Raw genomic sequence first — 1,034,676 nt, 5'->3', positions numbered from 1 at the left:
CTGTATTTGGAGCTTTACCTTCTACATTAAAAGTAAAGGTCAAATTTCTTCATTGAAAGAAGAGCTTCAAAGCTTACCTTGGTCTGTTTTCTCTACTTCCATCTCTGTCCTCTTGCATGTGGCCCTGTCTTCCTCACGCTTTGTACACTAATTATTTGTGTTCCCTCTCCTGATGGAATTTTTGGAGACTTTATGATAAGATTACTTTCACCAAACTTTAGCTGTCTAAATAGACTTCTAATCCAAACCTGTAGACTTTACAAATTTTCTTCTCCCATGGTGAAACATGCAGACTTTCAAGCTCATGAAAGTTAGATGAAAAAATATACATGGGGGAAGTGTCAAAACCAGGCTTAGAAAAGAGATTGTTTTCCAGTCTGTTGTGGAGGTGCTCATTGACTTTCCAGCACACTGGCAAATGTACCAAGAAGGTGAAGACAGACTGAATTATCACCATCCTTAAAGGGACAGTTGCCCACCTCATTTTCCTTCTGTTGAGAGGGCAAAACCCATCAAAGAAAATGTGTGTAAGAGTGGAGCACTGATAGGACAATTGATTGCTTCGTTGAACATCTATACGTGAGGAATATCTGTATGTGGCTTAATGTACAGTGCTGGTACTTCCACAGAACGTTTGGGAATTTTTTCTCCTTGGGAAGCATGAACAATACGAGGGCACCCTTGGCTGTTAATTTGTGTTCAAAGAGCATTCAGTATTCACAAGCCAAGTTTGCCAGATCAGTTTTCCTGTTTGAAATGTTCTGACTCTTGGGTGCCTGATCCTGCAGCTTTGACTTCACTGAAGCCATTAAATGTCGTATTAATAATAATAACAACAACAACAACAACAACAACAACAACAACAACAACAACAACAGCAATGAAGCCTGGTTTTACTTATGCATGTATTCAGATCGTGCAAGGAATACATATCCTGGTTTTAGAGAAAGTTGCATTTCAGGATTTGATCATTCTGACTCTGTCTCTTTAAATATTCGGATACAAATAAATGGTGAGAAAATTGTCTTTGCTAGTTTCAAACCATTCTAGGTCTACTCTGTTGCCTCCAGCCAGATGATGTCTAATGTTGCCTAGACAAACCAGGGCAAACTATTATCATGGGATTAAACACTAAATACCTGCAAGGAGCATTCTCTTTATCAGATAGCGCTCTGTTAGCAGAGTTCATTCACTTTATTGCATATATAACTGTGGTGTCAAATAGACTGATTTACAACACCTGGTCTTTTACATAATCTTTGCTATTTGCTGCGCTTGTTATCTGCCAAATCATTTAGCCTTCCTGATAGCAGAAATGCTGTAAAACTTAGATAAACTTGCAGAAGAAATTAACTCGGAGGTACTGCTGAAATCTAGGGCCTGCACGTTTGCTATAAATGCACTGGCTGGTTTGGTTTCCCCCTACCTAATCTGTGATTGAATGTGGCTGCTGGAGAAATTGAAATTTTATGATAGCACTACAGTGAGAAGAGATAAGCATTTGTATGCTAGACTAGATTAATCTAAAAAGAAGTTTTAGGTGTGGCTAATGAAACCAGTGTATGTGTTAGCTGGGTTTCTTTAGGGTTCAAAGCATCTGTGTATATCTATATAGAGTCTAGTCCAAAACTTTCTCTATGTGAAAAGTCTAATATAGCTATGTGCTAGTTCTCACTATCACTGTGGCTTATTCCGTCTTACGTTAGAGGGCCCAATATGCCGACCAGAAGTCTGCTGCCTCCCTGAGGCCCGGGTCAGAGACATCACTAGGAAACTCCCTGGTCTGGTACGGCCTTCTGACTACTACCCGCTGTTGGTTATACAGGCTGGCAGTGATGAGGTTGCAGAGAGAAGTCCAGAAGCGATCAAAAGGGACTTCAGGGCACTGGGGCGACTGGTTGAAGGGTCGGGAGCACAGGTAGTGTTTTCCTCAATCCCTACAGTGGCAGGGAAGAATACTGAAAGGAGCAGGAAAACACACCTGATCAACACGTGGCTCAGGGGCTGGTGCCATCGGAGGAATTTTGGCTTTTTTGATCATGGGGAGGTTTACATGGCGCCGGGCCTGCTGGCGACAGATGGAGTTCAGCTGTCTCACAGGGGGAAAAGGATTCTCGCTCATGAATTGGCGGAGCTCATTGGGAGGGCTTTAAACTAGGTTCAAAGTGGGAAGGGGATAAAACCAGGCTCACTAGAGATGAGCCTAGGGGTGGCATGCCAATGCCAGGGGCGAAATGGATAGCCCAGCTCAAGGGCATCTACACCAATGCACGCAGCATGGGTGGCAAACAGGAGGAGCTGGAAGCCATTGTGCAGCGGGAGAGATATGACTTCGTCGCCATCACAGAAACATGGTGGGGTGACTCTCACGATTGGAGTGCTGCAATGGATGGCTATAAACTCTTCAGAAGGGACAGGCGAGGAAGGAGAGGCGGTGGGGTGGCCCTGTATGTTAGGGAGTGTTTCGATTGTCTAGAGCTCAGCGATTGTGACGATGATACGGTTGAGTGTTTATGGGTAAGGATGAGGGGGAAGGCCAACGAGGCAGACATCCTGCTGGGAGGCTGTTATAGACCACCCAACCAGGATGAAGGGACGGATGAAGCGTTCTACAAGCGTCTGGCAGAAGTCTCTCAATCGCTAGCCCTTGTTCTCGTGGGGGACTTCAACTTCCCGGACATCTGCTGGAAATACAACACGGCAGAGAGGAAGCAGTCTAGGAGGTTCCTGGAGTGTGTGGAAGACAACTTCCTGACACAGCTGGTAAGTGAGCCTACCAGGGGAGGTGCCTCACTCGACCTGCTGTTTACAAACAGAGAAGGACTGGTGGGAGATGTGGTGGTCGGAGACTGTCTTGGGCTTAGCGACCATGAACTAGCAGAATTCTCGATTATTGGTGAAGCAAGGAGGAGGGCCAGCAAAACTGCAACCATGGACTTCTGGAGGGCGGACTTTGGCCTGTTCAGGACACTGGTTGAGAGAGTCCCTTGGGAGACAGTCCTGAAAGGCAGAGGGGTCCAGGAAGGCTGGACGTTCTTCAAGAAGGAAGTCTTAAAGGTGTAGGAGCAGGCTGTCCCCATACGCCGTAAGAAGAACAGGTGGGGAAGACGACTGGCCTGGCTGAATGGGGAGCTTTTGCTGGGACTCAGGGAAAAAAGGAGAGTTTACCGCTTGTGGAAGAAGGGGCAGGCGACTCAAGAAGAGCACAGGGATCTTGTTAGGTCGTGCAGAGAAGAAATGAGAAAGGCAAAAGCCCAGCTAGAACGCAATCTGGCTGCTGTCGTTAGAGACAACAAAAAATGTTTTTACAAATATATTAATGACAAAAAGAGAGCCAAGGAGAATCTCCGTCCTTTATTGGATGCGGGGGGGGGGGGGAACATTGTCACTGAGGCTGAGGAAAAGGCTGAGGTACTTAATGCCTTCTTTGCCTCAGTCTTTAATAGTCAGACCAGTTATCCTCAGGGTATTCAGCCCCCTGAGCTGGAAGACAGGGACAGTGAGCAGGATAAACCTCCCATAACCCAAGAGGAAGCAGTCAATGACCTGCTACGCCACCTGGACGCTCACAAGTCTATGGGGCCGGATGGGATCCACCCGAGGGTGCTGAGAGAGCTGGCGGAGGTGCTCGCCAAGCCACTCTCCATCATCTATCAGCAGTCCTGGTTAACAGGGGAGGTCCCGGACGACTGGAGGCTTGCCAATGTGACACCCATCTACAAGAAGGGCCGGAAGGAGGATCCGGGGAACTACAGGCCTGTCAGCCTGACCTCGGTGCCGGGGAAGATTATGGAGCGGTTCGTCTTGAGGGCGCTCACAAGGCATGTGCGGGACAACCAGGGGATCAGGCCCAGCCAGCATGGGTTCATGAGAGGCAGGTCCTGCTTGACCAACCTGATCTCCTTCTATGACCAGGTGACCCACCTGGTGGATGAGGGAAAGGCTGTGGATGTGGTCTACCTGGACTTCAGTAACGCCTTTGACACCGTCTCCCACAGCATTCTCCTCGAGAAGCTGGCAGCTCACGGCTTAGACAGGTGTACTCTGCGCTGGGTCAAAAACTGGCTGGACGGCCGGGCCCAGAGAGTTGTGGTGAATGGAGTTACATCCAGTTGGCGGCCGGTCATGAGCGGTGTTCCCCGGGGCTCAGTTTTGGGGCCGGTCTTGTTTAATCTCTTTATCGATGATCTGGATGAGGGGATTGAGTGCACCCTCAGTAAGTCTGCAGATGACACCAAGTTGGGCGGGAGTGTTGATCTGCTCGAGGATAGGAAGGCTCTGCAGAGGGACCTGGACAGGCTGGATCGATGGGCCCAGGCCAACTGTATGAGGGTCAACAAGGCCAAGCATCGGGTCCTGCACTTGGGTCACAACAACCCCATGCAGCGGTACAGGCTTGGGGAAGAGTGGCTGGAAAGCTGCCTGGCAGAGAAGGACCTGGGGGTGTTGGTCGGCAGCCGGCTGAACATGAGCCGGCAGTGTGCCCAGGTGGCCAAGAAGGCCAATGGCATCCTGGCCTGTATCAGCAATAGTGTGGCCAGCAGGAGTAGGGAAGTGATGGTGCCCCTGTACTCGGCACTGGTGAGGCCGCACCTCGACTACTGTGTTCAGTTTTGGGCCCCTCACTACAAGAAGGACGTCGAGGTGGTGAAGCGTGTCCAGAGAAGGGCAACGAAGCTGGTGAAGGGTCTGGAGAACAAGTCTGATGAGGAGCGGCTGAGGGAACTGGGGTTGTTTAGCTTGGAGGAGAGGTGGCTCAAGGGAGACCTTATCGCTCTCTACAACTACCTGAAAGGAGGTTGTAGCGAGGTGGGTGTTGGTCTCTTCTCCCAAGTAACAAGCGATAAGACGAGAGGAAATGGCCTCAAGTTGTGCCGGGGAAGGTTTAGATTGAACATGAGGAAAAAAATTCTTTACTGAAAGAGTGGTTAAACATTGGAACAGGCTGCCCAGGGCAGTGGTGGAGTCACCATCCCTGGAAGTATTTAAAAGACGTGTAGATGAGGCGCTTAGGGACATGGTTTAGCGGGCATGGTGGTGTTGGGTTGACGGTTGGATTCGATGATCTTAGAGGTCTTTTCCAACCTTTATGATTCTATGATTCTACGTTGGAGATATCTTTAAGGAGCCTTAGTTTTTAAAGGGTACTTTCTGAATGCTAATACAAACAACAGACCCCTCTAAAATGTTCTTGCTTGGCTACCCAGAACCCCCATGCCCTTCTGAAATTTTTGGTTAGGGTAACTGTAAGGCATCACATTTGAGTAGGGTTATCCACTTACATGGTGGCCAAATACATTTTTGGCAATTAGGGGTGATTTAAACAGACAGATAATAGAAGGACACATAGACAAACTTAAAATGTGAAAAAGAAATTTGCAAAACGGTGTTCTGGTTGGATGAAATGCAAGATAGTACATCTGAAGGAAAATAAAATAATCTATAGGTAGTCAAATAGAGAAGAGAGCCCTGTGAGGCAGTAATGTCGAGTCGGACTGTGTTAGAAACAATGGCGACCATCAAATTGGAAGAAACAATAAAAATTGAAGGAAATAAGAGATGACTTTTCCAAGCAATCATAGCGTAACTCCAGTGGTTGCCATTAACATCAGTATTAACCCATCAGTACCACAGTTAGCTGTTTTGAGCTGAGGAAGTATTTCTGTGTCTCGGACATAACTACGAGTTACCTTGTCATGGTCAGTTTTCCGATGATGATTGGGACATAACACTCACCACTGGAGCTAATGAAGGATATTTTGCATGGCATTGCTGGTTTAGGGAAGGAAGTCTTTTTACCTGATGATGCTGCTGCATGATGCTATTGGAGAGCACAAGTGGTAGTCTGTGTTGGGAAAATACATTGGCCACTGCTAATCTCACATCAATAAATTGTTGTGAATATTTGTATTTAATGTTTTTTCAACCTATCTAAGTTGAGGAACCTACTCCAGCTGTCTGACTTAGTTGCATAGTCTTCCTAGGCTCCCACTGTCCTGAAAGGAAAAACAGAGGCTTTTCCACCAGGACTCAAAGCAGGAAACAGATTGAGATGTTTCCGCACCCTATGGATGAATTCCTTCTGCTTACAAGAGAGGGACCCTCTGGAAACCAACCAACTACACTGATACCTTAGGTTGGATGCTGTGAATAATGTTCTGTGCATGTAAGTCATTGAATGTGTGAATTATTTCATCATTGGGAACATCAGGCAGGTTGGTGCTAACAGCAGGATGGAACAAAGGGGACTTTCGGGTAAAACTTGAGTGATGTCTCTTAGACTGGAGAACAGCCTCCTTGGGGAAGCAGTGGAAATGGTATTGTTTAAGAGATTTACAACTGGGCAGGAGAAAATATATTGTAATGATCAGTCCTGTGCTGCTATTTAGATCAGGTCTTGTCTTGTGTGAATATTAATAGGAAATCTCTGTCTGAAGTAACTGCCATTATTCGTTACCAGCTAACACTGGCTTGCAACCTTCCTCCACACATGTACTCACACTTAAAGGACAGCCTGAGTAATGTTGAGCACCTTTGCCTTCTCTCTTGGTGCCTGAAGTGTTGATTTTGTATTGCCTTGCTTAGATTATATTCCTTCAGTTCTTCCACCAGACAGACTCCATGTAGTGCATAGAGATTTACAGGAAGCACGTGTAGTTTGTGGCAATAATAATAAAGTCTCCTGCTGTTTTCAAATCCCTGGGAAACTAAATCAAGCGTAGAGGTCTATTCAAAAAAGTGCAGCATGTGTATGAGTCACTTTACTGTTACCTGCGTGGGTCTGCCTTGTACCCATTCAGTGTATTTGGCTGTCACATCTCTGAGGTCTGTCCTCAGTCTCCGGAGAGCGACTAAGACATTACACACCTCAAATGGAAAAGCTGATGAAACAGCTTAAAATAACTGGAGCACCCGTGATTTGCTCGCCTCTTTTTCACTACCTCTGTGTTGGTATTCCTCATAGGAACCCATACAGCAAAATTCGTTCTGTGCTGGTGGCCCCCATCAGACAAATCTAGGTCTAGTCTGAATTATGAAGGCAGGAAGACTGGATTCAATTTCCTGAGTGATGCTGTGATGTTTAATGGAGCTCCATTTTCTTGGTGTGTTTCTGTAGGTACGAAGCTTGTCTTCTTGACCTGGTTGAAGCTATGAGTCCGATATCTGCCCCAGGACACCTCTGCAGAGAATCTTACGACAGGAACAAAATGCACATGCCTCGTCATGTGAGCTGCAGGCCGTTGTCTTGGTACCAGACCCCTCGCAGCTCCAGAAGCAGAGCAGATGAGCTAGAGGAGAGCCGGCTCCTCGAGGAGATTTTCTTCATTTGACCCGTCTCGTTGGTCTAGAGCCCTTCCATAGAATTTTTCAGACCTTCTTATTGCCGATTTGTTTGTGTTAAAGTACAATTTTTTAAATTATTTGAATAACAACTGCTTGTCTTCCCTCTTCTAAAACATAGCTAATTAGCATCCAGTTTCATTTTGGATTTAGTAATCATGGTGCAAGAACGTTGTTGGGGTGGACCAATCAGAAAGCTTTAACTTTTTTTCTTAAACCTTTCATGTGCCAAGTAATCATTCTAAAATAGAGAGTTTTTTAATCTACAACATTTTCTAATAGATTGAAGTCACAGTTTTGCCAGCCTCATATCGGAAGTATATTTCATTATCGATTTTTAGCTCTAAAGCAGTTTGCAAGAACTGCCTAACATTCAAGAACCACCACGTTCAAAGTAGATTATTTTCTAATTAAACAAGTCTGTTTAAAACCTGGCATATTATATAGGTACAAGCACTTTAGTACTTTTTTCAGTGATTTTATGACCTACTTTTTCCTTCAACATTCCGATATTTAACATGCTGGGTTTTTAGGGGGTATATCATAAGCTCAACTATGTAGTGTCTAATAATATTAATAGACGATGTTGCAGGTTGATGTACTAGGCATCCATTCGAAATATATTCCTCTTTAAATCAGTGCTATTTGACAGAGTTTATGTGCTGGGTAACCTAACCCTGAAATAGCAGAACACACTCAGACAGTGTAGTGGTCCAAAACCTATTTGATGTACTTTTCAAGATGAAATATATAGTAGTGGTAGTATAAGAACAGTCTTAAGACTTTTTCACTAACTTGCACTATTTTGATCCTGTATCCAGGCTCCATTGTAAATAAGACAAATCAGTAATTATTTCCACTAGCGGCTCGCAATGCACATTTCCCTGCCGGCTTTAATTATTCATGCTGTATCTATTTCAGTTTATTTAAATGCACTTCCATCTACTGCACGTACTTGGTTATTTAAAGAAATGTGCCGAATTGGTAAAAATGACTGCAGATTACAGGATTAATGGTCATTTTCTCCACAATGCAGTGTTCATATTTTATTCTAACAGTAGCCACCGGCATGTGTTCCTAGCAATATGAAGCTAAAATACTCATTTTGCGCAGTAAAATTGCAGCAAGGGAAAGGTAGAATTGAGCCAGTACGGGCAAGTTCTAGGCCATTTGCTCCCAAACACCACTTCGTGGGCCAGTACAGCTTTTCTGACAGTCTCTTTAGGCAAGCCTGCTTATCTTAATGGCAGCGAGTTGATGTACCGATCCTTGGGGTATTGCTGCTGCCTGCCTCCCACATGCTCGCTCTTGCGCAATGTTTGGTGCTCAGCGAGGAGCTAGCAAGTCTTGGCAATGAGGCCCGCGGTGCATCTCTGGTGAGAGCATCAGGGCATCATGTCTAGCACGCTCCCCTGGCAGCACCATGCTCTTACAGCAATGAAACAAAAGGAGAATAAGGGGGAGGGTGAACCTCAAGTTACTCTGAGATGTTTCGTTCAGGCCCAGTTTTAATCACAAATTAGGTGATATCCGTTTCTTGCATCCCAGCTGAATTTTAAAAGCTGCTTGGAGGAGTTTAAAGGAGGGCAGCAACATGACTGGACCAGAAAATGACTACTGTGGAAAGGCCCTGCTTGGTCTGTCCAGCTGTCAGTGAAGTATTATAGTTCTTTCCAATATGTCTGTCTGCTGTTGAATGAATCTATATTTTGGTAGTAGCTCTTTTTAAAGGGACGTTGTCAGAGCTGTAGGCTCTACGCTCAAGGTGCTGTCCATCAGTCAGAGCTACACAGGAGGCATACCTTTACGAAGCCAAGAATTCTAGAATTAAGGTGGTTGAAATGTCTGATGGGTCAAGACCTGCCTGTTTTAACTGTCAGAGAGAATGTTCTACTTCCTGAGCCTGTGAAGGCACAGGTTTCTGCTTAAAGCCCCAAAGATGTATTCGGTGCCCTGACCCAAGTATAGCAGGTGGGGAAATAGGTTTTCTCAATCTGCTGGCTGAGTAGTCTGCTTCTTTAAGAGGGCAGGGAAAGGGAGGGGAAGGAAGAGAAAAATATACAAGGAGCAGCATGAAAACTGTGGAAGATGATGAAGAAATGACCAACACATAGATCTTAGGGTTTTGGGTTGGGTTTTGGTGTGTTTTAGTCTTGTTGGTTTTTGGTTTTTTTTAAGGTTTGGCACTTACAAAGAAACTGTTCTCTGATTTCAGTCCAATTGTTTCTCTTCTCTTTTCCAGTTTGACTGAAACTTTAATTGCCTTTTCTAATAAGTGCTGACTGACCTTTTTTGCTTTTGAAACAACAAAAAATACATGTATATCTCTTGAAAGGTGCCTTTGTGTACGCAGTCGAGAACACTGCGTGGGAGCATTCTATTCTTTGGCTCTTTATAGGTGCCAATATTTAACTGCTTTAGGATTCCTTATGATCCATTTTGTTCATTAACAATTCTAATTCTGATGGTGACTTTTGACTTGAATCTCTATTTTGGTAGTAGCTCTTTTTAAAGGGACGTTGTCAGAGCTGTAGGCTCTACGCTCAAGGTGCTGTCCATCAGTCAGAGCTACACAGGAGGCATACCTTTACGAAGCCAAGAATTCTAGAATTAAGGTGGTTGAAATGTCTGATGGGTCAAGACCTGCCTGTTTCAACTGTCTGTGAGATGTGGACAAAGAAACAAAAGCTATTAATTTGGTAGACCCTGTGAAAAACCATTTTTTATGATGCTGGCTCTTGCTCTAGTTATCAGCAGTACATTAGGAATAGTGTTTAGCAGTCAGTGCAAGCAAAGATATTTTGCCATGAGGCACTACAAAGTTGAAGTTATTAAAACATTTATAGCCTTAGAAAAAAAATCAATGATTGTCAAATAGGAAAGGACAAAATCAGTAGTTGGGACTGGGAGGGGAATTGTTTTCCATCTGCTAAAACAGTAGAGGAAATGCAAAAATTAAACTAGCAATAGCAAACACTTGACAGTGTCCTTTTAAGTTTAAGCTCCTGTATGAGGAAGCTGCCGCTCGGGAGTTAGTCCAACCATAGATTCTTTGTCCGGAGTGTTCCCAGTTAATATGCTTCAGCTACACATCGGGCTGTGTTTTACATGAGGCTTTGTGGAGTAATATGACTTCTGCTAAGGCTTCTATCCATGCCTTCACTTTGTGTTCTTCCCGAGTGGCTCATACACACACACTTGCTGTGTTTGGTAGTCATTGCTTTTGTGCACCTTGCACGCCATGGACCTGTAGCAATCAGACCCTTTCCACTTCTAGCCTCTCCAGTCTCACTGATGAATCCCATCTTGAGCATATATTTATGTATGTATGTGAGGTCTTAATCTAATAAATTATCTGGGGGTTCGTTTAATCTTCCAGACTTTTGTTTATTTGGCTTATCTCCTGGTTTGTTTTGTCCAGCTCAGATGTCAATTCTGCCATTGACAATATGTTCCACTTTCTGCATCATCATGTCACATATATGCTGAATCTCTGGTTTGCTAAGACAGACGAGGAACTAATTTTAAGCCTTCTTTTCCTCTCCAGGACATGGGTTTTGCTGTGAGAAGGAGCAAGACCTCTTTTGGAGCATGAAGTGGGGGAGAGGTCTCAGAATACAAAAGAAAAGAGAAGGGGAGAGCCAGCACTATGCTTTGGCACAAAAAGGTGTAATTAAAGAGTGAGGAAGAAAGGATGGAGGTAAAGGCAGGAAAGGACAAGGATGCAAGGCAGAGAACTGTACCAAAGGGTGACAGAAGGTACAGGTTCAGTGGAGCTGAGCCAGAAGGTAGAGATCAGTTGTTAAAATATAGGAAGTTGATGAAGGCGGATTTTGTGCTTATATCCTGGAGTGAGAAATGTCTTCAAGTACCAGTTCCCAGAAGAGGTTTTTGACTCTCCACTCCTTTTCCAAATCAGGTTCCTGCATTTGGGGAGCTACTGTCCAAAGGATACCTGGTAAATCAGGGAAAGAAAGAAATTACCTGACTTCAGCTGCTCCCCTTTAGACTGGCTAGACAGGGAGGCCGGAGCACAAGGAGGGTAATAGGGTAGAACTCAGGTATAACCAAGGCGTGGACTGAATTTAGTTGCTATCCAGGAATGGTGTTGTGGACTTAGATGACAGAAGAATGTGAGACGGGATATAGCAAGAATCTGAATAAGGGAGAAACAAGCAAAACAAAATTTGCAGTCATCCAGTGAGCTGTGGAGGTTTGGTGTTAAGGAAGGAGAGGAAAGGGCTTAGCTATGCTTGAGAAAGATTGAGCCTGAGATATCTAAAAGATATCCCTTGAAAGCACACATGAGCCCAGGGTTAAACTCTCAAAGTTGCAGCAAAGATTTTCTGAAATATGACCTCCAGGCGGTGTTTGAATTTGTACCATCTGAGGGGGAGAAAGAGCACAGCCTGGTTAGTTAGAAACCTCCTTTTTCACTGTTACTAAATTTATGAAATCGTGTGCTAATTAGTGTATGATTTATAAATTTACATAACTGCATGCTACATAAGACAACATAGAATATTGAATGAGGTGATTTAAACTGGCAGAAGCAGAGAATTCTGCTCTGACTAGGTGGCTCTCCTCTGGAAAATGCCTCTCCCAATCCATAGCTGCTCCCTGCATCTCTTGAAGGCTTATCTGCTCACAATGACAATAAATGTTTTACAATATTGCGGCTTCATGTAGCTGTGAGAGAACAGGCTACCTTGAGCATCTTGGGCATGGTTGTGTAGCAGAGCTTTTGCTGTGATCCTTGGGGAGGGTGTTTGGAAGCAGAAGTTGGCTAAAAAAGAGCAAGAAACCCAACTTGGTCTGGTCAGTGTTGGTGTTTGACAGCTCCCACAGTTGTTCACAGGGGATGCTACTGCGTCCCAACTGCAGCAGGAGGATGGGGATGTGGGGGAACTGGATTTGATTCCCAGCTCTGGGGAAGCCACTTTGCCTCCCTCCGCAGCATGCTTTGGGTTCTGTTGGTGAAGTGTGTTTACCACATCTCAGAGGGGCTGTGACTTATATTATCTTATGTGCAGCAGAAGGCGCTGGACATATCCACCAACAATTTGTCTGTGAACTGTAAGCTGTTAGAGCAGAAGCATATTGGCCAGTATTTCCCATCTAACAGAAGCAGAAGCTCTCAGACTTCATATATTTTGAGGCTTGAAGGGGTCATTTCAGGCATTGGGGAACTAAACTGGACAAACTCACTGACAGGTGAGGCCCTCACATACATGAGGTTAGACATGCCCAGACGGTCCCAGCAGACAAACCAATTCACAAGCTGCAGTGAAAGCCATAAATTCCTGGTTTCCTTAATTCAGGAGTCATTCTGAGTATGTGAAAAAAACATTTTATTCACTCATAGCATTCAATAACCAGTCTTAGAGTGTAAGTTCATTCTTTCTGGTCTCCTGACTGCAGACAGGATGTAAATGAAAAATTGGAAAAAGTTATCTTTCCTGGTTGCTTACTGGCAACTACCTTAAAACCTTGAAGTGTGGATTTGATTAAAGCCGTTGTCCAAACACAAAGTGTTGAGTGTCATGAGCATTAAGAACAATGCGGGAACTTCTCTCCTCTGCTAGATCTGGTAAGGAAGGAAAGGGCAAGATGAATTCACAGACACAAAAGCTGGTTCTTTCTCAAGCTAGATTTGACTGCGAGGAAGTTGCATTGAAATTTTAAAAGCACCTTGTCAAAATCTTCCAGTGTTTAATTATCCTTGCTGCTACGAAACTGCCTTATTTTGAGGTTGAGTTGGTCTAACTTTAATTTCCAGCTGCTGGACTTAGTTGTGCCTTCAGAAGCAAGACTGCAAAGTTCCCCTGTTGTCAGACGGTAAGTACCCCACCCACAGTGATAAACTCCCGATTCAGCCTTCTCTTCAATGAAATGGCGTCCTTTACGCCTTGTGTCCTAACGTCTGTTTTCCAGCCCCTGGATGATTTGGGGGGCCTGTTTTTGAACTTTCTCCAGCATTTATGCATCTTGAAGGTTTTACACTAGAGCAGGTGCTGTTGCTGTGAACGATGACAGCGTGGCCTCATCTGCACAGTATTTCCCTTTTGACGCTTTCAGGAGCCTTGTTTGGAGGTGTTGGGCTGGGTACCCGGTCTCATTGCACTTCAGATCATGGCTCTGTTTCTTGGAAGCAGAAAGTCTGTGAGTGAAACCAGGAGACTCTGCTAAATTTAGAAGAGTTGAGGAGGAAGAAATAACGTCAAGTAGAAATACCAAGCAGAAAAAAAAAAGATTGCAGGATTCAATTTGGGATGGAGCGTGAACTTGGGGGTGCAGCATCTGTGAACTCAGCCACCTTGAAAACAATCTGAAAGACACGTGCTTGATGGCATGGGGGAGACCCAGACAGCAGAAACCCTCAGAAGGGGAAGAGTGAACAAAACGTGAGGCGATGATACCTGATAGCCACAAAAACAGATGAGAAGGCTTTTGAGCCGCAGGTGAGGAGGTGATGACACCTCCAAATTGTGGAGGAAATGGCTCCTTGTCAGTGGGTCTGGTGTCCCTCTATTTGCACTAGTGCCTTCAGCACAGGGATCTCATTACCAGAGAGTTTACTGGCAGATTGGAGCGATTTCAGTGAGGAGTAATAAAAATGATCAGGGACTGCTGGAATTGATATAATGAGGAAACAAGATGAGAAGAGTCAGATATTTATAGCGTGGGTGAGAGAGACAATTAAAAGGTGGGGTGGGAGATGGACTGAGTGACCTGAAAGCCTTGTCTGTATCTAATAACGCCTTGTCATCTGCTGTACAGAGGACTTGAATTTACCAAGGCTGTCAGTCTGACTCTTAACAGCCCTAACTTCCCATGTTGAAAAGCTCAGGTGGGTGTACCCTGGCTGTATTGACACTGTCAGAATGTCACTGGTACTGTACTTCGTTTAAAAAAATAGTCATCAGCCATGTTGTGGAAAAAAATTGACACGCTGACAGTAAAGGGAAAAAAATTAGACCTTCATAAAATAAAGAGCCATTGAAGACCTTGCTGAGAGCAGGGCTGATTGGGAAGGGCTCCCGGGTTGTTCAGCTGGTGATGCTGAGCCCTTCTCGCTGCCCACACGGTGGTGACCTGTCAAGTGGGAAGGTCCACGCAGAGGGAGCAAGTGTGAGCTTTTTTCTGTGTGAGGTAGGTGCTGGTGGCACCCAGCTGAGCACACAGCTGAGCAAGTATCTGGTTCCTAGTATGCACAGATGTGCACAGGCTGTTGTGCCCGAGAGCTGCTGAGCTCCACAGACGGCTCTTGGGGCAAGCTCTGTGCCAGCCAAACCCCTGCTGGTCCCAGCGATGGCTATGGCCACACGTGGGGTTTCACTTCCCTTCCTACTGCCCCTACGCAGCAGGATCCAGCCCTGGGTGACAGGCGGGCTCTCCCCTTGACATGCCCTGACACGCTGCCTCACTCGTGGGGATCCCTGCACCTGGGTTTGGGTGGGTGTTCATGCATATGGTTTTTTTGTGCATATAGTTCCCCAATAGTGTTGTACAAACCCACTAAATATGTGTTTTTACACGTACCCTACCAAACACGAGCAGCCACTGCATTCTGTTTTTTCTGAGTTGGAGACCCTTGAGAAGAGAGAAGGTGGCATGCTGGCCCATCTCAGTGGCACACAGCAGCCTCACGGTGAGGGTTATTGTAAAACCTTGACTGAGACCACGGCTGTCTCGCACGCTCCCCAGTGCTGCAGAGGAGAGAGCCCTGGGTTTGCTCTGGACTTGAGAGACCGTGGCAGAGTTGGAGGCAGCCAAGCTGGAGACATCTCGGTTCCTGGGTTTGCAGTCAAATTAAAACTCCACTACCGACAGCAGCGGAGCCGTGCGTGTTAGAGGCACTTCGGGGAAATACCAGAGCAGCTTTTGTTGAGTCTGATGGTGGAGTAGCCGCTCTGTTTTAATGATAGCTGTGTACAAAGGCCACAGCTGCTTTCATACGTTTCACATTAGTCTGACTTTCACAGAACAGACATAACCTAGGGTGGTGGAAGGGAGAGAAAGGTGACCAAAAAAAAGCCATCCATTTTGCACTACTTTTTCCATCCTTCTGAGCTGCGATACCAGGCTCTGGCTGAGCAACAGTAATCTTATCCAGCATACTGTTGATTTAAGCCTCTTGGATTTATATAACTTTGGAAATGGTAAACTATATTAATTTGGTGTATTTTCAAGGGAAAGTTATTTATTGAGAGACATTTTTAACTCGAGTGCCAGGAGCCTTAAATCATTATAATAAATTCATGCTATTCAGGGTTTCTTACATTGTAATAAATTTGTTTTAAACATGAATGAGGAGATCCATGATTTCTTTAATATACTGTTATGTATTTCCTTTCAAAATGACACAGTTCACTATATCAAGTAGGAGAATAATAGTGAGAGATTTACAGTACTTAAGAAAAACACAGCCTGGGAATGTGCCATGTGAACCAGCACTGGGCAGGGGGCTGGCAAGTGCGGGGAGCCCATCGCCGCTCCCAGTGGCACGGCCGAGAGTTAAATGAGCGACAACGGGTCAAGATCAGCGAGCAAAACCGATAGCTGGGCAGAAAGCTCCCTGCAGGGTGGGAATCACAACGCAGCCTTATATTCGCCTCCGTTTTACTGTGCAACGCGCAATCGAAACACCCGAAAGGTGATGTGGACTGTCTGCCGTGACCTGGGAGGGTGGCTGCTGAACTGCTGCCTTGTCAGAGCGGGACCCGAGCCAGAGGTTTGCTTCCCAGCCTGGGGTCACCCTCCCTTTCCTGACCTCAAGCACCCGCCGCAGCCCTTTCCCAGGGACCTCATCCACCCTGGCTACGATGGTGCGTGGGGAGCAGATTCCTCAGCGGTCGCCAGCGCCCCTGAAGTGTGGTGAGGAGGCACCAGGTAAGCACTTAGGTAAATTTCAGTCTCCATTTTTAATCCTTGACCCCTCATTAAACCTCTGCTGGCCCTGCTACTTGCTGTTATGCACGTGGATGGCTGTGAATGCAAGATGATAAAACCTGTGGCTGGCTTTGCATCAAGTCCTCCTAGCTTCAAGGGGGTCCTTATGGGTGGGCGGAGGAGGAGCTGGGCACAGAGACAGCCTTGGTGACGCCAGCATCCGAGGTCTGAGACAAATCTGCTTTGGCAGCATGGTTGTGGCTTTCTTGGAAAGCAGAGCCCCTCTGTACCATGTAGATGTCTGCCGAGTGCTTGTGTCCCAGCCTGCTTCATCTCTTCATGGAGTACTGCAGGAACGGGGTCTCTTGTTTGTGGTGATCTTGGGATCGGGGCTGAGTGGGGCAAAGCATCACAGTGCCCAAAATAGCAAAGGCCAATTGGTTCCCTGGTATCTAATGACAGCGGTTACCCCCCTGAGATACCTAAAAGCCTTCCAGCTCCCCAATGCACAGCCTTGCTGTTGAGAAATGAGGAGTTGTGCACAGCCATCCTGCCATGATGTGAAAATCTGCCCCCCCAGGATGCCCGTGCAGGGAGACGAGCATTTCCCTGACTCTAAAGAGTTAATGGGTCTTTAGTAAATGTGTCTGCAGCAGGGGCTAATTGCATGCTGCTGGTTCTCCAGTGCAGGGGGATGGCCCTGCCTGGCTGTGGGTGAGGTGTAGGACACCCGAGGACTTCAGCTGCCCAGGGATGGGGCTGGCAGAGCACGGAGGATGGCTGTGGGCTGCCTGCACCACGAGGCTGGACGGCTCGGGAGAGGGGAGCAGGGGATGGCAGAGGGCCCCACGTGCTCACAGAAGTGATGGCAGGACCTCATCTGTCAGCGCAGAAAAATGTCTGGCCAATAAACTTGCCAAACATCCCTAATAAAGGGCTGGATGTGTTATCATGTAGAATGGTTTTATAGGGGACGGCCATAAAGCGTGCACATTGCCCTTTAAAATGCCAGGACGAGGATTGATTCCAGCAGGGTGGAGGGAGAGGAGGAGGGGGAATGAGGCTAATTGGAAAAGGGGGATAAATCCAGGGGCCTGTTTCTCTGCTGCGGGTCCCCAGGGTGTCAGGGAGCAGTAACAAAGCGAGAGTTGCAGCCTTACGAGCTGTGCCTGGATCTGGGCTTCTCTGCTCTGTCCTCTCCACCCTGTGCAATGCTGGGTGTCCTTTCTGGCATCTGTTTCTGCTGCTGGCTCAGTCCAGCCCTGCTCTTGCTCCTGATACCCAGCCCAGGGAAAGCTGTGGAGATACCTGCATCAACCTCTCCGCTGGTTCCTCCTCATTTGTGCTCCTCCTTTTAATCCCAGGGGTCTAATACCCATTGCCTCCTCCTTGCCAGTTCCAGTAGATGTGTCCTGCCTGCCCAACAATCCCATCGCCAGCTCATCTCTCCCTCTCTTGCCTTGTGACGCCATCTCCCCGGTCCCTGTCTGTGGAAGTCCACCACTGCTGAGAGATGAACACAGAGGTCTGGCAGCAGTTTTGGGTCCCCTGCTCCACGGACAGGGAACATCCCATCCTGGGGATGCAGGTGTCTATGTGCGCTCTGGGCTCTGCTTGAATAAACAGGAGAGGGGGAGCTGGAGAAAAGTCCAGAGTGTGTTTGGTAGTGATCAATAAATGTATTGTACTCCAGCTCACTTTTAATGCTGCAGAAAACAGGCAGTGATTTCGTTTAATAAATGTAGACAGTCTTGCAGAACTACAAGACCATCTATTTTGCGAGACAATTTCTGCACGACAGGACTGCACGTGACCCAGCACCCGGTGTTATCTACAGCTGAGGCTCACAGGCTGCCATGGGCGGAGGGGCCTGCCTCTGACTTTTCATTTTCTTGTTTTAATTTCCCTGTACAGAGATACTGGGCAGACAACCCCCTATGAGATCTGGTAGAGGGAGAAATAAAAAAAAAAAAAAAAGAAAAAGAGTCTTCTCCTTAAAGCCACTGAAGACGTTGTAGATTTGGCCACTGGGTGGGAGGTGGGCAGGTACTGGAGAGATGGAAAAAGAAAGAGCCAGGAAAAGTCAGATTTTTGTTTGCAAGGACTGGTTCAAAAATGTTTGTCAGTGTGGATTTGTTGGTACGTGCCAGATCTCACTTGTCTGCCTACTCTGTGCGTGTGGTGCTGCTGAATTTCAAATTTGCAGTGGCCCTGGCAATCCCCATTGGAGCTGGTGGTGGCACCTGTGGGAGGGAGGCAGGGTGCAGGCGGTGCACCTGGGCTTGCAGTGGGTCCCTCAGTTCTGAAAATGCTCTTTGGCCACCCTTGGTAATCAAACACAGGCAAAACTGGAACGCCTGTTTGCTTCCATCAGGCATACAAAAAAATAACACTTGTCCCATCAAAGTTAGAGGTGAGTCAATATATTGTGGTACGGACCCATGTCAACCAACATGACTAATGGATGTGGTGTGTCATGAATTTGGGTGAGAGAATAGTTTTTGCTATTTAACTGATTCTTCTGGAAAGCAGAGAGATGATGTGAAATGCAGCCAAAGCTGATGAGTCTCACCTGACTTTCTCATAGTGTGGCCCCACTTCATGCAAAAGCAAGTTAGGTTTATTCAGCCAAGGACCTTCAGGTCTGACACAGATTTTGAGTTCTCCAAACTAAGAGGTGCTCAGTCTTGTTGCACAGTTGTGAAGTTCAGAGCAACCTCCAGGCTTCCAGCCTGAGACACATCTCTGAGGTCTGGATTTGCTTCTTTGCTGCCTTTTGGCTCAGGCTCATCTTTACTATACCCACCACAGTGAAATTTTCATTGAACACAGTTTTAGTTCTGGATTTGTAATTAAATTTAAGGGCTGGTAAATTTTGCTATGAACATTTTTCTGGCTCCCTTCCTAAGCATTTGGTCTATTCAACTAATACTTAGTGTTTTGCAGATGCTATTGTATGTTATATTGCCAACCAGAAGTATGAAAAAAATGTGTGAATTAGAAAAATACTAATCCATTTGAGGCCTTGTTTTTGCTTTTATGATCGCAATTCAAAGCTTTTTGTCAATGTTTGTTAGAGCTGTAAACTTATGGGGCAGGTGGGAATATCATCCTACCACTTGACTCCAAGAGCTGTGACCTTTCCACTTCATCATCAAGCTTATGATCAAACCATGAGCATGACAGCACTGCCTGTAATTGCTCTCTGAATTAAAACATTTCCTCCAACATCCAGCAATAAGGAAAATGAAATCTTCAGGTAGGGTTTAGTAGCTCACCTTGAAAGCATTTCACCTCATGCTAAACATTAAGCCATGTAGTGATGTCTGGGCACTTGTCTACTTTGAGACCCATGGGAGAATTAATTCAAATTCACTTTTAAAGGGGATTAATTAAACTGCATCAGGACCTTGTTTCAGCACTCAGAATTAAGATAAGTTGAAGTAAGACCCCTTTAATTTACATTTTGGGGAATGAACTGAAAGAGATGAGAGACCTCTTTGACATCAAACGAGGGTGTCCAAGGAGCTGCTGGTGTGTTTTGACTAATCTGTTTTACAATATATCTTATTTAATTCACACTGAATAACCTAATGTGGACAAGCCATGAGATGTTGAGACTGGGTGTGATTGTACTGGGAATAGCTGCGTTCCCAGCTGGTTTGTGAGGGGATAGAAGGTGTCTAAGATGCAGGATGCACTATAAAATGAGACAGTCAATCTTGGTCTGTACAGAGCTGTAGTGATGCCGTGGAGGTTTCACAGGTTGAGCAAATGCCCAGACATACTCTTAAAAAATCAAAATTGCAGGTCTTTCATCTGAGATGGGAAATCTCAATAGAGAAGGTAAAGTAGAGATAATAGCCCCAAATTTTTTGCTGTTGTGACCAAGTTTTGTACCATATCACCTTGATTGGGATCTCTTGGGTTTTTTTTTTTTTGTTTTTTTTTTTAAAGTTTAATCAGCTTTTTTGGACATTGGGAAAAGTTTACTTTTGAGTGAAGACTCAGACTTATTTAGCTAATTAGATACCAAGGTGATGTGTGCCCTCTCTACACTTCTGACAGATTCTTATTCTTATCCCTGCCATCAGTTACTTGGCTGTGAAGTCTGTCTCAATCCTTGCCAAGTTTTCTGAATGGAGTTGGTGGTGTGGGATTTCTCCACCTTTTGGTTCCCATTTCAAGATACAAGAATTTTTCTGCTTCCTTTTATCTTTTTATTTCCCCCTTTCTGTTTCCTTCTGGAAATCAGATCCCTTCAAACTGGGGATCTGACATGAGTGACTCAATGTCTTGGAGACAATCTAAAGTATCCATGGACACTTCTTTTTAGGAGGAAAACTGGCCAACTTGCCTTTCTGGGACAGAGGGGTTCAGAGTAGGGGAAGTTCATGAGATTGTCCCTTCAAGCCTTGTGCCAATGCATATTCACAGAGGATTTTCCTAATTTCCAAACAAAGCTCTTAAGTTCATGAATTTGAGTGCATGTGGAGCATCTGGGGAACATCCTGCGGCTTGGAGCTCAGGCTTCACCTATGTGCAGGCCTTTGAGATCTCAATGTAAAGTCCAGCTGGGGAAGGACAGATCCCACAAACGACCACACCACCTAAAACCCACTCGCACGTCTCCTGATCAATAGTCAAGAAGCCAGTGTAAGACACCAGATGGGGCACCTTGTGGAAAAGCTGCCCAAGCCTCTTTGAAGTCCCCCTGGAAAATGCCAAGAGCAGCTCTGGGCCAGCCTTTGTGGTCCTTTGGGGAGCTTGGGCACATGAGGTGGGCTGCACCAAAACCACCAGGGAGCCATGTGGATTGTGGGGGTTTGCAAGGTCTCTGAAAGCCCCGAGTAGGTTGTGCTGCTGATACCAAATACCTACAGTAACACTGCACTGACAAGTCCTGTGAGGGGCTGGGGGTGCTAAGGACAGAGGTCATCCAACGTGATGTGCTAAAGGTCATTTAGCAGGTCATGGAGGAGCTAAGACAAATCCTGCAGGTCATTGCCTGTTTTCCCTGTTACCAGATCACGCTGCCTCACACTTAGTTATTCCTGTGGCTGCTGGTACAATGTTCTCCTAGCACAAGACTGAGCCGGGGACTTTGTATTGAAGGACACTTGGAGATGCAGAAGGGCAGATGAGCTGCAGGAGGAAACCACCGAGGAACAGCCTGGGAATTGGTGGTTTTGCTGGTCTTGGGCAGGGAGACTGGGGACCTTTCCCATCCCTCAGAGTTTTCTGAGCTGGAAAATTACACTTTTTACATCAGGCGAATCCAAAGCCAGGAATTCATTTTGGAAGAAGGGTTCCCCATTTTACAAACTCCAACTGTATCCAAACAGTTTAAGTGTGGCTTTGCTAAATGCTTTTCTGAGCCCTGACAATCTTTGGAAGGGAACCCAGTCTTCCCCGCCAGCTCCCCAAGAAGGTGAGCATCAGCGTGGGATGCAATTTCTACAACTTCTGCACAAAGCAGCTTAGCAGTGGGCTCAGTGACTGGTGCAAAAACCTCCTGGTGCTCCACTTCATTGCTCTTTCCTGAACGCTGGCCACGGCTTTGCAGAGAATTGTTGTTTGCAAAAAGGAAAATGGGTCCAAAGAGAACATAGTAAATGTAGCCTTGCATTATACTGGGGATTTTTAGGGTGAGTGTACTCCCCTCCCCATAATATTAGCACTGCCTTGTGCAGAGTGTGCTCTGGCCCATACACTTTAGGAGCAGCCTCATAATTTTCTCTCTTCCCATCACCAGGCACATCTACCCCTGGATGGGATACAGCCGCTTGGTACATGGGACTGTACCAAGATAAAGCATAAAATCCCATACCTCAGTGCCAGATAAATGTTCTCACAAATTAAACTGGAGCCAAAGTCTGTTGCTTTTGCTTTTGAAAACTAACGTTATTTTCTTTTCCTTGTAGAAGTAGTTGATTGACCAAAGGCTGCTCACCTGGAGTGTGCTTTGAGAGAAGAATGAAAAAAGAGAAGGCCTGGACAGGTCAAGGGGTTAAGAAGCAAGAGGAAATTCTTTGAGCTTTCGTAGAGTGGTACATGAATTTCTAAAGATGTAAGCGGACTATGCAGATGAGGGGCTAATCTGAGGACGTTTAATTTTGACACAGAGCAGGAGGAGCATTCAAATTAATTATGGCCTCCTTCTCAATTTTGGTTGTCACAGAAGAATTCCTCAGTAGGAAAGGGCCATCCCCAGGAGCATCAGGATGTTGGAGTGGACAGAGATGCCCTTGCTGAGCAAGAGTGGTGAAGCTGGCTGTGTGACCCAGGGGGCTACCTGAGAGGAGAGGCATCAGCATCTGATCCAGATCACAGGATAATTCAGGTTGGGAGGGACCTCAGGAGGTGTCTAGTCCAACCTTCTGCTAAAAGCAGGGTCAGCTATGAGTTTGGACCAGGTTGCTCAGGGCTTTATCCAGTTAGGTCTTGTAAACCTCCAGGGATGGAGATGACATAGGCTCTGGGATGGATAGGCTGTCTGAGCAGCCTTCTCTAATGCTTGACTGTCCTCACAGGGAAGAAGTTTTTCCTTATATCCAGCCTGAACCAGACTGGTCCCCCTAGTCAGACATCATCTGCAAAGTCTGTTGCCTCCTCCAAGTCATTGCTGAAGAACTGACAAAGGACAGGTCCCAGAATAGACCACTGCAGTACTCCATTTATCACTGGCTTCCACATAAAGCATGACCCTTCCACTGTGACATCCTAAGCCCAGCCATTCAACCATCTTTTTACCTATCTGGTTGTGCACCTGTCCAGGTTGTCTGTCCTAGCTTGGATCCAAGAATACTAACCTAAATGGCATCTACTGCTCTTTGGCTGGTGGAGCTCAGTGTTGATAAGGGGAGATAACACTGAGTTTTGAGCTCATCTGCTCTCCGGATGGGCAGATCTGGGCTTGTGCAGGATCACCTACAAGGCCTCCAAAGCAATCCTAGAGTTCTGCTGGAGAAACTAGTTTTTCCCCTCCCTCTGTGTCACATGCCATGGGGTGTGGGGACAACCCAGCTGTTTATCGTGTGGGCTGGGATCATCCAGCTGAGAACCAGAAGGTCTCTTTTTACTCAGCATACTTAAGAGCCAGCTAAAGCTGATGACTATTTTCACCAAACATTTCCATCTCCTCCCTCACCCTCATTCCCTCTGCTTTCCTACCAGCAAATAAAGGGAGAAGAAATGCTGATAGGAGTGGTGGCTGGGGAAAGCTGGACTGAGACATAACTGGGTGAGGCAGTATTTATTGGGATCAGAGGGTTATGGAAAGCAGAGTGAAGAAATGCTAAGTGGGAATTACAATTGTTCCCTTCCTTTTTTATTTTTTTTCTTCCTCTCCTGTCACTGGTTTTTCCTCCTAGGTGTTGGGGTCTTTTCAGAGGCAATCGTTACTGTTAATGATTTTAGCTTGTTGGCTATTATCACATTTGCGCCTGGGGACTGCAGCTGGCTATCTGGGCTCTGGCAGGCCTTGACAGCAATCAGCTCCTTCCTGCTTCGCACTAATTTTCTTGGGAGAGCTCAGAAGAAAATACTTTTTCGTTCATTTTCCCCTTCTTTCTGTGTGTCTCTCCTTTCCCTCTTCTCTGCATCTGGCCTCCCGCCTCTGGGAGCTCTGCCCCAGGAAGGGTCCACTTTGGGGAGGCTGGTGGAGAAACCCACAGCAAGGTGTGGGGCACTTGGATGTAACCAGGAGAGGAAACATCTCCTGGGATGAAGCACCCTGGTTTTTGTTATTCATGCCATGTTTGGACCCAGCTCTGCATTGCCGCTGATCCCCCAGCTGTTACGGAGAAAAGAAGGGATCGTTGTGGTTATTTTATGAAAAGTGTACGTGGATCTTTTTCAGTGGATGAGGCTGAGTGCGGAGCTTTTACAGCCTTGAGTTTAATATTCTCTTTTTTCCCTCCATCATCATTTTATATTATTCAAAGCAAATCAGACAGCCTTTGAAGAACAGCTCAAAGCCTTTTTTCTTTCTTTCTTACTTTCTTTTTTTAAAGGTGGGAAAGAGTGGGAGCCACCTGGTATATTTCCTTTCTCAATTCAGTGATTTTATTCATTGGGGAAGAGATCGCTTTACATCTCGTTTTTTAAAGGAGTGTAAAAGGCAGGTAAGATCTGTATTTCTAAAAATCCCCCAAAAGAGTGCTTTTCTGGAAGGGTGATCAGCATCTTCCTTGCACTGAAGCAGCCTGGCCGGTGGAAATGTGACTCCTCATGTGTGGAGGGGCTCTGGCTTGGAACCACTGTTGTACTCAAGAACTGCTGATCAAAATCATTGCTCTGAGACACTCTGGTAACGATCCAGACTAATCTTGCAGGCTGAGAGGCTCCAAAGACTACTGAATCAAGTGAGGTGACCATCAGAAAATGGGTTTCCCAGCTGTAAGTTGCCTTCTGGAGGGTTTTCTGTGCTGGGCAATGCTTTGGGAAGGTGAGCTCTTCCAGAGGAAAGTGTCTTTCCCTCTGGAGGAGAAGTGGCCAGGAAGCAGAGATCCCAGGTTGCAGCTTGGAAGGGGTCAAGGTGTGAAGTCCCACATTTGTCCTAGGACCCATCAGGGTGCTTGGTAAAACCATCCCCTCCACAATACATAAGTGACAGCTCTTGGTCCTGCTGAAATTTGGACTCGTGAAGGCTGAGAGTCTCTCTGAAGGGATTTTACCCAAGTCCCCGGTTCTCGGGTAGACATTGGTGCCCTGTTGGTATTTTGTCAAAAGAACCAATTTCATTTCAGTCAGGGTTAAAACATGCGCCTTGCTCACAGCCTGCGGGAACCTGCCACCCTTATGTGCAGCCAGGAGGAAATGTAGAGTTTTACTGGTTTTACAAGCATCGTGCTGTTGCATCGCTCCCCACCTGTTACAGGTGCTAAGACCACTGTATGCCAGCACCAGAGGATGTGCTGTATGCTTTTGTTTAGCTGCCACCCCTCTTTCCCCCTATTTTGGGGAGCAGAGAAATCCCTGAGAAACAGTTGTGCTATCTCCCATCTCTCTTCTTCATGTCTGCTTGCCTCCAGTTGAGAGGCCACTACCTGGGGCTTTCCCAGGGCACACGATGGCTTTGCATGGTGGTGGGGTGAGAGCACCAACCCACTGGTTCAATGAAAATGTGAACATGTAGAGATGTGGATCTTCCCCCCACTAACTTAGGAGCTTCCAGACCTGTCAATCTCTGCTGTTCTCACCACTCTGAGAGAAGAAGAATAAAACAAGTCATCAACCCTAAAGGTAATGGCCTTCCTGGGCAGGTTGCCAGTCATTTAATATCTTCGCTAATCATCTAAAAGTGGAAATAAACAGTATATTAATGAAATGTGTGGGTGAAGCTAAACTGGGAGGAGCTAGAGGGTCTGGTTTGGACAGAGGAAATAAAACAAAAGGATTTGGGAAGGTTGGAAAGACAAGCAGGCAATTACAGCTTGACGTTTGCCTTGGGAATAATTTGAAGGAATACAAGTGGACAGAGAAAGAGAGATAAAAGGCCACGTTAGGACATTTAGGTGCCTGGGGGTGGACTTGGAGAGCAAATTCCACTTCTGTCTGTCATACAGCTCAGCCATAAACTGCTGAAAGTTGCGATGCAGCAGTCTCTGTCCATGGGGTGGAGGAGACAGGAGCACACATCTGGAATACTGCATGATGCCTTTGGCTGGGAAGGTGTTGGGAAGGCTGGCAGCAAGGTGGAAGAGAAGAAAAATCATAAGTAATGCCAAAAACATTGCAAAAAAGGTCTGTGCCCCACATGAGTGGCCTTTGATGGAAGGCCTTTGAGTGAAAAACACTGCCAAGGATGTTAGAAATTGCAACACATCAGGGGGAGAGTTACCTGAGCAGAACAGGGACATTTAGAAGCAGCTGCACAAAATTGGGAAAGGAGGCATTTCATGTGAATGCATCATGTCAGTTCCTCATGGCAGGATCTGCTGAACCCTGGGCCATCAGGAGAGTCATGGTATTTCAGGCAGAGAGTGTCTAAAGAGTTTGACTTGCTTAACCTAGCTAACTGGGGGCCAAGAGAGGATCCAGTGGTTCCCCATAAGTACCCTTGTGGGCAGAGGGGAGGAGAAAAGCTTTCTGGCAATGCTAGAGCAGAAACAAGCTCATGTAAACTGGTCTTGAGTTGAGCGAGAAACCTAGATGTAGTTTTCCAACCCTTTTGTGGTGATGGCTGGCAACAGCCTCATCTTGAAAAGAGAAGGAGAGAAGAAGGAGCATGTTCTGAAAATGGCTCAGAATTAGCATTGGAAATTATTATGGTGGTGATAACAGGGGCTGAACGGTTTCAACAGTAGGTCCCTGCAAGTCCTATGTGGATAGTACTTTTAGTCTAGGTGTGCAAAGAGAAGATGGCCAACAGCCCAAGGGGTCAGTGTGGCAGCACTGGAAATATCATGGTCAGAGATGGTCAAAATCATCTGAATTAGAATTTTCCAGTGACTTTTCTGTTGACATTTTTGCCAGATATTAGAAGATTTTGAATGTGTCAATTTCCCTTCACCCCTTCTTCCCTCCAGTTTTCCTGGCTAAAAGAAAAAAAATAATATATTATTAAGAAAAGGGATGAACATTTAATTAAAATTTGCAGCCAGTTCTCTGCTCTGTTCACAACAGAAGAGCCGTTGCAGGGCATCAAGCCCCCTCGCCCTTGTCTGAGCTTCATCCTCACTCCACAGATTGCCTTGGGTTCATTTCATGCTTGGTCTGGGTTACTAAAAAGGTTTTCTGAGTTCCTGGGTTGAACCTAAATTTTTCCTGCATCTCTGCAAAGTTCCTTGGAGGAATTTGCTTGAGGGAAGGATATGAAAATCTCAAGAGTCTGAGTCATGGAGGTGGGTTTTTCCACAAGGCGTTAAATCCTTGAGCCAGAGCAGGTTGGAAGATGGGCTGAATTTAGTCAGTAAGTTTGTTGGCTCAGCTTTCAGCTGGAAAGCAGGAGGGATTTCTGATACAAGGAGCCTGGAAAGAGATTGCCCTAAAATTCAGTCCTAGATATGGACTCATTGACTCCAAACCAAGGCATTTTAAGGGGCTGAAGGGGTGGCAGGGGCTTATTGCAAGCGAAAGGTCCACATAAAGGTATCAGAAGCATGTCCGTGACAGGAGGACCTGAGTGAGGAATTTAAAGACAAAGCAGAACGGAAGATTTACTAGTAAAGGCAAGCAAGCTGCCTCTCATCTCTGCTCGTGGCTCAGGCATTTCCACGTCCACCCATCTCTGCTGCTTTTGCTGCTCTCTCAGGGAGGGAAAGTAAAACAAGTCATCAACCCCAGAGATAGCAGCCTCCTGGGCAAATTGCCAGTTGTTTAATATTGTTGCTAATGATCTACAAGCAGAAGTAAACAGAATGTTAATGAAATGAGTGGAGGAGGCTAAACTGGGGAAAGCTGCAAGAGCTGGTTTAGAGAGAAAATAAAATACAAAGGTTTGGGGAGGGCAAAAACACACCAGGGAGAAACAGGACAGAATTGGTTTGGGGATGGTTCAAGGGGATATAGCGGTTGAGGGGATGAGGAGAAGGAGGATAAAACAGTGCCAGGCATTTGGACTGCAGCGAGTGGCTGGCGAAGGCCCGTCAATAGGAATGAAGAGACAGCTCTTAGTAGAGAGAGATCAGGTGTGGAGGTTGCTCGTGATAAGCATAGCCAAGCCTGTTGTCTCCTCTCCTCTCCATTGTGGTGACTGCGCATAAATTTACCTCCGGCTCATGGGAAAGAGCATGAATCTGAGCAGTACATAGCATTGCTCTAGCCTGGTGAGGACAGCCTTTTGTTACAGCTTCTGCAGCAGCATAAATCACTGCCCAAAGCTCTTTTTGACAATAACTAACCAAAAGGAAATGTACTTGCCCAACATCGTCGCCTGGGATTGAATCAGGAACTCTTGAGTCTAGCCCAGTGAAGCTAGCTGTGAAGACAGCAAGCTTTCTATTGGCATGGCAGATCTGGGACTAGCTGGGTTTATGGGTCTTGCTTGTCTTGAGTGTAAGTAGTGGAAGATGGAAGCTTTCAGTGGTGCCACTACCCTGAGCCCGCAGTGGGACGAGTTTGTTAGCATCCAGTCCTTGTATGGCCTGCAGGGAGGGGGAAGTCACTTTGGACAAATTTTTCCCCAAAACATTTAATTTCTCTTGTTTTTTCCACCTCCCTCCCCCTCATTTGAAATTCATTGGCTCTAATTGCAGAGGTAGTCAAACTTTGGCTGCATCTGAACTGCAGGTCTTCGAGGGGACTCGCATGCTAGACAGTGAGATGAATGATTTATTATTATATTATTATTTATTCATTTAAATTCATGAATGCTTATCCAAATCCAAAATTGCCCAATTTCATCCAGATCTGAATTTATAGATTTTTCAGGCCAGATGGGACCGTTCTGATCAGCAGCCTGACCTCCGGCATCGCGCAGGCCAGAGAATGCCACCCGGCAATTCCCACGGCGGAGGGAAGCTTTACCACTATGTAAATCAGCATTATCAAGCCCAGTGACTCGTCTGAAACGGTCTCTGGTAGAATCTGTGAAATTGCCTGGTGGTTTTCAGCTCTGCTTCTCAGTACGTGGACGTGCATCACAGAAAATGCAGCTTCAGCTCTCCTCCTCTGTCTGGAAGACAACTGTGGACAGGGCTACCACCAGCAGGTAAGGGCCAGGGGATCAGCCACCCTTCCCTACAGCTGTTCTCATATAAATGCTTGGGCAGGAAAATACACGAGTCTAATATCAACTCCTATAGTGCTAACGTGAGAAATGTTGCTTTGTCTGTAGAAACTGTTCTGGGAGCCCATGGGAAATGAACCCCTCAAGCCAAGGTGGGTTCTGCCAAGCCAAGCTTGGTAGCTGGTTGCTCAGGGGAAGTCTGCGTGGACATCTGATTTGAGGACAGATAGCTGTGGGCTTTACTGTTCCCACTTCCTCCACCTCTTCTGGAAAATCCTTTTCATTTTCCTGACTTGTTTTACTGCTTGCAGTGAAGTCCCTGAACAGTGACACACCACTGAAACCTCAAATGGCAGTTAGCAATTTGTGTGGGTTGCCAGGGTTTTGAAGGAGTTTAGGGTTTGGGGTGTGTTTGGGGAAGAAGTTGGGAAGTCACACAGGAAACCAGTGAGTAATTAAAGGCAGATGAACTTAATAGCAGGCAAGCGCAGAATGGGATCCAGCCTGCCCTAAAGAGTGGGATGAGCACCCTATCTCCCAAAAGCTCATTAAAATGTGCCTATGCATATCTCAAGGAGTGGTTAGAAATCAGGAAATTACCTCTGGCAGCAAAGACAAGATTAAGGAAGCCGCAGAGAGATTATCTTATTCTTTTTCCAAAGACACTGTGCTTTTGCTGTAAACCAGCTACTTGGAAGAATTTCCCCCCTCTCCAATCACTGAAACATTGATTCCCTTCTCCTCTTTGCAAAAGGGTCTGGGATGAGTTGGTGTCTGCTCACCTTTAGTGCCACAGGTCCTGCAGTCCTGGACAGCAAGTGCAGGCTGTGGACTGGAGAGACAGGAGGGTTGAGCAGAGAGAGGTGTTCTGCATTCAGGCAATGGTCCCATGCTACCAGCACCCTGGTTTACTGGCCTTTTGGTGAGAGGAAGCCCAAAGCTGGAGAGATGAGTTTGCACACCGAAGACAGCACTTGTAAGAAGACATATTTACCCTCACAAGTCCATTAGTTTTTTTCCCATCCATCCAACTTGTGTTCTTATAAATCATAAACTGGAAAGAGATCTGTGCTACCATGACACAGGTTTGTAGATTGTTCTTATATCTCCAGCTTGGATAAGATTTGTTATCTGCCAAATGACAATAATGATTCTGATTGTTGGTTCTCCGCAGTCTTCTGGTGACCAGAGCTGGCTTGGTGGGCTCAGCAAGACAGACATGCATGTCTTGCAAAATGAAGTATCGTTTTGAATATTTTAGCACACATGAAACAAAAACAAGATGGAAAGAAAAGAGACCCAAGTGGTTTGTGCTGCAATCATATCTCCTGTGGCCCTTCAAAGGAACCCCAAAGACTTCATATACTCCTTAACTTGCAGAAATTCAATCACCTTATCCAGGATCAAAGACAGAAACATTTCAATGGTACACAGCAGCAATTAAAGATTAGAAGCATTGTGGCTTTGTTTTGCATTTCAGGTAGGTGGAATTGAAAGGAGGAGGATACAATCATTGGCTGGATGTTGTCCAGGACTCTGAGGCTGCGTCTATACCTGTAAATTAACTGTAGCTGGGTCTGCTCTCTTGTGCAGAGGCCAGCTGGCACAGGATGTCCTGCATCTGTACTATTAAATTCTCTCACCCTCCAAAAAAGGTGGGTTGCATCCAAATTGCCTACTGAGAATGGGCACTAGTCTGTGCTAATTCCCAGGCTGTGTCTAGGCATCATTTGGGAAAATGCTAGTTAGATTGTGCCAAAAACATGCCAGGCAGTGTTTTCACAACTTACAATACAGAAGATCAAGTTCTAATGTCCAGGGACACTTTTGCAACTGTTCATTCTGGTGGTAAAGATGTAGTCTGGGAGTTTATGTTATAGCTCTAGCAAGAATGTCTCCTGACTGCTGATCAGTCTCTTGTCCTCAGGTCCCCTCTGAAGGTCAGTGCACTGCTGGGATTCTTCCCATTACCCATTGCCAACAGGCTTCCTCTAATCTCCTGATGGCAGTAACACATATGGTTTTGCCATGGCATGGGCAAAAAGGGACTCAGGAGAGAATCTGGCATTGCAAAGCAAGTACTTCGCAATAGTGTTGAGGCTATGGAAGTTGTCAGAAGCTGGTCATTCAGATACGCGGTGTCTTTCCAGGGTGATTTATGAAGATACCTGGGGAGTGCTCAGAGTAATCCTGGGGCACAGGGGCTGCACTGTGGCTTGCTACACCAAGCATATGAAAAAGAAACTTGCACAGGCTATGGACAAAGTTCATACCATAAAGCTACCCCTTGTACAGGTTTGGTTTTTGCACTTTTATGTGCAGTCTCAGAAGTCTCCCATCCAAGAGTGTTTCCCGTATCATGGGAAAAGATGGCATTATGGTGCAGGATCTGTACTGCAGTGTGCTGTAAGCTGATGACATCTCCCCAGTCCAAAGCTGCAGTGAAACGAAGGAAGGGTCACAAGCTTGACTGTGAAAGCTGTGACAGTAGCTGTTAAAGGCTTTTTGGGAAGGAGCAGGGGGTGAGCCGACCCTTTAGAATCCTCCCTGACATTCCCGCACCCTACTAATGGCAGCCGAGACGACTTTCTGCTAATGCAAATGTTCACAGCTGTATGCTGGATGTTGCTGAGTGGGTAATGGCTGATGAGGTTGCCTGTAGACAGTCACTCCACTACCAGTGTGTAATTAATTGCTATGTAAAGTGCTCTGAGATGCGGTGCTGCTGAAACGACGGGTGTATAAATGCCATCCCCACACAAAAAGGAACAACATGCAAATTCTCTCAATATATTTTTAAATATGAGCATTTTTCAGCTGTTTGCTCTTTTGTAAAATTTATTAGGCTCCCTCCTGGGAACTGGAAGGCAGCAAGGGCAGTGTGCATGGATGAGCTGGCACCTACTGTTCGTGCCGCTCGGTCCCAGACTCTGGGGGGTCATCTGTTTTTCTTCTCCTGTTCCTTTAACCTCTGTTTAACTTTTGTTTCCCCTTTTGCTTGCTTGCTCATATGGTGAGCTGCTGCCTGCCTGCCTGGAGAGGGCAGCAAGGAAGGAGAGTGCTTTTTTGCAAAGGGCTCCAGCCCCTGTTTCCTTGTGAACCAGAGAGGTTCCTTGTCCCGCTTCCAAAGGAAATGTGTTGTTCCAACTGGATGCAACCCAGGGAGAGGTGGTTTCAGGCCAGCTGGAGCTGGAAAGGCAGTGGGGTGGGGTGGCAGCCCTGGCTACAAAGGGCAAAGCCCTGCTTGTCTACCTGCAGAAGTCTAATGCCAGCTCTGAGGAAGCAGTGGGAGGGACAGACTGTCTTCCCTGGGAACAAGTCTATCACAAGGTGATTGACAAGTCTCAAGGATGGCCTGAATGGAAGGCTATGAAATCTTGAGTGCTAGAGATTACATGAAGAAGGCAAGATGACTCACTGCTTCCCATACCACAGAGAGGAGAGGACATCCAGCGAAAATATCATGCAAGTTTAAAAAAAAAAGATGGGAAATAGTTTTCCTCAGGGCATACAATCCTGTTAGAAAATTCATCATGACAGTGAACAGTTAAAGTGCAAACAGCTTAAAAAGAAGTAGGCTAATTCAGGTCCACTGCTGGCTGTAGGACACAATAGTTTGGTTGCTACCACTGCTACAAGAACTCCTAAACATCCAGCTGTCAGAAGCTGGAAGAATATGTGTGGGATGGGTGGACCTGTTGCAGTTCTTGCAGTCATTTCATAGGTATCTGTTGCTGTTAATGGATAGAAAAAGGATGTAGAGACTATATGGACTGGAAATCGATGGGTTTTTTATGTGCTAATAGTCAATAGATTAAGCAACAGATAGTTGACAGATCTTGGACAGAAATTTTGAGCAGGAAATCTGTTTAATGAACACTTTTCTGTGGTGTTCCTGAGAAGGCAGTCATAGCTTAGATGCAATTTAATGTTTCCATCAATGGTCTGGAAATAAATAAAAACAGCGCTGCTGGCTAAAATGTACAGATAACCTAAAGTTTGGAGGAGTGCTTAATATGGCTTGAGAATGGGTGGAAAGGACTCTGGGTCCATCAGTAGTCCAGACACCTAGAGCATACATTTTCACAGCATCAAATTGGGAGACAGAATAGGAACCAGGAGGACGGGTTGAAGCTATGGAGTGGTGAACAGCAGAATCACAGAACAGCTAAAGTTGGAAGGCATCTCTGGAGATCATCTGCTCCAGCCTCTTCTGCTCAGAATAGGGTCAACCAGAGCAGGTTGCTCAGGACCATGTCCAGTTGTGTTTTGAATATTTCCAAGGATGGAGACTCCACAACCTCTCTGGGCAACTTGTTACAGTGTTTTAGCACCCTCACAGTAAAAAAGCTTTCTCTTACATTTAAATGGAATTTCCTGTATTTCAGTTTGTGCCTCTTGTCCTTTCACTGGCACCAATGAAAAGAGTCTGGATCTGTCTTCTGTACTCGCCCCCACCAGATATTTATTCATATTGATAAGATCCCCTTGAGCCTTCCCTTCAACATGCTGGCCAGTCGCAGCTCTCAGTCTTTCCTCACACGTCAGATGCTCCAGTTCATTCATTGTCTTTGTGGCCCTTTGCTGGACTTGCTCCAATATGTCTTGTACTCTCTTGTACTGGGGAGCCCAGAACTGGACACAGCACTCCAGATGTGTCTCACCAGTGCTGAGCAGAGGGGAAGGATCACCTCCCTCCACCTGCTGGCAATGATCTGCCTAATGCAGCCCAGGAGGCTGTTAGCCTTGTTTGTGACAAGTGCACGTTTCTGGCTCATGGTAAACTTGGTGTCCACCAGGAACCTCAGGTCCTTCTCTGCAAAGCTGCTTTCCAGCTGGCCAGCCCCCAGTGTGCAGTGGTGTGTGGGAGTCCCTCTGGAAGGCTATGACTCCAAAGAAGATCGAGAGGTCCTAAAGGAAGGTCTTTCATCTGGACCTGTATTCTCAGTATGGTGGTGGGACCAACTAATGCCACCTTGAAGGAGACTGGTGAAAGGACAGGACTAATTTTAGCTCAGTGTAAGTCACAAGGGAACAGATGATAACAAGAACCCATCTCCAGTTCGGAGACATGTGCTTTGTCAGGGACAATGAGAAATCGGAGAGGATGCAGAAGCCCACACAAATCTGGGCTGGAGAAAATGCTTCCAAGAGAGCAATTTGTTCAGCTCATCAACAAGCTCAAGTGGCAGCTTGCTGTGTGTATGCACCTGCTATAAAAGGACTCTTTAATCTAAAAGAGAAAGAAAGCCACAAGACAGACCAGTGCCTGCAAGCTGAACACAAATAGATGTGAGCAGGAATCCAGGCACCCATTTTCATAGAATCATAGAATTGTTTAGGTTGGAAAAAACCTTTAAGATCATCAAGTCCAACCATTAACGTAGCACTGCCAAGTCAACCACTAAACCATGTGCCTAAGCACCACATCTGCACGTCTTTTAAATACCTCCAGGGATGGTGACTCAACCACTGCCCTGGGCAGCCTGTTCCAGTGCTTGACAACCCTTTCAGTGAAGAAATTGTTCATAATATCCAATCTAAACCTTCCCTGGCTCAACTTGAGGCCATTTTATCTTGTCCTATTGCTTGTTACTTGGGAGAAGAGACCGACACCCACCTCGCTACAACCTCCTTTCAGGTAGTTGTAGAGAGTGATGAGGTCTCCCCTCAGCCTCCTTTTCTCCAGGCTAAACAACCCCAGTTCCCTCAGCTGCTCCTCATAAGACTTGTGCTCTAGACCCTTCACCAGCTTCATCATTATCTCTGGGAACAAATTGCCAAAGATCTTGGTAGAGATTTCATCTCCTGATGTCTTTAAATCAAGACTGCACAACTGTAGTTGAACCCAAATTGTCAGGTGACTCACTGTGGTATTGTGACATGAGATGTCCAAGATTGCAGGCTGGGCTCTTCTTGCTGTAGTCTAGCTCTGACTAGAGTGGTCCCTGAAGTGGTCATGAGCACAACACATGATGTACGGCATTTGCCTGCTCTCCACATAGTTGACAGGCTGTGGGTAGGCTCTCTTGCTGCATTTTAGCCCACAAGGGCTAGGATTTCAGGTAGGTCAGAAGGTGGAGTAACAGGGGAGATTGGTGCGGAGGGTGGATCGTTACATTGTTGCAGATGTAACTTGGGGATTGAAGAGGTGCCTTCATTCACAGGAAGGCAAGAACCCTACAGAAGGCTTCTAGAGCACCCAAGGGGACAGCTGTCTGACTGTGGTCCTTCTGTCCCAGGGGACAGGAGAGATCAGTAGCAAGAGTCTGTCATTATCTTCAGGCAGGGCTTATCAGGGCTGCTGAACTTAAAAGGAAGAATCTTTGGAGTCTTCGCATTGCGTAAGGGTCCGCTATATGGCAATCCTGATGGATTTATCAACTCTACCATGCCTCTTTTGCTTGGGTTTTCCTTGGGATCTCAGCTATTGCTCAAAATACCAGTATCCATGGCTAGTAGCATGTGTCTTCTGTAAGGAAGACCATTCACCCAATGATGACCAGACCCCAGATTTTCAGCCAAGTGCCTCTTTAAACCAGCAAGGGCCACTACCCAAGCATGGCGCCACAAGCTGTGGTTTCCTGCAAATGAAGAAGAAATAGAGCTGCAGGTCTATGATGGGAAGAAATCTATAGGCACAAATGTCTTTTCCTTTTTTTGTGCTTTTACTCATCACCCACAACAGCTTCTATTTCTAACCCTGTGTTTAAAAAAACCCTACAAAACAAACCCCTGAAAGTCAATATTTATTTTTCAGGCTCCCTCTCCCCTGCTGTTCGTCTCTGAATTTAATGCTTTTGAAAGGTGAATGATTGACGATTTACTGAAAATGAAGTTAAAATATAAATAATTCCACGATTTGGCTGCTGTATTAAGCAGGCATATGAGAAAAGCCCAGAAGACCAAGGTTGGCTTTTATTATTAACAAGGAAAAAAAATTAAATTTAAATAAATGTAATATTTATTAAAATTTCCTTTCACGCTGTTACCTGAGGTTCATAAAACTTTTGAGCTGTGTCAGCTTTGCACTCCCCAGTACATTGAACTCCAGGGAAAACTATAAGCAAATTCTTAAGATCAATGCAAACTACTTCTCCATTACTCAAAAAAGGGAATTTTAACTATTTTTGAAGGCCCCAGGACTCCACTAATCCAGATATAAAGACTTTGTTCACCTTCAAACTTCACAGTTCCAACGCTCATCTCACCTTCTCTTCTCCCATCGCCACCCCAACACTCACAGCACTTTACACGCTGAGGAAAGTGAATATACATCCTTTAGCTCATTTTCCGTCTTTCCCATGGCCAATTGCCAACTGGAATTTGCCAAAAGGTGGAGAGAGCTGCATCGATACTGCTCGTGTGCCCAGCCTGTCCCCCACTGGCAGTGCCAGTGCCAAGGAGAGGAGATGTAAGACTCTGCTAGGTGAGGATGGCAGAAAAAGAAACCTGTTTTCCCGAGATGAAGACACTAGAGTGACAAAGCCAAGTCATGTGCTGTGATCAGGACAGAGGAGAAGGGTTTGGGGATGAAGGCTCTCTTAACATCCAGTTGGGATCCAGGTTTGGATTTTGAAGACAGTGAAAAGATCCTGTAGGTCTTGCCTTAGTGTTTTTATTGATAATAACGCACTAGGAAAGCAGACCTGTATAGAGCAGTTTTGTCTGGAATACAGTTGCAGATCAGCGCTGGGCTTCAAAAGTCTTCCTACCTATGCCATGCAAACACACTCGTGCTCCTAGAGCTTGATGGAGCATGGCTGAGCTCTTCCTTAAAATGGAAGAAATTAGGGAGAGGAAGAGTAGTTTTAACAGCAGATACTCAGCTTTGAGGGCATGGGACTAGAGGCTTTGACCTGTCCTTGCGTCCAAGTTTGCCTTCACACCAGCTGTGTAGACACATATTCCTAGAGAAACTGTCACCTGAGGAAACCTGAGCACCACATGGGAAGGAAACACATGGTTGCAACACCTTCAGCACGCACTCAACCATGCCCTGGTGTGTGGGTAGGCTGGGTGTGCTGTGCTTGGTCATGAAACTGGTCTGGAAGGCCTTGACCATTGCTTGCCATTATGGCAGAGGGGACTTGCAGGTTACTTGAGGTCAGGCTTGCCTACAGGGCAGTGGGGTGGCCATAGGACCAAGCCTTAGGCATCTCGGTGGTGATAACAGCACAGAACTAGAGCACTTGTTTGTCTGAGCTGAGCATCCTGCGTGCAGCCTAGAAATATCTGGTGTGCACCTCTGGTTTGGCTGGGGAGGGAGGAAAAATGCATGGAGGGGACAGTCATCAAAATTTAGCCCAGGCGCAGCGGAGTCTGCAGGACTATAAAAAACAAATGCTCTGTCTCAGAGGAATTCACCCAGGAACAAATAAAGGATCTTGGTCCCTACATTAGGACGTCAATACTGCCCAGACTTTGAAGGAGATTTCATGCACAGAGACAAGTATTGCTCCTGGTGAAGCTGCTGGGTGTGGAGAGTACTAGTAGGTTTGGACTTTGCAAGAGTGGATTCAGAGGGAAAAACAGAGCTGTATGAGAATGTGCTTTGATGTTGAGAAACGTGCCTTGTGGAGGCGTTAGAAAAAAGAAAAAGCGAGAGAAAGAAAGATGTTGAAAAGGATGATAAAGCAAGAAAGATGCATGGGATTTGGAAGCATTTGAAGAAACCTTTTTATAAAGCTGTGCTAGGCACGTCCCATCAAATCTCTCCCGCTGTGAGGAATTTTCATGTTACTTTGCAGATAAACTTGTTGAGAGTGCGCTGCCTGCCTCCATGGTGACAGAACAGCGTCTCGAAGGAAACGGCCCTGCATCATCATTTCTCCTTCAGTTCCAGGCAGCATCTGTCACTGCAGAGCTGGGCTGTGAGCTGCAAATTACACCCATGTCCTCCCTGGCCTGAGGAAGCTAAGCGGAGCTGCATTTTGTTCAGTGCAGGTTGACTCTGTCAGGGTTTCCTTTGGTCTTGGTTGGGCAGAATATCACTTGTTCATGAGGGACTTGTTGCTCAGGTCTCTGTTCGAGAAACTGTCTCCTGATAATCTTTTTAACTGCTGTTTTCTGTCTCAGGTGGCTTTTGGAGGGGTAAAGGGGAAGGGAGGAAAAGGTGAGGCTGATGGAGGATATAAGAGAACTGGGGTCTGGAGGCAGCCAGGCAGGATGCATGAACTGACTGTCAGGCAGACGGAGGAGGGGATGTGTGTCACCAAGGTCTGGCTTCTTAAGGATGGAAGGGTTAATGCAATTGTACTGCATGTGCCAGTTTGCTGCTTGGTGCCTCTCTCATTTTAATGTTTAACCCCTTTGAAGAAGTTTTAGCTAGAGGAGAAAGAAATCTGAAAGTTACTAAGGTCCTGCATGTTTTGTGAAGGTGGGCATCTGCATGCAGGAAAGGTCTCTAAGCTGCTACTGATGCTCACAAGTATTATTCCCTCTGTCTCCTCCTGCTGATGGATAGGTCACGGTAAGCACAGAATCCCTGTAAGACAATGAAGGGCGGGCACACACATAAACACATAAACACACACACACACACACACACACACACACTTTGCCTTGAGTCATGAAAACATGGGAAATCAGTCTTGCTTCTTCAGTTCACACAAAATCTTATTTTGGATAGTTCAGATGAAAATGAGGATAAGACACAGGAATAGGGAAAAATGAAAGAAAGAAGGGAGGAATGTTTAACTGCACCAGAAGCTGATCCAAGTGAGGTCAATATTTTGGATATCAAAGGAGTAGGAAAATTGTTTTTCCTTGGAAGAGACTGACAGCTCTGTGCTTTTCCTGCTTGTTCTCAGCTCGCCCATAGATACATTCACCTTTTCCTAATGAGACCATCAGTCATGGCAGTTCTCCATGGCCTTGCGTTACAGGGTATAAGGATGCTACGCTTTACCAAGCAGCAGTGCAAGGCAACTGGATGTGTGTCTGGGAGGAGGAGGCAGCTCACATCTCCTCTGCCCACTGTGCAAATCCAATGACTGCTACCAGGGCTCCAGGGTCTTTCAGTTCCTGCTCCATCCTCATTGCATGTCCTTCTGTACATCGCTGGCACTGCACTGCCTGGAAAGGTCACAGTCACTTTCCCAGTTCAATCTTTTCTTAAGACCCCACTGAAGACTGTGCCAGACATCTTTGAGGTTACCTGCATGGTATAGCTGGCTGGGAGGCAGCTATTTGTTTTTAAACTGTTCTACCCTTGGGTTGTTCTTACATGTTGACTGCTGTATCCCTGCGATCTCATTATTGCACCTCCACCCCATTTCTTGTTACACTCAGCTCTTCCCAAAATGAGATCCCAGCTCTGTAAGCCAAAGGTTCCTTATTGCGTCTTTGCACAGCATCTAACACAGGGGATGTGAGCTAGGGCATCAGTCAGTGATTGAAAGGCGAGTAACAGCTGACAGTCCTGACTGAAATGTATCCCCTGAAAATATTTCTCAGCAGAAAATGGACTTTTTCATTAAATGGAATCTTTCTATAAAACATTATCAGTTCTGTAGAATTTTTCCATTTTTTATTTAATAAAAAGTTGTTTACCTTTTTTGTTTTGTTTCCTCTGTCGGTATTTTGAAAACTGTTTATGTTGTTCAGTTTAAAACAGGAAAAATCCTACAAAAATGTCTAGCTTACAGAAGTTTTTCACTTTGTTCTTACTTTGGGTTGGAAAATAGTGAATAGGTCTCAGTTGCCCCCAGTATAACACTGGCCAAAGATGAACTTATCTTCATCTAGTGAATGACATGTGCTCAAAGTAAATGGATGACACCATTAGTTCAATAGAGCTCTGTGTGATTTTGAGGAGATTGTGTTTGAATTTGTGGGCTCAAATCCTCCTTTTGACTGCAAGACATTTGAGCTTTGCATTTCTTTAAATCAGTACCCTGAAAAGTGGGAAGGGAAGGGAAGGGAAGGGAAGGGAAGGGAAGGGAAGGGAAGGGAAGGGAAGGGAAGGGAAGGGAAGGGAAGGGAAGGGAAGGGAAGGGAAGAGAAGAGCAAGGAGAAGGGGAAGGGCAAGGGGAAAGGAAAGGAAGAGGAGGGAAGGGAAGGGAAGGGGAGGGCAAGGCAAGGGGAAGGGAGAGGAAGGGAGGGGAGAAGAAGAAGAAGAAAGTTAGGAAAAAAATATCCATTGCTGGTCTTATGATTCCTCTAGCTTCTTGACTTTTGAGACATCAAGTCTTCCAATTCTTGCAGAATAGTCCCTGAGACCATGTTAAGTCACCCTTGTAATTACTGTCTTTAAAAAGAAAATCTGGAGTGCTTTAAAAGCAGATTCCCTTGTATTAAGAGGCAGTACAGGTATGAAGCAGTGTGCTCCAGTGAACTGGAGTTAACTCCCCATTTTTCCACCTCTCTGCCTCTGGTACCAATCTCTGGTAATTTTGCTTTAGCAGCTTGGTTGCAGAGCGTTAAGTTCTGCTCTGTGTGGTGAGAATATGGGCTATATCACTGAGGACCATTGTGCTGTGCTCTCTCATGGATATACTTGGCTGGGAGGGACTGCAACTCTCCCCACGTGTCACACGGAAGTATTTCAGGCGAAGCCTTTATGATAAATTAGGGAATGTGGTCAGCCAGAAACAGCTGGAGAGCTGTTTTATTAATCTGCAGGTGGATAACAATAAAAATGATGAAAGATCTAATCAGCTACATTATTAGCTAGAGATTGGTGGGGCTAGGAGAGAAAAGGGGTGTGTGGGTGATGTGGGTGCTGGAGAGGGTTCAAAGACAGGGAGAGACAAGAGCATTGTGTGCAAGCACTGTCAGCCAGTAAAATTGAGAGGTGAAAACATTGCTGGAGATGATACCTTCAAAATTTCACTCTTCAGCACGCCTTTCTCATTTGCCATTTCCTTTGACAGCTTGTTTAATCTGGGAGCACCCACATTTTCAGCAGCCAAGTTCCCCATCAGTGCCTGATGCTCCCTGTCTCAGCTGCACCTTCCTCCAGTCCTCAGTGCCTGCTGGGGCAAGGCCATGCCAAGACACCAACTAGAGGTTCCCTTCCTGTCTTGCAGAAGGTGGTGAGATGCCTCCTTTGTGGGCTTGCATTGAGGGGTGAGATGCTATGCTTTCTATTGGTGTGTCTTTAACTTTTCCAGCAATACCTAGGAGACTTTGCTGATAGAAATGATGTAGGTGGGCAACTCAGGCCCCTTTGGCATTCAGTATTAGCTGGTGGGGGGTTGTACATGGTGAGTGGGATGCTTAGGGTGGTAGATAAAAGCTTCTGTGTATTTTCTGAGCCCTCTTTCAATTTGGGTCCTATGCTCTTTCTTTTGGGGTAGTAAGGTAAGCAAATATGATACAGGAGAGCCCTGCCTAAGTACCTGCATATGGAAGAACTGGAAAGCTCCAAGTCTCCATTAAAGCTTTGATTTGGCAACATCACAAAGTCCTGCAGTCAACACACCTGTATGCAAATGCATTATGGATAGCTAAAGAGCCTCTGTTCTTCGCTTCCTCTGTCATATTTTGCAATGCATATTATTTGCTTACAATTCAGGTCTGTCTCAGAGTTTCTGTGGTAAGAGCATATTGAGGAAAGTCATCTCCTTTCCCAGCAATTTTCTCAGCTTCTCTTGATCATTAACATGCTGGAAATCACTTGAAAGAAACACTGCAATTTTTTAAGGGATTTTATTCATTTATTCATCAAGGTTAAGGACCCTGAAAAACTGCTGTCTACATCTTTTAGCACTTACTTCTTTCAAATCTCATATATAGTCCTCAATCTGGAGTTGTCTTTCGCTATGAGGTTTTTCTCTGACTGTATCTTTTGTTGCAGTCTTAATGTACAATAAACCCCTTTAAAATTAGTTATATTGCTACAGTTGTCAGGAGAACTCAAGTGATCTGATGAATTTAGTAAGAATTCCAGGCTGTGAAACAGACACAATGAAATTCTTTCCTTCAGCCTACTTACCTCATTATTAAACCTCCAGTTTATAGTGTGCAGACAGTCGCGCACTATAATTAAGGTTGAATTGCCATTCTCATTACAAATCCCCTTTTCTAGCTTGCTCATAACTTCAACCAACATGTGGGCTGAAGCTGTGTGCACTCACTTTTAGCCCACAGTAGGATATTTAACTCCATGATCTATGGGCTTTAGGTCTGCTGCCGTGCTCTGCTGCCCCATATATTTCACCGTAACAGGAGCTTCTGGTGAGGTTAAAATACAAAAGCCGAGTATTAACAGGTCTGCCTAGCTTAGGCACCAGGCTTGCATCTGTACTTTAGGTAGCTAGTGAAGCCATTGCACTCATGGAGGCATTGATATTTGATAGCCAGCCATCTGAGAGCGTGTTTTTTCAAGATTCCGTCTGCCAGCTTAAGTAACAGAAATCTCTCTGAAGCTTTGAAAAACACCTGTCCCTCCCCATTGACTAGACATGAAATTTAGGCATTTCCTTCAGTCACTGCCCAGAATTTAGGTACAAGTGTATCCCAGCAAAACCCTTCCTCTGCTTCCTTCCTCTGTGCCAGTGAGGTCTGTAAGTTCAGTCTGAATTTCTGTAGGGGATTCAAAATTGTTGACTGGATCCACTTGGACCCAGAGCAATTCCATTAACCCCTCGATGCCAGGGGTGAGGACCTCCTTTTCTCTCTCTGTATGCTGTACCTGTTCTGCCTCCCCTCTGCTTTACTGCCAACTCTAGCATGTAGAGGGAAGCACTTGGACGCAGACTTACACTGCATGAGCCAACTTGGTGCCGAATCCTCCGAGCAAGTGTCAGTTCAGATGGACAGTTCAATGTTGCATCTCAACCTGCAGCAAAGAAGAGCATAAGGGAGCAGCCTCATGGCTGCAGCACTTAAGAAGCATGCAAAGGTTTGGGGCTCAGTTCTGCTCTTTGCCACAGGTTTCGTGCATGCCGTCAGATGAGGCAGCTATGTCCGCTGACTAGAGAGATCTGCTGACCCAAATGCTGGTGTAGACCTCAGGCTCAGATGTAGGCACTGGAAGCTGGGTGGGACCATTTTCACTACAGCTGTGCTTGGCGGGATGTATGCAATGGAGGAAACCAAAATATCTACAGAGACAGAGTATGCTGCAGATGCCCACTCCCTGTCCTGTGCACTCTCCACAGGCAGAGGAAACGTTCTCCTGCCCCAGCTTCAGCACAGTGACTTCTCCTGAGGTGCTTCATGAAGAGGACTTGAGAGCTGAGGGTTTGCAGAAGCTCTTGCTGAGAGTTTGTGGAGAGGAGAGAGGTATGAGAGATAAAGAAAAACTAGCACATATTTGTCAAGAAACCCCAGCCAAAAGGATTTAGGTCAAGAGATTTTTTTTTTTTGGCAGTTAAGAGAGATCACGTAAAAAATAAGAAACACGCATACTCATATATTTTTAATGGGGGGAAGGAGGTGGAGGAAAGAGAGTCATGCTAAAAGGAAATTGTCGAGTTGGGAAGTATGAGGTAGAGAAATAAATGACATCCTACAGCCAGACAAACCACGGACCAAGAGCAGTCCTGTCCTGGCTGGTGTAGGGAAGTGTTTTTGATGCATGCTGTCAGGGAGGCCACAGCTCTTCACTAAATCCCTCTCTCTGCCCTCACTGTCATGGTCCAACAGCTGCTCATGGAGTAGACAGTAGATGGAAGGTACTGCCATTTATCCCCAGCGGTTTATTACCAACCCTTCATCCCTGCAGCAGAGAGGGAAACCTCTGCCTGTTTCTGGCAGTCTGACATCTTATTGATTCGTCTTGGTCAGCACTCCAGGGACCTCCTCCACCACCCTTGATGTGTGAGGTAGCCCGTGGCAGGGGCTGAGGACACAGGAGCACGTGGCAGGACCTGAGGACACCATGGCAATGTTTGCAGAGCTCTTTTGCCAGTGCCCCAAATCCCTGTTCTCCTCCAGGCATACGGCTCAGCTTTCTCACACCTCTCCCCCACTTTCTTTGCTCTCCAGGTGCTACCTGTAGGAGTCAAAAGTGAAGTGACAGAGCCTGACGGGAAGGAGAAAATACAGTCTGTGTTTCTGAAAATGTAAAAAGGACCCTCCTGCATACTTTGTTTCTCTCCTGATACTTGTCTCTGTCCCCAGCTGCACTGCTGTGACCAATTGCACTGAAAATTTTGCTCCACGAGTGTAGTGGAGATAAGGAAAAAGCTAAAGGGAGGGAAGGAAAGTGACTCCTACACTGCTAGCATGGGGGATTTTGTTTGGTATAACCTTTATTTTGGGTGACAAGGCTTAACATCTTCCTTAATGCCATTTGCTGCATTTCAGGTCCACCCATCAGAGCCTGGACTCTTTGGAAGATGGTGTTGTTTTCCTGCGTAGTACGTGCACGTTTTGTGAACATGTCAGGGATCCTGGCACTAAGGCAAAGCACTTTCTAGTGCTATTTTCCTCCATTGTAATGGCAGCAGGGGCTGGGCATGAGCTCTCCACGCTGCCCTGTATCAGTAACCTTAATAACTCCTTTCAAATCCTTTTCCTAAGAAGTACTTCTGGCAATCAGTCTGCATGTGCCTGGACTGGACAGAGTTTTAAGAAGTAGGTTGCTGGAATAAGGTAGCTCTGAGCTTTGCTGACAGTTATCCCTAGGAACCCTGTGAAGAGTTTCTGCAGCCATCAGAGCTGTCCTGAATTTGTAATGAATTTGAATATCATACCTCAAACTTAGTCTGCTCTAGAGACAGTGTTTAACGAAGAGTCAGCTCCAGCTAACACCAGGCCCAGCAAATGAATACAGGGCATTTTGGACAAGTTCAAGATCTCTGTTTAAACATTGTCACTAAGAAAATTCTGCTGCTCTCCAGTTTTGACCATCTGCAAGAAGGCTACACCCAAGACAACTAAGGACACACATTTTAAGCTGAGTGGTTGCCGACCAGACCCATCCCCCAGGGAAGTCTGCTGCCTCCCTGAGGCCCGGGTCAGAGACATCACTAGGAAACTCCCTGGTCTGGTACGGCCTTCTGACTACTACCCGCTGTTGGTTATACAGGCTGGCAGTGATGAGGTTGCAGAGAGAAGTCCAGAAGCGATCAAAAGGGACTTCAGGGCACTGGGGCGACTGGTTGAAGGGTCGGGAGCACAGGTAGTGTTTTCCTCAATCCCTACAGTGGCAGGGAAGGATACTGAAAGGAGCAGGAAAACACACCTGATCAACACGTGGCTCAGGGGCTGGTGCCATCGGAGGAATTTTGGCTTTTTTGATCATGGGGAGGTTTACACGACGCCAGGCCTGCTGGTGACAGATGGAGTTCAGCTGTCTCACAGGGGGAAAAGGATTCTCGCTCATGAATTGGCGGAGCTCATTGGGAGGGCTTTAAACTAGGTTCAAAGTGGGAAGGGGATAAAACCAGGCTCGCTAGAGATGAGCCTAGGGGTGGCGTGCCGATGCTGGGGGCGAAATGGATAGCCCAGCTCAAGGGCATCTACACCAATGCACGCAACATGGGCGGCAAACAGGAGGAGCTGGAAGCCATTGTGCAGCGGGAGCGATATGACTTAGTCGCCATCACAGAAACATGGTGGGGTGACTCTCACGATTGGAGTGCTGCAATGGATGGCTATAGATTCTTCAGAAGGGACAGGCGAGGAAGGAGAGGCGGTGGGGTGGCCCTGTATGTTAGGGAGTGTTTCGATTGTCTAGAGCTCAGCGATTGTGATGATGATATGGTTGAGTGTTTATGGGTAAGGATGAGGGGGAAGGCCAACGAGGCAGATATCCTGCTGGGAGTCTGTTATAGACCACCCAACCAGGATGAAGAGGCAGATGAAGCATTCTACAAGCGTCTGGCAGAAGTCTCTCAATCGCTAGCCCTTGTTCTCGTGGGGGACTTCAACTTCCCGGACGTCTGCTGGAAATACAACACGGCAGAGAGGAAGCAGCCTAGGAGGTTCCTGGAGTGTGTGGAAGACAACTTCCTGACACAGCTGGTAAGTGAGCCTACCAGGGGAGGTGCCTCGCTCGACCTGCTGTTTACAAACAGAGAAGGACTGGTGGGAGATGTGGTGGTCGGAGACTGTCTTGGGCTTAGCGACCATGAACTGGTAGAATTCTCGATTATTGGTGAAGTAAGGAGGGGGGCCAGCAAAACTGCAACCATGGACTTCTGGAGGGCGGACTTTGGCCTGTTCAGGACACTGGTTGAGAGAGTCCCTTGGGAGACAGTCCTGAAAGGCAGAGGGGTCCAGGAAGGCTGGACGTTCTTCAAGAAGGAAGTCTTAAAGGCTCAGGAGCAGGCCGTCCCCATACGCCGTAAGAAGAACAGGTGGGGAAGACGACCGGCCTGGCTGAACGGGGAGCTTTTGCTGGGACTCAGGGAAAAAAGGAGAGTTTACCGCTTGTGGAAGAAGGGGCAGGCAACTCAAGAAGAGTACAGGGATCTCGTTAGGTCATGCAGAGAGGAAATGAGAAAGGCAAAAGCCCAGCTAGAACGCAATCTGGCTGCTGTCGTTAGAGACAACAAAAAATGTTTTTACAAATATATTAATGACAAGAAGAGAGCCAAGGAGAATCTCCATCCTTTATTGGATGCAGGGGGGGGGGAACATTGTCACTGAGGATGAGGAAAAGGCTGAGGTACTCAATGCCTTCTTTGCCTCAGTCTTTAATAGTCAGACCAGTTATTCTCAGGGTATTCAGCCCCCTGAGCTGGAAGACAGGGACAGTGAGCAGGATAAACCTCCCATAATCCAAGAGGAAGCAGTCAACAACCTGCTACGCCACCTGGATGCTCACAAGTCTATGGGGCTGGATGGGATCCACCTGAGGGTGCTGAGAGAGCTGGTGAAGGAGCTCACCAAGCCGCTCTCCATCATTTATCAGCAGTCCTGGTTAACAGGGGAGGTCCCGGATGACTGGAGGCTTGCCAATGTGACGCCCATCTACAAGAAGGGCCGGAAGGAGGATCCGGGGAACTACAGGCCTGTCAGCCTGACCTCGGTGCCGGGTAAGATTATGGAGCGGTTCGTCTTGAGGGCGCTCACAAGGCATGTGCGGGACAACCAGGGGATCAGGCCCAGCCAGCACGGGTTCATGAGAGGCAGGTCCTGCTTGACCAACCTGATCTCCTTCTATGACCAGGTGACCCACCTGGTGGATGAGGGAAAGGCTGTGGATGTGGTCTACCTGGACTTCAGCAAGGCCTTTGACACTGTTTCCCACAGCATTCTCCTCGAGAAGCTGGCGGCTCACGGCTTAGACAGGTGTACTCTGCGCTGGGTCAAAAACTGGCTGGACGGCCAGGCCCAGAGAGTTGTGGTGAATGGAGTTACATCCAGTTGGCGGCTGGTCACGAGCGGTGTTCCCCAGGGCTCAGTACTGGGGCTGGTCTTGTTTAATCTCTTTATCGATGATCTGGATGAGGGGATCGAGTGCACCCTCAGGAAGTTTGCAGACGACACCAAGCTGGGCGGGAGTGTTGATCTGCTCGAGGGTAGGAAGGCTCTGCAGAGGGACCTGGACAGGCTGGATTGATGGGCCGAGGCCAACTGTATGAGGGTCAACAAGGCCAAGCATCGGGTCCTGCACTTGGGTCACAACAACCCCATGCAGCGGTACAGGCTTGGGGAAGAGTGGCTGGAAAGCTGCCTGGTGGAAAAGGACCTGGGGGTGTTGGTCGGCAGCCGGCTGAACATGAGCCGGCAGTGTGCCCAGGTGGCCAAGAAGGCCAATGGCATCCTGGCCTGTATCAGAAATAGTGTGGCCAGCAGGAGTAGGGAAGTGATGGTGCCCCTGTACTCGGCCCTGGTGAGGCCGCACCTCGAATACTGTGTTCAGTTTTGGGCCCCTCACTACAAGAAGGACGTCGAGGTGGTGAAGCGTGTCCAGAGAAGGGCAACGAAGCTGGTGAAGGGTCTGGAGAACAAGTCTGATGAGGAGCGGCTGAGGGAACTGGGGTTGTTTAGCCTGGAGGAGAGGTGGCTCAGGGGAGACCTTATCGTGCTCTACAACTCCCTGAAAGGAGGTTGTAGCGAGGTGGGTGTTGGTCTCTTCTCCCAAGTAACAAACGATAGGACAATGGGAAATGGCCTCAAGTTGCACCAGGGGAGGTTTAGATTGAACATGAGGAAAAAATGTCTTTACTGAAAGAGTGGTTAAACATTGGAACAGGCTGCCCAGGGAAGTGGTGGAGTCACCATCCCTGGAAGTATTTAAAAGACGTGTAGATGAGGCGCTTAGGGACATGGTTTAGTGGGCATGGTGGTGTTGGGTTGACGGTTGGACTGGATGATCTTAGAGGTCTTTTCCAACCTTAATGATTCTATGATTCTATGATTTCCAGAGATTGACTGAATGCTAGATTTGTGTATAAATTTATAGGTGCAGGAATATAAGAAATACATGAAGATAACGTATGGACCTAGGAAGACAAATCCCATGGAATTTTGCTTACCCATCTCCACCTCATAATTCTGTATCTCTGATTCATCCTTCCTCTAATAAATTAACTATCCTCTGTAGAAATGTGGTAGCAAACAGGCAGGCAGTGTTGTTTGTCAGGTACTGTCATAGGGTTTTTCTCTGTTGACCTGAATAGTTGGCATCTGGTTTTTTTTTTGTTGTTGTTCCTCAGTTAGATTTTAAGCTTTGTGGGTCAGGCACCATCATTTGGTCTGTGTTCCTGCAATGAAGGGTTTTAGGCACCCATACAGTGTGACAAGTCAGATTATGGCCACTGAAGGAGGACAAACCTTTCCTGCTGAAATATTTTCCACAAAGAAAAGTCAATCCTGACTCCTCCTCCATCCTTCAACTCCTTGGTGATTACTAATACGAAAAAAATTTCATTTTGAGCCTGCTGGACTTAAAGGACTTCGTTGTTGGTTGCATGTGTCAGGGTCCACATAAATTGCTGCAGTACTTGACAGGAGCCTCAGTTTGTGTAAGTCATGCTTCCATCCTCTGCCACTGGTCCTTCTCCTTCACTGAATGTTATTTCCCATGAAATAATGAAATATCTTGCTAGTTGGCAACTTTTCTGGAAGGTCTTACTGCTTGTGAATCAACACTTTCCTCCATTAAAAGTTCCTATATTTTGAATGTTTTGGCCCCATCTGGGCTGAAAAATGTACGTTTTGCAGGATGGAATTCAATTTTTTTTCCAGTGAAGTCTGCTAGGGAGAAGTGTGGGAGATTTGGCTCCCTCCTTCTTTCCCCACAAAGTCCAAGTAGGTCAAATGCTACTGTTGATGATCTAACTTTAGCTTTACTCCTTCAAATCCCCACCAGTCTCCTGGACTTAACTTTACAAGTCCTTTCATGTCACTTCACACTGTAGTGGGAGGAAGTTAAAATTACGGGCCACAGGCAATGTTCCAAAAAGTGCTCTCTCTTTCTCAGAAAAGGGCTGGCATCTTTCCACGGGCCTTCATTGTATTTTATAGCCATACTACCGTATTTAACAGCATAATTTAGTAAGTGTCGGTACTCCGTCGCAGAGTGTGGAGAAACCGTCTTATTTAACCTCTGGTGACGCGTGCCGATTCAAATAACGCACCGTGAGGTAACGTTAATGTTTTCTGAAAATGAAATTGGAGTCAGAAATGCCCTTACTGGCCATTAGCATAAATACTGGTGTCATCCTGATCAGCAAGCAGAATTCAAGAACTTTTGCCCTTAAAAGGTGACTCTCTCTCATGTTTTAATTCATTTCCCACCAAATTAGCTACCCCAAAGTGCAGACACACATTCCACTGGTTTACACCTAAGACAAAGATGGTTGGTTTTGTGCTGCTTTTCATGTCACACCTTTCTCAGCTTTTGAGCACTAGTAGATTATTTATTCACTATCATTGCATATGGTTGTACCTGAATTAGTTCTTTCCCTTTACAAAAGATATGAAATTATTAAAGAATATCAAAGTCCTTGACATGAATTAAAACTATATCCTAAAGGCGTCTGCAGAAGACCTGCTGCAACACAAAATCTGAGCGAAACTTTCCCCCCCTTCCAACTACAGTGTGTCTCTTTGTTCCCTGCACGCTTTGAATGCCTGGGGGAGATACGTCTGGCTGGGATCCTAGACTGCCATCTGATTTAAGGTGTTCTAAGCATAGTGGGATGGGAAAACAGTGACTTTTGTGGGCTGCCAGAGACCATTTCATATTTACCTCAGCTGTGCAGCTACCGTCTGTGTCTTACCAGAGTATCAGGGAGGTCAGCTGTCAAATGGAAGGGGCAACAGTTGCATCAGAAGCTGGTCAGATATCATCTCCTGAAGAGATTTTAATGTGTTCTCCAGCCCAGAAGGCTGCAATAGTCCATCATAATTTCTATCAGCTGTACCAGACTTTGTACTCAGCATTAAAAAAACATTGAATCCATGTAATATCATTCTTCATGCTTGCAGTCACAATGTCAAGCCCTTCCTGCAGGACTGGTGCAGTTTGGTCTACACTGTACTGATTTTTGACCTGTAGCCAGGTCTAAGTTGAAGATTTCTCTGCGTATCAGTCAAGGGTAACGACCGTTCCTCAAGTCACCCTTCTTTCAGCTTAGAGATGAGTTCTAGTATCAGGGCTGTGTGCATGCATCATGTCCTGGCTTCAATTCACAGGTAGTAAGGCTGGATTTGGCCTGATGAGGGCAGCCAGTGATAAACTATCCACTGTGCATGTGGGAAACCACCTCTTCTGGGTGGAACTGGAACTACCGTGTGGGGCAAAGTAGTTCCTCACCGTGTGCACTGAAGTCCTTGCTCCTCTGTGCACCCCAGCACTTCTTTGGGTAAATGCTTTTGTGCTCAGCACCCTCCCTACCCACACTGGTTTTCCTGAAAAGAAACCCAGTCCAGAAAGGGAATGCAGTAAACCCTCGTAGATCTACCAGATTGGACAATGACGAGGAGAGGGCTGCATTGGTTGCCTGTCCCACAACATAGGTATAATTGAGGTTGTGCAAATCTACCTACAGAGCCTTTGATAGTTTTATTTCATGAGAATAACAAGGGGCATAGGCAGAAGACAGAGCTGCTTTGAGTAGGAGGTTGGATGAGAAAACCACAGAGGTCCCTTCCCATCAGCATTGCTATGATTTGGGTTCTATACCTGCTCTGTTGGGGAAGTTCAGGGGCGTGGTGTCCATAGTAGTGACATATACACATCTATAGCAATCATAGAATCATAGAATCATGGAGCATCCCAGGTTGGAAGTGACCTTGAAAGATCACCTGGTCCAACCTTTCATGGGAAAGGGAACCTAGATGAGATTATCTAGCACCTTGTCCAATTGCATCTTGAAAATCTCCAGTGATGGAGACTCTACCACATCCCTGGAGAGGTTGTTCCAGAGATTGATTATTCGCACTGTAAAAAATTTCTTTCTTATATCGAGATTAAACCTCTCCTGGTGCAACTTGTAGCTGTTGTCCCTTGTCTTCTCCATGTGGCTCCGTGTGAAGAGAGAGCCTCCGTCTTCTTTGTATTCACACTTTAAATAGATAACATATTTCCTATATCACCTTCACCTGAAGTTACCAAAGCAGACAAGGTAGTATTTTAACAAGAATGAAGTAGTTGGACAATGGACTCTCTTTTGTATTTTTAAAAACCTCCTTTGTAAACCTCAAAACCAATATGAGGCAAAGGCATATGTCATTTCACAAATGGGTAAAGTGAAGTGATACAACCCAGAAACGATGAGTAACACTGCCATAGGCTAAGCACTGGTCCATACACTCCTCTCAGGATGGCATATGACTTGGTAACTGTCCAGCTCCACCATCTGCAGAGACTGAAACTCAATTGCTGTTAACAAGAATGAAATTATGGTGATATTAGCATAATTAAAATAAGAAGAATCCTGGTTCAAGGATGATTGATGCCCATGGAAAGCTTTGGATGGAGGTGGAAAAGGCAGGTCCAAGAATGTTGGCTCAGACTTTATTTACCTGCACAATTTCCCCAGGTACAGGAGGAAATGTCCTCAAAAAAAAAAAAAAAAAAGTTTAATGTGGCTACTGACTGATATTAAATAAATGATGCATGTTGGCAGAGCAATAGATGAGAATAGTGGAAAACACATTGTGAAAGGAACCAGAAGAATTGCTGTCATAAATCTCCCCAAACTATTCTAGTCAGAGAGATGCTAAAAACTAAGCAGGTTACTGGGAGCGTAAGGAAGGGGGCTTTAGAAGAAACCCATGACTCTGTCCGTTCATTGACACAAGTTTTGCTCATGTGTCCACCCTCTTAGAAGAGGAACAACGGATGGCCAAGGAAAGGAAAGGGTTGTGAAGGTGTGACATTGCAACTTGTGTTGTTTGGCTTTTGAGTTTTATTTTTTATTTGAGGCAGGTAAAAAGAGCTCCAGGTGTTCTCTCTAGAAAAAAAAGATATTAGAATGCAGAATTAATCAACTTTACAATATATTCAAACAAGTAGATAAAGAGGAGAGAAAAAAATACCCTGAAATGTTTTTCTAATGAATGCATATTTTAGCTGAAGAATTCACAGGGGTCAACATGGAAAAAGACATGTATATATGCAAAACTAGGGTTAGAAGACAAAGTGGGATTCTTTTCAAAGCTCATAAATAATTTAACTGTTGGAAGAAAAATGCAGAGGTTTCTGTTGATGTTATTGCCAAAGGAATGACTTTAGGCCTGATAAAGTAAAGGGCTAAAGGGGTTTTTCACACAGAAGAATGGCAGAGCGTAGCTGTTTGTCTATTACAACTTGTCACACCAATCATGGTTTTTCTTGGGTAAAAGATGGGCATGTTGGGACAGGATATTCTGGCTCCTTTGGCACACTAAAATGCCTGTATCCAATGCTAAATGACCTTTACATTGGAAAGAAATTGCAGTTTCTTGTTGACTTTTGTAAGGTGTTCACTGAAAGCAGTTGTAAATTTTCCTGTTAACTTTTTTGCTGCAGAAAGAGGTCATTGCTGAAGGCTTTTGACAACACCACTTGCAAAATCCCAGGAGGAGCTTCACAAACGACCAGCCACTGGAAAAATTTGAGGAGCAGAGTGCCTTCTTCATTTGCATTTCTAGCTACCATGAAAATTGTGCAACTTCACAGTGACCAGCGCAGGTCATATAAGAGCTTCATTATCTATTTTGCACGCGCAATTATCCGTGCCACCGTCACACCTACTCAGTCTCCACATCAGTCACTTTGTACAGTTTAGTCATGCAGTCAAATGGCTGAAGTTCTCAAAGTCCCTGTTCCATATCGTTTCTGTTCCTGCCAGGTGAGAATAAGCAATAACTGCCCCTCTGGCTCGTATTCCAGTTTTGTTTTATTGAACTGGTCTGTACTTGTCTTTGTCTTTGAAATAGCTTTTCTGGACAGGGAAAAAAGCCAGACTGACAGCCCTGAAACCTGTTTTCTGTGAACCTACAGTCTTTTTGTCTTAAAGCACCTCAAGCTGCTTGGCTGGAAGTTGCTACTGCTCAGTGCAGGGAAGAGGTGCACAGAAACTCCAGCACTTCTCTTCAGTACCCAGAACCTGACCATGTGTGCACTCACTGAGGCTATTTCAAATGATAAGTACAAACCATGGCTAATCTGTTTTACTTCCTGCTGTACTTGGCTTCTCTCAGTTGCTACCTCCCAGCTGAGATTTAGTGGTTTCCATCCTCACCGAAGTGAAGTGTTTCCTAATTCAGGCAGGTGTAATGCTTAGTCATGACCATCCGTCTGTCACCTGTAGGACAGACAAGGCAAATCTGTGTGTGCAAGCCCTGGAGGACTAATCCCTGAGAAGTGAGATCTCACTCTTTTCTTGGCTTCTCTGCTAAAAATGCAACAAAAGCACCAGCTGGGCTAATGAGCAGTGATATAGACCCGTCTGATTTAGGACTGTCAAAAGATTTCTCATAGGAAGGCTTACTGACCAGCTGGATGGCAAGTAGCTATCACTAATGATCTGGTATAGAGGCAAAGCAAGGTCCAGTCAGGCCAAGTCTGTCCTCTCATCCCAGCTGTCCCCAGCTGCACAGGCATCCACCCACTTTTCTTCACTGTTTGCAGTTAGTGGGGAGGGAGTGCTCCTTTAAATCTGATGGATGAAAACCATTCCTAAAATTCAGCAATTGGTGGTATCAGCCCCTTCACGGAAGAAAAAATTCCCCAGTCTTTGATTAAACTGGATCTGGACTGTACGTCTTTCAGGCAAGTGTGTTGCTTTACGTGGATTCCTTACCTCTAGGAAAATAAAATACCTTAAATGTCCAGTATTTCACCCAAACTCAGCTCTCTCCTAGCACTGCAAAAGCTTGGTAGTCAAGGGGAGAAAATGCGTGCTTAGTAAAGCTTTAAGATCAGACTTTTGGGCTGGAAACTGAAAATAAATAAGCCAGATATAGGACGACAACTGCTTAAACTGCAGAGATTAATCCACAGAGCCAGGTAGCTCTCTGGTTCTTTATCTTGTTTTGGCTTGGACTGCTCTGTGCAACCCAGTCATCAGAACAGGAGTTTTGACATTCACCCACCAAACCATCTCCTGAGTGAGGTGCTCATACTGGGCAGAGGAGGCTAATAACTGGTACCACACATAGGGCCAGCCTGCTCTTCTCAGGTTGCTATGTGTCTCAGTCCAATCTCATGTTTCTTTTCATATCCTAAACTTGTCTGCTTGCTGCTTATCTGCTAGCAGAGGTGTGCACAGGGACTCAGACCCCCTTTGTCTTTGGCATTTGGGCTGTGGAATGCTAATGCAAATGTTCTGGATAGCTGTCCCTTGAGGTTGGAAGAGTTGGGTCCAGAGGGGCAAGTATCTCTTTGTCATCAGTCTTCTGGTTGCCTGCCCTCAAACCAAACCAGGCTGCTCCCCAGAGCCAACTCTAGTGCACTTCCGTGAAATGTGATGCAAGGATTATGGTGCAAAATTCGCACGCTCTGGCATGCTCTGGGGTTGCTCCAGAAAGCAGCAATAACAGAACAGACCAAGCGGAAGGAGTTAAAACAGGGAAAAATTAGGCTGACACTTTTCATCTGTGCTTGTGTGCCATTGTAACAGTGGCTGGGGACTTCTATTGGCTTGGCTTAAAAAAGATACTGCTAATGTCTAACACTCGATGACAGACAGTTCACCAATACTGCTAGGCCCATTGTCTCGCCTTACAGCTCTTTGTTCTAGATGAAAAAAGGTACTCTTTTCTTGTAGGAGTTGGTAGGAGGATCTGTGTACAATGTGGTTTCTGACAACCATTCCAGTTTTGGAGTCTGTTCTGTAGCTCACTGAAGTGGAATTGTCTCCCTTACCCTCTGGAGGAGGGACTCACAAAGGAGGAATCACAGTTGTGATGCCTAATTTGTGGTGCTTTGCTATCTGGTAGGACTCAAAACCCTGAATTAGGCAATTGCATTCTCTGTGCTGTATATGGAAAAAGTAAAACACATGATCCGATTGCCTTCAAAGGGTGAGGAGAAGTTTAGGGCCTTTGTCTCTCTGAGGAGGAGAAGTGCCCATTTTTGGGATGTCATGCTGTGATTCTCCACTGGGGAGAGTTAATCCACCCACTCACCAGCTGCCTGCAAATTTGCGTGTTCGTATCTCTTCTTTTTAAGAGCTGAAAGCAGTAGCTGCAACCCAGCAATGCATACGCCCCAAGAGAGTGCCCTGAGTAGTGGACTAAGGTGTACCAAGGGGAGGAGTCTGTGTCCCTTTCTCCCAGTGAGGTGTCCTGTGTGCTGTACAATGTACATTGCATTCATGGGAGCAGTGTTAGGAGTCTGGGTCTCCTTGGAGAAGTTATGGATTCATTTGCTCCCCGTTTCCATTTCTATTTCCACCTTTTAAACAGAACGAGGCAGATCAATGAGAGCAGTTGTGAATACCTCCCTGGACTGCTCTACAATTGTATAATCAGGGCCATCTTCTGTGTCATGGGAGTCTCAGGGGTCAAATCCCATCTTTGAGCTGGACAGAGGAAGAATCTGAACCTGTGCTTATCGTACCTCATGTTAAAGCACTGCACACTGCGAGGCTGCTGCTTACAGGAAAAGGACATGCTTACCTGTATGTGTGCAAGGAAATTCCTTCCCCAGTCTGTGCACACTTGAGGTAGTCCATGCCAAGTTCAGGATTTAGGAGATCGAGACCCAGAATTCAGGATGATTTATGAATGCCATGGTGAGAGGATGTTTGCTACCGAGGTGTTTCTTGCCACCAGAACCTGTTGTGTGTTTACCAGTAATAGTGCTATACAGGTTCCTCAGCAGCAATGTGGGAATGTTTAAGGTTGGTTGGGCACTAACAAAAGCTTGTACAATACCAGTGCTGAGTGCAAGTGTGCAAAGAGACAGGGCTCTGAGCAACCTGATCCAGCTGAAGATGTCCCTGCTCACTGCAGGGGCATTGGACTAGATGACCTTTAAAGGTCCCTTCCAACCGAAACCATTTGATGATTCTATGAGACACCAGAGTGACCTCATTCCCTTAATAAATGGAGCACAAAGGCTCTGATTTGATATCTTCCAAATGTTTTTTTTTGGATGTATTTGCTCTATTGTGAGTGCTTACTGTAGTGAGAGGGAAGCTATGGGATTGAAACCTGTTTTAAGGGCTGATTTCCTCAATAAGTAGGACAGCAGTGCCATTCCAAAAGGCATTTTCAGACTCCACAGCTGATTAACTTGAGACTGTGGCCTGTTCCTATTTCATTGGCTCTGGGGTGGTACGACAAGCCCGGTAGTTTCAAAAGAAGTTTGCTAAGGGACTTTCTTAGGCAACAGCATCAGCAGCTTCCTTCTCCAAGTGATGCTGTGCACAAGCTTGGGCAAGCTGCTTGGGCAACGTTTGCACATTGCACTGAAGCACCCAGCGGTATGTGTTTCCCCATCTGCTAAACCCCTGTGATGTGTGGGTTCTTCCTGGGACCACAAACGTGAACACCTCGCATGCTTCTAGACCCATGGGGCGGTTGCTGCCCTAGTGTATTTGGGACCAGGGGGAATGTGCTGTTGGAAACTGGAATATTCAAGGTGGAAAAGTCCTCACCTTGCTTTGCAAAGACATTTCCAAATGGTATCACAATGTTAGTTACATGAAGAGAAAGCAGGCAGAGCTCTGTAGCCTCATTCAAAGCCCAGATCATCTCTTAATAAAAGAAAGTTGTCTAATGGACATCTGCCTGGAGTAGGGAAGGTGTGGAAGTGGGGAGAGGAGTCGTTTCCTCTTGTGTGTGCAAAAGAAGAGTGGCTCTGTGGCTACGTCAGGAAATGCTGATATGGAAAAGTGACTCCAGGAAGGGATTTACTGCTTTCTTAGAGACACAGAAATGTGATTAGTGGTTGAGGTGTCTCCATGGGACTCCAGAAAGAATGACTGCAAACCATGCCTTGTACTTGTACCAGAGGTCACCCCCAGCTATTCATGGGGATGGGATTGCAGTTTACTGTAATCGCACCGGTGCCATGGAGCGATGCCTTGGTGAAGGATGGATGTTTGACCTTTAATAAACCTTTAGTTTCATGTAATGTGATTTACCAGCTGCAGGTAAGAGAGAGGAGTCAGCATCAAAAAAACAGTGGCTTTTGAACCTCTGTAACAGAGTGTTCCCAATCTGCTGTATCCTGGTGCAGGTGGGCAGGCAGCTACTGGCTTTCAGGTTGGCTTGGCTTCTCTCTTCATTTTCATTGTTTCAGGCTGGGGCTTTTCTTTGGCTATTTGCCAGCCCCAAGAATACAGTCCCATGCTGAAACAGGCCCACACTGCAAAGCTTTATTTGTTTTGATTTATAGCACCTACAATGTAAAGGGGTCAACTTCCTTTGGAAAGAAGCATGGAGTCTCTGTATGACAAGCAGTTAAATCTCAAAACAGGGCTGGTATGTTTGGACAGCCCAGAGAAGGGTGTTTAAATCAACCATTAGGCCATATCTACATTTGTGCTTCAGCCCATCCTATTTTGGTCCATGTCTCCACCATAACCAGAGTTTTGAGCGTAGCAAGTAAACACCACTTAGTTCAGGCAGTAGTGTGGTCACAGCAGTGCTTTATTCCCCAGCACACCAGTGTAAGTGAACCTCCAGTGGTCTGACAGCGTTGTGGTGCCTCCCTTCTTTTGGGGGACTGGACTTGGAGATTTGCCCACTCTTTGAGCATGGGGAAGTGCTGGGAGAAAGGTGAGGACCATGCATGGTCCCTTCTGTTTCACTGGTTGTCCCTGCTGGTCCTCATAGCCAGATTCCCCAATTCAGTAACCCCAATGGTGTCTCTGCAAAGTCAAATATTTTTAGGGATACTGACCTGGGCCATAGAGGCAGCTTTAATAGTGTTTTCTGGCCTCCCCTTGCAGCTAGTTGCTCGCCAGCACTGGATAGTTTATCTTCTATGTATTGCAGGGTGCCTGAAACAAGACTCTGAAATCTTGTCTCTCAGTCATCAGCCAACAGCCCCCAACTGTGTCTCAGTGGCCAGTGGTGTCCCCAGCTGGATGCCCCAGGGATTCAGCCCATCCTACTCAGACCATATGGCCATGTCCTTGCAGATACATCAGGACTTACCTCACAGTCCCAAATCCCCTGCAGAGGCATAGTATCTACCTCAAGGTGGGTAAGAAAGGGGTCTGGGGAGCTTGAGGGTCACAAGGGAGAACAGGGGAGGCAGCCTGAGAAATGGAGAGGGAATCAGGCAACACATTTTAGTGCTGCCTTTGCTGTGCCACTGTGGGAAATTGAGCCTCCCCTGTTTGTTGTGGGGTTTTCCTTCTTCAGGAAGGCCCAGGTCAGAGGATGTGTCTCTGTTTGTTCTCTTCATCCCCATAGCTCAGGGCAGGACGCTGAATGGCCTTTGGAGCAGAAACCTCTTCTTACTGGAGACCTAGTCCTTGTTTTCTAGGTCAGTGACATTTGAGGCCAATTCCCACATCTTTAGCCTACTCAGCCCTCTACAGAGCATCTTCTCTGCTGAAAGGCAGAGATGGCGTTGGTGTATGTGCTCTTCTATATTTGCCTTTACCTTCAGATGTAAAGAAAATACTGACCATATTCCCTTCTTGTATTCACCACCTGATTTACATTTCATTTCTTTCTATAGCCCTGAACAGACATTAGTAACTCATAATAGTAATAATAGGAGTTTCTACTAATAGAACTCCTTCCATCTGTGGAGTTCAAATTATGGACAAGCACCATTAGTCCCATTTAGAGATGGATTTAGCTGGTGCAACTTGTCCAAATGCATTTGTGGCTGCAAGAGTCAGGAAGAAAATGCAAAGGCTCCTGATTTCAGCCCCAGCCTCAGCTCAGCTGATCTGGTACAGCCATTTTGGGGGGAAAAATATAATCATTCAAAAGACAAGATAGAAAGGATGCTCAGGAAGAAAATGAACCTCATCTCTGGAGGCTGCTGAACTTCACAAGGTTTTCCCAAAGCAGCAAAAGGAGCAATGTCCCAAGCTTTGGCCTCTATACATATCAGCATGAAAAAACCATGAGCGTGAAATCAAACAACAGGCTTCAAATGGGAGCTACAATGACTCTAATTTGTGTGTACCATTATTTGATCTTCTAACCTACTAGGTTTAAGGTAAACCACAGTGGAATATCAAGCAGACATTAAATGAAACAGTGTCATTAATTCAGTCCAACGAGATATGTTTTATATAACAACGGGATTTGTTCTGATACTCAAACAATGTATATTAATGAAAGAGCTGAAATAGATTCATTTTGTTCTCAAAGCAAACACATTAAGGAAAGCCATCAAGAAGTAAAGAACATGGCATTTTTTTTTTTTAAACTGTGCTTTATTTAGGGCTAAGCTGGAAAGCGTCATTCAATAATTACAGAAGATTACAAGGAGTTTTAGGGAATTGAGAGTGAAAGAGCAGTTGTATGGAACTGCAGCTGCGTTACACATTTGTACTTCCTAGCTGTGGGCTCAGTCTGGCTGTCCTTACTCGGGCAAAATACCCGCTACATCCCAGTGGGAGTTCTGACAGAGTAAGGACTGTAAGATCAGGCCCAATAGGGAATTAAAAACAAAATAAAATAAAAAAAAAAAGAGAAAGGAAGAAAGTTTGAGATCGAGATAAAAAATACTAAGAAAAACAAACAAGAACATTGTAAAACCAAATAAAGAATCAGAAACATTTATCACACTGCTCGATTGATGCAAACAAGTGTGAATGATGTAAATCAAGTTTTAAGACTGTGAAAATAAATTATAATAAATATGATATACTTTAAAATATATGTGTTCTTAAATAATTAATTGTTTTTTCTGAGTCAGATTTTTTAAAGCAATGTCTTATTTTTTAACTGCTCTAAAGTCATTTACCAAAGATAAATATCGTGCTTTCATTAAATAGTTTTCCTTGTTTTTTCTCTATCATTACAATTAAAAGTCCTACAAAATATGCAAATTTATTTACAGAAAAACAGAGCCAGCATCTTTTTTTTTTTTAAACATCCCCCTGTTTTTCAAAATTCCTTGTAAACAGTTTCAGAAATTCTTCAAAGAGATTGTTTTTTTATTTTATTTTTTGTTTTTATTTTTTTATGTTATTTTTTTTTCTTTTTTAAGATTAAGGTTCTAGGCTAACCCCTTGCCCTGAAGGTTTCTAGAGCAAATATGGAAGCTACTGAAGCATAGGATGATGGGAATTTTGCGGACAGCAGATCATGAAGACATGAAGCATTTAGCTGTGTTTTGTTGTTCAAGTTAGAACTAACGTCTGATAAAAAGACAGCTGTTTTGTTTCCCATTTGCATTGTCTACAGAATTGAGTTTTGTTTTGTTTATTTTTTTTAATAGCTGGAATGCTTGCAGTTTAAAAAGCTGCCAAAATAGCCATTTCTCTCCTTTTTCTCCTCGATAAATAACAGCATCCAACAGCAATTGGCAGAGAGTAGGAATTTATGCTCAATCTAAACTCTACAAAAATTACAGTTCTACAACATCTTTGTTTTTAGCATTAACGCTAACTTCTATGTAGTATTATTTTTTTTTGCTTTTTTGTTTTTTTTTATGTTGTCTAATTTTTTCTATTATATAGGTATTTTAAACTTTCTTTTTTTTTTAAATTCTGTACAACTATTAGGATTTTAAATGGGGAGAGTTAGAAGCATTTACAAACCTTTTTTGCTTTCCATTTAATATCAACCATCTTTCCTTTCTCTTCTCTATGCCTTTTTATGTATTTATTTATGTATTTATTTATTTACTTTTTTGCTTTTCATAGATATCCATCTTACCTGCCTTTAACAGCGCGATCCTTACGTATTATACAGAAAACCATATGAAAGCTTCATAGACTCTAATTAATGTATAACCAAAGAACCTCCCAAAGTATCAAAGAACTATTATCTTGCTGTTTTAAAAGCATTTAAGCATTTTTTTTTTTAATTTTTACATATTTCATATAATCGCTCTCAAAAACTGTTTTAGGAACAGCTCAGAGAAAAGGAAAGAACTTCCATATTTTACATACAGCTACAAGTCTGCGGTAAAAAGTTTTGTCCTTTGGTCCCTATATAGCTAAGGAATGACAGATAAAGATGCTCAGTGACTGTTACCATGGGTCAGGCATGGTAACCGCATCCTTGGTGGCAAACAGGCACTCCTTTGTCAGTATCCAGGTTTGCATCTCCTGTTTGAAGAAAAGCCGCTGTGGTGATATCAGTGTCTCTTCAGAAATCCCGGTTGATCTTGTTCCTGTTCTGATTTTACTTATGTGTTTTTTTGTTTGTTTTCAAGCGCATGTCCTTCGAAGTCAGCAGATGTGATACTTTTCTTGAAGAAATGTTACAGTCTAAACAATCAAAGAGAGAATAAGTCTGAAGTCTTCAGCTTGATTGATATTTGCTGATATGTCAAAGGTGTAATCCAACAGTTCCCGTTTTTTTTAATATATATATACTTTTTTTTTTTTCTAAATGTGGCCCATTCAGCTGCTGCCCTAAAAAAATGAAGAAGATCATTGCAAATTAAATCAAAAAGGGGAGGGGGAAGTAGGGAAGGTGGGGGGGTATTTGGGACGGGGGGAAAAAAGACCTAAAAAATGAAAATGAAATTAAAACCAAGCCTGTTCTTTTGGGCCCAATCCTGCTCCTGTTGAAAGTAATGGGTGTTTTCTTCTCCCTTCAATTGGGACAGGATGGGGCTTCTGGTTTGGTGTTTTGCTTTTGGAGACATTGGCTCTGATTCTGCTCCCACTCAACGTCAACAGAAAGAATCCCCTTGACTTCAGTGAGAACTGGATCAAACCCAAAGTGAGCAAGGTAGTCACGATCATGATAAAGAAAAATACAATTGTTTCTAATAGTAATAATAATAATAAATCAAAATAATAGTAGGGCATGTCTACGTAAATCTGTATCACTATGTTTGTGCAGATAGATAGCTGCATTTTAATTATTTTTTAGTGCCTCTTTACAATGCCGGATCACAGTCTTGCTTGATGGGCTTTTGTAGTGTGAAAGGCATTGAGAAAGCATTGTTCTACATTTTAATGGGGTGCCATCTATGACAGTGTATGAGCTTTCTGTGGAGACAGAGCTGCCAATAACATCTAATCCTTTGTGAATATCAGAAAGTAGGACTTCGAACAGGCAATTTATAGGAGGTTAAATAAAAAAAAAAACCTGTTGGAATAAACTTTTTTTGCAAAAAAAATGTAAAGCTAACATTTCTTAAATAAAAAAGTTATTTAAAAAAAAGTAATCATGATCCGACTAGGCTTGACATTTAAGTAGGATGCTTAATCATTAAGGATTAGCTCTTATCTCTTTCTAGCAAGCAGGTTCTTCTTATACACTCGGTGATTTATTACATCAAGAAACTTAGAAACTGCAAAAGGTCCACTCTGGTGGAAAAGTGTCATGCGGAATATCAATCCATGCTGGCAGGTTTTCACACTGTTGGTTCAACAAACAGCAAACCGTACACAGCAGTCTAAACAATTACAACACCAAAAATAATAATAGAATAAAAAAATAAAAAACACTCGTCAAGGACCCTTTTTCAGTTGTAAACAAAAAGATGCATTTTGCTTTTTGATCTAGATGGTTTTTTTTCCCACTCAAAACAATCCCTCCCTCCCCATGAGCAATTAATTTTGGCTGGAGTTGCTGTAATACGGAACCTTAGAATTAAGAATTCTTGAAAAGACATACAATGAGGCTTTTCTTGGGGTTGCTTTTTTGGATTGCTATAGTTTTCAAACTACTGTTACTATCATTAGTCTTTTTGGTTTTGGTTTTGGTTTTTATTTTTAATTTTTAGAGAGTGATTTGAAATATCCTAAGGGGAAAAAAAGGTGTCAATTGAAAAAGGCCCCCAATTCTCCGGAAAAAAAATAAAATCACAAGATTTTCAGTGCAAAAAAATTAACCACGCATTTTTTTCTCTCTCTTTTTTTTTCCAAATTATCTGTAGTTATAACAATCCCATTTTTTCTAAAGAATTAGGAATCCATCTTTTTTTTTTCCTTCTATGTGACATCTAAAGAAGCATAAAACGCTGACGAGAAATCAAACGACAAATAAAGAAACCACTGCAAGCACCAAAAACAAAACGAAAATGAGCACAGCAAAAAATTGTGGCAGCACAAAGTCAAAAAAGGCACATGTGATCATGACTGGCCAATCATCAACTGATACAACATCCAAGAAAAATGCTTCAATCACGGCACCTGCACGAAACTTGACGGCATGTCATGCAACCAATTCTTAGCTTGTTACATGACGCCATCATGTCACACTTTCAACTTCGAGTTGATTTGAACTTACGGCCTGGGGGACTGTATTCTCCACTTTCATGTCATTACGTGAACTTTTTTCCTAGCTCAGCGCGAGACTGTGGTGGATTTGACTGGCTCTTGGTTGGTTTTGTTGGAATTTGATTGAATGACAAAAGAAGAAAAGATTTTTTTTATATATATATATTTATATATAGTGTGGAAAAAGGGAAAGGTGGGGGAAGAAGTTATATATAAAAATAATAGTAAAAAAAAGTTACAAACACAGCATCAGTCAAAAAGATCTAATGGAAATACTTGCCATTAAACTATAGAAAATGAAACAAGAAGGAAAGCAAAACAAATTAAGTGAATGGAAGAAAAAGAAAGAAAGGAGGAAGAAAAGAAAGAAAGGAAGAAAAAAACAGATGGAGGAGGCCTAGCCAGAGACACACACATAAAACACACACTTAAATGTAGACACACGATCAACAGTGAACAGGAACAGAACGTTATGCAGCCGCTGTTGAGGAGAGCATGCACTGAATGAATGAGCGCTCACACAGATCGGTTTGCAAAGTCTGGAAAATAAATACATTCGCTGCCAACCAGAATGCTTTTGTTAGCACCGGCCTTTCCCGCACCACCCCCAGCATCCTGGGCTTCACTGGTGGCTAGCCAAAGTCCTCTGGGAGCCTTTCCATTTCCTCGGATGGACTCCGGAGCAGGTACCGCTCTAATTCAATTACATTCCAAGTTTAAAATCATGGGGAAGTAATAGACCAAGAGCTGCTTTGGCTACTGAGAATTAAAAAAAAAATTAAAAAGAAAAAAAGAAAAGCAACTACTGCTGGTTGCTGCATGTCCATTTAGCGGTTCACAGGACGGCAGGCTCCGAAACACAGCAATGCTGGTATGGCGTGGGAAGCAGACTTGTAGGAGGACTTGGATGATATGATGGTCCCTAAATCAGCATCATTAAAAGAAGGACATTTACTCCTTTGGTGTTTGTCTCTGGCCTGAATTTAAAAAATAATGGAAAAAAGGGAGAGAAAGAGACAGGGAAAGGGAAAGGGAAAGGGAAGGGAAGGGAAGGGAAGGGAAGGGAAGGGAAGGGAAGGGAAGGGAAGGGAAGGGAAGGGAAGGGAAGGGAAGGGAAGGGAAGGGAAAGGAAGGGAAGGGAAGGGAAGGGAGGGAAGGGAAGGGAGGGAAGGGAAAGAAAAAGAAAAAGAAAAAGAAAAAGAAAAAGAAAAAGAAAAAGAAAAAGAAAAAGAAAAAGAAAAAGAAAAAGAAAAAGAAAAAGAAAAAGAAAAAGAAAAAGAAAAAGAAAAAGAAAAAGAAAAAGAAAAAGAAAAAGAGAAAAAGAAACTGCCAGGGGCTGGTTGCTACAATCTGCAGAAACACCCTGTTCCTTTCCTACAAAGGAAAATGTCCCTTTATTGGCCCAGGTAGTTTTGCCTCAGTAAACACCAAAAATCACTGCACACAATGATACACTTGTCTCAGTCAGCAGCTCTGCACCCTGTTCTTCAGGTATTGCCTTTCTATCCCCTTGGCAGGGCTCATATCTCTCCTCCCAGCCTATCTCTGAAAAGTCACTGCACGCAACTGAAATTTCACCTTGTGTTTGGTTGTCACGAGAATATTGTTGGCAGTTCTCATCCTGAAGTCATGCATGCTGGCTAGAGAAAATTCTTTCTCTGGCTTTTTTTTTTTTTTACTGTTTCTATATTTTTTCTGAGCTGAAACATGCTTTCTGGCTACAGCAGTTGTTCTCAGCTGACAAGAGACGATGCTGAACTAAGCCCCTGATCTGAGCACTGGCTTCAACTCTGCACTTTTCCCACAGTTGGCTGCTGTCTTGGTTGGAGCTGCTTCCTTCTTAATGGCCTGGTCCCAATGCCCTGCCCTTTGATGAACTGGAATTGTCAACCTGAGCTTCCTGGAGTTTGAGTGAAGGCAATAGACTGGTACCCCCAAGGCAGATGCAAGATCTGGGTCTACAGTTATTTCACAAGCCAAGAGGGAGAAAACTGTCTTTTCGAAGATGGCCCAAGGTAGAGCTTGTTGTCACTTTTGTCCCTGGGTACCCAAGGACAAGTAGTGTCAGCTGTACAGGTCCAGGCTGTGCATGAGGAAGAGGAAAGGGCCTCTAGCATCCTTCTTACCCCTCAGGGCTTTCTGGCTATGGCATACCACAAGAAAAAGAGCAGGTGGGGGAGGAAGGACAGCACCATCATAGCAAGACCTGGCTCTTTCCTTACCTCAGCTCTGCCAGCAGCAAGGGTTAGGCTTTATGAGGAAAAGGGCTAACAGTCTTTTCTCCTCTGAATAGAGCAAGGAGACAACAGGAATGGGAGAGATCTGGTGGAACAAATAATATCCTGCTCTAACCCTGGGAAGAGGCAGCAACACACATCTCCTGTCTGGGGTTGGAGTACAGGATGGCATGGGCTGCAGGGTCAGGGGTGGCAACACCGTGGGCAATGCATGTACATGTGGATGCTAGCCCCAGGCAACTATCAAGCTGAGGAGAGGTTCTTTGACATAACCTTGACTGGGGAAAAGATTTCCCTTATGGGTGAAGCAGGGAGGACCAGGTTGGTCTGGCAATGACCACTGGCTTTGGAGTGGGTACTACCATCCCTCTGCCTGTCCTCCAAACACACCCTCAGACACTGTGGATGTGACATACACACACAGACACACACAAACATATATATGTCCAGGTGAAGGATTAGGATTTGCTGAGGTTAAAAGAACAAAAAAACAAAACAAAAAACCCAGAAAATGTACTTTCACATGAAAGTCACATGTGGTCATCCAGTCTGCCTAACTTGGGTCTATATTTCAAGCACCAAATGAAGCTGTCCTCCTAAAGTAAGGGTCTACAGCACCTACCTAGTCAGTGGAGAGGAGAAGACCCTTTGATGGTCTCTAGGGACATATCTTGCCCACACAGCTGATGTATCTGAGTTTAGGCAAGGTTTGTAATAAACAGCAATATATGTAGGACAGTTGAGTGAGTTAGATGAAACAGGCTTTCAAGTGCACAATCCCTTTTTCAGGTCTTAAACTTGGGCAGACAGACTTTCCTCTGGAGGGCTACAGAGGCAAATGCCTTTCTCTGTTGACTAGGCAGAGGAGTTAGATACCTATCTTATGAGGACTGCTTCATCAGTGGCCTGAAATTGAGAGGCAAGTTAGGCGTCTGTGTTAGGCTGGACACGAGCCAAACTCATCTGCTTAAGAAAAGCAATTCACTTTGCTGGGAACAGGTATAAACTTTGGGTATTGCTGAAGTAAATTTGTGAGTAAAAGTGTTAAGGTTATGAAGACAAGTATATGCACCCTGGTTCCGAAGTGGTGCCTTGGAGATAAAGAAGCATACTTCCTGAGCAGTTAAGGTCTGTGCACAAAGACAGATTATGCAAAGTATCTTTGCTGCAGGTAAAAATGACCAAGAACTTGCTCCACTGAGCAAACCATAGCCAAATACATCTGGTAAATGCCAATATTCTTCCAACCCAGCTTCTTCTTTGAGGCATCTAAGTGGAGCCCGAGACTGTTCTCCTTAAACATTGGATAGAGATAATGGCTTAAAGTCCTAATGATGGGATTCAGGATGCAGACATCTCCATCTGAGCAAACCACTCTAGGCCACCTTTAGTGGAGACAGACAGGGCTTGTAGGTCCCAATTCACTTGTCCTAAGGGACCGTTCCAGATGACACTGTGAACCACGGCCAAGAGGAGCCTATATCTCTCTTGTGATTATAATGAGGACCCTGAATGACTAACTGTGAAGGAGTTAGTTACAGTGTAGGTCTATAACATCAGGGGAAATGAATCTCAGTAAAGGCCTTGGTTAGAGCAAACACAACTTTAGTCATGTTCTTGTAACCTGTGCTGTCAGCACAGTAGTCCTAATGCTACAAACACCTCTTTCACAGGAAAGCTTTTAACAGCAGCTTCTGGCAAGACTGTAAGGATCAGCTCTGCATTATGGGAGACATTCATTGCCCATGTTTAAGCCGGAGCAAGATTTACTTCCCCCAGAAGTCTTTGGCTTTGACTCATCTCATCTAGATATAAGCACTCAATTTAGGCGTCCATTTACCCTAAAATCTACAAAGTCCATGGAGTTGAAGAGTAACAATAATTCTGCTTAGCTAAGATATGAATGGGACTTGAAGGTGTCTCTTTTACTCTCCAAAGACTAGAAAGGAAATCTAAGGCCACCCAGTAAGTCATTTAGGCCAAGTGAGCCACCCATGGAAAGCTTCTCTGTGGCTGCTTTCTTTCACTGTTTCTGCATGAGTAACTGCATGCGTGGTTACCCCAGAAGAGACATTTATTGGCAATCTGTTCATACCTTCCATCCCTACTTTCTATGCACATGGCCCTGCTAAAGAGCAATGAAGTCCCTTGCAACAGCTTCTAATATTTCAGCTTTTCGTCTGTATTTCTTTTCTCCACATAGGGCTGAGTCATTGCTGAGACCTGATAGCCATAAACGTGGAGCTCTGGAGATAGACTAGGCTGTACCACCAAGACCACTGGATCATTTTCCAAGGGTGGATTTACCAGAGGATCAAGAAGAGGATGCTGAGGCAGCTTTGGTCCCATTTACACCACCAGCCTGGTGGGTAGTTATAGCCTGAATCCAGGTCTGTGCACAGCAGGCGGGATTCTGCCCTGTCTCTTGCTGGCGCTAATGGCAAATTGCCCCGGCTCCAATGGGAGAAGTATCACTACTCTTGCTAGTGTGACAAAGTCAATGTGTTACATGGAGCAAGATTTGTGTCCATCTGTACCACAAACTTTTGAAAGCAAGAGAAGGACAGGCATTTCCCAAAGACTTCATGAACTAAGAAATTGCAGATGATCTTCTTCAAAAGCACACAGCTCCTGTGCTCTGTGATGTTCACCATATAGTCTAGGGACTGCTAGGCTTGTGCAGCATCTTGCACACACCTCTCAGGTCATCTACCTGCTGTCAGGGTATGAATGTATCTGCTAAGCTTGCAAATGCAACCAGCTACAGGTGCAAGATCGCTCTGTGTCTTCGCAGGACCACAGAATTGACCTAACACTGCCTCCACCATGGTGGGCTACCAGGTTGAAGTTCTTCTACTGCATAAATCTACTGCCTCCTACTCCCTCGTTATTTCTACTGTGTCTTTCCCCCTAATCCTTCCTAGCCAAGTCTCCATGGATCATCTTCTCTATCCCTTTTTCTGTGCTGTCTTGAAGGCAAGGAACCTCTCCCCAGAGAAACTCAAAGGTCACCACTTCTTCCAGCACAAAAATGGCAGCCTCCTGTGCTCACGTCTAAGCCTCTGATCAAGCCTCATCACATTGCTCATGTGCCCACCACATATGTAGACTTCTTTACCTTTATGCAATAAACGTTAGTCTCTGTTTACACATACACACACTTCTGTTTGTAAGCCCGTCCAAAACTGCAGTCAGGATCCTGTCCTTCCATCTGCTGGAGCCTGTGCCCCAGCACACCAAGCAGGGCGGTGGAAATATTTTTCCTATGGGTGACAGATCTTTACAGCTGTTACCTCTGAGGCTGATCAATATTATTAAAATTCCAACCCGTGTTTTTCTCCCTCACCTTTCTTCTTGTTTCTATAGCAATTTCTCTCTCTGTTTTATGCCTCTGCACCAACTTTCTTCCAATGCTGGATGGCTCTGCTTTCCCTCTGCCTCAGCCCTCCTCTTCACCATACCAATAGCAACCCGCGCAGGTATCCCCTTCCACAGATCCTGCCCAGACTGTCTGGCAGAGGTGGAGGAAGGAGGCAGGTCTCTCCAAAACGGGCTCCATCCCTGCGAGAACTGCTGCTAAGGTTGTTGTGGGGAGTCCAAAATTAGGAGCCCAAATGTCAGAGTGGAAAGGGCAGTGGAGTGAAGGGGACGTTGCATCCGTGCTGGGATTAAATGAAGCCTGACCATTTACACTAGAAATGAGTGCATTTACCTGGATTCTTGGGGTGTTATTTTTAGGAAGAAAGAAAAAAATAAAAGAAAAAAAAAGGAATGTTTTTGTCAGATGCTTCAGTTCTAACATCTGAAGGTTAAAAAGGAGACAGAATATATATGAATCTTTATATACATGAATATGCACACATATATATCATACATATGTATACATACAGAGGTACTATATATACATACATATCAACAGAGACAATTACACATATACAGACAGAGAAGCTAATGTGATCTAACAGGGAGATGGGAGTCCAGCATTTTGAGTGATAATGTTTTCTGTGGGTTTCTTTTTAAGATGCTTGATGACCCTGCCTCATTTTTCCCATTTATAAATTAAAGGTGACGATAAAAATTAGCTCTTAAATTGTAATGCCCTTCTTTCAAATAATCGTATGACTTACTTGCTGTGCAGTGTTGTTACTAGGATTGTTCTCATTTAACTATGTTACACTAAGAGCTGGTGGAAAAATGAAAATTATTTTCCAGGGGAAAATTGTCATTATTTTGGCTTTCTTTCCTGTGAATATTTTAGTTAAAAACCAAAACAAATCTGGGGTGGGGGAGGTGGCCAGAGGAATAGATTAATTTTTGTCTTTTTTTAATCAATCTGAAAACCAATCCATTTTTAACAGGAATTTAGTGTTTTGAAGGCCAACATTTTTAATCAAGATAGTTTTGTTTTTCGTGCTGTTGGCATTTCTTTTTTAATCTACTAGAATGAAAATTTGTTCTGGAAACATCCAGTTTGGTCAAAATGTCACTTTTTGGTCACCCCTTCTTCCCCCAGCTGGTTTGATGAAAAAATGTCAAGCAGCAATAGCTGTGTCACTTCTGATTTATCTATTTTTCTAGAGCCATTAGTCTCAAGCAGCAGATGAAAAAGCACCACAATGGAATGGCCACTCCTGGAGAAGTCAGCCTGGACGGTCAGAAAATGTCACTGGTTCCCCATGTGGTGTTGCCTTTTCTTGCCCTGTCCCCAAGTGGTGGCAGGAGAGGTGGGCACAACATGACGGGGATCACGGGGTGGTGGAGACACTCCAAAGGAGATATGGAGGTGTGCGGTGGGAGGAAGAGTGGGGCTGGGGTGGGAAAAAGTGGGGATGCGGGGTGGGCTGGTGCAGGAGGGAGTTCTGGTCTGCCCGGCACCGGGGTTGCAGTAGGGAGCAATGGGTAAGGGCTGAGTGGTCACAGCCCTGGTCACCCTCCTCAGCAACATCCAGAATTTACTTGCTCATGTAAACATAGCCATGGCTCCCTATTCCTCTCTTAGCTGTGTTTTACCAACCAAGAACTCTGCAGGCAAAGGTCAGTGCAATAAGCTCAGGGCGGTAGTGATGGTAAAGGACAAATGTACGTTATGTGGTTACTTTTCCAGCAAAGCCTGTAGCCTCTTCCACTCCTGTTGGCCAGCTCAGTGGGTCCTGTGCCCTGATGAGCATTTGTCCTGCCTCATACAGAGTGCTCACTCCTGCTTTTGCTGCCGGTGAACATTAGGTGGGAGAGGAAATTAAGCTGTGTGGTAGCTACCTTTCTGCACATAATGAAAGGTTCTTTATTACAAGAGGGCCTCAAGGAGTTTGCTATCTCCTGAGCATTGTACCAACAATTTAATTAAAAAAATGTACATGGTTGAGAACCAAGTCTAATTGGGAAGCTGTGAGCAAGTCTCTGTGCCCAGTCTCCTCTGGTTCTGCTTTTTTCCCTCTGTAGATTGACTAGAGCTGATCAAAACGCTGATGAACCTGATGCTTCACTCTCCTGTTCTTGTTGCTGAGGGACAGATAGAGATGCTATGCTCATTCCCTGCTTCCTTTTCCCCACCAGACAATGGCATCTCCTAGGATGATTTCAAGACCCCTAATCAAGCCCAGCTCATGGATCTCAGCAGGTTGGGTTATGTTGCCTGTGACCTCTAAGCAGGTTGCCTAATACACCCTACCTGTGGGTCAAGTGCCTGCCACGAAACACGATAGTCCACAGCTGTCTGCCAGGCTGGGGATGAAGAATTTGGTCTGTAATTGCTCACCGGGAGCAGGAAAGAGTTGTTGGGGTGGTGTTTGTGTGGAGTTACACCCAGGAAAGGAGGAGACCCCAGCTCTCCTCCCAGCTGAAATCCCTGGCAGGGGTCCCCAGTGACTCCCCCAAGCCTGGTCCTGTGCCAGTGGCAGGAGGCAGGGCTGGACTCAGGAGCTACCTGGCCTGCCCATAGTTGGGGTGGCGGGGGCACCCTGTGCTGCAAGACTTCCCCAGTGCAGCAAATACTCATCCATGCACATTTTGCCCTGCATGGCAGGACTTGTACCTTGCAGCATCTCCCACATGAAGCCTCACACTTGTGGGTCTGCTTCCCTGTGGTATATAATGGGACCGTTCCCCAGGGGTGAGACTTCACCCTTCTGCCAAGTCTGTTCAACACCTCGCCTAGCCTCTGTACCCCTCTAAATCAGAATGCCGCCAGGAACACATACTCTCAGCTTGCAACACTCAATTACTCCTTCTGATATTTTATTTTTTTTTGCCTGCAGCTTCAAATTACTTTCAAGATGCACAGTGCAATTAGCTAAAAATATTTCCTGCTTCATTTTAATTGCACTAAAACTCTAATGTACCTCCAGCGAGGAGCAGTAAGGTGGAAATTGGTGCCCCAAATATTTCAAATTGATTAAAGCCCAGGATGACTCAATAAACTTACATAGTTCTATTAATTGTTAAATGTTATTAATTTTTTGTTAAACAAAAAAACTCTTCCTGAAGCCACATTCTGTATGATGTTTCTGAAACAAGACACTTTTGCTAAGGAGATGGTAACTCTCTGTGTTTGAGAAAGATAAGACAAGAATTTCTCCGTATAGTTGGAGCAGTTTCCCTCTGAAAAATTCACAGCTCTTGGCAAACTTTAGTATCTCAGAATTTGATTCTGAAAACATTTATGTGTGTGACTTACGTATGGGACCCATTTCACTGCTACAGCTGAGGTATTCATATGGTTCTAATTTAAAGCAGGCTAACATTTCTGTTCAAAACCTTTCTTGGTGGAAAATGCAGGTGATCAGTCAAACATTATGATTGCTTAAAAAATAATCAAATTTTTTTGCCTGAGAATTTAAAAAGAAATCTAAAACAAAACAATTTTTCTGAAAGCACTGAAAACCAATGTGCTCATTTCTTCATTCCCATGATGGCTCATTCATAAGACTACTTCAATGTACTTTGAAAAAAGTATCAAAAACAAGTCCCAGATTCCATTTGCATGCAGTGAAGAGTCTGATCAGTGTCAGTCCTTTGGGTTTCTGGTTCGTTGTCACCTCAGACAGCCTGTGCTTATGAAGCCTGTCCCCTTGTGCCTGCAGCTGTGCGGGCTGGGAGTGCTATCACCCCCTGATCCCACAGAGCTGAACCCCAAGGCTGGACACCTTTAGCTCTGCTGCTGAGATTTGCTTTGTAACCCATTTTATTCTAAATCAACCTGTGCACCTTAAATGGCTGAGACAGCAGGTCACTGCTGGTCTAGCTGACTTTAAATATGTCAGGAAGCTATCACATAGCTGGCAGAAATGAGGTGGTGGGGGAGACACTGAGCAGCTGGAAATGGAAACCCCATCAGCTGATCTTGCTGCAGCTAAAAGTTGAAGTGTGACTATGACCATAGGCTGTTAAGTGGTGTGTGATGTTCCAGCCTCACATCCTAGCCCCATAATTAAATTCTCTAATGCTAATATTAATGGTCTCATTGGTTTGAGATTCAGAAAAATACTGCAGTCATCTGAGGTCCTGAAATTTTGTCAAAGGACGTCAAAAGAACTGCAGAAAGGATTAATACCTATACCTATTATTTCTAAGGCTATAATCTATATATCTAAATTTGATTTGTTTTATTTTGTTCTGTTTTACATTTTTAGAGCCAACATGACAAAGACATTGTGAAAGGTGATTATGAATAGACTTTGGCAGTGAGAATTTTCAGTGGTCAAGGTGCCTAGAGAGGCTATCCCCAGGGCTGCAACAGTTCTCAGCTTTTTTCCCTTTTCTAGTCTTCAGTTCTCAAATGCACTTCCCAACTTGGGTAGCAGTCAGGGCTTGCATGTTATAGAGATGTGTTTAGGAGAAACCAAGGTGAGACCCAAGAGCTTGTTTCACATGGGCCATCAGTGAGGTATCAGATGAGACTTTCAGAGCTGCAATGAATTCAGCAAGTTTCTCACCAGTCTCGTACAAATTACAGGCTCATGTTAGTCTAAGCCTTTATGTTCCTCCCTGTGCCTGAGGGCTAGGGATTTACCTGAGTGAGGAATGGTGGTGGAGTAGAGGTGGGATTGAGTACGTCTCACCCACTTCTGTGGCTGTGAATGAAGCCTGCTAGTGATGGTGGCATCCATGGCAAATATCAGAAAGATGCTGCCTACCTCTGCAACTCTCTGCCTCTTCTGCACTCTCCAGGGCAAGAACAACCTCTGACCATCTCCAGAGCAGCTCATGTCTGCAACTGATCCTTACACAATTTTGAGGGAAATTGAAGGTGCTCAGCTGCTTGCCAAAGGGCACATTGAGAAGATAAGTCTCTGAAAAAAACCCAGCCCCTTGCTGCTGGTGTGCAAGTCCATTCACTTGCTTCCTCTGCAGCAGAACTCCAGGAAGGCAAGTACTGGCTCCTCCTTCCCCGTGGGAATATAGGAGACAGATTAAAGAGAAGGGGAAAAAAAAAAATCATTTCACAGCTAGTCTGCCCCGAACAAGAAAAGGTTCCCGACACCAACAAACTAATCAACACTGAAAGCTTATGAGGTCAAGGTTTCCCTTCTCCCCCATTATTCTTTTGATTTTTTCTGACTGGCTGGGACTTGAGCACTGCCCTGGCAAGTCTATAAATATAAAAACCTTTCTTGCCTTCGTCTGGAGCACACAGAAGACCATTTCAGTACCTGTGGGGAGAAGTTAAAACTAAACCAAACTAAAGCAACTTACAAAAAACAACTTGTCCAGCCAGTCTTCAAGTGCTGACCATGAATTGCTGTAAGTCAGGCCCAAGAAGCTTGTCTCTGCTCAACGTGAAATGGGAAAGGCAGCTCTCCCTCCTAAGAGCAGGCCCTGCGGATTCAGTGTTTCGTGTGAAGACTTATGGCCAGGAATGCTAATGCCAAGCAACTGGCAGAGCTGGCAGCAGGGTGTGAGCTGTGCCTGAAGCAGACAGCTTGGGACCATCAGGGCTGAGCTCTGAATGTGTGGGCTGCCTGGAGCTCCTCAGTGCCTGTGCCTCCTCCCGTGCTCCATGAAACGCTGTTGAGCCATCTTGGGCAGCCATGGGTGTACAGCTGCTAGGAGTTTCCCTGACCTGGCCACCAAGAAGATCCCAGCCTTTGTAGACTCTTTTCCACTGGCATCTATAGGGTGCAAAATGGTCCTGAAGACAAATGAGGAGTGTTTATAAACCCCCTGGGCATGGAGGGAAAATGGCAGAGGATCTGGGAATATCTATGGCTGGTGCTGCACTGGACATGTTGGCAGCCCCTGTCCTAAGGAGCTGCTCATTCTCTCTGCGGTGCAGCACAGGGAACTTTACTCAGCAGTCTTTCAGTGGCAAAGGCAAGGCTGCTCCCTCCATCTTTCCTGTCCTTGGGCTCTCTGTTAGGCTCCGTGCTCTGTCAGTGAGTACTGTTGCTCTGTTTGGTAGAAAAGGGGAACAGAAAAATGCCCCATTCCCTACCAAGGTCTGAGAAACAGGAATCGTAGCTGCAGCATAAGCTTCTCTGATGGATTCTGCCTCAGGAAAATGAAATTAAGATTTCAGCAAACAAGCCCCAGTTCTGTGGTACCAGTAGAATAAATGACATCTGATAATTGCTAACTCCTTTTGCTTATTCTTTGCTCTGTTCACCCCATCAGTCTCTCCAGATTATATTTTCAGCTGAGTTTAATGAACGCCATTTATTAAACTAACACCAGGGTTCTGCTCTGGCCTCAGACAGATGTGCCTGCTAATATGAATCATTTTGTTCAATTGGATTATTCTGATGGAGAGCGGATCCCCGCCACTCTGAGGAGCACAAACAAATGGGGAACAGCTCGCCTCCAGTTGTGACCAGCCACTCGCATTCATTAGGAGGCAGGTCCAGGCTCTGCAGGCAGCTTGGCAGGGTGATGTCCCTACCGCTCCCGTCAGCCGGTGCTTCTGCTCCTTTCCATTTCCCCATCACGTACAGAGAGAGCCCAGATCTCAGTATGGCCCTGAGCCTGGCTTGTCGGTGGGACATGAGCAACACTGCTACCTTTCCTGTGTTTACCAGCTGCACGGGCAACAGGATTCATCTTCTCCTTTGTCACTATGAATGGTCCCTATCTGAATGCAAAACAGACCCCCTAACTGTGTATTCTTCCCTTCCCAGTGTGCCATGTCTGACCTCCTTTACATTGACACCTGAGAAAATGTAGACTACTTATTTGCTATTGATCCTTCTTTACTCTGATCTTCTCCAATTATTTGGGCAAAGGGACAGGGATGATATGCTTTTAAAGGCTTGTATTAATCAGAGAAAAGAAATAAAATCCATCTGAAATCTCCCAGACAGAGATCCCCTCAGTCTATCGTTTGGGATTTTAGTGTTGAAAATTTTGGATCAATCTCTGTAATATGTTGTGTTCAGGCACCAGATATCCATCTATCTGTCTATCTCAATACAAATCCTACCTTCTGTGAACCATAAAACTCCTAGCAGAGTGACATTACCACTTCTCACATCAACAGAACACACTGAGCACACATAACTTGGGGAAAAATTGCAAAGGCAATTTGAAAATTCAGAAGAGAAAAAGCAGAAGATTTCTTCTCCCTGAGTGTAAGTGGCCAAATCCCACAACAAGTCTTTAGTCGGCACAAATCATCATCACTCCATTAAAGCCTATTTTTTCCCCAGGTGAAGGACAGGCCCAGCACTTCTCCAGCTACCTGTGATCCTCAGGACAACTCAGTCTACAGCATTTCTGAAGGAAGAAATGATTTTCATTTTAATCTTAAGCAGCACGTGAAGTTACTTCCAGGAATCACTGGTGAGAACCAGAAGCCAGACTGTCAGAAAGTGGGGCTGTGCTGAAAGAGGAAAGACCCCAAAGCCAACCATGGTGCCAGCCCATGTGCCTTTACTAACAGCCCTTTAGTGTGCTCCTCAACAAAGCCATCTACCGAGAAGTTAATTCCTACATTCAGGTTTAAGTTTAGGGAGGCTTCTCCCGGAGCAAGGTATTCCTTTACTCCTCATCAGGATCTGTGCACCTTTCTCTAAATTGCATTACTCTGGTCCTTATGGGGAACAAGAAAAAGACCTATAGGAATTCCTGATGGGATTTTTTTCTAACAAGGTCTGTACAGTCTGTACCAAATAATGCTCTTGTAAGCTAAAAAACAGAAGACAGAAAACCCTCAAATACACACCCTTCTGAAAACACCAAATCTCTTAAGAATTGACGTGTAAGAGCCCAGTTTTCTAAAGGAATTGTTGGGCTGCCTGCCTGGCTTCCTGTCACAGGGCCCAGCCTGCCACGGTGGAGCAATGTGTGCCATGCAAGGAGAATGCACAGAGGAAAATAAAGAACGTGGCAAGCATTGACTTGTCATATGTCACAGGAGATGGGATGCAATCTCTACTGATAAGTGGAGAAGCTTCAAAAGAGGAGAAAAAAAGAGAATCTTATCCAGCAAAGACAAATTCATAGCTGACTGCACAGCCCGTGGGTTTCGTGGCCCAATCATTTCCAGATCCTTAGAAATCCAGGTAATGAAAACCTATTTTCTTTTGGAACAAACTGCTTTTTAAGACAGATATTATATTACAGCACTCTACCATGACAACCAGGGCTCTGGTCCACAGCATGCCCAAATGAACCAAAAGATGTCTGTTGGCTTCAAGGACTGGGCCTCATATAGCCAGAAATCTCAAAGGTAGACATCTCATTTCTGTGAGGATTTTATAGAGTTACCCTGCTCTGCATAGAAGGAGTGCTTCAGACAGACCAGCTGCTGGTCCTGTCCTACACAGGAAAAAGGGGACATCTGAAGAGGCAGGGAGGGACAATATCTGTCCCAATAATTGGAGAAATCTGCTTTCTAAAGAGGATCACTTGAGTGTGCAGCTTTCCAGGGATGCAAGATAATTTCTTCTGTTTGTAAGTCATTGTTGTATAAAAGGATTTTTAAAATAAGTCATAGGGATGTGTTTGGAGATAGGCATGGTCATTCCCTAGTATCTCTGCTCTAAAAAGACCAGAGTGGCCAGAATTGTGACATTGCGTCTCCCTCTAGAATTGCAAATAACTGAAAAGTCTCTGCTAGGAGAACATTTAGAGTTAAATAAGTAACAGGGGGCCTGAATCCTTGGCTGCCATAAATCAGTGTCACTTCACTGACTTCAGAGGAGCTGGTGATTGATGCTGCCTGAGAACTTCGCCTGATCATGGTTGTGGTTAGTACCTTTCCAGGCAGAGCACTGAGTTTTCATTCACTGCTTCTTGGTTGGGAAATAACTTGACTGCTGTTCTCCTTTCCCCTCCAGCTGGGCCTTCTACCCAATATTTCAAAAAGGTTGGATGAAACTCAGCTATGTGGAAAAATGACTCATTTGAAATAAAAGGTGTCTTTTCTCTAACTGCAGTCACAGGGCAGGACGAAAGACACCTGAGAAACAGGGTTTGCACCGTAAACCTTCAATTCTCTGCTACAGTGGAATCAAACACTTCAGAGACCAGAGTTTTGATATTCACTTGTATCTGGCCAAAGTTACCGTACCCATGAATTATTCAAATATGCAATTATTGCATTTGATATATCACTGGGTATAACTGTGGGAATGAGAAACAGTGTTCTAGTGCAGCTGATTGTATATGCCTTCCAAACCATGAGGACATCAGTTTAAGGTGCTCACATTGATGGAGCACTCTGCAAGCCCTTATTAAGATTCTTGCCAACTCCTGTAGCAGTTTTTCCCTGCAGAGTAAATTTCATGGAGTTTTTTAGTCTCCCTTTTCTTTATACCTACAGTGTAAGTGCCAAACACTACCCCATACCGCTTCAATTCATGGTTCTGCAGTAGCTCTGAAAGGTCAGTGGCAAAAAGATCAGATCATTTTCAGCCTACTGATCAATGCTACACAAGTGACCTGAGTTCTGTGAACCATGTGTTGGAGCTGACTTGTAACTTTGACTTTATTGGGAGCTTGCAGTTTCCTGTATTAACCTTCTCCGTTAATTCACTTTTCCTTAGGGCCAGAGGGCTCTGTCCTGCCTTTGTCCTATACCGTCCATATCGTCTTTATCTGGACAAAAAAGCATGTTCATGATGCTGTTGTTTTCTTTTGGCTAAATACACCAGAGACAGATCTATCAGCCTCCAAGCCTATGAAGCACAGGGCTGTCTAAGAAGAACATCTCTTGCCTGAAGTCCTAGACCTTTATGGTCTCATACACTGAGCTTCAAACAACTTGCTCTTTGCTCTCTCTCCAAGTACTTGCATTTGAAAATTGATAACATGCTTCTTTTCTGTCTGCTCATTAGTGGGTACTGCTCTCCCCAGTGACCCAGTATCACAAGATTTTGCTGACTTGTCACTTATTTGAAGGTCCTGTAGGAAAATGACCACATTTGTTTTTAAACCTCATTCTGGATTTTCACAAGTCTCTTTCATTGTGCATCTTTCCCCTCTCTCATTCTCTTTGTACCTGTTTTATTTAGCAGAGGTTTGCATTCTGTCAGTGTTTGCTGCTGCTGGAACATTTTGGCTATGGGTGTCTCCTGTGTTTTTCCATCTCTCTGGTTCTTGTTTCAAATCACTGATGCTTAAAACATCTACCTTTTCCTTCAAGTTGCAGTCCCTCGTGCACTGGCCCAGCAGATCTCTGTGCTGGATGAACCTAATAAAAAAGTTCCTTCAAAGGCTACTGCCTTCAGGTCAATGCAGCTGCCCATTAACTGACGCAACCAAAGCTCACACTGTTTAGCTCAGAAAGGCTCTAAATCTGACTTACTCTGGTAATTTGCATGACATGGTCCATAAGGACTGGTGGGAGATGTGGTGGTCGGAGGCCGTCTTGGGCTTAGCGACCATGAAATGATAGAATTCTCGCTTCTTGGTGAAGTAAGGAGGGGGGGCAGCAAAACTGCAACCATGGACTTCCGGAGGGCGGACTTTGGCCTGTTCAGGACGCTGGTTGAGAGAGTCCCTTGGGAGACGGTCCTGAAGGGCAAAGGGGTCCAGGAAGGCTGGACGATCTTCAAGAAGGAAGTCTTAAAGGCGCAGGAGCAGGCTGTCCCTGTACGCCGTAAGAAGAATGGGCGGGGAAGACGACCGGCCTGGCTGAACGGGGAGCTCTTGCTGGGACTCAGGAAAAAAAGGAGAGTTTACCGCTTGTGGAAGAAGGGGCAGGCGACTCAAGAAGAGTACAGGGATCTCGTTAGGTCGTGCAGAGAGGGAATGAGAAAGGCAAAAGCCCAGCTAGAACGCAATCTGGCCGCTGTCGTTAAAGACAACAAAAAAAGTTTTTACAAATATATTAATGACAAGAAGAGAGCCAAGGAGAATCTCCATCCTTTATTGGATGCAAGGGGGAACATTGTCACTGAGGATGAGGAAAAGGCTGAGGTACTCAATGCCTTCTTTGCCTCAGTCTTTAACAGGCAGACCAGTTCTCCTCAGGGTACTCGGCCCCCCGAGCTGGAAGATGGGGACGGCGAGCAGGATGAACCCCCCGTAATCCAGGAGGAAGCAGTCAATGACCTGCTATGCCACCTGGACACTCACAAGTCTATGGGGCCGGATGGGATCCACCCGAGAGTGCTGAGGGAGCTGGCGGAGGTGCTCGCCAAGCCGCTCTCCATCATTTATCAGCAGTCCTGGTTAACGGGGGAGGTCTCGGACGACTGGAGGCTTGCCAATGTGACGCCCATCCACAAGAAGGGCCGGAAGGAGGATCCAGGGAACTACAGGCCTGTCAGCCTGACCTCGGTGCCGGGGAAGATTATGGAGCGGCTCATCTTGAGGGCGCTCACAAGGCATGAGCGGGACAACCAGGGGATCCGGCCTAGCCAGCACGGGTTCATGAGAGGCAGGTCCTGCTTGACCAACCTGATCTCCTTCTATGACCAGGTGACCCGCCTAGTGGATGAGGGAAAGGCTGTGGATGTGGTCTACCTGGACTTCAGCAAGGCCTTTGACACTGTCTCCCACAGCATTCTCCTAGAGAAGCTGGCGGCTCACGGCTTAGACAGGTGGACTCTGCGCTGGGTCAAAAACTGGCTGGACGGCCGGGCCAAGAGAGTTGTGGTGAATGGAGTTCAATCCAGTTGGCGGCCGGTCACGAGCGGTGTTCCCCAGGGCTCAGTACTGGGGCCGGTCTTGTTTAATATCTTTATTGATGATCTGGATGAGGGGATTGAGTGCACCCTCAGTAAGTTTGCAGACGACACCAAGTTGCGTGGGAGTGTTGATCTGCTCGAGGGTAGGAAGGCTCTGCAGAGGGACCTGGACAGGCTGGATGGATGGGCCCAGGCCAACTGTATGAGGGTCAACAAGGCCAAGTGCCGGGTCCTGCACTTCAGCCACAACAACCCCATGCAGCGCTACAGGCTTGGGGAAGAGTGGCTGGAAAGCTGCCTGGCGGAAAAGGACCTGGGGGTGTTGGTCGACAGCCGGCTGAACATGAGCCGGCAGTGTGCCCAGGCGGCCAAGAAGGCCAATGGCATCCTGGCCTGTATCAGAAATAGTGTGGCCAGTAGGAGTAGGGAAGTGATTGTGCCCCTGTACTCGGCCCTGGTGAGGCCGCACCTCGACTACTGTGTTCAGTTTTGGGCCCCTCACTACAAGAAGGACGTTGAGGTGCTGGAGCGTGTCCAGAGAAGGGCAACGAGGCTGGTGAGGGGTCTGGAGCACAAGTCTTATGAGGAGCGGCTGAGGGAACTGGGGTTGTTTAGCCTGGAGAAAAGGAGGCTGAGGGGAGACCTCATCGCTCTCTACAACTACCTGAAAGGAGGTTGTAGCGAGGTGGGTGTTGGTCTTTTCTCCGAAGTAACAAGCGATAGGACGAGAGGAAATGGCCTCAAGTTGCGGCAGGGGAGGTTTAGATTGGATGTAAGGAAAAATTTCTTTACTGAAAGAGTGGTGAAACATTGGAACAGGCTGCCCAGGGAAGTGGTGGAGTCCCCATCCCTGGAGGTATTTAAAAGACGTGTAGATGAGGCGCTTAGGGACATGGTTTAGTGGGCCTGGTGGTGTTGGGTTGACGGTTGGACTCGATGATCTTAGAGGTCTTTTCCAACCTCAATGATTCTATGATTCTATGATTCTATGATTCTATATGAGATCCCACAGTAATCTTGTTGGTCAAGTGGCTGAATATAACACTACCACTCTCCAGTCAACCTGGGGCTTTGGGGGTTTTGCTGTTGGAAACCTTCAAAGGTAGCACAACCATTCCAAGCTCCTGGTCTTTTGACAGTAGGGACAACTCAACAGGCTCTTTGCTGGCTGAGTCGTCAGGAAAAGTTCTCACAAGCCTCCAGAATTTTACTTTAGAACATCAGGACCAACTGCTTCACAGTGGGATGAGAAATGTGAGGCTGCTTGCATATTTATTATTTAATTCTAAAATAATTATATTATCTAACATTTAAAAAAAAATGGGGACATGGGTTTTAATGAAGAATCCCTGCTCCAAACTGAAGGAAGTGTTATGGTATTGCATTGCGCTGCTCTATCACTCCCATGACAAATGATGCGGATCCATTAGTGACCTACATGGACTCATTTAGATGCAAACACAGCAATACTCCTGAAAAACTGCCCTGCTTTGAGGAAGAACAAGTTCCAAATATTGCTGAATGGAATTCGGTCTGAGAGCAGTAATTACTGATTGTAATTTTGGAGTAAATGCAGTAATTAATTATTGTCGTTTTCCATCAGTGCATTATATTGTGTGCCAATCTTAGAATAACTACAGTAATTAGCAAATGGGATTTTACATGCTCTGGTATTGAAACTGTGGTTTATAGAAGAGACATGAGAATTTTACAGTAATAAAGTTATTAGTAATTTAAATGGGCAGACAGGTTAAAAGTGGGCAGACAGGTTAAAAATGATCAGCCAGAAAAGAAAAGGGTTTCCTTGTCCATTTTGCAAACACTTTCAGTGGTTTTGTTTCAGCCTTCCCCAGTAACATTCACTTCCATTCTCTCATGTACGAACACAACAGTGCAAAGTTTGGGTTACAAACACAGTGAGGGACCTTTAATTTAATCACAGTTGTCAGTGGAAATTAAAAGCAAAAGTAATCCAAAGGAAAAAAAAATACTGGCTGAGCTGATGTTTTTCCAGTACCTAAACAGACTTTCCCAAATGAAGCTGTGCTGATTTTGTTCTCACTTCATTCACTCATATTAAAGCTTGTGCTGAAGTACTGTTTTGAGGTAATTATACTAGTTCAAATTTCCATAATGCAAGCAAGTCCTAAATGACCTAAGTGATGACTAAAGGAGGGAAATGACAATAATCTGTGCAGGAGGAAGAGGAATTGGTTAGCATGATTGTAGGAGGCATAACTACAAGAAATGGGATTAGATCCTGATAAAGGATATTTAGTCCGAACCTCAAGATGAACAGCTTAATAGACAACAGCGAGATCAATGCAACTGCAGAATAGCCTCCCACTGGAGGTAATGCAAGCCTATCTGACAGGGATAAGCAACCCAAAATTCAGTAAAAAATACACTTGCATTAGGCTTTGCATTGAAGCAATCTGAAATGACAGGAGACAGCCAGAAATTTTCCATTCACATCTTTTTGTTTATGAGCATTTGGAATTTTGCTTATTTGTTTTATTTTTGACTGATAATGTCTGCTTACTTTAAAATGAGGTGTTTTGGTTTTTTTTTTCTTATCAGAGCACAGAAGAAGGAAAACGCAAAGTTTTCCAGTTTGGTAACCTATACGTTCCAATGAAAAAAAAAGACATTTCCTCTGGAAAAAATATCACCTATTCCAGCCAGTTGCAAAAACAAGCATCTCACACGTTCTACAGTAAACCACACATCAACACATGTTCAAGAAGCTGTGAAGGAGGACCAGAACATTTTTTTTTATTCGCGCTTTGGCCTATGTTATTTTCTCTGGCATTTTGGAGAAGCAGGTTGGCTGGACAATGCATTCTTTTAATGTTTTGCCACTACTCTTAGCTTACTGTTGACCATTTTTTTTTTTTACTATTCTGCTTCACTTTCACCTCACTCAGTTTGTCTCACTCACACTCACTTTGTCTCACTCAGTTTCATGTCAGTCAGTGCTCCCGGTTAGTCCCACCCAAATGTCTCTCTGTCCTTAGCTTTAAATAAAACTTTAACAGCAGAGTATCCATCTGAGGTGGTAAATAACACTTTGCTAATGATCAGTCACCGCAATGAAGCCACAGAAGGGGAATGGACAGGATTTTCACTGCTCTTCTGTGCAATGTCTTTTATTGATCTATCATCTGGATGCTTCTGTGCTGCTCTGTTAAGACCTTAATACTGGAAGAGCTGTGAATTATGGGGTTTCCTAGGCAATACTGTCCTATCATGGCTACTACTGACTTAGCATGGATGGGGCACCGGGGAACTAGCTTTGAGACCCAGTGCGGAGGGCTGGAATTGCACCGATCACTTCTGCTCCCATGGGGAGGATCAGAGGAGCTTGTCTTTCTGCCTGTCCTAGCAGTCCTGCATGGTACTGGCCATGCAGAGGGCTCACACGCACCCCCAGGCACTGCAGGTTGTACCTGCAACTTTGCCGAATCACAGGGTACTTAAGGGCTCCTAGGAATGGCCACCCAAGGGAGCTATGGCTTTCAGGGTGGGTTTTTTTCATTATTTTGTGCATTTACTATCTGAAAGACGCATGAAGTGCCTCCAAATCCTTGCTTCCTAGTCCTGAGGGGGGATTTGTAATAGAGTATATTGATTTTGGCAGAGTTTCCTCAAATGATCCTCCTCCCTTACATTTGCTCCCCCCCCGCCCTTTTTTTTTTTTACTACAACCACCTCTTTAATTATAAAGAAAAAAGAAAACAGAGGCAGCCATTTTGGAAACATTTTGCCATCTGAATTCTTCAGGTCTTTGCTTGCCGCAGCTTGTGGGCTTATCTGCCACATCACAGAGACCCTTTCAGTGTTTGACAGCAACTTTAGAGCACTTACAAGGAAAACAAAGGACTTCAAATCACTGTGGCCTAGACTGCTGTGTCCCAAAAGGGAGATTTATAAGTTAAAAAAAAAGTGCATCCAGAATTAAAATTGAGTGAAGATATTTCTTTCTTGGTTAGGAAAAAAACTACTCTGATGGATTACATCAAACTGGGTGCTGCTTGTGTTTTTTGTTGGCAGCTTCTTGTTTTTGGAAAGGAGTTCAATAAAACAAAGCTCTTCCTTAGAAAAATCCCAATTAAAAAGTTTCTTGAGTGTCCTCTTGAAGCACATGAGTAATTGCCCTGATGTCAATATGGTTATGCACATGCTTCAAATTGGAATTAAGGACCCTGAAGAGCTGCGACCAAAGTAAAACTAGATAAAAAACATACAGGAGTTATTGTGTTTCTGCCAGTTAAGGCGGCTGCCTGCTCTCAAGCTTTGCAATAGCTGTCTGTGCCGTACGCATGGGCTTAGCTGGCTTCTGTCCTAGTGTTTTCAGGAAACTTCTTGTTGCAGTAATGACACTCTCTACTGAGTGGGCAAGTCAGAGAATTCCAGTGGTATTTTGGAGGCTTACTGGAAGTTGCACATTAAACCAACCATGGGGGTACAGTAACACCGTGCTGAGCCAAGAACAACTGCCCTATCTCTAAGTAAGGCTTATTATTGAGGGCTTAGCCCTGTGCTGACTGCTATTGCACAGCACTGGCTGGAAGCTGACTTGTGGCCATCATGACTGAAAATCCTCTGCCTGCTTCCAGGGTGCTGGTATGAATATTTCTGGGCACTGGATGAGCTGAAGAAAGAGCTGGATCTAAGCCCTTCTGAGCTTCTGGGTACCCTTGCTGTCACCAAGTGTCCTCTCCAGTCCAACCTGGGATGGTAGTCCCTGTGCTAAATCAGATCCTTCCCTGGGATATGCTCCTTCAGTGTCCTCCTGGGGCCACATGCGCTTGGCCAATCTCTTTTGTTAGGTGCAAAAACCACACACACAAAACTTTTTTCCTGGAGAACTCTTTCCTGCTAAAAAACAGGTACGTTTTCAGCTCCTTCAATGGGGTCACCAAGGTAGGAGTCTACAAGAGAACAAGGACCTCTGAGCTGCATTTACTCCATTTTGATAGGGACTATCTGTACCTCTAATAAAGCCTCCTATAAGCAGAGGATGGAAGTGATCTGGTGGTAACAACTGAACTGATTTTGCTGGACAGCAGAGCATTAAAATCAAAGTAAAACCAGGAAGGACAAAGGGCTTCCTATTTAGAGGCGACAATTCAAGACCGTTCTCCTGCTTTGCAGAAGCAAAAGAAAGAAAAAAAAATGCTCTGAGAGATATGGAATTTTATTGCCATTTTACCAGCTGATTTCTTTTTATATTATTTATTGGGGGAAAAAAACCCAAACAACAAATCTTAGTCCTACTACTGAGTAATTTTTTTAAAGGAAACAAGCTGAGACCTCAACATCAGCCTGATCATGAAAAGGTAGAGGCAGAACACTTCATAATGATCCATGATAATGAAAACACCATAGACTCATACCGGTGAATCTTTAACAACACCGCTGTCTACAGCTCTGCACTTTCTTACATGACCATAAGAAACAAGCATATCCTCAGTCATCACAACTATGCTATGATACAAAGCTATTGCTTGGTGCCAAACTAGGGAGACACTTGTGTTCCTCGATCCCTTTGCAGGTGTTATTGAAAATCTCACTGACAAAGACAGTCCCTGCTTTAACAAAATTGCATGCATGCATCTCCTGCTCTCCCCCAGCAAAACCTGCAGTAAAAGGCCAGTATGATGAAGCAAAAAGCATTTGGATATGGAAACATATTTGGTTTGAAGCTTCCAAGAGGCCTTGTCATAAGCAAGGAAAAGAAAAGAGGTATTTGAAGAGGGAAAATGCATTGACAGTTATCTTCATATAGTGACATATAAAGGAGAGTCTGAGCTATGGAGGTTGTATCTTGCACATGCACCTAATATGTTTATTAAAAGGTTTCTTAGTCTGCTTCATGATGTCTTCAGTGCAGCACCTCTTTCAAAGACATTTTGATCCCATTCCTTAATTCTCAGTGGAAAGGATACTGCTCTGAAGACCGGTACAATACATTTTTCAAAGATATTAGAGATACCAATGAAAAATTAGAATACTTCATAGTTCTTTGGGAAGGTTGAAGATAGGGATTTCCTGCCTGTACCTTAGATGGGTCAAAAAAGGCCTGACCCAAAATCACTCAATCTTAGACATTACAGCTATAATGGCCTAGAAAGGTCACCTAACCCATGTCTCTGTCACTAATTTGGAAGTGCAAACTGCTTGTTGCAGCTTAGGGCCACCCTGAGTGCTGGGTTTATTGGGGAATCTCTGGTGTGGAACAGTTTTAACAGCAGGGAGACTTCTTGTCTCTGTAACAAACACATATGGTTTTATATTTCTGTTTCTCAAAGAATTATCTAATGGAAAAGCCAGCCAGTGGTGGGAAATATTTCCATTTTTGGAAACATCTCCATTTTTGTTATTGGTGATAGGCTGGGATTCCAAGGAAACAAGCTGCTGCTTCTGATATTTTTGACGCTGTTACATGTATTAGAAGTTCCCTTGGAGTGTCAGGCTGGCTCCTTTCCAACAACACAAAGTACATGAGTCTAACAATGAGACCCTCGTTCAGATTTGTCTAGGTCCTCAGTCAATCAAATCTTCCTTTGCTTTGGTTGGGTTTTATCTATACACAGTAGTTAACAGTAACTGAGCAAGAAGTGGGCATGGATCCTGCTATTAATTTCTTGGGCTTGGGAAGAAAGAAATTAGGGGCTATTTAGTTGTCAGGGAGACATATTTACATAAAGTATTATGCTGGGATGAAACTGGATACAGACTGTACTGCATGAAGAATGAAGAATGCTTTGAAACATTTGCAACACAGAGCTATTGAGACAGACACTGTCCCAGTCCAGTCACCTGGGATTAAACCGCAGCCCAGTTCCATCTCTTAATTGCAGATTTTCTTCAGCCACCAGAAATGCTCTCTTAGGCTGAGCAAGGGGAATCAGGACAGCTGCTGGCTCTCCTCTAGTGACCAGGAAGACTTTCTAGAGATGCAGGATGCCCATGAGGTGGGGAACTTGGCTCATCCCTTGTTAAGCATCCTTCCACCTCTTTTTCTAAAGAGACACACACACAAACAGTTCCTGGTTTATGTGTGGGTGTGTATCTGTGCAGTGTGGCTCTCACCAGAGGCCTAAGTGAAAAAGGCAGAAGCTAGAGAGTTGCAGAGCTGAATCTTTTTGAGGGTCTACAACACAAAAAGAGGCTACAACCACAGCTGACACCCCCTTCTGCATGCAGTTACCTGTGCTAGTGCTTTGTATCCAGTGGTTCCCACAACTCTTCAGTAGGGACGATTAGCATCCTTTGGCCTCTTCAGCTGCACCTTCAGCCTCTTCATGCCAATCTGGAAGCCATTCATAGCCTGGATAGCAGCTTGGGCACTGGCAGGATTGTCAAAACTCACAAAACCTGTCAAAACATGAGGCAAGGCAGGGGGCTTAATGAGCTGAAGGGGGCCAAGGCACGTACATGCAACGACCACTGAGAATGAACATGGGGAAGGGGGTGAGGGTGGTGGGAGGGAGTGAGCAGGTAGGAGGGTGGGTGGGTAGGCAGGAGAGTGAGGAGAGGATGGTTGCCAATGGGGGATGAAGGGAAGGAGGGGTTGTTATAGATCAGTGTCCCAGGATGCAGTGCCTGGTCTGAGTGCCAGTTTGGACACAAGACTATGTGAAGCACGGGGATCCAAATGCTGGTGCCACAGTACCAGCACACACAAGATTTGGGTCACCTTTGAGCTGGGTGCCAGCAGATGTGATGCATGATCTCAAGGCACTCTGTCTTGCTCTTTTTCCCTCCATCATGACTGGGGTAAATCTCTAGACCCTCCTTCACTCACCAACATAACCTTTCCTTTGCCTTCCAATATTCATGATGAAGGGGACCTGATGTACCTACTGCTACTTCCTTATTATGGCAATATAAGTAAAACTTGAATTTAATAAGTTCTCCATTATGGTATTCATTGGTATGAATAGTTTGATTGCTGGCCACTTAAGCAATATGAGGAGCTTTATTAACTGGCAATTACTGCAGACTTTATGTTGACTCTGCAGTTGAGAAAGATGAACACTAGTGCTTTCCTAACATGGTTTCCATAAGTAGTTTCATACCTTACCGGCAAATCATCCAACCAGCCGTGGAGTGTATCCAGCAGTAGAAACACCTATAGTGACTGAATATTGTATCTACAGGCCACATAAAATGACATTCTTTGTCTCAATGGAAGACTTGCTCTCTGGGGATTGGAAGAACCAAGATAGGTCAGGATACAATGCATCTAACGCATTCAGCTTTGGGAAGGGTTTTTGGTGTAGGTTTATTTTTTTTTTCTTCTTTTTTTTATATTAGCTCCAGGAAAAGGACTCATTTGCCAAGACTGTATATGACTTTAGCTGGAGTGACCATGGGTCTGAGATATTAGTGAGGCAGGGGGCCATCACATTGTATAAGAATTGCCTCTGCTACCTCTGCCAGAAATGTCCCTGTGTGCCAACAACATTTCTGAGCACAAACCCTGGGTAAGACTAGCCTGGACCAGCCTGCGCTCCAGACAAAGCCATCTGTTTTCCCACCCCTGCAAAGCTCTGGCAGCACAAATCAACCCTAGGAACCCAGTGTCTCTCAATAGACAGACTGAAATGAAGAGGCAGTTTGAAAGCCCCTCAAAAAGCTAATGCTGAGCATTTGCTGCCAGGTGTACACCTGCTCCTGACAGCAGCACCAGGCATGGCTTACAGCCTTGGGCTGTAGTGTGAATGCATTCAGCAGCACCTCCTCCCTGGTCTAGTTCCTCCTTGAAAGCAAGTCTCACAGGTGACAAAGGTTGGCTTGCATTTGAAAAAGACATGCATACACATGCACGTATATGCAAGCACACCTTCTCACTCTTGCATTAAAGCTGTACTCCCTGCCTTTGACTAATAACATAAGTTTATGAGAGGTCATAAAACGTATGGTCTTAGCCTCAAAGTGAGACAACAGGTTTACTGAGTATGGCAGATGTGGTTTTAAGAGGGAGGCCCATAGAATAAACAGGCATCCCTCTTCGTCCTCCCCCTCTTGAAGCCAAGGCTCTAAGTAACTGGTTGTCCATGCAGTTTTCCTGCCAACCACCTAGATGAGGAGGTACTGACACTGCAGTTCTGAAGATGTGAGCAAAAGTGTTGCTCAAGCCTGACAGCAGTCATCAATCTCTAGACAAAAAATTGGAGAGTTATGGTGAGTAATGAGCTGGGGTATTATTCAATGGCAATGGATCTGCTTTTGCAATCACTTATTAGCCAGTAAGCACCTGGTAATGTTCCCAGTTTACATTTGACTAGTTGAATAATCTATCAGTCAACAAGGTCCTATGATTTGATCTCAGCAAAGGAACATATGAAACACCTCCTGATTTCACCTGAGTTGATTCAGTCTTTAAATACTGCTGGAAGGTCCCTTGGAAATGCTTTACTTATGTTTCAACTTGAAATTTGCTGTCTAGCTACCTCACATCTTTGAATACAGGATGTAGTGAAAGCCAGTTCTTTTTAAAATCACCTCTGGATTGCTAATACTTCTGTCCAAGACCCATCAGCTGCATCTATAACAGTAAGCTAAAACTGTGCCAGGGAAGTTCAGAGAAACTGGAACCCAATCACCTGTACTACTGAATTTTTAGAAAGGTCCTTGACATAGTTTTGGCTTGTGCTTAATTCCAAACAATTCCTGGACAAAGTCTGAGTATTAGCATAGAACAGAGGCTGTTTTCAGTAGTTAGCTTGGATATGGCCGTGATATTCTAGAAAGTAAGAGAATTTAATAGTTTGGGTGTGGGCCATTCTGTGCCAGCTGGCCCCAGTGCTAGAGCAAAGTGCCAGGTATGTTTACTTTACTAGTATATAAGCAGCTACTAAATATCAAAGCTGAGTTGGCTGCAGCTGGATAATTGCTTATATCATGTCTTTAGAGAACCTAGCTTGCCTGTGAACTTTGATTTTTACTCTTGTAATTGATCCTGTTGCAATGTACCTCTCACTGACTCAACGTGCACATCTAGAGTGTGTCTACATGTGCATCCATTTGTGAGCAAATCGCCTTAGGATCCTAAAATAACCAGTGGAGGTCTAGCCAATATAATCAGTGGAGTGTAGGACATGATTTCTTTCTTTTTTCAGGACAATCCTAGCTGTGCTCAAATGAAACAAATCCCACTGGCTGTGTAGCAGGGACCAGTGCTAACTGCGATGAAGACAAGCACCTAGCTTAAATCAAGGTACCTCTATTGTGGGATTTACCTGGTTCCACAGCTGGGACTGACATCTCAAGGTAAGATGTTGTTAACTGGCTAATGCCTGGGTGAGCCACTCCCCAAAGTGATGTTAATTGCTGAATCAAACTCCTAAGGCATGCCAATCCCACCAGAAATGCTGTCAAATATGATGGAAGTCTACTATTTGTCTACTTTTGCCAAGACTAGACCTTTAGTTGGGTGATAAGCCCTGGTGCTGGGATGCTGATACAGTTGTACCTCTGCAAGAACCTTGCCTTTAGATAAGCTCACAAAGCTACACTAGTTTTTATCATCACTTTGCTTTTGAGATGGAATTCTAAGGCCATTTCCTCATTCTGTGCAAAGCTGTAAATAATACAGCATTTTAACAAATGGGACTAGTAAGAAAGATCAGAAGTGCATTTGCTCACTATATTTCATTTAGACCAGATAATGAAGCCGGGAGTTGTACTCTGATGCTATTGGTATTAGTTGCCTACAGATTTGGACCAGATTTGGATTGTATATTTTTTCTCCTTATTTGTCCTGCTATCCCACTGCTGTAATATAAAAATCTCCACTGGCTAGCTGCTAAGGGTGGAGGGGCTGGGGTGAGAGGGCTGGGGAGAGAGAAGGAGCAGGGCAAATACCAGTAATTGTGCATTTTCCTTGTGAACACGTCCTAGGGACAGAGCAGCTAATTCCTCTAGCTTCATTTGACCATTTTGGTTTCAGGGGTCTTGATATGCTCAGAAGTTGTTGGTGCATTTGGCTCTCCCCCTTCCTGTTATTTACATGGAGTTGTGTTTCATACTGCTGAAGGTATTTGTATGGACTCCAAAAAGAAGAAAAGCTATGGCTTATCTTGAGGGTTGAGAGGTCACAGTGACAAGGGATAGGCAGACAGACAGACAGACAAGCTGTGCTAACAATATCATATTCCTTTCTCTTTTCAGATCAAGTATCTACTGGTAGATTATATGACTTTGTTGTTTTTGTTGTTACGTGCACTATTGGCAGTTAACCATCTTTGTTTCTCCACATCAATGTCAACAGCGTTAATGGTGCTATGTCAGATTTAAACATGTATGACTAGGAACAGGATGTACGTACTGGGAAAATAGCTTAAATACTTGCTTTCTGAATGGCTTTAATGCTTGAGCCCATGCCTATAGGTCTTAAAGCATGATGATAATACTACAGCTGCTCAAGAAGCTATCTGTGTTTTGAACACCACTCCTGCATTGTCATCTACATTCTTGAAGGACAAAAGAGAAAGGGAGAGGTTAAAAAGCTTGAAGCTGTTTCTGTGCATCAGTTAATTAATAATCAGAGAAATATATATTCTGGTCTGAAGATGGTTGGTAGGAGGACAGGATTTTGTGATAAATCTATTTTATGGGGGGGATGTTGGGTTTTTTCTTTTTTTTTCTTTTCTTTTTTTTTTTTTTTTTCCCCAGGCTGTTCTAATAAATGATTTATCAAAGCAGCAAAGAATGAATAAAACTGCTAGGACTGCAGCTCAGGGCATCTAATCTTCCTGATTCTGCACAGCATCTTCCAGGAAGGCACTGATGTTGGAGTCCATGACTTCTCCTGGCCTGCTCTTTTCCTGCATGTGTAAATGATTAGCGGGTAGAAACTGGAGTAGCATCTTAGAGGGTACTTTGGTTTCTCCCCATTTCTTCCACAGGACGTCTTGGTAGTGGGGCATGTTGAGGGAGCTTCATGCCCTTCTCATGATGCCAGCATGATCACCAATGGCTTTATGTAACTGATATTACTCAAGGGTTGTTTTTCTGTTTTAATCAGCTGAGATGATAAAGAGAGGAATTAGCAATCTATCTCAGAGTGCATTTGAAGACTGTTTTGCAACTGTAAACTTTTCATTCACAGTGAGTAGTGTCTCTGCATGGCCATGAATTGGTTTGTGCACTAAGTGCAGTCCTGAATGAGCACATCATTAGGTTCCCATGGATCCCTAATTGGTCTTTCTGAGTTTTCTGTTTCTCTTTGCATGCTGCAAGGAGAATTAGCGGTTAATGTGCAAAACAGCCTTTTAATGATCTGCTACCAGGTTGGAATAACATGTTGCCTCTCTTCAGCAGAAGCTTTCCTCTGGATGGAGCCCAATGCTTGGTAACTACACTGAGCATCCCCTAAATCAGAAGTCAAGACCACGGTGAATGACAGGTCCATATGCAAGCTTTTGATCCAGACTCCTGAAATGGGGGCAGATGGTCCTACAGCAGGTCCACTCATGTGACTAGGCTGGTCTCAGACAATGGAAAGGAAAAGAGGAAACTCAAAGAAACAAATATTTAACTTGTCTTAAAACTAAGAAGAGTTATTTGATCTATGTTGCAGATGCTTGCTGCACAAAACTACCATCTCAGAGATGCAACAGAAACAAATAGACATTGGTGCTTATTAGCTTCTTTAGGCCAGAGATACATTTTTCTGGTTCTGGCTGTCAGTGTATTTGTCTGACTGCCACGAGGGATCTATCTAGGCACTACTTGTTCCTCCAGTTATGAAAGTCACTAGTTAAGGAGAGGATCTCATCCTTCTGAACTTTTCCCTGTTGTCATTCCACCCATGTTCATCTCACTAGAGGGAAATGAGAATAACAGAAGAGCAAGGATCTGCCTCTCAGCCTGTGGAAGGCAAATTCCCATGCAGTGAAAAAGAAGAAACGCCATGCACGTGGGCTGGGTACTAGCACAGGAGAAGTCCATGACTCTTGCTTCCCTTGCGTCCAAAGTGCTGCTACCCAAGACATAACTGGGGGCCTCGGCCAGACTACTAAGATGGAGAAAGCTGCAGAAAAGCACTGGCAACTGGTTAGACCAGAGGCCCAGCCCCTTTCCTTCCCCCAAGCATTTGAGTTAGTAATTAAGGAATTATTTATTAATATAATTGGTAATTAATATAACTGTCCCCTTAATGCATGGCTTCCTTGCTTTTGTTACTAACCAGTGAAGGGTGAGATCTTGGGATGTCAGGGAGGCATTTTCTGCTGGGAAGGCAACGATAAGGCATTCAAATCACAGGAGTCTTCTCCTCTGGGGGAAGGGTGCTGGGTGCTTCTCCCACAATCGGGACCTGACCACCTACCCCTCAGTACTTTCCTGATACTTCAGTCCATTTAATTTCTAAGATTGCACACTTTCTCTTTCTCCATGTTTATTAATCTTATCAGAGAATGGAGGTTTTCCTTTAATTGCCTTGCAAGGTCTTTACCTTGCTATGTTCTTTACACAATGTACTAGCTGCTGTCTTGCAATTTTTTAGTGCTGTAAAGAATTTCAGGATACAATCTGTATGTAAGTAGCTCTATAATGTATGTGTGCATTGGAAGGTATTGTATTGTAAGGTGATTTATGGGTACTGGAATACTCAATAAAGGAGTACGTCTGCAGATCAAGGGCATAGCACTTCAGCTGTTTTCCAGTGTCTAATAGGGTTGGATGACTTTTTGGCATATTTTAACCTTCCATTGATGTTTAATCATGTCCAAGTAAGATCCGTCTACCCAGTTATCCATCCCATCCATCCCATCCATCCATCCATCCATCCACCCATTTTTTTAACGTATGAACAGTCAGTAGCTGATGAATATGTTAAACAACTGCCATTAAATATTTCATATCTGTGGGATAAGATAACTGGAACCTCAGAATATTCGGAGAATTGGCTCAGAAATTTGCTGAACCATTAATGGTAATTTTAGAAATTTATGGAATATTAGAAAACCTTCAAAGTGTCCCAGAAAAAAAAAAATCTATTATTAATTTTTAAGGATGTAAACTAGATGACGTGGTAAACTTAGTTAATCTTTCATAAGGCTAAGCAAAATTATGAAAATTTTGATATGAGATGATATGGCAAAGAATTAAAAGGTGTGCCATTAATACCAATCATCACAGTTTCATGGAAAATAACATCTATCAAATGAACTTGATCGCATGAAATTGCAAGTTTGCTTAATAAAGTAAGTTTTCATAGAGTATACTTAAACTTTTACAGAGTATTTGAGAGAGCCCTTCTTTATAAAAAATGAAAGCAGCCCATATCAAACTTGTTAAAAATTGGATAATAGGTAGACCACCAAAAAAATTGTAAATTCTGACTTACAATATTGAGGAGTTTCTAGTAGGCTCCTTCAGGAGCGTGCTGAAAGCTCTGTGCTATTCAGTTTCTCTAACAATACCTGGAAGATATCTGAAGTAATTACTGGTAAAATTTGCCAATCATGCAAAAATGGTGAAGTGGTAAATAATGACAGAAGTAAGTCATGTTGACTTGGGTCACTGTGTAGGCTGGACTCAGTTAAAGAGTGTTCATTTTAATCCAACCAAATGCAAAATTAAGTATCCACAGGAAAAAGCAAGTGGGTCACTTATAAAAAGGGGAAATCTTCACTAGAAAACAGTGCTTCTAAGAAGAACATGGATGTCATGATAAGAGCTAAATACACGAGCTCTCAGGATTATGTTGAAATACTCAAAGTCCCAAGACACAGTACAGTCTTGGGATGAAGCCAGTGTCTGGGGAAATCCTCTAGAAGTAGCAAGGTGATGTTACCTCTGGAAACAGGAGGTTTCAGGAGGAAACAGCTCAGGAAAGATCCTTACTGGAATTCTGCATTTAGTTCTGGTGATTTCTCTACAAAAAATAAGTTTTAAGAATTATTCAGAACTACAAGAATAATTCTAGGTCTGAAAAAGTAATGAGAGTTGCCACAATTTATTGAAGAGAAGGTTAAACAGTCTTCTGACTATAGTCTATAAATAATTTCTAATAGAATGTGGGTTTTTTAATATAGAAAAAAAAAAGCTTGATGATTTCTTCTGGATGGAAGCAGACGTTTCACAAATTTAAAATGGAAATAAGACACTGAGTCTGCATTTTTTAAATAGTGAAGGTAATTAACTATTTTGGAACATCTTGTTTAGCAATAGGGGTGGAGCACCTATCACATGAAATCTTGATTAAGAGATTTTCTAAAAGGGATGCTATGACTCAAGCAGAAGGTTTGAACCTGTCACATGAGCTGAAATATCTGGCATACGTTATTTCAGAGTTCAGTCTAAAGGATCAGAAGGTCCCTTCTGATACTGCATATCTGTCTGTCTGTCTTTCTGTCTATCGTTCATTTCACAGTTCAGATATTTAGAAAATAATTTCTTGCCTACTAATCTGGCGTGGACTGCGGTAACAGTCATGACAGAGGTGACAACTGATGTTAATGCTTTATAATAAATGGCCCCAAAGTGTGGGCTGCGGACCACTGAGACAGCTGACTGGTACTCGTTCTTCATCTTGCTTCCAGCTGAGAGAAACTGAACAGATGGGAAGGGGAGATTAAATGAAGAGTGAAAGTAGATGGCATGATTAACTTTCTCTAAAGGTCAGAACACCCAGTGCAGAAGGTAGCTTGAAATACACAAGCATCTTCCTTATGTCACCTTCCTGTCTTCCCGTGCATGAAACTACTTCTATACATTGAGGCAGCGTGAGCTGAAATGTGCAGAGAAGTGGTCCCTGTTGTTGTCCATTGTCTGTTGGATGCTCTCCAGATACTGCCTCAAAGAAGCAGTATCTTCTCTGAAGAAGGTTGAGGGCTGTAGATGCTGACCCTGAATATGGTGGTTCAAACCAAGAAGGACTTTTCTTCCTATAAGTCTTCTCTTACATAATCTGGGGTTTTTTCATACAGAAATTACTGTCATGACTCACATTGAAAACACAAAATTAGACTAGAATTTGGACAGTTTAAATTACTGCGTGGTCAGATCTAGGGTTTTGACTCATACATACATCTGGAACCAGGGCACCTGATCAGGACCAACTTTTTCTAAAAAGAGGGGAAAAAAAAATACATATCCAAACCCACAACAGATTTCTCATCTTAAGAATGGAGCTAACACTAAAAACTTCTCTTTTTCCTGTAAACAGAGCTTGTCTAAAGGATGAGCAACTATTTCTCTGATGCTGCGGACTGTGGTTCTACCTGTTCTGCCAAGTAGGAGTTGAAGTCATCCAATGAATGGATGGAAGAAGTGAAAGATTCAGGCTTCAGCCATTCTTTGGACACCCCATGAATCATATATTGGACCAGCATACACACATGTCTGCTGTGAACAAGAAGCATTGTGATTCTTCTAAAAGAAGCATAATGTTCCAACCCAGGTGATGATGATGATCTCCTCACAAGGAACAAACTAGCCAGTGAGGAATCACCCATAGATAAGTGAATGGTATTTGGTCTTTTTTTGAATGATGATTAGAACTGAATCAATTTCTTAACTGCTCTCAGAAATGGAAGGAACTCTTCTTGATTTGCTTTCTGAGCCTTCCTTGTAAATGTTTGATGTCATGATGTGTCAATATAAGGTTTATGGGGAAAGTACATGGTTGGAAAAAGCAGATGAACTTTTAAGGAGACAAGTTCTTCTGCCAGAGTAAAACCAGAAGCAAAGAATGAGCTTAGTGTAGATTTTATGCAAATTATGAGTGGGATCTAAGTAGGTGCTTAGTTAAGGATGCACTGAGAGTGTTGCTGAATCAAGATGAAGGCTATTTTTACATTTGTTTTCTTGGAGTTGTACAATATAAACATGATGAAAATAACTACTGAAGCTCCCACCAGCCATGTCACAATCAATTTCTTATCTTAATCTTAATTGCTTTGCTCCCAGGTTCTCTCTTGGATCCCACTCAATTTGTGGGTTCTTGGTAAAGAAGCCATGTATGAACACTGCAGCTGCTGAAGTCACCAGTCATCCTTCTTGGTCTATAAGAGACAAGCATCATAAAAGGTGACCTTCTTTTTGATAATATTTCATAGTGGAGAAGTAAATTCCTTCCTGGCCTAATCAAGGGGAAAAAAACCCAAATCCACAGGAAAACCAATCAGGAAGGTGCACTGTGAATTGTACTAGTGACTAGTGACTATTTTTTATCAGTTCTCTCATGTCCGAGGCAGTCTCTGGAATAGATCCATTCTTGGTGTAGCAATGTACAGAATCTCCCCACCTTGCCCCTGCTGATCACTACTTAGATGGACAACTAACCATCTCTCCCCTTTATGTCATTGCACACCTGATACCTCATTATGGGTAGGTTGGGGCAATCCAATAGATATAGAAAGACTTGAAGATTCTCTTGTGGGACAATCTGGAAGTTTCTGTTCAGAAGCCAGAAGCAGTGATGAATAGTTTTTGGCCATGCTTTTCAAACCAATACTTTACTTTCTATGGAGGCCACTGTGTGAAAACCAGCTAACAAAACTAAAAGGGAAATCAGCAGGAAAAAACCTCCTCATACACAGTAAGTCATTGGGAAAGAAAAAGAAAAGAGAAAATCTCTTAATATTTAGACCAGGAGGTTGTGAACTGGCACTGAACTATGCTGGGTACCAAGAGGAGAAAGGAAAGAATTATACAAGAACTTTTTAAGCTGGAAGATAACATACTGTTCCAGATCCAACCAGCTGTTACATCTGCAGTCCTTTCAGTGTCAATGTAAGACCTCTGTGTTTTCAACTACCCACAGTAGAGAGGGAGAAGATCAGCTGGCTTCTTTTGTCATCAACATCAATGGCAATGAAACATCTTCATATTATAGTGTAGCTGCTGATAAATTCCTGTGGGTCTGCCAGCAGAGCATTCACCATTAATGGTCTTCAGAAGAGTAGCCTGAACCCTGCAGATCCCTGTGAAGAGCCTTCTGCAGTCCCTCAGAAGAGTTACATTGAGTCTGTGAGATTTGAATCATATCATAGAGCGCCTAAATCCTGATATAATTCTGGCTTCTGGGGCTCCTGCCTGAAGACCCATCTGAACTCTTGATCCACTCTTGGGTGGGAGATGGGAAAATATGCTTGTGTTTTAATTAATGAAATACGAAGAGTAGAAATATTGCTGGAAAACACATTTATGAAAATGCCTGTGATTAGGAAAACTGAAGACCTGAGAAAAGCAGGATGATTATTGATAATTTGGACAGGGATCTTAGGTTGAAGGGGTAGGGTAAAAATATGAGTCACCCCTAAAAATGTGGCTCTTGCAGACTGCTAAAATCAAGAAGCAAAAAATTCTTCCCTCATAAACATTTTTAAAAGCCTGATAACACAATAATCCTTCTGGAGCCTGTTCAGCCATGTCAGGAGATGCACAATGAGCAGGGTAAATACATTACAATTTCTGGAAACCCTTCTAAAGAAGGATTTTAAAGGGTAATTAGGGACCTATCTTTAGAACAATCATATAATTTCACCTTTAAATGGTCAGAACACAATCAGATTTGTAGGTCATGTTGCCAAAACCTGTTGCCTGTGAAGTAGTCAAAGATAGCAGCTGCTCTTAGACGTTAGATGCACCTCCTCCCTTTTATAACAATAAGAATGCCTGGCTAAATATCAAGGGGACTGAAGCTCAGCTGGTAAAATGGCCATAGTCCCACTGTCCCTAGGTTTTCCATGGTTTACATCACTGAGGATCTCTAATGAGATGTGCCCTGGCCTGCAAGGAAGGCCAACAGCATCCTGAGCTCTATTAACAAGAACACAGCCAGTCAATTAGGGACGTGATTACCCTGCTCTACTCAGCACTCATTATACCACACCTGGACATCTAGTTTTGGGCACCCCCTCCCCCCAACATAGGAAAGACAGTGACAAAGTGGAGTGAGTTCAGCATATGGACATCAAGATGGACAAGGGCTGGAACACTTGCCCTGTGAAAGCAAGAAGACATAGATAGTCTCTTCACAGCGGTTCATGGTGGGAGAATGAGAGACAAGGGGCATAAATTGAAACAAGAGAGTTCCAGACTGGATGTGAGGAAGAGCTTTTTCACCCTGAAGGCCAGCAAACATTGGAGCAGGTTGCCCAAATTCAAACCACTTGTTCAGTGGTTTTCATTGTTTTTAATAATTTGCAGACATATTTGCTGTTGCAGAAATATATATATAAATACATATATAATGTACACACCTATACATATGTGATTTATTGCAGATCATGACTGGTGAGAGTGGAGATGAGGTTGACTTTGGTTGGGGATTTGAAATAGATGAAACTAGGAATGGTTAAGAAAGGTATACCTATTTTTATGGGGATCTGCAAGTTGTAACCCTGATGACAACCTTTGAAGATGTCAATATATGCTATTTGAAGATGTTAATCTCACCTGGGGATATTTTTTTCATTTTAGTTTGCTTACTTGAAAAGGGAAGATATCACATGCACCAATTCATTAAAACAATGATAAGGTTGCAAAATGAAACACTCGAGTTAGAAATGCAAGAAATTATGTTACCTATAAAATTTTAATTCTGTATTGTTTTGTATATGCATTAAGGCATTGCTTCTAACCACACATTTCTGTATGTTTTTTCATGGCATCCTTGTTTTAATTACTGTACAGAATGAATAACATAACAGGGTGAGGAAAATGGCAATGTATCAGACTCATTATTGCAAGTGTTGGAATGTAGACAGTAAATAAGGCAGGGAAAGGATGGTTTTGTAATTCTACAACCAAATGCTGCCTTGGAGAACTGGAAGTTCCCTATTTCTGCCATGACATCCCAGTTATGCTGGGTAAATCATATATCACAAAATTCCTTAATAAGATCTCCTAGGCTACTTTTTTACTTGTAAATAAAATAGAGGAGGCTCTGAGTGCAACTGGCACATCATGTCTTGTATCTACATGACTAAACTCTCTTACCCCTCAAAAAAGGGTGGCCTTGTCTATACTGCTGTCTAGGGACAGTCCCTGGCCCTTGTCACCGCTGAGCCATGCCCAAGCAATGCACAGCCTTGAGTTAATTGTCATGGCCCAGCTAGAGCCAATGGTATACAAACATTAAAAAGATATGGATAGTTATGGCACAGTGTTTGAGCTGATATGCAAGGCCTCTTCAGTTTGCCAGTGAAGATGAAGCTTTACTGTGTGTTCCTCTTTTCTTGGTGCTCGGTGGGTGACCTGAGATTTCACTGGCAGAAAGGCTGCTGCCTGTACCTGCATGTGAAGCGAATATAAACGTAGCATGCCCTGCATTCTGCTAAATACTTTGAGAAAACAAGCAAACAGACTGGTCAGGCTCATGGCATCTCAGATTAGGCATCCAAGACTAATAAATAGTTTTGAATATCTTTCTATGCCTCATCATCCTTTTGGTGAAATGAGGACACCATGAGCACTGTGAAAATGCTCATGAACCTCTCAAATGCTCTGCTGGGAAGGGCCTTGGGAAAACAGATGAGGAAATAATAATAAATTCATATTCATAGCAGGGTTTGAATATTGTGCGGGAAGGAAGGCCTGAGGCCAAGCACAGAGCTGTGAGGATCTATTGAACAGCTGCTCAGTAACTAGTTAGCTGACAGACTTCAAAATGCTGAAGAGCAATCCTGTGCAGTGAATGAGGCAGGATGGACGGATATAAAGAAGTTGAAGATAGATATATGGGGGGGACCGATGGATGGTGGGATGGATTGATAGAGACTCGTCCATTCTACAGCTCGAATTCGCCTTGCATGAGAGAGATCTTGGGAAAACAAACATAAAGACAGATGTAATAGGTAGCCAAAATGCTGTCGTAGGTCTGCAGTCTCACAAGAGGGGGATGTGGTAAGTCTTGGCTCTGCAGATCCATCACCTTGAGTTCAGAAATGGGCCTGCCCGTTGGAGGGGTCATTAATTCTGACTTCTGAATGGAAACTTCTGGACTGAATGAAAGTAACACTAGAGACCCTCCTCTGGCATTTCTACACAGGGGGGTGTTCACATATGAAACTAATATCCTTGGAGCACATGTAGGACCAGTCGTATACGATTCGAGTTCATCTACTCTATCTAATGTCAAAGGGTTTTTAGGGGAGGTGGATAGCACGGTGTGCAGGCACACGACAGCCCAGTCAGGTTCTTTTCCTGGGTCCCAATGCTGATGGATTGATTTGAAGCCCAGAGCATTAAGTTTTTAATCTCCTTAAAAACTCTTTTTGTTTTTTCTCTTTTCTTTCTTCTAGCATTAACTCTTAACATCGGCCATTTCTACTAGTCACATAAATGGCCGTTCCCCCTTTGAAGGTCATTAAATGAGTAGCCACAAAGACCCTGCAGTAATGAGTTCCTCCATCTAATTACACTATGAGTAAAAACATTTAAAATGATTGTGTAAGTGTGTGTGTGTGAGTAGGTATGTACAAACATATCCATAGCTTTCAAACATACTCTGGATGGACTGTGTCTATCACTTGTGTGGAGAGATGGATAGAATAGTGATAGACACATGGACAGACAGATAAATAGAAGATAGATTCTGCTAACATATTCTTGTCTAATAAACTGTTAAGCTACAAAAGAAAGCAGAAGTCCCTGTGTACAATGTATAGATTTTCTTTAATGTGAGTTATTGGGAAAAGACAGAGCTGTCCCTTTAACTGGAGAGCTGCAAACAGCTGTTCCTTATGCATACATGCTTGCTTGGTCTGAAAGTTTTGGTAAGTCAGTGCATAACTGACAGTTAGATTTATCTCCCCAATAAGCAATCAACATTATAATAAAGGAAAAATGCTTTCAGTGCACCTTTGAGAGTGCATCAGAAATTAATCTAAACATCAAATTAATTATAGTTTGTAAATGAATAGTGGCTCACAGCCCTAATACTTCTCCCGCTCCTTCTCCTCCCCCTAAAGCCTCCCCCAGCCAACTGCAATGGCTGGAGGTGCTGTGCAGTGAGTTTCTCTTTCTCCTTCTCTTTCTTACTCACACAACTCTTTCCTAATCAGATGGAGAGGAGTCCCGTCCTTAGTCTGCAGACCTGAAGTCTCAGAGCCTGGCTGCTTTGGAGTATAACAGAGAGTAGCTAGCAAATAATAAACTTTTGTGCCTCCTTCCCCTTTCTTTGGGAGCCCTAAGCACCCCTCTAACAGTGCCCTCCTCCCCTTGGCTTACTTTCCAACTAAGCTGGACATCTCATGAATCTCTCCTTGGCTGTCTGTCTGTGCCAGGTCCTTCAGAGTGGAGAGGACCACAACAAAGTAGTGCTGATCTGAACCGAAACATCCCAGGGGTCAGGCATGCTTAATGCATCTGGAAAATCATCCCCATATTGTCTCAACTCAGGCACTCAAATTAGCAGCTTCTTTCATTACACTCTGAGCTTCGGTCTGTAGCCCATAGCTATGTGGGAATGACAATCTGATACTGTCCAGGGACCTGAAACAAAATTTATTGCCTCTAGGTCATGCAAAGTAAAGGACATAGCGTAATTCCATGGGCTACAGGGAGAAAGGCTTGGGTAGAGATTTTTCTTAGGAAATTTGAAATCAGGTTAAAAGTAAAAAGAAAAAAAACCCAAGTTTAATCATAGTACTGGTAACAGCAGCAAGCAGAGCTCCAGCTCTCTCCCAAGTGCTTTCTAACAATTTCTCTATCCGGTGAGAATCTTTCTATTTACCAAAGGAAGAATCAGAAAAGAAATCCCCCCAAAATTAGAGCTGATAAATAACTCTCCTCATCCATGGATCCTAAAGCCCTGTGCAAAGGAGTCAATGTTCTGCTACAAGAGGGGGAACGCAAGGCACACAGCCAGGTTGACTCATGATCACCCAGATGGGGCAGGAACACAGGACTGGAATTTCTTACACTTACACCACCTTACTCCTGGACCTGCTCATTTCCCTGGATGAATTTAAGGAGAGCTGGGGTTTTTTTATTAAATGAGAAATTGCCAGGTTTGGCAGGGCGTGTTGGAGGCACATTGTGAGCAGGTGCTGAGCAATATTTTTCTGATGTACCTCAGGGTCTGTTGTTCCATTCCTATGTCTTATGGAGTGCTGCCAATGCACTTTAGACCTGATCTGCAATGCCCCTGGTCCCAGGGCCCTGCATAGCTTTGCCGATGTCTTAGTCTCTTGATGTTTCTTCTTTCTGTTTCAGCTTCCAGGTTGAAACGCTGTACACTGTCATGACCTGCCTGCTGCCTTGCATCTCCCATTCCACCTTTCTGCCACACACTGCAGTATTGAACTGCCACAGTATGTTTTTAATAACATGATACAAGCTTTACCCAACCCTCAGCCCTTCTCCTGAGCTTCACCCCCTCCTTTGTCCAGTCTTCATTGCTCACTGCTTTTCTCACCTTTAATATCTCTCCTTTGGCTCCCCTGTTTCTTTTCATAAGCTAGGAGCGAGAAGTTCAGTAGGGAATAGAAGTATTTAACAGTGAAGGTAATTAATGACTATGACCCTCATTAAATAGTGTTATCTTCTCTCTTTCAGTAACTTCAGAGAAGACTGTATGTTTTTCCAAATGGGGTGGCCCACTAGCAAATTTTGAGTGGACTCCCTGCAGGAATCTGGAATGAAACTCAATGTCTGTGTTGTACCAAAAGTCAGAGAAGATGTTTCCTTTAGGCCATATAAATCTATGGTCCTAAGAAGCCCTCACAGTTTGTAGCCAAACCTAGAGTGCTCCTTGCTACGTTTAATGTGGGACATTTCAAAAAGGGGTGGGACATCCCTACTGCCAGCGTGAAAGTCCACCTGGAATGCATAGAAAAGGAGAAAAAAACATCCAGCAGTTTTGGTTGCTCGCACGTGGGGTGTCAGACAATGTCGAGCTGAGTGGAGGGAAACCATGGTGTCTCTGTGGCCATAGGAGAGATTCTTCACAGCATCCTGGAGTCATTGTCCCATGGGGAGAAACTGAAGCTGTCAGACCAGCAGGTATGGGGAACAGGCACGTGCCAGGGAGACCCATGTTGTGGACAAAGGGGAGGCATGGAGCAGAACTGGCCTGACAGTGTCTGCTGCTCAATGAATGGTGTGCAAAGAGCCAGAAGATCCAGGTGCTCACTGCTCTCAGAAGGAGGTGACTGGAGGAATGAATTACCAAGTGCACCAGTAAAGCAGTTCCTCCAGCTTTAATTTATCTACATCTTATTTGACACCTTGGGGTAATCATTTGGCCTCTGCTGCTCCATCCATGTCCTTGTTTTTCTAATTTCTGTCATGTCTTCCTAATTAATATTGCCCAAACCTATCCTTTTCTCTCTTTTCTCCATTAAAACATTTTTCTAGAACATGTCTGTCTCTGTATTTCGTTAGTTTAAAATCTTCAAATGCCTTCTTAAAATGTGTCTTGTGTGACAACAGTGAGTGCTCCTGAAATTAAGGCTGTATTGTAGCATCACCCTATGACAGAGGAGAGTTAACCATGTGTGGGCAGCATGAAGAACAGCTCTTCTCACATTGACTACTTGCCTTAGCAGCCTTAATAGTGTCATTTTACTGGAATTTTCTTTTTGCCTTGTACACAAAACGGTTACATTTAAATTATCTGCATAACTGAGAGGGGAATTATCACCAGAACCATTATAACCAGTACATAGATATTTTGCATGTCCTCTGACATTTAGGATACCTACACACAGAAGACCTTACACACATGCAGTGGGAAGGTGAGACACCCAGTGCAGTCTCTGCCTTGCACAGAGACAAGATATAGCTCCAGGGTCCTGCAGAAGTTGACCTTCAGGCTGTGACACACTGTACTCATGTGCAAGACATCGCAGATCAGCCTGTTGTGAGAATAGGAGTCACTGTCTTCAAGGAGCGTCTGATTAAGTGTAATTTTTCCCTGAGTGAGACAATGATTCCTGCTGTGGCCCTGCCATTTCACTGGGAATGAACAGCATGGCGCAGTGAGGAGAAACATGCTGGCTGTTAATGAAGTGCATGGGAAGAGGCTACAGGTATCAGCTGGGCATTGAGTGAAGGATGAGCGAGAGAGGAGAGAGAAGGACAGAACGGTGAAGACCTGTGAAGGTAAACTCAATAAGTTTGAATGCAAGAGGGTGGACAAGGCAGCACCTGAGGAGAAACCCAAGGAGATGCTGATATAGTCGGTGTCATGGAGGCTCAGGCCATGGGGATAGGCAGGATGTTGGTGAGTAGGAGGGATAAGTGCGGTCTGCACTTGGACATATTACAGCTGTATAAGGATAGGGGGAAAAATAAAAGCCAGAGGTTTGAAAAATTGCAAGAGAAAAGAAAGGATTTGAGTCTAGCCTGGATATGTGCAGCAGAAGGAAAGTCTAGGGCAAAGAAGCCTCCCAATTTAAACGACTTTTTTGAGTGAGAAGTCAGGGTTGTTTCTCAGGCAGTCTTACACACTACAGCAAACAGTCCTGCTATGGAAAACAATAGACATATTTTGAGCACTTTAACATTCTATACATGAGACTCATGTTTGCCGTACCATGCATTCCTTGCTGCTCCTTGTCAGCCAGGAGGCAGTGGCCTCTGAATTGGGAAAGTTGAAGACTTCATGACCGCGTGGTTTCTTCATCACGTGCAGGTGCTAAAGGTTCTCTGCAGGGTTGTGGACTCCAGAAACCAGGAGCAAGCTTGTGGCTCATCTCGCTTTCTTCCTAACACTCCTATGGCTGCCTCTACACTATCTTGCCAGTAGTGGCCAAAGGAGATAGATAACTTTCTGCTGGAAATGCAGGGGAGAATTTAGAGCCAAACAGACTAGAATAAAAGTCCTATTTTGAGATACTGCTCTACTGACTCACTCGCTTTGGGCCAGCTGCTTACAGGTAGTTCAACAGTGAGACAAGAGCAGTGAATGAAGTATTTTTTGTTCCCGTGAAAAAAAACTGTGGTGACATTTTCTCCATAGAATTTTTTAAGTTTGTCTAAAGCAGGACTTCTTGACAATTTCTTGACAACCTGGGGCTAGACTCTGTAACAGCAATTTACTTGGGATCTGCATAGCAGATACATTTAGAAGGTCATATAATGGTGGAATATCTTTCTGGGGCCAGACAGAATTGTCCCCCCAGGCTACCAGTTGGAGAGCTTTAGCTGGGTTAAAAAAAGGCGAAACAGAATGCAAATGCTATGCTATTACTTGTTGAGTTTTGGGAAATGTTTAAGCAGAAAAAGAAAGAGTTTTCTTACTTTCAAAATTAACAAAATCCCTTTTTTTTCCTTTAGGAAAAAGTAATTTATTGGTTTTTTAAAACTGACTTTCTGAAGAAAAAATGATAATCACCACCAGCTTCAGTGGACTTAGCAAAACGAATGAAAGGCCTGATTTTCTGTAATACCCTCCACATTTTTACATTGCTCTAAAGTTGAAGGTCAGAAGGGTGGAAGGTTTTGAAGAGCAGTGTGACATACTTGTGATAATTAGCTACCTGTACTTCTGCGATTTTTATCCTTCTGGAGGTGATGCCCGTGGCAGCATAGTCAACATGTTTGTCTGAGACCAACAGTCATAGCAGGCACTCAGCTCTATCGGAAAGTAAGTTAAAGCCAGAGAAATCTGGGGCTTGACAGCTGGGACCCAAAACCGACTGGACTTGGATATTTGTGTCTCAGAAGTTAATATAAGGTGACTGAGATCCACTAGCAATCTCTAATTACTGCTTTTGCTTGCCTGTACGCTTGAGTCTACACATCTAAAGGGCACCATCCTGCTTTCAGGCTGGAATATCCCACCATTAGTTTTGGAAGTTACTTTGTCAAACAAGCTGATGTTTAGGTTCTCCCAGTAAGACTCAATGTTAAGAAAAATTTCTGCTAAGGTCCCTCAATCCCTGCTCCGCTCTCAGCTGTGACCTTACAGTACCTTGGAAGCAGCAATAAAGCCAGCCTCACAACCCTGCCCTACAAGCTAGGTATGTGTTGCTGTCCTGCTTAAGCCTTGTAGCCAGAGAGCCTTTGAGCTAAGAGGAGATAAGATGAATACCTGTCCAGAAGATACACTCCCTTACCTGACTTGGCTCACACCTCATTTCTCCATTTACCTTTGTTCTTCCTACTTGTCAGTATGTGGAGAATCAGGCTCAGTAGTCCCCTAAATATTTATGATAAGAATTGCTATTTCATTGCCAAAAGTCCATTTCTAACCTGTGGGTATCCCTGGAGCATTAGTCTGCAATGTCACCTAGAGCTGTGCTGGTCTGCTCATCTTGTTACGAGCTTTTATATGGTTAAAGCTCTGAAAAGCAGGTGGGCTCTGGAGAGAATGGGGCTAATTCATAAATTCTCATTTGAATTTCCCAACTGCCTCTTCACACCAAACTCTTTGTCCTTTATTCCTCCAGAGCTTGAGAGTGCAGCAACCCAATGACTACTTGTGAAGGGGAACGCTGCGTCCGCTCACATCAGGGGCAGGGCTCCTTCAATCAAAGGGGAAAATAGCCTGTCCAGACCCTCTGTGAATGGGCAGGAGGAACTGTGCATAGAAAAGGGCCATGAAACTCTTGGAAGTACTGCCTGACATGCACCATAGCTAGCAAGGGATGAGGTAAGAATTTTGGGAGGTGGGCTGTCCAGGAGGGGAAAGGGGAAGGCAGCATGGAAGGGAAGCATAGTGTGGAGACTGAGAGTGGCTTTAAAATCAAATGAAACTCCAATAAGTCTTAACTCTGGAAGTTTGCCTGAGAGACAGAGTCCAGATCAGCTGCAAGTAAGGGAAAAGAAAAGGAATAGTTTGTCCCATTACACTTCTCGGGGAAGGTCTGCAAAGAGCACAGGATGGTGGACAACCAGAAATTGCACATCCCAGTGGTAGGCACATGGGTGGGGGAGATCCCCTGTCCACCAGACGGGATGGGATCAAATGCGTCAGGGTCCCCATGCTGCCACAGTGCCAGAAGGGACCCTTCACAGCAACACCTTTGCAAACAGTGGGATCCCACTGAGACACCATGCACATATCACCGCATGTTGGCTGGCTGAGCCCTCCCATTGTGGGTGCAGTTCAGAGTGTCCCTAGCTGGTGGCTCACAGGCAGCTGAGGCTGTGATCTTTCCACGCTCCAACTGGTGGGGTTGAGACAGCAGCAAGGCCAGAGCTGTGTGAGCACGGTGCAGCTTTCAAACCCAGCGTCTTAGCATGGTCTGTCAGCTGAGGCACAGGGTTAGCTTGCTCTATCTGTATCTGCTGTGGTGCTGGCTTGGGTCCAGCAGGCTCAGAGCACAGCTGCTTGGTCCACCGAGCAGCCATCCCCCTGGAAGACCAGGCTTTCAGCTGATGTTCAGCCCTTGTCCCCTTGCAGTCTAATGCATCACAGCTGCTGGAGAGCTGCCCCCACAGCTCTGTCTTCCCTTCAACCCCATGACCTATTTTTCCCTTTCCTTAGGTACCGAAATTCCCCTTCTGCCACATTCTCCTGCTGCTGACCCTGTCAGCATTTCACCTACCCGTCCCAGCCACCTCTATTTTGGTCCAGGTGCTTTAGTCTTTTCTGTACCCTCACCACCTCCCCTTCCAAGGGGGGGATATTTTCCACCCCACCACTAGCAGCTGCAGCACCCTGCTGCTGGTGAGATGCCAAACCTTCACCTCTAAGCAGCGCACACGACTCTGAGCATGAGACAATTAGGAGAGAAAGAGGGAAGGGGGAAAGTATCGACAGGAGTAAATTGAGAGAAATCATAAAGCTTAAGCAGAAAGAAAGCAGTTTGAAAGGTAAAGTATTCAGAGAAAGCCCTTTCCTGGATGAATCTAATTGTTTTGTTATCTTTACCCACCAAAGCATTTACTTTGGTTTGTCGCCCGATCCACAAACACTTTCGAGGAGATGACATTACCGAAAGGCAGGAACATCTGCATCAGCTCAGCATCCCCAAACTCCTGGGGCAGATGGTAGATAAACAGGTTACAGCCCTCTGGTCCTATCAAGAGAAAAAGAAGACCCATGAATGGAGAGAAATAGGATATGAGAAAGCACATGGTGGAGATTTACTTTGACATCCCCTCTCTCTGACTGGTGAGTGGTCACCTCTAGGAAGCAGACTGTAGACTCTCAGAGGAACGGACAAAGCAGAAGACCAGGAACTCAGAAAGTCACCTAGAAGCTATGCTAACTTCATTAACTTTCCCAGGACAGACACCAGGATAAAATCTAGAGACAGAGGAATGCAGCAGCACATGTGGCCATGGAAAGACAGAATGGAGGAGTAAGAACAAAAAGAATGAAAGAATGCGGTTCATAGTTTTTCTTTGCTCCTCATAATCTCATTTAATCTGTAGAGTTTTGGGTGACCCACACTAACCCTTGCCTCTTCTCAGTGTCTGCATGCAGAAGTTTCATTATCCTTCTTGTGTCTGTGTGAAGACTGTGATAACAAGTAGAAAGATATGCGCAAACCCACAGGCTTATTTTGTTTTGTAGAATTTTACATTCAACCCCCCAGCTTGACTCAGCCTGAACACTCCCTCAAATCTGGACAGTTTGGCCATGTCTCCCATTCTAGAGGGTTCTGCAAGAGACATTACAGATGGATTTAAATTCAAATTACTAGACAAGAGGAATTGCCTTTTTTGCCTCAGTGCTGTAACATATAATCTTACAGACTTCAGAGGGTGCCTGGAAAAATATCCAGAGAGGAGTCTTTAGCTGGAATATGCAGTTTTGATAAAGTAGAGACCTTCAGAAAATGTTCTGTTGAAATTGTATTTTGGGACAGAAGAAGGAGAATCTGCCTCTGGTCAAATAGCCTAGAATGAAACTTTTCAATGTGACTTTTATTTTTAAGCATGCTGTACTTGAGCAAAAGTCAAAAGGAAACAGGTATGTCCAAGTGGTTGTGTTGAAAAAAATAAACCTTTAAACCCCTGCCAGTGTTCACTAGCAGCAACTGTATAGTTTGAGGAAGCAGGGATTGTTTTTCTCACCGTCTTATTTTCACAGGTACTTCCAGCTGCTGCTCAGCTCTGCACTGGCCTCGAAAGGTAACTCCAGCTCTGCTTTGCTCAGGGAGGTTGAGATGAAGGGGATACAGTGCGTGCTCCTTGCCACAAGTGTAAGAGGACAGAGGGAAGGAGGGTTTCCTCCTTCTCCCCAGCCCATGTGCCTACAACCCTGTGACCTGCCTCAGCCAACTTTCCCCTATTTACATCTGGGGCACAGTGTGGGGAAGGAAAGGGTTTTTTACCACTCTCATTTTCTTCATCAGGGCATAATTACAGTGTCATAACACAGCAAATTACAACTTTGCCTTTCCTGTTAGGGAGAGGAGTTTGCCTAGATGCTCCCATCTTTTATTAGCCATTACTCATCCCCCCGGCTGGCAGGAAAAGTACGGCAAAGTCAGGATTCTGACAGATGCCCATTTAAAGCTCATTAAAATTCCTGGGCCTCAGCGTGATTGAAGTCACAGGCTCTCCACATTTCCTTTTGGATTAATGGAAAACGAAGCCCTAATGAATATTTGCTAAGCACAATTTTCCCCACTAATTTGCTAAAAGGACTGTCACGAAGGAACAGCTGATCCTTTGCATCTTGTGAATTTCCTGGAGGTCATGAGGATGGTAACAGGGTTTCTACCAAATGGGAGGAATAGTGGTACAGTGGGATAATTAAATAATTAGGCACCTAGTCATCTGTTTAGCTAAATTACTTTTGAACCTCAGTGGCCCACAATCAGGCACCCCTATTTCATGCCAAGCTTTTCTATCTTCCCCCCACCTCCCGTCTGCCTCTTCCTTAGTCTCCTCACTGAGCAGCTATCCCTTCTCCAGTCCTTGCTGCAGTTCATTTCCACACAATGTGGAGTTATTGGCATGATAAACTAGATATGAAACAGTCTGAAAGTGTTAAACAAACACCGACCTCCTTAGGTGTCTGTTAGAATTGAGAAAATTCTGCCCAGCAGAAGACCACAGTCCAGAATAGCAGGGAAAAAATCATTCCTTCATCTCAACGTGCCCCAAAGCACTTTTGCTGTGGGATTTGAGATCCATGTTATAATAGAATGGGTAAAATCTTGGCTTTGCTGCAATTAGTGGCAAAATTCCCACTGACATCACCAGAGCCAGCAGTTTTCTCTGTAAAACTGGCAAATTCTTTCAAAAATGCCAGCTGCATTTCCTGGGGTCTTGGATGTGTTGTACATGAGTAGGGATTCTGCCTGCATGAGTTGAGAAACACCTACTAAGGCATAAGGCAGACCAGGAGGCACGCAACTTCATCTACACCGTGTTTAGAGGTTGTGCTCAAGGAGATAACAACCCTTAGCTCACCTTGAAGTCAGCTTTGCCTCACACTGCTCAGAGACCAAGGGGAAGACACCAAGGAGGATGTGAAAAAGCAGAGACCATCCTCAAAGCCCAGTTCAGCTCTGAAATGTGGCTGGGAAACCCATGCTGCGGCTTCCCATACCAGCTCAGACATTGAAGGCCAAACTCTGTTCGCAACTACAGAGGGTTTTTGCTTACTTCCAATGCTAAAAACTCCAGCTGCTACTGAGAAACAACCTGGGGTACTTTAATTTGTTTTACCATCCTCACATATCAAAATTCTGCCATTAGAATTTATCAAGCAATTTCTTGTTAAATCCATCTATCCGTAAGTTACCTGTCACAGTTTTCCTTGGTAAAGAATTGACAAAACAAGCTTTCTCTGCCTCAGCCCTTCTACCTTGTTGTGGTGTTTTTTGCCTGACTCAAGTTAATCTGGGCACTCCATGGAAGACTATGTATTTATGTGTATGGCCTCCTCTTCTTATATACGTGTATATTTTTAAGAAACCAATGGTATGAGTTGTTCAGCTCAGAATGCTATGAAGAGCTAAGTTAGATTTCAGTGCACACATGCAATGAGTTTTAAAGGACTTGGTCAGGATCACTGGAGCAAGAGGAAGATCACAGCTGGTATGGCAAAACCTTAGTGAAGACTCCAATTATCTTGTTGGAGAGAAAGGTCTTTTTTTGGACTGAATTAATGGATTATCAGAGATCAGTATACTTGGCAGTTCAAGGATGAATACAATACTAAAATTATTTACCACACACTTTACTTCGGTTTTCAAAAGAGCTGTAAGTCAGCCTGAAATCTAACCCTCATGACACATTATGAGAAGAGAATCAAGGTTCATTTCTACCCTGACATCTACCATGGCTCTTGGTTTTATGGCTTTAAGTTATAGATATTTCTGTTCATTAATACACAAGAAGCACATAGCCTTGATTTGGACAAAACAGAAAGAAAAGTTTTAAGGAACGCACAGTTTATGAATGGTATGTAAATTACAGGCAAACCATACTGGATAATGGAAAAACCTGTGACTGAGGATACAGGAGCATGTGCTAGAGAACTCTGTGTTGGGTCCATGTTGATTTGGCTTGGTTGGACCTGAGCTGCTCAGCCATTGCTCTGCCCATGCTCCTCACCCTCCAGCTCATTGTTAGTTCTTTAGCGTGGGGACAGCAGCAGGCCCAACCTATCCCTGGGTGTCCACTATCAACATGAGTAAACTCCACATACCTGAGCTGACATCAGCTATCATTACATCCCCAATACCGTGAGTCAGTGTCAAAAGGAAAGGCTATGACTAGACTGCTCTTCCAACAGTAATTAAAAATGGGCTGTCCCGTAAGGTTGTGTGAAGTTAGCCTGCGGCCCTTTGGTCAGCTGCACACTTCACCTCCACAGCAAATACTCAGAGGCTGGAATTTCATTGCCTCTTCTGTATCTGCTTGCTATTCAGTCTCCAGCATGTTTGAGCACAGGGCAGATGAGAGTCACAAGCCAGCACCACTTTATTTTGATATCTAAGTGTACTTCTGAGTTTCAGAAACTACATCAAAATGAGTAATACCATACAAATGTAAAATTACCCCCAAGTTTTGCCTGGTTGACATGGCCTGAATCAAGACTTCATCAAGCTTTTGGATCTGTTCCACCCTACGCACCCCGTCAGCTGCCAGCAGCCTCAGCGCTCATGTGGAAGTAATGACTAATCTCTACAGGAACGTTGCAGCGGCCAAGCTGCTCTGGGCTTGTTATCCAACCAGGATCTGGGAGCGGAGAGTTAACATTGTTATTAACAATGTGATCATCGATGTTATTGTTGTGGTAGGGCTGGTTCATTAATGAATCAATGTTTGTGCACATCCTTGCAAACATAAAGTACTCTTCTCAGCACCGAGCATTATTATTAGAGTTCCCTCTTGCTGTGTTTTCCCGTTAAAGGTTAGAGATGCTTAAAGGTCTTGACCCTCTGCTAAAAAGGAGTGTCATGCTTTAGAGTTCTTCCCTCTAGCAAACAGCAGAGAAAGCCACAGCATCTAAACACTGCAGGAAAGTGGAGGACACTGGGAACAGCAACCTGCATCGGATTGGTGGTTCATCGCATATATCTGGCCCCCAACCATCCTCAATACCAGCTGCTTACTGGAAGGAGTGAGAAGTTATGAGATAACTTGTCTGCTGGGTGACACTTACCCTCAACTCACAGAGACACAACGTGCCTTGCAAGAACAGGGGTCTTTGGGCAGTGGGTCTTCAAAGTGTGCACAACAGCTATCCCTTGCTTCTGATGGTTCCTGGCACAATGCTATGCTGAGCAATGATCTGCTCGCCATTTTGTCCTGTGCTTAATCTAGCCCCAGTAAGTAATAAAAAGCAAAGTCCTTCAGCATGGGGGAAACATCTCTGTAATGATACGTTAGGTCTGTGCATCTGTTCTCACAGCAGGGACGTGTACTAGGGCTAATCAGGAGCTGGAAGTTGTGTTCCCCAGGAAATTCTGACATCGGAAAAAAATTAATTCCAAATTAGATCGAAGTGCCGACATTTCTAATTTTCTTGCAAAATGAGATTTCTCTCCCAAAGTAGTTCTAGGCCATCAGAATGTTTTAGTTTGATAGTGTAATCTTGATTCATTTCATTCTGACTGTTACACTATATTAAAATATTAAATGTCATTATATATATATAATAACACGTATAACACAGGATATATCTGAATTAGTGATCTAATAGAAGATAAAAGTTGAAATGTAATTATTTAAAATGAGGGTCCTATGCTAAGCTAAAGCCCCTGACTTAAATGCCTCACTTAGGCAAGCAGTCTCCTCTTCTAGTCAAAAGGTAGCAGTGGATTCCCTGGAGGATGGTTGGGACTACCTGAGTGGGTTACCTGTGAGTATCCCACTGCTCCCCACTGACTGTAAAGAGAACATCACATGGCACAGTTGCCTCCCAAAACATTTAGATGCAATAATGAGAGATTCACATCTCCTTACTTTTCATGTCTCCAGAGCAGCCATCCTGTCCTGCAGACTAGACAACCCAGGCTCCTCTCATAGTCAATGTAAAGAAATAGGTACTTTTACTATATGATTAATCTCATCCTGATATAGAGATTGTGCTCTAAAAGGGCTGATTTCTGTGTCCAGAGTATCAGTGGAGTCTAAAAGGACTAGACCAGCTCCTCTAAATAGCAGGTCCTTGTTCTCTAAATAGCAAGTGTCTGAAATCATGTTACTGGCTTCTAATGAAGGGCCCCCAGTGCTTTGTGACCTATTAAACTCTTTATTCCAATGCAATTGCATTTTTATCTGCATTCTCGTTGCTTGTCTCTAACATGGACCCCCCTGGACGTTACTGCCTGCATTGCTAGCAGGTCTTTCCATGGCCCATGCACATCAGCATGCTCCCTTTCCTGGAGACTGAAGAGCTCTCAGCAGCGACTCCCCATGGGGTTGCTCCCACATATTACTGCTAGTGCCAATGACGCCGTGCCACATACGGAAGTTGAGAAAAGACTCGGTGGACCAGGGATTCAAAGCAATTAGGCATTTAATGGATATTCTTTAGGTGTGTGAGGAAAGGAACCAATGTGGTGGGGATGGCGTGCTGGGGCCAGAAGGGAGGACAGCCCATTTACTCACCTTCTCTCTGTTGCTGTGGGATCATAGGAGGTGGCTGTGGGAACGCTTGGCTAATCTGGCCATAAGCAGCAGGATAAGCAGCTATAGAGGAGAGAAAGGGAGAGAAGAAAGAGGGACAGATTTCAGTGCTGGGAAGCAAGGAGTTTTCACTCCAAACCATCATACACAGCTAGAGGTGGGCTTTGCCCCTGCATTTTGGCCTTGGGAAGGGCCATCTCATGCAGCCTGAGATGTGGCAGAAGCACCACAGTTGTGCTCCAGGCAGTGCCACATGGCCCTGAGCACCCACCCTCCCTTCAGCTTCATCAGCAGTAACACCGGGGACAGCCACGCGGTGTAAATGGAGGTCTCCACTGAGATGTCTCCCAGCAGAGGTGCATGACCATCCCAGATGGCACCACAAACACATTCATTCACGAGCTCAGTGCATTGATGCCTATGCTGACAGATACACGCAGAGCGCATGCACACATTTCCCTGTGTAATCTCTCTTGCACCCTGACTAATTCACATGTTCATAAAAACAGTTCACATGTGTTTTCTCCCTTACTCTAACCTTCATATGACCACATACTGTGTAGGCACAGTTACACATACACTGTTGGATACATATTTTCTTTCATGTCTGTAGAGAACTCCTCTCTCTCACACAAACACAGTGGAAACAGTGTGCAGCAATTAAACAATTTTCCCCACCTCAGCTCCCCCACCAAGCAGACAAGGGGAACCATTCAGTACCACAGATGGTAGATGATGTGCCTTGCTGCTAAAAATACAGAGTACGGGTCGCCTGCAAGCCCAGAGAGAGGGGGATAGGGGCCATGTGTGTGCAGAGGGGTTAATTAACAGCTCAAAGGGTTGAGCTGCTTCCCATCTATCAAACCTCACAAGCAATAAATGACAATAACTAAAACACCAGCAAATGAAGCCCTACTCGGAGAATTAAATTAAGTTTCCAGATACAGTGCTGACATGAGATAATAGCCATTCCTCAGCGGGAACCCATGATTGCTCCAGTTACCACAGGAAATAATGACTTTGGGGTGGTAGCTTCCTCGCAACATCGGCCATGGACACCTCGCGAGGGGAGGCTGAACACGGTGGGGTCGTGGTCTGCACCAGGTCACTTTGGCTGGTGGTAGTCCATCAACTGCAAAGGAGCTGCTCAGCGTACAGGGCAATGTGAGTGGAGGCTGACCCATTGGGAGCCATGGAGAAAGCTGCTGGGAGGCCAGGAGTATGTCTGTGTAGCTCCTAAGCAAGCCTCAAACTAACTAGCTGAGGTACAGCCAGTGTAGACATACCATACCCTGCCAGGCCTTACAGGGTCTGGTTGCTCATCTCCCCTCCTCGCTGCAGCACTCAGGAGACCTGCTATAGAAAGTGGCCCCCAAATCAGTGGCCTGATTTTGCACTTGTGCACTGTGCTAAACAGACCGGGCCTGGTCCTGCCAATGAAGCTATACCAAGGTACAGGTCAGCGGGAGCCTTTCCCTGGGGAAAGGGAAGAGGTTGCCTCCTTAGGGAGAGAAGACCCTGGGCTTTACATTTGTTTTCACAAGAAGTGCAAATTTAATCTGAGAGTCTGTGGCCCCCAGCTCGCCCCTATATCAGCAATCACCTCCCTTCCCCCAGCCCCCTCAGATGTGTCCAGAGATTAAAGGCTTTAGAGAAGAGAAATGTTTATTGGGAGAAAGTGTTAATACTAACGACCTGCGTACTGCTGCACTCCAGCGTAGGCTTGCTGCAAGGGGTCTGCTGCAGTGGGGCTCTGTGCTGTGGAGACACAAGAGAGAGAAGGAATTAAGGGGTTAAAACATGAGAGGCACATTCTTTGTCTTCCCTCATCAGTATGTGGTGTGGGACAGACAGACCCAGGGGCTGAAGGTCCCAGAAGAGGAGCAGCTCGCTCACCTTACGGACAGGAATGCACAGAGCCCCCCATGATGGCCAGGAGGGCTCTGTCCCCCAGCTGTCACACTGTGAGACTTTGGAGCAGAGGGCAAACAAACCTCTCCCTTCCTTTCCCAAGCTTAAATTATGGAGCCCACCTCTGATGATGAGAATTTTTGGCATTGCAGTAATCAACCCCAAAGAGCCCTCATCTTAAGCCAGGACTGACACTGTGCTAGGCACTGTGCAAACTCAGATCTCCGTGACAGCTACAGTCACATGAAACTTTCAATCAGAGCAGAAAACAACAGGGGCATAGTAGGAGGAAGGAGAAGAGAACAAAGCAGTGGCTCCTGCCATCCCGACATCACTTCGAAGGACCGTGTTGCTGCCAGGCAGCCCCCTGTGCAAGAGGAGATGCTGCTTGGAGGGGAGGGGGACACCACTTGTCTGCTCCAGGGAGAATGCTGTGAATTTCTGCGTAAGGCATGCAGTCCCTTGCTGGCTTCAAAGTGCATTTTCTCTCTTTACAAGTGTGCATTCCTCCTCCCTAAACCTGTTTATTTTTGTGAAACTTTGAAGTCTAGCTCAAATACAACCAAAGCTAGTTAAGATTTTTTTTTCCTTTTCCCCTTTGGTTGATAGGGAAAGAAAAAAAGAGAGAGAGAGAAACGTGTTGGATAAGCTCTTTCTTTATGTGCAGCAATAAAATATTTAAAGCAAAGCTTGGCTGAACCTCCAGTCCAAATGTCACCTTGGCCCTAATATTTCACTTCTTGTTAAGAGTTTAATTTGTATTTATTGGTGCTGCACAGTTCTACATTTACGCAGTCCCTCTGGCTTTGTACTTGTAGGATGATGCCTTAGGGAGCTGCCACTTTCCTCCCTCCCTCCCACCTTCTTCCTTCTTACAAGCACAGAGGTGTGGCTGGAGGCAGGAGCTTGGAGGCTGCAAAAGGTGTGGGCCTCTTAGAAGGAAATCTAGTGCCATTGACCTACCCAAGGAGAGACACTGCCTGTATGCTGAAGTGTGGGGGAGATTGGCAAATGTGAGTGTTACGGACCCAAGGAACATGGACAAAGTGTTTTCTTACAGATGCAAATACCAGCTTGAACCTTAACTTCAAAGATCACCATTGATCATGATGGCAGCTTGCAAGGTCTTGAACTTATCTCCCAAAATACAAGGAGGAATGGTGAGAAAACCAAACCTTGAGGGGACAAACCCAATTAGCTGGCTAAGGCTTGGAGGCTCCTGTTCATTATGAGCATTACTAGATCACAAGGACTTTGAGGATGGGATAGTCACAGGAAGAAATAAGTGGGATTGCACTCTTAAGTTGGAAGTTGTTTGGTTGATTTCCTAGCTGTCTTTTGGCAGGTCCCTCAATATGTGTGTATGTGAAATTGGAAAGCACTGCCCTACTCTAAGTATTTGCATCCCTTGAAAAGGGGTGTGAGGAGAACACATTAAAACCTGTGGGAGATCAGTGGAAGGCATAGTAGAGATGCAAATTTTTAGAGTAGATTCTCCAGGAAACTGGAGGAAATGCTTGGAAAATATAAAAACTGTTTCCACTTATTCCTGCCTTCTTGAAGACGGAAGCAACTAAAGTCTATTCTTTTTAACCTTTGCTCAAAACTGTTTTCCTCTAAAAACAGAATGTTCAGCATATTGCTCCAGAAGAAAACTGAACATCTATAAAAGGTTGAGTGATACACTAGTTCCCGCACCCCTTTGGGAGAATGGATCAGAATAACTTGGACCCCTCAAAATGAACGAGTCCTGTCAGGTAGAAAATATCTCTTGAGGAAGGTGAGGGGACATGAGGTAAAGGGAGCAAACCTTTTTAAGGCAACTATGGTTTTGCAGTCTGCAGTAAAGGAGATGATCTACTATGTCTGCCCCAAAGGCAACTGCCCTTCCTTGGTTGCACTCATCTGTTTATAGAGCTAGAAGAAATTGTCTCTGCTGCTCAGGAGATACATTCACAGCATTTCCTTCCTCTCCAGCTGAGGCTGGACTTGGGCATGCTCGTTCTCTCTCTGACATGCTGACAATTAGCAATGACTGCGTCTTCATTGGTATGGCAGAAGTCATTGAGCAGTACCTGTCTGACTGTGGTCCTTTCCTTTATTGCTTGCCTTAGCTGGGCACGTGTGGGAACTACCCGCTCTCCCTGCTATAGCTGAGTATATGTCCTGAACAGGACCACACAGCTTACTGCTGAGCTGCTCTCCTCACTCGATCTGTGGATATCTTGCCTGCCTTTGGAGCCATACTCTGCCCACCATAACCAAGCCATTCAGCTTAGGAAATACACACTGAAAATCATGGTTTGCCTTTAAGATTGAATATTAAAACTGGGCAAATGCTTTATTCAAAGGGTTTGGAACAACAGGTCTTTAAATGCATCTTTTTTCCCTCCTACACAAAGCTTTTAGAGTTCATTATTTTCCTGAGTCTTTACGACTTGTCAGCAAGGGTAGTATCTAACCAGGTGTTTCTTTTTCAGGAGGCTGCCTTGTGCCCCAGATCACGCAGGTATTTTCCTCCTGGCACAAAGCACATGCAAGACAGTGGAAAGACTTTCCCCTGGATTTCAGTCAGCTTTGCTTCAAGCTGGGAATTGCTCCAAGCTGGGAATCACTTACTCATAGGTAAAGAAGATGCAAGGCGGCTGGTCTAACACACTGACCTAACCATCCCTGGATGCTCTTGAAAAGGAGTGAGTTGAAAGCATCCCTGGGCTGTAGGACTAGACAGCATGGGGAGACAGCAAGCCCTGCTTGGGGCTCTATGTTTTATTTGTAGTCTTATACTCTACCTTTGCTGTTTTGGAAAAGCAGTGGTGGTGAGTCACCACCTGCAGGAATTTAACTTGGCAGCTCTTAAAAACAAAAGTGATGACTTTAGCTCACTGGAGAACTCCTCTTCCTTACCTTGAAGAGTGTGGTTTAGTCAGCAAATGAAGATGTGACTCCAGTACAGTGGATGTGTCCATGCTGGCCAACACAGCCTATGAAGATGCAGGGACACAGACTCCAGGGCTGGCTGGGTACCCCGGCACGAAGCCAAGGTAGCTTGGGCAGCCATGAGCATATCTTCATGCTCTTGCTCACTCTGCCAGATGAATTAAACCTAGCAAAGGGCATAACTGCCTGCACTCACAGCTGTAGTGCGGACGAAGCCAACGGCTGGTATAAATCCAGAAATCTCAAGACACAGATTAGACATTTGAGGAAGTTGTGGCCATTCTGTGTTCAGTAAAGTGACAGCCCTCCTACATTCTAATGACCCATGAGGATTTCAGCAAGGGCTCAGATGTATGAGGGGCTCATGATCCAGAGCCAACCTGCCCCAGGGGTTACATGTGACTGTAGGCTGGAGCACACCACGTGCTAAAATTCAAAGTGGTGGGGAGACATGAATCATTTCTGTGTCTCAGCACAAGGAGACTGTGAAAGAAGGTTGCTTTATTCCTCCATAAGATACACATAACTTAATAGGGTGTGCATCCCTGTGGACTTCACACAGATCATGATGCACTAAGGTAGGAGTTACCCTGTCCCAGCCACCCTTTCTGCCCATCCAGCTGGCCAGTCTTCTCTGTTACTGCAAATATTAGTTGAACACAGGCATGTGGGGCTGGGAACAGACCTTAGCTCCTCTGCATGCTGTCTGTGCCAGGGTGTAAGCCCCCTGTGGCCCAGAAGCTAAATAGCTGAGTAAGGACTGGTAAGAGCCATAGGGATATAGGAGACACTAGATGAGGGACAGGGATATCATAAAGCACCTTAAAGGGGCTTTTGAACCAGAACTAGCATGTCTTTAAATGGTAACATCATCAAAAGACCTTGGATGTGCTCATGACTATCTGTGCAAATGTGCGCATAGATAACACTTGAAATAGCTTTCCTTGTGGTCAGACTCATGGAGATCTTACATCCAACATACAGACATTTAAGAGGTTAAACGTGATGTAATGTACAGACTGAGGATCAGCTGTTGAAGTGACAGAAACAGAGAGGCTCCTGAGAGGCCAGAGGACCACTATCAATCACGTCAGCCCCGCTGAAGTCCATGCAGCCTTGCTGCTTTACAGAAGCTGAGGATCTGGCCTTGCCAGGGCAAACTAAAGGTGTACTGTGAAAACAGATGCTAATAGTAACTTCATTTGGCAGCTCAGGGCAAGAGCCTTGTCCCTGGGCATCGCCTCTATATTAATTTGATCATTTCCATATCTCCATGGGAAAAATCCTGCTCAGATACAATTGTCTCTTTGTGAGACAATCCTGGCCAAGATGCCACAAGGTGACCATGGCAGATAACCTTCCATAAACCTGGAGACTTAAAACAAGCCAATGACCTATTATATAGCCATAAATATAAATTTAACGAAGGCAGTACTTATTCATTAGGCAGAAGTCAAGAAATGACTCCCAAGTCCTTCAAAGAAAGTAGATCCGTTAATGTCACTTTCCAAATCCTCTGCCTGATGCCAAAAACCAGGTATGATTTCCCAAGTCAGCATGAAATACCAGTGCTTTAAAATTAACACCAGAAAGCTTTCTTACTACTGATATATCTCTAGATTGAAATCCAACTTTTAAAAGGGGCATTCAGCTAGTGTTAGGCCCAACATTTAGCTTTTGTCAGAGAATGAAAGGATGGAGGTGGCAGAATGAAGCACGTTGTTAAAAATAAATAAAATCCATTTAAGCGGTGTTCTATAAAGAATCCCTCCTGTGAGATGCCAGTAACCCGGCTACAGTGTCTGGCCAAGACGAGCTGTTATATGGGCGCCCCAGGTGAAAATGGTTGTAGAAGACAGAGGGCTGGAGTCTGTTGTGATGGTCAGGGGTGTAAATCAGGAGGAGCTACGCTGAAGCCAGTGGAGGTGGTGAGGAAAAAGGATGATGGTTATTGCCTGAGCCATCAAAAGGGGGCCCTCCATCCTCCTCAGTGGGGTATGGGACAGTGTCCTTGTCCCAGCTCGGGGTAAAAGAAAGTGAAGGAAGTCTGCTCTCTGAAATCAGAGGGGCCCAGTGCTTCTGAGAGACAAAAAACAGGGTCTGGCACATTTTGGGCCCCTAAGACACCCTGGGATTACACTTTGGTGGAAGGAGTCAGCAAACCTTGCACCGATATGATATCCTCTTCACCCCCTGCTTCTGATTGCCTATGCATTTCCTGACAGACATGCTTTATTCCATCTATTTCACTCCATATTGCAGCGCTGTTCCCTGCACGGGTCTACAAGAACGTGTTATCACCCAGATCCACAGCTTTGTGTTCTGCCCCATCTATTCATTCCTCTCACTGTCACGGAGGTATTTTACACCTCTCCCAGGAGCTGCAGCTTGGCCACTATCACCTCTGGAAGGGTGGATGGGAGAGGAGGATGATTAAAGAGAGGCAGAGCTGTTCAGTCAGTGGGGGGGAAATAAAATAATGATAGCAAAAAAAAAAAAAAAATCTATGTGAAGGCCAGGATTAAAATAAATAAATAAATAACTGAGTGGGAGGGCTCTCTTCACCTTCTCCTTAAATCCAATTTAAATCACTCTTTACAGCCCTAATCTATATCCATAATTATATCATTTTGTACAACAAGCTTGTGAGAGGTCTTAAGAAATTTATGTAGATTAAAATTCATGGGTGCCATAGTACAGATTCCATATTATTAAGATTGATTAGGACAGCTGATGCTGTGATTAAAGAAGCCAGCGTTTACTGTTGTAATTAATTAGGTATTCAGACACAACAATAACTGCAATAACAGAAAGAATGTGCTGATCCGGCAGAAAACAGAGACTGATCCTGTGTTTTATAGTCTCCTTTCACCATTTAGGGTCTGGACACCACTCGGTCAAAGACATGTTGTTCCCCTGTCCCTTCCCCTGCACACCAAAGAAGCCAAGAAATCCAGGGCATTTGTGCCTTCTGCTCCATCCTGTTGGATGGAAAAGCTCTTTTGGTAGGATCCCCAGGTGTTGTAGATGCTTGGTTGGGACAACAAACGGGCCTACTATAAAATTCATGTAGCTCATCCCTGGAAATGAGGATTCTCTCTATCATTTTCTTAATAGTCCCACCTCCAAGCCCCATCCCTAATCAGGCCCCTGCTGAGATGGGTGCTGTGCAAACACATGACAGGAGTCGTGTCTGGCAATGAATAGTTTCCAGTGGACAAAGCAAGAAAGACACAGAAGCCTCAGAAACGCAGGAGAGCTGGAGGTGGCTGGCCAAGGTGACATACTAATACAACGGCAGTCAGGACCAGACTTCCCTCCCTTTGCCTAAGGCCATAAACACCTAAGTCAGGGTTTTAAAAGCTTTTAAGGCACTTAACTCTGTATTTTTGGGGAGCTTAGTTTAAGTCACCTTTGAAAATGAAGCTCAAGGTCTTAACTCACTTAGGTGCCGCTGAAAACATCAGCACAGAGCCTGATTTGTATTTACACCTTCTTCCAGATCAGAGGAGAAAACACTTTGGCTCTGGAAAGGCTCCCACAACTGCCTTAAACAACCTCATTTATTATGGCTGCAGCATGATTGTTGGAAGTACATGGCATCATTAAAGTAGCTTAGACTACAATTGAAGATGGCAACTTGTTATTATATTTTTAATGAGTACATTCCTTCACTTATTTATTTTACCAGTAAAGTGTGGTTTATGGCACGTGGCAGATTGTTACAAATGGGTCAAATAAATGCTTCCTAGTCATAATGATGGTTCAGGTGCTCACTCTTGCAGTTTTGGAACTGCTGATACAAAATATGAACAGGAAAGCTCTCACCCAGAGATTTAGGATGGACAAACACAACACAGACAAAGATTTCCCGTAGTAAGTAACTTAGCCTCGGGGCCGCTGAGCCAGGTACATTTCTAGGGTATGATGTATGTCTGGACCAGATGCTGTGGGTCTTGGTTTTCATCCTGGACCTTCTACAGTTGCAGGCAGGTCACTCTTTTTCTGTTCTGCTGATTCACCTCCTCTCTAAACTTTTCTTGTCTGACATCTTTCAGGACTGAAATGTCAGGGTGGGCACTGGGGTGGGAGAAGTCAGTCCCTTTCTCTGCCTGCAAAAGTGAAGCCCTGATCTTGCCCGATGCTACTGGATGGTGTCTGTCACGATCAGGACTGATCCTGGACTGACTGGTCCAGAGCAGCAGCCTGCCCATCAGCAGCGCTGCTAGCTAATTGACAAGCTAATAGTAAGGCTGTCATATTAGCATGCCGGCAACTCCTCTCCTACAAAATTAGCTTGGATAATGATAATAATTACAGATGGAGTTTGAATCCTGTCTCTGCTGGCAATGGGTGAAATTGGTTACTGCCTGATAGCTCTTTGTTGAGCCAAGGAAAATGAATTGATGGTCTCAGTTCAGTTCCTAAGACATGAGTTTCTACAGCACAGGAATTCACCCATGGGGGACACCTTTACTGCCAATCTCAGCGGTGGGTTGGAAATGTGGGCATAAAGGCTTGGCTGCCCATTCGTACTGACAGCTAGTCCTCACCGGGGAGGATGGGACCCCAAGTAGGGTATGAAATGGATCTTGCTGTCTTGCTAGCCCAGATGTACCCACAGTGTAACCAAAGGGGAGTGGGGGGACCTTTGCTGTGTCTGCAGAGAGGAGAGACAGAGCTAGTCCTGGCAGTGGTGGGCAGTCTGAAACAGAACCACTGTGTGCCTGAGAACAGTAAATGAGATGACACGTTTTTAATGTATTATGAGCAACTGAGGGAACTTTGCTTTTGTTTTCCTCAGCAACATAAGCCCAGACCAAATGCACTGAAGAACTCAGCATCCTGGAAAGCATTCCCCATCTAAGGCTCCATAAAGCTGCCACACCACTGGATCTGTCCCTGGCTCTGCTCAAGCTGGACATCCCTTGGCCCAGGAGGAGTAAGTTTGTTTGGGAGCTGTTGGATGCTATGGGGTGTATTTCCACTTCTTCCTGGGCACATCACTGCGCAGAAGACCACAGAGCAGTCCTCACTCTTTTCTGAGGGCTCTGCTCTGTGCCTCCTTCCAGTTCCCTCATTTCACTGATCCTTTGACAGCCAATCCCTTCTTTCTCTTGTTTGCTGCCCTTTGCTCTCCCCATTTTCTCATCTCTCCCTGCCCTTCTTTTCCCAAGGAGGTTTTATTTTTGGAGCGAACATTTTGTCCAGTCCCTCACAATGCAATCCAGTAGGGCAGGACTTGTTACCAGAGAGCAGAGTGCTGATGGTGTGAGACACAGCAGGAACCAGTGCAGATGGTGCCCGCTGTTACTGTACATCACACACTGTTACAAGAGAGGCACTGGGCTCCGGGTGGCTAAGAAGCTTTGGCAGAAGAGCGCAATCCCTGTTAGTATGGCTAATGTGGAAATGGCAAACGCTTTTGCACTGCTACAAAGTGACTCACAAGATCACGGCACAACAGATTATGTTCTTTGTCCCCACTATATGTTGTGACACATTGCCATGTTCAATAGCTTTGCAAGCTGAAAGACTAAAGGGCAGGCATTAATACACAAAAAGGTCAGATCTCCAAAGGGGCTCAGACTAGTGGTAGGGGAAATACTTAATCCCTTGTTATTCTGTCCATGCCAAAAAGCACACTGTAAGGCATTATGTACTGGCTGAGCTTGGAGAAGGTGAAAGCATGGCTTGCAAAGAGTATGCCTGCAAGTAATGGTTTTCTAGTGTTACTGCATGGATGCATAGCCTGGCCAGAACCACAGAAAAAGCTAATACCCGCAGGGACTGGGGCTGTGATCAGAGACCTGGTGAGTAGGGATGTTCGACCTACTCTTGCCTTTGCCCCAAAGCCATGGATGGTTCAGTAGCCTGACTCAAATGATACCGTGTGTGTCCCTGCTCCAGACAAAGGGAATCCTAAAAAAAAAGCACAGGAGAAGACAGAAAAAAAGAGTGAAACTACAGAGTAAATACAATTACATGATATGGACCTGTTTTTATAGTGCAAAGACTGTGGAGTTCTAGAGTCCTTTAGATGAAGCATCAAAAGTATTATAGCTAGACACAAAGGTGGACGTGTAGACGAACTGCACAATTAATGGGATTTATTTGGGTCTGAATGATGTGGATGTCATGCCTCTACAGATTTTGATTGTCCTGTTTTGCTGTTTTCAGGCAACAAAGAACATTCTGCTACAGGATATAATGGTGTGAACCCACATTTGAGTTTTTTGTGGAATATTAAAGTGTATCTGAGAGCAAAATTCAGGCTTTAAACAATATATGGCAAGTCATAATCGTAGCAAGACTATGATTATGTACATAATGCTGCAGCACTCTTAGCCACTTTCAGAATGAGAGATACGCCATAAAAGAAAGTTGTTTGGAAGATGCTGACTTTGGATGGGGACTGGCATGTTCTTTTCTTCTCTATAATGTTAGTGCAATTGCATGCTCAGCTTTAATATTTTATTTCTATCCTCGCATTTAGAAATGCAGACATGCAGAACCACAAGGCAGTGCCAGTAATAAATGTTACAGAGGGAAGTGCGAAAAATCCCATAATGAACAATGATGGAATAAGCTGCCCAGCGATGAAAATTTCTTTCTAACCCCAAGCAATTAGTGGCTGGCTTATATCATAAAGCATGAAGGTTTGTGTCCTTTCTACATTTTTATCCAGTCTAATATGGCTGTGGATATTCTCATTACCCATATAAATGTCTAATCCTTTTTTTTTATGCTGCTAAGCTCCAGGCCTCAATAAAGCCTGTGGCGAGGAGTAAAGTTTTGGAGAGTGCATAAATGCTCATGAGAAGGAAGAGAATAAGACAGAGCAAACACATGATGTGTCCTACACCCAAACTGCTACAAAGGGGCTTGCTTTCAGGGTTTCATTGCTAGTGGGGACAAGCAGAAGTAAAATGAGAGGTGAGGGTTTGGCCTGCCACTGTTCCCTTTATACCTCTGCTATAACTTAAGACGTCACTAAGTTATGGGGAAGCTGGGCACCGAGAAATACCAATATATTGCTGAAGACACACCAAGATAAATCCAAACTTTACACAAAGCAGACTATTTGGATGTCAGCTTTACTGCCAGAAAGGAGCCTCTCTGCCTGCAGCAAAGTGAAGCAAGAATGACTGTCACCTTTCAGTGTGTTAGGTTGTTGGTGTTTGTGCAGGGACTCACTGTGAATTGCTGGCTGAGCAAGTCTCTCCAAAACTCAGAGAGAATCAGATTAAGGCCATTGACTTTTATATAAATAAGAACGGAATATGCAACTGAAAGCTTTCTTTAATTATGGGGGTAGCTGGAGACAGTAACAAAGCTCAAGTCATTAAGATTCACCCAGAAAGAACGTCTTTTCTCCGATATCTGCAGTAATGGATGATGGAAGATTAGCTAAAAGGAGCTAGATAAACCAGAAGAAAAGATGGATATAGAAATGGATGAGTAAACAGAGAGATGATAGACTGGCAAACAGGTAGATGCTTAGATAGATGGATAGTTGAACAGATGGCTATAATTATATAACCTTAAAGGCAGGGTTCTTTCTTGGTGCTGTGGTTGAGCTCACTGAGCGTACTAAGGGCTCCCTGCAATCTTCTGATGCCTCCATAAGCCTCCAAGAGCTCCCCATCCCTCTAAGCTGCTACAAACGTATATACATGCCAAACTTTTAGCACAGTAAGCCCCTTGATTTCAATTGTGCTTAAAGTTGAACTCATGGCTAAATGTTTAGAAAGTGTATGTGTGCAGGATGGTAATTATTTTTCAATACTCTTGGTATTTCTGGGCTTTCCTTTGCTGCATTCACAGGGTGGCTTTTTTTCAGTGACATTGTCTGAACTGTAACTAGGTAAGACTTTTGTGTTTCTATGTTATGTGATATTTTTCCTTGTAGCTCATGAAGTCCCCTGTGATGTTGAATCTTCTGAGTTTTCAGGACTGGCTGAGATAGAAAGAATTTTTTTTCTTAGGGGTTTTGTGGGCTTTTTGGCTGGAGCATCTGACTCAGTGTTTGATTTCCTAACAGGCTAGATCAATCTATGAGTGCCCCAGGGTAAAATACTCCTTTGCCATCTGGTGGCTAGGAACAATTAGTAACATTTACCTAAATTTGTATTGTTATGATTGTATTATTAGTATGTGTACAGCAATGGTAAGGAATGTCTTCTTAGCAGAAGTACAGCTTGGAGGAGAGGGCTATCTCAAATCTTGAGGATTCTGAAAAAATGTAGGTGCCCATTAAGGACTTGCAAACTGAGTTCTTGGTGATTACAGCCTCAAAGTGTCCATATATTTGTAAGTACAGCTATAGAGGCAAGTATGTATCCTTTAACATCCTGCATTCATCCCTGACTGCCAGGGCTTGCAAAATCAATCCTACAGTGCTGGCATCTTTTGAGCTAGTCACAGTCTCCATCCCAGCAGCAGTTCTCTGGTGGTGTGCCACAAAACGGTGAAGCTGCACCTCACTAAAGAAGCTTCAGTCTCCAGACCTGGTAAGGCAACAGGATTTGGATGCAGTGAGCATTTTGGAGACAAATACCTGCTGCCTGCACGCATGGTCTGAGGCATGGAGCAGTTTAGGTCAGCAGCCGTGTGGACCCTCTGGACTTGTCCTCCCAGAGCCATATGGCTGCAAGGGAATCCCATCAGGAGATACCAATGGTGGGTGCTAGGAGATGCAAACAGGCTTAGCACAGCTCCTTCAAGGCTAGCCAGCAGCAAGACCCTTGGGAGTACTGCTAGGAGATGTGCCAGCGTGAACTGGTCAGGCCTCAGTTCAAATTTTAGTTAAAGCAAAACATGCTGGGTGTCCTGATTGTATTCACCAGACAAGTCATCCAGCAGATGAGCACACAGTTCTTCAGCATAAAAATTCTCCACTTCCAACACGACCTTGATGTCTATCACCTAGATTTAACTGTATAACAACTAGCTGGGTAAGACCTAACTACACCAATGCTAGAGTGAGCCCTGATGGTGTGGTGTAGAGTCCTTCTGAGCTAGCTCATGCTAGACAAAGTCTGTGGATGTGGACAATCTCCCTAAGATGGAAGGAGCAGGTTGTGGGCACAGCATTGGTCTGGCTTACCTGGGTAAGGGTGGATGCCATTAGCAAACACGGCTTCTGCAGCGGGCTGCCCATTAGCCTGCGGCGGGAGGCCAGTGAAACCATTCACCCCAATTGGAGATGGGATGCTAGGCACAGCTGGTGCAGTTATGCCAGGAGGCGTGCTTCCACCTGCAAGTGGGGAGGACACAAAATTAGAGCTGGTGAGTACTGGAAGCAATAACTACACGGAGAAAACTGCTGACACAACAGCTGTGACCAGCACACAGAAACCTTCTGATAATCCAAGAAATGAAAAATCTCCCAAGCTGTTGTGCAAAGAAAGGGATTGCTTGCCATTGCTCCTCTGTTTGGAAAGCACTTAAGAAAGTCTTGCAAAACTTTCTTCAACAGAATGAAGCTTTTGCTTGGTGATCATGGTCTCTAGTCCAGATCCACGGCTAACGTCAAACAATAGAAAACTATAGAAATATCATATCATCCTTCCTCCTCAGCTTTCTCCCTGGAGTGTTACCTGTTTAAATTGCTCAATAAGCAGACGTTTCTTTCCTAGATATCATTTAGTACCAGAAGCAGTTCTCAGTCCCACCTTTTTACAGCAGTTCCTCTCAGTTTCTCTTTGGAGATGTCAGCTTTGTGGGCGTATCGATTTCCAGGACTACTCTGTCTGCATTTTCTCATGAATACACATTTCATGTACAAACTCATTCTGAACTTTCTCAGCACCAGAGATCCTTAAAATGTTTGGCAAGTTGATCTGTAGCCCAAAGGCAGACAGTGATATTTTTTTCTTAGTGTCACTGTTTGGTCCAAACTTGACTTCGTAGAGTTTTAGCAGAGATCTCTCACTCAACAGGGGCAAAATTTGGGCTAGGTTTTTTTCTTTCATGGAATCATACTCCTCCCCTTCTTCCCAGATGCATCCTGTGGGGGACTGTAATTCTGTTATTTTGGAAGAACAATTTAGTCTTTATGTTTTGGGTGGGATCCTGTCACCCACTGGTAGAGAATTCTTAAATTTCTGAGGGGAGAATTAAATCCCCCTGCTACTTCATTGTCTGCTCCTATGTATGCTTAAAATGACTGGGCAGTCTGTGCTTCTTACAACTTATTCAGGATGCTTTTGGGGACCAAAAATGAGTTTTCAATAAGTGTGAAATTGTATTTTTCTCTTGCTAGCTGTGAGTAGGAAGTTAAACTACCTTATCTTCAGCAATATCTTTCTGTGTCACGGTATACTACTGATTGAAAGCACCATTTTTGCAGTAATCTCTTTTTTAAACCAATTGCAGAAGTTTTCTTCAACATAGCAGCATTCCATGAAGGGTTAGTCCAATAAAACACTTTAACGACTGCTTAAATCTGTGTTGGTGCTTTAAGAAAGCCAGTACAGATGCATGAGATATTTTAATATGTTCTGATTCGAGTAGCCCAAAAAGCAAGCAATATTTCAGCTCTTTTCTTATACCCTGAGCAGACAAGCTGCTGTTTCCCGTTTGCTTATTTAAATGGTGTTGGCCTTTAAAAATGTCCTCTGTGGAGGTACAGGGAGCCAGCAGTGGCAACTGAAGTCCAAAGGCAATGCTCTTAGCATATGCCATCAGCTTGCAAATCACAAATGCTAGTTAAAATTTCAGTTGCTTTTCTGGATCTCTCCTTTATTTGCATAGACAGTGTAAGTAATTTTTTCTAAAATCGCAGCAAGGGATTTGTGGTTGCTATTTTGTGCATGTCTAAGGAAGTTTAGACATATTCATTGCAATTCTTTAATTTTCTTCTTATAAAGAACCCCCCTGGAGAGGTCAGATTTGTAGCTGGAGTAAAACTGGCATAATGCCACTGCACAGAACAAATGGCCGTGGTGCCTGCCAGTTGTGGATTTCACCCCTGGTTTGAGATCTCTTGCTGCAGCTACACCACGTGCAGACTTTCAACATGGAGGGAGGGAGGGAGGGAGAAGAGAAGGAAGGAAAGAAGCCTAAATGAAATTTCATTTCTACCCCCTCTGTGCAGTTAACAGAGTGGCAGACCCGCTGCAGACCCACTTTTCACCCAGATTATACCAATGATGGGATAAATGCAAAACTTGAACCAAACTTTCAGAGATGTCAATTTAATTGCCTCGCAATTACAGACTGTTGTGTGAGATAAACCTGACTCTTCATGGGGAACCATCAAAATGCCAGCAAATAACGTAAAATTTTTATGGTCTGAATTATCCACTGGGACTGCCTACTGCACTCCATTGACTGCAGGAAAGCCAGGTGACTAGTTTAAACTAGATGTCTAACTTTTGTATGGTTAAAGCCAGGTGAGATGGATCCTGTCTCTAGTCTGTTAGATTTGCCTGGATCCAAAACTCTTTAAGTTCCTAGGTCCCATGGGAACCCCTGAACCTGAATGAACTCATGGCCATGTCCCAAGGAACCCATTCTCCTGGAGGTGGGATGCACAGAAAACCAGCTGGATTAGGAGGTCTGAAGATACCAGTATAGAGGCACTGTGCTCAGCCAATACCTCCAAAGCCTCTAGGACTTCTGGGTTACCAGTGTCCTTTTTCTAGCACATTTTTTCTTTTGCTTAGGAAAGATCAAAACACTTCTTTTTTTAAAAAATGTTCCAAAACCTTTTTCTAATGCCTGTTTTTCAGAGAACTTTGAAATGTTTCATTTTCATTCCAAGCCAGAACAAAGATATGCTTCAATGACTGGAAATCCTGCTATGAAGCAGAGTGATCATTTTCCATTTGGCTTTCTGAATGCTAACAAAAGCCAGCAGGAGAATTCACGTTAGGCTTCAGATATCTCCTGGCTACTCAGAAATTCCTGCCAGTATTGTAGGTTTGCTTGCTCAGACATTATATGAAACATTTTCTATGCATCTTATCACAACCTTTGTGAGTGTTGTAGTAATACAAGGAGTCATTTCAAAGTCTAAACATTTCACCCAAGGAATAATTGTCAATGGACATTTCCACAACCCATTACAGAGTTTTTTCATGAAGGAAGCTACCCATTCAAGGTAAATCTGCAATAATGCCAAAGTGTATAGTCTCCATGATTGAAAATATGTCTTGAGGAGCGTGCAAAATCTGCCACCATGAAAGAGATCAAGGAAACATCTAAACCACCATTTTATTTTCAATAATGACCAGTCATGGGTGCTCTGGAAAGCGTGTAAAAAACCGTGAGCTTTCCCCTCCTGTATTATGACAGTAAGAGTTTAACAGTCCCCAAAAGGCACCAGGCACACCAGAAGAGGAGCAGAGCTTACACCAAAGAAGGACCGGGATATTTTTCATGTGCTGGATATCATGGTAGGCACAGAATTTGGCTGTTGTACTGGTATTTACATGCCTGTGTCACAGAACTCGCTCATTCTTAAGACTTATTTATATGCAAAAGAGCTTGTGCTCTTTTGTGGTGGGGCCATCATGCCTAGATTCAGCTTTCCATGCCCTGAAAACATTTGAATTCCAGGCAGTCTTTGTTTGACGTTCTCTCTGCTCCCACTAACACAAAACAAATCTAGCTAATGCAAATATGATAATCTTTCCAGCAGCGGGTTTAAAGGGTGCACATATAATTAAGCCACTTTTCTATTTGGATTTGCAGTAGCTCCATCAACTTGTTGTTTATACATTTATCATTTCGTAAACATATATTTCAAAATGTGTGGTATAAGATTTTTGAGTCAAGCATTTTTCCTTGGGTCTCCGTAAGTTCACATGGAATGAGATCTGTCTTTCTCTCCCTTCCCGCCCTCCCCATACTCTGATATAAGCAAAGGAAAAGATACGTATCTGATCCAGTAGCTGCTGACTTTGTTCCCAGCTACAGATTGCAAATAGATGCTAAGCTGTGTGTGAATGGGGAGGTTTTCTTTGGCAGACAGGTTAGCCAAACTCAGTTCATTAAGAATGGCCCCCAAGCCTGCACTGCTGCGGTGCCTTATCTCCCTGCCATCCAGTGTTTCTCAGCCATGAGGCATCTTTCCTGGTTGCTTTGTCAGATGGCCCTTTCCTGCTCCAGGGCTCGTGCAGACCTCTTCATGTTTGGCAGTGAAGCTGCCCCTTTCCTCTCTCACTGCTTTGCTCTGGAGTCCCAGATCGTGCTCTGCCCAGCGCTACCTGTACCACAGCTGGCTCAGGTGTAGCTCACTCCTCCCATGTCTCACCCCAAACCTTTGTCAAGCTGGTCCGCTCCAGGCCAGCTTGATGCTTCAACGTTCACACAAGGGCATCGGTATGCCATGTCTTTCTGAACACAGTCCCATCCCCCGTGCCTCTCATAGGAACAACCTGCATCACCCCAGGGACCCTTTTATCCCAACCTGTCCCTTATAAATGGTCCTCTGAAGATGTACCTTTGAGTCCTCTGCTCCCCTACCAGAGTCAGTGATATATTGCAAAGCTCTCCAAATTCTCACTTCTTTCCTCTCATGGTTCAGCCCCACTTTCCCTTCTGCCCTACTTCCCCACTGTTAGGTCACGTGCCACTCCATGACTACCAGCCCTGTTGGTTCCTTGACTTGTTCCTGCCCAAATTATTTCCTTGTGCTTCAAGCCCCAGGAAAACCAGTCCTGTTTCCATCTCAGCTTAATTCTCTGCCCACTGAATCATATACTGCAGCTCCTAGCATGGGCTTCTTGTGACACCTCACAGTGTAGCCAGATCCTGGCAGCCCTTCACTGACTACCTGTCTCTGCTCCAGCAGCCAAAAACCCTCTCACCAAACACTTGCATTCCAGGTAGCACCAGAGGTCTTCCCTGAGTACCTCCTGTCCTATTTCACAGTAGGGGAAAGGCTTATGTGTCCCAAAAGACATAGCTCATCTTGTTAACGATATTACATCTCACCACAAACTTCATTTTGTTTGTCTTTGGACCAGCCTGGCTGTGACAGCATCAGTACTGACTCCTTGGACATCTATATGCACCACCAATAAACCAGTGTAGGTCACTGGGGAATGTTTTGTGCCATTTGGAGGGTGCTCAGAGCTAAAGGAAAGTTGTGTAAGGGATAAGGCTGAGAGGGAAGGGTCATGGCTGAAAGCCCTTTCCAGTGCCTTCCCTGCCAGCACCCTTCCTCCTCCCCAACAAGCCCATTGCGTCCTGGTTCTGGTGGGTCTCAACCCTGTTGCTCTACTCTTCCACCAGTGAGTGCCACTCAGCAAGGGGCACAGCTAGCCCAACAGCCCACTGCTGGCGAGCCGTTTCACTTTGCCCTTACAACTATTTAACGATACAGAAGCTGACCTGCAGCTGGCCGCAGCCCTGGAAGAGGCGGTAACAGCCTTTCTCTGCCCCTTTCCTCCTCATAGAATCATAGAATCATTAAGGTTGGAAAAGACCTCTAAGATCATCAAGTCCAACCGTCAACCCAACACCACCATGTCCACTAAACCATGTCCCTCTCCCAGACCACAAAAGGATCTGGTCGGCTCCACTCCCCACTGTCTGATGGCCTTCACCAACAAGACCAACATTTCAGTAAACACCCACTGGGGGAGAACCTGTCAGCTAACATATCCTGCCAGGTCTCCTCTGGGATTTGGCCAGATTTTCCTGCCCTTTGCCCTTTCCAACCCTCGGCCCCTTACCTGAGGTTGGTGTCATGGGGGCGGCTGCCAGGCCGTTCATGTTCAGAGCCGCCATCTGCTGCATCTGGGCCGCGGCAAAGGCTGCCATGGGGTTCAGGTAGCCACCCTGCGCCACCGAAGCCATGATTGCGGCTTGCTGCTGCATCAGCTGGAACAAAGAGAGCAGGGAAAAAATATCATGCGGTCACCAGAAGGGCAGCCCATGGCACTGGCACCAGGATGGGGACCCGGTGAGGGTGTGAGGTATTCCTCTGTTTTGAGATGTCAGCCCGCCATGCCTGTGGTACCCTCCAGCCCTGGCCTTCCTTGTCGCTACAGGGGCCGGAGGCAAAATGCATCTTTGCATCTTGGGGTCTTTTTGGTCCCCGCTCCCATGATGTGTTCCCCATTGTGGAGGACTCCCATGAGTTGGACTCAGCCCTCTGACTCCCCGGCCCTTCCCTGATGAGAAAGGCAGAGAGAAGACTTTATACATTCCTGAGCGAAGAGGTTTCATGGTTTATGATGGTTGTAGCAAAGCTCTGGGAAAGCACTGCTGGCTGCTGATGGGAGACCAGTGTATGTGGAGTGGTGGGGAGAGGGGATCCCCTCTCCAGAGCAGCAAGCTTAGCTAGTTCTCTGGGGATAACTTGATTTGTTTCATTTGTTAGTGACAAAAATAATTTTTTCTTATGCTGTTGGGAGGCCTCTGGTGGGCACTGAGCAAAACCATGACCAAATCTTCTAACCAGATTACAGCACCTATTTCCAACACAAGCAAGCAGAGACTCCTGGAAGAGCTATACAAGAGAAGGGAGCTCCCCTACTTTAGCAAGATTAATACTGTGTAGTGGGAAAAACCCTTCCCTGTGGTTTTGATCTGGGATGACTTCCTTGATTTTATTTTTTTTCCAGAAAGTGATCAAAATGCTGCTTCCTTTAGGACACCTACAAAAGGCAGAAATGAGGAACCTGGGCTAGTTTTTCAGGCATTTGGGGGTAAAAATTTTGGAGCAGAAGGATAATGAATGGTTATGCATGCTGGAAATGCTTCTTACATTAAAACCAGACTTCGCTATCATTATTTTACACTCTGAACTTAGCACACAGTTGTTGCAGTTCATGTGTACAGTGTGGCTGCAGTGGGCTTGTAAAATGCTCCTGGTGTGAAGGAGAAGGCAGCTTGGATGAAGCTGCCTCTTGTCCCCTTCCGTGGAGCTGTACGAAGAGCCAGATGAGGTATGTCTGAGTCCGTATCCAACCCCCACTAGTGACCAGTGGTGGATGCCTAGAGAAAGTGTGGGGGAAAGAGGTTGAACAGAGAATGAAAACTCACTCTGTTCATTCCCCAGCCTCTGGTAATGCATGACTTGATGATTATAGTGGAGAAGGAAACTGTTTTTCTGTAGTGATTTTAGAAGTGACTCATGTCTTTGCTGTCTCCAGAATTGGAGTACTTCTGTTTTGCTGCTCTCTGTGATTTCACTCTCTCCCATCAGGAAATCACCCTCTGATGCTGTTGTTTAAGCACATGGGACATGCTTCGCAGCATTAAACAGACCTCAAAAGTCATAGCAAGGAACAGACCGTTCCCTACTCTTCGGTTTAATATTGAAATATTGGCTAAATTAGCTGTTCATACATATACACACTGAAACAAATCCTTGAAATCACTGCGCTCATTCAAATGCTGAAACTTTCCTTGTCACCATCTGTGAAGAGACCAAAGTAGAGGATGCTCTGCCACTGACCTGCTGTATAACCGTGCACAAGTTGTGTAAACTTGTCTTGGTTTCTCCAGCAATAAAATGGGACACAGGATACCTGCCTCCCCATGTAGGAGCGCCTTCAGATCTACAGATGAGAAGTGCTGTACTAGAGCTGAGTACTATTACTTTTTGTAGCCTAATGCAGATTGGTGGCAAGGTGGTGGCTTTCCCTTTGATTGTTAATTACCCTTTTTATTATACCCTGCATAAGACACTTTCACATTTTAATTAGTGGTAACCTGTTCTTTGTAATTACTGATGGAGTGATTAGACAATCTTTTCTATTATAGCACAATGCTGATTCCCCTTTAAGGACTACATTTGTTTCTAGGAATTGTTTGAGTTTATTCCCCAGAGAAGGAACTGAGCAGGTGATTTTAGTAAGTATGCCAATGAAGTGAATGAGGAAGTGGGAATCCATCCATCTTTATCATTGGATTGGCTCCAGCGCTGGGTGTGCTGACCCATATCTCATTTTCGGTGCTGGTTATTTTCACCTGGTGACAGCTGAGGGTATAACCCGCCGGTTGCAGAAATGATGGCCAAGATCTGTGTCTGTAGGATCTGTTTAGTGCTGCTGATCAAAGTAGCATCTCTGAGATGGATGCAGTTGCAAAGGCTGGGACAGTCCCAGTCTGGCCTTTGCTGACTTTTCTGTGTGTTTCTCCAAAGCTGACCAGAGCTGCATGAACAAACACACCTCAAAACATGGAGTGACATATGGCTGGTCATGTGTGTGCTGTGGTCAGTCTGGCTGGCAGATAACAGCCTGGTATTTGTACCAGAGACCTTCTAGGGCAGGCAGAGGACTATGTTTTTGGCATTTCCCATTTTCAGATTCAGTAAAGTAAATACAGATAGGGTTTCCTCTGAGCTGGTCACCTATTATGGTGGACTTGAAAATAGACAGAGGAGTCTAGGCCAAGATTCATCTCTTCCTTCTGTACCCGAATGCCTCTGGGCAGATGAATTGCAGCTTTGTTTCTCCCTATTGACTGTATGTGGAGTCCCAGGTGATCAGTTCAGCTGCACGTACCAACACAGCCAGACGAAATCATTCCCACCCCTTACCTGCCCCTTGGTGGATATTTTTGGACCTTGGTTCCCAACTATTTAAAAGAAAAGTGTTAATCCTTTTTTCATTTGTGTTTCACCTGTGCTGCAAGAGAAACAGGGGTCTATCTAAAAGATACCGCGTTGCCAATGGTAGTACAAATGATTGTGCCTCTCCAAAGACAATCTTCCTTTTACACTCAGCAGAGCTAGGCAATCACTTGTGACATTATTTATGACTTATGCAACTTCTTCTCCTGCTTATGGATGTCTCTAAGCTGTTCAGAGTTAACTTCACAATGGCAGGTGTCCTCCTGGTTTGCAAACCAGGTAACCTGAGTTTGCGGCTTCTTGTGTATTCAGAGGAGTTATAAATTTGCACTGGAAGATGCATGTTTGTAGAACATACCTTGGCTACATGCATGCTTCTTTTAGCAGTGTAATATAATTCATGCAATCCTGTCACAGACCTTCAGAAAGAAGGTCTCTCTCCTTATGAGAAGAACTAGATAATCCTAATCTGCTGATTAGTGCTGAAGGTGCAGGGTTTGCAGCCTAAAGCCTGGTGGGTTTCAGTGAAACAGTTGCTTAAAACTGGCCATACTCCCACAGAGACTGAATTAGGAGCTTGAGGAGTAAAGAGGTTAAATTTAGCTTAGGGTTAAAAAGCTAATGCAGTAAAAATAAGGCCCTAACCTGTGATTTGGGAAACTAGGTTCAGTTGCTTCTGCTACAGCAGGCATCCTGCAGGGAGCTGGCTGTATGCTCAGTGCTCTGGGGATACCCGAGATGCCCTGGAGACCTGGAAACCCCCCTGGCATGGTGAAATGAGCTGGAGCCCTGTACCTCATGACCCAGAGGACATACACCTCACTGCAGCCTTCAGAGCCAGCCCGTGGTTTAAACTGTGGTCTCCTCCAGAGCTGGAAGGAGTATAGCATCCCATACCTGAACATAGTCACGTACTCCAGCTAACTGGCTTTGCTTCCTTGGCTGGAGAAGGGACCCCAACCATTCCCAACCATGTCTGGACATCTCAACCCTTGGCAACACTCCTGCCACCCTTCTGCTGTTACATTTCCCTTTCATGCCCTTCCCTTTCTGGTTGGAGCTGCTCAGGGGTAAAGGTTAAGGGGAAAGGGGGGGGGGGGGTGTCCTTCCCACCCCAGAGGCTGACGGTCACAGCCCAGCTGAGTGCAGTGGCATTGTGGGGGTGGGAAGACGGTCACCTTGAAAGAAGCTGACAGCACAGACCTACCTCCTTCCCCCAGGGTGGCTCCAGAGAAATTTACAAAAGGAGGGCAAGTCCTGTAAGGGTCACCAGTCTCCCTTATAAAACCTCTGGGGCATTCCCAAGTGAGCTCAAATAAAAGTCACTCCACTCCTTCCCCAGCTCCCCCTGAAGACAAATGTGCCATCCACTCTCCTTTCACTTTGAAAGAGGCCCACTGTATGGTCCCAGTTAATAAAGCTGCAGAAAGTGAGGCAGTGACCCCACCAGAGGCAAATCAATAGCAGCAGGGCCCCTGGGTATTGTGTACTTTAAAATATGCCATTTGAAATGCAGATTTTCCCTGCCTGGGCTGGGGCCACAGAGCACTAATCAGAATGGCAGCAGCCTTATTATCTCAGACTGATTCAAGGGGACGGAGAGGAGCTTTTCCCTTCCTCAGCTGAAAGGATGTATTTCCTTTTGCTTCTCTTACTTCCTTGGCATGACCTTTGCCTCAGCATTTAGAGGTTTTTCCTGTCTGATTTTATAGATTTGTTCCCTCTTTCCTCCAACCTGGCCTTTACTATTGGTCAAATATTTATCTTCTGAGGAGACCAGGAGACGCTACAAAACTGGTTCATGCCCATGGACAGCACCTCAAGAGCTATGAGCCTGCAATACCCACCCCAAGGCTTGAGAACTGATGAGGTCATCCAAAGCATGGGGACGGGAGGTAGCAATGGCTGGTCAACAGAGAGAGATGAGAGGATTCGTCTCACACATCCTTTTGCTACCTCAAATTGAGGAGGCTAAACTTCAGCCAGCTCTGTCACCAATGGATGGATAGGTACCTCCACAGGCTTATCCATCCTTTCCTAGCATGGGAGATTAAGACAAAAACCAGCAAAGGATGCAGTTTTGCAACACAGCTGAACCAAAGCAAGAGCTCGCCGATGCACATCTCCCCCTCCACGTCCTGCCGCTACCTTTGCACCAGGATAGATGCACACCTGACGCTGCCAAGCACCCGCTCAGGAACAACACCAGCAAAGAGTTAACCACACAACACAGAAACATGGTTCTTACTGCTGGTTTTCCTCCCAGAATTGTCTCCCTGTGTGGTCACTGTCAGTCTAGTGCTGTGGGGTGAGAACATGTGGCCAGAGGTGGGGTTGGGAATGGGATGGCTGCCTCTGGCATCAGGTGGCTGTTAGATAGCAACTGCACTCAATGAAAGGAAATATTATCCTTTTCTTACAGGAGGAACAGATGCATGGAGAGATGAAATGATTTACTCAAAGCCAAAAACTCCTGCTAGAAATAGGACAAGGATGCTACAGCCTGCCTTCCCCAGCCCCCAACGGAAATACATGTGGAACTGAAGAAGGGGAAGAGCAGAGAGAAGGATTATTTCTGATGTGCTCTTTTTGAAATAGCATGATCATTGCCCTTGGAGAAAGCTTACTCTGAACGATCTGATGACCTTCTCATTTTTTTCAGTATTATTTTCTATTCTTGTCTCTGAATCACATGGCATTTTGTTTGACTTCTCATATTTTTCATTCAGTAATAATAATAAAAGTAATAGCAGCATCCCATGCTTCTGACCTCCAACAATCTATACAAACACTTAGCTAATTAATCCTCATGGTATCCCTGTGATAGAAAGAGGTAAGCAAAATGATCAATCAAGCAGTAAGAGGACTCATATTTGGTAAAATCACAGAATTGACAAATTCACGTCTGTTTTACCTAACTGGCCATTGGGAAATAAACCCAAAAATATCTCCCAAGCCTTTAAACAAACAGGAGTTATTCTGAAAAAAAAATCAGAGTGGTCCTTCAGACATTTTTAATGTCTTCTTGGAAACAGAAATTTCTGCTTTGAAAATTAAATTTAATTAAGTTTTAAAAAAATAAACAAATGTGCCACACCTGGATTCACGTGTCTTAGTGCCTTTCTGAAGCCTGATACACAATGGTTTGGATTTCTAACTTCCTGAGAACTGTGAAAAAACCCCAAAACCTAAAAAAGAAAATATATGTATAGAGCCCAAATCTGAGTGTTCATTATTTCTGAATTACCAAGGAGCTGACAATCAGAAATACAGTATTAGCCCTGCTACAAAGTACCATGACTTCAAAATAGCTTCCTCTTCTGGAATGGATCAGAACAAGTGATTTGCATAACAGGTAGTATTTACCAAATATACTGTCCCATTTTGGTCATTTAAATATAATAACTATTATATGCAGAAGATAGATAGTCTACGTTCAGTAAATTTTCCCTGATTTCATAAGGCTAGCTGAATTTTTTTAAGTATCTTTCCAAAATAATTTTGCAGTATGAATTGAATAAATATTGGAAGAAGAAATTCTTCCCTTCAGGCCCTACCTCAGATCGTTTAGCAGAAATATCCTTTCATCTCCACAGGAGCTGGGACAGGGAGCCAGAGGGGGGAACCTAGGCTTTTATGGTCAGCATGGTAGTCACTGCTGCCCTAACTTCCCAAGGTGACCACTTCTGATGATGACTGACGTCTATGCTGTGCTGGATGTTCCAAGATTTGTTGTAGTTATTGTCTACAGTTCAGGAGCTGCAGCCATTTGTACTTTTTCAGAGTGAGGGGAGTTGGGATTTACTGAAGGGAAAGGATTTGCTCCAGGCCAGAGAGCAAATGTTACTGTTGCCTATGTTGCCCCTGTCCCCATCTGTCCATTTTTACTCACTAACTCTATGCCTGTCCCCTGCTGCAGGATGCAATCAGTTCCATGGCTGGAATTTGGCCAGGAGACCGTTGCTAACACTTCCACCCCATTTTTTATGCAAACTTGATTTATGACTTTGATCTTATTTTAAATAATTTAAAAATTAAATAATTTATACAGTGTCGGTCACTTTCCAAGGCTCCTTCCTTTGTTCTTGCTCTGCTCTTCTGCATTTTCCCATCTTCCCAACCCTATCCGGACTGTGCATGTTTCCTTTTCTGCATGGTTTGGCAGCAGTGACATGAGACAGCCGCTAACTACTTGCCACTTTCTTTATAGAAAGAAGACCTGCAGGAACTTTTGCCACGGTTGCTTATTTGCGCCAGGGCTATTCTACCACCATTCATATTCTGGTTTGATTTTTACTGCTCATGACTTCGGGCTTGGCCACCCCACTGCTTACCAGGGTCTAAGAAGGTGTGCTGTGCTGCTCTGGGCTGGAGTGTGTCCCTGCAGGTTCGTTCTCCACTGGCAGCAAATCAAAGGTGGTGCCACCTAGCATCAGCTTCCTTTTCTCCAGGCTGAGTTCAGACCTATACCTCAAGCTGGCTTTAACTAAGACTGTGGAAACAGCTATCAATACCCAGCTGATGTGGATCCACAGTATGATGTGGATCAACCAGCCATGAAACCTGACTTGCCAAGCTTGAGGTGCATACAAAAGAGCTGAGGTGGGTCTGATGTGTCTTTCTGTGTCACTGAAACAGCACACAGGGTTAGTGCCAAGCTTTGTCTGGTCTGCTTGCAGGTGGTACATGAAGAAGGGAGGCAAAAAACACACACAGAGGAGAACCTCCTTTGCTTCCTGACTTTTTTGCCTCTGGAGCTGAGGCCATATGGCTGCTGAACCCAAGGACTTGTTGCTCAGCCTATGTGAGGCCATTGCTGCTATGTGTTACCATCATACCCCTGTGTGAAAACCCATGGAGAGACAGCACAAGAGAGAGCCGTGTCTCTGAGGGAGAAGGGAAAATAAATAAATCGGATCATCAGTTTTATTTGTACATGGGGGAATGAGACCAGGGGGGCAAATGATTCACCCAAGGTTGCACAAGTTGGTGGTGGCAGTGGCATCAGCTGTCACCACTGTCCTGCTTTTGCATTTTCACTGTTTCACCTTCCCTCCTCTTGACTTGCCTTAGCTCTTCAACTTCAGTTTGGGCTGAATAAAACTGCCCCCCCCCCTTTCCCTCTCCCCCTATTGATCCCTCTGTCTCCTACTGGCATTTACGAGGTGCCAATCACCCCGATATCTCAGAGCCAGCAGTCCGAGGTGGATTAATCCAGTCCGAGGGAGAGGGAACGTCACACAGCCTTGCCGCTCCCTTCCTTCCCTTTTGTGTGAGACTGAGATGAAGCAGATAGGGAGAGACACAGATAGGGAGGCTGACTGAGAGACAGCATCAGAGCATGCTCTGGGTGTACAGGCGCCACGCAGAAATGTGATCCCATCATTTAGACAGCTCTGAAGTCCCCAGGGTAATTGGTGTCACCAGCTTGTCATATCCAATGGGTCAAGATCTAAAACTTATTCTTTCCCCCTTATTAGCATATTTACCAGAAGAAAAAAGAGGATGGGTCCAATTCTGCTTTCACAGAAATCAATAGGAAAAATATTCATTGGTTTCAAGTGGAGCAGGAGCAGACCCAGGAATTGTTTTCATTCCTCCTTCAGCCATAAATCCTCACTCAAGCACCTACCCTCATAATGTCCTGTATTACCTGGTGAGAAACAGAGGGGGGGAACTTTTGTGGTGTAAAGGTGCAGACTGCATCCTCTTTTATATCAGTATAAACCTAGGCTGGCAATTAGAAGAATTACTCTAGATTAAAAATGATGGGAGAAGAGTTTTTGGACCAGAGCATCAGGACAGTGGTGTCTTTACCACCTCCCCAGCTGCCTGATCAATGCCTGTAGCGTAACACTGGAGCCACATCTGGAGCCTGACAACCTCTGCAGATGTTTGTCCCCAGCTGCCCATGGGTTGCCTCCTGTTAATTCCTGTGGTACATGGGGTCACAGATGCTGCATCTGCCTACAAGGCTGCTGGCCACTGACCTGGGCTCAGCTGTGATTTACTGTCTCTTTTCCTCTTCCTGCACCCTTCCGTGGTAATGAAGACAGTTAAACACAGCCAGACTGGGGAGGGGACAGCTCTTCTATCATGTGAGGAGGGGAGCAGGGGACAAAGGAAGAGGCAAAGAGTGTCTTTGACTGGGAATAAAAATGAAGAGGGCAAAATGGAAGGAAAAATGGAATTTGTCTAGTGGGGACAGAATAAAAAAAGTCCAGAATAGCACCAGAGGGTGCAGCTGGGAGGAGAGGGGGAACTTCTGTGGAGCAATACAGCACATCCTCATGACTCTACATGGCTCATGAAAGGGGTAGGCTGGGTTTTACCAAATGTTTAATGGCACGCAGTGGAGGACAGAAATTTCTAGGCCCTCAAGTTAAAAAAAGAACATGTGGATGTGATGGGAAATCCATGGTGCCAAGCATGAGAAGGAAATAGACAGGGAAGAAAGCAGAGCCTTGCAGTCAATGTGCTGGAGGAAGTATGGGTGCACTGGAGTGTGATTCCAGAGTTGAATCCGTATTACTTAAGGCAAAGCATTCGGTCTCTCTCATTCAGGAAGATGTTACTCAGGAAAATCACAGAATCGTAGAATCATAGAATAGTTTGGGTTGGAAGGGACCTCTAAAGGTCATCTAGTCCAACCCCCCTGCCATGGGCAGGGACATCTTCCACTAGATCAGGTTGCTCAGAGCCCCGTCCAACCTGACCTGGAATGTGTCCAGGGATGGGGCATCCACCACCTCTCTGCACAACCTGTTCCAGCGCTTCACCACCCTCAGCGTAAAAAATTTCTTCCTTGTATCTACTCTAAATCTACCCCCCTTTAGTTCAAAGCCATTCCCCCTTGTCCTGTCGCAACAGGCCCTGCTAGAAAGTTTGCCACCATCTTTTTTATAAGCCCCCTTTAAGTACTGACAGGTTGCAAGAAGGTCTCCCCAAAGCCTTCTCTTCTCTAGGTCAAACAAACCCAACTCTCTCAGCCTTTCTTCATAGGAGAGGTGTTCCATCCCCCTGATCATTTTTGTGACCCTCCTCTGGACCCGATCCAACAGGTCTGTGTCTTTCTTATGCTGAGGGCTCCAGAGCTGGATGCAGTACTCCAGGTGGGGTCTCAGCAGAGCAGAGTAGAGGGGCAGAATCCCCTCCCTTGACCTGCTGGCCACGCTTCTTTTGATGCAGCCCTGGATACGATTGGCCTTCTGGGCTGTGAGCGCACATTGCTGGCTCATGTCCAGCTTTTCATCCACCAGCACCCCCAAGTCCTTCTCGGCAGGGCTGCTCTCAATCCCTTCATCCCCCAGCCTGGATTGATACTGGGGGTTGCCCTGACCCAGGTGCAGGACCTTGCACTTGGCCTTGTTAAACCTCATGAGGTTCACACAGGCCCACTTCTCAAGCTTGTCCAGGTCCCTCTGGATGGCATCCCGTCCCTCTGGCGTGTCAACCGCACCACTCAGCTTGGTGTCCTCTGCAAACTTGCTGAGAGTGCACTCGATCCCACTGTCTGTGTCATTAATGAAGATATTAAATAGTACCAGTCCCAATACAGACCCCTGCGGGACACCACTTGTCACCGATCTCCATCTGGACATTGAGCCGTTGACCACTACCCTCTGGATGTGGCCATCTAACCAATTCCTCACCCACCGGACAGTCCACCCATCAAATCCATCTCTCTCCAGTTTAGAGAGAAGGATGTTGTGGGGGACCATGTCAAAGGCCTTACAGAGGTCCAGACAGACGACATCTGTAGCCCTTCCCGTGTCCACTGATGTAGTCACTGCCTCACAGAAGGCCACTAGGTTGGTCAGGCAGGACTTGTCCTTGGTGAAGCCATGCTGGCTGTCTTGAACCACCTCCCTGTCCTCCATGTGCCTGAGCATAGCTTCCAGGAGGATCTGTTCCATGATCTTCCCAGGCACAGAGGTGAGACTGACTGGCCTGTAGTTCCCCAGGTCTCCCTTTCAAAAAAAAACCCTTTTTAAAAATGGGGGTTATGTTTCCCCTTTTCCAGTCAGTGGGAACTTCACCGCACTGCCACGGCTTCTCAAATACAATGGAGAGTGGCTTAGCAACTTCATCCACCAGTTCCTTCAGGACTGACAGATGGATCTCATCAGGTCCCATGGACTTGTGCACCTTCAGGTGCCTTAGATGGTCTCGAACCTGATGTTCTCCCACACTGGGCGGCTCTTCATTCTCCCAGTCCCTGCCTTTGCCTTCTGCAGCTTGGGCGGTGAGGCCTGAGCACTTGCCGGTGAAGACCAAGGCAAAAAAGTCATTGAGTACCTCCGCCTTCTCCGTGTCCTGGCTAACCAGGTCTCCCATGTCATTCCAGAGAGGGCCCACATTTTCCCCTATCTTCCTTTTATCCCCGATGCACCTATAGAATCTTCTCTTGTTGCCCTTGATCTCCCTGGCCAGATTTAATTCTCTCAGGGCTTTAGCTTTTCTAACCTGATCCCTGGCTGCTTGGACAATTTCTCTGTATTCCTGTACATGTATATATGTATAAAATGGGATTAATGGTACTTCCATCCTGTACACAAATCTAGCACAGAGTACAAGAGGGCCACGTATTACCACCAAATGGATGAAGCACCTAGATGCACTGTCACTGCCTGCAAATGTTCCTGTTTCATCTGCTCCAGAGAAGGCAGCCAAAGTCACCTGGCAGTATTACGTCTGCCTGCTGCAGGGATCTCCTCTACCTTCCTCTGAAATATCTGGCAGAGACCAAGCTACCTGAACCTGATCTTACCTTGCAGGTCCTTGTTAATTATAGCCTAAGGAAAGGTAGTTTTGCCAGAGGCATCCATTTCAGGGCTTCGTCAGGAGCCCAGCTCCCTGTACAGTCACACTCTCTTGGGGCCCAGGGTCCAGGTTTGGTATGTAAGTAAGATACCTGAAGTTAGACAGTGCAACACTGCTTTAAATAGCTGCTGCATTTTCCCAGTGTGCTTAAATCATACTGTTTTGGGGAGCCAGGGTTGTATGTGTGCATATGCCTGTTTGTCCATTTTAGTATTATCTAGCATGCTTTCACGAATCTAAAAGCACTTCTGTCAACAGCTGTTGTTTCATCCTGTGGTGACTCCAAAGGTACCCACAATGATGCACGGTGCAGCAGGGGCCTGGCCGAATGGAGCAGAGAGCCATCTCCCCCATTCAGCTCAGCCTTCATGACCTGGTAACAGAGGAGGGCCAGAAAGGTATTTGTGCCCTCACAAACCTTTGGCACCAGATGGTGCTGATATGGGACAGAGAACTAAGATAAGCTGAATTCAGGTCTATTTTATCCAAATCCTCAAAGGCTAGTCGTGTTTGGATTTGACAGCAATTGCTTAGGCCCCATAGGAAGTGTCTTGCATGGGTGCACACATGATCACGGTTTGGTTACTTGCTAGAAGCAGGTATTGCACCTCTGAAGCTTGCCTGGGAGATGCCCTCACCTACCCCAGGGTGGCATAGCTCAGGTTGCTCCCATTGTGTAACTGATTTAATGGAGAAATCACTGGTTCCTCCTCTGCTCTTGTCATTTGTTCCTCTGTTCACATGTGCTTTTGTGTCATTCTAGGTGCTATCCCTGTTCCCGTGAACATGCATGAAGTCAGTGGCTATACTTACTGCCTGTGCATAGGCGCCATACGCTCCAAACTGGATGGCCATGGGGTTGAACATGCCCATTTGTCCTGCCATTTGCTGCATGCGTCTCATTGTACGCTCCTTGTCTGTATCTGCAAACTTCACCACCAGGCTTGAAGAGGCTCCCTGCAGGACAGGAAACAAAAGGAAATACATGAGGGCAATAGCCAGGTACACACTGGCTCATGCAATCCATACATCTAACACTGATTTGGTAGCATGGGATCCAGCTGATGCTGATTTATCCCATGCAACCTCTCAAGCCTTTTGAATTGGACATTTGCAAGAGGCTGAGAGCATCAGGAAGGAAGGAAAGCACCCTGGAGGGTGAATGACTGAGGCCAGCAGCCCAGTTCCTAGTTTCCTCCAAAATTCAAACTTCCAGGCTGTCACTAATGTTCTCTTTGCAAAAGTTGTTGCCTTATTCTTTCAACATATAGAAAACCTTTTGGCCCAGCAGGTTGTCCTCATCAGAGGACAAAGATCTGGACTCAGTGCAGCAAAATGTAGGAGCCTTTGCTGGATGAACGTGGTAGGATTTGTGAACTGATTTATTTTGATAGAATCTGTTAACTCTGTGCATGCCAGCCCCCCCTTTCACACTGCCTTGTCTTGTAATCCCCATGTCCAGCGAGAAATCCATGCCCAGCCTTGGAGACAGGATTCAGTATGCTGAGCAGAGTGTATGTCTCATCACGAAGCAGCACCTCTTCAGCACTGTTAAACTAGGGGAGCAAAAATAGTGCCTGATAGACCTGAGTTTCCTCTCCATGAACAGTAGGAAATAGAAGCTACCACAAAAGAGCACACATTTAATGTTACACTCTTCCAGGAAAGCTTTACAATGTTTGGGCTATGTCTGCAGTCAACACTGGTGCAGAACTACAGATGATCATCAGAGCTGGCTGCAGAAGTCTGTGAAAAATATAGAGCTTTTGGGAATGAAAGAAATCCCTCTCCTCCCCAAAATGAGATGAAAGGTCAGTAACTGCGATTCTTAAATTTCTGATAGGAGGCAGAGATGGGAAGAAATAGATCTGCTGAGGAAGGAAGGCACTGATGTATTTTTGGCTGGCTCCAAGGACATCCTAACTTCATGGGTTGGTTGATTCCCCACAGCGTGATCTCCCCAGGGGAAGAGGGGTGCAGTGGAGGGGGGATCCAGCAGCAGCCCCGACAGCAGGCAGACAGTTGCCTCGGGAGCTGGGCTGCCACTGAGCCTGGGGAGATGGGCAGGTGAGCTGTCAGGAGACTGACAAAGAGCAGCTAAAATCATCACGCTCCCATGGTACGCTTCCCTTTTGACACACTGGTATTCGTTGATGGAAATACAGTCAGTGGGGAAATTGCCAGCTCAGCCTCTGGCTGCAGCAGTAGAGGTAGACCAGCTCTGTGCCAGAGGAGCTGGGCTCTTGCGGGGCCCTCATTTTTCTAGCAGAGGTGGGATTGCCTGGGATTTGCATAGGGGCAGTGTTATTAACTGGCTTACACACCCCTGTGTACCTGTAACCAGAAAAAAATAGTCTCGGTGAAGGCAGAGTTGTTCTGCTACAAATTGGGAATAGTGTAGTGAACCACAACTATGGACATACATATGCGTAAGTCCAAGCTATGCATATTCAATAGCCTCTCCAGATCCTCAGTAATGAATAAAGACTTGTGGAATTAACATGCTAAAAAAAAAAACAATCTAAGGCCACACAACGAGCGATGTTCCCCTGGATTAGCAGCCTGTTCTGGGAGGAAGTGATTTTCATTGGCAAAGGATCTTTCTTTTTGACCTGTTAGTCTCTCTTTAATAAATCTATAACCCACTCAAACAATGTGGTGAAGAGCAAGAGGTTGAAAGAAGTGCTTCAGGAAAACAAAGGTATGGAGAGATGAATGCTCTATTCAAGGGTGGAGAGCAGTTTTCAGAAGTTATTATAAGAGCTAAACAGAAAGGGGTGGGTGGGGTGGGGGATGGAAGAAAAAAAAACCTAGCCAAAATTCCCCTGTATTTCTGCCCAAGGCTGGGCAACTTTTCATTTTTTTAAATCACATGATGTAGTTATTGATCTTTCCCCAAATCACACTCTTAATTGCAGCTCATTGACAAATGAATATTTTAATGCATACATTTCCTGCTAATTATCACCTGGACTAGTCCTTAATTAGATTTCAACACTCATTTAATTAACCCTGATCCAAGAGACTGTTTGGTAACCTGTTTCTAATGATTTAAACCTATTTGCAGCTGTATTGGAGGGAGGCACTGGTTCACAGCAGATTGGGCTGTTCAGAGCTGCTGTCGTGATTTGCAGAGCAGAGGCTGCAGCGTGGTGGGCACAATGCAGCATGGAGGATTTTGAAACTGAATATGGTGAATGAGTATTTATCTCTGCAAATGGGTTTTGAAGATGTGACCTGTTCTAGTTAACAGGACAGAGAAGTGTAAATAAGTTGGTGCCTTCTTCCTTCCCCTTTCTCTCTCTATTTGCCCTGGAAGTCTTAGGGCCAGAGAACTGCCTCAGGAAATTGCTGATGCCTCACGCTGTTGAAAACCAAGCTATTATTGTAGATGGCATCATGAAAACATGGGTAACCTCCACATGAAGTTCTTGCCCCTGGAGTGTTCTTCCCTCCTGATGTGAGTCGTAGTGACTGCACAGCAGCCATTTGACCCAATGGGATCTAAGACTGCCTCTTATGAGATGTTTTTCTGGGTTGCCTGTCACAGCAGGACTTCAGACCTCTTTGAACATCACTATTGTATACCCAGGGCAGAAAGGCCATTGACAAATAGAAGCAAGTTAGAGCACACACTACAAAGAAAGAGGAGAAAAAGGAGGGTTTTTTAAGAGCGCTCTGCAATGAGATGCGGATGTAAGCAGTTGAAGATATGTAGCCAGTAGAGATGCTGCATTGCTTTGAATATGAAGATTGACCTTGGGATTGATGCTTTCTGTATGTGGTTCCTCATATGCAGCCCTTTCACATGGCCCAAAGGAAATCAGGCAGTAAACTCCATCAGATCACACAGTGCAGGATTTTTAGCAGAGGAGCCACCCAGTGCTGTTCATCTACAAGCAGCACAAGACTACTTTCTACTCCAGTGACTCCTACTAACCCACTGGGTAACATTAGAAATGCCACAGAATGGGCCAGATTTTCCATGGGGTAAAAACTGCAGAGCCCTTCATCTGGACTATTTATTGCTTCCACAAGCAGTTAAACCATGGTGTAAATCAGCCGTTGTCTGCTGACAAAGGCAATAGGTCCTGTCTGCTAGGTCATTTATTAGTAATACATAATCTCCCCCTTGCTCTCTCCAGGTGTTGGACTGGACCTTATATTTTGCCAACCCCCAAGAGAGTTACAATGGGTAAGTCAATAATGTTTGAAATGTACTTTGAGATCTGTGTGTTAATTCTGCATTTTACCGAGGGAAGGACCCATTTATTTTTCTACCCTGCAGATCCACAGTCAAAAGACACTATCATGAAAGTGAACATTCCTGCTTGCGCCTCTGCAATAGGCTACTTGGAATTGGCATTTATCTCCTTTCCCATCAAATCAACCTCCTTTTTCAAGTGCTTTGATATCTACTGATGAAAAGAATAATATAAGGGCTGTATTATTATGCCTTCCCTCTTCTCTCTTGGGCCAGCAAGTCTACTTAATATGACTATCTTGCTTCCCGTCCTCCTCCCGTGCACGGTAATGAATTGCTCCCCTTAGTCAGCAGAGTCAGGTGCTCTCTAGGCTGGCGGGGCGAGGGAAAAGATGGAGGAAAAATCACTCTGTGCCACACTCACTTTGTAATCCCTAATCAGAGTCCTCTGTGGGAAAAACTAATTTCCCAGCCTGTCTTGACGTGTGAAATAAAGTCATTCTTGAAAACGGGAGCTTGACAGGTTGCTTGTGAAATTTCATATTCAACTAAAAATAAAATATCCATCCATTGATATTTCATTTAAAGGCAAAGGAAAACAAATCTTTTGCCTGGTTGTTGGGACTGTTTCCCATTAGCTATGTCCTTCCAAGTGGAGTGTATACAGAAATTAAGCAGAAGTTTTTCAGGAGACCAAATAATACTCCACGGCATCAGGGAAAGTTGCTTCTCCCTAGAACAATATTCATAGGAAAAGTTTTGTGAAGATATTTCCTTGCAGAATATATGCCTGAATTTTCTTTTCCTGTCAGCCCTATAAGTCTCCTCTGACTCAGTAGGTTACCGATCTCTACAGATGGTTAGACATCTTTTTCTTGCAAAACTGATGAATTTGGGCCTAATTCACCAAAGCCATTAAATCATGTTTCACTTTAAGCTTAGTGAATGTCCTATTGGAGGTAAGCATACACCTAAGTACCTTATTGCAAGGGTGTTTCTCTCATACAGGTGGACTTTTATATCTTGGTTACCTCAAATGGAGCCAGTTAAAAGTTCTGGGCCAAAAATATTTAAAAAAGGTTTGTTACATTAAAGTTCCAGTGACTAAAGCTCTTCAGTATAAGAGATCTGAATGTGCAGATCCTATTAAGTACCTTTCAAAATGTCAGCCGTGCACACCAGCTAAGACGCTTAAATGAAGAGGTGCTGCTGGACACTTCTCATTTGGGCAATCAGACTACCTTCCTAAGTGTCACCACGTGAATGGGGTTGCTTGTGTTGGAAATTTTGCCTTAGCACACCCTTCGCGACTGCAAAGCAGAGCTGGGAGGATGCTGACCTTCAGCAAGCCATTCAGGGTAGTATTTCCACACAAGGATCCTTGATGTTAGGGCCCGAAAGCCAAAGGAGGATTTCTTTGCTTTGGGCTCTGTCACATCAGGCCATTTGGTATGATGCCTCCTAAGTTTGAAAACAAAACCAGATTTTTTGCAGGAAATGCCTGTGTAGCTCTACTGAAAATAGGGCTGCTGAATTAGCCAGTGGGGGCTTGACCCCAACCTGGGATTTTAGACAAGCAAAAAAGAAACTACTGTCCAATTAAAACTGTAGAGCAGAGGGAATTTTAGCTAGGTAGAAATGTAATTACCCATGCTGGAAGATGGCCAGAAGACCAGGACTAACATCCCTCCCCTCCTGTGAAATAAGCTATGTTTTTCTGTACTCAGGGCTTCAATTTCATGTCTCATCTGAAAGATGAGTAGGACGGCAGTCACTAGGAATGATTTCCACTGTACAGTCCTGAGAGCTGGTTTAGACACACTTGAGATGAGAGTGACAGAGACAGAGCAGGGAAAGGAGGCATTCATCCAGGGCTGGAGTGACAGACCCTTTGATAATGCTGCTCCCTCGGTAGAGGGGATTCTTCATGCAATGTCTAAGCAGAGAGAGTTGCTGCAGGTACTTCCCTTCACAGGTCTCCGGAGCTGTAATTTATTTGGAGTGGAAGCTTGATTTAGGTTTTACTTGCCCATACACTACTTAGCAGGTGTCTCTCTGAGCTAAAGTTATTGCTTTCCACAGGGCAACAGAATCATTGGCTCCTGGTGGCACTGTACCCAATTCTAATTAGAAAGAACTCGATATATAACCTGGGTATTAGTATGCCCCTCAAATCAAAGCCAGATATCCAAACAACCTAAACTTCAAAGCAGGGTTCTTCAAGCAGTTCTGCATTTTTCAGCTCAGTCTACGGATGATAAAAGTCCTCACAGAACCGTTTGCCTTCCTTAATGCATTATGAAGTGGAAAGTGTTGTTATACCAGCAGACTGGAAATTCTTACCCGCTATTTAGGAATATGAAAGCAATAAATAATTCTTTTTTGTCCATTTGAAGAAAAACTTAAAGTCCAGAATTCAAAAGAAAATGTTATAGGTTTCCCTTTCCCAATAACAGTAACATGGTTTGGAAGATAAGGTATGTTTAGTTCTGTATTTACTAAAAAAATACTTGCCCTGAAAATATTCTTACAGCAACGAATGATGACTTGATGTAATTTTTTTATAAATTATTATTACTATTAAGAAAATGTTTGGTAGCTACAGCATAGAGCCCCATGAAAGCTAGTATCTGAATGATGCCTCTTTCTAGCTAAATAGGCAAGGATGAAAATAGAAGAAGTGGAATAATTCCAGAGCCATAAAGTGAATTGTCTATTGTCACAGTGAGGCAGCATCACAACCAGGGATGGAGCCCCTGATGCTTTGGGACTCTGCTCACATGAGCTCCACTTTTCCCTGGCAGTTCAGGATGAGGACATGAACAGCCTAAGATGACTTGGAAAGGAACAGATGTTGAGGAAGGGCTGGTAAGCTGGGCAGATACATTTCAACTGTGCATGTGACATAAAAGAACATTTCAGCGGCACTGAGTTGCAAACATGCTGCACATGACTGGGCATCCCAGGTCACAGTCATGCTGTATGACTCTAGGCTACCATGGTGTAAAGCATGTTTTTTGACATGAGCTATGAGATGGTGTAAACTCAGTGAAGCTCTGCTGGTTTTGGTGGAACAAGAAGTTGGTTTATGCTGAAGGATCTGCCCTGGCTGCATTCAACTCCACCAAGACTGAAACGTGTCTTCTTGCTGCTGGGTGAGACTTCACAACCACTATTCCTGTGAGTACCACACAGACCTTTAGGATGGGAAGGCAAGCATATTCCCCCACCTGATTTCACTTGCCAGCGGACATCCGAAGCAAAGACATTGGTGTCTGATAGGATGCTTCACATTTGTGAATTTGTGTGGACTTCAACTGAGGGTCTTATCTGAAAGTTACTTTTTTGATCTAAATACATCTTCGCCCTTTAAAAATTCATTTTGATCTTTGCAAAACCCATTCGGGTAATAGCTACTGAATCACTTAATGCCGACTATGTTTTCGATAGGGATAGCGATCTACCAATTACTAAGGTCTTTCTGTTTTCCTTACAAGGATGTGTGTTATCAATCCAGACCACACACCTGAGCAGGGCTGGGAAGGAGTGGATTAAAGGGAAACAAGCAGAAGCATCCAGAGTGATTTAATGTTGATGCAGAGCCTACTTAAATCAAAGGGAAGATGCCACTGATGTAAATGAGGTTTGGAGCAAAAAAAAGAGGAGGGGAGGAGGGGGGAAGAAAGCAAACAAAGACGCAAAGACCTAACGCTGACATCTTCATTCCTCTCAGCGGTGGGAAGAGCATGTCCTTATTAGAGGAAGGTGGTGATGCCTGGTGGAACTCCCTCCAGTAGGCTGGGAACACCCCTGTTGGGTAGGCAGCCTTTTATGCCTCCCAGGCTGGAGGCTTATCAACGTCTCTGATATCCCAAAAAGGTCAGTGCTTGCGAATCGTTTTAGCCCCCGCAAGTCCTAATCTCATCCAGATGAGAAAAATGTTGAGTGCAGCGAGACTCACAGGGGCTGCTGCCAACATCAGGACTTGGGCAACGCTCGGCAGTTGCACGGTCCCACTCCCGCTTTCCCCCAGCCGCCTCCATGACTGTTGATTTCGTTCCCAACTCCCCCTGGACCCATAAAGAGATGTTATGGAGCCAATTAAATCCTTTTGTCTAGAGCGAGGCTGTGCGGCTCACGAGCAGTTATCCCTCTTATCCCATTTGGAGGCAATGAATGCTGCAGTTCGGAGGGAGCGAGGAAGCCTGAGGAAGACGGCAAGTGAAGCCTGTCACGTCCCACAGCTCTCTTCGCTGTCCTGCCAGATGCCTGCGTGGCTACGGAGATGTGACTAAAGAAGTAAAGGCCGTCTTTGGCGCCAGTATGATTCATACCCCCTGTCAGGCAGCCAGGCTGTCTGGATTTCTATTCTGGGACCCAGAAACATGTGATTTATTAGTTCATTTATGGAACAAGGGTGGAGGCAGGGAACATGGTCCTATGATTTTGTTTTTTATAGAAAGAATTAAGGGAAATTATGGTAACACTGGGAAACTGCTGGCCCAAAGCTTGTACAATCAGCTGTCTTGGTGGCAGCAGTGGGATGGGATAGTCTATGAAACTTAGTCCCCCTCCAGCCAGAACCCACTGCCCAAAGGAAAGTGAGGCTGAGGTATCAAGAGCCATTGGATTTTGATGGAAGAAATGATTGCAAATTAACATCTATCTATTACGCATCCATTACTTCTTTCATCCCAAAGGACAACACATGACTTTATAAATGGTGTTTAGGTAGCATATTCAGAAAAATCATTTGTTACTGGAAGGAGGGCCAGGCCTGCTCTTGGTGAGTTATGAATGGGTTCCTAACGTATTATTATTTTTTAATAGAAGGAATGGGTGTGCTGTGCCTTGCCCTGAGTTAAGTAAGCCAGTCTGTGTGTTACACAAAGGCATTTCATGGAGTGCATGTTCTTTAAAGAGCAGAAGATCAGCAATGAAGAGAAAAAAAATGGGTCTGAGCTGGCATCTCCATTCTCTTCCATCAGCTTCTCCAACATCAACAGCATAAAATAAGGCCTCAGCCTTCTGCATTAATCTGAGCAGATGGACTTGTGTCGATGATACCCCACTCTGCCCTAGACTTTGTGACTTTGGGCAAGTAACTTTAGGGCAAATCCAGCTATGAGGCATGAAAGGCATTTAGATGCTGGACTCTCATCAACTTTCACCTGGAATTACCTTTGAAAATCCCCCCGTTATATTTCTGTGTTCATGTAAAACTAAAGTCTAATGATTTTCCCATTTCCTACTTACCCTGACAGCCTGAGGGGGTCACTAACTCTCTGTCTCTCTACTGACTGTCACAAGGCAGTTTTTATTAACTGAGGACTTGAGCCCATGCTGGAATCTAAATGAGAGTAAATTTTTGTTGGTTAATTGATACTCTGAATCATGGTCTGTTTAATTGTTATCTATTTGTATTATGAGTTTGTCTAAGGTTCTGTTTATGTTACCTGAATATTTTGAAGACACCCTTGGGAAGTGAGGTGGTGGACTGATGGCTTCAAGTTTGACATTCTTAATTCTATTTTGTCCAGATTTAAGTAAATATTAATATTTAGATGCTCAAGCATCCACCAGTTATTACTCCTCTACTGGGACCAGGAACAAGAATTGCTGTGACCTTGGCTGTGAACTGACTAAATATACTGATTAATTGTGTATAAGACCAGTTCATTCCCAGACATTGTTTTGTTGCTTCTTTTGCTTATCTCTTATGTCTTGTCTCTTAGAGGGACATTTGAATGACCTGATTGCAGCCATTTTGGGTTATCTGTTCTAAACCATCAATTACTTAAGACAGACAGATGTCTCTCTGAAGGGCTAGTCTCTCTCTATCAACTGTAAGGGAAGTGTAGATGATAAGATTACAGATGACCCCTAAGTTTTATACTTTGACCAACACTGATGTAATTCAGGCAGGTCAACCCTGGCCTTCAGTTGGTAAACTGCTGAGTGTGGGAACTTTCCTGTAAGAGGTTTGTATGGTGCTTAGCACACAGCAATTCCATGTAAGACCAACAATAACCACATTTCCAACAGTAGTAGTCTGAGAGGAAATCTGCTAGAGTTTCTAAGAGAGTGAAGAGCATGTTCGTGTTGAGGTGAGACCTGCAAACATGAAGCTGTGGCTTCATACACCCAGCTCACAGGTTTGGTTGACTTCCTGAAGATGTGTCTTGCTGGAAGTGGAACATGCTACAAGTTTTGAATTGCCGTCAAACTCCCTCAACTTAGTGGAAATGACAATCCTACTTCTGAGCACTAAAGGCTGCCATGAGCCTGAAGGGAGAAGGGGCATGTGCAGCTGGATGTGTGTGCGTATTTGTGAAGAAGGAAAGAGAGATGAGGAAAGTTTCTCCTATGAAAGAAATGATCCAATTTGAAGCAAGTCCCTCATGGGAAGAGCTGTGACAGAGGCTGCTCTGTTCCTGTTAATTTTCACAGTGCAGCTGTCAGCGGGTCTGTAAATAGTACTCCGCGAAGCCAACACTTCCTATCCACACATCAACCATTCAATTAACAGAAGAACAGAAGAAGGAAATAAAGTGCACCACAGCCTTCTATCACAGCTTTGATGTTTCCCAGCAATTTATGAAAGTGTACACAAATCTAATTACAAGCCCCACTGCTTCCCATTTACATGGAGCTCCTCAAGTTCAGAGCTGTTTATATCAAAATAATTGTTAAAAATACCTCAGCTGATCTATGGCATTGTGGCCCCCCACTCACTGGAGCCGCCACGCTGCTCCTCCCAGGGAGTTTCTGCCGACTCAGCGCTTTGGTGCCAGCGTGCACACATAATAACAGCCGCTTCCCCGCTGTTCTGCAAGAGAAGTGCCCGGGCTACAACTTCATCATGCCCACAAAGGCCTATTTTCCTTCTTTCCTCCAACTGCTCAGAGCTCCTTCTGCAGACTCTCACTGCTTTCTCTTCCACTCCTAACTCACCTAAATATTCCTCTGCTGTGTTGACAGGGGGTGAGAACAGCTGCTTGGCCGGATTCCGTAATGGGACTGTGTCTGAAGGCAACTTCACAGTCTTTTGCAAAGTCGTAACTGCACTGTAGGAATGCACATCAATAATAACAGCAGTCATAAACACGAGCCGGGGGTTGGCTTCTTTGATGGGGTGCCTGACCATCCAAAGTCAGGAAGATGGGAACCGGTGTCCCGTTTGCCATGCATTTGAAAGAGGGCCATTGCACATGATGTATTGACAATGACATTTGTTTCTCGGGGCAATCTTTTATAATCTCATATTTAAGTCACTCTCACTTGGTGAGAAAAGGTGAAAAATTCCTCTGGTTTAATTAATGGCAATCTCTTACAGTATGGGAGGGTAGATAGTACATTGTATAAGGCAAGAAGAGAATCCCTTCATCTGACTATTAATTGTGTTTGGTTGGGAATTTTGGTGTCATGGGTGGACTTTCAAGAAGCATGGTAGGTGGAGGCTGAAAGTCAACCTTGTTCACGGTGTTGTGTCATTCATATTTTCTTGATTAATAAAGAAAATAGTAAATACAACAACTAGAGATCTAATTGGTCTGTCGCCTAACAACACTGAGCAATAACTGCATAATTTTATATAGGTGGTTCCTGAGCAGAGATTTGAAGTTGTTTTTGTCATTTGTGTTGATAAGAGCTGCACAGAAAAATGTTGAAATGAAAGCCCCCCAAGTTAACAAAGTTTTGGGTTGCAGTACTTTTTTTTTTTTTTTGAAGTTCAACTAAGTTGAATCTTTCTCTGAAAGGCAGACATCTGTTCAATACTTGTTTCCAAGTCTCACATTTTCCTTTCTTTTCACAAAACCAGGGAATCCATCTGAAAAAGTAATTTTCAAGGAAGATGTTCAGCCAGGCGTAGATAGACTTGGGATGCTATTGCCTGGACACAGAAGAAATGCTGTGGTTTGACCAAGCTGATGCAGACTTCTATAGCAAAACAAAAGAGGACTTGGCCTGTGTGATGAGGGAAGCCACCTTAGACCTCTGGAGGTCTTAATGGCCTTAAATTTCATTAATTAAAGCAAGATATAGAATGAATGTGGTGCTGACAATCAGTGTTAGACAAGTTCACAGTACATCAAATGGATCATGAGTGGACTCAGATGTGGAATACCTGGTTTCTGAATCCCAAATTTCTTTACTTGGGCAGCAAACACGCAGAATGGGATTCGGCTTCCCTTGCACTGGACATGAAGCTAGGTGTCCACTCTAAGCTGTTTACTCCTTGCTCACTCGGTGAGGAAGCAGATGCCTCCATGGCTCAGTCAGGCAATCCTAAAGTACATGTCTGAGGTATGTGGGAAGATTCACCATCGGAAGAGAAGTCAAATGAATAGCTTTAATATCTGATTTGCAGGTGGCTAATGTCAGCTGGTACAGAGTCACCCTAGATCTTTAGCTCCAGTAAGATTACTGTGGCAGCGACAAGTGCAGCAGAAGGATTTCAGGGTGGCAGGAGTGTATCACTGGTGAGCAAAGGCAATTGTAGACTCTGAGACATCTGCAGGAAGCAAGTGTTTTTAGCTTTTTTTTAAACAATATGGGTCCTTTTTCATTCTAAGTTGCACTTCAGGTGAAGAACCACTATTTTGGAACTGGCAGACCATAGGAATCCAACACCTAAAATTAGCTAAAATGCACACTTCTATTTGGGTTTTGGTTTGACCAGTTTCAAATTCTATTTCTGTAAAATAAAATTCCTCCAGAGGTATCTGTTTCTCTCTATTGATTATAATAGAAACTTAGATGACAAACACTTAGATGACAACCTCAGACATAGTTCTGTAGTTTCTGGATGTCTCAAATTGGGTGAGACAGGTCCCACCTCAGGTATTCAGTCTAATGCTGTTATGGAGATCTCCACTATAATTAATGAAAGGGACAGGCATGCCCAGAAAGTGATTTAGCCCATCCTAGCACAAATAAATAAATTCACAAATCTCTAGAAATGTCTCTCTCTCTCCTTTCTGTAGGAAACCTAGAGGATGTTTAGAATAGATTACAAACTTTTAGACTGTTAAAGCTAAATCAAATGAATCACACTCTTCACTTCTTCTCACCTCTATGCAGAAAATGTAGATAACAGTACTGTTTTACCCCTTCCAGGAATTAATTCATAACAAAAGAAATTCTAAGGTGCCACAGTGAGCAAAAAAGGTGCAACAGTAGTATAGTTTTTAACCCTGTGTACTTTCTGGGTAGGATAAAGGCTACTGTGATGTGTGATGAAGTGTGGAGTAGAGCTGTGTGGGTGGATGGACAAGGCCATATCTTAGATGTGTTAGATGTGTTGTGCAGAACGACTCTTCAACATTTGGCTGTCACCCGGATATGAAGACATGGAGAGAAGGAGAAAACCAAGCTGAAGATGATGCCTAGGTAGGAGCATGAATGACAGGTAGGATGATAATATTGTCCACAGTGATTGAGAATGGAGGCAGAGGAGAGAGGAGACAGGGTTTGGGAGGAAAAGTTCAAGAGCTGTGTTTTATGCATATTGAGCTTGTTCTGACAGCCAGACATCCACTAGGATATGCTGGAAAGACAGGCCAAGGTTTTAGTTTGGACAGGAGTCAGTCCTGCAGTAGAGAGGTTAGATCTGCAAGCTGTCACTATAGAAGTAGTAGCTGAATTTGTGTTGGTGGATAAGGCTGCTAGGGACACAGCTTGGATGAGGAAGGGAAGAGAATCAAGTGAAGTGACTTGTTTATGCCCCCATATGGATGGGGAAGAAAGACAGGAGGGGACAGAGTAACCAAAGCTAAAAGTACAGGGCATAGAATTGTTATAAATACATTATAAATACATGTAAAAGTACATGAAAATTGTGATCTTTCGTAAAGGAGGACATGGAGGTCAAGTAAAACTATGGTAAAGCTGATGAGTTGATAGGCAATATGATTTAAATAGACCCCAAAAAGCTCTCTTGGCAAGTAGATACAGAAAGAACTTTGGGCCTGCTCAAAAGTAAGGGATTTTGGGAAAGTTATTTCTAAAAGCAATTGATTGTGTGAAAATTGGAAAGCTGTAGACCCTTAGGAGAAACAAATGCCTTGCATAGAGAAGTGGGCTTGTGACGGATGGTGGTCAGGCACCTGTCCAAGGAAAGGTTAATAAAAAAAAAAAAAGGAAAAAAACTTTCATAAAAGAAAGTTGCCTTTTGAAACTATTAGGCAACATATGTTGTGTGAACAGGAAGTCACAGTAGAGCAATAATCCTGACAGCTGTGGAGAAACAGGAGTCTGCCGCAGGAACGAATGGCTCGAGACCTGACAAGAACGATGATGGATGCCCCGTTGGTAGTACACGAGGACAAGGCAAGAGACGTTTAAATTGGCTGAACCACAGGAACAACTTTGAGTTGGCATCGCAGCCGGACAAATGAGGCCAGTCCTAATGGTGAGAGAAATGGGAGGGGGGACTGAAGGAAGATGGCAGCAATGCAGCCCTCCTTTCCAAGGACGAGGGCTACATCGCTATCTCACCACGAGGTGGCTGCATTTGTCTGTGAACATCCAAGCCCTGAAAGAAGCTGCACACCCTGAAGCACCATGAAAATGAGAATGGGAACAGAGATCACTTGCAGGATTTGGCCCACCTCATTCAAAGCGCCTTAAGCATTTTGAGTCCCTGTGGGAAACACAGTGTGTGCTCCATGTCTTGATCAAGTGGCGGTCACTCGACGGGTCCTCACTAGTCTGCTTAGCTATGGTAACTGCCCATGTGCCTGCTTGTAGCTCATGGGAGATGCAAGGCAATGCCACATAACTTAGCTTATAATGAAGAGGATGAAATTAATAATTTTCTACTTGTTTTTCCTGTGAACTAAGAGTAGGTATGTGGACTGTTGCTGAGGTTCAGTCAATTCATGGCAACTTGTCAAGCCATGGAAACTCGATTGTGAATCTGGGATGTGCATCTAGTAAGGGTTAAACTATGATGCTTTTTCAGATGCCCAGATTTGGTTATTTGAGAACATTTCTAGAACGGGTATTTGAGTCAAATAAGTCAACAGGAAAAATGGTCCCATAAAAAACTGACCGATGAAACGGCCAAATTCTTGATTGTTTTGCACATCCTAAATTCAGTTGACGTTAGCAGGATGGGACGGAAATTTGCTCCCAAGTGGTCAAGAGATGAGTATTTTTTCTTATCTAAAGTGAGCTGGAAATAGGAAGGATAAGGGCTGGGGAAGGATAAGGGTATTTTGGATATAGTAGACCTAGATAAAATCTTCAACTCTCCTTGGTTTTTTTTCTGTTTTCTCCCATCTTTCTCTCACCTCTGTCACCTGAGTTTGCTAGCTTTTTGGGACAGGAACTGACTTTTTATTACACCTTTTTGTGGTACCACACCCTGTGGAACTGAAATTCCTGATGTCAGTTTACACACGTTATCACTTTGGATCAAAGTTTGAAAGAAAGTCATTAAAAGTACCTCTTTGACCTGTCTCAGGAAAGATGCCCATAATATTTCACTATGGGATGTCAGCATCAAGCCCAGCATCTGGTTTTGTTAGAAGGAATCTTTTAGGAAGAGACTCCTAAAAGTATTGTAATAGTTCAAAAAATTGAGACTCCCATCTGTAAGGAGATGTTTTTCAATAGTGCTGCTGGTAAACATGTACTATTTTTAATCTGATTTGTGTAAGATGGGGTTCCAAAAAATGAGATCTTGATGATTTGTTACTTTTAGAAACCTTTTCCCCTATAACGAATTTTCTGTTTTCATCCCTGATAAGACCTAGAGACAATCTGCCAGGCCCACCTGAAACTTATTTGGATAAATTAATGAATTTACATTAGAGTCTCTTACCGAAAGAGAGATTTTATACTCTTAAGAATACTTTATTGAGCTTCCTGCATCCTTTCCAAGTTGTCGGCATGCTTCTTAGCCTTTCATGATTTACACTGTGAATAATTAGTAATAAAAATAATATACTATTATAATAAACTTTAGATTGTCTTTCCTTGCTGACAGTGGAATGCCTTACATTCTTCTGGGTCTGTGTGATGGTGTATAAATATCACTTTGCATAGAAAATACATTTCCATTTCTACTTTCCTGAACTATCAGGCTTGAAACCCCATATTACTAGACATTTATCCAAGTGGAATGATCGCTCAAATGTTTCCTGGAAGATTCAGTAGTTGGTCTGACTGTCTTTCAAAAGTTGGATGCAGGGGACCACATTTATGCCTAGGTAGGCACTTTTGTAATAGCAGTGAGAGGTGCCCATCACTGTGTGATTTGTCTCTAGCTTCTAGTGCCATCATGTGAACGTGCTGCTCTCTGTTGAATGCTGGCAAAAAGTTCTTTATCCTTCACCTAGAGGCAAGGACTCTTTGGGGGGGGAAAGCAAAGAAGCCCTTAGACACAAGTTTCTGCTTGATTCATCCCTCTGAAACTTGAAAGGTTACACTCATGGTAAGTTTGACCCAATGTTTTTGGCATCTGTGAGCTATATGTCTTTTTTTCATGTCATCAAAACTGCTGGTGACAGAACACAGCACCCCTTGGGGTTCTGCACCTATGTGAAATGATAGTGTCTTCCTGGCCTTTCCAATGATGAGTTAAGCACACCCAAGGCCCTGCATGCCTGAGCTGTTATCCATTCTTCCCAGAAGATGAGTTGCAGAGCATAGATAAATCATCCCTCCTCCTCAATCAGGCCACAGGGCAGGAAAGGCTGGACCAGTCCTCACTTGCCCATGCTACAGAGCTACTCACCGGCATTGTCTGGCTGCCATGCAAGGCATTAATGGCTGCTTGGGCCTCTGCATGTGAAGAGTATTTCACAAATGCACACCCTGGAAGAGTAAAAAGAAGAACGTAAGAAAGGTTGCATTGGTACCATGAAAGTCAATCTAGCTGAGTATCCTGTCCTCAGAACTGGCCAATAAAGAAGGTAGTGGAGAGAGTGTAACAAGCAAATATGCTCTTGGTTATTCCTTCTCAAAGTCAAGTCATCAGCAACCTGAGGACCTTTTGAGGCAAAGCCATATCAAGAATTCCCACGCTGCTTGTAATGGGCACTGATGGACCCAAACTTAACAAGTACTTTTTAAATCCACTTATCTTTTGACCTCCACAGCTTCCAATGGCAGTGTTGCACAATTTTACAATTTATTGGGTGAAAATGAATTTCCTTTCATTTATATTGGACTTAATGCTGAATGCTCCTCCCTCTGGGGTTATGAGAAGCAGTAAGAAAATGTGCAAAAGTTATCAGAAAGTTACATATACTTGTTACAAGCAACCGCAGGCCAGCTGTACAGAAAGCATTCAGGTTACTCTAAACCCACAAGGTACCTTATCATATCACTGTCTGGTAGAGCTCCATGACAGACTGCTCAGAGCTTGTCTTGGCTCTAAGCAGCCTTGGTCTGACAAAGCATAGACAGCTTCTGATGAAGAAGCTGGGATGAAGGAGATCCACATGTGATGATTGCCATCTTGCCACCACCAAAATTTGAATCTTAGTCTTTCACCATAAGCCGCAGAGCCAGTGCCTGTATAGGTATTTTCCTCTGGACATTAGAAAAATGTAGGCAGTGTTTCTCTGGCCTGCATTGCCATGTGAGGAACCTCTCACTGAGCTCTTACATTAAGTTTTAGGGCAGAAAGATGCATTTATGAATATGTGCTAGAGTGCACAAATGATCAACACTTCAAAGGGTCACATGCACCACTAGAGTGGGGGAAAGTATTGCTAACACTCTTAGCTACAAGCAAACTAATTCAGAGAGAGGAATAGTAATTTCCATATGCTAAGGCAGTTTTTGGAACAGATTGGGAGAGATCTGAGAAGTTCTGGCTTCCATCCCCTTCTATTACTACCAAAGACTTTTGAGCTTTTAATCAATTGGCAAAGCCATAGCTGTTTCCCTAAAGGGGTGCAGATCACTGTGCAGGGGATGCCAGTCCTGACAATGGGACAGATCTCCTTTATTCCCTTTGCAGAATCTTTAGAAAGGCGACACTCCCTTATGGATCCATACAGTGCAGGGTGAAAACTGAAGCATTAGAACACCCCATTTACAAACTAGAAGAAGGAGCCCCAGAGGTCCCTAAAATCATCACTGCAGGCTGATAGAAGTGAGATTGAAGAAAGCAGTGATAGCCCCTTCTAAAAATAATACACACATACGAAAGCAGCTTACAGTTAGGAGCCCTTCACTTTGCATTACCCCCTCAGCACTGTGCTTAGACTGTATTTCAAGAAAAACATGATTGCTGCTAATAGTTGGATCTAATTTATAAGGAGCTGAAAGGAGACAATCATGAGAAAATGAGATAGATAAACTTCAGCTGGAAACAATAGGGATCAATTATGACATAATCTCAGCCCAGCATTCCTGGGCTCCTGACATACTACGCCTTCCTCTTCATTAATCAGAGATAATCCAGAATTAGGGTGTTTAATTATTTGCAGAGATTCTTTTGTACTTTCTGTCTCTAAAAAGAAGATGCTGATTAGCAAATATACAAAAGCTTTCCAGCTCCAGTCACCCATTGTATTTAGAGCAGGATTTTTGGCTGCAGTGTTGCTGTCATGTTGAAGGCTTCACTCTCTTCAAGTGAAATCCACCCCTGTGCTGATGGATCAGTGGAGCTCGACAAAGGTGGGAATGAAGGGAGCAGCAGGCATTTATCTTGTTTAATGCCCATGATGTTAATGGGATCCCTCCTACTGCTTCCAGTAGGTTTTGAGGTAGCAGAGTGAGTGAAAACTCAGCTTTCACTGGTGTATGGTGGCAAGGCAATAGCAGAGATCCCAACATTTTGGCCCTTTTGTTTGTGTGTTCAGTGGGATGGCTTCTGTACACAACATCAAATGTGCACATAATCTTCTTCCCTCCTATTTTCACCAGAACTCACTCCAGGACCTCATGAGCTGAGGGTGTGTGTCATGCCAGCCTCCTCAGAACAATGGTGTCCCTTTGACAGGAGCAGATCTGGAGTTTGAAGGGATTTTGACACACAGGAAGATATATAACCTGTGCTGAACAGGGAGATACATGTGCTCAAATGTTTTTTTCTTTCCTTACTTCCAGACTATAGATCTGAAAGGGCTGCTCTGACTGTCTTGTCAACTTGAAGGAGACTGCAGAGTCAGAGCCTAAGGTTATAATTGCAGAGGGTGTTAAGACCCCTCTTGGAACTTCTGGTGTTGTGGGAAATCTTTACTTTCTGAGTTACTGAAATAGACAGCTGCTGAATGGAGGAAAAAAAAGGGAAAGAAAAAAAAAAGAGGCTGTCTAGAGAGCAGCAATGCAGACCTTGTGGGTCCTGCTGGCTTGCTGAACTGGATCCACTTCAGCTTTCTCACCTGAGGACTCCTGCACTCCTGGCTGCACACTGGTGAGCTTTACCTGGAAGTGTGCAGGAAGGCTCCTTCCTCTCCCACCTCTCCCAGGAGAGACAAGTTCTGCATTCCTCTTCAGGCAGACAAATGCCTCGGTCCCAGCTCTTCTGCTACCTGGTTGCATGCTCCAGCCACTGTGCCTACCCCTGGGTGACTCATGCAGGAGATATTTCTGCAGCCTTTGAAGGGCCTGCCTCATGGCTCAGGGCTTCACCCATGGCTTCAGGCAAGGTTCAGGCAGCTTTCTGGCTGTGACTGGACTGTGGTGGCATTAAAACGGTAAGCTGAGACCTACCTTCTGAGAGTGTCGCTTGCATCGAGGTACCTGGAGGACTTAGAGGCTCACCACAGGGATGCCTGGTGGGGCTTCACATAATGGGTTGGGTAGGATTGAAGTCTATGGGATCTGATTGCTATCTGGCACTTAGACAGTCTGCTTAAATCTCAATTTAGGTGGAATTTAAGCCTTATGGGTTTTACCCAAAATAAGTAGCTCACAAGCAATATTGGTTTCTAGCAGATGGAAAACATTACAGACTGAGGATAACTTTGTGGGAGTTGTGGCTCGCCTGACTGTCTCCTAAGATAAGGGCACCAGCCTTAAGTTTTCTGTTGGATTGACTGCTCTGTGTGCGTGTATGTAACTGTGTGTGTGTAAATTAGGAGCTTCACATTCTCAGAAATAGCACCAGCAAATGGAAGCTGGTAATATTAACTCTGTCAAGGCTCAGTATTGATCCTGAACAGCTCAGTGAAATGCAAGCCTGAGACTGCAGCCCGCTAGCACTAATAATTAAACTGGTTAGCAATATGGAGCTGCCACTCAGATTCAGACTTATAATGAAATTGTTCAAGAAAAAAAAAAAAATAGAGCAAGTATGAATACAAGTCTGTGGGTTGGATCTCCTTTGGAACCTCTTGCAGATCTCAGACATTATTGCTTTTATTATCACTCTGTTTAACTCCTTTGTCATTAGATTTGTTCTGTACAATTCCGGGTGGAGGCAGACAGACGTATTTTTTTTACTTTTCTCCAATTTACTGATTTGCTCAGTGAATGGAGTGCTTAACTGCCTACTGTTATGACGGTTGCAGCTCTTCTAGGCCAACCTCGCCTACCCCTTCTCAGTGGGGCAGCCCCTGTCTTTGGGTGTCATGAAACTAAAGTAGCCATACGATTGAAGAAAGGTACCCACAGTTTATTTTCGGCCATTTATGTCAGGAAGGCTGAGCTTTGCTGACTTATATCAAACAGCTGCCCTATAATGCTGGTGTGAAGTCTTTTTTGGCCGCCAGTGATTTTATGGAACAGCAATATCTTTCTCCAGTGTATCACTGTGATTTGGATTTTTTTGCCTCTCTGTTGCAAAAATGTGCTGGTTGATGTTCTCACATGTCAAAATATCCAGTGAGATGAACTGCGTCAGCAGGACTGGTCTCTTCCCTGGTGCTGCACATTCCAGCACAGTTTAGTATATATTATATGCAGATCAATATTTAATGGACACATTATACTGTCAAGAGAAAAGGGCTTCCTATTCAAATTGAAGTTACTTTGTCTAGAGAGTGATGGGAAAAAAAATGACTCGCATATTCAAGAGAGAACTCTCATTCTTACACCTGGGCTGTAGAAAAGGATCCTTTGTGCTATCCAGGTAACAAGTGATGCCAAAAAGTGGCAGAAAGAGGTAAGGCACCTAGTTTTGCAATGAAGCATTTGCATGTTTCAAACAGTAAATGTCTACTGAGTGTAATGTTTAAATCAGCACCTGTACCCTTGCAATTATGATCAATGGCTGGTGTGTATCTATGCAAAGTTCAACTGAAGAAGGGGAAGACCTGGGGCTGGTGGGTGGGAAACAAGCAGACACGGTGGTGGAGCGGGTGAGTCAAGATATAAAGTAGCAACCTTGGCTTCGTTTAAAGAAAGAATTGACCTGTTCAACAGGGTGGGGAGAGCACATCTTGAGCGAATGTAAAGGCCCTGTATTCAGAGGGGAGGCTCTGCCCTGCAAGCAAACAGCAATAGGCATCAATTTTCACAGGGTGAGACATAGCTCATTGCGGGGCATGTGTTTTTAAGTGCAATCGCCTTTTTCCTCTCATGCACAAGCAGACAGTGACCATCAAAGAAGTGGCCTCCCTTGGCAAATGTGACCCCTCCTAATGTAGGAGATGCTGTCCTGGAGGCTACCTAGTGACTTTCTCACACCAGAAAATGATACGTACACTGAGACCGGGTCTAGCTTGACACTAAAGCCAGAGTGTGCCACAAGCCATCACCTTACCTTTGCTGTTGCCATCGGGTCCCCGAAGGATTGTGCACTCCTCAATGTTGCCAAACGCCTCGAATAGCCTGCGCACATCATCTTCTGACTGCTGCTTATTGAGCATGCCCACAAAGAGTTTTCTGTCTTCTGGAACAAAATAAAGAGATGCTTACCATATTTCAGGAGGGATGTGAAAGCCAAGATGGCTCAGTATCACATGAAAACAAATGGTGATTTCATTGAGCTGACATATTTCAGAAGCTGCTAGTCATTTCAGGTGGCTGGCTCAAAAAACCTTAATAACATCTGACTTTCAAGGAGTACTTGAGAATAATTTGGCAATTAAAAAAAAAACCAACAAAACAAAAACAAACCAAAAAGGTTTGGTTATATATAAAATCTTTAACTGCTTCTAAAAATCTAGGCACTGAAGTCTTCCAAATCAGCTTTTTCTGATCAATTTTTGCAGTCAGCTTTCAGTAACTGAGATGACAACATTGTTCAGACTGCGATCCAAAAGGAATGTGGATAAAGATAGTACACAGAAATAAAGTCCAAATGAAAAATCACATAAGGTAGTAGCCCTCACAATACTAAATAAGTTGCAGGAAAAAAATGTTTAACATAAGCTGTTTTAAATCAGGATATAACGGAAGCCACAGTCTGTAAAAGGATATTTGTCATTCATACCCACTCACAGACACATACCTACAAGTTTGGATGAGTTTTTTAATATGCTTTTGAAGTTCATTTGAAATAAGCCCAAAGTTTTTGAAACATCTATTGTTTTTTGAAACATAAAGTTAACTGATATGATTACTAATATCTGAGATAGCTCAAGCAGTTGGTATTTCGTGTCAAAGCAGGATGTGATCTGCTAGTACATAATTGTATTTTGAATGAGGAAGGCTATTTATACTTGGACTTATACCAAGTATGGAGATCTTCAGTCCAGAATGAAACACCTTCAGAAATTGTTGGTGAAAACACACCAAACTAATGATTGCTGAGTTGGTAGAAACATCTCAGAGGGCACCGAGTGGTGCCTCTAGATCAGGTTTACGTTCAGAGACTAGTAACAGTACACCAAGAAAAAAAAAAAGAAATTTACATAGTTTACATTGTGTATGTAAACAGGCCATTTGCACATGATTCATAAACGTCTTATTTATCATTCATTAAACACTATGTAAATGTGTGAACCAAGAGTTTTTCTCAGAGCAGTTTACAGAGCAGATGTAACCAATTTGAATAAATATATGTAAATAAATAAATAAATAGTTTGATTTATTTATTTATTTATTTTTAATGCACGTGTTAACCTAAAGCTGAACAAAACATTGGTTTGCAACAACTCTTTTCTGGCTGACTAACTGGGCTATTTATGTCACTTTTGTTCACGGAGAAATCACTGGTGTAGACAATCTGTTCTGCTTCAACCAGTGTTTGATCAAAATTCCCCTCTCCAATATGCACCTGCAAATTGGCAAATTACTTTATAGCCTTGGATGAGGATAACTTTTCATGCAGTGGATATTGAGTGAGGATATTAGGAGCTTTCAATCCTTCAGTGGAGTTATCCACGTGAGCAAAAAGTGTACTGCCCACAGAAAATGAGGAGTTATGTTGCCTTCAGTTAGGCTGCTGAAATGGTAGGAAAAATAAGTTGAGGAGGGTACCTGTGCATTTCTGATAGTGTAAAAAAAATGGGGATAGCCTTCCAAAAGACATGTTAGAAGCAAGAAATATGCCTACTTTATGTTGGAATTGATTGAACAAAGGGACTTTTCAAAGTCTTCGCTGGCAACATAAAGTTCAGGCTTTAATGATGCACAAAGCCCTAACTAACACCATGTAGGTGTCCCCACCTCAAAAGAAGGTGCTTTGGACATCTGAAAGGTTTGTTTTCTTGATGGCCAAACTGACCTGCAAAAGAGACTCTCAGAGGTGACGTATAAGATTTAGAGAGGCAGCTACTGAAGTTGAGCGGGTGCTCTGTGGGGCATCTTTCAGTCTAGGGCTAGACAAAGCCTTGGAGAAAGAGGTCAGTCCAAACTCCAATGGTTGTCCAGATATTGGAGGAAAACCCACCCAGCGAATGAGACCAGCTGTCCTGGAAGATGGGAGATATTTTAGGAAGGGGGCAGAGCAGTTGGAATGAACTGGGAACACCACCGGCAAGAGGCTTTGCCTAGAAAGTTTGTGTCTAGTAAATACTTCCAGCACAGAAGAAGCGTCTGTTATATTGTACTTTACACAGTTTCCCCTGTTTGAAATAAGCTGCATCAGCAAAAGCACTCCTATAGCTGTGTAACTGTATTTTCACCAGGCTTTTTGCTAATATAAATGTATCATTAAAAAAAAATCACATCCCTCCTCTGTCAGCAAAACTCTCTAGTGTGGAACTGGCCTGAAACTGCCTTGTCTGGCTTCGTTTATGCAAAGCTAAACCCAGGTGTTTTAGGAACCACTTAATTTTATATTTTATTTTATTTTATTTTATTTTAGCCCCCTTTTCTGCATCTCTGCAGGATACTAGAAGTGGTGATGCCCAGACCTGGCTGGCAGAAGATGTGGGGCTTTGGGGAGCTGCCCACAAGGTGGCCATCAGACCACCAGGAACAGGCTCTGCTAAAGGTGAGGACCACCTTCCTCAGGGGTTGCTGGTCCAGCCACTCCAGGGAAGGTGGCATGAAGGGGTCCCCCATGGCCAGCTAGGGCTCAGTGCTGCCTGGACATCACCTCCAGCCCCATCTCCAAATCAGCGCCCTGTATCCCTCCTGAAAAACTGTCTTGGGTTGTCAGGGGAATTGTTTGTCACATCTGCTCTCTCAGAAATCTACACAATCATACACTTGGCTGATAAAAAATGAGTCAGTTTAACAAGCTTTTTTCTCTGAGAGGTTCTTCTAACAAAGTGCTGCATTTACCTTTCACGTCCCAGCCCTGCCAGGGAGCTCAGCAGCGTGTTTTAACAATGGCCCTCGCACATCTCGGGTGGGAAGAGAGAGGGAAGGGTCCAGCAGCTGCGACCATTCAGCACATTCCAGGTCTTGGCTAATGAGTTTATCCTCTAACGGGCTTATACGAGCCTCTTAACACACTGAGTGTCCCCATACACTGGTCTTCCAGGCTCCAAACAAAAAGCTGACATGCCATGCACAGGGGCAACTACTTCTGCTTTGTATATAAGTCCGAACAAGGCCAAGAGACTGCCAGAATAAAATGAAGAGGGGATGTGCTGGTGTCAGTGGGGTGTGTCTGAGCATGTGTGCACACCACAGGTGCTCCCCACCAGACTTTTCCAGTGTCCTCAAATGAGAATGGAGGGCATTACCTTGCTGTACCATTGCTCAGGCCACTCTGCATCCTACAGAAACCAGAGGTTTAGGCTGCACACAAACCTGGAGCAGTCACTAGATCAAGCTGTCCCTGAGCTCTGCCTGTCTGTAGGGTGTAGGGTCCATCCCTACCACTCATGGTTGACCCATACCACCCCGCTGAGTCCCATGCTTCCCCCTCTTTCAGTGAGACAGTATCCCAAATCTATGTGTCTCAGGACCCACATCTGAATTTCAGAGCACTGTGCAGACTCAGTCCCCCGTGACCTCCATTGCCAAGCTTGATGCTATCATCCCCATTTCAGATTGTGGGACTGAGGGGTAAAAAACATTCAGCCCAAGCCCCCTAAGACCTGGGCCCCAGGGCAAATTGAACACACAGTCAAGGAGAACAGAAATACCACTGTCCAGGGGCAGAAGAGAAGGACAAAATAAGGCAGGGCATGAGCCCATGATCTGGGATGCCCCCAGCATGAGCTGTGGGCATGACTGTGTGCTCCAACCTGAGCTGGCCCATGGCCACGGGAGAGGGAGTGGTACCTTACAGTACCATCCTGTCTTACACAACAGAGGTGGGCAGCCATGAGGAGCAGCCTTTACCTCCTCCCTATGAGGGAAATCAAGACAGTGAGCTTACTTGGCATGTCTAAAGACAGGTGAGATGAAAACCTATTGTATGCAGCTTCCTCAAGGCCACACATGGCCATGCATCAAGTATGATGCACATCTGAGCATCTTCCCTTTGCTTTTGCACGAAGGGCCTGTCCAAATTTCTGTCTATTACACACACCAAAGTGACAGTTTCAGTTTCTATCTCACGCCCAAATATTACATGTTAGTGAAGAAATCTCGCTAGCCTCGCTATAGAGGCAGTCCTTAACAGCTGCAGTCTGAGCAGTGACACTGCCCTGCAGCATGGGGACTGAATGTGGTGTCCATGTAAACCTCTTCTCCACACTTTTTTTTTCCCTCATCAGTGTTCACCCCATTATCAGTCTTTCCCCACAACCTGAGTCCATCATGCCTGCTTGGCCCATGGAAATAACCGTGGATGGCTATTTCTCTGTGCTGTGGTGCCCAGAAAAGCCGAGGAGGTTTCTGCTGGTGCATCAAAAGTCCTCACCATAAGTGACCCGGGGCACTCCCATAATATTGAAAATTAAATTCAAGCCAAGTCTACCCCATTTTGCCATCAACAAAAAAGAGGAGCCAGCACTCCCTGTTCCTCCCTCCTCTCCCTTCCAGGTAGGGAGAGAAAGGCCACAGCAATGGCAAACCAGAGTCCTCAGAGATGTCCCCTTGGTGACATTTCCAGTATCCCCATGAAACCAGGCTCCCCTCTTCTTGGCCACTCTGCCAGCTGCAGAGGCTTGCGCCCGTCAGGAAAAGCTGGCTGCAAGGCACAGTGGTGAAGAAATGTAACTTGTCAGATAAATATACAGCGTGTATAAATCTCCCCATCTGTGTTTATTCAAAGCCTCAGCACCTTCCCGAGTGCAAATAGGGGTTAAATTATTCCCTGTTCTATTTGTATTTAAATGTTATGTTTCTATGATAAGCGTAAGGCAGAGGTGTCAGACTGGCCCAGGAGAAGGAGGCGGCACGCGTGAAAGGTGAAATAATAGAGCGTTGCAAACCAAGTGCTGAGAGGAGATGGGAAGGGGGGACACGTGAACGAGGGGAAGAAGGGGGAGGACGGGCACTAATTAAAGAGACAGAAGGGACAATGAGATGCAGGATGTTTGACCCTCTGTGGAGCAAGAGGACAAGAACAAGGATCACAGCAATTGTGGAGGGACTAGGGGAAAATTAGGGTCACTCACAGAGAGACATGACACGGGTTTGTGTTTATCCAGATAGCTCTCACTAATGTATGTGTGTGTGTGTGGGTACATTTAGATAAGAGTATATAAATACAGTTGTGTTCTTTTATTCCTCATGCAAAACAAAGAGGTTGATTCCTTGTATCAGGAAAGCGTAAGCTAGCTTTCCATCTAGAACATATCATCCAAGGCCTTGGAAATAAAGAGGGACAGATCTACCACCCTCGTGGCCCAGGCTAATTAGGAGGGTGAACCAGAAGATCACTATGGTCCCTACTAGCCACAAACCCCCTTATTCCTGTAAGCCTCCCTATTTCATCCCGAGTTCATTGCCAGGGCATCACACACGGATAGTGTGTGTGCTTCTTCGTGCAAGAACAAAACTGGCGTTTGCATATTTCTGTATGGGAACAAGCATCTTCTGTATGCGCATGGTATTCACCAGAGCAGCTTTCTGATGTTACTTGATGCCTTTAGCTTTCTAAGGATCAAGACCCGGTTGCTGTATGGTTTTGTTTCAGAAACCAGATGCTAATTAATTCCATTATTTATATAGCTAATAATTATTTGTCCCTGCTGCTATTCCCCTCCTCCCCAAATATTGCTTGCACACACAGTGAAGGGCCAGCTGCAGTGCCTTGGTCCAGGCACTGGGAAGGCCTTTAAGCTTATCTCATCTCCTTGACACCATGACAGAACAAATGAGCAGCCTAGAGAAGTTTTCTCTGCAGGTGTGGGTAAGAAGAAAATGCCGGTGCATAAGACCAAATGGCACATCTACCAGAAAGGATGCAAGAGACAGAGCAGATCTTCCTTGCCCGCTCTCCTGACTGGTCCTCAGCAGAGAGGGCAGAGGAGGCGGTGCTAAGGTTGTCCATCATAGAACCATACAGAACCACAGAATGGTTTGAGTTGGGAGGGACTTTTAAAGGTCATTCAGTCCAACCCACCTGCAATGAGCAAGGACATCTTCAACTAGATCAGGTTGCTCGGAGCCCCGTCCAACCTGACCTGGAATGTTTCCAGGGATGGGGCATCCACCACCTCTCTGGGCAACCTGTGCCAGTGCTTCACCCCCCTCACGGTAAAAAATGTCTTCCTTAAGTCTAGTCCGAATCTGACCTCTTTTAGTTTAAAACCATTACCCCTTGTCCTATCGCTACAGGCCCTATTAGAACGTCTGCGCCCATCTTTCTCATAAGCCTCCTTTAAGTATTGAAAGGCCGCAATAAGGTATTCCCGGAGCCTTCTCTTCTTCAGGCTGAAGAACCCCAACTATCTCAGCCTTTCTTCATAGGAGAGGTGTTCCATCCCCCTGATCATTTTCGTGACCCTCCTCTGGACCTGATCCAACAGGTCTGTGTCTTTCTTATGCTGAGGGCTCCAGAGCTGGACGCAGTACTCCAGGTGGGGTCTCAGCAGAGCAGAGTGGAGGGGCAGAATCCCCTCCCTCGACCTGCTGGCCACGCTTCTTGGGATGCAGCCCAGGATACGATTGGCCTTCTGGGCTGCGAGCGCACATTGCTGGCTCATGTCCAGCTTTTCATCCACCAGTACCCCCAAGTCCATACAGTGGGATCAAGAATCTGCCAAAGTCACAGTGGTGAAAAAGAGCTATAAACCTGGGGTTTTTTTGGACAATCATAGACAAGGTATCCTCCTCAGGCAAAGAAGAAAGGAGGAGCTACAGAGCGAAGGGGTGAGCCACAGGTGCCCCAAACATTATGAAAGTTTGGGTTGAGCTCTGAATTCAAATCTGCAAGCTCAAACTGGCCCCACTCTGGAGCCAGAGTGCCCTGCCACTCCCCTCAACCCCTGCTAATCAGGCAGATCAATAGGCTAAAAGCAGGGCATTTCCTGGGGCCTGGGCTGCGCAGTCCTATTGCCATTTTCACAGCAGTCCTACAGCTCCATGATGATGATTACAGCCCTTTCCACAGGGGAAGCGATTACGAATTCTGTTGTAGCTAATTGTAAATTAGCTAATTATCTTCTCCATGGTACCTTGCTGGAAAATACATGAACCTTGTAAAATGGAGGTGTTTCAAAAATTAGGACGGGGAAAAAAAACCCAACAACCACCGCCAAAAACCCAACCCACTCTGGAAAAAACAGAAACCTACTGCTACCTAACACCAAACAATAGCAACCAAACCCTCCTTCCACTTGCACAGGCTCCTAATTCCCCCCTTTTCACTCCCCCTCCCCATATCAAACAACACCCACAAGGGGCTAATTCTGCTGCAGGCTTTGAAATGTTTGCTAAGTTCACCTGTTCCTTGCAGCTGGGTGTTGTGGGGCATCCCTAATCACATCTATAGCAGGAGTGATTTCTTTGTGCTGATCTCTTCCCCTCCTCCCTCCCTGGTTTGGTTTTACTTAACAGATTCTTTATATCCCATACTTTAGCAGATATGATTGCACAGCTGCCGGTCTCCAACTGCTGGAGACAGAGGCTTTGAGACACCCGGGCTAGAGAGAATAACAGCTAATCTGAACAGCTGTGTGATGGGGACAAGTGCAAATGAATATAAGCCCAGGTGTGGGAGCATAATTCTCCTGCACAAAGAAGAAAGCTTCATCCCACAGGTGCATTACTCTCCACTGTTGCATCTGAAAAACTTAGTTTGAAGGATTGTTCTTATTTAATTGCTTGGCTGCACTCTAGGCCTTGACTTGGACATGGATCCTGTATACAGAGTGAAAGAACAGCTGTACGAGAGACTGTCTGACTCAGTGTGCTGCCTCTGTCAGTAGCCAATTGCGGATGTCTAGGAAAGAGTATAAGAACAGGGTAAGCAATTTTGTTAACCCCCAAAAATACTCTCCTATTCTCCAGTGTTCTCCAGGGACACCTGGAGTCTGAAGCATTTTTTTCATATGTAATAGTTTTTGAAGTGTCTTTCTTTGATGTAATTGTTCAGTGGGCTTTTGAACCCATGTAAACTGTGAGCATTCACCACATCCTGCAGCAAGACGTCCTGCAGCTTAATCATGCATTGTGTTAAGAACTGCTTCCTTTTGTTTATTTTGCACATGCCACAAACTATTTGCAACTGACAGGTCCTAGCTCTTGTTTTGGAAGAGTGGAAATCACTCCTGACCCAGTTATGGAAGAGTGGACCCATGAGGTTATGCAAGAGCTTGGCCAGAGCTTCTGTCTGTACACCTTATACTGGTATTTGGGACTTCTGGGTCCTGTCTCAAGCCATGCTCTGGATATCATGGAAGGCAAAATCACTTTTCCCTTAGTGTGATTTGTTATTCCTGGTACCAGAGAGGTGGATGACCATGTAGTTACTGTTACTAAATACTTACAATACATCTCTGCCAAGGACAGCTGCCTCAGTGGAAATATGGGCTACATAAATTACCCAGTGCAAAAGGCAGCCTCAGTTTCCCCATCTGCAAAAAGAATAATTGGTGCTTGCACCAAGCAAAACTGGGCATTGCTTGGTGTTTGCTACAACACAGGAATACAGGGAGCTCTGGCAGTAATAATGGAAGGCACCTGGCAGGCTGGTGGTCAGATCTATGGCTGAATCCTCTGACGATTTCTATCAATCAGATTTAAGTGGCTGGAGCTTCCCCAACTCCTTGTTCATGCAAGAGGACTCCATGGTGGGGGTAAGTCAAGGCAGGGTTTAGTTTTGAATGGAAAGCCCTGCTTTTGCGAACGACAATGACTGTGGATCTTGGAGTCGTCTTCCAGGGAGAGATTTTCATGTCCTGCAATGGTGTGATCCCTAAAGACAGTGCCACAGTGGTTTAGGTACATGTGTCCAAGAGAAAACAGATGTTGGCTGCTGTTGGCCCTATGAGCAACTGGAAAGAAATTTAACATGTTGCCAACTGGTGAACCCAAAGTCTAAGTTTATGTTTTTAAATTAAATGTGTCTGGGCCTATTCTCTACTTTCAGGGTCCTCATCCATACTACAGTCTTATCGTCCTGAGCAGAGAGACCTGCTTGACAGGGAACTGGAAGAGTGCAGCAGCTGCTAAACCATGTCAAGAAATTGTTTGGGAGAGCAGGCATATGAACAGAATGGCTAAAGTGAAGAGCTAGGACAGAAATGGACAGAGATGGAGAAGAAAGTTCAGACCAGGAGGATGAATGCTGTCTGGGCTTGGCTGGCCTGTGCTCCTGTGGCAAGACCTGCTGTCTACCTGCACTGAAGTGAAATCCAACCTTAAACCTACAGCCTCATCTGGACAATTCAGATGAAAGCACACTCAGGCTTCCCCTGTGCAGATACAATGTAGGTTATGGACAAAACTTGGAGAGCAGGCCAAGCAAGCCCTGCTATGAAGACATAGCCTAAATGATTCTTTCAACGGCAGAATGTCCTTGTACAGCTGAGGATATTATAACCCCAAGACAAATATCAGTAGTTCTGACTTGCTGAACAGCACCGTCACAACTGTCCATTGCCAAGAGATGCTATTCCCTGTGCAAATCTTAAATGGCAGGTTTTATGGTGTTTGATATTGAGCTGGGAAAACAACTCGCAATGACCCACTTTATTAGTAGGGGTCCTTTAGCCCTTGCTTAGGAAAGCTGGTGGTGAGAGCAGTCTAAAACCTGGTGTCATGCAAAGCACAAAGACTCTGCCTGATTTGTGCCTGGCAGATCATAATTCTTCCAAGTTTATTCATTATCTGAAACACCCAACTGGAATATTTCTGTGAAAGATTCATGAGTTGATGCTTTTTATGAAAAGACTCAAGAGTCAAAATCTGACCTTTTCAAATTCAATGTATAACCCAAACACACACATTCTCTTCACCATCCCTCCACAATAGGAAGACTATCTGAAATCAAATCAGCCTTCCAATCATGAAAAAAAAATCTTGCCTCTTTCCCTAGATATTAGCAGCCTGTGCTTACAGTTCCCATTTCCCAGGAACACCTGTGGAAATGTTCATGGGAGAAAAGCACCTAAGGAAACCCAGCATCAAAGTGTGGAGGCACGCAGCTGTGCTCTAACTAAACTTTGCAGGATTTTCCATTACTGTTTGGTCTTTTTCCTCCTGCAAATCTACGGATGTTTCCCTGGCCCATCTTGATGGATTTCCTGCAGAAGGAGGTGAAAGAGAAGACTGTCTTGTACTATCAAATGACACCTCAAACGAACACTGAATTACATCAGGCTTTTACACTCATCTTTCGGAGACAGCTCAGATTTGAATACAACTCCTACAGCCTTTGGTTCTGGGGAATTTAACACATCGTAATTCCTATGTGTAACATCCCCTTTTCACTCTGTGGCCACATAAGGCTGAGCCTGAAGGGCCGTTTGGTTTTCATGCTCATGCAGAGCAAAGCTTAGAAGCTTCTTGACAAACTCCGCAGGGTCAGTGGTGTCAAGGCTGGTATGTCAGGAAAATAAGTTTCAGTTCCTAAACTTATCTCACTGGTGACCTGTCGGGACTTTGAAACCCTTTCCAGAAGCCTAGAAGGCCAGGACATTAATCCATGGTAGCACTCCAGCCTTGAGCACCGAGGACTGTTGGAACAGCAAAGACATGGGCAGAAAGCGGGGTGGGAAGGACATATTTTCTCTTGCAGGAGCTGTGACGACATTTCAGATCAAATTAAACTTCAGTTTTTAAAGACTTCAGTGGAGGTAATTGAAACACTTCCTCACAATTGCCTGAACCTAAGTGCTATCTCTCTTTTCCTCTGTATATCATCTCTTTTCCCCCAAGCCTGAGACAGCCCTGCACGGCCACAGCCTCCTTAATATTAAAGACGGTGATTAAATGGGATTCACCAAAAGACAAAGGGCTGAAAACCTGCCAATTGTTAATCCCTCTTTCACTGTGCTTAAAAATTCCATTTCCTTCATTTGAAGAAAGGGCGGGGGGGAGAAAAGAGAATTATACGCCTATGTCTAATTTAAATTCTGGCGTCGCGGGTCCTGTTCCCTTCTCCCTCTCTTGACGTCTGAATATATTCCTTTATTACCATTATTACAGCTTTCTGATTGCATTAAAATTCATCCACACGCTTCTCTCCACATTCCACTTTTCTTTTGCCAGTTTTTTTGCTAATTCCCTTTTTCTCTCCTCTCTTCCCTCCCCACTTTCAAATTATACAGAATGTCATTAAAGATCTCCACAAAATGCCTCAACTCCTTTCTCTCTTGCTTTTATAAACTTGCTGGCTTTCTTCCTCTCCATCCCCTCGTCTACAAACAAAGAAAATGAAGGAGAGGCAAAAGAATACAATAATAATAAAGAAATCCAAGCAGCATGTCTCATAGGTCTCAATAACACCTTTCCTACATCATACAGCTCTGGGCCTAATGATCACTTCAGTTATGAAGCCGTATTTCACACAGAAGTTTTGTGTATTATTTGTTTGACACTTGTACCTGGAATTTGCAGCTAAAATCAAAAGTGGAATGTGCCAGGCTGTGTATGTAAGCATGGAAAGAGACAGTTCTGCCTGTAACTATAAGCAGAAAAATAAGGAGGTTAGAAATATAATTTCACCCTGCTTTACAGAGGAAGAGCTGAAATCCCGTAAGGATTTGCTTATGGATGTGAGCAGGGGAGCTGGGCACGCAGTGCATATGCCCATTTACAGGTGATTAGTTCAAGATCTGAACTTAAAAGGGATCCACCCATTTAATCCTTCAGACATCCCACTGACTGCAAGGAGACCTTAAAAGTGATGTTTTTTCCCCACAAGGCAGATCACTTAAAAAGACAGTGTATCTTTGCTTAAACCAGTCCCACTTTATCTAGGTGGAAGTCCCAGTCTGGGGATTTTATAGGTAAAAATGAAGGTGAGAATTGAACTCCTCTCTTATATGGAATACCATCTGCCTTATAGGCATTTAAACTATAAGGTGGGGGCATGATACAGTGCCAGTGTGATGAGGCTGGGGTGACTGATCCCCCTAATCTGTCCTTGTGACTCGCCTAGCCCAGCTGGGAGGAAAAAGATGCTGTTGTGAAACTTTCTTTCATTTTCTCCAGTTCTTCCCAGGGTGCTTAAGTAGATTTTTTTGTTGTTGTTTTTTTTTCTATTATTATTTTTGTTGCTGTCACCTTCAATTACACTGATATAATGAAATGACTGTAACTGGATGAAAAACGGAATTTTCTTTCTATGGGAAATACTAATGTCTCAAAAAATGTGCTTCCACTTTGAATTGGAGAGGCCAAAGTTCTTGTGAAATGGAAATTCTTCAGTTGTGAAATGTTACAGGGTATTGTCTCAGAGGAATAAAAAGACTTTGTCTTAATAACCTCAAAACATAAAATATATAAAGCAGAATGGCTGTGGTTTTCAGCCAGACAAAAGAGAGTACATTTTCACACACTATATGAATAAATGAAAGACGTTTCTGCCATGAGATGTTGCTGGATGCAAAAGTCATAAATTAGCTCCAAGGAGAATGAGACAGATTAGTGGTGGTTGTGTCCACTCACTGCTATTAAACATGAAGATCCAGATGCAAAAATCTATCATAGTCACTAAACCTCTGTCTGCTGGAAGCTGGAGAATATTAAGGGAAGGGTCACTCTTTATAAAAGCTCTGTTCTTACTCTTTCTAACGGGCACTGCTGGAGCAGAGGATGCTGGACTAGACAAACCTTTGGTCTAACCCAAAACGGAAGCTGTTATGTTCTTAGTGGTTTAATACAATACAGACTTGAAACAAAATTAATCAAAAAGATCCTGTTAAAATGACAGGTTTGTACCTCCTGAAATGAGAGCTCGATGCATTAATTTAAAAAAAAATGTCCCCTGGCAAAAATCTCATTGAAATGGACCTTTTCCAGGGGAACGTTTTGCCTTTTACAAAACTACACCTTCGGCTAGATAGCCGTTCCTTTGAAATGCTTTGGCCAACTCAACAAATGACCCAGGAAATGAATGGGTCTGCTTCAGGATGCCGCCTGGCAGGATCTAGGTTGACTTATCCACATACTCATTTAGACCATTATTCCAAGGTGCGTATGCGAAGGAACATTATATTCCAGTGATGCTATACCACTGCTTGAAATAAACATCGGGGATTCAGGGTTAGAGCTGAAGCTTATTGAAGTTAATGAAAAAGAGTGCCATGGAGTCTTGCAGGCTTTGGATCAGACCATCAATTTGCTGAAGTGCTGCTCAGTATGTCTCTACTGCTGCTGGGTATTGCAGATTCTCCCTGATGCAGAACGGCATATTACACCCGTGCCAGGGGAGGTCTGGTGAGGACGGAGCAGAAAGACAGCAGAGCCCGAATGATGCTGATCACACCTTTTGTGTGCTAGGGTTTGGGGGTCTGTATGTATATCCCTGATTTGGCCTCTTTTTTTAGCCTCCTTTCGCCACTCTTGCAATAAGGAAAAGAAAAACCAAAACCCTATGAAATCTCCAGCACAAGCAAAACTCATCCTTCCTCTGAATGAAAGACTTTCCTGCAAGCCTGACCCCAGGTTTTAAAACAGAAGTGCAGAGCAGTGAGGGAATGCAGGAAAACTGCGACCAGACAGTGTGGCCTGAAATGCCAGGCAGCAATGGCAGCGTGTGACGCAGGGATTGCCATAAAATTTATAATCAACACACTCACAGAGGAATCTTCCTTTAGTGAAAACAATATTCAGCACACACTTGGCTGGAAGCAAGGCCTGATGGACCCAGAAAGAAGTTACCCATAGACATGGGACACCCTGTGCCCTGCTCTGGAGCCCCCAAGGCACTTTGTCTCCCTGGATTTGGGCTGGTTTCAAACTCAGGAGAGACCCATCCCACTCACCGCACTGAGCAAAGTTCTCTCCTCTCACTGGGGAAAGTGAGACTCTTTTGATGTCACTTAGCATCCCCCTGCAAATGTTTTATTGAAGATTATTTCTTCCACTCACCCTCCCACCACCCCAACTCTCACCTCCGACTGGCTTTAAATGCCACTGTCATTTCCATCTGCTGACAGAGCTCTTTAACTGCCATGCCAAATGGCATTCGCTAAAACCAACTAATAGAGGGAAATGAGGTTAACCTTTAAGAAAGGTGAAAATGAGCCGGGTGCTATGCCAGCAGTAAAGAATAGTTCATAAACAGCCTCCTGCTGCAGAGGCAGTTTACTCCAGGCGCTGGCATTGCTGGTAGCTCTGTTTGCAGGTAGGTTTCAGGGGTGAGCTCGGCCAGGAGAAGGCACGGGACCTCTCCACTCACACAGTTTAGTCAGCCCTTGTCTGGCAGGCTTGTGGGGACAGTCCCACAATTCTGATCTTGGCTGCTGTTGTCTGAACTCACAGCAAACATGCATTGGCTGTAGTGGACGTGTATGACATATCCGTGGCTTGCACCAGCAGAGCTTTTCTCCACCATTTTCTTCCACAGCATGCAGAGAGATGGGAGTGCTCAGGGCCAAATCTTGCCTTGCCTGTCTCCTTGCTCAGTTCCTTCTTTCCACTGGTCTTTTTAAATTCTTCACAGCTCAGCCCAACACTACCTATTAGCTCTTACTGACTGACTTAAGGCTCTGCTTCTGTAAAAGTGGTATTGCTGAGTGGTACTGCACTCCCTGAAGGACCATTATTGTCCTTTTGTTTTTCTTCAGGCTTAATGAACTTGTCTCCTTGCTCATCCAAGAGTTGGATAAAATCTTGGTTTTAAACCACAACTTGATCCTACATGTGCCATTCCCAAGCTCATACCTGAGACCCTGTGCTATGCAACTCATGAAGGAGAGCGAACAGGCAGAGCTGGGGACCAGTGATCATGCACTTCCATACAACAACTGGAAGAGGAGGGGCATCTCTTAGTCTACACAGAAGATTAACAGCAGGTGTCTCTTACAAGAGGGAACTCAGTATCTTGTGAGTTTGGGTACCAGAAGAAGGAGATGCAGCACAATGCCATGATGGGAACAAGACAAATAGTTGTTAAGAAATTTATTGTCAGCACTCTGCTTCATCTAATTTTAATTAGAATGGAGAACCTGAAGGATGCATATGCTACCAACTATATTAACAACAACTGGCAGTATAGGACTGAGTCCGTACGAAGTGGGGACGCTGGTCTCCTGTTTTCAGTCAATTTTCTCCACTCACTTTGTATAGATGCATCTCTATTTTTACAGAAGTGGACTGAGGTTGGTCCTTTGTCTTACCCCTGCACAGTGGTGACCATACTATTGTCTTTCTCTTACCATGGTACATTATCAATGCCAAAAGTATTTGAAACATAAAATTATACACCTGGACCAAATGATCAGTAAGCATAAATCTGCAAAGCTTCCTGAAACAAGGTCTTTAGAAGGTGTAAATCAATAATACAGGCATACACCATGCAATGATAGAATTATTTCTCCCACCAACACAGCTATGGCCAGATCAGCAAATATAAAAAACAGTTATGCCATTCCTACCCGAGATTAGTACCTGGAGAAATTCATTTCCTGATTCAGGGTAAAATCTGAGTCTCAGGTGAATTTCCAGCTACTGGAGCTTCACTGTCCACATGGGAAAACATAACCCTCAGCAGGCTTTTTCCACCACAAACTTCATCACCACTAATAATGCTTTTTGGCTAACACTGCTTTTTGGGGTGTGTGGAGAAAGCAGGGCTGTGCAAGCCAGATCTGAACCTGGCTGTGGTTGCTATTACTGCAACAGTACTGTAACTGTGCTAAGGGGAGTCATCTTTTCCCTTCATCAGTAGCAAGGACCCAGAGACACAGAGAGAGACAGAGAGCGAAGGTGCTGTTTTATAGCAAGCCTTTTCTGAGCTTGAGAGCTCACTGTGCTATTATTTTCCCCTTTTCCCCTCATTTGAGGCCTTTTTTGTGTTTCATGTTTGGCCCTTGGCAGGCTGAGAGACATGCTGACAAGTTGTAACTCTCACTCGGCTCCGCGAGGGCTTTGTTCTCTGCGTGCGTGGCACAGACTTGCTTCCTCTTTCAAAATGTGACAGCGAGCGATAACATTGACACAGAGAGCCAGTGCGTGGTCTCGGCATGCTCCCTATGCTAAAGACCCTCTCCAGTCATCTGCAGCATCAGTCAGGAAGCAAATATGGACATTGTGCAAGAAAAAAACTAGTAGCAATGTCCCCTTCTTCCTCCCCAAACCCCCTTGACCCCAGGCTAGTCAGAGGGTCACAGGGCTTATCATCAAAAAGGGATTTTCAGTTATCTGGTCTCTCCCCCTGTGTACTGGAGATGCCCACAGAGCTGCCCCCAGGAGCTTCCCATGCCATAGTCAAGCTGCCATGCCTAAGCGATTCTGCTGCTGCCCTGCAGCTATCTCCATAGGTTGTGTTTTGGCTCAAATCTGCGTCCCGGAGAGGGGTCATCTCACTATGAGGACAACGGGCAGAGCAACCATCAGCATCATAGTCTGCTTTGATGCGCATCCTCTTGTGACAAGAGCCTGACTCTGACTTCTCACTTTAATGTGTTTGGCACTGCGTTCAAATTAGAAAAGTTTCAGAGAAAAGTTCAGCCTCTCTCCAGCTGATTAAATCACTCCTTAGTATATAGGCTTTTTTCCCAGAAAAGATACTTCCATAAAGACCCCAGTCTCTTGGAGCTCTCTCAGGCAAGGATGAGCACAACTCTTTAAGCCTGAGACTTTGAGGCATCTGTTTCATTTATACAGGTCTCTTCAAAATCTTTTACAGTTTTCAAAAGGTGAACACCAGGCTGGGATCAGTTTGCCAGAGCACTCCTGCACCAACGCTACCTACTGAAAAATCATCTTTGTCGTCCAGTTTCCTTGTTTATACAGCAAGAGGTCCCATTAGATGGTTTTGCCCACCACCATGCTGGGAGCTAGTGTTGACTTCCTCAGCCGTGCTAACCACTTTTCTAGGTCATTGCCTAGGTACTTTTCTAGGTCGCTGTCTTATGAAACATAACCCCTCATTCTTTAGGCCTGGTTTTTAGCCTTATTCCTCCATGAGTCAGCTTAGATTTGGTTCTGCAGAAACACGCACATAATGCCTCAGACAGCCAAAGCTCGTTCAGAGTGACCTACGTGACTCAGATGACTCTGTATCAGAGTCCCATCCTTACAATTTTCCATTTTGTGTTATCCACAGATTTTATCAGCCAGGATATTAAATATCATTCCACATCATTCATGACAATGCTGACTAGCATCAGAGCTGGTACTGATCTGTGCAAAACCCTGCTGCAAAGACCCTCACTATATCATGCTTTCTCTTTGACAACTGCATTTTGAGATTTGTCCATTACCCACTTCTTAATCCATTTAATGTCCGCCCTCTTGAATGCTGTACTCAGCAGGAACTACAAGGAAGTTCCAATTCTAGAGATCCAACCTTTGCAGCTCATGATAGCTTCTACTGATAAGGAAAACTCAATCAGTCAGTTTTGCCAAGGGGAAGATAGGATCTCAAAGACACATAGCCCCTCTCCTCCCTTCCCTTGCCTCTGGCATTGTTCCTTCTCACTGGCTGGAACAGCAGGCCTTCACCTCTGTTGCAGCACAGTCCTCTAACACTGGCATTTAAGGAATATTGTATTTTCCTAAGTATAGGCCATGTTCTCCACATATTGTCACAAAAGCTGGGCATGGTCCTCAATTATGTCTGTTCTTTGCTCTCGGTTATTACAGCTTATTGCTAAAGGCTGGTTCATTCACAGGTTGTGTTTGCTATGCAGATGTAGACATTATCTTTGCAAATACAGTGGTTCAGCTACCACAAGAAGGACCCTGTTCTTCTCCATCATGTCCTTACCATTATTATGTCTGCAGGAGCCTGGGATGAAATAGCCTCTACAAGCTAGTCCCACAGAGAGTGTGAGAGCTGGAGAGACCAGCAACTAAAGGAGAACAAAGTCACAGTTCTGAAGAGTGCTTCATGCAAGGGGAAACACAGGACAGTTTTTTCCTTTCCCCACCTCAACATCTTTTTCCTGGGAGCAGAAGTAATCGTATTGAATGCACTCAGAGATTTCCCTGCACGGGGAAGCAATGTAAGGCAATAGGATTCTTATCATTCAGCTTCCCTGAACATTTCTCTGAGCTAGAAACAAAGCCCAGGTCCCAGTTGGGATGACATTTATTTAGCATATGTAATGTTAACCAAAAGAAAGTCAGGGAACATGCACTGAACCCTGCTTTGACTGTTCCACTGTTTAACTATTGGCTTACCCTGACTAATTTTTGGCCTCTTCCAGCCACTTTGTCCCTGACTGAGGAAGGTCTAGCCCTGGGTGATATGGTGGTCTTTGGTCTTACAGGCAGCTACTGGCCCTGTCTTTCTTTCAGGTAGCAGCATGCACCTTGTCTGAGTGGAGGCTAGGACCCAGAGAACAGGGGCTTGAAGGATTTGGTGCAGGCTTTCCTGAATTTTAACAAAAACACTGAAATTTTGCCCATCAATAATCCACTCATGGGTAAGATGCAGCAATTTGTCCCCAGCTCCCTAGGTAGTGGTCTTACATTCAAGAGAAGGCCTTTATCTCCCTGTTTCTGCTCTTAAATGTGAGAGTAGTTCTGGGCAAAACTCTTTGTTTTCATTTTTTCATCTCTCCATCTGCAATCCAGGGGAATTTTGGCCTTGGTTGTTTTGAGATCCAATTCTGAAAGAACATGTTATCACAGTAATAACAGCATAGCTATAATGCTGCTCTAACATATTCATTCAATGTTGTCCAAGCAGTAGTAGGTGGAGGTCTTAGCCCCAATTCAGGATTGGGGAAACTGAGGCACAGTGAAGTTAAGAGGAACAGAGGCTGGAATAGACTCTGGGAGTTGTGACCGTTCGCCTTGCAGTGCAACCCAGCAGAAATCATGGTCCTTTCCTCTGGGTCTGGACTTTTCCACAGTGCTTTCAGAGCCCTAGTCCGTAATCCTGACTCCAGAGAGCTGTGCACAGGCTGCTTAAATTATATTAAATCACAAGATTCAGAGTTCAGTTCACTCAGAAAATGTGTGTGTACGTCTGTGTGTTTGCATATGGATGCGTGCAGCGTGTGGGTGTGATTCCCTAAATACAAGGCGAAGTGCCTATCACAAAGAATAGACCTTAAAAGGGTTTCTGAGCTGTAAGTGAGAAACCAAAGCTGGGAAGAAAAAGCATAAAGCAAAAAGGCAACCATCCCACAACCACCAACAACTCAAATTAAAAAGCAATTTTGTGTGTAAGAAAAAGAAAGCTTTGGAAATACAGGCATAAATGACATTTGTTGTGAAATGCCTCCCCCACTCCTGTCCCTGAGTGATAAGGAAATGAGCTGGATGCCAGGGAAACTTCAGGTTGGATTCAGGCAACAGAAACATTTTCAGGTCAAGCTTCATTTGATGTTAGCTTGAGTTCCCCTATTAGCTGGCACCGGGCAACGGTGCCACTGCCATCACTCTCCAAGCCCTTGTGTCCCCAAGCCCTTGTGTCCCCACAACAGCTCCAGGGAGATGCAGGCAGGCGCCCATGGGCAGGCAGCTCCTTCATGACTTCCCCTCTGGCAAATACTACCACCAAAATGCCACCCCCACCCTCTGCTTTACGTGAGGTCCTGGTGTGTGATGGCATCTCCATCCCAAGAGCCTGGTGCTGCCTTCCAGGGAGCAAACCTGCAGGAGGGCTTGGGAAAGAGGAGAAACTGCCCCCCGCCCAGGAGAGCCCATGTGACCCAGGACCCTGCCAGGACTCTCCACTGCTCTGGTTCACTTTATGGAGGAGCAGGGAGCCAAGCAGGCAGCACTGCCAACATCTGGGGAACTGAGGTGGCTGACAGCTGTCAATCAATGTTAACACAAGTGAGAGAGACCCAACCGAAAGGTGCACCAGCAAGAGTGGTGGGTGCCTAGCATGGGCAGAGGGAAACCAACTGAAGTATTTAAAATGCCAGAGAGAGTGTGAAAGAGTATTTTTTCCTTGTCTCTGGTGGAGTTGAGGTCACTGCCTCATCTCCACCCAGTAAGTCCTCAGAAATCTCTGCATGGTGCCGGATCCAGCCCAGCACCGAGCACTGCCTTGGAGGTGCTGAAAGGCTGGCAGGATGGGGGCTGCTGCTGATTTACTTCCTCACTACTGTTTGGGTGAGTGGCAAGGTAGGAAAGGGGGAATGATTGAAATGAGTGGAGAGAGAAGAAGAAAGGGGGAAGAAAAGATAATAAGAAAGCCCCCGCTGCCCTCTGCCATTGTGCTGTGCACTAGAAGGCTCCCTACAGAATTACGCTGTCGTCTTGCAGGAAAGCATGTAATAACTGAAAATACAGTGTCAAAAGGAATTTTTCAGGCTTTGACAGCTCATAAATTACAGTTCGTTGACTTCTTCCTGGGTCTAGATTTAAATTAATAGGCAGGCAGATATATATTTCTATTGCTCCTTTCTCCTGAGCAGTAGCAGTTGTGGAAGTGACGCAGTTTCTCACAGCTCCGTCTCCCCCTTCCCTCCCTCCCTTACAAGCAGACTCCCCCCAGTGCAGATCAGCTCCACTTGCTCTCAAACCCCAGGGTGTGGCAGAGTGGTCCTCCCGACACCGCCTCTCCCCAGCACACAAGCGGGGAAAACAAAGGCAAAGAAATTCACTGTTCCTGTAGCAAATGGTTTCTTCACAAAATCAAGCCCTTTCAGAGGAGATATTTGGCAGAAAATGGTCATAGGCAAGTAAAGGTCACAGATGCTCAGGTATGTCAGGGATGGCTGCAGCATTCAAAGTGAAAGCAAGTGAAAAGAATAGGCTTGCCTTCTAAATACATCAAAATGAGATGAGATGGCCATCTATGAACGAATGTGCATTGCTCTTTCCACGAAACTGTAGGTGCTCACCTATAGTGAGAATAAATGTGACTACGTGAAGGGATGGATGGACAGACAGACAGTTGCATATAATGGCAAACAGACTAGACAGGAGATCATAGCTCCAGAAGGTAGTCATGTTCTTCAAGGGATTACACTCTGCCTGCCTGAAATCTCTTGCAGATACTTCCATTTGGATGCAACGTTAGCCTGCATGAAAAATTTGCTGGTCTCGGCTGAACAGCTACCAACATTTTGCTGGTAGGAGAAATGATCTGAGAAGAGTTGAAGTTTGCACACCACGTGCAATGCTGTGGTGAGCAGGAATGCTCAACACTGTCCTGCCTGCACAGATCTGGAGTTGTTTGGTGGTGCATCAAAGCACAGTAGGTAGCTGGGGTGCTGGAGAAGACCTCTCGTTCTTTTGTGTGATGATGCGTTTATGAGTTTGGGACAGGACAACCTGAGGTCTGTCTGTGCTGTTGCTCTGCAGTTACAAGGAGCTCAGCCTGCATCAGTGATGGCTGTGAAATTCCTAGGAGGCTGTGGACTTGCAATACGTAAATAATAAAATGCATCAAGTGCTTTTAGGTCCTGCAGTTTGAAAAGGTCTCATGTAAAAAAGGGTTATTAATAGTATTTATGCTTCCTGCTACAAGTTGTAGTCTGTAGCCACCTAAGAAGCTAGGGCGAATATTGGGCTGCGTGCTCGGCAGATCCTGTGAAAGAGCAGTCCGGGACACATTTGTTTTTGGGAGGGTGGCAATGACTCAGAGCTGGGAGCTGAACATTTCCCTCATTTGCCATAGTAACACAGCGAAAAGGAGCGAAAAGTGCAGAGCCAGAAGGAACATGAGTCCTGGCTGCCCTTACGGAGGTGTGTGAAGGGACGAGTGCTATAATCACACATTTGAATCATCTGAAAGATCTTTGCGCTCTCACTACCGGCTGTGTTAGTGCTGGCAACGAAGGGCGGTCACGACCCTCTGAGAAAGCAGCTTCTTGTGAAGTGCCGGGGACTGTGGATTTAGTCACCTCTTGGCTCAGCGGTCCCTGTGAGATGCTCTTCTCTGTGGGGCTGGGTGAGCTCAGAAGGTGGAAAAGGGAGCGAGAGGCTCTGGGGGTCTTGGTCAAGCTGAGCACAGGAATGGCAGGAGAGCCAGCAGTCCCAGGTGTTTGCCCTGCAGGGGGGCCTCCTGTGCGGTGACACAAGGATGTTTCTCATTGACTGACTCCACTATGAAATGGCCAGCCGCTGTGGTGTTCGACAGGATCTCCTGGTGCTCCTGGTGTGGGCTCCGGTGCAATGACTGCAACAACACAGCGGGGACGGAAGCCCAATTTCAGCTCATCGAGGAGAGAAATAACCTATTTAGGGCTTAAGGCTTCCCATTCTGCAGTTACCTAAGCTCTGAGTTCGACTGTTTAGAGGGAGGTGCTGTTTGGGTATGCTGGTGTCTTGAATGGGGAAAGTATTGGGATTAGGTGCTTAAATCTATTAGCTGTGACTCGTTTCATGAAAACCTGTTCTGAGGAAGACACGTGTCTGCAATGCATCATTCAAAGAAGTACTGAATACCCCAGCAATGGTGGTCCGATCTTAGAGGGGTGGTGGTGGGTGACGAGTGCTGTCGTTTGCATTTTAGATGACAATTTGTGCAGCGATGGATAACTATCAGCCTCTCTCATAGCCTCACATGTACCTGTATCAGCACTATTTCAGTTGGAGTTACTAGAAAAAAAGTGTAAAAGAGTTCCAAATAAGTAAATGAATTCTTTAGCAGAGTTTCACAAAACCACTGAAGGCCCTTCTCCATGGCTTCCAGACCACAGCAGTGGAAAATTGCTTTCAGCTAATAGGTACCACTGACAAAAAGACTGCACTGATATCCAGCCTACGTCCTTTTGTCTTAATTTCAGCTCACAACTATTTCCCATCAGTTCTTCCCATCATCATCCTGGCCCCTCACCAGGACTATCTAATCTGTTATGCCCCTACAGCCCTCTGTGCCTTACTCTGATGAATACTTACTGCAATCCCCAGCTTTATGATTTGCAAAACAGCATTTTGCAGAGGACGCAAAGGCAGAAGTGACAGAGAAATAAGGCAACCTTTCAATCCATTTATCAAAGTCCTTGAAGTTCCCATTTCAAGGAAACAATCAGAAACAGGGAGCATAAAAATTGAATATGAAATCCAGGGCATTTTAAATAAATGGAAAGGTTAACAATAAAGCTGAGTCCCCTTGATGACAGTAAGAGAAAATCGGTCCTGAGGCCTGTTGATTCTGGATGGATCTTTTTTATTAGGAAGAGCCAATTGAATGAACTGATAGAAGAAAACCACAGAAATATAATGTTTATTCATTTCCTGTTTCTGTTTCCTTAATTGAATGTTTTGCTTTGCAAAGTGCAAAAAAATGGGTCTAATATTATGCTGTAGCCAAGCGAGACCCATTTAATCACACTCAATGGGTCAGAGTCTACATTAAGCCATGCGCTGTTGAGCTGCACCTGTATTCCCCTGGCAAAGGCATCATTAGCTGGCAAAGCTCATCCTGACGTTGCTGAAGACAGAGCGGCATGTATGAAACATCCCACCCTCGCTTGGAAATGGCAATAGTTAAAGCAACAACCAGGCAGGAACCTCACAATTAGACTTGGGAGCTAGAAGTCATGGCCGCTAATTTACTGCTGCCCATTAGACCGTCTCCTGGCTAAGGAGAAGTTGTTTTCATGATAGTTGTCTGGCATAATTATTTTCAGGCATAGAAACATTTAAATAATGAAGCTCAGAAGGTGTGATTTTTGAGCTGAGATCTCATCTATTTAGGTGTTTACAGCACATGTGTCATGATGATGTCTCAGCTTCAGGCTCAATGAACCAATGAGACCTTTAAGAGGTCATATTCTCCCATGTCTGTAAAATCTGTGAGGTTTCTTGCATCTTCTTCTAGAAAGTTTGATGCAGTCTCTTCTAAGGAAAGTGGTGCTGGACAATAGGCCATAGGTCCCATCTTCTGCTTGTTAGACGTTACAGCTCCGTGTTAAAATGAGGCATGGATGGAGCAAGCCCACACCTCTTCTTGAGAGGGAACTGGTTAAATACGAGGCAGACAATTAATTTCCCCACAGGGGTTTTGCAAAGGAGCCTATAGGGAATGTGGACTGTTTCAGGAATAGCTGAGTACCAAACTCTCTTGGACTGTGCAGGAAATCTCAGATGCTTTTTATTATTGTTCTTGTGTAATATTGATCACGGTCTCAGAGCCAAGTGCCACCACTTTTTTTCACTGGCTCCAATGATGATCTTCAGGAGCGCCACAGACACTTAGAATCATGTTTCTCTTTCTTTTCGTTTAGATATCCTTCTCCTAATTTCCCTTGGTAACCTGCAGCATTAGCATATTTTCACTCCTTGCTGCCAATGTTTGAGGTCGTGATGGCTGTGCTCAGTTCCTTGCACACAAGCATGCATGACAATGCCCTGAGTGTCACAACTGACCATGTTCGCCTGTGACGGCCTCAGCCAAGCAGCTGAAAAGTGAAAGAGTGAAGGAGCCCGAGCTCCTTTTTACCCTTTGGTTTCAGGTCCTCTGGGTCAGGCCCACAGGAGACTGGGGGGTAGTTTACACTGCCTGTCCTGTGACTAAGCAGAGGACTGCTATGCCCAGGGCGCTCAGTCTGACATCTCTCACCATCATGAAACGTACTAATTGGTTTTTTGTGAGTGTATTTTTTTTATTTAATGGTCCTCTAGGACACTGAACCTGCATTATGATCAGAGGCTGATGAGTTAAGGATATGGGGAATTAGGCTCAGCTGGGCATCTCAGCCAAGGGCTACAATAGCTTATTATAGTCTGTACAGTATTTCCAGCAAAATGCTTTGAAATCATAGAGCACCTTCTGTGTGAGGGACAGGGAACTCTTTACCATCAAGAAGGTAATGTGGAAAAGAAAGCAGGAAGCTTTTAACCCCTGTCAGTCATCTGTCTGCTTCTCAAGCCAAGGCCCAGAAAATCTCCCCCTCTAGCCTTTGCCATGACATAGTCCTGACAGCTCCGCACTCCCCCCAGCATTGAAGCACCCGATTGCATGTCTTTGTGTGTGTATGTGTGTGCACTTAAACCCAAGCAGTTCAAGCAAAATCTGGCACCACCTACTCAGCATCCGTTTGGTAACCAAATAAAAAAACCAGCAACCCCCCCAACTTGTATTAAGGTCCTACCAACATGCTACTTCCCCACCCTGTGCTGCAGAACAAGTTATTTGCCTTGGCATGCAGTGCAAAGGAGTTTTCTCTGTTAGATTTTGTTCCACAAGGACTAGCTGTTTCTGAGACTTGGGAAGAGACAAAATATCTATCTCACAGGATGAAAGCCAACATCTAATTCAAGAAAACTGGCAAGGAACTGATTTGGTGTAAGGCTATCTTAAAACTGCCTTCTGCTTCTTCTAGAACACCTGGTGCTTCTGAAAGCTTGATTGAAAACAGGCTACCAGATTCGATTTCTACCTATCATCTTCTTTATTCAGTGTTGCTTTAATTATTTCACATAATGTGCCTACCTTCATTTCTCCTCTGAGATGTTTCTGTAACCTAACTAAGCACGTATAACCTGAAAAGGGGTCTGGTTCTGTTGGAGATGATGACTCTGGGGTTCTGGCCCAGCAAAGGACAAGGCAACTATTTCTGCATGCTAGGGAAACATAAAGCCACAAACCTGTGCACATCATCTGGCATCAGATACACAAAACCACAGAGTTTAGTGAGGTGTGATTAAAGCAGGAAAAATAGTACTGGAAAGAAAGAAAAGGAGAGAGAGAGAGAAAAAAAAAGAAAAGAATTAATGTGATGGGGGAAAGCTTGCAGCACTCAGTCCTGCATTTCTCTTTTAGTACAGTGACAAGCGGCGTGAAGATGTTTGTGTCTGATAAAGTGGACATACAGAGCCAGGTCAGGGAACAGCTGGTTCTTTAATCACCTTGCTGGTCTGCTGGTCCACTGATTCAGGGTCAGGCTCTGCAGAGGCTGAGGGCAAGTCCTGGGCAAGAGCAGGAACTCCTGCGTCTCCCTACATTTAATATTCTGTTAGCTGTGCAGAATAGGTGATACCTTCTAGGAAACTAGAAAACCTCCCGTCTTTCCAGAGAGTAAAGAATAGGCAGGTTATTTTGAAACATACTGATTTTCTGTGTTTTTCCTCAATTTCATAGACAGCCCCACTGACTCCTGGAGTCCCTGGGGAGGAGGAGTCTGCAGAGAAGCCAGGCCTTTTGAGGCGGCCTTGAAGACCACAGAGGCAACAGCTGTGTAGCAGGGTCCAAGCACATGTTTTTATAACCCCACAGCCAGTCTGAGAAATGCTCCAGTGCTGTGAGTGGGAAGATGCTCTTGTATTTATTGGGAACAAATTCAAGTGAGTTGCTGATGTAACTCTTGTACCATATCATCTCGCCACACACACACAGACACGAGCTTCTGCCGTCTTGTAAAGGCACTGGAAGGGTTTATGCACGTTGCAGCACCCTGGTTTCTACTGAACAGATCTGGCACATTGTACCAGATGAAGGTAATTTCCCTTCTCTATCTTGGAGGGTCAGAACCAATTAGCATAGTCCTTCCTACCGCTCCTGAGGGCAGGATAGGGTGTAATGTAGCCAAGGACTGATCTTGCCATGCAATATCATTGGGGGTGACACAGCTGAGCCCCTGATGAGATGTTTGTTGACATGTGTCAGGAAGGATCATGGCATGCTTCCCTACATGCCCAGGTGGATTGTGGGTATGCCAAAGGAGGCGGGGGGTTCGTAACATTTTCTAATATGGCATTTAAGACAAAAAAGAGTGAGCTGGGGCAGAACATAACAAATTAATGTAGGATGACAACTGCCTTAAGGAACATCAGATGTCCAGAGAAAATCAAAAGAATTCTTCCCTCAAAGACTCCAATGTAAATTTTTGTATATATCTATATCTAAACATACATACATACATCTGTGTGTGCATGTGCATATAAAGGCAGATTGTCAGCTGGTACTCAATGGTAAAGTTCCACTGAAGTAGGGAAGGTATATGAAGGTGATTAAATATACATTACTTGTTTGCTTCCTGCATGTATGAGTTGAACACATTGACTACAAGTCATTTGTGTATATAGGTGTGTGCATGTGTAAATATTCTTTTCACTCTCTCATAGATCTTGGATACAGAAATTTTTCAAAGGTGACTAGAATGGGCAAAGGTTAGGAATAAAGCTTGTGTGTATGGATGTGGCAGCTATCTGGAGATGTGACTATAAGCACCAAGAGATGGAAGAATTGAATGATGTGATTCACAGGGCTTTGATTGCATGGAAGAGAGAGAAATTAAGGAAGAAATCTTCCACTGAATGGCTTCTTGGCATTGAATTCCTAAACCTGAAAAGTTGCCTTAAAAGAATGGGGGTGGAAATACCACAGTTTGAGAACTTAAGACAAAATACAACTAAAATGCTCAATTATGGAATAGCTAAAATAGGCAGAGATAAGAACTGGTAAATGTACATGAGTTTCATATTACCAAATCCTGCTGTTCTTTGAAGTCAATTTACAAACACTGAGATGCTTACAGATTATTCAGCACTGCAGAAGCCATCATTTAGCTGTAAGAAGCGTGGCACCCTCAGCATATCTGCCTGAATCAAATAACTCAGTATTCATCCTTTTAATGAAGCCATACCTCTGGGGCGAGATTTAAATTGCAGGTTAAAAAATACCCACATTTTGTATCTACAGATAGACTGGCCATTTAGATCGCTGTAACAGGTTGAGAGATATTTGTACAGCTAGGGAAGCTCAGTATGCTATTCCACTTACCCTGTGGAATAGGGTACTATTATTATTATTATAGGGTACTACCCTGTGGTAGACACCTATATTTGGCCAGCTGCATTGATCTCTAGACCCCAGGCTGCACTGTCAAGATCTCCATTGACTGCAATGGGAACATAGGCTCCTCAACCTCATGTAGATGCCCACATCTGCAAACCTACAAGTAGGTGTCTCATTCTGGAGCTGTGTTATTGCTCAAATGAGCTATCCTCTATTTCAGTGTAATGCTGCTTCTTCTGCCAGGGCAAGGAGCATCGCTAGGGTCTGCAGAACAGGATTCAGCCTTTTAATATCACATCAGACATCTAAATCTGCGTACATCACTCCCCCGTCCCTTCACAGTCAACAGAGGTATTTGTGCCTCCAAAGGCTGATTCATCCTATCAACACTTATCTAAGAAAGGTCAGGCAAACTGCTCTGGGCACGTGCCCACCTCTTTCCACTAAGTATGAAGTAAGTTCAAAAAACTACTTTAGACTTAACCGTTAATATTCAGATGGCTAAATTTAGGTGAGATCAATCCTGCCCATAGCACATAAATTAAACACACATAATCTTCGGTCCCTAACTGTGCCTCCAAGTATGTTCTTGCTGGAAGTGGTACAGATACATATCACAGCTTATCTGACCAATCACAACCAACCAACACAGCTGGAACAACCAATATCAAATAAACACAGGGATTTTCTTTGTGGTAAATTCTACAGAGGTAAAAAAAATGCTCAAAATATGTGTCTTAATAACTATCTAAAATTACTGTTTGATGAACCCATAATCTGCTTGCACATAGTGCATGAGGAGAAAAAACAAGTCAGAAGGAATTGGGAAAAACTATTATTTGCAAAGTATTCCACCATTAACACAATCTATAACTACTTCCTGCAAAACAACTCCCTTAGACAAAGGACAAAAGCATTCAAAAATGTGGTGATAGCTGGCAAGACTCTGCAGCTCCTAAGGTTTTAAGATATTTTAGAGAAATAATATTTTGCACATATGCAGCAGGTTTCACCTGAAGATCTCAAAGCACTTTGTAAATATATATGCGTTAATTAATCTTCACAGCAGCTCTATGAAGTAAGCACTGTAAATATAATTATCTTGATTTTACAGATGGTGAACTTGAGACTCAGAGCACTGAAATAACTCCCCCAAGTTCACACCATGAATCAGCAGCACCATAGTGACTGGAATCCAGCGGTTCCACTGCCACTTCTCTTTGCTAACCCAGATGACAAAAATCCTTTTGCTTATGGTAACAATAGGCTCCACACAGAGAAAAGAGCTGCTCTGGGACTTCACACTTTCTTGTTGGTAAAGTATTTTCCACCCTTTGGATAGGGGACATGATAAATGCACACAGTGTTATTTATTATTAATATGCTCATTAGTATCTGCGTCATTACCACTGGAGGAATGTTATCAATAGATGGTGTTGGTTAGCACGTCAGATCCTATCCCCTGTATCGAACATGGCCAATTCTGGTGGCTGTTTGCTGCTTAAAAGGACAATTTCCTTAATAAACAGTTCTTAAGAAGGCTCAGACAGCAGTCACACTTCCTGCATATCTTTCGTCTTCATTTAGTGTGACATTCCTGTTGTATCTTGTAAATAATCTGTGGTTGTCCCCACTGGGGAGAAACACAGTTTGATATAATGTCAGCCTGAGCTGAAACTGAGAAAGCTGAGCTTGTCGTGAAGGGGAGGGTCTCTCAAGTGCCCACATCTGAAATCTTCGACCTACTCTTACCTTAATAAAAAGTCAACCTGCCAGCATGTAAATGGCAGTGAACAAAAAGGGATGACATATGGCAAACACAGGCAGTAGTCAGTGGTAACGCTTGTGAATGGTGGAGGCGCTTGGGCTGTCAGAGCCGAGGGTCTTCTGCAGGGGCACGTGGCAGTCTCCTTAAAGAAATACAGGTACTTCATAGGGTGGGTGATGCATTTTGAAAGCATTTAAAGAGGAACTGCTTTGCTGTTTTCATCAGAACTAAATTCCTTCAGACTACTCCATTCGATTCTGTTCTGTTCTGCTCTGTTCCTTACATGCAGCCCATCTCCATAGGCTACCTTTGTTTATGGCAATCTGTGCTCCGACAGTGTGTCTTGATTTTTGTTTGGTGAGGATTATCTGTATTTATATATTATAATATTTTCTAATGCTCTGGGATTTGGAAAGGTATTTTCACCTGGTAAGATCCCAGCTGTGTCCATGCAGAGCCGTGCTGGACCTGAGTATCTGTCTGGGAATCCTGAAGGTTCATACTCTTTCAGACTATTCCCAGTATATTAATGTCAAATGGTACTAGACTTCACCCATTTCTCTCAGTAGAAATGGTAGCTCAACCTCCATAAGAATGTTTTAATATTCTTTCTGATGTGGCAGAGAACAAGAAAAAAAAAAAACATCCCCCAAGCCACTGAGAAGGTAATTGGATCTGGTAAAGTTCATCACACAGGGGCACTTGGGCTGATGTCAAAGGCCACAGTTATTTCCCACTTCATTCCAGGAAGGCATCTCCCCTGCAGCTGAGAGACAGATGGATGCCAAATGTTCCCCAAAGCCACTTCTGCAGGGGTCTGTGATGACCCCCTCGCCCCCATGCAGACACTTGGCCCTTTACTGTGGAAGTCAGTGGGGCAGAACTTGCCTGCCCGCGTTTCCTCCTGGGCATCTAAGTCTAACAGAGGAGACACTTGGTTTTGCTGTGAAGGTTAAGATATGTCCTCCTTCCTTCCAAATTCTTGGCTGAGGAAATTGGTTGTGTGGGTGGCAAGCCCTGAGGACAGACGGTTGTGAGAGTCATTCAAAGCCAAATCCTGTCTTGGGCTCTGCACCGTGCCGCACTCTTGAACATGTGCAGTCCTGAGATCTGTGTTCTTCCAAAGATGCCACGCTTCCTTTTTTATTTTAATATAGGCTTAGTTTCAAACCCACCTCTCAGCTGTGCCTGCAGGGAGTTCCCAGCTGAAGCCAGTAGCAGATGTGTGGACACACCTGAAAGCAGGACATGTCCCTGAGCTCCCTCCCGTACACCATCCCGCTGGGGATGGACCTTGGCTGCTGGGCATCACACAGGCTCTCAGAAGATAACACATGCCCTTTTTACTCATCTTTCTGGAAGTATACTTAGGGGAGAGGGTAAGAGAAGAGAGAAAAAAAGCAAGAGAAGCCTCCAAAGTCAAGTGAGAGATGTCTGCAAGCTCTGTCTGAAGCATCATGTGATTCCTTCCCTGCCATTTCTTCCCCAGGTTTGAAAGATGCCCTGAGGTAGGTTGCCATATTTGCGTAGATTTACTTGTAAAGGGAAAATTCTGCTACTGCGCATATCCCTGTTGATTGCCACATTGTTATGGGCACCTGGGGAGTCCGTAAATAAAAGCAAAGAATAAATAAAAAAAAAAAGTAAAAAAATTGCAAACAACAAAAGCCATATTGCATTTCCCAGGAAACCCTGAAATAAGGATGCCTCAGAGAGGAGGCACAGGAGAAAAGCTGACACACAAACACAGCTCTTGACGTAACAGGCAACCCCAGACCTGCGTCCTATTCTAATTACCATCTCTGTTTACAAGCCTATCTGCTTGTGTGGATCCTTCCAACTACTTTAGCATTGTTTCATTTTAGTGCAAATACCGATCATCTAAAGCAGCTTGAAAACTGAACAAGGGAAGAGAAATAGGGAAAAAACCCACCTCATCACCCAACAAAACATGACAACTATCCACCCCTTCTTAAGAGCAGAGCAATTTCCTTGCTGTGAGCTGGCATGCTGTTCAGGAGGCATGGCCACCGTCTGCGATACATATAACTGGCTTTGCTCCCCAGCTGCCAGAAAACGCTGCTTCTAGATCACTTGCGCATGGCAAAGATGCCACAGGACCTTCTGAAAACCTCATGCTCTCTGTTTTGTGGTTCTTTCTTCTGACTGGAAGCAACTTTAACTCTGGAGGATGAAACTGGTTCACCTGTACATCCACCCAACCTTGCCTTGGAAGTTCCTCCCTGCTGCAGGGCTATTACGGTTGTTCATACAACAGCTGCTGAACTCCTGCAGTTTACAGCTCTCCTACAAACTTTAAACCACCACTGATTTGGGAGTCCACCTTGGGTAATGACATATGGTAAGCATCACCGCCCTGTGCAGCCAGGACACACAGCTCTTCTCTCTGAAACTGCCATGCTATACATCTACCTTATAGATGGCAGCATTTTGGGAACTGAAAAGAGTCTTCAATACATGATTTTATGATTGTACAAGTTGCCAGTCTCAAGGTTCTTTGACTAACTTCTGCCTTCTCCAGGGACAAATGGTCCTGCTTAAACAGTGAGAAATGTCAGTGATGCAAAACCAGCATCTAAAACATCCCCATGAACTCAAAAACAACAGGATGACTCATGGAAGAAAAATCCATTGAAAACTACTGATGCAAAGAAAGTACCTCTGGTTCAGGAAATCCCTGAGCTGCCAATTGTAGGAAGCTAGGAAAGCATTGCTCTTGTAATATTCCCTCTGCTTTATGATTGACTACTCTTGGAGATGGGATACGTGTGAGAATGACTGTTGGTCTGACCAACTATAATTGTTCTTATGTTCTTATATTATATTCCTATGTTCCCTGGGAAGAGTGAATCGGCACTGTTGGGAATGGGGGATTACTGCAGCACCCCGTGGAGAACTATCCCCAGCAGAGTGTTTCACTGTGGCAAATTTGTAGCCACCTCCTACGACTGTCACTGCTTACTTGCCAGGAACTGGGAATGAGAATGAGCCATCCACTAGTTGGGCTAAGTCAGGTGCAAGACAAGGCCGATCCCCAGGATGGCACCAGTGTGTATCGGGGTGAAAGAAGTGGAAGAAAACAGGGTTTTCTTTCTGACATTCTCCTCCCAAGAGTTGCTCTAAAAGTTTAGATGAAGAATATTTGCAGAGAAAGCACCAGGCATTTAGACTAACACACAATATGTCATAGAAATGTCTGCTTCCCAGAAAAAAATCTGGAGCTTTATTTGGATTTTAAAAATGAAAAGTCAAAATCCAAAGTTCTTTTTAGCTGGAAGTGGAAAATAAATAACTAGTTCTACAGGAATTCTTTGGATGCGCTGGAAAAAATAGCCAGTTTTACAAGCAGATTTATTTACAGCATGTGTCTGTGAACAGAAAAGGTTGCTGCAAGTTTGGAAAAAACATTTTGTTGAAGCATTAGAGTGTCAGCATGCTAATTTGGATTTGTACCAGAATATGCTCAAAGACCATCAGACAGACAGAAATTTCTCTATGTGATCACTAAACTCTACAGTTCATTTAGTAAACAGAAATGTATTAGAGCTAGTTAACACCCCCCTCCAAACCCTAGAAAAAAACCTTCTTGCTTTAAAAGCCCTCAAAATATTCACCAAGTTCTCGAGCACCAGCTCACAGTGAATTTTTTTAGACACACTGCATACAAGGATGCTACCAGAAACAAGGAACTGGCCTCTACACTCCTCTACCCTCAAAACCCAGTCTTGATTGATTACAAAAAGCCGAAACCCAGCATTTGCAAAGAGGAAGGTGGTTTAACTCAGGAAGGTGAGCCAAAAGATGAACAGATAGAGCTGGAGGTGGTTGGACTGATGTTGGATCAGGGAACTGCATAGATGAAACCTGACTTTTGAAGTCAATAACTAGGTACAGACTTAGCACTGTAGACAATTACTAAGATAAGATGCAGTTTTACCAATTGTGCATCTGTATGTCAAGCAGAACAAATGAAATCCTTGACAGTCTTTTATAGGATACCAATCCAATTTAAAGTGCATGGTACAGGGATGAGAGCAGTAGACACAGGTTAAGATAAATCTTGCCATTTTGCTGTACTTTCCCAGATAATTTGTTCAGTCTTTTTATTTATTTTTTCATACTATGGACATTTCTGTGCATGCCCCTTCAATAATAAATTTGGGCAAACAGTCGACATAACAATGGGGATTGACAGATTGATTCTGCCTTTTGTGATGAGGTTTTTTACTCTAAGGAACAACATGCAATTCACTGGTAGTCCAAAGCATTGCTAATTTGATATTAATTTATACTAATTTGATATTAATTTACACTGAGGGTATTCTCCCTTGAAAGATGCGACTGTTAGAGCAAAAGGTTAACCTCGCTGCACAGCTCAAGAGACCGAAGCACAGGCTCACAGCACAGATAAGGTCCATGGCTGAAATGCATAGGGATATTAGAGACAATGGGTTTGTTTCAAACCTTTTTGGCTTCAAACTTTTCTTTTCTACTGACTTCAAGTGCAGAGAGTTGGGAAAGAACTGCTAGGCTTAGTATCAATAAAATCACTCCAGATTTGGTGCAGGAGAAAGTTGTTTCCTGGCTCTGAGTTTACTGTAACACAAGATATGGTCTAAAAGCAATACCCTAACTGCTAGTCATCACTGCAAGGTCTTCATTAAACACAAACTTGGCCGACTCTGTCAAAACCTTAAATTAATCAGCTGAGCTCATGCCTCCACTGGTGTAAAGTGGCATTTTTTTTCAAAATCAGGCACTCTACACCATTTACTACCACTACAGAAATGGCTGCGTGTTACTGGTGTGTAACAGTTGCTGTGCTCTACCCCAAAGGGACAGTATTTAAAGAGCAACTAGGTGTTATTTTGCATTTTTATCTCCTATGACCATTATGTACACCTGAGGACTTGCTGTTTCACAGCGGCATTTTCTGCTCCTGTTTCAGTGGTGTTTTGTAAAAACCTCTGTAACTTTTCTTCTCCCAGTTCTTTTTGGGAAAAAGTTAGAGTCCAAAATATTTCAATAGGAACGCATAACTGCCTTCCACTTCGATGAAGAACAACTCCCATTTAACTTCTTCCAGATGAAAGTACTTTTCCTTTGGGTTTCCACTTCCCCCTCAACAGCCATTAACTCTCATTGTCATGGAAAGCCGAATGGATGGAAGGGGAGGCCGGAATGATCAACTCCAAATCAGCTACCCTACACCAGCTGTGGTCGTGTGACACCAAAGCCTCCTTCTCGCATCCTCCTCAAGAAGTTTTACTAAGGGAAGGTAAGAGGGTGGACCCTGCTGATTGCAGCCATCAGCTGTGGGTTGGAAACTCTGTCCCAAGTGCCAAATGTTGGAACCTCACTTTAATGTTTAATTTCGTGTTTAATTTTTAAAATTTGATTTGATCATTACCATAAACATTAAACAATATTTCCTGTTTAAATATGAATAGGCTGCATTATTTGATTGAAATGAGCGTTCAGATGGCTAATGTGTTTTATTATGGCCATAGAATTTTACTGTTATTTCCCCTCCAGCTGCTGCTGTTCCAGGGAACTCAAAGGGATTCAGTTTTCAACAGGACAGGCTCTATGTGATGGCACGGTGTGGTACGCAAGCTTGCCAAGAGTCTTTCCCAGCCTGGGGATACTGGTCCTGGTAGTTTTATAACTCTGATGAGTGGCTGTTATGGTTCAATGTCCATACAGGGACCTCTGAAAGGCTCTTCACAGCCTATCTCCCCCTTACCTAACATCTCTCATTTGCTATTGAAATGCCAGCTCCCATCTTTGGTTATCCTGTGATAACATCCTCTATCACTCAGTAATTGAATTTTTCAGACAAGTATCTCATTGTTTTCTCCCATGCTGCCCCTTTATGCATGGTAGGAGCTCCTTAAAGAGAGCTGCAATCCCATCTCAGGATGTTCCCTGAAATTTCTCCAAAACCTGTCCCGCTTGCTATGATGCTCACATATGACTTTGACAACACTGAGACCATGACTGTATTGAAACCACTTCTTATCTTGCTATGAAACTTGTCTCATTATTTTCTCTACTCTATTTTCTGGTTTTGTCTCTATCGTCTCTTTTACTACCCTTGCGTTATAGAAAGATTGAAGCTGGGTGTGCTTTTTACTGGTCTCTGTAAAGGCACTAGGAAGGTACAGTCCTTCCCCATGACAAGCATTTCTCAGCACTATCTTAATTAGGGTGAGGTGGAAAACAAGAATTCCATTTAACAGAAAATGTCAAGTTTTCTTACATAATTTTTGTTCTGAACCATGACCTTTAAAAAATGCTTGGGCTGACATCATTAGTCTTCTCCCCAAACACCCATGAGCACAGACATTAGGATAACTTAGCAGCGCAGGTGTCTCCCATGCCATGAGAGTATGGCTTACACGTTGGAGCACTTCCTACTGCAAAAAGTCCTTCCTGGACCTCAGAAACCTGCCAATAAAAGCTTTATCAAATCTACTATTTTTGTCCTCAAAGTCCGAATCATGAAAAATTAACATTTTTGCCTGAAAAATTATCTCCCTCAGCACTAATTTTCATGTGGATAATAAGTATTTAAGAAAGTAGCTTTCTAGCACTATGTTTCAATACATCCAGACCAAATTTTGCTGGCAGAGAACAGTGGGTAATGGAACTGGAAATCAGTAATAGCTCTTTCTGATTAAGAAAAAAAACATTTCCAACCTTGTTAAGATGAAGGTATAGTCAGTTAACTCTTAAGAAGGATTATAATAAGGAAACAAATCCTTACTGTAAGGTCATTATGAAATTCCATCAGAAGAGATGAACCCACTTCTTGTGGCAGGAAGCATAATTCTAAACATTTACAGATGAGAAAAAGCTAGTTATAGATCTTCAAATCCAACATTTATGTTAAAGAGAATTTCTCCATTTCTTCAACACGGAGTGGAAATAGATATTAAGGGAGGTATTCTTCTCCTCTAACTTTTGTCATCTAGGAATTTACTTAAAAGTAGCTGGCCAGACTCTACAGGAAATGTGGAGAGATACAGGTGAACTTCCATAAAGTGATTAATCCTCACCTGTCTTAGGAGTGAATGAATGACCTTGTGGGAGTACCCCTTTGCTTCTTTATTGATTGTTGAAGCATCTCAGATGAACAGCTAAGAATAACCACCTAACCTTCATAAGACAGAAGTTATCGGAGATGAACACACTCCCCCTGAAATGACTTGCCCCAAACAATACAGCAAGAATAAGACCAGAATTCTGCTCTTCTTATTTCCAGACCTGTGTTCTGCTGTCTGACCAGCGGTGACCTCTGCAGTGGCAGTACTTTTCCCTGAGAAAAAACCCATTTTCTATAACATTTCCAATCACGTATTTTGCAGCATCTTCTCTTCAGTACCATCACCATTTCTGACTGCTTTGAGGTCTTATAAAATACATGTGTTTTGGTACATCTGAATTTGTTTTGTCTAGAGACAGAAGCAAGTTTGAACTGAGCAGGGTGAGGACAGTAGTGACAGCACTTTGGAGATGACTTACAGTAATCAGAAATGAAAAAGACTTCTTAGGTTATGTGGCCCTCTGATGGCATGGGACATGTCCCCACTGGATGTTCAAAAACATTTTGCGTATCCTCATTTTAAGTAGTCCAAATAGCAAGTTACATCTCCTCCCCTTGGGGTCCTCATCCATAATCTAAAAAATTCACAACGAGGACTTTCTTCCTTGAACCTTGTATAAATTGTATAAATATGGCTGGACTCGATGATCTTAAAGGTCTTTTCCAACCTAAATCATAGAATCATAGAATCATTGAGGTTGGAAAAGACCTCTAAGATCATCGAGTCCAACCGTCGACCCAACACCACCATGCCCACTAAACCATGTCCCTAAGCGCCTCATCTACTCATCTTTTAAATACCTCCAGGGATGGGGACTCCACCACTTTCCTGGGCAGCCTGTTCCAATGTTTCACCACTCTTTCAGTAAAGAAATTTTTCCTCACATCCAATCTAAACCTCCCCTGGCGCAACTTGAGGCCATTTCCTCTCGTCTTATCGCTTGTTACTTGGGAGAAGAGACCAACACCCACCTCGCTACAACCTCCTTTCAGGTAGTTGTAGAGAGCGATGAGGTCTCCCCTCAGCCTCCTTTTCTCCAGGCTAAACAACCCCAGTTCCCTCAGCCGCTCCTCAGAAGACTTGTTCTCCAGACCCCTCACCAGCCTCGTTGCCCTTCTCTGGACACGCTCCAGCACCTCAACGTCCTTCTTGTAGTGAGGGGCCCAAAACTGAACACAGTATTCGAGGTGCGGCCTCACCAGGGCCGAGTACAGGGGCACCATCACCTCCCTACTCCTGCTGGCCACACTATTGCTGATACAGGCCAGGATGCCATTGGCCTTCTTGGCCGCCTGGGCACACTGCTGGCTCATGTTCAGCCGGCTGTCGACCAACACCCCCAGGTCCTTTTCTGCTGGGCAGCTTTCCAGCCACTCTTCCCCAAGCCTGTAGCGCTGCATGGGGTTGTTGTGGCTGAAGTGCAGGACCCGGCACTTGGCCTTGTTGAACCTCATACAATGAATCATACATGATTCTATGATTCTATGAAATTCCCCTTTATTTGATTTTTGCACACAAAATAGGGTTTCTACTACTTCCTGGCAGAGTTTAATAACAGACCTCTAAATTTTCTTATTGCAGAAGTTTGAGTGCACACACACATCCCATCCAATCTCGTGTTTGCCAGCCATGAAAACCACATATGTCCTTAAGCAATAGAAGATGCTTGTGGCAAAAAGGATATACCCTCCTGAGTCTCTGAAGGTACTATATACTACTAATAAATAGGTATGATCTATCACACAAAGGCAGACACAAGAAAACTCAGAGCTGAGACCCTCTAAGGGTTTAAAGGAGGTATCTACCTGTGAACCTATGTACTCCTTAAACAAGATGTGGTCTCTATAATAGTTGTACAGCACTGAGATGGTTGCCTTACTGTGGGAGGCTGAACCAGAGAAAATCACTCTAAGTTCTCTCCAGCAGCAAGACAGAGTACGTAGCCCACATGATTGTGCTGTTGCTGTCTTCTAGACAGATATTTACAATATGCACTTACACGGTACTCCACATCAACAAAAACAGGCCTTAATTGTATTTGATAATCAAATCTGCTGCTCCAGTCAGGTACTGTACAGCTGTCAATTCAGAACGAATATAACAAATAGGTTAAATTTTTTTTTAGCGCTCTCCCTGATTTTCCCTTAAACCCAATGCAAAATACAGTAGGTATATATGATCCAGGAGGCATTCCCAGAGCCAAGATGTTTATATTAATAAAATAATACTAGAAATGGGATTTTGTTAATGGAAATCAGTCTCACTTTCTTTCTGAAAATATCTTCTCTTCCATCTTATGAGCAATATTTGAAAAAGAACTGATTTCCCTCTCCCTCTTTCTCTCTCCCCTCCTCCCTGCCCTCCTCCCTGCTTTCTCCCTGTGTCTATTACAGGGATTTTAATAGAAAGACATTCAGATTGTAACACTCAGCAGCACATGAGAATTTTTTTTTTTTCAGTTGCTGGTTACCATATTATTTTGTATAATTGTTGATGTCTGTCGTCTAAATTATCTCACCCAAAAAGCGATCACACACACGTCGAAAAATAAGAATAACAATAATAATAAAAAAAAAGTCTAACAACCCTTCACAACCCAGACACAACCTTGAAGGAAAGAAAACACAAAACAAAAGAGAAAATAATAATAAAAAAAAGAGAACAGCCCATCTAGCTAATTCATCTGCCCAGTAAGTGCATGTGTGTGGTGGATCAGATAGGCTTGATGGCAGGTGATGGGGGTCAGGGCTTTGCACACACTCTGAAAGGGTTTTGATGATTGCAATTACTCGCCCACGCTTTGACATAGCACACAATGAAAGACTACAATTAGACAACTATTATTCCTAACTGCTGATACCAATGATGTCCATACAAATGTAGCTCACTTTGTTATTGCATTATTCATATTTGAGGTGCATTTGTGTATATGAGTTTGTGAAGGAAGAGGGGTGGCAGTTGTTTGTATTTGTGGCACTGTATACATTATCTAGATTTATGCACACTGCCTCTGTAAATCTACATTCAAGCACATAGTCATGTACATTGTTTTTGTGCCTGTATCTGCAGACTTGGAGATGTGCACACATGGAGATGTGGCAGGATCCTTGGGATGGCACAGTCCAGTTCTCCTGGTCTGCACTCAGAGCCCACAGAAGGACTTACATCGACATTTCTGGGTTTTGGATGAAGCCCTGGATGGGTATGTGGGAGACAGATGGGGTTTTCTGTCCTTAGCTTGTGTCTTTTAGGCTCTCTAATTCTTTGCACCATATTTCCCCTGCACCACTGTGTGCTGAGCAGTGGCTTCTGGATACGGTCTTGTTACAAAGAGGTTTACTTTAACTACAGAAGATTTTTAAACTGACAGAGAAGATTAAGACAGAAGATTTTAAAACTGAAATTATTACGTCTGCTCAGTAGGAACAACCCAGTACTGTTGGCAACCTCTTTAATCTGGGGGCGCGGGGGCTTTCACTGAAGTCAGAGCACACTGGCCATCGTACGCCACTGGAGATTTTGGGATATGAGTAAATGTGGGGAGTTATTCTGGAATCATTAATTTCTAATAACTAATATTAATAATGTTTAATAATAAGAGAAAGTAACAGCTAGCAAGAGTATCCAAAGTTGATTAATCTAATCTGGGCTACAGCAGTCTGACTGAAAAAAAAGCACCCAGAGAGGGAATTAATTAAGAAAAGCTATTCCATGTTAAATGTACACTATACCTTAATCTGAACGAATGTATCTTTGTGGAGAGCCCTTTCAATTTATTTTATCCTCTGGTAAAGGGAATTCTAGTCAAATGTTGCCAAAAGGAGTTGAATCACCAGTGGGACAAGGGCTCTGTGCTCTGTGTGGGAGCAGAGCTGCAGGATGTGCGGGGGCCGGGTTTAGTCCTTGCTCTTGCCTTAGCTGTGTGCATAGCAGTTCTCACTGTAGATACCAGCAAGACAATCACTGCATGAGTAATATATTGTTAGATTTATACAGCCTAATTTAGGTAATGTGAAATCCAGAAGCAAAAGCAAGTTTTTAATTGATTTACTGCTGCATCATCAGGATGAAAACATCCATACAGCCCTGCAACACACTCATACCTCCTGCCAGTAAACATTTATTCATGAACATTTTTGGACTGCATTGAGAATTCCTCCCAGGAAAGCCAGTCACAATGAAATGAAACGCAAGCGTACCCATTAATGACCAAATCATAAGGCACAAAATAATACAAAACAAGAGTAATAAACCTCTCCAGGGAATTGCATCATTGTTAACGAAGCAAGTAATCAATAGACCATTGTTTGAAAGCGTTGCTTGTTGCATGGCTGCTTAGATGGAGACTTGAGTAACAGCAGCAGCCTAGAAAATGTTGTGTCCTGAAACTAGCTACTCTGTAAGAATTGTTTGGGAATCATGAAATCTAGGAGATTTAGGAGGTCTTTTGCTTATGGCAAAGACTTGCAAATCTACAGATTTTCTTTCCTAGAGAAGGCAACACTCAACCTTCTCTAGCCCCTAAATTCCAGTTTGTGATTTATCAGCAGGAAATAGCAATTTGGGTACTGAGAGCAATGTAGAACCAGCAGACTGGGACCCTGGCGAGGTGCTCAGATGATCCGCTTGTGCTGACGCCTGTGCTTCCATGGATCCCTGTTGTCGTTAGAGGAGATAGGCCAGGGGAAAGCAGGAAAAGCAGCATGCAGGGAGCCATGGCCAGGGATGGTGCAAGGAACTGAAGCAGCTCATGCTGCTCCCAGAGTTGAGGGTCCCTCAGCCAGGGGTTTCTCCTCTCATAGGAAGAGAAGGGAGAAGGAGGAGAGCTGGGATGAGAAACCAGCACCATCTGTCTTTCCCTTTGTCTGTCTGCATGCCTTTCCACTTTCCTTTCATCAGACTGTTTCACCTAGGGAGCCAGCCGCGGAGGTTTCCTAACACGAATGCATTTGACCTGAGTCATGGCAGTTCCCTGTCATAAGTCTCTGGGGTTTTCTTTTGGGAAGCTGGAGTTGTTAATAGCATGTCTGGCTTTCCCAGGTTTTGAGGTGGTCGCATCGGGTGGCAGGTGACGGGGCTTGTCACCGTTTGCAAATGTCAAGCAGGGAGCAGGGAGGCCACGTGTCAGAGTTCAGGGCCAGGTACTTTGCCTCCCGCCATCTCGTAAACTGTCCAGGCTTCCTTCATCTCCCCAGCGGGGTTTTCAGCCACAGACGTCCCCGAGACCTGACAAAGTGGTGACAGCTCTGCTGCCGGGCGGGTAGATACATGGCAGAGCAGAGAGGGGATTTGCAGGGACATTTTTGCAACAGGACAGGATGGAAATAGGGGACTCGTGGTGCTGGTGTGGGCTTGCTTTGGCAAAGCAGGTGGCACCCCGTACAGTAGCATCCCATGCCACTGGTCCTGCTTCCCACACTCGGTGTTTTCCAACAGCACTTTGCTTTTACAGTGCCAGAAGCAGAGCTCTGTAAAATACCTGTCTATCCATCTAAAAAGTAATGCACCGTGTTTTCAGTGCTGATGTCTAACTGCATGGGAAACACCTGCTGTGAGTGCCTGCTCCACAAGAAGGAAACTTTCAAGCTAAAATCCCCAGCACTCAAGAAATGAGCCTTTGCTGGGTGAAACTTCATCAGCAAAAGGCTCATCCCAAGCACCTGGATCCTGGCTTGGATCCACATGGGATGACTGTCTGGGACAGATGTTTTCCTGTCTCAGGGATCCCTTTTGGTTTTCCAAGACCTGAGCACGGGAGCTCTGCACAGAGGAAAGGAACTGCCATAGCAGATTGTACCTTGGACCTGGAGCAGCTTACAGGCGTCACAGTCTGTACCCCAGCATTATACACGTTCTTTTAGAGATTAAGGTCCAGGCACTTAAGCCAGGTGTGTTAGTCTTAAATACAAGAGCAGCTCCATTGGCTTCGGGGAGACGGCACAGGATTTAAACTATGCGTGTGTTTAAGCACCTGGCATACGAGCCTTTCTCTCTAGTGCACTTCTTACTCCCCTGGGCTTAATTTCAACTCCTTCCGCTTTATAGTCTGTGGTCTCTGCTGTAAATTCAGAGAGCCAGGGAACTGATTTTTAAAAAATACTTTCTGCTTGAAATATTGCAAGTAAAAAGCAGATGAGAATATATATCAGTTAAATGCTTTTTTAAAGGCATATATGACATGACACAACACACTAGATGCTAAAATTAAGTACAGTAGCAAGGAACCCCCAGCTGGAATTTCCTAAAATATGGCTTTCCTCCTCTGAAACCACTTTTAATTTTAAGTGCTGACCTTCCTGACCCAGAATAAAGTTACAGGCAATGTTTACTAGCCAGCATAGAAGGGAATTGCTCCCTTATTGCATTCCAAACGTGCAAGCCACTGAAAATCAATATAACAAAGTAGGAAAGAAAGAATAAGAGCATACCCACTCATCTCCCCCCCCTCCACACACACAGACAGACACATCCATAGACCTGTCTCTCTCCTCTCCACCATGACAGGTAATGGCCCTCTCTAACCTTAGAGGCTGGCAGCGAAGAAAGATGAAGTTTGTCACGTTGTTCCCGAGCAGTAAGTTGTACAGCTAGGTCACCTCTGATTTTTAGTCAAGGCTACCTTTCAATGAGCAGCACACAGCTGCCATTCCCAAACAAATAGTGAAATGATGAGTCCATGTCATGGAGGAGGACACCATCTAAACTCCTGGTATCCCCTTCAGTTCGGTAACATGATGGGAGGTGACAGGGACATGAGATGTGGCTGATGCGAGGCAGGAATCTCCATTACAGGTCTCCTTGTGGAGGTGGCGAGGGGCTGAACTCTGGACATTTCAGAGATACAGGGAGCTGTGAAGAGGTGGAAGGTCACGTCTAAAAACTGCTACTCTAGGGCAGGGTGCTGGGGGAAGGAGGCTGATCACTACTTGACACAAGAGCCTGAAGGCAGACAAGATGCTGCAGGAGCAGTAGTGATCCAGGAGACGTCTTCCAGATGTCTTGCTTTCTCAACGCACTTTGGTGCTGAGGCAGGAGGAAGAGGAGAAAAAGGAGGAAAGGACGAACGACTCACTTGTCAATTCTGCATCAGTTTCTAAACCTTCTGCAGAAAGGCCGCACTGCTCTTAAAAGAGGGCGGATCTTGTCTTTGGTAACAGGGATCCTTTTGATTTCTGTGTGGCTTGCAGACTTGTTTGCAGGAGAAACACATGGTCCTGTCTGCTGCTTTGGGGTTTATTTAAGTGCTGCTCTTTCAACGCCAAAGCAGAGGTCCAGTGCAAAAGCAATACTCCCCTCTGTCTCCCCATGGTATGGTCTAACTGGGGGCTGTGCTCTTTAAGAACAGATTTTGTTTGCTGGAAGGGGCCTGAAAATGTTTTTGACCCATGGTGGCATGCAGGGCAGATGTCTTGTGAACATCAGCTGCAGGGTTAGCAGCAATCACCGAGTGCTGAAATTTGTCATGTGTGGGAAGTTAATGTAAGTGGCTCTGCCATCTCAAAAGTCTTTGTGCCACATAGAGCTTTTCTTCCCCAGGTAATGCAGAGAAAGGAGAAGAGGAATGCAGAGTCCTGATTATCTGGCACTGTGAACTGAAGACTGACCCAAGATGAAGTGTCTGCAAGATCAGTAAACCTGTCCTATCCTGAGTGTCTCAGATCTGCCCGTAAAATATGTCCCAGGACATATCTCTAAACAATGCAGTCCCTGCCACTCCTCAGTGGCCGTAGCTTTGCCTACAGCCTGACAACTTTATCACCTCTTTCCCTCCTGCTCTCTCTCACTCGTCCTTTGGTGCATGGGGTATTCAGGGCGATGGCTAGTGCCAATGTTAATGGGAATAGCACTTGGAGGCTGCTGGAGGGAATCAAGGCCTCTGTCTTCCCAGGCCATCACTGCTTTGTAAGCTCTGGCTCTCACCTTTAATATGGAGTCAGCTTTCTTGGCACATGGAGGATTCACCCTGTGGGATACTTTGCTGACTTTTCTCTTCACCTTGACTGAGACATGCACAATAGAAATAGCAGCTGTGGACTCCTATGGTTTCAGACCCTGCCCTGTTTCAATTAGAGAGACACATGGGTTTGCAGAGGAGGCTTTCAAGGAGGATGCGTGGGCTTCCTTTTGAATCTTAACACATAGAAAAAGACTTGCACTGAGCTGCGTGTTTCTCCTGAGCACCTCCAAGCAGTCAGTGGTTCTGCTACCCTCCCTTGTCTGATGGGGGAGCACAGAGTGCGCTCAAAGTGCCTCACTATCCCTTCACGCTGGTCATACTGACACAAAATGGTTGCATACTTACAAAACCCATCCCCACACCTTTGCAGTGAGTCCTCCCAGCAGAAGGACTTGGGGACAGCACCAAGGGGCGAAGGGCATCACTGAGAGGAAGCGATGTTGGAAAGGCAGAGTGTTTCTCACCTCCATGTCACCCCACCCTGGTAACTGTGGATAACTTGGTGCAGGCTGGAGCATGGCTGTTGCAATGATGAGGTCACCTCTGTGAACAGCTCAGCCCTGGGGCTGGAGAGGAGGTGACCCTATCACAGTGAAAAGCATTCTCCAAAGGTCTGCAGAAAAGTAGCATCTCCCAGTTATCCTGTTCCAACCCTTGGCCGATGCTTTCCCAGCCCTGGTTCATCAGGCTCCTGGTGTGGAGCTGGGCAGAAGCTAATTTCCACCCCCCCCCCCCAGAACCTCTTGCTGCTGCAGGGGAGATGGGAAATAGCTGGGAGGGCAGTAGGTGATGCCTAACAGCTGAGCACCCCTTGATGGGCATGCTCACACCAAGGCACACTCAGCCTTAGGATATCCTTGTGTCCTGGAAGGGCTCTCAGAAGCACCCAGCACAACCCGAGAAGCACACCATCACCTAAAAAATGAAACCACTTCCACAGTTATTCAGAGGTGCTCTTGTTACTGAAGCAAGAGTCTTCTCCCTGCCCTACTCCTCCATCTCCCTCACTAGGCCAGAGGGAAATAGTGTAGATCACCTTTCACGATAAGCACCATCCTCACCTGAAAGAGAGAGGAAAAGGAGGAGATGCTACCTACAAAGATGGGGAGCTAGTGTAAACTCAGAAATTGTTTGAAAAGTAGAATTAGTTTTGTATTTAGTCAGTCTTCTTTATTTCTTTTTGTCTTTAAAGAATTTATATGAAATTGTTCTAAAAAAAGTCAAGCTAGCATCTTCCCTGAGACACTCGCCACCTGACTTTGGGGAAAGGCTGCATGCTCTGCAGCCTCCCATGAGGAACATAACCAGCTATGAGTGGTAGTGCCTGCTAGAGGGTTGCGGCAATGATAGGGCTTAGAAACCAATCAGGATTTTCACAGCAATTTCCAGCTGTTTGAGGCCTTGCCCTCTGCTGTCATGTGCACACTCGAGATTTTTTTTCTTTCTTGTTCAATAAATTCCCGGTTTTCTAGACCTCAGGAGTGTACCAAAGTTTGAAAGTGACCCAAGTTCAAGCTAAAGGCTCAGCAGGAGACAAATAAAGGAACCTCAAATCTTTTATTAAATAACTTTAGGTCTCACTTACATTTTCTGAGTCCTTGAAGTTGCTAATAAACACCAAGCAAATGGCTGGAACTTTGATCCTCAGCTCTGATAGTATTTGGGAAAATATTCAGAAATATGCTCGTCAACATTTGGAGACTTTGGAAAACTCTCCACATTTTCAAGTTTGGCAAAGCTTGTGTAAAGGAAGGGCTTTCCAAAGTCAAGCTTAGATGCATGTGTTCTTTTTCATATCTCTAACATGGAGTCAGTCAGAAAGAGAAACAGAGCAGTCTTAGGCAGAAACTTTGCATTGAAGTAACAAAGTAGCTTTTCCCCAAAACACAGCTCTCCTTATTCTTGTTATTTCAGCTGTTGACCAATGATTAAAAAAAAAAAATTCTTCCTCATAGTCTTCAACACTGCTCTACCTTGCAATCCACTTTTGAAATGGCCTAAATAAAATGCATGGTCATGGTCATATATAACCTTGACCTACAGATATTCAAAATATAGCTCCTAGTCAGAATTTACTCCCTGAAGGGTAGGATAAATTTAACCAAGCAGTCCTCCTGACTGAATCTCAACACAGACCAACACCTGTTTTACTACAGATATTGTAAGGATCATGTTGGCCAAATGCAAACTCTGAAAGCCCACAAAATGTCTTTAAGCTTGTTGAAGTATTTTGCACATATTAATTAAACTTTAGATCACCTGCCTTAAATCAGAATAGCAGAACTACTTCAAAACTACCATTGAACTTTGCCTGCTGTGAGCAGGAGGCTGGACTGCACGTCCTCTAGAGGTCCATTCCTACCAAAATTACATGATTTCATGAAAATGGCACAAAACTATTGTAACCTGGAAAGTCGGTTGCTGAGACAGAAAGAGACGTTGGAAGTTTCTAACCACAGGCCATGTTATTCCTCAAGAGCTAGAGGCTGAGCGCCATAGTCCTGCCTCACTGTTGGCCATCCCCATTGTTCCAATGCCAGACAGTGCCCCCAACGTGAGCCTGGGGACACGAGCTGTCTCTCCGCTGAACAATTGCATTTCATTCAGAGGAAGTACAAGCATGAAGTGTTTGAAGGTCTCTCTGAGCAGATTTGCATGACCAGTTCTGTTAGCAATCGCGCATCTCTGGCACGCCTGGGTAGTTAGATGCTCTTCAAAGATTTGCAGTGGGCAGTTTTAGCCATGCATCTTTTCATCTTTTATAGCTACACGCCTTATGTCGGAGCCATTAGCAATATCTCTAAACTCCCTTTCAATCATGTTTTACGGTGCCTGTTCAGTGCATTGAGGTACCTTTTATGGTTGAGATGACACTTTCATTATAAGCTGCTGTTTTCAGTGGTTTATAACTTTCCCCCGAAATTACCTTTGGGGGTTGAAATTTTCTCACGCTTTCTTATTCACAGGCCAGCAGTGAATTTATTTAGAAAGTTGGAAGATAATCTCCACAGCCATTTTGGAGTTATCAAAACTTAGAGAAAAAAAAAAAAGAAAAAATAAAAAATCCTATTTTTGATCATTAAAAAGAAAAAGTAGGCATGTACTTCAGCCTCCTGTAACACAAAAAACTACAATGTATGCAGGCTCCATGAGACACCTGTTTATTGTGATTAAATTTGGGCAAAGAAAAAAATGAAACATAATGAGAAATTGTAAACAACGCAGATACAATGCAATCCTAATTGTAAGAGATGGAAAATGTACTTATGGCTATTCGAGATGGAAGGACCGATTTTTCTGGCTTCAGCATTTTGAGTTTCCTGAGCTTTGGGCGGTGGGCCCTTACTACAGCATCAATAAATGCCTTTTGAATTCATAAGCCAAACAGTCATAGCCACTCAACAAATATATAGGCAAATGCAACTAAGGTATTTATCCACTGTTCTGGAGGTATTCACTCACTTTCCAGTACATGAGTGTTCTAGCTGGTCCTTGATAACACTTGTTGATGCCAGTTATTTTCAGACTTATTTTGGCTGAAGAACAGTAGTCACAGTCTGGGCATATGCTGTTTCCAATTCTGTCTACTTTCCTTTTCAGGGAAAGAAAATGCATATTGTCTTGTTTCCTTCTCAGTGCTTAAACCTGTTCTTTGGATGTGTTTGCTTGTTTGTGTGACAGAGGCTTTTATCTGAAGACCTAAGCACCGTCAGAGTGAGTCTGCTGGGCGAGATGGACACCTGCTTTCATGTAAATTGAAATAATCTTCGCAACAAACAGGTAGATATTGTTATGGCCACTGCAAATCCACCTGAGCTTCTTTTATATATATATCTCAAGAGGAAAATAAATATGGAGACAGATTCAGTTTAGATTATTCTCCATCGATCTGCTCCAATGTTGGCTTCAGCCAGTGGGTCCCTTTTCATTGGCTTTAGTGGCTTTCCAATCAGGCTCTAGGGTCTGATTTTATGTTCAATGTCCTGGTTGTTCATGATGAGGTTTCAACAATTTCAAAGTAACTGGAGTTGCCAAATAGTTTTAGATATAAATGGTTCACTTCCCTCATAAATTTTACAAAAGCAGCTCCACCTACAGGATCCCCAAAATTAGCGGGAGTTAAGCAACTCCTGCAAAAGGGGCTATGAATACTTGCTTGAGCTTTTTAAATTTGCGTTAGCCTTCTGTTAGGATTCGCGTGTGCATTTTAACCTGTGCAGGACTGTCTTAAACAGCATTTCCTCCAGATTTGCAATAGTATCTCTCTAATACAACTAAAACTAGAAATCATCACTTTGAGTCTAATATTTTAATTCAGGGAACTCTTAACTATACTCCTTTTAAGCAAAGTACTTAAGTACTTTATTTTAATTTTCAGTGCAAGGAAACCTAAGCAAACACACTTGCTTAAATATTAGGTAGTGCTGAATGGTCTCAGCAGCCAGATCCAAACTGAATGAAGCAAAAACCTTCCTCCCACATCAGAGGCAACAAATAAGATGAAGGGTTTCTCTTTAAAAGGCGAGTTACTTCATCCTGCAGTATGATATGCTGTATTTAACGCTTCATTTTAAGCTGCTTTGAGCTTAAATGAATATAAATACCCAATGGTCATTCTCTTTATTAAAGTGGAGCTACACAAAGGACTAATAATCTGGTTGTCTTGTTGTTCAGTCTAATTATAGTAAAGACTGTGAGGAATCCCATGTGCCTCCTAACTTTGGATGAAAACAATTAGTCTGCAGGTTTCTTTTTTTGGCTTTTATTATTATCATTATTGCAATTAATAAACTTCATCTTCCACTACCACAGTCTACCAAAATGCACACTGCAAAACCAGGAGAGAAAAGGGAAATGAGGTGTTCTGTCTTCTTCATGTGATTTCTGTCTTGCTTTTTGGATAAGATTTGTTTTGCGTATCAGAGCAGTGAGCTCAAAGGCTGGATCCTGCAGAAGGATATTAGAACAAAATGCTTAAAAATGTTTTTGGTAATGGAGGCTGTTGTCAACATTTCTCAAGAACAGGCCAAGCGCGAACCTTGAAGAGGGGCCCTAGGGAGTGATTTATAGTATGGACTGATACAGTAAATGCAATTTGTTTTAATTAAGGCGATGGCTTATTGCATAATTCACATTGCGCTGGCTGAAATGACCGCACCAGGCAGTTTTGGAGAATTACAAGCCGTTCTCATAAATTCCATTAACTGTAATGCAGCAAATGTTGCAGGAAACAGAGTTTCATCAAGAAACATAAATGCAACGTTCCTACTTCTCACAAGTTTACACCAAAACTAATTCTGCAGTATGTCTTCAGCTTTTAGCTCCTATATGTTATGAAGTACAGTTTTTCACTGCCTTTCCCTGATACACTTAACAAACCTGCAAATATGATCAGCATACAAAACACCCAGCCAAATCCTTAAGTAGCAACAAACAGCCTGGTGCAAAGGAGGCAAACATATGCCCGAGCCCATCCAGCTGATCAAGGTCCCTAGACCCGCAGGGGTTTTTATGCTGATGTACTGCAGCCTGCAAGGCACCAATAATAGCGTAATTTTGAAAACTGATTGCTGTTTTTATTTGGGAGAGGGTGTCCAGTGCAACCTAAGATGCCTGTGCTATTCAGAATGAGCACACCAAGTTGATTCACTCCAGCTTTGGCTTTTGTACTCTCAAGTTTAGTAACCCTCAAAAAACCCTGTGCAATTATGCAACTAAATGTGAGTCATGAAATCATGAAACAGAAATACAATTGAACAGAATTAAATTTGCCTGGGTCAGCCTAATATTGGCATTGTCAAATGTTTTCAGAGTCAATTTTGTAATATTTGTATTTTTAAGTACAAATATAAATAAATATACTGTCCAGCCTATATATGGTATAGTATATACATAGAGAGAGAACAGTATTATATATAGTGTGAATAGAGCTAGAAAGAACCTACGGATCTGGAAGAAAAGGGTGCCATTTAGTTGTTAAATATTTACTATTTCAAATGAATCACTCATTGCGCTTCAGTTACTCCAGTCCCAGAAAACTGCAAAAATCATATACTTGAAAGAAAACAACAACAACAAACATCTTACCATGTTAGTGAGGTAATTAAAGGGAGAAGGGAAGGGAGGAAAGAAGAAAGATCTCGGATCAGCACTGGAATTCATGATTAGACATAACCATTGTATATATTTTCTCAGTGAAACAATGATAAACCAAATAGATGTGAGAATCTGATTCCTAGTACCCTGTCATGGATTTAGCTCACTTAACACCAGCTACCTAAAACTCACATGTCTATTCTGTCTATAGGCAATAGCTGTAGGTTTCCAGAAATCTATTTACAATCTGAGGATAGGGCTTTAAAACAAACAGGGTGAGCCACCCACGCTAGCCAACAGAGAAATGAATTTAGATGTGACCTTTTTGTGCAAAGAAGCAAAGCATAGCTAATGTTGTAAGAAAGCTGCTTTTCTAAGGTAGGTAGCTGCGGCAACCTGCTGTGAACATTTTAAAATGTCATAGCTCTGAATGCATGGCTGCTGATGTCAACAGAAAAGCTTTCAAAGTCTGCAGTGAACTTGGGTGATCCCTAGACCACGGTGGCCAACTGGTTGGTCTTGAGCTACAGAGAGCTGGCAGAGCTCCTGCTCCCGGTCTACTGCATGTGTTTGTGGCAGAAAAGAGCAGCGAGGTACATGTTGGACTATCTGAATAGCTCTTTGTGAAACAAACCAATGGAGCTTGCTGAAGCTGAAATTTCCATCTTGCCTGGGCGTCCAGTGGCATTGCCAGCCCAGCACCATCTGCCAGTGGTGCTCTACGGGCACACTCAGCATTTGCCTTCTGCCAGGGTAACTGGGTCACCCCAGAGCCAGCCCTGGGACTCCCCAGCAGACCGACAGCATTGACAGATGGAGAGCTTGACTTCAACACACCTTTGAGTCTACATCTGTGTAAACAGAAATATTTCAAACAAAAATGATAGGCTTGCAATGCTTATGTTCAGCTTCAGTTTTCCTTTCCAACTGGCTAATGAAACAACCCTCCTTATTGTGTTGCTTCTTCCTTCAGTGCTTGCCTTATCCATTTATTTTGTCCTCTGCTGGAGGACACAGACCTCTTCTCTGTATTTGGGCAATGCTGCGATCTTAATTTGAGGAGGGAGAAGAAGTAGATTTAGGTGCTGCCCGGCTACGGAGGAATGTCAACTTAGAATAAGTTGGTGGCTGTGCTCTTCCCTTCCCCTCCCACTCTGCTGCCTGTGATGTGGTGTTACCAGTTTGCCTCCTGTTCTTTCTTTTGGAGCATCGTAAATATAACAGGAAGCCGGAGCTGCTTTTGAGCAAAGTTTCTCACTGCATTATACATGAGTTTGGAAACAAGAGGAGTTTGTTCTGAATCCCACTTAGCCTCGTGAACTTTTGCAGGTGAATTTCAGGCCTATTTGCCTGGCTAAAGCTGAAGTTTGAATTATTGAAACAACAGGGGGGCGCTTTGGATCTCTTCTGCCAGGAAGGCTGAGGGAGACAGCATTTTATTTTCAGCCTTATTAAAACTTCTCTATAGAGAGGAAGTCGATCTTTTCAATTGCTCTTAATCTCCAGAGAAATCTCCCACTGATCCCTAAAATGCCGAACTTGCAATCCTGGAGCAGCTTTTAACCTGCAGCACTGGAATGTTTCTAATGTTTCCAATACTGCTTAAACGCATCTCCCTTTGCCGATTTTCCTGCTGTGGCTGGATGCTGCCAAAGCCTACTACAGTGTTAATTTGAACAAGGACAATACTTGTCCACAGACTTCTGGGACCACCTGTGGCAACCTACGCTAAGTGCTGGACCCTGAGATCCCAGGTATTTGATAGGGATGCTGAAGTATGAACCTGCAACACAATTTCAGGTCTTTGACTCTCAGAAAAAAGACTCGTCTTGCCTAACTCTGGGAATGGGATTCAGCTCCAGCCTGCGCACATCTACTTTGGACAAACGTCTTTGTTTTTATGTGGCTGTCTCCAGGTTTTGACAGACAGATTAGCCACATGTCCTACAGCAAGGTGTCATGTTCGTCTGCAAAGTGCTGTCTGGACAGGACCCCCTGAGCCCAGGCAGACGATGCGGTGGCAAAGGGAAGGGGCAGGAAGACAAAGCAGCGGCACTCCTGGGAGAGGCTGGGAACTGTGAGAAAACTTTCCGTGATGTGGCTAGGATTTCTCTCCTGCCTGTGAGGCGGGGAGCGGGGCTGAGGCAGAGGCTCCGCTGGGATGAGATGTTCCGCCTGAGGGGATGGAAGTGGGGGAGGAAGGGGCGGGGGGCGAGTTGTCAGCATCTGAATCAAAATGAGTTTTGCGAAGACAAAAGACAACATCCCGTCCAATAGTCTGAAGGCATCGGCTGAATCTTACCTGCACTTTTAACGTGTGCTGTTTAAAGATGATGAGCGTGAGATTAACAGCCTTTGTTTTCAGATCTTAGCTGCCTCCATTCGCTGGCCTGGAGTGATTCTTTATCTCAATTGCCAGCTTTGCATGTCATTCAGTTCAACTTAACCGCAAGAATCCACAAATCAAGCGATTTCAGGCTGGGGGCTCTGCTTTACAAAGCCTTTGCACGTCAGTAAATAGGATTTTCTTGCACTTCCTCATGGACCTAACAAAGACATTTGTTCTCAGTTTACAGAATTTACATAGTGCAATTTGGGCATTTCACAGTGCTGTTTGCATGAGGAACCTTTTGAAGTCAGAGCGCTCGGATGGCCTATATGAATGAATAGGGATTAGTACTGCATATACAAGTTGCATCCAGGTTGGAAAGCTCCTAATTTAATGACCAAGCAGTTAAACCAGATTCAGAGTCAAGCTCCTCAGCTGATTTGAATGGGTGGAAATCTTGCACACTTAAAGGTTACACGAAGAATTACACCAACAGAAAAATACACCTTAATATTAGGTTATTAAACTAAGTTACTGTGAAGCATTCACCATGATTACTGCATATATCCTCAGATCTTCATGCAAAATAGCCAGCACACCTCAGTGCACATGGTTTACCAGAACATTCAAATATGGGAGAAAACCTGGATCTGAGAACATTGTGAAGTTGGACTCGATTGCCTCTCAGTAGTCATCAAACAATAAGAGCATTTTAATAAGGTATGCAAACCCAAGGATACATGGACACAGCTGGCTGAGAGTTTGTGGAGTTTTTTTGTCAGTTACTACCTTCAATGGAAAGGAGAACTTTGTGTGAAAATTTAAATTATGTGTGATTTTGGATCAAGGAACACTGACTAGTCTTAGCTAAAAATATTGCCCTTCTTGGAGCAAATGTTTGATCCTGGGTCAAATTGCAGTAGTTGGTGTATTCTTGTTTCAAAGTAATATTTAAATTTTTATCTAAAGCGTGACCTGATTTTTAAAAGGGCATAAACGAGTTAAATAACCCCCACATTAAACACAAATGTATATCTCATATAAAAAGTACATTTGGGGTTGACCCAAAATTTAAAAAAAAAAAAAGAAAAAGACAGACTCGCTCTAGAGAGCACTCTAATGTTCAGGGGATTCATATCATTTTAGCAGAAATAAGCAGAGAGATGTAAACCACAAAGACTTTCAGGCCTTGTGATCCAGCATTATTATGTATCCAGCAGAGATCAATGCCTCAAAGAAAAGTGTAAAATCCCCTGAAATGCCCCATTAAAGACTATATATTTGATAATGATTAGTATATGGATGTCTGAGGTTCCACCTCTTCTCCTCGTTATGAGCTCCATCTAATGTGATGTTCCCCATACGGGCTGCTGGGATCACATGAATTAGTGCAGAATTGCACTGGGGGAAAGCAGACAAGACGTCTATATCCCAAAAAGCTGTAGGTCGCTTTGATATCTATCCAGTGCGTGCCCTACTCTTCTTTCAGGATTAATCGTTGTTGCCTAAAAACTCAGTTTCTTCTGGGGGAGTTGTGGCAACCCTAAGCACCAGCATAACCAAGTGTTTAGGGCAGGATTCAAAGCGTGATTTTGTAGCCAGTTGCTGTGGTGCCGAATGGGTATGTAGATAGGCACAACAGACCCTTCAAATTGGAATTTGGCTCTGGAAAAGGCGTTAACTATTGCAGCCTTCCCCAAAGTGCCATGTTATCTATAATGGCCACATGCTTATGGTTATAGGCTGTAGGCTGTGCCAAGAAATTAGGCACTGAGCTGTTTCACTGGAGCTATGAAAACCGCTTTCTACAAAGTTGGAAGCTTCATTGTTTCTAATCATCTGAGATCAAAGACAGAGAAGATGATGGGTTTGTTGTTGCTTTTTGGTGTCTTGGAGAGTCCTGGCATTTTATTCAGACAGGCTGATTTGTCCCTCTCTGCTGACGTGTAAATAGCTCATCAGAACCGGTACTACACTGTGTAAATGTGTGAAGGGATGACACAGGGAACTTCTGTCAGGAAGAGAAAGCCCAGTGTGTCTGAATATCACTATTCCATCCCCAGCACCTCTGTCACAGATAGTGGATTGGGGATGGAAGAGGAGATAAAACAGTTGTTTACATGGATCCATGGGAATCAAAACCTCCCTTCTCCATCCAGAGCTTTAAAAAAAACAACTGTTCCCAGATCCTTAAGGAAGAACTTGTCTTTTGGTAGAAGCTGTGAGGCTCCCAGCACTCCTTTCTCCAGGACTTATACAAACATGAGGAAGAGAATCTCACCCCAAGCCGACTAACCCTTCAAAACAGAAGCAGGCATGGAGAAAGGTGGGAACAGAGATGCTTTGCAATGTCCTCATTTCTGAACGCACATCCCATGTTCCCTTGGAGAAGGATGTCAACCCTTTTCTTCTCTTTTTCCCTTGCCGAGTGATAATTTCTCTCCTAGTGCAATAAATGTGGGTGCAGTCACCTTTCATAACCGATCAAGTCTACAGGCTCCATTTCATGGCTGCTGAAGTAAAAACCGTGGCATTGCTATGCCCCACTCTCCCCGCAGAGACAGCTGAAGCCTCAGTGGTCCCATCGCACCATCAGGCTTGTCAGCATAAAACCGCATCCCTCAGTGGCTTCCTCTCACTCTATAACTGAAGCGAGCTGAGAAGAACTCATGTTTCCCAGTTCAGAGTGGTTTTGCCAGACAATCTGAGCATATTTGGGATGACCTGTCCTGAAACCAATGCGTCCTACTCTAAGCACACAGGTGCATTCATGGCCACTATAGGAGAAGCTGCTGGCAGCTATATCAAAGTCGTTACCATAAAAGAGACACCCCACTCTCTGAGCTGCAGAGCAGTCTGTCGTGCGACTTTGCTGCATGTTTGCTTTTCCATATCAGCTTTAAGGAAGAGCAAAATTAAACATTACACAAGCTGCAAACATGGAGGCATGCTCAAACATATACACGCTGCATGCAAAAATAGCTACACGCACACATACACACATGCACACAGTCCACCTTGCCAAAGCTGGTAGCAAAGACCATTTTCCGAGGAGTTTGCATACCTCCTAGCGAGAAGCCTGTTTTGTCTTTGAGAAAAGTTGGTTTTCTTTTACAAATAGGGGCTATTCATTTAAGCTGTTTTTTGAGGTGTCAAACATAAAAATGAGATGAGACGTCAATCAGGGCCCACGGGGACAGGGAAGGGGAGACAGAGAGCCTGAAAAATGCTTCCAATGCAGGCAGCTTGTTTAAGCACAGAGCGTGTTGCAGCCAGCTGGATCTTTGCAGAAAAAGATGAATTTCTACCCATTTAAACATGAATAAGGTGAGATGAAGGGAGGGGGGAAATCCATGAAGGTGAAGAGCCTTTTTTTTCTCTTTCCCCAGTTGTGATAGATGATTTCAGCCTAAAGTACTGAGCCTCCCAGTGAAGGAAATATCTACAGTGATTTTGATAAATAAATGCTTAGACCTTGCAGTTGCCACCTTGACGTTGGAGAGAAAGAAGTGTACGCTTCATAGTGTGGTTTTTTTGCACAGGGCTCAGAAGGAGCAAGGCTGGGACAGTCCTTCTGCCGCTCCTGCATTAAGAAAAGGGACTTACTCTTGGGCATCATTTCCCACTGTTTTCTTCACTACACAGGAAAAACTGGAGCACCCAGAGAGGCTGGTCTCAAGATAACAACAGGCAAACTTAGGATAGCATATGAGGCTGCCAAGTGCTTGGAAAAGGGAAGGAAATGGGCCACTTTGTCCTACTGACCTCCAGTGTTGGCTTCTCTCTTTCACCATGTTCGTTGCATGGTGTTATGGCCTGGGTGGTGTGCAGGCTGCCCACATGGACCTGCGAGCAAACATCTTTGGAGCAGAAATAAACTCCTAAACTTCAAAATGTTTGTTAGCGGAGACAGACACACACACTCCTGGCATGGATCCAGCTTGCAGGGTTTCTGAGGTGCAAGAGTTCCTCGTAGCTGCATTAATGTATTACATGGGTTGAGGCAGTCCCCAAACTTTTTCTTTCCTTCAGATTGTAGCCCCTCACTCAGAGGAGCTGTTTTACCACCTCCTGCAAAATGTGGCTGCTTCTATGGCAGAGCATCAGGGGATCCACTAAACAGTACTGCAGTTCTGTATGGTTTTGCAGGAAAGTAAAGAAAAATATTCAATCCCATTGCACCTATGATTGGCAAAACACAATAGCCCAAGATGGAATACAGCTTGGATCATAAAGAATAGCCAGTACATGTGAAAAGAGAAGCTTTTGAAGAACTACCCAGGACTTCTGTTTTACACCCCAGCAATGTTCCCAGCTCTGCACTGGAGGAGCGTGCCAGGGAAGTGGTGTACAGTCATTCACCAACTCTGATTCTCCCCCTGGAGCTCTCTCAGTCCTGCCTTGGCCAGATTTAACACTGCTTTGCTGATGAGATGGGAACAGATCAGAAGTGTCAAGCTATGTCCTGGAGAAACTAGACTTGGGCGCTGCTGTCGGGCTCTGAATTAGAAACAAGTATTGCTGGATTCCCAACCCAACTTTCATTTCAAAAAAATAAAAATAATAATGAAAAAAATGCATTCCTTAGCTTTCAGAATACTGGGCATCTGCTTGCATCACTTGTCCCCTGACTCCTCTTTCCAAAGCCTGTTGAGATAGTACCACATCAGCACATGGGAAAGGGCAAATGAGGGCAAAGACATATTCAAGTGGAACATATACCCAGTCCTTTCATTCACTTCCCCAGCATGGGGATTCCTGATGAGGACAGCTGAGCTCCGACAAAAGGCAGTTGTAATTCCTCTCCCCCATTCCTGCCCAACAGTGAAGGGTTTGAGCCTGCTCAGTGTGAGTGTGGAGCTACAGAGGAGCAGATAAAAAAGACTGAGCTAAATGGAGAACACAAACACATCTCCAAGCTACACTAATGAGAACATAACTAATATGTTACATATTCCCAGCAGCACAAAGGAAACCTAACGGAAGCACAGGCAGTCAGAGGTATTATTTCACTAGCTGTAAGCTAGTTTTATTCGCACAATGGTCTATCTGTCTGTGTATTTAAGTTCCTCTACCGGTTTCTTTTACCCTCAGAAATGCCCTAAACTTTGATTCTGAGACTAAATTGCTTGGCTGTCTGTGCAAAGCTTCATCAAAACCCAGGATCCAAGGTATAGTGGGAGGGGTGAGCTTTGGTTCAGTAAAGATGTGGAGAAACTCTTGAAATCCTGCACGACCCCTTTTATTCCCTCTGAAGTTTGCTCAGTTCAGTTAGTAACCAGAGAGCTTCTGAGAGGCTCCAGATTCACCCAAGCTGCAAGATGAAAGGAGGGTTAGAAGGAGGGCTACAAACAAGATATATATCTATTTTTTTCCCCTCTGCAGCAAACTGTGGCAGAGGCAGCAGCAGACAAGAATGCAGATGTCCATGTCATTTGCTCCCCAGTATATCAGGGGAATGACAGGTCAGCACTTCGGTTTGCAGTGATTTGCATTTCTGAGCTGAGCAGGGTGACAATTTGAGGTGACATGACAGCAGGAACTGTTTGTAGCCATATTGGCCCTTAAGAAACTGGGGACAGGACAGGCAATGTGACATCTCTTATTGGGCCGATGGACAGACCCATTCAGGGGGATATTTCCAGGAGAGGATGCCCATCCTAACACCTGAAAAAGATGCAGGGAAGCTTTTCTATTGGACCTGTCACCGGGTTTCCTTGTTGTCTGTGAGAGTGAGGATAGCGAGAGGAAGACAAGAAACAGAATTTTATTTCGTTCTTCCATCCACAGTGTCACATCCTCACCAGCTCACTGTGCAGATGTGGATGCAGCACAGCCTGCCCTCCTTTCCAAATTGGTACAGGCCCTTAGTGCAACAAGGATGTGCCAAAAAGCCGCTGTCCCAGGGACTGGCTGGCAGACAGCGTGTAAGATCACTCTTTCAAGGCTTTTATTTTTTTCATTCCCTTTCCATCCCAGTGAGGCTGATTTGCACACTGGGGTCAACTAACTGTCTCCATGAGTGCTTTCTGCAGTAGCAATTAATTCGTGTTAAAAAACAGGTTTTACTGAGAGATAGGTGAAAGCTGGAGGGAGAGGAGTGAGACATTAGAGAGAGACAGAAAGCAGGCTTCTTTCAGCACTCCTCTTCCCTCTTGCAGATCCTATTGATGCCTGACGCTGCTCTGACAACAGCCAAATACTGCTCGTCAGTCTTCTTGGGTTTTGCACTGTCTCCTTGGAGGGCACTTGCCCTTAAACAAAGGGTCTTAAGCTGGCTGAGGGAGAGGGAAAGACTGAGAGATACTGTTTCTCAGGCTGTGAGCAGGGAGATCAAAAAACAAGCCAAGTTTATGCTTGCAAGAACTTCTGTGAGAATGTTTCTACAATTTCTAATTGGAACACAAACTTTTGAGAGGGGAAAAAATTAATCAAAATTGTGAAAGTTTTCCTACCAGCTCTAGCCAAGGTGGAAGATACTGTCCAAATTGAATCACATAAATCCCTTCAGGCCTTTTGGCTGGTCTGCTAGGCAGGTGGCTCGTTGGCCAGGAAATAAAAAAAAAAAGTAACATGAAAATGCCCTTACCATGCAGGCGGCAAAAGCTTCCCTGCTTTGTTCTTCATGTCATGTTTAAGGGATTCCTATTCTGCCCAGTGGAGCATCTCCGTTGACTTACAGCAGCTGGAGAGCAGACCCCTGGGCAGATATGTGGCTTTCCCTTGCTGAAATAGCTGATGTATTTCATCCCAGAGGAAATTGCCTTTGAGTACCTTATAAAGCAAAACCAGAGTGTACATAGGAGCATGGTTTGAAGTCCTAACTCAAGCAAAAGCCCATGGCAGGGAAGAAAGATTTAGCTAGATAGGAATAAAGACTCTGTGCTTTGGAGGTTGACAAGACATTTGGGATGTGCTATGGGGAATGCTGGAGTGGAAAGGACTAGGCAAATGTAGGGTATCGTAACTATTATTTGAAAAAAATCTGTATCTAGAAACCCCAGCTCTGCCATTAACTAAAACATGAACTCATCTGAGTTTCACAGAGCTTAGCACTGTCAGGGTTTGGGAAGACACGGTCTAGCTCTTTCTTAATCAGTCTTAAGCACATTTATTTAGTTATTTTAAATGGCACTAGAAAGGAAGCTAATTTACCAAGTCCCCAAATAATTTAAAACATCTATTACAGAAAATAACATTAAAGATAGAAGCAAAGAAAGCCAAAGCAAAGAGCCCAGCTGAGACAGGGTTTGCCTATTAATCTCCACTTATGGAAAATAGACCTGTACTGGAAGGACTACAGTGCTGGGCAGTGGATTGTAATTAGTTAATAGTAAATCTCCGGCAGAAAGAAGTGCTCCTCTTTTGAGCCCACAGAAACCCAAATGGGCAGGGAGGGGAGGAAAGTTTTCTTTAGGTCATTTTAGGTTCCAGTGACTAAGAAATCTCACATTGTGCTGAAAAGAGAGACTTTAAGTTGAACTGCTGCCTGCATAGCAAAGCACTGGGCAGTTTTGCAGCTTTCACTGTGGTTTCTCATGGGTTTTACACTATGTGATTTTGGGAGAAGGAAAAAAAGAAGTATCTTGCTGGAGCTGACCTCCTGTGGGTTAGAGTGTGACTGCAGCAGAGGTAGTGCCTTGCAAGCTGGGACTTCTTGAACCAGAAGAGTGGTTTGCAGGAGCAAACCATGCAACGGCCTCACCATTCAAAGGTGTATCATACCTCTGCTCCTAGCTTTCACACTGCCCCAAAGTCACCTGTCTCCACCACTTTTACTGATGAATATATAGAACTGTTCACCCCCTGTCAGGGAATTATAGAAAATGTGGTAATGAAATTAATCCCACAGCTTCCCTCTGAAATGCATTTGTTGTCTAGGTATTACAGGCAAGGAGCAGGCACAGACAAACCTGTCAGCCTGACCAAATCCATCCTTTCTAAGGCTTCCTTGTCTACCCGTACACTATTCAAAGCCCATCCTGAATTTAATTTCCCATGACAGGACCAAGTGCTGCTGGGAGCTACGTTGGTATAAATCTGAAACAACACCGCTGATTTCAGGATAGCTGGGCTGGATCTACACTAGCCTAAACAAAGTGTTCAAGGAAGAATGTAACTTTCAGAGGCACTTTTATGCTATCTAAAAGCATATTTTCCATCATGTTGCCTAGTCAATTAGATGAGAGTGATAACTGTTCAGGGTAGAGGGATCTGCCAGGTTCTCAGGCTGCCTTGATGTGGGAAAGACCAAGACCACACAACTCTGTTCTCTGGTAGCGTACCCACTGCTTGGACTAGGTGGCACAAAGTACTGGCCTGATGGAGAACTTGTGTTAACCCGAAGATGATGCTAGGCTCGCATACCTATAAGTCCAAGCATTTAACTTTCAGAGGAATAGTGCTCCCAAAAATTTCCAACCATATTAGCATCCTTTTTGTCAGTCCCAGCAAAGAGGCCACGAACTAAGATTTGGCTTTGTCCATGTCTCTTCTTATTCCTCTGCACCACCAAGAAGTTCAGGTAAATTGGTGGGAAATAGTGTAAAGGAGCCACTCTGTCACCGCTCATTCCGTGTATTGATGGAGGACGCCAGTCTGCTGGGGCTGGGTGTTCACAGCCTGGCTATTCCCCACAACAGGGAAGGACAATTTGAAGCTCGTTTGTTTCTGCTTTGGGAAATTAAATGTCATCTGTGCACACATGCACATGTGTATGCATGTTCTGTATGCAAATCCATGCAGAAACACCCCCCGTGTTTGGTTTGGCAGAGCCCAAAGGTATGTCTCTATTTCTGTATAGTTTTTTCCTCCACACAGGCGGCTTTTTCTGTGCATATCCGACAGTTATATTTTAGTCCTTTCCACCTGGAATGAAACTTACAGTCCAAAAGAAATAAGAAAGAGAAAAGAGAGGTGGGAAGAGTAAGTGAGGGAAATATGACGAGCTGAGTGCCAGAGGCTGCCATCCAGAGATTTCTTTTTGCTCTCCCTTTCCAAAAAAACCCAGAGTGAAGCAGTGAGCCAGTGCTGGGCGTCAAGATTCCCCTGGCACAGAAGGGCTGGCTGCTTGGGAAAGATGTCTAGGAATGCCATGAGCATCTACATAGTCCATCTCGTTTTCAGGGAAAGGGGTTGATTTAGAGTGAGCAAAACATAACTTTCTTCCTCCACCTCCCTCCTGTGCTATCACAGACTGGGACTTTTGGACATGCTCAGTGTTGGTCACAGTCAAACAACATGGACCTTTCCTGTTGCATTATTTGTGCTTTCCAGCAGTTATGGCAATATTTGGGGATTTGGTAGGTCTGGAACTAGTCTCTGGCTCTGCCACAAATTTCTGTGGCCTGGGGCAAGCTACTTTTTGCTTCAGCAATAAAATTTTTGTGACCAGCTTTGCTTCCTTTTCCTTGGAAATCAATGGGATTTACTCTAGCCCTGAAGCAAAGCATGTGCATACATGCTTGGCTAAGCCAGGGGAGATTTGCTCAGCATCCTGTAGCCTTGAAGCTGAGCTAGAAGCAGATGGTTTTGGAGTAGGTCCCATTTGGGTATACCTGTTTCAGGTGGAAGTTGTGCTGAAGTGGGTGCACAAAAGCATCTCCTTCACAAAGTTGCTTTCTACTGTAAAGTCAAGCAGTGTGGTGTGCTTCATCACAGTTCCTGAGCTAGTCATCCAATAAGTGCTTCTGCATTGCAGTTAAAATGTTTCTCTGTCTATACTTGCCTCTATCCCAGATAGAGGAAAGAGGGCAGAGAAGAGAGAGAACGCAGTTCTTGAAGATTGCCCAGTTCTTGAAGAGGGCAAACACAGAGAGGATCTGGACTAGGAAGTCAAGTAACAGAGGGCTATCTCAGAGATGGCAACCAAGCAGGGCTTATAGTATTGATGTGGACAACTCCTGAAGGTCAAGCTGAGGGATTTCTAACATAGTTGCTTGGTAGATATGGACTATGAGTGGCCTTACAGACAACATTAGCCACTGAAGAAGTCATTGTCTGGGGGCTGAGAGGTACAGATGCTGCTTCACCATACTTCAGTCAAACTCCATACACTTTGCTTTTCATCGAGTATAAAAAAGCTCTGGAACAGTCAGAATGACAGACAAATAAAACCTTCTGCTTTACTTGATTTTGTACGTTGCATTTTATAAATATTTAGTGGGCCAATTCATGTCTGTGTTGCCTACATATAGATGCATTTTTGCCTTTGTAAATACACACACACAGAGCCTATCATATATGCACATCTGTATGTAAACACATATACAAAGTACAGAATTATGTTTATGCACGTTACATATACATATGTGCACACACACACACACGTATCTATCTGTCTGTCTATCTATCTATCTATCTAGGTCCCTGAAACACTTGTATTACAAGCATAGTTTTCTTCCTTACCCCTGATGCAAGTCCTTTTTTAACCTCCTCTGAAAACACCTCTGGTGCCTCATTCTGGTGCCTAATTGGCCTTATCATTAAGATTTTTTTTAACTAATGTCTAAGCTAAATGTTTCCTTTTTAGGATTCAAGCCATTGCTTCTTGTTATGCCTCTCTCAATGATGTCTACATAATATGGATTGATATGCTAGTCAGGGATGGTTTCAAAAGAAGCAAATAGCATCCATTAAGGAATAGCAATATAGGAATGAGTCATATAAAAATATCCATCTATCTGTATATATATTTCTCTCTGTGTGCCGATGGACACACAAACCATTTCAAGTACACACACACACACACAAAATCACACTGCTGCATTTCAAGGCTTTACATTTAAAATCCGTAGACCCGTAAAAGCATACTATCTCACTCTTTGGATATCCCAAACTACATGTGCATGTCCTTGCAGAAGCCCAGTAAGTTGTGTCTGACTGAAACACAGCTTGTCTGCTGCTAACTATACCAGTCATGCTCATTTTACAACTCTGTGATCCCTGCTTTCATATAGTGAAAGTTAGGTGAGATAAATCCCACCCAAACCCTGTAAAGCTGTAGGTCTGAAACTAGTCATTGTTTTAATTATATAGGTTTGTGCAATCTAGTGAAAGAGACCTCTGGGCCCTGATTAAGATCTCTGTTTGCTGCTCTAATGCAAAACAGTATTATTAATAGTGTTAGTAATAAGCAGTACAGAATGCAAATCCTGGGAACACATGTTATCAAAGCCTGTGCAGACTTTGATAGTTGAATGTTTGTAAAGTACTTTTTGATCTTAAAAAAAAACATGTGCAAGGGAATTGACTTCTTATTATTATGGCTTCAACTCCACTAACCATGTGTTTTTCCCTCACTTTCCTAATTATTTACACAGTAAGTGATGGGCTGGTGGTGGCACCAGACTTTCCTCAGACAGGGTATGATTGTGTAAATACTGAGAGTGAGCAGTAAGGGCTAATTTTAAGATGGATAATGTAGCTATTGAGATCAGAGTTCACTTTCCATTGTAGGTGGTCAGGCTGTAAAATGCAAAGGACAGAGGTAAGCTAATGCTGCTAACAGGACTTTTTCTTGTTGGTGCTCAGAAATGTTTAAGTATAATTATTAGACAGAAGTTATAACTGTTTTAATGAACAATTTGTTGCACAGTGATGCCCAAACTAAAACTCTTTGATCATCACAGTAGACTCTTCCCTCTTTCTGTTCCCAAAGCCTATTAAAATAATTTAACCCACCTCAAGTTTCAGCACAGCTTGTTGTTACTGGAAATTAGCTACTTTGTCCGATCCAATTTCAAATTAGAAAACATAATCAGAAGAGCCCCTGCCACTTCACTGGAAGGACCATACTTCCACCATCAAAAAATCTCATCATTCTCATACTCTTTCTGAGGTCTTCATTTTCAGCCTTCTCTTAATTGCAATTTTTTTGGACCTCAAAGAACGCCACAGCTTCAATTTGTCCCCTCACTTTCATATAAGTACCTCTCCTTGAATATTTTTGTGATGCCTTTCTCTGAGTTGTCTGTTCAGTTACACTTCTTTTTTTTGGCTCCCAAAAAAGGACAATCTTCTACACCCTGAGTAATATCACAGCTACGCATAGCTGGACCTTTATTCTGTATATGCCACCTATCTACTATGGAGATGTTAAAATCTGGGGGCAGCTTTTTCAAAACTATTTCATCGCTCCATGGTTCACAGCTGATGTGTTTCTGAAATGACAGAAGACAAACTGACCTCAAAGGCTGGACCACATGAAAATGAAATATGAGCAGTATCTTTTCCTTCTAATCTCAGACTCTTACAGAAGTGGAAACAAGGTGCTTCATCTCCTTCTTGCATCTGACATAAGAGGGATACAAAATGAACGTTCAACAAATTTCATTTCTGAAGATTCACACAAATCGGAATATGAAATCTTAACTTTGCTGCTGTAAATTGATAAAAAAGCCCTGTAAGGTCAAGCCATATCTGCTATAATCCTCCAGTAAGCACAGCTGTACTGCGCAAAAAAACCCCAACAAGTGAAAAGTGTGACAAAGGAACAGAACCCCAGGATGAACTTATCTCAGTTTGGGCCAGAGAGATACAAATGTCACCAGGACAATAATCTCTGGAAAAAAAAAAACATGGCAGAAACAAAGAAATTTATGGGTGTCTGGAAAAACATGCAGAGCTGAGATGCTGTAAACCAGCATTGCTTTAATCAAGAATTTCTCATCCCATTGGCTAGGCTACTATTAAACATTGCATTTGAATGCTATTGGGTATATTGTGTGGTTTCTTTTGTTTCTTTGTTTCTGGGTGGAGACTTGTTATCTAATATTGGAAAAAAGGGAAAGAAAAATAACCTGTTTCTACAGTAGGTCATATCGACATATTGGGATTTCATCTTGTGTAGCTGAATCATTTGTATCTGACAGGTACGACTACATGGAAGATGTTAGTCTTCACAGATAAATTAATTCAAAGAAATGTTTAGAAATCTCCAGAGCTGCACCCATTGACTTCTGCTCCAAGCTGAGGCAGAGTAACCACATTTTCAGAAAATGGCTTTCCTGCTGCTGTGACAAAAGAGTTTTTGGTGGAAGTCATTCACTTTTTATTGCTTGAAGAAGACAGTGCCAGGGTGAAAAATTTCACTGTAATGTTCATGATGTTAATGAACATAAATCACAGGGCAATTTGGCCAACTGTAGTGGCTCTGGGAGGGCTTTCGTTAGCTAAAGGGATGTGTTGTGCTTTTGGCATCATTTAGTGCAGAGGACATAGAAACAGGAATCAACCTTCTCCCTTCATGGTGTGCTGAAGATCAGGTGCCTCTGGTCTTAGCTGGAGTGGATGGGTGAGAGAAGAGTGATGGAGGTAACAGTGATGCTGAATGGGGAATGTGCTGAGCTGAGGAGTAAGGGTAGCAGGGACATGGGACAGAACAGGATGAAGGCAAGCTGTAATGAGACAGTTAGGAACTGCCTTTGATTTTGGGAGCTTTGAATGCATGGATTTCAGTCTGGTTTGACCAGAACGAGCTGAACTGCCTCTAGCACGGTCATGGTCATCTACCTGAAACGTGCCTAACGGAACCGTTCGATAATTGGTGGGATAAAGATTTCCCTGGGCTTAATTCTATGGTTTACATTAAGTAACAATGGAAATGTAATCATTGAACTCATGTCTTTGTTTGTCAGTTTGTGGATCTTGAAGAGAAAATGGTTCAAAGGTAAACCACTTCTTAAAAGGAATAATAGGTATGAGAAAAGGGAAGGAAAGGGATTTAGTGCTGTTAAACCATGTTATATATAATTTGTGTGTTTTCTCAATGACATAAAATTATGCTTTTTCCTGGTAGGTTGGAGCTGCAGCAGGATGTTTCTGATGCTTTTATTTCCATCCGAGTTATGTCAACCACATTAGTACACATGTGCATGCACACACATACTTCCTTTTTTGTACAACTCTCCATTCCTTCACTGAGTCCTTAATCACTTCTGTTCTACTTCTACAAAATTTTCATGGCCTGAAAACAGTCAAAACAAAGTTTTTGTCTAATTAAAACCTGTGGCTGAGAGAATCAAGCTAAGTATGAAGAAAGAGAATGAAAGAATTGTAAAGTACCTTTTATGGTCTACTAGCTGAACTACACTGTCCCTCCAGCATTCTGGCAAAATCATTGCACAAATTGGCTCTTTTCTTATTTAACTTACTGGTGCATGTGGGGATGCTACTGTGGTCACTGGCAGCTCTCCCAGGACTAAGTTCTCTGAATAAGTTCTGTAGAGGTAGAGAACCACCTCAGTATGCCATGGTGTCAGGCTTAGTGCGTAAACATAGACTAGAGACAGGGAACAAGGACAGAAGGCAGAGAGAGGTAAATAAATTGATGGTTCTGTTCTTGCTGTGTAAGAATATGAATATGAAGAAATGTCATCTTTCTCCCTGACCATTTAGATGTTACTCTCTTTCCTGAGACAGGAACAAGCATCAGGGCACAACATTCTCTACGTTGTGGACCTCACCCTTCCCTTGCCCGAACCTCGTCAAACTAATTTCACAAGTAGGTCTGTTTTGCATGCTGCAGTGTCCTGATGAGGACACTTCCCGCTGGCTTGTGCTAATGCTGGAGTCCAGGCTGTGGGTTAAGATTTTATGCAAGCGACGCTTCACCTATGTCTAGGGTGGGTCTGTGGGAGGATGCCCATTAATTTTGATGGACTTTGCATCATACGCTGTGGAGCTTGAGAAGAAAAACAGAAGATATTTATCCAATGCAGGAGATACTCTGGCAAGTTGTCTTGAAGGTGGTTGTCCCAAACAAGTTGAGCAGAAAAGCCAAGTCAAATGGCATGACTGAGTTTACCCAGATATCAACACAGTGTGAAGTATGACACTGCATGACAGACCAGCAATGGACTGAAGATCAAAATACCAAGATTAAAGGCAAGCTCCAGTACGGAACTGCCTGTATTTTTGAACATAGTCACAAGTCATTGCAGAGGTAATGTTTACTTCTACCTGGCAGACAAACACTTGAGAAGTTCCCCTTGTTCCTGTGGTAACTCCTTACATAACTGGACAGAGTAGGAGAGGGATTGTTTCCCAGAGAGAGGAGCAGAACTTTTATAATATCTTCCTCTCCTTATTCCCAGGCTCTCCAGTCAGCCCAGAAGATCTCACTGTCAGTGGGTATTCTCCACAAGGAGAAATAGATATCAGAGTGTCACTAGGAGGTTTCCCTGAGGTGAAGAGTAGGGGAAGGAGGGACAAAAGGTGAAGAATAGATAAGAAAAATTATTCTCCTACAAGGTGTAGAGTTATCTTCTCAGAAAAGAGAGTAGTGAGTAACATTCAGGAAATGTGACTGCAAGTGCCTCAGGTGCCTCCTGAGTTGGTGGGTTTTACTGAGTGCCAAGTTCCGTCTCTTGCTAGACAGTCACCTACAGGAAGCTCTTGGCTAAGACAGTGTTTCTGCTGGGCAGACAGAAATCAGCAATGCTGAGAGGATGGTCCCACAGACTGGTAATGAAATGTCTTGCTAATGAGAGATGAGTTGGGCTGGCTGCAAAGATCATTGCAAGGTGCTGCTGTATATGAGGACATCTGTCAAGTGCAGTTCACCTGCCAGAAACAAGCCATTTTAGTTGGATGTGATTCAAACTTCCTCTGTCTCTACATGATATTTGTATGCTTTATGGAATAAATGCTTCTTGTTACCTTCGTTAGCATGTGTCATTGAATATATAATGTCCTGTCACTTTCACTAGTATGTTCTATTGACTATATTGCTGCTTGCAAAGCTCATGTTGAGTTAATGTACCCGATTTACTTATACAATTAATTTTGCTTTATTTCCAGAGACATGCTGTGACCATACTGTGATGCAGATCCTGTGAGAGTGACTGTAATAAATAAACCCAGTGAACAATTATCTCCAAAATACAGCTTCACTGACACAAATCAGTGGAGTATATTTCTGCACTTACATTTAAGAGCTGGTGGTCTCTTACTAAATGTGGAGTTTAACCAACAGGGAGTACAAGCAATGCATTTGTGATCAGAACTGGAGGGGCAGAAGGAAAAAACAACCAAACAGCTTCACTAGTAATAATTTGGAGGGGAAAATCAGTTCTGTGGTGTGGATGTACCAATAAAAGCAATTTTTCTGAATGTCTGTATTTTTTCCCAAGCTTTCTGGCACATTGATAGATAGGTAGATAGATAGATAGATAGATAGATTTTTTTTTTTTTTAATGGGATTTTTATCTTATGATGCTTGCATTTGGAATTAAAAAACACCTTGTCCTTTGGTGAGGAAAGTGCACTGTTTTTTCCTTCTGTCTGCAAATCTTTTCTTTTTGACTGGGTAACATTTCATTCTCTGTACATTTTCTTTGGACTACTCTTGCAGTGAAACTGCTCTATATACCTGCTGAGATGATATCATTCTACTGTGGATGAAAACTGGTAAGTTCTCTGGAAACTGGAAGAAATTTTAAATTTCCAAGACCAGAGTGCTGCAGAACCAAAGGAATCCTACAATCACTGACTTGCTCTCTCTGTAGTTTTAAATAATTCTGAGAGTGCTTAAATCTAGATCATAGAATCATCGACTGGTTTGGGTTGGGAGGGACCTTTAAAGGTCGTCTGGTCCAACCCCCCAGCAATGAGCAGGGCCATCTTCAACTAGATCAGGTTGCTCAGAGCCCCGTCCAACCTGACCTTGAATATTTCCAGGGATGGGGCATCCACCACCTCTCTATGCAACCTGTTGTGCTTCACCCCCCTCAGTGTAAAAAATGTCTTCCCTATATCTAGTCTGAATCTGGCCTCTCTTAGTTTAAAGCCATTACCCCTTGTCCTATTGTTACAAGTCGCCATCTTTCTTACAAGCCCCCTTTAAGTATTGAAAGGCCACAATAAGGTCTCCCCGGAGTCTTCTCCAGGCTGAACAACCCCAACTCTCTCAGCCTTTCTTCATAGGAGAGCTGTTCCACCCCCCTGATCATTTTCATGGCCCTCCTCTGGACCTGCTCCAACAAGTCCATGTCTTTCCTGTGCTGAGGGCTCCAGAGCTGGACGCAGTCCTCCAGGTGGGGTCTCAGCAGAGCAGAGTGGAGGGGCAGAACCACCTCCCTCGACCTGCTGGCCACGCTTCTTGGGATGCAGCCCAGGGTACAATTGGCCTTCTGGGCTGCGAGCACACATTGCTGGCTCATGTCCAGCTTCTCATTCACCAGTACCCCCAAGTCCTTCTCAGCAGGACTGCTCTCAATCCCTTCATCCCCCAGCCTGTATTGATACTGGGGGTTGCCCCGACCCAGGTGCAGGACCTTGCACTTGGCCTTGTTGAACCTCATGAGGTTCAAACGGGCCCACTTCTCGAGCTTGTCCAGGTCCCTCTGGATGGCACCCCGTCCCTCAGGCATGTCAGCCGTATGCTCCAGACATGGGACAGTCATGAAATGGATCCCAACTAACAGTAGATTTTACAGTGTAGTTGTGAATGTTTGAGCTAGGTGTCCAGATGCCTAGATTAAGATACAATTCTTGTGACCAAATGATGGAATCTACTTTGAGCTGAAAGGAATCTTGATCAAACTCCACTGACCATATTGCCTAACTCACTGTTGACTATAGAGGCAGCCTAGAGAGATTTGCTGAGATACAAATGCAGATGTTGTGGGGACACATATTCAGTCAAATGAATCACCAACCTGATCTTCAGGTAAACAAAATTGAGGAAGATGAAGTGGTTGTGGTCCTTATTATTTTTATTCAATAACTAGCGTATTGAGGAGTCTTTCTTAATCCATGACTCAGCAGTTACTTTACAGTATCTGCATTGGTGTTTGTAGTTCCTCTAGGCCTCATGGTGACAACACGGCATCAGTGAGAAGACAGCAGCTTTGATTGCCAGATTGCTCCAAAGCCCTGAAAAGCTAACAAATGTCTTATCCACTGTCATTCTTGTCACTTTGAGCTTTGTGCTCTGAGATATTTAACTCCCACTGTGCTGTTCCGCCTTTGCAGAAGATTTGCTAGAAGAATGGCAATATCTTCACATGGGCAACCGTTGCCACCTGCGAGAGATCTGCACCACTGTTTCAAAATGGATTAATTTCCTCTCCCCAGATGTGACACCATTCATTATGTTATGTCATGGTAGAGGAAAAGAAGAAAAGTAAGAGTAAATCATATGAGAGGAGGGGGACCACCATATTAAGAGGAGTTTTATTCTAGTGGGGCTTATCTGGGTGATAAACTCAGCCACTGAGAGCTGAGGCTTCTCCCCTGACACTCCAACCCCACACACCCAGCGAGTGGGTCATAGCTCAGTCTGTCCATCTGCATCAGAGTATTTAGGGTCATGGTGTTAAAGGTTATGATACACCCTCCAAACATGCGAGGTAGGTCCTGGCCTTAATCAGGCTGGAAAGAGTGGACATTGAATATCAGTCAAAGAAATGCCAAGCTCTGTCCCTCAAGCTCCTGTTAGCAGTCATACCATGGTTTGCTGATACTTGAGCTGCTGGCAGGAACAAAAAGACTGCTTTGCCACGGCAGTCATGCGCAGCATGTCTCCTGAAAAACCAATGCACGGCAGGGCGAAGGGAGGGTAGGATTTCAACCTTGGCTCCAAGTTGCCTCGCTTTCCTGGGTTTATGTCAGGCCCTTAGCGTTATTTGAACATAGTTTTTGTGGTTTAATTTGCATAATTGATGAGATGGAAAATTATCTCGATGATTGATGGATGTTCTGTATGCACCAGAGTTTGTCACAAAATATAACACATCTGTAGGATGAGCCTGCTGCTCCTGCCATGTTATTTCCCAACAGGGCTATAAAATTCTAACTTAACCCTGCAGGTTTTTAGGTTTCTTTTGTTTTTAATCTTTTACAATATAATGTGCAACACGGTAAACAAACACAAAGACACAGCATCAACTAAAGTTACCATCTTTCTTCATTGTACTCCAAGGACACGGAGTAGTAAAAGGAAAAAAATGGTATCACACTTGTGGAATAAATCCAAGACTTTCCTACATGAGGTGTTCTCAGTCTCAGTGGACTTGCACTATAGCTATATCTATACATTTCCACCTGCTTTGGGTACAGTATATCTCTTTCAGAAGTTTGCATTAATAAAATTTTCTTTTCATTTGCAATTGGTTATCAGTGCATAGACCACAATTCATGTGATGAGTGGACTTCATTTTGATAATTGCTTGTTATATTTTTTTTTATAATCAAGACATGATGCCAAGTGCAAAAGTACTCTTTAGTAATTAACAGTGTTTCTTCCCAGGGGAAGCCTGACTTGGTCCATTCCTGTTCAGCAAACCAGTGAGACATATGGGTGACTTGAAGTCTGTATTAAAGTTGAGTGTGAAGTAGCATATACTTTACGTCCAGCATGTGTTAAAGTTCTCTGTGGAACAGGGATGGTCTTAGGGACACATGCAACTTCTTTGCTGAACAGTGAATTTGGAGAGATGAAGTCTCCCCTGTCCTGTCTGCAAATTAGTGGTCAGGCACAGCAGGCAGTTTATGCAGTTTTCGTACGCCAGAATTATATGGTGGATGGATGTGCTTTGTGCGGTGTATCCTCTGTAATTGTCTCAGCTATCAGGACAAGGTAGCTGATGAGCTCCTACCTACACTAAATGGTGGACCAGTCCCTCTGGGCAGTCTGAGTTGGCAATTTGAATCTGGCCCTGACACCCCAGGACACAGTCCTTTAGGGAATGGAGAAGGTGAGGCACCTTTTAGTCCTACATGGGCTATATTCAGGGAGGATTTATGAGGAAAGAAGGGAGAGAAGGAGGTGAGAAGGGAGTTTTCTTGATCCTCAAATTGATCATACCCAGAAACTATGAACAACATTTCTAGGGCACTTTCAAATGATTTCAGCAGACTAAAAGCATAGGCTAAGCCTAGGATTATCACAGCACTTGAAGGTCAGTTTTGCTGTGTCAGGTGAGTTTTCTCTAGTTTTGGTATAAGGAGGACACAACTGCACTGATGTCAGTGAGGCTGGGGAAGATGAACAACACTGGCAGTCCTCCAACCACTTAAGAAAAGCTACCAGAATAAAGGATTTACCCCAGGAACTCTACTGTGCCAACTCGTTGCACTGAATGAAAATTTGCTTCAACGGGAATTTGTTCTCTGAGCTACATATAGATTCCTCCAAACTTTGAATAGACCTAATCTGCTTTTCTCAGTGATTTAATGTAATACACTTTAGTTCACATTTACAAGAGGATAAAAACATGTGTGTGGCATTAAGCCTGTATGTGGTACTATGCACTTTTTCCATCGTCTAGCATATGTCATTAATGTTCCCTGCAGAAAAAGGATATCAGACCAAGAAAAAAAATCAGACTAAGAAAGGAAAAAAAATGAAGAACTGGGGAAAGACACTGACAATATTGTGTCTATGCCCTTAGAAAATGACTCCAAACCTGAAACTATTCAGCTTCTGAGCACGGAGGTAGAAAAATCATACGGCGATGGCCACGGTTCTTTTCCAACAAGGAACTTTTCTACCAAGGAAAATGAAAGACATTCTCTCTGTGCCTGGTCCACACATGACGCTGCTCCAGTTTGAAGTGACAAAGGGTTGATTAGTTATGATCGGCTGCTACAGCTGAGGCTATACAGAACTCCAATCAATTTCCCAGCAATCAATTTGTTACACCAAACTCTCTTTCCCTCCATCTACAACTGCCTGACATCCATCAGGGCCTCCTTCTCCTGCCTGCAAGTCCTGGTGAGCATCTGAAGATAGCTCAGTGGGCTGAAACGGAGATCACTTGCTCAGCATGCTATTGGGCAGATATACTGGCGGCATTAACCCTCTGGAGCTGAGCAGCTCAGCTGCGCACTTCAAGTTTCCACTGTGATATTATATTTGACATTCAATTTGAAATCCTAAACTCCTTTAATGCAATATCTCAGCACAATGATAGTAATAAGGCAGTACCGCTTGCTTTCGATTTAACTACCAAAGGCAAAGTGGAGAGGGGGAGAAAACAGCCCCAATTATGTTAACCCCTTTGCTACTAGCTCAGTAGGTGACTTGCTTTATAGGTACAAAATTCCATGTTAAAATAAACTGAGAAGAAAGGCAGAGGAGTGCTTTTTCAGTTAGCAGCTAAAATGATTTGTTTTGATGTGTTTTGCTCCCTGAAAGTGCCAGAGGTTGCCATTTTGCTCTGAAAATTTCAGTAAAACTGCATGGAGGTGGTACTGGTTCCAGGTAGAGCTATCACCTTGTATATTTGCAGGAGATAAACAGTTAAAATCCTACTTTTCTAAATGCAGGGCCACAGTGTGCCCTGATGGGGCCCTCACCAAGGTCTCCCTGATGCTTCAGAAATCTACCTCCATGGTTTTGTCATCATCCCACATCAATCGAGATGATAGCAGTGGTTTAAAGTACCCTGATGTCTTCTCTATCCAGAGGAACGGGTTGAAATCAGTGCACCAGCTCTCAATATCTCTATTTTACAAATGGGGAAACCTGTCAAAACTGACGTCTGGTTTTGATGGGAGATGGAAAATTTGTTCACTGTCCAAGCTGAAATACTGACTGTTCACCTCTAGGGTTTCTCAAGGCTCAGATCTGGGGCTGTCCGTTCTAGAGAACTTTGAAACACCATTTCTAGCCAAAATTTGCCTCTAATCCTAAGGCACAGTAAGACTGTCACCCAGATTTTTGTCAACTTTCCAGGGTGAGAAAATACAAAGTCTGGCTGTGTTACACCAAGTTTTGCTCAGCTCTTCTACTGGCATTCACCATCCATTAGACTCAGCAGATCTGAGCCAGCGTGAGTCAAAGCAGGGATTAGGGTGGGAGGAAGGGGACATAGACTTAATGAATCAAGTCTAAAGGTAGTTAATATTCCTACTATAGATAGGCTTGTAAAGGTAAGTTTTTTTTCCTTCTGGTAACTTAATTTCTTTCTCTGCTAGTCTTTTCTCATCTTTTTTTTTCCCCATGTATAAAGCAGTGCTTTATACACTATCTCTTTGACCATGTTTCTAGACATATGACCTATACCGTAGCCGATGGTATAAAACTTCCCCGGCTGCCTCTTCCCAGCTTGTCCTTAGACACCAGGTGAATGTCAGAGATCTAGACTCAAACTATTTAAAACCATTTAGCCAACTTTACACGGCAACTCTTCGGTCAAACTTTCTCTGCTTTAGGAAAGGACATGTCGCCCCTCTTGGCAAATCAATTATTCAGATGCTATGATAGTCCGAGGCATCGTATCAGTAATAAAGTAGTGAATTATTAATCACGGCTTGTGCCATTTCGATTAGATTTGGGAAATTCAGGATTAAATTTCTGGCACCCCGTGTCTTGGATTGAGCTCAGCCCAGCTGGCCTGACAGGCATGAGCTGGCTTTGTACTTCAGAGGAGGCTGGTGGATAAAAATTACTTGAAAAGCCTCAGAACTTCAATTATTATTAGTAGTATTTTGGAAGGAACTGGAATGACTGAAAATAGATTTCCAATCTGCAGGGCAGTTTTGGTTTCACACAAAACTTGTGCTGTAATAGCTCAGTCTTTTTTTCCAGTTCCTCTGAGCTCATCTGCTTGCTGCAAGAAAGACTAACTCGGCTTGAAAGACGAGGCAGTCTGGTGAGTCTGTATGTCTGTGTACAGTATTTACACTTTCCACATTTTATCTGGGCTCTGAGGACACTCTGGGAGACTGAAATCATATTAATTAGAAGCACAGGACCAGCACTCCTACTGCTCTGGCACTATCTGTTGAGGGACGGAGAGCCTTAATGCAGGAAGCACGAGCCTTGGCATCCAGGAGACTTTGCTTGCAGCCTGCTAGGGCCAGTGTAAAAGGGTTTTGGCTTTATCTGCCCTGTCCCATACAGTGCCCTGCCACATAAATTCAACCTGGCTTCACTCAGCTGATACTGTTTAGCACTTGCCTGTGCTTGGTGCATGCTGCAGAGAGCCTGCTCTGAAGTGCTGGTGAGCGCTCCCTTCACTGGAGAAGGGCTTTCTGCAAGCGTGTCTGCTACAGCGAGGGGAGCAAAAGCAGGAATGGGAAAGGCAGCTGGGAGAGGGGAGGCTGTGGGGAGCATGTGGGGAGTGACAGCTCTCCCACATGTGGCTGGGGGACATGTAAAGAAATGCTGGGAGGCAATGCCGGGGTGTCAAGGTTGAAGTGGTACATCTGAGCGTGGCATGGGGAAATGCTGTGCGTGGGAGCTTGGTACTGCCGGGTGTCGGGGGGATGTGAGCTAAGAGGGACCCCAGACCTCAAACCACCTGGGAGAACCAGGGGGGAAGTTCTGGGGTGCCCCCAACCAGAGCAGAAAATGTGTCACAGATCTGTGAAGAAAGATCAATTCCTCTCTGGTGACTTTCACCCATGGATGAAATTTAATTTTTCCTTGTTGCCTATAGGCATAGCAGATTTGCAGAAGTTAGTAACTTCTTCAGCAGTTAGGCTGGGAAGTTAAGTAACTTTGTCCAGGCCTTAAGGAAATCAAAGAAAAAGCCCGGGTGACCTGACCCTACACTCACATCCTTGTCAATGAGAACTGATAGCACAGGTCTGAAATGCAGCCTGCCGGGTTTCTCTCTGTGAAGTTGGCCTTTTGCTAGGCATACAACTGCGGGAACAGCTTTTGCCACAAATGTAGTCCAATTCAAACCCTGAACAGGACTCAAAAGTGACTGAGTTGAAAACCCTTGACATGAAGGAAATAACATTTCACTTGGTGCAGTTTTAATTTCATCCCTCTGCCCTGGAGTCAGAGGTTTCTGAGCAGAACAGGGACTGTGGAGAACATGTGCATTGCGGGGAGGAAAGTGTGTGGGGAGATGCTGCATGTAGCTAGTTTCTTACTCTTCGAAGCCTTCATGACTTTGGGGGAAAGGAAAAGTAAAAAAAAAAAAAAAAAAGGTTTTAAAAGAATTTTTTTGAAAGAGGAGCTGAAAAAGACATCAAAACAGATCAAAGAAACTCATGGAAGTGGGGAAAAAAAACAGAGAGAGAAAAAAAAAAGAAGGAAAAGCTCCTGCAGTAACATTGGATGAAAATTAAGCTTCTCAGATCTGTTTAAAAGATATTCTGTTTGATCTTTTATATCTTCTGCTCTGATTATCCAGGTTCCTTTTGATGTTGCTGAGCCCTATAGAACTGATATGTAAAAATACACATACATATGTATTAATATAGTGGGTACACATGCACATGCACGCACCCTCTCATGCTGTCTTTGCTGCCTATGAATGGGAGATGTGGAGCCAATGGAGATGAGGCCACGTAGGAGCAAGTTCTGGTGCTCTGACCTTGTGTTGTGTGTCTCATGCCATGGTGTCCCTGGGGAAAGAAAAGCCTCCCTTCTCCTCGCCCTGGCAGGAACCACTAGGAAAACTTGTGCTCCGAGGTGCACATATTAAGGGTGGTGGTGGTCGGCATTTTGAGTTAGGAAGTTGTAATTGTTTGGTGGCACACCATGTCCTATTCTGTGCGCCTCCCAAGCCCTTGGGAAGCCATGGACTGACAGTCATGATGATGTACATCCATGGAGAAAAACCTCTCAGAGGCTGTCCAAAAAGACACCCACAGCCCAAAGGGGAACAAGACATCTACTCCGGGGCTCTTGGAGCAGTTTGTGCCACTCCACAGTTGCCAGCAGAGATATACCCCTTTGGCCCTTCCTGTCTCCCTGCTGCTCCCTGTGCCTTCCCACTAAGGCCAGCTCCAGACTCCTCAGCACTGTAAGACAAACTGATTTTTTTTTCTGCCCTCCCCTTAAGGTAAGGGAGCGGGGCCAGCCCTAGGATGGGTCACTGATGCTATCATCAGGAGGATGGGGAAGGATTTTGCACAGAGCAGCAGAGACAGCCCCAGCATGCCAAGCCAGCTGCTGTTGCTGGGGTGGGAGGAGGGAGGTGGATGGAGGCCGCATTAAAATCCCCTTCTTGGCCAGGCAACAAGCCTACTTTGCCTCAGTGTCACCACCTGCAAAACACTTCTCACACTGCTGTGAAATGTGGCCACTTTGGAGGCAGCAGAACCCAACCCCACGTGGCTGCATTAAGCTCCGCGTCCCCCCGAGCCCAGGCTGTGCTGTGCCGGCCTCTGGTCCCCACCGCCGTGACACCCACATGCTTCCAAACCGTTAATCTGCTTACCCTCAGGAGGCCCTGGGAGGCAGGCAAAGTGGTGTTAAGCTCATTTTACAGCAGGAAACACAAGTGATTTCCATACGAATACCGAGCAAGTTGGCAGTAGAGGTGGGACCCAAACTGCATCTACCTAGGCTCTTGGTCTGGGCAGTAGGGCAGCTCTCTGCCTCCCACCTCCATCTCTGCGTGCTTGGCTTTACACTGCCAGGTGCCATCTTATGCAAGGAAAACTCTTTCCTCCCTGTCTCCCCTCCTCAGGGACCAGTGATTTCCACACCGCCTCCCTCATCCCCCGGTCGTCCCGCGAGGATGAGCATGATGAAGCACTCCAGCTGAATTTGGGCTCAAATGTGTGCTTTCCTGCAATTTTAATGCACCAACATGCTTCTAATTGTTATAAATGTTTGGAGAGGAGTGTAGGCAGCTGGGAGCAGTAGGCACAGTATTTTGGGTTTTCTTAGCTGGGGCTAGTACACTTGGTTGTTTCAGCCCCTGGGCGCTGGTAGTCTGATCCCACCTCGCTAGCTGCAGTACTGTGTATTTATTCTCATTTCTCCTCTCCCTGGTCTCTCCCCCACCCTCATTCAGATGTTTCCCAGGTAGATCTGTCCATTGCCACTTCCCTCCTAACGTTACCAATTTAAAGAAAAAAAAAAAGGAAAATACACAGCAAAATTATTTTAGTTTTACAGACAGCAATAAAATGATCAAAGGCTTATTTGTAGCTAACAGCAGACATACACCATTCATTGAACTAAGATGGTGGGGGGGAAACATTTTCTTCATCTCCCTACAAATGTGTTCCTTTTAAAAAAAATCAATGGAAGCAGATTTTTTAATTAAAGCAGATGCTGATCTTTCCTGCCCCTGATGCTGCTACATGTTTTGTTGTTGTGGCTGTTGTTATCTAATTTGGGCCTTTATTTATTTATTTATTAGCCCCTAACAATAAGAGATTGTAGCTCTGATTTCCCTGCTAGACTTGGGGGAACAGAAGGGAGGTGGGTCTGTCAGAGGAAAATGGTTTTGTTTTGTCTCCAATCTCTTTGCTACCCTGGTGAGGGTCAAACACCCCTTTCCTCAGGCTTTCCCCTCCTCCAGCTCCGATGAGGGATACAAAGGCTAAGTCTTGCTGTCTCCTTCTCTCTGTCCTTTTTACAGATGCAAATCCCCTCTGCTCAAGCTCGAGTGTCTCTGGGAATAAAATGTTCTCTGTGGAAACCCCTTCATTTGAAAGTGTTATGGAGATCTGGAGCTGAACTGCTGAATGGCTGTTTTTTTCTTTCCTTTTTTTTTAATACCTTTTTCTTTTTCCCAGAAGAAAACGTCAGTTTAGGGCTCCAATAAAATGACCAAGAAAGCCAACTCCTAAAGCATTCACCCTTCTGCCTCACCCAGCAGATCTGAATCTCCAGTTTCCTTCCTCTCTCCTTCAAACCCTCCCTCAATGGCTCTCGTTACACATGAGATCAAAGGGTTCCCAATGAGGCTTTCATAATGAATGTCCAAGATAAACATGTTTGCTCCAAGCATGCCACATTTGGAACTAGCACTGGACTTTGTGGGACTGGGCAGGACAGAGCACATGGTCCATCTCCTCTCCCTCACTGGTGCTCTGCCTGATGTCTGCAAGGGTCCCTGGTCTTTTGCTCTTCAAATTCAAGCAAGTGCATAGAGGTGGGGGTTCATTTGCTGAAAACAACTGGCAATACCCAGCTGCTTCAATCATCCTAAAATCTAAAGCAGAGAGATGAAGCCTCAGAGAATCTAAATCAAGGATAGGTTCATCCTCCATTTCAAGAGCTCTTGCTATGAGCTATGATCAGGCCATGATGGAGGGAGATGTCCTGGGCCTGGGCTGTCCTCTGCTGCAGGCCCTTCCTGAAGGCTATATTTCAGTCCCCACAAATGCCTTTTGCTTATGGGACTCCTTTCCTGCGCTCATGGGTTATGCCTAGACATAACCTAAGGGGCTCTCTTGATTCTCCAGGTGCAAAGATGACCTGCATCAGCCAAAGATTTAGCCAGAGCATTTGTCTTTATGTGTGTCAATAGGACATAAGATCAGTGTTGCAGGGCCTCAGGAGAAATTTGTCCTTTCTGTCCCCCACCATGCCGTTGGCCAGGTGCTGCTGAGAGGGAGGGCTTCACACGCACCAAGCACAGACCACTGCTGGAGGCGCCGTACCTGACTGGATGGATCACTGGCCCCATCTGCTATGGCAAACTATACCTTTGTATGTGGAAGGAAACCGATAGTTAAAACTGCCCAGGGAGTTCTTTTCATCTTGTATGTATCCATGGAGCATCCATATACCTGTTTGAGCCTGACTTCTCAGGCTCTGCACACCCCTGACCTTCACTGATCTTAAAGGCTGCCCTGGGCATGCAGCTCTTCCCCAGGTCTGTGGAGAGTTGCTGGCAGCCATACACATGGATTGAGAGATGTGTCTGAATACCTAACTGTTTACTTCACTGGCCAAAATGCACATCAACAAAATAATTTTAAAAAATTATTTTCCAGTTTGCAGGAGTGACTCTCCTGACCCAAAATGGAACCTTTTTTCATTTTGTTATGTTTTGTTCCCTTTTCATTAAAAGCAAGGAGAGTAATAAAGGAAATTGAGAAAAAAGAATAGAAAAAGCTTTGTTTAAAAAATGCTTCATCAGCAAAATAGAAGTTTCACATTTTTACTCAAGTGAATTGATCATGGTATCTTATTATTTGATAGGAGCATGCATATATTTCCATTCAATGCTTAACTACTTTTCTTTTTCCAATGAATAAAATATTTGACCAAAATTCTTCCTCACTTGTAATCCAGAATAGCATCTTCTGTTATGTCTACAAAGAAAAATAAATATTGACTTCAAGAATCTGCAGATTTAGACATTTACTTTTGAAACGATGGGATCCATTTGGAGAAACTTTTGTGTTTACAACAAGGCATGAGTCCATCTGAGATAATCACCCTCAGCTTTCTTCTGTAGTCTGCAAAGTCGAGGGCACAACTCTCATCCCAAGATAGACATCTACTTTCAGACAAATCACGCTTCCCCTAAAAAAGCACTTTTCTCTCCATGTTCTGTATTGCAATTCTTGACTGACTTGCTCAGATGGAAGGATCTACATTTTAATTAGATGTCTTAGATGTGGGTAAATTTAGGGAACATTAAACCTGCCCAACTAGTTTAAAAGTGAGTTCTTTCTTTAAAGCTGTTCAGGACACTAACAGGATTATACAGAATCTAACAGGGCTATGGTTTCCCTCAAGCTGGCTGTGCAACAGCACATGGAAATAAATGCCTCTAATTTCAGATCGAATGCCTTTGGGCAGAGGCACCAAATGTGCACAACAGTGCACAATTTATTATTTGCAAGTGCAAATATTCACTCTGTAGAGGAAACACTATTAGCTGTATCCCTTCTCTAGTGAACTCTTCTTCTTTTTCTTAATATTATCAAGACCTTAAAATGCACAGAAAAATTAGAAGTGAGATATAAACAGCTCCCCTTCCCCCACCACCCACACTTACATAAGCACGCATATTCAAAGGAGGTAAACTATATATATATATCTGCAAAAGATAAAATCCACTTAAAATCCACTTAAAAATGCAATCCGTAACCCTGTCCCAGCTTTTGCCTTTATCAGGTGGCAAGTAAGGACTTTCACACCAGTGGAGTGTAAATTCTGTTAATTAATTCTGCTACAATATCTTTGAAAGTGTGAGCCAATAAAATGTTATACCTGGAGATTAAATTATATCCAGCCTCAGTAGAACAGCAGTGACATCTTTTTGGTGCACCTGGGTTAGGGTAAGGGGTTTTTAAGCATTTCTCTGTACCTTTCAAAGTGAGCTAAGAAGGACACTTCAGTCACAGTACCTTGGGATAGATGTTTCTTTCACTACAGCCCCTTATAACTATCCGTGTTTGGGTGTTATCATGGGAGTAGCTGCCTCGCTATATGCATCTTTTCTCAATTGCACAGTATCGATTGACGGTGTAACAAAGTTTTTGAGTGATAGCTCAACAATGGAGAAGTTTCAGACTCCCTCTCTCTCTTCCTCTGTCAGTGGAGGGGAAAATGTCTTACCCTCAGCATTAATTAAACTCTGTGAAACTTGATCCTGCTATGGAAGACACTGTGTGTAGATTCAGACTCTCTGACAACAACTTAAATTCACCAACTGGCATTTACTAGGTAAATAAATAAGAGGATCAACCCAGCACCACTCTAGAGAGGTCAAGCAAAATCTTTGGTCTGCCTGTGAAATACATGGGCCAAGCCATCTGCTCTTGAAAACCACCAAAGCTGTATTGAAGCTTACTAATTTACGCCATGAAAGGATGAGCTTTGGTAAAGGATTTGCAGCTGAGAGAAAGTCTGAGCCAGAGAGTGACTACTATTGAGATAACCAGAGGGACCTTCTGCCTGGGGACCAGAAGGCTCTGTTTTATGCCTTGCTTTGGAAAACATGGACTGGTCCCTATGAGTCCTAGGTCCATTTTGTTCTCTGCACCTTTTTCTTTATGTGTTCTGCCTTCCTGTGGCAGTGTTTACCATGCACTGAATGGTGTACAATGCTACATGCCTAAATCTGCTTTCAAGTCAGACTTTCAGAGGCTTTACCCTCAAATTGCCAGTTCTTGGCCTGTGTCCATGCTTCTGCCTAAAGGTCTGCTTTTGCGTGTGTGGATTTCACAGGGATGAGGATGGAGGTCTCAGGGCAACTAAAAGGAGAACTACCTATATGATTATTTAGGTTACCTCTGCGGTAAATTGGGCCAGAAAATGCTCTGAGGCAATGTCCCATGATTGTCAAAAACCTGTTGCTGATAGCACAGTGTTGGCCACCACTCTTCTGAACCTCATCCAGGTTCGCCAGAAACTGTTCCCAATCTGCAGTATGGATATGGGCACCCTTTCTTGTGATGAATGAGAGCTTAGCACTTAAGTGTGAGCATACAACCATTTGTCCTTATGTACAGGGAATGCACCTACAGCGATATGGATGTAGTTCTTGCCTACATTGATATATATTAGCTGGGGACTCAAACTTTCTCTGTTGTATGGATGCACTATCCATATTAAAAACTCCCTAAACAGAGAAGACATACCTCAGAACATTCATTATATTTTCCCTGATTTTTATATATTTTTGCTAAACTTCTACTGCTGGCCACTGCTTGAGAAAGGGTACTGGTTTAGCTTTCTCTTTGATCAGAGGCACTATAACAACATTTATAGCCTAAAATGTCTTTATTGCCTTTAAGGATAAAGCATTCCTGAGTTATTTCTTCTAACTCTCCTACCCACATATATATGTTCCTGCTTAATCAGCCCATTCTAACCACTGCATTTCTCCCCCTTGAAAATCAAGGGTGACTTTCAGCTCCCAGCATTATTGGAAAAAAAGTCTGGCAGAGAATAAAGCAAAGAGTTGCTTTTCCCTTCCAGAATCTGTGTGGGAGGATGAGATTGGCACAAGTTATTGGCCAAAATATCACTTACGAGTGGCAAAGCTCTTCCTAGGACAGACTCTTTTGCATCCCACTTACAATAACAATAGCCTTGATATCATTTTAAAAGAGAGAACAGAGAAGGTGTGGGGGTGGGAAGGGCAGGAATTGCAGCCCTTATATTAATCAGCTCTGTCTCCCACAATTCTTTCATTAGCTGGCGAGACAGGTGCCCTCTGACCTCCAGCATCACTTACTTCCTTGGTAACAACTACTGCTGGCAGATGATCCTTCTTGTAGACTTCATCCATATTCAAAGAGTTGTCACATCCAACTGATGCTAAGAAGCTAATCAAGTAGAATTTTCTTTTCCTTTTCTTTCTCTTTTTGTTCCCCATTTTACTCCTTCTCTCATGCTAGAAAGATAGTTCCCCACCATGCAGTCAAATCCTTTTGAACCCTGGGAAAGGGCCAGATCCATGGGGAAAGGGAGACAAGCCCTTTTCTGTTCACACATGAAGTCTCTGATGATTTTTCCCTTTTTACACGTCAAGCATATGACTGTTTTGCATTCCCATTAACTGCATTTAAGAACGACTAAGCACAACCAGGGGCTTGACCAAGACAGTTGTTGCACCACACTTGCTGTTTCAGGGCAGGCTGAAAATTTCCCGTCAAAACTTTTTTGAGATAGAAAATTAAATTACCAGTGCTGTCTAGGTTTTGGAAGGATGTGGCCTTATTAAAGCAGTTGATTTTACAACAGATAGAAGATGAGGGGAGTTGAGTAAAAAATAAATTTTCCACAGAGAAGGGTAATATTTTCACTGATGTTTTAATTTTGTTTGCTTTTTTCCCCGTGGTAAGCCCATCAGCTACATTGTGCTTCCTTCCTGCATTCAGAACCAGACTTGCCAACGTGGTTCTGAAGTATCTAGCAATAGCTTATATGAGAACATTTTATGTACATTTGATGCATTTTGTACAAAAATACTTTCTAACAGAGATTTCATGGTCATCTCTTCTAACCACATGAAAAGACTAAAGTGAGGTAATTTCAGATACTGAGGATGAGAATGCTGAGTCTGAAACAGCAACTACATAAGAAAAGCTGACACTTATGTCCTTGATGAGAAAAAAAACCCAGAAGAATAATGAAGATGCCATTTCTGCACTTTTCCATTCTGAGATTTATAGATTTCTGATCATTTGAATATTCATCTAGGGGAAAATCTGAGGCCATTGAGTTCAGATAGACAGTGAATCTCCATTCACAACTGTATGTCAATGGCTGTCAGTCAAACACGAGGAAAAGGGAATCAAAGTCAGGAATTTCTGCTCCAGAAAACATAGACCTTTATTTCAGTGAGAAACTCCAGAACACCTGAAATACCTTCTTTCCAACTTTTGAAAATGATGTATCATTAGACAGAGAGAATTCCTAAAACCAGACCCAGATTTTTCTGAAAAATATTAGTAAGCAACTGACCTGAAGAATCTCTAATAAAAAAGCATCATCTATAAACAATAGCCCTTTTACAGTGCCACTGATTTGTACAATTCAGAGGAAATGCTGACATCCTCCATTCAAGCACTAGTTTCAAGCTACTGAAAATGTTGTTTTAAATCCTGACAGCATCTGTTCCTCTTCCATGAGTTAATTCAAGTGGAATAAATGTGCAAAACAAAGGAAAGAAGGAAGGCAAAGGCACACTGGTACCAGACAAACACTGCTCCCACAAATCTCCCTTATTTCCACCATCCGCTGCCAGGTTTCTTGTTAGCATGTGCAATGCATAATTTACTCCTCATGTCTTTCCTTTCATCATCCTGTGAGTACAGATTCTTCCATAGGCATCCTTGGTGTTACTGCCGTTCCTGTCACTGGTGCAAACTGAAGCTGGCTGGTGGGTTTACTTACATGAGTGTGCACTCTGCGGGATTGCTGCTGCAACTTCTTAGCAGCCTCTGTCTTCATGACACTATTTTTGGACCTCCCTCTCACTCTCTCTTGTCTAGCAATGTCTCGTCTCATGGAAACTGGAGAGCTAAGTTCATTAAAATGGAATTTGGTGGGTTATTGCACAAAATTACCTCTATTTACATCTGCTGCCTGTCACTTTCAATGCTCTATGCCTTTTATCACTTAATACTTCTACTACCTGTCCATGCCAACTTTCAGTGGGCAGCAGTTGTAAACTCAAGTTAGCATTGCTTGCTGCGTGCACTCCTTCCTACAGAAGCCGCCTTTAATGGGCTGTGTGAGCTGGTGTCTTGGCCAAGAATATTTGTTCATGGGTAAGACAGAGCTACAGCTGTGCTGATATCCAGAAATGCCAAGAATATCCATAAATTATTTTCCTAGGCTGAATTATAGTCCCTACACTGTTATTAACTCTTTGGCTACTGCAAAATGTTTTTGTTGAGGTCAGCTGGGAAGAAAAGAATAAAACTGGAAGTAAGCTTTTGACTGGAGTGAGCACTGAACCTGAATCTTTCATATCTTAACTGGGCTGGGCTGCAATATTTCAGCTAAAAGAGAAGTTCTGAATTTTTGCTTGTGGAAGACAGCTTAGCAGTGAGTCAGTGGGTGACTGCATAACAAAATTCATGCCTACAAGACATTCAAGAGGTGGAGACCCGCCTGAGACCCCAGCGCCTTGAGTTAAAAGACCATACCTGGTTCCTGGTTAGGCACATGGCAGACTGTGTTGTCTAGTGGCCGAGTCACAGCCTACAGAACAGTGGGTTACTCGAGTCTAGTATACATTCCTGGTTGCACGGCACTGTTCCAGATACTAGAAAATCTTGAGAACCAACCAATTTTCCTGTCTAACATGCCACATCCATCACCTTCACCTCTGTTTACCTGTGCGAGTTCAGCAGAGATATTGAAAGGATGAAGAGCAGCAGAGTGCGTTATTTCCACAGACCTCAGCAGGCACTGGCTAATGTCCCACATCTGCAGAAGCTCAGGCAATTATATTTTTCTCTTGCTTGCTCTTAACATGACACCCAAACTGACTACCACAGCAAAGCCAGGAAGTCTGCCCCCATGAAAATTAAGCACATACCAACATGGGACAGCTCAGATCTGGATTGGAAACAATGGCTTTAAAGGCTTCCTTACTCACATTTTCTTCCTGCCCTTTCGTCAGTGAATTAACATGGCATCAAAGTGTCTGCCACCCTGATCTCTGACCATGAGCCTATTAAAATTGCATTGGAAGTTAACAATGAGGACGGAAAACAAAGATCAAATGAATAATGCATAAACAAAGCACTTCAATTGGATACTGAAGAAAATAATATAAATATATTAGATAGCAAAATATCTTGAATTATAAATTAGATGGGGAAATTCTTTTTTTTTCCCCACTGGGAGGAAAAAAAGAAAGGAAATAGAGAGATACATAGTTTTGATTAGTTAATGAGAATAAACTGTGGGGATATTTATACTTCTTTGCTGTTTAAGCTTAGTAATTTCATGTGGTTTTGCAAGATAACACTTAGGTCATGTGATTTCATCAACCAATCGAGCTGCCAGGCTCTTTGCTGACACTCGGTAATGAAGTGATATGGTAGGGTAGGACACAGTCACCTTATCTTTTTATAAATGCATTGAGTGGCATTTGGGATGCCTTCTTACCTTTCCGGTTCATTTGCATTACACAAGAACCCTCTAAATGTTAAAGCTTTCACTTGCAGTGAAAGTTTGACACTTCCAACGGCATTCAAGGATATCTGTCTTGGAGTGGCATAAAAATAATGATGTGCAGTTGTGTGTGCGGAGACAGGGCTGCGTATGCGTGTGCACAACAGCTGGCTGAGACGCTCCAGAGCTGTCTCCGGCACCAAAGCAACACGTGGCGTCCATCCGAGTTGACAGGCCTACCCAACCTGAAATCATCTGAGTGCAGTTTCTGAAATCGTTTGAAAGTGGAGTGTCAGGAAGATGTTTGCATGGCGGCTGACATTTCCTCCCGGCGTGGTTTAATGACATCCCTCCCTTGTCATAACTCTCCTCATGCTTCACAAATAATAACAGCGGTGGAAGGACTTGGCAAGACGGAGTTGGGGGCAGGAACGGGAACATGGGGAAGGGCTGGGAGGCAGGGAAGTGCAAATCACTGGAGACAAAACCACTTGAAAGGGCTTGAATCAGTCTGAGCATTCGTACCTGGGAGGGCTGTGGGCGTTTCTTGCTTTCCACATCATTCTCCCATCTTGTTAAACAAAGGACACGGATTTACCTGCCTTTGCAAATCAGCCCAATCTAGAGTGGCAGGCAAGGATGAAATCCCTCTTGGTATGGAGGCCTGTCTATAAAGGTGTTAATTGTCTCTATATATTTATTACAATATGTTTGGTGGGTGCAAGGAGGGAGGGGGTGGCAAACACGCTGCTGCCTGTGAGAGTTTCCTCCTACCCCCACTGGGCTTCTGGCTTTGGTAGGACTGGCAGGCAGGTTGCATCTGGAGAGAGACTAAAATAAACACCGCAAAGTGAGAGCTGGGGGGACCAAAGGCCTTGACCGGGTAGAGGGGTTTGAACTCCTGACTTTTAAAACCAGGTCTGCCACCTTCCTGCTGGCTCAGCTTGGGCAAACTGCCCCATGCTTCTGTGCCTCAGTCTCCCCCTTTGTAAGACTGGGAGGAGAAGGCAGTGCTAGGACTGAGGAATGAAGATTAATCCCAGAGCAGACCAAACACATCAGGATGACATGAAACATTTTACAACATTGTCACATAGGGGATGAACATGCTTCTTTTAAAATGCCCCATCAGCACTACATACTCTCAATTAAATGCAATTATAGCCAGGAAAAATGATGAAGAGCTAACTGACAGAGTCTATACTGATTTGATATTTCCCCCACTTCCAAAGAAAGAGGCACATTTTCCAAGCGTTTGCTAATTAGTGTTACCCACTTGTCAGCGTAAGACTGGGAAACCAGACTTCTGGCCCTGTTTTTGGTCAGTTCAGTGCGTGTGGGAAAAATGTTGCCTCTGGATTTCTGGTGGAGGATGCACCCAGCAGAACAAGCCATGTCATCCACAAAGTCTGTGTGCTGCCAGGCAGAGGAAAGACTTGTTTCTGTCAGGCTTGAAGACAGTGAGAGAGCCAAGGAGCTGGGGAACCAGGTATGCTCCTTCCCGCATCTCTGGATGGCTGTCTCAGCTGTCTCTGCAGCCGTAAGAAGCAATTCAGGAACTGCGAGCCTGCACCTGCTGCTGAAAGAAACATGATTTTGTAGGTGTTCGGTGTCTGAGGATTTCAATGTGCAATAAAAAGATAATTTATAGTAATCATAACAATCACGGGTGAAACCTTGAGGCCTTTAACAGTCTTTTGTGGGGCAGAACGACCACATAAGCTGGTGACAAGTTTGATGTCTCAAGGACTGAGTAAATGACTGAACTGTAGTCCAAGGACTATCACAGTAATAATACAGCAAAGTGAATGCAAAGACCTTCCATGCTTTAGCTAATACATCTGAGGAAGGGCTTCTGTACACTCAAATTTTGTCTTCTCCCCTCCCTCCATACATAGCAATCTTTAGCATGCAGTCTAACAAAAATAGATGGGTGGGGTTTTTCGCTTACTAACTTTGTCTAAAACACAACTATGACTGTGCTTTGTAGAAAACATAGGTTTGTTGGGCCAAATATGTCTCTGACGCAACGCATTTGAGCACAGCAGAGATCCATTTTAACCACCGTGTCCAGCTATGCAAGGGGTATCTGAGGCATGCATACAGCTCCCTACTGCCCCTCGGCCACATCCACACACCAGTTATGTGGAGAAATCTCCCAAGCTCTTTTTTAAACGTCTTTCTGGCAAATGTACAGTGGGCAGACTCCTGTGAGGATGGAGGCCATCTCCTGGAGGACAGGAGCCTGTGTTCCTGCCTTTGGTAGCGATGACTGACACCATGGTAGCCTCTCAGGCTTGCATGTGCCCTGCCAGCCCTCTGGGAGTGTATTTACAAATTAAACGAAAGAGACAACAGATGCTTTCACATTACTTCACAAGGAACTGAATGACAAGGTCAAGGAAGAGGAAAGGAAGAAAAGAGCTTTGTCAAAAGGAGTGTGTACCTCAGTGGCCAGGATTATCTTAAATGGGCCTACACCTACGGCACTGGGGGGTCCCTGTGCACAGAAAAAGCCTGTCCTTTGGATGAGCTGTTCAGCTAGCATCCTTTCTTTTGCTTCTCTTGGCTTTCCAGACAGAGGATAAAAGATCCCAGTGCGTATTCCTTCTCCAAAAAGACTTAGTCCAACTGCTATGCCATCATTTCCTAGCTCTGCACACCAGATTCCCCTCTCCAAGGCTGTGTGTGGGCAGATACACAACACATAGAGATTAGCATTTGTCCCAATCTACACACTGCTCTTCTATATTTCAGAGTTTGCAAGGAACACATGGGTATGTTATTGAGCAGAGCTGCAAAACAAGGGATCCTCTCTTCTCTTGGAATGTCTGTGCTTGCTGCTGGTACAAAATGTGTCCCCTGAAAACACTGGGGGTGGATATGGCACCTGGTTGCTTTGCTGTGCCATGAACATGGTTCAGGTTTGAACAGGTGTTTGTGAGAGTGATGGACAACTTGGAGAAGGCAACTAAAGCTTGAATTTGCTGAGGGCTTAGATCAAAATCTGATGTAGTTAATAGAGTCTTTCCCTTGTCCTCACTGGGCTTTAAAGTAATCTCCAAGCTCTTTAGGTGAGAATCTCTGGGACTCATTTCACCTAGCACCAAATATCTGAAAATTTGGAGTAAAGCCAAATTGAACCATGCAAGCTCTCTCTGTTACCAATGGAAAGATCCAGACTCCTCACTCTGGAGAGTGACTCCTGCCCCAGATATGGAGGTATAACATGAATTTCATGCTAGAAATTTTTTCAGGTTGCTGGAGGAAAAATGCACAAACCAGAACATCAGCGTGAGTCTAGCAGAAATGGTACCAGCAGATACCAGAATATTCAGGTAAATCTTGAGGCAAGCTGAATAGACACAATGCAGAAAGTCTGCTAAATTGTACTACTGTTAAGTGCACAATAAAATCTAAAATAAGGCCTCTCAGGTGGAGATCCCTGTGAATTTCTTATATTTTATATGGCTTGGCTTCCTCAGATGTCTCCATGACCCCAGCTAATGTTTCCTCTGCTATTCAGCACACAACAGCAATGGGAAGAGTAGAGTTTAACTATTATTGCCAGGGGGCATTTAAGGTAAATACTGTGCAATTCCCCATATTTAACTAAGCAGCTGAGGAGGGCTAACATGTCTATCTTAACCAATATCTTTAACAGAGAAAGTACCTAATTCTATTAGAGATATTTAGGATGAAGTGCTTAAGTGATTTAAGTAGATAAGTATCGGGTGAGTTTTGGTGGGATGTGCACTCTCTCCCCATTTCTGTTTTTGGTTTCTTTTAATATAAAATCCACATAACCAAAGGGGAATTGCAAACAAAAGAAAGAACCTAAGTTTTACAGATGAACCCAGGGTGTGTATAATTAATTCGGAATTATTTTTGAAAGGTTTGTCCCTGATTTTTAACAATGCCACATCCCCATCTATTTTCAAATAAATCCCTGGAAGCTGATGGGTGCTTAACACAGTCTGAAAATACGGTAATTTCTTTTGGACCAAAACACAAATTGAGAAAAGTAGGTACTTCCTTTTAAATACTTTGTCCATAAGGGCACTTATTCCTGAGCATCATTCTTACATTTGTTTTACAAGTCTCCAATGACCCCATGGCGGTTGGGATGTCTGTACATTTTCGAGCTGAAAGACAGCAAGAGAGAGAGGGGTTGTGGAGGCAGTCAGTAGTGAAAACAAGTTTTCAGTCTTCGAGCTTCTGAGCTTTTCTTCCCTGAGATGAAGGCGGGGAAGGGGCTATTCCCCGGCACGGGAACAAGCCCAGCATAATGGAAGGGAACGGCTGCTCATGAGCTTTTCTGATGCAGGCAGGTCCATCGGGAGAGCTCCTCCCGCACAAAAGATCTGTGCTGGCACTAATGAATTTCTTAGCAATTGATTATGGAATCAAAGCTCATCGTTTGTCCTCAATGGGCCTCAATGTAATTTCTGCATGTGTTAAAGAAGCGACTCGTCTTTGTTGATACAGATTAGGATTAAAACACACAAGGGGAGGTGGGGAAAAGGATGGAGCTCAAAGCTTCCACCTGTATCTTCTCATCTTTGGAGCTTAGTTTAATAAAAACAGAAAACATATGCAGGTGGCAGGTTTAGAAATACTTTGCCAGCACAGCAGCTGCTTAAAAGCTTCCAAATATTCAAGATGTTTATGAACTGGGATCTACCTCTTGTCATCCTCCATCCTCCACACTCCCGCACGCCTCCTCTAATTACAAAAAAAAAATGAAACACTGAATAGCAAGTGTATTCAGATGAAGCTGGGGGGTCTGGATTTGTCCCTCCTTGCCTCCTGCTATGCTATCAAATCTAGTCATATGAGAGAGCAGTTTGGGATGACACAGTTTGGGGTCTCCTCCTGTGTTGTCCATGTGTACCTTGTGGCACTTTTTACGTTTTAGAAGGTCATTTAGAGGGGAAATTGAGCTGGTAGGAGTATATAACTCCAATGCTGGAGTTATAGCCCAAAGTATAAGAACTGCAACACAACAGAAGAGGGTAGAGCAGCTCTGTATCAGAGGCATTACACGGAAACTAGAAGTACAGTTCATGTAGTGATGCTCTCTTCCCCTCATTCCCCCATATCCAGAGGACACTGCAGTCAATGCTCTGCATGGGCACACAGAGACTCATCTTTACCTACACCTTCATTCCTACCAGAGGTATCTCTGCTTGGTTTTTGAAACAACCCTGCTTGTCTGCAGGAGGACTTTGGAAAGAACTGACCAAGGAGTCTTCCTTCTGCAGCCAGATATGCTGCAGTCCAGGCACGTTGAGCCTTGGTGTGGGCTCAGTGAATCTGCTCCACATGCCAGGCGAAGGAGAAATCCTTCCCACTATTGCAACGTAACGTGTGAACTATCGGATATTTCTTTTCTCTTCTTTTCCCCACCCCCTGCCCTGCCACCTGTGAAATTTCTGAAACTTTTTTCATTTATGAGGAAAATTAAATAAACAAATAAATAAACCCCCAGAACTCAAAGACTTCTTATTAAAGTTCTGAACATATGCTACTTAGGAAAAAAAAATCTAAGTGAAATTGGCTGATAAAGTAAGAATCCCACAAAGGGCTGTTCTTCCAATCATCCGGTATTTCTCCTGTAATTTCCTCAGAGATTGTGGAATGATTTTCCAGATGTCTCTGTTCCTTCCAGGTGGTGTGTTCAACATGATTTGGAACAAGGCCAATCTTATGCTTCTTCCTATACAGGGGAGATACTGGGCAAGGTACATACATGTAGATACTTCCACATTTTTGGAAACATAAATAGCATGTTTCCTTAAGCGTGCAAGCGAAGCACAACTCAGAGGAATAGTGGTTTTCTTGTGAGGCTGACAAAATTGCCCTGTCTGAAAAGGCCCCTGCCTTTTCTGATCAGCAAGAAGAAAACCAAGGGCAGCTTTTGCTATGGGACAGAGTTTATAAGGGGTCAGGAGGTGGCACAGTTTTCTGCTGCCCTTTAATTTGACTGATATAAATCCTATTTAGCCTCAAAGCTACTTTGGTTCCCCCGCAAATGTTATACTTCCTTGCTTGCCTGGTTGAACATAGGCTGGCAGCTGAAATTTGCAACCATGGAGCTAGGGCTGCAGGGACTGGGGCTTCTTCTGGGGCAAGAAACCTACAGCAAATGAAAATAGCAGCAGTATGTTTGGGTCAGTCTGTTGGATCAGGCCAAAACCCATGGCATATTTTGCCTATAGTCAGTATCTTGACATTTGGGGCAAAGAGATCTGTGGATATCTCTCCCGGAGGGCCTAATCCTGTGGTTGTTTTCTGCAGGGTGCACTGACGTTTACAGGAGCTGCAGGTGTGCAGCTGCTAACAGGGACCTCCATCCGTCTCAGCACCTCCTTCACCTGCAAAAGAGCAGACGTAGCTGACGACAAACTGGACAATTCCTCACGGAAAAGTCTGCTCTGCTTTTCACCTGATACACTTTTTACCCCGTAAATTTAACTGCTTCTCTGTGAATGAGAACCATCTTTATTTTTGGTACTGGCTCACAGCTCTGCTCTGTGTTATCAGAGAGATTAAGCCAATCAGTACTATCAATGGCCCCTGACTCCCTGCTATGGACGGATACAGCAGTGTAAATGCCACGGGTGCATTTTAATACTTGTGATTTTTAAATGACAAGGAGGATCCTTGCTGGGAGGACAGACAGAGCCAGACTTTGGCTGTGGCAGAGAGAGCTGAGCACTGCCTTTGAGCGGGGTTCTTGTTCTGCCTCCTCCCAGCACTGACATCAGCGGGGCAATAACAGCTTGTTGGGTTTTAAGATGAAAGTAGAAGAGAAGGCATTTTTCCCACCTCTGTATTGCCCCTGTGATATACTTAAAAGCCTCCAGCATGCCGGCATCATGAACTGAGTATAAGTGAAGGACCTTGGACCTACGTTGCTTCAGCTCTACAGTTTACTGTTGCAATTCCCTCAGCTCAGACTCCATGTACATGTTTTTGCCATTTTCACTCATGTTTTTTCAATTGAAGCCCAGCCTTTTAATTAGCAAGTTTTTCCAGCAAAGTGCCTAAATGTTGTTGAAGAGACATTTCCCTTCTTCCAGAAAAAAAATGTGATTTTCAGAAAAACTCCTTAATCTTGTGCTGTCAAAAAAAAAAAAAAAAAAAATTGAAAACTTGTACCATCAATGGAAAGTGTAATATTCATCATTGATCTGTAATGCCCACCTAAGCTATCTCTCCAGAAATGTTCTGTAAGGCAGTGAGTCTGCTACCTTGTGTGAATATAGGAAATTTTCAAGGAAAATCAAGAAAATTAGGAATGCGGTAAATTCTAGAAATTTCAAATTTTTTTCCCTTTTCTGAATTGGGGTCAAAAGTGCAATATTTTTGCTAAACTGTTCCTCTAAGAATTAAACTGAGGAAAAAGAAATAGCCCTTTCTCAGCTTAGGCTCACTGAGACTTTCCATCTCCACAATTATGTGAATACCAGAATGCTGTGCTATGATTTTAACCTTTTATATTTTTTCCCTTTTTATGGTAACCCTTTCTTCCCTGAAGCTTTGCCTGCATTTCACATGTTTCTAGTACATTTTTAGTGCAATAGCCTAGTGCTTTCTTCAACAACCAAAGCCAATGCAAACATAAATATACATATTTAAATACTGAAACAAGAAATTTACACAATTTCCACCAAGGTATCTCTTGACATTGGGAGATGTGCTTAAACCAACATTTTGCCTTGAACCGCTTTGATTTTGACAACTGGCGTTTACAATAAAATGTGAGATCCATTTTCTCCAACTGAGGATGTTTAAAAGTTAGGTGTCTAAGCTGGTCATCCTCGGGTTCCTTTATTGTTATTTTGGATATATGAACTCTTCCTGAGGGCAATTCATCTGGCTTTTCTTACACACTTATCTTTGTCTGCAATGAAATGACCACTGGAGGTGCCTGTTCTTCTGTATTGACTGTAAGAAAAGCCTGGCATGACTAACCCAGATTAGACATCTGGCTTTTAGGACACCCAAATCAGGGAAGATGAACACTGCCCCAGCTGGATTGGCAGAAAATGTCACCAAACCCTGTTATTAGCATACCTATGATCATCCCTGTGTCAGATCCCCTGGTATCTGCTGACTCCTAGACATTGTTCATAAGCAAATGAGACCATGTCTTTAAATCTGAGAGCAGTGGGGAGAAAAACCATAGGATGCCACCCGCAGTGCTTAACTTGCTTAGAAGTACTGCTGAAGGTCCAGAAAGTTTGAAGACTGCTTTCTACCAAGCCATCAAAGAGAGTACTGGAAACAGACTATATTTGTCTCTAAAAACCTCTTTTTCATTTGCACCTCAGGTTTATTTCCCCAGAGTTTGCAACAGCTGGGTTCTAATTTTGGATACGTGACTATCTTTTGCTGAGACAGTCACCAAGAACACGAGATTGACAATAAGTTTTTGGATGTGGGAATCAGCAACAAATTACTTTTTGAAAGTAATTTGAGCAACACTGAGTAGCTGATAGATTCAGGCCACAAACACTTTCACCTGAATCAAGACAACCTCCAAAACAAATACACTAGCCTGGAAGAAAAGAGCCGCCTTGTACTGGAGGGATGACAGGGTCACTGAGCATATCAGTGCTCATTATAGATAGAAAAGCATAAGAGGAAGGATAACAAGGGAGATCTTACATGGTCTAGGGAGAAGAAGAGTGTAGAGGGAAGTGCTGAGGACACTCAAGTTATTCTAGCCTGTTGAGATCTTAAATGAAAACTAAATGCAAGTCCAGAAAGATGAGGGAAGAGAACAGAAAACATAGTCAGTTTGGCATCTCTGATCTCAGCTCAGCCTGCAGTGAGTCTGAAAACGACCTCAGGCTGGAGATCTCCAGCTGTGACTCTGGCACAGACGGTCCCCCTTGCCGTCAGTGGAGGAAGGACAGAAAGAGCAATGGCTGGTATTTCCACCCCTGCACTTACTCCTCAAAAATACCCCCAATCCTTCTGCCCCAAGGCAACAATAAAATCTGCTATTTCCCTCCTCCTCCTGTAGAAAAGCAGGAGTGACCTTGTGAAAACAGACCCCCTGAAGGAGAGGATCTCATGCTTCGAGACCTGCAGGGCCATTTTCTTTCCCAAAAACACCCCGTGCTGACCTGATCCTGCTCCCAGGGAGGGGGCTGATAACAATCCCTCCTGACTGGAGTGAGGACAGACTGGCCAGCACACAAGCTCTTTGGAAAGCGCTGCCGATCTTATGTACAGCTGCCCAGCAGGAGAGGGCTGTCTCTCGGCAGGACCTCGGTGGCTACATCTACAGTACTCTGAAAGGGCACCATCTGGAGCAGCAGGAAACATGGCATACTCCGCCTCCTGCAGACTGCCTGCCTGTGGAGACTTTGTTTGGGCCTGCTTGGTAGCGCACTAACCCTCCAGGTATCCCTGGGCATGTGAGGTATGTGCTCGCAGTGGGAGCAGAGTATACTTGACACACCTTAGGCCATTCTCGCAGGCTCATTATCTACACAGAGGGTGATTTCCTGGTCTTGAGCTCTCAGGGCTACCCTTAACAGCCAGTCTAGACATCTAACTTCAAGCGTTATTCAATTCCACCTGTTCACAAGCAGTTCTTCCCCTCTTTTGGTCAAGAAAGCATTTTACATCTGTGTCCACCTGGGTCATTCCTCCCTCCTTCCCTCCACCCAACTATGCAAAACCACACACAATATCAGAGAAGGAAAAGCGGATTTACCATAACAGATCAGAGTGTGGGTACATTGCATAAAATATGCTGTTTGTGACAGAGGGAGCCATCCAGCCAATTTGATAGCTCTGCTCCCAGGTGATTAAAATACCACCTTCATCTCAGCAGAGAGCCTGCGTATGGAAAGAACCTGAATTAAAATCTGCCTTTTGCTTCGGTGCCTTCAAAACACTGCTGCCTCTCATGGGCAAAGCCAGACATAATCCTGGATTCAGGATTATGGATCCCTCTCAGTACTGTTCAGTTTGTTATCTCACATTGTTTGTTTGTTCCACTTACTTGTTGTGTACCCCTGACATGAGGATAATCAAAATCTCTGGAAGAGGGGAGCATTCTCCCTGCTGTAATGAATGGAGCTCTCCCTGCACCCTGATGCTCCTAGGCAGTCATCAGTCTCATCTGGCTAATGGGTTCGTGGCGGTCCCCTAACCACAGCATCTGAACCCCATCTTTAGCTAGCCAGCTAGCTCACACTGAGCTCTGTCTTTTAAATAGCTAATGTTAGGTAAGGTAAATAAATCTCATCCTAATTGACTGGATCAAGGCAACCCAGGTAGTCTGTGGCAGAATAAAACACAGAATTTACACCAGAGGCCAATGTCCTCTCCAGCCTCCCCAGGTTCATGCCCCTAATGTGAAATAGAAATACATTAAGGGCTACCAAGTAGAAAGATACCACCTTTGGCTCAGGGATCTTTTGAACTACAAATCATGGGAGATGGGATTAATATTTTAGAGAATAATCACTGTCTGCTTGCCCTGATTTTATATTTTTTCTTAGGCATATACTCTTGGCCATAATCAAAGACAGGATACCAGGCAAGGCAGAGGTTTGAGTTGCCCTAGCCTTGCCATTCCTGTGTTTCTCCCTATCTCAGACCTTGGATTAGCCACTCAGGGACAGCTTTTTAGTGGCGACATTGTTCCCAACTTCCTTGACCGAGGTCACACTGGAAGTCTGTAAAAGGTATGAAAATTAATTCCAAATTGCTCAAGTGAAATTTCTACACATTGGACTGTCCACCCCCTGATTCATGGCTGCTACAACGAATTTCAACTACAGACTATCAAACTTTTTCAGGAGCTGTCTCTGATCAGTTGATAGTGTTTTTTTTAAAAAAAAAAAAAAGAAGGGGGGAACACATCAAATAAATTCAAACAATAAATAAGCCAGCTGAAATCGACGTCTGCTCATGGATATTCAGTAAGCTGCAAAAGAATCAAAATCTGTTGGATAAATTATTCATTGCAAATTATTTGTTCATCTTGACAGTCATAAAATTATACAATCCATTAAAAAAAAAAGTCCAGTCACAGTATTTGACTCTAGCCTTGTGCTACAGAGAAAACCCCACTCGGTTGGTATTTGGGATGAATGACACACCTGTGCCCCCTCGATGGGATCTGGGGGTGTCCAGCACCTCCTAATTCAGTCTGGGAGATGGTGTACCATTACAGGTAGCTGCTCATCGTCTCTGGGATGGATGGTTTCGTTTGCTCTTAGAGATCTAAGGATATTCCTCCACATTCCTCCCCCTTACCCCAGCAGAAAAGAGAGGGTGTGGAGACCACTGCTTTCACATATCTCAAATGTTTTAAGCCACGCAAATCCACTTCAGCTTTGTGCCAATGGGCTCTGTTCAAAGTAGGCTGTGTTGCAACACCTACTGCTTGGACGTATCTGTGGCCCTTTATGCCATCTTAATTCGGGCACTAGAGGAAGACTGTTGTGTATTGCTGTCACCTCACAGCGGTCCTGTTTTATAGGTGGATCCTTGGGTTTGTTCCAGCAGACAAAATGGAGAGCAGGAGTGTGCTGTTTGACTTCATCCTGTCTCCGTCCTCCTCTCCCAAATATACACCTGTGACCTTTACCCTGCACAACAGGATAAACCTGCCTCTACACAAGGGAGGGGCATTGAGCTATGCTGATAACTCGCAGCTGGGCACACTCTTTGTGCTCACTTCGCATTGCCAGGTGTAGAGGGGTTGGGTTCAGGCTGATAAACACAGAGGTCATGTCAGCCGTCACTTTGCTGTGATTCATCCTACTTCTTATGGCCCAAACCACTGAAAATACCCTTTATTTTCAAAACAAGGAATACAGCATAGCCCTTATCAACATACAACAAAGTGTACCAGAGGAGCACACACTTCAGTGCAGTGAGTCCCATACCACACTCTTATATTCCACGTATGGGCTGAAGAAAGTGGAGATGCCTTTGATTACTTTTGCACACACAAACACACACACGTTCACACACACATATATATGTCTGTGTGTGCATGTGCATACAAAACCCAGTGTGATCTGATTAGTATTAGAAAAAGTTGCAGACCTCAGAGAGTAAAAATCTCTGTCACAAAAGCAGAGAGAAAATAGGTGCTTCTACTCTGTTCTATCCAGCATCTTACATACTACTTTCATCACCATGACATTTATTTCTCTCTCTGATTTTTTTCTTCTTTTTAAGGTTTGATCTGAGGCCAGGTTTTCTAATGAGTTTAGTGAAAGGATCAAAGGATGACAATCACCATCTGCCTAAAGAAAACAATAGTATTTCCAAATGCATGATGGTATCTGGCAGGGAAGGCAGATTGTTGGGCTCCTTAGCTACATCATAGAAGAAAAATGGGAAGAGCGATAGAGAAGGAAACCTTATCTAGCCAGATGCTAGCAAAATTTCAAGTCTTCCCAAACCCCTGCCAATTATTGTATTTTGGCAGCAACAAAGAAGAAAAATAGATTTGGGAAGGGAAGGGAAGGGAAGGGAAGGGAAGAGGAAGAGAAAGGGAGAGGAGAGAGGAGAGGAGAGGAGAGGAGAGGAGAGGAGAGGAGAGGAGAGGAGAGGAGAGGAGAGGAGAGGAGAGGAGAGGAGAGGAGAGGAGAGGAGAGGAGAGGAGAGGAGAGGAGAGGAAAAGCACTGTCATGTGAGAAGCAAGGAGTAGATGTATTTATCCTCCTTCTGGAATGAGCCCCAGTGGTGCAGGGGGGACAGGCAGGCAGCAGTCAGACAGACAGAGCTTATTGGAATGAACTCATGTATGTTCAAGGCAGCTCCTCTCCTGCCCCATTTGTTCCATCTCTTGACAGATCGCATTAAGCCGAACAGTGAGCTAACCGGCTTGCAGACCCCTGTGGGCTGTTGCAAGGGAGTGGATGCTTACACAGCTCTGCTTTTCTGTAGTCCCTTCTGGGGCGGGGGGAGTTGTTCAAACAATTTAGCGTTTGCAAGGACTTAACAGGTGGAGATTTAAAGGGGGGAGAACAATTTCAGATTTGCAGCTTAAGACCCTGGTGATGGTTTTAGACTTCTGAAAGCCACAAAACATACTCTCCTAATAGCAATGCCACTTTAATATGCCTGAGAATAAAAAGAAGGACTAAAAAGCTACTGACCACTTTTGTAAAAAAAATGCATGTGAATGTGTGTTCTGTAAACCATCAGTCCTAAGTTAGGAAGAGGGATTTCAAAGAAATTTAGACTGCTGGACAACCATGGAGCTTGGGTGTTAACCTCAGCGTTGATCCACATAGGGCCAATCGGTGTAACCATATAACTGCACATGTCCATACTGCCAAGCACCCAGAAATCTCAGACAAATGTCCAGCAGCCTCAAATTCTATTTCCACACAGAAACAAGGGAGATTTCTAGCGGAAAATGTGAATCTATGGCGATCCTGCCTAAAAAGGGATGATGGGGTTTCTGCTTTCTCTTTTTTGGCTGCTTTTGAAAAGACCACCAGACATCTATGCTCCTCTTTAGGAGCCTCACTCCCTTTGGAACCTGGACCTGTGTGGTCTGTGCATGAAGTGACATCTGAGCCTATTCTCCATAAGACACAGTGAGACAGAGGAGGTTGTGTCCCCAACCCTAGACATTGGAGATGTCATCTTTGCAACCATCTCTCTTTAAGAGGAGAACACTCCATGCTAGCAGAGTATTTGTATTTTTTAATGTTGGTGTCAGCCTATTCCTCAGGCAAGTTACAGGAACAGAAGGGTAAATGAGCTAAGCAGTGGTGGAATGAAGGGGGAGACACCAAGCCCACAGCCCTAGAGAACAAGCTAAGCAAAAAGGGACTTGCTCAGGCCTTTAGCGCAGCATCCTCTCCCCGACCAGCTACTTGGCATTCCAGCAGGGTGGGTTAATCCTTTACCTTTGATGAATCTTTAATATTGGCACCTTGTGGCTGAAGCCGGCACTAACTAGCAGGTCCTGGCGATCAAAGTCATGCACTTAAATATTTCATTTATAAATAAAAAATAATAAAATAAAAACTAAAGACTTGGCTTCATAATAGCAATAAGGCAACTCCAGGGGGGTTGTTATTGCCAATTAATCACACTCTTGGGACTGAAGAGGAGCTCCACTGCTCCTTGTAACTTTAATTGCCCTATGGGTGCAATTATCCATACCCCCCTTTTCCTCTCCCTGTCCAGCCAGAACTTATGGCTTAATTCCAGGGTAGGATTTCTAGTTTTTAACCTCTGTTGCTCTAAGCCACCCTCCCCGTGATCCAGGCTGGGGATGGAGAATGATAAGACTAATTCTTCTCCTCTCATGTATGTTCACTCTGGCCAGCTGCAATGCAGGTGTATCCACACCCGCTTCCATGTGCACAGATCCAGGCTGCCAGTGAGGACACTCAGGGGTAGTCCAGTGCTGCAGAAGGCAATCCGTGAGCACTATCTTTTTGGATAGGCTCTGCAGCTCACGTCCACAAAAGCACATAATTCTCACCTCCTACTCAGGACCTCAAACTTCCCACTGAAGCTGTAGCCTCTACTCAGATCTCAGGGGCTGGACCTGAGCCATGAAATTTTGAGCATGGAAAGGAGCCTCCTCATTGCTATTTGTGCTACTTTGAACATTTGGCAAATACTAGAACTAATCCTGTCAAAGACACTTTTTCTTCATTATCTATTATTGAAGCGTTTCCCAATTTGAAGCTTGGACCTGACCCACAAAACATCTAAACCTACAGAAAAATGGAGGCACATGTGACACTGCCATGGGACTGGCAAGAACAGATACTTGGGGAAAGGGAAGAAAACAGGGCACAGAGAACACATCTAATAACTTTTGGGGCCTATTTATATGTTCTTCAGAAAGGAGTTTCACGACCTGACTGGGTCCTATTAAAAATGGACTTCCCTGGATCCATTTTAAGTGTGCTGCCTGACAATTTTGTTCGATGGTCTCCAGTTGTTACACTGGGAGAAGCAGTGAATGACTATTCTCTGTTCATCTTCCCTGAGACAGTCAGCTTTACATACATCTGTCATATAGCAGTTTTATCATGAGAGACTAAAGGCACCAGTTAGCTCCTTAAAGAGAAAATTAAGAAGAGTTGATTTAATCACTTTCTGTGGATCAGAAATGTGAGAATACAGGGCTCTTTATTTTAGCAGATGGGGATGTAGAAAGAACCAAATCCTAGAAGACAAAGCCTGACATGCAAAGAGGAAATAAGGTGCCCCTTTTTAAGAGTAATTAACTATTAGAAGTCTTTACCAAGGACTATAGAAGATAACCTGTCACTAGCTACTTTAAAATGGGATCGGATGTTTTTCTAAAATATATAATTTACTTTGACAATAGCTCTTGGACTTGAAATGGGAAATAATTCAGAGAAGTCTGAAGGCCTGTTTTAAGTAGCAGGCTAGCTTAGATTGTCACACCAGTCTCTTCTGGGCTTAAAATGCATGAATTATTGAGGTCTGATACTGTGTCTCCATGGCAAAGGTTGCTTTCTCTGAAAAGCTCAAATCTTTAAAGGTTCACTTGTAGCTACTTGTAATGTTCATCACCTGCTGTAGTGGAAGCCCAAAGCTTTGAATTCAGGTCTTAAAAAAAAAAAAAAATAATCAAGGACTGGATTCAGACTGTACGTGTTTTGTGGCTGATCTGAAGCTGGTCACCCCACTATGCCTAACCATGTGAATTGAGGGCTGCAAAAAAGCTGTCATACTGCAAGTTCGGAGCTCTCTATTTCCTTAAAGGAACCTGGTCTGTAACAATAAAGTTTCCCTCATTTTTTTATTCTTTAATATATCCTCAGCTCTTATAAAGGAACAGAGCTCCCTTAACTTCATCTGAGCTGTAGCAAATTTACCACATCTGAAAATAGGTCTCATTTCACCTGTCCATTCACTGATGGCGTCACCTCTTGAGAGAAGAAAAAGGCAAATTTAATTCCCATCACCAATTCATTCCTTGTTTTCACTGCTAAGGCAACTAACAATTATTGCTGATCACACACATATAAACACAGAGCTTTGCAGAGAACCGCTGCAGTTCTCCTGCAGAGAAAATGCTCTAGCTTTCATAAAATTAAGAGATTGAACTGTTCCTATGCCTTGTCCTTTCCTCCAGCATTCAAGGCCTGGAAAGCTTACTGCTTGTGTTGTAATCTTACCCAGCTACAGGATATGTGACTGTGTTGCTTATTCCTCCCCTGTGTAATGTAGACCTCCATGCCTCACATGAGCCAGAGCCTTGTATGAGTTATACGGCTATTATGTTTTAAGTAGGACTGATGTATTACAGAATGTTGCCATAGATCCTATTAATGGCACTCAGGCTCCACTTTTTTCTCCCTGTAGTAAATTCTGCACTTTTTTGGAAATGGACAGCTTCACAAAGATGCAAAGATCCAGCACCTGGGAGGGGCTTAGGCAAAGTTCGGGGCTCTCAGGGTTACGCAGTAGCAGAGCACCTCGCTTCTCTGCGGTTGACATGACCAGCCCCTGCTGATAAACTAGTGTCTTGTCCAGCCTTGAGCAGCACCGCTGCCAAGAGGTTCCCCCATTCCCATGCACTTCATTCCATTGCCTGGATTGTTTTTACCATAATATTGTTTTCCCTTGTTCTGAATTTACAGTTACCTCAGCCCCTCACTACCATTCATTCTTTTCTGCCCATTGACAGATTTGCGGCTATCTGCCCTTTTTCTAACACTCTTCTGCCCAGGAGCGAGACGTAGCGTGATAGTCACATACAGTGTTTTTTTTATACAGGGTTATCTTGATGAGAGATGAATCTGGAGCCATTTTTCAGGCTCAAACATTTCTGATCGTCATTAGATATGCATATTTCTGGGATGCAGTCCCATTCTGCTCTCAGTTCTTTACAAAGGAAAAACCATAAAGCCCAGGATACCCATATGTAGGGACTTCAAATCTCTATCTGGATATGACTTATGCTCCGCTCTGCTTTTAATAACCAGGATTCAAGCACAACACGAATCCTTTCCTTCCATGACAATCTCATCCTCTTGGAACTGTCTTCTTATGAAGTTTGGGTTCTTCTTGAATTTACAGCTAGGTACTAGAGTATAAGTTGGAGGGGAGTTCACAGATATGAAAGGTAGTTGGATGGGTTTTTCCTCCTTCCCCAAATTTTGAAATGGGGACAAAGGCTTAACACTGTGGCTTTGTCTATATCTGTCAGCTAAACCAAGTCAAGGCATGGACCCAGGCACTGTGCCATGGCTGTACAGATTGTTATGGGCCAGGCATCCTTTTCAGGAAGGAATTTAGATTCACTCATCCTGTCCTGGGTGGAAGAGATTTTAGGTAGGTGGATAAAAGCTGTACTGTGTCACTTGTTCCTTGGGCCAGAAAATGGGCCTTGGCTGGTTTAATTTACTAGTGTAGATATATGTTTTAAGATTGCATCATGCGGTAATGATAACAGGACAGCAAGACATGAAAGTTTAAAGATAACAGTATCTTCCTCAGTCCCGCTAACAGCTACTGTGACTCTTCTGTATCTTACAGTTCATTTTCTTATTTCTTTCCTCTATCTTCCCTCCTTCCCAAAACCCAGCCAACATACACTATGTAATTTCTTACTGATGCCTGGAAATGGATTTGAAAAGAGGCAGGTTCTTTGCTTAGAAGAACTGTGGGACTTAGATATACTCAGCGCTGCCTCTGCTTCAGCCTGACTAAATGTTCAGCAGCACAGCGAGTGAGTGAACAAGCAGTTGTAAAACCATGATGCAATCCCTGCCTGTCACATCTGATTTAGCAAATAAAGTCAGATGGTCTTACAAAAAAAAAGAAAAATAAGCATAACCGGTGCTTCTGTGTTGGAACTGAAACATTAACAATCAGAGGACAGTTCTGAAGCAGTGCAGCCAGCACATCCATCTTAGGCACATCAGACCAAATGGAAATCCATGGCCAATAGATACAAGAAGCCTAAATACCTCAGTGTTGGTAAGAAAGGCTCAGCCTGATTACAGGGAAGCTGGTGAGGTACAGAACTGGGGTCATAAATCTGGTGTGTAGAGTGTGATTAAGGCAGTTCTGACCAGGGGCTGGGATTCAGGACTGGCTTAGCTGAGTGAGGCACAAGGGATTAGGAAATGCAGGTCTTCTTGAACATACACTGAATTTACCACTAAATGAATCAAGACCTTTTTTCCAGAACTCCAGTGTATCACTTATTGCTAAACTATAATAACATGTGGGGAGGGTTCACTAAAGGGAGGGGAAGGAGAGGGAAATGAGACTGAAAACTATTTGCATTTATATATCTCAAAGTGACTCACCCTGGTGGTTGGGATAAAGAAGCACTTCAAGTCCCTTGTGAGTGTTAAAAATATGTGGTCTGAATCAGAGATGTGCAAAGAAGCAACCGTCTGTTGATTTGTATCCACTTACCCCATATCAGGTAAAAATCTCACAAAAAATGCTAACCTCATCTGATTGCCATCATGATGTTGGGAAGCTTCTGTCACTTTGAGCCCAACTTATAAGATTTTGGCAATGCGGTGTCCTTCTCAGGAGTATATTTGCTAAGTTCAGGATCAGCTTTGACCCTGAGTCCTCCTGAATCTGGATATGGTTTAGTTCCTAGGTGCTGTCTATTTTACGTATGTTTTACCCTAAACACAACCTCTTTTTAATAAAGGGAGGAAAAGACAGATGTAACAGGGGAATTGATACTTCTGTGTTTGTCCTGTTGGGTCCCGAAGGGAAAAGATGAGTGGTGGAGTAGAGAGAAGGTAGAAAAGAAAAAGAGGAAATCACAACCAATTTGTCAAACTAGCCTATTTCTCCACCATTCCCAGATTTATCTTTTTCTCTCTTTTTCTTTATTACTAGGGACATTAAGATGAAGGCAGTGTCCTTTCTGAGTTGCACTCCTACGGCTCCTGCTTGCGGAGCATCTCTTGAATGCCTCACTAGTATGACTGCACGAAGCTTCACAACACCCTTGTGAGAGGAGTCAATATCATTAAGGATGATTGTATGTTACGATACATTTTCTAAAGCTCCATCTATGTTACAATTAATCTCCAATTCTAATCCAATATTTGGCCTTCCAAGGTACACATTTACTTTCCATTGCACGTAGTAACGATTTTCTGTCCCTGGTCCCAACTTTCCACTGGTGTAAATCTATACAGAGCCTGCTCTGGCTCATTTTACACCAGCCTATCATCTCAGACTCTCTCTGATATTTGTTGTCTGGTGGTGTTGCGGGTCATTAAGATAGAAGCTTGTGGCTACCTCGGGATGGGTGGATGTCAGTGTTGGGAAGATGTGTTTCCTTATATATGGTTTGCTGCACTCAGTGGAATCTTTCAAGGTGGGAAAGACTATCCGAATGCAAAGTGGAATCAAGTGCACAGACTGTCACCACTGTTGGGCTAGAAGGCACCGAGAAAGAGCTCATTTTTCTCGTGGGAAGACAGGATCAACTATATCTGTGTTGTTCTGGACAAAAGTTTGTCTATCCTGCTCTTGCAGGTCTGTAGTCCTGGAGAGTCTGTGCCCTGTGTGAACAAAGGATTTCAGCTTTTCATTGACTTTGCCATTGTACAGTGTGTCGTTTGCAGTAGTAAATTTTACCTTGTCGTAAATTTTATCACTTTTATTGAATTTTTTTAAAACTAGCACCTGCAATCCTGTAATGAAGTGAGCATTTTAAGCTTATTTTTACAGTAAGTTTCAAAGCATCATAATCACTGGACCTCCCTCTCCCCCCATTCCTCGGCTCTTGGAGGAATGAAAAAAATGAACAGATAAGGCAAGACACGATGCAAATTCAAGGAATGCCGTATGTGTCTGTTAAAAAACACTTCAAGATTTTAAGCTGGTTTTGTGCTTCTGTAAAGCTTGACCCTTGATTTTAAATGTTTGGGCTCAGGAATACTACAGTGGAAACCAGCAAAGAAAAGCATGGGCCAATTTACCTGCTTGATGCACATGAGAACTGAGTATTACTCTGCCCAGACTGGAAGCTGACAAGCTGCACAAAGCATCAGATGACAAGAGGTGAATGCAGCTGTCACTCGGTTAAGCAGGCACAGACTGGGGAGAGGACACAAGTGCTCTCCCTCCAGCTTTTGGCTAAGTCTGTGATTCACTCATCTAGAGTCACATCTTCACTCTCTGGAGGAACATCCATAGCTCATACCGAGATGCTGGGGAGCCCCTCACCTATGTCTGAGGGGAGAATTGGGCTCTTAATTGCCTAGCATGGCTGCATGAGAAAAGTGTATGGTAATAATAATGCAGTAAATGAGAAAGCTGGCTATTTGAATATGACATCCTTTGTCAGCTTTATTTCACTTAATAATGTGACATGGCTTGGGGAGGGAAAAAATTATTAACCTTGCCATTTTTAAGCCTGAATTGCTGGAAGTTTTTCTGCTGAAATTCATGTCCTTAATTTTCTTTGATATTTAACAAATTCCTAGTTTTATCTCCATGGAAGCCTGTTTCAGGAGGGATAAGAGCTAAATGTCTGTGTGGAGGGGGGGTGGAGGGAGAGTGTAGAGCAAGCCACCATTTGGGAATCGGGTGTAAAGTAGCCTGGCATTGATTAACATTGTTAAAAGAAAGTGGGAGGGAAAGTGTACTGAAAATGAGTGAAAGAACGGTATTGTAATCTGCTTTATTGCATTCCCGAGATGCTTGACTTAGCCTCATTGTCATAGCAAGATGATGTGTATCCTATGAGTGTATAAAAATATATGAACTCCTGGGACAATATAGTTCAATCTGCTCTGCTATTACCCATCATGCTCATCTGAGCACACTACAGCTATTAGATCTGTTTGTGAAACAGCTGAGCCCATGGATGGATCTCCTGCAAACGGAGCCTGAATGTACAGTTGAGACAGGGTCTGACTGTGCAATACATAGTAGGAGAAACAATGGAAATGAATGTACAATGGGGACAACTGCACAATGGGAGGTGCAAGAGGAATGAATCTGCTCCAACTGTGGAGATGTAATGGTAAAATAGACAGATTGCCATCTATAATTCATGGTGTTTGCTTCCTCCTTCCCCTTGTCAGATAGCCCTCAATCAGTTTGACTTGCAGGAGCTATCCTTCACTACTGAAAGTTGCTAAAAAGCTGTCGTGTTTAACCCCAGAGATAGCTGCATTTAAAACACAGGAACTGAGCTATGTATGTACAGAAAACCATGTCCCGTGCTCTTTCCTTTTCCAGAGGGACCAAAGTGGAGCTACCTCTGCCTGAAGAACAGCAGCACCAAAGCAGCTCACTGCAACATGTGTACAAAGGTAAAACAGAACAGCATCCAAGAAAACAAGCTCCCTATTAAAATGATGTTAAAAGTTAAGAATATATACCAGAAACTTAACGTTAATGTTCTTAAAGGGGTTCCGTCATAATCCTAATAGCAATTCATTTTTAAGGCACCTGAAGACAACTATTGTGCCGTACCTACTACTAACACTACTAACATTGATGCTTGGTTATCAGTGACACCATGAAGTAGCTGAGTCATGTTATTCTAATCCCACATTATGACAGCTTTTACAGATATGTGTTTTATTCTAATGATGGCATTGCTGAACAGACTGAAAAAAACTAAGGTGTCACACATCTGCATTTTCGTAATTCCGTCTGTAAGAAAGTTTCTGCATTCTTACTACTTCAGTTTGGAAGAATTATAAAATGCTTTAAATACTTTTTCTTGTCTATTCCTGGGATACTACTCTGCACCAGGAAAAGGAAAAAAAAAAGGGGGAAAAAAAAAAAAAGGCATGTCTTGTTATTTCTGTCTCTGGGTAATTGCATTTTCCATACCTCCCCCTTCAGAGGCATTTACAGTGAGTTCTGCCTTCCAATGCTTCAATTGATTTGTAGCTCTGCAGGGTCAAAGCCAGACCCTGGCAAAGCCAAAGGGAGTTTTGACTTCATTCCTTAAGAACAAATCCACTGGTGTGTTGGATCGATGCAAGGAGTCAGAGCGCTGGCCTGTTAAACTGGATTTATAACTGCTGCTCAGAGCTACAGCCATGCGAGCAGCCAAACCGTACCGCTGAATTTAGCCTTTACTTTTTGACTGACTTTTTAGTGACTGGGTAATGTGGGTTAGTGGCGGGCGAAGGTCTGGGACAGCCCTTTCCACTCATACAGTTGGTTTGTGCATTGAGAGTTGCCCACTTGGTTTAGAGAACAAGTAGAGACCTGGTTCAGAGCCGCGCAAAGGGGCTGTGGGATACCCTGCTGCGGGTAGAGTTGAGAAGCTGTCGCAGTGTTGCCTAGCAGTATGAGGTGCAAGGCCATACAAAGTCTCCCAAGCACGGATGCCCAACCTGGCATGCAGTGGTAGACTTTGTATGGTAGAAGGTAGATTTGGCCCAAAGAAAGTGACATAACTCCCAGTACAGCCAGCAGAACTCCAGCAAGCTAATTCATGACAGAGGAGGGAACGGAGTCCATTGCATCATCTCTGAGTTCACATCAAGCTTAAGAGCTGAATAAGCTGTTGACCTTGGCCTGTTTGTTGGCTATGCCATCAGATCAATTAGATACGATTGTTAATAGCATCGCCTAATTACTACCTAATTTCTTCAAGAATACCCCAAGCATAAGAATTCAATTAACTGCAACTATACAGAAAGTTTGAAGTTTGAGCTATTTTCTTATTGACATCATTTGGATGAGGAGAATGTGTGCACAGATGTTACATTTCTTAAAGAATCCAATTTTTAATTAATTTCAATTTATAAGCTAATGAATAGATTTCTCTTGTAAATTATCTGAAAATTACTTCCATCCTCCGAAAGTAAGAACACTAAGTTTGAGAATGATAAGCTGCTGTTTGCTTGCAAAACAAAGAGACAGGATCCCAGCCTTCATTGCAAAGCAGAAAATTTTAAATTACCAAATCAAGGCTATATTCCTGCTTTTATTAGACTTCCTTATGTCCTATGCCCTCACCCCAAATGAAAAATATAAGGCTGCCAGCTGCTTCTAGAAAATATACGGAATTATGATATTAGGTAATGCTTTTCCAGACTTTCCTTCTTTTCCTCTTATTCTTGCTCCACTTCCTAATGGCTTGTTAATACAGTTCAGCATGCATGATCTCTAAAACACTTTGAGGACTGCTGAAATGCGTGACACTGTCTTAAGAAACCAGGGGAGGGATCTCATCCAGTGTGTGCAGTGGAGTTTACTTTTAAAGATCAAGACTCTTGATCTTGGCAGGAAATTTGTGGAGGTGAAGCAATGGGAGTATAAAGTAGGCAGGAGTTAGAAAGCAAATGCGTTAGTCACAGAAGCCCAGATAGGGGTAATACAAGCCATAGCACAGGTAACATCGTCCCCTGGTATCACTGCATGGGGAAACTGCTCACTGAAGGTCCTGACAAGCAAACAGGAAAATTGGCACCCCTCCCCTCATGTGATCATTAGGATGAAAATCCCACTGAAGTCCAGCTCTCCTGGACACTGCACTGGTTTACGCACATACACAGATATACACAGTGCAGACAGGTTATAAATAGTGGTTACTTTGGTTAAGACTGAGCCAGAGTTACTGCTTAGCTCCCTGTTTGGGTAAATGCACCAATACATAGAGGCTGTACATACTGCAGTAACTGCTGCAATGAGGATTAAAGGTGTATGGTTAGCTCCTTTTAAGCCGTGGGATGCTAAGAAACAGCTGCGTCTTCCCCTTTTTGCAGTTTCATACTTGGGCAGCTCTTTGGGGAGGGTTCTGATTTTGTTAGCACTGCAGTGATAGCAGTGTAACACAGAGGTACTGGCTTAAAGCCTTTCAGATTCTTGCCCCAGCAGGAGGTTGCGCTACTTGAACATGCTGGAAAGTGAAGGCAACACAACTTTAATGCGAAGAGAAGGCTCTGGGGTCATAGGACACATTACCACAGATCATAAATAAAAATTAAACTCCAAAAGATGAGTCTACATAGCATAGCTAGCTCTAAGCTCCCCAGGTTGGGTGTTAGCTGTACAATTGCAGCAGCATGGATGGCAGTGGAAAGTTGCAAAAAATCCCATTAAACTGCTGAAGCTGTCACCAGCCGTTAGTCTGTCCTGAGCTCAGTGTTTCTGTAGAGCTCAGCTGGCAGCGGTACCTGTGCAATGTGGTGGAGGGTAGGCTCAGGTGTACCCACATAGGCTGCACCCCTGCAGCCCAGCTTAAGGCTGACCTGTGTGGTGCTTTAAGCATGGCTTCACTGCATGACCCTAAGGCTCGAGATCCCCTGGGCCCTGCGAACAGACACACTCCCCATCTCCAGCTTGCCAAGGGAGGCAAGAGGAAGAGGTCCCAGGTACCTGAACTTACTGAATTTCTGTGACACTCATGAACTCTGTAAATCCCATCCATGTACTCTTGAGACACAGCTAGACCGAGGCATCTCTAACCTGACCACGTGTGGGTGACAGCCCTGCTTTGAAGGAGAGGCTGGACCAGAGACCTTTGGAGGTCCCTTCCCACCAACACTCCAGTGATTTCCCTACAATATTTTAGCTGATATCTCTTTGTCCTGCAAAGCGGTGGCCAGATCTGCTCTGGTTTGTCTCCATGAGCTGGCCATTCACCGTGATGCACTGACATCCACCAGAGAGGAGCTTGGTCCTGCACTGAGCATTGTGCTGTCTCGCCAAAGCACCTCCCAGTTTCTCAACAGCGTTCAGCACCTGGCACAACTGTTTTTCATACCTGAAGGTTAACATCCATATTTATCTATTTTCTCCTATTTTGCTAAAGTTTGAGAATAATCCCTTCAGCCATTTTTTACTCCAGTGAGGAGTGAGACAAGGACACTTTTTCTATTTGGAAAACTGTGAATCCTCTTTGTTTTTAAGCTTTGCTACAGAAAGAGAAAGCCAGCCGGCCTTTGAACCCTGACATAGAGGCAATTCTCACTGAAGATGGGTTGGTATCTTCACTAGATTGCAGAAAAAGGAGGAGGGGGGGGAGAGACAAGGATTTCAAAATGTGGTAATGAAAATGCTCACAGGAAATGTGTTAGATCAGTAAATACACTCTAATGGCATTTGCACTTATTTAACATCCCTTTTACACATCCAGTATGGCTTAAGGGAGCCTTATTATAAATGTGAATTGGGGTCATAGAGAAACAGGTACAAGGAAATGGGCACAAACTCATGGTGATGCTTTCAACTGGGATGCATTGGTGTAACTCCCAATGTATGTTAGGTAAAGATTTGGCCATACAGTATATTTCCCCCATGCAGATGCAGACACACAGAAGCACACGCTTTTCCTTAAAAATAGTAAGCTTTCACTGGGTCCCACTTCCCATTAAAGAGGACTTACATCCTATGAAAATTCATAAACTCTGCAGGCGTTTCCACGGCGATTTGACGGAGTAATCTCCCGTCATCTCAGCTTCTTGGTGACAATGACAAGAGGAAGATGGATTTATCAAATACACAGTGACATGTTTATGACCCTGTTTTGCATAAGCAGGAACCTGAGCCAAAGGCTGTGCAGCTTGAGATAGCAAGCGGGTTTTTATAAATATTGTGACAAGCAGAAGTGATATTTGGAAGAACATGAAAAAAAAAATCTTTCAGTTTTTTTTGAGACAGACCGCATTGTGGCAAGGCGGGGGAAGAAAGCCTTTTTCCCCACTTCTCCACAGTTCAATTTCCCCAAGAGCATGAAGGCTTAGCTCTCCCTCTCACTTTGAAAAGTTTTTCTGTTAACCCTTCTCCTCCCTCTGCTCAGAACACCCTTTTTATAAACGTGTTGTTAGGAAGGGGGCAGGGGGAAATGCTCTCCATCTTTCAGTGATACAAAAATAACATGGAAAAGCTATAGGAACACAGATGGCACCAATAACTCCATTTATAACATGCACACAAACATGCCAGGCCCAGCTCCAGACACACTGCTGCCGTCACCAGCATGGTTTTTAAATGGGGAGCACCACCAGAGGGCTCACACACTATTTGAAGTGTTTTTACCTTATTGTTGCACACAAAATCTTACTATTATGATTATTACTGTACTTCCTAAACAGTGGTCTAGATAGCTCACAGGGTACTGCACAGGGGACCCTCTCAGGTTACTTGGGGCTGCAGAAAGTTTTTGTCTCTTTAAGGCAGGACTAGACCTACAGTGGTGTGAAAAGGCTTTAGTGCCCAGGTTAAGCAAGGTCTTGCAGAGACACCAGGTCTTTATCACCGAACTGACCTATTCAGTGTCCCAGGCTGGGCACTAAGAGATGGGCATAGCCTCCCCTGCTCAAACTTAGGGGCAGATGAACTGTTTTCCTGCATGTCCCCTTGGCAGCCCTGCCTGCATGACAAATAGAGCTGTCGAGAGATGGAGAGACACCTTCAGCCAGAGGTCCCTCCACCAGAGGCCATGGAGGTGCTCTGGACTTGGGAGTCTGAGGTGTGCTGAGGTTTGCATAGCTATGCCATGCCTGGGGGTGGGGATGCACAGCAAAGGCAGGACCAGGGAGCGGGGATGTGTGATGTTGCAGAGCTGAGGACCGAGCCCCACAGTTTTATATCCACAAGTTCCACAGCAGGGGGTATCCTGAGCACTGCCAGATACTCTTCTGAAGGCTGGCAGAGAGATAATAAAATGTTTGCGCTGTCTTTCAACTTCTTATAAAACCAGGAGGGCTGGTTGAAAATGCAGTAAATGAATCACAAAGAGCTAAAGAAGGAAAACATGAGTAAGAAATGTGCTTGGATGTGTTTTTCCTCTCTGGATTCCATCGTTTTTGTGAGAATTTATACACCAAATTAAAGGATGAAGCTAAGAGAGCACCTGTGTGGAAGGAAGGGTTGTAGGTACCAGAGAGCTAGACAAACTCGACCAAGACCTGCAATGCTCCATGTGAAATACAATCTTTGTTTTAAGTTTGTTTTCCTCCCCCCTTGCTCTTCTTTTTTCTTCCTCCAGATAAATATATTTATTAAATGACCCTTCTTTAGAATTACACAGAAAAGAGAGTTCAGGAACCTTTATTGAACCGACCTGTAAAAGTAGAGCAAAATCAGCTTCTCTGTTGTTCTCTCTAAATGATTTTTCCATTGCATTTCACATCTTATCAGGGACTTGTTTGGGCTTGAAGCTCTGAAGCTTTTTCTGTAGGTCAGTTCAATAAGGCACTCAAAGCTGCTTTTCTCTCCATTGATTGGGATGTTGGGTATGGTTTTGGGTTTTCTAGTTTTTTTGAAAGTAAAATAATAAGCCATTTTTCTGTCTTTTATTTTTTTTATCTTTAAAAGCAAATAGACATATTCTCATTCTTGGTCCATCATAACAATATTCTTTTTCTTACAATGAACTTATCCCATTTCATTACTTGATGTCCAGAAAGGACTCTTAACTTCTCCACTAACATTGCAGTGTTATAAAATTTTGCTCATAGTTTTGTATTCAAACAGTTATTTCACCAGACATGAGATAGGAATGAAACAGCAGCTTCATCAGCCATTCCACCCAAGGGTAAATTGACCCTCTCTGTATCAACAATCTATAGCCTGTTGCACAAAATAGTTCATTTGTCCCAACTTCTATTTTTGGTGTCATCATATCTAAGGAAGAGACGGACACATAAGCTGAGATCAGGTGGAAGGGACAGCCTGTGAAGATTTTTAGACAGCCTGAATTAAATAATAGTCAAGGGACAGATAACACAAATGTATCAGAGCCTACACTGGTAGATGAGGATGACAGCACAGGTCTGCCTCATGGCCCAGGAGTCCCCGGGATCTTCTCACGTGCTGGCTAGTGGTGAGTGTTTAGAGAAGTATGGGGCAGCAATTATGAAATGACCCTTCTCCTGTGCCTCTTCAGCTATCTGACTTCATGAACAACAGTCCACACCACAAGGTCAGAGATGGGCTCCAGACTCCCATCTGTCCCTTGGTGCCATTTTCCCCTGAGAGCCGTTCTTAACTTCCACCTCTAATTAGTCCTGTTCCCAGAGAAGAACCACCAGACCATGGCATGGCTTCAGGCAGCCCCTGGCATAGCCTTAAATAACCCCCCTGGGTCTACAGCAATGAGCAGGGCTACCTGAAACCCTGAAGGAGCTCTGTGACTCCCACAGGGACTTCTCTGGGTGGATAAAATCCAAGAGCCCCTCAAATAACAGCACAACACACATACAACACATCTTCCTCCCCACAGCCCCTGTTCAGGCTTGAGGCAGCATTACGATATCCCAGGTGGCCAAATTCGAAATTGCTATAGCTCTGTACAGAAGTCACCTTTCTTTTTAGGCATTAGTAAAAACTTCCTATCTCCAGTTGACTGATTATACATTTTATCTGTTACATTATATTTCTTCTTCCCCCGCTCCAGCCTCTCCCCCCTCACAGCAAACAGTTTCATGCAAACCTTCTAAGATTTCTGTGGGGAGTGGTAGGCAATAGAACTCTGTTGTCTAATGGGACTTCCACCGGCATTTGGCATCCTTCCTGGCATTTCACCCTTCATATTATAATTTATAGTGTAATGTAATTTTTTTCGTATCACGCTATAACATAAATTATTGCCAGTTTGTCCTTAACACTCAAGGAGACAGTCTAGGGCTTTTCAAACCAGGAAAAAGAATGAGAGAGAGAAAGAAAGAGAGAGAGGGAGAAAGAGAGATGGAAGGAGGGAGGGAGGGGAGGGAGGGAAGGGAGCAAAGGAAGGGATGGGATGGAGGGATGAAGAAAGGAAGGAAGGAAGGAAATTTATTTACAGAAGCAAAACCCCTAAAACCAAACCAGTATTTCTGAAGGCAAACTTACTAAATAAGATAAAATAAAGAGGACAACTTTTTGTCCCAATAACTTATTAAAATGCTCTGCTTCAGCCTAGGATATATCAATGAGTCCTCAGTGGATCGGACAGGAGAGAGTCTGAGGAATAAACCATGAGGCTGAAAAATAATATATTTTAAAGTTTCCTTATCTTTCTCACTAGTATGTCCCTTAAATTATTAAAAGTGAAAGACATTTTAATATCACTTGGAGGCTGTTTGTTCATTTTTGGCATCTTATTTAACCTGGAGAATAACATTATAGAAGACAGTTTTACTGTCTATTTACTTTATTACTATATGTTATTTCTATCATGGTTGCAGTCAGAAGCCCTATTGGGTTAGGCGCTGCACAGATGCATCCCAAGGCGTGAGCAGCCCATTTAGCTAAGGAGACTACAGGGATGTGCTCATGTCCCCTCCTCTCCCAGCTGGCACCGCTCCACGGGCAAAACCATGCCCTGCATGCAGCAATGCTGGCAGAAGACTGCTGCTGAGTTCTTCATTTGCATCACCTGAAGAAATCATCACACTCCACCAGCTAAAAAATGCCCTCCCTCTGCTCACATATCCTGTGTCTCCTTTTGAAAGCTCCACCAAAGCAGCCAGAGAGAGCAGTGGAGGTGCCCTGGTGCAGTCAAGCATCTGGGGACACTCTACGAGCAAGTCCCAAACTCCGAAATGAAAGGACAGATTGCTGCCCTCTTCCATCATTAATTGGTCTCAATGGAAAAAATAGAAAGGAAAATGGAAATAAAATATTTTTAAACATGTAGTTTGGGGTTTTGCTGAGGTTTGAACTATCAGGCCAGAAAGGACCATTTGACCCTTGAATGTGGCCTCCTGTGCCTGACAGACTAGTCAATCTCCCTGGGAAAACTCCCCATGTGAGCCTTAAGGTAGTTCACCAAAGTATTTAGGGCTGCATGACAAGGCACAAGCTGGTCCCACCCTTGCCTGTGGCTGCAGTGCTGCAGGCAAGCATGCTGCTGTGTGCCAGCTGGACCTGCTTGCGAGCTAGGACAGCTGGAGTTAAAAGCTGTAGCCAGCTCCTGCTCACAGCAACCTGGGCCGTTATACCATCTTCGGGTGCTGGATCACAGCACACCTCATTCCCCTAATCACACCTGGTCCAGGGGGACATCACGAGAGGAAAGTGGTTTTGGAGGAAGCCAGTGCCTCCTTCCCCCTCATTTTGGACAGTGGTCATGAGGCACCAAATGCTGGGAAAATCTTTGGGCTTTGGGATCATGATTTTTGCTAGAGGCCAGCACTCCCCCTCCCCTCCCTTCCCTCCCTTCCCTCCCCTCCTAGTTTTCAGCTGCTGAAGCAGAGCAGAGAGGTTGCAGAACCACCCAGAGCCCTCCAGCTGCAATAATCGCTAGGGCTTGTGCAGGATTTATACTTTGCAGTTGTAGGATTACACCTATAAATGGCTCTAAGAAAAGAAAATTAAAAGAAAAAATACTATGCCATCTTTTCATCCCTCTCCTTTCTCCGTGCTCTGCTTTCCAAACCTCCCAGGCCCAGAACCTGTGACCACCCATCTCTGGAGTCCCAGCGATTTTCCTTCCTCTCTCTACTGTGTCCTTCCCCCATAGCCTTGCTCAGTTACTTGAGCACAGTCTTTTAGGACAGCACCACACGTAGGACTGCTCTTGGGATATGGTGTGTATTTGCCTTTTCCCTGCATGGATGCAGCTTGTGCAGGATGCCTGCGGTTTAGTAAAGCTAAACACTTCACCGTGTGACAATCAGCCAGATACGGAGTTTGTCACCTTTATGATGGGCTGCTCCAAGGTCTATATACCTTTTGCAGGGTCCATTTTGTAAATATCTTTGCAAAATTGCAAGATCCTAGGAGCTGTTTTAGAAAAGGACATCCTCATTGCATTTTAGAGGAGGGAATATTGATACCTCCATTGGAAATAAGAAGCAATGAAGGTGCTGAAGAGTCCTGTCACATCAGCTTAAAGTTGCCTGGTAGAAGAAGCCAAAATAGCAATCCCACTGCTGGGAGCTTCTGCGCTTCGCAGCTTGAGAAGTCCTCACCAACTTTTTCCCACTGCTTTTTGAGCAGCAATTTGGAGATTTCACCCTCATTTCTAATTTTAAAAAGAATGGGTAAAATCTGTCTCCTACTTTTTCTAAATGTCATTTTCCTGGCCACATCTGGTCTTCAGGCTTTGCTTGTGGCAGATCCAAGCCCTTCCCCTGTTTCACAAGGAGGGAATACAGGTAGGTTCCTGCTCTCATTCTGCTGCTTAATCTAAGGATTTATCTGGTTTTCATTTTCTGCCTGATTGTAAGTGAAGTTTGTCCATCCTAATCTTCTCTGGGGGCAGCTCGTGAGAAGCACAGATGTTTTCTGAGCCTGTAGAGATTCTCAGAGGCAGGATTGCAAGGTGGAGTTGCACTCTTGAGACAGAGTCTATAGAAATAGATGCGCCTATATTAATTACTCTGCTGAAACAAAACACATGCCTGAACTGATGCTCCCTGCATGGACCCAAACAGCACTGTCTTACCTTCTTCTGTCTCCTTACTCCATACTCTTAATTTTTTTACTCTATAACTCCATGTCCAGGTTTGTTTCCTTTGCTCTGCTCTGTCTTCAGACCCTGAGCAGAATTTAACTTAATGTGTTTGCTTAGACATTTTTTGTCAGCCAGCTGAGCAGAACCACTACATTACGGGGACATATGTTGGCCCCTCTTGGACTTAGCCCGCTCCCTGTGTTTTTGACTTGATGGTTTTGAATTCAATCGATTGGTAAATGGCTAAATAGTGAGAGAAATTGCTTTCCCTCATTACTCTGCATGGCTGTGTCATTACCCTTTAATATTGCATCGTTATTGACTGATGCAGCCTGTCAAGACATGGCCAGCGGGATGTAATGTAGCGGTAGAGATGTGCAAAATATTTCATTCCAAGTTTACTCTTCTAATGGGAGGCATGTGTATGATTGAAAGAGGGAGCAGAAGAGAGGTATGAAACCCCAGCAACCAAATGGACAAGCCTACTCTTTAGCTTGGCCTGGACTTCAATCTGTGATGAACACTTCGGTGGAGAGATGCACCCATTCTTTATCATAGGGACTAGATCTTGTCTAAGCACAGAAAAAACATGCCACTAAGACTGGATATCCCCCAAGCTCATCCTGCCCCTCACATGCCTGTTCCTTGATCTAACAACTCTGTGACTTTTCTCTTTAGATACTATTATGGCTTGATGTAACCAGTTAGATGTAGTCCAAGAGATATAAACTAGAAAAAGAAGTTAGCTTTCTGTTTTGCTGAGCTTCCTAGCTCCCAGAAATAGAAAAAAAAAAAAAAAAGAAAGGATTTCTTTCTTTCTTTTTCTCCTAATCTTTCTACTTAAACAAGTGGCTTGAAGTTGCTTGCTCCCTGCATTGGACTGGCCAGCTCTGGGCTTCCTGCTTCCCTCACACATTCCCTCCCAAAGAACATAACTTTGGGCACTGTATCAAATGTTTGTGATCTGCTTTCTTAATTTCGTTTGGTACTTGGAGACTTCTGCTAAATAGTCCCTTCCCATTCAAGACTCTAGTCTGCTGCTTGCATGTCTGAGCAACACACAAGAAATGGGAGAGGTCAAATACAAATGGGGGAGATGGGGGAAGAACAATAAAACCACCCCAAAACAACTCTCCAAAGAAAAGATGAAAGAAGAGAAAGTGGCAATGTGACATAAAAATAGTTATTAATTCACCTGTCCATGCTCAGAACATATCCATGATCGCTTATTGCCTACTAACTCTAGTCACTTCTAAGTTAGCCCCCAAATGGCTGGCAGCACATGGGCGTAGTAATGAACACCTGGAAAACACTGTTCACCCAAAGTGTAATTAATTGATCCCTGGAACTCCTTGCTGCAGGGAATTGCAAATGGTAAAAGTTTACATGGGTGTAAAAAAATAACTAGAGAAATTCATAGGTGAAAAATCCACCCTGGGAAACTAACTGTAAGGAATTCCTGAGCCTACATCACAGGAGAAGTAACGCTGTATGTCTGTCTCATTCTTATACTCCTAACTGCTGTTGGCTCCTGTGGATAGATGGCACCGGGTTAGATAGCCTGGCTTGATGCAGCTGTTCTTATTTCCCTGTGTTCATGTAGAACACATATTTTGAAACAAAAACATATTAGTAAAAGGACGGAGAAAAGTGTGAGAAAGAGAATTTAGCAATCAGTTAAGAGAGAAAGAAATAAAGAAAAAAAAAAGAAATATTGCCAAAGGGCTGGCTCTCTGCCCTACTATTCTGTTTCCCCTCCCCCTTGCCATCTTAGCCCTCATTTGGGAAAGAACACCCGTCAAATTAAAGGTGGATAAAAACTCATTAAGAAACAACAGGCCTAGATGAAATTGCCACTGGGATTACACTGATGGGATGGTCTCCCCCCACCCTTTCTTTCGTTCAGAGATTACAAACCCTTTTTCTCCTCCAGGGCTCTTGCCTCCATCCTGGTCCTGGCTAACTCCACTCCTGCCTGAACCCCTGGGTTTGAAGGGTCCATGTGGGTAGACAGGAAGAAAGAGTGAGGGTTGTTTGTTGTGCTTCCTTTTGTTTTTAATTAACCTCTGGTGTTTTCTTTGCCTGGAGAGCAAATCCTCTCACCCTGATTTTTTACACATGCCTGCATTCAGACTGCAGAAAAGTTAGATCTAGAGAGAGAAAAACTAAGAAAGTTAGAGGGGAAAAAAATGCTTCTCGATCGAAAGGAAGAGCATTATATGGAGAGGGAATTGCAATCTGTGTGAGCTTTACAGGCCAATTTTTGCTTATTAATCCTGGTGTGAAGCAAGCCCAAGAGGACAAAACCACTCACAGATTGATAGCGACCTACCAGGCTTCTGCAGCTCAGGATTCCTGCAGCAAACTCTCATTTCACAGGCTTGGACAGAAATATCTGGGCTGGGCTTTAAGACAGAGGTGTGGAACATGACCCCCCCCAAAAAAGCTTTTCATGCTCTTTAACCCACGCACTTCTTATACATGGTGATGATTCAACAAATGGCAATACTGAAACAGCTGTGAAATAATTCAGCAGATCTATGGTTATATCTGAAGTACATAGGGGTACTTTTGTGCTCATGCCCTGTGACAAGACAGCATGAGAAGATACCCAGAATGTCATGAGAGGTCCTAAGGTATCAGGAGGGTTGAGATATTTCACAGGGTAGTGGCAGTGAAGAAGTGGCGCATCATTGCAAATTAGAGGCTAGAAAAAGGGGAGCCACTGTCTTCATTGAACTGTCTAGACAGGAGTTCCTGGGATCAGTGGGGACGTGAAGCACAATTACTGTTTAGATTTCATGTGCCTTAATCTCCAAGAGCGAGCTGATCTCTAGATTTCCAGTCATGCACATGCCAGCAGAGTTACTTTCCGAAATATGGGAAAAACCCAAATGCAAGTTTGTGGATGGACCAACTAGAGGTCAAGGAAAGGCACAAAATGTCCAACATGACACTTTAACATGAAGACAATCAACTTGACTAACTCCTAGTGTGAATGTGATTAGAGAAGAAAAAGGAATACTTCTGGTATGTATTGAAGCAGAAATATGGGTGGGGGGCAGGACAGGGAGATTTTTGGTAGGCAGATTAACACAGGCATAGTCATAGCTGGGGTCACAACTTACATTTAAACCTTCATTCCAAACAAAATGAGATTGAAGATATCTGCAGAAACTGAAGAACAGATTTCCCTAAAAACCCATTATTTGTATGGACTTGTTCAACAACAGCACAGCATCATGCTGCGGAGAGGCTGCTCGCTTCAGCACCCTGAACCTTTCCATGTGTATTAGCATCCTCATCTTTTTTGGTCTCTCTACTTTGCTAACAGTGCTGTTACATAAGGGAACATAGCAAATAACAGCTTTCCTGTGAAAAGCATTATCTTTCCAAGGGAGAGACAGCCCAGCAAAAAGCTTTCTGTCACTTTCAGTAGGGACTTTGGGCTAAATTCTCAGCTGATGTAAACCAGTGTAGCTCCACTGAACCTCAAGCTGATGAAGCAGCTTAAACCACCTGATGTTCACCTTGGAGAATCCACAGGAGATGTTGGTGCACAGGCTATGTATTAAAATAATAATGGTAATAATGACAATGACATAAATGGAATTTGCTATGGGGCCACTGGAACACCAACAGCATGTTGAAAATATGGACAGTATAAACATTTGAATATGAGCTTCCTGTTCTGTAAACCAAACTTGGGAATTCAATGTTTTGTGTATTTTCACTGAGTAAATAATCATTCCACTGCTGTTTTGAAAACACTGAAATTTGGAAGTAAGATGAGTTAGATGATACAGTAAAAATAAAACTATTTCAAATCTTGTGTAGCTGAGTCCCAAACTCATTCACCATGTAGTCTGCTATGACAAATTCAAATCGGGGAGTCACATATGTAAAGTATCACTCATATATATCGTACTGAATACCCATAGAAAAGAATGCTGAAAGGGTTGGAGTTTCACTTCTCCAGACCTGGATTTCTTCCCCTTGCCCTAAAAGGGAAATCCTGTCACTGTTAATAGTAGCAGGATCTTTACTGCGAAGGAAGAACAGCCACCACAGAACAAGGTTACTCACACACAAGGTAATGCACTAGCAGTGGGTTGCATGAAGCATGTAGATGGTTACGGTACCCTTAAATCTTGTGAAACCGAGCATACTTCCCAGTCTTATGAAGCACTTGTAAACTGTTCCTTCTATTCTCCACTTCCTTTAAGGACAATTTCATGCCATCCCAACCTCTTTGCTCTTTAGATACCCAACAAACCCGGAGGGCTATGAGGTCAAGAAACTCTTCACAAAGCCTTGGGTCTGTTGCCTATGAAAGGAGGGCCAGAACCATAGCAAAGGGTTGGTAGGACCCTGGAGGAGCTGTCTAGCTCAACTAGCACAATGCAGGACCAGCTTCAACTATGCTATTGCTAATAGTTGTGTTTCTCTAATTTTTAATCTACTTCTAGTGATGGAGAGCCTCAGCCTCCCTAGACGACTAGTTCTACATATTTTCTTTCCTCACCGTTACAAAGGATTTATTTTAGTCAGAATCTTTCTGCATTCAATTTCCTGCCTCTTTCCAGTGGCAATAAGGAAGTGAACAGACCTTCCGACAAATAACGGAAACCCCATTCTCTCATTAAAGATATCCATTGTAACATCTGTCAAATGACTTGTGCCATGAGATGCAGACATTGATACAGGGCAGCGAGTTATCCTGACAGGGACAAGGGGAAGGACATGTCCTTCCACTTTCTTTTCCCAAACTTTATTAGAGCCAATCTTTGAAAATTCAATATTCATTCTGAGCTCCCGCTTAATAAACTTGGCAAACCTGACATTTTTAAAACAAAACCAAACCATGCTGTTCACTTTCCCTTTTCATTCTTAATTGGCCCATCTAAAAGCAATCAAGTGAACATTTAGCTGTGGTAGAAAGAACTGCAGGAGACCTCTCCTCCAAATGCCATTATTCAGGAGTGCACAGGAGTGTGGATATGTTTATAGAGAGTGGGAGGCACTCTGCAAATTCTCTCTCAACAGTGACAAAGGAGCAAGAGGATACCCAGGGCGGGGACCATGGGGCGATGTAGGCATCACAGTGTCCTAGTGTTGGGGACTAGCTGTCTGGGGGGAGTCACAGCCAGCTATGCCTGTGGCTTAAGCTCCCTCGATGATGTCAGGGGAAATTAGGCATTAAAGAATGAACTGTGTAAATAGCACACTTAATAGGGAGCTGCCTAAACTTGGCAAAATTAAACATTATAGAGAAAGGGATCTCTTAAACCCCATCCCTCAACAGGTCTCAGATACCACCCTTTGTTAGGGGATCAACTCGCTGGGATTTAGGTGCATGAGACCCTTCTTGCACAACATGCCCGCCCAGAGAAGGGTCCCCTCTCAACCAGCTGCTCTGTGAAAGGGAAGGTAAATGCCAGGCTGTAAAGCAAGAGGGAAAGAGGTGTGCGTAAAGCATGGCTGTAAGCCTGTCTCTCCCACAGCTGAAATGCAGACCTGCTAAAGCTCTTAATCTGTTTCACGTGGTAATGGTATTGGAGGTATGGAAATCCTGGCTGGGCTGCTTGGTGTGTGTGATGAAATACATCGGGTGTAGATCAAGTTAACTTTTCACAGCAGGTAATACAATTTCTAGAAATACACACACAAGTGTGTCTAGGGCAGGAATCAGATTTCAACAGTGGAGCCATACAGAACGTATAATTATATTTTGCATTTTTAATAGACTTATTAGCATAATAATGCATTAGTCTAATAGAATATTAATGTGATGCGGAAATATTAGCATATTACAGATCCTTATTCATTAATATATTAGACCCTTATTGTATTAGTGGCACAATCTACTAGAGAAAATGTTGCTTTGTGTCTGATATTGCAATCCAAGAAAAAATTGAGATGGCAAATAGAGAGCCTCTCTGTGTCACAGGCATGCCTAAGTCTAGGTGTTAATGCAAGAGCTGAGAAGAAAATGCTTTTGCAGGCAGAAAGCAGCTGATATTTGACCAGTTTTCCCACTTTGTCTGAATTCAACCTAAAAACTTTTCAAGCCGTTTCCATTAAAATATGAAAAATCCTAAACCCTCAAGAATCTCAGAGCAGGAGGAAACGAGTCCCTTTTCTGGCATTCAGATGCCCTCCTAAAATGTAGGGAACTGAGTTCAGATCATTGCTCTCCCACCATTTCACATCCTGGGGAATGCCTGCCCTGGGGACCTGGTGGCCTCCCTGGTGACCAGCACCCCCTTGCAGAGCTCCCCTGTGCCGGACACTGTCAAAAAGATCATCTCAGCAGCTTGTACCACAATACACACAATGTGGATGAGCGACCTGACTACCTGTGTATCTGGTTTTCTGGCAACAGTCCACATTCTATACCTCCCACCAGAATTGAGAAGACTGTCCTGATAAAAGCTTAATTGAAAACAGCAGTGTCCCATGAAAAGACCTGAAAAATCCTATTAAATTAAGGCCCCCAAAATTCCTCTGTATCTTTCTTAAGACTTTGTCAGATTGACATCTGTCCCAGAGTCCCATCATTGACCTGTTCTCCCCATTCACCCCTTATTAAGGAGGGAGACCTCTTTGAGCTTGTGTTGTTATGCATGCCTTTGTACTGGTGAAACAGACTCCGAGGGCATTTTTAAGGCAGGCTCCTAGGACAACCAGAATGTCAAAGCAGGATCCCTCTTTGTGATAGGGACTCAACGCCTCCATGAATGGGACTGTGTAATGCGGTTGTCTGCTCAAGCTGCATATTGGGCTGCATGACCTCAATGTCCTTATGGCAACTGAATAAACGTTCTCTATAAGCTACGGAAAACAAATATCATCTAGCGACTTAATCCCACGTCTCTCATTCACAGACAGACTGACAAACAGGACTAATTCCTCTTATTAATACTTTGAGTATAGGCAGCAACGCTGACCAAGATGACTCATAGGTTGGATTACATGCTTTTAGCAGAATAGGAAAATGTGTGAAACAGAAAAATGAAGAATGTCAGTAGGGATGCAGAGTTTTTAAGTTTGTTGTTTCTTTTTTCCTTTTGAGGAAATGCAGTACAGTCCTTTCCAGAAGCAGATATTCTCCACGCTCCAGGTAACCCTCCCAAGTAAGGAAAACAAAAAGAAGGTGAAAATCATAATGCTTACTCTCTTGAAAGCATTTGCATCTACCTGGCATCTCTGTGGCATCAGGATTGTTTGAAATTCCTTCTAAGGAGCTAGGCAAAGTAGGTATTTTGCTTTTAAAAATAATATACTAGATTCCCAATAAACAAAGCTGTTGAATTGAACTGACCATAGTGCAAATTTTTCTTAGTCTTACATTAGAGGCAATGCGCTGTTTTCCTGTTTTTTTTTTTTTTCTCTTTTCTTTTTTTCCTTGATGCATTTAAACAGCAGCTTTTCTCTTCTCCTTGTGATCATGTTAAATGTTTAATTGCTCTTTGCATTTGCTGATGGCACAACATAAGCCCCTGCAGTAAAAGAGATTTGTGCTAAAACTCAAGTGCTTAAGAAATAAGGAAAGGGGTTATATTTTGGGTCAGTTCAATTATCTCTATTTTTTTCAAATTATATATTAATTTTAATATAAGCTGCAGCACAGAAGTGCAATTAGCATTCAGACAATGCGAGAAAGTCTTGCCTCAAGTTAACTGATGTGTACTATCCATGCAAGGGATTCAGGGAGGTTAGACAGTGCAGATCACTGCCATAACACAGCTAAGCCAGGTCCTCAGACGGTGTAAATCAGCACCGTCAGCGGAACTGGTCTGATTCACACCGGATAATTATGTCCCCCCACTGCTATTTGAGATGGGCTCAGGATGACAGCATTGGGATCACCACTAGAATACAGACTTTTTCAAAGTTCCAAATTACATTAAAGTCATCCAGTTAGACGGAGAGCTAGAAACCCAAGCAAACATTTTATTAGCGGGTATCAAGCTGTTCAAAACCAATGTCAGCCACTCCAAATAAGCCCAATTTAAGTAATAAGGAGAAAGCCTTGCCTCCCACTTTCCCATCAGTCCAAGGCAGATGCTTTTATATCCCATTTTGAGTTAAACCGCTGCACACTCTGCCCAGTATAAAAGGGATGTTGAGCACAGGAGAGCCAAACCACTCTCTGGTGAGACCTACCTCCTTCCAAATTAATGCTTCAGGTAGCAATTGGTAGATATTTACCCTCTTACCATGTCTGGCTCCTCACATCTGAATCTACTGTAACCTGTTAGCAGGGCTGACCTAAGTTTTTTGCCAAGTTAAGACCCTCGTCCAGTGAAAAAACGAGCAAACAAACCCTTTATTTCTAGTCTCAAAACTCCCAACCAGCTTGAGTTGGGAGGTTCACTCAGCGGTTTTGTGAAAGAGTCTTGACTGACAGAACCTGTCTAAACTCAGAGAATTAATGAGCTTGTATTCTGCAATGGGATGGGAAAGGAAAGCAGCCGGAGAGACCCTTGATACAACCGTTAATGCTGCTTTGTTACCATCCTTTGTTCAGCACTTGTATAGTGCCCAGCAGACAGGGGCTCTGCTGCCTGGTGGAGAGGGGGCCCAGGTGATCCTGAAATGCAATTAATGCATAACAGCTTCAACCAATCCATCTAATTTACTGCCTGCATTTCTCCTGGGCTTGCTTACCCCTTTATTTTTCCTCTCACTATGAAGGATAGCCACTCATCTTAAAAAAAAAAAAAGGAAAAAAAAAAAGGAAAGAATACACAAGAAATAACGTGTTTTTTTCTGGATTCACCCTGCTTTTTCCCTTCCTGAACACTGTTTGGGGAATCTTTTATTTAACAAAACAAGGTCAGCTCATCAGCACAAAAGCTGAAAGTTTCATGGGGTCCAAGACTGCTTCTGTCTACGGAATTACTTTTTAACACATTCTGAGTTAAAATTATCCCCTCTGAGCCAAATGTAGATTGACAGCCAAACACCAAACAATCACATTTTATTAATCCATTTACAGAGGTGCAAATGCCTGATCCAACGCTGGTTTGCTCTGACACCACGGCAGTGTTGTGGGGTTTTCTCTTTTTTAAACAAACAAACAAACAAAAACAAGATTTTGGGAAGGAGACTCTTGTTTCTGTTTAAGGAGAAGAGAGGGATTCTAGCAACCCCTGGGGCTGTGGGATTGCTCACCACCATCTCAAACCTGTTTTGCTTGTTTGTAGTTCAGAATGCAGCTTTTGCGTCAAAAACTGAAGCCTTTAACATTTTCAAAGCCTGTCTTCCTCTCAGCTGTGGTGCACATGCTGATGGAGCAAAACAAGGGCACCCAGAGTTCAGTAGCTCTTATAATTGGACCTAAACTGATTTCAGTCTAAGGTCAATTTGAAGAGGAGGCTTCAGGTGACATTCAGAAATGACAGGAGAGCACGATGTAAGCCCTCATACTGCAGGAATAATATAGCACTGATCAGTTAGAAATCATTGCTGGAAAGTTGCTGTCGGGATTGTCTTGCTTGCGCATAAGCTATGGGTCTAGATCATTTAGGCAGACAGACAGACACACAGATATGGGTAAGGAGGTGAAATCCCTTCCTTGTCACTCAGCGATCCAATTTAACCAATTTAATTCTTCTATTTAACTTTGTGCGCCTTACTACAAAGGTGTCTATAACCTCATTATCTAAGCATGGGAAATGTGGAATTAGACTAATCAGTAACAGAGATAAATAGTCATACCGTTCAACAGATGTATACTTATGACTGCATACCTAACTCCCCTTACCTCTTCTTCTACTTTTGCATGCATCTTTCAGTTTTGAGTGCTGCTGGAAAGGGAAACATTCAAGGCTTAATATTTTTCTGCATCTTTTTTAAGTGTTCAATACAAACACAGACACACACAGCTCTGCAGCAAACTCAGCCCTCTTGAAAATGGTTCACTGAGTGCCTCTGAAACATCAGTGTGAAGGCATTAGATCACACATGGGATACTCAAAAGCTGTGCCCAATGTCGAAAATTCACCTACCCCATTTGCTTCTGCCTTGTCCTGCATGTAGAAAAGCCACCACCCCATCCCCTGACCTTTAGAAAATAACTGGTTTCCACTGTAGTTTGAAAACACGTGCTCATGTATGGGCTATTGCTTTGGAGGATAGATAGCAGGGCTGGAAAAAAAGGGGGAGGTTATATGACATGGCCCTTTTGCAAACTAACAGGTGACTCGGTTGACATCAGGCAGGGTTAGGGTGGTGGAGCTGAGTATGGTGCCCCTCATCCCGCCTCCTAAGCAGAACAAATTCCCACCTTCCACCTCATCTATCCTTAAGGAAGAAAAGGCTTAAAAGGATCTGCTGCTCACCCACTGTCCCAAGGACTCAGGGACTAAGTTAATACCATCACACTAACAGAACATAACAATGTGTTGAGAGTACTTACCACATTCCTTGAAATTGAAGAAAGTTGCCGTGGTTATTAGTAGCTCCTAATGATATTTGCATAGATTAACAGACTTTAATGCAATCATGAATGCTACAATCCCGGGGAAAATAATGAAGAAATCCATTATGATGTAATAAAGTAACTAAGTCAATACAGTAATAATTTGATCCCATATTAGTAATAATTTCATCTCCTGCTGCAAGGCAATTTTAATGCACATACCGTTTCTGGACAGTTTTATAAATATCACCTTTGTTTGAGATAATTAATTAGCAAAATCAAAAAATACATTGCTGGTATTTTATACGATAAATTAGTCATTAGGTTTAAACTGGCAGGCTGTAATAAAACTTATTAAGATAAATGTGCTGGGATTCTTAACACTTCAGAGAAGCTGTTCTCCTCTGTCTTAAGGCTCTTCTGGTGCAAAGCTATTATCGCTGCTGGGTGGTTTCTATGTATGTTAAAACTCAATTATGAAAGTCATGTTTATAACCCCGACTTGCTTAGCAATAGGAGCCGAAGGCATTAGCCCATACCTGCCCAGTGGACGAGGCTAAGGTGAGGGTGAGTTGCTGAGGGCCCTATTATTTCTCTTCCCATCGTCAGTCAGAGCCCAGAGCCTCCTGCAAGACTGAACCAAACTATCTTCACTTCAGAGGAACTCAGGTCCAGGTCATCCTGCTGATATAGGGGAGTGTTTTGCATTCAGGGGCAGGGGAGGGGGAGAACATTAATCATTAAGGGGGTGGTTACCAGTTCTAGTTTTCTGCTTCTGCTCTTATTTTGTGATTACTGAATCATTTTTTGCTTTCCGGAAGTGCCTAGAAATCACAACGGACCTCAGCAACATCTGTGACAAAGTGGCCACTGGAGCCAAAAGCTACTACACTTTACAGTGACCACCGTTTCCAGCCCTCTGAAATATTCCCTCCACGTGGCTGGGGATCTGAGAAAGGCTTTGCTGTGTGTTTGGGGAGCTGTCCCAGCCAGATGGCACAGGCTGTCTGAGACTCTCAGAACTGGATGGGGACCAGCTTCTTGCAAGGAGCACAACTCTCGCCACCTAATGATCTGGTCTTGCCTCCCTGGAAGACTGTGCTGTGTGGCCAAAGCAAGGATTGCCGTTCTGGGCTTCATGACACCACTCTCCAGGAACAGGGGTATTAAATAATTAGATTGCATTTTCAAAGGGCATCATTTGGGTCTTGCTTAGACATTCCCTGAGCCAGTTTGCTGTCATCTTCCCAAGGCATTACAATTTCCCACTCTGGCCAAACTCGGCCCTTTCCCCACAGTTCCCCATCTAGCTGAGGTTTCCAAATCCATGTCACTTTACATTTGGAATGGTAGTAAATGACACAAATTGATGATCTATCAAACTCTAGTTTTCTTTATAGGCCAATTCTCAATGCAAAATACGAATGTCCCCAAAACCTCATTCTCATTTATAAAAAACTCAACAGAGTTCAACATTTAGCTGGGAGCAGGCCACGAGTGCTGCTGGAATCTACTATTAAGCCAATATTGTAGCCAAGTAAACAGTCAAAAGACAGAGGAAGTGGCAAAACCCCATGGCTCCCCCCATTCAGAAAACCACCTTTGGTGTAATATCATTAGGGCAGCACAATGCATTATAGAGCTAAGAAACTCTACTGTAGAACTGCTCCCTTTCCTAATACACCATGGGCATCACTCTTGAAATAAAATGATAGAATCAATACTTTGTCATACTTGTTTAGCTTCTTTGGGGAGAACAAATGTTTTTCCCCACCAAGTAGCAATACCTTCACTTTAGGGATACTTTCTTATGGATGTACAAAGTGCTTTATGTACAAATTTGGTTTAGGAATCCCATAAGCTCTGGAGTGCTGGAGGCTGGAAGAGCAACTGGGACAAAAATCATTGGACAGGCACTTTGTTCTGATAGTTTTTCCTAAGCATGGTCTACTGGCCAATGTCAGGGAAGGCTATTGGACTACATGAACCTTCTGTATGACTCAGAATGGCAGTTATTATATAATCATATCACATCCTGGTGCCAACTGGCATGGGCCATTGCATTCAGTCAGTAGGCTGTATGCCTTGCTTTTCAATGAGACCTTATTAGACTTGAATTTCCAGTCCTGATATTGGGTATGTTAATTGGAAAGCTGTTTAAAAGTGTTGTGACATGAAGAGGACTGCAAGTCTAGGCAAGGCTTCACAGATTATTCCATTTGCTGTTATTTGTGGACACATGTCAACACCACTGTGCTCTCTGTTCTATCATCTCTGATTTGGTGCTTTTGAATACACAACATTGCTCTGACTGCTCAAAGGGGAAGGCATGGTTTTTCAGGACCAGCTTTTTGGGTGTAGGTTTCCTCAAAGTGGTCTGAGACTCCTAATTATTCATTGGAGCTATTCCTTTGGCTGATCTCCATTGTGCCTGCTGTGTGATGGATGCACATGACACAAGTTCTTCTCAACATTTGTGACCCACAAGTGATCTGGCACCTCCAAAATTATGTTTCAGTGATGTCTATTGGGTGGATTGTCTGTTGGCTATTATATCTCTCCCCTGCATGAATTGAGATATGGAAACACAGAATAAAAAGGGACTGTTTTTGAATTACCACATGAAACCGCTGAACTATTAAGGGAAAATTGTGGCTTATCAGTAGCCCCATCCCATCCCTCTCACTAAGGCCTCCTGACTGCACAGGATGAGGTAACAAAGCATTTAAGGACCACTGGGGTAGTCGGGGTGGGGTGGGGTGGGGGTGTCTACCCCATTTGGCCAAGTTGGAAAAGCTCCCACATAGTTGGCCATTTTGAGCTTAGCTGGTTTATGACAGTTTTTGGGAGCCTTGCTGCTCAGACCTGTTTTGCACCAGGGATCCTCAGCTCCGTGGTCACGCTCAGCACCATTAAATCAGATGACCTCAGGGGTGAGGGTAGAGAGGAAAAGGCCTAGGCATAATCCCTTCAGCATCTCCTGCGGAAAAATGGCTTTAGTGACAAGCGTCTCACAACTGCCATTCCCACAATCGTTCCCCTTGTCGATACAATGACCTTTCAGAGGTGGAAGCTCCTTTTTATTACTCTGTGCACTGGGGTAAACCAGGCCACACTGTGTTATCTACCCAATTTATCAACACTATTTACAGCAGGTCCATTCCACTGTCTGGCTTAACTCAGTGCCCAGAGACCCGGCATTGAGAGAGGAGGCGGCTGCTGAAGAGAAAGAAATGTCAATTCCAGCCTAGTCCCCTAAAGTGAAATAAAAGAAACAAAGTAAATAAGGAAGGAGAAGTAAATACAGTATCTCCAGGGTGATTACATCTATCTAGTCCAATACAGGCAAGCATGAAACCAATAGAAACACCGTCTTATCCTCTTAGTTATCACCACACACAGAATGTCATCTCTTGGTGGCCTAAAAAGAAAGAAGCATGCCACATCCATCTTTAATGAATATGACATCTCTCACCCACTTGTATTTCAGCAACCCCAAATTGCTGAAAAATGAGATAGGAGAGTCTGTTCTCCCTGTTTGCCCTGAATCATGAGAATGGATTAAAATTATTTTTGTTCTGCTTTGGTTTTTAAGGATTACTTTGAGTAATATTGTTTTCTTTCTGCTCTTCTGTTCTTTAAGGGTTCAGGTTTGCCAGCCATTCTCCACAACTCTGTGATCAAGATGTAATCTTTACTCTTCTTAAATGAAAGAAAATCAGGCTGTTATATGCACAAATGTTCATAAAGGCTGCGGGTAATTGGAAAACACCAAGTATCACGAGACTTATTGTGAAATCACAAGGGTGGCAGTCTGCTCCCTCCATCACACTCAAGTCATTTGAGCCTTGAGCCTGCCTTTCTAGCAGGTTCAAATTCACTGAAGTGGCAAAACAGGCCATACCCCTTCCCCTGTGGTACCGCCATCTGGTCTGTAGGATGGTTTGAGCCATGCGATGAAGGGGATGCTGCTCTGATACTTCACAACATGCCTCAGCAGGTCTCTCTTAACATCATGTCCTCCTGCCATATGATCTGTACTGCCCTCTCCCTTCAACAAGGATCATGCCATGGCCATCCATATATTCTTCAAATGAGTTAATATATTCATTATATATTTCTCTATCTTACTCCCTTGCACCCTGGATTGATATCAGTCCTTGATAGCTACACTAACTCAAGACTAAACAGGTAGCCATCAATATCTTGGATTTTGTCTTGTATTGTTTAGACAAGTATTGAACCATCACACGGATGGTCCATGGGGACTATGATGAACAACAGAATTTGTTTGTTTCCCTATAGCTGAAATATGACCCCTGCAAACCCCAGACCTGTGATGTATCACAATGTCTGGGCATAGCCAGAAATCTAACTCAACCATGTCTTCACAGATTTACAAATCAATCAGAGCAAAATCAGGAGACCTGGTGGAGGCTGCTTTCTTAAATCATATTTGAAATGTGAAATTAAGAGAATAGCAAGAATAAAATATGAAAGAAAAGATCTGTGTATAAAGAATAATTCAGACAGGTTCCACTGAAACTAAGGGCTCTGTTCAGGTTTCCTATTATAATTACACTTCATTGCTGACTCTCTGATGATGCCTAGGAACCAGACTTGGACAGCCCTCCCTCTAAAGCAGGCTCTCTAGTTTATTGTTCTTTTGGAGTTGGGAGCCACACCTGTCTACTCCAGGCACCTGAACCAGATGTCTGGCTGAGGCCCTAAAGAAACAGTCTGCTTGCGCATGCCTTCAAGTCAGAGCTTCATTCTAGCCACTTTGGACTTTGGCTATGAAGCTGATACAGCGGATGACAGGAAAGGGGAAGACAGTAGAGATCAAGACCACAATCCTGTTCATCCTTGTAAGTACTTCACCAGGGGAGAAGGGACCCAGTTCAGGATGATGCCTCATAAGGGGAGAGTTCCTTGACACTGCACTAGGCTTGCTCACAGTGTGGCTGTTGACCACCTCAGGTTCCCCATAGCAGGAGCAACAAGCCCTGGGTGTATCCAAAAGCAAAACAGAAAGCATTTAACAGGATTAGCTTGTACCCATTCCTGAACAACCATCCCTCCTGTAATTCCCTTTTTAACTCCCTCCTTATTTACCCTGGTGAGCGGAATGCAGCTCATCACTGGTAGTGAGCTGTTCCATTGTCACTATCATTCAGCTTTTGGTAGCTGCCTCCTAAGAGTCTCATGGTCATTTGGACACTGCCAATGTTGTGAGACACCTTTAGCATTCCTATCTGATTGGCAGTGAAGTGTAACACCACTAGCACTGAACTTTCTGCAGTGTCTGTTAAAGATAAGGGGGGGAAAAACTTGAATAATTTATGTAGTTAGTTTAATTTAAATAATTTATGTGCTAAGCATTGCAAACAGAGCTGGAGTTGATAATGAGTCCAAGAAGCACATTTTGAACTCAGTTGCAGATTCTACTGCATTGTAATTCTTGCAGGATACAGGATTTCCTAGCAGTATAAAGGCCGGGGAGTGTAAACAAGGTAGTTGCTCGAAGAAGAGTCTGTACAGACTCCTTCTTTACCAATTACCACCAGATCATCTTATGTTCTCTACAGCTTGTTCAGTATGAACCTCCTGAAATTATCAAGAGCTGCATGCGTTTCCCCAAGCCACAGAGAGAAGCCTGGCTCCATTGTTTGACAAATAACAGTTTGTAACTGGTGTAATCTGTAATCAGGAATCAATTAAAGAGATATCAACAGGAAAGGAAAGATAAGGGAAAACCAGGAGAAAATCAATGAACAACATAAGGGAATTGATCATTCAAAGGGTCTTTCTTAAGCCACTAGGTCCTCTCAGAGGACTCTTTGTGGCATGTCCCATAGGCTTTGTCTTTTCTTCTTTAGCTGTTTTTTGGCCATTTTACATGAGGAAGCCCTTCTCTTTAGCAGTGGGGAAAAAAAAAAAAAAAAAAAAAATCCAAGCCCCCACCCTCCAGGTTCATTGAGTGGCCACCGCCTTTTACACTTACAATGCAAGTGAAATACATCTGAGAAGTTGCTTGAAGCTAAAGAAAATTGATGCTAAACTTTGTGAATTCTTGCATGAATTCACAGCGAATACCTCCAGGAACACTTTAGAGGATGTACATATCCTCCTCAGGGATGCAAGCACCAAAGAGACCACTAGCACATACCTCGTGAAAAATAATTTCCCACAAATCCTTACAGAGTTTAAGAACCATCTTTGTCATAGTAGACCAGTTATTTGCTACTGGCTTCCTTTATCAAGATTTTTTTTTCTGTTTAAATTTCTAACTTCCTTAAAAACATACTTACTTGTTTCCAAGAAGCCACTAGAACAGCAGTAATGAATCCATATTACCAACTCCAGCAATTGCTTTGAGTGTCAGGATATTTTGTGTTGATCCATGACTCCTCCCAGAGTTCTGCTGTTATGTGTGCAAATCACAGCTTGCAGTTAAAAAAGAAATACCTTTCCAGACATGAATTGCTGCGAACAAAAAAAGGTTGAAAATGTGAACCAAGTCCTGAGCCCTGAAGACTTGACAACCACAAGAGAAGTGAAAAGAAGCCACAGATTTAACCACTGAAAAAGAAAAAAAAATAACAATTTTTAAGCTGATCAGTGTTATGATTTTTAGGGGGTCTTATTCATCACTTTTAAACATCTGCAAGTTGGCACAGTTGTGAAACCGTGAAAGGCTTTGGAGCTTTTTCTTGTAAAATGCCAAGATTTGTGTCATTTCCTCTTGTCAGTTGCACAATAGTTAGGGAATTCACGTGCCCAGTGAAAAAAATACTGATGACAAAGCACAGAACTTGTTTCAGGGGCTTTCCAGGATCCAAGGGGGTCAAATTCAAAAGCTTAATGCAAGGAAGTCTAGAGGTTACCCTCCTCCCTAGACTGCCAAGGAAGACAAAGGGAGCCCAGGCTTTCTTTGTGCCCCACACATGGACTTGGGAAAGGTCATACAAGTACAGAAGATATGGTTGTGAGAATAGCTACCTCAGGTGAAGGACCTAATTGCATTTCTAAAAGTAGGAAATGTTTTGAGAATCTGGGGTCATAATCTCTGGGACCAGGCTTTGTTAACTCTCAAGATGTGCATCTTCTCGTATGTCAGTCAATACTTGGTTTAAGCAAGCAAAATTAAGCAGAGATGATCTCCTGCAGTCCACACCTCATCTTTCTCACTGAACCCCCTACCTTTTGCTTGAGAAAGCTTGTACTTCAGTATCCGAAGCAGTAATTCTACTGTTGTCTGCCACTGAGTTTTAGGATCTCACATTTAACAGGAATAGGAAGGCAGAAACTTTGTTTTGGACACTCAGCATTTTTCTTTTCTAAACAAAGTGTGGGATATGTGACAAAGAAACCTACTCTTTACTAACCACAAACAAAAGCAGCAAAGTGTAGCTGGCTCCCATCTCCTCAGTTCTAGTAGTTCATCTTGTACATAAAAAATTGCTCCAACTCCTCCTGGTGCTGAACTAGATGATATCCAGAGATCACTTCCAACCCCAACTATTCAGTGATAAACTGAAGCTAGTTGAACTATCTTTAGAAACTAAGAGGGGAGAGGGGGGACAATCAGGGACTGGCCATGTTAGGTACGTTTCATGGCATTTCAGCATGTAAAGGTGGCTAGAAATAAAACTTATTCAATTGAGTTAATTTCTTCTCCAATTTGTCAGCAAACATTTTCAAGACAGAGAGTCTGGATTTACACTACTGATCAGAATTTAGCTTAGCCAAGGATGAGATAAAGCCTGGAAAATATAGTAAACTTATCTACATTAGCGTTAAGTATTTTGGGTTTTGGTTGATGTCTCTGCAGCTGAAATATTGTGGGTATTAAAAGCGACAACAGTATTTGCTGTACTGAACTGTACGATGTTGGTCCTTGTCTTCTGCCCAAATGGTGCTTGTAGCATTGGAAGATGGTGATCTCCCCATTTCACATCCATAATTCACTGGGTCAATTATGCACAGCTAGACAGCAAGAGCAGGAGAATTATTTCCTGACCCCATGCACCATCAGTTGAGAGATTCCTTTATCTTTAGCTGGTGGTGCCTTGATACCATCAGGAAGTTATTGTTACTGCTGGTAAATAAAGGTGTTTAAAAGCCATTACAACAAGATATGTAATGGGTTTTCTTTCCATCAAGATCTGTTTGTCTTCTCCAAAACACAAGCAAGGATGAGTCTTTCTCCCAGTGGTGGGTGGTAACAGTCAGAGCTCCTTTGACCTCCTTGCATCTGACAGCCCTTTCCCTCTGCTCTTTAGGGAGGCAAAGGTTAAATGTCACCTCTGCCTTTCTTGTTTACTTCCCTGTTGCTCTCTGAGAAGGAAAGGCCTGAAATTCATATCAGTGAAATCACATACAGGGTCTGCTGTGCTACTGCACTTTTAAATTAACAAAGCATCCAAGATTCTCTCACCTCCTCTCTCTCCTCCTCTTTCTCTGCCTCTTGGCTTCTTTCTTTCCCATTCAAAGCTAAGCTGACCAAGCATTCCCTCTGCCTGATTTCCATCTAGGACTGAGCATCCCTGCTCTGCCCTCCCAACAGCAGTCTCAGCTTTCCCCATTCCTCACTGATGATGGGACTTCAGCAAAACAGTGGGAAGAGAAGATTGAGGGGAAGCTGCTCATATGCATCTGTCTCTCTCTTGAAAGTCCACACAGCACCACACAATACACCTCTCTCTTTCTTTTGCAAATCCATGTTTCCATACATCCTAAAAATGTTTTCCAACCCACCCAGTCCTTTCCCTTCTTGCCTTTCCCATTTCCCTAAAATCCCTTCACACAGTCTTTTTTTCCCCTCACTTGCTCTGAGGGACTAGAGGAATGAGATTGAGTTCACCAAGTTATACGTTTAATCCTTTTTCTTCCTTCTTACCATATTTACCACCACCGCTAACACCACCATCACCACCAATCTTGGTGTTAAAATCATGGCTGAGCCAGCATGGAGAAAGTAGAAGAGGACAATGCACATCTCAATGTCACCGTGGCAGGTGTGGGGCTACCTTTTTTTACCAATTCTGCCTAATCTTGGAAATAGCAAATGAAAAAGAAATAGAGAAGGAATTAAAAGAAGACATAAACAAAGGTTTCTCTATAAAGAAGACAGGCATTTAGCTAGGCAGCTGGTGTAATCCACTTCCAATTACTGCTCTTTTGCTAGATTCAAGAACCTCACAGACATGAAATATAGCTCCTTCCCCTCTCCTGAACTAATGCATTCAGAACATATCATTGTGTATGATGTCCATCTACAAATGTGAAGCTCCTCACTTTGTAAAGAATACTCATAACTTCCCTTTCCTGGACTACTCCTGCCCACCTTACTGGTGAGATGTAACTCAAAACACTTTGGAAAAAACCATCTGTGAAACATCAGGGTATTTTTTTTTGTTTCGAAGACAAAGACTTACACGGGGAGTCTAAATGAAGCAACCTGAACTGCTCAAGTCACTGACTTTGCTCAAGCCTGAGGACTGCATTTATTATTATCATTGCATTTAATTAGTAATAACACATCATTATAAATTATGCAACAGACAATAAGTTGTGTTCCCTGCCATTAAGGTCTCAAAATCTAGTAGACAAGATGCTTTATGGAAGAGCGCTGGTCAAACTGACTGAAAACACAAACACCACATCAAATATAGCAAACAGGTTTTTTTTTCTTCTTCTTCAAAATTATGCACAAAACACTTAATTCTACCTTTCAAGAATGTGTTTTAGGTCAAATGTCTCCTTTTCTCTGCTAAACCCACAGATCATTTTCTGCTTTAAATGGGGATAATTTTCTGTTGTTTGAAAAAAAGATAATTGAAGGACTTCTGATGCAAGTGGAGTCTTCCCACAATTCAAATAATAGTGCTGAGAGCCATTTCTTGTGAGAGCAATAGTTTAGCTGTCTCATGTCCCCATGCTTCACAGGGCTGGGCTCCCCTGCCAGGCTACAAATCCCATGGTGCCCCCCATCCACAGCATTTGCCTGAGGCACTGCGACAGCTCAGGTCTGGCCACCTGGAAATTGAATTTCAATTTGAGAAAAGTCTAAATGTTCTTCTTCAATCAAAGATGTCAGACTAAAAAGTTTCAATGTTTCTGGAACTCCTTGTACGAAGACGTGTTTTGATATTCTGCCTTTTCATTCCAATTCAGGACAAAACCAAATGTTGACAAAACTGTAATTGCTTAAGTCAGCTTTCTTATTTAGGTTCATTTTGTTAGAGCAAGGCAGAAGACTGTGAGGACATTTCTACCTCTGCTTAGTTCATTTAGGAAGTTTTAAAATAAGGTGGAATCATTTGCCCTCTTAAAGGAATAATAGTGTTTGGTTTAATGAGTTTAAGTAAGACCCTGGTTAAATGGTACAGTGATCCAGGTATACGGCACCAGCTAAAGGATTACAAAAGTGTTGGGCACATGAAACAAATTGCTGATCTTATATAGTGCTTGTTCAAATGTCTTTGAGGTTTTGATGGTTTAACCGTGTTTCAGAAAGTTTCAGATTGAACCTAAGGTTGAGATAGAATCTGGGATTAATGCCCAGTTGTAGAAAATCCATTTTCTGTTCTTCTACAGAAAAACAATGTTAAAACTTGAAATTTGTAGCAATGTTAGCTAGCTCACTGAGGTAAATGTGATTGTGTGCTCACACCTGATATGGATAAATTAACACTGTAGTGCTTAGTACATAGCTCCTGTATTAGAGATTTTGGTGCCATACATGATCAATTGCCCTCTGTCAGCTGACCTGATACAACTCTGCCACCCCTGCATGCAAAAAAACCCACGAGAAGCCCAAAAGGTGGATGGTAACTCATAAGCATTGGTAGCTCGATAACTTTAGAGCATGTGGCCACACTTCAATCCAGTGTGACTATACCAGTACAAGCCTGTTGCAGATTAAAATTGAGGCTCATTCCTGATTTTAGAGCCATGGACAAAGTAACTACAATATCATTTACCTGTGAGACAGCACCAGTAATGCTTAGTCACCTCCAAGTTAAATATAGATTTTCTTAACTGCTAACCCTGCCCCATCCAATTGTGATCTGGACACTAAAGTACCTGGCTCAGCTTTTGACATAACTGTAAAGAAATAAAGATGCCATACTTCATAACCTGTAAATGGCTGCACAGGGACAGACTGAGGATCCATGCTAGCACATCCCATCTCTGACAAAGGCCAGTAGTGGATGTGTGGGAAAACTCTGTAAGAGCAGGTACTGATACTTTCTGAGGATGTCTTCCTTGCCTTGAAATTTGGTGGATAAATTTGTTGACAAGGTGCATGATGCAGAATACCATCGTCATGCACTTTCTTACAGAGAGACAGCCAAAGTGAAACAATCATCTCCCTTCTACCAGCGATGGACTTTGCAACACTCATTCGGCAACTGACAGTCGTTGGGCTTTCACATTGCAGCAAGGGAAGAAAAGGCATTTCAAAACATGTTTGTGAGACAATAGAAATCAGCAAGGGATACTCAAGGGCAAACATAGCACCTGAAACTACTTGTAATTCACATTTTGTTCCTGAGGAGGTAACGTGTGTTGGCAGTGTCCCTTTAACTGCATTGACACCGCAGAGCCAACAACAGCAACAGATTCTCCCTGCCAGTAACCAAGTCTGCGGCGATTCAAAGACACACCGGACTACGGAGAATGCAAGTGTGCCACTTTCAGTGCCTCTACTGAAATAGCTCACTCTTTAATAATATTCCTCTTCAGTCCCCTGTTTCTCAGGGCATTCTGTAATTGGACTTTTTCTGGTCTCACAACAGCCCTCACAATGACTAACCCATTTCCATGCAGAGGAATGAAAGCAGGAAGAGATCAGATGACTGTCCTGAATGCACCTGAGACCCAACAGCAACAGGTGTACACCTCCGGGATAACATGGGCTTGAATGACAGACACATCGGGTTTTTTTAACCACTTAAGAATAACCCCATGTATAATTTAAATAATTCTGTTGTGCATTATCATTGCTTAGTTGATCCTGACATATGACAGCTGCTAACTAAACAAGTAACACGGGCAATAACACAAATAACGTTTTTTAAAACCAATCTAGGAATTGAACAGTTGAAGCAAGGCCTCGTTATATGGATGATTACACTGAGGCAAAGTGAATCAGGTAAGAGTTGCCCGAACTGACCAAAAGCTCAGCTGACCTGTGGTCTCAATCAAAACTCTTCAGTGATTCTTTTAAATACCTAAAGTTGATAAAGTTAGTGTGCACTTAGAGTTATACTTCTGACTCACGTGGAGAAATCAACTCGTGTTCTCAAATTGCAACAAAAAACAAGGCAATTAAAATAAATCTTCCCATTTACTCCAGTGCTTTTGGAAGATGGTCAGCAAGAACATAAATGGCCTTTGCAGAGCTGCACAAAGCGACTGCCTAACAGTTCTCCTTTCACACCTCACTGAAGGTAATTCTTGATTTTGTGTGGCATGTATCCTCTGCTCCTTGCAAACCACCACTGAAATCACCTGAACCCATGCACAGAGAAGAAGACGTCAAGACAGTGCCACCTCCAGTCTTCTGTTCAGTGCAGGGAGTGACAAAGCAAGGCACTTTCCTGCCCTCAACCCAAGGATAGCTATGCACTGAACCATAATAACGAGATCTTTTCTGATCAAGGATGAGCATTAAGATGGAGAGTCTGGCTATGTGTTAACACCAAGGAGATTTTAGGGTAATTTAGAAATGCCATGGACTGCTTAGCTTCACTTCTCAAAATATCTGTTAAAAAGAACAACTGAGACTGTAATGGAGAAGTGAGAAATGGCTATGAGCCATGTACTGGCCATGTACTGGCCATGAGCACCAGTCTAAAGGAAGTCATGCTGTATTTGGGAGACCTTTACCCTCTTTACTACAATAACCAGAACGCAAACGCACCACAAACTGACTAAGCTAACTCTATCTACAGGCAACAGTGACAATTGACCTGAACCTGCTTTCCCGGGGCCCCAGTCATGGGCACTCTGGGTGCTGAGCAACTGAGTTATGCTTGCAGGAAGTCACTCACCCTTCTGAGACCAAAACAGCTGCCCTTGTGAAGGCGGTCATGATGTTTGAGAGCACCTTCACCAGGGCACACCTATTAGGATGGCCAGACAACCACGTGGCATGGTCCTCAGTGGAGAAGGGGACCTTCACAGTCCAGTCTGGATAACTACGGTGACAGAGGAAGATGTTAACCCCAAATTAAATTGTTGCAGTCACAACAAGGGCCAAACTTCCTTTCACTCCCTGTTGAAGTGCAGGATGGCTTGTGAGCAATGTATTGCTTTCAGTAAGAAAATTAGTTTTCTGACTGCATGTAAGAAAAAAAAATCTTAAACAAACAAACAAAAAACCCCCAGGGAGGCAGTGGGGAAAGAAAGGGGTGAAGGGGTCCAAGTGTGATGGTAAAATGTATGTCTCTCTCCCTAGATACATAAACACCCAACCCTATCTTCTGAACCAAAATCCTGATGTTGGAAGGCATGCAGGCTCAGAGGAAAATAACTGTAATTTGTGTGAAGAAGGCATTTGCAGCAATTCATTATAATTCCTTGCTTGCTGTCACCCGTCTCTAAAGTCACTGGCAATGCAGTACTTGTGTGAAGTTATTAAGGCCAAACTCTCTTTAGATTCATGGCAAGTGCCGAATGACAAGGCGAGAGCCCAGGCAGTGATAAAGTGAAGTGACATGCCATACCCCCTTCCTCTCCCCCACCCCATCACCACCGTGCCAAGGATGAAAACACCGTGGATTTTGCAAATGAGAGCCACCTCTCATCTCCCTGCCCTGTGCTTGGCTCTGTCTGCCACACACACAACTCCTTGAAGCATGCACCCAGAGGAGGAGGCAGAAGGGAGTGGAGGAAAGCAAAGGAAAATGTGCTTTTCCTCACTTTCTTTCCACAAAGATCACACAGATTTCTCTCAGAGGTTCCCAGACAGCTGACATGTATGTGAGAGACAGATATAGGCAGGCTAGGCAGAGCAGAGATCCAGGTAGGAACTTTTCAGCTATCTGAGATAAAGACACCTCTTAAAAAAAATTATATATCTATATATATAAATCAATTGCTAACTTATCTATATCTAGGTTTATCCCTCTATCTGTGTTTTGCTGTTCATTTCAGTAACCCCCAAGACTAGACAGAGGAGAGATGAATCTTTTACAGCTGTACAGACTTCCAGCAAATAAAATGTGTAAGTAAAAGGTGATCACTCTAGAGATCAGGGCTCCTTTCAAACTGCATTTCTCCGTCCCCTCCTTTTTTTTCTTGCATCCTTGGCCTCTACGTTTTTTTCCTTCCTCTCCCTGTCCCTTCTTTTCCTAAGCTGGGCAGAAAAATCAGCTTAAAGGATAATACTGCTTAGCTTTCAGTAGGATAACATAGCCAGCCCACAGGGAAGAGAAAACCTCAAACCCAACCAGAACGACGAAAACAAGCGGGTTATTAAAGGTCCTCCTAAAGCGACAACTAAACTCGTGTTTGCAGATACTCACAGGCTGTTGCTCAGCAGTGAGGATCTCTGGTTCAAATCCAAGTGCTTGCCAACAGCAGGGTTGTAGTGGGAAAAAAATCCTCTCCTCTCTCCTAGCCCCTTACTCTGGAAAAGCCATATGCTATTTTAGCAGTGTAGGGATGCTCATAGGCTCTGAGTATAATCTGTCAGAAGCCAAAGAGAAATCACCTTGCCCAAAAGATTTCTACAGGTTAAATTAACCTGCAGTCAGTTTCTGCCCATGTTAGGTTTAAAATTGCAGTAAAACCTATATTGCCAAAACTTCAAATAGGTGAGCAAGGCCATTAAGAGGCATCTGATGGGACTAGATATTTAACCACAGTCCACTGTGCACTCACACACTGGGTCATGGCCATCCCTTAAGTTATCCTTCACACTATGGTACTGATGACCCATCTCACCTCCCTTTAGGCTGGGGAGAACATGTAGACCTTTTGAAGTATGTCTGAAAATTCAACACATTCAAAATCTCAGAAAAGCAGGCTTGCAGTCTTCTGTAATCAGTGCCTGCAGCCAGGGAAAGGTCTATCAGCAGCCACCCCTCACTGTTCTCCCGGGAGGAAACACCAGTGCTGTTGACTTTTCTGATCTTATCATGGGGAAAGAGGTTTTGCCCCTCAAACATCTGAGGCTTTCAGATGAAGTCACCCTCTTGACTGAACCGGATAAGCCCGTGGGGCATGGATGCTCCATGACAAGAAAGGAGAGGGGCCCTGACTCCCCAAGGGAGCAGGGCACTCTTACTCCACTGAAGGCAACAAGAGTTGGGTCCTGAAATGTATTGGGGAACCCAGGAGTGAGTTAACTCTGAGCAAAATTTAAGGCTAGGGCACAACATAAATGCACCCACTTGTTTAAATTAAAATTGCTCATAACCTTTTTATTTCCTTGCATCTGATTCTTCCCTGGCAGATGACAAGAAATTGCTGGTCGTTTGCGGTTTTTTCTTGCAGTGAAAAGCCACAATCAATCACGCTTTCTTCTGACCCTGCAGTTACAGGGAAACAGAATGACTCTGGGCTATATTTCCAGACTCCACAGGTTGCTCTGACTCTGTATTTGGTGCCCCCTCCTCCCTCTCTGCCTCTATGTTATAAAAGATCAGGACTCTCTTTTATAAAATAGTTCTGGCATTTCTATTATCACACATGCCTGAGAACAGGGATGTGATTGCACTGAATAGTGTGACAAAAAGAAAAGAAAGGGGGGAAAAAAAGAAGAAAAATCAAAGCACAGCCGAGTTGATTATTTAAAGAGCTGGGTGAAATTTGCCATCCTTTTAAGGCATCCTGGGCTCTGGAATATCACTGTGTCACTTAATGTTTGCAGTTAAGTATTTACAGATCTGTTTCCATGGCAACCGATTCTTCAAAGTTACTTTTACAATTCTGTTTTCTAAAATGTGTTTCTTTGGTTGATTGCACAGGGATATTTGGAAAGCAGCCAGGTCTAAATCATGATTTTTTTCCCATTAAGGAGAGGTCCTTTCTAATCATGTTTAGTTAGTTCTTTGATGGCTTTATCTTGATTTGAAAATGTATTTTGTTTTTTGTTAGCGGGTGGGAGAGGGAAGGGGGGAGAACACGAACAAGCATCGTGGGGCTTTAGTGAAAAAAAAGGTGTTGAAAATTAGGAATGTGAAATAACCTTGTCTGAGTTGATTTTATTTATCCTTTCATTGTTTAGAAGAGTAGGCCTTTAACCACAACAAAATAAATAAATAAATGCCCCACTGACAGTTTGAATGCATTTCGAGGCCACGGGAGAAGATGACTCACTTATTAATTAGTCAGGGAGATGGCAGTACAGGGAGGGATGATGAAGACTGGAAACAGTGCGGAAACTGAGACAAGTGGATCCAGTATGTGCAAGGGTTGGTTGCCCCCAGCTGTACCGAGATACCTGCACGGGGCTGGTGAAGGTTGGTCCCACCGGTAAGGAGACACCTCATGAAGCAGTAGCAGGGAAACACTCATGAGCTCTGCCACAGCTTCCTTTGCAACTGTGGACAAAGTAATTTGAAATGTGTCTTTGTGAAGACATGAAGAACTTGTGCAAGTGTCCTGAGCCTACTGACCTATGCTCTTCCCATCACTGCAGCACCATCTCCCCATCCCTCCGGCTGGCCCCCAGCCCCATCCCAAGCACACAAAACAGAGCACAAGAGCTTAATCTAGAAAGCAACATGTCAGGAGCCATACAAGTACATGGGATAGATGGGGAAGGGATGTACATGTTCCCTGTCATAAGGTATTGTCCCTACTTGAAGTCAGAGATAAATCTAAACTTGTCAGAATGTCTGAGAAAGGAGCGTGCTCAGCAGTGATTTAGGACGGTATAAACTTTGGGCACATGTTGGAGGGAAAAATCAGCTCAGATGTGCTTGTAAACCTCACCACAAGCAAGGAGTCCTGCAATGCTCAACGAGCCACCTCCCAGGCAAAGATGTCCCTGCTGATTAATAACTTCAAATAGAGGAAAGGAAAAGTATTGAGTTACTTGGCTGGACTCACTGGTTGGGGTAGCTGAAGGTGAGCCTTTAATAATAATTAATAACCCACTCCTGTTTTCCACCACGGTACAGCAGGCAGGGGTGTATATCTCAAGGGAAAGACTAGGACCAGAAGACAGAGTATTACAGAGTAATCAGAGTATCACAGAGCATTAACCAGAAAAGATTGGTGGGGTATCTGGCATCGATAAAGTAGATTAAATATGGATGGATAATTACAATAAGATGAGGAGGGATGGGGAGAGGGATAGGCTGATCCGTATTTTCCTGTGCTTTGTGTGAGACAACATCAGATGGTCAAATCAAGGAATGAGGAGTCAGGACTCTCAGGCTCTCTTTCTAGCTCTGCCACTAATTAAATATGTGACCATTCAGGCACTCTGTGCCTCCACTAACCTAAACTTCCAGGATTGTTGTCAGGTTCAGTTAATTACTGTCTGCAAAGAGCTTAGAAACCTATGCAGGAAAGATGCTAGACAGGTACCCTGGTTTTAATGTTAAAGTTCAAAATATTATAATTGGAAAGCTGAAAAGGGGTGTGGATCTGAAACTGAAGCAACAGAATTACAGGAAAGCTTATAAAGTGAAGAAAAACTAAGGAAAAAAAAAAACTTGAAGAAGAAAGAAAAGAAAATGAAGACTCCTAGGCAGGTGATGGGCAAGGCAAATTTCAGCTGACTGAGATAATAAGCCACTCTTTTGAAACTTTTTCACTTTTTCCTCTTGCTGCAGAAATGCTCCATTAACTCTCCGGAAGATGATTTACCATTTGCCCTTTATAGACAAAGCTGAAATAGTAGGAACATCATAGCAAAACATATGACCCAGCTTTTGGCACACCCTGTGGCTCCAAACCTTTAATGCACAACACTGAGTCTTGGAATCTGAAGGGAGATGATAAAGAGACACTGCCTTGCTATCATGTTTATTACATGCACAACGGCTACTAAGAGGACCAGAAGAAGTTGCAGGGGGCAGATTCCTTACTCATGGGAGATGGAGGGACTTGACTTCTCCTGATTTATTTACCCTTCAGTCTATTGGGTGAAAAGAAATCTTCATGATGCATGACCTTGAGGACAAAGAAGCAACAAGGAGTGGGCACAGTCACCTCAAAGGAAACTCAGAAAGGAGGGTAAAAGAATAGGAAAAGAAATAAAAGTTAAACATAATAACAATGGAGTTTGGCAGTGACGTGCTATATTATTAATTTTGATTGGCTGGTGGGTGTTCATAGCCTCATAAAATGGGATCCAATTCACAAAAACAACAGGTAATAATAACTGCTCTTACCACCTCCTCTTTCTCTCCCCAGTCATTTGTCAGCTGGTCCAGCTGAGTGGCCCGTGAGTAAATGGTTGCTGTATGAAAAGAGAATGATCTAACCAGCTCTGGGTAACCAGTTCTTGAGCCTCCAGGTTCAAGATCACAGTTGCAGAAGGAACAGAGAAACTTCCCCATGCTCAAAGACACAGATTTTCAGCTGCTGGAAACTAGTCCTTCCCTCCTAAAGGCAGCAGAGGCACTCGGTATGTCTGCATGGCTAAATAAAACAGGGTTAGAGATGGTTTTCTAGCCCTGATGCCAACTTACACAGTCTGACCACACTCACAGTAAACAGGTGTGTTATTTTGTGTGGGCTGTGCTCAGAGTAATGGGAGAGAAACCCCATGTAACGGACCAGGGTTTTCAAAGCCTGAAAATGAGGGGACGTGCTAATACTATGAGGTGTGGCATAAGGATGTATCAGCACCCATGAGCATGCAAAGTCTGCTGGAAACGCAGTGGAGGACAGAGTAGGGTGGAAGGAGACAAACCTGGTAGAAATTCATTCCCACTACTTTTGGGAATGATCCTTGGCAAGATGTATGCTCTCATCTAGGGACTAGTGAGCAGTTTGGACACAGGCCAAAACTGCCAAGGGATATGCTAATGGCTCAGTAGTGTGGGAAACTGTAGGGCAGGCCTCATGCCAACATCCTGGACTGTTTTATTTACAGGTAGAGATGTAGGAATTGTTGCCCATAAAGACAGCAACATGTTGGCCTTCTGTCCTGTGGTTGCTCTTTGCTTTACACTCTGCTGAGAAACCCAACCCCAAAAGATACTAAGTTGTAGGTTTTCTGGAGCTCTCTTTAACATTGTATATTATTATTTCATTAGGATACAAGTAAGGATTTTTCTTCTTGTTTATATGGGTAATATGTCAGAGAAGAGTCAAGACAAACTAAGTTTTCTCTCATAAGCTATACTCTATAGCACATTCATTAGTGTTATGCAGATATCTTGGAAAGAAACTTTTTTAAGCCAACGACTGTTTAAGACTTTCATATACAGTGTAATAAGTCTGTCCAGTCCTTCTGGAATGAAACAAGCTGACTTCACTAATAGTCCATTGAGTTCACATCTCTATTATAAATAATTTTAGTTGCAGACATTTAATTAATGTTATAAATATACTATTTATGATGTGCTTTGGGAAATGACTAGTTCTCTCAGTATATATCATGTTTTGGTTTATTGTTTTACTTTGCCTTGCAGCAGTGGCCAGGTGCCTTGCAGGTTCCTGAGCCATCATAGCCTGCGCTATGGGGGCTCTGCCTTCATATTTACTCCTTTGTTGGGGAGACAGGAGCTTACCATCTTCTTGGAGTCTTTAGGCATCTAACTTAAATGCAAATGGGAGCATCTGGCGTGAGGAGCATACAGGTGAGGTTTGTCTAAGGATTAAGTGTCTAAGAGTTAGATGCCTACCTTGAGCTTGTCACTTAGCCTCCCTGTGTAGTCAGGGGAGAGCAACAACAATCTGGATACCTGCCGGCTGGGTGATCCACACTCTTTGCCTGCCCATTTTTCTTTACTGGCCCTCAAAGAAAACCAGCTCAGACTTCTTCCCCTGACTTCTAAATGCTAAAAATAAAGGAGATGAATCCCACCCCTACATAATGAATAAAGACACACAGAGGCCTCGAGATTTAGCAGGATTTGCTTCAGATAGCTACAGCTAGACAGTATTAACACTTCCCTTTGTGCTCAGGCTCTGATTTATCCCTGTGGCTGTTTCCAGCTTAGAAATGTGCTGTCAGGCTTGGATTTCCAAAAAGAAGCCAGAGGACTGAGAAACTTTGATGGGATGAAAGTGCCCATCTGCACCAAGCTCCAATGAAAAGCCTAAACTGAGTTTTCAGAATAATGCCATTCATAGAGTGGTAGGATTGCCTCCAACAGTGTGGTTTTTTTGTAAGAAAAAAGTTTGTTGGCTACTTTGAGTAAGTTCTCATCATGCTTTACGCAGTGCTTTCCATCAGAGGATCTGAAACATCTTACACAACTCACTCCAGAAGAGCTCAAAGCTCATATGATGTTTGACATTGTCATGACTTGGGGTTTTCTTTTTTCGATTGAGTAAACTGAGGCACATTATGTTATCAGGCAACAAGGAATGCACAATGAGCCAATAACTCATCTGACAAAATATAAAGTTACATAGATGATCCTGTGGTTAAAACACCCATCCAAGAATTAAAAAAGAATGAAATACGTTTGTTTTGTACACAGACACCCATTACAAAACAGAATATTTCATTTGATCTAATCACATCTCTAGTTCCCCTCAAAATGCATGAAAAGGCTCACTTTGTCTTGACTAAGTAAATGTGCATGAGTATTTTTACGGGTTTTATTCTCTGACCATACAGCACCTTGCTCACTGGACTCTCAGTTGCAGTGAGGATCAGTTGATGCTACTGTTGTTGCCATTAACTGGAACAGCAAATTTGTAATAAGGAATCCCTTTCCGGGACTAAAAGTACCGGCCTGTGTTCAGTGCAAGTGTCCTTGATATCAGTGGAAGTTTTATAGATGTACAAAGTGTATAAGTGTTCCTTGTGTTTGTGAAAGCTGTTCTGATGTATTGCTGGAGGCTGTAAGCTTCAACACAAGCAACATGCGCACGCACACACGTACTCACTCACTCACATACACTCACAAGATAGAGTCTTCTGCCACTTTCTATCTGGCAACATATTAATCTTGTGTTTCGCATTCTCTAAAAGCTTCACCACTATAACATAATTACTGCTGAAATTGACCTTTAAAATATATTCCAAATTTCAAATGTCTTTAAACCCCTCAGTGAGCACCATTTTTCAATTTCACATATTGTTTTCTTTTTTAGGAGAGGCGGGACAAAAGATGGGAAAGAGGATTAGCAAATGAATGTCAGCATGTAACTTATGCATGTAGTGATAAAACAAAATCTTGCAAAAATTTACCTGGGCATTTTTAATATCCAGTTTTCAAGCAGTTATGATTTCCCTTAAGGTAAATGAAAATGTAATAAGACTAACTAAAATGTTGCATTTGTGTCTCAGCCTTCCTTAAAGTAATTCAATCAATCAGTTTAGCTTCACTAATATTCAAATGTATATCTGATACTGGCAATATAAAAGTTCAAGTACTCCTCAGCTTCTAAATACATTTAAACTACGTTTATTAGAACATGCACTTTCCTAAATTTGTATTAGTACCTAAAATTGGTTGTGTTTCTAACTATCCTTAAAGGAAGACATAACCTTGCCTGCAAATGAGATGCTGAACTGTGTGTGGAGGCAGATTTCTGTAACATAGCATCTAAGACTGAAAATGTGCATATTACAATGCACAGATGAACTTGTGTATGCTCACATTACTGTGCAAATAGGAAAGCATAAAAGCATGTGGTACAACTTCCATCCAGCAGCATTTGCATCCAGCTTCATTCCTTCCACCTCCCTACCCCCAGCAGAGGGAGGACAGAGGACCTGGAGGAGAGGGGAGGAAACTCCCCTCTCCCGCAGGAGCCCTCCACTGCCCTGGTGCGTCCCTGCCCTGGTTTGGGGCATCCAGGGGAAGGACTGCTGAGGAAGTGTGCTGTCCCTTTGGCCAGTGAAAAGCTGTCATGGGTTTATTTACATGGTTTCCAGTTGTGGGCTATCCTAGGGAAATCCCAGCTGGAAAAGATGGTTCTCACTGTCTTCTCCCACACAGACAAGTGTACAGTCTGCACACAGGGACCACTTATGCACGTAGGACTCTGCTCACCCTTGGATGTATACACTCAAAGGACACTTTGCAATCTCACACTAACAAAGCCCACTTAGGCTGGGGTGGGAGGGAGAGGGATAAAAAGTGAGAGGGATCTGTACCCACGGAGGGCCCCAGCCTGTGAAGCACATGCTGCAATTTGGAGGTTGCTTTGAGTACCCACAGGCACTGAGTGTCTGAAGCCAAGCGTAGCTCTGGCTTTACACTCAACTTCTCAGGCCTCTTGCAGGGTCTCAGCCCCTTCCTATTGGCAGAGCTGCCTGCATCCTCAAGCAAAGTCCTGGGCCTGAACGGCACCTGGCAGATGAGGTGAGGTATAGCCTACATGCTCTGCAAACCTTCCCTCATGTTTTGTCCAGACCCTTTGCTAACTGACCAAGAGGATGCTGACACCCCAAAGGGATGCAACTTTGGAGGAGCAGCTCCAACCCTGGGAGGCATGCAGGCAACAACAGGCAGGTGATCACACCGCCAAAGCATGGGTCGGGCAGCTTCCTGATGGAGGTAAAAGGGGACAGTCTCACTGAAAACACTGGTTTTGTGTTCTTTTATCCCAGCTGAGGATCCAGTCCATTATTTCCAATTAGGTTTGATGGAGGATTAATCCAATCTCAAGTGTCAGTTTTCTGCCCCTTGACAGCTGCTTACAGCATGACGCGTGTGCTGTAACCTGCTGGCCCACCTTACCTTTCCCTTTATGAAAAAATGTCACGCAGAGTCAAGCTTGCTAGAAATGAAGACAAATGAAAATCATCGGAAATCTCTTCAGTAACTATCCAACAGCTTTGCTGAAAGGTAGAAGGTTTTTGCTTTCCCTTGCACACACCTGTTTTAGGTTGTGGGGTTTCATTGTGTGTGACACACACACACACACACACACACATCTTCTCCTTCATCCCTTCTATGGGGCGGTGAGATAATGCAAATAAATTGCTCTGCCTACTTTGCACAAAGGTTTACATATTGCTCTGTTGATAACGTTTTTGGTATGCCTAATAGATGTAAGGGGAAAATATCTGTCTGTATCACTTCTAAAGTTTGTGTATTATCTAACTAGCTCACACTGCTTTAGAGGTTTTAAGCCCTCCGTAAGAAGTCCTTTTGCCTGTGAATCTTTTATGTTACACCTAGGTGTCCTCATTATAAGGGCTCTACTATTTGACAAGCAACGCTTGTCTCTACAGTCGGTGATGAACACAGCATGACAGGCAATGTGTGCCTCTGTCCAAGGCACTGAATCACAATAAAATGGTAAATTACTGTCTGTCATAGCTAGAAACTGCAGTGACTAATATCCAATTCCCTATTCTACATAAGATGAGGTGTGTGTGTGGGGGGAGGGTGCGCTCGTTTGGTGGTGGTGGGAAAAGATAGTGTTACATTCCTTTTTATTGAAACCTTGCAATTGAAAATGTACCTAGATACCAAGAAAAAAAGCAAAAGAGGTGTTTTAGCAGGAGGAAAAGGATTAATTACTAGCAAATGGCATTATCGCTAGAATATTTTTGGACAGCTCACAATTTGTTATTGTTTGGCGATCATCAGGATAGAGATATTTGCAAATGGGATTCACTCTTCTCACTCTCTGGCAGAAATACGGAATTCAGTTTTGATTAAAATGCAGTAATAATTGTGAGTTGGACTGTGTGTCACTGCTGCTCAGAAAGGCCCCCATTAGAGAAGCCTCTATTTTAAAACAAGCCATTCATCATTGGAGTATAATTTCCAGTAAATATATTGTTTGTTCAACTGTAATGCTAGAGATAATGTTTAAAATTCTCCCCTCATATCTCATTATGAAATAATTGATAGCAACATGGCCATTTCTTTTCATTTGTGAGGCCTTTTTTGTTGTTGTTTTTCTCCCCCTCTTCCTTTAAGGCAACCTCTTGAAACAATCAATATCAGCAGTTTCATAAGTGTGATACAATAAATAAATCTCTCAGACAATGACAGAGAACATCCTTATTATAATAAATTTACCATAAATAAAACTGTGTGTGATATTCCTAAGAGCCATTTTACATGAATGCCTTCAAATTTTGTGCAAGGAGAGAGAGGAAAAGAGGGGGCAGGGAAGAAAAGAGGACAAAGATGTGTATTCAACAGATCGCTTCATTCTCAAAATATATTAAATTTGGCTTGCTGTATGGAGCATACAGAGTAAACTCCTCCCCCCTTGCAGAAATACACTGTATTGTTTCGAGTTGTTTAGTTAATATTGGCCTGGATTGTCATATATGACTGGATTATCTGCATCCTTTTTTAATAAGATACATTACTACAGCAGAATTTGTAACTTACCTGTTGTCTCACAAAACACTTTTGGAGTCTGTCTGTTGAAATATTGTAATAGACCAAAATTAATAAGGATCAGCTGCTTTTGCCCCTGAGGTCCAGCTTTGAAATGATCCAGCAAGAACATACCAAACTGGTTTAAATATCAACACAGGTCTGAAATGTAGTTTATACCCTGCTTGGTACAGTACAAAAATTCCTATTTTGCAGTCTTTTCCTCTCATTTTATATGCCACAATCCGGCATTTCATGTGAGCTTGAATTTTCAGAGAAAAATTCTCCTCTCCCTCTCCTTCCCATCCCCGCTGGCTTTCAGTAAAACTGGGACTCCATTGAGATTTGGCACCCAGCTGTCTCAAGCCTAAAGCATGTGCTTATTTAAGTACATGCGTAAGTGATTTGCTGAAGAGGAATCAAACATATTGTTAACCTTACAGAGATGTCTTCTTTGACTTTGAACAGAGATGCTTCAGGTGTCTACACAAAAGACCAGAAGAAGGAAAGGCAGATTTTTATGCAAGACTTGCAATCTGTTAGGATTTGATATTGGTACTGGGACACTGTGGTATGGAGGTGGTAAAATACAAGCAGACACAGAGAAAATGGGCTCCTCTGAAATTTTGGATTGCTTAGATTGAAATATTTCTTCTTTGCTGGAAGTCTTATGGTTTCCTACTGACTTGTGCCGGTGTTATCTGAACTTCAGAACTACATTATTTAGGGGAAAAAAAGAAGAAATAATACCTGGTAGGTGGTATATGTTTTGTAATTAATAGTAATACTTGGCACTCAGATGTCACTTTTCATCTCCAAAGCACTTTACATAATTAACTAATTCATCTTCACCATCCCTGCATGAGATTGAGCTTTTCACTGAGGCAGCACAGGAGCTCATGCATTCAGGACTGACATTGTTCATAGAGCAATCAGGCTACGCAGATGGGACCGCTTTTGGGTGAAAAACAGCTGACCTGTCCTAAGGACAGGGCTGCCTTAGGACATTGTGCATGGATATGTGCTAAAGGAGTATTTACTTTGAAAATGTTGGCATGCAGTTCCCCAATACTCACCCCAAAGCTCTGCGTACCCATGCAGAGAGGGGTGCTGTGCAGAGCCTGTTCTAGCGACTCCCCTCTCCAGGGCTGTCCCTGTGTCCTGGTGACTCCCTGGCCCTCTGAGTACTTGGGTGGCACTGGGGATGGGTTGCCAGTCTCATCAGTGTCTCCACACCTATAGGACCTACATATCCATTCAGAGACATCCTCTGCCTTCAGTGGGAGCCGGTGGACACAGGGTGCTGCTTGGTCCAGCTCTGTTGGCAGAACCTGCATGTGAGCAAATCTCCTGTGAAATCTGCCTTTCCTCGTGTTTAGATCAGCACCAGCATTTCTAAGCAAATCACAGCAGTGACAAAGGGCACCCTGCAGACTTGGCTGGAGGCTCCTTGCTCAGCAACTATATTTGCCGACATGATTATATATTTTCTTCTCCATTTTTTTTCCTTATGGGATGACGGAACTTTTCATCAGCACCCAATTCAAAGCACCTTGAAGTCTGCTTTTCTGCCCTTTTTTCAATGGTCTGCTCATATCTATGGGCCAAATACAGATACCTCCACCCTCTCTGCAAACAGCTCGGGAGAACTGTTTTAGTCCTGCCAAAAGTCCAGACATGTAATGATGACTTCAGTGGCACAGGTTCTGACCCTGCACTAGAGATCATAACAGGCATCTCCTAGTGCCAAGCTCTGGGGAATAAACAGAGCAAAACAGTAGAAGCTAGTTTGAGGGGACAACACAGGGCAGAAAGCCCATGCAGGCACCCTGCTGCTTTCTCCTTCTTCCCCATCGATGTAGAAAGCTCAGAGAGAAACAACTTTTGTCACAGGCTCCCTAGCGTGGCACCAAAAATTAGGCTGCATGATCTTCCCGCGGGTTTAGGCATGTGCTCTGCTGAATGTGGGAGGCGATTAGCTTTTTTCTTGGTGTGTGGCCATTTACACGTGCATGGGAGGGGTTCTCTGCCAGAAGGTGATTTGTCAGAACTTGCAATGAAAGTCAAACCCTGCAATTAGAAGGAGCGGCTGTACTTAAAAGAGAGATGCAGAACATCCCAGCGCGCGCTTGGATTTATCATATTGAAAGAACACAGTCCTCTTTCTGCGCAGTTGCAGTTTTTGATAAACGGCCTGCATTAGGACACCTCAAAGGTGCACTGCATCATTACTTACCAGGGTATATGCTGAAAAGGAAGTTAATAAAACTTGTCTCTTGCATGGAAGTGAGAAATCTTACTACCTGATAATTCCTGATGGAAGAAGATGTTTCTGAAGCCACACGTGCAACCTTGTATAGGTAATAATAGCAAAACACTCAGGGGAGTCTTTTATGTTTGAGGATGTCATTTTTCTTTTTGATTTATAGGATACTAATGGCTTTTCTTTTTTTTTTTTTTTTTTGAGCCAAGAGCCATGGTAAAAATCAACTGATGATGCTTAGATTCAGAGAGAAAAACAGAAAAGAAAACAGAACAGAATAAAATGGGACAAATACGAGTCTTTCTGGGAGGAATGCCAGCCGCTAGCTTCGCTATTATTATACTGGAGAATCTTATAAAACTCTAGCCATTAATAACGGGCTGCTGCCAGATATTGATAATTTATTCAAATTGTAGGTCTGGATTTGAGGGAGCAGATGTTCCTCATGCAGACACTTTCAGAAAATGAATTCCAAAGACACAAAATAACATTCGGTGCTATCAGTAGAGAGGAAAGGCAGTATTTTAGTTTGCAGTCAACATCTGGACTGCCTTCTATTTTTATTGCCTCTCTTGCCCCTGGTTCTCTCCTACCCATTCACTCTTACCACTGGATGATTCTGTTGCTCTTCTTCTTTGATGTCAATAAATAAATAAATAAATACTCTGTTTAGTATCCTGCTTGTGTTAGACTATATCACGACTGATTTCACTAGGAGTAATGGGACCTGACCAACTTCCAATCACTTGGAGCAGGAACAAAGCCTCCAAACAAGCCACCGATTGGGAAGAGTAGAAATTCATTCTGATCCAGAAAAATTCCTCTAGTCATTTCAATGTTTTGAGGCTGCTCTACCCAATATGGGGCTTAGTTTTACCCTCCAGCAAATTCACAGATGTTCTCTCTCTCTCTCTCTGCCTTGCTAGGCTGGAGAAAGACTGGGTATTCATAACCCCAAAATCTCACTGGCACAGATGCTCCAAATTGAAGCAAGCTGTTCTATCATCTTCTCCAGTTGTTGGCTGCTCCATTCGAAACCATCCTAGACATGGTGCAACAGAATGTGCTGTGTGTCCAAAAACTGTTAAACATATTTCCTTGGGCACAGTGACAACCGTTGATGAACACTAAACTGCAATGCTTGCTACCAGCGGTCCTGTTCTCTCCAAAAAAGAAGCCAACCTCTGGGACCAAATCCAGAGGTCGCAGTGAGATCATGTTGTCCAGATCTTATCCCTGGGAGGTCACTTTGCTTTCTACAGATCTGTGTAGTTCTGTACTGCTTGGAAAGGTAGGTAGGCCCAAGACTGCCAAGGGAGCTAGGATGGTGGTCTAATTTTCAGCACTTTACAAATAACTGTACAGACTTACATTCCCAACTAGTCCCATTTTATAATTCCCATCCATTTCCAGCTAATCTCATGCAATAACTTGTCTTCCAACCAGTCGCACATTGCCATCTGTCTCTGCTCCTGACTGATCCCAAGTTGCCATCTGCCCCTGGACAGCCTTTTTTAGCTATACCCCATTTGGAGAGGTACATAAACGATGATGCTCAGGGGTGTCAGTCCTTCAGACTGTCTAGTCCAAGCCTCTGACTGACATCTGGCTTTCACAGTATGCAGAGACTGAGACACCCTCTTGACCCCCCCACCCCCACTCACACACACAGCCTTTGCAGTAAGTGTTACAAAGGATTGTTTGCAAACAAGGGGAACCAAAGATGGATTAGTCCAGGGAACTACACAACAGGACATGGGATGTACCAGGGAAGCAAAAGAATAGTCACAAGCAATTTATTTGCAAAGGGTATGCAGATGCCGTTGTGGGTCACTGCACACGCTGAATAATCCTAAGACTAGTTAAGAGTCCCTCTGTTTGCTTCCCACTGCCCTGTGCCCATTGTCCGTAATGACAGACATCCAGGGAAGGCTCTTGCGTGGTAGGAAGCTAAAAGTGATTGTGTCTAATTTCCCCCCAAAGCTTGAAGTATGGCTTTTGAGACCTCTTAGTGAAGAATTCCCACTGCTTCTGAGGCTGTCTTGCTTGGAGGCCTGTTCCCTTTGTGAGAGAAACAGAGCGTAGCTGTCACAACATTCTTCTGGGGCAAATTGTCTCCCTTTTGTCTTCCCCATGTTTAGATGAGAGCAAAAACCTCCAAGTTTCACTGTGACGGGGAATGGAGTTGTTAGCTCACTTCCCATCCTCTGCAATGCTGCTTTGGCCTCTGATGCTGCACTTCCCATGCATGACATGTGGAAAAGAGTGGAAGGATCAGGGCCTAAAAAGTGTCTCTTAATTTTTCCTCTGCCCAGATACCAGCTGCCACTAACTTTGCAAACTTTATTGACTGCTGCTATGTCTGGTGCTAAGTATCTTCAGACTTCATTCCAAGTAATGGGAAAAAAACCTGAGGGGCAATCAGCTAGTTCCATGATGAATGAAGCCCATGTCACTCAGAGAAAATGAATATTTCTTTGCAATAATGACCAGATGGTAGCAAGACTCAGATCCAAATTAAAACATGCATGATAAATGCCAAGAAAACACAGAAAGACAAAAACCCAACCTGGAGTGAAATCTCTCTATAAATCTTTCCCCCCCTACAACACAGGCACTTCTAATGGGAATTAAATTATTAAGAGATGTTGCAAGGAGAATACAAATGTGAGAGTCTTCCTCCTTCTTGGAACTTTTTGAAAGAGTATTTCAGCACAGCCAGCTGGCTTTTCTTTTCCATATGAGACAGCACTGGGCTGAATGGGATCTTTTCATGTAGAAGCACAGGCAAAATACTAATCTAGAAAATAAATTATGCATTGGAGTTGGCATAGAAATAGGATATATTTTGCCTCCTGCGGAGTTGACCTATGGAACTCCTTGCTGCAAGAAATTATTGCAGCTGAAGGTCTTCAAGGACTTAGAAAGGGGGTAGTATTTGCAGATAGTAATACCATTCAAAATTATATTAAACAGAACAAATGTGGATAGTGGTTTAACAATATCTTAGTTCGAGGTGGATGTTAAAAATAAATTAATGGTGTTAGAAAGAAATGCTCTTATGAAAAGTGTGGAGTCCACAATTTTTCTGATGCTTTTTCGTGAGGTATGTGATATTTGAAAGTGCTATGATCACGACAAAGGACAACAAGGACTGCTGGAGCTGATCTAACATGGCATTTGCAGGGATATTTGAAGGAAGTCTGTGTTTTGGCATCCTCCTGGATGGCTGCTGGGTGATCCAAACCTAGCCCTTCACTGTCCAACCAAACAATACCCTCAGAAACCTTATTTTTAACTGTCTATTTCTGATCCTGCATGATCCCTTCTATGTCCCCTTCCTTCTATTTGCAAATCTCATGGTGATGCAAAATGGATGGTCTCTCAGGGGGCTGGCTGGCTCCTCCCTGTCGGCACTGACACCCTTCTCCAGCACTAAGTTAATGAGAGATATTAAATTACAGAGGCACACGCACACTTTGGAAGAAACATGGTGTTTAATCCCCCCAAACTGCCAAGCTCTACTTAAAACCGATAACAAATGTTCTTCCCCAGCAAGATGTGATTAGCTTTTATACCTGTGCAGATTGTACAAACACACAGGAGGGAGCTTTTAAATATCATTGATTTGCCTATTTGAAATTATTAATTTCAAATTCGGCTGGAACAACCTTTGTTAAATTACACTGTGCCAGTGGGAGTTAGAGGACCCACAAGTCTAAACTTAACTTAAGAATGGGAGGGGGAAGGGCTAAAGAAGAAGAAAAAAAACCTGAAACAACTAAAAGTCCATTTAAACTCAGTAGGTTTCCAGTTAATTACATTTTCACACCTATCCCAGTAGTTACAGATATATTTATAATGTATGCCTGCCTCGGTGATTACTGAATACTGCATTCTCCACGGACTCTATGAGCCAGGATTTCTTTCCTACATCTAAAAGACCTTCCGTTTTAATTGCAGTCACATCCAAATACCGTCTGGGTTCAATTGTAATGGCTCAAACTAATTTCCTTCCTTCCCCATTTGTCCCCTTCTTTCCCCCTCTCTTCTCCCTTACATAAAGGGAATGACTGGATGTCATGTGTGGAGACATCACTGGTATCTGGAGAAGCTTGTTTGAAGACGCACCCATCGTTTGGCTGCGCAGTGGAACAGATCCACGCGACTACTCATCACAGCATTCCCACCCCATCCTCACAACATATCCCATCTCTCTTGGATACCGATACACTAATTCTTCTCCTCCACAGCTCCTTCCCAGGATGGGAATGCACCCTTTCTCTCTCTAAAGGATTTCTCCTCCTTAACCCTGCGTGAGGTAGGACTCTGTGATCTGCTCTCCATGTTGTAGGTCCCACAAGAGAGGCCACGGCTGAGATTCAGCCCTTCATCACCAAGTCACAAGTGGTGTCCCACGGCTCTGTGGAGTGAAACAGGCTCCTCCAGAAGTCAATTGCCCTGTCTTGTTTTTAGGAGGAGGTGAACTGCCATCTGGAATTACCTTTTCCTCTCTGCTGGCTCTAAAGAGGGCCTTAGGTGACTAGCTCAGTCACAAATAAAATTTCATGATACCTAAATTAAACCAGATGACCCCCACCCTAAGAGACTTGCTAGGGTCATTTGAGGACACTGTTGCAGAGAGAAGGACTGAATGTCAGTACACCTCAGGGAGTGAAACCAATGTTACTGAACCCACTCTGTATCTGTGGAGGGTTCCTATACCTTTGGGATGGAGGAACAAGGAGTGGAGACAGAGAGTTAGTTCTGCAAATCCCCTCGACTACCTCTTCCTGTGGAACGAACAACTTTTTCTGAGCTTGTGCCCTCGGGCCAGAAGTCCCCAACTCTTCTGAAGAGCACTGGAGAAGAGCCCCATTACTGCACTCCTTAGCCTGTAGGCATTTGGCCTCTAAATATCCTGCATATTCGCCTGAAGCCATACGAACAAGAACTTCCTGCTGGAGTAAGGGGTTCTGAATGACAATGTCAGCTCTGAAACACCAAAAGCTTGCAGCACAGTCAAAGGTTTCTCAAGGGCTCTGTAGAAGCAGTTCCCACAAAAGCTAAGGTCATCACAGACTGCAGCCATCTTTCAGCTGTAGAACTAGGGAAGCTTCCTCGGCTTGCCTTCTCTACTGCACACCTCAAGTGTAGACATTGAGACAGCCTTCAAAAACAAACCCAACAAAACCAAAGTGATCATGTACCTAAATTTGCCCTGCTGAGAAGAAAATGACAGAAGAGGCTGCACTGGAGAGAAACTGGTCACATCGCTTAATGCATGACTGGAAGGCACACTACTACGCCGGTGCTGAGGATGGGATGAAAACCTATCTGGAACAGAACAGCACTCAAGAGATTATTCACAGCCGCAGCATAAACAGTGAAAATTTACTGGAGTATATAGACCACCCAAGTGTGCAGCTAAATGAGCTTCATAGTAATGGAATTGCCATATCCCCCTGAATTGTACCTCAGTAAGGCTACCCTGCTGTTTCAAAAGCAAATTCAGACTAGATGGTAGGAGCCCAGGTGATTAGAATACAATCCATAGGGAGAAGATAAACCATGTAAGTTGATAAGGATAGCGTGGACTGCTCTGACAGAGCAAAAACAGTGTGAGCATTCAAGGAGACAAACAGGTTGTGGAAATATGGCAACGTTACAGCTAAGGTTGCAGAAACACTCACCTGAAGCAATATCATACTATCTGAAAAACCAACCTGTGATTGCTGTAAAAGGCAGCTATTCATCTGGTGTCGATCAGCATAGCTCCATTGATGTCAGCCTCTTTTCTCAGTAGTGTGATGTGCTGTTTCTTTGCTAATATAATGCAATATAATTTCACACTTTTTTAAACTTCAATGGAGTTACACAGACTTCCACCAAGTGAGGGTTTGGTTGACAACCTTATTATGATGCATATTCAGAAGAAGGCAGAGTTAAGATTACAGAAGCAATCTTAACCTCCTTTCCTGATGTCTGAGTGCTCGACTGCAGAGCCACAGCATTACTGTAGTGTGGTTTCCTCCCAAAACACACCAGCCCCTTCTAACCACTTCCATTTACAGTCCTCTCCCTGCATGTCTTGAAGAGCCTTATGAACGTAACTGAATGGAGCCTCCCTACCCAACTATCACAGCTGATCTGCAGGTGGCAAAACTGATGCAGTAAAATGTTGGCTGGTTCACAGAGGTCACACAGGTTGCCTCTTTTTCTTACTGATTTTTCACTTTCTCCCTGATTATACTTTTATCAACAGCAGTCAGCATGAAGCCATAGCCAGCAGTTTATTGTTCCTAGGGGTAGTTCTAGAAGCTGGGGAAGGTCAAAACACCATGGTTGTCTCATTGTCCAAGGAGGGAGGCTTGGGCTCAGGTGTTATGCTCTGGTCGTCCCTATTGTTTTGCTACTAGTGTACAGAACTGGCATGGTGCTAGCCCTGGACAGCTAGCACTCTCACAGGCAATACCTGGGCAGAGTTTGGGGGGGTACAACAAGCCAGGAATCTTTCCCAGTAGGAAGAATGGATGATGCCAGCTGGTTTTAGGGAGAAGAGTATTTCTAGATGTGTGGGCGTGAGTTATGCTAGTTCACTTGCCTGCAGAGCAAGAAGAAGTCTGGGGCTAGAGTAGAGGTAGCTGCTCAGATATCCCTCTCCTGGCACTAACATTCACACAGTGACTTTATCTTTTTCTACCCAGAGCTGTTTTAAGTGAGGCTCCTCTGCTAAGTCACAGGGACAAAGTCCTACACAGAGTGCTTTGCAAGGGGGAGGTGCCTCTCCATGCTGAGAACATCCTGCTTCTGAGATGCTGATCAACCAAGGGTTGATTTTGGTGTCCCGGATGTCAGCTTATAGCTCCTGGGTGTTGAGGCCAAGAGCAGCTGAGCAGGAGGGGGTCTCCCTCTGGGGACAGGGCTCAGCCGCTCTCCTTGGCCCTGAGTGCTTACTCAGCAAAGGAGGGGAATAGGAGGTGGGGAAAGACAGCAAGGAGGGAAAGCAAAAATAAACCCTACAAAACCAAACAAAATGTTTTCCGTTCCTGTCAGGAAAAGAAAGATTGGAAATGACATCAAGTCAACACTCATTGATTCTCTTTTGTTATGACCATTATACAGAGCCTTCCAATCCCTTATGTTTTCCTGACTGGCAAATGCTGTCTGAGCACCTTAACCCAGAGTCTCTGGGCCAACCTCTCCCATCTTCTCTTTTAAAATTATTATTATTATTTTTTTTTCTCCTCATTGTTTTTAAATCACTCTCTATATAACAGTTGTTTTTCACATTAAATAACATCAGATGAGAGCTCGCCATAGTCGGAAGAATGAAACTGTCATCTCTAATTTGCCTGGCAGAAGCCGTGTTGACAGGAAGTTGTCTGTGGTTGTTTAGAAATAAAATAATGCTCTGAGGAGAAGTGCAGAAACTTAATAGGACTTTAAAAACAACAGGAGCCATGGGGACTGCAGATGGTTCCTAGGCCTAAGGACTAAATAAACAATGATTTTATAGACAAGAATGTAGCCTAGGGGAGATGGCCTCTAAAGAGATGTTCACACATATTGTGTCCAACATCATTAGACTGCCCAGTGGGAGCAAACGTTCGGCAGTTAAAGACATTTTGAAAAGGAAAAATCAGCCTCAAAAGATGCTTTAAATGAACAGGAGGTGGAAGAGCAAACTGTCTGAAGAACTTCGCGCAGCTAAATGACTCACCAAACATCTGTCTCAGGGACCAATAATTTGAAACTGATTGACTTACTGGGTGTAAAATATATAGATGAATGTAGGGGGGGGGGGGGGGGAATCCAAAAGGGAAGGTGGGATTTGCTGAGGAAAACAAGAGATGGGGCTTGGTGAGGAAGGGGGGTCGGGAGGGGGAGATTCATAAATAAGTAGCAATAAAGGCAGCGGGGATGAGCTCTTTCAAAGGTCCAGAGCACAGCTCACATTCTATCTCCCTCTCTGAGGTTTCATTTAAGCCTGGCACATCCGAGTGCAGAGATTAAAAAAAAAAAAAGACACAACCTGATATTCACTGATTGAAAAAGCAAACACAAGGACCAGCTTCAAAAGGGCTCCAGCGCTGCGATTTGGAAAATAAGGGCCTTGGAACACCAAGTGCAATCTTCTACCCAGGGCTGCTAAACCCTTCCTGCCAAACTATTTACATTTATAAGGCCTTCAATCATGTGGGTTTTTTTTTCCCTTTCCCCCCTTCCCGCCCCCCACCCCACCTCCTGTCTCCCTCTCCTTTCTGCAGAGCGCTCATTTCAGACTCGCCCTTTTGTTACACCTGTTTGCAAGTGGGTATTTTGCAGTTAAGTTCAGCTGGCCTCTTCATATTTATGGCTTTCAAGACAGGCAGAAGGTGGGGTGAGGGGGAGAGCCGAGCCAGGTTTTTTGTAAAGAGGTGTGGTAAATTTTGCATATAGCATTTTTTGGCCGGAGGGTTTGCTACAAAGGAAGGAATGTTGATGTTGCAGCTGCTGCTGGAGAGACCTTTTTCTGCTACGGATCAAGAAGAATGGTGAAATCCCTATTGTGTTAAAGCCAAATCCTTATTTTTGTATCTTGATAGCTGTATATATAGATCGGTTAGATTCCAAACATTTTCTTACATTAATTACCTGGGAATAAGCTTACATTTCTAAAATAACAAATTGTTTTATAACTGGAAAGATCAGGATTTTTTTCTTAGCAGCAATATCAAAATACAACATTTTGACAATTTTCTGAGATATCTGTCTGGATTTTTTTTTTTCCCCCCCCAGGTGAAAGACACTGTTTTCAATGATCTGACATTTCCTAATAAACTTAGCAACAAAAGAAGCCACCCGAGCCAAGCAAAATACAATTTAGTGGAAAATTCCCAATCCTCTCACTGGACAAGGTCTGCTTTTGTTATCCAATCTTACTTTTTAGCCTTCCCCTGGAGTTGGAAGTTTAATTGATATGAACCAGGTTGACCTGTTTTTTTGCCCATTTGAGGGTACTTGGATCATATTCTGTGTCCCTTGAAGCAGTGGAAAAATAGCACCAGTGTTCTTGAAACTAACAGGATGCTCATCACCTTGGGTTTGTAAGACGAACACCAGATAAAGAGAATCAATAATCTATCTCAGAGCAGCAAAAACATCAGAGCAAGCCCTTCCACACAACCCTCAAAGGCTCACAGTGAGTCACCATCAGCAAATGCGGATCTTGTTTATGCCTCTCACGCTATCAGGATAACACACTAGAAATAACACTGCTATTTAGATCTCGCGTAGCGTTTGTAGGAGGAAAACAAGCCTCTCAAAGCTCTTGGCGCAGGCAGCTGAAGCATCACTATCCCCATTTTGCAGACTGGGCAAAAGCGGGACCCTCAAGAAGGGTCTGGGAGTGAAGCTGGAGACTCCTAAGAAGTAGCTCAGTGCCCCACCACCATCCCATGGGCCCCTCTGCTGCCCATGTCACCAAAGGCATCGGTGGGAAAACCAGCTTTGGCTGCAGGTACTCAGGGTGGACAGCCATTTCAAACACTCACTTTTGAAAGCACCTGACCCGTTTCCACAAATACTCTGTTCCCAGGAGCCAGCTTTAGCCATGCCAGGACAGAAAGGGTGATTCCTAACACTGAAGGACCAAAACATCTCTAGAGAGAGAGAGAGAGTGGGTGCTCCTGGTTCAAATGGGCGTTGAGGAGCAAGATCAGTTCTGCCCCTACTACTCAGTCGCCGTCTCTGCATACGACCTTCATCTACTCTCCTATGCCAGTGTTTTCAAATGTGGGTCCCTGAAATTAAATGCCTGAATCCTTATTCAGACATCAAAATAGTTGGCCTTCATCTCAAAGTTGCTAAGCAACCATTGCTCGTGCAGAAGCCAGCGGGATCTGCAAACACGCAGCGGTACCATCTTTGACAAGCAGGTCACTCCTCTGGTCCCTAAGTGCTGAAGAAGGTTGCTGCATTTAAACACCTGAGGATGAACTTTCTGACCTTAATTTCTTCGTGCCTCAGTGTTCCCTTCTATGAAATGGTTATTGCACCTCACTGAGCATGGGGATCTCTCCTGCAGTGTGTCTGCAAAACACCTCAGACTGATTGGGTGAAAGAAATTGCAAGCAGGAAAGAGGCAAAGCAAGGGGGCAAAGCAGATAAAAGCAAGTGAAAGCCCTGACACACAATGATGTGGCATTGGGGCGGTGCAGGGCATAAACAGCTTTCATTTTTCTGGGGCTATGCTGTATAATTAAATCCTGATATTAATAAATGACACCTCACAGACAAAGCCCTGCTAACTTCATATGCCCATGCAGAGTCTTATAATAGGCATTTGCAAAACCAAGTGTGGGGGCTGGGGTGGAGAGGTGGGGGCTTGCAAGCAGTCATGAAATTCAAAGAGACTCCAAAAAACATCCGATGGACAGCCTGGTCCTGGGGTCTGGTTAACAGTCAGGTTTATTTGCAGCTGGGCAGGCTGACTGGCTGGCAGACCAACCAAAATGCAATGTACTAGGACAGTTTGTGTCTGAGGAGGGGAGCACGACCCCTAGCCTGCTCCTTTGGGATGTATCAGGTCAAGTCGAGGGCTGTGCAAACATGAATGCATTGGTCTGGCACCCTGAATACCTGACTCAGGTTCAAAATGGTCCTGGCCTATTGCAGTATATTAAATAGTGACCAGAAATTGTCCCTGCCACTGAAGCTTAGTAATTCATATTCTTATACTGTTATAATGGCCCATGGGGTGTATTTTTGTCTACACTACCTAGTATTCTGCTAAACAATCTCCTGAATAGTTAGGAAATTAAGATAGGCCAAAGACCATCCTCAATGTGCAGTGTGGATATGAACACCCTGTTTTGGAAGCTAAGAGACTTTGGTAACACAAGGTGCTCCATGTTCGTTGGCCTCAGCAAGTGGGAGAGATCCCAACAACATTTACTTTAACAGTCAGCAGAAAATCAAGAATCTGGACATCTCTCATCTAGTCCAATCTCCTGAATACCCCAAACTGAAATATTTCACCCATCAGCTTCTGCGTGCAACTTGTTTGAACCAGAGCCTCTCTTTAGAAGAACATTCAACAGCAAATTTTGTCCATGGTTTCTTCTGTCCCCAACACTGCTTTCACAGGTATTAGTCAAGCGAGTCTCACAAAAACACCTATGAGGTCATCTCCTGTCTTTATAAGTATTTCATAGGGTTAGGAGAGGGAAAATGCCCCACAGTTCAGATCAAGTGGAACCTCAGCAGAACCAGGAGCAATGATGAGGTGTAGGGATTCATAGTCTGCTCCACAGCACATCTCTGGTGGGTGAAACTCAGTCCTGCGTGGATGAGGAGGGTGGTGTCTGGTATGAAGTGGAAGGGTGGGAAACAGTAGACAGTGTGGTGCACCATGGTCAGTAGCGGGTAAGAAGAGATAGCTTTGTGGCAAGAAATGAAAGGGAATAAGGGACATTATTAGGGATACTATTATGTCTGTGCCCAAAGAAAAATCACAACACTTGGAATTTGGTCCATCCCAGACAGTCCTGGCCATTTCAGTGGAATTCTTTTTTCCTTGCTCATCCAGGACTTTTTCCAAACTCAGAAATTCCTTCCTTGTTATTACCATTTTCTGTCTGCCTTTGCCATGTCTACCTTAGACTGAGTTTAAGAAGTTCAGGAATCTCAAATAAATGAATACACCACTATTTCAAAAGTGCCAGATGTAAAGGAAAAACTGTGTCTGGTGGCAGAATTTGGAGCAAATCCTTACTGTTTGCAGACTCCAAGTCAGGAGTGTTCAGGTGCTTTCTTGTCTGTAGCTCCAGCTCTCTGGCCTGACCCCACTCCTCCCCTCCCCTCTCTTCTAGAAAGTAAGAGAGATTCTGATGAGCAGGGTCAGGAGGAAGCTGTGACATATAAAATGGCAGTCTCTGCCAGGCTGTGCTTGCACAAACAACCCCCTGGTGCTTGTGAGGGGGAAAAACGTGGGAAGAGAGAAAGCAGAAGCTATAAGCAGCCTGGCTATTTTCAGGTCCCGTTCCAGGCAAAACTGGTACTAAATTATTTACCAACCAATTGTGTGAAGGAATCAAATCCAGTGGCATCCACATGCGGCACTCATAACCTACTAACTGCATTAATGCAGCTGAGGATTAAGGGAGATTTGAATCAAAGTAATGGGAAAGAAATCATGTGCTGAAGTATTTAGACGTAGTCGCTTTTCATGCTGCCTTGATGCCTAGGGACTCATCTTCCCCCTTTTCTGGCAAGTGGCTGCAGCCAGCTACTAACCATCGGTGCTGACAGCTTCCAGCTCAGCCAAGCTTCCATTTTGGAGATCGAATTTGCAGAGATGCAGCTGGGTCCGGGAGAAAAAAAAAAAAAACACAACAAGAAAACAGACAAAGAGAAAGGGAACTAAAATAAACCCCCAGTGCTTTGGGGACTATCTGAATTAGTAGCAGGGGGCTGGCAATGGGAAGGGGAAGTCTGTTAAGGGTCTCCCAACTTTTCCCAGATGATTCTGCTAACCAGCCGACATCTTTTGCTGGATTGGTGCCTGATGGGATGGGGAAAGGAATCTGAATAGCAATAAGGCAGAGAGCTGGAGCAGTTAGTCTGTGAATGAACAGCCAACTGCTGTGGTTGTGGAGACAGACAATCTCCCCCTTGAATGGAGGAGGAGGAGGAGGGAGAGGATCTTATGATTTGGGGAAGAATAGAGGGAATTAGTGATTGTCTCTAAGATGCCTTCCTGCCTTTCACTAGTACTAAAGAGCTGCTAAACCAAAGCAGGCTTACAGAGCTGCAAATTTAGTAGCCTACCTCCAATACTGATAGGCTATACCAGTGTTGCATGGTGAAGGAGAGATCCAAGCATGGGATCTCCCATATCTTTGCTTTCTGCTGCAGAACTCACCTGTGCTGAGGAAGAGCTGGAACAGTGAGAACCTGGGCTGGAGCAAGTACAGCACAACAGCAGCCACAGAGGTGAGGATTTAGGCCAATACTGAGTTACCTGGTAAATATCCCAGCATGCCATCTTTCTTTTTTTTTTTTTTTTTCTGGTGGGCAGGGAGAAGTCCAGACTTTGGAGTCAGGCAACGTCTTAATGCAGACTCAATGCAGAGGATCCACAAATGGGTGTCAGAGGAGCCTGGCTTTGAGAGTGGGCTTCATCCCATGGACCACCACCCAGACACTGCCTGGAGTGATGTTTGATGACAGTGGTGGCAGTGAGGAGGTTTATCTCTGCAGAGCCCCTAAACCAAGGACACAATCTGGCCCTGCATAGTTAAACTCTGGAAGTCATCATGCACTCAGCTCACACACGGCCCTTGTGTTACAGAGACAGGGAAACATTGGCAAAGGCATCGAGGTGTCATCTCTTCTGGGAAAGTTACACTGGGATCTTTTTAAGCTCTTTTTGGACAGCAGCCACTAGAGATGGGCAGGACAAGGGAGCTCTGGTGAACTGCTTATCTGAAGGACACCAGTCCTGAGCATGCAGACCTGCACTCCGGGGCAGCCCAGGGTTGAGAGATGGGAACAAACTCTCACTGAGCCATGTTAACTGCAGCCTTTGTAAATCTGAGCCTGCAATCTTTATTCACTCCCAATACCCTATGTAATGTGAGTTTTTTGCATGGCGATCAATGACACAGTTGCCAAGGGTAGCGTTTACTCTTGCCAGTAAAAGGTGGCAGGATCAGACCTTAATGGTGGGAGAGGAAGAAGCCAAGAAATGCATGCTGGAGTTGAAAGCTACAAAAATAGCAACTAGTCCGGACTTCCCCCAAATCCAATAGTAAATGAAATCCAATGGGACTTTTCATTAATTTCATCTTGCAAATGTTTCTTTGCTTCTCTCTCGTGACAACTCTACAAGACAGATCTGTCTCTTGTATTTTGTATAGATCAGGAAACTGAGACATGGACAGGAAGGAGAGGGACATGACTTGCTCTGGATAGCTTGGATTCAGACTGGCATCTTAACCTCAACCTTGTCTCAGGAAGATGCCAGATGAACTGACTGAAGTCTCAAGAGTTGGTCAGTGTCAGCTGAAACCAGGACTGCCTATGGGATGAGATAGACACATTGTAGTAACTGGGTGTAGGGAGAGCTGGGAGAGCTGTATACGTGTACCTTTACCTAACTATATGCAACACCAGCTATAACAACAGATCTTCCAAACCACCCAACACCCCTCAGAAAATCCTGTTTGAAAACTGTAGTCCATTCCTGTCTGTGTGAATGATTAATGCCATGGCCTTGCACATACAGACAAGGGCTCATCAATTTCTTTAAATGGTGATGGCTCTCGAATGCTTCACCTAATTTCAATGAATTTGCAAACCCCATTTCGTTTTACTCGAGCCTGTCCCCCAAGGGCTTACGTTGTGCAGTTTCTCCGAAAATGTGTGCTGTTTTAGATCTGTGCTTTGTAATCGGTTAACTACCTCCTTAGCAGCGCTTGTCATTTGGGATTTTGGTTTTTTTAATAGTCTTAAATCTTATCAAAACATGAGTCCTAAATAAAATTCTTCTTGCTAACTACTAGTCATGGAGTCATTATTGGAAAGGGCAGCTGGTGGATAGCAAAGCTGAGCTCAATGCTGCTATTTGTAACCAACAGCTTTGTACTTAATAATGAAAAAGTCACTGAGTGTTTAAACTGTTTTCCTACATCTCTTAGCATGAAGCCTGATAAGAGTTTGGCTCTTCTCTAGAGTGAAACAGCTGATTCAAAACCAAACTGACCTTCTTTGGTTAATAGTAATAACAATGAAAAAAAAAATAGCATTCATGGGCATCCCCTTAACAAAAGGAAGCACTTAATTTCATGCAGGAGCTATTACATTCCTTTAAGCCAACAACTTCTGAAGCAGGCTATAAATGAAAAAAACCAAAACATTAAAGCAGAACAGACTTGTCATATATTTCAACTTTTAATCATCCTATTAAGCTGATTAAATAAACAAAGAAAGTGGAGATTTATTTGACTGAGGGGAGAAGTTGACAGGGAATCTTTGAATGCATTGGGTGTGGTGCCAAACCAGAAGTCAGGCAGAGAAGGAGATACAGCTCTAAAATAGTTTTTCCTTTGGACTACCTGGTTCCCAGCTCACCTGTAGCTCATTATTGTGAACAGACACCAAATTTGCAAAAGAAACAAGGTTTAAGTCACAGTGTAAATGAACCATCTGCCTCCTATCCTAGCATGATACCACCCTAACAGAGGCTGACCCTGGAAAGAAACCCTGGATACAAACCCAGCAAAAAAGGTTCAGATCTGAGTTCTCATTTCAATCTTTTTGCTATTTCTGGCCCAAGTCTAACCATCCTAAACACTGGCACAACTTGGAACAAGATCCTGGAACAACCTTTACTCTTCATATTATTAAATCTCCATCTGCTGTCAGATATCACTCTTTAATTTTGTTTTTACCCCTTGCACTTGAGAGTTACAGTTTGAGTAACAAAGGCTGTACAAAACACAGATGAATCATACAGGCAGGTTAGGGTGAACAACTCTTGTATTAGTCACAAAAGCCTGAAGAACGAGATGAGTTATGTGCATGCCAGTCGTTGGGAGAAGATTCATTAGACCACTGGGCCTTGAGCTTGGTTAAAATCACACCTTTTTAAATCACCCTAGAGAGGTTTTCTTGTGCAGGGGATAACTCACTAGAGAGAGACTGAGAGAGCTGGGGTCTAGGCAGGCTCTGACACGGACAGCAATATGACCTCGGAAAAGTAATTTTCACCTCTGTGCCTTTGTTTCCCCTCTTATCTTCTCTGTATGGCCTGGCAAAATCTGCAGGTCAAGAACTACCGCATCTTATTAGGTGTAAATACGTCACTCAGGACACTCAAACCACTCGCAGAGGGCACTCAGAGTTGCTACTAGAAGGCGAATGATGATGCTGAGCTTACACATGCACATACAGGCAGAGAAACCACAGTACCAAGGCATGCTTCCCGTGGGAAAGTATTTCAGAATGACAATGCAGTGAGGGAATTGCACCGGTCTTGCTCACGAACACCAGGATTTACTTCATCAAGCAAAAGCCAAAACCAACTGGAGAGAGGGAGAAAGAGGAACTTAGAAGATTTGAGCCCTTACCTGCCATATGAAAATTGAGGTTAGCCCTGTAGCTGCAGAAATTTTATACAACTTTCAAGAAGCAACAAATACACAGGCCAGATGCTGCATGTACCAGCAAGCAAGATGCGAGGAGCTTATTAAGCGTTAAGTCTAAACAAATACAAAAATGAAATTAAAAAGAAAAAAGATCTGAGATCAATACTCTCTCAAATACCTGTCTTATCAAGCCTGGCATGTTGATTGCAGCCCAAACAAAATGACCTGCTGTGAATGATTCCCAATCCTTTTCTCCTTCATTTTTATTTTTTCATTCCTGCACTCAGATAATCTTTTATTGATATGATACGCGCTTGTAAGAACAATGCTGCAGAGATTGTGGGCTTGCATCATTTCACAGGCAATGTCATGTTCAGGACAGCATCCCGTCTACCAAAAGTACAGAGGGACACAGGCAGGATTTTCAAAGGAGTCTAACCCCAAACCAAATAGATTTAAGTAAGAGTTGGAAAGCCCAGGAAGGCAATTAAATTCACTGTGCAAAGGCTGTCCGGAAGCAGGTAAGAAAGGAGTTTTTGTGCTCAGTAGTGTTAATTTACATCAGTGGACGATCTGGCTCTTTGTTTATTACTTCCATTTCAACAAAGGTAAAACTGAGGCCCACAGAAACTAAATTCAGTAGGAAAAAAAACACCATAGCCATCTTGTTGTAACTGAAGGGAATTAGTGAGCATAATTAACCAGTAAGGGTAATTAACCATTGAGACTAGGGATGTGGCAACCTCTCCATTGCTTTGAGACTTTTCAAGGCAATTAGAGATCTCTGGCTGAGCCAGAGGCTGTGGGACAAATGCAAGAGTCACTAACTGAAAGTCTGCACTGTGCGTGAGGCCAGGCAGAAATGTCAAAGGCTGCTCCTGGCCTTCAAACCTCCACTGAAGAAGTGCAAAAGTTGGAAGTGCTGTCATTATTTGTACCAGCCCTTTGCTTTATACTCCCAATATGAGAGTCCAGAGATTATCCATATAATTGCAGCTCCATCTCTTCTCTGACTAAGGAGTTGCAGCTTCTACATAGATCTGGAATTTCTGAGTTTTCCATCCAAAATTTCTCTCTCAAAATAGAAAACAAACCAAATAACTCCTCTCTGTTTGCTTCACATTTGACTCTCCATCTCAAAGGAATTCACAAAGGAATGTCAAAGAAACATATTTAAATGGCATTATTTGGACACGGTAACCAATCTGATTAAAATTAAATGATTGCATGAACACTTTACATGTATCCAACAACTCACGGGCCATTACACCCTCTAATTGTATGAGTTTGGCATGCTGGATGTTATGAGGCAACATCACTGAAAACTCATGGAGCTGAACAAGGCAGAACCTGAGGTCTGAAATACTTCAGATCTACAAGACGTTTTGATTTGATTCAAAATCATGCATACCAGTCAGGTTCAGGGAAAGCCTGCTCATCCCTTGGTCACATGGATGAAGGGATATTCAGGCAGAGATGGCTTTTATGCCCTTGGAGCAGCAGTCTGCAGTCATTAGTACTGTTTGATTCCAGTTAATGTCTTCCATATCTGCTGCTTGTAAGGGGTCAGAACAAATCTCTCCACTGGCTCTCTCCTCTGTCCCATCTTTGGACCCCATGTGCCAAATCCTCATCATCTTGTCAGTCCCTCACGTAGTCTCTTTTCCCCTCCAACTATCATCCCTTCCTCCTTTTGAACTTCACTATCAACCCACTTTCCCTGAGCTTGAAACTTTCCTTTAGCTCCTCATCTCTGTCCATGTTTTTCTGCAGTCCTCAAAATCTCCCTCAATCTTTTCATATGAGGCATTTTTCCTCTTATCTGCAGCTGCTCAAGGTTTACTCCAGAGCCCATACATGTCATTTTTTTTTACAAGAGGTTCTGAACCAGCACATGCATTTGATAGCACCCACTCTATAAGCACCTCAGCTCATTTAGCAGCACATTATTTGCCAAATGGGATGTGTGGGCTCCCACACATTATTTACTGTCCTTAAGGGAAGCACCTTGGGCTTGCAGGCCTAACATCTCATTCATAGTTTGCTCAAAGCACACTGCGAAGGGACAATGGATAAACCAGTTCTCCTTTGTGAGAGGGCTGCTGGTCCAAGGGAACAGATTTCCCTTTCCAGTTCTTTCCCACCTTTTTTAATCTTTCTATCCTTTTCCTCTTCAGATGACAAAAGGATGTGAGAAAGTCCACAAAGGTACCAGAGAAGCTTGGAAAATTCCCAGGGAAAGGACCTCTAAGAAGAGGCTGATAAGGATGGTGGATGTAGTCTAGGAAACCACCGAAAGTAAGGGCTAAATTTGACCAAGACACAGAGGGAGTAGCCCCAGAAAAGATACCAAGTAATTTCTGTAGCATCAGTGCATGTTTTTTGTAAGAAAAGCAAATGCAGAGAGCTTGGGATCACACTTGAACCTATTGTAAGGAGTTATAAATGTCCCTGTCACTGAACAGAGTTAAAATGGATTACCAGTTTACATTACCATCATTGCCCAGTGGACTGGATAAGCTACCCAGGAGCAGGCCAACTTCAAACGAATGTGACAGGGCCCAGAAACACCACCCAGCTCTCAAGTGCATGCAGAAAAGGTAAGACATGAACACCAGACTTTGAATCACTGCAGACCAAGATCATATCATCCTGCAGCTGTCATCCTTCCAAATATAGAAGGGGATTCACTGACAACCTCAACTTCTTATCTTTGCTGCTGACCTTTACTGAGTTACACAATTGGTTTCCTGCACCGAAGAGGACTCAGACTCACAGTTTACTATGCACCGTCTGTCTCCACTTTTATGGTTTGCACTTTTACTTTATTATCTTTAATTTTCTTCTTCCAACTCTTGAGTGGGTATTAGAAAGTCAATACAAAACCTATTCCAGCCTTTTATTCTAAAATAACAGCACTAAGCTTGTTTATTTACACTGAGACAAGATGATATTTGTGACAGCCTTGTCAATAGTTCAATGGCATGATGCTAACTTTTTTTCTTTAAACTCAAATGCACTTTATTTGTGTGTGTTTGTCTGTCTCTCCAGATCAACTCTTGTTTTCCAGAATCAATATCAATATTCTCCAAGAATATTGATATTCAACTCCAAAGAGTTGAAAAACTGCTTAGACAACAGCTAGTGAGCAAGGCCTTTGAATGTCTCACCCTAGGGTAGAGGTGTGCTGATTCCCATGAATGAAGGGTCAGCTACTCATGCATTGAATTGATGGTTCTCAGCTTGCTTAGTTGAACTGGACCATTTGGCAGAATTTACTTTTACCAGCTAACAGGGATTATTTGTGAAATCATAAAATATTCCTGTGAAGGAGCCCCAGCATGCCCTTCCCTCTGCAAATTTAGACTCTTTTTGGCTCCTACCACAACTTTCTGGTCACCGTGTTGGTGTTGACTGATATCTCTGTTCCTGGGAGCAGCTGAGAAAGCAAGGAAGAGCAGGCAATATCACTCAGTGCTTGCTTTGGGAAAAGGTGAATAATTCATCCCTTCCTTGATAGAACAACAACACAGCAACATGAGAAGAAAACCTTGGTCAATTCTGATAGTGTAATTTTTCAGTCCTACTACAGTAGAACATCTTACGCCAGGTCCTATGCCTTTCTGTGCCCCAGTTTCCCACTTGTGAAACAGGATAGATGTAAAACAATGCATTGCTCGGTTATAGATGTTAGTTGATAAAAACATATATATTTTCAAATTCTATGTTTCAGAATGAAAGATATGATTTTCAGAGGAGTTGCACGACCACTTTTCCCATGAAATCAAAGGGAAGCATCTGCTAGCAATGGCAAACCCCCAATGAATTAATAGTGTATGTAATAGCTTCCCTACAAAATTAGTGTTGGGGTTGGAGCCCTCAGCACCAGAGCACTGCTTCAGCCAGGAGAGTTACCCACTGCATTGCAGCAGTAGATGTTTCTCTGATGTGGAACTGCCAGCAGTGGAGGCTTTTGCAGCTCTCTTTTGGGATTGCTTTAATGTGTTTAGCTTGTCTAGGAATCACTGAAGAGAGAGGCAATCCCTCAGGAAAGACTGTTTTTCTCCTGAGAGGTTTAATGTGGCTGAGATGCAAAGCATCTATCTATCTCCAAACACCAGTAAAGCACATCCTCCTGGTTAGGTTAAGGGGGCTATCTCCTCCTCCACTCCTGTCAGGGGAAGCTGGAGGGACCTGCAAGCCCACTCAGCCTGGGGCTGTTTCTAACAACACTCTGGGAAGGAAAAGTGGGCAGGCCAGCCAGTTGAGAGGGGAATTCATTCAGATCAAAAGGTTTGACTCAGATCAAAAGCCAGAAGTGAGGTTGCTCATCTGAACTATGTGAAACCCTCAAGCCTGAGGAATGGGTGTCTGAATTGAGGATGCCCTGTCAGTGCCCCTCTTCTTGGCTGATATAAAGAAAGTCCCCAGCATATTTTGTCTCAGAGCCCCAGGCAACTGTGATGAATAGTGGGACGCTTTCTTATGCTCTCCTTATCCTTTCCTAGATGCAGGTTATCTGCCCCTTGCAAATCCAAAACAGGTAGGTTCTTTGCTTTTGATTCAGATCCAATTACTCTTTGAGTCACCAGCTATGGCTCTGCATTTTGTTGCCACTTTGTGTGGAAGGACCATCATCCAAGCGTACATCTACCTAACTAGATGTCAGACATAGAAGTGCTGACTTCCCCAAATACACAAAACTGAGAGCTCTGCCAGCAATGTTTTACCTGATGTGGTCGCTACCACCTGGTCTTTCAGATCCCTCTCACCAACTTTGAGATAAAATATAAAAGTGAGCTTTTGTCACTTTATGGTAGGGATCTTTGCCACTGGAAATATGTTAGCTGCAATTCTGCAATCACATTCTTCCTGTAAGGCCTGGGGTGGACACGTGCATTGATGATAAGGGAGGTATAAACCAATCTAGCCATTTCTTGTTGTAAGATCTGCAGTGCAAGACTCATCAGAAAGTCCCAGCGAGGCAGGCAGGGTTATAGCCCTCCCAGTGAGTCTGCTGCATCTGAAGTGGTTTGTGCTTGCGCTGCACCAACTTAGTTTGCCTGTCCCCAGTGAACTGTTTGCCTTCGTAAAGTGCTATCTACGTTTGCAGAACCTGAAGCCTTGTGAACAACCTGTGAAGCATGACTGTCAGGAGAGTTTGACCATGTTTCAAAGGAAAATAGGGTATTGCCTGAATGTGGTCCATTTTCATTCAGTGTGGGGCTTGGGGAATGAATGAACCCCATAACTCAAGACAACACTCTAAGTCTTTAAAAACACCTGATGTCCAGCTTGAACCTAAACTATAACTTCCTAATTGCACTTGTTCCTGCACACTTTTTCATGTTCTACCTAGCACACACAGGTTTTTTTTGTCTCATCTGCTAGTCCAAGGCATCATTTTGCCCGGTTTGTCTCAGACCATGGACCTGCTCTCAGAATTTACTGCGTTTCCTGTCCTGCAGCAAATGTTTTGCATCGTTGCTGTGACCTACTCCAGAAGTAGCTGCCTTTTGGTACTGGCTACAAACAGCAATCTGACAACTTCTGTAAGGACACTGGGGAGAGAAGGCATACAACAAGGGCAGAGGTGGGTCATGAATTATTTTTGAACTCTGATTAGCAGTAAAGTGGTGCCTGGGAATAAATGCTAAACTGTGGAATTCAGATGTGGCTGGCTGATTATTTCCTATCTTCTGTTGACCCTAAAAGTCAATAAAGCTCCCATACTGCCCTTCTTTGAGATTCCCCTTTCCTCCCTATAACAGTGTGATTAAAATACCCTATTTCACGTCCAGCCTATTTTGATGGTGTCCTGTGCCTCTTCCCCATGGATTTCTTTGCTCTGGCTGTCGGCCAATCAAGGCTTCAGCAATCTGATCAGCTGCATGATTTAATGAACCCTCCTTTCATGGGGAAGGGCACATTCCTTTATAAAAACTGGTGAGATATCACATTTCACAGGATGACCTCTACTTTCATAAGATGATGGGAGAAAATTGGTTTTGGAAATCGAGGAAGATTGCATCTTGTGAAACAGAATCCAGAGAGTGACACAGAGACCACCTTTCCATTCCAGTCCATTTAATTTTCAGGTTTTGGTTTTTGATGGGGAGCTAAATATAGTTTGGGTCACTAGACCAGAAGCACAAATAATTAACAACAAAAGAAACCCCTCTCCCACTCCACTTCTTTACTACAGGAAGCTCTCACAGCAAATGTACTGTGCTCAAAGCTGAATAAAGAAATAGAGCTTGTCCTCCATGCCACTGTAGCAATCTTTGGTGGGAGAAGTATACTTTTATTAACAGTATCCTGTAATATTGTTCTGCGGCTATTGCTCTGCCCAAAAGGTGGATTTGAAGAGGCAGAATGCAATGGTCCAGACATTAAGACCTGGACCCAGAGGTGTTGTCTGGGGTCCAAAGTCCTACTTAAACCTAGAGAGTTTGGCGCCTACGTAATTTTCAGGGTCCTATCCTGAATTCTTGAGGAAAATAGCAAAAAATAGTTAATGTTTATAACAAGAAGAGATTAACTTTGAGAGTTGTTTAGAGAACTTAAGAATGATTCTCTTTCATGAGGTCATAAACTTGATGCTCTAGGCTAAATAGAGTCTGACAGGCATGTTTGTTCAGGATACATTTATTACTGAGCTATCCAGGGACATCCACAATTACTGTCATGAGCCGTCTGATGATTAAAGAGCAGAATGAGCAAAACGGAAGATTAAAGGCATAGAACAAGGAGCAGAGATTCTGTCTTCACTGAGAGTACCCAACTGACAGGAAATTTTGAGCCATTCAGGAATTTGCGTGTGTATGTGTGTATGCTGAAACTTGCTGTACATTTCTTAGACAGCAACTGCCCTGCTTCCATCACCTTTTACACATATAACAGACCATCAAAGGGCACAGATCTTATGGTCTGCACCCTTAGCTCTTCAAAGAACCCATCATGCAGAATTTGGACACTAACAGGGACGTATCAGTGCTGCTCAAGTGTGTGCTTCTCTGTGGCCCTTCTGTGACGCCTTGTAGTCCCTAGTACCTACAAAATGCCTTTCATGCTCTTTCCACTTTCAGTGTTCCTGACAGAAAACTGGAAGTGGCAGAAGTACCATTAGTTTCTACAACCTGGTTTCTTTCCCTGGTATTGTCTGGCTTCCAGTTTACCCTATACTAAGGTAACCCTTTTACTGCAGTACTGGGTGAAAACCTTTGCAGGTGTATTGTGGGAATACCCTTCTTACAGTGGAAGTGCAGTGACTGATCCCAGGGGTGGATGGAGCAGGGAGAACCTACCAGATTCCACCTGAAATGAAGGACAAAAGGTTTTCCTTGTGTCCCCTTGTGCCATGTATTAATTCACCTCTCCCTGTCGAGTCAGACCTGCCTGGACTTGCTACTCTTGGTGAGCTCCCCGGAGATGACTAACAATGATAAAAACTCCCTCACTGTCTCTGCTCTGCATTTTCATTTAAGATGTGATTTGTTCTAAATGTGTATAAGGGCCAGCAAGTGTGCCAACCCCTATATAATCACCAGGATCCATTCTGAATCGTCAAAAATAGCTGAAAAGGTATATACGAAGAAATAATGTTCAATCAGTAAACTGTGGAGTGTGAGGGGTGTCCCAAAAGTTTTATCTCTAGAAATGCTGTGATGACAATAGAAGAGGGCCATTGTATAGGACAGCCTGTGGTTGGGACAATTCAGCACAGCTTCATCTATTTCTTCAGAATTCCTTCTCTACATCAGTAGAGAGGTCTGTGTAAATACATCCTAGAAAGCTATGGGAACACCCATGAAATGGCCAATTCAGGACATAGTATATGAGGAGCCAGATTATAAAATCGTCTGTTAATACCTACCTTTTCATTTCTTCATTCCTCAAGGAATATTTTCCCTTTGTCCTTACCTAGAATGAGCCTGGAGAGCACCCTGCCTTCATATTGGATTGAAACAAACAGAAGAATAAAGAAAAAAACCAACACCTTGTCCCCGGAGTCTCTTCACCTGCAAACACTTTTCTTTCTGTGTGTGCATGGCTACATGTACTGCAACTTTATGACTGAGCTAGGTTCCCCTGGGGAGCTTCAAGCTCTCTTAATGCTTATGACCACCAGTCAATTTGCATCCAGAAATATCCTCCACAGAAAAGACGTGAAATAGGCAAGGAGAAAACAAATATTCATTACTCCAAGAGTTAAAGTAGCATCCATTTGGACTGCACATCTGTAAAAGGCCAATAAATTGAAGGCAATGCTCATAATTACATTGCAGGCCAGGCTGAAAAAATGATGCATTCCTCTGGAGCAATTTGCTACTGTTGGGGTTTAGGAAACTTCTCCCTCCCTGCTGCTGCCAAAAGAAAAAAAAAAAAAAAGAAGAGAAAAAAGATACTTCTTTTTTTGGATGTTGATGATTAAATAAAAGAACGCTGAATGGCAATAGTCATTAGACCAGCAGGAGGAATAAATAAGGAACATCATTGGTAGTTGTAAATAACGGATGCCGTTTTGAGCACAAAGCAACACATCTGGTAATTATTCTCAATTCCACTCCAATTGCTTTGATTTGGCGGCATAAGGTGCCACAATGAATTCTGCCTTTATTTATTTATTTATTTATTTATTTATTTATTTGCAAATCAGTGTTTAATTGTAAATTGCCTTGGAGGAATCAATGGGATTTATTGTTTCTGCCATGTGAAGTGTGGAATGTTTGCCATTACAGAACAATGGATTATTTTTTAATAATCTCTGCCTAACGTCCTTTTCACTTGTAATAAGGTTGTTTTGGAATGGGCAGAAGTTGCTTTTGATCCTCCCCTACCTCACATACTTACACTTTTTGTCTCCCTGCTTATACTTTTTTATGGCTGCTCATTTGATATCTTATTAACATTGCTTCCTTTATTAAAACAGAGCTTAAACAAAACTACTCTGCCAAAGCCTCTTTTTGTGACCTTTTGCCAGTTACTTTTAGGCAGATGTTTTGGAGGGGCATGTTTGGACCTGACCAACACATATAGCTCATTAACAAAAAAAAAAAGAATCTTTTTTGGTCTTTTCTTAGCCCTGATTATTTTTGCATTGCGATTTGTGTTTGTCTTTAGAAAGAATCCTTCCTACCCATTGTCACTCTCTCCTGAAATTCAGGATGAAATCCCTCCTCTCTGAAACAAAGGATAAATGAGGAAGGTAGAGCTTTTCTTTTCCCTTTTCCTTTTCATTGATTATTAGAAAATTTAAAAAAAAAAAAAGGAATTTTGAAGAAATTTGCATTTATAAAAATTCTCCAGCTTTGATTGATAGCATTTGTAGATGTCCCTTTCCTCTGTCAAGAATTTCAATTAACTCTTGCACATAGTATGTCCAAACAGTAACAGAGGTGATGGTGACTATTGCACCTTTAAAATGTCTCTGGGACTTGGCTCCTCATCTATGACACAGTAATAATGGACCCTTTTCTCTGAATTGTCTGCTGAGATTATAACCATACCCAGACTTCTCTTTTATTACAGTGCGTACAATACTTAGCAGAACAGGGACACAGTCACAGTTGCTTTCTCCAGATGATACTGTAATTACCACATTAATTTGTATAACAACCTTCAATCCTCTGGCTGGGACACCCTTTCCCCCGAGCCACACTTATTCCTGTACTAGACTGAGACATCCTCTCTCCTCAGGACAGGACTCAGTTTGGTTGAATCTGAGATGCATTTTTTGGAAAAGCGGGGGGGGGGGGGGGGGGGAAGATTTTTTTTTTATTTTAATGAGGAAACGCTGATTTTCATGGAATTAGCTTTACTTTAAAACTGAATAAAGAAACAATCCCTACCCTCCAGGCCTGTCACACATCAGTTTGAAGCTGATGACATTATCTCTGGGGAACCAGAGCCCAGGTGGTTGCAGGAGTAAGACTGGACTGCAGCTCCTTCGACTTCAGTGGAGCACAGCAAGCCCCAGGAATAGTCCCAGAAAACCAGAGGGAACGGGAGGACCCTCCTGTTTGCCAGCTGTAAAGTCTCTGCTCCCCTGGGGATGACTAGAAAGCTGCCTCCTTGAAAGCCACTCTTCTGCAGAACAACAAAGTTGCTGGAGCTGGGCACATAGTCCCCTCGCTCTTCCTCCAGTGACAATCACTGTGCATTTAGCTCCGCCGTGGAACGGAGCAGGCGAGCTAATTAACACGCTAAGTCATAAGGAGGCAGTGCCAGTAGGGAAAACGGAGCTGCGTGAGCTGTCTGTGTTCGTACCCTGTACAGTCCTCTTGTCACGAGACCCTAACTGTATGATTAAGAATGACAAGTGTTAACCCCTCTGGTCTGGGGGTCTCCTGGCTCTCCTGCTGCAGTGGTCTCATCCCATTTTCTTTCTCAGAATTTCAGCAATTAGCAACAGAAAAGACGTATTAGTTCATCTATCCCACACGCTCGCTCTTCTCCTTGGACAGAGTGAAATGAATCCCTATATTTGTGCAGTTCATTGTCCAGCCAATCTCTAAATGACTCTTACAATGAAGATTCCTTCAAAAAGCTGTTTCATTGACTAATGTCTCTCTCTTGGACTGATTAGCTCCCATACATGAAAGAATAAAATTTATTTTGGGAAGAGGTGAAACTGAAATATTCCCCTTGTAGAGCATTCACCAGACTGCTCCCTTGGGCATGGGTTAACCCTCTAGCCAGCAATCATATATTGACAAGCAGTCTCTATTTTGCTCGTGGGGTATGTTTTGTGTCCAGTCAACACTTCCAGATCTGGGATGCAAGTTCTGATGAACCACAGAGGCAAAACTGGAATTCACATTGTTGGAAAACTGTTCACTTGTAGCCATTTTGTTTAAAACAAAAAGGAATTGGTCTTCAGGGCGTGGAGGGGGGAAAGTCTGCAGAGAATGGAAATACACAGTCCTGATGATATTCCCTCAGCAAGATTAAGCTGGTTTCAGAGCTGAGTGTGGCTCAAAACCCAGACAGAGTCACATTTTCAATGTTTTTTTATGGATTGCAGTAGTTGAGTGTGTGGGAAGGGAAGGGAAAGGAGCAGAGGAGAATGGAATGAGAAAGGATTCAATATGTTGATTCAGATCATCCAAACTCAGTGGCTCTCAGACCCTTATTTCCTCCTTGCAGGAAATGAGGATTAAGATATTTCCTATGAACAGGTGAGTCAGAGGATCATCTTTGTTATTTTTATTTGGAGCAAATGTCCCTGTTTAAATTCTACAAAATAATAATAATTGAAGACACACAGAAAAGCTAGGTAAATTCCAGGCACCACGACCCACTGGGAATGAATGCCATTTTCAAGTCATATTTGTTTTTACATTTGTTTTTCTTCTTTTTAGCTAACAGTGCTTCATACTTCAATATCCTCTGAAGGGGAAAAAAAAAATATTAAAACCTACAGAACAGCTGACATAAAGACAAGGACTGAAAAGAGCACCTGACTAAAGTGGTTATTATTATTCAACTTGATACACACTCACACACACACATACACATTAATCCTTAGCAACCTCTTTACTAACAACTTCTCTGACAGTTGAGAGGGTTCCACTTCAGTAATAAGAATTTATTGCATTTTATCAATAACAACATCAAAATTTCCCAGGAGTATCCCTTCAACTCCAACAGGCATGTATGTACCCAGACATTTTGTAAAACTTTTCAGGCTTGATACAGAACTCACTGATATCCACAGTGGTGTTAACATGAACTGTACTGGGTGTCAGATGAGATGTTCAGGTTTGTTTTCCATCCTCGCTCATGGAAAAAATAAAAAAGAATATTAAACATTGAAGCCTGATTCTGGCAAGTAGGAAAAATCCTCAGCCCACAGATGGAATCTTTTTTTAGTGAATTATAGAAATTGAACAATTTGGGGGAGGGAACTATACAAAAATAAGAAAATAAAGATCATCACTAGGATAAATCACTGCAGAAATTTCTGTGTCTGTTTAACTCATGACTTACACCTCCAGAAGATAAAAAGCAAATGAGCCATCCAAATCAAGAAATGTTGCCCATCCCAGATTCAAAGTGCTCACTGGTTCCAGACCTTACTAGTTTGTCTGAGCAAACCCAACAAAAGCCAAGTGAGAGTAAGAATTGCTTCCAAGTCCCAGCTGAATTTCACCCTTAACGAAGCAAGAGACCCAGAGATGGGCATAACCTTCAAGTGCAAAGATGCCCATTACAGATCACCATGGAGGAGCAAGGAGGCTCTGGGACTGCAAGCCAGGACTTCCACCGCTCAAGTTAAAAAACAAACTACTTCTGCAGGGCTACTGCCAGGAGTGAAAAATAACTATGGGGAGTTGTTCAAGCAATCTCAATAATATTTCTTGGAGACTAAGACCATGCACAGTTTGAGTTAAAGTCTGACCTGTAAAAATCTAGTCTCAATTACTCTAAGGGTCAATTAGTCTTGGGAAATACGCATTCCCACTAAAAAATGACGAGCTCGATCCGTCATCAGAACAGGTATATCCAAGCATGGCCTGAGGGAATCTGGTCACTACAGTATTGCCCTGGTTTCCTAGCTCAGCAGTGTGTTCAAAGGCTCACTGTAAGATTGGGAACTGGGAAGAGGGACTTGCATGAAATGTGGAAAGAAGCTCTACAAAACTCTCCCAAGCCCCCAGCCATCTTTTTCCCCTGTTATTTCAGAGAGCTCTGCCAGGTACTGGATGGCATAGAGATTTCATCTGCTGTATGGATGCAGGTGCCTTTATGGTTCTGTCACTTTACCACAAAACATCTCACAATCTCACAGGTGTTGGTGGACTTTATACTTGCAGAATATCGACGAACAAGACAAGTAGTATTACTGCTTTAACATCAGCTGAGTGCAAAGGTGATTTTTCCTTTGTGTTGGTTGTGCTGCCAGATGGCAAAGGCTATAATTCAATCCTGCTCAGCTGAGATATTTCTCTGAGGTCGTTCTCCCTCCAGTGAGGCTAAGCTAAAAGGGATAATCTTAAGATTTAGGTAACTAGAAGTAACTCTGCAAACCTCTGTCCTCCTTCTGACTTGTTTCTTTACACAGTCAGGAAGCACTAGAGATACTTGAGACAGACATTCCTCACCTAATTCCTAGCTTGACGTTTCAAGTAAAGAAAATGAGATTATCTGGACCAAATAATCTAATTGCAAGGGTGGAGGTGAATGATAGCCACAGAAAGTGGCCTACCTTCAGCAAATAAACCTCAGCTTCTGCAAAAGGCCACGTTGGCAACACTTCCTGCTGTCAAGCTGCCTGCTCTTGTCTGGTTCATCACTTTGCACAAATCCAGATGTAAAAAGGGTGGTCCATGGCGTGCAAGAGCACTCTGAAGAATCCTTGCCACCAGAAATGCCCTCCTTGACACCTGGTGGAATTGCCTCCCGCCCCCTCCTCCTGTCTCCTCTCTTCTCCCGTTTTCTGTTTCTATCATTGAGAAGGGATAGAAACCAGCTTTTTTTGCAGTTTCACCCTGTTGGTCTTCCATACTTATAAACAACTTCTCTGGCAGGATAACGTATAACAAAGTATGCTTTAGTGTACCCCACAGTAAATCAAACTGATTTTTAAGAACTTTTGTGGAGTTACCGCTTAGTCACCGTCATTTAAAAAGAGGAAAACCTGGTCCTATTCTTTCACCTGCTTGTTATAGCTTCTAGAAATTATGGTGATATTACCTAAGAGAGAGGCTGGCAGGCAGGCAGAAGAAAGGAAAGAAGAAAGAAAAAAAAAGAAAGAAATAAAGAAGGTAAGAAAGGAAGAAAATAAGACATTCCTACTTTCAGTAAAAAGAATATAGGAATGGATTCTAAAAAATAATACTCTGACAAATTGAAAATAAACCCAATAATTTTTCTGTAAAATTGCCACTGACTTTTAAAAAATCTAAAAAGACATAGGACCTGAACAATGCACGTGCACACACAGCCCACATAGTACCTAGTTATGCACAAATCCTCATATTCAAATTAGTGTGATTTTCTTTGAAAGGAGGAATTAAACTGACTTTTCTTTTACCCAGAATGCTATAATGAAAGCAAACATTGTAAGTGTACACTTAAAAAAATCTTGATCTAAAGAAATAAGGGGAGGGAGCATTTTCCGATGCTCATGAAAAGCAGTAACTCTGACATGACGTTGATTTCAAGTAGCCTTTCTTTGAAATACAGGTTGCCATATGACTGGTACCAGCTGGGGGTACATTCCAGTTGTTGTTTGATGCAGTCCTTGCAATAAAAAGTTTTTTTTATATATATATATATATATTATTTTTTTTTTTAATTCCACTGATTCCTTGTACTTTTTAGCCAAGTTATATCAACTCCACATCAAAAATCTTTGCTAGACAGCTTCACCTATAGGTTGCCTGTAGTACATTACACCGTATACTGTGAACACCTCCATGCCCATACCTGTGTCCAGAGATATGCTTGGGTAATGCCCAGAGATTTGACTTCCATCCAGGAAAGCACAGGGATTTCAGAGCTAAAGCTGAAGCACCGTCTCTTCTGCAGCTAGATATACTGCCACACATCTGGGGCTCTGGGGGTCTGCTTCAGAGTGTGCTTTCCTGCACTTCGTGATGAACAGAGACGCTTTGAGTAACAACTCAGATTTGTTTATTCCACATGACAAACAGACTAAATTCAACACTACTAATGCAAAAGGTTTTGGAAGAAGAACTGATACAGCCTGGACCATGCCAAAAGAAAATAAGATTTGTTCACACACCTTTCTTAATCCTGAAGTCCATCTAGACAACCTGAAGATGTGGTTGAATAACAGATACCAGCTTATGTTTGAACAGTACTTTTTATGCTGATATAACAGAACCATTTTGTAAGCCTGTGTTGTTTTTCCTGTTACCTTCAGGTACTCCTCACTGAAAAGTAGCCACCTCTGATGTTTTGCTAGTTGTTAAACAATGCACAAGAGCTCTCCCCAGTGGCTTTGGCTGGGGAGGGAAGGGAAATGCAACAAGCAAGCTGACTTTTCTGCTGTGTGAAACACTGTTGAAATGAGCGGAAAGGAGCTAAGAAATCTGTCTGACATCCTGTTAAAACCAAGAAGCTGTTACTACAGGAGGCCTCTTGACAGGCTATCAGAGTGCACACACTGAAACAAGTTGCTTCATGGGCAGCCGAATGTGTAAACCCTCTTCCAATGTCCCTACCCCCATGAGCTCATTGATGTCTAATAAAAGATGGGCTTATGAGCACTAATGAGAACTCTCTGCTCTGCCTGGCTGCCTATTTTCATGAAATTTATAGGAACACAATAGCTTTGGGACCTCTTCCACCCCATCAACGATAGGTTAAATTACCCAGTGGGTTCAAAGCTCAAAGGAGGAGCCCTTGACAGATTGACTGATAGATGGGCCCAGGCACACACTTATAAACAGCTTGATTGTACGTCTGACTTCCTTTGGAAAGAAGGAGCAGGAGTTTTATTGGTCCTAGCCCATAGACAGGATAACTTCTACCAAATTGCCTCCTATTGTCTTCTTAAGATGTTGCTTTAATGACAACTCAATGGCAAAGCACCTTCTGGATTTTGAAGACATCACTTTAATGCCTCCATGGGCCAAGTGTCTTTACTGAGCTTGAGAAGCTATGATGTCATCACTGGTGAAGGTGGTACAGCTGCAAGTGTGCTGAAAGCCAAGGTCTGGAAGGGAAGGAGAACTTTTCAGAAGCATGCCCTTCATTTTAAAGGGCAAGGCTGTGGCTTTGAGAAGCCAAACAATTTCTCTGAAGCACGATTTTGTTTGTGCTGCAGGGGTATTTACTGTTCTAAGATTTCCTGGCATTTGGGTGGTGTAGGTAGAACAGATTTACGTAAAAAGGGGGGGAAAAAAAACCTTCAAAGGAGCTTTAAAAGGACAATATCCCAACCCACTGTCTCTTTGGGAGATTTTATTTAGACAGAGCTGTTGCTGAGCCTTTTGTGACCAGACATTTGTACGTGTTTTACTGCATGTTTGTACGGCTGCACACAGGAGATAATATAACTGACAGGCTAGTGATGATGGATTCCTACAGCACAGGGGATGCAGGGAGGTCAGGAATGGGGCTACATCCTCTCCAGTATGCCAGCACCATCTTTTCCTTTTTTTTTTTGCAATGCCAGCAGCAAGATGTTCCCCATCCACAGGGAAGATGCACACGGGTGGGTGCTAAGGTCATGACAGACTGGGCCCAGAGGGAACTCCCCTCAGATGCACCCTTATGCCCTTTGATTCACTTTCTAGCACACTTCCAAAAGCCTGGAGAAGACTCGTGCAAAGCTGAGGTGGGGAAAGAGGACAAAATGAATAAAGAATAAGGCCAAATTTAAGTAAGGAACTGAATAGGATTTAGAAGACATGACTTCTGCTCCAAGCTGTGTAATGAGGTGCTACTCTCAAACCACAATACCTCATTGTTCCTCAGTTTCCTTGTCCATACACTGAGCAAGGCAAAGAGGCTGATTTCATCTGAAAGAGTCTTTGGGAGCCACTGATAGAGCTGCAGAAGGGCTAAGTATTATCTACATCACCCAGCAAAGCAGCATCCATTTTAAAGCCATCTTTCTGCCCTTCTTCACTTTGTGGGTAACGGTGAGGAGCTTTACATTGCTGGTACAGCAATGGGGACAGGAAAGAACTGCAGTTTCACTTTGCACCCCACTCTGTTCTTTTCTACAATCAGGAATGGATGTGTTCACAACTGGCTTAGTATTTGAGGCATGGCCGTAGGAAGCAATGTCTCACTGTGGAAAGCTGCAAGAACTGGAGGACAGAAAAAGAGAAAGGAAAAGAAGAAAAAAACCAGCCAGAAGCATACACACACAGGGAGAAACCCTTCTGCAAAATTTCTGTGCCAGTTTCTGCAACCCTCAACCTATTCTTTTTAACACCAACTTGCCAAAATAAACTATAGTTTGCATTTTCAGTGGTTGCTTTTTTGGCTGTAATTTTTCCTATGCTCACATCTCAGCTCTAAATACATTTGCAGGAGGGGAAACGAATGTGTGCCCTTCTTAGTAGCAAATCCACTAACTGTCTCTGCACTTCATCAGGCTGTGAAAGGCAGACTTCACACTGTGAGAAACAGTCCAGGATAAATCAGTCCATTCATTCCCTTCATTCATCTTTTGAATATCTTTTGCATGTGTTCAGATTGTATCATGGTGTAGATAATACTGGTAGACTCTTCAATATTTGCTTTTAATTGTTGGCTGTTACAATGTTCAGCTTTCAGAGAGGGAACGTGATTGCTGAAGAAAATCCAAGTAAGCAAACACCAAACTGATGGTAAGAGGATGTTTAAGGCTCAGGTACTTGGACTGTTCTCAAGGAAACCTTCCATGGAGGCCTTGGTCCAAAGGCCACTGCAGTCTGAGTAGGCTTTGGACTAAATCCTAAATAGTTTTGTGAGTACACACTGGTTTCAGACCTCATCTCTGTACCTCTGGAGACTTATGAATTTTCACAGAGTAGAGAGAAAACCTTACCCCCATTCAGGGCCAGACTGTCTGCCCTGGCTGCAGAAAGTCCTGCTGACAGTCAAAGCAGTTGCTTACATGGAGAAGATATCATTAAGAGACTATTTCATGCACTTTACCTGTCCTTTAATGGGTGGAAAAAGAACCAGACACAACCACAGAAGAGAGTGCACACCTTGTCAAGAAACCCTACCAAATCTAAGCATTTATGACATGTTTCTGCAGGGGTGATTGAGCATTTGGATTGTGGATACCCGAATTGTAAATTTTCAAGGACATCAACTGATGAATGTGAGGATTTCCCTGGATTTCCATCTTTACTCTGAAGGCAAAACCTATGTGGTCTATGAGCTCTGCTGGCTCATGTGATCACAGTGGGTTCAACCAAAGGCCATGTATTTGTTTATGATCTGCCTGGAGCTGGTGAAGAACTACTTCTTGCTATAAAACCAGCAGAATTGTGTCCTGGACCAACATGTCTTTCTCTTTTTCAAGGGTGCAGGAGAGGACAGTCTTATAGCAATCTGCTTGTCCCAAGCTTCATGTCCGGTAGAGCAGCCCATGGGTTTCCCTGAGCCACTGTGAGGTAGGATCAGAGTCCTGCAACCTATTTGATGGTTTTCCCCTATGCAATTGCAGGATCTTGAAAACAGCTACTAGGAATAATGGAAACCTCAGGGTCGGATTGGCTTCAGGACTTTCCTTTGAACACTTTGCAGGCAGGAGGACCAGTTTATCAAAACAAGAGTCATGTGAAGTATAATATTCTGCCTTGGCACTGCTAAATGACAACACTTGTGATAGCTCTTTCCCATTCTGCTAATTGAAATAGCAGCAGCAGGTACATATATGCCCGCTAATGTAATCCTTTCTCCTGTAAGCAGTGTAAAAGGTCTCACATACCATACTGCCTTGCACACTTAATCTTCACTGCACCCTGAGCTATGGGGAGGTACAGATCTCCCTAGCTCCAAAGCAAACAGTGATGTCGCAAGGAAGTGAAGAGATATGGCCAACGTAACCCAGGCTGTCAGTGACAGAGCAGACACTTGAATAAAAAGTTCAGATTGACCCTTTAACTTCTGGGCTGTCCTTTTCTGCTCATAACAGAAGCAAGTGACAGAAGGAGCCCAGCAACATCCACTGGCTTAATAACAATCATTACTATGCTAGGAGACTGGATGGATAATGCAGTCCCAAAGCATGGACATGAACTAATGTCATCAGCATTGGTATAAATAGGGTGTCTGCATTTAATTAATAAATAATAGGCTGCAATGCTAATCTCCTTCTGCTAACTCTTTTCTAAAGGTGCAATCTATTAATCACATGTCACTGCCAGCCTGGTCACTTCTTTTTTTAGATTCAAGACAGAAAAAAAATAGCTAGAAATAAATGGATCCTAAATACAGCATGGCAATTGAATAGCACAGCCAGCATTATGATCCACTGCTGATTTCAATCCTTAGCTACAAGTTTTTCCCCCTAAGGACGGATATAATACTTAAAAGAGAGAGTGAAGGCTTGCGATGTTGTAAAGGTCAGCATGTTACTAATGTCTGCAAAATGGAGTTTTTTTTCCCTGATTATTTGCCCATGGAAATTCTGTTGCTCTACAATGTCTGTCGACATGCAGTAAGACCCATTTCAGTGGGCACTGGCTAAGACAGGTGAGATATTCCTATTGAGATGGGGACAGCATAACTTTCTGAAAAAACACTGGAAATCTCTCACCTGTTTGGCACGTGGTGAGACTAGTAAGCTAGAAACTCAAGGAGAAGAAACATTTGTGTTGGTATGGAAATGTGGTATGGGGGATATGACAGCACTGCTCATCTGGGACCATATAGAAGGAGTCATGCAAATTGCTTCCTTTGCGTGTGAATATCCACTTTCCAGGAAGCTTCCCTCTCAGTGCTCTGAATGAACTCCACTGTGTCCGTAGACACAATGAAGATTTTCACCTGTTCAGCTTCAGGATTATCACCCTGCTGTGCCTTTTCTAGGGTGTCTTTAGAAAAACCTGGAAAACTTTGACCCAGGAAAACATTGTCCCTCATGGTTTTGTGTGCGGGAGGCAGGAGGGGTGGAGGAGGTATGGGTATTTAGGTCAAAAAGCACATTTCCATCCAAATTTTTTTGATTGGAAGATATATCCTACTATCTCTAGTTGTTACACATAATTGATCACAAAAATGTATACTTACTAATTGAACTGATTTTCAAAATTATTAAAAGCTTTGCAAAAAGTTCATGTCCACAGTTCCAACATGTTTGATATCAAAGTTGCGCTGAAGCCTCAAAAGAGTCATTCTCTGGCTACATTTCTTTATTCTTCAGTCAAATGCAAGTCAGAAGTCTCAGCACAGAATGTCTGGGTGAAATTTTACAGTCAGTTTATGCAAGAGGTTAAATGAGATCTAACAATTCCTTCTAGATCTAAAACCTATTCATTTCCTTTTAATCTAGCCAGAAACACCAGAAGAATGGCTAGTGCTCCAGTGTTTTGGCCTTTCCTCCCAAAGTCCAAACTTCAATAAGGGAACATTACAGGCTCTAATAAAAACCACATTGCCTGTAATACCAGGGAAGAGTGCTGGATCACACACTGAGATCAAGGAGAGACAGGGATAAATTCAGCTCATTGTAAATACTGGAGAATATACTTGCATCAGGATTTGAATTTCTGTTGTGAGACATGATGTTTGACCCCTGTTTTGTTCTAGGTGGCTCTGGTCCCTTTGAAGAGTTCCCTGTAAAGAGACAGTTGGTATTCATGGACCGCTATATGCCAGTTTCCTCCTGCACCCTTGTTTCTCCCACAGTACCCATGGACCTGCCTCTCCTAAGGCGAGTGGCACAGTGGCATAACTGGCTCCCTGCCAGCGCAGTGTGTCCCTCAGACATCTGCTGAACCTCAGTTTCTTTTCCACTAGCAAACTTGTACACCAAAGACAGCTGCTTGGCCTTAGCTCTGACCAAATATGCCAACCAGGACCACGTGGTATGAGTGTGCAGGAGGAGGGTCCTTGTCAAGAAGGAGGCCATGCTATTAGCTTAAGGTCTTGTGTATGTTATTCAGGATGTCACTTGCTTTGTCTCAGGGAATGTGTCCCCAAAAGGAGTTTTGCTTGAAGGCCATCCTTAATGTTTCCTTTCCCCAGGTAGACCCTAACTCCACAGCCCCTGTCCTGATGTATTAGTTTCACTCCCAGCTGTGCAACCCAGCACAATGCTTTGCCTCACATCTGGGAAGACACTATCTGACAGGTCTGCATCCAGACACTGTATCTGGTCTTATCTTTAGAGAGTAAACTCTTAAGGAAAAGAGGGCCTCCGTCTGTTCTGTATTGTACAATGAACCTGGTGTCATGGTTCATAACTGGTCTCCCAGGCACTGCCGCAAGATAGATAGTAAATAATTAGATTTCTGATCTAGGGAGTAGAGAGACTGCTTTGGTTCAGTCCAATCCCCAAGGTCATTAAACTCATACTATCTTCATTCCCCCTTGCCTGAGGTTCTGGCCCATTCTCCCACATCTCTTCTTCATTAGCTATTATTATTCATAATAGTAATAGTCATAGTCATTTTGGAAAAGAAAAATCCAAGAAAGCAACTCATCCAATGTACCTTACATTGTGGCAACATAATTTCATGTTAATTGGATGGCTGCTTGGAAGTGCTGGTATTTTGTGGTTTATAATCAATGCATCTAGCCATTCATCAGTGACTCAAGAGATGGATAAAATAAAGATTTAGGGGAATTAATTACCATTCATACGGCAGTTCATGGGCAGGAAGCATTTTACCAGCTATGAATTCCTGCACACTAGGTTTGATGCTACAAGAAAGCATCCCTCCACTAAGGCCAGTCCTAATACATTTGAGTTATCCCCTATTTTTAACACTCTTCTAGTCCTGTTCATTGGGCAATCTCAACTTGTGTTATGAAACAGACCTGCCCTGGCATGGGACATGTCCTGTTACAGTTCCCACAAACATGAGCAGGCAGCATCTCTTACAGGAACAAGTATGACTTGACTCCACTGTAAAAGCGAGAGGAATCAGCCCCACAAAGTTGGCTCCCACTATTTGGAAGAACATCATTATTTGGGGAGATTTTCAAAAGGAATAGTTAAACACCCAAGGCCCATTGACTTTATGTGAGATTTGAACAGTGAAACACATTTGATGCTTTTGAACATCTCTATCTAACCAAGTTACTTCTGTGGAACTAATGATTAGAGAACCTGAGCACCTAATAATCTTCAATGCATGTATTCTTGCAGCACCAATGCTTTCTTATAGAAGGAAACTGGAATCAGAGCAAGATGTTCGGCCAATTTTAGGTATATATTCAGACAGTCAAAGGTAATATTAGTCACCAGACAGAAATGGAGTGAGAATAATAGCCTGGCCTAAGTAACCTCTTCAAGGTCAAGGAGAAAATCTGTGGCAAGGCAAGAAGTTAAGCCTCAGTCTTCCAAGCTGCAGTCTATTGCCCTGTGTAGAGCTTTCTCTTCCTCTGTGCAGGATCAAGCTGCAAGACTGCCCTTAAAATTGAAAAGAAAGGAAACAGTCCCTCACTAATTGAAGCCAACTGTTTATCCTCCCTGGGGGAAAATGTTTCAGTGCAGTGCTGCCTTGAAAATTACCTCTCTACAAATGATATTACAAGAGGCCATATTCATTTTCCATCACAGATTCCAAAACAAGCTGGTTTTAAAGATAAAAATATTTTTCTTAATTATGAAAACACATTTTAAAGACACTGATGTTATGCACTGCTTTTAATTTGAAGCCTTTTTTTTTAGTTTACTTTCTGCCATGAGAATGGGAGTGGTAGCAAACTTGAATACAAAAATGAAAATGGAAATTGACTTTAAAGAGGAATTAAAATTGATCAGATTATCTCTATGGCTCAGGCTGATTGGGATACAACCCCTCCTATTCTTCCCCTGACATTATGAAGCAAACGCATTAATGGAGAAATATGCCTTCCCTTTTTAGGACAAAACCTCAGCATCTCCTACAATCCATCGGTTTTATATAGTAATTTTTATTCATAGATCTTAACTAGGGTTTCAGAAAAGTCAAGTATCATCATTCATACGATACAGATGGAAAACTGTGGCATGCAAAGGTGAGAGTTGCGATTCATCTTCCCTCTCTTCAGGTGTCTAAATGTGAGATATCTAAATCTGAGTTAATTGCCATAGGTTCATTCCAGATTCAGTGGAGAGAGAGAGAAGGGAAACTTCCCAGCACCATTTATCCCATGTGTCTTAGGATGGGGTGAATCACAGTTTGGAAGCACCTCTCTCCCTCCACTGTCCATAGGAGGAGCCTAGATGACTAACTTAAACTATATGCTTAATATTTGGGCTCTAAAGCTAGGCAAAGTGAAACCTGCCTGAAATAACATTTTAAGGACAGTGGCATAGAAGCCCTATTTAAAATTTATTCTGTCTCTAAGTCCAAGGCTCCTAAGAGGCCCAGTTTCTGGGTAAAAGCACTAGATACAGTTTACTCAGAGAGCTAAATTATTTACATAGGGATTTTCTACCTCCCAAACTGATTTCACGTACATACTGCAAAATATATATAGCAATTGGAAAATGCTGTGTATGCCATGGAGAAAAGTTTCCTTGGCCTCCAGTATCTCCTGAGTCTTGAAACTTCTTGCAAGTTGCGATACTATAATCTAGTATCTCAGCAGGCAAGGGGCAAAACCTTTCTCACTGAAATTCCCGCTCAGAGAAGAGAGAGTTCAGTCTGCATTGAAACGGCAGGGTTGAGCCAGTCTTATTTTAAATTGCTCAGTTGTAACCTCTGTGTGCCAACAGCTGAGGGTACTGACTATAGTCCAGACATTTCCTAGCTCCTACATCAAACTAAAACTCACTTTCCAGAAAGACCCTGGATTACTCTAGAGTCAAAGGTCTTTGCAAGCATGCAATAAACAAGACACAGTCATGAAGAAACAGGCACACAGCATTATGTGCTGAACACTGGACTCAGTTTATACCCTGGCAATACTTTAGGCAGCAGTATAACTCTATGAACTGTACCAGATCTGGAAACAACAAACTTATTTACCTAAATTCAGGGTTTTAAAAGTGTTTAGGTACTTGATTGACATTGATTACAGTGGTGATTAGATGAATAAACAAATACACATTAATTACATGTGCAAGTCAGTTGCAAGCAACTGTAAGTTGCCAGAAAGAACTGAAATTCAGACCTAGAGTAATGATGGCAGGCAGGGGAATAACTTTGGATACCTTATAGTATTTTTTGTTGTTAACTATAAAGCATGCCTCTTTTTATCCCAATTCTAAGTGACCTGCAACCAGTGAGTTTTCTGTCAGATGCCTCAGTCTCCTTTGTACTGATTCTTCTCTTTGTCATTCCTCCTTACATCATATTTTGCACCAGACTTCTTCTAAGACCTCTGCCTTCCTGGTACAGCAATCGGCAACAATGGCTTTTTGACATGGGGAGAGGGACTGGATGTTATGCATTACAGACCTTGCCCAGAGATTGCTTGTGCATTTTCCTTAAAGTATCACTTGGTAAAATACATAAAAAGAACCCACACAGCAGGAGTAAGGACAACACCAAGCCCCCCATACCTAACTCGTTGCTGACTGTACAGGGGATGTTGGTGCATCACCGCACAAGGAGCTGGGCTTGGACTCAGTGTGAGAACATTTTGATCCTTTGTGAATGTCAGACCAAACTAACAAGGAAGAAGCTTGGAAAATCTCAACAAGCAAATGAAATCTGTAAGATGTAAGCATCAGTCACCCTTACTTTATTCAACATTAGGCAGAAAAAATGACCTACATGTTCCCTTTCCCCCAAATGTTTCTCCGAAAGAACAGCAAAACATGCCTTCTAATTTTTAAAGAAATGTAAGCATAACTACAAGTTCATCAATAGAAAAATACATAATAAATGGCTTGTTATTTCGACTCTTTTGTGAGGCAGTTCATTAGAAACTTCATTTGTCTACATGGATTGCACTTATTCAGCTATATTCTAATAAAATGCACATTGCTTCCAATAAAGGCAATGCATTTGCTATTGATGTGCTATAAACTACTATACAGAGAGGTGTTATTATATCCCTGTGTAATAACAAGCCAATTATAATGATCAGCAAAACCTTTACAATAAAGTCAATGCATAAGGAGTGATTATCATAATGCATTCTAACTGTTCAGTGCCATAAATGCTTTGCAATTAATTGTGGAGCGTATCTATAAATGTATTATTAATGCTGTATAAAAACCCATTGACAAGCAACCTTTACATTAAAAAAAGATACTGGGATTGTAATGTGTCCCTGAGTTCACCTACGAGGTTAAGCTGTATTTACAAAGACAGAATTTTTTATAGGATGTCATTTTTTATTTTCTCCACTCTCCTCCTACCACTTCTTCCATTTTTGCCATGTTGTTGAAAAAACTCCAAATATCACTGCGCAGTGAGAGGGGCCTTGACCATCCACCATACTTGATTTTTAGTCCTGTACACATCATTCCGAGCACAGCTACAGGCTTTCACTGGTGTCTTAACCCTATGACACTGACAGCCTGACATGCATGAATGCCAAAGGTGTTAGCCGCAAGAAATAAGCAAATAAAAGCATATCACAACCTAAACAGGCAATGCAAGAAGGGTGAAAAGGCGAAGGGAATCGAAGTTACACAATTGATCAAAAGTCGTGTGGCAGCAGAGAAAAGAACCGATATCAAAACCTCAAGGAGATGAGCTCCCAGCCTCTCCCCAGGCTCTTCTGTAGACTCCTCTCCTTGTCAGTTAACTATTAGGTTACAGATGCTTTATGAAAAATGTGCAATATGTTGGGTTTTTTTCCTTTTAGTCCCTTAATACTTGATTTTAAAAGGTTGTCCTTAGGACATGTGCTAGAACAGAGTGTCCCGTGGAACTTTTCCAGTTCCTATTGATGGGCACCCTTCCATTGATTTCAGTCACGATGGAAAGGGCAGACGTGAACAAAAGTTTGATGAACCTTATTTTCTTTCAGCAGGTGAGTGTGGAGTGGAGCACATCAGCCTTCAGCAGTGTCATCGAATATAAAATACTACACATGAGGATCTGCTGGAGCTTTTTTCTCCCCCAGAATTAAGTTTTACCACAGTGGAGAGCATGAATGGGGTCATCCAGGGCCTCTTTGAATTAACTGATCCATTTGCATGCTGGTACATTTTGCCTGCTTGAAAATACAGCCGTGTGAGGACAACAGTCAGCTCTCAGTAGGGTCATGCAATTCTGAATTTCCACAATAAACCAGGAGATTTTCCTTCCCCATTGACATAATCATGTCCCACATGACATTGTCACATCCCATTGACATAATCAGCCCTACAACAACCCACAGCTAGAAAGAGAAGATTTCCATGAGTATTAAAATGCTGTTTCTAGATCAGGTTTATCTTAGGGTTAAAGGAAAAACACTACAGATTTTAACGGACATTCAGATTTGGAATAAAATCCAATGGACAGGTTCCCTTTGAACCCAGTGGCTTTGAGCATTGCTGTAGAAGGCTCCATCACACACAACAGGGTCTAAAGCTCGGCTCTGCCTTTCAAAGACTGTAGCTTCACTTGGACTGAGAGGAAGGAATAATGTCCAAATCTGGGTGAGTTTCTTGGTGAGTTTCTTGATTCTACCCTGGACTCGATGTGTCCCTGTTCATATGGGAAGAAAACCAGGACATATAGGCCAGAAGGGTCCAGAGCGATGCTCAAGACTCTGGGATGTCTAAGGTGGCCTTCGTGGTCCTAGGCCCAGCTCCTTCCCCAGCCCTTGACCAGATGGGCAGAGAGGTGAACACACTTCAAGGCACTGACATCTCTCCCTCCCAATACTACAGCATCTCCGACAGCCATTCCTCAGGAGCCCACCCTGTCAATGACACTAAGGCTTTCTGTTGGTCCTGATGCTTCCCCAGCCTCTGAGGCAAGAAAGCTGTCTCTCAGTTTAATATCAAGATCTTTTGGTTAGGTTCTTGCTTTTTCTTTTTTCCTTCAAATCATGTGTTCATCTCCTCTCCTGGCAGATTTTTTTAACAGAATATTAGATTATTTTTAAACAGTCATTCCTTCTCTTTACCCTTCACACAGAGATATTGCAACTCAGCACCAGTGTGCTCTTTACTACTGGATATGTAATTAATAGAGAGAAGATATTTAGACTTGGGTGTGGTTTTGTTTTATTTTAATTCCTCCTGCAAGAAAAGTAAAAAACAGCTGATTAATCATGTTTGGGGCACATCTCAGGAAGAGGAGATGTATGAGACTTAGGAGGAGGATTTGGCATGGAGTTGGAAATCTCCTTTCAAACTGCAAGGGAAGATAAAGAGGGAGAGAGATGTTGTTTAAACTGTTGTGGGCACTGAGGGAAAGAAAGGGGAATATGAGACCCTGGCTGTGGTAAAATATTTGTCCAGACGTCTTGAATCCAGACCTCATAAAATGTGAAGACAGGAGCTGTTACTGTCCAACGAGTAGCCTTAGCCTTGCAAGTGTGCAATGGTTGCAGCAAAGGCTGGTACACGTGTGTTGCGTGACCTTTGCATGTCCCTGTCTGTGCTTTGCTATGCCCAAGCTATAAAAGATTAGGGTGAGTCATGCTGGGCTCATGGTGATGTTGAAAGAGTTAATGGGGATGTGTTCATGGAGAAGTAAGCTTGGATCTTTTCCCCCCAACTGTGAGAAGGAGAACATTATCTGTCTCCCTGGGGTGTTTGCCAGTGCAATCTGCCTGCTCCTGCTGAATGGGTGTGGGGACCCTAAAAGAAAAAGAAGAGATGAGCAGTTGAAGAAAAAGCTGTGGCAGGCCACATAAAGGTAGGTTGTATGGATTATCACTGGAAACAGGACATTCCCTCAGCCTGCTCTCCACCTTCTGGGGTGGGAAGCCTTTTAAAGAAGCCCACCAAAGGTACAAGATAGGGAACTGCTGGTAAAGTGGCTTCCACGGAGCTTGATGTGCCAGGCAACACATGTGGCTCAGAGATAAGGAAGAGATGAGAATTACAAAGGTACAACTCTGATGTATGCATGGTTCCAGACTTCAGGACTTCTTGCATGCAGGTGTAGCCTAACCTCCAGCAGTGCAGGAGAGGAGATGCTGAGCTCTGCCAAGACTGCCATCTCCTTATTTACCCTTAACTCTCTTCCTCAGACCTTTCTGGTGGGCAACCAAATCTCCTCTTTGCAAAGCACTTCCAAGGAAGAAAGAGATAATTCTTCACGGCATTGTTATACCAGTGTGAAGCCAAATTAAGCTGAAGGCAAACCAGTCTGGCTTGATTTCGGCACCTAAACAGGCCTGGATCTGGCTAGTACCTGGATAGGAAGCTTCCTGAGAGGTTTTGGCCGTCAGCAGAAGCCACAGAATTCTGATCAGTTAAAGAGAAAACAGCTAAATGCCAAATAGTTGGTGGGACCTGGGGTGTGTGTTTGTCACAGATAAACCCTGCAGCAGAGAGCTAGTGAGAGTTAGAAATGGCCTGGATGAAATAAGAAATAGATCCAGACTTTTGTCCCAAAGGAAAATAGGGCTTAGAAACTGTGGAGGAGCCATTCTGACCCCGTCATCGTTGCTGAGGTGATGGAAGGGAATAAGAAGAAACAGATCATAGTGCATGAGCAAGGCATCATTGTTCTGCTGTTTACTGTAAATGAGTTCTTGGACGTTTTGCTCTGAAGCTGGAATAAACCATAACCAAGCAGATAATTTCAGTGCCTGTACATTGAGTAAGGGGTAGGAAATGATGCAAGTCAGTTGAAATATGAAATCCAGACCTTCTAGCTGCTGCTGTCACGTCCCCCAAACAGCAAACAAAAAAAGACACACTGCACATGCCTCCCCTAAACATACAAGACCAAATTTGCTTGAAAGCACAAACACAGACAGAAACTTTAGTAAGTTTGTGAAGTCTTGCATGCAGAAAACACTGCAATGTGATGAACTGCAGACTCTCCTGTAAATCTCTGAACACACTCTCTGCAGAACATTGCACCCTTTCAACTCTAAACCAGTTTGGACTTCACCTTTTTATTTTCTTTACTCCAGGAACCTTCTGTATCTGTTCCATAAAATGCAGGAGGACCCAAAAACCACCGTGAAGTGTTTCTTGGTAGAGACAGCACTGGGCCTGGGTAGCACACTGCGTGCATCTTTGCATGCCTTCCTTTATGGATCTTCCTCTGTCCTTTGAGAGGAATGTGGGAGCAATGGAGCATCTAAGCATCACTAATGGAGTGCAACTAGAGTAGCAGGAGAGTCCTTTCCTTTTAAAAAATGTTACTCCCTGTACAACCTAGTGGGACCTTGGGGCTATGTTTATCATAGGTTAACCCTGCCAGCTGCAGTGAGAGTTGTCTAGTGAGAGCTAGAGATATTGTGGATAAAATAAGAAATGGCTCCAAACTTTTGCCCCAAACCACAAAACAGACTTAAAATCTTTCCCTAAGTTTGCAAAACTTTAAGTCACTGATATCTACAGACTATTTTTAGAGCTGAATAGAAGACAAGAAACCAAGAAAAATCATCAACAACAGGATGAAAGTAATAGAAAATTCTATCAGTTTAATTGGGATTTGGCATGTTCAGAATTTAATGTGGAGTTATAGCTTACATCCCTAAAACCATATTGGACTACCTAATCTATGACGAAGTAGTTTCTGTATAGTCAAGCTAAATGTGCACAACAAAAAGGCCAATGAGAGTTTTTAAGATACTCTTAATAGAGCTAGAGTTGTGCTCTTACTTTTTAAGAACGAAATACAGAGTTGTTGCCTTTTATCACATTCTATCAATTCCATCACTGCTAAAGTCTCTATAAAACGTCAAAGGACTCTGACCTTCCAGTCAGGTATTTGAAGCTTCATGAAACATTCTGTAGAAGGAATATCCCTATATAAAATTTTGTATCTTAACTATATACATGTGCACATACGGGCAGAAATGCAAAATGCAAAATCTTCCCTTTAATTTAGACTGTTTTCCTAGAGAAATGTACTGAGAATACATTCATTTCTAGTTCCTGTGAGATTAGGCAAATGTAAACAATGCCAGTTTTTATTGAAAAGGATTGCACTCTTTGTCTTGTTCCTAGTCCAATATGGGGACTTACAAACAAAATAATAAAACCAGCAAAACTAATAAGGGGCACTCAGCATTTCCATTTTGTTGGGTTGAGTGTAATTTGTGCCAAGCAACATTTTGAATTCTTCCCCAAACCTAGATGGTCTGATAGTCTAAATTCTTGCTCACACACACTAAGTGCTAAAACATCCACTTTCCATTCAACTGAGAATAAAGACACAGGAAGGGTTAAAGACCAACAAAATCCAGACACCAGAACAACAGGAAAAAATGCTGAGCAGAATGTGATTGGTGGGGGAGAGTAAATTTTGGACTCCCATCAGCTTTGGGTTGTGGGAGAACTTACTGGAAAAGTCAAAGATTCGTGTTTTAGCAAAATGCAGGTATTTGTCCCTGTATAAAAGAAAATCTAACTTCCTCAAGAATACTGATCACCATTTCCAGTAGAAGCCTCCTTGCAAACTACAGTTTCAAACAGCACTGCATTCTTTCTTTAATACCTTGTCCTGGCACCAAAACTCCCCGTAAGTCAGAAGACAGAGCTGTATTCAGAGCGTGGGCTTTGGGCAGACGGAAGACTTGTGCTGTGCAGGAGAGCTGCTTCATCTTCCAAGCCCCGCTCTTCCCTCACATCCCATCCTGATACACAGATGGGATATAAGAAGCTACAACTTAAGTTTCTTTGTTGTTGAAGTTGACCTTTATCTTGCAGCCCTAATGAAGTCTTTTGATGCGCTCCTAAGATACATAGCCTCCTTTTTAGCATTCTCTTTGCCATGCCTGCTTTAACCGGTGGGCTTGCGAAGAACGTAAGTTTTCATACAATGCCTCCCTTGAGTGCCAATTGTTCTTTTCTCCCATAGTTGCCCTTGAGTCATGCCATCCTGAAACATCACCAGCCCAAAAGCAGCTTGTCAGTGGGGAATTAGAACAACGTGTCTTTCACGCCAATGATGAGTGCACCCGCTTGGCCCCTGCATTATGATCACCACCGATAGGAGAAATATGGGAGCGGAGAGGGTGAGAAAAGATGAGGTTTGTGTCTGTTGGGGAGACAATTAGCTAAAATACAATGGGGAGGGAACCACTGGTGTGACAGATAATGTGGAATCAAACTGCCACCAGAGCTCTTTGCAGTTCAAACCATCCCTCCTGAAAGCAGCTTCTCTTAGCAAAAGAGTTTGAAAACCCTTCCCAGAAAGCCAGGCATGTGTTCTCTATCCCTCCTGAAAGCAGCTTCTCTTAGCAAAAGAGTTTGAAAACCCTTCCCAGAAAGCCAGGCATGTGTTCTCTATTAGTGATTTGCATTAAAAAAAAAAAAAAGTGATTGGGAGCTACATACCCTGTAGGCACACTAAGCAAATTGGCCAGCCTAATTATTATTTTTTGGTATGTCTAATTAAATAGACAAAAGGCCCTCCCTTCACTCTCGCTGTCGGCATGAACTCCACTGGAATGTGCATAATGTCCCTTCGTTTGCCCAGGCAGCTGAGCCTTTCCCTTTTCCCCTAGGAGATCGGCTTTGACAACTGCCCATGGCTTGCTTACCCACTCCTACTCAGACACGGAGTCAGATCGTCAGACGGGAAGGGAAAGTGGGTAAATTGACTGGGTTCTGTTAAAAAACACCGGACGATGCCATATGATGTGACATGCCTTTGTTGCAGGTTAGAAACGTACCATGGCCCTTGATAGCAGAACTTGCCATCTCAGAGCCCATCAAATACTTTCTGTCCAGTGTTGCCCAAATTCCCCCAAATTTACTTTACAGGGGACTCTGAAAGTGCAATATTTATCCCTGAGCTTTCTGGCATTTTTCCAGCACTCAGCTCTTCTCCTGCTCTACAGTTACACGGCACCACAGCCCTTCCTTACAGAGCCTCTGTCGACCTGCCGGTTTCACCACTCCGTAACACCAGCCCTTCAACTACAAGCTTCGTACAAAGTCTTCCAATGACTTGAGTCACTGGAGAGTTTCAGCTTCACACTGATGCAGTCAAAGCCTCTGGAATCCAAAGCTTTCAACTGAAAAAAGAACACAATTTCAGTGCCTTTTGTCTGTGAGGCATTTTACTCCTTTTAAGTAGTTGTTGCTGGGGATTTCCACTAATGCCAGCACAAAGATAAGTCGTCCCATAAATGAGGAAGAGCTTACGTCCATGGTGGAAATTAAAGAGTTTTCACACATCTGAGCCACATCATTACCAAATGACAGAACCTACTCCCACGTTTATATGATACATAAGCACTAGTGTTTTTACTGCAAAAGCCTCTCCTTTTTTTCCACAAAGAGATAGGGATAGAGAGGAAGGAAGCACCATGTCATTATATATATGCGTGTATATATATAAATGTACAGATGTAAGAAAAAAAAGCAGAATGGTAATTTATCCAGCATAATGGACCATCTCACACTTTCTCAGTGAGCTCTGTTTGATGTGACAAACAGGCCCCTATTAGAAGAGTACGGTGAAGTATCACTACATCAGTTCTGGTAGAAAACCTTTTACAGGAAACACCTTATCACTGGTAATCTATTGAACGGTCACTTAGCAAAGCCTTCCAAATCCACTGTGCAGGATGGAAAAGCAAAAGACCAGCTCCTGATTTCAACTACACCTGTGCAAATCCTGAATAACTCCCTGGGACTGAGAGGAGTCTTCAGTTTCCACAACAGGTTTATCCAGATAAGCTGATACAGGTGCAGAAAACTCTGCTACCTCAGAATTTGCTTTTTCCATAAACAGAGTTGCTTCAGTCCAAGCAGAAACAACATGGTCAGAGAAACCATAAAATATCTGGTTTATCCCAACAAAATTAAACACCTCTGCAGCTCAGCCCAACATAGGTCTGAAAAACCTACGTTGCCGTCACCGCTGTTAAACTTTGTTAAGTCAGCGCCTGATGCTTCATTTCTTAACGAGGCAGTTATTTGTTTCCCAGGCAATCGCTGGCACCTGCCTGCCTTTTAAAATCAAATAATAATTGAATATGAGGAAAGCGAGACGAAGTAAAGGAGATTTAATAAAGAGAATCTTTGCTGCAGAGGGAATTTCTTTGGCAGTGATTACGTTACTAATTGATCAGCACATTGCCTGAGAGAAGCCAGAGACAACAATTATACTTAGCACTGTGGCTGAAAGCAATGCAGTCAACTACCTCCTCGGCTTTCGCTGTCCGCTGGTTTCACCTGGATCGGTCTGTTCATCTGTAAGAAAGAACAAAGAGAGACACATAATTAATGGGGGAATCAAACATTCATATACAGAGGCTTGCTTTGTTTTTTTACCACGCATCATAGTTAGCACCAGAATTTACTCCATCGGGGCGGGGGGGGGGGAGCAATTCGTAAGCAAAGAAGTAACCACAGAGTACAGGCTGCTTCTTGGTCTGAGGTAAATCAGTGTCACCCCATCTACTTGACAGGGCCTCTGTTGAATCACACTGGGAGAGGCATCTGACTCATTTCACACAGGTCATGAAATTTTAAACATAACTTTTTAAATTACTAATAGTTTCCTGTGGAAACACTACTGTGTCAGAGCAGAAATGCTTTGTCAGAACATCAGGATCAGTGAAACTTTAATTGCAAAGATTTCTTGAGATTGGCATGATGAAAAGAAAATGGAAAATTGAATTCCACCTCCACTGTTAGCTCAGTAGAACAGTCACCTGTAACATAGCAGACTCCATTTCATACATGGGGAATGGGATTTGGATCTGGTTTGTCCACATGCTGCAGGAGTGCTGGCTATTGAGGTTTTTTTGTGAGGAGGGGGTAGGATATGAGTCAAAACATCTCCCTCTATTGCTTTTTCAAACACCTTTTTCCTTTCTCATATCAGAACATAAGCAAGAATAAAAACCTTGTCATGGTGCTGTGAATAGGTTTTCTGTTCTCCAACTCATCCCTCTCTCTCAACAAAAGCATTGGGGAACCATCATTATCCCCAGAGCTGCTCATTCCCAGGAGAGAGGGCAACAGATGTCCATGATCATCTTCACTGGTAGTGCCTAACAGGATGTGGATGTCTGATGAACAGAGGTGAGGATATACCCCTCCTGTTAATAGCTGGAGATGCAGATTGGATCAGAACCAGCTGAGATTTTAATCTGAAAGCCCTTCCCTGCCTTTTCCTCCATGTCACTTAAAGCAATCCATACACTATGTAGATGAACTATTCAAAATATCTTTCTGTGTGTGACCACCCCTGAGTGGAATGAAATTATCCTTTAGATTTGGCAACCAAAGAAAGTGCAAGTTCAAACAGGCATCACAAGGAGCAGGAAGTCAGAAGGCAGTGGGAATCTCCCAACACATTGCTTCCCAATAAAGTCAGGCCACAAATTGGCTGATGAGTGTCACAAGGTGCCTTCAGGTGACACTGTCCCTCCCTTATTTGCGGCTAATCACAGTTGGGTAGCAAGGCTGTTAGTTTTCTTTTTTCTTTTTTTCCTAATTTCCCTTTTTTTTTTTGAAAGTAGTTCATAATAATTTAGACTTATTCTAATTGCTCTGCACACATATTTAGTAATAAAAAGTTCTCAAGCTGGCTGACAAGTAGGTTAAGATGATGGAGAGCCTAGCAAATCCTGCTGCATTGTTGTCTCAAGAGGAAAATGTACTTAGCCATAAACTGACTACAGTTAGACTCGTACTCAAGAAGAGAAGGATCAATGGCTCCAGACGCTACTGAGCAATTTCTGCTCTCCTGTATGCCTGTATCATCCAACAAACTCCAGACAGTTGAAATGCTAAAACCAACTAAGAGTTTGGTACCGGATAAACCTTGTATCAGCCTCTGCTTCTGCAACTGTAAAGACCTGTCGCTGATACACTTATCACAAGATATTAGCAGGGCCAGAGGCGATGTATTTAGCAGCAGCAGGGTGGACAACCTGCCATAGGGCTTCTGTAACCACATGTGAGCAGCTAGCTGTTACAGACATTTAAAGATCTCACATCACAGAGGTGAGGAGGGTAATTCATGTCATGTAACTCCGAATGTCTAAAAAGTCACTCTTAGGAGTGACTTAAGCCACTTAAGTCACCAATCTTAAGCCACTCTTAAGATTGGTGTCTGAGATAAAAAGGATGAATGGTCTTCTGCAGTGCCTGTTCCTCTCCACTGATCGTAAAGGTAGTCTATGCAGTTACAGTTAGGTGAGATGAACCCCATCTTGGTTCTCATGTGCAGGATAATGAAGCCAAACTACCCAGTTACTGTGCTTTAGCTTCCCCCAGCTGCTCAACCACTGCAATTGGTTTGCGTTTACAGCAGGTTGGTGTTGACACCATCCATGTACCAAGGTCTCACTTGAGAGCTGTTAACTTTTGACAGCTGCACTCACGCTATATATTATGGGTTCCTAACGTGGACACAATGGTTAATCTAACTCCAATGGTCAGAGGAGGGTGGTCAGAGGTCCCTGGTGCTCACTCCAAGACAGCCAGAACCTGCATCCCAAGCAGTCAGTAAGAGAAATAGTCACAGTAGCCAGGAATTTATAGGTGGTGTGCTGCATACAGCCCTGAGAGGCAATGTCTGGACTCCAAAATGGACACAGCCTTGCAGTGCAGAACATTCCATAAATCTACCAAGGTAGATACTGATCTGAAGCCTGCTAAAGGCCATGAAAATCCCCACTGAACTTGAGCAAGATTTGGATCCAACCTTTAGAAAAACTAGACAGAGATCTTCCTACTTGTTGAGTTGGATGTGATCAGCTGGCAGAAGGCAGAGGAGATCGTCAGACCCTTTAGCAAAAATGAGAGGAGAATAATATTTGTTTGGTTTTGGGTTTGTTTGTTGGGGTTTTTTTTTGAGATTGAGGCACGGGAAAAAGAAGACAATCACCAAGAAAGGGGAGAAAAATAGGGAGGGAATGAGCATCCAACAGAAGAAGGTAAAACTGGGGAAATTAATAAGTAAAAGGCTAGTGTAATTGAATGTACATTATGTTTTATACACTTAACAATTTCTTTATAGACCAAAGAGAAAGTGCTGCCTGTACGGAGCCCATAATACAAATTGAGATCATCTTGACATGAAAGACACCAATTATAGGGAGAAACACTGAGAGGAAAATAATTAAGTTTCCTCTCTCCATCTATGGAATTTTTTTTTTTTTTTTACACAATCTGGGAGCAAGGAGCTGGCATAGGGAGCAGAAAAGGGCTAAGTGGGGAAATAAAATGGCAGAAAGATATACCTTCCCCAGTATGGGGAAATGCTTTCTTTGGGAGAAGGGAATTCAGATGTTCAAGGTCTCTGCTTATTCTCCAGCTGGGAATTGTCATGGGTTTAATGTAAAGAAACCAAAGTTTATACTCCAAACTACAGTATTCTGAATAGTGGTTGGGGGAATATTGATATGGATATCTTTAATATCTGTCCTGTCTTGGTGGACCCTGAGAGTGTGCTCGGAGAAAGAAGATCTGCCAGTCAGCAAAACTGGTTAATACCATGGGTATCCACATGGGATCATAGGAACTACAGATGTGGCTGTGAGGTTTTATTGATCCCTATCACTAGAAGTCTTCAAAAGAGATCCGGCAACATGGAAAGGACCTAGGTAGGCTGATCCAGCATTTCAACTGACAGATGGACTGGATGAACTCTGTTAGGCTCTCCTCTAGGATGTGCTACCCTTCTGTCCATTGCAATGGTCCTTCTTTCCTCTGCCCATGGATTCTCTTTGTGCTCTCCTTTGAAATATAATCATGGTTCCTTATTCTATATTATCCCTGTTGGGCTGCCACAGTGAAAGAAGTATACTGTTTTACCATTAGTTAACCCAGAAGAGTTTATCTCCTCTTTAGCCTCCCCCCTATCCTTTAGGACCTGACTAAAAATTTTTATTCGCTATATAAACTGTGAAGATTCCTGACATTATGGTACCAGAGTGCCTAATAGTCATAAAACCATTATACATCACGACAACATGTTTATCCTCATTCATGATTTGGAGTCCAATTTGGCCACAAATTTACTTGAAGTGCCTCGCTCAACAGCAATGCCATAACACAGGTGTGCTGAGGACCACTGAGGCACAAAGGGATTTAGGCAAGAGCCAAAAAATTTAATTTGGGATTCTGGTTACATATGACAGACCTAGTTTTCAAAGGGGGGGCAAGCGGATGGCAAACCAGAGTTTTATTCACAACTGTGCTGCCAGTGTGGCCTCAGGCAAAGCTGTGTCTCAGATTCCCTGTCTGTATTGGAAAATATGGGCACTGGGTGCCACTGCAGATGTGAATCAGCCCCATTTCAGGAAGAGGGGTTGCACGTCCTTTTTCCACAGATGCCATAAGTGCTTGGGTTGGTGGAGGAGTTAAAACTTCAGGTGCACCACACTTCTCATTTTCGTTTGATCCTTTGCACATTCATTTCTGCTGAAAACCACCTTTACTATCACCATTGCACACCTTGGACAAGATGATCGTACTTGCTACACTTCATACCTTTCATTTTGGCTTTTCCTTCCTTTTGCCTAAAACCAACCCATTCAAATAATGCCAGATGTCATCCTCTCACACCAGCTTGCCGCTTGCCCCACCTACCCACACTCCAATCCTCCCTGCAAGTAGAAACACGACATCATTTTTCATGTCCAATTACAACCACCATGGTGCCACTGTTAAAAGACAGCTCAGGTACTCCTGGCAAAAAGGGTTTGAGTTACAAGAAGCGATGAATTACAGCAAGCCCTTTTTCAATTCTCTGCAGAAATGAAATGTCAGAGCTTGCTGCTGTATTTTTCTCAGCACCATCAGCTACAGGCCACTGCAGGAATTAGACAGGGGACAGACGCTTTTCTGCATCATGATTTTTTTTTTCCTAGGGTTGTCATTTTCTCCCCCACCAACCTTTTTCTGCTCCCTCTGGCTTTGATATTAATTTAGAGCAGGTAGAAGGGTCACCTGGGAAAGAAGAGTAGGAAGCAGAGACAGCTGATTTCTCCCTGTCTCCATCTTTCTTACCCTCACTGTTCCTACTACCCTTTCCTTTCTTGTCTTACTCACTTTTTCATTAGTCATTAATATACCTGGTGTTTCTAGCCAGGACTAAGGCCCTACCAGGCTTCAGAATCGGCAAATGCAGAGATAAGAAGAAGAAGAAAGGGGGAAAAAAAAAAAAAAAAAAAGGATGGAGACACCCTGAATAGCTTCAAATGTGATCTGAGACAGGAAGGAAAAGTGAGAAAAGGAGACTACTGAAGATCACTGAAATGCCACTAATGGTTAGGAAGATCATGTCTAAGGCAGAATAGAGCTGTGTTGGAGATAATCTGTTGGTTGTGCTTAAGGAAGAAGTCACTTCAGGAGACAAAAAGTGATTCTAGACCTTGTATAATCTACAAGACCATGGAGGATGACCACAGTGATCATCTATCTAATAACAGTTTTCCCACCCCTTCTTAGAGGGCTTAAGAAATTTGAGTACTCCCTGGGAACAGATTGGTGAGTTTGATTAAGGCTTTGTATCAAAAACTGTGAGGAAAGGTATTTTATTGGCTATGTTTCCTGAAGTTCCCAAAGAGCCAGTCTGGTACAGTGTAGAAAGTAGAGGTGTTAACCTCTGACAAGGCCTGTTTCCAGCTCTACACTGGCCTTTTGGATGAATTTGGACGTATCATTACATCTGCCGCTTTCTCAGCTTTCTCATCTGCCTCTTTCTCAGCTTTCTCCTCTGTACAATGAAGATAAAGATAACCTAATGTACCATGAAGGTGGTTGATGAAAAAAATGTATCTAAATGCTGGTGTTAAACAAACAAACATACGTCCGGTCATTTCTATGCCTGAATTATGTGGACGGATATAATGGCAAATAACAAACTCTTCTTGCTCAGTCATGTTCTGTTGTGTTTGGTATTGTTCAGGCATCAGCCCTCTAAATCAATGATGAAACACTGTTGTGACCTAATCACGAAGGATAGAATGCTGATGTGAGCTAGCAGGTCTTACCAAATGCTTATTGGGCACTACTGCATCTCTGTAGATGCTGGCTAGCCTCATGGAAGAAAATCCCATCCCGGAATAACTTGCTTCCTAAAGATGCCATGCAGTTCTTGGTGATCTCATAACATAGCTCAGATGTTAATTGGAGGTATGAATAGTTTAATAACTGCCCTGAAATTTCCAGAAAATATGGTTACTCCTTATTTCTTCAGTGGGAAAGGTTTTTCTGTTCAAAATCTCCCCTCAAAACACTAGGAGGAATTTCATTTTACCACATTTGCCAACTTTTTGGGAGTCTGCCATGTACACAATAGTAATTTCTCTGAAGTCAACACAGCTATTTATGTGAGTAAAGGTACTGGCAGGAATGTGTTTGTAGGAGTGGGTCATAACTTTTAAAGCATTGAGCAAAATCAGCTGTGATTGAAGGCCCTAAGGAAATGCAAAGTATATTAGCGTCAAAGTTGGAAAGGCCAAGAACATCACCTACAATTGAATTGTGTGTGTGTAATTGCAAAGTTCAAGTAAATCACTCTGTAACCGATTCTGAGTGACATAATTGAATTACAGTGATCTAAACTAGATAGCCATAAGAGTGAATCCAAAGCAATCTCCTCTCTCTGAAGAAAAAAACAAAGTTAGGGCCCAGGTCCTCAGCTCAGGGAAATTTCTGTGCATGTTACAGAATCAGGAAAGCTGCTTCAACATAGGTTAGCTACATAGCCAGCCTTCTGTATTTGTATATTGCAGCTATAAGGCATAGAGCAAAAACCTCCCCCCGTGGGAATAGAGGTAAGTGCTGTGGTTGCATGAATTGCCGTGTGATTACACATTAAGCATACTTTTGTGCGGGCAGTGCAAACTGATACAATGTTGGATTAATGAAAGAGTAGGGAGAGGAAATGTTTTAGAAAGTTTGGTGAAAAAAATCACATTGGCTTGCCTTGTGGGAAGCACTCAGTAGTAATGCATTGCATCTGAAATGACTCTACCCCAAACCTTATCTGGGTAATGGACTCTTAATTCCTCCCTACCACCCTCTGCCCTGCCTGACGAGATGTGTGTCATAGACATGTACACAAATAGATGAGAAGGCCTGAAATGGGAATGTATGAGATATGAAAAAAAAATCTCGAAGGGTCTGACCTTTACAAATCAGTCAATGCTCTGTTGCCTACCCCTGAGAATGATTGCTACCGGCCATCCCCACACTCTGAGAGTATTTTCTATATATCATATAAACCACATTATAATCCATCCGTCTAACTATCGATTCATCTTTCCACTTGTCTCGTGTATATAGATGAACCTAGATGGGGCTTAAGTTCAGTTCAGGTTCATGTGCAGAAGCCTATGGCTTCGAATCCAAAACTTTCTCCCCACAGAACGGTTTGGGCTTGAATTTGAAGAAACTGCTGATCTTGTTAATAGCAAAATAAAACATTTCCAATACAACAAATCCTTTGGTTTGTACTTGGGGAAGCTGAGCATGTAGCGCTCAACCTCACTGTGCCCGTGGTTTTATACGAAGTGGGGAGGGGTAAAGGGGGAACTCACTCCTCGGCAGGTTTAAGGACAGTAAGAGGAACAAAACACAGGATGCTTGGAACAACAAAGCCTTATTTTCCAAAACAAAAGAGACAGCACTGGGTTTTTTTTAGTATTTATATCTTATAAGTACTGTTTCATATGCAAATCTGCACGTGAGAGAGACAGCAGGAGATCCCCTTAAAGCTTTGGTCAGTCACACAGTAAAAACGATGTTGGATAGGTCTACCTTTAGCTGCTACACTGTACCACCACATACACAGTGTGCCCTAAGGTACTGGTGCCCTGGTCATCCAAATGGGTATTTATTTGCACTCGTGGATCATACCTGGCTTGTGCACTTGACCTTTCTTTCCTGGGAAAGAAGGGGGCCTGGTGGATGCTGACTTCAGCTTGGGAAATGTGTCTGTAGTCCCAGACCCCTTGCATATGTGAGAAGTCCCTGGACATTCAGTGAGTATACTCAAGCATGTAAAGAGTCACAGGATTGGCCCACTGGTGATGCTAAGCTATATAAAAGGGTCTATTTGTCTGTGTATCCTGACGGCAGAGGTATAAGTTTTGAAGGGACACCCTGCTCATTAAATCTAGTTCCCTGCTGCTACTATGAGCAATCACAATGTGAAATTCTGTTCATAAACACAGCAAATTCTAATGTAAAACTAAGTAAGTCTTTTACTGTCCTTTCCTCCTTTCTTCCCTTATATCAGCAGGGATAAGCTTTCCCACAATCTCACCTCTCTTCTAATTTCCCATTTGAGTTTATTTCAAGATAATTTACATCCAATTTTAAAATGTGCCCAAACCACCTTTTATCTAAAATCGTTCTTCTCTATCACTGGCATTTTCTATTAGCCAACTCTGCATGCATTTAGTAGAAAGCAACCACATTCTCTTTTATCCTAGATATTGTGATCACAAACTCTTCCAGGGCAGAGCAACAGCATAATCCACACATATGAAGGTAGTCCCTGTAGATACAACCAAAATAGCCTTAAACTACCCAGAATGGCTAACAAATAACCGTATCTAGGTGGCAACACAGAACTTAAATGAGTGATGCGAATATGTGCCAAGGGTCCTAGATCAATTATGCAATGTGTACTCAGCTCAGGTGTTTGTGGTTTTATGTTTATCTGTGCCTGCACTGTCTAACTGAGAGCTTGCTCTCAGACCTTGTGTTTGAGTTGTCTCATAGATGCTCCCTGTGTTGGTATGCTCTGAGATTGCCCAGCACTGCCTGCAGCTGGCGCTCATCCAGGCAGAGGCACAGTTTGGAGTATGCTCAGGAGCTGCCTTGGTGAGGAAGTGCAAATAAGGGGGAAGGTAGGGTGTTGTCTGCATATGGGCCATGTCATGATTTTGTACATGTTGGGCACACTCCACAGAGGCCAGAGACCTCTTCAGCACGGAGGTGAGCAGGGCAGGCAAGCAGGCCAGAGAGACAGATGTACTACTCAAGGCATTATAGACATAACCCCTGCCCCTCACTTAGAGATGAACATCTGTTGTCATCTTTTCCTTATCCTGAGCCCATGACCTCTGGCTGTTGGCACTTCCCTGCTGTGCTCTTCCCTCTCTAAGCTTTATCTCTTCTTCTGAAGCAAGATCCAAATGCCACCTTAGCCACTAATGGTTGCTTGGCTTGACTCTGCAGACTTTAGGCAAGGCCAAGCTCCCATTGACTTCAGTGCTTTGAGTGCAAAAGGAGCTTGGCCACCATCCATCCAAGATGATTAGACCTTCTGTACTTGTAGCTTTGTATGCCTGGCCACGAAGATAAGAACCACAGCCAGCCCTTTTGCCCATGGAGAAATGTTTTCCACAGCACTGCCATTTAACAAACAGAGAAAGCAGTGTAAATTAACTAGCTGCTTTCACCCACTGCCAGAGTCATGAAATAAAGGCTCTCCACTGATATAAATGTGCAGGTAGCCTCAGGGCCTGAATTAAAGCATAGCCTCCCCAGGAACTGGAAGAGGCTATCACAGGGTTAAGGTTGCAAGCAGGCTTTTCCTTCGTACTGGATTAGCTCCATTCTGAGCCAGAAAGTGATTTTCCCCCAGCACTGGTCCTGCTTTCAACGGTGACATGTGTTCACTCTCTTCCTCCCACCCTAATTTCCCTTTGCCCAAGGGTTAAGGTAATCTCTGGAGTAAGCTTGCTGCAGGATAACAGATAGCAGTCCATTACCTCAGTCCTGCACCCCAGGAGGACCAGACCTAAACCTATTCCAAGTAGGATATTGTGGCATTTCTGAAGCACAGGGGCTTCCTTCTCAAGACATATCCCTATCATGATACAAGTGGTATGGTTGTGCTCTCCTTTCAGTTCTATTAATGGAAAAATATAATCTAATTATTTTAAGATAACCTGAAATAAGCCCCATTTGAGCAGGAAAAAAAAAAAAAAAACAAACCAGCAGCCATGCCACCTTCTCCACTGGTTTGTCTAAACTGATTTGAAATCACATCTGAAATTAGACGTGTGAAAACCTTGCCTAAAAGGTAAACCCCTTATCTGTGCACTGGATCGGGGCTGCAGTTCCTGAAAGAGCTGGCAAAAGGAAAATAACAAAAAATAATTTAAAAAACCCCCAATGAAACAAGGAAAGACTCAGGGAAAGAATAAGATTATCTTAATCTTGACAGTGCAGCTTTAAAGAAAATCTTCTGTGAAAGGACTTAGAGCATTAACTTTTTCTTCAGTCCTCTTTCACAGCTAAGAAATGCATATTAGGGGGGGATTTCAAGCCCATCCAGCCGTCCAGGTTAGTCCTCTGTTCCTAACACCAAATGAATAAGCACAAGCAGGAACATTGCAAATATTAGTACAGCGTTCAAAAAGAGGAGAAAACAAAAACCCTTAGCTTCCCAAACATTTCCTGAATTGGGAAAAGCCGAGAAGGCTTAAAAAACAAAACAAAACTCCACAATCTTTCCAGATTCCAGATCCTCAGAGCCAATGCAATTCCCTGTGCTTGTTTCAGCCCGTACAAAATCAGGCCCTCCAATGCAAAACGAGCTACCCCTCATGCCCATCTATGTATAACTGGTATCATCTGGTCCTATGTTTTGACAATTATCTATAACATAATTACCAGACTGATGAGTATCACTGATTAATTATGCCATCCTTCAAAGTTGATCTGGGTACTTACAATAAACAAACACCCTGGTTGCGTAAGAAAGGTGATTTTCTGTGTCTGTTCCAGCCAGAAAGGCTAGCAATCTCATTCCACCATGTAGGGATATGGTCGGAGACTCCCAGGGATTCATTTTTAAGCTGTCATTCATGTGGAGCTGCTTCTCTTCAGGTCCCTGACTACACTCTGGTTTCCCCCCTCCCGAATGATAAATATTTCCTCTCCGCTGAGAGCTATCCAACAAGAGCAATGTCTGATACTAATGCATCGTTGATGCTTTCCTCCTCTAATTATGCCTAAACATTGCCTTTCTTTCTTTTCCTCCCTGAACAACCACTTTTTTTTTTTTTTTTTGCATCAACATGTACCAAAGCATTAAACAAGACATTCCATTAATTTCTTCATCATCATAACTTAAGCCTGGGACATACCCTTTAAATATTCATTCAGCTATGAAAACTGGGCATTAAAATTTTAATAATGTCAAGCTCATTTGAACTGAGCTCCTGGGGGACTATTACGATACAATTAGAATAAATATGATGATTGATTTGGTGTAAAGGTTCACCTGTCCACATCTGTTAGTGGCCGGAAGCAGCATGCCACCTCTGGCATCACAGCTGATAGCTCCAAGTTATTTACTCCCTTCCTCCTCACCCCCATTTGCTTTTGACTTGCTTGCGAGCTTGCCCCCTCACTTGCTTGCATAGCTTGTGCAGCTTGGATAAAGTTGGAAGAGGCAAACCAGAGAGGCCTCATTGAGAAGAGACAGCTCATCCAACTGCATTTTCCTCCCTCCTTCCCCTTCTGTGCTGTGGCATTTGATTAAAGACAGAGCGTTGATCAGAGCCAGTAGAAGTTCAGCTATAAACTTTCTGGTGGTATTAGCCATTAACCTTTTTACAATATGTTTCTGAACTCCCAGGGTCTGATTCTTCTGTGCGGATCGGTAGCAAGCCTGAACAGCAATGACAAGTTTGAACCAGCGCGGAGGAGACCAAGGGTTGCTGCTTTCTGGCTGCATCCTTCCAAAATCACAACACAGAAATATTCTCAAGATGTGACGCTGAGAGTAAAAAAAACCACAGAGAGGGAAACCGAGCAAGAAATCACACTACTTAAGGAACCTTCTGTTTCAAACACAGGATGTTCTCAAATACACAGACAGATAATTAAAAGATTTTGGTCCACTGGGTGCTGAGCATATTTGAAAACTTGGACCAGATTGTACTTTCTCTCTCTCTGCAGCATGAATTTGGTGCTACATGGTGTAAATATGAAATGAAATAAACTGGAACCATGACCACTGAGAACAATCATGGTTTTTTTTTTTTTAGATCATCCACTTTAAATAAACTACTCATTAATTCTTTGAATTAGTGTATAATGAAAACCTCTCTGTATTTAAAGGTAACCCTGATCTAGCCCTGCTTACAAGCACTGCCAGTGTTTCTAGCTTTTGGGGCTTTACCATCAGTCTCCTGACATACAGCGTTTTCCTTAAATCCTCAACTTCTGGACACAAGCAACTTTTTAACAAGAATTTTAATTCCAGAATTAAAGAAAATTCTTAATGCTCAAAATACAGCTCAAAGAAAATGAATACGTTAAAAAACAATCTCTTATTTATATTGTCATATCATACATGATTGCTTGAGATAATTTATGATTGATGCATCTTTACAGTAAGCAATGTGAATTATTAGAAGCATTATTTGCTTTTCACTGTTTTAAGTTGTTTCTTTCCTCTCTGTACTTTGCTTAAAGCAGATACGGATTCTAAATCTGTCACTTTCTTTTTCAAATTCAAATCAAGTCCAGTTCCTGTTCCTATTCACCATCTCTACTTCTGCATTGTTTACTTTTCAAAAACTAGTAAAAATATATAAAGCTGTCCCAAAAAACTTTTTCTGCTGAAAACTAAAGAAAACAAAAATACTTTGACTAAATTTTATAGAACAAAAATGTACATACATAAATCTTTAGACAAAATCCTTACATTTAGGATCTGCTCTTATTGTCAGCAGCCCATTGTTGCTTCTGTATGATGGACCTGGCACTTAATTTAGTTTACTTAGCAAGGAAACATAATACCTTATGGTAACAATCACTTGAGATTAACAGGTCTGTCTTTAGTGTTGGCTATTGCTCTCCAAGAAGATCTTTGCCATTTACTTTGTTACCAAGATGCTTCTAACCATAATTTTTGTGCCTTATGTACAACGACTTTTCCCATCTGAACCCTTTCATCCTTGCAGTCTCTGCATGAAAGATCGTAGGTACCCAGGTCTAGTTAGATGAGCTCCTGTGACCATCCTTGTTATTGCTGTCAGATCACATAACTGAGGAGACACAGGTGACACAAGTGTGGGTGTTTCTACCCTGACAGTGAAAAGTAAAATTTCTTGGGTATAATACAGTTGTGGGAAATGATGGCAATGAATTGGTGCTGACTTTTGAAACTGTGCCTATTTAATTCCCGAAAGGACCCAGAAGCACAAGACAACCACAGCAAGCACTAAAGACAGTTACAAAAGGTACTTATGTGTAGTGGGTTTAACCTACTCCTGTAAGATTTCTATGTCCCTTTGGGGTCTCCCTCCCTGTCCCCCCCCCAAAAAAAAAAAAAAGAAGATGTTTGAAAATAAACTCAGCCCATTACACATTACAATATGGAGACAGGAAAGGGAGATAATGGTCACTTGATGTTGATTTTCTCAGAAGGAAAGGAGCAATTTGGAAAGTCTGAAGTTTACTTACTGTGAATGCAGAGTGTGGAAAGATACGGCCTTGAACTCTTTTACGAAGTCTATTACCTATCATTTTCTTTCCCACTTAGTTTCCTCCATGGAAAAAGGGGTTGGACAGTAATCTTTACCTTCAGGGCCCGTTGTGAGGATTAATTAGATATTATTCCTACAAAATTGTAAAGTTCTAAAATGCTATATAAGCTCTCAGTGTTATTACAATGTGCCATACTCTGCATAACGTATACTGTTGCAATATTACCCCTTGGTTGTTCAAGAGTACAGAACTGCTGCTTCTAATTGAGTTAATGGCTTCATAGGTTGGTAATTTAATAAAACAGACTGCTTAAACCAGCAAGGTTTTGATTAAATGGGGTGTGTGCAAAGGGGAATTTATATTTGTTAGAGGCTTCATAAATCCAAGGTATCAAGGCACAGATAATGCCGGTATAATAGTCAATTATACAGAGAAGAAGGAAGGACAGAGCTGGAAGCCATCTTGGACATTGGTGTCATGTACCGCTGTAGTCAGATAGTTTTGGCTGGTCTCAGGAGTATGCACAAGTAAGTGACAGTGTGCACATACAGATGAGACACTGCACTTCTCCCACTGCTCCCAGTGATTTTTTAGAGACAAGGAGGCTATATCCTAGGTTATCATGCCCCTTACCTGACTTTAGAGAGAAATCAATTGTTTCTTTCCAGCTGGCCTTACCCCTAGTTTAGCTCTAATCCTGGAAGGAAAATTGGAAATTTTGGGAGAGATCCTATTTGCTTAATTAAAAGACTTAGCTTGTACTTAAATCACAGATATCTCATGAAATGCCTTCCTGAAGTAAGCGCCTGGCCTTGCTCATGCAGAGAAACGAGCTGCTTGGAGACCTCCAGAGGGAGCTCTTGGCTGCCTAAATTTAGACAACTAAATTATGCAGACCCAATTTCCTAGATGGAGAAACTAAGGATTTACTCTGGGAAGCCTGCTTCATCAGGTACTTAAAATGTATTCAAAAGTTAGTTACTTCAGTACACAGACTGGATCGCACCTTTGACTCCAGCGATTGCCTGTCTGCAGTGATTTTGGACTGTGGGAGCGGCTCCAGGCGCTTCCACTGCCTGCTGGAGTCAATAGGAAAAGTATGCCCTGAACTTGGAAAAGCAAGGGAATGAATCCCTCCATCTTGACACTTTTCTGTGCTGTAAATGCCAATTCATAGCTGCTTCCGTACCATGGGTCAGCACCACTGAGAGTTAAAAGTTTTGTTCTTGCATCATCTCTCAAGAGCTCCAAGTCAGGCAAATCTGAAACCAAAGCGATCCTTTCTTTCATCCGTGTGACCCTGACAAACAAAGTAAGCCAGGCACAGCTAGCCTGGCTATTTTGTATATAAAGAACAGCACCCACAAAGCTAATGAGAAGCTTTTACGGCTGTTTGTTGAGCACTGATAGATAATCAGGAACAGGTCCAAGCTGCAAAATTTCATCTGTCAAAATGAAAAAAGCTGGGCAGAAACTTTCCATAATAGGGGACAGCCACAAAATTCAGATCCTGACACAAACACAGCCAGCTTAGGAGGGCGTATGGCAGTTGTGCTAGTGGCTGGGATTATATCTCGTTCAGAAATCTGGCTCAATTAAACAGTTACTCGCTTACATCTTTATCTGACCCAGCCAAGATCACCAGCCCAGACATCTGCACTTCTACAGGCCTCCATTCAGAAATGGGAAGCTGTTGGGGCTTCATCGGAGATGGGGATGCCTGACCCTGCAGATCCAACCAGACAATGGGGACCTGAGGCCAGTCATGAGCCCTGAGCAGGCTTTCCGGCAGGCTGACCAGCATTTTGTGGCTCCAAAGGAGCTCATGTCAGCGCTTCCACTTCAGAGGGGAAGAGCTGGCTCAGCAGAAACAAAAAATAATAGGAGAGTGGGAAGTCCAACATCAAAACTGGTTGTTTTCCCTTCTCCCTAAATGTTGTGCTCCGGTTCAATGGCAGGTTATTGGTCCTGGTATTTGTTAGTCTCTACCCTACCTTATGGCAGGGGTCAGGCTGCTTGATGAAAATTGTCCGCCTCAGCCTTAAAACCTGTGAAGTTTGCTGAAGTTCAGGAAAGATTTGTGCCCTCACAGAGCTTTGAGTAAAGACTCAGGACAATTTAATTGTGGCTTCAGGTACCGTGCTCATTCCCCACAAAAATCTTATTAGAGCATCATCAGAAATGTTTCAATTAACATTAATTTCATGCTGGGCCAAATTGCCCATCTCTCCCCTGTGACAAGCTCCATTGAGCTAGTGCTGGACAAAGGGAATTCAAAATTCAGCTTCTTCACGTGAGATGGTGTGTGCGTGTGTGTATGTGTGTGCTTTAACTAAATCATTTATGGTCAATAATGCCAGGTTATTATAGGTCAATAACTTTCAATTATTCACTAGCCTTGCTGTGCTCCCACTGTCAGGCAGCACACCGGCATGTCAGCTCTCGAGAAGCAAAAAGCTCATGATGGGAGCTTTGGAAAAGCCAGCACGAACACAGCTTGAGCAAAGAAAAAGAAAACAGAGGAGAGAGAGTGTGAAAAGTTCTAGTTGCTCTCAAGAGTATCTTGGGGAACGTGTGTGACATACTCTCTCTTTCTCGTATATGCATGCACTCTCAGCCCCAAAATTCATTATTCTTGTGCTCCCAGCTGGTCAGATGTGAGGCAGTCCAGATCCCAGGGCTGCGTGACCACAGAGCTGGTCATGAGCAAACATTACCTCTCATTAAGGTCTACAAGCTTGGGCTTAATGCCACAGTAGCCTGCGGGTTGCCTAAGCTTTGTGTGTGGACAGTTAATGCTCACAGCTGCCTGCTCTGTACTGCATACCCAAGGGAGGAAAAGTATCAGTTTTTTTTCAAGTCAGGGTGCAAATATCAATAAAGAAACAAAAATGAAGAAATCAAAAATTGCAGGACAACATGAAAATTATATTTGCCCCAGTCACATACTGCACTGGCACTAATGCTCTGCCCTGGGTCTCCTGAGAAAAGTGGTCAGGAGCCCCAAACGGCAGGCATGTGTAAATGAGAGTCTGTCCTAGTGGAGACTGCAAGAGGCAAAAGCCAGCCCTGTGATTTGGCAGCGACTTGTTTTGCTCCTATGGAAGGTCTGAGCATGCTGCTCCCAACCAAATGTTTTGAGATGACAAGACAGGATACAAGAGTTGTGGGATGGACTCACCTCTTGTAAAGGGCAACTGGTGGAAAATGAGCTTCTGCATGGAAAGTGAAAGCAGAGAATCAGTCACAGCCTGGGAGGGGAGACAAGGAAGAATAATTCTGCTTTTTCATTGAAAATGGGGTAACTAAGCTATCTGCCTAGAAGCCTTTTTGGCTCTTTGCTGAGCAGTGTGTTGACTCTACTTCCATCTAGCACTGAGTAGGTGCCTCCTGTATGAAACAGCTCGGCACTGATCACACTCTATATGTGGAGAAGGACTTGGCTTAGGGGAAAAGTGTCGCCTTTTCCTGATGTCTCAGGTAGTGGCCACTGCTGGAGATAACATCCCCGGCAGCCTTGGCTTTGTTGGCTCCCATGTCTGCACAGCTGCCATGGGCAATGAGGAGTTAACAGGAGCTCTGAAGAGCTGGTCCATTTTGAATGTGAATAATGGGAATACTCTCCTTCAATCGTGTATTCAGCACAGGGATGTACAGAGGTATAAAGTTAATCACTAGCTGGGCCACCCCTATTTCCAGAAAAAGAACTTTAATACCTCCTTTATCCAATGAAGTACCATTGTTATACCTGCATATTATGAAGGGTTTATTAAACCGGTGATAATCTATTCAAGATAAAGTGATCTGTATGGCCAACTGAGCACAGATCAGACAGAATGATGGGAGGTTATTGTTAAAATATGCAAATTCACATCCTATTGAAATGCAAACCCTCCAGATAAGATTTTTTAATAAATCTGGTCTTTTTTCACTGCATGAAGGTAACCTAATGTTTATTGACTTCAAGACCATATAATGGAACGTAATATCTATTAGTCAGATCCTTGCCTCTCTTTCGATTACTGGAGGTACATGTTCTGGCTCCCGAAGAATTTTTGTTTTATGGTTTGGTACAAAAGAAAAGAGATTAAAAACCCTGAAATTAATTAACTTCCTTCTACTCAACACCCCCCTTCCTCCTCAACCGCTGTCTTTAGTTACACAAGTAAAAGGAGGCAGTACCCATCAGCTGAGACACTGTCCACTGTTTTCAGTGTTAGGAAAAACAGCCAAAAGGAGAAATGCTGCTAATGCAGAACACCTCTGTACCACGTAAGACAGAAATTAAGACTTTTGGATGCCTTCCTTAGGTTTCCTATTGCCATGCCAGAGAAAGTTGAGTAAAGTTTTATTTCACCCTTCTGTAAAATAGGACTGTGAAATAGCTTGACCTGACTTCTGTGCATGTGCGTGTTTCTGGGTGTAAGACTTGTTTAATGTGTATATTCAGTGTGGTTTTATGAATTGTGGGGGACAGGTGGTTACAGAACCAGACACAGTTTCAGATACCAAAGGAGCAGCTGAAATAAAGGTTTTTTTTTTTTTTTAGTGAAATGCCAGTGCTGCGATAACAAAAGTTGAGAACCCATTTCTGCTTAAAGGTCGCTTCTCCTCAAATGCTGGAAAATCTACATGCTGATATAGATTGATCTGAGATTTGGTATGTCTGGTGGAGTGGAAGGTTTGTTTCTCATTTCAAAGCGAAGGTCAGCACAGTGAAAGTATCCCAAAATACAGCTTCCTAGCTCCTTGGAAAAGCCCTGCCCATCTCAGAGAAGCTTTTTCATATTGCTGATAGACTCTCCCAGCTGTTTTGTGGTCAAATCAGGATTGTGATCATGTCTAAAATGGTCTCATCCCCTCAACATTTACCCCAGCTGGTTCTTGGTGTTCACAGAGTGGAAGCAGCGAGACAGAGGGAGGGGTTGGGCAGGGGCTGGTGTCACTGCAGCAGATGGGGCAGGCAGCTCAGCTATGGGCATATACAGGAGGGATTCAATAAGCAACCAAAGATGTGCAAGCTGGGATGTGTAAACAGCTGCCTACACTTGGTTATCTGAAGCAGCTACGCCTTTTCTGACCCGTGCTGTTCTGCACAGACAGGACTATACAACAGCCCAGGGGTAGACTTCTTAAATATGGCCAAAAACCTTCATAAGTCTGGTCCTCTTTCTCACAGCAGACCTCTGGCTTCCATCGCAGCTGAAGAATAACCCAAGCTAAACTTTTCTGGACAGTTCGCCTATTAGGCTGAGGGGGATGTGCATAAAATGTGCTGCCTGTGTGTCTGTGGTGGGAACAGCAGTTTCCCATTTCCAGTCTGCACCGCTGCCAAAACACAGACCTTCTGCCCAGGCACCCTTCTCATCAGTCACTTCACTAGGTATACCACCAGTTACAAATTAGCACTTAATCAAGATAAATCCCATAGGAAGGATATGGATAATATGCAATGCATTAAGCCTGCAAATTAAGATGGTCTGATTTAGCCCTGGCTTTAAAACTCCCAAGCTTGCATTAGGACTAATGATGAATGGATGTACGTCCCTGGTTGGACAGGAGCTCTGTCAGGGCAAGGCTGCCCAGCAGTGACAAAGCCAGTGTGGAGCAAGTGCTCTGCTCAATGTTCACTAGACCTTCCACACTCTCTCTGCTTGGGAATGTGCTTTTCCTTGCCGTGGATGGTTGTAATAGTGACACTTCTCCAGGATCTATTGACTTAATGGTCCTGGAGTTTATTAATAAAACCTAACTGAGGGCAGTGGCTGCTGGCATCATTTGCCCGCTGATCAGAGTGGGGAAACTGAGGCACACAGAACCATATTTGGAAAGGCTGACCTGCACTGTGCCCAGGGCTTTCCATTCACTGGCTCTAAACAGGACCCTGTATGTCACCTTGCTTAGGCACTTCAGTCATACTTGGGAATCTCTTGTTCTTTCACTAACTAGCTGCAGGGATGTAGGTGACATTTCAGCTCTCTCAGTGTGGCCCAAGGTAGTTACAGCTCAGTGGCCTGAATTCTCCTAGCAGATTAGTGGAGGAGCAGAGAAAGGAAACTTCCCCGCTCCATCTCCTGGGCTGCAGTATGGAGGATGCAGCAGGATGGTCCTCAGTGCTCTTTGCTCCAGGTACAAATACAGCTATTTCTAACGAGCGCCCTGCTCTGTGGTGCAGCATGCTTTGCAAATATACACCTGGAGATTGTTTCTGTCCCTGTGTGACTGAGCAGTCACAGAGCTCTGGTTAGCCTCTCTTCCTGCCTCAGCTCCTGCCAGACCTGAAAAAAGCCTGTTATCAGGCCTCCCATCTACTATATAGTCCAGAAAGTAATCTCTGCATGAGATCAGGGAGGAAGAAAACCCCTTAACAGCTTGTTCACCCATCAAGGTCAGGGTCCACATGGGCTGGAGTACGAATCCTGCAAAATGCAGGGGAGCTGCCGTTTTAGGGGAGGTTCTCTGTCATGGAGACCTCAAGAGAAACCAGTTTAAGATTCACAGCTGAGGAGCATCAGGAACTGGCTACAGTCTGCCAAGGGTTAAGGGGCTTTGATCTGACTGCAGAAGTAATTTAGGGAAAGAAATTTCTTTGAAATAACAAGCATGGCAAAATCTGTGGTTTTAAATGTACTTTTCTTCAGATTTGCACTAGTGTGTAAGCTTGTCACAATAGGGTATCTTTCCTGGATGTCATACTGCACTTATTACTGGGAACAACTACTTTCTACAGTGCATCTCTACTTTATGGCTTTTTAAGATATGGATGCTGTCATCATATTCCCCAGAGATGTGTTCTGGTTCATGGAGAGGCTGTTTTATATAATCTCCTGTGAAAGATTAAAACAACAGCAGCAGAAACAACAATAAGGCAACAAACTACCTCCTGAGAAAGACAATGAAGTGGTGGCACAGGCAACGAAACCTCATCACCCACTGCAAAGTGGCAGGCTTAACTCAATTCACGTGGCCGCGCTTCTCATTCCACAGGAAGGACCACCATGTCACCCCATCCTGAGAAGAGCTAATATATATTACTTTATCAAATGACGTCAGAGTTTTTCACACGATCCAGGTGGCTTGGGGCAGAACACAGAAGTTGTGAGTGCACTTCTGTGTGATAAAAACAAGGCTCCAGCATGGGTTGATGCCTGCTGAATGTTGTGATCCACCATGCATATCTCCTGGTGCTCTGGGCTGCTGCTCAGTTGTCCTCACCTCTTCCCAATCCACCTCTGTCCTGGTTTCGGCAGGGATAGAGTTAATTTTCTTCCTAGTACCTGGTACAGTGCTGTATTTTGGATTTAGGAGGAGAATAATGTTGATAACACACCGATGTTTTAGTTGTTGCTAAGCAGTGCTTACACTAGTCAAGGACTTTCCAGCTTCCCATGCTCTACCGACTGAGAAGGCTGGAGGTGCACAAGAAGCTGGGAGGGGGCACAGCCAGGACAGCTGACCCAAACTGGCCAAAGGGACATTCCATACCATGGGACGTCATGCTCAGTACATAAACTGGGGGAAAGCTGGCCGGGGGGGGCCGCTGCTCGGGGACTGGCTGGGCATCGGTCGGTGGGTGGTGAGCAATTGTACTGTGCATCACTTGCTTTGTGTATTACTGTTATTATTATTACTATTACTACATTATTGTTATTATTATTGCTATTATTATTTTATTTCAATTATTAAACTGTTTTTATCTCAACCCACGAGTTTTTCTCACTTGTGCTCTTCCAATTCTCTCCCCCATCCCACCGGGGGGGGGGGGGGGGAAGGAGTGAGCCAGTGGGTGTGTGGTGCTCAGTTGCTGACTGAGGTTAAATCACAACAACCTCACAAGAACAAGTGTTTGGGTTTGCTCAAAGAGACAAACTGTACACAGTTGAGTGTACAGTAGCAAGCACACTACTGATGTACAGTGGAGCCTGAATGGTAATGAGCATGTGAGTGTATGCAAACAAAGGGAAGCCTGCCTCCACCAAAGCATGCCATCTCTCCACTGCTCTCTTCCCCTCCAGTATCACCTGTCTGTTCTGCACTGCCATCCTCCCTGATGTGCCTCTGTCCAGGAGCTCAGATCAGGTACCAGCAAGTGGAGCTCTCTGCCAGCCAGCGCAGCTCCTGATGATATCCTTTCTTTCCTGGCCAGAAAATGTCAAATCTCACAGTTTATGACTATTCTTCCTTATGGCTCTCTCTGCTCCTTGCAGAGCAAACCCCAGTCAAAGCAGAGGTGATGGCAGGAGAGAAACTGCGGGAGAAGACTCAGCATTCATTCACAAAACACTACTAGTGAGAGCAAGGGATTACCCCAGGGTACCTCACCCTCTAAGCCAGGGTGTCAGCATGCCCCTGTCTAAGCAGAAAGTAAGAGAAGCTGTGTCCAGCCAGAGATGCACAATAATTTGCCAGGAATTGCCAAAGCCAGAGGTTATTTTATTATCACTGTGACTTTTTCATTGCCAGACAGCACTTTAAGCCACGTATCAATAACAAGCAGGTTGGTGTGCAGCTTATGCAAGAGAGGAAAGGTGCCTTTTTTTCCTTTTCCCTTTTTTTTATTTACTTCCCCTCTAAGGTAAGAGGTCAGTAGCTGCCGATCCACAGGAAAGAAGAGGGCTTTGTGATGAGGGAGCAGGATTAAGGTGGCTTCTTGTTAATTTTGATAGTGCTGAAATACATATTGAGCTGAAGGAACAGGATATGGGTGTGCCCTGTGTGTGTGTGTGTGTGTGTTTGTGTGTGTGTGTGTGTGTGTTTCTCCAGGTCCCAGGCTGGAGAAAAAGAGGCCAAACAGGAGAGATCTGTGTGTGCTTGCGCTTGACTGTAACATGCTTCTGGCTTTACTTCAAATCCAGATTAACACCATGGATTTGAAAATTTGTGACCATGAACATGTGAGTTAAATACTTAGGGAAAACTGTTCAAGGCAGACAAACAAATTGAAATGCAAAATTGCTGATGGAAGACGAGGGAAGTGATGTAAAAACTGCAAGTGATGAAGAGTAAAAACCAAAGACTGGCCGTATAAAGGAGCTGAAAGCAAGAGGTTGAAAAAGTCTCATAAAAAAGAGTGTAACAAGTGCTGTCATGGATGATTATAAGGGTTTGAACCTGTCACCAGCAAGAGCACTGGCCTTTCTCACTTGACCTGAGGAGATAATGCTGTTAGCTGAGGTTAGGGAGGGCACGTGATGAGTTGCTGTTCAAATACAAAGCAAAGATGTCCTTTCACTCCAGATAATTAAACCAAAAACATAAGCAAACAAGGCCTGAAGTCCTGGAATTGCCTGGCAAAGTCCCTGAAATCCCCTAAGAAATGCTGCTAGACCTTCTCATCTTGACGGCATCCACCCATCCTTATGAAATGCCATTATCTTGGGGATATTCTGTTCCCTGGTGTCTGTTTAAAAAATACCAGTCTAGACACAGCCAAACTACACACACAGCCACATCCCAAAATGTCCTGTGGTACTTTACAGTACATTGAATTCATACAGAAATTCCTGCATGGCATTGCTGAAATGCAGCCATTTCTAGGAGGTAACACAGGCGCCGTTTAACCATGCACCACTCAACTGTGCGAGACAGTAAAAGCGATGGGAGAAGGTAAATTCCCTCTTCAAAGGACAGGAGCAAATTGCTTATAATTTTTTCTTTACCTATTTTGTGCATTTCCTATGAACATTCAAACATTTCTGTTGTATAGCAATGAATATACAGGCCCCCCCCCCAAATTTCCAAGACATATATACAAATAATAAAGGAAGCTGAGTGCTCCATTTTCACACAGATATGTGTCTGCTTATTCAATCAGGAATATGAAACAACACCATATGATTTTGCTGATCAATCACAACTCACCAACACAGCCTGAAGAGTGAATATGCATAGGTAACAATCCAAATATGCAAAAAGGGAGAGAAAATGCGACTTGTAGTTAAGAATAATTACAAAGGGTGAATTAACAATTAGCCAGTCATTAATAGAAATTCTTTAGGAAGAGGAACTACACCAACCAGCTATGAATACATTTAGCCTAGAAATTATGAAAAGGATTATCTCCCATCAACAGTGCGAAGTCCTAGACCAGTAGCCCAGCAGGAAAAGTGGGGAGCAAGGTACAAGAACAAGTTCAAGGTTGTCTTTGACAAATTCATGCAGTGGCAAGGGATCAAACTTGTTGATCCAAGAATGTCTTTCACTATCATGTGTTTTCCCCTTTTTATTTTACTTTTGATTTTACACCAGTGTTATCAAAGCAAGGGTGCCTCCTGCAATACTGTTATCAGCTCTGAGGCTTGGCTTAGAAAATGTTCAGATATTGAATTTTTCTTCATTTGAAAATAAATGTTGTTCAAGCTTTTCTACTAACACTGGTAGATAGAAACATAAGTTATATATAATTATTACTAAGGTGAATCATCACCAATTCACATGTCTCCAAAGGCAGGAGATTTAGGAAACAGATTAGCAAATGTTGTTGTTGTTGTTTTTTAATGATAAAAATATTGTGAGAACTGGTAGAACTGCTCAGGAGTTTTCGTTTTCAAAACCATTTTCCAAAAACCTGGACAAAGATGTTTTGATTATCTCTTCATCTGTTCACGATACTTAGTTTTCTCATTTGAAAGTCAAATAAGCCAATGTCATTTGAAATGAGAGACGCTGCCTGACGCATGTGAATGGGAGTCAAGGATTTCTGCGCAGAGTGGTTCAGAAAACTGCCAGTTTGTGTGTGTGCAAAAGTAGTCACCACCCTCTTGACAAAGCCACTGAGCTTGAATCAGGGACCTCTGGAGCAGTGGGCTCGAGCTCCACAGCTTGTCTTGAAAAACTGGCAGATGCCAGCTGGAGGCTTTAAAAACTCATATCTTCTCAGAGCCAGCATGGATGGGGCTCATAACACACGAGTTTCTGATGCTTTTAATTTCTTACACACATTTTGGGAAAGGACAGGGAGGAGGCTGAGGAGGAGAAGGATTCAACAAAAAACTAAAACATGAAAATTATTCTTTTCCAGTTTCTGGCAAACATTTAGATTATTATTATCCATAAAGAATGATAACATTTGAAAATGCAAAGCCATTATTCTTTTAGTTGAAAGCTGATTTTCTTCCCTGAACTCCCCTCCCCTGGTATTTCATCAACACCCAGATAACTTCAACTTAAATAAAACAGCAACAACAAAGGCATGCATTTCATAGTGTTTATTTTGGCTGAAAAGCCACTTTTCATACCCACACATGCACAATTTCAATCAACACTTTTGCAAGTGCTGTTCCTGTGTTTATATCTCAGCCTCAGTATTGTCTTTTATACCTCAGTTTCCCTACAATGAACGTCCTAATCACCTTCCCCCTTCACAGGTATTCAATCAATCATTTTAAACTGCTTTAAGGATGAGGAACAGAGAGGCAATCTTGAACCCTGAATATTTACATCTACTAACTTTGGGGTCTGGATCTCAGTTTTGAAGTATGGGGATTACTTCAAATGTTGTAAGTAACATTTAAAATCCAGGGATAGAGATTTGTGGTGGAAAAATAATGATCAATACAGTACAAAAAATTATAGATAGATTGAGAGCTAATACCTAGTCTAAGGATTCATAACACCTTAAAAAAAAAAAAAAAGAAAATAAAAAAAAGAGGAGACATCAAAAAGGAAAAAAAGAAATACCACTGAGATGTGCAACAGAACTGCCTCCAAGCAGAAGACTGTTCTAAGACTTCTCTGTAGGCATGATTATTCCTGGCTGGGAGAAAAGCCCCATTAAAAAGCATTTCTGCTCTCTCCCCTGGTTATGGGACACCATCGTGAAGAGAAATCATTGACAAGCCTGCCTTTTTCTAAAAGGGTTAGCCAAACAAGTTGTCTTTCTCACCAGAGATCCTCTCCTTGCTTTTGCCTTTTTGTCTTTCTCTTTTCTAGTTATAGTTAGGAGTGAACATTTTGGCACATTAATTAAAAATAGTAATAGCTGCAACAGAATAAAGAAGAGGAGGGGTAAGGTGGGGGAAGCTGAAGGGGGACGGTAACTGCAGCCCTAATTAATAGAATTACTCTCAGTTGAAAGCCAGTCTGATGAGGACTCTTGTCCTTGAATAAATACTCTGTGTGTCTGCGTATGTATGTATATGTGCATATATATAGATAAATGTGCACGTAAACACAGCTACTCTGTTGCTTAGCAGCCAGTAGTGTCCTTTCATGAGGAAACAAAATATATGTGACAAACCGCCTCAAAAACACGAAGTTTCATGAGCATATTTCTTTTCTCGTAGCTATTCAGACAAGGTGGAGAGTGGCCCTGAAATTAATGTCTCATCCAACGGACAAAGGCAGAACTAAGCTAATTGGATTCCCATCTGTTCCAAACATAGTCTCAACATCACACAATAATAATAAATAATATGGTAATCATGGCTAACAATTAATCTTTTAGTTTAGATTTTTTACAGGGTGCTGAATGGATCCTAATTTCACACAAATATAGATTGCTCTCTGGACATATCCTCTGGACAAAAAAGAAAAAAAAAAAATCATAGTCTGACCACGCACAATCATTTCAGATCTTTGGGTATATTTCAGGAGAGCAGGGGCTGTCTAATCTAAATGCCTCCTACAGCGAAATACAAACTGGAACTTAACAGAATCTAATTTTATCTAAACCCAAAACAAATGTGAACCAAACTGTCAAATGATCGTTTGAAGTGACACATGTGCTTCTTGTTTAAAAAATTTCTGGGGTGAGAACGAGCTGAGTAAACCTTTTCCATTTCACGTGGGGAGAGGAGCAGTATGCCCATCCCCTGGGGCTCACAGCATGCCCCTTGCCACCTCCTTCTCCCTTCGGCATGTCTTTATCTTCACTCGTCCCTGCTTAGTTATTTTAACTGCAAATCAGTTGGCCCAACTACCGTCTCCTGGTTCTGTGCCAGTGCAATGGTAGCTTCAACTCAGGACTTTACAGCAGTACAGGTAGTAAAGAGGGATTAAAAACTGGGCAAATTAGCCTTGTAATAAGCCAGTGAGAGACTACAGAGCCAACATCCCCTGATGTCCAGTTGCACGCTACTGCCCAACCAAGAAGCCCTTCTGCTGGGTCCTCTGTGTGGACATTGCGATAGGAAAACTTCCACAGACACCCAAAATCTGGCTGTGGCCTAAGTGGGACTAGGTCTGCCAAAATTAATCCCCTCAGAGCTACCGCAAATCTCCGTGGCAGAGCTGCGTGTGGAACCAAGATTTTACATGAACTTGTATGCTTCCCCACTTATCTATGTAAACTTTTAATGTCTGCTGCAGCTGGTGGCAATGACATGCCTAACTCTGCTTTGCTACATGAAAATCACCTCCTTGTCTTTTTTTGACCTGGTTCCTTAGCAGCTTTGTTCAATGCTCCTTAGTTTTAATTCATGCTGAAGTCAACAGAGCTATGGAAGAGAAGCAAGGCTAAGCCATGAAGTTGTTACTCCACATTGATGTGAGCTCTTAAACATCTGTTACATCCCAAATCCGAAATAGCCACCCTTTAGTGGTGAGAGAAATGCTCTCTATATTGCTATAGCTGTAAACAGATGGATAGATATAAGGTGATGTGTGGAGCTGGAACAACCAGTTAGTAAAGTTTATAAAGTACTTTGGGGGTCCATCTGGACGGATGGTACTTTATAAATGTAAGGCTGTTACTAGTGCCTCCTAACAGCACCCGACTATCATTCAGCACTTTTTGGATGGACAGTTAAAGAAAACACATAAAATATATTCCTCGGCAGATATTTCACCCAGACTCTTTTACTTGCAATAGCAGAGATCTGGGCTTTCATTTGTACAGACCATTCCCATTTGCAGTCACAGGGAGAAATCCGCAATAGCTCAACTCATGAAGTTGCTGGATTTGTTATGGTTGAACAATGAGGCTTCACAACACAGCCCTGGAAATAAATGGGTGGTTTGGGAATTTGCTAGTGGCAGGTCTCTTGCTGCAGTAGGGGACAGGATAACTAAAGGGATAGTGATAGGAAAGGCATAGGTTTTTGTTTTTTGGTTGGTTATTTTTTCTCTCCTCAGGGGCACTGCCCAGAATTAAATTCAAGCTAGTAATGATTGAAAAAATAGATCGCCTTTCTGGTGACAAGGGGATGCCACGTGTGAATATTGGACATCAGAAGAAGTTGTACAAAATGCTCATTTTCCCTGTGGTCTCCCTGATGGTCGTTGGGAGTATGGCTGGGGAAGAAACTGGAAGATATTGCTCCTGGATATGACTTGGAGACAAACAGAAAGATCCCAAGGAACTCACCGAGACTCCTCCACAAGGTCAGGACAATCTTATTTCTCATAGCACTTCTTTGGCTAAAGAAATCTGGGGGAGGGGTGGGTGGCTGCACTCTGGAGGAAGCCTGTCCTCTTGGGTCTTTATCATCATTTCGTGTGAAATCAAGGCAGTATTTTCTGATAAATTTAGAGTTTGAGCTCTATGTTTTTTTTCACGAAACAAATGTGGTGTCTCTGGAGAATCTTTTTTTTTCCCTTCAAATCCTGAACACCCCAAAGATTTCAGTCTGGAGATGCTGCCAGAGGAAGTGTGTTTTCATTTCCTATGCTGCCATCATTCTCTGCTGTGAGATGGCTTCCCCAGATGTACCAAACCTCTCAGGATACTTTGTAGGCAAAAATTCCTATGATGAACTATCTTTTTCCACAAAGACTAGAGACTATTATCCGCACCATACCCATGTAATCTAATTTAGGATTATGGTTTATGGAAGAAGATGTAAGCATGAGTTACCCAAATTGCTATTCACAGCATGGTGGCCTTTTCAAAGATAAATATTTATTTATGCATTCACTTATTATTTAAGGACCTCATATAATTGTTTTTGTCAACTTTTTTTATGAGGAAAGGGAGCATAAATGAAATTATTAACATTTTTACTACAGACCTAATTTCTCTCTATTTTTGTCACTACTGATATGGTATTTAAACCCTTGTTAAGAGATAATGTTGGAATAAGCTGTTTCTTTACTTGAACTTAATTTCCAGTTGCAGTAGCTTGGAAGACTGATGACAGAATTGGCCCCTAGTTATAAAACTGTCTTTTTGGGCTTGGGGATCAGTCCACTCAAATCTTCATTTCTTTTTCAAAATTTTGACACCATCATTAACTGTCAAGATGATGGTCAACTAAGATGAAGATGGTAACTTCTCAGGGAGGTCTGCCATAAGAGACCAGCATGAACTTGTCTTTTGACTTCTAAAAACCCATCCATCTGCCTTTCATTAGCCCTGACTTAGGGATGGAAAGGGGAAAAGCAGAGCTATTCTGATAATAAGGGAGCTACACAGTCCTGTTGGACTAATCCTGACATTTCTGAAGGTCTTTACATTTGACAACTAGGAGACTGGATTACAAGCAAGTAGATGGGTGAGCAGACAGATTTTAAGTGTTATTAGTCACGTGCTACCAAAGACATATGTAGTCAAAGTAATAAAGCATGAAGGAGGTAACACACACGATGGCCCAGTGCTCACAGGTGTAGAGCCACAGTGGGAACCACCATCATGTAAACATTAACAAAGTATCCATAGCAATAACAATATTTAGGTGCTGAATAAAGTTACTGGTCAGTGCAGCATAAAGCAGTTTGCACACTCAGGAAAGTTACATTGATCCCACAAGAACTGCAGGAGGAAGAGTGACAGACTATATACAGGTTATATATCATATGAATAATTGCCTCCAAAGAGGACTAGGACAAAGAGATGGAAGAGGATGCCAAGGTCAAATTATTATTATTTTTTTGACTACAGCAGCCTGACGGCTCTCAAATGGTTGATTTGAACAGCTCTAATAGAACAATGTTATTAAAACCCAACAGTCAGTGTTCAGGGAACGACATTGCTGAGTCGCTACCGATGTCTTGGCAAGTGAATATGAAGGTTCACGCCGTTAATGACTAGCATTTGTAATGGCTGCTTTATTCCATTTCACCAAATACTCCATTTCCAAAGGAGCCCCAGGATAAGGATGGGGAATTGAATCAACATGCATTTTGGGCTCATACAAGCCAGCAGTCTTTAGCTCGGTCACAGGAAGATCAAGCAGAGACCCCTTTCTACTTTGTCACCAGCCAGCTCTTGACATTGCTATTTCAGTGACTCTCACACCTGTGTCTATTAGTCTCATTAATACTCAGCATTTGCATTGTGAAATGGATTCTGGTCCTGACTTGTAAAGGGGCAATTGCCTGTACACCATCAACTTCACAACCTAGGTCCCAGTTTCAGCAGAGAGCTTCAGCACATGCTTAATTTCAAACACAGACATGCAACCTATTCAGCTCAGCATGACAAGAGCGTGTGTTCAACCTGCAGCATGGGGCAAGGAGGCAGCAGATGGGAAATTGGCACAGCAGGGACTGACACAGCATGGTTATCTACATGGTTTTTTGGTTATTTATACCTGTAGGGATGAGTGGGGAGGGAAGGAGGGAGAAAGGGGGAAGCAGGCATGGACACGGCAGGAGGAAGAAAGAAATGAAATCAACACATTATATGTCAAGGCAGAAGGATTGGGTCTTTTTCTTTTCTTTTCTTTTCTTTTCTTTTCTTTTCTTTTCTTTTCTTTTCTTTTCTTTTCTTTTCTTTTCTTTTCTTTTCTTTTCTTTTCTTTTCTTTTCTTTTCTTTTCTTTTCTTTTCTTTTCTTTTCTTTTCTCTTTTCTTTTCTTTTCTCTTTTCTTTTCTTTTCTTTTCTTTTCTTTTCTTTTCTTTTCTTTTCTTTTCTTTTCTTTTCTTTTCTTTTCTTTTCTTTTCTTTTCTTTTCTTTTCTTTTCTTTTCTTTTCTTTTCTTTTCTTTTCTTTTCTTTTCTTTTCTTTTCTTTTCTTTTCTTTTCTTTTTTCCTTTCTTTTCTTTTCTTTTCTTTTGAGTGTCATTCCAGTAGCACAAAGGGATGCTGAGGCTGTTTGCTAATAGGCATTTAGTCACTGGAGGAAGACGTCAAGGAATAGGAAGGAAGAAGCGAATGTCTTATGTGCATGACAGTGTTCTAGCAAAGTTAACTAAAAAGTGTGGAATAAGCCCTGTTTCCCAACAAGTACCTGCTAATGACAAGTGAGCTACTGAAACTAGTATGTGAATATCTCCCAGAGAGCTGAGTGCATCCTACTGTGCACCCAACAGCTAGTGCCACACTCACCACCACTGGTCCTACCTGATTAAAGTGTATTTGTTAGCAAAACAGAACAAGAGCTGCAATCGACTGCTTCATGACTCAGGTCTGATCCCCCCTGTGCACAGCTTTCCTAGGTCTAGGAGACAAACAAAGCCTTCAGTGTCCTGTCTTTCCAAGACTAGCTGCTTACTTCAAGTCACTTGGGAATGGATGCTGACCTTGTGCCATGTAAAGGCATGGTCCCTACTCAAGGCAGTGTAGGCTGAAAGTTGATATCATCATTGATAGTTCACCTGGTTTCAGAATCAAAAGACACTTCTTGCTCTCACCCATGTAAAGCAGGGTTTAGTAATGCAGAAGTTAACTCAGACAGATAGGAAGGACTTCTCTCTCAGGGTTAGAAAGCAAGGAATATCCCGCTGTGCTAGCCTATAGACCTTTGGCTCCTGGCAGATGCTGAGCACTGTCTTCCGTAGGGCTTTTCTGGTGGGGTTGATCCGTTCTGGAGGTAAAAGAGAAGCTTGCTTCTGCGTTATGCTTGTGACCCAAGAACAAACTCCCACCAAGGTAGCACCTTCTCCATGCCAAGGCCTGTGTGTCAAATACAAGGGGCAAACATTGATGCAAAGAGTCTGCAACCTACCTAGGCAATGGGTGGGAGAAGGGGGAGAAAGAAGCATGGGGAATACAACAGACCTCTTCACTGTCATATCATTCATCGGGGTGAAGAAAGGAACTGAACCAAGGACACCAATCCACAATTTAACACTCTCCCTGCTAGATCAGGATGGGCCTCTTTGAGAGACCCATGCCAGGAACTTGTTTGCAAGGTACTTCACCACTGAACCCTAAAGCCCTTGGGAGTATGCTGGGTACACTTCGGAGAGCGCTGCTGGTGCCTAATCTCTACGTGAAACCAGCTCTGATAAAGAGCAACTCTGGTGGCCAAAAATGCTGCAGTGATTTTCAAGCAAACTACAAGCTAATCCCCAGGATCATGATTAACATGTTTATTTTGCTCAGTTAAACAGATTCTAATGTCTAGGGCTGGGTGTAAGCATTGCTAAGAACACAGTTACTAAGCTGCCAGCTTTGGGTTGCCTCTGGTGATCTAGATGGCCACCCCTGACTCTATAATAACCCTGAGGTTCTATAGAGTAGGGAGATGAGTTTTTTCCTTTTATTTATTTATTTATTTATTTATTTATTTATTTAATTTTCCAGACCTAAAAGCTGCTCTGGTCTGCCATTGAGCAGTCTTCCTAAATATAAGACCATTGTTCTTTTTAATTAGTCACTTATTGTCCTAGATTTAAGCAATATATTTTCCCTTTTGTTGCTCATCTAAACAAATTTTCAGAGCTCTGGAAAAAAACTTTCTTCTTCTTAGTAAGTAGTAGAAGAAAAGGAATTGAGAGAGATGGAGAAAATATCTCTCCTCTACTTGTCCAGATGCTGTCAGGTTCTTTAGTCAGGGTTTCCCGTAAGATGGGAAATGAAAGGAGCTTGGTCTCTTGGACGTTCGTTTGCTTTTTGCTCTCAGAAGAACAATTAAGTCACATGACTTTGAAATAATAAATGGTTCACTTAATAGCCACTAATAAGAGAGCATTTTTGCAACCCACACCAGACCTTTCCTGACTGAGACTTGGGGTATTTGCTCTTATATGACTTGATTTACATGTCAGCTTTCATGATTAGTGGGGGGTGCTTTACACCCCCCTTTATCCCCCAAGCATGTGATGGAAGTAAAGGGGATAAAGCATGAATCAGCTTTCAGGGAAACCACACAGCAGAGTGATATCAGGAAAACCAGACCTCAGCTACAGATCATGAAGTGCAGAACAGGAAATGTTCTCTTGTGCTTTCTGCAAAACATCATCCTGCTGCTGACATAGTCCAGATACCTCAGAAATGTTCTGTGCCCTTTGGATACCTTCCCACAGCCAACCATTAGGGTGTGCTGCACACCAGCAGTCACCAATTGCATCAGAGGAAATCTGAGCTTAATTCAAATTGCACATGCAATGCCAGGTCCTTTCTTCTCATCTTCAGAGATCTAGGCAAGCCAGTATCTCTGCCTTCTCATGGCATCTGGTAATCACTGACATCCTCCGCGGTCCCTGATGCTATGCTCTGAATTGTCCTCTTGTGCTGTACCTTCCATGCTGTCCATTTCCCATTCTCCTCTGGGCTTTATGTGTTTATCCAGCCCCATCACATCAATAGCTGAGTGACTCGAGGGTTACAGGCTCAAGGAATGTCATAGGCAGAACTAATCCTGCCTTTGGGCCTGAAGATAGGTTAGACAACCTCTGGGTGGCTCCACATTTTTTGATTTCATGTCATATCCTCCCAAACAGAAATGAAGGAATATGTTCCAAATAAACAGAAAAGTCAATTGAAAACAAAGTTTTAAGGGGATCTGAATAAGTCAGAAATTTGGCAACATCCAGAATACTTTCTGTGAAAATAAGGGAGAAAAGGGCTTTTGAAATACAGAAAACAGATGGAATTTTTCCTTGTTTGAAAATGACATGTTTTTTGTTTTAAACTGAAAGAAGAAGACTGGACTAACCCCTGAAGAGCATTTCACTAAAATGCAGGAAAACCTGGCAGTACTTCTGCCTCTGCTTCTCCTTTGGTATGTTTTTTCTTTAAAAAAAAAAAAAAAAAAAATCTTTGTCTTTCATTTCCTCTGTTTCCCCAGACCATCATCTCTCTTTAGATGACAGGATTCCTGAAACGGGGAGCACACCACGTGTTCACACCATCCTCAGCATTTTTGAATCTAGGAGTTGCTGAAATATCTATTAGGGATAAGATTTATTAGGGATAAGACAACTAATCCGTTGGTGTAAACACAGAAATTGCACAAGAAGGCAGGTCCAATGAGATGCATGGCTTCAGTCCCTGCTCTACACAGAGTTTTTGTGTGATCATGGACAGAAACTGGGCTTTAGTCTATAAGGGCACAGTACCATGGCTTTTCAGCACAACCAGGGATATCCACGTTGTCCGCCTGTTATCCTGTATGCTGGGCATGATCTGGGGCAAGTCAAATGTCTTTCCAGGCAGAGTAACTCCTGCACGGACCAGAAGACTGGTCCATAGCTGTGGTCCGCTTACCTGGATACAACTGGCTGAAGCCTGTACACTGAAATCTTGAGCCCAAACTCAAGTGGTCCAAGTGCTCCTGCTCAGCAAGGGCAACAGTCCTGTAGCAGGCAACATCACTAAGAGGCTGCATGCACTCAAACTGCAGTGTGTTGACCCCATGGTAATAAGTCAGTTAAATGAATATCCAGGCAGATAGGTTTTCATTAATCAAGCATATGACTTGGAGAACAAACAGTCATTGAAAACTTCTAGACAAGCCTGGAAGAGTGCAGCTGTTAGCATCGCATACTACATTATCACCACATATTTAGATTGTTATTAAGTGAACTTTAAGTAAGACATTCTCCATTTGTCATTTTCCCCCTGGTGAATTCAGCTACCAACATTGATTTATTTTTTTTTTTTTAATCTGAAAACTTGGCTATTAACTTTTCAAAACTTATTAATCTGTTTTCACTCCATTGGTAGCAGCTTCCCCCCACCTTCTACTTAGCTCGTTAAAACTCAGAGTTGATTAAATATGACACAACAGTAAAATATTACATAAGCGCACGAGAAAATTTTTATTTCATTATCGGCACAAAGTGAGTCATCTTGAATATGACACTGGCTTTGGCTCCATTTTCTCTTACTTTTTTCCTCTGGTTTTATATTTAATCACAGCTTTTTTCTCCCTCTCTTTGCGCGTATGATTTTGTTTTTCAAATTCACAGCAGAACGATCCAACTTTGTTCTTATGCTATTAATTAACACCATGCTCTAGTTTCCAACATACTTAAATGATGAATAAGGTTAAATTCCAGACAACCTTCTGTACATTGCCATCAATTAACAATTTTCGAGGCAGCGCTTCATTAATAAACATTGATCAGCAGAGCCCTTGTGTGGAGTGCATTGGAGCTGAGAATTTGTACCGGAGCTTCTTTAATATGTGTGCTGGAGTGTGTGGTGTGGGTGAGCGTGTGCACGAGTGTGTATGTGTGCGTGTGTGAAAAAAATCAATGCAATATCCTAGGAAACTCATCAGCACATCATCTTCTTAAAGGTTAATTAAGAATTTGAGGAAGAACAGAGGGGCTGAAGCAGAGGTGATGGACATCCGTGTCTCTCCAGATCATTAAGTACTAATTAGGTTTGGAAAGTCTATTGAGCTTCCTTGGTCTCATCAAGCCATGTGATGGTCCCTGGATACCTCAGTGTGAAATGCCATCAGCACTATATCTCCCTTTATGAACAGGATGCACTTCAGTCTCAGGCGTGCCTGCTGTCTCTCACTCGGTGTGTGTATGCGTCTTTTGGTATGTGTCTGATTAAGCTATTTTATATACTGCATAAAAACTGCATGGAGAATACAGACTGTTTCAGAATCATGTGAAATGCAGCATTTTTGCTGGAAGGCTAACAAGGTCAAAAAAAGGGTAAAAAAAAAAAAGCAAGAAAAGTTCCTGTAAGGTATAAATTCAAAATGAGCAGGGGAAAAACTTACAAGTACATATGAACCCTCTTGCTGTGCTAGAAGTTCACTTAGGAAGGACTTCCAAACTGGCTTCTCCTTACTTATGTTTCCTAAGCTCAAGATGAGGTGGGGCAAGATGGGAGCTCCACAGTGAAAGTTATCAGAGCAAGATCCCACCATGCAGCTTCAAAGAGGCCATAATATGTATTTTGTTAATTATCTCTTTTAAAACTCTTAGCAAGAAGTGCTGCGCAGCTAAATCCCGGAAGAAGTGGTGACAGTTTTTTAGAAATGGCTTCCATGGAAGGTGAGATGCTGCTTTTAACTTAATTTCCTGGCTTTTCAGTATTTCCCAGTCTACAGGTCTTACAGGGACAGACTTTTCTCAGGATGTTTCCTTTAAATTGAATTGGAAATACAAATTTAGATGCTCAGCTATGGACAAGGATCTAGCAAGCAATCCAATCTGTGCCTGAAAGAAACCTTTGAGGTGCCCAGGGACTGAATCAGCTCTCAGTGCTAATGTGCAAAGTAATTCAAACCAGATGCCAGTGACCAGATAGGTTCTTCTGGCAACCAGCCTTGATGGTGTATCAGAAAAAAAACACAGCTGGTTCTGTTATGAGGGTTCCCTGAACTTAGTAACTCAATAACATTTGCTAATTCTAGCTTTTAGGCAGTCTAAGCTAGTGGGATGGCATAAAGCTGCTGAAAGGTAAAGGAAGAATGGGCCTGGTAGCACTTCTGCATTGTCAGTCCAAAGAGATCCTTATTCAGGAATATGCAAGAGGTGTCTTAATATATAAAGAGCTAACCCACACCCAGTAACACACCTATTCCCTTTCTCAGGATGGAGAGAAGAATAATGTACCTTAAGATGTGAGCACTCATTTAACAAAATGATACTGGAAAGGGCTCTCCTCTGAGCTGTCATTTTCAAGGAACACACGGTATAAGGGAGGATGTTGACACTGGGGATGGTTGCCATTGCCTTTTTGAGCCCCATTGAACTTTGACTTTGATTGCACCCGATGGAATGGAAGTTAATGGTTCACTGGCTCAAACTGTTGCCCTGCCGATACTGTGCTATTAACATTTTGGTTATTAAGAGCAAGTCCAGTTGCATCAGCAATGTCACAGGGGTGAAGGGAGCAGTCTGGGAACCACTAGGATATGGGTTCCTTAGGATGCTTCTGGAATTAAAAACAACTGCCTCCCACTCCCACAACTACTGCCACCTAATTTTCAGCAGGAGATGGCTGAATTGAAAAGCTGCTGTTAATGTTGCAGCCTGCACGTCTGCTCCAGAATATCAAGGACCCCTTGATAAACCCACTGCAATGCCTGGAGCACTTCATCTGCAGGCGACTTGCTCTCTGCAATATGGAGAGGATTGCCACTAATCCTGGTGCATTACTGTTCACTTGACAGAAGTCGCCTGAAACAACTTGTGTCTGTTCTTGTCCTGATTTGCTGTCGGTATTTATTAAGAGCACTGTGTTTAAAATGGCACACAATGTAGCCTGCAGATAACATCTTCAGCTTCCTGTCTATAGCAACAAAAAAACAAACACCCCCCTCCCAAGAAAATCTCCTCCAAACATTGTCACTCCCCACTTTGCTCAGCCATGTTGCTGCTGCTGCTTCCTCCCCAAGAGGTCCCTATGAGAGCAGTGGTGGTAGCAAGAGGCACCTTATCTCTGGTTTTACTGATAACCATTCCTGAGCTGCTGTAAAATAATTTTAAAAACTGAAGTTTAAAGCCACATGGTGGTATAAAATGAAATATTAACCACTCAAATCAGGTCTATTTTCATGACTTCAGTAGAGAAAGTTGTTAGACTGACAGCATCTGTGGTCTTCTATTGACCAATGAGACCTTCATGTTTCTCCCTTTTCTGGCATAAGTGGCATTAACCTCCAAGGACATAAAGACATAACAGCTTTTCTGAACATTCAGTCTTAACCATTGTGCTTAGAAGTAAACAAGACTCACTGCTGAAGGCTGAATATGGTGATGGTTATATGATGTGGGCATTTATTTACCAAGAAAGAATGAAGTTTGACTCAATGAATTTTCCAGTTTCCAGTAAGGGCCCTACAGTATTTCCAGCTGGGTTGATTACAACTGTTTCTCCTAGCTTTTGATATCCCTTGGTTTCAATATCGTCATAGACCAAGAAACAAGCTACTCAGTTTGAGTAGCAAAAGACAGTTCTCAAGCACACCGGTGAAGAGAATCTGCTTTTCTGTGTCTCCTACACAAAAACTGTGGGTCTTCTGCCAATTCGACTCGAAACTATCATACAGAAAAATAAGTCTGGGAGGAGATGGATAATCAGGTTCTTTTAAATAAGGAAGGTATTAGAGAACCTAAATGAAATCCCTTTGTGCTTCCTTTACTAGCCCTTGAAGATTTTACCTTGCTAAGCAGATATTTCATTGTTAGTGGAGGAAATTTTCAGATCTATAAGGTCCTTAAAGACCTATTTCTTCTACTCTTGGATGGATAATATGCTTAAGAATTTAGCATCAAACAAGCTTTTTCTCGTTCTTTTTTGCTCCCAGCACATTGGTCTCATGAAAAATTTCATCACTTATGCGTGTGAAGGATGTGTGTGCATGTGTGAGGGTATGCATATGTATCAGTCTAGCATATTTTAAGTCATTTCATATACATATATATATACGTATTTGTGGAGAGGACATGTAAGTGTGAAGAGGGAATACTGTTATATCTGGTCTAGATGTTTGTGTACTTTAGGCAGTATGCAGATAGAGAATGGTGTGAGTTAAAGAAGAAGGTTTATATTGTGGTAACAGTCCTAGACAGCAAAAGGAGTTAATGTAAAGTGTAACTCTTCTCATCTCAGCAATGCACTGGAAGACAAACCTGTGGAATATCTTTCCCTCTGTCATTACAATAAAGGACAGGTTTGTAAAGCAAGGCTCCGTACATCAACCTAGTCCATGCAGCACCCTCATATTTGTCTGGGACAAGCGATATTAGGTATGGCAGACAGTAACAGCACTTTCAAATGAGGGACAGATGGCTGTCCAACACTGACACCGCAGGTGTCCAAGACTTTTAATTCGGTTTCATTCAGTGGACCTTTTGCTCCCCAGTCCCTTGCTACCGCTGTCAAACTTTTCCAGAAGTAAGAAAGAGTGCAGGGACAATGTGATAGAATTACAGAAGGTGGTAGAGCCATTTGTTAATCCATCAGATAAATTAGTCCATCAGACAACACCCCGTTTCACAAACTAGATCTCTGGGAAACAGGTGTGTGTACTGGGTGTGTGTGTGTACATGTAGGGTAGTGGTGGAAAGCTGTGGATGCAGGGGAGGGGACATAGAAGAGGACTAGCTAGCAAGCTTTAGGGTGGGAGGTGAGGAAAATGACAGCCAGATCCTAACAGATATAACAGGGTGTCCAAAAGAGTAAGACACAATGTCTGCCATAAACCAGCCTCCTATTGGTTTCATTTAAAAACCTCAGCTCAGAGAGGTACACAAGTTCTCTGGCACCACAGAGCCTCCTCTGTCAGTGTCCTCGTAGGTACTAGTGGGATGAGATGGAGAAGAACAGAGTAAAGGCTCCCTTATCCTTTTATTTCTTTATTCATTCCTGAAAAGAGTGCAGTGCTTGAAAGCTTTAAGCATTTAAAGTTACAGATAGGGATGTCCCTGCCAGCACACGGCAAAGTCCTTGGTAAGCTTAGCTCTGGCCCTAGGAGTGGAAGATGCACTGTATTACTTTTGTGCACTGCTCATCTTTCATTGTGCTGGTCCTTCTAAGAACGCAAACCTGTCTGCAGCTGAGTATTTCAGGAGCCCTCTGTGACAACAGCTACACTTCAGCTTGCCTGATGAAAGTTCAGGGACGGAGTTATCCTAAGCAACATTTCCTCTCAGCTGGTTCTAGGTAGCAAATATCGGTAGGCACCATTTAACCCTCGTGGAATTACTTAGAGCTGGAAAGGGACAGGGAGACTCTGCCTTGTCTGGCCAGCCACAGCACTTACTGAAAAAACTTTCTGTGAGCTCTGAAGACAATGAAGCCTGGCTTCCTAAGCATTTGTACCGTGAGCCCCAATGCCATTTGGATTTTCTGGTGTCTAGTGAGGGGTGTGCTCCAGAGTGTCCCCTCTTTCTGTATAAGTGTGATGCTCAGAACTGCACATTACAGCATATTCCTCTATGTTAGCCCTCAACAGTATCTTCTTTGGGAAACAGAATAGCTGGGCTGAGAGGAAGAAGGAGCTTGCTTTATGTATCTGCTGACTTCTTGAGGGATATCGGCATTGTGAGATACGATTCTCCAGACCAGGACTACAAGGGTCAAAATCTGTCATGTTACAGGTTCATAATCTGCATGGACTATAGATCTAAATCACTGTATGCATCCACTCTCCCTGAGGAGATGTAGAGGAAGAGGGGAGGAATCATAAGTTGATACCTGGAAATTTTGATTATTTTTAAGGAGGAATCCACAAAAAGTATTTTTCCAACTTTTAGACACACAGCTTTCTCCAGAAATCAGGAAATATCAAAAGAATTTCAAAAGCATCTTACTAAGGATAGGCTTGTTTGAAAAGATATTTTCCGTTAAAAAAGAATATTGCAAATGCTCACTTTTGACGATCTTTTGGACATAGCTTACATTGAATTGCAAGTCCTGGATATCAAGTATTTCATCTTTGATGGAATGATATGAATAAATAAGCGGTTTTCTTTGCATTCCCTAAGAATAACTGTATTTCCTCATCCTGGCTGCTGGGGATGCTAAGCTGTCCTGCTTCTCCAGAGACAGGCAATGCTGCAGGGGTATATTCCCACCCATGCAACCAAAGTGCAAAACATCCTTCAAGCAGTGTTCAGGGAAATTGCATTTAGCATTTTGACAAGGCATGTTCTTTGCACTACAGAGAAACTAACTCAACTTTACATCAGCAATTTGTCCATGTTCTCTGCAATTTTTTTTTTTTTATTTATTGTATGAAAGGATTCGTGATTTGGTCAAATTTGAAAGTTCAAATGCTTTTTAGTTTTCTGCATTAGAAACAAACCTCCCAAGCCTTATCACTTTTAGCTGAGGTGAATAGCCCGATTCAAATTTTTGTAAATATACTTCAGCTGGTCTCTGTGAGGTACTCTGCACTGCAGAGAAATGAGTCACATTGTTGCTTTCACTTTTACACTGGGGATACTGCTTCTGCCAGGATCTTGCCATTTACTTGGAGAACTAGTCAGTGCTCCTTTCGTATTCCAGATTGTCATCCTTCCCTTCCCTTTCCCCCTTCCTCCACCCTCTGGGAGCTGCAGGACAGCATCTTTCTATTGTCCTATGGCGATAGACCTCGGGCAAGTGATGTTGCCTAATCCCTGGAAAAGGAAGGAAAACAAAACCCCAGCAAAACAAAACCTGTTCCCATTCACACCCCAAACCATGAATATGGTCCCTTTGTGCCAGCTGCACCATCATACTACTGCATTCTATCCTGCCATGATTTTTTTGGTGGAAAGCTGCCTATGCAATCTGTGAGCACTGTTGGAACAGCCCAATTTTACAAGCATAAAGTATTATGATTGCATTGATTTCCATCATAAATCATATTTTCCATCCTCTGTCTCTCTTTCCTTGCACTGACTGAATTAAGCCTTGGTGTTTTCTTTAGCTGCTGCCAGAGCTGAGGCTTGAGATGATATTAGGGTAATGATGATAAATTTTACCCTCAAGCCAAACCATTTCCACATTACAGATAATGTTTTTTTCCAAATAAGTTCTGTTATTGGAATCCAGGATCCACCACATCTGCAGGCTCAGAGCCTGCCTCAACACAGGCTCTTTGCTGTAATGGGTTTATAGATTTGAAAATTTGCTCTAAACAAATAAATGAGAGAAGAGAGGAAAGAATGAATGAAGGAATGGAGAGAGAGAATCAACCAGAAGGAGGAGAAAAAGAAGAGAAAGAAAGGGGAAAAAAAAGGAGAAAGGAAGAAGACAAAAAATAAGGGAACGGAGAAATAGAACAATGGGGGGGGGAGCAAATAAGGAGAAAAATGAGATAATGCACACAGCAAAGTACTAGCAAGCCCTCTGTTAGCTGTGTGTATGCTCTGGGAAGGAGCAAAACTGGCCCTATAGACAAACACGAGTGCCACACAAGCATGCAGATCCACAGCTATGTGTTTCAGATTTCACCCCTGCCTTCTTAAAAGACCATTCCCTGGCATCTCATCTCAGAAAGGCCTTGGACAGGCTAATGTAATATTCCTGCAAAATCTCAGCTGTCCCCACGGCAGACTAGGATGAAACTGAGCTAAGACTTACCCACTATTAGTATCTGTACTATGGCCTCAGTCTCAGGTGGTGTCTTACTGGTCTGTTATTCTCATTTTTCTGAAGCTACTGCAAAGCAGGTTATCTTCCAGCTTTCGTCTGAGGGGAATTCCGTTTGTGTAATCAGGCCTGAAGGACAGTGTCCCATGCTCAGCAGAGTATAGATTCTGAGTATGGTGACCTTCAATACAGCAGCTAAGGGAGGCCAAATCCATTACTTACTTGTTCTTCAGCCACTATAAAGGGAGGCAGTTCACCATGTCACTGTGGCCTCTTACAGGGGAAACCCTGTATAACCCTGTATCCCTCACTGATGCTCCATCCCTGATATGGAGCACAGCTCATTAAATCCTATGCTCTCTGTGTGGCTTGTAAGCACCTAATTCCCTCTCTGCTCTGCTCCTCACATTCACCAGACCATACCTGCTTGAGTGGTTTTTTGCTTGTTACTCTACTGAATGAGTGAAGTCCCCCATGGGGGAGCACAGGCAGGGATGTCTGTTTCAGCAGCAGGCAGCCCTTGGAAATCAGGCTGGCTCAGAGCAACAGAGGAGTTCTGAGGAGCTCTAGTTGGGGAAATCACGTACACACAGAGACACTCCCACGGAAAAAAGCACACCTTGATTCTTAATCTATTTTTCTCATGGTTTCCCCTGCCAGGTGAGATATTCTGAGGAAACTGCTTAGCATTTGCCACCATTTGTGCATGCAGAAGAAGAATAGTTTCATATCCTTGGTCCATCTTGAGCTGTAAAATTGCATCTCATCAGCTTACACTGTGACAGTGGGATTCATCTGAATGAAAGCAGGTATCTGTGACATAGATGTCTCCCTCAGAGAGAGACACCCCAGACTCCCTTTAGAGTCGATGGAGGCAAACAGGCACTCCTAGCTTGCGATTTATCTCATCTTATGGTGGACATCTAAGTCAGTCACACGAATCCCCCACTAGCTCTAAAGGCAGGCTGGGGTCACTTGCTTAGATAAAGCAGCCTGCATCTGAGATCAGATGAGCTGCATGCAGCTGTACCTTACTTCTTACTGGTCCATCTGCTTACAAAGAGACAACTGACTCGTGCTGTATTTGTGTGGCTTACATAAGCATCCTCAGTATGATTTGAGCTGGCAAATAATACTACTGCACAATGAAATAGGTATACTGCACAGAAGAAGCAAAGAGGTGTCTATCATAGGAAAATTAATTTAATCACAGTACTGGAATATGAAATGAAGGTGGAGAAAAAGTGAATCCCACGTGGTTTGCTAAAGATATTCCTTGTTGTGCTCTGTAAGGAGGCACGATCTCACAGACAAAGGCTGACTTAGCATGACAAGCCTCTGGGCTAAATTATCCTGAAAAGGACAGAGCAGAGCCCATGGTTTTAAGCTCCAGAGAGGTGTGGAGTCACACCTCCCTGCAGACTTTGCCTCTTGGTCCTGGACAAGTTGATGGGTCTCCAAATTTTACCCCAATAGCTCTTTGCTCTGAACCCACACAAGCATTTCAAAAAAATCTAATGAGCTAAGGGGAAATGTTAGACTCACAAGATCTTTTTCTGGGCATTCTGGGTCTGCACAGACATTTGAGTAGTCTGGACTTTACTCTCAGTAGAACAGAAGCAAAGCTGGTGACGTTGGCTCTAAGACAAAGCCTCTCCTGAGGTGTCTGGTATCTGAAGCCACAGCTCCAGCAGTAGACTAAATAGATCTGGGCACAGGCTTAGGCACTGCACTGAGAGCACCCAACCAGTTTTATTGTTAGCATGATCCTTGGCATGATTTTAGTTATTGCCAACTAGTGCTCTCCCACATAATGCTTTGATATGGGGGATAGCTCAGACTGGGAATGGTTCCAGGTGAAGTCTCGATGAGGCCACTCTGTCTTGGGAGGCAGAGAGTTTAGCCACATGGATGAGCTTTGTTCTGTGCCGCTTGCCCTTGTGTCCAGAGAACAGGTCCTGGCCTGTTTGATTTAGCTGTGTAGCTGTTGCTTTACTAATCCTGTCCAGTTAAGCCAGCTACCTCCTGCAAATCTTTTTCTTCATGCCCCAGGTTCCAGAAAAGCAGAGGAATATCTGATATACTGATTCACATTTTCTCCTCTTCTGGAGCTCAGAGTTATTGCTCTTCTCAGCCCTAAGCCAGAAGCTCTCACTGCAACAAGCCTGGGCAACGTTGAAGTACAACCTGACGCAGATGGTAGGGGCCAGCTCTGATTCTGGCCAACATATTTACAGTAGGGAGAAGGAGAAAAAAAAAGGACCTGCAGATAGGTAGGCAGGTGGCAGGCAGTTTATTTCTTTGGCAGTGCTGGAGCGCCTACTTCATGGGATGCTAAATGCAGTAAGTGGGGAGGAGAACAAATTTAAGAGGGAAGGAGTGGGTGAAGCAGTCAGTGGTCTTCAGGGTATGAAGGGAACATCCTGCACTTCCAAAGCAGTCTCAAAAAAAAAAACCCACCCTCAGGATGCTGCCTTTGCAGGGTCCGTGTGTTTATTATTCATATCAGCCCCTAAAGAGGTGCTCTCTCTGAGGACATGAGTCATTCGGAAAAGCCAGCAGCCCTACCATGTCCCTGCTGCAAGTCCAGGTTTGGCACAGGCAGTGCATCCTTGGCTAAGCGTGCCAGATGATATGTCCTTAAAATTGGGCTAAACCAATTTATTTGCTCACCTGGATGAATCAGATTGGGATCAGTCCGACTTAATCAGACTGTCTGGCAATCCTACCAGCACCCTACAATAAAAACCTACCTGATACCCTGCTGCTGCAGCCAGGACCATCAGAAATCTGTGCTGTCTTCCATCATTCCTCAAGGCTAACTGCCTCCTGGTAGTGCTGACTAACTAAATTAGACCTCCACTTTGAATCTGTATTCCTAGTACCAAGTCCAAAACTCTGAGATTGCAGCAGGATGCCAACACATAGGGCAGGGCTAAGTGATGCATTTTCCTCTATCCCTTTCTATCCCACAGTTAAAAAAATCAGCAAAGGCTTTGTGTGTCCTTTCACCATGCTCATTGCAGGAAAGGAGGAACCACAACTGGAATGTGGAATTTAAGTGCAGTAATGCACAGCTTACGATGCAGGACTCCTTTCAAGGAATGGATTGACCACATGGGAGATCAGCAAGGCAGACAACGCAGTCGGGGAACTGCATGACAGCTGTTGCTGTAGCTGTGCAAACTAAAGCAGCCATAAAAGCAATCAACAATTAGGCTTCATGGCAGAAAACTATGCACCTGAAGATACCAGGAATGACCACCCTAAGGCAGTCAAGAAGAGCCTGGAGCCAAGTGTTCAGAAGCTTCATGTCCTGAGCAGGGCTTCTGCATGTCCTCCTTCCTCTGCCTCCACAAATTGACCAAAAATAAAGACACCATTTTTGCATTGCCTGATAACTCTGCAGTAGCAAAGGCAGGAGTTTGATAACCATTCCTAGGACCCCACAGACAAGGTAACTAAGAGGACAAAGTCGCTCTCACATGTAGTAACAACCACTATTGCTGCTGGCAGGCACACAACAGGGAGAAGGATTAGATAAAGCACAGAGAACAACCCCATCTTCCACCTTGTAAAGGAGCATTTATAACCCAGTGCAACGGAGCATTCATAGTTACTGTGGCTGTACCAGACAGCTTCAGTCTGCTGGGCTGTGATGCTAGGCCTGGTTTTGAATGAAAAGAAATACTAAACTAGATTCTGACTATTTCATGGATGGTATTTTATTTTATTCCATTTGAACAGTGTTTTGGTTTATCCTGTATTTAATTTGAAGGATTGAGCAGTTTCCCAATAAATCCCATAGTAAGATCTACATGAGAAATACACTTTAAAAAATCCCAACCCAACAACAACAACAACAAAACTCTTTCTTCTGCTGCTGCTGATAACAAGGCCTATTACTTCCCAACCCATGTTTGGTTTCAACACCGTATAATCTCTCAGCTGCAAACAAGAGACCAAGACAGCTCTGACTAGAGCTACCCTATAAATGATTTTGTTCTTGATGTTTGTTCTCACTGGAGAGGTGCCAAACGCTCTGCCACATGTTTAGGTACAGGTGGTAAATAGGCTTTTTGGCTGGTTCATAGGTAATTCACAAGTAGTTTGCTAGGGAAAGCCAAGTTTGCACCCAATGAGAAAACAGAACTGTTTCAAAAAAACCCCTGTGCCCTGAGCTTAACGCTTCAGTACGAGGCTCATCACATTTTTTTTTTCCATTTAGGCACAGTGGATGACGTCCCCCACCTTGTGGTCTTTTTTACAGCAAAGCACCTAACCTGGGCAATAAAGCATTGCATGAGGTCATATGGCACTGGCATGCAGCACACAGGGAACCACACCTATCCTTCGCCGTTGCCTCTCCCAGCTGCTCGCTAACATTTCTCTCTTGACCTGCCCCAAAGCCAACAAAGGCTGACAGCAGCCTGGAGCTCCTTGGCTGCCCAAAAGGAGCGAGAGTGTCTCTGTTTAAACTAATGGGTACGGACTGGCCGTGATTAAATTTAGGCTAGAAATGAAGAGGAGAGGGAGATGTGGAAAAACCTTTCAAAACAGAACAAAGAATGGGAGTGATCTGAACAAACGCAGATGCCTATAACTGAGCCAGGCCCCTTCTACTCAATGGAGAGAATTAAGCATCGCTTATGAATCATCTCACCCTAACAAGGCATCCAAAATAGAGCAGATGAATCACAGTCCAGAAACACCTATTTTTCTCCCCTCGCTGTAACAACCCAAGGTAACTATCTGAGACAGAGGTATTTACACTGTAGGTGGTTAAAGTTAGGTGAGATGAATTAAAAAAAAAAAAAAAAAAATCAACAACAAAACCCTAACTGTTTTTAGGTGTAACAGGCCACTTGTATGAAGGTTATCTGACACAAATGGATATGACTGAATGACATGATGCAAGGAGTCCACTGCAGGTCAGATGGGACAATTCTTGCAACAATCAGTTAATAAAAAAATACCTTGATGGAAACCACTTACAACTACTGCCATAAAAATCCAGATACTTTCCTTTGAAACTAATGCAGCACTTCTTGGTTTATGTTAGGATAGTGAAGAACTGTGTCTTCCCTGTTAATTTGAATTTAAGGTCTAAAGACTACAGGGTTTCACTTCTCTCTTTAATTAATCTATTTTTATCCAATATTCCTGTAATTAACAGAGATGAATCAAGGGATTGGTTTAAATAAGGAAGAAACAGAAACTCTTATTCAGGAGTGAGGGTTCTCTTGATACTGTTTTCCTCAAATTTGTCTCAAATGCCACCTTTCACGACTCCTTTCCCCTTGAATAAAACCAACTTTCCACATGGTTATTTCTGCTACCATAGCTGCCTCAAATCTCATAAAAAACATTGCTTATGTGAGGTTTCACTTGCCAAAACTGATGGGAAATAGTGGTAGGCGATGCAGAGGAAAGATGAAGCAGCTTTTGTGTTCTGGGTATCTAACAAAAGCACAGCAACTGCTTTTATAAAAACCCGTGTGTGCCTTTGGCACAGGTTGGATCAACGGTGCAGACAGTGGTGATCACAGCAGTGCATCCCAGCACACGCACGAGTTAACTGAGCCATAAAGGGAGCCAGCACATATCGTCCCAAAGGTATTGGTACCTTCTCCAACCCAGGATGAAGTCCTGCCTTCCTGCTTTTGCTAGGAGTAAACAGGATTAAATCACACTTCTGACATTAGTGGGATTTTTTTAGGGTAAAGAAACATCTCAAATCTGACAAGCATCTTCCCCTTTTGGTGTCCTTGTGTTGAACCTGACAACAACAGACTCCAGTTCTTGCTTTTAGTTTGGAAGTGAGGGGTGGATTTTTGAAACAGCAATGAGAAATGTAATCGTGGGGTACCTTTACCTTGACTCACAAAACACACCACAATCACACGCAGAGGACCCCTGGCCCAAAACTCCCCAGGACACAAGGTTTGAACCTATAGCTGAGTGCTTTTGTTCATAGTTTGGCCTTATCACTCGGGTGAACAGATCCTGAAGCCGATTACTGGAGTGATGTGATTTCTTGCCATGTTCGTTTCCTTACTCATATTTTTTTCCTCCCTTCTCTGTGTATCTAGCACTAACAAAGAAATCTGTGTGTGCTGCCTGGCTTGTCCAGTGTTTCAGATCTCCTGCAGGCTCCCCCACAACTCTTTCTTCTTTCGCAACAGTGGCGGTTCCTCTCCGACTGCTGCCTGTTTTGAAACCCCCACGATAGCACCAGTCCTGCCATGTAAGAGATAAAATCAAACACCTCCACTTCCATTTCTTCTTTGGAAACAGGATCTCTCTACACTCCCATCTTGCTAAAGAGCTGAATTACCTGAGCTTGATCTTCTGCTAAATAATAATGATAATAATATATTTTTTAACATATCACCTGGTACTCCAAGTGATGTGAAAACTGTTTTGGAGAAGTCTGCTGAGGTTAGCTGGATGCAGGTGGTTTCAGAGCATTACTTGCGGCCCTTCACAATTTAAGTTATTGTATGGGGAGAAAACCACCACCCACAGCCATCCTTGCCCCTGACACACGGGTAGATTCTCATAACTTGTTCCTTTTCCTTTTTCCTTTCCCTCTTTCCTTCTCCATCTCCGTCTTTACAATGTAATCTCCTCATTTGGGGATTAATGTAACAAACAACCGACTTCATGAGTCAAAAAGCCACAAGATGGCATTACAGAGCAATTAAACGGAAAATCTGTGCTGGAATCTGTTTTTCCCCTTGCCGGTGGAGGAGGAATTATGGGCAGCCGAATGGCACTCGCTGTAAGAGGGGACAGGTGTTTCGGAGCAGCTTCCAACACAGCCACTGTCCCTTCTGTTGATGGTCTCACCTGGTTAACTCTTATTAACATTTCCAAGATTTCAGATGAAAGCCCTTCAGGAAGCAGAGGAGAGCACATGCCTCTTCATCTAGCCTTTGTTAGTGTTATTTTCCTCTTAACGCACTGTTTTTTTTTTTCTTTTCTTCCCTTATTCATAGGTGTATGTGCTTGTGCTTGTGTTGGTTTTGAGGGGGTGTGTAGTGCAGCAGTCTGTTGTCCCTTGAAGTTGTGGATATGATATAAACTGCGTGTTTGACCACAGCATGCGCTGCAGATATAAGTATGTGCAGGCATGTTGTGGATTGGTGTGGAGCCTGATGGACCAAAGGAGAAGGTAAGCAAGGGAGTGTGTAGGGCGTGCACACATGTGCATGCTGTGTGAATAGTGTACACACACAGAGGTTACATGAACAACTCGAGGTTACGTGGCTGAAGCACACATGTGCACAGCACAGTGTGTCTGTATGTCTGTACTGTGGCCGCCTGTCTGTGAAATAGCAAATGCTTTCAGTGGAAAGTTGTCTTGGGAAACGGTTGTAGGTGCAGTGTGTATTATTTTCGTTGTTGATAGCTACGTAGTTATCAAAGCGCATTGCGAGTGCGTGGGCATCTCTCATGACTTGCGGGCTCTGTGGCACAAAGCAGGAGTGTGTGTTATGGTGGGGTGTGAATTATTCTGGCAAGCAGTGCCTGTGTGGCCGTCCTGGACGCAGCCCTGCTGGCTTGGCTCTGCGGTGCAGCAGGCAGTGTGTGTGCATCAGCACTCCTGTGTTTCATGTTTCTGTGGGGCGTGTGATTTACACGTTCATGAACATTGTGGGGGGCCCATACAGCCAGTTTTGGACAGTCACAGCCCACTGCAGCAGTGAGAATGGGGAGGGGGAACCGATGACATCCAGTCTGATCCTGTAGCACTTGTCAGCATTGAGGGGGAAAAATAAGGGTGAAAAAAATCAAACCCCGTTGCTGACTTTCCCTGCAGCTCAGCAGAGAATGCAGCACTTGCAGAACAATACCTGACACAGACTAGCTTATTTTTGTAAATAATATGAAGTCCCCTTTATTTCACATCATGCATTGTTACAGGCCAGGCCAAGGAATGCATTAGGGCTGATTCCTCAGAGCATCCTACAAATGAGACAGAGCTCAGACTGAACACACTTCAGAAATCAGCAATTCGAAATAAAAGCTGGGATCACCAGACCTCTCCAGCGTTTCCTTTCTCTTTCTTATGGTCAGTGAGGGCAGGTACTTTTCTTAGTGGCTGCTAGTGAACAAAGAGATGGAAAGGTACAAATGTTGCTGTTTTATATGCGGTGCTGTTTGAAGGAGCATGTGAAAAAACTATTTCCCTTTTTATTAGAAGTCATCTTAGTATTGTTATTTTTGTTACTCCTACCACTATGTTTATAATTGTTACTATTATTAAATTATCCTTAGTCAAATTGGCTAAGGGAATCTTTGAATTTTTTTCCTTTTTTTTTTTTTCAGCTATAAAAGAGCTAATAAGTTGCCGCACTGGGGGCTCCAAGGAATTGATGCAAGATTATTCCCTCTTGGATTACTTCCTTGGTGCTTTGTCCAGCTTCATTTTAATATTAGTCATCATTGTTTCATATTTGCATTGTGCTCCAGTCAGGGATCATTTCAGCACTGCATTTCCTTAAACATAAAGCTCCCAAAAGCTTAAACGCAGAAAAGAGCACAGGGGTGAGGCTCCCTGTGTACTGAGGTGCTATTTTTCATGGCAGTCTGTGCCACAGTGTTGTTCCCTTGCTTTCCTTCTGATGCCCAAACCTCTGCTTTAGAGTGCAGCTGTGCACTGGGGCTCAGCCTGTGTAACAGCTCCCTGCTGCCACCGGGCAAGAATGGTCCCCGTCTGCCACCAACCTCCCCATGGCTATGTGGTCCTGCCACCCTCGCCTAAATCAGTTTTGGTGCTTGTGAGACACAGAGATGATTCAACCTGTTAGTCCTGCAAAAAGTTATTCCTTCTCCCCTCCCCCCCCCCCCCCCAAGTTGTCCTGTTAATTTCTGTCAATTCAGTGAGCTGATTTTGCCCAGATGAGCAGCAGAGGTTATGCCACGGAGGGAACATAACATGTGCCCCCATAGAGGACCCGGCCCCTGCCACCTTTCAGTGGCACTAAGCTGTTGCAGTCAAGCAGTAACCCAGAGTTTTGCCCGTGCAGGAAAGCTGTAAACACTTTGGGGTGAGGTTGTCCTTAGTCCATACAGAAAAGCAGCAGCATCTGCCCATCTGATGTGTGTGCGAGCATGCCCTGCTCTCTCCCCTTCCCCTCAGTTTGCCTTGAACCTCCTGCCCAATCCCAACCAGACGTGGCAAAGCGGTACCAGCTTCCAAGAGATTGGTTTCTGAAATGGGTCATGAGAATAGGTGGCTGAGGTTGAGCAGAGGGAGCATGTCAATGCCCCTGTTAAGGTAAAGGCACTGAGATCTCCTGCCACAGGCACAAGGGCACTAGGGCACTAGAGAGTCAATACAGGATGGGCAAGAGACGACGAATACTCAAACACAGGAAAAACATACTGCAGGACACCAGAAGACCAAGGTACAATGCAAAAAGCCGTAGGGAACTACTGCAGATGGAGTGATTCATTGGTCTGTGACGCCCCTACCCCAAATGCAGGAGGATCCAGGTCCATATGTGGGATCCCAGACCCTGTGCTACTACTGCTATTGCTACAGTATTGCTAGTGCTGCTGCAAAACATAGATGTGAAGTAGAGAAACAGAGCAAAAGGGAGATGTCTGGGGAACCGAGATCCCAGTAAAATGATTCCTTGGCATAACTAAAAGAGGAAGGCATCTCTAACACTAAGAGCCCAATATCACGGTTATTCATGTGATATGAAGAGACAGCTCTGCACAACGCCTTAGAGAAGAAATAGCCTCCCAGGAACACTCTGAGGTCCTGATTTAGCACAGACTTAAAAATGCATTTGAGTCTCACTATCTCGAGTGACGTTTACTTCTGTGTGTACACCACGGCTTTCAAAAACTGCACCAGGGCACATAACAGCTTACACCCGAGGAGAAAGCAGACATAGGCACCACACAATTACTGAGGCTGTGGATTCAGGCTGCCTGAGAACCTTCTTTTTAGTGGCTATCCCTTTGCTACACACAACATGGGGAGACCTTTCTGGTAGGGTATCATCTGCTTCAGGCTGAAACAACTTAGCCATTACAAGGATGAGATGATCACCCTTTTATGGGAGATTTTTGCTGAATCCCTTTCTTGGCTTGAAGGGACTCAAAATCGACTCTTGGGAAAAGTTCCTTTCCACCAGGCTATAAGCTACACTATAAGAGAGGGGAGAGAGTTGCACCCTCTGTCCCCTAACACTGTGAAATTGGTGAGAAAAGACAGAAAGAATATATGGAACAGAACAAAGAGGAGTGACAGGGGTATATCTCCACAGCTCAGAGATTAGAGAGCACACCTTTGAGTGGGAAAGTTAATGCATTTGCCTTTTATCCAATGCTGATTTCATGTAAAATACATTCAGAGATTTATTTCTTTAAAAAAGGAGTGAAAGAGAGGCTGGGCTATTCTTCAAGAACATACACTATGTATATGGTTACAATAATAAGAAAGAAATGTTTTATGCAATTATTATGGAAGACAGTATGATCAGACAGGCAGAGAAAGATAGAAGGAGGCAGATGGGCAGAAATATAAAAGAAAAAGCCGGAGAGCTAGCTAGCTGTTAGGAAAGATGGGTATTATGAGAAATTATTGTGTAAAACAGTAGTCATGTAGAACAATAGATTAGGGAGAAAGAACCCTTAGCTTGTCATTGGGAAGGAAAAGTAGCGCAAGTTCAGGATGCAGCGAAGCATCCGAAGAACGGTTGAGTGGGTTAATAATGTCACAGCGACATAATCAAATTAGTAATGCTATCTTGGCGATGTGGTCTAGTCTATCAAGGCATTTACCTGGTTACATTGTTCAAAACAATACCGCTCGAGAGGCAGAGTGGTCCAGATGTCCTCCCCATCCTGTGCCCTCCGCAGGCACACGCCATTACGTAAACCCTCACTGCAGGGAGAGGGGAGTTAATGGGGCAGAAATCACTGCCCGGCTCTCTCCTCCCTGCCTTCGAGTCCTGTGCCCCGGCTGCCAGCTCCCAGTGGCCTCGCTGGGGCAGAGGTGCGGGGAAAGCAGTCCTGCTGGCACAGCAGCATGATGCTCTCCCTGAGACAGCTCTGCAAAACAGTACTGGCTGCAGGGAAATGGCATCAGCCTCCAGGCGTGGGTAAAGCCAAGGCGAGAGGAATGAGTGTCCCTGAAGTCCTTCCTAGAGGGAAAAGATCTACTTGGGGAAGGATCAGAAGTTTTATTATGTATCTCTCCCCCCCTGATTCGCATGAAGCAGCACAGCCTCGCTAGGGCTGTAACCCCCCTTTTCTTTCCCCATCATTCTCTGTGATTCTCTGACTATCTACTACTGTAGGGCTTCCAGCCTGATGGAAAGAGACCTGAGCTAGGATGAATCTAGCTAGCCAGTGGAATAAGATAGGAATAATGGGATAAGGACTGGTCTTAAATGGTGTGTCAGACTTGGGACACCCAAAAGATGAAGCAGAAGAAAATGCATAGGGATGGATGGGAGGCATACAGACAGAGGGATGGACTCATTTCACAAGATTGGGTATGTCCAGGTTGGAAATTTGTATAGGGAAGAGAGACCTTACAAAGACAGTGATATGTGAGAGGAGCATAGGAATATTTTTACAGTTTCAGAGAATTCATTCAGGCTGCTGCTTTGTAAGAACAAATTCCCGCATCTCACTTTATCAGACTGAGATTAAAATGTGTTTATATTTATATAGTTATCTTTCACAGAGGTGCTGCATTTAAATACATATATGTAGTGTATATGTGTATCTATATGGGAAAAAAGAGAATCAATAGGTATAGGGGTATTTTAATCAAATTCCCACAACCTAGAAAGGACTGTAAAGGCCACTGATATCTGTGTGAGAAAAGACCTGTCCCCAGCCTCCTCCCTCTGCTCTTCTCTTCCAGGACAGCAGGAGGAAAAGCCAAGAAATGCAATTGTCCCTGTTCCACCTCAGTGAGGAAGAAGCAGGACAAAAAGTCCCCGTGTCCGTCAACAGGACTCGGAGACGGGCACAGGGCTCTCAGGGAAGGAAATAGAAAATAAAATCAAATGAGGCTTAATCCGAAAAGCAAACGTTTGCAGGGACAAAGCCACCGCAGGGATTGTCATTTCACAAATTGTATTAATCTGGGCAAATAGTGCTTCAGAAACAGTAACTGTGATGTTTATGCTCGGTTCCCCCTCCTGACCTTATCTTGCCTCCCTTGCTCCCCTCAATATAGGCCAAACCCTTATCAGTTTGCATTGAAGGTCTCTTCCTCAACACTGCAATCATGCAAACCTGGAATTTGTGCATGATAAGGAAAAGAGATGACTGAAACATGACTTTGTTCCTTTAGTTTAGCAAGTCGCGGGAGAGATTATTGGCACAAGATGACAAAGCAATCGAGCACCCAGATCCCCACAGAGCAGTTCCTGCACTTTCTAGGGGCTGTGTGTCTGTAAGTAGGATTGCGTTATCACACTCTGCATCTTAAGTCCAAATAAATGTGCAAGGCTGAGCAGGTAGAGGGAGGGTTGGAAAACTAAACCATACATAAGTGAAACAGGGTAAGCAGGAAAGAGCAAGGAAATAATTATAACCAGGCTTGCAACACTTCCTACGCTCCTTTTTGGTCCAGCCAACACATTGGCCACCTGTTTGCCTTGCGAGATGCTTTGCTAGAACTGTAGTCCTTCATTTCAGAAAGGAGATGAGAGGACAGGATTTTTTCTGGAAGCTGATGGAATCTCTCTCCATTTGCCTTAGTATTTCTCCTGATCATTTGGCATCTGGACACCTACAAATCCAAGAGTTTTCTAGGTACAACTTTCACCATGAGGAAAACCAGAAGATAGTGGAATTTCAGTTCTATGGGTGGAGCCAGCACAGAAACAATAAAAGAAAAGCAACCTTTTTTCCTAATAAATATTGACTCAAAACAATGCTGGGAAAAGAGCTTTTTGGCTTGTTATGCTACAAAATCTACCAGACCTGCTCATGAGCTGGGGAGGTGGAGGCAATTTTTTTTTTTGTTTAATTTCAAAGCCACTAAAACATCATGGGTTTGAACATTTCAGTTCAATCTCTAAAGCTCTTGAGTTCATGTTCTGATTAAGAGAGGCAGTGAACAAAGGAGCAGAGTGTGTGTGGGGGAAGGAGGTAAAAGAGTAAAAACTAGCACGGTGAAAAATGAGGCAGAGTGAAAAATATATTAAAACCGTTAAAAAAAAAAAAAAGCGTTAGAAATGTGGAAAGAGAAAAAAAGTTATAGAAGAAAAAAAAGCTATCTACTGTATCTACCTAACAGTTCCGCCTAATCTTATCTGTCATGCTAATTACCAAATTTAGGTGTTTGTACGTTATGCAAAGACAAGGGTGTGTGTGAGCGCATGTGGCTTCTGACAATTCACACACACAACCCGCTGATTTCCCCCTTTAGCTAGAGGAAGGGTTTTGTTGGTGTGTTTGTTTTTTGGTTGTTGTTGTTCTTCCCCCCCCCCCCCCCCAATCGAATCACCGTTAGAATGAGCTGAATTACAGGAAAGACGATGTTAGGCAGCTCATGTAGCTTTTGAGAAATCCAATAAAAAAATCCAAAGGATTCCCCAAACCCCAGAACTCCAGGAAATGTGCTAGTTCCTGTGTATTACATTGTTTCCTTCCTAACATATTAATGTCCAATACGCAGCAATATGCAATGGCATGCTCTGCTTTACCTTTTCTTACTAAAGCTTTCATTCAGCCTGCAGTTCTGTACTGTCTTCTGCACCCCTCTAAAGTAGCACTGAGTTTTGCACCCACATTCATCCCCCCTGCACCCCAAAAATCATTAGCTTTGGCTACACCGCGCTTTCGGACGTAAATGGCGCTTGAGCAGGGGAAGGTATGCAGAGGGCAGTTGATGTTGGCTCAGTAATGCGGTGAGGTATGCAACAGCTCAAGTGACAACTACTCATTAGCAGCTAATCCAATCGCTCCTGCTAATCCAATCAGCCTGAGTAGCTGAAGTTGTTGCTTTGCAAGGGTGGTCATTTTGCTCTCTCAAATATCCCGGGAAGTTAAGTGAGGACTAAAGGCAAGCCGAGCTGGCCCGGTGCACCCAGCAGGTTCAGCCCCGGCGCCGGGGGCATCACCCGCGAACCTTTTTTGCTGCCACGTGGCAAAAAAGCGACAAGCCAAAAGTCAGGGCACCCCTTACGGTTTCTTTGCAATATCACAAACAAGATTCTTGGCAGCTCGCTCTGAGTGCTGGGGACTAGAGCCTGGCGGGGGTGAGGAGGGGGAAGAGAAGGAAAGGGTTAACCCACCGTTACCCCCTCCCCGGGGCCCCCACTCCAGCAAATTGCAATTCAGCGCTGAAATTTTTCGGCAGCCACATCGATACCGTTCCACTGCACCTTCATTACCTCCTGATCTCTAAATAAGGGCCAGTTGGGCTCAGAAAACATTATGTGGCGCTGTTATGACTGATATAAACCACCAAAGTGGCATTTTGCAGGTGAGAAGAACGAGCAAAAACCCTGCAAAATCCTCTGCAGTTGGGTTTAAACGAGGGCTGTAACTTCTCACACATGTCCCGCTCCCAACCTACAGGAAGAGGCTGATTAATCCTGCATGTGTTAGGCTGGAATATTGCATTACTGGAAGCAAAGAAACCCCTTAATCATATTGCTGGTTATGCCAGAGGTCTGTTTTCTCTCAAGTGCATCACATTAAGAGCCATCCCTGGGCTACAGCTCCGTCCCAGGCTATTTTTCAGGTTGCAGCACTACACGCAGGCTTTTTTGTTCTGGTTTTGTTTTAGTGTCTGACTGGCTGGGCTGTGGTTAACCTTCCGATAACCACAAGCACGGAGGAAATTTTTGAGGGGGGAGGAAGACGGGATTTTGTCACCTCCCATCTCCAAGAGAAATACTGATTTGCAAAGAAGAGCCTTGCTCCTAATCTCCCCTTGCTGCTTGCTCCAAAAGCAGGGGGGTGGAAGAGCTAATGCAACAGGCAGGATGGGAAGCAGTGCTCTGTTTCCTCCTCTACCGTCCTCTTCCACCCTGACCTGAAGAAAGGTAAGAGTTTCACAGGAAGGACTGCTGTCTGCACCTTCAGCCCTTTTTGAGGGCACAGTTCAATCTTGATTAGGTGTGTGCTAGCTGACAAGGCATCCTCCCAACCTCATTCCCTCCGAGCGTAGCAAGGCTGGTCATTAACGAGAGGAAAACAGACTCTCTGAGACCATACTCACTTGGGAGATCTGGAGCCTTGGGATTCTGTAATTCCTCCCTAGGGCCATTATGGGAGTGGATAGGGAAAGAAAAAAACACTGTCTTGTTGACACAGTCCCTCCCTAGGAAGCCCAGGGGAGCATGTGAGAAATGCAGATGTCTTCTGGGATGACACACCATGCACCTGATCTCAGTTCCCTCTCCCAAAACACCTGCGGAGAGACACTTCCCTGTGCCAAGGAATAAAGGATTTCCTTCTGATACCAACGGAAAGCTCTTGTTCTGTGTTTTAGCCCATAGCTGAGGTTCAAATTTGCACCCATGACTGATCTCCTGCAAAAGCAGGAAAACCCCCACGCTTAAAAAATCCCACCCTTCCCCAGCTAGGACATTTTCAGAGATCCAACAACCAAATAAAAAAAACACAACCAGCACGGGAAGTCCTGGCAGCAGCTTCAACCATTACAAACACATAGGCAAGACCCGTCACAATAAACGATGTCCCACAAAGCATGAAACTAAGCAGAAATGTCTTTGGGAGTGGCTGATTATTGCACTCAACCCCAGGGAGGAGGAGGTGACAGAAGGAAAAGAGCCTCTGTTTGTACAAGCCACTTTGGACTTTCCCTTTGAACAGGGCACAGGGGCACTGATTCTTATGGCCTTTTTAATAGGAGCATCTGCTCTTGTTCCCATCCCAGCTGGATGGCATCTATGCATGTTTGCTGTTAGCGAGATGCGCCATGTGTCACGAGGAGGAGCGTATCCTAGGCAGGGAGCACACAGGCGGCTTAGAGGCCTTTACACCACGGCAGCAGGTCCATTTGTTTGGCCGGGCGCTTGCTTGGGGGCAGCAGCTGCATTCTCCATCTACTGTGGAATTTCCAAATGGTAAAGCCCCCAAGCGTGGATGTCATTATCAGGGTAATGTGTGTGCGAGGGAGGGTATGGAGGGAGGGGGCTTCATGGGCGACTTCCACTTGGTCTTATTTTATTTTATTTTACTTTATTTTATTTTAGTTCTTCCACTGACATCTGGAAATGAGAGTCATCTCACTCCTACAGACCCTCTTGAACTCAGGCCATCTGTGGGACCATCTTTTCCTCCCCCTCAGTGATGACCTGCCCTGCAGGAGACTGATGGCAATGGAGAGGGGGTGTAGGAAATGTCACAGGGATGCCCGCATGGCCAATAGCAAATTTGCCAAAATGGGATTTCTGTCTAGTTCAGGGGCTTGTTATGCAGCTCTTAACACTTTGGTAGGTGTTCACAGGGATGGAAATGCCAAAGCAACCCTATTTATTTGCCCTGTGTTCTCCCCATTCCATCTATGCCTTTTCCCTGCAGAAACATCCACCAGCAATTTTTAAAAGGCTCACATTTGTAGGGTAAGTGGGGGCAGATGGAGAAGTTCATCCCATCCTACCCCTTGTAAAGGACTTCAGGGGCCACATGGAAACCTGCAGCAGCCTCTCTCTTCTGCCCATCAGCAGCAAATTTAACTGCCCCATCTGCCACCCCAGCCCTCCAACAGAACATAAAACAGGCCAGTCCTTACGGCTACAGGACAGATCATACACAAACTACCATATGCAGTGGCTTTTACAGGGTTTAGTCCAAATGATTTGCATGCAAGAGCAGTCCTAGCATGGTCAATCCCCAAATTTGAAGTAAGAGCTGCCAAAGAATGGGGAAGAGTTTCTGCTTTGTAAAGAAAGCTTTGCCTGAGAAAGCTTACTATGAGGTTTGTAAGAAGAGTCTGCATTGATTCGAGCTGGGTGTTAATAATAAATCCGAAGAGCTATAGCACTGTCTCCCCGCCACCCACCGCGGCGAACCCGGCTGAACCTAGCAGACGCAAATGCAAGTCAAACTCTGTAGGCTGGATACACAACAAGATACTGTTGTCCCATCTGTAGCAGTGTACATGCCAATGGATATCAGCCTAACACAAGGCAAGGAGATACATGGGGAAGCAGTTGCTTTTCTCCTTCCTTCCCACTTTTTTTCTGCTCTGAGCTGGGAAGGGAGCCTGGAAGTCAGTGCCATGTCCGTGGTGCTCCCAATAGACCGGCTTTGATACGGCAAACAGAAAAGGATGCTCAACATATGCTCTGTTTGTGCTACGACACAGGGACACACGTTATGGGACTGATGTAGGCACTACGTGCGATGCTGACACCCCAAATTGTTCACCGCGCCTTAAGACACTGATTAATTGGGCTCTTGTTGTTTAAACATCAGGCATGCTTTTTCTCCAGGAGCCCCCAGCACCCACACCAGGACCAACGCCCCTGCAACGGCCGGTGGGAAATTCGCTGGACATGACCTGGTTAGTGTCTCCGAGGCCTAATTGGCATCCTCTGCAATCGGTCTGGCTTCGGCTGCCAGAAGAGAGTAAATCGTCTCCTCCTTTCACAGATGGGATGGGGGAAGGGGTGACCACCACGGGTCTGTGTGTCGGTGTCAGGGGATGGCAACAAAGGATGTCAAGAACATGGCGCTGCCAAGGCGCCTGCATATTTGGCTTATAACCTGATGAGTACAAGGCAGGAGGCAGAGTCTATGTCATGCCCTGTGGGGAGCGGGGAGGGAAGGGAAAGAAAGGAGGAAAAAATAAGACTGGTGCAGATGGGAAGTGCCAGCTCTTCTCACTGGAACAGAGCTGTTCAATTGGGAAACCCAGCCAGAGAAACCTCAAAGGTCCAGGAGAGAAAGAGCAGAGCTGGTCAGTGTCAGCAAGCATCTCCTGACCCTTTCCTACAGCCTGCTTCGCTGCTCTTTTAAAGATCTCACTTCGATAGGAAAATAAATTTTAAACCCCCTCAATTTAAAAAAAATGGAAAATGAGGAAAATCTCAGAGATTTCAAATAAGTATGTGACATGGGTCTGTGTGAGAGCGAGGAAGAGAGGAAGAGAGAGAGATTTAAAAAAAAAAAACAACCCACAAAAAACTTCTTGGAACAAAACACACATGAGGCAATGCCAAAAACTTGAGAAGGAGAGTGGTTACACACTAATTTAATTCTCTAATCCCCCTACTCCTGTCACTGTTTACTCACTGATAAATGTGCAGTAGCTTCAGCAAGACAGCCACATTTGCAGAAACTGACAGCCTGACTCAGAGACTATTTACCTAAAGACCATGAATATTAAAACAGGTTTCCAAAAGGGCCCCGTCTTGAAGGAGAAGATTAGCATGGGGCCTCTTGCTGACAGACTCTTCCCTCTCCACCCCTCCTTCCCCCACTCTGTGATGCATCTCTTGTGCAAACACTCGAGAAGTATCACCTAGCTGAAGAACTGAAATATTGGAGCGATGCCCTGGAGCTGTGCATTCAGCTTTAGCCTGACAGCAAAAACACTCATCCATCCAAGACAGAAGTTGGGGTTAGTTTTTTGGGTGGTTTTTTTTTTTTTTTTTAAATAATTAATTAAAAACAAAAATCAAACACAAATCTTTTTTTTTTCTTTTTTTCTTCTTCTGAAAGGTGAACTATGAGCACAGAGTCCTTTAATAGAATTAAAAAGGCAACCAAATTATATTCCAAAGTCCTGATCCTTAAATGAGTTTGGCTCTGTCTCCTATGATGGCTTATGGAATTCACCAGAAAGCTGGAAAAAGAACAAAGTAGAACTAGAAAGGGCAGGGCAAAGGATGGCTGTAAAGATCAGAGGGAAGAAATAATTTCCATAGGATGGGAAAGATGAAGTGGTCTAGATACCTCAGCTGAAATGAGACAACAGAGTGGAAATCAAATTGATGTATATAAAAAACATAAATGAAAGGGATTTTTTAATGGACAGTTAACAGTCATTTATTGTAGTAAAAACAACAACAAAATAAAGTTAAACTACCTGGGAACAAGTTTGAAATCAAAGCAAGAATTCTTGTTTGTTTGTTTATGCAATGTATATTTTACTGGAGGAACTCTCTTCCACAGACACTTGTGGGGGCCAAAATTATAAATAGATCCAAGAAAACCTTAAGAAATTTATGAACACAGTGTAAAAAGTATTTTTAAAGGTAATGGTGCAGTAGCAAAGAATTGCAGATTGCCAGAAGAAGAGAGGCAGATTAGGCCCGTCCTATAGCCATTTGACAATGGAGTTAGAAGCATAATTTATTTACATGGACCTTCGTTTCTCCCTCTCCTTATTACGCCTCCTCTCTGCTGGGTATGAGGAGCACTCTGTTTCCAGAGAGAAAACCTCCACATACAAAGAAACAGGGCATGCACATATATACCACGTGGGCATTGAGTATAACTCCCATCATATAGCCTGGGATACTAACACATAGCCTACTGTCTAACCCACCCTGGTCAAAGCAGTAAGACCCATGTCTCTTACGACGGATGACAACGCTACAGTGTGATGCATTTGTCCTGATACAGACAGTACTGCTTATCCTTGGAAATGGGTAAATATCCTGACTCTGAAGACAATGACATTCAGCATCTCTCTTAGGTCAGTGAACTATTTAGACAGAATTAGAGTTCGTGATTTCCCAGCCTCTCAAGCTACCCTAAGATGCCTTGATGTAGATACTCGTTTAGCATAAAATGGCATAGCTCTGTTGAAGTCAGTGGAGTTATTCTGTTGTTTGTTTTTGTCCCCAGCTGAAGATCAGGTGTTTTGAATGCAAGCCTTTGGGAGCATTACTGCCAACTACATGATGGACAAGGCTAACACAAGGATGAGCATATTTGGCTTCCAGGGGAAAGGGCTAATAGTCATCCTACTTGCACTCCTCCATCACCCCTGGACACCTTCCCAACTGCAACCAGGCAGTCCATGCCTAGAAAACTACTATCAGTAAGGCTGCCCCTCAGCTTTGCCTGTAGCAGAAAAATGGATCTCGGAAGAGCAGTGCCAGAGGCTGCTTGGTCTGGAAGGCTTTGCAAACACTTCATGATTAAGCATGTGAAAGGGATAAACCACGAAACCACCTGGCACACATCTCTTCTCTGGCCAACACCAGGCTTCTGCCTCAACACCAGTCCCAGAAACAACCCCAGCCCCTTCAATCTTCATGGTTCCCAGCTGCCATAAGGCTAAAAGTACATCTAGCCAGAGGAAGATGAAGTCTCCTTGTAAATACACTGAAGGCTACTGAAAGATACCTCTTGTCCAGAGGGGATTCGGTATCTCATTAAAGGAAGAATCAATTATAACCAGAGCTACCTTAATGAACAGGCAAGGGTGGAATATTAGGAAAGTCTCCTGGAAGCAGAAATGCACCCTCAGAGTGCACATGAAGCGAGACACTCCAGCCTTGGAATTTGACCCCAGGACAGAGTGGCTTCTTCCAGCTTCTCTTTAGAGCACATCCCTCTGCAAAACCTCTTTCTACCAGCTGAATGCACTTCACTTTCTTTGCCCACCATAGGCTTTTAGTAGAAGCTGAGAAGCTCTGTCATGACCCTGAGTATATACTTGCATGGACAAATCAAGCCTACTTCAGGTCCAATTTTAAATGCAAGCTTTAGTCCATCCTCAAAGGTTAAATAACAAATGCTATGAAGCTTAAAATGTGGAAGCAGTGTTTCTTGATGATCTCACAGGAATTGTTTTTCTTTCTGGGACACCTTAGAGAGAAAAGATTTTGGAAGCCCTTTGGTTTAGTGATTGCCAGAACCTTGGAGTGGGTTAATGCAGGCAAGCATCACTCCATGCTACATTTGTTTCTTAAATGCTTCTTCTAAGCATTCCCTTTTAGATCATTGAACAGATGGGTCTTGGGTATGTCTCTCCTAAGAGGCTGAACAGGTATGGTTTTCTGTATTGACTGATAGCTCATTGTGGACTTAATTATTTGGGAAGCTTTTATCTGTACGCTGTTTTCTCTCCATTAGATATACACATCTATACATGCAAAATTACAGCATCCCAGATGCATAGGCAATATCCCCTTGATTTAGGAGGGTCCTGCAGTCTTTATGAAGCACAGCCATGCCCAGACTCCCAAAGGGTAGACAAATCTATTCTCAATCACTGCCCAGGTGACTCATCCATCTCACTTGCAATGGGTGCTCTCCTGTTGCATGCAACATTGTGCCTGTTCACTGAAGTGCCACAAACCCTTTTCTGCTCCGTGTGCCCATGTGCTCTGTGGTAGACTGACCTACTGTGGACCCTGGGGTGTGTGTCTGTGTCTGTGTGACGTGCCACAGAACCACTGCAAGGTGGTGTGCCTCCTAGCCTGATTCCTTGCTTGGAAGAGCTCTCGTGATAGGCATGTTGCCCAGTAACGATGCTGTGCACAGGCTATTGCTCTTGTGATGTGCCTTAGCAGAACAATCACACATCCCTCTGCACATTTGTGTGTTCCTCAGGCAGTTCTGCACCCCTGACCCAGGATAAGGCTCCATGTATGAAAATTAACGCACTGGGAATGGAGAAGCTTGAGTGATCTGCAAAGACACCAAGGTACCTAACTCCTATTTAGATGTTTTATGCCCAACATAAGGAAGGAAGATTAGGGTCCTAAAGAAGAATTTAAACACGTAAACATTTTCATGGGTGTAGGAGTCTGTCAAGGAACATACCTCCAAGACTCTGAGGAAATAGTTTCTGTTTTAACACCACCAACCACGCATTCATCACCCAGTAGACATGCAGACAGTCTTCCTCTTCCCTCTCCCTTCATCTACAGCAAAACCACACTATTCAAACTTTGCCACTATCAGTAAGAGAAGCTGCCATTTACACATTTACAGAGCAGTAGACACAACACCAGTTTAATGATATAAGGAAGGAAAGAAATAAGGAGTGATCTGTATATAATGTACACACATATATTTTAAAGACTCAGCAGGAGAGACTCTGCTGTCATTGTAGTTTATTGAGAAATAGCTAAATATTAAAGAGGGCTGGGCTGATGGAATTGGATGGGAAGTTGTATCTCTGAATCTATTTGTAATCACCTGTGTCTCTGCTTCTTTTCTCAGAATACCTGCAGAGACATGACATACTGCTAGCTACCCCTGGAGCATCTTATAACGAATGCAAGGGTTTTCCAGCGCCTGGTATTCAAGTGGTGTTGGACTGGAGCACACATCAGCCCTGATAAGGCAGGAAGGAAGAGATCAGTTCAGACCAGACGCTTGCAGCGTTTGTCCGGAGAGCAAACGTGATGGCCACTCTACAGGAGGGATTACAGTGTCAGCAGCCCTGGTCTGACTGATCTATGTGACTGTGGGAGACCTCTAAATCTCCAGCTCTTGTCTCATGACCCACACTTGCTCTTTGCAGCTCCTGCATTGAGACAACCCCCAGTCTCATGTGCCTTCCAAGCTCCCCACATGTATGCACAACGTGCATTACTTTATCTCTGCGCACCCACCCCTTCTTTATCCTTTCATAACAGCTCCAGATGGGTGTGATTAACAACACATAGGCCTTACACACCTTCTGTGGGAAGTAGTTTTCAGCAAATTTCCCCAAATTGCCTTAATTTTACAGGTAGGCAGAGGGAAAATGAATAACTGAAGTCATGCAGCACACCCAATGGAAAAAATATGGGAACAGAACCCAGATTTCTTTTTTCTTAGATTTTTCTTCCACTCTCTAGGCAACACTGTGTCCTATAACGCTGGTATCATTTTAAACACCAGTCACAACTGTGGGGTTGAGAAAAGGACTGAGAGGCTTTTTGAGATTTTTTTTTTTGTCTGATACATGTGCTCTTGCCAAATTATTTTTGAGTAGCTACTGATAAATTTTTTAAGAGCTATTCATGAAGGTGCATGGGAGAGACTTTTCTTGTACTACAGCTGGATTGCAGCCATTTGTCAGCAAGGCAAGACACTCAATACCCAGTTGTAGTGGATGGTTTTGATCAGACAAGGAGTTTAGCTGGAAGGATGGATACTCGATTTTAGCCCTTAGTTCAATTCCCAACTCAGCCAGGTTGCTCGTCCTGTCTCTAATTCCCCACATCTGGCCACTGAGTTAGTATTTTCCTACTTTTCCAAAGTTTTTGAGGCAGTAAGTCAAGTAATGATTGAGAGGCACTCTGCAGTCTGACACGGGGAGTACAAGCAGGCAGGCAGATAAATTGTTTCTGTTCTCTGCCTGGAAGAGCATAACTTTTGCAGTTGTGTGTTTCCAGTAGGAGCATTCATAATTATGAATTCAGCAAGTCACTGTGCTGTGCATATTCCACAGCTGCTCATGGAGAAATCATTGTCTGTGAGAAATGCTTCTGGTTAACGTGTGCGCTGCAACAGGCATAAAAATTGAGCGCAAACTGGTCATGAACAGGCAGAACAAATTCAATTCAGAAGTCACAGGGCTATTGTGTCCTGCACGATGGTCTGTTGTCACAGAGCTCTGCACAGGATCCAGGGACAGATATAGGAAACTTTGACTCAATTTTCAAATTATTTTTAGTTTGGTTTCGTAAAGAAATGAGGGATTTTGTGATTATTCTGTATCTTAATGTCTATTTACATCTCTCTCTCTCTTTTCCTCTCTCCTCAATAACTTTGAACCTAATGGCACAGAAGGTTTCATTTGCAGCTTGATAGATATGAGAGAAAGTAATCACAAGATGAAATGCTATAGGGGAATAGGCTGGTTTTTTCACTCTCCAAGGAATGCATGTTTTTGAAAACTTTCTTGGGGAGGTGGACGTTTTTTGGAATATTGTCCTCTCTCACCATTGAAAATGTAGTGAATAAATTGAGATCCTTGTTTGAAATAATTTCTAAGCTGAGACAGCTGCTATCCACAATTTACCTTGTTTACGTGGCACAGAGCAGAGATCACCCAGCTCTTTGCTGACCTGAAGACCGATGTATTGAGCAAGTGCTGTCTCCAGTACTTGATCTTAACAGATTACTCCTTTAATCTCCCATTGCTCAGCTTGATGTTGAGGGATCTTAAAGGCAACAGACTCTGAACTCAAGCTTAGGAACCGCTGGCCTAATTTCATCCGAAAATCACCAGTCGGGCAGTCATGTCTATTGCTCTATTGCCAGTCAGTCAAAAAATCAATCTGGTTCCAGAAATTCATTCTGTGATTTAGGGCCATTTTTGCAGCCATCCTCATAACTTCCTTAAGCTTCCCTATATCTTGTCACTCCTTAAGGCTAATATAAATAACAGTAGCCTTCATGCTGTTCTGACTTTTATGGAGGGACAGATTCAGCCAATGCCCAGTGTAAAAGATCTACACAACCCATCTCCTCCCTGTCTCTATATACTCTTCACTGACAGATCGAACCTGACCTTGCAGAGGAAAGGCCCAGTGGGTAAAGAATCAGCATGGGACTGAGCTGTGGGTAAGTCATTAGCTATTTTCAGCTGCAAGCTCATTCATTTCCATAGGTGCCTAAAAAATTTCCAGGATCTGGACTTCTGTACTTCTGTGCCTCGGTTTGCCACCTACCAGACAGGAGAAAAACCCACTGGTCTGTTTCACCGGACAGATTTCAGCAATGTATTCCCATCCTGTAGTGCCCAGACACTACAGAAATGGCAGCGCTACTTAGCACTGGTAGCAGTGCACATGCATCCTTGTAGATCTCTCTTTGCTCTATAGGACAAAATTCAGCAAGGACAGAGCAGGCTAGGCTCAATCATCAGCTAGATTAAATTGAGGTAGTCTAATGAACTGCCATTTTGCACCAGCTGGAATGCCACCTGTCTGGCTCTAGAATAACATGGTGAGCAGTGTAAGCTGGGTGCTCCTCCACACTCCTAGGAAAACCAGTCAAGCAAGAATTCAGATTAAGAGGACTGTGCACAAATGTTTTCTTAATAATAATTAATACATGATTAATAGGAACAAATTCTGAAAATAAATGATTATAAGATGTCTCTATAGCATGCCACCAGGATGATGGGGATAAATGATGCTGAGGCACCTGAAAGTTGAGAGCCCATTACTAAGCATTTATAAACAGGAATGCATAAAAATATTTATCCACGTCTTTCTGAAACATGCTCTAATGTCTTCGAGCAATTTATTAGCTAAAAAGTAATTTTCATTAATCACTTATTAATTATTAATAAAGTGTTTGTAAGTGTCACCTTAATTTAAAGTGCTTCTGACTCAAAGTGCACTTCCAGACTTTCGTTCTCGAAGGAGATCTTGACTCCCAGACCTGAGTCCTTCAGACTCAAGTGACCTTGGTACATCCTTCTTCACCCAACCCACCCTAGGCCTCCACAACTGTTAGGCTTGCAAATGGGACTAAGTCGTGTTTCTGGAAATCACAATTTTTCATTTCAGAAGGAAACTTGATCAGATCCTCTCTCCTCAGTCACAAAGCTGGATGCCCAGACCTGGGAACGCAGCATTCAAATGTTTCAATTTATCATTACAGTGGAACCCTGAAGAGATCACATCTGCTAAGACCATAAATTGGACAAGATCCCACTTCAGAAGAAGCAGGCTCAGCTCGATATTCCCATTCTTGAACAAGGGACCAATTAGGCAGGCTTATTTACCTGCCATAAAATGAGATGTTAGCCAGTGGGAGAAGTCACTTAAGGACAACAACAACAAAAAGTCTTTCTGATCTCTCTGTTAGAAATGGCCAGCTTAAGAAACAGCAGCTCTTCACGTTCTCACTTCAGACTGTATGTCTTCCTTCTGTTCCTCCTGTTTCTTCATTCCTCCTTTCAAGTCAGTCTCCTGCCCCTCTCTGCCTTTTCCCCTTCATCTAACACATTTTATCTTCTTCTCTGTCTCTTCTCTCCCTTTTTTTCTCTTCACTCTTCCTTTACTTAATTTTTCCTCCTCCTCTTTTCCTCTCCTTTTTTTACACATGCACACATCCAGCTAAGATTTAATTTTGAGCTTTACTACTGAACAAGCAATCAAAAAGGTCTTACATCTCGCAACAGAACCTGGGCTACATAATGAACAAATTGCTCTCACCTCCTTCTTTTCGTAAGATTTTACAGTGAGGATCAGATCTTCCACTTGCCAAAAACTGGATTCAGGCCCCAAGAGACAGTAAGGGGGGAATCTTCAGGCTTAAAAAGTGGTATTTTCTGCTTCTTCCCATAACCTCAATTCAGCTGCTTCTTCACTAGATGGATAATGGTGTGAGAGCGTCCAGAGTGGAAGCAGAGAGAAGCATACACACATCTGTCAGGGATGGTCTGTGTACATTTATCCTGTCTCCGTGCTGGGGGATGGACGAGATGACCTCTTGAGGTCCCTTCCAGATGTACTCGTCCATGAGTCCGTGATTAATTGCCTTCATGATCTGCAGTTTATCTATCCAAAGAAATAAGCCTCAAAATCTCCTGCAAATACATATCCTGTGGGCTGCCTGTGGATATTGTCCCTCCTTCCCTGGAGTGCTGCACCCTAATTTAGACTCTACAGAGGGGATCTCTCCCTGCTGATCCCTGCACACATCCTCTAATAGCAAAGGAATTAAAGAATAAAGCTGATTTATCTCAGTAGAAAAAAGAAAGGAAATTCAGCCTCTACATGGGAAAGAAAATTTCTATACTCAGCTTCCCCTGAAGACAGAGACAGGGAACTGAATCTTGGTGAGGGTTGCTGATGGCGTATTTTGGTTTCCCAGTACTGCCTCCTCTCCAGTATAAACAAGATTGATTTGTGGCTGCCTTCCTGGGGTAATGAGATGTGGTGTGGTACAGAGCACTACCATCCCTGCTAGAGGTGAGTCACAGGAAAGAAGCCCATGACCCCTCCACTTTTCAGTCAGAGGGTGTCCTTTGCTCACACTGAAGCAATGTTCATCCATGTAAGGATGTAAGGATGAACATGGGAAAAGGGCAGACATATTTTGCCAAAGTGGGCCAAAGGGAGGAGAAATGAAAATAGTGAAAAGGAAAGGAAAGATGACAATGAAGGAGGGGTTTGGACAGAAATTTAACATGAATATCTTATGAAAGACAGATATGAAGGATGGGAACCTCTTATCTATCTAAAGAGATACAATTGTGAACATCTCCACCTGAACTACTGGACATCTCCAGCTGATTTATTCCAGGTATTTATTTAACAGTGAGAAACATTTAACCCTAAAGTCATCTTTTTCTCTTCACAGGCTATTGTGGACCAGCTCAAATGGAGATCACTGCAGTACTGACATTTGGTCAGATATAACCTATGGAAAGAGAATTTAAGCTGAGCCTTCACTATGGCAGGGAAGGCTTGTAAGTAGAAGAGTGGGTCTTCCTGGAGAAGCTGGTCATGAAACACTAATTTACTGAAAAGGTGCCTGGTTAATGGACACAATGCATAATAAAGATATTAAAGACTTAATCTTGCATTTTTAGGCTGGCCAGATCTAGGCTATGAGAAGTTTATATTAGCCTACCCTTTCAATAGTCATGACAAAAATAATAGAGGAAATTAGTTTGGTATCACACTTTCTGTCTCTTCTGAATCATCAGAATTCAAACTGAGTTAAAAATTAATAGGGGTGAGATTTAACTCACTAAACATAGATACATACAGTAGCTGTGTACATCTGAGCTTGTCACCCTCAACTCCCTTGTTAATCAAAAAAGAGAATTAGCAACTTCCATGCACTTCAGCAATTCATTTCCGCCTAAGGTACACACCTAAACCAGAGATCAGAGGATTGTATCAAGAAAAATCTTATTCCTGTCCATTGTCCATAATGGGAACTTATGGTAAGCAGTTCAGGTGCCGGTTTCTAAAGGTAGATGCAATTTCTAATTTGTAAATTCCAAATTAAAAAAAAAATTATAGGTACTAGTGTCCTTTTTTACAGAGTGTAGCAGGAAAATAGTGTCATCTCTATGATTTCCTCTTTTTAAGAACTATAGAGCAGAGATATGATTTTATACTGATTATTTCCTGGTAATATGAAAAAACCCACAATTTTAACTTTATTTTTTGATTCAACTCTCCTGACCAATTTTTCATTACTTTTCTTATTTCTTTAGTTTTCCCTGTCTCCTTCCAACAATCTCACCGCTTGTTTCTTTACTTCCTTTTCATCTTGAATACAAAGAGCAGGTTGATCCCAGCTCTGGCCCTGGAAATGTCAGGCTGAAAATGTTACTCTTGGAGTGATTTGCATGCATTGCAAAGTGACAGGTGACAGGAGCACACAACCTCGGCTAATAGATGATTAATGATGTGATGTTGGCCAGCACTGTTGACTCATTTTCCTGCTCTTCGGGAAATTTCAAAGGCAGCTGGCATTTCTGTTGCCTTATGACAAGCTCATAGGTGAGTGTAATTGTTTAGTCCATATGTGCATAGTATAGAAGTAGCCATGAGCGTGTTCATGGAGCACATTGATCTGTATGTGTGTACATGAGGCAATGTACAGAATCGTATGCATGAGCTCCTGGGTGTTTCTGTGTGCATACGAGCTCCTCATATACAAACTGCTTGGTTTCTGCGGGTTGCTGAGAGCATCATTATCCAGCTAGTATATTCTGAATAAAATACCATGGCCCATTTGGGGTTACAGTCTAAAGGAATGAAAGGAACTCACTGGAATTTTAATCTGGATGGAGAAAAATCAGCCCTAAAGTAAACAGTATGTTTGGAAGGGAGCCCAGTAACTAGCAATCAGAACAAGATTAGAAATAGGTCAAGGCTGTAAACTTGGATCTTTCCTTCACACCCCTTTTTTTCTCAGCAAAATTTGGGAGGGTTTAGATCACTATAGAGATTAAGAATAGTGGCAAAACATGAGTTTAGATTTCAACCCCACCCAGAATTCAAGGCATAGGCTCACTTCTGATGCATGCATTATCAGTCTGGAGTCCAGTTAAAGAAGTATTTGGAGTTTTCTAGGAGAATATTCTTAGGCAGGATCCTCCCAACGCATACAGATGCCAACCTCTGGATTTAAAATCCTAGTACTTGGTAAAGGTGAAGTAAATCTCATTTCGTACTCCACACATGAACACTTCTCCCTTCTACCGTGGGTTTCCCATCCCCCAGTACTCTCTAGTCAGGAATCTCTTTCAAAGTTGCTCATTATTAGTGGAAAAGCAAGAAAACTGAAATTGTAAATGACAGTTAGGGTCTGCAGTTGTGAACAAGGATCAGCAAAATCGGTCTTTTTTTAACAGAAATGAGTAGATTTCTGAATTAAAAATCTGCACCAAAAGTGTGAGTTTGTTTTGTTTTTTTCTTTAGATGGAAAAGAAAAAGTGTGAAATTTGGTCTCTCTTTAAGACAACAAATTGCTCGAGAGCCAATATTGCGTGAAGTTGCTGTAGCATAAAGGAAGCATGTCTTTAAGGAGAGCTTAAAACAGACACATTTTGTCTTTGTTTTTCCAATAGCCATCATTTGGAAAACCACAATGCAGATGTCAAAAGCTGAAAATATGTGTTTCTAAAACCAGAGACAAATGGCCAGAGGAGGCCTTGAAAGATTTGTATCTTCTGTTGATTAAAAGGGGAACACACGAGAGTCACTGACCACTGACTGAGATAAATCTTCTGCACAGAATCACGTAAAATTGGATTTGAAAGGTCCTCGAGAATTCAGCTGGGTTCTGGGCAAGAAAACTGTCCTAAGCAATCAAAGCCCATGTCTGAGCTCTGAGCGAGCCCTAGCGTAGGGTAGAGTTGACATGTCGGCTGGACCCAAGACTGATTTTCAGCCACTGTCTGAGTCTTCCTGAGCCAGAGCCTGGCCCCATCGAACGGCAGTTTCTCATCTCTCTAGCTTGAACACAGAAGGGAAATAGGCTTGCTAGCTGCTCACAACCTGAGGCAGAGGCTTTGGTGCTTCTGAAACTATCACTTTTTCAGTTTTCCTTGCCTCATAGATTGTTCAGTTTGATAACTCAATTTAAAGACCTGCCATGTCCACTTCTCCTTTCCCAGCCGTCATTAATCCTTCAATTTACAGGACATCACCCACTCCAACTCAGATGCTGCTCCAGACAGGGCAAGACATGAAGTACCAGGACACCAGAAAGGCAAGAGAAAGAAAAGAGCTGGGAGTGTTTTGATCTATTTCAGACCTGTCGGACGAAGCAGGTCTGGAGATTCAGGTGATGGCACTTGTGCTTCATGCCTGCTTAAGCTGAATTGTCTTGGAGAAAGCTGAGCTTCCTCCATGGTTGATGGAAGGAATTCAGTGGGACCAGGTTAGGTCAGCCTTTCTGATTCCTTCCCCCCACCCCAATTATTAGTAGTGTTTACAAGTCATATGAGGGAGTTTTTCAGCCCAGCCCCAGCAAGAAGACCGGTCTACCTTGAGCTAGCTGGCAGACGGAGACTTCCCTTTGCTACTTAGTGTGGAAGAAGCCAAATCTAGGCTCACTGAGACAGTGTCTTTTACAAAGGGAAAGTCTACTTCTACTTCCGTCCTTGCTGTGCTTGGCTTTGCCTCATGGTGAAGTCTGTGTCACCCTAGCTCCTCCTACAAGCAGCGGCAAAAAAAGCATCAGCACTTTGTGCTTGTGACAATACCAGCTCCTAATTTGTGACATTTGTGACATCCATGTCACAGACTTTCAGGTTAACCTGGGTAGGTGCTAAAAATGGTGATTGTTCTTTCTAGTGCTCCTGGAAAGGTGGTTCATTGTATATGTTTGTTGTGATTTAACCCCAGTCAGCAACTAAGCACCACACAGCCACTTGCTCCCCCTCCAGTGGGATGGGAGAGAGAATCGGAAGAGCAAAAGTAAGAAAGCTTGTGGGTTGAGATAAGAACAGTTTAATAATTGAAGGTTTTTTTTTTTTAAATGTAATGGAAAGTAAAACAATGAGAGAGAGAAAGAGAGAGGAACAAAACCCAGGAAGAAGGAAAAAAAAAAACAAAGCAAGAGGTGATGCAACTGCTCACCGCCCGCTGACTGACACCCAGCCAGTTCCTGAGCAGCGATCACTGCCCCCCGGCCAACTCCCCCCAGTTTATGTACTGAGCATGACATCACATGGTATGGAATAGCCCTTTGGCCAGTTGGGGTCAGCTGTCCCCCCCTGTGCCCCCTCCCAGCTCCTTGTGCACCTCCAGCCTTCTCAGTCGGCAGAGCATGGGAAGCTGAAAAATCCTTGACTAGTGTAAGCACTGCTCAGCGACAACTAAAACATCGGTGTGTTATCAACTTTGTTCTCATCCTAAATCCAAAACACAGCACTGTACCAGCTACTAGGAAGGAAATTAACTCTATCCCTGCTGAAACCAGGACAAAGTTTTATTCAAAGTCTATTGAATAACATACATGCGCATGACTTTGTGTGTGACTGTGTCAAAGGGGGAAATCAGAGTGACAGAAAAAAGAAAGGTAAAAGTCAACCCACACAAATAAATATTTTCACTTTTTAATATTTTTATGGCACATGAAAAAATAGATATGATGGTAGTGAGGTAGGTGCATATACACATATAGACTAAGAAAAAGACGGATAAAGAGATGTGGTCATTGACCAGCAGTGCTGGCATTTTTAAGTGATACATTAACTGGTACCTTTCTTTTTTCTTAGCACTTTGAAGGGCTGCTTTGAACATTTTTCCCCAGGTTATTGATAAGAACTAACTTCAGGTATCTGTACCACACTGCTGCCTTTGAAAGCTTGAAAATTTAAAATTACAAAAATCAATTCTCTTCCAAATGAGCTTTGTGCAGTCTAGTAAGTTCCAAAAAAAAGGGAAAAACCAGAAAGAAAGCAAGCAAGCTTAAAGTTTCTGGCTCATACTTTATTTTGATAAAAATTAGCACCAATAGCAATGGAAATGTTTTTCTTCACCATAGTCAAGAATCTGCCCTTATATCACGCTAAAGATGGGGACAAACTTTTAGAAGGGCCTGTAGCAATAGAACAAGGGGTAATGGTTTTAAACTAAAAGAGGCTAGATTCAGACTAGATATAAGGAAGACATTTTTTACAATGGGAGTTGTGAAACAGTGTGACAGGTTGCCCAGAGAGGTGGTGGATGCTCCATCCCTGGAAACATTCAAGGTCAGGTTGGACGGGGCTCTGAGCAAGCTGATTTAGTTGAAGATGTCCCTGCTTATTGCTGGGGGGTTGGATCAGATGACCTTTAAAGGTCCCTCCCAACCCAAACCATTCGATGATTCTATGCTTCTACTGTTTTAAGCAAGATTTGGATGGGAACATTTAAGAAGAGTGGCTAGTTTGTTCATTTTATTTTCCTTTCAAAGCTTGTACTGAGCAAATGAGGCAGGTCTGATTCCACACAATCTTTCTGGCTGACAGTAGGAATGGAAGTTTGCAATAAAAGGGAAATTGTCTTGAGGAAGTTTTCGGCATGCATAAAAGGTAGAATTTCAAGGGGAAGTTGGTAACTGGTGATTGCTACTGACACTTGCTATAGTACTGGAGTCATTGCTCACCTACTGCAGAATTGCAACCACTTTGGGGTGGAATGCACTAGCAGCTGTAAATCCCAGTCCTGTCCTTGAAGACAACAGGAGTTTCAGCATGTCTTCAGTGGAATCAAGATTAATTACTTACACTACACATCAGCTGAGTACAGGAGGAACGATAATTTCTTTTAAAGTATTTCTAAGTCTGTTAGACTTAGAAAGTTCCCGGTATGCTCTAAGACCAAAAGGCTTCCATTCCAAAAGGCATTTGTTGCTGTGTTGGACAGTCCCAAGACCAAGCTCACTCCCCCTTGGCTGGCACGATTTCAAGAGTGAAAGTGGCAGCACCATGAAACAACAGAAGTAATCACACGCTCCTGAAACTATTAGGAAAAGAGAGATGTAATATCCTGAAGTTTCTCCTGTGATCTCAGTCATAACTTCATACCATTACATCTTCTACAACCCAGCTCCAAAAGGCTTGCCAAAATGCTGCTCATGCCTTCTAGACACTCAGAGAGCATGTGTATCCAATCAATCCATTTGATTTGTAGGTTAGGACTAAGTCTTACAGTCAGACCCAGTGATCTCATTGCTGCTAGAGTGAATGCAAAATACTTTGAGTGAAAACAAGGGGATTGATCTAAAAGGACACAGGTAATTTAGAGCAAAAGTTGGGCTTTTGTGTATTAATTAAAAAGTTTGCTGTAACCTATGGGACACATCAACTCTCTTGCAAAGGTTGTCATTTCTGCGCAGCCAGCCATTTGTTTTGCTTTCTTCCTAGAGAAACTTGATTTTCTTGACGGGCTATGCCTTTTGCTACTATATCCTCTGGGAGAGAGGTCTGGTCAGATGATTAACATTATCTTCTCTCTTAAATATTACATTATTAAAATCGGGCAGGGGTTTTTATGGCAGCTAACTAATTAGCCCCATGTCTCATCTCAGCTGTCAAAAATCTCTTTTCATTGACAGTTTACTTTAAGTGGCTCAATTAGCATAACAAATGACTCACCAAAAGTTCTGTAGGCATCCTGTTGATTAATGTCATTTATCTTGCAAACCAGCAGTAGATGGCTGAGTTGCTCCTAACAATATTATATATGTTTATATACATTGTGTCACTCTCAGAGAAGCAATGCAACTTAAGAGTTATTTGCAGACATTTAATAAAAGTAAAGAACTTTTCATCAGCTGCAACAAGATGGACAATTTCCTAATTAGGAACCAGGTGGAGGATGAGGTCAAGTTTCTTTGCACATCACCCTGCAAGCATCCGAGTGATATATTGAACAAAAATTTATAGGAACATGTGATCAGACTGAGGAGGAAAGAGCCTAATCAGAAGCCTTAGAGTCTGTCTTTTTGACTTTTGCCTACTGTCCGCATACGCCTTTTGGTACATTGGCCTGGTATATAGTACCTTTGCCCATGTTTTACATGCTCCATGGGTAATGCACAGAAAAAAAATGGCTAGGTTCTTCAGTTTCAGCTTCAAAGACTTGCCTCGGGATTTATGCTCCTAAAACTCTTATATGATTTTGAAAGCCCAGTGTCCTAAGCCCTCATGGTCAGAGCTGATAGCAGATCAAGGGGCACAGTACAGCAGCAGGGCAGCTAATTTCCTATTAAAACAGGACCCCTGATGAGTGGCAGTGCAGCAGTACTGGGCAAGGAGTGGAGAGATGAAGTTTTTTTTTTCCCCCCAGCTCTGCCACTCACCTTTGGCGTGGCCTTACTTAACCTCGTCTCTGCTTTTTTTCAGTCCCCTTTGATTTTATCCATGCTGCTCATGAAATCTATGTGGTCCTTGCCACAAGGACAGTCCCTGCCTGAATGTTTATGCAGTGCTTTACCCTGCCTAAGGTCAGGGCCTCAGAAACCCCTGTTATATAAAAATACAACGTTTCACCACAGAGCAAATTCCAGGTATTCACCACTGTGGGGGAAAATGGGCTTATTATCAGCTCGCATCAGATAGTATCTCTGATCAGATGACAATGTTCTGAAATCTCTGCAGATAGAGGTTTTCTGCCAAGGAAATCAGAGATGGCCGTATCTTATGCTGAAAGGCATTAGTATGGGTGCCTCTGTAATCATTATGAAAAAGTATGTGTGGGTTTCAGTTGTTTCAAAGTAATTCTCCTAGAGGAAGAAGCTTTTATCACTGAACTCTTTAATAAGGGCTCTTCCCCCCAGCCCCAGGAGGGACCATGCAAGCTTTAAAGAAAGTACAGCAAGTGCTTTCACCACTGAAGCCACTAGGAGTATATTTTATAAAGCAATATTAAAGAAATACTGAGAGCAGAATAATTTAATCAGATTCATGAAATCAAATACCCCCAAGGCAGCGATGAAGATGCAACTCAACAAGTGCTGGCATTTCATTCCATAGGAAGAGGAAAATTCATCAGCTCCTTTTTTTTTTTTTTCTTTTCTTTTTTTCTTTTCTCCTTATAGAAGTAAAACTTGATGCTAAATAAAACTAAAGTCAAATAACCCTAGGATATGAGGTGCAAAGGCACCTTGGGCATCCACTCAGTCACATTCTGTCCTGTCTATTCTTGTTTGGGAGCTGGGAACTATTCACTACTAGGGAGTTGGAAGGAAGGTTGTCAAGTGTTTCTTTAAATGGCAGGTTTTTTCCTGACCACACAATCAGTGGCAAAATATTTCATCACTTTTTCTCTCTCTACTTGCATCACGTTGCCATGACTGTATTCTCTTCTGGTAAAGGGCAGTACAGCAGACCCTGATCCCAACTCAGAGTGTCCTCATGCTGCAGAGAGATGTAACAATAATATATGAAAATCGATTGAAAAATTAGCAGAGGGAGAACCCTCTAAATCTTGAAACTTTAGGTGCCCATGTGTTCTAAGTGTCAAAAATCTCTTGCAAGGAAAAAGCCTATAATTTTCGTACTTTTATGCTGTTAGTTGTACATTCAGCTGATCGCTGTTGGCCTTGCTGGGGTTGATGTAGGAGCAGTGTTTCCGTAATTATATCAGCTTAGGCTATGAAAATGAGGAGTAAACTGGCTTTGATGGCAACTTGTACTGCTAACTAGGAGGCCTTGGGGAAAGCTTTTGGAGGAAAAAAAGGTATGATTCCTTAGCATCTACTATGGCTCCACTGAAATAGCAACTGAGCAACAACTTTGAGTGTACCAATCCTTGAAACACCTCTGGAGAAGTCAGCTTATTCTTATTTGCCAGGTACATAACTAAAGCCGAGAGATAAATTCACCTCACTTATATTTAACAATCCAAAAGTTGGACACCAGGTTCATTCCAGGCACCTCCACTTGCTGTATCATCAACAGGGAGTCAGGTGCCCCATGCAGTGAATCATCCTGTGCTGCAAGAGGTGGCATCCATTGCCTTACAAAGGTGCCTGTCTCTCTCCCTATTGACTATAGAGAGATCTAAGAACAGTAGCCTAGACTGAATACATTCCTTTTTACAGAGCTAAAATTAGCTGAGAAGATTCCCATCTAGATGTCTTCTCCAAAGTAACACAAGAGAAAGTGGATAGCGGAGTAAATTATGCCTTCAGTTCACCAGGCATACATGCTGTGCAGGGGATCACCCTTCCTTTTGAGACGGCCATCAAACAATCTCTGCAGTGAGGGGATGGGGTTGAAACATCAAATCTATGCAGCTGAGGTCCTTGTGAATGCAGCCCACAAGCACTAAGGCAATCTGGAAAAGCTGAGCGAGTACAGCAGAACAAAACATTTAGGCAGCACATGATCCTGACAAGTGGCAACAATATCCCTGAGACAGATTTTTGAAGAGTATGGGAGAAGAGCCTTCAGTTTATGATGCATATTTAACAGCTAAAATATAGCAGCAGTACTGTCCTGTCCTGCCTCATGGCTTCTTTTTCCAACAAGGCCATCATAAATTCTGCCTTGAGCAAAGCAGAACTGATTGGACTCAATTTATTCTTCTTTAAAACACATACACACACACAAACACATTCACTAGGGAAGGATATAAAAGTTACAGGAAAAAGCCGTAACTCAATTGCCGTTATAGAACAGAAAGATAATTAAGTAAATGTTGGCAGGAGATAGCATTGAATAACCTTAGCAGAATGAGTTCTTCTTTGCTTTGCCCTTTGCAGAAAGTATACTGCATTCTCCAGACACCCCACCCTAAATCGTTTTGGATAGCTTCCTTTTCCCTGAAGGAAATCAGAGAGAACAGGGCTGGAAGGGAACTCCAAAGGTCAGTTTCCCCCCACTACAAGGCAGGATCAACCCAAGCTAAGCTGGTAAAGATGCATGTTTTCTCTGCTGGTGGGCAGGAGATTGGTCTGTATGTTGTATAGGTATGCAGTTAACTCTTCCCATATTAGCTGCCCAGAACTTGGGAGTGTCTAGGTAACATCTGAATCACTTTGATCTACAGTTTGGAGCAAAGAGAAGCTTTTTAGAAAGAAATTAATAATAAGGGAGACATAAGTAGACGACCTGAAATGTAACTGGCTTCTGATAGTGCCTGAGTATCCAGAGTACAAGGGAGCCATGAGCTGCAGTTACTAATTATTTCCAAGGGCAGATAAATAGCAGCTCTGTTGTTTATTTGTCCCATGTGGTGATCCACTGGGTTTGTAGACTTTGGCACATTCTTTGTCTCAAATTTATCATGAGTTTATAGCCAGCCAATAAATTAACAGAAGAAGAAAAAAACCCACATTGTTATAAATCTTGTAAGACTGTACTAGTTTTAACTAGAATATGAGAGATAAAGAGCACGTGTGAGAAGAAAAGAAAGAAAACAGAACAGTAAAATGTTAAATTGGCAAGTCTGAGTTCATTCTCATTAAGGCAGGTAGGTTTCAAGTAAGATGGCTTCTCTTTAATGTCAGTGGGTTTTGGACAATACATTTCCTGTTCTTCTTTCTGAGTTCATTGAATGAATTGTATATAAAATGTTATGTACGTGTGTGTGTGTGTATATATATGCAGCCACCTTTAAAATATAATTATTTTAAATCAAAATCTTAGAAATAATTTATCTCACTTTCTATCATGGAATGTTGTTCAAGCTTCTTGGTAATGAATCTTTGTCTAAAACATATTCTGCAATCTTTGCATAATCATGTCACTATATTTCATAGACTACACCTTCAAGAATCACCACATGATGTATGAAATGAAGCAAAAATAGCAGATATCCTTAGATTGACTTTGCTACAGCAGTGCTAATTTCTCAACCTTCAGAAAGATCAATGTAATCTTAAAGCTTCAAGCACATCAACAAAAATATCTTCGAGGGGGAAACAGAGATATACAAATGGGCCGTTTTCAATTAATAAGAAAGTTAGCACAAAGAAATCTTGGGCTATCACCACACCTGAAATGCATAGTAGGCTCAGGATGAGAAGAAATATTTCATGATTGCACAATCACAGGCAGTTCCACTCTTACATGACATCTTTACTGCTGCACTTTGTATCTTAAGGTCTGCTATGACAACACCTGTTCAGAGAGTCTCATTTAAAAAATGATACTTCCAACACTGTTGTCCTGTGCTTGTATGGGAAAGAGAAGATGATCAATAAGAAAAATACTTCCTACTGCATCAGCAAAAAAGCAGCAGTATCATGCTTATCCAGGGCATTGGATAAAAAGTAAAAAGTATACACAGTACACACGGTAAAAAGTATATGTATTTAGCATATGATTCATTTCATCTCAGTCAACCCTAACTTTAACAGTATAGCATTTAGTTTGACCTAATCATTCCAGCTCTTTCCATGATCAAATAAAGAGAAACACATACCTCCAAAGAGAGATTTATTTTGTTTTTAGGCATAGCTCGAGGATATAGAAGACAAACTTTCTTTTGTGATGCTCCTCTTTCTCCACTGACTGTAGGAAGGTTCTAGATGACCAAATTAGCCTCAGTACCTGAATTCCAGACATCTGAAAATTGTGTGTGTTGAATCCAACCCTGTAAGATCTCTCATTTCAGCCTGAAATGACTAAGGTAACAGTGGTTGAAAAGCAGCTGAAAAACCGTAGATGTTTTTGTTTAAATGCAATATTGGAGAACATAGATGACCTGATTATAATTGATGATTTGTATTTTAATGCTACCAGGAAGCTTAAGCTGCCTAAAGACTTTATAGTGGAAGCAGAGGTGATGCATAGGAAAGGATGGAAAGTTACAGGAACTCTAACACTGAGATTAAGTGACTTCCTGAAGGTCATAACAGCTATCTTGTCTATGGAAAAGATAGGAATTGGAGCTGGATTTCTTGAAACTCAGCTCAGGGACCTAACTGCAAAACTCTTCTTCCCTCTTAAAACCATGCTAAACTACTTAAGGTAGAATGACAGTTCCTCACGTATGAATTGTGAACCAGAGTGGTATCAAAACACTTGTAAGCATGGTCAAGAGCCTAAAAAAAATAAATAGGATTGCAGCTGAGACCCACAGTGAAACCACAAGCCTGAAAGTAAAATCAGAACAAGAAAAGCTTCTCAAATGGGAAGAGCATCAGCTCCTAAGTCAGCCCCACATGCTCCTTCAGATGAGCAGTTTTTCCACCTTAGTACTATGAAGGTATAGATAGAGACAGTACTGCAATGGGTAGCTGGAGAGGAAATGGAGAGTGTTGGACACAGCCTCGTGTTTCCCTAAGGATTTGAATTTAATCCCAGTTTTCATTAGGCAAGGCATCTAAGTTATCTAGTTGTATCAGGTTCCTTCTGCAGTCATCTGAAAAAATAACGGCACCTCCTGAGAATGAATCAAATTGTCAAGGGACTGAATTGCCACCTGGATTGCCCTTTCTATGCATGGACTGTAAGAAAACCTAATATTGACCCCATTTAGAAATATAGTGTCTCAAGTTTGATGGGAAGAAAGTACCCACGAAGATCCGATGAATGGATAAACAAATCATGTAATGTGGATCTGAATAATTTGAGAATCATCCTGTGGATGAGCAGGGTTTGACATTAGGCATAAAGTATTGCCAGAGCTTTGGCACTGATTTCAGCAGAGCCTGGATTTTACCCATATTGCAGAAGCCCAGAGGGGGAGCTCAGTTTACAGCTAGGAATGCCACAGGTTGTCTGAACTTGGGACAGGCATCCAAAGGATGAACAGGACATCTGCAGGTGGTCTAGGCTTCAAATAATCCTCTAGAAGATCATTACCAGCAGCAGATCTCTGTATCTGAGACTCATCTCTCATAATTTCTTAGTAAAGAAGAAATGAGGGAAAAGATCTGCCAAAAATATATATGATGGATCAGCCAAATTGTTTCTAAATGGTACCTTAGTCAGAGATCTCCACAGGGGACCAGCAGCCAGCTGCACTACACTATAGAGTAAATGCTACTGCTTTGGAAAAGAATCAGTGGCAAGTGATTTGCATTAAACACTTTTTTTTTTTCTTTTTGTTGTTGTTTTTGTTACTATTTTTGGCTAACACAGAACTGCATCAGCATGTGAAATTCAGAGAGAAAGTGCCCAGTTGCTGATTTCCAGTGTATTTTTTGTCTCCATGTTTAGATATTTTACTCCCAACAGGGGGGGAGGAGTGGGAGAGTAGCAGGGTGGAGGTGGTGATAGGGAATCAAAAAAACCCAAGCAACCAGAGAGACCATCCAGAGCCAGAAACAGCTTTTGTTTTCCAACATTTTCTTTCAAGCTCATGAATAAACAGAAATCTGTGAATTCAGGACACCTGTGGTTAGCTAGCCTTGGAACGGAGAACAGAAGAGGGAGAACTAAACCTATGCTGAAAGCCACTGAACTCATGAATATGAACAGGGGGCATGGAAGTAAATGAAGCCCAGGGATTCATGGATCTCATCATGGGCTAGAGATGCTTTAGCATATGGCTGGTATGCAGCAGGCTCTAGCCATTTTGCTGCTATTTAGGCTGCTTTTGGGTCTGCTGCTCTCCTGCATATGTTTGTCCTGGAGAATTGTTCTCACTGATATGGTGTGATGAAATTCATATCTAAACACTCGCAGGTATATGTAGGGACGGCTCTAGCCATAAGCCTGTTCGCTTGCCCAGAGCAGCACATTGCGAGGGGCAGCAAAATGGCTCTGCCCCTCCGCTTGCCTGCTCTCATCTAGGGAGGTGTTGGGTGTGAGAGGAGATGTTACACTCATCCTGCAGCCACCACACTCCGTCTGCTGTCTGCAAAGGCAAAGAGAAAGATCAGATTTTCAGGGCTCTGTCCCTAGCTCCACTCCTTCCCCCCTGTGACAGAAGCAGCCCAGCCAATCCCAGTACCTCATCCTAGGAGTGGAAAACACTTGGATGCTTCCAAGTGTTATCTTTACAGATGTTTTTCATATACCCAGACACACATGGATTTATGTGTAAATACAATCACATAAACATCGCTAATGATTGCTATAAGGATAAATATACAGGTAGGTGTGTACATTAACATGCATCATATATGTGGACACATATGTATGGATTAGAAAGGCAAGCAAATACATTAAAAGATTCAAAAAAATCTAAGGCCAGAAAAGACCACTGGAACAATCCAAGAGGTTTTTTGCCTTGCATTAGCCAGTCTTTATTATCTAAAACAATCTCTGTTAGGCTATGGAATGTGCTGAAATCATACAGTATGATGAGAAAAACAACAAGAACAATGAAATATTTAATATTCTCTAGTGGCACTGACACAGTCTTTAAGCACAGGGCAGTGCATTAATGCTGTTCACTATGCCTCTTAACTCAAGTGGCTAGAACTCAACTATGGGAGACAAAAAGTGGAGAACAGTTTTTGCAGTCCTTTTGCACTGAAAAAGCCTCAGCTGAACAGAGGTTTGGGCACAGCACTTGAAGAAATATGTGGATTGATCAGTGAATTCAGAGGAGGGAGGGTCAGAGGCTGAGAAAACACCAGCCATGAGAAACAGTCAAAAGAATTGTGCCTGCTTAGAGTGCAGAAGAAAAGAATCAGTAAGGATATGAAAATAGTCTTCAAATATGTAAAGCACTTTGCTCAGAAAACAGTTATGAAGATTTTCAATTAAAGTGTGAGATGCTTTTTGCCTGGAAAAGTTACATATCTTAGGGTAAGATAGCTCTGATCTTCTTGAGATGTCACTTTCTCTCCACTGCCTGTGGAGCAAGCCTAGCCAACATGACTAATTTTTGTGTGTGATGATGAGATCCCTTTCCAGGTGTGACAGCACTGTCCGAAATACAGATATTGCATGAATCAGGCCCATCACTGGCAGGCTACACTTTCTTTTTGATACCTTTTCCCTGAGTATGTGCCACCTGCCACAGTTAGACAGGATACTAGTCTGTGAATCTTTAATCTGACTCTGCAGGATAGTACATATGTTCTTACATAAAAAGCCTACCAGAATACCACTGAATTTACTTTGGACTGATGTGCACAGCATGAACATGAAACTACATCTCATTTGAGATCCCTTGCCCCACAGAAACTATGTAAGGGTGGAATTCACATCCAAGAATCAACAGCCGCATTTTAAATACCCTGCAAATTCCTGCGATTCCTGCATGTCGTAGTTTAACCCCAGCTGGCAACAAAAAACCACACAGCCTCTCGCTCACTCCCCCTTGGTGGGATGGGGGAGAGAATCAGAAGAGTAAAAGTAAGAAAACTCGTGGGTTGCAATAAAGACAGTTTAATAGGTAAAGCAAAAGCCTTTACACAAACAAAGCAAAACAAGGAATTCATTCACTGATTCCCATCGGCAGGCAGGTGTTCAGCCATCTCCAGGAAAGCAGGGCTCCATCATGTGTAACTGTTACTTGGGAAGACAAAAAGCCATCACCCCAAATGTCCTCCCCTTCCTTCTTCTTCCCCCAGCTTTATATGCTGGGCATGATGTCACATGGTGTGGGATATCGCTTTGGTCAGTTGGGGTCAGCTGTCCCGGCTGTGTCCCCTCCCAACTGCTTGTGCACCCCCAGCCTGCTCGCTGGTGGGGTGGTGTGAGAAGCAGAAAAGGCCTTGACTCTGTGTCAGCACTGCTCAGCAGTAACGAAAACATCCCTGTGTTATCAACACTGTTTCCAGCACAAATCCAAAACATAGCCCCATACTAGCTACGATGAAGAAAATTAATTCTATCCCAGCCAAAAGCCAGCACACTGCAATCTTTGGATCAAATTAATGGAAATTTTAAATTCTTGGGTAAAGCGACAGTGCCCAAGTCTGACACGGAGTCATTTCCTATCTTTTAAAATGTTCCTAGGATCATCCATAGGCTTTGATGTCTTACAGAGGAAGCTCTGTTGGAAGGATTTGGTTGAATTTTAGGTTTTTTGGGGTTTTGTTTTGTTTTGTTTTGTTTTCCGTATGAAAGTTCCAAAACCCCACCTCTGCTCATTGAGATTTTTTTGGTTACCTCTTTTTCATTGCTGCCTGAGAAACACATTTACAAGTCACTAAAACCAACTAAAGTGCTAGCAAAGTAATGGTTTCCTTGGCCTGCCTGAAACATGCTGCTTGTGTGCATGAAAAGGACACACATACAGTGATACCAGATCTGCTGTTCAAGCAGACCTTTTCTCTCTAGCTCTACTAGTCCTGGATACAGGTAGTTTGTTTTTAACTCCACCTGAGGCAGACTCAGAAGAGTATGACATTCATTGTAGCAGAGGAATCAACTCAAAATTCAAACACCCTAACTCGCAGCTTACTAAAGACTCTTCCTTCCTGAATACTCTCTTGACCACCCAGCCACATCTCCAAGGTGTGTACCTCAAAGGCTGGCAGGAGCTTCGACGCACTCAGAGCAGATTGAATGAGATCCAGCGCTCAGACTGCAGGTGAGCTAATTCGGTGCCATTAGCTGCAGCCAGGCCTTCATCTCCTCATTAGGAAAGAGATAAATTATGCAAAGTGTACTCTCAGTACAAGCAACAAGAGTCGACAAAGCCATAGAAAAGAGAGAAGTGGAGTCTGCAAAGCAGGGCAGTGTAAATGCAACATGGCGTTGGGAGTGGTGGGAGGTCCTGGGTCAACCTGGCTGGCAATGTGGCTGGGAGCAAAAGACTTTACCTTCCTTAGCCCCCATTTCACCCTGCCTAGCTGCAGTGACAGTCAAGCTGAAGCAAAGACTCTCCACTTGTATGCTTGCCTGTGCTCCAAAGGTCCCTTGCTAGAGTTACTGTTAATGTACCTAAGGCTTTCATGAGAAATTGAGTTATGTAAAACTCCAGAGCTCAAGAAGGAAAACCTTTATCTCTTATATCCCCAGCGGACCTTCCAAAAGGGATCTTCTTCCCTGACACCACTTTGCAAAGCCTGACTTTTTCCTGATGGCGGTAAACTGCTACTGATGAAGCACGGTATCAATGTGAGCTCTTCTCTGGGGTTGTGTTTATTTTATTTCCAGCAGAAAAATACAGGAGGGAAGAACGCGACTGTGTGAAATATCCTACAACCACCTGAGCAAGATAAAATATCCAAAGTGTGGGCAGGAAGAAAATGGTTGACATTAGCTTAGATACCAGACCCCTTTCAATCCTGGCCCCTGCAGGACTGTCAACACGGTGGCCAACCATTCTGGCACTGTTCTGTGGAAGGGAAATCCTGCCAGGAGCTGGGCTGGACTCACATTAATTTTCTCCTGGCCAACAAAGACTGGCCAGATTGCAAAGACTGTGAACTCGTGACCTTGATTTGTTTCCCCTTCAACAGCTCCCTGGAACGTTTCGTTTCTTAGTCTCCTCTCTGCCTCCTCCTCTTTGCTTAGGAGCCATCACGGGGACAGATACAGCCCTGACAATGCACCCCTATGGCGAACCTGCCCCACCGGGGTGCAGGAGGAGCACTGGATGCTAACACAGCCAGAGCCCATCACTCATCCCCCAGCACAGGTAAGACTGGCTGGAAGGACAGCACATCAAAGACAGACTACATTTAACTGGATACTTTCCCTCAATCACTGCATTAGCTTGTCCTGATTCTATAGTTAAAAACAGCTATTTATTCTATCACTACATGCTGGCAAAGATATATTGCACCAAGTCAGCACCTACAATTATTATAGTACAGAAAACCTTTGCTGTAGCACGTTTAGTGTTGCTATTTATCAGACACAAGGCTATTACATCCTGGCTCCCAACAAAGCTATACAATTCTGGCACCCAGGAAGACAGCAGGTGCTCTGAATTAAACCAGAACCCAAAGACTTTCTCTTCACCTTCTTCTGGCTTTCCTTAATAGTCTAGCAAGGATTGGGTGGCTACGAGGAAAGGTAAGGGTTGCAAGAAAGCAATCTGCTTATCTGACACTATGTCCTGGCATCAAGAAATATCATGTGTAGGGAGGAAAAGTTTGCTGTGTTCTGAGAGAAGTGATGGGGTCTCTAGAAATTAGAGAAATTAGAATCCAAGTAGGTTATACAGTTCCTCAAAGTGCCAAAGCCACCATATTTAATTATAGTAGAGATTTCTTTGTGAAATGCTTATCCAATATTACCTGATATCCAAGAATACTACACGTCATGGTCCACCTGCCTATCCAGACATCAGAAAGTGTACTGATATCACTGCTGCTCCATCCATATGCAAGCCCAGGGCTCTGGACATCTGTTTGGTATCTTTGCTATATCATCGAAATGTTATTCTATTATTCCCAGCAAAACTATCTTGCCAATGATCTGCACTTCAGATTAATTTGTTTCCATGTCTTCCAACAGAACGGTATTTAAGAAGGTATTTCTTAGAGAATCCTCTCTAATTTTCTAACTCAGGGTTGCTAGTAAACTGAAAATTTGGTTCACAAATTATACAGATTTATTGTAATGATTAAAAAAGAAAGAGAGAAGGAAATGCTAGAGAATAGCTGATTGATCAGCAAAAAGGGAATTGTTTGGATACTTTCCTGAAAGCCTGCTATTCCAGAGTTCTCTCTCTCCCACTGTCACTAATTTTCAAAAGAAATTCAAGCCTGAATCTAAGAGACTTCCCTGATGATTTCTTTCTGAAAAATTATGCATTTTTTTTTCAAACATGATTTTCAGTAGAAAAACGTTGTCAAAATTACTTTGATCAGCCCTTGCCAACATCTTTCCAGCCCAGAGTTGCCAGTGGCTCCATCGAGTAATCTGGGTGTGGTCTCCGTGGAGCTGTAGAAAACACCGTCGCTGGTGATTGCACATGTTTGAAATGCCAAAAGGGACTCAATGTCTGTCAAGTCCAAATGTTTGTAGGGGCAGAAGCAAAGCTGAAGGATTTCTAAGTTCTATAAGAGGCCTCAAAGGCAGAGAAGAATATATAGGAATAGCTGAATGGGGATCAATACCCAGCCAGGTACACAGGAGTAAGTAATAATTTTCACTGTGGGCTGGATGCAGAACACTTTGGGTAACTGCTGTCAAGGGTATTTTCCTTAAGAAGTTCTTGGGATACTTTAAGACAGCGAGATTTAGCTTTATTCTCACCAGCTGCCCACCAAAGGCATCTTTTCAAAGTTATTCCTGAAGGCCTTAAGCTCTCAGACCTCCTGTTGGCAGGAAGCGTGTTGTCATCTGAAGCACGTTGTCATCATATTATGGAGCTACTACTGACCACAACTGTCTGATTGCTTCACCTTTGCAACATGATAGAGGTGGCTCATGGGATTTTGTGTGATTTATTTATTTAGGTTTGATGCTCCAAGACAGCAGTGTCATCTCGGTAGAAGAAATAAGCAGATCAGATTGTGTGACAGAGGAAAAAAGAGAAAAGAAAATGAAAATATTCTCAATAATAATAGTAATATTAATAACATGCAAAAGGAAGATTTTGCTTCTGGCCATCATTGCTGATGTACAAGACACACACAGTGAGTGGATCTATTGACCTGATATTCCTGCTTACTGTGCAAGTGTTACTGATGTTAGGATGACTATATTTAAGAGACAGCAGCCCTTAAGAGGCACCTGCTGATGGAGCTGCAGACACCACCAAAGATTCATGCTACTAACTAGGAGAGGGACCCAGACAGTGGAAATAATTTGCTTAAAAGCATGTTGATTTGGACATCACTAATCTCGGCATTGATCTCTGCCGGCATTAACTTTGCTGTTAATGCAAATAACTGAACATAAGGATGCCATTAATTGTATTGATATAATGGAAGGCATTGCCCTTGACTTCAAGGCCCCCCTCCTTGATTTAGTGCTTGCCAACGACTCAACATTTTTGTCTTCTCTCCCCCTTTCTGCTTGTCCAAAATGATGTTTCATTCCTTTTTATGTCCCTACTATGCTTGGAACAACCTGTCTCCACGTTCTGCTCCTTCAAATGCTCCTTTCTTCCTGAAGGTCCTGCATTCACCTTCCCTTCTTTCCCCAAGTGCAATCTCACAACTATAACAGAAAGCAAGCAAGACTATATATCCAGAGCACAACAGCAGCAATACACCCAAAGAATTCAAGTCATACTTCCAGCATGGCAAATTCCTTCTGTGATTCCCTGGACCAAGAGGATTGTGAGTTGCAGGAGTGAAGGCTTAATGAGGAAACAGCAACAAATGTGACTTATCCATATGGCTTTACTGAGGGTGTTACTTCAAAACAGTGCTTTTTCCTACTGCCCAGTTTTCAAACTGAATATTGATAAAAAGTGATGGATCTAGAAGAGTTAAAAAAAATTAGTTGGGGACTTTAAACCCTTATTTCAGGAATGAATTTAGCGATTCTACATATGTAGCTTCTACAAAGGAAGGTTAGGAAAAGTCTGTTGCCCTTTATTATTACCTATTAGAAGAAAAAAAATTCTAATGGCAGACAGCATTTTAGTTTAGGAGGTAAAGACAGCACAAAATCCCGAGGGACCTGGACAAGCTGGAGAAGTGGGCCTGTGTGAACCTCATGAGGTTCAACAAGGCCAAGTGCAAGGTCCTGCACCTGGGTCGGGGCAACCCCCAGTATCAATACAGGCTGGGGGATGAAGGGATTGAGAGCAGCCCTGCCAAGAAGGACTTGGGGGTACTGGTGGATGAAAAGCTGGACATGAGCCAGCAACGTGCGCTCACAGCCCAGAAGGCCAATCGTATCCTGGGCTGCATCCAAAGCAGCGTGGCCAGCGGGTCGAGGGAGGTGATTCTGCCCCTCCACTCTGCTCTGCTGAGACCCCACCTGGAGTACTGCGTCCAGCTCTGGAGCCCTCAGCATAAAAAAGACACAGACCTGTTGGAGCGGGTCCAGAGGAGGGTCACAAAAATGATCAGGGGGATGGAACACCTCTCCTATGAAGAAAGGCTGAGAGAGTTGGGGTTGTTCAGCCTAGAGAAGAGAAGGCTTCGGGGAGACCTTATTGTGGCCTTTCAATACTTAAAGGGGGCTTATAAGAAAGATGGGCACATCTATTAAAACAGACGTTTTAATAGCGCCTGTAGCAATAGGACAAGGGGTAATGGTTTTAAACTAAAAGAGGCTAGATTTAGACTAGATATAAAGAAGAAATTTTTTACGCTGAGTGTGGTGAAGCACTGCAACAGGTTGCCCAGAGAGGTGGTGGATACCCCATCCCTGACACATTCCAGGTCAGATTGGACGGGGCTCTGGGCAACCCGATCTAGTTGAAGATGGCCCTGCTTATTGCTGGGGGGTTGGACCAGACGACCTTTAAAGGTCCCTCCCAACCCAAACCATTCTATGATTCTATGATTCTAAAATACCACACTAGACAAACTAAGTCTAAAATTACAGTACAGTTTATTTTAACTGTGAGTCAACTTTCTAAGTCTTAAAAACTTCAAATCAACTTTACTTTTCTACAAGGCATGTTCAAGATATCCCTCCCTTATGTATTAGGGGGAAAGCTCTTTTTTTTCCCAACAGAAGTTTTAATTTAGACAAGAGACATACCAAATACATATGAGAATCACTTTCTCTAACCCAAAGATTTTGCAGTGCCAAAAGGGAAGACACAGGAATAGAAATACTATTGCAGATTTATCATGGGCAACTACACTTTTCATTGAATAATAAAACAAGCATCAATTAACTTTGCATTTTTCTCAGCCATTATTAATTTTTTGATTTCCCGAGGGCACTATCATGGTAGAAACTGGTATTGAGTGGATCTGAAGAAGTGAGGGTATGGGGAAGATGTCATATGTGTAAGTGGCTTCCTGGATCGGGAGGCCTTCAGGCTGTCTTTTTCAACCAATCACCACAGCTTAGTTTAAAACAGGGTTGCTGACTGTTTGAAATGCTGTCAACTTTGAGATAATCAGAGGCATAGCCTCTGGAAATTAGCACATTGTGGGACTGTAAAAGGAAGCCCCTGCAGGGGAGAGTAGGAATAGTGTATGTAGCAGCATTAAATTGGCATCTATTTGTCAAAAACATCCTTTGCCACCTCTTTTCCCCAGCAAAAAATTCTACTGCAAAAAAGCCCACACTCTTCCTCCAGTTCCTCAATTAACATCTGAATTGTAATCAACAACTTTGCAGTCCAGGAATCTTTGAAGAAATGGGAAAACGAATGTTGTTTTTCAAGCTGAACATGAAAATACAGTGATGATAGTGGGATTATATTGGAAATACATGGCCAATAAGAACCTTGGAGGGGCTTGATTAATTCCAAATCCAAATCCCTTTTGGTCCCTTAATCCATAAAGCTTACTACAGTATGCTATTGCTAAATAGTTGCGTTTAGGATTTGCAGCTGGATTTTCATGTACAGTTGTCTATCATCATACATCTGTACATGCATGTTCAATAATTGCTTTGCACTTGCAAAGGGCTTTTCTCTTTGTGAAGTACTGGTACAAATGTTAATTTTGAATAGCAGTTCTGTAAGTGGGAGATATTTATTAGCTCTGTCTTACATATTGGAAAACTAAGGGACAGAGGGTTAACTGAGCCTAGTTAAAAAAAAGTATCATCTAAATTATTTGTATCAAAAGAACACACAGCACTCCAGATGTGAACCAAAACCCCTTTATAATCAGCACTGTAAAGAAAATAAAGAGAACTCCTGTCTCGAGTGGCTTTCACCCTAATTATAAGACAAGAGTATATGGACAGGTAGATTATCACAAAAAATAACAAGACTAATAGTTACTTTGTTCTTTCCCCTTATTTTGACTGTATGGTATCCATGTGGGTCTTAGTCTTTCCTGATTTAGTGATAAGGGCAGGAATTTCCTGGTAAACTGAGGAAATGGGCGTATGCCCTCAGTTTAGCCTTGATTTACTTCACTTGGTTTACTGTGGCTAATGCCACAGGCACCACTCACCCCAAATTGTCTTTCTTTAGAGTAGGCTATGAGGAATGCAGTCTGGGATACTCCTGCCCAGAAAAGCAGCAGGATCCTGGTAGCATCTGCCTTTTCATTAGCACATAGAATGTGCTTTAAACTAAGAAGCATGCCAAGTCACTCAGAAGGGCCAAATTTCACGCTGCTTTAGCTCCACTGACTTCAAAATCCAAGACCTAACTGGAGACCCCAAATATGCCACAGATCAGTCAAATTTCAGTGGTTCCACAGTTCCTGAGGAGGAGGAACAGATGGACAGGAACACAAAGAAGCTGATTGCATAAATCCTGTTTCTTAAGAAACTAGACTAAAATTAGGTGTTTTAAAATCCAGATCGAGGGTTAATTTTGTTTGGAAGTAGGTGCCTGAATACTAACGCATATGGCTAGGACAGTAGTTGTTTCTGTTACTGTTGTCAAAAACAGGTTCTGATATACCAAAATCAGTTCTGGTATATCATTACAGACTATTAAGTCATAAAATGAGCCCTGGATCCATGTATATCCAGGTAGGTAGGTAAGTAAGCCTTACGGTCATTTCCACTTCAGCCATGCAACCTCCTAACAATAACTTCTGGTTTCAGGCAATAACTTTATAATTATGTTTTAAAATGTCATGTCTGATTTGAGCCAAACCCTTGGCTTTTAGCTTTGCCAAGAGAAAGACAGACTGTGGCATGAAATTGCAATATTAAAAGGAAAAACTGTGCCATCTATAGAAGTACTCACAATTCAGGGCTATATTTCTATGCATAACTTGGGGCATGATTCTACAACAGAAATCCTTCCATCACAGAGCCCTCAGAAAAGGTTTCAACTTAACTGTTTGTGAAATGATCCATTAGCAAAACAATAAATATTTAAAAAAAAACAAAAACAAAAAAAACCACACCCCCAAAACCCCCAGTCCTATATAAGAATGTCACCAGCAATGGATTTGATTTAAAGTTCATCCAAACAAGCAATTTTGTTGGTACAGATGAGAAGGACAGTAATCCTTTGTACAACAGTGGTAGGGACAGGAGGCTCTAACACAGAAGACTAGTAATGTATAATGGTAATGTATATAACCTCTTTCTGAGAGGCCAGCAAATGATTGTCTATTCTGCCACACACCCCATCTCTCAAAATGCCAGAGAGACTCTTTCTTGATTTCCTTTCTCACCCACCCAGAGGAAAGGTTTTGTCCTGTGATGAATTTGCACAGAATTATGGAGAAGGTGAGCATCTCCAGTGCTATCCTGGAATATGCATGTCATCCAACAGGGTCAAAACCTGGTGCAAATCCTGATCCAGCTGCAGCCTGCCAGGGCTTCCACAAATCTTCCTCCCATCACTTCCCCCAGCACTCCCCACCACATGCCCTGATATGAATCATCCTTCATGATAGAAAAGGAGGATGATGAAATTATCTAGCAGTACTTAAATATACTAGTTTTAGGACTGGAGTTGTAGTTCTGAAACTACCCTTCCTTTGCACAAGGCCAAAGCACTCCATGCTGAGTAATACATTAGGCCTGCCACTAACTGTGTATTCATGGCACTCATATGCAGCTCAAATCTCCATTGTGGCTTTGAAAAATCTACCCCCAGTGTTATTCTAATGCAGCTGTTTGTCTCCTTGTGAACTTATAATGATAATAATGATAATAATGATAGTAATAATGACTGACATTTATATAGTACCTTTCATCCAGAAGGATCCCAAAGTGCTTTGCAAACTGATTTGCAAGCGACCGCATACCCATATTAAACACCCCGTCCCTATGTTAATGCAATGTTAATGTTGCAAATGTGAAGCGGCAAAAAGACAGGAAATGCAAAGGTTACAGCTTCAGGAACAACATGCCGTGCATCTTGCCTATGAAGGTCTACCATTCACATCATCACCTGGCAAATGCTGTGCAGCAAATAATACTTCCCGAACTGAAGGAAGGGTGCTCAAAACCTTGTGCATCTGGGCATGAAGGTAATTGGGTGAGTGAGGTGGAAATTTCATTCAGTCCCCTTCTTCAGGTGCTGATGTGGAAAGCCGAGTTCTCTAATTTTCTATTTTTATTTGCTGCAATTGAGAGGGCAATACTAGCTGTAGATGCCCAACAGAAGTAATGTGGCTAATGATGCTGCAATTAGACAAGGGAGGGAATGGAAAGAATCCTGCTGACTTCAGTGAATGCTGGATCAAACATTTGTTGAGTTATCTGAACACTAGCAAAATTTCATTCTTTTCCTTTCATGTACTTATTATTGATATTGTGAGTTGCTCTATGGTTTTGCAAAGGGGAAACCATTCTTTTCTAACTCCTTTATTCTTCAAACCATGGGGAGGACAATCTATTTTGGAACCAGATCTCACATGGCAAGTTTCAGCTGAAAGGCGTTTTACATCCATTTGAGCTATGTTCCTCTGTTGATAGAACAGATGAGCCCAATGTTAATGGTGCAAACGGTGCTGTTTTCAATGCACAATTAACCAGGTCAACACCGTGATGAATAAAAAATAAAGCTGGCATCAGGGACGACCCCATGGAAGTTGAAATCAGTTGTGTAGGTGCTTGTGACTCCCAAAACATCCTTACCTCTCAACGGACATTTTTTTTCTTTTTTTTAACTTAAGACCCAATCACCTGCATCAAAAGGCTGAAGCAGAAGAGTTTGAAGGAGGGGAATCTATGTTTGAAAGTGAATGGTTTAACAAAAACAACAGTGCCAACCCTTTTGACTCCAACCAGCTGTGAGTTACTTTTTGGACCATCTGGACAGAGAGGGATTTTTTATTTTTCCTTTTTTCTCTATTGCAAGATGGCCTTGTGAATAGGGTGAAAGTGCATATGCAAACACAATAGAAACTGACTGTATGCACAGGGCAAACACCCACCATCTCATCGCTATAGCTTCTTAAAAGCGAATATTAAAGCTAAGCTATCTGTTAGGGCAGTCATTTCTCACAAAATGGGAAGTAGATTCTGACTATGCAGATCACTTAGTTGTTCTGGCAGGAGTTTGGCGTTAGTTTGGACTTGTCTGTCTGAGCTCCTGCCATACCTTTTATTACAGAGTAAACCTCTCAGCAGAGTGGGGAAAAATAAGTACAATTTTATCTATCAAGTTCCTCAAGGCTTTTCTTGCTCCATTTTGAGAGGATATTTCCTGCCAACTCTGTGTATCTTCACACAGTGATGGCACCCAGAGGAAAAAAAAAAAAAAGCAGCAGCAATATATAGAAAATAAATGATTTACTTTGAGAAGGACTTCAACCTGTGTTTGCTTCAACATCCATATCAACTCACAAGGGTTAAAATTCACTCCCCTGTAACTGCTGCTGTCAAGGTAGGTGGTAGAGTGGCTTCCCAATTCTCTTGCAGTTACCCTGGGGGTGACTTTAGCTTATCATTTTTGCACCACACAGGCTTTCATCCCACCTCAGGTAAGACTCGGTACTGGCTGGCTTTGCTCAGCTCTGGGAGAAGAGTGGTTAATAGTGTCATTTTGGAATTTCTTATTAACAGGCCAGCAAAACTGCAAGGTTGACAGCACTATTAAATATGACAAAGTCTTCTTTAAAACACTGACTGTTTGACTGGTGGGAGAAAAAAAAAAATCACAGCATGATTTATACCCAGCTGTACCAGTCACAGACTCTCCTCTATATCTTGTGTCCAAGGAATGATCGCTCATCTACAGTCTGCAGTGTCCTCAAGCAGCTCATCACAGACGGCTCATCTTGACTCTATAACATTGAAACATGCCTGTGTGTCACCTTGCACCTTTCCTGGACAAACCACCCACTTTCAGCCCCCACCCTGTAGGAGGGTTTCCTCCCAAATTGAAGCATTTGGACAGCTGATTGTTCTGAATGGGAATGTCATGCCTGTAACATATGACATCACTGTTCGGGGTGAAGATTTCATAGCTGGATTGATAAGGTGGGGGGGTGTCTCAAACCAGAAGGCCACTTTCAAATGGGATTGAGGAGTTTATTAAAAAAGATTTTATGTATATACCTGGGAGTTTTTGAGACACACAAGAAAAATGCATTAGGATTAGATGAGATGAGATTAGATTAGATTAATAAAGCACAGACATAGTGTACCAGATCAACAGTCAGTCTTAGTTCAATAGCCTGTCTCAGACAGTGGTCAATACCATCTGTTCCTCAGCAACAGGCAGGGCACCCTTCAGTGGCCAGCTATGGGGATAACATACTCATAAGGACAATGTCTTCCTAAGCCCCATTAATTAGAAGTTGGTTTAGGCACTGAAGCAAGAAAGCTTTTATCCACTCTGAAGCTCTGGGATTTTTTTTTTTTTTTAAATCCTCACAGTTGTAAATCTGGATGCTCTTGCTACCTAATAGAAGTCTAATCCCATTCTCCCCCTTCCCCTCCTCCTTCTAAACTGACAAAATTTTGGTTTCATAGACTAGAAACAATATTTTTTTTTTTTAAATGAATTGCAGCTTTTGCTTGGGCAAGACTGAGAAACCTATTGTAACAGCTTGCAGCAGCTCTGCCCAGCCTTTAATAAACACGGGAGAAGAATGACTTCAGTCACTGAAATCAGAGATGACCGATTTTGTGTTATCTGGCTGTAATCGTTAAAGCAGCCTGAAAAATGCCCTTCCATGTATTTTCACTTTTCACATTTAACACCCATTTCCTTTATGAAACAAGTCTAGTAACTAAACCAGCTTGGAAGGGATCCAGGGGACATGGTTAGCATCCTGTATTTTAGACATCTTAAGTGCATGTTTCTTGGCTGGGCCACTGTCTTTACACCCCATTTGAATAATACAAGGTTTTACTGAGAGGGAGAGGAAGAAGTATTGTCCAAGAGAATAAGGAGAAATATCAACTCTGCCTCATTTTAAATGCCAGCCCAGTGTCTCATTTTACTGGATGAATTGTGTAAGGTCAAGAATACAACCACAGGGCTCAGGGAGAGAGGATACTGGTAGTATTTTTCTGCATGAAGCTTCAAAAAGGTTTAAAGACACAACAAAACATTTTTTAGGCAATAATTTATAACTGCCAGACAGTGGAGGTTTTGTTAGTTTGGACAATGTTGCCAATTTGCATTTCCCAAAATCTGTGAAGTGCGTGTGGAGGTTTGATTATTGGTGCAGGGATCTCTAAAGCAGTCATATGAGGTACTGTTCTTCGATATACTACATTTTTGGTTGGTTCACTGTACAAAATCATAGAATCATAGAATCATTTAGTTTGGAAAAGACCCTAAAGATCATCATATCCAACCGTTAACCTGGCACTGCGAAGTCCACCACTAAACCATGTCCCGCAGTACCACATCTACATGTCTTTTAAATACCTCCAGGGATGGGGACTCAACCACTTCCCTGGGCAGCCTGTTCCAATGTTTCACCACTCTTTCAGTAAAGAAATTTTTCCTCACATCCAATCTAAACCTCCCCTGGCACAACTTGAGGCCATTTCCTCTCGTCCTATCGCTAGTTACTTGGGAGAAGAGACCGACACCCACCTCGCTACAACCTCCTTTCAGGTAGTTGTAGAGAGCGATGAGGTCTCCCCTCAGCCTCCTTTTCTCCAGACTAAACAACCCCAGTTCCCTCAGCCGCTCCTCATCAGACTTCTTCTCCAGACCCCTCACCAGCCTCGTTGCCCTTCTCTGGACACGCTCCAGCACCTCGACGTCCTTCTTGTAGTGAGGGGCCCAAAACTGAACACAGTATTCGAGGTGCGGCCTCACCAGTGCCGAGTACAGGGGCACCATCACTTCCCTACTCCTGCTGGCCACACTATTGCTGATACAGGCCAGGATGCCATTGGCCTTCTTGGCCGCCTGGGCACACTGCCGGCTCATGTTCAGCCGGCTGTCGACCAGCACCCCCAGGTCCTTTTCTGCCGGGCAGCTTTCCAGCCACTCTTCCCCAAGCCTGTAGCGTTGCATGGGGTTGTTGTGACCCAAGTGCAGGACCTAATTATTATTGTGGTATTGTGGTATGTCCTTTAACTTGTCCAGCCATTAATTCGGCCATCTATAAAACCTTGTAAACAACAATTTGCTTCCTAAGGAAAATATTATTTTGTTTTTGCACCCCAGAGTTTTTACAGAAGGGTCCAAATATTGCAATAAAGGTCTGTTCCCCTGTGGGCCCATGAGTTAATGGGCAATTGCCGGAGGTCTCCTTTCTCCTCTGTGGGTAGTGATCCCCAGACAGACTTCATGTCTGGTGATGAACTGCTCCTTTTACAGTAGAGGAGACAAGAGACGCAACCTAAAGACAAAGTTGAGCCTACAGAGGTAAATGAGAGTATGAGTCATTCCAACTCCCACCAGGTGTTGCTCCGGCATTCTTTATTAAAAAATTGCAGCTTTCAGATGAAAAACCTTATTTTTAAAATGTACTTGTACATGAAATGTTAGTTTTTTCCAAGTGAAAGGGGAACATATTTTGAGCAGATCCATTTTTAATGTTTGCCTACTGAGTCCCAACTTTGAAAGGCAGGACTTCCCATCCTGCCATCCAATCATGAGGAGGTGGACAGGATTTAACAGTTCAAATCCAAAGTGGTATAGAGGCCCTGGGAGACAGCTGAAAAATCTATACCCAGAAAGTGTCTGAAGAATACATCTCTGCTTATCTATACTTGCATGTATATGTGGGTTTTTGTTTTATTTTATAACAAGATGTATTGACTAACTGGGAACATTTTATTAAAGAGAAAAGTCTGGGTAAAGCCAGCAAACTATTCACTGCCAAAATTTACCCAGAAGTACCTGTATAATTGAATTTGGCCAGCTCTAGCAAGATATTTGATTTTCTATAATTGGATTGGCTAATGGGGGGAAGAGGGTTGGGAGAAGGAGGAACTGGAAAGTTATCTATCTCCCTTGACAAAATGATCCAGTGACTTGGGAAATTTTTCTGCCCTCAGGGAAAGAAGGGCCAGATAAAACCATGAAAACAAAGCAAGCGATGGACTGAAGCAAGAGGTAGGGCTAGAAAGCAGGGGTTAGTCCATGGCTCTGCTACAGACTCCTGGGATGCTTGTGGGCAAGTCACTTAATCTTCCTGTGCTTAAATTCTCCACTCTGTGCCTGTCTTATTTCATATTCTGAGTGCTTTGGGGTGCAAATGTGTTGTGTTCTATAGTGTAATTGGATAAGAGCTGGACCTTGCTACATCACATAGCAAAAACACACTCACCCATTGAATAAGCAAAAGCCAATAAGTAAATGAGGATGTAGATAAGGGGTTTTGAAGGGCTATCACATCTCCAGCATACATCTGTTTCTATCACATCATTGTAGACACACTGAATTAGAAGACTTGGGCCATTTATTTTGGGGCATTCAGCAATCCTTGACATACCCACTGCACGCAACTCTACTGCGTGTGTGTGTGTTTGGCATGAAGCATCCTGAGGTTTCCCTTCAGCTCATTTCCTATGGTGATGGATGCCATTCTCCTATCACAGGATACTCATCATACTAAAGGTTATTAGATATTTTTAAGGAATAAGAGCTGCTCTACCGGATCAGAGAATAGGTCCATCCAGCTAAAGTTCCTCTCATCAGCCCTCCCCAGTAGTTGGTGCTCAGGGCAAATGTAGGTAACAAAGATTATATTTGCCCTGAATACTCTTCTAAACTCCAACCATTTTCAGTTCAGGGGATTCCTGAGATGTAGTATCTGTATAGTCAGTAACCTTCACTGCATTCCCATATCCATCATGCATGCTCGACCCATGAAAAACAAGGAAAGAAAGCCAACACCACCTTATGCTATAGCCATGTGATTGCCAAAAAAACCCATTTTTAGTAATATGGAGCCTACACTTGTCACCACAGCAAGATCAGATGGGATGGGAACAAGAATTTAAGAAGGGGAATAAAGATAGAGACCGACAGCTTACCTAATCCGTCCCCACCTCTGTATACAGGTAATACTTTTATACTGGTGGTATGAATATATCATGTTTGGTGGTACTGTGACACTTTTTGCTAACAGTATCAAGAAATACTCTAATGCTATCCTTATTCTTCATTAAAAATGCAACGTTTTCATTTTAAAGGTTTTTAAAATGTCTAATCAATCTTCTCTAAAACATGAGACAGATTTAAAGCCAAGATGGAATAAAATCTTTGGTTCTTGGACACAACTGTAGTTTGAAATGTCCTTTTTTAGTAAGTAGAGTTTGGTTTTCTAAAGAAATGAAGTTGATGTGATCAAGTTGTGTGTGTGTTCGTCTATGACTCTTTCCTGATTACATTATTGCATGGTTCAGCTGAACACACATCAGGATAGAAAAGAAAATAAAGCCTCAAACAACAAAACACGTTAACACTGTCACTGAGGGGAAGGGTTATGTTAGTAGCTCACTCTTATTAGACACCAGAGAATCCACAATAGTGAGTGTCATCATGAACATCTTGGCCACAAGCAAAGACTCAGCCACTGCACGCACCTTTTTAGACATCTGAAAATCTAATCTTCTGATGACAAAGTCAAAGGAATTCCAGGTTCACACATGCATGGCTTACAGAATAAATTCTATTTTATTTTGCAGATAGATGGGCTATTATACTGAGGATTGTAAAACTTTTTTGAATTAAAATAGATAGAGGAGGAAGAAAGAAAAAGAACACATACCTAAATCTTTCTTTAAGATTTAATGACAGTCTACTTCTAAGAACAACCTGTTGGGAGGGCTGGTTTTATAGCCTCACAAAACTGTAGTCTGGGTTACCCTTGGTATACCGTTCCTTGCTTGCCTGCTCTTTGTAGGAAAATATACTCTACACTATCAATATACATGAAGTCAACTTCCTTAATCAGTTTAAAAGCCTTTTGAAAATGTATTTTGTGGGTGTCTCACTAGCTGAATCTTTTATTTATGGGCTTGTACTGGGATGGTCATTTGAATTTTTGTTGTGAGTCCGTATTTTATTATGCATTTTATTTGTTTTTTATTGAAAGCTTTCTGAAGCACTAAGAAAGATGCTGGGCAAGTGATTGAATAAAAGCAAACTCATTTCAAAACCCCTCCCTGATCTTTCTGCCTCTTCCCACTGCAGATATGCATGCACCCAGACTTCTGCCCTCTATTTCATAACACACACCACTACTTTCTTTTATTTTCATCTTCGATGAAAACCTAAACAATTTGTGCTGTTTCTAAGAACAAGCAGCATCAGAATGCTAATAGATGTGACAGAAACTGCAGTAAGTTTGTTTATTTTGAAGTAAACCTTCTGAAACAGAGGAGCCTCCCTATTTTCCTAAAAGTTTAGGATTTTTTTTCCCCATTAGGTTTCTCTTTGTACAAGAAGTTTCATAAAAAATAAAGTTAAATACCACTTAAAGATCTTTTTTTTAAATTTTCAGTTTTAAAGAAGATAATTTTGAGATCATTCTTTTTCCCTTCTTTTGTAAAAAGGAATCCTTAATATCATTACCGATTTTTTGTGTGGGAAAAATACATTTTTCTTGAAAAGAGAATGAAAGAACAGTATGTGCTGTTTTCCGATTTGCTTTGTATTTTCCTGTGCTGTTCCCCATGTGCTGGCAATCCTTCAAAATGGGCTATTCCATAGACAGATGAAGTCACAGCATCCAAGTCCATAAAGATACTTCCCATTCAGACTTCTGGCCTACGCTCACTTTCCTTTGGAAACTGATGAAAGATAAAATCTTAAAGGAAGCCAGTGATCTGTTGAAGAGCTTTTTACTACTGGCTGACCGTGCTGCAGGAGAAAAATGCTGCCCCATGTTCCAGAATGCCATCACTTTTGAACAGAACATCTGCTGATAGAGTTACACACAAACAGAAAGAAAAATGAAAGACGTAGATGAATACCAAGAAGAATTTTCTTAAATAAAATGCATATTAGGTTGTAACCACCATGGGAAATAAAGAAAGCCCTTTTATTTGGGATCTTGAATACTCAGACAGATCAAGAGGAAACACATAAGAAGAAAACAATTGGCAAAATCACATCCTACATCATCTAATTCGTCCTCCCAGCTCTTTTTTCAGGAATGTTGAGATTGCCGATATCTCCTGGATATGGCTGTCCACAGCCATGTTATTGGACATTTACTCATAGTAAGCCTCTCCACACAACTCCCCCTTTATTCCAGATCATCCTGCTTAGAGACAAAGGAATCCCTTTATGTTTATATTTTACTTAAAAGGTTAAGTCAACATCTCTTAACATGATAAGCTATGTAATGTATATCCAGCTTATAAAAAGCCAACTTTATAGGAACACCTTTTTTAGGTTTCTGTTACCCACGTTTAGTGGGTCTTTAGCACCAACGGTATGCATGTTTGTCAATAGATTTACAGCAGTGATCTTATACATTACACAACCACATGATGAAGAGCAGAACAGGTGATTAACTGCATTAACCACGCACTCTTGACCAGGTCACCTGCACTCTGTCCACTGATTTTATCACCTCTGTGTGACAAAACCAAACCCAGGATTTCAAGAAAACAGTAGAAGTGCTGACAGTTCAACCCCCAAAGTGCTCAGATACTAATATTTTCTTCAGCACTTGCGAATAAGAGTCATATGCTGAAGTCAGGCAGATGAACTCTTATTACACTTTAACATCACATGGTCAAGACGGACACAGATCAACACATGTACAGTTCATGCTTTTTTTTTTTTTTAACATGGGTAAAAATCTGAGACAGCTTGAAAGACTGAACACCTGTAAAGTTGTGATGCTTACTTTGTACAAAAATAAATGTTTTGGTCTGACTGAGCTAGAAATCTTGTAAGAACACATTTCCCCTAAGTTTTTTGCATAACACTCAGGTCAGGAGGAGCTTTTCATCACAGTACTACCTCAAGGTATGAAGAAGATAGCTGGAGATTAAATATTCTTTGGAGCAAGCATCCTTTACCTGGAGGGGGTGGGAGTAGGAGATAATAGTTTGGGTTTGGTGCCTCTAGGACATTTCTCCTCCAGGAGGCCAGAGTGAGTTTAAGTTTATCCAGCCTGATGTGGTCACCAAACATAGATGAATCCATCTGAGCTAAACACTTTTGATTTTCTCTATAATCAACAAAGAGAAATGGGTGGTTTTGGGACACAATTCATTTGACTGATTTTAGATTTCAACATTAGGATGAGAGGAATCACATCATAAAAGAGTGTACTTCTCTCTACTGACCATAACAGGAGCCCATGCTGATTAGCTCAAATGTATATACCTAAAAATCTCTGCAGCTACAGACGACGTGTAGCATGTCTGTATAGACAGACTGTAATGGGAGTTCTAGTAAGGAAAGGTGGGACAAGGGAGTAATTAAGTAAAATCTCATCTTTTCTTATTCAAAATTTAAATATAGAATATGCTAAAGTGGCTGAACAACAATTAACTGACAGAGTTAATGAGATGGGGGAAAAACGCTCCAAACAGAATGGGCGCCAGGTTTAGTGTGTCAGGATTCCTGTGTGTACCTTGCAAATTTACAATGTCAAATTGACATAATTTGAAGGAGATGGTGGGCATTAACCTAGAAAAAAAAGAAAAAGCAGCCCATTTGTAATTTGCACATGCATATTTATTTATTCGATATAGCAGCAAATTCTGCTGTTCTCTGAGTGGCACCTTTGCATCTTACAAATTTATCCCCATTTGCACAATTAGTGCTGGCAGATAAATGTGCTGGCTGGTGAAGCATTCTCGTCTATCCTCTCCCCTGCCAAGTGCACAGGCCCTCAGATATCTTGTTGAAACACAAAGCAGGAGCATATCGCTGGTAGGCTAACCTGCAAACTTCAGATCATAATCCAGCGTGAAACAATTCACCGTGGGTCATGTAGAGTGGGGGGACCTTTAATGTGCGCTCACCAATATGGTGAGCATATAGGCTATAACCTGCATGAGCTACAAAGAGATGTGTGAGGTCCAGAAAACACTATTTAGGATGAGCTGAACATGTAGTATGGATAGTGGTTAGGGCTGTGAAGTGTTCCTCTCCTAAAACATCAACACCCCAGCTGCTCAATGGTACAAAAATCGTAACTTCTGAGTTCTGCTTCCAGCTTTGACCTGTTCTGTTAATTTGCATGAAAGACCTGGATTTCTCAACAGCTCTGTTTATTCATTGGTACAGTAGCTGTGTACTGTACTATAGGCTGTAAATCTTAATGGTCATAAATTGTTCCTTATTACTCCTTCCCAGAAGAATCAAACACAAAACACGTATGTTTCCTGATATAAGACAAGTTTTTCCCTGTGTTCCTCTTTCTCCCACTGCAGAGCATGCCCAGAAACACAAATAAAGGAAGAATAGGCTAATGGGGATATAATCTGTAGGGGCCAGGAGGTATCCCTTGGCTACTTTCCCTAGGCCCCATACACCTCCGGAATAGGGAAGGGATTTTCAATTAGACATCAAATTAATAATGCACTTCTGATGCTCCATTCCTGCAGGAAGACATTAGTAATTTGTTTGTTCCAAAGGCGCCACTCATATTCACACAAAATGGCATTTAAATGTTAATCGAGTCAGGGGATGGGGAGTGCTTGCCAATCACTACGCAACTTAAGGTCAAGGTTTTTGTCTTAAAGGAGGACTCAATGTTAATTTTAAATTTAAAATTCTTGACAGATAGCAAGTTTTCAAATGCCTGCTACAATCTGGCTTGTTTGATTCATTTTAATGAGTAAGTAACTCCTGGCAAAATGAAGGTTTCCCCATGTCTTCAAGGAAATGGAAGGGCAAAGAGGCACAGTGGACTAATCCTGCATCCACTACAGGGAACAGGAAGCAAAACCAATTTAGACTCCCATTCATCTCCTTGTTCCCCACATAGAGACCAAAAAGAGTAATTTACATTCCTACGAACACTAGGCAATTATTGGAAGTTTCAGTTTAAAAGGAAAAAAAAAGTTCTCAATATTAAATTCAGCTTTGACTCTCTGTGCTGGAGGAATATTTCCTGTGCATGCCTGTGCACGTTTGGTTTTGTTGTTTCTGTGCTTTACATTCTTTGATAGGTTTGGGGTTTTTTGGGGGGTTTTTTGTTTTTTTTTTTTAACCTTCAGAGTGTAATTTTTAAATAGTATAAGGAACCTGTGATCCCTTCCTGCCTTTTCTTCCAAATGTGTCAGCCCCCAAAAAGAGCCAGAGTGCTTTGCCGTATTTACCCCTGGCTGTTGCAAGCTGTGGCTGAGGCTAACATCCCTCTCATGCAGTTCTCGCCACCGCTGCACAGGTACATGACAGACTGTCATATTTCCCAGGCAGCCTTGCAGGGGGTGATAGATTCAGATTGCCACTAACCCAAACTTGTGACCTGAGCCAGGTAAGAAGATACAAGGACTACTACTTCTGCTGATTTCCTCGCTGAGAGAAGTGAGACTGGAAGGGAATGAGAAGGGCTGTGAGTGATCAGTGCAATCACTGAGATACCAAAAGTTTTGCAGATGCCCTATAGAAAGGGGGTGAAGTTAAACTCTGTTTGTGTTCAGGAGAGAAATAGTGTTTCTAGGGTACAGTGCATGCAGTGGTAGATGAAAGAGGACACATGGATCTCATAAATGAAGGAGGTCATATGAATGTCACTCAAAATGACTTATTTCTTTCTGTTGACGAGGTCTTCCATATCTAACTCAGACACATAGACTGCCAAGTTAGCTGAAATGAACTCCACACTAACTGTTGATAGGAATAGTGGGAAAGAATTTACTTTGATCTCTTCTTAGATCAATGAAACTAACTTCTACCCTTTCCTGTGGTTAGACTGAATAGTCATGTCTGCTCTGCTGGAAGGTACATTGTTGGTGTACGGATATGTATGCGCAGAACTCATGGACCTGGATACCTAGTGCTGTCTGAGCCTTTGTGGACCAGTCTCTCTCTATTTAATTTCCTTCCCCCACACACTATAAAATAGATGGATAGTATTTCCATGACTCACCAAAACATTTAATGATGTTGAGATGCTCAGATTAAGCAACAACACAATTGTTTTAGATAGACAGTATTTGAAGAATGAAAGGTTTTGACTGGTTTTGCTCCACCTAATTAAAAAGGACAAGTCTTCACCATTTGACTTTACAGAAAACGGAGAGAGATGGGTGAGAATTAGGCCTCTCCAGGGAGCTATTCAGTCCAGGGTCTGAATCGACCTCCAAGAGTGTCAAGACTCCTCAGTTAGGTGGAATGAATCTGGACATTAAAAAATATTATGGTGCTGGAACTATCTGTCAATTATATACATATATAGTCCTCAACAGAGAGGCCTCTCAACTGTAATCTTGACCTCTACATGTTTCAATAACATTTCACAACCCCATAAGACACATGGCTGGCTCATTCATATGCCATCACCATAGGCACATGCCCTTTTTGTGATTACACTGGAAAACGTACCTTCTCTCACTGAATTGGTGTGCAATTGTATTGAACAGAGTTGCTGACAATCTCTCAGGTCTCTTAAAATCTGCAGGGCAGGAGAATGCTAAAACCCCATAAAACTAAACAAAATCGAGCACATGGAGTCAAAAGTAATCTCAAGAAAAAGAAACAGATCCACTTTATGAAGTCACGTAGTTCAACCTTCAGCTAATGCAGTACTGTTCCCCAAAAATATACTGCTTAATTTGCTGTTATTTCAAAGCAACCAAAAAGCTTTGAGTCTCAGCTTTGATAGTTCCTGGCCTGTGTGATGGTGCTTAGGGAGAACTTTCTATGGATATATAGTCCCCAATTATTGGATTTTATTTATTTATTTATTACTATTTGTTTTATTTTTTCTTACTGTGTAATTCATTCTGAACTCCTTTTGCAATTTTTCCTTCTCATGCCATCACTTCTCTTTATGGAGTTACCTAAATTCTTATAGTTAATCAGCAAAGAGATTGATGAAATGAGTTATCTTTCCATTTATTCATGGAATGAGTAAGTTCAAACACACAGAAATAAATTCCTTACTGGTCCTGAATACTTTCATTTGTAAGTGACAGGTCACTTACTTTTTCTGCAGAGTAAATACCAGTGAGATGGTAGGATACAGAAATATGACACTAGTAAGTGTCACCATTGCTATCTTTTCTTCATTTCTCATTTAAGGAAACTAAAAGAATAACCCAGGAGGCCAAGCTGCCAAATAATAATATAAAATTCATTGTTTAAGGCAGTAGTAGAACAACTACTTTGAATAAAATGAGATCAGTCTATGATTTTCCATTCCAAGGAAAAGGAAATCTATAGGCTCCATCAGATTTGGTTAATTACAGAAGCGGTTAAGTCATGTCAAGCTATTAATGCAATCTGCAACCTAACCACTGTAAGTTACCTACAAGAATTTCCAATTGGCACCTTCCCCAGATAAGTGTCCACATCATTATCATGTCTTTGAACAAGTCTATGTCAAGACTAGAACTAGAGTCAGAACTAGACTGGAAATCGGGAGAACTAAGTTCCCGTCCAGTCTGTCAGTAATTAACTGTAATCTTGGGAAACGACTTTCATTTCTCCCAGCTTCTGCTTTTATTTCCTGTCTTAATCCTTGTTAGTTTTACTTGGAGTTAGACAGTCTTTCAGTAGGGACTATACTTGAATGAGTGCATGTGCAGCACTTGACACAGTGGGATCTTCATCTTGGTGGTGACCACTGGGTGCTACTGAAATACAGATCAACAGTAACAGTCAAAGCAACTATCCTCCCTTCTTCATTCTACCTTGTACTCCACCAGAAACAAACAAACAAGCAAACAAACAAAAACCAAACCAGGCTAAATAAATGCATAAGTAAAAAAAAAAAAACATTCCTTGTTCAGATTATTATACCAAGAAAACAATAAAAAAACCATTATGGGAGCTCTTCAGATACTAAGGTTGGAGAATTTAAAATTCAAAGAGAGACAGGAAACATCAAATTAGCCTGAAAGAAGAAATTCTGCATCCTGACTGTTTAAGCTTTTCTCTGGACTTTTGTTTCCTGGCTTCTTTCAGATGCCCATTTCATATATAGAGAGATGGCTTTGTGTGGCCAAAAACTGCCCTGGTTTTTTTGATCATCCTAATCTATGTAGTGTCTTGTAGCCTGAAATATTATCACTTCTTGGGAAAAGCAAAATCTAGGGCATTTCAGTAAGTGTGGAAAAAAAAAATTACATTTGCTTTGTCTGGGGAAGCAAGAGAAGGAGTTAAAGTTAAGATGAACCGAACACATGAATGCACTGTGCCCGCTGGGGTCTGGCTGTATATTCATTATACAAGGTCAGGGTCTCACTTCCATTCCTCCTACTGTAATTTAGGTAAAGCCACCACACAATGCCTGACCTTTCCATGGGACAAGCTCCCTGCCTCCCCCCTGACATGCTGCAGTAAATTTGTGTGTAATTAAACATAGTGTTCCGACACACCGGGTCTCTGCGGCCACCTGGCCTCCCCTCTCTGGCTGACCTTTCAGATTGAATCCAGCACAGACCACCAAGGCCGGGAAATGGCTAGTATCGGAGTGCAACACAATAAAGCAAGGCATGTCTGCTCAGATTAAAACACGCTCCCAGCTTCCCCCTCCACTCGGGCTGGCGGAGCCTGCATTGCACTGCATGCTCCGTGTTGAATCAGGAGCAGGAGTCATGGCAGGAGTGTAGGAAGGCAGCTTTGCTCCTCAGTGATGCTTCAGCTACCCCTTGGGCACAAGATACTTCCAGGTCCCAGCCACAACGAGGATCCAATGGTCAAAACACTAAGTATGAGGGAAGACCAGGTCCTTCTCTAAGGAGTTCCTGATCTGAACAACCATCTTTGGAAGGATGAAGGCTCTTCACAGTAGGGCCCTCACAACGTTACACGTGTTGTTGCTGGCATTGATCTAGTTGATCTAGTCATCTATCAGATGGCATAATAACTCTGGGTCATGAAGGTGGGAGGAGATGGGGAATGGCCAGATTAAGAGTCTAAGAATTAACTACAGGAACCTCCTCTAGTCCATAGGAGTTCACCTAAAAAGCAAAACTTCTGCTTGTAGGAAGCTGTAGAAAAATATGACGATATGGTGCCATAAGGGATATGTTTAGAAATACAGCTGCTTTGAAAGGAAAATACTATATGGCAACACTGGGCATCTAAAGACATTCTTTGGAGGTTGCAGATACCATTCTGGAAGGACTACAAGAGCAAGCAGCTGTTGCACAGGACTTGGTTACGAGACTGAGTCAACTCACCTATCTTCATTCATCTATATCTACGTTTGAACTAGTCTTCTGGTTTTACTTTATAGTTAAAGGAGAGAAATTGAAAATTCCACACATCTGACCAGCCTGGACAGCTAGGCTGGGTAGAGGTTTCAACCATTTAGATTTATAAAGATCAGTTAGAGAAATCCCACCCCAACTTCTTCATTTACACGCTGACCAGTGAGTATCATTGCAGTGATATAAGGAGATCTCGAAGGTCCTTTAGGGCCCTGAAAGTCAGACTGTCTGTTCCCAGCTATACAAACCTCAGTATTCAAGTGAAATGACCTCTTTGTGCTTCATTTTTTCTAAGAAAAAAAAAAAAAAAGAAGACAGTGTAACAATAATATGAAAAACTATGTTCCTTTAAATTACAGTAGTATATTACTACCAGCTATGACTAGCACTGTCTAGAATAATCGAAAGTGTGAGAAGCCTGAAAATGAACAATTTTGAAACAACATTCCTTCAAGCAAATGGTACTGCAAATCTGGGCACATCCCTTGGAAACATTTCTTTGCCATGACAGGCATTTAGGACTAAGATTAACTTCTTGTTAGTCAGAAACATCATTATCATGCTGGTTCTTTTCTGCATCAGGAATGAAGACACCACAAGGGAAAAGGCACTGCAATATACTTTCAGACCAGTCTCCATCATTAGAAACTCTGCTGTTTATCATCACCTTCCTTCACAGACAGTCCTAACAAGGAAGTGGCAGTATCTTAGGCATCTAAATGATCTTTTGAGTTCAAGATTTTCAGATGCACCATATCAAACTTATTATTAAAATCTTATCACACAACCTTCCCTCTGCTTTCCCTTTACACTCTGATGTTAATAATTCTCAACCCCATCTTGCTCACGGCTCACGATCCCATTGTCCTCTAGAAGTTTCATATTTTCTTCATCTTTACCTTCCATTATTTTAATGGGAGAGAAGTTAGATTTATAGGGTGGTAATTGCCAGGACCAGAAGTAAGAAACAGAAAAAGACCTATTTTTTTGTAGGTCATCCAGCCATTTCCCTTGCCAGTGTCTGAATGTTCCTTCCTGCACATGTTCCTCTGTTTTGCCCAATGTGCCTGTAAGTCTCCTTAGCAATGGATTTTCCACCCTTTCCTTAGGGAGACCATGGCTTGATATACTTCACTGCCAGTAAGCGTTTTATTCCTGATATTCATTGTGAGTTTTTCTTTGCTTAATTGTATTCCATTACTCTTAGTTATATCCCCATGGACCATCTTAAATAATTCCTTCCGTCATTGGCATCTTGCCCCTTCAAGTTTGTGTATTTATTTCTTGTCCTGTTAATCACCCTTTGAGAAAAACACAATCTTTCAACACCTTCATCCTTGAGATATAGAGGAGACGTCTCTACCTCCACCAGTTAAGGTCATTCTTCCTGTTCTGAAAATCACAGAGATATCTAGGTAATTTTGTCTGCCTATAAACACAAAGGATAGTTAAGAGAAAACAGATAAGCTTCACCATATAGTGGAAGGGTAAGAGTGTTAGAAGAAAAACCTGAAAGTAAGGGATTTACACTGAAGTGACCAAATCCATCTAGTAATCTTAAAACCATAACCGAGGGAGTTCTCTGGTACTGTTTCCTTGTGGGATCTTAGGAAAAGTGACTCACATTGAATTGGCCTCCTTAGTAACCTTTACTTTATCCTGCATGGTGAATGATATACTGCAACACTCCTCTAAAAGGTAAAATAAAACCAAAGACCTGAAAAGAAAATGCAGCATTTCAGGAGTATCAAAGCAAAATACCTGGACTGAATCAAGTAGTTTGGCTCTTTCTGTGCTGTCCCCCTCCTGCAAATTAGCAGTTAATAAACTTCTTTTATATAGACTGAGAAGGAAGCAAAGTTCTTTCTGGAGGAAAAATCTGTTTCCGGCCCACTTTGAATTTTAAGTATATTTTGCAATTTCTAAGTATCTAAAATACAGGATTTCAATTCAATTATAGGGTGCAGATTTGGTTGCAAAGTGCATGTTAGTGCTAGACTTCAGTATCAATACTACCATCATACTTCTCCCTGTATCACCAGGGTGCAATGAGGATTACTTAGTTAATGTCTGTAAAGTGCTAGGAAGTGCTGTTTAAATGTTATTCTTATGAGCTCTTCAGTTTTGGGGGCTGGTTTCATTTCTGTTGAAACTGTCACTAATACTTTCTTGACCTTTTGATTCAGCTGCAACACCTTTGGCAATAGAACTCCCTTTCAAGGCTGTTGGTATTTCATCCATTTGATTTACCCCTGAGCCTGAAGCACGCTTATTTACAATCAGAATTAAAGCATGGGATGAGGGCTGTTGAGTTAGTTCTTCAGCCCTGGCCAAAAATCTGCAACACAAAAATTATCAAAAGAGAAGGCAGAAAACAGAAAAAAAGTGGGTCTGTGTCAAGTCCCTGTTGTCAACATCCTCCTTTTGCAGCTTTTGAAGTAGGAGGAAGAGATGTAAATCACATCCAACAGAGTGTTAGATAGAGTAGAACTGACATTTGAAGCTGCAATACCTTAAAGTCAATATCATTATCCTTGATATTTACTGTAGCATACAATGCTTGGATGAAATGGTAAAGTTCACTTATTCTTCCCATACACACTACATTGTCATATGTGCTGTTACACACACACTCACATACACACACACAGAGAGAAATTAGAATTAGCTTCACCTAAACGTCCAGTGTGAACTTCCATCCAAGGACATCTGCTGCTCAGACTCCTCAGAAGTGCTGTGTTGGTGCGTAAGAGACATTTTAAATATGATTCAGCTTATATATAGGTTATCATCTCACTCAAATGCTTTTTCCAAGCATAAATGTTGGTACTATTTGGGATGGGTGGTTGGTGGAGAAGACTAAAATGACTTAAGAGATATAGTATCTGGAGGGGGCAAGTTTTGGGACTTCTCAGGTGGGTGGAAGATTACGAGAATCTCACCTGTACTTAGACATCTGCAGTTGGACAGTCAGGACTTTTTGTTTGTAGTCAATGGAAAGAAATAAGCAAGCCCTGGAAACATGCAGTTGAGTTATCTGAGATGTGTATCTCAGGATGTGATGAATCATTCTCGGGAGAGGGCTATTTCTCTTCACTGACTGTAAAAGGAGTCTAGTATAACTAGTCCGGACTTAGATTTCTCTCTTTTGGCCTTCAAGGTTAGGACAGATGGATCTCACCCCAGGTTATATTTTTTCTTTAGTAGGGAAAGATTATAGATCTTTAATACAGGGGGAAAAGGAGAGTATGGGACCAAGGAGTCCTGCAATTTCTTCCTAGCTCTCTAATGAAGCTCTGGAGTGGTCTTCTGTAAACTTATCAGAATGGTGTGGAACCTCGTTCACTCAGCTTAGGCACTGAAATGATTGAGTTATTTCTAAATATATCTATCTATTTCCTACTTTACCAATGGAGTCTGCTGAGTGCCACTGAAGACTTCCAGAGAAAAAGCTTCATTAATTTAACCACTGGACCACTGCTGCTCAGGTGACTATACTATTAATGGAGGAATTAAGTCTAAAGTATTTAGTCCTAATGCAAAAATATCCTTTAAACCATATATTGGATACCGTTTTATATTTGTTGAACTACCTATCATGATCTGACATACATTTCTTAAGCAAAGCAAGGTGAGAACAGTTGTCCAAGTTCCAAGCAAACTCTGTGTTTGAGTCCTCTTTTCAGTGAATGAATACATCTTCCTATTTATTTTTCATGTCTCTAAACAGCATACTATATACTGTCATCTCTCATACTATGTACTGTCATCTCTCTTAATGCAGATCTCATCTTGACACCACTCATGCCAAGCTGAGCTGTCCTACACTGAACTCAAACCCTCCTTCTGCAGCCATGCAGAACACAGACCGAGATCTCAGTAAGTGTCTGGTGTCTCAGACACTCACATCCTCCTATTGCCACAATATTGTCTCAGAAAGGACCCAATAGCATGGAATAGTCTACAACAGAGGTACCCAAACTTTCAGTGGTGTGTATGACTACTGCTGCTGGCAGAGGGTAAAGGCTATGTGGAAATTCCTGGACCATAGCAGAGACAGGGTTATAACCTCCTGCCTGATCACAACCAGCATTGTAAGCTGAGAGCAAATTATCTTGGTGATTAGAGCAAATGACTGAGACAAGAATTTCTTTGACTAGATAGGAATTCTAGGGCTGTGTCAAGTGATGCCAGTGTTTCTAGATGCCAGAATATGCCATACTCCAAGTGACATAGGTTGTTTCTCCTAAGAAATGAAAAAAAACCCACAAAAATACAAAAGTACCCTCCCTCCCAGTTCTCAGTTTCATTATTAATAAGACCAGAGTTGCCTCCCTGAGAAATGACCACCAAGATGACATCAACTGTCTTGACTTCAAAAGGAATCCTGCTCATTTTCATGCCTTTGTAATTTTACATGAATTAAATACTTTAACGTGATCAAGAGATGCATTCATCATGTATGGCATTATCTTGGGAGATGAAGGTATTTCCTTTTTCCCTGTTTTCTTGATGGAAATATTCTTTCCACTACTTTACCATTATTTGAAGGTTTGGCCTTCAAGAATAATCATTCCTATTACTACAGCACCAGCCAAAGTGGAAATAGCAAAACACACAGAGAAACAGAGAAGACAACACTGGAATGAACAAAAAAATCCTGCAAAACACCTTCAATTTTTTAGAGGGGATTTGAAAAGCTGTCAATTTTCTGCTGCTAGCTGACTAGTTCTCTGTACGTCTAGCCACAACAAGCAATAATAATGAAACTTTTCACTTCTTATTTCTTTACCTGAGCTTCTCAAAACTCTTGACTAAATCTGAACTTGGCAGCCTGGCACCTGGGAAAGTTAGGTAGGCTTTGCTATGAATTCTTTCTTGGCTGGTCTCAGGATTCATTATTCAAAGACATGCACTTGGATGGCAGGAGTTGACTTTTTATAGGACAGAGGGCCAGTGCTGGAGTAGATTTGTTTTTCATGCCAGGCAGCATAACAAACTCTAGTGGGAAATGGTGTTTCCTGCCTTAGACACATCAACTCCAGTGAAATGAAAATGGTTGCATCTCCTTTTCTTTTTTGGTGATACCAGTGCTTAACCAGATGCTCTTTCCCCACAGTTCCTGGATCTCAGCTTTCCATCTAAAGAGCTTTGCTTGCTTTAAGTATGTGCCAAGGTCTGGGCCCTGGTTTACTCCCTCCTTTTTTTCACTTGTCTATTTATCAAACACTAACTGGTTTCCACTACTGGCAAGGGAGCCTTTCTCACTTTGGCTCTTGTTCTCTGAACAGCAGAGTTTCTCTTACTTTCTGTCTCATGGATTCCCTTCAAATTGCACTTGAATTTCTGATTTTCCCTACAATAATGGGACTACACCTGGAGTTTCTGAGACTCAATTTATGCTTAATCTGTTAAGGATGCTCCACTTTCTCACTGCCCCCATCTTGAGGGAGCTGATATTTCATTCACCTAAAGTGTGGCAATTTTTAGCTATTCTGGGACACTCATTGCTAGGAAGCTGTTCTGCAAAGTGTTTTGTATTTTAAAGTGCAGATGAATGTTTCCCTTGTAAGAGCATCGGGCCCGTTAAATGAGATCATTCTACTCGTGAGGACTGCAGTCTTGTTTTACTGCAGTAAGTGTATCAGGTCCAACTCCTGCCAATCCTATCGATCCATTCTGGCAGCCTGAAATAACTTTACAATGGGTGGAAATCCCCTCAGCCCTCTGATAGGAGGAGGATTGTAGTGTGGCCAAGCAGCTCTTCTTCATGCAGCTCCTGATGGAGGTATGGGAAGAAGAACCCAAGTTACAAGCAATGGGAGGTTTCTCTAGACTTGTCCAGGCACGCTCCAGCCTGGTCCCAAGCAGCTGGACACACAAAGATAGGTAGCTTTTACCCTATACTCCTCCTTCTCTATGGTCTCTCTTCTTAACATGGGAATAGGGAAAAAATAAGAACCAGGGCCTTCAATTTGTGTGCTGAGACTAAAGCCCATGCATAATACCAAACCTTTTGGAATCACTTGTCCGAAAGCTTCAACTCTGTTTTCCTCAGGTCTCTCTCAAAGCCCTGTACTCCGAATCACAAAGGAGAATGAATGGGTGAACGCTCCAATATACTGTTAGGTCATCCTGTACACCTACTGTGTTAAATTAAAAGTTTTGGATAACTCTTCCCATCCCTTTTTATTGGACAGTATGTTTTACTTTGCCAAAGAAGGATGAGACACAACAATAGAAAGCCACAGGAGGGCTCATTGCTTTCTACTGCCAGTGAAGAGCTGAACAGAAGACACCGAGCAGGCCAGCTGGCTGTTGTCTGGAGACAGGAGAGGGCAAGCAGAGCTAAGAGACTGACCAGTGAACCAAGATCTAGTTCACTGGGAGATCTGGTTTAGTTAATTGTATTCTAGGCGACCTTTGCATTTTGTGACTCAGTTGCCCTTCCTAAAAAAAAAAAAAATCAAAGCAAAGATAAACTGATATGTTTTTGCTGCTTCAAGAAAAATAATATTGACTTCCTTTGGAGCCTGCAGTTTGGAACTTGCTTACTGGACAATATAAATGCCTCAAACCAGATCCTAGTCTTGAGGTGTATATCATCAGTTCAATAGCTTCCAATACTATGAGGCCTTGACCTCAATTAAACCCGTATCCTATGGAATTTAGTGGGAATAGCATGGGTCTGCCTTATATGGAACTCAATCAGGTTTATAGTTTAATAAACAAATCCGGGTGAAAAGGGGCTAATAAATAAGAGAATTACTGAAGGAACAAGCTGCCTTTCACAGCCAGAAAAGGGCCCTAAAACAATCCAGAATTTTAGTTATGATAGCTACAAAAAAGAAGTTTTTTAGGTAAAAGACAAAAATACACCTTTGGCAGCATTTTATTTACTCATTTAATTGATATTCACTCTCTGAGCTGACGTATTTTAGTATCAGAGTGGGATGATCTATTACTTAGCAAACAGAATGATCTAAAGTAGAGATGGAAGAGATCTACCGGGACAGATTTTCAAGCAATTTACATGCACTCTTATATATACAAAATATGAGCACCGTTGCACACATAACTATACATGCAAGTCTGCATCAATGCATATGCAAATCAGGCTATTGTGCAGGTTATTATGCCCAATCAGCAATTCAATTGGTGCAATTAACCAATTTCTACGCAGAACTCTTGTAACTGGGCATGCAAATTAATGCAACTGCATGCAAAGCTTACACCAGCATTTGTGTACCTAAATGTTCTGTGTATCTAGCCCATTAAATCAGGGTCTGTTTTAATTAGACTGTGTAATTCAAGCTAGACCAGATCACAATGTACTTGGAAGTCCAGTAAATACAAACAAAAACGTATTTTCTGATAGGCTATGTCGTTCAAAGACACCATGAACCCCCCACTGCTTCCCTTGGATTATGAAATTGCAATCACAGCCTGTCAAACCTTAACATGGGAAAAATTTTTCTCCTGATGTTCAGTCTAATTTTTTCCTCACTTAACTTAATCTTATTTCCTCTAGTCATCCTCCCACTCTAAACACCATCTCCCACAGAATCATGAAGTGGCTGCTGTGTTTGCTTAACTCAATTACAATATTTCTAGGAAATTAATTATGTCTGTATGAAGAAAACGGGATCAACAGGTATAGAAGGGGGATCCTCTTCTATGGGTCTTGTCGGTGACAAGAGCCCTATTTTGACAAGTCTTGACAGTGTCCTGTTCTAGTAAAAGTAAACTTTGAGTGGTACTCACTAGACCTTGTATAATAGTGACTTACACTTTTCCTCAGTTCATCTCAAAGCCAGGCTCAGGTAGGCCCTTTTCTATGGATGGAGAAAGTAAAGCAGAGAATAGGAAGCATCTTCCATGAGGTCTCACTGTAAATCATTAACTGAGCAAGGATGAAGTCTAGATCTCCTGAGACCAAGGCCAGCAACAAAATCCAATGAGTGGAAGGATTTTCCAAAAAATCATATCCAAAGCCTTGGTTCTTCAACTGGACCTACCCTGGTAGGTCACTGCAAGCTTAGGCTGTGTTCAGAAACAGTGGCATGATCTCTGAATTCAGTGCAGGAGTCCTTAAAATAGTACAATTCAGCCCTCAGGGTTGCAAAATCACAGAGGCATTTAGACTGGAAGGGGTCATCTGGTCCAGGCTCCACTTGAAGCAGTGCCAACTTACATCAGGGTCCCTTCCTTAACACATATATTTATATAATATAAAGATGATTTTTATATAGTTTCAATCCTTTGATAAATGTGTTTTCTGTAATGCTTATTTTCTTAATGCAACTATGCCATGACAAAAGGGGAAAAATTAAAGCCTTTAAAGGTAAAAATCTTGTCTAGCTACAAAGATGAGGTTTATCTATGGCTTTTCCTTATGTGGGTGACGGTGCTAAACCAGTATAGACTCATGGTACACCACTGAATTAAACCCCCATCATTACAAAACCTGCTTTGGCTAATGGCTTAAAAACATTCTGCTTTATCAGACTTACGTAATATTATGCTTTGTAGATCACATATCTTACGGCTATACTAGAAGCACTTATTCTGTGTTCAAGGTCCCCTTTCCTATATATCAAACAACACAATAATGAAGAATTATACTGAGTTGATAAAATATTAGAGAGAGAGAAGGAAGGAGAAACACATTTTTGCAATATTTTGAACCTAATGTCACTGGGATTTTTTAATGCATAAGAGGCAGAGTAATTTTGCTCTAGTTCCACATTAATTCCTGCACAATATGCATTGGGGATATTATTTTTTTACAAGACGTTTTAAAACAAGGCCTGAAAACAAGCAAAATCCATTACTGACTTACGGTAAATTCCTAAAGGATTCTCTGTACTTCTGTTCCTACTTCAAAATGGCTATACACACACACACACGAACAGATTCAGCAAACATGGCAGTATATTTTAAGATTCACTACCCTGAAGAAAATAAGACAAGAAACAGTAGACCCTATTCAGCAAATTTATTGTACTTCCTTAATTTCCAAACCTCAAAAGCACAATAGGCACTTACAGTACATGATCATTTTTAATTCCTAGAAAGTGATTTAAGATGGGAACATTCCTAACGATGACTTCCAACAAACCATTCAAACATGGCCCTGTTCCTAGATTTGAACACTCTGGTAAGGTTTGTAGTCTTACTGATGCTTCATATTTAATATGAAGCAGAATTAAACTTTTAAAACTGTTCTTTGCTGTGAAGTCAGGAAAAGTTAGTAGCTGAACTGTAAATCTGTGACCATATATATGCATATATATATATATATACACACACACATGCTGTATAATACCGCAGTAATGGAAAAGACGAATGATGAAAATGGTTTCCTTTAAATAAAAAAGAGAAGGGAAAAATGAAAGAAGAGATACAGTGTTATACTTCCTAATGTTATATAGAAAAGGAAGGAAAACTGGAGAGCTTACTTAGTTGTCTGGACAGAGTGTACAAACCATATCTATTGAAGCTATTCCTTGGGACTAAAGGGTTTTGGACCAGATCCTAAGGAAAGCTGTGGCTGCAGAACTGGGAAACAAGTTGGAAGACTGATGAATGAACCTCAGACCTTCAAAAGACTGAGAGTGAGGAGTTGACTTTGCATAGCTGAAGGCCTGGATGCTAAATAAAAATAAGAAAGCTAAAAATATCACAAAAGTTTTTATTATCTAGCAACAACAGCTCTGCCTATGATGTTTGGAAGAGCTGTAATATCTAGAAAGATACATGCAGGTGAGAATGAAATGGCACAAATATTTAACATCAGCACTGTCTAGCTCTTACCCCGTGTGATTTGGCTTAGATTGAGGATTAGCCAGGTAACTGAACTTGCCGTCAAACTGCCATGGCTCTTTGCTTGTTGTCAATCAGGATAGTGAGTAGCACATTTTACCAGCACTGCTCATGCTTACAGAATGAAAGGCATGGTAGATAAGTGCATTTCAGAAGTCTGCTTTTGAGATTGCAGATGGGAAGATGAGGCCAAGAGAGTTAGTTTTCCAGGTTTTGTTCTGCAAAGAGATTGCAGTTTTGGATGTCCAATTTGAGTCTTCTAGAGTAAAGCCACTGGTTGTCATGACTTCTCTCTGAGCTCAGATTCCTGTTGCTTCTCATAATCTCACATTGTCTTTACTCTGCAGTGGTTTATGTTCTGTTCCTTTCACCTCAAGCATCCCACTTTAAAGCACACAAAATCAGAGCCCACCCTGACAGATATTGCTCAAAGTCTCGAGTCTGCCATAAACACAGGGAAAAATCTCCAGGGCTGGGACCTGCAAACTTTTGTTGCCCTATTGTCCACAGCTGCCTAGACATGACAGATGTGACAAGATGAGACCTGATACGAGGATAGGCTCTCCTGAATCCTTTGTCACATCACTTCACCCATAGTGCATGCAAGGGACTGGGAGACACAACACATACCCTATATATATATGCACATACATAACCTCTCCCTTTGTTGCACATTCCACCCTAAGCCAAAGTTTTGGAGATTAGAAGAAGCAGCAGTGAACTCAAGTGGAAACAGGAGAACAGAAAGGTCTTTTGTTGTTACAGGAAAGATTTTGGTCTCTCTCCTACTACTTCCTTGTTATGTTTTACTAATGTATAAGCAAAATCTATCAGCCACTGAGATTTCCCCATCAAAAGCAGGGGAGGAGGAAGACTTCATCTCAGTTCTATTTTTAAAGCAAGAGAAGGGGGGCGAAAAATTGATTTTATATTTAGACTTTCAGACAAAGAAAGGGAAGATGGAGCTAGTAAAATGGTACGTTCAGAGTATGTTTTGGGTTAATGGGATGCTGATAACACAAGTCCTCAGCCTTACAAAAATAAAAGATCCCTGGCTTCTCCTATAAATTGCTGTGTCGTTTACGTATAAATGACTCTGCTCTATTTAACCCCCTCCTCTTTTTTTCCTTTGGACTTTGTATCATCTCCATCTATTCTGCCAGACAATAAAACAGCTGAACTCATCACCAGAATTTATAGGCTAAGGATTTGCTCTGGTCACCAGCCTAGGGCAATGCAACACAAAGAGGTTCAGTCAGGTTTAAAGAGAAGGAAGTAGCATGTGTACATGAGCGTATGACAGGGAAAAAATAAAGAGGATTATTTCCAATGATAATTCTTCTATAATCGCTACAAGATATATGGCTGTGTATGTGTATGGTCATGTATATACAGCTGAATTTGGGTTTGTTGAATAGGATATTCTTTGATGTCCTATATCCAACTTTCTTGTGAAATAACAAATGTGCCTGCCTGTAAAAGTCAGGTTTAAGTATATAAACGCATGCAGTTCCTGTGGGAGCTGTGTTCCCGTGCTGCTTTGTCCAGCAATGTGCAGGAGGTAGGAGGTTTTATTCTAGTGTCTGAAGAACGTATGAATGTGTATTACAACTACACATATGTTAGCATGTTCTGACTTGCTGAAAAGTCTTTGAGTGCTGCTTGTGAGTACGAAGGCTACGTGCTTCTCAGAAAGTCTGTATGATCATTAGCATGCGTATCTGTGTATTCAGGCACATATTGATACACACTGACTTGTATATGGTTATGTCACATTGTGTGAGTGCGTTTTGCCTTGTTTGAAAGTCTTGGTGAGAGTGTGTATATCTGCCTTTAAAAATTGCATTGCCGCAGCATATAAATATTTATATATGTAACTGTCATAAATCTGTCAGCTTGGCAAACGTATGAGTCGCCAAGGTAACTTTGGGAGATTTTTATTGAAGAACTCATAAGCTGGAGTTGAGGAATAGCTGAAAGAAATGAGAATTAATGGCTACTCAACATCACTATCATAAAGTTAGTTATCCCAAGTTTCAGAAAACGAAACAGACAGCATGTTGGTAACTACAGGCACAGTTTAAGTACACCGGATTTGCTAACAGCTTAATAGTTTGACTAAAACTAAATGACGGTACTAGGTCAGTTGCTATGTACTGCTGGGGAACGCTGGGCAGTCACACTTGGAAACCAAAGGCTGTTGTCCTCTTGTGCTACACTAGGATAGCTTTTGGAAGAGACGACAGGATTTTTAGTTGGTGTTTGAATGTGTGGCAACTTACAAAAAAATCCTTCAAACAAATGATTTTTTAATTGAAACCTCACTTGCATATAGGCAAGTAATCATTTGTCATTGTGCAGTTATTTAGATGTACTCGGTTATACAGTTAGCTTTGCTAAGTTTTAGTTAAAGGAAGAAGTGCAGTGGTTTGATATTGCAGGGATGTTACCAGAAACTGAAAACACCTTTTCCTTAGGGCTTGTCTGCACAGGAAAGTCTTTCCAGAGTAAGCTGGGCAGTGTTTTTCACCTGTGGCCCACTGGGCTCTGCTGGTTCACATAAAAAGCAGTTCAGAAAATAACTGAATTTTTGAATACACCAGCATTCCTTCTAATTCCCAGTCCAGCTTCCCCTGCCTTCCCAATTTCCCAGTGTAGACAAACCCTTCTGCCATGTCCGTGCACAAGGTGGTTTGTTATTGTAGGCTGAACTCATGTTACAAGTTTGGCATACCTGTTTGCCACTGGATTTGATCAAAGAAGCAGAGATCCAAGCTCTGGTTTGGTACCACCGGCTGCTGCTACCTCCAAGCTACATGGGTTATCTCTGGCAGTACTTTGAAAGCACAGTTACAAGATATGGCAATCATTACTTCGGGGGTACACAGTAGTTTCTTAAATGTAGGAATGCTCTTAAGTCTTAGTCTTCCACTGATTACTGGCTTAATAAATAATAATAATAAAAATCCTTGTGCGTTTTGTGGGGGGAAATAAGATAGGTGAATTTTTAAAATAAAAAAAAAAAATTAAAAGATGTGCTTACACTTCCAGTGCACTATCCCGTAAAGCACACCTTCAAAATCTGCCAACACAGCTGGTGTTGGGTTGTTTTATGGCACTCGGTTCAACAGCAAGCACACAGAGCCACAGGCCCTGTTTGGATAGGAGAGAGGTTGGTGAAAATTGGGAGCATATCCTCTAGGATTTGCAAATTAGCACAGGGGTGTGCAAGGCTAGGACCATTTGCACCCTGAGAGACAGGGCAGGGACTCACCTCTCCAGAGACACTTCTGCTTCTTGGGGAGACCTCTGCGATGCTGAGGATACAGCTGTCACAACATTTAAATATAACAGGCAAACTTTCATTTCCATGTAGTTAATTAATTTCCCTTCTATTATTATTATTACTTTTATTAGGCATTCACTAGGACTCCTGTTTCATGTCTCAGCTTAAGACTAAGCACTGCAGTGTCTCACAGACAGCTTCCAACTTTTCTTTCAGGCATTACATCAATTTATTTATTTTTAAGTACATATTCTTCTTAATGTCTTGTCTTTGGGTAGCAAAAGAAAATCACGAAACTAAGTTGTTATCTCTCAATATATTTATACATTTTGTATGTACAAATGTATGGAGCTGTGACTGTATATACATCCATATTCATCCACTCATATATGTGCACACCCACACACAGAAAGCAGCACATTTCTATGATATTAAATATGAGGAAAAGGTTTTTCTGGGCTGGAGAACTGTTTGTAGCTAGTGAGAGCCTTCCCTGTGGTAGGGAGCAGGATAAAAAACCGACAAGCTCAGGGACATGGGAAATCTCCACCTTTTTCTCCCAGCATCTTCCTGAGTTGTGGACAGGTTTACACCCCAGGCAGTAAGTTTGCCTACAGTATCTGCTAAACCAAAACACAGCCATCAGGGACGGATAGCAGGGGAATGACAGAAGCCTCTGGGATCATGGTGCTGCTCTCCACTTGTGCTTGCAGGGAACAAGCACCTTTCCTCCCCGCTTGGTCTGCCTGGCTGAGCAGAGCCTGCCTCCCATGGCACTGCTGTACGATGCCTTGCACAGGGACGGCTGGCCACACTTGGCAGCACTAGCAAATAACTTCTAAAGCTGAAAACAACTTTCGGCTTGATTTCCATGTAAGTCAGTCTTGCTTACTATTCATCAGACCCCTATGCCCTGCCCTCCTTCCTCAGGCATAATTGGCCTTTTCATTATTTGCACATTATGGAGATATCTTGCTTATTGGGGAGCATAGCAGAGTTGGGGAAGCAAGGAAAGGATGCTTCCTGACTGCACTCTTCCCATCTCACACACAAAATGTTCCTGTTTCTTTATGGTGGAAAACAAAACCAAACCCCAAGCCCCAAACAAACAAAAGCCGAGGTTGCAAGTTTTCAGAGAGCAACCGAGCAGTGCAGTACTATATCAAGATGGATTTACGACATCCCAGAGTGCAGGACAATTCCTTAAAACACACTCACAGTCAGGAAAGTGACTCTGTATAAAATGCCATCTGGGGTTTCCATATTTTATTTTCTCTCTCATAACGTTTCCAGGTTGAGTTTGTTAAGTCAAAAATAATTTTTTTTTCGCTTCCAAGTCTCAGCTCTCCCTAAGGATGGATCATGTATTATCTAGCTCTTACATTGTCTTAGAGGAGAAAGATTCTGCCAAAAAATACAGTTTGATTGTTTTCATCCTTACACCTTGTCTGTCACCTTGCAAACCTGTAGAATTTCTTTCAGAGAGCAATGGGAGGCTAAATACACCAATGCTCCTTTGAACCTACTTCACCTAGGGAAAATTATTTTAACTAAAAAGGTAGACAATGAAACAGAAGAATTGGAAATTTTTTTGCAGATGTTTTACAGTTGAGTCACATAAACCTGCCATTTTGAATTTTTTTTATTATGAACAGCTCTCTAACACAGTATCTAAAAATATTTAGATCTAAAACCTGTAAGGATATGTAACAGGTAAACTGAAATGTTTATTTTATTGTGCTGAGGGAACATACAGCTATTGTGGTAGCAGGGCTAAAAGATATCATTTGGGTCAATCCAAACATTTTTTAAAATATTTTTGTTTAGTCAGAAAAAATAAAGACAAGAAAAAATAACTGATTGTTCCTTGCTACTTGTACTGGTCCAGTTTGGAAACATGTGAGGAATGAAAAGGAATCAATGGTGCAGCCCAATGGAAAAAAAAAAAGTAATTTCTTAATTAAAAATTATGAATGTAACTTTTGTTGTGTAGAATTCCCTACAGAATAGCTCAGATCTTCCTCACTGTGACTTCCAATAGCTACTTCGAAAGCTGGCCTCGACATCAGTACAATTACAATCTTGCTGGCTAGCTAAAGTGAAGGGAGAGGCATCTCTTTGTGCATTGAGCCTTTAATTAAGCAATAATAAATGAGATCTACCCATAGTTCTGTGTGTCAGGCTTTGGCTTAGGAAATATAAAGACTGAGGAGCTGTGATTCATGTTCAAATATAATGCATGGTTAGGTAACATCCAAACTGATCAGAAAGGGGAGCCAAGGTCCTGATATAACCCAACCATTCATCACTTATCAGCTCTAACCTCTTGACAATCAGGGCACCCCTCCCTCCTTTGATAATAGGTTAATTAATTACCAATTAAGAAGTAATCTTACAAATCAGCTGTTGCCCTTGATAAGAATTAATTGCAAATACTTTTTGGGGAGGAACATATTAAATGGACCTTTCTTGAAAAGAAAATATAATCAGAAAGCAGATGAGGAGCAAGACTCCTCGAGCAGTTCCAGAGATAGGAGAATTGTCTGAATCCTCTTCAGTGGGGATGTGGATGACAACGGAACTCATTAACTTTATTTATTGAGGAATTATCAAGATAGTGATAAAACTGTTCTAAGCTCATTTACAAGCCTCCTTAGCCCACCCATGTACAAATCCCTCTGAAACAGAAACTTCACCCACTCCTCCTTCCAGTGGGGGATTTAAATGCAACCTAGCTCACTTTTCACTGAAATTAGGCAAGCTTGGGTAGGATTCCTGTCACTTAAGTTTAGGTATCTGGAAGGTAGATGTCTAAGCTCTGCCTGTAATCAGTGGAAATCTCTTCAGTCCATTCACATAATGAAATCCGAGCGTCCACTTGGGGGTGAGAGGAACTGTGGCCTAAACTTCAGTAACTCCTGTCTACCTACCCACTGACTCTAAAAGCAACCTCAGTCACTTGTTCAGATGGAGACACACATATTCTAGGCAGACCACTCTTTTTGGATAGCATTCAACTTGACCCTTTTACCATATCTAAACTTTTTCTGCTGTGCTGGTGGCATTAGACTTCTTTTAGAGGCAATAGAGGAAAACAGGCACCTTCCAGGATGGGAAGGATGCCGCTTTTTAGATGTCTGCTTTAGTATGAGAATCATCGTAAAAGTGCTAACTCTTCTCCATGGACCACAGAGGTTGTTTAGAGATACAGATGGTTATACCGTGTGATGTCTATGTTTGCTCAGATGAATCCCAGCCTAGATAGTCTGGCTGCTGTCTGCCCCAATGACACAGTTTCTTTAAAGGAATAGATTGGGCATCTGATGTGCTTGAAAACTACTTCTATTAGACTATTTCACTCAGCTGAGCCTGAGCTCTCATAATGAATGACCACAGGCTTAGGCTGATCTTAGCATAATATATGAAATATAAGGTAATCATGACAGTAGCTGATATCAGACTGCAATATTGAGTTCCAGAGCCAGATCTTAAAAATGCAGGCCTCTTCCAGCTTTCAGAAGCTTTGAAATCTGAGATCAAACCCATCAGAAAAACAGGTACCAGCTATAAAGAATTCAGTGAATCTAGATCTAAACTCCTCCAGAGTTGGAAGGGCTTTTCATGAGTAGTCTTGTCTAATAAGAATTCAAACTCTCTGGACCTCCTGATGTTTATCCATTACTAGAAAAATATATGCTTCATTTCCCATTCCCATTAGCATGGATAGCTGTGGCAAAGGTGCATGAGAACCAGCAGGTTTATAGATCTGTAGTCATATGAATTATCAGCAAGATGCTTTGAAGCCACTGGAGTCCGATATTTACATCTCCTGCACAGAGCCATCATGAAGTCTATGCATCACTTGAGTCCTACCTAAGCACTCAGCTGGGCTCTGCTCTCTCACATCCTGTGCCGCAGAGAGATCAGCCCAAACTATTGTAACCATCAGCGATATCTGGCTCAAATTTTCAGGAAGAATTTGAAGATTGGTTCTTATTCTATGGTTGAGAGTTTGCTTATTTCTTATGATAACTAAGTAGATAAAAGGAGTGGCATATAACAGGGTCTTATACTTCAACATTATATTCTCTCATGGGGTAATTATTAGACTGATGATCTGATTTTTCCTCCCATCACTTTTGGGGGTTTTGTTGGTCAGAAAGAACTGAAAATACTTGCAAGAAAATTCTGCTAATAAAGAAAATCTCCCAATCTGTGCAGAGAAGATTGGAAGGGAAAAAAAAACCCAACAACAAAATAATAAAACCCACACACTTCTATAATTTCAAAATAATAATGATTCAGTAATTTCAAGACAGGAAGTGTTGGGTAAATGTCACTAGAAAATTACTTTCTGTTTTGAAATTGCAGTTCATACCTAAAGGACTAATAAACATAGTAAGATAAAAAGCAAATTAAACAGTTTAAAAACATGATCTTCAAATATATTCACCTGATCTAATCTGATTTTCTAAAATGTTTATTTGCCACATTTTTCCCAATTTTACTTTCCATCACAACTGGTACAAAAAATATTATATAAAAAGCTATCTCAAAAACTCTTCTTCAATGGGAAGAAAGAATTCCTGTCCAGCCCTGATGTGCCACTGCCCAGTTTTGGATATATAATTAGAATAACATTATTTAGCCATTCCATTGCTAATGAAGAATCTCCTTGAACTCAGTGGTAGGGGGTAGCGTTTGTGCTGGAGGAAGACCTATTTTTTGAGCCTCCCTGTCACCATGAAATTCTAAGTGGCCGCAGAAAGAAGCGTAAGAAACACCACGAAGTCACAGACGCCAACGGGTCTGTTACAAAAACATTTGCTGCTAGGAATATGAACAGCATTGTTTCTATTTCTAACTGCAGCACAGTTCCTAAAATGTTTTCCCTAGAGCCATGCAAACCTGTTGTTGCAAGAAAATGAATAGAAACTAGGTTTCTTAGGTGTTGGGTTTTTTTTCCCCTGATCAACACATGGGGATTTCAACACATGAAATTTGGCTCCTGTATATTCAGAGCCTTCTGAGTTTGATAAAAAATGTTGGTCTCAGATCCAAGCAAAACGTTTATTAGTTCTTGGGTGAGATTCAGAGTTTCGTTTCAAATTGGGAAAACTCTGCTGGTGAAACCCAACATCTTTATGAGTCTCAGAATAAACAGGAATGTGAAATTCAGAGATATATATTTTTTTTTTAATCTACAAACCTGTCCGAAACTGGAACATAGCCTCCTCTGAACAGAATCCCTAGAGATTCACAGTCCCTGCTAACCCTTCAGCCCTGCATTCCTCACCAAATAGATGTCATACATCATTTCTGAAACTCAGACTGCAAATGGGAGCTGAGAATGTGCATTTCCTAGAGGCAGGAGTAAATGATTCCCCTGACATCTCTTTCTCATATATGGTGTTCCACCACCTATTGTCCACTCTGTACGCTTCCTTCTCCCTGGTAATACCCCCAAGAGATGGCTGATGTCCCACAAAATAACCAGAGAATGCATCTTTAATTGGGTCCAGAAGAAACTTTATTACCCTGTAGCTAGCTTCTTTGGTTTTTTTCTATAACAAATTATCCTAATGATCTGACCCAGGACCAGATGTTAATTGCAATGGAAAGTAATCAATTTCCTTTACTGAGCGTGAACTCATTTGCAAGGTTAGTCAGTGAGCAGATATGGAGTTCTTAATGAGGCAAGAACCTAGCAGACCTTCTGGGTTCTTTGTGTCGATTCCAGGTTTACTGCATTGCACCCATTTTCACTCTACCCATCTTCAGCCAGGCCACCCCGTTAAAAAAAGTAGCAATGAAAAAAATCGCAATCTGTCTCTAATCACTTGGTAAAGGATGGAAAAAAAATAATAACAAGGCAACAACCACAACCATCTGAGAGTGGTAGATTCTGAGAGACAAAATCACCCTCTGTATATATATAAAAATAAAAATAATAAATATGTAAATCACACAGGAAATTATGGCTAACGGCATGTTGTTTAATAGAGGGTATTATTATAAATATGGGAGATGCTCAAACAACAAATTAAGCCTGCAGTATTCCGAGAAAGAGCTCAGAGGACGCAACCTAAATTCTAACTTGGCTGCTGTCTTCAGTGCTTCTGTGCTTTCGTCTGGGTTTTATATTACCACTGAGCACAGCTTTAAGAGGGAAAGGTTGGGCCATCCAGAGCAATAAAAATATAAAGAGGGGAGGGTGGGAGCAGAAGGAGGTACTTAATCTTCCAGTGAACTTCTCAAAAGATAGTTTTGTAAGAAAAAGAGCTTTCACTATGGTTGGATGTGAAGGGTATTTTCTGTCCTGGGGAAGACAGGAGGAGGAAGGTTATCTGTTCAGCAGCCACCATGATAGCTGTAACAGTGCAACCTCTAGTGTATTTGCACCAGTGGAGCTGAAAATTGGAGTAAACACCATTGTTGTGAAGAGCAGTTTAGCCTGCCTACCTAGGGGCTGCAGTGGGGCAATTACACCCTACTGCTGCTTATGATAAGTCTCTCTGAAGAGAGACACTCTATGAAACAACTTCTTTTCTTTTTTATTAAGACAGGATAACCTTCCCCTCCAGCTCGCTCTCAATTCCTAAATCTAAAGCAAGCCCTGCTGCTTTTCAGCCTGATTTTTAGTGTACAAAATCCCATATCCACCATTTTACGTGTGAAAGGGGACCATAAATTTAAATCAAGGCCTCTTCCAAACAAACTTAGTTTTAAAATATTTAAGAATTGGTCCCACTCCATCAAGATTGAATGTCATATCTCTGTTAATTGGGAAACTTTAGATACAAAATGAAATATTTTTTTCTCACGGGGTGATCTTCCACAAAATCCTCCAAGGTATACCAGCTGTCAGAACAATCTATCCCATGGATACTGCTGGACAGGAGGAAGAAAAGCATGCTATCAGGCAAGTGATAATAATGCCTAGGACCATCACCCCCTTTCAGAAGAAGGTGTCTCCCATCTCCAGTCCCAGCAAATGATTCTGGGAATTCACATTTTTGGGGACTGGCAGTACCACTCCAGGGAGGTGCACAACTCAGGTCAGCCCAGACACGAGGACGATGTGCTATGGAAGAGGGGGAGGCAGGTGAGCAAGAGAAATCTAAGGGAACAAGAATTAATTAAAGAGGCGGAGGGAAAAAACATCCATCTCCATAATATATTTTTATTCATATATATTATAGCATCTAATTGCAAAACTGAAATCTCAGTGGCCCCCAATGGAGTTACATAAAGCACTAGTAATTTTCAGTGCATTCAGCTAGAAAGGGGTATTGGAAGGTGCATTCTGCATCTGTCTGCATTAATAAATAGAGGTTCAGTAAGAGACTTTCTCAGTGACGAGGTCACCCCCATGTTGTGCCTATATTAGAGACCCTTTCAAAGTGCACACGACAGGTTGTTCTGCTACGTCAAGGACAGGGTTCGACGAAGCCTGGCAGCTTCCCAATTTGTTTGAGGTGAATACGAATCCTGGGGTGTGCCCGTGGCTGAGGAGGAAAATGTGCTTTTCACTGTCATCTCTAGTGCACTTTCAGGGGAAAAATCTGAGTGGGGGATTTAGCATGGGGTGGCTTCCCCACCAAATTGAGTTAATTGGGAAGGATGTTTAAGGAAGAAAATGTATCATCATGGTTCTGGCTGAGGAGATCGAGTGTGCATCAGCTCTGCTCACAGCTCTGTGTATACCCTGGAGTTATCTCAACTCAGGCAACAGGGCAAACGTACTTTATAAAAGTCCTTTCCTAGCAGTCTTTCAAGCTCTTATCTGGCCTGTTTATACATTTAAAAAGGAAATCAGAGGAACAAGTGACTGTCACTGAATCTGTGAGAAGACAGGCCTGCTAACTACTTGTGATGTTGGGTGGCTGAAGACTTTGGACCGTCATGCTGCAGAGGCAGCCCTGGCCATAGCCAGCCCCAGCCCTCGAGTCCATCACACCCCTCTCTGCCTGAAACAGGGAAGGAAGGGCTGCCGCTGGGGCTATTAGGCACCGAGCTGCTTTGGCAAAATTGATAACAGCGCAGTGAAGACCTCAAACCTCTTCACCTGGAGTTTGATCTTATCTACTCACAGCTCTTGCAAGCCCAAAGTCCATTGATCTGCCTGTCAGCTACCAGCCCAGATATCTGCTTGAGTAATCACTGCAGATCCAAAACTCTGCATATGACTTAGATACCACTTTTTTCCTCATTTTCCCTTTCCCCATCTCGCCCAAAATAACAATGACACAACTGTTATTTTCACCTGTTCCCCGGAAGAGATCCAAACCACTTCCCTGTCTACTTATCACCTCTCCTTTCTCCTTCTCTCAGAGTCTCTCTACGCACCAAGATAGAAACATTGTTTGCTGGACATTTAGCGAATATGCCCTCGCTTTCATGAGGTTGCTTATGAAAAACTTCAGCAGAGGATGCTGAATGTTACTAGGGAGTGCACTAAGTCATTAAAATAAAGCTGCAAAGAAACTGCATGAAATATCACAGGTTCACAACCTGTGCCATGAACCCCAGACCCCACACAAACACATTTTCTTGCTCCATGAAGGGTCAGCTTTGGACAGACTCAGACAAATTCAGCCAGGCTTATTAGGCTGGGCTCCCAGCCAGCATGTTGGAGCTTGCAGCAGGGCTCAGAAGAGGGGCTTGGGTGCAAGGTGTGGGTGATGCAGGCGGTGGGAAAGTGCAGATAGCAGGAAAAGAGGGAGGTGGAGGCAGTGGCAGGAACCTGGGGCGCAGGGTGAGGACGCAGAGGATGCTCAGGGAAGGAGGGGGAGAGATAGGGTCAGCAGCCAAGGCAGCAAGAGCACACAGAGGAAGAGGAGATGGCAGAAAGGTGTGGATCGGGAGACTGCCATGACGCTGGGCTTAGTCACCCACTCCAGCGGTAGCCGATGTGCCAGTGTCCCAGCAAAGGCAATCCCCCCGCACACGGCACTTAGCCAATTGTGCAGTGCTGCATGTGGGGAAAAAGAAACTTCTTCCTGACCCCTGCAGGCAATCAGTTTACGCCCTGAAGCATGAGATTTGATTAGCCTCATTATCTCAGCTTACATAACTGTAAACGTTATTAATGGTAATAAAATTATCTAGCGTGTTTTAATAATACAGCCACAGTATTTGTCTCGATGACCTCCCGTGGCTGTAAATCCCACAGGGGACTGGCACACAACATAGTGGTTCTTTTTATTTATTCTAAATTTACCAGCCATTAATTTCACCAAGTCACTCCTTGTTCTTTTGTTATGGGATGGAGCAAGAAGAAGCCGATTAGGTCTCAGCGCACCTTTCCTAATATCGAACACAAGTAACTCCAAGTCTGATTAATAAGTTTGGGAGTAGACACCACCAGGCCTTCAAGCCTGGGATTAATCCTCTCTCCCTTGCTATCAACAAATGTATTCCCATGATATCATGGGACTTGGCCTGGACTCTTTAAAACCCACCATGCAGTTAAGGAGATTTAGTATGCTAGATGTGAACTCACCAGTTACTTGAAGCCTACGCTACAATTTTGGCTTCCAAGTATCCCAAAGTAACACGACTGCCCTGACCACTGCGGAGAGGTCTTGCCAAGAGAGATGCAACAGCATCACTTTGGATTTCAGACATAACATCCTACTCCATCTCTGATGTTCTGCTTTCTTCCTCTGCTGAAGTAACCAAGCAACAGTGCAAATCTCTCTCCTGCCAGAGGATGACGTTTCCCCCAGAGGTCTTCCCCAGCACATACTCAGGGAGTGTTCAAGAGAGGTAAAGCTGGAGATGGCCACAAACTTTTCCTTAGGCGATGCATGCTTGCTCCATACTATGAGAGGTGAAGGAAACTCCTGCCTTGCCTCGTCTTATGCAGAGAAGTAGCTGGGCAAATCAGATAAAGAATGAGAGAACAACCTATTCCTTGTCTTGCCTGCAGCAGATTGTACCTGCCTATACAATTTTTATGTAGGAAAAATGCTACATTTCTCAGGAAATGCTGAGAATCTGCTCCCATACCTATACTTTTAAATATAAAGGATGGTATTATGGGACAAAGTTAGGGATAATCTGGAGAGTAGAGGAGTAATAAAGAGTTACTACTTTACTGTGCTTCTGAATATGGTGCTGTACTGTGTTCTCACATAGGATGTGGGGGGAAATATAACTTCGGCTTTTTCTTTCAAAGGTAAAGATACAATGATATAATTGATATTCTTTGCTTTTTAAAAAAAACTAGTTTTTGCCTGCTTGTTAAAAATACCCTATGTAAACATTTGTTCATCATCACAAATGATGCTGTCCCTAAGTGACTAAATCAAAATGAGCCTAGCTGAAAATAAACAATAAGGTCAACATGGAGGTTGTGTTGTTGGTTGACCTAACATAATTTATAACTTTGATTAAACCCTTCCGTTTCCTGTTTCTCCATTTGGAGAAACCCTTTGTAGAGCTATTCTGATTCAAATGAGAAACTGGGGTAAAGAATTGCTCTGGTTTGTAAGAAAGAGGGCAATTCTTCAGAAACCACATCAGGGTCAGGGAAGCAGCAGTGGGATGAAGGACGAATTTGCTCTGCGCACCATGATTACGACATTTGTTCACCTGTAGCATATGCACACAAGGTCCCATTCCAGAAGCCGTTGTGTGCTATTCCCTCCTGAGGATACCACGGGTCTTCAGCGACAAACTGTGCAAGATCCAGATCTGTCTTAACAAAAAGACCCCTGAGATTTTAATCTACATACCCTCAGTAGTTTTGGGAAGAGGGAGTGTAGGCTCCTGCCTGAGGGTACAGCTGCTAATATTACCATTGGGCTGCGTCCCTTTCACCTGTTTGACCAAGAGCTCTTTAATGTTAGAGCTGAATCCAGCCAGTGTCTTCAGGCCAGGCAGAAGGAGAGTCCCTCGTTTCGGGCAAGAGCAGTTCCCCAGTAAAAGCAGCAAGAGGCAGAGCGGTTCCTGCAAACCCCGTCACCTTTCAGAGAGAGGGGCAGGTCTGGGTGAGCCTTATGGAGACCCAGTGTTCTCCGGGCCTTCTCCATGTGAATGCTGCTCCTTGTTACCACCACGACAGCACAAATCTGTGTAGATAAACTCTCCACACTGAAGGCAGAGCTGAATTCCCAGTCCACAGCATTGACCTACTAGTTAAGCACTGCAGTGCCGTTTGCTGGATTCCCAGTGCAAACATATGCTTTCAAACACAAATTGGGATTCTTCTAGCAGATTAAAGCTGTTTTCCTTCCCTGGAAAACAGCCTGTGAGGAAGAGAGCTAAAGGCTCGGCTGCCTCATCGTGCTCCCTGGCTCAAGAGGATTTAATATTCAAGTCGCTCGTCTTCCATCCTCCCCCACCCCCCTTCCCCTCTCCCCCCCCTTCCCCTCCCCCCCCGCAGACCAACTCCACGTCTGGTGCCTTCCTCCTACCGATTTCCCTCAGGTCAGAAGAACTCTGTCATCAATCCCCCACTGAGACTTATTTCCAAAGATCAGCACTGACCCAGAAGTCACTTGGCACTGCACCATCAGAACAGCGTGTGCCGGCGCTGCTGAGAGGAGAATCTCACAGAGACCGGATTCAGGATGTCGGGCCGTCTGCTAAGCACTTGTCAGGCTTCTATATTTCAGAAAGAAGTCTTTATGCAGCTGACCCGGTGACTGGAGGATGTATTTATAAAACAACACACAAGGGCCAGGCTGGTTGACCCCATCGTAACACTCTGCATTGCTGAGCAGAAGGGCCCATGCTGGATTCTTGGTTCTCACTGCTCTCACCCAAAGACGGGAGCGGGGCAGGAGGAGGCTGCTGCAGAGCCTGGAGTCAGGGGTGGGGAGGGGGCAAACACTCAGTGTTGGGGATGTGCTGTGGGATGAAGGTCTATAAGGAGAGTGGATAGAGATGCATGTGGGTTACTCTTTGAATTCAGCACCCGGTCATGGGCAGAGGGCATCCCTGGGGTCACACAAGAGGAAGGACCTCCTACTCAGGGCTGGTGTGAGGTATGGACCAGGTAAAAAGGATTCTTCAGCTCAAGAGCCCTCACTAGAAACCCCACACAACACCATGTAGTCTTTCCTGCTCTGGGACTTCAGTTGTTCCTCAGTGGATCACAGGTTCATCAGACACCTTCATCTGGCAGAGAAAGTCCAGGGACAAGGGAGAAGCAACAGCACTGTCCTGCGGATATACTTAGTCCAGGAAGCGGCAGGGCAGTATCTACATGAAGGACTGTTTGTAAGCATAAACCAAAAGGTAGCTTAGACCTTGTGAAAAAAAGAACAGAGCCTTATGCTACAGATTAAAGAGGTAAGGCACTTTCCCCAAAATAGACAATGCAAGGAGATGTCTTGGCACTGAGGAGCTAATCCTTCTACCTAGAGGTTTCCAACCCATTGGGATTTTGTCTGTGTCCTGCAGCAAGTGGTAGCCCCGCACAGCTCATCATGTCTCAAGACAACATATATCCCTGCAAAGGAGGGAGCCTTCTCCACATGAATACCGCGTACAATTTGCAAACATCCCTCACACAATCTCTGTGGTCAGAGCCTGAACAAACTGATACATTTTTCATTACAGCCTAAATATATCCTCTCGGTGCCTGCCAGATCAGAAGACACAGAGGTTTCCCAAATCTGGGGCCACTGGATTGCATCCTGCATGCAGACGTGGGACAGCTGATCCCACAGTCAGAGCAGGACAGATGGAGAAAAGTGCCTTGCTTTGGATACATAGATGCCAACCATAAAGGAACCTCATGATAAAAAACAATTGCACTGACTGTGTTCAGAAGCTAACTGGGACCGTACCTTTTTGCTGCATAAAGGGAACCCATGCCAGCGAGCATCAGTGCTGACTTCGCCAGGCTTAGCTGGTGTTTCTAAGCAGGCAAGCGCCAAACAACAGTGATGTTTATTCAAGCAGTTTTGAAGGTGCAGATCTGAAATTTGAACCACAGCTTTTCACTGTGGTTGGTCAGATTATGACATACCATTATGGTTCTGTCTTCCAGGGTGAACGAAATACATTTTTGTGGTGATATTTCAAGTTGTCATGCTCATAGCTTTGAATTTTGCATTCTCTGAATACTGATAAATCCTCAAGGATTTAAGCATTCGGAAGAAGGGAAAAGGCCACTAATGGGAGATGGAGAAAAAATTAAAAGGCGTTACAACATAATGCATAGCTAAACACAAGCATACACAAACACACACACTCACACAATCAACTCAGTCTTAGTTTTAATGGAATTACTCTGGGAAGAACAATTCCTTACACTCCAGGAATTACCGGGTGAATTTCTCCAGCCCATGTTATGTAGGTCAAAGCAGATTATCACAGTAGTCCTCAGGGCTTTAACATCTATGAATATACCCAGCTGATTGCCGAGCAGGCCTTTGGAGTGGCTCGATGTAATGTGTGCTGATACCCTTCAGACAGAGAGGATGGGTGCATACCTGAGCTAAGAGGACTGTATTTTTAAGTTATAACTCACGATTTTCAGTGCTGAAATGATGGATTCACATCCCAATTTGCTTACTTTCCCAGACTTCACTTTGATTTCTGTGCAGTCTGAGAAAGGGATATGGGACTTCAACTGTCACTGCACATCCACGGGACAGCTTCTGCTGGCAGCGGGAGTTAAAATGTCTTTTCCTACCCTTTTCTCAGGATGGCACTGGTGCTTATCTTACTCCACATGGGTCCTAAACCAGGCCTGGTCAGACCAGCTGCATGAGCTAGTTCACCTCAAGCCTGATGAGTGCTACGCCGGTGCAGCAGGGAGAGTACGAACGCACAGCTAAGGGCAGGAGAAGGCACTGCCCCTTTTTATGGCAGCTCGCCATCAGAGCTATTTACTTATATCGTCAAAACACGTCCTTTGCTGTCCTGACTTAGGAGCTCTGGTGATTTATGTGGGGCTGACTTCAGACATCACTCCCCTCTAACTCAGCTAAGTGCCTTAATAGCGACGGCAGAAGAACCGAAGCCGCCTCCTTCCCAGTGTCTCGGCAGAGGACGGCTCCAGCAGGAACCAGGGCTGGCATCTGTTGCACGTTGCGTTAGGACCCCGGGCTGTGAGCTGTAGCAGCATGGAGCAGACGTGCCTTCTGCTCCGCCGCCTTGTCTGTGGGGAGCAGCAGACGCTGGGGAGAGAGGGAGACAGGCACCACTACAGATTCCTTATCATAAAACACCAGGAACCCTGAGTCAGAGCAGGGGCCAGGTCTCGAGGCGTTTTTATCTGCACTCTTCCAAGCACAGGTCCAGCTAATTTTCAGGGTCCTCTTCTCCCTCCTCTCCCTCCACATAAGGACTGAGTTATCAGGACCTCAGTATTCATCCCACGGCACAGGTAAAACCAACATTAATTCTTTGCTCTCCCATCTCACCATTTCTATTTCAGGAGCTCTTGGTACCTTGGGATGCAGCCCTTATACTCTGAGTTTAGCCTACAGGTAAATCCTCAGAGGTGGCTGTAGCTACTCTTTCTATGCCCATTGCTTTAAAAAAATATAATAAAAAGATGCCCACATTAGTATGCAGAGAAAGCCAATTTATACAGGGCATTAGACATGCAGTATAAATGAGGCTACAGGAAGAGCAGAGTGGATGGTGAATGTTTATGGAATAAGTTAACAACTGGGAATGATATTGCATTTTCCATGCAAGCAGACAGACAGATATAACATGGTCCCAACAGGGAAGAATAAATCCCTGTAGTTTGTGGCCTACTTTCAGCTTCATTAATGGAATAAAGGCCACGAGGCATGATGTCATGAAATTAGCTTCCTAATTAAACATTGCCTTTGCCTCTCTTCCCCTCCCCTCTCTGGATGAAGTCAGTGGCTTTGCTGGCTCAGAGTGCTTGCTATTTGTCAAGGGTTGAAACTCCTTCTGAGCAGGGTGTTTAGAAGCCTTTTCCAGTATCTCACAACAGCATGATCTGCAGTTTGAAGCCCAAAGACTGGCACCCTGGCTTCTCTTTTCAGGACACCTTGAAAGCCAAAGGACTCTTTGATTCTTAGACATACCCATCTCCTTTCAAACACCTGCCTATGCAACTTTCTCCAAGAATCTCTGAAGAAATGTGCTATGTATAGCTCTTAAGGATCCTAAAGCAAATTTGCTGGCTGGGACATTTCAATGATACAGTGGTTGCTTTGAATTTGTTCTTTCACCCCAACTTTTCACATAAGAGTCAGAACACCAGCCATAACTTTGGACTGTACAACCCAAACTGAGTGATGAGCCTGCCTTGTTAAGCAGAAGGAGATTGGCTCTTTGTTGTCCTGTCCTCTCCTTGTTACTCCATGCCCATCACTGCTGAAGAACCAGCCTGATTGCCTGAGGTGGAAGCAGATTAAAAAGTATATTTTTTTTCCTTCCTTCCTTCCTTCCTTCATTCCTTCCTTCCTTCCTTCCTTCCTTCCTTCCTTCCTTCCTTCCTTCCTTCCTTCCTTCCTTCCTTCCTTCCTTCTCCAGGCATGCACAACAATGTTGAGGAGCTGAGTCTCTGCCTTGTGAAAGGAGACCAGAACCAGGTCATACCCCACCCTCTCCAACCCTGCCTAAGAGCAGTGAAGAAGTAAACCCAGAGGACATCCTACTAAAGAGGGGAAGATCTAGCCTTTTCCTCTTTTTCTACTTTTGCAATCTTTTAATTGGTAAATCCGCTGTTTTCCTCCATGGTTTGTTCTTACTGTGGGTGATTCATACACAGGAAAAAAAAAAAAAAAAATCAATATTTTCCCTATTATGTAATATTTTGGTTTACAATAGTAACTCCAGGAAGAGACCAAAATTCAGTACTTTTACAAAAAAATTGGTCACAGGCTTTCAAACTAATCCAAAGTTTGTGGCAGCCTGGTATGCTCTTGTAATGCAATATCCTTAGATCAAATCCTTAGCATAGTTATAATCATAAGCAAACTAGACCTCCCCCAAGTTTCTGCTCATCCATCACTGGCATGAACCTGTTTGTTACTCTTTTCTGAATCTGCAGTATGGGGAGTGCACTGACCTTTCTCCCAGACAATGTCCATGGCTTTACTTTGTCCATTCAGCTAAAAATGCTGCAAATACAGTATGGCCATGAATAATAGAGAGCCCCAAAGTTGATGTTGCCAAGAATGGGTGACTCAGGAAGTGGTTCAGACATATGCATGAGAACATTTAGCCCTGCAATTCATCAAATGTAGATGCGTTGCTCAGATTTATCATTTTTATTCCAATACTAAAGCAAAATCTACTCTATTTATTTAAAAAGTAACAGCCTCTGCAGCAAAGTAGTTCCCTGAAGATGAGCACACCCCAGTGTGAGGCCAAGATCCCACTCTCCTTGCCTTCCTCACTCAGGTTGTGTGATGGGGATGCACATGTCCTGATACATCTCTGTTTTAGGGCTCATAGTGTAGGGCAGCAACATCCTGTGGAGTTTTGGGTGGGACAAGGCTCTATTTTGCCCATATTAATCTCCATATATAGACCCCACAGCACTGGAACCACTCTTCTAATTTATCACCTATGGACACCCTACATCTCCTTAAATCCCATGTGTAACAATCTGGGGATTTAGAAATGAGCTGAACTGCTCTGTAAAGGTGAATGCACCATTGGAGTCTGACTGATATTCAGGGACTCAAATTCCCTTTGCCTCAGCTGTCTATCCCCACTTGATGAACCACACTGATGCTGGCAAACTGAGGCACAAAACAAGAAAGTGAGGTGCACAAGGTCATGAAAGGAAGGGATAATGGAGCTGTATGCCAATGCTCCAAAATATGATCTATAGCCTTAACCCCAAATCAAACATCCTATCTAATCTAGCCTGCACAGCTCCTCCCCTCTCCCCCTTCCTGCTCTGCCATACAAATCCCAGTGTGATACTACTACAGGGCATCCCTGTAATGTATGTTAAGTAAGTGTGTGTCTCCGGGTGCGCTTGTCTCCCATTGAGATGGAGCTATTTTCTCTCACTCGGCATCTTTTGTGCAGGTGCATGCTTTACAAACAGAAAAATCAGCACTCTGCAAAAGTGTTTCTGTTAACATTTATCACCTCTTCCCTTAGTCATCACCACAGCAGCCCTCCCCGGGGAATGGGAATGCTAATTCAAGGGAAGATGTAATGCTAGCCCGTTGGGAGCCCTGGATTAGAACAACACCACAAAAGAGAGAAGGAGGAAAAAAGAGAGAGAAAGACAGAAAGGGAGAAAGAGTCCTTCTAAGACAGAGACAGAGAAAGAGTTGAAGTCTCATTCCCTTTTATTGCAGCCCCATGCTTTTTAATTGTTCCGCCCGAGTAAATCCTTCCTCTGTGATCCTGTTGTTAATGAAAAAGTCCATTGCGGTCATTCTGCTTGCTTTAAGCTTATGCTTGTCCAATAGTTTCTTGAATCCCAGAGCTGTTAATATATCTGGAGTGGAGCAGCTGCAGGGCAACCTATTTCTATGATAATGTGTATACAGAGCTTTTATCTTTTTTCGGGGGGGAGGTTGAGGGGGGGCAGGTGGGAAGAGGAGAGTGATGTTTAACTGTTATCCCCTTTCCTCTCCTTCACCTCTGATCTTTCTCCTAAATATTTCCAAAGGGTCTACCAAGAGCCCCAGGTGTTACTATACAACTTCAATTTTGATAGGCCACTTTTAGTGGCTGAGACTTTATCTATGTCTGAGTTGTATAAGGTTCACTGTTGCCACTGCAAAATCATGAGTGTACAATGGTTAATCTTTATAAAGAACTAGGCTGGTAAAATGAAAATCCCAAGCTATCCCAAAGTGCTTTCAAACTACAGCAAAACCTCTGGTTCTGAATTCCAGAAGTAAAATGATTTCACCCTCCAAGAGTTCCCATAGATACACAGTGATTGAAAATGAAATCTGGAGTTTCACCCTATAAAATTGTAAAATGTTATAACATGAAGCCAAATCATTTTGCAGACTCTATCCAAAACTGCCAGCATCTGTGTTTGAGGCGTCTACGTGTCATAGTACCACATAGAAACCTATTATAATCGATGTCTACATAGTTGAATTTAGTGCTCATTTCCCTGCCACACAGGTTGGTCAAAAAGTATGTTCTTTTTTTCCCCCTCCATTCCTCTTTCTGATGAACGTTTTAAAAATTAACACGAAACAAGCTGAAATCTTCCAAAATGTCTCAGATGCCCCTCAAAAGACAACAAAACCCCAGCTCCATCCCTCAATTTTCCCCTTTAAAAGGCCAAACACATTTTTAATAAGAAAAAAAAAAATATATATACATTAGCTACAGTTTTCTAGTACACGATATTCCTATTTTTAGCAAGAAGTGTAGTAGAGTGAGGATTGCCCTACAAAGCTAAGCATGATGTGTAAAAATAATCAGCACATTGAGACACAGAACTTTGCTATGTTACCTGTAGAGATCCTTTGGATCTCATTTGTATAAGGAGAGACTTCCTTCAGTTATATGCATCAAAATCACATTCAATTTGAAGACTGTAGCACACAACATTTTCCTTAAAACTCTGTTAAAACCAGAGAGACCTCTGCAGGCAATGAAGAAGTAGGAAAGAACTCAACTCTTCCTCTTTTATTTTTTAATATCATCCAAAACCAAATCATCCAAACCACAAACTTTTTTTAAGTGTTGGCATCACAATCTCAACCTTGGTGAAAGGTGTGGCCAAAAGACAGTGAAAAATCAAGCTGTTTCCTTTTGTTCTCCACCATGCTATAAAACGGGTGATTGCTCTACCTTCCCCCCAACCCCCAGTAATTATTTAGATGATATTGTCACAGAAGGGCCAGATAACAGAAAACTTGACTCAGTCTCTCAAAGATACTTTGGGCCTAAAAAGGGCAACGACACTTCACTTATGTTCACTGAAGAAAAGTTTGGAGATCTTACTCAAAAGCTTTTGAGATACAAAAGAAGTTATATTCACTGTTAAAACACAACCATGTAGCAATGTAGAATTTTACTTTTTTTCCTGTAGTTCTATATTTTAAGGCAAATATTCTTCTGCTAAACCCAGGAAAAAGAAAAATTCAATGATTAGCATCCTGCAACTTTGCATTTTTCTCTATCTAAAGACAACACTGTGTCAGTGAAAGGTCTTGTTTGAGCAGCTGGAGACCTGAAGATTTACATTTTCAGACAGTGTAGAATAGTTTGCCAATGACAACAGCTCTAAAGGTGAAAGGAAAATTCAATCTGAAGCTTATTCAAATCCTCAGCCTCCATTTAACTGCAGCCCAGGTAATGATCCTTAAGAGCGCTGTACCTGTCCGGTTGTTGCAGGTTATACTCTACTAATCCTTCCCCATATTGAATCAAATTGATGCTATATCTGCAATGAAAAATAAATGGGAGAGAGCAGGGAAACAAGAGGAACCTATTCGACAAAAACAACCAAAGATTCATTTGTAATCTCATATATCAGGCACGCTACCTTTACAGTGAGAGGTGTTACTCAGTCAAGCTTCTGTTGACATGTTTTGACAAAATTCCTTTCTTCAGGTTGTTTGCTTGATCCTAGAGTGCACAAGATTAGAGCCCTGCTGTTTTATACATTGCACAAGCTCCTAATAAGGAACAGTGTCCGGTCCCTAGAGTACTTAAATTAAAACAGACACGACAGAGAATAGGAACAGTAATAAAAGCAAAGACAAAAGTTGAAGGGCATCGTTTTCAGAGAAGGCTCAGATACTAGAAGCTTTCAGAGCCCAGTTCTTTTGATTGTCAGGCAGGGTACAGTGGAGTCTGGTGCAAATACCAATTCTGGAGGAGAGGACAGGACAGCTGGGTTTGCTGCTGTGTGGACATATCTCCTGGCTCCAAATGAGCTCAGGCATTTGTACCTCAGAGCTCCCCTCTGGTGCAGACATTGCTTGGAAATCACTCTGAAGCTCTGAGATCACTTTGTTGCTTTTGAAAGCCTTATTAAAAAATTAATGCACAAGGTTGGTTATCAAAATCCTACCAGAACTGGGATCAGAATGGAGGTTTCCAACATGGTAGGCCGAGGTCCACATCAGAGGAGAGAGAAGGGGGAAAATCCCTCTAAAATCACTGTGTTTTTTAAAATGTGATTTTTGTCACTAAAACTATGGATGGTGAATAGTGTTAGGTAGGGCTGAACTGCAATCTGCGCTGTGGATTTGGAGCTATATTTGTAGCTCAGACAGCTTTCTCCAGGGGTTGAGTTTTTCTGTTCTCTAGCAAAGGTACAGAATTCACATCTAGAGTCACCACTGGAGACCAAAGACTTTTGATTTTAAACAACAAAACCAAAACAGAAATCCATCATGGATCTGGCTGAGACTAATATATTTGGCTAGTTTAAGGGCCAGGTCCTGGCACCTTAACTGGATCAGATGGCTTGGGAAAAATATTTGTGTTGTTTGCCTACTTCTGTGTGGGCCCTGAGTTGGAATGACGATGCTTCCAGAAAAGCTGCAGCTGTGTGCAAGGGGAGGAATCACTAACTCAAGCCCAGGATAGTGATATGCAACGAACTGAACTGGTCTATTTTCTCCTCCAGAAAAAGTGTGTTGTCTTGATGACTTGGGGAGAAAAGAAAAAAAAAAAAAAGAAATTAAAAAAAAAAGTAAAAGGGAGCTGGACCCACACCAGCTCATCCTTTGCAAAATCCAGGCTTGGCCTCAACCTCACCGCAAGAGAGAGATGAACAGAGCAGCTCCCTCTCCAGGGGGCTCTACCAGCGCATATCACAATGGTACCAGTTGAACTGCAGATGCTTTGTAGCAGGTAGAATTTAAGGTCCTGGGAAGCCAGCCCATTGCCTTATTGAGCTATTACCTCCTATACAAACATTACATTTACTATCCACATCCCTACCAGAGCCATTGTGGTCTCATCTTAGCTTGCTAGGCACAATGGCTGCTGCTCCCCTCTCAGTCCTTTTCCTTTTTCATGCTTCCCTGCTTCATTGTCCTTGCTATCCTCAGGAAGGAGGGATTACGGGACATTGCTGCTTCAAAGTCCGCTGCTGTCTACTGATCAGTGCAAAGCTGTAGACACATGTTTCCACTTGGTCCTTATTGTCTGCTCTGGATGAGCAAAACAATTAGTTTTTACTCTACCAGAAACTTTAAACCTTGAAAAAGCAAAAACATTCCTGCCTTTAGTCTAAAATTACAGTGAGTATATCTTTATATACTCATTGCAAAGCTACACTAAAGCATCATGTCTTTTTAGCTGCTGCAAGGAACACCAAATAATAATGCAGCTTGCAAATTATGATTTTCAATACAGTTGTTGCTGGCTCAGGCAAAGCAACTAAGGGGAGGGGGGGCAGAAAACCCAAAAGCATTCTGGGTATTTTTTTCCTTTTACCTCATTAAGCTTTGCTTCCAATTACATTTTAATGATGCTTGATGTCTTCTGTATGCTAGCATTTACTGCAGTCTCTTTAAATTTAATCGCCTTGATAATGGGTTACTCTGACACTGCAAATTAGGGGCTGAAAGAAACCTTTTGCCACATCCAGAAAAAGCTGTATGTCCATGCCACAGCCTGTTGCTACTCAGCAGGAAATAGCAGACTTGCATTGTAGGGTTCCTTCTGCCGCATGGCTTCCTGCTTCTTAAAGAGTGAATTAAGGATGAACAAATCACGTGCGGAAAAAACAAAATCAGGAGAGAAATTCTTCACCCCCGGTTCCTGGGTTTAAGGTAAGGATCACTAGGTTACACATGTCACCTCTACCCTACATGAGGTCCAAAGGCGGACCCTACAGGGCTCTGGTTCCACAACGACTTGCACAAAACATTGGGTGAACTGAAGAAATAATCACATTTATAACCTCTGCTCCCTCCTGCCATTCTTAATTTATTTTCATGCCTCCCCCTTTTCTCCAGTAAATTGGAGGGGCCACAGCAGCCATAGGAACTCTTGCCCTGATATTTTTAACCCAACAAATGTGCTCTTTTGAGGTTTTAGTGTCTTTGATAAGGTAAGAAACATAGATCAGATTCAGCAGTTGAACAACAGGATAACACGAGCCTTCAGAGCACAAGGTTTAGGTTAGACAGTTTTGGCCAAAAAGGATCTAAGGCTCCTAGAACTTCTGGGTTCTCTATCGACTGTCCTTAAGAGAACCTCCCTCCTGTTGCTGCAGAAAGCTGTGGGGTGGGAGGTGGGGGTAAGAGAGAGATTTTGGAAAGATGTTTTCTACCAGCGTGTTTGAAACTACTTTGGGTCATGGGACATCATTTCAAGAAGCTAATTTTCTCCAATTTTTGCCACCCTTATTAGGAGCTCTAATGGTTGGTTTCTTGTAACCAGTAGCTAAGGGGAATTTAAGGAATTATTTTTGAAGATAGTCTTACATTTTTCCAGCACCTCTCATCCTCATACAACAGGCATCTAGCTAGTATCCATGCAAGTTGTAAACTCACAGCCTCATGTGGAAAGATAAGGAGAATAAAATTAGAGGCTCATCACCCACATATTTTCACACCTACTTGTGCTGTATTTTGGATACTGCTTTCGCTATCAGTTTATTTGACTTCCCATCATCAAAACATCTAATCACCTAGCAACCACTAGGTCAAAACCCTTTCTAGGAGTTGAACATTTTCTTATCCCTTCTTATTCTAGGAGCACAGTAAATGGAAAAAAATCTTCAGGAAAAGAAAAGAAAAGAACACAAACAAGGAGAAAGAACAGTTGGAGAGAAGGAAAAACCCAGTGTCACAAGTCATAAGTCATTTGAATGGTGTACTGAGATTTAAGTCAGGTCCAGGTTCTGTTGAGATCTAGAGTTTCCCTTTCCTTAAAATTTAAAATATTTATTGAAAAAGCAATTCTGAGAAAAAAGTGCTTCAAAGGAGCTTTATGGATCTGGCTCTTGTTTCAGAAGCTGGTTACACTTCCCAGCTCCTTTCTGGTAATATTTTACTCTGCCAGATTATTATTTCACTAGAAAGTGACAGCATCTCTAAACAGCACAAGCTCTTTGGGCAGTTCAGTGGAATAGGTCCCTCTTCACCCACAGAGACAAGCAGAGAAACAGCATTTAGTTAGCACATCTGGTTTGCCATCATAAAAATGAACCTACAGGTTCAGCATGATCCCTCCCTTCCAAGTGTTCCCCAACACAGAACTCACAAATTGCACTGACAATAGTGCCAGTAGGCTCAAAAAGAGGGAAAAGTGGGGCAAGGACACCATTTTCTTTCCAACTGTTATCTCCCACTGATAGTGGAGCACAGTAATGGAATAGATAGTAGTGGTGGAATCAGTCCTGTCCTCCACCTCATAACAATATCTCTTCTGCAAAGAGAGGATGTCACTGAGATGGGTACGTGATTTTCGTTCAGAAGGTGGCAGGCTGGTGCAAACAATGCAGATCCTTCTCATCATGTTTACAGAAAGTAACTAGTTCGCTTAATGGCTGTCCCATTAAAGACAATAATTAAATAGATTATGGAAGCTGAACTAATCTAACAGCCTCTATGACAAAGACAAACATTTATTCTCTAAGTCTGATGGATCACTTTTTTTTTTTTTTTGTTACTCTCTCCTGTCCTTTTTTTCCCTGAAGGAACTGTTCTGGTATATCAAAGGCCATAATTTCAGTCAGCTCTGAAGGTCATGGTTGAGGCCTTGCACCTCTGGAGGAGTGGAAGGGATTACTCCAGATATCCCTGTAGAAATAGCTCTTGTGGCTACACCTTGGAAAGGACTAGCCTGTTCATATTTACATTATGGTTCTCAATTGATAACTGATTTTTTCTAATTGTGAGTTTCATAAACTCTAATTTCTATAAAATTTATTACCTTATTTTTCTCAAAGTGGAAGAAGATCTCTGATCCACCACCCTCCCACCCCCCTGCCCCGCTTCCTTGGAGGACCATGAAAGCACAATGGGATGACTGTGAATAAAAATATGTTTATGCAAGTGTTTGAAATTTCTAAACTGGGTATGAATTTGTCTCTGAAAGTTGGCAATTTTTCAAGTGGCTCCATCCCTAAACTTTTCCAACACGTAATTTTTACCTCCATTGTTTTCTTTCCAACACATCTCTCTTGTGCTAAAACAAATTTAGAAAGTAGAAAAAAACCCCATCCAAAACTCACAAACTTTCTGATTTTAACCTTATAAATGAACTTGAAAGAAAATAATATCCATTACTGCCAAGATGTCTCTTTAACAAACAAGCACTACTATTTTGGGGAATCAGAATGTGTGGAAGGAAAATCCTAGCTGTTATTCTCAGTCCTAAAATAACCCTTTATACATTTTTTTTTTGAGGGGTTGATTTTGTTTGTTTTTAAGGATCTGATTTAGGTTAAGTAAGGTATAAAACCCAATCAATATCTCAAGGAAAATGTCTCACTTCAAACAACGCTCAGCCTAACACATCTCCATTTGTTCAGCTTCCTTTCCATTTCAGTGCTATTTTAATGGAGTCTCCTCCCTTTTGCTCTAAAATAATACCCTTACATCTTTGGAATCAATTCCCCAAAGGCCCCAAATGCCATCCTGTTGCTTCTCCAAAACCCTTGGAAATGGACTGGAAACAAGAGAGGGTCAGGCTTTCTCTCCAGAGGTTTCAAACGCCCACTCATTCAAATAGGCATTGCTTTATTGAGGAAGGCTGTACTCCTCAGCACATTCGTATTTCTGCTTAAGTGCTACCCCAAGAAGCTGCACGAAGGCATAAAATGTAACACTTGTCTCTTGCCTCCAACCCTAAAAAATGGGTTACTTTTCTGGCTTTGGACGAACGTGACTCTAATGAATGCAACTTTCACCTGGGCCAGGATCAACACTGATATGTGTGACAAAAGTTTAACTGAATCCAAGGAAGTTTTGCTTTTACATCAGCTACAGAATTTGTGCTTACTTGTGCTATCCATCGCTATTTTGCAAAAAGCAGCTACATCCTCCTATTCACAAGTGGGGAAGTTAAGGGGTTTGCCAAAGTGCATTAAATAAATCTGTGGCAAAATTAGGACTAAACCTCCATCCTCTGTTACTGTCTTTTTCCTCTGAGCCTTGCTAGGTGATAAACTGATCTCCTACGACCAGTTGATCTAGGGCCCGCATTCTCTTAATTATCAGCTCAGCTCATACTCCAGTCTAAAATAAATAAATAACTAATGAGGAAAAAGGATACTTTCTTCAGATTCCCACTACCTTTAGTCTCCTTTCCCTCTCCACCCGCCCATTTATCATTCAGGGAACATAAATAATTGAAAAGAATAGTACATAAAATTAATTGTAGAAAACACAGGCTTTTAAATTCTCATCTGCATTAAAAAATAAAACAGGGATGCTTGAGCACTCCATTTTGTAAAGTCACTTCCAGCAGACTTTCTGCATCTGCATAGAATTAGCTGTGAGACTTAGCAGAACCATTCATCCTGTGAAGATGTTCTTATCTGACACCTATAGATCTTTATCATAGGAAAACATTAATTGAATATTTATTGATGAGCACCAGAGAGAAGCGAGAGAGGCTGACAGAGTGGGTATGGAAGGAGACAAAAAGAGGTGGAAGTGTATTTGGAAAAGTGGGAATGGAAAGATTATACAGCTTTTATAGGTGGCCCTGACTAGTCTCCCTCCTGCTATATTCATGCACTGTATGATAGCAAAGGAATAAAATGAGTGCAGTGCTGTTCCTCAGCAAGACCTTACTCTAGGCAGGACAGCTGAATGCTATGACTTTAAAAATGGACCTGAAGAGAAAAGCTACAATGCTTAGTGTTGTTGCCTTCAGCACATCCAGGTAGAATGAACCTGTCCACGACACACAACCACCACAATCACTTCCAAGGGCAACCTCTGCCATCTGCTCTCCACACAAGAGATCAGCAGAGACCGTGAACAAGCCCACCACAGGACCAGGTTGAATCCTGAACATCCTGTTCTACCCAGTTTTCCTAAGGAAACAGGGCTTATAGAGCCATGCTATGTTTATTACCTATCTCCTTGTCCCATTCTTTCTCTGTCAATATTTCTTATAACAACTGGGCAATTTTAAGCAAATTTGACAGAGTGAGAGAAAGAAAATTCTTCAAGACAAAAAAAAACATTACTTTCAATAGACGTTTATGAGACTAGACAGCTGAGTGAAGGAAAGCTTTGTAAAGCTCTTTTGAGAGAAAGCTGAAGTATGTTCACCTCTTTATATTAGACATTGGAGAATCCACAAAAAGGATGTAATGAGAGAAAGGAGGGAGATTGGATAACACTGGAAACTGGGCTCCATTCCTTCTGTTGCACAAAGAGAAGTTATTTTTGTCACCAGCACTTAAGTGCCTTCCAACCATAAATAAAGTGACATAACTGATGTCTGTCAAAAATGTTTTGTGCCTTTTCTCTTCTACCTCCCCCACCCAAGGGGGAAGTGTGTGTCGAGAGCAAAGACCTTGCTCTGAAGATTTTATGGTAAATGTTTTTTGTGGGTTGCTGTAGAAGATGGGCTGATGAAGGGCAGCTGGAACAAAACACTCCAGGATACTCTGGAAAAAGGAAAAGTAGAAAGGGAGGTAGAAACTGGGTGAAGCAAGAAACAGGGAATAAGGAAGGGATAAGGTGGCAAGGTTGGTAAGGGAATTCTGTTTAGGTCAAATAAATGGACTTCAGGATTAGTGAAATCAGGGCTGGCACTAGGACATCTGAACCTGCAGTTCTGTCACAGGCTTAGTATAGACGTGTAGTGTCCAATTTCCTCATCTGTCAGGAGCTGGGGATGTAGAAACAAAATGTAGCTATCTCTCCGATAGGCAGAGAGGGATTTTGGACTGGAGGAGAGGAGCACTGGGATGGCAGAGCTCAGCCACACAAATGTCACCCAGAAAGAGACCTAGAACCAGGATGTTCTGAAGCAATTTACACCAATAATGGATTATTGCAAGGAGTAATGGGGTAGCATTAAAAAAGGGAAAAATGCAGGCTGGATACCTGGGGAAAGACTCATGGCAATGAGATGATGCAGCAGGTTCCTGAGGAAAGCAGTGAAGGCTACTTTACTTGAGATGTTAAACACAAGCCAAATAAAACATTAGAAAATATACATCAAGAGATACTGTCATATTGTCCTCACTTCACTATGACTGTCCTAGCAACTTTCTAACTGTAGGTGTAGAAACCCAGCTTCCTTTTCCCCCTTTTTTTTCTGGAAGAGCTCCCAAACTTTCTTTCAGAAGACATTGAGATTCTCAGCTCACACTCTGCTATTGACAGAAGACCTCAAGTTTGTTTGTGCCTTGACTGGGAGTCAGATAATCCTGACACAAACATTGCATAGACACGGCGGCTTTGCTCTCGCCAGCAAACTCACTGATGTGTGGCCCAAGGGTGTGTGTGCCACTGTTATGCTTCTCTTAAATCTTTGTTTTTTTAGTGGAGGCATAGCAAAAAGACAGACAATGCCAGCTCTGGCACGGGGGGTAGCTGCCTTACCCTTTGCAACTCACTTGGGGTCCTCTCTGCTCATGGGCCTCTGATAAAAGGACATGTCCCTCTCCATATTGTCATCCATGGGTTCACTTTTGCTCAAAAACTCCTAAAGATTGCTAGGAGGAAAGACGGTCCAGTGGTTAAGGGGTAACCATAGTCTCAAGAGATGTGGTTTTAATTCCCTCTGTGGTTTTGGGTATGACATTTAGCCCGACACCCACCTAGGAAAATGTGAAAACACTGCATTTCAATGCAGTCAGAGACAAAGTGTTTCATGGTGGAAATGTCAAAGGAAAAACAAACCAAAACCAAACCCATTGTTTGGAAATTGGGCTTCTCTTTTCAAAATGCCTTCGTTACAAAAAAGAACCTTTTAAATGGGGAGTAAAAATTGGGGCATTTAGAAAAAAACCCCAGTAATTACATAACTTTCCATCATCTTACCCATATGAAGCAAGGCAAGAACAAAGGACTTCAGGCTTCCCCTGAAAGAGATTACATTTTTTTGTTTGTTTCACAAAAAAATTGTACATTTTGATTCAACTCAGACTGAAAGCATGTTTCTCCCCACTCCAAACTGCAATTCTGCTTTGACCATCCAACACAAAATTCAAGCTCTAACTGGGAAGGTAGAAAGGAAATTGAGAACAAAGGAAAGAGTTGACAATGAGATAATTTCAAGTTGCTTCTTGTTTTGCAGTTGTTTTTTCAATCATAGATAAACAAAAGTAAGCCAGGAAGACAAATCTAATAGGGGTGAGAGTCTCTTTGAACATATGTTCTTGACACAGAGATTTCTGAAATACAATAGTCTGGCTATCAGCCAGTTTATCTGCTTAAGACTGATGTGACAAGTAATTAACTGAGATGGCGAATATATCTTTAATGCACTGGTTACGTATAAGTTGCTCTGTTTATGTATCTGTTCCTTTTCTCCCCCCTCTTTTTCTGACCGTCAGACTACTTGCATGAGACACTTTGAAAGCCCATTGCCTGGGAAGATTTTGATCGCAACTTTCCTGCGGTGGCAGAAGAACTCTGGGAGGGCATTCAGCATTTCATCCTCAAAGCATTTAAACGAAGAGAGAGAGAAAGACAGAAAGGAGGACAGAAAGAGAGAACTAAGGAATTCAGAGGGATGCATTATTCAGCACTCTTGGAAATAACCCTTTTCACTGGCTCCACTAAGCCCAAATGCCCTGGAGGTTTTCACTATCTATCTTTTTCCAATGCAGCTCGGAAAAAAAGCTCACATCTGTCAAGATCACAGTTTCAAGAGTCCCAATTTATTCAGCTGAATGGGATAAAAGCGCCTGTTGGAAAAAGATTTGAAAGGGGGAGCGGGGGAGGGAGACTGTCCAGTTCCTACATCTATCTATCTTTCTAACTCTGTGTTCATGTGCATGTGTGTATAAAACACACTCATTTAAATAAACACACAAGCAAAGCTGTCTGCACTCCTACCAGCACAGAACTGTTTGTCTATCTTTACGCAGGGCAGTTCTGCAAATCTCACATCTGTCAAGAGCTGGGCAGATTTACATGCATTGACCTACAGATATGCAACCTAAGCACATATGGATATGGTATAAGGAGATATAGATATACATGGGAGGCTGGGAATGTGAGGAGAAGGAAATATAAGGGAAAAGCTTAAAAATCTTGTTGACTTTTTTTTAATCTCTGCCCTCTTGATCTGCTAAATGCTGTCACAAAAACATTTATTAATATGCAAATTCTAAGTAGCAATCTGGAGCCAGTCAGGTTGTGCTAATTTGCACATTAATATCCCTCTTCTGGTTTGCCTTTGCTCTCCAACGGAGGAGAGGAGACAGAGGAATCTCGTGCTGTATCCTATTAAAAGGCTGCCACTGTGGTGGTCCAAAGTTTCATTTGAAATGCTGATGCACATTTGAAGAGGAGAAATACAAACAGCATCTAACTGAGATGCAGAGAACAGGGCAGAGAGAGAGACTGGAGCGGGTATGAGAGAAACCACTGCCAGATGCTTTCCCCCCAAATCCCATAATTGCACCATAATTGCAGGCTGCAAAGAAGGCAGCACCATAATGAAATTGGTCTCAGAAACTGGCTTTGGAGTTCTGATTGTTTTCTCTTGTGGATTGAATTGTGTTTTCTATGGCCTGGTTGCCTCCTGGGTTGGATTTCCCTGTAGCTCACAGATGTCGGGGGGGAGAGCAGGGGAAAGAAAAAGGAAAGAAGGAAAGAAAAAGGAAAGAAAGAAGGAAAGAAAGAAGGAAAGAAGGAAAGAAGGAAAGGCCATCTCTCTAAGGAAAAAAAAAGAGAGGAGAGGAGAGGAGAGGAGAGGAGAGGAGAGGAGAGGAGAGGAGAGGAGAGGAGAGGAGAGGAGAGGAGAGGAGAGGAGAGGAGAGGAGAGGAGAGGAGAGGAGAGGAGAGGAGAGGAGAGGAGAGGAGAGGAGAGGAGAGGAGAGGAGAGGAGAGGAGAGGAGAGGAGAGGAGAGGAGGGGAGGGAAGGGAAGGGAAGGGAAGGGAAGGGAAGGGAAAAGAGAAGAGAAGAGAAGAGAAGAGAAGAGAAGAGAAGAGAAGAGAAGAGAAGAGAAGAGAAGAGAAGAGAAGAGAAGAGAAGAGAAGAGAAGAGAAGAGAAGAGAAGAGAAGAGAAGAGAAGAGAAGAGAAGAGAAGAGAAGAGAAGAGAAGAGAAGAGAAGAGAAGAGAAGAGAAGAGAAGAGAAGAGAAGAGAAGAGAAGAGAAGAGAAGAGAAGAGAAGAGAAGAGAAGAGAAGAGAAGAGAAGAGAAGAGAAGAGAAGAGAAGAGAAGAGAAGAGAAGAGAAGAGAGGAGAGGAGACCTTCCTTAAAAAAATAGCTTTCTCTTTAAAATTTAGTTATATCAGAATGATCCCCTCTTCAGCCTGGAAGAGACATAGCTGAGGCAGGAGGTAATAGAGGTCTATAAAACTCTCAGTAGCATGAAGAAACTGAATGATATGGAGCAGATGATCAGTGAATGACTGGTTGATGTCCTTCCAGCATAGGAATCAGGGACTATAATATGAAATTAGCATGTAGTGGGTTCAAAATACAGAGAATTGATTCTTCACACAGTACTTAACTTATGAAACACCTTGCTTCTAGATACAGGTACAAAAGATCTGCATAAGTCCAAAATGTTTCCATATTGGAGAATTCAAGAAAGAAAAGTCTACCCAACGCTCCTAACTGCAAAGAGCTCACCTTAGAAAATGCCTGAGCCTGAATTTGCTGAAAGTGCTGTCAAGACCTAGCAAAATGTTTTTGCATTCCTTTTACAGCTTTATTTGAGCATCTATTTACAGCCAGTGTTGGAGAAGAAGCTGCTGGACAAGATGGATTTTTGGTCTGAGTCAGTAAAGCTCTTCTTAGAAAAGCTGGGCTTTAACTCAGGTGAATAAATATGAGACAAAACCTGTAAGTAATCATGAGAGCTGAACACTAGTGTAATAAAGTGACTGACCCTGTAATTATGGGCACATTCCTGCAACTTGCTTAGATAAATCCTGCTTCTATGTATGGTGTATTTCCTCTTGGGGAAGGCAAGGCTGGGGAATAGAGTCTTCAATTAGGTACTATACTTTATTAAGGTAGCTGAATGCTTTAAACTGGCAGGGTTGGGTTTTTTTAGTAAAAAAAAAAAAACCACATTTGTTTTTACGGGAAAACTGAAACATTGAAGCAAGACATTGGCAGACTCTCTAATGGTCTTTCAGAATTTTCCCTTCTGATCTTATGTCAGACTGGGAGGCAAAATAATTGTATTCTTATATATTCAGTCCTAAAACCAAGAGAAGAGTGGTTTTGTGATGTGAACCTAGTCAGCTATCCCTAGTATAACTTAAATTGATTGAGATCTCCATACCCTGGACTTCTTTCTCTAGAGACTAAGTTGAGACCTTCAACTTGCTCTTATCATTTGATAGCAGCCACTTTTGCTCCTGGCTGCCCTAAGTCAAATGAAGTCCAGTGACCCTGAGGTGAAAGGATCATTTCCAGCCAGCTTGATCAATAGCTTAAGTCTGTTTTGCAAAATTGTCAGGCAGATTTACCAGCCAGGTCACCAAGTGTACTTACCCAGACTTTCACTCATGATGTTGATTGTAAAACTAATGATATTTTATTCACACACTGCAAAAAGAAAGAGTTCTGTTATGGGCTCAAGCCATGAAGTCCCCATTGGTACAGGTTCTTCAGTCCCTATTACCAACTGTAATTTTCTGGTAAACCGCTGCAACATTATCTTTCTTTACTTTACATATGTGCATAAAGATACAAATGAGAGGTGAAGAAATGGATCTACTCATCTCATTTATAAGTGCAAGGCAGAGATAATGAGGATGAGACACGTCTTACCTAATTTTAGCTACCTTGAACACGAAATATCTACTTTAACCTAGTTGTCCACAGTCCTCCTACCTTAAATAAGGAGAGACATCTCTCCTGGAAGAGATTTATACCATTCTGAGACAGTTACTTGCAGCGGGTGTGAGACTGGAGGCACCTTTCTCATCACTGTCTGCAGAACCAGAACAGATAGTTTGGATTGCATGCATAATTTTGAGCAGTCTGAAATCTGATGATATGATCATCCCTCCAGCCAGAAGATAAAATGGCTGTGATCTTAATTCTACCCTTTGGCCCATACTGGGCCCACATTTATGGGGACTGCACCTTGTGCCAACATTTATCCTAGTGCAAAGTCAGTGTAAAAATGCTAGCAAAAAAGGATGGTGCTTGCTTTTACTTCACACTATGAAAACAGGTATGTGGAGAAAAGTACAGGATCCACTATTGCTATCACAGGGGCTGATGCAGAGATGGTTAGAGAGGGAGATGTCTTTGGTGAAAGCTGGACCCACTGACAACAATCTCAGACAGGCAGGGGAAGGTGCAAGGTCAACCTGTAGATCACTGGAAACCAAGCACTTCCAATCCATTAATTAATTACACAGCTGGAAAGAGGGGACTGTAAAAAAAGGTGAACACAATGACATTGCTGACAACAGGAGCCCTCTATTTATCAGTCATAATGAGCTTCTTCCGCCCCCCTGCATCCTCCCTCCCCCAGTGTTGCAGCTGCACTGATGTGACTGAGCACTTGGGCTCCCCTCTCCACTCCCCAGCCAGTTCCCTCCTTGCCAATGTGAAGGTGACTCAGTTATTCATGTCAGTTAGGTCTGGGGTATCTCAGTCTGTACCAGGCTGCTTGGAGAGTAAACACCACCCCATCGATGCAACACATCTGCCGGCTCTTTCCCAACAGCTCCTTTGCCCAACAGCTCCTTTTCCTCCCCTCTTGACATCTTGTGCAATGAGCCCCTGGCTGGAATTGGAGGGCTGAAGACAAAAATGCCACCACCTGCTCTGAATACTTGAAGCTAATGAAGTGAGCAGACAAGCATGTTGAAAGTAAGGGCTTTTTTTTTTTTTCTTCTCAAGTGGTACAGAATTAAATCATTTGTTGCAGGAAACGCTGAGGCAACCAACAACAGAAACAAACTTCAGAAAGACAGACTAAACAAATTCACAGGTCTATCAGTATCTACTGAGCACAATGACTTCAGAGCAGGAAGTCCTTACAACATTACATTCCCCCTGTACTCAGCACTGGTGAGGCTGCACCTTGAATACTGTGTTCAGTTTTGGGCCCCTCACTACAAGAAGGACGTTGAGGTGCTGGAGCGTGTCCAGAGAAGGGCAACGAAGCTGGTTAAGGGTCTGGAGAACAAGTCTTATGAGGAGCGGCTGAGGGAGCTGGGGTTGTTTAACCTGGAGAAAAGGAGGCTGAGGGGAGACCTCATCGCTCTCTACAACTACCTGAAAGGAGGTTGTAGCGAGGTGGGTGTCGGTCTCTTCTCTCAAGTAGCAAATGATAGGACAAGAGGAAATGGCCTCAAGTTGCACCAGGGAAGGTTTAGATTGGATATTAGGAACAATTTTTTCACTGAAAGGGTTGTCAAGCACTGGGACAGGCTGCCCAGGGAAGTGGTTGAGTCCCCATCCCTGGAGGTATTTAAAAGACATGTTGATGTGGTGCTTAGGGACATGGTTTAGTGGTGGACTTGGCAGTGCTAGGTTAACAGTTCGACTTGATGATCTTAAAGGTCTTTTGCAACCTAAACAGTTCTATGATTCTATGATTTTATGATTAATTTCAGGGGAAAAATCATTGTCTATTCTTATGTTATGTCCCCAATCACCTACAACTAACTGTTTTTAAAAAGGGAATACTAGGATAGATGGACCTGTGATCTCACCCAAATCAGACCTACTCTTAAGCTAGCATGCTACAAAACAACAGCCATAGCATGACAGCCACAATTTAGACCTGAGATGACACCAGCATTTGTTCTGCCCCAAAAAGTTCCTTCTGGGCTTGCCTAGCAGTATCCTCCACTGTGCCCTATTGCTGGAGAACAGCCTTAGTATACATAGGGAAACTGAGGCAGAGCTAAATGATGCACAAAGATAGGAAAACCTACTTTTTTCAAGGCGGGAGTGAGAGCACATCACTTTCTGAAAAGTGTACACCTTTTAGTTAACACATTCTCTCTCTTCCAGTGCCAACTTCATTAAGTAGCTCAGAGTTCATGTTGGAGAGAAGTGTGCAATGGATCAAACAAAACTGCATATTTCTAGGAGGGGAGCCGTAAAGTCATGAGTGTTATCCCTTATGAACAGAAGAGTAGAAAGGTGTGAACTTGTCATTTGGGAGAATGGAGCTGGGGTGCAGATGGTACAACCTTAATAGTCTCCTCTCATTTGCAAAGGCTAAGAAAAGGAACAATGCCTATTACTGTCTCCTGCTTTACTCCACACTAATGGATGCCTCTGAACTAGCAGAAGTCGTTCCCATTAAATTCCTGCATTATCAGGCCATTACTTGACAGGGCAAAGATTAATCGCAAACTTTCCGGGGACCATTTATTCCATTTGCCAATCTATCTCTCCCCGTTACGCTGCTTTGGTTGTGTTGTCAATTTTTCAAGTGCCAAGGAGTTTGGACCGATCCAGTTTTCTGTCCATCCATCTGTCACACACCTGTCAATCTGGTTCGATCTGAATGCGCTGTTTGCTTTGGGAAAGTCAGAGGGGGAGGGGAGGTGGGCGGTATGCTGAATGGTGTAGGAGGCAGAAGGCCCGTGTTTGAAAAATAAACAGAAAACAGATTAGCAGGCTGTATTATATAGAGAATGGAGGATTCAGAGAAGCCATAGAGGTAAGACTGAAGATTTAACAACGTAAATTTAACATCTCCCCTGGTGCTGCAGGCTGACTCATATCATTAGTCTGAGAAACTATGAATAGGGTACCTTAAAACACCCATGGATTTATGGTTATAGTTCATTTTACTGTACTGCTTGGTGCAGGGCAGTGTGTGACATGGAATAGGAGAACAGATCTTTTAAGAAAATAAACTTTTAACTCAGTGATCTAAGTCATTATTCAACATCTTCAGAGCTTAGCACCAGGAGTGCTCAGGAAATGTAGCAGAGGGAAAGCGAATTGTACAAACGTTTGAGAGAGGAGTTAATTACGCATCCTGATTTCCTTTTAATCGGTATGCATTAAGGCAGCGAGTTTGTTCGCTGTTAGTTTGGTTTTGAAGAAGACGACCTTTCCTTTCTAAGCTGTTCTACTTCACCACCAGTGTATTTGTCCCGTGAGTAAAAGGTATTCTCATCTCACTGGTAGATAACACAGAAGACCCTGCTGTTCAGCTCAGCTCAGAAATAACACCCCGTGCTTTGCCATGCATTTTGTACAGATTTGTGGTTTGGAAATGGTCTTGGTTCTGAATTACAATCAGGGTAAAATCCATCTAGGTTCAAGAGTGATTTAATTGGACACAGTGGCCCAGATCCTTCCATGTAACTTCAGGTATTTAACCAAGATACTAAAGCTTGAAGTTCAGCCACCCTAAGCTCTCACTGTAGTCAGTGGAGAAAAAAATAAGCAATTCAAATATTAAGTGGTTGTATTCGCTCTGGAAATTACCCCCTCCCACCTTTAACAGACTATGGTTATTAGACAACCAGTATAAGTTTCTCAGGTAACTGTCTAAAGCTAGGCGGGTTGAGTCTAAGCCACAAGTCCATATGGGATCCACCTTTAGCTCAAATGATCCTGATCTCCAGGAAATAACAAATCCTAGAGTTCAAAGGCTGCAGCATTGGTTTTAATATTCAGGACTCTTTTGACACTCTTGTTCATTCACTCCTCTTTTACATAAAATTTGCTAGGAAGCACATGGCAATGATTACCTTGCTTCTCCTCCCCCATGATAATTAACCAGACTTTGCAAATAGCTTGACTCCAGTCTAAATTTGTCTTACTCATACCTTCCTTGGAACCCTTGTGCTAGAAAACTGGGGACAGTTCCCTCAACAGGGATGTCCTTGTGGATCAGCTACTGGTTTAGGATCTTTAGCATGACAAAAAGTAAGACCCAAACTTTGCACAAGCGTCAAGCAACTGACAACCTCAAAGAAAAGATGACAAAAAATTACAGCTGGCAAAAGCCATGTTCAAAACATTTCACAGCAAGCTCCCATGAATGATGTCTGAAATCAAAGATGCATGACAGATACACGGATCCCAAACCCGGATGAGCTGGTAAATACCCCTCCCCTTACAGAGCCATGGTGTGGTGTCTTTCAGAAGCACCAGGGATAGGGGACAATGATTTTTTTTTTTAAGATCTCCTCTTTCTTTATCTGCATGCAACAGTGTAGAAGACAAATTTTAATTTTTAAACTTGCCTAACAGTAAATGACCTCCACAGAGTTTGTGAAGATCACTGTTGCAGAATTAGCCCTTAAGCATCTTTACCCCTTCCTTTTTGCCTTTTCCCCATCTTTGAAACTGAAGGTTAAAAATGAGACAAAGTGGAACGATGTTCTCAGACAAGTTTGAAAAATCAGACCTGCCAGCTTTATCCCATCGCTGTGGAGTGCCAGCTCCACTTTCATCAGCCCACATTAGAGGTTTATCACCTTCAGTCCATTCAATCAAGGGAAAACAATGCAGGCAGGTGGAATAGGACAGTTGATCTAGCATCTACAGAGTCAGATTGGAACAATCCTTCCAGCAAAGCCTCAGTGGAGATGGAAAATAAAATTTAAAAAAAAAAAAAAAAAGAGGCCCTTCTTCATTCCCACTAATAACCCTCCCTCTCACCTTTCATCACCTCCTTTGCATGAAGTATCAGAGAATAGTGTCTCCAGTTCTGTCTTCTTGCATTAGAATACTTCTTTGTAAAATGGAGGAAAGTGCAGGGGATCTTGAAATATTTCACACTTGTTAGGAAGCTTACAATCATGCATTACTTGTTTGAATCCAGCTTAAAGTGACCAACAGAGCCTAGAAGAATGTTGAGGTGACCTATCTGGAGTAAAGTGGGCAAGGAGTTTCTAAAGGAGAGCTCTTGAGTCACCTCTACTCCTAACAATTTACATCACTTTGCACTCTTGTTACAGCTGCATGAGGACTGTGGGAGAGAAGACAACTAGAAGGACCTAAAGATAGGTCCTTCAGGATGGGGTTGAGATGTCCTGAATGAGGCTGGCTGGAGAAATCCAGCCTGATGAAAGCACCAGTGATGATCCCAAACCATTCATCAACAAGGACATGCTCAGGTAGGATCTCTGAGAAAGCAAATGGTGGAACAGTAAAAAAATCTTCTTTAGAAATCCCCTCAACAATACTCTTGGTGTCAAATGCAAGTGAAGTCTGTACAGCTGCCTGCCGTCAGGCCCTCCTTCCCTGCTTCCAGGCTAGCACCATGAAAGATCCTGAAAGGGACTCTCTGAACACACCCTCACATCAGGGCTACCTGTTACTCTCTGCTTCTTTTCAACTCTTTCCCCTTTACTCCAACTGCAGGTCCCCCCCTCTCTTCCACCTTCAGGTGTTGGTTTTGTTTTTTGGTTTTTTTGGTTGGTTGGTTGTTTGTTTCAAAAATGAAACACACTTCTGATCTCCTCTTAACACTCACTTCTCCCTTCCATTCAGAACTGACATATTGTGCCTCTTAGGTTTCTTTTTAAGTGTTCACTCCATTTCCAAGCTGGTTGCTACCTTTGTTTCTAAAGCAGACTCTTTTCTCCATTTATGAATCCAAGTTTGTTGTTGTTATTTTAAGTATTTTTTTCAGCAGAAATGTCAAAACTTTGCACTTTAAAACAATGCAATGGGGGAAGCTGCACATTTCTCCATGCTGAATAGGGGAAAAAACTATGTGAGAGCTGTAATATTCATCAGCGATTTAGAACAGGACAGGTTTTTGACTCCTCTATCCCAATTTTAACAAAAAAGATAGGATGGAAAAGCCCACCACGCAGCTGAAAGAGCAAATGGTGCATTACTACTGCGTACACGGGAACAGTTATGGGCAAAAAGTGTGTAGTCACCTACCCTCATACCCAGAGCTGCCTCATAGCATGTTTATATTGTTCTGGTCAATACAACGCCAAGAGTAAACTAGATTTCTGAGGCACTGGATATCCACACAGCAAACGTCCTACTGTGTAGCGACACCTTATTTGCTTAGATCAGCTAGAAAAAAGTGCTGTAAACTCAAGCCCTCTGTATAGCCAGTATTTAGGCTTTCTGTGTGCAGCATTTCAGGCAGTAAAAGACAGCATCTTAGACTGTCTCTCAGTTGTACCTCGCCATCTCTCCTGCTTTATTTCAGTGCCAAGCTAGCGTCATTGAAAACAGAGGTCAACAACTGATTGTGCAGGTGCCAAAGATGGCATGGAGTAAGCCAGAAGAGTGGGGAGACGTGGTTTTTTGAAAGACATTTGTGAGAGACAGGTGCCTCACACAGAAGCAAGATAGTGCTGATCAGCTGTGTGTGTCTTTCAGTGGCAGTCTCCTGGCTCCCGTTGGGTTTCTACCTGTACATGTAACCTCTAATTTTGGAAATAAAATGCCTTACACTGAAAAAAAAAAAAAAAAAAAAAAAAAAAAAAAAAATCAACATGTCGCTATTTAATGGTTGCTGATTCCATAGTTTAATTCATTATTGAAGTTTCACCTTGTTCTGAAACAATTAGGAGCACTCATATGATCAGTTACCAAGTCTCAGTTGGGAGGTAACAATTTATGGCTGAGAAGCTGGAGGTGACAACTTCTGAAAGTGCCTTTCAATTGCATCTCCCCTCAGTTGTGATAAATGTATGTAATGATGTAAACACACATTTAGGAAAAAAATAGTTAAGGAAGAGTGGTGTTACACAAGAATCACAACCAATGGTGCATGCTGATGTACAATGGTGTATGCTGTATTATGTGCAGCATAATAGAGTGAAATAATTGCATGTGTTCTCAGAGAAGAAAAGGACCGATGGAGAAATCTAAATTAAGTCCAATTCTCTATTTGAAGAAGCATGATGCGATGTAAAGCTTTTTGTAAACTGACCATCACTGCAGATTTGCATGAGGTACTGAAGAAAGATGCCCCATGAAGACCAAAAATCAGTGAGAAAGGGGTGAGCACCTAAACTAACAAGTGCCATAACATGAACACATGCTGCCCCCATCCTTTTAGCTCAGCGGAGAGTTAAATGTGCTTCAGGATGGCACCAATAACCTTGCCCAGCCATTCTTGTGTGCTGCGCTCCCACTGGGAACATTAGAATAGGTTCCAGCAGGGTGGGGATGAGCAAAGGGGGAGCAGGTTGCTAGTCTTCAGTGATACGCTGTTTATCCAGCTTAGCCATAAAGCAACGTAAATCAAGCATGTCATCCTACCTAATTGCATGTTCATATAGGACTTAATTGGTAATATTCCTGCAACCCAGCTCCTCAACCTTCATGTTGCACTGAGTTCCTCTCAGAGACTAATGAGCTTTATACAACAACAAACATTTAGGTCTGTTGTTCTAATTCATTAACATAATGGGCAATACAATGAGCAGTTACGATAATAAACACTAATAAGAGGTACTAGCGACACTTATTCCTAGCAATGCCAGGGCTGTACAGTTGCTTGTACGGTGGCAACGGAGGGACAAAAAGGGGGTACAGTCCTTCCAGGTCCTCTCTCAGTAGCTACCAAGAGTATCAGTTCCATGTCTGCCAGCTGAAAGTGACAACACTCTATAAATAATTGTTATCGCAGATGATGAAACAGGACCAAAAATCAATAAATGTACAATTTATTATTATTTTTTTTTACAGTGAAAGAATTTGGGAAAAGAACATGGAAGACAAGGGGAATAACGCTGTTGAGTAATTTTGTGAAATACAGTGGCCCATTCCAATAGCTATGAACTTGGCTGCTGCCTGAAGAAGTTGAAACCGTTCTCCTGTTTGTAAATCCACTTTAGTATGTACAAGAAAGGGAAACACTAACAGGACAAAAATGTTTTTTTTTCTTGCCACTCATGTGAGCCATCTTTGACTACAATAAATTTTCCATGATCAGCTGACACCCTAACTAAAAGGGTGTCACTCCCAGTGATTAGTGACTAGCAGTAACTAACCACTGGGAGTATCTGGTTCCAAATGCACATGTATGTACACATACACACATGCAAAAGTTTTTTAAGACTTCGCTGAACACAACTCTGGTTCACCGCAGCTTAGTCCACTTATATATCAATGTCTCTTGGACTTTAGATTGTGTGTAGAGCGCCACGTTGCCATCAGAAAAGCTCATTCCTCTTTTTATTTCTCAGACAGATAAAACCAGGTAATAATGGGGACCTTACTGAAAAGTGTACTACGTGATACTGATAACCTTCAACACAAAACCATACCCACTGCTTTGTTAAATTTTAAGCAATGATCTAAACAAATTCAGATCTTAGACTATCTGCTCCCTTCAAAATTTGTTAATCTCTGGCCTCCTTGTCCTCTCTGGATTATGGGAGAAAATGCTTTATCTAGTTAGGATGGCATGGATGCACTGCAGGTAGGGCAGACCTGTAGAATCATGCTTTCTTCTTTGTCATGGCAAATTAACCACCTTGACTGAACAGTCGCATGCCTGGGAAGTAAGGCATTATTTGCCTTTTAACTTGATCGCTAAAAATGGTATCCCATTTACAGGACAGTTTTTTTTCCTCCCTTTGCTCTTTTATGAGCAGAGACCTTCCATTTCTACAGTCATACTCAGGTTCTCAGTGACAGACATTCCATGAGCAAAGAAATATAAGGCTACAGAAATGTATGATTTCTGAAATTTATGGCCAGAACTTTATTACAATGGAAATATTTTTTTCTAATTGAAATTTACGCTGCTGTTACGACACTAATTCAGTTATTCCTTATATTTCATTCATCATAATTTTATCTTCTTGTAAAAGAAAAGTCACTTGTTTCCCTGACATAGGTAAAGTTGACTAAAGAAGGAAGGGGTGAATCCGCACTCTCACAACATCCTTTTGCAATTAAGCATAAGGGCAGTGTTAAAATAAAATCATAGAATCATAGAATCATTTAGGTTGGAAAAGACCCTTTAGTTCATTGAGTCCAACTGTTAAAAATAAAATAAAACAGAATAAAATCATGTGGAGCAAATATTAAATATCCCAAAGTCTTATAAGAAAAGATCATGCAAAAAGCCACCTGACAGTTTAACGTCATATTCCTGAAAAGCTGGATACCTCTTTGGAACAATTTAGAAATTTATAGGAGTTTAGAGAAGGGTGAAAAACTTTTTGCTGCAGGAAATAAGAAAGCCCTTTCAAACAAGTCACAAATCACCATCAAAGACTTCTGGATGGTGCTGAGCACCTGTGATATGCAATGCATGGTATAAAAAATGTCTTGTGCTGGAGGTGCATCATCTTTTATAACTCTGCCATCCCTAATGGACCCTGCATATGTTGGATGTCTGTACAATGACTCAGACTTTCCACATGCTTTCTGCCAAGAAACAGTGTTTCTATACAGGCAATGACTTTAACTATGGTGGGAGTTAATATCTGCAAGGACATGAAATGACCACTCTGTTGACAGTCTCAGATATTTTTCTTCTACGCATGTGACTCATGCATAGTGGCAATTTCACCCATATGTTTGGCTATGAAATGTTACTCATTGAGTAACAAAATGCCATAGGTAGTTATTTCTTGCATAAAATCACCAATGACTCTCTTGCTATGGACCTCCCTGGGAAGAAACAAACCGAGGAGGTTGTTTTTTCTCTTACAAGATCAAGTACTACATTCAGAGAAGACAGGGAAGAGTGTCTCATCTAAGCCATCCAGATTTTAAGCCTAGCCTCTAAGCTAGTCATTGAAGCCAACACTGTAATCAGAAGTGATCTGCACCTCCATGAAGACAACTCATTCCATCCTAAAATTGATGGTACCCTGGAAATATAGGTAATATTAGGTATATAACATTCAGATGGTTAGAGGGAATCTACTCTCTTCCATCAACTGCAGAGGCAGCATGAATCTGCCAGTCCAATGTTCAAAGGTTCAACTATTTAACACTCTTTTGAACTTAGATGTTGCATAAGCCATAGTGTTTGCGTTAAGCATCTATAGCAAGTAATTGGAACATGATCATCTTGGCATCTTTAGTAAAGAGAAAACCTAACTTAGTTCCCATAGGGAAATAGAAAGACACCTACAACAATGCTTTCCCTGAATCTCTCTCTTTCATTCCACTATGTGTCTTGTAGGACACAACCTCTTCAGGGCAGGAGATACATTTTCATGTGATTTACACAATATCAAGCACACAATTTGCATGAAAACCCTCTAACAGCTATTACCATCAAACCATGCCATCACAGACATGGAGATTCATCAGTTCATGTACCACCCATTCACAAAATCTGCTCGTCTTTCTCACTCGGACTGTGATCCACAGCAGCTGCAGAGAGGTGAGTGCATGCCACATCTCCCTTGGAAGTGTTTTTTTTTCCAGCCCTCTGTCAATGTTTTTTACTGACCTGCAGCAGAAGCAAGCCTGTGATTCAAGGAGAGAGCTTATTTCGATTAATGGGGTATGAGGATGGGTATGACACGTTCATTTGTAACCTGGGAATTCTGAGGGGTACCTTTTGCCTCAGGATCAATATTGCTGGTGCCACAAATGTCTCTGCCATCCTGCCATCCCCTCAACAAAAACATACACCATTTTTCTTCCTTTCAGGTCTCCTTCCTGCTCATCCCAGAAGTTTTTACAAACCTTACCCCTCCCCATCAAAGCAAACTCCTAATGGAGTTTGGTCTTGGAGAAGGGGGAGTAGGGAGAGAAGTCGATTGTTTTAGAGAGGAAAATTATTCTCTGCTTCCTCCCATCACAGCCCGTTGTTTTCCACCTGGAAAACATACATAGTACTTGAAGGAAAAAAAAATATTTTCCAAAAAATAAGAAGATGAGAATAGGACTCATTGGTAACTTTGAACCCCATCTTTGACAATGTCACCATCCATTTATCTACAGCTTGACTGTGAAAGATGTATTGGTGGCAGCTCACTTAATGATTTTAGAACTAGTACTGCCAGTGCCCCAAGCCAATTTACCATTAAACAGCAGAGACTTGGAGCCTTTCCACTGTACAGTCTAATTTCTGGAGGGAGAGGAGATGGGAATTGGTTTCTCTGTGTGTGATGAAAAGTTGATTCTCACCAGTAAAGATTAGAAATCTTAACAGATCTGCAGTTTTCTGATGTATATTTTAGAGGCATTTGACATTATTCAGAGTACGAATCCATGACACAGAAATGGAAAGCTAAGCCTAGCCAGGAAGTGTTAGCTGCCACAAAAGCTAGTGAGCATTCTTTCTTTATTTATTTATCTAGGAAAGGTGAACCCTAGAGTTACCCCACAATACTGGCTGTAGCTAGATATGAATCTTTCTAGACAGTCATGCAACAGACACATAAATATAACTTAAACCTTCAGATGGGGTGAATCTGCTATAATTGCAAATGAATTGGGTTTGGATATATGGTCTACAAGATTTTGGACTGTTGTTAACGTCTGTTGCTCTTCACACACCCTTCCAAAACAACCCTGATAAAACCACCATAGTTATGTTTCCAGAAAGAAAGTGCATTCATTCAGAAATTCTGAAGACCTCTAGATCTTTCAACTGCAACTGCAAATCTTTCAGGTGCCTCTTGCCAAATTTACCTAAAACATGGCGGCGCAGGCCAGTTGGTGTCAGCCCAGGTCTCCATCAGTGCCAGACATAGCACCAATGCCAACAATTCTCCATCACTGCTTTTGTCTGACCCTCTACATAGCACAGGGCACTGAATTTTGCCATTAGGTCTTTATTAAGTACTATGACTTGTTAAGCTTAAATTTATCTTCCAAAAGAGCCCTCTACTCTTTTTGAAGAAACTAATAGAAAATACACCACTTGTTTTTCAATAGCCAGTTATACTCACTGCTTAAAAAAAATCCATTTGTCTAATTTTAGCTTCTGATCTTTGTTTCTTGCAATGTTTGCTCCCTTAGATTGAAAAATCTTTTATTACCTGGTATTTTCTTCCTTCTGAGGGCTGGCCACATGGTCATGAGCTAACAAGTCAGTGCATTATGTATCGAGTCATCACTGGGTTGTGCACATGCCTTCAGCTCAGACCTTTTACTTGGTGACTGCTGTGCAGTAATAGCATGGCTGGCTGGCTGCTGTGTCTCACCAGGGTGGTGGTGACTTCTTCAGTGGCAAAAATATTGTTTGTGATCATGTAATTGTGCTCAACTCCTTCCCCTCTGTCTCTGCTTCCCCTCCCACTCCTCATCTGTTTGTGCATTTGGACATGTTGTTCCCCACTTTTTTCTTTCTAAGTTGGACCTCCCTGCCACTGTCTTCTCCTCCTCCTCTTCTCCCTTACTCCCTGACTTCTTGCTGCTCCCAAAACCTGCTTTGCAACACCACCTCCTCAGCTCCTGCTGGTGGGGCTGGCAGTTCTGTTTCCTTGAGGAGTCAATGTTAATAACGGCAGAAAATCTCATTAGCCTGGATTCTGTTACTTCATTTTAATGCCAGTGAGCTACATTTCAACATCAGGAGCCAGTGATTTAGACTGCAAGCTCTGTGAGACAGGGTCTTTACTCTGGTTATGCACAGTAATGACATCTTCTCACTGATGATGGTTCTTATGACTTCTGGGGGCCTAGTAATAATTATAATAAGTGATTTAAGTGATGATCTGTGTAAGTAATTAGGTAGCTGTCTCTCCCCCTCACCTTCCTGGGACCTCTCTGCACATGATCCCTGTAGCCTTTGATTATCAAAATTGTCAGGACCCTTCCTGACTGTCTGTGAACCTGGATTAATTCAGTCTGTGTCTGCCTCAGTTTCTCATGGGCTGAACAATTATAATAGTTCATGCTTTAAGGCTATGAGGACTAAAAGAGTAGTGTTTGCGTCATGCTTTAGGATCCTTCAGTATAAAGGCTCAGGATAAATGCAGTGTCGTGTTGTTACATAATCAGAATACTGTACAACCTCATTATTTTAATTTCACTTATGTTTCCAACATTAGTGGATTTTTTGCATCTAGGAGCATATTTTCAATGGCTCCAAGGAAAGACAAAGAGGGGGTTCCCACTGAGTTTCATTGGAAGATGGGAAGTCAATCACCTTTTGTCCTTTTGGAAAGTTATTAAGTATTACAAAAGGACTGGTAAACCAGATAAAACTTTCTGGTAATAAATGAGTGATTCTTCCTTCAGGTCAGAGAAGGGATAAAATCCTAACACCAAGTGTCATAACCCTCTGTGAAATGAAACAGCTGAATTTCACAAATTTCTGTCACTACCATTTAAACGTGACCACACTGAGAAATTCACTGTTTTATCCAATCCTAAGGACTGATTTAAGTGGCAGGATGCAAACACTGGCTCAGGCATCTTTAGAGCAGTGATACTCATTCCTGATTAATTTCTGGCATGTTGTGACTGAAACTCACTCAGGTGCCCAGGCTAATAATTCATTCTTAAGATCATGCAGAAATTGCCAAGGATCTATTCTAGTTAGGAGTTGGGGTTGGGAAAATCAGGAAGTTCTGTGTGATTCTGAAAGGAAAATCCCTGGACCTGTGTTACTCTAACTGATTCTGGCTCACAGGCTTTATTTGCTTTTCAAATCTCTCAAGATCTCCCCATTCCTTTCTTTCATATATTTTAGCTTTAGGAGAAAATTAACCCTTAAAAATAAATAAAGGATTTGTAACTAGATAGAGGCCTAAAGTCTGTACATAACTGATGTTTGCTTGAAGCCTTTGGCAGTCCTTGTCTAGTTTCTAGGATAATTAGATACAATTTTTATATTGCTATTGCAATAATAATAATATTCATAAATTTATATTCTGCTCATGGTGTCATCCCATCACCTTCATCTAAACTGTTTGGCACAGATCATTCTGCCTTTCTGGTGCTGGTCTAATTTGACATCTGGGAAATATCTGTTACAACTCACACCAAATTTTAGGATTGACAGATGACAAAAATCTGAAAATGGCTGCCATGGTCCAAAAACTTGATATGTGCTCCCAAAGAAAATTATGGCATATACCTGCAAGTGTAAATGGTACCTGAATGTTAGTATTAAAAAGCCAAACAGGGCAGAAATATTCTCTTTATGAGAGATCTGAACAGGTCTTGGAACTGCTAGAAGATGATTTGGTCATCTTCTACTACTAGCTCAATTCTAGTACCAGAGATAGAACAGTCCATCTGTTTTTAAATTTATGCAAGATACCCAAGAAATGTGTATGTTTCTTATCAGCATTGCTACCCAGTTTCCCTTTACTATCCATATTTGAAGTCAAATATTTTAGGTATTTTCCAGAGGAGGAAAAACATTTCTCCTCCATTTAGTCTTTCACCAAAACATGATTAAATCTTTTTTGCTTGAGTAAGTGGTGGTTTTTGTTTGAGGGGCAGATGTTGGAAGACAGAGGGGGCTGATGTATCATTGAACAATGACAATTAAATGAATTTCATTTAGTAGGTCATAAAGTTAATGTGCCTAATTGGAACATAAGGACAGAAGAAAGAAAGGAAAAAAGAAACTGTTGTATTATCCTTTCTATTTCTTCCCCCTTTCTTTTTAAGGATAGCCTATCATTAGTCATCATGAAAGCTCTCGGTGACCACTGAAACAGAGGAGGGACCTTTGACACAGCTTGATCAATCCTAATTGAATAGACCAGAGGGACAGCAGCCAAAAGGAGGGGACCCATTCTTTGCATTTGACAGCCTCGTCCTTTTTAGTTTGTCAGCTGTCAGAAAAAATTGGGGCACTCTCAGGGTGCATGCGAATGCTTTAAGTTGCCATACAATTTTTTGCTACATGAAGACAATTGTTTTAAGGCTTGCAAGGTGCCTGGTCTGCTCAGGAGATCTAAGATTTGAACATAGGGAGGTACCTGCTGGAGTCAGTGAAGTAAATGGGAACTTTGCTAGGTGAGGCCTTGCAATTTTTCCTCAAATTAACAGAAGGTTCGGTTCCACTCCCCATCCCATATATCCCAATCCAAGTTGATCATCATTACCCTTTTATCATTTACCCTCTGCTTTGCACAGGAGTAGGATAAGAGGCAGAGAAGTCTGAGACTCAGTATTTTCTGTGACACATCCTCTTGAAGATGCTTTCTGTATACTTTTGCATTTCTCTTGAAAAGTTAACAGCTTAAAAGAAAACCCAAACTCCTACAAAAACTGCATATATGGGAACAGACATTCATTGTGTTTCAACTGCTGTAAATGGGCAACATCCTTTTGACTTCTAAGAGGCTGTCCTACATAAGCCCTAGCATAACTACCACTAGACCTGAACAAATACTTACAGGAATATAGAGGTGAGGGAGGAAAGGGGATAGAAAATGACTGTCTTCATTCTTCCTGCCCTCCCATCCTTTCTCACCCAGCTATGCTGGTATGGCATCACTGCAACCAAGGAAGTGGTTTCCCATGAGAAGTTTCAAGCAGTAAATAGGGGAGCAGAGTAGGAAGATCTAGGGTTGGTTAAAAAAAGAAGAAAAAGCCTTAGACTAAAGCACATCAGCAAAAACCTTCGCTTCACACTCACAACCAGCACTTTCATACTCAGTTCTCAAGCCCCTTTACTAGCGCTGACTTCCCAACCTCTCCTCTTGCCTTCCATTACACGTAATTTTCTGGGATCAACTTTGCCTCTCCTGACTATTCTTTGCATCCAAGCACCAGATTACCAAGGGAATTCACTGTTTCCACATTGCTTTCAGCTTGATGAGGAGCATTTTAATTTTTCAGCATTTTAAAATGCTGAAAATCTCCTCAGAAATTTCATTCTAACTGGGTCTCCATCCCAGCTGTAAAAATCCAAACAAAAATGCTTGGAGGTGCTACCATCTTCTCCTCCTATGTTAGTCAAGGCTCAGCCACAATTGCATCTCATTTCTTCTCTCACATTTTGACAAGTCAGACAGGAACTTAAGAAAGGTCCACACTCTTTTCACTTCCCGATCATCTCCCTTACGGCATTGCTTATAAACCACACTGTCTTTTCTGCCATAAAGACTGTCTCCCTCCATGTATTTGGCAGAGAAAATGCACACAAAGATCACAGCCTCTCTAGCCATCAACTGCATCAAGAAGACACCTTCTTCATGAGTTGTAGGGGAAGTGAAAATTGTCACATTGACAGTTCCTCTGGGCAAAGTTTGGAATTTTGTATCTATTTCTACAATGAAGGATTTGCTGCAAACTCTTGTTCTTGTATTGTTCTCAGAAGGACCCATTTCTAGGCAATTGATGCACTGCACAACATTAATATAGTTAAAACAAAAGAGCAACCACTCCAGCAAAACTGGAAAAAAAGGAACTCTGAAAGGAAGAATGAATAACTTAAGACAGGTCAAAATGGTCATCAACACTGTCATGACTGCAAAGGTCTTAAATGGAGCCTGCAAGGCCATAGAGGGAGTCGATAGACATCCATGGGGAAGGTCTGAAGCTGGGCTGTGATGGTGAAAGTTCCTGTCATATTCTAGAAAGTGTCTCCACACTGAAAAGCCAGGTAATCTCAGCTGCACTGGAAATACCATCTGAGCTCTGACAGGTCACACCTAACTCTTAATATAAAGAATTCACAGGAATCTGCTCTCTCATTATTCAGTTTATGCTGAGAGATATGAATTTCACCTGGTTGTATTGGTTACTCCTGTGACAGCTGAGTGGGACTATGTATCCAGGAACAGCAAAATGCTGTATTCTTATACCGTATTTCCACTGACAAATGTCTCCCACTGTGGCAGCTTCACAGGATTTTAATTTCCGCCTAGAGCAAAACAGGTACTGATGTTAGCCACCAAGTCCCTTTTAGTCCCAGAAAGGGGAGAGGCCATGAGGGAGGTAGTGTAAACTATTTTCAAACATGTCTCGGGCTGTAATTTAGAGAACTTGGGTCTCTGCTGAATTTAGTCCTCCAATAAATAAACAAAAATGATGTGAAACTCAGGTTTCTTTGCCTTGGTGTTTCCAACAGAAACTTTTGATTCTCCAGCTGCCCATGATTCACAGAGATGTGTTGAAAACCAATTTAAGACCCAGCATAACTGAATACAGCACCACATTCAGCCAGCTGTGGAGATTCATGCCAGTGCTTCTGCCACAGGACAGATGATGAATGGCTGGTGTTGTTTGGGAAGATTCTGCAGCCCAGAGCCTATTGTCTTGATCTTGAATGTCAGAGAACTGGTCGTCATACTGCTAGCAATAATGGGAATGCCTGGTTCTTATACCTCTTCTTTTTATTATAGCAAAGAGAGGTTTAATATTAGGAAAAGCAGAAGGGAAGGAAAGTGTAAGGTTTGAAGGTGGGTGACTATGAAAAATTACAAGCATAAGGTGCCAGGGTTGCTGGCAATGTTCCCTTCCAGCTTAAACAGGAAATTCAAAGGTGCAAGACAACCCTGTCTATAAGTAACACATCTCACACTTTGGCTTCAAGAAGAAAATTCATTTTACTCAGGATAGAGATACCTTCTGGAGAGAGAAGAAAGTCATCTGGGACTGTTACCATTGATGGTCATCAGTACAATCACGAAACAGTTCCTAAATGTACAGACTGCTCTATGTGGATTGTCCACCTGCTGCAGGAACCAGGAGGTCAATCTCTATAGCCTCTCATGCACAGAAATCTTACTAGATTATATCAGTTGTCTCTACTGACCCTGACATGAATCAAGGACATGTTGAGATCTTTTCACATATGATGATATTTTCTTTCTGGTCTATGACCATATGGGATTTCCTCCAATCTTCCCTCACATACACATTTCTCAAGTATTTGAACACAAAAGTGTTGTCTCATATATAAACATCTCACAGTGCTTTAAAGTCTTCTTTGTCCCTCAGCAAGGAAAAAAGTTCCCAGTCCAGATTCTCAAAAAGAACAAGAAAGAGAGAAACCATAGGAATAAAGTTGTGTCCTTCATACATATGGAAATATCATGGCAGGGGGTTGAGGGCAGGACAGGGAGAGATTTTGAAACTGGAATGAGCTGGCCAAAAAAGACACATACTGAGTGATGGACAGACAGAGAGGGGCTAAGAAAAGGAGACACCCAAACCAGCTGCTTTAGAAAGGACACAGGTTACAGGAAAACCAAAAGAAAGAACAAATATATTTTTTTTCCTTTTTTTAAACATTTGGAAATAAAGTAGTTTCTATTTCAGCATTCCTCTCCTTGGACCTCCCATATCCTACAATTGATCTAGTTAAGTCCGAAGATACATGCACCACTTTCTAGTTGTACCACACTTTCCAAGGCATACATTAACAAAGATGCATCAGAAAGAGCAAACTTATAAAACAGAACTTACATGTGTGTAGGAATCAGCAGCTTACCTTGTGTGCAATTTGGGTTTCATCACCATGGGTCTATGATGTTCTAGAAACAACTCTTAAGAATTTGGTAGAAAATATTCCTTACTCAAGTATTCCTTGAGTAATGTCGTACTGAAAGTTTTATGAAACTGGTGAAGAATTATTGAAGATTTTATTGTGAGGAGAACCTTTGATAATATTGAAGTTGCCATGCCTTTAAACTTCAGCTGAGGAGCAGTAAAATTTGGTGTAATTGAGAAACAGTTGCTTAGCTCATTATAAAATCAGATGTGCTTTTTTGCGGAAATTAATGTGAAGACAAGAGGAAAAGAAAAGGAAAAAAAAAAAAGACAAGAGAATCACTATATGGCTCATTACAAGTAAATTTGATTCTGTTCAAACAACCCTGACTACAGAGACATTTGAATCAGCAAAATGAGATACTTAGCAAGGGACTGGTACATCTCAGTCTTGCTGGACTGTCCTAGCTCTTCATCCCTGTAGTAGTAATCAATTGAAAAGACTCATTCATATTTCACATCTACTTATTACAGAGATGGTTTTTGTGTTAAGAGTCTGAAAGTCCTAGATATGCTATTTCTAAAGCAGAAACAGAATAAGGAATGACACCGTTATTCTACAAAGCCAAAAAAAACCCCTGGGAGCAAATTATTGCATTATATTCTACTGTAGCAAGAGAGGGGACTTTCTGCATATTTTTTGTGTGTCCCCCCCCATGTCTTTTGCATGGCACAAAGCTACATTTGCTTCATTCTATTTTAATTATAAAATCAGTGCTAGTATATTATTTCACTAATTCAAAAAAATTGGGGAAGAGTGAAATGTCAGTTTTCGCCAAACGTAAGCACATTTCTCTCACTTTACTTCTGCTGCTAACTGTGCAAGAAAGTCCATGGGAGGACAGTCCTAACCCAGCCATCAAAACCAATACTGACAGGCTATAACTTGTAATCAAAGATTGACCTCACTCAGATTGTATAGGACTCTAGGGAGAATCTTGGGAACTACAGGCTGGCGAGTCTGACTTCCATCCCTGGTAAGATGACAGAGTCTATAATAAACAATAAAATCATACAGTACATGAATTATATTTTCTGTTGGGAAATAGCCAGCACAGCTTCTGCAAAGGGAAACCCTACCTGAGTAACCTGCTGGAGTTCTAGCAGGGTGTCAGTAAACACATGGATGAAAGGCAAGCAAGATTCAAGAGTAGAGGCTTTTAAAGAGAAAAGTCAATAGGAATTGGTCCTGGAAGCAATTCTATTCAATGTCTTTGTCCATGACCTGGAGAAGAAATAATCAGAGGAATATCCAACTTTGTAGATATGATAATCACTTCTAGAAAGTCAAAATGCTTTTCTGTTGGCAAGGAATTGCAGACAGATCTCATAAAACTGTACAAATGGTTGACAAACTCCGATGTGGATAAACCTAAGCTAATGCAACTAAGAAAAAAAAATACCTAAACCATCACTGATGGTTCACAATGCTGAGCATCAAACTGGCAGTTATAGTTCAGGTAAGAAATCTTGGCTTTGTGTTGACAGGTGTCTGAAATCTTTGGCTCAATATGCAGTGGCAGATGAAAAAGCCAATGAGATACTGCAGACCATCATGAAGTTGTTGATGAAGAGACAGGATACATCATTTTGCCTCTCCCCAAAAGGTGTGGTGCACCCACATCTTGAGCACTGTGTGCTTTTCTGGCTTCCACACCTCAAGAGGGACATACTGAAGTTAGTGAAGGTACAATGAAGGGCAAATATAACGATCACAGTGATGGGGCAGCTGCCTCCTGAAGGGAAATTGAAAGATTGGGACAATTCAGGAATCTGAGGCAAGCTATCACTGAGATTTACAAAAGGTGAAAGCACTGGATGAACTGAATGTGGAAATGTTGTTCAACACATCATGCAATAAAAGAAGTAAGGGAACAATGAGAGTATCAGTAGGTTGGTTTAAAACAGACGAAAGAAAAAGCTTCTTTATGCAGTAAGTGGTGAATCTCTGGAACTTGCTACCATGGGATATTGTGTGGAAGGACAATATCAGCTGGTTTATAAAGGGACTAGACATTTGTAGACAGTATGTCTGTAAAATGGAGACGAATGGGATGAGGCATGGGAGTACAAAAGGAATAGTCTGCAGAAAGTGTCTGGTTTTGCATGCTCTCCCTGAATAGCACCTCTTACTGCTTCTGCTGCAGACTGAACACTGGGATAGATGAACAATTGGTGTGATTCAATGGGCATTTCTTATTTTCTTACATCTATGTGCTACTTTGATGGAAGACATGATTTCCATGCCCATATTCTAAGGCAGGGTCTACATGCCAGTTCTGAATCAAAAGCCACGTAGCAATGGTGGCTTATAAAAAAGGGGGCTTATAAAAAAGATGGCGGCAAACTTTTTAGCAGGGCCTGTTGCAACAGGACAAGGGAGAATGGCTTTAAACTAAAGGGGGGTAGATTTAGAGTAGATATAAGGAAGAAATTTTTTATGCTGAGGGTGGTGAAGCGCTGGAACAGGTTGCGCAGAGAGGTGGTGGATGCCCCATCCCTGGAAACATTCCAGGTCAGGTTGGACGGGGCTCTGAGCAACCTGATCTAGTTGAAGATGTCTCTGCTTATTGCAGGGGTGTTGGACTAGATGACTTTTAGAGGTCCCTTCCAACCCAAACTGTTCTATGCTTCTATGATTCTATGATTATATGGTTGATCAGGAGTTTACTCAAAGCTAAATAGCTATCCTGAAAATTAGGGAATACAAGGCCAAACTCAGTACCGTGCTAATGCAACTGCATGACCCAGCCTAGAGATGACTTGCACTTGGCCAGCTCAAAGCTGTGTGAGAACTAACTAAGGTCTATCTGGAAAATATTTCACGTGTATATTTCATTACAATCTGATATCTCCAGGGTCAAAGGTCTACCAACTATCTCCTGGGTCACTGAATCAAATCCCCTGCTCCTGCAAACACCTTGTTATCCATGGCAGGAGGAAGTTTAAGGGAGTTATTTTTTTGAGACTTTGTAAGAAATCAGTATGATCCATACAGGCTTCTGACTGATGATATATTTTGTGAAACATTAGCTCATTATTTATCTTCTGGTTCTTTTATACCCCAGGTGGGCCAGTGGCATGAATATTTCAAAAGAGGCTTTGTTTATCACTCTGAACATAATATAAGGAAAAAATGGTCCTTCTCAGAGGCAGCTGCTTCTTCTGATCCAAGAGTTTGGGATGACCTGTAGCTGTCATTTTTATAAACCTAGTCAGCAAGGGCACTGGAGTCTAAATCATACTGATTGGAAATAGCTTGTCCTTTGTGAAGACATTTTATCATAGCACTCATAATTGGAAGAGTGAGTGTATAGATCCAAAGCAGGGATTCACCAGGGAAGTCCTGGTTATGCTGTTAGAAAAATCTTCTTTCTAAAAATAGGGTAGTAGTTTTGACCTATTTTTGGTAACCAGCACATGACTGGGAACGAGGAATGGGTAAAATCCTGACCTCATCTACTCCTTCATGAGTCCTGGAAATAATGAGCCCCATCCTTGTTCCATTGCAGGTGTGGGGAAAGGCCTGGCTTGGGTCTGCAGAGCAATGGACACAGTAAGTTAGGATCTATTCAAACTTTGCACTTGGGTGAAAGTCATCCTTGGCATGATCCCAGTGAAGGACGTTCAGCAGACAACAGAATTACACATTCAGCCCATTTGGCTGTATGTAGTAACTCTACCCCCCTCCTAAATCCAGAAAGGGGACAGACTCTGCCATCTGTTACTACTAATGAAAGGTTGAGTGGCCCAAGACATCTGTCCCTCAGGTGGAAGCCTGTCCACAGCTGCAGTCTTATAATCCACTGAAAACAAGAACTGCTCTGAGCTTGTGCTAGCCAAACTATAGGTGGGTTCCCCACTACCCTCTTTGTATGAGACAACTTCATCATGAGCTCCCCTCAAGGATTTAGACTGGTCACTGTGCTCCCTCTGTGCCTTGCATTTGTCTCTTCAGAAGTACAAGCTTTTAATCTGGTCCATGCACCATTACTACACCTAAGGAGTGAGAATACCTCAAAGCCCCTTGTGGTCCACATTCACAGCACTGGCAGTTCTGTATGGAAAGATGTAGGTAAACTTCTGAATTCTATCATCTCTTCCCAAGCAGACAGTCAAAAAAACCTCCACTTTAAACAAAGGCATTAAAAGGCATGAATGAAACCACATTCGTTTCCCTGTAGACTTTTTTGCTCACTCCTAAGAATAAAACACAAATAGGATGGTGAAATTAGCAATAAATAGCACAAGGGTACCTGACTGTCCACATGATAGTTCCATATGCAGTTTTTGAATAGTTTCTCAAAAGGGCCTGAAATGCAGAGAGTTTGAAAGGAACTTAGGTGACTAGCTTGCTACATGCTTCTACTCTACATATTTAACATTAGGATACAGACCAGAATGTTATGTATGCTAACTGAATATACCACAGTTGCACCAAGAAACTTATTTCAACTCCAGCATAGCATGTTGCTAAATCTATAGTGAGGATAAAGCTTGCTATACACTCTACAATGCTCATCAATAGGCAGTACTAATACTTATAGTAGAAGATATTTTTAAACTGGCCACATTCTGATGCATCCTCTCTCATATTCATTCCTCAGAACCTCAATAATGATCTGTGAGAACTCCTTTAAAACCCACTAGGCATAAAATCATTTGTAACAGAGTTCATCAGCAAAAAGTATTCTGTAATAAATAGATAACTTCTGGGTCCCATTTTTTATGTACAATCTGTGAGATTGCCTCTGCCTGCAATGATGATAGCATCAGAGCAAAAGATGTCAGGTTGTGGGAAGAATTTGGGTTAATACTTTAACCCTTTAGGGGTATGGGTTATTTTAGGCATGTCTTATGCACATTCTATTTTTTGTTATGATAGTGTGACTCCAGAGTCATTCATTTATCTGAAGACTTTTAGATTTATTCCAGTGAGATCAAAAGGAAGACAAATTAAACTGACATCCAACAAACAGCCTTCCAAATATGTAAATAAAGAGATATGAATCTGCAGTTATTGATAGGTACAAATTACCAGTAATTGGCCAGATGAGGTGAGAGTTTTGTCCTGTTCCACTTACTCTTTCTCAAAGTTCAGAGGAAAGAAATGCAATGAATTAAAAAACCTGAAAACACCTAAGTACTCATCAGCCTCTTTCATTTACCCTAAGCATTATTTCAGACAAGTCTTATCAGTGTTATCACTCACTTTGATTTAAAAAAAAAATAAAGAAAAAAATTAGATGTTACAACCATTAAATTTGGCTGAAAATGGGTAAGAACAGAAATCATAAACAAGTCTGGTTTTGACCAGTTTCTAACTCAGCTGTACAGACTGGTAAGTTTTGAACAATTCAGAGAAGTGTTCAACTTCCTGAGTGATTTAGACTTGTGAGTGAACCAGTTGAGGTTTGGTTATGTGATCAAAAAAAGAGATTCCTTTTTCCTGATTTCAAATATTGCTTTTCTTCCCAAAGGGTGAAATATAGGATGCATTCAGGTGGACCATAATAAGAGCCAGAGAGATATGCTATCTTAAAGCCCTGGAGAAGTCCTCATTTGAATTCTATTCTGAACTTCTTGGCTTAGGCCTCTGTCTACATCCTCCTGCTTTTATTCTCTTTAGTTGTGCACTAACAACTTTAAGGCTCGTGCAGCATGTAAGCTGATTGCTTTGAATATAAATGGGTAGACTATTAAAAGCAGAATTTAGGCTTCTAGACTCATAAATCATAAAAGGAAGCATAAATTCTGTGTTTTAGTGGAGATTTAAATTCCTAAATGGGTTTTATAGGAGCCACATAAGACCTATTGACAATACCCCTTTATGATAAAAAGTAAATAGAAGTGACAAAGTCAGAATTCAAAATGCCACTGCTTAGCTCCCACTAGCCTGAAGAAGACCAAAAAATGGCTGGAGGAAATCTCAGAGGGAAACAAATGATAACATGAAATTAAATGTGTAATATTCCTTTTTATGCTGTGTGGGGGAAAAAAGCACTCAGAGAATGAGCTGGTACATTTGCATAACAAAGGAAATCAACAACAACAACAAATTGCCATCGTGTTCAAAGCTGATAATTGCACAGATGACAACAAGAAAGCGCCTTTCTTCTCAGCTCTCTAGGGGACGAGCCTTGTCGAGATGAGGAAAAAAGGTGGAAAGTGACCCCACTTGCTTTCATGAAAATTAGCAAGCTCAGAAAATGTCTTTGGTACAAGGGGGTGGCCAGTGAATGGTGTGAATGCTAATGAACACAATGAGGGCAGAGGCTCAGCCAATGTTCCCATCAGCTCCATCAGATGATCAACAACTGGCAGCAGACTCTTCTTCAAACTACCCTCATCCAGCCCACCGATGTCCAACTCACCTTGTCAACAAAATCTTTTTGGAGAAGTGATTTTTGAGGGGGTTCTGTTTTTTGGGTTTGTTTTGTTTGAAATTATTATTTGTTTCTCTGTTGATGTTTTCTTTTAGAGTCACATTGTATTTGGATTCTTCAGGCCCTGTGAAATGTGGGAATCTCTCCTGCTTCTGTTCAGCACAGCCCCAAATAATGATCCTCAATTTTCCCAAGCCAGTTATCTGGACATCTCACCTTACTCAGATCAAGGGCAAGGTACTTGTAATCACTACCTCCTCTGAGGTTCCCAAGCCCTAGAAGAGTTCTCACTCTGGAGAAAGAGGTACTTCTCTGGGCACCAGCACATCACCAATTGTAACTGGTTTTATCAGCATGAAAATATGTACTTGCTTCGTCTGCAAGATGAAACATAATTCAATTTATCCAATGACTTCCTAGAAGTACTGTGACTCCAGAAGTCTACTAAAAGTGCTGAATAGTGGTACTATATATTTTTTTTTAATTATCCAGTGGTAGGGTGTCCTTGAAAAGAGCTCTGAAACCCTTTGAAAGTATGTGACTAATGCTGAAAGTCCTAGACAGAAAGACAGACTGTAAGAGACCAGGACCAATTGATACATCCCTACTTAACTCCCCACTTCTTCCTTACTATTTCCCAGCCCCGCATCAATAATGCAGCAGGCAACAAAAATGAACGAAGTCAGAGAGTCTTATTCTAGTCCTTCTTATTCTAGGACAAGCTCTAGCAACACAAAAATAGCTCCCACTGGCAAATCTCCATAGGCTTGAGCAGTTTAAACCCCTGAAATCTGTCCTTTAACCTTATGGAAAATATCTATAAAATTTAACAGAGTTTCAACCACTTGATTTAAGAAAAAGTCCTTTCGGCTTTTGTAGAGTTTAACACAAATAAAAAACAATTCTAGAGATATAAATTATGAAAGTCTGTATATTCTATAAGGCAAGATGTGTGTGCGTATTTTAAAGTCTTTGTTACAGAATTCAGCAGCAGTTTTAATTTTCTGTCATAATCAATAAGATTGATTAAAAAGCAAACAGCTCCTCCTTCCACACCCCTCAATAACATAGAGAAGAAAACCACAAATGTCTAAAATCAGTCAGGTATTGTTTTGTTTTTAAATCCCCTGGGATTTTTGTATTTGGTGTCTGATGTCTAGTTTGCTTTTATTCATTCCAGAATAAATGGATAGCAGTCAGAGAGACCTTGAATAGACAGACGGTTAAGGTACTCACATGAGATCCCTGGGTTCAAGCCTCGATAGCAGACAAAACAGAAACTTTTGCCTGGGGCTTTAACATCCTATGTACCTTAACCTGTCAGTCCTTACAGTTGGAAGTGTTTCATCTTGTATAAATAATGAAACACTTGTAGGGAAAGGGGGTGCAGGCATGAAAGCTCTGTCATTGGGGGACTCATTTAGGAAGACTGAAGGCACAGATTCAAATCCTTCTTCACCAAACGAAGAAAAGAGGAGGTAAAAGGCTTTACTATCACTTAGACAAATGCAGTAAGCCACTGGGCTACATTCAATCTCTCTCATGTGGGTGGATTTATCTCCCTCCCTCCCCCCCTTCCCGGTGGCCAGTAAATATGCGAGATCTTAGCATTATTCTAAACGATAGTTAAAACATGTTGAATCCTCAAAAATCTGTTATTGGGTAGAACTCTTTCTCTGCAGTCAAAATTAGGCTCTAAGAAACAACCCTGAACTGCTGTAGGAATAGAGGATTAGCTGACCCGGAGAGGAACAAACACCTATATGGGACCGCTAATGGATCCTCTAGCTATTTGCAGACTCCTGTTTAAAAGGAGTCTCATTTTACTTTCTAAACACACTTTGAAAGCAACTGTAGGAGGTCACTATAAGACAGAAGAAAATTTTATTTCTAACTGCTCCGCTAACAGGCTCAGATGTTTGCAACCCAGGACTATCATACTCATGCCTCTGCTTCATCTCCAACAATCAAATGAAATCAAATGAAAATGAAGTAGAGACCAGTTTCTCATGGGACCTGGGGAGCAGTCTGAGATAATCACTGGTTCTGCATCTGTGACAAAATGAAAATATGAATCTGAATTATCTCAGCGGAACCCAGGATGCAAAAGTCTGTGTATGTGGAGTTGAAAACTTTGTTGTTTGTTTGCTTTGTTTTGGACGGGTTACAAGAGCAAGGCTTTCTTGTCTGAAGTTTGTAGAGCAGCTCATGAAGACTTAATCAGATAGGTGGGTCCTTTCTTTGCTGGTTTCCCTGCCTGGCTGACGGAGTTCAAGACCTGTAGGCAATGGATGAAGCACCAATTGGCACCTCTCTGGGTGCAGGTTCCACTGGATGCATCTTTAATGGGTTACTCCTGCCAGATTTCAGTTGAAGCAACAAGTCTAGGGTCTGCAGATAGATGAGTTTTTCCAACTGAGGACAACAGATGTTGTACATCTGATGCACAGACTTGACTGTGAAAACAAGAGGGAAATAGGACTGGCTTGCATTGATCCTGGCTGAGTGCAGCAATCTGAACCAGGGACGACTCTCTCTAATGGGCTGTGGGAGTTTTACCAAGAGTGATGAAGATGGGGGCAGGCAGAGGAAAGGTTGGAAATGCTTTGAAGTGAGAGTCTTCAGCCTAAATCCATCACAATGTGTAATCAAGTACCTATGTACAGCCAGTCTTGAGGTGCTGCCTAGAGGCCCATAAAATTGGTTGTCTACAGTGCTGGTCATTAGCAAAAGATTGACTGTTAATGCTGTTAATTTTCTATAGTGTACTTCAGTTTACTGATATGACAGACAGAGCTGGAAGCTCCTTCCTCAATATTTTAACCTAGTTCCTAAACAGGGACAAGTAATTTCAGACTTTGTGAAATTAATGAGGCCTGTTTGCCAATGGCTTGTTCGTGACTGGATTCTCTGATGTCTAATAAAGGACAAGATCAATTAGCTGTTCCTTCAATGAAAGCACTGATAGTGCCTTTTCCCCACCATTCTACCTGTTTCCAAAATTCATGTTAGACCAGAATATATTTGAGCCTTTTTAGCCCCACTGCTTGATTTATCTGAAATCAGCTCAGAGTTCAAAATTTGAAGGACAGACACAGACTGTGATCACATAGTCTTCCTTCCCCTTGAAGCCAGATTTATAATTTTAGATTAAGTCAGAGCTGCTTAGGGATCTGCATGGCAGTACAATACCATTTGTCCAGTGAGTAGATTCAGATAACAAAATTATCACAACTACTCCTCAGCTGAGCTGATTAGCCTGTGCCTCACCAAAAACTGCCCCTCCCTGTGGGTCTGATCTCACCACACAGTCAGATCCTGCCTATGTGTATAAGGGAGTAGTCCCCTATAATGTTTGGAAGTGTTTGGCAAACGTTAAGAAATTTCATAGTCTCACCAGGGAAGGAACTGGGTTTTAACCCCAATTGGCAGATAGTGAAATGAGGGAAAAGGTTAAAATGGGTTACGTGAGTTGTTCAAGGAATGAAGAAAAGCTGTGGTATAAAACTACCTTTATCTCCCACATATCAGCTTAGTACTTTCAATGGTATCCCATCTTTTAAACATTGGTGATTTGGTATTTGGTACAATCCTGCAGTACTTGGAGGGCTGTGTCTAGGGTTTGGTATAGTTTTGTTTCCCTTGAACCAAATTAAGATCTTTCAAGTGATGGTTTGCAGCAGGAGCAGGGCTATTACTTTTCTCTCATTAATTCACCCACCTAACAGCACCACTTCCACCATGCGAGGCAAATTTCAACTCCTGCTCTGTGCCCACCAGACACAAACCCAACCCCATGCCATCACTAGGTCAATCTCCAGCAGGAGAGAGAAGGAAATCCTCCCAAATCCCATGTCCCTGTTCCTACTTGACATTGGATCTCTCTCCCCTTTATTTATTTCATTTCCTGTGCTCAGTGTGCAATGAACCTCTCCAGGTTCATCCATTCATTTCACTTTGGCAGCATGTCACTATGCGGACAACCTATTGAGGATGAGATGGAAATAATATTACACTACTGAGCTGATAATACCTGACTTTAATATCTCTTAGCAGCATCTGCATTGTGCTATGTCAGTGAAACAGATCAGACAGTGTAGGTCTCTAGTGTAAACCAAAAAGCCGGGGGGGGGGGGGGGGGGGGAGAATACTTCTGCTATCAAAATTAAACTTCTAATACATCAGCAACAGAAGGTGAAGGGGCAGCAGAACTGTAAGGGAACAGATCAGCTATCTTTCAAGTAGCGCCTCTGAGCAGGTAGCTAATAAGCATCTGTATTTAACTCCAAGTACTTTTCTTCCCTCTCTTTTCTCCCATCTCCTTGTCTTGTCTGCTCCCACTAATACACTAGGTTGGTTATATATAGCTCATTTTAGTGACATCATAACCATTCTGTTGGTCATTATCATGTTACTTAAACAGATTTACGGTCTGTGCGTTTGAATAAAAAAAGGACGAAGGGGGGATGTTCAAGGAGCCGTGAGAAAAGATATTCAAGAAGTGTGGTTAAGACAACCCTAAGAAGCTCTGCGAGTGGCTTTGCTCTCTAAATCAAGTCGGTAAGTCTGTCTTGTAGATAAGACACAGGGCAGGGAGTTGGGACAACCTGAATATTGTTCTTGCTCCTTCCATTTTTTGGCTATCTATCTGACCTTCAGGGATTGTTTATCTTTTCAGTATCACCGTTTCTTCATCTCCAGCTTGTGTGTGAGAGAGCATCTTCTGTGCTTTAATGGCTAGATGGACATGTACATGCTAAACATATTCATTCCTTTGATTCAGTTGGTATGGTAGCAGTGGAGAACTTGGTTCAACAGTTGGCTCTAATAGACCCTGATCATGGGTCAGATTTGATCCTGAATGCCAACAATTTCATACGAGGATGAGGATGGCGTTGAATAGAGGGATATTTCTAAATCATTAAATATCCTCTGTTGCCTCAGCAAGCAGCTTATCAAGGGAATCATTAACAGTGTGAAATTTTTAAATGTGTGTTTACAAATAATTTTATAAAGAAGATGCCTGGAAGAGCCTTTCAGCTCTTCCAGGTGAATTTCAATGGCCACATCAGCTATGGATAAAATACAGAAGGTTGAAGAGGTCAAATCTGAAATCAATGGACCTCTGTTTAACACTTCAAGTCCTGGTGATGCTGGCTGACTTCCTTCTGCCTCTCCACCACTCCTCAACATGCCTGTCTGGTATTCCTCTTTATGTGCCGATAACCACATCTTATCCCTCCCACACCTATTGCTGGCTGCTGTACCACTACAGTCTATACCTCAGATTGTAAGCTATGAGTGTGAAATCAGAGTTCAAAGAAGAATTTAAATCCTGCATCCCCATTCCTACAATTGCCTCATACCTATTTCTAGAGGAGCAGTCAGAATGAGGTGGTCCTGTGTGCTGGTTTGGCTGGGATAGAGTTAATTTTCTTCATCGTAGCTAGTATGGGGCTATGTTTTGGATTTGTGCTGGAAACAGTGTTGATAACACAGGGATGTTTTCGTTATTGCTGAGCAGTGCTGACACAGAGTCAAGACCTTTTCTGCTCCTCACCCCACCCCACCAGCGAGTAGGCTGGGGGTGCACAAGAAGTTGGGAGGGGACACAGCCGGGACAGCTGACCCCAACTGACCAAAGGGATATTCCACACCATATGACGACATGCTCAGCATATAAAGCTGGGAGAAGAAGAAGGAAGGGGGCATGTTCGGAGTGATAGCATTTGTCTTCCCAAGTAACCATTATGAGTGATGGAGCCCTACTTTCCTGGAGATGGCTGAACACCTGCCTGCCCGTGGGAAGCAGTGAATGAATTCCTTGTTTTGCTTTGTTTGTGTAAAGGCTTTTGCTTTACCTATTAAACCGTCTTTATCTCAACCCACGAGTTTTCTCACTTTTACTCTTCCTATTCTCTCCCCCATCCCACCGCAGGGGGGGGGGAGTGAACAAGTGGCTGTGTGGGGCGGAGTTGCCGGCTGGGGTTAAACCATGACATCCTGTTTGCTATATTACAAGCCTGGTTAAAAGTGTGAATGAGAGCTGTCTTAAAGCAGAATAATTTACCAGAGACAAAAAGCCAAAGGAAAGAAAATAAAGAATAATATTTTTAATGGGTTTCTGAACTTTCTGAGAGGCTGCAGACACAGCATCCTAGTTTTTGAGATCTATGCACTGATGAGTTTTCCCCTTTTTCTTTTCCTGTTAAACTTCCTCATGCAGCCAAAATACAAGTGGTCCCTCAGCACTGATTTATATTTATTTAGCGATGTGCAGGCAGCAACAGTTTTAGGCCCTCAAAGCCTAATAATATTTCTCCTTTAAAGAAGAAGGAGAGAGAGAGAGAAGTCATCCTCCACAGCCGATCAGAGCAGGAGGAGGTGACTGGTAAAAGTTGGGACTGGCAGATTCAGCACCATATCGTAATTAGATGGGAACTTGGCATTTGCAGTGTGACTTCTGCCCTGGTAAAGCTGTCCTGTGACTAGAGGAGGGAATAAATTCAGCACCTCTTGAAGCCATCATGGTCTAAAATCTGTCCAGCTCTGTGAGCAACCTCAAATTTAAATGATCCTGACTTCAAACTCCTAAAACAACATGTTATGAACTATAAAAAACCAGCTTATTTTAAGGGTAAGGTACTGGAATAAGATTCAGGACACTTCAGTCTTATTACCAATTCTGTACCAAAATTTCAAAGTCACACTGGGCAAGGCGCATAACTTAAGCCACATTTGTTGAACAGGCACGTTCTTTTGCTTGCCTTCTTTCTTCAGACAAAAACAAATTTGGGAAGGGGGCTTCTCCTGACACGTGAGTCCGTGATCTCAGGCTCTTCTAAACCATAAATAGCCAGAAGCAATTCAGTACTGGCATATCTTCATCAGAACACTGGGAGTAGATTCATCAGTACGGATTTAGTCATCTACAGTATTGGCATTTACATCTGAGATAGTCATCTAGGTCACCTTCACAACCCACGAGAAATAGTCAATTCTAGAACATGATCCATTTAATTCAAATGTAGATGTCAGGAGAATCACTCTGGAATTGCCTATTTCTCTCCACTGACTGTGTATAGAGTCTAGGCAATTAGGTCAGATGCGTGTTCATTATAAACATTTATCAATGAATCCCAAGTTGTGACCCCCTGCAGAAGACACCCTCCCCAAAGCATCTAGACTTTCCACAATTGGGCTTGTGGTTAGTTCTCAGTTGTGGGATCCTTACTGACCTATGGAGACTCCCCTGAAAGCCCAGTTTTTGCCATGATCTGCTAGAGCTCAGAGGATTAGAATAGGAATAAGATGAGCACTGATGAAACAAGGAGTAGATTTACGGACCCTTTTAGGCAACAACTTTTAATTTCTTCCGTAGGATAAAGAAAAGCAACACCCACCCACCTCCAAATGTGAGTAATTCTGTCTGCAAGAGAAGCAATGCACTTTGACTTATTGTGAAATCTTGTTTCAAGTGTGAGTGATGGTGGGCATTCTCCATGGTCTAGTAAGGCATCCCTTTCACAAAGTAGGATGGTAAGAGAAACACCATTTCTTTTACTCAGTAGCCTGGTTTCAAAAAGCTGGTCAGAACTTCACATTTTATTAAAACTGTCCAACAAGTTCAAAGGTTACAGCTGGGGACAAGGCAGAAAGGAAGACTAACAGACACCGAGAGAAAGATTTCTTAAGAAGATGAACCGGAGAGGAAAAGAAAAAATAAAAGGAACAGAACATAAAGAAAATCAACAACCCAGCCTGAAAACCACCCCACTGCCACAAAGGAAACCATTCATTTACATTCGCAAGGAACCCGACAGCAGCTGGAGGTGTCTGGGCACTGCCATTCCACAGATGATGTCAGGCCTGCGGAAGATTTTTCAATTAATCTCTCTTGACCCTATGCCTTGAACCCTCATTCCTATTTTTAACAACCCCATTCTGTTGGATGACCTTGGGACCCAGTGACCAATAACGCCCGTTTAAGTAACTGCGGGGGTGTCGGTAAGTATGCAAGGAGAATTTGCAAGGGGCTCATTATATAGAGAGTTAGTTACCACAGAGAAGGACTCTCTCTCTCATTCTTGCCTGTAGGCTAGTAGTTGGGGACCTTAAGCAGAGACTCAGTCATGCTAAACACACGAAAAATGCTCTAAAAAAGCCATTCTGCATGTTCTAGAACTTGGAGTAAAGAAGAAAGGGCATATGAACGTATACTAATCAAACTCACCAACATCATGAAGAAAACCATCGAAAACTTCATATTCCTTCTTTCTACTAAAATATTAGATAGAAAAGAATTGCAACTAAAACAAACAAAAGAAGCCCAGATCTTGTTTTACAGCACAGTGTGGAACCTAGGCTATTCCTGTTAATCATTTTGAAAGACTAACACAGGAAGGATTTGGCTTCAAGTTCATGCATGTACATCAAATGTAGAGAACAATTTTGTTTGAGTCACAAGAGACAAAAATGCACTAAACCACTTTGCCTCACCAATTTTACAGAACACAGTTTTATGCCCACAAGACATGTGCTTCAAAACATCCTGACAGAAATTCAGCAATAAGCCTTGGATGCAAATTAACTTTTATTCCAGTATGAAAATACGTGTTGTACCCTCGTAAGCATTGTAAGGTTATGAATGTGTTCTCTTTCCTGTCTTCAGTACATGTGTTTGGCAGGCTGAAAAATAATATAATTCTCTGTTTTCTTAAAAAAAAAAAAAAGAAATTATCCTCTGTTGACTGGTGCTATGACGACAACATGGGAATGAAAACTCTGTGTGCTGTGATGCTATGCAAGACTCTGTACTCCTCTGTTGATGGAATGACAACCATCTTGGTCCTCACTCTAGGTTTCAACCAGCTATCCTTTCAGCAAAACTCTCTGGATCAGAGAAGGGGAATGACAACAGATAGGGCTATGCTTAAAGGAGAATGAACGATAGACCTGGTAGACTGCGTTGGATTTGAAGATACCCACTGCAAGTGAAAGGAGAATTTTCTTTGTAGCGTGCCCACTCTTGGGATTCTGGTAGGTAAGATCTGAAGAACAAGTAAGAGGGTTTATAGGAGTTGTGTGGGTGATGTTGGATTAATGCTATTAATCAGAACGTAAAAACTGTCATCCTGGGTCAGACTAAAAGTCTGTAACAAAATAACCTGTTTCTGACAGTGACCTGTAACAGATGTTTGGGGAGAGTGTATAAAACCCACGGCAATTACAGAGTGATCTTTCCCCTGCCTGTACTCTCGTGTCTGCAATCAGCAGTTTAGAAACTTCCCAGGTTTTTGTTTCTTAAGATTTCAGAAAGTCTGCATGTAAAAAGTTACAAAATCCATCAGTAAAGTCAGGCATTGCTGATGTGTACTGGTGAAAACCATTCTCTGTCATAAGAATGAATGAAGAGTGGACAGCTTGATAATATTACTCCAAACAGGCTTAGGTCCTTGACTAAAACCACCTTTGGCATATAGGGAGAGCATGCTGTTTTTCTCTGGGATGTCATTCAAGCTCCATGCCCATCAGATCATACCAAAATGCATTAACCTGGTGGATTACATGCTGAAAGGCTGGGTACAGTACTGGAGCAGGAAGAATTCAAGGCTCTCTGAAAGTTCATAAATTATGATAAACCTGTTCATCCAGCATCTCTTGAAAAACTCTCGTCCATGTAATTGTCCTTGTACCACTCTCGCTGGGTCATCGACTAGCAAGGCGGCCAATGCACTCTGCCCCAGTAGTGTTACACAAAACTGATCCTAAGCAGTGATTCAAAGGAAAGCAGAAGGGCAAAGCGCCAGCAGAACAAAGAAGATAAGGCCCACAGAAATCCATCAAATTTTAAAATGCATCGGATGCACTAACATCTCAGAGGAGACTCAGATAAGGACACAAGTAACTCTTCTTACATATTCCTTTGAGGCTGAACTTTGATGCACAGCCTCACCAATTCTCCAACAGGTCTGCTCACCTCTTTGTTCTTTCAAGAGCCTTTCTCTTCTAATGGAGAGATTTCATTTTGCTGAGCTCCACTGATTATTAAAAAGTAAGAACTAAAAATCAAAATGCTGCTGTGTGCATTTCTCCACCACTCATACAAATCTCACTTGCCTCTGTTTGCTCTTATCACTCTAGTTCCATCCAGGACAGATCTTTTGTGTGTGTTTCTAAAACAATCTTGCCACTGCTATGTTCAGACCTTGTTTCTATATTTCCTGGCATCAGGCAAAACCTCCCTTTTTTCTTGTCTACTTTTAATTCCCCTTTCTCTTTAATTCACTGGCTCTGTACCGGTGTCGCTTAACTCTCAGGAAGTATTTTGGGACATGCTTGATTAAAAAAGATAGAGGAGATTAAATTCAAGCAGTTCTGTATTTTTTATCTTGGTACTTCTGCTTTCCCCCATCAGTATAATATCTGTAATAACTGAAGCATTTATATATTTAGTATTTTAACAATATTTTTTTTTGAGTCCAAATATTCTAACTTCACTGTTTTAAAACTAAGAGATAGAAATTTATATGATGGATCTAAAAAGGATTAGAAATTTCTTCTTTTAAAACAAATTTTAGTGTTTTAATTGGATTATTATTTATAATCCAGTCCTCATGTTTTCTGGAAATTTAAAATAAATTTATGTCAAAGTTACAAGATTTCTTTGATGTTATGTAGAATGCCCAAAGTATTTTTGGGTTTGTATCTCTCTTTTCAAGCAGAGTTTCAGATACTAATGGAATTGGCTGATTTACAGAGATGGAAGTTTCAGGGGGAAAAAATTAGATATGTTATGAGGCTTTGGTTGTTACAAGTTTAACCCTCCCATAATCCTTGTTCTCTTTAACTGAAAAACCAAATTTGATGGATTTTATTTGCATTTCATTCTGTATATGGGAAGGTGTTTTTTTTTTTCCTCCTTAAAAAGCTGTGCAGTTCTTTAAACACAACCCTGAGGAAAAAAAAAATCAGCCTTCCACCTGCAGTTTTGACTCACATTCTCTTTCCTTCAAGTCATATGCCTGACTTATTTGTAAAAACTTCCAATAAACATGAATCTGACAGTCAGCCTAATATGCTGGAATCAAAAGCTATTATTGACTTTGCCATATTGATCAATGGTGGCCCAAGCCCTGTAATAGATTATGGTGTTTCTCTCTGAACGCGGCTGCTCAGCTGTTCCCTCTCTGCATTAAATGAATGTTCCTCTGTCAGGAAGTGTTAAAATGACCTGGTTCAGAGCCTCCTGCTCCAGGCCTTGCCCTCCCATGGATTGGGCGCATGATGCACTTCCAGAGCCACGTAAACGCCAAAGCAGCAGGTCGCTACTTCTGTTTGGAGGTGGCTTTTGCGTGGTTCTTTGCCACTCACCCCTGTTTTACCCACTCTTAGGAAAGCATCCATCCCCTTTCCTACAGCACGTCTTACCAGCATTTGGGCACTTTTGCTTCACTGCTCCACTGTGTGTGCTATATCATCATCGTATAGACTGGGAACAGAGCCACGGGGAAGCTAATTGACTTGTCACACAGGAAGCTCATGAATAAGAGGGAGTTTGAAGCCACTTCTTTCATGTCAACAGCGGGCGTATGAAATGTTGACTAGCTCCTCTCTCCTTATGTTCCTCAAACCAACCTTCTCCCAGCTCTAAATTCCAAGACAGTCACTAAGTGAAAAAGATCTCTTCATCTGCTTGAAAAGCATGGCCGGATGGCTTTTCCATGACATCAGTCTGAGCTCATAGCAACCCCGTCTTATGCCTAGAGGTGACTTACGCTTCAGCAGACTGCATAGTCACGGTCTTTTCTGAGCTACCTGGAGGTGTTAACCGCAATAGCTCTGGGAACCACACCAACCCCCTCCAGTAAGCAATAGCAGCATCCATCTGGAAGGCAGCCCCTAAGCTTTGCACTGCTCTGGGCTGGGATTTAGGCCAATGATCAGTTCAGCTAAGTTCCTAGTGGAAGCAACCTTTCATGAGGAGTACAAGGATTCAAAAACCACAGGAAATTCTCCTATTTCTACAGCTGCCCCTTCTCTTGAAGCCAAAAAAAAAAAAAGCAACAACAACTCGTGTCTTGTGGAAATATGCAATTCAGAGAAGTTTAAATGCAGAAATGTCTAAGGAAAATTTCTGTTTCTCTTCTGAACAAAAAGATGTAATCTGTACTGAACAGCCAGTTGCAAAAAGTGTTTCAATATTATCTTTTCACAGGAAAAATTATACATAATGTTCAAGAAAAGTGAAATGAACACATAAATGCTGTTTTCAGTGAAATCTTATATTTTTCACAGATTGTTTTTCTAAGTGTCGTGGTTTATTTCCACTGGATTTAATCAGAAGAGAACCAGAAGATTAAAGAAAGGCAGAGAGGTTCAGTGATCCACTCAAGACAGGTCACAATTTGTAAGTGAGACCCAAGGAGGTCAGGAGCAAGGTGTGTTCAGGAGCTACACAGAGGAAAGCTAGCATTGCTCTTCCCTGAGAGTAAGCCCACAGCCAACATTTCCAGATCTATTAATCAACAGCCTCTCATTCAAACTGGGAGAAAACAAAACCATGCTGTGAAGCAAACAATGGACACAGGTATTCAAATGAAAAGGATATGGAGAACATGAGAGTTTTAGAGCAGGTGGCATCAAACCCTTCCCAAGCAAGTCAAGGGCTCAGCGTCCCCAAAGCCACTCAGCAGAGAGCTCCCCAAAGCAATCTCTTACACAGTCTTCTGTAGTATGTAAATTTATTGAAATACAGTCCCCTTTGCCTACTGGGAGATGAGCGCGCTGTGATCCGTCCTCTCAACCCACACTGACACAGGCAGCTGACATTGTGGTTTTGAAGATTTCCCTTTTGTTTTTGCTGCCAGCTCGTGGGAGGGGGAGAGAAGGAGGAACGGGAAGGAGGAGGGCGTAACGCACCCGCGAGTGTGTGTAGGCAGGCCAAGAGAATCTGTGCCACCGAACACCCAGATGGCAGGAAAAAGTCACCTTTTACTAACTGGATCCGAGGCAGATTTTTATAGTGTGTGGGTGTGAGAGAGGGCAGGGGCTGTGAGGAGGATGCAGGAAAGCAGAGCATGTAAATGCACATATGTTTGCCCCAGAAAGAGGGAGAGAAGGGCGCACAGTGGATAAACAAGCTTCTATCTGTATGTATAGAGTGACACAGTGAGTTGCACAGGGGAGAGGAGCAGAGTTGTGGAGACACCCTTCAGGAGCAGAAATCCAAGCACCTGTGGACAGCATCTCTAATGTCCACAAGCTACAGGTCCTGGGTGTTGTGTTTCAAGCCGGAATGGACCATTTTGATCATTATTTTGACTCCCTGATAGCAGAATTTAAGTCAGTAATTCCCAGACCGAATAAGTGTCCTCTGTATTCCTCACTCAGCAGAACAGCCCAAGCATCACCCAATGCCGCTATAAATCGAGGTATTTTGCCCACCGTCTTTTTTCTGATAACTACGCAGGAAAAGACTGGGCTCCTTATTCTTGATTTAGCCCCAGCCACCAAAGAGATGCCCTGCACTGTGCTGGTATGTAAAGTCACCTCACACGCTGGCACGTGCTATGGGGGAAAATCCACTGGGAGTGCCTTGACAGTGAGTATCAAGGCAAACTTTTTTCAGTGCCTTCAAGAGACACCAAAAAGCAAATGAAAATGGGGAAAAATAATCCCCTCACGTCTCCCTTTCCAAAGGCAGCAGATGCTTTAAAATTCACCAGGCAAGGTCTGCTGTGTAGCAGACAGTGGGGCGGAGAGGGTGGCTGCTCTGTACAGCTTCCTCTGCTCCCCAGGCCTCCTCCCAGGGATCGCATCTGCATGTGCATTTTTGGCATTTCCAAATGGACAATTGTTATGCAGATCTTTGGTACAGGGAGCTGGGTTTGTTCCCTGGCCCTCCTCGGCCCTCCCTCTGTGAGGGAGGGAGCCTTGTGCGTGGTAAACAGCACGCCGTGCCGACTATTAGTAATCCACCAACTGGCCAGCGACCAGGAACCGCTACAAGCAGCATTTCCTGCTGACTCCAACCCTTTCTCTGTCTAGAGATTACGAACGCGAGGCTTGCCTCTCCACCCTCCCTCCAACATTTTTTCCTTGACCTGGGGGAGGTTATTCCCTCTGGGAGGAGACACCCTGTTGTAGAGTTTGCTGTGATAGCAGAAAGGGACACCAGATTATCAGTGTTAGTAATCGAGGGCATGAACCTCAGCCCTCGTCCCAGCCTCCCATCTTGCACATGCTTCTGCTCACGTTAAGTGAGAGCTGTTCCTGGCTGGGTATTTCTAGCTTTGCTTATCATGAGCTGCACCTTAACAAGGGCCTGATTCAAAGCCCACTGAAGTCAATGGAGAAACTCCCTCTGTCTTCAGGAGCTTCGGATCAGGCCCGTAAGGAGTCATCTTCAGCACAGCCAGTAGACCGCATCATTAGATGGTATGAATCAGCGCAACGGCGCCGGCTTCCATGAAGCAAGGCCAAAGTACATTAATGGAGACCTATTTCAAGAGCTCCGCTAATGGAGGAAAACAGTATTCCCTGTAACAACACAACAGTACTGCAGCACCTGGACCGCAAGTTCTGTTGAGCCATTGCTGTATCTCCCAATACCTTCCAGGAAGTTCTTTGTGGAGTTTTGATCTCAAAAGGGATCACTTAAATTATATGTGAACTTCACTTGCAGAGTGCTTATTTCTTTGCTTTTGGAAAAGAAAAAAAAAAAGAAAGCAAAAAAAAGAAAGCAATTTTTGCACTAATGTAACAAAACATGTTACAGATTGCTCGTCAGATGGACTTGTATACAGATGTCAATATGCAAAAGACACACCTCTAAACATTTCTTTTAAGGAAATATACATACAATTAACTGCCTAGTCTGATCTCTTTTATAGCACTGATTCAAGGTGCTGCAAATGTCAGATACTGGGAGAGTTACTCCGGGGCCTAGACTCAAGTCCCCTGTAGGGTCCCCTGCGGGGTATGACAGTCCCTTATATGAGGTTGCTATCCTTCCTCGGCACTTAAGATATTCAGACTTGCTAAATGGACCATCAAGGAAGCTGCATTCTGAGTAGGTCCCTTCCTCCACACTGTCGTGCAGGAACACATGCTATTTTACCAGCTCATACTGTCAAGCAAGGATGGATCACATGATGCCAAATTCTGTCAATATAGAGCAAATTTCATGAAAAATGCATTTTACACTTTCCACTTGATCCTGAACCAAAAAGTAAAAGTCACTTTTTTCCTAAATACTAGCATTGGACCCCTCTGAGATACTCTGCTGAGCACATCTAAACCTTTGCCATCTGAATTTGAGATAGTCATCCCATTACAGACAACTCATTTTGAATGAACTGTTATTGGACCCAAGCATTTAAGATGATTATTTTAAAGACAAACAGGCCATTCACTCCCCCCATTGACCACAGAAGGGGTGGACATAATCAGCTCAGATTTAAACATCTCTCTTTTAGACATTTAAATAAATTCCATCGTGAAACTCAGCTTGAGTGGGGGACCCATATACTGCAAGTGGAAAAGGCTTGATTTGTGCTACAGACTTCTGTGGACAATGCTACCACTAGAAGATCCGTGATCCTCACCGTGATGCAGATGAAGCTACTCCAGCCAGCTTGAGAGCTCGCTGTGCTCACGGAGGGAGTCTTTGGCTGTCCCTGTACCGCGAACAGATTTACTGTTGCATCTGTGTCTGTGCCAGGAAAACTTATCCTAGTTTCTGAGATGTGTAAAGGCTCCTATCACGGAGTAGACTGAACTGGCATTCATAGATCTGAAGAAAAGAAGTTATCACCAGAATATTTTAATCTTTCCCTGAATACACTGGCTCTGAGTCCAGGTTCAAGCCAGGTTCTCCAGCATCCGAGCTCAGACACAATGCAGGATGGGTTTGACAGAAAACTGCATCCAGTTTCATCTGAAACCAGCCAGAATAAAAAAAAAAAAAATCACAAAAACAATGAATCAAGCAAACAAATGAAAAAAAAGCTGACTTAAAAACTAGCAAGGAAAAATATCAAACAAAGCAAAACAGCTGTGCTGCAAATAACATAGTGTTTTTCGTTTTCACGAAGAAAGTTTCCTTCAGCAAAATAAAATAAAAACAAGAAAACAAGGAAAAAAAAAAAGTATTTGTCTATACCCTTATTCAGGTTGAATCCCAGCTTCTCTGAGTACCTGGTTAACACTCTCCATTTGGGGTTTAAACTTTAAAGCCACAAGAGTATCTTGCTGTGGACAATGGCAGTGAGTGCGAGATTGTGTAGTGCAAGACTAACCTGGAGTCCCACCTTACAGCTTTACTTTCCCCAGGCACGGATGCAAACATCTAGGTATTTGTGTGCATGTTGACCTTTATTTCTTTATTTTTTAATGCCATGGGGAATTGAGGATTAAGTTTGTTATTTCCACTAACCAGGCATTAAAATACCTTGAGCCGATCACGCCCTTACCGGGTTTCAACTGAAAAGCACTAGGCAGAGAGAGGATGACACAGCCCTAGGAAATAGTAAGAGAGATTAACGCAAACCACAGCGGCAGCACAAACAGCACCCAGATGTAATGCAGAGTAAACTTTTTTTTTCCCTTTCTTTCACATTGTGGTAGATTAGCCACCAGAGGGAGTCCAAGAGATCCCCTAGAACTGCAGGATAAACAGATCAGCTTTTGGCAAAATAAAGGTAATTAAACATTTTCCACCGGGAGCTGCAGAGTTCAAACCAATGTGAGCTGCTTTAGGTCACTGCAAGATCTGCATCGCGGCAAGATTTCTCAGAAAAGCTAAATCAGACTTAATTTACACTTTAACTTCTCCAAGAAAACAAAGGGAATAAAGAAGCAAGTTGATATTGTTAGTATTATTGTTGATGCTGAAAATGTTCTTCTCCCTGTGTATTTCTAATTAAATAATATTATGTGTTTATAGGTCAATGGAATGGAAAAGAAGGTCAGGAGACCAGGATCCAAAGGGCAAACGGTGCCTCATCTGTATCACTATATACTTGGTCATGTGTATGGAAATACACACAGAAATTTAAACACAAGTACATTATATACTGTTCAGTCTTACTGTTTGGTAGCAGAGGATGAGACATGAGATTTCACACTGCCTGGCATCTCCCAGTCTGACCTCAATGATGGAGGAAGAAACCAGCTCTCCCAGGGGACTTGGAAGGGGCGAAGGATGTCACAGGCTGCTGTTTATGGCCATGTCAGGTTAGACAGACACTACCACACACAAATTTAAATCATCTCCCTCCTTATAAGGCAGGGCAAGAAGTAACACTGGTGGGCTAGAAGTATTGACAAGCCAAAAAAATGGGTTGGGCTCTGTTATAGAGTTTTTGTGACAAAAAGTAACCACATAAATGTCAGGAAAGACATCTTCCCCAGAAGATCCTACTGCTCTCCTCTGGTCTAAGTTGGGACTATCACCTTAATGGCCAAAAGCTGAGCATTTGTCTTCAACACTGAGCTACAAAATCCCCATCCCTAGCTTTCTTCTAGAGCTTGTTGGCTGGGGAGTAAAAAGGTTCCTTTCCCCCCCCTATCTTTTGTCCTACAGTAAAGAAATCCTACAAGGTTGGTCTGAAAACAGATGGGTTTCTGCAGAATATTGACATTTTAAGCAGGAAATGCATACATATGTGGAGGAGGAAGGGACTCATACTATTTCTGGGTAATATGGGGCAGATTGTGTTTTCAATATCATGCTGGTAGTGGTAGCTGAGCTGTGCTGTCCAAGAATATATAGCTGAAACAGATGAGGCAAGAGAAAGGTGAAACAGGAGCTAAGAGATGTGACTATGGCCATAGAGTATGGTGGCAGCGTACACCCTCATCCACTACACTAAACAGACTGTTCCTTCACCATATTTGAATTTTCCACCTCTTAATACCTCACCCATGGTTGCATTGGGTTGAGTATGACGTATCTACAGGGCTCTATACAAGAGTTAAGAGTTGAGATATAAAAAAAGATGCACAATACTCAGGACAGTAATTTGGGAGCAGTTTGTCAAGGAGTCTGTGGTTGGAGACAAATGGAGGTTCAGGCAACACCTCCTGGACCAAAATCCGTCCAAAGTCTGTGAGGTGAGGCTGGAAAAAGAAGCCTGACCTCTTCCTCCTACACATGAGGAGTGTGAGATAACATTCCCTGGCAAGCTGGCTGTTCTCTGGATCAGCAGATTAGTTGGAGAGATTACAAGAAAAGAAAGGATATTTTCCACTCAGTTATTTACAAATTGTACCTAATGAATTATTGATCAGGTGAGTAGCACTCTGCACAGCCCTCTAGGAATCCATCCTTTCCAAGTCACGTTCACAGCCCCCCAGCCCAGTAGGGCCAGTGGAGATGTTTCAGCCCCTACACTAATGGTGTACCTGGCTGCTGAGGCCACTGTTGTTTTTCTATTGCTTTCTCAGTGCCTGCCTGCAAATTAAACCTCATTAATTCAGGTGGAAAGCAACAAAAAGGGGGAAAAAAGCCAAAGCTATGCATCTGTATAGGATAAATGTTATATCCACTGCTCCAAACCAGAAAAATATTGTTCCCATAGACAAGACACCACAAAATCCAGAGGGACCTGAACAAGCTCAAGAAGTGGGCCCGTGTGAACACCATGAAGTTCAACAAGGCCAAGTGCAGGGTCCTGTACCTGGGTTGGGGCAACCCCCGGTATCAATACAGGCTGGGGGATGAAGGGATTAAGAACAGCCCTGCCAAGAAGGACTTGGGGGTACTGCTGGATGAAAAGCTGGACATGAGCCAGCAACGTGCGCTCGCAACCCAGAAGGCCAATCGTATCCTGGGCTGCATCCAAAGCAGCGTGGCCAGCAGGTCAAGGGAGGTGATTCTGCCCCTCCACTCTGCTCTGGTGAGACCCCACCTGCAGCACTGCGTCCAGCTCTGGAGCCCTCAGCATAAGAAAGACACAGACCTGTTGGAGTGGGTCCAGAAGAGGGCCACGAAAATGATCAGGGCGATGGAACAGCTCTCCTATGAAGAAAGGCTGAGAGAGTTGGGGTTGTTCAGCCTAGAGAAGAGAAGGCTTTGGGGAGACCTTCTTGCAGCCTGTCAGTACTTAAAGGGGGCTTCTAAAAAAGATGGCGGCAAACTCTTTAGCAGGACCTGTTGCGACAGGACAAGGGGGAATGGCTTTAAACTAAAGGGGGGTAGATTTAGAGTAGATAGAAGGAAGAAATTTTTTATGCTGAGGGTGGTGAAGCGCTGGAACAGGTTGTGCAGAGAGGTGGTGGATGCCCCATCCCTGGACACATTCAAGGTCAGGTTGGACGGGGCTCTGAGCAACCTGATCTAGTGGAAGATGTCCCTGCCCACGTCAGGGGGGTTGGACTAGATGACCTTCAGAGGTCCCTTCCAACCCAAACTGTTCTATGATTCTACGATTCTATAAATTACATGGTTGAATACCTCTTTATAATCTACACAGCAAACATTTATTCTTAATTTAACTTCAGCTTTATTTTTTCCAAGGGAAAAGAATAATTTTTTTGTTTTGGTTTGGGTTTTTTTGCATAGTTGGCAAGAAGGTTAGAATCAGTCTCTTTCTCCTCCTCTCCGAGTACCAGCTGTTCTTCATGGGGGGATATATGAGTAGTTTTATACAGTTTTAATATCCACTAGAAATTACATCTCACTGCCTTTAGGGACTGAACCTTTAAAATTCAATTTCAAATAAATATAATTATAAAATAAGGCAGGAAAAAAAAGGGCAAGAGAGGGAAAGAGAGTATCAGAATTCAGTTCCTCGCTATAAGAGCTGCAGGGCACAGCCAGTGGGGTTGTGTTCTTTAGCAACAGTAAGAAAAATGGCCCGAGGCTCCGAGATTAGCATGTTGATGTTTTGGTCACCGCTCTCTATATGAAGCCAGAGATGGCAGAATCCCATGCTGCAAAGGAGGAAGGGGAGCAGGAGGTTTTCAGAGGAAGTTTTTATATCTTCCCAAAATCTGTCATAATTGGAGAAACACTGGAAAAGGAGGGAATGAAAATACAACATGAAACAGAGCTGAAAGAAAGGACTGCTGAAGTATCATCTCAGGGTTCTTCCCACAGAAAAGACACCTAGCTCCAAACAAAGTAGGGTCTCAGAGAGCACAGCAGGGGAAAAAAAAACCCACAAGCACTAAAAAACAACCATCCCAAGGCCAAAAGCTTTGCAGCTTGTTAATTTCCCTCAAAAATGACACAGAGGGGATGACCTTGTTGCTAAAATGTAACACTGGTGTAACTGTGCAGACATGCTAGACCCCAGAGAGGCATTGAATCTACTTGCATGTGCAGTGTTTCTAACAAACAAGCTAGCATTTTTAACTGGAGAAGACTTCACCTTAACATAAAATTAAGAAAGTCCTTGCTTACAGATCTGAACAGTCCTGAGCTGATAGGTGTTCCTTCTGCTCAGTGAAGCTAAGGGAAACAAAGCATACTTAGCATTTTGCAGCAGTGATCTGCTATTTATTGCTAGTAATACATAACACTGCACTGTAACACCTGTTGGGACCCCAGTGTATGCACATCCTGAGCATAACAGCTGAGCAGGCATTGCTAGAAGGAGAAATAGATGCACAGAAAATGCAGATAGTGAAGGCTGAGGTTGTAGAGTAGGTCACTGTCCTGGTTTCGGCAGGGATAGAGTTAATTTCCTTCCTAGTAGCTGGTACAGTGCTGTGGTTTCGATTTAGGATGAGAACAATGTTGATAACGCACCTATGTTTTAGTTGTTGCTGAGCAGTGCTTACACTAGTCAAGGACTTTTCAGCTTCCCATGCTCTACCAGCTGAGAAGGCTGGAGGTGCACAAGAAGCTGGGAGGGGGCACAGCCAAACTGGCCAGAGGGACATTCCATACCATGTGACGTCATGCTCAGTACATAAACTGGGGAAAGCTGGCCGGGGGGGGCCGCTGCTCGGGGACTGGCTGGGCATCGGTTGGCGGGTGGTGAGCAATTGCATCGTGCGTCACTTGCTTTGTATATTCTTTTATTATTTATTATTATTATTATTTTATTTCAATTATTAAACTGTTCTTATCTCAGCCCATGAGTTTTCTCACTTTTACTCTTCCGATTCTCTCCCCCATCCCACCGGGGCAGGGTGAGCGAGCGGCTGCGTGGTGCTCAGTTGCCGGCTGAGGTTAGACCACAACAGTCAATCGCAGGGTTTTGTGCCCTGTCCCTCAGATTGCACTGCATCCAGGGAGCACAAACATACTGGGATGAATGCTGACGATGGATTTGTTACAATTATGGCTTGTCAGTCTGGTTGGAAATAGCACTGGTGCTATTGAATCTGAGGAAATTCATGTTCATTGGGAAAATCCTGTATCAAATAAATATAAAGGAGTGACTTTGAGAAATGAGGAGCTACCTGCATGCTCCACACTGGCAACAGATGCTCAAGGTGCTCAGCAACTTGTAAGGCAACTTTTGCATGTAGGTGCCCCATTCCATGCCCAGCACTCCGCCTGTGTACTCTCTCTGCCTCGCTTCCCAGGAGGAACCTGCTCTATCCAAAAGGCAACATTAACGCTTTAGAAAAGACACACATAGGGGAAGGCATATGGCCACGGACTGTTTGGACCATGTGTAGGCTGGGCTCCAACAGCTTACTTCTGAATTTCTGAGCTAAATCTAAGAGCGTATGTTCTCTTGAAATCAAGGTAAAGAACACTTTATGGGAAGAAATTATCTTTTCCTTTCATTGGCAATTCTCAAATTTTAGGCCAACCAAATGACCTAGCTGTGAAAGACTGAGCATCCCTGAGGATTTCTGAGAACTCAAATATCACATAAAAGGAGAGAAACAGGATTCATGGGCACAAGTGGAATTACTATGTCAGGAAATAAATTAAAAAGACCAAACACCTCATTGGGTCAGACATCTCGCAAAGTTGCTCAGAGGCCCAGGTCTTGTCTGGAGGAAGTTTTGTTATAAGATCTTGTTCTGGAACCCAGTGGTCCCAGGAAACCTTTTTCCTTTTCTCTAGCAATTTTGCCAGTCACTGCTGGAACTTTGGTAGAAATCCATGGAAGTAGATTTCCTCTACAGCCTTTCCACATCACGCTTCAGTGACCAACTTTGCTCAGTCCAACCTGCCCAACTGCAGCAGGACACAGTAAAAAGTCAGTCAGCACTTAGGGAGCCCCTTCTCTTTTATCTCACCTTGGTTTTCAGCTGCTCCCTTCCCAGGCCTTGTCCTTTCTTACACAACTTGTGTATCATCAGATAACCAAGTAAATATAATTTCAGAGAGCGGCCCCCTTTTGCCACGCATCTGAATAAGCACTGGGTTTGCAGTTATTTGTTTAGCCACTGAGCTGACCAAATTAGATTAACACAACACATGCAGTGAGAGGAGGAGGACACGAGGAGGGGGGGGCCTTCTAACAGAGAAAGGAAAGATGCTGGGAAAGTGCTGTCGTCATGGCAATTAACCCTGCCTTGGCAACGGTGTCCTTCGTTCCCCCAGAAAATCTGCTAGGTAATTCCTCTTTCCTCTCCTTCATGTGCATTGCAGAACTGGGGCAGATCTGCACAGGATCAAAGCTGTGTTTCAGAGCTCAGGAGGTTGTGACAGTGGCATTTGTGCGAGGGGAGATGTGTGGGAGAAGCTTCCTTCTGCTAAATTCAGTGACACACTGTTAACAAGACAATACAACAGCCAGGGTTGGTTGCTGTTTTCTCTCTCTCTCTCTTTCTTTTTTTTTTTACAGCCCAATGAGACCTTTCATTACATTTCAAACATGTTTCCTTTAAAGCTGTTGTGAAGATTCCCTCCTACTGCCTCCACTGCTCTTCTTCTTTTACTGCAGCTGAAAAGCATCTCACTCTATCAGGTCGTGTTATGCACACGAGGCACACAGCATGGGGTTGTGGCAAAACACCTTGCTCTTCTCCTTTCGAGATGGACATCTCACAAGAATTCCACTCTTACCAAGCCAACCACTGACCCTTGTTTCTAATTTCAGGGAAACTTAACATGTTCTTCACCCACAGAGTTGGAGAACAGGTCAATAACATTTCCAAGGCAGGCTTTCTGTTGGTGTAAATTAGTACAGCTCCTCTGAAGTCAAAGAACTTACTGTCAAGAGAGACCAGATTAAAGCACGCAAACATTGGAAAAGTTGTTATCCATATTTTAGAGAAGACACAGCAGAGTCAGAAAAGGGAGATTCACATGGAATCACTGTCCTTGGAGCAGCCAGAAATCTCCTGCATCACAAACCAGTGAGTCAAACACAGAACCTCTCTGGTATGAAGCAGCAGTGACCATCTTACAAACCATGCTCTGGAAAGCCCAGAGCCTAGACCATTTTCCAAGAGGAAATTACCAAAAAGACCATAGGAAAATTTCCCTGCAAAAACTGTCTTCAGACTACATACTACCAGTAACAAACCCACCCAAGATAAGAAAAGAACCAGCTGTACCAAGGTAACTTAATCAGATTTGTCAAAGGATAACTTTGACTGTGTTCTACAACTTTGACTGGCAGCTGGTACTTTTTTCAGCTCTCTGCCCCTCTAATTGAAAGGTCTGGAAGTGGTGACCTCTCACTGTTGGAGACACAGCACTGAACTGTGATTTTCTATTTCTGAAATAAACTCCTCTGCAAAGGGGGAAAAGTTCCCCCCAGCACATGAGAACATCTCAGTGATTCATCTTCCACCACAGAAAAGAGTGGGCAAGTGCTTAGGTAATTGGAAAGGGGATGAATCTAATTGCATGAAAGGCTTTACTAGATTAATCAATTTAATGTCACCTCTGATAATTTTTGAAGCAATTCCATATAGATAATCAGGATGTATTGATAATCCAAACTAATCAAGAGGTGTGGAGAGATAGAAAAGCTTTTTTCCTCAGTGTACTATCATTACAAAAGACACTTTTGAAAGAATCAAACAAGAATTTTCCTCCTTTTTTTGTTTTATTGAATGAAATCTGTCTGTAGAAAATTTTAGCATGACGGAAAATGATTCAAAGATCTTTTTTTATCTAATCAAACTGGAACAGTCCTGTTCTTTTCCAGGACTTTCCCAAATTCTATAGTATTTTCCAGTGGTCTTCAAACTGAAATAGGGACCTGCAGCCAGAAGGTAATTAACCGGCCTATTGGCCTCAACAGTAAAAAACATTAACAGCAAGAATTCTCTGTTTCTCAGTGGAAACTTGCAGGAGGAACTAGTGGAGACGGTGGCAGAAGGGTGCCCTCGGAGGTAGATAAAAACTGTAAGGTGTAGTCAGGTGGGAAGCATCGAATCTGCACCCTTATGAAGCAACAATGACAGAATGAATTTGCTCTAGCGTCAGTGAAATGACCAGTCTTGGAGAACAGTATGAGCTTTTGGACACTTGAGTAAGTTATAGGTCAGGCCATATTTAGGAGGGATGACGTGTGTCTGAGCAATGGCAGAAAAAGCAGGGTGAAGGTAACCATTTCTCAGTGCTTTCCCTGCTGCAGGTGCAAAGGAGGATATTAAATGGGATGCCTGTGAATACAAAGCAAAGAGTTAAGTAGTTTGTCTGCTGCCTGCAGACTCAATGGTCCTCAGAGGCACTGGTATTTAAAGGGGCTTCCAGCTCCTAAGTGCCACTGCAGAGGGAGGTTCCTGAACCACTGTGTTTATGTATAGAAAACTATACTCCCTCCTCCCCAGATAGATGCTTCATGGCTTTCTGCTTTTACAAGAGAAGAGAGTTGACAATGAGAGGGGAGATGCATCTCCCTGCTTTTAACATTACCCAGCTGAGCTCACTTCACAGATTCCCCAGAGCAGTGAGAAACAGAGCTGACGTGGACCCTTTGGTGATGGATCTTCTTTTTTAAAAATATTTCTGGGGCAAAGTCTTCAGACTTCCAGGTTTTTTTCCAATTTTTTTTTTTTCACTCATTTTCCAACATCCCATCTCAACATTCAAAGAAACCAGTTTCCCTGGTAAAAAATAGTGATTAGATTTCTTTGATGTTAGCAGATATCATGATCTTTAAAATGGGAAAAAAAAGACCTGCTTAATCTACTGGATTTCCCGAGACGTAATTCCCCCTTAGCCAAATTCAGCAGACATCCCTGCACTTTTCCACAACCCTGTAGGCTGTCATACTCTGCTGTACTATAGGACAAGAGGGAATGTAACTGATGTTTAAGGGAGGCACGTGGAGAGCCAGACTCCTAGGTTTTGTGTGTTTCCATCACCAACATGGCAACACCACTTTTGTCAAATCTCTTAGGACAAAACTTTCAAAACCAGAGTGCTTAAACTCAGACAACTCCATAGGTCTTCTGAGGTCTGAAATCACCAAACATAAGGCCTTTAGGTGCCCTGTGAGTATCAAACCATGAATAAAGGCATTTATGCCATGTCTCTGATATCACCTCTAGGCAGCTCTGTCTTCCCCAGTTCTAAAAGGAGGCTAAAAGTACATACCCCCAAAGGGCTACTGCATGGAGCTGAGATGCTTGCAAGAGGCTTTGGAGGAAGTTCCAAGAAGGCTGAGAAGTCAACCTCCCTCCCTTCCTTTGCACTCTCTGGGAGTAAAATTCACTCCTGCAAAGAGAGTGGCCAAAGCAAAGTTTTTACAGGCCTTAATTTGTGCTGGATACTCCTCAGCAAATGGTATTCCAGATGCCAAAGCCCAGCTGCAAACTCCACAGCAAGAGCTGAAATCAATTTGCAACCAAAGTAAAAAGGCCTCGATATCTGTCCCTGGCTCCTTCGCTTTCCAGCAAAACCATGAAATGAGCTGCTGCCTTTGGTTACATGGTTAATTTCAGAAATGAAAAGACCAGTAGCAGTAGCGGCACTGCCGGCTACATGGTGTGGACCTCAGGAAAGAAGATGCCAGTAGCCTTTGCAATCCAAGCTGCCATATACCCTCTCAGAAAAAATTTCCTTCCAGTTTTTGGAGAAAATAGAATAGGGCTACTTCTAGGGAAGAAATTCAATCTTTAAAACATATATTCAGGTGAGTAAGGAAGGACTTAGATAAACAATAGTGAATATCGCTGGGGGCCAAAGAAGGGGGCCAGAGATTATAAAAACAATATCAAAATTTGAGGCACTCAGAGAAGGGGAAACAGAAATAATTTTAAGTGTCTGGGGAAGAGGAGAAGACTTTTTTTAATTTTTTATTTCTGCAAGATGAAAAATATTTCCTATTATAACATAAATAAAACTGCCCTTCAGTGTATCTGGAAGATGGGTATTTTATTTTCCTCTCTCTCTCAGATTCAGGAAAAAAAAAAAAAAAAGAAACTTTGTTTTCACAGTTGACTAGAACAGTCAAAATCCTCTAACTGTCCTAAATCCAGCAAAAGCAAAGCCTGATCACCAGTGCCACATCTGCCATTTAACACAGGCTTCTCAGAGACCTCAAACACCAGGAGTCTGCTCTCCTGCTAAGTGAACTGTTACATTTAATGTTTCCTGTTCGTGCCATTCCTCTGTCATTTTAGGGCTGGACTCTCATACTTTAAGGAGGAAGGTTAAAGTTTGGGGGATGTTTTGTTGTGTGGGGTTTTTTTTTTTCATTTTTGTTGAACCAGAACTTTCTGGATGATAGGGTGAAAACAAGTAAAGAAGCCGTATGCCTGGCATCCAGGAAGATACTACACTTAGGCATCTAATATTCCTCCAAGGTGAGTTCATCCCTGTGCTGAGCACCAGAAGCAGGCCTGTACGTTGAGGACATTTCCCGACAATTAGGTTGTGAGCTGGGCATGGCAGGTGGATTGCACCAGCAATGGGGTTTCTGCACCGAGGCTGTATGTACCCACACTGCTGCGCTGGCAGGAACAATAACACCCACCGTGCCTCCCTGGCATGTTTTATACCCTGAAAAGTGACTGCTGTCCAATGCCATTATATTTCTTTAAAAATAAAGAAATGTTTTTCCCCATGTGGTTTTTCAGAGGCTATAGTTTGTCTCAGTATCGCTTAACCACATTTTCCCTTTCATGACTGTTCCTTGATGTCCCTGCAGGCAATTACACTTCAGTTGGTACTCTGTACTTTCAACAGCTTTGGAGACCTGAAATACTACCTGCCCAGCATGGAGACAAGACAAAACACAAAATAGGGAAGTTGCCTGAGTTGACTGTATGGACTTACTGTGTCCAAGCAAATCTTGCTCTTTAGTGTATTAACATCAAAATATGTCTGTGGTGAACCATCTCCTCATTTTATAAATACAAACCAAGCACAAAGGTGAAGTGGGACCAGATCTCCCAAATCTCAGGTGCCTTAACCTCAAAACAATCTAACCCTCATGGGAGTTTTGGCATTTCTATAGAGGAAAGCTCTTGGAACTTGATTTAGAATAGCAAAACCCTAAATTAAGTCATCTGTGATTCAAACACATGGCACAACAGAGACAGGAGCTCGCCCAACTATGTCCTCCATTACTAGCAGAAATACAGATTCAGGAGAAGACCAAAAAAAAAAAAAAATCTATATCTCACCACTGCCTCAGCCATCCATGGTAAATCTGAATATATAGAGCTAGAGACTGCATGGATCCTCTGTTATGAATGCTTCTTGGACTGGCAGATGAAATACTGTAACTCTTTAAAGACCAGCCCAGCGAGGAGACAGGCCCGACACTCCACTATGTTTAAAATGTCCATGTTTAACTCAAGCTCTGGTATGAATTACACTGTGTATTTTTGGCTGAGGTTAAATTGATTTATAATGATTTGTGCCTCTCTCCTCCCTAGTAACTTTTCATTAGATACACAGATGTCTTAATAACACTTTGGTTTCACTTTAGCTTACCTTCTAACCAACCTCACTCCCAGTATTTGTGCTGGTGGATGGGGGTGGTCAAGAGATTTATTTCTTTCTGTTGCATGTGGAAAGCTTTAGCTAACAAAGACTTGTTTACTGTCACACCAAGCTCCCTTGCATTCTTAGTTTCCTCTGTATAATTCATTAACTACAGCTTCTTCTTACAGGGAGACAATAACTGGGTGGCTCATACTGGGTTATCTCTCCTTTTCCCCATTGAAATAGCAAGCAATTGCCCCCAGCCCCAAGTAGGCTACATTGGCAGCATCACAGCAAGAAAACTTACACATGACTAGAAGAGCTTAAAATCCTACATGCAAAAGATATTACTCCAATTCCTACCCCATTTGTCCTTAGGATCATCAACTGCCTGTTTACAAACATGATCATAAATGAAACTGAGTGAGATGGTTTTCCAAAAGTCCAGAGACTCGAGGGTCCCAAAGAATTGACAGAGCTGGGCTGTGGTTTACACTGACACCTAAAGAGCTTCAGATAGTTGCAACCATGCTGTGCATTGACCAGCTTTAGGATGGTCAGTGCCATCCATGCTGAAAGCATCAACACTTAATGAGATGTCTCACCCATTGTGCCTCAACTTTCCACCTGGAAACGAAGCTTTTCCAGCCTTCCCCGTTGAATTTGAAAGCTCTTTAGAGCAGTTCTCAGCTCATCCTAGATGTCTGAATAGCGCTTACTGTATTGGGGCTCTGATTATTGGCATGTTCTCTGCAAATCACCACATTACAATTGTGAATCAAGAGATTGTCAAAAACATACACATATACTTGAAAAAAACCAGAAATAAATACTCCTTTTTGGGATGATTTTTATCATACTATGAAATTGTGAACAAAGAAAATAAAATCTCGTGATGACAGTTCTGAAGTGTTTTGAAGGAAAACACAAGGGGCGGGGGAAGAAAAACCTTCCCCTGCTCTCTTGCATTATTATTTTCTAGAGCTACTTCTCCTTTCCTTTTTTTTTTTTTCCCCTACTGGAGAAGTGGGAGGGGGGAGAGAGAGAGGGGAAAAAAGTATTATAAAGTGAGAGTTTAACCCCATCAGGACCTCTTTATAATGCTTGCACAGCAAACTGTGGCAGCAGCAATAAAAATAATGAAAGGCTTTGTCTCTCTGTTGAAATGACACACCATGTTTTATAAGCATTTTGCACATTTTCATTGAAAAGTTGTATTTCAACAAAAGAAAAGCAAAAGACACCTCAACAAGGTACACAGCACTTCCATCCCAAACACTTTCCTTTTTTTCCAAAAAAACCCTGTTAAAAAGTTGCCTTGCGGCACTTTTTCAATCCCTTCTAGCAGTGATAGTGATGATATTTTTTAAATTTTTCTTCACTCTGTCACTTCCTGGATAAGCCCTCTCATTCTGTCCCTCAGCTGAGAGTAAAGGCATTTCCTTTGACAGAATGACTCTGGACTGGGACCAGCATTTGTGAGGCTTGAATGTGATTCAATAAATTTTCAAGTGCTTTAAATTTGAGGACAACATCTCACCTTGGCTAACATTTCTGAGTTTTTTCACTCTTCCCTCCCCCCTCTTCCTTTTCCTTTTAATACAGTTAATCTGTTCCTGGGTTTTGCTACAATAAACTCTCTAGATTAGTATTATTAATAAAACCCTACCATCCACCCCCTCATTCAATTAATCTATGCATCCTTTTTTTGTGTGAAGGTGTCTGATGTCAACTTCGATGATTTAGTGGCCATAAAAAATAAAAATAAAATAATAAAATCACCCAATAAGCTCTTAAAAAATAAGAGGGGGGTGAGGAGAAGGAGGCCCTGTGGTACAAAACTATAAAAGGTTAGATTAGACTTTAGCAGAAAAGTCTCTGTGATAATTACTGTTATCTGCTGATCCATAAACTCTTCACACAAACTGCAACAGTAAACCAAAAAACTGACACTTTAATAGCAATGTGCTCTGTAGCACGGGGACATCTCTCCTCCTCCTTCCCACATCTCTGTGCCTCCGAATGCTTCATTTCCTCGCAGCCCTCTGACAGGCGGAGCTGACAACCTGGATTCCTAGCAAGCAGTGAGCAGCTAGAGGTCGGCACTAATTATTGCTAAACTTTTGCAGACTCACAGCATGATCTAGTTGGGAAAGGAGGAGGAGGACAGGGTGAGACGGACCATCACTCTGGTAGTTTGGGATATTTTTTTGGAAAGGAGAAGGAAATAAGAGGATGCCAAGAAAGTCTGGGATAAAAGAGCTGAGCCTGTCCAAAGTGCAAGTCCCATCAAGGGTTCACCATTCCCTGCTGACCCTCAGCTGGCATAAAGTTGGCTCCACCAACTTGAGCTAGTTTACATTGCCAGCTGTGCACCAGTCCCCAGCACCTGTGGCGCAGCCCTTTCTTGGTTCACAGCAAGAAGGGATCTGGCCACCATGCAGATGGAAAGGGAGAGATCCAGAAGCATCGGGAAATCTTTCTGGACCTGGCTTTTGTGACACCAAATAAAGAGCAGATTTATCAATGCCAACTTAAGGATGCAGCTATGGACAGGGAAATTGAATGCTCTGTTTCTCATGTTTGAAAATCATTTTATGAGTGGCAAATTTGTGCTGTTCCTGTGTAGATTCACACATTGTTAGCCTCTTGCAGATACCAAGGGGTAAACTGGATAAAGTAGGGGAAAAATATAGCTAAGGAAGAGCAAACTTTAAAAAGAGGATTTGAGTCAGAGAACTGCCCTATATGTAGCTGTGTGAAAGGTACTCTGTAGTTAATGATTCTATAAAACGATTAAGAGGAAATTGCAAATTTGAATTATAATTAAAGACTCTAGGCCAAAACATCAGCTATCATAAATCACTAAGGGCAATAGACCTCCACTTCCTTCCACTGGCCCCATCTTTGTCTCATTTCTCAACCTGTTAGAATTTAACAGGAATCTATCAGCCATCCCTAAATATTTTGAACCACGTAGTAAAATTCAAGAGAGATTCACACCCAGTTTCTCATGTCCTATAAGAATAGTGAAAACTCCCCCTGAAAAGATCTTACTTTCTATTTTATGGCATCAGGTTTATTGACTCATTTGCTATAGAACACTTAAAATTTGATAACATCCTACTCAGTTCAAAGGGAATTTATTCTGAACAACAACTTCTGCAACACTTTTATTTAAAATACCGTTATATGACCCAAACAAACCAACCAATAAATTTCTAAGCCAATAACAACTGGGACAAAACCAACCCAAAAACTTGGAACAAGAGATAAACATAAAATTGGTCTAACAAAATTAATTAACAACAGTAACAAAAAATATTTCACCATTTCTTCTAGATTCAGAGACTCTAGGAATGCAAGGAGACAACGATTTTTAGTCTGACCTCATATACAAAACATTCTCATAGAATCTCACACAGTGGTTTCTGCATTAGGTCCCTCTATCTTGTCTAGGATAAAGCACATCTTAAAAAACAATCCAATTTTCATGTGAAGATCCCCTACTGACGAAAGATCCATCATGTTGCCAGATACACTGCCCAGCAGCATCCCTTTTTGCATATTCTTTCAGACCCTTTTTTTTTTGTTTAATCACAAACTGCAACTCCAGAATCACGTTACATAAACTGAATGTATACCTAAATCTTTTTTCTTTCATGTGGTAGCAATATTCAGGCAAACACATATGCTCAAAATTCGAAGAAACAGGTGCCCAGAAAGAAATTCCTGAGATCAGAAAGCACAGTCCTCGTTCTTCCAGGAAACCATTATCCTGATCAGCAGGCTTTCTGTGAAATTCCTGCATAAAATATGTATGCATATATTACCAGTTTGAGGGAGAGTCTCAGTAAACTGAAAGGGAGAATACATTTGAAACAGACAAAAGATTTTTATTTATTTTTTAACTACACTGCATAATTACCCTGTGCACCAAATTGCCACAAGGTTCCATGAAAGCTAAGACCTTACCGTAATTCCAAATAGGATTAGATATTTATGTGCATAATGAGAACATCCACAGTTGCATTGTCTCGGATAAGAAATGCTAGGGAAATAACCCTTATGCTTCTAGGCATAAGTCAACTGCATAGGAACAAAATTGAGAAGAAACTCAGTTTATTCTGTACTTACTTATCCCTTATGTGGATTTTAGCACTTGTGCTGTAACACCCAAAGCTGAGCATTATCTGGAGGTAGAAACAGACCATTGGTTCAGTCAAGCAGTTCTAGCAAGATTCAATTATACAAGTATAATTTCCAAGTCACTGGTGAACACACAAGGTCCCCACCTCACTTGGATTAATCTTTTTCACTTACGTAGCTATCCTGTGTATAACAGATAGCCATACTATCTACAGATATCTGAAAGAGGAAACTTGGCTGTGTATACAGCTGTAGGATTGAACTGAGTGTGATCTTAGAAAAATCTTTAGGATGTATTGAAACATTTGTAGCCATCTATCCATGAGATCAAGACATTACCAAATAGACTATATGCCCTCTCAGAGTTGTTTCTATAAAACCCTGATGATTTCATTCCTATTGAGTTTTGTAGGACTTTTTGCCATAAGAAACTGGTATGTCAATGGTACTGCTGAATTTCTCATTGTGCCTGTGGTAGGCAAAGAGTATATTTTCATCAGTGGCTGGTATTTCAATTAAAGGGCTTTTCTAAACAATGCATAGATTTGAAGGCTGCAATATGCTGACAACCATCTAAGACTGCACTGGGCTTCCTTGCTGATTCAATCACCTTCTCTTTGAGGACCAGCCACTAGGCTTATGAGTCAACTTCTGGTTCTGTTAACAAGATAAATCCTCCACTGCAATCAAGCAAGATTTGTGCTTTTAGACAGGGAGATCCTAGGTTACATACCAGTAGAGTACAAGACTACCGACAAATAGGTGTCCTTTGTATCAGACAATAGACCACATCTATCCCATTGTCCTGCTAAGTGTTGCTCTCTGCTATGTTGCTTTAAAGAGCTCAGGCAGAAGACTCCTCAGCAATGTCTTTTCTATCCATATTGAATGTCATGCTAGTCTTTGGCATATATTCCTGCCTGTTCTGCTTGGGTCTTCTAAGACTGACTTGCTTTTCTTTATGGATTTAGATAGGACCCAGCATTGTGGGTACGTGGCTTCCCTGAGCACAGTGCACATCATAAATAAGTGAATCATAGCAGACAAAGTGAGAGAAAGCAACACAGACCAGTTTGCCATTTGACCAGCTCAGTTTTGTGCAGCCCCCAAGACTGTATTTAAAAACTCTCATTATCAGTATGCTACTTGATTATTTCTAAATTGTGAGGCTGTAACAAAACTGGCCTTTAGAATCGCTCTCCCTTGCCTGGCTGGTACCCTATGATGCACACAAGCCCTGAATGCAACAGCCAAATCCATCTTTGCCCTCGCCGTGAGCTTTCCATCACAGTAAAGTCTCATTAGTCCAGACCGAGATGCACACAACAGCACCCAGCAACCAGCAGATCCCGCTCAGAGATGAAGAAAAACAAAATCAGGGGAGGGAGGAGTGGGGGGTTAAAAATATCTCAGAACCTCAGCCTCTCTCACGGGCAACTTTCAATCCCATTTATTTATTTATTAATTAGAATCATTTAAGCCACGGAAACAATCTCTGGAGACGTGGAGTCTCATTTAGACTTTTTTTTTTTTTTTTTTCCCTGCCTGCTTGGAACATCCTGGAATGATCTCTGCATGCCTCCTGAGGGGAGACGTGGCACTAGCAAAGCCAGAGGCAATTTTCAGGCTCTTGTTAGGCCATGAAAGACCCACAAGAAAGAGCCTGTTCTTTTCAACTTTTCTGTCTGACTACAGCCTATGAAATAAGCTGAAGTTTTGGTTCCGCTGAAATCAATGCAAAATAGCTACAGCTTCCCTGAAAACAAAATTATAGTCAGGGCTCCTCAGCTTCGAAGATGGCCTCAGAAGCAAGAGATAAACTCTGTCCACCTTCTGCTGCCCCTCGAAAAACAATCTTGAGGCATAACAGCATTAGGGTAGTGGAACTAGATCTTGGCTGAGAAATAAAATAGGAAATATAACACCCAGGTTCAAAATACAGCTTGACTTCTTGAGATAGAGTTGGCCCAGAAGCCACTGACAGCAGAAACAAAGGAGCCAATAAAAAGCCAAAGACCCAAGAAGTAGTGCAGTAAATGGCTTCATACATTTAGTTTGCAGCTTCCTAATTCAAAGCTATGACCCTTCTCCATGCCAGCAAACGAGGCAGGAAAACCCTGAAAGAATAGCTCTTGATTTGGATGTTACACTCAGTTGCCCCAAAACTGCATCTAGCTCTACCTCAAGTTACCGGCAAGTCTCCAAGTCCCTTATCTCAGAGAAAACATGAGGTCTGGAAGGGCTGGGGGAAAAGACTGTTTCAGTGCAAAGGCCCTGAACTGGGGGGGCAGAAGAGGAGGAGTAGTGGGTGCCGAATCCACTCCTGATGTATTCTTATGGGGAAACTGAGGCATGGAAATATGTGCAGCTATTGGCCTGAAATCACCAAGAACCAAGAAACATCAGGAACCTAACCCCTCTCTCCAACTCTTTGTTCAGTGCCTGGACTCCATCACCTTCCTTCAACGAGGACACATCTTTATCCCTTCCTGAAAGCTATTTTTTTCCAGTTTAGCTCCATTCAGCTACGTTGACTCCTTTCCCAGCCACAGAGATCATTGCACTCCTCCGGCAAAAAGCTCTGCAACGTCAAAGCGCTCTATAAAGTCCTCCCTCTGTCTCCGTCTCTTTCTTGTTTTTTCCTTTCTCTTTTTTTTTTTTTTCCCCTCCACAGCCCCTCACATTATTCATCATAATCATAAAACATTCATTTGCGCTTCTGACCAATTGGAAGGCCCTCGCGGGAGGCCATAAAGGGGGGGTGTCAGGGTTATAATGAATGTAAATGCCAGGTGTTTAAGCTGGATAATGTGCAATTTGCAACTCAAGCAATCTGCACAATAAGCAAACCTAACGTTATGGTACCTGATAGGGGCACGATGGCCATTCAGAGAGAATGAAACATTTTACGACCTCTATGTTGCCCTGATCTCATGATCTAATAATAGTCCAGACAAAATTAGTTCCTGCTATAATGTCTTCAAATGTTTGAGGGGAGGCGGATGGGGAAGAGGGATTGCAAGGAGTTGGAGAGGGGGATGAAAATTATATCAGGTGGCTGAGCTGAAGTTTCAGAGGATCAAAGGGAATTGTGAGCTGGATGTGCTATTTAAGACAATAACCTTCTGCTGAAAGTGAGGAGGTCAAAGACAGGTCTTTCATAACTATCTCTCACACACGTATATACGCACACACAGAGCTGTTCTCCAGGATTTGGCTGCTGATGAAAAAAAAATAGGTTGATCCTTGCGAAAGGGTTGATTTTCTGGCAGTGTGGGGCTGGACAGCCTGATTCCCCAACGCCTAATGGAGCGTCATCGCTCAGAAATTAGCTAATCTCGGGCTGGAAATAACTGCGAAGAGGAGTTATTCCTACCTCGCTCCCTTGATCCCAAAAGCGAGTTTCATTTTCTTTCTTTCTTCCCTGCGAGACCGGGTCTGGCTTGGCAAGGGAAGGGGAAAGGCACGTCTCCATCGATGGCTGCTCTGCTCTGGTGGAAGGGGCACCCAGAGGAAAGCCTCTCCTCTTTTCTCTGCAGTCTGTGCAATGCTCTTTAAAATGCTGTTCAGATTGTGAGGAACATTGGAAGGAAAGAAAGAAAAAAAAGAAACAACCTTCCAAACAGAGCGCTGAAAGCCTCATAAAGCGTGCTTCCTTTTGGGGAATTTGGTCAGGTTTGTTGCTCTAACCCACATGATATAAACACTTTCCTCTCACGGTACAACAGCTCCAGACAGCGCTCACTGTACCTCCATGGAGCAGGAGGGGAGTGCAGAGGCTAACCTGCTGGCTAGGGAGAACTGTCAAAACTGCAGGCCTGGCTGAACTCCACCAAAAAATCCTGCTCATCTTTCCCTATCTCCACTTCTTGGCTTCGCTTTATCCACCTCAGCCCTGACGTTGCTCCTCTGGGTGAGCCTCACAACATGCACACACTTTCCAGCACCCACTTTACTCCATCTAGCCACAGCAGCCTCGGAAACACTGCCTGGCCTTTGGACATCGCAGCTTGTGTCCACCCTATACTGGAAAGGCCACTTCATAACGGCCTCAAAAGCATATCAGAAATGATAACATGGATTTTTATTTCTCCAAAGTAATGTCACATCTCGGCACAGCCTTGTGAGCAGCGTCCAGCAAGCTGGATATACTCCAAGAGTCCACATCTATTTCATTTTATATTGTGATGATTTTTTGGAGTTGAATCCAGAAGAGAAACATTAAGGCCTGTTGTTTTGGGGCTTTTTTTTTCCCTAAACACTTTATCATGAATTCTTCCTCTACATCTTTTGTGTTTACTATTAAGTAGAAATGTGTGTATGTGTGACAGTCAGATAGATATCCCACCTGTCTGAAAGGGCTAGATAGCTGGATTTGATTCAGATGTTGCAAAGCTGAGTTCACCACTGTAACGGCTGAAGGAAAACTGCCATTCTGCTCTCATGAGCTTTTTGGTCCTTCTGAAAAAGAAGGACCTCACTTTCAGAAAATTTCTATTGGACTAAACTAATCTTAATATTACATTAAAACAAGTTTTTGCACCAACCCTCATTAACATTTTTAGAGTTTTAGGAGAGAAATGATGGTAATTTAGCCACAAACTCTCCCTGAGAAGTTCCCATCAGAAATTTCACGCATACATGAATACAATAATTGCCAAACAAGCTGTGATCAAATTTGGCTTGTTTTTTTTTTCCTGAACCTCTGTGAAATCAAAGGAACAAGCCAAACACAAAGAAGCATCTGCCATGGGTCTGATGTGCTTACCAGCATCACACAACATTTTCTACCCAAGGCCTCTCAGAGTTCCCTCAACCATTTTTTCTTGCTGCAATTTGCTAAGTTGTGGGTCAAGGCTCCCTTCCTTGCAACTTCCGTGTCCTTAAAGTCTATAAATTTAGGTCTGAACACTATTTCCTAGACTATACACCAAGGTCTGCAGCCTGGCACACCAGGCTGCATTCCCTCCATTCCCTGCACACCATCCATTCCCACCTCAGCTTCCCACAAGCCTTTCTGCTGGCATTTAACCACCCTTAAGCATATAACTCTCTTAAAACCTTGAGAAGTCAGCTGCATGCCATTGCCCTCCTGCTTCTACTTCAGACATAGAAGACAGAAGATGAGACTAGCCATTTCACGGTCATAAACTGACCCATGGTGAGGTCCCATTTCAGCTGAACCACAGGCTGTTCTAATTCTCAGCCCTTTACCACCTGAAACCTCTGTCCCAGAAACTACTCAGGGGCTGCAGCTAGTGTCTATGAATTCATTAATTTCAGGTGACCTGCGAATAATAACATCTACTTGCACCCAGGCATCTCTCTACAGTTCTGAAGACAAAATCCCCAGGGAGGGGCAGAATTGCCAAAACTATTAATCATAAGGATTTTAAATTTGAAAGAGATGTCCATTCTGTGCAACACAGGATACAGACCAAAGTGGAGTTACTTCTCGTCCTTCTTCAAGCTCCATCACAACCCTTGATGATGAAGCCTCCTTCCCGGGTCAGTATCAGGTATCTAACATTTGCTGCCAAAGGGATTTAGGCACTGAATAGCAGAACCTGGCAAAGCTCAACTACTCCTTTCTTGTTGACCTGTGTTTCAACAACACAGCCCTAATAGGCTGACATTTTACCAGAAACAGGCATGAAAGGTAGCTTGCCTGATTTTCTGCTATAATTTCCTGGTTTGGCTTTTTACTTGCGTGTGTGTCGGGAAAAATATATCAGATCCTGGCAGGGGAAAAAATGCCCCTTCAGAACCTGAATTCTGCAAATTTTAGTTTCTGGAGCAGATGATGGTCTTTGTTTATAAGGAAAATTAGGCCATATCCAACATTTTCACAGATGGAGGAGGCTGAATTATTTATCATAGGTTCATGATTTTTCTCTTTTTTTTTTTTTTTTTTCCCTAACTGGTAAATAATCAAGTACAAAAAGGCTGATATTTATTTCAAGACTGGGATCAACTCCACACCAGCAAAGCTAAAACAATTTCTCTGCATTTTACTCCCTCTTTCTCTTGGAGATACTCCACTTGTATAAATAATTAAACATTCATTGGGCCAAGAAAGAAGGAGGAGGAGAGAAAGAGAGACTGACTTTTTGGTGTTGTAGCTGAAACATACACAGAAAAAAGTTTCATATAATGAAAAACAAATGAAATGGCATAATTTAGCTAGTTCCAGCTGTTTCAATTGAGGACACAAGGAACACTGAAGTAGAGACTGATGAGATAATATGTTCCCATGGAAACTTTCCTCCTAACGCCTAATCATTAAAAGGTTGGTTTAAGTCATGCATTTGGAAGCTTTGCATTACTCTGTCTTAAAATGTTTTCTTCTTTTATTTACTAGGTTCTCCATGCATTTTTCTCTTCTTTTCTGTGTTTAAAGCCTATAAAAATTATTATCATTGTCTGTACTCATATGGCAATGAGTTCCACTGAATCAGAGTCTGGATAGACACAAATATCCCTGGAACAAGAATGGGGAACGTTTATGCTAGGTCCCAAATTAATTATAACATTTTTTTTTTTTTTTTAACCTGTATCTTGTCCCAAAGCCACAGAAGTTGCAGAGTACATCTGGATGTTTGAAGGAGACGCAACAGGAGAAGGAACAAAGGAGGAAAAAAAAAAAAAACAACAAGGAGCTCTTATGAATTGAGACTAATGTGAATTAGCAAGTACTTCTCACTGAAACCTTACACTGGCATGGAGATCTTGGTTAGGGTATATTCAGATTACTCATGAGGACTGCTGATAAAAACCCCACAGGAAAATGCAATCCTTATCAGCTTTATCTATCCATATTACACTAGTCTGGAGGTTCCCAAACCACCTTCTTGGATCCACGTCTAAGTATTTAACTCTGCTCTGCTAAAAAAGAAACTAACTGACCAACCCCCCTAACATACTACTACAGTTCTCGCATATGGTCAAGACTGGATCCCATTAGCAAAGATCAATTTCAGAAAGAAGCAGAAGCACATGGAGCTAGCTGAAAAAAATTTACTGCACGTGAAATATCTTATTTAACCCTAGAACTCACTCTGTGATGGAAATGACATATATCCAGAAGAAAATATTTTGAGAAAATTGTGGTATTTCAGCTTGGTGATGCCTTTTTGACCCTTGAAAAGAAATGCCAGGCTTTCAGCAGGTTGAAGAAAGGATAGATCCCTTATCTGTACCACAAAAGGGTGACATGATAGTCCTCATGCATACACATAAGTCCAGGCTTTGACAGCACCTCCCGTGAAACACCCAATAACTTATTTTTAGCACAAAGAACCAGTAGTAAAGGGACAGTTGTGAGAGATCATTACTTGAAGTTTAGCAAAGTCTTGGCACAACAACCAGAAAAAAAAACCATCTGATCGGTCTGCTCAAAGTCTTGCAGATGCACTCCTGTCAAAGCAGCTGAAACTAAATTGGTTTTCTCTTTGACGGCCATTAAACCTGGGTTATGCTCCACTGATCAGTGGATCTAATGGAGAGGTCAATTTTCATGAGATGTGGTGGATAGGAGAGCTAAGGAGATGGGTCATTTTTCATTCAAGTATCTGGCTTTGGCTTTAAAAGAAATTGTCTTGCAAGAAGAGTGAGATAAATACAGAAAAGTTTAATGAATGTTCTAACCTCTTTCCCTATAAACTTCAACTCCATCACGCTATTATGATTTGCTTAATCTCAAGGAAATAACCTCAGAAAAAAACAGGGTGATGTCTGGACCAATCACAATCACAGTACAACAAATAATATGCTTGCCAGTAATTTATCAAACATCCCATTTGCACTCCAGCAACTTTTTCCCATGCCCTTCTCCTCACCAAGATCTATTCGCTTCCCTGCAGAACATGGAAGGGATGGCTCGCTTGGAGATGGGGGAAGCAGGCATCCCTGCAGCAGCAGTCTTTGCTTCCCAATTCAGAAAAGTTTCAATCAAAGGAAGAGATACAAATCTGAAAAGGGTAAAAGTACCAGCAAGTCAAAGCACCTGTTAAGTGAGAATCGTGTGCACTGGGAGTATAAGCCAATTTTCTTACAAAATGCCGAACAATCACAACTGTCCTTACAGCGAAGGGGAGAGGAGTCCTTCCCAGGGATACATGGCAAGGGATCTTTTCCCTCTAGATAATTGTGAGTTCTGTCACCCAGGGATTAGGTACAGGCTTTGCACATTGTCACAGAACAAGGAATTTGGCTATCCAAATGGATTTGAGAACACACTTAGCAAATAATAATTCCGTGTCAATTTCATCAGTTTCTTTTTTACAGATACAAATTCAAACTAGGATATTTCATTTAACAAAAAAGCTAGATTGATATTCTGAGATCCAAATAAGTAACAATTCCAAGTTACATTCACTTATCTTAAATGAATTAGAGCAGTTAAAAAAAAAAGTTCATAGGTCTTTCAACTACCCAAATACATTAAAAGAACATATTATGATTAAACACGTATTTTGCCAAGGATACCATGTCAGAAACAACTGAGTAGCACTCCTCTGCAAACATTTCTGGTCTAGCTGACTATATCTACAAAGCTAAAACTTTGTGAGATTTATTCTTTGAATGAAATGTCAGTGATAAACTAGGATAAAACTCAGTATGTAGCTAAAAGGCTCTTATTACATACCATTTAACTGTCACCACTCAGTAATTGCAATTACAAATTACCGTAGCTTTACAGTCACCAATCTGAAATTAAATACTTGGGAAAAGTACTGAATAGACACCCCAAAGTAAATGATCTCTGCCCTAGTTTGCTAATAATTTAGGCATTGAAATGCTGGGATAAAACAGACTGATGGGGTGGGTTGGGAAAACTGGTACAATGAAAGAAAAGGAATTTGCTAGGCAATCCCAAATCACAGATTGTCGCTTAATCATCAAAGGACACATGGGAAACACCTCAAAGGCATGGACTATGCATGTGGAAGGGACCTAATGCTGTAAGTTATGGACTCTATTTGACAAGCTCTGAAAGCCTGACAGACTTTTTCTCCATATGGATAAGTGTCCTGGTTTGGGCAGGGATAGAGTTAATTTCCTTCCTAGTAGCTGGTACAGTGCTGTGGTTTGGATTTAGGATGAGAATAATGTTGATAACACACCGATGTTTTAGTTGTTGCTGAGCAGTGCTTACACTAGTCAAGGACTTTTCAGCTTCCCATGCTCTACCGACTGAGAAGGCTGGAGGTGCACAAGAAGCTGGGAGGGGGCACAGCCAGGACAGCTGACCCAAACTGGCCAAAGGGACATTCCATACCATGTGACGTCATGCTCAGGACATAAACTGGGGGGAGCTAGCTGCGGGGTGGTGACCACTGCTCGGGAACTGGCTGGGCATTGGTCAGCAGGTGGTGGGCAATTGCTTTGTGCATCACTTGCTTTGTATATTCTTTTATCATTATTATTATTATTATTATTATTATTATTATTATTATTATTTTCCCTTCCTTTGCTGTCCTATTAAACTGTCTGTATCTCAATCTGCGAATTTTACTTTTTTTTCTGATTCCCTCCCCCATCCCACTGGGGAGGGGGGGAGTGAGCGGACGGCTGTGTGGTGTTTAGCTGCCTGCCAGGTTAAACCACAACAATAAGTTAACCGGGAACCATAATTTTCAAGACAAATATAGTATTTTGGAACAAACACAGGAACAAAGGAGTATTCTGGACACACAGATTTCTTGTTGCCAATTTAAGATCCTGCCTCAAACGCTCATACGGAGCAGCACATGGATTGCAAAGGCAGAAACAAAAGGAAACCCTATCAAAACACTACCTCGCTCACTCTGCTGGGGAGATGATGATAAGGAAAATTAGCTACAGGTGATATAATAGCCCAGCTGGTTAGGACACTATTGGAAAGTGTTCAGATACAGCAATGAGGAGATAAGAAAACTAGAATTGACAAGAACAGTGTGGAGGGTAAAAGTATGCGTAAGGAGGAATTTATGAGATGAATAAGATAGCAGCTTTGGAACAGGTGACGCCAAAATCATCCTGCTTGTAGAGCTCAGACTCCAATCTGGCTCAGCATCCTCGGCGTTCAAGGGACACTCCTGCTCCTGCCTACAGCTCAGCCAGCACACAGAAAGAGCAGCCGTCACCGTCAGTCCCGTGAAGCTCTGCTATCCAACCAAGTGTGAAATCAGCATTTGGATTTGAAAGCCCTGTTTCAAAGCACCTGAAATTGTATCTGCAATTTTAATTGACTGAGAGACCCTTAAAAGGAGGGAGCTAAGCACAGCCTGCAGGTACACAATGCCTGACAGCCAGTGTTAACAAGGGCATACTTGGCTTGCCTGAAGAAACAAACAAGCACAGAATTGATAACTATTTCATGAATGAGCTGTAACATGTTGTTTTAAAAAGATGCTGTCAGAAGAAAGATACAAACAAAACAACACATGTTATTGAAGGGCAGTTGCTATTATCTGGGCTATTAGCAAATGGAAAAAACTATTAAAGCAGAAACAGTGTTAGAAATCTAATTCACTTTTCAGCATTAACGCTATTTACTGCTTCACTCTTCTCTTAAGTTGGAACAGAGAAAACGGACTAATAAATTTTCTGTCTCAGTCCTAGCACAATTTCTTAGCAGTGCCTGAAACAGCGTGGTTTTGGACTGTATACTCAGAGCTTACAAACTAGACAGACATGACCTCAACAGAGAAAAGGAGTGGAAACAGATGGGGGAAGTTTAGAAGGGTGTCGAAAAGAACATCAGGCTCAGTTAATTCCATAATTTCTGGGGATAATTTAAACTTTCCTATAATTTATAGTTATTTTTTATTTTCCAGTTCCATTTAGAGTGTCCAAAAATGATCAGGATTCTGGTGTGTTCAACACTGTTCCCAGAAGAAAACACATTCCCTCCGATTCACTAACATATAGCTAGACAAGATAGCCAATGGATTTGTGAAAACAAATACCAACCCTCTCCCTAACTCCTCCTTTTCATAAAGTTCTCATGTTCCACTCAGGGCTCCTAAAGCAACTCTTTGGCTCAGATAAAACCCAGCTCCTGAATCCTATTATTTTAACTAAAATCTCATTGCTTATGCTCCCAGTCGACTTCAACTTCTGTGGACCCTTTCAATGTAGTGAACTATATAAGGGAAATGAAAGAGGAAGAGGTAACATGGCATTTGGGGCACAAAGAGGACAAGACCATAAATTAAAATAGGGATTTGGAATTTTACTGACTTTTTATTTTTAAAGTTTGGAAATGCTTCTGCTGAACTGAAGTTTGTGTAAAATCATGAGCGTTTGAAGCACAGGATAAGCACTTTAAATGCAAGCCAAAGGAAAGCAATATACCCTTAGTACTATTTCCATTTAAACTGCTTAGCAACACACTTGCAGACATGAAACAATTCCACCGAGGTCCTCCTGCACTCAGGAAATTCTTCCTGGGTCACTGACCATCATTTAAAGGGCACATCTCAGCCCAGTGTCCAGCGTGAATTTTTCAAATTAGCCTTCAGTTGCTGCCTCTGCAGTACACATGATTGTGCTCAAAAACCCTGAGCTTTTCAGAAAGGCCCTTATACACATTTAACAATCAAAAACCAATACAAGAATATATACTTACTATATTTCACATGCTGTGCAACCACGTACGCAGGCCCTATAAAAGTGAGACACCAGCTCCTTTGAAGGCTCTTTATTAGGCTTGCATGCCTTTCCGAGAGAGCTGCTGTGATTCAGACCAAGTGATGGGGGCCTGGTGCAGGAATCACTGTAATCCTGTGGCCTCTATTATATCCAGAAGGTCAGGAGAAATGATGCCTTCTGTCCTCAAAAGCCTCTGAGTCCTTAAGATTGAGGTAGGCATGGGAGAGCCTTTTGCGACGGTTGGTTCAGATAAACATCCTAACAGCATGATAGTGTTGGCTTAACCCCAAAGCTATGTCAGCTGTTTCTACTGTCCAGAGACCTTTGTGTACCAGGGATGTGAAAGTCCTGCCAACATCAGAGGCGTCTACTACAGAGTCCGCCTCGCCATCCCTCCTTGAAACTCACCTTTGCAGTGACACTTCCAAACCACTCAACACCCACGAGGCAGCTGGTGTGCTTTCACTGCAACTTCCCAACAAAATCATAATCCGCTCTATATTACCTTGCTCTCCCTCCATCTGTTTGCTGTGGCCTCTCTCAGGCGTTCACATCTCTAAGCAGTTCGGGTCAAGGACCATCTTTCCATTTTGCATGTGGTAAGCACTAAGTATTCCAGGTCTTTTACCATCAAATAGGACCTCCCCCTCTCGTGGCAATGCATGCTATAATAAATCAACAACAACAACAGTCCTGAGGACTGGCCCAACTATGGGGTAGGACTGGAGTAGCCCATGTCAGCCTCAAACCCCTTTAGGTTATCCGCTCCTCACTTGTTGCTCCCAGCACAGCAGAGATGCTGCAGTGACACCAGAGCAGTTTCACGGGCAGCCCCCAACCAGAAGCACGACACATGCCTTGCAGACAGACAGAAAACCATCCCTCTTCCTGTGCCATGCCCTCGTCCTTGGTCCTTTTGGACACTGCTTCTATCAGCTCAGTGCGGTCAGGACTGGAATCCTTGGGTCTGCGCCAGGAGTGAGTGGAAAAATCCATCAAGTTACTAATGTGGATTTAAAAATAACTTTACGCGTATTTCCCCCCCTAAAAACAACAGCAGCAATAAAACCCACTACTTTCTTATTTCACTGCCAGATATCTGATAACCTGCAGCACTAGCTTAAGTTCCCATTTTTCTTCTTCATTTAATTAAAACAAAACAAAACAAAACAACCCCCCCAAAAAAAAAGTTGGGAAATTATATTGTGGAGGTTATTTTATCCTGTTCCAGTACACTTAAATCTCCATTTTCTCCAGAGAAATAAATTAAATAAGATATAATTCTTTTGTTTGCTTTAGAAAGATCAAGTAATGGCTTGAATCAGACCTTAAGAGGGCACCATCTTCCCCCAAAGTGCTTTAACTGATATCCTCTCCCCTGCTCTACATCAGGCCAGCTCTGTTTGCCCACTGCAGAACAGATAAAACCTTTCTCCACTCCTTCACTTGCCTACTTTGACCCTAACCTCTCCAGAGCAGGATGCCTCTCCTACATATTTGTACTGTATCTACCTCAGCAGATCTACCTCCAGGAAAAAAGTTTGGTGTTCCTAGATTTTTGCTGGTGTTCCATGCAGGGATTTACCACTGTTAAACTCAAGGCATATTCATGTTTTTTTTATAGCGTTGTAAGATACTGAAGCAATGGGTTGCAACAGGACCTAATCTGACTCTCTGGGAAGCCCTGTCCATTTACTCCTTTATGCACCCCAAGAACCTGGCCTTCAATATTGTGCACACAGAGGCCCAGATTTAGGAAAAGGTGGTAAGTACATGAGCAAATCCTTCCCTCTTCAGGACAGCATTAAAGCACATCCTTAGCTAGACATACAGCACATGTTTCAGGGTTGTCTGAAATAGGGTTGATTTCCCAAACTAGTGCTGCAATTTTTAGGCAGAACCTATGCTGCCAGTGTAATTTGGATTTTCTTTTTTCTCCTAAATCCTTTGTTTTACTGTCACTGTGTGTGACGATATATAGTCATATATAGTCATATATAGTCTCTCTCCTGTACTTTCCAGTTTCAATGTCACGATTTTTAAACCAGCCTGGTGATTTTGAGTTCCCTGACACTATTCTTGCTTTCCAAGCCGGGGGTTCAAACATCCTGCCTGGCAAACAAAGCACCAGCCCAGGTTTTGTGGCAGAGCTGCCAGCGAGTCGTTCAGTAGCACACTTAAATCAACCACAAACCAGCTGTCCCAGACTGTAAGGGAGCACGCTGGGCTGCTGAAACTCTTCTCCTGAGCGGGCATAAAATTGCGTCGTGTCCACTTGAGGGTAGGAATACTGCAGGGTCTTTTTCACAAGCATGCCCCAGTGATCGGGAACAAATTCATTCCTTTCAGTCTATCCCCCTGGTTTCTATGCACAGGGTTATGTCTGTATAAATATTCTAGGGACCTGGGACTTGGGGGCTGAGGTAAGGAGGAGGAAGCCAAAGAAAATACATTTTAACTAGCAAGGACAGTTGTTTCTCCTCTTTCTGTCACCTTGTGGGCTTTTGCAATAGAAGAGATATTTTATTTGTATTTAATAAAGCCCAGCGGTAGAGCTGCTTATGAATCAAGCCGCATCATGCATGGAGCTAGAAAAAATATATATTGGGATTTTCTAGCTCGCTAGAGTTATTAATCTGGCTCAAAGCCTGCAGTAGGATTTAATATATTAAGTGAAATTACAGGCCTTTGCCCCTGTCTTTTCGCTAAGACAACAACATACATACGCCATATTAGATTCCATTTTTTTGTACATTTCAGATAAGGAGTGGATTAAATAATGAATGAGATTCCCATTAGCTTGAAATTTTGCTTATTTCAGGCAACCTCCTCCTCCTCCCCTTTTTTTTTTTAATCAAAATGACTCCATGGTGGAATATTTTTGCATTGATTTGAAGGGATTTTTTTAAGTGCTCATTAAATTTGCATTTACACATCTGACAATACTTTTTTTTTTTTGTCCCAGACACTGAACACTGCATTAAAAAAAAAAAAAAAAAAGATAAAGAGAAACCCACCCTGCTTTTTTCTTGAGTCGTGTGAAATATTTCTTTGGCAGAGCGCGTAAAGATCAGAAGACCTTTGGGATTCCCCATTACTTGACAAAGTCAAGTGAAAGACTCCAGTGTGGCTTTGGTGGGCATCAGATGAGGGTCACTGTAATTGATATGAAAGACAGAAGACACCAGTGCTTCCCATCCCACATACTCCTACTAGACTTGTATGGGATTGTCCCTTGCAACGCATATTCTGGTATTCTCACCAGAACAGTGGCATTCTAACCTCAGGCCCCCAGGTCCTCAACTACTGGCTTTCTACCACCCTACTAAGAAGATGTCTTTCCTTGGGCTGGTGTTGGAAAATACCTGTTAAGTTCAGCGAGCGCTAATATAGAGCTGTGTAGTGAATTGATCCCAGGCTGGAAAGCAGAGATGTTGGCTTCAGTTTATTTACCAACTAAATGGCAAGTTTTCCAATGTTATTCTGCATATAAACCCCTGCCACAAGAAGACAGACACATCTTGTGCTTGAGCTGCCTAGAAAGAAGTTCTACCAATCTGTTTGTCTTTAGAAGTGTCAGCAATAGACGACCAACAACTGGCTTACACAACACTTGACCAGGCAACGTGGTCAAGGTCTAGCCAAGCTACTGCTACAGTTATGCTTAGACAAGGATTTTTACCCATCTCTACTTCACATATTGGAGAGATAACTTTCCCCTCTCTGCACTAAGCCTTTTCTCAAATAGCAAGATAGGGTAGAAAGCAATCCTTCCCTATTGCCTAGAAACATTGGATGCAGGAATTAGCTTGCCACCATTTGCCCCTTCTCACTACCAAAACGCTATATAAATATTTATCATCGTTATCTTGCCCTTAACAAAATTCTCCTGACATTCAACTGAAAATTTCCTTTGCTTAATTTCCTACTACAACTTCTAGTAAATCTCCCTTTGTACCATCATAAGCAGTTCATCTCCTGCCTTGGAATTTACATCCTTGCAAATATATGGAGATAAATATCACCTTCCCTCTCTCCCCCTCCCCTCAGTCATCCCTTAGCCAAGCTACACTTATTTGGTTCTTTTAATCTCTCCTCATAAGTCAACTCTTCACAGGCCCTTCATCATTTTTGTGGCTCTTGTCTGAACTCCCTCCAATTTGCCTACATCTTACTGGTGAGAAGATGCCAAAATGGAAAAAATGGGATGAGCCACTTTCTGCTACACATATCGCAAACTTGCTATTGACACTGTGCAATGATCCCTCTGTTGCCCACGGGGCAGGTATCCTGGAGGCTGGTTCCTCCATCATGATATTCAGCTGACAGGAAATGGCACTCTGAAACTTCATGTGAAAATAAAGATATCCTAGCCTTATACCAGTCATGGATATATTTTTTTTTCCCTCCCATTAGTTTTTTTTTCCGTTTTCAGCCACAAAAAAAGTGGCTGGAAAAAAGTGTTTTCTATGTTTATAATCAAAATCTGAAAACATTGATGTAACAGAGAACATAGTATTTTCATCAATATCTGACTCAATCAAAAAAAGGTGATCTAGTGTTAGGAATAGGAACTAATGAGCATGCTAATCTTAAGGAACAACCGGACCTAGGCTCTGTTCCTCCCTTCTCCCCTTAAATTCCCTTTTGGTCCAGGGCCGTGCAACTCAGTGACAAAGGAAAAGGTCCTGAGTGACTGCATTTCTCTGCATTTTAGGGAGTTGGAGGCTTGGTTCACTAGAGCAGATAAGGCACTGAGATCCCCAGCCAGGCGTGCAAATCCTTTCTTAGCTATTGGGATATAATGGCTTCTCTCCGGCTGCTTAAAGCATAAATGCAGTCAGCACAGTAATGACCTACCACCCAACACATAATTGTATATTTTTACCATTGCAACGTCCTCAAAATCTTTCTTTTGAATCAGAAAATCTCTGTGCTGGGTGCTGTACAGGCAAGGCACAGAGCAAACAGCCAGCTGCCACCCCACACACACTCAAACTCTGTTTCGGCTCAGTGCCAATAAACAGCGGAGGTGTGCAAAAGGACAGTTTTGGTCAGCCTGAAAATCAGTGATTTCTGCATGGTGGCAGCTGACTATGGTTACTGGAATTTTATTTACAGCAGTATGAGAGCTTTTTAATTGTGCAGGAAATAAAACACCAAAGGACTCCTCTCCTCTATCCCTTTTTTGCAGAAGAAAGATTTAGTTTACAAATCTATCCTGTAACAGATCCTTTGCACTTTTATTTTTCCACCAGAAGATATACTGGTTATTTACAAACACAATTAAATGTGGAGAGGAGGGACTGTAAATTGCAGGGACTCAAGAGGAAGGTCTACCAGCCAGGCCCAAATTTAAAAGCTGGATTCAGTGAGTATAAAGCATGGCAGTTTCCATGCACTTTAGTGCACAACCACTTTGCAGAAATGGAGAGAACAGGGTGAGAAGCATGAAAAGTTGGGGAAAGTCAGGACACATGGGTTCTTTTCATGTCTCAGTCACTGTGTGATAATATTAAATCATTTATTATCTTTGGGACTCAGCTCTTCTGCACCTAAAAAGTCAGATATTCCCTCCATAGAAATTTTGGGAGATAAATCACATGTATTAGAGAGGGTTGGGTGAAAGGAAAATGAAAGACCTGTGTTTCCCTGCCTCTCTCTCTTCCTCCTTGGCCCAAATGGGGGCCTTATACGGGTTCAGATGCATTCAGAAATGCACGCCACAACACAAAGAGAGGGTTTATTTCTGCAGCTGGGTTAAATTTCCCACTGATAGGGATGGCCAGGTCCCTCAATGGGGTCTGCATGTTTCTGCCCTCTCCCAGGGGCCTCCATACTACAACAGCTGACGGAGAAGCCCAATGTGCACTGTGCTCTCCTGAGTCCCAGGGCTCGCTCCACTAATGGGCACTGCCTGGTCCTCTCGGGGCACACCAACTGTCAAAAACAAACGTGGCATGATTTGGAAATAAAACCCAGAGCAATTGGGTTAACATCTATTAGCCTGAGCCAGAGACTGAGTCTGGGCAAGGCATTCCTGAGGTGGCAGCTGGGGTAGCTGAAACCACTCCTTCTCAAGGATAGTTCAGCGTCATCAGCAGCAGTTTGGAAATCCAGATCTTCTGATGGATCCATTCATAGACTGCTGGATTCTAATTATCCATCAATTAGATACGTCTGGTCCTGCCTTGCAGCTGAACAGACACTCTTTCAAAATCCCTTCCAACCAGTGCACTGTACTAGGATTTTCTCAATAATGATTATCTGTGATGTGAAGCTGATATCTGGAGCAAGAAGGGATGGACAGACAAAAAAATGATTTTAATTTGAATGAGAGCTGGGAAAAACGTCAGTGAGAGCAACAAGGCGAGGGGAAGCTCTTTCCTCTTCCAGATTTTGAGCAAAGAGCTTCCCTGTGTTTCTTCTTCCTTTTCTTGCAGAAAAGAGAGACCCCTCTGTAAAACTCAAAGGCAGCAGAACTCTTTTGTAAGAAATCAGGAAACGAGTGATAAATATGGCTCAAAAGCAAAGGAGCTGAGCTGGCAACTACTAACAGATTGTTCAAAAACTGCTATTCACCCAAAAGAAAGGGATGGGAGGAGGGTGGGAGTGGGTGAAGGGGGAATCCACTGAAATGAAGACAAATAGATAAAGTAACCGTCATCCACTTTCATGATAAGCTCCTGTTTCACACTCCAGTGTCCCCCACTACTGGCTTGTTTTTCACTTTAACCCCAGAAAAAGTACTGTTGTCAAAATCTCCTCTGCCCCAGCACTGCAGCCTTGCTGGAACATCCCGTTTTCCATGGACAAGTTGCGTTTGAATCTAAGACTGGGACAAGAAAAGACATGGCTCCTTTGACATGCTCTGGTGGAGCTCTGGGCAGCCCCCTCTGTGCCTGGGCCCCTCACATGTCCCAGCAGCTACATCGAGGTGCCTGGGGTGGTATCTGGGGAAAGCAAGGAAAGGACAGAGAGCTGGAAGAGGCTTACTCTCTACTGTTCTCTCCTCTTCCCCTATCACCTCCGTGGGCAGCTGTGAAAGAAAAGATATCTTACTGACTGATCGGCTATCCCAGGGTAAAGCAGTTACCCAGACTCCAGGACCTTAATGGGGGAAATCATCTCTCGTACTCCTGCCTGCAAGGGCAGAGTGCACTTTTTGTGCCCTGGATGCTGAAACCAGAGAGAACTCTAGGTCCATTGCAGTCAAGCAGAAGTTGTTGCTCAGAAGGAGAGCAATGGAGATGAGCCAGCCTCTATTCTTCCTATCAGACATCTGACCAACATAGACCCTCATAGCAGGTATATCTATCTGTCCCAGAAAGAAGGAAAAAATATTTATATTAGGTCATACAATCCATGGTGTCTGGTACAGGGTTTACCACCCTTCCTTCATCTTGTCCAGGCAATATCTGCACTTTCACAATAGCACTGTGTTCTGAAGGGTAGGATGAAGTATGCTGCGCCACAGGAACAAAATTCATCCTGACTAAAAACGGTACCTGGAAAAGCTGCGGGCTGGGACCATTGGATTTCAAGGGAGACATCAGTTCAAAGCTTATAGGGAGCTGTGACTACCGCCCTGCACAAAGGCAACACAATGGGTGGAACCTTTCCTTTGAGTGATGCAAAGCCTCTCAGGATACCACTGATCAGTTACTTGGTAGTTCCTCATCACTGTGTGCAGCAAGTCATAAGTCACTCCCACTGAGTTCTTATCAAAATAATTTCTTCTTGAATTTGGAAAGAAAAATATATTTAGCCACAACACTGATAGAGGAGACTCTAAACACAGTAAAAGCTTTTTTTTTTAAAAAAAAAAAAAAAGGCAAGCTCAGAAGTTCACCATAGACTTCTTCCAGGAGGTCCTTTCAACCTTCCTTGCCTCAGTTTCCCCACTCACACACTAGGGAAGTAACAATTTCCACTCTCTCCCCAAAATCTTAGCAGCCTCATTACATTGAGCACTACAGTTTCCATCAAATCCTAAGGAAATCTGCTACTGTTCTCATCAAGTTGCATATTTTTGCTTTTCTTAAGCAAAATACTTCATCTTTTTCAAATACTTTGAGATACTTTCAGATAGCTTTGTAGTACTGAAATATTTTATGATGTGAGAATACCTTATTACTAAGTTTTTCATGTTTTCACGAAGAAAAGACTGGGTGGATCCACAGACAGAATAAGTCAGCGAAACTCTGCTGATGTCACTGTTGTAATAATCAGATTATTATACACAGGGAACACTTGGCCCCTTGGATCTAATCACTGCAGTTTCCTCTTAACCTGCGTCTCTTTTGTTTTAAACACACTTTTGCAGGTCCTGCAAGGACCCTGCTTGCTGGCTCCCTGGTGGAAAGTTGCCCTGCTTTTATGAAGTGTGAAAGCAGCTTCTTTCTCTGCATGCTTCTCTATTATTTGAAGCTTAGGCCCTGGGAGAATGCACAGCTTTTCAGATCAGACCCAAAGGAAAGTATGTCACCAGGAGGAAAATTTTTGCATACTTCAAAATACTCTATGACATTATTTTTAATGTCTGCAAAAGAGTTAATGGCTTCCCACTTGAATTCAAGGTTCCAATGCCCATTTATAAAGGTCATCATAAATCTGCTACAATTATCAGTTTCTCATCCCACAGCAGCTTTGTCAATCTGTCCATGGCTCCTTCCCAATGAATCCTGGTTCAAGCTTCACTCCTTGCCTTAGTAGCACTCAGAATATCCAACAAATGAGGACAAAATAATGAAAACAGCAGTGCTAGACCCAACTAATGATTCCTCAAGGCCAGCACCTATTTCAGAGAGTAAACAGGAGATGTTTATGGATGAAGGATAAGAAAGAACACAAGTCAATCCCTCCTAGCCAGAGCCTCTTATCCTCTGGATATCAGCAATTATGGAAATATCTCAGAAATAAGTTATGTGGATAATCATACCTGAGAGTCACCACAGATTCCTTCTCTGGAAATTTGCCTAGTATGAATTTGCCTAGTACTCTTATTTATTTATTTATTTATTTAAACTTCCCCCTCCAGGAATACTTTTTGATCTTCACAATGTCCTGCAACAACTAGTTCCACATTTTGATTATTGCTTGGGGAAGATTTCTTCTTTTCAATAGAGCAACTTCCACCTTATATTTAGATCTTAATGTCTCTACTCCAAACTATCCCAAAGCTGCTGCTTTGCTGGAGCCTAGCTAATTTTTCCTCTGTTTGCCTCAATGCACTCAGGACTGACTGTACATATCCTGGGTCTTTCAATGATACTGGTATTTTTCAGGGACACAGCATTTTTCTAAGCTAAGTGGCACGTCCTCCATATACTGTGAAAGCTTTGGAAATAATAATTGCTTTCTCAAAGTATGAAGCCAAACTAATGAAGCTTGGCTTGCTACAGATTTGTAACTTAGGCCTCCCATGCTCTGCCATCTCAATAATCCAGCCTCTTCCATAAGTTCCACTATGTCCAAAAGACTGTGAGCTCTGTAGCTAACGCAGGGTACTGTGCATGCCAGTTGCATTGGCCAGTACGCAGGTGCAGATTGGACAGCTGCTGCTCTGGCTGAACTCTGCCCACCATCTCCTCAGCAGGGAAATGCATTTGTATCCCTTTTCTCTGCCAATTTTTGCACAACTAGTGGAATTGCAATTATCGTCAAAACTTTCAGGGTTTTTAAAATGTGGTTGAAACCAATCGATAGGTTCAAAAATACCATGGGGGAGTGTAGATGGAAACAGGGGTAGCACGGAAGCAGGTGAACAAACATGTGGGTGGACTGTGTGACTGAATAAGCTGTGTTTTCTTTGGAAACAAGACCAAAAACATTGCTCAAATCCAAGCAAAATGAAGGTTTGCCTCACTCCATTCTTCCCACCAGACCACGCCAAATGGAGGTAGTCTGAGTGTTCACTGAAGGCACTCACATGTGTTACAGGGTACCGCAGTTGGGCAAGTGAGAGCAAGAGGGAGCAGAGCTCTAGCCTTTTCTGCGGTCTGGGGTGAGCCCCTCACACATGGCCTCTCTGAGGAGCAAATCCTTCCTCCACCTTATGCATCTGGTGTGTCAGATGTCTCCTCTCTCAACACCCACTGACGTTTCCTACTGAAGAGGAAGAGCAGAGATGAAACTCCAATGATAGCACATTTCCTTATTACGAAGGTCCGTGGAGAGTGGGCAGGGAAAGGACACATCCCCTTCCAATGTTCCCAGCTACGGAGGATTCCCTCAATGTGTTTCCATTTTTAATTCTTTGAGTGGGTCGATATTTGGGTGGGTCAGTAGGGAAAAGAAGGGGTGTGAAGAATTTAATCCTGTCTGTTTGCCAAAAAGCAGCACAAAATCTGCTCCAAACAGAAACAGACATATTTGAAAGAAAAATGAAAGAGAAGGAAAGTAAAGAAGGCTTGGGGGGAGGGGGGGATCTTTTTCATAGCTACTACTAATGTTCAAGGTGAAAGGACTGCAAGAAAAAAAAATCACTATCAAGAATGAAGATTTCAAGCTAAGATATTGAGTGGTCTCAGCTCTCACCATGCCCAATGGTAGGATCACATGACTTGTCCCTCTCTGAGGTTCTGCTATTTGATACATTTCTTCAGGGTCTAAATATGAAAGCAATAAAAGCAGTTGATTATGGTGGCAATGATGAATCAGGAGGATCCTTTTCCACTAACACTGAGCTTTACTGTAGTAAGGAAAGCAGTATTATCCCAACAGTGGTTCTGTCTGTACCCCAAATCTTCTTGCCTCATTTCCTGCTACAGGTTTAAAGCAGCAGCTTGCACCCTTTACAGGTCTGTCCCTCCCTCTCCCGCTTGCAAAATTACCACCAGAATCAGCAGGTCCCATTTCAGATAATCTCTGTTTCTGCCCTCCTTCCTCTCAGACTTTCTTATCCCCTCTATCAGAAAGTGTAAAACAATGGCCCTTTAGGTCAAAATCTTTTGTTTAAATCTCTGAAAGATGAGGCTCAAAATGGATTTTAAAAAGGTCAGAGATCTAAGCTTCCAATTCTCTGTGAACATGAAACGCCTGAATCCACTCCAAGACTCCACTGAGCAGAAAGACACGGGGATGGGAAAAAATTTACATAGAACTGCTGTTCCTGAATCTGCTTTATCATTTTCCCCCTCTTCCCCACCTACAGCCTCCATATAGAGGCCACAGCAGCTTCCCTCTGCAACTCACAAAAATCAATAGTGAACAGGGGAATTTGTATTCTTCCTCTCCATGCTGCACTCCCTATTCTCTATTTCTGTAGTGGCAACGCAAAATACCCCACTGAGGTACCTGTCCTTAAAGACAGCTAAAGCTAGAGGGAAGGGGAGGGGGAAAGAAAAAAAAACCCTGAAAATAAAAGATAGCGGGGGAAAAAAAAAGCTGGAATCATCCAACAGGGAACATATTTCACAGGCTTTAAAGGGTTCACATCACAACTGTACCTGATTACCACGAAGTACATCACTCACTTTAGAACCAAATTTACCCACACAAACTTGGTGTTCTTTCCCTGTTTATTACTGTAAGTTATTGCCCTCCAAAATGCTGACTCATGAAACCCAGCTTATGGAAAACGTTCTATATGTTAAGGCAGCAAATCCTCACACCATCCCTGCAGCTGCGGTTCATGTCTCTCCCACTACAAGTGTCGGTCAGGACATAAAGCAAGGGATTTGGTACTCCTGGTTTCTTATTCTTGCTTCTAACACTGATGATTTATGTGATATTGGGCACAATACTCTAAATTAGACTTCCCCTTTATCTACCCACTTGTCTATAAAATGAGAATAGAGCACCCAGTACTCTCAAAACCAAACATTAGGACATACTGAACTGCTTCCCTCAAAAAACATAAGATTTTTATAAATTATATTTTTTTTTCCTTAAGGCTGTACAGGTTAGAAATTTATTTCTAGAAAAGATGTGAAATGGGAACTCAGCTTCTTATATAATCACATTTCTAGCAGGTGAAGCTTTATGGAAGGTCCAAATATCATCATGCAGGTGAAAAATATATACAGAATCAGAGAAGGGGAGAAGGAGAAATGGCAAATCTGAAAGCCTGTCCTCAACAGAGGAGTTGTCAGGTCTCAACATTAATGTTGTCAAAAGTGCTTTGGAAGAATCTCAGGAGAAATGTCTAAAAAAGTGTACAATGGTTGTTATTTGCTTTCTGAAAGCTAAATATCACATTTTAAAGGCCAGAAATGCACGAGTTCAGAAGGGTTTAGGCACCAAGAGGGTATCTCTTCCAGCCAAGCCCAGACAGACTAGAACTGGGAAGACTTACTATTTACATCTACTTTATAATTAAGCAACAGTACAAACATAATACTACAGCTTCCCTTAACTCAGTGCTAAAGCTCCCGGTCCCAATCCTGCATGGGCCTCCTGCACATACTTATCTTGGGTTTCATTGAGTTCAAAGGGATTACTCATGCATGTAATGTTATTCATACGAGTGAGTGCTCGTTGGATCCAGGGGGGAAAAAAACAACCCTTTTCAAAGATTCAGAATATTCAGCAGCCTTTATTATTAATTATCACTCTGATTTACTTTTCATTTAATATCATGCTGCATTTCTTCTTCATATTTTATAAACACGCACACAGAGATCAGCATCTGCCATTGTGGATTTCAGCAGGAGCAAACCCAATAAACTATCATGAGAAAGACTCTTCTCAATTTTAATTCTGGATCAACAAAACCCAGGAAGCCCTACAAATCACACCTGAGAGAGACCTTCTGAGTGACCTTTAGTCACCAAGGGTCTGGATTAGGGTGGCTGGGAAATGGATTTTCCTATATACTCAGATAAAGAAAAAAGAAAGATTGAAAAAATTGCATTTTAGTTGGATTCAGTCTATGGGAAACATCAATTTTTCATTAAAAATCAAAATAATTTTTTGGCAAAAACTTGATTTTCTTCTCCACCTTTCCCGTTTATTTCATCAATACTAAATCACTATTTCCAGGGAAAAAAAGTCTTCTCATAAAAACCTAGCTAGGTCAAATACCTAGTTACTCCCAAACACAGCTCTGATGATAGAACATTTTTACTAATCCTTATTTGGACACAACTTACAAATAATTCTCTGCTTCCTTTTTGAGGTCCTTTTCTCACTCTTTCCAATTGATGCCTTTTCTGATAGGAAGCTGGAAAAATCAGACCTACCTCATTTACGTTGCATGGGTGCTCACCGTTTTCTCAAGCATGCCTTGTTGCTCTGCCACAGCTGATCTATGGTCTTATACAGTTCAGGAATAGTAGAACACAATTTTTTGGGGGGGTAAGGGGCACTGTCTGTAATGGATATTCTCAAATGAGCCTTCTTTCAGAAATATGGGAAAATGTCATTTGCAGTGACAAACTTGTCTGGTGCCACAGCCAGGCTGAGGATCCTACGGCCCTTTGTCAGCACTCAGAACACGCTGGTGAGATGGGCCATCTTATAGTCAACAAGGAGTAGGTCTTCCTTGTGGACAAGCAGTTGGGGTTACTGCCTCTTCCCAGTGTGCAATCCGGGCAGATACTCCCACACACACTTTATACAAACTCGTTTGGACAAATCATGTTCTCCACAGGAAACATCACCAAGTTTGTGCGCTGAAAGCTTTCCCCTAGGAGAACTTCGCACTCTCCACTGACCATACAGGGAAAGGAGGGACCTCTAACGCCAGGCTATGCAAACACCCCTTCCTGATCCTCCTTGAAAGGTGAAGCGATCTGCCCAGGTCACACAGCAAGTCAGTGGAAGCGTATGTCTTCTGAGTCCCACCCCAGTGCCTTCTCCACAGCTTTATGCTCTTCCCTTTGTTTTAGCTGATGCCCTCTAAACTGACAAGCCCAACTTCCAGAGCCCTCCTGGCCCCGTCTGTCATCCCAGCTGAAAGAAACTCCATTCAGGCTGTCCAGCTTGGGCCAGCCCGAGCAAGCAGAGCTCACAGATGGTTAAATGCATTTGACATTTCACTGCAGGGCCTGCAGCAGAAATCCTTGCCTGCTGTAGCCGGAGCCCTGGATAGTAGCGAATCAAGGCTCGTGGCTCCAACGCTGTGTGTGCACACTCTGCTGTGAGTTAATATTATTGGCTCGCCCCTCAATCATGCCTTTTCCAGCTAGCTGCTCCTGTCAAAGCACATCTCATTAGGCCTGAAGGCTCAATGAAATGGAAATTCATGTTTAAATTTAAAAACAACATATTGACCCTGGGAGCCAGTGATGTCTACATTTTTAATAACTTACTGAGAATAAAAGGAATGTATGTGTATGGAGGAAGGGGGAGGGCTGGGCGGCAGGAGAAAGAGGGAACGTAGAAGTGGAGGGAGGATGAGTGGATAGGGTGAATAGCCAGCCAAGGACTCTGGTCCTCTCCACTTCCCTCCAGCTCCATTCTCACTTCATTTGTCTCTCTTGCTGCATGGAAAAGAGCTGAGGCTTCCCTTAAAGGGACCTCATAGCCTCAGCAGCAGAGCATGTCCATAATCCGATACTAAAACAATGAGGGAGGGAGAAAAGTATTGTCTAATGCAGCCTGTATGTATACATACATTCCTACCCATCCACAGGCACGTGCACAGACACGTGTGAACCCTGGTCCCCAAGCCCCGAGCATCCCAGCGAGATGTGTTTTATTTATACAGAGAAGTAGCGTGCTGCAGTGTGCGAGTAAACACAGAGCCTTTTGGAGGAGGACGTGAAGACAGCCATGCTGCATGTGACTTGCCATGTGGCACCAACCCCAGCCCCCTACGCCTTGCTCTGACGTCATTCCCACTCAGAGAGGCACATACAGCTCCCTTGCTCCTTCCACCACGCTGGTTAGGTAACCCAGGGGGGAGGCAGAGACAGCATGTCTTCTCTTCTGTGATTACAAGAGGAGTGATGCTTGTTCTGCTGGGCTTTAGTGTTCTCTGCTAGCACCCAGGGAGCTGGGGAAGGGGAGGCGAAGGTGGGAGGTCCCCTTATTGTGTGATCACTGTGGACCCCATGGCAGTGTTTTTTGAAAGCAAGCAATCTGACAACGTCATCTTGGCTGGCATCCAGCTTGGGAAATCACACGCTGCACGGATAAACCCGCTCTGGCTTCTGTGTCTCCAGACGGAGACGGGTCGCTGTGTTGCTGCATGGTAGCAAGAGCATCCTGGTGCAAACAACATCTCAGCAGGAGGTGAAAGTCAAGACTACTCATTTTGGGGGGAGCATGGAAAGACAAATTTGCAATAAGCTTTGAGGTCTTTGGATGGAATTGCTATAGGTGAGCAAAGTATGCCTGTCTAACAAGGGAGAGCTGAAATCAGTTTCAAAAGAGCTCAGTTGTTTCTCCTGTGCCCCCTTCACTTTCTCAGCACAGTATTCCTAGAGTACTGAGCAGTCCTCTGGTGACGTCTCTGGTCTGTAGCTCAGCCCTAGTCATCTGTCTGGCTCAGAGGGACATGCTTGTCTGTGTACCAAGAACCTGAACAGAACAGGACTGAAGACTTACTGACCTACATTCCAGTTCAAAGATGTCCACTGCAGTTCAAACTAAGCTCTAAACATTGTAGGCATGTGAATTCCTCAGGTTTTCCTCATTTCAACATGAGATCTATGCTCTACAGCTTATCCCTCTGTTGTCCTGCAAATTATCCTCCTATCCTTTCTTCTAGACTGCTTACCGTTAGCCCTCAGTTCTGCACTGCCTTTCCTATCTTCCTTCTTTGCAGTCTTTGACTACTTCAATAATTTCCCCAGCATTTTTCATTCTGACACTGATGATTTTTGTTTCATACTGTTGTCAGTTTCCAGAGGTATTCAAAGGCTGTGTTCAAAGAGGTTGAGGCCAGATTTCTCTATCTTGCCTCCTTGACACCACACACCACAATTTCCACTCACTTACTGAACACTTTGCTCTTGGCTAAAGCATCTTTTCTAGGAAGGCATCCAAATGTTGATTTGAAAACTTCAAGCAATGAAAGATTCACCAATCTGAAGTTATGACAAAGTTCAATTATACTCACTGATTACAAAAAAAGCATACCCAACTTATCATTTTTGTCTGGCTTCCTTTCACAGGTGTTAGTTCTTGGCGTCACTTTCCCTGATAAGCTAGAGAAATTTTGTTGTTCACATCATCTAAGTTATGACACTCTTAAGCACTTTTCATCTTTTGCAAGCCTGCTCCATCCGCCTCACCTTCTCCTTTATGGCTCACTGAGTTATTCTCCATCCCTAACACCTTTTTCCTGATGTCCCAGAGACGACCACAAGTCCTCACTTGCTGTCCCCCATCACCCAGGTGCCCTGGTGAAGTGTGGTTTCCATACATAAGGACCTATGGTGGCCTTTCAGACTGGTGTGTAGGGGCTGTGAATCTGCTCTGCAGGCCAGATACCAGATACCTCGGAGCCCCTTCAGACAGGAGCCTGCACATCTTACTAAAAGACTACAGAAGACCATGGAGCTCCTTCCGTATCCCACCCAACTCTGAGGCCTCATGTGCAAGCAGAAAGAGAGGGAGGGGGCAGAAAATCTTCAGGGGTCACATGTGAATGCTATTAAATAGCCTTTGGGCTTCTATTGTATTTATTTATTAAGCTAGATGAGGAGTGCAAAAAGGGATGGAAGTACTTTGTTTCTCAATTTGTGTCTATTATCTATTGAAATTTGACATAATGTCTCCACAGTTCCCCTTACTATTCCACTGTATATAGAATGTGACTAGCTCCACCATCTAATGTGACAGCTTAGGAAGATTAAAAAGAAAAGCTAAACTAGCAGTAGTTGGAGATGAGGAAAAGTAGCACATTTATGAATAATTTCAGCTGAATTCTAACAACATTGCATTCCCTGGACAGGACACATTTATTATCTTATTCACCATGACTACTGCAACATTAGTGATTTGTTACTGAATCAATTATTAATTCATATGAGTGAATAAGGCTCTATCACTTAACTCTTCAGCTGGCCGTGCCCGTTATATACTGATTGTGATTTTTAACTCTGTTTTCTCTCCCCTTCAGTCATCCTCCTTATATTTACCCTCCCTGCACATCCATAGTGAAACAAAATTATCCTTTCCATTTCAGAAATCCATTTGGCAAAAACCACTTGTTTTCCTTCTAATTGTGAGTCTCTCCCCTGCAAAGCTCCTCTTTTGACACACCAACTTTGTACCCAAATGGCCAAGGAGGCAGTCTCAGAAACTGGTCGGGTAAGACTTGAACTGTGAAAGAAACTGATTAAAAAGATCAGTCAAATGAAGACATCTTCCCCCAAAAGCTTCTTAGGTTCCCACCACTGAAGTTGCAGGAGTGAGACTTTTAAATGGTTTGAGGTGTTTGGTCACTAGGATATAAAGCATGCTACAACAAAACATGCAGATGGCAGGTTTTATTCTCCAGCAGTGAGATACAGGAACAGACAAGCTCATGGACTCAATCAAGGCCATCAACCAAAGCAGAAGCAAAGATACAAGTAATACCCACACCATCCGATCTCACGCTTGCAGCTAATACACCTCTGTCTGTCAGCTAGTTAGAGAACCAAGCAATAAATTTGAAGAGCTGGATTGTAACCGAGGCTCCATCACTGATTTACTGCCATGGGCAGTGACGGTCACATCTGAATTTTGTCACCCCACTGCTTTTGAAAAAAAAACACTAGAAAGAAAAAGGAATATACTAAAATCTTCACAATATCCATTACAAGCAATTGAAATGACAGGCATTACTTACTCCTTGTCACGTACAAAGCACGGCCTACCTATCAATGGTCATTAGGCAGAAGGTAAAAACAATCATTTTAACAGTAACAGTAACTACTGTCAATGAAATATATTGCGATCAAGCTCTAAGCTGGGTTTAAACCTTATGTGTATGGTGACAGAAGAACGCAAGCTACGTAGCTCCAGGCCAGGACTAGTTGTTATCTGAATTTCTCCTATAGTCCGCTGAAGCAAGCTGTAAGTAGCTCGTCTCTGCCTGATGCAGGCGAGGTGCACCCCTAGCTGCATTCCTGGTCTTCCAGATCAGACTGTGTCAGCTCAGGGTGGCAATCAGCCAGTCCTTAGTATTGACCAAAGCAATGGCTATCATACATGTGTGTGAGGCAAATGTAGCCACCTGTCCATTATAACAAGCAACAATGTCCAGCCCTAAGGAAAGGAAAAGGTTGCAGAATCCCAAGAGTGTTCTTCTTGAATCTGCTAGAAGGCTTGAGTCTGTCCATGCTCATCATTCAACAGCAGAATCTGCAGATAGTGCTATAAATGTGCATAGTCACCAAACACCCTGGGCCCCGTACCAACATGCCTGCTGAAACTTGCTGGTTTTGTTTGACAGGAAAGTGGCTTTCACCTCCCAAACCTTTGGAAAGGATGAAGGGTTTTATTTTTTTCTTTACTCTGCCCTTCTCAGTCTCTCCCCAAAAAGTTTCAGCAGGAGCGAGTAAGTTTCAAGACAAGGAAAAATGATTTGGTGTACAACCTAAGCCAAGATCTCTCAAAGGGACTTGGGTATGTTTACTAGAACTTGGTTTTCAGAAGGTAGAAAAATGGTAGTTTCCATATCACACCTTTGAACCACATCAACATAAGGCCATCCTCCAGCAGTGATGACTGAAAATGGAGGGCCTTCCAATATCTATCACAGAGGGACTCAGTCTCTGATTAGTAACATCCTGGCATCCTTCGGATTAGCAGAATTACCCAGTAATATAGATCAGTATAAAGCTAGAAAGATAACACTGAAATCAACAGAGATCTTCCAATTGACTTTACTGCTACCACAAATGAAGCTTTCAGGGCACATGACTCACATCCTTACTACTGAAGTGTTTCTCTCACAGTACGGTGTACATCAAGGGTCAAGACAAGACCTTACCAGCCAGGTTTGCAAGGATAGTACTAAATGAAAAATTTCCTCCAATTATGCTTTGTAGTTCTTTAATGAGAGACCAGAGAAACAAGATAACATTTTTAGGGAGGTGATTCTACATCGTGCTTACTCACAGCTGGTACCTGATGGTGTCAGGTTGTTCCTTTCAGTGCTATCACCTGATATAAAGGTTTCTACTGCCATGAAAGGACTAAAGGCATCTAACTTATGAACAAAATCTCTCTTCCCCCATCCTCCTTCCAACTTCACTGCCCAAGCTGGGAGCACCACAAGAACTAAAGTAAATAGCCTAAATGATGACAGGTCAATTAGAGGATTGAAATCATGTCCGATTTCATAATCTGAAGCGTTATAAGTAACACAGAAAGGATTTGTCTACACGCGCAAGAGTAAATATTTGATTTTTATCTTGACATTGTCCTTTCAGGGAAAGTCAGAGAGAGGAACAGACAGAGATTATAAAGAGGATACTAATGTATTGAAAAGCGAATGGTTTATGGTTAACGGTTAGGTAGCATAGGGAGGATGCCACCAAGCCACTATAGTTGTTGGAGAAAGGGACCAGTCATGACAATATGACCCATTCTGTCTACTAAGAGGGGTTAAAAAGGGCCTTGATTAATTATTCTGCGTGGCATCAAACTTATGCAGTCACAGCTAATGACTTCTGCCCCACACATCTTGCAGTCACACAAGGTAGTACACAGTTTAACATTCACATGCAAACACAAATACACATTGCACTGCCTGCTTCGCTCAGAGAAAGAGCATATTTGCTACAGTCACATGAGGAAGTCAGCGGTAAAACAAATAATGCTCAACCCTCTACAGTCCTATTCCAGCCAAAACTGATCAAGATCTGGCTGCTTATTTTGTCAATTTTTTGCCAAAGTTTTGTCTCACACTTGGTCTCCCCACACCTGCCTCAACATTCTCCAATATTCCAGTTCTCTCTCATTTTGACAAGGAAAAGGAGATATAAGTCTTGAAAGTCGTTTGCAAGAGTTTTACTCCATGCTTCAGAAACTGAAATTCACCTCTCAGTTTTCCACAATTCTCATTATAATTAAAGTGGCTGTGAAAGACAGGCAAGGTCTCTGCCTCAGCTCAGCTGGCTTGACATGGACCTCAGGAAAACAAAGCTACTCATGGAAAACGTTTGTTTATAAAAGCCTAAAAGGACAAAAACAAAAAAAATCCTCTATCATTTAAGCCTGCCCATAAATCTAGCAAGACTGCAAAGTTGCAGCTTGCTTGGTATATTTTATAGACAGAGATCTTGCTGACTTGGCTGACACTAGCTAGGAGGCGGGGAAGGCAGGAAAGTTGAGATTTGGGGTGGGTAAACATTCCCATCCATCAAGCGATTGGATTTGCAACTAAAGCTGTGAAAGCCATATCAGATTAACGTTGCCAGGGCAGGAATGATGTGAAAATCATCCGTCTTTAATGCAAGTGACAGTAGGGACAGGGAATACACACGTGGGGCCAGGGCAGTTCTGGCCCCTCTGTACATTCAGGCCAAGGTGCAGGAAAAAAGACTCCCATGCAGATCCACTCCATTTCTACTACTGGAGCATCTCCTCAGCTCTTTGCACTTGGTGGGGAGCAGGGAGGGGAGGGGGAGGACAGGGTCTAACAGCCAACCCTGCAATTTCCCTTCAGCCTCACATCTCTTTTGTTCAGAGCAAGATGCCCCAGTTGTGCTGAACCTACAAAGGTTTTTTGTGAAAAAAACCTACGGAGTTTTTTGTCCTCCAGGATCTCTCGTTGAAGGAAAGAGCTGAGACCGAGCAATTTAATTCACTTAGGACCTTTGTGTCTTAATCCATGGAGCAAAGTTTTCAATCAGCTGTGGGGGGACAGGGAAAGGCGGCTCTGCGTGGGCTCCCCGGGGTGCAGGTGTGTGGGTGGAGGGCAGAGAGGGAGGTGAGGAACTGAGCTGTGATCAGTCACAGAGCTCCCACCCAGCCCGAGAGGAGCCGACCAAGCATTACTGCATGCCAGCCTTCAGGAATGCAAAGCAGCTATTGCGTGTAGGTCATTTCAGGACAACAACGATAGTTAAAAAGAACCCTAAAACACACTCACACACCAAATGACAAGGGGAAGTGGAGTCTGTGGGTGAAAAGGGAATAGGTCCAACTCCTTCCTAGGGGGGGCAGATGGAGGATATTCAGGAAACAAATTAGCTTTAAAAATACACATACAAGGAAAATCTATGGAAAGGAGGAGGCTAGGGAAAAAACCAACAACAACAAAAAAAACAAACAGAAGAGGGACAGCACATTTGGACTGAGAGAGCAAAGAGACAAAGAAAACTGGCTGAATAACAGCCCAGGTTGCATGACTTGGGCAGTACCTCAGCGTATCTAGGAGCCACCTGCTTTCCATCCTCAGTCCCTTCACACCTGTGTAGCCTTGCCAGGGCAGGGACCAGGCTGGACCCTGGCATTGAAACAGGCAGAAGTCCACTGGGGCGTGGGAATATGAAATGACCTCCAGTCTCATGCAGAATAGGATGTGCTTCACCCCCCTCCTCACCCACACCCCGACTCTCAATGTCTCCAGCTACCAAAGTGTCACTGCTTCCCCTCGTTGCTTACATCTTGGTTCTGCAGAAAAAGGACCAGAGACCAAGATTTGTACAGTGGAAAATCAGAAATTTTTGGAAATTTTTGAAATTTTTGGAAATCAGAAGCCGGCTGAGGAAACAGAGCAAAAGCTTTGTTCATATGTGTGACACCTATACATACACATAAACCCATCCACATACATACAAACCCGTTCCCCTCCACCCCTGGCTTTATAAAAGGTGTGCTTCTACTTTAAGGACACAGTTCGGGAAGGGCAGCTGTTGAATCACATTTCTCCATAGAGCATGCAGCTCTGAAACAAAATGTTATCATGAAAATCCCTGTGGGCTGAAGCTGGGAAGGAAAAACAGACTCCTGACCTGCAGTTGTTAAAAATGGCTTTTTGCAGATGAATGGTAATGTGAAGCTCTATCTTACAGGGGGTGAAAAGAATAACACTGAGAACTCAAATTGCGTGTACTTTTAGCACCTTGAAAAGCAAAACAAAACAAAAAACTCAGCACAGCCTGTAATCACTACCAGAAAGTAGTATTGGCACAGGTCTGTGTGTGCTGAGAGCCATGCGTCTGCTCCTCAGATAACCTGACAGCGATACCATGGTTAGAAGTTGTATATCGCTGCTCATACCCAGATCGATCTCTACCACACCGTGCACATACAATGCGGTGGTCAGGCCCACGGCAAGGTGGTGAAAGAGAGAAGTTTGACTAAGACAGTGAAGGAACTAGACCCAGTTCCTCCTGAGCTCTGAGTGCTGTAACTCAGCCAGCAGAGACACAAGAGCCACAAGCCTTGACAGGTCCAGATGGGTCTCTGAGATGGTTTTGAAGCAGCCAAGCTCATGGGTCAAACAAGTGACATCAAGATTTGGCAGCAGCTGAGCAGTATGTTTGAAGATCACAGGTCTAGATGCTGACACCAACACCCTGTAGCAGTGCTTTCTCTGCCTCCTACCCCTAGATGTAAAACACCAGTATCTTTCCTCCTTCTCATTGGTCTTCTCTACCAGAAGCTAGGATTTGTGTAATATCTACAGACAGATCCTGTTCACTCAAGAACCTGACAGGAAACTCTGTAAATGATGAAATATAAGCAGCATTTTCCATAAAAAGAGAAAGCCAGCTTAGTGTTACTGTAATCATTAGAAATGAGTTGAATTCAAACGTTAGCAACTATGTCTACAATTGTGAGGTGCAAACAGAACCGCTGCCTACATCAGGTGCACTGTGCCTCTGAAAGTCATATCAGCTCTTTCTTGACAACTTGGGGAAGAGAAGTGACTGTCACCCATGGTTTTCAAAAAGAAATCAAGACCCCTGTGAGCCCAGACAGATACTGAGAGTCTGATCTGAATTTACTGCTGCAGATGGAGGGGGAAGTAAATGGCGCTTTATGAACTCCATCATTTATTGACTCACCAACATTGTTTGCTTTTGGGGAGGCTGGTGATGCTTTTAAAACCTATTTTTCTTCACACTGTAAAGGGAGTTGCATTTGTTTAGCTGGCTGCACTGGCCTGATGTAGCCAGCATCACCACCTCATGTGGCTAAGCACGCTCCTTCTCCCTTGCCCGGGTACTGAAAATGCTCCCTTTCACAGCTGTTTTACTTGAAGCCTTCTGACATCCTCTATAAAGACATCTGGAAACCCCATGCTTCTGCTGCTCCAGGAACAGGCTGGTTTACATTAAGCAATAGTAACTGGGAACACCCAGAACTCTTGGGAGCCTCCAGAGAGTAGACAGTGTCCCTCTGCAGCCTGTCCTGCTGAGCATGGCCACAGAGAGCTGCAGCAGGCATCCACTTAAGCTCTTCCTACCTCAAACACTGGTCTAGCAGAGTGACTCCAGGTTTAAGATCCTTGTATGACCTCAGGCAAACTGACTCACATGGGAATCACCTTCCCTAACTGCAGCCAGCTAGAGGTTAGGCTCTGCTCGAAGGCAGTCATCTAGCTGTTTGCAGAAGTTAATAGAGACAGACAGCCACCTCAAGAGATGTTTTGCCCCACTTGTGGATAGGATGGACTGCACTCCAAGCGTTTCTCCCCATAGACAACAGAGCATTCTGGATGACTAACAGACTAGATAACATCCCAGCTTTTATGGGGTTAGAGCTCAAGAAGGTGAATCCTGCACCCCTAGTCTCTGTGCCTCACTTCCCCACTCAGAGAGCTCTTATTCCCACACTCTTGCTTCAGTTCAGTTAACATAGTGAAAATATAGCACTGAAGCTGAGATCCTTAGAGATTAGGAAATAAAGGTGGATAGATGTCTATGGCAGACACAAGAAATTACTGCTAGAGCTAAAGGAAAGAATATGATGAAAACACCCCCAAACACCTTGTAAAGCTGCCTGTGGACAAATAGGAGTAATGTGAAGGATGACTTTATACAGAGCCTCTGGCCACCACATCCAGTTCTCTCCTCCAACTCCTCAATGTCTACATGATGCCAAAGGACAATGGGGCAAAGACCTTGGGCTTGTCTTCATTGCTGTCATAACTTCATCTGAACAACGGTCACTGACTATCCACACTCAAACTTCTAGACCCAAAACCTGGCCTCATTTCCATTGGGCCGCTAACCGCTCTCTGACCAGTGCATCATGCATGGTTCTGACCATGCAGCACAGCTTGGACTCTCCATGGCCCAAATGCAAGGCCAAAAGAGTTGGCCTTTGCATGATGGCCCCAAGGTACAAACAAATATCTCCATAAGTTTTGAACTAACAAATCCTGATTTCTGGTACTCGAGTATTTAATAATTGGATTTCTTGATGTCTATCAAAGATAAAGCAGCAACCAAAGCTCCAGGAGTTGGACAATGTAAAAAGTTGCTTCCTACATGTCTAAAACGATGAGGTCAAGCTGGGGCTTGTTTTTTTCTGCAGGAAGCTAACTGATGGTCCTTTTCTCATACCAAGATGAAATGTGTAGGAACAAAACATCTTTTAAACCAATAAAGCAAGTGCCAGCAAATTAATTTCAAACCCAGCAACAAGTTCAAAAGTTATTGCACGGGAAGGGGAGGAGGGAAGAGATGGAAGGAGAGGAGAGGCAAAGAGAGAGATAAAGGGTGCTGGAAAAGGAGGTGCTTATTAAGGAGCATTTCTGCACAACTGCTAATTTACCCCAGAAAGAGCCAGGGCTGGAAGAATCACCGGGAGCTGAAAACCTCAGTAAGAAGAGGAAATGCGGTCTCAAAGCCCCCAGGTTAGCCCTGTTCCCCCCATGTATGCCGTGACTCTGAGGAAGGTGTGGGAGCAATCTTGCCAGCTCAGTGCTGAGGGACACATCTCCTGCTCAGCTTTTCACGTCCACTCCCACTTAAGCTGCCACAGAATAACCTTGTGCTCCCCGCTGTGCCACTGCGCAAGGGCTGGCAGGGGAAGGGGCTCGGGGATAATGAATGAAGCTCTATATTAGCCACAGAAGCACAGGACAGTCAAATGAAAGGGTAAAAGTATGGTCATGAAAGACAAGCAGTCACTCCGACTGTGTGCTGGAGGTAATTACTGCTATATAAATAAACCAGAGGAAAAAAAAAATCTTTTAAAAATCTAATTACCATGCAGCACTGTGGGTTTCAACCTTGGTCAAGTACAGGCAGACCTGATTTACGCTCCATCATAAAATCCTAAGCACGAGGCTGGTCTCTCTCTCTCTTTACAATATGAGTCAGGGAATCAGCACAGGACGCTTCTCAGAGAGGAACTGCCTGATAGATAGATGTGCCCATGTCTGTGTGGGTCAGCATCTCCAACAAGCCCAGGACTACACGAGTACACCACCTGCATGTATATTTATCACAGTTTTCCCTCTGCAAGAAGTGGCAACATCTGTTTTGCAAAAAAAAAAAGATGCTCCCAAACCTCTGTTTCACTGGACTTTTAGTATTTCTCATGATTAGTATTTCTGATGACCCTTAGTAAGGATATTTCCCTTTTGTACAGAGCTGTCTTCTTTCTTTCAAGCATGTCATGAAGGCATTTCTATGAAGCTTTTATAATTGTGTAGGAAAGGGAAACTGAGGTAGAGGCGTAATTTATCACTGAGACTTTTGGCTCCTCCTACTCAAGCAAGAGTTTTGTGCTCTGCTTTTCTGAAAACCTAAATGTGAATGCCTTACCCATCATCCCAAGACAAATAATGACCCAAACTCAGATCTTTATTTTCTGTGCTTTTGCTTGTTGCAAGACAGTTTTCATCCAAGAAGAACAGCAGGTGAGCAAAATGCAGCAGCTAACTTTAAATGTATCATCACTTTGAACTTGCAGAATTGAGGCGCGTTCAACAGCAGAGCAAAGTAAATCGTAAAGCACATCTGATTCTCCTCATGTGGAACCGAGTGCTACACTGCAGCTTCTTAACTGCAGAAACACTTCTGACAGCGATCAAGTTCAGAGTGGATTTGCAGCTCCCTGTTCAGACCTGTTGATATAAGTGGACAGGAAGCAGATTTCCCATCATGAGAGAACAGGACACATTTTTTCCCCATCCTAAATTGAGAAAGAGAAATCAGAAGCTGTTAAGTCAATAATTTGTATGTCAGTAGACATGCACACACACACATACCTATAATGACAAATATGTTAGGTCAGTGAAATCTCTCGTATAAATTTCAAAACGTAAAATTGTGTTAAAAAACCTGCAATTTTACTCACTTAACAGATTTCAAATCTCAACATTGTTTAAAATCTGAACGCCAAGCATTTTGCTTAAAGCCATATCAAAACAATATGCTTCAATAATTTCTAAACATAAACACAGATCTGAAAGTGGTGGGACACCCTAGGGGAAAAAAATAGCTCATTGTGTCATCTAATTGATTCCAGCACTTTTGGAAAACAAACTGTGAAACCAAAACAAGTATTAAACAGTAACAAAAGTTAGGAAAAAACCACTGTCAGAGTTCAAAAATAAGATAATTTCCCTATCATCATTAATGAGATTTATTACCCAGCATCTGTTATCCTACTTTTAAAAAGTCAAAGCCCACTTTTAATAATTGCCTCTTGCTTTTATACAGTATCTGGCACTCGCACAGCTTCCTTGATTAAACCTCAAAGCAGGTAAGCACTGTGATTCAGAGGAAGGAGGATTCAGAGGTAAAACAAATTGCTCATAGTTTCAGAGAAATCATTGCCAGAGCAAAGAATCAGAGGTCCAAGCTTGCATCCTGTATAATAAACCACCCTGCAACTGAAGTCTTGGCTACTATTCCCCACCATTAGAGCATTATTCCCCACCACTAGTGTGCATTTTGCAACCTTGATGGCAGCAAAACTTCTGTAGCTGGAGTAGTTACACACAAATATAAATAGCCTTATCAGAAGAGACCTTGGCTGTTTAAAGGGACACGGTAAAGCATGCGGGTGCTGCTGTTCACGGGGCTGGTCGTGCGTAATACCATCAGAAAAAACCCAACTATATAAGTGCAAACGGGTTGCAAACATCTTTAGACCTGAAGGTTTGCAGCCTGCAGAGGACTAAAATTCTTGAAGAGCCCGAGTGAATTAATACACAGCTTTACCAAGGGCTGTGATGTGGTAGCAGCACTAGGAAGGGAGAGGAGTGGGTAACTGAGATGCCCCACCTGTTCTCATGTTAAAGACGTTACGGGAGAGTGTGGGGCAGGGAAAAAACTCACCCCATCTTGTACCCACTTCTGACAATCATCTTTTTTTGCTTGTTTTTAAATTAAGATCTCAACCCATTTTGATGAATTTCATATTGGTCAAAGCAAGTGAAAACATTTGAGCTGAAATTTTACTAGCTGTGAAAATCTCAGCTGTAACACATAGCATTCCTGTAGCAGCAATTCTTGAAGCGTGTTTATCAAAACCATGACCCATGCCTCTAAATTTTATCCTATCTTCCTGCAACCCTTTCAACCAGGGAAAATGTAAGCAGAGAGTTCAAACTGTCTACAGATCCACTTACATTATATTTAAAAGTAAAGAGAAGGGGACAAATATTAAAATGTTTCCACACAAATAAAAAGAGAGAGAGAACTCTAAAAGCAACTGGAATAGCTCTTGGGAACAGCTTTTGTGTCTTGAATAAATACTTTGCAGTTTACAGCTTTCTATAAAAAAGGTATTTTCTTTTCTCCATCTTTCTTCGAGCTACACACAAGCTTTATGTTGTAAAACAACAAGGAGTTTGATAAGCCCAAGAATGGGCTGCCTGTATGTGCGTCTGAATATGTGCATTTTTAGACTGGGTTTAAGAAAAATGCATGTACAGCATGTGCCACACACCAGGACTGTCCCTGCTCTAAACACTTTGGTACATGCCCGCAATTCAAGGAGTGCATGAGAGGCACAACTTGGAGCTTCATGAGTGAAAGACACCAGTGGAAGGCAGAACTGCAGGGACATGAAGAGAAACTCAGACCTTTCTCACCAAACTGAAGTACCTACTTTTTCTTCCTCTGTTCTCCACTCTCACCTTCCTCTTTCTTCCTCATTTGGCTGTGGCCTCCATACTCATAGGTGTCTGTAATATTTGTAGCGTTCACAGTTTACTGAACTTTTCCCAGACAATCCTTCTTGCTTGCCAATAAGGATTTCATTAAAAAAAAAAAAAAAAATTATTCATGCTAGCACTGCAGGAAGGTTTATTATTGCTTTTGAAAAAAAATAAATCTACAGAAGCTGATTTTGAGGAAGACAGGCAGTTGTCAACTCAGAACAGAATAGCCCAGCGGTCACACACGACTAACACACTCTCTTGCCGGGGTGATCTCTCTCTCTAGACTAGTCAATGAATAGTTTTGCTTACTCCTGTCTGATTCAGCTGACCTCAGGCAACCTTCCCCCAACTTGCCACAGTGTAAGAATCATCAAGTAAAGAAAGTGCAGTGTGAAATTCGGAAAAGTTCAAAAGCACATCACAGATTTTGATTTGTTCTTTTGAAGAAAAAGGGTGTGCCACACTTATAAATGGTCCTTTAGGTTTCCAAAGTGCCCAACCAACACAGTAAAAGAGCAAATGTTTTAAGTGTTTAGCTCCTATTTTACTATCTAGAGTAAGTGGCAAGATGTTGAAGTCTTGCAGGCCGAATATCCATGTGTGAACAATAGGAATTGCTCATCTAAAAAGAGATGTACAGGGACCTTACCTAGGGCAAACAAGACTATGTATTTAATATCCAGGCTATTACTGTTATTCTGTTATGTCATGTAACTTATCCTGTGATGCAGTTTTCCCATCTTGGAAACAGGGCTCATATATTTATTTTTGTTTTAGTCTCACAGTAAAGTTATGTGGACACAATACGCTAGAATTTGCTGAGAATTGTGGTTGAATTTCTGAAAAAAACAGTCTTTATTCTGATTCTTAAATATCTTTAAACACATTGAACTCTATAAAGACTAGCATTCTCCTTTCTTTTATCACCACCATAATGTATATTTTTAAAGGAAAACTAAATTTGATATAGCACTTCCTGCAAATGTCTCCAATATCGCACAGAATTAATAATAGAAGTTCTGAATTGCAAAACAGAGAAATAAATTCTAAATAAAGGCATAATTAAAAATGTAAAAGGACAGAATTAGGCAATAAGAATTCTACTCCAAGAGCAGAAAAAAAAAAGTGAGTCCAAATCTCAGATGGAAACCTGACCACTGAGCCACAAAGCAAAACTCAAATTTATCAAACCATGAAATGAATATATTTATTCCAGCCTTTATAACCTACAACAAGGGTCAGGACAAAATGTGCTGCCATATTAAGTCTGCCGTCTTTCCCTAACAAAGGGTATGAGGAACGGTTAGGAACTGGTTTACTTGTACAGTAGCAGAAGGCGGCACCGAGCTACATAGCTAACTTCATGAGATAACTATACTTACATGGTTACTGGGATGCAGCAGAATCAGGTAATTTAACAGCAGTGTCTTGGGGGGCTAAAGCCTTCATCACTCCATAACACAGTTTAAAAGAGCCTTGCTCTGAAAACCAGTAGAGCTTAGCTAGGTAACACAGGCTTTAACTCTGCCCCTAAGTTTCTGTCCCGTCTTTCTGGCAAGGGACCTCCAACCCCTGTGGAGGCATCCCAGTGTTGCATCAGCAACACACCCAGCTCATCACGAGAGATTTACAGCTGTGTCAGACTAAAGGAGGCTGGGTGAGGGCAGCATTTTATCCTGCATCACTTAGGAGATGCAGAATATTGCTTGGACACTTTAATAGATGCATCAGTGTTAACTGATTTGCTCTGAGGCACCATATGCTAATCAAATGGGGTGCGATGCATAATGTCACATTAATGTCGTAATAAAGGAAATCTCGATGTGTTCCGTAATGTCTTTATGATTACCTTTAATTTTAGATAGCTAGTGAAGGAATGTGTGTTCAATACCTGGATCTGCTGTCTAATTACCTAGGATATAACAAGAACCAAATGTACGATAAAAGGCCAGGGTTTTTATTGGAGATCACTGGTGACAACATAGACCATAAATAAATCTTACAACCTGTACAAGCCTGAAACACCACAGTCTGATCGGCATGTGAGATTGTTTTAGGCATATTTTGATTCCTTTTCATCTTTAGTCACCAACCTGGAAAAAGGAAATATGTAGACACAGAGGGATATAGCTTCAAAGCCGCTCCCAGGAGGATTAAATACATGGGTCCAACAGATGTTTTACATTTACTTCTACAAATAAACATCCTCACAGTTCTGTCATTCAATTCAAGCCACCCCTTATGCTTACGACAGCCTTTCAGGTAAAGTCACCTTAAGCCTGCTCATCTTTTTCATAAATGCTCTTACTACTTCCCTTCTTAACACACACACACACAGATACACCTATTATTTTGAATTAGCTTCTGAGAGTTTGAAGCAATACACAGAATGATCTCTTATTAACAGCATTTGGGATTCAGTTTTTTTGTTTTATGTAATTTGCCTAATCCTCAAGGTATTTTGCATAGGAAAATGGTAACTATTCCCCTTTTATAACTGGGGAAACTGAGGCATGGAGTTCCAATAACCTGATTCGTGTGACAGCACTTTGGGGGTGGGATTAGGTGCTAGGTCTCACAACTTCTAAATCAGCATCTGAGTAAATAAGTGCTTGGGAAGAAGTTCTTCACATCAAATAGCATGTGCTAGAAGAAAATTTTGGTTGTGTTGTGTCAGGCAAGAGAGGGATTAGGTGTCCTGTACAAAAGAAGAATTGATTTAAAGTGATGTCCGGGTTATCGAGATTCTCACCCAAAATCTGGTGGGTTTACACGTATGCAAAAATCACCCTTTTACCCTTCTTTTGTAGTAGAAACTTTTAAACCAGGACCCCAGAGGAAAGGTTTTGCAGCTGAGGTGGTGAAATTGAAAACACAACACAACTGAAAATTTATGCAGGAGCCTTCCCAACCAGACCTACTCGATGGTGACGTTTGAGCCCCTTCAGACAGACAGGCTCCAAGGTGGCTTCTCCCCAGATATATTCAACAGGTGTGCATGAACAGAGTTATTTCAGGCTGGTGTTGATGAAACTAAGATCAGGATCTGGCCATTATGACTGAAACAGAGAGGAAGGATAGGAAAGAGTGAATTCTGGATCTCTGAGTTAACTACATCTGCTACACTAGTATGAATCAGAGAAAAGACTCTGCAGGTCAGTGAAGTCACACCAGGGTAGAAGTAGTATAAAACTAGATGAAAACCAGGCCCAGGAATTAGAGCAGCAATGCTGCCTGGGTCCTAAGAGACAGCCAGAAACCCTTTGATAGAGTAAAATCCTGACACGCTGCAAGAAACAACCTGCAAGTGAGTTCCCTATCGGCATCATTAATGCATTCCCCAAAGCAGAAATCAGAAGGCTCTTTCCAGAGGAGCAAAGCTGTAGAAAGAGGCTCCCTGTTTAATGACACCAGTGAATGTTTTGCCTGATGTGGAGACAAAGAAATTGGCTCCTGCTGACTTGGTATCAACACAGGCTGGGACTGGCCTGAAATTCATGGTCAGAAGGAGTTTAAGGCAGAGTGAGAAGGGGAAAGGAGGAGCCACTTAAATAGTGGGGCAACTAGAGAGCGGTTTTACAGTTTATGATCCCTTCTAGCCCTTTAGCTTCCTGGAACATGGGACTCACTTTCATTATAATCTGTTCTTCTGCCTTCTGGATTTATGGAAAATGTGGAAGAGGTGCTCAGGATCAAGCAGAACAAAATCAAACAGCACTGGGGACAGTCTCGGCCTCAGACAAGAAAGAGATTTGAACTCTGCACCTGGGCTGAGTCAAGTTTTCAACTGTTGCAGGATTTTAAGTCTGGGCTTTGGTTCCAGCCCAGCTCAAAAAGTACAATGTTGTTACTAGATACAGAAGATTTCCTTCTCCCTCTTCTTTTCTTCAAAGTTCAGGTCTCAAATCAGTGTTGCTGTTTCTAAAGATAGTAAACAGAGCTGTGAGGAATCCCAAAAGATCAGCTGATCCAAAAGGAAAGATTAACATCTAAGTGTTCATGGATACTTGTCTAATATCCTCTTCACAACCTCTATGGACTGAGACAGCACAACAACCCTAAACAACACCCTCGTGCTTAACACCTTTGCTGGCCAGTTCCACATCATGATAGCTTTCTGCAGCTCTTTTTCTATATATTGAAACTTACTGTTCCCCGTCGTAGCTGTAAACTGTCCAAACACAGAAGTTAACCAACTCCATAGAAGCACATCTGCCTGACTTCTATGCTACAGAGGTCAACAGTCTGTTTCTCTGTCATCCTTATTTTTTTCTAGTCCTTAACTCTACCCTTATATTTAATGATTCCATTTTCCTTCATCTGACTAACGTAACTCATACAATTTCTACTGTCACTTTCTGTGTTTATATAAAGTCTAATTTGCATGGGGATGCCCTGATTCTTGACCTCTGTGCACGGCCTCAGTGCTGGATACCAAGACACCGGTTTTATCGTCTAGGTCAGATGGATGTTCGAGAAGGAATTTGTCACTCTGGTACACCTGGACTTCTCAACATTAACACTGGCCAGTGGGTGATCATGAAATAACCTAGAGATGATCAACACCAAAGGGAGACAGTAGAAAGGAAAGATCCTGGAAGAAACTAGAAACAAAAACAGAGAAGGCAAAAGGATTATAAAAATATTCAGAGTCTTATGACTAGTTTAAGTTTCTCCCTCAGTACAGCATTGAAAAACACTGGCTGATATACATACCACAGTTTCTGTTTATCCTACAAATATTGCTGAACCAGAGTCAAAAATTAAACATATCACTTCAGACCAACTCCAGCTGAAACTTAAGCTGAACCTGAATATTTCTGGGTTTGCCCAACCTGTGTTTCTAATGCTGTTTGTTCTAAGTCAGCAAGCCCTAGTTTCCACAGGGAATGTTTGAACTTAAGTCCTAATCCATATGAACGATGGCAAGAACACATAAGAGCGTGAATCGTAAATCTAAAGCCTTTTATTTTATTTTATTTTTCATTGCCTGATAGTTCCATAGCTCTAAGCATTGTGGTTTCCACAGAGGGTAGCAGCGCATTGCCAGTAGCATACCTAATTAATTCCTCCTCGCCTGTTCCATGTGGCTTCCTCACCCCCCATCCAACTGACCTATCGCTCCTCTTCAAGATAGGCTAAATTAATGATGATGAAACTAAGGAAGAAGTGAATTATTTAATTCCAGAAAGTATCAAAGCTTACATGAGCCCAGCATCGACTGGGCCAGAAGGATCAGTCCTTGGGATTGTTTTTCTGGGCTCCTTCCTGTCTTCTCATCAAAATCAATGGGAATTTAGCCTAGTCTTCAGTGGGTGACCTTTTAATTCTCAAGAGGTGTATAACGATTGGCATTTACTCTGTCTAGTGTCTTTCATGAGAAGGACTCAAAATATCTCTCTACACAAAGTCTCACAATATCCTCAAGGGGAAAGTAAGCATTATACTCATTTAATTAATGCACTGCCAAAGGCTAAAGTATGAACTAAAGGAGACTGATCCTTCAAGGCACACAGCTCACTCATATTCTGGTGAAGTTGTTGGGGAGATGAACACACTGAGAACCAAACAGGATTAGCCTCCAAGCCCAAAGTCAGTTTTCAGATCAGAAATTCCGGTCCAGCATGCTTCATCCAATGTTTTTAATCAATGCCTTCACCCACTGCTGCATCAAGACCCAAGTGATAAAAAATAACAAGATATATTTTAAATTAATTTGTTTGTAGGGGTGAGTATATGTACGTAAGCTAGCCAATCCTGAAGTGTGTTTCAGAAGCACATATGGCCCCTTTCTCCTGCCAATCAGCATAGCACAGCAAGCAGAAAGGCTCACTAGGAAGTCACCAACCTTCACAGGACTTGGATTCCATTCCTGCACTGGCCAGGGCTTGGCATATGGCCCTGGGGTAAGTCACCAATCTCAGATCCTCTGTTCAACTCCCATCTATTACCATCACCTTGACACTAATGATGAGTATCTTACTATTAACAATGTGCTGCCTAAAAGCAAGTAAAAAGGAAGGGGACTGAGGCATAGAGAAGCTAAGTAACTTCTGAAGTCATGTAGGATGTCTACTGTAGCCAGGGAATTCAACAGAATTGACACAAGTCTTTGTGGAATTAAAGTTCTGTCCATTGGACAGCAAGGAAAGTACAAAGATGTCAACTTCCCTCTGCTTATTCTCTTCTGCCATCCACCCTTTCCTTCCTCCTTTTTGTTCACAAAGCTGCTTATTTTCATTACATCCTAAGTGCTTCCAGGCTTTCTCTACATTTGAAGCAGACTTGATGGCTTGATTGAGACTCATAACAAACACGTAAGCAGGCAGATCCCTAAATTAGCTAAAGAATCCTGTTAGATGCATCGTTATAAGAAAAGAAGGCAGCAATGGGGGAAAAGAAAACTTTACCATGGTGCAGACCAAAACCCAAATGCCCAGAGTTCCACTGAAATCCAGCATCATTTTTTTCTGCATAGCAGCTGTAAAACAGAATTAAGTTAGCACGCCACTGAAAATAGGATCTCTCCTATGGGGGATAATGCCTACCAACATCTCAGAGCAATTTGCTGCTCTATATACAAAGAACTCCTGAGTTTCTACAATAGGCAGTCTAATTGCAAACATTTGGTGTTAAGGTTTGATGACTAGAAGCACAGCAAAGCCAAGGTGTATTTCAGAACAGTATGTGTGTTTTCTTTGCTTCAGGGGCAGGATAAGACATCCATTAGAAGGTGATGAGCTAACTGCAATCTTCTTGGAAGGTTTTATGACTGTACCAGGATTTAAGGAGGTGTTACTAAATGCACCTCAAACAGGTCCAGGTGTGAGACCAAGTCACATATAAGTACTCTGACAGAGTCACTTTGAACTGGGGAACAAGGATTTCACGATCTGAAGCCAAATAAACAAGGCAATGAAGAGGAGGGACAACCCAGTTAGTCAACCACCAGCCATAAAACTACCGAGCATGGTGCAGTGTGTGCTGTAGGTGATTGCTATCGACTAGTTTTACTGAACTAGCCTGAACTGTCTCCAGCACAGCCTTGAGAGTGTTAGTGGTGGAGAAAGTGTAAGGAAAAAAATCCTAAAGATGTTTGCTTGATTAATGCCAAAAAGTTTCTTCAAAACCTGATTCTCTAGTTGTGTATTTGTGTTCTGTTTAGCCACAACTTCTGTTGCCAGTAAAATGCAGGTTCTGTTACAACAAAGTTCGGCTGTGAGAACTTGCATGTTCTGCAGAATGTTCATGAAAATTTAAAATACAAAGCTTCTGGAATGTTGGGGTTTTTTTTGTATTGAAGCAATTCTCTCAAATCTTTGTATAACTTGGCAATGAAAGGTTTTAAAACAAACACAAATAAAATATATCTATATATTGACAAAACTTTTGTTTCTTTTTTTTTTTTTAACCTGAAATTCCATGAGCAGGCTACCATATTAGTACAATGCTTAATACTTAATACAATGTTAATAGAGTTTATAAAAGAAAAGGGCTCATGCAAATCTTCTGACAGAGTACGTTCCTTGATTGTTAGTTAGGTATTCCTTAGTGCATGCTCCAACCAAGTGCCACTGTTATAATCCTATAAACAACCTGACCCATAAAAAGTCAATGCTAGCTTCTAGTTATATATTGTTACTTACTATTTACTTTATTATGTTAGACATCTCCCATGCTCCAGGTATTTTACAGCTCTTAGGACAGTTAATGCAATATAAATATATATAGTGACTGTACTGAGTTCTCATTTGGGAAAGGAACCGTAATCTATCAGAAAAAAGCTAATTACAGTTTATCCCATTGATTTATTTCTCCCCAAGTCTCCCCTCCCAATTTTTTCTAAGTATTACAAACCTTAGGTTGTAATTTTGATATATGCTGCTAGATAGATTAAATACCAACTAATCCTCATACAAAACTGGTAGTTTGATCAATACAGTTAAAAGCTTCATTCCTCACATATGTACTTCTCAGCTTTAGAACTATCAATTTTAATTTCATGTGTTGGGATTAGATAATAATCAGGCCAGGAATTCAGCTCCACAGAATTCCACAAAACCTCCCATTCAAATTCTTTAGTCAGAAAATAATAGTTGATCCCTCTTTGGCATAAGAAGGATGGACTGGATAACCTCACCAGGTTCTGTCCTAGACTACATCCCACTCTTCTTTCATCTCTGCGTTGCCTTCCTCCCTCTCCCTCTGCTCCCTCTCTAGGAAGTAACCTCCTAGAAACAGATGTGAGAGAAAACACCCAAACCGAGTTAGAAAAGGCAATTTCTGAGATTATTTGTTTCCCAGGCTAGAAACACAAGAGAAGACGGTGGAAAACCACCAAGAAGGTTTGCCCTCACGTTCTGCAAGGAACTGAGCAAATCTCTTTTGCCCTCCCTGTACGATACAAATGGATTTCTTGCCGAGTGAGTCATTTCATTTCCCAGATAGCCCCTATGTCCTTCTTATGAAGGAGGGCATAAGAGAGAAGGGAAAAAACAATAAACAAAAATCACTTGGATTCAGCGGCGATGGGTGTGATGTGGGAACCTGATTAGAATGTCATAATGTAGCCCTGATATAGGAAGCTAAATAGGATAGAGTAAGCAGCCTACAAAGCTTTTGCTTTCAAATCACATTTATTGCCACCCTAAAAAAAAAGACAGGGGAAAAAAAAAGAAAATAAAAAAGCAGCCAAGCAACAGAGCTGGTGCTGGATCTCCAAAAGGTTTTCTACAATAACTTTGAAGAAGGTCATGTGAAGAAGAGAGGAAACTGGAGCCCTTTCCCTCCACAGAGGAAAATAAATGGGTGACACTATGCTAATGAAGACAATTCACTCCCAGGATGAGTCATTCAGCAGCAGCAGCAAGGTCTCTGTCCTGCCTGTTGATTCATATTCTTTTCCCCCTAGCATCAAGAAGTCATCTTAAAAGGGTTGGCTGGGTGACCTACCCACTAACAAGTTTGGGTTTGATTTTGTTATTTATTTGGTATTAGCATAGTGTCACCCCCAGGAGATTTTCCCTTCAGTGATGGAATATCCTCTGGGTTATCTTCTGTGGGGTGGGACGGAGCAAAGCTTGAAGCAAGACATGATGCCAGAAGAACTACAGCAGAAACAAGACATGAGCAGGCAGCATGTCTGTTGGTGGGAAGGTCAGCTTGGCCTCCACCTTGCAGTGCAAAAATTAAGATAGGATTTTTTTTCGCATTGAAATCTCTTTGTCACTGTATGAATAATTCCTAACGGTTCTATTTCTCTCCTCTGCTTTGACACACAGGAGCATTTAAACAGGTCAGCCCCTTGAATGTGAGAGTCCAGATCTGAACTAGCACAGTGATGGGATATAGGTCCAATTATGCAAAGCTTCCTTGAGCAAAATTGTTTAAAAATCAAAATAAAATGAAGATGTCCACAACGCTTGTTGTAACAAGAGTATCAGCTGCACAAGGACTCTACATCTGACCTGACCAAATGCAGTGGAAAAAATTGTAAACATTGTCCTTCAGAACTAGAGCATTTTATTTTCATTTAATGACAACTATGATGGTCTTTTTAAGCAGCAAGCAAAAATTAAAGTACTATTTTTAAGTGTGTATTTTTTAAATGTATCATTTTATGGAGATATTACTAACCAGATAGCTGGTATAAACTGTCATATTTCTAGTGACTGAAGGTAGCTGAATCAATACTTCAAACTAGGTTCAATATTTGAATGCAGCAGTAAGGAAGGTGGTATAATCCACTGTTATAGATTAGATGGCATGTCAATCCTAAATTGCACATTACAGAAGAACCTATAGTTAGAGAAACTTTTCCTCTAAAGATAGCTGTTTTTTTCTGAATGGTAAATACTCTTGTACTAAGTCATTTAGTCCAAGTTTTCCCTGGTGCCATACAATGCAGAATTTGTCTCCTGCATCTATCACATTGCCAATAACACTCAATAAAACATTAAATTAATTATCAAAAAGTATTTAAGATCAAAATCTTTGATTGCCCGTAATGAGATGTCCAATGATGCTAATCGCAGAAAAAGTGTCTGTTTAGAACTAATCATCAGAAACACATTTCAATGTGAAATAAGCAATGATCAGTATGACAAGAATAATAAAAAAAGAATCAATTGCACATATATTAAGCAAGGGCTCTCGTACATTAAATATTCATTTTATGCTTCACATTAACACTTATAACTTAGTAAATAAATTTTAATGTTTATTGGGGATTTCTTAACTTTCAGCAATGATCTTTTGAAAGGAAAACACAAATCTATTTAAAGAACTCTTTGAAAAGGTAACTTTCAGTTCCATAATTCAGACGGATACTTTTCCTCCAAGTTGTAAGAACATTGATAAAAAGAATTCCCTCATGTTTTACTCCTTTTTGTTTCAAAGGTTGATTTTCTATCAGCCAGAGCCCCAATTCTGCTCTCCATGAAATTCAAGGCAAAACTCCCATCTGCTTCAACAGGAGCGCAAGAGGGACTCAAATTCGCAATGTACCCTGTCTCTCAACCAGCCACAAAATCCTGCACCGTCTTTTCCCTGGCTGGACAGGCTGGTGCTACATTTCTTGGACAGAGAGCTGAGGGACAAAGAGGCACCCAGACTAATGTGAGACAGTTTCCCACCTTTTGCTGTACCAGTGGGAGTCCCAAGTAACTAAATGAAAGCTGAGCTGTGCTACACCACGTTTACCAAGTCTCAGTGGCAGCAGTACCTGGCTCTGATATTACATATGAAGCCACTGGAGGAGACAGATCACTTGCGATGGGCAAAGACTAGGTGAGCTTTGGAAACTTCCCTCCTCCCTCTTGTTTGAACAGCAGAGGCTGCGCTTGCCTGGAGCTGCTACAGTGGCAACCCATGGATCGTACTCCCTTATATCATCATTAGCCTGAAAAAACGTGTGATCTAGGCTCCAATTTACCAGTAAGGATTGGATAGACAGCTCTGTTGAAGGCAGCTATATCCTGGCAGCCCTGCTGCAGCAGCAGTGAAGGTTATCTTGTACTCAGGTTGGATCAGCAGATCTGCTGTCTGTGAAGGTTTGGGATGCAAGAGGGCCAAGCAACTCCTACAGAACAGCTAATATTTTGTTTGGATGGGGATTGCTTGAGAAGGGCACATTAGGTGAATGGGACTTCACTGAACTGTGTTCATGTTATATATACAAGTTTGTCCCCTTTATGGGTAGGTGCATCGTGTCTCCACAAGTTCCCTCACCCAGTTTTGAGTGGGCTTCTAGGCCCCCGTCCTACACCTCTGTGCAGAATTACTGGGTGCTGGTCTCACAGCTGCCACACTCCACTGCAGAGTCAGCTCCTGTGGGAAACACTCTTTCAACCTCTTTCAGGTCAGCGACAGAGCCTCCTGTTTAAAAAGGAGGAAAGCATTTCATATCAAGATCTACTAGTATTTTTCTGTACCGGTAAATTGCTTGTCCCTGCTCTCCAACTCATGGAGCCACAGAGAGTTTTGAGGAAAAGTGCAGTGACCTGCCCTGGTAGAAATACTTGCATAAAGTCCTGGTTTAAAACTGCTTTGTGGTGTTTGCTAGGCCAAACTGGGCATCCAGGTGAAAAGTGTGAGATTCCGTCTATAATCAGTATACAGTTCTTTTACTCATCTCTCTCCTTGGCATTCTTTTTGAAATTTATTATTTATTTAAATAATATTACCTCTTTGAAGGAGCAGATTGCTAGGAATTCTGCAAGTAGGTGCACAAATGGTGGAACTAATGAACATTAATTTTCCTAGTCTTCCTTCCAGTTTGGATTCTCTGGTGTCAAAATAATGTCAACTGAGGTTTTTCACTCAGTGGGAATTAGACTTTCCCTCCTCTATCCACAGTCTTATTTTCATTAAATTTGTAGGAACTGAATACCTTTGAGAGGGCTTATTCCAGGCAAAAAAAAAAAAAAAAAAAGAAAAGAAAAGAAAAAAAGAGAGCGCAACTTTACCACTTAGTTCAAAAGTTTGAAAAAAGGCAAGAATGGAAAATAGAGCTACAATACAAAAAATTAAAACTTGTGTTCTGAGAAATCCAGGCTTAAGAAAGAATCAAAAAGTATTCTGGTGATTTCAAAGATGTAGCTTCTTGACCTACTTACTACTAATAATATTAGCTCTCATTTTATTCACTTGATTAAAAAAATAAACAATAGAGAAAGCAAATAGATTAAAACCATGGGCAAGAAAAACAGATAAGTTCAAACAAAAAATCTGGTTATACTGGTTGACTGGATAAACTGCATGCATTGCCAGCTCCTGAATCCTGACACTGAAGCCTTCTGTCTCCTACACCCTCTCTTGTGTATTTGTCCACCTGTTTCATTGTGGTACACACTGATCTTCTAGGTCTGGCATACTTTCTAAACACCTTTGAAGCTCTTGAGCCTTGGTTGCAACCACTGGCAGTATTATGGGTAACCATGGCTATTCCTGCCCTTGATTGTGAAACACTAGGAAACAGCATCATGAGTGCAGACACAGAGCAACAGGAAAAGTCAAGGCATCACTAAAGCAAGGAGGTCTGAGTCCTGCCTAGGATGAAAAAGACTGACTGCCTAAGATGGAAATCCAGATCCTTTCAAGGCAGAAGAGCCTCTGGCTGTACACAGTGAGTTCAAAGTGCTATGTACAGACCTGCCATGCCAAATGGGTTTTAACTTGTGGAGGGCAACTTAATTCCCAGTTTCAGTGGGGACGTGTTGGGGAAGGACTGAGTCTATAGGTGCTTCACAACAAATTGGAAGGAAAAAACACTGTTTCTAACACAGCACATGGAGAAATAAAACTTATCTGTACTTGTCTTCTCTTGGTAAAACTCTTCAAGTAAAACACTGTTTTCCTGTGCAGTGTAACAAAAATGACAGCTGCCTCAAAAGTTGTGTTTTGTCACTTTTTGTGACATCTCCTGTCTGCTCAATTATTCAGTGGCCCAAGGGACCAAGCTCAGTCTGATCTTGTTCAAAAGCTCATGGTCTGAGCTGCTGATCTAGAGAAGACTCTTTTATTCACAAGTAGTTGAACAGCAAAGTTTCTGTTGAGACAGAGGCCACCTAGTGCCAAAAAAGTATGATATTCTGCAAGATGGACACCCTAGTACCAGGCTGAGGTCGCCCAGGTAGTGTGGGAAGAAGAGCAGCTGACAATAAAAAAAAGTAAAGATTATTTTAGACCCTTCTGTTGAAAAAAAAAATTACTCATTTTGATTCAGCCAGAAATCTAAAGTATTGACTTATTTTCAGGTTATCTTGTAATTTTAACCCTTTTTAAAAAAATGAAGAAGAACCTTTCTGAAAAGAAAATTATAAACCTAACTTTTTAAAAAGGGAGAAAGCAATCATTTTGTCACCTTCAAAGTGCAGCCTTTTATCACATTTCACATCTTGTTATTATCCAAAATAACCATCAAATTTGACCCAAATTAGTTAAGCCCCCCCACACTTCTTGTTGAGCGAAAGATTTGACAAAAAATGTCCAACTCTGTCCTTAAATCACTGGGACATGGGAAAATAAGGTTCAAAATCTTGGCTTTATCACAAGTTTTCTGTAAACAACGTGAGGAAATTTGTTGTTCATCATATGTTAGCTTGTCCAACCCTCTGGCTCATTCTGGAACCCCACTATGCAAACACACTCGCAATCCCTGAACAGTTCACAATTTGAGTCCAAGATATAAAACCCGGAGAACATAAACAGGAAAGAAAAACAATGAGGCAATGCCAGAAGAGCACATTATGTATAAAACATTTCCCTTCCCATGCTGCTGTAGATTTTGTCTATATAAAAAAAATAAAAAAAAAGGCTTCAGAGAAGACATGATCTCTTACTGAATGCTTACAGAGCCACAAGCACAACAGATCACAACACCTAAGCAATACAAATAGTTTCAACTCTTGCCAATGAGCCGTTTGAAAATATGTATTTGTTTCTAGATTTTGCAAATTCTGGAAAACACGCAAAGAATTGTGCATCGTAAGAGCAAAGGTACAAGCTTTAAACACACCAGCCAGTCTTCTTACTCCACCATCCCTTATATGCTGCAAAGAGAGTAGCCCTTCTGTGTTGGGCATCTAATTCTTGTGTTTTGCAGATGCTGCAGGGACCTTTATTTCTTAATCTCAGTTCTCTGTCACACCTAAGCCATGAAATCCTAAATATGCACTTTAGTGTAAAAAAAGACACTCCTCTTTAAGGGAAAACTAAGCTACTTTACACTTTGCCAGAATGACCATATTGCTAGGTGGGGCAGAACGGATGAAGGTCAAAAATTTGCTCAGGGCTAGGATGGCTGATGTACCTAAGCATCTGTAGCCAGCAGCACGGTAGGCAGTGGCTACCATAATGTCCAGGCACAGGACAGACACAGAACATGTAAATTCATACACCTGTTTTTTATACGTTAAATAACTTCTCTAGACAACTTATTAACTCATTGCTTTACTTGTTAGTTATGCTATATTCTTGTAAGCAATTGGCAGAAATGTACTTACCGTTCTTCTTAAAAGGTAGCTTTTTTCACCTACGCCTTTCTTTTTTTTGGTCCATGCAACTGCTATCAGAGGTGAGCAGCAAATTTCTAATCAACACATTTAATCACGCTGTCTCTTCAGAGAGGCTACTGTAGTGCTCACATAATCTCATTTGTCTGGGTTCCTGGAAATTACTTGGAAAAACAATGGTGTGCAGCTGCAGAAGTGCTGCAGGGTGAATAGGGGAAAGAGGTGCTCCAGCCTCTTCCTCAGCTCCCGCATTTCACCCTCAGTTTAGAAAATGCAGAGGATCCAACTAGCAACATTGAGTAGGGTTTCCAGAGCTATTGATGGGGCTCTGCATGGAGCACTTCACCCAGCTAGAGAAATAGCGTATCTAACCCAAAATACAACCCATATTACTAACATGTTTATATTATATTGGCTAACTGGTATTGGAGAGACTAAAGTCATCATCACCATTGCTTAGGATTTGTCATGTGGGCACATCAAATACGTGTTGGAGATTTCAATGGGCAAAACTGACAGCAACTTAAAGGGGCATCAACTGTTCAATTTATCTCATTAACTTCAGGCTTTTAAGTAACCTGTCCTTCAGAAACGCTTCAAGAGATTTCATTGACTGCAGAGTGAACTGAAGGAGATTAGCTCCTAACTTGACACCTCAGCTGGAGTGAATCAGAGACCAGCAGTCAAAGCCACAAGACTGAATCACTCGTTCTCTTCACAGCTGTACTGCTGGCTACTTGTGAACAAGCCTTCCTTTACCCCACTTCTCTGCCATCCCTCTCTGCTCCTTCCCTAGACTGGAAAGCTCCCAAAGGCAAAGGACATCTCTGCACATTTGTGAGACACTAAACCCTGTAGGGTCCTGACTTTCACTGGGGCCTGCAATAATTACTGACTCATAACTTTACAATCTGAATTACTACATCACCAGCAGAACTCATTTTGACAAGGCACCGGTACACGTTAAAAAAAAAAAAAAACAAACCTTTGAATTAGATGATTCTAATGGAAGTACAATCTTCTACATCTGAGTAGAATATTAATGTAGAATTGGAAACAGCACCTTAGTATTAGGAGCCAAGTCCCTAAATTCACTATATATTGAATGAACAGAGATTGGCATAGCCAGATGGCAATTCAGATCCTAGGTAGGCTGAATTGACCCCTGGAAGTGTCTGTGAATATTAACAGTTCCCCTTAATGATTTGGAAAGCACGTCTTAATTTACACTGAAGCCTCTAATGTATTTTTTTCCTTTCCCACCCGCCTCACAAAACGTTGACATAGAAGACACCAAAGCAGAAAATCCCCCCAAAAAAACTCTTATTAAAGATTTGCTTTCATCTTCTTCTTTTTGGAGCTGTCTATGCAACAGATTGTTCTAACCCATTTAGTTGCACTTTCTGGACTAAAACACCATTGCAAACTAAAATTTTTTAATTCTAGATATCAAGTAATAGATCAAAAAGCATTTAGGTGCCATATAGTACAACAAAAGGGCAAATTCTGCATCCATTGACACAAATGTTAAAGGTCTCATTCCTTTGCAGGTTTCGTCTTTAAATGGTAAGGCCAGCACAGCAGTATCATCGGAACTGGGACTACTGTAAATGATGGGGAAGAGAAAAAAGAACATGAAATGAAGTTGCCCTTGAACCGATATATCATTTTTCCCTGTTTCCACAGAGCATAACAGTTGAAGAGGGGAAACCTGGACATAGGCCTAGTCATATGAATAGCTGCTCCTGCTAATTACCTGTCAGTTTCTAAAATCCTCCTTGGAAGGCAAGGGAACAGCATTCCCATCACTGGAAATATTAAAAGATCATCTGTTCCTACCATCAGACCAGAAATGGAGACTCATCTCACCAGGATGCTTTGTAAGGAAATTTAGGAGGGAACTATAGCGGACAAGGATTCATTTATCTCAAATTCTGCCACTGTATTTCTGCCCAAGACCTTTTCTATTCCCACCTGCTATGGTGGGAGATTCTGCTCTGAGAGTACCATGACCGAGGTCTTACTAGGGGCTGCACATTCATGGGTAGCATAGGAAGGCAACAGGGCAGGAGTATACATGGATGACCAGAGACACAAAAAATGAGATGAAAGTAACATTCTTTCAGAGATGAACACTGTCCTCAGTTGGAAACTCACTCTGGGATCTTTTTCACTAGCCCCTTCGTGTGGGTTTCAGGCTGGGAAGGAAAATCCCAGGCTACTTGCTTTCATGGGCCATTCACAGTTGTTTGAAGCCTCTGCTCTAACTTTTTGTAGGCACCAGGTATCCAGGGAGATAAAAGTGGAAGCGGAAGGCAAAATAGAACTCATGAGACCAGGAACATTTCAAAAACTTTAAGAAAAGAAACCTTTTGGGGACAAACAGATTTTTCCCTGGGAGAGTGTCATCAAACCATGAAGAGAGCTGTTCAGATCTTCCAAAAACACCTTGGGGAGGAACAAAAGTGGGGTCTGGATCCAAACCCACTGAAGGTAATACAAAGATTCCTGCTAACATCAGTGAGGTTTGGATCAGGCTGGCGGCTGCTCACCAGGCATTTGCACCAACGACTTATTAATACCCTATGTTAGGAAACAATTTAATGCATCCACAAAAGTCAGAGGGTTTAAAGGAGATACTTCAGTCATCTTCTGGCTCAGACTTTAGAATATATCCAGTCTCATCCAGTTTATGTAAAGAGCAGACATCATGAAAAATGTAATCAGCTCAGTAAAAGCTTAGTATTAGCCACTGTTAAAAGCCCACAACGCTTTTGTTCATTATCAATATGTGATATCAAATCCAACAGAGCACAGGGTTGGTGGATACTGTGTACAGTATGGATTTTTCATGCTGCCAACAATTAATTTCTCCCACAAATGAAACACCTTTCATATTATTTTGTCAGGGAAATGCCAACTTGCCATCAGTAGGGTCTTTTGGCAGTGTAATTTATATATACTTTTTACCCATCTGTTAGCATTAAGGCTTTCTTTTTTTTTGGTGGTGTTTTTTTTTTTTTATATCCTCTTCCAATTCTCCTTGAAAATTGAAAGGGATTAGGTTAGGATTAGGTTAGTGTTTTAAGCTAAAAGTCACAAAGATGGATGAAGATACTTTCAAAGAGATAATACACTGGAGATTCCTCGCTACCAATTGTCCCTAGGTGGGAGGATTTTCCATATTTATTTTTTTTTTAAACCTCTATATAGTTTATAATCATTTTTTGCTTCTTCTGTCAAAGTAAACTGGCCGAGGTATCACTTAGCTTCATTTCCTGAGACTTGACCAAGGGTCAGCAATTACCTTGAACTGATGTCTGACATTAGCAAATAGACAATCTCCTCTTGTTTCCCACTTGGTGAATCAGCAGTCCCCATGCTAATCGCGTCGACAGATTTTGCTAAAGCAGAGGAAGGGGAATTCCGGGTTGACAAATAGGTCCCTGGAGAAATGCACCTGTCAGTTACAGGAGAGCCTACATGGCACCTCAGAGGCAAAAGCAACAGGATGGATCTGTGCCACTGAAAGTGATATTCACAAGGTCATGGCGAGAGCAAGCTACGCTGATGTGCACAGGTTAATGGGGCAGCACGCAACCAATAGGTATTGTCCACCACAGAGCCCAGAAAGAAAAACCAAAGCAATGCATCATTTAAAAGCACAGCAGGGCAGAAACCGGAGATGCACTGGTCAACTGACCTTTCACTCCTTTTGTTGTTTCTTGCTGTTTTGCTATCCAACACCTACACAGCATCAACATCCCAATAGTCTCTAACTCCGTTACCCAAAAACGTTCCTCCACCCATTTGTGCCAGAGAAAAATACTAAACCTTCTAAAACTTGGTACCCTTCTACAAGGTTTCTTTTAGAAATATTTCAGAAAAAGGCCCTCTATTTTTTCCCCCCACACTTTCTCTCCAAATAGGGTCATTACTTCCCCTCCCATAGTGAACACAAACCAACTCTTGGGCCAGATCCTGAACCAGAACCAACTACAGAATTTGAGGTTTTAGTCTTGTAAGTAGGAAATGCAGAACTGCTACACCATTCAACACGGGAAGAAAAATATAGACACAAAGACCACCTTTGTGACCTGTTGCGGGAAAGGTTATTTTAAAAGGAGTAGGATAGATGGAAACAAAGTCAGGAGATTGCGGATGGGAAGGAAGTGGCTGGGTCGTGGGTTGGGGTCTCTCTTTTCTCTTTCTCCCTGCTCTCAGTAACCTCCTTTCTTTGTCACACCAAGGCAAGCTGGGGACCCGGCTGCACTCCGGGACAATTTCATCCCACATTGGGAGCTGCAGCACTGAAGGTAGGAAATGTCTCTCTCTGCTCGGAAATCTCCATTAACTGCCCACTTCTGTTGCAACTCCAGTCACTGCAACACTTTGCTAGGGAAAATGACTACCACCATGAGCTGGGGAGAGCATCTCATTGACATCTCCTTCTCCCCACAGAGCAGGAGCCAAGTCTGTACAGTCCTACAACCAGGACATGGCAGGACAAAGCAGAGTGAAACACAAAATTAATAGCACCAATATTGCTATTATCACATTAGCACAGGCTCCAAATCCTTTTGAATTACAAAACCAGCCTGGGATCAGCCTTCTCAAACAAGTCATGGAAAAGCAGGGAATATACTTCTCCCTAGCTGTCAAATTGTGCTCTTCTCTCAAGCAAAATGTAATCTTTGCTTTCAAAGAAGTGAAAAAGAAATTTCATGGGAAGCTGGCATTTCTGTTTTAATAATGAAATATACATCAATCCAATTTTACTCATCAAGAAGAAGCTTTAAGAGTGCCCTGAATTTCCGGTATTCAGGTGGCCGCTGATGCCCAAATTAGCTCTGTTTCACAGCTGTTATTAGTAGTGCTTTGTGCCTGCTTCACAACTAACAAAACAGTTTTATATTAACACAGGGACCTAAATAGATTTGTCCATTAAACGCTAGTACATTAGACCCAAGGTGTCCCTTACAAGTATCCCAGTGGAGTTTTCTAAACAATCTTGGCTAGAGCAACCTTGGGAGGCAAGTTTACTGAGAAACACCGCTATTAATAATAACCCTTCCAGGGCTGAATCCAGGGTCTAACACAGAGCTGTCCTGGAATTGTGACTAAAGCTACACCATCCTAGTGGGAAGAGGGAAAAATAAACTGCTAGAAATAACATTAAAAAAAAAAAAAAAAAATCCCAGCAGAGAATGATGTGATCAAAGATTTAGATTTAAATTCCATTACATTAAGTAGGGTCTTTTTTCCCCCCCTGCATTGGAAATGATATTGCAAGAGCAACAAAAGTATATTCCTGACAGATCAAAATAAGATTTTTATCTCTAGAGGGGAAAAGACTTGTTAATTTCTTGGTGGGCTGGGCAAAGCAATGAGATTCATATTGTTGTAATTATTAATTTCTTCAGTAAAGTGTTAAATCTCCAGGTACTTTACCTATTGGCTACATTTTTTTTGTATTTCCAGCAAAACTATTTAATGTCTCATCTTCTCAGAGGAAAGAAATCTGAATGGAATTAAGGATGCATGATCGCAGTTAGCAAAATGAGCAGAGACAGGAAGAAGGACAGAGAAAAAATTAAAGCTCTGATAGTTTAGACAGGAACACGAGTGGAAAAATGTTCTCTCCAATGTTAATTTGTCCTTATTTAGGTAGATTCTCTACACTGAACAAAGCCATTTTTCACCACTTTTGTTGTGCCAATGAGTAGACATTGGCTGTATCAGACTGAAAATATTCTCTAGAAAGGACTACTCTTTCAAGATGGTATTGATCTACAAGCAGCACACACGCACAAACGTACCCAGTCTGAATACAAACACACACGTATATAATTTCTGCCCACAATTCTTTTCTGAAAAGTGACCACCAGTAGCTTTGATTCCTGCTGAGTTGCTGTAGGATCAAAGACTTTGTGCCTGCAGATCTGCCCCCAGTTCTTCCTCTTCCTGGGAAAGCTGTATTGATACAGCCAGGGAGTGTAGGCTGGACAGAGAAAGGAAAGCTGGACAGAGGATCATTTGCTGGAAGTCACCATCACTGTCTTTCCCTACTCTTCACGCCAGGGAACAAGGCTGATCCAAGCCCTCTTTCCCCTGGCTGTGACCTGCTGTGGCTCATTACGGCAGGATAGTCAGGCACCAGTAGAACCAGTGGTTTGGGCAGCCTGCTGGGCAAGCGTATCACAGGATCAAGCTGCAACAATGCCTGTGCCTCACCATTTCCTGGACATGTTCAAGAGAGGCACCATCAGGGAGGTGAATCCAGACTCCCTTCATCCAAAGCCAGTGCTAGGCTAGAGAGGATAAAGGTATCACATTATGTGATGCACTAAACAGCGGTCTGATGTTTTTAGCAAATGTCTTTAAAAAATCTTTAAGTCCCAATTAAGGAATTTGTTCAGCCCCAAATTATTTTTTAGTTTATTGAAAATACCAAGATGATTGTGCTGGGGGACAAGCCAAAAGGTTTTGCTTTTAATCTTCTCTTTTTTTTTTTTTTTCCCCTTTCTTCTTTTTGCTTGCTCAGTGCTATTCATAAAGCATTACCACCTAGGGACAGGTTGCAAGGGGTCCAAATGTGATGATAGTTTCCATATCACTACCTGAGACTAGGAGAGGCCAAGGGGGAACGTACTTCCTACCAAGCTTAATATTTTCAAGGAACAATGCCCGTTACAAACCCACAGTGCCGCTGGGCCCCAAATTTTCCTTTTATTAAGAATCAGTCAATGCAGCTCCACCTTGGGAAAAATCAGTCTCCAAGCCTCAGCCACAAGTCTTTCTCAGAAAAGGGGGTTCTTGCCACGCCTTTCTGGTTCCCTCCTTTGGCCTCACTGCAGCAGACCAGGATGCTAATTGGAAAAGCAAGGCTAATTAAAACCAGAGAGGCAAAAGAAACTGTGGGGGGAGTGGAGGGAGAGGGGAAAAAAGCCCTGGTAAATTGAAGCACATAATAAAGAACATTTCTGCCTTGCTGTTCCTAGGAGGGATCTCATAACAGTGGTGCAACAGCCCAGAGGCTACAAGGAAAAAAATTAAGCTACTGTGTATAACAATGAAAATATCAAACCCTTTGTGTACCATCAAAATGGAAACCAAGAAATAAAGTTAAGATGCTAAACATGTGTTTGAGGAGCACTGAAGCATGCGGCATGTATTTGACTTCCACCTTCTGGGGAGTGCAGGGAGGCATGACTGAGATCTGTTAAAACCAGTGATGGCCAAATGCTACACAGGTGCATGCAGCTCCAGTTCAGACACACAGATTTTGAAGGGTCATCCCACCAGGCAAACACACTGCCTTCCTTTCCTCTGGAGAGAAGTATCCATCATCTCTTGGGTGAAGGTGTCATAACCTTTCTCAGTGAGGATGCTTAGAGATACTACATGTGCTCATCCTTTGACTGGACGCTTTTGTCTCTCTCACTCTGGGACCAGCCTAGGTCCCATCCACCACAGCAGGGAAGTGCCTTTGCATGCGAGGAAGTCGCATAAGACCTGAAGATTGTGGGAAACCTCTCCTCACAAATGTGACACCCCAACTCCTCATAGCCTCTAATGCACTGGTGTATACAATGGCTTGCTGATGGAGAAGTGCAATCAGCAAGGCCCAGAAAAAGAAAATATCAGGATTTAAAAGGTAAGAATAGAGATGCTTTTTCTCCTCTCTAATTAAAGACCTTTTTTGTGCTTAATTTCTCTAAGAATGATAAGGCCAGACTAAATCTCAGGTGATGTAGAAACTTTTCTTTTTTGTCCAGCAAGTCAAAGGGGCAGAAAGAGGCAATGAGAGGGACAAGACTGACCCTCTTATTTTCCTCCTTACACATCTCCTCCTCCCTTTCCTGTGGGGGAGTTTCACATCTTTCACATCCAACCACCCTTCCCCAAACTGCTTCATCAGCTTAGAAAGAGTTCCTATTTCTAAGGGATTTTGACCTCACTCCCTTTGCTTCCTCACCAGGATCACAGCAAGTGTGACAGGACCTTAAGGACAAAGAGAGGAAAATAAATAAATAAAAGCAGGCAAGGACAATCGCAGAGCGGCCAGTGTTAATGTCACCATATAAAGGGTCTGTCAGCATTTCCATTAGAAACTCCTATTTTCAAAGGTTTATAACTTGGCCATAAAAATTCACTCTGAGCAGCAGCTGGAAACTTGGCAAACAAAATCTCACTCAGCTTCAATTGATTTTTCTTTTTCTTTCTTTCCCCCTGTTCCCCATCCGCCTCCATCCTCTATTCTCCCCCCCCCCCCCCCCCCGGCTTCTTTTCTCCTTCTAGACAGTAAGTTTGGGTAGGTTTAACCAAAGGAGTGCAAGAACAGGCATCCTGCCACACATTGTCAGATGCACTAACACTGCTCACATTTTGCCTTTTCTGGTTCCTAGTGTGTTGTTTATAGGGCCTGCAATCTTCTGGAGCTTTTGCTTTGCTTCCAGATATTTTGAATAACACATTCTCCAAAATTTTCAGGACAGAGCTCTGCTTTGGGCTGACTGCAAGTACCATGTGTCAATATATCAAACCCCCACAACTTCTTTGAAGAGAAATAATTTGTTAAACAGAGAGAGACACTCATCATGAAAGTGCATGTTGCAGTCAGTCTTTTGCGGCATGTGAAGCCTGGTCAGAAATGTCAGGATAGCTCCGTTAGAAATAGGAAATGCTGTGTCTCCTGGTCTGTGCTGGTTTTGACCCACCAAATCCCTTCTCCTGTCATACGAAGGGCTCATCTACATGAGATGTTTAAGTGAATATGACAGCAGCCATCTTGGCTGACACTTGAGACTAAATTGGAGACTCTAAACATGACGCCGTGCAACTTGAATTAAATTACCAAGGTGGACGGACCAGGCACGGAGAGGGGATGCATAACATATGCTGAACAGCGGGAAGGCAGCTCTGTAGGTGTAAGGAGTGACTTGAATTAAATGCAGTTTGCCCTGGTACAAGTCACTCCGTCAACAGCAGCTCCAAGTATTCGCAAATAAAGACGGGGGCGGAAGGAGGAAAGGAAAATAGGTGCATCAGTATCATTGGACAGGGAGATTTAAAAAGAAATCCCACTGAACATAGGTTTTAAGGTGATGCCAAGCAAACAAACATGGTGAAAGCGGAGCAAGGAGACTGAAAAGTGAGACACAAAAGGTTGAGAGTTCAGGTTCAGAAACATCCCAGTGTTTGAGATGCTTCTCTGAACTGCCTGAGTCAGGAAAAGGGAGATGATGATGGGGAGGCAGTGGCCTCTATCGTGAGATTTTCCATTCCAGTTTGCAGTGGCAAGAGCATAAACTCATACAGAAAATAAAAACAAGAGAGAGATTAAATGAGGAGGAAAAAAAAGACAAAATATTGACAGTCTGAATTTTGGGTCATCACATATCCGGGTGTGTGAGGGATTATATTCATGCCTGCACACCGGAAGTTGAATCCCACTGAGGTGGGTTTTTTTTTCCACCATGTGTCACAATATAACTCAAGTTGGACAAAATGAGGTGACAAGACCAAAACAGCCATGGTGTGTATTATGGATCATCTGAAATATTCAGTACGCTCTTTCTATTTTTGCATTAACCTAAGCAAAATAAACAATTATATTAGAAGGGCATAAGGAAATTACATCATTACAGAAGTAGCCTCTTTATATCATGATCTCATTTTTCAGACTCTGCACACAAAATTATCTTTAGAGTGAGACGTCTCCCTCTGCTTTCTGTTTTGCACATACTAAACTGCCTAAGAAGAAATTTAGGGCAGCGTCTCTGTCTTCCTCCAAGTATTTTATATTTCTGCATCAGTTAAACATAAGAAGTGAGTTTAGATGCACACAATTCAAAACTGAATCCAAGCTCTGTCAAAATTCATATTCAGGGTTTTTTATCCAAATTCCATACAGTCGTGTTTTGTCAATGACCCAAGATGTAAGCCTACTTGCTCAGTGACTTAGGGTTTATCCAATAGAACCTACGACCTCGTCTAACTCAAACTCATATGTCTCGATTACCCCACATGCAACTAAGATAACAATACTTATCTATCCTTTTGAAGAAATGCTGCAAAAAATGGTACTTTAAAGAAAATAAAAAAAATCAGCATCAAATTAAACAAGATGACAAATTTAGTTAAAAATCATATGCTTACATTTCTGTCAGAGTATGTAAGCTCAGCAAATGCTTATTTTCCCCTATTAGAGTAGCAGTGTCCCCTAGCAGTGAAAGAAAGGGCAAGCAAATAAAATGTCAGGAGAGAACTGGGGCTGCAAGGAAGCTCACAGAGAAAACAAGGAACACAGTAATTAGGGGAAGGAATTACGGAAACAGTTACACCATCCCATGGAGTAAGAGATCAAGTGGAAAGGAGAGGAACCAGGAGAGACTTTGTTTTTGATGTTTTTAATTGATGCAATGCATGGCTGATGCCTGAAGATTTGCTACCAGTTTTGTTATTCTAATTAGCGAAGTGTACAGACAGGCAAACCAACATCAAAACCCTGATCCATCACGGCAGACCTCAGGCAGCTTCAGCAGCAACTGAGGAGATGCGTAAAGCACCGTGACACCAAACACCTACACACTGAAAAAAGAGATTTATGGGCTAGCTTGCAAGACTGGCAGGGAGATTGTCCCTTATTGTGGGACGCAGGTACCTTTGGTGAGCTATAGCTGCAGCAGCAGAAGTAAGGCTGAGCATTAAAAGCACAGACACAGGGCTACTAGCTTAAGCCTGCACTTGAGGGGGGTGGCGGTGTTTGCCTTTTTTTTTTTTTGGACAGAGGCTCATGAATATGTTTGATATGTAGATGTAGATTTATATCAGATAAGATAGGCTAAGTAAAGTTACCGGGTAAGAGAGGCTAAGGAGGTGTATGGTTAGGGATTAGAGTACGATGATAAATGATAATATGCTTTCGTAATTAAAGCAAATCCTGTGTTAAAAAGGACTGGAGTCTGTTTGACTGATAGATAGGTTTTTGGGTCTATTTACAGTCCAAAGGCAGATTTAAACTGCTGAATCTCCCATTCCCAAGTAGATCCTTTGACTGTGTGATGAGCATGTTTTTCATTTTCTTACCAACTCCTCCTTATTCATGGCACATCCCAGTTTCTGAAGGAATGAGTTTTTTCTTTGTGATTGCTATCCAGAAGTTGAGCTTGGAAAATGTGACCTAGTTCTGTAAATATTTGACCTCCCTATCCCTTGCACATCCCATCCTCACCTTCCTCTGTCTCCCCACACAAACTGCCAGTGAAACACCTTCCCGATGGCGTCATCTCTCGCGGGGTAGAAGGGCAGCACAAAACCAAAAATTGCACACAAAAAGTAGCGGTGCTGATGTTTTCCTCTGAGGGTATTCACTTTACAGTTCACAAAATGGCTACCCAGCTATAAAAACAGTGAGGGATTTAAGTGCATCATATATATATATATCAAGACAAAATAAACTTGGATATAACTGGGTATATCAAAGTCCCAAGTAAATGACTGGAGGCATCACAGCTAGGTAGGAAGCTAATCTTGATATCCTATCATCCCAATTACCAGTTTATTATTTCTTCCGCTTCCGTTCAGAGATGGATTTTCCAGTCTGATAAAGCATATGCCAATTTGAAATTAGGAATTGGGGCTATTCACATGTAAGAGCTGGACCTGAAAATTATTCTTTGACATCTTGAGTTTGGAATTATTTCAACAAAAATGAAGACTGTTTTCATAATCAGCTTTTTGGGTTTGTTTGGTTTTTTTTTTTTGGTGGGGGGGAGTATGTTTTGATCATTCACAGAGCTCCTTAAAATGCAAACAGAATAAATCCCCCTAACAGTGAGCTCCACCCTCCGCAAAGATTTCCTACTCCCTGTCACCCCAGTCTTCCTACCGTTCTTTTTTTTTTTTTTCAAAAATGTCTCCATGAAATTCCATTTATTTTTTTCAAAACCTTCATCTCACCCCTCTCCCTGAACAGTACTTCCCTCACATAAACACCACAAAGTGCTGAACATATTTTTCTCTGAGGAATCCTTCAGACCAAGTACAGCATGGCATTCGGGTGGTTTTTGTTTTTCTGGATTCAGGCTGACTCGAGGCACACCATTCCCAAATTTACCTTGTAGCTTTAGCTAGACTCCTATCAGTGCTCAGTAGGATACCTGCAGCCAGGATGCATGCACTATCGTGTACAAGCCTGAACACGTACCAAGTTACATATGCCTGTGGGTGTGTGCACATGTATACGCACACACACACCACATTCTCAGTGGTTTATTAAGCATCTTTTAATCTAAGTCCCTAACTTATTCTGTGCAGTCTTATGATCACCTCAAAATACCTTCCTATAGAAAGAATGGGGTTGCCTGACATGATCACTTACAGTGGAAAAAGGAACACTACGACCAAGGAGACCAGTAGAGAGCGCAGGATTGAAATAATGAATTTCAGGCAAAGTGATGCCTTTCAGCAGCCAGGCAGTCAGAAACAGAGCTGCAGAGAGTTATCTGACCTCTGAGAACCATGCCTTAGACATGGGACCTTATGGACGTAATCACATACTGCTGGTTCCTCCGCCTGCAGCCTCCATCTACCCTGTCCCCCAGGCAAAAAGCATTCAGAGACGTAACCCCATTCACTTACTCAGGGGCAATATTGCATTCCCAAAAATGCAGATCACAATGAGATTCCTTCCCAAAACAAAAAGTTCACAGGGTCCCCTGGCACCTATAATTTTACACACACAAAAGGAAAGAGCAGGAGAACACAGCTGTATTCACCAGCACAGATTATTATCATTTCAAATAAAAACACCCAAAGGCCAGCCAAACACTCTCTGGACACCCACATTTGTATGGTTTATAGCAGGTGCAAACCTAGGGGCCATTAAAAAAAAACAAGTCTAGCTTTTAGAAGACATGTCCACAGCTTAGTGCCTTTTTAATAACATCGTCACCTTCATTACAGTGCATTTACTTTGTGAATCATCTTTCCCAAAACCAGTTCTTCATTTTTTCCTCCTCATCTTTCTTCTTTTTCCACGAATGGGAGGTGTAAGCCCTTCAGCATGGGTTCCCACCAAAACTAGTGTCATCTGTGGCACTCTATGCAGATATCAGATAAGAACGATATTAATTACGATGTTTTCCATGATACACTGCATTACTACAGGCTCCATGAAGAGTTAAACTCCTTTGCTAGAAATTATGTGTAGCTAAACTTGTGTGGGAGTCTAGTATATTCACAGCCTCAGACAAGTTATGTGTGGTATCTCAAAAAAACCCACATTCTTTAAGAGTCAACCTTGCAGCAAACATGTTTACTTTCAGCACAACCAATTAAACCAAAGCATTATTTATTAAGTGATAATTCTGTAACCCACATGGACACAACGAAAGGTCTTCACACCACCCAAGTAAACCCAGTGCAACTTCTTGCGTAGGCAGAGAAAACCAGTTAGCTCAAAAGAGTGATTTCAAAGCTGACAGTGAACATATCTGCTGTGAATAGCGCTCGAAAGGGTCCTGTCCCTGTTGACTACCAAGGGACATCAACCACAGATGGGCACCTATATTTCAGTGGTCTGAGTATCCATTCACCCAGCTTCCATTCTCTTTCCAGTGAGCTGACTATCTGCAGCAGTTTATGAGTGCTCCTGTCCACTGCACCAAGGAACCTGGTTCTCTACCAGGCAGAGCAGCACTGACTTTGCTCCAAGATGCAGAAGGTCCACATCCAGCCTGAAGAGGTGACATTCCAGGGAGCTGTCAAGACCCACCACAGTACACACTTACTATTCTGAATCCAGGAGTAATGTGTGTGTGAGGATGGCTGTGTGCAGGATAACAGGAAGAGTTACCTAAAGGTTAAGTAAGTGACTTATTTCAGAACTTGACACATTTGAAAGAAACATTTAATGCTAGGAAACAGCTCCTATTTCCTCCTTAATAGGAAGGAAAATTACAGTCTCTAACAGTAACCCGAAAAGATGTCGGAAACTCTAACCCTGGAGCAGGAGTTCCTTTTCTGGCTATGGATGGTTTTTTCCACACTTCATTAGGACGGGTGGTTGTGAAAGGAAAGGCAGTAGAGACCCTCCGGTGCCTCAGCATCCTTCAGAACAGCAAGGGCTTTGCAAATTGCCGTATCCAACTCAATTAATATGGACATACATAGGGGCAGCAATTTAGGTGTGGGTTTACGTATGGCTAGATAGATGCAGATATCCTCACAGTATGCTTGCATATAGATAAATATATATCTATGTATGTATATATAAAATCTTCAAGACAGATAGAATGCACACAGCTGTTAGCAGCTGAAGCGGGCCTTAATTACACTCAGGTTGTCATGGTAACGTCTGACAAGCTTTGCCTTCCTGGATGAGAACGTTTGCCCTCTTGGAGTTTCAGCGTACCAAGAGAGAGGTTCTAAGGAAAATTAGAATAAATCACACAACTTTCCCTGGCCTTTGTGCCTTCCTGCCAAGGCAAAAGGGCTGGGAAACGGTATTGCTCCACAGGTCTGACACATCAGAACAAGGCAAGAGTAAAATGGTACAGGAATTTAAAGGATGTTGGCACTTAAAATACTTTGGTTTGCTCAGAACTAGCATCCAGCCTAAGATCTCAAAGCATTATCATCATTATTTTTTAACATATATAAGGCATTATTAATATCAGTAAGTCTGGTACATTAAATTATCAGTGGTAATATCTGAGCTTTTATTGCTATTATTCAAGTAAGTAGACCGATTTGAGAAGGATGTTACCTGTTTCACCTGTCATCTTGTATCAAACCAGTGACACAACCAGGAAGGGAACTTAGGTCTGTTCTAACTGCAAGTCCATACTCTCTGCTTAAGGGCAGCTGGTTTAATATGCGTTCATTGATGTCTCACAGCATTTCTGAATAAATGCTGCCTTTCGGTGGAATAGCATTAGAAAACATTCAAAACCAGAAAAAAGAAACAGTAATGGATCTGATTCAGGAAAAAACAAGAATTCGCTTGGATTGTTTATTTGAGTTGTAGTTTGCTGAGAAAATACTAAATAGTAAGGACAAAACCCTTTGGAGCAGAGACCTGGAAAGGAAGTAGCAAAGCAAAACTCTTGCCTTTCCCTCTGTCAGAATCAAATAATTCTTTGTTTTCCCTTCAAATGCTTTGCAAAAGTAATTATTCCTATGAATAAGATGTTCAAAAAGCTTCCCCCCTCCTTCCTTCCCATGTCTTAAAAATGAAAAAAGCAAACCAAACAGGAGAAAATATCATGTATCTAAAGCACCACACATCAAGACTGCTTTAACTCATCTGGCTCACATGCACATTTTCCTGAATTGTTGGCAAAAAATCGGCACCATGATGCGCTATTTCAGCAGTAAGTGTCCAGTTGGTGAGAGTGGTTTCAACATGTTCAAGAAGCACAGAGTGGGAGTCATTGACCTGAACTTTGACTTCTAAAGATAAGGTGACTTCAGGTTTGAGTTAGTCAACATAGACTTCTTTTATAGGCAATGCAGACCAACAGGCACAAGGGAATGTGTCTCTGAAGGTGCCTGTCCCTTTCCTGGCTGTAAAATGGACCCAAGACAGCCCACTCAGGCATGGACAGCTGACTTCCAGACATTGGAGATTGGGTAAGATGAATCTCCTCCAACAGCTCTATGAAAGCCAACAAACATACAACAAGTGAGTGTGTCAGTGGCAGCTCTGCTTAAATCACACAGATGTGGCTCAACAGCCTTACTGCGCTCTTGCACAAAAGGATGTTAGCCAGGCAGAATTCATGTGTTTGTACAGCAGGCCTCCAAACACTACTGTAATACATCTTAGAAAGAAGAACTGAAAATCCTAATGAAAGCAAATTTGCATACAAATGAAAGTTATTTTTGTATGTGCTATTCCCCCACCTCCAGTTTCATTCTCTTCTCAGAACCTCAAGGATGCATAAGACACGAGGAATTACTGCTGGACAGAAACCTTGTTTCTATTTCCCACAAAGAGAAGAAACAGCAAAATTTCTCCCAAAACATACTTGGCTATTTCTATGCATTGATGCATTTAAGTAAAAGGGGGACAAAAAGACTTTTTCTTTCTTTGTATCTTAAGAAAAGGGAAGAATAGTATTTCCAAGTGGAAAGTTGAAATGCTTCATTTTAGAAAACTGAAGCAGAAATGAGAAAAGGGATAATCCCTCTGGGCCTCCCCTAAAATTTCAGAGGGCACAATGCTCTAAAAGGTTTTATTGCAAGATGACATTTTTATATTAAAACCTCTCTTTAAAACTAAAAAAATATTTTGAGAAAAAAATTATTATTCTTTTTTACTGAGCACTGAATGTGTGTTATTTTGTCTCTGAAGGCTTCTCACATATTAACTAAGAGCTTTTACATCATCCTTTCCTAGGAACCTATGTTTCTAACTTCCACTCTTCTCTCTCCTCCTCCCCACCCCCTTAATTTTATTATTATTTTTTTCTTTCATTTCATAAGCTCTCAGCTTTTTAATATGAGAGCCTTTTATTTCTATAAAACTGCAGCTGCTTTCATTTAGTTTTATGGATTTAATGTATTTAGAGGTTCCAAGAGAAGCTTGGAGCTGGCGGTATTATCCAGACGTTTGCTGCTTAGTGCCTTTTCTAATGACAAGACTTATCTGATTCAGAACATTTCATATCTGTAGAAAAATTAATTCTCTCTCCCTTTGTCTTTAGGCCTCAAGATTTAATTTGTTCAGGGGATTCTTTCAAGCACCTTTTTTTTTTCCCTTTGCAGATACCCTGATGACTTACTTCCAGTGCTGAAGTTGTTCTTCCTGCTGGCATGTGAATCTGAACCATTTGCAACTTGGTACTTATGTGCCTTCCCATTGCCATGGCGTTTGAGCTCCTTTCACTATTTAATGTATTTTGTCCTTCTGCTCTGTGATGTAGAGGTTGCTATTCTCACCATTTTACATATACGGAAATGAAGCAAAGAGGGAACTAGAGCTCATATCTACAATTGATCCATATTGATTTCAATATGAGCTACGCATCTAAAATACTCTCCTGAATGTAACCTTAAGTGATTTACTCAAGGTCGAACAGGAAGTTTGCTGAAGGAGTGGAAGTGAACTTGGGCAGGGTATTTAAGGTCACCATCCTTTCTAGCAAAATACATCCCAATCTATGGTATGGTGTCCCTGGAAGCATTATGGCAAGACACATGTCCATCAGAGAAAACTGGTCAATGAACGGTTGAAATCTTTCTGGACATCAACCTCAATATTGAGAAGAACAGTAAAACAAGTTGCGTAATTTAAGACAGCTCCGGAGATGAAACTAGATGAGCTAAAACTGTCCTGTGCTGGTTGCAGGTGGACAGCACATGAGGCAGCCTATCAACATTCACAAAAACCCAGGTTCTTTTCACGGGTTTGATCATTAGACAAGTATATTCATTTAAGACTACTTTGTTCTCTCATCAGAGTAACCCAAGAGCAGCAGAGGGATACTAAGGCATGGACCAAGACTTTGCAATTACTGAAACACCGATTTAGCTATCGCTTGCTATTACTCTGTCACCTCTGTAGCACGGGAGAAAACTGCACCTGTTCAGAAGCACAGTTATTATGCATATCTATTTTCTCTATTTCATCTCTCTACTTTTTGTCCTCTGCAATAACTCCTGAGGACCTTTAGAAGGACTCACACTAGCCTTCCTCTTCACCCCATCTATTAACCTGATCAGCAATGAAAAAGTTCATTGCAATATTCATCCATCATTTTTAGGCTTTATGGTTAATATCCTTTAATACGTTTATGGGGAATTCACACCTTGCAGAAGCACCATTTCTAATCACTTAGGACAGTTCACCGTCTTTCTTGGTTAAACTCTTCCTGCATTTTTCTTGAAGTATTAAGAACTAGACTGGCGATAGTGGAGATTCCTTATGAACAGTTTTCAGATATTTATTTCACCCACACTGTTAAAAAAAAAAATAAAATAAAATCATGATACATACATTTAAACTTTATTGGTTTTGCAGTCTAAGCCTGAAAATGTGTATATTAAAAATTGACAATAAAAGTAGTTGTAATTAGATCTGAATTTAAATTTCTGAAGTTGTGAAATGTTTGCAAAAACAATATTGAGGAAAAAAGAAACCAACCCTAGGATCAGACAATAAAATTTCTCCAAAATCATCAAAACTTTTCTGTCTGTCTTTCAAGTAAACTACCTGTGCCTCCTCCTTTTCAGAAAAACTGAAACCATACCAAGATTTGAATTTGGGGGTGGCTGGGAGAGGGACTGGGTCTAGAGGTCAGGAGATAGAAAACAACAGAAACAGCAAAATAAATTTCTGTGCCTTTCCCTCCCCCATTAAGTCTTCTGGAAAGCTAAACTTTAAAATACTAAGAACAGAAATCTGACTGAGAAGGAAATATATTATCATGGTTTTGTTTCCATTTGTTTAAAGATCTGGGGGGAAAAAAACCAAACCCTCTATATGTCAAAAACCTATCATCTCTACCCCTTTAAAAGCTCATGTTTATGAGGCATTTCAATAAAACCAAGAGGAAAAGATTTGATACTTTGCTGAAGAGCAAAACCACAAAAAATACCTTCAGGTATACATACCATAAGGAAGCTAAAGGGCACCCATCAAACCCTATTATATGCATTCCCATGCACCTACTTTCAAGACTTTTGATGGAAAAACTCATAAAAAGGTTGTATGGTATCAGCTGATAGAGGCAGGCCAGTTATAACTGCAAGTGCCACCATCCCTGAAACAGGAGAAAGGACAAAGGATAGGTGTGAGACTGTCTCTATTTCCCGAGTCCCACAAGACTGTTAAATACGTGTGTTAAATGCCTCACTGACCACTGAAGAAAGACTGTGCTAGGTGCTGCACAGAGGCAGACAGCATCTTTAACAGCTTACAACAAAAGAGGTAAGACAGCAAAAGGAGGTGACAGCAAGCAGCTTTTCAAGGATCACAGCCAAAAGGTCAAGCAAAAGATGAAGTGGAAGCAAAAGCCAACTTTTCAGCCCAAGGGAGTCCTTGAGTATGGTATAGTGAGAGACGGTGCCTCTCTAGCTGCTAACTCTACATGTGGGCACCTTCCCTGCACACACAAGTTTGGGGAGAACCTGCAGAGGGAAGTGCTGCCCTGGGTCCTCTGGAGACATGAAGAGCAGAGGACTGCTCTCCAGCTTCAGGATTAGACACCCAGGCATGCTCCCTGGAAACCCACCCGACTAACACAGCTGTCGCTCTTTGGGCCAGTGCTTTGCAGTTCCCTCTTGCAGGGTCCGGAGGATGTGGAGTTTTTTCTCACAGGGAGGAGGTGATACAGCTGGGATGGGGGGTCACAGCAGCGGGTATTCCTGCACATCACAGCTCCCCAGGCTCCTCTGCAAACACATTCTCCCCTGTTTAACTCCCCAACAGAGCTGCACATGGAGCTGAACTCCGTACGCTCCATTTCATATCCCTTCCCTTATAAACCTTTATTAAGGCTTTATGTTACACAACTATCACCGATACAAAACTATTGCATTTAGGCTTCCAGGCGACTGAGTGCATTAAAACTCCTTGCGTGGAATGGCAGGAACCAATTCCTCATTTTTACTGGCTGGGAACTGAACCTTAATAGGCCACAGAGCACAAAACTCATAAAACACCGGAGTAAGGGGAGGAGGAGAGAGGGGAAATAAGGAGGAAGGAGGGGGAGAAGTTTGTTGCTGAGGTTATGAAATTATAACAGAAGAAAACAAAAGATGTGAAGCAGGGCGCGGCGAGGAATTCTCTCCACGCATGGCGGAGTTAACCTTGCCACCGATGCCCAGCAGCTGGAGGGGAAACAAAGCTGGACCATGCTCTTAACAAAAGAAAGTGTCGCTCCTTGACACTGGAATAGCAGCAACCTTCATCTCCAGCCCTTGCGCTCCTCAGGAGAGGCTGGAGATTGCTGGCTCAGGCATGAGTTGCCTTTGCCTAGCAACCGGTGCAAAGTCCGTCTGTCAGCTTGGCCTACAGTCGCTTCATCCTGCCTTCCCCCCTTCTCCACACGTGGTGCAGGGTCTCCGAGCTCATTTGTCAGACTTCAGCTCCATCTACCTCTAAGCCCATCCAAAGAACGCGCTGCTCCCATACCAACTGCAGGTAGTGTGATGGTTTGCACCTTTGGGTAGTTCATCCCATCCCCCTTCATCTTATTCTGCTTTTGCAGCCCCTCATTGGGAAGCTCTCAGAGGAGGAACCACCTGCTTGGAGAAGATACTTAACCCAACGGATTAACCTAGGAGGTGGCGCCAGACACTCCTGCAATCACACTCATCTCTCTCTGTTTGTCTGTGATGTTAAAATGTCCATTTCTGCTGATGAAAACACATTCTAGGTACAATGATGTTTTTAAAGCAGGATGTGGGACAAAGCAAAAAAAAAAAAAGACAGTTGGAAGCTAATTTCTAAGGACTAGCTCTCCCCTGTATGTATCAGGTGCTGTAAATGCAGAAACAATTCTGCAGATTGGAGAGGAAAAGTCAAATCTACAACTCGGAACACTTCCCAGTTAAATTAAATTCAGCAGCCATTTGTTTTGATGCTGAAAGTTACTGCCAGGATCCCGCCACGCTGTGTCACTCTGACCTGAACCACAACGGGCCAGGCTTGATACTGCTTCCTGGAATAGCAAGAAGACATTTCACCCCCTCGCCCAAGAAAGGAACTTATTAGGAAATTAAACAAGCTGAAATGCACAAGACAAGCCCAGTAAACGCAATTGTGCTCCAGTCAGCATCAGAAAGGCTGGCCGGTGTCCAAAAGTTGAAGCAAGTTGGTCCCCGCATCAGGGTTGCTTCAAATCAGAATGGAAGATAATCGCCCATTTCAGGCACCAGAGGGATATTTACTCAGTGTGTTCTGACTTTGAAAATGGAAAATTGCGAGATATACGGCAGCAGTTACCTTCCGGAGCTTAAAGTTCTCATAATACCATTCTTCTAATTACAAATCAGACTCTTAAGCTCAAGGGCCAAAAGGAGCCAGATTCCAGCAGTAAGCACAGCCTGTATCAGGTAAGCTTACCTCAGGAACTGCTTGGTGTCACATCCCAGCCCACCATCGGGAAGCCTCTCCCCTCACCATCAGACTCCTCTTTCAAAGTATAAAGTGTTTTTTCCACGTTTTAAAACTTACAGGAAATAATCTTCAATTACAAAATCTGTGTGGACAGAGGGAGAACATCTGAAACCAAGGAGAGATTTTTGGGGTCCCTGCCCCCCCCCCAAATATTTTTCATTTGAAAATAAAATGCCTTTTTCTTCTGGGAGGGACATTTGAGCAGTACAGGGAGGCTGCTGCACAGTTCAGTGCTTGGGATGTACCAGGCCTTGGGAAATTACACCCACAATCCAGTCTGGTGGCCAGCCTAAACACAGTGCTACGAGCTGCTGAATTTAGCCATGCTAACCCTAGACCAGCATTGGCAGGAGGGAGACAGACATTCATTCTCACCCTGCTGGGTTGCTAGGGCAGCACCAAATTTTCTCATCAGAAAGCTTTTCTCTATAAAACGGGAGAAGAGACAACGTTTTTTTTAACATTTTTAATGATACCAAATTCAATTGAAATGAGCTACTTTGTCATCACAGCTCGTTATCGATTGCAAGCTGAACATTCTCGGCAAAACTGGGACAAGCAAGAGTAAATCTTACATAAAAAGCACAGTTCTATTGATCACAGCAGCCGCCACTGGCCCTCCACTGAAGCAACAACCAGCTACTTTAATAAAAATGTAATCCTCCAGTAGAGAGGAACCCATCTGCCTTCCAATCCACCCTGCATCATACTCTTCCAAACGCTCTTGAGAGAGAAAGCAGACCAGTCCATCCCCCTGATAAAACACTATTACTATGCAGTGACACCATCACACTTGATTTAAGTACATCTGGCATTTTCAGGTGTAATGCCTGAAGCAATAATACTAAAAAATCAGAACAACCCTAGTTACACCCTCTGGGAATTGCACGTGTGTGAACTAAGTAACTTATAGAGTTCCTATTTCCATAGTATCAAGCTCTTTACATTCTGTAATATATTTATCCTACTACTACCCAGGGGAAGAAGAGGTCAGTGCTGCTCCTCTTGCTTTCCCAATGCTTACTTAGATCTTCATTTTCTATTGCATGGGAGTTGGAGACCTGAATGTCGGCATGGGCTTGAGGCTAAGCGGCTTGGTCGTGGTCATGCCGGAAGACATCGCTGTGGCAGAGAGCTGGCTTTGACACCAGTCACAGGTCAGACTCCAGGCTCTGCTGGAAGCCATTTGGTCAAACCGAGTGTGATAATTACAGCAGGTGTCCCTGAGGGTGTATTGGGACTTCTATCTCCATTTCTACTGCTAGGAAATAACATCCAGCTCTCCACAGACACTGTTGTACACATTTGCCTTACCACCACCCACACTGCCACATCAGCACACACTTTTAGGCTAAACATGGGGAGGAGGAGGCCCAGAGCCCCCTGCTCTCATGCTGAACCCCATAAGAAGTCCCTTGCCCTGTCATTCTCCTCCTCTTCCAGTGTTTAGGCTTAGACCTAGGAGTCTCTGCCTTCAAAAGGTGCCTGGGGAGGAACCTTGGTGACCCCCTCCCTTTCCCCATCCTTCTCGCACTCTCCGCAGCCCTGCCTTTACGCTCACTGGGCCCATTTCAAAACAAGAACCATGACAGCAGGCACACGTATGGATTCAAGCTTGCTTTTCTGGACAGTACTGGGCAGTTCGGATTCAGTATGCAGAAGAGGTTCAGGAGACGATCAGGGGTGCATGGAAATGAAGAGCAGGATTTTGATCTCACGCAGAGCAAACGGGCAGGGAGACACATGGACTGATGGAAGCTCATAGGGATATGCAATTGTGCAGGGAGCTAGGTGGAGCAAGGGAACCATCCGCCCTGCAGCTGTAACTTAAGAGCAAACCTCGTTCCTTTCTTGTGGTGTAACCCAGGAGCAATTCCTGCCAGACGGGTGGAGCCGCCACTCCACAGGAAAAGGGGCGAGGAGACGGAGCAGAAGCGGGTGGGGGGATTCAATTCCCCTCCATCACAAGCTGGACCCTCGCACAATAAAGGACACATGTAGCTCCTGTGTGGCCATGTGATGCTGGGGACTACAGGGCCTCTGCTCAGCAAGCCGAGGAGTTCATAGAAGCAATACAAATCCCCCTTATTTGCCTGAGGGTCAAGGGTCACTGTAAGTAAATCATTAATTAACACGCTGGTGCCTCAGTGCTATTGACAGGGTTTTGTGTACACAGTGGGACTGTGGCACCCCCTGCAATTAAGCAGGCAGTGAACTTTCCTCTTCCTGCTGTCTCCCGCTCAGCTTGAGCAGGCTCACTTACTCCCCTGTCCTCATCGCAGGCTCCTCTCTTTTCTTCCTCTCAGCATGGGGTACCAGCCGCTCCCGTGCTCAAGCTTCTTGCCTGCCCAGCAGAGCTATCTTCAGAAACAAAGCCTCCTCATTTTGTTGCGTTCTAACTTCATGCAGCACCCACTCCTTTAAAAAAAACTCACTGGCTATGCATCCATCAACATATGCATTTATTTTACCTCCCTGCTCAGGTAAAGCTGCACCTACAGCCTCTAAAGAGCTCACAGGTGCTTGGTGATAACTCGTCAGACTTAAGATACTACAGAGTCTCAGAAGAAAAAAATACTCTTCACCTCTCAGCCCCTAGATTTTAATAAAAATCTGGGATCCTAATACCTTACTAATGGCACCAGGATTTCTTTTTTTTTTCCTTCTAATCAAAACAGGTCTGTTGACAGCCTGCTTTCTATGCCAGCTGGGAAACTGCCATATAAAGAGCAGTCATTTCAGAGGCTCCACGGCCACAGATCCTCTTAACAATAAGGCCTACAGTGTCAGAGGAGCTCCTAAGAAATTTGTTTTACACTTTTCTTTGCAGAGGTGTCTGCTTTCTTTTGGTTGCTTTGGGTTTCAGAAAGGTCTTGGCCTGCTGTCTGAAGGTCTGAGGTTGGTAACAAAGACCAGCTGCCTCAGAGCTACATCACGCTGAGATCAACGCTGGTTTTGAAGCTGAACTTAGAGTCCCAACTGCAGCTGGAAACACAAGACTGGGGTTTGTCATTCCCAAACCCAGAATTAAACATCTCATCGGTGTTACATGATGGGACAGCCCACGGTCTGCCAGTTCCCAAACTACAAATCAGAGACTGTCCTGGAAAAATCCTAATGTATATTTGTCTGGCTACTGATTGAAAACAATTACAGACGTTCTGATCTACTTAAACACTTTTGAAATAAAAGCATCTGGACAGCCACCTTCCTCTACTCGTGAAGCATCGTATTAGTTCAATGTTGCCTTAAAATCTTTGACATACATTTCACGGAAGATAGGAATGACATGATAAACATGATCTTAACACAGCAGGACCGCTGACAATCCGCCCCCCCCCCCCAAACACATACAAACTGCTGTCATATTAATCTGATTCCCACCACAGTTTGCACACACACCCCTTTTTTTTTTTTTTAATTTAGGAAATTCAGGTAAGTGCCCAGTCATTTCTTCATTATACCATTGAGAAATTGCTGCTTTGGGGAAACGGTACAGTAAACGTCCTCTGGTACAAAGTTACTTAGCTTTCCACAGCACTTTCTAGAGGGAGAACAAAAGCACAAGTCTGTACAAAGTCCCTTTCCTCCCTGCCGGTTGCAGGCACTGGAAGGTCTGATGAAAACTGGGAGGGGGAAGAATACAGCTGAGAGTGTCCAGAAGCTGGGCAAGGGCTTGGCTCAGATTTTGAGGCACCTTAGCTATAACAGGCTAGTATGTCCTCAGGGATTTAGGTAACTCACAAGTCTGCCTTATTTCAAAGCTTAAATGCCAAGATATCAGTAATTTTAAAGGTGCCTCCAATGCATTAGAGACGACTGAAATTTCAAGTATGCTGATGGGACTAGCCTGTCCCAACCTATGCCTGCCTGCCTCTCCCTTACACCCAGGTGCCCTCTTCTTGCACTTGCACATTGTTACTAGAAATGGTAATCTTCACTTGTATACTCTATATGAAGAGAGCTTCCACACGCTGGAAAAATTTCTCTGTGCAGCGCACTTGTGGCTCATGCATCCTGATATTTCTGGTCACCAGGACAAAGGTTGAGGGAATCAACACTTTCCTCCTCTTTCAGAGTATTCCACTGGTATTTGCTGTCTTTGTCTTTTAGCATCCAGTTCACAGCGCTTGCACTAGTTACATGAAAATGCCACCCTGTATAGTTCCCGAATCCAATGGATGTTAAAAGCAGAAAGCTGCTAGCAGCCAAATTAACAGCACATAATTAGTCTCATGCATAAACCTCTTAAAAAAGTACAGGGCACTTGGTGTCAAGATTAGACAATTAACTTTGTCAGAACACAGGAGAATGCGCTGAAACGCTTACATTTGCAACGTAGTATTAAGTCTGCAATTCTCACCGGGACTCAAGTGAGTAAATACTCTAGGTCAAAGCCTTGACAGCCTTATTTAGATTTTGCTCACTTAGTGCAGGCTCTGCTCAAGTAAAGACTACATATAATCCAAGGAAAGACTTCAGAGTTTGGCTCTGTGTTTTGACAGCCTATAAAAGACTGGCTGGACTGTAAACAGGATCAGCAAAAGTAAGCCCTTCCATATACACAACTCTCTCTGAAACCAGTGCTGTTTTACATGCTAGCCAAAACATGACTGTTGACTGCAGCATATTCTGCAGTGCCCCATCCATCCAAGCTTTAAAAAACATCCCAAACTGGGGAAGGGCTTCTGCCAATTCCCTTTATGGTGAGATGTGGCATCAATAGAGTGATCCATCAGCAATTCATATCTATGATCAAATGGCCTCTTTCCCTGGGGAGTGGCAGACCCAGGGAGATTAGCACCTGTCTCTCTTCTGTTTATCACTGGCAGGTGCTTAAGTGAAGCAAGATATCGGCTCTGCTGAAGTGCACAAAGCTCCCAAAAGATAAGATGGATGTGCTGGGCCACTGAGCTAATGCTCACTCAGGAAACAGAGCAAATGAGTCTCCGTCTGTTTAGCAAAGGTGGTTTTGTGAGCTGATAGGAGGAACGTGGTAATTCATTAATATGGTGAGTATTTACAATCAATGTACAGTTACTAGGAGAAAGCCTTCTGCAGCACAAACAAAAGAAATTTATTGGCCCTGCAAAATCTGGGGACCTGGGTGACTCTACAATGTCAGGAGCAGACAGGCACAAGCTAGCTCTGTTCAAGCTAATCCCAGAGCTGAAAGATCAAGGGATCTTGGAGCAGAGGCATGGATGTGAGCCCGCTCTGATTTGGAGACAGTCTGGCCACATTCGCGCAGCACCTGAGCTAACAAGCCCCCCTTCTCCCCGGATAGCACTCCATGCAGCTTAACTCCGTCAGCTAGATAGCTAGATCTCTGTATCATATTCTATTTTGCAACCACCTGGTGTAAATACCAGGTAGTAAAACAGCTTTTGTAAGTAGAATGTCTAAGTTAACTATTGTAGGAGTCTCTTCAGCGTTGAAGAACTCAGGTGTGTGGAAGGCAGGAAAACAAGGTGAGAACATAACCATTAGGCTTGCGCTTTCATTAGACCACGTAAAAGCTAGAGGAGGATATTGTCATCACTATGTGAGTAAGGAATGGAGGAGAAAAAATATACCCCTTCTTTCAGTTTTGCCTAAATGTTATCTAGACATCTGTAGGAGCACATGTTTCTTTTCTTCAAATTACTAGGCATATAGCAACAGAACAGCACAAAGGTTGCACTCATTCAATCGGAAGCAGTTTAGTACTGTGATGCTGCTTCTTGCACCACTGAAGTCTCCAAGTTTTCACAATTCAGAGGCTTTGCAAAAATATTAACTCACAAACACCAAAAAACTTGCCTGACACAAGAATGGAAGTATCTGTCAGAAGCTCTGACCCAACATGCTGGTGTCTAATGTCTTTGTATAATATGGATAATCCTTTAACATAGTAAAAGTAGATGCCTTCTCAGTTTAAGGAAAAAAATAGTTCCTTGTGAATTTGTTTAATGTAAATAAACTCTCTATTTATCTTTGTCTTTAATAAATTCATAAATTATTAGAAAATCCTTTATACAAGAAGACCCACTGAGCTATATCATCTCATTTTAAGCGATTTCCTGTTGGTGGAATACAAAGCAGCCACCTGCAATCGCCTAGTGCTCAAAAGGATTTAAATAAACACACACAGATAATTAGATCAGTTAACCTTGCAAATTAAAACAAGCACATTGCATTATCTCCAGTTTATCCTAAAAGAAAATATGAAGTTGCCTCAGACAAATAGTTTAATAAAGACAGTGAAGAGCTTATACAAGCGGCATAATGCTAAATCTTCTAAGCATGTAGGCTAATAGGATGAAAACCCCTTCTGACTAGCTTCGTTTTGGAGAACTGGCTGCTGGTTTGCACAGGACCAGGGGATCAGGTTTAATTCACAAACCACATTGTCAGAGCAGTTTCACCTAACATCACTCAGGCAGTCTAAGCCATTGGTCTTGGGTCACTCTCTATTCAATAGAAAAAAAATAGGTGGGATGACTGGCCACATTCAACTACTGCTCTCCAATGGCTGTAGAAGAAAGCCAAACATTTAACCTTCATAAGGCTGAAGTTAGGGAAGATGAATCATACCCACGGTCACAAACTGCCACTTTATGACTCAGGCATCCACTTTCTTTTTGTAAAGTAATAACTGCAGTTGGAGTAAACTTCCTTACACAGCCAGAAAGCTAGGCACAGCTCATTAGTTATGCTACAGAGAAAAAAGTCCAGATTGAGAGTTGCTCTAGCAGCTGGGTGACACCAATTGTCCATTAGCATCAGTGTGCCAGCTTGGGTCACAGTAGGTCACCTACACGCAGAGAAGTTTTCCTTGTGGTCAGCAGCTTAGGTGTGCAGCGCACAAGCTGCACCAACAATTGCCTACCAGTGTCAGTCTGCCAGAGATCATCTGTGTGACCACCCATGACCAGGGCTGGCCAGAAAAACACCACTCCATATAACAAACATTTCAAGGCTTTGAAGTGTATTTCTCTCCTGTGAAGAGACCGACATTTTAAGAGAAGAAATATCACTGCATATTATCCAGTGCTTAGATGTGATTTTAGAGGAGAGTTTTCTACCAGTTTCAGAGCAGGTTCACTTATTGGTTTTTAATCCCAGATGTCATCAAAACAGGATAAACAGAACATCTCAGTCAAAATACTGTCCTGGATCTGAGACACCATCACAATAAGAAATATACCGAAAGCAATATTGTTTTAGAAAACATTTCAGTGTTTTCCAGGAGAAGAAAAAGTTTTGTTTGCTTATTTTTCCATCATCTCTGCTTGTAAGATTTGGCAGCACCTTATGTGTTAAACAGGAGAGGAAATAGTCACAATTATAACAACAAACTTGACTGTACTACAGATCCTGCACACAGGTAGATCCTACAATCACATGTCACAGGACACTTGCTGCTCACTGCTGGAAGGTGGTAGGTGGTTGGTCCTGTAGCCAGGAGCTGCTATTACTCTGGTAGTTCTGTCCCTGCTGCTGATGGCACCTATTTTCATGATGAAAACTGCTAACTTCTCAAAACTGTTTTGTGAAAACCTGCTCTAAATGACAGATTTAAGGCTATTCTGTTTTGTTTTGTTGTTGTTGTTGTTTATTTGTTTGGGTGTGTATATATATGTATATATGAATGAATCCCCATACAGTTGAAGTGAATGCCATTCAAGCACCAAGGACAAAACAGGTCTGTTGGCTACAACAGTGGCAACATTTTTGCCCCAATATTGACCCCAAAACAAATTTGTGGAAGATTTGAAACAAGATGATCATATACTGAGGCTAGTTAGGAGATCCAACCATATCCTGGGCTGCATCCAAAGCAGCGTGGCCAGCAGGTCGAGGGAGGTGATCCTGTCCCTCTACTCTGCTCTGCTGAGACCCCACCTGGAGTACTGCGTCCAGCTCTGGAGCCCTCAGCATAAGAAAGACATGGACCTGTTGGAGAGGGTCCAGAGGAGGGCCACGAAAATGATCAGGGGGATGGAACACCTCTCCTATGAAGAAAGGCTGAGAGAGTTGGGGTTGTTCAGCCTAGAGAAGAGAAGGCTCCGGGGAGACCTTATTGTGGCCTTTCAATACTTAAAGGCCTGTAGCGATAGGACAAGGGGTAATGGTTTTAAACTAAAAGAGGCCAGATTCAGACTAGATATAAGGAAGACAGTTTTTACCATGACGGTGATGATGCACTGGAACAGGTTGCCCAGAGAGCTGGTGGATGCCCCATCCCTGGAAACATTCCAGGTCAGGTTGGACGGGGCTCTGAGCAACCTGATCTAGTTGAAGATGTCCCTGCTCATTGCTGGGGGGGTTGGACTAGATGACCTTTAAAGGTCCCTTCCAACCCAGACCATTCTATGATTCTATCTACAGAGAAATAAGCTGGTGCCCCAAATAAAATAAGAAGTATAGAATGAGCACTTGCTGCTATATCACCTAATCTGACTTACCGTGTCACATGGGCCACCGAGGTTTTTAAAGATATTACAAGCCCTAGCAGAAATTGGTACCTATAGAAGTAGACTTCACAGAAGTAGACTGAAAATTGAATGGATCATGGGAGCTGAACTGATTTTTTTGTTCAGGCTGCATTTAGGTTCCACACCAAGCGTATGCCAGCATCTCAGTTTGATCTTCAGGCTTGTTTCTGTACACATAATGAAATTCCTAAGTCAAGGCTTGATTACCCACTGCCCTTGGTTACTAAATTGTTCTGGTTAGCCTAGCAAACAAGCCCAAATTTGCATCTGCTGCTCTGCAGATAAATCCCCTGGGCTGGCACAGGAGAAGGTCATGGCATTGGGAGTGCATCCCTTAATGCCACAAGCTGTACTTATGCAGCCCTGTAAATAAACACAGGGGGCTTAGTTACCAAGGCTATCCCTTCTGCACCTCTTACTGGAACTTGAACATTAAGAGGAAAAAAGCAAAACAAAGTGAAAAACAACAAAACACAACAGATAAAAAAAAAAGATTAAAAAAAAAGCCAGAAAATAATCTGGCTGCTGCAATGCTAAGGAACAGATCTTCCCTCATCTATTTTATACCTCCTGCTTTCTGCTACAGATCCAACACTCTCGAGTTTCATTTCAGAAAGTAAAGCTGCTAAGCAGCTACCAAATGACCTTTGCCTCTCAGATGAGTGTTTATGGCAGACAACACATACATCATCAACAATAAAAAGTTTCCCCAGTAACGAAAATGTTTCTGCCAGCAATGTATCTTTTACAAGCTTGCAAGATGTACCGAGAGTCTAATAATCAGATTAAAATCACATCAAACTATGTTGGGAAGTCAAGGTGAAGGCCTTTGGATTGTTCTCATGAATAGCCCTGTCCAGACCTACCAGGTGATGATAAATTCAGATTTTTGCTTGGTTGGTGTTTTTCAAATTTATTTTAAGGGCTTACAGTTTTTAAAAGCCAAGAGGTGGGAAAACTGTTGGTATTTTAGCAATTCTTGCTAGCATCTGACCATAGTGTAATGGTTAAGAAAAAAAACATGATTTCTCCTGTGTAGGGGGGGCAGTGGACCTGGTAATAGATACTTGATCTTTCTATGCCACTTTACAAAAGAGTTCAAGAGCTTTGTCTTCCTTTTACAGGTGGAAGTCCAAGTCTCAGAGAGGCAAAGTGATTTGCCCAATAACATTCATATTTCTAATAGTTAATCTAGGAACAAACTTGAAACCTCAGGTCCCAGGATGGGGTTGTATTTCCTCCCAGGATCACTGGGAACCAAGTTAGCGGCTGGGTTTACTGCTTCTATTTACTGCAGAACAGAAATGGTCAGAGTTTTAAGTTGCTGAGCACAAGGAGAAATGCTGAAGTCCCAGTGCTTTATTTCCAGTTCCCATGGAGCGCTTGCCTGAAAGTCTGGCTTGAATCTTTCACTTCCAGATAGCATACAGCAGCCTGTGTGTAGGTGCTTGAAATGGATACTACGTCCACGTTGCTCCCTGCTTTCCCCTCCCTGCAGAAGGTCACCTGGGAAATACAGACAAGCATTGACAAAAGAAACACTGTCATCTGTCAAGGTGGATTATTAGGTGGGAGAACAGGAGTTCAAAGTGTTAATACCTGCTCTGCAGATGTAAAGAATAGTAAAGGCCTACTCAGATGTCTGCTGTACCTGAGGTGAGCAGCATCCAGCCAGCCTAGCTACAGGTGAGCATCTAAACTACAAAGCCCTACCCAGCTTATGGCAGTAATGCCACAGTCGCTTGTCTCTCTACAGTACAGGGAGGCAGTATTCTTGCTTTCAGGCTCAGATTAGTCAGGTTTGGACAGGTCAGCAATTCAAATAGCTTTAACCACCCAGCTGATTGTGCACAAAGCCAGTTTGGGAACACTCAGGTGAGACTGCAGAACCAATAGGCAATAATCTCATTCACCCTTTCCACTCAAGTCCAACAGAGGACAACTGTCCATAGCACGTAGGATCACGCATCAGGGCTCTCTACGTTATAAGAGTGAGTGAACCATGGGAAAAAACCGATGCTGAATACACCCAAGAAAACGTAGGATGGCCTTGGATGTCTATAAGGATGCCTATAATTTACTGTGCACTCTCTCTGGCCTTTGACAGCCAAACCAGCTAGCCTAGAGTGAAAGTACTAAATCCCAGGGAGAGAGGTTTTGAGAGAGGGAAGCGTAATAGCTGGATAAAGAGGCTGAGATCAGTGAACTCACACAAAAACACTACAATTCCAGAATATCACACCCGCATTAGCTTAATCTAAAAGTCAAATCACATGATTGCATTTTCCAGTTTAACTTGCATGTCTGCCACCACCAAGCCAGCTTCTGAGAACTGTATTCACCTACTCACTGCACAACTCCCACCAGCTTCCCAGTATAAGAAAAACAGCTTCCTTGGAAATAAAAGAGCTCTATCGTTAGCGAGACTTGGAGAAAGCTCACTAAACCCTGTTCCACTTCCTCCCACGCGTACTGAGAATGGACACTACAGATAGCTCACACAAAAAGAGGGGTTTATCATACCATTGACTTAGATCTACTTCCAGGGAATCCAGATGAAGTTTTTTCACTGGTTCCGATGGGAGTAGAACAAAACAGATACTGAACATATATTTAAGAAAAATCTACCCACCTATTGCCAGAAAATTCAATCTACTTCATCCCTCCCCCCAGTACTAAGTTGGGTTCTCTGCGCAGAAGTGAGTCATTAGTAATTAACTAATCTGCAGAGAGATATCAAAACCAGCAACAGACAAAGCGTGAAGAGCCTCCTCATTGTCTTCCCTCTGGAAAAGTAAAATTGTGCTTTAATTCCAACTTCAGAAAGCCTCTAGTTTTTCTACACAACTGCTTAATCCCGTGGACTCCTGAGATGATATCAGACACCAGTGGAACCTCACCACATGGAGAGGCGACCTCTCCTAGACGTGTGAGCATTGGTTGCGGAGGCATCAGTGAGTCAGCAGCGAGCAGATATACTATGTGTACACACAGGCCATATGCTCCTGGATGTATCATCTTTCTGTAGTAGATCTCACAGGCTCCAACATGTTCATGGAGCTCCCCGCCTAACCCAGAGAGAAGTGGTCCCTCACATCATTACAGCCGTACCCAAGGCTGGTTTCACTACCAGACCAAGCAGAGTGATCTCAGCCCTGAATTGCCTGAAGCCTGCACAGAACGCCCAGGGACCAGTGCCAAGCGTTATGAAATGGTTCACCCAGCCCAACATCCTGAGCTTCAGCAAGGAAATTGGCAGCTAGAGAGAAAGATGCCTCAGCAACCTCAGTTGTGCAGAGCAGTTTTAGGCCTGACCAGTGGAAAGGTTTGCCTGTGGTGATGAATAAGCGCACGGTGGAAAGTTGTCAGTGCTTCCTGTGCCAGCCCTTTGAGGACTATGCTGAGCTCGTCCAGACAGTCTGGGTCATAATGTAGAGAGCTTAATATAACAGGATTTTACAAATCTCTTCCCATTAGAGTCCTCCCCTTCCCCACTGAAAGATGTTTCAGCACTTCTTGATGTATTCCGGTTTAGTGAGGGTCCTCCTTTTCTTTTAAATAACTTTTAAATCATTCTTTTAGTTATTTTTCATAAATTTAAATCTTCATCAGCATTACAAAAAGTATTTTCATTTAAATGAAGCTGTTTTCATTACATGAAATTGCTTCAGTGTACTTTTGAAGGAGGTTTCTATAATGCTCATTTTCATAGAGAATCTGAAAAACTATGAATGCATTCCTTTCAAAAAAGTCAAATTTTAACTCCATTTAACCATAGAAGCTTTCATATTTCCCATGAAACTGTTTTTCTAGATTTTCTGTTGACTGTATTCCTTTGAGGATAGACAAGGAGGTGAGATTGTGATCCAGAGGTGGACAGTCATCCACAGAATGGATTTCAAGATTTGTTAAAATTTAGATAAACTTATTGGAGTTCACATCAAATCCCTCTATGCCTCCCAAGAATGACACACATTTCCTCATACTGAAGTGCATATGTATACACTACTATTTGTTTTGTGTAACCATTTCATGCCTTGTGGAAGTTTGGACTTTCAGTCAGAATGTGAATTCATAATTATTTTAACAATTTTTATCCTGTGCTGCTGCGCATCTGAGTTACCACATCAGCTATCTGTTAGGACCAGTGGGGATTTTTCTTGTGAAAGAAACTTATACCCTTGTGTAGTTTACTTTGCGAGGCACATGAGGAAAGAATTTGAAGGAATTGACTGTGGGAGAGAAAGGTACGCTGCCGTCTCACTTCGAGTATATGCTGATTAGAGAACTTTGTCTCCTGAATGTCTCATTCAAACCAACAAGCAAAACAACTCTTCAGAGGGAGACTAACACCTCCTCACTTCAGACAAGATAGAAAATACACTTTATGCAGCAGGGAAATTAACACTTATTTACCCTGCATGCACTCTAGAAAAGAGGCCATTGAGGCAAACCAGCAAATGTGTGATCCTATAACGAGTAATCACAGATTGAAATGGGTTCGTATCTTTTACTTCCTGACAAACAGTTTTTCAGAGTATATCATCTGCATTTTTTCCTATCTTCTGAGGACCTGTGTGCCAACTACTTGTACCCTAAGAAGAGTGGATGCTCAAAATTAGAGAAGAAATACCAGCTAGGAATGAAACTAAAACTCTTCTGGCAAATAAACAGACCCTGATGAAGTGGGCATCAAGGGAGGATTTCTAATTTTCTTCTTGAAAGCAATATGTTTCATCTGTATGCCACTTATAAGTGAGTGCTTCTTTCCATCACTGTGTCAGGATGAACCAGAACAGTACCAAACCCTGTAACAGTATGAGTAAACAGTAACATCCCTGAACTTAATTATTAAAAAGAGCTTTTTATTGATTGATTTTTAATAATAGAATGCAAATTGTGAGGTATGAGGATTCTTTGTTCAGATTGTTATTAATCAGCAATTATTTTCCCTAGCAAAAATATGGATTTTTCTTGCATTAATGTGGAGAGGGGTATTACTTATTGTTTACACTCCTTACTTTTGCATTTTCCTGACTGTATAGGAAGTGACAAAGAAAAAATGTTGTTTTTTTTTTCCAAGGTCCAAGAAGAATTGTTCTTTGAAAATAATTTAAAAAGGATTTTTAAATGTTCTGAAAAATAAAACACAACAAAACCCCAAGTTGTGGAGCAAATAGTGTTTTCAGATTACTGGAAACTAATGGGAACCTCTACTAATGGGATTTGCAAAATTATTATTTGCATTCCATTTTCAACATCTACATCGCTTAAATTTTCAGAAAGCTTTTCAGAAGCCCCAAGAGATAGAATACAAAAGATCCAAGCTAGTCAGAAAACTGTACATTAATACTTATATTTTCCATGCATCTCCTTTGAAGGTTGGCTTGAAGCTGTACGAAGAAAAAACTCATAGGAAATAGTTGCCCATAGTAATTAGTATCCTGCATTGAAAACCATCTATCCAACTTTCAAAACGTGCTGTAGACCTACCTATGGCTTCAAACAACAAAGGTTATATTGAAGGGCTATTTGAACAGCAAGAATCTTATAGGGAAATGAGGAACACAAGATATTAAAAAATACCATCAGAATGATGTAACAAACACTGAGGCAAGTTTCTCAGTCCTCTCTTGCTTTTTACATTAGATACATTTATCCTCCATTAAAGTTCTCTATCTTCTACTTGATAGAACAAATAAAATGAACAGCATGGGTATATTAAGTCTCTCTCCAAAGTTTCAAGAAAGCTGTTCTCCCTTTTCTTTCAGCCAAACTGAGCCTTTTTTCCCCCTCCCCCTTCTTCTGAAGAATTGGGAGGGAAGGGCAGAAGAGAGTTTCTTTGTGAAATCAAAAGCTACCCTTGAATCAAGTCTGATAGGGTGCTGAAAATGCAGCACAGAAACATGTTTCTGTCAGTGAAAGACCTTGTTTGTAACCGTAAGGATTGCATGCAGCACATCATTTGATCCTGGGAGGACTTTGATCTATGCTAGCACCTCAAATATAGCAAAGTTTGTCACTAGGCTTTGGAAAAAGAAGGAAGAGGAGAGAAGAAAAGGGAAGGAAAGTGCAGATGTGTGGTGCCCAGCAGATGACACTGAATTCTTGATGCATTGGTCAAGCAAAACCAGGCTTCAGACAGAGGAGTGCAGGTGTCACACCCCTGCAAAGAACTAGATTTCACCATCTACACCAGAAAATACCATTCAGAAACAGAAAAGATTCAGTGAAAGCATCTCAGACCACCTCTGACTATGGAATTTGAAGCAAATCATTCCTTTACCTACATGACCTGACTTCACAGCCTTTTGTGAGGCATGAGTGAAATGAAATTCAGTGGTGTCTCCTCCATGTTTCCAGTTGTCCCACCAGACATGAATGAGGCTGAGTGCTGAAAGCATTCTCGAGGGTTAGAAACAGATGCTGATATACAAAAGCATAGGCAGATCCGGACTCCTGGGACACCACACTGCTGTAGAACTGGTAGGGCAAGATGTGTAAGGCAATAAAGGCCAAAAGCCATCCCTAGATGTGAACAGGTCAGAGGTGGGTGCAGGTCTGTGGTAGCACATGAACTTTTCTGGTGTGGGTGGACAGTGTACAGCTACGGCAGGGAATCTCACTCAGTGTTAAGACAATACAGATAGAACCTATTCTGCATACAGGCAGGTGCCTAAATTTGTGCACCTGTGAGCAGCATGGGAAGCCTTGGGCAGACAACACTGAAAGGAAGTTACCAAGGACCATCTCTTTCAGATGCCAATGTGTCATTCCCTCATCTTTCCCCAGGACACCGTTCATTCACAAAAATCCCAACATGCAACCTCCCTATGAAGTAATAGCAAGAAAAAACTAAAGTTCCCCTTGACAAAAGCCCTCCCTTCCCTCCTGCAATTCTCATCCAGACAGGGGGAGAGACACATATGATCAAGGAAGACAATGCGAATGCTCCACCTTTTCCCTGTGCTCATTGATGCTAGAGTAACTTTGAAGAGCCTTGCTCCCTGCTGACCAGCTTCCCTTTCTGTGCCCTTTGGTGAGATGTGGTGGAACATGATAGGCATCTTGTCTTGGAGAGAAGTAGAGAAGAGAGAAGTGAGGAATACTTAATACAATGCAGAGGTTCAGTGCAGTGACAATAGTCTCTATTATTCTTGACATGACCCTAATACAAGCATGGGGCTATTTGTAGGATGCCTCTTTTTATTGAAAAGTATATCTGACCCAAATTTTATTACAGATGTCAAATACAGTATGGACAAGTACAGCATGAGTCTAAGAGAAATTCTCCTTTCTTTTGCCTTTAAAAAAAAAAAGAAAAAAAAAAAGCAATAGTAAGAATGTCACTCTTCCCTTATTTATTTTCAGGTCAATCATGAGAAAGAGGAAAGAGACAGACCCTTTCTGAAAGGCAAGAATCATCCTGAGCCATCACCTTATATTGGAAGAAAGCTTTTCCTTCCCAACAGTTATCATCCTTTGTCAGCATCACAGGAATGTCTAGGACACTGTAGTCAAAAGCAGGAGCTGTCACTGCTAAGTACTGTATACAAACACAGATGCATATAAAAGGAAAAATCCTACTCTGAAGATCTCTAAATGTCTACTAATCAAAGAGGTAACAGTGGGGGAAGGTTAATTAGCTCCATTTTGTAGGTAGGATATCAAGGCAAAGGTGGGTTCATTGACTTCTGTCACATAGGCAAGTATTGAATCTAGATTTCCTAAATCCTGATTCAGCCCTCAAAACCACACTTTACCATGGGTATTTTCTCTCTACACTTTTCTCACGGCCTCACTTTCCCACCTAAAGGAAGACAAAGGAGACCAGTTTTGAGATAGACAACTGAGCAGCTGCCAAGATCTTAATGAAATCTGAGGTCAGCTACAGTAAACTCCTAGTCTGTATGCCTAGTCTCATCTCATTACAGCATGTCAAGACCCTACATATTCTTCTTAAAATCAACAGTCTGGTATTGTGCCTCAATGATCCATACAAAAATCTTCATCCACTCGAAAAAATCCTTAGCATTTCAGGTGATTTCTGTAAAAATAGAGGGGAGGAGAAAATAAAGGAAGCACATGTGCAAACGTTGTCTTCAAATAGCCAAGAATCTGGTGAGTAGGAAACTTAATTGGGGTGGGGAGAGGAAAGCAAGTGTCTGTTCACTTGTTAGTTTGAATTAGGTAAGGCAGGGATTTGTACCAGGGAAGTTCCATATGTCAAGCAAATGTCATGCCTGCTTGTTTGGGTTGATTTCTGCTTTTCTGGCCCTTTCATTTAAACAAGAATTTTCTAACAGATCCAAGAAATCAGTCTCAAATAAATGCATGACCAAAACCACCATGATCCCTCAAATGGAAAGGTCTTGAATTGACATTTTCTAGAGAAAATACTTTCATTAAAAAGAAAAAAAAAATCAAACATAAGGCCCTAGCAGGAGTGTTATGCATTATCAAGCACACTGTCTAAGCTAGGACGAAAAAAAAAAAAAAAAAGAAAAAGAAAAAGACAAAAAAAAAGGAGGAGCCAGATCATGAGATAACAGAGACTGATAGACCTCCAAGTCAAGACAGCAATGCTGATTTCCTCTAGATATGCAGAATCAGTCTCTAAGCACAACATTTGGGAAGCTTAAACATTGCATATTAGTGTTATCATTGCAAGTGTGAGGGAAACAGACACGCTTGCACTTAGACTTCTTAAGGAGAAATCGGGGTTAGGAGTTTTATTTGCTTCAGTCAAAGGAGAAATGGTATGAACTGTTCATTCTGGAAATGTGCCTTTCCTCACAGGTTGAAAAGTATTTTTAGGATGGACAAACTGACATATATGGTAACTCACACTCCAGGTTCAAGAGAGTGAATCCGGGTTTTAGCAATTGGGTGAACTGGTGATTTTAAGTTTGCATGATAGATACTATGAACTTACCGGTTTAGGATTTCTGTGTATCACTGACCTGGACCCTACTTCAGAAGCTAAACCCACTTACAGAAAAGCAGTTTTCTTTAGTGGAACAAGAAGAAAATTAGAGCACAGCTTCTATAAAGCTGATAGTGGACACAAAGAAAAGTAATGGGTGGGCAAGCAGATGAAAGTGGTTGTACGTTGATGTGATCTGCAACTGGATGGTTGTGCAGTCACTATATGCTGAATGAAGTTAGTTGCTAACTGTTGCTTTAATGGTAATTTTATTGAAGCAAATCCTCCATGACTAAAGCCTTTCTGGGGAGAAAAGACTCCAACTGTCTTCCTCAAGTAGCCGGGTTTTGATGAAGGTTTTCTAGGGGGTTGCTTTTTGTGTGTACGTGTGCACGTGTGCACGTGCTACCAGAAAGAGAATGAGAGAAAACAGAAATATTTCTAGGGAAAAAAATTTAAAAAGACAAATTTTCTCTGATGGAACAAATGGTTCCATTTTAAAACTTTTTCTTTTTTAAAACACTGTTAAGTCCACCTGGTACAGATCTGATTTTATCCCAGTTGATCTAAGTGCTTTAAAAATGAAGTAAGGAAAAAAGGGTCATTCACTTTGATTAAAAGGGCATTAGGCTAGATTTCAAAAAGCCACAGGGTAGCATGTCATCTTAGTCTAAGTTCAAGGTTAGAGCTGGTGTTAAAAGGCAAAGCAAGTGAAATCAAGAGGGTTGCTGTTAAACTTGGCTCTTACAATAGTATCGGCTTCCGTTCAGAACTCTCTTGGCCTCTGGACAAGATACTGCAATTCAATAACAGCTAGCAGAGACTTTCTAGGACTCTCAAGGATGTTTTCCAACATAAATGGAGAGACCTCCAGTGGCTCTGATCTGTATCATCAAGCCACCACGGATAGGTGCAAGACTTCAAGCAACATCTCAGGAGCAGTCCTGGCTGACTGGATGGGCTACGAATAACCATAATAACGACGACTATAAAGAGCGTTTGCACATCAGTGTGAAAGAATGAGGAGCAAAGGGGATAAATGTGACTCTTAATCTTCAGCTATCTGCATGGGAAAGTATGATTAATAACTACAGAGGCTTAACATAACCTCCTCAGATAACGAGTGAGGTGGCCTTCTCCGAGCCCTGATTATCCTCTTCTAATGGGCTTCATTTATTGTGTAAACTAATAACCAAGGCCTAAGCACTGCACACTCCAGGGTCTGCAGGAAAAACACTGGGCCCAAATGTGATTAAGTTGGTGAAGACTGCTCAGCAACACAGTGTGTTACTTGAGCGGGGGGGGACCAGGAGGAGGGAACGAGAAGCAATGTATCCTGCAAAGAAATGAAGCAGAAAGTAGCAGTGATCTGCCTTTTAGTGTTGATCTGCTGGTATAAATCCCCTGCCTTTCAACTGGGATTGCTGTGAGTTTTCAGCTGGAATCGGTGGAAAGCCAAAATACAGCCCCAGGGTGCTAATACCAAGAAAGAGGCATTGGTAATGAGGGGACCCGATTGCAGTGCTATCCAGAAAGTCAGCAGCAATGCCAGATCTGGAGAGTAACTCGAGTTGTCAGTCAGAGTTTCAGTGCTGGAGAGCAAAGAGGCGCTCAAAGAAAGCTGGATTCCCCAAAGTGAACAAGTTCAACAACACAACCCTGGCCCAGAAAAAAAAAAATAAATGACCTTCCAGCTCCCCAGCTGTATCTCTAAAGTGCTTGCACAGCTGAAGGGAGGCAGCTTTACAGGGCATCTAGAGAAAGAGGATAAGATTCTCATTTGAGCTGCACTGATGTAAAGAAGCTTAAACCCTGCAAGAGTCCATGGAGTTACTTTGAGTTTACACCCGGCAGACATGAGTACAGAATGAGAGCCCCCCCCTCACTGGGAAGCATATTTCTTAGCCGCACAATGAACGTCACATTATAATATCCAAACTGAAATAATTGTAAATACCCAATTTATCTAGACCCATTTGTGCTGTCTGCTTAATTGTTGCACTTCACTCAACAAAGACAATGAAATTAGTTTGGACAGGCTCACTTTAGAGGCATTACCACTATGCTATGGCAGCTTGGGTTCAGAGTGCTGATGGAAAAGGCTTAACAGAATAAAAATAAAAGAGAAATACATAGCAATATAGACAAATTTGGGACCTGCACTGGGGCATGAGACACTGTCTTAGAAGGGTGTCACATCTGTATTTTACTTTTTATAGTGTATGCACATTTGTAGAGCCTGCACTATAGTTTCCAAAAACCATACAGAGCCCACAAAATATACATATTTTCTCAAGATCCCCTCAGCAGCAGTCTGCTTGTTGGATGCTAGTGACATGTTGTGCCCAGCTTCGCCAGGAGTGTCTTAGCTTCTCCCCTCCGAGGTGAAATGTGTGTAACATCAAGCAATGTGAAGGTGCAGAGGTAGAAAAAAATAACAAGCTGGGAGCAGCAGGCTGCTACCACCAAAACAACTAGCCTGCAAGACTCGCCCCTCCCGCACACACCCCACCTCCTTTCCCCTGCGTGGGATAAGTATGGGCACAGAAGTCAATCCCTAGTCACTCCCCAGCTGCTTTAAGGAAGAACAGGCAACAGAACACCGCATGAACAACCCTCCCCTGGCTGCCTTGTTTCTCTTGGGCAACAGAAACATACACTGAAAAGCTCACATACACTAAGCCTCATAATTTCAAGAAACATCAGATTTACAACAAGCCAACTCTATTATCTATATACATGTAGCATCACAAAACGTGAAAAGGATCAGTAACCTAAGTCTCTCCCTTTGTCTGGAAAAAATGCGTGATCTCCCAGGCAGTTGGGAAGCACGGTGTTCCTCCTCAGCAGCTGTAATCTCAACTCATTTCACCAGGCAGGCATTATGTGAACACAGGGTAATGTTTCTAGCAAATCTACAAAGGAGATAAGAGATGACAAGGACAGACGTGCAGAGTGAGATGGGACGGAGGAGAAGAGAAGGAGAGAATGCTGTTTGGCCAGACATGAGGCACTAGTGTGACTTTATTGAGAAAGGACACCACAAAGTAAAGCAAAAGACAGAAGCAACGTCTCAGATGTTTACCGAGGAAGATCTTGACAGTAAGTCAGCCATAAATAAAAAGACCCAGAAAATCTGATTCCAGTTTTACCACCCAGGAAACAAAATGCTAGTCCATTGATCAAAGCTATAAATGAAATCAGAAATTCATGCCAGTATGTCTTATAAGTTACATATTTACCATGCAAAGTCACTATAGTAGCATAGAAATGACTGAGCCATTCACAGAACAAGAGAAAAATAAATTCACTCCATCTGTTTGAAGGAGCAACATGAGCTTGGAATGGATTAGTTATAGCTGGACAAGACTTGCTCTGCCAAAAGCTGCCTACAAAGCCAGTGATCAAAACAGTCATTTTTTGCAACATGCCAAAGAAAATATGCACTAGAAAGTAGCAGAGGCTTTGAGGATTGTAATTTACCATACCTAAGGGGAAAGGAACAACTTCATTCTAGCACCATAGGATTCATTTGGTGCTGAAAATGTATGCATATCAAGGTCAAAATATAGTACAGAACTCAAAGAAATTTGCAGGCACAGGTTTTTGAGAGGAATTGTATTTTAAAAAGATGATTTTGCTTTTAAAGGGGTGAAATGGTGGGAAGGGGAGAGGAGAAAAAGTATGGGAAACAAGATATAAGAAGTTCCCATTAAAGAGAAAAATGGGAAATGCACATTTCTTCTTTGAAAAATAGGTTAGGCTTAATTTTGTCCTTGTACTTACAGAAACTAATCAGAGAGATCTGACATTGCTGGGAACCTGCCAAGTGCAGCAACTCGTACATGCAGTGCCACTGTAAGTCTCTCATTGCAGCTACTCAACAGAGCAAAGTCACTTCAGATATCTACTTGCCTGAACTGATAGTGCAATCTCATGGTCAGTCATTCCCCACCACTTTCTCCCTGCCAAAGTAAGAGTGCAGCAGAATTGAAGCACAGAAGCTAAATGGGTTACATCATGTCAAGTCCTATCAAAAGTTATCCGTGAGTGGAGAGATGGGACAGTTTTTGCCACTCCCAAAAGCATTCCAGCTCAGCTAGTTCCTTAAAAGGTGTTCTTAACTTTAAGCACAGTTTTAAGCTTAATGCATGAATCGTGCTCTTAGACTGTTTAATACAGGTTACACAGCTTTTTTAAAAGATCTGCAGCCAGTGGCTGGATTTCACGTGGTAAGGCTTGCAGTCTGTCTACACTGCAACTGACAGTCTGTTTTCAACATGCGTAGATCTTCCTAACCTACATAGCATAAGTAGCACTAACAGAAATAATGTTTCAGGCAAGATTCAAGTCCTTGTTGTACAATCACCCCCCAGGAATTACAGTCATAGAATGTGGTTGCTCCACAGCATTCAAGTCTGTGGTTTCGTGTTTTCATTGCTATTATACACGCTATTTAAATTAAACTAGACCAAGACACACCTCTATGGGTTTCAATGATAATAATTTTGGTGGCAGACATACATACTTGATCCATCACTCTTGTTTATGGTCTTCAACCTTTGTACTTTAAAAAAAAAAGAATAATTATTTTTGTCTCACTGAGCATCTGAAGGATTTAAAGACATGCATACACTGCATGAAGAAACACAGGGCAGACAGCTTACATCAATGTAAGCTATGAGTAGTACAGCTGCCACTGGTAAGCCTATAGTATTCCATACCATATTGGCATGGTATATTCCATACCATACCATATATTCCATATATTCCATACCATATTGCCACAGGCGGAAGTCCAAATCACATAATTATTCAGCATCTTCATCTAAGTGCTTTACTGAAAGCTTACGTTGGCCTGGCATTACGGATCACAATCAGCACATGCTTCTCCATTACTATATAGTGCAAATACAGGAAGTGGGTGTTTATGGAAAGGTTAGCCTATGAACAATGACCCCTGGACTAGGTAATGTCACACAATATCATCCATATGACCGAACGGATGAGAAGTAAATTGGCTGTTAAAGGGTGCCTGTTCTTCTCTTCCTCTGTCTCTCTGTGACTGAGAACACGGGATGAGAAGTGGAGGTTTATTGCTTGCAAGTTATTCCTGGGCATATTCCATCATCACTTGAATCAGTAGGGTCACACAACTGGAAACCCCAGTGTTTAGGGTTCGTTAGTATCCAATGGCTAACACTGTTGAAACCCCAAGACACCAACAATCTTTAATTCCTACAGTCTGGAGGTGGGACCTCTCTCTAGTAAAAAGCCTGTGGGAGCTACTGAATGGCCCAGCAGGTGTCAGGGATGCTCAGCATTTTGTGAGATCAGATATTCGGATGCAAAGAGTCTTGGTAGAAATCTGTTTCCTCATTTAGAGCTATGGTACTGTTCACGATGACATCATTTCAGCAGTGACAAATATAGCTGAGTCTGCTCTTTCCTACGCCATATAAATCCTTTGACCTCAATCAGATCACTGCTGATTTACACTTGTGTAAATGAAGTCAGAATCAAACCCATGGCATTCACAAATGTAGGCCAGAGTAAGCATTACTCACAGACAAGAGACAACCCTTCAGAGGAAGGAAAAGAGATCATTTTCATGCAAATATCCTTAATAATAAGGAACAAGAGATAGAAATAAGAGTATGAATGAAATGCAATCAAGAACTGCTCCGAGATCAGATTTGCTTCTAACTTTATGATGCTGCATCAGCTGCTCTTAAAGTAGCTTAAGCCCAAAATTTGACCTACCTGAAACTTGTTATATATAATTTTTCATCAGGGATCTGTGAGCTAACTCAATCCCTAGGCTTGGCTTTGAAGGTAGCTGAAGGTGCTCAGCTACTTACAGGATCTGAAAAGATTTGATTGCTGTGTTCTATGAAAATGGAACATTTTTTTTTTTTTTTTTTGCCGAGATCTAGGTTTGCCCTCAAATTGTTACACATTATCTATTTATTTATGCATAAACAGTGGCATGATGGTTTGGAGAACAGGGGCCCTTTGATGGGAGGTAAGCTTGACTAGCCTATGGGAGTTTACTGCTATGCATATAAATGAGGCCATACATACAAATATGCAGAACAGACAAGTGAAAATATACAGCATCTCTTTAAAATGAAATACTTTGATTGCTCCAATCACAAGAAGTTGTAAAACTACCCTGAAGAATTAACAGCCTCAGTACATGCTAACTACATCCATCATAAATTCGTCTTTAGTTTCTGTTATCATATCACTGTCTCTTGGGACCCCCAGTCCTGTCATCATTTGCCCTTTATAATTTATTCAGCTTGTACTTGCCTGAATCCTTTCTACTTATCATTCATCTTTACAGTTGTACATAAAATTAGATTGATCCTCCTATGGCAGACACGTCAGAGAAAAAAGTTGTCATTGAATAACACATAAAGCAAATGAAGGTCCAGCAAAAGCTTTTGTTGAATAAACTGGAAATCATCCTTTGAGAGCCAAAAGGTGTCAAATTAGAAAGGCAAGACAATGCTACCTTTATAATTTAAATTTTGCACACCATTTTTCAATTGCCACCAAATCTCAAACACAACTGAGAAACCTTGTTCCTATTTTGCATATCAAGCTAAGCTTGGTTAGCTACCACAAATGTGATGAATACACCAGTCTCAGCTGAGATAACAGCATGCATCCAACACACTATTTTTGTCAGAATGCTTGCACTGTATCCTTTTCCTCTAAAGCTCTTTGGACTCGGTGGCAGAGAGAGAGTTTACTTTGTATTCTAGAGGCTGCTGTATAGGGATACAGAAGCCAATCTTTAACTAGTGAAATGGAACTTTAATGTTTACCAAGCAGATAGGACCCAGGTGTTTCATCTCATCTGCTGAACAGAACAGCACTGTCAAACTACAGGGGTTTTTAGCAAATGGAAAGTGCATATGGTTTCCTCTCCCTCTCTTGTCCCCTCCTTTCCCCAAAGCAGTATCCAAAAGTCCTTTTACTGGCTGGCCAGTCAGAAGGAGGAAGCAAGGGGTAAAAATAAATAAATAAATCTTTTTAACCATGACATTGACACCTAAAGATTTTAAAGCACCGGAGAATTTCTACAGGACTGGTTTTTGCAAGTCTCTTACCTCAAATCTGTTTTTATTCCTTTTCATCTTCATTTTTAACTTCAGAACACAGACATTTTTCTCCCAAGGGAACAATTAAATGTGTTTTCCTTCAAAATCTAAAGGGCATGGTGAGCAGGCTGTGTGTTCAGCAGGCTACTTTAATCAATGGAACCCATCCAGCCTGCCACTGCTGACCAAATTGCAATTTACATTGGTAGAGAAAACTTTTGAAATGGGAAGGTATGGGAATATAATACCATTTCTGGCATAACACAGTGTGCAGAGTGATATGTGGTTTAATGGTTTTCTAACAAGCTTTTGGAAAAAGCTTTGAAACATTAAAAAAAGACAATAAGACTGTACAATCACAGCAAGGTCTGCTTGAACATTGAAATCCATGCTATATGGGCAGGACTTCTGAAGTCCACATGACACTTATGTCTCATTTAAGCCTTATTATAAGGATTCAAGAGGGGCTAGATTTTGCAAGACACCCTCTCCCCCCCCGCCCCCGCCCCCATGCTCAGGTGTCTTTCCTCACATATACATAAGAATTTGAGCTGGATAAGACCAATAACATTGAAAAACTTTTATTTTTTTTTTTTAAAACTGAGCACAACTTTAGTTCCATTAAGGAGGCTTTTTTTGTTTGTTTAAAACTGGGTTTAATGAGAGTTTTATGAGCTCACCTGTCTTCTAATGTTAAAGATGCATATTTTGCATATGATGAATAAGCAGAATGCATTTTTTCTAGATGGCAGAAGAGACAAAGGATATCAGAACAGTTAGGAAGAAAACTAATTATGTTATGGACTGAGAAATTTAACATACCAGTAGTACCACTCTCCCTTTCAAGAGGAATAGATACAGTAAGAAAAACCAGTCTATTTCCCAGCCTGAATAAGCCCCGCAGATTGCTGAGGTTAACAGTTTCTTAGATATTTAATTTCATAGTTATTCTTTGCAAGTCTTACAGGGAGGTTTTAACATTATGCAAAAGAGGCAGTGCCTCCAACCAAGTATACATGGACTATTCACTCCCATTGCTTGAGAGAGCCACAAAGAACTAGAGGAAAAAAATGTTGCTGTGCTTATCATACATGAGCTCAGTTTATTTGTGCTATAAATAAAAGTAGATCTTGATAGCATAATTACATTTCTCAGCATTATCCTCTGCCATTCGCTTCAGAAAGAAAAAAAGAAAGGGGAGAAAAAGTTGGCTTCACTATAATTTGTAATCAAAATGACTACACTTAAAACATAATTTTATTTCTCTGATTTCATTTCCTGTGAAGCTTTGTGGGGCAAATAGATAATATTATACCAAATCTGCAGGCAGATAATTCTCACATCCCCTGCACTGGCATTTTCTAGATCACTTTCCTCCCCTCCCCGTGCTTTCCCCAAGACCATGGGCTGTGTTTGTGATATTGCATTTTATCATTGAGAGATACATCAGCATCAGAAATCCCAAGGGTGAATCAACTTTTACTTTCTCTACTTTCTCTCTCCTGCTCCCCCAAATTACTCTTCCTCGCCTAATTTGCTTTTTATAATGTTGGGGGGGGGGGGGGGGGGGGAGGGAAGTGGTTTCCCACTATGAAGGATTAGCGCAGATTATGGTGAACAGTGTTAATTATAGGTGGGGAAAGAGAATAGCGCATCTCTCCAATCTGTTCTTGATTTCCCCCGTGTCTGGCTGGCTGGTAATAAGCCTCCTTTAATCTGGCAGTCCCCTTGGTGAAATCAGCACCACGGACAGCAATATTGATTGCTTCTGAGAAACCATCACAGCTGCTCAACCAAATTACCTTTGATATGTGACCTTTAATGTAATTACTGCAACATCAAAGCATTTCTATAAATTATTAAAGAACTAATATACTTCATCATCCAGCTACTCTATTATATGTAAAATAAACAATCACAACTAAACGCTAGAATTTGAATTGTCCGACGCTCGCAAAGTGCTCTTTACACATACATACACACCCTGCCATGTTAACCTTCTGTTTTAGGCAAGACAATGTCAAACTGTCCAAAACAGCCCGATTCATTTAGATTAAGAGGATTCAACTAATACTTTTATGTTTTACATTCCATTCTAGTTGCTTCAAAATATCTATCATGATTCCTTCCTGCCCCAAAACAAAAGACTTTATTAATCAACACATACCTGCTTGGAAGTCTTTTGATTATTCCACAAGATGACTTTATGTCCCACATATAACATAGAAATATGTGAAACATATTTCTGTCATCTTACAAAGCACATCCAGAAAGTAATTACTGTAAAATATGTGCATGTAGCCACTCCACTAAAAACAAAGTGATACATAGCTAAGAGGCAAGGTGTCTGAATCTGGACACAAACTCCTCATGCCTCACCATTTCCATACATTAGCATTCATGTGCATATTATTAAAAATGACTCAATTCTGTGTTTTATAATACAAAGAACACAAACAGCAATATTGCAAGAGCAAGCAAATACACAGTTTAATGGGGGATGGGAAAGAAGTGTCTTAATTCAACGGCTCACTGTAGTACTATTTTCTTTTTTCCTATACCAGGCTTGTTAATTATTTTTGATACCTCCTCAATAGTGTTGTTTGTGTCACAGACAGTAGAGGGTCAAGAGAAGGTGTTATATATGTGTCATTTGTGAACTCATGTGAATGAGGACTTAGACCCCTGACCTTACGAGTGCTTTTTATTTTACGGTGATGAACTATGCTCGATATTGTTGGCGCATGTTATCAAGAACAGTCAGGTAAGTCATAAATTATTCTTTGCTACTCACATAGGAACCATAAAACAGTATCCAGGCATGATAGTTTATCAAGAGACAAGGCTGGTTTCCTTAAATAAACTACAGTGACATCATTCAGAAGATGAGTTCAGAAACTTGGCAGAAAGCTGTATGCAGAGGGTTTGCTGGTGGAAAGTAAACCTTTATCCTGAGACAAACAGAACTGGAAATGAAAGGGATGACAGAAGTTAGTGCTCAGAACTCTCAAAAACCTGGCTGCTATTTTAGACAGAGGATTCACCATTCCCAATTCAATCAGATCCTGATGTGTCACCTCAAAGTGTAAAACAAAACAAAAAAGCCTTCTGAAGTCAGCGTGGTCAGTATGGGCTATATGTGATAGAAATGACATAAACCAGGGAAGAAATGTTTTGCCTGTAGTCAGTATAACCTCTGAAGGAAGTCTTGACCCTAATGCAAAAGCTGGTTGAATTTTGTCACTGTCCAAGACAACAATTTTGACTTTAAGAGTTTTGTGATTTGAAATCTCTAAAATACAAACTGAGATTCAGAACTGTGGACATATAAAGAAGTAATTTAAAAAAAAAGAAAAAAGAAAAAAGAAGAAATTCTAAATTGTCACTTGCCCTCCCTCCCCAGCTCTGAGCCCTCAGTCTCACTGAACCACTGTCTTGAAGATATTCCCCATCATACAACTTCAGGATGAGATTTTAACCTCTTAGAGAAGATATGAGCTCCATATGCAAGTGAGTGGGCTGGCTCCTAATAAGGAGAGCAAACAGTTTCAGTGAAAACAATTGGAATTGCAGTTATTATCTTTTAAATGCACAACACCCTATTCATCACAAGCATATGTCTAGTTTTGATAAATATATATTTGATTTTAAGCATATTTCAGAAAATTTCAGGTAAAATGTTACCTAAAACATCCCTATTCAAAATATTTTCATTTTTTGTACACCCAGTTCTATCATTCAGAGGAGAGAGAAGTAAAAAGAAAACATCACCTGTTGGGGGAAAAAAAAAAGGAAAAAAAAAGAAAAACCTAAACCCCAACAAGACTCAAGTTACTTTCAATCTGCGGCTAACGAGTTTCTAGGAAAAAATAATTCAGAGGGAGTTGTCAGCTGACAAATGTATTTTTAGGGAATGAAGTATGTATATATTTACATAAGGTATGGCCTTTAAAGCAAAGATAGATGTAGATGAGCAAGTGTGTGGGCATCTCAATACTGGCAAGGTGGCATAGAGATAGGTAAATAGACCCAGGATGATGGAAGCAAGCAGAGCAGAATCAACACTTTCTTCAGCAACACAGAGCGACTGATGTGTCGTAGGTTTTGTGGAAAGGTAGGTTATGGGTACGCAGGACTCAGTCATTCAACATCAACTAATAAAGGCAGACTTTTGGATCAATTTCCTCTCAGTTTAGATGCAACCTGAAACCCTCAGGATCCCACTCTTAATTACTTGATCACTGATGATTGTGTCATTGTGAAACCAGCCCTATTCTAGCTACAGGAGTACTGCACTCGGCTGTTTCCTATCTATGTACCCTGGCTGAATCTAAATAGTCTCTCTCTCTCTCCCTCCTCCTGGTTACTGCTAAACTGGAAACCCATCCCAGCAGGGCAGGTCTTCCCCACATAATGCTGATTCTATTTTTAGTTCTGCTTGTGTTGTCTGAACCTTAGATCTTGCTCGTGTGAATAATTTTCCTCATTATCTTGTGTTCGTCTCTCCTCTCTCTCTTTTCTCCTTGTCTCACTGCCTTTCCAATCTGCTACAGCTGCTTGAATACTAAAGTAAATGAGTCAAACCACTTTGTCATCAGGAATATGTTTTCATTCTGTGATAACTCAATAATGTGATCTGTTTCTTGATTTCTTGTTGCCACACCTTGCTTCAGAGAAGAAAAATAGTAAGAGGTAACACCTGGTGAGCACTTCTAGTATTTCATTGTAGTGGTCAGAATCGTAAAGCCTTTCCTCAGCTGAGTAAGGCTGGTAGAATCCAGCCCATAACCAGTTAATTACTGTTTTCCTGACTCCCAATAAGAGCAAAAAGCTTTTCGTTTTATGTGTGGAAACGATTTGGGTGGGTTGGTGGTATCTTGATTTTATTACCACAATGCAAATAGTGAATCATCCAAGCAACCGGAGACATTATGCTTCCAAAGCCAAGTTGGGAACTCCATATGTAACCCGTTTTAGATTTAAAGAAAAAAAAGTTATAAATCTGGACTCACCCCTGGCAGTGTCTTCTGTTCATGCAGTGCACTCTGGGCCTTTAGAGCAGACTCCCTTTCGCAGTACGTTAGGAAGGCACAGCCTGTGAACAAAAGGCAAAACCTCAGTAAGCAGTGCTTCAGAAGGGATCTGTTTAAAATTGAGACAGAGCAAACCACTTTCCCATCATCACCCCATTCTCAGTAAATCAATCATAAAAATCTCTCCTTAGTAGGTCAGTAGTAAAGAGTCAAGAAATGAAGCTATCATCACTTCCTCTGAGCCCTGATGAAAAGTGAGCAACAGTGTGGCTATGAGTGCTTACTGTTGTTTGAATACATGCTTAAGTGTCAGATACAGAAGGCTGTACAGGATTAGGGATCTCAAAGAACCCACATGGTGGCAAGGTGGGGCATGAGATCCCACTCCCGCTCCAGCAGCAGCACTGGGAACAAGCCCCTTACTGCCATATCATGCTGAAGGTCTCATGCCCTTCTTTTGTACCAAGTACTTCAAGTAAAGGGCATACAAGGACTTGGGACTTTCTACTGCAGAGGACTACGCCTATTGTTTAGCCTGACTTGCATCCACAAGTAGTCTCCCTGTTTGCATCACACCAGAAAGCCACCACCCTGCACTTGCTGCTGCAAGGGCTCATTGGCTTCCAACCATGCATACAAAGACAATAGCAGCAAAGCCCAAACAATCAATCCAAAACTTCCATGTTGCTTTACAGATCATTAGAACTTCAGAGATGTTCCAATGGATCATGTCTTTGATTCTTCCAAAAAGTTGTCTTATCAACTACAAAGGTTAAAGCTCTGTCATGATAGGGCAGAGCAAAAACCCTGCTCTGCTTTCTCTCCCCACCTCCATGCTCACCTTCTGGTAAAACTGGTCAATGTTGCAATGTCTTACACCAGTTTTGTGTGTGTCTGATGTGATCGGATTATTCCTTCTTACTGCAGTATACTGAAAACCTGCCAGTTCCTGCAGCAAAAGAAGTGCTTGTTATGCAAAGGACATTTTCTCTGAAATTACTACAGAATGTCTGCAACCTCGCCAGCTCCTTGAAATGGAGGTATCGTATCTTTCAAGGTTTGGGTAGCATGTCCATCAAACTGTGGGCATCTTCCAAAAGCAGGACAAGTGCAGAGAGACTGCCAAAGAAACAAGTGTGTCCCATGGCCTCATCTTGACCGACCCACCTTCTCCCCATGCATATAAAAAAGTATGCAACAGGTGAGTAAACAGTAGACTATGAACTTTTTTCAGCTCTGATCACCACTGTGGTCTTTTTGTCCATACGATGTTCACTGTTTTATCCAAGCTGGTTCCTTAGACAATATTACTGAAGAAATATGCACTTGTTCTTTTTTCTTTACAATGTTTTTAATAGATTAGTACGCACAAGAGATTAGGGAGATTTTTTTTTTTTTTCCTATAGACATATATATATTTTCTCAAAAACTGTCTTGTGGAAATCACCCTACTCCTCTCACAAGGAAGCTACAAGCTGGATGAATGTTGCAATTTGGCATGGAAAAAAAAAAACACCTTATTTTTTGCCCTATTTCTTACCCTATATTACTTTTGGAAGGTCTTGTTCTTTTCAGTTTATTCAAGCCAATCACATTTATTATGTCTCAATAATTGTGACTCAGAAGCAGAAGTTGACTATCAAGGAAGGAGACTGAACAACAGCAAAAGTTTGCGTACTCTAATTGGAATTATTTGGATTTGTTCCCCTCTAACTTTAAATAGATGAGTTTTCAGTTAGTCTGCATCTACCAGAGAAGAGGAAGAAACTGTGGCAGAGAGTTTACAGCTAGTAGAAGTAATGGATTGAAAAGGATCCTTAAAAGTCACCCATAGCTTGATAATCAAATGGGAAACTATGCTTAAATTTAATTTCTGTGCTAAATCACAGGCTGAGAGCTCTCTGTTGACTAGACACAATAAGAAAGTGTCCCTTTAGTAGCAGACGTGGAGCAGCTGATACAGTCTAATTAGGCACATCATAGTGCACTGTTATAGAGATAAACTATGCAGTGTAAAGCTCCCATAATGATAGCTATATTTTTCTCCTCATTTGATGGCCATGACGACAGTTCAGGGTAACAATGTCCTGCAAGTCCCACCATATCATGACTCTAATTCAGACTGAGTAGACAGAAGACTACTCCTCTCCGAAGGAGCAAAGTTTCCTTCCAAGATCCACATAAAGTCTGTGTGTGGGCAAGTTCTCATCAGGGAGAAACCTCCGTTAAGCCCTCTCCAGACATGTTTGTGAAAGTGGTAGAAGTACCAAACTCCCAGAAACAGTACTTAGTAGAATGCATCCAAACATCACTGATTTCCCAAACAAGGTGTTAGGACAGAAAGGCCTTTGACATGGAAAAGAAGAAATCTAGTCTCTCATATGGTCAGACAGAAAAACCCCATGTTTTTCAGGGACAAAAAATGTTTTGTGGACGTATTTCTTTTTCCCTTGCTCCTTAAAAATGTCATGCACATGAATTACACTCTATCCCACTCTTGTTGGGAAAAAAGTAATTTATTTAGGAAAAATAATACCTCATTTACTTTAAGTAAATCCTGATTGCTTAGAGACAGTAAGAAGTTGCATTCCAGCAATGGCCAGCTGGAATAAAGTAGAGGTTAATGTTCATAATAGGCCTCAAACCTGAACTTGAAAAGGCCAGTTCATGGGGTTTTTTGTCTTCCCTTTACTTATCACAAGATTGCTCTATAAGGCACAAACCCTGCATCAGCCATCAGCTAGACTAATATTTTTTAAAAAAATTAACGTGGTTTGTGATAAAACAATACATATCTATTATTCCATCCTGCAAGAATTTCCATATTTCAGCTCCTTGTGCATTAGGACAAAAGGCAATAAGATTTCTTGCCCCACTCCCCACCCCCTTAGAAACATCAAAATACTTGATCTGTCCTTTGTATTGTGATGTTTAATGGAATTACAGCCTCTTTCATGTGTTACTTTTCCTAGGCTACCTCTTTCAGTGTGCATCCATATGACCCCTCCAAAGGATTATTCCTTCCTGGAGAATGTTGCTTAAAGAACAGAGCACTGAACACTCAGGTTAACACTACAGGATACAACACCCTAAACAACCAAGTCTTGAAATAATATCATATGAAGCAGCTATACTGGGTTTTACAGAGAAAAGTCAAACTGGTGAAAAAAGTTATTTTTTTCATTTTGATTTCCCAGATGGAAAACAATTTCAGAACAATCAATTTTCCCCACTGAAACTTTTGATTGTGTACAGAACCACTTATTTCACTGGAAAAAAAGAACATTTTGATAGTAAACTCTTAAGTAGATCAACTTAAAAGCTCACTTGCTATCAGCTGTTTGGGCTGGATGTGAATCTGACTTCTGGGTGAAAGGCTTCATATTCCATTACAAATCATTTGCACCATCCAGCCCCCTGGAACAGCCTGTGTTCAACAGTATAATGAATATTTCTGAACACATCTCTTAAGGAAAGATAGAGTGAAGGCTATGCATTATTTCTGTCATCTACTTGTATGTGTGGTAATGACTGAGTGAATACAGTGCTTGAGAATTATATCTGAATTTGAACAAAAAATCTAATTGACTAATTATTGATAATGAAGGACTTGCTCCTAGCTGTTCCTAATTTCAATTCCATTTCTCTCAAACATGCCAAGTTTTCCAGACATATGTCAATCAGCTAAAAGATGCTTTGTTTGGATTGTGTCTTTCCAGCCGTTCATTTGCTACCAGTGGACAGCTCTTTGGGCTACCGCATAAACATCTGGAAACTCCCATCTGGCAATTAACTGTCAACCTATTGAACTGCAATCTTTTGGAAACTTGAGGACATATCAAGTGGTCTCCTGGGAAACAAGGTTGTTAAAGAGAAGAGGGAAACAAAAACAAGAGCTTGAGATGGGGGGGGGGGGGGGAAAAATATATATATATATATAAAAGCTCTATTTTAATTTTACCTCCAGGGAATTCAATAACGTAAATAATAATTGCATGGAATACAGATGGATAATGAGCGCACTTATGGCAACTTCAACCCCACAGTAAGTCTCTTGAAGATCTTGCACAAACCGGGGAGGCAAAACAGTCAGGGGACACATTCTGAGCTGAACAGAATAATTCTGGAAACCAAGAATTATTTCACCCCACCAGGACCAGTTCATCCTGGGACAAATGAAAACACAGTCTTGGCACTTGACATCTCAGTGCTTATCAGTTCAGTGAATCGGTTGACTCTCAGCCACTTTAAACCAGATAAGTAGTTCTGACCAGCTAAAAAGTACTGTTCACCTAACTCAAATTTAGCTATTTAAAATTAGTTATCTTAGGTTCTGCCATCAATGACAAGACATTCATGTGACCTTGCATACAGGAGAAGAATAAACCTCTGGAGAGGCCTATCCTCTACACTGGGGGTAAGAACTATGCACAACCATCTCAGGTGCAGGCTTTTAGCTTCAAGGTTGCATGTTCAAAGCATCAGATTCCACCTGCCACCTCTAACCTCCCAGTTACCTCAAGTATATGCATTATCTGTATCTTAATTAATCCTTGTTATATATGGTGGGAGATGAAGATGATGCATACTGGAGATCTATTAATAACTGTAATTAAGGGCTTTTCCCCCTGTCTTGTTTTATTCTGGCAGACAGCCACAGGTATCCTGGCACAGTTTCTCCTCTTTACCCATTGTTTACATCAAAGAACAAGCACTTAGTGACTTATGACCCTTTCTTTGCATGATGTGTTTTGGTGACATCTTATGATTTTATTAGAACTACATAACCTCACACAAAGCATGCCTTTAGCTTTTCCATACGTCTAGATCCAGAGGCATTGTCTAAGAGCTAGACTATAACCATGATCATTTCCAGGTATTTGCTGTCTGTCCGAACAAGGCATTAAAGGTCCAGTCTAAATCTAATGAAAAAATACTTATATACTTCAACAGGCTTTGGGGAAGGGGCCCTTAAATCTTTCTGGGCCTATATTTATTCTTTGGCATTATGAGGGAAAATTAAAAAGTTTGTTAGGCGCTTTAAGACTCTTGGGTGAAAGCCAAGAGCTAAAGCAGATTCTGAGCTCAGAGGTATAAATCCAGTCAAGGGGAGAGCTTGCATGTACCTCAGCAGAACTATGCAATTACATCAACATAAAATTAGGTTCATGATTTGACCCATAATCTATTGCCTCCCTCAGAAGAATCCTTGGCTCAGACACTGACCTCAGCTAAATTGGTGATAATCCAGAACAGTTAGGATAACCCTAGTTTTTGAGAAGGCTGGCTTAAGTGGTCTAAGCCAGTTTTTGATTTGCAAACATTTGTGATTGTAGAGTATACACTCAACCAGTTATCACAGCTCAGCTGACAGGTGATAACTTCTGAAACTACAGCCCTTCTGATACCTGTAAGTGTAACTAAAATCGGAATCATTGCCTCGGAAAAGATAAAACTATCACAAGGCTCTCAGTTTTTTGTTGGTTTTTCTTCTTTGAGTCAATTAGCTTCATGCTTTTAGTTACAATAATATTCATTTACTTTAACAGTGAGGTTTCCTAAATTGGCCTTCCTATGTTGTTTTGTGTTAGACTCCTGCATAGTGCATGAACTGGTGAACAAGATGATACCCTTCTGTTAACAGTTACGCAAGAAAGAACAAATAAATCAATTCATAGTGTCTACTACTGCGGAAGCTTTTCCCCTACCACCTTTAATGTACCTAACTTCCCCAAACCCCAAGGCAGAGAAGCCAAGGGCCTTACTCCAGCAGCACTCTATGGAGTTCAAGAAAGCAAACTGCAATTCGAGCACAACTATCCAAGACCTTCATGCTGTATACAGAAAATGGAGGAGAGTAATAATATTGCATACCTTAGACCACATGCTAGTGGTCATGCTCCAACTTAAGAATACCTACAGTCTTGTAGAGGAGCTGCTTTGAGAGCAAAAAACTTGCATCTCTGGGAAATAGGAACTCTCAACGCATCACAGCTTTAAGCATCTCATTTAGTGATGCTTCAGTCTCTCTGTGCCCTAACTACCTTTAAAACATTTGGACCAAGGTGTACAAGTTATCTGTGGTGGACCAGAGATCTGTCCCCCATCTTCCAAGCTCTAGGTTTGTGTTTAAGAGAGCTCTTCCTCTGAAAATAAAACAGTCCCTTGCTTCAAGATTCAGGGAACTGTTACACAAAGAAAGATTGTAACACTTAAGAAAACTCTTGCCTTAAAATCAACATCTCAGATTACGTCTCCCAGCTAGGATTTCAAAGTGAAAAAGATTTTTTTTTTTTTTTCTTTAACTATCCTAGCTCTACATGTCTGCTTTTGAAACAATTCTCATTTGCTCTGTCTACAGTGGACTGCCCAAGGTTTAATCACTTGAGGGTTTCAGAGACTGAGCTCTGAGCTGAATTTTCTTGAGGGGGACACAATCAATAAAGACTTTTGGAACTGGAAATGTTTTATCCAATTTCTTCATCTGTTTCTCTCTCAGTGATTAACTACCTTCTGACAAAAGTTAACATCTTTGCTGGTAAAGAACACTCACTTGGCTAGAACTTTCTTTTTCTCCATCTCCCCTGCTGCACAACTACTGAACACTAACTGTTTAGAGAAAAAGATAGGAATAAAAATCTTCTCAGATATCAGCTTCCCTGTCAATTATATTGCAAGGCAGATTAACATCCGAAATGCCCTGCTGTGTGGAATGCTAATTTTCTTTTTCCTTTTATGTTATTTTCCATTAACTATTATGATGCTGTCATTTTCCTACTATAGATAACTGGATAGGGGTCTGTATGTAAAAACATACACAAGGCACACTCATATAAACCCATGAACCAGTATTAAAGAACAAATTAAGAGTCCAAATCTGGAAATGCAGAAGTTAACCATATTTACAGAATATTAGCTCATTTAAAATGCATTTACGATATTTCAAAATGAGACATGGATATGCACAATCCAAATCAGAGTCCTTCCTCAGACTAAGCAGTGCTTAATTACATTTAGCAGTGTCCAAGCAGACAGCAGAGAGACTTGAGTAACTGTTGGTGCATGCAAGCATTTCAACAAAACACAGTCAATAGTTTCATCTTGATTTTTGATAACAAGTAGTTTTTTAATGAAAGCAACAGTTTTAAGAAGCCAAAATTTCTTATAGGAAGTTTTAATGAAACATTTCACCAAGAAGTGTTTCTTAACCCCATGATACAAGTTCTGATCAAAGCCTACAGCAAGAGAAACTTATTCCAGGACAGTCAGTAGTTCAGACTCTAATCTGAATCAGGCAAGCAGGGTCTCAAGCCCAGGGCTTCTACACATCAGAGCAGAGTGCATTGTCACTGGCAGACCCCTGAGGGTCCATCTCTATTTCTTCTTAAGTAACTCCACAGCTACCTTGCCTCCATTCTACTGCAGAACTGGAAAGCTTTTGATCTCTCAAACTTTTTTCCCCAGGATGAGGGAACAGTTTCTGGCCTCGATTCACACAAGGATAAGTTTCTCCTGGGGTCTTGAAAGTTCCTTGCAAGTTGCTTTGAACCATCCTTTGCTGACTGGTACACTCAAGATAAGGTACAGAATGAACCATTCATTTGACATAGCATATAACAAGTCCTGTTTTCCCATAACTGCCAACATATTAGCTTTAAATTTCATCCTGAAACTTCTGAGATACTTTTGATTATCTGAGCGCAAGTCAACCCAAGATTCACTGCTCAAGTTTCTGCAAGTCTAGCCAACCAGAACATTTTACTTCCCAGAAGAGGTGTCTAATTTCCATACACACAGCAAACCATCAATGAAAAGACTCCCCATTAGAGAAATAAGAATGTAGATTACTGGTTAAGGTAGTTGTCTATCAAAGAGATTGCTGGTGTGCCTAAGAGGGCCTGCAAATATTTGATGCTTTGAATTACATTAGAAAACATTTTTAAACAGACCAGCCTCACCTCAGCTTCTTGTTTGTTGCCCAGTAACTGTGGACTCCATGTTGTAAGGAGATGCATTCCCTCAGGCCCTATCCATCAAACAATTAGGGCATGCTTTTGATTTTAAAGTATAAAAAGGCTGATTTTAAAGTGAAACTAATGATCAAGTGGTTTTCTGGACCAAGCAACAGCGTTCCCAGTATTTCAGAACTCAGTCACTGATGAGAAAGTCATGGCCAAACTCTAGGGATCACTCAAGTGAGGATGAGAATAAGTAGGTTCCAGCTTTTACTCAGTAAGGAAACATCAAGTTTAAGTTAAAAACCTGATCACCTCTAAGCTTGGATCACTTCAACTTACCTATTACTTCAAAGAAAAATCCAACATATTTGTGTTATCCATTTTGTATTGCAACCTCAGAAAAAAATTAATAATAAAAAAATTATCATGAAATCTTCAAGATTTCTTGTTTCCAGTGTGGTGGTAAACAAAGGAAATATAGAAGGTGTTTTCTTTGCCTTGTGATTCACTGGTGAAAGTCGAGATTATAACTAGAAACAATCCTGCTGTTGAAACACTACCGCTTGCATTCAGACAGTTATGGGTTAAACCTCCTTAGAGTACGTGCATTAATTAGACTCTGTACCTGCTGTTCTGGGTCCTGCATTTGAGTTCTTTCTATTGTTAGCAGCATATGAATAACTCAGTGGACTTTCTAAAACACTTAGCTGTTTCAGAAACTTTTCCCCCTCTTCTTAATTTTATTTTGATTTTTGGATCCACTTCTTTTGGGAAGACTTCTTCAAGAATTCTCAACTAGTCTCCCGAGGTTGTGCTACTGTTAAACAACATTCACTTTGAATGCCTTGAATCTTAGCAAAATAAACCTAAAGCAAAACCATCTCTAAATGAATTAGGCTGTTCTGCCACATACAACTTTTTCCAAGCCTTGCTTTCCTGCATCCACATAGGGTTGATCTGTGTTTTGTTTTTTTTACTGCTCACTATCTTTCACCAGGGTGAGGAACAGGCATTTCTTGGAAAATAACAATCAATTCAGTGTGCAGGAAATGTGTTTGTACTTGAAAACATAAGAAAAATTGGTATTTTCACCCTTAAAAAAATGCCAGGGCTATGCAGTTAACACCTTATTTATAGCACCATCAAATGATTAGTTATTTATGCTTTTGTCTCAGGAACATGCAAGTAGCTTGTTCTAAATACAAACTTGTATGTGCTCCGAAACAGCCTCATATTCTTTCTTCTCAGAGACAGGGCACGTGTCAATATAGACTTCTGACATTTCCAGCTCAAGTTTGAAAGCAAAAGGCACTGAAACAACTTCAGGAAAGAGCTATTATTAGACAACTTCTAGCCAATTCAGAAGCAGACTATTGTAATTATCTCTCCAGAGTTATTGTTCTTACCAAGTTTGCCAGCCCACGTTTTTCCAATTCAAGAAGTTCAGATTCAGAATGGAACCTTTAAGACACCTCTCAAAATCAACCTCAATACCTTTCTGTTACTTATGATCAAGTGCATATCACCTCATATGCAAGAACTGTAAACGGGACAACATTAGAATCTTTTTGTTAAGTTCCACAGGGTTTTGTTAAGTTTAAATTCAGGTAAGTGTATCTGAAGCCACCTTAGGATTTTTATATTACAAATCAAATCCAAACCCACAAAGAATGTATTTCCTGCTTCCAGCTGATATAGAAATGAAAATCTTTAAGCAGCAGCTGCTCCTGCAAGATGATCATCCTGAGACTGGAAGTCTCCAGAAACTTGTAAGAGTCACAATATGAGCCAGAGAAAACTCTACAATACCAGCTGGCTTCATGAGATTTCTGGAGACAAATTTCAGCTGTCAGAACAATTAACATCCAGGCTCCCATAACCAGATGCTGTTTTCCATATGTTTTGACTTTTAATAGTTTTTCCTATCCTCTAAGTAATGTTAGGAGCAAACAAGTATTGTCTCTTATCTCCTATTTCTTTCTCCTTACCCTTCTCTCAGTTTGCCTTGTTCATTAACTATAGGCAGTGGAATAACATGAAGTAGGATCAAGTTCTTCTGCAAGCAGCCAGAGATGAAGTAACATTCTTAATCAACAGCCCTCTATCTACTTAGGGCTGAGAACCACAAGACACATAGTCTGTATGTGTGCATGAGAGAGAAAGCAAGGTGAAATAAGGTGCTCTTGGATTACGGCAGGAGAAAGATGGCAAAGGCTTCTCAAAGGTCCTATCTGTTATAGCACAAAGGAAGAGAGGTAGGTCCCAAGAACAAGGGCCTCCACTGCTTCTCTGGCAAAAAGCTCTAAGCTGAGCTATCGTTGCATTGTACAAGCTTGCTTTAAGAGCCTGGCTCAAGTATAAATTATTTAGGAACAAGACAAGGCATTCAAAGGCTGGAATAAGATTTAACCACCTGTCCAAGGCCACACAAATAGTTTGTAGTAAAGGTCAGCCTTGAACCAAAACCTCCTAAGACTCTACCCAGAGCTATGAACACCTATCAGTCTGCTTTTCTTAAATATGGACAAATTCCTGCATAGACTCACAAATACATTATGTCCAAGTAGATTCTCTCAAAAAAGTAAACTGGAAACACTATTGTCCCTTGCATCCAGGTACATTTTCCCATCCACTATTGTGGGACTGAGTTCCTGGGTAAGAACTTAAAAACAAACAGTGTGTGAATTTAAGTCTAAAATTTCCAATTTTTACAAAAGGTATAAGGGTGCAATCTTTGAAGTGAAAAAGAAACAGTGAAATTAATTACAATATCTGTGTAATTTACAAAGCTTCAGTGCACTGGGTTTAAAAGGGCTCTTGTCAGTGTGAAGTGAAGGAAGTACAATTTCCTGATGAACAGAGAACACAAGGTAAAGTGTGTAGTAATCACTACCGGAGAGATATTTTGATCACTTTTTTTTTGTTGATCAACTTAAAAATTAGTGAACAATGATATATAGTAGATTGTTTCAGTTAAACACTTGATAGAGCTTCTAGCAGAAATTTTTGCTTTGAGAATTAAATTCATATTAGACTGGATGAACAGTGTAGCCCCCAAAGCACTGAGGACTGGCAGGAGGAATGTGCATGATAAATGTCAGTTGCATCAAGATGGAAGAGCTGTCTAGCAAAGTAGAAGATCTGATCTTAAATTTAAACAACGCAGCAACGAAGATTTCACACATGAAGAGGAATGGAGAATAAATCGCAACAGATCCTAGAGTGTGCTGAGCCTCTTAATAATGTGCCCAGCCACCTGAATCCCCGCTGGGGAGGATTAGCCATGCCTAGCACCTTGCATGATTCTGCAGCAATAGCCGCAGAGGCAAATGTCCAAATGTTCAACAGGACGTAAGAAGCTGAAAGGCAGGAATGTCAAATAACACTTTCAGATGATAGTGGACAGTATCACATACAACGGCATGTATGTCACTTCCAGATCAAAGACACCGCCTTCCTTTGGTGTCAATAGAAAATCTACATCTAAAATGATCCTGCCAGCTGTGATCGCCTGGAATTGTTCAGAAACACATGGAAGGAAAAAAAGGAAAAGAAAAGATGGATTTCAGAGATGAGTAATAGAAATTCTTAATGGGCTGGGAGGACTGACTTATGAGGGAAGATTAAGAGAACTAAATATGTATAACTCGGGTAAATGATGACTCAGGGGGATAGATGATAACCAGCTACAAGCCTTGAAGGTGTAAACACAAAGTATGGAGAAAGGTTGTTCAGGGTGATATCAGAGAATAATAGCCAGGAGTGACAACACAAAATTCAACAACAGAATATTTAGGCTGAGTATCAGGAATGCTTCCTAACTGTTGGGAATATCGGTGTTTGCTCCCCCCCCCCCAGCCCCCAAGGTGGCTTTTGCATCTAACTGATCTGTTAGTCAAGAATATATTTAATTTCATTTTTATTTGTTTTCATGCATAAGCATAGTGCATGACCTAAGGTTTTCCAGATCCTACAAGTTCAGGGACAATAGTGGAATAATCCCTTAAAACATGATTGAGGGGTATCTATGTGTGTGTGTATTGGGGGTGGGGGTGTAGAAAAGGCAGGGAGGGAAAAGGCAGAAAGAAGAGTTAAATCAACATGGGGGGTGCCTCTCAGCGCAAACCTTAACTCAGCCATTTTCTTACATCTTTCATGTCACTGTTCATATGACAGTTCTGTAAGCTTTTTGTCTCCCTATTCCACTGAGGCATAAGGAGAGAGAAATGCTTGCAACTCTAGAACAGAATCATGACCACAGATTCTTACGCGATTTAGGACAATTGCAAGTTATAAGATGGAAGTTTATGACCCTACAGAAGGTAAAAGTAAACATTACTAACTGTCTCTCCCAGCCATTAGAGCAAATCAGTCCTTCATGGAACTTCTATTACTCAAGTCACTTGAAACCATAAACAAAAGTTAATATTGATCCAAGAGCAAATGCATTCAGAGGGCCTCCATTTCCCCCCTTCTCCCGATTTCTAACTTTTACGATTCTGTCTAACAGTTTAACACATTGTCTAACCCAGGAGAAAGCCCATTCTTTTAAGAAACCAGTTTCAATAACCTTTCCTGGTGAAAAAAAATCAGAATGTCAACTGACTGGGATGGAAGGTTGTATTAAAATGCAATCCATCCATGGTCAGCTGGGCAATTGCCTACAATTTTTAACCAGTTGGACAGAGCTGAGCAGACAGCCACCCACCAAGTTTTTCTGAGTGGTGTATTTTTTTTGTTTTATAAAGATCAATTTCAGGGAAAAAAATGAGAGTCAATTATAAAAAAAGCAATTACAATTCTACTAGGTTTTTTTTTAAGTTTTAATATGACATCTTGCTTGATATTTATTTCTCCACTGATTTAATATAGAGAGAAGTTCTAAACCAAGAATGAACACAAAAGCATGTCTGTACCAACACAATAGCAGCAAACAGCTTCCCATGGGAAAGTATTCAGACTGTAGAACAGTCTCCTCAAAAGACACTAGTGGAAGCCATTTTGCCCAAGACATTAAAAGATGGATGAAAGAAACTTTCTAGGATACCTTCTGAATACGGTGGCCTACCAAAACTTTCCCTGTTACCAGCCTATGAATCACTGGCTAGTGGATGCCTGGAAACACACACTAGTGATGTGGTTTTACTTTATTATTTTTTCCCATCAGGAAAGCTAAAAATAGTAAGCCAGCTGCTGAGCATCTCTGGGAGGCTGAAACTCACTGGAGAATCCCTGCTGATGTCAGAAAGTAGGAGAGTAGAGTTTAATGAGTTTAAAAAAACCCAAACAACAACCAGTGCTGTCTTCAAGGATCTATAAGGATGACGGTACCATGTCAGACAAAGTCCATCTCGTACAATATCCTCCTTCCAACAGTGGTGAGAAGCAGATGCCCCGAGAAGAGTATAAGGAGAGGATGTGCATAATGCCTCCTCTGGTATTCTTCTCAGTCTCCAGCCTTGTGGCTCAGGGACTTCTGGGCCAAATGCGATCTCTATGTAGACAGTAATCACTTGATGAAACTCAATCTCTCATTTTCCACAGCCATTTATTACATTTTAACATTTCAGTTGCTGTTTTTCCTGTAAACAGATTTAAGGGGGTTGGTTTGTTTTGTGTTTTTTTTTATGATTTATAGTGAATAAGTTTTCCAGGAAAAGTAGTAGACTTCTGCCTAGCAAGCTGCAGTCTTAAAAACATGCACCATAAGAGCTTGCTTCCAAGACCACCTATAATCTGATATCACTGAGCAGTCCAAAAGGTGAATTAAGAGGTTACAGCTTTAAAAGTGTGACACACAGGGCTCCCAGCATCTTACCAACCCATTTACAGACAGCCAGGGAACCTTTCAAGACCCAAGTAGATCAGCTGGCAGAAGCTTTGAGTTGAAGCATTTGTTAAATATTTTGGTTCCAGTAAGTCAACATTGCTCAATATGGAACTAATTTATCACAGGATTTCTTCTCTAGTTCTACCTCTGCTGATAAACAAATTTCTCATGATGATACCTTCTGCATGATAATAAGAAAATACCCACAGGAATATGGAATAATATTCCCCCAACCCCAAGAAAAAAAAAAAGATTCTATATACCCCCCCCCCCCTCAAGGTTATAAAATCTCTGCATGGTCCTTACATTTTTAAGAGTAAAAATACAAGATTTTCTGACTTGTGGGTTTTTTTTAAATGCAAATCAGAAGTCAGGAAACATTAGAATTTAAATTGCCCCTATAGCAAAACTACATTAATATATGTAAGCTTTATAGGAGTTGTCAGTTATATGATTACACACTATTTTTCCATTCTCTGTACTCTAACTTCTGTCACTGGACTGTCTTTGTTCTGTACTTGTACAGATCCTAGCAGATTAGCATCTTCATCAAAACAAATGCATGCAGCCACTTTCTCCAGTATAACTGAAGTAATTCACCACCTGAATTGAAACACGTGATATGATCATCATATGATTAATTGCAACAGATTAGGTTTATCAGTATACATAGAATGTTATGCTATAGTTAAGAAGGCAGGATTCCTTACCTCGGGAAGAGACAAAAGAGTGAAAAGCAGAAATCTCGTCCCAGCTATTACTAAATGACCCCGACACCAGATGTCTCTGAAAGGCCCATCTCTTCCTCCCAACCCCTGGTATGCATACAACCCTTCTTCACACCACTCAGACTCCACTCACGCAGTACTTTTTTTTTCTCCTCTCTCTTCAAAGAGATTTCAGAGATGCATTACCAACGATGCATCCTGTAAGAATTTCATACCCAAAGATGATGAGGACATGTTTTGCAGATGCTTGCTTCAGTTTTAAGTGCCTTACCAAATTTAACAGTTAATTTGACAAAATTTAGCATCTATAGCTTATGCAACATCAGTATATTGCTTTGATATCCCTATATTATGATGTAACATGGCAGTGTGATAACACGACATTTGACGATTCATGCTCAGATCTGTCCACCTGAAAAGCATTCTGCAGTGACAACCCACTGACGCACTGGACGGGGGGCTGATCTTTGTAGATAATGACTGTGTTATTCTACCTCTTGTCTTTGCCCTCCATGGAATACAACCAGGTATCCGCAAACGTCTCTCATCTGCTCTGTATTACCATGTCTTAAGACTTTCACAGTTCTTGAGCGAATGCCCTGCAGCCATACCACCACCCCTTTGGCTATGGTTCCCACAGAACTCATGAAACTGTCCCCAGAAGAACTCCACTTGTAAAGGCTTTACTCACAGCTCACATCCCACACCAGGAAGGACTACATGCCATTGGTCTTTCCCCTCACACATGGTTTTGCACTGTATGTTACTTTGTGAATGAGAGGGCAAGCCAGAGCAACTTGCAGCTACTCTTTCTTCTGGTTTTGGTCAGTATTCAAGATCCATGTAGGTCTTTGCAAGGTCAGAGACTGCCTGAAAAGGTAACAAGTCAGTGGTCATCCAGTGAGCACAACATGGCAGGACATGTTATGACATCTTGAAATGCACGTCCAGGGGTGTCGCTATTCCAAACTAGTAATTTAAGATCTCATAACGTTCCTTCCTTCAAGTGCAAAAAGGAAAGGAGAGTGGCTTCCTCTCAGTGTGTTGCTCTAATGCTGCCTCCGGCAGTTAAAACAAAGCCCTTGCCAAGAGCAATATTCAAGATCAGGGAGAAGAGTACCATTGCCATTAACAAGGCAGTTGTGGGGCCTCAGCATGAACAGGGGGTACCATTCCCCACACCTGTGTTCCAAGAGGTGGAATACAAAACCACAAGCCAGAGAGATGATATTACAAAATTAATGGTTTATGCAAGAACTAAGAGCTTGCTCTGTCTGCCTAGCAAAATGGAAAAAAGCTCAACATAGACAGGATTGCTAGCTACATCCCCACAGTAAATATCAAGGAGGAAAGAAGAAGCATTTAAAATAAAGGACAATGTTGCACAAGGACAAATAAGTATAAATTGACCATGAATAAATTTGATTTGGGAATTAGAAAAAGGTGTCTAACCATCAGAGGAGTGATGCTCTGGAACTGCTTTCCAACAAGGATAGTGGAGACCAAATGACCTAATTAGTTTAAAGATGAGGCTCAATAAACTTATGAAAGGGATTATGCGGTGCGGTTGTCTGCAATAGTAGGGAACAGATCCTGATGATCCAGGATTTCCCCCCAGCCCTGTGTTCCAGGCCGCATCCTATCAACCTAAATTCTCAGCTGCAGTTCAGTGATTTACCAGGCATCACAGAGACTACCCTATTCTAAAACAGGACAAGCTTCTGCTTTCCAAAAAGCATAGTTTTCAACTTACATTGAAAGAGAACATTCCTACTAGGCTGGAAATGCAAGAAAAAAGGTGGTGGTGGGGGAAAGTCCCTAGAAAGCTTTACAGAAGGTGCAAAATGAGAAACTTAGAAATTTGTCATTGAAATTAAGGTGGGGGAAGAAGGGAAAAAATATTTCTACTGGAAGCTTGGGCAAAGCACTCCATTATTTTGAGAAATAATCATATAAGCAGAAAACCATTTTGATATTTAATAAAAATCAGTGCATATATTGGTATTTTTTGTTGCAAGAGATAGTATATCTATGTAAGCACATTAGTCATGCAAACCATATTTTCTCTTCAACTCTGCAAATTGAGAGCAGCACTCTTGCATAGCAGTAGTAGGTGAATCACTACTGTCAATTCACATCAATTACTATGAAATGGAGCTTGGGAGGTCAGCTCATCCAATCAGCTACCAAAACGCACGGCATACGTAAACCATTTAATATTTTTTGTCCAATCCATTCCTAGAAACCTTCAGAAATAATAAAAAAACACAAATCTATATTTTAGAATCATAATGCAATTTACATTGCCTCAGTCTGAATCCTATTGAGCATTAAGGTGGCAGGTGGAGGAGATTTAGAATATAACCATTCCTCCTTTTTCAATAAAAAACTGTGTGTGTATGTATGTATGCTGTACTTCTGCAAAGTTAAAGCCGTCCCAGGATTACCCCAACAGTAGTCTTGATATTAGCCATTATCTTTTCCTTAAGATAACCGATAATGTTCCCAGGGAAGATCAGTCTTGCTATGCAAAGCAGTCTCACACTGCAAAGGAAATTATTTTCTGATAAGAATATAGAACAAGTACCTCTGGACTCTTGAGAGATCTTAAGGGTGTCTTAGATTCACCAAATAATTCATGGGGTTTTTTTCCTCACAGCTCCAACACTGTTTCCTGAATCGGAATCGTTGAATCCAGAACCAGATCACTGCAATCGTGGCTATTAAAGCCATAGGGACAGACCTCCCCATTTCTGTCATTACCAGAAGGAAACCAGGCTGTACAGACATGGTCCAGGGTGTCAGTTCTCTTCTCAGCCTCCACCTAACATAACTGTCCTCTATACAGAAACGCAACAGCTGATGAGTACAGTGTATTAAACTTCCTAAACCATAGGGTTTTCTAGCCGTGTTGCAAGAGTCTTTTGCGATTTTGATTCCTCTTCTGAACCAGTGTTACAGAAAAGGGAGAAATTGCTATCCCCATGTCACAGATGTTGAAAGAATGTTTAAAAAAAAAATGAAAAAACTCTGACTACCTTTTCCATCTATGCATATAGAGTACTTAGTAGGTCAGGACTGTTTATCCTAGATACCAAGTTAAAACCAGTATTTCGCCTCTTTCAGCTTTTCCCAACTTGTCCATAGTGCATTTTACCTTCTCTCAACTTAGTCCATAAAGAGATTTGGGATCTTTTCTGGAATGGAAGATGTTCTACAGCTACAAGCTGTTATAGCAACCAGCCTGCCTACTGCTCTCCTGGGCACCTGCATTATGCAGAGTTTGGTGTTCTCACTCTTCGCTTCAGGATTTGGTGTGACACTTCTGGAACAGAGCAGACTGGAGATAGGATATTTAAGAGAGAGAAAAATCCTTAAGAGTAGCTTCAAAAAACTTAACTTTTCCAAAATTGTTTTAGACCAAAAGAAATACAGATGTGTTGGAAAGAAGCACAGACAGTAGGAAGGATGTAAAGTAGCCAGAATGATTTAGTGGCAGACACTAATGTCTTCTCACCTTGTCTCCCGTTTTGTTTTTACACATTAAGAAAGAGGAATGGGTTCCTCTGTAAAACCTGTTCTCCAGCTCACTTTCAGGATGCATGGCCAGCCTTCATTCAGCAGGTCAACCAAGTCTCTCTGATTTTGACCTGTGGAACAGGGCTGATATTTCCAAATACCTAAATGGTTCTTGAACATTTAAACCCCTTCATGAAGGGCAAACAGCTCCTTCCTTCCCTCCCACTGCAATGTCAAAGTCTTTTCCTAGCTCCCTCTTACTTCTGCCACACAATACTCCTGAGATTTACTTTAAAGATGAGCCTGTTCTGGAATCACACACACACACACATTCTTGCAGGAACAGAATAATGTATATTCTGAAGCACACTTACAAAGATGCTTAAATGTATGTGTAATGGCTCATCATTCTGTATCTTTAAGAGATGAACAATGAATGTCAGAATCTTCTTTAAATTCTCCTAACTCACTTAGGAATCACTTTCTCAAATCACTCTGGAAACTTCACCCGATGTTTTATGCCCTTTTAAAAGCTGCCAAGTTGCATCTTTAAAGCTTGGGCTTTATTCCACCAATTTTGTGAACACAAGCCATTTGTGACTCAATTCCCTTAGGCATGCAAGAGTCAAAGAATAAAAACATACGCTAACCCAGACAATTTCAGGGAGGTTGTTTGGGAATGGGGAAAGAGGGGGAAGAAGGTGCAAGGCCAAAACAATTACATATTCCTGAAAGAAAAGTCCCAAATTTGAAGTTTATAGGGAGCTTTGTTCTGAATCAGAAGACTGTGATGAATCTTTTTGTCCAAGGCAGGAAGCGGTGGGACCAAAAAACTCTAAACAAAGCTTCATTTTAGTGTGAGTTCTTTTTCTGTCTGTGTTAGTAACCTACTGCTGCATCTGTAAGTCCACAATGGTGGGACAAAGAATAATTCCCATTTTCACCTCTGAAGTTGATTTGTGCTGAAATCTTAGTGTTAAGTTTAGAGCAGCTGAAGGACCATTCCAAGAAAGCTCTGGAAAAGGAATAAGTGGAGTTCAACTCATCCCCAATCCTATGATTTTATGCCAATGACACAAAACATCAAGTACAGACTTCCAAAATACTTAAATCACTGCACAGTGGCATTCTATGTAGTTCAACACTGTTTCTGTGAAAGGAGTTCATGCACTTAAGTTTAGGCATTTCAAACTAACGCCCACTGAAATCAGTGAAGATACAAGGATCCTCTGTCACTGAAACTGTGGTTTTGCCTTTATGAGGTCTGGGTCAGCAAAAAGGTTGACGGCCAATTCCTTCCCTGCTCAGTCTCTACTCTTCCATGTTCTTGCTTGGGGCTTTGACTCCTGATGTCCACTGACAGAGATTTGCTTTAGGACAGGTTGCTTACAGATCCCATCTGCTTTGCAGCAGCAGATGTCAGGCTCTTTCAGGAAGGATTTGGCAGCATCTTCTTCACTGTTTGGTGTTGATCAACCAGCATGGCTGCAGGAAACATTAAATAACAGAAAGAGACAGGCCAGACACAGCAGACCCGTCCCTCCATGCCACAGGTAAATACACACTTTGAGCACAAAGCCTTTATTCCCTCTCTTTTCCCTCTGTCCCTTATATCAAGCACACCATGGGCTTGCATATGCCTGGTATTGATGGCCAGCAGGTTGGGACTGAAGTGCAGGCTTAGATCCAGCTTCCTTACACAGTGCAGAGGTACCCTGAGGCATTTCAGGAAAAGCTACAGTACGACAAATCCTCTTGCTTCCAGCACAAAATATAGACAAAGCAACAGCGGATCTGGATGGAGAGCAGTTGGCCTTGTTACAAAGTGTGGGGAGTGAGAACAAAACTAGGCTCCGGGCCTGCCCAAAGTTTGGCTCTAGTCCTCTGTGGCTTTATTCCTGTTGCAGCTACAAATGTGTGAGTCTACAATTTAGTAATAATATACTTCTTGACTGACCTTTCCTGGCAAGTTAATGACAGGAGAGAGTAATAAGGACATGCTTTTTAATCTAACGTCAGTCAATAATAGTATACAACTAATAGACTTAGACATCATACATTCAATAATTGTTTTTACTTAAAGCCCTTACAGTTTGCCCACTGAGACACAGCATGTCAGCAGCAGTTGCTGCCTATTGATAGGCACCGGCAAGACATTTATTCATACCTTTCTGGCTAGTTTACCTTCTCCCGGAGCATCCATCACACAAGTATCTAAGCACTGAGATATACATTCATTTATATACACACATATTTTGGCTCAGCTGCCACAGAAGCTGGGATCATTATACATTTCTCAATAGAAAACTAGCTCCCCTACAAGTACACCCATTTATTTCACTTCATTGCAAGAGGAGCTTATTTATACCTTCTAATACCTAGAAATCCCAACCAGAATCAGTATTTTCTTCATGTTAAGAGGCGTATGCATACCTGGGACCACATTCAGATAGGCGGAACACAAAGCTTTCTCCTATATTTATGTGTCTCAATCGCTTTTCGGAGGACTAAATAAAATACTGAAGAGAGAGACAGTGAATAAGAAGCACATGGCACTCCAGAATGATTGAATCAAGCAGGATGTGACCTCAGACCATGGCCAAAGAGTGGAGGGATCACTGCACCAGGTCCTGTAATGCTGCGAGAGAAACAGGATGCCTCACCCAAAGTCACCCATCAGGGAACAGCACCCGGATTTTCTGTCACCCAGCACTGATCCACAGTACCCCTCAGTTATTATTGCCACGCAAGCATCAGTCTTTTTGGAGAACAAAGAACAGATTACCAGGGGTTCAGTAAGAACTGAGATATCTAGAATGACAACAATTAACTTTCTGTTTTTTTCATATGAGCATTATTATTCTTCTTCCTTTTGTTAGGGTGCGGGAGAGGCACATTAATAGTTAGTTATTTAGATAGTAGCTGCCCCAGGGTTAAATTGCTAAAAACACCCTTCTTGCTTGTTACCCTTATTTTGTTGGAAGGATTACGTTCATCTCATTTTACATGGGAAAGATGAATGACCCAGTCCACTGGCAAGGTCTAAATTGCAGCCCTTTGCATGCTGAAGTCTTCCACCACTTACTCTTGTCACAAACAGCACCCTGCAATCCATTTAGTTTCATTTACAGCAGATTAATTTCTCTCTGACCTTTGGCTCTGCTGTCAAACAGGCCTGAGACAGACAAGGGCTTAGGAACAGCAAGTGCATTTGATGATGTCAATCACTGGACCTCAGGGATATTCTTAACTTCTCATGTGCCAGAACACCACAAACGAAATCTGTCTCCTTCTGCTCCTGGATGCCAGTGTCTACACCGACTGTGTTGTTGCTAAGCAAGCCCTACACAGCCCCCACAACTGCCCATAAATGAAGATGGAAGGCAAATATTTTACTTATTTTAAACTTATTTTCAAATCTCACTCCATTCCTCTCTGACAATTAGATTTCTTTTCTTTAGGTTAAGTTTTAAAGGCAAATTCTTTAACGTAAGGGTCATACTGCTCAGATTGCTACTCCAGCAATTTTATTGCCTTATTGCCATTTGCATACCATTACCCAGTGGGCCTTGCAGCATCATTACCTTGCTTTCAAGACTCCGTCTCTATGAAAAAGAGCAAGCTATAGTCACTCTGCATAAGGAAAATAGCACCTAAATTCAACTACTGCCTGTCTTATTCTCCAATAGAAAGGTGTCTCTCCCATTCACCTCCAACAGGAGTAAATTCAACTGAATGCCCATCCAGAACTGAGATTTTGTGCAGAAGACAGGGAAGATAATTTTCTTTCCAAGGCACAGGCATTGTTTGTGGTTAGAAGCTAGGAACTACTTTTGTCCATCTTCCTTCCAAAAGGAGAAGAAACTATTCACATCAACTGTCGGAGCTCTACTCATCGTTGGACCTCCTCGAGACAGAAAGGAATGCTGAAAGAAAGGGAAGGCAGTTAAAATACAAGGCCTGGTTGCGCTCATCTGTAATACTTTGCTCCCAACTCAGCAGTGCTCAAGAGCATGATGGGAGTTGGACTCCTTGCTATTTCCAGGGCACCACCTGGCAGAACTGCAGGACTTCTCATGTCACCTAGCCTCAGTGCCAGTCTCTTCCTGCAGCACTATGCAAGTCCTTAGGCTTTCTTTCTCTCTTCCATGAATTTTTCATGGGGACTTCAAGGTTTATTGCAGCAAGTTAGACATTTCCATTAAAGAGAACACCCTGAGTGGAATCAGAAACATCTTTTCAGTCTCTGTTCAGGAAGTCCTTCTGCAGAGTTGGCAATCACTTGTGGAAAATTATTTTCCAGAGCACATCCAGACCCTCTTCCTGTAGCCATATGCTAAAAAATCACGCTTCATAGTCTGGAAGGCCCAAAATGATTTGAAGGTCTGTCATTTTTCCTTTCTCACAACTGTAAAAATTCTTAAAATAAGTTCCCCATTACCAAAAGGACTTTGATTTTTCAAAAGCAAGCAATAAAGGGAAATTTGCAGAACTGAGTAATTTCTGCCAGCATGTTTCTTGAAAATAATGATCTCCCTCCTCCAGCAGATCCAATTCCTCTTCCAGAAAAACAAAGTGTATCGATGTAGATAATTCTCACCTTCATTTTTAACTATTGCTTGTTACAGTTGGGACTGAACACAAATGTGCAACAAGAGCAGTTCCTGCCATTAATCTATTACAATAAGCACTCCCACATCACTTTACATTTTGAGCAACATCTCTGACAAGTCTTTCCTTGTCTCTTCCATTTACACAACTATGTTAGAATGAATTTTGTTTAGTAGCTAGTACAATGGGCCCACTGATTTCAGATGGTGCACTACTACATTAAGTGATAAAACATTTAAAAAATCCAAACACAAAAGCACACTTTCTCAAATCCTTCCCTATATGTTGTTGTATTCAGAACACCTGATTGCATTGGGTTCCAAGAAACATTATTAACTTTCATTGGAGATTATTTCTTTAATTTAAAAGAAACCTTGCCAAAGATTGAATCCAGTTATTTCAAACTGTCAACACTTTTCTGACTTCCTATGTCAGGTTTCTATGTGCGTGAGAGAAGCTTTAAGTGTTTTGATCTCCTTAGACAAAAGACCCTGCACGAATCTGCATGGTTATTATTAACAGTAGTGTAATGTTGTATGCCTGTGAATTTATATGCATGACACTCCAGGCATATGAATGTGTGCAGAAACACAGATATGCAACATTGTACAACAACACTAATGCTTAGCACTTACATAGTGCCTTTTAGTCAAAAATTTTGAAAAACTCTCCAAAGTTAAAGGAAGCCTCAGAGCATAAATATCACAGGTAGAAAGAGGAGCCAAAAGTCCCATGGTCAGTGCCAACTGCTAGGTCATACTCAACCACCTGATGGGTATGGTTGTGTCCACACCAGTCCACCAGCCACCTTCTTCTCTAACCAGGAGTTTTTGCTTCTCAAGTACATGTGTGAGGATAAGAACAGACAAGGGTGAGTGTTTAAAGAGTTCACCAAATACCTAACAATTTCATGCTCTTCTGACCAACACAAATATCTTTTTCTTCCTTCCCTCCCTTTATTCTCACATCCCCAACCTGCCCAATTCATTCAGAAAGGGTCTTATAAAACCAATCTAAACCTGAAGCATGCGTTTATGCACTGCTCCTTTTCCAAGGCCATGAAGAAGTGAAAAAAGAAGTTCATTTGACATACTCATGTGTGCCTTCTCTCCATGCTTCCCACAGCCCTTAGACAGATCTTCCAAAAGCAGCAAATGCACAAGTGCCATGATGCGACATGGGGATTTGCTCTGGGAAAGTTATTTTATTTTTAAATGGCTGAATACATTGGAGGGTAAAAGCTTGCCTATGCCACCAACACACGCCTGCCTCTTACTGTTATCTTGGAGCTTCTGCAGCTTATTTTATAAAAATATTTCAGGTTTTTGTCCGCCTGAGTTGAGGTTTCTTCTCGGTGGCTGCTTTCCAGATATGGGCAGTCTCCCATGGTGCAGAGCCTAGAGAACAATTATGGGAGCAGAACTGGGGAAGGCAAAAATTTAATTTCAAGTGGCTTGATAGAAGAGAGTTTAGAGCTTTCTCAGTTTGATTGCTTGAAAGATTGTCCCTCTTCTCTCCCCATCTCCAGATGAAGAAACATGCTACAGAAGTTACCCGCATCAAAATTATAAAAACTGGCTATCACATGTTAAAGACATTACATATCCACAGCAAGAGAGGATTGCCCAGCTCCTCCAACACTATCATCTACAGGTAAGAACTAGACAGTTATCAGAAAGTCTTACTGTTCCCCAGATATGGTAACCTGGAAATCAAATCCAGGTCTCCTGATTCCCTCCCCACCCCAAAAGAGTCCAACACACAAGCAGAAACAAGTGTCCTGGTTTCCACCTTGGAGCTGCATGATTCACCTCTAACCTCTGAGGTAGCCACAGAGAGTTGACTTATTATGCCTCATACAGGAGATTTGCAGAGAGCAAAGTAAGGATGACTCCTTCGCTTCTCCAGGGCAAATCTGGAACCTCTCTACAGTCTATAAAAACTGTTGCCTGAAGCCTGTGCACTCACCATTGCTTTAATGGGTACCCTCTGTGTCACTACAAGACTACTACAATCACAGAGAAACAGCTATCTCTAAGCCCCACTGCACTGCTATAGCTGCTCAGGAGACACTCTGTCAAGTCCTAAATAATGGTACCCCTTCTTGCACCTAGATCTCTTCTGACTTATTTTCAAAGGACAGATCTTGGTTTCCAAACAGTGGCAGATTTTGTAATTATGTACATTTAAATATGAAGGGGGAATCAAGAGCAATTTTAAGGGCATGTGGATGTGGTCTTCTGCCAAAGTGCTTTATTCTATAATGAACTCTTCCTTTTAAGCCACTTTGCAGACGCTTTGGGCTGAACCCAATATCAATAATATAGGTTAAGTCTCACATGCTTAATAATATTTAACCCTGGGGCCTCTTCTTGAGCCGTTAAACACCAGCCAGTACACCAGCCCAGGGTACTGGGATAGGAAGTGAAAGCCAGGAAGGCAGTCCATCGATGGGTAACTAAAAAGAGAAAGGAAAACCTTGACCTATGCTGTATGAGTTCAGCATTGCACACAGTAAAGCAGACCTTCTCTTTCAGGCTGTTTGTAGTCACATTTAAACAGTCAATAATTCATCACTTACAGTGAGAATGTTAAATGCAGAAAGCAGCAGAATGTAAATTGAAATGGCTAATCCTTTTTAGCATTATCCATTAACAACAAAATATTAAAGGTGAATGGGAGAACGACAAGAGACTTCATGGGTGAGTGCATTGGCCTTTTGCCTCTGAGGAAAGATCTGTACTCAAAGCTGCATTAGGTTACAAGCATAAGTGGGTCACACAGGCCTAACAGACATTTGTCCATACCACAAAACCAGTGACAGTCTGCAAGTACAACCTAAAGCCTCAGATAAAGCCGAGGTTATGAGAGGACCCTGTTCAATTCTGTGCATCCCCCAAGCTGTGTGTGGTACTGAGCATGCTGCTTTGTTTCTTTAGCTCTGCCTCCCATCTGCAAGGGAGTAGTAACTCCTGTGCATCTCCATAGTGCTGGAAGGATTAGCAAGCTAAACCAAATGCTTGGGGATTGTCATTATGGGGGAAGGGAGAGGATATTACAAGTGGAAATTACACTATCTAAAATACTGATGTCACTGTGTATGAAAACTGGGATGTAGCAGCTGAGCTGGAGAGTAAAGTAGCAAGAGAGAATGGAGCTTAGGATGCAGTTTTATACTTTTACTGTGTTTTCATTTAAAATCCTAACAGAAAAGATTAAAACCCTAACAGAACAGTACGATGTCAGAGGCAAAGCAACTTAACAAGTACTCCCTGTTGATTTGGGATGACGATCTCCAAACCCTTAAAACAAATCAAAAGATCAACTGTCCCATTTTAACCAGGATACTGAAAAACTAAAGGACCAGCTCTGAAAGTGAGCATTTTAACCTTTCAGTGCTTCAGCCTAACCTATTCAAATTGAACACTGACGTCACTACAGATGTTCTCTGCAGGGACAGAGGTTTGGTGCTAGAATAATGTTTTCAATTGTTTGTTGAGATACTAGAGTTCTAAAGAAGCAGAAAGTATTATCAGAGCAACATATCAGAATGGGGCCTGAAGGGGTTTTTTGGGGCTTTGGGTGTATTCCTCTGGGACTCTACTCATTCATCATCTCTCCAAGACAACTTATTTACTCCAAGATTTTTTTGGGTGTTCATGATTTGGGTACCTCCCACCCCACCACCACTTTTGCTTCTGAAATCTGTGCTCTGAAGCCATTTCTTTCTAGGCAGTGCTCCAGAACATAGCATTTCTACTGGCAAATGACGACTGCAAACAAACATAGCATCTACTTAGCAACAGAAAGAAAAAGAAAGAGAAGTGGGTTTTCTTTTAGTTTTTATAAAAGGCACAATAATCTCTCGCCTGAAGAGTAGTATAAGTGCTTCTCATAAAACATCATAAAACAATACAGTCCTGTAAAACCAAACAACATGTCAAAGCCCTATTTATTCCTTTCATTAACCTGATCTAATCCCAAGAAGTTTCTAATGGAACATGCATTGAATTGATGCGTCTTCCTCCAGCCCCTCAACTTACCCAAAAGAGATGGAACAAATATAAATATATCTACACTTTACACTCAGTCTTAATTTGTTCAAAGCTTGGAAGAGCTTAAAAACCCACCAGTGCCTCATGGAAAACTGACAAATATTCTATTTAGAGAGATTTTGGCTGCTTATGCCCTTGTTTTTCCTGTGGTGTTCCCTTCCCCCGCAGCAAGGGCTCATTCACACTGGGGACACGAGAGTTTTATTGGCATTTGCTGAGGAAGGGCCCCGCCACCCCGCACAAACCACCCCCCTGCTAGTGAGGAACTGTTCCCCACAACCCTCAACTGTGGTATGAATAGTCAGGTAAACTACATCCACCCTTTTCAAGACCTCCTCACCCACCACAAAAAAAATCTTGCCATGCTTTTTTCCTAAGAGAAATATATTTATCAGATTTAATTAGTATGTTCTCCCTGACCTCTATAATGTTCATCACAGGCTTTCCCTTGTTTAGTTTCATCCCCAATTCTTTATGAACCCCATTTCAGAACCCAGTTCCCAGTCACTAGATTTTTTCAAAGGTCTTGCTGCTTAAGGTTAGACAGGAAGATGACAGGATGAGATCACTGGAAGGGAGGGGTCCATTGAGGGAAGAAGAAACCCTCAAATGTTAAGCAAGGATCTTTGTGATGCCAATGGCTGTTGGAAAAGAAATGGATGTATTTGATCTAGCTCAACCTGGGAAGAACGGGCAAACATGCTGCACTTCATAGCTTTATCTCTACCAGAAAACAAATGTTAGCAAGGGTGCTGCTCTGTGGAAGGCAGCAAGAGTATATAAGCAGATGGTGTTTGAGCATTTAACCACCGCAATCCAAGCATGACTTGGCAATGAATATACTAGAGGCCTCATTTACCCTAGAGCTTTGGACAGTGCAGCTGCTACTCCAGTTCTGGTAGAAATTTTCAAGCACAGGTATGCTTGGTGAGGGGCAGGGATCACTACCCTAGATGGGCAAGAGGCACTGTCTCGAATTCAGCAGTGCACTCTGTACACAAGCTCTCCAGACTCTCCATTGCTGGTCTGCACACTGAATCTTAACCAGGATAGCTGATGTGTGCATCAGCATCTGAGAAATAAGAAATATTTGGCCCATACAAACTCTGTCAACCAGTACTTGAGGGGCTGACTCTCTTCTCAGCAACCAGGAATGTAGATGTGTTTTAACTGCACAGCTGTAAACTTCATCTTACCCACACCCTCCTCACACATTTCTTCTCCGCTATCTGCATGAGGCTGAAAATACGATCTTCAACAGAAGCCTGTCTTTTCTTGCATCCATGATGAAAATAGCCATGGATGTTTGGAGATGCTGCTTACACATATCTAAAGATGGGAAGAGAGCAGGATGGTCTATACAGGAATAGAAATTAGGGAAATAACCAATAACTCCACATTCTCAGGCAAGAACATTAATCTCTGACTGAATTGCCAGTGATTTAGTCTAAGCATATTTCAACAAATGTCCTCCTTGGGCATAAAGACCAATAGGAACCTGATAGAACTCTAGTTCTCTACTGAAAAGCCCACACCCTGACCTCCAAAATCAGATCCCAAATATCCCCATTTCTTAAGCAGTCAACCAAATATAAACAAATACAAAAACAAATCCAAATTGCCTTAACGTCACACTGCCTGCAGTGCAATGGTGAGGTGATCCCTCGCCTCCCATTACCCACCCCAATAATTCTTTTATATGGAGTGTGAAATAATTAGAAGCAGCAAAAATAATTTAGGAAACAAGAAGAAACTAATTGTATAAGCTTGTTTGGGGAAAACACAAAGGACAAAAGCAAACATGGTAGAGATGCTGACAGATACAGTACCAGTATATTAAAGCCCACACATGTATTAATAATAAGCTAACTAATGGTCCCTTGCACAATACACAATGAATTTACTACACAGCAGCCTGCTGCTATGGTGCACTGTGGCTCCACACCACAGAGAAGATCACGGTTTGTGAAGCAGGAGAGTTTAATATTGTGTCCAGTCCAATGACTTTACACTGTGTTTAGGGAGAGACCAAGGTTTCGGAGTGCAGCTCTGGGAACCCAAAAATCTCCAAGCCAGCAATGCTGCTGATTACATCCTCCGAATCCAGGCAAGTCACAATCTACCTCAGTGCCTACCTCCCCAAAGTGTTAGATCCATGTACCAATAAGTGGCATTACTCCACAGCAGCACTGCTCAGGCCTTTAACTAATGCTGTGGCTCAACATTCAGGGATTAAACTCACCTTTCTGCTTCAAAATGCAGGCCTTCTCGCCTGAGCTAAAGGATGCTCTCCATCAGCAACACAAGTCAATGGAAACATTTGTTCATACCTAAGGTCCTTTTTCTTTCCTCAGAGCATGCTGGCAAGACAAGAGGTTATCTTAGCTTGCTAAATGGGGAAACCAAGATATGGTGTTAACTGGAAAGCTCACTGAAGATTGCACAAGAGGCTGAGGTTGGGGGGGAGGTGAATTCATAGCTACTGCATCCATATCCTACCTTGACAACTCAAAGATCTTCAAAAACCAGGGAGAAAGTCAAAAGCCTGAGGTCAGATAGTTTGTCCCTGGCTGCTAAGCGTGAAGCCTGCTTGACTGGACCAGCAAACCCTGACCTCTGGCAATATAAGTTCTTCTTGACAGCAGGTCATCTGTAGGCCACATTTTGACTTCAAGACAGACATTTGCACTCTCTTCAACATTGTTTTGTACCATGACTATTTGTCCTCAGAACAAATGGATACAAGGTGTGGTTTTGCGGATGTGAACTGGTCACAATGATTCTGGAAGCTGCTACATTCCAGGGTAAACACTCCCCCATGAGGAGGCTCTGTTTAGAGAGGTGAACTGCAACCAAATAAAATTAAAAAAGACACAACACACACAACCACACAACCCTATAAAACACAGTTTTGGCCTTATGCTAAAAAAGACAGCAAACGGGGCACTAGTCTCACCAAAAAAATCAACTTAAACAGCTACCCTTTTAAGGGTCAAGTCCTATGCATTTTAAACTTAGCCAATGCTGAAGTTGCTGACTGTCTATACAGCCCAGTCTAGATCTGCTTGCAGACTGTTGTTTTCTCCAGCAGCTCAACTTCACTGGCTGAGCTTACACTGTATCCTGAGCTTTAGCTGTTAAAAAAAGCCCTCTGTTCTTTGAGTCACTGTCTCAAAGAAACTAGCCAAGTACACTTGATCCTCCAGAATTACCTTTCCTGATCGTAAGCTTCCTAGCTCAACACACTGGTTTAGAAACAACACACTAATGTATTCCGAAAGCCGCTTCCAATTTTTCTGAGTGAAAGGCATTCACTCAGGCATGCTACTCAAACTCACCTGAGTTGCCTACCCAAAACTCCTCTACCACTTCAGTGCATTGCTGTTTCTTTCTCCAGCAGCCACTGCAGCTGCTGGGCAGCACTGCTGTTTGTTTACCCACCTACTGCACATCACCCCAGCAGTGGCTGAATGTCAGTGCCAAGGCTAAAGGCTTCCTCTGTGCATATGCACGGTTTTGTAAAGCACTTCAGGATCAAAGGTGCCAGTGAAACACAAGGATATTAAAAAGCCCAGAGTTTCCTCACAGCTGGCTTGTCAACTAATTACAGTTGTGTGCTTTGCTGAGAAGCTCTGAAAGGTATCGAGAGCAAAACCCCATGGCATCATCTGACACTGACAATGCTGTAGCCGGGAGTGCTGCCATTTTTTATGCTTTCAGGACTGGCTTTGAACTGGATGTGAACTTGCATAGATATGTGCCTGATGCACAAGTCAAGTGCACCAGTGCAGTGATCCACCACACTTTCCATCACTTTACACTTAACTGCATGCCAAGCCTTCATAAATTACACTTGCTGCTTTCCAGTCTGCCTTTGACGAGAGCGCAGTCGACCTCAGTGTCACTCGTGCCAGCGGCGCAGAGTGCAGGCAGCAGCTTGGATGGAGGACTGCTCGGCAGAGCTTTTCCTTCTGAAGGAGTCATCACAAACTTGCTTCTTTCTGCTTTGCCCTCCCTGAAAAGCTGCAGGTAATCTGCAGCATGGATGGACGGACAGTGTAGACCTTAACAAGAAAATGATTTGTCTGGGGTTACTTAGGAAGAGTCCAAGACAAGGCCAGAAGCAGAACTTGGTCACATGAATCTCAGGGCACCATCTTAGACTATAACACTGCCCTTCTCTTGAGAAAAGACAGGTATTTCAGCTCCAGATGTTCTTTGTTTGATCCTGCCTAGTCTGACACACATGGATAACACCTCCAAGCAGGTGACTGCATGGGTTAATTGAGGAAAGGAAACCGAGAGAGCCACATCTTCCAGCTTCTTTTTCTAAGTGCTCTAACAACACATCTCCATTTCTTTGAATTCTGTATAAGAAACATCAGGGGTTGAGGGTTTTTCCCTCCCCCCCCTTCCTCACAATCACTTAAAAAGAGATTGTTCTGGCTTTTAACAGGTAGTTTATGAAAGGAATTAAATGACGTGGTTGCCTGCAATAGCAGGGGGGCAGACTCAGTGACCCAGGGGGTCCCTTCTAGGGCTGTGTCAGCCTATGACTAACGTCAATAAAAATGATTTCATCCCAGCTTTTACGTGTAGGCAGGAGAGCAAACAACAAATTAATGAGAACAAGAAGCTCTGAAAAGCTGGAGAGAGGGGGGTGGAGGAGAACGACAAAGCACACGCGCAATGTTCGGTGCGGGGAAAGCAAGCGTTCAACTTGGACTAAAATATGACTTACGAGGCTGTTCATTTCCACCCCTACTCCCACGTACCTGAAGGGAATAGAATTTAAGTGTCCCAGCTCTGGCTTTGTAAGTGATTTGACAAATTGTTTTCTGTGCTGCTGCCACAGTCACCCAAAATAGGTAAAATATTTCATTCCGGAAAGGAAAACATTTACATGAGGACTTGACCTTTAACTCAATGTCAGAAGCTCCCCAGGTGGGAGGTGAGACTGATGGGAGCTTCAGCAGAGTCTAGAAACCTCCTGGAGTAATTACTGTCTCCATGGCAACAAAACACTGACATGGGGGGGGGGGGGGAAGGAAGGAGGGGGTTACGGACCAAAAAATCACACAGGTTCCTGCCTATACCGAACTTCCAGCCATTAAAGAGGCCCCGGGTCACTATCCTGGAGTGACAAGGGCTTGGACAGGCCAGATGGGCTTCTCCCTTGGCTGAATGGGGGATCTAGCACGGGTGCACCTTCGGAGTACCACACTGCAAGGCAGGACCCCAGGAGAGAAACAGGATGAGACCAGTCTCCACCCCTGCTCATTGCTCAGCTTTCGGCTAAGGCCCTCAAACAAAGGGTAAAGAGGGACAAATGTAGAGAAGTTGCTACCAGCTCTAGAAACCTCAGTTCACCTGCAAGTGGAGCTACAAAGCAACCAAAAAGCCTGGAGACAAAGAAGTACAAGTTTTTAATCAGAACTACTCAAAAGCATTCCATTTTGAGAAAAAAAAAATGGGAGGGAAAAAAAAAAAGGAAGAAAAAGCTAGAAAAAACAGACTTCCTTTCAGAGTACTGTTGGCCTGCTTTCATCATCACTTAACAAGCCAAGTGGACTGACTGATTTTTAGATGCTTCAACATAAAATTAGAGTTTCTGGCCAGGAATTTCCACAGGGCAGAGGGGATTCCGCAAGTCACCAAGACAGGAAGCAAAATTAAACCGTCTCAAAAGCAAAGAAGTGCGCACACTGATGACCATCTTCACAGAATCACAGAATATTTGAGATTGGAAGGGACCTCTGGAGGTCACCTCTTGGAGGATCCAAGATGACCAAGATCTTCCCTCTCTTTGGTCTGTAGCAACTCACTCAAAACATGTAGAGCTGATGTAGCATCTGACTTAACTCCAAAGACATTCTCCATTTAGGAAAATGTCATCTGCCACAGAAGCAATGCTACGTTCAGGTCCTATGTGACACTGTGTACTCAAGACTCTTAACCCAAATTCCTTGCTAATGGCTGGAAGTGCTTTGAGGGAGAAAAGAAGGTGGAGGGGGAGAAACAAGAATTTTGCTTCCTGATTTTAGTACAGAGAAGATGATATTTTTCATCTTGGTGCTAAGCAACAAATGTTTCCTCCTCTTCCATTCAAGGTTTGTGTTTTAAGCCATTTTCTCCTCTTTACTCCGTTCTCTTCCTCCCCTCCCTCCATTTACTTACAAAAGCTGTTCCATTCAGTTTAATTGGAACAGATGGAAATATAGAAAGTTCATTTTAAAAATATAAATAAATTATATATACACACTTATATTATGATCTGGAGAGGGGAAAAAACATCAAAATCTCTGAGAGCAGAGAATATGAAGAGCTAGTACTCATTGTTCTGATGCTGAACTCTAATTTTAGATGTGTTTACAAATGTGTGCCTCAAAAAAAAAATTACTGAAAGTGCTGCTCCATAATATATGTTTTTGCTTCTCTTGCAGCTAATGCTTTTTGCTAGGAGCTAGCAGTTGAAATCTTCATGCAAAGCAATTTCATCCCTCAGAAATAGGGAAGAAGTGGTCTATGAAGTTCACCAAACACTTCCCCACACACATGCACCTTCCCTCTCCACATAAACAACTTCTCTCATTTTCCCACCACCCCCTTCTTTTGACCCTGCTACATTTAACTTTTTCTACAATTATACATTTTGCATCTGAATTTAGTGCTTCTGACAAGCGACAGCTACTGGATTGACAACCTGAGAGAATGACATCCTATTTATCCAGAAAAGGGGTACAGGAAGCCATAGCTCTCTACCTACCACATTAATCCTACCATGCTCTTGGAAAGGATTTTTCATGGGTAAATCTCAAAGCACTTAAGGAGGTCAGTACCTTTACTCCACTTGCTAATGAGAAGACAGAGGGTTGGAGGAATGCGAAGTGACTTGCCCAAGGTCAACTAAGAGAGGCATAGCAAAGCTGTGTATGCAATTCACCTTCCTCAGAGTCAGCCCTCTGTTCAACTTGCCCACCTATCCCCTCCATCGCAGAAGGCAACACATTTCCTTCAACTCTTACCCCAGCCAAAGTACATTTTGAGGTGAGATGAACACACCACAGACAATGCAAACCACAGAAACCACTGGAGCTGTCAAAGGCTTCTTCATGGTGTCCCTCTGCTCACCATAAATAGTAAGATACGTACTCCCACTCATTTCCCATACACTATTAAGGCAGCAATTAATAGTACTACTGCCATCGTGAATAACCCTGATTTTATATGTTGCCTCTTTTTCAGGCATGAGGAGGATCAAATTTGCAGACAAAATAGAAGCCTGAAAAGTTTACTCGCATATCTCCTCCCAGCACCACTGAAGACCTCTGAGCAGGAACATAACACCTGAGCAATGCTACCAGTCTGCCAAGGGACAGAAAATGAGAGCAGAAGGCTGTATTTCTTTCATATTGAGAAGTTCAGATGAGTTGAATTTAATTTACTATTTAATTCAATTGTAAGAACATTACAATTAGCAGTGTCCTCTATTTGTCAGCCCTGTTGACTACCAAAGCTTTTTGTTCATATCATATAACCACAGCTAAAACCTCACAGTACCGGCCAGAAAGCAGAAAGATGAGAAATGGGGGGGGGGGGAAGTAAAGGTCTAGCCTTATTTGGGGTGTTTTGTTCTCCTGAAGATACTTGATGTCTTTCTACCTGCACTGTACCACAAAAGAACATTAGATTTCCCAGGATTTGCAACAGAGAGTTAGAAGTTGCTAGAAACATACACTTAATACAGGTGGAAAGAAAGAGAAAAGAACTTTCTTTTGTTACTAGCACTCTCTCAGTGAATATTTTTCCAACTACAAATCTTCAAAAGGAACAGGAAATCTGAGATGTAGACTAGCTAAGAGACATACCACCAGCTCAGGCTAGCAAGACTCATAGGCTGAACCTTGAGTCTTCTCTAGATGACCTAGACAGTGTCCAGATGGATCTCTGCCTCACCCTTGAATCTTACATTGAGACTGTCGTGGGAGGCCACAATTTGTACTAGAACTTTGTTGAAGATGGATCAGAAATGATCTGGATGAGCAAGGAAGCAGAGTTACATAGATCTTCTGAGGGTGCAGAGGGGAGAAAGAAAGATAGTGAACAAGTACGTGTTAGATGCAGACAGGCAGCAAGGTCAGACTCCATCATTCCACCACACAACACCCCCTGCCTCTCGAAACAACTTTCTCCCCCTGCCTCTCAAGCAGGATGTTTCAGCCTCTGCTGTAGAAAACAGTACAAACAAGACAAAATGCTCACAATGTGACTGATGTCTCCCCACCCTTCCAGTTCTTTATACAAAACTTTGAAATATTTCTACCAATAGACCTCTCCCTTGGGCTTTCTGTCACTTTCTGTGAGTTCGCATCATTAGGTAGTTTCCTGGCAAAGGCAGATGAGAGGAATCGATGTAAATTTGCATCCCCTTGATGCCATCCTAAACTAACCCTCTCCCTCCTTGAAGCTGTGCCAGTCAAACACTGCACGAGAAGATCAACGCCATGCTGCCTGCTGATGTGGAAGATGTGTGTTCAATTCCTATCTTCACCACAAGCTTCCTAGGTGACGGGCGGGTTTTATTTTCCCTCTGTCTGTAAAACAAGCATTGCACTTCATTACCCTACAGGGAATTTGGGAGAATGAAACCCCAGTGATGTTTCAGCAGCTCAGATTCAAAGCTGGCAGAAATTTTCTATTAGAAATACTTTGGAACAGAGGGAGGGAAGCTATTTTGCCCCCTAAAGTAGTAAAAACACTCCACATGCTCATTTCTAAGGTTGTTGTTAAAGAGAAGGAAAAATTCCAGCAGAAGTTCCAGGCAATGAAACAGTGTCCCTTGTCCCATCCCCACCCCAGGCCAATTTATTTAACAAAAAAAGCCCAAGAGCCATTTGAAGACACACATACCAGCACTTTTTTTTTTTTTTTTTTAAATTCTTGTCCCTTTTTAGAAGAACAGTACATTCTGGTCAATTCCCTAAGGCAGGTAAGGGCCACCCTAGAGGCCTGCTCTCTTTAGAAATATCTCGAGACAAGCATTCTTTTTCTGCTCCGCTGACAAACAGCACTGCACAACTAATGGGTGAAGGCTGGACAACTTTTCCTCTAAATAGGCAGGGCCCATGAAACCAGGAGTTACAAGGTACCAGATGAATAACTAGAGGAGACAGAAAGGAGTGTAATTTCATAGAGAGACAGATCATTCTAGTCAGACAGACATTTTAAAGATGCGTTTTGTCTTTTCTTCTTTATTGGTAATGAACATAAATCACAAAGGTAACGAAATCCCTCCCCCCCAGTTACCTGCCCATGAGCTCTAAGAGAACGGAAAGCATGAAAGAAATTTTGGCATGTTTTATTTTGGACCATCAGGCAGCAGTTTGTACTGATAGATGTATTTTTGAGAGCATACAGCTGCCTTATTCACTAATTAAGGCTTCTGAGAGCGTAATGAAAAACCGTGTGATTTCACTGCATGGCAAACAGCCAGCACAATTTGTTCCAGATACACAAAAGAGATTTGAGTTGCAGATTATCTGGGTATGGGTAGGGTGAGTTTCATGCAGGTGTGCAGCAAAGGCAAGGGAAAGGGGGCTGGCACCATATTCCCAGCACACTTGGCAAATCCTACCATTGGAATTTCTTCCAGAGACAAAACCCCACAAAGCACCGGTGACATTTATTGCTTGTTCCAGTGTAACAACCCTTACCTGAGTGGCGGACAGTATATGCCATACGTACCTGATAACACTAGAGGGAGCGTGTAGAAGAGGAGGAGGAAGAGCAGTTACTTTTTTGTTGAAAGCGGTAAATTTGCAAGCTAGTGTAACTTTTATAAAATGGCAGAAAACATATTCAAGTAAAGGACAGGATTCCTGCTTTCCATTCCTTCTCTTGATGTGTATTAGCTGGTGTGAAAGTCCCTAACTATTAAACAACTTTTGTTCTTGCTACCAAAGAGAAGAGAAAAGCCTCTTTCACGTTGTGAGAGGGGACACCCATAAAACAGTTTACGCTTGCTCAAAATTGAGCAGCGCTCATGCAACACAATTCAGACAAAACAGTCTCCAGACAACGGCTGGTGTATGAACACGTCTCTGAACAAAGTTGATATTTCAGCATTCAAAAAGACGGAGCCTAGGCAAGACGCCAAGACCAGGCACCCCAAGAATTGCTGACAGGCTAAAAAAGCACCAACTCTACAGTAGCATCTATCCCAGAACATCACTGCAGTATATCACCCTGACCACACTGGCAGCAGCCCTGAGCTAGCAGAGAGTGTGAAAGATGCACGCTATCAAATTTACATACATCAAGCAGACAACAATATGACCAAAATTAAAAAGCTACTAATACAGAGCAATCTGCCAAACTGAAATTCTGGACTCTTTGGATATCCAACTTCATGTCTGTATCTATTATATTATGCACATAATCTCTATGACTATCAGCAGCTGGAACATACAAGGTTTGCTTTCCTCGGTATTTGGAAGAAAGCCTCACTCTATCCCAGTGCTCCATAAATAGCACTTTTCCCGCCAATTTCTCTGCACTATAATCCAGATTATATCCCAAACCTTCAGTCAGAAGCCATCAGCTTTCAGATATTAGGGAGAATACTGATCCATGGAGAGAAAACATGTCAGAGAACCAGATCCTTCTCACTGATGGAAATAAACACATTTTTGGAGATAAACCTCAGCTTCAGGCACAGTTTTGACAGTCTGATCAATACAAGGAAGAGTCGTCAGTAAATACATGCAGGATCTTTAAGGGAAAGCATTCTCAATAGGAGAGGGAATAGGCGACTTCTTACAGATTCATTTAAGTTTAGCAGGGGGCAACAGGGCTGCCATGATCTACATTTTTAGCTATACAGTTTTAGAAGTCATTGGGAGTCATTGGACTTTTTAGAAATGATGTTGTACTTAGTAAAAATGAATTGTCAACAAGATGTTGTTTTTTTTTAAGGGAGTTTGGAAGACAATAGCATTGTCAAATATTGGACATGCCTGTTTATGCATCCCAAGTTCCCTGTAAAGGGATCTTTCACCCTTAACGTAGCTGCAGGGAACAACTATGTTTCTTTGGTAATTTCTTTTATTATTTCTAAAACATGACATGATTTTTGTCTGTTTTCAAAAAGTTCCTTTTGTTTAGATGCCTTTCAAAATAATTTTTTGTTACTTAACAAAGAAAATCTCATTAGAACTTGCAATGCATTTGTTTCCTACTTCTTTTTTCCCCTCAGAATAAAATTTACTATTTTTCTGCCTGCCCTAGCTCACAGTGAAATCAGTCAGCTGTCCTATGCCTCAACAAATCACGGCAATTAGCAGCAAACACCACCACAGCACAAACATTTCTAAAGACTGTCCACAAAACACATCCAGAGACAATATTCAGAACACATGTATCAAGTAGCTCTTAAAACATCAGTCATGGAAAACCTAATTAATCTGATTCAAAACAAACATTGTAGCCAACATTAACCAGGCTGCAAAAGACTTCTACAGGAACAAAGTGAACCTTTGACATGGTCAGTGGAGCAGTACCGCAATTCAGAGACGGGGGGAGGTTTGGGGGATGGATTGGTGCAAACCACAGCGTGCTGAGAGTAAAACAAGCAGGGGAGAAGCTCCTGTTCAAAACACTGAGCTCCATATGACTCTGTCCTAGGTATATCTTACCACGACGCATTATGGGAACTAGAAATCAATGCTCCCACTAAAGCAGTGGCATGATTTTTTTCAGAACTGCTGAGCACAGAGATGCCCCCATTGATTTCAGTGGGATCTGCTGTGTATTTGGTATCTCTGAAAGCTAGGCCACACACTTAGGTGCCTATATATAGCCTTAAAAGTCTAATTTTAGGCACCTATTTAAAAGTAAATTACAGAAATCTCAACCTCTATTCCTGGAAGTACTATCTTTGAGAACAGAAGTGAAGCCCACACGGGGCCAAGCATTGCCCCTGGCATTTCAGATCCTATTGCCCTCCCCACAAGAGTAGCATTCAATCTGTTGCTGTGGCTGTAAAAACTCTGTGGGAAGATACCGTGGGCCTGCCTGTGTTCACGCTGAACCAATGCTTCATGGTTATGAAGGAATGCGGAAACAAAGACCCCTGCCTGGATTACTAATAAAAGATGTCAATATTGTGATGATGGTCAACAACAAATTCTTCAGTCCTTTATTCTGGTCAGGCCACATGTTCTTAGCTACTAGCTAAGGAACAGTGCCCCAACATGGTTAAAAAGCTGTTATGCACCACCCCAGAGTAGATGCATTTCCCTTCTTAAAAAAAAAAAAAAAAATCCAGTTTATAGTGAGAATGGCAGGTGACCTTGAAAACGTCAGGAAACAATATAACACTGGCAGCTTTACATGATTTAGAGATGTTAACTAGTGACTTTACCAGCCTGAACAGTTTCTGTAGTATGTTAGGTGCTTCAAAAAGTTTATGACATTGCCTGTTTTTAAGCATGATAATATATGAGGATATTACCTCTGAACAACTACCGTGCTTCATTTGACAGAACAGGTCATAATGAGCCTTCACTTTACACCTTTGAAGCTTTGAATCAAGGGTAGGATTTTTGTCCATTTCTGTGCTAAAGCTGTGAAAATTGAAGTCCCTTTTGTCTCCTCACTATGGAGCCTACATTTTTTCCACAGCCCTAAAAGTAAATACTCTTAAATCAGGGACATATGTTATCCTAATACCTAATATTAAGCTGTTACAACACTGAAGTATGGAAGGATCAAATATATTGCTGCAGTTGCCACACTGATGAATTAAGGGTTTATACAAGTCCAGTTTTCTTCAGTAAATGGTTTTTCATTACCAAAAGTGGGCAAAGAAAAAGAGCACCAAATATACTGCCTTGTCCAATATCACTTCTGGGTTTTGGAGATCATTTGCCATTCACCATTATGGGTTTAGTTTTTACTTGACTAGAATAGACCCGGAGACAGAGATTCCTCCCACCTCACTTTAGATAAATGGCTGAGGCTCTCAGAACAGTGTGATGGCCCAAAGTTATTTATGCAGCCAGAGAATGCAGAGAGAGGGGTCTCAGGAGGGCTGTTTATAACCACAGCCTGCTGGGTCAGGCCCAATGACCATTTATCCCAGTATCCTGTCTCTGGCAGTGGTCAGTAATGGCTATTAAGTGAAAAAGCACAAGGACAGGACAAATATGTATGCTCTCTCCCTAGTATAGTCTCTTAACCTCTGCTATCTGCATCTCAAAGACTTGCTGATCCCAAGGTAGCAACCTTAGACTAAAAAACCTTTGAGTGGAGTTATCTGAACATTTGCCTAGTCGCTTTGAATTGGGGAACTTCTGCCAACCCCATCGTGCTGCAAAGAGCTCATCAGTGCATAGGCAATGATGTAGAAACCACTGCCATAATATCACTGCTTCAAAATCTTAGGAGGGTGCTCTTATCCCATTGCAAGATACAAGTAGGCATCAGTAAAAATATCCAGGGGAACTCCAGCCCCTGGAAGCAGAGGTAGAAATGCCACAGAACCAAGATCAAACTACTTTTTGAGCATCCAGGTAACTCAATAATGCAGAAGCACTATGGGCACTTCTAATAAGAGAAGCCACCAGCATTAGTCTCATTTTGCTGGAGAGCGGCTGACAGAGTGTCTTGCTTCAAGTTGCAGAAGAGCAAGGAGACAATGAGACTCCTGACCCTCAGCTCAGCTGTGTAATCCCCAGTCCAGGCATCTGTCAGATCTACAGCAACTCTTTACCAGGAGCAAAGACACTGTTGCATGCTGGAAAGGTTTATGTGGGGTTTCCTGGGAAACACTTTGAGATATTGAAATGCTATTTTCAAAGGGGTTTCCTAAGCAATATATTTAGCTTTATAAACTCAGCTTAAAAGCCCAAAATTATTGGCTGGGGGGGGGGGGAACCACAAACCACCAACCCAGAGAAGACTTTCAGGAAAAGTTGTTTGACAAATCATTTTTCCACAGTCTGTCTTTCAGCTAGCAGCAAACACACAGTTGTACCACTCTTCAAAAGGCTTGTAGCAAGTCACCCGGATACCTCTTGTGTGCTGCCTACAATTCCCAGCATCCCATGTAAAACACTTCCAGGTCCTACCGCTTTTTGCTCCCAAACTGATGCACTGATCCAATAATCGGGTATCATGTTATCTGTTTAGCCAGTCCAGTCGATGCATTGCTATTTAAGTTGCATTATTACCGAGATATATTTGGTACAACATCTGCAGGGATTGTATTACAGAACACTTAATTGTTTGCTACCAAAAGGCAAGGCTATTCTATCTGCCTCCTGCTAGTCAACAAGAGGACTCGAAACATAACCCTATCTCACCCCATATCTGCAGCGCTTTCTCGGACAGCTTTAGGAACAGTACCTGATCAGTGTCTTCTGGACTCCAGTAGTGGCTGCAACTGGAGTGGACTGCAGAAAATCTAGTACTTGTATGTGCAGAGCTCTCAGCACAGTACCGAAAAAATATCACAGAGATGCTCGATGTCCTCGCCCTCCACTAAAACATAGGCTGAGTTGAAAATCAGCCAGCGATGCCCAGTGTGATTCATAAACAGTTATTTAGGCCAGAGTGAAGGAGGAAAGCAGATACCACTAGTAGGTGGCTAACGTTTAAAAGGCAGAATTCGGGGGGGGGGGGGGGAACAACAGTGTTTTAAATTAACTCTAAGTTAGCAGTATACAACTGAAAAAAAGGGAAAACATCTGGAGTCACAGGACTGACTACTTCTGCATGCATCTGCTAGCCAGGCCCAGACATGAGGGAAAACATTATCTTCTGCTTTGCATAAGTTGCTTATTACCACGTTCCTTCAAAGCCTCCCAAACAGAGAGAAAAACATCTCCCACCGTCAGGCTCCACCAAGGTGACATGCTTGCTGGGAGACTCACAGTTGCAGATACCTACTACAGAGAGGTAAAAAGACAAATCCATTCTGCATGTGCGACCGAGGCTTGTGGCTCAGCCACTTCCAGCTTGCTGCTGGCAGCCTGGATATTACCTCTAAGATAAATGAATAAGAGTTTAGGTCTTATTGGATTACTGTTTATTGAACTTTATAAATTCCAATTAACAGACCCCTGAGCAATAAGAGACATGTAGCGTACTCTTCATTTTATAGTGCAATTATTACTGAGTTTATCCTCAGCTGAACAAGAGGTATTAACGGATAAAACATGGGAAAGAAGACATACTAATAGATAAAAGCAGATATTGGAGACAAGGAGATAAACAGATACAACTAAGAGAAAATGCACAAGGCAAGAAAGAGCACACGTGCTTGGCTGATTAGGTTATTTCATTGCTTATACTACTATGCAGGAGACCTACAGGAAATAGATGAGACAGTTACACAGATGAGTAAGTGTCCTAAATATGCAAGCAGAGGAAAAGAGATAGGGAGGGGGAAGGGGGGGGGGGGGAAGAGGGGAGGTAAACAGCAGTCAAAATGGGACAGAATTTGGAATTTATTGTTTTCACAGTTGCTCGAGAGGCATGAACATCTTGAGAAAGATCTCCTTATTCAGCATTTTGCCAACATGGAGAGAAAGTTGTACCACTGAAGCTTTGTTACCATTTAAAAGAAGGAAATGTGGTCAGGGTGTTCATCTATCAACTAATTTATACAAACAAGATGCAATGTAATCCCTCCATCTCCACCCCAATATTGGACAGAAACCAAGCTGCTAACACAAGATCTGTGGAAACTCAGCTCCACTAAAAGTCATGGTGAAAGGAAGGTGTTTTTAAAGCACTGCTGCTACAGTTCTTTCAGGCCATCCTTGCCCCCCTCCTCATTCTCACCTGCTCTTTTTTTTTTAATTTTTTCGTTTTATTTTTTATTGAGCCTGTGGATACTGTCTTTTTCAGAGATAAGAGGAGTATGTATGTGTATAAACTCCAGCAGTAACTAACTACATTGATCCAATCCTCATTGCCAGGGTTTCCTGGTACTTTCACGTGTTAAATATAAGAGCTCCCCTACCTGTCTGCTGCAGGTATTATGAAGTGGAAAAAGGAAAGAGATTCATGTTGTCTTCATTTCATGCTTGAACTTTCACATTATGATTCTCCGCTAGTGGGAATATTAGCGTGGTAGTTTCCAGTTCCTTCTCTCCATTCCCACCATGGTGTCGGAGCCCAGATGCCCTCTACAAATTTAGGTGTCCTTCAGAGAACTCGCAGCTTACAAGATAATGCAAAAGGTGGGTGGTAGGTGTTTTGCTTCCTAAAGTCACAAACACAGCTAGCGTCAGTTGCTTAATTCAAAACAGGGATCCAAACAAAATTTGGATTTCTAATGTTGGATGTCTTCTTCTTGGCCCGTAGAAAAATCAACCCAGCAACACTAAAACAAGCTGAAGACCCGGTTTCATTGGCAGGCTTAACACTCTCCTCCCTGTGAACCGATGTCAAGGGAGATGAGGGTCAGGGAGATTATCAGACATGCTCTGCAATCACTAGTAAGTTAAAATAAGATCAAGTGGCTACACCTAGTGTTGTGCATACTTGTGATGAAAGATAGCCAAGTCCCAGCACAGTTGCAGTCTGAACATAAGGCTTGCAAAGAAAGGGCAGGACAGCAGAGCTTCACACAAGGAGGAACACCATTGTTAGGGTGTTTAACTTCTACCCTATCTGTGACAGAGCTTGAAACTGGTGCTAGATCTGTTCGTCCACAAATTATTTCTTCCAGTTATAAAAGAGTTGCAAGGGAGAGCTTGCAATGATCTTGTTCAGTCTCCCTGCTGAAAGGAAAATAGATTTAGTTGTCGCAGCATGGTCCAAGTTTTGTCTTTTCCTAAGGGTCCTGAATGTGAACTCCACTGGAGCTGTTGGTGTCAACTGCAGTAGGTAACGGACTGCAGCAAATACTCCACATACTAGTAAGAGATCCAAACCTTGATCATCATCTCTGAATACTATCTAGCAACTTCTGGCCATGCAAAGGAGGTGTAAGAAGGTTGATTTAGTATTGCTTTGAATGAATGAGCCTTTTTTAACATGAGGAAGAAGATAGGAAAAAAAAGGCCTATAACTGTTTTTTAAAGTTTTCCTCCAAACATCAGGGTGATTTTTCCATAATACAGCAACAATCGAGTTTAAGAAACTTGATGGCCTCAGCCCTCTTTTTCCCAGCTCCCATCCCTGCAGCTACTTCCAGTCATATCAATCACAGGAGTTACTTACACTTCTCAACTACTTTCCTGCATTCTTTTCCCCTTTAGACACTTGGAAGCCTTAACGTCCATCCCCTTTAAAGCTATTAAGTAGCAAGTGGAAGCAAAATATTTTTCCGGGAGCATACCTTGTTGATAAATACAATCTGCTTATGAAAACACTGACACAACACAGAGCCATCAGCAAAGCTGCAAACTCTCCTTCAGGTTAGAGGTTCCACAACATCTCAACAGTTACATGAATGACAGCAAACAAGCCCCAGGTCAGTGAGAGTTAATCTACTCCAGGAACTTAACGTATCTAAGAAAGTATTGCAAATTAATAATGGCCAACCCCCTGCCTACTCCCTGTACCACCTCCCGAGCCCCCCAATCCTGCAATAGATCATACAGAATGGATTACATTAATTTTCTATAAACTATATCAACTTGAGTGACATGTCCTTAAGGGTTAGGTGATTGATATCCACAATGAAGTCTTATAATCTAAAATCATATTAATATTAATATTAAAGATTTTCTGTCCTTTATGTGCATCATTAAATTCCAAGTATAAGGTGAAATTGAAAACATACATTTTGACAGCTTATCTATAATAAATATGCAAATCTTGATACCAGCGTGTCATCACAGACTTTGCTACTCCTTGAAATATCAGAGAGATCCTTTCTTTATATGACATTTACAGTGAAAGATCAGATATAAAGCATTTTGTATGACTGAGACTTTCATTGGTTTAGTCTTCAAGCACAATGATAGGGGCTTCATATTCCATTGGCACCAGCATCATCCCTCTTCCTGTTTCCTCTTCATGACACCATGGTGGGGGAAAAAAACCAAACAAATGTTTCCACTCTTTCTTTGCTCTTCTTGCAGCAAATGAATTTTTTTTTTTTTTTAAAAAGCACGCTCTCTGATGGCATCTTAGCAACGCCTTCCCTTAGGCTCACATATATTACCAGAGGAGATGGTTCAACACAGTAGGGTTGGATTTAACCCAGGAGAGGAATTAAATGAGTTAATAGACAGGATGCCAGTTGTTCTTAACCCTGTGAGGGCACCTCAGACCTGTACAGTGCCACCCCACTCACACACAGAGCGTAGGGAATTTAGAAGTCCAGCCCTGATGGAAGCAGTATTTCGGAGCAGTACCCTGCCTGTTCCTGCCCAATAGTCACACAATCCCAACCCACAGATACCCACTCCGTCATATAACCTGGTACACAGCATCTCATGCTTCTGTATTCACAGAAGTTCAGAAGTCTGGCAACGAGATCTTTCTTCTTTTCCACCCTGTTGCTTGCTAAGACTCTGCACATGCAGCGTGAGACAATGCCACTCCTGGGCTGCAACACAACACTTGCCGTGAAGAGATCCAACCCAACTGTCCTATGCTGACTTTAAGGCATTTTGCAGCCCTCAGCCCTTTCCTACCTCCACTCTCCTTGTCAGTGGCTGCTGCCAGACAACAGTGGCAGGAACAGTGTTTTGTTATGTGAAATTGCTGTGACTAGCACAACAAACATCTAATTTTGATAGAGAATTTGAAATGTAACTAATCTAAACAACTAATCACAATTTTTACACTACCTTGAGAGAGAATGTGTACATGTCCATGTACACATACGACTGCTCTCATTATCTTCTTCTAAATTAGTCCTCGCATCTTCTTGTCAGTAGAAAAAGAATTGAAAGGAAATATAAAGAGATTTTCAATGAGGACAATAATTCATAAGAAACCAAGCCGAGGCTATGAAATTTATTGTTTCAAGGTCTGTTATAACTGTTTATCCCTGACAAGGGCAGGGCACAGGTAGAACAGGAACAAAAAGATCAAAAAAACACTGAGTCGTCTTTACTTCTGTTATCTTCTGGCCAAAGCCTGACACTGGCCATGAAATGTGGGATATGAACAGGGCAACATGAAAGCCTGAAGTGTGCAACAGGCGCTTCACCGTAGAGTCCATATGTGTATATGGACAGTTGTGCTGAACAGGAGATAATAACGCAAGGTAGCTTACCCTACACTCATTGAAGGACTGAACGCTGAGCCTTTACTATATAGCAAAAGCATGAATCCCAGCAGTTTGAACAGAATAACCCCCTTCATCCTCAGGGAAGACAGAAGATTTATAATTTGTTCAGGTGCTGAAACCTTCAGGGTCTTTTATTCCCCAAAAAAGGAGTAGGGATTGGCCAGGGAAGACCAGCCCCTTTTTCCATAGATTTTTCAGTGCTGTCACGTCACTATTGCCTTGCAGCTACCACTACTTGCCTTTCACTAAAGTCACAGGAACCTATATTTACAAAGCATCTAGGTTTACTGAACAGCATCCTCCCTCCCACGACAGGCTTGCATGGAGAGTTTTAGTGCTTCAGAAACTCCACTTCCCAGTATGGCTAAGTTGTTTGGAGCCTGTAAGGGAAATCCTGCTGCCAGAGAAGCAAATCTGTGTCAAATAAGGCATCTCCTAATTCATCCTGTCAGCAGCCAGCCTCTACTTACAGACACACCACACAGCAGCTGCACACCACGAGATGTGGTTGAGGGCTGCCGCCTTGCCTGCCACCTAGGAACCAAACAGGAACTTCCTAAGCTAAGAGATGCAACTCCAAAACCTGAGCTATAAAGAAAGTGAGCTCTGCGGGAAGGGCTGCAATCTCTGCAAACTACAGAGACACGTATCAGCAGGACACGTTGCCAATACTGACCTCAAGACAGGCCCCCTCAGAGAAGGAGGGGGCAGATAAAGGAGGTTTTATTTCTTCTTCCCCTGCACCATTCTCACAATTAACACTCAGCTCTTGTGTTGCATTCACCTCTGACTAATCCTCCCCTGCTTTATTTTTTGTTTGTGTTGACTTGACACACCTTAATCCCTGAGTCAGCCCCTATTTCTTGTTAAACCAAAGGTAAATTATACCAAGTCTACCCAGCAATGTTAAGCCGGCAGGATTTATAATGCAAAACACCTGCTAAAAATACCCAGGTGAGGATACCAACTGCAAGAGCTTTCCACAGTGCCAGAGACAAACATGTCACACCCAGAAGATGCAAAGCAAGACAGGGGTAAAGCAATGCAGCTTATGAGAGACCGGGGTCTCTATCCTGCACCCAGGGCCTAATGAAGGAGAAGGCAGAAGCAGGAGAACTTCCCTCTTGGCCTCTGCTCATGCAACGATTTTTCACACTCCCTTCCCCTAGCACCATGGTCATGCCACCTCTCACGTGAGCTTCACCCACATCACTAGCTACACCACGCCTGCATAGTCCCTCGGAGCAGGCAGTGTGCTTGCTTGCTGTCACACACGTACTCATCCTCACTCGCAGGGACTCCACACAGAGGCTTTTCATCTCACCCAGGGCACTGCCCGTGCATACTCCCTCACCCTCAGCTCGCACATGCTCCATCAGCACCACGCTCCCGTGCTCTATTTTTGCCTCTCTCCCTGTTTGTGTCACTGTCTCAGTGTCCAACACCCTGCCTGACTCTGCCTCTCGCACTTGTACATGCTGATGTGTTCCCCCTGCATCCATGTCCCCAAATTGCTGCGTGCAATTTGTGCTTCGTCTCCCTTCCTCCTGCCTGCTGACATCAGTCTCTCTTCCAAGCTTGCAAAAGCCCATGTGCCAGGCAGGAAGATGTTTTTTTGATTCATCCACATTATCAGCAAAGTGCATCCAGATCTGAACAGCCCTGTCAGCTCTTGAGAAATGAAACAATAGCAAGTATCTGGTGAATTTCATGGTTATCAACACTCCTAATCAGGCAGATGAACTGGAAAAAAAAGCATTCATTACTTTGAACTAATGATTCCTTAACATCTTTGCTTTTTGAGACTCGACTCGCTTCAGTTTCCTATTTTTATTTTTAAATTAATTGAAAACCCAGTCCTTTTTGCCCAGGAATTTCTGCAATATCCTGGAGCCTGAGGTCTCATTCCCTCCTCTGGCTTCTGTTTGCGAAGCATCATTATCATTATGTAATGATGTTTCTGTCGAGCTGGCAGAGTTGCATAGTAAAGTGCATTAACCTGGCGATAACGGATCACTTACATTTTTTATCATGATCTATTGCTGAGTTAGCACACCGGGCCACTTCCAATAGCACCACGCACTCGATAAATTAGTGTGCTGGCCTAGAACCCGTGATGGAATATTGTTTGGATTTCTGGTGGCTCTGCAACTAATTGTATTTTTCCCCATCTGTTTGCTTTGCTCTGACTCGGGGCTGTTGAGGGAGGGGGGTTTAGGGGATGAGAGAATAAGAGATCTGTCTGTGTAAGATTTATCCCTTGTCACTCATTGTCTCACCCACTCCTTCATTAAGACCTCTCCCATCAACTCATTCCCAGTTGATAGCCTCCAACTCTGCCTGATCCAGGCAAGGTGCTGAGCTCCTCCTTACTGTTTGTAGGGAGACAAAGTTTTCCCACGGCTGCTAGCAGTTTCTGTAATTAGATCAGCTCAGGAGCCCTACATCTCTGAAGTTGTCTCACCCAAATCTGGAACAGGACTGGGCTCTCCAAAGTTTTGACTTCCTACTCTATTGGTCTCATTTAAACCCACATGCCTCAGAAAAAAAATAAAAAATCAAACTGCTAAAGCATGCCTCAAGCCAAGGGAGAACTCAAACTGCTTATGTGACCAACAGCAAATCCCATCTGACTTTCAGATCCTCACCCAAAGTAGAAACGATAATGGTTTTTGAACTCAGTAGGTTTTTGTGGGGATAACAACACTGGAGATTCTTTCCAGGCTCAACAGTCAAGGTCCCTGCACAATGATGGCAGGACCAAGAAATGGATGCCTGCAGTCATCGCAGCTGAACTTTCAGGCCAAAGAAAGGAGATACATATTGCTATATCCTCTTTGCTCATAGTTTCTGCAGTGGACACACCTACCACAACTGATACAGAGGTGGTTTTTGTTTCCTTTTTCATGAAAGCCTTGTTTATTTTCCCTGCACTTCAACAATCGGGGGCAAAAATAAATCATATTGCCACTATTTACATAGGGCCTACAAAGCCAGATGATGGCATTAGGTATCTCTGTGCATAATCCATTGAGAGCTGCCCCGTTATTACTGCAAGCTAAGCAGGTCACTAGAGAGACCTAGAGGTCCCAATTCTGGAAACTTATGCATGTAATCCTTATGCCACTGCTGACCACAACAAGTTTATTTGTGTACTTAAAGTTAAAAAACTTCATGAAGTGCTTGCAGGATCAGAGTCCTATTTCCCTGGGTGGTAGTTCTGCTGCTGGTAAATAAGTGCCAGGAAATAGAGCAGAGACACGCTGGTTTGTGCATCCCCAGGCACATGGAAGACAGAAGCAAACTCTAATATTTACCAACCTGAAAAAACTGTAAAAACCTGGAGTTTCCAGCTTCTGACAGTACTAGCAGCAGAAGAGTGAAATAAATTAAATAATCATGCCATAAATACTAATTAATTGCCATTAAAAAGTACTCAAATCGTTTAAAAGAAAAATGCAGCCATTAATCAGAATAGCTCAGGTACCTAAATAAATATTTACTATTATGCGTGCATATTTAATCTACCTACCCATCAAAGACTAATGCTCTGTTCCTTGCCAGTGAGGCTTATTAACATCATAGAGGGATAAAACAGTGCCCCAGAACTGTGCAGGAATGGGGCATAGGGATTTAGGAGTAAAACAGTTGCATAGGTAAAAGCATAAGCCTGGAAATGTGGTCCTATATATAGACTTACATACGGGAGTAACCTCATCTTATTACTTGTGTTTAAACTAACAGCTCTAGGCCCTAATACACAAACTCATTGTCCCAAGCAAGCCCTTCTTAATGGATAGATCCCATCCTGAAGAGCTCCTAATCCCACACATCAAAGTCTTCTCAAGATCAGGATTTAACATATTGTATTAATGAGAATTACTTTCAAGCGACTGTGCAAGAACAGGTCTATCTATAGCTTTCAGAAAACAAAAAACCTCCATGTTTGAAGTCTGCTCAGAGATGATTTGTTAGGGAGGTGGGTTGGAACAATTTTCAGGAGAAAAAAAATTCAGCTAGGAAAGAAAAACAGAACTTCTACTCTTTAAAGAAGGGAGAAAAAAAAAAAAAAAAGACATAACTAGCTTTGTTTGAGAACACACAATCCAACTCAAAGCTCACAAACAAGAATTAAGGATACTCACCATCTGGAACAAAGAGATTTAGCAGTCTACTGCCTACTGCGAAATGGACCCTTTAGGGCCTTTGCAACGCTTCTGCCCCTCATTTTAAAGGGTCATCCCCCAAAAAAGCAGGCTAGAAAGTGCTCTCACTGAAGGGAAACTTTAACAAGATACAACTTGGGGGAAAGAAATGATAAAAAGAGAGGACATTGGGGTCTTGTTTAGATGCTATTATGTGATGTTTCTGGGGTTGTCCTGAACTTGTGTGCTCCTGCTTTTTGAGCAAATTGCTTTTCCAAGTATCTTTAGGGGAAATTAAATATAAACAATTAATAAGTATTGGAAAGATTATTTTTAAGTGTTCTCAGTAGACACCTGCTATGATTGCTATTATTTCTAATAAAATAAATGAAGTGGGAGGGTTTGAGGTTTTTTTTTTCCTAATTGGGTTTTGCTAACTTTTTTTTCCCCCCCCTAATGAAATACAAATAGATAGTTCAGTAGTGACAAAGCTGAAAAAGACTCAAAGAACAAGCAAGTCTGTTAAGCTTATAAGTGGGGCTTACTGCAATAGCTCGTTTGGTACAGCTTTCTAAAACTTTTGCTAACTTCTTACAGAGAGAGTGTTAAAGGGTTGTAAGCAGGTGGGGGCTACTCTAGGAACCAGGCTTTTTAAACACTACTGCCAGTAAAATAGCAAATATGTTTTCCACTTGCTAACTTTTCTGATGTCTTTTTTGTTTCTCTTGAAAGTGAATTTCGAAGCTTATGCATTCTTTAGCAGTTAAAAGAATTACTATCTGATAGCTCTAACTTTCCAAGGGAAGCTCCTTCTCTTCCTGAAAGAAAGAAGTTAGAATACTACATTCTAGGTAGCATGTTTAGGATAAAAACTTACACTCATAAACAAAGAGAAAGTACTCACGTCTTAGTAACTAAGAGCTAAATTCAAAACTGGAGTCAGGTACATATCTCCAAAGGGATTTCAATAACAGATTTACCATCTGCATAACTTTATAGATGTAACTCTACATCACTCTCATTGTGCATAGATCATCCATTCATGTAGAAAAGCCCAGGAAAAAGAAAACGGCCTTATAACCAACCCCAAACAGCATATGTACTGCTCTGCCCTGCTTCGTGGCTCTGAACTGTAGCCGTACAGCCAAACAGGGGAGCAGAACATGGAAGTGGCTCCATGTGGCTCGGATGCAGTCTGGGACTTGCACATGCAAAGATCGAGCAGGTGTGACATGTCGCTATAACTGTGTGGGGACTCTTGCATGAGCAGTCCAGTGTGTGTGTGTCTGTCTCAAATCTAAGTCAACCTTCCAGCTGTGATGCTTTCCAGAGGTGTTCGCAGGAGGGGGATAAAGTAACCTTGGTGACTTGGCATAGACTTGAGGAGAAAAGTCCTCCTTGGCTGGTTCAGCAGGCAGACCTTAATGTGAGCAGTTTAGATTTACTGTAAAACTGTAAGTTTTAAGATGATGGGTGTGTTTTTTGATGATTCTTTCTTAGGTTTCACTGTCTTCCTTTTTTTGCTTTAAGTGTAAGGCAGGTTCAGATCAATATTTTAGAAAATAGCACCTTGATTCTCTGTCCTTGACCCCAGCCTGTCTTTCTCTGCAAAGAAGCAATGTTTTTTCTGTAAACTGTTAGAGGAACTACAAGCTTTGTGTTTCCATGACCTAGCTTGGTTTTTAGTGCCAAGGAGATTTTAACAGAAAATTCTCAAAAAAACCAATGCCCTAAATGTTTCAGGTGAACATTCGTCTCATGTATGTATGTGGAAAGAGAATGGTTTTGATTGAGGGTCTCAGGCATAGAGGAGGACAGGCAGCTGACCTGGGTGTGCTAAGCATACCTAGGGGATGCTGGTGCTGGAGATGGCTCTCTGGACTGATACAGGTGAGTGAATACCCCACCAAGTACGTAGTAGTGATTCGATGTGACAGCTGCTACTGTTCCCAAAGCAAACAGCGTGCACCAAAAAGAATCAAGATGGTGGTTTGGGTGCTGCATTAGCAGGGGATAAAGATGTTTTGCTGCTTCTTGTATCTTAGTTCTGGACCAGAGACAGTTTGAGAGAACGATGCTCTGGTAAGGACATTTATGCGACCTAGAGGAGGCCTCAGATCTGGGCCCTGTTCCAAAATATGGATTTGCTAGAGAAGGTGTATTTATGCTGATGGAATAGGTGCTTTTGGGTTTGAGAAGAAACTGAGCAGGGCATTTGAGGTTGGGACATAAGCACCACAAGTTATGGTCTAGACATTTTTCTTTATTTATTTGTGGCTGTAGCTCCAGCTTTTTCCTATATCTCAATTCCTCTTATGTAACTGGGAACAGAAGCAGTTTTTACTTTCTAGGGGCAAGATAAGAATATAGCTTGTGAGGTGCTCCTGCATGATGATGATGAAAAGTGTGTAAGTATATAAAACTCTTGCTGACCTCACTGATGGCACAGTGCATGGTGCAGCATAAGGAACACTGGGCTGGTGGTCAAAAAACTTAAGTTCATTTTTTCCCTTGGCTGCTGAGCTGCTGCATGGCCTTGAGTGTATGACTTCCTCTCTTCTGTTTCTTTTGGCTTGCATTTCTGTTAAAGCACGAACAGCACCTTGCACTGTGGGGCACTGATTGCAGCTGAGCTTTCCAAACACAACCGTATCACATAAGGCAAACTTATGAATTATTTCTATTGGTTGTCTGATAGAAAACAAATTTATTCTTACTCTTGTAGTAGAATGTCATTACTATTGCAAGGAAATGGAGTTTCTCCCAGCTGTGCAAAGCTGGTGACAGAACTAGGGAGCTTTGAACTTCCCGTGAATTCGCTAATGCATGAGTCGTCACTGACTGGCAAGTAGAATTTTCCTTCATGCTTGTTTGTGGGTGAAATTCATTCCTCTCTGTTTAGGCTTATATAGCTATTTAAGCTGAGGCTGACATAGGGGGCATAAGGATTGCATAGGTGTGCAGTTGGTCTCTGCAGAGGAGTTCAAGCTTTTCGTCTCCTATCTGCTCTTAGCTTTCCTTTAAGATGGGGTATGTGTTGGTGATGCTGGAAGTCTCTTCAAATCATCTGGAGTTTGGAGCTAGAATCAGAGTTGGTGTGAAGAGTTAAACAACACTGATTTCAGTGAGGCATCATCTGTTTACAGTAGTGTCCTGAATCAGACACTGGGAATTTAGTTCAATGACTCTTGGTTTTGCATCGGTTGACTGGAAATCATGTACTCTTTCCTGACTGCTGTAAGGCCAGAAGGACCAGGAGACCTGCTTCCCTTTGCATATCAGCTTCTCTTCTAATGCTAGACAGAGGCACTCATTTAGACCCAGACCTCACTAATCATATCTTAAACCCAAAGACTAGATTAACTCTGTGCTAGTGCAAAACTAAAAAAGACTTCTGGATTTCTCACGGGAAATTCAGGGTACTGTGTATCCTTGCAGACTACCAGAAACTGGTCTGTGGAGAGGGATCAAGACAGCTTGAGTGGGGCAACCTGCCTGGCAGCTGATGTTACTCACTTACCTTCTCTCTGTGGAAAGAGGGTGTATTTTTAGCTTAGTTTTCAGAAGACAAGGCCTATGTGATGGTGATGTCACTGCCTCTGACTCTCCACTTCTCCACTCCAATGATTTCTGAACCTATTATCCAACCTCAGATAACTCGACTAGGTCAAAAATCTGAGTGACTAAATTAGCAGAAATTTTATGAAAATGGGTATCTGGGTAGAGAAGAGACGTTTAAATTAAAGATGCCCTGGAGAGACACCACAGGGATGGCTCAACTGTATTAGCTGAAAGAACTTAAGTTCTATTGGACAAAAAGTCTTTCATGTTTTCTGTGTTTCCCAGCACATTTAGCTGTCTCAGATGGCACCTGTTGAAGGAATGCTCTTAGTGAGGCATTTCATACCAAGAGCACCGAGGAATAAGAAAGGAGACAGTTCGGTGCTCTTGGGTGACTCCAGTGACAAGTCAGTGCAGCCAGCCCAGCTTTCTACAGGCCCCTGGTTGTCCATACTGCATACTTAAGGGTCAGCTTAATCCCCTTTGTAGGTCAGACCAGGCAGGGATAGGGATTGTCTACATTGTGGTCTGCTATGTGCTCTTACAGGGCTTCAACTCATTCTGTTTCAAGTACTTCCTAACAGAGCAAGAGTCGTGGTCTCACTCTTAACTTAGGCATTTCTGGGAATGGCTGAGCTGGTGGCCAGATGAGGTTGTATGTGAGCTTGGCGAGACCAGCATGGTTTTCATCTACAGAAATGAAAAACCACCCTATGGCCTGTGTTCTCCTCCTGAGTGTATGAATGTTTCACTATTACCCCTTGCCTAGCACAAGCCCTGCTTTTATTTCCTTCACTCCTTCATGACTATTGTTTGAAATTCTTCCTCTGACTCCAAATTGCCACATGAAGCTCCAGTGTCCATGGCAGGGCAGTTCATCCTGATGGACTCTAAAAAAGCAAAGGCAGCAGCCGGAGCAGCGTACCTCTGCTCTGAGGTTCCTAAAATCATTGTATCTAACTTGGTCCAAGCTCATGAAGTTCCTTGGGTGCTTGATGATTCAAAACCTTGCATGCCCTGCTAGGAAACATGCACTGAACTTGTTAAGAAAATGTACAGGAGCTGGAATGTGCCTTCCTCATCAGGGATGCATGTGCATGAAAACAAGCAAAAGATGCCTTGCAGCAATTATGCCAGTAGGTAGCTTTTAAGCTGATTTCTTAAGGAAATATGTTTTTTCAAACACCTATGCTGTCTGCCTACCTAGGGTGGCTCTGTCTGTCAGTCTGTCCTTCCTGTGTAACCCTGAAACTCACTGGGCAAATTCAGCACAGTATGATAGAGAGGAGAGGTCTTGGAGACTATTATAAACTTCATTAATGGGATGACTGATAGTGAAATCACTGAAGAAAAGGCTACTAAGCTCACCCTTTAGTAGACATTAGGGAAACTGCATGGAAAGAGAGACATCAGAAGTGAAGCATCACCAGTTTTCTCCACTCTCCAAACAACTTGTTTTTAGCTCTGCTGGTCCTGAGTGAGACAGGTGAAGGACGGATTTAATTCCCCCGCCCTGGCAAGGGAATATGCTTAGCCCCTGACATCATTATAGACGAATCCCTCCAGGGATATTAAAGATGGAGAGCATAGTTCAATCTTGGTGGCGTCATGTCCAGAGGGCCAGTGGGAGAAATCCTCCTTGCCTAGTTAGGCTTAAAGGGAAACTTAACACGAGGAGGATGACTAAAGTGCATTTAGAGTGAGTGATTTATGTAAAACTATAACCTTTATAAAATAGGATTAAGTGCCAATGTGCTTACATTTGGATGGGGAACGCTTGTTATTTGCCCTGCAAGAGTTATGGCCAATAGGTCTCTGCAAACGGAGACCGAGGAAGAGACAGAGAGTCTCAGCCGCTTTTTCTTTTTCCCTTTGCTCCTGCCCCCTCCTTCTTTCATTAAAGCTGCACATCATATGAAGTGGCACCAGCCTCAGAGAGTCTCTGACAAAACCATTGCATGGAGCCTCAGGACAGAACTTGCTGCAGTTCATGTTGTCTCCCTCTGCCCTTCCTCTCCCTGCCTTTTGCTTTCCAAGTGTACATCCAATAAGTCAGATGAAACTTAATCTTGTTTGCTCTGTTTCTAATTCTCTCTTCCTTTCTCTATTCTCCTTTTCTCTTGCTGCTCTCCTTCCTTGTCCCTCCTCTGCCCTCCAGCATCAAGTTGTGTTTTATGTTGCTCTAGAACAGCAGCACTTTTTGGGCTTACCTTTATTCTTTCCTGTTTCTGGCCTTCTCCCTTAGTTGCCGATCAATAAGTGCAAACAGTGGGCAAGGGAACATCAGTAGAATAAAAATGAATTGATACAGCTCAGTCCCTATTTTATGTCTCTTAAATTGTTGAATGGGCTGAATTGACAGCAGAGGTGTGCTTGGAGCGGAGGGAACAATTCTGCTTTTTTGCTCTGAGGCCCGCAGATATTGGGTGCTCCTGCTCAGAGACCCAAATGCTGTCTTGAAGATGAATCCCTTGCCCAGGAGGTGCAAGCTGTTGAGTGAAATGATGCACTGGTCTGTGATGATTAGTAGCGAGCTAATATCACAAGGCTCCATTTGCCATCACCTCTCTGTTCATATAGCACAGTCGTGGGTACTTCGGGATCTGCTTTGGGGGTTTTTTTCAGGTTCTGGGTATCTGTAAAAATCTACCAACAAGATATCTGCTCCTGCAGCATGAACTCAGCTCTCTAAGAAGATGAACTGTCATTGCTTTGCATTTTTTATTGTTTCTTGTTTTTTGTTGTGTTTTTTTTTTTTCAGAAATATAATTTAATTAGCAGATAAGGTGTGCTATAATTACTGAGCTGGGATCTCAGGCTTGTACCTTTATTTCTGTGCAAAAACTTTCTCCTTTTTAACACCTTCCTCTGTGGAAAATGGGAAACATCATCCAACTGAAATGATGGAAGTGGGGAGCTCAAACCACTTAAAAATAACCACTGTCCAATGAAATCTGACTCTAGTTATTTCTTGGTTTTAGGAAAATCTTCCCCTTCGCATGCTGGTGGGAGAACAGAATTATTGGTAGACTTTGCTTTTCACATCCGCTGCTGATATCTCAGAAGGAAATTGTGAGTATAAATCAGTTGGGGGCTCTGATCCAGCTATTCTCTTCTCTTTTTGAGTGCAGATTGCTATGTTTTCCTCCCTATGAAATGGGAATTAGTCTCATGGAAATGCAAGGCCTGTAAAGCTGATTCTTATCACGCTCCAGTTTTCTGCTGGTATTATTACAATGACTTCCGCGTTCTTTGCTCCTGGTATATATCGGGATTTATGAAGATAAGGGTTGGTGCAATAAGGTTCCTCAATATTAGAGAGAATAATTAATTTCTAGTCTGAGCCCTAACATGACATGTGCCAGTTATTGATGGATGAATAGCAAAAGGGACAGAGCCTTCGCTCAATTTGAATTCTTGCTCCTCCAAACCTTTTCAATATACTCTCAACTTTAGCCAGGAGCTGTAATGTCGCATTTCTGCAATAAGTCCTTTCTCAAATTTTTCATCTTGACTCAATATGATCTCTTTCTCAAATGGTTTCCTGCAGCTGTCAGGATTAGGAGCGTTGACCTGCTCTCTAGACAAAACATGAAGACACTTTCACAACCTGGCTTTCTCAGATTTCCAGCTCTCCTGCTCTTGGCTAAGCTGGCCATACTCTAACAATAACTTTTCTTCCAGTGACCCTGCTTTAGTGCTAGAGCTCAGAGCACCACATTGAGCAGGGAGCCAAGAGAGCACAGAAGCAGCTGAACTCCCCCCTCCCAACACCCAGGACATCCCAAATCAGTTTTGATTACAGTTTTGTTTGAAAGCTGCTGGGTCCCTTTGAGCCTAAATGGTTCTCATGTTTTACAGATGGATTATTCCAAATCCTCAGGGAGGGGAAAAAAATTAACAAGGAGGATAAAGTAGAAAACCACTGTTGCAACAATCACACCAGCTTCAGCTACCCGATGGCTGGTGTTGTGTAATGCAATCCCCATATACGGTGCATTACCGACTTCCAATATGCAGTAATATTTACATTAGCATTAGGACACCATCAAGCCTTTACTTATTCACATAGTTAAAATTGTTATCTGTATATGAACCCCAGAGATGATATATCTAGTTGTCAGCAGTGACCTGATGATAATAGCAGTACAATTTAGTTACAATATACAATATCATTAATCATCCAAATGTAGCATAAACAGAATGGACCATTTGCTAAGGTCTTGCCAGGGGTGGGAGGAAGGTCCCTCACTTATAACAGCTGTGTATGCCAGAGGCTTCCCTAAGGAAAGGGGCTGGCAGGATGGGGGGGAAGATTTTCCATCGAAATCAGAATCACCTTCAAGGGTGGTACATGCCTCTTTTTATTAGCATTATGCTACATATGCTAATGGCAGACTGTACACTATTTCTGAGCATTAACATCTGCTCAAAGCAACAGACTTTCACTTACAGAAACTGATTTAAACTCAGTGAAGCAGATAAACACAGAAATCTAAGCAGGTGGCTGCGACTGAAGGAAGAATTCTCAATTCCTGCACTCAACCGATGAACTTCACTAAAAACATAATTAATATTCAGATAACTATATTCTGACACATAGAATAAACAAGATCATTTAAAGGATGCAAATTGTCTACCTGGGTCAAGGGGAGGCAGGGGCTCGAGTTTGGAATACAGAGTGGTTTGGATAGAAATCCAAAGCACTCCTTAATTTTGTACTGCTGCCTTTGATGTTGGCCTGGGCCAGAAAACACAAATAGCAGGAGGACGTTATTGCATCGTTCACAGGCACAAAGTGGGAATTAAACTTTTAAACAAGCAGTTTGTGGAAGGTAATGATAGAAATGAATCTTTACTTGTAGGATGTTAGATGGTGTAAAGATCTTGTTAGAGAAGTGCTGGTAAATTTGGTCACTACTTTTAATACCCCAACCTTTCATTTGGGAAATGTTGTAGAGGCGTGATAAAAATATGAACAAAAGAAATCCTTTTCTGTTCTCTCTAGTCACACTTGCTCAAGTTTTGTTTTGAGCACTGACAGCTGGTTCCAAGTGAAAGACCCACCAGCATTTCATCCACAGGATAATGTTGCAAAAGCAAAAGTCCTCCCTGTTTCTCTCAAACTCCAGGCTCATCTGAAAGGTTGGATGGACTTTAAATCTAGTCTAGCTGAGCCTGATGCTTAGAGTGAAACATTAAACGGGGGTGAATTTTACATGGATTCAGCTTTTATTGCAGGGATTTGATCTGGTTCCAGATGTACCGTTTCTCCAAATAATTATGCGATAGTTCTTTTTCTTATACTAGGGGTATATATCCTTATGGCCAGTCCTAAAAAGCATATTCAAACCTTGTACGCTCCAGCTAGGTCTCTGGACTGGTATTTCCTCTTGGGTGCTTCCAAAAGACTCTGCTCAAGGCTTTCCTGTGCCCTCTAAATTACTTTTCTCCTCTCTATTGACCAGATTCACGGACTTAGGTGGAATATGTAGTGGACATATGGTACTAAGTTTTCAAGAATCATGGATCAGATCTGCACAATGATGAAATTGCTCATTATAGTTCATTACATGAAGAAATGAACCACATCAGGCTTTGGAAATCCCTTGGGTTGAAAATGGTGAGAGGCTGGGAGAATTTTTGAGGGAGGTATTGTACGCACTTGCCCTGTTCTTACTGTTCTCTGGGCATGTGTTTATGGCCACTGCTGGGTGCAGAGTGGCCTTGTGTGCTCCATACCTCCGAATCAGTATGGCTGTACTTATGTTCTTAAGAAAGCAACATCTTTCTTTCCTTTTTCTTTCTTTTTCCCTTTGCATCTTTAATGTTGAAAAGCTTTTCTAAGCAACCCTCAAAGATGTAAACTTTGTTTATAAAGCTGGTACCTGCGCTCACTGGACTCCAGGAAAAGGTCAATGGGAATGAATAGCAAGCAAAGCAAAATTTAAAGGATAATTTTGAGACCTGACCCTCAAAAAAACTAAATGCACCATGTGCGTACTCAAAGAATGAATTTGCTATTCTTTTTTTGGTATTGCTATCTCTTCCAGTTTCTACAAGCCTGGTGTGCTTTGCTGTGCTTCCTCACAACCAGCTCTAAAATGTGTGAGAATATATGAGAATCTCAACTTTTTTTTTTTTTTAGGTACATTTTCCAGCCTGTGTGTTAACTGAGAAAATATGAATCTTAAAGATTCAAAATATCTTAAAGATATTGCAAAACAACAATTAGAAATCTCAAAATGTACTGTTTTGAGCTAAAATAATTGAATGTCTTTGTCTTAAGATTTTTAATCCAACATTATAATTTTGGAGGGTGTCTTCCATTTTTCTGAATGCATCACAGCCGGCAATAAAGCTCTATTAACCTTTAAACTCCAATTTCTTGTTTTCTTTGAAATCAAAAGTAGCAACTTCATGGCCTTCCAAACTCTAATAGCAACTCCCTCTTCTGTGTACACTGGGAATCACAGGGTATATCTATGCTACCCTGATCTTTTGGGAGGAGTCCAGGATATTGGATACCTAAGATGCCTATATTACTATGAAGATTTGAGGTTTACTCCTGTTAATCCACCCTCCTGCATTTTCACTCCCCAAGTACAGGTTCCCCTATTGTCCCTCTATGGATTCTGGTTATTGGAGTCCGCTAGGTATTTTTTGTGCTACAAATTATCAGAAATGCAGGGGCAAATTCTGCTACACCCATGCAATCCATTTGACTTGAGTGAGGCTGCACCCCATTAAGTACTTCATCATATGCTCAGCAACGTCAATAATGAAGCTCCTACCGGCTTCAAGTGTGCAGGATCAGGGCCGAACTGAGGGCAGAATGTATGATGTTATTATCACTTTACAATTATTAGCTTCCATATGTTCCCAAATTTGTGGGTATTTAAAATGACTGTTAGAGGCACGCATGACTTTTTGAAATTCTGTTCAAAAGGACTTGTTACTTCAGAATATTAACAATCTGGAGGATTTTTCAGATGAAATTATTAGGCTGTTGTAGCTTTTTCTTTTTTTTCTTTTTTTTTTTCCCCCCCCTTTGTGCTTAATTGTATGCACGCAAATGGTTTCATTGACTGCTTTGGAGGGGTGCGAAAAGATCTGCCTGAAAAAGTGTTCTGTATAAAATCACAAGGGGGAAATGAAAAGAATGCCTACCAATCTGTTAAAAAAAATAAAATCGCCCAAGTGTGTGGTATCAATTTCCAGGGAAGAAAAAAAGGGTGTTTTCAAGAGCCCCTAATGCAGTCCTAAGTAAGTCTTCGCTGCCAGTTTAAAAGAAGAATTTGTCTGAGGAAAAACAAAGCAAAAGCAGCCACCAAAGAAGGAGCATGCCTGCAAAACCAAACTTTCTTTAAAAAGCATACTTGCAGCTGTTGCCAAACCACGCTGCAAAATGTGACGCAGTTACAGCCATCTTTTCCCCCTTGAACTTCCCTGCCTTTTTCTGCATGTGTATTAAATGCCTGGCTGTTATCCACTCAGTGCAGTAGGGTCACTAAAGATTGGATGATATTCTTTTAGCCAGCTATGACTGAGCAAAATACAGCATCTGTGTTTGGAGACAGGGCCCCAGTTCTTCACCGTGTTATTTATCCAACCATGAGGAGACACGGACTCCTGTTGTCTCGAACAGGAACAACCATCGGGTTAAAGTGGAAGGTGTGGAGACGTTTTCAGCATGGGGGCTGCTGGCGTAGAGGGCAGGAAAACATATGTAATGGGTGGACTGACTCTGCAGCTAAGCCATCCTACCGCCCGAAATACGTAGGTCGCTCTGTGCCCCAGGGCACCCTTTTGGGTGCTGGGAATGCTGCTGCTTTCCTCCTCCCCGCAAGGGAAGGAGAGTTATAAGGCTTGCAAAGCAGTCGGAAATCTCCGTTTGAGCGGTAGGACAGCTGTACGAAGATGTATAGTTATTATAGACATATATATAGCAAATAAACCCGAATGGAATCAGGACATCAAAAGACTGATGCTCTCTCCCAAGTATTCATCCTTTAAGTACTGTGTCTTTCTTTCTTTCTTGTTTTGTTGACTGCCTATTAGTGTGCTAATCTCTTGGGGGAGATTACTGAACAAATAGCTGCTGGACAAAAATAATGACAGGGAAGGAAAGCACGAAAAAAATGTAAGAAATGGAGGAGGGGCCAATGATGGTAGAAGCAGAGGCATATGAAAGCGCTCACCGGTTTAAGAGTGAAGGAGGGCAAAAAGCCTAATTTCCCCATAGGTCAAAGGGAAAGGGAAACCAGCTCCACACGGAGGGGACTCAGCACCCTTGCAGGATCTGTCCCTGCCTTCCCCAAAAGGTATAAAACCACATCCTATATGGGAGTGGTAGCAGGCCATGCCCAGTTCCCCTCTTCACTGTTCCTGCAGGGGAGATGGTTGCTGTCCTCGTGAATGCTTCAGATTAAAACAATGACTTCCCGAGCTAAACAGCCTGAGTGGGAGCTGGGAGCCATGACAGACTCACGTCCTCCATGGATCTGGTGTGGATGGGATGCATGCAGCCTACCCCAAGCTGTGGGTGATGCCAGCCACCTGCGGGGACCTCCACCAGCTCCAAGCTCGGCATCCGCAGCTCCTGCTGCTGCCCAGCCCTGGCCCCACTGAGGCACAGCTCAGTGCGAGGCAGGGCCCTAACTGATTTTCCAGCTAAGTCATTCAGAAAACAAATCTATTGTCCGCATTATGTGTCGCACAAATATTGTTGCTTCCCGGGAGGAGATATTTATCTATATTTGTCTAGGATCGCTTTTGAACTGGACATTGAACCCATTTCCACATAATGATTAACACTGGTGGTGGAGCAAACAAAGGGAAATAGCTTGGAGTGAGCTGGTTTAAAAAAAAAAAAATAGGAGAAAAAAATCCCTGTGGTCTGATAACACTACAGTCAAGGGAAGGCATTCTGTAATCTGGGAACAGTCCTATATATAGCAATATGCCTGAGTGCCTCTGGGGAGCTGAAGCACTTATAAATCTCACGTATTAGATGGAGGCAGAGTACAGCACTCTCTCTGTTCATATGGAGGTGGCTGTTTCTAGTGGGTCTTGTGCATCTTGGAGTAATATCCCCGTACTCCAGGCTGCCACTTTAAAGGAAGAAGAAATCCTTTTCTCTTTTCTTCTGGCCTCTTTGGCTCTTTCCTAATTTCTTTGCTATTTTGTCTACTTTTTGCTTAGTTTGGAGAGACTGAGAGCAGACCGTTAGTTTGATGACTAGACTTGCACGATTTTTTTGTCAGCTGATATTTGCAGAGGAAAAATAGCTTAGCAGGAAGGAAAGCTGTTCACAGCTTTAGAGGAAATTTGGCAAGTTGTTTCAAGCAGGACATAAAAAGGATAAAGTCAAAACATTTTCTTTGATTATCTAAAAAAAAAAAAAAAAAAGTTTATCTGTGGGAATAATTTCTTGTCTTAAATAGCCAGGACTTGGTTTTGTTATTATTTTTTAAGAAAAATATAGATGCAAGATGCCCAACGTGAAAGTGCTCAAAAGCAAAATACCTTGAGATTTTTTTTTTTTACTTAAAAAATAAAACAGATTAATTTTTGAGCTTAACCTAAACTTCTTCCCCTCCCCCCCCCCCCCCCACCTTGGTAAAAAATATCCCAAACCTCCCAAGCCAGACTTCATTAACCGTTTGCAGATATGTAGTTCTGATTTCTCCCTGGAACTGCAGTCCCTGGGTTTCACTACCACCTCCGCCACTGATGTGCCCTATGTCCTTGGTCAAGACATCAAATCTTTCACTAAAGATTTCTTTCTCCACATGCATGTGCAGCACCTTGCACAGAGGGGACTGGTTTTGGTAGCGACCTGAAGATGTCACTACTACACAATGAATACTGGTACCCTTCACGTCCTGTTCTTTAGCAGCAGGATGGCTGCACTGCAGTTACAATGAACATGCAAAAAATTGCAATAGGTATCACAAAGTACAGTTTTAGCACTTAAAAGACACCAATATGTTGACCCATTTGTGTTAATATTTATTCCTTAGCAGCTGCATTACATTGGCATATAAGCCCCTATCTAGCTTCCATTAAAATCAGTGACAAACTCCCCTTGACTGAAATGATGCAGGATAGAGGTCTAAATCTTTAATGTAGTTGTGTGTGTGTCTGTTTTTTCTAGATAATGTAACCACTACAATGTAAAAATACATTTATTATGTGCACTTTGCTCAAATATCTGTAAATGTGACAGTAATCACACTTTCATATTATATGCTGTATATCAACAAGTTATTTCTACTTAGTGAGAAAGAAAAAAAAAAGTTCTTAAAAAGTTCTTTTCCAAAAATGCAAATGTACCTCCGTATAGAAATTCCCGGCTAAGACTGCCTATAAATATTAATTCTTCATAACATATACCAAGGCTGTCTCACACTAGGAATTTCACTCCGAAAGATTCAATCCTTACACAGTCACCGCATGCAGATATTCCTCGGTGCCTATATATCCCCTCATTAACAGCACCAGTTGGGTTAAAATAAGGCTGGCACTTACACCGAATGCTGTCACTGGGGATACCAGATCCTTTTCAACCTCGCTGCAGCCTGATCCTGCAGTTAGGATCGGGTTATGGACAGTTTTACTTGCCGTAATCAGCAACTGCTCCTGAAGTGCCTTCCCTGCTGCCGCCCCGCAATGTTATTTCTACCCGGCGGCAGTGAGGAGGTCTTCTGGGCTGCCACGGCTTTCAGGCTTGGTGGGCAAAGGATGTCACACCGGTGCCTAAATGTCCCTTCTGGCTATCCTCACAGGGCCGAATCCTCAGTGGGTGAAAAATCAAGAGCTTCACCCTTCTATCTGCTGAGGATTTGGTCATCTCGAAGCAAAGAAATGGAAGAAAATGCTTTCCCCAACCTTATTTTCAGCCTTTCTCACACACTGCCAGCTCCCCCTTCTTCCCTGCCCCATCCTGTTGACGTACATCTGCAACTCCTGATTCCTTAAAAGCAGGGGCAAACGGCTACAGAGGTGTCTGCCGTTTGAAGATATGTGGATAAAGCAGACCCTCCCAGGCCAGGTATCTCCCCAGCGTTCCTGTCAGAGTGGCCAAGACCCAAGGACATCCCTCCCTCCTGCCCTTTCTCAGGCTGGGGTAAAGAAGAGCTGGAAGGGCAAGAAGGGACCTGCTGGGAGATATCCCAGGGTGGCTGTCACATTTGCTGGGTTAATTAGCCAAGACCAAAAGCCATCCCCCCGGCTGCTGCTGAGCCCCTCCTCACCCCTGGCTCTTGCCAGGGCACCTGGAGCGGTTGGGCCACTGAGATGGCTGCCAGCCACATTGCCGAATAACGTCTCAGCGTCTCCTCACACTTCCCCCGTCTGCCGGTATCCATCTGCTGTCTCTCGTCCCCTGCTTGGCGTCCCAGCGCCTTGAGGCAGGAGGTGTCCTTTTGTCCCCCATCTGTGCAGCACCCAGCACAGGGGGGCTACTGGCCCCATTGGAGGTGACATGGGGGACAGCTCTAGCCCAGAGCTGAGGCAACCACAGGATGCGACCACGCCACATGAAGCAGGAGGGTGTATTTAATGCAGAGAGAAGGCTGAACTGCCCTGCCTCTATTTGTTCTCTTTACACCATTGTGTGGGTTTTCTTTCACCTTAAAAGGAGCCACAGCCTCATCCTAGGTATTGGGGTGCACCCCAAAAGCTGGCTTACTGTACCCTGCAGGAAAGGAACAGCCTCGCAGAAATGGAGCCAGCTCCCCAGGCAGTGGTGTCTTTAGGCCTGGTCCACAGTAGGATTTGGAAGATGGGAATTAATATGCATTAATCCTGCAGCCTTGTTGAAGCAACATCTAAATAGTTTATATGTATTAAACACTCACAGCCTTTGCTGCCCGAGCCTGTTACTGCCTTTCAGCTAATGCCTCTAGAGAAGGTCCTAACCAGACACCAAGACAGAAAACAAAATAAAACTTTAGACAGCCTGATCTTAAGCAGGGGTGTTTGGAGAGGGAGAGTTAGGGGTACAGATTACACCTCAAGTGACCCTGATGCTCATTTAACTGGCAGGTTTCCTATCATCCTGGCAGGTAAATGCACAGAAAACCATAGCTACGGCATGGTGACTCATGCTCCTCTAGAAAACTCTCCCTGCATGCTTCAAATCCTCACTTCAACCCCGCAGTATCAAAGAGGAGCCAGCAGGCTTGTAGGAGATGACTGAACTTAAATCAACATCTTCAGCATAATTTTTTGGGTAGGTTTTAAACCTGTTCCATGAATCAAAGGAGCTGTATCGGCATAAGGGCTCCCCCACCCCATTCCCTATATAATTGCATCTAAACTAGTTATCTGCTAGGGCTGTGATCATTTTGGTGTGTATAACATACATGTTTAGCTTCTGAAATGACTTCTGGCCCTGGTGACTTTGCAGTGGCTTTCACAAGGTTTGGATCTGGCCCCTCCTGTTGTTCTGTAGCTGCGTCTCTGATTGTGTGAATGTTAGTGTCTGGGGAGGGAGGTCAAAATGGTCCCCATCTGTCCTGATTCTGAGACACTTGGGCCTGATCCTTCCCTGCCAGTCACTGTGAGTAACGCTGCCCTGCCAGCCTGTCCCAGGCAATAAGGGATTGCTCGCGAGGAGTAAAGGTGGAAGAGGAGGATGTCAGACAGCCCCTCCTGGAAAGATTTATAAATGCACCATAACCGACTTCACAGGCTTAGTACCTTGGAGAGTAATTGAAAGAGATGTTCCATATTGATCTTTTCAGAAAGTTCAGTTTGTCTAATCCATCCCCTCCCTAGAGCTGGGTGAAAAATGTTTGAACTTGTAGTGCTGGGGTTGGATTCTGCTCTCTGTCACCTGGGTGTAAACTTAGGGAGGCAGCTCGGAAGGCCATGGCAGTTTCCATGGTGTAAGAGAGAGCAGAAGCCAACCCCAAGCGCAGACAAAGTGTACTGGTGTGTCTGTAGCTGGGCTTGGTTTGAGGAAAACCATTTTTGTCACTGCGGGTTTCCAGTGATTTTATGGGATGGGCATTATGTATCCATGTTGTGATGTGAATGCCAGGGATTTATTGCATGAAATATGGAGAGGAAAGATGATTTTCTGATTAAGAAATCAGACTGGGACTTGTATAATCTGTATTTAATTCCCAACCCAGCTGTAGATTGTTGCTCTGCCCTTGGATAAGTCATTTATGCTCAGATCCATAAAGCTATTTAGGTATCTAACACCCATTGATTTCAATGGGAGTTGGGCTCTAAGTGCCTTTAAGGATCTGAGTCTTAATCTCAGTGCAACTCAGGGTTAGGAACCAAACCTATTAGGTCACGATCTGGTACTTCTTTTCTCCTACTGGATGTGTGCTTGTTTGTGTCCATTTGGAATATGATAGGTCTGTATGTGCCTGTACAGCATCTGGCACAGTGGGGTCTTGATCTCAACTGTTGCTGGAAAAATATAATACAAATGTGATCACAATTACAAAAAAAAAAAAAAAAAAAAAAAAATCAAGAGCTAAACTGCAAGAAAATAGTCTAAGGACCTTAATATTACAGTCTGTTTTTTAATGTTCTCTTGTGCTTTAAAAATTATTAGCAAAGCACATGTCTTGCTGTGGATTAATCTCCTGCGGCCTTTTGTATTATTCAGCCCTTCTAGCGACCCTTCCTCAAAACATCTCACTTATTTTACAAGTGTGAATTAGGCTTTGCATCCCACCCTTCCAGACATAGGGTTATTACCTTGCTTACTTTGCAGTTCAGGAAACTGAGTCACAGGACTTTGCCCCAAACGAAAGGTACATAAATAAGCACTTAGGTCTTGAAACAGCAAAACGTCCCAGTAAATGCTGCCCTGGAACAGACCCACAGTCCCCTTTTTTCAATCAGAATTACAAGTATCCCAACTTTAACCAGATCTCTGGGGATGGGAGTCCCATTTCCACTCCTCTGGTTACTAAGCCACTCTTTTCTGCCACCTCCTCCTGCTCCTCACTACGTTTGTTCTTCTAATAACAACATTCTTCACTCTAAGTTTGTCCCTCCCCCTCAGTAGGAGCGGGCAATGTGTGGCCCTTCGTGTGATTTTATGCCAATAGGAACATAAACCCAAGCAACCACAGAGAACACACTGTTTTCAGGGTTGTAGAGCCTTTCTGAATAAGAAACAGTTTAAACTTTGTACCAGAGACACCATCAGGTGTCTGGCAGTGTTTGCACAGCGTGAGGACTGCAGGTGTATCCTTTGCTAATAGCCACCAGGGAGAGATGGAGAAATGACCGAGAGTTTTCTCCATTATCATTCCCCTGGGCTAACCCACTCTGCACATGAGTTCTGGGGAAATTCCCGGCCTGCAGTCGGTGGTTGGGGTTTGCAGGGACCCAGGCGTAGCTGGGTGTTATCACACTTGAACATGAAAAGCCAACCTCAAAATCTAAGCCTACTTCCAGGAAGGGTAAGACACTTCCATGGATGAGCACTGGATTTTTCTTGTCCGGGACACATTTTCCCCAGAAATAGTGACTATCCTTGATATTCCTGCATTTTTTTAAAGTGCAGGTTCCTAAACTTCTGGCACTGCCCTCCTGCTCTTCGGATTTCAATATCCCTAAGGGCCAGATCCTCTTTGAGGATTCACTGCACGGAGGCAAACCATGCCGTCTGGGGAGCATCGAGGATGAACGGGGAACCAGAGACATCCAGTGCTTCCTGGCTGTAATGGTTCATGTCATACTAAAAGAGCAAGAGGGATTTGAGGGGGATGCTATGGCCTTACTTTGAAACAACCTTTCGGTATAAAGCACTTAATTCATTTCCTGAATTAAAAGGAGCCTTGGAATGCCTAGTGGTGTTGCAGTACACCTAAGACTTGCCTCATCAGGACGAAATGGGGAGAATCACACCAGGAGGAGGCCGTTGTCCTTATTGCATCCAGGAAAATGGGAGCAGTTCCACCTGGCGTTTAATTCATGTGAGTGTTGCTGACGGGTTTAAAGCTCTTCTGGTTTTCTCATGTGTGTGGGGAAAACCCAACAACCACCAATGACAGAGCTCTCCAAGTAAATTAAAGGACTTTCTTTCCTCTACTCAGTTGCTCTCTCTGTCACATCCCTCGCTCTCACTCCTTCCTTTCTCCCCTATAAAAAATAATCAGTGCAAAATAAATGAGTGAAAAGCCAGCATCTTACCAAAGCCTCTTTGTGGAAAGGTTTAATTTCCTGCCCTGCTGTGTTTTTGTGTGTGTGTTTTTCTTTTCCCCAAAAAAGGGAAGGAAATAAAGAAAAAAGCAATGGGAGAAAAAATAAAGAGAATCAAGAAATTGACAGCCAATAATGAGAAGGAATGTTTAGGAAAAGAACGGCCTGATTCTGCCCGCATTTCCATGAGTATATTTTCCTTGCACCAAAAGGATCTGTCACCTCTATAAGGATCTGGAGAGGGGGGTAAAACATAAAGCAGCTGGTGTCTATCAAAGAAATGAAGTTTGGTATTCCTACACCCTCCCTTCCAACTCGGAGCGTCTTTCTACGAAGCACCAGCAGCCACGCAAGACAAACCATGGGAGTGCACAAGGGGCTTGTAATTTATGACCACCGGCAAGGGGGCCTTTTTTGGTCTCTGCCTATTGTGGAGGCAAGTGGGGTTGGGTGGCATCCCCGACCACACAGCGTGTGAGTTGGAGTGCCATGAGCCCTCCCTGGAGAGAAAGCCAGGATGCTCTCTTGCAAGATCCGAGTGCCAGGCGAGTGTGTGCGGCAGAACAGATAGGAACGAGCCACAATGTGGCAGCATTGTATCTGGTGTGTTGAAGAAACAGCGAGAGTCAAGCTAGGCTGACCTTGGTCCTGCCTATATCAAATCTGAGCTGATTTATCAGGAGGGGGTCAGTGCTGAAGGAGACATACGAGGAGTAAAGTTTGTTCCCAGGTACTGGTGCCTCAGTAACTATCCCTCTCTGGAGAAGAGGAAAAAGGAGAAAAAAATTGGGGTGACTTGATTATTATTCACCAAAACAGGCTGGATTCCCTTGAGCAAGAATCTGGCAAAGCTCTGCCTGTTAGGAAATATCTGTTAACACAGTATGTGCAAGTCCAACAAGGTCTGATCCCTGATACTTCAAGTGAATGTCAATTTGTTAACTTTCTGGAAGATCTCAAAGTTCTTCATGGGGAAGTATTATTTATCCAGTTTTGTAGAGCAAGGATCAGAAACACAATGCCGACATGTTAAATACCAGAGTTTTTAAAATTAATCCGTAATTTACAGTGTCCAGATTGAAACGTCAATTGCAGTAGGGACCCCCCTCCCCAAAGCATGTACACAACGAGCATACAAAACAAGTAGGCACTAAAAAAAGTGACAGCCAGTTTTAATTTTTCTCTAGAAATGACTTGCTCAGCGTCTACGGAGTAAACCAACAGCTGAGCTAGGAAAAAAAAAGCCATCTCTCCTAACTCCCAGCTCTCAACCACACCGTAATGGTGTATTAAAAGTCTAGACAAGGCTGCGAATCAAAGACTGTCCTCGTGGCAGGACCCGGGCGAGGTGGATGGCTTTTCTGGGCAAGCCCCAACAGCTCACCTGAAACAGAGAGGGAATGAGCCACCAAGACAGGCCGCTTGCTCGTGAGGTTCATTTTGTCTGCAGCTCCTCAGGATTTCTGTGCATCTCTTTCGCCATCCCTTAGAGAGAGAACGGCTCCCATCAGGGGAAAAAAAAGAAGGGAAAACACATTTGGGTTGTATAATTTGAGCACGAAGCTGACATAAAAATAAGGGCTTCAGCATCTGGGCTTGGTGAGGGAGGGGAAGAGGGAAGAATTGGAGGGGGGGGTAAGGAAATAACAATTGGCTGTCACCTGAAGTATTGTTTAACGCTTTACTTAAAAACACTGACAGCTTCTGCACAGCTGTATCCACGATAGAAGCAGCCTGCTGGCACATTGATAAAGTATTAAGACGAGCGCAGATCTGGGCATGATACAAAGAGATGAGAGCTCCTTGCAGCTGAATTAAGGCAACACGCACAAAGTAACCGTTACCTGGCAAAGGATCATTTTGATGCCGACGTCTTTTGTTTTGATTTCAGATCAAAGGGAGGCTAGGTGGTTTAGGGCTGGCACTCCCAGCTGCATGGCTAACTTATCTGTGCCATTCAAGCAGGCATCACATTGTCTGCTTGTAAGGAGAAAGATCTGAAACACATGAGGGAGGGATGGGGAGACAAGGGGGAAAAGCAACAACAACTGCATACTGGGGAGCAGTGCAGCCTCGAGTCCTGCAGAAGTACATTTAAATTCCTGGCTTTCTTCTTTACAAAAGCCCGGGCGCAAAGTACTCCTGCTGTTCTCAGTCTGGAAAGTCTCACTCCAGACTCAGATCTGAGGTTGTCTCTGCTCTTAGGAAGCTCTGGCTCCTGCGCTGGGATACCTTCTGGGTCTGCAGCCCTGAGCCAGCTGTAACACCACCTTGTCACAGAAAATATTATCCCAGTAGACCCTGGAGGGTGGGTGTAGTCGTACTGGTGTAAAAATGCCTGATGCCAGCATGCTTTTACTTTCCTTCTGCTATTTGTGTGTGCGTGTGTGTATTTATGTCAGTGTAACCATTTCTATTCAGGTATTGTAATGCTTCCAATAGAGAAGTTTTGTCATCCTGATCATACTGCTGCAGTTAAAACAGTACGGTTTTTCTCCTTCAACAGACCTAAACACAGTCCTGCAAAGTGTTAAGCCCTGTCAGTTCCTGCTGGCTTTGAGATGCTCTCAAAGCATCTTTTGAGAGGGTCTCAGCAACTCTCTCTGCACCCCGAAGGAGAACTGGGCCCCAGGTTAACGAAAAGTAGGGCAGCCTTATACTATCAGCTGTCTGAGAGGGTGCCTGGCATTTTGAAAATGAGCGACAGAGAAAATTCAAGTTACCAAGGCAATGGGCAACCTCAACACAGTGAAGGTAGACATAAAAATACGGGCAGGAGCCAGACACAGCTGCTCTGAGACAGGCTCACTACATGCCCTGCCTCAGTTTCCCTTTGATTTTGAGGCGGAAGATGATGCTGGCTCACCACAAATCAGCATGATGAAGATGTTGCAGTCAAGACTTCTGACATGCTGCTAAGTGACCCGCTCTTTCTAAAGTGCGAATATCCTGTTTGTGTTGCATCGGAGTCAAATAGATTGGCTTTTCTGCTGCCCCTGATGGAGCCCTCATGGAAATGAGTTGTGTGGTGTACGATGTCATCCCAGCCCATGCACACTGCAAAGGAAAAAAGAGAACTCTGACTCTTTCTCTTCTTTCTTTCTCCTGCCAGACTGGGCCAAATCCTGATCTCATTTATATCGCAGTAATCCTGGAAGAAATTCACGGGAGTCAGTTTCTCTAGATTTACATGGGTATAACTGAGAGCAGAATTCATCACCACGTCTTCATAGATGGCTCCTAAGCAGGGAAAAATACTAAGGCCTCCTTTATCTTGACGGCACAAGATGGCTCAATAAATGTAAAGCACGTGTTACGTAACAGTAGAATAATCTATGGTATTGAGGGCTCACAGATCCTGAAAGTCTTTTCTGCTTGCAAGGGGGGGGGAATTAAATAAGGAAAAAAAATATATATTGAATAAAGTGCTTGTTGCAGAATATTTTTTTAAATACTGAACTGTGAAACCTAAAGTAGGGCAATACCCTCCCTTTCAACAATACTTTGACTTCCTACAGTCAGCAGATGCAATATGCATAGGATTCAGAAAGATCCCATTAAAATTCATTAAACCATGTTTCCAGCTATTTAGTAAATTTTGAAGAAAAGAAACCTATTGCCTCTTCTGCTCTATACGATGGCCTCTTTGAATGTAATTAACCCTTCATTCATGGGTCTTTCTATCCAACTAATCTCCCACCCTGTGCCTTCCGATGCATTTTTAATACCGCAGCTAATACTGCCACCTAAAATCCTCCAGCAGTCACCATGCAATAGAGCTCTTTGCACAGGCAAGGTACTGTAAATCTCCATAAACAGTGCTTGGATGAACAGCAAATTCAGATAAGTGATGTGTTCTTTTTCATGCCTTCCACTTACAAACGGGAGATGGTCTTCATCCTTCAAGGTAGATTTTTATCCAGGAATGATTGTTGGTTTCATACCTGCCCAGGGGATTGAGCTGCTGGGTTTGGGCAAGCTGGGCAAGAAGGGGTGTAAGGAGGGGCAAGAAGGCATAAATAAATAGTGAAACAATAAAGAGAGGCCTAGCAATACACATGCAAATAAACCTCCAAAATTAAAATGCAAAACAATAATGGAACCAGGAAAATCAAGAGGTGTTACATGAAGTATCAACTTTATCTGTGTACAGTGTAAAACTCTGGTCTCTTTATTACATGGTTGACAGAGACTCAGGACCCAATCTGGTCTAGTCCTGAGTGCGATAAACTGTGACCAGTTTCAGATCGGAGCTCCTATTTACGGAGGTGCTAAGCGGAGAGGGGGATTATATCATGCAAAACAGAAGAAACCAAAAATATTCTCATTCCCCCCTTCCTCTTTTCCCATCTGATAAATGAGCTGGTTTGTCAAAACAGGGAGTGGAGCTGGAGGGGCCAGGGAAAAGGGTTTGGTATAAAAAAAGAAAACTGAAGATGAGAACTGAAAATATTCTGTGTTTCTCTTTGCTCAGAGCAACTCCCATTCCCAGGCCAAGTCTAATCAGAATCTGTCCATAAAAAAGATCAGGAAGGAAATATTTTGAAATATAGGAAGGGTCTCAGCCCGATCCACGCTGCAAGGTGTTCAAGCTACACGGTGTTTCTTTCATGATTTCAGTGTTCTGCCACAGCTATGAAGGAGTGTTATTTCTGAGTCACAGAATTATGCTTTTCACTTGGCTTCTGTAACACCCCTACGCTTAATTATTTCATCTGAACTGCAGATTTCCATGGATCCAGCAAAGCATTTAAGCACCTGCTCAACTTTAAGAACCTATTGCTTTCTGGAAGGCTTTCCACAATATGAATTAAGTGCACACTTTGCTGGATGGACGGTTCTATACCATAACTACATTTTATCTGGAAGACATACAGGCCCTTTCCCAAGGGGTTCGCTGCTGTTTAGTACATCAGTCTAAAATTTGTCCATGTGTGTATGTGCCCTTTTTATTGAAGACTTCGTTGTATCTGGTTGAACTCTGGCACGGTGTTTGTGATCAGGCTTGGATAACTCGGAAAGGACTAATCCTGGCACTGCAGGATGGGGCACAAGGATTACAGTTTGCGTATCGGATGCGAGTATCACCCTAAACCACTGGAAAGCCAATCTGAAGTCTGCCTGCTTAACAGAGAGGCACTGTCATTGTCTTGCTCTGCCAAATCAGGGTATTTTAAAGAGAAAGCAGAGCAATTCTGTTTAAAATGCACAAGACATCTGTACAGAGGATGAAAATTTCAAAGTACGGCACAAGTCTTACTTTATGGGGAAGTATTATTGTCATTGTTCTTCCAGAAGAGAAGAGGAGAAAAAATGTATAGGAGCTCAACTCTGCAAAATTTGCAGACCTGAGTGGCAGGCTAAGTACTACACAGCAAGCTGTGGAAAAATATCAGCAATCAAAAGCCAAAAATCTGGTCTCTGAGCTTCCTGTTCAAAGACATGTGATGTACTATCCTCTTGCCCAAGAAAAAGTAGCAAGTACACACTAAAAATTTAGAGGTTAAACACCTCTAAGGTGGGGGGATATGTTAACTGCTCCACACTCCACTGGCACTGGGCACGTTGCCTGTAACGCCATGGAAATATGTGTACAAGTTAACAGCAAAGTTCAGTCGCTGCGAGAAGATGTGTATGGATTCATCCGCTTTAATTGTTTCCATGATTTAAGCGATAGGCACCAGGAAATTAATCTGGGCAATAGTCAAGACAATCTGCACAAAGCTGGGTCCAATGTTGCTAAAACAAGCTGGCTGAAATGAAAAAGTGCAGCTGTGACTCTCCGCCTGATACCAACACACACACACACACAAACACACGCACACACACAAAAACAGCCCCGATTATTATTCTTACTATTTATGGACACAGATGAAAAGCCAAAGGGGGCATGGTAATGCACACAGATGCCGATTAGCTGGAGATTATATTGATGATGTAATAAAAATTCACTTTGTCTCTTAAGCTGCACCAGGACAATCAAAGAGAGATTAGATAAAAATCAGAGAGAATGAATAATAGAAGGGAGAGGTAACATCGTAAACCATAATTCCCTGCAAAATGTTCTACCTCTGAGTGCCCCCAGTCAGAATAAATAAGGACTGGAGGGTGTAAATACAACCCAAATGTACGTAAGAAGGAGGCAGATGTGGCTTTGTACGTGTATTATTTATCAACAAGCAGTCAGATATGCGCATCTACCTGCACGGGTTTGCAAATACACACACATACACATCTACCTGCACGCACCTTTCTAACCCAGTTGAACGGATGATGAGAGGGAGCATGCGAGAGAAAGCATTGTATTTGGAGAGGGACAGATGGACACAGAAAAATATATGGGGTGAACGAGTAGAAGCGTACGGGAAATTGTCTGAGCGAGAAAGATGTGAACTTGCAGGGAAAAAACAACTCAGTCTCTACCTGACAGGGTAAGAGACACATGCAAACCCCCACGTGCACATGTATTTACCTAGACATACACCAGTGTGGGTCCCTGTCTGAAAAAAGGATCCCTCCAGCCACAAAAAATCCCAATCGGAGAGGGATGGGAGAAAACTTTCTCCTCTTAGAGTGCTTGCTTGAAAAGGAGCAGAACTCCTGCACATCCAACGTTGGTTTAAGTTTACTGACCATGTTTAATATTTGATGAAACCTTTGGCATAGCTGACTATCCTGATCTGAATAGATGATCTGATGCTTTCCCTGGTAGTAAAGCCAAGCATAAGTAATAGCTGTCCTCTGACTACTGCTGCCTTATGCATACGAGCAGGATTTTGCCGCGTCTGAAAACCTGCTACCTGCTTCTGGATTCTTTTCAGCTCCTCGGTATTTTCAGCCGTGTTTTATGAAATCAAACAAAAAAAGTCCCAAAATGCTTCTCCCAGACATGGTGGGGGCTGCAATTTATTTGTAGCTGAGGGAAAAATCCCTTCCTTCCAAAGTCTTCCCTGGCTCAAGTATTTTACCTGTTCTCCTCGCTGTACTTTTCGCCTGTGGTTTGCATTATTACTTGCTAAATACATTAGAAAATACTCGTCAGCTTGCTTGGCAGCTTGGCGATGTTTGTGTGGTTGCCCACACACATGCGTGCATACACATACATGCAGCAATTTTATAAATAAATCACAGTCACAGGGGTGAGGAGAGGGCATGTGGTGCTCTGCAAGGAAGCAGAACAGCAAAAAAGAAAGAACATCTCCAGGATCAGAAAATAGGGGCTGTCAGAGTTTCTCTGCGCCTCTTAACGCCTGTGAGATGGCCACTGCTGTTGATCACAGAAGGTGAGAGAAGGGGACACCAACCCGGGCTGCTTTTCCCCTGGCCACCTAGGTGAGGAAATGTCTAATCCCTCAAGACAGACAAAAACCAGGCCTAAATAATCAGCCTACATGTTTTAAACCTCAAATGAGACAAGGCTTGCCGGGAGAGGTAATATTTTTTATTAGACCAACTGATATAGTTGGAAAAAAATAGACAAGCTTTCAGGCACACAAGGAAGTCTGTCGTTTTTTTCCCAGCTATATCAGCCAGACTAATAAAAGATATTACCTCTCCTTACAAATGTTGTCTCATTTATAACCTTAGACCATCACCGCTAAAGCTGCAGCACGACTTACACCTTAAATACACACAAAGCTCTTTGCAAAGCTGGATATCATAAATTCCTCTTTACGTATAGCAAACTGAGGAAGAGCAAGGTCTAGGAATGGGGTCTGGCAGGACGCAGAAGTTTAGTAAGAGGGCTGGGCTAGAAACAGGGTCTTAATCCCTTCCTACCTACCTCTGAATGAAGAAGACTGGTGCAGCACTACATCAAAGGGTTATTTTGCCTTCTTGCTTTAATTTGGGGTTGCTAGAGAAGGGTCCTGGAGCTGAGGGATAGTTATATTTCAAAACAGCAGGGAAAAATATTTTTGAAAGAAGCTGAACTGTAGTCCCAGAAGGGGCTGCCAGGAATAGTTAAGAATAAGATCACGATTTTAAGAATTCAAAGGAAAATGTATGCAGGATTTTTGTTCAGGTGTGAGAAATGTGCTGCTGATTTAATGAAACAAGAAAAGTTAAAAAAAAAGGTGCAATTGCCTTGGTGAAATTCTAGACTTACTGCACCGTTTTGGGTTTTTTTAATCTTTGAAAGAGGACATCGAGCTTTGAACATCAAAAGAAAAAACCCCACCTTTTCTGTCTACCCTCTCAGTAGTTTACGTACAGAAATACAGATGTTTGTGTATCTGTGTGTGTATACTTTGTGGGTGTGGGTATTTCTGCTACTACCCGTGGCTTTTTTCTTTTTGAAAATACTTGGTCAGTATGGCTCCCTTTTCCCTAACCCTGTTCAGGGAAGAACACGGAAAGGAGAGAGAGTTAACGTGGTCTGAGAGAATCAGAGTGGTGACTCGTGACATGAACCGGTGAAGTGCTCTCTACAGGGGTGACAGCCAGTGACAGCATGAGGGCAAAACATCGGTGCAGAGCTGAACTGAGGGAAGAGGAGTGTGAACAGCGATGGCGAGAGCTGGGGAAACAGGTCTGTAGCGGCAGAAGTTGGCTATGGAAAATAAACGACTCATGAGCACAGGTAGGCTGAGAAGGACATTGTGGGAACAGGCAGTGAGCCTGGAGAGGTGCCTGGGGAAGGGACCTGACCCTGGGGACGGATCTGAGCCTGTGGTCCACGCATCCATGCTTTCACCTGCAACCAGGGGAGGAAGCTTGGGAAGGGAGGGTGAGGAGCTGGTCTCAGATGGAAACCCAGCCAGCAAGAGCCTGGGCGCAGCACTTGGAAAGCAAATGCAGGGGCCAGGGATGGAGAACCGAGACGCCCGCCCGGCAATCGGTCCGATGGCTTTTGCCTGGTAGCAGAGAGCAGGGTCACTGGGCCTGCTGGTGGCTCGGCTATTTCTCTTTGAATTAAGAAGCTGCTGCCAGAAGTCCTGTCCCTGGATCGGCGTAGGGGAGAAGACAGGGGAATGACACACCTATTGTGCAACTCCTTTTATGAATAAACTCGTAAAATCTAATTCTACCAGCACCTCTCTGGCCTTTTTCAATGAGCCGGTCAGTAACAAATGATCATTTAACAGCACAAAGCAGCCATTATATGGGCGAACAGATTGAGGCTAATACAACACGCGTTCCCCTCCAAACAAGAACCCAACATTCCTTCTTCAATTTTTTTTTTTTCCCCATCTGCAAACACTGTCAGTAAAGCTGAGTAAATATATAAATAATTAAACAAACAAATACTTTCCCTGCTGCCCCCGGGCCTTTGAAACTGAGACTTAGTTGGATTTCAGGCAATCAAGCAGCATCACGTTCGCACACTCACGCTGCACGCACGCTTCCTCTCCACCTTTGACAGAATATCATTGACTTAAGTGCACTGTGATGATTTCAAATAGACTAGGGGTTAGATAATCGACTCTACACACACACATACACACATGAACACTCCAGCTCCTCCATTTATTTCATAAAAGACGTAAGCACAGATGGGATGGAAACACAAAAAAAACCAAAACCCACATACGTTGCTATTGATGAACTAACTAAAACTGCAACTGAAATAATAAAAAAACAGGGAGGTTGATTCATTTGCTTGTCAGATCTTCACTGTAGGAGATCACCTGAAATCCCGCTTTTAAATGAAAAGGTTTCTAAATTAATTTTGCTGTGGCTGGATACTCGAGGTCACTGGAACCTTGTTTATTCCCCACAATAAGCTACTTCTTGGGTAGCAGCAGTGAAAACTCCCTTCTGGACTACCTTGCTCTGTCAAAGTCAGGGACTTTCACATTCCTGCTTAAGGATTCACATGGTGTCTGTCTGTTGTTTGTGAGGCTGGGTCAGAGTCTAACTATTGACTTCAGAGAGTGTTGGGTCGGTCCTCAGCAAATGGACGACGACTGCCAATTCCATCTGCCCATACTGAGGGCAGGAGTACACTTGTCTAGAGGGAACTTGCTCTTTTTACTGACCCGGTGAAGGCAGATACCTTCGGCTTGATCCAAATCGTATTGCAAACAATAGGTTTGGATCAGGCCCTTAGAGAAGAAAGGTGGGATGCAGCCCTTCATCAAATCCTTGAGCTTTGCAGCTCCCTCAGTTGCCATAACAATGAAGAGTATATATGTGATTCACTAAAAGAAGGAAAAAAAACCCCAAGATCCTGAATCAGTGAATGATGATATTCCTGTAGACAGAGAGATTACAAAGGCTGAATCCTACTCACACAAAGAAAACTGGCAAAATTGCCATTGACCCTTTCTTGGCAAAGCAGGGACAAATATGTATTTACAAGTGAAATGAGCAAAGCTAATTTTCCACCTCCCCACCACGTGTTTTTTGAAAGCATGTTTTCCTGATCTGCACTGAAAGGGGCTCTGATGTAACACATTTGTCATCAGAGATGCACCACAACCTTTACTGAGAAAAAATAAATGTCAAATTTATGCCATTAACTTCTCCTTTCTAAAAAAAAAAAAAAAAAAAAGAATAATAAAAGAAAATCCAACTGGCTTAATATTGCAGATGAGGAAATGAAAGATCAATAGCTCACTGGAGCCAATGGGAATCTTCCCATTGATTCAACAGGTTTCAGATCAGGCCTGAAGGCACCGAGCTTAAGTGACTCCATCAGAGAGCGTTGGTGAGTAATTATCCACACCGTGATTAGAACCCAGGCATCCTCACTGCCCGCCCTCACCCACCAGATAATGCCCTTCCTTTGAATGACGCTGCAGGCACAGGCAGCAATTTAGAGGGGGCAGCTCTGAAGTGTATTAGCCACTAGCAAATAATCCAGAAGGAATGGCAATGCTTGCTTTTCTTGTTTATTTATTTGTTTATTTAATTTGGTGTTAACTTTTACTAGCCCAATAGTAAAATGTAAAACCTAGCACCACGCTATCACCCTTATCTCCTTCAAGATCTTTACGTACATTTCCTTCTAGTGTTTTTATGGGTTGGCTTGCTTTTTTTTCCCCTTCTCTGACAATGACTAAACTTGGAGTTAAATCACTTGTAAGATACTCTTTTCTTTGGTATCAAAATTGGCTGGATCCAGACTCTTGCAAATAAACATGCAGCAATGGTATGCTTTTAAAGACTTTGCCAAAGGATTTTTGTTGGTTGTCTTGCCCATTCCTCACTTCCACTCCTACTTTTCTCATTTATTGCCAGTATCTTGAATGAGATTTCTTTTTCTTAAAAGAAAAAAAAAAAATCCATAATCCAAACAAAAAAAAAGATAGGAAGAAGGAAAACAAAGAAAAAAAATGACCAGACTCCCTCCGAATGCACAAAACAGAACAAAACCCGCAGAATAGCATAACTGAATAACAATATATCTTCATAAAAGAGGGTGAAAAATTGCATCCTCATCCATGTATTATTGAAGATGGAATACGAACAAATAAATCGCTTTTAAAAGCAATTAAATGCTCACAAAAGAAAAACACTTGCCCTGTAAACTGAGAGAAGGCATAATGAAATGCAAACCATCTTGAAACTACCACACGGAAACTGGAATGAGACACTTCAAGCTGAATGGTATAGCAAAAGGAGTGAACTAGCATACCTAGATAAGGCAGCCTATTGCTGAAGAGGGAGTAGTTAGGAAATTCGGAAGCAAGCAGGTCTGCGTATCTGGATTTAGATGAGTAACAACCTTAAGGCAGTCACATTGCATATTATCGGTCATTCCTGCCTCAACGAGCAGTATCTTGCAGAACTGCCCGTAACTTAGGGTCCAATCCAAACACTGCTGGAGGCAAGGTAGAGTTTTCCTGAAGACTTCAGCAGGCTTTAGAGCAGGTCTGTAGCTGCTCTGCAAAGCCCTTTCCCGTCAATTATAGATTATGCATATGATAGAATATACGCTACTTCCACACTCTTTTTCCCATTTCTTAAATGCTGCTGAAGGTGTGAAAAAATAAAATAAATCAAGCACTTTCATTGTATTGCTGTGTTGAAAAAGAGCACTCTGAGATTAATCCTGTTCTGACGGGGGCTGAACTGGTTGACCAAAATGGTCCTGGTTGCTCTGAGTTTCTCAGGCCCCTGGCTTCTCTGCAGCTGCCAGGCTAAGACCCAATCGTAGAGAAAAAGGTATCTTGTTTCTGTCTGGGTCAGGTGAAATAATGGGCAAGAAACAGAGCCCTGCCTGTAAGAGGCAAGAAAACTGAGTTTTCTTTGGGTTAGCTTTCAAAGAGGTGCAAGCCAGTTCAATCTACTTAGCAAAGGTATCTCCTGCTCTCTCCGCCCGCCTCTCTCATGCACCATTTCAAAGAAGTGCATCTTTACCTTATTATATTATTAGAATCAATCAATATTATTAATATTACATGTGGGCAATTCTGTAAATTCTTCATAGTTCTCCTCCCTGCCTGTTAACAGCAGGTACATTATACAGTCTTTGGTTAGATTGGTCAACCAGGCTATCGATAGTCTTAATAAGCAATATCTATATTGTGACCTTTGCTCACAGAACTGAATCTCTCCTATAGGGCTGTCAGATTCCTTAAAGAAGTATTGATAAGCTCATTACTGTATTGCTACATATAATTTTAGGTGTGATTTTCACTCACCCTCAAGCATCTAGTAACCTAATACTTTTTTTTTTTTCCTCCTAAAGCATTGGCCCTTTTACAATTGATCAAATAGTGAATTAGAGCATTATAGAGAGGAAACATAATCAGGGGATTTCTACAAGCACACTGTGATATATCTTTTGATCTTCTGACAACCTTCATCCCTCTGGATCCTAAGAAGGAAGCACTGTTTTATAGGGATATTATTAGGCTGATGCTGCTTTATACATCTACCTGCAAGAAGCTACCGAATCCGACAAAGATATTTGTGTGCGTTTGCAGTGAGTGATGCATATTATGTGATGCGAATCTATCCTTAGGGACTGAAAAGGAGAGGAACTATGTGCAAATGTAAGTCTGCCCTTTCGATACATGCGTGCATACACAGTCTCTGTGTATTATATACACAGGCATTTGAATTAGAAACAGGCCAAATATGCAGTCAGATCTCATCAGACCAACTCTGTCTGCAAAGCTCCATTTTTATTCCGTTTGAAGAAGCTTCGTGTCCAGAGTTATCTGCCCCAGCGCAGCGGGAAGTCAGCCGGGTTGCCTCTAAAATATTTTGGAGACTCAGACACAATGTACAAATAAACCAGACATGGATTAATTAAGTGTGACTGTATCATTAAATTAGTATAATGAACAAACAGCTATTTATCATATTAAACTCTGAATATAATTCCGGGAATAACCTGTTAAGTCACCTGCCACTTTCATGCAAGAGTATGATCTCTCTACTGTCTTTTAGAAAGGAATTATTTAGAGACGTGTATCAGCCTGTCTGTACTGAATGCATGTTTTCATTAATATGCACATATAATAAATGGTTGCACGTGTGTGTGATATACAGACGTGGCAAGCACACTTGTATCTCTCTGCATATGCACTTTTCACATAAAAGTTAATTCTCAGCTGCACCTTTCATGCAAACGATGTCTTTTTATGTTTCCCAGATTTAAGTAAGGAAGTTACAGACCTCAACAACATAAAGGGGAAAGAATAGCATGTGTTACAAACTGTGTCTGCACTGCACCTTAGTCTATCAAACCGTCAGCAACTTTCTGGTGGCAAAATACTTTGGCAGACCTAATAGTGAAGGCCTCCTTCACTGGTAACTATATATCCCTGGAGGCATCAACATTGCCAACAAAGCCATCTATGAAATAGTTAATGTTAAACAATGATTGTCCATGTTCAACAAAGGAGGGAGAAATAAACAGATAAGTGTGAGGTAGATCGAAATCTGCATGCCTCATTGGCTGAGCTGTCGGCTATTTCTAATGCATCTGAAGGGTTTGTTACTAAGAACCTGTTAAGTATCTTTAAACCTTTGATCTGTAGCCAGTCTTAACAAAGGTGACAATTAATTAAAGGAGAGTGCATTGCGATAAAGTTACATCGTGGTCAGTTTATATATACTGTCCAAAGCTGGTTCACAGAAGTCACTGTCAATTAAAGTCTTCTTGGAGTCCAGTTCATTATCAATTTTTCCCCCTTGCCTTGATCGATATTTTTGGCTGCTTCTGCTTGACAAACTTAACACAATGTCTATATCTATATGTCTTGCCATTCATTTACATGGAATAGATGGCTGTATATGATTTATTTTTAGCTACTACGTATGGTCAGGCACTTTATTTGAGAGGTTTAGAGCTCTCATCCATCTTTATTTTAAGAAGCGACAATAATAAGCCCTCTCTTCCTTCAAGGGGATGTCAGTTGGATATAATGAATGCACATTAAAAGCTGCATTCACCTGTGTGTGCATTCAGGCTGTGGCTCACTGTGACAAAAGCAAACAAATGCAATATCTGTGGTGACATCCTGACTCCAACCCACACCAAGCAATGCAGTGCAGACAGTGATTCAATAGATCCTGCGATCCCCAAAATGCAACGATGCATCTCGAGGAGTTATGGAAAGAGAGAGGCCCCTATAATATATACCCCAGCTCAGTCAGTGAAGCGACAGTGGAAGAAAAGCCATAACTTTAACTCACCATGGTTATTATTTTTCCCTTTTTCTGCTGCAGATTTTAATACATAAGGGTCAGTCCGCCATGACAAACCCCGGCAACAGTCATACGGGCATCGGTGGAGCAGTTAAGTGAGTGAGAAATGTGGCAGGGGTCAGGCTTTTGTCAGTTCCTCAGCTTTATTTTAGTTTTAGTTTCACTTACAGAAGGAAAGCTAAGTTAAGGGACAAGCCAGCAAGCATAGAAGCCGGTAGCGTTAACTGCAAGTGTTGTGGTTTGCTATGTAAATCCACGATCTGGAATTTTAAAGGGAATGTGAAACACTGAGTAAGTGCTAGCCTGCACCAGGATTTCCAAACATGAACCCACTGAAGTAATGGCAAAAATCTCACTGACTTCTGCCCAGCAAGCAGGCAGCAGGCCTTCACTCCCTCAGTAAAGATGATGCTGGGATTAATGAAACACTAACCTATTTGTTAAGGCCGGGATTCAACTCAGCTCACTTAACACCTCACTTGTTTAGTGCAAACTCTTACAGGACAGAAACCAGACAGCACTTGATGGACAGGTCATGTTGAGCTCTGCAGCCTCCTGCTATTATGGAATATTATTGTAAGGCTACAGCCAACACCTATGTGAATCTTTGGGCATCTGATGCTTTTTCTCCATTTTAAATGCAGGTAAGCAGCCCAACAGCCTAGATCATCTCCCCTACTTTTTCTCCCTTGGAACCATTACTGCCTGTCGCATAAACCCGCCTCAGTTCACACTTGATTGACGGGAGGGACGGTAACAGCTCCTTTAGTGTCGTTATGGTCTGTCGGGTCAGTGCGGCTGGTATGCATGCGCACAGGGTATGCATGATAAAAAACACCCTGATGTCTTGCTGAAAAATGTGGCTGCGTATTTCCAGCTCTTAAGGCTAGAGGAGGTCCTCCTCGATCATCCAGCCCCTTCTGCCCCTTGCTCTTGACCACCGTGCATAGGGAGTCCTCTGCCCGCCCTCCTTGACAGATACAATCCGCTTTCCAGTTGAGCACAAGACACTTTCCACAATCTCACTCACTCTTTACCCGGGCAAAATTTCCAGATACTCTCTGACAACTTCCTTCAAAAGACTATTCCATCAGCTGCCTGGCTTTTATTATACTATGCAATTTGAATCCTCTGCTAAAGAAAGCCCTGTCTGTGGCATTGGCCACTGGCCGATGCAGGATACAGGACCAGATGAACCACGCTTTTCATCCAAGGTGACAAGGATCCTCAATTTTTCCCCCTACTTCAGTGCTGACGTTCCCGATCTCTTCTGACTGAATACAGGAAAAAAAGTAAATAAAACAAAAACTAACTGTCCCCTGTTTCTGTTGTCATACTTCAAAAATTAGTAAGTTCCTGATTCACCCTTTAATTAAAACCTTGGTTTGGCCGAGTAAATACTATGAAATTTCGTTGTTGTCGCTATTTATTTTTTTAAAGAAAAAAAGAAGTACCTTTTTTCCTTCCCTAAAATGCCCAAAGGCACCAGTATATGTAGATATTGAGGGACAAAAGCAATCATAATCCATAAATGTGTAGGAGATATAAGTCTAACCTGGAGAAAGGTAAGAGAAGAAACAAAAGCTCTAGAAACACAAACTTTAATTTCTTTCTTTCCTCCACATTATGTAACTTTAAAACAAATCCTTTCTTGTAAGGTTGATTAGTTGATATGGTAGTGGGGCTAGCTGAAGAACAGCTTTCAGTGCAAAACTTAACAGCCAAGCGAGAGATTCCAGAAAATTGGAGTTTGTATTGGAAATGCTGACACAACCGTAACAACAGCATCATAACTGGCTGCAGCTGCTTTTAGAAACCAGAATCCATGTCCAGACCCCTGCAAAAAGAGTTAACATATAGCCTTCTAATTTATGAAGCAATCTGGGCTATCTGTTTGACATTATCAAAACACATACACGCTCATCTGTACAGGAGATTATAATGTACAGGGGGTTGCTTTTTTCTTCTCTCTTCCATCAAGCTATCCAATTGCATTTTGATTGTTTTAAGGGGTTGTTCTTTAGACCTAAGGCATAAAGCCTCCTCTGTTTTATTCCAGTTTATTTGTGCATTTACCTCCCTAAAACTTGTTTGGTTTACTACCATACTAAATGCTGTATGTGTTGCTTTCAGCCAGGCAAGCCTTATGTTTCAATTATGGAGGAGTTTATTCAGCACCTGTATTGCGTTGTGCTTCTTTTCAACTAAATTTCCATTTCCCAAAGGCTATATGCATGAATGTGTATACATCTCTTTTTTCTGTATGTATACACACACACAAATCTATACATTTATACATATACACAAATATATCATCTTAACTGAATGCTCATTTTCATTGCACCTTTGAATTCCTGAGATATCCAAAACCTTCATAAACATCCTTAGACTTAACAAGGTTTTAATTTTTCTATCATCTATCTTTGTAATCAAACTGAACAGAATATAATGAATGGAAGCCTTGTTTACCTACCCCCAAGGTGTCTTAAATTTCAAAATTATTTATACTTTTGAGAAGGTAAAGCAGCAAAAGAACTAAACTATTCTTTTCATACTGCATTTTTCTAGCTGCATTGAATGCTTATCGAGTGAGGTTCGGGTCAGGTAGGAACAACATCCTAACCACGGGACTGCAATGGTGGATTTCAAGGAGGTTTTGGGGTTTTTGTGTTTCCCCCCCCAAAAAAAAAAGGGTTGAAAGAATGTTGTAGCTCTCGGGTCTATGGAAGACTCTTGCTTTCCCACTGCACACTCTCTCCACTCTTTAAGTGCACTCACCCGCGTGTGTTTCAGTAAATCTCAGTTAAGTGTGGAATGCTGATTTCTTCTGACTTCCTAAATAGAATATTATGGAGACCTGCGTGTTTTAAATTAAAACACATTCCAGGCCTTGGGTACAAGCAAGCTTCGATAGAAAAGGCTGTTTAAACCTATGGGGACAGTCCTATATTTAGATTACATTAATTCATAAATATTATACTAAATACCACTTAAATTGGCCTTAAATGACTTCAAAGATAATGCATTATAATATGGCTGTCCTGAGAGCACTAACCTTTATGTCTCCCAGTAACTCAGCCTTTAAGCATACTCCACTGCTGGATAAGAAGGGGGGAAGTTATGAATGAATGGCTTGTTAAATTGTTCAAGTGTGATTAGTTAACTCCGTGCGTGTGTATATGTGTGTGTGTATGTGTGAGCGCGTGGGTGGGTCAGTTCAGCCCCGGTAGATTTCTACCCGCGGATCTCAGCACACAGCCTCTTCTCAACCCTAGAGCAAAGTACCACAGCAGGAGCCTGTTCCTGCCCCGTGTGGAGAGAAGCAAGGACAGGGGAAATATGCAGCAGCTACACTCATGCCATGAAAGCTTGTTTTCGGGGATCTGGCAAGCCTTTCCCACCTTCCCTCACACGCTGCTTCCCCCCGTACCCTTTTCTCTCTTTGCGTGTCTGCAAGAGAATCGTGCTCCCCTGCCTCTTCCCTGGTATCTGGCCTGGTGAGAGAACCTGGGACTTCACACTCCTTTTGTGATAGTTTTTTTGGGGAGGGAGGCATAGTCATGTACTTTATCTTCATGTTCTTAATTTTCGATTTCCTCCTGCTGTACAGGAGCACCACAATAGGATCTCTTAATAATATTTTCAAGAATACACATCCTGTGCTCTCATTTCAATGGAATTACACCTGAAATTACTCTGGTTGCTACGGTTTTGCTTTAAGCTAATTCCTGTCTCTTCCCTCCTCCCAACACAAACCCACCTTCTCCCCCTCCACACCCAAGGTTTGCTCTCCATACACTTAAATAAACTACAGCCCACTATTAACCCTTCAGGGTATACCACTGCCACAGCCTCATCGCCTGGATTAGGAAAGAAATCAACTGAGAGTGATGGATCAATTAATGTATAAGCATTATGCATCACTTATGGAAAGCATCTTGGGGTTTCATATTGCTATCCTACCCCTGAGAGCCAAGTTGAACTATCTTTATGCAATTCTTCACCTATGCCTGCAAAACAAAGCTAAAATAAGGAGATGAGAGTGAATACTATGCTTCACATGACTGCATTTAGAGAAAGGAAGAGGAAAAAAAAAAAGATTAAAGATGAAATAAAATGAAATAAAATAATAAAAAAAAGCCAAACACAATCCTCATCCTTCAAAGCCCCATCATGCTTTTTGACTTAATAGTAATTAATCACTACTGGCAAGAAAGTAATTTTTTTCCAGGTAGCCAGAGGCACATTTTTATCAGGATTAGCTAATAAATCAGCGGCATCGCTAGAAAGGAGTTCAAACTCTTCTCGGATGTACTAAATAAAACCGATCTCTGAAACGCTGGCAACTCGGTGTCTATTGAAGCTTCACTCAAACCCTAGTGTGCAAAATAACAATCATCATTATCATTTTTCCTTCCAAAGTCCAAAACTTCTAGGAGGTTAAAAATGACTGTTCTTTCAAGATGAACTCATGCAATTTGGCTTGATGAGGTGACAAGATTTCCCACCTGGCTTTTTTCCTAGGTTGTAGCTTTAGAACAGAAATGAAATGAAGGGAAATGAAGTTAGTATCTTGCTTAATTCAGGAATATGTGTTAAACACATCCAAGCAAGATAAATGATCCCTCTCTCTCTCTCCCTCCCCCCCCCCCCCCCCCCCTTCCTGAGTTTGCCTCTGTGAATACAGGCATACAGTAAGAGCAAAACTGAACTGAAAGAGGAAGAATTCACATCTATGAAATAGAAATTAAAGTTAGCGCATAGGCTGATTAATTACAGGTTTAAGATAGAACATAACAAAAGAATAAAATCTTATCAACAAATCAAAGTAATGCCCCTCCACCACAAAAATCCTTTATCGAGGTGTTAGCTTAAAGATTTCTTCTACACTATGTTGAGTGATTCTCTTCAGTGTAGCTTTTACTGTTGTTATTTTTATTTTACAGAAACCTTAGACAATTTTTGCAAACATATGCAGGCACACACAAGCCCAGTGGCTACTCTCACTATGCCTCATCTGTCAGACAAAACCTCCCAGGACCTTTCTTTCCCTGTGCTTCTTACTATTATATTGTTATTATTAATAATTATTATAGTACAGACGTCATGCCCATCAGACCTTGATGTGGCTTCTAGGAAGGTAGTCTGAAAAGAAAGCAAGGTTCAAGAGGGCTACACTGATCATTGTAAAAATGAGAAGGGTGTTTGGAGCGACCGGCAAGAAAGGAAGGAAGAAATATCCTGTAACTTGGACTGAGTCCCCAGTCCCCAAGCCCTGAACGTTTTCTCTAGCCTGTGAGAAACTGGTACTTTGCACTGTCAGGGTATATTTTCATTCGCATTTCCTGAGGGTGGAAGGGAGGAGGGGAGTGAGTAGGAAGGGGGAAGAGATGCCTGCTAAACATGCCGTTAAGTTCAAGATTTACAACTCGCCAAGGCATCTGGAAAGCTGGGAAGCCAGTAATGCCATTACCAGTGACTCTCTCTGCCAGGAGTCCACCAAGCTGGAGTAGACACTGCTACTGAACCTCTCCTGTAACAGATGCAACTTCCACTCCCCCCGTGGCCCCCTGCAAAACCCTTTCTCCTCCTGCACTAAATCTGGAGTCACACCCCAATCGCTTCTGATCTGATCTTTTTCTTTTCTTTTTTTTTTTTTTTTTAATAACTACATATCTAATGAAATAAACACACACACACACACACACATATACAGAACCTGAGTTAATAAAGTGGCTCGCTTTGCTCCTGGGTCTCTCCTGCTCCTAAGCGGGGCTACCATGCAAATTATCTTCAACTTCCTCCCTGTGAGTCCTACTTTCCTACCCGAGGATACAAACATCTCTCCCCCACTACACACACCCTCCCCCACCCCCAAAATGTAGCATCATCTAATCTGAAATGCACCTCCGGAGAGCCTAAGCTAAGCAGGGAAAGGAGCGGGCAGAGATGGAGCAAGCGAGGCATCGCATGGGGAGTACGTCTCCACTGCCTTTAAAGAAAACCTAAAAAGTTCCCAGGATGGACTTTGGGCACATTGAAGTAGTGCTTGGAATATGCCTGCTCAGAGACTTCTCCCCTCTGGAACTAAACTGCTACCCATCCCTCCTGGCTTGCCCTCTCCAACACACACACACACATACACACACACGTCGTGATTTTGTACACACACACACCCCCGCCCCGCTTGAGGTAGGCTTTTTTATTGTTGTTTATATCCCTGTTGCCACGCTGAACAAAACCAAAATGAAATACCTTCCCCCCCCCCCCCCCCCCGGGGCAACTCACTCTTCTCCGCCTCTGGCTTTGGAGAGGACTACAAATAATAATTGTAACGGCAGTAAAAATAAAAATTAAAAAAAAAAAAAAAAAAGAAAAGGCGCCGGTGCCAGATACACAACAGTTGTAAAATAGGGGCTTCCCAGCTCGGCGCAAGCACACGGACAGACACACGGACACACACACCCCTGGGTGGAATACGTGCGGCTCCCAAAGATAAATAAAGAAATCCTCTTCCTCCTTTCAGCACCACCGGCGTGCGGACAGCTCCCTGCCAGCCCAGCCGCCCGCTCCGGCGCCCGCCTGGGCGCCCCGGCTTTCGCAAGTGGCTGCATCTAACACCCCCCCCTCCCCCCCCCCCAAAAAAAAAGGAAGGGGGGAAAGAAATAAAAATGCTGCTAAATAAACCAAACAGAGCTGACCCCCTTCCCTGCCTCTCTCTCTTCTCTTTCCAAGAGGGTCTATTATTTCTTTCCCTGCCCCCCCAGCCTGCCGCCTCCGCCTCCGGGCCAACCGAAAATGAAATAAAATGAAATGAAATCGAAAGGAAAGAGAGAAAGAGAGACCCAGAGAGGGAGCGGGAGCCTGCCTTCCTCTCCCGATCTCTCCCGGGAAAGTTCAGGAGGTAACTCACCTTTGTGCATGCCAGTGAACCTGTCCTTCAGCACCGTCAGTTCATAGATCTTCCCGAACTCCTCGAAGAGCGGTTTGAGGTCTTTCTCGTCCAGGTTACGGGGGATCTGCCCAATAAAGAGCTTAATGGCATCGTGGTCCTTCATTGGGATGGTGGATGGGTTTCCGGGACTATGGTTTAATCCGTTCATATGCCCGTTGGTGCTGGGGTTGCTGTGATTGCTACTCAGGCTGGTATTGTCTGGTTGTCCGTTTGCTAACGTGGCCATCTTTATATACATAGAGAAAATCTTCTTTCCTTTTTTTCCCCCTCTTCTTTTCTCTCTCCCTCCCTCTCTCCCTCTCTCTCTCTCCCTCTCTCTCGCGCTCTCTCTCCCTCTCCCTCTTTCACACACACACACACACACTCACACACACACACACTCCTCCCTCTCCGTCTCTCTCTCTCTCTGGGTCTGATCTGATTTTTTTTTTACATTGAAGATCTGTGTCCTTTCCGTTTAAACAGGCTGGATCGGTTCAAATTCCCAGCCAGACTAGGGGGTGGGGTGTGAGTGTGTGGATGTGTGTGTGTGCGGGGAAGGGAGGCTGGGGGTGGGGGATTGCTTTTGCCTCCACTCTGGCTAAACCCCCTCCTCCCATCCAACCACCCCCCTGTCTGTCTGCCCGGGAGAAGCTTAATGGTATCTTCCAACACAGCCCCTGGCTATAAATAGCACTAGGCGCATGGCTCTTTGAGAGACAGTCAATTTCTATTGTGCCAAGTGAGCAAAGGGGAACGGTTGCGTTTTTAGGACCAATGATGATGATTTTTTTTTTTTTCCTTTTCCTTTGCAAGCCCTCCGATCAATCGCTGTCGTTATAATTTCAGTGATCATCGGGAAATCTGCCTTTTTATTTGAGAGGGGGAAAAAAAAAACAAACCCAAGGTGTTCTGACTTCTTCCTATTATGATGATGTCTCTTATTTATTATTTACTCTTATTATGATTTCGCAATTGATAATAAAAGCAGTTCAGATACGGACGAATTCTCGGGCTCAGGGGTTGCTTTTGCTGTTGTTGTGGTTGTGGTGTTACAAGCTCTCTTCTATATCTGTTCTTGTTGCATCTAAAAAAAAATGCATGCTCTTTAAGCTCTTTTTTTTTTTTTTTAATTATGCTGATGATGATGACATCAAGCTAGGAAAGGCGCAAACTGTATTATTGTAGCTCTTTGGAGGGAGACGAAAAATGTCGAGATGACTTGTTAATTTTCATGCTGCCGATATTTATTTTACGTACAATCAGTGCGGGCGTTATCTGCTATACTAGCTGCGTGCGGTGTGTGTGCGTATGTGTGTGTGTGTATTGGAAGGGGATTGATTAGATAAGATTTTCTTGCCCGACTTTCAAGCCATCAGGATATTCTGTCTCTCTCTGACGGAAACATAAATCGTATTTTGTAGTCATCAGGGATCGGGAGTTGCTTGTCCGAACAATGCTCTCTAGACAAAGTGTACTGTATGGTGGAAATGAAATCAGCTCTCCTTTCATAGCATCTGGGGGTGGGGAGGGCGGGGAGGCTCGGATTAAGGACACAACTCCCCCCTGTCCCCCAAATAATAATATCAGTAATCCCGACAGTAACAAAACAAGGCTCTGCGTGTGCTCAGAGCAATATTCCCCCCCCCCCCCCCCCCTTCCCCCCGGTTCCCGTGCAAGCTGTGCGGGCACGGAGCTCGGAGAAACACCAGCAGGCGAGCTCGGAGCAGCCTGCGAGTTACCTGGCCTGAACCCCCCCCACCCCCCGGTCAGGCTGCAGCCACACGGCGCCCGAGCGTATCTCCTACCCGGGGGTGCTCGCAGCCCCCCCCGCTGGCCCCCAGGCCCGGCCCGGGCTGCCCTCAGGCACCGCGGGGGCTCCCAGCCATTGTTCCCGGCGCCGCCGGCTGCTCCCCGCGGCGGAGGCGGCGGCGGCCCCGGGGGGCGGGCTGGGAGCGGGACACCGCCCGGCCGCCCGTCCCCCGGGACCGCCGGGCTGGGCGCCGGTAACACGTGTGACTGTAAACGGAAGGGGCAGCCGTGGAGGAGGGAGGTTATTAGTTTAAATTTGCAAGGTTCCTGCATGTTTTATTGACCGGAATTTATTTTTATTTCTGTTTTAAAAACAAACAAAAAAGGAGCAAAACCACAACACCCTTGTAGCGGTTTTCACTTTATTTGGCTTTTGTTTTAACAACAGAGCAGCAAGGCAGTGTCCTGCCCCCCCCCCCCCCCCCTTAAAAAATAAAGATAATTAAAAAAAAAAAAATCAACCCACTGCAGGTGGTTCGGCTATTGCAACTACTCCTGTGACTGCGAGTCCTCCCGTGCCTTAAACCAGCGCCCCTGCCAGGAGACAAGCGCGGAGGGGCCCGATCCTGGGTGGGGGTCCGGGGCGTGGGGGGGGTGCGGCAGGGCTGCGCCCCTCCCCTGGGCGACCGACGGTCCCCGCGAGGGGGGGGGGGGGGGGAAGCAGCGCGGCGGGCGGTGGGGCGCGGACGGGCCCTGCCCCGTGGAACCGCCGGATTCCCCCCCACACACACACTTCTTCCCCCGGGGCCCGCACCTGGGGGCGACACCCGAGCAGAGCCCCCGGCAGCCTTCGCTGCCTTTTACGGCTCTTTAAATATCTTTCGCCGCTAATGGGAAGGCAGCTGCTGTCAGCCGCCTAATGCCGGGCTGGTGGCAGGCACCGCGCATTGTCTGCTGTCTGACCAGGCATGCTATTTATTGGGGTCTAAGGAGGGGATCTGTCTGTCTTCCCTTCCCGGGCACGCACTTGTAACGTTTAAAGGCTAAAGATGCGGAGATCTGACAGCGCGGGAGCTGCGGGAGGGTAAAACCCTTAGACAGCCCCTCTCCCAAATTCCCAGCTCCGTGACTCACCTGCTTTCAAATCCTGCCTTGTGCCTTAGACTGTGATAAAAGAATGACAACAACAACAAAACCCGCATGAAAGAAAATCTTCCAGCACCCTCCCACCCTGAACCAGAACATTAAAAATCTTAATACCCGCTCTTTCTGAACCTTAAAACTGCACCCGTGATAGAGCTAGGAAGGCTCACTGAAAGAAGACTTGTTAAACCTTTTTTTAAAGAAGGAATATCCACTATAGTGAAAAGTGAACCAGCACCCGGCACTGATCCATCCCAGGGATAGCTCTGTTAACACCTTGTCCATGAGCAGGCCACTCTGCCTGCAGTCACAGCTTACCCCAAATGAAAGCCAATTAAAAGAACAGAGCAGTGAACAGAGTCGTTTTGTTGCTCAGCGAGGGTGTCCATTTTATAACAATATATATTTTTTAAAACTTTGAGCTGGTCCACGCCCCGTTTTCACAGAGCCGTAAGTATAGTCATTTAGAAATGGATGCTGTTCAAGTACAGCCCCCTGGTGCACAGGCACAGCTGTGAGGGGTGGCAGGATGAAATAATACGGACACAAATATTGCTACAAGGGCTCTGAGATGAACACAGCTGCTGCTGTGGATGGAAATAAGCTATACCCCATAAGCACCTTTACACATGTACAAGGGGCTGTACTGGATTTTAAACAGATAGAGGCAAAGGAGGAGTGAAATTGTTACCTATAAACCAGCCTTTGCTGAACAGTTCCCAAGTGAGAAATGTTCCCAGTGTAATCACAGTGGGTCTAGTTCAGCAATCCGTAAGCAGGGGAGTCCACAGGAATTTTGTAAGAATAAGGTCTTTTGTAACAGGCTCCAGTTTCTCCCAGAGAGTAAAAATTTTCTATCCGCTTGGAAACAAAATAAAGCACTTTAAATCCCCCCCCCCCCCTTTTTTTTTCTCTACTTACAGGAAAAGAACAACCCCCTCCCAAACCCATTTACAGACCCATTTGCTCCTGCTCCTCACTCTGGTTAGTGCCTTTTTTGGGAACACAAACACTATTTATTTTGGGGTAGATTGCCAGCAATTTTTACCTCCTCAGAAGAAATGGTACCCCAAATCAGCGCAGCTGGAAGAATGCACTGCCCTTGCTAGCCCGGGAGCAGAGAGATGCAGCGGGACCAGCCACAGGTATACGCACACCTCGTGTGAGGAAGGGCTGGCAGACCCGGCTTTGGCTTTTAATGTGCCTTTCAAAGGGCTTGATTGATTGCTGTTAATCCTGTGAACAACTTCGGTGTTGTTAACAGGACTGCCCGCATTAGTAAAGGTACTTGAATGCATTAGTATGCTCCTCGTCCCCATGACGTCAATAGACAGCTTTCCAATGACTTCCAGGAGGGCTGGATCAGGCCCTTGCTAGCAGCAAGTTTTTAATGAACACCGTTTGGTGCGGGGAAGGGGGGCATGGTGATACATCAGTCCTGACTACCTTCGTTCTCCAGGAAACGAGCAAGTAAAGAAGAAAGGCAGGAATAGGCCGAAAGGTTGCTGGAGGGGGATTCTTCTGCTGAACTTCAAAACCCTAGACCCATAGCACACAGAACCATCATTTGCTGAATGATATAAAATAAATCGCAGGCAAGTTTTGTTGCAAATAATTAAACAATATGTGTGAATTTTGTTTTTAAATAGTGATTTATCCTTCTTTAGGTCTAGGTAGCTATATCAGCCCATATACTCCCAGATTCTCTGCTAGCTTGTTTTATTGAGATTTTTCCAAACAAAGCATGAGACCGTTAATAGCAAAGATGCACATTCTGATCACAATTCGAAGATACAGCTCTCAGCTACTATTAAAGGGCCCGATCCTGCCAAGTCTTCTAACTCAGCTGGGATTGTTTACTTCAGCTTGTTAGGCTTTCTAGGGAGCGCTGACAGGATCAGGGCCTATTAGCTACATAATCAAATAAAACAATCGAGAGCTGCATGTGGGCCTCTAACACATCTAGCAAAAGGAGAGGAACCGTCATCCGCTAAATTTTGGGTGAGAACTCAAGCATCGGGGGGGGGGGGGGGGGGCCGCTCCTGAAAGCCTTAATCTGCATTGTTGTTAATCAGTCTGCTGTGGTCAGAGGGATTATTCATCTGAGGAAGGATTACTCATGTGAACATTTGCAAGATTGGTCCCTGAATTAATGCGTGAATCAGTGTGGGTTGGTTTTTTTTCCTTCCCTTTTTTTTTTTTTTTTCTCTCTGCCTTAGAATCAAGAAGGTTGATTGAGGAGAGAAATGAAAAACTATTTGCATCCAAAGGAGCTTAGTACAGGATTGTAGTCAATGTAGGCAACAAAAGGTATCACTGTAATAAAAAGGGAGCTTTGTTTATAGAGGCCTTTTGTTATTAAAGTAGCACTGGTGAGTTTCAGGTGGTAAAATGAAGGCTGCGTAGAAACCAGGGGTTAATAGAGGACAGAAGAATAGAAGAGAGTGTGTATGCGTGTGTTCGCATGTATGTTTAGACACAGGATTTGTGTAGACACATACATACACATCATTACATTCCACCCAATGGATTCTGTTATTTAAACAGAGCTCTCCAGAATATTCCTATTACCCATGCTGTGAACACTGTAAACATGTTGTATTAGTCCTTTGAAAAGAATATCAAGTTTATTATCTCCCCATCCCTTTTCCATAATATGTATGTCCCTGTACATAATGAGTAATGAAAGCAGGCAAGCTTGTATTGTAGGCACAATAATGCTTCACGTTAATACGGTCCTTTTCATCATCAAATCATTGCGCAATCATTAACAAATTAATGCTCACAGCGCCCCTGTGAGGAAGGGAGATTTCAGTTTAATAAGATCTGGTAGCACCACCAATTACAAAGGTTGCCTGAGACTTCCCATAATAAAATCCTGCTCAGCTTTGATAAACTGCACAAGTTTTGGCTGAAATTCTCTAAGTTGGGTGCCTTCATTCAGTTCAAATTCTTTAATTATTTCTGGAAAACTTCAGCTGGGGCTATTTGTCCCTGAGAACAACCCAGAGGAGAACTGGGCTGGTTTGAACTGAGTCAAATGAGAGATGCTTTGTAAAGATCTCCTGTCCCCATGCTTTAGAGTATGATACTAAGAGCTGACAGGAGGTGAAGCTCTTTCTCAAGTCTTTTTGCTATCTTGGGGAAAATCTGCCCCAAAGTGGCCAATTAAAAGCCTTGGGAAAATGGCAGTTCTCACACGCTCACTAGAGATGCAGATTTCCAAAACCAGATTCCCCAGTGACTCGTCTCTCACCGGGCGGGCTCCGGCAGAGGCAGGAGTTATTCCCGTCATTGCAGCACTGGCCTGGGACAGGCCAGGAAAAATCAGTCTGGATACCTGAGACAAAAACAGGGAGTCTGTCTTCCCTGTGCTTTCGGGGACTGCCAGGGAGATCCAACAGTGAGACTAGAGCAGAAACTAAAAAGAGAAAGCCGGGGGCAATTTGGGAAAGCTGGAAAGACAAAGGAAGTTGGAGTACACTGGGATGGATTGAGAAGAGACACAAATAGGGAACAGGCTGGGGTTCAGACTCAAAGGTAGTATCTGTACTAGCAAATGAACGAGCTCCAGAGCATAGGTTTAAGAAATTTATTAATTGCCTTAATCTTAGCACAGTCTTTGGCATGGGTTTGGCCCATGTCAGCCTCCCAGGCACCTTCTGGGTGCAGTTTGGAGGTCATCACAGAACAGTAGGGTGTTTCCAATAGGCACAACAGACAAGGATAATGGTTTTTTTTGGGAAAAGGGAGTTTAGCCATATGGGTATGTGGTGCCATGCCATTTGGACCCAGGGTTAAAGAATTCTCCAGTTATTTATTTGCATTGACCCAGTTAGCTGTGGAGAGCTTGGGAGGAAAGGTTGTGCTGAGACGCAGCAGTCTGCTTCTCAGTAGGAAGAATCTGGGAAAATGGAGAGAAATGGGAGGGGAGATAAATCTAATGGGGTAAAAAATCTGTGGTAGAATAACAGGGAAAAGGGAGGGACTAATATACAGAATGCATTGTAAGGAAACATTGGAAAATAAACTGTGGGAAAGCATAGAGGATCTGAGAACTCATGGGGCTGGTAAACTCAGGGACAGGGCACTGTAAAGCTAAGGCAGGAAAAAGAGACAGATTGAGAAAGAGCCAAAAAGTGAAACTGGATATGGGACTGGAGCTGGGAGGGGGAATACAGAGTGAGAAGGGGTGGATCCGAGACAGGGATGAGTTAAAAGAATAAGAGGTCTTGCCTGCAGGAGAACATTTGCCCCGCAAAGCCCACTCTCCTGTGTGCTTGAAATGGGAGGCAGAATCTCCCGGTCCTCTGCAGTCAACAAACAGCACTGCACATGCCATCTACTCTGTGAGTGATCATGTAATTAAAGGCTGAATTAGAATGCATCTGTACAACAAAGGAAAATCCAGGTTGTGCACGTAACCTCAATTCTGGGGGCTCTTAATATTTAAGTGCTTGTCTTTGCAACCAGAATAATTTCCTTTTAATTAGGGCTCGTGTGCATGTTTGTGTTTGTGTGTGTGTGTATGTGTGCTTGCATATATCTGTGCTCACAATTATATTTATGAATTAAGATGATGAACATGAGCCAAAGAGCTGTAAGGAAAAAAATTAACTCCTGTTTTTTGGGTTTTTTTGGTTTGTTTTTTTTTTTAATCTCTAGTTTGGGATTTGGGGACTTTAACTTAATTTAGGTTAAAGATGGATTTTAAGCCAGCTTTTTCGGAGTATTGTCCTCCCAGAACTGTAGTCACAGTCAGTGCATATTCTGGAAAATCAGGCCTAACTCTGAAAAGGATTTTAAGCAGCTAATTCATATTTGGGCACCCAGCTGCTTGCTGAACTTTAGAGAGAACCAAGCGTGGAGATTAAGTGCGTGACGTTATCATCCCAAGTCAGTGGTCACTTTTCAAGTGGTGCTTTACAGCCTCAGGGGAAACAATGACAAAGTCAGTGCTCAGATTCAGAACACCCTGATATCCCGTGGCATGTTTTACTTGTGAAGCTATGCCCAGTCTCACTTTGAACGATGTATGTTGTAGGCACAGTCTCAATATTGGATTTGTTTGCATGAATGAATACTTGTTTTACAAAACCCATTCTTGCTCCTATTTTATTCTCCAAGTAGCCGGAGGGAATGTCAGTCAGGGTCCAGCATCAATGCTGCTGATTTCATGTACCTCATTCTAATGCAGATGCATGGCAGATGATGAAGTGTTGACAGCATGTGTGTGTGCAGGGGGGGGGCGTGCGCGTGTATGTGTGCATCCACACATGTATGGAAATACTGTAGACAGAGAAGGAGGGTACTCTACAGCCAAACGTGCAAAAATGCTCCTCATCAGCTTTCTGTTAGAATTTCATAGTATCCTTAAAGAATTTTTTGTTTCTTTTTTTGTATTACCTCTCTCTATCTGTCTGTCTCTCTGCCTTTTTCACTATCTCTCTATCTATATATCTACAAACCTATCAGTTCTTTGCTGTCTGATAGATGATCTCTCTACCTGCATTATTTGTTACTGGTGTTGCAAATATGCTCAGTTCCCTTAATGATACATTTTCTAAATCCATCCTAGAATTTATGAATATAATAAACTTTAGATCTGGTCTTATACCTTTTTAAACTTCTATTTCTTATTATTTTTGTCTGTTTCTGTCCAGGATAGTAAAACACCTATACCGTGGGCAGTCTTCTAAAGGCCAGACATGCAGATGGAGACTGTAAAGGAAATAAGCAAGGATATACAAACTCTCCAGGGCTTCAACAGCAAAGGGGGAGACTACTCATGGTTCTAGTTAACCGTTTAGCCACTCAACACTAATAAGCTTATGGAACAAATACAAGAGATCGTCTGGCTGCTGTGTGTGCACACAAGTGTGTATTCTCTAGGAAAGCATAGGGTCTTGGTCACTTCAAAATGACTTTTCCACCTTGGAGCTGTTTTTGTCTCAGACACCCCTCTAGCATCTCAGGAAAACTGTGCATTGCATGTACCTCTGCAGGATCTCAAAGTAATAGTTATAGTACAAGTGACAGCGTAATACAAAGATTCAGACTCTATTTGTTCTGTTGAATGCAATAGGAGGGTGAAGAGGTCTTTTCCTGTATTTCCAGCCGGTGGGTTTTGCTGGGCCTGAAATTAGAACAGACAATTTTTCATCCTTTGTGCCTTCTGTGTGTATCCATTTAATTTAGGAGGCCCAGTTACCTCTGTAGTTGATGCTGAAAGATAGGTGTTATCGAGGGCTGTTCATCCCTCCAGACCTTTAGCTGAAGAGGAAATGGTAGATTTGAATTCAGAAAGCAGAAGTGCCAGATCTCTAGGAGGCAGCAGATGAGAAAAATGCTTAGAGAAGGTCAAAAGAGGGACTGGAAAAGGGGGAGAGAGAGAAAAATTGTGAGGGAGTGCAGAGGTGAAGAGAAAACTGTAACTCACAGGGAAGTCAGGAGAAGGCAAAAGAGCTACAGTATCCTGGAAGAACTAGAAAAGTCTTGGTGAGGAAATGGGTTAGGGTAAGAAATGCAAAGGTCATCAGAAAAGAACTGGGTAGGTAAGGAAACTGAGGCCTTTCTGAGGAAACTCTGAACAGGCACTTAAAGAAACTAGATGCAACAGATTGGAGGGGTAAAAGCATAAAGTCAAAGAGGTTGAGTATGGGAGAAATGGCAAAAAGGGTGTAGGCTCTTCCAGAGTCCATAATGGAATAAGACGTCTCCAAATCTTGCCATGCTTCCACAGTCTTCAAATTCATCTAGAAGACTGACAAAATGTTCCAGCTCCATCCACAGTGGCTCCTCATGGAAACCTCCTATCATTATCAGCTGTCATCTTGTGACAGGAAATAATGCAATGAGTATAAAGTGAATGACCTTTGTGAATTTATCTACACCAAAAAAAAAAGTACATAAGATGAACAGAGAAATTTGTACATGCATTTACACACATATTTTAACATTGAAACTTAGGGTATGCTAGTATTAGATTCACATACAGTTGGAAGTCAGCTTTTTTTGTGTGAAATCATGGGGCAAGTTTAAATATGAGTTTAAACTTCTTCCCACTGGGCTGACTGGAAGATCTCCCATCAATATAAACAGCAAGTCATCTCAAGCACATGGAAGAAGTCAAATGAAATACTGGTATCCAAAGTAGGATCAGTTGAAGACTCAGAGTCAAAACAGGACAGTTCCTGTCCCGTAGTTCTGCTTCTATGCGTTGGTTCATGCTCTGCTTCTGCTGGTGCACAGCCAGAGAGGCACTAAGAAGAGACCTAGGAAAGCCCTGTTGAGTCCCAGACTGACAGAATCAGACCTTGCTTTCCAGGGGAAATTGATTTTGAACAGAAAAGGCCTGGTCTTCTTTCCAGTCTGTGCAGAGGAAAAGAAATATTATTTTTCTTCTTGGTTTTAACTGCAGGAAACATCCAACTGACTAATCAAAGGGGTGCATGGTGTCTGTTTGCTTGCAATGCAACTTGAACAGAACCAAGACGCCACAGGCTGGGACATGAAGGTGAGGTTATACCATTCTTTCATCAGAGAGAAATGCATAGCAAATGGCAGCCATGTGTGTTATTACTATTGCCTATGAAATCAATGGAGAAAGAGGCTTCCTTAGCAATGTATCTGAGAGACAATTCTGCTCCCTTGAAGAACCAGGATCAGGCCATGGGGAAATCAGCTAACTTGAAGATTTTACATGGCTGAAAAACATTATGTAATGAGATTACGCCCCTGCACATATCAACATATTCAGTATATTTGGGGTTCAGTTGTTATGAAATGGAACATTTTTAGCAAAGAGATGCCTATCTCTAGGATCTTTTTTCCATCCACACAGCTGAATCAGTTGAACTTCTGTAACTTCATATGCCCTGTGAGCCTCAGGCCTGAGCAAACTTGTCCTGTCAACATGTGGTCCAATCAAGCTGTAAGAGCCTGAAAGCTTGGTTGTCTTCCACAGTCATCTCAAGAGGTCACATTAAGGCAAGACACTTGCTGGTGGCTTGTGAGTTTCCATTACAGAAAGTAGACTGGTCTGGGTTTCAGAACACATAGGAGTTTGTGCTTAACTGAAGATGTAGATACAATTTTTGGTGACTGTATTCTGCAGGGAATTTGCTTCCCAAAGGAGCAAGTGCTGCTGTCCAAAAGCCATCGGTTCCCTCTATCTTTGCCCTCTCCTGAGCTTTACAGGAAACCTAAATCAGGTTTCACAGCCCATCCCAGAAAACCTCAGCTTTTTAATCTGAAAGCAAGAGCTCTTTCAAAGAAATGTGAATTTTGTCTCAATGATCGGTACAAAATATCTTTGTCTATATTCGGTAAGAATCTGCTCTTTCATGTCAAACAATTCAATAAGAAACCTTGCTGTTGTTCAATTCCTCTATTCTATTTTTTATGAAAATAAGAACTGTGTGAGGGGGAAACCTCTGCCTAAGGACATAAGACCCAAGGCCACCATAGCCCCCAGCATGCATCTCAGTTTGAAAACACTAAGATTCATCTCAAGTGTTTCTAAGCATTGAAAGTTGCAAGGAATTCTTTATTATTACCACTCAAACATACACTTCAAATATACACTTCAAATATAAAAGAATACATTTTTAAAGAACTCTTTTGGCTGCCATATCCCCTGTCCCTTCTTTCAAAGCAGTCAACTTGGTCAGCAGCAGATTATATACCAAATCATCCCCAGTTATCATATCTCATTGATTTTGCTATACTTGCCATAGAGCATTTTGAAGGTTTGAAAATCAGAACTCAATAATGTCAGGTGAGCTTGGGAGGGCAATGTGTCTTCTGAGAAATCAATTCATCAGCTGAACAATCTCAAGATGCACCCTAATATTGACCTTAATATTCTGGGACATTTCTGCCACATACAGCTTTCAATGGTTTTAATTTCTATTGTGACAGTAGTAGGACCATATCCTTCTTCTACTGAAGCTTGTGTAAACTGGAAGACACTCTGTTATCAATGGATTTACATGTGAGTTGGGGCCAGGCTGAGCAGTATTAGTTCCCAAACTTGACTGAGTACAGAACAGCTTGTAGACCTAACAGTGCTTCTGTGTCCCTGAGCTCATATCAGGATGAGATTCAGGACCACATCAAGGCTCCTGTGCCATGGTTTCCATGGAAAGAAAAGTGAGACATGCAGTCTGGATGGGAACTATTGTGTGCTTTTTTCAGATCCCTCTGGTTTGGGCAGTCGGGATTAGAACAATGATGATTTAACAAAAAAAAAAAAAGAAAAATATTTGCAGGTCAGTTTGGACACAGTCTTTATATATGTTGTCCTAATCTGAACTCAGTAGACTTTCCAAGGTTCCCCACAATTGCATTGTGCTGGATGTGAGGGATGTGAGGGATGTGAATCATAAGAACTGAGTTTCATTCCTGAGCCTAACGCTGCTTCAGTAGGGACATCATGTATCTATGCTGACCTCCAGTTTCCCATTTGTACTGAGTAATGGACTCAGTAATGCAGAGACATTCTGTGTTTTTAATATTGACAAATTTAGATATTGGCTTATACAAGACCCCAGAAACTAGGAGGTGAACCTCCAACTGAAACTCTGGATGACATTTTCACTCCTGACTAGTCAAAATTAGCTGGTAGAGATGCTTTTGTCTATTCAACAAACACAGTGTAACATGGCGAGACTCACAACTAGTCACTGACTCAAGTGAACTCCTAAAACTAGGTGGGAAAGCTTCAGTCCTAAGTTCATAAGTGGTCCATGAGTACACATGTGGTGTGTAAATACCATATGACACATAGCAGTTTCCCCGGACACAATAATTTCCTGGGAGATAATTTGCATCATGATGGACTGAGGCCTGGGAATCTTAGCAACAATGAAACACTCTTCTGCAATACGACTCAATGCTTGTAGATACAATGAATGCAAAGGGCTGAATGTAATGCTGTTGTTGGCCCTGATCCAGTTTTCTGATTGAAGAACAGTCTGGAATCCAGTACACGCTCAATCAGCCAAGGTCCAAGATGGAGGAAAAGAAAGAAAAGACCAATACAGTCAGAAACGCATTGTGCAATATGAAGGCTTGAACATGATAATAGCAGGGTTTTTTAAGGAGGATGGAAGGTATGACGCTTTTGAAACCATGCTCTCGGAGGCTGTCCAGGGGGAAGTTCAGCATCCCTTGGCAACAAGGAAACAGATGAATATAGAGTTAATAACATTCCCAAGGCCAGCATTCTCCTGCTGAAACAGATTCTAATATAGAAGGCTACATGTGAGCTATTTTTGTGCCTACAATGACTGCTGTGTTTGCCTCCACTCCCGGCATCACTCTCATTGTACTGTATGTAAAGTACTTTGGGACACATTGGCTATGAAAGGAAGTTCAATTTGTGAAACCAAATTCTGTTCTACCCTCAGTCACTGCACACTGAGCCGGGTCAGGTCTGCATTCATTTCACTTCTTTTTTTCAGAATTTACAGCTCCTGCCTGCCTTCAGAGTTACTGAGAAAGCACACACATGATTTTATGTAAGTCATACAGATGTTATGTTTTTATGTGTAAAACTGTATACACGCTTACACATACACACACACAGAGACTCTGTAGAAATGACTCATAACGAAAAACAAGAGACAGGGGAAAAAAAATATCAGTTCATGCCTTTCTTTGCTTGAAATTTTCTATTGTTTTTCTGCTGAATGATGTTCCTGTACTATCTACATAATGAGTACCTTCTTTCTTCAGATAATTAAAGAGACGCTACCCATATCCAGCTAAAATTATATATTTATACATGGCGACCTTCTATTAATAAACATGTGAGATTGTTACAACTGAACAAAACCTCACAACTCTTCATTATTTCCCTCCACTTAGGCTCTTTATTATCCTTCTCCTTATGCATTTAGCACTGGTGAGAGATGCCAAACAGTCTCAGTAAAAGGACAAGGCGATACAGCCTGTTGCCTCACACCTGGAGTCTGATGATTTGGACTGACTCCTTGGTTCTGATCTCTGGCGTGGCTGTGGGCCACTTTGCTTTGTGTTTCATGAGCTCTAAAATGGGAATAGCATTATTTCCCCCTTACCTCGCTCCCACACACAGAGCCTTTCAAGGAAACTTGATAGAAAACCATTGTCTTTTTCAAGGCCAAATACTTGTGCATGGAATATCACTGATTGTCTTCAGACTGTGATCCTATGCCCCCCACAGAGAGTATGAGAAATCTCCCTCTGAATATGGTGACTCATTTTGGATTCCAGTTTTGTGGTCTTCCCTGTAACACTAGAACCAGAGGAAGTTATATTAGACCAACAGATGCAGCTGGAAAAACAACCACCAAAACTCAAAACCAGAAAACTCACTTGCATGAGCTTGAAGAAAGCCTTGAAGAAATCTGATGGGTGAGGAAGTATCTATTGTTAGGTTTTTGTTTTGTTTTGTTTTCCTTAGCAATATGGCTGGATTAATAAAAAGATTTCTCTGCTTTCAACTCCAACTCACCTTATTCCTATGCTTAAATCATCCTCATTACAAAAACAGTACCACCATAATGTATTGCACCTCTGGAAGAAGAAAGAAGCAATATTTATCTCTGTAAAACAGTCTATAAGGAAACGAACTTTTCCTTTCTCAACCTACAAAACACAAACACATACAAAGCACATGTTGCAGCCTGCCATCTCCTCTCTGTGCTAAGGAAGCTGACATCAGCTGTTCTTGCTCCAGAACCAGTGGACTCAGGTGACCCGCAAGGAAGAATCATTTGTGCAGAGCTGAAGAAGAAAGATAGATTTTATTCTTTGGGTTTCCCATTAAACGAATACATGAATAGTATTCTCATACATATCCCTTACTTTCAGCATGACTGTGGTCAAGAAAAAATGCAGATAATGAAGCATGGCCAGTTCAAGTTTAAACAATATGGTGTTTATCCGTTTCCCACAGCCTGGCCTCAAACCCAAGCAAAAGGATTTGCTCCACTTCTTCCTTGCCTGCTCAGCATTCATCATTTCATCTCATCTTCTTGCTCCCTTGCTAAGGTGTAGGTTGGTTTTGGTTTGATTTTTTTCTTTCTTTTTTCTGTTTTGCTAAGTCTGTTTATAATCATTCCTTCTTCTCTTCTTCCTCTCTTCTGTAATCTTGGGCCCAGGAGTTCAGTTGTCTGAAGGCCTAGTTTGGTGTCCCTTGTTTTATTGTTTTAGCTCATTCGGTAGCCAAAAAACATTTCAATTCACATTTGACTTCCCCAATAAATCCTGTTATCCCTGCCCAGTTGCCAGCCTTCTCATTCACTGTCATTATTGGCTATATCCTATTTGCACTAATCTAGTTATCTAGTCTTTTTATCAGCTTATCTTACCAGCCCCCACCCAAGCAAAACTCCTTTGAATCCAGTAGCAGGCAAAGGCAAAGTCACTCCTGTCCTCTTTGGAGTGGATAATTCAAAAACTCAAAACATGTGACAAGGCAGTTCTAAAAGAAGACTTTGAAAACATCCATGCAAAATAGCTCGGGACAGTGATTCTCCTCAGAGGCCAGGCAGGCTAAATGAGTCCACCCAAGCCGTGCAACAAGCAGTCACCTGGGAGTAAGATCTCTGAGACTTTGCTCCATAACATCACACTACATAGCCAACAAAATCCTCCACTCCTCCCACAACTGGCAGCAGAATATTTCTATACTTGCCCACTTCCTAGCCTCTCCCAGACTCTTCCAGGTACTCACTGATGAAAAACACTCTCTTGGCAGAGAGCATTTTGGCAAACTACACACTGTATCCCTATTTCCCATGAATAATATAATGTTTCTCATCCACCCTCATTCACTGTTATGTGCATCTGAGCCTGGACTAAAATTTTGTACTAAACTATTGCTTCTGATTATCTAAAAGGAACATCTTGAAATGTTTGAATTTTGTATGCAAAACACCGCCCTTCACATGCCAGGCCCTTTGGAAAATCTTCTCAGCAGTTCTCTGTGTTGAATCAATAGCCCAGAAGTGTGTTAGATGGCAGTGCAATGTTAGACGTCTTTCTTAGATGAGAGGTAAAATTGTGGTCCTAAGCGGCCAGAGATTGTTGAGAACAGTGTCTGTTTAACAACAGCTAGCAACCAGGCAAGGTTTTAGACCTGGAAGTGAAGGAAAAATCTCTCCTTCACTGATAATGCAGCGTCAATACATGGAGTGTCAATGTGATTATTCTGTTTGGACTTTGGATAGGACAGGCCGTGGGATCTTCAATAACTATCAGTAGGCAGGACTGGATTTGATATCTTGTTTGAAGGAAGGCATCTGCAAGATCACAATATCCTTCATGACCTCGGCAAAGCCCTGCTTGGTAACTGGCATGAAGTGGAAAAGGAAAGAGGTCTTTTACTGACTCATTCCCATTTCCTGAGTCACTCAGGTTTCCCTTGCAGGTCTCCAACTAAGCATTATTCTAGGGTTGCATTACTGGCAATGTCATAATTAAAACTGAGTTGTGATACCTTATAATGTAAATTTCTCCTGCATTACACTTCAGTGATTTAATTCTTTCTGAAATTTTTGGCTCAAATTCATCAAAAGAAAAATACATTTTCTAATACAACTTTTTCTCTTCCACATTAAAATATACTGATGCTTTTACTGAGAAAACCTTTAAAGACAACTTATCTAAAAATGTGCATATATTTATTTTTTGGGTTTTTTTTTCAGATATTTTTTCAGCGCCCCCATTAATTTAAGACAATTTCTCCATGTTTCCTATTTCACCCTCTGACTCATCTTTAGGATTTCTCAGTCATCTGCTGTGTAGTGGGAGTTGAAATAATCAGCAGAAAAGTTGGGCTCCTGTCTCTCCCCACCCCCCCCATGTCATAACTGAATCAAGATATGCCAAGGAAAATGAGGGACTTGACAAAGATGATGCCGTAGTTTAACCCCAGCTGGCAACTAAACACCACCCAGCCACTCGCTCACTCCCCCTTGGTGGGATGGGGGAGAGAATCAGAAGAGCAAAAGTGAGAAAACTCGTGGGTTGAGATAAAGACAGTTTAATAAGTAAAGCAAAAGCCGCACACACAAGCAAAGCAAAACAAGGAATTCATTCACTGCTTCCCATGGGCAGGCAGGTGTTCAGCCATCTCCAGGAAAGCAGGGCTTCATCACCTGTAACCGTTACTTGGGAAGACAAATACCATCACTCCAAACATGCCCCCTTCCTTCTTCTTCCCCCAGCTTTATAAGCTGAGCATGACGTCATATGGTGTGGAATATCCCTTGGGTCAGTTGGGGTCAGCTGTCCCAGCTGTGTCCCCTCCCAACTTCTTGTGCACCCCCAGCCTGCTCGCTGGTGGGGTGGGGTGAGGAGCAGAAAAGGCCTTGACTCTGTGTCAGCACTGCTCAGCAATAACGAAAACATCCCTCTGTTATCAACACTGTTTCCAGCACAAATCCAAAACATAGCCTCATACTAGCTACTATGAAGAAAATTAACTCTACCCCAGCCAAAACTAGCACAGATGCATTAAAAAAAAGTTACAAATAAGCTACAATATTAAACTAAGTGAATGCAGCAGTATCAAATTAATAGTAATGTTGTTTTTAAACCTTTGACTGTTGTGGAGGCAACCGATTCTAAAAACATATGAGGGGACAATTCAACAGCTACAATCTAGGCAATGGAGAGTCAATTTACTCCTCAAGCACGAACTCTCTGCGTGACTGTTTCTGTTGCCCATATGTCAGGGAAGAATTATAGCATCTCTCTCCTTCACAGGAACGTTGGTAGGATAAATACATTGAGGAACTGAGAAGCATTCAGGTCCAGACTCATCCCACTTAACTCTGACACCTGTCTGAGGAGACCAAGAAGAAGTTTAGTTATTCAAGGATATATAAAGTTAAGGCAGAAGGACGGACATCTGCAGAAGGTGATTCAGCCTACTGGAGATGTGAGTCACCTTCAGGAACTGTTTATCATTTTCAGTTGAACCCATAGCAACTATGTACCTAAGGATGGGATGCAGTTGTCTGAACACAGGTATCCAGTGATCTCTCAAATGCCCTACAGAAGCTAAGACATGTGCTTGGGGCAGATAGATATGACACAGGACTTCCAGGACAGAGTGGGATATCCCACAGCTCTTTCCATGACAGTGGATGTCTGTCAGTGGATGTCTATGTATTCAGTTGAAACAACTGAATTTTGCTCAAAGTGTTTAACATAGGTAAATAAATTTGGCCTCCAGGACAACACCAGTGAAAGCCATTTAGGAGTTAAAAAAGGAAACTTTATTAGATGGAGAAACACCCAGTTGAAGACTTCTGCTGAGAGAATATTGTGGCTCCCTTAGAAAGTGTGTGAGCGTCAAAGGTACCTTTCCTGTTCTGTTTCCTCTCTTCTTTCAGCTTTCAGTTTCACCTAAACTATTTGTTAGCTATAAGTTTAGCTAGGAATAAGGACAGGTAAAAGATTAAATAGAATCATAGAATAGGATAGTTTGGGTTGGAAGGGACCTCTAGAGAACATCTAGTCCAACCCCCCTTCCGTGGGCAGGGACATCTTCAACTAGATCAGGTTGCTCAGAGCCCCGTCCAATCTGACCTGGAATGTTTCCAGGGATGGGGCATCCACCACCTCTCTGGGCAACCTGTATGGTTGCCCAGACAATGGGTATCCCTGACAATGGGTAACCCTGTGTTATATTACATGTGATTTTTTAATGGGGTGTCAGAGCAGTGACATTTCCCAACTAACCTTAAAGGAAGTGTTTTCTATACCTCTGTTGTCAGGCTAGTGACTGCTCTGTGTGTACATGGGCATAGCTTTGTCCCTGAGCAGGTTTTACTGTGCTGGTGAAAGTATGGGTGATCTTGCAGTTCTGTTAAGAGGTAGCAAAGATACCGTGTAAAAAAGTCTAGATCGTCCCTGGAAATGCCATGGAGGTGCTCCTTATCAACGTTTCCTGAACATGTCATTCAATCATCTTAGTCTCCCTGTAGGTGTATCTATGGCTCTCATTGCTCTAGCCTCTGAACATCCCCTTCATCTCATATAGTTGCAGGTCTTAAGAAATTTAAATTAATAGGTTAGTTGCTGTAAGCTCCCTGTAAAGTCAATGGAGAGAGACAGAAAGCCCCAGTCAGTCATTTGGATCTAAGGTGGGCTGAATTCCTCTCCTGAGGTGCTGTCTCCATCAGCCTAGAACACCTCTGCACCCAACCTAGGTACCCCAGCTCAGTTACAGCTGTTCAGGCACGGTGGCTTAAAAAAATTGTATTTAGAAACTCCAACAAATTCCTTCCTCACCAGTGGAGATAGAACCCTAGTGTATAATGTCATTCCCTCTCCATATCATCGGCTTCTTTCCCCATCTCTCAACTCCAGAGCCTTGCCTCTGCCTTGCTGTATCTGAAAGATTATAAACTTTCTTCTCTGTCCTCTTGATCATTCCTTCCAACCTTGCTAATAGCTGACCAGCTTTCCACTGTACTGTAGCACAGTATATAATAACCTGCAATTATTGTCCATTTAGGCTTTCCCCTGGGTCTGCTTTATTCCTGCCATCAGTAGACCTGTACACTGCTTTTCTGCTGATTTTACTACCAGATTCATTGCTGCTGAGAAGAAAAAAAAAATCACTGATGATCTACAACCTGTTATATAATTTTCCCGTCTGTCGTTCTTATCTTTTTTTTTCCAGTTCCTTGGCCTACTGTGGAGACTTTACGAAAATTGCTTTATAATAGGCCTTCCTCAGCTGTTGCATCCTGTTCTGTACTGGGTCACTCCTTAAGTATTTCGCTGCTACGTTCTGTACTTCTGTACGGCAGTTACAGTCTACGTGTTACCTGGAGGTCAGTGTGCACAATAGCTCTGCTGCATTTTCACCCTCTTTGACTTGGCTACTCCACCCCCTTTTCTGCTCTGGACAGCCAAGGTAGCTAGAATCCTAGCTTGGATATTACAGTGTATTGCCTTTGATTTTCATTAGGATGTCGGAAATTATTACACCAGGTCTGACCTATTTCTTAACATCTGCACATGAAATTTACTCTATCTACACAGCAACTATCTCCTGTCTTTCTTCTTGGTCTTGGGTTATGCTCCAGGCCTTGGTTAGGCAGGCTAGTAAACCTTTCATCCAGTGAAACTCTTGGATTGAAATGTAATTAATTTCTCAAGGCAAAGTCAAGTGGCAGTTTTGTGACTTATAAGCTAAAGGGTTATCGGTGGGAGTGATTTCTAAACAATTCAGAGCATCCAGACTATTGTATGCATGAATTTAGAGGCACACTGTTGTTACACCTACTTCTTTCATGTGTTTTTATTTTTGTTTTTGTTTTTGTTTTTTTCAATATACCATTGATTAATTCTACCATCTTTGAATTTATCCAGAGTCTGTTCCTGTAAACATTACAATTGATGTTCTCTGCACTCTCATGCAGGTCCACATGTATGCTGCTCAAAGGGTTAAACATATACAGTTGCTCATTTTAAAAAACCCACAACCTCTGCTGCAAATCATTAGTATAATTCTATATGTACTCTTCTTTATCTCCCCCAAACCACACTAATGCTTGGTTAAAGGGCATGATCATCCATATCTAGATCCAGTCAGTTCAGAAGTGGCTTCACTGTTGAGTTGAGCAGAGGCAAAGAGCGAACTTTGATCTTTTGTTCACAGCCCCACGCTGCTGCTTCACCACCCTGCTATGCCTCATTTGTCCCCCATAGGCTTCCTCGGGGTACTTGGACCTTCTCTCCAGCAGGCTGTTTGTGCTACCCTCTAGTGGCCAAAGCACAAAGAAAACAGTCATATTAAGAGCGCATACCAATTTTTATGCAAAGGTGATCATGGATTTTTTTTTTACAACATGAAATCAAAGCAAACCATCTTGGAAAGTGGAAAAAAACCACCCAACAAATAAATCTGTTCAAAGTTAAAGGTTGGGAATGAAATGGAACTTCTAAAATATGTGTCTTCTAAATGTATGTAATTTGCATAATACAAAACCTTGATGAAATGGAAGGTGATTTTAGAGTCTAGGCAGGGAATCAGAGTATTTTAAATATACCAGAGATTTCTTGTGTGAACAGAAGGCAATAGTTTGATGTTCCCACTCAACCTCAGTAAAATATGACAAAAATACTGAGTTTCCCCCACTATTTGTCTCTTGTCAACTATAAACTTTTTCAGCAACAGAAACTCTCCTACACTGTTTATACAGCTCAGTGAAGTTCTTCTCCTGGTTGAATCCTACCACAACAGTGAAAGGAATAAATAACATTTGATGAATTACAAGATTGTAGAAGATGAGATAAGATGGAACTCAATGGTGGAGAACTGCTGACCAAAGACAGATGTCTGAGAGCTGTAGGGGAGCAGGAGACAGGGTTTCCAAAGTTATTGAGCCATCTGAGGTGCTGGATACTAATGTAGGGCTCATGTAGGGCAAGTGAGGAAATTCAGGGAAAGATAAGGAAGGTTAAAGGGACAACACAGCTAAATGACCACTGAAGAAAAATGGGCAAAAGACATGAGACTGAGTGCTGCAGAGTCCCAGCTGGCACTGAGATTTAACATTTATAAGAAAGTAACCAAACATCCCCCGATGTTCCTCTCCTTCCTAGTCCTCACCAACAATTCCTTCAAATGTCTGTTTAGAAATGGGCCTATTCTGACTCTTAGAAAGTCATAGATTTTTTTGGAGAAAATAAGCTCAACAAGAAACATGCAAAATGCTGGGGGACAGAACCAGCAGAAACCACTTTCTTCCAGTCTTGTTTTTCAAACCAGTGGAAACAACATTTGGCAGAAGACCTGTTTTGATCCCAAACTTGAAACAGGGATTGTATTGCTTCTTGTAATGTTGCTGGGAGCTATGGAAGAAATGTTACCACATACTTATGGCTGGCCTAAAGTCCTCCCAAAAAGCTGAAGGCCCTTTAGCAAAGAGTTTCAGAAATCTCAGCGGTCTCCTCTGTGCATCTACAATGAGGAAATTTAATTACTAGTTGTTTGAATATTCAGATGGTTCCAATTACTTTCAAAACACAAGACTCTCGACTTCCAGTGGCACTTGTGTTCTCACTTGGGATAATACCAAACTACTGTTCAAATGACAAAGGAGCAACTTAGGTGGAAGTTAAGACAATTAGTTTAAGATAAAAAATCCCCAAACTTTTTTAACTGCTTTAGGTAGTGTGAGGCATCATCTAATTTTATTACCTGGTAGTTCATAATCATCTTACAGTAATGTGCCCAGGCAACTCTATTTCTTTTATTGGGCATGTGGAAGAGGGTTGCCATTTTGATTGTGCTGGGCTACTGGAGACCTATCTCCTATGGGACTATTTTAGCCTCATGAAATAGTAACCCTTAATTTGAGGGGCTTGATGCAGTAGACAAAAATCAAAGTAAGACTTACATTCATAAAAAACTCATGAGTTTGGTAAATAGAGGATAAGACAGCAGCTAAGAGTTTTGAATTGAAAGCTTAGTGGTTAGATTATGGTTGCTTAGTGTTTGTCTTCAAAGCTGGAAGGAGGGCAGGCAACCTAGATATTAAGTGGAAGATCAGATTAACCCTGACATTTCTAGGTCAAGGGAAGAACTGAGGTCATGCCTTTCCCATGCCCACCAAAGTCACATCTGTGCTGATCAGAAGTGCTCATGGAAGTACTGATACAAAATTCAGGAGGGCAAATGGTGCCGCTACTCTTTAAAATGCAACATGTCAACAATTACTTATGTTTTCACTCACTACATCACTGTGTATGTTCTACCCTGTCTCTCTAAAGCAATCTTATAAATCATTGAAGAGAATGGTTCTGTTTTTGCCTTAAATATCCTAGCCTTGAAATCTTATTATTACTTTCCAAATTAGGTCTTCAGTTTACTAGATCATTTTATTACTTGGAACTGGCTGTTTTGGTGTTTTTGCTGGTCCTTACTTTGGAGAACACTCATTTGGAGGCAGAACAATCAAGCAACTAGCTACTGTTTGATGAAGCGCAGTCATCCTTTCTGGTTTCTGGAATACACTTATCTCCCGGTTTTGTCTGTAATGGAGAGTTTCTGTTTAAGAAGAAACAAAAAGTTGACTTTGGTTAGTAACACGTGGGAGCTAACTTAGGGTTAGACTGTAGTGAATGTAGAATCATGAAATAATCTATTCCTTTGTCCTTCTAAGGCAGATTTTCTGCCTGTTTCAGGCCTGATAGTTGTTCACTGTGTTTTAAAGAACTTACAGCAATGGAGATGTTACGCATTTTCCAAACAATTTACTCAGCTGCTTAACTATTCTTCATCAGGAGAACATTTTCCTTGTGTCAAATTTAAATCTTCTTTGCTGTAATTTAGGTCCATGCCTTCTTTTCCTATCCACCTTGACTCCAAAGAATAATTCATTACACTTGCCTTGACAGCTCTTGAATGGAAGAACCATTACCTTGCCTCCCACTAGTCTTCCCTTTTCTAGACAAACTGCACCAGTTTCTTCAATCTTTCTTTTGGAGACAAAAAGGACAGGTATAGCTTAACCATGTAGCAACATATTTATGTCCATGGCCCTGTTTTTAATATTCCATTCTATTCTTTTTTCATTAGGATCATATTTTTGTTAATTCCCATTTCACATATCAATGTAAATAAGAATTATTTTATATTTGGCCTTGATTGCCTGTAACTCTGTATGTCACCCTCTGCCATCTGACCGTAGTGTAGAGAAGACGCTACAGCATATGGCATCTGTAGTGATGGCTCTTTCTGTAACCAGTACTAACAGATGTGAGGACTTTAGGAGCTGTGCTTTAGTCCGTGTGTAATAACTCTAGGTTTCGGCACAGTGACTGTAGCTTTTCCATAACAGAACTGCAGTCTGAGACCCCAAGTTATGACACCCAGTAAGTGAGGACATCGCTGCATCCCTGAAAAGTGTTGAGCCCTGCCAGTGAGCAAACACTTTATCTCTAGGACTTATGGAGCAGCGAACAATTATTGCCCATGTTGCCATGGACAGATTACACAGAAAACCGTGTTCAGCTACCTTCTGTGCTACCTGTATGACTATGGGTAAGTCATTAAGTTTTCTCTTGTCTAAATTTCCTCTCTCTTGAACATGGAGGAAAAGGTTTCTTGACCTCTTAAGGAGAAAAAAAATTAAAACTGCATAATGGTACTAAAAAAAGATAAGATGCATAAGTACCATTACAGCAAGAACAACTACTCTGTGACAAACTGTGAAGCAGTGACACCTTTCAGATTATGTACAAAGATCTAGATATACAAAAGCAAAGGAATACATTACAATGACTATCCCTTTTACTCTTTAACTCATAAACAAATGCATTTGCTCCAGGAACAAATCATTATATGTATAAAAAATACATGCCAGTTTACCTTAAATGAGATTTCACATACATATTAATTTTACGATGAATTTATACTATATGAATTTCTTATTTTGTAAAGAGTATACTTAGGTATCAAAATCAGGATGAAAAAAAATAAAAAGATTGGGTTCTTACTTTAAATGTCCATTTCTTGATAACTAACATGACTCACACATCTGTCTATTTTGTGGGCAATGTGGAAGTCTCAGTGCTTTCAATAGGTAGGATTTTTAAACTATGTGATTTATAAACTATGCAAATGATGGCAATTTGTGATTTTAATTGTTCCTTAAGTGGAGAGTTTGGCATTTTGCAAAGCAGAAAATAGTCCCAGATAATGGATTCATTAGATGTTGTGGGATCCTGTCACCTCTAAAAAGTAGGTCCTTTCCTCCCAGATGAGCAGCTCTGGTTGCTCTGTTTCCTCCTAAGGTTCATGACACGTCCCATTACAAGGCCCTCAATCCAGTTTCTTACAGCTTTGACATCTTGGGTGCTTGCTTGCCTTTGTAGGAAAAAAAACCCGCAACAACAAACCAACACAAAACCCAACAAAACCTAAACCACTGGCTTTTCTGGAGAACAAGACTAGAGAAAAATATTTTGCTTGTCCTATCTACAAGTTTCTGGTAATATTTTGTTAATTAAGCTCTAAAGCTCTGATAAGCTGCAGTAAAGATTCAAGATCGCAGACAATGGCCTTTGGTTTGGAGATGTGCCCCTTGCTGTCACCAGAACTTGACTGATGTACAGGTCTCCAAAATTCACAAGCTCACTGAGCTCTTAGAGTTATCTGAAATTTCAACTACTAAATTCAATTTCAGCTCCAACTGCAGTTCAGCATTGTGGGCTGCAACACTTTCACCATTTCAGGACCTGAATGCAATGTCTCTCTTGTGCTTTCCCTGGTATCCCTCCTTTCTCCTCTCCTCAGGTGGGTCTTGCTGGAGAAGATAAGGAAATTGCTTGGTGCAAATGTGGGAAAGAGACGATTTGGCTTGAGAATGGTGGAAGCAGCTCAGGACAAGGAATTTTTAAGGAAGGAGGAAGAGAGGAGGAGGAGGAGTGAAAAAGGAAAAAGAAACTGCAATTAGGTACTGATGGGAGGAAAAGGGGGGAAACTAAAAATGGACTGGACAGTTGAAGGAAATAGGAAGATGGATCTAATTAAAAAAAAAAGTGGGGTGTGGGACAGGACGACAAGAAGGGTCTGAGGATGGATGTTATGCTGGGGGCAGAAACCATTGCGGGCAGAGAATATATGCAAGGAGGGCAATTATTTTCATTGATGAAAATGCTGAGTTTTCAGTGACAGATTAATTCACCACATCTGGATTTTGAACACGCAAAACACAGTATAAAGTGAGCCATGCAGAAAGGTCAGGTACTGGCCATCTCCATACAGTACCTGTGATTTTAAACTTTAATATCTCAGTGCCTCAGTTTCTCACTATGTAGAACATGCAATCAAAACACTGAAGAGTTGTAAAGTAAATCCTATTCTACCCATGCACTGAAAAGGAAGGCAAATTTAAAACAAAAACTTTTTAAAAGAAAGAAAAGGGTTTTTTTGTGGGTTTTTTTTTCCCCAATTAAGATGTTTTATGAATATAATGATCTTTTAACTTTGTTATTAAAATAATTTTTTAATATAATGTTTTTTTAAATTCCCCGGGAGAAAAATATCTGACTAAGTTAAAAATACACCTCTGTCCTTCACACAAGTATTTAATTATATAAAAGACTCCAGTTTTCAGCTCTACTCTTATATGCTGCCTGTTTTCCTTAGAGTCATGTGAGAGGAGCTAGAAATAAAACCAAAGTCTGTGAAGCTTTTCCGTTAAAAGCCAGAAAGCTGCCAGCATGTTGCTTCTTGATGCAATGGGAGTGGTGGTTTTTCTGAGATGAACGTTTGCAGCATCTAAACTCACTTCCCCAAGCAACCATCAGATGGTAGCAATGCTTGTTTGCTGTCTACCATGGACTAGATTCAAACTGGGATGCAGAAATCAAGGCCGTTATTGCCAGTCCCTGCAGCCACCCAGTCGCCTTTCGAGAGTGCCCTGATGTTAGCATTTCGGAGGACACGAAAGCCTCAGATCTGAGTGTTAATGCTGAGGTAGACACTATGTAAAACAACCTGATCTTATATGCACAGAGTTGTAGCCAATAGCCACATGCATGAGGGAACAGATGAAACCCAAGGGAAATGCAGATGTCCTGTCCCTGGTTTTGTTCTCTAGGTTTTGGTTTGCTGCAAAGAAGGACTCTAAGGGGTGCAGAAATAAAAGGAGTGAGAAAATTAACTTGGGACCTTGAAACTAACTGTAGTAGAGACTCTCAGGGAAATCAATCCAATGTTGCAGAAGGGTGATAGAGCAGACTCCTGTAGCATGTAGGAGTCCTTGGTGAAGTGATAAAAAGCTTTCTTATTGAAGGCCTGGCCTAAGGTCACTGATAACAGCCCTCTACTATGGATACTGTTAGTTGAGCATCATCCTTGAAGCTGAGGACAGGATTCAATGCCCCTGACTTCAAATGTCAAACAGTTAGACACCTAAGCCTGACTTCCCGTCTGTGTTCCCTGTATAGCCTGTGGGTAGACAGAGACCTGGAGAGAGAAAAAAAACTTTGCCCAGGCTTAAGTTCCTGACTTGAGGTGTGACAAAGCAGCCTGTGAAGGTGGCTGTTTCTCTCTACTAACCAGAAATGGATCTTGTTTGACTCACCTAGATTTTGGCCCTAATTTTAAGTGACTAAGCTGGTATAAATCAATCCCCGTGAATGCCATTGAAAGGCACAGTTCCCAACACTAATTCTGCTTTCCCATCCTAGCCAAAAAATAAAAATAACTTTATAAAACGTGCACACATGACATGCAGTCACAAACATCTGTAACCATCATATTCAGTTTATTAATAATTTTAAACTAATTGATTCTTCTCTAGTTTCTTAAATTACGGAGTTTCTCCTGAGATGTCAGTGCTATTGGGACTTTCATCATGAGTTAGACAGTATGTTTGTTCACTAGTGTTATTTTTGCCTATCTTCCATCATGTCCAGGACTGACTCCTTTAACATGTGCTGTTGCTGCTGTGAGATACCTGATCCAGCTGCCCTGGGAGAGCTGCCTTTTTGGGTTCACCTTGCTTTGCTGCTTGGTGCTCGTGTGATGCCTTCTTTGGCAAAATGTCCCTTTTATTTCCCCTCCAGCCTCTGTCCCCTCCGTCTGCAAATGTCTCATGCTCAGTCTTCCCAGGGTGGCAGCTTCATTAAACCACAGGATGGACGCTTGGGGCATCTTTACTGTTTGAGACAACTAATTCCCATCAGTAAATTACTAAACTGTAGCCCACTGTCAGACTTTATGATGGCAGGTGTACTATATTTAGCAAAAATAGATACGGCATGCCTGATTACCTGTTTAGCCATAGTGTCTCCTAGTAAGCTCTCAGGGAAGTGAGAATAATATTCTAGAACAAGTACATTTTTTTTTCCTGTCAGCATAATCAGACCTATGTCGGCTTTGCTCCAGAGAGCCTTTTCTTTTTTTTTTTTCCTGAGTCACTGACATTGGATTTTTTTGACTTGGACTGGGCTTATATTTTTGGCACGTATAGCAAGTCTTGACAACTTCTTAAATGTCAGTTTATATTTGTCTAGCTTTTTTTTTATAGCCCTTTGAGCTTTTTCTTAGATTTTTCAATTCTTAACTGGCCTTAGTAGATCCCCAGAATTAGTTGCAATGTCTGGGTGGAGCTATGAACTGGGATGAATGGAAAGCGGTCTGGGCTGGTTACTCTTATCCTACATGCTCGTCACCAGACAGCTCAGCCACCTTGGTCACCCTAGAGGTGTCTCCTCAGGACTGGCATATTATGTTGTACCTCCCCAGATGTGCGGGTTCTCTTTCTGAGTTGTTGCTTTAGCAAGTACAGTATGAATTTTGTCAGGTACTTGTGCTAAATCAAAGAATAAGCTCAGAAAAAAACCTCTGCACTATGCTCCTTTGCACTTCTGGCAGATGTTCCGGGGAGAGGGACTGAAGTTTTAGCTGTCTGCGAAGTTTGGTTTTAGATTGCAAATCATATCAAAACCAAAAAAATGTATTTACAGCACAGTGGTGGGAGGCCATGAGATGGTTACATGTGGTTTATGGTCAAGATGGAGAGTAACTGCCTCTTATAAATAAATACATGTTATTTACTACATCTATATGCAAAGACTAAAGCCTTATTCTCCATTTAAGTACATCAGTGCGATGAACCCTGTGCTGTTCACCTTTGGTTTTCACTATGCTGCTGTAAAAGATCATTAGCGGTGCCCTCCCTAAGCAACTGCATTTTACACTTACTGTAATAGCACCTTCTGGCTGGGCCCTTTTAGATGAATGTGTTGTGTCTGCAGTTATTTACTGAGATTTGCATCACATTTGCATCCGGGGGCATCTCTGCCTGTCACTGGTTTGAATAGTTAGACTGGTGGATAATTTTCTATATTGCTCATCTGTGCATATTTCCTTTCTTTTGCAACAGGATGACTGGTGATGACTTACATGATTGACTTAAACACCATGTTGAATCAAATCACATATTTGTTTTTGTGTTCACAATCTTTTCAGGCTGCCCAAAGCCTTTAGTTATGCTGTTCTAGTGTCCCATCTCAGAGCTATCGCTGTCAGCTATGCAGACCTCTTTGCTGTCCACAGTGTGGCTTGTTTGTAGCAAGCTGGGTCAGGTGTTGGAATCAACCTAAACGGTAGAGTGTGGGAATGGTGCCTCCAAAAAGATATCCTGAATGTGCAGAGAGGTATGGCATTTTTTGTAGAGGCACATGCCAAAGTTCTGAATTCTCAAGCAGAAAATATTTAGCATTGACCCTAACCACTGTTATTTTTCTCTTTAAAGATAGTAGGAGACATTTTCTTTTTGCATCTCTGTTCAGTTTGGAAGCACCTATAAACAGGAAACATTTCATTCTCCCCAGTATCCCCATTTGGCCCTTTACTCACTCGAGCAGTCTCATGGCAATAAGACTGTCTCAGCTTTTCTTTTAGCCTCTTCTTTAACAAAAAGCTCTGTTTCCTGAGGGCTGTAGTGGCCATGAAGTTCAGCTGTGTCCTGAGAACTTCTCTCTTCCTTCATGCATTTCCAAAGTTGTTTCAGTCCCCTACTTCTGTGCTGCATATACTTTCTTGATGACTTTAAAATCTTGTTGAATTTTAAGCTGAATAATGAGTGGGATTTTTTTTTTTCCTGGGGTTATGACAACTGCCATATATCAGGGATTTCTGCTAAATGATAAATCTTTTGCTTGTGTGACTTCATGGAAAGCAGAAAACTTTGAAGAAAGGATGAAGCAATACTTGCTTTTTACTGGTTTTTTTTTTTCCCTTCTTGATTGTTGTAAATGCTTACACGGTGAAAAACAAAGTGTAGTTCACACGTATATATCAATAATGGGAAGTAAGAACCTCACAAGTCCTGTTGGTTAACCACACATATAAGCCCCTGTTAATTCTTACCTCTCAGCAGTATAGAAATTCAGAAATACTAATTTATATATATACAGGCTGAAAACTTAGTTATGGTCATGTGGCCTTATTGCATAGCCTGAAGCTGGAGAGTTTCTCCCCGTGATTGCTCTACCTGGCTCAAACACCTGCGGCTGAACCACAACACTTCTTTCTGAAAGTTGAACCAGTTTTGATCTTGTCACTGCCCTCAAAGGGAGGGAAGCGGGTATACGTGATGCAGATGCTGATGATTTGTGCTATATTTCTCCTCTCGTGCCAGTGACAGGGCTTATGCCATGATGTGGCTTTGAAAACCCCAGCTGTATCTCTGAGCATGATATGTTATAATATGTCTGAGCAAACTTGTGGAAATGGTATTCTTTTGACTTGCAACAAGAATAACACCAGCTGATATACATCAAGGCCTCTATTTATTTTAGCCAGTTTTTTCTGTTGTTGATAGAGTGATGACTAACATTTCTTTCTTGATGGAGAACAAAATAGGGCGGGTAAAATGTAGTGAAAAGTTAAATCAAAGGCATCTGTGGTTACTGAAAGACAGCATTCATCAGTAGGGAAAGACATTGGGAATCTGGGAGCTCTTGGATTTTAGTGCCTTCAGTTTAAATGTCAAGAATCAATATGACATTTTTCTGAATCTATAGAATTTAGGTTCAGAGTCTTTTAAAAAAAAAAAAGAAAAAGATTTCTAAAACTTTCTGGTCTCTGTGTTAAGGGTCTCATTCAACCTTCACTCAGTTATCTAGTGTAAATGGGAGAATGTTCAATCACATAAGTGGAGGGTCAATACATGTATGAAGAGCAAGGCTTCTTCTCCTTTGAGACAATATACTTGTCCAAGGAAAGCTGCAGAGACATTGAAAGAGGTGATTCATGGTTTGAAGAAGTTGAGAGCTATTCAGATTTTTTTTTTTTCCAATTAATAATGAAAAGACTATAATGTAGAAACTGAAAAGCGTATGAAAATGACAGGCATCTGTTTCTCTTACAATTTAGAAACACCCAGAACATTCCCCCTTGAGTAAAATAACTCAGCTGTGTGCCAGGAAAGACAGAAAGAACGCTTCCTCTTCACTGTTGGTAAGACTTATCCCCAGTTTCAAAAGATAATGTATTTAGAGGGAGAAGAGGAAAGGGGAAGTCCTAAGGGGGGAAAATATGATGGGCAAAGAATATCCACTGGCATCTATCAAACCAGGGCAGCTTGTTGTCAGTCCTGCAAGCTTGTGGGTTACATCAAGTCAGATTTCTCCATTATATTGGACATACTTGATTTTAACCAAGGAAGATTCTCAGATGCCTTGAACTGATTCTGTGGTAAATATGAGCAAACCTAAATAGCTGCTTTATTATAGTTTATTGTGTAAGTGTTGGTTCATAATAAATCATTGTACTCTTTAGAAACAAGCTTGAAACAAGTGCATAAATATTAAATAGCCTCAGGAATAAAGACATTTTTAGCAGAATTATTGAGTGTGGTTTTCCAAATCCATTGGGTAATCCAAAATCCCCATAGTCATTTAAGGACCAACATGTATTACCATTTATAGTAATGTAAATCCAGTGTAACTGTGTTGAAGTCAATAGTTATTCAAAATTAACATAAAAAAATAAATAGAGTTTGGCCTATGAAATATAAACAACATAATTGCCTCAAATTCTATCCGTTAGGATAAAGGAATAAAAATTCTATACCTCTGCAGAAATAGGAAGTGATCTGTATTATGTGTGTAAATTTAGTCAAAAAAGATTATACTGATTTCATTCATGTAATGAAGGTTGCAAATAAATTATTAATTTTTTTTTAAAAAATTGCTATTCTACATTTTAATAATTCCAGCAGAAAAAGAAAAGGAAGGACCAGCTGTGTGGCTTTTGCAAAACAGAGATATTCAGACCAATTTTGTTGTTTGCAGGGTCCTCTTCTTTTAGGAGGAAAACGGTAGCAAATTTTTCTAGGTAAAAAAATTTCATTTTAGGTAGAAAAAATGAACAGTTCCTGTATCCTCAGTTGCTGATGCTCCGTAGACTTCTCACATCACTAGGGATAGTCTCTTGGGGATGGCCATGTTGTGCCTTGGTTACCTGAAGCTTGAATTACACTTGCACGGGTTGTCCTTGTCTCTACTCTTATATACACTTAGATACAGTTTGCCTATGTATGTGATGAGTAGGTAGAGATGGGAGACAGCTGAGTCCATGACAGACATGTAACTTCAAGGCATCCATCTGCAGTAACACCAGTCATGTTACAGTCCTGCTAGCACAAGGGAAGGACCATAGACCTGGGGCTCCTCAGTGTAGCCCGCAAGAGTGCCTTTGGGGACTCCCTAAAATGCAAAACTTTGTTTTTTCACCTCAGAGCAGAGCTGACCACTGAGAATGAGCAGAGAGTAGGCAGTGTGACCTGATCCAGTATGGAGCTAATGGTTGGGGACTGTGGCATCCCGAGAGAGGATGCATCCCGAGACCTAACTCCTGGGCAGCAAATGGGAGATCATTAACGCTCTTCTGCCAGGTTGTGGGGATGTTGTGAGGAGCAATGCATTGGTGAAGGAAAGCGCTTACTCAATGGTGGTATTGCAGTTCCTGCTGGAAGGTGGAGTGAAAGGAAAGGGATGCACATGGAGCAATAACGCCCTCCCCTTAGTGTATTTACTTGTACATTCATAAGTAATTAGGGCTCAGTTCAGCCCAGTAGGTCTATACTACACAATCTGGGATGCTTTTGCCCAGGATCATTGTTTGAGGTCCAAACAGGGACCCAAGGTCCTTTGGGTGACCTCACAGAGCACAGTGGACACCATCACTGAAATCTCTCCTGTTAGGACACGACCGCTGACTTACTCTCTGCCCTGCTATCCATCAGCAACAGACTCAGTCACAACTACAGGGGACAGGGGACAACTTCGGGACATAGTGTCGTATATTTGAGTGCTTGATTTATGAAACATAGCAAAGGCAAACCAAAGCTGGAACAACTTGTCCATAGGAAAACTCCCTGTGCTTCAGCTAGGAGGCATGCCTTTAACTGCAACCTCAAAACATTTATTATAAAGTGGAACAATTTGTATTGTATTCAATAATGTTTTCAAAGGATTGTCAACCTCTGTCTGCAGGTACCTTTTCTTACAACATATAATCTATAGCACTCATTTTCCCCCCCCTCAATAACCATATAACAGAGATATGCATTACAGAAAATGTGTATAGGTTTGCTTCTATTATAGTCATGATCAAAAGGCTATGATATATTGAAATATTTGCTTTGTACAAATACATCTGTTATCAGAGGGTTCCTTAACATAAATGGTGTATTTTCTATAATGTGCTCTGTCTAATGAATGGTTCGGCGAAGGCATGAGAACAGAGCTATGTGGGGAGAATGCAGTAATTTCTCTTTAACATGCAGGAATTCTGAATACAAGTAAATGCATGCCAAATTTTATTGCTTCTAAATCTGAATAATTGTATTTCTGAGCTGTGCATCTGGGTAGATAATAAAGCCACAAAACAATTTAATGAAACATATAAAAAATCAAATGACATTACTAAATATTATAATATGCAGAAAATATATTTTGCATATTGTCACCTAATCTTTCATCCACATACTAACAAATAATGCAACAATAATTGAAAGTCTTATTATCCATCAACGTAAATTGAGACCAAATTTGCCTTGTTTCCTTTTCTTTGTGTGTGTGTGTGTGTGTGAACATAAAAGTGAGATTGATATTATTGCTTTATGTTTATGGTACATTTTTTCCATAATAACTAAGGTGACCAGCATAAGTCTGTTTTCCATTCAAATCAGTCCTCAACTCATATTATGATTATGTTACCTAGCCAAGTACTTATAAGAGGTAAGACTTGAATATGTGGCCTTCATCGTTCCCTCTCTTTGATACATATTTCTGCAGGAATAAAAACTGGAATATCATAAAGAAAGTGGGAGTCCTCACATATAAATTCAGTGTCTAAAATTCACAGGTATGAGGTGCCCTCACCATCCATTATAGTCAAAGGACAGATATGGGTAATGCAGAGGGCAGTACTGCTGACTCACTCCCGAAGCCTATTTTAGGATGAGGTGAACTGCCCTTTTGGAGGTATGTGTTTCTTTCTGTTGACTCTTAAGGAATCTTAAATGGTTAGCTTAGACTTAGATGTCTAACTTAGTGGACCATGTAAGGAAACAAGAATCTCATCTAAAGAGGTTAAAATACTCACAGGCTCCAGGAGGGAGGGTTCTCTTTTGTTCTTGCAATGATTCTAGCACTTTGTCACTGATTTATTCTGCTCTGCCATGGAAGAGGTCACTGCAGACTTCCAGCTGGTTGTAATGTCTGGATTTAAAGGACAGCGATCTGAAGTGTCTGCCTCAAAATGCCTTTTGCAAAGGTGAACCTCTATCATCAAAAGCCACACAAACAGTAGGAAAAGGACTGAATTTCCCGAAGACCAGAGCCTGATAATGTTGTTCTGGCTTTACTCAAGACAGCTGTCTCCCCTTTCTTTCCTTGTGATGTGTTGGCCCAGATTTTGACATGCTTGCACAGAGAGCAGTGTCCCATACCATGGGATGTCCAGTTGAAGTGCAGGAAATTGTGCCAGGTTAAAGTGGGTAAGACTCTGCCTTGCTTCAAGAATATATAACCAACTCCTTTTTGATAGTTACCACCTATACTCATAGAGAAGGATTACCACCACCACCCCTCTATCCCTTTGCTGCTGGAAGGAAATCTGTTCCGTCTTCTCTTCTTTACTGTGCTTTCTTGCACACATCAGATCAAGTTCAGAGTCTTGAGCCTTACTTTATAAATTCTGGAAAGGTAAACTGGGGACTAATAAACACCCTGAGCCAATTAGTGAAAAAACTTCTCTCCTTGTGAAAGAAGGAACTGTCCTCACTGAAGACAGAGACTTTGTACTGCAAGGTGTTTATTGTACTGAGCACAGGACTTTTTTTTAGAAACCACAGTGTGATTGTGAAACAAATTTCTGTAAGAAGAAAGAGCCATTGTATAAATCATAACACTTTCCACTCTGGGTGTCAAGTGCACTTCCGGATTCCTTCTGCTGTTCTTATAAACAACTCGCACTGCCTTGATATAAGATAGTCAGTTAAAAAATTAGAATTTTCTTATCAGAAGAGAGAGTAAGAAAGACCCAGACATAACTAACCCTGGTGGCCACATTCCTTGAGGTGCTACTGGAATGAGCAAAAATGCTTTTGGGGAAATATAAATACAAATATGCTGAAAAATAGAGATTAGGAATTGCCACATAGAGATTTGCTACAGTGAAATGGTGAGCAGAATAATCAATGCATATAAAAATATTCTGCTTCCTTGATTTAAGAATCAAATGCCTGTAGACAGGTTTTCCTCTCATTCATACCAGGGTAATTTATTGTATTTCACAGAATGCAGAAGAAAACTTGGCCCTTAATCTGTGAAAGGAAGTTTTCAGGATGAAGAATTTGATTTGGTTTCAAAGAATATGTATCAGTTCTTTCTATTCTGTAATCAATTATTCCCTTATAATGCAACTCCCATTGGGAATAAAGCTTTCTCTGATGAGGTTTAGTCTTATAGTCCACGGCAATCCCCCTGGATTCAGCCTTGCTTCCAAGATTCCTTCCTTCCTTCCTTCCTTCCTTCCTTCCTTCCTTCCTTCCTTCCTTCCTTCCTTCCTTCCTTCCTTCCTTCCTTCCTTCCTTCCTTCCTTCCTTCCTTCCTTTCTCTTTCTTTCTCTCTTTCTTTCTCTTTCTTTCTCTCTTTCTCTTTCTCTTTCTCTCTTTCTCTTTCTCTCTTCCTCTCTTCCTTTCCTTTCCTTTCCTTTCCTTTCCTTTCCTTTCCTTTCCTTTCCTTTCCTTTCCTTTCCTTTCCTTTCCTTTCCTTTCCTTTCCTTTCCTTTCCTTTCCTTTCCTTTCCTTTCCTTTCCTTTCCTTTCCTTTCCTTTCCTTTCCTTTCCTTTCCGTCTGTCTTTCTCTCTCTCTCTCTCCCCCCTTCACTCCTTCGCTCTTTCTTTCACTATTTCTTTCTCTTATTTGCCCTCTTTCTTTCACTCTTTCTTTTACTCTTTCTTTTCTTCCTTCTCTGTCTTCCTACCTTCCTTCAAACAAAGATTTTTCCAACAATTTATTGAAGATTTATTTAGACAGCCACTATCTGAATCAGAACTAAAATTCTGGTAAAAGAGTCACCATTAAATCTTTGAAGCTTAAATGAAGGAAGTTATATTGTCCAATATGTCTGGAGATTTATGCTTCAGATATTTGTATATGATCTATGATGTCATATAATCTTGAAAAAATAAAACTCCAACAGGTCAAGATCTGGGATTGAATAGTTGTCTACTTGCTAAAAAAAGAAGATATCTAAAAAAAAAAAAAAAAAAAAAAGTTCAAACAATTGTAACTCATTAATTCTAAATTGAATTCTTTATTTGAATGAGTACTAATGGTCTTTAATTTTGTTAGTATTTTAAAATATTAAAACTGTCCATTCAAAATTTAAAGCATATATAAATAATATACTCTACTTATTCTTTAGCCAGTATAAACATGGAGCACTGTGTGCCTAAAAGAAATCTCCTTGCAATTTCCATTTTTTATGGTATTGAAGGTGGTGAAATATTTTTTTAGGATTAATGTGAATTAGTATGAATTTTTGAGTGGGGTCCAAATTACAGGTTTTTATGGAAAAGGCGCATTTGGAAGTGAAACATAATTGTGAAGTTCAGTCCTAAATTCAAATCTGAATGCTTTTCTAAAGGTCTGAAAGATAAGATTTTGCAGCTACATTTTCAAAAAACTTACTAAGTACTGAGCTTCCCCTCCCATACTCTCCTCTGCCCAGATGTGACCATTTTTAGATGTTTGACTGGAAACAGATCCATTTAGAAAACATTTCCCATAGTTCTAAAAACAGTGTTTGTAGCTCAGTTAAATGGACAATGTAAATTTAGTTCAGGATTAATATGTAGGTTTGATACATTTGCTATTTTCTGTAATTTAGCTATATCTAATGCATCTTTCTCTCAGCCATAAAATTTGAGAAATATACTCTAGCGGCTATTAAACAGGGGCTATCAAAATGATCAGCACTTGTTAAGGAGATGTGATTTCTCTGTTTCAAAGTGATGTTTGAATGGGGTGTGGGGCAGAAAAGTGGAAAAAACAGATTTTTTCCCCCCTAGTTTTTATGTATTTCTAAACTTTCTTAACAGTACTTTAAAAGTGTCACTTAACCTACTAGATCAGAAGTGTTAAATATCTCCATATGATGTCTTAAATGCAAACAACAAAATATTCCAAAATTGTAATTGGAAATGAGGAAGTGAAATAGATTGTAAACCTGAACTGAAACTGATTTTCCAATTTCAGTGTCCCATTATGCAGAAGCATAAAACACTACAAAAAAGGAGATCAGATTCTTCATTAAAAAATTGAGAACCAAATTACTCACCCTGGAGTCACTATCTGGAAAGGGGGAAGGTTGCAGACAACTTGGGGGATTCATATAGGGAGAAGCTATGCTTATCTTTTCCTTTTTACAGGTGAGAGAGAAGGCTTGGTATTTTTTGTTCTTGCTATATAGCTATACAGGAAAAAGGGTGAGATTCTGTGGTCTAAGGTGGAATTTCTCCAGACAAGGAAACACCTCTTTTTTACATACTCAGCTTTACTTTCATGTTCTTCCACTTTAATGTTAAGTGGGTCACAGGACTCTACAACCTACCCACCTTTTAAAACTATCCATGCTTCCTTCTGCTGCCTGAGATAACCAGCAGTGATTAGAATTGCTTAATATTTCAGGCAGCGGTGTGGGGTGGAAATGCTCTAGCTTATTGGTAAGCAAAGTAGGGATCACTGGTCTCAGTGGTAGCAGGAAGATGAGTGGTTTAGCATCAGACATTATATACTTGGAAGAAATAAAAAAAATCAGGAAAAATATAAATAAAAAAGAGTGCAAAGTTTTATTGTCAAACGCGGCTGTCACTTCATGAAACCGGAGTCATATATAAGATATATGTGACATACTAATAGGAAGTAATTTACCCAAGGATGTTTTTGTGCCTTGAAGTGCCTTCAACATTTCTGCTTTGAAAACTTTGCCAGTGTGTATGCATCAGAGCAGTTACCGAGGCGCTGAAGTTCCCAAATTGTGCACAATGTGACTTTTATAATGCTATTAAACTCATCTCATGGAAAGTGGTGTGCACAAAACAATGATACATGAGATCTCAAGGAGGCTGCTGAGCGGGGGAGAAGGCTGGAGTGAGGAGAAAGCTTTTATAAAGTCACTTTGAGAATGCACCTCCGCTCCAGAAACCTTCTGTTTATTCACATTGGAAATTATCTCCTGTGCTTTGGGCTGAGATTCATGCTGCTTGCATTCCTCACCCCCTCTGTATAGTAAATTACATGCAATTTTTTTTCTCCCTCTTTAAAATAAATTTAGTGTTGATGAGATGCAGCAGATTGACAGCCCTGGTAATTGAACTCATGTATTTATCTCTAGCATGGGGCAGTGACAGCCCAAGATTCCCTCCTGTCCCATGAGCTCTAACTTGAAGTGATGGCCTCAGATGAGGACACGGTATCTGTAACTCTACTGGTCATGCAATCATCAATAAAAGCTCACCGTTTTCCAGCTGAAGTGTGACCTTTTTCTCTCTTACCTTTGCTCCTGCCTTGCCCATCTGCCCTGCTCTTTTCTTTTTGCCATCTAGACTGTAAATTCAGGGGGATTTTTGTAACCTGTGTGAGCAGTAACATACCCATGGAGCCCAGTTCTGGGTAGGGGGATTTCAAGGAGTTTATTGGAACACAGGTAAACCCCACAATTACACAACTGAAAATGCCATCTTTCCTCGTTGTTGCATGCTGGGACAGTTCTGAGCATTACTTTTGCCCCATGGGAGTGAAACTGAGGGCACCATATTCATTTCTTACAGAAAAGCTGTGAGATGGTGATAGACCCAGGGAGAAAGGACACACAGATCTTCCTGTGTGATAGGAAAGTCTAAAACTGTGATTTTTCTTTGTCTGTTCATAAAATACAAACAAAACCTGAGAACAAACAAATAAACCTCTTGCTGCAAAGTGAAATTCCCTGGAGGAAAAAAAAATTGAGGGAGGTGAAGGTCAGTCCAAATATTTTGCTGTGATAAATTCAGAGCACTTCAGAGTAAAACTATATATGACTTTTTTAATGCACTAAACCAATGATTTTTTAGGCTATTTTGAAATTTTAAAAGAAGTATCCTATGTGGAAAGTATTGTGACAGAATACTTTGTCATCATTGTGTTTCATTTGTTTTCCTCCTCACATGAAACTTGCTTGAAAACAATACATTTTTAGGCATCTTGAAAGATGTCATTTTCATCACCAGACAGGCATTCTGACAGCATTGCTTTGAAGAGCTTTAAATGGCAGTGACTCTGGCTCTGCTCAATTTAAGGTATCTAAATTAGGGTGCAGTTACTGTGGACTTCCGTTGTCAATGGAGAGAAAAAGAGATGTCTCCAAAAAGCAGTTGATGACCTTCAGATCTGACGCTCCAGTCTCCTCTGGTCACACTAGCAGAAATGAAGCTACAGTAAACAAGCTTCAGTTACCACACATGCATCCATCAGATCTGGTAGGCATGTGGAGCCCATGTGAACTCCACAACTACCACTGTTTTGGCCAGTCAGGTGAAGACCGGCAAAGTCACAGTGAAGACTCTAGACTACTCTCTCAGTATGGCCCTTTGCTTCATGAAGATTTAGGATAGTCAGTCCCTGGTCATAGACTTAAATCTGTTGGATGTGCTCAGGCTTGGATTCAATAGCTAGGAACATGTAAAACCCAATACAGTTGGGTTTAGGTATAGGAATATATGTTTAGTTAGGAGCAGATATAGTCTTGGCTCTGTCCTCTTTCTCCACTGACCGTCAGAGCTGATGTAGCTCAGCAGCAAATAGATGGCCTTACGTTAAAACAAGGAAAAAGCAGTGGAAGAAGGTGAGCCATGATAACTTAAAACCTACTTCTGAGATGGTGCAATTAATACATTACCTTTTGTTCATGCCTCCTTCCTCCTAAACACACAGCTTGGGTTTTTGTCTGGTATTTGGACGTGGAAATCTCTGTATATTACCTCCAGCCCCTATTTGTCCCCCCTCCCCTTCAATTTTCTTAATGGTATTCAGGGAGAGTCATACTTTTTATTTTTCACATGACATCAAGGCATTGTATTAAATATAGGATTTGGGACTTGGCAAATCAACAAGCACGTTGTACTCCTATGGAGACAAAAGGTGACTGAACAGTTTAGCCAGCTGACACACAGGCAAAAGTAATGCTCCACGGTAAGAGGATTGACGGTTCTATTGTTGGGCCCACAACAGGAACCAACTTATTGAAACATTAATTTCCCATCTCACATGGAAGTTATTTAAGGGAGAAGACTAACAAGCAAACAGTGCCCACAGTTTAATCCTATTGTCACCCTGATGGATTTATATTTGCTGCTAAGTTGTAGGGGTGGAATGAGACTGCTTTGTTATTATTTCTGCTGTATTTGCTGGGGGAAAAAACAACCCCAGGATTAGGAAAACATGGCTTCTGCTACCTTTAGATAGTCAGGAACTGCTGTTCTGTTAGTGTAGGTATAAGATGACTAAAATTATATCTTAGTGATGCAGAAATTCTTCACTCGGGGACGATAGAAATATTTTTAACTGTAATTAAGACTTGTGAAATGTCTCTTTTTTTGGTTACATCTGTTCTTATGACTTCATCTCATTTCTCATTCGCCTTTTTTTAATATGTATAGCAGCAGTCACAGCAGTACATGGGGCCAAGTGTAGTAGTTATTGCGTGTAGTGCAGTTTCCTACTCTCTGCATCTTGGAAATATCTGTAGAAGTTCACCTATAGGTGTATATTTTCCCTGTAACCCCAAGGTGTGGCATTAGTTTTGCAGTTATAGGCAACTACTGACACTGAAAAACAGTAGCAGACATCTCCAGTAGACTAACCATTCAAATATTTAGTTATCCAGGTTTGGACTAGGTTTCAGAGCCTCTAGTGATCCTTTTTAGCACAAAGCTATTTGACTTTACACGCACAGAAAAGCAGTCACATCTTTGGATTACCAAGCAGATAAACTGTAGATTCAGTTTAGCCAAATCTTCAGCTGATGTTGATCGTCATAATTCCACTAAAGTCAGTAAAAGTCACAGTGATTTACATAAGTAAGAAAACTAGACCTGTAGCTTTTATGGCTTTCTTGAAAGTGATTGTTTCTTTTCAAGGTATACACGGTCAGAGTGAATAACACAGGAGGAAGTCAGGAGTTCTCATTGTTTGTGTTGAAATCACAAATCTAGGTCATTTACAGGTAGTCACCATTTCTTGTGATTATCAATTCCAGACAAGTTTTATTTGGGAAAAAAAAAAAAAAACAACACAAATGTTTTGGGGTGAAAATGACCTCCAATTTTTTTTTTTTTTTTTTCCAGCAATGTCTATGTTTTTGTTTGTTTGTTTGTTTGTTTTAATTTGCTGAAACCCATTACCTGCAAATGTACACTCAACATTTTTACCTTAATTATGCTTAAGGAGAAAAAATAGAAAACAAAAAAACCCCAACATTTTAAATTGCTTGTGAACAGTTTACTCAATTTTCAGCCAGTTTTAACTGAAAAAAATATTTTTGCTGACAGGCAACTAGCTTAAAGCAAAATCTTTCTTCCTTGAGGCACATCCAAATGCGATCTTCCTTTCCTTTTTATTTGACTGCATCAGACTAGCGTTCTGAATGGCACCATGGCTCTTTCTAATGCTCCTCATTATGTCTTTTTATTATGTATATGGTTTTTTTTCTCATGTATGTGTATTATATTTTTTGCTGCTCAATACTTTATTCCATATGGATGGAACACATGCAAGGGCCTGTCAGCCTGACAGTCTTTCTCAGTCTTCTTTAAAAATAATCTCTTTAAGTATTTCTTGATCCACGTCTCTGCCTTATGCTCTCTGGAGCAAGGAACATATCTGATTTTTAAGTACAAAGAGTTCCTTTCTACAATTAGTAAAAGCATTTTCAAGGGTGGAAATCTGATACATAGTTCTCAAAAAAGCTGAAAATATGCAAAATATCAACCAGTCCTGTTTGCATAATCCTGGTGCTAGCATAAAGTTTTTATACTCCCCAAATACCTTCCTCCACATGGATTTGAAACACATTTATTGGAAATGTTTGCTTGTACCATTTTAAGTCCTGTGTGAGGTCCCCAATCTCCTCTTATAGCCTGTTCTTGAACTTCAGCAGCCATCATCTTCCAGCCCAACTCTGGAATCTTTGATCAGAAATTATTGCAGATCCCAGCTCAGTGGGTTATTTGCACTTAATGTAACTATAGATATTTAAAAGTTATGAATTCGGGATTCATTTCACCTAATTTTAGTTATCATCTGCAGCGTAAGTGTCTACATACAAGCTGGTTTTCTGAGCTCTAGTTGCTAAGATTATGGGACTCCACAGAGGGATTCCTCTGATCAAATGCTGTGCCTACTTCAGGCAGAGCTTGATTATTCTCCGGAATACATTGGCTGTACCTGGAAAAGGATCCTAAGCTTTAAGCTCATATCGCAGGACAGAAGGCACTTGGAAGTCCTGTATCCTATCTGTCAGCCCAGTGTGGATGCCTTGGATAGCCAGTTCTCAGTGAGCATAACTGAGCTGAGCCCTAAATGTCCAGAAATTTCTGAGCTGTCTTGGTTCCCTCTGGAGTCAGCAAGGAGAGAGAGCTGGGAGGAATTGCCTTTGGGAGGTGTGTATCGCTCACTCTTTGCTGTAAAGGAAAATTACACGCCTAACTTTTAAGGCAACTGAAGTGATCTGCTATGAAACCCACCCTTGGTTGCATACGTGGGATGATGTCAACCTTTTAATAGTGTTTTTAAAGAAACACATCCTTCTGTCATGCCTTGAAAGTGAATCTTAATCTACTTTGGTTTGGAAGGTTGTTTCTGGCCTTGATTTGTAGAGGATCCTTGGGTAGTTGCCTACTTACTTATTTCAGTGTTTCTTTACCTGAGTAGTGGATAATAATCTCACAGGGATTTTTTTTATTATTAACGCTGATATAGCACTGATTATATACAAACATATTTAGAATCACATTATGTTAGATGCTGTAAAAATAAGTCAAATGGTACAATTTCTATTCCACAGAATTTGCAGCCTGAAAGAGAATATGTAACAGAAGTGTCCTAATAAAGAGGTGAGGTTGGTAAGGAGGAACAAAATTAATTGTACAAAATCCATAGCCAGTCAGCAGTAGCAATTATAAGTGATTACCTGATTTTTTTAACGTGCTTTAACATGTTTGGATGACAGCCTCTAGACAGGCTAATGCCAGTCTAAGTGAAACATATAGGAGATGAGTGCTTGTAAGCAGACTTGCTATATTTGGGAGAATAAATGTTTGTGTTATGAGAAAAAAAAAAAATCCAAACACATTTGGTTTGAAATCTCTGGAACAGAATTCCATTTATATTTAGTAAAAGTCATTGTTATGGAAATGAATCACTTTACATTTAATGTGCAACAGTTCAGCAAAAAGTTTATGAACCTATTTTGATTTTTTAAAAAATGAAACATATTTTTGCAGTGCTTATATTAAGTTTGGTCTAGTGGATTTGATTGGTGAAAAAATATACCATGGCAGGAGAAACAGACTAGCTGTGGGGGAGGGGATGTATGTTAGACTAAAACAAACAAACAAACAAAACATACACAGAAGTCTACACTGATTTCACATGTAACCTTCTCTCTAGAACAGTGTCATGCTGTCATGTCTTAGGCACTAAGGCACCCGTGCTAGCAGCGCAGTTATCCTAGACAACATACGCAGCTGTCAGAGAAAAACAGTTAACTATTGAGAATTATTTGCAGCATAGCTGGGGTGAATCTCATGGATCCATGATACTGAAAAGACTAGATAGGTGCTTGAGTTTGTGCATCAGGAGTTGATGTAGCTGATTTAATCGGGCAATATGAGGTAATTTACTAATTTACATCTATACATATGTACTCACCTATGCAGGACTGTGACCTAAAGCCACAACACAAGTAAATGTAATAGACTCAAGCACCTGTTTAAGAACAGGATCTTACATGCTGTCCTAACTAGAACATAAGGTCCAACTGTTGTAGGATCATCTGTATTACACAAACTTCAGTTTGTACCCTATAACCCATAAGTGAAGTATCCAGCTAAATGAAAAATGTATATGGCTGATGCTGGAACAAAACAGATTTGGGATATGTACAACGCCCAGCCTGTCTTTTCCAGTTCGGATTGCTGAGCTGGTTCTCTCGTACAGGGAGTTCCTGCTACATAAAGATGCAGCCATTCCTCTACCTGGCTCATTATACAAAGACAACTGCTCATACTGCCAACATAATGCATACTTGTTAAAACTAAATAATACCTGTTTTTTTGTACAACACCACATATTAGTATAACCAGTCACGCTAAGTTCATATACTAGCCCTGCTTTATAGGGCAAAAAAGAATAGGCAAGTGGGATTTATTTCACTGAACTTCTGATGTCTGCAATATGAGCTTCTCCATCTGAACTACTCATCTGAACAGGCTGTAGAGTCAATGGAGAGCAGTATGCTGAGGATGTGGTTGCTTTGTCATACTATAGGTGCCTATATCTGCACACTGACAGTGGAGTGAGGTCCTATGACCTACAGAGATGGAGGTATCTACCTGTCCATGGGTAAGTCCCACCTTCATTTCTATTAAATCTCAATGCAATATGTGGTATGTGATAAAGTCATTGACTGAAAAGGTTTGTATTTGTTTAATTACCATCATTGAATAAATGCATTGGTCAACTAAAGGTGTTTCAAGAGGAGTAGTTCTGATAAAGGCTGCTACCCTATGTCTTGCCTGGTGTGGATTGCCTGGTGTTTAATGAGAGGTGGTGTTACTAAGTTTTCACTTGCCGTGCCTCCTTCTTGTATTTGGGCCAACAATTTCTTTAAATGTGTAGAAACTTAACATTTTTTGTTACTTCTATCCCTCTGGCAAAATTGGTTGAAATTGGCTAATGGATTCAAAAAATACTGAAACGGAGATTGAAAATCTGACACTTATGTTTTGTGATGATAAGCATTGAATTTCCTTAGAAAATTGTTGAAAAACTGCAGCTAGCCCTCAAAGTTGCCAAAAATTTAAGAACAGTTTGATGTCTACAAATCATGAGATTGATTTCTTAACTTTTGTGTTATATGTATTCTTCTTCTCTGCCCCCTAAATCTATTGCCTGCTTTCCTCATTAAAAATGAACTATTTAAATAGGCAAAACTGGGAATGGGGAGTGTCTCAGTCTTGCCTATCATAATGGAATACTTCTCTTCATTGTTCTTTAGGTGTTATCGTACTGTATCTAATAAATAATAGTGACAAACTGCAAACACAATGGAAAGTTACATTGATTATAATATTAATTCAAGTACAAACAAGATAGATTTTTTTTCTTTAATTCAGGGGGAACAAAACAGCATAGAAATTGAACATAAACAGAGTTGGGATCTGCAATTCATTTTTCTTGTTTACTATGAAATTGGGCCTAGTTAAGTTTCAAAAATGCTAATGAGGAAATAAATTAGGTAGCAATTTTCCAAGGCAATATCTCATTGGATTTGTATTTGTTTACTTTAATCTATATTTATCTTTGTTAACCCCTTTTTTCCTGGCCATTCAATTTCATCCATTTTGGTTTTTACCTCTTTCTATATTTGCTTATTTGTTTGGTATGATTGCATTTATATGTTTCCAAGAAATGAATATCCACACTTCATAGAAAAGAAGGAGGACAGGAGAGGGAAATAACCTACTTTGAGGGTCCTGTACACTATTCTTGTCTCACTGTCAGCTGAATAACCACATCACTCATACTAGATTTCCAAAAAGCTCTTGACATTTGACTAGCTCTATTCACACTAAAGTCAACAGTAGTTCATTGAAGCCAGTGAGATCAGGCTTAGGCCAGCAGTAATCACTTTTGAAAATTCCATCCTTAATCTCCAATAATTTCTATTGACCTTTGTGAAAAGCTTCTCTGGAAGGAAACTTTGACCGTAATGAAACTTGAAAACAAGAGGCAAATTAAGATTTTTTTTTTTCTTAAGGCCAAGCTATATACTCATAAGTTTAAATATAACTCCCTTGTAAGTATGTTTTTCTTCAGTGAGAACCACATTCACCATTGTAAGAGAAAGTTTAAGAGTAAATTATTGCATGACATGAAAGGTATATGGCTCAATGTAATGTCATAGCACTATAATTCCCTTAAGTTTTGCTCTTGGCAATATACTTAGCACACGGGCATCAGTCTGAGTAGAGGAAAGACAATGCACTTGCATCAGAAAATTCATCTGCAATGAAATTCCTTTCCATTCCATTCTTCCATTAAGAAGTCAGTTTTCAAACCTCATATAGTGACTTTGAGAATGGCACTCGAGGACCTGCTGATATAAAACCTATCATTATCAGGTCAATCATTTCCCAAAGCAGTGACAGATATTCAACATTATTTTCACAGATAAATGAATAGTCTTCATCACAGCTCCTCTCCTTGTTGGCAATTTCAGTAAAGAGGCCAAGAGGTGAATAGCCTGCAGAACTTGTTCTCTTTTTTTCATGCCTGGGGTTGACTTTTTTAAGTTAAAGACCTTTTGGAGAAAGTTTGCCCTCTCATAGCCTTTTTGCAAAATGTGGCCATGTATGTGAATTTCGAGCAACCAGCAACACCCATTGCTAAAGGGCAGGAGCTAACCAGGGAAAGGTCATTCTAATTCACAAAGGGCTTTGATATTTCAGAATAGCTGACTTTGTTATGAACTGAAGGAGAATCTCACATTTCAAATTCTTTGTGTAAAAGAAAAAGTGTCATGGTCCTCGGGAAACCCACCAGAGGAGCCATCCTGAAGGCATGAATACTAGAAGCTCTTGGGAGGGTGGCTGTACAGAGGTTCCACGAGTTTTCTGTTTCTCTTATCCTACACATTAAAATGGGAAGCCACTTTGATGAGTGGCAAGATGAGGAGGGGCCAAGGTGTTTAGGAACTGAAGCGCCGATAGCTTCCAAGCTTTCATCCCTGATTCCACGTAAAGAGGCACAGTGGTATCCCTGCAATCCCCATAGCCAACTAACGGAGAAAATGGAGAGAGGCACTGACCAAAGAGAAGACAACTTTTTTAGTGGAACCCAGTCATAAATTCCAACACAACTATGTCAACATTTAACAGCTGTCATAAAACATTTGTATTTCTATGAATCCTCACCTCATGAGGGAATAATATTCCTTAGGGAGTTTTCAATGAGCAATAATGAGGATGCAACACTTCTAGAGGTTAAATTTTTTTTTTTTTTTTTTTTTTTTAATGCATTGCTCTTCTATGTTAGCTGCCTAAACACAAATTTAGGGGCCACCTGAGGTACAGGGACCCAGCTTTCCATGCTTATTCATTCTTTACTTTGTTTTTCACAATATTTTACTAGCATATACATGTATTAGCATATACATTCAATGTCAAATACGAGGTAGTTTCAAACAATGGTGTTTTTTTTTCAGAACTGGGAAGCGAGTGTGGCTCCCTTCTATGCTAGATGTGTAACTGAGAATAGATAGGAAAAGCTTTCTAAAAATAAGGCTTTATAAAGGTTTCTTCAACAGAGTGGTAGACCTCTAAGACATGCGAAGAAAAAAAAAATACACCTACATGAGGAAACATGGTTTTTAGTAGTTATTATTTTTCTGTTTAGATTGTCCCCTCTTGCATGTCCATCAGCCAACATATCAATTAGATTTTTAAGCAGCTCCAGGCAGACTAAGACTTTTATTTTACTTTTTGGAAAACCTCATTCCTTTGAAATGGAACAGGTCACTATAAATCCACATGTAAACTAGATCCATCCCCTGCCTGAAACTTCCTGTGGAGGCCTCTCTGTAGCTTTCATACCCCTCTGACAAAACCCAGACACTCACAAATTGAGGATGGCCCTTTTTTCCACTCTGCTGAGGTTTTCCCCTACCAGTCCAAGACTTCCTGCCTTCCCTTCTATACTCTTTAAATTCCTGCATCAAGACCTCATTCCTTGAAAGAAGAAAAGATGCTTATTTCCTACTAAGCACCTCTTTAACAAGCCTCATTCTAAATAAATATCATCCATCACATGTGTGATTTATACTTTTCACCTAGGAAGTTGTGCTGATCTAGGTACCCAATGCAGACTAAGCTTCCTTAGGGAATGAATTCTCTTTATGAAACTTCCTCTTCCAACTCCATTTCCCATTAGAATGAGCGTTTCCTTTTTCTCCTTCATTCTCTCCCACATTTGGCTATCTCCCCACTTCCTCCTGTGCATCAAATACTTTTACCTTACTCTTCCTACCTTAAAAAAAAAAAAAAAAAAAAAGCTTTATTACAGACAACCTTTCAATTAACTTTTCTAAGTAAAATTACTGTATTAGGCAAAAGTTTGTGTAGCAGCCAATAAAATGTCAGATAATATTGAACACAGGCTTGGACTAACCTTGCAACCCAGTAAGTTATTATGTGCAAATGTTACAACTTGATTTTGAAGAGAATACACATGTATGATGAAGCCATTTTATGGTTAAGCTGAGTGATTGATTACAGCATTCTGATCCATCCCGACAAGATAAACTCAGATAAAAGAATCTGCTGATATTTAAGACTTGACAATTTATTATCCACAGACTACTGTAAAAATGACTTTATAATTCCCTTCATTTAAGTGGGGTTTTTTTGAAAGTAATAAAACATATTTTCCAGAGTAACTGACTATGATCAGAAACTCTTCTTACTAGCTAGCATTAAATTCCACTCAGAAATAAAAATGAGACAAAACAAACATTACTGGTTTTCCTAGCTGCTTCTTGAAGCTGTTGTGTGAAAGCTAGTCAAATGGGAACCTCTTTTTCTGCTAAAATTTTAAGCCTTTTATTACACTTAAAAACTTGTTATGGGCTAAAGGAAAATGTAGCAAATACATTAAGTCAATAATTTATTATTAATAAAATTGAAATCTTAACAGTATAACTCGACAAATATTATTCATCCAGGTTGATTTATTACAGAGAAAGAAAATAAAGAATACTACTACCGAGAAAAAAAATCTCAGTAATATAACAAAGCAGTTATAATTGTTATACACACAGTAGCACCTATCCCTTTTAAAAGAGATATGATCACCCTTCCACTGCCCCTCTGGATCCTATGACACCAGGCTTCCTCAAGCAAGGGAACATTTGGACCAGGTCATCAGTGTCCAAAGTTCTCCAATGGGAAAAGGGTGATGTTAATGGGGTTTCTTCTTTCTTCTTCCTTTTTGGGGGGATTGACATGGGCTATTTTTGTATTTTCTAACATCTTTATACACCTTGCTCTTTCTTGATTGCAACTTCACGTTACATCCCAGTTTACTATACATAGGGTTTTCTACATATGTTAGATATTTGGTCTTTGCTCTCTTTTTTACCCCTAAACCTGATTTTGCCCAGCTCCAAGTCTTCATTTCTTTCACCATTGGTGACCTATTTATAGCCTTGGAGTCTCTAGAACTAGACTGTTGAGCAGGATCCATCTCTCCTGACTTAACCTATTAAAAGTTAAAACCAATCTTTGATTGAGAAGGAGAGTGAGAAAGAAAGAGAGACAAACACTTCCAAAGGACTAAAAAGGAACCTAAATAGGATGGATTGAATTACATACTGGAGGCTTTTGTCTTTCTTACTTCCTAAGAGTTATATATCCTTCTTTTGGCACCAGCTACAGAGGGAGCTTGTACTTCTTACTTCAGTGCAATGTTTAACATATAATGGCATGATTATCCTATCAATCCTCTGTGCTTTCATGGTGGTAATATGGATCTCAGATGTCCTGGTTTTGGCTGGGATAGAGTTAATTTTCTTCCCAGTAGCTGGTACAGTGCTGTGTTTTGCATTTAGGATGAGAACAATGTCGATAACACACCGATGTTTTAGTTGTTGCTAGGTAATGCTTACACTAGTCAAGGACTTTTCAGCTTCCCATGCTCTACCAGCTGAGAAGGCTGGAGGTGCACAAGAAGCTGGGAGGGGGCACAGGGGGGGACAGCTGACCCCAACTGGCCAAAGGGACATTCCATACCATGGGATGTCATGCTCAGTACATAAACTGGGGAAAGCTGGCCGGGGGAGGCCGCTGCTCGGGGACTGGCTGGGCATCGGTCAGTGGGTGGTGAGCAATTACATTGTGCATCACTTGCTTTGTATATTCTTTTATTATTTTATTATTATTATTATTATTATTATTATTATTATTATTATTATTATTTCAATTATTAACCTGTTCTTATCTCAACCCACGAGTTTTCTCACTCTTTTACTCTTCCGATTCTCTCCCCCATCCCATCGGGGCAGGGAAGAGTGATCGAATGGCTTTGTGGTGCTCAGTTGCTGGCTGAGGTTAAACCACGACACCAGACTATTAAGAAAATATGAGAAGTTTTTCTGAAATCCATTGCTACAGTTTACACAATCTTTGCCCCTCATTTTCAATATTGGCAAGTCTCCTTCATTGCCCTCAGTTCAATAATTTTAATTTAATTAAAGAGAAAGCAAAACCACCAACCCTCCAACCCAAAGAAATTGTCTGGAAAGATCCTGTTGACTTCCCTGAGAACTGGCTTATTCTGTATTTATTGCTGTATTCAGGTTGTCTGGATTTCAGACAAATATTACTTAGACCGACTCTGGTGATCTGGAAAACAATCTATTTTGGTGACATGGCTGCAGGAGTAAGTCAAATTTCTACCATTGGGACTTTTTTTTTCTTCTATCATTCTCCGTTCTCTTTAGTCTCATTAATCCAATGAAACACATTGCTCTAGAAACAATTAGAGCCAGAAGACTTTGTGTCCCTGCTCCAAGTTATTTTCTCTCCCTAACCTTGAGCAAGATTTTTAATCATTATTTCCTTCTATCTCTAATACATAAAATAGGGAAACTGGTGTAGCCTGATATCAAAGATAGTGAATTTCAGGATTCTGGAACCATCTAACTACCATATGAATAATGATCTGCATATATTCCCTACACATATAAATAATCATAATAAATGTTGTAATAGGTAATAATGCATTTGCTTGCTGTGCCTATTCTTTCAAACTGAGTACAACCAGAAGAACAGCAATAACTGGTATGAGTAATCAACCATCACAACGATGAAAGTTTCAACTGAAAATGAATACCAGATGCTGAATGAAAAATAGTGCAATAAATGGATAATATTAACCTAAAGGTGCAAAAAAGAAGCAAATTCCGTTTCATCAACAATTTCTGAGATGACAAAGTTTGGCTTTTTTCTGAACTGAATAAAATATACCAAAAACGTTTAACATTATCAGGAAAAAATAATATTTCATCTCAAAATACTTTCCATTAACAAAATAATGAAGTTCCATCTTTATTCAAGCCATTAAAAACTTGTCTATATATTAGAATCTAAGACAAAATATTATAGCAACATAAAAATCATATTACAACACAAATATAAGTTTTTGTTCCAAAAATACTGAAAAGAGACATTACAATGCCATCAGAATGCTTTCTATATTACTTTAAATTGAACTGTAAATTAAATCAGTCTTATTTCCTAAAGCTTTGCAATTTACCTGTACCCTCACTTTGTACAATTTGTCAACATATTTCTGACCAGATGCAGTCATAACACATACTCAATATGTCCTGTTTCTGCCAGCTACAGAAGTTAAGGTTTTATTTCATCCGACATTACTGCATGTAAATGACATGTCTCAGTTAGAGGCTCTGTCACCCATGCTTGCTCTCTCACTGGGCAGACTGAGACCGTCATTCAGCAAGTCACATGACACAAGATTAGATCAGAGTCTGGAGAGGGTCAGATCTCTCTGTGTTGACTTTAGGTGGAACTTAGACCATCTACTCTCCTAATTTAAAACTTTGTTTAGGCTTCAAGCTTTGGTAAGAAGAATATAAGATCCTTATCTCATGTTTTAAAGATTTCCAGTGATTTATTTTGGGTTTGGATCAGTATTGAAGGTCATCAATTTAGTTGCAGAGAGTGTTATCATGGAACTCCTGGGTTATTTGGAAGTTAGCAACATAATTTAACTACCTGCTAGTGAAGGTTTGTTCTTCCACCCATTGAGGATCTCAAGTATAGCTAAGGTTTTTTGGTTTTGTTGCTATTGAGCACTTGGGCGAAACAAGCTGGGGCTTAACGTACTCTTACTACCTTGAACCATTTCTAATAGTTTTAAAACAATTCCTATATAATACACCTGTTCGGTTCAGATATATAACTGCATTTCATTACCATCTAGAAATGTACAACTGTTTTGTCACACTTTCAGTTTATTTTGAGGCAAATCATTCTCCCAATCCCAGTTCACTGAATCTCTGTCTCTCCCATTGTGAGTAAAGCTCCATATTGAAGCTTTAAATTCTTGTGAAGAAAATTGTCATCCTCAATTCATCTTATCTCGAGGCAGCTGTACCTTGAAGGAATACAACTTCCACTGCCTTGTCTTGGACCCTGATCTGGTGGATGTGCATTGCTCATTAGGCTGAAAGAGGTGTAGCCATTTCTATTTACAGGGTATTTCTGGACTTTGGTGTGTGGGGACACTGAATGCTGTCAAGACTGGAGTGGTTTTGTGCAGGTCAAGAGCTTTCTGACCCTGGTGACTGTTAACAACGAAAGTGGAGACACTTCTGCATTATGCCGCCAACTGGGCGCTGACTGCCTGGAGAACAGCTTTGCAGAAAAGGACTTGGGGGGCCCTGGTGACACTAAGTTGAACATGAGCCAGCAATGCACCCTTGCGGAGATGATGGCTAACCACATACTGGGCTACATTAGCAAGTGCATTGGCAGCAGGTTGAGGGAAGTGATTAGTATATTCCATTCAACACTAGTGAAACCAAATCTGGAGTACTGCATCTCCCCCGTATGAGAAAGATATTGAAAAACTCAGGCTTGTCCAGCAGAGAGCTAGCAAGATGTATGGGTGCCCAGAGCATAAGACATACAAGGAGAAACTGAGACAGCTGGGTTTGTTCAGTCTTAAGAAAAGCAGAATAAGTAAATGTCATTAAATACATATTAGGTAGTTAAAGAGGTGGTGGAGCCAGACTCTTTTTGGAGGTAGACACAGAAAGGACAAGAGGCAATGGATACAGGTTACAGAAACTGAAATTCTGATCAGAAATCAGGAAGAAAAAAATCTCACAATCAGGGTGGTCAAACATTAAAGCAGAGGCCCACGCAGGAGGTGAAATCTCCCTTCCTGGAGATACTCAAAACTTGGCTGAACATGGGCCTAAGCCAGATGATGTAACTTTTAAATTGGCCCAGCTTTGAGCCATGCTGACCCTTCAGGAGTCTCTCACAACCCAGATTACTCTATGATTCTCTGATCTTAAATTTGGGAAGCTGGAGTTCAGAAATTTGGTTATCTGGCTTCACAGGTACTGACTCAAAGGTCTAATTGTAGATGTTCTACTGAAAACCACAATAACCATAAAAATAGCCATAAACCCCATATGGTTAAATTCTGTCCATATCAGAATAAAATTAAAGCAATAGTCAAATAAATAACATGAAAGAAAAAATAAACAATGAAATAACTTTTCATTTAGAAAAAAAAAACCCAAACAAACCAATAAACAAACCTCTCAGGAAGATTTTAAATATTACATTAAATAAATTAAAAAAAAAAAAACAACTTATACAATTTACAGTTTAATCCTTAAATTAGCTAATTTGTAAATAACCTAGTCAATCCTTTAAAAAATTCTAGAAAACTCAAGTGAAAAAAAAAGACTTAGAAGGCAAATATTTTTTGAAATTAACTCTGGATGATATCTGAAAACAAAACCAACAGCAAAACCAAGCCCAAATAACTAATGTTTCTCATCTCCTTAGGAACAAGCCCAGGAAGAGAATTTGTGTTTCTTGTCTGGGATCACATTCCTATTTCCTCTCCAGCAATTCAGCTTCTCTCTAATGTCTAGTTTTGCATGAGTTCAGGGCAAGTCTCTCTACTGCTTCATAGCCATACAGTCTGTAAAGGATATTTCAGCTGATCATTTATCTCTCAAGGCAGACTGTAAAAGAAAAAAGGACCCAAATCAGAAGGAATTTTCTTTTTACGTTTCTTTGACTATGGAAAGGGGGAACCTCTGGGGATTTATGGGACCAGGACCAGGAAAGAACACAAAGGGGTTGTGTTTTGCCTCAGAATTATGTGACTTCTTCTATCAGGTGACTTTGAATTTTTTCTGCACCTTTTAGTGGACAGTGTGTTCAGTGGGACTATTCGGTTGCTAAGCTCTACTACTTGTATAACAATTGTTTATGTGGATACATATTCCAGCGGCTCAAAAATGTTCTGGGATATCTGCACGTATTCATGATAACAACCTGCATCTTGCAAAAGAGAGTGTGTAGTAAGGTGAATGAGAAATATTGCTACTCAGTGACCAGTATTTCCTAGGTCTCAGTGTCTGGAGTTTCTATTAAGAAGTTGTGAAATGCCCTGATAGTCTCATTTGGGCTCTCATTATGTCATTACAGTCTTCCCCACTCCCCTCTGGAGTATGACTTTGTGGCAAGGTTTTATACAGGAAAGGCAATAGATCTCAACACTGTGTCCTGCCTATCTTCTCAACTGTTTTTCTGTATAATATCCCAGAGCCAAAGAACAGACAGGAGCACATACCGAAAAGCCTGTTCCTGAGAAATTCAGAGCACCCAGTTGTGTGAACAGATGTGAAGGTCAGTGCCTTCTGACGTGCTCTGGGTTTTATATGCAGATGAAGTAGGAACTAATATTCCCCCTATCCATATATCGCAGCCTAGAAACACTGAAAGACTAAGAGTGGCAGGCGATCTTCAACCCCATGCAGAACTTCAACCCTATCCATTTAAATGATGCTTTTCCCTGGGATGAGGACAGCTTTTTTTACAGTTTCAGGGGATATGGTAAGTCTCTTGGAGATACAGGTTCTCCTTTGTGTTGCAGGTTCCTGCTTTGCCTTCCTCCTAGGACCCAGAAAAATCCATAACTGCACCTGCCCTGCTATCGTATGTACTCACAGCCAGGGAACTTGTTTTGAGATGTAGTTTCCAGCTTCTCAGTTCTATCAGAACCATATTGGACTTTCCTAATCGGATGTGCAGAATCCCTTGGCACACCTCAGATTCTCGTTAGGAAAGAGTGAACCTGTCATATAGCTTCATGGACGTTCACCACATCCATACTTCAACTAATATTGTCTTCCCTGTGAATTATACCACTTTATCATCACTGTCTGAAGATAGAACTTTTTACTTCCCAGGGAGGCAGTTATAAAGACAGGCTCTTAGTCTTTTCTGGCCTGGAAGGGGAAGGTCCAACAAATGCTGCATTTACTAGGAATATGAGACAGAATTTCTTCAGGGCAGTAAGGGCATTTAAAATGCTCATCTGTCACTAGAATTTGACTGTCACAACAGGGGCAAATTTTCAATCTTGGGATTTTAGGAAAGCCCTGACTGTGGAGAGGTTTAATAAATGTCCCAGACTGTGTAAAGAAAGATGTGTCAAGTTATTAGTTCTGATCAAAACAAAAAAAATGAATATAATACTAATTCTACCCTGTTGGCCACATAGCACACTGGGAAAGAGAAATGTAAGCTCAAAGGAGGGAGCAAATGGCTCCAATGCATTTAGGTGTCCTGTGGCAGAGAGCCCAGAGAGGGGAAGGTGACTGTCTCCAGGAGTATGGAATAATAGAAATACTTATAACATCGGTTGTGAGCATCCATAGTGCTAAGCAACGCAGTAAACAGGAGCCACGAGGATTAATCAATGGGTAAGCATCTTTATCAGAACCTATCACCTTAGACTCCTTTTATAATTAAGGGAAAGAGAGATCAGTATATCCAAAGGATGGTTCATCTCATCCAAAACCAGATAGCTAAGGTAGATCAGCTGGATTGCCATCTGGACATGCCACCTTTCCTTCAATGACTGTGAGAGCCTAAACTGACCTGTACGTCTAAGTTCAGATGCCTAAATGTAAGTGATAAAAATCACACCAACGTGACTCTCACAATAACACCAGGCATTTAACTTAATGACAGAGTGAAACAGTCAAAGAGTGTAATAGAACAGCCATAATGCCGGTCATTTCACAAAATGTCTGAAAATTTCAGTTATTTCATGAAATGACTGCTTTCACTATCTGACTGTAACATACAGCTAGAATTAGAAATGAACAAGCTACAACCATGTTCTTAGTTACTGCATTTGTATCTGAGCACAGTTGTTCTCTCACTGTGGCTAAAACGTTATGTAGGTTCTTATCACAAAACTTTGCTATTGCAGTTCCTCTTTAACAGATAACAATTTTTGCTGTTCTGTTCTTTTTTACCCCCCTATTGTTACCAAAATAATAATGACTATAAACATAACTTTAAAAGCATGCCATGCTAGGGATGGCTGTGCTGCAATATATCATTCTGAAATCTACCGTATTCGTTTATGGTGAAGCATTTTATATTAATGTTTCCATTGCTTATCACAGACACTGGCATTATAAGTGCTTAAGTCAACTCAGCTCAGTTATTTATTAGGATGGGTTTCACTGTCATTTCCTTGAGTAAAATCTTTCCTGTCCCCATTCAGGGAAGCTGGTTTATTTCTGCCAATCACTGCTACCTGACTGTCTTTACCCATCACACAATTCAGTCCATCAGCATTAAATGAATTAATAATACATTGGGTTCCTGGTAATTAATAATGATGCTTTTCAGACAAGCAACTTCTTAGGATTATGTGCACAGGTTAAAAAACTGGAAAATTTAGAGCAATTAGAAAACAATCTAACACCTGAACATCCAGTCACATGCAAAATTTCAGGTGTTAGAAACCTCAACCCTTGAATTCTAAGTTCAACGCTTCTGGGCTATTCTGATTTTTGGTATTCCATACAATTTCCTGAAATACGCTTTCTATTTAAGCCCTTGACCTTTGCTGATGAATATTAACTAGTCCAAGGCAGTGTTCATAAGAAGCTGTGCTTCCCTGTCTTCCTTGGCAACTTTCCTGTGCATCATACTTTTCCATAGTGAACAGCTCAGGTGGCAGCAGTGAGATGATGTGTTTTTTATCTGATCCTTTACCTGTAAGCTGCCTTCCTTAGGCTACTCTTGAATATGCAATTTTTTGTCCAGTTTCTTTTCTTGAGTGCCTCCCAACAGAGAAGATTTTGCATTGGGGTCTTCTCTGTTATAAGCAGAAACTCTTATGCTGGACTCAGTGGAGCTGGACTGCTGAGTCCAGCTCAGCAGCTGGAGCAACATCATAGCAGCTGATGGTTTAGCCACATGTTATTACTTCTTCACCTATCAAACACATGTATGTAACTAGGACTAATTCTTTGTTTGGTCCTTGAATGTATTGACACTAAAATGCTTAACGGGCTGCAGCTTAGAAGTGTCCTAGAAAAAAATGGATTTTGAGAAGGGATTTGTAGCTATTAGAAAAAAGAGGGACAGAGAAAGATCATACATAATGCTTAGCCAAGCCCTGTCTGCAGACAATATGATATTCTTTGCCCTCTACTTAGCTTCTTGTCAGGGAAAAAAAAAAAAAATCCAGTCCAACTTAGGTGTGAGCAGTTGAATTTGATAGTGACCAAACAGGACTCCACTAAATGAGGGGGTCAAATGAAGTTTCACTTTGAGGTTTCATCTAAAAAGAACTCTGAGTCCTGGATTTTGTAGGATTATCTTCAAATCTTTTTTTTTTTTTTTCCAAAGCTATATGTATATTCTTTAAATGTAGATGGATTTGCTTCTCCTTTTTCTTTTATTACTTTTTTGCCTGCAACTTGAAGAATTGTGCTAAAAATGCTACCTTGAGTGGAGAGGTGTAAACAAAAACCCAATGGTATTGTAGTCTGTGGTATGTCCTATTGTGGGGAAAAAATAACTACCAAAATGCATGCTAATCCTAACAAATAGACCTGTGTAACTGATTGATTTTTCACTTGACTTGTAGACGCAAAATGATTTTTCTTTTCCTCACTGAAAAAAACCCAAAACCTTGGAGAGAAACAAAAGACCGATTTGTTTTGGTTTTATATCTCTTAACTTGTTTGAAATTACTGAAGGATCTTTTTGAAAAATGAAAGTTTCATTTTTGTTTGAAAATACAGAAAGGAAATAACATGACTTTGCCCATTCTGGAGGCATAAAATTCTTTTTGTTCATTATGAATCAGTGTGCAAATAGTTCTTGTACCGCAGCATCTCAGCCCACGGGCTGACATCCCATCCTGTCCCCAGGGTCCTGCCCGGCCATCCTGGGGCTGTGTCTGACACTTGCTACTCACTGTGAGCCTGATCATTCCCCCCAGCTGTGAGCTCAACCTAGCCCTGTCACCATGGACAGGACAGATCATGGTGAAAAACAGAAAAAGATCTGTTATGTGATTTTACTATGGTATATATTGGGTTAACTGATTGCAACATGGCAAAGATACCAAGTTCAACTCCAGAAAGCATCTACGTATGTGTATAATACAAAGTCTGTGAGGTAGTATTACTAGTACTAGTATTTATACAATTTAAGTTAAGGAAGTGCTTAAGATCTTTACTGGGTAAAGAATTTTTGTGGAATTTAAAAAATCTAGTAGTATAATCTAATAGTAATAAACACAAGCTGATAGAAAGTCATACTGAAAGCTCAGCAGAAGAAGTTGTTTCTGGTATATCAAAAGGCATGGTCATTAAGTTTACTATTTCCTGGAGAAAGAAGTATTAAAAGAACAAATAAACACAGTTGCTCCATGAAGGACTGCTTTCAGAGCACAAAAAGAACCACTAGTTCATAGGACGTGTCATTACCTGTCAAGATCAGCAGTAATTGGTTTAATTTTATCCAAGAAAAATACTTTGGAAAAGTAATTGAAAATCTGAGGAGGTAACAGAAAGGGAGGAAAATGAGTATAATATTGATTTTTGAAAAGAAAAAAGAAAAAGAATGATCATGGTAGTTATCACTTCCTAGGCCCAGCTGAAAACTACACTGAAATAATGGATCAAATACTACAAGATAATAATTAGGGAACTTCTACATAATTTTATGAGCACAATAAGCACTGTGGGCTTATCAAAGGAAAGTAGTGGAGAGACTCATAGCTTGGATCCTCACTGCATTGCACCTAATATAGCTTTCAGTATCTACACAAAGATAGAGAAAAACAGATTTGTGCCACTAGTAAGTCAACAGTTTTCTCTGACTTGCCTATAGAGCCATCCATAGCTGTGGGAGGAACCTACATCAAAGTTCTTCTGCTGTGCATTTTGATAAAACAGTTGAACATGCATTTTTCAAAACAGAAATGTGTGTCACAATTTCTGAGGTGTGTCATTGTTCAGATGCTAAAGAAAAATGTCTTGGGTTCCTGGTATGAAAAGGGAGATTGTCTGAAGTCCTGAAAAAAGCCAGGAGATGGTAAGAATGTTTCTCAGACCTTTTAATTTTCACCATAATGGTATTTTGCACTCACTGAGAAATTCATTTGGAGTACATCCTTTGTTTGGGACAATGCCATAGACCCTGTAACATTATTGCATGCCACTACAATAAAGAATGAGCCATATTACACGTATCTGACTGTATAGGAGCTGGATTTTGGAGAGACTTTTGCTGTCCACCTTAGCTGAGAATGTCATCAGGCAACTTGAGTCTTTGCTTAAAGGTGTAAACCCATGTAAAAAATGACATGTATACAAGAAGTCCTTTCCCCATTCCACCTCCAAATAAAAAAAAAACCTAAACCATAGCCAAGGGGCATCAAACTTTCACAGCTTTTCCATCCTCATAGAGAGTTCTTAATTATTTGGGTTGGCAAGAAGCAGTCTGGGATAAAATGAGACCACCATAAAGAAAAAAAAAAAAAAACACCAACACTTAAATGCCAGCTTAAACTTCAAGAATTGAAAAGCTTTACAGATATTAAACAAGTCATCCTTAATCATGTAAACTCAGCTGAGTAATTCTACTGAGGTTGATAAAATTACTCTCAGAAGTAAGTGCTACCTGCTGAAGTAAAAGTGGTCAGGACTGGACCCTCACTTCCACCACGCTGCTCTGAACTACAGGTGTTATTAAGGATATTTGTTAATCAAAATCTCACAGATGGGGAAACTGAGTCATCAGGAAGTGATTTATTAAAGGTCATAGAAGAAATCCTGGTTGCAGAAGCTAGATGAAATGATTTCTAGCCCTTTTCTTTAAACATAAGATTAACATTTCCCATCATAAGAAATTTATGTGCAGAAATATAGTAATATAGTAATAAGTAAATAAATAAATAACTGTACGTATGGATATATGAGATCTTGGGGTTTCCATAGTAGAGACTTCTCTACTGCTTTAACTTCATCCAAGCTAACTGGCTACCAGTGGGAATGTACTTGGTTGAAAAAACTTTTTAATTAAGATGTACTCTGGTCCTATGTGTTTGTGGGTAAGAAAGAAAAAGATAATCATTTACTTTTCAATTAATTTTCAAAGTCATAAGAAACTCCACTTTGATGGTTACCTGCATTTCAGTGTGTGATGGGCCTATGGGGTACAGGAAATGGATGATGAGCCACATGGAAAATGAGCAATTGCTAACAACAGATAAACTCTTTGGTCTAAGACAGATTGAAAGCAAAAATTATTCTTTCATGAACATAAATAGCCATTTAGCTAAAAAATGTGGGAACAAAGGGCCCAAAAGAAGGAGCTCATAGAAAGTAGGGGACATTTTAATTTTGAGTTTCCAAACTTCAAAGTCAAAGTAGATAGAAATAGAAAGACCTACAAAGACATCCAGTTAAATTTCATTCCCTTTTTCCAAGTGTAAGTCAGTTATGATTCCTGTAAAGTATTTGGGATCTTTATGGTTGCAGAGAAAAATAAATAATAACAAGAATGTTTCAGAAGACTTTGACCAGAGATGTGTTACACTATATTTTTAGCTACAAAGACATCTGTTTCTTCTCAAGGAAAAAAAAAAGAAAAGAAAAAAGAATGAAGAGAATTTCATTAACCAACCAACCAATGAACCTCTATCCCCCTCCACTAGAAACAGGGAGAAAAGAAAGCTTGAAAAAGTTTAACAAAGGACCAGTCTTTGGTGTAAGTTGCTAACTGCTGATTTACACTAGTTGAAAGACGGAGTTCAATATAAAGAAGAATGACAAAAATATAATGATAATGAGCTTTTATATAGATCTCAAAGCTATTTCCTAAGCTTTGTTCTTTGGGAAGCACCTGGCACAGTCTGGGGGCTGCAATAACCTAAAAAAGAAATAAGAAAGGATCAGTTCTGTAGAGGCACAATGACTTGCCATACAACATATGGAAGATGGAGGAGCCTTAGTGGAGATGTTGATCACTGGATGGTTAGGAAAGAAAATCAATAACATATCCCTAAGTCATATTACAATGTGCAAATACTGATATTATTGCAAATCAATGTGTAATACTGTAGCATTAAGTTTTAGCTTGTAGGCTCCTTAAGGAAGCTTTAGGTTGTAAGCTCTTTGGGACTTAGGGGTAAGTTCCTTCTCTGTTGTATGCACAAGCCAGAGCACTGGAGTTTGCCAAAGGCCTGGGGCTTTTCAGCAATAGCATAACACAACCAGTTTTGTGGTGATATCTTTAATTCCATCCAAGACAATTGTAAGTTTTGGATAAGTCGGGTTTCATTGTCTGCTGCACTAACGCAGTCCCTCAGCCAGCACTCAAAATATAATAATAAAATACAATCAATGACTACAATATTCTGCTCTGTACTTGTGAGTATGAATCCTGGGAGATGCTAGATAAGACGCCAAGAATCTCAGGGGATGGCAAAGTTGCTCCAGACTTTGTACAATTCTCATTTCTAACTGAACTCTTATACTGACTTTAACCTTTGATTTTAGAAGGTTTTTCTTACTTTTTTTTTCTTCTACTGATTTTGGCTCTGTCAGAGTGGCTGTATGAAACCAGGGATGCTGAAGGGAGTTGAGACAGAACCTCCATATTTTTCCACTGAGCCAGACTGACAATACTCTTCCCTGCTCTTCATTTAAAAATCTGATTAGGCTGAACTGTGGGTTGTGACAATGTGACATTCAATGAAAGGTCAATCCTTTCTCTAAATTCTGCATTAACTGTGTCATGACAGAGTAAAACTGGATATGATCAAGCATACAAACATCATGTCTTTCACATATTTGGCTTATCCAAAATAAAGCACAATTGTTTTTCCACATAACCAAGACCTTCTGTACAAATATTTTTGAATAGGAAAACATCCTCAAGGCAAACTCTTTTTACTTATGTCCAATGGCGTTTTCTCCCTCTAAAGGATACTGGGATTTGACTCTGGGTACCAAATACATAATTGATAAGTGGGAAAGAGACCAGGAAGGAAAAGAAGGAATTTGTGGAATCAGAATTACCCCTCTGTCAGTATAAAAGGGAATAAAAAGGTATCTGACAGTGAAACATTCAATTTGAAATTCACCTTAAATACTTACCCAGTGATCTTGGAAGCATCGCTTAGAGCCATAGGAATTTAGAGATGCCCCAGAAAAATAGGCCCATGCTGCCTCCCTGCAAAGAATCAGTGAATATCAGGATAATAATGAAATGATTATTCTTCAAACTCAGTCCATATCTAAGATCAGAATTACTAGGGAAGGACTTGCTAGTTATTGCTGATTCAGAAAGAAAAGCAAGTGTGACAAGATGTAAAACTGCATGTTGAAATTAGGGTGTACATGGATTTGCTTTTAAGCTCAGCATGCTTAGGGACTGTATAGTTAGGCCAGAGTAAAATCCTCTGGGAATTATTAGCCAACATCACATCAGCCAACCTTTTCTTGATTGACTGGGTTTCTGAGGCTGCAGCAGAGCAAACAGCAGCATTTTCCTGTATTCTGATTTCCCCTTGCTGTTACAAATGGATATATGGGGGTGAGGACACGCATCCTAGTGAAACCTCTTGGTGCCTAATAATGAATGTTTCTATATACAGGCAAGTGGTATCCTATTATTCTCTATGTCCTCTGTGCAGGGAGAGGCGAAAGATAGACTATCAGGAAAAAAAGTTTGTATTCATTATTTCTTGGCCTTAAGAAAATGTGCCCATCAATCCATCAAAAATGAATTTTATTCTGTAATATTAACGTTTAAGGCTATGCTCTTCTGGCGTATTGATTCTCCACAGGCAGAAGGACTCTGAAATGGAAACAATTTTAGAAATGTAGTTTTCAGTTTCCTTAATATTGTATGTTCCTGTTATGAAAGAAAATGACTTTTCCTTCACCCTTCTCTTTTTCTGTACTATATATATTAGTCACAGGAAAGTGGGCCAAGTTAATCTCTTGTACAAGTCCAAGGACCTTACATCTCTGTGAAATTTCTACAACCAGTTTGTTTCTTAAATAATTAAATACCATCACGTCTTTATTTATAAATATTGCAATAAAATCCTGGCCCAAAGTCAGGATTACAATCAGGATTTCTCTTTTTATTTTTCATTGAGCCCCCACACGCAGGTTAACAACTGCGTCAGGACATCGGTTAAACATATGCTTAACTTGGACTGTGCCCATAAAAATTTGAGCATTTACTACTTCTAAAAGATGGCGTTAAACATGTGCTGAGAGCTTTCCTTCATTTGTATAATTGGGGGATGTTTGGGCAAAGGAAAGGTGAATCTTCAACTGCTTTGGAACCAAAATCTTGTATTTAATGAGCACTGGGAATGAGTGTTGGGGAGTGTTATGGAAATAAATGGTGCAGTCTTGGACAAAGTTCTGGGGAACTAAATTCCAGACCTCTAAAGTTGAGGCTGGAATTGGGATGGCAGCTAAAATCTCCTCACATCTCTATGCCTGGTGCCTCTATATCGTGGCTAACATACATGAATGCTTCCACTGCCAGTGCTTCTAGTGTGTGACGTGGTTTGAAATCTGTTTTTCCCTGTTGGGGAACAGAAGGTTTAGGTCTCCAGCTCTGTCAGTTTGACACCTCTTGACAGCACAGACCTCCCTCTTTGGCACTGTGTTTCTTAGCTTTTCTGTCAAATGTCTCCTGCTTTTTGAAGAAAGAAATCACTTAATTCATTATGGCTGAAATGCAGTCCTCTACAGATTGCCAGCATATGATCTGTGCAACCCTGGGGCACTGTCTGCCAGGATCTCACATAGGGTCTTCAAAGAGGACTTGGGAGACATTTTAGAGGTGAATGGATCTTGTTCTGGACCACTGCCTACAAGAGAACTTCAGTGCAGGGGAAGAAAATACACATGAAATAATATCACAGATTTCATCCAATACACTGTTATTTATATAACAGCTACTGATAACCCACAGAAGGTCTCTAAGCATGGCTTACCATAGAAGATCATGTAAACAGGAACACTTGATAGACAGCTGTCCTCTTGAGCCAATAAAAAGAACAAATGTAGCTTGTTTATAAACTCTGCTAAAATGAGATCTAAATGGCATTAAAAGAAAAAAGAGAAGAGGCCTATTTATAAACTCTGCTTCCACACTCAATAAAAGTCTGCAGGCTAAAAGTGTGAAAAGCCTTCCACCATACGGGTTTGCAAAACACATGGAAAAATAAAGATGTGTGTGTTTACAGAAAATATCCCAAACTCTCAGGCTGCTCTCAGCGCCCAGGCGATGATCACAGTTGACGGGTTCCATGGTGTCGCTGTACGACTCGTTATATCAAGCATCCATCTTGGCTCAAAGATTTCGTACATCCCTGCCTGCATATCGTTGCTGTGATTAATTCTGTAATTCACAGGAGGAGGAAGTGCTGTGTACACAAGGCAATAAAAGTTAGGTGGAACAAAAACTGGTTCCAGCAGTACTTCTGCAGTGCTGTGGGGAAACATGATTCTTTACATCCATCTATTAATTGTAGTCAGCACCAAATACATATCTCTGAACAATTACTCCAAGACGTAATTATGCGGTTTTGAAACACCACACAGTCTCACACAGCTTCCCAATTTCTTCAGCTCAGTCACCAGATGTATCGTGGTACAAAGCAGCTCCTTAAAATTTAGCCTTTCAGTCATGTAGTGATGCTATGACAAGATTAGACACCGAGTTATCCACGGTCCATTCCAGTACGCTTGCTCTGGAGCTGACTAAACAGTTTAGGGTGACTTCTGTTTCAAGGGTGACCCATGTTTCCATGTCATTTTTTAGCATCTACGCTTGGCATTATTTTAGAAGGTGGATTGACTACATCTAAGTTAAAGACACAATTGGGAAAAGGCAGAGCAACAGAAGAGACCCCAAGTAAAAAAGATACTGATTTACATCGAAGGATCTGGGAACTTAGAAACAAAAAGTGTTCTCATTCATGACAGAAATAAGAGAGTGTTCTTTTCAGTATCTGGACTGTGAAGTAATCATTGTCCCCCAAACAAGTTTATTATGGTTTCTTTTTAAAGCAGGTTTTGTTATGGACTGTTCTTCGCTTAACTGAGTTATGTTAAAGTCAAGATAGATGCTTATTGGGACAGCTCTCAAAGAACTGGTTTAGCCAATGTTAATGAACAGTAATGCCTGATGCTTAATCAGGAGAGTATTATAGGGGGAAAACCAATGCAGCAGAGATGTGTATTTAACGTATGCCAAGTGATTAAGTGGTGATTAACCAGGGGTTGAAATTCTGGCAGCTCTGGACTTTTAATAAAGTGTCAAATAAAGATTAAAAGGAAGAAGAAAGAGTAGTCAAAGAAGAAACTCACTAAGCTTCTATTTTATTACTGTCTTTTTATTCAGTGTAGGGTTTTTTTAAGTCCTATATATTTGTACTCTCACATAAAATCCTGTGATAGAGAATCATAGAATCATAGAATCATAGAATCATTAAGGTTGGAAAAGACCTAGATCACTGAGTCCAACCGTCAACCCAACACCACCATGCCCACTAAACCATGTCCCTAAGCACCTCATCTACACGTCTTTTCAATACTTCCAGGGATGGTGACTCAACCACTTCCCTGGGCAGCCTCTTCCAATGTTTAACCACTCTTTCAGTAAAGAAATCTTTCCTTACATCCAATCTAAACCTCCCCTGGCGCAACTTGAGGCCATTTGCTCTTGTCCTATCGCTTGTTACTTGGGAGAAGAGATCAACACCCACCTCGCTACAACCTCCTTTCAGGTAGTTGTAGAGAGCGATGAGGTCTCCCCTCAGCCTCCTTTTCTCCAGGCTAAACAACCCCAGTTCCCTCAGCCGCTCCTCATCAGACTTCTTCTCCAGACCCCTCACCAGCCTCGTTGCCCTTCTCTGGACACGATCCAGCACCTCAACGTCCTTCTTGTAGTGAGGGGCCCAAAACTGAACACAGTATTCGAGGTGCAGCCTCACCAGGGCCGAGTACAGGGGCACGATCGCTTCCCTACTCCTGCTGGCCACACTATTTCTGATACAGGCCAGGATGCCATTGGCCTTCTTGGCCGCCTGGGCACACTGCCGGCTCATATTCAGCCGGCTGTCAACCAGCACCCCCAGGTCCTTTTCTGCCGGGCAGCTTTCCAGCCACTCTTCCCCAAGCCTGCAGCGCTGCATGGGGTTGTTGTGGCCGAAGTGCAGGACCCGGCACTTGGCTTTGTTGAACCTCAGACAGTTGGCCTGGGCCCATCGATCCAGCCTGTCCAGGTCCCTCTGCAGAGCCTTCCTACCCTCAAGCAGATCAACACTCCCGCCCAGCTTGGTGTCATCTGCAAAATTCCTGAGGGTGCACTCAATCCCCTCATCCAGATCACTGATAAAGATATTGAACAAGACCGGCCCCAAAACTGAGCCCCGGGGAACACCGCTCGTGACCGGCCGCCAACTGGATGTAACTCCATTCACCACAACTCTCTGGGCCCGGCCGTCCAGCCAGTTTTTGACCCAGCGCAGAGTACACCTGTCTAAGCCATGAGCCGCCAGCTTCTCTAGGAGAATGCTGTGGGAGACGGTGTCAAAGGCCTTACTGAAGTCCAGGTAGACCACATCCACAGCCTTTCCCTCATCCACCAGGCGGGTCACCTGGTAATAGAAGGAGATCAGGTTGGTCAAGCAGGACCTGCCTCTCATGAACCCGTGCTGGCTGGGCCTGATCCCCTGATTGTCCCACTCATGCCTTGTGAGCGCCCTCAAGATGAACCGCTCCATAATCTTCCCTGGCACCGAGGTCAGGCTGACAGGCCTGTAGTTCCCCGGATCCTCCTTCCGGCCCTTCTTGTAGATGGGTGTCACATTGGCAAGCCTCCAGTCGTCCGGGACCTCCCCCGTTAACCAGGACTGCTGATAAATGATGGAGAGTGGCTTGGCGAGCTCCTTCAGCAGCTCTCTCAGCACTTTCGGGTGGACCCCATCCAGCCCCATAGACTTGTGAGCATCCAGGTGGCGTAGCAGGTCGTTAACTGCTTCCTCTTGGATTATGGGGGGTTCATCCTGCTCGCCGTCCCTGTCTTCCAGCTCAGGGGGCTGAGTACCCTGAGGATAACTGGTCTGACTATTAAAGACTGAGGCAAAGAAGGCATTAAGTACCTCAGTTTTTTCCTCATCCTCGGTGACAATGTTCCTCCCTGCATCCAATAAAGGATGGAGATTCTCCTTGGCTCTCTTTTTGATGGACATTTAGGATGCAATATTCAAATGCACTTAATGGATTTGAAAGACTGCCTGTTACCAGGTTGTTTTCCATGTTATCTAACTTTGCAATGCATTAAATGGAATCCTAACTATTTACAGTATCACTTTTAAATATAAATAGATATCTTTGTTACATCGTTTGTCTTAGCTATATTAAAACTCCACTGCAAAGCACTAAGTAGCTTCACAAACCACTGATCACATTCTGCAGATTTTATCCAGCTTGGATAACAATTATTTGGGAAAGTAGCATTACTGAAGTCAATGGACAGAGGCATCGATGCTACCGTGCCATGAATGTGGGTCGTGGAATCAAAACCTGTGGTAGCCAAACTACTTTACTGACTCCAGAGGACTTATTAACATGCAGTGAAAGATCTCAAGGTGGTTCTACTCTCCAGAGCTAATGATTCATGGCAGGTATTATCATCATGCTTTGAGTGCTGTTCAACTGCAGTCCATCTCATCAGATGCAAAGGATTTCATTTCTGGATAGCACCACATGATAAGTTTTAACTCCTCTTTTGGACAGGCAGAAGTGGTAGGCATCTAAAACCAGTGTGGGGGAGTAAAAGTTCCCCATCAGGAAAAAGCAAGCAATGAGAAGTAATAAATTACCTTCATGTTTTTCCTCAGCCTCAGGACTGAACAATCATGGGGGCTTGAAGAATCAGGATCCAACTACCCTTGTGTTTGCGTAGTGCTCCATGTTATTGTGTGAAGGTGGCAAATTACTGCTCAATGGTCCATGTGCAGCCACTTCATGGCGCTTCCCAAATGTTTCACTGCAAAGGAAGAGGAGGAATATTAAGCATCTTCTCCCAAGTAATGCTTCCTAGCATGGGAACTGCTGTGATAAGGTGATGAGTTTACCAGGAACTTGCCATGCCAAGTGGACTCTGAAGGAAACACCAGCTGCAACTGAGGCTGTACAGTGAGTTGGACAAGAAATTAAAGGTTGCCTTAATTAATTGGTTCTTCATTTTTAGAGTATTTCAGAAGTAAAAACAAACAAACAAAGAAACAATCAAACAAACAAAAAACCCCAACAAAATGAAAAGATAGACCTTAAATTATCATGATCACTTTACCAGTACTTAGTTTCTGCAAATAGTCTGTTGCTTATATCTTCACTGCTCTTACTGCAGCTGAGGACTGATTTTTAAAGGATTTTGATTGCCATAATGAAAACCAACTTCAATGAAAGTGAAGGTAGCTCAACACCTTTGAACATCAGGCTATTATAAAGTTACTATGTCACAGCCGATGGCACTGCCTAAGTCATTTCCCAGGGAGCATTACACCGCAATTGTCCATGCATTTAACCTAGTGGTAGTTATATGCAGAAGTATTCTTTGGCAGAGGAAAAAAAAAAGAAATCAATCCAGGTAGCAAATCTTTGTGCTGTGTGTTTTTTTGCAAATTCAGAAAAGGCTGCACTGCAGAATTTTCCAGTGATACTTGTTAATTTTCATGAGTGTAAAGAGTGAATGGCTATAAACACTCTTATCATGCAGTGAAATAGGTACTTTCTGAAGCTGTGACATGGAGTCTCTACTTATTCTACTGTATTCCTTGCTTCAGCTAGCTGAAAAAAGGATGCTTTCTCAAACATGGAGAATCTTATCTTTATTTTATTTCTTATACCAAATATACCCCTTGAGGTTGCAGAAGGGTTCAACCTACCCTCAGTTTGACAAGTGGGGAACTTGCCTCTATGACTAATGAAAAGAAATGCCACAGTGGGGCTCTGCCAGCTGTGGTTCAAGCCAAGCATAAGGGTTTTGTAGCAAGAATGTTAAATGAGAAGCAATGTTTATCATGATCTTGAGGCTCTTCTTTCCACTTTTGACCATCCACACCTCTCTATATCTCTTTTCTGTCACTATCTGGATCAAGCAGAGTCCAGCATCTGGTTACTGTAACTCGCAAAAATCACTTTTTTAAAGGGTTCTTTAAGTAAACTACTGACCAGTCTGCCTCTAATCCAAGATCAGATGGAAAACAAATAAACACAGACATTGTCACCAAGAAAATGATAATTGCTTATCCATAAATTCTCTAAAAAAATGTGTCTTTCTCTCATCTTAGTAGTTAGATCCATTTTTCTATCCTTTGCAACTGTAGTCCTGCAAACTTTCTTTTGATGAAAACTTGCTCAGCTCATCTCGACTGCTTGTCTTCTACAGCTGGGAATATACGTGTAACACTGCAGTGGAGAAGTGCTGAAATCAGAGCAAAAAAAAAAAAGTTTCCTGAACATAGCAAGAATATGAAGAATGTTACCTTTGCCTACTCACATTGCTAATTCCTGTTTCTCCTCTTTTCCAGTGCGTTACTCTCACAGGACTGCGAATTTTAACAGAAGGAACCATTGCCTTTAGAGTCTTCAGTATTCTCTCTGATCATACTTTTGGACAGTTTGGGGGATTGTATTCATGCTCTCCCATTAAAACCAGCTTTTTGAAAAACTCTTCTGTGCTGAATTGCTTATTACATTCATGTAAATCAGTCGAGGTGAAACCTGTGGCCACTGGCAGAGACATACCCTTTGTTTCATCTCCCATTGCCACTGCCTGGCCTGCAGTGCTGGGCACCATTATCAGGAGAGACATGTTTGGATAAGCAGATGCCATAATGTAACAGTCATAGCCCATTTACAAATCCAACACAGGCAGCTTAACATAATAATAATAATGAAAAAAATCAAACATAAAATAATGGGAAAATATGTGTATTGTTTGCTCTGTTTGACATCATAAAAAAGGTGCACACTTGGGATGTTTATGGCCCAGATTGTTATTTTCTGATAATGTACCTGGTTAAAGTAAAGTTTTCCCTCTGGATGCATATATAACGCTTAGATAAGAACAATTCACAAAATCCTATTATAGTGCTGCTGTACACAAACACATTTTTGGATGCTTCAGATAATATCAGGTACATATATACAAGAGGAAAAGGTATTTCTAGGAATATCATTATTGGTGGCATATCTGTTCAAGTTTCCATATGCACTGGTGGCTCTTTCTTTGAGGCAGACACTAAAAACATCAGAAAAAACACATTTGATTTTTTGAAATGACAGTTTTTTTAAACAAACAAACAAACACAAAGTTTTAGTATTCTTCCTCCCCATTAGCTACCAGAAACAAAATCATCACCTTTAGCTATCCAAGGTACTCTATTACTTTTAGTATATGTTTAATTCCATCCAAGAGGAGGAATGCATGAAAATTTTGAACTGTCAGGAAACATAAAATGTAACTTTTTCTTGCCTTTTAATAGATATTTAAATAAGTAAAATGCCTAGATCTTACATTCTGGGAGACACCATTTTATTGCTGTTGCACCACCCTGAAGGACCCTTCCAATTCCAGCACTGGGGAAACCAGTAGCTCCGTTGTTGAACCACTACTTCTGTGTTTCTACAGACCTCCACTGTAACGTCTATATCCACCGTGAACTTCTTTCGTGACCCCATGCAAACAGTTTAATCTATCTTTGTCATCAAGACATGGGGGTAGGCTTGAGGAAATTTCTGGGTTTGCCTCTGGTTTCCATTTGGCAAGTCATTTCTCTCCTTGTGTTTTTGTTTTCCCACCTGTGCCTAATGAATTTGAAACCAGTACTAAAGGGCATTGAGATATACAAGCCTACAGCAGAATGCTAGAGGGGGATCGCAATCACTGCTGATCCTTGAATACCTATAGATAGCATTGTAACATATTCTTAGCAGAATTTACTCTGGGTGGTTAGTAGTTTGCTGGGAAATTTTAAGATAGCTTTGTAATTGTTTTAAATCTCCTATGTTTAAAATAGGCTTAAAAGTATCTGGGTGTGTATTTTACTAAAATATTCAGGCTATTCAAATATTCAAGCTAATTAAAAATAGTCCACACTAGTCCTATTTCTTTCATCCAAGAATCAGCTGTACATGTTAAAGGAGATAATACCACAGGCTATAGAACAGCCAGTATTAGATGAAGTCTAAAAATCAGCTTTTATAATTATAACATGTTTTAGCTTTCGCTGTCTTCAGCTATACTTGGCAATATATTTATAAACTTTGAATATTTTATAGCACTTATGGAAGAAAACACTTTCAATAAGAAAATCATTAACATCTTTTTAGTAGAATTAAACTAGAGCTTAAACTAGAAATGAGATAAGTATTACATTCTGTGCTTTGTATAGAGTCTGTAATTGGAAAGTTGTAAATGCAATGAGTTGTAAAGCTAGGAACCATTTGGTCAAGAATCAAGCAACTAACATGAATGTCTCCTCAAAGAACAAGACTACTTGTACTAGACATCCAGCTGGTATAGACATTATCATAATCTCACAAAAACAGATTTTATAAAATATGCTTTAGAAAGAAACCTGACTTTCAAAAATGTAAAGAGCAAAGAGGAATGTAGGGGTATGTTAACAGAATATATCATAAACAGCTCTCATTCTACACTCTAAAAAAACTTCTTGCTGAAATCAAATCAAAACTTCCTGATGATTTCTTATTGAATGTGCTTTCTTCTAAAAGTGCTCTAAGCTTTTGAACTTGAAGAAACATATATTTATGGCTCAAAAAGGCTCTAGAGGAGAAGGTGATTACTTCTGTACTACTCGTGTTTTCTCTTAATCTTATAGCGCTTTTTGTTTTGATCTCCTGATAACCATGAAATAGTAAAATTCTTCTGAGATATCTATCTGTAAATATTAGATTTTAGTTTGTGATGATATGAGCCTAACCTGTAGCAGTAACTGAAGCAGTCATCGTAAAATAAAAATGTGATTCATTTTACCACATTTTACTACCTAGCAGAAAGGAGTCTAATCTAAACTAGCCTCATAGGCTCCCCCTGTAGTGAGTACAGGAATACTGATGCTTTCGTCCCTTATGATGTTTGTCATTTAAGATGTGTGGCATATAAAATGAAGCCACCAAAGCACAATCATCTTCTGCAACTACCTATCTGACAAAGGAGACATCTTAACTAACCAATTCGAATGAGATGCAAAATTTACACAGCTGAAGACAAGTGAGATGAACCTTCCAGCAAGTCAGTAGGAAAAGGTTGATATCTTCCTAGGGTTCTTTCTGAGGGGAGATTGTGTCCAGATACCTTCAACACATAAATTTACATAGACATTATCTTTCTTTGACAGCCTTCAAAAGCTTATTTATTTCTCTTAGAGAAATGAGAGACTGTTCAGTCTGCTGCTTCAGGAGGCAAACAAATGTAGGAACATGTAAAGTTTAGTTGCATCATCTTTACTTACGAAGCTTACAGAAGCTTTGTCTGGCCTCATGGACAAAAATGGACTGTAATTGTGGAGTTTGGTTATTAACAGGAAACCTTTGAAATATAAAACTGTATACTGTTATATAGTGTATACAGTATCAAATGAAGACTTCAGTAAAACCACATATTTGTTGTTTAGCACTGAATGTACTAATTAAGGTATATCTATGCTGAAGATTAGGCTGATGAGAGCTTGTTATGCTCATTGTTGAGGCATAGCAGAAGTGTGTTGCAAAGTTACACTACTGAAAAACTATTTAACATTCCTTCTCAGTACTACTTATTCATTTAAGCTTAGTGTTTTTTAATCAAATTGTTACAGGTTCTGATCAACTCAGCAGAAAAGTTGAACCATTCTTCTTGCTTGCAACTTATGTTATAGCTATAGCTTTTCCTACCAACTGGGAGGGAAAAAAAAAAAAAAAAAAGCAGCCAAAGCTTGTACACTCAGGTTACTAAGGAAAATAGCAATGTTTTTTTGCTGGTCATTCAATTTGGAAAGCCCTCTTCAAGACCAACTCTTAAAAAGCCTCTTCTGAGAAGTGGAAGACTGTTCCCTTACTCTTTTATAAAAGGGAAGTTCACTGCAATTTACTTGAAGCAGAATTTCAGCTTGTATTAAGCTTTATGAAACTAAATGGCCCGAATAAATGCAAAAAGTTAAAACCTTGCCTTGAAAGGAACTGAGTCATTCTTACCAGATACACATGCATACAAAAGCCAGTTAGAAGTGTACTACATATGCATTAAATTGACTGCATAGTCCTGAGCTACATTTTTAAGGCCATGGAGGTGTTAAGGAGTGGATGAGAAGAGCTAATTTTGAATCCAGCCAAGCCTGAAAGAGATGCACGCTTTTCCTTGCCTAAAGTAAGAGAGAGGGTTATAAAATCCTCTGAAATAAAGAGGCAGCTCTTCTTCGGCTCAGCTTTATAGTATGGCCAACAGCTCTTCCAGTTCACTCCTGGGAGTTTGCAGCCACCAGAAGCCTAAGAAGAAGGACTGAGAACAAAAGACAATACAACTCAACATAAAACAGCAGTATTCAATAACTGAGCATTATTCCTACCATGTGATGGCATCACTGAGATGACATTAGAAGAGGTGATGTGCAGCTGGGAACCTTTGTCACAGAACTTAATTTAAATTCGCTTTGAACAATTTTACCAGGATGTTGAAATGCTATTGTCATGTAAATGGCTGAGGGCTTCTACTCTTGAAGCCAGCTTTTTTAGAATATATATTCATGGAGAGGACACTGAGGCTAAAATTTGGTAAACAAAGATAAGTAATGGGATTTAATACAGATTTAAGGTTCTTGATATTCATTGATTTGCCTGTCTCAAGACAACTGCTTGACTGGCTTCTTTTGATTAACTGACTTAAAGGCTTTCTTTGGTTTCATAGGATTTATTTAAGATTAGTCACATTTGCCCACTTATAAATTGCTTAGGTTCTCCATGATATACCAAATAGGATTCACCAGCCCTTTAATGAATTTTGTCCATCTATAAATTATTTTAATTACCTGTGATACAGTATTACTTGTCTGCTACTAATTTTGATAATAGAGTACTTAGTTCCCTCAGGAGTCAGCTGACTCTTTAAGGTATAATATTTTTCAAAAACCCTTTATAGAGAAGTATGCAGGAGACTGAAGTAATCACTGTTTGTGTACCATTTTGCTTTTAATTTAGGTCCTTTTTTCTGAGAATAAAATGATCATAACAAAGAATTATCAATTTCTTCTGTTTTGCCTTTAATTATGCCATGACAAAGAACCCAGTTCGAGAGACTAAATGAAGGGAATCAACCCTGATTCACCATCCAGAGAACCAGATATTAAGATTTAGCTTCTACCTTTTATAATTTCTTCAGATTATAAATAGCCTGCAAGTTTTTAAATAAAATTAAATGACACTCAGTAACTTGAAATAACTCCTTCTTGCCTCACAGTATTATTAGCAATCAAGAGTACTTCATGGTCATCTTTAATTTGATTATTAGTTCTTGCTAAACAGGAGCTCTTTTCATCAGGGATTTTGTTTCAGTTTGAGAAATGGGGAGCTGCAAACCAGCGTGTGACACAATATCAAGCAAATTGGAAGGAACTGTAATCAAAAACAGAACTGGCAGACAAGTAGATGGATATAATGTAATGTGAAAGAAGCAACACAACTTTTATAGGAGGTAGTTATCCCTTACAAAATTTATTAGAGTGCTTTTAAAGAGTCAGCAAGCATATGGATAAAAGTGTACTTGGATTTTCGAAAAGTCCCTTACTGAAGGCTTGTAAAGAAACTAGGGTATTGCAGAAAGAAATAGGAAAGACTTTTCTTGGGTTAATAACTGCTTAAAGAAGTAGATGTGAAGTGTAGGAATAAATTGTCAATTTTCTTATTGGAGGGAGGTGACCAAGGGAGTCCCACAGGGATCCTTTCTGTTGCAGTGGAGACAAAATCTGTTGATGGCATTGAGGTAGTCAGGGAAATAAAAATAAATCTGACAGCCTGGAGCACAGATCTCATGATGCTGAATGATTGGGCAACAAAATGGCAAGTGAAATTCAATGCTGATAAATGCAAAGTAATGAAAAAGGGGGAGAAAACCCCTAACTATATAGACGCTGTGCTGGGCTGTCATCTCTCAGGAAAGTGATCTGGGAAGCACAACAGCAAGTACCACCAGAACATCAGCATATTGCTCAGCAGAGGTAAAAAATGTAAATAAAAAGAAAACATCATTATGCCATTATCAATACGAAATGCACCTATGTTCTGAGTCCTGTGTACATTTCTGTCTCCTCTCCACTCCAGGCTAAGAAAGGATGTAGTAAATAGAAATGGGAAAGAGAGGGGCAACTAGAAATGGTAAGAGCTGTGCAAGAACTTTTATTTTTCTGCCTTCTGATAAGGCAGTCATGGTACAGATGTAGCATGTACAGATGGGACGTCCCAGTTGACTGGAGGTTACCCAGTGTGACACCCATCTACAAGCAGGGCCGGAAGGAGGATCTGGGGAACTACAGGCCTGTCAGGCTGACCTCGGTGCCAGGGAAGGTTATGGAGCAGATCATATTGAGTGCCACCACGCAGCACGTACAGGACAACCAGGTGATCGGACCCAGTAAGCATGGGTTTATGAAAGGCAGGTCCTGCTTGACTAACCTGATCTTCTTCTATGACCAGGTGACCCGCTTAGTGGATGAGGGAAAGGCTGTGGATGTGGTCTACCTGGACTTTAGTAAAGCCTTTGACACTGTTTCCCACAGCATTCTCCTGGAGAAACTGGCTGCTCATGGCTGGATGGCCGGGCCCAGAGAGTTGTGGTGAATGGAGTTAAATCCAGTTGGTGGCTGGTCATGAGCGGTGTTCCCCAGGGCTCAGTTTTGGGGCTGGTCTTGTTCAATATCTTTATCGATGATCTGGATGAGGGGATCGAGTGCACCCTCAGGAAGTTTGCAGATGACACCAAGCTGGGCGGGAGTGTTGATCTGCTCAAGGGTAGGAAGGCTCTGCAGAGGGACCTGGACAGGCTGGATCAATGGGCCGAGGCCAACTGTCTGAGGTTCAACAAAGCCAAGTGCCGGGTCCTGCACTTCGGCCACAACAACCCCATGCAGCGCTACAGGCTTGGGGAAGAGTGGCTGGAAAGCTGCCCGGCAGAAAAGGACCTGGGGGTGCAGGTCGACAGCCGGCTGGATATGAGCCGGCAGTGTGCCCAGGCGGCCAAGAAGGCCAATGGCATCCTGGCCTGTATGAGAAATCGTGTGGCCAGCAGGAGTAGGGAAGCGATCGTGCCCCTGTACTCGGCCCTGGTGAGGCTGCACCTCGAATACTGTGTTCAGTTTTGGGCCCCTCACTACAAGAAGGACGTTGAGGTGCTGGAGCGTGTCCAGAGAAGGGCAACGAGGCTGGTGAGGGGTCTGGAGAACAAGTCTTCTGAGGAGCGGCTGAGGGAACTGGGGTTGTTTAGCCTGCAGAAAAGGAGGCTGAGGGGAGACCTTATTGTGCTCCACAACTACCTGAAAGGAGGTTGTAGCGATGTGGGTGTTGGTCTCTTCTCCCAAGTAACAAGCCATAGGACAAGAGGAAGTGGCCTCAAGTCGCGCCAGGGGAGGTTTAGACTGGATATTAGGAACAATTTTTCACTGAAAGGGTTGTCAAGCTTTGGAACAGGCTGCCCAGGGAAGCGGTTGAGTCACCATCCCTGGAGGTATGTAAAAGATGTGTAGATGTGGTGCTTAGGGACATGGTTTAGTGGTGGACTTGGCAGTGCTAGGTTAACGGTTGGACTTGATGATCTTAAAGGTATTTTCCAAGCAAAATGATTCTATGATTCTATGTTTTTATGAAAACCATGAGTGACATGGAAAATGGAAAATAGGCATGAATTTTCAGTGTTTCTCACAGTCTTGGACCTAGAGGGCAAGAAATTATATGATCAGGAAAGAGATTCAAACCTTTACTGAGCATCTGAAATACAACTTAGTTAAGCAGTTACTAGAGACTATAGTAGTGTCTGCAGAGCACTTGTGTGCATTTAACTCATGCAAACACACGTGTCTGTCCATATAAAGTATGATGGTGACATATTTTCCTTTTCTGCATAAATGTTCATAATACATACATAAGAATAATATCTATCTATTGAAATGCACACCTGCTGGGTGTCTCTGTTTATACATGCATATATTTATATTGGGGCTACCAAGGAAAGATTCAGTTCCTAACTTCAGCAATCCTCTGAGGTGCTTAAAGCAAGAATTTCACCGGATAGAGAACTCCAGCTTCTGCTAGTGGGAGAAAAGGGCTATTCTTTTTTTTTTTTCTTTAGTTTTGAGTGACATGCAGGAGAAAGATGCAACAAGCCAGATTGCAATCTCCCTCCCCCCAGGCAAGCCCAGAGCAGACAGACCAAAGCCAGCCTCATCATTCCTGGTGTACAGCAGCCAAGCTGAGAGCAGACCCTTGCCACACAAAGTTTGATGAGAGCTTGCCACTGCAGAGCTTCTGGAATAAGAGATTACAGTCATATGACTTAAACTCTGAAAGTTTCTGACATTTAATATCAGTAATTAAGAGTTCACATTGGTGGCTGAATCAATAACCCCTTGCCGTTATTGATCAGAAACTGCCGCCCTGCCAATCACAGAGCAGACCTGACCTTATGAAAGCTGATCTCTGCTTCTAGTGCTGTCCCTGTACCACCTCCTTATGGCCTACGTGCCTCAGAAGTGCTTGAAAAGATGTGCGGATGCTGTCGTCAAGATCTGCTCTGACAGAGGGCTGCTGGGACGCTCAGCAGCGGCTGGCTGCTGCATCTTGCTCAGGTATGGCAAAATCTTCAAAGGCCCGAAATGCATGACCACTGGAGAGGTGCTCCTTCCCCCCGGGACCGACCGGCCTCTCAATCTGCTACTTCTCCGCTGCCAACCCAGAGCAGCTATCCCTTCTCCCCAGGCTAAGACAGCACCATCCTTTCTCTCCCAAGTGTAAACACGAAAGTGCTTGAGGCACCCTTTGCAGCCCAGAAAACTTCACACACCATAGGATGAAACCTCTCCACCATCCCTCCCTGCCGATCACCACCAGGGAGGCATCGCTGGGCTCCTCAGGACAGCACCGCGCTATGACCTGTGGATGGGAGGGACTTACCTGGGTGTGCAAAAGGCACTTTGGTGGAGAAATGACCCACTGAAAAGTTCAGATGGGCACCAGGGTAATTTTTTTCACCATTGGATCTGTAACGGCTTCCATAAGCAAGGCTTTAGATTTTATTTCCCATCTGAAATGCAGGAGTAGCAGTAAAGTTACTATCTGGCAATGGTTAAAAAAATAATATACTACTACTACTAAATAATAATAATAATAAATTATCAATTAATGGAGTATCACAATATAATATTTTACAAAAGCAATCTTCTTTCCAAAGAAAACATTGAATTTTCATTCACCAAGAATAATTCTCTGGAACAACCTATCCCCCCCAGCTATTATATCAACAAACATCAATATCTTAATTCACAAATCTTTCTCTTGGACTGTGTCTGCCATGGTTAGCTGCATTCAGAGAGTCTTTTGCCTTAGTATCTCCTCCCTTAGCATGTAGAAGCTCTAAGGTGCAATGGGAAATGTAGTTCAACCAGACAATTCTGCCAATGAAGGAGAATAAACACATAAAGCATCCCATAAAACCTGTGAAACTTGTGACTGCCATGAAACGTTCAGGGGACATTCTGAGTCAATTTTTTTCAGATCTTTATTTTCAGCAAGTTGTAAAACTTTTTCGGAAAAAAACCTAACAAAGCAAAACCACAAAAACCAGCATATAATCTATTGTTCTTACCAGCTTCAGTAGTACTAAAGGGATCCTGCCATCTCTGCCATTTCTTTCACTGCCACCTGCCAAATGGGTCCCAGGCGATTAGAGGGAGTTTTAAAAGATTCACAAGCCAGTGTTCAGAGTCTTCTCACTACTAAATAGTACGCTTTATCTTCTCTGCCTTGTGTCATGCCCATGAGTGGCATGTGACTGTGTTTCACATCCTCCTTCACACAATACATCTCTACAGCCTGTTTTAATACCTGGCCCTGAAGGAGAATTAATAGTTACTTAACTTTTTGGACTAACAATGGAGAAGTATTTTTAGACTTGGAGTTATCTATAGATCTGGATTTTAGTCTTTAGAGATATTAATGTCACATAAGGGCTTAGATGTTAAAAGAAAATTTGATTAAACTTTAAATTAAGAAATATCTGCAGAAGCAGGTGTCTGTGGAAAGCAGGAGAGAAAGGCACGCACAAGAACAACACTGGTTATCTTCCCTTCTCTTGAGACAGCTACCCTCTGAGCTGAACCTTCTGAGATGGGACTTGTACACAGTGCACCTCCTTCAGCAGGGAGCTGGGAGCAGTAGGAGCTGGAGGATGCTGTAAGCCTGCTCAATCAGCTAATGAAAATTAGCTCTGCTGGTGTACAGACCAAATTGAGTATGTTACTGGCTGAGTGCAGCGAGACTTAACTATGGATGAGGAAAAGTCACTATGTTTGTCTCCACTGTATGCTGCCCAATTAAGCCCAGTCATTATGTTTATCCTAATTTAGCACTATGCTTCGCCTTCCCTTGGCAGAGAGTCTGACATGCAGCAGAAGCACCTAGCAGAGAGGACGGGCTGATAATGCTTTGAAAGCCTATTTCATAGGAAACACCTTGCTGGTATCTTGTTGGAATAGATGACCTTTAAAAGTCCCTTCCAACCCAAACCATTCTAGGATTCTGTGAGCTCATCAGTCTAAAGCAGAACCTCAATGTTCACTATCAGATACAGTCAGTCTAGCAAGCACTGTCAACATGGGGAAAACGAGGTGTAAATTGTCACTCACCTGAAGGATGTTTCACCGTAACACAATTGAAATGAAAGAAAGGCTGAACTTACACTCAAGAGCTGAGACCTGGGCATAGCCAGCCAAAGGTAATGATTTTGCCATTTCTGTGTACCACAATATGCAAATACTGAGATAAAATCATTGCCCACACAATAACTTAATAAATGGGGACAGGGGCTACAAAGTAGGATTTCTATTTTTATCAATGATTTTTTCAGTCCCTAGGGTACAGAATATTTCCACCATGGACGCCAGGCATCCCACCTATCTCCAATTACCCTGTGCTAGTGCAGGCTTCAGGGAAGGAAAAGAAATTGCTTCAAATCACTTCAAAAAGACTGAGGATTGAAAAGTTAGTTACTATATTCCTGTGTGAACACTTTCTTTTCTGAACTTCTGGATAAAAGAGACCTTTCTCTAGCATAAGAATTTGTCAAATGCTTTGAGGATGTCTATTGAACGTGACTTAGATGTGAAATAGACACTCAGCTGTTTAGCATCCCCAGGACCTGGACATTCTGGGCCAAGTCTAGGAACACATATAGGCATCCAGTGACCCTTTGTATTAACAAACTGGATCCTTCCAAGACCTCCAAGATCTTCAGGACTGAGAGAAGAGTTTCCAAAGTTAAATGTTTTCCCTTTTCTGCAAAAAATGACAATAGATACTAACATCACCTGTGTTTGTTATGCTCCTTTTTGTGCAGCGACCCATCTGGGACCAGGGATGGATGTTTCCTCCACTGATCTTGCCTGGGGATAAGGGTGCTTTTGTCTTGAGTGGTAGCTGAGGGCTTGAGTCCACTCTGGATGAAGAAAACATGGCGTTTCCCACTGCCCATGTGAAAGCACCAAATAAAAGGTTTTTCCTCACATACTTTAAAAACTTTCTCATCAAACAAGGAAAGAGCTTGGACAAGAAAGATGCTGTGGAGTCATGCCTTTCTGGTTGCAGTTTTGGAATTAGACACCTAAATTCCTTGTAAGTCCTATGGGACATGCCCAGACCTGTTATTTGTGCTGGCTGTTACTTCCTTAGAAATGTACTGGCCCACAATGATATCTATGTATTTTCATAAGGTCTCTTAACCAAACCATGCCATTTGCATGGTTTACCTTGCAAAGAAATTAGAAAGGATTCCCAAACAGGAGGAGCTTTCACCAAACCTCACTGAAACAGGAGGAAAGACTCAGGAACCAAAGGATGATCCAGGCTGTGAAGGGGCCATAAATACTCGTTGTACATGCTAAACCTTCCACTGTTGTATGCTCCTTGTTGCCATTACCTGTGCTAAGGAAACGTAGCCAGCATGTGTGTGCCTTTCCTTACGCTGTGAATATACCTTAATTTTTTTGTGCAAACACACCCTCAGCTGTTCTGCTCCTAAGCACCCCATCTGCAGAGACGGAGATGACAACACTTTCCCATCTCAGAGAGCCTGCTAGTGGAAGCCTTCGTGATTTCAACAGATGGTGCCTTGGAATTTAGGGGAGGAAATCAGCTGGTAATCTGGATTTAGAGAGCTACACACACTTCATTTCATGCATCACATTGGGACAAACCTCCTGGTGCCTGTTCCTCAGGTTGGGAGCTTGCCCAGGGGAGGGCTGTGTAGATACTTCATTTCACACAGTGGCTATTTAAATTTTAGCCCCTTTCCTGCACAGGGACAAATGGCTTAATTTTACAAATAATGGCAGAATGTGTCTAAGGCAAGACAATTTAGATGGATAGATTTTGGTTGATGTTTAAGAACTGTAATAAATAATCTCCTCCTCACGCACGCCTCTCCCAGAAATCTACATAACTTTGGGCATATTTTATAACAAACCCTAATAAAGAAATAATCCAAAATGGCACCTGTTAAAAAAAAGAATAACCCCAAAATGTAGGTTATTGAAATATGAGTGTAATATAGAAAAGATAGCAGTGCTGATATTAATGACCTATCTGTCTCCTGGTGCACTTAAAAAAGTCTCTCATGTATTTTATTTTATTTTTTATTAGAAACTGTATCATTAGCTCGAAAAGATCTTACTGGGAAGGGCGAGAAGAAAGATCTGACTTTTTAAAAGCCAAATTCAGCTACACTTTTTTTTCTTACTTAAAAAAAAAGATTTTTCATAAATATTTTTTTCCCTCTGGCTGGAATATTAGGACAGTATATTAAATTCCCACCCCCAATTCCACAAAAGGAAGACCCAGCTACATTTACATAATAATGTCCCTACTGTGCTTTTGACAGATGGGTTTCATCGACACAGACATACTGTTAGGGGCTTAGCAATAGATTAAAAACCCAACAACAATACAGTGTAACATAATAAAAGTGTATTGTAATGTACATCATAACTTTTGGCCAAGGTTAAATTTCCAGTTGGTGTATGAAAGTCGTATTCCATTAGACAAAATAGATGTCACGCTGCAAAGCATTAAAGATGAGTTGACTGAGCCATTTGTTTTTATTTATATTACATTGTATTTTCCTTGATTTTATTTATGCAACAGGTAAAAAAAAAAAAAAGAAATACTTCAGTCCCCCTTACTCACTTACACTGCTGCACCACAATGTTATTGACAGTGAGTGTTTCCATGTGCGGCTGCCCGCGGTGCAGGGTGCTGTACAAAGCCACAAGCTTCACCTGCTGTAGTTGTAGCAGTCCCATGTAGATACACCTGAGCAGGCTGCAAGCTCTTACACGGTTAGCAAGCCAGCCACAGCAGTACCAAGCTCACTGAGCAGCAACCTAGACTGCCAGTACAGCTCTGTCCACACTACTCCAGTCATCTCTGCAGTAGGAGGTGGTTCCTGCTCTGCTCTGCTTATCATTTCAGAGGCCAGACAGGAGTCCCTGCTGCAGCTCACTAGCGGAGCTGCCATGAGATCCCAGCTGTCCCCACTCCTTGCTGTCTGCCCTAACGCTCACAGAATAAACTGCTTTGTAATGTACAGACTCTTGGAAGAGATATCCAGGTGAATTTATCAAGGTGGGATGTGTAGTCCTACCCCAGGAGCAGTGCTCACTCTGGGTCAATTTACAGATGGGTCCCGTGCACTGTCCCCTCCTCACAACAGCTCTGCAGCTGCCTCCAGTCCTCAGGAGATTCTCCAAAAGCCTCTGAAGAGAAAAGAGAGCAGCATGTGTCTTATTTTTATTGTTGTTGGTTCTTTCCCCTTTCGTCCCCCCTCCAAGCTCCAGCAAATCTGTGCTGTTCTTCAGTAACGGCTTTGTGCAGCTTCATGATAAAAATCATCCACCAAAGAGACAGAGCAGTTTTCACTGTGTGTATCCTTAAAAGGTGCTCTTGGTCGCGAGAGCTTCACAGCCTCTCTTTAATGTCAAGTTATATGGTTTTGGGGGCTATTCCAACTCTATCAATCGCCCTGACAGCACAGACACTTTGAGTGGAGCGGTGAGGACAGAGCTGATAAACTGCAGCCTCCTCTGGTACTGGACTTCGTCCAATGGAACAATAACGCTCTCCCCGGGAAGCGGTTTGTGCTCCGTATAAAGACATTTTCCCACCAGGAGGTGGTAGCCAAGGTGCACATGGGGATGGGTGCCACCAGGCGTCAGGTGAGGCTGACCTCGCTGGTGACACCATCCTTTCCTTAGCAACCAGGGCTGAAGCAATGGCCTCCTTGAGTTGTTCCTCCCGTTGTCATGGCAACACTCAGCCAGAGGGTTTCATCCTGCCTTGGAGAAGCTGTCGTGATGCCTTACGCAGCCCAAAAATGTAGGAAGAACTGTAGTGGAAATCACTGAGAGAAGCCATTCACTTGTGAGGAAGGGTGAAGGGAAGGAAACACATCATCTAATGATTTGGGAAGCAAATGGTTAAACAGGGAGCGGGTGCCCCTGCTCCCTGTCACTCTGGGTTTCCATCAGTATCTGCCCATTGGGCTAAACAAAGTATGGCGCAGGTAAAGGGAGTTCTCATGAGAAGGCGCTCACAACCAAAGGGAATAGACTTGTGCTAGAAGAAAGGAACTGGATTTCCCTGCTCCACATGGAGGACATAGAGATGGACTCAGTCCACTCTCCTGTTTACACTTTGTGTCTGCAGAAGAGTGAGGAAATGAATCCCAGATCATCTGTAAGGCATAACAAGCGTGGTCTTCCTTTTATTCCACTTCCCATGAATTCCAGAAATGAGTCCTGGAATAGTAAGAGGTTAAGTATTATCTGGGCAGGCTGGTATTCCTGGTTCCTCTTTTGATCATGACAGGCAGACAGAGAGACTGTAGGTACCTGTCCAAACAAGTTTGGGATGGATATGCAGACAATGAGGTAGAGGCAGTATGTTTTATTTTTCCTTCTTTACCCTGTGTTATAAAGTATAAGAGGTCACATAACCTCTTGGTTCTTTCCAGTCTCAAATTCCATGCTGCCATAGCACCACGATCATGTCAGAACTACAACAACTTGGTTTACTTCCCATTCTGGAAAGGGACCCTTTTCCTGACATCACATTGCTGAACTTGACTTCTGATATTCAAAACCAAACACACATGCACACAGAATTGCATTTTGCAATGGGCTAACATAGCACTAATCCAAATTACTCTTTATTTATGCGTAGAAGTACATTACATACACCAGAAGGAAGGAGTTTTTTGTTGTTTTTTATTTCTTAATCATATTCTGAAGAGGTCATATGTGAAACACAGCTGTGAGAAATTTTTTTTTTTCTTTTTTTTCATCAGCCTTCCTCTTCATTTATTCTTATAAGATTGTATAGCTACCTGCTTTTAGTTTCCTATTTAAAGCATATCTCCAACTCATAATAAATATTTTCTTTTCTGGTTCAAGTCAAGTTTTAGTCTCCAATTAATGAGGAAAATGCATTGAACACTAATGCCCTGTTCTCGGGTTGTTGATAAAGTGAAATCTAATTATGTTGTGGTCTTTGCACTTGCTGGAGATGTTTAGAACTTGTTTATAGTCAGAGTCTCAATTCAAGGTAAACCGACATATCATGTTCGTGTTTTGAGAACCTGCATCAACTTTCACCACCCAAAGAATGTGTTAGTGGCCTAGCATCAGTCTGCACAGGGCTGCAAATGGAGAAGAAGAGGGAGGAGGACATTTTTGTGATGTGTGCAGTTTAAGCAGGGAAAACTAAGTCCAGTCATCTGAGGATAGTGATACTTGCCAAACTTCCAAATAATTCCACTTCCATGAAAGATCTGTGACACTGGGATAAGCACCAGGGAAGGATCCAGCCATTCTGATTAATGCATAACTCAAACTTGCAGGTAAATCTCTGATGGAGTTACAGGTAGTTCTTTCCAACAAGAGATGGAAAGAAATTCAGAAATGTCTAAGAAGTACTCATTGTTTCCCCAGGAAAGAAAACAGCTTTCATTTCAGTAGCTAAACTCTGATGTGCAGTGGGTAAAAAAAGAGTCATCCATGCAGATAAGAAGATCCTCAGATGCTGCTGCAGGGCTAACTCAATTGCTTTCCTCCTGTGTTTGCTAAAATTGGTACCTCCTGTGCAAAAGCCATGATAAACAAATAGCAGTATCATTCCAAATGCACTGTCATCATCATCATCATCACAGGCCTCCTCCTGGCCACTACAAGATGAAGGCCTGACCTTAAAAATGGCACCCCTGGCTCGGACCAAATGTGACCATTTTTGTCCCTGCCATCTGTCTATTCATCTTGGTGACAGGCAGCCCTGGCTCTGCTCACTGCCCATCCACTATGAATAGACGAGTGCCTGCAAATGAGCCTCACTTAAATGGAGGGAGTTGATACCAGCCTCGGGAAAGAATTTTGCACATCACAGTAGGAAAGGGCTATTGTTTTTGTTCAGATTTGGGTTTTATTTCTGCTGTGCTTATAAGAAAGGAAATTTTCTTCCTTGGGAGTAATGCAGAACTGAATTCACTGTTTGTATGGTTAGATAGTCAAGGGGCAATAAAAAAGTTTCAGGGATGTGGTCTAAGCAGAAGGGGCAGCATGGGGCAAGGATTGGAGATATCTGAGAGGAGGGCAAATGAGTGGTTTTTTTGAGGAAAATACTCAGAAGAGCAGTAAGACCATAGGTAAGGTAACAAGTCACTGGAAGGCACTTGGGATTTGTTTTCAGAATCATCTGATTAAGCCATGTTCCTCACGCAGCCAGTAAAAACACCGACCTTTATTCTCACAAAAAATCTTACCTCCTGGAAATGAATGAAAATTTAGAGACTAGCAATCACAGAAAGAGAGGAAATAAAGACCAGTGATCAAGATGCAAAAAGATCTGAATTAATGTCTCTGTTCTGCTGTAAGCATCTTTTTTATAAATCTGGACAAAATAACTCAGCCTTTCTACACCAAAGTTTCACGGGTAGAGTCCTGTGAAATGGATGTAAGAACAATTATTTACCTTTCCAGAGCTTGGAAAGGGCACACAAACTGGAAGAATCCCATATAAGGGCATTACTTTTCTACTGACATAATTGTCTTATTATGCTGGGTCACATTAATAATACAGTGTGCTGTTCAGGTACCAGATTTCACCATCAGCTCACACTGGTTTCTATTTCTACCAGGACTGCAGCTGAGCATAATGAGCTATTTGACCATATCATACTGATCTGTAAGTCTCTTCTGTCCTTGATGCACGAGAACAGTGCTGTTGTTCCCTGGAAAATGTATCTGATGGAGGAGACAGGGGAAAAAAGGACAGGTGTTAGGCAGGACGTAGACAGCATATTTTGGGAGGTGTATGAGGCAACCAGGGGAAAAACATTAGTGGGATAGGAATGGGGGAGGAGAGAAGGCTGCATTACAGAGAGTAGACTGGAGGACTGACAAAGTGAGCTGTGGGTCCTGGGCGGGAGCGGGGAGGATGGCTCAGACAAGAGTGTCATTGTGTGCTGCTTGGCTGCTTCTCCAGATGGAGACTTTTGAGGCCAGGCGTCACTGACAGTTTGCCCATAAGTGGTGTGCCAGCATCTGAGATATTTATTAGGTCGGCGCTATTAATCCCTCACTTACACAAGCACTTAAGTTCACTGACAATTGTTTAAAAGTCGTTAATAACATTTAATGGTGGTAAGATGATCAGCTTTTTGCTTTGCCGCTAAGCATCACTAATGTAGGGGACAAAGCCAGAGGAATACAAAACAGGCATCACATCAGTACAAAAATATTGGCATCTTGCTTTCAGCATGATTATTATTATTTCGGCAATGATTGCGTCTAGACAGCTCAGATGAGACTGGGGTCCATTGGTGATCAGTATGGAACAAAACAGACTGCCTTGAAGAGCTGGTCATATAAATGGGCAGGGCAAAGGAAAGGTGGGAGGAGAAAAAAGAAATGCAGAGAAGAGTTTTGTTTCAGGAGGCACGGCAGGTCTCTGGCCAGAGAGGAACAATATTCAAATCTCCTGATTACTAAACTGCTATTTAATCTACTTCCACAGACTTCTGGCACTGGGCTGTAGCATGACTGTCTAGTGTACTAGGAAAAAATCAGGACTGCATTATGGGATGAAGACGTACTTTCTTGACTGCATTGTGCATCCCCATGCAGACACTTGGTGAGATCACTTCTTTTCTTCAGGCTCTTCTAATAGTGGGTAAGTTTGGATAGTCTTCATGTGAGAGGGAAGTACTGGGAAAAAATTGCATGCTTTTTATGAAAATACAGGGCAGAAGAAGGACCTGAGGGATCTAATTAAAATGACAAGACAGTTCTTATAGCCCTGGACAATGCCAGTGAAAATGGGTAATTCACTGGTCTGATCCGGTTGCACTTTACCAAGGTGAGATACCACCTCCTGAATTCTTGTCTGAATTTGGAATTATCATCTGCCCTTTTGAAAACTGTTAATGCTGCCCACCACTAATCAGAGCCACAGTGTGCAGCATCTTGGATCTTTGTCGGGCAGCTGGATTGTCATGGAAAACATGAGATTGTCTCAGGAATAGCCCAAATTCACGCATACAGCTGCCATTCACGCAGTTCAGGGACACTCCCAGATGAACACTGTTTTGGAGCTCCTATTCTTCAGGAAGTGAATCTCTCCCCTTTCATTGCCCAGATCCCATCACAAGACCTTTCCACCACAACATGGTTAAGGAATCTTTCTCTTAACAGTAATCTGGTAGGACAGAACTGGTTACTATGTACAGAGGAGAGGAAAGACACCCACATTGGTGTTTATTAGCTCAACCTACCTGAATGTTGGCCTGAGAGTCTCCATGTGGTGACTGGATCTAGAGGTCTAGCATTATGGATAATGTCCCCAGATACCATTTGTGTGCCTCTACTGCCCATTTGAGGCTTTGGATATGTGTGGCCAGGAAATTATACATTTTGAAATGCAAATCCAGGAAGGGATGGGCCACAAAGGTGGTAAATCCAGGTCTAGAATTCAGAAAGAAGTGGAAACATCACCTTAGCAAGGAACTGAGATCTTGCTGCAAGCCAGGGTACAGCATTTTAGCACGGCACATTACCTAGATTTAGGTGGCAGCTTGTCACTGTGGAACTTTGTGCTGCCTTTCTGTTGTGACTAATGAGCCTGTATAGCCAAGTGGGCTCCTTGCACGGCTACTAGAGAGGAAAGAGAAAGGTGATCTTAGAGTTTATGGGGTTGAATAGAGCCCTTGAGCACACAGCCTCACTTTTTTCCTCCTGTTGCTGCTCCAGATTTCATTTTACTTTATAAAGGAGAGAAAACAGCAGCAAAGAGGTGAAATTCATTAATGTCTCTGGGTTACTCAGATGGGATAATGGTGAAACTTTGACAGATTGCACCAGAGGTGAGCAAGCATGGGGATCTCATGGCCTTGGTGTAGGCAAGAGAAGCCAGGGATGGAGTTCGGGTCTTGGTATGCATGACCTAAACAAGTTACTTCAGGGACCAGCTTCCCCCTGCATGACTATACATCTGTTGTTTACTGATGTAAACACTGATGAAGTAGAAAAGAAGGGTTTCAAATCAAAGTTGATCTCTAGGAATGTGTGTACCTGGCCCAGGGATTACCTTTGTGATGGGGGGCTTGACTTTGAGATCCCAATTCAAACAACAGTAAGAATGAGAAAAAAAAAAGTCTGCTTTAGTGAGGGAAACACAGAGTTTAGATCTTTTTTGTAATATTGTAGAAATTTGGTGCCAAAACTTTTTTTTTTTCTCTCTGCCTTTATAAAAAATTACTCTGGATGCAATAAGAACAAGGTGTTCTAATTAAATAGATTTGTTTACATCTCATAGCATGAAAAACTAATTCAGTCTGATATACTGTAGGTTCTTGCACTCTCTCTCTCACATTTCATGTAAAATTACCCATTTTAAGTAGTATTTTATTTAAGAATATTGAAAAAGTGGCCTTGATTAAAGAAAAACTGATTTAAGTTCCATAGTGTTTATTTCTTAAAATAAAGGTTTCACTTCAGGGTGCAAGAAGATGGGAGGGGGAGAGCAGAAGCTGTGCTATCTATCACAGTATTTCCTCCCTGTTTTATTGCATTGCAGAGGTCCCTACCTTTACTAGTCATGAGAACTCATAGCCTGTGGCTAGAACACATTTTTATTAAGTTAAGGTTAAAGTCAGGGCCAAAACAGATCCACTGTAATATGCTTAGAAACATAATACCCTGACCAGATCTGTGCTATAGTATCAACTCCAAAACAGAAGCAAAGACAACACTTCCTGACTGTAACTGTGTTCCTACCAGTGTAAAGACTTCTGCATGTTCTCCACCCAGACTGAGCTGGAGCATCCTTAAAGGTGCCACAACAGGAATTACGTGGAGGATACACTGCAGGTAGTATGGGATCAGGCTGCAAAAACAAAGAAATGAGAACAAACCTCATCAACTCATGGGACAGGCCTGGCCATCAGATAATCTTTTGCAGGTATATAGAGCAAGGCTGGATGAAGCTGCTGCAGGGAAGAATAATATCCCAATGAATCCATTTCTCAGGTTGTTGAGGTGTTACCCACAATAAGATAAACATGAATATTTACTGCCACTTAGACAAATTTCAGTTCAGGGACAGGGAACTTAGATGACCTGCCACTGAGAGAAGCAGAACCCAAGCGTCCAGTCCATCCTTGAACCAGAAAGACAGCAATGTCTGCATGTAGCACGAATCAAGCAACAACCTTCTGTATATTACAGTCCCATCTGTGTGGGTTGTAAGTGGTGAAAATAATGGACTGCTTGAAGTAGAGTTCAGATTGATCAGAATTCTCTAAGAGAAATTCCCCCTGTAGAAACCCCAGAGTAGGTGCATTTCCTGAGACCATTGCAATTTCCATTGAGACCAAATGGTGCATTTCCATTGAGACCAATGAGACCAGATGCCACTGCAGCAATACAAGGGAGGCTCAGGACACTCAATAGGTAACTGCTGCACCATCCTTTCATAGCTGGCACTGCACATGGCCACTGTAGGCAGCTGTGTTAATCCTGAAACTGAACTTGGTGGCTGCAGAGCGACTTGGGCAGTTCTTGGCCACAGGCAGAAGACTGTTAGTGCATAACCCCAGTTGTCGGAGGCGCATAGTTCTTATGACAAGCCATAGGAACACATCTATTGGAAGACAAGAAAACTGAGAACAGAACCTATAGATGGCTAGATATAAACAGTCTAGTATTGAATGAAGATCTGTGTCACATTCCTCTTCTCTGTAGATTGAATAATCAAAGGCATTTTTAATATAAGTGCATTAGTGTACATCTAGGGAAAACAAAGTTTTGAAACAGTTTTTTTCTAAATCCTGATGCCTAAATGAAATTAAACTGTGTTAACTTCCAAAGTTCTTTTTTTGAGGGGTAAGAACATTACTTTTACAAGTTCTCACTCTGCTCCAGCTCTCTGGCAGCCAGAGTTGCAGGAGATGTGGGGATGCTAAGCAACTTGGGCTTGTGCCTCCCTGGCAGCTGGAGTTGTAGAGAGGCTGGGAGCCGGGCGGGAGCTGGGTGCTCAGCCCCTGGCCCCCTGCCTGCTGCAAGGCTCCCGCTTTTATCAATTGCCTGTCTGTGCACCAAAAGTTAAATTGACAAGAACCTTCTGGGGGGGAGGATAAAGGGAACAGCCGGAGAAAATCACTGCCATCTCTCCAAAACCAAAAAAGAATTAAAAAAAAAAAAAAAAAAGCCACAAAATTGTCACTGAAGTTGAAAATTTCCACAGAAATTTCATTTGGATGAAGAGAGCATGTTCAACCAGGAAATCGTTCCAATGGGCAAGGGAAGAAAATGAATCATGCAGAACTATCCCAGGCTCCTGTTGGTCTCAGTTAAATGTGCCCACCACCTTTCAGGATAATGATCGTCACTTTCCAAGAGACACTTAACACCTTCTTAGGATTTTGCCGTTAAGTTTGGTGTAACTTAGAGATAAGGCACACAGAGGCTAAGAGCTCCAGGGAAGAGTAATTTTCACCTTTCTGGTTCTTACAGCATGATAAAAAACTTTCCTCCGTGCTTTTGAATTAATTCCTCAAAAGTTCCAATGCCTGCACACCCATTTGTTTCCGCATTGTTTTTATTAAACAAGAAAGGTGAGCTTTATTACTGCACAAATGAAAGCATCACCAGAAGATAGATACTTCCCAGATTCTTATTAATCTCTAAGACTTATAAGGCCGCCTAAGTTCCACAGAAATTAACATACTCTACAGATTTCTCCCAGCAATTCACTGAGTCCTTGCTACCTTATCTGGAGAGAGAAGGGAAGCCAAAAAAGCAAAACCAAAGGAGAATAAATCTGTATTATTAAGAGGTTGTTACAAGTCAAAATGTGCATGTGCATGCATGTCTTTGTCTACAGATAAAGGGCAAGGCTCTGTGTTATGGTACATCATCTACAGCACCATTATAGTAATTTACCATAGGCTGTGGTTGTATAGATTGAACTGTGTGCCACAAAGTAGAGGTCATAATCATAATTAAAGTACAGTTGGATTTGCAATTCAAAATAATTTAAGACTAATCTCCAAAACTGCGACTGTGCAAGTTAATATGGTAGGACATTGAACTTATTCTTTTCCCTACTTTTCAGTGTAAGTTTACCCGTGCCTAACTGCAGACACACTTAATGCCTGTATTGTAGCAGCGTTTAATATCCCTAGCAGAGACCAAGGTCCCATAGCAGTAGCTATGACACACGAGACAGACCCTACCCCAAATATAACAGCCAAGAAAAACCAGAGGCATAGCAGACAGGTGAAATGGCTTAATCATCCAGGTCAGTGGCTGAATACCCAACTGAATACTCAAACCAGAGCATTCTACCTCTAACACCTTAAAAAACAGAGTAAGAGAGAAAGAGAGAGAGAAGCACAAACAGCACAGCAAGCCCTATCCTAAGCCAGGAATAACATACAATTAGGGCAGAAAAGACTTATGGTACTGGCAATATTCTTAATACCTTCTGCTCTTTTCCAGTGGCAAATTCCACGGTCTGTAGCGTTTGGTTTCTTGTGGTGCAGGGATCCACTTAGCTAGGTAAGGATGTTGTGCAATGCTGGGAAGGTTTTTGTACTTTTTTTTTCCATTTGAAGTAGATGTTTTGTTAATTCTTGTGATGTAAGTGGCTAGAACAAGGTTTCCTGAGACAAGAGGACACTGAAGTATATGTCCCTCATGGTTCTCATGTGGCCTGTGCTCCCCAGTTACTATGTGCCCATTGACACTTCAATTCCCACAAGATATCACCCACTCTGCTAACTCTTATCTATGCATCACATATTTACTGCAAGTCAATATTTGTTAGCTAGTGAATGTGAAACATAGAATGGGAAAATTAAAGAGTACTGGTTGCTGAATATCATGAGAGATGTTCCTGGCGTACCAGCAACACCTCACTGAGTCATGTTAAGGTGTATCTGGACTCTCAGTGACTGTGAATTGGCATAGGGCAGCTCTGTTACTGATGTTGAACACCAGTGGATTCAGTCTCATGGTCAGAATGCTAAGACTTAACCACAATGCCTAAACTTCAGTAAGATTGTTGCCACATGAGCTTACACAATGGCAAATGAAAACAGGTACGAATCAGTGATGCAATCTTGTACAGAAACCTAAGCTCCACCGTGCAGATAGAGTTTCCCAAAGGTCTTTTGGAGCACAATATTTGTTGCAACGGGCATTGTATGACCAATGGGAGGCATTTCTAGGCCCCAAAACAGCCTGAACAGAGATCTCATGGACAACAAACTAAGAAAAAGAAACTGATCTTGTAACAAAAAATGATTACTTGCATTTTAACTAATTCATTGGTAATGAAAACAAAATTGAGCAAGCTTGAAGACTGCAACAAATAGGAAGAAATATGAAATAAAGGCTTTCTGTTTGTGGTGACCCTGACAAATCCTGTGACTGGATGGAACGAAGTAGCTCAGGTTAGTATCCATAGCCTGTAAGGGATGCCTGATGGGAGTAGGAGCATGGAAATGAAAAAAAAAGGCCCTGACCTAACATCATCAAAGAACAACACACAGCATACCATCAAGAAAGGACAGGAGGGCTTGGGCTCCCCTGAGATGGCATGAAAATCATACCTTGTGTGTTCACAACCTGTATCATTGCTTATTTGTAACACATGCTGAGATATTTCAGCACGTTGTGTAGTTTTTAATAATAAAGTCACACTGTCAATAAAGTCACACACTGGGTGACTTGTGACATAGTGTGTCACTATTTGTTCCTTGAAGTGTCATGGTAGACTGGAGTATCTATCTGAATATTGGTTGTGCAGAATCCCTTGCTTACCTCATGTAAGTACCAACTGGTCTGCACGTTTTCCCAGTCATCTTCCCTGGCTGGTGACTAGCAGAAGACCGCAACTGATGCACATAATGTTCAGTTGCCTTCTACTTGCCCCAGATCAGGAGAGCACACAGACAGTTATAAAGATGAGCTGATCTGCAGCAACTTAGAATCAGGTAAACCTACAACTTCAGAGCTAATCTGATCTCTCTCATCTGAAAATCTTAATCCCTGGTAACTAATTTAAACTTCTTCCTGAAGAAATGAGACACAGTTGTTTAGTTGTCCTGTTTTATGTGTTGTTGTGGGGATTTGTTGTTGTGGGGTTTTTTTTTCCTTCCTCCCCCTCCTCCTCACCCTCTTTGATTTTGGGTTGCTAAGGTTAGCATTTGCAGTGTTTCTTCTTTAACAAAAAATTCCAATGTATACACATTGTGTTCCTCATTTATGCTTCCCCACTACCCAATTAACGTCACACTAAATTATATACCTGCAACAGATTTAATTCCAGACCACTGAGCTGCCACTTTTAACCCTCTGCATGTATCTCTACAATATTTATGAGAAAGCTGTACTTACTTTAACAAGTAATGAGAGATTTCTATAGGTTTTTAACAATTCAATTTGTTATAAGAAAGAATATATTCCTCCACTGAAATCTGTGGGATGGCTCCAAATACATACAGAAGGATTTTGATATCTATTCAGTTCTCAAGGTTTTAGAATAGTTTTCCAAATCCCTATTCTGCTGTTATGGAATGAAAACGGATGGATCTATGGCTAGAGTTAAGCAGAGATCTGGGCTCATTTCCAAGCTCCATTGAACTCTTCTCAGACGACCTTGAGCAAAGCACTTGAGATGTGGTCCAGAGTGTTTATTTCAGTGTCCAAATGGGGCTTTGAATGAACTTAAACCCTTAAATTCCAGGAAGCTGTTTTCAAGGGATTGTCTAAGCTTAGAGCCACACAAATCTCACTGCAAATTTCCATGATGCCCGAACTCAGAAAGTACAAGACAATCATGAGTTGCCTGGCCTGAGGCATTAGAGTGCAGTCAGGCCCATCACATAAACAGACTTCATCAAACAATTTCTAAACATGAAATGCCTCTCACCACTCTGTTATTCAAGGTACAACTTGAAATGTAGTTATTGTCTATATCAAGGGAAAAAAAAACCTCAACAAAACCAGGCCCTCAGCTAATTGATACAGACTGGTTTGTGCCTGTAGTTTCTGGAGAGGTCTGGCTGTGGCCATTAAGTTTATCACTTGGAATGAAACATAGAGGGTTCAGCATCATTCTGCTTTTAAGAATTGGGCCTGTGAATGGACTGTCCTCTCAATAGCATTTTCAATATCTTGGAGAGAGACCTTTCATCTCCCTCCAGGTAGGACCAAACTATCATATACTCAGTGTGATGAATGGGGTCTAGGTCCCAATGCAAGGAGTGAGCCATTTTTACAATGCAGGCATATCCTCAAAAAAGTCTACAGGTGGTAGGTGACTCTTGAACAGTTCCCATGGAGCCTCTGACATGAGAATGAGGAGCTCTCCCTGCTCAACGACCAGCATAGAATCAATGAATTTGATTTTTGGCCATTATGATGTGAAAGTGAGTACTCCGCGTCTTGCTTTTAAACTTTATAGCTACATCGCCAAAGATATTGCTATATGATGATTTCAAAAGGAAGCAGGAGGTTAAGTATCTTTTTGGTTTGGCCCTCTCTGTCTCAGTTTCTTTCATGTGAAATGGAAACAGACCACTTTCACTACCTTCCATAGCTGTTGAAATGGAAATTTGAAGAAATCAAATTCCATACTTCTGAGAACATAAGCAACTCACATAGATAGAGTTTGGTTTTGACACCACCAATTTTCAGAGGACTTTTTCTGGGGGGAGACACAATTTACCTTAAATTAGGCAAGAATAAGCATTTTCAGTTCTCATACAATCTTTTGAAAACTTTTTGCCACTTCTATCCTATCTTGTCCCATGCATGTTCTGCTTCCTGCACATTTTTATTGTTCATGTGGTGGTTACAGTCTTTCAACTTCAGCAGACTTATCTGTAGCTAGTAATCAATCCTTTGTATCTCCTTTACGTAATAAGAAAACAAATGATCCCCTGGTATTTCTTAAAAAAAAACAAACCAAAAAAACCCAAAAAATAAAAACCAGACAGACAGAAAACCAAAAGCATTAGCAAACATTTTCAACAAGACAAAGTCCACATAAACAACAACAAAGAGCTGAAAATCACATTTGTTCACCCTCTATGCCAGATCATCCAAAGCAGATCTGATTCAGATGCTATTGCTCAAGCTTAGCAGGATTTCTAAGTGTTGGCATGAACCTCTGGTAGTAAGGTTACCCAAATCCTCAGCCAGGTCTGGCCAGTACTGTTAACTGGGTGGAGTAAATGAGCCACCATTGCTACTTATTCTGTAGCTATCTCATAATACTTCTGTTACTTAGCCACCGTTGATGAGGAAACAGAGCAATCTATGTTTTGAAGTTTTTACTGGTATTTCACGACCATTCAGAATGACAAAGCAAATCTCCATGTACATGAAATTGTTGTTTTTTCAAGGAAGCCCAGGAACAGTTCCTGTTTTTTTATAATTCCTGCAATTCATCAAAGTTCTGGGCAGAAGAAAGTAGTATGGTCATCTACCCTTTCCAACTAAGGGCAGATGAAAGCATAAGAAGGCTCAAAAATGGTACAAATGTCCAGTAGTTTTCAATTAATTTATCCTAATAAGGAATCTAAAAGTTAGTGGTGTGATTTGACTCAGGGATTAAGACATCTAATTTTAGATGTCCGCATGTGAGATAAATGCCCAAGTTCCCATTAGAGAGAGTAGAGGTCTAGTCAATACAATTAGTGGTTTAGAAAGAGATGAAGCAAATGTCTATATCTGGTCAACCAATAGCTGTCCAAGCTTAGACACCTAGCTCATATGTAAACACCTAAATTTAGACATATAGTGGCTTGAGTCAGTTGCCTGAAAATAGAAGTCTGACAGCACTTGAGGTGTCCTTGCATTTTGGAGACATCCACACAGAGCTGGCCCGTGTGGCACAGGACTTTAGGGAGATGTCTGGTTTTCTGCATCAGCCACTGGAGGCCAGATGTCATGCCCTACCACAATTCAAGTGACACTAATTACTTGTTCATGGTCTACTGGAAAAGTCCCCCAGCCACTGAGCTTAGCCTAGATGAGTCCTAGGACGTTCAGCTTCCCGTGCACAAGTATCTGGTGCCACTTGAGATGTTCTAGACTATCTGAGACAGCTAAAAAGGGCTTGCAGATACCACATAGGATTGAAGGGATGCTGCACCTAGAAGCTAGATGTTGGCCAGAATAGACCAGAGCCTATGTTTAAGCAATTGAATTGACCTCTAAGTGTTAAGTTGATCACCTGAAGCTTGTTTTCATAGCCAGTGGAGAGAAATACAGAGACAAGTTCATCCCATTCTAAGATGAAGGTCAAAGCCGGGTCAGATGAATTGCCCTCCAGATTTCTCTCAGCTGACAATAAAGGGAGCCCAGTATGGCTAGTCTCCGTTTCCAGTTTGGGAGACAGAGTTGGTAAAAATGCAGGTTGCATGGGAGTCCATGTACCCATCAGCCTTCTAACAAAATACTCAGATATACCATATGCATTTATACTGTCACTATATGCCTTTCAAACTCTATTACTGACAACTGACTGAAGAGACTGACACACAATGTGTATTACAAACATCTATATTGGGATGGAATCCCTGGCAACAGTGCCCATCAGTATAAAACAAACCACCACATCTTGCAGTCCTGAATAAGATCCAGTGCATAGATTGCATATGACAAATTTGCAGACAGCTTGTTTATGACCAACAGGCCATTTTTTTCTGTGTTTGCTTTACAAGCTAATGTGGTTATACTGCATGGAGCTTTTCTCCCAGAATGATCCCAAAGCATTTTGTAAATTGAAAAGATGCAAAGGAGCTGGGGGGGAGAGGAGGAGGAGGAAGAAGAAAAAAGTTTCACCTCTGCTGGGAAAACAAAGCTCTTTTTTGTGGGTTAGGAGTCTGGCAGTTAAAACTGGTAAAGGACATTGGTAGCAGATATCATCTGTGAGCAACAACAAAATGTGTATCTTCTCAGATGTAATGTGGGATCTTTTAGCAATATGATGTGGTACAGACTGGAGGGGTAGGGCCAGAGACATTGCTGGGTTTCATTTCCCCTTTCATTTCCCCTTAAGCACAAGGTCTGATTCTCACTGCACCTTTGAACCAGTTCGGCTAGTGGAGGGAAAGGAAAGAAAGGTCCAGCAAACCTTTTCACACTTGCTGCTGAAGCCATCTGCAGAGGGAATCATATGCCTTATGCAGTTGATCAGAAGTTGGGGTGTGTTATTTGTCATTTACATGTAGTGTATAATGCAATACTGTTTAGGTTTCACTATGCAGATTCATATCTTCAGCCTGGCAATCCCTGTGTAAGTCCCACTCCCCCATCTTGGCTAAACTAACAGACATCCCTAGGGTTGCGGCTGAGCATGTTTCAGTCCATCTCATAGATGCTTCCCTAAATTTCACTTGCCTCGTTACTGCTTTTTACAGGTACTAAGTTCAATGAATGCTTAGAATCAGCAGATTCCCTTTTTCTTTGAGGTTTGAGTGGTCTGTACATTCATATTACTACACCAAGAGCTCTTACAACTGCTCTCAGACCAGACATAATCACTGAGTTCATTAAAGGCAGACACTGTGTTAGGCATGGTCTTTCAGATTCAACAAATGAAGCAAGAAGACCTCTTTCTGCAATAAAAATAACAAGGGATTAGAGATCTAATAAAAATAACAAGGGATTACAGATCTAAAGTCCCAAGAAGCGGATGCATGAGAGGCAAAAGGGGGAAGCTGACTGGCCCAGGGGGTTCTTCTACTGCACACCCAGGACCAAAGGGTTGAGTGTGCAGTCCATGTGGCTGGAGGCTGGGCAAAATCAAACTGGATCCAGAGCAAAATCAAAACCACAGTTTAGAGTTTATAGGAGGTGCAAGCGGGGTTTTAGAAAGGAACAAAATGCTGCAGATACACTCACTGCCTGCAGGAAAATGAGGTTTCCTGCTCCTTTTTTTTTGTATAAGGCTTCCACTGCAGGATACCTGGTTTCTGCCACTGTCTTCTCATCCTACCAGACAAAAACATCTGAGACCACCTAAACCAGAAGAGAGAGGGATGTGAAGTTCTTGTAAGTTCATTCTCTTTTGAATGACAGCACTGAGGCAACTGCTGCAGAAACAGGAGCTTATCTGGAGAAAGAAAAGCTTTTCTGCTTCCAGAGAAGAGTGTGCAGGGTCTAAGTTAAAATAAATAGCTTCTAAAAGGAGCATCGATGTCAAAGTGGCGCAATAGCTTTATTCCAGTGGTCAAGCCCAGGGTCTGCAGTTCGGCTCACTCTGAAAGTCCACTTCTTCCATCGGTAGCTCTGGTCACCCACCTGGCAGCTTCTCTTCCTTTGCCCAGAAGACAGAGAGCTCTGTCTGTCCACAGCCTCTCACCGTGCACACCCTCCACAAAGACACCAGCTCTTCTTTCTGCTGGGTTCCTGCTCAGTGCCCTGTGCTGCAGCAGGAAATGTTATTGCACAGGTGACATTTCCACGTGCAGGTTGACATTTCCCTTTGAAAGAAGGTACTCACTTTACAATCCCTTTTATTTATTGTTACTTTGGCTCATGGGCCACCATGGAGGTTACTTTAACATAGCTGTAATTAAGGATCTATGATGATAAGGTCCTTTAAGTAGGGGTCTGTTATTTTTATTCAACTGTAAAAATTACATACACCCACAGGGACTGTGTAAACCATAAATATAGACATGGTTGTGATTCAGAGCTCAGCAACAGGGGTGTAAATCACAGTAAAGGCACTGTATTGAGAGTCTTACTGATGTAAATTAGAAATAACTCTATATAGTATTAAGCATTCTATACGTATAAATTTTGAAAGATTCTGCTGGGAAAGTACCATCTTTTTTTTTTTTTTTTTTTTTTTTAAGATGGATACAGGTGCTTTAAGGTCACATTCCAAGTCAGTCTGGTAAAGAAACTAGTCTTTGTGAAATCTAGGTCAATAAGTAGTATTTTGGATTAATGCAATCAGTAACTGATTGGTAAAAGAGTAAGAATACCCATGATTCTTTATTTGTTTTATACTTGAAGGTTGAAATAGAAAACTACAGAGTTGGAATGGAGGAAGAAGTATCAGTGTGAAACCGCTTTCATTATTTTCATTTATTTTCATTCACATATACATACACAAAATGAAAAGAACTGCAAACTGAAGATTGAAGAAAATATTCAAATAAAAAAGTTAAACTTTTTATTTCATTTGAAGACGCAGCAGGAAGAGGATTAATCTTCGAAGGAAATTACAGAAAATGGTATTTTGGAAATGGAAAGTCATAATGTTTCATTCTCAAATATGTCAAGATATGGTATCATAATAAAGTTGACACTAAAACTTTATTTTTTTTCAGACTACAATTTATTTTTTTCGTAAAACCAAAATAAAATAAAACAAACACATATAAAAGTAACAAGTGATATGATGAGAGGAAATGGCCTCAAGTTACACCAGGGGAGGTTTAGATTGGATGTTAGGAAAAATTTCTTCACTGAAAGGGTTGTCAAGCACTGGAACAGGCTGCCCAGGGAAGTGGTGGAGTCACCATCCCTGGAGGTATTTAAAAGACATGTAGATGTGGTGCTTAGGGACATGGTTTAGTGGTGGACTTGGCACTGCTAAGTTAACGGTTGGACTTGATGATCTTAAAGTCTTTTCCAACCTAAATGATTCTATCATTCTATAAATTTTTTTTTACTGATCTTAGAAATTCCTTGTAAATCCAGATTATTTAGTAATTGTTCAGAAAAAATATTGATGCTTTCTATGAAACAATATAAGAGACGGAGTACTGAATTGAAAGGGCTTAGACTCTTTAATATACAAATTATGGTGTTCTTATGTAACATTTCGGATCACTTAATGGGCCTTGATTAACAGATCTAGTTTGAAATAAGAAGTGATCCATTACACGTTGCAATTATTTAGTTATTTATAGAATCATAAAAATATTGGTTGGGAGACATCTTTTGAGGTGTCTAGTCCAGCTGCCTATTTGAAGTAGGACAGTTGCCAGCATTGTATTAGGTCAGGCACAGCTTTATCTACCTGGTCTTGAAAGCATCCAAGGATGGAGACTCCTTCCTGGGTGGTTTGCTCCAGGGCTACACAATCCCCAGCAGAGGACATTTTCCCACTGTCCAGCCTGAACTGCCCAAGCTGCACCTTGCAGCTGTTCTGCTTGTTATAATAACTGCTGCTGCCAATAAAAGTTCATCTTTGTAAAAGAAACTTTGTCAAATTATTGTAATTCATTTATTTTGTTAATATTTTCTGACATTTTTTAAAATCAAATTTAAGGTTAATAGAAGTAGTTCTACAATCCCCTATACAGACTGCTCTTTGATGCTCTTGCATTCTATACAGTGGATGATGTGTTAAAATAAAATAAAATAAAGTAAAATAGTAATACTATTATAAAACTTTTTCTTGTTTGGTTGGAAAGCATGTAAAATCGAGCATTCTAGGCAAATTTTTACTGAAGTGTTTATGGTTTCATCACCTTCTCTTTGGGGCAATTCAAAGGGTTTTACATCAGATTGGTGCAGCATAGGTAATCTCAGGCAGAAGTCCTCAGACTGAAACCAGTGGTTCATTTTTTAGGAATGCATTAAGTGCGCCTTAGTCCTTGGAAAATTTACCCCCTGAGGGCTTATAAAGTGAAACGGGCTAGAAAAAAGGAGAAAATTGATTCAAGTGTTTTCCAGTGCTACTGAAAATCCTGAGACATTTAAACAAAACTGAATAGAAAATTGTTGATAACATTTATCACCCTTTAAATTTTTTTCACATCTTCAGTCTAAACTTTAGTCTTTTGAAAATATATTCTTGAGGGTCCACGTGGCACAAAGACTTTTCACAAAAGTAAAGCTTGTAATTGTAAATTCGTATTGAAATCTTGATCCAGACCCTTTTATTTCAAAGATTTGTTCCTATAGAAATTGCTGGCCTTTGGATAAGGTCATAAATAATAAATTCTACTTCAGCTGTAAACTCTTTGGTGCCACCATAGCATTATGTGTTTGGTCTGGGTGTAGCTCAGAGGAGGCCGAGACCAAATTGGGGACTCCAGGCGTAAACATATTACCATCATGATCTGATGTTTACCATTTCTTTATAACCTTGACATCAATTGTTTCAAATGGCTTACCATGAATACTGGAAAAAAATGGGGAAAACACATTATTTATCTTAAAAGACCATTCTGCAAACAGAATCCCTTCTAATGCAGTGAGAGGGGAAAAAAGAGGTCAGATTCATTTACACTTTGCTTGTCCACAAATCTGAAATGTGATAAAAACTACCACTCATTGAAATCGTAACCATAGATAGTGAACACTTCTAAAAAACCAATTAAACAGCTGGACTAAATCACAAATACACCGAATGAATTTTTAAGCAACTTTCGAATGGGAGTGCATTTCTTCTTTAAATTTGCACAAAGAAATACATGTAAACTTGAAGTACATATTTGTTTATTTCTACATCTTTATATTGTCCTTTTGTTAAAAAATCAGATCTGCTGGAAGATGCAGTATAGTGATCAACTCTGAAAATATCAAATCTAGATAGTAAGAAGAGGGCTGTGCTTAAAGAAAAAAAAAAAAAGCACATGCCACTAATAAATAAATTTTGAAATAGCCTAAACAAAAACCAAACAATGATTTTCCACTTTTGATTACATTAATCAAAATAATCCCATTGGTTCCTTCTGTATATTTCACTTCTTTGTTGTAAAAACCTGTTGTTTTCCACTACCAGTTGCAGGATCTCTGGAAGAAGGGACTTTTTCCAAAAGATAGGTATGCGGTGCTTAGTATATGTAGACTATGGCTCTTATTTGGCATGGTAAATACCCTCATCACCATCATTGTTTTAAGAAAAAAAAAAAAAAACAACCACCTGGAAATAACAGAAGGAGGAGACATTACATAGAATAACTACAGCAACTACAAAACCTCACAAGATGCAGTCCATATAGAGCACCAGTTTTAAAGGAAGGGACTGCAACTGCAGTTCAGTTGTTGACAATGACCAGCTGTGACTGATGAGTTCATTACGTCATTTATGTTGAAGTTCTCCTCAACTCCTGGTTAACCTTGCATCTGGCATGGTCTGTAGGTAACCATCATCTCTGATAGCTTCCAGGCTGGTATGCCGAGTATGTCTTAGCTTCTGTGAAGTGTCTGCATGGGACTATATAGGTTTCCTGCAGAGTAACTGGTTGAGAAAACAGCCATCCTTTTATTCAGGATGCTGGGGTTCACAAACCCAGAACTCTAGTAACACAACTAGCATTTTCTTCATCTAGTCAAGCTTTTCATAACGGAGGCAGCTCTGTCTGTTACGGTCTTCGATGAATTTTAAGAAATTTTCACCTGTAACACTTTCATTTTCTAGTTCCTTTTTGTTTTGTCTCCCATTTTTCTCTGAATTTCATTTAAAAAAACCCAAACAAAACAAAGCAAACAAAAAAACTCAGAAAAGAGATCTAGAACTCAATTACTTACTTAATGCCACATATATATATATATATATATTTTTTTTTTTTTTTTTTTAAAGTAGAATATTTGCCCTTAAAATTGGCAGGCTGAGCTCTGTGAACTGTAAATGCTGAAAGAAAATTTCTGATACTGTACCAGGACAAATCTTAATATTGTATCTCTTTAGGGGTATAAAACATCTCCCCATATTCAAGAAAGGGTATTTCTGTAGGGTGCTTCACAGAAAAAAGACAAGCTGCATTTCCTTGTGCCAACTGGAAAGCACAAAAATGAGGCTATTGAGACTGAAGCAGTAATAAAGGGGCCAGATTCATTAGCTCAGAGTCGTCACTGTGCTAACTACGTTCACTCAGCTTTTGGTCATCTCAGTGCGTGTCAAGAGAGATCTCCGACCCACCTGTACCACCTCAACCATGCACAAACCTGTGCTGAGCTATGCCTTTTCCTTAAGAAATAAAACTTCAGCCAGAACACATCTGAAAAAAAAAAGTTTTTTCTAATTTTGAAGATATCAAGTGATGGAGAAAACACTGTTTCCCTCAGTAGTTTGTGCCGCTGGTTAATCATCTCCTCCGTTGTGCCTAATTTCTAATTTGAATTTGTCTGGCTTCAGCTCCCAGCCATTAGTTCTTGATGTGCCTTTCCACGCTAGATTAAAGAGCCCATTAATACCCAGCGTTCTTCCCCTGTGAAGGTACTGATACGCTGTAGTGCAGTCACCTCTCAGTCTTCATTTTAATAGGCTAAACAGATTGAGCTTTTTAAGTCTCTCTCTGTGAAGCATTTTCTCTGGACCTGAAATCATTTCCATGGCTCTTTTCTGCACCCAGCTCATTTTTTTTAATAAACTCCTTATTTTTATTCATGCAGATGCCACAATTATATTCTACTATCAGTCCTATGAACGCTGAATGCTGGAATAAAATATTTTCTTCACTCCTTCCCCTTCTTCCCTATTTATGCAGCCCAGGATCACACAAGCTTCTCTTCTATCACTGCCACTCTTAAAACCATCGTTATACTTATCCTTTTCAAAGTCTTCAGTCTCCAGCATCCTGTGCTTCATTCTGTGTCTAGGGTGCATATGTTGTTCCCATATATATAATTGCATTTAGAGGACCAAACACAGCAAAACTAAATATCACGGGTAGCAGAGACTGGTTTACCAAGCAACCCAGATGCCTTTGTATGGCTGCTTGGATATCGTTAATATTTATCCCCCTACCATCTAATGGAAGGGTAAATATTGGGTCATCTGCAAATTTTATCAGTAATGATTTTATATTTCCTTCCAGCTCCCTGTTTAAAATGTTGATGAGCATTAAGCCTTTCTCTGAACTTCTAGTATTCACTGGTGATTCTCTATTGATAACAATTTTTTCACAGCTGCCAGTTAATCAGCTCTCAGGCTAGTAGAGAGAACTGTGTGTGCTTTATTGATACTCTCAAGTACCTATTTTTAATCAAAATGGTGTGCTGAAATAAGGAATACCATAACTTATAGCATAGTAGTAGAATTACTTTTACCAAGCAACTTATAAGCACATCCAAACATAAAAGCAGGTTTTATGGGACCTATTTTCCATAAAACTTTATTATTATTATTATTATTATTATTATTATTATTATTATTTTATTATTATTATTATTGGTTTTGATTATATTCTCCCAGTTTAATTTTCTATTTGCTGAGTGTCTTGTAAAATTTTCCATTGTCTTGCCCAGAATTGACATCTAACTTTTTTTTCTTTTTTAAATAATGGAATAATGGAAATGGTATTTTTCTAGAATGCTACGTGGTTTTTTTCCCAAAAAAACTATTACAAATTCACATTAACAGGAAGATGGGCACTTAAAGCCCACGCTTACGTTCTTGAGATGAGAATTTCAGCCCCCCCAATTTATAAATGTCTATGCCTAGAAATGTTTCTCTATCTTTATTAGTTACTACTGGACTGAAAAATACTTCATTGACCTCATCTGACACAAGTGCTTCATATTGCCTCTTTCAAATACGAAAGCTAACTTTTCATAGAAAATGTCTCTTTTTGTGCATCCTTATTATCATTTTGTCTATTACCATTTACTAATGGAAATATTCCACTCTTAGGATCTCTTTTACTCCTATTACACTTGAAAAATTCTCTTTTTTATTGTTCTGAGCCCTGCAAGCAACATAATTTTTCCTTGAGAGCTTTATGAATTTTTTTTTACATTTTAGCTTCTATTCCAGACAAACCAGAGTACTCATAATTGGGATATTCAGTTAACATACTGTTACCGTCGGCTGTACCTGGTTCAGATGAACTTCAGTTTCCTACAAGCACTGGGAACGTCTCCAGGATTGAGCCATTCCAGATATACTGCTTTCAAGCTTTTCAATTGCTAATAGATCACTTTGAATAAATATTGTAACATGCAAAAGAGTAGGGGTTTTATCTGTGATGCTTCTATAGTGCAAAACATGTTCTAAAATTAAAAAATGACATGGATATTTTATGGTTAGCAATCCTCTTTTCATTTCTATTTTTGATGAACCTTTCATCTTATATCTAGCAAATTTTTCCTACTTAAAACAACAAAGACAAAAGATTTAGGGAATTAACATTTGGGGTGCAATGGGCTTGGGTTACTGGAAACAGCCATTTGTAAGGCTATCTGGAAACCTATATCTGACCTACTCATGGCATTTTGCAGAAAGCATCCTCAGTTTCTGTCCCAGATGCTAAGTCAGTTTAGTTAAATAGGAAACGTCTCCAGATCCCTATATGATCCTTACTTCTCATCATCCCTGCTTCCCTTGAGGCTCATGTATAAATAATAAAAAAAGGAAATATTGGCATTAGCTGGCAGCCCAAGAGCAGGAACAACTCTGAACATTGCATGAACATTGTGCTGGTAAACGTATTGAAGATACGGCCATTTGCACAAGAATTTGACCCCTCATTACTATTATCACAATCTCTTTCCCTAAAATTGCAGTGCGGCGGACCAAAGCCTGTCCTATGTTACCAGTTCTTGGGCCTGGGCATTTAAGGTGTTTGGGATGCCTTTATTTTGTTGTGGTAATTTTTTATACCTCTTTCTTTGTCCCAACAAAACTTCCATCTTTTTGACAGAGACAGGAGAAAGTAAAATATGAAAGTACTGGAAAACCCTATCCCTAATGCTCAAACATGCACAAAACCACGTAAGCAGTAGTCTGAATAGGCATTAATGCTAACTCTTTGAAATGTTTGCATGGCATATTTCTTCTTTCCCTATGTGCATACATGTGCATATTTATATGCATCTGCATGTATTTGTATATATACACACAAAAATATGTACATGCATATAAATAAGTACAGATTGAATGTGCATCAATCTGATATCTCTCTCCTCCTCTCCCTCTTTCCACATGGACTATTGGGAAATTTTAATTTTCTTTGTTAAAATTACCTTTATTTATTTATTACTTAAATGTATATTCAGATATGAGTAGACACACATCTGTTTTCCTGAATGAACTTTTATCAGTTATGCTTCTCAGATTGCTCAGGGAAGACTATAAAACCTGGGTGTCTTTCAAACTGTCCTGGTCCATATGAAGGGCTGTCTGAGGGACTGCAAGAACATGGTCCACATTGGCAAAGTAACAAGTACAAGGATTTGAAATGGGTGGTAAGAGAAGAGATACAGCAGGTATCTGTCATTTTACCTTACAGAGTCTCTCTTGACATTTTTCCTCTTTACATTCTCAACCTTAATATGGCCTGAACTTTTGTGGAAAAACTTATGCAAAGCGGAATCTTGCAGCACAGATCATGTGATAAATGGGATGCCTCTCAGGAACATAAATCTGTGCTGGTGCATCCTGATGCAGAATTGGTGTTGATGCTAACATGTCATTTTCCCAAATGCTTGAGTCCTTTGGGCTTGCCATGAAGGTAAGGATTTATCTTCTAATCTCAGAACCACTTTTCTCTGTCTGGATTAGCCATGAGCAGGAAAGTCATTAACATTTATGAACTGGGGATTAATAACACTCCAGAGCATATTATGTGGCCTGTTTATCCCCTGCCCAGCCCCTTAACCTATGTCTGAGATAGGTAGAAAAAAAATTAGTAGCATAAGCCCCGACTCACTTGGAAACTTAACTGAATCACAAAATAGCTGAGGTTGGAAGGGATCTCTAGAGATTGCTCAGTCCAAACCCCCTGATCAAATAAGGGTCACCTACAGCAAGTTTCTTAGAACCATGTCCAGAGGGATTTTGAGTATGTCCACGGATGGAGACTATGCAACCTCTCTGGGCAACTTATTGCAGTGTTTGATCACCCTCACAGTTAAAAAGTTTCTTCTTATGTTTAAATGGAATTTCCTGTATTTCCATTTGTGCCCATTGCCTATCCCGTGCAAACTTGATGAGGGTGCCTTGTCCCATCAGTGAATTAATTACTACAGATTTTAAACACTATTGACCCTCATTATAGGCACCTGGGATACACCACTAGTAACTGGCCTCCATGGACTTTGCTGATCACAAACCCTTTCAGAACAGCAGTTAGGCAGTTTTCAGACCACTTCACTGTCTATTTAACCAGCCCATATTTCATCAGCTTGGGATGGAGAATGGGAGAAGATGTCATAAGCCTTGCTACAGTCAAGAGAAACAAGATCCACAGCTCTTCCCTCGTCCACCAAGCTAGTCTTTTCATCATAGAAGGTTATCAGGTTTGTCAGGCATGATTTCCCCTTTGTAAATCCATACTGACTACTCCCAATCACCTTCTTGTTCTTTATGTGTTTAGTTTCCATGACTATTTGCTCCATCATCTCCCCAAGGACAGAAGCAATATTGGCCAGCATACAGTTCCCCAAATCCTCCTGATTGCCCTTCTTGAAGACAGGAGTGATGTTTGCTTCCTCAGGAACCTCCCCCAATTGCCATGACCTTTCAAAGGTTATTTGGGAATGGTCTCACAATGACGTTGACCAGGACCCTCAACATTTGTGGGTGCATCCTTTCAGGTCCCATGTTCTTGTGTATGTCCAGTCTATTAAAATGTTCTCTAACCTGTTCCTCTTTCACCAAAAGTAAATATTCCTTGCCCAGACTTTCCCACTGCTCCTGGGGATTCCCCAAGGGCCTTGGGATTCCTGATGTTAAATCTCACCAGTAAAGACCAAGGCAAATAAAGCATCGAGTACCTCAGCCTTTACCATGTTGCAAGTCCCCTGCCCCATTCAGAAACAGGCCTAAATTTTCTGTAAGTTTTCCTTTTGTTGATGAAAAAGGCCTTCTTGTTGCCCTTCATGTCTCTTGCCAGAGTCAAGTCCAAGTGGACTTGCCTAACACCATCACTACACACTCAGTCTCTATATTCCTCCCAGGTCACCTGACCCTGCATCAACCTCTTACACACTTGCTTTCATATCTGAGTTTTGTCAGAAGGTTCTTGTCCATCCATGCAGGCCTCGTCACCTTTGCTTGATTTCCTGCTAGTTGCGATGGACTGTTCTAGTGCTTGGAGGAGGTGGTCTTTGAAAATTAACCAGCTCTCCTGGACCCATCTTCTCTCCAGGGCTGTATCCCTTGGGATTCTTCCAAGCAGGTCCCTGAACAGGTCAAAGTCTGCTGACCTGAAGTCCAGGCTTGTGATCCTGCTGTTTGCTTTGTTACCTCCTCTCATGGTCCTGAACTCCACCATCGCATAGTCACTGCAGTCAATCTGCCCCCAACCTTCAATTGTTTAAGCATAGTACTATTCCTCAGCTAGTGTCTACCTCTCTCTAATTGAAGAGTCAGTCTTAGAAACAATGAATGACAAGTACTGAGCTTTCTTTTGTATATTAATGCTGGACCTCTTCTGAGATACTATAGCAGAAATTATTATGAGCCTGATCCAAAGGACACAGAGATCAACAAGAAGATTTTCAGACTTTGTGCTCTACAGATTACATTTGATGACCATTTTTTCAACACAAAAAATAGAGGTCATCAAATTTAATCAGTAAAAGGCAAATGCAAATCTAACAAATGAAGGGTATTCTTCTGATTGTAAAGACTAAAAGCTTGATGAGTTGTTGAACTCCTTGCTGCAGGAACATTTGGAGATTAAATATCTGTATACGTTCATAAAAAGCCCTTCACGAAAGAAAAAGCCATCAAGGCTAACACATGAAAGGCCACCCCTTATCTTAGAAATCTCTGCACTGCAAACTGCAGTTAGCATTGGAGACTGAAAGAGTATTCTGACAAAATGCCACTATATGTTTACCTCACCTGGGCATCCACCAATTGTCAGTATTAGATAGAGGATGCTCAGTTTGGTGGATTCCAATATGCCAAAATATTTTCACACAGAGTCCTGATGTAGGGTTCTAAGGTGCTTGGGGCAAAATATCTGAAATGACTGGGAGATTTGCCATTGTTTTCGATGGAGTTGGGATTCAGCTCTCACCAATTCATGTTAGGAAATCTCTCATACTTTGATGTAATAAATGAAAGACCTGTGGATCAATCCATTATGGCACTGTGGGTCAAATTTGCCAAGTGTTTCATACTTGTTAAAAGGACCTCATTTTCTAAAAAGAATGAAATTTAGGGTGCTTTTTGGACACCTCTCCCATCATTAAAATCTGAACTTCTCAACAGAAGGGAAAGGTAAAAAGTGCTAATCCTTACAACAAATGCCAAGAGTAAGTATGATGCAAGAAGTTTAATCTTGGCATCTATGTAGGTATAAAATAAAGAAATAATCCCATCCTGAAGTGGTTTGTTGGTTTTCCTGTTAGTGTTTCTTTTATACAAGTAATTTTGTAGGTCCAGATTAATTCCTGGTGCAAGTCTATGAAAAGCTCTGCATCAACAGAAGGGATAAATTTGTTGATAATCTTTTTTCATTCCAGTCAATGATAAGCCCAGCACTTTACTCACTGTTTCTCTTTGTGAGTTAATACACAGTATTGGATTTCCTCTTTGTATTTTCATTCTTCCTTTGTGTAGGGTTTTGGGTTTTCTTTCTCTTTTTTTTTTTTTTTTTGCTAGTTTCCTCAGGGGATGGGGCAAAGGTGTCATTACCAAGAAAGCTTTCAAAAAAAGGCTTTTTTTAAAAAAACAAACAAACAAATTTAAAATAAAGTATGTTTCTCCTTGTATTGAACAACATTTTACAGCTAACAATTTTTGTTGTATTGCTGGACAAGTTATTGGAATTACTAGTAGCCAGGAGACAACATGTAATTGTAATGATGTAAATCACAACTGGATTGAGGAAGAGAAAGAGGAGAGAGAAAAGACAGAAGAAAGAAGAAAAGAGAGAAAGAACAATGACAACAAAAGCAATGGACCATATGTTTCACTGTTGTGAATCATACATATGCTTTTATTAACAAATGTAGACTAGTTCCTGGTCCTATTTGCTATTGTTTGATTCCAAAATAATTACAGAGCAGTTTTGTATTATTACAACTGAGGTCAGAATCAGGATTATGTGGGACAAGTGAATGACACATGTCCTCTTGTACACTGAGACTTTTTCTTGTTCTACCTGCTCTGTTGGCTGAGGATAGGATTGAAAATTTCATTTGTATTTATGTGCTGGTTTTGGCTGGGGTAGAGTTAATTTTCTTCATTGTAGCTAGGATGGGGCTATGTTTTGGATTTGTGCTGGAAACAGTGTTGATAACACAGGGATGTTTTCGTTACTGCTGAGCAGTGCTGACACAGAGTCAAGGCCTTTTCTGCACCTCACCCCACCCCACCAGCGAGCAGGCTGGGGGTGCACAAGCAGTTGGGAGGGGACACAGCTGGGAGACACAGGAGACCCCAACTGACCAAAGGGATATCCCATATCATATGACGTCATGCTCAGCAATAAAACTAGGGGGAAGTTTAGTGGGGGGGCTGCTGCTCAGGGACTGGCTGGGCATCAGTTTGTTGGTGGTGAGCAACTGTTTTCATTTGCATCACTTGTCTTTCTTGGGTTTTATTTCTCTCTCTTTGTTATTTTCCTTTTCATTACTATTATTATTACTATTATTATTATTATTATTATTATATTTCAATTATTAAACTGTTCTTATCTCAACCCACAAGTTTTCTCATTTTGCCTTCCAATTCTTTTCCCCCCCATCCTGCTGGGGTGAAGCGCTGAGCGAGCAGCTGTGTGGTGCTTAGTTGCCGGCTGGGGTTAAACTACAACAGTCTTTTTTGGTGCTCAACGTGGAGCTCGAAGGGTTTGAGATAATAGCAGATTGACCAGGGCGTATTAGAAGGGATTTATATCTATTAACAGTTGCGGGTCATGATATTGATTCATCTGTTCTCAATATTAGTTTATCTATCTGATCTGCGCCATGCTCTTTTTTTTGCTGTACATGTTAAAGATTGGTGTTGGCTTTTGCAGTTTGCTGTGCTCTGTAGTGATTAGTAATGTTTTGCCTGGGAGATTTGTTATTAAAACACTGACCTTGAGCTTAATCTGGTATTTGGGCTCTGTACTGAAGCCATTACTGTACTTTAGGTACCATCTCATGGAGACAATTAAAAATTATACTTCTTCCTCTGAGAGGTTTTTTGTGGAGGAAATACAGAATTGCACCTTCGCTACCTTCTTCTGTGATGTTTTCTCCCTCGTTACAATAACTTCTCAGTATCTTGAACACCCTTGGGTAGTTAAGGTACTTCTACTGGTATTTCTCAGGAATATTGCTTTGGTTTTGTCTAAGGTTAACAAGCAATTTAGGAATATGACCCAGGCTCCATGAGAGTATGGTCATGGATGGCACGGCATGTGTGAGAATATGGACAGGTATCTAGAGAACTTCTCACCTCCAATGGTCTGGAACTTCACTCCCGAACAACTGCAGGATCCTGATGAACTGACAGAACGCTTGAAAAAAAATGCCGTGGCTATTCCAAAGAGGCACAACTTACCACACTGTGCTGGGCCCTGGCCAGAATCTACCAAACACTGCTTGGTATTATGCAGCACCCTCAGGGAGAAGGGAGGGAAAACATACCAACAGACACTATGGCTAAACCAGACACTATATCAGTAGCCCCTATAACTAAAAAGAAACAATGGAAGCAGAAGTCAGCTAGTTTAGTAAGGGATGAAGAAGCTTCTCCTAAGAAGGAGCAGGAGAAAGAATCAGAAGAGGCAGCCTGTTCTGCAGCAGAGAAGTCAGAAGAACAGGAAGAGGAAGAGACTGAAATCATAAATGACACAGAAACCACCTGATCCCTATCCCTAAGTGAGCTGCGAGATACGCAAAAAGATTTTATCTGTCAACCAGGTGAGCTAATTCTCAGCTGGTTACTCCAATGCTGGGATATTGGGTCCAGTAGTCAGGAATTAGAGGGTAAGGAAGCCTGGAAGCTAGGATCCCTTGCTAAGGATAAGGCTGTTGCCAAAGGGCTTGGAAAAAAGGCAGGAGTCCTCAGTCTTTGGCGGCAACTCCTGTCAAGTGTGAAGGACAGGTATCCCTTCAAGGAAGAACTTGCAAATTCCTGAAGCAAATAGACCAACACTGAGGGAGGTATCCAGTATCTGAGGGAATTAGCCATGTTGGAGGTGATCTATAACAACCTGGATGACAATCGGGCATCCAAAGACCCGGATGAAATCTGGTGCACGCGGTCCATGTGGAGAAAGTTTGTACAAAATGTAGTGATGTCATATACCCACCCCCTGGCGATAATGAACTGGACAGACACAGAGGCACCAACTATAGAGTAACTGGCCAGACAACTCCTAGAATATTAAGATAATCTCACTTCCTCCATGTGGGCCTGTGTCTCGGCTGTGGACAGACTGACCCAAAAAATGTCCGAGCAAGCTGAGAAGGGTAGGTCTTCCTCAACCACTCCAGCCAAGGCCTCAGCTATTAAGAGTCAGCCTTTTCCTGTTCAAGGGAAAGGGTACTGGTGGCACACACCACATGCAAGCTTGTGGTTCTTCCTGCGTGACCAGGGGAGGACATGAGGAAGTGGGATGGTGAACCTACCTGGAGACTAGATGCTCAGGTACAGGAACTTCAAGGAAAAACAACAGCCAAAAGGCATCCATCCAGGAAAATTACTGCTCCAGTGTCTGTTAGGCAGAGTAGAAGGGCTGATCGTACTTTTGACCCTGATGAAGGGACTTCTGGTTTGCAGTTACAATAATCAAGTAATGAAGACTCTGACCAGGACTAGAGGGGCCCTGCCTTTGGCCAGGCGGAGGAAGGGGACAAGTGGGTTTACTGGACTATGTGGGTTCGATGGTCTGGCACATCAGCCCCACAGGAGTATAAAGCTCTAGTGGACACCGATGCACAGTGTACTATAATACCATCAGATTACAAAGGGGCAGAATCCATCTGTATTTCTGGAGTGACAGGAGGATCCCAAGAACTGTCTGTATTGGAGGCTGAGGTAAGCCTAACTGGGGATGAGTGGCAAAAGCATCCTATTGTGACTGGTCCGGAGGCTGCATGTATCCTCGGCATAAACTACCTCAGGAGAGGGTACTTCAAAGACCCAAAAGGGTACCGGTGGGCTTTTGGTATAGCTGCCTTGAGTACAGAGAAGATTAAACAGCTGTCTAGCTTGCCTGGTCTCTCAGAGGATCCATCTGTGGTGGAGTTCCTCCAGGTTAAAGAACAACAGGTGCCAATTGCTACCATGACAGTGCACCGGTGACAATATCGCACCAACCAAGACTCCCTGGTTCCCATCCATAAGTTGATCCGGCAACTGAAGAGTCAAGGAGTGATCAGTAAGACTCATTCACCCTTTAATAGTTCCATACGGCCAGTGCAAAAATCTGATGGAGAGTGGAGGCTAACAGTGGACTATCAAGGCCTGAGTGAAGTCACGCTACTGCTGAGTGCTGCTGTGCCAGACATGCTAGAACTCCAATACAAACTGGAGTCAAAGGCTGCCAAACGGTATGCAACAACTGATACCGCCAACACGTTTTTCTTGATCCCTCTGGCAGCAGAGCTCAGGCCACAGTTTGCTTTCACATGGAGGGGTGTCCAGTACACCTGGAACTGACTGCCCCAGGGGTGGCAACACAGCCCTACCATTTGCCATGGACTGATCCAGACTGCACTGGAACAAGGTGAAGCTCCCGAACACCTGCACTATATTGATGCATACACAATTGGGGCAACACAGTGGAGGAAGTATTGGAGAAGGGGAGAAGAGTAATCCAGATTCTTTTGAAAGCTGCTTTTGCTATAAAACAAAATAAGGTCAAAGAACCTGCACAGGAGATCCAGTTTTTAGGAATAAAATGGCAAGATGGGTGTCATCATATCCCAGTGGATGTGATCAATAAAATAACAGCCATGTCTCCACCAACTAACAAAAAAGAAACACAAGCTTTCTTAGGTGTCGTGGGTTTTTGGAGAATGCATCTTCCAGGTTATAGTCTGATCATAAGCCCTCTCTATTGAGCGACCCACAAGAAGAACGACTTTGAATGGGGCCCTGAGCAACGACAAGCCTTTGAACAAATTAAATGGGAGACAGTTTGTGCAGTAGCCCTTGGGCCAGTCCAGACAGGACAAGATGTGAAAAACATGCTTTACACCTCAGCCAGGGATAACGGCCCCACCTGGAGCCTCTGGCAGAAACCGCATGGAGAGACTCAAGGTCAACCTCTAGGGTTTTGGAGCCGGGGATATAGGGGATCTGAAGCCCATTACACTCCAACTGAAAAAGAAATGTTAGCAGCGTATGAAGGAATTCGAGCCGCTTCAGAAGAAGTTGGTACTGAAGCAGAGCTCCTTTTGGCACCCCGGCTGCCGGTGCCGGGCTGGATGTTCAAAGGGAGGGTCCCCTCTGTGCATCATGCAACTGATGCTACGTGGAGTAAGTGGGTCACACTGATAATGCAATGGGCTTGAATGGGAAACCCCGACCACCCAGGAATCCTGGAAGTGATCATGGACTGGCCAGAGGGCCGAAACTTTGGAGTGTCGCCAGAGGAGGTGACTTGTGCTGAAGAGGCCCCTCTGTATAATAAATTACCAGAAAATGAAAAGCAATATGCCCTGTTTACAGATGGTTCCTGTCATATCGTGGGAAAACATTGAAGGTGGAAAGCTGCTGTGTGGAGTCCTACACAACAAGTCACAGAAACTGCTGAAGGAGAACGTGAATTGAGTCAGTTTGCAGAGGTTAAAGCCATCCAGCTGGCTTTAGATATTGCTGAACGAGAAAAATGGCCAGTACTTTATACTGACTCATGGATGGTGGCAAATGCTCTGAGGGGATGGCTACAGCAATGGAAGCAGAGCAACTGGCAGCACAGAGGTAAACCCATCTGGGCTGCTGAATTATGGCAAGATATTGCTGCTCAGGTAGAGAACTTGGTTGTAAAAGTACATCGCATAGATGCTCACGTACCCGAGTCGGGCCACTGAAGAACATCAGAACAACCAGCAGACGGATCAGGCTGCTAGAAATGAAGTGGCTCAGGTGGATCTGGATTGGGAAAACAAGGGTGAGTTATTTATAGCTTAATGGGCCTATGACACATCAGGACAGTTAGGAGGGGATGCAACATACAAATGGGCTTGTGATCGATGGGTGGACTTGACTATTGATGCCATTGCACAGGTTATCCATGAATGTCAAACGTGCACCATAATCAAACAAGCTAAGCGGCTAAAGCCTTCTTGGTATAGAGGACAATGGCTGAAATATCAATATGGGGAAGCCTGGCTGATTATATCACACTACCACAAACCTGCCATGGCAAGCACCATGTGCTTACAATGGTGGAAGCGACTACTGGATGGTTGGAAATGTGCCCTGTGACCCATGCCACTGCCCGGAATACTATCTTGGGCCTTGAAATGCAAGTTTTATGGTGACATGGCACCCCTGAAAGAACTGAATCAGACAACGGGACTCATTTCTGAAACAACCTCATAAACACCTGGGCCAAAGAGCATGGCCTTGACTGGGCATATCACATCCCCTATCATGCACCAGCCTCTGGGAAAATCTAACAATAGAATGGACTATTAAAGACTACACTGAGAGCAAAGGGTGCTGAGATGTTCAAGCATTGGGATAGACATTTAGCAGAAGCCACTTGGCTAGTTAACACTAGAAGATCTGTGAGTCGACCTGGCCCTGCCCAATCAAAACCCCTGCGCACTGTGGAAGGAGATAAGATCTGTGTAGTACATATAAGGAACTTGTTGGGAAAAACAGTCTGAGTTATTCCTTCCTCAGGAAAGGGTAAACCTATTTGTGGGATTGTTTTTGCTCAAGGACCTGGGTGCACTTGGTGGGTAAAGCAGAAGGATGGGGGAGTCCAATGTGTACTGCAAGGTGATATAATCCTGTGTGAAAATAATCCATGATTTGAGTTTCATGTTATGGGAATTACAATAGCAGGAACCCTTGTTGCTAGCCAGGCTAGGAGCAAGGGGAGGAGTTTATTGCAATGTTAAACCCTATGACCTGGCCCAAAGGGGCCAGGGGTGGAGATTGTAATTGGATATACCTTTTAATTGTTGTAACACATGATACGAGTTGCATGTTATAGGAATTACTATAGCAGGAACCACCTGAACCAAAGGAGCCTTATAAGAAGCAGAGCAAGTGCAGCAGTGACCTGACCCGAGCTGGCTTTGGAGCCCAATAGCTCCAAGCAACACAGCACCTCTCCTGTCCTGAGTGACGAGCATAACAGATGGAGCCCAAAGTCATGGACTAAATGAACTCAGTGGATATTTGTGGACATTAATGGACATTTTACAGACATTTCAAAGGGATGGTCCATAGACTAAAGGAATGATATCTGTGTATTTTATCAAAGAATGGGAACGGGGTTGGTGCTTAATGAGGATGTATTGGATAGTGTGGGACCTGAGCATGATGTAAATGGTATGGAATAAGGGGTGGAGAATGTGCTGGTTTTGGCTGGGATAGAGTTAATTTTCTTCATAGTAGATAGTATGGGGCTGTGTTTTGGATTTGTGCTGGAAACAGTCTTGATAACACAGGGATGTTTTCGTTGTTGCTGAGCAGTGCTGACACAGAGTCAAGGCCTTTTCTGCTTCTCACACCACCCCACCAGCGAGCAGGCTGGGGGTGCACAAGCAGTTGGGAGGGGACACAGCCAGGACAGCTGGCCCCAACTGACCAAAAGGATATTCCACACCCTATGATGTCATGCTCAGCAATAAAACTAGAGGGGCAGTTTAGCGGGGGGGCCACTGCTCGGGGACTGGGTGGGCATGAGTTGGTTGGTGGTGAGCAATTGTTTTCATTTTCACCACTTGTCTTTCTTGAGTTTTATTTCTCTCTCCTTGTTATTTTCCTTTTCATTATTATTATTATTATTATTATTATTATTATATTTCAATTATTAAACTGTTCTTATCTCATTATCATTTTACCCTTCCAATTCTCTTATCTTTTTACCCTTCCAATTCTTTTCCCCCCCATCCTGCTGGGGGGGGGAGTGAGTGAGCGGCTGTGTGGTGCTTAGTTGCTGGCTGGGGTTAAACCACAACAATTTAATATGTACTAAATAGTAAAACTAAATCTAGCTGAGGTTTCTGAAATTGACACTGTTACCTGGCAATTCACACTGTTGTCATCTGGCAGTGTGTGCTTTTAGTGACAGGGTAACAGCAGTCTGATTTCTGTTATACAGCACCAAGCAGAGTGTGGGGTGTGGTCCAGAACATCAGCACTGGGTACTCAGGAATACAAGTAATGTAAAGCTTACTGAGTTTTGAGAAGAGTTATAACACGAAAAGAACCAAAATAAAATACCCAGAACCCTTCCTGTCCTATATTCTTATTAAAACAAAATCTTTCACACTTTTATCCTTCCTTTGCATTTCTGTGATGAAGCAGCAGAATATATACCTGGTAGGAGGATGGTGAGCTTCCTGTCACCAGAACTTCATCCTATTTTAAGCCTCATTAAATGAATCCTCTGGTGGCATCTATTTTTCTCCACTGATCACAGAGATAGTCTAGATACTTTCTTAGAACTATTCATGTCTAACAGTAGATGACATGAACCCCACTTCATATATCTACAAAATTGTCCACTCAGTTTTGACCAATATACTTTTAAAGGTATAGCCTGGCTGCAAATGTGTTTTCTGTTTCACAGGAAATTACATTATTTCCATAGTGTTCACTCTTTTTAACTGGATAATAATAATAGAACAAATGTGAAATTTACTCAGGAACGAGAGTCTGAAATAAAATAATAATGATTTTTATTTGAAACTTGCTTTTTCAAAGAAAGTGAAATGATTCATTGCAATGTTCGTGTTTGATTTCATACACTATAAGCAGCTTTAAAATGATACAAAAAAGGTTGTACTGAAATGGAAACATCTGAACATTCTGTTCCATTACAAGCTCATCAGAACAATCTTCTCAGAGTTCTTTGTAATGAAATTTTATTAGAATTGATAGATTTTCACGCAAGCATACAGTTTTGACAAGCATTTTCTGAAAGAAAGAAAAAAAAGTTTGGTAGAGAACATCCTGCTAGCTTTATTTAAAAATCCCTGTATTACATTAAAGGGGGGGGGGGGGGGGGAAGCAACCTCACCAAAAAATAGCTAATCAGTTCACTTGGGTTCTCTCTAGAGACTACTATGGTTCTTCCACAGAAAGATTTAATTACTTTGTACCTAAAGAATATTTTTCATTCAAGGATCTTTAATTTACATACAAACTTTTGTTCTCAAAACAGCTCCGAAGGGTAGTCTTATATAGCTGTTCTTATTTTCCCATTCACATGCTAAAGACATAGAGATTTTAAATGATTTGCAAAAATGAAACTTAATTTTGATGTAGAATCCAGATTGAGGTGTTGCCACATTAGACACCATTAGGCACCCTTCCCTCTCTTTTTTAAAAATAAAATAAAAGAAAATTCATCTTTTGTGGATAAAAGTTATAGCTCAGCCATGTGCAGTATGACGGGAGAGGTTTCTCTATCATGTTGAAGAATCAAAGAAACACTTATGAGGAAAAACAAAAGGTGGAACATCCCACTTTTGCTTCTCCTTCATAAATAATGCAACACAAGGACAATTATCATTTGGAGAGTGGTATCTTGTCATATCAAGCACCACTTCAGAAGCCAAATGATATAGACAAGTCCCTATTACAATGGAAAACACAGTGGGACAAAGGAAAATATTTCGCTTCACTAGGTAAAATCCTTTATTTAAAGGCTGGCTACAAAAGAGACAATGATCTTTGCTCCTGGACACCTACTAGCCATTAATGGGAAAGTTCCTCTGAAAACATACACATGCACTTACAACTTGGGCTCTAATGAGGGCTTTGCTGTTTGATGACGACACATCTGGCATGCTTTCAGAACTCTGCAGTCCCAATTATAAAGCTGTCCAGCAGGAAAACCCATTACAGATCTGAGCTGCCAGACCTTCGAAATGAGGTTGAAGAAAAAAAAAAAAAAGAAGAGGCAAAGGAAAGGGGTTAAAGATGAACAAAAAAGGAAGACAAGAAAGGAAAGTAAGGCTTGATTTGAGGAAAAAAAAGAAGGAAAAAAAAAGTAAAAGGTAAAATGCCTTTAAAGAAAAGTTGTTCCTAGAGCCCCCTATAATGTGACAGAGCTAATTTGTGCCTTCAAAGATCTAAAGAGCCTGCTAGCTGCAGGTGGCAAAGAGGTTACTTCTGGCATGGACTGTGGGCATCAGATAGCATAACACAGAAAACTTCTGTCCCCCATGGAAAAGTTAATGAGATCAACTCTTTTAGGATCCCCTAAAAGAGTTCCTTCAACCTCACCCCATCCACATCTCATTCTTGCAGCCAAACAAAAAGTGTCTGGTTGAGTTTAATTGGCCAACCAATGCTTTGGTAGCTGGGGTTTTCTCCTTGCCGTTGGGGTTACTCAGTGTAGCAGAATTAGGCCAACTTGTTGAAACACGAAGGACAATTTTCATCCATTTTTTTGTTTTGTTTTGGAGGGGGTGTGTGCATTTTAATTGCTATTGAAAATCTAGGTTTGGTAATAAATTTCCATAAATAGCAAAACTTTTAACTCTGTCAGCTTTCTCAGTGTGAAGTCCCATCATTCCTAGTGAGGTCCAAAGATTCTCCAAGACAGCCCTAAGCAAAACATAGAATGAGAAGTGGTACATCTGTTTCATGATGTGGTATGATCTACCTTATGTATGCAAGAGACACAGCTTCAGTCTTATAGGACTCAACTATTACGTCCACAATGCATTAAACATGTGATCTGTAGTGTCATAACAGGGGGATGACTGCATTGCATGGAGCTGTGTCAAGATACCCTTTTTGTAGTACATGCATCAAACAGTAGCGTCTGCACAGAAAAACTGTACAAGGTAACTATTCAGCAAATTTATTCCGCATTCCAGCGGCCACGATACTGGTCTCTGTCACAGAAGGACAAAAGATCAGATATATAAAGCTAGAAGGAGTCTACATAACCTTAAATATTGGTCTTATGTAGAACTGCTATTTCAATAGCGTCCTTTAGCATGCTGATCACTGGGACACTTGGTCTTCCCACTACTAGTTTGTGTCTGTAGCTTGAGCTCAAAGCATATAAACTAACTAAAAAGGTCTGGACTCAGGACATGCACGGAAAGGATGGGTTGCAGGGCATTTGGTCCCAACTGCATCTTTTCTGTTCAGCCAGCGTGTCTTCTAAGAGCTTGGTTTGAGAGCGTAAAACATTCTTGGATGCTCCCTAACATGGGAACTGCAGACCTTGGCCTCAGCCCATGCCTGCATGAAGGCCATATGTAAAATGGAAAGTCTGGGTTAGAACCCAGCCTTTCCCAACAGAGAACCATAGGTGTCTTTGTGTGAGTCTCAGAAACTGAACCAAGTTCTCTGATGTACCAGCCTCATGATGATAAGACTATCTTTCTTGTTCAAGTAATTACTCCAGGTGAAATGCTCAGCTGTCTAGATTCACTGTAGCTCCTTGCACAAACTCTGCTTTTCTCTGGCCTTCATGAGTCATTCCACTCCCTGTTCTGTACATCCACCAGACAGAGAGGATTATTTTACCCCTTTACCCACCTCTATTGTCATTTATCCAAGCCATTCAGCCCTCTGTCAATGGGTCTAAGGGAAATCACCCCTCAGTGAGGGGGGCCCGGGAGTTTAATCTTTCCTCTTTTTCACCTCTTAGGATAATGTGAAAACGTTTTCCTTCAGAAAACATATTTATGCAGCATCAGCATCAAAAAGCCATTTTCTTGTTTTCCCTAATGACTTTATCAGACACACAGCAACACAATGAAAGATGTTGTTGTTATTCCTTTTCCTTTCCTTGATCTTTATGTTTTCATGGAAACATCATTAGTGAGGATAATAGTTGTGCCAGAATATATTCAACACATAGGCCTGACACTCTCATTCTAATGTGTCGCCAAGATGATCTTTTTTTTTCCTTTTTAAGCTCCCTGGCATTCATCAAAAGCCTTTGCAGAAGCAGAAACCCTGGGTTACCCTTCTGCCATCTTTTAGAGGGAAGGATGTGAGAGACTTTGCCTTTACCTTTCCATGTAGTGGGATTAGTATTTGCATAGGCTGGTAGAATCTGAAATATCAACGGCTTGAATTCAATTTCTTGCTCTGTCTCCAATCTGCTTTGTGAATTCCCTTCTGCCTGGAGAAGAAGAGAACTTGGTCTACGCCAGCTATGCTGACTACCAGTATGGTGAAATACGATCTCCCTCCAAGTGCTGGCAGAAACCCCTACTATAATTAAAAATTACACAAACAAACAGACAAAACCCAAACAAACAAATTAACACACCCCCCCCTACATTCTACTATATGTCTGTCTACTATCTGTCCTGGTTAACCTGGTCCTTTTATTAGCAAAGATTTTTGCACTCAGGGGTGGTGACTACAGTGTGTCAATCTAAGTCCCTGCTTTTCTAAAGTAACAAAATCCAGAACTAGGAACGCTTTGCTGAGAGGTGATACCGCCTTTCCTGTGCTACCTAGCAGCTGCTGTAGAAAGCATGACTTAAGTCTCACTGAGCAGTCATTTTTTGGGGAATTATATACCAGTTTTGGTCTTCTGCATCTCCATTTCTCTGTGAGATGTTAGCAAGGAATGCCTACAGGAAAATCAATATCCAAAGAAGTCAACTGAGCTCCGTTGTGAGGCAGAGACAGCCCATGTCCTCAAGAGTTGAGAGACCCGTTAGACAGTGGAGACAGAGAGTAAATAAGGACATAATGTTGCACACAGAGCAGACCCAGGAAGAAGAACTCACTTGCCTGACTCCCAGAGCAACGCTGCTTTTGTATATAGCACTTAGGGCATGTCTTCAGAGAATAAACTTCCATTAGCTTGTAGTCGGAAGCCGTGTGACTTAAACTTTGTGTGAAAGAGCCCAAATAGATAAGCTTTACTTTTCAGGGCTTGCTAGCTTGCAGTCAGCCAGCAGCGTGGGTTTATTCCTTTGTCACACAGGGAGGAAACAGATACAAGTCTCTGCCATCAACTTGTACCATGTCCCCAGCCACAGGCTCTCCCTGATCTCTGGGGGCACCCACCCAGCCATACTCCTTGGCCATATGCTGGTGAGCATTTATGTACGGAATGGCTGACTGTCATTTGAGCTTGCTGCAGTAGGTCTTTATTTCTTTAACTTTACAGGCTAGTTTGCAGAGAATTATGTATTTTTTGGGGGGTGTTATTAGCTCAAAGGAAAAGGTTAGAAATGAACATTATTTTTTGAATGCTTTCTCGACTGGTCTCTTAAGAAGAGACTCCTGGAAGCCTTCCCCCTCAGCAGTGAGCCTTTCTCTCTGTATATCACTGGAGTCCCCTGTTCACAGTTCATCTAGAAGAGAGAACTGCTGAGCCTCACTTCATAGCTCTCAGGTCCCACCTGAGATCTATTCATGAGATGCTCTACAGTACAAATCAAGGGACCCTTAGGGCGCTGTATAAATTCATAACAAGGAATAATCCATTCTCAGCATTGCATGCAACAGCACTTAAAAAAAATAAAACACTGTAGAAAACATTGGGGGAAGGCAGAACCACAGGAGGACCACAGAATGGTGTTACAGAAACACCAAATCCTCCTGCGCCCAGTGCTGTCAGGGTGCCTGAGCACTAGGCAGCACAGGCAGGAGCTGGGCAGTCCCCTTCACAGAAGAGGAATGGAAGCACTGCGGGACAGTGGGTGGGATCCATCCACTTCGTCTGAAGATGTGCCCATGTGAGGAGTGGGATTGTCCTAGGTTTTCTTTATAGATAATGGTGGGACTTGAGAGTCCAGCCCAGATCCAGACCATGTTCCAGAGGTTTCTCTCTCTCTCTCTGTGTTAGGTTTGGGGGTAAATAGTGTAGTTAATAATCTAAAGAAGATAAATATCTAAAATTAAACAGGATGAAGTAGGCCCAAGGGCATTACCCAAAATCAACAAGAAAAACTATGATAACCCTCAAATTATGCCACAGTTTATCAGTCTCTGGAGTAGACCCTAATTCATTTTTTGGTTACAGCCATTTGCTTCCTCCTGTCTTTCTCCTCTTCTGTGTCATAACAGAGAAATAATAAAACCCAGTAATGTAACTGGACCTTGAGACATAGCAAGGTGACTGGAAAGCCTCCTTGTGTAAAGGAATCCTGAAGCAGTTTAAGACAGGTAGAGCTAGGTTTATGCCTCATACAGACACCTGTCTCAGATATTGGAAACAATTGATTTTCACTGAGGGATGGTTAAGAAATGCTGCTCCTTCCACTGTGTGGGGCTCATTAAACAGTCCTTGTATGCTGAATTTGTCTGGAATAAACAGGACTAGCTCAGAGGACCTTCTAACCTGCCCCTCAAGCCAAAAGACTTTTGTGCTAGCCCACTGTCGTGGTTTAACCTCAGTCACCAACTGAGCACCACACAGCCGCTCGCTCACTCCCCCCCCCACCCGGTGGGATGGGGGAGAGAATTGGAAGAGCACAAGTTAGAAAAACTCGTGGGTTGAGATAAAAACAGTTTAATAATTGAAATAAAATAATAATATCAATAACAATAACAATAATAATAATAATACACAAAGCAAGTGATGCACAGTGCAATTGCTCACCACCCGCCGACCGATGCCCAGCCAGTCCCCGAGCAGCGGCCCCCCCCGGCCAGCTTTCCCCAGTTTATGTACTGAGCATGATGTCCCATGGTATGGAATGTCCCTTTGGCCAGTTTGGGTCAGCTGTCCCCCCCTGTGCCCCCTCCCAGCTTCTTGTGCACCTCCAGCCTTCTCAGTCGGTAGAGCATGGGAAGCTGAAAAGTCCTTGACTAGTGTAAGCATTTCCTAGCAACAACTAAAACATCGGTGCCTTATCAACGTTGTTCCCATCCTAAATCCAAACCACAGCACTGTACCAGCTACTAGGAAGGAAATTAACTCTATCCCTGCCGAAACCAGGACACCCACACACCAGTGAATCTGTCTGAGACAGAAAACCTCCAATTCCTTGCTCTTTAACTAATGCTTAGTGCAGCACTTTCAATGTGTCCACTATTAATGTGTTACATCTCTGACCATAGCAGGTAGAAAAACTGGTCATGGACTAAGGCTGTGTACCACCAAGTGCTAGTCAGTATTTCAAAATATGGAAGATTTTTTTTGTGTGTGTGTGTGTGTGCTTAAAATGTCTCACAGCTTGGGTTTATTAAGCAGTCTATATCCAAACTTGCTCACCTGTCTTTACCTGGACTGAATTTTGGCAGTTTAATGACAGCACTACCTCATGAGATTTCCAAGAGTTTTGAAATTCATCTAGGAATGTAAGCTCTAAGAATGATTTTCCTTGTGTGTTACCAGTATTTCTCTTTTCAGTTCTGACAGAAGTGTGGAAAAAAAAAAAAGACAAAAAGTTGACCTAACATATTTGAACCACTTGAAAATCTCAGAACTAATTGGATCTGTAAGACAAAAAAACACTGGTAAACATCGATATTAGAATGTCAGGCAGTAATCTTCAAATTATTATGAGATTGAATTAAAACCAATAAACTTTTTTTCTTATTTAGAAAGAGAAATCTATAGAGTTTTTGCTTTTTGCACAATCATTAAGTATTTAAGTTAATAATAAAAACATAAATAGATGTTGGCCAGATTCTATGAGTTGTAGATTCTTCAAGAACTAACAAAAGTGAGAACAGGTAACAGCAATGGGGAACAGACTTCATTGCTACTCTAAAAGCTGTTGTAGCTCCTAGGAGATAAGGAGCTTTAAGTATAAGCAAACAGATTATAGGGGGTGCTGGCAAAATAGTTAGGGGAACCATCACCGAAGACCTCATCAAAAGTCCACTGAAGTCAATGGAAAAACTGCTGTTAACTTCAGTGGGCTTTGAGTTAGGCTTTGAGTTCAAGTGCTTTGACAGGGCTGCAGGGAAAGGATGAAAAATAGCAGAATAATAAAGAATAAAGCAGTATTGGGGTGAATGACGTAGACTCCAATAGCAAGAAATAGCAAGGAAGTTGGGCTGTAGCAGGCAGCAGGGCTGTGAGGTGACTTCAGAGCTGTGTGTGTGAATTCACACAACATCCATTCACACCATTTCTCAGATGCTCACTTTCCTGAGCAGCAAATTTACTCAGCATTTTTTTTTTTTTTTAATATATATTAATTTACTTTTAGGAAAAGAAAAGCACGCTGTTGAATATTGGTGGCTCCAGGATGCTGAGTAGGAAGGTAATGATTTATAATACATTATAGGAGTGGGCATGATAAAAGTCTGCAAAAAGATTCTATTGCTCTGCAGCCTCTGGTCTCTGCATAACTTAAGCAACAAGGTGCCTCTTGCAGACTGCATGGTTTTAACCTGAAGCTATTACCAGCATTTGTGATAACATATTGTTTAATCCTTCTAACTTTAACATGAATCATTCAGAGGGAGGGAGGGGAAAGACTGAGGGGAGGGAAAGAGGACTCTCCTAAGAATTATTGGAAGTGTGAGCTGCAGGATCTGATGATAAGGCAGAAAGAGCTGCTGAGCCATCTGTGTTGGGAAGGTCGGATGCTACGTGACAGCTCTCGGGGATCTGTGAGCACACCTACCAGGCTGGGAAATGAGGAGCATAGTGGCTTGCCCCTGGGCTTTGCTCTCTGTCAAGGGGTATTTGAATCCCTGCCCAATGATCTCTCTTTTGAAGCCATTTATTTTCCTTCAGCAATGACAACTGCTGATGTCATTGGAGCACTGGAGTCTTTTCCCCATGGTGGGTCCATGTCCATGGTGAATCTCTCATTACTGCCAGAGCAGAGCACACATCTCACCTCTCATACCCTGCCTCTGGGATTAGACAGCCTTTGGGGCCTTGCAGTGCTTCTCAGGACTGAGCTGAGACCTCAGGGATCACAGCCAGGTAAACTCTTGGAGCAGACTATTTACATGCAATACCCACAGGCTTTCCTAAAGCAGTATAGGGCCAAAAATAAAAGTCAGTTGCCTTAATCAAAGCTATATATCCAGCACTCTGGGAAGCTCTCTGTGCAAGAAGCACTGTCTCTCTGCCTTTTCTTGGGCTCACTTTCACAGCCTCTTGGCTTATTTCTTTCTGTTTCAAGAACACTATAGATTGCAACTGTTGGTATTCTTTTTACCTACAGGGAAGCCTCCATCTTACATATTCCTAACCTGTCAAGTACTCTAGTTTCAAGGCTTTGACACAATCCAGCTGTTATTCTGCAAAGAACAGCTTGTTTCCTCTTTTTGCTGAGCCTGAAGGATATTTTTTGGCCAAAACATTAGCTTTAATACATCAATACATTTAATGAGATTTATATCTGCATCCAAAATTCACCCGTGGTGGCCTTTCAGCCTTTCAGTCAGGTGTTGGCAGCCTTGCGCTCTTGACTATTTGTTTGAAATTCAAGCTCGTAAAAAGTGCTTCTACCCATTAAGGTGACATGAATTAAATATTCCCTTGGAGTTTACTTGTGTATAACCAAGAAAATGCATTTTTTTTTTTTTTCCTGAAGAGAGGAGAAACAAGCAGCAGCAAGTAGTTGGGTATCAGACATACAGTCTCTCTCTTCCTGGTCCTATTTGTGGCTTCAGAATGGAAAAAAAGACCAGCATTTTTTTTCATCCTGAATCAAGGTGCTTTTACTCAATTGACCCATTGATCTTAAATTGCAGTGCAGAAGAATCCTTGAAACTAAGAGATCTCTGTTTTCTAGGTGACTTATGTGCAGATAAAACTTGCATATAAGATGTTTCTGTTCCTTTTGTAACACCTAAATCTAGGTATCTGAATACTGAGTGTAACTGCCACCTATAGTCTCTTGGACTGCTTAGGTAGCTAATCTCACGGAGGTCTATTTTTCTGGGTTAGAAGAAGGAAATACACAATTCCAGATGGTTTCCCATCTTCCTTTCTGTCATTATTTCTCCTTCCATTTCTATAATGATATTTTCAAGGAAAAAAAAAAATGCATCAAAGTTTGGAACACAGGCTTGTTTTAGCTCCATTATGATTGTTATTATTACTACCAGTAGTACTACTTAGCTTTTTCTTGTATATTTCTTAGAGAACGTAATAAAAACATGAAATGTTCTTATCCTGGCTTTCCTGAGCACTGAAACACACAGAAAAATGAAACAATTTGCCAACAGTTAAAATGGAGGTTAGGGGTGTGGCTGGAAATAAACCATAGGTCAGATGTGGAATGGTTCAATGGTCAACATGGTAGAAAAGCAGTTTCCAGGCTAAAGTTGTCAAATGTCTGGAAAAGTGCCCCATTTTATATTGGGAATTGTTCTTTAAGCCAGAAACCTCTGGTTCAGATGAGAGGAAAGAATATGGGGCAATGGGTGAAGGGAAAGTGTCATATAAACAGGTAGGAAAAGAAAAGACTCTGGACCTAAAGAAAAGACAAAAGTGATTGGAGAAATTAAATCAGATACAAACAAAAAAATCTGAGAAGCACCATTCTAGGTGATGTTACCTCTTATTAGAAAGGGGAATTCAGTCCTATTTTTTAGAGGATGGGGAAAAATATTCACACATGACTCTTCAGCCCCTTTATAGACACATAAACATTCTTTTTAATTAGGCTAAAACCAGGATTTTCTCTAAGCATATTTCAATCCCTGAATCTCTGGTTCCTTTTTCAATCCCAAATATATTTAACAAAAAATAAAAAGGGGAGAAAAAAGAAAAAGAAAAACCTCTACACACTGCCAACTCCATTGGTATCAGTCACAAATGCTTACAAGGATTACAGTGTGGTAATGAGCTTTTGTACTAATGGTACATCTTTTAATAACTGCTATCTGCACTTCCAGTTGTAAGTGATAAGTGAGGCTATATTGTTAATGACAAAATGCCTCACCTTTCCCCTCCCCCTACCCTGATACTTCATCTTTCTCTGAATTCCTCAGCTGAAGGTTGGAGAGGAATTAGAATTAATTCTGAAGCTGTTGCCCGAGACCTGATGCTGTTGTATGTGGCTGGTGTCTCCCAGCTGATCACAGGACTGAGCTCCTGCTCTGCTGTGTCCCTCTGGGCTGTGGCATTGGGCACATGCACTGGAACGTGGTGAGGATGCCCAAATGAAAAACAGTGAAATGCTTCCTTTCGTGGCAGCGACTGATAACAGCAGGGAAGAAGAAAATGTAATAATAATAGTCTTCTTTCAGAGGCAAAGAGAGCTGTGAAGGGACAGGAGGATCAGAGGGTGGGACTTAGGCAAATTGGCTTCAGCTTTCTGCTCTGCCTTCCTGTGTGATGTTGGCCAAAACGTTTATTTTTTCAGTGCCACCTCTAAAACAAGGCTAACAGCATTTCCCCATCTCACATGAAGGATCGGAAGGGAAAAGGAATGGGGATACAATCATTCAGTGAATGTCAGGTCATTACTTATTTTGATGGAGACATAATGTTGTGGAACTTTGCTGCTTTGGAGCTTTTTAAGAAGAGATTAGACAGTGTCAGCACCAGACTGCATTGCTCATCCTCCCTTGGGTGCAGCTAGGTCTATGTCCTGTGATTCTGTAGCTGCAGCTACATCTTTGTTTAAGCTTTAACTTCCCCTCTTAGCACCTCCCCTTTTTTTTTCTTTCCTTCCCCCCCCGCCCGAAAGGAGAGAGATTTAATTTCCATGGAGCTTCACAGAGGAGCAGAGAAAGAGCCAGCTCACATTACAGGCTTGCTTGGTCTCTGTTCATCTGGAGGTATTCCTCTCTGACAGCACAGTCAGTATTGAGCCAGGCTGTCTGTGGTCTCAGTCTATGACTGTATCCCCTCTCCACGCACAATCTATAGTCTGTACTCATACAATCTGTGCCACCCTGATTTTCTTCCTGATCTCTCTTGAGTATAGGAACATTTCTATGCAAGACTCAGAGGTCAAAGAGATGCTGGACTGTTGTCTGGGAACCTCGTTGAACAACATCCTCTATGCTAGGGCTCTGGTCTGGCTCAGCACAGCTCCACAGTCCCAGTGAACTTGGTCCACAGCATGGCAAATTGCATGAGTGGCAAGGGTGGAATGGATTCACTTAGGAAGAATAAGAACAAAAATATAAATACGAATAAGACAGGATTTGGCTTCTACACAGTTTGTAATAATAAGTGAATTAATGAAACCTTCTGGAAAGGATTTTTCATGGGTATCAAATGGAGGTGCCACCCATATTTGTACCAGTTGAGCAGTTCATCTTGTCACCATGCTTTATAATCAAAGAAGAAGAAAGCCTTAATAAACCCCCTTTATGCTTTAAGTGATATATAGAGCTGGCCAGAAAATTGACTTTTCAGAAAGATTCCAAGTCTTAAACACTTTTTTTTTTTTAAATTTAGAACAAAATGTAGTCTGGAATTTCATGCAAAAGAGAATATTTGCAGAGGGAAATGTCAGAAGCACAGTAAACACAGCTATCACTACCACCTGGAACTGTTTAGAAAAATTTCCATGGAGAATTTTATCAAAATTAGTACATTCCAGAAACATTTTGGTTTAGCTTAAATGGCATTTTCAAGTGGAAAAAAAGTTATATAAAAATAGTTTGAGCAGTTGTATGGCTTTTTTTTTTTTTTTCAGTAAACCCATTTGCTTGGATTTTTAAAACTAGAGATTGAAGAAAGTCACTAGACAATGTAAGTGTGGATAATAATCCTACCCTGGGAGAGAAATGGAATATTTTATTAATGTGAGGTCCTTATGCATTCTGCCTGCTAAGATTATATGGTAATAATATTTTGTGATGCAGAAACAAGTGTAAAGTCTTTACTGTACAAAATGTCATGGAGTAGAAACAGTACCATGTGATATCAATATGGGACCTGAAAAACCGTTTAGGAATGCCCCCCACAAACATCCATAAACATACTTGCTTCAAATCTATCAAAGCATTTTCTTTAAAACCATATATATACATCATTCTGTTTATGTGGGCATTTATGTATTTTATATGGAATAAAATAATTTTCTTTGTGCAACTGTATTTTGAAATGTTAAATTTAAATATTCCATTCAGATGTTTGAACAGAACACGTAATGCTCAAAGTTTCTCCTAATGTGCTTCAAGCAAAAATTTTCAGTAGTATTTCATACACATATACACGTACATGCACATGCATACACACACACACACACAGAGTATTTCTATTGAAATAACATTTCTGATGGAAATCAGTTTTAAACATTTTTTTCTGACCAGTTCAACTGAAGAGCTAGAGGGTGAGAAATGTTGCATGAGAAGAGGATAAGCATGTAGTGCTATTTCTCCAGAATATTCCCCAAGGATTTCTTGTTTCAGGCTGTTCCTGGTCCAAAGGCAGTATCTTTGGGTGTAATAACTCTCAATGGATTTTTATCTCATTCCATCTCTTCTTTAAGCCCATAGAAAATTTAGCATACACAACATCCTGTGGCAGGGAGTTCCAAGAAGTACTTCCTTTTGTTCATTTATAAATTCCCATCTGCCAGTTTCATTTCATGCCTTAGTTCATATTTTGAAAGATCCAGTGAACAATGTTTTCATAGACCCTTATCATATTGTCTCTCAGTCATCTCTTTTTTTAGGCTTTGGAGTTTCATGCATGGATGCTATTTTATATGTGTGATCTTTCTTGTTGCCTTTTTTCTATATCTTCTCCAGTTCTCTTACTTGCTTTAAGACATGACGAAAAGTAGAACTGCTCACAGCATTTTGTGCAGGGGCACTGCACACTTGCAGTGCTTTTCTCTCTCTTGCATTCCTAAATTTAACTATGGGTGAGCTGGTATTTTCTTAGCACTATCTTTTAGCATTCCAAGACCTCATTTCTAAATAGTTCTGGGCCCATCATGGCATAAATAAAGTGAAGATTTCTGTTCCCATGTTCATCAGTGAAACCTGGGACTAAGTTCTTTATGTGAGGAAAAAGGAAAATAAGGGACAAGAAGTTCTAGGATATAGTAATACCTCCCGATAATAATCCTAGGCAAGAGGTTCAGGGTGAAGACCCTCATAGAAAGCTATTATCTGCAAGAAAGGCTGAGTGAACTGAAAGATGATGAAAAGCCTGATGCCAAGGGTATAAACTGTCAGAGAATAAAAGACGGGGAAAGGTTAAAAAAGGAATTAAAGAAAGATTAGCATTGTTTGGAATCATATGTCTAGAAAACAGGCTGCTAAAGGAGAACACTACAGTGAAAAAGCATTCAGCACAAAGTCTGCTTACCCAGGGAAAAAGAAGAAACTGAGGCAAAAACAGTGCCCAGAGCTAGCCACTGTCATCTCTGCTGCAGAACTGGCAGTTCATTTAATAACTTTCAAGCCTATGTCTTGGTATTACAAGCTTTAAAAGCTCCAGCTGAAAACAATTGCTATTAATAACCCCCCTGCTTTGCAATATGAAAGCAGCAGGTACAACAGTGAGACACCTATAATCCCTCCATGTTAGACAGCAGCAGAACAGCACTCAGCCAACCATGGAGGAGAATCCTATAAAAATACCCAAATCCATCTCCCCATGATGGATGGTCTTTGTACAAGCACTAAAGTGTATTCCCTTTAGTACCACTGTCTATTGATGCTGAGCTACTAAGTAATCTGAGGGAAACTAGGAAGCGATCGCCATGATAAAAAATAAAATGGATTGGGGATAAAGCTGGAATTTCGTCAAAACCATCATGATCAGAACAATATTGCCTGAGAAACGGGGAGCTTTATATCTGTCAACATGTCAGTGATTGGACAGGAAACCAAAGCCTTGGAGATTGGTGTCAGAAGAGGGATCTTTTTCTTCCATAAGCACCATGCATGTACCAACATGAAATACAAATGCAATCTTGCTGACTAGAATTCATGACAAGTAGCTCCTGTGAGAACAGTCTGAAACCAGTAAGACTGCTCAGATATTCCTGGAAGACTTCTCATGTATTCGCTAAACATTTACTCAGCCTTTACTCATGAAATACATTCTGCTAATTCATAGGACTCTTTTCTGAACAATTCAGGATTTATTTCTGAGTTTTGAATTGAGCCCAATCCTGCATACCTTGTGTGAACTAATGAGAAAGAATCGTTAATGCTGAGAGAATGACTCACAGGATTAAAGGCAACAGATAGGATCAAGCCCTACACAAGTACTAAGACTAAAATCCTCATAGCATTAGTGGGATCTAAAGCTGATTGAAAGAAGAATTAAAAAAAAAAAAAAATCAGGAAAGATATGTTGACACTGTGATTTTGATCAAGAAAAACTGTCAGCAAAGTTACATAGGAAAAAGTTGACTAGTTGGGATTTGACAGATGGGGGCCACCATATTTCTGAACAGTATGGGCACAAGGATGGATGTCCAAGGACAGAATCAACCATTCTGGAGGAATAATAGCATGATGCCAGGAAACAAAAGCGGACCGAAACCTATTTCCTCTCTACATGTGTGTTAGGGATTCAAAGCGGGGAAGAATCATAAAGTCACAGAATAGGTGAGATTGGAAGACATCTCTGGAGTTCCTCTAGTCCAGCCCCCAGCTCAGAGCAGGGTCACCTTGAGCAGGTTGCTCAGGACCCTGTCCATTTGGGATTCGAGCATCTTCAATGATGGATACTCTACAACCTCTCTGGGCAACTTGTTGCAGTGTTTGACCACCCTCACAGTTAAAAAGTTTCTTCTTGTGTTTAAATAGAATTTCCTGTGTTTCCATCTGTGCCCATTACCTCTTGTCCTGTCACTGGGCCTTCTTTACTACCCCTCCTAAGATATTTATACACATTGATATAAGACCCCCCTGAGCCTTCCCTTCTCCAGGCTGAACAGTCCCAGCTCTCTCAGTTTCTCTTCATATGCCAAAGGCTCCAGACCCCTCATCTTCTTTGTGGCCCTTTGCTGGACTTGCTCTGATATGTCCATGTCTCTGTATTGGGGAGCCCAGAGCTGGACCCAGCACCCCAGATGTGAGCCTGCTTCCTTTTTCTGCACTAGAACCACATTAGGTCTCTGAACAGGAAAAAAAAAATGTGGAGCAAGATTTCATAGGCTTTTATCAGGATGATTGAAAATAATTCAATAGGACCACTGAGAAGAGATTGACAGAGAAAAAGAAAGTGAAAGCCATGTGGGCAACTCTTACATCAACAAGGGGAAATAGTGTCCACTTCCTGTTAAAATGTTTTTGGAAAGAAGTTGATTGAAAACACAAGATTTCTGAGGCTTTCAGTTTGTTGAAGTCTCCAGAGGGACATTCATGAGCAGTAAGCCTAGAGTTCAGCTGCTCTGAACTTGATCATTTGCTGCAGAGAGCTCCAGTGCCTTTCATGAGAGTGTTGTCTGGCGAAATTCTGAATAAGACCCTTACAGGATAGCCTTAGCACCTTTAGAAGTTTAAAAAACTTTTGGGGATGGGGAAGATTTCTCTAGGCTGAAATGCATCTTGCTCTCTGAGATGAATAGACTTTTTTTGTCCACAAAATGCTTTAAAATCTCTAGGTTTGAGTTATCTGCGGCTGGGGAATTGCAAGTACTTTTCATGCCTGAAGACCATTTCAGACGCTTTGCTTGTGCACAAATAATTCAACGTTTGGGAAAGCAAAAACTTGGCATGGAGTTCATCTGCAGCAAGGAACAAGAGACCAGCTTCTTAAGGAAATGAATAAAAGGACTAGAAATGACAAAAATGGAAATATTAAGGCCACAGGGCTGGATAGCCTGTTTCTCCTAGAGGATGTCATGACTCAAAGGATGAGACACATACTCAGATAAGATGAATACCAAGAATTATAATAAGTATTTGCCAACCACCATCTTTGAGGGTTTAAGAGACAATATTTTCCTGGGGACAGGTTATTCAGTAACTTGTAACAACCTTTTTTATTTGGGTTCGGGTTTATTTTTGTTTGTTTGTTTGTTTGTTTTCTGTCTTGTGTTGATGCTTATGTTTTTTCTTTGAGGCAGGCAAGCTTCTTGTTGTGGGAGACAGGACACTGAACCCATTAACTCTTGGACTGACCCAGCAGAATGAGTCCTGTGTTCCTCTATTACACGTTATCTATTTTTGTTCATATGGATCATCCAAGTAAAGCCAATGCATAGGAAAGCATGTACAATCATCTGTGCTCTGCAGGTGGAACAGGGCATATTTTCAGAGTTGGATTCAGGTCACCTAGCCTTTTCACATTTAAATGCCATCTCTAAGATGGCTCACCCAGTTCTGCCAGTACTCAGTAGAGAGATGTAGGCAGTGATCTATAGGTTCAATCTTGGACAGTGGTGTCAACCTAGGTTGAATCCTCTATTGCTCTTGCCCTGTTTCTTCCATTGATATCATCACTGCTTAAGTGATTAGGACAGACTAAATCGCTAGTGACAGGAAATCCACCCCAAAACTTGCATAAGTGTATAACCAAGAATGACTTCATATTGGAGGGTGATAAGAAATCTAGCTGCTTTCTGGAATGCCTGGGAGTGAGAGGAAAGGGAAATAAGCACCAGCGGGGAAGAAGAAATTATTAGGTTAAAGGACACAAGAGTATCTGGAAGTAAATTGGCAATGAATGAATGTGGGATGGAAAGGGAAAAAAAAATCCTAACCTAAAATAAAGTTATTTTTAATTGATGTTCAGAACATGGATCTTCCAGCTTTGTAATATGAAACTCAGGAAAAGGAAACCTAATTATCTTTTAATTCAATATATAATGAAAGCAATTTTTTGAGGTAGTACCTGCACTTTGTGACCAGAAAGTCCCTACTTTCCTGTGGCACTTATAGTGCAAGCAGAATTTGTTTCATATAAATTTATTTCAGTGTGTTTCACACATCTTATGGGAATTAATCCTTTTTTTCTTCATTAATGTGAATATTCATTACATATTGCCTTTATTTCACTGTTTAAATGTTTATATAACTGTAACAAAGTCAGGCAGAGTACCATATTACATTAACTGAAGGAAAAATTTTCACTGAATTTTTAAAGAGTTTAAATTAAGTTTGTGAGAACTTTAGCATTCCAAATCAGGAGCCTCAGTGTGTACAAGCCATTGGGGCTGCCAAGCCAATTGAAAGCTCCACCTTTCCTAATAGAAGGGTCTGGATAACTGTCTTACTCTATGCCATCTGACCATTGCCCTTGGGGTCTCCAGGCCTGCAGGGAGAATATTTAATGAAAATAAGAAAATCAAGTTGCAGATTCATTTCTAAAAAGTTTTGGGCTTGTATGACTCAAAGGATCATGGCTTATGTCTTAATGCTACTCTTGAGAAATAAGCTTTGTCAGGAAAGCTTTGCATTGAACTGCAAGGTATGATAGAGATAAGGTGGGGTGTTTCACATGCCTCAGATTGGTTAATGATAAATTTAAGCTTGGTCCTACATATCAGTGTAGAGGTCTTACATGATACAATATGAAGAAATGAGATCAGCAGAGTAGATCTGAGCAAACAATTTTGCTTTGTGATGTGCATGTTAAAGTCACTGGGAAAAGCAAAATTCTTAATTCCCTGACTTTTATGTATATCAATTCTGTAGCTCTATAGTTGCATTACTTTGAATTTATTATGTTTTGGAGGTTGATTTTTATAATGTTTTCAACTGTTATTAGTTTTAGACCAGAGTTTGGATGCTCAGCACACAATCCATTTTCACTACAGAAACCATAGCAAGATCAGTCTGTGTAACTATCATGTACAGGAAATTAGGATAGAGAGTTTTCATAATTCGTGGGCTTGCATACAAATCTCCAATTTCTGGAACACAGACAGCACTTCCCTCCCTTAGAGCTGAAGATAAAAGCCTGTGAGTGATTCTGAGGTGCTAAAATATGAGGGAGACGAGGACCAGATAAGAATCTTGGTAGATAGGATAGACAGATATAAACACTAACCCTGGATAAGATTTCAAGCAACAATCTAATCAATAAATATATGGGCAAATGAAAATGCAAATGAACCACAGAGATATGAATGTTCAGGAAGAAAGAAAGATTTCTGTAATGCTTACCTGCATTGCATTGACTTCAAGTAGCCCTTAAGTGGAACTGACGGTATTACAAACACAATAAGCACTTCTAGACAAACTGGAATAACAATCACTTCAGGAGCCTGGAAGCATTCACAATTCTGCTGTTGTCAACTCTTTCAGTGGCTTTAATTTTCAATGGTAAGCACAACTCCTATATAGTGTTGTCAAAACCACAATGAAGTTATGTCATTGAATATTAAAGCTCCGGCCTGTGGAATGCCAAACACACAGATTTGAATTTCATGCTCTCCACTAAACATCAAGACAAATATGTCTAATTTCATAAAAACCTCACCAGCCCAGAAAGACTGACAATCAGGCCCACTGTTACCACTTTGCCAGCTGAAACAGGAGTTTCTACTGTAGAAAAACCTCTTCCCAGGAGGTCAGAGGAGGGGAGAAGCAGCATGGGGTTAGGATTCATGGATGCAGCATGAGATCAAAGCATAAAGAGGTTGGGATACTAGGGGCGCAATTCATCACTGAACAGAAAATGAACATTTGTGTATGAAAATGTTCTCCTTGTGCTGTTCGGAAGAGGTTGGGAGGCAATTCAAGAAGTACATAAGGAAATTGGGATATTTACCTCAACAGATAAGAGTTTCATTTGCTGTGTTTTCCTGATCCCAGCCTTGATTTGTAAGCCATGGCAGTGACTTGTTCAACAGGAGGAGCAACACACTGTGCTCCTCACCAAAATCCTGAGGGTTGCTGCCTCCCTCATCCTTTCTCCCAATGCTACTTTATGCTCCAAGATGTACTCACAGCCTCTGTCTCTCCCTGTCTTCCCATGTCTTCATGAGACTAGAGATAACTTGTGGTAATCTTTTGGGAGCCTGTAATCTCTCTGTTAAATCTACTTAGGTCTGATATGTGCTTTCCCCTTTGGGGTAGGTTTTATTCTCTGTGCCAGATTACAAACAGTAGTGAAGGGCTGTGACCGCTGGAAAGACTTGGGAGACCACATGAACATGAACTTCATGGTAATCTCTAGACTAGCGAGGTAGTTTTCTTCTGGGATGTTTTCTAAAAATGATTGGTTTGACCTTGAAAGTAAAATTTTGCACCTCCTTCTATTGGATGAAATGCATCTATTCAAGGAATAGATGCCCAAAGCTTACCAATTATACTCAGATGCTCAAAATAGTCTGGACATTGATATTCTGGACAGAATGAGTTCCACGCTGAAGTATTCCTGGCAGGCAACAAAATAGAGAAAATTAATTGCTCAGTCTTATTTGGTCTACAGTTTATAGATAGCACTGTGGAAAGAAGTGTTCACTGTGCTGGGTTTGCATTTTGTGACCTCTCCAGTCTGAGACTGACTAAAATCCACCAAACTCTTTCACCAAGGTATCTTAAAGCTTTGAAAATTAAAAATCATTAATTATCCTGACTGTAGTTTTATTGCCTAACAAATAATCAACAATTATAATAATTAATGGGATTTTTTGTTGTTGTTGTTCCATATAGCACCAAAAGCATATTAGAAACATCACATTTCTCCCAAAGTTACATTGGTTTCAAGATATTTCCCTCTGATTATTTTATTTCCTTGGGGGGGCATCTGTATGCTCACAGAAATCTTTTGGATGCTCTGTTTTACCAGTGCTTATGCCCTCTGAGATCTTGCATTATTAATAATACTAATTATTGCAATTATTTATTATTAGATGAAGGATGAGAGAGATTCCAGCAATTCACAAAGCACAGAAGAGGATGTAAGCCTTATCCTGCAGCGGTTGTGGTTGAACTTTCAGACCCCTGTGTAGTGAGAAACCCCTGACAGAGAGGAATTGTACTTAGCAAGAGCAGCTGCTAAATGGACACAGAAAATAAATAAATAAATATAAAGACCTGATACATTGCTGGACTTCTTACTCAAAAGGTCACACCAGGGGGCCTGATTGAAAAAAGTATAATAGATGGTATAATAATCCAGAATACAGATCAGTTTCTGGAGAGGATGATTAACATCTGATAATTTCATGAGGTATACTTTAGTTTTCCGTAGGAGATGTCATCTGTCTCTTCTGGAGGACAGAGGAGTGCCTGGTCACAAAGATGCAGGTGTACTGAATGTATAACCATAGCTCATAGTATGCACTGTTATGCAAGGTTTCTGAGCTAGAGCAAAGATAAGAGAGAGATGCTATATCTGCAGATGCAGAATCAGAGCTCACAAGCCAGTAGGAGAGACGGAGTTCAGATACCAAACAGCTTAGAGACCCAAGACAATGCAAGGTCATAGCATAGTCTGACCGGCACAAGAAACTGTCCTAGTCAAAAAGAAAATTTCACATCTTAGATTTGCAACAAAGCCTTTCATTGTTATGTAGGATAATGAAAGCTCAGAAATGGAGGATGGCGCTTTGAGAAAAATTATCTTCAGGGAGTGTGATGTTGAGGAGGGAGCATGCTCTCTGGAAGGCTGGCCCATCACATCTCCTGTATTTTTCCAAGAAATAGGGAAGGACATCTGTTTCTTTTCCTGTAACTTAAGAGTGGAGGTCTCTAACTCGTCTAAGTGGTGAAACAAGAGCTTAAGCAGATCTAGACATACTTGTAAGTTTTTGTATTTATTTTTCTAATTCTCCTTTCTAATTGTTAAGCAGATGTCTGTTCATCACTATATAACTCTGATTAGATAATTTAAAAGAAAATGTATTGGAACTGAAAAGCAACAGGTAGTTGATACAGATCAAATATTGTGTCTTCAGAAACACAAAGCACCACCTGGAAACTACAGAACACATGCAGTACACCTAAGCGAAGTATGTGAGGAGACCAGACAGAGAACACAGACAAAATTGTCTCTGTAACTATGACAGTGACGTTAGCGACTTACAGAAGCTTTTAGGTATTATTACTCCCTTCAAAAGACGAGTGTGCTTCCCCTGTGCTTTTCTTTCTGACACATGCCTTCCTACCCAAACACACAGCAAGTGATTTTTATATCTGAAACATATTCTATGGAATAAAGAACAACAGATGTACAATTGGAAACGGATCCAATCCAAAAGGCTGCTTCTGAACAACATCTGACTCAGGAACCTTTTCCTTTTTTTTTTAACTAAGCCAATCCAGAAACAGAGGGGTGTTGGGTTTTTTTTTTTCATGTGGACCTACCCCCGCTCCCCTGTATGCTGAAGGAGGAATCCTACTTTAGATTCCAAATGGCTTAATGCCAGCAGAGTATGTATTAGATAGAATCACAGAAAAATAGCATTGCAAAGGGTCTTAAGAGGGTGTGTAATCCATGTAGTTCTTTCCCCAAGGCAGGATCAACTACTTAAGCCATTTGCAAGAGAAGATTGTCTATCTCTTGTTCTCAGTAATGACCAGTGATGTATTGCAAACCATGTGGTTATATATATTACACTAGAATTTGAAGAGTACAGGTCAGATTAAAGTCTCACTTGCTGACACTGTGCAAACTCATAAGAAGAAGCAATTCCAGTTCCAAACAGCTTTCAGTCTCAGTAGACAAAGCAGGCAAGGGAAAGAGAAATAGTATGTCATCATGCTTATTTTATATGGAATTTCTAACTTTTTAACATTAGACTAATCCATCTTTTCTTAAGGCTGATAGTAAACCTCCAGCTGACCACAACTAGAGTTAACAAAAGGCACTACAGATTGCACAGAGAATATGCAGAAAAGACAAAAAGTCCATATGGGACTCCTGTATAACCCGGATCTCTCACATCTCAAAGTGGTGACAAAGACTTCTATACCTAGCACAAAAGTTTTGTCTCACTGCACATTTACAAAATAAAATGATGTCTTTAAAAATAAATAATAATAAAAAAAAGCATAGCACATGATGGAGTTTTCCCAACACAGCACGCAGCTGTGGAGCCGAACAAGCTTATCCACATTCCCTGAGCGATGGTTTATGTTTTGACATTGACTAACTCATCCATGCTCAAGGCACAAGCACTCAGACAATCTCCATCACCGGTTTCCCATTAGAAATCTTGATCTCTGCTGAAACAAGCTCAATTCCCTTCATTATTTCCCAGCCGACAGACAGCTTGAGAGGGAGGATATTACAAGTGTCAGTCTCTTTGCCTCCGGACAGGCCATGGATGACACAAGAAGGAGAGAAACAAACAAATAAAAAATATCTCTGTTTATGTGGCAACTTTTTAATGTGTTTGTCATACCACTATGTTTCATTCATTCTCCCAAAACTAGTTTACCAGGATTATATTCTTGGAAATCTTTCAGCAAAAGTGTTCTCTCTCCCTTTTTTTCTGATTTTTTGTTAGGCTTTTGTTATTTTGCTTAAAGAAGGAGCCGGCAATCCATCTTTAAGAGCTACTTTGTTATTAGAAGGAGTTACAGAGCTCTTCAAATTAGTCATTGTGTAAAATCTAACAAGTATTTTTGAGAAGGGTGGTGTTTTCTTACTAAACAAGACAAAGAACAATAAGATGAGTCTTAACGTAGACTTTTCCATAAATATCTTCAGAAGGATCATTTTATTTGTATTAATACTTGCAATATTTTGGCAATGGGAGGTCAAGATCAAGGTCTGAAAGTTAATGAGAATTGTCATAGCTCCATTAACTGCAGTAGAGGTATGGTGCTTTGTGCTAAGAGCTAGTCATAAACATAGTGAAAGATAGTCCCTGACCTGAACAACTTACTTTTCAAAGGTAGAAAATAGACAAAATTGAGAAAAAGCATGAAGAGCAAAAAGAAAGTGTGTTTCCCACTCAACACAAGCAATATCGGTCATTTGAGGATGTGAGCTGGTTCTGAACATATGTGCAACCATTTCCTAGTTCTCTGCTCTCATCCCTGTGTGTTTGTGGGTATATCCCATAGCTTTCTGTGTGGAGGTGCACCAGAACTCTTCTTAGTCATTCACATTAGAAGACTCTGTGGTTATGTCAATACAAGCAAATCAAACATTTATTGGTCCATTCCTTGATACTGAATCTGAATGTCATGAAATGGCCCTCATCTATACTATAACACTTTCTTAGCTTTTAAAACAAGTTTTTAACTGCCTGTTAAGAATGGTCCCTGACCCATACTAGATGCCCAAACCATGCCAAGGAATAGTTTTGAAGACTGATAATTGTCATAAGCCAAAACCATATCAGGAACTGTTTTAACTTTTTAGCAGTATCAGTAATCATGTTCTAATGCCTGTGAATGTTCCCAGGCAATGTTTTATTCATTAATGTAGCCATTCCCTATCTGTCCCCTCAGGGGAGCTGTGTGATGGCCAGTGAAAGAGCATCAGCACACAGGTGCGTTTTATTAAATGCATATAAGTAAGACCATCTGAGAAGAAAGATAATAAAAGACTGGTAGTGTGGGGATGTGACTAAGGTAGTTATCTCCAAAGAGAATCTGTAGCCTCTGGAATATGAAAATATTAGTATGGACCACATTAAAAATTAAAACACTTTCCTTTAGCCATTGACGTTCACCATTTTGATGAAAGTTTTCATTAAAAAACCTAATCTTTGAATATATTAAAAAAAACCCCTCTAATAACAGGGAACAGAATCAAAACATCAACATTTTGGCATTAAAAGAAAAAGGAGAAAAAAGAAATACAGAATCATTGATAAGAGAAATGATACAAAATAAAATAAGTCAAGGAAAACTAAGGGAGGATGCGTGTAATGTCTCAAGAAATCTAGTAATGACCTGTTAGAGGATGGAGGAGAAGGAGGTGTGTTTTGCTTTATTGTGTATTTCTGTAGAGTGCAGTAAAAGAAAATTCTACCATCTGTCATCTTCAAGAAATTGGCATGCTATGACATTGGACAGGTTTGTTCATACTTCCAATCTGCTGCTCGCTCATTTCTGCTGAACATTTTTGTTCTCTACTTCTCCCACGTAATTTTTATTTTTATCATTATTATTATTATTTAGAAGTTGGATCATATTCCATTATTTTTCTATAGCTTGTATTCTTCAAGCTAAAATAAAATAAAATAATACTAAAAAAGAACAATCTACCAAAAAATCCTAGACTGTCTCCATTACCCAGCTTGATCTTTCTTTTTGATTTTTCCAGATGTCATTTAGGTATACTTTTTAAGGTGATTAGGCTTCCCCAACCCACTGTTTGGGATAAAATATTAAATGAAATGTGTCATAATGAACATTAATGTAACATTAATTTTTACTTACATTAAAATCCATAAGGCAATACGTATGAAATTTATGTAAGTTAGGTTATATCTCCTATTAAGGAAAGTATATTTCTTCGGGATATAGCAGGAAAATGTCTCTGTCGGCAGTCATGATTGCAAACCCAAAAGACAGGATTCCCTAGCTATATGTCACAGAAAGCCCTAGATTTACTTAACCCAGCTGGCCCAGCTGGGTGATATGTGGATATCAATTCTCAGCGGATCACTCAGACTCTACAGCACATCTTGGGAGATCCCTGTCTCCATTGTATGGTCCAAAGGGAAGACACTAAAAAGGAAGAGCTTATCGTTTCTCTCTGACAACCAGGAGGACTTAGACAACCATCTCAGGGTAGAGGTCCACGTTTTAGTCTGTAAATGTTAGAGTAGACAAATCTATTCCTAAGTCACATAAGAAGTGCCAGGTTCCTAAATCTGCTAGGTCAGGGATTTGAGAGGGGGAAGCTTCAATATTGTGGCCTCATATTCCAAGATGTAGATTCAATTTCCTTGATTTCCTTCAAACAACACAACAGGTCCTTCATAGAAAAAGAGGTCCTGAATGGCGGGGGGGGGGGGGGGGGCACGGGGGAAGCTTTTAATTCCTGCAGCTACACAAGTCTTTCTTAGAATTCATCTCCTACTTCATATTCTAGATTTCCGATAATTGGTACATCTTCATATTTCAATCACAATTTAACTAAAAAGCAGACTTTAGGGATATCCACATGGCTTTCAACAAAAATTTTAGAATAAATGTGTAGCTTCAAGGTGAACCAAGTTGTTTTGTAGAAAAAACGTATGGGAGTAGAAAAAGATGCAAATTCTGCATTGCTGAATTAAGCAGGCCCATATGATACATAAACATATTTGAAGTAGGTTACTAGAAGAACATTCCCGTGGTGCTTCAGTAAAATAGGTTTTCAGCGTTATTAAATTTATTTATGGGCCAGATTTCTTATTGGTGCAAATTGGGATAGTTACATTGATTTTGGTGAACTGAAATTATTATAATTATAATTATATAATTAAATGAGGATCTAATTTTTTGGGGGGATGGATGTTTGTTCAGATTAGGGAATATTTTGTGTTGTTTTCTTTTAACCAGAAGGGAAAAGATGAGGATTTGGGATTACTGAAGAAGACAAAGAAAAGCTAGAAAAGGATTCATTAGGCTGAAGCAGCAGATAGACCTGCAGGGAAAAACTCAAGACCTGAAACACAGAGACTGGTGATGACTCAGGGGAGTTACACTAGACTTGGAGCAGTGAGTCTCATAGCACAGTTTGGCCCACGGCCTGGAAAAGAGTCCTCTTGCTGTCTGTCAATGTTCAAACGAATATTCTTCAAACTTAGCACTCTTTTTATAGTGTCTTCCGTCTGGGGATCTGTAACATCAAGGTGTAAGAGAGATCAAAATTTTGCCAGGTAGTTTATGATTCAGGGGAAAGTGCTTCTAGCCCGGTGACACATGCTATGTAATCAATAAATAACAATATTTACAACATCTATGAAAAGAACTGCCTTGGTAATTAAGATATAAGTAGACACATTTCTCATAAGTCAGGTTTAACAGATCAATTGTACCAGTATTAATGATTGAATGTAGCTTTTTTTTTTTTTTTGGGGGGGGGGGTTGGAGAGATAACAGTTAGAAAGTGGCATTTGTGGAATTCCCGGGAGAAATAACCAAGTTCTAGAAATCCCATCCAGTGAAAATTAATACAAGCAAAGCAGAGAAACGAACAAAAAACACAGACTAAGAAAAGACAAGGGCAAAATCCTTGATTTGCCATAATCTCCCCTGTAAAAAATCTGTCTCCAGATCCTTTGCATGACACGGTGCAATATTTGACCCACCAGTGAAAGTACACAAGTTCTGCCCATTGTCTCTGGAAAACTTTGATTATCACAAATGACCTGATCCCCAAGTCATTGTGTGAGCTTCCACTGATATTATCTTTCAGTTTTCAGTGATGGAAGAAATTGAGACAGGCCAACTCCTCTCAAAGGACTCCTAAACTCACCCTTTGTTCCATCCCCTTCCCCTAATTAAGTAAAAACCAATGAAGACAAGAACCAGAAGAGAAAAAATAACAGAACTTCTTTGGCCCCTGGCAAATTTCCTGGGGAAAGGTTCCTGGCTCCAGATCCGGTGCTGAGTTTGACACCCAATTCGTAAGAGGAGTAAGCCAACCAAGAAGTACTTCAGCACCCTCCACAGGCTTCATACAAATGCTCTCACTCGTGATTTGTAGCTGATGTTCAGAGAAGGTGAACAACATAAATTATTCATCAAGGCAAGTGTGGAGAAAAAGGTGAAGGGAAAAATCCTTCCTTGTCCATTCAGGTAGTGAGAAGAAACGATGAAGCATGGGATTAGCATGTACCAGGAGACAACTGTCATCCTTTCTGCCAGTGTCATTTTTCTCATCAAAAACCCCTTGTTGTTCCGACTGTGACAATACTTGGTTGGCCTTTTGTTACATTCTCATCTGCTTCTGGTTATCCAGTCATTAGCCATCAAACTCCGCTGTCATGAGCTACTACCATGTAATTTTTTGGTTCATTGTGGGTCAAGGATAACAAATATTTTTGATTGCATCTTATTTTCTTGGTGTCTTGGGAGGGGGAAAAACAAACAGTTAATCTATTTCATTTTACTGATCATCATCAGGAGTTCTGGATGGGTAATTTTTTGTCGTTACTCTGTCCCCATCTCACGAAGTTTCATTTACTGCCTTTTTAAACAAATGATGACTCCAAATCTATTTGTTACACTATAGCTATTACTATTCTTGGCTTGTTTGATCCAAATGGCATTTGCAGCCATTATTCCTCCCCTCTCCTTGATATGACTTGAATAGAAACCTTTAAATAAATAAAACAAAACCCAGAGCAAACCTCAAAAACAATAAACCAACATCCAAGCCCTGGAAAATAATCACAAAACCAGTGGCTGTTACTGTTGTAAGTGGGGAAATCCAATTATGAGATGTCAATATTGTTCTCCTTTCAATTACTTCAAAAAGATTCATATGTATATAATTTTTAGGTTGATTTCATTGGCTTTGTCAAAAAGAAACAGAAATTATGTAGCTGAAAGAGGACTTAACCCCCAAAATTCTTCTTGTACATAAACATGCAAATACACGCAACGCATACAAACACACACGCGCACACACACACAGAGTGATCGATATCAATTTTCAAATGTACTATTGATTTCAGTAGCCCTTAATTTCAAGACAAACAATAGTTTCTTTTGTAATTTCCATGCTGCTGATATAACTGCCATCATTGCTGACCTGTATGTTGTCAAATAATATTGATTGGGTATGAAATGAAGCAAGAAGGGGCTGGCAGCAAGGTGTGTGATGGGAGGGGAGAAGAATACGGATGCCTTCTCATTAACTAAAGGAATAAATAAAAGGGATGCAACAACTTTACAGGTCAAGTAGCTGAGAGGGCTGGGTGGACTTTGGTCTCCTTGAGAAACTTTGTACCACCGCACAAACTACTCTCCCTTCCCGTGACTTGTGCACCCCTCTCCCATGGTGGTTTCTCCTATCTATTCAGACTGTAAACTCATGCGAAGGGATTTTCAGCTTGAAGTCATTAAATGTACTTCTCGATTAAGCCAGGGAAGAAGGATGTTTTTATGACTAAACCACTGGGGACTCAGGAGCCACAGGTTTTCTCTCTGTTCTACCAGTGGCTGATGAATCCAGAAGCATGTTTCCAGATCGCTGACAATTCTGCATGGTCCCTTTGCGCAACCTTCATTCTCCAAGGTGGGGCTACAGATTCTTTGTCTGCCTTGTCCATTAAATTGTACAGTTTTTATGATAAGGGATAGTGATTCACACAGCTTTTACGGGGCCCTGTCCTTGAGCCTCTGGAGGCTGCTGGGCTACAGATATGTGCTACAGATATGTTTCTGGAAGTGCTGTAACTGTGGCAAGTGCCATAACTGCAGGTGTATAGCCTACAAACCAGGGGGGCAGCTTGAGGACTAGATTTCAGAGCTCAGTTTGAGCAACCTGGTCTAGTGGAAGGTGTCCCTGCCCGTGGCAGGTGGGCTGGAACTAAATGATCTTTAAGGTCCCTTCCAACCCAAACCATTCTATGATTTTATGATTCTATGACTAGAGCATTCACCAGGATTGTCAGATCCTTAGATTTATTTTGCAGGACTCCATCAAGTATCTTGTGCTCTCTAAATCAATATTAAATCCAAAATATCCTCATAATCACGTCTAAACTTGGAGTTATGGATATTTGAAAGAAGCCTCTGGCTCTCACACAGAAAGGAAAATATTCATTCACTTGTCTGGACCACATGCTGACTGGTGTAATTATATTCTACCAGCTCAGATTTCTCCTGCAGTATCTGCTGGCTTTGATATCATTCTTAACTTCCCGTCCTGAGCTGCTTTGTAGTATTGCTGTGTGTTTTAAATCATCTGAATCAGCCATGTATCTGCAGTGATGTTACCACAGCTGACTCATGCATTAGCGTACATACCTCAACCCAATTAATCTTCCACCGAGGAAATTGCATAAATAAGATCTTATAACTACGTGTTACCCAGAACCTTTCATCCTAAAATATTTTAGGATGTCTTGCTAAGCTATATGTATATGTACACACACATATATACATTTATGTATATACACACACAGTGAGAGACAAAAGAAAGGCCAGTAATGCAGTGTTTGGATCCAAATTTGGGTCACAGCTGTAAAAGATCCAGCTTCAGGGTATTCTGATACTCTGTGGACTTATTTACACTAACAGTTCACTTAACTGACTTCATTAGGATTCAGGAGAATTTAGATGCAATACACCAGGTTAATCTATAGTATAGATATGAGCCTATGGGTAAAATCCTAGGCCCCTTTGGAATCAATGTAGAAATTCCCAAAGGACTGAAAACTCCTTTCTGTCTAGGAATCATTCCCTTTGGCATGACAGTGCACCCCTCACTGGAGTGGGAAGCAGCTGCAAAGCTTTAATGAATGAAAAAGAATATAATATCCAGCTAAAACTAGAGTGGGAATTATAAGTAGGCAAATCAACCAGCAGTTACTCAAATTTAAATCTATTGAGGATGCTGGGGTTAATGACTAGTTTATGCACTACATTTCCTTCCTTTAGTATTATTTTAATATTGTTGTATTTTATTTTAATTACATTCAATCTTAGTTTTTCTGTTACTTTATAGAGGAAGCACATTTGTGCTCGCTAGCTTGGAAAAAAAGCAAGAAGCAAATGTCAAACTTACACCACCACATGGGATCTAAAGCTTGGTTTAATTCTGTTTAAGACAGATCTAAATTAAAACTACTTTCCTTTCCCTGCGGACCCCTTATTTAGAGATGACAGGTCCCTGAGTGTGTGTGTTTGTGAGAATAAATGTGTTACTGAAGGATCATGAACAGAGCCCAAGAGAGAAGTAGAGAAAAGGAACAGATAGATGTAATGGATGATTTCAGATACTGTCTTGTTTGACTTTCCCACCCTTTTGAAATGCATCTGTTCCTCTCGTTCTGTATGAGTATGTCTTTTACCTTTCAGTCTGCTTTGGAGAATAGCAAAGTAACTGTAAGAACCACACGGGATATGGAGAATGATGGTATGCGTGGAAGGAATCCATTGTAGAAGCAACTGGTCAGGAGAAGTCTCTAAACTGTGTTTTCTGCTGTATGGAAAAGGAAAGCTTGCATAGTTTCAAAAAATTCCTACTGTATTTTCCAAGGATTTACTTATTTAGCAACCGGGAAAGTGCAAAATATTCTGGAAACCCACAGAGATAAAAATCTCAAATATTAGATCTTGGTTGCTAACTGCTAAAAAAGACTGTTCAAATTTTGTTACATTTAAAGAAATGTGTGCCAGCAAGAACAAAATGGTTAAATAAATAAAGGAAAGATAAGATAGATGTGAATGCAACTGTGAGCATGAGGTTGTTCAAATCTCTAGAAACAACTGACAGCTTGGGAAAGAAAATTCTATGGACAAATGCATTTTCCCCCCACCCCTTAACTTCATGTGGTCGATGAATGGCATTCCTTCACAGTTTTATCAATAGAATGTAATTCTGGCCAGATCAGTCTGTCAACAAGGAACAACATCAAATCATTTTGTCCATATAAATAAATCACTTGCTGTTTATTATTTCTTTTCTTTGTTTGTGGATGAAATGGCGCTATTAAAATGCCTTCCATAACCCAACATAAGAATGAGGGAAGATGCTTCACTGTAGACAAAGCACACAGTGCAGACAAAATTGCCATCATACAAAGAACTACAGAATGCAAAAGATGCAATAAATGAATGCAAAAGAACCTTTGATTGTCCAATGCCTGATTTGTAAAGTGGATCTGTGGTGAAAGTGCTGTTTTGAGGTTCAGGTGTGGAGCTTTTTGGTATAAGCACAGTAAACATAAAATCATAATGATTGCTGTATTGAAGGGCTTGAAAGGCAGTTGTCATCACTGACTAATATGTAAGAAGGTTGGGAATGTCCAGTTCAGTGGACATTCTTAGTTAGACGATGTCTGCTTTTCATAGAAATGTTTCTAATTTCTCATTCTAAATGTTTCCAGTTTTCTTATGAAAATTCAAAAGTGTTGGGGTGTGTGTAGGGTATCTTTTCTGAAAGTTACTTCCTCAAGCTCATCATTACAGGAGGACACTCCTTTATACCACTCCAGTCCTTTCTCCCACCCACAGGTTGCTAATTCCTGTCCCTTTCCATCTACTTCTCAACCACCTGTGGCTCCATCAAGGGAACCACAGAAGTCAGAGCACCTCTGTTAGTACTGCCCAACTCCTCAACAGTATGAGCTCTGTGTCACAAAGCAAAGAAATACCGTAGAAGATTAAAACTTGGGATTTTTCCAACTGACATTGTTTCAAGCCAGAACCTCCCACATTTTGGTTGATCCAGATTTATATACTTTCATACACCCATGGGAACTTCTTTGTCATGATCTGGCATGCCACAAGATGGGATGGGTAAGTATAACTGTCTTTATCTCCTTGTAGGTCCCCAGAACTGGGTAGGACAATATGGTACAAACTGTGTTTTATATCAAACAAGAACAGGAAAACTGAGACCTGTTTTGCTAAATAACAAGCTATATGTCATTACAAAAAAACCTCCAACCAGTAGATTCATAAGGATAATGACTTTCACGTCAACAGATAATTCAGGACAAAGACTCACCAGGACACTTGTTATATCACAGCAGAAAAGGAAATAGACCTAGCTATCTGTAACTCAGGGCATGCTCTGCTCTTTGGATGATCCTTGCCCTCACACCAGGAGATTTCAGGCTCTCGGACTCTTTAAAACCAATTCTAGCTTTCTGCAGGGCTCTAGACCGTCAAAGAATACAAACGCTGGAGCAATGAGCACAGCAGGACATAGCTTTTACTGGAAACTGCAACATGCATTGAGGCTACAGGGTTTAATAAGTTTAAATTAATATGTAAAGAAAGATGAATATTTGAGTTTATGTTCTCAGAGCAGGACACGTAAACTAGTCAGTAGACTTAAAGTTGCCCTTCTCACAAAGACAGGTGCCTAACTCTGGGTTGGCAGAATGATTGCCACCTTCTATTTGGCATTCATAGCCACAAATGCTCTTTCAAGTCTAGCCTAGTTGGTAACTATAGGTTTACCATCACCTCAGTAGTTGGATCACAGTTCAGTTTCCCTCTGTGTTTATAGTGATTTAAATTCAGACCTCCTCAGCTGTGGATGACTGCACTAGCTTCAAGACAATACATTATTTCATGCATGGAAACGTTATATTTGTGCCCAGAATTTCTCAGAGGTGTTCATGAATGAGCTGAGAAAGTCCAATGAGCTGAGAAAGCTTCAGGCCAGTCTTTTCATTTTATCTAGGCTGGGGAAGAAGAGATATTAATGAAATTCCCTAGATAAAGAGTAGTCTCACTCCCCTTTTTGGTACCTTCTTAGCCCCTTGAATATTTTAAAAAAAGCTGTACAAAATGAAAGTTTCTAGCAAAGGACTTGAGCTCAAGCCTGTTCAGACCACCCAAAGCCATGTGGTTGGGATATAGTCCTAGGAGATATGCATAGGACAGATTCTTAACTTATAGGCCTAAGGGTTGTACGACAGTGAATTTGGACCCAGGTGACTTAAGTGATAACTGGGCAAAGACTAACCACAAACTCCTTTCATTAATCTAACTCTGCATCAAGCAGCTGACCATTGAGTGCTGGAGGCTCTTAGCCTGAACCAGCTGTCCCTTAGACAAGAGCAAATATATCAGTTGCCTGCAACCTGGTTGCTGCTCTGGAAGAGAGCCAGAGTGGGATGGGGGAAGAGCAAATGATCCAGGCACTAAGTCAGGCAGGGCATCTTTCACTCTGGATAGATTGGAAAGCTGTGCTCCCATGGCAGAGGCCCTAGGAAAGGATAATGCTTCCTTGTACCCCAGTCTTCCTGTCTCTAGATTTCTCAGTTATATATCTTCCCCTCATTTTCCACACATCCCCATGTTTTTGGCAAGTCTAGTCCATGTGAAAACAAACTGTAAATGCCTTAGAGTTTGTTCATTTTTGTTGTTGTTGTTTTGTTTTGTTGTTGCTTTTCTTCCTTAAGTCCCCAAAGAAACATCAAAGTACAAAGGAAAGAAAGCAATACTGAGAATAAGAGTGAAAGCCAAACAAAAAGACAGAGGGGAAAAAAAAAAAAAAAAAAGAAGAAGAAAAGAAGCTAGCAATGGCCCTGGGGAACTCTCTTCAAGGGGGTTAAGCTTCCTTCAGAGAAAGTTTAGATATATGTTTGCTTGTTTGCATTTTCAAATTGGGGCTGTTTGTGCACATTCAGAGGAGAAGAACAAAAGCAATGCAAATTTCAGGGGAGGTGTTTAGTGCAGCAGGCTGCTGGCAGGGCCACCTGGCTACTGCAAGCAGCCCATTGCCCGCTGTGCTCACCTGCTTAAATATTAACAACGAGGGGGAAGGCAGAAACGTATCAATTGAACATCAGGAGTGTCTGAGCAGGGAGATGGATTGTTTGCAGGACACAATGCAGGCATACCCTGACTTCTGTTCCTGGCTACTTAACCCTCTGAATGTTAATCCATGTTAACCCATGTTAATGTGTCTTCCCTCCCTCCCCACCCTTCCCTATGAGGACATGATTGCAACGCATAAAGGGAACAACATTCATTTTCCAAAAGTGAGGAATAAAGATTCAATATTAGTCCAGAAGCGGACTTGAATTGACTGCAGCTCCAGACCAGAATCTGGCACCTTTCTTCTACAGAGTCTCCACCTGAGCTGTCAGGTGTTTTGCGCAAAGTAGAAGAGAGACACACAAAATAAGTCTTAGTGAGTGCAAATTAAACAACCTGACAGTTGCTGAGGATCCTGCCTTTGCTGTGTGGCAAAGGAAATCTGTGCCAAAGCAGGAAGCAAACTGATCAGTCTGATCTGGAAGACTTTTCTCTACCTAACTAGTTTTAATAATAATAACATACTGGATCAGAGTTAAGGTCCATCAGCCTCAAATTCTGAGTGCTGCCAATAATGGGTGCCTAGGAGTTAGTGTAAGAAAAGCATAAGTGTGTATATATATATATATATATATATGTTTCTTCTGTACAATCTCCTAGCCTCCTGAATGACATCCTGAATGTAAAGTGTTTTCTATATATTTAGTAACTCTTAATTGATTTATTTTCCATGAACTTGTTTTTCCTTAAATACATATGAACTTCTGACTTCCACGACACCCTATGACAAGGAGCTCCCCCATTTAACTATTCTAATTACACAGCTTAGCTTAGCTGTTATGTGTTAGATAACACATAGATAAACCTGTGATCAGCTAACACAAGCACTTCAGGTAGTTGTACTCTTCCACCATATTCATATTGCTACATACACCAGGTTTTGAAAAATCTGCTTATGGGAGGCTACTCCAAATCGTGACACATTTGGTGAATGGGTTTAAAAAGAGGATAATCTGGAAAGTCTAAAGCAAAGGAAGCTCGTACACAGTGATCTGGATGGGTGATGCCTTGCAGTCGAGTGCAGTGCTACTCAGGCAGCGGGAAACATGCTTTCACCTACACAGATTCACCCGCAAGCTTGGCAGTCATTTTGGCAGATAGCCTGGTGGTCTTAATATCCAAAAATCCTTTCAGTTCTTACTAGTACCTTAATTTCATACTGGCCTCACTTTGGTTTGAATTTCAAGAGATTTAAACTAGAACATTTTTACCTCTTCAGCTGGGCCATTTAAAATACTTGCTGATAGTTCAAATCTGCAGATAATTTACTCTCCCAGTATTTCTAAGAACTAATTACCTGTGTGTATAAAATGATGAAATCTCATTATATTTTCTTTAAAAAACCCACCATGCATTTCATTACATTATCCAATTACTTCTGTGCTTGTACAGTATTATGTTACTGCCCGATCACAGGCTATTTACTGTACAGATGTGTTACTTTAATTAAACAAATGCAACTAGTCATACAGAGCAATGTTTATTTGGAACAAAATTCTCAAGTGCTGGCCATTGACCCTGACTTTAGTTTAACCAGTGAAGGGTGAATTCAAGGCTTAGTTTTGCAGAAAGATTGGTCTTTCAGTTTCCATAAACTTTTTAGCAACCGTGATTGCTTGGAGTTTCTTCAAATCAAAGCTAACAGTCTAAAGCTGGATAAAAGCTTTTTGCCCCAAGTTAAAACCTAGAATAATGTATTTAAAATTATCATCATTAATTTTCTATTTGCAGTGGTGAAATCAGATGAAGTAAGGATGAATGAAAACATGAAGCAGAGACATCCGAACAGAGAAGACGAAAAACAATTGGAAAGGAGAAAGGGAGTAAAGAGTGACAAAATTAGTTGTTCAAGGACCCTCACTAAGTCAGTTACACGGGAGGTGGACTCAGTTCTCTAGAGGCCCAGAGTAGTGTTGTACCCTCTTGACCAACCTAAAGACTTACAATAATCACATAGGACCAGCTCATCAACTGGGAAAAAAAATACTTGCAAAGAAAAAAATATAAGAAATTTTTAAAGGAATTGATTAAACAGTGCTACTTATTTTCCCCTTGCATGCAGATATCTTGATCTTGCCGCTAGTCTTCTGCTGAAGGAGAAGTCAATGACTCCATATAAGGGTTCAGCTCATATAATGTATTGATATTATATATGTTAGTTGTTTAACAGAACTAATCAAATCAGAATTTGGACAATCCCATTTTCAGAAACTTCAACCCACTTCCCTTTATGCATTTCTGTGTTAAGTTAGAAAAGCTATGACAGAAAAAAGCCTTCCTGAGCCGTTTGCCACAGCTCCCACAAAGGAACTGCAGCAAAGATCTAAGGATGATGCAGCATTTCTAAAAAGAGAAACCTGCCACTACTCCAGTGGTGTTGGCAGCTCCTGAGGCTGTGTGTGAGTGCCATCTGCTGACCCCTGCCACGGGAAAACAAAGCAGAACCCACTGGTCTCCTCGCTGTTCCTTTGGGTCTGCAAATGCACCCCACCACACTGAGAGAAAACCTGTTAACCTTCCCCATAATGTGATGCGTTCTCTAAGGCAGGTGCTTTCTCCAGTTATTCCCACTTATTGTCTTCCCCTAAGGGCTCACAACTGTACAATCGTGTATCCACTCTATGCTGTAATTGCTTTGTAATCTAAACCCCTGTTCCAACACCCAACCCCTACTTACTGTCTTGACATGAGCCTGAAGATTTCTTTAGCTCCTATGAACACAATGTCTGCTAGAGCTTCCTGCAGCTGGGGCATACCTTCCTAGTACCACCTCTTCTTCTTATGTCATATGGAAAAAAATTAGCACAGTGGGACACCAAAATCTATGCATCCTTTAAATTTTTCTAATATAATATATGAATGATGTTACACTAATAAAAACGTCAACCTGGGAATGAACTACCTGTTCTGTATGTCCTAGTTTTGCCACAGGTTGTTTGTGTGACTTTGGGCTTGTCACTGAATCATCCAGTGACTCAGGTCTCTACCCATAAAAGGGGGTCAAGAATATTTCCTCTAGTTGCCTGCTCTGGGTGGATTGTGAGCTCGTTAAGGCAGGCACTATCTCTTTTTATGCATTACTTACAGAATCTGCCACAGCATGTTCCCTCTGGCATTGTGAGGACTGCACAGCTGCAGTACATACAAAAATATGGTAACATTAATTTAAAACTCTTTTGAGGACTCATATAGTGCTGTTTTTGGATTTTCTCTTTTTTTTGGAAGTCTTCTTCACAGGGGAAATTTCACTCAGAAAGAACAATAGAGACTAAATTAAACTGCAAGACCATTGGGAGAGATTCAACCATTTCAAGTAACTGTATTGATATCTATATGCATGATCTAGCTACAGTGGTACAGGATTGGCAAATCAGGAAAAACAGAAAAATTGTCCTAACTTACAGAAACAGTAGCATCCCGCCTTACTCACAAACTTTACTTGTCAGAGACCATATTCCTCATTCAGATTACCTTAATTTTTGGATCATCTAGTCCCTTCCCCAGAAAGTTTAGGGTCTAAACCAGAGCAGGGATTTGCTAGCCTCATTCCACAGGCAGGAGTTAAAGGCCAGAGAATTGAAAGCACATGTCCAAGATTGCAAATACAGCCATGCTGCCAAGAATGGGAATTGAACCTAGACCTTCCCTGGATTACACTGCAGAGAGACGCACACGCACTCTGAGCCAGCAGTATTTGTCGGTCCTATAATAACGTGTGATTGTGTTTGCACAGAACTGAGCCCAGGTGAATCGGCTTTGCCTCTTGGCTGGGCTGGGCTGGACTCAAAGGCTCAGGCATGCTGACACATGACGTGTACTTATACAGGTTTTATTTGGCCCAGAGTATATGCAGTGAGAGCACTTGCCGCAGCCCTCAGCGTACAGCATGAGCGCATCCCAACTCTTAAACTTTGGCCATAAGAACAGCTTTTAAGAATTTGCTTCTTTAAGGTAGAAGAGAAAGCGGAATAACATATTTCTTCCTAAAAGCCACAGAACAAAGTGAGAAAGAAAGAAAAAACCTAACCCTTCCTCCCTTACCACATCCAAACAGCAACAAATTCCCACCTCTGTAGGCACCACATTTCCAGCCTTTAAATAAATAGCAACAGCGAGGCCAACCTTTCTATCTCCCCTATGTAAGAGGAGAAACATTCTGGCTTTGCCACATGTCCTGTAATTATGGGTCGAACCCCTGTTCACAGGGGTATCGATCTGCTGCTAGCTGAGTCTAACTCATTAGGTATTCCTTCATTGTTTCCTATGCAAATTAAGTTAATGAGAATTAGGAACATAATGGAGCCCATTCACCGTTCTAGTTGGTGGAAAATGGGTTTGACTACCAATTTTCCATTACAGCTGTTTTGTAATTACTCTGGAGCACTCTGCATTCTAATGGAGATCCTGAGCTGATCTGACAGTCGCTTAGCTTTTTCCGCCCCCCCCCCCCCCCCCATCTTCTCCTTCTTCCCAGAAAACTGTAAGATTTTTCCATTAAAGCTCTGGAGTTTGATTTCTACTGCAGTTAAAAAAGAAGAAACTAGAACAAAATTCCCTTTCCTTTTTTTTTTTTTCCTGGAATAGCTTGCCCCTTTCTTTTTCCCGAAGTCTGACTTAGGGGTTGTTCTGCTTTTAATGCTGGGGTTAGTTTGCCCTGGAAAAAAACAAAGGAAAATTAAACAGAAAGCATCATGGATTTTATTCCTTTTCACCCTGGTTTCTGAAGGAAATGAGGCTTATCATGGTCAAAGAGCACATGCGCCTCTGCCTATCTGTCTGTCTGTCTCACTTTACAGACTGATTAGCTCATTTCAATCAAATTTAGCTGAGGGTTGGAGGTGTCAAGGACATTAAATTACTATGAGCTTCAGAGAAGAGGCATCTAAGTAGTAGAGAAACACTCTATGAGTGCATCTGTTAAAGGCAGGCTGCAGCGTGAGCCCACTCTCATTAGACACGAAAGAACCCACACAGGAGAACGCAGTTTTGAACATCTCAGCCACGGGATCAGGGTTTGCACCTTCCCTGACACGGCACAGTCTACCCACGAGACACAAAGCCAGTGAAAACCAGGCTTCATTAGTTCCGCTGATCACAGAATGAGTCGGTTTTAAGCCATTGAGCCTAAAAGTACATTTAAAGCTGCAAAAGAAGTTCAAGGCTTCACGCCTTGCAAACTCCTCTCAGCTATTTCTCTACAGAACACATATTATTAATCATGTTAATTACAACAGTGCCTATGGGCCAATCAGGTATGGGGCTCCACTGTGCAATTAGGCACTGAATAAACACCAAAGAGTAGCTGGTCCTGGCCCTGGAGAGCTTCTTAGTCTTATCAGACAAGTCACATATGAGGATGGGGAGAGGCTGGAAAATGTGGCGTTGGATGTGGCAGTGGTGGTGTACCCATCAAAGTTGTATCTCATCTGTGTTGAGGATGGGGGTAGCTACCCTCAGGTCCTTCTCTTCATCATACAGGGCATTAGTATGCTGGAAACTTTCTACATATTGGACGGTGAAGTTCCTTTTACTTTTCTGCTTCAGAAGAGAATGGCTGGGGTGTGATCCTGAAATAAAATGAATATAATTCTGAAGGGTGATATAGTAAGATACTTTCCTATAGTTCTTTCATGAAGAAATGAAAGTTACTAACACCAAAAATATTTTTGCTGTTAATAATAAACATAATTTATATGGCCAAAGATCATAAGAGACCTTGGCATGCTCTGACATGCTGCTGTGCTCAGATCAACAGAGATGGTTGCTCTTGCACAGTTCTTATGAATTGCCTTTTCGGGCTTCACCTCAACTCTAGGGCTCTCCTGGAGTTCAGTAAGGTAACTCAAAGGATTAACAGCTCCTGATTCAGGGTCCACAGGCCACCTTGCAAAGCACAAGCCCAAATTTTTTTGAGTGTTTACCATTCCTTACTCCTTTTGAAAAGCTGGACACATCCAATCCCACATGGTTTCATTTCTAAGTCCAGTTAGTGCAAGATGCATAGCAGACTTGTTTGTAGTAAACAGAAAAATTCCCAACCTTTCTTAATGAGAGTAGGATGAGACTGAGGGTCAAGAAAGGCCAACGGCTACATGGAAGGAGGCAACAGGAATACAGCTGGATACCTCTGTACAAGGCCAAATGCTCACAAGGTACATTATACCATTTGGATTACGAGGGAGGTTTAATTGAAATGCACAAACCAAAAGGTCAAATTCATGTAAAATTTAAAGGCCATTTTTATTATTTGACATGGAACAAATTGTAACTTTATATTGCCTTTAGATGCAATTTTGTTCAATGAAATTAGATTACGCTAAAGTAAAACACGCCCTTTAAAGTGTTAAGATGAAATATTAGAACTTATTATGGGCGGAAAGAGATTTTGATTTCTCTAATAAATACCGAGGAAAATATTTGGTGGAAAGTACAGCCACCTAATTTGCATTAATACAAATGAGAACTATTAAGTTTAGCTGATTAGCATATTCATATGTACTGTAGGCACCACATATTCAAAATAGACTCTGATTACTAACCTAAAGTACTACATTTAAAAGCAGAACCTTTGAAACTCAGAATGCACCATTCATTATATTTGGAACATGATGCAAAGGGAAGGATTTTACAAAGAAAAGGTGAAATGGATCACTTTTTTTTTTGATTCACAAAAAACTCAGAGTTTAAAGAACTTTAAAAATGTCAAAAAGAAACATAAATGAAGTAATGTTGACTGTTTTGGGAATGTTTCACTTTAAATGGAAATACAAAATGAAAGAGAACATTGTCAAGTGAAAAGAAAATCACAAATACAATAGAGGCGTGGTCTCTTACCGATACGGCATCTGGACATTAAGGGATTTTATCCTGATAAAATTTTAAGATTTTGGGAATATTATCCCTGTTTTCACATGAGAGGCAGGGTAAATGAAATGACTGCCTAAAACCACGGTGGAAGATTTGAGCTCAGATGCAATTCAAATACATATACATATTTTATTTTTTTTTACATTTGCAATTTATGTCTTATTTGATATCTTCCTCTGACTAGACATTTTCTTCCATTAATCATAACATACACGACTCAGTCTAGCAAACCACTGTGGCACACAGTTTCAACTCTCTGAACTAGCAGGACTATCTGAATAGTTTCATTGACTTCACTAAAACTAGTTAAGTTTAATGATCTCACACATCCTAAATAGTTTGATGTATCATGGTATAAAATACTGGCAATTTCAATCTGTCAGTTACCCTTCTAATTTGATCTTTGGTAAGTGTAATATAAAACCAAAAAATATCTTTTCACTCTTTGGATATTTTATCTTAGGTGGTTTCTATTTATCTTATTGTTTGACTTTCTTCTTTTCTTCCAGAAGTTGGAGGATTTAAAGAGCCCTCCATCCTTGCTCTGCCATGAAGAAGTAGAGGGGGAAAGTCACTACTGTGATCTATCCAGACCCTTAAGGAAAGGGACAGAGGGAAAAATTATTTTTTCTTTCTTTCTTTTTTCCTCTAATCACACTTAATGCCAGTGTTGAGCTGGGGTGGCTATTTAAAAATAGCCATGCAAATTCCTTGAAAAGCATGGGATGCTGACACTATATTCTCTGCTTTAAGTTTTCCTTGGAAAGAACTGAATAACTCTGCTGGACTTTCATCAGTGAAAATATTTTATAAATTAACAAGATGCTTTAGGTGCTACGATAGACCTTTCTAATTAAGCATGCAGAATTTAAGAATAGGAAGGTCCATTCATCAGTGAGCTTGTCGTATTGGCATACCAGTCACAAACTGGTATTTTAGATCTGATTGCCCTGATGATAACCTAGCATTGTTTTAAACCTGTGATTTTAATAGGAGCTTGGGAGCTTTTTTCCTTACTTTTTTATTATTATTTTATAAGGCAATCATTTCAGCATTCAATTCCCCATCATCACTGTTTTTTGTTTGTTTGTTTTTTGATTAACAAGGAAATTTTCACAAGGCTACTATGGATGCATTCAGCCACTGAGATAAGATACACAATCAGAGATTTAACCCTCAGATTTGTATTTTCATCTCCCTTTTTACAGTAGTTATATTCAAATCTGGCAGTTTCTAGCCGAAAGATTAGACCTCCAGCTGTCATAGCAAATTTAACTCTAATAGGATCTTAGGCAAAAATAACAACAGCAACAGCAACAAATTGTCCACTAGTGAATTTTCATGGTTCCACTTCTCTGCCCAACATTTCTGGAAACTGGATAAACTGCTGATATAGAATGTGAGAGTGAATCACTGAAAAGTGCTTCAGAGAAGTCCTTCTTGGGCAAATCCTATCCCAGATAAGGGAATAAGAATTCACACTAAGAGAATTTCAGTGAAAACCATAACACCAAGAGGTGTCCAGCAGAGCAGTTGATGCTAAATCTCCCAGTGGAAAGGGGGAAAAAAATCCATTGGTAAATGTATATTAGACTGGATGTAGCTAAAAACCTACAAAGATGCATACTAAAAACAAAATGAAAGGGATGAGTGTATACTGATCCTATTTTCATAACATTTGTACACATCAATCTCAGATGTACCCATCTTCACAACATCTCACAGGTATTATCATCCTTATTTTGCATACACCAAGGCACAGAAAAACATCTTGTATTCAGGCCTCCAGGCTTAAACAGTGCTTTCCTTCCTTTCAGTAGAATTAAAGCCAGCATTACCAGCACAGATTTCTCTAAAATAGAAGGAAAGGCCCAAACCCTGGAAACTAGAAGCTAAGCATTTAGTAGGATAGCTTTTTGCCATGGAGACCTCAATAGGAGTTGTAGGTGTGCAGCATCTTTGAGAATTTAACCTATCACTTTCAAAACAGGCAGTGTGAAGCTTATTTTCTCCTGTCCTCACTCACCCAGACTGTGCTTTGTTAAGAACGCTATATTCAGAGCGAAAGATAGTTTTGGATTTCATACTCAAAAGGTGTAGCTTGAACTCCTGAGCTAATTGAATTAGATGAATGGTTTTCCCCCGTACCTTAGTGAGATCAAAACTTGTCATTTTATATTTCCATTAATGAGATACCATAGATACACACTGGCAGCAATTCCAGCAAGAATGAAAGTGGAAAGAAGAGCAAATGGTCAGACTATCCTTTTTAAACTTAAACTCTGAAGGCTGTTAGGGAAGTTTTCTTTCCCTGCCTTACTACTGCAGATTTTCTTGCTCCTTTCTCTAAATAATCCACCATTCATCAGAAAAGGAAGAGTCCAGATGAAGAAACACAGCTCTATTATAGCATCCTTTACAAAAGCCCTAAACTTCCTGTTTTCCAGTTCTTTCTTGTACAGCATGACAGACCTAGGTGTGACCATATTTAACAAAACTGAACCTTGAATTCCTCATTAATTTTCATCACTTTCCCAGCACAGCAGAAAGTTTCCCAGGAGATGCTAAAAAGGGCTAAAACTTCAGATCAAAGTAAAAAAAAAAGTTTTTGTTGGGGGGGGGGGGGGGGGGGAGAAAAGTGCATTTGGAAATATAACTTCAATGGAGCCCTGGGAAAGAAAACAGTTGGGTTTTGGTATTTTCTTTTTCTGTTTTTTAGGGTTTTTTAAAGGGAAAATAAGTCATAAGAGACGATTTGGAGAAATTATTTGGAACACAATGCAAAGACCTGCTGAATGGACAGTATGATTGTAAGAAATAAACTGGCACTTTGAAGTAAATTGGCACTGGACCAAGAAGCTAGGAGAGTTTTTGTCTTATATAGCACTAGCACACTCTCTGAGCAGGAGGAGTACTGTGAGTTGCCTTTAAAGGCCATACTTGGAGGAGTGCAATTTCGTATTGCAGCAGATGTGATGCCAGTGGACAAAATCACATTGGTTCTTCAACAGGGAAGCTCTCTAGACTGAACTCATTGGAATACTTCAGTGATTAAAAACAGCATGGCCAGGCTGGGTTATAAGGGGTTTTGTCTTCCAAGGATCTGTCTTGTGTGGAAAATGCAGAGTGAGGTTATGTACCATTTCCAATGGGATTTTGTTGCTGTTTTCTTCAAGCATTGCTGGTGAAGGATGACAATGTATTTCAAGTATTATTAAAGATTTGACTTCCCTTCTCTGTGTGAACTGGAGAAAGCAAAGTACTCCCTGACCACCATTACTGCTACTATTCCCTCCTCCTTCTCCAAGTTGAGTAAATATTCCTCTACCATATCCTTTATGATTAGTATTACCTTGTGATTAGAAATGGAAGACTGGAGCTTCACTGGGAATCAGGCTTGCATTTTAATCTAGTCACTAGCAACACTGCCCATTATTATTCCTTTGCTGGGAACCACCTTTAGGACATGAGAGAGAGAGACAGTGTTCCCCGTCTCTCTCACCCACTGTTAGATATTCACCCATACAAAGTCAGGATGCGTCTATTACCAGTGGCATGACCTGGTTCTGCTAGAGCTTTTATTTTTCTGCAGCCAGAAGCTTTCAAAGAAATCTCTAACATTAATTTGTTTGTGTAACACCCTTGAGCAATGAAAAAGTTTGGACTTTGGGCTGAAATGGGTAACCCCCTTTTTTAAAAAATATTAGAGACAAAATTAAGAATAGGACCATAAAGCCGCAGTCTGTAGCTACAGGGCAGGTTAGTGCCCCTCTTTTAGACTAAGGCCTATTCCCTGTCACATTCAAGAGTACAAGAATATACTAAATGAAGCCAACAAAAAGTAATGTAAATTGGTACTGTGTAGTCCTCTGTGTGTAGAAGTCTCATGAAAGCCGGGAATGAAACAGTCTGTCCCTAGGTCCACGAGATTCATGACTTTGAGAAATAGCATGTAAAATACATCACATAATGTCCTCCAGGGAAACATTTAAGTGTCCAACTCTATTTTCTGCCTAGGGCTGCTTGGAAGCATTAAATAACATTCCTTCAGTTTTGGGGGCTTTAAAGAACTTCCAGTTTTTTACTTTCTAAAACTCAGCAAGACAGGTGTACCAAACAGTTGTTTCATAATAGTATCCAACTCTCTTAGTCCTTTGGCAAGAAAATTCCTTCCTTCCTCTCAAAATAGTATTGACCACAATATCTCCTATCCAGAAGTTGCACTGCTTATAGTCAGTCAGCTCTCCAATGCAAGTGAGAGTTGGTTTTACTATACTCAGTCTGAACTTATTTTTAAGTCACACAGGCAAGAGAAGCTTAGGGAAAAAAGAAAGAAAAATGATCTAATTCACCAGGAGATTGCCACTTAGTTTTGGATCTTGTCAGCAATTATAAGTGGAGGTGCATCAGCATAACTGCAGAAATATTGATTCACTTTATATGTCTGTAGTACTTAAAAAAAGAAGACATACAGCATAAACTAGGCCAGATCTTCAGTTAGGGGAAACTGTCATAAATGTATGGAAGAAAATAGAACTACCCTTGTTTACATCAGCAAAAGGTCTGGCTATGATAAATGCAGAGAAAAAGCTGAACAAAAATTTCAAATATTTGAATCTATTTACATACATATATACATGTACACCTAGACACTGCCCATTGAGTTTATAAAGTCAAACACTCAGGCATTAGTAAACATCAGAAATAAGGTTGCCAGTGCTATTTGCCTTTTCTCTCATTGTGGCTGTTGATTATGAAGCCACTTTTAATTACATGAAGACATGTTGTTCACTCCATGGGTGTCCTGCCTCATTCAACACTCAGGTTGAATAGGCCTCATTTTGTACATAATGATCCTGTACGTGCTTTCCCACCGTTGATTACCAACCATGGGATTCACCTCACCTCCTTACAGAGATCCCACAAGTAGATGTTTATATCTAAGCTAGCTGCTCCAGGCTCCCCCTCTAAACAGGGGGAAAAAAGAGGCATTTTAAGAGCTGACCCATTTTAAATGTGTGTTTTAGAGTGAAATGAATCACCCCCTAAGGAGAAGCACTTCTCTCCCTTGACTATAAAGAGACTTTGACTAGCTCAGATAGAGTCCTCTGCACTGTTGATGCATCCCAATGCATGTGACCCCAGCTGTTATCTAGCACATAGTCTTTAAACCCTATTCCAAACAAAGAGATACTATCAGCCCTATGGGTAATCTGGTGGTCCCTGTAACACCACCTGAGTGATTCCTGTAACACATTCATACCATAGGTAAGAGGGTTCAAATCACCCAGCTTCCAGCACTAGTGTTTGCTAGCAGAGCTATCGAGACCATCTAACCTCATGCCATAGATAATCAATGGAAGGAGAGAGTCCTCTCCAGAGAACAATTCTCCACCAGCTCATGAGAGATGGTACGGGGATGTATTCTGTGCTTAAAGTTGAGTGAACTGAATAACTCTCTCACCTAGGACTTCCTTTTTTAGACTACTTCACATAACATTTTACATGCTGAGTGCACAGTCCCTCTTTCCTTTCATTACTGCTGTGACCCAGCATACCCCTTCACAAATCAGACCCCAGGGCCTGAAGTCAGGCACCAGAAAATGAGGAAGAAGCCATTAGTGACAACACCTGAGAAGTTCAGATCCTCATTGGCAGCACACACAAGGTATAATCCTGATCTCCAAAACAGGTCAGCGTCTTGTCTTTTAACTCCATATGTCCTTTTACAGCAGATGAGAATGGGATTTTTTTTTTATTTGACAATCCTGTCTAACCACCAGGATATATCCATCCTTTTGAACAAAATGAAGCAGAGATTCTTAAGGCCTCAAACCAAAGAGAAATTTTCTCCCTTGGCCTTGTTATGACATCCATGCAGACTTTTTAAGCTAAAAAAACCCCTGATAAAAAGAATGCCAACTTCCCTTCTCAACCTGTCAGGTATGGCACAAGCATATCTGTGGTCCCTGCAATTCTGTCGACCTGTTGGTTTTCGCTTTTGCCTGCAGGCTCAGACTGTCCCATCCTGAAGTTTAGAGCTGAGGGCGAGCAAGTGTCTGAGAAGAATGGACCCGAGGTGAATCCAGCACAAACTCAGACACAAGTAGAAATGACAGTACAGTTGTATCCCCTGTGTCCCTGCAGCTCTATTTTTTGTGTGTGTGTGTGGCCCTGTCTTCTGTTTCTTCTGCATTCTTGCTGTATCTTTTTACAATTGACATCCCCTATCATTTGTTTCATTTGTTTTCTTCAGTCATGCTAAAGCTTTAGTGATCTTCACCTGCCTCATTCCTGGCCCCAGTCCATGCAAAGAGATGCTGTGTCCTATCAGTTCCAACTCCCTATCCACTTGGTATTCAAAAGTTGGTTCAGGTTTATCCCATCCGTTCTGTTTGCCAAAGCGTATCACCCACTTCTGGGTCTAGTTGACTCTGAATTCAGCCAGAGACTTTTTACTTCTCTGCAGTGCTTGAAAATACCAAGAAAGTCACTAAGAAGTGAAGACAGACCATTTCCCTGGTTGGATCACATATCCAAACCTAACTTCACTGTAGTTCAGACAACAAAAACTAGAATGCATCTCAGGTTTGGACTAGACCATGCCCAACAGAAAAAGAGTATTGAGGTATTTAGCAGCAAGAATCTATTCCCATGTAACCTATACAAATTGATGCTTTCAAAAGCATGTGAATTTGCCACATTGGGGAATTTTTTGCTGTCCAGAAGAAGATACATCACTGTTATGGGGATATTTTGTGACCACCAAATTTTGGCCATACTTTTACCAAAGCATGGAGGTATTTAATCTTTTCCAAAACAGATCAACTTATCATTCAGGAAAAAAAAAAAACACGTGGTATTTTTGTTTCCTGTCTTCATCCATGGAATAATGAACCATGTTGGTTGAATTCAAAACAGCAGAAGAAAAAACAAACAAATTTCACCCACAACTGGAGGCAGACAGACTGCTGGGACAATTTCAGTTACAGAGGCTTAAGTTTAGCACTTATTGTTAGGTTATATGACAAAAGCTCATTTGCACACCCACACAGGAGCACAAAGAGACAATAGCAGGTGGGTGATGCCAAATGTTACACTGCCAGGTTGCTTCCATGCCCATCACAGGGGCCATCAACCCATCAAAAGCCCATGTCCACAAGCCCAGAGTAGCACAGAGGTACAATGCTAGACAGGGACCCAAATCAAGGACTCCCAAGAAACAAACACCCTGTCTGCCCTCCCGACCCCAAGCTGTCCAGCAAAGCTTTCACCCTACTACACAGGTGTGACACCCATCACCATAAGCCATCAGGAGAAGCTCTTGACATCACCTTTCTGACAAAGGGGGAGTTCCTGCCCAGCAGTGTGGGACGTTATAGAATGCAGAGGAAAAGCATTTTGGGATTGCACCGGACTTATTATGGAATATTTAGGGGAGGAACCAAAGGAAGGAAAAGGCAAGGATTTAGGTGATTTGGGAAGCATCAAGTATGGGAAAATAGAGGGATAAGAGACTAAAAATGGCTAGTTACATGTAAATAATTTGCTGGTTGGTGCACTTATCTGGCTGTGCCCTGTGTCTGCAGCACGATCTGTCCTGTCTTCTTGTTAAATTCTTTTTGCTTTCCTGGATGAAGACTGTCAATTCTGTGTGCACATGTGTGTATGGCGTTTGAATCCAGCAAGTGGAGTCAGACCATGGGAGGGCCCCTCTGTCCATTGGACAGCCACTGGAGTAGGTGCGGGTGTGTGAGTGAGGTTGTGAACGCCAGAAAGGATCAAGTTGGACAGGACAGTGAGTGGGTGAAGTTGGACGGAGGGATCGGCTATGGGACCAGGGGAATCCCAGCCAGCTCTGTGTGTGTGATGGTCTGTATCAGCAACTGGAGTAGGGCTGTGGCCTCAGGGGCTCATATGTCCAGCTGCCAGCAACTGGGGAAACTGGAATCCAGGGACAGCTACTGGGCAGATTGAGTGTCTGAGGCCATCTCTGGAGAGATCCACCCTGTACATATGTACATATACATATACATATGTTCTCGCTAGCGGACCTTCATTCTCCTCAGCCAGAGAGGGGAGCAGGATGAGGCTGTTGGTGCTGTCTATGTTTGTGTGAGTGCTCTGAGTGTCTGCCTGTGATCTGTGTGGCCAGACATATATATATATGTATATATGTATATGTGTTGTATGTGTGTGCTCTGTGTGCATGTGCCCACTGGGAATGCATCCTCACCCTTGCTACTGGCTGGACCAGGGGATGAGGAGCTGTAGCAGCCTCGCCTGTCTTGGGCTGTTGGATCCAGCATGATATATTTTTCTCTAATACTTAAAACTAACTGAATACAACATCCACTAATAAAACATATAGGAGAATGGTAATGTTAGGTGTTGGTACCAAACACTCTTAAAACAGTATCACAGAAATCTCTCTCCTAAATCTCTGGCCAAAACTGGAAAGGAAATAACGCCCCAGAAGACCACAAGGTAGTCAAGACTTTCATTGACTAGTGTGTGTTGGCAAAGGTGTAGAGTAGTTTATTTAATGTTTTGTGAATTCTCACACAGTCCAGATATGATCAATGAAGCTTCTGGTTACAGACATCACTATTGAGTCTCCTAAGGAGGTCTTGGTATATTGGGACAAAATGGTACAAACCGCTAGACTGAAGCTGGAGTAATCTAGAAATTAAAAAAGATTATTAATTTGCCACTGCTCATTCACAGGAAAGTGAAAGAGGAAAGCATGCTATGTATGTATGTGGGTTGTTTCTTTAAAGATGAATATAAAGTGATGCTGTTTTTTGTCTGGAGGCGTCAGACTCTCCATCTGATGGGTAGTTTTAAGCTGACCAGAACTAGCCTGATTGTAAAACCTGACATTTTGATCTGAGTCAGCAGGGAGATGGGAGAGTTCATTAAATTATTAATAATCTCTTAGATAAATATACTTGGAAAGCTTTAGAAAGAAAACAATTTTTCATTATTTATCAAATCAGACAAGTTGGTTTGTTTAACCTGTTTGTTTTCTCATGCACTAACATTGTGCTGTGACATTTACTAGGATTTCCCACTCTGCAGCAGGTATTATGTAGCCCTCGTCATGTCAAATGACAGCTTCTTTTGCTCCAGCTGCGAAGACACCCCCATCTCAGGCCAGCTATTACCTGGTTCATTCCTTGGTGTTTGAAACAATGATAACTAGCACACCCACCCCCTCACCCACCCCCATCCCAAGGATCTCTGGCTGGGATGCTGAATGGCTTGAAGAGCATACACCACTGTATGACATTCTTTGGGTCATGTGCATCCCGATACTTTTCTGTTTGCAAGTAGTTTTTAGAGATAGGAAAAGATCCCTGGTGTGGCAGAAGGACAAGGAGAAGGAAACAGCAGCAGAAAAGATTGAGCCATACTCTGCATGGTAAACTAACAGGAAAGTAAGAAAAAACCTCAAGGCTTGTCATGTCAGGGCTGCAGCTTTAACCAGGGCTGACTGATGGTCCCTGAGGTCACATTGTTCTGCTCCAGCTCTGATACCAACTGGGAATCAAGGAAATGAAGTGTCCTGGTTTTGGCAGGGATAGAGTTAATTTTCTTCCTAGTAGCTGGTACAGTGCTGTGGTTTGGGTTTAGGATGAGAACAACGTTGATAACACACCGATGTTTTAGTTGTCGCTGAGCAGTGCTTACACTAGTCAAGGACTTTTCAGCTTCCCATGCCCTGCCAGCGAGAAGCTGGGAGGGGGCAGAGCCAGGACAGCTGACCCCAACTGGCCAAAGGGACATTCCATACCATATGACGTCATGCTCAGTACATAAACTGGGAGGAGCTAGCCAGGGGGCGGTGACCGCTGCTCGGGAACTGGCTGAGCATCGGTCAGCGGGTGGTGAGCAATTGCATTGTGCATCACTTACTTTGTATATTCTTTTGTCATTATTATCATTACTATTTTCCCTTCCTTTTCTGTCCTATTAAACTGTCTTTACCTCAGCCCACAAACTTTACCTTTTTTTCCCCGATTCTCTCCCCCATCCCACTGGGTGTGGGGGGAGTGAGCGAATGGCTGTGTGGTGTTTAGCTGCCTGCCAGGTTAAACCACAACATGAAGGTTTTCCAGGGAAGGGACATCAAGCACAGGGGAAGAAAAGGACATGGAAAATGGTTTGAACTATTAAATCCCATGCAGGCAACATGGATTTAACTGAGCCAGGAAACCTGTAACAGAAAATTCAAGCCCACACTAAGGAGTCTTAACGAGGGCAGCAGAGAAAGAGGCAAAGACACTTCTTCAGTGAGGGATAGACTCAACCTCATCACTGACCTGAATTTATTTAGTTATGACTGCAGATTATACTTACATGTTCTCTCTTCCAGCATAAGGACAGGACATTTTCTTAGTGGAAAGGGAAATATATTTGATAAAGTATGCCCAGAAAAGGAGGGAGTGGCCACCTTTCTTTTCCCTTTTTACCAGTTGTGTAGTAACAGGCAAAGACTAAGCCAAAGCAACGTAACAAACATTTTAGGAACCTTGAAAAGGACTTTCAAGTTCTCCATGTGTTTCAATTTTCCCTGCTATCTCTTTATTTATTTATTTATCTTGCCATCAACAAGAACGTTGTCTAAAGCAGGGGTGGAGACTAATGAGTGATTTTCCCCTTAGTGCACTTCACAGACATTCGCCATTATGAATGGCTTTCAGAAGTGAATGGTTATCTCAGGAGACTTTATTCACCCCTTGTTTGTCAGTTAAGACCCAACTCCATTTGTTATGCTGTCTGTGGCACAAATACGAAAGAGCAGAGTAAACTGGAAGATTTCTAATGAAACATTTCCCAATTTGAAATAGTTAATCTGCCAAAAATCAACATTCATTGTGGGGATCTGAGGACCATTGTTTAAAGTACAGACCTGTTTTCCCATCAGCTTTCCCACAATTTGCAAATTTAATTTTTTTCTTCTACTTCAAAACAATTTTTTTTTTTTAAACATTTGGGAATTCATTGGGATTTTATCCCTTTGGTTAATTCTGCAATCAATGGTGTGTTTGATCATTTAAGAGCCTACAGTCTAAGAAACTCATTATTGCTAGTAGTGATTGGATGTTGCATCCTGATATGGACTAATGCATTTGGATCTCTGGAGCAAAATGAGTTCAGTGTTACCAGGCATTTCTTAGGGTCTTATGTGTACATTGGGAAACAGAGACAAAGGAGGTGAAGGGACCAACTGAGTCACTGAGTCTATTTGTCTGCTACTGCCGACATACACGTGACTAATGCACCCTTGTACATCCAACAGGTTTCCTTTTAAATCTGTTGGGCTTCTTGACCTTCCTGTTCTGGTTGAATAATGTTTGGATAAATAGATACATACATAAATGGACTGACAGAGAGTTGAAAATACTCTGGAATGCATTTTGATTTCCTTTGCTGATGATCTATTGAATATACCTGATGCATTCTATGTGTTCATTGACTTTTCTATTTGTTTCATACTTGTACTCATTTTTACTGATCACCATCCTGCCTTCTGTAATGTCAAGATATAATGAAAAATCTTCCACCAACAAAGGTGTCCTTTGATATTTCTTACAGCTTTTGTATCTTTTTTTTTTTTTTTTTCCCTGGATCTATGCCTGTTGCTTTTCGATGAAGTTTCAAATGCACAGCACATAGTCATAGCTCAGGATTTGGCAACTGGCTTGTTTTTGTCCTTCCTTTCATTAGATTTTTTTTCCTTATCTATTGTATTCAGAATTGCCATAATTGTGTAGAATGTTTATTAAGGATATTCATAATATTGTTATTATCTGACTAATAGGGAACTAACAACTGGTCAAGTTAGTGTACTAATGAAAAATATGTTTGAATATTGGTCAGCTATTTTCTTACCCAAATAATTGACAAGTGTGACAATATTGACCAGAACAATTTATCTACTTCAGAAAGATGGGGTGTTTAAAAGGTACCAGTGACTTTGCAGTGCATTTGTGTCAAAGCAGCTTATCTGAAACAGAGGCTCCTTATACAATTTAAAGGCTTTTTAGAGAGTGTTTCCTAAGTGCACTGTTTTGTTCTTTTCTTATTCATCTTTGCTTTTCCTCTATTTTTTTTTTCTTCTATGTTTTTATTGTTTGAATATAAAGGACAAAAGTGCCCTGGAGGGCAGACTTAAAAGTGGTGTTTTCTCACCTTCACACACAATGCTCTGTAGTGGAGGAAAAGACTTAGAGCCGTTTTCTGGGGAGGAGGGGAAGAAGACTTTCTAAATGGATTTTCACCAATTTTTTTTACATCCTTCCTATCCAGGAATAAAAAAAAAAAAAAAAAAAAAAGGTTTGATTCATACGTCTGTGAATTAACATGTGAAATCTGGCATGACTTTAAGGTAGTTGTTAAAAAAATAAATTAAAAAAAAATCCCTGTAAGAAACAGGAAACAGAGGCACCTTGCTGGGAAATTTCCTCTTTAAAAGGGGCACCTGCATGAAAAAGGAGTGCAAGTGCCTGTCCTTCCAGAGGGGGAGGCATCCCAAGCAGAAATAAGAAACGAAACCTTTCCTGACTGGCACCCTCAGTAGCAATCCTAGAAGCTGTGAAAAATGGCAGTGATCTGAAAGGTCTGGTCCCCCCGTCCCGCACTGGTGTGAATCAGGGTTACGGATTCCAATGGATTTATCTCTGGGCAAACCCGCTGTTCAGCCAGAATGAGGCATTCATCTCAGAAGACATGTTTACCACAGGTTATTGGGTGTTGTACATGAATTACTGGGTGAAGTTCCCCTGGCTGTACTCTGAAAGTTGTTTGCTAACTCCCATGATTTCAGTTGATTTCTCAGGATATTTTTTTTTCCTTAAACATCTACTTTCTGAGGTATGTGTTCTGGAGAATTTTTTAGTTTATTTCTGCCTTTTTTAAAAGTAATTTGTAGTCTCTGTGACCTCAAAATTAAGTTTATGGGCATGACATGAGACGAATCCTAAAAAACCCCCGAATCAACCAGAGAGAACCAGGAAAGTGCTTGTCAGCACACCCTCACAATTTTGAATGTGTTTCATGACTTGCCAGGAGGAAAGGCTGAATTTTCGTATTTGTATTCCTGAATCTGGGAGCAGTGTGGATAAGCACAACAACATCTAATGGCCTCAAGATCTGTACACATAAAATATATCTTTACAAATAAACTTCCAAAAAGAATGCTGGTAACAATAAATGCCTGGGTGAAAAAGTTTGTCTTGCTCACACTGTGCGTGTTCAATGAATAGAGGAAGAATAACAGACTCTGTGGTGTCAATCTAGTACCTTTTTTTTTTACAAGCACTAATTAATTTTGTACACAGAGGAAAAATGATTTAAGTAAAAAAAAAAAAAAGAAAGAGAAAAAAGCTTGGGAGAGCCTGCCTAAATCTGATTAACTTTCTTTTGTAATTAAATTGCCAAGAAGTGACCTAAAGTGCAGTTAGCTAGGCATATACTTAATTACTATACGATAAATAAATATCCTGAATCAGAATCTGACTTCTTGATAGAGGAATAGCAGATGTGGGTAGACAAAATGGTTTAAACAATGAAGGAAAAGGGATAGTGTGCCTTGGCTCCTTCTGCTCTAACCAGAACTCTTTGCATTTGAATAGAAGAATCCCAGGTTATGACTTCAGTATTTATTGTTAAATTGTCATCATCACAGTGTCTCCCTGCTAGCCAAGCAGGGTGAACTGTATTGAAACAGTATCTGGGTACTCATCAATGTGGGTTTGCATCTGTCCTCAGCGAAGCTGTGACAGGGGAGATCCACTTATTTTCTTCTCTCCCTGGGACCTTCCCTGTGGCTGAATGAAACTAAAGGGACTGCCTTCTTCCACATCCTTCAGGATGGAAGAAAAGGTGTTTCCACCACGATGGTTAGATACTAGGGCTACAGATTATGCTGTCACTAATCATCATGGCATTCAGAGAAGGACGGTGCTTATGAGACTCAGTCCTGTCCTATGCACTCAGAACAAGGTAGGGTTGGTATCATCCAAAGTAGTTTTGAAGAACAAGAGGTGTTTGCTCCAGGGACACCAGGGTAATCCATGTTGTCATGAAGAGTGAAACAATTTGTTTTAAATGGAGAAAAAAATGAGCTGACCGGTCCATTAAAATAATAATAAATACTGACAATTTTTTTTAATTCTTATTATTAATTTTCAGAAAGAAAATAACTTATTGATTTGTAAACTTTTGCTGTATTTGGCCTGCACTCCAATTGGAACAGTAAAATTTTGAATTGTGTCATCTTCTAGGAAACAGAGAACTCAGTCCCATTTCCCATTGTAAATACAGTCGCTAAAGCGCTGGAAAAATTCTCATTCTTTAAATCAGTGCAGTGCTTTCACCAGTACAATTCTTATATGATCTTAGTGGTTCAAAGGGTGCTTGCTCTGGTTTTGTTGCTTTGACAACAGATTGAAGAAATGTTTGAAGGAACGCATCTGCTTGAGCCTCACAAGGCTGAATTGGAAGTTGTCTCCACATTTTGAATGAAGCTTTGAAGAAGGTAAAAAGCAATGTGAGTTCACTCCCGCCTGCAATTATACTGCTGATAAGATGTTAATGAAGAGAAACGCTGAATAGAGTCTGCAAAGTAGTTATAGCCAGGTCTTGTTGTAATTAAAATTGTCAACAAATTGACAAAGACTTTTAGTGACTTGTACTAAAACTGCTAGGAAACTGGAGCTGGGAGCGTCAGTGCATACACTAAGGCCACTAGCTGAAGCATTGCCTCCTTTCAGGATGACCTTTTCCTTAGGAAATTTCTCATATACAGGGTCAGCTAAAGGTCCTATTAGCCTGAAGCATTAAGTCTACCTCAGGCCAGCTGCCTCTGTTTTGTGAAAGTGTATAAGAAGTCAGGCAAGCGCAGGGTGATGCTTTGCCTCTTTGCTTCCCCTGGCAAATACACAGTTTCAGGACTCGCTGATCAAGACTTTGCGCAGGTGTCCAAGCTTCTAAAACTTCTGGATACTTTTAGACCTACAAAAGAACTGAACTTTCTCTGGGCTGAAATACCTGCATGTATGTTTGTATACATATCTAAGCATCTCCATATCTCAGCCTACCCATACAAAGCTCGTTAGGCACATGGTTCGCTTTAGCAAACACAAGACCTGATGTGGAACATCAACATTGTGTACGTATAAGATAAAAATTACATTCACGCAATGGTAGCGGAAGGGATCTCAAAGCCTTTTAGAGGCTCTGCGAAATAGTGTAATTCAATAAAAAAATCTATGGTGATTTATTTGCAGCAAGGTCCAACCCAGGGAAACTATGGAATTAGTACATTTCACAAGGAATTGGACGGGGTTTTGTTAGCATGCAAGGCCAGGCTATGGATGACTATAGAGGAGATTTGGTTGCCTGGCTGCAGTTTTTCTGAACCAGGTCATCTCTTCTTAGTATACTGGTATATTTTTTTCCTTCTATCATTACATCAAAAGTTCATGGAAAATCATTAGCAGCAGTTTCATAACCTTCAAAAGGTATCAGCCCTTTTATTCCACTGTAGAGGAAAACACACTGTGTAACTCTCAGCCTTTCATCCTCAAGTATTTGCCACGTAAAAACAAGTTCGAAAGTAACTTAAACGTACACCACATCATATATTTATAAGCCAGGAGAAGAAATCAAACAGTCTAGGCTTGAGGGAAGGCTGGAAATAGCCCACATCTATTTCTATAGATAGACCCTTTTGTATACGGCACATAACCTCTGAGTCAAAAAGATTCTAGCACGAGATGTGAAATAACTCCTCGCTTTTGAATAGGACAAATGCAACGTGATGTGATTAAAAGGATGATTGTAATATTGTATGTCCCGAAACATTAATAAGCTGGCATTACAAATGCTCCCTGGTAACCGGTTTTGACATCAGCATTATTAAATGTTAATCAAGGAAGAGGAATCACTAGATAAACATTAAGTGATAGTGATCATGGAGTGTTAGTAAACACGGGAAGGAACAACGTGTTCTCACACGTGGCTAGAGCTGGAATCTGCACCATATTTCTTTATTATTGTTACTACTTCTCTGCCTCTCTGACTGGCTTGCATCACTGGGCATTCTGGGAGCTTTTTTTCCTAATTTTTTAGGGGGAAGTGGAAGTGAGAAATTGCCTTTCTGCTTAAATTTTGCTTTGTTTTAGAGCAAAATAAAAACATTACTAGTAAGATTTGTGAGGCTTAGAAGTTTGTAATTATTTCTTGCAAAATTTTTAACACCTTCTTTAAAGGCATCATGTATTAGTCCTGCTAGAAAAGAATGTTCTGAATAAGGATGTTTTCCTATTTCTTCGTGTTATCATTTGTGAAACTCAAACTGAACTTGAAATAAGTGTTTTCAAAGTTTGAGTTCAGCAAATTCTTTGTGTTATTTAAAAAAAAAAAAAAAAAAAGTTTCCATGCACCTAGTAAAAATGCATTAAGTTTCTTCAGGATTAAAGGTAGGGAAGTCAAAAAACCAAACCGAACCAAACCAAAAAACCCAAAACAACCAAAACCAGTGGGATGGTTCCTCCTGAAAAGAGACTGAAGGGTGACTTTACATCAGAGTTCTGCTCTCCCCTGCACTGGTGGAGGCTTATCCAGGCTTAAACATTTTACAGCCTGTGAGAGAACAGCCACACAGTTCCTCTAACGTACACTGATTGAACATTTCTGTCAGCCTGGATTCACCTGAGAGGTATCGCAGTCCTGCTCTACTTCCTCCTCCTTTCTACACCACCGACATGTCCCTCAGCCTGGGGGGGCTTTATGTCAGTTAGGGATCCTTCCTTGATGGGGAAATCCTTAGTGGCCAGTTTAAAGCATCTGGAGAGATCCTTTAGAATGCTAGAGCAGTTGGAAAGGGGGGAGGCATTAATCAAGACTGTCCTAAATTTTGCTTGGAAAACTTAACTCATTTGCTTGGACTTTAGGGACAGAGTAAATGGGACAAGGAATGGACTTTCTTCCAAACATGAAGGGTGGTTTTCATGCTGTTTCTTTTTTAGATTCTTTTTGACAATGAAATTAGAGTCCCTCCTTTATCAGCAGTTGGTTATTTTGTGCATGTTTTTCAAAGCCTGTCAGTAGGTGTCAAAACCCATAGGACAAGTGCATCTTAACGACACCACATCAGACATACAGATAAAGGTACATAGTTCTGGTTGCCACTTTTCCCTATGTTCTGAGCTGCACAGGTTACAGTGTCACAGTGACATGAGTGTTGAGTTGTCACCCAGTTCTCCCAGACAAAGGCTTCATAATATGCAGTCAACAAAACCAAAAATACTTATTTTGTATTTCAGAGTACATAACTGCATAATTAAGCCTGGTCATTTTAGGATACGTAATCTGAACCTGTTACAGCAAAGGGGAAGCCAAGCCTTCCATGCACCATTCCCACTTCATTTTTCAGTGCTGTCTATTCCTTGCAGCCTGGCACTTGGAGTTTGTCTGTCTCTTATTTAAAGCAACTGGCTCAAGTTCTGTACCTGAGTCCTCTGAGGCTACACTCCAGGTACGGACCATATCCATGCTTAGGCACGAGGGAAAAGTTATCTTGATGCAGTCAATGCCATGAACACAGGGAACTGATGACTTGGCATTCAAGTGCCGAGTCATCAATCATAAAGAATCAATCTTCACTCCCTGAGGAGCTGGCCCCAGGCAAACATAATTCTCTCTCACTGCGCAGACCTGATAGCTCTTGTCCCATTTGTAGGGAGTGTATTTGTTCTTATTTCAACATCGATTCACTTGGCATTCAGGAGTATTTTCCAGATTCCCAGAAAATGTCATCTCATACATCCTCTCTAAAAGAGGTGGTGATGCTTGTATATTAGAGTATCCTAATACTTGTTTTCCTAGTAGTATATTACACTCTAAGAGCTGAATGGAAAACAAGATCCTGTTGGTTTCCATATTGCCTTTTGTGCACGTGATTTGAAAAAGGGGAATAGTAGACATACAAGGAGGGCTGTTAAAAGCTTTTGAGTGCTTTTAACTCAGTCAGGCTTTTTGTGTCTGTCAGCAGGTAGGTTAATCAGTAAGCCTTATTATTTGTATTCCAACGGCAACTCAAAGGCATCATTCTGGACTATGACACCATTGGAGCCAGGATCTGTAGTAACCACAGAATGAAGGCTGGGCCCTACCTGCTTAAAGCTTATACTTTAACTTTTAGATTTGATAATTTCTTTTTTTTTTGTGGGCCAAAATGTCCTGAAAAACATCAAGGTAACTAAGCCCACTGAATTCCAGGAATTTGCAGTGCTGACTCAGGAGCATAGTTGCTGTACTCTTTGGACAAGGGAAAAAAACCTTTTTTTTTTTAATTTCCCCTTAGACTATTCTTAGTCCTAGACAGGGAGTCAGAATAGCAAGCTCCCAAGCACCAGAATATGTAACTAGGTAACTATGTACGAAAGAGAGGAGTGCATTTATAATGCTCTTTTCTGCATAGGTTCTTACGTAATTTGGGACCTCTTGAAAGCTGGTATTTGGAGCTTAGAAATGCTCCAATAATTAGGAATCTGCATCACATTTTTGTCTTTAGAAGCAGAGCTGGTACTCAAAACCTGCTGGAAAGAGCACTTTTCCAGAAAATGGAAGACCTTTTTCAATGTTCCTGCCATGCTGTGCGGAATGGGAACTCACGTCTCTTCCACCATGAAAACCAGTTTCAATCACCAGTGCACGTGGTGCTGCAGGAGGTTACATTCCGTTCCTCACATGTGGTTTTCCACTTCGCCTGAACTGATCTAACATTGTGCTACAGGATAAAAGGGTTATCTCAACCAGCCCCTTCCCCTGACTGTGATCTCCTGCTGCTACCTTACATGAGTTCCAGAAATCATGCAACCGTGGAGTGAGATGATGCAGTTCACTGCTCTGGCTGAAAATGAATTCAGGAAAAAAAAAAAAAAACCTCTAAATGTTTGATTTTCAGTCAGAGAAGCAAACTGATGAGACTCACCTTGTAGTCACCAACGTGCTAAATCTGACATGAGCTCAGGAATGCGGATGGAGGGGAAGGATGGCTGACTTCTTTCAGGCACAGCCTGTGTTAGATCATGAAAGGACAGTTCCCACACTTGAGTTACCGTGTAATCAAGACTGAAAAATTAATGTGTTTAGAAGCAGGTTATGTAAGATGATGTGGGAGGGATCAGAGGTCTTGACAACTTCAAACACTGCTGGAAGTACAAAGCAATGTGAAGTTTTTTTAGACAGTCATCCAAACTGTTCTTTCCTCCACTTACTGGAGAGTTGGTCAGATGTCTAATCCGGCTCCTCATTTCTTACATTTCTTCCATTTTCCACAAAGTGGAAAATCTTTTTATTTTCTTCTTTCTTTTTTAATATTTAAAGGAAAGGTGGGAAATAAGTCAAATCAGTAATAGTCAATTTGAGCATTTAAGCACTGGAAAGAACCCAGATTCTGTTGCTGTCATTTCTCAGGGTAAGATACTAAAGTGGAGTTAGAATATCTCTTTCTTTTTTTTTTTTTTTGGGGGGGGAGAGGATTAAAGAGATCATATTCATTCTAGATAAAATTAATCTAAGGAATATAATGGCAGCAACTTTGCCTTCAAAATTTAGCTTAAGTGGGACTTTCATAGTATGGGAAAATTGTGTGGGCTGTTCATATAGGTCCGAAATTCCCTTCTCACAGATAAACTGGGATATTGATGGCGAATTTGCACCTTGTTACTCCGGCACTAAATTCCTGGTCTACAGGGAAGTTGATAATCACATTTCACTTGCTTAGAAGAATTTTTGTTCCAACTGCTTTGCTGATCTGGAATAAATAATTAGTAATACCAGAGTTTAATGAAAAAATCTGGTTTATCTTTACAGACACAACAGTTTCAAAATACATTTATATAAAGTTTGGGCAAGTCTCTAAACCGAACCTCCGAACCATCAGAGTTTTGTTCATTCTAAGCTTTAATGCTTGGGAAAGTGACCAATGAGGCATAAAGCAAATCTTATTGCTTCATCAGATGGTGAGAACAATTTATGATCTACTGACAAACCCAGCAGAGAATGCTGAAATATTGTGGTCATGCCTAATAAAATAGCAGGTACAGTCTGCAGATAGGGCAAAGACTAATCTCAGCTTCATGCACTAATCTTCGCTGAAGCCAATGGAAGTAACCTTGGCCTCAGTTCAACAAAATATTTAAGCACATGCTTAGGTCCAGAACCGTGGTTAGAGTGACTACAGGCTACAAATGAAAGAAAGTAGGAGCAAACTCTCAGTGAAACTGGACAAGGGGGCCCATTTCACTCCTGTTACTAAGCCCCATAGCAAGTGGTCTTAAAGACTGTTTAAATCTCCTTTGTAAGAAAATTTTTCAGTTTTGAGATGTTCTTAAGTATATGTTTTAAATTAAGGTTTTCCATTTCACTGAATTAAGTTTTGAATAGAAAATTTGTCCCACAGAACTGGGACACTGATGATGGGCGAGTGATCAGGAGGTTCTGCTGGCCAAAGAAATGCACGTTAGATCTGTAAAAAGTGGTTTAATTAGCCAGCAAGTTTTCAGGAGACCCAGGCAGACATTCGCGGTCCTTGCAATAACAGATGCAGAATCTTGCTGAGACAATGAGGGACCTGCTTGCATGATGAATCCATGATTATCTTTCTCTCCACACATTTCTGCTTGTCCTTCTCACCTAGCTTAGGAGAGCTCTTTTCAGAGAGAATTTCAAGGGCTGCTTTATTTGTTAGGAGACAAGGAGGCACTAATAAATTCCTCTGTGTGAGGTATTTAATTACATAATAATGTGTACACTAATCAAGGTAAATGTGTTTGTGAAAACACCTTGATATGGGAACAGTTAATCACCCAAGGCATTGCTTCTTAACACACCTTGGAAGTTAACTTAATTAAATTAATTAGAACAATGAAAAAAATGAACTGTTTATTGGTCTACAATGGCCCGAAGCGAGTGCTTTTCCACCAATGCTAGGAAATCTCCCAGACTGCAAGTCATTTTTTTTTTCTGAGCCTCTGGTTCTTGCACTTATGGCAACTTGTGAGGAGCCTGAAACTAATGACATTTTCCTCTACAGCCTTAACATCTGAACTCTTTGTCTGCAGGAACCAGGTGATTCGTACCCAGAAGTACTGTACCTGCTGCCAAGACCCAGAAAATGAACTCATCTGTGAACTGATCTGTGCAGCTATGTGCTAGTTAGAAAAGAACAGTTAATACGCAGGGGATATGCTTGCTCACAATCAAAAGCCAACAGAGACATGTGGAAAGACACCTTATTATCTCTAGTAAGCTTTGCATTGGATCTCATTATCTATTATCGCTTTCTACCTCCAAATATTGCATCCAGTACAGCCATTTGCTATCCTGTTTTTCTGGTGGATCTAGCTGACAAATACGATTATGTTTTCCCTTGTGGCTTCAGCAAATTCTTGTTGACCACAGCTTTGACAGACATATTACTGGTCTATAGGAACACGGTTGTGTGTTTGGTCACACATGAAGTTGCTGTTAGCTCTGTGTGGACACCATGGCTGACTTAAGCTGCAGATTCATGTATAATTTAAGATGCTGTCAGGACAACATCGATGTGGAAAAAAGCAGACACACTCTTATAAGCCTTTCTTTCCTGCTCTCTTGTCTTCCCCTCTTTAGCTCTGGAGAAAACATTCCTATAGCACTGTGGAGAGATAGATCTGTTAGATGAAATATATGTATTTTGCTTGCTTACATTAAACCAAAAAAGCTCCTTGACTTTATTCCCAGTGTGGCCGCATGAAGGTTTGTTTTAGCACAGGGTGGGGAGGATATGCTACAGGAGTTGGAAGAAGGGGCTGGGTGACCATGCGATGGGTCTTTGTGAGAGCAGTATCTTATGCTGACTTAAATCATGCATGAAATTAACGCTGTAGCAAGTCACACTGAGTGATGTAAGCAAAAGGGTTGGAAGTCCAGCAGATGAATGGTTGTTCATAACTTTTGCCATGTGTTAACCTTTTGGAAGTGACCTAGATCGCTCTCTCTAGGACACCCAGGGGAGGCTGGTGAGGGACAGTAAGGCCCGTGGGTGCCCCAGGACCCTGACACCTACTTGTCATTTGCTCTGAGGTGAAGCAGGGGAGAAAGGGCTTCATCATTGCCATCAGTCTGAGATGCGGATTAGTCTTTCAAGCAAGAGAATAGCTCTTCTTTCTTCATCATGCTCTCCTGTTTGTGTTTGTAAAAGGGAAGATGTAGTTTCTGAGTGGCCTAGTTTTAAAGAGATGTATGTAAGTTATCACCAATACTCAAGGAATAATACTCATGGGCCAGGACCGCCTTGTCCATTTTGCAAACACTGAACAAAACAATGGGCTTTGCTCCAAACAGGTCAGCTAAGATGCTTTGTAAACATGGGACTGGCTCCTATGTTTGCCAGTCTGAAGAGCAGAAAGGGACTGTGCACTCAGAGGTCTAACTCGGTGATCTTTCAAACCTGATTGCACTTCTTGATAGGACACAAATGGCAGCTTCCACTCCTCCATAAAAACTCTGTCTTTTGTAGTTCCCAAGAGTTTAGTAGCTGGTACAACTGTCCATTCAGAGTAAAACCAGCATTCTCCCCCAAATGTGTGATTTCTTCACACTGTGCATCCTAGGAACTTGTGTAGATGCACAACTGGATCCTGAACCAGGCTTGTTGTGTCAGTGTGGCTTTGCATCCCGATCCACATGTCCTGCTGCTCCGCTTTGCAGTTTGAATGCAGGCATGTGTTCATACAGCCAGATTAGTCCCAGCTCTGGAGCTGATGTGGCCAACAGAAGCCTAAGGCTCTCCTCCTCACGCCCTGTTGGCAAGTGCTGATGAGCCCCATGATATGGAGAGCTTGATTTACTGACCTGGAGTGTGTTAGTGGCTGAGTCAAAGATGAAAAAAAAACCACAGAAAACAACTGTGAAAAGAGTGCTGGTATTTTCAAAACCAATTAATGATTTTGATAGACAGTTTCTTCCTAGATAGCAGTTGTTTCTGCCAACTATTCTTTAGTTGTCAGGACCTTTGAAGGCATCTCTAACCCGTTTAAGAAATAAGGACTGTGAAGAAATGAACTGCAGGTACACTTCTGGCCCTCATTTTTTTAACCATGTAAATTAATCTGTCACTGCAGTACCTCCCTTCTACTCCTGTTCTTACTCACCTGTATGATCCAGTCTGCCTCATTGTCACAACTGATTGAAGCACAGCATATGAAAAGAGGGAAAAAGAAGGCATTCCTTGAATATGTGGCACCAGTGTTCTCTGCTTGCATTTCCTAATCATGCTTTTTCTGAAATCTGTTTTCTTCTGCTTCCAGGTTTCCTTATATGCGCTGTTTTTCTGTGTAGGTGTTGGTTGTTCTCACTTTGCTTTCTTGTTCTTTTTTTTCTGCTTTATGTATGTTTTGTTATCTTAGAATATTTTTTGTTAGTTTGTGTGCATGTGCAAACGCGTTTATAATTTTCTTGGGACTCTTTCATCAGAACCTATTATCCCAAACCTATGTTGTTGCTATGTAACAAAGCCAGGCTGCTGTTTTGACATTTTTTTCCTCTTTCTTTATCTCTGTGCTTCTTTCAGTTCTTAATTCTCTCTCTCTCTTTCTCCCAGACCTTTCTCTCTTCCTTCCTCTCCCCTGAAGAAGTCCAAAAGGCATACACTACATATACACATGCACACACACATGCACACACAAACACAAAGAAACACTGGAGGGGAAACTTCATTCTCTCCCATACTGTTTGGTGACTTATTTATTTATTTTCAAGGTCTCTCCTGGAGCTGAGAAATAAGACACAACAAGGTGTGTGTTATGCTGAGATAACACATACCTTGGGGGAAGTGTGAAACACAAGGCAAAGAGGAGCGCCTTCAACGACCCAAGGTGAGAGTTATCTTGTGGTAACACACACCTAGATGTGTCCCATTATGGCTATGAAGGATGGGGATGGAGGAAGTGGAAACAAAAGGAATCCTAGAACTTAGATTCCTTTTATTGTTATTATTTTTAAGTTAGTCTGCAGCATGTCTTTCTGTCATTAAAAGGAGAGTAGGATTCCAGCCAATAATCCTGTGGGAAGCCCATTATAATCTGAAATAATACGTGCAGAGATGGTAAAGCCAGAAGGGACACTCACATTTACTCTTACTGTGGATAGTTCCGTATCACAATTTATTAAATTTCACTGAGTTACTCAGCATTGGATTCAACGTATTTGATTACATACCTTCCCAAAAGGCATCCGTATTACTTCTGAAGACATCAAAACACGGGGAATCTTTTACTTACTTGGGTAATTTGTTCCAATAGTTTATGACCCTTACTATTAAAAAGTTGTGCCTTCCTCCAAATTTGATTGTCTGCCAGTTTGAATGTGTCCAATCATTTGTGCTTGTTCTGTCATATTGCATTAGTTTAAACTACATATCCTACCTTGTCCTACCTATGTTGCAATCTAGTCACCTCCTGGCTTTCATTTCAAAAAATTAAGTGAACTGAATTCTTTTAATCCTTCATTAAGAACATTTTTTAATCCTTATGATAATTTTTAAGACTTCTTTATCTGTTGCTTTATGTCAGCACCTTCATGTCTCAGGACTGTCATGACTCTAATCTCACCAGTACCATTTACAGAAAATATCATCATTTCCCAATCCCTACTCCTTATTCCACAGTTTAGACACTCAATGAAAGTTTAGGTAGGCATATTACATATATGTTTAAAAAAATCAACATGGGAATCCATGATGAGTTTCTGGTTTTCAGAAGTGTTCAGGGTCCTCCTTCTAAAGAAGGCAGAGAGGTTTTGAACCTTCTTTTTATAGGTATAACCTTGGCATGTGTTGCAATGAAACTTATTTTTATATAACTGCCATTTTTTGAGAAAGCCAGATGATTTCCCTGTCCCCATCATTATTTACCAGCCTGTCAATCTCTGCGCCTTCAGCAAATTTTAGCTGTAGCAATTTCTTATTTACTTCCAGATCATTGTTGAAAATATTGAATAATGCTGCAAAAATTACCAAGCCACATTAGAAACTGCTCCCTCCTAAATCCTGGGATCATACAACATTACGTATTGCATTTTGAGATCTGACAGTTAGCCAGTTCTTAATCCATTTAGCATATGTTTTATTCATATTGTATGGTGATAGTTTTTAAATTAGACTGTTTTTCAGTACTAAGTTAGATATATCCAAACATATTTTAAAAAAGGATGGGAATAAAGGAGTCTTACTTTTTATTGGCCCTTTCAGCCATCCAGGAAAAAAAAAAAAAAAAAAATCAACCTAAGAGGTTCCATCTACATTTATTTGCTTCAACAAGTAGCTTTTCTTTCTAAAACATCAAGCTTTTGAAGTCACTGGAACTTGTCAGAGATTTCGGAAAGTAGGCTGATCCAAGCAAAAGGTAAGAGAAGATCGCTGTGGTCCTTCCTTTGGTACATGAACTCATCTGATAACACGTGCAAAATCTTTCTAAGTGTGATCTTAAAACCAGCTGTTTTTCTGTGTGACCTGGGTGAATTGAATTCAGTATTTGTTGTACCAAATTGCGCTCAATGCCCAGTAGAACAAAATCCTTAGATTAATAGATTTTAAGGCCGGAAGAGAACATTATGTTTATGTGCTCTGACCTCTTGCATAGTGCCAGTCATGGAATTTTAGCCAGTAATTCTTGCCTCGGGCTCAATATCTTGTGAGGTATAACAGCTTATTACTACAGTAAGTGTTGGACCTCTTTGGTGCTGCCTGCATGAGGGTCAATTGTATTCAGTATCAGTTTGGGGGTAACTTGGGGGTGGTTATGGAAATAGCTGTGAAATAACATGTACTTCAGCATTTCTTTTTTAAGGGAAGGTAGAATATTTCATATTCCTTTATGTGTATATATATATTACATAGAATCATAGAATCATGGAATCATAGAACAGCCCAGGTTGGAGGCAACCTCCAAAGATCATCTGGTTCCACCTTTTGTGGGAAAAGGAGCCTAGATAAGATTATCTAGCATCCTGTCCAATTGTATCTTGAAAACCTCCAGTGATGGGGACTCTACCATGGCCCTGGGGAAGTTGTTCCAGTGAATGGTTGCTCTCACTGTAAAAAATTTCTCTTTTATATCAAGATGAAACTAGTCCTGGTACAACTTGTTCCCATTGCCCCTTGTCTTCTCCATGTGGCTCCTTGTGAAGAGAGGGCCTCCGTCCTCTTTGCAGTTACCCTTTAAGTACAGGAATACAGTGATGAGGTCCCTGCTGAGCCTTCTCTTCTCCAGGGTGAAAAGACCTAACTCTTTCAGTCTTTCCTCCTAGGGTAGCTTCTCCAGTCCTTTTGATCGTCTTCGTGGCCCTCCCTTGGGCCCTCCCCAGTCTGTCCATATCTTTTTTGAACTGTGGGGACCAAAACTGGACCAGGTGCAGCCTTACAAGCACTGAGTAGAGTGGGATGATCACACCTCTATCTCTGCTAGTAACGGACCTGCAGATGAGGCCCAGGATTCAATTTGCCTTTGCTGCTGCAGTGGCGCACTCCTGACTCATGTTCAGTTTGTTGTCCACCAGGACCCCCAGATCCCTTTCAGCAAGGTTGCTCCCCAGCCACACAGACCCTAGCCTGTACTGGGCTCTTTGGTTATGTTGTCCGAGGACATTTCCGTTGTTTAAGTCTTACATTTCTCTTATATTTCTCTTTCTTACCTTCTACATTACAATTTGTGTGTTTTGGAGAGATAGTGTGCTCCATGCTCTAGCTGACTGAAAAGCCTAAGGACTTGACATAGCTCAGGGTATGTCTACCTTGACAATTTAGTTTGGATCAGAAGTGTGTTTCTGAAGTGACCTTCTGGATCTTTCTCAATTATTGCACTTTGGTTCACATCACAGAGTAAGTTTGGAGTGTGTGAACGGGATCCTTTTTGGACAAAACTGATCCCGCTGATGAACTTCAATAGGACAGCTAATGTGCTCCTGTAGCTTGTGTTTATGGGACCAGCCTAGGTAGAGTCTGAATTAAAAAAAAAAAAAAAACAACTGAAAGGTCTATAGTGTGGATACTGGGCCCTCAGCAGCAGTTGATTCTGCATATCTACTCAAGTTGCATCACCCTGCTTGCTACTGTAAATACATCCTCAGATAGCTCCACATCACCCCACCCTGTGCAATGAATGGCTCTGAGGCTAAGCACACTGCTTTGCAAACAGCGAGAGTCAGCCCCAATCCAGAAGCACTCCTTTAGCTTTATCTATAAGCCAATAGGCCCCGTTGGTCTCAACCTGCACTGGGAGGAACCTGCTTTGAAGTCAGCTGCAGGGCATGGTTTATCTACAGTCTGAAAAATTATCTCATCAATAAGTGAAAGCTGAAATTTTTGCTGTGGTACCTTTCTATCCTCAGATGATATATTGTTTTAGACAACATCTTCAATGTCACCAACTTTGCTGTGCCACGGACAGGAAGCTGGGTACTTCCATTTATCTCATGCATGAAGACACACATCTAGAGGGTGTGAAGTTGTTCTTCCAGGTTAAAACCTGATGGCACTGACTAGCAACGTCCTGGGGCACTCAGAAACTTGTTTCTAATACCTGCTTTTTACATTAAAAAGAGAAAGATGAAAGGTTAGGAGTCTTAGAAACCTGGAAAAGAACAAGATTTTCAGTCTCATCGTATCTTAAAGCCATGATTTCAGTGGTCAGTGAGTGGCCCATATGGAGTGTGTTTCTTGACTCTTTATTTCTTAGGATATTGGGGTATGCATCCAAGCTGACATCCTGGTTGATAGCCCCAGCAGTTCATCTCCAGATCATCTGGGCATGTATACTGAACAAACTACATACACTAGAGGCTAGAAGGACATAGATGGAAATTTTGATGCTGTGAGAAATGTGCTTTGTGAGCCAGCCAAGGCTTTGAGTGGGACTGATGTACCTTGTGTAACATACAGATAACTGCTACCAATTTTTCTGACTGCCCTTTCCTCAAGGACGATGAACTTGTTATTGCTTCGCAGAGAAAAAATTAGGTCTCATATACTCCTTTTTCAGTTCTTCACTTGATTCTCAGGGTGCTGGTCAAGATGGCAGCCTTTGCAAATATGAACAGAGGAAAAACACAGTAGGGATGTAATAGAGCGAATTCTTCGGCATGTAACAGTAACAGATTTTTATACCAGTCCTGCCAAGGGCTCTCACCATGAATGACGTGCATAACATTAACTTGTATTCCCAGGAACCTAATACTTAAATTCTTTTGAACACACTACTGGAAACAGGACATGTTAAGGGGTTGTCACTCTACTCACTAATAATGCCATATCCATTAATATCTTCAAATACCCCTTTTAGAACTTTGCTGATCCCATTGAATATTCTGGGTAGCTGAGTTTTCAAAACATATTCATTCCCAGTAGAGCTCTATGCTCTGTTGATTGGCTGCCTCCTTTCCTGATCACGCTGTGAACTTTAGTGGATGAAATTTTATACATAATCACGCTGCATTCTTTGCTGATTGAGCCGCCTATTATCACTGTTTATATAGCTATTACATTCTGCGTTTGCCAGTCCAGTTTCAAGCTTGTTTTTCCCCCAATATATTATGCAAAATAAACTGAACAGGAATTACAGTATTTCCAACCTGCTGTGTCTTCAGAATCTAAGATAGCAAAATGCTTAGGTTTTCTTTCAAATAGTGGGATAAACGCTTCTCCAAAGATTGAAGCTGCTGGTTATGGAAAGCTTGTGCCACTTACTATATGCAAAATAGGGAGATTTACAAAGAAACTGATTGCATCTTTATTTGCTTTATCAAAGAATCTAAAATCATAGCTGAAACTATAGAAAATGCACTTTAGTGGTCTTAAAACAAATGATATCCCCAACAGATTTGTCGACAGCTTAGCACATAAGCCCAGGCTGCTGAAGCAAAAAGCATCTGGAATTTCTACTGCTAGAATATGCACCTTAATAAGGAAAAGATTCAAAAGTTCAATGCCTGAATTGTACAGCTTGGTCAGCGGAGTTTTGCAGCTGAACAAGCGTTGTCTGTGCAGCTGGCTTTGCCAAAAATAAATAAATAAGGGGAATGAATAAACCGGCACTGAAAAATATGAATCTTCCCTAATAATAAAATATGCAAAAATGATAGTAAACTCTCTCCATTTATTAAATTAAATTATGCATCTCAATCAGCAAAGTGTGCAACAACTGCACTCAAGAAGGGCGTCACTAAATCAGGGGAAGACACAGCCCAATCAGGAAAATTTAACAACTCGATCATTAAATTAAGCAACACTACCAGAACCAAGGCAAATAAAAAGGAGATAAACTGTGCAGGCTGATCTTTGCAGGCTTAGAACAGTGAGAGGGAGACTGAAAGACACCATTGGATAATAAATAGGTCAGTCTCCCAGGGGACCAGACCTTTAGGTGATGTAAATGATTATTGCTTTAATGAAGTCACTGGAGCTGTATCTGTTCTTCTAAAGCAAATACCTGGTACAACAATTGTGTTGTGACTTTTTCTTTATAAAATGTTAGTTCCTTTGCATGCTGATGATCACCGCTACTGCTACCTACCTCCATCAGGACCCTACTGCGATAAGCACTATAAAAGTAAGCAAGGAATTGAAGTATAGTTCTTACTTGTGTAGTAGTGCTCTTTTGTGCCTTTCCCCAAATAATTTTCTGTGAAAAAAAAGAAAAAAAAAAAGTGTTGGATGTATAAAATTCAATGTAAAAGTCTTCCACCAGTGCTATGCAAAAGATCAACCTTCATGCTCAAATGGTTTCTACCAGCCTTGAAACAGGTAAGTGTACAGGGCAGTTTGGTGTAGGTGTTACAAATGGCTGCAGAGGGCTAAAAGGTATAAGGGGAAAGAATGTATTGAATACAAAGAAAAAGGCAGTGACCCTGAGGTGGTGATTCCTGGAAGTGAACAGAAATTTTGGTATTGATTTGAATGGGAGAAGGAACAGTCCAGGCAGGCCTTGCTGATAATTTTTTTACTTCTCTAATCAGACAGCCTGTTGTAGGATGGTGTGTCTGGATGGTGATTAGAGGGTCCTTGGGTATTGCAATGAAGAGAAAATCATAAAAACAGATAGGATGATATCAGGCCTTGTATAACAGAAGAGACAGTATTGTCAATAAACATATCACCCTTTACCGTTACTTTCTAAGGTAGGTCTGATCTGTTAACAACGGATGCAAAGTGAACACGACCCTGCACCATAAGAGGCAGCCACTGCCCTGGAGAGTTTGCAGTCTACTAGACAGAACAGATGAAAGGATGAAAAGATACAAAGGGATTACGTGGCCAAATTGAGGAATAAGTGGAAGTCAGTATCAAAGCCGCTGAATCACACTGTCCTTACTTGGTCACAAACTCATAGTCCTGTAACTCAGGACTCACTAGATTGCCTTTCACTAACCTGTGTCAATTGTTACCTGTCAGTCATCACTGATCGGCATCCTGTCCATTTGTGAGGATTGGGAGCTCGAATATTTACCCAGGGCCTTTGGTGGGTGCGTATATGTTTTTCTAGCCTGTGTCAACATGTCATTGCTGTTATCTTTACCTGTATCAAGTAGGCTAAAGGCAATCTGTTCTGAAATCATGTCTCCATTTTGCTGGGTAGACATATGCTTAGCCAAATCCTTAAGGAAAGCTGTCACTAATACAGTGTGTGGAGAAGCTGAAGTTACTGAGCATTACAGGTGTTTATTTAACCTTGGCATACATGGGAAAACGATAATGATTTGTTTTGTACCTGAAGCCCCAGAGACGATTATGCTGCCCATCTACTGTCTGTATGTGAGGTGTATGAGCAAGGCAACTTAAAAGCCACAGCCAATTTCTGTGCTTCATCAGGATCAAACATTTCCATTAAAATACTAACTTTTAAACATTAACAGTAGTCTGAAATAATTATAAAATAATGCTCCCTGCAGCCATTATATCCTTAAGCGAGATGAGGCAATTTCTGCTGTTAGTGTTCTCAGCACTATTTTTCCAGCTTTCTTCTTTAACAATTCTTTTCAATAAATTCAGTGCTCTTGAAAATCAGATACTCATTAAAACAGCCCAAGAAGGCAGGTGCTAGAGAATACTAAAACACAGACACGCATAAAAATGTGCACACACAAATATACACGCATATACACACAGAAAATAAAAGTCCGTACACACACAAGGATGCAGGAGCTCTCCCAAGGCTTTGTATTCTTGATGGTTTCATCGCATGTCATATTTTACAGGTCATGGGGCCATAAGGGAAATGCACTCACAGACTAAATTCAGTTGCCGCAAACTGGCAGATGTCTGAAGGAACCATAGTTTCAGGAACTGACAGAGATACAATTCACAGGAGTTCAACAGGGCTTTGAGAGGTAGAATGTCTTTTCATTTTCTGCATGTTTCCCGTGGTAAATTACCATTCTGCTCCCACTAGACTCTTACAAGAGGTGAAATACCCAGCACCTCTGGGGCAGGGCTGGGTGCCTGGGAGACATTGATTCACCAAACGTGCAGGCATGTGCTTCAGAGCCACAGACTTCAATAAGAGCTGCCCACTTGTTCTCAGCTCTTATTGAAGCCAATGACTCTGAAGCACATGCCTGTGTGCTCTGCGGAGATAAAACCTGAGGAGCTATCATGTTCTGAGGTTGGTTTGGGTACAAGCACACAGACCCCTTAAACCGGCTTTAAAATCCCACAAAACATAGATACACACATTTCACCACTTTGTCATGCCTTGGAAATCAAGGCATTAGGAAACAAAACAGCTTCTCTATAACGTTGGATAATGGATAAAAAGGTAAAATACATATGATATGACACAGTTTTACCTGAAATTATTCCTTAAGGAGCATTTGGCCTTTACTTAATGGTGCAACCACTTGCTATAAGTGGTTGCACCATAAGGCTATAAGATTTGGAAGTTCATTTATTCATTCACTTACTTATTGGAGGGTATCATTATTTAATTTCTGAAGTGTCGCACTAGGTACATAGAGGATTGGGGAGCATGTGCCCTTTTTCTAGATGCAAAAAGAGGGCAATTTATACATACATTTGGGGAAAGAAACTTCAAAAATGTAAAATGTTTCATTAAACAGAAACTTACACCAGCTGTTCATTTCATTTTTATACCTTACAGAAAGGAAGCTGCTGCCGATAGCTGTTCAAGGCAGCTGATGTCTTATTTGGGGTTGTTAGTTGCAAATGGATGACCATACATGTCCATGTATTGGGCAGGGTTTGTAAATCCTCCTCAGGCTGGCTCTCAGCATTGGAAACATCTGCAGACTTTTATAACTCCCAGGTCACTGCAGTGACTGAGTCCTTTGCAACCATTAATGAATCAAATAGCCACATCACAATATCGTTGGTGCCAGGAGGGAGGGTGTAATTCATTCCACAAAATGTAGATGTTTATATATGAGGTGGTCAGTTCAGGATTTCCTTACAGTCAATGGACAGAAAGAAACACATTTAGATCACGTAGATATATAAAATGGTGTAGGAGAATTGTGCTCTTTTTTAAATTGATTTCTCTAAACCAATGAAAAAAAAAAAAAACAAACCCACATGACAGCCTCTTTGGAAGGAAAGGGTCAGAGTTAATTTTTCAATGAAAACTCTTTGGGAGGAATACAAATAAATTGTTACCTTTAAGCCTCCTCTCCCTCCTACACCTCCCCTATACACACCCCAAAAAATCCTTTTTACTATAAGGGAAAATTTCTTTTCTTCAGGGAAGATTGTGATGAACATTTTGACCAGCTGTGTTGCTTATCACCTCATTGATCAATTTATATACTGATATAACTGGCACGAGCTCTGCCACTGTTTCAGGACTGTATGTTTCTTATCAGAAAATGTTTTAGGCTATGCTAAACTTTTTTCTGCATGTCATAAAAATCCACTAAATTTACTGGTAGTTGAACATGTTCTTAAAGGTAAGCTTTTAGTTTCAGCATTTCTCTGAATGTGAGTTTCTCCTACCTAGGTATGTAAAAGTGTTGATAGATTTTGTAAAAAATAATTTTAGCTGACCACCTAATTAAACATTATCTTTCTGAGTCCCCACAAGGGGGCTGAATCCTTGTTGTTCAGACACTTTTTGGAGTACTAACTTTTGAGTATGCAATTTGGTAATATTCTTTTAGCATAATGTGTGTGCAATTTTAATGATGTCCTCAGCATTCATGTATTGTACATTTAGTAGGCCTTTTTTAAAACAGATACTGCTCTGAACAGTAATTTATTATTACAATACCTCAGAAGCTGTTTCTCAGAAATACAGAGCAATTTTAAAAAGGAATAATTTTTCATATTAATTCTTGTTTGACCATGTCCCTTCCAGTATGAAAAAGCATAATTACTTTATTTTTTCATGTGACCTAACCTCAAACTGTCTTTAGAAAATATTACTTTTACAAAGTACGTATGCATTTTCTTTAAAATATATTGCTAAGATGTTTCTTTAATGAGAATCTGCGTGCAAAATTTATACTGCATGTTACTATCATTATATATCTAATTGGACAAGTGCACAGAAATGGAAAATGGAATTTTTCTGTAAGCTGACAAAAAGTGTGTATGTTTCCAGGTGTAAAGTATTTAACTGTATTAATCTGCAGATGTATAATTGTATTGCCAAGCCAAACAGGCAGTCTTACAGTCATTGATAATTAATCTTGCAATTTAATTCTAAATCTCTGCATTTACTGTTCCATTTTCTCTGTTACTGAATGCTATATTTCGTTCTTAGAATAGTCCCTGTGTAAGTAGTACTTTTCACATAAGTTGTTTACTCTGGTGTATAAAGTATAACATGCAATAGTATCATAAGATACTAAGGACAGGATTTATCTCGCCTACCTTTAGCTGCCTAAAAATTAGGTACTTGTTCTAAGCTAGATAGCTGGACTCTCTTTATATTCAGTGGAGAGAAATGGGCACCCTCAGAGACTGATTTGTTCTGCCTGTGTCAGACATCTGGCTTAAGTTGGGACAAATCACTGTTTGGAGTTGTCTGTTTTTCTCTGCTGACTGCAGAGAGACCCTAGGTGATTACTTCAGGCCATTCACCTTTCAGACAGCGAAGGTTAGTTGAGATGAATCCTATCTCTAATTGTGGAAACCCAGATGGCAGGGGAGGGGGGGGGGGGGGGGGGGAAGAAGATGAAACAAGAGAAACAAAACAACATCTAAAATATGTTTCTTGCATTTATTTGAGAAAGAGCAGGCAGACGCTTCATTTAAAGCCAGTGCATAATGTTCTGTGCTAATCATGTAAAAGCCACAGCAAAGAAAACAGCATTCTTCATGTGTGTGGATGTGTGTAAAGGGACTAAGCAGTTTAGCACATGCTTATGATTCCAAAATATCTTTTGGATTGGACCCAAATTAAATTTAGTCAGGCCCAAACACCTGTTTAAGGCTGTGATGACACTGCCATATGGTGGGTCAGTTGCTGCACACATGCAGACATGATCGGGTTTATTTGGTCAGTTCAAGTACTAATAACCCATACACCTAACTGGGACCCAGAGCATGTTTTTGGTGCATGAGATCCATAAGATTCACAGCTATGCTTCCCTGAGGTAGCTAGCCTACAGCTATCTTGGGCTGCCTGCCCATGCTGTAGTAACATCTTGCTTTGTGGAAATGCCTGAGGGCTGCCTCGTACTGTCACAAATCTCGGCAACACGGGGTGCAAAAAACTCACTTCCCACTCCTCCAGCCTCACCTCTGCCTCCATCCCAATGTACCAATACTTGCAATTGTATTACCAATTGCAATCCTCTATGTACCTAGTGCGACACTTCAGAAATTAAATAATGATACCCTCCAATAAGTAAGTGAATGAATAAATGAACTTCCAAATCTTATAGCCTTATGGTGCAACCACTTATAGCAAGTGGTTGCACCATTAAGTAAAGGCCAAATGCTCCTTAAGGAATAATTTCAGGTAAAACTGTGTCATATCATATGTATTTTACCTTTTTATCCATTATCCAACGTTATAGAGAAGCTGTTTTGTTTCCTAATATTGTACTACCAATACTTGCAGCGGGGTACTCAGTGTCATCTCACGTGCATGTTCATACAACCTGGAAAAGAAGAATAAGTACATCACAATTTACAGGCTTTGGGATTTCCTTTGTACTATTTTGGGTCTTTCACCAAGAACAAAGGAACCAGAGTGCGACGTCACACTCCCACCTTGGATGGCTATGTCAGGCACTGTAGCATGATATGAAAAAAAAAGATCAAAGCACTTGGTCTTTACAGAAAAAGACTGGTTTCAGCAAAGTTTTTAAGAAAAATAAGATAATTTAAAAAGCTTGTTCCTCTTGGACGATAATTAAATGCAAGCACAACTATAAAACTACTTAAAAATAGGGAAAATTATTTAAAAACAGTTAATTCAGGATTTGGAAGTAATTTGCATTTCACAGACTGAAAAAAAGCCCCAAAGACAACCCTAATCTGGTGTATATTTTTGTTGGTATTTTTATTAAGCTCTAAAAAATGTTGTATTTCAAAGAGAAATTAAGCTGTAGTGAAATATATTTACAATAGTGTTATTTCCTTTTTTTTGCCTTGAAAATATGGATATTGAAACAATCAAAAACTCTTATGATATCAGCAACACTGATTTTTTTTTTTTTAATTTAAAGAAATAAAAACATTTTAAAGCAGATTTTTGACATAAATATTCTACCTGTGAAATGCCTAGTCGTTTGTAACTGAAATGAATGGATGGATCAAAATGACTGTGTATAGCACTTGAGGCCCTGTTGTAGGTTCACCTAAATTCACATCTGTTGTGACTTGTGCTGTGTGTGACTCTGATACTGCAATGATGTTCATTGCCAGCTTTTTACCTGTACTTTCTGTGTTAATTTTAATAGTAAGCATCAGTTCCTTTAAAATCAAGGGAAAACTTGCCATTCACTCTTTCTGTCTTTCAAGTGGATACTTACCTGTCAGACTTCTCAATTAGGGTTCCCTTTCTTTCACCAGAGGGTGGAAATCCTTGCTGCTCTTTCTAATTTGCTAAGGACCAGACAATTTGGGTGTCATTCATAAGGCTAAACATAGACATTTCCATCTGAGCTAGTCATCTATGCTTCCTTGTAGTCAACGGACAGAAAGAGAAAATCTTTGGTCACAGTCCATCTCATCCTGAAGTAACTGTCTATAAAATTTCTCAGACGAACCATACCCTAAAATTGCCTATTTCTTTACTTGATTCTAAAAGACTCTAGAGCAATTGGATCAGTGTTTGTTTACCAGTTTCAGGTAACTATAATTACACTCAATGAGTCCCACCTCTTCTGTTGTCTCAGCCACTGCACTCCAAGATGACTAGTGTCTTTTCCCAGCCTAGGTTGAGCTGTGCCAGTCATCAGAAGTGACTGAAAGTTGCTCTGCTTTGGTTGTTCATGTTTAACACTGCAACAATAAATGGACTCGGGTATGGCTTATGGTTTGAGAAAACCTAATGATTTCAGCAGATTGGTTTGGACTCAGTTTGACTCCATAGCCCTAAACCTAAAAGACTAAGAATTAAAAATAAACCTCTCTTGGGGAGAGTTACTGGTAAATCTGTCCCCTGATGAGACATTATCTTTATCTATACTGTCTAGTAGGGCTGTATGAAAGAAATGTAACTGTATAAACAAAACAGCTGGTGCTAAGCACTTGATGGCCACACTATAGACCCTCCAAGAGCATTTGCCTCGGACTAGCTGCAGTCTGAACCCACAGACTGCAGTCCCGTCAGCAGATGCAATGCATCTGAAGAACTCCTGGAATACATCTTCTGGTTTAATTTAATCTAAAAGGAATATAGTTTGCACGCTCAAAGACTGCCATGTAATGCAAACCAAGGCATGGTAAATGAAGACAATTGGGAAATTTGCTTCAGAAGCACACTTCTGGTCCAAAGTAAAACACTGATGTAGATGCATCCACTAATAAGTGTGATTAGGGGGCTTATTACTATACAAGCTGTGTGCAGTTACCTGCAGTCAAGAAGACATATTTTACAGATGTAATTTAACAATGTAAAGGCCATAACCTTAATGGTGAAATGTTTACTTATTCATTTCTCTGTGCACAGTAAAAAGTACATTTATGTAATCTGGACTGTTTGTCCCTTGAAGTTATGTTATTGTATTGTCAGGAAACAAATCCTTTTTGTTAAGAAATCTGATTACATGTTTGAGTTATTGACCTTTTTTTTTTTTTGGAACACTTTTTTTTTTTAAAGACGATGCTCATTAAGATCTTTTGTCTACAAAACAAGTATGTTTTTCTGTGCCATAGAGCAACCAAATTCTAATTGCTGGCTTCATTATACAGAAAAGTAGAAGTGTAACAATCAAGAGCCTTATTACACATACATAATTGAGTTTCATTGCAACTTATGAAAACATAAACTGTCTTAAACACACTTGCAGAAAATGTTGCATCATCAAATCAACACTTTTATTATACAAAAGTAATTGTGTTTAAAGACACCAAACATATGTTACATACACAAGAGAAAAAACACGACAAAACAGAACTCTAATATGATTCAGAAGCCTTAGCAATTCTCAGATCTTCAAGAGTTCTTTTTGCTTCGTTTCTTAAATTAATATGACAGAAAATTAAGGTCAGTGTAACTAACAACAATTAAATATACTTCAGTCACTTTTGGACAAAGCCATTTGAACAAGGTCTCATTTGATACAGAAGATAGGATTCGTTCAGAGGTCTGCAAGGTAGACATCTGCAGCTGAGTTTATTGTCTAACCTTATTGTCCATCTTAGAAACTGGAGATAAGCTTTTACTGAGTGTGTTTCACTTCATTTTAACCCAAATTAAAAAAAAAAAAAAAAAAAAAAAAAAAAAAGAACAAATAAGCCATTGCCTAAAATGCTTACTTCTTTCTCTGCAGTCAAATGTAGATATCTGCATTGTATAAGTCTCAAGCTAGATGAGATCAATCCAACTTCTATCAGTCTTCAACAAGGATTATTAATAGGGTTTGAACTGGGAGCTTCAGTCCAAATTATTGCTGGATTCTCTTAGTAAGGAGAGGCATTGTGTGCATTGTGAGCCATTGTCAGCTCATCTTCTAATATTCAATGTCTTCTGCTTTGGAGACTCATTGAGAGTCAATCAGTTTGTCAGCTGAGATGATAGCCTTCAAACACACCTTTTCCACTTCAAGTCTTGATTGTAGGACATAGTCTGTGGTCACTTATCACAATATCCTGTGGCAGGCCTTGTTAGCACAGAGATGTCACTTGAGTGCAAGCTTGCTCTTTGAGTTTGGACACGTTTGGGGTTTCCCTGCTGGAACTCCTGAGTGAAGCAGGTAGGAAATCTTTTGCAAGATTGTTTTTCTTCTTTTCAGTGTGTTTCTTCACTATAGCAATGTGATTTACATGGGAATGAGCCTTCAAGTATGAGATAGCCCCAGCTAATTTAGAAGGAAACAGTGCAACACCCCAAGCAAATGCACATCTTCCTATAGACCAGTGCATTATTAGGGGAGCCAGATACCCAAGTTTCACTGGGTTGCAGTATTTTCTCCACATTAAGTGTATATAGGTATATATGTATTTAATATATCATCTTCCATTTCCCACTGTCCCACATCTTACATTTTGGATTAAGCTAATCTCATTCTCAAATTTTAAATTACCTCCTAGAGAAACACTTAAAAATCTATATTTAGTATTTAGATTTCACCAGTTGCTCTGAGTTTAATTATTATTACAAGTGATATTTAGAATCATAGAATCATAGAATCATTAAGGTTGGAAAAGACCTCTAAGATCATCGAGTCCAACCATCAACCCAACACCACCATGTCCACTAAACCATGTCCCTAAGCGTGTAGATGAGACGTCTTTTAAATACCTCCAGGGATGGTGACTCAACCACTTCCCTGGGCAGCCTGTTCCAATGTTTAACCACTCTTTCAGTAAAGAATTTACTACTAATGTAAATATTATTTTAGGGTAGTAGCCTTGTTTGAGTTGTCACTGTGTTTTGAATAAACACATGGAAAAAGTCAACCCTCTAAAAGAGACTAGACTCTGAGGAGGATATCATAAATTTGGATGAATGGATTTAGGGAACAGTTCATAATACACCCATAGCAGGGAACAGATTTCCTGGTTTCTAGTTCAGAGCCTTATCCAAGAGACCACAATTCTAATTCAATCTCATCTCAATTAATCTAATCATTGGGTAGTAAGTTCCATATTACACCTTTTCCTGATCCTTAACAAAGTAATTAGTTCTGTATAAGCATCTGACGTTTTCTCCTGATCATTAATAAAAAAACAGTGCAGCTATTGATTCCAGTCAGTAGCACCTTGACTGTCTTCCCCAAAAATAAATGGTGAGAGCAGGAAATAACATAAAGCTTTTTTTTTCCTTGGGACTCGCAGTGTCTCCTTTGCCTTATCCATCAACTCTTTTGCTAGTATTTGTAATGTGCCCTAATGTGACATCTTTGCTTGGTTCCACATGTTTTATACATCAGTTCCTCTAACATTCAAGCAGACTTTATAGAGATCTATTCAGAGACTGATATATGTGCACTATTAATTGTATATATTATATATAGTATATGAAGCGAGAGGGAGAAAGAGAGAATCTGATTACTCTAGGGCATCAGCTCCTTTCAACCAATAATAATTTAACATCTCTATTAACTACCTTTTGATGTTCTCTGTAGAGGGTACATACTATTTTATATACAGGATGCATAATAAATTCCTATGAGATTATGCTGCAATTGAGTAGAAAGTCTATAATGCATAAGTGATGGAGCTGCAAAGCAGGTAGGAAGGATTTTCCTTTCAAAATAAGGTCACATATTTATATCTCATAGGCCAACATGATGGGTGCTGAGGAGCAAGAGGCACCGAGTTGCACTTTCGGGTGTGCTAAGCCTTTCTGTATATTCACTGCTGCTGAAAAATGAGGTGATACGTGATAAGAAGACGACGAGGAAGAAAACCCCATAACCTTCTGAACCTCCAACCAAGGATTTGGGGTGACTCTTCAGAATAGAGAAAACAGAGGACGGAATTAATCTCAGCTATCATTAGCTAAATGAGACATCTCTTCTCAAGTAGGCTAGCACTTTTAGTCACCTCTATTAGGTGGGATTGTTGAACCCTGAGAGGTGCCCACTTGTGCTACAGGTGCTCTCCCCTTTGATGCTGTAGGGAGCCTAGGGAACTAGCACAGACTAGATGCCTGTCTCTTGCAGCCAGTAGGTTGACAGTGGGGCATCCAGCTCACTGTCCGAAAGAAAGATATTCTACATCCCAGCTGTACGTCCGATCCTTTGAGACTTCAGAATACATTTTAACTTATTGTGGCAAAGAGACTCTATGTCATAACAGGTAGTGTACCTGCCTGAGAAGAAAGGGAGCCATATTCCAGTCTGTGTTGGCATATGACAAATCAGGGACTTGAGACTGATTTTATCAACTCCAGAAAGGTGATGCATTGAACCATCTATGCAAGGAGCTGTCACTCACTGTTGCAGATCCCATCCTGGACCAGCCTGAAGTGCTCTTGAAGTGATACATTTCCATAGTAAGTTTTGTTTTGGACAAATCGGTGCTTTCCTTTTCAGAGAAATTTACTGAAAGAAATGCCAACTGTCTCAGCTGGCTAGTTCTGCCCTCGAGATCTTTGCTCACTTTCTATCACTTTGAAAACAATCTTGTTTAACCAATTGCATTGCTTAAATTTGGAAATATGGTGACAAAAGATTGTGTTTTCCTAGAGTAGCTTCATATTAGAAAACAAATATTCTGATATTCTCAGCTATAAATATAATAACAAAGGTTATTTAACTTTATTCATAGAGTCCTGAACGTTGTCAGTTCAAGTAAGGCTCAGAGAATTGTCAGTTTTAAAAAGTTGTTTTCTGGACATATCAGTTTGTCATAACTAAAGTTGTCCATAAAAAAGGGTTCACTCCAAACATAGAAGCCTCTCAGCTTGGAAACCAAAATGGAGAAAAACGCGTAACTGCCAAAACATTAGATGTTGCTTTTCAAACCAAACAAATAAACAAAAAAAAAAGCCAAAACAAAACAAAAATACCAAGCTGGGGGAGCTCGTTTAAGTGGTTTGCCTTTCAGGATGTAAGTTAATGCATTAGAATGTATCCTAAAAATTAAATTAAAAAGAATTGGAACTGAAAGGACAAATTTAGAGTCAAACAATTTTTGAGCATCAATTTTTTAAAATCCTGTTTTCCTTATCTGGGATAAGATTGCCTTTTCATATATTCACAGTTGTCACAGATTAAAAAAATAAATAAATTCTGGCTTGGTTTCAGCTAGAACCATTTTCACATCCTGTATGCTATGGCATTTGTATATAATGTCTATGTGTTTGCCAAAGAAACCACATATGTATGAGTCTGTGCCTGCCTGTGTCCACAGTTAGGCATACAAATGTATAACATGCATACACTCACGTGTGCTTGAGAGAGGGAAAGACACTATGTAGGGATTCATATGTGTGTAGGGACTCCAAAAACAATCTAATTTTCTCTTACTCACAGAAATCTGTAAAGATTTGAATGCATGAGTGAGGTCTCTCTTTCAAACACCTGTAAAATGTTTTTACATCTCTCTAAAACTGGCTAAGATTTCATGTGCACATGGTTGCTTGAGAAATGTAGGATGTTTCTATTTCCTCCCAGATCTGCCTCACACAAATTAGAGGTGGAGAAATAATACAGTTTTCCAAATAATAGGCAAAAAATAAAATATCTAAACATGAGAAGAGAGTCCTGAAGCACAAGGTTGAGTGAGAACTTCCTATCTCCCTGTGTCACTCTTGTCTAAATTGGAGGAGAGGGGGCTCTTAAAGCAAGCAGAGAAACACACAAAGGCTTTTCAATTCTGATTTAAGTTTTAGCTGGACACATACTAGAGTTACTTATAGTTTAAAAAAAGAAATCTCAATGTGAGGCAGCTTAAGAACCAGTGTGTCAGCAAACCTGTTTTTTTATAGGATGAGTGCTTTATCTCACGAAGGATGGAAACCTTATTTTCAGTTCTTGAATTGTTTGTGGCTTCTTGGGTTTCAACAAACTCTACATAATTGTATCAGGATCCTCAGGAAAGTCTCTTTCTGTTTCTTCTTAGGTCTGGCTGTGTCTATATATCCTGTTCATCTCCAGCATCTCTAGGCTTCCTCTAAATGGTTTTCTGCCAAGGCTAGCCTGTCCTCTAGAAGCTTCTCCAGATGAATATAATAGATTAGATTTCAGGAATAAATTATGTCCCCTCTATGTACCACCATAACAGCTGAAACTAGGGAAATGGGAGCTTTGCTCCCTATTGTGTAGTCCTCTTTTTTAAAAGAATTTGAGCCACAGGATGCTGCAAGCTGACAATACAGGGTTGTCTTTGCCACCCAATAGGTTTTAGGTTTCTCACTGAGAAGTCAAAAAACAACAAACAACAAACAAATACACCAGTGAGAAAAACAGTTTCCAGGAAGTGTAAACAACACTAAAGAAAAATACATTAAAAAATGGAAAGGGAGAAGATATTAAAAACCAACAGAAAAAAAATTAAGTATAAATCTCTAGATTATTAAAACTTCCACATTTCCTTCAAAAAATTCTTGTTTTTTAAACAGTTCTAACGCTGATGCATCTAGTTTCCTACTAATTTTGACTAGTCAACTATACTAAGCATGACTACATTGTGAGCAATAGCATTTAAAAATGTGAAACTAGTGTAATACAAAAGGCAGCTGGCTCAGTAGTGCAAGACTAATGCAAGCATAGCCCCTCATTTCTTGTTGCCTCATGTTACGCATTCAGTTCATCACCTTGCTGATTCAGATGCTTTTTACCTGTGTGTATGTGAACGTGTGTGTGTGTCTGTCTGTCTGTACACACGTATGAGAACGCATGCACGTGTTACATGTGTATGTGATGTGATGTGACTGCCAGTTTGGAGTCTTCAAGATCAGAGTGGCACGAAATAGAAAAAGCAGAAAAGACAAAGACGTTGCTCTGGCACAAAGGAAAGTTCTGGCCTTACAATGCGTCAGGACTGAGTCACCCAACCTTGAACCTCCCCCCCCTCTGCCTTTCCAAAATCCTCCTGCAGGTAAGGACACCGCTCTACAATGGTATTCACCTGGTAAAAATGCTTACATTTATGGAGAGTGACTGTCTGGGAGGAAGGTAATGAAATGTGATATTTCACATAACGGTGCAGTGCAGAAATCATGCAGAGTGACTGTCAAGTGTCAACATTCAGTGAATAAGACCAACTTGAAATGGAAGATAAAGTCACTAAATTATTTTTGCACTGCACTGAATATCCAGAGAGAGACTGGCCTCATCATGGCCTCAGATCTCCAGTTACATTTCACAGCTACGCTTGTGCCGCCATTGCTTGCCTTTAGCTTTTCAAAGCTCTGTATTTTAAAGGCTCAGACAACAAAACCCAATGTGAGGAAATACTGGCAAACTATTAACCCATAACCAAGATAGGCTGTGAGCAATATCTTAAAGAACACACTTTTTCCTCTTTGTATTCTGTTCATTGCTGCTTCTTGTGAGATGCATATAGGTTTTCTGTAGACTTTGGACTTAGATAATCTATCTTTTTTTATTTTTTCTTGTCTTTACCCTAAAACTTCTGACTTTGAGCAAGTTGCATTCCTACTTCTCATGCTTCCACTTCCCCAACTTTTAAAGGAATTAATGATGTCAGAGTCATTTGCAAAGGAAGTTTGATAAAGGCTGGAAGACTCAAGTGCATGTGTTGCTGAAATACAGCTTGAGGGTTCCCCTAGCTGTCACATATTCCTTTATAGGAGTTGCTGGATAGTAATTATGAACTCACGCTTCACATCATGAGTGTGGTTGTTATGATTATTTGAAGAAAAAGAAGAACATGAACAATTCCCTGAAGTGGCTGCCTGTGCAGGCTTGGCTCTGCTTTTTCACTGCCTGCTTTTTTCTTTTGTTCATCTTCTGTTTCAGTTCTTCCATCTTCTACACCTCAGAATACCTTCTATTCTTTCTGAGGAAGAAAATCTCCCCCTTTTTCATGGCCGTAGCTTGCTCCTTTCTATGATTTATTTCTTTTCTTTCTTGTGACTATTCTATCCCTGGTACCCTTTCAGGTCTTAGCTTCCACAACCATCGCCCTTGCTTTCTGCCTTCAGGACTATTTTTGCAACATCTGCTTCAATTGATGGCCTTTCTTCTACTGCTGCTGTTTTCTCTTCTATTTCAGAATGAGAAGTGAATCTCACCTGAGCCCTGAGAGTTTCTCCTGCATTCCTGGGGATGCTGCTTGGTCACTGACATTTCTCCTGCTAAGAGTTGTCACTGTGATTGCTTGTACGTGGCACCTCTTCAGCATGAGAAAACATGCCCTAGCAAGTGACATTTGCCTTTGACCTTTTGTGACTCCTCTGCCTACTATGTGCTAATTGCACCTTCCTCAAGATAAGAGAACTCATAGTTTTCATGCTGCCTCTGTTTTATATTTAGGTGATTACAGCGGTCAAGCTTTCCTCATTGAACAAGAGATCCAAAGGAGCGTTGCTTTGGAAAAGCTCAGAGCAACCAGGTATCACTTCAGTTCTTTGGAACTAGGTGGGGTGAGAACCTTATGTGTTGAGCTGGAACTTTGCAATGATTTATCCTGAAGGGAGGTCCCACTTGCTCAAGCAAAATATTCTTCAAAGTTATAATATAACATGAGGAATCAGGAATTGTTTACTAAAGGGGTTCTGTAAAATGAATGGGAATTGACTTTATGGCCTGAGGATATACCCCCTTATCATGTGTGAAATCTGGAGAATGGGCTCATGGCTCATGTTTTGCTTATAGATGATAACTATCAAGTTAAGGTAGCTCAGTCCTTCTCAACCTGTGATCCATGAAGTATTAGAAATCAAGACATAATCTGGGGAATGATTGCAGGAAATCATCATAGCTTCTCATTGACTTTGCCTATTTAGAAGGTCAAATCTCCAAGTCAGATATCTTCATTCTGTATCTGCATGACAACTTGCTTGAAGGATATGGAACTTCCTACTAAGACATGTCAGATTCATCTACCTTGATAAATTTATGTCTGAGAGATCCCTGATAGCGCTGGGACCGAACTGGTCAGTCTATAAAGCACAGTGTGATTAGCTTGGGTAACACTGGATGGTTATGTGTAGACAGTTTCCATTTTGGCATTTACTTATTCTGCGCTAATATCTCCAAAACATCTGAAACACTGCTCAATACCAAGAGTGGAGTAATAGATGGTGATTGATAGTTTTCACTTTGCTTGCACAGTGCATCCAGCTCCCCTTATTCACTGCCCATTTAGGTAAGTTGCTTTTTACATTTTAACAATTCAGCAGAGACTAAAGTTGAGCTCACACCATTACCAAGCTTGCAACAAAAAATGTCTTTGTTCTGAATCATCAGGGGTTCTTTTCTATCTCCTATTGCTTCCTCACAATATCAGACATGAGTCCAAATCTGTCAGCCTTGGTTTTTTTTCAAAGTAAAGTCAAGATGCCTAAGGAATTTTAGAAAAGCAAAGTTTAAAGGGATGAGAAAAGCTATAGCAAACTTGTATGGAGACCATAAAGGGAACGGTATAGGCACTTGGACTGTCACAGTATAGGCATTCATGATCTCATGGGAATAGTAGGAGAGAGAAAGGGAGATGTTTTAGTTCTTCAGATTAGGATATCCAAGACATTACCAATATCCCAGGCTAGAAGAGTAAGAGGCAGAATTGCACATGTTTATGCAGACCAAAGAAGCCTGGGGAAAAAGAAAAAAAGCACAAAAGCCCACAACACTGATCATAGGCAAATTTGTAATTATTCTGACACTGTTAGTGATTACTGCCATGCAGTCTTTTGGAATGGCTGCATCCCTTAACAGGGAATAGCGTACTAGCCCTGTTAAGGTAAGCCCTTCTGACATGTGCTTTTGCAGAAATGTTTGAATAAACAAATAGTGTAATAGTTGGAACTGCTTTATTCAGTCTTAGTATGCATCTCAGATACACATATCATCTTGACAGGCCTGAGCAAATGCGCAAAAGCCGCCTCTGTTTGTTTGTTTGTTTGCTTGTTTTTCTTGAGGCTGGCATTACAGCTATATGTATCTATGCCAGCCCAGTGGCTAACAGATCACATGAAGAAAAGACCTCATTCCTTCCTAAATCCTGCTTTTCACCCACACCCATCCAAATGCACAAGCATGTCTGGCTGGCCACCCTTAGTACAATAATGTGAAAATGATGGAAATCCTTCCCCTAATACTGCCATTGGTATGAGGCAAATATAGTCAAGCTACAAAGTATTGAGAAAAACAGTTAGCAGAACAAGAAACAACAGATAAACAGTGTCTTCTGCAGAAAACCTAGTTTAAATCAAAACAGTGCAGCCGAAGTTTCAGTAACCTTTTCCTTAAACACTTGGGTCTACACACAGGTGTTAGATACTGGTTTTTTGGATATGAGTCTGGATGAAGAGAAAAGTTGTTGTGTTTCCTTACAGAGCAATTCATTTCACTTTCTCTTGCCTCCTCCTGTCTCTGAATAAATGGGGAGAACTTCATACAAATAATTTTTGTGGGTTTTTTTGAATCATAGCCCCTGATACAACTGAGTTCAGGATCCAGCAGAGGTCTCTGGTTTGTGTAAGACTACAAAGGGCAGCAATGATGCAGGGAATCTAACTGAAACATACTGTTTGAAAGTGTCTATTTTTCCTAACTGATTGGCATTTTGTTACTACCAATCACAAGAAGCAAATTTGCTTTGTTTTTTGCTGGAGAACTGCTTTGCATTTAAAATATTATCTGGACTAACAGCTGCCCTCTGCCACACACACGCACACCCATGCTTTCATGGCAGCTTTGCTCCCAGATTTCACCTTTAAATGCTTACTTACAGCAAAGCTTCTGAGTGACCTGTGAACCATACAAAAAGTCTCTGAAGCCCTGGGGCAAAAGGGTTAACTACAGATGACAAAGTGCAACCGTCACTCCTATAACTAACCCTTCATGCCATTTTTTCTAACAGGCTTTTGCACTTTCAAATTGCTCCATCCTCACCCTGAAAGAAACAGCTACTGATCCTGGGGCAAAAGCAAGTAAAAAATAAATGACAACTTGATTTAGCTGGGATGGCCTGTCACAAACAGACTGGTGATTTGTTGCTTTCTGTAGTTTAGTATACTGTAGCCCAGCCAGGTACAGTCATTCGTATGGGAATGGGCTGGCAGCATCTGCTTCCATACTGAGGAGGCTCTTCAGAAAGGTTTCTGAGTCTGCAGTCTGTATTTATACCACCCACTGCACTGGTGCAAGCGCTGGCTTTTCCAGCTGGTGGGACCTCCGTGTCACAGGTTTTGAGACATGAAGCCCTCTGTGCTATTCCTTCCATGTTGGGTTCTGGGGCATAGCAGTGCACTCCCATGTGGTCCCACCTCCACCTCCTTACTAGCACGTCTTAGTAAAAGGGTTTGTTCACGACCCCATGTGCATTCAGGTTTCTTCTGCTCCACTCTTCCACCCCACACAGCCCCATGTTGTCTAGTCTGTACCTTTAGACCAGATCACAGAAACATGGAAACAACAGGACTGGGTTGAACCAGTATCCAGCTTGGCCAGTATGTTGTCTCTGAGAGTGACCAAAACCAAATGCCTAGGGAAGAACATAGGAACAGGACAACTATATTTGTTACTTTCTCAAATACTCTCCCAGGATGTAGCAAAAACTTGTTCAAAAGTCTCCTAGTCTCCAACATTTTGAGGGAATTCCTCATCCACAGATATGGCCTTTAGTTGATAGCTTTTAATGATTTTTTTTTCTATAATTAACCTAATGAGTCTTTCAATCTGTGTCATCCTTTTGCCTTTGTACCATCTTTCAGTGAGGAGTACCACAGCTTCATTATATGCTACTGAAAGGACACAATCTGCTAATGTGCCCATGTCTTGCCGCCTATCTGTCACTCATCACTTCATTCTAATTTGGTGTTTGCTCTCCCTTTCTTTAACAGTCCTGAACAGAGGTGAAAAAAGGGACCCTTGCAGTTTCTATAAATGTCTAAGTACACAAGCTTTACATTCAAAATATTTGTCTTTGTCATCCCAAGGCATATCATCATTCACCATCTCAAAATTTATTATCTAGCTGTCCCATTTTCCTATTTATTTGTCTCAATGGTCTCTGGTTGCACTGATTTCCACATTCATAACAGAGGCCCAGACTCAAAATATATAGCTTTCTCTTTCAGCAGAATCAAGGAAAAACTTTGAGTTTCCAGGTGGAAAACTTTGAGTTTCCAGTTGCAACTAAAATGGGCTGAAACACATTATCAAGGGAGACAAACCACATTTAGTTTTTTGACTGACCTTTATGTATTCCATTAATTAATGTGAAGGACGATTTTGATATGAATCTCTGAAGTTTTTCCATGTTTATATCTAAATGAAAGACATAAGTGAGAATGTTACATTCTCGTTTAACGTTGAATCACTCACATTTAGAAAAGACCTAACGGTTCATGGACACCCCTCAAGGTTGATTCATCACCTGTGGTAACCAGGCTTTTAAATTAGATGCTTTAACTGTCTAAAGTTAACTGTGATTAAACCAGGCTTACATCATTAACTATACTAGAGACATCCCAGATGCAATTTCTTTACTTTGTTTTTGAGTGCAAAAATGCCCCCAAGCCCAAGCTTCTTGCTTTGATTGTTTTCCACAGATATTCACAAATAAATGGAAGAAGTGCAATAGGTGAGCATGGCTAGACACGAGGGCTTGTATTATATCTAAATGTTATGTAATTTTCTTAAATTGCAACGTCTGCATCAGGGACAGGCTTTGACTCCACTTCAGTACAATTCCTGGGGCACTGCAGCCTTAAGCCACAACTCTAGTTTCTAGTCATTACCATGATACAAATAATAATTTGTAGTAGTAGTAAACAATATATTTAAAGGCAGGAGACAAATATAACCAATAGCAGAACTGTGCAATGCCAAAATGGCATTAGGAACCAGTCATCTGAAAAATAAATCTGTTTGAAGAGATCGTATTACAATGCTCTGACTTTACTGATTAGAAATTCTATAGGCCAGAAACATAATTTTGTTCAAGCCACCAATAATAATTAGTGATATAGAAGTCTAATTATTTGTTGCTCTTTCCTTTAGAAATTCCATTTCAATCATTCAGAAAGTCTTTGTTTATTTATTGCTAACTAGCGTAAAAACTCCAATTTATACCATGAAATTAAAAAGTGGTATTGGTAGGAGCTGCCTTCATGCTGCAACTCATATCAAGGAGGGGAAAAGAAAGAAGGAACATAGTGCTGCTGTTTGTTAATTAATAATAAGGCAGCCAAGCATTGCAGAACACTAAACCCACTCCACTACAGCTGAGATGTAAGTCTCCTTTTTTTCTTATTATCTGTATTTCAGTCATTTCTAAAAGCCCCTGACTGGTTTCAGGGTGCTATTGTACAGATACAGAATTGATGCATGTCCTTGAAGAATGCCATTCTGAATGTAGTCAAACATAAAGAGAACTGAGTCAGTGAAGTAGCTTGTCCATTAACACCCAACAATAAAAGTAAGAAAATAAATCTATCTCCTTTCTTTTAGTCTCGGATGCAAGTCAGTGGATCCTATGCCCTCCACCTATTTAAAATTTTAATTTATATTTTTGACTCACATAATTCACAAATGCTATTGTTTTATGCTAGACTTAACACTTTTTAAAGGAATCCCCATCTTTATTATTGATCTACTATTTTGTTTTAAGCCATTTACTGTAGTTAGTAATATTCAATTATTCAATACTAGAAAATATTAAAACTATCTGAAGCCATCAATAGAAACAATAGATTAGCAAGGTGAGAGTAAAACTACAGGCAGTACATGGCCTGCTTGTTTTTAGTGATAATAACGGTGAAAAATAAATAAATAAAATAGGGTGACTGCTTTTTAAGATAGGAAAATTCAGAACTGAGAAATTTCTCAGAACTAAGAAATGGGCTAGAAAATTTCTGTGGGCTGTGATCAGAAAGCGTGTTTAAAGACAAACCATGTTTTGCCTTCTGTTCAATAAGATAATCTTGTGCTGTCAAGTGTTACACACATTTTAAGATAGTTTGTAAGACATTTTTATTATGATAGTTTAGAATTAGTAAAAACTAAAATTATTTTTCTTCATGCTAATAATTTTTTAACTTTTTTTAACTTTTCTGGTTTGAAATGTTGTTTCTTTGACACTGAACCTCTGTTCATACTATGGTTCACATATGTAGATGTCCCAAAACCTTCCTTGAAATGTACTTCTCAAGTATACACAAATGAGGTAAGATTTTTTTCCTCTGTAATAGATTGGCCACCTGTGAGTAATCTCCAAGGTAAAGCTTAAGTTTTGAATCTCAACATCAGTTTTCTTTGACATTAGTTATCCTTATAATCAATCACTTCACAAAAGTCTTGAAGCTGTTGCATGTGAATTCTTCATCTCTTAGTTGTTTAATTAAATTAAAATCAAATATCGTTCTTTAATTAACCCTCAGGATGTTGTTTAAAGATATTGGGGGTGTGTGTTAGATTTATTTTATTTATGTCTTCCTCTGAAAATCTCATTCCTCTTTGCCTAGATCCCTGAATTTTCAGATTATGTCTAGAAATTAATGTCGGTTTGACCTGACCCTTTGTAAACTTCTAAAATTTTTCAAGGCCCTGAAATGTTTTGTTTTGTTTTGTTTTTTTACTTTCAGTCCATGATCAGAAACAGAATTCTCTGATGCAAAATTGAAGTAATCGTTATTCCTGTAAACTTCTAATACCAAGTTTCAGCTACATATGGACTCAGTTTTTTCTAAATTAAGAATCCCAGTTTTGCTGGAAATCAGTTATTATTGAAAAGGGTCTCTTTATTTATTCATAAGCTTGTATTCTGTGGGGGGGGTTTGCCCTTAAACATTTGCACATATCTATATCTCACACTGCTTTAAAAAATAATGTTTCTTAAAAAAAAAAAAGTAAACTAAAAAACCCTGTATGCTTTGGTTTCCTCTCACTTAATTTTATATGGGAAAATTAGAAGAACAGTTACCTTTGTTTCCTGTTCTGGTCAAAATGAAAAAAAATATCCACCAGCTGCACGTCCCTCAAATCTCAGGTGTGCTCAGTGAGTCTACAGAGCTGCTTTTCCTCTTCCATTGACTACCAAGAAAACCTAACCTGATGAAGTTCCTAATTTGGCACCTCCTAATTTGGCACCTCTGTTAAATATCTCTAAATGGGCAGCATAATTCTTTGTCAGCTGTGTGATTGGCTTAAACTCACTGCTTTAAAAATCTGGACACAGCTCAAGCCAGATGTATTCCAAGCCAGAACTACACTTTCTAACTTATTCCTGAGGCTGTGTTGGGGTTGGTCAGATACTTGATATATATATATTTGATTTGGTCTGAAAGATTTTTTTTTTTTTCCCCATTCTGATTACCAAACCTGCTAACCTTGTGTCCTGGTTTCGGCAGGGATAGAGTCAATTTCCTTCCTAGTAGCTGGTACAGTGCTGTGGTTTCGATTTAGGAGGAGAATAATGTTGATAACACACCGATGTTTTAGTTGTTGCTGAGCAGTGCTTACACTAGTCAAGGACTTTTCAGCTTCCCATGCTCTACCGACTGAGCAGGCTGGAGGTGCACAAGAAGCTGGGAGGGGGCACAGCCAGGACAGCTGACCCAAACTGGCCAAAGGGACATTCCATACCATGTGACGTCATGCTCAGTACATAAACTGGGGGAAAGCTGGCCGGGGGGGCCGCTGCTCGGGGACTGGCTGGGCAGTGGGTGGTGAGCAATTGTACTGTGCATCACTTGCTTTCTATATTAATTATATTACATTATTATTATTATTTTATTTCAATTACTAAACTGTTTTTATCTCAACCCACAAGTTTTTCTCACTTCTACCCTTCCAATTCTCTCCCCCATCCCACCGGGGGCGGGGGGGAGTGAGTGAGCGGTTGTGTGCTGCTCAGTTGCCAACTGACTGAGGTTAAACCATGACACCTTGTCTGTTTACTAGATAACTGTTAACATTCTCATGAGGTTTACTTTTCACCTTGCAGCTATGGATCTGGATATAATTTTCTGATAATGACTCCATTTTGGACATCCTTTTAATATTTTATGGACTATGGAAAAAAATTTCTTAATTGTCTGGCAACTAACAACTTCATAACATATAATCAAAAGTACAGGCGCTGAATATCCCAGTGCCAAATATCATTTGACTTAACCAGACGAGCAATCTGGCAGAGAAGGAAATGACACATGACCAAAGTTGTGATTTATAAACTCATGTTCTGCCCACAACTATTGCACTTTTTTGAGACAATATGGGAGCAGGGTTTTTGTTGTTGTTGTTGTTCTATCCTGTGTACATTTTTATTTATTTATTTACCTTTCCACAGGTAAATGTCAACTGACTGTTATGGCTAGAGCAAAACTTGAAACTCTTGGCTAAACAAAGCATCACATTTCCTTTGCTTAGGGAAAAGAAAAAAAAAAAGGATCTACTGACCATGGATATTTTAATCTGGCTATTAAAATACTCTAGCAATAAGAAAAAAATTATTCTGGAATAGTATGTTAATAATAGAAGGAATGGGGGTGAAAAATGGACTAGTTTTAAAATGGGACCTGATAAATGTATAGATTGGATTATAAGGTGTAATTGCATTTGGTATCAGAGGACAGGATTTGTCAGCTCAGATATCCTCTCCCACTTCTTCATGTTGTGTTCTCCTGTTATTCACTCAATGCTTTAAATAAAGCTCTTTTTATCAGAGATCATAAGCAAGAAATTGAAGAAAGTCCACCTATTTGGACCATCTGCATATATCATAAATTCTGGCTATACATCTTCATTTTAGCATGCCTGCTTCTCTACTGTCTTGAGCCACCTGTCATTTACATTTTTGCAAAGCAAACTTTATGGCAGGTGTTAACTACTTACAGTCAATATGCTACCATTTTACTGCTGCATCTTCCAGGCAGAAATCAGTTTTGAATCAGGTCCGAAAATGTTGTCGATTACAGGTTTACTCTAGTACAGCTATGAACAGAAGTTTGTATATGGGTCATTTCTGGTAGGGTTCTGCTTCAGCTCATTTCATATGTGGACTCTACCTAGTAAACATAGTAACTAGAAATGGATGAGGGAAACTCAGTGAGGTCCTTGCTGGAAAATCTCTCTCTTACAAAACCACCAGGAAAACAATACAATAAATGTAAGTGATAAGGAAATAGTGAAATATGACCAACAATAGATATGGACGCATCTTGATCAACAAAATGTAGTCAAAATATAATAAAACCAGTACTGTGTGTCTTACTCATTGCATATGCAGAGACACCTTAACTAACATGAGTAATCTGGAAGAATGAAAGTCATCAGGAATGATGTTTGAGGGCTGTTTAAGTAATGTTACCTGAATATTATCTGATGAGGTAAGACAGAAAATAATGAAAAATATCAATTCTTTCTTTCGTTCTTAAGGTACCTTTTGAACTGTAGGGAGGTAAATTGCAGTCAAAGGACTCCAGGGTCATAAAATCAGTTATTTCATCATTCTGCCTCCATTATCTTACTCTACACCTTTATGGAGATGCAAAAATGACTCTGCCATCTCTGGACATTACAAGGTCAGCCTGCCTTTCAGTTCAGTGGACTCCTTAAAGTGCTATTGTCAACTCACGAGGCAGAGTCAGATAAACTGAGTACAGGTGGTAGCTCTACAGGAGAGAATAACTGCCTTTCCCCACTCCCCTCCCACCCTTCAGTCTACACTGAACCCGAGGAACCGCAGGAGCAAGCCATGGATCAGTAAATTGGCAGAGCTCAGAGATCAGTCAGTCAGTCAATATTGAGAGCAATTCATTCTTGGATTTGTGGATGCTGTGCAAAAGGATGCTTAGAAAAATCTAGGGTAGGGTAGTTATTAAAGGAGATTAAAGGGTATTATTGAGTGCTTCAGCAAGTTATAATTTTTAAAAAAAAAGGAGAGAGGAAGAGAGAGAGAGAGAGGGAGAGTAGGCTAATTTTTCCAGTCAGTGAAGTTTCAAGGATGAGAAGCCTAGTTTTGCTTTGTTATTGGCTTCAATATTAATTATACAGTATTTTTTCCACTTAACAAAAAGAATCAGCTCCTTCAATCCAAACTCCCTAGTTAATTTCTTTAAGGTAATAATGCATACATAAGACACAGACTCAATGTTTTTACCAATTAGAGGGGCGCCAGCCTAGCACACTTGCTGAAAATTTAGCCTCCTCTGAAAATTGAGTGCCTCATGACACATAGGTAGCCCAGGTATGAATCCTATCTTCCTAAATGGAAAAGGTAATTCAGCATTTGCTTCAATCATGCAAAGCTCTCTACAGGGAAGTATCTTTCTGTCTCTTCATCTGCAGGCAGAACTGGGTGAATTTTATGGTGTTACATTGAACATCAGACTACATAACCTGATGGTCACATGTGCCCTTAAAAAACTGTCTATCTATCTATGTAATGACCTATTCTTTTGCATATTCACCCTCTCTGTAGCATCTGATTGCCCTCAAACTAAGATATTTAAAGCCAGAAGTCATTCTTATAAAGCCAGTACTGAACATGCTCCTCAAAGAAAGTAAAATAAATCGGAAACCGTTCAAACTCCTAAGGAATTGAGTAACTCTTTTTTTTTTTTTAATCTTGGATCTAGATGATACTTACTTGTTTTTACTGCTTTTACCCTGGGCAAGAAGCCAAATGGCAAGACCCAACTTCCATGGTCCGCTGGAAACTGGGAGTGTTTTTTTTCTTCTAGAAAAGAGAATTTCTTTCCAAACTACACAGCAAAATCCAGTCTTAAAGGAGGAACTTCTTTGATTCTTCATCCTGCTTCTGTCTTCAGAGGTTGTTTCAGTTTTCAAATAGGTGATGGAGCATGATCTGCTTTGGAGATTCCTGGATTTCTGGACTGTGGACTAGCGCCCCACCTCATCTAAAGATAAGGATATTCCCATAGACATTAACATTCTCAGCACTGCAACACACCTTCATTTTTCACATGAAATGTCCACGAATGGCATGCAGCTGATTAACACTTGTTGACCATGCTGAAACCTGGTAGCCATAGCTAATTCCTCCCCTTGTATTCAGACCACATTCAAGATTCAATTAAAATCTTCTCAACATGTGCTGTATCTTTCACTTATCAACATTAATGACCAGGTCCTGAAACCTCCATTATACTGTGTGGTGCTTTTTGCTTCCCGGAGCTGTGCTACACAGAACCTGACATAGCCAGAGCTTGTAAAGACCCTTTACGTCCTTAGATTCCCAGACCTGCAAGGTCACTTCATCAAACCAAAGCTCATTAAAAAGAAGGAAGAAAGGTGATCTAGCATTCTGACCTCGGATATTGTAGCTGAAAAAGCCCTTTGCCATTTATATTTCAACTTTCAATGAGTATATGACTCAGTACTGGAAGGATTTGTAGCTGACACTCAATAGAAGCTGCTCTCGAATTTTGACAAATCCCATCTTGAGCCAAGAAGAGAAACAGATATTGATCCTAAGTGTACCTAATTCATCTCTGCACTTGTAATCCCAAAAGAAAATGGCTTCTACGACCAGAGGGCGTTCAATATTTTTTCCATCTTGTAAAATAAACAGCAGTTATTTTGGTGTGTCTTCATGCGTCAGGAGCAACATTGTAAGTAAACAAAGCACTGATTTTTTTCCTCTCCTCTTTCCTGAGCAGAGTTATAAGAACTGCTGGGCCTTTTGATTGAACTAATTAAATTGTATCAAATAACTTAGACTGATGAAAGTTTGGAGGCCACAGCACCACAGCTGAAATCTGTGGCTCTGAAAGGAAGCTTCATTCTTTTATGAGAGAGCTGTATTTCAGCAGGGATCATGTAATAAATTGTGAAGAAATTAATTTCACCCCAAAGATCTAGCCTCAGCAGCAGTGTAGTGGCACTAGCACTTGGGGGGTGCTGAGAGTGGTGACACATGGCGAGATGAGAGGCTGAGTTCTGTTGTCAATTACATTCGTGTAAATTTGGAGAAATTCTATTGATTTCACTGGTGTTGTTTAAGATATAGCCTGAGGTCAGGATCTAGCCCACGATTTTACTTATATGTTCCTTTTTTCAGCATGTCATATCAGAACATCTGACTGCAAAATGTGAAAGGTTTAGAAGTTCTGTCCTGAGAGTCACTCGTGACAAGAGCTGGATAGGAAGCAACCAACCATCCTAGCTGATGAATATTTTCAGTTTCTAAAACTCACGCAACTAGAAGGACCTAACCATGCAGCATGCTGTGCATGAAGTCCTCCTCTGATGTGGGAGAAATAGTCTGTTGTGGGAAATAACCAGACCAGACATTTGAACCTGTGTCTCCCATCATTATTGGGATATTGAATTTTATGGGGCAGCTGGGACTCTCTCTTGACATAGCTAAGATTCACTAAATATGCTGAGTTCCTGTGAAAAGCTTTAATTTCAATGAATCAGTCCTTTCTGACAGCAATGACAACAAATGCTGAAAAATTTTCTATCAGCTCCAATAATCACGCAGGGGAGCATCTGGCTGCAAAAGACTGGTGAGCAGGGCAGAGTATTTTATGGACAGGTGAGAGGCATTAAGTGCAATTTAGCAGGGTTTTGACACTTAAGCAAGAGACTGTTATGGGAGGGAGAAAATGAGGAATTTAGTCTACACTTTAGATTTTTAAGGGCATTGTTATCTTAGAAACAAGGGTAACATGGTGTACTTTTGTGCATATGGATGGTTGTTGAGAATGGATGTCACACACATAAGCACCAAAATTTTCCCCTGTTCTAGATCTGGTTTCAGTTTGCGGGTTTTTTTTTCCCCCTAGAATTTCTTAATTCAGCGTTAAGTGCTGCTACGAGTTCAGTGGCATATAATAAGCATCTTGTCAGTGTCTAGTACTTTTTCCTGGACTGAAATCTCAACCTTCTGGTGAAAATACAAAGTCCTAATTCAAACAGGTGCTATGAACATGCATGTCCAGCAAGACCTTCCAAAATGTCTGGTTATGTTGAAATCAATGGAGGCATTTGTCTGCAAGACAAAGGTGCATCTCAGTAAGACTACAATCATGGCCTGCTCAAGCCATTCCCAAAGAGGTTGCTTATTAGTAGTGAGATAGTCAAAGCAGAGAGATGGCAGGTAGGAGGCAAGATTTGGTGCTCTACTAGCTGATTCAGAAACTGTTCTCTTGAAGTAGCTGTAGAGATCTGGCCCATGGGACCCAACAGGATTGCTGGATCATACTAAAAGTGAGTGTGATTGTCCAACTCTGTCTCCCACAACAGATTTCAGCTAAGAGGAAAGGAAGGGAAAGTCCTGGATGCCCACGTATAGGCAGGTGAGGGTTCACCTTCAAGCAGGAGTTCATAGCTTCTTTCAGAAATATCAAATGCCTTCTGAATTTTCAGGTAGCAAGTAAACAAATATTATCAGTCAAATGATGTCAGAACAGGAAAAGTTCATCCTGTGAATTCAGCAGTATTTTGATTTGAAAAAGAAGTATTTAGTTACATGTCTTGTGGTCAGAGAGGTACAAATAAGGAATTTATTCACTGTCCTTTTTGTTTGGCAATATCTTGCTGTTATGGGTAACCTCTAAAACGTGGGGGGCAGGGGAAGCTCTGCATTTCTTCATAATGAAGAAAACACAAAATGTGTGGCAAATTGGATATTTTGGGGAGAAAAAAGATAAAAAATAAATGCAATACTGAATTTTCTTTTAAAGAAAGTTCATATATAATGTTTTGTCTCACATTTTTCATACTTTTAAAGTTTTTTCTTGTTTTATTGCTTAGGGTAAGATTGATGATGATGATGCACAAGTAAGCAAAAACTAGGACTTAATTTTCTGTGGGTTCTCATGAGTAGCTGTCAGAAACACACAGTTACATCCTCAGCCAGAGAATCACATAGCTCTGCTGAAGTTATCAAAGCTCTGCTGCAGAACAGCTTATAAATGATCTGGAATTAATACTGGACAATAAACAAAGGAAACTACTCAACCATATTTGCAGACTCATGTTGCAGGGGTAGAAGAATCCAGAAATAGGTGGGACAGTAGAGATGACCGTTGAAAAACAGGCATCGTAAGGACGGTGTGTAATGGTCAGGTCACTTAGGTATTCTGATCACCAGGTGAAGCGATGTGAAATCTGTGACACATAGAAATGAACCATAATACTAACATTTATTTATTTTCTTTGCTATGATTAATTTCCTATTTAAATAAATAAATAAAGCCATCTGTGAAGCTTGCGGAGTATTGGACATAAACGTTAATGGCAGTGCTTTTGCACTTGCATATCACTTTTAATCTAAGGTTCTTAAAGTGATCCACATTAATTAAGCCTTACAACTCTTTGTTGAGGTCCATAAGAAAAGGCAAATAATACTTGCCGACACTCTCTGAATGTTAGGAAGTTAAATCAATGACTTTAAGATTCTTAGATAGTTTTAAAAAGGTGAGTTCATGCAGACTGTAATCACTCAGAGATTTGCATCAAAATTCTAGCAAATAAAAGTATCTATGAATGTCCCTCTTTTTTAATGACTGTTTCCAAATTTGCTGTTCCTTAATTTCTGGGACGGTTTTCTTTATCAGACGATGGATGATAGAAAGGGAAAGAGCAGCTGCCTGAGATCCTGAAGGATTCTTCATTTTGAACATGAGCAGATTAAAATTTTCGTTGTCCATGGGTAGAAAAATGAAAAAAATAATTTAAAAAAAAGCTGTAAAAATGAAGGACCTGTCCAGGCTGTTTAACCAAATACTGAGGAGCACACTCACAAAGGCCTAGATTCATTGTTCCCTAAGCACCTGACTGGTTATAATGATACAAAATACTCCATGATGTTAAAAGCGGGAGCTGAATTTCTCCAGAGGTTAATTCAGCCTTCCTCTCATCTCAGTTAACTGGTGAAGAGACTTATCCTCCTTCATTGAGTAGACAGGGAACTGAAAGCAACTATATTCCAACTTAAAAGCCCTCAGATGCTTCACAAATTACCAGGATTTATCCAAGTCTAAGTCTCTATATTGGCTGACTTCCTTATATAATGTTTCCATCAGAAAACCAGCTTGAGAGTGTATGTATCTAACTGAAAATAAGTGGCAGTCAAAATAAGTGTCCTCTTGATGGAAACTCAGTTTGATTGAGTAGAATTTAATTAGAAAGATGACAGTAGCCTTAAAAACCCAAGATGTTAACCTGGCTCCTTTGTTTCCAGTAGGAAATTTTATCAATTGTTGTAGAGCCAAGTTTTCACCCCATTTGTTAGTGGAGACTCCCATTTGAAACAGGCCTGGGTCACCTCAGCTCTTCAGCCCAAGTCAAGAGATTGCTAAACTGCACGCCAGCAGTTTATTTTATAGGTCTTCTTTCTTTCCCTTTCTTTCTACTGTGAGGTTTTGGAAAACTGCTGACCCTTCTGTTCTCTGAGCACACTAAATACTAGACAGTACTTCTACTTCAATACAGAATTTTCTGTGATACCGTCCTTGACCAAAATTCTCTCTTATTGTTATTAAGCACTTTGTTCACTCTACTTGACTCCTTTTCATGTACATGCAGGGACACAGCATACTTAGATACTGCATGTAAATACATATGAAGTATCTGCTCCTGTATATAGACCCATTAATATAGATTATATTATTCATTGCTATTTCTTCCAGATGAATAGAATAGTATCAAGAGTATTCTTCCCTGTAGTAAGAACGATAATATATTGTCGATAGAAAGATACCTTAATAAGACAAAAAATCCGTTCAATGACAGGAACAATAGATTTCATAGGAAACTATGTGACAGGAAAGAAGCATTGCATTGTTTGGAACACCTGTGGTTAATTATCATAGCTGAATACATTAAAATCAGTTTCCAACCTCATATATCTTCATAGACTGTTTGGCGATATTAAGCGATAAAGGCTTAATAATCAAAAGTACTGAGTTAGCAAATGTTTTTTAATTTTAATAACTTCTTGTTGTAATTACCAAGTCTTGGAGTGAAATGATTTAATTAGAAAGTAATCAAGAAGTGTCTACTGTTAATTGAAGGAATTATAAAAGATCTACATTTTTAATATATTTCTTGGGTAATAAAATTAAAGTCTATGATAATTATTTTATAAACCATGCTGATAAGAAAAGTTTGATACCAAAATTAGATATTGTGTATAATAATTCCCATAGCTGCATTTGTCTTTGGCAGGTATAACCCAAAGCAAGGATACTTTGGACACATCCATTATCTGTCATTGCACATCTTGGCGTACTTAAAGAATGTCCATTCATGCTCGCAGCTCCTACGAGAATAGCAATAATTATCATTATACCTATTTTCTCAACTAATAAAGTGAGGTTAAATACATCAGGATAAATCATGGCTATTTATAGGTTAGAGTGAAAAATTTCTATCTAATATCCTTTTGATAGAAAACTGGATTTCTAATTAAGCTGATTTTTAAAAGAAATTGAGATGATTCCCTTTTCATAAACATTTTAACTTTTCAGAAATGAAAAAGGTACATTTGAAATCAAAACAAAAAAGTAAAAATTAATGCTTCAAAAATGTTCAGCTAAACCTGAAAGAATTTGAATTTAGAAAAAGTCTGCAGATCACCTAGTAGGATTTATAGTTCATATTCTTCACCTTTTCATTATTCTCTGCCAGCTGAGTACTGAAAATGGATGGTATTTCCCAAAATCCTCCATGGTTATGTGTTCCCATGCTGAACCATGCTCAGCAAGTGGGGTGTCAAAAATGCTGAATGTGTCATAGGGATAAAACCTTTTTTCCCTGACTGCTGTTATTTCTGTTAAACATTCCAAGACACTGATCATCCAATTTAAAACTTCTGTGGTGAGCTGCTATTCCCTCTTGGGTGTCTGTTAAAGTTAATTTGTCAATGCACAAGAAGCACAGGATAAAGTTCTTCTAACACTGGTTTGTCAGAATAGACATGGTGTATGTAGGTTTCTGAAATGGTACATGCTCTTAGGTCCTAGGCTTGCATGAAAATCTTGTACTCTAATAAATAAATGCTATTAGAAAAAGATGTTTTCCATGAAAGGGAAAAATGACCTGCTTGCAGGGAAAGTGGCAGAGCTTAAAACACACACAGAAATGTTTTCCAACCTGCAATAGAAATAATTGGAGAAAAGAAATACATTCTAAAAAATGAGAAATGAACTCATTTTTCCATGAGAATGCCATTATTGGTTTACACCTTTTAGTTATTTCTCCTGAAAAGCACATCTGGTTAATAACAAAACCAACATCACTATTCATTTGGTTGCTGTTCTTAATCCTGAAGGACTTTTCAGACTGACAACAAACGATGTCATATGACACGCATGGTGAGCAGCCACTAGTGGGGTGGAAAGTGACATCTGTATAGCTGACCAAAATTCAAATGATCTGTCTGACTAACAAGACTGCAAGATGTTGAAGTAGTGATTGACAAACTGTCAGGCACTTCAGACCAGTTCACAAATGCATGTACATTTTCATTCCTAATTTACGCATGCTGTTAATACAATTGTAGGTGCAAATAAGACACTCGCACGCCAAAAGTGTAGTAAGAGCTGGAAACACCTGATTCACATACGTATGTGAACTCTATTGTCAATTCAATTGGCTTCTATGCACCCATACCTTTTCTTAGTTTGGTAAACCTTTAAAAACACCCAACTAACCAACCAACTAACCAAAAATGCCCAAAACATTTTACTTCTCTAGAATTGTTCAGATCAAACTAAACGTAAATAATTTGACCATAAAGAATAGCTGTTTTGTTTCTGTTCTGCCTTAGACAGAAGAGATCACCTTGACATAAGGCATCTATTTGGGATTAATGATTGGTTGGTGATAATGCTCTCTAGGTGTTCACCAGGCCATCAGCTCCTCCCAGCTCTTCACTAATCCCCAGGAGTTACCTTTGGCCTTGATCATTATTGCTTAAACAAACACATCTTGAAAACTTAGGAGGTTACTTTTCATTTATCTGCCATCTAAATTTATTCTTCAGAGACACTCTGTCAGCAAAGGAGATATGAGTCACTGTAAAAGAAAAAAAGAAAAACCTCACTCTATGGCATGTTTTATATGAAGAAGAAAAAGAAATTATACGTTGCCTCTCATGGTTACCTTGCAATAGGGAATTTTCTGGATGACTTCTTTTACAGAAGGAGAAAGTCTATTTTACAAAAAGAAGCAAAAAAAATTGGGGGGAGTGGAGGCATGGGGGAACTTTTGCATCCTTTAGGATACAAAAAGGGGAGCATTACAAAGACTGTTCCCAACTGGGCATGGATTTATAAGTTACACAGAGCACCCTTATTTACTGAAATGCAGAAGTATATGCATGAGAAATTCCCAGCTGCTGACATTTTGTGAGCTTTTAATAGTACCATTAGTCAATATATCAGTATGCAGCATATCATATTGACTAGAGCTGATGTTTATAGTGGAAAGCTATTGACTTATGGGATGAAAAAGTGGATATAATTCAGCTTCAGGCATTATTGCCCACTGGAGGTTACTTTTTCATGTACAGGGACAATAATTTGCCCTGTAAACTGAAAACTCTAGGCTCACTATATATTTTACTATGTACTTTAATAAGACTTTTTTTTGCCCTAAATGTGCTTTACATAGAAGCTTGAACTTCAGCAGTAGTATATCCTATGTTACCATAGCCGATACTAAAAAAAACCCAAAAACCTTGAGTGGCTCACTAAAATTTCTTAATTTTAGAAATGGTCAATAACACATTTAGATATAGGTGTAACGGGATAACTCCTACATATCTATCATTCTGTATGATATTGCCAGTAGTCTTGAGGTTACACTTTAAATCCTAAATTGACTGCTACTCATTTATGCATCTTTAGTATGTGATTGGGATCCTTGGTATAGGATTTATCTCAGCTCACTCTACCTGTTCCAAGCAGCCAAACAGGTTGTGCAGAGAGGTTGTGCAGTCCTCATCCTCAAAGATTTTCACGGAAGCCCTAAGCAACCTTGTCTGACTCTACTTTGAACAAGAATTCGGACAAGATGGCCACTTGAGATCCCTTCCAACCTGAATTCTCCTATGATCCTATGAACTCAATCACTCTAAAAGTTTATACAGGCTCTTTCTGCATTCAGGGGAGAGACATAGACAGTTACAGAAGTTAGGTCACATCAGCAAAAGATAAATGCCTGTTACAAGTGGGAAGAAATGCTCTCTGGAGCCACTCTAGAGGGAACCCAGAAGATCAGCCTGGATTAGGTATTCACCTTGACTACACAGACTACTGGTTAGTTGAGGATCACATGATGATTCCAAGATGTTTTCTTTGTATGGGGCACACACATCCTTGATCGCAACTGATGACTTAGAAAGCTACCATAATACAGGTAATAATTGCATAGAATAAAAAGTACCATATGCATTGACTGATGAACTAATGGGCTGGATCCTATAGTTTTAGTAAAAGATTGGCTTGCTAACCACAAGATGCATACACTTCAGCTGACAATAGATCTTGATAAGCTAAAAAAATTCAGAATTAGCTTGTCAATAGCAGAAACGAGTCAATAGCAGAACAAATGCTATCCACTTCTAATCACAGTAACGGCACAATAGACAATATTCATTATCCACCTGTCAAATCTTGGTGTGAAAAAAGCAGTAATAGATCAAGGATAATATAACAATAACAGTAACAGTAAAAACAAGAGCAACAGCAAAACCAAAAAACATGTCCTAAAATTAGTGACATAAATCAATGAGTGTTTTCTTGTGTCAATTCACATTAAGATACGCTGTATAAGACATAATAACCCAGAGTATCCTAACACAACATGACATTCTGTTTTTACTTCATGAATTATAATTTACGACTTGATTTTTTTCACCCATTGGATAGCTATTTACTATAACATAACATCTTCAGGGATTTTCCCAAGGTTTCTTGGAAAGATACTCACTTACCCATGTCCTAGGAGAAAAAGCAGTTCTTTCCTTTTGCCTTTTTTTGGTAGCATTCATCCCAACAGTGATACTGTGTAACAGGACTAAATAATTTCAAGCACAGTTTGACAGCTCAATGCTGACTTCTTCTCGTAGGGAGGAAAGTCTTTTGAACTAGAGCATAAGAAGGAGACAGTTTTGAGAGCTTAGGTAAGTCAGGTTTCCTTCTTTGTGGAGTTCTGGTGTTGTCTTCCTGCTAGACAAACTATTTTTCCACTACCTTTTTGGCCCTTGATTAGTACTGACAGCATTACGGGGTGAGCCAAGATGGTGGTATTAGCCACACAGGATTCCATCACTTAAAGGTAGGTGTCTGGATCGCAGGTGTCATATGTGAGTTGACTATCTGAGATCCCATTATAGTGAAAGGGGATTACGGTCAATATGGACACCTTACTCTAAAACAGACAGCCACACTTTCTTTTTTTCAGCCAAGTGGCTTTCTAGATTTTTCAGTGCATTGAGTGAATTTCCATTGACTGCAATGAGAACCAACATATCGTCGTTACCATATGTAGGTTTCTGAATCTGGAGCTGAAACCCACCCTTAAAACTCAGTCTAGTTGGCTAGACATTTAAGTGTGCAATGTCATTTGAGATGCCGCCGTGTATCTAAAACATTTGTGTCGGGTTGGCAGATGTGACACAATTTATAGGTGGGTAAAATCCCTCCGTTCTTTTGGAGTGGCAACAAAAAGGGACACCCAAGGGCATCTCAAATGATACTAGATAATTATGTCTAGGCAATTTTACTTTATTCTTAGTGTCTAATTTATGACAATCATTAAGGATATATCTATACTGAGAATTTAAATGGGACCTGGAACATTTCTGGTCATTGGGGTCAAGCAGCAAAATATATTTGCGTCTATGCTGGTGAATTCTCTAAGCTTCCAAAAAAGGTGAGTGCACCTGGAGTAGTTATTGGGAGTGGGTAGTTCTAACTCCTAAAGTGTTCCCAGGTGTTGGCACTGTGTTAGCCGTTATGAATAAAACCTGGACCAGAGACAGTCCTTGTATCTCACTATATGGTCAGACATGCTCAAGGGTCCTTCTGGGCATTATTTCATTTAACAGTCATAGCTTAAGTGCTTAGGAATCCAGCCATGTAGGTAGGCCTTAACAGATAAACATTCCTAGTTTAGACACTAGCAATGGTAAAATTCTCATCTTCCCATCTCCCCACTCCTATCTGCACCCCAGTATACCCAAAATCATTTCAGCCCTTTTAGATAACATACCTCTAGATGCATCAAGTTCTACCAGATTTATCTTTCTCTCTTTCTCTTGAAGTAATTGTCATTCAGTTCTGGAGTTGAGGTATTGCAATACGTTTGTATAGGTTTGGTATTTTATTAATTCCTCTCTCCATCTCTGTTTTTCTCTTTCCATTCAGACACAGAGCATAATAGAATTGCCACTGCCAAAACCCTCACTCCACTGGATTGAAAACCATTCATTTGTCGTCTCAATTTTAAGATTCCTGACTCCAAATGCAAGGGTATTCTCCATGGATGTAATGGGACATTTAGCAATTCATTCATTTTCTTCACATGCTACTTATTTAGACACTCAGCAGTTGGCAGCTTTGATGTGAGTGGTGGAAATTATAAAGACATTACGTATCATAAAAATATAAATGAAAGAAAACATAGGCCCCGTTTTACATCAGACTAAATTGACTAGTGTCATACTCAGGATATTTTGTTTTATAAATTATAATCGTTAGAGGAGGTGTTCCCTTGAGTGAAACACTACCTGTCTGTTTCATATATAACACCAGCTCTTCACTTTTTCTCCTGTAAAGAAATTGCTGTGCAAGACTTAGACACAAAGAACTAAATGTATAAACTCAAATAGTACACATAGGAATAGAATAGAGTATGCCTGTGTTTGAGATCGTAAACATAATTAAGGTCTCTGAATGTCAGTGAAGGAAAAGAAATAATATTGTATGGAGGGAGTGGTAAAACTCAGCTGGAGAAGTTGGGCTATGATTGTTCAGAAATAGTTACACAGACGGGGAAGAAAAAAGGAAAAAAAGGACAATTTTTCATGCTATTGTTCTGTCCTATTTTCTGGCCATTTGTGGTGGTTTGAACCCAGACAGCAACTAAGCACCCACACAGCTGCTTGCTCACTCCTACCCTGCAGTGGGACAGGAGAGAAAACAGGAAGAACAAGAGTGAGAAAACTCATGGATCAAGATAAAGACACTTTAGTAAGTGAGGAAAAGAGGGGAATAAAACCAAACCACAAGTGATGCAAAGGCAATCAATCACCACCTCCCACAACCAGACTGATTCCCTGACAGTCTCTGAGCAACAGCTACTTTGGAAGACACATCCCTCCTGACTTACATTTTCAATTGCAGAGCATGAAATTGCATGCTATGGAATACCTCTTTGGTCAATTCAGGTCAGATGTCCTGCCTGTGTCCCCTCCCAACTTCTTGCCCACCCCTAGCCTACTTGCTAGAAAGCCTTGATGCTGTGCAAGCACTGTTCATCAATAGACAAATAATTGGTGCATTATCAACACTGTTTTGGTCACAAATCCACAACACAGCATCATATGGACTCCCATGAAGAAAGTTAAACTCCATTCCTGCCAGACTCAGTACACCATTATAAGTGCTGGTGTCAAAACCGTGACTCATTTTGATTACAGAGAATGTATATAGTGAGGCAAAACTGATAGGTCGACTCTGGGGAGTGAATCTCTACACATTTGAAGTAGGTCTTGCATACTTCAATTCAAATAAAATGGCATATTAAACCAAGGATCATAGTGGGATCAAGAACTACTATAACCATTCAGCCACTCTAGAGCCAGTAAGAGTGACATAACTAAGGTTGGATATGCCTTTTTCCTTCATGCCCTTTCTGATTTGGTTCTAATGGCCTTCCTCTTCACTATGCATTTTTTTTTTTTCCTATTAATTTTCTTCTAACTTTTTTTTTCACCCTAATAGTTTCTCACTGGAAGCTCAAAGATTTTGGAATCTCCGTCCTTGAAGATATTCAAAACTTTGCCAGACAAGTTGGTTCGGCTTTGAGCAGGAGGTTGGAGCAAGGGACTACCAGAAGTCCCTCCCAACCAATACCACATAATTCTGCTCTGTGGTTCCACACCAGTCCACTCCTACCAGCGCCAACAATCCTATACACAGCTACCACCATTTAGATCACCATGTCATCCACATTATTTTGCAGAATCCACAAACACCCTGACTCTCAATGAGTGGGTATCCTATCTGTGTTATGTTCTCACTGCCATATCAATTCTGTGACTCTGATCTAGTGGCAATTACTGTGGGAAAACAGAGGCAAACAACAGAAGTGTGTTAAAACTCATGCAGATGCCTGATTTTTGTTGTTATATTGAACAGTAGCAGTGAACCTTGCAGTGAGGCTGTCTTCAGATATGGATTTTGGGAAGTACTGAACAAGTCTAACACCTATTAAATTTGCTTCATGGAGTTTTACCTTTTGAGACTGATACCTAGGTACCAGTCAGGCAGGGCAGTAAACTGTATCTTAAGTTTGTGAAACTTCTGTGTAGCTCAAATTTACATATGTGCTTAAGTATGGTTGAAACGTAAAGAAGCAAATCTGGAAGAATTTTTCAGCATATACTTTTTATCATAGAAATCTCTAAGATCTTTAGATTTTCTGCAGTAATAAGCACAGGGCACAAAAAAAGACTCTCTTCACACTACTTTGGTATCACAAATAAATGTAGAACTTTTTCAAGGGCTGAATAATATCTTTCAAGCAGCGATGACATACAACAAAATGCTTTTCAAAATAGCTTGTTCAATTTCCTTGTGACTTTAACGGTTTCCATAATGATTTCATTTTTAATTTTAAACGTTTATTTATAGGTTTACTGCTCAAAATCAGAAGATAGGAGGGGTATTCAGCTCAACTGTCTTTACTCATCTGGAGGTTTAACATCTAGTCCACACTAGTCTTCTAGACTTTGAGTACCGTTAATGACTGAGATACACATTTTGAGAGTTTACTTGCTCTGTCATTCTTAGGCATCTGCTTTAGAGTGGGATGAGTTTTCTATTTTCTTTTCACTTCCAAAATCATATTGATTTCTTGTTTGAAGACAGAATAATTAACTGCTCCAGCTGAAAAATTTCCTTGCAAATATCTTGATTATACAAAAGTGTTCATAAGAATGAATATTTTATGCTAAAAATGTCAGCTATTCATTGAGGTATTTTTTACTCCAAACCCTAAAGAATCTAATTCTGTAACATTATTTTAATTCCTACAGGCATTGCTGTTTGGATGTTGCATGCTCTCAGTCTTTTCTATTCTGTCCCCAGTCTGAAGACATTCTTGTGATCACATGAATGCTATGATGCACTGGTTCTTCTCACAAAAAAGCACATGCTATGATATGTCTTGTTTATTTTGGCCTGTGAGGAATAATGGATTATAGAGTTATGACAACATAATTCATTTAGATGCATTTATTAACTGAAATATATTGCATTGTTTGAACAAGGCAGTTTCAACTTTGTTATTTTGTCAGTATTCAACACATGCAAAAGATTAAAAAGAATCCTATGTAGATTATTGCTTCCTATCAAACAGTGTAAAAGTTGAAACTCTGAATGACAAGCTTCCTAGGATCCATTGTTAATGAACTTTTCTGTTTAAAACAGATTTTTTTTTTAGATAAAGTTTCATTACAAGGAGGTACCTAGCAAATATATAGTTAAAAAAAGATGGCTGTCAGACTTCAAGAGATGACATAAATATTCCAGCTTCCTTTATGGATTTTCACTGACAAATAAGCAAACCACTCATATTAAAATTACTTCTGCCAGACCACATGTCAATCATAAATCAAACTTAAATTCATCACAAGTTTTTGAAGATTCAGATACATATAGTTGATTGTCCTCTTTTCCCCAAATTTTTGTACTGATGTCAGCTGGAATTTATTGAAGTGTTTTTTGTGTTTGGTTGGTTGGTTTTTATCCTCTGCCATTTCATTATTTTTGAAGTCAGGAAATATTATTCTCTCCACAGAGTTAGGTTGAATTGGTAAAATGTATGGCTGAAATATATTTGAGCAATTCTGGTTTTATATTTATTCTACTTTTTTTTCTCAATGCTGCTTGAATATTTTAATTTCCCTTGAAAACCAAAGTCTATATTTACTATTGAAGCCTGATAATTTTTTGCCTTAATCTTTATCTCTTTATCTCTTTCACTTCATATATATTGTTCTCTTGCTAATGAGTCTTGAACAACTTCAAGAATACTTCTTTTATTAGTCTTTTGATGTTCAACACAATTTTGCTATTATCTATACTTTTTTTGGCTTCTATTGCTTATTAGTGGTTCTTCTTTCCTTACTGATTTTTCTGTTATCCTTTTTCATTCAGTATAGTCTAGCAACATTTTATTCAAGTTTAACTTTTGCTTGAGATAGAACTTTTCAGTAGTTTTCCTATGATGGAAAAGGAAAATATACAGGCCTTCTTTATATTCATGTTCTGGATCTGTTCCACCCAGCTGACTTCTCTGCCTAATTTCCTTTTGTCCTTTATCACTGAAAACCTTAGTTATGGACCTACTTTCATCCTTTCATTTAATTTGAACAGAATCAACTTAAAATGATTCTATCCAGGGTTAATTTTAATGCCTGGCTTATCTTCTTGACTTACCACTACCAAATCTTACAGTGGGATCAGAAATCTTTCAACTCTGGCATGTGACAAACCTGTAGGTAGCTAGGACTGATATGCTATCACAGTGAAATTATTCTGAAGAAAAAGTATGGCCAGTACAATTTTGATTTTCCACGGTGCTAGGAATGTTGCTACAAGTATAAAAAAGAATAAGCTGCTCTAACCAGGATTAGTATGGGAAAAGGCTAATTGGTCTTTCACCTTATTTTTGCTGTCATTCCTTCAGGGATTAGGTTAAGCCTCAGTGTATGTTTCATCAGGGAATCATGGAGATTATACTTTGTCTCTCTGTCTATCATTCAGACACTTCCTCTAATGTTGACTAGATTTTTATAAGCCTCACAACTCATCATGCGGTTCCTTTTAATCAAAATAGGTATATAATTTATGGTAGCAAAGGCAGCTGTTAGGGTAATAGAATACAAGGCGTGAAACAGTAACATGATTGCTAAATCTTTATTAAGTTTCCCGATTCCCCACTTTTTACCCATGCGAGTCTCACCTTACGTATGGGATTTTTGCATCTTTAAATTAAGAAGATGCTAATGAGGTATCTACAAGCCTGACCTCAGACATAAAGCATTCTGGGTGGAACTGAGATTGCCTACTATAAAGTAATATAACCTGAAGTCATGACCTGGTCCTTTAAAACTCAATGACAAAACAGAACTGCTGTAGGAAAATGTCGGTTACTCAGCAAAATTCAAATGAGGCAGAAAGACCAACTCTTTTTCTTTCAGTTCTAGCTAGGAATCTTCACAGATATTGTAAAATTGACTATCATTGTGATATCTGAATGCTTAATATTCATAGAATTTCCTATTAGCCTAAAGGCCATGAGAAATCATTGTATTAATTTAGGATGGGATTAATCTCATACAGCTTCAAAAGACTACAACATCTGCAAATGGGATAATAGCACTTTCAGTCCAGTACAATAAACAGGCATTTTTAGGGAATGGTTCCTTGGCCCTACTTAGAAGTTCACCTTAGGATGAGCTGAGTTATGCCCTAGAAATACCAATTTCTGGTTTTGACAACAAGATGGACTAAGGGTAAGACTAACTGTAGATATCCATGTTTGTTCAGGCAAATCTTACCCTTAACCTTCCTGTACAATCAACAGAAACAGGTACATTCAGAGGATGACTCATCCCACCTAAGATCCATGTCTAAGGAAAGTGGAGTGAATAACCATGTGAAGGTGTTAGTCTTTCTCTACTGAATATGCAGAGAACTCTTTTTACATAACCATCTTAGACAAAATGCCCAATTTCCTGTTGATTAGAATAAGTTAATTGAATCTGAACTTTTAACTGCACTTCAGATAAAGACATGACTTTCATGAAGAAATTCCATTTTTAATTCTAGGATCTATGCTTGTAAAGTACATTCTATAAACAAACAAAAATTTTATTTCCTTATTTGAAAGTGCCAGGTGATGAAAAACCTACTATAGTTCTTGACCAGTCATTCTACTGTTTTTGATCCTTTTTGCTAAAAAAGGATATTTCTTTGCAGAACCAGTTTGCCAAGTTTCAATTCCTGACCACTGGTTCTTTTCAAGTTTTTCCTTCTAAGACTGAAGAAATTTCTATTATCATATTTTTATTCCTTCAGTGGATATTTATAGACCATGTCTAGTTATGCCTTTATCTTCCTTTTGAAAAATTAAATAGAGCACGGAGTACTTCATTGCACAGTGTTTTCAAACCTGTAATAATTCCTATGGAACTTTTCTGAACTCTTTCCAATTTTTTTCAATATCTTTTCTGAGCTGGACGTACCAAGACTGGACAGTTTTCCTATAATGGTCATAACAATGCCAAGTACAAACTAATAAAAAGATTCCTTTCTCCTATTTGATATATTTTCATTTATGTGTTTAAGGATCACATTTGTCCTCTGCAACATAACATCTCCTTGGATCCCATATTCTGCTGATGAGCTACCACTGATCCTCATTTTCTCCTTCAAGTCTTTTACAAGATCACAGCTTCTCAAGACAGAATTCTCCATCCAGTAAATGTAACTTTGATTTTCTGATCTTGGGGCAGAAATGCAGCTGACTGGGGTCAGTGTAATTCTGTTCTATGCCATTTTCTGCTAGATCAGGATCTGAGCAAGGATTTTATTTCAAGAACTTGTTATATGAACTTCATTAAGTCCTTTGCTTAATTTTACACCAGGAATTAAAGCTAACCTTAATGTGGTCCTAAAATCATTCCTCCTGAACATCTAAACTATATGTTCAATTTTACCTTCAGGAGCCATCCATGATGATCTTGGAAACCCTGCTTCACTTCTGACTATGCTGGTCCTATTCCTGTATTTTTCATGTCTGAACTGTGCTTGTAACCTTCATATTCACATCATCTTTGAAAGCAGAGAGCCCTTCATCAACGATAACACATTTTTCTACTCCTAATTTCCTTTCTTCCTATATCCCTTCTCAGTTTTCCAATTTGTCTATCTAAAAAAAGCTAATAATAATAATTTTTTAAAAAACCTACCGAGTAATTTCCAGAAATGTTCCACTTCACAAATAAGGACTGCAATGTGGGTAAGACTGGTTTGATTGTAAATTGGTTGGGAAAGGGTAAGCCCTGACTACAGGAGTGGGAAGAGTAGTTCATGTGGCTTCAATCTTTTGGAGGCAACCGTAGATTCAATTTTATATATCCATGTAGACTTACATGATATCTCTCTGAGCTTCAATATTTTAGTGATGATATCTTCCCATTTCACAACATGATTGCAGGGCTAAATCAATTAGGAGCTAGTGACTAAGGATTCATAGTGATCCAAACCAGGAATTACCTCCAAGTACCAGGCCTGCCTTGTGCAGCTGCTCTGATAGATTTACAGCTTTCTGAAAATGTTATGCATGCTGCTGCTTCTATTTTGAACAGAGAGCACTTGAAGGAGATACTATGGTTTCCAGTGATGTGGATGCTAATTCACATCTTATTGGCAGCTACTTAATGTTATCAGGTGTACTAGGTGAATCTTAATAAAGGATTAATGAAGACAGCATGTTTCTTCCTGCTTTTATTATTGCTCCATTAGACTTTCAGTGCATCACATTTTTTTTCTTCAGCCTCCCCTCAGCCCATGAACAAGTCACAATCATCCAGAACCAAGCACATCAGAATGGTAATTTCCTACCAACTCCTCAAAAAGGATGGCTTTCCCTCTTCACAACAGTTTTCTCTCATCGTCCAGATATCCCAGTCTTTCCCTTAACCTGTTACTGATTTCAGAAAATCCTAATAAATCTTCACCAAAGACTTAGTCACCCTAAGGAATGCTGCTATTTCCTCCTCTTTTCTAGTTCATTTTAGTGTCGTTGTCTCTGTTGTCTGGCTGATCTCTCATCAGAAAACAAGCCCTATTTCCCTGTAATCTCCACTTTCCCTCTTCCTAGCCTTTGGGGTCGGTCTCTAAATGTATCAGACCTCTCTTGGTTTTGGTGGTAGCTCTCATAAGCACTTCAGCACTATGAGAACAATAGTAATTCGAGATAGGTAGTAACAGGTACCTGGTCCCCAACTTTGGGTGGAAACGCCGCAGACTTCTTATCCCACTGGGGATAAGAAGCAGCCACTTTCTTCATCCTCTGCAACATAACATCTTCCTTCAGCACAGCAGCCACTTATCCCACTTAGCCCAGACGTGTCCCCCAACCCTCCAGTCACATGGTCTGTGTACTCCACCCCTTTCCATCATTTTGTTTCAGCAGCCACCATTTTTTATAAGGTCATGATCCACATGTTTTCATACTGCCTTGTGATTGGCTGGCAGGGGACGGTGCTCCTTTCCACTTTCCCTGGCAGTGGATTAGAGCAGGAAACTCTTGCCCACTGCACACACGGAGGCTGCCATTTTTTGACGTCATAGCCCCATGTGATTTCATAATGCACTATGGATGGCTGATTGTAATTTCTTGAAAATGACATACCCACATGATCTCAGAGCACCATTTGATTGGATGCCCATTTCCTCTGAACCAGAAAGTGCTCCTATGTAAAAATATATACAGTTTACACATATATATGTGGGTATGTGCATGTGCAAATATGCATAAATACATGTCATTCATTTATGCATAGATACACTTTATATATATTTATTTATATTTCTATATAACATACATATATAAAGATATGTACATTATATATATATCAATAAAACTGTAGTGGTATAACGTATAAAACATTATTTCAGAAAATGTAGTGAAATTAATAATTAAAGTTTAAATGTGAATAGAAAGTAATTAATCAAAGGTAAAAGGCAGGTTTGGGGCCCACCATTTTGCAGGTCTCCTAAACAAACCCTGATGTGTTTGGGGTTGGGAGACTTTCACAGAGGTGTGGGTGGGTGTCATTTGGCAGGGGAGGTATGAACATGCTGGAACACGTCTACATGCAGGTATGCAAGCGTAGCTGGACCATTGGTCTAAAAGGCAAAACAGGTTCTGAAACAGCTAAGACTTTTAAAACAATTTTTAGCAGGTGATATATGCCTTCAGAAATTACAGACTGACCAGGAAAAAAAGAATTTGTAAACTATTCTTTAAATAAGCTCTTAAAGCAATATAATGTTTTATTTTATTACTAATATATGACTGTTAAGATGAATTACCATATCCAGCTGACCTGTGCCGCTATGTGACCACTCCAGCCCATGCAAGATCTGTCATTCCTCATACTATATACATTTCTCCTAACTATCTTAACTATGTGCAGAAGGCTGCCCTGTGAGACCATTTCTGCATCTGCAGGTACAGTTTATACTGACTATTTGCAGTTTTTTTATCTGCAGCTCCTGCAGAGCTGGCCAGCCTGGCAGAGCTGAGCAGATACCAAGCTGGGGTAGACAAGAAGAACTAAAGCATAGCTCAAGAGAAGGATTTCAGGAGGTGTTCTGGTGGTGCTTGGAGAAGGAGTTGACAGCCATGGAGCATTTGGGATGTGATTTCCCACAGGATCCAGTGTACCCCTATAGCCTGACGCTGCTGGGCTGCATTCCAGGGTAAAGCTGAAGGCAGCCGCAGGGAATCTCACCAGGCAATTCTTATGGGTACAGAGACAGTCCTCCTGTCTTTTCTGCCCATACATATCTGGTCATGATCTGCCTGGTGACACAGCATGCACACTGGAGGGGGAAAGTGGCACATCCACTAAGCACCTTTCAGGGGTCTGGGAAAGTGCTTTTGAGGGATTTTCCCCAAAAGAACTTGCTTTGTCCCTACCTTGCTGGGTGACAGGCAGGGCTGGAGCTGTGAGAAGGACACTTGGTGGCTCTGGAGAGGAAGGGGGCATTTAAGGGACATGTTTCACAACAGGCATGGATGTGTGTGACACAGGCACCCCGTTGTTTGTGAGGCAGGAGTCAAGAGAGGCTGGGGAAGGCCATTACTAGGTATTGGAGGTCAGAGTGCCTCCCCACACAGCTTGGGTTGCTACCTTTGCGGCCCACCCTCTGTGCCCCACATCATGTCCTGCTCCTGCCCAAATCTCTGCCCTGTGCTGATTCCTGCCCCCTGCTCCCAGATGACCCCACATTCTGACCCCAAGGAGAGCTCCTTCCCTAGCCTTGGTGATTTGGTGTGTGCATCTGTCTAGCTTTTAACAGATTTAGTCTGGAAGATGACAGGTCTGCATGAAAACCTGTCCTTGCTGAAGCAAATGGCAGAGTGTCGCTGACTTCTGGGGTACACAGATCTCATCAGGAGCCAATATCTCATCCTGAGCTTCTGTTCAGGCTCTGGCATTGGCTTAACTTTCTGCCAATCCACAGGTCCCGGTGTTAATGTTTATTTGTTCAATGATCTCACTGGACTTTGTATTAGTCACTGTGGAGGATATTTGCCTTCCCCAGCTATAGGCATCTAGCCTCTTAATATATTTATTTATTTTTAGATTCCTTTATAGATGATGAGAATAAACAATAAAAGGGTGATTCGTTCTATTTTAGGTACATACCTGTTTAGGATGGGATGGAAGTGTTTCTTCACAGAAGCAATTTAGATTACCATATTAGCCATGGAAATTTAGGTGGTTAAAGGTAAATCTGGACCTACATGAAAGTCTGAGATACCAACTCTAAATTCCTTTATTCATCTGAAGGAAAGAATAACACCATCTACCCAGTACTAAGGCTTGATTTATGTTTTCTAAGTAAAAGCAACACAAGATTTTTCACCACTAAGATGATGACAGAGCTTCCTTTTCTCCCCAGAGATTACACTTGATCACTTAGTTTAAGCGAAAGATGGGTATTTGTGACCAAGTGATAAGAATAACATTTTGAAATGCAGTAAGAAATACCTATACAAATTCATATCTGGTAACTATAAACAATGTTAGGTTTTTGAAAGAAACGAAATAATGCAGCTTGTCTGACCCAGGAGATCACTTCTTGTCACAGCAAAGAAACCTCTGATGTGGGCTCCAAAGGCATCATGACATTTAATGGAGAGATTTTAAAGTTTTGCCTGAATATCTTGCATCAAATGATGCATCACCACTTTCCCCCACAAAGCTATCAGCATAAACTTTGTGCTGTTATCAAAACTCCGCAGATTGCTGGTCTGCTTTTTGAGACTCCTGTTTCTTGATATGAAGCTTCCATATTGCCCAAAGCTTAACTGCCTGGATCCCATCTTTGGTACACTGCATCGTACAATTCAAGCACATGGGCTATCTGAATAATGCTGCATTGCTCATTTGCTTACCTCCCACTGTGGTTCAGCTCTCATCGGCAGCTTCAAAAAAGCATACAGCATGACATGGTTTTTTGCATTTGCTTAGAATGCAGTGGTCAAGCTGAACAGTGAGAAGTCTGTGCCAGTTCTTTTCTGGCATTTGGATCTCATCGACTGCCAGACCCTGTAAAAGAAATAATCTCCCAATTGAAGACAGTTTGTGGTGGAATATGGTGATGGGGTAATTGTTCAAACAGTTTCATTCATCTTTCAGAGCCAGAGTTTTCCACTGTCAAAGTAACTGATTATCAGCTCAGCCAGTGTAGGAGGCTTTTCCCCCCCTCCAAGCTACAGGACATTGAGTTCCATAATTGTTTACAGTCAAATGCCTATGCAATAGTTAATTGCCTTCTGTAAGCTGCTTGGCGAGTGGAGCAAGTGGAATGGTTTGATGAGTAGAGCTAGAGTCCAAAACACTGTGGAGCTTGCAGCAATAGGATCCCTGCTGATAAGAAACAAACATGACTGCTTCTGTGTCATTGGTTTTTTGGCTGCATCAGGCAAGTTTTGGGAAAGTTATTGTCTCCTAGCAGGCGGTATAATGGGTAAGCACAATGTGCTAGTTCACCAGCCTTTCATCTCCAAATCCAAGCTCAAATTCTGGCTCTAGTCACTCTTCAGAATTATTTTAGTAGATCCCCATTTATGCTCATTTCAATGCCACAGTGGCTGGCGCAGGCAGGTGAAGTTTGCTTCAGGATGCTGCTAAGGTACCCAAAAAAAGTCTCAGAATAACTATATGCTGAAGGCCAGGACAGAGGTGTATCAAGAGCACAGTGTGTGAAGAGACAAGGGCCAGACTAAGATGGAGACCAAATGAGCAAGTTTTGGGTATAAAAAACAATATATATGCAAGTGTGCAGTCTTGATGTAGCAGAGAGTTATAAATCAGGACTGAAGTGTATTATGTCTCCAATATGATTTTCAGAATGGGCAGAATGTTTTACAGCTTGATCAGAAACAAAAGTCTTTCTTAATTACAAACAAACAAACAAATAAAGAAAATAATTCTCTCTTTTTTTAAACTGTAGCACAGAGCTGTGTTCAATCCTGCAAAGAATGCTTTTGAAGATCAGGGGATTAACTATTTTATTGTGTACCCTGAAACCTGAATTTCTTTAAAGGATTTTTCATGCTTGCTTCTTTTGAAGAATCCTGTAATTTACAAAGAGACCAAGGAAGAAAAACAAAACAAATTAAAGAAAACTTAGGTGCAAAATAAGTCCTAAGGTACTTTTTAATGGCAAGTTAATACAGGCATGTAGTTAATATGATGATACTATTTCTAAAGTAAAAGGTATTTAAAGATATTATATCTCTTGCTGGTGCTTAGCTAGATAATAGGACCACATTTTTAAAACACTTTTACATGTTCTTAGCATTAAGTAATTAGATAGTTCCATTATTTTTATAAATATATCATTATTTAGTTCCATAGCTTTAAGCATATTACTAGTTTTATTACAATGTTAACTAAATTCAGAGTAGTAATGGACATAAGTAAAGCAAGATATTATGTCTTCTCAGGAACTAAATTTTACCATTCCCATGCTCACTGTACAAAAATCTAATCTTAGATGGCTTGGGTAAATCAATAATTCAGTTAGTAGAAGTTAAAAATAAAAACTAAAAGATTGTTATAGATTTTTAGAAAATACTATTTTGTTCCACTTATTTTTGCAGAGGACATATTATTTAAGATTTTTTCAATTTATTTTCTAAAAACTGAAAACAAAAAGTATGAACTTTGATTTAAGTTTTAATATTATGAAATAAATGTGTGACTTCATTGGGTAGTGGGAATGAATTTTGGAGGACATAAAGATAGTAAGAAAAAATAAATATATTAAAATACGAACAGCCCTTTCGAGGGGACCGGATTGAAAAATGAAAAATCATCTATTTTCCAAAGCCTTTGAAAGAAGGCCATTTTTCATTCATATTTGCCAGTGTTAGCTTGTTACTTTAATTCTTCTATGGAAATTACTCCTAGGGAAACCTTTCTATCCAAAAGAACCCATTTCAACCATTGATGTTTTCCCAAACTGATTGGTTGTTTAGACCATCTCTTAATGTTCAATAGAAAGTGTTGATTTTATTTTTGTTAATTTTTCACTGTTTGGGAATTTTGAAATGCCAGTGAAAAAAAATTGATTTGAAAACTCCCAGCAAAATTACTTTGACTTTCCATTTGGCTACTTCCCATCATTAATCACTCAATTCATTATATGGAATTTCTCCATTCTAATGGTAATCTTACTGAGGTAGTGTTTCAGAATGGATACGTTTGCAGAAGACTGTGCTGGGCAATTAATGTATCACATATTCTACTTGTTGAAGAAAAAAGCGACAGTGGTACTCAAAAAAAACCCCAACTGTTTTGACAACTTCTGTCATTCTGGATGATAGAAAAATTAAAAGTAAATGTTGAATAAAGTTCTGAAAAGGAGTGGAAATAACCTGGGGCAAAAATCAGTTGCCTGAATATGGATGTCTAATACCTTTTAATTCATTTTGCAGCAGTAGCTGGATGGAGGCGGGATAACATGATATCTAAAGCAAGAGATCAGCGTTTGGGCAACTGAATCACAGTCCTAAGATCCATGACTTTGAAGTGACTTAGGCACCAAACGTCTGTTGAAATCAAAGGAAACAAAGCACTTCAAGAGTTTAAAAGATTAGGTGAAGAAGCCTACATTTCATTATTTTTCACTGATATTTAACCCATACATTTATAAGTTATGTAAACAGTGAAAATTTGGTAGCTGTAATTTTGGTTTATTTGTCCTCAGGACAGTTTTTGTCACATTAAAGACTAAAAAAAAAAAACACCAAATCCAATAAAATTGGAATAACTTGATATATATTATATACACTTTTTTCTTCTTTTTTTTTTTTTTAATTTGGGACTTCTCTATTTTGTAGACTACAGAAATAGTGTGTAGGTTAATTTTTTATCTACTTAAATATTTTGAGCTGCAAGTCATTATTGCGGTAATGTATGGCAGCTGCTCTGTTGCCAATCTTAACACAGTGTTTTTCTTATTACTTAATTGTTCTAGTAGTGCTTTAGCCATTAGTTTCTTAGTTCTGAAAATAGGAAACAGGAGTTTTATATTACAGATGCTTGGCTAATTAGTTCAGAGTCTGTTTAATGGGGACTATTAAAAATGCAAATAAGGAGTGATCAAAGAGTGCAAAGTTTTGTCCTGACAGAGTATACTAATAAGTTTCTGCCAAAATAAATACATAAAATGATAGAAGAGAATCAGGCTTTAGATGGCACCCTATAAAGGGGATAGCACAAAGATAACATGGATGAAAGCCAAGTACCTTGTGACATTTAAATTTGGACATAGCTGTAAAAATACCTTGTGGAAGAAGGCGGGGGTGAATCCTGCAATGACTTTATAGTAAAGGATAAAGAACAACAATAAGTCAGTGTTTCTCTGTCTGTGATCTGAGCTGATTCATAAAACATCAAAAGGATGGGCCATGAAAACCTCACACTTTTTATCATTGCATTATATAAATCATAGAATCATAGAATCATTGAGGTTGGAAAAGACCTTTAAGATCAAGTCCAATCCTTAACACTGCCAAGTCCACCACTAAACCATGTCCCTAAGCACCACATCTACACATCTTTTACATACCTCCAGGGATGGTGACTCAACCGCTTCCCTGGGCAGCCTGTTCCAGTGCTTGACAACCCTTTCCATAAAGAAATTGGTCCTACTATCCAATCCAAACCTCCCCTGGCACAGCTTGTGGCCATTTCCTCTTGTCCTATCGCTTGCTACTTGGGAAAAGAGACCAACACCCACCTCGCTACAACCTCCTTTCAGGTAGTTGTAGAGAGCGATGAGGTCTCCCCTCAGCCTCCTTTTCTCCAGGCTAAACAACCCCAGTTCCCTCAGCCGCTCCTCATCAGACTTGTTCTCCAGACCCCTCACCAGCCTCGTTGCCCTTCTCTGGACACGCTCCAGCACCTCAACGTCCTTCTTGTAGTGAGGGGCCCAACACTGAACACAGTATTCGAGGTGCGGCCTCACCAGGGCCGAGTACAGGGGCACCATCACTTCCCTACTCCTGCTGGCCACACGATTTCTCATACAGGCCAGGATGCCATTGGCCTTCTTGGCCGCCTGGGCACACTGCCGGCTCATGTTCAGCCGGCTGTCAACCAGCACCCCCAGGTCCTTTTCTGCTGGGAAGCTTTCCAGCCACTCTTCCCCAAGCCTGTAGCGCTGCATGGGGTTGTTGTGGCCAAAGTGCAGGACCCGGCACTTGGCCTTGTTGAACCTCATACAGTTGGCCTGGGCCCATCGATCCAGCCTGTCCAGGTCCCTCTGCAGAGCCTTCCTACCCTCGAGCAGATCAACACTGCCACCCAACTTGGTGTCATCTGCAAACTTCCTGAGGGTGCACTCAATCCCCTCATCCAGATCATCGATAAAGATATTGAACAAGACCGGCCCCAAAACTGAGCCCTGGGGAACACCGCTCGTGACCGGCTGCCAACTGGATTGAACTCCATTCACCACAACTCTCTGGGCCTGGCCGTCCAGCCAGTTTTTGACCCAGCAAATAGTACACCCATCCAAGCCGTGAGCAGCCAGTTTCTCCAGGAGAATGCTGTGGGAAACGGTGCCAAAGGCTTTACTAAAGTCTAGGTAGACCACATCCACAGCCTTTCCCTCATCCACTAGGCGGGTCACCTTGTCATAGAAGGAGATCAGGTTGGTCAAGCAGGACCTGCCTTTCATAAACCCATGCTGACTGGGCCTGATCACCTGGTTGTCCTGTACGTGCTGCGTGGTGGCACTCAGGATGATCTGCTCCATAACCTTCCCCAGCACCAAGGTCAGACTGACAGGCCTATAGTTCCGTGGATCCTCCTTCTGGCCCTGCTTGTAGATGGGTGTCACGTTTGCTAACCTCCAGTCAACTGGAACCTCCTTGGTTAACCAGGACTGCTGATAAAGGATTAAAAGTAGCTTGGTGAGCACTTCCACCAGCTCCCTCAGTACCCTTGGGTGGATCCCATCTGGCCCCACAGACTTGTGTGTGTCTAAGGTGGTGTAGCAGGTCACTAATCATTTCCCCTTGGATTATGGGGGTTTCATTCTGCTCCCTGTCCCTGTCTTTCAGCTCAGGGGGCTGGATACCCTGAGGATAACTGGTCTTACTATTAAAGACTGAGGCAAAGAAGGCATTAAGTACCTCAGCCTTTTCTTCATCCTTTGTCACTATGTTTCCCCCTGCATCCAATAAAGGATGGAGAGTCTCTTTAGCCCTCCTTTTGTTGCTAATGTATTTATAGAAACATTTTTAATTGCCTTTTATGGCAGTAGCCAGATTAAGTTCTAGTTGGGCTTTGGCCCTTCTAATTTTCTCCCTGCATAACCTTATGACATCCTTGTAGTCTTCCTGAGTTGCCTGCCCCTTCTTCCAAAGAAGTCATAAACTCTCCTTTTTGTCCTGAGTTCCAGCCAAAGCTCTCTGTTCAGCCAGGCTGGTCTTCTTCCCCTCCAGCTCGTCTTTCAACACGTGGGGACTGCCTGCTCCTGCGCCTTTAAGATTTCCTTCTTGAAGAATGTCCAGCCTTCCTGGACTCCTCTGCCCTTCAGGACTGCCTCCCAAGGGACTCTGTCAACCAGTGTCCTGAACAGGCCAAAGTCTCCCCTCCGGAAGTCCAAGGCAGCCGTTCTGCTGACCCCCCTCCTTACTTCTCCAAGAATTGAAAACTCTATCATTTTGTGATCACTATGTGAAAGACAGCCTCCAACCATCACATCACCCCCAAGTACTTCTCTGTTCACAAAATACAAGTCTAGTGGGGCGCCTTCCCTAGTTGGCTCACTCGCCAGCTGTGTCAGGAATTTATCTTCCACACACTCCAGGAACCTCCTAGACTGTTTCCTCTCTGCTGTATTGTATTTCCAGCAGACATCTGGTAAGTTGAAGTCCATCACAAGAACAAGGGCTAGCAATTGTGAGACTTCTCCCAGCTGTTTATAAAATATTTTGTCTGCCTCTTCATCCTGGTTAGGTGATCTATAACAGACTCCCACCATGATAGCTGCCTTGTTGGCCTTCCCCCTGATTCTTACCCATAAATACTCATCCCTATCGTCACCATCATTAAGCTCTAGACAATCAAAACACTCCTTAACATAGAGGGCTACCCCACCACCTCTCCTTCCTTGCCTATCCCTTCTGAAGAGGGATGTACGTGTACATGCATGTAAGCAAGAAAACAAACAAGGTGCTATGAGTGAACAATAATAAAATATTCACAATTTAGCCTATTTTTTATTTCTTTGTAAGATGAAAACCATTGTAGCAACTCTGCATAAGTTGTCTCACAGGCTTTTAGGATGAATAGTCTTTGAATTAAAAAAAGGTTGAAAAAGCTGGTGTAAATTACCTAAAAAGTGGACCTATAACTTTCATGATGCAGTGAATATACTTTTCTTCAGTGTCCCAAGAAACTGGTAAGATGGAGCAGAAGTTAACTGGATGGGAGGCAAATTTTATTTGCAATTCAAATTCATAAATATTAGTATAATTTTATTCACCTTAGACAACGTTAGAGACACGAGGACCTTTGTGGACTGCAGTGTGTTAATCAACTTAGACAATAGGCTTGATACAATTTGCACATTATGAATTGTCCAGAAAAGAAATGGTATCTGTCAGATGTCCTGCAAGGAGATTTCCTGACTATATATTTCAGGGTTACTTTTCCTTAAAGAGAAAGTATTTCTAAATCAGAAGCAAGTCGCTGCAGAAGGAGTGAAAGAGTCTAGAAATGGAAAATCTTCAACTGCACTAGGACTGGCCTGGAAGAAAAACTCAAAAGGAGAGGTAGGGCTGCTAATAGATAGAATGGACCTTTGTAGTAATTCGGGACTATTCGTATTTTTGCTTTGGTGAAATTTATCTCACCTTTGCCGCCAACTGCATCTAGGTCTTGTTGCTCTTATTCCATTACTGAGATGCCTTTTTATTGACTTCCATGCTATTTTTAGGAAAGAAGTTTTGACATCTTTCCTTTCTCTTCTGCTCTGCTCAACATAAATCCCAATCTAAAGTTTTACTGCTCAGTGGTCCTTTATTTGTTCCCTATTATTGTTCCCACTGATCAGACAGTCTTATTGATTTCCTCCTCCCATTGCTACAGTGGGATCGTCATTTACATGACTGTCATATGCTGAAACCTCAGGGCCAAATTCCTGCCCATTAGCAAGCTGCCTTGCCCTATTTAAAAAAGAGGTTTGGTGTCCTGTCTGTCTTCTAAATAGGCCTCTTGCTGGCTATAGCTCCTGTTGGAAGTGTCTCTCTCTGTGCTGATTAGAGCCTAGACTGAACATTTGCTAAGGAGGTCCAAGACAAACTTCTTTGTGCACAGGGTAAGTCATGCATAAGATTGGATCCCAAAGGCAGCAGTACAATCAGCAATAGTTTATATACAAGTTAAACAAACACTCAGAGGGGAAAAGGCTTTATGGGGTATAAACATGAGCAGATAATTAGGCTCATGACCTCCTTTCCTTGTAAAATGTTACTCTTCAGCTGTGGTCATGAGCTAAGTGACTTTGTCTTCAAGACTTTTCCTTAAGTATTAGTCCCTCTGGATTATTTTGGTGATTTCTGTTGAAACAAAAGGAATGGGATCTGGTGGATTTGGGTGGAAGGGTCCATAATGAGCAAGCTGTTCCCTCTGGAGATCACAAATGCTTTTCTGTCTCCAAAAAGGCACATGGTGGCTTTAATAGGGGACATGACCTGCATTCACTTAACAGTATTCAGCGTACCATCATCTTTCTCTCATTTTTTCTTTTTAAAGCTGTTCTACTCAGTTTACATTTCTCTGTGTATGTACACATATATAAGGAAATGTGCTGAATAATTTGACAGTAACTAACTAACACACTTACTTCAGAAAGGAAACAGTTCAGAATAAGCAGAAAAGAAACTCAAAACCTCAGTGTCCACATATCCAATCTTCTGGGCTACCCCAAGATGAGAAGCTTTTGCTTTCTCTGGTTTTAATCACAAGCCCCAGTGGGGAGCTGAGAAAACTTCTGAGACAAAAGTTTCCTCTGCACTGCCATATCTTCATGAAAAGTTTCAGTTTTGATGATTCATCATTTTCACACATACACAAAAAACCACATTGTGTCGGAAGATTTCTGACCAGCCCTAGTAATGAATCCATCTGCTGCAGTCAGCGAACACAATTATGAGACAAATCACCCATCTTCAACGGTAAAGCTGAGAACAGAACCCCGTTATTTTTGGCTAAAAAAAAAAAAAAAAAGAGAGAAAGAAAAGGCACAGATTGTTATCTTTTGATCTTAAGGAGCTTTTTACTATCCTCTATTAGCAGATCACTTATTCTACTCTCCTAGGCATGGCCCAGCTGCAAGAGACAGACATGATCTTATACCCACACACAGATGCACACAGAGAAAAAGGGAGAGGGAATCTGTGTATGTCCTTTGCCTACTCAGTGATCATTAAAAATCTGATAACACTTCTGTTCAAGAATGAAGGTTAGACCCCACCTGCTAGTCATTCTGCCCAGGTATCTGCTAAACACTGTCTTCTTTATTCTCAGTAGTATGGCTAGGTAGCTGTTATATACCTGCTGTGCTTTGCACAAGAGACGGCTGCATATGAATGGGCAGCGAATTGCTCTTCCTTTGTGCCTGGTCTACCTTACAATACATCAGTGTGAAAGCCCATTGCTTCTGAAAATGATAAGAAAGTAAAGAATGTTATTGAAAGATCAAACCTGAGGCCAGATTTTGCCTGAAGACTAAACTGCTTTATGAGCAAAACACTGAGGTTCAGGTAATCGATGTTCAATGTCCATTTCTACCTCAGATTTCTTTCAGCCCACTGGGGACACCATTTAATTTAGCTGTTTGCTGTAAACCAAAGATTGTGCTCATTCTGCCTCTACCCTCCAGCCTCTCCCTGGTCTTCTCTACTTACACTGTAAGTTCGTCAAGTCAGGGAATTTAATGTGTTTGTACAGCACCTCGCACATGGAGACCCGTCTCCCACCTGGGGCCTCTACATATCACAAAAACCACACAGCAACCATTTGGAAATGAGAGTTTAAACACAGAAGTTGGCATTGCTTGCACCAGTGCAGATAGAGTTAACCCCTTCCAATACCCTTCTCCTTCCCTCCCCAAAATACAGATATTCTACTGTACCACATCTGACATTTGAGGATGGTGTGGAAACCAGGTAAAAAAAGAAGAGAAATAATCACAGGGTAGATACCACCTGCCTGGACTTCTCCGTGGGAATGAGTGATCTGACAATTATAGACTTCAGGTGTCGTGAGGAATCATCTTTCCAAACTGCTGCCAGGGGGAAAAAGACTAGTTCTGATCTGATATCTAGACAGTCTAAGAGTTATTTTTGTCCTTGAAACCTAATAGTGGGTTATTGGTAATTATAGGAAAAAAAATAACCTAGAAAAAGGGTGGGATGTCTTTTTTATTTCTTCCCCATCTATTCAGTCACACAAAAAGGTTGTGGGGTTCCTATTCCATGAAGTGCCACTTTAAGGAGACTTTACCCCTATTATTATTTCATACTAAAAGATGCTTGTTCTGTGAGATGCTCTTTTTATTTTTTAATCTTAATGTTTATATTATTGTTGTAATTTCTGTTTAAACTGCTGCAGAAAGCTGCCACAATGCTGCCCAGAGAAATAAACCCCATTTTACACAGCAGTGCATTGCTCTCAGAGGGGGTGGCGAGATATCCCTGCTGCTAGAGAAGGGGGAACCCAAAAATGAAATCCAGGAGCAGATGGGAGAGGAAGAAGAGGAACTGAAAGGAAGTAAAGGGGAAAAAAAAGGAGGTGGGGAGGGAGGAGGAAGAAAAAGGGGAAGAAAAAGAATAGACAGGAGTGGGAGAACAGGATCACAAATGTCCTGCATGAACTTGGGGTGCCTCAGAGAAACCTTTCTATATAATATCTCAAAACTTTATTTAATTTTATTTAGGGATGGGGCTGAGTACAGCCTAGAAGGAGGCTATTTAAGAACCCCAATGGCTCCCACTGGTTATTCAGGCTAACTGGAACAGGCAGCAGCCATCTGGGTCCTTTGCTTTCCAGCAAGGGGGAGGAGGAGACTGCCAAATGACAGACAGCAAAACCAACACAACTTCCATCTCTTTATTAGGCTTTCAGATCACTAAAAGTCAGAGGTATTGTAAATCCATTGGCACCTCTGGAAATGACAGGGGAGAGGCAGGGGAGGATAGGTACAGGTCTGAGAGAGCAGGTCTAGACCTTCATGGCAAAGATTCTTGCTGGAGAAGAGGAGGCTGAGGGGAGACCTCATCGCTCTCTACAACTACCTGAAAGGAGGTTGTAGCGAGGTGGGTGTCGGTCTCTTTTCCCAAGTAACAAGTGATAGGACAAGACGAAATGGCCTTAGGTTGCACCAGGGGAGTTTTAGATTGGATATTAGGAACAATTTCTTTACCAAAAGTGTTGTCAAGCATTGGAAGAGGCTGCCCAGGGAAGTGGTTGAGTCACCATCCCTGGAAGTATTGAAAAGACGTGTAGATGTGGCACTTAGGGACATGGTTTAGTGGACATGGTGGTGTTGGGTCGACGGTTGGACTTGATGATCTTAGAGGTTTTTTCCAACCTTAGCGATTCTATGATTCTATCTGCACTGATCTCCTTGATTTCAATGGGAAAACCAAGCCCATTTATCATTACATCAGACCCTTTATACCGAACATTTCAAAGGAAGAGTGGGAAGAGAGAAAGTGAGTAATAGGATAGGGAAGAAGAATGTGGAGGAAGGCTGGAGGATGAGTAGGAGGCTAAGGAATTTGGAGGCGGTGGAGAGCCTGGATTTGAAGCAGGCAGCAGAGGGCTTCAGCAAGGAAATTTGGTCTCCAGCCTGATTCAGTTGCAGAGATGCTGCAGTTATTTGCTGAGCTGCCTGGAATTGTTTTGAACTATCTGAGAAACCAGTGGCATTCAGGGCAAATTACATCTAATTTTCTGTACAAATTGCCAAACTATTGGACCCAGAAAATGTGTTTATTAAAAATCAGAGGCATAGGCATGGGTCACATCTTTGTGGCACCAGATAATCAGACAGAGACTAAGCCTACTAATATGGACAAATTGCATTTGATTTTTCATGCTGGAAAGGTAACCAATAAGGGCTCCTTCATCCTTGCTTTCACTGTCCTGAAGTATGTGCAGCCCAGAAGGGGGTGTTTGCCTATTCCAGTGCTATTGACTTACTTGGGGACCTCAGTCATTGACCCACACTCATGATTAGGACTGAGTAAACTTTTCTCTCAATTTGTAACTCATGATGTTTCCTAGCAATGAAGAAATAACTACAGAGAACTGAGATTGAACTGGAAGAAAAATGTGAATAGCTATGACTCTACAGAAATCTCTTCTTCCACCTGGCAGTGGATATTCGAAAGTCCTTGATGTGATGGAGGTATGAGGACAGGTGATGAGAGGCATTTTGGAATTTATAGAGGTGTTTAAGGGAGGGGCTGATGTTGAAACACATGCAAAGCTGCTGAGAGCAGACCTTCTGTTATCCAGCTAACCTGTCTTGTTTCTTCTGTAAAAAGGGATAGGAAAGAGATTTGTTCATTTGTTCATCTACTGTTTTAGGTCATCTAATTTTGAAATTTAAAAGGTCAACAAATCTGTTACTACTAGCAAACAAACTAGGACTTGGTGTTGAGCTTTAGTGGAACATTTCAGTTTAAGGAGTGCACAGGGTCTGAACAAATTATTCTCTCCCATAAAGGGGAGAACAATAGTTTGGTTGTTTTTTGTTTGTTTGGTTTGGTTTGGTTTTTTATACAAGGACAATCTTCTTTGATTTTAAGGTTTTAAGGAAATCATCAAATCCTGAGTTGTGAGGCAATTCTTGATTCCTCTTAATTCCTCTTAATTCCTCTTAATATGTCTACAGATGTACAGAAATTTGAGTTAGATCTAAACAGAATATTACATAGGAAAAAAAACCCACATATATGGATGGTGATGGTACCCAAAATGACTCATTTAGAATTAAATGAGTCTCTATAGTTGAGACAAAACCCAATAATTAAAAAAAAAAAAAAAAAAAAAAAAATTACATAAGAAAGGAAATTGTGAAGGACTCATTCATCCTGACTCTTCCTGTCCTAAAGGTATGGAGAGCCAAGTTGGAAGTGGTGGCATACACCAAGTCAATTAATTAATTGAACCTTAGTTACAGACCTAGACTGAGATTTGTAATTTGATTAGAAATGAATCAGTCTGCATAGGCTTATGTTGCTCTGTTAATACCTAGCTTAAATGGATCATATCATCCAGAGTCTTGTTTTATTGAGAACTGATCTCTTTCGTGCAAGAAACCTATCACAGTGCAAGGTCCCAGTCTTTTAATGCTATATTTCTAGCCATGAATTGTATTTTTCAGGTAAAATTAGTTAAGTGCTAGACAATGGCATTTGGAATGAAAAATGTGTGGACAACATTTTCCATCTCAAATGGGAAGAATATTTTCTGAAAAGACTGAAAATTCTTAAGGAATAATTTGTACAAAAAGTGGGGACATATATCCAAAACGAATCATTAAATCTATAGCTTTAATGAAGAAAACAAAGAATAGAGATTTTTTTTTTTTTTTTAAGTTTCATCTCCACCTTGTTATAAAGGGACAAACTTGCAACTGGGAATGCAATTCTCCCCTCTAGCATGGTGCCAAATAATTATATGGATCACTGTATAATTACGTACATTCAAGGTTCTCCTAAAAAGCTTGATTTATTCAGAATTGTAAAGCCTATGCTTTTGATTCTAAAAGGTCTTTGTTTCAATCCCCACTTACGTAATAGCTGCCACCTTGGCTGACATTTAAGGCTTGAACTAGATATAGTCAAGCTGAAAGTGTAAACTGTTACAGCTTGAGCGCAAGTTCCAGGGTTCTTTTGTTAAGGCTGGAATAGGCTCAGAGCATCTGCAGATTGAGCACACAATGAGGCCTGTAGCACACAATCTCCAATGTACTATGAGTCCTCTGAACACGAATTTTGCTGGAGCATAGCTTCACACACTATAGGCATTCATAGCTCCTATTGGTTTACACAGATATAAGAAAAGGATAAAAAATGTTTTAGAAAATCAGAAGTATTATCATCAACTCCTTTTTTTTTTTTTACAGTAATTGTTTGTAGGGCAAATTCATCTCCCAGATAATATGCCCAGAACTTAAATATCTGGTGCAAAATATTAAACTAAAAGTCAAAGGTGGATGGAGGTGTGAAATTTGCCCATGATTGTGATGCAGATGATGGATAATCAATGAATGTGCTGCTTTCACAAAAATATGAATCAGCTTTGCAATGTTTTGTGATCAACTCTTTAAAGCAACAACGATCACTTATGTGCTTGTGTGCTCTGATGAGACTCAAAGGCTTGAGTACTCAGTAATTCTGTGGAGTTTTCTGGGAACTCGTGACCTGTATATTGAAAACACAGCAGCAGCCAGTCTGTAAATGAGTAAAATTTCCAAATTTATGTCTTATGCAATTTCTAAAATTTCTGCATAGCAAAAAAGGGTACTTATACAGATTTGCACAAACCCTTCTCAACTAGAGAAATCAAGGGCAATATTTCTTTGTCAGCAAGGGTTCCAGGTTGAGCTCCCGAGGAAAGACTGAAATCATCACCATATAGAAAGGCTGAAAAGCTATAGGGAAAGTGAAGATGGGTACAAAATTGATCAATGTAAACAGAAACTAAATATAATGAAAAATGTCAGTGAGGTTTACCTGCATCACAATAATTTTTTCTATGAGATATTTTCACAGAAGAGATGGTAGAATATTATTTTAATGAATGCCTCTTTAATTCCAAGTATAAATGGACAAAGAACTTGAAAAAATAAATTGTTTCAAATAATAGCCAGACCTGACTTCTGAACATATTCTTTTTCAAAAAATTCTTATTCTTATTTTTCTCTATGTGAAAAAAACTTGTAAACATTTTTTGTCATAGTACAGTGTTCTCGTTATCCATTTTGATGTCCCACAGAACTTAGAGTACTGAAGTGACCTGTAAAAGCTGACTCGAGCATTTTTTCTCTACTGGAGTTCATTGTGGTCACTGTTTGAAATGCGGCTACTCTGATGACTGAATGCTAGAACACATGTAGGCATCAGAAGAAAATACTTTGAAGAGAGAAGTGTCCCAGGAAAGTCTCCTTTGGCAAACAGTCATGTAAGGTAAGTCAATAGTTCAGTATTTCTGCTAGATCCTTCAAATATGCAAAAGTCTGTTTTCTTTCCAGCATTTATTAATATCTTTTTCTAATCCGTTTGTTTGTTAAAAATACTCCATCCTGTTCTAGGAGCTAAAAATCTTCTCTTTCTCAAACATATTACAAATAACAATATTAGGTACCAGGGAATAACAACATCAATGCTTAGGAGGCTCTGCATTGCCCATTTATCTGAAGCATGTCTGCCCAGAAAAATCACCTGCCATACAGCCTGGGTTTCTATAATATGGTAAGTAGTGTACAGACAAAATCTAAAGTTTCAGTTGTTATTTGCAAGAGACAGTTTTCAGTAAATTCAGGATCATGATATAGGCAGGAGCACTGTCACACACTTGTCCAGCCTGTTTAGTTGTGAGCCTGCTCCTTGATGTGGTTTTGTCTTAGGTTGTCTACCACCTCTCAGGTCAAGATCTGCCATATTATTTACCATCAACATTGCACATATATAAAATAAGAAAATGAAAGTGACAAAATTTACTTAATGTTTTACTGAAAGGTTCTTAGATACAGCTGTGATAACAATGATAGGAGAAATTAAAGTGAATAGAAAAGAACCAGTATTCTGGATTTGGTAGACTTCTGGTTTGCTGTCGAATTAAATTTCATATGTTTATAGGCAATCTTTCCTAGCCAAAGAGTTACACCAGAATTTTGTCCCACCTTTATCTGTGATATAATTCATGAGGTTTTATTGATATGTAGGATTTTAATTAAATTGGCTGGTAGAAATAAGTATCATTTCCACAGCATAGCTACACATGTGGTTCTCAATGACAACAATATTATAACTAATGTACTAGCAAACTGTACAAGACCTAACCACGATGCTTTTTATTTTCCAGGTGTCTGAACTCAGCTAGATTCATAAATCATCAGTGTTGGACTCTGGAGGGTTTCTTGGTAATTCTGTCATGTAATGATGCTTGGCAAGGTTAATTTTCTTTTTTAAAATCCACATTTTAGACAGGAAACCAGTAGCATTCAAAGTCAGGTAGTCCTTATCTTGATGATGGCTACTATGAAGAGAACTGAGGCTACATTTGGTTGTAGTGGCTATCAGGGATCAAATCATGACTCTCCAGAGTTTTCTGCATGTTTTCATTAGGCTCACCAGGTGTAAGGGTTTTATACATGCATGAAGCTTAGGTTGGGTGCGCAAAACACACACCGATCTGTTAGTTACATGTACGAGGTAAATAAGTAAAAGAAGCCATGGTTTTCTAATGTCAACGTGCTCATTCTTCCTAAGGTGAGGTCTGCATTTTTGTCCTTTTTTTCCTGTATTTGCCTGGACACACAAATCAGACAACATAAAATATATTTGAATCCTTTTCACCATCGTCTAAGGGCAATATAAACAAGAATTCCCTCGATCTGATGACCACAACACTGGGAGAGAATAAGGTGCATGCTTGTCCAAGTCTGTAAGTGATTGTTAGTAGAATACTCATGTTGTGCAGTGTCTCCTGCCAGTATGCACTGCTGTTCATAGCTGTGCCTCGGCATCCTGAGTAGTCTGCAGAAGAACAAATAGTAGTCCTTGGCCTGCACGGCCACAGACTGCAAACTAGGGACACATTGCCCTAGCAAAGTCTGGAGGTGGCCATCTTTCAGTGAGATCTCTGGAATAATTATCATTCCTGCATGAAATCAAGGGCCCTTCTAGCCTGGTATCTGGTCACTGAAAGTGACCAGCAGAAACAGTACAAATGGAAAGAGCGTAAAAGACAGGGCAAGTACAGAATTATTATTTTCCTGCTTATAACGCTTCAGCTTCTATCATTCTTCTGACAAACTTCCCAAGTTGACTAACTTAATACCCACTAATGTCTCTATCTTTCACAAATTTGTTCCATACTTTTTTGGCTTTTGCTACCACGGCATCATATGGCAATGAATTTCATACTCTAATGACATGCTTCTTTTTATTTGTTTTCAATTGGTTTCATAATTATTTCATTGGTTCATTTTTACATTGTGAGCAATACTGAATCATTGTTTCCCGGTTGCCTACATGACAATATTCACATCCTCTCTTAATCCTCTCCTTTGCTCTTTCAGCTGGCAGACAAATAACTTTTGAAATACCTTTATACACAAATATCTTCCTCTAGAAGATTTTCCAAAGAAACATTGGTGAAATCTGGACTTTTAACAGATTAAGATAGTGATTTTCAGAAAGAAATTAATTCTCTATCAATTCTGTAGGCCTGCTGTTTTTCTCAAATTGAGCATGTTCTTTGCAAGTCTGTAAAGGATAGTTTCCATAAGTGGGTAGTCTGAAGCCACTGTTTCTCAATACATGTCTAAAATTATACGATCTCACCATGCCAAAATAGTTCTCTTGAATAAAAATTTCTAGTACAGATGATATTGCAGTAGTGAAAGCAGTCATTATACTGTTCAAATTTGTTATATAGTACTCCAAAATAATCATATTTTCCCCTTGTCACATTCTTGCATAGTCAAGTATTGATTACAACTCTACAACCAAAATGATGTATATCATCATGTCTTTTTATGACTGACTACCTTACATGAAAGAAACTTGGATTGCAGAAAAAATAGCTTTTCTCCTACCTCACTTGCTGGCTTTCTCCCATTTTGCCTATTCTAATTTTACTGATGAATAGTAACGTCACGAAGATGGGAGGCTGAAAGAACTGCGTTTTTCCAGCCTTAAGAGAAGGCTCAGTGGAGATCTGTAGACTAGGTCATCTACAACTACCTAGTGGAAGGCTGTAGAGAAAAGGGAGCCAGACTCTTATTGGAGGTGCACAGTGGAAGGATGAGAGGCAATGGACACAAGCTGGAGCATGGGAAATTCTGACTAGATGTAAAGATAATTCCCCCCCACCCCCCCCCCGCCCCCAAGAGATGCCCACAAGGCTCCATCCTTGGAGATACTCAAGCCTTTGACAAACGATGCCTTGAATGATCTGCTTTAATTGGACTTGTTTTGAGATAACCTGCTCAGGTCACTTGCAACCACTATGATTATGTCATTTTATGATTGTGCATATCTCTCTGATGCAACTTCTGCCCACAGCTGAGCCATAAATGAGTTCCACATATTCATATGTAACAGCAGGTGGTGATAGTTTCTTACAGTTGAGGAATAATAATTTATATAATGCACAACAGACTGTTTCTTACAAAAAAAGTAAAAGGAATCAAGATGACCCCCTCTTCTCATTACATCTGGGAGAAGAAAAGCGTGAACATGGGTAATTAGAATTTAACACAGATTTCCAAAAAAAGTCCAACAAGTAATGAAGGGATTGAGGGAAGAGAAGCTCGTTTTATTCAAACAAGTGAGTTAAGACACAGAGAGGGATAGCTCAGAGTAGTCTTGTCATGAATAGTCAACATGAAATCTACTTTAATCTAAGTAGCCGAATTTACAGTGGTAGGTTATGTCCTTCTGGTTTTGTTGAATCCCTGAATGGCTAACACCTACAACAGGGTGTCAGCTGTGCTCTTATAAGGGACAATGGTTTGGAAAGGCACTTTGCAAAAAAGAGTTGCAAAGTCTAAGAGATCTGCCAGTAAAATATTGCAAAAGGCAGAAAAGGAAGCACAAAATAGGATTGCAAAGAGAATGGTTTCTATCACAGAAACAGTAACACATTGGGAGGAATGAAAGAGGAATGAAACAAAACAAGAGAACATATTTTTAGTTAATATCTTAAATCAAAAGAAAACAAAAAAAGAAAAAGACAGAAACTCCTTTATGACTACCGTAAAATACTCTTCCACTCAATGGATTTGGAGATCACACAGTGGGTTGTGGAGTCAAGGCTAGTGAATGGCCCTGGAGCCAGTCTGCAACATCAGGTGTTCCTGCATATGGGCACTAAATTCTGTTTATAATGATATTTGTGGCCATATCATTGATAATTTACCTTCTTAGGATAAAGTTATCTGACAAATTGCCCTCTTTGCGTTTTGTCTTCAGGGCTCTAGTGTTCCAATCAACTATATGTATGTTCAATTCAAAACAGCTACTTAAGAATAGTTGGTATTACTTGCTGTTTGTCAACATTTTTAGAGGAATCTAGTGAGGAAAAAGAGGAGTAATATAAACAGGATTTTTCAGCTAAAATTCTGCCCCCTCCACAGACATTTGAAGGCTGAGGCACCTGGAAAAGAAGGCACATGTATGACCCTATTAAAAGCCTGACACATGTTCCAAACCTTTTCTGGATTTTGTTCCTCCCTATACCAGAGTGGTATATATACCACTCCTGTATATATTGCTATTACCTTAGTAATGTTTCGGATCTCGGAAACTTTTAATAAAGTCATGCAAGGCTCACAGTTTAAAAGCAATAACTGACAATTATCCACTTAGGGGGTTAGAAAATTGCCTTGAGAATGTAAAGTACACTACCAATCATATCTTTGTTATTTAATGGAGAGCTACTGTAATTTAGTTGGTACAACTGTCATGTAATGGGCCACAGTAAGTTCACTTGAGAAAAGCAGACCAAAGGCAGGATATATACCACTACAATGGCTCTGAGGGTCCTAAATTAATATTTTCCTGTAATGCTAAAGAGGTTTTTCAACTCATTTTCCTTTCCAAAGCCTAAATTCTCCAGACTGAACAAACCATCACTTGTAAATTCACTATGACAAACAAGGAGGTGAGTGTATGTACATGAAATATAGATTTAATAAATATTCCTCATATACAGGGAAACTGCTGATATGTGTATAGCCTACCGGTGTCCCATCATGGACCTTTCACAAAGCGTGACTGGTAACATGCTGTTCTTTTTGGATAGACTCCTGACAACTGACTTTGTTACCTTATTTCAATATTGCTTTTTCCTGATATACTAAAATATGCAGTGGCCCATATTCGTGAGAGTAGCAGGGAGACACACACCTCAGAATCAAAAGATTGATTGCAAGTTACATTCAGTGCTGGAGGAAAGGTTGAAATACTTCTTATATTAACCAATCCATTTAGTAATGCCTAGTTCCAAAGTTTCCTCAGCTTATTAACTCTCAGGTCCACTTGTACCTTTCAATTATTAATGCAAGAATAAAACAATGTGGCCTTTTTGGACTGCTGAAGCTCTGCCAGTTCGCTCTACATGTCTGTCTATCTAGATCTGAGCCCAGAACCTCAATCTTTGAACACTTTATTAAAGTAAGAAAAGAAAATGCAGCTCTTTCTTCTTCTGCAGACTGCAAGCCTTCAGCTAAACTATGCAATAATATAGCATCTTTATTATTCACAGAATGATTTGTGCTTATATTATCATGCATTATTATTACACAATTAA

The 1,034,676-nt window shown here is 42.1% G+C and overlaps 2 protein-coding genes across 16 annotated transcripts in view; one reads left to right on the top strand and one right to left on the bottom strand.

Moving 5' to 3' along the window:
- The window catches only part of LOC143172505 (protein hinderin-like), a 190,100-nt gene extending 179,369 nt beyond the window's left edge, over window positions 1-10,731 (top strand). The window contains exon 12 of one of the 2 annotated variants that reach the window (XM_076362050.1): window positions 7,118-10,731. In XM_076362050.1, coding sequence (XP_076218165.1) covers window positions 7,118-7,331 — 214 coding nt within the window. In that variant the 3' untranslated portion in view covers window positions 7,332-10,731. The remainder of the gene's footprint in view (window positions 1-7,117) is intronic. The other variant, XM_076362054.1, reaches the window with a different exon arrangement.
- A 49,330-nt stretch (window positions 10,732-60,061) lies between these two features.
- On the bottom strand, window positions 60,062-779,230 carry LOC143172364 (CUGBP Elav-like family member 4). Of its 14 annotated transcripts, none has more exons than XR_012997334.1 (14): window positions 778,890-779,229; window positions 688,501-688,583; window positions 373,635-373,683; window positions 168,935-169,063; window positions 164,009-164,088; window positions 147,873-148,016; window positions 135,385-135,532; window positions 129,804-129,953; window positions 117,536-117,601; window positions 115,826-115,906; window positions 109,678-109,821; window positions 88,095-88,261; window positions 63,587-63,674; window positions 60,062-61,755 (listed from the first exon to the last, which is right to left on the bottom strand). XR_012997334.1 is itself a non-coding variant. In XM_076361730.1 (13 exons), the coding sequence occupies exons 1-12, from the start codon at window positions 779,167-779,169 to the stop codon at window positions 88,134-88,136; spliced, it is 1,482 nt and encodes a 493-aa protein (XP_076217845.1). In that variant the 5' UTR covers window positions 779,170-779,230; the 3' UTR covers window positions 60,062-61,755; window positions 88,095-88,133. The 14 variants fall into 14 exon arrangements, 12 of the variants coding, with proteins under 12 accessions (XP_076217845.1, XP_076217833.1, XP_076217837.1 ...); XR_012997335.1 differs by having other exon boundaries at window positions 60,062-61,608; XM_076361730.1 differs by lacking the exon at window positions 63,587-63,674 and having other exon boundaries at window positions 778,890-779,230.
- Between the last annotated feature and the right edge of the window lie 255,446 nt (window positions 779,231-1,034,676).

This window comes from Aptenodytes patagonicus, chromosome Z (assembly GCF_965638725.1).
Source record: "Aptenodytes patagonicus chromosome Z, bAptPat1.pri.cur, whole genome shotgun sequence".
NCBI lineage: Eukaryota > Metazoa > Chordata > Aves > Sphenisciformes > Spheniscidae > Aptenodytes > Aptenodytes patagonicus.
The sequence above is the reverse complement of the archived record's forward strand: the minus strand, read 5'-3'. Positions and strand labels throughout refer to the sequence as shown.

Bases quoted from the DNA above. Each gene is read 5' to 3' on its own strand.
- LOC143172364 (XM_076361730.1), bottom strand. From the start codon at position 779,169: ATGTATATAAAGATGGCCACGTTAGCAAACGGACAACCAGACAATACC. The intron at 169,064-373,634 runs GTAGTTGACTGC...ATTTTGTTCCAG, and splicing joins GGACAGCGAAAGCCGAGGAG to AAGACAGAAAACTCTTTGTG. The intron at 164,089-168,934 runs GTAAGGTGATGG...TTACTCTTCCAG, and splicing joins ACCCGATGGCAACAGCAAAG to GGTGTGCATTTGTGAAATAC.